Below are 1,093,514 nucleotides of genomic sequence, written 5' to 3'. Positions count from 1 at the left end.
CCAGACTGGAGTGCAGTGGCATGATCTCGGCTCACTGCAACCTCTGCCTCCCGGGTTCAAGCAATTTTCCTGCCTCAGCCTCCGGAGTAGCTGGGATTACAAGCACCCGCCACCACACCCGGCTAATTTTTGTATTTTTTGGTGGAGACAGGGTTTCACCATGTTGGCCAGGCTGGTCTTGAACTCCCAACCTCAAGGGCTCCACCGCCTGGGCCTCCCAGAGTGTTGGAATTATGGGCATGAGCCACCACGCCTGGCCAGGGGCAGCTCCTTTTATCCCAGTGCTCAATCTCATCAACAATTGGGTGCTTTCTTTCAGATGTTTTTCTGTGTACCTGTCAACAAATATTTTAAACAAAAACAAAATTTTAGCATAGTTAGCATACTGTTCTCAGCTGCTTTTTTTTTTTTTTTTTTTAGAGATGGGGTCTTGCTCTGTTGCCCAGGCTGGAGTGCAATGGTACAATCTCGGCTCACTGCAACCTCTGCCTCCCAGGTTCAAGTGATTCTCTTGCCTCAGTCTCCTGAGTAGCTGTGATTACAGGTGCGTGTCACCACGCCTGGCTAATTTTTGTATTCTTAGTAGAGACGGGGTTTCACCATGTTGGCCAGGTAGGTCTCGAACTCCTGACCCACCTTGGTCTCCTGAAGTGCTGGGATTACAGGCGTGAGCCACCGCGGCCGGTCTCAACTTGCTTTTCTACTTAACAATATATCCTGGATATAGTTCAATGTCCATAAAATAAAGCCACCTCTCTTTTTTTTTTTTTTTTTGAGACTGAGTCTCGCTCTGTCGCCCAGGCTGCAGTGCAGTGACCGGATCGCAGCTCACTGCAAGCTCCGCGTCCCGGGTTTACGCCATTCTCCTGCCTCAGCCTCCCGAGTAGCTGGGACTATAGGCGCCCGCCACCTCGCCCGGCTAGTTTTTCGTATTTTCAGTAGAGACGGGGTTTCACCGTGTTAGCCAGGATGGTCTCGATCTCCTGACCTCGTGATCCGCCCGTCTCGGCCTCCCAAAGTACTGGGATTACAGGCTTGAGCCACCGCGCCCGGCCAAGCCACCTCTCTTTATTAAAAAAAATGACTACATGAGATTCCATCTAGCACAACTATTTAAATCATTCCCCTGCCAATGGATGGTTGGGTTGTTCTGATCTGTTTTGATACAATAAACAATGACATAGCATACAACTTTGTTCATATTTATTTATTTTTTGAGACAGAGTTTCAATCTTGTTGCCCAGGCTGGAGTGCAATGGCACAATCTCAGCTCATTGCAACCTCCGCCTCCTGGGTTCAAGCGATTCTCCTGCCTCAGCCTCCTGAGTAGCTGGGATTACAGGCACCTGACACCACGCCCGGTTAATTTTGTATTTTCAGTAGAGACGGTGTTTCTCCATGTTGGTCAGGCTGGTCTCGAACTCCCGACCTCAGCTGATCCACCCACCTCAGCCTCCCAAAGTGCTGGGATTACAGGCGTGAGCCACCGCGCCCGGCCCCATATTTATTTTTACATTTGTGCAAGTTTTTCTATCAAATAGATTCCTAGAAGCAGGGCTGTTGAGTTGTAGGGTAAGGGAGTTAGACACTTCTGTACTCACTCCAAATTGTCTCCAAAAATGTTGCCTGGATTTGTATATTCTCACAAATTATGGGGGAATCCATGTCCCTACACTCAATCTGATCAGATAAAAAAGGGTATCTCCTTATTCCACCTTGGTAAAAATAAAGTAACACATGCTAAAGCTTCTTTTTTTTTTTGAGATGAAGTATCTTTCTGTTGCCCAGGCTAGAGTACAAGTAAAATGGCACAATCTCGGCTCACTGCAACCTCCGCCTCCTGGGTTCAAGCAATTATCCTGCCTCAGCCTCTCAAGTAGCCAGGACTACAGGTGTGTGCCACCACGTCCAGCTAATTTTTTGTATTTTTAGTAGAGACGGGGTTTCGCCATGTTGGCCAGGTTGGTCTTTCTGACCTCAGAAAATCTGCCCACCTTGGCCTCTCAAAGTGCTGGGATGACAGGAGTGAGCCACTGTGCCCAGCCACTAAAGCTTCTAAAAAGTATATATAAATTTTTTTTGGCCAGGCGCGGTGGCTCACGCCTGGGAGGCTGAGGCGGGCGGATCACGAGGTCAGGAGTTCGAGACCATCCTGGCGAACACGGTGAAACCTGTCTCTACTAAAAATACAAAAAAATTAGCTGGGTGTAGTGGTGCGTGCCTGTAGTCCCAGCTACTCGGGAGGCTGAGGCAGGAGAATGGCGTGAACCCGGGAGGTGGAGCTTGCAATGAGCCGAGATTGTGCCACTGCACTGCAGCCTGGGCGACAGAGTGAGACTCTCTCAAAAAAAATTTGTTTTTGTGTTTAACCATCAACAATTATATCTCGGCCGGGCGCGGTGGCTCAAGCCTGTAATCCCAGCACTTTGGGAGGCCGAGGCGGGCGGATCACAAGGTCAGGAGATCGAGACCACAGTGAAACCCCGTCTCTACTAAAAATACAAAAAATTAGCCGGGCGCGGTGGCGGGCGCCTGTAGTGCTAGCTACTCAGGAGGCTGAGGCAGGAGAATGGCATGAACCCAGGAGGCGGAGCTTGCAGTGAGCCGAGATCGCGCCACTGCACTCCAGCCTGGGCAACAGCGTGAGACTCCGTCTCAAAAAAAAAAAAAAAAAAAAAAAAAAATTATATCTCATTACAATTTAAATTTCTATGCGTATTCTAAGGTTGAGTTTCTTTTGTTTTTTTTTTTTTTTTTTTTTTTTTTTTTTGAGACGGAGTCTGGCTCTGTCACCCAGGCTGGAGTGCAGTGGCGCGATCTCGGCTCACTGCAAGCTCCGCCTCCCGGGTTTACGCCATTCTCCTGCCTCAGCCTCCCGAGTAGCTGGGACTACAGGCGCCCGCCACCTCGCCCGGCTAGTTTTTTGTATTTTTTAGTAGAGACGGGGTTTCACCGTGTTAGCCAGGATGGTCTCGATCTCCTGACCTCGTGATCCGCCCGTCTCGGCCTCCCAAAGTGCTGGGATTACAGGCTTGAGCCACCGCGCCCGGCCCCGAGTTTCTTTTGTGTCTTGGCTCTCTGCAACCTCCGCCTCCCAGATTCAAGCCATTCTTGTGCCTCAGCCTCCTGAGTAGCTGGGATTATAGGCACCCACCATCACGCCCAGCTAATTTTTGTACTTTTTGTAGAGATGGGGCTTCACCATGTTGGCCAGGCTGGTCTTGAACTCCTGACCTCAGGTGATCCACCCGCCTCGGCCTCCCAAAGTGCTGGGATTCCAGGTGTGAGCCACCACGCCTGGCCTCTTGCCCCTTTTCATGAGTTCCTGTTTTCATTCCACAAACTCATATTGTGCACCTGCTTTGTGCTTGCTCCTCTATCAAGGGCTGGTTATACAAAGTTGAAGAAGACACCGTTCTGCCCCCAAAGAGTTCATAGTCAATTTGAGAGGAAGACAAACAGATGAATAGCTAATTATAAAACAATGCCGGCAGTGGACAAATAAAGTGAACATTATTAATGGGGAGTGGTTAGGGAAGGCTTCCCAGAGGAGGTGCTGTCCAAAATGAGGCTCTGTCAAGAACTAGAGGAGAACAGCAGGTGCAGAAACCACAGGCCATGTGATTGGAACATCTGGGACCAGGCAGGTCAGATGTCCTCCAGAGACAGGGAGACGGAGGAGCCTGCGTGGGTCAAATTGGGGAACTGGAACTTTAAAATTTTGTTTATTTATTTTTTTGAGACAGAGTCTCGCTTTGTTGCCCATGCTGGAGTGCAGTGGCGCAATCTCTGCTCACCGCAACCTCTGTCTCCCTGGCTCAAGCAGTTCTCCTGCCTCAGCCTCCTGGGTAGCTGGGGTTACAGGCGGGTGCCACATCACCCAGATCTTTTTTTTTTTTCAGATGAAGTTTCGCTCTTGTTGCCTAGGCTGGAGTGCAATGGCACAATCTTGGCTCACTGCAACCTCCACCTCCCGGGTTCAAGTGATCCTCCTGCCTCAGCCTCCAGAGTAGCTGGAACTACAGGTGTGCGCCACCACGCCCACCTTATTTTTTGTATCTTTAGTAGAGACAGGGATTCACCATCTTGGCCAAGCTGGTATCAAACTCCTGACCTCATGATCCACCTGCCTCAGCCTCCCAAAGTGCTAGGATTACAGGCATGAGCCACTGCACCCAGCCTGGCCATGCTGATCTTGAACTCCTGACCTCGTGATCCACCCGCCTCAGCCTCCCAAAATGCTAGGATTACAGGCATGAGCCACTGCGCCCAGCCTGGCCATGCTGGTCTTGAACTCCTGACCTCGTGATCCACCCGCCTCGGCCTCCCAAAGTGCTGGGATTACAGGTGTGAGCCACCGCGCCCAGCCATTTTTGTACTTTTAGTAGAGACAGGGTTTCACCATGTTGGCCAGGCTGGTCTTTAACTTCTGACCTCAGCCTCCGAAAGTGCTGAAATTACAGGCGTGAACCACCATGCCCAGCCAGGAACTGGAACTTTATCCTGTTTTACAAATAATAGTTTTTGAAGAATTTTGGCAGAGGTCACATTTACATTTCCCTTACTGCCCTGGGATGAGATGGGGGCTGGATTTGAGGAGCTGAAATTTGAAGGTGGCTCAACCACAGCAGTTCCGGGCCTAAGGGCACAGATGGACCGATTAGGTAAATATGTAGGAGATACAGGTGTATCAGTGTGATGGCGATGGGTTGAGGGAGAGGCAGAATCACGGCGACTGCCTAACAAATGTCTGTTAAAAGGATGGTTCTCAGCAGGGCGCTGTGAGTCATGCCTGTAATCCCCGCACTTTGGGAGGCCGAGGTGGGAGGATCACTTGAGCCCAGGACTTTGAGACCAGCCTGGGCAACAGGGCAAGACCCTATCTCTACAAAAAATACAAAAGTTAGCCAAGCGTGGTAGCACGCACCTGTGGTCCCAGCTACTTGGGAGGCTGAGGCAGGAGGATCACCTAAGCCCAGGAGGTCAAGGCTGCAGTGAGCTATGATCACGCCACCACACTCCAGCAGTCTGGGTGCCTAAGATCTTGTCTCAAAAAAAAAAGAAAAAGAAAAAAAGAGATGGTTCTTGGTATCTAACTTCAGTAGACAGTAGTGTGGTTATCTGAGAGAAAATGGGGAGGACAGTTCTGGGGGATATTTGAGATGTGTTTGAGCCCCGGAGTGCCCTCAGGCTGCTCAAAGAGGAGGAAAGGGTGAAGGAAGAGATTTTTCAGATGGCAGTTGAAACCTTGTGAGTGGGAAGGGTTCACAGGGTGAGGAACGGGGTAGGTTACCAGCTGGAGCTGCCCCCCAGCAGACTGACAGCACCAAGCCTTGTCTGGGGGAGGCTGCCCTCGCCAGGTGGCCTGGGCGGATTCTGGACAGTAGGGGCACACTCGGACTGGGGCAAGTAGAGCGAGGCGTCTGGGGTTCCCACAGCCCTGCGGTGGTGGTGGGGTTTTGTTTATTTTTATTTTTTATTTTTTTTGAGATGGAGTCTTGCTCTGTCACCCAGGTTGGAGTGCAGTGGCACAATCGGCTCACTGCAACCTCCGTCTCCTGGGTTCAAGCCATTCTCCTGCCTCAGCCTCCCCAGTAGCAGGATTACAGGCGTGCACCACCACACCCAGCTAGTTTTTGCATTTCAGTAGAGACCCGGTTTCACCATGTTGGCCAGGCTGGTCTCGAACTCCTGACCTCGTGATCCACCCGCCTCGGCCTCCCAAAGTGCTGGGATCACAGGCGTGAAACAACGCGCCCGGCTATTTTTGGTTATTTTTTTATTTTGGTAGAGACGGGTCTCACCATGCTGCCCAGGCTGGTCTCGAATTCCTAGCCCTAAGTGGCCCTCCGACCTTAGCCTCCCAAACCGCTGGGATTCCAGATGAGAACACCGCGCGGCAGCCCTGGGGTGCTAAGCCAGCCCCCCGGAACGAGCCAGGGAGACCAAGCAGATTCTGGGGCAGACGGTCTTCCGAGCTCGGGCTAGTGCCTCGGATCTGGGGGACGAAGACGGGCAGCTGAGCTTTCGGAGCCCGGGCTTATCAGACGGGGACCCGGAGCCCCCTCGAACCCTCGCAGGCTTGTACGAGCCGGTGGACGTGGGTGGAACGGGGTGAAGGTGGGGGGTGGGGCTCGCCGCGGGCAGGGAGCTCCCAGATGACCATCAAGGGTGGAGGGTCCCCGGGGGACCGAGCAGTGCGTGAACACGGGCGGAGAAAGGTCAGTCTGATGGGGGAACCTCAGGAGACCCCATCCTAGGACGGGACAGACCAGCCCCAAATCCCCTTGCAGGTTTCCAAGGGCCAACTTCCAGGGACCGGGCAGACGGCACCCGGTCGGTGCATCAGCAGGGGGCGCCACGGCTGGACCGGGTCCGGGATCCCAGACCGCGAATACGCCGGGACGGGAACCACCGGGGAGGGGGAGCGAGGAATCAGGACCCAAAGCCCGAGGCGGCGGGGACGGCGGCGCTTCGTGGGGAGAAAGCGGGGTGGGGATTCGAGAGCGGAACCACAGTGCGGAGCCGGCGCATCTGGGCGTGGTGACCCGCGCGGAGAGGGCAGCTGGGGACGGCCGGGCGGCCGCGGGAGAGCCCAGCTGGGGGCGCTGGTGGCCCGGCGGCTTCGCGGGGGAGTCCGCGGGGGTCCGGGACGCGGAGCCGGAGCCCCAGCCTCACAGGGTCAGGGCGTTGGAGAGGTCGCGGGGCGATGTCGCCGGGGATTCCCGGCCGCGCCGTGACTCGGTCAAGTTGAAGGCGGCAGAGCCCGCAGCGCCCCGGCCCCTCCCGCCCCCCATCTCTCTTGTTTGTCTCAGAGTCCGGCCGGAACCGGCTTCTGCTCGCGGCGGGGCGGGCGGGGGGCTGGCTGCTGATTGGCCGACGCCTGTTTCCAGCCCCGCTCAGCCAATCAGCGGGCAGCAGTGTTTTCTTCTTGGGGTCGGAATAAAAGGGCTGGAATAAAAGAGGGCAGAAAAGGCGACGGGCGGGCCCGACACACGCCGGAGGAGCCGGGTGAGCTGGAGCCGAGGGTCGCGGCCGGGGCGAGGGCGCGGGGGCAGAAGCGCCCGCCGAAGGGGCGCAGGGAGAAAACATGGGAATAAGAGGAGAGAGACGGAGCGATGAGGGGCCTCCAGGAAAGAGATGACGAACAGATGCGGGCTGGGGATGGAGGCGCGGGGCTCCAAAGCCATGGAAACGGGCGGGTTGCCGGGGGAACGCCCGGGATGGGGGTCGCGGGCTGGCTCGCGCCGCCGGTTTGAACCGGCTTCTCGTCTCCCACGCCGGGTTCGCGTGGCCGCAGCGCCTAGCGACCTAGACGGCGGCCAATGGCGCGGCAGTTCCTGCGCCGTCCGGCCAATGAGCGCGCCGGGGCGGGCCGTTCCGTAGCTCTGGGCGCTGATCTTGTGGTTGAAGAAACCAGCTCTGGGGAAGGGTCTCGGGCGCGGGCGGGAGGGCACCTGTCAGGGTTCTAGGGAGAGGCAGCCCCCGGATCTGCCCCTGCCCACCTTACGCTGCGTTCCATGCTGGCCCCAGGCGATGTCAGTCCTGCTGCAGGCCAGGACTAGTTCCACGGCCCTCAGCATGCGTTAGCCTCTTCTTGCCTCCATGCCTCAGTTTACCTTGGAGTGAGCTGCAGGAGACGTCTCCCTGCCTGGCCAGGGCGGCTCTGTCGTAGCGGAGGGCAGCGGTACGAGCCGGCCGCGGGGTCGGGGTGGCCCAGGTCCGGGCAGGGCTGGGGTTCGCCTCCTCTGCAGCGCGCACCGGCCCCCGCGGCCGGGGAGGAGTGACAGTCCGGAGCTCTGCGGCAGCGGCCGGGGCAGCTGGGGGGCGGCCGCAGGGGCTGGGCAGGGCCGGCCGCTGACGCCGAGGTCTGTGCGCAGGTGGTGCAGAGCCGGAGTCGGAGCCCGGAGCCGCGCCGCGCCGCACCATGGCGCCCACCCTGGCCACTGCCCATCGCCGCCGCTGGTGGATGGCCTGCACGGCCGTGCTGGAGAACCTCCTCTTCTCGGCAGTCCTCCTGGGCTGGGGCTCGCTGCTCATCATGCTCAAGTCGGAGGGCTTTTACTCCTACCTGTGTACCAAGCCAGGTGAGACAGGCGCCTGGGGCTGCGGGGGGCTCCTGGAGCCGGGGCTTTGGGAGGGGGCGGGATGGGGGTGAAGACCTCGCATGCCACAGCACGGCATTGCCCAGTGCCGCTCGGGTATCCAAAGGCCCATCTGATCCTCACCCAGCCCTGCCGGGTACTTGTCATTGCCCCTGTTTTGTGGATGAAGACATCGAGGTTCAAAGCCATCTTCTGTCTTGCGCAAGGCCTCAGAGCCTGGGCCTGCCATCCACCCAGAGCCCCACCTGCTGTCCAGGGTGTTCCTTCCACCCCCTAGGAACATTGCTGGACTCCTCTCCTCTCCTCCCCGCTCCTGGAACATAGCTTGGCTGGTAGTAAACATGTTGCTCTCTGCTTGTGAGAAAGAGGAACTCCTGATTTAGGGGCGGGGGTGCAGCAGGAGAGGAAGTGGCCTTGCCTCCAGCCCAGGGAGGGTTCATCTAGAATCTAGACGTTCCTCAGGCCGTTGTGGAGTCTCCTAAGTGCTTGCTGGACACAATTTCTTGTCTATTTTTGCTGCCTTGTGATTCTCCAAAGGGCATTTCCCGACGGGGGCTCTGAGGACATCTCCGTGGCTTTCCAACCCCGTGAGGATGAAGGGGAAGAGGAGAAGGGAACGTTTATGGAAATGATGCTAGGCGTGTCCTCTCCTCTTTGCCTCGCCACTGGAATTGCTGAAGGCAGGCTGAGGATGCTTCTCTGCATGACGTCTGCACCATCCAACACACACACACCTTCACACCTTCATACCTTGTTGGAGGATCCTGATTACTACAGGGCAGTAGGTTCAGCCCCACAGGAGGGCCACAGCAGCCCCCAGCCTCTAGCTTCCTACCTTCCTTCCTAGGCAACCTTAACAGGCAGTGTTTCCCTCTGTCTCCTCCTTGATCCTAACGGTAACTGATAATAGCTGAGCTCACATAATCTCTCTCGCCAGTGCTCCAGTGCCCATAGATGGAGGTAGCCCAGGTTTGACTTCCTGAGTCCCCAGCAGCAGGCCTTTTCTTTCTAGAGCTCTTTGCAGGAAGAGAAAGCTTTGGACCAGCTCATGCTGGGTGTAATCCTTTGTGGAAGCCTCCCTGTTTCCCTTCTCTGATCTGCCCCGGAGATTCCTGTGTGTCCCAGTCTCTAGGGAGGGAGGCTTAGCTGGAGAGATTCAGGGCAGGAGAAAGCAGGAGAATGCAGAGGCCGCGGGGAGAGGACAGAAAGTATATCATTAATAACTAACCTTTAGCCTTTAGCCACTCAAAAATATTTCCTAACAGCCTAAGGGTTCTTGGCAGGCCTTTCCCCACATCAGCAAGAAATCTCGGGAGTTGGGAAGAGTCAGACCTTGTTCCCTGAACAAGCTTTCTGCTTTGCCCAAGAGATGTTAGGAGATTAATGCCAGTGCTGGAAAGGCACAGGTTGGAGTGTTTGCTGCTGCTTCTCCTTTCCTCTCCTCCCTTAGAGATCGTGACCCTCCCTGCTTCCCTCTCTTGTGGGCTCTTTCAGGCTGGACACAGGGTTTAAAAAAAAAAAAAAAAAAAGCAGAAAAAAAAGTCATCATCCTCAGATAAAGCTTTTTTTTTTTTTTTTTGAGTGGAGTCTCGCTCTGTCGCCCAGGCTGGAGTGCAGTGGCACAATCTTGGCTCACTGCAAGCTCTGCCTCCCGGGTTCACGCCATTCTCCTGTCTCAGCCTCCCAAGTAGCTGGGACTACAGGAGCCCGCCACCTCGCCCAGATAATTTTTTTTGTATTTTTAGTAGAGATGGGGTTTCACCATGTTCGCCAGGATGGTCTTGATCTCCTGACCTCGTGATCCACCTGCCTTGGCCTCCCAAAGTGCTGGGATTACAGGTGTGGGCCACAGCACCTGGCCTCAGAGAAAGCTTTTAGTGTCTCACCCAGACCAGAGAACTGTTGTGGCAGGTGTTTGTTTTTTTTTTCCACCCACCATGGTGTCGGGAAGGTCGGATTCTAGGTGGTTTTTTTTTTTTTTTTTTTCATAGACTGTCCACGGATTTAATTGATAGTATGGTTTTGGCAGAGTTGGGTCTGGTCCCTTCATTCCTGCCTCAACCTTGGCTTCTTCCTCTGTCTAAGTGGGAGGAGTCCCAGAGATTGTGCCAGTGTGGTGCTGAGTTGGTGTTTTAAGCCCTGGACAGACTTGACAAGTTGCTCCTCTAAACCAAAGTGAAGGTGAAGGGTCAGGATTGTGGGTTGAACATCAACTTCTTATCCGTGCTTTTGCTCCTGCTTCTAATTTTGGTTTTTCTGATTATCTGGCAAACTTGCTGAGCCCGCGTCCCGGGCGGGAAGCCTGCTGATTGCACACAGCTTATCTCTCTGGCCGCACTGCTCCTTGATTCTTGGAGTCCACATAACCAGTTTTCTTTCAGGCCAGAAATCTCCACACATTGCTTGTCTGGGAGTGCCTGGTGAAGTTAGGGTGAAGGTTTCGGCTTCGGTCTGATATTTTCAAACTTGGTGCATGGCTGAATTCCAGAGAAGCAGTGAGGCCATTTTTTGAATGTATTGAATTAGACTTGTGAAAGGCTGAGCCGTGTCCGGCTGATGAGATGCAAATTTCTCAGCTTCGTGTCACTCTAGGACGATGCTGTGGTTTGTTCTCTAAAGAAAATTTGCGGCCGGGCGCGGTGGCTCAAGCCTGTAATCCCAGCACTTTGGGAGGCCGAGACGGGCGGATCACGAGTTCAGGAGATCGAGACCATCCTGGCTAACACGGTGAAACCCCGTCTCTACTAAAATACAAAAAAAATTAGCCGGGCGAGGTGGCGGGCGCCTGTACTCCCAGCTACTCGGGAGGCTGAGGCAGGAGAATGGCGTGAACCCGGGAGGCGGGGCTTGCAGTGAGCTGAGATCCGGCCACTGCACTCCAGCCTGGGCAACAGAGCTAGACTCCGTCTCAAAAAAAAAAAAAAAAGAAAAGAAAATTTGCCTGAACCTGTTGAAAGATTCTTGGAACTCTTTCTCAGGACTCCAGCCAGAATCTGGCCACAGACGTGGTGTTGGGTTCCAGCCTGGGGAGGTGGCAGGGGGAAGGAAACGGCTCATTTCTCGGCTGCCCCTCAGTTCGTTCTTCCTTGCCTGCTGGGAGAGGTGGCAGGCTGGGTTTGGGGACCTGGGTGCAGGAAGTTGGTGATGGGTTTTGCACAATATCCTCCAGGTGTTGGCTGCCGGATGCCTCCCTCGTCCCCCTGGTGAGGGCAGGAGACCAATTGGGTGTTCAGTCCAAGAAGCATGGGGCTTCCCAGAGCTGTGTCCTCTTGGCCTCTGGGATGGCAGTGTGACCGCCCACGCCTGGGCTCTTTCTTCATTTTCTCTGTTATCCAGTAGCCCCCACTTCAACAGGGTCAGGGTCAGCTTGGGGGGCTGCGGCTACCTGTGGATGGTTTTTTTTATTTGAGACAGGGTCTTGCTCTGTTGCCCAAGCCGGAATGTAGTGGTGCGATCACAGCTCACTGCAGCCTTAACTCCTGGGCTCAAGCAATCCTCCCACCTCAGCCTCCTGAGTAGCTGGGACTACAAGTGTGCGCCACCCTACTCAGCTAATTTTTGTATTTTTTTGTAGAGACAGGGTCTCGCCATGTTGCCTAGGCTGATCTCAAACTCCTGGGCTCAAGCGATCCTCCTGCCTCAGCCTTCCAAAGTGCTGGGCCTACATGCGTGAGCCATCATACCCAGTTAGATTTTTGTTTTTGTTTCTGGGACTACAGGTGCCCACCACCATGCCCAGCTAATTTTTGTATTTTTAGTGGAGATGGGGTTTCACCGTGTTGACCAGGCTGGTCTCGGACTCCTGATCTCAGGTGATCCACTCACCTCGGCCTCCCAAAGTGCTGGGATGACAGGTGTGAACCACCACGCCCAGCCCTGGTTAGTTTTTTATTTATTTATTATTATTTTTTTGAGACAGAGTCTCACTCTGTTGCCAGGCTGGAGTGCAGTGGCGCGATCTTGGCTCACTCCAACCTCTGCCTCACAGTTTCAAGCGATTCTCCTGTCTCAGCCTCCCAAGTAGCTGGGACTACAGGTGACTGCCACCACACCTGGCTAATTTTTGTATTTTTTCGTAGAGCTATGGTTTTACTATATTGGTCAGGCTGTTCTCGAACTCCTGACCTCAGGTGATCCACCCGCCTTGGCCTCCCAGAGCGCTGGGATTACAGGTGTGAGCCACTGTGCCTGGTCAAATTTTTTGTAGAGATAAGTGTTTCACCATGTTGCTCAGGCTGGTCTCAAAACTCCTGGGCTCAAGTGACCTGCCGACCTCAGCCTCCCAAAGTGCTGGGACTACAGGTGTGAGCCACCACACCCAGTTAATTTTTAAATGTTTTGTAGAGATGGGGGTTTCACCATGTTGCCCAGGCTAGTCTTAAACTCCTGGGCTCAGTCGATCCACCCGCCTCGGGCTCCCACATTGCTGGGATTATAGGCGTGAGCCACTGCTCCAGGCCTACATGTGCATAGTTAATCCCCTCTTTCTTGTAACCTAAACATTCAGTAAACATTGACGAAGGTGCGGTGCTGGGGACCCAGAGCAAACAAGTCATCACACGCACACCTGTGTAACCTGTGTAATTCCAGGTGGTAGCCGGGCCCCCAAGAAAGAGCCAGAATAGCTGCGGAGATCTGGCTCCTGCTGGGTGGGAGGGCCTCTCTGGGGTTCAGGCTGAAGCCTGGAGGTTGAAGAGGGGTGAGTCAGGAGAGGAGGGTACACCCTGGAGGAGAGGAGAGAAGTGGGAAGGGGCCGGGCCTGCAGGGCCTGGGAGTCCATTTGGGGAAAGTGAATTTTATTCCCAAGGCAGGAGGAAGTCAGGGAGGTAGAGGAGGGCGACGATCCAGTTCCCCTGTTAGAGCCTCGTGTGAGTCGTTGAGGGCTTGCCCCATGCTGGGTATGTTTGGATGGCATAGAAACCAGAAGTCGTCACGGCCTCTGCCCGAGGAAGTCACTCACGGTCTGACCATGGGCATGAAGGCTGACCCCAGTTGTATACTCCTGACTGCTGCAGTTGCTCCGCCTGTGGTGGTGGGAGAGAGCCTCTCACCCTGGCACCGAGGTCGCTGCGAGCTCACCCTGGCATACAGGTTGCTGCGAGGGCAGAGGGGCTGCCGCCCACCTTGGGGAAGCAGGGCCAGGCTTGGTCCCCATGGGCTGAGTGAAGCTGCAGATGTGGACAGGAGACTTCTCTGCCGCCTCGAGGACCTCTTTTTTTTGGGGGGACGGGGAGTGGGGGATGGAGTTTCACTCTTGTCGCCAGGCTGGAGTGCAGTGGCGCAGTCTCAGCTCACTGCGACCTCTGCCTCTCGGCAGAATTAAAGCAATTCTCCTGCCTCAGCCTCCCAAGTAGCTGGGATTACAGGTGCCTGCCACCATGCCCGGCTAGTTTTTTGTATTTGTATTTCATTTTATTATTGTTTTTTGAGATGGAGTCTCACTCTGTCGCCCAGGCTGGAGTGCAGTGGCGCGAGCTCAGCTCACCGAAACCTCCATCTCCCAGGTTCAAGTGATTCTCCTGCCTCAGCCTCCCAAATAGCTGGGATTACAGGCACCCACCACCACACCCGGCTAATTTTTGTATTTTTAGTAGAGACAGGGTTTCACCATGTTGGCCAGGCTGGTCTCGAACTCCTGACCTCAGGTGATCCGCCCGCCTCGGCCTCCCAAAGTGCTGGGATTACAGGCGTGAGCCACCACAGCCACTGGATAGCTTTCTTAAATCCAGCCTTTCACGTTTATTGCTGTAAATGTGACTTTTAAACTTTTCCCCCAGTTTATTTGGAATTTTAAAAATTCCATAGCAATGGGTAAGAAGGTTTAAAGGCTGGAGCCGGCAGCCTCAGGATGCGTCTCAGAGAAGAGCTGGCGGCCTTGGCTCTTCCCACCGCCCCAGCCTCCCTCCTTGGTTCGTGACCTCATTTCCCTCACAGACATCCGCTGGCCACCCCTGGCTTCTGGTGTCCGTGAAGGTCCATCCAGCTTAGGCTGGCTCTCAGGGACCTCGTGGGACAGTCTTAGTTCCGTTCTCACCAAGCGGTACTCAGGGCCTCCTAGTGTTGCCGACACCAGGGGCAGCCTTTTCCTGGCTCTGTTCTCTCAGCATTTCCTCCCTGGGATATGAGCCTCTAACCCAGGCAGACCAGCCTCGGCATAGCTCGAAGGGTAAGAGCGGGAGCTTCGGGGTCTGACAGCCTGGAGTCATGAGACCTTCGGCAACTGACTTCCCCGCTCTGAGCAGCCCTCAGGGACACTCTCACAGTATCCTCATGGGGAATATGGGGTGGGCGTGGGCACACCCACTGAGCGTGGCAGCTGGCACACACTGGCACTGTGCACATGGCAGCCGCTGCTGGGCCCACTGCTCGGGAGCCAGGCTCTGGTCAGCCCAGGACGGCCTCTGCCTGTCCGTGCCCTCCTGTCTGTTGTTTGCTCTGTGTCTGAACTGACCTCTCACCTATATCTCCCCTGCCGGACTGAGGACTGAGATGCTGCTTCCTGTTGCCGGATAGACTAAGGATTTAAGAGCCGGGAGATCCTGGGCAGGGGCCATCGGTGGGCTGTCCAGGGGCCCGCACCCTGGAGCGGGGGGCTCAGAAAGCAGCCAGTCAGGGAAGGGGGAAGCTCAGGAATTTAGAGGGAACCTCAAGCCAGGTACTCCTTGGCCCCCTCAAGCATCATCTTGGAGGCCCCCTCCCTTTGTCTCCCGGGGTGTGGGGAGACTCCTATTTGACTTGGGGGAGCCCGAGAGAGCCACAGCACCCTCTTTTCTCCCTGATTCCTCTGTGAAGATCTTGTGCGTCTCCTGTGAGCGAGGCTGAACAGGGTTCCTCCGCCCTGGCCCTGGGTCTCCTCCTAAGCAGCCCTGTTCCTGTTCTGGGCACTCACTGGCCACACCAACTCTTGCCTGTCTTCTCTGTTCACCTTCTCTGTCCGGCCTGGGCTGGGCCACTTCTGGCCGCCCCTGAGGAGGCGTCCATTTCATAAACAGGTGCAGGTGAGGAGCAGAGCAGGCTGGCCGGGAATAAGCAGACCAGGCTGGCCCGGGGTCAAGCTCTAGGCTGGGAGCAGAGGACCGCCCCACGCCGTGGCACTTCCTGGGCGCTTAATCTGTTTGTCTCTCTCCTGGGCCACAGTGGCCCAGGTGGGAGCAGAGGGAGGGGAACAGCCTGGGTGTGTCTGTGTTTAGGCATCTGCTGGAGCGGTGACGGTGGTGCTGCTGTTTACTGTCAACAGAGCTTCTGGGCTCACCAAGGGCTTCGTTCCCTCCAGCAGCAGGGAGACTCTCCCCAAGCAGAAGGGGAAGCTGCTCACTTCCCCCACCCCAGGTGCATCTGTTGCTGGACAGGGCTGCCTGGAGGCAAGCGGCCGGGCAGAGGGCCTGGTGGCCCCAGCGGCAGGGATTTGTTTAAGGGGAGAAGGCTGGTGGTCTAGAGTGCAAGGTCCTTGCCCCTGTGTGTCGTGGCTGCAGGGTAAAAGATGGGAAGGACAGATACCCTTGCCTCTCCCCTATGTAGTTAAAGGGGTGACCAGATCTCTAATCAATTTAAGACTTTTTGGTTGTTGTTTGTTTGTTTGGAGACAGAGTCTCACTCTGTGGCCCAGGCTGGAGTGCAGTGGCACGATCTCGGCTCACCGCAACCTCCGCCTCCCGGGTTCAAGCGATTCTCCTGCCTCAGCCTCCCGAGTACCTGGGATTACAGGTGTGTGCCACCACGCCCGGCTAATTTTTGTATTTTTAGTAGAGACGGGGTTTCACCGTGTTGGCCAGGCTGGTCTCAAACTCCTGACCTCAGGTGAGCCACACGTCTTGGCCTCCCAAAGGGCTGGGGTTACAGACTGAGCCACTGCGCCTGGCCTGATTCTGTTTTTTTATTTGTTTGTTGTTGTTGTTGTTGTTTTGAGATGGAGTCTCACTCTTTTGCCCAGGCTGGGGTGCAATGGTGTGATCTTGGCTCACTGCAACCTCTGTCCCCCAGGTTCAATGATTCGCTTGCCTCAGCCTCCTGAGTAGCTGGGATGACAGGCACCCACCACCACGCCCGGCTAATTTTTGTATTTTTAGTAGAGACGGGGCTTCACCATGTTGGCCAGGCTGGTGTTGAACTCCTGACCTCAGGTGATCCACCCACCTCTGCCTCCCAAAGTGTTGGGATTACAGGCGTGAGCCCCCACACCTGGCCCTCTTGCTTCTATTCATTCCGTAAACAGCTATTGTAGGCCAAGACCTGGTTGAGATGCTGGGGACACAGAAGTGACCACAATGCAGACCCTGCCTCTCAGGGCTCACAGCCCAGTGGGGGATTAGACGTGTCTTTGCGCTTCCGCACACGCTGACGGGACTGTGCTCCCCGTGTGCAGCCACTGCGTCCGGCTGTGTGCCAGCTGGTCGTGCCCTGATTCCCATCCGGAGCCTCCAGTAGCAGCCATGATCATCATAGCCACGAGAACAGCAGCAACTGGCAGCGATGCGCTATTGAGTGCTTTCTATGCCTGGGTGAGCTCCAGAAAGTTTTCCGGATTTTCTCATTGATCTTCCCCCAAACTCTAGGAGGTGGATCTTATTATTCTAGGGTGTCCATTTTATAGACAAGGAAACTGAGCTAGAGCAAGGTGATGCAGGTAGAAAGTGGAGGAACCGGCCGGGCGCAGTGGCTCAAGCCTGTAATCCCAGCACTTTGGGAGGCCGAGGCGGGTGGATCACGAGGTCAGGAAATCGAGACTATCCTGGCTAACATGGTGAAACCCCGTCTCTACTAAAAAAAATACAAAAAAAAACTAGCCGGGCGTGGTGGCGGGCGCCTGTAGTCTCAGCTACTTGGGAGGCTGAGGCGGGAGAATGGCGTGAACCCGGGAGGCGGAGCTTGCAGTGAGCCGAGATCACGCCACTGCACTCCAGCCTGGGAGACACAGCGAGACTCCGTCTCAAAAAAAAAAAAAAAAGAAAGTGGAGGAACCAAAACAGGAAGCTCGAAGCCAGATTCCAGTTCCACGCTCTTCATCCACACGGCCCCGGCGAGCCTCCCCGGTCACACGTCGGCATGAGGCATGATTCCACCCGTGTGCATCCTTTCCAGTGACCTTGGAGGAGCCCCGAGAGGCCTGAGCAAGCCTTTGCAAACCTCAGCTCTACAGCCCTGGCGCCAGAGGGCTGCAACTGGAAGGCAGGCAGTTATCGGAAGAAAAGCGTTTCCTTGACTCTCCCAGTGTGACCTCGCGTCTAATCAAAGTCGGCTCCTGTTTTCTGCAGGATTAGTCAGCATCTCTTAACTAGCAGTCCCGGCCCGGAGAGCTCCTCAGCCACGTTCCCAGCCCGTACTCCACCCTCCGGTGTTCAGCCGCCACAGCACTTTTCTCTGCCTTTTTGTGTTGTTTTGGTGCTGGGTGGACTTTGGAGGGGGCCATTAAGGGCTGGGTGTGGCAGACACAGCAGACGCAGCACCCGAGGTCACGGGATGGCATCACAATGACCCCGGCAAGGAAAATAAGAAAGGTGCATCTCGGCCGGGCGCGGCAGCTCACACCTGTAATCCCAGCACTTTGGGAGGCAGAGGCGGGCGGATCACCTGAGGTCAGGAGTTTGAGACCAGCCTGGGCAACATGGTGAAACCCCATCTCTACTAAAAATACAAAAATTAGCCAGGTGTGGTGGCATGTGCCTGTAATCTCAGCTACTCGGGAGGCTGAGGCAGGAGAATTGCTTGAACCCAGGAGGCGGAGGTTGCAGTGAGCCGAGATCATGCTACTACACTCCAGCCTGGGCAACAGAGTGAGACTCCGTCTCAAAAAAAAAAAAAAAAAAAGAGGCTGGGCGCGATGGTTCATGCCTGTAATCCCAGCACTTTGGGAGGCCGAGGCAGGCAGATCACGAGGTCAGGAGATCGAGACCATCCTGGCTAACATGGTGAAACCCCGTCTCTACTAAAAAAAATAGAAAAAAATTAGCTGGGCGTGGTGTCGGGCGCCTGTAGTCCCAGCTACTCGGGAGGCTGAGGCAAGAGAATTGCTTGAACCCAGGAGGCGGAGGTTGCAGTGAGCCGAGATCATGCTACTACACTCCAGCCTGGGCAACAGAGTGAGACTCCGTCTCAAAAAAAAAAGAAAAGACAAAAAAAGAAAGACAAAGAAAATATCAGGGGGAGAAGGTGAGAAAGTGGCATCCGTCCCACGTTTGAGAAGGCAGCTGGACTTCCCATTGAAGGAGGCGCCCCAGTCTCCACACACTGACAGACGAGAACTAGGCTATCGGGATGAGGCCGGTGCTTCTCCTTCCCAAGTGGTCTGGGGCCTGCCTCCATGCTGGCTTCAGTCTGTCCCCGTGGACACAGCTGCCGTGAGCCGGTTCTCACCAGCCTGGGGCCACACAGCCAGGGCGGGACCCTGAGGTCTGCTGTTCTGGGGTGGCGGATGGGACTCTCAGCCTGGGCTTCGTTGCTCTTCAAGGGACACGTGAAGCTCCTGAAACTGTGGATAAACTTTGGTGTGCATTTTCTGGGGAGGTCTTTATTGGATTCTTAAAAGGGTCCACAAAAGTTACCCCTCAAAAGTTAAGAACCTGTTTTCACTCCAGGGGACTTGAGCCAAATGGCCATCCAAGCCCGCTGTGGGGTAGCCTGAGCCCTCGAGAGGCCCCCAGCCAGCCCTGGCATTCCCACTGGGGCACTCCGAATGGGCACCTGCCCCTCTGATCTTTGGGAATCCCTGTCTTGACCCCGAGGTCAGGGTTTCCTTCCCTCTTCACACAGAGAATGTCACCAATGGCACAGTGGACAGCACAGCAGAGCCGGGGCACGAGGAGGTGAGCTGGATGAACGGCTGGCTCAGCTGCCAGGCCCAGGACGAGATGCTAAATTTGGCCTTCACCGTGGGCTCCTTTCTGCTCAGTGCCATCACCCTACCCCTGGGTATCGTCATGGACAAGTATGGCCCGAGGAAGCTCAGGTTGCTGGGCAGGTCAGTGCGGGTCCCTTGGGGGGCAGGGAGTGGGCAGGTGGACCCCCTGGGCTGAGTTCCCCATGGAAGGGTATCCTGGTCATACCTGCTATCAGGTATACTGTGGAGCTCCCTGAAGGCCCATCCAGAATGGAGTTCCTTCCCCATCCGCCACCGAATCAGCAGGTACTGTGGTCCTCGCCACGCTCCAGTACTCAATAAGAAAAGCAAAAAAAAAAGCAAAAAAAAAAAAAAAAGAATTATGGGCCGGGCGCGGTGGCTCACGCCTGTAATCCCAGCACTTTGGGAGGCCGAGGCGGGCGGATCACAAGGTCAGGAGATCGAGACCACAGTGAAACCTCGTCTCTACTAAAAATACAAAAAATTAGCCGGGCGCGGTTGTGGGCGCCTGTAGTCCCAGCTACTCGGGAGGCTGAGGCAGGAGAATGGCGTGAACCCGGGAGGCGGAGCTTGCAGTGAGCCGAGATCGCGCCACTGCACTCCAGCCTGGGCTGGGCGACAGAGCAAGACTCCGTCTCAAAAAAAAAAAAAAAAAGAAAAGCACCAGGCTCCAGGCCGCCCGGGGGATCTGGAGTTGCTTGTCACTAAGAACATGGGTTTCTGATCCCTTTGTAGTTCATAAGCGTAATAATTGGGGTTTCACTCTCATGTGTGAGACATGCTTCCCTCAAACCTTCTTACGAGGCTGGCACAGTATTCATCTGATGAGAAAAAAAAAAAAAAAAACACTGGTTTCTACAGCCCGTTTGACCTTATACCTCCACCAGAAAAAATATTTTCAACACGTACCCCCAATATAATAAGCACATCGAATTCTAAATGATGTATATCTGTGCCTTTTTTTTTTTTTTTTTCAAGATAGAGTCTTGCTCTGTCACTCAGGCTGGAGTGTAGCGGCATGATCTTGGCTCACCGCAACCTCTGCCTCCGCAGTTCAAGCAATTCTCCTGTCTCACCCTCTCGAGTAGCTGGGATTACAGGTGCCTGCCACCATACCCAGCTAATTTTTGTATTTTTAATAGAGACAGGGTTTTACCATGTTGGCCAGGCTGGTTTCGAACTCCTGGCCTCAGGTGATCCACCCGTCTCGGCCTCCCAAAGCGCTGGGATTATAGGCGTGAACCATTGTGCCCGGCCCCTATGCCATTCTTTTTTTTTTCTTTTGAGATGGAGTTTTGCTCTTGTTGCTCAAGCAACTGCAGCTGGAGTGCAGTGGCTCCCAGCCTCCTATGGCATTCTTAATGTGCTTTATAATACATACACAAAAATGAAAATGGGCTGGCCATGGTGGCTCATGCCTTTAATCCCAGCATTTTGGGAGGCAGAGGTGGGCGGATCACCTGAGGCCAGGAGTTCGAGACCAGCCTGGCCAACATGGCAAAACTCCGTCTCCACTAAAAATACAAAAATTAGCCAGGCGTGGTGGCACGCACCTGTAATATCCCAGCTACTCGGGAGACTAAGGCAGGAGAAATGCTTGAACCTGGGAGGCAGAGCTTGCAGTGAGCCAAGATCGCGCCATTGCACTCCAGCCTGGGCGACAGAGTGAGGCTCCGTCTCAAGAAAAACCAGAAAAAGGCCAGGCGCAGTGGCTTACACCTGTAATCCCAGCACTTTGGGAGGCCGAGGTGGGCGGATCACAAGGTCAGGAGATCGAGACCATTCTGGCTAACAGGGTGAAACCCCATCTCTACTAAAAATACAAAAGTTAGTCAGGTGTGGTGGTGGGCACCTGTAGTCCCAGATACTCGGGAGGCTGAGGCGGGAGAATGGCGTGAACCTGGGAGGCGGAGCTTGCAGTGAGCCGAGATCGCGCCACTGCACTACAGCCTGGGAGACAGAGCGAGCAGCTCCGTCTCAAGAAAAACCGAAAACAACAAAAAAAAACAATAACACGGAATAAAGTCATAATGGTCAATAACATTCTGTTTCTGCTTGCTTTTAGCGCCTGCTTCGCGGTTTCCTGCTTGCTGATTGCATATGGAGCCAGTAACCCAAACAGTGAGTGTGCCCTTCCTTCATCTTTCGTCAGGGACTGGGGAAAGAGTGCCCCGAGCTGCTCCCAGGCCCACCTGCTCTTGGACACTGTCCTGGGCCTGCTGTTCGCTGCTCAAGTTAGAGGGGACACCTGTTAGGCCTCTACTCAGTTACTTATCTCAAACGGACGGGGGATCAGAGAGCAGCCACCATGGACAGGAGTCCAGGGTATGAGCAACTTCCACCTCATCACCAAACCAAGCCAGTCCTTCACTGATGCCAACCCGAGAGGCAAGTTCTAAAAAGCAGGCCGGCTGCAGGGGCCTGGTCCTCGGTGTGTACAGAAGTCACGAGCCGAGTCCCCTCCAGGCAGCGTGGGCCAAAGCATGAAGGATGGCTTAGAAGCCACCTGGTCCACAACCCTGTTCCGGTGGAGCCATTGTTTTAAGGACTTGTAGCGCAAACACCGAAAAAGGACTTGAGTTTCACCAAAATCTTAGCCAGGCTCATCTACTGATTTTCAGGAACCTATACTTTTGATTTTGGTGAAGTAGCTTCTTTAGGCCTCCTGCTTGCTGCTAATGTTTGTTTTTGTTGTTGTTTTGTTTTGTTTTGTTTTAGAGACAGGGTCTCTCTCTGTCACCCAGGCTGGAGTGCAGTGGTGCAGTCACAGCTTACTGCATCCTGGACCTCCCGGGCTCAAGTGATCGTCCCACTTCAGCCTCCAGAGTAGCTGGGACTGCAGGCACGCACACCCACACCTGGCTAATTTTTAATTTTTTTTTTTTTTTTAGAGGTGAGGTCTCACTTTGTTGCCTGGGCTGTTCTTTTTTTTTTTTTGAAGCGAGTTTTGCTCTTGTTTCCCAGGCTGGAGTGCAATGGCGCCATCTCGGCTCACAGCAACCTCCGCCTCCCAGGTTCAAGCCATTCTCCTACCTCAGCCTCTGGAGTAGCTGGGATTACAGGCATGCGCCACCACGCCCGGCTAATTTTGTATTTTTAGTAGAGATGGGGTTTCTCCATGTTGGTCAGGCTGGTCTTGAACTCCTGACCTCAGGTGATGCGCCTGCCTCGGCCTCCCAAAGTGCTGGGATTACAGGCATGAGCCACTGTGCCCGGCCTCCCGGCTGTTCTAGAACCCCTGGGCTCAAGCAATTCTCCTGCTTCAGCCTCCCAAAGTGTTGGATTTCTAGGCGTGAGTCACTGCCTGGACACTGCTACTATTAATTGGAGAAAAGAAGATAGGTGTGCACCTTTTGCAAGAGCCCAAGCTCTGTGAAATAGGCAAGAGGAGGCCGGGCGTGCTGGCTCACGCCTGTAATCTTAGCACTTTGGGAGGCTAAGACGGGGAGATCACCTGAGGCCAGGAGTTCGAGACCAGCCTGGCCAACATGGCGTGACATACAAAAATTAGCCGGGCATGGTGGTGCATGCCTGTAATCCCAGCTACTTGGGAGGCTGAGGGAGGAGAATCACTTGAACCCGGGAGTCAGAGGTTGCAGTGAGCCAAGATGGTGCCACTACACTCCACCCTGGGTGACAAGAGCAAAACTCCATCTCAATTAAAAAAGAAAAAAGAAAAAGAAGTAGGCTAGAGGAGGGGGTGAGAAAGGGTCACTTCCACTCCCCAGATGTCAGGTACTAACCCCGGCCTGCATTTACTGGATTTACTGGCAGCCTGCACCGCCCAGGACTCTGGGCTGGTCTCGGCTCCCCGGGAGCTCGGCTGGGGTTTCCACTCATGAGCTTTCCGTTTCCCTATAGCTCTCTCCGTGCTCATCTTCATTGCCCTGGCTCTGAATGGCTTTGGTGGGATGTGTATGACCTTCACCTCATTAACAGTGAGTACGGACTTTTTAAAGCTCTGCAGTTCAGTAATCCGCTTCTAAATTTGAGGCTGCTTTGACTGGTTTCTGTGTCCTTGCCTTCCATGTGCCTGTGTGTGCCTGGGTGTCCCAAACTGTAAAGGGGCTATGGATGAGGTGTCCTGGCAGCAGAGCCTGGCAGGGCCTCCTTGGCTGAGGTCCCTACAGGCAGCAGGGCGTGGCTTTCACAATCCCTTGCCTTTTTGTTTTTTTTTGTCTCTGAGACGAAGTCTTGCTCTGTCGCCCAGGCTGGAGTGCAGTGGCGTGATCTCAGCTCGCTGCAACCTCTGCCTCCCACGTTCAAGCGATTCTCCTGCCTCAGCCTCCCGAGTAGCTGGGACTATGGGCGCCCGCCACCACGCCTGGCTAATTTTTGTATTTTTAGTACAGACGGGGTTTCTCCATGTTGGTCAGGCTGGTCTCGAACTCCTGACCTCAGGTGATCCACCTGCCTCGGCCTCCCAAAGTGCTGGGATGACCCGCGTGAGCCACCGCACCCGGCCGACATTCCCTGCCTTCTGACCTGGGCTTTGACGCTGAGGAAGCAGCTCAGTAGCCATGTGCCCGAGGAAGGCAGGAAGACAAAACACTGCCGCCCACTTTCTTTTTTTTTTTTTTGAGACGGAGTCTCGCTCTGTCACCCAGGCTGGAGTGCAGTGGCCGGATCTCAGCTCACTGCAAGCTCCGCCTCCCGGGTTCACGCCATTCTCCTGCCTCAGCCTCCCGAGTAGCTGGGACTACAGGCGCCCGCCGCCTTGCCCGGCTAATTTTTTGTATTTTTTTTTTTTTTTTTTTTTTTTTTTGAGACGGAGTCTCACGCTGTCGCCCAGGCTGGAGTGCAGTGGCGCGATCTCGGCTCACTGCAAGCTCCGCCTCCCGGGTTCAGGCCATTCTCCTGCCTCAGCCTCCTGAGTAGCTGGGACTACAGGCGCCCGCCACCGCGCCCGGCTAATTTTTTGTATTTTTAGTAGAGACGGGGTTTCACCGTGTTAGCCAGGATGGTCTCGATCTCCTGACCTCGTGATCCGCCCGTCTCGGCCTCCCAAAGTGCTGGGATTACAGGCGTGAGCCACCGCGCCTGGCCTGCCGCCCACTTTCTTTTCCTGTTTTCCTCGGCAGCTGTCATCAGGGTCTCTGGGAGCTTCGGCTCGTGGCAGCCTGAACACCAGCCTCCCATGGAACTGCCCCAAACTTTGCCTTTGCCCAGAGCCAGATGGAAATCGCAGGGGAACACCTGGGCTTCTCCTCCTCTTGTTTTCCTCCGTGCCCAGGCACAGACAGTCGCCTGGGCGAGATGTTTCCTCGGGGTACCGAGCACCCCCTTGTTGGAAGCCTCCGGAAATCACAAAATGTGCTGCTTCTTGATGTGGGGGAGGCAGAAGGAAGGTGGGGTTGAAAGAAAGTCAAAAAAGGGGCGAGACTGAGGCAGGAGAATCGCTTGAACCTGGACGGTAGAGGTTGCGGTGAGCCGAGACCGCGGCATTGCACCCCAGCCTGGGCAACAAGATCAAAACTCCGCTTAAAAAAAAAAAAAAAAAAAAAAGGCCGGGCGCGGTGGCTCAAGCCTGTAATCCCAGCACTTTGGGAGGCCGAGACGGGCGGATCACGAGGTCAGGAGATCGAGACCATCCTGGCTAACATGGTGAAACTCCGTCTCTACTAAAAAAAAATACAAAAAAACTAGCGGGGTGTGGTGGCGGCACCTGTAGTCCCAGCTACTGGGGAGGCTGAGGCAGGAGAATGGCGTGAACCTGGGAGGCAGAGCTTGCCGGGAGCCGAGATCGTGCCACTGCACTCCAGCCTGGGTGACAGAGTGAGACTCCGCCTCAAAAAAAAAAAAATTCTATAAGCCTGTCTTCAGTTTGAAATATGTTTCTTCATTATTTAAAAGATGTGCATATACCAGCGTTATTCTTTTTGTTAAAAAAAAAAAAAAAAAGAACTGTGGTAACTTGCCTTTTCTCTTAATGTATCTTTTTTTTTTTTTTTTTTTTTGAGACGGAGTCTCCCTCTGTCACCCAGGCTGGAGTGCAGTGGCGCAATCTTGGCTCACTGCAAACTCCGCCTCCCGGGTTCACGCCATTTTCCTGCCTCAGCCTCCCAAGCAGCTGGGACCACAGGTGCCCGCTGCCACGTCCGGCTAAGTTTTTGTGTTTTTTGTAGAGACAGGGTTTCATCGTGTTAGCCAGGATGGTCTCGATCTCCTGACCTCGTGATCCGCCCGCCTTGGCCTCCCAAAGTGCTGGGATTACAGGCGTGAGCCACCGCGCCCGACCTCCCTTAATGTATCTTTTACATCATTTTCTGTCAGTACTTAGAGATCTGCCTTATTATTAAGCATTTCTGTATTATTCTTTAATATAGATGGACCATCATTTATTCAATCAGTTTCCTACTAATGGACTTTTGGCTTGGTTTCCAATTTTTCCAATTTATGAATGCTGCTGAAGTTAACATCCCTGTACATGTATTTCTGTAAAATAAGTTCCTGGCAGTGGAAGTGCTGGGCCACAGGATTAGCATATTTTAAAATTTAATATGTACTGTTAAATAGCCTTCTAAAAAGGTCATCTGGCCTGGCGCTGTGGCTCACGCCTGTAATCCCAGCACTTTGGGAGGCTGAGGCAGGCAGATCACCTGAGGTCAGGAGTTCGAGACCAGTCCGGTCAACAAGGCGAAACCCTGTCTCTACTAAAAATACAAAAATTAGCCAGGCGTGGTGGCAGGTGCCTGTAATCCCAGCTACTCTGGAGGCTGAGGCAGGAGAATCGCTTGAACCCGGGGGGCAGAGGTTGCAGCGAGTCGAGATTGCGCCACTGCACTCCAGCCTGGACAACAAGAGTGAAACTCAGTCTCTCAAAAAAAAGAGGCTGCCTGCCACCCCAAGCCCACCAGCGTGCACACGAGTGCCTTTTCCTCCATGTCCCTTCCAGTGCCATGTCATTCATCTTTCAAACATAGCCACTCTGATCCGATGAAACATGATATACCGTTTTTAAAATGTATTTCATTATTAGTGAGACAGAGCGTCTTTTCTCCTCTTCATTGGTCATTTCCATTTCTTCTGTGAATTGCTTCTTTGTGTCATTTGTCTATTTTTCTACGGTGCTCTTGATTTTATTATTATTAGTATTTAGTGACTTGTAAGAGCTCTTTCAAATACAGAGAAACTAGTGTTGTTCCCGAGTGAGCAAGAGATCTTACCCTGGGGTTTTCAGGTCTCTACATGGTCCCTGAGTAAGTTTCAGGAGGGCTGTGCACACCCTTGAAATTCCGTGCCAACAAATCGTGTGTAGGTGCCGCTCTCAGCTGTGTCTTTCTGGAGGGGAGGGTCCATTACTTTCACTGGCCTCTGGCAGGTCCGTGTGAAGGCTAAAAACCATTGTGGTGGCCAGGCGCGGTGACTCACGCCTGTAATCCCAGCACTTTGGGAGGCCGAGGCAGGTGGATCACCTGAGGCCAGGAGTTCAAGACCCGCCTGGCCAACATGGTGAAACCCCATCTGTACTAAACATACAAAAATTAGCCTGGGATGGTGGTGGGCACCTGTAATTCCAGCTACTCGGGAGGCTGAGGCGGGAGAATTGCTTGAACCCGGGAGGCAGAGGTTGCAGTGAGCTGAGATCGCACCACTGCACTCCAGCCTGGGTGGCAGAGTCAGATTCCATCTCAAAAAGAAAAAAAAACCCACACAAACCACTGTGGCAGGAGCGTTTCTATTCACTCTTCGCTCTCCCACTGGAGACAAAAAGCTACAGAGGCTAGATAGTGACCAGGCAAGAGAGTGACCTGATCACCATTTAAAGTGTTTGGCTATGAGAGGTCTGTCTAAGGGAGGCTGCTGGTTTGTTCTTCAGGGTTTTCATTTTTTCAGCTAGAGCAGGGGTCAGCAAACCACCATTGCCAGGCCAAACCCAGACCACCGCCTGTTTTTGTAAACAAAGCTTCATGGGGCAGAGCTGTGCCTGTTTGCTCCTGTCTGTGGCTGCTTTTGTGCTATAGCAGGAGAGTTACGCAGTTGTGACAGAGACCATATGGCTTGTAAAGGCCAGGCACAGTAGCTCACGCCTGTAATCCCAGCACTTTGGGAAGCTGAAGGCGGGTGGATCACCTGAGCTCGTGAGTTTGAGACCAGCCTGGCCAACATGGTGAAACCTCGTCTCCACTAAAAATGCGAAAATTAGCCAGACGTGGTGGCGGGTGCCTGTAATCCCAGCTACTCAGGAGGCTGAGGCAGGAGAATCGCTTGAACCCGGGAAGCGGAGGTTGCAGGGAGCTGAGATTGTACCACTGCACTCCAGCCTGGGTGACAGAGCGAGACTGACTCAAAAAAAAAAAAAGTCTACTGTCTGGCCCTTTATGGAAAAAGTTTGCCAACCCTCGGTCTAGAGGCCCCAAGAAGCTGCTACGTCACTGTTCCTCATCTGAGGGCATGTGCTGACACCCACCCTTCACACCCACACCCTCTGGCTGCGGGGCCAGCCCTCCTTCTAAGTCGTCTCTTTCCCCCTCCCCCAGGGCTGGAGGGAGCTCCGTGGGCATTCCCCTGTCCCGTGAGGCCTCTGATGAGGGCTCCAGTGCCGGCTCCTTGAGAACAGACCCCCGAGAGGGAAATGAGGTCAGGAAGGACAGGCCGAAACAGTTGAGCAACACCCTTGGGCTGAGCAGGGCTTCTGCTGAGCAGAGTGGAATCTCATTCCGAGACAACCCAGGCCTTTGGAAAGCAGAACTGTCGGCATCGGCTCCCGGAGACGCCAAGCTCGGGGCACAATGGCACTTTCTGTGTGTGTCTCCCACCCATGTTCTAATTTTGGGGACAAAGGAGTCTCCAGGGTCGCCTTTAGGAATTTCTAACTCCGGCCGGGCGCGGCGGCTCAAGCCTGTAATCCCAGCACTTTGGGAGGCCGGGGCGGGCGGATCACGAGGTCAGGGGATCGAGACCATACTGGTTAACCTGGTGAAACCCCATCTCTACTAAAAATGCAGAAAAAATTAGCCAGGTGAGGTGGCTGGTGCCTGTAGTCCCAGCTGCTCAGGAGGCTGAGGCAGGAGAATGGCGTGAACCCGGGAGGCGGAGCTTGCAGTGAGCCGAGATCGCGCCACCGCACTCCAGCCTGGGTGACAGAGTGAGACTCCGTCTCAACAACAACAACAACAAAAAAGGAATTTCTACCTCCAATCTTCAACAACCATGTTGGGGCCGTGGATAATAGCTCTGTGATAACCTAAGAATCAGGGGGATGGCGTTGCCATGGAAGCCTTAATTTGGGGACTTCCTGGGTCCCAGGGGGCTCTGTGCTGCTTGGGCTCTGGTCTAAATACCGATGACCAGGGTCTGCGAGCTGTTACCCCCGCTGGTGGAGAGGGGGCTCCAAGTGGGCACACGCCTTTTCCTCTTAGTCCAGGAGGAGACGGCCGCGAGCCCTCCTTCCAGGGCCCAAGAAGTCGGCCCCCGTGGTGGCTTTTCCTTCCCAAGTGGAGGCTCCGAGGGGCAAGGGTGGCTCTCATGTCCGTAGGCTGCCCAGTAGCCAGTGCAGGCTCTCCCAGGGCCCTGCGGCACGGGGCCTGGGCCACCACGTAGCATCCGTGGAGGGCGGACGCCAGGTCGCTCCACGGGGGCAGAGCACTCCCCATGGTGTGGAGCCGCAGCCTCCCGCGGGACATCTGGATGGCACTCTCCATGTTTGCTCAACGCCTCACGTTCGTACGGCCCTTTGCGCTCGCTTCATCGGCTGCAGCACAAACACGGCCGGCGGCTGAGGCCGCATCTTTGGGTTGCCACCCTCCAACCCAGAGCCTGGGTTGCTTAGAGATGGCAGCAGCTGCGGCCAAAATTGTGAACCTGCCATTTCCACTCCATTACGCTGACCCCTGTCCCCGTGGGTGGGACGGGGAGTTCCGAGCAGAAGCCACACAGAAAAGGTTTCAAAATGTGGCCAGGCTCCCTGATGAAACATTTCTCTGTGGCTTTTCCCTTTTGATTCCTTCAAGTCTGACTTTAAACCTGAGGAAGACATGATTTCATGGGAGTTGGGATCTGAGGGAAGTGAAGAGGATCCCTCTTCAGATCCTGGCGAGGAGGGCAGGGCGGCAGGTACCCCCAGAGAGGGACAGGAGTTTAGCGCCCCGGCTCAGTAGATCCCGCTTCTGCAGCCAGGAGAGGGTCCCGCGGTGCCCCCCGGCCGGCTCTGGAGGGTCTAAGTACCTGGGGAGCCGGACTCGCTGGTGCCCAGTGCCTGTTCTGCCTCCCCACCTTCCTCTGTTTCTGGCCCGTGCCTTGGGGAAGCTTAGGCAGTCAGCTGCTTGCCGTTGGTTTGGGGAGAATTTGCCATCTGAGGGTTCTGTCTCATGAATTCGCTGCAGCATGTGACCGCGTTCAGGGCTGGACAGAAAGGCCAGTGGCACTGGCAGGGCTGGACCTGGCTGGGAAGGCACGGGAGGTGGCGGGGGAGGGGAGCATATGCCCTTCCTCTCCCTTCAGCACTGAAGCAGAAAGGTGAACACAAGGACCTTCTGGGCAGCGTGTGCTTGGAGATGCCTGGTTGCTGTGGGTAGGAAACAGCCCAGCCTGGCCGAGTCCACCTGTTCCGGGATCCTGGCCTGTGCAGGTTGTACAGAAGTCTGGGTATGTGTCCCAGCCACCTGAGGGCAAGGCTCCCTCTAGAAGGGACCCAAGGGCCAGAATGCCAGCCCCCACCCACCGCTCAGCCCCCCAGCCTCCTGCAGGCCAGGGAGGACTCGGGAGGCCGTGGATGTAGAAAGTCAGGGCCTGGGGTGCCACCGTGGCCCCTTGTTTCTGCCTGCCTGCAATGCCATGGCCTGCCCTGGGCCAAAAGGCATGTACGTCCAGCATCTTAGAGAAGCTCCCCCGTCCGCACTGTCCCAGGGCCTTGGCCCTCCGGGCACTCCTGTCCGGTGACCATGCTCTATGGCCAGAATGCCAGGGGAGGGGCTGCCTGCAGCCGCTGTTTTCCTGTCTGGGAAGGTCACACAGTCCAGCCTGTTTATGCAGCAGCCAGGGGGCTGAGAGAGAGTCACGGGCTTCCCTGTGTGAGTGAGGCCGCATGGAGGCCATGCAGCCCGGGTCGGCAGGACAGGTGCCGCCCACTCCAGCTCTGACCCGCGCGGAGGCGGCAAGGGGGCAGTGGGAAGCACCCGAGGGCTGGAAGCGGGGCTTGCTCTCCCACCTGTGAGTGTGGTGGTGAGTCAGGAAACAGCGTCTGCTGCGTGTCTTCCCCGGCATCTCATTGCAGCACAGCTCTGGCTTCCCGCTTCCCCTCCGCCAGCCCTCGAGGCCCGCACTAGCGCTCTGCTCAGCACTCAGTCCTCACTGGCACTGCAGCTTCCAGCTTCCGAATAGCCATTATGCGCAGCTGAGACCGGCAGAGGCAGGGAAGCTGGGGAGCAAGTGAGCGAGAGGGGAAATGTGGGGAGTGATCCAGATGTGAGGATGACCCACGGGAGTCCACGGGAAATGCCAGCCCACTTGATACTGTGGCGCTGGACCATGGGGAGGTCAGCCGAAGGTGGCCAGCAGGAGGTGAGGGCAGGGGGCAGATGGGTGTAAAAGGAGCTTCAGAAGGAATGTAAGAAATCTCTAGATGGGGACTGGGCATGGTGGCATCCACCTGTCATCTCAGCTACTCAGGAGGATGAGGTGGGCAGATCTGGGCACGGTGGCATCCCCCCGTCATCTCAGCTACTCAAGAGGATGACGTGGGCAGATCTCAGCATGGTGGCATCCCTCCGTTGTCTCAGCTACTCAGGAGGATGAGGTGGGCAGATCTGGGCACAGTGGCATCCCCCATTGTCTCAGCTACTCAGGAGGATGAGGTGGGCAGATCTGGGCATGGTGGCATCCCTCTGTCATCTCAGCTACTCAGGAGGATGAGGTGGGCAGATCTGGGCATGGTGGCATCCCTCCGTTGTCTCAGCTACTCAGGAGGATGAGGTGGGCAGATCTGGGCACGGTGGCATCCCCTGTCATCTCAGCTACTCAGGAGGATGAGGTGGGCAGATCTGGGCACGGTGGCATCCCCCGTCGTCTCAGCTACTCAGGAGGATGAGGTGGGCAGATCAGTTGAGCCGAGGAGTTCTGTGCTGTGTTGATGAGATGTTTCTGCTAAGTTCAGCATCAGTATGGTGACCTCCGGGGGGTGGGGGACCACCAGGTTGCCTAAGGAGGGCTGAACCGGCCCAGGTCAGAAACAGAGCAGGTCAAAAGTGTCCTGCTGTTCAGTAGAGGGATCACGCTTGTGAAGAGCCACTGCGCTCCAGCCTGGGCAATATAGCACGACCTCATCTCTAAAAAACAAATTTTAGAAAATGACTGGCGCGGTGGCTCACGCCTGTAATCCCAGCCTTTGGGAGGCCGAGGTGGGTGGATCACCTGAAGTCAGGAGTTCGAGACCAGCCTGGCCAACATGGTGAAACCCCGTCTCTACTAAAAATATTTTAAAAATTAGCTGGGCATGGTGGCAGGTGCCTGTAATCCCAGCTACTTGGGAGGCTGAGGCAGGAGAATCGCTTGAACCAGGGAGGTGGAGTTTGCAGTGAGCTGAGATCGTGCCATTGCACTCTAGCCTGGGCGACAGAGCAAGACTCTGTCTCAAAAAATAAATAAGGAGGCTGGCCACGGTGGCTCACATCTGTAATCCCAGCACTTTGGGAGACCAAGACAGGCAGATCATGAGGTCAGGAGATCGAGACCATCCTGGCTAACATGGTGAAACACCATCTCTACTAAAAATACAAAAAAAATTAGCTGGGCACGGTGGCGGGCGCCTGTAGTCCCAGCTACTCAGGAGGCTGAGGCAGGAGAATGGCGGGAACCCGGGAGGCGGAGCTTGCAGTAAGCCAAGATCACGCCACTGCACTCCAGCCTGGGTGACAGAGCGAGACTCCGTCTCAAATAAATAAATAAATAAATAAAATAAAATAAAAATAAACCTCTAGTTGAAGGGTGCAGATTGGATCTTTTTTTTTTTTTTTTTGAGACGGAGTCTTGCTCTGCCGCCCAGGTTGGAGTACAGTGGCCGGATCTCAGCTCACTGCAAGCTCCGCCTCCCAGGTTTATGCCATTCTCCTGCCTCAGTCTCCCGAGTAGCTGGGACTACAGGCGCCCGCCACCTCGCCCGGCTAGTTTTTTGTATTTTTAGTAGAGACGGGGTTTCACCGTGTTAGCCAGGATGGTCTCGATCTCCTGACCTCGTGATCCGCCCGTCTCAGCCTCCCAAAGTGCTGGGATTACAGGCTTGAGCCACCGCGCCCGGCCTGCAGATTGGATCTTAATAAGGCACATGTAAAAGCCGTGGGATCCAAACTGAAGTGTGTATTGATCGGGACCACAGGAGACTCCAGAGAGGCAGTGTGGTCTGGGGCTACGCACAGAGACTTGGCCTGGCTTGAATCCCCAGTTTGACCATTACTAGCTTGGGGGAGTCCCTTGACTTTTCTAATCTTTAAGTTTTTTTTGTTTTTGTTTTTGTTTTTGAGGCAGAGTTTCACTCTTGCTGCCCAGGCTGGAGTGCAATGGCGCGATCTCAACTCACTGCGAGCTCCGCCTCCCGGGTTCAAGCCATTCTCCTGCCTCAGCCTGCCGAGTAGCTGGGATTATAGGCGCCCACCACCTCGCCCGGCTAATTTTTTGTATTTTTAGTAGAGACGGGGGTTTCACCATGTTGGCCAGGCTGGTCTTGAACTCCTGACCTCAGGTGATCCACCTGCCTTGACCTCCCAAAGTGCTGGGATTACAGGTGTGAGCCACCGCGCCCGGCCTCATGGTGTTTTTTGACCAATAAAAGTTTTTAAATAGGTGGTCAAAAGTGTGTTTCAGCTTTTAGGGAGTACCTAGCATTTGTGTCAAATGAAATCTCTCTGAAGAGAACCTGAAGGATGACCTTGACCAGTGAAACCCAAAGCGTAAACATCCTGACAGCAGTCAATGTGTGGCCACAATAGAATAACAAGTACGGGAGAAGAAAGGCTGTCTCTGTGACACTAATTATCTATTTAAAGGGGAATACTAATTTGTGTTTTATCCTGTAGTTGGCTTCCTTTTCTTCCTCCCAAAGCTGTGGTGCCTGCCAGAGGACACTTCCCTCATTGACTGTGCCCAGGAACAGCCTGATCAGAAGATTTTCCTTATGATTAAGTCATAACACATATAATAGCAACTATTGTTAATACCCTATTTATGATCTTTAAAACCCTCGGCTAGGCACGGTGGCTCACGCCTATAATCCCAGCACTTTGGGAGGCCACGGCAGGTAGATCACCTGAGGTCAGGAGTTTGAGACCAGCCTGGCCGACATGGTGAAACCCTGTCTCTACTAAAAACACAAAAATTAGCCAGACATGGTGGCACGTGCCTGTAATCCCAGCTACTCGGCAGGCTGAGGCAGGAGAATCACGTGAACCCAGGAGGTGGAGGTTGCAGTGAGCTGAGTTTGCGTCATTGCATTCCAGCCTCGGCAACAAGAGCGAAACTCCATCTCAAAAAACAAAACAAAACAAAATACCATGAATTAAGAAGTTAAGTGACAAACTAGGAAAATGTATTCATAGTATAGAGAACTGTGAATATCTTTATTTTATTTTTATTATTTTTTGAGACAGAGTCTCGCTCTGTCACCCAGGCTGGAATGCAGTGGCACGATCTCGGCTCACTGCAACCTCTGCCTCTGGGGTTCAACGATTTTTCTGCCTCAGCCTCCCAAGAAGCTGGGATTACAGGCACCTGCCACCACGCCCAGCTAATTTTTTTATTTTTAGTAAAGACGAGGGTTCATCATGTTGGCCAGGCTGGTCTCGAACCCCTGACCTCAGGTGATCCACCCGCCTCGGCCTCTCAAAGTGCTGGGATTACAGGTGGGAGCCACTGCACCCTGCCTGTGAATGTCTTTAATACATAAAGAGCTTTCACAAAATCAATATACAAAGATTGGCCGGGTGCAGTGGCTCGTGCCAATAATCGTCGCACTTTGGGAAGCTGAGGTGGAAGGATTGCTTGAGTCCAGGAGTTCACGCAGCCTGGGCAATAGAGTGAGACCCTGTCTCTATAGAAATAAAAGAATTAAAACAACGAAAGCCGAAGGAGACCTTGCTGCGCAGCCCTCCGCAACTTGTGCACCCTCGTCGACCCGCGCGGACCTTCAGGAGGGCGGCACATGCCTGGGGTACTCTAGGTGCAGGACTCTGGCTCCATAGCACGTTTGCATTGGTTTGGCCCTTCGGTAGGGTGGTCACCGCTGGGGTAGTGTCAGTGCAGGACTCTGGCTCAGTAGTGCCTTTGCACTGGTTTGGACCTTCGGTAGGACGGTCACGTCTGGGGTAGTGTCGGTGCAGGACTCTGGCTCAGTAGCGGCTTTGCACTGGTTTGGACCTTCGGTAGGGCGGTGACACCTGGGGTAGTGTCGGTGCAGGACTCTGGCTCAATAGCGCCTTTGCACTGGTTTGGACCTTCGGTAGGACGGTGACACCTGGGGTAGTGTCGGTGCAGGACTCTGGCTCAGTAGCGCCTTTGCACTGGTTTGGACCTTCGGTAGGGCGGTGACACCTGGGGTAGTGTCGGTGCAGGACTCTGGCTCAATAGCGCCTTTGCACTGGTTTGGACCTTCGGTAGGGCGGTCACGTCTGGAGTAGTGTCGGTGCAGGACTCTGGTTCAGTAGCACCTTTGCACTGGTTTGGACCTTCGGTAGGGCGGTCACGTCTGGAGTAGTGTCGGTGCAGGACTCTGGCTCAGTAGCGCCTTTGCACTGGTTTGGACCTTCGGTAGGACGGTCACGTCTGGGGTAGTGTCGGTGCAGGACTCTGGGTCAATAGCGCCTTTGCACTGGTTTGGACCTTCGGTAGGACGGTCACGTCTGGGGTAGTGTCGGTGCAGGACTCTGGGTCAGTAGCGCCTTTGCACTGGTTTGGACCTTCGGTAGGATGGTCACGTCTGGGGTAGTGTCGGTGCAGGACTCTGGCTCAGTAGCGCCTTTGCACTGGTTTGGACCTTCGGTAGGACGGTCACGTCTGGGGTAGTGTCGGTGCAGGACTCTGGCTCAGTAGCGCCTTTGCACTGGTTTGGCCTTGGCTGCCAGCACTGGTTGTTTCCGGTGGGGTTGTCGGCTGTGTGAAGCAGGCCATGTGCGTCTGTGGCTGTGGAGCTCTCTTCAGCAGTCCTGAGTGCTTATTAGCTGTCTCGGGATCCAGGAAACATTTGGGTTTTCACAGCTACAGCTGGAGCCTTGGCGGGCATACGGGAATGAGATTCTGCCACTCTGGAAGATGCGTGCCCACAGGTTTAACTGCAGTTTGCTGATGGTCCCCCAGCCTGGAATTAGCATGTTGAACAGACCCCTTTGGTAACAGTCTAGTTCCAGCTTGGACCTAAGAAGAATTAAAAATCAGCAAACTTCCACTATTTTCAATGTCTTAAGAGAAATAAGTGCAGCATTTCTGCATTTCTGACATTTTACTTAAATAAATAAATAAATAAATAAAACCACCAAACTGGGAGAGGTGGAAAATCAGTCATTACCACACCAGCCCTACAGAGGCAGCAAATATGCAACGCGATTCTTGTATAGTGATGTTATCTTTTCTTTCTTTATCTCTAGGTAAAATCTCAAGGGTAAAATGTTAGTTGTCAACACTGAGGGCCCTGAAACCTCATTCCTCACTCAGAGGAACAGTGTGGAAAAAAAAAAAAAAAAAGGTCTGGACGTGGTGGCTCACGCCTGTCATCCCAGCACTTTGGGAGGCCGAGGGGGGCAGATCGCTTGAGGTCAGGAGTTCGAGACCAGCCTGACCAACATGGTGAAACCCCGTCTCTACTAAAAATACAAAAATTAGCTGGGTGTCATGGCAGGCACCTGTAATCCATCCCAGCTGCTGGGAGGCTGAGGCAGGAGAATCACTTGAACCTGGGAGGCAGAGGTTGCAGTGAGCCAAAATCACACTATTACACTCCAGCCTGGATGACAGAGCCAGTCCCTGTCTCAAAAAAAAAAAAGGAAAGAAAAAAAAAATCTCTTATGAGATTTAAAATGTCTGTTCTTTTGCTCATCTTAGAGCACAAACCTACTTTGAAATTATGTGGCCGGGCGTGGTGGCTCACGCCTGTAATCCCAGCACTTTGGGAGGCCGAGGTGGGCGGATCACAAGATCAGGAGATCAAGACCATGGTGAAACCCCGTCTCTACTAAAAATAGAAAAAATTAGCCGGGCGCAGGGGCGGGCGCCTGTAGTCCCAGCTCCTCGGGAGGCTGAGGCAGGAGAATGGCGTGAACCCGGGAGGCGGAGCTTGCAGTGAGCCGAGATTGCGCCACTGCACTCCAGCCTGGGCGACAGAGCGAGACTCCGTCTCAAAAAAAAAAAAAAATTATGTTAAATGAAATATTGGAAGGGCACGGTGGCTCACGCCTGTAATCTCAGCATTTTGGGAGGCCAAGGCGGGCGGATCACTTGAGGTCAAGAGTTTGAGACCAGGCCGGGCACGGTGGCTCAAGCCTGTAATCCCAGCACTTTGGGAGGCCGAGGCGGGCGGATCACAAGGTCAGGAGATCGAGACCACAGTGAAACCTCTACTAAAAATACAAAAAATTAGCCGGGCGCGGTGGCGGGCGCCTGTAGTCCCAGCTACTCAGGAGGCTGAGGCAGGAGAATGGCGGGAACCCGGGAGGCGGAGCTTGCAGTGAGCCGAGATCGCGCCACTGCACTCCAGCCTGGGCGACAGCGCGAGACTCCGTCTCAAAAAAAAAAAAAAAAAAAAAAGAGTTTGAGACCAGCCTGGCCAACATGGCTAAACTCTGTCTCTACTAAAAATACAAAAATTAGCCAGGTGTCCTGGCAGGCACCTGTAGTCCCAGCTACTCGGGAGGCTGAGGCAAGAGAATCGCTTGGACCCGGGAGGCGGAGATTGCAGTGAGCCGAGATTGCATCACTGCACTCTAGCCTGGGTGACAGAGTGAGACTCCATCTCTCAAAAAATATATATGTATATATTCAATTAATATATAGTTTACTCTAAAAAAAAAAAAAAGCAAAGAAAGAAAGATTAATATCGCCATAGAAAAAAAGGACAAATATAAATAATGTTCTTTCTTTCCTTTTTTTTTTTTTTTTTTTGAGACGGAGTCTCGCTCTGTTGCCCAGACTGGAGTGCAGTGGCCGGATCTTAGCTCACTGCAAGCTCCGCCTCCCGGGTTTACGCCATTCTCCTGCCTCAGCCTCCCGAGTAGCTGGGACTACAGGCACCCGCCACCTCGCCCAGCTAGTTTTTTTGTATTTTTTAGTAGAGACGGAGTTTCACCATGTTAGCCAGGATGGTCTCAATCTCCTGACCTCGTGATCCGCCCATCTTGGTCTCCCAAAGTGCTGGGATTACAGGCTTGAGCCACCGTGCCCGGCCTCTTTTTTTTTTTTTTTTTTGAGATGGAGTCTCGCTCTGTCGCCCGGGCTAGAGTGCAATGGCACAATCTCGGCTCACTACAAGCTCCATCTCCTGGGTTCACGCCATTCTCCTGCCTCAGCCTTCCCAGTAGCTGGGACTACAGGTGCCCGCCACACATCCAGCTAATTTTTTGTATTTTAGTAGAGATGGGGTTTCACTGTGTTAGCCAGGATGGTCTCGATCTCCTGACCTCGTGATCCGCCTGCCTTGGCCTCCTAAAGTGCTGGGATTACAGGCGTGAGCCACCACGCCCAGTCAAATGATTTTTTAAGTTGTAGGAAAATGTTGAAAATCATTAGTAAAAGCTTTTTGTTTTTTTGAGACGGAATCTAACTGTGTTGCCCAGGCTGGAGTGCAGTGGCTCAATCTCTGCTCATTGCAACCTCTATCTCCCAGGTTCAAGCAATTCTGCTGCCTCAGCCTCTGGAGTAGCTGGGATTACAGGCATGCACCACCACGCCCGGCTAATTTTCTGTATTTTTGGTAGAGACGGGGTTTCACCATGTTGGGCCAGGCTGGTCTTGAACTCCTGGCCTCAAGTGATCCACTTGCCTCCTAAAGTGCTAGGATTATAGATGTGAGCCACTGCGTCTGACCTCAGGGTGATTTTTACTTTATTCTTTTTATACTTTGCTCCAAACATTTTGCAATGGACATGCATTACTTTTCCTTTCTTTTTTATTTTCTTTTCCTTCTTTCTTTCTTTCTTTTTTTTTTTTTTTTGAGACAGAGTCTCGCTCTGTCACCAGGCTGGAGTGCAGTGGCACCATCCACGATCTTAGCTCACTGCAACCTCCACCTCCTGGGTTTAAGCAATCCTCCTGCTTCAGCCTCCCGAGTACCTGGGACTACAGGCGCCCGCCACCACACCCAGCTAATTTTTTGTATTTTAAATAGAAAAAATACAATGTTGGCCAGATGGTCTCGATCTCGCCGCCCACCTCGGCCTCCCAAAGTGTTGAGATTACAGGCGTGAGCCACCGCACCCAGCCCAGGCATTGCTGTTCTAAGGAAAAGATCATAATTAAAAATACAAGGTGTTGGTGTTGGTTTGAAGGCTACCTAGTGTGGTTCCCCTAGGCACTCTACTCCCCTAAGGAATGGCCCTGCTGACCAGAATAACATGTTGGGAAGAATTTTCTTGGTGCTGGTAAGAATGTTCCAGGCGGCAAGAGGCAGGGCATCAAAGGGAGCGGCTGGGAGGCCCCTGCCCTGTCCAGGACTGAGGGCAAGGGCCTCATCCATGGACAGGTGGAGAGTCGGCCTCTTCCCCAGGTCTGCTCTTCCCCATCCTGGATCTAGTGTTGGAGAAAAGACTCCGGAAGACCAGGCAGGGCCACATGGTCACCCCAGGCCCCTGTGGCGCTGTTGGTCTGTAGCCTAGGTTAGGGTTAAGGCAGGCTTGTGATTAAAAAGGTAGAAGGAAAATGCCTAGCTAGCAAGCTCTCTGCTTTTCCAGAACATTCTCCAGCTCTGTTGAAAAGTTTGAGACACTCTTTTTGCCCAAAGGTGACTGCAGCAACCCACGTGTTAACCTCACCTAACCCTGCACCAAGGGAGCCAGGCTCTGGGCTTCCGTCTGCCCTTCTGGTTGGGTTCCAAGCCTTCTTTGGGCCCTTCTCTTTCTTTTTTGGAGACAGAATCTCGTTCTGTCACCCAGGCTGGAGTGCAGTGGCGCGATCTCGGCTCGCTGCAACCTCCACCTCCTGAGTTCAAGCGATTCTCCTGTCTCAGCCTCCTCCTGAGTAGCTGGGACTACAGGCACCCACCACCATGCCAGCTAATTTTTGTATTTCTAGTAGAGACAGGGTTTCACTGTGTTGGCCAAGCTGGTCTCGAACTCCTGACCTCACGATCCGCCTGCCTCGGCCTCCCAAAGTGTTGTGATTATAGGTGTGAGCCACCACGCCCGGCCTCTCTCTCTTTCTTTCTTTCTTTCTTTCTTTCTTTCTTTCTTTCTTTCTTTCTTTCTTTCTTTCTTTCTTTCTTTCTTTCTTTCTTTTTCTTTCTTTCTTTCTTTCTCTCTCTCTCTCTTTTCCTTCCTTCCTTCCTTCCTTCCTTCCTTCCTCTTTCTCTTTCCTTCTCTCTTTCTTTTCTTTTCTTTCTTTTCTTTCTTTCTTTCTTTCTTTGCCCTGGCTGGGGTGGATGCCAGGCAGGAACACTTCTCTCCTTCCACATAAGCAGAACAAATATCTGGATTCTCCCTGGGGTATATATGGCCACGGAGATGCCTTTGCTACGCTGCTGCCTCGCTGAATTTGTAACGAAGCAGCCCAAATATGTGAGCTTGGGAACTGAGGCATGGCCTTTGAACCGCAGCATTCCTGGGAAGCCGGTACCAAGAGTAAGATTGCTTACCCGGGTGTGCCTGGGCACATGTGAGCACATCACATTTCTTTTGTCTTCTGTGGGAAGGGATTTCTTTTCATTTCTTCTTTTTCTTTGAGATGTAGTCTCACTCTGTTGCCCAGGGTAGAGTGCAGTGGCAAGATCTTGACTTACTGCAAGTTCCGCCTCCCAGGTTCAAATGATTCTCCTGCCTCAACCTCCCAAGTAGCTGGCATTACAGGTGCCCGCCATTATGCCAAGCTAATTTTTTTTTTTTTTTTTTTTTTTGAGACGGAGTCTCACTCTGTCGCCCGGGCTGGAGTGCAGTGGCACAATCTCAGCTCACTGCAAGCTCCACCTCCCGGGTTTACGCCATTCTCCTGCCTCAGCCTCCTGTGTAGCTGGGACTACAGGCGCCCGCCACCTCGCCCGGCTAGTTTTTTGTATTTTTTAGTGGAGACGGGGTTTCACCATGTTAGCCAGGATGGTCTCGATCTCCTGACCTCGTGATCTGCCCGTCTCGGCCTCCCAAAGTGCTGGGATTACAGGCTTGAGCCACCGCGCCCGGCCGCCAAGCTAATTTTTGCATTTTTGTAAAGATGGGGTTTCACCATGTTGGCCAGGCTGGTCTTGAACTCCTGACCTCATGTGATCCACCCACCTCGGCCTCCCAAAGTGCTGAGATTATAAGCATGAGCCACCACGCCCGGCCTGATTTCTTTTTCTTTTTTTTTTTTTTTTTTGAGTCTTGCTCTGTCGCCCAGGCTGGAGTGCAGTGGCACAATCTTGGCTCACTGCAACCTCCACCACCCGGGTTCAAGCAATTCTTCCACCTCAGCCTCCCGAGTACCTAGGACTACAGGCGCCCGTCACCATTCCTGGATAATTTTTGTATTGTTTTAATAGAGACGGGGTTTCACCGTGTTGGCCAGGCTGGTCTGGAACTCCTGACCTCGTGATCCGCCAGCCTCGGCCTCCCAAAGTGCTGGGATTACAGGTGTGAGTCACCGCGCCCGGCCTCTTTTTTTTGTTTGTTTTTGTTTTTTTTTTGGGAGGGGGGGATGGAGCCTCGCTCTGTCACCCAGACTGGAGTGCAGTGGCGCAATCTCGGCTCACTGCAATTCCGCCTCCTGGGTTCACGCCATTCTCCTGCCTCAGCCTCTCGAGTAGCTGGGGACTACAGGCGCCCGCCACCACGCCCGGCTAATTTTTTGAATTTTTTTTTTTTTTTTTTTTTTTTTTTTTTTTGAGACGGAGTCTTGCTCTGTAGCCCGGGCTGGAGTGCAGTGGCCAGATCTCAGCTCACTGCAAGCTCCGCCTCCCGGGTTTACGCCATTCTCCTGCCTCAGCCTCCGGAGTAGCTGGGACTACAGGCGCCCGCCACCTCGCCCGGCTAGTTTTTTGTATTTTTAGTAGAGATGGGGTTTCACCGTGTTAGCCAGGATGGTCTCGATCTCCTGACCTCGTGATCCGCCCGTCTCAGCCTCCCAAAGTGCTGGGATTACAGGCTTGAGCCACCGCGCCCGGCCAATTTTTTGTATTTTTAGTAGAGACGGGGTTTCACCGTGTTAGCCAGGGTGGTCTCGATCTCCTGACCTCGTGATCCACCCGCCTCGGCCAAAGTGCTGAGATTACAGGTGTGAGCCACTGCGCCCGGCCCCCGGCCTCTTTTTTTTAAACGGAGTCTTGCTCTGTCGCCCAGGCTGGAGTGCAGTGGCGCGATCTCGACTCACTGCAACCTCCACCATCCAGGTTCAAGCGATTTTCCTGCCTCAGCCTCTCGAGTAGCTGGGATTACAGGCATGTTCCACCTCGCTAAGTTTTTGTATTTTTGGTAGAGACAGGGTCTCACTATGTTCCCCAGGCTGGTCTGGAACTCCTGACCCTGTGATCCACCCGCCTCGGCCGCCCGGTGCTGGGATGACAGGCGTGAGCCACGGCGCCGGCCTCACTGTGACTTTTCATACCCTAATGGGTATCAAATGGTGTCTCATTGTGGCTTTGATTTGCATTTCACTATGATTAATGGTGTTGAGCATCTTTTCATATGCTTATTGGCTATTTGTGTATCTTCTTTGGAGAAATGTCTATTCAGTCCCTTTGCCCATTTAAAAAATTGGTTATTGCCGGTCGCGGTGGCTCACGCCTGTAATCCCAGCACTTTGGGAGGCCGAGGCGGGCGGATCACAAGGTCAGGAGATCGAGACCACGGTGAAACCCCGTCTCTACTAAAAATACAAAAAAATTAGCCGGGCGTGGTGGCGGCGCCTGTAGTCCCAGCTACTCGGGAGGCTGAGGCAGGAGAATGGCGTGAACCCGGGAGGCGGAGCTTGCAGTGAGCCGAGATCGCGCCACTGCACTCCAGCCTGGGCGACAGAGCGACACTCCGTCTCAAAAAAAAAAAAGGCCGGGCGCGGTGGCTCAAGCCTGTAATCCCAGCACTTTGGGAGGCCGAGACGGGCGGATCACGAGGTCAGGAGATCGAGACCATCCTGGCTAACACGGTGAAACCCCCTCTCTGCTAAAAAATACAAAAAAACTAGCCGGGCGCGGTGGCGGGCGCCTGTAGTCCCAGCTACTCGGGAGGCTGAGGCAGGAGAATGGCGTGAACCCGGGAGGCGGAGCTTGCAGTGAGCTGAGATCCGGCCACTGCACTCCAGCCTGGGCGGCAGAGCGAGACTCCGTCTCAAAAAAAAAAAAAAAAAAAAAAAAAAATTGGTTATTTCAAAAATTAGCTGAGCACGGTGTCTCGTACGTGCAATGGGAGGTGCCGCTTGGGAGGCTGAGGCAGGAGAATCGCGTGAACCCAGGAGACAGAGGTTGCAGTGAGCTGAGATCGCGCCACTGCACCCCAGCTTGGGAGACAGAGCGAGACTGCATCCAAAAAAAAAATGGTGGGTGGGCGCAGTGGCTCAAGCCTGTAATCCCAGCACTTTGGGAGGCCGAGGCGGGCGGATCACCAGGTCAGGAGATCGAGACCATCCTGGCCAACACGGTGAAACCCCGGCTCTACTGAAAATGCAGAAAAATTAGCCAGGCACAGTGGTGGGCGCCCGTAGTCCCAGCTACTCGGGAGGCTGAAGCAGGAGAATGGCGTAAACCCGGGAGGCGGAGCTTGCAGCGAGAGGAGATGGCGCCACTGTACTCTAGCCTGGGCGACAGAGCGAGACTCCGTCTCAAAAAAAAAAAAAAATTAGCTGGGCATGGTGTCTCACGCCTGTAGTCCCAGCAACTCGGGAGGCTGAGGCAAGAGAATTGCTTGAACCCGGGAGGCGGAGCTTGCAGTGAGCCGAGATAGCGCCACTGCATTCCAGCCTGGGCGACAGAGCGAGACTCTGTCTCAAAAAAAAAAAAAAAGAAAGAAAGAAAGAAAAAAAGATTCAAGACAAATGGGGAGTAGTGGGGAGGGTTGGGGGAGACGTAGATTAAGTCCCCATAAGCAGCCTGACTTCAATGGAATAGGTTGCTTAGCTATCCAGAGAGCAGCTCCCACGGCCAGGGACGCTGGGCGCGGACAGGAAAGCTTTGCTACACAGTGTGCTCTCTCCTGAGGTTAGAGGAGCTGTGCCTCTCTGGGAGGATGTGGTTTGCCCTCGGCCTGGATTTGTGTAGAATCAGCAAGTTAGCCTTGAAGTCCTATTCAGGTGGGCCCCCTCTTGCCCTGTACCCAGAATGAGCTGATGTGAGATACTGAGAGTGGCTTCATTGGGAAGAGAGCCCGGGCCTTTCTTCCCGTTGGCCTTCTCGGATGCTAACTGCTAGGGCAAAACATCCTGTGGGAAGAGAATCCCCTGCTTGCACTGAGAAATTCAGAAGCAAGAGGCCGGGCACGGTGGCTCACGCCTGTAGTCCCAGCATTTTGGGAGGCCAAGGCGGGTGGATCACTTGAGACCAGCCTGGCCAACGTGGTGAAACCCCGTCTCTACTAAAAATACAAAAATTAGCCAGGTATGGGGGTGGGCATCTCTAATCTCAGCTATTCGGGAGGCTGAGGCAGGAGAATCGCTTGAACCAGGGAGGCGGAGGTTGCAATGAGCCGAGCTCACGCCACTGCACTCCAGCCTGGGCGACAAGAGTGAAACCCCATCTCAAAACAAAGAAAAGAAAAGAAATTCAGAAGCAGGAATCCTGGGCCAGCTTCATCCTCAGACCGAAGAGAACTGTAGAATTCTGATTGACATCTTCCAAAAACCTACCCTCTCCAAACCAAAAGCAGTTTTTGCTGACATCTGGTCTTTCTGGGATGCTGATATTTTTATTTATAAAATGACGCTATTATCCCCAAATAGATTCTTATTTTTAACAGGCTTTCTCCCTTTGAGGCCTGCCTGAGGCTCATAACTTTGTTCTCTGGCATCTCTGTTACCCTGAAAAGACAGGAAGGCTCCTGGGCTCTGCCAGGAGCAGCGAGATGGGGAGGGTTGGCAGCCGGAAAGTCAGACAACTGCTTGTATTCTGCGGCACCTCCCTCCTCGCCCTCATCAGCCTCAGTTCAGGAAAGAGAAACCTTCAGTGAGCGATCGTTGCCCCTGAACTAATGTCCCTGTGAGTCACACAGGAAGGGGCAGGTGAAGAAGAGGCCTGATGGGGCCTAGTTCTCTGTCCCCTCCTCCTCCCCTTCCCCGGTGCATCCTCCCCACCGAGGTTTCTCTGCTTTTTATCTCTCAGTTGCCCAACATGTTCGGCGACCTTCGGTCCACGTTTATAGCCTTGATGATTGGGTCCTACGCTTCCTCGGCAGTCACCTTTCCAGGAATCAAGGTGAGCACGTGTAATTTGCACTGGTGTCTGTGCAGAGGCCTGCTCCAGGCTAATTCCGCCCTCTCTGAAGAGAGAGGCAATTGTGGGCACCGGGGGTGGCCCCTCTTCACCACCCCCACCCGGGCAGGATGCACCTGGGCGTCACAGGAGCGAGAGCTGTAAACCGCGGGGCCTCAGGGGACAGGATTCACGCATGTGGCTGCAGGATCTGCTGCAGGTGCCTTTGCACTTCTGGGCTGGGGCAGGGAAAGGGCAGTGGGTGAGTTTGTCTCCAGTTGTGAGTCCAGCCCCCGTCTCCTCCATCTTCCTTGTCTCCCCGTGCTCCCCTGGCTCCCCCGCCCCCAGCCTGCTGTTATTGTGCCATTACTCCCCGCCAGCCAAAGCACTGCTCTTGGCCAAGTGGTTCAGCTGTTTCCCTCCTAGGCAGGATTTTGAGCCTGTGGAAGTCACATAGGGTCAGGACGAAGCAAACACCTCACAGTCCATCAGCCTGAGTTCCCCAGACCCTGTGGCTCTGCCAGGGCCCCGTAGGGGCTTCTCCCACCTCTGGCCCTCACACTAAGTAAAAGCCCCCTTCCTCAGGGGTGTGTGTGGGAATGCTGCTGGCGAGGAGAGGGGGTCACGGTGTGGGCTGGCCACCTGGGCATTGAAGTGGTGGGCGCTGGGACTCTGGGGCCAGCCGTCTTATAGACTTGCAGAGATTCTCACGCCCCTGGAGCGGGGAGGATCCCAAAAGTTCCTCCTCCTCCTCCTTTTTTGGTGGGGGACAGAGTCTCGCTCTGTCGCCCAGGCTGGAGTGCAGTGGCGCAATCTCGGCTCACTGCAACCTCTGCCTCCCGGGTTCAAGTGATTCTCCTGCCTCAGCCCCCCAAGTAGCTGGGACTACAGGCGACCACTGCCACACCTGGCTAATTTTTGTATTTTTAGTAGAGATAGGGTTTCGCCATGTTGGTCAGGCTGGTCTCGAACTCTTGACCTCATGATCCGCCCACCTTGGCCTCCCAAAGTGCTGGGATTACAGGTGTGAGCCACCATGCCTAATTTTTGTATTTTTAGTAGACACAGGGTTTCGCCATTTTGGTCAGGCTGGTCTCGAACTCTTGACCTCATGATCTTCCCACCTCAGCCTCCCAAAGTGCTGGGATGACAGGCGTGAGCCACCGCGCCCGGCCTCCTTGAGCATTTCTTTGGCCTCTGCCATGTGAGCTCTCAAGGGCACTGGGGAAGCGTCAGTGGATGCTTCTGGAAGGCTCTTGCCTTCAGGGAGCCCCACCCACTAACGCCAGACAAGCTGATGGACCAGAAGCACCGTCCCCTCTGCCGGGCCAATCACTCTGAGCCTTCGAGACGTGCTGTGATCGTGGTGAGGGGGTCAGGAAGGCCTCCACGTTGGGGGGCTAATGACACGCCAGGTCCAGATAACCAGCAGGGCAGGCACGGTGGGAGGACTGGAAGGCGGGTGCCTGATGCCCCAACGCCCAGGCTGGCAGGGCTGTGCCTCCTCACACGGCTCAGCGCAGGGACAGCAGGGGCGGCCAGATGCTCCTGCCTGCCACGGCTCTGGCCTCCCTGAGCTAACTCTGCCCCTTCCGGACCCCACCCTGTCCCCGCGGTGCCTGTTAGCTCATCTACGATGCTGGTGTCTCCTTCATCATCATCCTCGTGGTCTGGGCCGGCTGTTCCGGGCTGGTTTTCCTCAACTGCTTCTTTAACTGGCCCCTGGAGCCCTTCCCGGGCCCGGAGGACATGGACTACTCGTAAGTAGAGGTGCCCCCGTCCCACCTGCCCCCCGCCCCCCAGCCGGGGCCCTGGGCAGCACCCTCAGACACTCTCCTGGGACCCCAGGGTGAAGATCAAGTTCAGCTGGCTGGGCTTTGACCACAAGATCACAGGGAAGCAGTTCTACAAGCAGGTGACCACGGTGGGCCGGCGCCTGAGCGTGGGCAGCTCCATGAGGAGTGCCAAGGAGCAGGTGGCGCTGCAGGAGGGCCACAAGCTGTGCCTGTCCACCGTCGACCTGGAGGTGAAGTGCCAGCCGGACGCCGCAGGTACCCTCCTTAGACCGCAGCCGGGCGACGGGCAGGGAGTGCTCCGTGGGTGTCGGCTCACCCCGTTCCCACCTCACCCCAAAAGGGGAGGCGGCCCCGCCCGCCCTGTCCTGCAGAGGCGCTCCGGAAGGCTTGGGGGAGGGAAAGGGATTTGCCTAACCGATTTCACACACGAGGCATCCCCAGTGCAGCACCAACCCCGTCACCCTCACCAGGCCCGGCCTGTCCCGAGGGGCCCCCTCCGGGCCTCCAGTGTGGAGGGACCTGCACGGCCCCCGTGGTGGGGACAGTGAGCCCCGGCCCTGAGCCCCGCACCCTCTCCCCACAGCGGCCCCCTCCTTCATGCACAGCGTGTTCAGCCCTATCCTGCTGCTCAGCCTCGTCACCATGTGCGTCACGCAGCTGCGGCTCATCTTCTACATGGGCGCCATGAACAACATCCTCAAGTTCCTGGTCAGCGGCGACCAGAAGACAGGTGGGCGCCCCGGGCAGCCTCGGTCACTGTCCCTCCCCGGCCTGAGCCCAGCCCGCTGGCCACCGGCCAGAATGTGTTCAGCTGAGCCAGGCCAGCAGGGCCACGGAAAGGCCGCATCCCAGGCACCGTCTGCCTGTCAGAGCTGTTTCATCACAGCCAGCCCCAACTGTTCCTTCGTGTCCCCATCAGGGTTTCCTGGTCCAGGAGGGAGGGAAGGACCAAAATAGCTGCCTGGGTGTGGGGGGTGGGGGGTGTGTTTTCCAGCGCCTGAGGGGGAGGGTTGCCGTGTGTGTCTATAAACGAAAACGGAACAGAACCCTCCACCTGAGCGTGGCTGAAAGACGGCAGGTCAAGCCCGAAGGCCTCCCAGAAAGTGGCACGGTGGGTGCGTGGACACCCTGCACGTCGAGGTCAGGACGTGGGGGAGACGTTGGGGCAACGGGCCCACACTGGGCTCTGCATCCACCACGAAACGGGGCGGGGCGGAGGCTTCCTTGGAGCCTGTGGTTGGTTGAGGCTTGTCAGCTCCAGCAAACACAGCTGATAACCCACACTCCACTTTTCCAAACAACACAGGTCTTCCGCTGATGAGAGGTTTTGATTCTACGGAGAAAGTCAGGACTTCCCCCCACGGCCTGAGCTGAGTCAGCCTTAGTCATCCCCAGCCTCCTTGGCGTGCAACTTTTCCCCAGGGTTTGCTTGTTTTTATCAAGGTGAAGATCCCCTAGGCCTTGTGAAGAAGCAGTTATCAGGTTTTTAGGAGATGAGAAATCCAGCTTTAACAAAAGGAAAAGATAGCAAAGGGAACCAGATAAGGGCCAGTTCTACTGTGAAAATGGGAGTCTCGGCTGGGCGTGGTGGCTCATGCCTGTAATCTTAGCACTTTTGGAGGCTGAGGCAAGTGGATCATGAGGTCAGGAGTTCAAGACCAGGCTGGCCAATATGGTGACACCCCGTCTCTACTAAAAATACAAAAATTAGCCAGGCGTGGTGGGGGGCACCTGCAATCCCAGCCACTCAGGAGGCTAAGGCAGGAGAATCGCTTGAACCGGGGAGGCGGAGGCTGCAGTGAGCCAGTGAGCTGAGATTGCACCACTGCACTCCAGCCTGGGCGACAGAGCGAGACTCCGTCTCAAAAAAAAAAAAATCTGTGGAACACACTTTGGGGAACCCTGATCTATCATGTCTTTTTCTTCCTTGTCTTTTTGAGACAGGGTCTCTTCCTGCGTTGCTTCGGCTGGAGGGCAGTGGTGCGAACACTGCAGCCTTGGCCTCTTAGGGCTTCCCAGGTGCGTGCCACCGCGCCCAGCTAATTTTTAAATTTTTTGCAGAGATGGGGTCTTGCTCTGTTGCCCAGGTTGGTCTTGAACTCCTGGGCTCAAGGGATCCTCCCCCAAAGTGCTGGGATTACAGGCGAAACCCCCACGCCCGGCCTGATCAGCACTCAGCTCTGGAGTGGTGGAAACCCCGGAGTGCCGAGAGAGCCGGTCCCTGGCCCTCGAAAGGCGCCTCTCCCTGCTGCTGCAGCGTCTTTCACTCAAGCTCGCTGAGAAATCTTTTGCTGCCCAAGGGGAATTTTTCCAACTGCTTCCCATGTTCAAAAAGTCAATTTCGAGAAGTAGAGGAAGTCAGGCCAGGCAGATCGGTCTGTGGCAGATGAAGCACTGGTTTTCCCCATCCTCCTTCTGTGACCTGTTACACCCAACACCCATAGCCCCAGCTGTGGCCGAGAGGCGGCCGCAGAGTCCGAGTCACTTTCCGCACAGTCAGGAACTGTGCGGCTCCCTAGGAACGAGTGTGCCGTGCCGCTGAGGGACGGCTCGAACCACCAGAGCCATCACCTCCGTGTATGGCCCCACGACCACCCACAGCAGAGGCTCCCGGCTGCTGGTTCCAAATGGAGACTCCAGGTCTTGCCGCTGAGCGGTGACTCTGCTGCCTCCCAGCGTTTGAGACCCGCCATCAAACAGGAGTGCATCAAACAGGGCAAACCCTAACTAGCCAGGGGGCTGCCAGCTGGGAAAAGGCCGCCTTTTCTTTTTTCTTTTTTTTTTGATTTAGGGTCTTGCTCGGCCACCCAGGCTGGAGGGCAGTGGTGCCACTGATAGCTCACTGCAGCCTCCGACTCATGGACCCGAGGGATCGTCCCACCCCGGCCTCCTCAGTGTCTGTGTGTGCCACCATGCCTGGCTAATTTTTTTTTTTTTTCCCCATAAAGACGAGGTCTCACTATTTTGCCCAAGCTGATCTCAAACTCCTGGGCTCAAGCAATTGTCCCACCTCAGCCTCCCAAAGTACTGAGATTATAGGTGTGAGCCACAAGGCCCAGCCAAAAATACAGTTTTGTTTTGTTTTTTTTTTTTGAGACAGATTTTCACTCTTGTCACCCAGGCTGGAGCACAGTGGTGTGATCTAGGCTCACTGCAACCTCCGCCTCCTGGGTTCAAGTGATTCTCCTGCCTCAGCCTCCCAAGTGACTGGGGTTACAGGCATGCACCACCAAGCCCAGCTAATTTTTGTATTTTTAGTAGAGACAGGGTTTCACCATGTTGGTCAGGCTGGTCTCAAAGTCCTGACCTCAAGTGATCCACCTGCCTCAGCCTCCCAAAGAACTGGGATTATAGGCCTGAGCCACCGCGCCCGGCCAAAAATGCAGTCTTGAGATGGGGAAGACGTGGCCTGTGCTGTCCCCAGCAGTGCCCAGGCCCAGCCAAAGTAGGCAGTGCTGCCTCACTCTCCCACCCACCCTCAGAGTGTAGCACTTACTGGGAAGAAGCATTGAGAAACCAGAACTGAGAGGGGAAGACAGTCCAGGGCCAATAGTTCTTGGGGACTGAGGCCTGAAAATGGGAGCAGGGTACAGAAGCTGTGGCTGGCCAGATGGATTGGGTGCCCCTGCACCCCTACCCTCTAGTCAGGGGCCACCCATCCTACCCCTCCCTTTTTACGGAGTTGACAGGTGACATGTTTTCCTGTTGTTGTCCTTGACTTGATAACAATCTAGTAGTTAAATAGATACGATCATCTGTTTACATCATCATTTATGATAGATACTATCATCAGATACAACTGAAAAACGAGGCCTAGAATGATGGATTAACTTGTTCAGGGTCAGAGCCAGGACTCACATATGGGTCTTAAGTCACTGGATCAGCCAAGGGCCTCTAGACATTCCACTCAGAGCAGCAGCTCAGGGGCCACCAGGCCTCTGTGGAAGGGGGGCCATGGCCCAAGGAAGGGGAGCAGACCCAGGCATGGTCCCTGCTTCTTGGAGTGGAAGGGAGACCAGCTCTGGCCATCTGGAGGAGACCCATGGTGTCAGATGCCTTGGCCGGGTGTCTGGGGCGAGTTCTTTGACCTTTCCCTCTCTCTGAGCACAGCAGGAGGTGGCTGTGACACAGCCACTTCCCGCAGGCAGTGTGGTGGCAGGGACCCGGATTGCACCAGGCCTTCCGCACGCCCGCCACTTCCCCGTCACGCTACCTGCCAACGTCACAGGCCTGATTCACCAGCCTACCTGTGACTTGGCACCAGCAGACAGGAGAATGTCAGCAGGGGCCCGGGCTGGGCCCTGTCCCGAGTCCACTCCCAGAGGCCTAGCTGCAGCTCTGCCTCCCCTGAGCACCCTGAGTCATGCTTGGTGGGAAATGCAGTGCGGGAGATGCAGTGCGGGAGATGCAGTGCGGGAAACGCAGTGCGGGAAACGCAGTGCGGGAAACGCAGTGCGGGAAATGCTGTGCGTGCTGGGCGTAGAGTGAGCCTGTCTCCTCTCTCCATCGCTCTGTAGCACTGAGATTTCTGCCACTAACCTCTCTTCTTTCTGCTTTTTCACTTTTGCTTTCTTGATGCAGTGATGGCCACGGGTAAGCAGGGGGTGGAGGTGGGGATTGTCAGGGAATCAGGAAATGCTGTGATGTCCCTTCCTAGCCAGTCTCTGTTCAACCCAGAAGCTCCTCGCCTCAAGCTCCAAACATGCCTCCTGGCTAGAGCCACGGGGATAAAGGTGGGGTAATCAACATTCCCCATCTGTTTCCCTGGAAAATCCACCATAATTTTAAGTCTTTGAATATGGAAGCTCTGACGTCAGAGCCCCGTGAGTGGTGCCTTTCTGCAATCCATCTATCTCTCTCTCTCTTTCTTTCTTTCTCTCTCTCTCTTTCTTTCTTTCTTTCTTCTTTCTTTCTTTCTTTCTCTTTCTTTCTTTCTCTTCTTTCTTTATTTCTTTCTCCTTCCTTCCCTCTTTCCTTCCTTCCTTCCCTCTTTCCTTCCTTCCTTCCCTCTTTCCTTCCTTCCTTCCCTCTTTCCTTCCTTCCTTCCTTCCTTCCTTCCTTCCTTCCTTCCTTCCTTCCTTCTTTCTTTCTTTCTTTCTTTCTTTCTCTTTCTCTTTCTCTTTCTCTTTCTCTTTCTCTCTTTCTGTTTGAGATGGAGTCTTGCTCTGTTGCCCAGGGTGGAGTGCAGTGGCGCGATCTTGGTTCACTGCAACCTCCACCTCCCAGGTTCAAGCGATTCTCCTGCCTCAGCCTCCTGAGTAGCTGGGGTTACAGACATGCACCACCATGCCTGGCTAATTTTTGTATTTTTAGTAGAGACGGGGTTTCACCATGTTGGCCAGGCTGGTCTTGAACTCCTGACCTCGTGATCCACCTGTCTCGGCCTCCCAAAGTGCTGGGATTACAGGCATGAGCCACCGCGCCCGGCCATTCTGGGCTATTTCTAGAGGCAGAAACTGACAGCCCATCACTTAGAAAGCCTCCGTCACAGTAGTTCCCAAGTCATAGCGACTTCTGGGAGCTCTGGGAAGGCCATTGTGACACTCTGGGTTTCATTAGCTGTTTCTTAGAAACAAGCAGGGGATTTGGAGCTGAGAAGAAGGTGACCTACCCCGTGCTCCAGCCTCGACTTCAGAGTTGAGGCCTCCGGGCTCCCCGCAAGACCCACAGTGAAGGGGGTTCTGGGGCAGACCTCAGAAGAGCCTGTGGGTACCAGCCCCTTCCCAGCCGGTGCCTAGTCCCTGCCCCAGGGCTGTCTGCCGGGCGTCCCTGTGACGTAGTGCCTTCTTCCGCAGTTGGCCTCTACACCTCCATCTTTGGCGTGCTCCAGCTGCTGTGCCTGCTGACGGCCCCCGTCATTGGCTACATCATGGACTGGAGGCTGAAGGAGTGTGAAGACACTTCCGAGGAACCCGAGGAGAAAGACGCTAACCAGTGCGTAGGCAGGGCCGGTGCCCCGGCTCCCAGCCCGCAGCCCCTGCAGAAAGACCCCAGAACTGCATGTCAGGCACAGGGTGGGCGGGTCAGAGGGAGAGAGGATGCACTCCAGCTCCTCCCCAAGTCCTTCCAGAGACTCACTCATTCAGCTCAGCGTGCGTTTAAACTGCTCCCCTCTTTATGGAAACTCTTTGGAATTCTATGGAAATGCTAAAGTTTGAGGCCAGGTGCGGTGACTCATGCCTGTAATCCCAGCACTTTGAAAGGCTGGGGTAGAAGATCACTTGAGGCCAGGAGTTCGAGACCAGCCTGGGAAACATGGCCAGCCTCCCGTCTCTACACAAAATTTAAAAATTGGCCAGGGATGGTGGTTTATGCCTATAATACCAACACTTTGGAAGGTTGAGGTGAGTGAATTGCTTGAGCCCAGGAGTTAGTGACCAGCCTGGACAACATGGTGAAACCCTGTTTCCACCAAAAAATACAAAAATGAGCCAGGTGTGGTGGTGCGCACCTGTAGTCCCAGCTACTCGGGAGGCTGATGTGAGAGGATCGCCTGAGCTTGGGGAGGTCGAGGCTGCAGTGAGCTGTGATCGCACCATTGCACTCCAGCCTGGGCGACAAAGTGAGACGGTGTCTCAAAAAAAAAAAACTTTAAAAATCAGCTGGGCCATGGTGGCATGTGTCTGTTGTCCCAGCTCTTCAGGTGGCAGAGGCAGCAGGACTGCTTGAGCCCAGTTTGAGGCTTCAGTGAACCATGATCGTGCTGCTGCACTCGAGTCTGGGTGGCAAAGCAAGACCATGTCTCTTTAAAAAAGTTTAAGAAGCATTGAGGGCCGAGCACAGTGGCTCACACTTGTCATCCCAGCACTTTGAGAGACCGAGGGGGGGTGGATCACCTGAGGTCAGGAGTTCAAGACCAGCCTGGCCAACATGGTAAAAACCCATCTCTACTAAAAATACAGGCCGGGCGCGGTGGCTCAAGCCTGTAATCCCAGCACTTTGGGAGGCCGAGACGGGCGGATCACGAGGTCAGGAGATCGAGACCATCCTGGCTAACCCGGTGAAACCCCGTCTCTACTAAAAAATACAAAAAACTAGCCGGGCGAGGCGGCGGGCGCCTGTAGTCCCAGCTACTCGGGAGGCTGAGGCAGGAGAATGGCGTAAACCCGGGAGGCGGAGCTTGCAGTGAGCTGAGATCCGGCCACTGCACTCCAGCCTGGGCAACAGACCGAGACTCCGTCTCAAAAAAAAAAAAAAAAATACAAAAAATTAGCTAGGTGTGGTAGTGGGCGCCTGTGGTCCCAGCTACTCGGGAGGCTGAGGCAGGAGAATTGCTTGAACCCAGGAGGCGGAGCTTGCAGTGAGCTGAGATGGCGCCACTGCACTCCAGCCTGGGCGACAGAGCGAGACTCCGTCTCAAAAAGAAAAAAAAAAAAGCATGCATCGAGTAAGATGGAAGAAAAAGAGACACAGGTGAAAGTGTGCGGACAATGGATAGCAGACCATTCTGCTCCTGAGACTGCCCTCCCTCCACCCCTTGGCAGTGGCTACACCATCTTTAAGCCTCCTAAAGTGCTGGGATTACAGGCCTGAGGCACTGCACCCAGCTCAGATGGTGACTTTCATTCATTCCATTCAACTGAGCAGCCCAGCAGCCCTTTGTTCTCTGCCTGCAAGGTTTATCCCAGTCAGCTTGAGTAGTCAGTTGCTGTAACCATATTATGTGTTAATAGAGTTGTTCATGATTGCGAAGATTAAACAAGGTACTGGAGTCCTACTTTATGTAAGGGTTGGGCTCCAAGATCAGAGGATGAGATAAACGCTATTTTCTTTTTTTCTTTCTTTCTTTTTTTTTTTGAGACGGAGTCTCGTCTCACTCTGTCGCCCAGGCTAGAGTGCAGTGGCAGGATCTTGGCTCACTGTAAGCTCTGCCTTCCGGGTTCACGCTATTCTTCTGCCTCAGCCTCCTGCGTAGCTGGGACTACAGGTGCCCGCCACCATGCCAGGCTAATTTTTTTTTTTTTTTTTTTTTTTTTTTTTTTTTTTGAGACGGAGTCTCGCTCTGTAGCTCAGGCTGGAGTGCAGTGGCCGCATCTCAGCTCACTGCAAGCTCCGCCTCCCGGGTTTACACCATTCTCCTGCCTCAGCCTCCCGAGTAGCTGGGACTACAGGCGCCCACCACCTCGCCTGGCTAGTTTTTTGTATTTTTCAGTAGAGACGGAGTTTCACCGTGTTAGCCAGGATGGTCTCGATCTCCTGACCTTGTGATCTGCCCGCCTCAGCCTCCCAAAGTGCTGGGATTCCAGGTGTGAGCCACTGTGCCCGGCCAAATGCTGTTTTCTATGGCTCACTTTAATATAATCAGCTACGGTTTATTGCATGAGACACTCTGCTGAGCACTCCATGCACAGTATCTCAGTGAAGCCTCCCAACAGCACGGCGAAGGGGGGACCAGTGTTATACCCATTTCACAGATGAAGGAGCTGAGACTGGGAGTTGCAGTAGTTTGCCTGGGGCCGCACAGTTAGGACGTGGTGGGCCTGGGACTCCCTGCGCATCTGTGAGCACCTGGGGTCTGTTCTTGGATCATCCGGGGTGTCTGCGTGGGTGTGAGGCTGGGATCGGCAATCATTCATTCACAAGAGATAATTACAGAGGGTGCTTGGCTGGGTGCAGTGGCTCATGCCTGTAATCCCAGCACTTTGGGAGGCTGAGGCGGGCAGATCACAAGGTTAGGAGATCGAGACCATCCTGGCTAACATGGTGAAACCCCATCTCTACTAAAAATGCAAAAATTAGCTGGGCGTGGTGGCGGGCGCCTGTAATCCCAGCACTTTGGGAGGCCGAGGCGGGCAGATCACAAGGTCAGGAGATCAAGACCATCCTGGCCAACATGATGAAACCCCATCTCTACTAAAAATGCAAAAATTAGCTGGGCGTGGTGGCAGGCACCTGTAATCCCAGCTACTCGGGAGGCTGAGGCAGGAGAATTGCTTGAACCCGGGAGGCAGAGGTTCCAGTAAGCTGAGATCGCGCCACTGTACTCCAACCTGGGTGATGGAGCGAGACTCCATCTCAAAAAAAAAAAAAACACAAAGGACAAAACAAAACAAAACAACAACAAAAAAAAAAACGGAGAGCGCTCTGCTATCTAGGTCAGGTCCTGCAGCCAAGAGGTTATTTGTGTCCACTCTGGTTCCATCTGCTGCCTGCTCGCTTCCCCTCTACCCTCTCCTGTCCCCACAAGGGGAAATCCATTCACTCCCCTATTTGGCTTATATCTGGCTTATTATCAGCGTCCTGCAAGATTTGGGAGAACTTGAAGCCAATGATGAAGTGGGGCTTTGCCATGTGCCAGCTCAGGCACACGCTGCTACTTCTCTCCGCGTCATCTTAGCCTTCACAGAGCATTGCAGCGTATGGATGGCCATCTTCTCGCACCCGAGACCCCCCTCTGAGATTCACACTCAGCGCTCCATCGAGAAGGGCTGGGGGAGTGTCCGTAGTGCTGGTCCAGCCCCAACACAGTCCCTAAAATGTGCCTGGTGGCTTCTGAGTCTTGAGCCAGTTCACATGCTGTCTGTTGAGACCTGACTTCTCAGAAGCACCCGGCTTCCTCCTGGGAGGCCTCCCACCCCTGCACGTTCTGTCTCCACAGAGGCGAGAAGAAAAAGAAGAAGCGGGACCGGCAGATCCAGAAGATCACCAATGCCATGCGGGCCTTCGCCTTCACCAACCTGCTGCTTGTGGGCTTTGGAGTGACCTGCCTCATTCCCAACCTGCCTCTCCAGGTGGGTGTGGGGGTGAGAGAGGCCAGTGGGGAGTGCGAGAGGCTGGTGGGGCGTGCGAGAGGCCGGTGGCGAGTGCGAGAGGCCGGTGGCGAGTGCGAGAGGCTGGTGGGGAGTGAGAGAGGGCGGTGGGGAGTGAGAGAGGGCGGTGGGGCGTGAGGCAGTAAGAAGGGACATGTAAAGGCTCCAAAGTGTGTAATGTTTCATGGAAGCCATCAACAAAGCGGGTGGGGCCGGGCGCGGTGGCTCAAGCCTGTAATCCCAGCACTTTGGGAGGCCTAGACGGGCGGATCACGAGGTCAGGAGATCGAGACCATCCTGGCTAACACGGTGAAACCCCGTCTCTACTAAAAAATACAAAAAACTAGCCGGGCGTGGTGGTGGGTGCCTGTAGTCCCAGCTATTCGGGAGGCTGAGGCAGGAGAATGGCATAAACCTGGGAGGCGGAGCTTGCAGTGAGCTGAGATTCGGCCACTGCACTCCAGCCTGGGCGACAGAGCGAGACTCCATCTCAAAAAAAAACACACACAAAAAAACAAAGTGGGTGGTGACTTTCTTCTTTTTTTTTTGAGACAGGGTCAAACTCTGTCGCTCAGGCTGGAGTGCAGTGGTGCAATCTCGGCTCACTGTAACCTCCGCCTCCTGGCTTCAAGCGATTCTCCTGCCTCAGCCTCCCGAGTAGCTGGGATTACAGGTGTGCACCACCACGTCCAGCTAATTTTTGTATTTTCAGTGGAGACGGGGTGTTGCCATGTTGGCCTGGCTAGTCTCGAACTCCTGACCTCAGGCGATCCACCCGCCTAGGTCTCCCAAAGTTCTGGGATTACAGGCGTGAGGCACCACCCGGCTCAGATGGTGACTTTCATTCATTTCATTCAACCGAGCAGCCCAGCAGCCCTTTGTCCTCTGTGGAGGGCCTGTTCCCTGCCAGACTCTGTGCTTGCCGCTGGGGTGAGCTGGTCACCTGGATTGTCTGCTGCAAAGGGGACTCCTCCCCAGGAAGGCATGTCAATCTTGGTTTTGGGGACATCTTTCTTAACCATGGATACCACCATCATACCATTTCCTGGAAGTGTGTGGGGTCACTGTATGGTTACTTGTTTTGTATCAGCTCAAACAGCTGGAATCTGACATCCAAAGAGGTCTGGCCAATCTGTGGTGTTGGTGGGAACATCTGCTCCCCTGTCACCAGAGTCTCATGGGGTTTCTACACTGAACAGAGTGGAGGAAGACCTTGGTGGTGGCTTCGTATCTGGATTCAAAAGCTTCATTCCAGGCAGGGTGCGGTGGCTCATGCCTGTAATCCCAGCACTTTGGTAGGTGGAGGCAGGTGGATTGCCTGAGCTCAGGAGTTTGAGACCAGCCTGGGCAACTTGGTGAAACCCTGTCTCTACAAAAAATACAAAAGTTAGCCGGGTGTGGTGGCTCACGCCTGTAGTCCCAGCAACTTGGGAGGCTGAGGCAGAAGAATCACTTGAACCCGGGAGGCGGAGGTTGCAGTGAGCTGAGATCGCGCCATTGCCCTCCAACCTGGATGACAGAGCGAGACTCTGTCTCAAAAAAAAAAAAAAAAAAGGCCGGACGTGGTGGCTCAAGCCTGTAATCCCAGCACTTTGGGAGGCCGAGACAGGTGGATCACGAGGTCAGGAGATCGAGACCATCCTGGCGAACACGGTGAAACCTCGTCTCTACTAAAAAATACAAAAAACTAGCCGGGCGAGGTGGCGGGCGCCTGTAGTCCCAGCTACTCGGGAGGCTGAGGCAGGAGAATGGCGTAAACCTGGGAGGCGGAGCTTGCAGTGAGCTGAGATCCGGCCACTGCACTCCAGCCTGGGCGACACAACGAGACTCCGTCTCAAAAAAAGAAAAAAAACACTTTGGGAGGCCGAAGTGGGCAGATCACGAGGTCAGGAGTTCAAGACCATCCTGGCCAACACAGTGCAACCCCATCTCTACTAAAATTACAAAAATTAGCCGGGCGTGGTAGCACATGCCTGTAATACCAGCTACTCAGGAGGCTGAGGCAGAAGAATTGCTTGAATCCGGGAAGTGGAGCTTGCAGTGAGTCAAGATTGCGCCACGGCACTCCAGCCTGGGCGACAGAGTGAGACTCTTGTCTCAAAAAAAAAAAAAAAGAATCTGAATTTTTTTGCCAAACTTTTGAGGCTTCTGAAACCTGATTTTCGACAGAGATTTTGAGGAAGGTGGACCTTGTCACCTGCCTGGCTCCACCCACTGGTCTGTGAAAGTGGCCCAGCAGTAGGTTTTGGCCAAATCCCTAAATATACAAATGGTGGAGGGACGCAAGGGATGCTCTTGCTTCCAGAGAAGGGTAGCCCGAGTCCAGATGGTATCTCGGGTCAAGTCCAGGAGGGAAGTAAGAGTCCCTCCCTTTTTACAAGTGGCCTTGAGGCACGCTGAACACCCAGTTGTGCCCAGCACGGTTGTGTGTACGTGCTGACACTGGGTGTGCGGAGCGCAGTGGGCCGTGCAACATTCGTGCCGGCCCCGGGGGGTGCTACATCCCTCTGGCCCCTCCCTAGCCTCCTGGGCTGCTTTTTCTGCAAGACTGGCAGACCTTTGCCCTAACCACCTTGTCCAATCAAGGGGCGGTGCTCAGTGGGGACAGTCACCTTTTTGTTTTAAGTAGTTCTCGCTGAAAGAAAAGTTGTAAAAAGGCAACAAGGCATTTGAGGTGGAGAGGCCTGCACAGCGTGTGTGTGTGTGTGTGTGTGTGTGTGTGTGTGTGTGTGTGTGTGTGAGCGCGCGCGCGCACAGCCCTCTTTCAACACTGCAGAGAGCAGTCCCTGCCCTTCCACCACCCACATTCCTGGGAACAGGTCCTGGCTGCTGAGCGGGATGGCAGGGCTGTGTACAGAAGACAAGGCAACCACAGGGACCTGGTGGCCAAGAGGACGGCTCTTGTGCCGGCCAGGGATCATTAAAAAGTGCCTCTCAGAGCTTGCGAAGCCTGCCAGCAGCAGCCTTCCTGGGCAGGGACCCTCCCACAGACAGCGACGGAACTTTACTAGGGACCAGCCTGGGCAATATGGCGACACCCTGTCTCTACTAAAAATAAAAATTAGCCAGGTGTTGGGACGTGCACCTGTAGTCCCAGCTACTCAGGAGGCTGAGGTGGGAGGATCTCGGCTCGCTCACTGCACCCCGGGAAGTTGAGGCTGCAGTGAACTGAGATTGCACCCGTGCACTCCAGACTCCAGTCTGGGTAACTGGAGTGAGACCTTGTCTCAAAAAAAACAAAAAAATGAGCAGGGTGTGGTGGCACGCGCCTGTAATCCCAACTACTCGGGAGGCTGAGGCAGGAGAATCGTTTGAACCCGGGAGATGGAGGTTGCAATGAGCCGAGATCACGCCACTGCACTCCAGCCTGGGTTATAGAGCAAGACTCTATCTCAAAACAAAACCAAATGGTCTGGAACTCCTGGGCTCAAACGATCCTCCCAGGTCTCCCAAAGTGTGGGGATTACAGGCGTGAGCCATCGCACCAGGCCAAGAAGTGATGAGTTTTCAGAATTTTGGATATTCATTACCTTTATTTTAATATAATTTATTTATTTAGTCATAAATTTATGTAATTTAATTTTTTTTTTGGTTGGTTTGTTTGTTTTGAGACAGAGTCTATCTCTGTCGCCCAGGCTGGAGTGCAGTGGCGTGATCTCAGCTCACCACAACTTCCACCCCCTGGGTTCAAGCGATTCTCTTGCCTCAGCCTCCCGAGTAGCTGGGAATACAGGTGTCTGCCACCACACCCGGCTAATTTTTGTATTTTTAATAGAGATGGGGTTTCACCATGTTGGCCAGGCTGATCTTGAACTCCTGACCTTAAATGATCCACCCATCTCGGCCTCCTAAAGTGCTGGGATTACAGGTGTGAGCCACTGCTCTTGGCTTATAACGTAATTTTTATTATTTTTTATTATTATCTCTTTTTTGAGACAGAGTCTCGCTCTGTCACCCAGGCTGGAGTGCAATGCCGTGATCTCAGCTCACTGCAACCTCCACGTCTTGGTTCAAGCAATTCTCCTGCCTCAGCTTCCTAAGTAGCTGAGATTACAGGTGCCTGCCACCACGCCCAGCTAATTTTTTGTATTTTTAGTAGAGACAGTGTTTCGCCATGTTGGCCAGGCTGGTTTCGAACTCCTGACCTCAGGTGATCCACCTCCTCGGCCTTCCAAAGTGCTGGGATTACAGGCATGAGCCACGTTGCCCGGCCTATAATTTAATTTTTAATAATGACTGTGTTAGGCCAGGCGCGGTGTCCCAGCACTTTGGGAGGCTGAGGCAGGCGGATGACAAGGTCATGAGTTTGAGACCAGCTGGGCCAACATGGTGAAACCCCGTCTCTACTTAAAAAATACAAAAATTAGGCCGGGCGCGGTGGCTCAAGCCTGTAATCCCAGCACTTTGGGAGGCCGAGACGGGCGGATCACAAGGTCAGGAGATCGAGACCATCCTGGCTAACATGGTGAAACCCCGTCTCTACTAAAAAAATACAAAAAAACTAGCCGGGCGAGATGGCGGGCGCCTATAGTCCCAGCTACTCAGGAGGCTGAGGCAGGAGAATGGCCTAAACCCGGGAGGTGGAGCTTGCAGTGAGCTGAGATCCAGCCACTGCACTCCAGCCTGGGTGACAGAGCGAGACTCCGTCTCAAAAAAAAAAAAAAAAAAAAAAATACAAAAATTAGCCGGACGTGGTGGCGGGCGCCTGTAATCCCAGCTACTCGGGAGGCTGAGGCAGGAGAATCGCTTGAACCCAGGAGGCCGAGCTTGCAGTGAGCCAAGATCACATCACCGCACTTCAGCCTGGGTGACAGAGCAAGACTTCTTCTCAAAACAAAACAAAACAAACAAAAAATGACTGTTAACGACTGGCTTTTGCAAAATTTCTGAAAATTCACGATTGGCTCTGGAGGGTGGGTTGATCCAGCTCCAAGCTGACACTGCCCCTGGGGTGAGGGCCCCCAGGAATTGGAGGGTGGGGGCTGAGGTGAGCGTCCCTTAAGGACTTCTGCTCACAGCCTCCTTTCCCTCCCCCAGATCCTCTCCTTCATCCTGCACACAATCGTGCGAGGCTTCATCCACTCCGCTGTCGGGGGCCTGTATGCTGCCGTGTAAGTCCTGGAAGCTGCAGGTGGCCTGGTGGGCGAGGGTGTGGGAATGGCCGGGGGAGGTTGCTGGTGGGACTGAGACTCTGAGGCAGGGTCAGCCTGTCCCAGAAGGGCTCATCTTCCTGCATCAGGGGACAGGTAACCAGGGTTTCTGCTGGGTGTGTCGGGGAAAGGCCATACCTCGTGGGAGGCGGGTCAGTGGGCAGACAGTTGGGTGCCCACAAGCCTTGGCATTCAACACGAAGTCAGTTCCCCCAGCCAGGGTCAGGCAGCTGTGCAGCTCATTATGGCCTCAGGTGCCACTACAGCCGAGTCCTGGGGCTGGCCCTGGCTGCTCACTGGGATGGACGGGTAGGTTCTAGCTGCCTGAAACTAAATGCTGAAGTTCCAATGGCCCTCATCACGGGCAGCAACAGGGGTCATTGAGTCCAGAATGCACCAGATGGGCTCCATCCAGAGCCTCAGTGCACCCAGTTCCGGCCATAGCTTTCTCCAGCCCTGGTTAAAATGAAACCTGTACCTTTTTCCAAGAAGCCCCAGAAACATAAGGAACCACAGTGGTTCCTCCTTCTCTGGCTCAGGCCTTGACCCCAAAACTGAAAGTCAAACACCACCATCCACAGTCTCTGACGTGGGTCCAGCTCATTCCTTGCTGGGATTCCTTTCCCACCTCTGCACCAGCAGAGCCCACGTGTGCTAAGATTTAGCCCGGAACTCGCTCCCGATTCCCGTAACAGCCCCTGGGGCCATCCCAGCTCCGCTTGCCCTCCACCTGCCCCTCCCCAGGCCTGGAGGAAGCTGTGGCTGCCCTGGCAGGGTCTGAGGGAGGGGGCAGGATCTGTGGTGCTGAGTTTCCGTGATTACTCAATGCTCCTCTGGACGAGGGCACTGAGGAGCCAAGCCCAGCCTCCACGCTCCTCTCTGGGCCTGTTTCCCAAACCGCAGGTCCCTGCTGGCACCACGCTTTCCACTCAGCTCAGCCAGACACCCAGAGGCCCCAGGCACAGCTCAGTGGGGTGGGCCCTCCCCAGAGTCTGGGGCCTGGGGCTGGTCCCAAAGAGAAACACTGCAGAACTGCCCAGCAGGGCCGGGTGCGGTGGCTCACGCCTGTAATCCCAGCACTTTGAGAGGCCAAGGCAGGCAGATCACGAGGTCAGGAGTTCAAGACTAGCCTGGCCAACATAGTGAAACCCTGTCTCTACTAAAAATACAAAAAATGAGCTGGGTGTGGTGGCGGGCGCCTGTAATCCTAGCTACTAGGGAGTCTGAGGCAGGAGAATTGTTTGAACCAGGGAGGTGGAGCTTGCAGTGAGCCGAGATCACACCACTGCCCTCCAGCCTCAGCGTCAATGCAAGACTCCATCTCAAAAAAAAGAAAAAAAAGAACTGCCCAGCAGGAAGGAATCCAAGGGCTGGCACCCCACCCTTCTCTGGCACCAACGGTGCAGCCCGGGGTCACCAGACACCTGGGGCAAGCAGAGCCCAGGAGGGAGGACGGCTGTGAGCTGTTGCTTGCCCGGCAGGTACCCCTCCACCCAGTTCGGCAGCCTCACGGGACTGCAGTCTCTGATCAGCGCGCTCTTCGCCCTCCTGCAGCAGCCGCTGTTTCTGGCCATGATGGGTCCCCTCCAGGGAGACCCTCTGTGGGTAAGAGGGGTCGGGGGATGATGGGTCATGGGTACCTGCCCCCTTCTGCTAACTGTGAGCTGCAAGGTACCACTTGGGGGGGGGCTTCAGGGCCCTGAGGACAGGCGATTTGGGAGCGTTGGTTAGGATCGGTTAAGAGTCCCTTTGTGAATGGCAGCCAGGCAGGAGAAGGAATGTGTCCTCTCTGGACCTGATTTGGGGGTAAACAGAACAGAGTTCCTGGGCCGGGCGCGGTGGCTCACACCTGTAATCCCAGCACTTTGAGAGGCCGAGGCGGGAGGATCACTTGAGGTCAGGAGTTCGAGACCAGCCCGGCCAACATGGTGAAACCAGGTCTCTACTAAAAATACAAAAATTAGCCAGGTGTGGTGACAGGTGCCTGTAATCCCATCTACTCGAGAGGCTAAGACAGGAGAATCACTTGAACCCAGGAGGCGGAGATTGCAGTGAGCCGAGATTGCGCCACTGCACTCCAGCCTGGATGATGACAGAGCGAGACTTCGTCTCAAAAAAACAACAAAAAAAAACCAACAAAAAAAACAGAGTTCCTGTTCCTGCCCCACCCCTGCAAGGGCCGGGATTCCTCACCAGGTACCAGGAACTTGTTCCAAGCCCGAAGGTTCAGATCAGCCCGTGTTCCCTGGGGGCCCAGGCCCCGAGGACGGCCACGTGGCCTGTGAAGAGCTGGGCACTGGGACGCTGGAATACGGAATGACGGGCCCTGGGACCTCCTGGGCCTTCCTGTTTCGTTCCCGCTCCACCCCGTGACCTCCCCTTTCCCAGACCCGGAGGAGGGTGGGTCTGCAGCCTCAGCCCTGTGATGCCAGCCTCCCTGCCTCCCCAGGTGAACGTGGGGCTGCTCGTCCTCAGCCTGCTGGGCTTCTGCCTCCCACTCTACCTGATCTGCTACCGGCGGCAGCTGGAGCGGCAGCTGCAGCAGAGGCAGGAGGACGACAAACTCTTCCTCAAGATCAACGGCTCGTCCAACCAGGAGGCCTTTGTGTAGCGGCTGCCGCCTCGGAACTGCGGTCTCCTGCCTGTGCTTCAGTGACTGACCCCTGTCCTGCCCCTCCAGAGTACCCCACGCACCCCCAGGACCCTCGCCATCTCCGTGCTGGAGTTCACGCTCCCTCCCGGGGCCCTGCCTCGGAGCTCTGTGGTGGAAGGACGGGAGAGGGCCCAGGACATGCGAGTTTTCTGATGCTGAATGCAGGGGCTGCCCTGACTTTGCTCTGCCGCCCCCTCCAGGGACCCGGGGCCTGGGGTCTCTGTGGTGCCTGCAGGAGGAGCCAGGGACACCCGGCAGGCAGGCGCTCTCCCACCAGTGTCTGGATTCTGCCTCTTGCCAAAGCAGAGGGGGCTGCCATCCACTGCCTGCCACCTGCCCCTCGGCTGCATGCCACGGCCACACCTGCCTGAGGACAAAGGCTTGCACTGTCTCGCCCGCGCCTGGCCCCTCACCCCCTCCCCGGCCAGTCTGAGGCTGCCTGAGGAAGGAAGGACCCGCTTCCTGTTGTTGGTGCTAACTCCTTTGTAATTCCAGCCCCCCGTTGCCTGTCCAGGGCCTGTCCACCCCTTGGAGGCCGGTGGAGAAGCCCCACCTAGCTTTACACCCCGGGGAGCGTTTAGTGGGCTGGGTGGACAAGGGTCGCCAGTGGCCCCTTGCCTCCTCCCCCAGGGCCTACGCCGGGGACACGTTTCCACTGCCACCCTCGTTCCTGTCTGCCACCTGAAGGGAATTTGAGGACCGCCGCCAGGGCACCCCCTACATACACACAGCTGCTTTTGTGGGGGTGGACGCAAGGCTGTGGCCAGCAGACACGGAGGTGCAGGTCAGGGTGGGGATGTGGGTGGGTCCAAAGGGTGTATGGGGTCGGGGTGGGCTCTAGGAGTTAGCCCTCATCCCCACTGACCAGGCGGGAGCCGCCAGGCCTGCAGGCTGGGCCAGCGCCCAGGAGCCATCCTGGTGCAGGGCCAGGAGCTTGTCCAAGGCCACAGGCCCACAGCACCCCCTGCCGGCAGGCTGTGCAGGGCCCTGGAGCTGATGCAGGGGGGAGGCCTGTCCGCCTGGCCCACCAACCCACCCACCTTGACTGCCCCCAGAAGTGTGTCTTGAGACCTCCTGGGCGTGCTTAGAGGGGTGAGTTGATGTTTGGAGTTTTAGTTATTTTCTCTTCAGTTTTATCAGACTTCTTTTTTATAAAGCAATAAATCCATTTTCCTCCTGGTAAGGGATGCCCCTTCTAGCATATCAGTTAATAGCTGCATGTGCCTATTTTGAGCTTGAGAAGAAAAGGCAGGACAAGATTCTCTGCCACCGACCAGCTCCAGCCGTGCCCAGCTGCTCTTCGTCTCTCTGGGGGACTGCTGACTCGGGAGGGACCGTGGGCCAGGAAAAGACCTTACTCCGCCACCCCAAGACAAACTGGGCTTGTGCAGACACCTTAGAAGCGTGAGCCACCCTCTCTGCCGATTTTCCCAGCCAAACAGGCGAATCCTGGTCGCTTTCCATCCCTACGCCCTTCCACAACCCTGAAGATTCCCGCTGTGTTCAGGAGGTAGGGGGAGCCCAGGAGAGCTGCAGGCTCAGAGCAGTTCAGGATGTGGGCAGGGGGGAGGGGGATGAAAGGAGGAGAGGAAAGGGCAGGTCCAGGCCACATTCAATCTCCTCATTAACAGCTTGGGTGCCTGGAACACACATCTCCTAGGCTTTAGTTCACTCAAATGTTTAAAAAAAGGCTGGGTGCGATGGCTCACGCCTATAATCCCAGCACTTTGGGAGGCCGAGGCGGGTGGATCACCCGAGGTCAGGAGTACGAGACCATGTTTACCAACATGGATAAACCCCATCTCTACTAAAAATACAAAATTAATCGGGCGTGGTGGTGTGCGCCTATAATCCCAGCTACTCGAGAGGCTGAGGCAGGAGAATCGCTTGAACTGGGGAGACGGAGGTTGCGGTGAGTTGAGATCGCACCATTGCACTCCAACCTGGGCAACAGAGCGAGACTCCATCTCAAAAAAAAAAAGAGAACTAGATCAACATGTCCACTCCTGAGAACACTCGTTTTGTGATGTTAGTGGTTATTCTAATTTTCTTTTTTTTTTTTCCCTTTTTTTTTTTTTGAGACAGTCTTGCTCTGTCGCCCCGGCGGGAGTGCAGTGGCGTGATCTCCGCTCACTACAAGCTACACCGCCTCCCGGGTTTACGCCATTCTCCTGCCTCAGCCTCCCTAGAAGCTGGGACTACAGGCGCCCACCACCATGCCCGGCTAATTTTTTTGTATTTTTAGTAGAGACGGGGTTTCACCGTGTTCGCCGGGATGGTCTCAATCTCCTGACCTCGTGATCCGCCCGCCTCGGCCTCCCAAAGTGCTGGGATTACAGGCGTGAACCACCGCACCCGGCCGGTTATTCTAATTTTCAAGAAAGTGTTATAGTGAAATTTGGGAAAGGCTGAATTAAAGTCAAGCCTGTTTCCTTACAGCCAGCACTGACAGCACTTTCCAAACACTCTTGAGCCCAGTGGCTCCCCAGGAGCGGGTGTGCTGCGCTGCTGAGGGACGGCTCAAACCACCACAGCCACCAGCCTCCACGTGCGGCTCCTCCATTACCCCCAGCAGAGGCTCCCGGCTGCTGGTTCCAAATGGAGACTCCAGGTCTTGCCGCTGACCAGTGACTCTGCTGCCTCCCAGCATTTGAGACCCGCCATCAAACAGGAGTGCAGATTCGGGGAAACCCTAACTAGCCAGGGTGCCGCCAGCTGGGAAAAGGCTGCCCTTGTTTTTGTTGTTGAGTTGGAGTCTTGCTCTGCCACCCAGGCTGGAGGGCAGTGGTGCCACTGATAGCTCACTGCAGCCTCCGACTCATGGGCTCGAGGGATCGTCCCACCTCGGCCTCCTCAGTATCCGGGGCTGTAAGTGTGTGCCACCATGCCTGGCTAATTTTTGTTCTTTCTTTTTCATAAAGACGAGTTCTTGCTATTTTGCCCAGGCTAGTCTGGAACTCCTGGGCTGAAGCAATTCTCCCACCTCAGCCTCCCAAAGTGCCCAGATAACAGGCATGAGCCACCGCGCCCGGCCAAAAAGCCAGTCTTGAGATGGGGAAGATGTGGCCTGTGCTGTCCCCAGCAGTGTCCAGTCCCAGCCAAAGCGGGCACTGGTGCCTCACTCTCCTACCCACCCTCAGGGTGTGGCACTTACTGGGAAGAAGCAGGCACTGAGAAATCAGAATTGAGTGGGGAAAACAGTCCAGGGCCAGCAGTGCTTGGGGACTGAGGCCTGAAAGTGGGAGCAGGGTACAGAGGCTGTGGCTGGCCAGATGGGTCGGGTGCCCCCTGCACCCCCAGCCCCTAGTCAGGGGCCACCCATCCTACTTTACCTTGTGTGGAGCTGACAGGTGACATGTTTTCCTATTGTTGCCCTTGACTTGATAACAATCTAGGAGTTAAATAGATTCGATCATCCCTGCTTTACAACTGAAAAACGAGGCCTAGAGCGATGGAGCCAGGATTCACATATGGGTCTTAAGTCACTGGAGCAGCCAGGGCCCTCTAGACCGGGACATTCCACTCGGAGCTCAGGGGCCACCAGGCCTCTGTGTCAGGGGGGCCTCTGTGGCAGGGCGGACGTCTGTGGCAGAGGGGACCTCCGTGGCGGGGGGACCTCTGTGGCAGGGGGGGCCTCTGTGGCAGGGGGGCCTCTGTGGCAGGGCAGACGTCTGTGGCAGGGGGGCTTCTGTGGCAGGGGGGCCTCTGTGGCAGGGGGACCTCTGTGGCAGGGGGGACCTCTGGCGGGGGGGCCTCTGTGGCGGGGGGGACCTCTGGCGGGGGGGCCTCTGTGGCAGGGGGACCTCTGTGGCAGGGGGGACCTCTGGCGGGGGGGCCTCTGTGGCGGGGGGCCTCTGTGGCAGGGGGGGCCTCTGTGGCAGGGGGACCTCTGTGGCAGGGGGGACCTCTGGCGGGGGGGCCTCTGTGGCGGGGGGCCTCTGTGGCAGGGGGGGCCTCTGTGGCAGGGGGACCTCTGTGGCAGGGGGGGCCTCTGTGGCGGGGGGACCTCTGTGGCGGGGGGACCTCTGGCCGGGGGGCCTCTGTGGCGGGGGACCTCTGTGGCGGGGGGACCTCTAGCGGGGGGGCCTCTGTGGCGGGGGGGCCTCTGTGGCAGGGGGGCCACGGCCCAAGGAAGGGGAGCAGGCCCGGGCATGGTTTCTGTTTCTGGGAGCCAAGAGCTTTCTCAGAGGAGGCGGGTGAGAACTACTGTGTGGAATCATCTGGGCCCTGGAGGCTGATGGGTACTTGGGGGAGCAATTCCCTCGTGACCCCAACAGCAAGACAAGTACCCTGTGATGGGGAAGGGATGGCAGCTGACCAAAGGAGCAGGCACCAGTGGCCAGGCCTCCCATCTCCCCTTATCCTCCAGGCTCCGGTGGGAAGGAGCAGGAAGGGCTCCCTGCCCTTGGGGTTTTGATCAGTGAGGAGGGGGGCTGGATCTGCTGTGGGAACACTGCCCCAAGCCCCTCTCCTCACTAGACTCTGGGGTCTAGGCATTTCTTTGTAGTCAGCCTTCTCCAAGCCCTGTAGGCCTCTGTCTGCAGCTCCCGCTGCCTGGACCTATACACAAGGTCCCAACCCTCATTGGGGCCAAAGACATGTTTGCAGGCCCTCGTGGATCCTTTCTGTTTTGTTCTGTGCCCGTCCCCTCTTGCACCCAGCGTCGTCCTGGTCAGTACTTGCCTTTACACCGTCCTTGTCATGGCCCCGTGCGGTGTACGCCGAGGAAGGTGTCACTTTGCCATAGGCCCCAGGGCTGAAAATGGTGGGACATCCAGTATTGGGCTTATGTGCGTAAGACTGTCCCAGACAGCAGCACAAACACGTTCAGCCAAGTGGAGTTTCCTACGCACTTGTGTGGCAGCCGCGTGAATGTGAGCCGATATGCAGCTGGGAGGGGCTGGGGACGTGCTGTGGGCCTCCTACGGTGAGGGGCTCCTGCCAGGAGCTCTGAGAAGCCTCCACAGGATCAGCCGTCGGGACTCCTTCAGCAGCAGCTCCCCTTATCTGTGCCAACGACCAGGGGCCCAACTCAAGGGTGCCAGCCCATCTTCCGCCAATACGGACTGTGGGATTCTGAGAGTTAGGAGCCTGGGGCCCCCTGGGGTGGGGTGGTCAGGGTGAGCAGGTGGGCTCTGTAAGCCTGTTTCCCCATGCCCTGACTCACCCCAATCCCTGGGTGAGGACAGAGCTTCCTGAAGGCCACTGAAGGAAGTGTAGCACCCTCCACCTGAGTGGCCCGCCGCAGCTCAGCCCTCTCCCTGCCGACACGAAGCCTCTGCCTGTCCTCCTTAAGTTAGCCATCCTCCCCCTCCCGGGCAGTTCTGAGGCTGAGCCAGGGCCACTGGCAGCGCCCAGACCTCGACCCTTCTCAGACCAAGGCTCCACCACCCCACGCCGAGGAGGCAAGGAGGGAGGACCAAAGGCTAGAGGACTGTCTTGGTGGCCCTGGGCAAGTCTTGAACTTCGGTGCCATCGTCTGCAAAAGGGAGGAAAGAATGCCTGCGTGGCGTGGTGTGGCTACGTGGATACGCAGGGAAGAATCCCACGGTGTGACGCCTGGCACTTAACAATGGTAGCATCATTTTCAGTGCCCAGGAAGAAGGCAGCTGGGACCAGGAAAGGGCCACCACCCTGCACCCAAGCCCATAGAACAGGAGAGCCACTTTAGGCAGCTCTGAGCAGGACAGACTTGTGGCCAAGTCAAGAAAGTAAGGTCTGGGCGGGGCGCGGTGGCTCATGCCTGTAATCCCAGCGCTTTGGGAGGCCGAAGGTGGGTGGATCACCCGAGGTCAGGAGTTCGAGACCAGCCTGACCAACATGGTGAAACCTCATCTCTACTAAAAATACAAAAATTAGCCAGGCGTGGTGGTGGACGCCTGTAGTCCCAGCCAATCGGGAGGCTGAGGCAGGAGAATGGCTTGAACTTGGGAGGCGGAGCTTGCAGTGAGCCGAGATCCCGCCACTGTACTCCAGTCTGGGGGACACAGCGAGATTCCATATTTAAAAAAAAAAAAAAAAAAGTAAGGTCTGTATCGGCTGACCCCGCCCTTCTCCGAAGCCCTCTCTGAGCAAAGCCTTAAGAAACTCTTCTCTTCTTCACTTTTCTTTTGTGGATTTCACATTTTGGTAAGACTTGGCCAAATAGCTGCTCGAGATAATCGATCGCTGGTAGACAGGTTTCTGCGGAGTGAGGTTTCTGCTGAGTGGGGCAACTCAAGGCATGGTCACGTAGGCGGCACCTGTACGCTGCGTCCTCATACAACTGCGTGACCGTGCCTCTGTGTGTGTGTGTGTGTGTGTGTGTGTGTGTGCGTGTGTCTAAGTACGAGATGCATCCGGGCATGTCAGGGCGTGTACACGTTTGGAGGAATGTGTAGGAGCTTGCCTGTGTGCCTCTGCCTGAATGGAGGAGAGGGGAAGGGTCTTACCTCGATGAATCCCTTTCCGTTGCTAGAAAGAACACCTAGGCAGGAGCGGCCCCAAGACCCGGCCCAGGCCCTCGGAAGGGAGCCCGAAGGGTTAATCCGTACCCTGTATTAACCAGGGTCAACCCAGCAGCGGACTCGCCTCTTCCCTGCTCCTTTGCTGTTTCTAGCACCTGGCTTACTTTCTGGCACACAGTAAGCACTCAATAAACGTATGCTGAGAATGACTGCGAGCGGCTTCCTCCTTGGCTCCTGTGTCTCCTTCTCCCTAAAACACACATTTCTCGACTCTTGTCTGGTGCCCAGGTTCCCTGTCCCTTGACTGGGATGCGTTCCTGAGCCTCACCCCTCCCAGGCTGCATTTGCTGGTTGATCTGCACAGCCATTTGAAGGAGTGTGGGAGGGCAGAGCAACGGGCCTGTTGGGTGGGAAGGCCAAGGCTGCTGGTGAATTCTGCTTATAAAGAAAGCCTCCTTGGATCACCTGAAGTCAGGAGTTCGAGACCAGCCTGACCAACATGGTGAAACCCTGTCTCTACTAAAACACAAAAAGTAGCCAGGCGTTGTGGTACGCACCTGTAGTCCCAGCTACTCAGGAGGCTGAGGCAGGTGAATCACTTGAACCCGGGAAGCGGAGGTTGCAGTGAGATGGGATCACACCATTGTACTCCAGCCTGGGCAACAGAGCAAGACCCTGTCTCAAAAAAGGAAAGAAAGCAGAGCCACAGCATTAGGTCTGCAATGACACAGGGCAGTCAGACCTTGACCTCCATGTTGGGAACATACAAGGACCTTAAGGGGGTTGGGGGGGCCTGGAAGTTGCAACCCCATCTACAGGGAAAGCTGTGACAAAGCTCCAACCGATTATTTTCATGTGGAATCAGCCAAATGTTGCCAGATCTGACTTTTTTTTTTTTCCCCAAAAGAAACTGGAGGCCAGGTGCGGTGGCTCAAGCCTGTAATCCTGGCACTTTGGGAGGCCGAGGTGGGCAGATCACGAGGTCAGGAGATCGAGACTATCCTGGCCAACATGGTGAAACTCCGTCTCTACTAAAATACAAAAAATTAGCCAAGTGTGGTGGCAGGCACCTGTAGTCCCAGCTACTCGCGATGCTGAGGCAAGAGAATTGCTTGAACCCGGGAGGCGGAGCTTGCAGTGAGCCGAGATCGTGCCACTGCACTCCAGCCTGGGCAACAGAGCGAGACTCTGTCTCAAAAAAAAAAAAAAAAGAAAAGAAAAGAAAAGCAACTGGAACGACTGAATTTTATATAAAATATCCCCATTTTCTTTTTCTTTTTTTTTTTTGAGTCAGAGTCTCGCTCTGTCGCCCAGTCTGGGGTGCAGTGGCATGATCATAGCTCACCCTACCTAGAACTCCCAGGCTCAGGTGATCGTCCCACCTCAGCCTCCTGAGTAGCTGGGACTACAGGTGCACACCACCATGCCTGGCTAATTTGTTTTTTCTGTCACCCAGGCTGGAGCGCAGTGGTGCGATCTCGGCTCACTGCAAGCTCTGCCTCGTGGGTTCACGGCTTTCTCCTGCCCTCAGCCTCCTGAGTAGCTGGGATTACAGGTGCCTGCCACCAGGCCCGGCTAATTTTTTTGTATTTGTAGTAGAGATGGGGTTTCACCGTGTTAGCCAGGATGGTCTCGATTTCCTGACCTCGTGATCCGCCCGCCTCGGCCTCCCAAAGTGCTGGGATTACAGGCGTGAGCCACTGCGCCGGGCCACACCCGGCTAATTTTTAAAAAATTTTTTTGTAGAGATGTGGTCTTGCTATGTCGTCCATACTGGCCTGGCCAACACTTCCCTGCCCCGTGGGATGAGCCGGGCAGCCAGGGTCACGTGCTTCTCTGTTTTGCCTGCCGTCTGTCTCTCCACTAGAAAAAAACATTTTTCGAAGTCTGGCGCACGCTCTGCCTTGGTCCCCACTCTACCCCCAGTGCCTAGAATCGTGCCTGGCATGGAATAGCTGCTCAATAAATATTTGGGGGATGAAGTTTAAAAAGAGTGAGAGATAGAGACAGAAATAAACAGAAAAGAAGCTAAAATAGACTAAGACAGAGGCTAGGAGAAGAGCAGAACAGAAGATGGAAACAGTGAAATACAGTCTCCCCAAGATACCCAGAGATGGGTTACAGGGCTGGCGATAACCGACGCAGTAACAAGGGCCAACCAGCCAGGAGAAACCACACTGGGGACTGGAACCGCGAGATCCACAGACACAAAGATGAAAGAGTGGCCGGGCGTGTTGGCTCACGCCTGTAATCCCAGCAGTTTGGGAGGCTGAGGTGGGCAGATCACTGCAGCCCAGGAGTTAGAGGCCAGCCTGGCCAACATGGCGAAATCCCATCTCTACTAAAAATACAAAAAATTATCCAGGCGTGGTGGCAGGTGTTTGTAATCCCAGTTACTCGGGAGGCTGAGGCAGGAGAATCGCTTGAACCTGGGAGGCAGAGTTTGCAGTGAGCCGATATCGCGCCATTGCACTCCAGCCTGGGGAACAAGAGTGAAACTCCATATCAAAAAACAAGAAAACAAAAAACAAAAAAACAAAGATGAAGGAGTGAGAGAAACAGACTGCGATAGAACACAGACAGCAGACACTAGGGAAAGGAGATAGCTGCAAAGATAGGAGGAAATACAGGGCCTTGTGGCTCACATCTATAATCCCATCAATTTGGGAGGCCAAGCCAGGAGGATCATTTGGACCCAGCAGGTTGAAACAAGCCTGGGCAACATAATGAGACCTTGTCTCTACAAAAAAAAAAAAAAAAAAAAAAAAAAAAATTGGCCAGGCACAGTGGCTCATGCCTGTAATCCCAGCACTTTGGGAGGCTGAGGTGGGAGGATCACAAGGTCAGGAGATTGAGACCATCCTGGCCAACGTGGTGAAACCCCATCTCCACAAAAAATGCAAAAATTAGCTGGGCGTGGTGGCGGGTGCCTGTAGTCCCAGCTACTTGGGAGGCTGAGGCAGGAGAATCGCTTGAACCCCGGGAGGTGAAGGTTGCGGTGAGCTGAGATCGCACCACTGCACTCCAGCCTGGGCAACAGAGGGAGACTCCGTCTCAAAAAAGAGAAAAACAAAGACTGAGACCACAGGAAGTGGTAGAGAGGGGGAAGGAAAGGCCCAAAGAGGACAGACAGGAAGGGAGGTGAAGTGAGGCAGAAATGCAGAGCCCACGGAGGTGAGACAGCAGTCTTAAAGGGAGACAGAGGTGTGGAGGAAGGGACAGAGAACAGAGAGAGAATGAGACAGGGAGACAGAGGTCCAGAGACAGATAGCCTGGGACAGACAGAGAGACACAAGTGAGAGACAGAGAGATATAAAAGGGACACGAGAGACAGGAAGAGAGAGGGAGCTTGAGAGAGAGAGACAGGACAGAGAGAGGGAGTGAGGCAGACACAGAGAGAGAGACAGAGGGACAGAGAGAGATCCACGGCACTGGAAAGCTGCTTGTTTCTTTCCTCTGGTAAGCCTGGAGCGTGCAGAAACGCACAAGTAGGTTTTTTTGTTTTGTTTTGTTTTGTTTTTGAGACAGAGTCTTGCTCTATCCCCCAGGCTGGAGTGCAGTAGTGGGATCTCGGTCACTGCAACCTCTGCATCCCAGGATCAAAGGATTCTCCTGCCTCAGCCTCCCAAGGAGCTGGGACTATCGGCGCGCACCACCATGCCTGGCTAATTTGTGTATTTTTAGTAGAAACGGGGTTTCACCATGTTGGCCAGGCTGGTCTCGAACTCCTGACCTCAAGTGATCCACCCACCTCAGCCTCCCAAAGTGGTGGGATTACAGGTGTGCGGACTGTGACCAGCCTAGAGGTAGTTTTGAGAGGCGGGAGTGTCCATCCCTCCTTGTTCACAACACCTTTTTCTCAATAATAATAATAATAATAATAAGGAAATATGCCACTCACTGCACAAAGCTGCTTTATGTTCATTGCCTCATCCAAGGAGGCTCAGCAGCCCCATGACACGGGTACCGGCATGTTCCCTGTTTTCCAAGTGAAGACGCTGAGACACAGAGAGGTGAAGTCACTTGCACAAGGTCACAGAGGTAGGAAGTGGAGGCCTGGGACTCCAGAGCAGTGGGAGTCTGCCTCCGGGGCGGGACTGTTGGCTCACCATGGGGCATAGCTGGACAGTGGTGTGACCCTGCCTCTAACCCCTATGGACACCTGCAGCAAACTTGCTACTGGAACAGATGGAAAAAACATAACTCAAAATAAAATATGAAAAACAAAATACACGGACCTCGCCTGGATACTGAACTTCTCTAAAGGAAACTATAGCATTTTTTAGATTAGCAAGGAAATTAGAATATGAACTGGGGATGAGACAGCATCGGGAAATCATTATTTATTTTGTTAAGTATGACAATGGCATTATGCTTTTTTTTTTTTTTTTCTGGGACAGAGTCTCGCTCTGTCGCCCAGGCTGGAGTGCAGTGGCGCGATCTTGGCTCACTGCAAGCTCCGCCTCCCGGGTTCACGCCATTCTCCTGCCTCAGCCTCCCGAGTAGCTGGGACTACAGGCGCCCGCCACCTCGCCCGGATAGTTTTTTTGTATTTTTTAGTAGAGACGGGGTTTCACTGTGTCAGCCAGGATGGTCTCGATCTCCTGACCTCGTGATCCGCCCGTCTCGGCCTCCCAAAGTGCTGGGATTACAGGCTTGAGCCACCGCGCCCGGCCGGCATTGTGCATTTGTAAGAAATATGCATATTTCTAGAACGTGCGCTGTAACCTGGAAGGGTAAGATGACATGATGTCCAAGGTCGACTTTTTTTTTTTTTCTGAGATGGAGTCTTGCTCTGTTGCCCAGGCTGGAGTGAAGTGGCTTGATCTCGGCTCACTGCAAGCTCCGCCTCCCGAGTTCACGCCATTCTCCTGCCTCAGCCTCCCCCGAGTAGCTGGGACTACAGGCGCCCGCAACCATGCCCAGCTAATTTTTTTGGTGTATTTTTAATAGAGACAGGGTTTCACCGTGTTAGCCAGGATGGTCTCGATCTCCTGACCTCATGATCTGCCCGCCTCAGCCTCCCAAAGTGCTGGGATGACAGGCGTAAGTCTCTGCGCCCAGCCTAAGGTCAGCTTGTTTTTTTTTTTTTTTTTTTGAGACGGAGTCTTGCTCTGTCACCCAGGCTGGAGTGCAGTGGCCGGATCTCAGCTCACTGCAAGCTCCGCCTCCCGGGTTTACGCCATTCTCCTGCCTCAGCCTCCCGAGTAGCTGGGACTACAGGCGCCCGCCACCTCGCCCGGCTATTTTTTTGTATTTTTTAGTAGAGACGGGGTTTCACTGTGTTAGCCGGGAGTTTTTTTTTTTTTTTTGAGACAGAGCCTTGCTCTGTCGACCAGGCTGGAGTGTGGTGACGTGATCTCGGCTCACTGCAACCTCTGCCTCCAGGGTTCAAGTGATTCTCCTGCCTCACCCTCCCGAGTAGCTGAGACTACAGGCGCCGGCCACCACACTGAGCTAATTTTTGTTTTGGTAGAGATGGGGTTTTACCGTGTTGGCCAGACTGGTCTCAAACTCCTGGTCTCAAGTGATTCGGCCACCCCAGCCTCCCAAAGTGTTAGGGTTCCCGTTGTGAGGCACCGGCCCAGCCCCCACTCTAGGATCTGATAAGTAGGTGCAGTGCTCGGGGCACGGGGCAGACCCGGGGCGCCAGTCGCATCCTGATAGCAACATGGCCAGCTGTTCCACCCTCCCTTCCCAAGTCCCTGTCTTGGGCAGCCGTTCACCATCTCCCCCGGATGCCCCTCTGCATCCTGCGCTGAGTGTGAGTCCAGCACTGGAGGCATTACCTGCACCCATGCCAGCCTGTCTTGCCTGTGTTCTCAGAGAAGACAGTACCGTCCACCCCGGCTCCCAGGCCAGAAACCTGGGTGGTTTTCTCTCCTCTCAGCCAATGAGTCAACAAGTCTCATGGAGTTTACCTTCTGAGTTGCTCCTGAATCCATCCCTTCCATTTCTTCCCTCCCAATGTCCTAGTCCACCTGGACATCTGCAGCAGCTTCCTCCCAGTCTCCCTGCCTCCGCTCTGGCACTCCATCCCCTCTGTCCACCCAACCACTAGAGTGAGCCTTTGCCCAGGACACCCGCTTATGTCACTGCTCAGAGCCCTTATATGCCCCCCCATCACCCTTAGGGTGGACTCCAAATACCTTATCATCACCCACCAGGAACCCTCCCCTATTGAGCTGCTCAGCCCTGAAATGTTCTGTTCCACTCACTTGTCAGTTCTCCAAATGCACATGCTCTCCCGCTTGCCTCCAGCCTTTGCATTCACTCTGCCTGCTATCCTCTTCTCCGAAGCCCTCTGCAGAGCTGAGAATCTCTTCCTCCGGGAAGCCTTCCCTGACTACATCCCTGACGCTCAATTAGGTGCCCCTCCTATGTAATGCCGCTAAGCCTGTGCCTCACCTCTCAGAGCCCTTTTCTTTTTTTTTTTTTTTTTTTTTGAGACGGAGTCTCGCTCTGGAGCGCAGTGGCCGGATCTCAGCTCACTGCAAGCTCCGCCTCCCGGGTTCACGCCATTCTCCTGCCTCAGCCTCCTGTGTAGCTGGGACTACAGGCGCCCGCCACCTCGCCCGGCTAGTTTTTTGTATTTTTTTTAGTAGAGACGGGGTTTCACCGTGTTCGCCAGGATGGTCTCGATCTCCTGACCTCGTGATCCGCCCGTCTCGGCCTCCCAAAACTCTCACAGCCCTTTTCATTCTCTTTTTTTTTTTTTTTTTTTTTTTTGAGGCAGAGTTTCGCTCTGTCGCCCCAGCTGGAGCGCGATGGTGCGATCTCGGCTCACCGCAACCTCCGCTTCCCATGTTCAAGCTATTCTCCCGCCTCATCCTCCCAAGCAGCTGGGATTACAGGCGCCTGCCACCGCGCCCGGCTAATTTTTGTACTTTTAGTAGAGACGGGGTTTTGCCATGTTGGTCAGGCTGGTCTCGAACTCCTGACCTCAGGTGATGCGCCCGCCTGAGTGCTGCATTACAGGCATGGTGTGCCTGGGATTACACGCATGAGCCGCCGCGCCTGGCCTCACAGCCCTTTTCTTTTCTTTTCTCTCTTTTTTTTTTTTTTTTTTTTTTTGGAGACGAAGTCTCACTTTTGTCCCCCAGGCGTGATCTCGGCTCACTGCAACCTCCGCCTCCCGGGTTCAAGCAATTCTCCTGCCTCAGCCTCCCGAGTAGCCGGGATTACAGGCGCCCGCCACCATGCCCGGCTAGTTTTTGTATTTTTAGTACAGACGGGGTTTCACCATGTTGGCCAGGATGGTCTCGATCTCTTGACCTCATGATCCACCTGCCTCAGCCTCCCAAAATGCTGGGATTACAGGCGTCAGCCACCGCGCGCGGCTATTAATATTTTTTGACACAACCTTTTCCTGGGTCTCAATTCCCTCAACCGGGGAGGCCCCTCAGCCAGCACCCGCGTGCATCCGTGGCGGTTCACACCGAGGGCGCTGACGGACACCGCAGAGTCCGCTCCGTCTCCTGCCGGGCCTGGCCCTCGCCAAGGTGCGCCACCTCGGAACCGACGCCGGCGCCGCGGCCCATTTAAGGACGGGAGGGCGGGCCCGGGAAGGCTCCGCCCCGCGTGACGTCAGCGCGCACCGCGGCGTGTGACGCTCTGGTTGCCGCAGAGACGCCCCGCCCCCGCGCGGCGCTGCGGAACCGGAGCTCCGGGCGGCGTCGGCAGCGGCGCGAGAGGCGACGAGGCCGGGGCGGCAGGAGCCGGCGCGGCGACCGCGGCGAGGGCGGCGGGGACGGAGCAGACCACGACGAAGGCGCACAGGCAGCCGGGCCGGGCCGGGCCACGGGGAGAGCGGCCGGCGGGCAGCGGGCGGGAGGCCGGGCGGGCCGCGGGCAGCCACCGAGCCGCGAAGCGACATGGTGCTGCTCAAGGAGTAGTGAGTGTCCGGCGGCCGTGCGGAAGCGGGGAGGAGGGAGGGTGGGGACGACCGCCGGGGCGACGGCGCGGCGGGGAACGCAGGGCCCGGATGGACGGAGGGGCGGCGGGGACGGGGGGCGCCTGAGGCGGGCCCAGCGGGGACGGAGGGGATCCGGGGCGGGCGGCACCTGAGGCGGGGCCCACGGGGCACGGAGGGCGGCCGGGACGTGGAGGAGCAACCGGGGCATGGACGGGCGGCCGGGACGTTCGGCATCTGAGCCGGGGCCCACGGGGCAGGGACGGGCGGTCGGGGCGTGGAGGGGCCCACGGGCACGGAGGAGCGACCGGGGCGGACGGCTCCTGAGGCGGCCCAGGGGGCTCGGAGGCCCAAGTGGACCCGAGGAGAGGCAGGGGACAGCGAGGGCCAGGCCGGGCCCGAGACGGGGTCAGGGCAGGGAGCGCCGGCCCGGGACTGGGGGAGGCCGAGGGGACGCCGAGCGCTGGGAGGGCTGTGGGGTCGCCCTGCGCGGGCCGAGGAAGAGGCGCACCGGGGCAGGCAGGGCGGTGGGGAGGGGTGGAGGGCCGAACAGTCCACACGGAGAGCCGGGTGGGTGGGTCAGAGGCTCCGGGATGGAGTCGGGATGGGGATGGGGAGGAGCGGCCGTCTTAGGCATCGGGTGAGGGGTGGTGGTAAGTGGACGCAGGAGGAGGACTAGGAAGTCAGCGCCCTGCTCGGGCGAAAGGGGAACGGTCAGAGGAGATAAAGCAGAAGGGACTGAGTTGGGGGCCCGAGTGACCGTGGTGCTCAGGCAGCGGGTGCAGAAGAGGAGGCTTTTGGAACAAGCTTGGGATGACTGCTTGGGACTTTGGGGACACTTGGGCGAGGAGGCCAGAAAATGTTGGGTAGGCGGCCAGGAAGTTACCAGGGTCGAGGCTGGCCCGGAAAGAGAGTATGTTTGTGGATGAGTATACCTGTTGTTGGAGATGGGGGAGACCCAGGGCCAGCTTGTTTCTAGGGGATTCTCAGTCTTGGTGCAAAGAGGGAATTCTTTGAGGAATTGAGGGGTCCATGAAGCTGTGAACTGGGGAGAGATGGTAAAGGGGGTGCGGAGTTCTTGAGTAGTGAAGAGGGGTACGTGGGAAACTGGTGACATCTGGAAGGAGTTGCAGGATGACGGGTTTGCTCCTGAAATCCCGGGGACCGGGGGACAGGTGGAGATGTTTGGCGTACTAAATCTTTCAAGTACCAGATGACCCATTGTAGAAGCTCAGGGTTCCAAGTAAACATCACAGGATGTTTTTCCTCCCTAAGAGGAGAGATTGGATGTGTGTGTACGTATCTGTGTGTGCGTGTGCGTGCGCACGTGTGTGCACAGAATTTACAGTGAAACTGCTTTCCTGGAGGGAAGGCACGCGGGCAGCATAGGGCCAGAAGCCCCAGGAGTGGGAGATGGCCAAAGAGAGCAACTTGTGGGGTGCTCTCGGCAGCCAGGCAGGCGTGCACAGGGCTCTTTCCACTTTGTCAGCCAAGGCACTTTGACCATCCCCACCATGCTGGCTCCTTGGAGGTGCTTAGGACATTTAGGGCACAGAGTGGAGTTTGGGTAACAGAGGGAGCCGAGACCCACATGGCATCCCAGCTGAACACCTCATCTGAAGAACGTTATTTTGAGGCCTCACCCGCTCTGTTTCTTGACATCCAGTCTGATGTGAATTCAGCCAGGGTTCGGAGCTTTTCGTGGTGAGGAGGAAGACCTTTAGGATGCCAACAGGAGAACGTGGTACACTTTGGGTTTTAATCTTCAGTGCCCAGACTGACAGGCTTTTCCCACCTTCTGATTTGTTTTTCTGTTCCCAGATGAATCCTAGAATCTGTAGAAATCTGTGATTTTGAAATGAAGGTCAGGCAGGGAAAGGAAGGGACCTTCAGAAGAGATCTGAGTGAGGTTTGAAGAGAGGCATTCCTTTCCCCTTCTTTGTTCTCCTCCCCTTGAAGCCTGCGAGGGAAAAGTCCAAGGTGCCGGAGATGCAGAGCCTGCCTGGCATCTGCGTTTCCTTCCTGCCCGACTTGTGCCGTGTGCGTGTGCATCCCTGGGCAGGGGCCAGGGGAGGAGCAGGGGCATCTGAGACACTTGGCTGTGGCTGCAGCGCTGCAGCCTCTGGAAAGGGTGCGAGTGAAGGTCACGTTAGAGTGAGCCCTGCTCCAGGCCCAGCCCGGCAGTTCCTCTGTGGCCCCGTCCTTTGGAATTGTACCCGATTGCTGCCGACGTGGTTTTGTTCCCGAGGAGCAAGGGGGCAGTGTCTGAGTGTGCAGCTGTCCTGCCAGCAGCCTCAGCGCATCCCGTCAGGAATTGGCCCATGTCACTCTCTTCTGAGTGAGACTTGGTTCCCACCCAGCGTCTGCAGGTTGCCCCTGTTGATTTTTCCAACACCACTTCTGACAGGATTCTATTTAATTTGATTTCTGCTAACTCTCGGGTGTGATTTTGACTGCTGTTCTTGAAGATAAAAGGCTTATTGTTTTCTAGGAAGTTTCTTCCGAGGGTGCGGAAATTCCGGCCTCCAAGTCGGGAGTATTTTTCTGCACCGCTGGCTTTGTCTAATGGGAGGGGAGCCTCGGTGGCCGCATCCAGTAAACTGGAGGATTCACGTTATTGAGTGGCTTGGGAGGAAGGGAGTTGTTAGCAGGCAGTAAAGATTTGGAGCCCATTTTGTTTTTCCTGCTACTTTCATGCTTGGTGCCTTGCCTTTAATGTGATGTTTTCCTCAGACTCCTCTGTGTCCTTCTTGCTTCCTGGGAGACCTTTGTGGAACTAGAAAATAGCTGTTTACCAGCCTGGAGCAAGGAGCCTGAGTGGTGAACCCACTGCGTGTGGAAGGCACAGCAGCTCATGCTTCACTACACATGCCAGACACAAAAGGACTCAGAGGGCTCCAGCAAGGGTCTGGGGACCGAGCATCTAAGCTTGGGAACTGGCTTGACTTGTATGGGTAAAACCAAGAGTTTTTGTCTTAGCTCTCCCGCCTCACAGCTTTGAACTGGGAGTTGGCTGTTGGCCTGCATTTCAAATGCCAGGCACCCGGAGAAGTGCTGCTAGCCCTAGCACCTCTGTGGGGTTGTGACCCTGGTGAAGACTTTGCCGGCCGTGGCTTCTCCAGCAGGTCATTGGTGGCATCTCCAGCAATTGGTGGTCATTGAGTTGGAGAAGAAGAAAAGGAAATGATACATTGGGATTCCTTTGGACAGCTCCTGGAGGTTAGGACATAAGTTGAATGCCCTCTTGGTGGCCTTGTGGTGGCAGCTTGGATTGTAATATCCGGCCCCGAGCAGAGGCGCCTGGTGTGTGTTCTTAGGGTGATTAAGGCTTCAAGGGGCTTGGTCCCTTCCTGGCCTTTCCCCTGGAGGGCTGTTCTTGGGAGGTTGGATCCACAGCAATGTAAGTCCCCAGGGCCTCTTCTTTGGGTCTGAATCCTCGCTGTGGTAGGTCCTCCTGTGTTAACCTGTCTTGCTAGACTCACTGGCAGGTCCTGCTGGGGGATGACTCGTTGGCAAGTTTGGGTGAAGTTAATCATCCATGTGTCCAGCTCCATGTGAGGTGGAGGCCTGGGAAGTAGCTGGGGGAGGACAGGTTTGGACTGAATCGCAGGGTTCTAACTGGGAGGCTTCCGAGGCACAGAGGGTCCTGTCCTCAGAGGGCCATTCTGTGCGGGCGGGGTCGGGAGGTTTCATCATGAGTTTAGTGTCTTACACAATAGAATGCTGACTGGGGGGGGTCACCGCGTCACCGAGTTTAGTGTCTTACACAATAGAATGCTGACGGGGGGGGGGGGGGTCACCGCATCACCGAGTTTAGTGTCTTACACAATAGAATGCTGACTGGGGGGGGGGGGTCACCGCATCACCGAGTTTAGTGTCTTACACAATAGAATGCTGACTGGGGGGGGGGGTCACCGCGTCACCGAGTTTAGTGTCTTACACAATAGAATGCTGACTGTTTTAGGATGATGCTTTAAAGAGCCTCCAGCAGATTGCACAGCCTAAAGTTGATACTCTCTTTTTCCTTTCTTATAGTCGAGTAATCCTGCCTGTGTCCGTAGATGAGGTAAGTCCTCTTACTTTCTAGTCCATAGTTGTGTGTAACTGTTTGTGACCATTGGCTAAGTTGGGCTCTGAGTGGTCATCCTCTTTATGTAGTTTTCTTATTTGTTCTAACATAAAGATTTCAACGTGAATTTTCCTGGTGCCACTTTCAGTTGAAAAATGGCACTTAATTTTAATATCTGGGCAACTGTGTGCAACCTGCCCCAAGCTGTTGGTATGCTGGATGACTCTGAGTAGAGACTAAACCAGCCCCTTTTATCTGCTGGGGCTGTGCATGTTTGGGGACATGTTTTTTTGTTGTTGTTGTTGTTGTTTTTTTGAGACGGAGTCTCGCTCTGTCTCCTAGGCTGCAGTGTAGTGGTGTGATCTCGGCTCACTGCAACCTCTGCCTCCTGGATTCAAGCAATTCTCCTGCCTCAGCCTCCCAAGTTGCTGGGATTACAGGTGTGTGCCACCACACCTGGCTAATTTTTGTATTTTTAATAGAGATGGGCTTTCACCATGTTGGCCAGGCTGGTCTCGAACTCCCGACCTCAAGTGATCCGCCCACCTCAGCCTCCCAAAGTGCTGGGATTCCAGGCGTGAGCCACCGCACCCAGGCGGGGACACATTATTGATGGGATCAAGTGTATGCATTTCTGGGACCTCCATGACTCAGCTGGCAAGTGTGTGTGGCTCTTTCTAGTTGTGCAGCAAACCAGCAGGGCAGGAAATCTCTTGAGGCCCTCCCTAGTCACGATGGGTCACTGCTGGAAAGACCAAGACACAGAACCCTCCTTTTACAAAGGGCAGGGAAAAACAAATAGACTTGACTTGCCCTCTGTCCTTTTATAGTTCCTGGGTCTGACATCCTTGTATGTGAGGATCTGGCAGCAGGATTTGCTGTAAGAAGGTTCATAGGCCATGCTGACTCAGAGTCAGTCTCTTGGACAACAGAAAACTGTCACGGAACCTCCCTTGTCTCACTCTTTCCCTGAGCTTCTTCCACTCTCCTCTCCTGGCACAGCCCACCCCACCCCAGCTTCCAGTTAAACTCGAGTTTGGGTGAGGTTCATCAGTCAGTATAGTGCCTCCAGTCACTGGGCTTCGTCTCTCTTTCCTGCAGTGTCAGCATGAAGCTCCTGTGATAACTTCCACTCTGTTCCAAATATGAACTGGACCTTTGAAAAATGAAATCAGGCCAACAGAGCCTGCAGCACATTTAGCTGAGACAGACATCCAGGCTTGTTGGCCCCCGAGAGGGGTGGGCACACATTGGCCCTTTAGAGGATTGCCTCCACGGGTGGGCTACATATCCGATAAGAGCTGTGGGGATCCGGGGAGGGGCCAGAGGTGGGCCCTGACCATGATCTGGGGGTTCTGGGAAGGGCAGAAAAGAGAAACGAGACTGGGGAACCTGGGAATCTGGGAAAATGAGGGAATGACTGGGTAGGTGGCTCTGATCCCTGTTGGCACTGGGGCCTGAGAACCAGGTGCCTGGGCTAATAGGTATTGGCTTGGAAAGGGTCTTGTTAACCCACCTGCTTTGGCCATGCTGTCTTTATTTTTTTTATTTTATAATATTTCTTTTAAATAGTGGAGATAGAGTCTCACTGTGTTGTCCAGGCTGGTCTTGCCTCAAGCAGTCCTCCTGCCTCAGCCTCCCAGAGTGCTGGGATTACAGACATCAGCCACTTCACCCAGCCTGTGCTGTCTTTATTAAAAATAGCAAGCAATGATTTTCCAAACCAGAAGGCCAAGCAGGAAAGCCCAGCATGTCCCTCGCCCTCACACTCAGCTCTTGGGGAGGTGTCTAGTGACATCCTCTCTGCTGCACAGGATGATCCCACCCTGATCGTTAGGAACTCGGGATTTCCTCGGCGGGGTGATTGGGGTGAAATGGATCCTTTGATAGGGAGTTTCTTGATGGAACAAAGGGCTGCAGACCAAGGAGGGCCAGCCTGTCCTGGAGCCCCTGGGGCTGCTCTTGGAGTGAGGCTGAAGGGCCTGACACTGATGGCTGATGGTGGGGCCAAGACTGGAAGGAAAGGGGAACCTCCACCTTGACAGCATCCACAGCTGGCGGGTTTTCGCTTGTGATGGTTTTTCTGCAGCATTGAGGAAGTGGTGGGGCAGAGTCGGGTAGTCAGAGCCTGAAGTCTGAGCAGAAGTTTGGGAAGTGAATGCTGATCAGGATTCAGCTGTCTGCCTGACGGTGGTCAGCCCATTCTCAGCAGGAAACCATTGACGAGAAAGTACCACGTGGCCTGGGTAGGGTTGAAGCAGAACTTAGTTTCAGAGGATTAGAAAAATCTTGGAGGGGAAGGCTGAGGAAGAAACAAGTCGTGATCAACCTTTTTTTTTTTTTGAGACGGAGTCTCGCTCTGTCGCCCAGGCTGGAGTGCAGTGGCGCGATCTCGGCTCACTGCAAGCTCCGCCTCCCGGGTTCACGCCATTCTCCTGCCTCAGCCTCCCAAGTAGCTGGGACTACAGGCACCGCCACCTTGCCCGGCTAGTTTTTTTTGTATTTTTAGTAGAGCTGGGGTTTCACCGTGTTAGCCAGGATGGTCTCAATCTCCTGACCTCATGATCCGCCCGCCTTGGCCTCCCAAAGTGCTGGGATTACAGGCGTGAGCCACCGCGCCCGGCCATGATCAACCTTCTCAGAGTCTTTGTCAATAACTCCATCCTGACTCACAATTCCTATGGGAACAGCTCAGCGCCATGTGGCTGGTGGATTCGCTTCCTAAATTGGAGGCCATGACTTGAGGCCCTTGCAGTTTTCTGATTTAGGGGGAAAAGTGAAGAAAGAGAAAGAGAAGGTCATGCCTGTGTAATCATTCTGATGGCCTGCAGCAGTGTTTTGGGGGCAGAATTAGCTTCTGGGTGGCCAGAGCCTTTGGTCTAACACTGAGTGTCCGGGCATTGTGCAGCAGAGCGAGAATGCCCTGGCTGTGTGACGTGCGTGTGTCCACCAGTGCTTCCTGGCGCAGGTCGGCCGGCTGCGTGTGTCCACCAGTGCTTCCTGGCGCAGGTCGGCCGGCTGCTTTACTTCTTTCTTGTTTCCAGAGATTCGTGGCACCATTCTCCCTCTGGTAGCCAGCCTGACAGGGCCATGTTGGTGGGACCAGTGCTGCACTGTTGTTTATGACATGTTTCATATCGTATTTCAGGCCCACCCACTGGGCTCCCCCTCCCAGAGTGCCAAAGTGGTGGAGTCTCTGTTTTTCTTAGTTGAATGACTTAGTTCTTTGGGACAAGCGAACAAATCTCAAGAGCAAGGAACATCATCGTAGGTCTGAGGAGGCTGCAGCCCCAGTCTTCTTGGAGTTTTTTAAAATCTGATTTAATGATCTGACCCCCCCACTCCTCCTATCTCCGCCCCATCTGAGTCTGGCTGCTTTCCCGGGGGGCAGAGCAGCTGTGCCAAAAGGAACTCTGTAACGTGAAAAGCGCCCTTCACTTGTGGCTTGTGCAGGCCAGTCTTCCTTACCCCTTTAGATTTACAAAACTGCCTTCACTTGTCTCATTGGGATTAAAGGATCAGAATATCAAGAGAGATTAAAGGGGGAAGATGCCAGCCAACAGGCTGATCCTCTTAGAACCTGCCCTCTGATTCCGGCAGCTGAAGAGAAACCAAGGCGATGAGTCTCTGCCTGGGGGCCCCCTTCCCAAGTGGCACCACTAGCCGGGAACCTCGTCCCCTCCACCAGGCCCTCTCCCCCGCCTGTCCTTTAGAATTGCTGAGTCAGTGGTTAGATGTTCTTACGACTCTTCTCTGAAACGGAGTTTCTGCTCCTTCTTAGGCACCCCTGGCTCAGCCAAGCCCTGACCCCCTTGACGGGTTTTCATGTGTGCCTAGCTAGGTGGTGGACTTGGAAAGGCACAGGGACAGCTTGGGGCTCCAGGGGGCATTGAGGCAGCACTGATGCAGTTTAGGATTAGCAAGGTCGAGGTGACTGGCTTTCACCCAAATGTTCCTCTTTATGGATTTAACTGTGCCTTGGTTGCTTGCCCCTTTTCATGGCATTTTGTTCTGGAATTTTGCTTTGAAAGTTAGGGCTCTTTCAGCCTTTTGCTGAGCAGTGAATTGTCCTGGTCCCCTGCTTCACCTTCCAGATTTTGCCCGGAAATGTCCCTGCAGTGCTTAGGAAGCTGCCTGGTAGAGCAGGTTTCCAGGTTTGAGGCGAAGCAGCTCTGGAAGCTGCCTCTATTCCTTGCTGTTGCAGGCAGTGATTTAAGTGGCAGCTGCCTAGAGATACATCCTTTCTTTTTAATCTCAAAGAGAGAAAAACCCAGTGCCTGTAATCCCAGCTACTTGGGAGGCTGAGGCAGGAGAATCGCTTGAACCCTGGAGGTGGAGGTTGCCATGAGCCGAGATCGCACCACTGCACTCCAGCCTGGCGACAGAGCAAGACTCTGTCTAAACAAAAAAAAAAGAGAGAGAGAAACACCCTGGCCTTCCCCCCAGGGGTACCAGGAGTTGGGGGGAGAGGGCGTAGAGCTCGAGGAAACCCTTTGTCCCTCCCCGCACCCCCCCCCCAGCATGTGGGGTCATCCCGTAGCTTTTTCCCTTTGTCTCACACTCCCTAAGCTGTCACGCCTGATAGGGCTGTGGTAGGAAAGACACATCTGTTGGTGTAGATATAACTTCCTGCGTCAAATGTTGCTGTTCATTTTCTTTTCACCTTGTTTTCTCCTCTGGACGGCTTCTCAGAGGAGAGGGCAGAAGGACTGAGTCCGGGCACTGCCTAGGTCCTTGGCCCTAACACAGCCATCCTGACAGGGTCAGAGGAGGCCAATCATGTTGACTGGTGACTTGATAGGGTGGCATGTGACCCAAATAAAGGAAAACTAGGCTTTTGCCGTGTAGTAAGTGCCAACACAGAGGGTGTACCCAGCTGGCACAGACTGTGGGGCAGGAATCTGTGATATCTAATGTGGGAAGGAGGAATACTTGCTTCGGCCCCACCAGGAATCTGGAAAGTGTCAAGAGGTTTCATTGCCTGAAAGAGCTACTTGCGGGGTGAGGAGAGGCCTAACACTGGAGAATAAGCAAGTAGATGAGCCAGTTTTACCATCGAGGTTGTGGATTTCACAGAGCGCTGAGTACCTTTCTTTGACAAGAAATCATGTCTTAGGATCTATTTAAATGAGTGAGATAAAGTGATTTCTAGCAACCAACCCAGATCTTCCGGGGTCTTAATACCAGAAGCAGGTTCAGCACAAAAGCTCCTTTGGACTCTGTAATCTGTTTTCTGCATGGTGGTGTGAGGTTAAGTAGATTCACCTGCCTCTTTAAATCCTGACGGATTGACTGGGAACAGTGGCTCCTGCTTATAATGTCAGCACTTCGGGAGGCGAAGGTGGGAGGATGGCTTGAGACCAGGAGTTTGAGACCAGCAACATAGCAAGACCCTGTCTCTACCAAAAAAAATAAATAAATAAAAATAAACCCTGATGGATGATGTGAAAATGAGAAGGATGAAATAAACATGTCTGATGGGTCAGGAGGGGCCATGGAGCAGCACTCTCTGTTGCTTTGGGTGGATTTGGGCAAGGCCTGATGGGAAACTCCAGAGTGAGCTCCTGCATGAGGAGACCCCAGGGTGATCCAATTAGACACTTACTGGCAGCTGGATTATGTGTCACCATTGAGAAGAGTCTGTGTTGAGAATAACATCTGTCTCTGTTCCTTTAGTATCAAGTAGGGCAGCTGTATTCTGTGGCTGAGGCCAGTAAAAACGAAACGGGTGGTGGTGAAGGCGTGGAGGTCCTGGTGAACGAGCCCTATGAGAAGGACGGTGAGAAAGGCCAGTACACACACAAGATCTACCACCTGCAGAGGTACGCAGCGCGGGCAGCGGGCTGGATGCTGGCTTTCGTGTGTGTGTGTGTGTAAATGAGTGTTACTTCCTGTATTGTTTTATATAGATGGGCTTATACTAATTGTTGTAGCTTAACAACTAATGTTAGTAGTTATATACTGACTATGTAAATGTTATACTCACATTTATATAGATGGGAATATACTCTTCTGTTTTCTTTTGTTACTTATCATGGCTGCCTCTCTCGGCCTGTTCTGTCTGCCTCAGTCTCTGAAGTCCACATAGGATTCAGTGTCACAGGGTACAGATGTGCTGCCGGTTGTCTAACCCTCCTCTCCTGATGCGTGTGTCAGTCATTTCCAGATGCCTACATAATCCAGTAAAACTCCTTCTGTGTAAATCTTCTGATGTCCTTGTATATGCAGATCTTCAGCAAATATTCCTAAAACTGAATTCCTAGAGTTGCTGGGCTGGTAGGATTTTAAATTCTGATATTGTGAAATCGGTTACCAGAGAAATTTTGGTACCTCTCTTTGGATCAAAGGCATGAGTATTTTTAAATGAAGCTTGAACTGATTTGTGTACTGGAATCCATATCAAACTATACAAATTTGCTGAATCCCTAACCAAAAGAGTAATACTTCAGGAAACGATGAGCAGACCCAAAGGGCATTGATGATGTTAATCATACATCAGCTTGAATGGAAGCCAAACCAAGCTCGTTTTAGCAGCTATCCAGAACTGGAGAAGGGAAACCTGAGTCTTTTTAAAAATTGTGATAAAGTACACATAACATAAAATTCACCGTTGTGACCATTTTTAAGTATACAGTTCAGTGACATTAAGTCCATCCACACTGCTGTGAAACTGAAACCTGGATCTTAATTTCTAGTCTCTGAACTGAACTGAAATCAGTTGACTTTCATTTGGTCAAAGCCCCACTTCACTGTGGTCTGTCACTTTGATGGTGTCAGAGTACTAACGCCAGAGGGTCCAGGACCTCAGTGCCGGGGTGCGAGGAGAGCAGTGCTGTGCAGTGGGGAGGAACCTCGCCATCACTCAGTCTCCTTGCCAGCACACTTTTTCTCCATGTCTCCTATTGCTCCTCCTCTGGTGTTTGTATTTCTTAAAGAGAATTTTGAAGAGAGATGGTGAATTGGTATTTTAGGTAGAAGGGGCCAGTTGTTTCCTCAAGACTAAGTTGGTCCAACCAAAGTGACAGAGACGAGGTCTCTCCATATAAAAGGTAGGACCTGGCTGGGCGCTTCGGGGACTCACACTTGTAATCCCAGCACTTTGTGAGGCCAAGGCGGGCAGATCATTTGAGTTCAGGAGTTTTGAGACCAGCCTGGGCAACATAGCGAGACCCCGTCTCTACAAAAAATAAACAAAATTAGCCAGGTGTGGTGGCAGGTGCCTGTAATCCCATCTACTCAGGAGGCTGAGGTGGGAGGATCATCTGAGCCCAGGAGGTCAAGGCCACAGTGAGCCATGGTCACGCCACTGCACTCTAGCCTGGTCCACAGAGTGAAATCCTGCCTGTCTTCTGAAAAAAAAAGAAAGAAAAGGCCAGCAGTGACTGCTGCCACTACCTCTTCCCATGGTGACAAGAGAAACTTTACTGTATCAGCCATCTAGCTGCCCAAATCAGAAAAGAGAGCCCGCCCCCCACCACACACACACACACACACACACACACACACACACACACGCACTCGTCCTTCATATCACATCAAGTCCTGCTGACTCCATCTCCTTAGTGTCTCGAACATGTCCCTTCCTTGCCTTCTCTTGCCTGGATTACTACAGCAGCTTCTACTGAGTCTCCCTGCCTTCCAGTTCTCCGCACTGCTTCAAGTGTTCAGTCTGGATGGTCTGTCACTCCCAGCGCCACAACTACTGACGGCTTCCCTTTGCCTTCGCGATGAAGTCCATGCTCTCTGACATAGCTTACAGGACCTTTTAGCCAGCCTGGGCAACATAGCAAGACCCTGTCTCTACCAGAAAATACAAAAATGAGCCAGGCATAGTGGTGTCCACCTGTAGTCCCAGCTACTTGGGACACTGAAGTGGGAGGATCACCTGAGTCCAGGAAGTCAAGGCTGCCAGTGAGCCATGATCACACCACCGCACTCCAGCCTGGGCAACAGAGTGAGACCCTGTCTCAAAAAAAACAAAATTCTTTTAGGATCCAGCTTCAAGTGTCTCCTTGAACTCCCCACCTTGTACTGCAGAGGTTACTTGAAACTTCTCTCTCTTTTCTCCAGCTTTTCCCACCCCACCCCTTTCTGTCTCTTACCTTAGCCCCACTCTCTGTTCCATGCATTGGTTCATCCTGACTTTCCCTGCAGAGCCTGCCCGGTGCACTGCGTGTCCCTCCTTGTGTTCTCACAGCACTCTGCCGCCCAGGGCCCTGTGCCCACCCCATTATGGCATGAACTTACCGTGTTGTGCTTGGCCTTGTCTAGTTACACGCCCCAGTAGACCAGAAACTCCTTGAGGGTGGGAGCCACATCTGTTTGTTTCTCTGTGTGTCCCCATGCCTAGACCTAGAAATACTGGCCTGAATTGGGATGGCAGTGAGTTCATGAATCACAGAGGTCGCCCCAAGTGCTCCAGGTTAGCTGTTTGCTCTAGTTCACTCTGTCTTAGGCCTGAGGCACTAAAGCTGATGAGGTTGCCAGAGCTTGCCAAAGACTGGATAGATTATCCGTTAGAAACCAAGGACGGCCGGGCACGGTGACTCACGCCTGTAATCCCAGCACTGTAGGAGGCTGAGGCGGGCAGACTGCCTGAGGTCAGGAGTTCGAGACCAGCCTGTCTAACGTGACAAAACCCCGTCTCTACTAAAAATACAAAAATTAGCTGGGCGTGGTGGCTCATGCCTGCAGTCCCAGCTACTTAGGAGACTGAGGCAGGAGAATTGCTGGAACCTAGGAGGCAGAGATTGCAATGAGCTGAGCGTGCGCCACTGCCCTCCAGATTGGCGATAGAGTGAGACTCTGTCTCAAAAAAAAAAAAAAAAGGTAAAGGAATATATATACCATTTTCATTTTAATTTAAAAAATTTTTTCTAGGCCAGGCGCAGTGGCTCCCGCCTGTAATCCCAGCACTTTGGGAGGCCGAAGCAGGCAGATCACAAGGTCAGGAGATTGAGACCATCCTGGCTAACATGGTGAAAAATTAGCCGGGTATGGTGGCAGGTGCCTGTAGTCCCCGTTACTCGGGAGGCTGAGGCAGGAGAATTGCTTGAACCCGGGGGCAGAGCTTGCAGTGAGCTGAGATTGCACCACTGCACTCCAGCCTGGGCGACAGAGCAAGACTCTGTCTCAAAAAAAAAAAAAAAAAAAAAATTCTAAATGTTTTCCTAGTACGTCAAATCACACACCCACCAGAAAAAAAAGGGGGGGAAGGGCAGGGCGGGGCTTATACTGTACATGTTGTTCTGTAACCTGAGATAAGAATTGAGTAGAAGAGGCTGGGCATGGTGGCTCACGCCTGTAATCCCAGCATGTTGGGAGGCTGAAGTGGGTGGATCACAAGGTCAGGAGTTCAAGACCAGCCTGGCCAACATGGTGAAACCCTTTCTCTACTAAAGATACAGAAATTAGCTGGGCATAGTGGCATGTGCCTGTAATCCCAGCAACTCAGGAGGCTGAGGCAGGAGAATCGCTTGAATCCGGGAGGCAGAGCTTGCAGTGAGCCAAGATCGCGCCACTGCACCCCAGGCTGGGCGACGGAAGGGGACTCTGTATCAAACAAAAAAAAAAAAAGAAGAAGAAGAAAAAAAAAGAATTGAGTAGAAGAAAATATTTTGTCCTGGGAGACAAATGGGTCTGAGGCCCTCCTGGCCTCTCAGAGCTGATGAAAGCAGATCAGATAATCCTGGATCCTATACCCAAGTTAGTCAGCCAGTCACCCTGGCCCGTAAACCCAGACTGGTTCATGCTTGGAGGCATCTCCTTTGTATGTTTTTTGCGCACCTTGTAGTATAATGCCCTGGGCCCAGCGACCTCTGGAAAAATGTGTAGTGTTGACGGAATGGGTGATAAGCCACAGCAGGTAGCCTGGGGTCTCCTGTGCGGTTCTGTTTTTGGTGGCTGATGGGGCATGTTGTGGGTACGTGTTAGGAGCCAGCCAAGGTAGGGTGTCAGGCTCTGACAGGTAACTTCTCACTCCTACCAGTAACCTGCTCATCTCATGGAAACTTGCTTGTCAACTCCTCATGAGGAAGCTGGATCTGAAAAGCCTCTTGTCTCCTTTCTCTCTTCCATCTCTATTTATAATCCTTTTTTTCCCCACTATAGCAAAGTACCCACGTTTGTTCGAATGCTGGCCCCAGAGGGAGCCCTGAATATACACGAGAAAGCGTGGAATGCCTACCCTTATTGCAGAACTGGTGAGTGCAGATGTGGCCACATCGGCCGGACGGGGGAGCAGCAGGGCTCTGTGTCCCACCTGCATGTTCCAGATGAGGTCAGGGAAAGGGTCAGGCTGGGGCCCCTTCAGGCTTTGGTGGGTAGCAGTGCTGTGTCCGGCACAACGTGGTGGACAGCCGGGTGGGAAGCAGCAGTCGTCATGGCCTGAGAGCATACAGCCAATCTCTCACTTGGGGATGCTGTAATAATTTTGATTGTTGTTATTCATTATAAGATTTTAGTATATTTTTCTAGTCATTTTTGTTTTTATTTATTTGTTCATTTTTTTTGGAGATGAAGTCTCACTCTGTCGCCCAGGCTGGAGTGCAGTGGCATGATCTTGGCTCACTGCAACCTCTGGCTCCTGGGTTCAAGCATTTCTGCTGCCTCAGCCTCCCAAGTAGCTGGGACTACAGGCGCATGCCACCACACCTGGCTAATTTTTTTGTATTTTAGTAGAGATGGAGCCTAGGTTGGTCTTGCACTCCTGACCTCAGGTGATCCGCCCACCTTGCCCTCCCAAAGTGCTGGGATTACAGATGTGAGCCACTGTACCCGACCCAGACACATTTTCTAGACAAATTTTAGATCATTACTAATTTTTTTTTTTTTTTTTGAGGTGGAGCCTGGCTCTGTCACACAGGCTGAAGAGCAATGGCACAATCTCAGCTCACTGCAGCCTCCTCCGCCTCCTGGGTTCAAGCGATTCTCGTGCCTCAGCCATACAAGTAGCTGGGATTACAGGCGCCCGCCACCATGCCCAGCTAATTTTTGTATTTTTAGTAGAGATGGGTTTTCACCATGTTGGCCAGGCTGATCTCGAACTCCTGACTTCAAGTGATCCACCCGCCTCAGCCTCCCAAAGTGCTGGGATTACTAATATGATTACTAATTTTTTAATTACTTTTTTTGTCTCACTCTGTTGTCCAGGCTGGTGTCCAGTGGCGCAACCACAGCTTACTGCAGCCTTAACCTCCCAGGCTCAAGTGATCCTTCTGCCTCAACCTCCCAAATAGCTGGGACTATGGGCGTGTACCATCATGTCCGGCTAGTTTTTTTGTTTGTTTGTTTGTTTGTAGAGATGGGATCTCACCATGTTGCCCAGGCTGGTCTTAAATTCCTGGGCTCAAGCGATCCTCCCACCTTGGCCTCCCAAAGTGTGGCATTACAGGCATGAGCCACCGTGCCTGACCTAAGTTTCTCATTTTTCTTCAGTGAAGAGAGAACATTTTCCCCGTCACTAAGGTGTCTGGTATTTGTTGGGTTTTTTTTATATTTTTTATTTATAATAACTACGTAGTATTCCATCATATGAATGAACTGTGGCTTCTGCTGAAACAGCACGTTCTGTAGTTGAGGACGGGGTGGAATTATTTCTTCATCTTGACCAGTCTCCTGCGTGGAGTTTCTGGAAAGGAAAGATTTGAACCTCCACAGAGAACTTTCTATTCTAGTCCAGACGTTCTTGGATTTATTTGGATGATTCAGATTCTTAGCTTTCCAAGATTCCTAGGTTTCCAGGGCCAGCTAGGACTAGACCTGTTGGGAGGGCTTAGGCCTCAACAGACTCAGACTACTTGGGAGTCTGAGGCAGGAGAATCACGTGAACCCGGGAGGCAGCTTAGGCTGGTACTGATTTATAACCCTGGGGAGTCCCGAGAGGTCCCCTGGCACTTGTATGTGAGGTGGGTGACCTTTCCTCCCGCCAGCCTCCATGTGTGGGTACAGACAGTGTTGGGCTGCGGTGTCCTCCCTGCAGCCTCTGCTGACCTGTCGTCCTTCACTTGCTTTCTTTGTTGGCACCTGGCACTCCCTACAGTCTGATGAGTCTGTGATCCTTACGTGATGCACGTCACCCTTATCCTGTGGACTTTGGGAATGACTGCAATCCAGAACACGGGGTCATTGCTCTTTCCAACCCTCAGTGGCCCCACACAGGTTTAAGGACCTTGTATCAGGAGATGCGCGGTCATTGGTCGGGTCTGGGATGTGTAACCCTTAGAGTTTTCTTGCTGTAGCTGAAATGCAGCCCTCCCCACTCCCTAAGCACTGGGCCGGAAGTTAGATTCTTGGAAATGAGGCACGCACACATGTTCTTAAAAGACAGGGCCAGGTGCGGTGGCTCACGTCTGTAATCCTAGCACTTTGGGAGGCTGAGGTGGGCAGATCACTTGAGGTCAGGAGTTCAAGACCGGCGTGGCTAACCTGGTGAAACCCCGTTTCTACTAAAAATAAAAAATTATCTGGGCATGGTGGTGTGTGCCTGTAATCCCAGCTACGCGGGAGTCTGAGGCAGGAGAATCACTTGAACCCAGGAGGCAGAGGTTACAGCGAGCCGAGATCGTGCCATTCCACACCAGCTTGGGCAACAAGAGCAAAACTCTGTCTAAGAAAAAAAAAAGTATGCAGTGTGGCTGGGTGTGTCTGGTCTAGGGCCAAAGGTGGATTTTCTTAGTGTCTGAGAGAGTCGCAGTGAGCATGCGTTGTAAGAACCTTAGCCAACTTGGCATAAACGGGGCAAACGGATAGTGTGGACATCTCCCTGCCTGGGGCAGGGTTCTGGGTACACAGCTTGTGCCAACTGAGAGATGCCCCTGTTCTCTGTGTAATTCTGGGGAGAGTGTTGCAGCTGACATGGGCATTTTTCTGCACATGAAATGATAGTTCATATATTGATCCTTGGCCAAAAGAAAAAGAAAAAGAAAAACGTAATTTCTGTATCAGTACCCTGCGCTTACCGATTGCGCCACTGGAGCTCCTCTGGAAAAATATAATTTCTAACTATTTCATGGAGACAGGGAGTAGGGGAAGGAAGGTTGGTTTCCTCAGTGGGTACTGGCCTCCTGTTCAGGATACACCTTCACACAGAATGGACATGTTGGATCTTAGATCTGTTTAGTTAGACACTTGCTCTTTTAAAACAAGAGGTAGAAATAGGCAAGGAAGGCTACCTTCCAGTTACCTTGGGGCTGATGGGAGAGAGGTTATTAGTTCAGACATCTTAGCTTGGCCTCAGTAGATCCAAGTTTGAAGGAAGATAGATGGAGGAGCATGAAGTAAAATGCCCCATGGCTTTTGGAAGGCTCTTCCTTACTCTGAGTGGAATGCAGACAGATTGGGACGCTCTGGTAATGATCAGCTCTTGCTGTTCTTAGCTTGTTTCCCTCTCTGTTTTTCCGTTGAAGCTGATGGGTTGGAAGTGAGGAGAGGGTAAGATAGGAGTTGGTCTGTGAATAATTGAAAGTGGGAAAAGGAAGAGAAAGTTTGTTTCTCCTTCCATCCCTTCCTGGAACCATAGCCCTCGGCTGGATGCAGTATTGCTAAGCCATGCTTTTATTTATTTATTTTAAACTTTTTTATTTTTTGAGACAGAGTCTTGCTCTGAGTCTTGCTCTGTCACCCAGGCTGGAGTACAGCGGTGCAATCTCAGCTCCCTGCAACCTCTGCCTCCTGGGTTTAAGCAATTCTCCTGCCTCAGTCTCCCGAGTAGCTGGGATTACAGGCATGCGCCACCACGCTCTGCTAATTTTTGTATTTTTAGTAGAGACGGGGTTTCACTATGTTGGCCAGGCTGGTCTCGATCTCCTGACCTCAGGTGATCTGCCCGCCTCGGCCTCCCAAAGTGCTGGGATTACAGGCGTGAGCCACTGCACGTGGCCCTGCCATGCTTTTTTTTTTTTTTTTTTTTTTTTTTGAGACGGAGTCTCACTCTGTCGCGTAGGCTGGAGTGCAGTGGCCGAATCTCGGCTCACTGCAAGCTCCGCCTCCTGGGTTCACGGCATTCTCCTGCCTCAGCCTCCCAAGTAGCTGGGACTACAGGCGCCCGCCACCTCGCCCGGCTAGTTTTTTTTTTTTTGTACTTTTTAGTAGAGACGGGGTTTCACCGTGTTCGCCAGGATGGTCTCGATCTCCTGACCTTGTGATCCGCCCGTCTCGGCCTCCCAAAGTGCTGGGATTACAGGCTTGAGCCACTGCGCCCGGCCCCTGCCATGCTTTTAAAATGCCTTATTAGTCTTATTTGGAAATCCCTGCTCTCCCACTGCAAAGGATTTCCTGCGGCTTTTCTGTGTACCTCGGGTTACAGTTTGCACAACAGGGAATACTGGAATCCAGAGGTGTTTGAGGGCCTGGGAGGCCTGGAGAAGGTTTGGGGAGGATTGTTTGGTCACCGAAGTTGGCATGAAAAGGTGAGCAAGGGCTGTCACCCTCATGGATTCGGAAAGCCAGTTTGTCAGAACTGAGTGGATGTGTCTCATGGTCTCACAAAGACAAATGTATAAAAACCCCAGCGCCAATCCGTGAAGTTACACTAAAATGCAGAATGACTACCGAAACCGGGCATCCCATTTGATGATCAGGGCATTCTCTCCTTGTGGATTCTTCTACATGAGAAACCAAATTACAATCAGAACGCCAGTGCGTGGCGAAGAACGTCACCTTGGCTGAGTGAGCAGAGTCCTGGTCCGTTGATGAGCACGTCTCGGAGAGGCCAGACCAGGAGAGGCTTTCTCAGGGGAGGTGGATTCAGAAGAGGTGCTCAGCCGGAGGAGTTTAATGGCTGGTGTCATCAGACCAGGCCAGCCTGGCACTGCTGCCCCCACTCCAGGGATGGTGCTGCCAGAGATGCCGCATGCGCGGGCTGGGGCTCCCGGGCCCACCGGGGCACAGCAGAGTTTCTGCCGACGAGATACCGTACCCGTCATTTCCTTTTTTGTTCTAACGTGGTTTTCTTGAAGCTGCTCACAGGCGGTGACTTCAGTGGAGGCCTTTCGGTTGTGATCTGAATCTGGTGCTTCCTTCTAAGTGTCTTTCGTTGGGTTGGGGAAGTTACAGTCTTTTGGGTTATTTCTGTATATGATGGCTCTTATTCTTTTTTTTTTTTTTTCCTTTTTTTTTTTTGAGACGGAGTCTTGCTCTGTCGCCCAGGCTGGAGTGCAGTGGCCGAATCTCAGATCACTGCAAGCTCCGCCTCCCGGGTTTACGGATGGCTCTTATTCTTTATATTTCAACTTTGCCTCATTTTGTGCTCAGGGGTAACCTTCATTTCAGTTATGGAGTTTATTAGCCCCGCATCCTCTACAAACATGGCAGTGGGCAGCCAGCAGAAATGGACATAGCTCCTAAATTCAGAGGGTACTGAATGAACCAGGCAGTCTCAGGAGCAGCTAGTCCGCTCCCCAGTGACATGAGAGCTGCAGTCATTTTCTCTGATAAATAATTGAGCCATCTTTCTAAGGGGTTCCCATTACAATGAGCAGGAGTGCCGTCCCTGGGAGGTTCGATTACAGCGAGGGGAAGGGTGCAGGAGGCAGAGACAGTGCCTGGCCCCAAGCCCCCCCACTCTGGGCCCCGGGAGGTAGAGGCTGGGGTGGAGGTGGGAGGCGCCTGGGAATGCTCTGATGCGAGAGTGATGGGTTGCGGCACCTCCCCTGGTCAGAGCTGGTCCCTGTCAGTGTCCTGCCAAGAAGAATCCCAGGAAGCCCATGGTGGCGTCGCTTTAATTAAATTCCCTATTTGGTTTTTTGGGACATTTGTCTGAGTGAAATTTGTGGGTTGGTGCGTTAAGGTATTTCTGACTCCCTGGGGCTTGGAGGTGACTGTGGAATAAGCCACAGGGAGTGAAGAACTCTGCCATTCATCCTCCCTGTGGGGGGGGCAGATGTTTCTGCATCCTCATTAATCTTTTTCTCTCTTCTTTCCATGTCCTTGCCTGGGAGCAGTTATCACAGTAAGTACTGGCGAGGGGGCTGGATCTGTAGATGACGTGTAAGAACAGGAGAGAGAAACGTGACCGCACTGCTGGTCTCGGGTATTCTTTCCTGTGGCTGATGTTTGGAGTTGCTGAGGCTCAGTCCTGTCAATGGACTAACAAGGAACCTGTTAACTGGCATGATGACCTGCATTAGGCTGCATTGGCCTGTGGCTCCATCAGGTGCACCCTGGCTGTGAGTCTGACTTGTACACAGTGGCTCGAGGCCGTCCCTCCCCAGGTCACACCTTTTCAAGGTTGTGGAGAGATCTCCATTCAGCTGACCTGACCGACATCCCTTTCCCACCTGTGCATCTGTTGACCCCGCTGAGCACTGACCCTTGGCAAAATCGTGACGTCAGCAGGGTTTTTCTTCCACAGCCATCCCCTCTGTCATTGCCCACCCCCAGCTATTCAGCACACCCATCTGAGTGCCCTGTACCTGCCGGTAAACACTGGCTGTCTCTGGAAACTGGGTCCTGCTGAGGAGTTAATGGGTTAATGTGTGTCTCCTTTGAGAAGTTCCAATTTTTAAGAGGCAGGAAGGGAGGGAGGCAATAATTAGCTTGAAGGGTTGAGTTACTGAGAAGAGAACTGAAGGTCTCAGCCACAGGCTAGTTGGCGGGAAGGGGACTGTGGTCAGTATCTTTGATGGGTTAGGAAGTCTTCCTGTGCCCTTTCCACACGACTTACTACCCGTCAGCACTTGGCACACTGAAGTATGCTAGAGTGGCTAAATGCATGGATTTTTGAGGTCAGACAAACCTGTTTTGAGGCCCAACTCTGTCATGATCTCTGTGACTTTTTTTTTTTTTTTTTTAAACAGAGTCTTGCTGTTACCTAGGCTGGAATGCATGGTGCAATCTCAGCTCCCTGCAGCCTCTGCCTCCTGGGTTCAGGCGATTCTCCTGCCTCAGCGTCCTGAGTAGCTGGGATTGCAGGCACCTACCACCACGCGTGGATAGTTTTTGAATCTTTAGTAGAGACAGGTTTCACGATGTTGGCCAGACTGGTCTCGATCTCGTGACCTCAAATGATACACCCGCCTTGGCCTCCCAAAGTGCTGAGATTACAGGCGTGAGCCACCATGCCCAGCCCGATCTCTGTGACTTTGGTTAAATCACCTAACCTCTTTGAACTTCACTTTCCTCATCTGTCAAATGAGGGTGATTCCACAGAGCTCTCAGGCTGGGGTGGGGATTGAATGCCTGGGAATGTGGGAATCATGCATGCCTAGTGTGTCATGGGCTCCCAGTCAAGTTACTGTTACTAGAAGGCTGGAATCTCCCAGCTGCCCATGATCCATTAATGCCCATCTCCAGTAATGGGAGATGGTTACTCTCAACTGTGAACCTGTGACTTTCATGTATTTTTTTTTCCTTCTTCCAGAATGAGTACATGAAAGAAGACTTTCTGATTAAAATTGAAACCTGGCACAAACCAGATCTTGGCACGCTGGAGAACGTGAGTAGTAGTTCCCAAGAGCCCCAGGGTGAGGTCTCGAGTCTCTGCCTTGTAGCTTCTCCATCGCTCCCATGGAGTCCTCCCTGTGGTCCTCTTTTGCCTGGCCAGGAAGGCGGTGGCCTCTGCCTAGACCTGTCTTACCAGTATGGGATTGCTGTGTCTCTCATTTGCAAAATGTGATCTCCAGAACTTTTCATGAGGCTTCTTGTGCTGCTTGGATTGGTGCACTTCCTGGCACACGGGAGCTGTATTTTTAAAAGACCAAAATTACAGTTTTCTATAGAGTACAGTTTGCAGTAACTCCCCAGATGTAAAAATACACCTGTCCTTTAGCATTTCCATGCCTGGGAGTTGATCAGATAGTTATTTTCACACGTGTGAAATAACATATGTACAAGGAGACTCATTGCAGTCTTCTTTGTGTAGCCAAAGATTTAAAACAATGTAAGACCGTACTGGGCAACATAACAAGACTCTGTCTGTACCCAAAAAAAAAAAAAATTAGCTGGGTGTGGTGGTATGTGCCTGTGGTCCCAGCTACTCTGGAGGCCGAGGCTGGAGGATCATTTGAGGCCAGAAAGTCAAGGCCGCAGTGAGCTGTGACTGCACCACTGCACTCCAGCCTGGGCAACAGAGTGACAGACACCCTGTCTCCAAAAACAAAAAACAACTTAAGAGCCCGTTAGTAGGACAACGTTAAATGAATTGTGGTGCAGCCAAATAGTGACATCCTTGCAGCCATGAAAAAACCAGTAGGGAGCAGTCTTCAGGTTTACTGTTTAGTTAAGAATGGAAGTTATGAAACAGTGTGTATGCATGCCGCCCTTCATATTAAAAGCAAAGTCCACGCACATGGATGTTTGCATGTAGGATCTCTTAGAGGTGGCTGTTACTAGAGTGAGGGCTGGGGACAAGCAAGAGGAGGAATTACTCTGGTTACTCTCTATTGTATCCTTTTGTCCATTTTGAATTTGTGTCATAATTTTGTATTATGTGCGTGTACAGCCTGATCCGAATTATCAGCATGTTGCTAAGCAGGCACCATCTCTGGAAGGGTTTACAGTCTTTACAGCGGGGAACATGTGGAAATGGTGTGGGCACCGTGAACACCCGGAAAGCACTTTGACCTGTAGAAGTGACATTTAGCCTGAACAGTCAGAGCATTCGTTCTCAGTCATGTCTACTTAAAATTCAGCAGGGGCTGGGCGGGGGACGGGAGGCCGAGGCGGGCGGGACACTTGAGGTCAGGAGTTTGAGACCAGCCTGTCCAGTATGGTGAAACCCCATGTCTACTAAAAATACAAAAATTAGCCGGGTGTGGTGGCGGGTGCCTGTAATCCCAGCTACTTGGGAGACTGAGGTAGGAGAATCGCTTGAGCCCAGGAGGCGGAGGTTGCAGTGAGCCAAGATCGCACCACTGCACTCCAGCCTGGGCGTCGCAACAAGACTCCATCTTAGACAAACAAACAAAACATCCAGCTGGGTGCAGTGCTGCGCACCTGTAGTCCCAGTTCCTCAGGAGACAGAGGCAGGAGGATCACTCGGGCCCAGGCATGAGGATCACTCGGGCCCAGGCATGAGGCTGAGGCAGGAGGATCACTCGGGCCCAGGCATGAGGCTGAGGCAGGAGGATCACTCGGGCCCAGGCATGAGGCTGAGGCAGGAGGATCACTCGGGCCCAGGCATGAGGCTGAGGCAGGAGGATCACTCGGGCCAGGGGTTCATGCCGGAGTGTGCTGTGGTCACTCCTGTGAATAGCCACTGCCTGAGAAACATGATGAGACCCCGTCTCTTAAAAAAAAAAATCCATTCTCCCATTTCTTTGGATGATTTTGTATGTAATTATATAATTACTTACCAGTAGGAATCTTACATCTGCGGCTGTGGGAATGGCAGTTTCTAGGTGTCCGTTCTCCCTAAAGGGTATTTGATAGCTGACAAAAACTGCATAGTGGTGACCCACTTGTTCCCGCAGGTGCATAAGCTGGAGCCTGAGACGTGGAAACATGTGGAAGCCATATATATAGACATTGCAGATCGAAGCCAAGTGCTTAGCAAGGTAGGATCTGTTTAAAGATGTGGGTGGCCCTTGAGATGCAGAAATGACTTCTCAATGTTAGAGAAACCAGGAAACCATACCGAACTTGGCACAAAAGGAAATTCTGATGTGTATTGTTTGTTTTATTTTTAAAAGTGAGTATTAGGAGTCTTCTTGTCTTGAGTTGGGGATACCACCAGAAAATTAGTAGCCCAAATTTATGTGCCCTCTTTGGCCTCCGAAAATTATTACTAGACTTAGTAGGTGCTGTAGCTAGAGTATTTTGCCCCGCTAAAATGATGCTTAGCCTGAAAAATCAGAGCACCAGTTCTCAAATTTATTTTTCCAACTCAGTAATTAAAAAACATTTATTTCCTGCCTACTGTGTTGTGGAATATTGTCAGGATCTCTGGGTTCCAGGTGAGGAATGCAGAATGTATGGAAAGACAGGTCCTCTGCCCTCAAGAAGTAGGTGGTAGCTTTTCAGAGTAACACACATTGCAGCAGTGTGTGTTAGGGCAGTCCGCTGCTGGACCATGACCTTGGTCAGAAGAGGGACCAGGTCTTGCTTGCTCACTGTTTTGCACCCAGGAAGTGTTTGCTCATGGAATGAGGGGGTTAGATTCCTCCTCATTCATTACCATTCTTACTAGGCAGAGGCCCTGTTGGGATTAAAAGGCAGGAATGTAACTCGAATGCATGTTTGCTCTTGGTATCCCAGGGGTGTGATACGTCTTTCCTGTGGTCACTCTGCACTTAAGATATTTTGGGGCCGGGCACGGTGGCTCACGCCTGTAGTCCCGGCACTTTGGAAGGCCAAGGTGCCCGATCATCTGAGGTCAGGAGTTCAAGACCAGCCTGGCCAACACGGTGAAGCCCCGTCTCTAATAAAAGTACAAAAATCAGCCTGGCGTGGTGGCGGGCGCCTGTAGTCCCAGCTACTTGGGAGGCTGAGGCAGGAGAATGGCGTGAACCCGGGAGGCGGAGCTTGCAGTGAGCCGAGATCGCGCCACTCACTCCAGCCTGGGCGACAGAGTGAGACTCCGTCTCAGAAAAAAAAAAAAAAAACTTCTCAGCTTTGGGAAATACTTTATGAGAGAGAGAAACTTATTATCTTTGTTATTTTTGTTAAGTAGATGCTATGAGTTTGTATTTCCCGAGCCCACACAGAGGGACAGCTGAAATTTGAACTTCTGTTGTGGTTTAATTAACACAGGAAATTGACTGCATTAGAAATCCATGAAGTGAGACTCCCCAGTAGTGGACGGGTTCCATACAGTAAATATTTCCAGTACTGACTTTGTGAAACAAGCCAGAGGAGATGGCACTGGGAGAGTTAAGGAAGGACACCTGGTTATTCTGAGTGCTGGCTGTGTTTTAGAGTCACTTGCAGAGATTTAAAAAAACAAAAAACAGATCTGTGCTACCCTCACCTGCAGATATTCTCAGTCACTGGGTTCTAGTTGGAGCAACTCAAAAATCTACGTTTTTAAAAAGTCTTCCCTGGTGATTTGGCTGCTCACCCCAGGTTGAAATTCTCTGTCTTCAAGACTGTAAATATGGGCCTGCTCAGACAGTCTGGTGAGACCTTCACACTGGCAAAATGGAAAACAAACCCTGTCAGAGAAAATCACAGAGAACTCTCCTCCGAGGCTAATGTAAACAGTTCTACATCTTGTTTGTAACTTTTTCCCATATTTGCTTTGCGCCATCAGCATCAAGATCTGGTATGAAGTGAATGCTAATGAAAAATCTGTTCTCCCCATCTCTCGCTGCCTCTCCCACTCCCCTCCAACCCCACTTCCACATTTTCTCTCAGGATTACAAGGCAGAGGAAGACCCAGCAAAATTTAAATCTAACAAAACAGGCCGAGGACCCTTGGGCCCCAACTGGAAGGTACCATTCACACCCCACTGCCAGGGGGCTGGGCCGCGTGTGGGTGAGCCGTCCCTGTGGAGGAGGGGAATGGCTGGGGTGAGCTGGGACGGCCTGAGGTCTGCCCGTAGTTACTTGCCTACCCGTGGGTATGTTTCTAATGCAGCAAGAACTTGTAAACCAGAAGGACTGCCCGTATATGTGTGCGTACAAACTGGTGACTGTCAAGTTCAAGTGGTGGGGCCTGCAGAACAAAGTGGAAAACTTTATCCATAAGGTAAGTAGCTCGGCTGAGGCCTTCCCAGTGACTGCGTGTGTGCGGTGGGGGGTGTTTGGCCCAACTGAAGACGATGGCCCACCCCATGTGACCTCATGGCAGGGTTGCCAGCATGAGCACACCTCACAGTTTGGCTTCCCAGATGTGCACTTTCCCTTGCACTTAAGTGTCTTACGGTTTAATGCTGTCCTTCCAGGGGCACCACATGTGACAGGGAAGGAAACCGAGGCCAAAGAAGGCCACAGGAAGGGACTTGCTATGACTGACCTACAAATAAAACTCAGTCTTTCTTTTCTTGCAGCTAAAAGGCAAGAGGTACTGTGAGCCAGATTGGCCAGTGCCCTGAATTACTCTGCTGGGCAGATCTAAGGAGTTTTATAGCCTTTTAATCCTCCGACGTGTTTGAGCCTCACTTGCGCCACATTTCATAGCCGCTGGCCAGTTTTCATCTGGCATTAGACGCCAGAGACAGGAAGAAATGTGGCAGTTGTTTGGGGCCCTTGGCTTGCCTAGGAGTTCATGGGCTGCTGTCTGGCTAGTGCTTTGGGCAGAGGGCCTAGCGTGAGGTAGGCGTCCTTCTTTCTTGGGGGCTCCCTCCTATGTGAAGCCATACCTGTTAGACGCAGGAAGACAAAGGTCCTTGACCCATGGCTGACCCAGATAACCAGCCGGGCATCACTCCTCCTCCCGTCCCCAGTCTAGTGTGGGTATCTGTGTGCAGTGCATGGGGGGAAGGGCTGTGGCAGCGGCCTTCGCCTCCTGCGTTCTAACGTGGTTCCCTCTTTTCTACATAGCAAGAGAGGCGTCTGTTTACAAACTTCCACAGGCAGCTGTTCTGTTGGCTCGATAAGTGGGTTGACCTGACCATGGACGACATTCGAAGGATGGAAGAAGAGACGAAGAGACAGCTGGATGAAGTAAGTGGAGGCTCTCGATTAGATAAACGCATGAAGATTAAGGAGACTGTTTTGCTGGGCACTTCCCTGAGAGCACCATCCTGTAGTTCTGGGAACACGTCAGTGTCTGCTGCGGGGAAGGTATCCTGCTGGGCAATACGTGGGCACTATATGGAAGAAAACAGCCTGTGCTCTTGAATTGACAATTGAGTTGAAGTCTTGGCGTATTCACAGAGACAAATACGGCAGTATGTGCCGAATGCCAAGTGGGTAACACAGCTGCTACAGCGATGCTTCAGAGCCTGGTGGGGAAGAGCATGAGGGGCTGCAGAGCTGGAGGTGACCTTGGGAGGAGGCAGGCTGGGTGACCCATGAATACCATGCACATTACACAGAGGACAGCCGCAGCGTACGCAGGAGCTGACCGGGGGTGGCTCTCTACGGTCGTTGTGAGCTGTCAGAGCTGGGAGCTTTTGCTTTCCTTTTTTTGGCCTTGGCATGGATCGCAGGAGGAGGACCCAGCGCTCCTCATACCTCCTTTGGAGATGCTGACGCTTCCCTGAGAGGCCCACTCAGAGGAGATTGTCAGTCAGTAACATTCAAGCGCTCACTGTGTGCTGTGCACCATTCTCAGGGCTTTTACGTACAACGTCTTGCAGTCTTCACGATACCCCGTGAGGAGGCGCTGCTGCTCTCCCCACCCTCAGATGAGGAAGTGGAGGCTCTGAGAGCTTAATGCTGCTGTGCCCTGGGTCACACTGTCTTGTAGGTGATATGGTCAGAGTAAGAGCTCAGGACTCTCTGACCCCAGAACCACAGCTCTTAATCATCCCCTGTACTCTTCCCTCTAAATGCAATTTTGAGCCCTCCTGCCTCTTGGAGCTAAAAATATAATAAGGCGGGAAGCTCTGTTTCATAAGAACTGCCATCACTTCTCCCTCCTTGCCCCAGGTGGGACTACAGGCGCCCGCCACCATGCCCGGTATAATTTTTTGTATTTCTAGTAGAGACGGGGTTTCACCATGTTAGCCAGGATGATCGTGATCTCCTGACCTCATGATCCACCACCTCGGCCTCCCAAAGTGCTGGGATTACAGGCGTGAGCCACCACACCCAGCCAATCCTTTTAATTATGATTATTATTATTTTTTGAGACAGGGTCTTCCTCTGTTGCCCAAGCTGGAGTGCAGTGACATTATCACAGCTCACTGCAGCCTCAACCTCATGGACTTAAGCAGTCCTCCCACTTCAATCCCCTGAGGAGCTGGGACCGTAGGTGTGTGCCACGACGCTGCCTAATTTTTAAAAATTTTTTGTAGAGACGTGGTCTCACTTTGTTGCCCACGCCGGTCTTGAACTCCTGGGCTTAAGCGATCCTCCCATCTTGGCCTCCCAAAGTGTTGGGATTACAGGTGTGAGCCACTGTGCCCAGCTTGCTCTTAGTTCTGAATTTCTTCACTTTAGATGTTAACTGTTGACTTCTTCCTATGGAAGATTTAGCTCTCTTACCCACCCACCATTCACACACGTCCCCTCTCCATCCTTCACTATCACCATATTTGGCTAATTCATTACTTGGTGTTTACATTATGATGATGTCATTCTTCTTCCCAGTGAGCCCTATAGTCTACTCTGATTTTAATTCCCTTTGTGTACAATTTTTTGTTTTCTAAAAACAAATTAATAATTGCCTCCCTTCTTTTTGCTAGCTTAGTTTTTATGTGTACATTTGACCCTGAAACAACATGGCTTTGAACTGCGCAGGTCCACTTATAGGTGGATTATTGTAAACCAAATACAGATAAAAAATATAGTGTTCATGGAATGTGAAGCCCACATACGCAGAAGGCCAACTTTTCATGCGCTGATTCCGCACTTAATCGGGGGACTTGAGTACACACAGATTTTGGTATATGTGGGGCTCCTGGAACTAACCCTTGGCCCCCCCAGTATGTTGAAGGACAATGATCTATATCCTTAGGGTTGAGTCTTTACATGGATGGTCTGCTTGGCTGGTGTGTGATATGCACTGCATAATAATGTGGTAGGGTTGCTCCGTTCATTCATTTTGCTCTGACTTGGTGGGCTCTTTATTTATTTTGTTTTTATTTTTTGAGACGGAGCCGTGCTCTGTCGCCCAGGCTGGAGTGCAGTGGCACAATCTTGGCTCACTGCAACCTCTGCCTCCCGGGTTCGAGTGATTCTTCTGCCTCAGCCTCCCGAGTAGCTGGGATTACAGGCGCACACCACCACGCCCAGCTAATATTTGTATTTTTAGTAGAGACGGGGTTTTTACCATGTTGGCCAAGCTGGTCTCAAACTCCTGAGTTCAGGTGATCCGCCGGCCTCAGCCTCCCAAACTGCTGGGGTTAAAGGTGTGCGCCATGGCGCTTGGCCTTGGTGGCCTCTTTAAATCAAAAGATCTCTTCAGTTCTGGAAAATGTTTTTGTATTATTTATGTAATAATTTTCTTTCCTGTTTTGTTTGCTTTCTAGAATTTTTATTAGCCAGACATTGGACCCTGTGAATTGACTTCCCAATTTTTTCTGTTTTTTCTCTCCTTTTTAGTCTGCTTTTTGGGAGTTGTTTTTGTTTGTTTGTTTTTTGTTTTTGAGACAGAGTCTGGCTCTGTCGCCCAGGCTGGAATGCAGTGGCATGATATCAACTCACTGCAACCTCTGCCTCCCAGGTTCAAGTGATTCTCCAGCCTCAGCCTCCCGAGTAGCTGGGAATACAGGCATGTACCACCACACCCAGCTGATTTTTGCCTTTTTAGTAGAGATAGGGTTTTGCTATGTTGGCCCGGCTGGTCTTGAACACCCCCGCTTAGGTGAACCATCCACCTCGGCCTCCCAAAGTGCTGGGATTACAGCCGTGAGCCACTGCACCCGGCCTGCTTTCTGGGAGATTTTTTTCCAATGTTAACTTCTCTCTCTCCTGTTAATTATTTTTAAGCATTTATTCTGTGTTCTTTATTAATACATCTTTTCTCCTTTCTCTTCCTTTTCTGAAGCAGCAGTGTTGGATTCTGTTTCATGTGAGGGGCTTTCCTCAAATCAGTGGGTGGGCTTCACTGCAGGGTACTGGGTAGTTACAGTGGGCGGGGGAACCTCTACCTCAGTGTACTCTGTAGTTACAGTGGGGGGAACCTCTACATCAGGGCATTCGGTACAGTGAGGGAACCTCTACATCAGGGTACTCGGTAGTCACAGCGGGCGGGGGAACCTCTACCTCAGGGTACTCGGTAGTCACAGCGGGCGGGGGAACCTCTATCTCAGCGCACTCGGTAGTCACAGTGGGCGGGGGAACCTCTATCTCAGCGCACTCGGTAGTCACAGTGGGTGGGGGAACCTCTATCTCAGCGCACTCGGTAGTCACAGTGGGTGGGGGAACCTCTACCTCAGGGTACTCGGTAGTCACAGTGGGCGGGGGAACCTCTACCGCAGGGTACTCGGTAGTCACAGTGGGCGGGGGAACCTGTACCTCAGCGCATTCGGTAGTCACAGTGGGCGGGGGAACCTCTACCTCAGTGCACTGGGTAGTCACAGTGGGCGGGGGAACCTCTACCTCAGCGCACTGGGTAGTCACAGTGGGCGGGGGAACCTCTACCTCAGGGTACCCGGTAGTCACAGCGGGCGGGGGAACCTCTACCTCGGGGTACTCGGTAGTCACAGTGGGCGGGGGAACCTCTATCTCAGCGCACTCGGTAGTCACAGTGGGCGGGGGAACCTCTGCCGCAGGGTACTCGGTAGTCACAGTGGGCGGGGGAACCTCTACCGCAGGGTACTCGGTAGTCACAGTGGGTGGGGGAACCTCTATCTCAGCGCACTCGGTAGTCACAGTGGGTGGGGGAACCTCTACCGCAGGGTACTCGGTAGTCACAGTGGGTGGGGGAACCTCTACCTCAGCGCACTCGGTAGTCACAGTGGGCGGGGGAACCTCTACCTCAGGGTACTCGGTAGTCACAGTGGGTGGGGGAACCTCTATCTCAGCGCACTCGGTAGTCACAGTGGGGGAGGGGGGAACCTCTACCTCAGGGTACTCGGTAGTCACAGTGGGCGGGGGAACCTCTATCTCAGGGTACTCGGTAGTCACAGTGGGTGGGGGAACCTCTAGCTCTGCGCACTCAGTAGTTACAGTGGGTGGGGGAACCTCTATCTCAGCGCACTCAGTAGTCACAGTGGGTGGGGGAACCTCTATCTCAGCGCACTGGGTAGTCACGGTGGGGGAACCTCTAGCTCAGCGCACTGGGTAGTCACAGTGGGTGGGGGAACCTCTAGCTCAGCGCACTGGGTAGTCACAGTGGGTGGGGGAACCTCTAGCTCCGCGCACTGGGTAGTCACAGTGGGTGGGGGAACCTCTACCTCAGCGCACTGGGTAGTCACAGTGGGTGGGGGAACCTCTACCTCAGCGCACTGGGTAGTCACAGTGGGTGGGGGAACCTCTACCTCAGCGCACTCGGTAGTCACAGTGGGCGGGGGAACCTCTACCGCAGGGTACTCGGTAGTCACAGTGGGCGGGGGAACCTCTATCTCAGCGCACTCGGTAGTCACAGTGGGGGAGGGGGGAACCTCTACCTCAGGGTACTCAGTAGTCACAGTGGGCGGGGGAACCTCTATCTCAGGGTACTGGGTAGTCACAGTGGGTGGGGGAACCTCTAGCTCTGCGCACTCAGTAGTTACAGTGGGTGGGGGAACCTCTGTCTCAGCGCACTGGGTAGTCACAGTGGGTGGGGGAACCTCTGTCTCAGCGCACTGGGTAGTCACAGTGGGTGGGGGAACCTCTAGCTCCGCGCACTCAGTAGTCACAGTGGGTGGGGGAACCTCTATCTCAGCGCACTGGGTAGTCACAGTGGGTGGGGGAACCTCTACCTCAGCGCACTCGGTAGTCACAGTGGGCGGGGGAACCTCTACCGCAGGGTACTCGGTAGTCACAGTGGGCGGGGGAACCTCTATCTCAGCGCACTCGGTAGTCACAGTGGGGGAGGGGGGAACCTCTACCTCAGGGTACTCAGTAGTCACAGTGGGCGGGGGAACCTCTATCTCAGGGTACTGGGTAGTCACAGTGGGTGGGGGAACCTCTAGCTCTGCGCACTCAGTAGTTACAGTGGGTGGGGGAACCTCTATCTCAGCGCACTGGGTAGTCACAGTGGGTGGGGGAACCTCTACCTCAGCGCACTCAGTAGTCACAGTGGGTGGGGGAACCTCTAGCTCCGCGCACTGGGTAGTCACAGTGGGTGGGGGAACCTCTACCTCAGCGCACTGGGTAGTCACAGTGGGTGGGGGAACCTCTACCTCAGCGCACTGGGTAGTCACAGTGGGTGGGGGAACCTCTAGCTCCGCGCACTGGGTAGTCACAGTGGGTGGGGGAACCTCTGTCTCAGCGCACTGGGTAGTCACAGTGGGTGGGGGAACCTCTAGCTCCGCGCACTCAGTAGTCACAGTGGGTGGGGGAACCTCTATCTCAGCGCACTGGGTAGTCACAGTGGGTGGGGGAACCTCTACCTCAGCGCACTCGGTAGTCACAGTGGGCGGGGGAACCTCTACTGCAGGGTACTCGGTAGTCACAGTGGGCGGGGGAACCTCTACTGCAGGGTACTCGGTAGTCACAGTGGGTGGGGGAACCTCTACCTCAGGACTTGGAGTCTTTTTTTCATGGAGGCTTCTCACTTTCCCTAGAGAGGGCTCCCCCGTTCTCTTGCTGGGGGAGACAGGCAGGCAGCCGGCATTCTGGAGGCCACACTGGGGAAGGGTCCCAGTGGGCTCATTGTGCCATTGGTTGGCTTTAACTTTAATTCCCTCATATTCTGCTTGTTGCCCGCCTTCCCGCTAGCAGCACCTGGGGTCCTGACGTCAGGGTTCTCTCAGTGCTTGAGACTGAACCTCCTGGCTTTTGCTGTGAAGGGAAGCAGAGTGGTTGCTTGACTTCCAGAGCAGGAGAAGGAACACCAGGTCCTAACCATTCTCCATTTGGACTTTCAAACAAGTCACCAGTCAGTTTTCAGCCACACCTGGTACTCCCACCTGCAGCGGGACCTGGTGCTTCCGTACCTGAGCCTTTGCAGAACCTGCAGCTCCTTCTTGGCTTCCCATTCTCCAGGCATTTAAGTTAAGCTTCTGCTGCTCTGCAAATTAGCTACTGACTCTTCTGTCCTTTTTCTATCTCCCAGAAGGTTGTTAACTGGCTCTTACCTGCTGTGGTGTCCTCTGTTCTTGTTGCCTTCATAATTTTTATCTTTTTAAATTCCTTTACTGTCATGTCATAGGGTTTGGGGGAGGAATAGAGATAGATGCCTGTCTTCCGTGGGCCGTGATTAACTGCACATTTGCAATAGGAATTATGACTGTTAGTCTCTACGGCAATACACAGTCGTCTAGTGCAGGCAGATTCTGTTTGTGAGTGATAAAGGGTCACTGTAAGGCCACAGCCACCACTGCTGTAACTCTAGTCCCTGTGTGGTGGACCCACCATTCTTGAATGAGGCTTAAAGATTTGGGAAGCAAGGGATCAAGAGATTAGTTCTTTGCCCTAAAATGAAAAAATTTCTGGAACTAATGTGCTTGTAGGAAAGCAGTTTCTGTCTCTCTCTCTTTCTCCCCACCTTGCCTTTTTTCTCCCTTTCCCAAGCTCTTGCTCTCTTCAGAGGCCCATATTCTGAAAACTGGAAGGAGGTATCTTAAAGGTCATTTGGTGCAATGATATGTTCCGTGCTTGAGTCCTCTCTGCAGCTTCCCCACCAGCCTATGCGTGATTACTGCCTGTAATGGGGAACTCACTGTCTCCCAAATATGGTAGTAATAAAAATGTTTGTGTTAGTAATAGAGGCTAACATGTATTGAGGACTTCCTGTGTGCCTATCATGTATGCTAAGAGGTTCACATGTATTACATCACCCAATTTTCATGGCAACCTATACATAGGTATTAGTTTCATTTTATAGATAAACTGTGGCTCACAGAAATTAAGGACATTTTATAATTCACTGAAGAAGAACCTCTTGGGCCTTTGGCCATTAACTCTTTAGATAATGAGACTCAGAAAAGAGAATTCACTTAAAAATTTTTAAGAAAACTTGTTTTTTTTTTTTCTTTTGAAACAGAGTCTTGCTATGTCACCCAGGCTGGAGTGCAGTGGTGCGATCTTGCTTACTGCAGCCTCTGCCTCCCTGGTTCAGGCAATTCTCATGCCACAGCCTCCCGAGTAGCTGGGACTACAAGTGCACGCCACCACGCCCGGCTAATTTTTGTATATTTAGTAGAGACAGGGTTTCGCCATGTTGCCTGGGCTGGTCTCGAACTCCTGAGCTCAGGTGCTCTGCCCGTCTCAGCCTCCCAAGGTGCTAGGATTACAGGTGTGAGCCATCGTGCCCAGCCAAGAACCTAAAACTTCCTTTTTTTTTTTTTTTTTTTTTTGAGACAGAACCTCGGTCTGTTGCCCAGGCTGGAGTGGAGTGGCACCAGGCTGGAGTGCACTGGCACAATCTCGGCTCACTGCAACCTCCACCTCCCAGGTGCTAGCAATTCTCCTGCCTCAGCCTCCCAAGTAGCTAGGACTACAGGCACACGCTGCCACGCCTGGCTAATTTTTTGTATTTTAGTAGAGACGGGTTTCACCGTGGTGCCCAGACTGGTCTCGAACTCCTGAGCTCAGGCAGTCCACCTGCCTCGGCCTTCCGAAGTGTTAGGATTACAGGTGTGAGCCACTGCGCCCAGCCTCTAAAACTTTCATAGGAGTTGCAGAGGCTGCAGGATCCGTGTATGTGAAGGATGACACTGCCCTCATGGAGTCTCTTTTTGTTTTTGAGACGGAGTCTTGCTTTGTCACCCACGCTGGAGTGTAGTGGTGCAGTCTCAGCTCACTGCAAGCTCCACATCCCAGGTTCAAGGGATTCTCCTGCCTCAGCCTCCCGAGTAACTGGGATTACAGGTGCGCGCCACCACGCCTGGCTAATTTTTGTATTTTTACTAGAGACGGAGTTTCACCATGTTGGCCAGGACGGTCTTGAACTCCTAACCTCAGGTGATCCGCCTGCCTCGGCCTCCCAAAATGCTGGGATGACAGGCGTGAGCCACCGCACCCAGCCCCTCATGGAGTCTTAATTCCCTCCAACCTCCTGGCAGTGATGGCAGACCATCTAGAACATCAGCCAACATCCCCAATTTTGGGAATAGCTTTGTTTTCTTTCTTTTTTTTAAAGAAAAAAACAGAGAGATAGTCTTGCTCTGTGGCCTAGGCTAGAGTGCAGTGCTGTGATCATAGCTCAATGCAGCCTTCAACTTCTGGGCTCAAGTGATCCTCCCACGTTAAGCTCCTAAGTAGCTAGGACTTCAGGTGCCTACCACTCCACCTGATTTTTTTATTTTCATAGAGACAAGATCTCAATATGTTGCTCAGGCTGATCTTGAATTACTGGTCTCAAATGATCCTCCCACCTTGGTTTCCCAAAGTGCTGGGATTACCATCATGAGCCACTATTCCTGGCCCTGTTTGCTTTTTAAATACAGTTTAGGCTGGGCATGGCGGCTCAAGCCTGTAATTCCAGCACTTTGGGAGGCCGAGGCGGGCTGATACCTGAGGTCAGGAGTTCAAGACCAGCCTGGCCAACATGGAGAAACCCCGTCTCTGCTAAAAATACAAAAATCAGCCAGGTGTGGTGGCAGGCGCCTATAATCTTAGCTTCTCAGGAGGCTGAGACAGGAGAATCGCTTGAACCCAGGAGGCGGAAATTGTAGTGAGCCAAGATCACGCCGTTGCACTCCAGCCTGGGTGACAGAATAAGACAGGGTCTCACACTGTTGCCTAGGCTGGAGTATGGCAGCCTGAAATGCTTGGATTCAAGTGATACACCCACCTCAGCCTCCCAGGTAGCTGGGACTACAGGTGCAGGCCACCACGCCTACCTAATTTTTTAAATTTTTAAAATTTTTGTAGAGACAGGATCTTGCTATGTTGTCCAGGCTGGTCTCAAACTCCCAGCCACAAGTGATGCTTCCACCTCAGCCTCCCAGAGTGTTGGGATTGTAGGCGTGGGCCAACACACCCAGCCAGCTTCATTTCTGCACCAAACCTTTTATTTTGAAATGATTGAGATTCACTTGCAGTTATAAAAAATAATGTGGAAAGATCTACGTACCCTTTACCCAGTTTTTGCCAATGGTAACATCTTTCAAAACAATAGTACAATTTTGTAGAACGTCTTTCAATGTGGATTTGTTGATGTTTCTGCACAATTAGACCCCACTGGTGTATCTGAAGCCCAAATGTCACAGACTGTGTTCTTTTTATCCTATTCTGTGTCTTTCCATCCAGGTACCAGTGAGGTTACTGCTGTCCCCTTGAAGCACAAGGTGTTCTGGGTTTGTCTTGTTTTTTCATGACCCAGCTCTGTAACTGGCCACATCTTCAAGGAGCCCTGCTTCCGTATAGTAGAGAGGGTGTTTGGAAATGGGATCTGGGTGCTGGGTGTGCCTATTTCCACTGGGGTATTGCAGCTCCCAGCCAGACCTTCTCATAGGATAGAGCTAGGGGACTTGTACATCTATAGTTATTTCCGTATCTGCATCATATATCATGTTCACACAAATGCATCTAATTCCAATCTAATATCACAGAGTTGTCTTTTAAAAATATGACAAGCTGGCCATGTGTGGTGGCTCACGCCTGTAATCCCAGCACTTTGGGAGGCCAAGGCAGACGGATCACCTGAGGTTGGGAGTTCAAGAGCAGCCTGGCCAACATGGAGAAACCCCGTCTCTATTAAAACAGAAAATTAGCCAGGCGTGGTAGCACATGCCTGTAATCCCAGCTACTTGGGAGGCTGAGGCAGGAGAATCGCTTGAACCTGGGAGGTGGGGGGTGCAGTGAGCTGAGATCACACCACTGCACTCTATCCTGGGTGACAGAGCGACAGAGTGAGATCCTGTCTCAAAAAATATATATATTTTCCAGTGGAGAACTACTGCCAGAGATAGAATCTCCACAAAATGTGGCAGTATTAAACTTTCAGTGACTAGAACACAATTCTGAAGTGGGCTATGGCTTAAAATTCCAGGTTCTTCAGAGCTTCTATACAGCATCTCCTTTGCTACAGGACAGTGTCTGGAACGAAAGAGTAACATAAATAACATTTAAACGGGGTCTCAAATAATTTTTTTTTGTTGTTTGTTTTTTTGTTTTGTTTTTTTTTGAGACGGAGTCTCGCTCTGTCGCCCAGGCTGGAGTGCAGTGGCGCGATCTCGGCTCACTGCAAGCTCCGCCTCCTGGGTTTACGCCATTCTCCTGCCTCAGCCTCCTGAGTAGCTGGGACTACAGGCGCCCGCCACCGTGCCCGGCTAATTTTTTGTATTTTTAGTAGAGACGGGGTTTCACCATGGTCTCGATCTCCTGACCTTGTGATCCGCCCGCCTCGGCCTCCCAAAGTGCTGGGATTACAGGCGTGAGCCACCGCGCCCGGCTCAAATAATTTTTTATTGGCCGGGCACGGTGGCTCACATTTGTAATCCCAGCACTTTGGGAGGCCGAGGCAGGCGGATCACGAGGTCAGACATTCGAGACCAGCCTGACCAACATGGTGAAACCCCGTCTCTACTAAAAATACAAAAATTAGCCAGGCGTGGTGGCGCTCGCCTGTAATCCCAGCTACTTGGGAGGCTGAGGCAGGAGAATCACTTGAACCCAGGAGGCAGAGGTTGCAGTGAGCTGAGATCACACCACTGCACTCCAGCCTGGGCAACAGAGCGAGACTGTCTCAAAAATAACAATAATAATAATTTTTTATTATGTAACATAAATAACATTTGGAACAGCATCTCAAATAATTTTTTATCTCTACAATAGGTCCCAAATACTGAATGCATACTCCATGTCAAGCAGTCTGCTATGCTAAGTACCTGAAATTTTTGTTTTGTTCTTTTTTGAGATGGAGTCTCACCCTGTCGCCCAGGCTGGAGTGCAATGGTGCAATCTCAGCTCACTGCAACCTCCGCCTCCCGGGTTCAAACAATTCTCCTGCCTCAGCCTCCCAAGTAGCTGGGATTACAGGCGCCTGCCACAATGCCCAGATAATTTTTTTTGTATTTTTAGTAGAGACGAGGTTTCACCACGCTAACCAGGCTGGTCTTGAACTCCTGACTGCAATCAGCCGAAGATCTTAATCTTCATCACAACCCCATGTACTTTTATCTCTATTTTATTATTATGGAAATTGGGGCTTAGGCCAGACACAGTGGCTCAAACCTGTAATCCGAGCACTTTGGGAGGCTGAGGTGGGCGGACTGCTCGAGTCCAGGAGTGTGAGACTAGCGTGGGCAACATGGTGAAACTCCATCTCTACAAAAAATACAAAAATTAGCCTGGCATGGTGATCGCATCACTGCACTCCAGCCCGAGTGACACAGTGAGACCCTATCTCAAAAAAAAAAAAAAAAAAAAGACCGGGCGTGGGGGCTCACGCCTGTAATCCCAGCACTTTGGGAGGCCGAGGTGGGCAGATCACAAGGTCAGGAGATCAAGACCATCCTGGCTAACATGGTGAAACCCCGTCTCTACTAAAAATACAAAAAATTAGCCAGGCGTGGTGGTGGGCGCCTATAGTCCCAGCTACTCAGGAGGCTGAGGCAGGAGAATGGCGTGAATCCAGGATGCGGAGCTTGCAGTGAGCCAAGATCACACCACTGCACTCCAGCCTGGGCGACAGAGCGAGACTCCGTCTCAAAAAAAAAGAAAAAGAAAAAAACTGAGGCTTGGAGAGCAGTGCAGTAACTTAGTGATAGAGTCAGAATACAATCCAGGCCAGGCGCAGTGGCTCACACCTGTAATCCCAGCACTTTGGGAGGCCGAGGCAGGAGGAATACTTACGCCCAGGGGTTCGAGACCAGCCTGGGCAACACAATGAGACCCTGTCCTCACACACACCAAAAAAATAAAAATTAAAAATCAGCCAGGCAGCCGGGCGCGGTGGCTCACGCCTGTAATCCCAGCACTTTGGGAGGCCGAGGCAGGCGGATCACGAGGTCAGGAGATTGAGATCATCCTGACCAACATGGTGAAACCCCGTCTCTACTAAAATACAAAAAAAAAATTAGCCGGGCGTGGTGGTGTGTGCCTATAGTCCCAGCTGCTGGGGAGGCTGAGGCAGGGGAATCGCTTGAACCCAGGAGGCAGAGATTGCGGTGAGCTGAGATCACACCACTGCCCTCCAGCCTGGCAACAGAGTGAGACTGTGTCTCAAAAAAAAAAAAAAAAAAAAAAAAAAATCAGCCGGGCATGGTGGCACATGCCTATAGTCCCAGTTTCTTGGGATGCTGAGGCAGGAGGATCACTTGAGCCAGGGGGGTCGAGGCTGTCATGAGCCGTGATTGCGCCACTGCACTCCATCCTGGGCAACAGAGCCAGACCCTGTCTCAAACCAAACAGAATATAGTCCAGGGAGTTTGATTCTAGGGGCTGTGCTCTTAGGTGCTCAAAATTTGTTGAACATTATAAAGAACAAAAGTTGAGCAGAAAACTAATGGATAGTGAAGAAATACTTATGTTACTGACATTCTTCACATAGGATAGAGTTTTCACGTCAGAACTGATTTTAGGGAGATCACGTCTACAGCATCCCCAGTAAGTGATGTCTGCTTCTGCCTGGAAGGTGCCAGTGACAGGGACCACTTGGTGCTTCCAGAGAAGCCCCCATCCCGTTTTCCAGCAGCCTCGCACGTCTGTGGATCTGAGACCTGCCCCTGCACTTTCTACCTCTGCATCCTTGTGCCTAGTTCTGACACCACATTGTGCCCACCTTTAAACAGGTCAGGAAAGGGAAGTTCTGTTCCTCTGCGAGGAGCACTCCTCTCCTGGAGAACCATGGGATTTTCTCCCTCTTTTCTTTCAGGTTTCGTCTCAAACCTCGCTTACAGGCTTCCGTAACTACCTAAAATAGCACTTACCCACGGTCGGTCTCTATCCGAGGAGCCCATAGTCCCAGCTGATAGATGAATGTTTGTTCTCTGCCCACCCTGCCCCAGAATATGAGCTCCTTGAGGAGAGAACTGATCTGTTTAGTTCACAGCTAAAGATCCCCAGCTCTGGAAGTTCCTTGCACTAAAGAGATGCCTCACTGAGGCTGCATGCGGTGGCTCACGCCTGTAATCCAAGCACTTTGGGAGGCTGAGGCAGGCAGATCACTTGAGTTCAGGAGTTCAAGATCAGCCTGGCCAACATGGTGAAACCCCGTCTCCACCAAAAATACAAAAATTAGCTGGGCGTGGTGGGGCACACCTGTAATCCCAGCTACTCGGGAGGCTGAGGTAGGAGAATCGCTTGAATCTGGGAGGCAGAGGTTGTAGTGAGCCAACATTGCGCCACTGCACTCCAGACTGGGCAACAGAGCAAGACTCCTCACACACACACACAAAAAGATGTTTCGTAAGTATTTCTTGAATGAATAAGTGAATGAAACAGAGAGGGGCAAAGTGTGGCTCACACCTGTGCTGTAATCCCAGCACTTTGGGAGGTTGAGGCAGAGGATTGCATGAGGCCAGGAGTCCAAGACCAGCGTGGTAAACATAGGAAGACCCTCACACACACACACCTCTCTACCAAAAAAAAAAAGTACTTCAAACACCGTGACACAAGGAAGAGAACTAGAAATCATGGATAGTGAGGCCAGTGACAGACTGGAAATGTATGGCTTCAAGTCCATACATAGAATTCTGTCCTTCAGTGTCTTGCTTTGTACACAAAATACGACCCACCCCACTGATGGGCAGGACTGAGAAGGCGGGAGTTCCATCAGCAGCAGGAGCCTTCCATTTTTCCTGCTTTTTCTTTTCCAGATGAGACAAAAGGACCCAGTGAAAGGAATGACAGCAGATGACTAAAGCCACCCTTCCCCCTCTGCACTGTACGTACCACATTTCTCACTGTGTGTACATTTCTCACTGTGCGTGCCACATTTCTCACTGCGCGCCACATTTCTCACTGCGTGCCACATTTCTCACTGCACGTACCACATTTCTCACTGCGCGTACCACATTTCTCACTGCACGTGTCACATTTCTCACTGCGCGTGTCACGTTTCTCACTGTGCGTGTCACGTTTCTCACTGTGCGTGCCACATTTCTGTGCGTGCCACATTTCTCACTGCGTGCCACATTTCTCACTGTGCGTGCCACATTTCTCACTGTGCATGTCACAGACGCTAAAATCAGTTTGGGTTTCGAGGCCTCAGCAGCTCACTATGAAGTCAGAAAACCTATTCCTCCTTCCCTCTAGTCATGATGGTTGCCATGCTCAACAGCTCTCTGCTTCCTCTAGAAGAGATTATGGCTATTGGGACATTTCAGGGATGTTTTCCAAAGAACCACCCAGATAGAGACATGGACAGGGAGGGTGGTGGACATAGCACCTTGATCCATCTCAAGTTGCAGCTGTCATGCTGGGCACTCCTGGCCCTCCCATGCCAGCGCCAGTTCCTAGCTCCCAAAAGCTGCCATTACCTGCCCTTCCCCCTTGGAAAACTTGCTGGCCAGACAGCTTTTGTTAGAACCCACTGTTGTGTCTGGTTTTTCATTTCCTTCCTCTTTATACCCCCGATCCCACACTAAGCTGCCCTCATCAGAGGTGGCATCTTTCAGATGCTGGGAGGGTGTTTCTGCCCAGGTCACAGGGCCAGAGTGGGGGCCCCTTGTTTCATGCTGTCACTCTTCCCCAAGCCTCTTCCTTCCATTAGCTCTCAGTGCTGGTTTCCCAGTGCCCTGTACACCACCCGAGTCATGGGATTCCAGCACCTCACAGCAGTCTAATCATTGAATGAAAAACCTGGCTCTGCTCCCAATTAGGCTCAGAGAGAAAATCATTTTCGCAAATAAAAACTGGCCTCTTAACACTAAGAGGGTAAGGAGGGCCAGGGTCTCACCAGCAGTGATGCCAGGCCCTGCCTACTCTCCCTGCCCCATGTTCCTAAAGCAGCTTCTGGGGGGCAGGAGGGTGGAATTAGGTGGACTGCTGTGATGCCAGCTTCTCAATCACTGCTCAGGCCTCAGTGCCCTCCCCACTCCCTTCCCCACCCACCCACTGGCATTCCTCCTCCTTTTCAGGATGATTTACAGTGTTTCTGTTTTCTCCTCTTGCTTCCTTAATACTTTTATTTTTCTTCTAGTTTTGCAAGACAGTGGTCAACAGGAAGGCCCAGCAGCTCCATCCTCCCAAGTGACAGGCCATCTTCGGACGCAGCCGTTCTGTGCCCATTCTTCAGGCAACTTTCGATCCCTTACTGTAGCTAATTCTAGATGCCCTTTAATATTGTGAACAAATAGACCGTCTGATGTTACAGAGCCCGCGTGTGCAGGAGCCTGCTCCTCTGATACGTGGCGTGTAGGCTGCTGTATTTACAGCTCCTCCGTCTCTCTCCATTGTGTTCTGACCCATTTCTGTGTGTGCCCCCAGCCTTTATTTCCAAGTGACATTTTCAGTCTTTCAAATAGCTGCCTTTTGTGATGTGGTGATTTAAATGATTTAAGTTCATTTGTTCTCAACCTTGGATAAACTGAGGTATTTTGCTTCCTGGGCAGATCTTTGCAATTTTGAGTGCTCATGTGGGGAGAGGGGATGAGCTAAAGATACAGTGTTTCCCCCGCCCCCCCCACTTCCACAAAATAGCAATGTGGTTTTGCAGCTCTGACTTCTGCTCCCAGTAACCCATCGTTAGGGCACTCTAGCACTATGGAGGTACCCAAGGCCCAGCCAGTCTCTATTTAAGAAAATTTAACAAATATGAATAACTGCCCCAATCACTGAATCTCTAGTTACTATTCTTAGAAACACCTGTGGCTTCTTGGCCCTCCTGTTGCCCACTCTGAATCTCTCTGCAGAACCTACAAAATCACCCCCAGTCAACTCTCCACTTGGAGGGAATTCTCCTAGAATGTGGCCCCTAGAATTGAGTCGCCCCCTAGATGCCAACTGTCCGACCCCGAGGAGCTCTGTACGTCCCCGCTCCTCCTCTTCCCTTTGGGGCTGGTGCTGCCACTCAGCAATAATCCTCTTTTCTCTGTGCTTTCTTAGGTCCCTGTCCTCTGTCTTTGAGGCTGGTTAGGACACAAGAGTCCTGATCTTTCATGCTGCACAATATGAGCATGCAAAAAGCTTTTTCCAGCAGAACATGTTCCCTCGTCTCCAGTTGCCGGAAAGGAATTTGGGGATCAAGAACTTAGCCCGTCCTACCCCCATGTTGAGTTCTGTCCTGGAAAATCCAAAGCAAGTAGTGATCATAGTACAGAACCCGACCAAAGTAGGCTGGTGAGGAAGTCCAGGCTCCAGGGGAATAGATGCTGCCCAGTGTTCACAGCTTCCTACAACTTGGCAGAGCCTGAGTTTGCCTCTTAGTGGGAGAATCTGAGAGAGCTGTAGTGTCACCTGACAGTCCCCAAACCTTGTGAAGCACGCTGGCCTAAGTGTGCCATGATCCCAGCCCACGCTAGCCTGGGTGCATCTGCTAATGAGAGACCAAATCTTTGGGAAGCAAGAAGTGGGTGGGAGAATGTATCCTGTTTTTGTCAGTTTGTTTGCCTTACTCATTTCTAAGTGCAATAAGGGAGTGTCTCACAGGATTGCACCTGTGCCATCCTGATGGATGCTTCCCTGTGGCCCTCCTGGGGCAAGGGTGGACAGACTCAGACCCCCAGCATGGTTAGCTCTGACCTTCATGAGGTCCCTTTGGAACCAGATGTCTTGTTACAGACACCTTCCTCTGTGTGAGTCTCCTCACCTTGAGGGGTCTTTAGTAATGCAGCTGGGTAGCATCTCAACTGCTGGTAGCATTTATCTGACTTGGAAAGTTGGAGAAGAGGCATTCCTACTGGAGAAAAATGTAAATGTTTTCCTGTAAGCTCTGTATTAGCTATTAATTATATTTGTACTTAAAGATGTCCCTTCTTCATTCATCAGCTAGGGGAAGTCCAGATGTGGCTCATCTCGAAACAGACAAACTAACATTCTAGGCAGACAGTTGTTTACGTGGTCTGAGGGTCAGCAGCTGTTAGTCTCCTTCTTTTGGTTCTTGAGACCGACACATATCACTTTAGCCCTAACGAGGGCTCCTCCCACCTCCACCTGTTGCCCCAGTTGAAAAGCATCCATTATGAGCTAAGGTCAGCCTGGATCTGGAACTCCAGCCCATACAAACAAAGGAGGATGTCCCTGGTCTGTTCCATCCCCATGGATGGTGTTGCTGCTGGGCAACAGTGTTGGCTTCTTTTAAGTACCCCCTTTCCTCGTCAACGCCCCCCCGCCCCCGGCCCCAAACTGACTAGCACTCAGAGGGACTTATGATAAAGGCTCAGCTCCAGGGGTAGTACCTGAGTGTGTGCCATGCCACTTCAGACCAGCTGCTTCCATTAGAATTCCAGGGTCACAGCCCCAACAGAAGCAGCAGTGCCTCTGTAGGAGGGGTGCTGGGCTCTGGCCTTCTCATGCAGAGAGGTCTGGGACAGGGTCAGTATCGTGGACATGTGTATAGCTTCCCAAGTTCTCCTTTTACAGTCCCTGCTGGGACTCCCTGACTTACTTTGGTTGGTTCCTAGTGCTACTTCTTTTACAAACTACACTTTGTAGAATTGATTAGATTACCTTGTTTATTTAATGTGAGTTTGTGCCTTTTTGTCTCAATCTTCCAATACAGGTATATTGAGAAAAAAGCAGTCTAATAAAATCCTAGACAGAGCTTTCTGGAGTCCAGTTTGGTGATGTCCATTTTCCAACTGTATATATCCTCAAACTTGCACTGATAACCCCCATTTTACCAGGGCAAGATTAGGAAGAGGTACCAAGATGTGTCTGAAAATTTCCCTTGTCAGTTTACTTATGCAAACATTGCACATCTGAACTGTAATTTGACCATTTCCTACTGACAGGATTTCCTTTTGCTTTTGTCTGCCTCCTCTTCACATCTTCCTCTTTATCCACCCTACCAAACAAGCAAAACATTTATTTAAAGTAGTTCTAGGCCGGGCGCGGTGGGTCACACCTATAATCACAGCACTTTAGAAGGCCGAGGCGGGCGGATCACCTGCGATCAGGAGTTCCAGACCAGCCTGACCAACATGGTGAAATCCCATCTCGGCTTTTTTTTGAGACGAAATCTCGCTGTCCCGCAAGCTGGCATACAGTGGCGCAATCTCGGCTCACTGCAACTTCTGCCTCCCGGGTTCAGGCGATTCTCCTGCCTCGGCCTCTCTAGTAGCTGGAATTAACAGGCGCGCGCCATCAAGCCCAGCTAACTTTTGTATTTTTAGCAGAGACGGGGTTTCACCATGTTGGCCAGGCTGGTCTCGAACTCCTGACCTCAAGTGATCCGCCCGCCTCGGCCTCCCAAAGTGCTGGGATGACAGGCGGGAGCCACCGTGCCCGGCCTGCGTTTCATTTATTGACGGCTAATTTTCCAGGAGTCCAGGAATCCCCAAACGTCCTCTATGCCATACGGAATCCAATCAGTTTGGGGCAGAAAGCCGCCTGGAAGTGGGCGTGGAGAACGGAGGCGTGAGCGCCACGGGAACGGGGAGATTACCTGCAGCTGGGGGGCGGGGAGGCCGGATCCCAGGCGGGACAGTGGCTAGGCTGCGTGTCGCCACCCGCGACCCTCGTTTACCCCCTGGGTCTCTGGACGGCGGGGAGCCGGGGCGAAGACAACACAAGGACGGGGTTCTCGGATGCCTCGCGAGTGGGGCAGAGGCGGCGGCGGCGAAGCGACAACTTCCGCCGGAAAACGGTCCCTGGCGCGGGGCACGCTGGGAGCCGCGGACGGCGGGCGCGGGCTGGGCCGGGTCTGTCGGCGGCCGCGCACCCCGCGTCGTCTGGGGTACTGTGGCGTCGTGCGCTGATGACAGGCCCGACACGCCCCCCCTGACGTCCGCGATCCCGTCTTGGCTCAGCCTCTCGCAGCCTTGCACTCGTGGGAGAGTCCCGCCTCCTCCTGCGAACCGCACCACCCAGAGCCCGGCGTGCGCCCCGGGCCCGTCTCTGACGGAAGCCGGGGCGGAAGGTCGGAGTCCGGAAGAAAAACAGCCCGCGACAGCCGGCAGGGCTACTCTAGCCGGGACCCGCTGGCCGGGAGACGCGAACCTGCCGGACCAGCGCGCGGGGACGACGGCGGCCATGAGCTCGCGGAAGCTGAGCGGGCCGAAGGGCAGGAGGCTCAGGTGAGGAGACGCTGGCGGCAGAGGAGGCCTGCTCGGGGCATCGCTGCCGCCGACCCCCTCGGGCTGCGGGCTGGGGGTGGACGCAGACCGGGAGACAAGGCACCAGACCTCCATGACTGCCTTTGGTTCAGGGGCGCTACCACCTTCTCCCACGCCTGTGTCAGGTGGGCTGCGTTGGGCCCGAGCCTCGCGCCCCCTCTAAGCCGAGGCTGCCAAGCTCGTTCCCACTGGGGCGCAAGCAGGTGTCCCGGTTGCTTTGTGGAGAGGACAGCCGTGTTGAGTTGTTTGAGGTTAAAGACATAACGAGGCCGTCACCTTTCAGCTCTCGGTTAGAAATCTTGTTCCTGCTTCTCATCAGCACATACATCAGGAGGTCTGCCTGATCCCATGGTGACCCCCGGGAACCCGAAATCAGATTGAGATAAGATCCTTTAGTGAAGTGACTTAGCCTGGTCTCTTGCCTGCTCTTTCACGGGGAACAAGGCTAATCGCCCACTTAGTGTAAGTCACGATGCCTGGATTTGCTGCTAATCGTCGGATTTGAGAGTGGGAACAAGAAATCCGGACTTTTGCTCTCCATCCTCTTAGAGTGAGTCTGAGAAAATAAGTCTCTGAGCAAAAGATCTTTTGTTCCTTAAGCCTCTGTCGGACAGCAGGGGGAGATCGTAAACAAATGAAGCACACAATCTCAGGCTGAGCGCCTGGGAAGGTGGTTTCTGTACAGTGTTGTTTATGCTAACAGGGAGGGACAGGAAGTTGCTTTAAACTGGCCAAGAATTTCTTGAAGTGCCTTTGAGAACGTCGACCTCTAAGAACAGGGTCTGTTGGAGAAGAGATGTTTTGGCATCATCTGCTCTTTTCTCCCGTCCCCCTGTACCCTCTGCCACTCCAGATCTCCAGCTGCTGCAGGTGCTCCTCATCGTGTGCCTAGGACTCAGGCCAGGCTGTTCCTGGTCTCTGCAGGGGCTGCAGCTCCTGCGTGCTCTGTGCTGCGCACGGTCTGGGGCTTCTTTTTTTTTTTTTTTTTTTTTTGTTTTTGAGACGGAGTCTCGCTCTGTCACCCGGGCTGGAGTGCAGTGGCGCTATCTCGGCTCACTGCAAGCTCCGCCTCCCGGGTTCCCGCCATTCTCCTGCCTCAGCCTCCCGAGTAGCTGGGACTACAGGCGCCCGCCACCGCGCCCGGCTAATTTTTTGTATTTTTAGTAGAGACGGGGTTTCACTGTGGTCTCGATCTTCTGACCTTGTGATCCGCCCGCCTCGGCCTCCCAAAGTGCTGGGATTACAGGCTTGAGCCACCGCGCCCGGCCAAGTCTGGGGCTTCTTGAAGAGCTGCTGTGACTGACTGTTTTGCAAAGACATCTGTAGGTCTCTCCTTCCTCTGAGCCTCTGACTGGATCCCGTGTCATTGAGGCCCCTGATCTAGTTTTCTTGCTTCCCTAAGACTTGTAAGCTGAGGTGGAAAATGTTATCCAACTGATGACTTTTCCCGAGAGAGTCCTTTTTATTTTTCACGGAATCCTACACAGACATAGAGCATAGACTCTTAAGAGAGATATCAAGAAACCTGTTACTTAAAAACTCCTTGGCCGGGCGCGGTGACTCAGGCCTGTAATCCCAGCACTTTGAGAGGCTGAGACGGGCAGATCACCTGAGATCAGGAGTTCAAGACCAGCCTGGCCGACATGGTGAAACCCTGTCTCTACTAAAAATACAAAAATTAGCCAGGTGTGGTGGCACACACCTGTAATCCCAGCTACTTGGGAGGTTGAGGCAGGAGAATCGCTTGAACCTGGGAAGCGGAGACTGCAGTGAGCCGAGATCGTCCCACTCCACTCTAGTCTGGGCAACAGGGTGAGACTGTCTCAAAAAAAAAAAAGGCTCTCTGAAGTGCTTGGCAAAATTGGTTTCTTCCTGGGATCTGCTAGGGAGGAGAGAGGAAGGGAATATGGTGGTGTTATCTCTTTTATTTTTTAAATTCCTCTGCCCTTGTAGTGCTGAGGCCTATCACAAGGTGAAATCTGAACCCCCAGGATCTTCCTGGTGGTCTTAGGAACACTTGGGGTGAGAAGTAGGGATGGGAAGTTGCTGACTGAGCCCTAGATGATCACAGAGGTGTGTGGGTGGCTGGAGGAGCTGATGGAATTAATACATTCCTGGCAGTTCAGCCCCCTAACCCTTCCCTAGCCTGACCTGAAAGTCTTGGGCTCCCTTTGGCAACTCTGCTATATCAGCAACACCAGTGCTGCCAGGTGTGGGCGGCTGTGAGCCTGCATGGAGGACCCAGTCCAGGGTGGGGATTTCCTGCTTCAGCCGAGAAAGGTGAGGACGGACAGCTGATGGTTCAGTATCCCCATTCCCTCCACTAGCGCAGAAACCCGCATTTCCATCATGAGCGTGGCGGATTGTGGTGACATGAGCAGGCCTAGACCCCATGCACTATCTTTTTTTTTTTTTTTTTCCTTTTGAGACAGAGTCTCACTCTGTCACCCAGGCTGGAGTGCAGTGGCACGATCTCGGCTCACTGCAACCTCCGCCTCCCAGGTTCAAGTGATTCTCCTGCCTCAGCCTCCTGAGTAGCTGGGATTACAGGTGCCTGCCACCATGCTGGGCTAATATTTGTACGTTTAGTAGAGACAGGGTTTCACCATGTTGGCCAGGCTTGTCTCGAACTCCTGACCCCAGGTGATCTGCCCGCCTCGGCCTCCCAAAGTGCTGGGATGACAAGCGTGAGCCACGTGCCCAGCCGACCCTGTGCACTCTCTTATCCTCCTTCCTCCATGACTGGCCGACCCCGTGCACTCTCTTACTCTCCTTCCTCCATGACTTCCCTCTGCTTCCCTTCCACAGCATACATGTCGTGACTTGGAACGTGGCCTCAGCAGCGCCCCCTCTAGATCTCAGTGACCTGCTTCAGCTGAACAACCAGAACCTGAATCTTGACATATATGTCATTGGGTAGGTATCTGCAGGCTCCTTCGCCCTTCCCTGACCAGTCCCGGGTTTCCCTGTGGGAACCACTGTGATCTGCCCTCCTCCGCTTTGGAGTCTGAAGGCCGGGAGCTTTCAGCCTGCTCCAGGGACAGTCCCATGTTTCTGATCCTGGGTCAGCAACGGCAAAGGGGGCTGGAGATCAGCCGGCAGGGGAGGGAGACCTCATGGCCATCAGAACTCAGGGCTGGAAAGTCTGTGAACACGGTGTTAAATATCTGTGGCAGGGGAAGTAGCCTGGAGGCCAGGGGCCAAGCCTCTGAGCTGGCATGGTCAGTTTGCAGGAACTGAACTCTGGGATCATAAGCCTCCTTTCCGATGCTGCCTTTAATGACTCATGGAGCAGTTTCCTCATGGATGTGCTTTCCCCTCTGAGCTTCGTCAAGGTAACTTGCCAGTTTGTGGGCAATCGACAACTGTGTTTTCACGTCTGCACTGACCCCGCTTGTTTGGTCTGATGTGTTCCTCTTACTCCTACTTAGCCTTTCATGCTGTTTCCCATTTGTTTAAAGGGCTAAACCTCACTTGCACCTGGACCCCTGGGGCTCCTGCCTGCTTTCGCCTTTCTGAGGGAGCTGGAGCTGAGCTGAGTCTCCAGGGGTTGGGTTAACACCTGCATATGTTTCAGCTTGGAAAGATTCTGAGGGGAGGTGCAGCAGGGCTTGTGAACACCTCGGTACTGGCCCCCGCCCCAGCCACCAGTCTCTACTCAAATGCCCGTCCTGAAGTCTCTGAGTGTAATAATACTGCTGTCATTTATCAAGCGCTTACTTGGTGTTAAACATCATAAGTAGCTCTTTATATTATATATGTTATTTTAAAATCGTAACAAGTGTGTTGAAATAGAGGTATTTTACAGAGAAAACCATGGCTCAGAAGTCACATGCACTATCTGGGATTTGGATCCAGGTCTTTCAAACTTTATCACCCAAGTTCTTAACTACTAATACTTTATTGCTATGCTGGTGAACTCTAAGACTGACAGATCTTAGACATGGCTAGCCTGCTGGTGTCATAGGGTATCCTCAGGTCGTACGGGACGTGCACGTCAGATTCTGAGGGTCCAGAAGTTAGGAGAGGGGAGTCAGGTGTGGTGGGTAAAAGTTCTTGGTCTGAGGGAGCAGTATACTCTGGGGTGTCTTTAGACCGTAGGAAAGTCCACAGGAAGGCCCTAGGTTGCTGGATCTTCACCTTGCTTCTGCCCTGCACACCTGAGGGATGAAACTCTCCCATTCACAGCACCTGGTGTACAGCTGCTTAGAAATACCAGAATTCAGGCCGGGCGCGGTGGCTCACGCCTGTAATCCCAGCACTTTGGGAGGCCGAGACGGGTGGATCACGAGGTCAGGAGATCAAGACCATCCTGGCTAATACGGTGAAACCCCGTCTCTACTAAAAAATACAAAAAACTAGCCGGGCGAGGTGGCGGGCGCCTGTAGTCCCAGCTACTCGGGAGGCTGAGGCAGGAGAATGGCGTGAACCCGGGAGGCAGAGCTTGCAGTGAGCTGAGATCCGGCCACTGCACTCCAGCCTGGGCGACAGAGCGAGACTCTGTCTCAAAAAAAAAAAAAAAAAAAAAAATACCAGAATTCCCTCTTTCCCCTTTCCCGGATGACTCCTTCTTCAGAATGAATTCAGTCAGCCTAGTTTGCCTGGGGGTACTGGGGCAAGAGCCGTGTATCCTTTGGAGGGGGAGCAGAATGGGAAGGAAAGAATCTAAGGTTTAGAGCTCCTGCGGATAGAAAATGCCAGCGAGAGTCCTTGGTTCCCTCCACATCAAGCCCAGAGGCCTCCTTCTGTAGATAGGGAGCTAGATCCTTACAGAGGACAGAACGACTTCTCTCTCACCCGCCACTCCCTTCGCAAGACTGCAGGCCTCCTTGCTTCTTGGCGGACTGGCAGAGGTTGGTAGGATGGAATTGAGCCAAGGAAATTAGCTCAGCTTGTGGCAGAGACACAGCTCTTTCTACCCATGTGGCCGGCTGAGATTGGAAGGCCAGCTTGAGGGCCTGGCACCCAAAACGGATGCCCTTCTTTCCCCAGCCAACAATCAGGGTGGATGGGTGAGCTCCGTGTAAGCCTCTTCTTAGGTGTGCATTTGCCAGCTATAGACTGAGAAGGGCTGACCCCCTTCCACTGCTCCAGGGCCCCCAGCCACCTCCTGCTAGTCCTTTCTTTGCTCCTCCTACTTCATTTCCTCCAACTAGAACTTTCCCTAGAACTCTCCTGCTTTTCCCACAGCCCCACCCTTTCTCCCAGTCTGACTCTGTCCTGCCCCAACCCCGCCCTCCCCACCCCCACTTTCCTGCTGCTCCTTCACAAAGTGAGCCAGTGTCTTTGTGGTGGAACCCAGTGGCCTAAAGCTGCTTTGTGGGTGGGGATTAAGCTGAAACTTTTCCTGAGTCTTTATCAGTCCCCTTGCTTCAGTCCTGACCCTGGGAGTCAGCCCCTCATGGTCCAGCCCGTCCTCCATCCCTGTTGTCCTGTGTGCTTGGGTGGGAGAGAGAGAAGACTGGGGAGGATGGTCGGCTTGAGGACACGTCTGTAGCAACCTCTGGCCAACCTGAAGTTCTCATGCCTCCCTTGCCCAGTGCTGGGTTTGAGGTTCCCCCTGCTTTGACTCCGCTCTGCTAGGGCTCGTGGCCTACAGGATCAAGTTTCATAATTCCTGGAAGGCCCCAGTATACGCTCCCCACCCGGGGATTTCCTCCTTGGCCTCCACACTTCATTCTCCGGAAACAGCGACTCGGGTGCTGGTGGTAGCCAGCCTGAACCTGAGAGGGAGAGCTACTGGCTGCGGCCCATTCCCACCCCACCTTTGGCAGCTGCAGATAGCAGGGATCTTGGCAGTCCTAGCCCCTTGCTGTTGTTTTACAATACAGGTAGCCCTCCTGGTCCCTTAGCCTCCCTAAATCTTAGTCCCTCATCTGCAAAACAGGGACAGTGATTCCTTCCAGGGTTGACAGGAGTAAATGAGAGAGGAGGCATTTGAGCTGCTGTTCGCTCTTCTCCCCAGCCTGTGGGCATCTTGAGCTGATGTTCGCTCTTATCCCCAGCCTGTGGGCATCTTGAGCTGATGTTCGCTCTGCTCCCCAGCCTGTGAGCCTGTGTCCTTACCCACTGGCATTCCCTGGGTATTGCCTTCATGGACACCCAGCTGCACGCGGTATATAGTTACGGGGTTTGGGGAAAACATTTTCTTATTTTCTTTTCACTGAGCTATAATGTACACAGAAAAACATGTAGAAATTCAGTGTACACTTTGATGGATTTTTACACATACCCATGTTACCATCAGCCACATCTAGATAAAGAGCAGACTGGACGTGGTGGCTCACGCCCGTAATCCCAACACTGGGATTACAGAGGCAGGCAGATTGCTTGAACCCAGGAGTTCAAGACCACCCTGGGCAACATGGCAAGACCCTGTCTCTACAAAACAAACAAAAATAGCCGGGCATGGTGGTGCGCATCTGTGGTCCCAGCTACTCAGGAGGCTGAGGTGGGAGGATTGCCTGAGCCGAGGATGTCAAGGCTGCAGCGAGCCGTGATTGCACCACTGCACTCCAGCCTGGTAGACAAAGCGAAATCATGTCTCTAAGAGGGAGAAATGGGGGCAGACGGTGGACAAAGAACATTCCCAGGGAGGGAGGGAGGGAAGGGGATAAAGAAGAGCATTTCCAGCACCCTGGAAACCTCTCATGTTCCTTCCTTTACTTTTAAGAATGCTTAGCCTGGCGCAGTGGCTCACGCCTATGATCCTAGCAATTTGGGAGGCTGAGGTGGGCGGATCACGAGGTCAGGAGATCGAGACCATCCTGGCTAACACGGTGAAACCCCATCTCTATTAAAAATACAAAAACTGCCGGGCGCGGTGGCTCAAGCCTGTAATCCCAGCACTTTGGGAGGCCGAGGCGGGCGGATCACAAGGTCAGGAGATCGAGACCACAGTGAAACCCCGTCTCTACTAAAAATACAAAAAATTAGCCGGGCGCGGTGGCGGGCGCCTGTAGTCCCAGCTACTCAGGAGGCTGAGGCAGGAGAATGGCGGGAACCCGGGAGGCGGAGCTTGCAGTGAGCCGAGATTGCGCCACTGTACTCCAGCCTGGGCAACAGCGTGAGACTCCGTCTCAAAAAAAAAAAAAAAAAAAAAAATACAAAAACTTAGCCGGGCATGGTGGTGGGCACCTGTAGTCCCAGCTACTCGGGAGGCTGAGGCAGAAGAATGGCGTGAACCCGGGAGGCGGAGCTTGCAGTGAGAAGAGATCGTGCCACTGCACTCCAGCCTGGGTGACAGAGTGAGACTCCGTCTCAAAAAAAATAAAAAATTAAAAAATTTAAAAAAAAGAATGCTTAAACCAAAAAATAATAGCTTGGCCGGGCGCGGTGGCTCAAGCCTGTAATCCCAGCACTTTGGGAGGCCGAGACGGGCGGATCACGAGGTCAGGAGATCGAGACCATCCTGGCTGACACCGTGAAACCCCGTTTCTACTTTAAAAATACAAAAAACTAGCCGGGCGAGGTGGCGGGCGCCTGTAGTCCCAGCTCTCGGGAGGCTGAGGCAGGAGAATGGCGTGAACCCGGGAGGCGGAGCTTGCAGTGAGCCGAGATCGCGCCACTGCACTCCAGCCTGGGCGGCAGAGCGAGACTCCGTCTCAAAAAAAAAAAAAAAAAAATAGCTTTCAGATAATCCCCACAGCGTCTATGAGATAGATTCCTGCTTTATCAATGAGAAAATACACTGAGAAACTTCCTCAATGTCAAATACTAAGAATCAGAGCCATGGTTTGAAACCAGATCTAACTTCAAAGCCAGTATCCTTAGCTGCTGTCCTCTTTCCTCTTTGAGGCCCTAGCATCCCAGGGTTGCAGCCTAAGGGTACCCAGAGGATCTCAGGTTAGCATCTCTGAGAGGGGACTAGGCATCCATGGGGCAGTGACTGAAGAGTTGGTGCTCTCCTCATGGCAGGCTGCCCTGGCAGCCTTATCTTCTCTCCCCACCACCCCCAGGCCTAGGAGCAGAATCTAAAACCTCAGCCCCCAGCATGTATCATTTGGCAGCTGAGGAGAAGAATGAAAGGCTTGAAACTCTGAGATTCAAACTGGGATATCGTAGGCCCTCGGGCAGGACACTGCATGTAGCTGAGGGCTCTCTAGTGTCCCTAGCACGGGGCTTGGAAGGGATGCACTTGGCCTCTGTGGTTTAATGAGCGACCTTTACCCTCTCTCTCCTGCAGGTCTCCCATGTCCGTATGCAGGGGATTCTCTTACTGGTCTTTGCCAAATATCAGCATTTGCCCTATATCCAGATTCTGTCGACTAAATCCACCCCCACTGGCCTGTTTGGGTACTGGGTAAGGACGAGCTGTTGTCTGAGTCATGAGCTGGGAAGGGTGTTTGGGTACTGGGTAAGGGCGAGCTGTTGTCCGAGTGTTGAGCTGGGAAGGGCTGGGAACTGTGGTGCTGGGCAAAAGAAAAAGGAAGTGAAAGGAATCTTGGTTCTCTGTCCAGCCCAGTGCATGTTTGTTCTTTTGCCTCACAGTGGGCTTGCTATCCCTGAGGCCAGGTGCGCGAGCTGGGCTCTGTGCATGGAGACGTCACCCTGGGAAGCTTAGTTGCTGTCCATGGGAGACCCTGGGGGAAGTGAGACTGTCTCCCCTCAGGTCTAGGATGTGGAAAGAGGGGTGGTCCAACCCAGAGTAGCTTCCCACTCTTCTGTTGACCTGCTCCACCAGGGGAACAAAGGTGGGGTCAACATCTGCCTGAAGCTTTATGGCTACTATGTCAGCATCATCAACTGCCACCTGCCTCCCCACATTTCCAACAATTACCAGCGGCTGGAGCACTTTGACCGGATCCTGGAGATGCAGAATTGTGAGGGGCGAGACATCCCCAACATCCTGGATCACGAGTGAGCCTGGTTCTGCAGACTGTTCCCCGCCCTCTGCCCCACGCTAACCCAAGCCAGCGTCCTCTGCCCCGTCACGGTTCCCCAGCCAGTGTCAGTCAGTGTTCTGGCTCCCACCCTCTCCCTGCCCCTTCCCTGGTGCCCATCTGCTGTCTCCCCTCGCTTTGCCTGCCTGGGGGCCCCTTCCTCCAGCCCCTCTGTCCTGCCTAGAAACCCTGAACACTTGGGAACAGGTCAAAGCCCTTGAGGTTCCTGAGGTCACCAGGAGGGCTTCTCAGCCTTTCCTTGTGACCAGTTGAGGAGAGGAAGCAAGGGCCACAGCCTGCTCTGTGTTTGCCAGAGCAGGCTCTTTGGTGGGTCTCTTTGGTTTGAATGGTGGTTTAGGAGCCATGAGAACAGTTCCAGAGGACCCACGTGTGCCCTGGTGCCTCACCTGCCCCTCGGGCTTTCTGTGCCCCCGCAGCCCTTGGGTTGAGCAGGCTGAGCCACCTGGTGATCTCCTTTCCCTGACTTTATCACTAATCCTTAGGCTGCCCTCCTTTTTTTCTGAAGCCTCATTATCTGGTTTGGAGACATGAACTTTCGGATCGAGGACTTTGGGTTGCACTTTGTTCGGGAATCCATTAAAAATCGGTGCTACAGTGGCCTGTGGGAGAAGGACCAGGTATCAAGTGAGGGGAGGGCCCCAGGGGGTGATCTGGGCCCACGGTGGGAGCCATGTGAGCTGTGCAGACTGTTGCTAGATGCCCTCACCGCTGTTTTCCTTTGCCCATGTCTGGTGGGGGAGGCTGTCTAGCAGGGCTTCGCGTCCCGGGGTGAGGCAGCCACGCCTGCCGGTTCCTGATCTTCACATAGAAGAGCCAGGGTAATAGCCCCTGGGTGTGCTTTAGAATAGGGAGCCAGATGCAGAGCATGAAATGAATTATTTAAAAAAGAAGAAGAATAGGGAACCAGAAGGGTTTTGCACCAGGCGCCACCACGCATCAGCCCATCGTATCCCTGTCGTCTGTCTTTCCCATCCCCAGCCTCGTTTCCCTCCCGGAGGGTGAGATGACCCTTTGGAGGACCCTGGCTCCCCCAGCTTCCCCTCTGACACATGTCTGCTAGTGACCTCCACTAGAGATGGAATTCCAAGTCGGGTCCCTGCAGTCCAAGGACTGGGAAACGGCAGACAGCTGCCTCCCCTAGGCCTTGGTAGTGTTTCTGAAAGGATTCACCTGCTCTCTGGTGGGGGTGGGCTGTGAGTAGTCACTGGGGCAGTGGGGCAGTGGAGTGGCATTGCTTGACTCTTGCCCATTTGTGACGGCATGTGCTGATCCCTTGAATGGAGTGTGGTACTGGGCCATTGGGTCGAGTCTAGAGGGAGACGGGGACTGTGACTTTGTCTGCAGCTCAGCATTGCCAAGAAACATGATCCACTGCTCCGGGAGTTCCAGGAGGGCCGCCTGCTCTTCCCACCCACCTACAAGTTTGATAGGAACTCCAACGACTATGACACCAGGTGAGGAGGAAGCGGGGCCAGAAGGTCTAAGAAGTCAGGTTACATTGGCCCTGCTGGCATGGGCACTGTCTCAGAATAGAAGTGTTAGGGGCCGGGAAGCCGTGTAGCCATCTCCTCTCCAGAGTGGCGCCTCCTGTCCACTTCATGAGGCACTGACTGGGGGAGCCGTCCCAGATCTCAGCGAGAGTGGGAGGGAACGCCAGTGCCGGCAAAGGCAGGAGAGGTGTGTGGGGGGTGGGGGTGTTACAGGTAGAACTAGAGGAGAGGGTGGAGCAGCCGCCTCCTGACCTAGGAGGGACTGCACGTCAGCTTCTGGAAACCCCAGACCTTCTGGTCCCCAAACAGGGCAGAAAGCTTGGGCCAACCAGTTACTGGTATTAAGGACCCCTGCCCCAGCCCGTGGGTGGGTCAGGTTCTGTGTGAGAAGGTGAAGTAGTGGGTAGAGAATTTCATCAGGATCAGTGAGATCATGAGTCTGGTGGTTAAAAGCACAGCTCTGTCTGACTTTAGACAAAGTGTTAGGCCTCGTTTTGTCATCTATAAAGTGTGGATGACACAGCAGACACCTCATGAGGCTGAGGATTGAAGAAGGCTGGCACCGAGTAACCATGGGAGAGAACTGCTATTGTGACTTTTAGATTCATGCCGGCTGGGCGTGGTAGCTCACGTCTGTAATCCCAGCACTTTGGGAGGCCAAGGCAGGTGGATCACTTAAGGTCAGGAGTTCCAGACCAGCCTGACCAACATGGTGAAACCCCATCTCTACTAAAACTTCAAAAATTAGCCGGATATGGTAGCGTGCGCCTGTAATCCCAGCTACTCAAGAGGCTGAGGCAGGAGAATCGCTTGAACCCGGGAGGCGGAGGTTGCAGTGAGCCGAGATCTCACCACTGCACTCCAGTCTGGGTGACAGGCAAGACTCTGTCTCAAAAAAATAATTATAAAATAAATAGATTCATGTCTTCCCATCATAGATTTACTAAAAACCTTTCTAAGAAGCTGAGAAGGGGCCAAGTAACCATCAAAACCTGAGAAAGAACTTCTGGCAACATGTCCCTGACCCAGTTTGGGGCAAGGACCCTCATCTCTTTGAAGAAAGGAAGAGCCCCTTACATGTCATGAGGGTCTTACATGTCATGAGGGTCTTTGTCCCAGCGGGAGCGGCTCGTTCATTCTCCGAGCGGGAGTGTGTCTGTGAGGGAGGCGGGAGGTGCCAGCAGGGCAGCCCAGGCCTTTGGGATTTAGCCAGTGCAGGACAAGAGGTAGAACTCAAGCTTGGTTCTGGAAGTGGTACAGCAAAGCCAAAATATCCTTGCCAAGGAAAGGGGGAAAGAGCGAGCTGACTGAGCAGTGTGGAGCAAGATAGGGTAGGGTTGTGAGCAGGGCCGTCCAGACAAGAGGAGGCAGCAGACGCTGGGGACGGGACCCACCCTGGGCAACAGAGCAGGCAGGAAAGGAGGTAAGAGGCCAGGCTGCGACAGGCTGGCCGGCCCAGACCGACAGCTGCAGGGAGACTGCCAGTCTCTGCAGCCATCCATTAGAAACGAGAGTCATGGTGGGAGCTGTAAGTACAGGCTGGGGCCTTGGGTGGGGAGAGGTTGCTTGAAGCCAGGAGTTCAAGACCCACCTGGGCAACATGGTTAGACCCTATCTCTACAAAAATTTAAAAATCAGCTGAGTGGGATATGCCTGTAGTCCCAACTACTCAGGAAACCTGAGGCAGGAGGATCACTTGAGCCCAGGAGTTAAAGGCTGCAGTGAGCTGAGATTTACCCACTGCACTCCAGCTGGGCAACCCTGTCTCAAAAAAAAAAAAAAAATTCCTCTTTAAACACTTGCCAGCAGGAAGAGAGGTGCTGGCAGGCCCTACGGCCAGGTGGCCCCTTCTCCCAGCCCTGTGCCAGAGAGGTCTCCAGGAGACTGAAGTTTGTTGAAAAAGCTGGGTCTGGGCTGGAGTTGACAGGGTCTAAAAGGGTAGTGAGCTTTGGAGAAGTTCAAGGACTTCCCCAGGGAGCTCACCCAGTGAGTGGCAGAGCTGGAGCTCAGACTGATCTCTGAATCTATAGCCCACAGTGCTTTCGTCAAGCCCATTGTGCGTCAGGATTCATGGTCATCCTTGCCAGCAACAGCAAAAAGGATGGCACGATGAGGAAGGCAGACTCCTGCTAAGGAGGAGGCACACACCTATTTCCAAATAACAGCTCACCGTGATTGGCAGACAGGCGTGCACCCAGGCTTTGCCTGTGTCAGTTCTTACCATGTCCTCTTTAGGTAGACAGTGTCACTATTGACTGTTTACACAGAAGGCAACTGAGTCTCAAAGAATATATAAGTAAGGAGCAATAGACTTCATCACTGCATGAGGATTGGAACTCATATCTGTGTCTGTCGACTCATGAGCCTTCAGTACTTCCCTTTGGCTGGAGCCCAGGAAATGCAAGAATGTCCGGGCAAGAACAGGGGACATGGTAACTGAAATACTCCTGGCTGGGGCCAGGGTCCAGAGGCAGCTGGGAGTTCCTGCAGTGAGCAGGGCCTGAGCCCACCTGGGGCAGAGACATTCCTATCTAATGAAACTGTTATTTTATCCTTGAAAACCCAGTTGAGACATCACTTTTCCTAGGACGCCTTCCCCCATCTCACTGAGAGTTCCTTTCCTGCCCTGTGCCGCTCCCAGCCTTGCGCACGCCATGCTCTCAGTGTTGCTTTTAAGCAACACTGTACCTTTTAAGCAACAGTGTACCTTTCTTACTGTACTGTGATGGCCCAGAGAGCAGAGACGATCTGATTTAGGACCATCCCTGGGAGTAGCACAGTACCTGGCATATGTTACCAAGTCTGGGAATTAGTCAGTAGAAGGTTTCCAGAACTGCGTGCAGAAGGTTGGAGCAAATGTTAAGGAGGCGGACAGCTAACGCTAGGAGAGGCCTGTCAGACTTCCTGTCAGGAGAGTATCTTGAAGGAAGCACAGAGTTTGGCAGAAAGCAGAGGGCAGGCTTTCCAGTCAGACAGCACACTGACCAGAGGCACCTGCAGGGGCCGGTCTGATGAAGTGACCGAGCATGAGTGTGCTGGGCCAGCGACTACAGTGTTCCCAAGCCAAGATGTAATGAGAGGCTAGCTCCCTTATAGGGGAGGGTGAAAGGGCTGAGGGCAGGGTGGGAATCCTGCTAAAGTCCCGGATTACACTGGAGTTTTGTTACAGTTGCCACTATGAGCGCAAACTGTTTTATTTTTTCCAGACAGAGTTTCCCTCTTGTTGCCCAGGCTGGAGTGTAACAGCATGATCTTGGCTCGGTGCAACCTCTGCCTCCCGGGTTCAAGTGATTGTCCTGCCTCAGCCTCCTGAATAGCTGGTGATACCCCATCTCTGCTAAAAATACAAAAAATTAGCCAGGCACCCACCACCATGCCTGGCTAATTTTTTGTATTTTTAGTGGAGGTGGGGTATCACCATCATAGAGAGACCCCTCCCCCTACAAAATTCTTTTCAAAGACCACGTGGCCAGGTGCGGTGGCTCACGCCTGTAATCCCAGCACTTTGGGAGGCCGAGAGGGGTGGATCACGAGGTCAGGAGATTGAGACCATCCTGGCTAACACGGTGAAACCCCGTATCTACTAAAAATACAAAAAATTAGCTGGGCGTGGTGGCGGGCGCCTGTAGTCCCAGCTACCCAGGAAGCTGAGGCAGGAGAATGGCGTGAACCCGGGAGGCGGAGCTTGCAGTGAGCTGAGATCGCGCCACTGCACTCCAGCCTGGGCAACACAGCGAGACTCCGTCCCAAAAAAAAAAAAAAAAAAAAAAGAATGAACAATACAGGTGCCCAGTGATCAGCCTGGCCATGGCAAGGAAAAGGAAGAAAGGAGGGTGGGGGCGAGCTGAGAGTCGTGAGGAGGAAGGAAAGACAGGCTGTGGTCAGGACTTGGGGAGGATCCTTACATGACAGCAAACGTGGGCTCCCAACCATCACAGGGAAGTAAGGGAGGGAGAATGCTTTGAAAGAATGTCCGCCGGGCACGGCGGCTCAAGCCTGTAATCCCAGCAGTTTGGGAGGCCGAGGCGGGCGGATCACGAGGTCAGGAGATCGAGACCATCCTGCCTAACACGGTGAAACCCCATCTCTACTAAAAAATACAAAAAAAAAACTACCCGGGCGAGGTGGCGGGCGCCTGTAGTCCCAGCTACTCAGGAGGCTGAGGCAGGAGAATGGCGTAAACCTGGGAGGCGGAGCTTGCAATGAGCTGAAATCTCACCACTGCACTCCAGCCTGGGTGACAGAGCGAGACTCCGTCTCAAAAAAAAAAAAGAAGGTGCATTCGTGTGGTTCATTACCCAGTTTTTTTGTTTGTTTGAGACGGAGTCTCGCTCCGTTGCCCAGGCTGGAGTGCAGTGGTGAGATTTCAGCTCACTGCAAGCTCCGCTTCCTGGGTTCACGCCGTTCTCCTGCGTCAGCCTCCTGAGTATCTGGGACTATAGGCGCCCACTACCACGCCCAGCTAATTTTTGTATTTTTAGTAGAGATGGGGTTTCACCGTGCTAGCCAGGATGGTTTCGATCTCCGGACGTGATCCGCCCGCCTCGGCCTCCCAAAGTGCTGGGATTACAGGAGTCAGCCACCATGCCCGGCCCTTTGTTTTCGAGAGGGAGTCTTGCCCTGTTTCCCAGGCTGAAATTCAACAGTGCGATCTTGGCTCACTGAAACCTCCGCTTCCCAGGTTCAAGGAATTCTCATGTCTCAGCCTCCTGAGTAGCTGGAGTTACGCCGCCACGCCCAGCTAATTTTTTTTTGTATTTTCAGTAGAGATGGGGGTTTCGCCATGTTGTCCAGGCTGGTCTCGAACTCGTGATCTTGTGATCCACCCGCCTCAGCCTCCCAAAGTGCTGGGACTACAGGCGTGAGCCACTGTGCCCGGCCAATTTTTGTTTTGTTTTGTTTTGTTTTTTTGAGACAGAGCCTTGCTCTGTTGCCCAGGCTAGAATGCAACAGTGCAATCTCGGCTCACTGAAACCGCTTCCCAGGTTCAAGCGATTCTCCTGCCTCAGCCTCCCGTGTAGCTGGGATTACAGGCGCCCGCCACCACACCCAGCTAGTGTGTGTGTGTGTGTGTGTGTGTTTAGTAGAGATGGGGTTTCACCATGTTGGCCAGGCTGGTCTTGAACTCCTGACCTTGTGATCCGCCTGTCTCAGCCTCCCAAAGTGCTAGGATTACAGGCATGAGCCACCACACCCAGCCCCATTACCAAGTTGGAAGCATTGCTAGGCACCTGGTGTCCAAGGCAGATTGAGGGACGCAGTGTCTGTAGTCTCTGGGATGGGAATACCACATTCCAGTGCCCTCTGAACACTCCTTAGAAGAGTGAAAGGTTGGAAACGACCCAAGGATCCAACAAGCAGACCAGGGTTAGTCAGAGTTCCCGCTTCTCGACCACTCCCTTGACGCCCTTTAATTTGGTTGTTGCTCTTTGAAGTAAGTACTGTTATCACCCCATCTTAACAGTTGAAGAAACTGAGGCTTAAAGAAATGAAGTCACTTGCCCAGGGGCATACAGCTCTGAATTAACAGGACAGAATCTTCCCCCAACTGGTCCCTGATTCTAAAGGCTGAGCTCACCACGACGCCAGTCTCCTCAGTTGCTAGAGTACTTAACTCTTACTGTTGAAGGGACAGCAGTACATTGGGAACATTTATATAAAATAGCAGTTGAATAGGCCGGGCGCGGTGGCCTACTCCTGTCATCCCCACACTTTGGGAGGCCATGGTGGATGGATCACCTGAAGACCAGAGTCGGAGACCAGCCTGACCAACATGGTGAAATGCCATAGTTGCGCATGGCCGGGCGCGGTGGCGCATGCCTGTCATCCCAGCACTTTGGGAGGCCAAGGTGGGCGGATCATGAGGTCAGGAGTTCAATACCAGCCTGGCCAGCATGGTGAAACCCAGTTTACTAAAAATACAAAAATTAGCCGGGCGTGGTGGTGCATGCCTGTGATCCCAGATACTTGGGAGGCTGAGACAGGAGAATCACTTGAATCCGGGAGGCAGAGGTTGCAGTGAGCCGAGATTGCGCCACTGCACTCCAGTCTGGGTGACAGAGCGAGACTCCGTCTCAAAAAAAAAAAAAAAATTGTAGTTGAATAAAAGAGGAGACAACAATAGTGTTTCCAACTGATTGCGAGTATATGGAGCTGTAAACATTAGATGGGCATTTTTGAGGGACGAGCTTGAGCTTGGGTTTTTAGTAAGTGTACCTGGTTATTGAGTACCTGTGTGCCAGGATCTGTGTGAATGCTGAGGATACACAGGACACTCCAACAGCCAAGTCCTTGCCTTCAGGGCTCACACACTAAGTGACTTGCTGAGTGGGAAACAGAAAATTGCAATATAGTGTAATCGTATAATACTGGTATAAAATGCTTCAAAAGCAAAAAGATGAGGTCCGGGATGGCTTTGGCAGAAGCCTCTCCCTGGTGAAGAACGGTGTTCCAGGCAGCAAGTACCACAAAAGCAAAGGTCCAGAGGCTTGAGAGAGTCAGCAAGGTGGAGTGGGTGTGGGGAAGTGGTGTGAGATGAAGGACGGGGGTGGTCAGACTCCTGAGCCCCTTGAAAGCCCCACTTGGGGACTTAAACTTTATTCTGGAGGCAGTGAAGACACCTTAAAGGTTCTAAAATAGCCAGGTGCCCTGGCACACGCCTGTGGTCCCAGCTGGTCAGGAGGCGGAGCTGGGAGGGTTGCTTGAAGCCCAGGCGTGTGAAGCTGCAGTGAGTTAGGATTGGGCCCCACACTCAGCCTGGGCAACACAGTGAGGCCCTGTGGATAGATCAGTAGATGAGGTGACATGTGAGACCCTGTCTACAGATTGATTGACCCAATCAGGCTGTTTTACTCTGGGCTCATTCAAGAAAGGGGATTGTCCACCAAGGGGGAGGAACCCAGAAACAGCAGCTGTCCTGCTCCCCCTACCACACACGCAGCCCACCTCCAGAACTCAGGGCTACCGGGCCAAGCTGAAACTGCCCCATTAGTCGCTTGGGAAGGCTGGATTACGGGTCAGAGACTTTTCTTTGGTCAACTTCAGTTACCTAGAGGAGGAATGCATTTTGTCTCCAGAGCTGTATGACCTCTTCCAAACCCCGGTGGGAGGTCTCTCAGTCAACTTTTCTTTTATTTGGAGACAGAGTCTCGCTCTGTTGCTCAGGCTGGAGTGCAGTGCTGCGATCTCGGCTCACTGCAACCTCCACCTCCCAGGTTCAAGCGATTCTCCTGCCTCAGCCTCCCGAGTAGCTGGGATTACAGGCACCTGCCACCATGCCTGGCTAATGTTTGTACTTTTAGTAGAGACGGGGTTTCACCATGTTGGCCAGGATAGTCTCGATCTCCCGACCTCATGATCCGCCTGCCTCAGCCTCCCAAAGTGCTGGGATTACAGGCGTGAGCCACCACACCCGGCCTCAGTCGACTCTTAAGAGGAAATCATAAAGGCCAGTGTGCATGGGGAGCTCATTTTGCACCAACCAGTGTGCTAAACATTTTATGTACTTGATCTCATTTAGTCATCTCAGCAACCCTTTGCAGCAACTACTGTTACTCCCTCCATTGGCAGACGAGGAAGCTGAGGCCTGAAGAGGTTAGTTTGGTGGTTAAGAGCACATGCTCGGCCGGGCGCGGTGGCTCAAGCCTGTAATCCCAGCACTTTGGGAGGCCGAGACAGGCAGATCACGAGGTCAGGAGATCGAGACCATCCCGGCTAACACGGTGAAACCCCGTCTCTACTAAAAAATACAAAAAACTAGCCGGGCGAGGTGGTGGGCACCTGTAGTCCCAGCTACTCGGGAGGCTGAGGCAGGAGAATGGCGGGAACCCGGGAGGCGGAGCTTGCAGTGAGCTGAGTTCCCGCCACTGCGCTCCAGCCTGGGCGACAGAGCGAGACTCCGTCTCAAAAAAAAAAAAAAAAAAAAAAACCACGTGCTCTGTAGTCGTGCTGGCTGGCCCTGTATCCTGACTCCACTAGTTAATAGCTTATGACTTTGGGAAAGGTGCTTCCCTTCTGAGCTCAGTCTGTGTCTCTACTTGTAAAGAGAGCATGATATACCCAGGCACAGTGGCCCGTGCCTTCTAATCCCAACGTTTTGGAAGGCTGAGATGGGAAGATCATTTGAGGCCAGCAGTTCAAAACTAGCCTGGGAAACACACTGTGTTTACAAAAAACTGTTTAAAAATTCGCTTGGCATGGTGCCACACACCTAGAGTCCCAGCCACTCAGGAGGGTGAGGTGTATTGCTTGAGCCCAGTAGTTTGAGGCTACAGTAAGCTGGGATGGCACCACTGCACTCCAGCCTGGATGACACAGCAAGACCTTGTCTCTTTTTTTTGTTTGTTTGTTTGTTTTTTTTTGAGACGGAGTCTTGCTGTGTCACCCAGGCTGGAGTGCAGTGGCGCGATCTCGGCTCACTGCAAGCTCCGCCTCCCGGGTTTACGCCATTCTCCTGCCTCAGCCTCCGAGTAGCTGGGACTACAGGCGCCCGCCACCACGCCCGGCTAGTTTTTTGTATTTTTAGTAGAGACGGGGTTTCACCATGTTAGCCAGGATGGTCTCGATCTCCTGACTTCGTGATCCACCCGCCTCGGCCTCCCAAAGTACTGGGATTACAGGCTTGAGCCACCGCGCCCGGCCTGACCTTGTCTCTTTAAAAAAAAAAAAAAAAGGTATGGTAACAGTCCAGATCACAGGCATCGTCTGGTAAGCATTTCCTACGTGCTTCCCTTCCCTTTCCTGAGGTATCCTTCTAGTATGCAGGGCAGTCAGATTCAAGCTCAGGTCTGTCCAGTCTCAGAACCCCAGACGTCAGCTGCTTTGATCCACTGCTGCATTTGCTCAAAAAAGAGCAAATGAAATGTTTCTGAGTCACAATCTGACCCTAAAAACATAAGCTGAACATACAGAGGGTCCTGGCTAAGTCTGACAAGGGCCGGCATACCTTGGATTCTGTTGGGCACCTTCCCGCCTGCTGCCATGCTCCCTCCGGCTCTGGCCTGGGGTCTGTGGCTGCCAGTGGGTGCTGGAGTTTGGGGCTCCAGCAAGCTCTCGTGGGCTCCTTTCTGCTCTTATGCCAACCTTTCTTCTCTCCCCATCCCTCCTCTTTCTGCCTCCTGCCCCCACAGTGAGAAAAAACGCAAGCCTGCGTGGACCGATCGCATCCTGTGGAGGCTGAAACGGCAGCCCCAGGCTGGCCCCGACACTCCCAGACTGCCGGCCCCAGACTTCTCCCTGTCTCTGAGGAGCTACAGCAGCCACATGGTGTACGGCATCAGCGACCATAAGCCTGTCACCGGCACTTTCGACTTGGAGGTGAACTTCCAGGCTGCCTGATACTTGCCAGAGGAGTAGCTATGCTGGCCACATCCCCAGGCCCTCCATCCCTGGATTCGAATGTCAGCCAGTCCCCCAGGGGAGACCTGTGGAGGCCATGATTGCCTTTCCTGCCAGGTCAGATATCCCAGCTCCTCTTAGGAGCCGTTGGTGGCTCTGTCAAAAACGTGTTCAAACCCTTTGTGAAAAGGTTTCCATTTCCTTTGGGTATTCTCCCTTGGGGCTAATGAGTTCCATTAGGCTTATTACCCAATGTGAGAAGTAGGACTTCTTTTATTTGTCCTAAACCTATCTGGATCAAGTTGCAATGGGAGCTCCCTCCACCCCTGCGTCCTTGTATCTTGCTGTCTAAACGACCAAGGTGTTGGCCTCCTTCAGGCTGCTGCCTGTCAGCCTTCACATGTTCATACAGGTTTACCGGCGTGCGTGTGTGTGCGTGTGCGTGTGTGTGCGTGTGCATGCGTGCGTGCGTGTCTCTCGTTCTGCCGTCCAGGTTGGAATACATTGGTGGCATCACAGCTCACTGCAGCCTCCACCTCCTGGGCTCAAGTGATCGATCCTTCCACCTCAGCCTCCCTGGTAATGGGACTGCAGGTGCCACCACGCCTGGCTACGTTTTGTATTGTTTGTAGACGCAGGGTTTCACCATGTTGCCCAGGCTGGTCTCGAGCTCCTGGGCTCAAGTGATCCTCCCAAACTGTTGGGATTATGGGCGTGAGCCACCATGCCCGGCCCACACTGGTTTCTCTGTTGTGTTCTTGCACATTCACAGCTGTTCTCACCAGAGCAGCCCCCATGTGGGGCTTTGGGTCAGATACCCAGGAGGCCTGACAGCAGCTGCCTGGCCACCTCCTTAAGCCTCTCAGCCGAGCCTCTGCCCTCCGCCATTCCTACCCCCGCCATTCCCTGACAGGGCCGGCCACCCTCCTGACTGGTGTATGGCCCTCTTTCCTGCTGGCCAGCCAAAGCCCGCTGGAGCAGCCCAGCGGAGTCCTGTGCCCACCCCTCTGGGTGCCCCACCTTCCCTGCTATGTTGGAAGGGCACAGTGAGGAACACTTGGCCTCAGAGGAGGGAATGATTCAGCCCCTCCCACCCCCGTGTCTAGCTGAAGCCATTGGTGTCTGCTCCGCTGATTGTCCTGATGCCCGAGGACCTGTGGACCGTGGAGAATGACATGATGGTCAGCTACTCGTCAACCTTGGACTTCCCCAGCAGCCCGTGGGACTGGATTGGACTGTACAAGGTGATGTGGTGGCAAGGCAGGGAGTCCATCAGCAACAGCCCCCAGTTCGTCCTTCCCGCGGGCTCCTGGGAGTTGGGCAGATGCTGACAAACACCCTCGTCCACCCCAGCGGTTCTGTAGCTAAGGGCTGGCAGGGAAGGGCAGCGGGGAGGCGTACAGTACAATAGCCAGGCCCAGCGGTGAGACTCTTCTCCTTAGGACTTGCCTAGCATCCCATGTCCTCCCTGACCACTGATGGCCTGACTCCCCCTCACAGGTGGGGCTGCGGGACATTAATGACTACGTGTCCTACGCCTGGGTTGGGGACAGCCAGGTCTCCTGCAGCGACAACCTGAACCAGGTACGTCACCAGCAGGCGGGCCTGCCTCAGCACTCCTACGTCGTGGAAGGAACAGGGTGCTGGATAACTTGTCACTCCGAGCTGGGCTCCGCCTCAGCACTCCTGTCTCATGGGAGGAACAGGGTGCTGGATAACTTGTCACTCCGAGCTGGGTGGAGCCCAGAGCCCTGGAACTGACCCCAGTCCTGTCCATCCCCCTCCCCCTCCAGGTTTACATCGACATCAGCAATATCCCTGCAACTGAAGATGAGTTTCTCCTCTGTTACTACAGCAACAGTCTGCGTTCTGTGGTGGGGATAAGCAGACCCTTCCAGGTAAGTGATGCTGGTGAGGGAAGCGGGAGCGGGAGGGCTTGAGCCCATCGTCGGTTCCCTGAGGCCCAGGCCTGGGGCCAGCCTGTACGTGAGGAGCCGCTGCAGTGGAGGAATGGGGTGATGGAAAGCAGAGGAAGGCCCACTCTCCACTTCCACCACCTGCTTTACCCCTGCAGATCCCGCCTGGCTCCTTGAGGGAGGACCCACTGGGTGAAGCACAGCCACAGATCTGAGCCAGGATGGGAGTGAATCCCAGGAGGAGGCCAGAGCTGGCAGCCAGCTCTGCCTTTCGACTGCCAGGAGTGCTGGGGGCCCAGCCTGACCCCCTGAAGAGACAGCCAAGTGTCCTCCGCATACGCCTCCCAGAGTGAGCTCTAGCCAGACTCCTTTGCTCTCTCCACTACTCATCTCTGGAATTAGCCACTTAAATACAGGTTTTTGTTGCTGAGATGTGAGTGAAACCAGCTAGTGCATCAACAGCGAAGACCTGGGGACAGTTCTGCGTCTTATTTCTGGATTCCTACCCCCTCTTCTAGTCTAGCCCAAGTAGTCCCGCCAGGCACATGCCCCATTTGGCACAGGCCTGCATTCTTGTCGTGCCGTCCTGGGCCTCAGGCTGTCTGGGCGGGGAGATGCTCACATTCGTACAGGCTACATAGACTGGTGCAAGCAGTGCTGGTTTCCAGGAGTCTTGGCATCTCATAGCTTGTCCCGGGAGGAGTGAACAGAGGGTCTGGATTCCTGCTCTCAGCAAAAGCAGTCTGACCCCTCTGGCCAGGCTCTTACGTCATGGTTGTGAGGAGGCTGATGAGGGTCCTTCGGCCAGCACAACCTTCCTCCCTACCCACGGCGTGGAGGCTGACCCAGGAAGTTCCAGAGCCTGAACAGAGAACTGGGAAGGATCTAGGTTCGCTTCTGCTGGTAGCTTGAGTCCCATGCCTCCGCCCTGCCGGCTGGGGAAGGGGTGACAGGTGGTCAAGGAGCTGTGGCCACAGAGTTTTCCAGGGTGGTCCTTGTCAGGTTAGGTGCATATGCACCACCCTTGTCAAGAGTCATTGACGACAGCCCCCCTCTGGACCCCCCAGGACCTCAAAGTGGGGGCAGGCGGAAGGGAGAACCAGCTCAAGACATTTTGGAGGATCTGGCCCTGGGGGTCTTCAGAGAGCACTCTCTAGGGGCTTTGTGGACATGGTCTGTCCCCACATCCACCACTTGCCTCCTGCCGTGGTCACTCGGCAGCCCTTTTCCCAGAAGAACACACCTCTGGGAGCCCGCTCGGTGCTTGTCCTGCCATCGTGTGTCCTGAGACTCAGGGCCACTCCAGCTGCTCTCCCCCTCAAGCCTGTGTACGAAGAGCTGTCCCCTGGCTTCCAGCAGGCCGTGGCTGGCTGTTTTGTGACTGTTACATTGTGCAGGGGTAATTAGAAGCGTGGCTTTTACACTTGTGTGTGACTGATGATTGGGGGGTGGGGGGTACAGTGGTGGGCCTGGGACTCGCTGTAGATTGCAGGAACAGGGGCCCTGGAGATCCCAACTAGACTTCTGTGTCTGAGATTTGCAGAAGTGGCCAGGATTGGGGCTAGGATGAGGTTCCAGAATGGTGAGCCTCTGGGGCGCTAACCAGGTGGAGCATGCCGTCTATGCCAGTGGCGGCTTCATGGACTCTGCTAAGTCGAATGAGCTCTCGTTCATCCCTCCTGACCCGCTGCCCCGCATACCCTGGGTGTGGAGCCTTCTTCCTGCGTTAACCGGTCCAGAATGCCACCATCTTCTCTTTCTGCCCCACTTCTCACACCCTTCTTGCTGAATTTTCCCCCACGGTAACCTATGCCTGCCCCCAGCACATACACCTAGGGACCTCCAAAGCCCTCACCTGCCCGCCTGTTCCTTCTCACACACACAGCCATCGGGAGGGTTGCCGTCTGGCACCCTTCGTTGGGCAGACAGGAAAGCCAAGGCTCAGAGAAGTGGTGCAGTCTCTTCAAAGTTCCAGGCACCTGTGGTTTCCTGCAGGACCAGGAACAGGAAAGGGATCTGAACCCACCCGCAGAGCGGTCTCAGTAGTCTGAAAATACAGATGATGTCCCTATTCTCAAGACTATTGTGGGAGAACCATTGCAAAAAGTATATCGCGCTAGACCTGCCTCCCCGTTCAGATTAATGCAGCCCTGGGGCTTGACCCAGGGGTCCCCCCACATGCTCACCTCCCCCGTGGTGAACTGAGGCCCCCACACACCCTGCCTCCTGTGAGGGAGGGGTGAGCCCAGCAGTGATTGAGAGGCGGAAAGGGGAAGCGGGGGTGCTCTCCGTCTTCTGGGCCCCAGTCAGGATATGGCCGCTCTGGGTCCACCCCGACCCACTGGGTGGAAACAGGAAATAAGTGAGACCTGGTGTGCACTGGGTCTACGCCTGGCTCCACGGCTGATAAGGGCCATTGTGTGGCCGCTGGGGATGAGCCTGCCCTGGATAGATGTGCTTCCTGGAGGAAGGAAGGAGGGCTTGCTAGCCTTTCTGGGGCGGGGGAAGCTGTGGGGAGACAGAAGGGTGCCGAGGGGAAGGCCCCTGCCTATGGGGCTGTCAGTGCCAGCACACGCCCACGGGACTCGGCCCTTCCTATGCCAGCCTCTCCCTCTGGAAAGGTCTGTTCCCCTATCCACTTCCCTGTTCTGACTTCCTCTAAGGAATGGCTGGAGACCGGAGGGCTCAGTCTCAGGCCAGGAAAGTGTCAGCTGTGATTTAGCAGCAGTAAAAATAGAAAAGCAGGAACGTCAGGGGTGGGGGGTCACCTGGGGGTACTGTCGAAATGCAAGGATGAACAGAGCTAGAGGTTGCCACACCCAGGGAACTCAGGAACTCACCTCACAAGCTCTGAGGCTCGGAGGAGGGTAAGACAAGAGTCTTCTCCCAGTGGGACAACGCCCTCTGCCCAGCACGACCAGCCCCCAGCAGCCCTGGCCACTCAAACTCATGGTGGGGGCTCACCTGCTGTGGGGGACGGCCGGTTGAGGGGATGTGCAGGAAAGGCAGTGTGCACTGAGGGGTCCTCTTGGCCTAGGGGAGGGCATGCCTTCTGGTTTGGGGAGTGGGCCCTGTGCTTTAGCTGGTACCAGACAGTGGCAGGAGGAGGGGCCCAGCCATAGAGCTGCTGGGGGGTGGCGGGGGAAGGGGAAAGGCGTCCTACCCTTTGACCTGGAGCCCAGGGTCCCCCGTGGGTGGCTGCATGGGCTCCTCTGGTTACCTGGGACAACAGGCATTTCCTCCATCACCAGCCCCTCCTCTTCCTGCTCCAACCATCCGGGCCAAGAGGCCTCCCAATCAGACCTGGACGGCTCCAGCTGTGTCCTGAGGCGCTGGACCAGCCACATCCCCTGGGGCTGGAGTTGAAGCAGAACCAAGTGGCCATCCCGGCGTTAGGCCATAGGTTCCTGGCTCCTGGAACGGTCAGAGCCAGCCAGTGGGCAGCAGCTTTTGCTCACAGGCCCCAGTGCCCAGGGCGCTGGCTCTCCGCAGGGCGGAATGGCGCTGCAAGTGGAGCTGGTACCCACCGGGGAGATCATCCGCGTGGTTCATCCCCACAGGCCCTGCAAGCTTGTAAGCTGGGATGCTCGGGGCTGGGAGGAGGGTGGAGTATCTCCCCAGGGCCGGGCAGCCCCTCTCAAGCAGAGCCCTAGGGCAAGAGGTGAGCAGAGGGGGAGGGGTTCCAATCCTTGGATGGGGCCAGCACAGACTGAACAAGACGGGGTGAGTGGAAGAGTAAGGATGTAAGCGCCACCAGCAGCAGGATTTTTGGAAGTGGAGGTCTGGGCTTGACTCCTCCAGCTTCCTGAACCTCAGTGGGCAGAACTGTGAATACTGGGCACAAAAGGCAAGTGCCGGCTGCTGTGAGGTCGAAGGATGAGGGCATGGAAGCTCCTCTCCAGTCCGCCGGGCTGGGACCTCCCAAGACTCAGAACAGGAGGACGGTGTGGGAGGTGGGTGAAGGGACATGGGTGGGTGGAAACCGGGGAGCGCGGCCCTGACCCGGTCCGCAGGGAAGGGGCTGGAGATGCAAAGGGCCCGGAGGAGGGATAAAGTCAGGCGCCCCCGCGCCCCCAGCACCGCGGCGGGGAGCCGGGTCTTCGGCCGGAGGGGCGCGCGCGTGTTCGCTGTGGCCGGACGCGGCTGCCCCGGGAACCGGCCGAGGCGGGGGCCGCCCGCATCCAGGCTTCGCGGACGCGGCCGGGCTGGGGTGGGGCGGGGCCGGAGGGTGCGCGCCCTGCCCGGGATGACGACAGGCTGCGGCCCGGCCCCCGGCGGGCCCTGGGCGGGGAGAGTGCGCCCGGGCCGCGGATCCTCGAGCCCGCCACGCCGCCCAGCCCGGCCCCCGCCCGCGCCGGAAGAGCCAAGCCGGTGGGTACTCGGGGCGCGGGGACGGCGGCCGCGGGGGGCGGGTGTGGGGAGCGGGCGGCCGGGCCGGGAGCCGCAGTGCGGGAAGCGGGGGTCACGGCCGGGGATCGCTGGGGCCGAAGAGCGGCCGGGGGGACCCGTGCGGGGGTCCCAGGACCCGGAGGCGCCGGCGCAGCCTGGTGGAGACTTAGATTTACCTGCGGGGAGCGGGAGGCGGGGAAGAGCGGCCTGGGCTGCAGGACCCAGGACCCCGCGCGCCCTTCGGGCCCCGCCCGCAGCCCTGCTCTGCCTCTGGGTTCCGGAGAAGCCGCCTGAACCCGCCCCTTCCCGTTCTCCGCCCCTGGGGCCCAGCGCGCCCCGAGTGTGGCCGGAGAATGAGGCTGGCCACGCGGCCCTCGGTCCTCACGCTCCGGCCTCCCGCGGACACTCCTGCCTCTGAGATTCATTCATTCTTCCAGGGGGCCGGGAAGGGGTGACTGAGCCCCACCGTGTGCCTCGCTGGGTGTAGGGAGTGGGAGCCGTCTCCTGGGAGGGACTGACAGGGAAACAGCTGACTCCTGCGGGGTGCGATAAGGAGACGCGGCGTGTTCGGGAGAATCAGGCAGGGGTTCTGGAGGAGGTGACACCTGAGCCTAGTCTCCGTGAGGTGGGCAAGGAGGGTGCCCCGGGCTGGGGAAGCCGCAGGTGCAAGCACTGAAGCTTGGACTGGCTGGCGACGGTGCGAAGACTCCTCCTGGCTGCGTGTTGTGGGTGGGAGGGGAGGGGTGGGGACAGAGGGGACTGGAGCGGGCCACCTGGCACACCGGAATGCAGGAGCAGTGGGGTAAACTGAGGACAGCAGGGGTGTCTCGGGAGTTCATAGGCAGGGTCCCGGTAAGCAGCAGTGAGTGTGAATCATGGGCCTGGCACATGGAGGGTGCCCTAAACCTTCACTCTGTGAACATGAGGTGTTGCTTTGATTTGTATTGCCCGAGGGGAAATGGATTGGTAGGAGGAAGGCAAGGCGTCCAGTTAGGAGGCTGCTGTCTTGGCCCAAGTAAGGAGCAGTGATGGAGGTGAAGTTTTTGTTTTATGTTTTTGTTGTTGGTGTGTTTTGTTTTAAGAAGGAGTCTCGCTGTCACCCAGGATGGAATGCAGTGGTGCGATCTCAGCTCACTGCAACCTCTGCCTCCTGGGTTCAAGCTATTCTCCTGCCTCTGCCTCCCGAGTAGCTGGGATTACAGGCGCGTGCCACGACGCCCAGCTAATTTTTTTTTATTTTTAGCAGAGAAGGGGTTTCAACGTGTTAACCAGAATGGTCTCAATCTCTTGACCTCGTGATCCGCTCACCTAGGCCTACCAAAGTGCTGGGATTACAGGCATGAGCCACCTCGCCCGGCCTGGAGGTGAGGTTTTAGCAGGTTGTGACTACTTAGTGTGAGGAGTGGAGGGAGGAGAGCAGGCCTATTAATGCCAGGCTGTGATGACCAGCTTAAAGTGCCACCCTTCTCTCTACAAAGACATTGAACAGGGAGTACAGGTTAGGGGTCAAAGGCCCTGTTTGTTTATTTATTTATGTATTTATTGAGACAGAGTCTTGCTCTGTCACTCAGTCTGGAGTGCAGTGGGGCGATCTCAGCTCACTGCACCCTCTGCCTCCTAGGTTCAAGCGATTCTCTCCTGTCTCAGTGTCCTAAGTAGCTGGGATTACAAGCGTGCGCCACCACACCCTGCTAATTTTTGTATTTTTAGTTGAGACAGGGTTTCACCATGTTGGCCAGGCTGGTCTGGAACTCCTGACCTCAAGTGATCTGCCTGCCTTGGCCTCCCAAAGTGTTGGGATTACAGGTGTGAGCCACTGCTCCTGGGCCGTTTACTTTTTTTCCCCTATACAAATTTATGTTAACATGTTATGGGTTTATTGTTTTGTTTGTTTGTTTGACAGGGGTCTTCTGGGGCACCCAGGCTGGAGTGCAGTAGCACCATCACGGCTCACTGCAGCCTCAACCTCCTGGGCTCAAGCAATCCTCCCACCTTAGCCTTCCGAGTAACTGGGACCACAGGCACACAGCACCATGCCTGGCTAATTTTTTAAAAAAATTTTTCTAGAGGCAGGAGTCTCACCACTATGCGGCCCAGGCTGGTCTTGAACTCCTGACGTCAAGAGATCCTCCTGCCTCAGCCTCTCAAAGTTCTGGGGTTACAGGCGTGAGCCACTCACTGCACCTTGCCTCTGTTCACGTTTGCTGGACCCCCCAGGCAGAGGTGTCTGGCAGCCGAAGGCCCATGGTTGTGAAGCTAGAATGGACAGTCCTTGACTGAAGCCCTGTGAGCAATCAGGGTAGAGACCCTAAGTCACCACTTTCTCCTCCCCATTTCCCTTCACAACAGTTCCCTGAGGCCTGGAGTGGTCCTTGGTGGGCAGCCAGGCTCAGATCTAAGATTTGTTTAATAAATAGAAGTTGAGTCCCTGCTCTGTGCTGCCCAGCACTGTGCCACCATGAGACGGTCTTTCTGCTGCCTCAGGGGCTCGGTGGACATCGGTTTATAGCAGCAGTCCTGGGTGCCTCAGATGACACCTCCTCCCAGCCCCCAACACCCCTACCCCACGGCAAGATCTGGGTGCCCATAGGCTGGGGGAACATGAGGTTCCCGCTGTGCCCAGAAGTCAGGCTTGTAGGCACCTGGCCTATAGGATCCGAAGGGCACAAGATTGCCCAGGTGTGCTGGGCCACCCCATCCCCTGTGGTTCCAGTAAACGCCTCCCCAGGTGGGAGAAGACTCAGAGGCAGCCTTGGGGAAGAAGTCTCCTAGGTCACTCAGGGGCCATGGCCTGCAGGGAACCTCTAGGCCCAGAGCCCTGGCCCACTCCTAAGGCCCACATGTGACATAATAGAATCACACGACACCGACAGGGGCCTGTACCGTGTCACTCACTGAAGGTCTCAGCCCTGATAGCCCTGATAACGCACAAAGAGGCTCAGGGCAGCCCGGCTGTAAGGCGTTCGAGTGCCTGGGTTCCAGTCCCACTCCTCTTGAGACCTTGCACAAAGTCACCTGCCCAGCCTCGATTTCTTCTGCGCTGGAGTGATCATACAGACCTTATGGCTTGGCTGGGGGCACTGAAGGGAGGAACCTAAAAAAGCGCGGAGAACGCAGGAGGCGCCTGGCGCTGCAGCCTCAGCCGCGGCGTCTTTCCCAGCCCGGTTCTCCGCTTCCCTCCCTGCCCCGGGATCGCGCTTCCGTCCAGTGAGGCGGGGCAGGCCCCGGGTTGCCAGGGCTGGAGCCGCCCTGGGGCGCGCGAGCGGCGGCGATGCCCCCTCCTTCCGCCGCCGGGCGGTGGCTGCGGGGGCGCCAGCGGGCATCCCGGGAATGCGGCGGCGCGGCCGGGGATCTGGAAGAAGCGGGCCCGACCCCTCCGCGCGCGGATTCCCCTCATTCCAACCGCGTGACGTGGAGGGGCGGGGCGAACACTGCGGCCGCGAGGCTCCGCCCCTCCCTCTGGCCGCGCCTCCGCAGGCTCCGGCCACGCCCCCGACCCGGGTCCCCCACGCCTCGCCGGGCAGGGAGGGAGCTGAGCTTCCGGCAGGGGCTCTCTGGACCCTTTGCCCCGTCTTCTAAGGCGCTCCCCACCCCTGGGCGGGCTGGAGGCTGGGTCCCCTCCTTGCTCCCTCTAGATTTTTCTTGTTTTGTTTTGTTTGGAGACGGAGTTTCGCTCTGTCGCCCAGGCTGGCATGCAGTGGTGTGATCTCGCTCACTGCAACCTCCGTCTCCCGAGTTCCAGCGATTCTCGTGCCTCAGCCTCCCGAATAGCTGGGATTACAGGCGCCTACCACCACGCTCAGCTAATTTTTGTATTTTTTAGTAGAGACGGGGTTTCGCCAATGTGGCCAGGCTGGTCTCGAACTCCTGAACTCTGATGATCCGCCTGCCTCGGCCTCCCAAAGCGCTGGGATTACAGGCGTGAGCCACCGCGCCTGGCCCTCCCTCTGGATTTTAAACCTGGGGGCACCGCAGCGGGCGCCTCCTCCCGCCCTCCCCCGCCTCTGCCCGAGACGCCCCCATTTCCCCTTCCCCGCTCCCCTGCCCCCACCAGCTGGCGCCCCCGCTTGGGGGTCCCCGGGGCCGCCGCTCCGGCCGGGCTGTTGTTGCAGTAACTAGCCTTCCCCGCGAGGATCCAGCCCGCACCTGCCGCAGCCTCGCCCTCTCCCCAGGGAGCGGCGTCCGCGAGCTGGGGGTGGGGCGCTGGGGCTTTGGGTCCCGGCTCTGCCCACCCCCCCAGGGCGAGTCTGTGTCTGCCGTTGCGTTGGTAGGACAGGCAGGTGCCTGTAGACGCGCCTGAGGCTCTCCTCACCGGATCGGAAGCGTGGCCCAGGGCCTGACTCTCAGTAGGCCTCTGCCCGCAAGCAAGTGAGGAATGAGCGTCCGGCCGAGGGAAGGCGGTGGGTGTGGGAAGCGGGGTCTAGAGCGGTCTGGGAGATGCCTTCGCGCTCTATCTCAGGCCACCCAACGGCCCTTCTAGGCCTGTGTTAACCTCATGTTGGGGATGAGGAACAGAAGCCGAAACGTTAAGTGACTAGCTCAGAGTCCCACCGCGAGGAAGCACCAGCTTTTGCTGGCTCTAGACGTCTCCGCCCCTGCCCGCGGTGGGATCTGAGCCAAGGTTTGCCCCAGGCGAGGGAGTGTGGTGCCCGCAGAGCCCAGCGAGGGCGGGGCTGCCAAGGCCGGTTCGGAGTTGGGGGGCGTCCCGGAGATCCGGAGAGACGAGAGAGGTCCCCTTCAAAGCAGGGAGGGAGATGGGCCGAGCGCGGTGGCTCACGCCTGTCATCCCAGCACTTTGGGAGGCCGAGGCGGGTGGATCACCTGAGGTCAGGAGTTCGAGACCAGCCTGGCCAACATGATGAAACCCCGTGTCTACCAAAAATACAAAAATTAGCCGAGTGTGGTGGCGGGTGCCTGTAATCCCAGCTACTCGGGAGGCTGAGGCAGGAGAATCGCTAAACCCGGGAGGCGTAGGTTGCAGTGAGCCAAGATCGCGCCACTGAACTCCAACGTGGGAGCTAGCGCGACTCTGTCTCAAAAAAAAAAAGAAAAAAAAGGAGAGGGAGGAGGCCCGGGCCCAGAGGCGAGTGGGGTGCCTCGGGTGGGGAGAGGCTGTGGGCCCCAAATGCCGTGGGCGGGGATACGCGAATTTCCCAGAGGGGGGAACTGAGCCCTCCAGAGGTGCCGAGGACTCCGCGCGCTCAGCCAGGGCACCCGGTGGCCGTCCCTGTCCCTGGGGCACGCGCTCCGTGCTGACGAGGAAAACCAAGATCTTCCTGGGTTCGAGGCTCCGGCCAGGCCCCGGCGCGTGTGGGTGGACGGCGTCCCGCACGGAGAACGCTCCGCCCGCCAGGCTCGCCGGCCGTATTTGGACATTGGTTCTATTTTTAACTTTCCCGGGACTCGAGTTCGGGGGTTGGGGGAGGGAAATCCCGCTTCCTCTGGGACCCGCAGGCCTCGGTGCCCGCCCAGAACCCGAGCCCGCCGCGGAGTGTCGTCCCAGGCCCGGAAGTGAGTTCCGGGTCGGTGTAGACGCGGCGGCCGCGCGGGTTCCGGGCTCCACCCTGGAACCAACGGCGTCCCTCCTGGAAAACCTGACTCAGGCGGAGCCCGCCCCGCCCGCCCCCGGCCCCGCCCGCGGACCCCCCCCAACACCCCCACCTCCACCAACCCCACCTGGCGGGGACCCCAGCCCGGCCGCGCGGGAGGCGAGGGAGGCCGGGGAAGCCCCGCGCTTCAGGGGCCCTGGTGGGGGCGGTGCGGGGGGCGGGCCCTCCCTCGCTGACGCCGCCGCCGCCGCCGAGCCCGGGACCCAGAGCGCGGGCAGCAGAGCGGGCGCCAGGCCGGCGGGGCAGGATGCGCTACCGGGCGTCGGTGAGCCGGGGGGCGGCAGGGCAGGGCGGGGCGGAGGGTCCCGGGCGCCCCTCCCCGCCTCGCGGCGTCGCCTCGGCCTCGCCAGGAAGCGGGCGCGGCCCAGGAATTCCGTGTGGAAAAACGTCCCGGGAAGTTGCAGGGGGAGGAGGCCGAGGCGGGGAGGGCCGCGCGGGACGCTTGGACCCGGGGGGCCGGACGAGGAGCTGCCGGGGACGCCTGAGAACGCGGAGACCCCTGACCCGAGGGCGAGGGGGCGGGGACCGCGGCCGGATTTGGCAGCCGCTTGGGCGCGGGATTGGAGCGGGGCGGGGAGGACAAGCCTGGGAGGGGCAGGCCCCCGGCCCGGCCCGGAGTGACGCCCCAGGCCAGGAATCTGGGCCTTTTGTGGTCAGAGGACACCCGGCGGCCCCTTTGGGATCCACCCCCAGTCACCACCACCTTGTTCTTCTCTGACCCTGGATACTCTGGGTGTCCGTTTTCTGGAGCCCTGAGACCCTGTTTGGAGGGGGATCCATCTCAGCCCTGGTTGTGGGGCGAGGGTCTTCCTGAGCCCTCCAGTGGGACCCAGAGGCAGCTGGGCTTTCCATGGTAAACCCCCCATCCCCTGAGGCTTCTCAGGACTCAGTGGAGGAGGCGCCTGGGGAGTTCGGCAGCTGGAGGAAAGGGAGTGGCCCCAGCCATGCGAGGGAGGCCCCGCCTTCTGGAGTGGGTGGCTGAGCCCAGCTGGGGTGGGAGGCCCTCCGGGGGAACCCCTCTGGTGTAGTCTGGGAGTAACCTCTTCCTTGGTGCGAGACGCTCTACCTGTGGAGATGTGGCTGGGTCCCCATGGGAGAGACGGCCCCACTCTGCCTGCAGAATTGACCCTGAGCCATTTGTCCTCCAAAGCACCTGTCACACGTGGCTCAGAGCTAAGGGACCTGAAGTCACCTGGTCTAACTCCTCCTCTTTGAGGAGGAAGCAGCCCAGAGAGAGGAGGGGCTTGGTCCAAGCTCCACAGAGCAGTCTTTCTGCTATTTCAAGGAGTTCCTTCTTGTGATCCGCTCCTTTCTCCACCCAAAACCGGCACCTCCCAGATTCTGCCCTCTGGTCCTGCGTGCGTCCGTGCCCTGTGTACACACCGGGACCCAAGTGCTTCATGTGGTCTCTGTTCTGTGCCCGCAGCCTCGGTGATCCCTGTGCTGCGACACCCGGACCCAGGCCCTCCACACCCGGCTTTCTGCACCCTGCCCACCACACCCAGACCCTCCAAACCCAGGCCCTCCACACCCAGGCCTTCCGCACCCATCAGGCTCATGTCCCATGTCCAGCCCTGAGTCCACAAGCCCCTGCGTTCCCTCTCAGTCCCACAGGCGCAGTGGAGGAGAAGTGGCCTTGCCTGGTCCCCCATGACTCTGACCCTCTTCTGTGGCCCATTCTCTGCAGGCCCTGGGCAGTGACGGGGTTCGGGTGACCATGGAGAGTGCGCTGACTGCCCGTGACCGGGTGGGGGTGCAGGATTTCGTCCTGCTGGAGAACTTCACCAGCGAGGCCGCCTTTATCGAGAACCTGCGGCGGCGGTTTCGGGAGAACCTCATCTATGTGAGGCCCTTGTGGGGAGATGGCAGGGGTGCTGGGGTCACAGACACAGGGCAGAGGGGAAGGAGACACCAGGGGTCACCAGGATAAACTTGTTTTTGTTGTTTGAGACGGAGTTTCACTCTTGTTGCCCAGGCTGGAGTGCAGTGGCACAATCTTGGCTCACTGCAACCTCCTCCTCCCCGGTTCAAGCAATTCTGCCTCAGCCTCCCGAGTAGCTGGGACTACAGGCATGTGCCACCATGCCCGGCTAATTTTGTATTTTTAGTAGAGATGGGGTTTCCCCATATTGGTCAGGCTGGTCTCGAACTCCCAACCTCAGGTGACCCGCCTGCCTCGGCCTCCCAAAGTGCTGGGATTACAGGCGTGAGCCATCGCACCTGGCCCGGGATCAACTTTTGACCCTCTTCCCCCAACCCCAGACCTACATTGGCCCCGTCCTGGTCTCTGTCAACCCCTACCGGGACCTGCAGATCTACAGCCGGCAGCACATGGAGCGTTACCGTGGCGTCAGCTTCTATGAAGTGCCCCCTCATCTGTGAGTGACCCCAGCCCCTCTGGGAGCGACCCCTCTGTCTCCATCTGAAGTGACCCCACCCAACCCTTACTCTAAAATGATCCTGACCTCCTGCGCCACAGCTGTGAGGAATCCCACAGTTTCTCACCCCCGAGTGACCAGAGATGAGTGTCACAACTCAACTCCATCTGGGTGGGACTCAGTCCATACCCCACCTCACACCCATGACTTGTTCCCCAACTGGGAGTGGCCACCCAATCTTAGTGACTTCTGAACCCCACCTGTGAAGACCCCCCGAACCCTACCTATGAGTGACTCCAGCCTCCACCTAAGTGACCTCCAGACTCCCACCTGTGAGATCATCTCAATCTTCCCACTGGCAGTGACGCCCATTCTCAGCTGTGACAGATCTCCCATGGCCCACACCTGCGAGGGACCCCCAGTCCCCATCCTCAATACATCCTCAAGGGTGTATTAGACTTCCACTCACGAGAGGACGCCACCCAGACGTGGGAGCGGGACTCCCTGTGGGGCTCCGCTTGGCCCCCCCCCACCGAACTCCCTGACGAGCCTCTGCCCCAGGTTTGCCGTGGCCGACACTGTATACCGAGCACTGCGTACAGAGCGTCGGGACCAGGCAGTGATGATCTCTGGGGAGAGTGGGGCAGGCAAGACCGAGGCCACCAAGAGGCTGCTACAGTTCTATGCAGAGACCTGCCCAGCCCCCGAGCGCGGAGGTGCTGTGCGAGACCGGCTGCTGCAGAGCAACCCAGTGCTGGAGGTGAGGGGCCCAGAGAGGAGGCCAGTGCGGGAGGGGAGGGGCCGGGAGAGGAGGCCAGTGCGGGAGGGGAGGGGCCGGGAGAGAAGCCCAGTGTGGGAGGGGAGGGGCAGCAGTAGCTACATAGCGGGGTGGGGAGGGCAGGAGGAGAGTGCCAGGTGTCTCTCATACCCCCGTCCACTCCTAGGCCTTTGGAAATGCCAAGACCCTCCGAAACGATAACTCCAGCAGGTTCGGGAAGTACATGGATGTGCAGTTTGACTTCAAGGTACCATGGATGTGTGTGTCGAGAGGATTCCCATTCAGTAGGTTAAGCACCTACTAGGTACCAGGGACTATTCCAGGTGCTGGAATTCCAGCAGTAAAACAAAGCAAACAAAACTCCTGCCTTGCAGGGTGATAAACAATAAACAGGGAAATTGAGGCTGTGGCAGAAAATACAACGCAGTAAGGAGTGGGGGGCAGGTGTGGTCGTATTAGGGTAGGCCCCACTGAGACAGTGGCATTTTAAAGTGACAGCTGGGTGGGGTGGCACATGTCCGTTGTCCCAGCTACTCTGGAGGCTGAAGCAGGAGGATTGCTTGAGGCCAGGAGTCCAGGGTTACCCTACGCTGTGATCACACCACTGTACTCCAGCGTGGGCGACGGAGTGAGACCCTGTCTCTAGAAAAAATAAAAAATAATGGCTTGATGGAGACGAAGAAGCAGGCTGTGCAGGTGCCTGTCCAAGCAGCGGGAAGGGCCAGGACAAAAGCCCTGAGATACGAGGGTCCTGGAAGTGTTCCAGGACAGCACGGAGGCCACAGCGGCCAGAGAAGAGAGCAGGGGCCTGAGAACAGAGAGAGGTCACATGGTGCAGGCCCTTTTGGGTCATTGCAAGAACCTTTGTTTTGTTTTGTTTTGTTTTTTTGAGACGGAGTCTCACTCTGTCGCCCAGGCTGGAGTGCAGTGGCAGGATCTCAGCTCACTGCAAGCTCTGCCTCCCAGATTCACGCCATTTTCCTGCCTCAGCCTCCCGAGTAGCTGGGACTACAGGCGCCCGCCACCACACCTGGCTAATTTTTTGTATTTTTAGCAGACACGGGGTTTCACCCATCTCGGCCTCCCAAAGTGCTGGGATTACAGGTGTGAGCCACCGCGCCTGGCCTTTTTTTTAAAACTCTGAGTAGAAGGGGAGTCATTGGGCTGGGTGAGGTGGCTCACGCCTGTAATCTTAGCACGTTGGGAGGCTGGGGCAGGTGGATCACGTGAGGTTGGGAGTTCAAGACCAGCCTGGCCAACATGGTGAAACCCCGTCTCTACTGAAAATACAAAAATTAGCCAGGCGTGGTGGCAGGCACCTGTTGTCCCAGCTACTCAGGAGGCTGAGGCAGGAGAAACACTTGAACCTGGGAGTCGGAGGTTGTAGTGAGCTGAGATCTCACCACTGCACTCCAGCCTAGCCCTGGGAGGTTGAGGCTGCAGTGAAAAACTCCAGCCTGAGTGAAAGAGCAAGACCCTGTCTCCAAAAATAAAAAAAAGACTTTGGCTGCTTCACTGGGAGATTGGGAGTAGATGAATAGATGGTGGGGGAACCAGGCTAAGCAGGGAAACCGGTTAGGAGGCTGATGTCATCGTGTAGGTGACAGGTGACGGTGGCTCAGACCAGTGTGGTGCAGTGATTGGATTCTGGATGTTTTAAAAGTTAAGGCAGCAGGATCGGCTGCCTGACTGGATGTAGGGTATGGAAGAAAAACAGGCTTGCAGGACGACTGCCAGGGCCTTGGCTTGAACGAGAAGGATGTACTCACCACTGACCACGATGGGCGGACACTAGCAGGAAGGAGCTCGTTTGAAGAGGGGGAAGGTCCGGTGTTCCGTTTCAGGCCTGCTGAATTTGCGATGCTTGTCAGGCATCCAGGTGGATGGAGTTGAATCTCCCCATTTCCTAGATGAAGTAACTGAGTCCAGCGTGGGTGGCGTGCCTGAGCCCACACAGCTAGTGGCAGGACTGGAATTGGCGCCCAGGTCTGGCTGCCCAAGACCAGGAGTCAGGGGAGAAGACGGGCAGATGGCTCTGTTCCCACTCCCCCGACCAGGCCTATGCCCTGCCCTGCCCACAGGGTGCCCCCGTGGGTGGCCATATCCTCAGTTACCTCCTGGAAAAGTCACGAGTGGTGCACCAGAATCACGGGGAGCGGAACTTCCACGTCTTCTACCAGCTGCTGGAGGGGGGTGAGGAGGAGACTCTTCGCAGGCTGGGCTTGGAACGGAACCCCCAGAGCTACCTGTACCTGGTGAAGGTGAGTGGCTGGCAGGCAGGGCAGGTGCCACCCAGGGATCTGTGGCCAGGGCTGTAACCCAGCCGTGCTCTTCCTCTAGGGCCAGTGTGCCAAAGTCTCCTCCATCAACGACAAGAGTGACTGGAAGGTGGTCAGGAAGGCTCTGACAGTCATCGATTTCACTGAGGATGAAGTGGAGGTGAGGCCTTTTCCAGGACCCTCCCTTTCCTCCTCTCACACCCCCAAAACTTCCTTCTTTTGTTGTTGGTTTTGTTTTGTTTTTGAGATAGAGTTTTATTCTTGTTACCCAGACTGGAGTACAGTGGTGCAATTTCGGCTCACTGCAACCTCCGCTTCCCGGGTTCAATCGATTCTCCTGACTCAGGCTCCCAAATAGCTGGGATTACAGGTGGCCACCACGCCTGGCTAATTTTTTGTATTTTTAGTAGAGACAGGGTTTCTCCATGTTGGTCAGGCTGGTCTCGAACTCCCAACCTCAGGTGATCCACCTGCCTCAGTCTCTGAAAATGCTGGGATCACAGGCATGAACCAACACGCCCGGCTCCTTTTTTTTTTTTTTTTTGAGATGGAGTCTCGCTCTTTTGCCTAGGCTGGAGTGCAATGGCGCGATCTGACCTCACTGCAACACCTGCCTCCCAGGTTCAAGTGATTCTCGTGCCTCAACCTCCTGAGTAGCTGGGATTACAGACACCTGCCACCACACCTAGCTAATTTTTGTATCTTTAGCAAAGATGGGGGCTTCGCCATGTTGGCCAGGCTGGTCTTGAACTCCTGACCTCAGATGATCTGCCCGCCTCGGCCTCCCAAAGCGCTGGGATTACAGGCGTGAGCCACTGTGCCTGGCCCACCCCCAGAATCACCTTCCACCTTTAACACCCATTCCCACTTCCAGCCCCTTCTCCTCTCAGACACTTCACCACCCACCCCTGCATGGCCATCCGCTACTTGCCCTCTTGGGGCTCTCTGGCCCCTCTCACCCACTCCTGCCCCCGGCCTGCTCCCCAGGACCTGCTGAGCATCGTGGCCAGCGTCCTGCATTTGGGTAACATCCACTTTGCTGCCGACGAGGAGAGCAATGCCCAGGTCACCACCGAGAACCAACTGAAGTATCTGACCAGAGTGAGCAGGGGCGGGCAGAGGGTAAGGGAAGGACAGCGGGGGTGGGGGCTGGGGGTGCGCCCTCACCACATCCTTGCCTGCCCTTGGCAGCTCCTCAGCGTGGAAGGCTCGACGCTGCGAGAAGCCCTGACACACAGGAAGATCATCGCCAAGGGGGAGGAGGTGAGGCCGGGCCTTTGCCCTCGGGTGTGGAGGGGCAGGTGTTCCAAAGCAGCCCCTACTCCCATCACTCCCCTTTGCCTGGTCCCCTCAGCAGTGCTGGAGGGATGGAAGGAAGGCTGCTCAGGGAAGCAGAGAGCCAGGCACAGTGGCTCATGCTTGTAACCCCAGCACTTGGGGAGGCTGAGGTAGGGTGGGTCACCTGAGGTCAGGAGTTCGAGACCATCCTGGCCAACATGGTGAAACCCCATCTCTACTAAAATGCAAAAATTAGCCGGGTGTGGTGGTGGGCGTCTGTCATCCCAGCTACTCAGACCTGTCCCTCTACCACCTTCCCACTGGGGCGGCCACCTGTCCTCCCTGAGGTCCCACTACCAGCACCCCTCCCCACACCACAGGCTCGCTGGAGCTGGGCGTGCAGAGTGGTGACGGCTTCCTGGTCTGCCTGAGCCTGGGGGCAGGTGGGATGCAAGAGCTGTGTGGCATTCATCTCCTTGCCTCACGCTGCGCCCACAGCTCCTGAGCCCGCTGAACCTGGAGCAGGCCGCCTATGCGCGAGACGCTCTCGCCAAGGCTGTGTACAGCCGCACTTTTACCTGGCTCGTGGGGAAGATCAACAGGTCGCTGGCCTCCAAGGTGAGGGCTCACTCCACACTGCTCCCGAGGCAGGAGGGAGGGCCATCAGTGGGGCGGGGGGCTGCGGGGTGGGGCTGGCACACGCAGGGGTCCACGCCTTCGGTTGAATGACTGCCCTAGGATGCGGAGAGCCCCAGCTGGCGGAGTACCACGGTTCTCGGGCTCCTGGATATTTATGGCTTCGAAGTGTTTCAGCATAACAGGTCAGTGCCACGTTTCCCCCGTCTCCTCCCAGGCTCCTGTCCTGCTCCCTCTCTTCCGTCCCCCAGCCTCTCATTCCTGCCCCGTGACTCCCCAGCCAGCCGGGGACTGGCTCTGTGTCTCACCTCCTATGCTCAGGGGCCTCGTCCAGCCTTTCCCCTCTGCTGGTCCTATGTCCCCACTGAGCCACTGTGGACGCTTCTCCTTCCTTACAGCTTTGAGCAGTTCTGCATCAATTACTGCAACGAGAAGCTGCAGCAGCTCTTCATCGAGCTCACGCTCAAGTCGGAGCAGGAGGAGTACGAGGCAGAGGGCATCGCGGTGTGTGCAAGCCTGAGGGCACTCTCTGGGCCATGGGGAGCCTGGGCATCGGGGCCCCTGGGAGAGGGTGCCAGGACACCACGGTGATGCCTGCCTTCCTTTCTGCCCCTCAGTGGGAGCCCGTCCAGTATTTCAACAACAAGATCATCTGTGATCTGGTGGAGGAGAAGTTTAAGGGCATCATCTCGATTTTGGTGAGTCCTCTGTGCCTTCAAGGCCTCGTGCTGGAGGCTGGGTGGGAGGATGTCCCCGTTCTCCGTTCTCTCCAGGCTGGTCCACAGAGGGCCAGAGTCTGGGGCTGAGTAAAGACAGGGCAGGGCTGTGAATGGCGGATGGAGGGAGGCGCCGCCCCGGTCAGAAGCTCTATGGAGGCTCCCAGTGATCTGCCCCCTCCCCTGTGTCTGAGCCTCCCAGCATGGTGACCCCAATCCTCTATGCTCTCTGGCCCCTCCCCCATATGTCCCTCCCCCTGTGCCACACCCCCCAGGATGAGGAGTGTCTGCGCCCCGGGGAGGCCACGGACCTGACCTTCCTAGAGAAACTGGAGGACACAGTCAAGCACCATCCACACTTCCTGACGTGAGTGGGGCCGCGGGGCTGCTGGGGGCGAGGACTCACTTGTGGCAGAACCTGCAGAGTGCGGGAGTCCCTCCCCGATCCCAAAACACCAGCCACAAGGAGGTGACCAAGTGCTGAGTTAAGGACCCCTCATGTGTGTCCAAAAACTAAGAAGCTTAGCCAGGCACGCTGACACACACCTGGAGTCCCATCTGTGCAGAAGGCTGGGGCGAGAGCATCACTAGCCCTGCAGTTTTGAGGCTGCAGTGAGCTAGGATCAACCCACTGCACTCCAGCCTGGGCTACAGAGCAAGAGCCTATCTCAAAAAGTAAAAAAAAACAGCTGGGCGTGGTAACTCACACCTATAATCCCAGCACTTTGGGGAGGCCAAGGTGGGTGGATCATTTGAGGTCAAGAGTTCAAGATCAGCCTGGCCAACATGGTGAAACCCCGTCTCTACTAAAAATACAAAAGTTAGCTGGGCGTGGTGGCAGGCACCTGTAATCCCAGCTACTTGGGAGGCTGAGGCAGGAGAATCGCTTGAACCCGGGAGGTGGAGGGTGCAGTGAGTTGAGATCTCACCATTGCACTCCAGCCTGGGTGACAAGAGCGAGACTTCGACCCAAAAAAAAAGAAAGATGCTAGTAGCCTGGCTTCCTCCCTGTTCTTTTTTTTTTTTTTTTGAGACGGAGTCTTGCTCTGTCGCCCAGGCTGGGGTGCAGTGGCCGGATCTCAGCTCACTGCAAGCTCCGCCTCCCGGGTTTACGCCATTCTCCTGCCTCAGCCTCCCGAGTAGCTGGGACTACAGGCACCCGCCACCTCGCCCGGCTAGTTTTTTGTATTTTTTAGTAGAGATGGGGTTTCACCGTGTTAGCCAGGATGGTCTCAATCTCCTGACCTCGTGATCTACCCGTCTCGGCCTCCCAAAGTGCTGGGATTACAGGCTTGAGCCACCGCGCCCAGCCCCTGTTCTTTTTTGAGAATGAAACTTGCTAGGCCAGGCTCAGTGGCTCATGCCTGTAATTCCAGCACTTTAGGAGGCCAAGGCAAGCAAATCATGAGGTCAGGAGATCGAGACCATCCTGGCTAACACGGTGAAACCCCCGTCTCTACTAAAAAAAATACAAAAAACTAGCCGGGCGAGGTGGCGGGCACCTGTAGTCCCAGCTACTCGGGAGGCTGAGGCAGGAGAATGGCCTGAGCCTGGGAGGCGGAGCTTGCAGTGAGCCGAGATCGCGCCACTGCACTTCAGCCTGGGCCAAAGTGCGTGACTCTGTCTCAAAAAATAAATAAATAAAAGAACCTTGCTGAGATTTTTCCTTATTTGGAAACTGCTTTTTATTGAAGGAATCCCCTGAGGTGGGGCGAGGTGGGAACAGGAGTAAGTGCCTCTGTCCAGCGCGGTCTCACGCGTGCCGTGCACGTCGTAGCTTCTCCTGCGGCCGCTCCGGGAGGGGTTCTTGGTGTTTTCTCACTGAGACTCCAAGAGGCAGAGGCACTTCCCCGAAGTTACCTCTCATCTAGGTTGCCGAGCTGGGGTCAGTCCCAGGGCTGCTGAATGCCAAATCCATGAGTATTTTTTGCATAATAAGATACTGAGGCCGGCCGCGGTGGCTCATGCCTGTAATCCCAGCACTTTGGGAGGCCGAGACGGGCGGATCACAAAGTCAGGAGATCGAGACCATCCTGGCTAACATGGTGAAACCCCGTCTCTACTAAAAAAAACCAAAAAACTAGCCGGGCGAGGTGGCGGCGCCTGTAGTCCCAGCTACTCGGGAGGCTGAGGCAGGAGAATGGCGTGAACGCGGGAGGCGGAGCTTGCAGTGAGCTGAGATCCAGCCACTGCACTCCAGCCCGGGCGACAGAGCGAGACTCCGTCTCAACAACAACAACAAAAAAAAAGATATTGAAAATTTGTCTCTGGATGGGCACAGTGGCTCACGCCTGTCATCCCAACACTGTGGGAGGCCGAGGTGGGCGGATCACCTGAGGCCAGGAGTTCAAGACCAGCCTGGCCAACATGGCGAAACCCCGTCTCTATTAAAACTACAAAAATTAGCCAGGCCTGGTAGTGGGCACCTGTAATTCCAGCTACTCGGGAGCCAGGGAAATCGCTTGAACCCGGGAGGTGGAGGTTGCAGTCAGCTGAGATCACGCCACTGCACTCCAGCCTGGATGACAGAGCCAGACTCCATCTCAAATAAAAAAAAACTTGTTTCTGGGAGTCTCTCTGAATCTGTTCTGGTTTAGGGGCTGCCTGATTCGTTAAATAATAAATACTAAAAACTTGTTTCTGATTATAAAAATAATATTGCTCATTAGCGCAAAGTTGGACTGTACGCAAAAGCCACCTGTGATTCTGTTGCCCAAAGGCCACGGCTGATAACCGTGTGAGGCATTTCCCTCCTGCCTTTCCCTCCTGCCTTTTTCTATGCATTTTTTTCATAGACAAGAACTTCTTGTGTATAAGGCTCAGGGTAATGCTATATCCTGCACATTTTCCTGTATCATCAAACAGAAAATTTTCCTCAAAACTCTTCCTGGAGTGGCTCTGACCCACAGATACTCCCCTCTCTCAGCCAGCTCTTCGGGGCCCCTGGCCAGCCACCGGGTTTCTGCTGGAATCACAAGGCTGCCACAGACATCTCGTGCCTTCCATCTTTGTATCTCTGGTTAGCTGCTTGAAATAGTTCTTAAAAGTAGCAAGTGGCAGCTCCATCCTGGCTAACACGGTGAAACCCCGTCTCTACTAAAAAATACAAAAATCTAGCCGGGCGAGGTGGCGGGCGCCTGTAGTCCCAGCTACTCAGGAGGCTGAGGCAGGAGAATGGCGTGAACCCGGGAGGCGGAGGTTGCAGTGAGCTGAGATCCGGCCACTGCAGTCCAGCCTGGGTAACAGAGCGAGACTCCGTCTCAAAAAAAAAAAAAAAAAAAAAAAAAAAAAAAAAAAAAAAAAAAGTAGCAAGTGGGCCAAAGGGTATAAACATGCCTAAGACTTTAGTGCTCTCTTGGGGCGGCAGATTCCGTTCTGAGAAGTAGTGGGCAGCTCACCACCGCCTTCTGAGCAGAGCCCGCAGCAGCCGGAAGCAACGCGAGTTGCCCTCCCTGCAGTGTGCCCTGGCCGTCAGATGGTGAAGTTCCCAGTCCTGGCACTGTGTGGCCCCGACCAGGGCCATCTACCTCTCTGAGCCTCTGTGGTCTGCTCTGAGCAGGGAGGCCACTGGCTCTGCCTGGCCTGCCTCAGTGACCCAGCCCTGGGGTGTGCCTGCTCTTTTTTTTTTTTTTGAGACGGAATCTTGGTCTGTCACCCAGGCTGGAGTATAGTGGCTCAGTCTTGGCTCACTGCAACCTCCACCTCCCAGGTTCAAGCGATTCTCCTTCCTCAGCCTCCTAAGTAGCTGGGACTACAGGTGCCCACCACCATGCCTGGCTAATTTTTGTGTTTTTAGTAGAGACGGGGTTTCACCATATTGGCCAGGCTGGTCTCGAACTACTGACCTTGTGATCCGCCTGCCTCGGCCTCCCAAACTGCTGGGGTTACAGCCGTGAGCCACCGTGCCCGGCCTGGGGTGCGCCTGCTCTTTACGTGGCTGGTTCCTGTTCCTGAAGCCCCTTCAGCAGGCAGAGGGCTTGGTTCAGGCCGGCCATCTGCAGCTTCCACCCCATCACCCCCAGGCACAAGCTGGCTGACCAGCGGACCCGGAAATCTCTGGGCCGAGGGGAATTCCGCCTTCTGCACTACGCTGGGGAGGTGACTTACAGCGTGACAGGTGAGGGTTCTGGGGCTGTGTCCCCACCGGGGCCTGCAGGGAGGCTGTCTCACCTCACACCTGCTCTCCCCTCCCAGGGTTTCTGGACAAAAACAATGACCTTCTCTTCCGGAACCTTAAGGAGGTGAGGAGGACCCGGGAGGCTGGCGTGGGGGTGGTGGTAGCCCACAGCTCTGCACCTGTGTCCAGGAGCCTGTCCTGCCTGTCCCTGTGCCCCTCCCTGACCCCGGCTCTGCCCACACAGACCATGTGTAGCTCGAAGAATCCCATTATGAGCCAGTGCTTCGACCGGAGCGAGCTCAGTGACAAGAAGCGGCCAGAGACGGTGAGGAGGTGGAGGGACCGGGCACAGGGGTGTGTGCACCCCAACATGCATGAGGGCCTGCGTGAGCCTGGGAGCTGGCAGCGTGCGTGTGAACATGTGTTGGAGCCTGTGTGCACATATGCAGGTGTCTGTAGGGGGCTGCCTTAGGTGCCTCTTTGCCTACTTTTTTTTTTTTTTGAGACAGAGCCTTGCTGGAGTGCAGTGGCGCAATCTTGGCTCACTACAACCTCCACCTACCGGGTTCAAGCGATTCTCCTGCCTCATCCTCCTAAGTAGCTGGGATTACAGGTGCCTGCCACCACACCCGGCTAATTTTTTGTATTTTTAGTAGAGATGGGGTTTCACCATGTTGGCCAGGCTGGTCTCAAACTCCTGACCTCAGGTGAAACACCTGCCTCGGCCTCCCAAAGTGTTAGGGTTACCGGTGTAAGCCACCGCGCCCATCCCTGTTTGCCTACTTGTGTGTGTGTGTGTGCTGTGTCTAGAGTGGAGCCATGTGTCTTAAGTGTGGGCTGTGTCTGTAGGGGAATCCGTGTGTACCTCTGTCTCTGTGGGTGTCCCTGTGTTGACAGCTGCCTCTGTGTGGCTGCTGTCATGTGTCCACCCACTCAGCAGACATTTATAGCAGACGCTGCCAGGCACTGAGGTACCAGAATGAGTGGGTGTGCCTGCAGCAACGTGCACAGGGTGCTTTGCAAACTTAGAAGAGGGAACAGCGGCCGGGCGCAGTGGCTCAAGCCTGTAATCCCAGCACTTTGGGAGGCCGAGACGGGCGGATCACGAGGTCAGGAGTTCGAGACCATCCTGGTTAACACGGTGAAACCCCGTCTCTACTAAAAAGTACAAAAAACTAGCCGTCGAGGTGGCGGGCGCCTGTAGTCCCAGCTACTCGGGAGGCTGAGGCAGGAGAATGGCGTGAACCCAGGAGGTGGAGCTTGCAGTGAGCTGAGATTTGGCCACTGCATTCCAGCCTGGGCGACAGAGCAAGACTCCGCCTCAAAAAAAAAAAAAAAAAAAAAAAAGGGAACAGCAAACGGCCTGACAGGGCGGAAGGGGTGAGGGGTTGGGGAGGCTCCCTGGAGGAGGAGGCATTGGAGATGACTTGGGAATGTCAGATGAACCTATAGTCAGGGTCCAATCCAGACACAGAGTCTAAAAAGGCCAGGAGGTGAGCGGGAAAGCCATGGCATCAAGGAGAAGGACCGGGAAAGGCAGGCATGGCCAGGGTGCCAGGTGCAGGGAGAGCTCCAGCGAGCTGGGGGCAGAGGTACGGCTGTTGGGCTTGGCAAGAAGAGGGAGCCCCAGAAGAGTGAGGTCAGTGGGTCCATAGGGAGGTGGAAGCCAGACTGCCTAGCAGGGAGGGCATGCAGGCATCATGCCGCCCAGGGTCTGGCTCCCTGGGCCCCTGCCCGCTGCTGCTGTCTGCCCCACCCTCTCCTTAAGTGCCCACATACTCCTGGCCCTAGCGTCTCCCTGCTGTGGATGCCTGCACACCCTCCCGCCTAGGCCTCTCCCACAAGCCACAGACTCACGTATCTCATCCTCTTCCCCTAGATGGCCCCGGGCACCCTAGACCCCACTGGTCTGTAACAAACGGGCCCTTGATCTCCCCCTCCAGGCTTTCTCCTTCTCTCCCTAACTCAGGACAGGGATCACTAGCCCAGTCTCCCAAGCCAGAAACTTGGGTGTCATCCCTGGTTCTTTTTTTGTTTTGAAACGGAGTCTCGCTCTGTCACCCAGGCTGGAGTGCAGTGGCGCAATCTGGGCTCACTGCAACCTCTGCTTCCCAGGCTCAAGTGGGAGGTTCACTTAATTATCTTGCCTCAGCCTCCCAAGTAGCTGGGATTACAGGCACCTGCCATCATGCCCAGCTAACTTTTGTAGAGCGGGGGTTTCACCGTGTTGGCCAGGCGATCTTGAACTCACGACCTCAGGTTATCCGCCCGCCTCGGCCTCCCAAAGTGCTGGGATTACAGGCGTGAGCCACCGCACCCGGCCCCTTAGTTCTTTTTTCTCCTTGTCCCCCTCCTCCAGCCAGTGGATCTTGCCGGAGTACTTAGCAGCTTCCCCTCAGTCTTTCCCTGTAGCCACTGCTGCAAGCGTGAGCCACTGCAGCCGCCCCTCCTTACCCTTTAAAGCTCAGCCGAGCGTCATTTCTAGAAGACGCCTCCTGGTGCTCCCTACCCCTCAGACTGGATGAGCTGTCCCTTTGTGGGGCTCTCAGAACCCCCAGGCACTCACCTGCTACTCTCGGACCACACGGAATTGTGAGTCTTTGCTAAAGAGTGTGTTCCTCCGCCAGGCCTGAGATCCTTCCAGATCCTGCAGAGCAGCGTACCCAGATAATAGCTGAATGTGTAGCATGGGACACGCTGTTCAGGAACGCAGCCCTGAAGTTCTAGAAAGAAAAAGAAGGGTCACTAATGGGAGGTGTAGCATTGAGGTTGCTGGGAGACCTGAGCAGGAGTTTTAGACTGGAGTGAGGCTCGGAGACTACGGTCCCTCGCCCAGCCGGAGGGTAAGGGTGGAGTCTGGCCCCCTCCTCTGCGGTGAGGAATGTGCGGTGGGAGGAATAAGGGCCAGGCCGAATCAGGGGCTGTTGCTTGCGTCACTAGCCGGAGGAGTGGGGTACTCGCTGCTGGGGTCAGCAGCTTTAGCCCAGCTCCGGCCAACCTTCCATGCCTCTCGGCTCTCCAGGTCGCCACCCAGTTCAAGATGAGCCTCCTGCAGCTGGTGGAGATCCTGCAGTCCAAGGAGCCCGCCTACGTCCGCTGCATCAAGCCTAATGATGCCAAACAGCCCGGTAGGCCCCTCCCACGGGGGACTTAGGGGCCGGGCCTCCCCTGCAATTGACAGACTGTCAGCGCCAGCCCGCTGACCGTGGCTCTCCCCCTCCCCCAGGCCGCTTTGATGAGGTGCTGATCCGGCACCAGGTGAAGTACCTGGGGCTGATGGAGAACCTGCGCGTGCGCAGAGCCGGCTTTGCCTATCGCCGCAAATACGAAGCTTTCCTGCAAAGGTAGGGGCAGGTCCGGCTTGGTGCCGGGGAAGGGGAGCGGGAGCGTAGGAGCCCCTAGGTCCCATGAGGGCAGACAGGGGTTCTCGGCCCCATTTTAGAAATGTGGACGCGGAGGTCCTGGGCTGCTGGGGGCCTCGTGCTAGGAACCTTTGGTGCTGCAGACCTGACATCAAGCTGGGTGGACAGAACGACCGGCTCCCCTGGCCGTGCCCTCCGGGAGCGCTCGCTCAGGGGTACAGGAGGCCTACGTCCACGTGCCGGGCATCAGGGGCAGGCGGTAGCAAGCCTTGTAGGGCAGCTTCCAAGCGGCTCAGAAAGGGTGGAGCGGCTTTGTGGTTCTTCTGAGTCGGGGGTCTGGGGGGCCAAACGGTGTGAATTTCATCTCTGCCACTTCCTAGTTACTTGGCCTTAGGTAGATAAGAACGGTTTCCTCATCTTTAAAATGGGGGCAGTGACCGAGTGAGCCTCCTGCGAGCTGTGAACGAGTCAATGGGAGCACCCAGTGGGTGCCCAGAGCAGGCTGCTAACTGGGGTGGGTGGGGACCGCGTGCATTCCTGCCCCTCCTATCCCCAGGTACAAGTCACTGTGCCCAGAGACGTGGCCCACGTGGGCAGGACGGCCACAGGATGGGGTGGCTGTGCTGGTCCGGCACCTGGGCTACAAGCCAGAAGAGTACAAGATGGGCAGGTGAGTAGTGCCCATGCCAGGTGCCTGCGGGGAATAGGGGTGGCAACCCCAGGCTGATCACTGCTGCTTTCCCAGGACCAAGATCTTCATCCGCTTCCCCAAGACCCTGTTTGCCACAGAGGATGCCCTGGAGGTCCGGCGGCAGAGCCTAGGTGAGAGAGAAGCCCACCTTTCCTGCCGCACGGGGTCTGTTCCGGGAAGCAGGGAAGTCACTCCCTTGGGCTCCTTCTCCAGGGAGTCCACCCCTCCCTACCAGCTCCAGCCCCACACCCAGCTCCAGGGAGTCCTTCTCCAGGGAGTCCACTAGTCGACTTGGAACCCCCTCCCTACCAGCTCCAGCCCCACACCCAGCTCCAGGGAGTCCTCCTCCAGGGAGTCCACTAGTTGACTTGGAACCCCCTCCCTACCAGCTCCAGCCTCACGCCCACCATCGCACCCACTGCCCCCCCTTCTCCGGGCAGTCCCCACATTCATTCTTCTTCACTACTCTGCTGCTCGCTGGCTCCTTCGGCCACTGTCCCATTCATGCCACTCATGGAGTGTAGACGGCACCAGGCTCCCAGCTGGCTCCCCGCGCTCTGGCCAATTGCCTTTCTTTCCCAACTGCAGCCACCAAGATCCAAGCTGCCTGGAGGGGCTTTCACTGGCGGCAGAAATTCCTCCGGGTGAAGCGATCAGGTTCGTGGGCCCATGGGTTTTCAGGAGGGGCGGGGTCTGGGGCCAGGGGAGGCCACCATGGTAAGAAGATGGAGGTCAGCCATCTGTGGTCTCCACGACAGCCATCTGCATCCAGTCGTGGTGGCGTGGAACGCTGGGCCGGAGGAAGGCAACCAAGAGGAAGTGGGCAGCGCAGACCATCCGGCGGTGAGCACCAGGGTGCCTTGTGGGGGCTGCAGAGCAGGGCGTGTGGGGGGTTCACCACCAGCCTCCTCTCCCTCAACCCTGTCTGGCCCCCGACCCCAGGCTCATCCGAGGCTTCATCCTGCGCCACGCCCCCCGTTGCCCTGAGAACGCCTTCTTCCTGGACCACGTGCGCACCTCTTTTTTGCTAAACCTGCGGCGGCAGCTGCCCCGGAATGTCCTGGACACCTCCTGGCCCACACCCCCACCTGCCCTGCGTGAGGTCTGTGGGCACCCCCTGCCAAGTTAGGGACCATCAAAGTACACAGCAGAAGGGTCTGATTTCTTGGGGCCAAAGGATCGGTCAGGGAGGGGCTCACGGAGGGCCCGGACCAGAGCTGGGCAGTGAAAAGTAAGGTTTCTCTTTTTTTTTTTTTTTTTTTTTTTTGAGATGGAGTCTCACACTGTCGCCCAGGGAGTGGCGTGATCTTGGCTCCCTGCAACCTTTGCCTCCCGGGTTCAAGTGATTCTCCTGCCTCAGCCTCCTAAGTAGCTGGGATTACAGGCACCTGCCACTACGCCCAGCTAATTTTTTTATTTTTAGTAGAGATATGGTTTCACCATGTTGGCCTGGCTGGTCTTGAACTCCTGACCTCGGGTGATCCACCCACCTCGGCCTCCCGAAGTGCTGGGATTATAGGTGTGAACCACCGCGCCCTACTGAGTAAGGTCTCTTGACTCAGGAGTGGAAGCATTGTCCAGATGGAGGGGGCTTTGCTTATCCAAAGGCTGGGGTAACATATGTTCGATGTCTTCAGAGGGAAGGGCCCAGAGTGTCCAGGAGCTCTGACCTCACTCTTCCCTTCAGGCCTCAGAGCTTCTGCGGGAGCTGTGCATAAAGAACATGGTGTGGAAATACTGCCGGAGCATCAGCCCTGAGTGGAAGCAGCAGGTACGGAGAGTGGTGCTGGGTGAGGATGAGGAAGTGGAGTCAGGGAACCGCAGGCATTCCTCAGAGAGTGTCGGCCTAGAGGGGCATTTACCCTGGTCTACCGTATTTACCCCGCCTACTGTATTTACCCTGGTCTATTCTATTTACCCCAGTCTACCGTATTTACCCCGGTCTACTCTACCTCGTCTATCGTATTTACCCCGGTCTACCGTATTTACCCTGCCTTCCTTATTTATCTCGGCTTATCGTATTTACTCTGCCTACCGTATTATCTCGGCCTACCGTATTTACCGCGTCTGTCGTATTTACTTTGATCTACCGTATTTATCCTGCCTACCGTATTTACCCTCGTCTACCGTATTTACCTCAGCCTACGGTATTTACCCCGTATTTACCTCGTCTATGGTATTTATCTCGTCTATCGTATTTACCCCATCTACCGTATTTACCCCGTCTACCGTATTTACCCCGTCTATCGTATTTACCTCGTCTATCATATTTACCCCGTCTATCGTATTTACCTCGGTTTACCATATTTACCCCGCCTACCGTATTTACCCGTCTGCCGTGTTTACCCCTGTCTGCCGTACTTACGCCTGTCTGCCATATTTACCTCTGTGTGCCGTATTTACCACTGTCTGCCGTATTTACCCCTGTCTGCCGTATTTACCCCTGTCTGCCGTATTTACGCCTGTCTGCCGTATTTACGCCTGTCTGCCGTATTTACGCCTGTCTGCCGTATTTACCCCTGTCTGCCGTATTTACCCCTGTCTGCCGTATTTACCCCTGTCTGCCGTATTTACCCCTGTCTGCTGTATTTACCCCTGTCTGCTGTATTTACCCCTGTCTGCTGTCGTTTCTTCGGTCTACTGTATTTACCCCGGTCTACTGGCGACCTCAGTTGGATGCCAGGCCCTGCTGGGCCTTGTGTAGGAAGTGGACGCTGGAGTACATTTGGGGTGGCCAATAGGGTTCACCTTGTGGGCCAACTGCCCTTGATTGGTAGAGACTGCTCAGAACCCTGTGTTGAAAAGTCTGCATCTTCACTTGGATGGATTGGTGATGTTTGCCCTCATTACAGGCATTGGTTGATGTGCCGTGTTTTTGCCAACTCAGTACTGGATGATTCTAAAACACCCACCCAGCATAGATAACCTTTAGTAACCTTGAGTATTAGTGATCTGCTACTTAGAAGACCCCAAGCTGGAGCTGAGTCTCAGGGCCACCATGGCCTGATGGGGTGGGGAAACATTACAAAGGCTAGTTTTTTTTTTTTTTTTTTTTTTTTTTTGAGACGGAGTTTCGCTCTGTCGCCCAGGCTGGAGTGCAGTGGCCGAATCTCAGCTCACTGCAAGCTCCGCCTCCCGGGTTTACGCCATTCTCCTGCCTCAGCCTCCCGAGTAGCTGGGACTACAGGCGCCGCCACCTCGCCCGGCTAGTTTTTTGTAGTTTTAGTAGAGACGGGGTTTCACTGTGTTTGCCAGGATGGTCTCGATCTCCTGACTTCGTGATCCACCCAAAGTGCTGGGATTACAGGCTTGAGCCACCGCGCCCGGCCAAAGGCTAGTTTCAAAACCCGGCAGTGCCTTCATGACACCGCTGGGGAGTGTTTGGTGGCGGCAGAGGGTCAGGAAGTGGGGGGTTGATGGGAGTGTGGGGGCAGGGCTCAACCTCCTGGTGCTGAGCAAGAGGGGGACCAGCAAGCAGGTGAGGGAGGCTGTCTCAGGTCCTAAGGCTGGCTCTGCCCCCCAAGATAGTACCCCCTACCGTGATACTCTCCTCATCCCCCTTGTCTCCTTAGCTGCAGCAGAAGGCCGTGGCTAGTGAGATCTTCAAGGGCAAGAAGGATAATTACCCTCAGAGTGTGCCCAGACTCTTCATTAGCACTCGGCTTGGTGAGCCCTTGACTTTCCAGCACTCAGACCTTTCGTCATTGTCCTGGTCCCCTGTTGCCTCCTCTGACCTCCCTCCCTGCCATCTGGGTTGTAGGTGCAGATGAGATCAGCTCCCGAGTGCTTCAGGCCCTGGGCTCTGAGCCCATTCAGGTAAGAGCCTGCCTGCAGCCCTGAGTCCGGCAGCGCGGTTCTGCTGCCCAGGAGCTGGAGGCAGGTCAGGGTACAGGCGGAGCCTTGGGAGCTTCTCCCCAAGCCCCTTCAGCCTGGCCTCTGTCCCCAGTATGCTGTGCCTGTCGTGAAATACGACCGCAAGGGCTACAAGCCTCGCTCCCGGCAGCTGCTGCTTACGCCCAACGCTGTGGTCATCGTGGAGGACGCCAAAGTTAAGCAGAGGATTGATTACGCCAACCTGACCGGTCAGCCAGGGTCCAGGGCTGCAGGGGGAGGGCCCCTGCTTTGACACTTGACCTCTGACCTTTGCCCTCTCCCTTCAGGAATCTCCGTGAGCAGCCTGAGCGACAGTCTGTTTGTGCTTCATGTACAGCGTGAAGACAATAAGCAAAAGGTGCCCTTTCATGGATGGGGAGGTGGATTGGGGAGTAATGGGGGGGAGGGGGAGGTGGGGGTGGATGAGGAGGTGGGGGGGAGGGGGTGTGGGGGTGGATGAGGAGGTGGGGGGGAGGGGGCATGGGGGTGGATGGGGAGGTGGAGGGGAGGGGGCGTGGGGGTGGATGGGGAGGTGGGGGGATGGATGAGATGAGGGGGTAGGGGGGATTGGGGGTGAATGGGGTGCTGGATGGGGAGGAGTTGGGGGGTGGATGGGGGCAGGGGGTGGATAGGGAGTGAGGAGTGGATGGGGAGGTGAGGCAGAGGGTCCTCGAGTTCTGGCCAGGGCCTGATCCCTCCTTCCTGGCCCCCCAGGGAGATGTGGTGCTGCAGAGTGACCATGTGATTGAGACGCTGACCAAGACAGCCATCAGTGCCGACCGTGTGAACAACGTCAACATCAACCAGGGCAGGTGAGATGCGGGCCGGGAGTGGTGAGGGGGCTGTGTGGGCACCCCGGGACAGGGTGGGGGTGGTGAAGGGGCTGTGTGGGCACCCGGGGACAGGGCGGGGGTGGTGAGGGGGCTGTGTGGGCACCCGGGGACAGGGTGGGGGGTGGAGAGGGGGCTGTGTGGGCACCCGGGGACAGGGCGGGGGTGGTGAAGGGGCTGTGTGGGCACCCAGGGACAGGGTGGGGGGTGGAGAGGGGGTTGTTTGGGCACCCGGGGACAGGGTGGGGGGTGGTGAGGGGGCTGTGTGGGCACCCGGGGACAGGGTGGGGGGTGGAGAGGGGGCTGTGTGGGCACCCGGGGACAGGGTGGGGGGTGGAGAGGGGGCTGTGTGGGCATCCAGGAACAGAGCGGGGGCCCACCTTAGAGTTGGGGGTCTGTCTCCATGGAAAAACCCTCACCCACCCCGTTCCCCAGCATCACGTTTGCAGGGGGCCCCGGCAGGGATGGTACCATCGACTTCACCCCCGGCTCGGAGCTGCTCATCACCAAGGCCAAGAACGGGCACCTGGCTGTGGTGAGTGGGGTCTGCTTTCCCGCTCATGACCTGGCTGTGCCTTCCTTGGCTGTGCTGGGCAGAGTCCGGGCACCTCACCATGGGCCTTAATCCAGAGGCCATCATACCACCTCTTCCATCTGCTGGCCCACCCATGAGGGCCGGAGAGAGGGGCCGTTCGCGCCCCTCAGTGCAGAAAGTTGTAAAGGTGGCAGCGCGGGGCCCACGCCTGTGATCCCAGCACTGTGGGATGCTGAGGCGGGCGGATCACCTGAGGCCAGGGGCCCACGCCTGTGATCTCAGCACTGTGGGAGGCCGGGGCGGGCGGATCACCTGAGGCCAGGAGTTTGAGACCAGCTTGACCAACATGGTGAAACCCATCTACTAAAAAAATACAAAAGCCGGGTGCAGTGGCTCACACCTGTAATCCCAGCACTTTGGGAGGCCCAGGAGGGCGGATCACCTGAGGTCAGGCATTCGAGACCAGCCTGGCCAACATGATGAAACCCCGACTCTACTAAAAATACAAAAATTAGCTGGGCGTGGTGGTGTGTGCCTGTAATACCAGCTAGTAGTGGGGCTGAGGCAGGAGAATTGCTTGAACCCAGGAGGTAGAGATTGCAGTGAGCTGAAATCATGCCACTGCACTCCAGCCTGGGGAACAGAGTGAGATGCCATCTCAAAAAAAAAAAAAGGCCAGGTGCGGTGGCTCACACCTGTGATCCCAGCACTTTGGGAGGCCAAGGCGGGCAGATCACCTGAGGTCGGGAGTTCGAAACCAGCCTGACCAACATGGAGAAACCCCGTCTCTACTAAAAATACAAAATTAGCCGGGCGTGGTGGCGCACGCCTGTAATCCCAGCTACTCGCGAGGCTGAGGCAGGAGAGACACTTGAACCTGGGAGGTGGAGGTTGCGTTGAGCTGAGATTGTGCCACTGCACTCCAGGCTGGGCAACAAGAACAAAACGCTGTCTCCAGAAATATATATATACACAAAAAGGTTAGCCAGGTGTGGTGGCGGGCGCCTGTACTCCCAGTTGCTCAGGAGCCTGAGGTGGGAGGATCGCTTGAGCCCAGGAGGCTGAGGCTCCAGTGAGACCCAAGATCTCACTGCTGCATTCCAGCCCGGGTGACAAAATGAGACCCTGTCTCAAAAAAAAAAAAAGGCAGCACGGTAATGCAGGGAAGACACGGGATGATTGGGGGGTGCCAGGAGGGAGGAGAGGCTCAGCCTGGCCAGGGTGGTGGGCATTCCTGTGGGAGTCAGGTCCGAGTCTCCAGGATGGAGACCACTAGGCCCCCACCACTCCTGCCTGCCTCAAACGCGTGAATGTAAGCGCTGGGGCTGGGTGCGGCGGCTCACGCCTGTAATCCCAACCCTTAGGGAAGCAGAGGTGGGAGGATAGCTTGAGCCCAGGAGTTCAAGACCAGACTGGGCAATATAGTGAGACCCCACTCTCCATAAAAAGGATAAAAAAGCCTGAGTGCCGGGGTCCCCGTCTCCCCCTCACCACTTGGGTGTCTCTCTGCCCCCGACCCGGGGCCCCCCGTCTCCCCCTCACCACTTAATGTCTTTGCCCCGCAGGTCGCTCCCAGGCTGAATTCCCGGTGATAGAGGCGCTCACTGGACTCCCAGCTCCCAGCGCTTTGCTTCTGTCCTCCCCTCCCAATTACCAAAGACTCAAACTTCCAGACAGGGATCCGGGGATGCCCCGAAGCCCCCCCTGCCGTCTCCCACCTCCTGCCCATCCCTCAGACGGGGACCCAGGGACACCCCGAAACCCACCCGCCATCTCCCACCTCCTGTCCATCCCTCAGGGACCCAGGGATACCCCGAAGCCCCCCTGCCGTCTCCCACCTCCTGCCCATCCCTCAGACGGGGACCCAGGGACGCCCCAAAGCCCCCCTGCCGTCTCCCACCTCCTGCCCATCCCTCAGACGGGGACCCAGGGACGCCCCAAAGCCCCCCTGCCGTCTCCCACCTCCTGCCCATCCCTCAGACGGGGACCCAGGGACGCCCCAAAGCCCCCCTGCCGTCTCCCACCTCCTGCCCATCCCTCAGACGGGGACCCAGGGATGCCCCAAAGCCCCCCTGCCGTCTCCCACCTCCTGCCCATCCCTCAGACGGGGACCCAGGGACGCCCCAAAGCCCCCCTGCCGTCTCCCACCTCCTGCCCATCCCTCTCTTGAGGGAGCAGCAGGGGCCAGGAGCTACCCCAGGAGTGGGCCAGGCCGGGCCACAGCAATAGCAAAGCCAGGGCCAGCGCGAGCCATGCCAGCCCTACTGCCGATGCCAAATGTTTGAGAGAAGGGAACTTTTGCTGAGGTTTTCTCTGAGGTTTTTTTTGATGCTTTATAGGAAACTATTTTTTAAAAAAAGCCATTTCCCACCCGAGGACACATGGGTGTGTTTTCCCTGACCCCAGCAGGGCGAGGAATGTAGCTGAGAGGTGGGGTGGGCTGGGCTCTGGTGCCCTCTTCGCTGGCCAGGCCACCTCTTCTCCTGATTCCCTTGGCACCTTGTCTGTCTACCTGTCTCCCTGCCTGCCCATCTGCACCTTTTGCAGCCCACTCTGACTTCCATCTGCGGGCTGAGACCACGCTTGCCTGCCCTCTTCTTCCTGCCTTAAGAATGTTCTTTTAGGCCGGGCGCGGTGGCTCAAGCCTGTAATCCCAGCACTTTGGGAGGCCGAGACGGGCGGATCATGAGGTCAGGAGATCGAGACCATCCTGGCTAACACGGTGAAACCCCGTCTCTACTAAAAATACAAGAAAATTAGCCGGGCGAGGTGGCGGGCGCCTGTAGTCCCAGCTACTCGGGAGGCTGAGGCAGGAGAATGGCGTGAACCCGGGGGAGTGGAGCTTGCAGTGAGCCGAGATCGCGCCACTGCACTCCAGCCTGGGGCACAGAGCAAGACTCTGCGTCAAAAAAAAAAAAAAAAAAGAATGTTCTTTTAGGCCGGGCACGGTGGCTCACGCCTGTAACCCCAGCACTCTAGGAGGCCAAGGTGGGCTGATCATCTGAGGTTAGGAGTTCGAGACCAGCCTGACCTATGTGAAGAAACTCCGTCTCTAGTAAAAATACAAAATTACCTGGGCATGGTGGTGCACGCCTGTAATCCCAGCTACTTGGGAGGCTGAGGCGGAGAATCGCTTGAACCCGGGAAGTGGAGGTTGCAGTGAGCCAAGATTATACCATTGCTCTCCAGCTCTCCATTGCCTGGGCAACAGAGCGAGACTCCGTCTCAAAAAAAAAAAAAAAAAAAAATGCCCTTTTCCTGTCCTCATCATCGCAGTCTGAGGCCATGCTGGAGTGAGGAAGGACGTCTTAGGCCATAGAAGTTGGAAGACTGGGAGATCATCCAGCTCAGCCCCTTCATGTTAGAGCAGAAGACGGACGCCCAAACAGGAGAAGGCACTTGCCCGCGGTCATACGGCAGGTTGCCACAAAACCAGGACGGCAGCCCTTCCTCAGAGTGCCTCACTGCCACTCCCAGGGACCGGGAGCCCCATAAAACCCAGTCATGTCTTGACAGCAGAGTTGGCTCCTTGACCAGCAGTCAGCCCTGGGGACTGCCAGATGGGAAAAGCGCCTCTGCCTGAGTCCAGGCCTTAGGATGACGGACAGCTTGCCTGCACACTTGGGCCCCACTCAAGGATGTAGGGCCTTTTCTGGCCCCTGACCCCTCCCTGGCATGGGAGCACGGGGAAGGGCTGGCCTTGGGGGGAGCGGCAGGGGCACCACCTCTTTCTGCTGCTTCTCCCCACCCCTACCCTCAAGGGCCTGGGGGCTGCCCAGCTGCCTCTGTGCCCTTCTGGGGGTCTCAGCCCACTGCTGACACTTCTGCAATCCAGAGAAACACTAAATAAAGCAATATGTGTTTGCCAACGTGGTCTCCTTGTCAGTATTAGGAAACGAGGAGGGCCCCTGGGAGGCAACCAAGGGTCTCATGTTGCAGGTTGTTTTTGAGACAGTCTCACTCTTGTCACCCAGGCTGGAGTGCAGTGGCACAATCTTGGCTGACTGCAACCTCCGCCTCCCGGGTTCAAGTGATTCTTCTGCCTCAGCCTCCTGAGTAGCTGGGACTACAGGTGCGCGCCACCACACCTGGCTAATTTTTGTATTTTTAGTAGAGACGGGGTTTCACCATGTTAGCCAGGCTGGTCTTGAACTCCTGACAGGCGATCCTCCCGCCTCGGCCTCCCAAAGTGCTGGGATGACAGGCGTGAGCCACCGTGCCCGGCCACCTCTCGTTCAAATTCTGTTGCAAGTGACAAACCCAGTCCAAACTGGCTTGGGCCAAAACAAATGGCATTTATGAGCATTAGCACCTTAGTCCCGGGGTAGGGCTGCTTCCAGGTGCTCACACACGGTCAGGAATGTGTCTGGAGCCATCACCTGGCTCAACCTTCCTCTACGGTGGCTTCTTTCCCAAGCAGACTCTCACCTGGAGGTGGGGTGGCAGCAACAGCCACCCACAGAGGCACCCACAGCTCCAGGTTTTCATCTGTCAGTTCAGCACTGGAGGCAGAGAGAGGAAGTGCCGGCCGGGCGCGGTGGATCAAGCCTGTAATTCCAGCACTTTGAGAGTCCGAGGCTGGCGGATCGCGAGGTCAGGAGATTGAGACCATCCTGACTAACATAGTGAAACCCTGTCTCTACCAAAAATACAAAAAACTAGCCGGGCGCGGTGGCGGGCGCCTGTAGTCCCAGATACTCGGGAGGCTGAGGCAGGAGAATGGCGTGAACCCGGGAGGCGGAGCTTGCAATGAGCCAAGATCTTGACACTGCACTGCAGCCTGGGCGACAGAGCGAGACTCCGTCTCAAAAAAAAAAAGAAAGAAAGAAAGAGGAAGTGCCTCTTTCCCAAAATGTGAAAGTCTCAGAGCGGATTCTCAGTGCAGCAACTTGAATGAGGTATCCACCCTGACCCAGTCACTGTAGCGAGGGAGAGGAGTAGATTCTGATTCATCAGGCCTGGATCAGGTGCCTGCCCTGGAGACAGCTACGTGAACCACACCGGAAACCACAGGACCAAGAGTGGGAGATGACTCCCCAAAATGAAATCAGTGTTGCCTCCACAAGAAAGAGAATGAGTGGGCCGGGTGCGGTGGCTCACACCTGTAGTCCCAGCAGGTTGGGAGGCCGAGGCGGGTGGATCACCTGAGGTCAGGAGTTCAAGACCAGCCTGGCCAACATGGTGAAACCCCGTCTCTACTAAAAATACAAAATTAGCCAGGCATGGTGGCGAGTACCCGTAATCCCAGCTGCTCAGGAGACTGAGGCAGGAGAATCCCTTAAACCCGGAAGGCAGAGGTTGCGGTGAGCCAAGATTATGCCACTGTCCTCCAGCCTGGGCGACAGAGCGAGACTCCGTCTCAAAAAAAAAAAAAAAGGAACAAGAGCTTCAAGCTGCCGCCGCGGAGCTCATCAGCAGATGGCTGTGAGTTTTTCTAAGAGGGCGGCGGGCTGTGGGTGGAGGGAACAGTGCACGTGGGGCTTAGAGACAAGAACAGGTTTAGCCCCGGGGTCAGCCCAGCTGCTTGAGGAGCTTTGATTTGTAACCCAGGGTGGAGGTTCTCAAACAATGAAGATACCACACAACGTGTGACATTTTGGGCTTGACACGATCCTGTATACACACCTAAATTTTGATGCTTCTTCCCACGATTAATTTTCCCAAGGAAAAATTAAAGCACTACAAATATTCGTTTGCTTTATCCGCAGTAACAGTGGCTCCGAGAAGCAGATAGATAAGATAGGTATTAAGTGCAATTACAATGCTTTATAACTGGGTCAACATTCCTTTCTCTAGCAAACCAGAATGCATGTGAGAGTGACATCACAGACGTTACACAGGCATCCACCTTTTTTTTTTTTTTTGTGACAGTCTCTGTTGCCCAGGCTGGAGTGCAGTGGTGCGATCTCAACATGGTCATCCCAAAGTGATGGGATGACAGGCATGAGCCACTGTGCCCGGCCTGCTCTGACCTTTCTTTTTATTTATTTATTTATTTATTTTGTTTTTTTAATTTTTTTGAGACAGAGTCTCGCTCTGTCGCCCAGGCTGGAGTGCAGTGGCCCGATCTCAGCTCACTACAAGCTCTGCCTCCCGGGTTCACGCCATTCTCCTGCCTCAGCCTCCCGAGTAGCTGGGACTACAGGCGCCTGCCACCTTACCCGGCTAGTTTTTTGTATTTTCTAGTAGAGACGGGGTTTCACCGTGTTAGCCAGGATGGTCTCGATCTGCTGACCTCGTGATCCGCCTGTCTCGGCCTCCCAAAGTGCTGGGATTACAGGCTTGAGTCACCGCGCCCAGCCTATTTATTTTTTTTAGATGGAGTCTCGCTCTGTCGCCCAGGCTGGAATGCGGTGGCGCGATCTCGGCTTACTGCAAGCTCCGCCCCCCGGGTTCACGCCATTCTCCTGCCTCAGCCTCCCGAGTAGCTGGGACTACAGTCGCCGCCACCACGCCTGGCTAATTTTTTGTATTTTTAGTAGAGACAGGGTTTCACCGTGTTAGCCAGGATGGTCTCGATCTCCTGACCTCGTGATCCGCCCGCCTCAGCCTCCCAAAGTGCTGGGATTACAGACGTGAGCCACCGTGCCCAGCCAGAAAGAAATTTTCTTACTGCCTGCTTTATTTTTTTTCTAAGGAAAAGTAGGAATAAGTAGCCCAACTTCAGAGTGAGCCGTTTACATGGTACCCAGCCTCGGGCAGTGTCATGACCATATGATGCGGCTCTGGCGGCTTCAGGGGACGGCACCAGGCAGGCAAGCAGGTTGTCGAGCTCCAGTTTCTTCCCCATTGCTGAAAGAAGGAATGCCTTTCTTTAGTCAGGAAAGTTGGGAGGGGAGGATTTGGGTGGATTTTTCTGCTGGAATGAGCAGCCTTCCATTCTCTCCCTGCTTCACCTCTGCTTCAAAGCCTCCTTCCAGGACCCTCCCTTCTCTGCTTCCCCCCGCCCCAATACACACCAGAAACGTCGCCTAAGCAAGGAGGTCACTTTCTTCGTAGGGCAGGTCTCAGGCTTATCAGAGGGCGAAAGCCACCATTGTAGCTGCAAATCCGTACGTTTGAAGGGGATGGAGGAGGATGAGAAAAGAAAGGAGAGAGGGGTGGGCTTGCGCGCTCATTGTCCCAAGGGTCACTCCCGTTCCCATGCTGTTGGAGTCTGAAGTTTTGGATTCTCCTGGGTCTACAAGGAGGGAAGACACGCTTGAGTGGCGGCTGATGGCTGGGTCTTCCCTTCTTGCTTATTATTTTTTTTTTTTTTGAGACGGAGTCTTGCTCAGTCGCCCAGGCTGGAGTGGTGCGGTGGCACGATCTTGGCTCACTGCAAGCTCCGCCTCCCGGGTTCTCGCCATTCTCCTGCCTCAGCCTCCCCAGTAGCTGGGACTACAGTCGCCCGCCACCACACCCGGCTAGTTTTTTGTATTTTTAGTAGAGACGGGATTTCACCGTGTTAGCCAGGATGGTCTCGATCTCCTGACCTCATGATCCGCCCATCTCGGCCTCCCAAAGTGCTGGGATTACAGGCGTGAGCCACCGCGCCCGGCCACTTATCTCTTTATTTTCCAGCTTAGTTATGAGTTCTTCCTCCTTCTCCTTTTTTTTTTTTTCCCCTTGAGACACAGTCTTTCTCTGTCCCCCAGGCTGAAGTGCAGTGGCACGATCTTGGCTCACTGCAACCTCCGCCTCCTGGGTTCAAGCGATTCTCCTGCCTCAGCCTCCCTAGTAGCTGGGACCACAGGTGCCCGCCACGCCTGGCTAATTTTTGTATTTTTGATAGAAATAGTGTTTACCCAGTTGGCCAGACTGGTCTCAAACTCCTGACTTCAAGTGATTCACCCACCTTTGCTTCCCAAAGTACTGGCCTATTCTCCTTAAAAAAAAATTCTTTTTCTTTTTCGGTTGGGCACAGTGGCTCATGCCTGTAATCCCAGCACTTTGGGAGGCTGAGGCAGGCGAATCATCTGAGGTCGGGAGTTCGAGATCAGCCTGACCAACATGAAGAAACCCCGTCTCTACTAAAAATACAAAAAATTATACGGGCATGGTGGTGCATGCCTGTAATTCCAGCTACTCGGGAGGCTGAGGCAGGAGAATCTCTTGAACTCAGGAGGCGGAGGTTGCGGTGAGCTGAGATCGTGCCATTGCACTCCAGCCTGGGCAACAGGAGCGAAACTCTGTCCCGAAAAACCAAAAAAAAATCTTTTTCTTTTAATTTCCATGTGCCCTAGGGAGGGATCTTAGAGGGACTGCTTTGGAACAGGCGGTCTCTGGGTCAGGTCCAGAGCTCACAGACCGGCCAGAATTCACACTGGCATGGCTGCTTCTGCTGGTTCACAGTGCCAGGCTGTGACTAAGCCAGGGTCACGATGAGTCACCTACAGCAGGAAAAGTACCCTTGTCCCTCCCAGGCCCCCACCCCCACTTCCCCAGAGCAGGCCTAAGGGTGTGTAGGTGAGTCCAGAAGGGCTGTGTTATCCATTAGACCAGAATCCACAGCTGACTGCTTTTTTTTTTTTTTTTTTTTTTTTTTTGAGACAGAGTCTCACTTTGTCACCCAGGCTGGAGTGCAGTGGCGCAATCTGGGATCACTGCAAGCTCTGCCTCCTGGGTTCACGCTATTCTCCTGCCTCAGCCTCAGGAGTAGCTGGGACTACAGGCGCCGCCACCACGCCTGGCTAATTTTTTGTATTTTTAGTAGAGACGGGGTTTCACCGTGTTGGCCAGGATGGTCTCGATCTCCTGACCTTGTGATCCGCCCGCCTCGGCCTCCCAAATTGCTGGGATTACAGGCGTGAGCCACTGCGCCCTGCCTGACTGCTTTTTTTTTTTTTTTTTTTTTTTTTTGAGACGGAGTCTCGCTCTGTCGCCCAGGCTGGAGTGCAGTGGCCAGATCTCAGCTCACTGCAAGCTCCGCCTCCCGGGTTCACGCCATTCTCCTGCCTCAGCCTCCCGAGTAGTTGGGACTACAGGCGCCCGCCACCGCGCCCGGCTAGTTTTCTGTATTTTTTAGTAGAGACGGGGTTTCACCGTGTTAGCCAGGATGGTCTCGATCTCCTGACCTCGTGATCCGCCCGTCTCGGCCTCCCAAAGTGCTGGGATGACAGGCTTGAGCCACCGCGCCCGGCCGCTTTTTTTTTTTGAGATGGAGCCTCGCTCTGTCGCCCAGGCTGGAGTGCAGTGGCCGGATCTCGGCTCACTGCAAGCTCCGCCTCCTGGGTTCACGCCATTCTCCTGCCTCAGCCTCCCGAGTAGCTGGGACTACAGGCGCCCGACACCTCGCCTGGCTCGTTTTTTGTATATTTTTAGTAGAGACGGGGTTTCACCGTATTAGCCAGGATGGTCTCGATCTCCTGACCTCGTGATCCGCCCGTCTCGGCCTCCCAAAGTGCTGGGATTACAGGATTGAGCCACCGCGCCCGGCCTGCTTTTTTAAAATGTAGATTCCTGCCACCCCTTCCTCCCACTTCCTATCTCAGAAATTTGAGGGTACAGCAGAGTGACCATGCTGTCTCTCCTTCCAGGATTTGAACCCTAGCTCCTCACTGTGCCAACGTGTATCTCTGTACACGTTACTTAAACTCTCTGAGCTTCAGTTTTCTCTTCTGTATGATGGGGATACTTGTCAAAGAAGGTGGTTGAGAGGATTAAATGAGATGATGCGTATGAAGGCAGTCAGCACAGTGCCTGGCAGACGGTCATCTCTGAATAAATGTTAGTGGTCCTGAAACGCTTATGGAGTACCTCGTAGACTAGCTGCTTGGACTTTAAGGACATACACAGAACTACAAATGAAAAATTACAGTAAAATGGGTAAGAGCTGTCATGGGAATAATTTGGACGTATTGCTGTTGATGGAGAGGGAGTGATAGGGTGGTTAAGAAAGGGGAGACGGCCGGGCGCGGTGGCTCAAGCCTGTAATCCCAGCACTTTGGGAGGCCGAGATGGGCGGATCACGAGGTCAGGAGATCGAGACCATCCTGGCTAACACGGTGAAACCCCGTCTCTACTAAAAATACAAAAAACTAGCCGGGCGAGGTGGCGGGCGCCTGTAGTCCCAGCTACTCGGGAGGCTGAGGCCGGAGAATGGCGTGAACCCAGGAGGTGGAGCTTGCAGTGAGCTGAGATCTGGCCACTGCACTCTAGCCTGGGCTACAGAGCTAGACTCCGTCTCAAAAAAAAAAAAAAAAAAAAAAAGAAAGGGGAGACATTCGGGCCGGGCGCAGTGGCTCACGCCTGTAATCCCAGCAATTTGGGAGGCCGAGGAGGGCGGATCACGACGTCAGCAGATGGAGACCATCCTAGCCAACACGGTGAAACCCCATCTCTACTAAAAAAAAAAAAATACAAAAAACATTAGCCGGGCATGGTGGCGGGCGCCTGTAGTCCCACCTATTGGGGAGGCTGAGGCAGGAGAATGGCGTGAACCCAGGAGGTGGAGCTTGCAGTGAGCCAAGATGGCACCACTGCACTCCAGCCTGGGTGACAGAGCGAGACTCCATCTCAAAAAACAAAAACATAAAGAAAGGGAAGACATTTGAATTTGAGACTCCAAAGTGGGTAGAAGAGCATTCCAGGCCAGGCACAGTGGCTCTCGCCTGTAATCCCAGCACTCTGGGAGGCCGATGTGGGCGGATCACGAGGTCGGGAGATGGAGACCATCCTGGCTAACACGGTGAAACCTCGTCTCGACCAAAAATACGAACATTATTAGCTGGGCATGGTGGCAGGCGCCTGTAGTCCCAGCTACTTGGGAGGCTAAGGCAGGGAGAATCACTTGAACCCGGGAGGTGGCGGTTGCAGTGAGCTGTGATCGCACCACTGCACTCCAGCCTGGGCGTCAGAGCAAGAATCCATCTGAAAAAAAAAAGAGAGACTATGGCTCAATTTTATGCTCTGAGCTAACCTGGGAGTTTGAACACCTGAAGACTGTTAAACGTTTTACACAAGGTAGCAACACATTCAGATTTGTATACATATATACTTTTTTGAGACAGGATCTCCCTCTGTCGCCCAGGCTGGAGTGTAATGGTGGGATCTCAGCTCACTGCAACCTCTGTCTCCCGGGTTCAAGCGATTCTCCTGCCTCATCTTCCTGAGTAGCTGGGATTACAGGCAGCCACTATCACGCCCAGCTAATTTTTGTATTAGTAGAGACGCGGTTTCACCATATTGGTCAGCCTGGTCTAGAACTCCTGACCTCAGGTGATCCGCCTGCCTCAGCCTCCCAAAGTGTTGGGATTACAGGCGTGAGCCACCGTGCCCAGCCAGATCTGTATTTTAGAAAACTCAGTGGGAGCTGTTTGCAGTGCAATTAGAGGCAACCAGACGAAAGGGCACCAGCGAGCAAGCCACTCATAGGAACACAGTCCAGAGTGACCATGACGGCAGTGAAAGTAGGAGATGCCCCTGGCTACAATTTAGTGTTTAGAAGTATCTGGGCAGGTGACCCCAAAGCCTCAAAAGAGAGGAGAACTCTGTACTTCACGTGGCTTGGCACACTCTGCTCCCTTTGCTTTGAATGTCCTTCCCCTTTTGTCATTCAGCAGTCAACACATGCTACCTCCTCTGGGAAGCCCTCTTGGATTACTCCGCAGACTGGATGGAGGGGGGCTCTGCTCTGTGTTCATGTCCGTTTCCCATGATAGCGCTTGTCAGCATTTGTCATCCTTTTGTCATGCAGTTTCCTGGTTCCTCTCACTGGTGTGTGAGTTTGAGGAGTGCAGGGCCCAGCATCCATCACCTTTGCACCCGCAGTGCAGGTGGAGTGTCCATAACAATGTCCTGAATGAATCAATGAAAATGAGAACGTCAGCCGGCCTGTGGAGAAGCTAGAGGAACGAGAAGAAACAGACCGACATGGCCGGGAGCGATGTTTCTCGCCTGTAATCCCAGCACTTTGGGAGACCGAAGCGGGTGGATCACCCGAGGTCAGGAGTTCGAGACCAGCCTGGCCAACATGGTGAAACCCCCGTCTCTACTAAAAATACAAAAATTAGCCAGGCGTGGTGGCGCTCGCCTGTAATCCCAGCTACTTGGGAGGCGGAGGCAGGAGAATCGCTTGAACGCGGGAGGCGGAGGTTGCGGTGAGCCGAGATCGCGGCACTGCACTCCAGTCTGGGCGACAGAGACACCGTCTGAAAAAACAAAATAAGAAAAAGAAAAGAGAAACAGACTGATATCCCAGGAAGCCTGGCCGAGAACTGAGGCCCCAGGGCCACACGCGTCTTTTCTCCTGCAATCCTGTCTGGGAGCCGCCGCCTAGAAGTCCCGGGCAGTCCGGGAACGCGAGCCTGAAGCAGCACCGCGCGGTCGGCGGCGCAGGCGCACGTCTCTGCGGGAGGCCGCGAGGCCCCGCCCCCGGGCCCTAGACCCCGCCTCCCATCCCCCTCATCCCCGGGCCGGGCAGGGCGGCACCGCCCATGAGGCCGCATGCGCAGTGCGCGCGCGAGGGCGCCTTGCCCTTCTCCCAATGGCGGGCCGCGGGCCCCTTCCCGGCAGCCTCCCTCGGGCAGGGAGCGCGTCATTTCCGGTGGGGAAGGCCCGCGGCTGCCGCCGCCATTTCGGGCGCTGCTGTGAAGCTGAAACCGGAGCCGGTCCGCTGGGCGGCGGGCGCCGGGGGCCGGAGGGGCGCGCGCGGCGGCGGCACCCCAGCGTTTAGGCGCGGAGGCAGCCATGGCGGGCAACTTCGACTCGGAGGAGCGGAGTAGCTGGTACTGGGGGCGGTTGAGTCGGCAGGAGGCGGTGGCGCTGCTGCAGGGCCAGCGGCACGGGGTGTTCCTGGTGCGGGACTCGAGCACCAGCCCCGGGGACTATGTGCTCAGCGTCTCAGAGAACTCGCGCGTCTCCCACTACATCATCAACAGCAGCGGCCCGCGCCCGCCAGTGCCGCCGTCGCCCGCCCAACCTCCGCCGGGTGAGGGACTGACGGGACGGGGGGCCCTGGGCGGGGTGAGGGCCGCGGAGCTCCCAGCCCGGCTGGCTGCTCCTTGAGAGCGGACCCTCGGGGTCGTGGGCAGAGGGCTGGGTGACCGTGGCAGGGGCCCGCCGGCTGCTGGGGCTCATTCCCACCCGGGGAACAGGAGTGTGGGGGAGGAGGAGCCGCGGACCGAGGCCCCGGGGTGTGCCTGGGAAGGGCAGCCCCGGGGAAGGGGAACTGCTTCGGCCCCAGGGTGGGGCTGGCTCCCGGGCCAGGCGCAAGGGTAGGGCAGGGCAAGGCAACGTGGGGACAAAGAGCTGAGGGAGATGTTGGCACTGCGGGGGCATCACTTGGCAGCGGCGCCCAGAATGAATCCGATAATCCTACAAGTGGCTTTTGGGCTGGAAGCGTTTCCTGCCGTGTTGGAGAGCCGGGTTTGGCCGTGCTCCCCTGGTGGCCTTTGGTAGGAAGTCACCACAAACTGGCCGGGAGGGATGGAGACACCCTCAGGAAACCGGTTAGTTTTTTCCTTTCTTGGGCATTTTTCCAAAATCCTTGTACCGTCCTCTTCCCCCGTGGAGGACGAAGGTGGTGAATTAAGTGATAGAAGAAAGCCTTCAGTGACCAGCCCAACCCAGTTTAAGGCGATGCCTGGCTGCGTGCAGGACATCTAAGCGTCCAGAAGACTGTCCGCCGGTAGAGGGTTCTGGTTTTCAAAGTGTTTAGTGGAGGAAAGACATTTTATTCCAGAGAATAAACCAGAAATGAGGCAGTGGAAACAGACCCTTCCCTGGATGTGACTGGAGCTTCATTTTCCTTGGACTTAAACATTGTCAGTGTGTACTTCAGGGCGTGACCTTGCTCAGTAAGATGGGGCTGCGGGCTGAGTCTTCCTGGATGCTGGGAACAGACTCTACGCCAAGAACATAAATTACCTGCGCTGGGTTTTTCTTGCCAGGGATCCCTGAGATTGACTGTCTTTCCGATGCCGTTGGAGTTGATTTGGGAGTGTTTCAAGGGAATAGATAGATGCCCTTAGTACTGGAGATTTGTGAGGTACGAAGTAATTCTGGGGTTCTCATTGTATGTGTACCTGTTTAACAGCATCAGGAGTCCTCGTGCCTTCACACTGTTGCCAAGTCGAAGCTGTTTCTTCTTGGCCGCTGAGACTGGGTTCAGACTAGTCTCCTATGAATCAGGAAGCTCCTGAGCCATCCTCTCTAGACTTTCTCTTGTAGGATCGTTCTAATTTAGATTTACTTGTTCCGGCCAGAAATGGAGAATTGAATAGCCAGTCTCTTTGTTATTAACACATACCAATTTTTATTTTACTTTTTCCTGAGACGGAGTCTCGCTCTGTCGCCCATGCTGGAGCGCAGTAGCACGATCTCGGCTCATGGCCACCTCCACCTCCCCGGGGCTCCCGGGTTCAAGATTCTCCTGCCTCAGTCTCCCGAGTAGCTGGGATTACAGGCACCCACCACCACAACCAGCTAATGTTGTATTTCTAGTAGAGACAAGATTTCACCAGATTGGCCAGGCTGGTCTCAAACTCCTGACCTCAGGTGATCCACCCTCCCAAAATGCTGGGATTACAGGTATGAGCCACCGTGCCTGGCCAACACATAACCAATTTTTTTCTTATTTTATTTATTTATTTATTATTTATTTATTTTGAGACAGAGTCTCTCTCTGTCACCCAGGCTGGAGTGCAGTGGCGCCATCTTGGCTCACTGCAACCTCCGCCTTTTGGGTTCAAGTGATTCTCCTGCCTCAGCCTCCTAAGTAGCTGGGATTACCAGTGCCTGTCACCACGCCCATCTAATTTTTGTATTTTTAGTAGAGATGGGGTTTTACCAGGTTGACCAGGTGGGTCTTGAACTCCTGACCTCAGGTAATCCACTCGCCTTTGCCCCCTCAAAGTGCTGGGATTACGGGTGTGAGCCACCGCACCCAGCTTTGTTTGTTTGAGGCGGAGTTTCACTTTTGTTGCCCAGGCTGGAGTTCAGTGGTGTGATCTCAGCTCACTGCAATCTCTACGTCGTGGGTTCAAAGGATTCTCTTGCTTCAGCCTCCCTAGTAGCTGGGATTACAGGCACACGCCACCATGCCTGGCTAGTTTTTGTATTTTTAGTAGAGATGGGGTTTCACCATGTTGACCAGGCTGGTCTCGAACTCCTGACCTCAGGTGATCCGCCCGCCTCAGCCTCCCAAAGTGCTGGGATTACAGGTGTGAGCCACCACACCCAGCCCAACACATAACTATTTTTAGAAAATGAGTATGGGGTCTATAAGTTCACAAATTATTGTAGATCTTTCTCATTCTGGCCAGTTTAATGGTGTTATGAGATGGGAATATTGATGTACCTGTGTTGGCCCTGAACCAGATATATGCTACTTTGATGCCACCTGCGTGGTATCTGGGGTTTTGCATTATATGTAGTAACATGATGGCAAACTTACTGAAACTCACTTTTCAGCCTTTTGTTTGTGTTTGTTGGTTGCCAGAGTTGAAAATGGCAGCCGGCAGGTTTGTTAGCTTGATATTTTTTCACATCTTAGCATAACGATTTTTATATCTCAAGCCTTACTTGGATAATGGAGCACCACCTTTTCAAAACAGATAAGAACTCAGTTCCTTGGCCCAGGAAAGAAGGTGAAGATTGCCAAAGTTTGTGGATGGGGTGTGGAATATTCACGAGTGTTGTGATAATTCTGCCATATTGTACCCCATTTTCTACGATTCAGTTGCTGTCTTTTCTCTCTTCTGAGACAGGGCCTTTGTCTCTCAAGCTGGAGTGCAGTGGCATGAACACAGCTCACTGCAGCCTTGACCTCCCGGGCTCAAGCCATCCTCCCACTTTAGCCTCCTGAGCAGCTGGGACTACAGGCATATCCACCATGCCTGGTTAACTGTTTAACTTTTTTTTGTGGAGATGAGGGGTTTCACTGTGTTGTCCAGGCTAGTCTCAAATTCTTGGTCTCAAGAGATCCTCCCGCTTCAGACTCCCAAAGTGCTGGAATTGCAGGTGTGAGCCACTGTGCCTGGCTCAGTTGCTGTCTTGTTTGTTTGTTTGTTTGTTTTTTGAGGCAGAGTTTTTTTTTTTTTTTTTTTTTTTTTTTGAGACAGAGTCTGGCTCTGCCGCCCAGGCTGGAGTGCAGTGGCCGGATCTCAGCTCACTGCAAGCTCCGCCTCCCGGGTTCACGCCATTCTCCAGCCTCAGCCTCCCAAGTAGCTGGGACTACAGGCGCCCGCCGCCTCGCCCGGCTAGTTTTTTGTATTTCTTAATAGAGACGGGGTTTCACCGTGTTAGCCAGGATGGTCTCGATCTCCTGACCTCGTGATCCGCCCGTCTCGGCCTCCCAAAGTGCTGGGATTACAGGCTTGAGCCACCGCGCCCGGCCGAGGCAGAGTTTTTACTCTTGTCTCCCACGCCAGAGTGCAATGGCGTGATACTGACTCACTGCAATCTCCGTCTCCCAGGTTCAAACAATTCTCCTGCCTCACCCTCCTGAGTAGCTGGAATTATAGAGGCCCACCACCATGCTCAGCTAATTTTTGTATTTTTTAGTAGAGATGGGGTTTCGCCATGTTGGCCAGGCTGGTCTGGAACTGCTGAACTCTGATGATCCACCCGCCTCGGCCTCCCAAAGTGCTGGGCCTGAGCCACCGCACCCGGCCTGTCTGTATAACCTCAGAATTACTTTGTACCTCAAGTGCTAAGTGCTTTGTACCTCAAATCTCAAGTGCTAAGTACTGAATCTTTGTTTTTCCTCTCACCAAGTCCTTTTGAAGTCACACAGAGAAATTTCTTGAATTTTAAAGAGGCGTATACAATATTAATAACTAATGTTTATTGACTGGTTATTCTGTGCCAGGTACTTTGCTTGAGTACTTTATGTGCCTTATTTCACCTGCTGTCTAGGACAGTCTGGTGAGATAAGTAATATGATCTCCATTTATTAAAATATTCCCATTTTATACAGGAGGAAACACTCAGATTCAGTAACTTGCTTAAGGTCACACAGCTAGTAAATGACTTTCCAAAGTTGAACCTAGGCATTCTGACCTGAGAACTGACCCTTTTATGCTACACTTGTCAGAACCAGCGTCCTTTTGGGATGTCAGCAATGCATGTGGAGGTCTGTATCCTCAATATCCTCAGTACTTTGTTTTGTTTTTTTGGATGGAGTTTCGCTTTTGTTGTCCCCCAGGCTACTAGAGTGCAGTGGTGCAGTCTCGGCTCACTGAAACCTCCCCTTCCCTGGGTCAAGTGATTCTCCTTTCTCAGCCTCCTGAGTAGCTAGGATTACAGGCATGCGCCACCATGCCCGGCTAATTTTTTTTTTTTTGTATTTTTGGTAGACACAGGTTTCACCGTGTTGGCCAGGCTGGTCTCGAACTCCTGACCTCAGGTAATCTGCCTGTCTCAGCCTTGTGTTTTTTTTTTTCCCCACCGTGTTGCTCAAACTGGAGTGCAGTGGCTGTTGACAGGCACAGTCATAGTACACTACAGCCCTTAACTTTGGGGCAGGCAGTCCTCCTGACTCAGGCTCTGAGTAGCTGGGACTTCCAGCATGTACAGCTGCATCCAACCCAGGTTTTTTTAAAGATCAGAATTAAAGAATGGCAAGAAGAGGCCGGGCGCGGTGGCTCACGCCTGCAATCCCAGCATTTTGGGAGGCCAAGGCAGGCAGATCATTTGAGGCCGGGAGTTAGAGACCAGCCTGGCCAACATGGTGAAACCCCATCTCTCCTAAAAAATACAAAAATTAGCAGGGCGTGGTGGCATGCGCCTGTAATCCCAGCGACTGGAGAGATTGAGGCACAAGAATCGCTTGAACTTCGGAGGCAGAGGTTGCAGTGCGCCGAGATCATGCCACTGGCTTTATCGTTCAGACAATACGTATCTGCTATCTTAAGTCAGTGATGAAGAAGCTTTTTAAAATTGTTACTACTTTTATTTTTTATTTTTTATTTTTGCGATGGAGTCTTGCTGTGTCGCCCAGGCTGGGGTGCAGTGGGGCGATCTCAGCTCACTGCAACCTCCCCCTCCCTGCTCAAGCCATTCTCCTGCCTCAGCCTCCCGAGTAGCTGGGACTACAGGCACACGCCACCACGCCCAGCTAATTTTTTTGTATTTTTAGTATAGACGGGGTTTCACCATGTTGGCCAGGCTGGTCTCGATTTCCTGACCTCAAGTGATCCGCCTGCCCTGGCCTCCCAAAGCGTTAGGATTACAGGCGTGAGCCCCCGCGCCCAGCTGGGTATTATTTTCAAAGGCATCGGTACAGAATGGGCCAGGGATTCTCAGCCTTTTCTGTTGAACCTGTGTTTAACTTGTCTTGTTCTCAGCTTGCATCGGCTTCCTATGGTGCCATAGCTTGGGAGTTCCCTGGGGTCATAGGGAAGGGCTTGGTCAAGTCTCCTGGTCACATTCTAGCAGGTTGGGCTTCAAGATGGACCTCCTTGGAATGCTTGCAAGAAACTGGTTTTTTCCTCTTGGAATAGCTAAACGGTGACCAGTCGTCGGGTTGACAAAACGGAAGGAGTGTGAGGTAGGAGTGTTGTTAGGAGCTTGAGCTGTGCAGCCTGACTTTGGACCTTACTTACCTACACTTACTACTTGTGTAACTTTGGGCAAATTGTTTAACTTTTCTCTGCTTCAGTTTCCTCATCTGTGAAGGAGGGAAATAGTAATACTGACCTCAGGGTTGTAATGATATTCCATACTAAGTACTGGCATATTCAGTACTCCATCAGCATTTTATATATATTAATTTTAATAACTGTGAGGTGTGGGGGCTTTTGAAGCAAAATGGAAAACTTCTCATCTTTGAGAGGCTCCAGAAGCATGGTGTGGACGGCAGGGACTGGTGAAACAGTTTGTCTTAGGGAGTAAGTGCCTGGGTGGGGTGCATCTGTAAGTGTGAAAGGACCTCGGGTTCAGCACATGGAAATAAGATGGTGCTTCCTGTTACCTGCTCATCCCAAAGGCTTCTACCTGTTGCCCTAGTGGGTAGAGGAGGGCATAAAACTTGCTTCATTTTCAAGGCGTGGGACAGAAGCTAGGGTGTTAATAGTTTGTGATACCCCCTCAAGGTAGTGAAGAGTTACAGGCCAGGCTGGCAGCTGGGCCACGCCTCTTCTCTGGAGGTAGCGTGAGACTGCCGAAGTCCCATTGCTGCCTTTTTACACCTTCAGCTTCTGCTTCTCATTTGTTCATCTGTCTTGGCAGTTCACAAACCTGATTCTCTTGTCTTACTCTCGATGTCTTAGTGGCCTTGCCTCCAGTGGTTCTGGAGAAGTACTTCAGTGAGAGCTACTTATGGATTTTAAACCAAAATAATTCCATGGTGAAGGGAGTAGGTTTATTTATTGCAGGACTTCCCCAAGTATTTACTGTGCTCATGTGAATTGTGAGTTTCCAAGAGAGGGTGCTGGTTTCACACCTGTTTGACTGCAGAACCTTCCCCCACTATGGCCCTGTTGCTCAGGCTGGTGTGCAGTGGCTCCATCATTGCTCACTACAGCCTCACTGTATGACCCAGGCTGGGCTTGCATTCCTGGCCTCAAGAGATTTCTCCCAAAAGATTAATAAATCAATTAAAAAAAAAAAAACAGAAAAAATAAAGAGATCCTTCTGCCTCAGCCTCCCAAAGTGCTGAGATTACAGGTGTGAGCCACTGCACCTACCTGACCATAGAACTTTTGAGAAGCATCTTGAGATCCTATGGAATTTTCTCTGGGAAACAGTCCGGTGGGCTCTGGATTTGAGGGTGAATTGAAAATTGCTGAAGGAATTTGGAGGATTGGTTGCTTTTTATTGAGCACCTATAATGTATGAGCCACTTTTTTTTTTTTTTTGAGATGGTGTCTTGCTCTGTCACCCAGGCTGGAGTACAATGGCGTATTCTTGGCCCATTGCGACCTTCGCCTCCCAGGTTCAAGCAATTCTCCTGCCTCAGCCTCCCCAGTAGCTGGGACTACAGGCGTGCAACACCACGCCCAACTAATTTTTGCATTTTTAGTAGAGGTGGGTTTTTACCATGTTGATCAGGCTGGTCTTGAACTCCCAACCTCAGGTGATCTGCCTGGCTCTGCCTCCCAAAGTGCTGGGATTACAGGCTTGAACCACCATGCCCAGTCTCTAGCCACTTTTAGGAACTTTATTAGATGGGTATTTGACCTCATTTTGCAGAGTTGGGGTGAGGCATACGGAAGTTAGATAACTCAGACAGCTAGGAAATGGGAGCCAGAATGCACCAAACCTGCAAAGGACCATCCGCATACCCACCATTTTTACAACATTCTATTTGCTTAGGAAGCCATATATCTTCTCAGATGGAAGCCAGTGCAGTGGCTTGCCTTTTTTTTTTTTTTTTTTCTTTTGGAGACACTCTCACTCTTACCCAAGCTGGAATCCAGTGGCGCGATCTCTGCTCACCGCAAGCTCCGCCTCCTGGGTTCCCACCATTCTTCTGCCTCAGCCGCCTAAGTAACTGGGACTACAGGCGCCTGCCGCCACGCCTGGCTAATTTTTTGTATTTTTAGTAGAGACGGGGTTTCACCGTGTTAGCCAGAGTGGTCTTGATCTCCTGACCTTGCGATCTGCCTGCCTGAGCCTCCCAAATTGCTGGGATTACAGGCACCAGCCACCGCGCCTGGCCAGCCAGTGGCCTTTTTAGCGTTTTGTATTGGTGGGTATTTATCTAAGCAACCCCTGTGAATACCATAGGCAAAGAAGGAAGGGAGGGAGCAGGAATTGAGGAATGAAGGGAAAAGAGAGGGCCAGGTGTGGTGGTTCATGTCTGTAATCCCAGCACTTTGGGAAGCTGAGGCTGCCGGATCACTTGAGGTCAGGAGTTTGAGACCAGCCTAGTCAACATGGCAAAACCCTGTCTCTCTTAACAATACAAAAATTAGCCAGGTGTGGTGTCGGGCGCCTGTAATCCCAGCTACTTGGGAGGCTGAGGCAGGGAGAATTGCTGGAACCCAGGAGGCGGAGGTTGCAGTGAGCCAAGATCACACCAGTGCATTCCAGCCTGAGCAACAGAGGGAGACCCCATCTCAAAAAAAAAAAAAAAAAAAAAAAAGAGAGAAAGTGCCGTGAGATCAAGGAGAGGCAGATGATCCAGTCGTGCTCTCGTGGTATCCTGGTAGCCGCGTCAGAAGTGATAGGGCCTATTTCAGCCCACAGAGCCCTCAGGTGTTCTTCATGAAACCTTCAGGGAGGCCGTGGCCTTGTAAAACTGGTCGTAACCTGAGGCTTGAAATGCTTAGCAGGCTTAGAAGTAACGGGTTGAGCAGGTACGGAGAAGCAGAGAGGATAATCCCCTCCTTGCGTTGATTTTTATTTCTGTATGTGTGAATTCCTAACTCCACGTTCAAAATGCAACACAAGGTGATGTAGAACAAGTCATTGAGGTTTTCCAAGTCCTGGATAGCTATGAGAATCCTGTCATTGCTTCTGTTCTCTAGACTGGCTGACTGTGCCTCCTTCCTTTCCCGCCCTTCTGTTTCCTGCCTTTGGCTGTTTGTGGTTGGAAGGGGAGGAAAGAGAGAAAAGGAGCCGGAACGCACAACTGTGGTGAGGTTTGGGCTTATCTGGGACTTAGGTGTGTTCTGTTCTCCTCCCTTCCTTCTGGAGTTTGGATCAATGAAGCTTGATGGCCCCCAGCAGTTCACAGAAACGGGCATTTCTCTGTGAAATTATTACATTGTCAGAGTAGAAAAATATAAGTAAAGTACATCAAAGGTTTTCCATGGCATTTTGCTTACATTTCTGTGTCTGTTGGGATTGCCAAACAAAAAGTCATAGTGAGCCCAGTTCACACTATGTGGCATTTGAACAAGAGGAGAATTGAACCTGCTTCCTCCCTTTGTGCCCGATGATCTGCCACGTTTTCTCTCACTTATCTTTCAGAGGGACTTGGCTTAGTAGTCTTACGTGTTCCTTCCCCGCAAAATGCATTTCAGTCGGCCTGCAGTGCTGACTGAGGAACCATAACAGTGGGTGGCAGGGGGTGGTTGCCTGCCTTCTTCGAGTGGAGCCAGTACCTTGGAAGTGTTCACGGATGGTCATAGTTGCTCACGGTGATTCTCTTGTATCTCAGGACACAGTGTGTTGTTGCTGCAACTGTCTTGTGCAGGAACGTAGCTCCAGGTGAAGGTGAGAGCGGGGTGGGGAGGTTGTCTTCCTAAGACGTGCTGCTTTCTCCTTGTTCACCAACCACACTGTGCTTGCTGCGTATCTCCAGCAGTGCTGTGAGCTCCTCTGAGCTTCTGCAGTCTAGGAGGGCGTTGTGTTTAGCTTCTTTCCAGTACTTCAGAGTTACACTCATTCAGAACAATATCTGGCCGGGCGCGGTGGCTCACACCTGTCATCCCAGCATTTTGGGAGGTCGAGGCAGGCGGATCACGAGGTCAAGTGATCGAGACCATCCTGGCTGACACGGTGAAACCCCATCTCTACTAAAAATAAAAACATTAGCAACACTTACTGAGCACTTAGCTGCCAACCACTGTCCCAGAAGTCCCAGAAAGACAACTAATGGAACACCTTGGATGTAGTTGGGTAAACCTTACCAAGGGAGCTTTTCTCCACCCAGGTGTGATCAGAACATTTCTTTTTTTTTTTTGTTTTTTTTTTTTTTTTTGAGACGGAGTCTTGCTCTGTAGCCCGGGCTGGAGTGCAGTGGCCGGATCTCAGCTCACTGCAAGCTCCGCTTCCCGGGTTTGCGCCATTCTCCTGCCTCAGCCTCCTGAGTAGCTGGGACTACAGGCGCCCGCCACCTCGCCCGGCTAGTTTTTTGTATTTTTTAGTAGAGACGGGGTTTCACCGTGTTAGCCAGGATGGTCTCGATCTCCTGACCTAGTGATCCACCCGTCTCGGCCTCCCAAAGTGCTGGGATTACAGGCTTGAGCCACCGTGCCCGGCCGATCAGAACATTTCTAAGCCGTGAGTGCTCAGGTGGCCTCCCTACCGCTCTGCCCTGGAGTTTTCTTGACCAGGCAGTGCTCAGTAGGTCCCTAGGCTCACAGTGACCCTGTCCTTAACAGTTTCTCCATAGGCCTGAAAGATCATCCTGAATTCGCCTAATGGTGATAGGCAAGGTGGCCATGACTCTCCTTGACTGCCAGACTTGAATAGGAATTACTCTCCAGCAGTGATCCTCCTCAGTAAAGAGAATCTCCAGGATATAGCACTCCATGCCTGCTACAGTCCTAACGAAAATCGTCTTCCTGGTCCTGTACTCGGAACGTTTGCGATCACCCTCTATCGGTGCATGAGGAACGTTTGCCGTAGAGGACAGTCCTGGCACTCGCACCCCTTTCAGTGTCTTAAATTGGAGAGACAGCCAGTATTCCGGAGTCTGGGCTGTTCACTGTTTTAAGCTGACAGCTGTGAATTCCACAGGCGGACTTTGGGTAGTGTGGGAAGTGTGCGGCTCTCCTTCAGACGCTCTCATATTTGGATGGAAAGAGTGCTCATCAGTACTCATTCTACCCGCAGGACTTTTCATTCGCTTCCAGAGTTAACATTGTGTCTTTTTACCTCTCTCCAATAGTGGAATGAATTTTAAATGTATGTTTTCTGATCATACTGGAAGAATTGCGGTTTTTTTCTTTTTTTCTTTTTCTTTTTTTTTTTTTTTTGAGACGGAGTCTTGCTCTGTAGCCCGGGCTGGAGTGCAGTGGCCGGATCTCAGCTCACTGCAAGCTCCGCCTCCCGGGTTTAGGCCATTCTCCTGCCTCAGCCTCCCGAGTAGCTGGGACTACAGGCGCCCGCCACCTCGCCCGGCTAGTTTTTTGTATTTTTAGTAGAGACGGGGTTTCACGGTGTTAGCCAGGATGGTCTCGATCTCCTGACCTCGTGATCCGCCCGTCTCGGCCTCCCAAAGTGCTGGGATTACAGGCTTGAGCCACCGCGCCCGGCCTTTTTTTCTTTTTTTAATAGAGACAGGCTCTCGCTCTGTTACCCAGGCTGGAGGGCAGTGGCACAATCCTGACTCACTGCAGGCTCCGCCTCCCAGGCCAATCGATCCTCCCACCTCAGCCTCCGAAGTAGCTGGGACTAAAGGTGTGCACCACCCTGCCTGGCCTTTGTATTTTGTTTTTTTTTTTAGTAGAGACAGGGTCTCGCTGTGTTAGGATATTTCTAACATTGAACAAAATAATTAGGTCTCTAGCTGGTCGTGGTGGTACGCACCTGTAGTCCCAGCTACCCAGGAGTCTAAAGCAGGAGGATGACTCCGGGCCAGGAGTATAACACCACAGTGTGCAGTGGTGGTGTCTGTGCATAGCTACTGGAGTTTATCCTGGGCAGCAAAAACCTGCCTTTCAAAATTAACAAGGCGGCCGGGCGCGGTGGCTCAAGCCTGTAATCCCAGCACTTTGGGAGGCCGAGGCGGGTGGATCACGAGGTCAGGAGATCGAGACTATCCTGGCTAACATGGTGAAACCCCGTCTCTACTAAAAATACAAAAAACTAGCTGGGCGTGGTGGCGGGCGCCTGTAGTCTCAGCTACTTGGGAGGCTGAGGCGGGAGAATGGCGTGAACCCGGGAGGCGGAGCTTGCAGTGAGCCGAGATCACGCCACTGCACTCCAGCCTGGGAGACACAGCGAGACTCCGTCTCAAAAAAAAAAAAAAAAAAAAAAAAAAAAAACAAAATTAACAAGGCCAGGCAAGGTGGCTCATGCCTATAATCATAACACTTTGGGAGGCCAAGGGGGAAGAGGATTACTTTGAGCTCAGGAGATCAAGACCTGCCTGGGAGACATGACAAAACCCCGTTATTTAAAAAAATAGGCCGGACGTGGTGGCTCACGCCTGTAATCCCAGCCCTTTGGGAGGCTGAGGCGGGCGGATCACAAGGTCGGGAGTTCAAGACCAGCCTGGCCAATATGGTGAAACCCCATCTCCACTAAAAATACAAAGAAAATTAGCCGGGCATGGTGGCGGGTGCCTGTGGTCCCAGCTGCTCAGGAGGCTGAGGCAGGAGAATGGTGTGAACCCGGGAGGTGGAGCTTGCAGTGAGCCAAGATCGCACCACTGCACTCCAGCCTGGGCAACAGAACGAGACTCCATCTAAAAAACAAAAAAAAAGGCTGGGCGTGGTGACTCACACCTGTAATCCCAGCACTTTGGGAGGCTGAGGCGGGCGGATCATGAAGTCAGGAGATTAAGACCATGCTGGCTAACATGGTGAAACCCCGTCTCTGCTAAAAATACAAAAAATTAGCCGGGCATGGTGGTGGGCACCTATAGTCCCAGCTACTCGGGAGGCTGAGACAGGAGAATGGAGTGAACCTGGGAGGCGGAGCTTGCAGTGAGCCACGATCGCGCCACTGCACTGCAGCCTGGGCAACAGAGTGAGACTCCATCTCAAAAAAAAAAAGTAAAAATTAAAAAATATATATTAGGTGGGTGTTGGTGGGTGGTTTGTACCTATAGCCCCAGCTGTTTGGGAAGCTGAGACTGTAGAATTGCTTGAGCCCGGAAAGTGGAGGGTGCGGCCAGGCGCAGTGGCTCACGCCTGTAATCCTAACATTTTAGGAGGCCAAGGTTGGTGGGATCACCTGAGGTCAGGAGTTTGAGACCAGCCTTGCCAACATGGTGAAACCTCATCTCTACTAAAAATACAAAAAATTACTGGGGTGTGGTGGCGGGCACCTGTAGTCCCAGTTACTCGGGAGGCTGAGGCAGGAGAATAACTTGAACCCAGGATGGGGAGGTTGCAGTGAGCCAAGATCGTACCACTGCACTCCAGCCTGGGCAACAGAGCAAGAGTCTATCTCAAAAAAAAAAAAAAAAAAAAAAAGGCCGGGTGCGGTGGCTCACGCCTGTAATTCCAGCACTTTGGGAGGCCCAGGCGGGCGGATCACGAGGTCAGGAGATTGAGACCATCCTGGCAAACATGGTGAAACCCCCTCTCTACTAAAATACAAAGAAAATTAGCTGGACGTGGTGGCGGGTGCCTGTAGTCCCAGCTGCTCGGGAGGCTAAGGCAGGAGAATGGCGTGAGCCCGGGAGGTAGAGCTTGCAGTGAGCCAAGATTGTGCCACTGCACTCCAGCCTGGGCAACAGAGCAAGAGTCCGTCTCAAAAAAAAGCCAGGCTCAGTGGCTCACGCTTGTAATTCCAGCACTTTGGGAGGCCAAGGCAGGCGGATCACGAGATCAGGAGATTGAGACCATCCTGGCAAACATGGTGAAACCCCGTCTCTACTAAAATACAAAAAAAATTAGCCGGGCATGGTGGTGGGCACGTATAGTTCCAGCTGCTCAGGAGGCTGAGGCAGGCGAATGGTGTGAACCCGGGAGGTGGAGCTTGCAGTGAGCCGAGATCACGCCACTGCACTCCAGCCTGGGCGACAGAGCGAGACTCTGTCTCAAAAAAAAAAAAAAGGTTGCAGTGAACTGCGATTGTGCCACTGCATGCCAGCCTCCTAGACAGCAGAGTGAGGCCCTGTCACATACCAGGCTCGGTGGCTCACGCCTGTCATCCCAGCACTTTTGGAGGCTGAGGCCGTCAGAACACTTGAGGTCAGGAGTTTGAGACCAGCCTGGTGGTGGAACTGTGTCTCAACTGAAATTACAAAAATTAGCCAGGCGTGGTGGCACACACCTGTAATCCCAGCTACTTGGGGGGCTGAGGCAGGAGAATCGCTTGAACTCAGAAGGTGGAGGTTGCAGTGAGCAGACATCCAGCCACTGCACTCCAACCTGGATGACAGAGCAAGACTCCGTCTTCAAAAATAAAGAGACCCTTTCACACACACAAAAAATCCCAACAATAAGCAAATAATTAAAATTAATAATAGGCTGGATGCAGTGGCTCACATCTGTAATCTCAATACTTTGGGAGGCCAAGGTGCGCAGATTGCTTGAGCCCAGGAGTTCAAGACCAGCCTGGGCAACACAGCAAAACCCCATCTCTACAAAAAATACAAAAACTAGCCAGGTGTGATGGTGTGCGCCTATAATCCCAGTTGCTCAGGAGGCTGAGGTGGGAGGATCACTAGAGCCTGGGAAGTGGAGGCTGCAGTGAGCCGAGATTGTTCTCAGGAGATCAAGACCTGCCTGGGCGACATGGCAAAACACCATTATTTAAAAAAATAGGCCGGGCGTGGTGGCTTACGCTTGTAATCCCAGCACTTGGGGAGGCAGAGGCAGGTGGATGTCTGGAGCTCAGGAGTTCAAGACCAGCCTGGGCAACATGGTGAAACCCTATGTCTACAAAAAATACAAAAATTAACTGGGCGTGGTAATGCATACCTGTAGTCCCAGCGACTCCGGAGGCTGAGGTGAAAGAATGGCTTGAGCCCAGGAAGTGGAGATTTCAGTGAGCCAAGATCATGCCACTGCACTCCAGCCTGGGCGACAGAGCCAGACCCTATCTCAGAAAACAAAAACAAAACCGCAGCCTGGGCAGTAAAGCAAGACACTGTCTCTATTAAAAAATTTGGGCCGGGCGCGGTGGCTCAAGCCTGTAATCCCAGCACTTTGGGAGGCCGAGACGGGTGGATCACGAGGTCAGGAGATCGAGACCATCCTGGCCGACACGGTGAAACCCCGTCTCTACTAAAAAATACAGAAAAAAAACTAGCCGGGCGAGGTGGCGGGCGCCTGTAGTCCCAGCTACTCGGGAGGCTGCGGCAGGAGAATGGCGTGAACCCGGGAGGCGGAGCTTGCAGTGAGCTGAGATCCGGCCACTGCACTCCAGCCTGGGCGGCAGAGCGAGACTCCGTCTCAAAAAAAAAAAAAAAATTTTTGAAAATCAGCTGGGTGAAGGGCCGGGCACAGTGGCTCACGCCTTTGAGAGGCCTAGGTGGATGGATCACGAGGTCAGGAGTTGCAGACCAGCCTGGCCAAGATGGCAAAACCCCGTCTCTACTAAAGATACAAAATACAAAAATTAGCCAGGTGTGGTGGCGTGGGCCTGTAGTCCCAGCTACTTGGGAGGCTGAGGCAGGAGAGTTGCTTGAATCCAGGAGGCTGAAGTTGCAGTGAGCCAAGATTGTGCCACTGCACTCCAGCCTGGGCGACAGTGTGACTCCATCTCAAAAAAAAAAAAAATCATCTGGGTGCAATGCCATCTGCACCTTTAGTTCCAGCTACTTAGAAGGCTGAGGTGGGAGAATGTCTTGAGCCTAGGAGTTTAAGACTGTGGTGAGCTATGATCACACCACTGCATTCCAGCTTGGACAACAGAGGTAGACCCTGTCTAAAAAGAAATAACAAAAACACATACTCAGGAGACTAAGGTGAGAGGATCGCTGGGCCCAGCAGTTTGAGACCAGCCTGGGCCACATAGCGGGGAGACTCCTGTCTCAAAAAACAAAGCCCGGGCCAGGCGTGGTGGCTCACACCTGTAATGCTACCACCTTGGGAGGCCAAGGCAGATGGATTACTTGAGCTCAGGAATTCAAGACTGGCTTGGGCAACGTGGCGAAATCCCTTCTCTACAAAAAATGAGTTGGGCATGGTGATGCGTGCTTGTAGTCCCAGCTACTCCAGAGGCTGAGGTAAGAGGATGGCTTCAGCCTAGGAGGTAGAGATTGTAGTGAGCTAAGATCACGCCACTGCACTCCCGCCTGGGTGACAGAGCCAGACCACCTGGTCGCAAGACGACCGCAAAGCCAAAAACTCACAAAACTCGTTTTGATTTTTTTTTTGAGACAAAGTCTTGCTTTGTTGCCCAGGCCGGAATGCAGTGGCACGATCACGACTCACTGGAGCCTCGACCTGCTCTCAGGCGATTCTCTCACCTCAGCTTCTCCAGTAGCTGGGACTAACAGGCACGCACCACCTTGCCTGGCTAATATTTTGTTTTTTTAAGAGATGGGATCTCACTTTATTGCCCAGGCTAGTCTTGAACTACTGGCCTCAAGCAGTCCTCCTGCCTTGGCCTCCCAAAGTGCTGGGATTACAGACGGAAACCACTGTGCCCAGTCATTTTTTTTTTTCACACTTACTTAGTTTTTCTTTTTTTAAGAGTCAATGTCTTGCTCTGTCATCCAGGCTGGAGTGCTTCGGCGCCATCATGGCTCACTGTACTCACAAACTCCTGGGCTCAAGCGATCTGTCACCTTAGCTTCCCGAGTAACTACAACTGCAGGCGTGCACCACTAGGCCCGGCCAATTTTTTTTTTTTTTTTCTTTGAGACGGAGTCTCGTTCTTTTGCCCAGACTGGAGTGCGGTGGCACGATCTCGGCTCACTGCAAGCTCCACCTCCCGGGTTCACGCCATTGTCCTGCCTCAGCCTCCTGTGTAGCTGGGACTACAGGCGCCCGGCTAATTTTTTGTATTTTTAGTAGAGATGGGGTTTCACCGTGTTAGCCAGGATGGTCTCTATCTCCAGACCTCATGATCCGCCCGCCTTGGCCTCCTAGAGTGCTGGGATTATAGGCGTGAGCCACTGTGCTCGGCCAACCCAGCTAATTTTTAATAATTTTTGTAGTGATGAAGTCTTGGCTGTGTTGAAAGTCTTCGCCGGTCTGAAAATCCTGGATTCAAGCGATCCTCCCACCTCAGCCTCCTAAAGTTCTAGGATTAAGGTGTGAGGCACCAGGTCCAACAAAATTCATTTTGTTTTATTTTTGTTTGACACAGTCTTGCTTCACTGTCCAGGCTGGAGTGCATTGGCATGATCATGGCTCACTGTAGCCTTGACCTCCCAGGCTCAAGCCATCCTCCTACCTGAGCGTCCCGAGTAGCTGGGACTACAGAAGTGTGCCACCACGCCCAGCTAATTTTTTAAATTTTTTGCAGTGACAACCATGTTGCCAGGCTGGTCTTGAACTCCTGAGCTCCGGGGATCCGCCTGCCTCAGCTTCCCTAAGTGCTTGAGCCTGGAAGGTCAAGGCTGCAGTGAGCTGTGATCGTGCCACTGCACTCCAGCTTGAGCGGCACAGTGAGACTGTCTCAACAACAACAAAAACCATAACAATAAAGAGACAGATTTTTATTCGGAATTATACATTCTAGATGTGGAGGGGAAAAATGTATGAGCTCAGTGCAGACACTAAGCTCTCTCCACCCTCTGGAACATCAGCAGGGACCCATGGAAAATGAGAGCTTGCTACATTTCCTGAGATTGAAAAATAGATGCAGGCCGGGCACTGGCTCACGCCTGTAATCTCAGCACTTTGGAAGGCTGAGGTGGCTGGATTACCTGAGATCAGGAGTTTGAGACCAGCCTGGCCAACATGGTGAAACCCCATCTCTACTAAAAATACAAAAAAAAAAAAAAAAAAAAAAAGCTGGGTGTGGTGACGGGAGTCTGGAATCCCAGCTGTTCGGGAGGCTGAGACAGGAGCTTCGCTTGAACCTGGGAGGCGGAGGTTGCAGTGAGCTGAGATCGCACCCCTGCACTCCAGCCTGGGCGACAGAGTGAGACTTGGTCTCAGAAAAAGATGCGACAGAACCTTGAGGCGTACACTGCTCTGTAAATAGGGCAGCGACAGAATGTGTTTGGAGGATGCGCTGAAAGCCCCTCTGTCTTTGATTCAAGTATGAGAGTGCGTCCTGACTAGCCTAGTCTCTTGGCCTTCTGATCCTTCCCTGGGGCCCTAGTGATGGGCATCTTTCTTCCCAGGGGATAGTTCAGCTTCCAAATGTGATGTCGGTATGCTGTGAAGAGAAGGGTTATTTTTTCTAGAGTTTTTTTTTTTTCTGGTTAAATCTTGACTAAATGTATATGGGGCGTGAAATCTCCATTTCGGCCAGACACAGTGGTGACCTCCTATAGCCCCAGCTACTCAGGAGTTTGTGGTGAGAGGATCACTTGAACCCTGGAGGTCAAGACCAGCCTGGGTAATACAGTGAGATCCCAATTCTAAAAAAAAATAAAATAAAATCTGTATTTAATTTCCAGTATAGTACATCATTAAATAACAGCCTGCTCTGTTTTTTCCAGGGGTGAGCCCCTCCAGACTCCGAATAGGAGATCAAGAGTTTGATTCATTGCCTGCTTTACTGGAATTCTACAAAATACACTATTTGGACACTACAACATTGATAGAACCGGTTTCCAGATCCAGGCAGGGTAGTGGAGTGATTCTCAGGCAGGAGGAGGCGGAGTATGTGCGAGCCCTCTTTGACTTTAATGGGAATGATGAGGAAGATCTTCCCTTTAAGAAAGGAGACATCTTGAGAATCCGGGACAAGCCTGAAGAGCAGTGGTGGAATGCGGAGGACAGCGAAGGCAAGAGAGGGATGATTCCAGTCCCTTACGTCGAGAAGTATAGACCTGCCTCCGCCTCAGTATCGGCTCTGATTGGAGGTAACCAGGAGGGTTCCCACCCACAGCCACTGGGTGGGCCGGAGCCTGGGCCCTATGCCCAACCCAGCGTCAACACTCCGCTCCCTAACCTCCAGAATGGGCCCATATATGCCAGGGTTATCCAGAAGCGAGTCCCCAATGCCTACGACAAGACAGCCTTGGCTTTGGAGGTACATAACGTGCACAATGTAGAAAGAAGAGATCTGCTGCAGGGTCTCCTCTCGGTCCTCTTAGAGCTTTGTAGCAATGCTGACTACAGCAGCATTGGGATGTTGTAGATGGCAAAGCTGCTAAGCACTGATTTTGGCATTTAATGTTGGGTTTTCTCTTTTTCATAGAAAACCTGTTTGGGAATGAGTAAGCTTAAAACTGTATAACTGAATGTTCTTAATTGATCTACTAAACACACTTGGACTGCTTTAATAACACCACCTGAATTCACAGGAATTCACCTCAAATGTTTTTCCTCATCCACATCCTCATCTGTTTTCTTGCTTTCTGTTTGTCGTTGTCTAAAAGAAGGTGGGTTCAGATGGATTTGAGTGTAATAAGTGGTCTCTATCAAAGCACTTAAATGGAATTTTCCCGCAGAAACTTGTTTTTGCTTCAGGGGACGTGAAGTTCCTTACCACTAATTGTGTTCATTGAGTAAGAATCCAGGAGGAAGCAGGCATGGTAGAGGTGTGAAGAGACTCACACCCAGAAGTCCTCATTCCGAGGAGTGGCAGGTGCACGGGTCTTTCTAAATCATTTAAGAAGCCAGTTCTTCCTCAGGAGTTAATTTTTGCCTTAACTGGTGAAATACCTTCGGTAGCCCACTTCCTTCTGGCCAGCCATTACATGGTGTTAATTCCTTTATTCCTTTGTTTCTCAGTCACACCTTTATCTCCTTCCTTTCTTCTTCCTTCCTTCCTTTCTCCGTTCCTTTCTTTTCAGAAGAGCTGATGGTTCAGTGTAAAAGCTAGTACAGACTGGGCACAGTGGCTCACACTTGTAATCCTAGTGCTCTGGGAGGCTGAGGCAGGAGGACCACTTGAGACCAGGTGTTCAAGACCAGTCTGGGAAACGTAGTGAGACCTCAGCTTTTTAAACAAAAAGTGGGAAAAAAAAACAAAAACGGCCAGGCATGGTGGCATGCACCTGCAGTCCTGGCTTGACTGAGAAACGGAATGTGTGTTGTCAGGGTTATCACTGCCTCTTGTTCTCATTCTTTGTTTGGAGGAAAATAGATTTCTACCCTCAGGTCTTCCTGTGAGGTGAGATGAGATGACGGTAACATCTGGCATGGTGCTGTGTGTATGATGGATCTGACTCTTTTTTATTTTCTTGTTTTTTCCTCTCTCTTTTTTTTTTTTTATTTTTTCTGGCCTTACTGAGTCACTAGGTGTAACTCTTGATATTTATTCCAGACTTTGTTAGCACTGGGTTGAAGTAAGTATGAAAACATGGATCAAACGCCAAGCGTGTTGGCTCGTACCTGTAATCCCAGCACCTTATGAGGCGGAGGTGGACAGATCAGTTGAGCTCAGGAGTTGGAGACCGGCCTAGGCAGCATGGCAAAATGCCATCTCTACAAAAAATTAGCCAGGCATAGTGGCACATGCCCGTGGTCCTAGCTACTCGGGAGGCTGAGGAGAGAGGATCACCTGAGCCTGAAAGGTCTTGGCTACAGTGAGCTGAGATGATGACACTGCCCTCCAGCCTGGGTGACAGACTGAGACTCTGTCTCAAAAAAAGAAAAACCATGGAACAAGCCAGCTGACCCAGGAGAAACCAGTTATCACATGAATTTTGCTTCTATTTGCATTTCCCTTCTCAAAGAGATTTTATCATGCCTGCCTTAATTAGAGGCTTTACTGCTCAAAAAAATGGTTGAGCTTTTCTACCTGCTGTGAAACACAAATCTTATAAATAAAGATTTGAGTAGAAAACTGGTTTATGATTTTAGTAAGTTTTTCTTTTTGATTTGGGTATTGGGTTTTTTTGGATTTTTTTTTTTTCTCTTTGAGACGAAATCTCGCTCCATCGCATGGGCTGGAGTACAGTGGCATGATCTCGGCTCAGTGCAACCTCTGCTTCCCAGGTTCAAGCGATTCCCTTGCCTCAGTCTCCTGAGTAGCTGGGATTACAAGCACACACCACCATGCCCGAATAATTTTTGTAGTTTTAGTAGAGACAGGATTTCACCATGTTGGCCAGGCTGGTCTCGAACTCCTGACCTCAGGTGATTCAACCACCTTGGCCTCCCAAAGTGGTGGGATTACAGGTGTGAGCTGTTGTGCCTGGCCAATTTTTAGAAATGTCTTTATGTTGAGCTAAAACGTATGTACTGTGTGTGATCACTGCTTATCAAGGGGATGGGGAGCTTAGCTTCAGGCATTATCAGTTGAGCTAGAGATCTTTTGTGACTCACACCAGAGCCAGGGTAAGGCCTGTCTCCCTTTTCCACCTATGCCAGTTTCAGTCCGTTGCTGATGCAGGTGAATCGTTAAGGCTGAATTGTCCTCATTTGTTTCCATCAATTTGAAAGACTGTTGATGGGCCCTAGATATACTACCTGTTACTTAGATCAGGGGTCTGCAAACCTTTTCTGTGAAGGTTTTTGAGGGCCTTAAATTCTGTGTCCCAACTCTGCCATTGTAGCAAGAAAGAAATCATAGATAAAACAACAAATGAGGCCGGGCGCGGTGGCTCAAGCCTGTAATCCCAGCACTTTGGGAGGCCGAGACGGGCGGATCACGAGATCAGGAGTTCGAGACCATCCTGGCTAACACGGTGAAACCCCGTCTCTACTAAAAAATACAAAAAACTAGCCGGGCGAGGTGGCGGGCGCCTGTAGTCCCGGCTACTCGGGAGGCTGAGGCAGGAGAATGGCGTAAAAACCCGGGAGGCAGAGCTTGCAGTGAGCTGAGATCCGGCCACTGCACTCCAGCCTGGGCGACACAGTGAGACTCCGTCTCAAAAAAAAAAAAAAAAAAAAAAAAAAAAAACAACAAATGAGCTTGCTATGTTCCAATAAAGCTACAAAAACAACAGGCGGATGTTTGGCCAGGTGCTGTGACTTACGCCTGTAATTCCAGCACTTTCAGAGGCTGAGGTGGGAGGCTTGCTTGAGTCCAGGTGTTTGTAATCAGTCTGGGCAACATGGTGAGACCCAGTCTCCACGAAAAAATTTTTTAAAAAATTAGGTGATCTAAAAACAAAAAACAAAAACAAAACATACATGCCAGGCGCGGTGGCTCACGCCTGTAATCCTAGCACTTTGGGAGGCCGAGGTGGGTGGATCACCTGAGATCAGGAAAGTTTAAGACCAGCCTGACTGGTACGATGAAACCCTGTCTCTACTAAATATACAAAAATTAGCGGGGCACGGTGGTGGGCGCCTGTAATGCCAGCTACTTGGGAGGCTAAGACAGGAGAATAACTTGAGCCTGGGAGGCAGAGATTGCAGTGAGCCGAGATGGTGCCGTAGCACTTCAGCCTGGGCAACAAGAGCGAAACTCCGTCTCAAAAAAAAAAAAAAAAAAAAAAGCCATGCATGGTGGTGTGCACCTGTGGTCTCAGCTGCTTGGGAGGCTGAGGTAGGAAATTGCTTGAGCCCAGGAGGTTGGAAGACAAGGCGCATGTGCTGCCTCTCTCTCCTTGCTTTTCCATTGTGTTGTGTATATGAATTTGTGTGTGCGTCCTGCCCTGAGCTCACTGAAAGCAAGTCCGGATGAAAGGAATGTTTGCAGTCATTGATGTGCTTCTGGTTGGTAGTAGGGACCTAGAAAAGCGGTCACCTGGGTTTGCACCAGCAAAGAAAATCAGAGTTCTGTGATGTCCCCTGTACAGTGAATTCCAAAAATGAAAACCATTTGGGTTCTGGTTTTATTCTTATTATCTCTGGAACTCACTGATCAGCTGGGTAATCTTTTGTTCCTGCACTAATTCTAGATCTGACTGCACCAGGATCATGATTAGCCTTGAACACTACATAGAATTAGGGAATGACCAGTGTTCGTTATGTTCCTTGGGAGCAAAGAAACTGGAGTAACCACGTTGAGTCTTCTTTACCAGTGACTCCATGATACAGCTGGAGTTGCTTCCTCAAAAAGGAAAGACAGAAGGATGCTTGTTATATTTTAATCAACTTTTCTAGGTGTTTTGTGGATTGTGGTTCTTTAGAATATAGCCTTAAGTCCACCATTCTACTTGATAGTAAAATCTATGTTTAAATACCTCAATGTTACATTCTTTGTTCTTTCTTTTCTTTTTTTTTTTTTTTTTTGAGACAGTCTCGCTCTGTCGCCCAGGCTGGAGTGCAGTGGCGCGATCTCGGCTCACTGCAAGCTCCACCTCCTGGGTTCATACCATTCTCCTGCCTCAGCCTCCCCAGTAACTGGGACTACAGGCACCCGCCACCACACCCGGCTAATTTTTTTTGTATTTTTAGTAGAGACAGGGTTTCACTGTGTTAGCCAGGATGGTCTCTATCTCCTGACCTCATGGTCCGCCCGCCTTGGCCTCTCAAAGTGCTGGGATTACAGGCGTGAGCCACCGTGCCTGGCCTTCTTTCAGACTTCTAAGGGATAAATGAGTAGGGATTTGTATGAGGCAAGATGTTATTGGGGAAAGGAATTATGTGTAAATTAGACCTTTGGACCATATCAGAACTATTTTTAATGTATAGATTCTCGTTTTTGTTTTTTTTTTTTTTTTGAGACGGAGTCTCACTCTGTCACCTAGGCTGGAGTACAGTTGCACAGTCTCGGCTAACTGCAACCTCCGCCTCCCGGGTTCACGCCATTCTCCTGCGTCAGCCTCCCAAGTAGCTGGGATTACACGAGACCACTACCACGCCTGGCTAATTTTTTGTATTTTTAGTAGAGACGGGGTTTTACCATGTTAGCCAGGATGGTATCAATCTCCTGACCTCGTGATCCGCCCACCTTGGCCTCCCAAAGTGCTGGGATTACAGGCATGAGCCACCGCACCTGGCCCTTTTTTTTTTTTAGATGGAGGCTCCCTCTTGTCACCCAGGCTGGAGTGCAGTGGCTCAATCTCGGCTCACTGCAACCTCCGCCTCCCAGCTTCAAGCAATTTTCCTGCCTCAGCCTCCCAAGTAGCTAGGATTTACAGGTGCACGCCACCGCGTCCGTCTAATTTTTTTTTTTTTTTTTTTTTTTTTTGAGACGGAGTCTCGCTCTGTCGCCCAGGCTGGAGTGCAGTGGCCGGATCTCAGCTCACTGCAAGCTCCGCCTCCTGGGTTCACGCCGTTCTCCTGCCTCAGCCTCCCGAGTAGCTGGGACTACAGGCGCCCACCACCTTGCCCGGCTAGTTTTTTGTATTTTTTAGTAGAGACGGGGTTTCACTGTGTTAGCCAGGATGGTCTCGATCTTCTGACCTCGTGATCCACCCGTTTCGGCCTCCCAAAGTGCTGGGATTACAGGCTTGAGCCACCGCGCCCGGCCATAATTTTTTTGTATTCTTAGTAGAGATGGGGTTTCATCATGTTGGCCAGGCTGGTCTCCAACTCTTGACCTCGGGTGAGCTGCCCACGTCGGCCCTCAAAAGTGCTGGGATTATAGGTGTGAGCCACCGTGCCCGGCCAGATTCTCTTGGTTCTACCCTACAGAGGAAAACCACATCAAAATCCAAATTTTTTTTACACCAGGTATGGTGGCATGTGCTGTAGTCCCAGCTACTTGGGAGACTGAGGGCAGAGGAACCCTTGAGCCCAGAGTTTTTTTTTTTTTTTGAGACAGTGTATTGCTCGGTCACCCAGGCTGGAGAGCAGTGGCACAATTCTGGCTCACTGCAAACTCCGTCTCCCGGATCCTTGTGCCTCAGGCTCCTGAGGACCTGGGATTATAGGTGCCCACCACCATGCTCAGCTAATTTTTGTATTTTTAGTGGCGACCAGGTTTCACCATACTGGACAGGCTGGTCTGCAACTCCTGACCTCAAGTTATTCGCCCAACTCGGCCTCCCAAAGTACTAGGATTACAGGCATGAGCTTCCTTGCCCAGCTGAGCCCAGGAGTTTGAGGCTTTGCCCAGCAATGCAGTGAAACTCTGTCTCTCTTTTAAAAAAAAAAAAAAAAAAAGAGGCCAGACGCAGTGGCTCACCTATAATCCCAGTGCTTTGGGAGGCCAAGCAGGAGGAGGATTGCTTGAAGCCAAGAGTTCAAGATCAGCTCAGACTCCAAAGCAAGACCCCATTTCTACAAAATTAAAAGTACAAAATTAGCCAGGTACAATGGCACGTGCCTATAGTCCCAACTACTTGGGAGGCTGAGATAGGGGAATCACAAGCCCAGGAGTTTGGGGCTACATTGAGCTACACAACTGGGCACCCTCGCTTAGAGCAAAGCCTGATCTCAAAAAAAAAAGAAAGAAAGAAAAAACAACCAAAAAGAAAAATCTTTTCTTTACAGTTGATTAGGTTCTTGGCAGAGAGATTCAAATATAGGGGGATGAGATAATGGCTATGCCATAACTGAAATGAATCTTTTTTTGTTTTTGTTTCTGTTTTTTGAGAAAGAGTTTTGTACTTGTTGCCCAGGCTGGAGTGTAAAGGCACTGGGTTCAAGTGATTCTCCTGCCTCAGCCTCCCGAGTAGCTGGGATTATGGTCGTGTGCCCCCACGCCTGGCTAATTTTGTATTTTTCACAGAGATGGGATTTCAAAATGTTGGTCATGCTGGTCTTGAATTCCTGACCTCAGGAGTTCACCCACCTCGACCTCCCAAAGTGCTGGGATTACAGGTGTGAACCACTGCACCTGGCCTGATTCTGATTTTTAAATGGATAAAGAATAAAATTTGTAAGCAATCAGTTGGGCTAATTAACCTGACCAAAATGGCCTTGAAGTTAAAATACCTCAAGGAAGACCTTACTAAAATTAAATAACCCTTTGTGTTTTTTGGGGCCTTTCTCCTGAAATGTTGAAAGCACATGAAAATTCTCCTGAGGTCCCAAAGGCACTATGGTGATATTTAGAGACCAGGGCTTCCTGTGGCGCCAGACGCTGCCTTAGGCTGTTTTTTTTTTGTTTGTTTTTTTTTTTTTTTTTTGAGACGGAGTCTCGCTCTGTTGCCCAGGCTGGAGTGCAATGGCGCAATCTCGGCTCACTGCAAGCTCCGCCTCCCGGGTTCATGCCATTCTCCTGCCTCAGCCTCCTGAGTAGCTGGGACTGCAGATGCCCGCCACTGCGCCTGGCTAATTTTTTGTATTTTTAGTAGAGATGGGGTTTCACCGTGGTCTCGATCTCCTGACCTCGTGATCCGCCCGCCTCGGCCTCCCAAAGTGCTGGGATTACAGGCGTGAGCCACCGTGCCCGGCCTGCCTTAGGTCTTTTTTTTTTTTTTTTTTTTTGAGACGGAGTCTCGCTCTGCCGCCCAGGCTGGAGTGTAGTGGCCGGATCTCAGCTCACTGCAAGCTCCGCCTCCCGGGTTCATGCCATTCTCCTGCCTCAGCCTCCGCAGTAGCTGGGACTACAGGCGCCCGCCACCTCGCCCGGCTAGTTTTTTGTATTTTTTAGTAGAGACGGGGTTTCACCGTGTCAGCCAGGATGGTCTCGATCTCCTGACCTCGTGATCCGCCCGCCTCGGCCTCCCAAAGTGCTGGGATTATAGGCTTGAGCCACCGCGCCCGGCCTGCCTTAGGTCTTTAACAGTTTAGAGGAAGGGATGGCTGCCGACTCTGGCTGGAGGAGGGCAGAGGAAGAATGCCGGAAGGATATGGGTATTCTAAGAACCACCATGGTGAAACCCCATCTCTACTAAAAATGCAAAAATTAGCTGGGTGTGGTGAGGTGCCTGTAGTCCCAGCTTACTCGGGAGGCTGAGGCAGGAGAATCACTTGAATCCTGGAGGTGGAGCCAACATAGTGCCACTGCACTCCATCCTGGGTGACAGGAGCAAAAACTCCGTTACAAAAAAAAAAAATCCTGAAAAGATCTGGAGCCGGGCGGGTACCTGTAGTTCCAGCTACTCGGGAAGCTGAGGCAAGAGAATGGCGTGAACCTGGGAGGCGGAGCTTGCAGTGAGCAGAGATTGCGCCACTGCACTCCAGCCTGGGCGACAGAGCCAGACTAGGTCTCAAAAAAAAAAAAAAAAAGAGAAAAGAAAAGATCTGAAGGCACATCAGCAGGCTTTGCCCCACATTTTGAGAAATTGGTGTCGTTCTGTGTTAACAGCAAGGGGTGGGACTGGTCCACTTTTGAACCTACCCTTCACTTCTTAGAGCTCTGTGGGATGTGATTTGAGACCACACTTTAGATGCTTAAGAAGAAAGACAACATAGGCTGGGCGTGGTGGCTCATGCCTGTAATCCTAGCACTTTGGGAGGCTGAGGTGGGTGGATTACGAGGTCAGGAGTTCGAGATCAGCCTGCTCAGCATGGTGAAACCCCGTCTCTACTAAAAATACAAAAAAAAAAATTAGCTGGGCGCGATGGTGCGCACTTGTCGTACCAGCTACTTGGGAGGCTGAGGCAGGAGAATTGCTTGAACCCGGCAGGTGAAGGTTGCAGTGAGCCAAGATTGCGCCACTGCACGCCAGCCTGGGTGACTGAGTGAGAGTCTGTCTCAGAAAAAGAATGAAGACAATATAACATTGAGGTATGTATGTATGTATATATGTATTTATATATTTATTTTGAGACTGAGTTTCGCTCTTGTTGCCCAGGCTGGAGTGCAGTGGCACGATCTTGGCTCACCGCAGCCTCCGCCTCCCAGGTTCAAGCGATCCTCCTGCCTCAGCCTCGCGAGTAGCTGGGATTAGAGGCATGTGCCACCACGCCTGGCTAATGTTGTATTTTTAGTAGGGATGGGGTTTCTCCATGTTGGTCAGGCTGGTCTCAAACTCCCGACCTCAGGTGATCCGCCCACCTTGGCCTCCAAAAGTGCTGGGATTACAGGTGTGAGCCACCGCGTCCGGTCAACACTGAGGTATTTAAACAGATTTTGCTTTCAAATAGAATAGTGTACTTAAGGCTATATCCTAAAGAGCCACCTTCCACAAAATCTCAGGGATCCAGTTTGATGAGTTTACATCCATGTGTGCCTGTGTGACAGCCATCCAGGCAAAAGAACGTTTCCAGTGCTCCAGACGCTCCCTCACGGGCCTGTGTTTTCTTTTTGAGACGGAGTCTTACTCTGTCGCCCAAGCTGGAGTGCAATGGCGTGATCTTGGCTCACTGCAACCTCTGCCTCCTGGGTTCCAGCGATTCTCCTGCCTTAGCCTCCCTAGTAGCTGGGATTACAGGCATGAGCCATCATGCCTGGCCAATTTTTGTATTTTTAGTAGAGATAGAGTTTCACCATGTTGGCCAGGCTGGTCTCGAACTCCTGTCCTCAAGTGATGTGCCTGTGTCAGCCTCCGAAAGTGTTGGGATTACAGGTATGAGCCACCGTGCCTGGCCTCCTGTGTTTGTTTCCAATATGAGTAAAATAACGAATTCAGATATAGCAGATATTGGGGATGTTAGTGGAGAAGACGGGCCTTAAGTTATCAGACCATATTCTTTTTTTTTTCTTTTGGGATGGTGTCTCGCTCTGTTGCCCAGGCTGGAGTGCAGTGGTGGGATCTCGGCTCACTGCAAGCTCCACTTCCCGGGTTCACGCCATTCTGCTACCTCAGCCTCCCGAGTAGCTGGGACTACAGGTGCCCACCACCATGCCTGGCTAATTTTTTTGTATGTTTAGTAGAGATGGAGTTTCACTGTTAACCAGGATGGTCTCAATCTCCTGACCTCGTGATCTGCCCACCTCAGCCTCCCAAAGTGCTGGGATTACAGGCGTGAGCCACCGTGCCCAGCCAAGATGCTTCTCCTTTTTTTGGAGACAGAATCTTGCTCTCTCCACCAGGGTGGGGTGCAGTGGTGCACTCAGCTCACTACAGCCTCAAACTCCCAGGCTTAAGGGGTCCTCCTGCCTCAGTCTCCTGAGTAACTGGAACTACAGTTGCACACTATGATGCCTTACTAATTTTTTTTTTTTTTTTTTTTCAAGAGACACAGTCTTGCTATTGTTGCCTAGCCTGGCTGGGCTGGGGCATGTCAGAACCCTTTTTTTTTTTTTTTTTTTTTTTGAGACAGAGTCTCGCTCTGTAGCCCGGGCTGGAGTGCAGTGGCCGGATCTCAGCTCACTGCAAGCTCCGCCTCCCAGGTTTACGCCATTCTCCTGCCTCAGCCTCCCGAGTAGCTGGGACTACAGGCGCCCGCCACCTCGCCCGGCTAGTTTTTTGTATTTTTTAGTAGAGACGGGGTTTCACGGTGTTCTCCAGGATGATCTCGATCTCCTGACCTCGTGATCCACCCGTCTCGGCCTCCCAAAGTGCTGGGATTACAGGCTTGAGCCACCGCGCCCAGCCAGAACCCTTTTTTTTTTTTAAGAGAGTTTTGCTGTGTCGCCCAGGCTGGAGTGCAGTGGTACTATCTTGGCTCACTGCAATCTCTACCTCCCGGGCTCAAGCAGTCCTCCCATGTCAGCCTCTTGAGTAGCTGGGACTACAGGCGCACACCACTATGCCTGGCTCATTTATTTATTTATTTTATTTTTTGAGACAGAGTGTAGCTCTGTTGTCCAGGCTGGAGTGCAGTGACACAGTCTCGGCTCACTGCAACCTCTGCTTCCTGGGTTCAAGCTGTTCTCTGCCTCAGCCTCCCAAGGAGTTGGGATTATAGGCGCACGCCACCATGTCTGGCTAATTTTTGCATTTTAGTAGAGATGGGGTTTCACCAATTTGGCCAGGCTGGTCTTGAACTCCTGACCTCGTGATTCACCCACCTCGACCTCCCAACGTGCTGGGATCACAGGCGTGAGCCACCGCGCCCGGTCAATTGTTTTATTTTTGTAGAAACGAGGTTTCACTATAGTACACAGGCTGGTCTTGAATTCCCAAGCTCAAGTGATCCTCCTACCTCGGCCTCCCAAAGTGCTGGGATCACAGGCGTGAGCCACCGCGCCCGGCCCAGATGTGAGAAACTTTGAATTCTAAAGTTGCTGGCAGGCCAGGTGCGGTGAGAGCCCTGGTGGTAGCAGCCTGTGAGGATTGTTATCTGTGTGGAAGGATAGCGCACCATCATCCCTTCCTCTCCTTCCTTCACACGTGTGCTCAGCCTTCATCTTCATGACACAGGCAGATTTAGCTGCTTGGTTTTTTCTGTTTTTGCAGAAAGGGTCTTGTTGCCCAGGCTAGAGGGCAGCCTCGACCTCCCAGGAGGCTCAAGTGACCTTCTACCTCAGCCTCCCAAGTAACTGGGACCACAGGCGCACACCAGCACGCTTGGCTTTTTAACATTTTTGTAGAGACAAGGTCTCACTCTTTTGCCAGGGCTGCTCTCAAAATCCTGGGCTCAAGCCATCCCCCCATCTCAGCTTCCCACAGTGCTGGGATTACAGGCGTGAGCCACCGCACCCAGCCCACTGCTATTTTTTCTCAACCTCTGTATCTTATGTGTCTCTCTATCCCCTTCTTTCTGTCCCTCATTTTCTCAGCATCCTATGACCCATACAATGACTTGAGGCCTCTGTGATTTTTAGAGAGGTCTTTAGGAGGCAGCAGAGGGGCCAGGAGGCCAGCTGTCCATCTGTAAATGAGGCCCTGCGGCTGGACCTCCGTGGGCTTTGGTCAATAGATGGCCTGCGGACGTTTTTAGGGAACCCAGTACAACCCCAGGAGCATGATTTGAAAGTTCCTGATACTGTATAAAATGCATACATGGTGCGGAGGCTCATGCCTGGAATTAGCTGGGCATGGTGGTATGCACCTGTAGTCCCAGCTACTCGGGAGGCTAAGGTGGGAGGATCCCCTGAGCCCGAGAGTTACAGGCTGCAGTGAGCCATGATGGTGTCACTGCACTCCAGCCTAAGTGACAGAGTGAGACCTTGTCTCAAAAAATAAAAGATAAAAAGCATAAATGGGCTTTGGAACCGGATAGCTCTGGGCTCAAATTCCCAGCTCTGTCACTAACTGCCGCCTCTGTGGCATGTGTATCATGCCATTTCTCTAAACTGCCGTCTTTCGATTTGTAAAATGAAAGCAGTTCCTGTATTGCAGGATGATTATGAGGATTGGAAAATACCTTATATTTTAATGTAATATAAAGTTATAAAATATAAAATGCCCTCTGCTATATAATAATTCAGTAAATAGTAGTTGGTTTAATAAAACCAAATGAGCCGGGCGCGGTGGCTCAAGCCTGTAATCCCAGCACTTTGGGAGGCCAAGATGGGCGGATCACGAGGTCAGGAGATCGAGACCATCCTGGCTAACACGGTGAAACCCCATTTCTACTAAGAAATACAAAAAAAAAACTAGCCGGGCGAGGTGGTGGGCGCCTGTAGTCCCAGCTACTCGGGAGGCTGAGGCCGGAGAATGGCGTGAACCCGGGAGGCGGAGCTTGCAGTGAGCTGAGATCCGGCCACTGCACTCCAGCCTGGGCTACAGAGCGAGAGACTCCGTCTCAAAAAATAAAAAAAAATAAAAAAAAAATAAAACCAAATGAACAGAGTATGCCCAGAATTCAAATATTGATACTTAAAGGATGGTCATAAAACTCTTTAGTCCAGTGGCATGGCATCTGAGGCTGTATTTCACCATTCAGCATTTTGCCATGGGGTGAATCCATTCATCAGACTGACCTCTGAAGTTTCATAGCAGGATAGAAATATATCATAGATTGTTAAAACTTTATATTTCGGCCGGGTACAGTGGCTCACGCCTGTAATCCCAGTACTTTGGGAGGCCAAGGTGGGCGGCTCACGAGGTCAGGAGATCAAGACCATCTTGGCTAACAAGGTGAAACCCATCTTTACTAAAAATATTTTAAAAATAGCATCCAGGTGTGGTCGCGGGCACCTGTAGTCCCAGCTGCTTGGGAGGCTGAGGCAGGAGAATGGCGTGAACCTAGGAGGCGGAGCTTGCAGTGAGCTGAGATCCCGCCACTGCACTCCAGCCTGGGTGACAGAGCGAGACTCTGTCTCAAAAAAGAAACAAAGGCCGGGCGCGGTGGCTCAAGCCTGTAATCCCAGCACTTTGGGAGGCCGAGACGGGCGGATCACGAGGTCAGGAGATCGAGACCATCCTGGCTAACACGGTGAAACCCCGTCTCTACTAAAAATACAAAAAACTAGCCGGGCGAGGTGGCGGGCGCCTGTAGTCCCAGCTACTCAGGAGGCTGAGGCAGGAGAATGGCGTAAACCTGGGAGGTGGAGCTTGCAGTGAGCTGAGATCCGGCCACTGCACTCCAACCTGGGCGACAGAGCGAGACTCCGTCTCAAAAAAAAAAAAAAAAAAAAAAAAAAAAGAAACAAAAAAACAACTTTATATTTCATTTTGCAACGAGACATTTCGTAAATACATGCTGAAATACAGGGGGGTTTTTTGTTTTTGTTTTTTGAGGCAGGGTCTGGCTCTATTGCCCAGGCTGGAATGGAGTGGTGTGATCTCAGCTCACTGCAACCTCTGCCTCCTGGGCTCAAGCAATCCTCCCACCTCAGCCTCCGGAGTAGCTGGGACTGTGAGCGGCCACCACCACACCCAGCTAATGTTTGTATTTTTTGTAGAGATGGGTTTCACCATGTTACTCAGGCTGGTCTCAAACTCTGAGCTGAAGCAATCCATCCACCTGTGTCAGGCTCACCAAGTGCTGGGATTGCAGGCATGAGCCACTGTGCCCAACCATAGTTGGTTTTTTTGACCCCTCATTGGGTAATGATCAGGTAATCAGCAGCATTGAGGGAGCAGCAAGGTCTGTCGAATGGTGGGATTGGGGGGCTGGGCAGGCAGTGGCTTGTCAAGTAGAGCTTGCTTAATGAGGTGGGGGTTTTCTGAGAGCTAATTGGATTTGGAGTTTGGACCTCTACCTGCCCATACGGGAAAAGGCTTGCCTTGGTCAGGAGGTGATGGGAACACTTGATTTTCTAGGACCAAGTGACCTATGCTTGCCATGATCAGTTTCTGCTGTGCAAGCGGTAATAGACCAGGACATGTGTGCGAGTGGGCTGGGGGACTGTGCTGCTGCCGGACGCTAAAGATGGGAGAAGGTGGCCGGGCACCGTGGCTCACGCCTGTAATCCCAGCACTTTGGGAGGCCAAGGCGGGTGGATCACGAGGTCAGGAGTTCAAAACCAGCCTGGCCAAAATGGTGAAACTCCATCTCTACTAAAAATACAAAAATTAGCTGGGCATAGTGGCGGGCACCTGTAGTCCCAGCTACTCTGGAGGCTGAGGCAGGAGAATTGCTTGAACCTGGGAGGCAGAGGTTGCATTGAGCTGAGATCATGCCATTGCACTCCAGCCTGGGCAAGAGAGCAAGACTCCATCTCAAAAAAAAGAAAAAACACAAAAAAAGAGGGGAGAAGGTTGCTTCTCCTCGGACAGGGTCTGCGGAGCAGGTAGAAAGCCGAGGGTAGTGAGTACAAAGAAAGGGAATACTAGCTCACTCACTGAAGTGGGGATTGCTTGTTCAGAGACACTTGAGATTTCCAATAATTACCACTTTCCTTTTTTAATCAAAAAGTATCATTATCTGGGATCCTGTTTTACTTTCTGTATTCTCTGTTTTTCTGCACTGCTAAAAACACTTCTTCCTTCTGCCTGCATTAACCACAAGGAATCAGTCTGGTGGCTGGGGCTGGGGAGGCAGCAAGGGGCCATTTCTGTCACATCCCTAGAGCAATCACATGGGCAGGGTGTGCTGACCAGAGAACGGAGTTGTGCAGCTGCATTCCTAACTGGAAATAAAGTGCTCTCCTTATTCTCCTCCTGCAGGTCGGTGAGCTGGTAAAGGTTACGAAGATTAATGTGAGTGGTCAGTGGGAAGGGGAGTGTAATGGCAAACGAGGTCACTTCCCATTCACACATGTCCGTCTGCTGGATCAACAGAATCCCGATGAGGACTTCAGCTGAGTATAGCTCAACAGTTTTGCTGACAGATGGGAACAATCTTTTTTTTTTTTCCAGCTGCCATCTATACAGTTTTCTTACAGATGTCAAAAGCAGTCTAGTTTATATAAGCATTCTGTTACCTGTGATCTTTTTTTAGACTGAACTACTCCATTCCTAGTCTTCTGTACCATATTCAGGGTACGAACTGGAGGGCTCGTGTGTTAGCTTCTGAAATTGGCAATTGTAGGAGGTAGTGGCCGTGCCTGTGTGTATCAGAAGGGATAGGTATCTTGCCTCCTTTCTCTCAGGCAATGCAAATCACCCTGTGGAAAACCGATGGACAGGAAGGAGTATTACACACTGCTTACCCTGATTTATTCAGTGGTTTTGTTTTCATTCTGGAACCATACTATCAAATGGCGACAGACTGTTCCCTTCCACCCCCGGGAAGTAATGCACTGTGTGAATAGTATCAAGCAGGACTGCTTTCATTGTATGGAGCATGACCAGCATATGACTCATTCTGACATTTCAGATCCTAAGAATTCTAAGAACACTACTAGAAGCATTTGTTCCTTCCTAGTCGATGCTTCATACTTTTTCTTGGGATTCTTTTAGCCCTTGACATTCTTGTCCCCCAAACCTGTAAGTAGGTTAATTCCTAGGATAAGTGTGTATTTTCATTCCAGGTGAGAAGCAGAATGTACCGAGCACTTTATTCAGTGCATAGCTTTAAGCCAGTGTTGGATTCACTAAGTGGACAGCCAGTCTCCCAGCTCTCTGCCTTCCCCTAAAGGGTCGTAGTAGGTCACCCTTCTACAGCAGTTAACTAGAGTCCTAACTGATGGGATCCAGCAGGGCCATTTCTCTTGAAGGCCAGTATCCTATTAGGAGACTCTTGGAATTCTTAGGTTCTACTCAGAGTGGAAGGACCAATCACCTCTAATATTCTGTGGAAGGTTTTGGGGCCAAATTCTGCCCTCTGCATTCTGTGCAACTTGTATAAAAGTCAAGTTAGTATTACATGAGTTTGGGGTAGGGTTAGTGCTTTGAAAAATGTTGAACTGGCTGGGCGGTAGCTCACGCCTGTAATCCCAGCACTTTGGGAGGCCGAGGCGGGTGGATCACGAGGTCAGGAGTTCGAGACCAGCCTGGCCAACATGGTGAATCCCTATCTCTACTAAAGATACAAAAAATTAGCTGGGCGTGGTGGTGCGCGCCTGTAATCCCAGCTACTTGGGAGGCTGAGGCCGGAGAATTGCTTGAACCTGGGAGGTGGAGGTTGCAGTGAGCCGAGATAGCACCACTGCACTCCAGCCTGGGTGATAGGGCGAGACTCTGTCTCAAAAAAAAAAAAAAAAATGTTGAACCAATCCTGAATTACTGATGTATTATTCATTTCTCATGAGGAGAGTAATGCTGTTGAAGTACATTACATTATAAACTGCCTTCACTTTTGGCTCTTTTTATGTTCAGGTTTAGTTTACCAATCGATTTAAGTATGGAATGATTTATATGGGGTCAGGTGCTCCAAAAAATAGACTTATGAGACCAAAAATGATCTAGGCTATTTAGACTACAGCATGAGACTTCCAAGTTAGTTCCCAGTCTATAAAGGCACTTACCGGTCTGTGGTGTGGTATGACCAGTAGAAACACCTTCTAGTTTGCTTTGGACCTCATTTTGGAAAAAAAATCTACCTTTCTAATTGTTCTGCATAGGTTAATATGATCAATTTGCTTTCTTTGAACCTATACCAGATTGTGGTATCTGAGTGACTGGCACATTGCCTAACACACAGTGTGCACGTATTTGTCTGAGTGAATGAGGAGACTGAGAAACTGGTGACGTGGCACAGGGAAGCCAGCTGGCCCGGGACCACAAGCAGACTAATGAGTTGACGCTAATTTAATGTATTTTTACCTCACACTAAGGTCATGCTTGATAAAGACATTAAACTCAACTTGTAAAAGATTAGCACAGTTCTGTGCACAGAGTGGGTGCTCAGTAGTGTTGAATGAACAGGTTTGTAATCCTAGATGTAATTCCATCTGACTGCTTTGTTAAATTTTCAGTTAGAACATAGATACTGTAAAATCCAGATACACATTAAATCTTGTTTTCCTGAAAGATGGCATCTAAAATATTTGTAGAAAAACCTTGTCGCAAATGATTTGAATGTTCCTATTTTCTTTTCCTTTGACTTTGATATTGGCTTGTAATGTCTCTTTTCATCATATGTAATATCAGTGGAACATGCAGCGCTACTCAAGTCCTAAGGATTCCTCAGTGATCGGTGGTCCAGAGCCGTTTCCATGAACCGCTGGCCTGGATTTGGCTGTTGGGTGTGGCAGTTAATGCACCTCAAGAAATCAAAGGATGTCTTATGTCTTCCCAAAAAAAGCAAATGCTGAAATCCTATTGGCAAAGTAAACTGAAATTGGCTGCTATATTTTATATAATCATTTCTGCAAATCCCGTTTTTGGAATACTAATATTTGACATGGTTAATTCTTATTAATTTGTTGGAATTGTTTATTGTTAATAATGCAAATAGATAATTTTTAATTATCCACAAGTAACATTTCACTATTAATGGTTTGAAATAGGTGATAAGCAAACCAATTTGAAATAAAATATAAACATGTGCCATTGTATTATAACACTATACACTTTCTTGACAGTTAAATTTTAAAAAACTGTGTTTCGTAGCATGTATTGTATGTGTTTATAGTTTACATAGCAAATAAACATATGGCCAAATGTTTGGCTTGCTGATGTTTTGGAAAAAGGAATCTTTGAATATTTTTCACAAAAGAGCTGAATCTTTTTTTTTTTTTTTTTGAGACGGAGTCTCGCTCTGTTGCCCAGGCTGGAGGGCAGTGGTGCGATCTCGGCTCACTGCAACCTCCGCCTCCTGGGTTCACGCCATTCTCCAGCCTCATCCTCCCGAGTAGCTGAGACTGCAGGTACCCACCACCATGCCTAGCTAATTTTTTTTGTATTTTTAGTAGAGACGGGGTTTCACTGTGTTAGCCAGGATGGTCTCAATCTCCTGACCTCATGATCCACCCGCCTCAGCCTCCCAAAGTGCTGGGATTACAGGCGAGAGCCACTGCGCCTAGCCCTTTTTTTTTTTTTTTTTTTTTTTGAGACAAAGTTTCGCTCTTGTGGCCTAAGCTGGGGTGCAGTGATGCGATCTCGGCTTACTGCAACTTCTGCCTCCCAGGTTCAAGCAGTTCTCCTACCTCAGCCTCCCGAGTAGCTGGGGTTACAGGCATGCACCACCACGCCCAGCTAATTTTTTGTATTTTTGGTAGAAATGGGGTTTCACCATGTTAGCCAGGCTGGTCTCGAATGCCTCACCTCAGGTGATCCACCTGCTTCCGCCTCCTCAAGTGCTGAGATTACAGGTGTGAGCCACCACCACGCCCAGCAAGAGGTAAATCTTTACGCTTAGGCAATAGGAGGTATGTGCCTTCAGCAGCCTACAGTCATGTAATTAGAGAAACAATTTTGGCCGGGCGCGGTGGCTCAAGCCTGTAATCCCAGCACTTTGGGAGGCCGAGACGGGCAGATCACGAGGTCAGGAGATCGAGACCATCCTGGCTAACACGGTGAAACCCCGTCTCTATTAAGAAATACAAAAAACTAGCCGGGCGAGGTGGCGGGCGCCTGTAGTCCCAGCTACTCGGGAGGCTGAGGCAGGAGAATGGCGTAAACCCGGGAGGCGGAGCTTGCAGTGAGCTGAGATCCGGCCACTGCACTCCAGCCTGGGTGACAGAGCAAGACTCCGTCTCAAAAAAAAAAAAAAAAAAGAGAAACAATTTTACAAGCTCTATGGGTGCTTAAAGATGGGAATAGGCCGGGCGTGGTGGCTCATGCCTGGTAATCCCAGAACCTTGGGAGGCCGGTGAGCGGGGGCGGTCAGATCAGAAGGTCAGGAGCTCAAGACCAGCCTGGCCAACATAGTGAAACCCCGTCTTTACTAAAAATACAAAAATCTGGGTGGGCATGGTGGCTCACTCCTGTAATCCCACCAATTTGGGAGGCTGAGGTGGGTGGATCACAAGATCAGGAGATATGACCATCCTGGCTAACGCAGTGAAACCCTGTCTCTACTAAAAATACGAAAAATTAGCTAATCGTGGTGGCACGCACCTGTAGTCCCAGCTACATGGGAGGCTGAGGCAAGAGAATCGTTTGAACCCGGGAGGCAGAGGTTGCAGTGAGCTGAGATGGCACCGCTGTACTCCAGCCTGGGCAACAGCGAGACTGTCTCAATCAATAAAATACAAACATTAGCCAGGTGTAGTGACATGTGCCTGTAATCACAGCTACTCGGGAGGCTGAGGCAGGTGAATTACTTGAACCTGGGAAGTGGAGATTGCAGTGAGCCAAGATCGCACCACTGCACTCCAGCCTTGGTGACAGAGTGAGACTCCATCTCAAAAAAAAAAAAATGGTTGGGATTAATCAATAGATACATAGATACAGATTTTTTATTTTTTTTGTTTGAGATGGAATTTCACTCTTGTTGCCCAGGCTGGAGTGCAATGGCGCGATCTCGGCTCACTGAAACCTCCACCTCCCGGGTTCAAGCAGTTCTCCTGCATCAGCCTCCGGAGTAGCTGGGACTACAGGCATGAGCCACCATGCCCAACTAATTTTGTATTTTTAGTAGAAATGGGATTTCTCCATGTTGGTCCGGCTGATCTGGAACTCCCAACCTCAGGTGATGCCTCAGCCTCCCAAAGTGCTAGGATTACAGGGGAGAGCCACTGTGCCTGGCTTTTTTTTTTTTTTTTTTTTTTTGAGACGGAGTCTTGCTCTGTGCCCCAGGCTGGAGTGCAGTGGCGCGATCTCGGCTCACTGCAAGCTCCGCCTCCCGGGTTCACGCCATTCTCCTGCCTCAGCCTCCCGCGTAGCTGGGACTACAGGCGCCGCCACCTCGCCCGGCTAATTTTCTTGTATTTTTAGTAGAGACGGGGTTTCACCGTGTTAGCCAGGATGGTCTCGATCTCCTGACCTCGTGATCCGCCCGTCTCGGCCTCCCAAAGTGCTGGGATTACAGGCTTGAGCCACCGCGCCCGGCCTTTTTTTTTTTTTTTTTTTTTTTTTTTTTAAGACAGTTTCACTCGTGTTGCACAGGCTGGAGTCCTATGGTGCTATCTCAGCTGGTTGCAACCTCTTCCTCCTGGGTTCAAGTGATTCTCCTGCCTCACCCTGCTGAGTAGCTTCACCCTCCTGAGTAGCTGGGATTACAGGCATGTGCCACCATACCTGGCTAATTTTTGTCTTTTTAGTAGAGATAGGGTTTCGCTGTTTTTGGACAGGCTGGTCTCGAACCTCCTGACCTCAGGTGATCCACCTGCCTTGGCCTCCTAAAGTGCTGGAATTACAGGTGTGAGCCACCGCGTCTGGCCTCCTGAGTTTTTTTTTTTTTTTTTTTCTTTCTTTAAGACGAAGTTTTGTTCTCGTGCCCCAGGCTGGAGTGCAGTGGCGCGATCGCAGCTCGCTGCAACCTCGCCTCCCAGGTTCAAGTGATTCTCCTGCCTCAGCCTCCCGAGTAGCTGGGATTACAGGTGCCTGCCACCAGGCCCGGCTAATTTTTCTATTTTTAGTAGAGACGGGATTTCACCATGTTGGCCAGGCTGGTCTTGAACTTCTGACCTCAGGTTATCCACCCGCCTCGGCCTCCCAACGTGCTGGGATTACACGCGTGAACCACCCACCGTGCCCGGCCTCTGGCCTGATGATATTTTTAAGGGTCTCCATGAGTATCAGTCATAAAATACTGATTTGAGGGGACCATAAGAATCATATAAAGGTCTGAAAGCAGGGCGGGTACCGTGGCTTGTGCCTTTAATCCTAGCACTTGGGAGTCCTAGGCAGTCGAATCATGAGATCAGGGGTTCGAAACCAGCCTGGCCCACATGGTGAAACCCTGTCTCTGCTAAAAATACAAAAAAAAATTAGCTGGGTGTGGTGGCATGCGCCTGTAATCCCAGCCACTTACGAGGCTGAGTCAGAAGAATTGGTTGAACCCAAGAAGCTGACGGTGCAGTGAGATTGTGCCACTTCACTCCAGCATGAACGACAGGGTGAGACCCTGTCTGAAACAAACCTGTGGAATGGTGTGTGTGTTTATGTAGTCTACAGTATTCATACCACCTGTCATATTTTGTGACCTTGACTTCCAGGTTAAATTCTTTTCCTCTTACAGGTATGAAAACGAAAGGGGGCCGGTATAGAAGAAAATGAAAATAACCATTAACCCTGCTAAGTTTGACAGGGGGAGGCGAAGGATTTGGCGTGCTGTTGCCACCCATGTTCTGAAGACTATGAAATGGGAGATCAGGTAGAGGGCAGAAAAGAACCAGCCATGTAGAAGTGAAGCTCAACAACAGAGCAGGCCGGGTGCGGTGGGCGGATCGCCAGAGGTTGGGGGTTCAAGACCAGCCTGGCCAGCATGGAGAAACCCCGTCTCTACTAAAAATAAAAAAATTAGCCAGGCGTGGTGGCAGGCGCCTGTATTCCCAGCTAGTCGGGAGGCTGAAGCAGGAGAAGCACTTTAACCGCGAGGCAGACGTTGCAGTGAGGAGATCGCACCATTGCACTCCAGCCTGGGCAACAGAGTGAGACTCTGTCTCAAAAATAAATAAGTACAGAATTAGCCAGGCGTGGTGGCAGGCGCCTGTAATCTCAGCTACTCAGGAGGCTGAGATGGGAGACTTGCTTGAACCTGGGAGGCAGAGGTTGCAGTGAACCAAGGCCATGCCACTGCACTCCGTCCTGGGTGACACAGCCAGACTCCGTCTCAAAAACAAGTGGCCAGGCTCGATGGCTCACACCTGTAATCCTAGCACTTTGAGGCTGAGGTGGGCAGATCATGAGGTCAGAAGATCGAGACCATCCTGGCTGACACAGTGAAACCCCGTCTCTACTAAAAATACAAAAAATTAGCCCTGCGTGGTGGTGGGCGCCTGTAGTCCCAGCTACGTGGGAGGCGGAGCTTGCCGTGAGCTGAGATCGCGCCACTGCACTCCAGCCTGGGTGACAGAGCGAGACTCCATCTCAAAAAAAAAAAAAAAGCCAACAAGCAAAAAAAAACTATGATATTTAGAAAAAAGGAATGATTGTGGTGGGTGTTTTTTTTTTCCTTTTTTTTTTTTTTTTGAGATGGAGTCTTGCTCTGTCACCCAGCCTGGAGTGCAATGGTGCCATCTCAGCTCGCCACAACCTTCACCTCCCAGATTAAAGGGATTCTTCTGCCTCAGTGTCCCAAGTAGCTGGGATTACAGGCGCCCGCCACTCTGTCTCAAAAAAAAAAAAAAAGGCCAGGCGTGGTGGCTCACACCTGTAATCCCAGCACTTTGAGAGGCTGAGGCAGTTGGATCACGAGGTCAGGAGTTCAAAACCAGCCTGGCCAAAATGCTGAAACTCCATCTCTACTAAAAATACAAAATAATTAGCTGGGTATGGTGGCAGGCACCTGTAATCCCAGCCAGTCGGGAGGCTGAGGCAGAGAACTGCTTGAACCCGGGAGGTAGAGGATACAGTGAGCTGCGATCACACCATTGCACTCCACCCTGGGCAACAGGGTGAGACCCTAGCTCAAAAATAAAAACAAATGGATGATCACGTTCCCCATTTGCTCCTCGTTCAACTTGCCTATCTCAATGTCTATCACCATTGGCCAGGCCACAACTCTGGAGACAATCCTCTCCTCTTCTCGCTCTTAATTTACCAAGTTCTCAGTCTTACACAGTTCACTTCCCTCCCTCCCCACTGCTGCTCCCCTAGTTCAAACTGCCAGCGCCTCTCTCCTAGATGACCTCAACAGCCGCCTAACTGGGCTCCTTGTCACGAGTTTTGGCCCTTCCAGTCCATCCTCCACATTGCAGCCCCTGTGAGCTTTTATATCATCTCCTATTAGATTATATTCTCCTTCAGCCAGTGTCTCAACTCCCTGCAAAGGGAAACAGAGCTCTTCATGTTCCAGCTCCTTTCCTTCCCAGCCTCATCTTCCTCACTCTCCCTCCAGTGCTCTGGGCTCTAGCCACACTGAATTTCTTGCCCTGTCTTTACCTGACCCACCTGCTCTCTCCTCTGGGCTTTTGGACACTGTAACTCTATCTCATTTTCAAACATCAGTCTTATCTAATGTCCGAATTTGGATTAGGTGCTTGCCCTGTGTCCTGTCTTGCTAACATGCACTTACTGCCATGACCTCACACTGAACTGAGATTGCCCATGAGTGTGTCCATCACAAGGCCACGGCCATTAAATTGTTGTATTCCCAACACCCAGTCCTGTTGGACACAGCAGATACCCAGGGGTTGTATTCTGAACCAAAGAATGAAAACACGATAGGTGGGCTAGGTCATCAAAAGCCACGTGGGGCTGGGCACAGTGGCTCACCCCTGTAACCCTAGCACTTTGGGAGGCCGACATGGGCAGATCACCTGAGATTGGGAGTTCGAGACTAGCCTGGCCAACATGGTGAAACCCCATGTCTAATAAAAATACAAAAATTAAGGCCAGCCACAGTGGCTCACACCTGTAATCCCAGCACTTTGGGAAGCCAAGATGGGCAGATCACTTGAGGTCAGGAGTTCCAGACCAGTCTGGCTAACATGGTGAAACCTTGTCTCTACTAAAAATACAAAAACTAGCTGGGCCTAGTGGCAGGCACCTGTAATCCCAGCTACTCGGGAGGCTGAGACAGGAGAATTCCTTGAACCCAGGAGGTGGAGGTTGCAGTGAGCCAAGATCGCACCATCGCACTCCAGCCTAGGCGAAAGAGCAAGACTCCGTCTCAAAAAAAATAAAAATAAAATTAGCTGGGCATGGTGGCGCATGCCTGTAATCCTAGCTACTCGAGAGACTGAGGCAGGAGAATCACTGGGACCCCTGAAGCAGAGGTTGCAGTGAACCGAGATTGCACCATTTCACTCCAGCCTGAGCATCACAACAAGACTGTCACAAAAAAATAAAAGTATATCAGTTAGCTTTTGCTGCAGAGTAAACCATGCCAATCCTTAGTGGCTTAAAACAACAGTCACTTAGTCATAATTACACAGGTCAGCAGCTGGGGTTGGGCTTAGTGGGGCACTTCTCCAGGTCTTGGCCAGTTTCACTCATGGATGACGTCAGCTGCTGATTGGCGGGGACTGGCTGGTCTTGGATGGCCCTCAGCTGACACAGTTTATCTTTGCTTCGTGTGGTCTCCCATCCTACAGCAGGGCAGCCTGCTCTGGTGGCTATTGGCAGGGTTCCAAGAGAGCAGGCAGTATTACACTAGGTCTCTTAAGATGTAGCCGTGGAATTGACACAATGTCAGTCCCCCCTGCATTCTTTTTTTTAAATCTTCCCCAATTTAAATCTTTTAATTTAAAAGTAAACTTTATTGTCAAAAATGCAAAATTGGGGCCGGGCGCAGTGGGTCACACCTGTAATCCCAGCACTTTGGGAGGCCAAGGCGGGGATCACAAGGTCAGGAGATGAAGATCATCCTGGCTAACATGGCGAAACCCCATCTCTACTAAAAATATAAAAAAATTAGCAGCCGGGCGTGGTGGCAGATGCCTGTGGTCCCAGCTACTCGGGAGGCTGAGGTAGGAGAATGGTGTGAACCCGGGAGGCGGAGGTTGCAGTGAACCGAGATCGCGCCACTGCACTCCAGCCTGGGCAACAGAGTGAGACTCCGTCTCAAAAAAAAAAAATGCAGACTTGGGGAGGGCAGAAAGATCACACACAAGGCTGCCACTTCACACCTGGAGGGTTGCACAGGTGCCGGGCAGAGGTGCTCCTTGCTTCCCAGATGGTGCAGCCGCCGAATTGCCCTGCATTCTCTTGATCAAAGCAAGTCAGGAGGCCAGCCCAAATTCAGGCAGGCTTTGTCTGCTTGCAGGATCATCATTTTTGTTTAGTTTTGTTTGTTTAGCTTTGAGACAAGGTCTCATTTTGTCACTCAGGCTTCAGTGCAGTGGCATAGTCACAGCTCACTGCAGCCTCGACCTCTGGGCTCAAATTATCCTCCCACCTTAACCTCGTGATTAGTGGGAACTATAGGTGCGCACTACGTCCAGTTAATTTTTGTATTTTTTATAGAGATGGGGATTTCATCATGTTGGCCAGCTTGGTCTAGAACTCCTGAGCTCAATCAATCCTCCTGCCTCAGCCTCCCTTACTGCTGGGAAGTCTTTTCTCGTGAGACAGAGTTTCACTCTATCGCCCAGGCTGGAGTGCAGTGGCACAATCTTGGCTCACTGCAACTTCCGCCTCCTGGGATCAAGCGATTTTCCTGCCTCAGCCTCCTGAGTAGCTGGGACTACAGGTACCTGCCACCACGCCTGACTATTTTTTGTATTTTTAGTAGAGATGGGGTTTCACCATGTTGCTTAGGCTGGTCTTGAACTTCTTTTTTTTTTTTTTTTTTTTTTTTTTGAGACGGAGTCTTGCTCTGTCACCCAGGCTGGAGTGCAGTGGCCGGATCTCAGCTCACTGCAAGCTCCGCCTCCCGGGTTTATGCCATTCTCCTGCCTCAGCCTCCCGAGTAGCTGGGACTACAGGCGCCCGCCACCTCGCCCGGCTATTTTTTTGTATTTTTTAGTAGAGACGGGGTTTCACCGTGTTAGCCGGGATCGTCTCTCGATCTCCTGACCTCGTGATCCGCCCGTCTCGGCCTCCCAAAGTGCTGGGATTACAGGCTTGAGCCACCGCGCCCGGCCTGGTCTTGAACTTCTAAACTCAGTTAATCCACCTGCCTCAGCCTCCCAAAGTGCTGGGATTACAGGTGTGAGCCACTGTGCCCGGCAGGATCATCATTTTTAAATCAAACGAGGGCACTTCTTTGGCAGGGATACCTTTTTTAATGTCCCACAGAAGTTCCCTATGAGCCAACAGGGCCCTGATATTCAAATGAAAGCACAGAGCTGGTTACTAAAGAATATGCAAGGGCACAAGGCACGTAAAGCAGCAAAATGAAGTAAGCACAAAACTAAAGACGCAGTTTTGTTTTTTGTGGTTTTTTTGAGTCGGAGTCTCGCTCTGTCACCCAGGCTGGAGTGTAGTGGCACAATCATGGCTCACTGCAACCTCCGCCTCCCTGGTTCATGCCATTCTCCTGCCTCAGCCTTCCAAGTAGCTGGGACTACAGGCGCCCGCCACCACGCCTGGCTAATTTTTTTGTGTATTTTTAGTCGAGACGGGGTTTCACTGTGTTAGCCAGGATGGTCTCTTATCTCCTGACCTCGTGATCCGCCCGCCTCGGCCTCCCAAAGTGCTGGGATTCCAGGCGTGAGCCACTGCACCCAGCCAGACACAGCTCTTATTAATGGATCAGAATAAATCATTGAGGAATTGAGAGAAACGAGAGCAAGGAAAAACAACAAAGACTCAGGTTAATATGTCTAAATTGAATTCAGAAGTCACCAGAAAAACAAAGCACACAAAGTCTGGTTTGCTTCTATAAAAGGCAACTCTATAGAGATAGGAAATAGATTAGGGGTTGACTCTGGCTGGGAGTAGGAATGGAGATTGATTGTAAACGGGCACAAAGTTTGATTTTAGTATGACAGGAATGCTCTAAAATCAGACGGTGGTGATGGCTGGGTAACTCAGTCATATACTAAAACTCATTGAATTATTGCTCAAAATAGGTGAATTTATGGTATGGAAATTGTATCTCAGTGAACATACTCTTTTTATTTTGTTTTGTTTTTTTGAGACGGAGTCTCGCTCTGTCTAGAGGTGAGGTTTCACCATGTTGACCTAGCTGGTCTCGAATTCCTGACTTGGGGTGATCTGCCCACCTCAGTCTCCCAAAGTGCCAGGGTTACAGGCATGAGCCACTGTGCCTGGCCCCAACAAACATATTCTTTAAATATTGTCACTTGTCAGTCTTAGCACAATAAGACCAAAGAAAGGAAGCTTGCAGCAAGCACCACCTCTGAGGTATTCTGGCCAAAAAAAAAAAAGAAAAAATATTTAAGGAATAAGAAATAATTTAAATAGCATCGCAAGAAAGCAAAGAAACAAGTCCAGAAGGCCAGGTGCGGTGGCTCACACATGTAATCACGAGGTCAGGAGATGGAGACCATCCTGGCTAATAAGGTGAAACCTTGTGTCTCCTGAAAATACAAAAATTACCTGGGCGTGGTGGCAGGTGGCTGTAATCCCAGCTACTGGGGAGGCTGAGTTCAGAAGAATGGCTTGAACCCGGGAGGCGGAGGTTGCAGTGAGCCGAGATTGCGCCACTGCACTCCAGCCTGGGCGACAGAGCGACACACCCCTGTCTCAAAACAAAAAAACAACAACAAAAAAAAACCCAAGTCCAGAGTGTGAGATATTTTACATGACAAACAGCCCAGAGTCGTCGTCTTTTCATACATGATGTGAAAACTAAAATGTCCGGGTGCGGTGGCTCAACGTCTGTAATCCCAGCACTTTGGGAAGCCGAGGTGGGTGGATCACCTCAGGTCAGGAGTTTGAGACCAGCCTGACCAACATGGAGAAACCTCGTCTCTACTAAAAATACAAAAAAGTAGCCAGGTGTGGTGGTGGGCGCCTGTAGTCCCAGCTACTCAGGAGGCTGAGGCAGGAGAATGGTGTGAACCTGGGTGGCGGAGGTTGCAGTGAGCCAAGATCGCACCACTGCACTCCAGCCTGGGCGACAGAGCGTGACTCCATCTCAAAGACAGACAAACAAAAAACAAAAAACCGCCTAAACCCACAGGGCATCAACCTAATGGCTAAGGTTAGTATGACCATAAACCACGAATAACATTTCCGAACAGAAACATTCCACACTCCTTCCTGACCAGAGACATGTTAGCCCCGAGATAACCCTCTCCACCCAAGACATTCCAACCCTGCCATGAAACTTACACACACAGAAACATTCCCAGCTTGTAATAAGCCCCCTCACCCTAAAACCAATATATACTCAGTCTGTAAGAGTAAGCACTCTTGACTGAAGTCAGCCAGAAGCCCCTCTCAGGTTTATTTTCTCTAAAACAAATCCGTCTTTAACTGTTGAGCTGCATTTCATGTTTTTTTCCTTCTTTCTTTCACTCATCGAGAGGATCACTTGAGCCCAGGAGTTTGAGTGCAAAATAGCAAGACATTTGTGTCTAAAAAATCAAATAGGCCGGGCGCGGTGGCTCAAGCCTGTAATCCCAGCACTTTGGGAGGCCGAGACGGGCGGATCACGAGGTCAGGAGTTCGAGACCATCCTGGCTAACACGGTGAAAACCCGTCTCTACTAAAAAATACAAAAAACTAGCCGGGCGAGGTGGCGGGCACCTGTAGTCCCAGCTACTCGGGAGGCTGAGGCAGGAGAATGGCGTAAAAACCCGGGAGGCAGAGCTTGCAGTGAGCTGAGATCCGGCCACTGCACTCCAGCCTGGGCAACACAGCGAGACTCCGTCTCAAAAAAAAAAAAAAAAAAAAAATCAAATAGAGGCCAGGTGCGATGGCTCACGCCTGTAATCCCATGAATTTGGGAGGCTGAGGCAGGTGGATCACTTGAGGTCAGGAGTTCCAGACCAGCCTGACCAACGTGATGAAACCCCATCTCTTCTAAACTACCAAAATTAGCCAGGCATGGTGGTGGGCGCCTGTAATCCCAGCTACTTGGGAGGTTGAGGAAGGAGAATCGCTTGAACCCAGGAGGTGGAGGTTGTGGTGAGCCAACATTGTGCCACTGCACTCCAGCTTGGGCAACAGAATGAGACTCTGTCTCAAAAAGTAAATAAATTAGGCCGGGCACGGTGGCTCAGGCCTGTAATCCCAGCACTTTGGGAGTCTAAGGCAGGAGGATCACCTGAGGTCAGGAATTCGAGACCAGCCTGACCAACACGGAGAAACCCCATCTCTACTAAAAATACAAAAAATTAGCTGGGCATGGTGGCGCGTGCCTGTAGGCCCAGCTACTCAGGAGGCTGAGGCAGGAGAATCGCTTGAACCCAGCAGGTGGAGGTTGCAGTGAGCCAAGATTGCGCCATTGGACTCCAGCCTGGTGACAGAACAAGACCCCGTCTCAAAAATAAGTAAGTAAATAAATTTTAAAAATAAATAAATTTAAATGAATAAATAAATAAAACTAAGAATGTTGGAACATGGAAAAAGACAATAATGAAATAAAGCAAATTCAGCCCGGCCTAAAAGCTCATTTTTAAAAAACTCTCTCACCAAATTAGAATTAGAAGGATCTCCTTAACTTGATAAAAATTATTTATCAGGGCTGGGTGCGGTGGCTTACGCCTGGAATCCCAGCACTTTGGGAGGCCGAGGCGGGCGGATCACGAGGTCAGGAGATCGAGACCATCCTGGCTAACATGGTGAAACCCTGTCTCTACTAAAAATACAAAAAAATAGCTGGACGTGGTGGCGGGCGCCTGTAGTCCCAGTTACTCAGGAGGCTGAGGCAGGAGAATGGCACGAACCCGGGAGGCGGAGGTTGCAGTGAGCCGAGATTGCGCCACTGCACTCCAGCCTGGGCAACAGAGTGAGACTCCGTCTCAAAAAAAAAAAAGAACTAATAAGACAGTTCAGTAAGGCAGTTGGGTACAAGATAACTATCAAAAATCATTGATTTGGGGCTGGGCACAGTCGTTCATGCCTGTAATCTCAGCACTTTGGGAGGCTGAGGCTGGAAGATCATTTGAGCCCAGGCATTTGAGACCAGACAGATCAACAGGGCAAAACCCCATCTATACCAAAAAAAAAGGATTTTTGTATGTATCAGTGGAAGTATAGCTCAATCAGAAATATAAAATAGGGGGAGAGCCCATTTATAACATCAATAGCCTCCTAAATAATTGGGAACAAAACGAATTAGAAATATGTGAGAGGCTGGGCGCGGTGGCTCACGCCTGTAATTCCAGCACTTTGAAAGGCGGAGGCGGGCGGATCACGAGGTCAGGTGATCGAGACCATCCTGACTAAAACAGTGAAACCCTGCCTCTATTACAAATACAAAAAAACATTAGCCGGGCATGGTGGCGGGTGCCTGTAGTCCCAGTTACTGGGGAGGCTGAGGCAGGAGAACAGCGTGAACCCAGGAGGCGGAGCTTGCAGTGAGCCCAGATCATGCCACTGCACTCCAGCCTGGGCGACAGGGCGAGACTCCATCTCAAAAAAAAAAAAAAAAAAAAAAGAAAAAGAAATATGTGAGATCTCTATACATTTAACTATACAATTGTATTTAAGTTCATTTCAGGCCAGGCGTGGTGGCTCACGCCTGTAATCCAAGCACTTTGGGAGGCTGAGGCAGGCAGATTACCTGAGGTCAGGAGTTCAAGACTAGTCTAGCCAACATGGTGAAAGCCCCTTTCTATTAAAAATAAAATATTAGCCAGGTGTGGTGGCACACACCTGTAGTCCCAGCTACTCAGGAGGCTGAAGCAGGAGAATCGTTTGAACCCGGAGGCAGAGGTTGCAGCGAGCAAAGATTGTGCCACTGCACTCCAGCCTGGGTGACAGAGTGAGGCTGTCTCCAAAAAAAAAAAAAAAAAAAAAATCATTTCAACAAGGAGATTGGAATAAAATTGGAGAATTTTCCTGAGAAAACTCATTTTTGAACATATCTCCAATTCTTGGGCCGGGTGCAGTGGCTCACGTCTGTCATCCCAGGACTTTGGGAGGGCGAGGTAGGTGTATTACGTGAGGTCAGGAGTTAGAGACTAGTCTGGGCAACATGGCGAAATCCCATCTCTACTAAATGCAAGAAAATAGCCAGGCATGTGGCACATTCCTGTAGCCCCAGCTACTTGGGAGGCTGGGGCAGGAGAATCACTTGAACCTGGGAGGCAGAAGTTGCAGTGAGCCGAGATTGTGCCACTGCACTCCAGCCTGGGCAACAAGAGCAAAACTCTGTCTCAGAAAAAAGAAAAGAAGGCTGGGCGCGGCTCAAGCCTGTAATCCCAGCACTTTGGGAGGCCGAGACGGGCGGATCACGAGGTCAGGAGATCGAGACCATCCTGGCTAACACGGTGAAACCCCGTCTCTACTAAAAAAATACAAAAAACTAGCCGGGCGAGGTGGCGGGCGCCTGTAGTCCCAGCTACTCCGGAGGCTGAGGCAGGAGAATGGCGTAAAACCCGGGAGGTGGAGCTTGCAGTGAGCTGAGATCCGGCCACTGCACTCCAGCCTGGGCGACAGAGCGAGACTCCGTCTCAAAAAAAAAAAAAAAAAAAAAAAAGAAAAGAAAAGAAAAAAAATTTTCCAATTTTATTTTAATTAATCTATAAATTCAGAACAGTCCCCCAAAAAATCTACATGGGTCTTGAGAGAACTTTTCAAGTTTATTCTTTTTTTTTTTTTTTTTTGAGACGGAGTCTCGCTCTGTCGCCTGGGCTGGAGTGCAGTGGCCGGATCTCCGCTCACTGCAAGCTCCGCCTCCCGGGTTTTACGCCATTCTCCTGCCTCAGCCTCCTGAGTAGCTGGGACTACAGGCGCCCGCCACCTCGCCCAGCTAATTTTTTGCATTTTTAGTAGAGACGGGGTTTCACCGTGTTAGCCAGGATGGTCTCGATCTCCTGACCTCATGATCCGCCCGCCTCGGCCTCCCAAAGTGCTGGGATTACAGGCGTGAGCCACCGCGCCCGGCCATCAAGTTTATTCTAAAGTTCATCTAGGAGAGTAAAAGTACAAAAATGAGTGAAATTTTGAAGAAAAAAATATTTAACCATACATAAAAACGTACTATAATGGCATTATATTTAAAATCTTATCGACATAAGAACAAACAGATCAGTGGAACTGAATAGAAAGATTCTAAAACCAGACATGGGAAAATCTGAAACATAATAAACATGTCATTTCAAATCACTTTAGATATGGAATTTTTTTTTTTTTTTTTTTTTGACATGGGGTCTTGATCTGTCATCCAGGCTGGAGTGCAGTGGCTCAATCTCAGCTCACTGCAACCTCCGACTCCCTCGTTCAAGCGATTCTCCTGCCTCAGCCTTCCGAGTAGCTGGGATTACAGGCACGCGCCACCACGCCCAGATAATTTTTGTATTTTTAATAGAGACGGGGTTTCACTATGTTGACCATGCTAGTCTTGGTCTCCTGACTTCGTGATCTGCCCGCCTTGGCCTCCTAAAGTGCTGGGATTACAGGCGTGAGCCACTGTGCCTGGCCTGTTTTGTTTTTTTGAGACACAGTCTGTCTCACCCAGGCTGGAGTAAAGAGGTGTCATCAAGTCCCACTGCAAACTCCAACTCTTGGGCTCAAGCAATTCTTCCTCCTCAGTCTCTCAAGTAGCTGGGACTACAAGCACACACAACCGTGCCCAGTTAAGTTTTGTATTTGTAGTAAAGACAAGGTCGGCCGGGCGCGGTGGCTCAAGCCTGTAATCCCAGCACTTTGGGAGGCCGAGGCGGGTGGATCACAAGGTCAGGAGATCGAGACCATCCTGGCTAACATGGTGAAACCCCGTCTCTACTAAAAATACAAAAAACTAGCCGGGCGTGGTGGCGGGCGCCTGTAGTCTCAGCTACTTGGGAGGCTGAGGCGGGAGAATGGCGTGAACCCGGGAGGCGGAGCTTGCAGTGAGCCGAGATCACGCCACTGCACTCCAGCCTGGGAGACACAGCGAGACTCCGTCTCAAAAAAAAAAAAAAAAAAAAAAGACAAGGTCTCAGTGTGCTGCCCACGCTGGTCTCAAGCTCCTGGGCGTAAGAGATTCCCCCACCTAAGCCTCCTGAAGTGTTGGCATTACAGGCATGAGCCACCAAGCCTGCATAGATTATTTCTCTTTTTTTTTTTTTTTTTTTTTTGAGACGGAGTCTCGCTCTGTCGCCCAGGCTGAAGTGCAGTGGCCGGATCTCAGCTCACTGCAAGCTCCGCCTCCCGGGTTCCCGCCATTCTCCTGCCTCAGCCTCCCGAGTAGCTGGGACCACAGGCGCCGCCACCTCGCCCGGCTAGTTTTTTGTGTTTTTAGTAGAGACGGGGTTTCGCCGTGTTAGCCAGGATGGTCTCGATCTCCTGACCTTGTGATACGCCCGTCTCGGCCTCCCAAAGTGCTGGGATTACAGGCTTGAGCCACCGCGCCCGGCCTGATTATTTTTCTTTTTACTTTGTTCTTTTTCTTTTTTTTTTTTCAAGACATAGTCTGGCCCTGTTGGCCATGCTGGAGTGCAGTGCTGTTATCATGGCTCCCTGCAGCCTCCACCTCCTGGCCTCAAGTGATCCTCCCACTATAGCCTCCCGAGTAGCTGGGAGTACAGGTGCATGCCACCACACTAATTTTTTGTAGAGACGGGGGTTTCACTATGTTGCCCAGGCTGGTCTTCAAATCCTGGTCTCAAGTGATCCTCCCACTTTAGCCTCCTAGAGTGCTGGGATTTCAGGCATGAGCCACTGTGCTGAGCCTGGGCTTTTTTTTTTTTTTTTTTTTAAATGCCATTAAGTCTATTGATTTTTTTCTTTTTCTTTTTTTTTTTTTTTTTTTTTTTTTGAGACAGAGTTTTGCTCTGTCACCCAGGCTGGAGTGCAGTGGTGTGATCTTGGCTCACTGCAACCTCCTCCCCCCAGCTTCAAGTGATTCTCCTGCCTCAGCCTCCCGAGTAGCTGGGACTATAGGTGTGCTGCCATCATGTCCAGCTAATTTTTATATTTTTATTTTTATTTTATTTATTTATTTTTGAGATGGAGTCTCGTTCTATCGCCCAGGCTGGAGTGCAATGGCGCAATCTCAGATCACTGCAACCTCCACCTCCCAGGTTCAAGCGATTCTCCTGCCTCAGCCTCCTGAGTAGCTGGGATTACAGGCACCTGCCACCATACCCGGCTAATTTTTTGTGCATTTTTAGTAGAGACAGGGTTTCACGATGTTGACCAGACTGGTCTCAAACTCCTGACTTCAGGTGATCCGCTCGCCTCAGATTCCCAAAGTGCTGGAGTGAGCCACCAAACACGGTTAATGATATTTTTGTAACATCTTATTTCCTTCTATAGTGCTTAGTAGACTGCCACGTATCCAGGGGCTCTCCGGACGGACGAAGTGAGTTCTTGTTTCTTATTAAAGCAAATTTTCAGTCAGGCAGGGAGACTTACACTTGGGGCTGTGACCTAATGACCTGGAGATTGTTTCAAAGGACTTTCAATAGCACGTGCAGGATCTATTGCCGCAGCAGCAGGGAACAGCAGTGAAGAGCGCAGGACCGTATCACGACAGCCACCTCTGTGCAGCACCAGGATGTTTTAGATCTGTTTATAATCCCAAATGCGACATCAAAATGTTTCTGTGTATATTTTTGGTGCCCTATCAACAAGGTCTGCCCGTTAGTTCCGTGTATTGCGAGAACAGGCAGTACAGTCACAGAAGCAATCTACGTGTAGGATTTCTGCCGTCTCAGCAGTTACTTAGGAAGAGGCACTTTTGGAGAGATTTCAGCGGGTCTAGGGAGACGCTGTGCAGAAGCTGCTTTGAGAAAGCGACGACAGAAAGCTGCTTTCCCTAGCACAGACAGCGGCATGTGCACGGCAGCCCTGCAGTCAACCTGGCAGCACAGCTGTCTTTGTAGGTAGCGTTTTGTGAACGTGTTGACCAAATCCGTAATTTGCCCACCCCTGTTGGCCACTCATTGCTGTCAAATTACCTGTCTGTCTTCACTGCTCCTCTCAGGAGACCCCTACACTTACCAGTTCCACTTTCTCGGCTTCCCTGAGCTTCCACCAAACGCAGTCGGCTTCCAACACCATTTTGAAACTCCTCTTGAAGGTCACTAATGACCTAATCGCAATATCCAATGGCTTTCCCTCAGTGCTAATCTTATGTTTCTGCAGAATTTAATTCAACTGACACCCCCTTTATTCTTTTTCTTTTTTTTTTTTTTGATACGGAGTCTCACTCTGTCGCCCAGGCTGGAGTGCGGTGGTGCAATCTCGGCTCACCACAACCTCTGCCTCCCAGGTTCAAGTGATTGTCCGGCCTCAGCCTCCTAAGTAGCTGGGATTACAGCTGCGTGCCAGCGCGCCCGGCTAATTTTTGTATTTTTAGTAGATACAGGGTTTCAGCATTTTGGTCAGGCTGGTCTCGAACACCTGATCTTGTTATCCGCCCACCTTGGCCTCCCTAAGTGGTGGGATTATAGGCGTGAGCCACCAAGCCCGGCCAACAGCTTCCCTTCTATTTGGGATGCATGTCCCCTTTTACAACTCCTTTGTGGTCATTTGTACCTGGGTGATCCTTGGGTACCTAAGGATCTACCTGAGGATCCCTGATCCTCTGAACCAACATGTGCTAAAAGGAACTTTGTCTTTCTCTGCATTCCATCAGCAAGTGTTCCTAGCATTCCCATTTTTTGTTAATATTCTCAGGGTGGAGATGGAAAGTCAATTTTTATTATAAGATCTCCAATCTGGGCCTGGAGCGGTGACTCACACCTGTAATCCCAACTTTTTTTTTTTTTTTTTTTTTGAGACGGAGTCTCGCTCTGTTGCCCAGGCTGGAGTGCAGTGGCGCAATCTCAGCTCACTGCAAGCTCTGCCTCCCGGGTTCACGCCATTCTCCTGCCTCAGCCTCCCGAGTAGCTGGGACTACAGGCGCCCGCCACTGTGCCCGGCTAATTTTTTCTATTTTTAGTAGAGACGGGGTTTCACCATGGTCTCGATCTCCTGACCTTGTGATCTGCCCGCCTCGGCCTCCCAAAGTGCTGGGATTACAGGCGTGAGCCACCGTGCCCGGCCTGTAATCCCAACTCTTTGGGAGGCCGAGGCGGGTGGATCACCTGAGGACAGGAGTTCGAGACCAGCCTGGCCAATATGGTGAAACCCTGTCTCTACTAAAAATACGAAAATTAGCTGGGCAGTTGTGCACGCCTGTAATTCCAGCTACTCGGGGGCTGAGACAGGAGAATCGCTCGAACCCGGAAGACAGAAGTTGCAGTGAGTCAAGACCGTGCCACTGCACTCCAGCCTGGGCCACAGAGCGAGACTCCATCTCAAAAAAAAAAAAGCTGCAATCTGATCAGCTACCTGTGGCTTCCTTCTATAGTGCCATTCCTATTTATCCTTTCCTTTCTATTTTCATTGCTCCCATCTATTATCTTTGGTTATCCTCCTCTTTAATCATTGCTATGGAATATTTGTTAATATTTCTGAAATATAACTATGATGGTGTCATTCTCCATGCAAAATCATACAGCTCCCTTGGCCACAAAATAAGATGCACAGGGCCGGGCGTGGTGGCTCACGCCTGTAATCCCAGCACTTTGGGAGGCCGAGGTGGGCAGATCACAAGGTCAGGAGATCGAGACCATGGTGAAACCCCGTCTCTACTAAAAATAGAAAAAATTAGCCGGGCGCAGGGGCGGGTGCCTGTAGTCCCAGCTACTCGAGTGGCTGAGGCAGGAGAATGGCGTGAACCCGGGAGGCGGAGCTTGCAGTGAGCCGAGATTGCGCCACTGCACTCCAGCCTGGGCGACAGAGCGAGACTCCGTCTCAAAAAAAAAAAAAAAAAAAAAGATGCAAAGTTGGGTACGTTGGTGCAAGCCTGTAGTCTCCCAGCTACTCGGGAGGCCAAGGTGGGATTGCTTGAGCTCAGTTTAAGACCAGTCTGTGCAACATGGCAAGATCCCTCCCTATCCCCACTTTATTTTTTGAGACAGGGTTTTGCTCTGTTACCCAGGCTGGTGAACACTGGTGCAATCACAATTCACTGCAGCCTCAACCTCTTGGACTCAGGAGATCCTCCTGCTTCAGCCTCTGAAACTGCTAAGATATGGCCGGGCGTGGTGGCTCACACCTGTAATCCTAGCACTTTGGGAGGCCTAGGCGGGCAGATCACGAGGTCCGGAGATCGAGACCATCCTGGCTAACACAGTGAAACCCCATCTCTACTAAAAACACAAACAATTAGCTGGGCGTGGTGGCACGTGCCTGTAGTCCCAGCTACTCAGGAGGCTGAGGCAGGAGAATCGCTTGATCCCAGGAGGTGGAGGTTGCAGTGAGCTGAGATCCCAGCACTACACTCCAGCCTGGGCAACAGAAGGAGATGCCGACTCAAAAAAATAAAAATAAAAGGTTTTTGTAGACATGAGGTCTTACTATGTTGCCCAGGCTGGTCTCAAACTCCTGGGCTCAAGTCATCCTTCTGCATGGGCCTCCCAAGTGCCAGGCACCGAAGCGATGTTCACTGAGTTATTCCTGCCTCCACAATCTTAATTTGATCTTGGTCCAACTCTTCTGTACCCTGTACTCCACACCATCCTCATCTAACAAATTCCCTGCTCCTATTCATGGTGGGCCTAGGGAGGAAAAAAGGTTAAATAGGAGGAGAAGAAAAAGATCAGTGTGAGGGGAAAGTTGATGCGTCACAACTGGAGCTCCCCTGTCCCTGACTACAACAGGACCCAGTTCTTTTTTTTTTTGAGATGGAGTTGTGCTCTTGTTGCCCAGGCTGGTGTGCAATGGTGTGATCTTGGTTCACTGCACCCTCCGACTCCCTGGTTCAAGAGATTCTCCTGCCTCAGCCTCCCAAGCAGCTGGGATTACAGGCGTGCACCACCACACCCAGCGAATTTTTGTGTATATATATATATATTTTTTTCTTTTGAGACAGTCTCGCACTGTCGCCTGGGCTGGAGTGCAATGGGGGGATCTCAGCTCACTGTAACCTCTGCCTCCCGGGTTCAAGAGATTCTCCTGACTTAGCCTCCTGAGTAGCTGGGATTACAGCCATGTACCACCACGCCCAGCTAATTTTTTGTATTTTTAGTAGAGACGGGGTTTCACTATGTTGGCCAGGCTGGTCTCGAACTCCTGACCTTGTGATCCGCCCGCCTTGGCCTCCCAAGGTGCTGGGGTTACAGGTGTGAGCCACTGCGCCCGGCCAGGGCCCAGTTCGTTACCCTGAGTGTAAAAGTGTCTGAAATGGGCCCATGACCAGGAGTGGCGGAGAAACCCAGGACGCGGGCCGGGCGCGGTGGCTCACTCCTGTAATCCCAGCGCTTTGGGAGGCCGAGGTGGGCGGATCACCTTGAAGTCGGGAGTTCGAGACCAGCCTGACCAACATGGTGAAACCCCGTCTCTATTAAACATACAAAAGGTAGCTGGGCTTGGTGGCGGGCGCCTGAAATCCCAGCTACTCGGGAGGCTGAGGCAGGAGAATCACTTGAACCCGGGAGGCAGACGTTGTGTTGAGCCGAGATCGCACCACTGCACTCCAGCCTGGGGAACAAGAGCGAAACTCCGTCTCAAAAAAAAAACAAAAACACAAAAGGAAACCAGGACACGGTAGTGACAGCCGCTGCTTTCGGGGAGGAAGACCTGCCATGACAGAAACCGTTAGCGCCTCAGTCGTTCTCTTCCGCAGGTCGGGCCTCGGGCCCAGGTTTCCCGCCGGCTTTTTTCAGGAGCAGTCCCGGCCGGCCCCGCCTCAGCCCTTCCCGTTCCCCGGGGGCCGCTCCCTCTCAGCAGTCGCAGTTCCCGCCTCTGGGCTCCGGCGCCCGCTGAGCCGACGGAGGAGGGGCGTCTCCTGCGCTGGTTCCAGCCTCTTCGGGCGCCGAGTTCCAGGACCCGCCCCCCGCGCCAGTTGCCAGGGAGCGGTTGCCATAGAGCTGAGCAGTTGTCCGCGTGCGCAGGCGGAAGTCCCGGATTGAGGCGCCGCCATTTTTGCTGCCCGGACGCGGAGCGAGAGGCTGAGAGAGTCGGAGACACTATCCGCTTCCATCCGTCGCGCAGACCCTGCCGGAGCCGCTGCCGCTATGGATGATCGAGAGGATCTGGTGTACCAGGCGAAGCTGGCCGAGCAGGCTGAGCGATACGACGGTGAGTTGGGGGGGCAGCGGGGGGCTGGAATTCTCGTTCCCTCTGCCGCCGCCCACAGAGGCCGGGAACAGGAGACAAAATGGCGGCATCGTCTGCGAGCCTGGCCCGGGGGCTTGGGTTCGGGAAGCAGGAAATGGCCTGGGAGCTCCCGGGGCAATGGGAGGCTGTATGCCTTGGAATGTGACCCCTTCGCCGTCCTTAACTGCAAACAACTCGCGGGCCGGGAGGCCGGGGAGACGGGGTGGAGGAGTTGGTTGTAAAATGGCGGCTGGGGGGAGGGCGAGTCTCGGGGCGGGGGAGGGGGAGGAGATGGCGGGTGCTGTCTCCGAACGAGCAGCCCTCAGGGGAGCTTCTGGGACGGTCTTGGGATGTGGAGAACAATTGGGTGCGGTGACGGGGGAAGCAGCACCCGCCACATGGGAGAGAGCGGAGACCGGGAGCTGTAGCGCGGGCGCCTTTCAGGGAAATATGGCGGGTGGGGGCGGTGGCTTTTCCCCGGAGGCCCCGTGTGGGGCGGCGGCCGTGGAGTCTCACAAAGGAGAAGCCTTCAGAGCGATGGGCTTCCTCAGGCCTGAGGCGGGGGACAGTCCCGGGTGATGGTGGGGGGAGAGGGGTGAGCGGGAATCACTGCGGTTCGTCTGGGGCGGTGGCAGGCGCCGACGCTGCGATCGGGTTTCTCTCCCGTGGGCCGGCACCTCGTAGTGAGGGGGTTTGGGGCTTTTCCTCCTCGCCGCCTGCTGGGGAGGCCCAGAAAACCCTCACTCCCTCCCCTTTCCTCAGACTTAAAACGGGAGACCTCGAAGTTCCTGTAACCTTTCTCTGACTGCATCACCAGTGGGTTCTGATGGATAGAAGCAGGAGACCAGGAGGCCACGACTCTGAGAGTTCGAGCCTTTGTAGGGCCCGAGCCTCAGTCCACCCGTTTGTAAAAACGATGACTTTACAGTTTGTGCGCACCATCATGACACATGGAAAGACCTGTTGAAATAAAGTTATTTCCAATAGTGTTCAGTCACTGTATTTTGGTTGACTCTGCAGGCTCGGGATGCTGGTCTGTACTTCGTGGGGGAGCTTAACCTATTCCAGGCACTCGGCTGAGGCTGGGGTTTTTGAGTTATGAAGGTTGGAGATCCTGTTGCTTTCTTTTTTTCCATTTCAAATAAATGGGTTTATGTAGAAATTTTAGTAGTTCCTCTTTGTTCGTTGTTCCTTTGCCCATAACGGGTTCTCCAGTCCTTTTTCATAACTTTATCGAAATATCCATTGTGTCTGTCTAGTCATTGTCAGGAAGTTTATTCTTAGTCCTCCCTCCCAGTCCACCTTTTGAAATACCCTCACATTTATAATTGTGCGATACTGTAGTATTAAAGGAAAAGTCATGTATGTGGGTCCTGTGGTTTTAATGCTTTTGTGTGGTAGGGTGGGATGAGACATGGTTGGAATCAAGTATCTTTGATCCTTAGATTTTTCCTGATTAAGCTACCTGTATTTCAAAATGTTGTGTAGGGCCGTTGCTTTCCTGGAAATGCAGATTTAGTCATGTGAATAACCTCAGGGCTACTCCCCCTTATCAGAAACGAGGATTCAGGGATTTGAAAATAAGACAAGGCCTCTAGAAGTCAAATTTGGAATAATACTAAACTAAATTTCGTCTTGTAAATTGTTAAATTGCTATTTGTATTGAACAAGATTCCTGTTGGGAGAGGGAGGGGAATTAGGTGGGGAAGTGCAGCTCAAGGTCAGCTTTGTCTTTATTTCAGTGTTTAAAAATCAAACAGATAAAGATGTGCTTGTATTGGAAGTCTCCTCCTCCGCTCCTCATCTCCAGATGTTCCCCTCTTCATCTATTAGTGTTCTTGGGAGGAAACAAATTATACTTGAATGCTTTCTGTTTTGTGGGCATTGGAGCTCTGAGTAAACTTGCTGTGATAACTAGAAAGGATGTGAGAGAAGGTCTTTTTTTTGAAAGCTCCTTTAAAAAACCGATTTGAAAGCTTATGATTGTAGTTTCCAATTAAATGACAGGTTAGTGATAATTATATTTTTGATGTGAGTGGTGAAGATTTCTGACCAGAGCCCTTACTGGTTATTGAACATAGGACTCTGATAAAGCCACATCCTTACAGTTGTTAATGTTAGGTGTCCCCTTCAGGATCTAAAGGGGTAAGGAAATAGAATCTGCAAGGTGAGGAGCTATTCCTGTGACTTGGGGCATATGGTAGGGATTCAGTAGAAAGGAGAGGAGGAGAAGGAGACAGACACCAGGAATTTCTACCTGTGTCCTCTGCCTGTGTCCATTCCTTTATTGAGTGCAATATTTTTTTGTTTCTGGGACGAAGTGTTGCCGGAGTCCTGGTCACCAAACAGAATTTAGCAGGTGTCGGTGGTGGAAGAAGGTAAGACAGTATATTAGCAGGATTTCTTTGTTGGATACTTGTACCCAAATGCTGGTTTTCCAGCTGCTCTTTTATCTTTCTGTTAACTGCAGTAGGCCTATTTTATTTTGCTTGCTGTGTTGAATTAATGCCTAAACTTACATGTACCCTCATTTAATTCTATCCTGGGGCGTTGGAATCAATTTATATGGATTATTTAATGGTACGGGAGGAAGAGCTAAGCTGTATTCAGGAAAAGGACACTTTAATGTCACAGGAAATATTTAAGTTTGGGGCCAGGAGGTGAGGATTAAATCTAGCATCTCATCACTTTAACAAGCCAGTAGTCTAAGGAATCATTTTTACGTCCTTTGAAACCGTATTAAGCAAGTCCATTATTTCTTAATATTTCTCAAATATTGTTTGAGAATGTATATGAATTAATATAAAATGAATAGTATATATGAATTAGTACAAAAAAGTGGGGAATAGGCCCGGCGCAGTGGCTCACGCCTGTAATCCAGCACGTTGGGAGATCAAGGCGGGTGGATCACCTGAGGTTGGGAGTTTAAGACCAGCCTGGCCAACAAATTATCTGTGCATAGCTACTGAGGAGGTTGAGGTGGGAGAATCACGAACCCAGGAGGTGAAGGTTGTAGTGAGCCAAGATTGTGGCATTACACTACAGCCTGGGCGACAGAGCGAGACTCTTGTCTCCAAAGATAAAAAAAAAAAAGAAAGAAAGAAAGTGAGGCTAGGTGCGGTGGCTCATGCCTATAATCCCAGTACTTTGGAAGTCTGAGGCCAAGGCGGGCAGATCACCTGAGGTCAAAAGTTCAAGACCAGCCTTACCAACATGGAGAAACCCCATCTCTACTAAAGATACAAAATTCTCTGGGGGTGGTGGGTGCCTGTAATCCCAGCTACTTGAGAGGCGGAGGCAGGAGAATCACTTGAACCTGGGAGGCCGAGATTGCAGTGAGCCAAGATCACGCCATTGCAGTCCAGCCAGGGCAACAACAACAACAAAAAATGGGGAATGTAGAGGGGAAAAATGAATAGTTTCCCCGTTTTGGGGGAGCAGAGGGGCAACATAAACTACATTTGGGCTTGTGGAGCAGTTGTTGGTTTTGTGTCTTCCCTGTCAAATTGGCTCCATGGAAGGTAGGGTGAAGTTTTGATGGTCATGTTGGATTCAGTAGGAATGCGTCTGTTGTGTTATTTACTTGAGAGCTGTCTTTTTTTTTCCCTCCGCCTCCCGGGTTCAAGCGATTCTCCTGCCTCACCCTCCCGAGTAGCTGGGACTACACCATGCCAGACTAATTTTGTTTTTTTTTTTGTTTTTTTTTTTAGTAGAGACACAGTTTCTCCATGTTGGTCAGGCTGGTCTTGAACTCCCAACCTTAGGTGATCAGCCCACGTCGGCCTCCCAAAGTGCTGACATTACAGGCCTGAGCCACTGCAACCGGCTGAGAGCTGTCTTTTTTTTTTGAGGTGGAGTCTTGCTCTTGCTGCCCAGGCTGGAGTGCAATAGCACGATCTTGGCTCACTGCAACCTCCACCTCCTGGGTTCAAGCGATTCTCCTGCTTCAACTCCAAGATTACAGGTGTCTGCCACTATACCCGGCTAATTTTGTATTTTTAGTAGAGGTGGGGTTTTGCCATGTTGACGAGGTTGATCTCGAACTCCTGACCTCAGGTGATCCGCCCGCCTCAGCCTCCCAAAGTGCTGGGATTACAGGCCACCGCTGAGAGCTGTCCTTTTAAAACACCAGAGCCTCACCTCTAGCTAGCTTATTCTGCTGGTTAGTGAAGAATAGGGAAGGGAGCATGTGCGGAATGAACTTTTTAAAAACTATGGTCTTGTTAGGGAAAAAGTAGGTAGTAGTAAATTAACTTTGTTAATAAGTTTAGAAGCATTTAGATTACCCATTCTTTGACTGTAGGCCAGTAATTTTCCATTGCCATTTCAGTTAATGGAGTAACTTTATGGAATAAAGTTTTTCTCCTTCTTAAATGCATAGGCAGAACTGGGTAATGTGTTAAAAATCCCTTCTGGCCGGGCGCAGTGGCTCACGCCTGTAATCCCAGCACTTTGGGAGGCTGAGGCGCGCGGATCACAAGGCCAGGAGATCGAGACCATCCCGGCTAACACGGTGAAACCACGTCTCTACTGAAAACACAAAAAAGTAGCTGGGCATTGTGGCGGGCGCTTGTAGTCCCAGCTATTTGGGAGGCTGAGGCAGGAGAATGGCGGGAACCTGGGAGGCGGAGCTTTCAGTGAGCCGAGATTGCGCCACTGCACTCCAGCCTGGGTAACAGAGCGAGACTCTTGTCTCAAAAAAAAAAAAAAAAAAAAAATCCCTTCTATGGCCGGTCACAGTGTCTTGCACCTCTAATCCCAGCCCTTTGGGAGGCGAAGACAGGTGGATCACAAGGTCAGGAGTTCAAGACCAGCCTGACCAACATAGTGAAACCCTGTCTCCACTAAAAACACACAAAAAAACTAGCTGGGAGTAGTAGCGGTCACCTGTAATCCCAGCTGCTTGGGAGGCCGAGGCAAGGAGAATCACTTGAACCCAGGAGGCGGAGGTTGCAGTGAGCCAAGATTGCACCATAGCACTCCAGCCCAGGCAACAGAGCGAGACTTTGTCTCAAAAAGAAAAAAAAGAAAAAAAAAGAATCCCTTTTACAGGTAGTACTTAGCCTGTGTATTTAAAACAGATGCTCTTTTGTGTATCCTTTAGGTGTTTTTGTAAAATTGTATATATCTGGCATATTGTATTTGGTTGTCTCTCACAAGTTTGCGATATATGAAATCAAGAATTCCTGCAATTTGCAGTGAAGGGTAAATTTTTAACTACTGTGGATATGCTGCCCGCCTTGTCACCTTTCTGTGAAAAGATTTCAATTTGAGCTTTTACAATATGGGAAATAACACGGCAGGTATTAAAACAGCAAGATTTTGTAGTCAGTAGGTACAGACAGACACATTGAAAGGCCATGCAAATAGACTTTTCATAACTGTTTTATAGCTTGGTCAAAGGAGTAGGAGATATTTTTAAAATTCCTTGCCTTTAACCTGGTATATACCAAGTGAAATTTCAGCCCCATAGATTAATATATTTCATTTATAAATAAATATGTTTTAAATACTTGATCCAGCTGATCTGAAAGCATTGATTTTTTATTTTTTTTTTTTTTTGAGATGGAGTCTCTGTCTCCCAGGCTGGAGTGCAGTGGTGCCATCTTGGGTCACTGCAACCTCCGCCTCCCGGGTTCAAGTGATTCTCCTACCTCAGCCTCCTGAATAGCTGAGATTACAGGTGCACGCCACCTGGCTAATTTTTTTTTTTTTGAGACGGAGTCTCGCCCTGTCACCCAGGCTGGAGTGCAGTGGCCGGATCTCAGCTTACTGCAAGCTCCGCCTCCCAGGTTCACGCCATTCTCCTGCCTCAGCCTCCCGAGTAGCTGAGACTACAGGCGCCCACCACCTCTCCTGGCTAGTTTTTTGTATTTTTTAGTAGAGACGGGGTTTCACCGTGTTAGCCAGGATGGTCTCGATCTCCTGACCTCGTGATCCACCCATCTCAGCCTCCCAAAGTGCTGGGAATTACAGGCTTGAGCCACTGCACCCGGCCCTGGCTAATTTTTGTATTTTTAGGTTCTTTTTTTTTTTTTTTTTTTTGAGATGGAGTCTCACTCTGTCATCCAGGCTGGAGTGCAATGGCGTGGACTTGGCTCACTACAACCTCCGCCTCCTGGGTTCAAGCGATTCTCCTGCCTCAGCTTCCCGAATAGCTGAGATTACAGGTGCACGCCAGTAATCTGGCATGCAGATAATCTGGAGTACAGTGGCGTGGACTTGGCTCACTACAACCTCCGCCTCCTGGGTTCAAGCAATTCTGGCTCAGCCTCCCAAGTAGCTGGGACTACAGGCACATACCACCACACCCAGGTAATTTTTCGTATTTTTAGTAGAGACGGGGTTTCACCCTGTTGGCCAGGATGGTCTTGATCTCCTGACCTCAGGTGATTTGCCCACCGTGGCCTCCCAAACTGCTGAGATTACAGGTGTGAGCCCCCGCGCCTAGCCAGTTTTTGTTATTTTTAGTAGAGACGGGATTTTACCATGTTTGACAGGCTGGTCTTAAACTCCTGACCTTAGGTGATCCGCCCGCCTCGGCCTCCCAAAGTGTTGGAATTACAGGCGTGAGCCACCTCGCCCGGCGAGTTTTTTTTCTTTGTTTTTTTATTGTTTTTTGTTTTAGATGAAGTCTTTTGTCTGTTGCCCAAGCTGTAGTGCAGTGGCACAGTCTTGGCTCACTGCAACCTCTGCCTCCCGGGTTCAAGCGAAGCGATTCTCTTCTCTCAGCTTCCTGAGTAGCTGGGATTACAGGCGCCTGTCACCATGCCTGGCTAATTTTTGTATTTGCAGTAGAGATGGGGCTTCACCGTGTTGGCCAGGTTGGTCTCAAACTGCTAACCTCATAATCTGCCAGCCTCGGCTTCCCAAAGTGTTGGGATTACAGACGTGAGCCACCGCACCTGGCCCTATTTGGACGACTCTAAGGCTGACTGATAACTGCAGGCATATTTTTTCTTTATATTTCAAGAACACTGTACACCACCAGTAATGACAAGCATAAAGGCTACATTTTTGTTTTTATTAATTTTTTTGAGACAGAATCTCGCTCTGTCACCTAGATTGGGTGTAGTGGGACGATCTTGGCTCACTGCAGCCTCTGCCTCCTGGGTTCAAGCAATTCTGCCTCTGCCTCCCGAGTAGCTGAGACTGCAGGCGCCCGCCATCGCACCTGGCTAATTTTTGTATTTTTAGTAGAGATGGGGTTTCACCATATTGGCCAGGCTGGTCTCTTAACTCTTGACCTCAGGTGATCCTGCCCGCCTTGGCCTCCCAAAGGGCTGGCATTACAGGTGTGAGCCATTGCACCTGGCCTAAATTTTTAATTTTTTTAATGGGTACATATTAGGTGTATCTATTTATGGGAACGCTAAATTTTAAGCTTTTTTTTTTTTTTTTTTTTTTTTTTGAGACAGGATCTTGCTTTGTGATCCAGGTTGAAGTGCAGTGTCACTATTATAGCTCACTGCAGGCTCGACTGCCTGGGTTTAAGTGACTCTCCTGCCTCAGCTTCCCGAGTAACTGGGACTACTGTGCCTGCCTAATTTTTGTGTTTTTTGTAGAGATGGGGTGTCTGTATTGCCCAGGCTGGTCTTGAATTCCTGGACTCCCACCTTGGCCTCCCAAAGTGCTGGGATTACAGGTGTGAGCCACTGCCCTTGGCCTAAACTTTACATACATTACATATATGTAACATACATGTATGTAAATGTTATATACATATATGTATATGATATTATGTACCTCACAGTTCACAGACCACGTTGACGAAAGTTTTTAATTTATATAACCAGATTGAAGCAGGTAAAGTGTTACTCCCATTTTCTGGTTCAATAAAGTGAATTTGAGAGAGATTTTTCTGTGATCATATGGCTAATCAGGTATTAAATGATAAAGCCAGAACTTAGTGTCTGCTCACCTTTAGACCGGTACACTTACTCTTCTTAGCCTCTCAAAAAAGACCTCTGTTTAAGTAAGGTGGTGCCTTTTAGGGGAGTAGGGGGTGAGTACGGTATACTTCTTTAACAATTCTAATAGCAATTACTTCACATCTTGATGTTTATGATGACTAATATCCATGGTGAATTGTAGACAGTCTTTCCACTTTTAAGCCACAGTGAAATTAAAATGAGGGGAAGTTTAGGTACTCTCAGAATGTTTATTCACATACAGGTTATTAAAAAACAGGGTTTATTGTAGACAGATGTCACCTCTTTAAGCAAAAGGAAAAAACCAAAAAATCTCCAGCCGAGTGCTGTGGCTCACCCCTGTAATCCCAGCACTTTGGGAAGCTGAGGCGGGCAGATCACCTGAGGTCAAGAGTTTGAGACCAACCTGACCAGTATGGTGAAACGCAGTCTGTTCTAAAAATACAAAAATTAGCTGGCTGTGGTGGCTCGTGCCTTGAGTCCCAGCTACTGAGGAGGTTGAGGTGGGAGAATCGCTTGAACCCGGGAGGTGGAGGTTGCAGTGAACCCAGATGGCGCCGTTGTACTCCAGCCTGGGCCACAGAGGGAGATCCTGTCTCAAGAAAAGAAAAGCCCCATGTTTTATCATAATGTCTGTGCTGGAATATGGCTGATGCTATGCATTTCTGTAAAGTAGCTTTAAACTATTTTCCCCTCTCACTTTTATCTTTTTTTTTGTTTGTTTGTTTTTGAGACGGAGTCGCCCTCTGTTGCCCAGGCTGGAGTGCCGTGGCTGGATCTCGGCTCACTGCAAGCTCCGCCTCCCGGGTTTACGCCATTTTCCTGCCTCAGCCTCCTGAGTAGCTGGGACTACAGGTGCCTGCCACCTCTCCCAGCTAGTTTTTTTGTATTTTTAGTAGAGACGGGGTTTCACCGTGTTAGCCAGGATGGTCTCTATCTCCTGACCTCATGATCCACCCGCCTCGGCCTCCCAAAGTGCTGGGATTACAGGCTTGAGCCACCGTGCCTGGCTGTCTTTTTTTTTTTTTTTTTTTTTGAGGCAAGGTCTTACTCTGTCACCCAGGCTGTAGTGCAGTGGTGCGATCTTGGCTCACTGCAGCCTCTGCCTTCCAGTGTCATGTGATTTCCCCACCTCAGTCTCCCAAGTAGCTGTTTTTTTTAAAAATTTAATTTAATTAATTTATGTATTTACTTGGATAGGTGGAGTCTTGCTCTGTCACCCAGGCTGGAGTGCTGGAGTGCAGTGGCGTGATCCATGATGCCCGGCTAATTTCTTTTGTATTTTAGTAGAGACGGGGTTTTACCATGTTGCCCAGGCTGGTCTCAATCTCCTGAGCTCAGGCAATCCTCCCACCTCGGACGCCCGAAGTGCTAGGATTACAGGTGTGAGCCACCGCTCCTGGCCTTTTTTTTTTTTTTTTTTGAAACGGAGTTTTGCTCTTGTTGCCCAGGCTGGAGTTCAGTGATGTGATCTTAGCTCACCACAACCTCCACCTCCCAGGTTTAAGCAGTTCTCCTGCCTCAGCCTCCGGAGTAGCTGGGATTACAGGCATACACCACCACACCTGGCTAATTTTGTATTTTTAGTAGAGACGGGGTTTCTCCATGTTGAGGCTGGTCTCGAACTCCTGACCTCAGGTGATCCGCCCGCCTCGGCCTCCCAAAGTGCTGGGATTACAGGCGTGAGCCACCGCGCCTGGCTTTTTTTTTTTTTTTTTTTAAGTCTAGGGTTTCGCCGCCGTTGCCCAGGCTGTTCTTGGAACTCCTGGACTCAAGCAGTCTGTCAAACTTGGCCTCCCAAAGTGCTGGGATTATAGACGTGAGCCACCACCTCAGGCTACCTTTGTCTTACTGAATGCTGTTAAGTTGCTAGGTTAGTGATGTAGTCATACAACTTTTTTTTTGTTTGAGATGGATTTTGGTTGTCATCCAGGCTGGAGTGCAGTGGTGCGATCTTGGCTCACTGCAGCCTCCACCTCCTGGGCCCAAGTGATTCTCCTGCCTCGGCCTGCCGAGTAGCTGAGACTACAGACTTGGGCCTTCATGCCCGGCTAATTTTGTATTTTTATTTTTATTTTTTTTTTATTTTTTTTTTATTTTTATTTATTTTTTTTTTTTGAGACGGAGTCTCGCTCTGTCGCCCAGGCTGGAGTGCAGTGGCGCGATCTCGGCTCACTGCAAACTCCGCCTCCCGGGTTCACGCCATTCTCCTGCCTCAGCCTCCCGAGTAGCTGGGACTACAGGCGCCCACAACCGCGCCCGGCTAATTTTTTGTATTTTTAGTAGAGACGGGGTTTCACCGTGGTCTCGATCTCCTGACCTTGTGATCCGCCCGCCTCGGCCTCCCAAAGTGCTGGGATTACAGGCGTGAGCCACCGCGCCCGGCCTAATTTTGTATTTTTAGTAGAGACGGAGTTTCACCACGTTGGCCAGGCTGGTCTTCAACTCCTGACCTTAGGTAGTCCTCCCGCCTCAGCCTCCCAAAGTGCTGGGATCACAGGCATGAGCCACTGCACTCGGCCAGATACAGTCATACAACTTTTAGGAGGGACAAAGGTTGGCGTGTGATTCACAAATGTTGTTCCAGGTAGTTGGCTAGATAGCTGTCAAATGGAATCCATTAAGGAGTAGCAAAGAGCAGCAAGAAAAAGGGCTATTTTCACTATTACCTTTGAAACGGTTGGTTAACAGTTTGAGAGAGATACATATACTCTTTTGAGACAAGGTCTTGTTCTGTTGGCCAGGCTTGGATTGCATTGGTGCAGTAACGATTCACTGCATCCTCAACCTCCCAGGCCCAAACGCTCATCCCATCTCAGTCTCCCACGTAGCTGGGCCCACAGCTGTGCACCACAATACCTGCGTAATTTAAAATAACTTTTTTTTCTTTCTCCCCCCCCCCCCCCCCCCCCCGCCAAACCAGAGACAAGATCTCACTGTATTCCTCAGGCTGGGATGCAGTGTCACAGTTATGACTCACTGCAGCTTCGACCCCCTGGGCACCTCAGCATCCCTAGTAGCTGGGACTACAGAAGTATACCACCACTTCTGGCTAGTTTTTGTAGAGACAGGATTTTGCCATGTTGCCCAGACTGGTCTTGAACTCCGTAGCTCAAGATTCATGTGCCTCAGCCTCCCAAAGTTTTGGGATTACAGGCGTGAGCCACCATGGCTGATAAAAAAAATTTTTTTTGATAGAGGCCTGGTCCCAGCGGATTGCCCAGGCTGATCTTGGACTCCTGAGCTCATGTGATCCTCCCACCAAGTAGCTGGTACTACCATGACCGGCTAATTAAAAAAATATTTTTTTGGTAGAGACGGGATCCCACTGTGTTGTCCAGTAACTCCTGGGTTCCAGCGATCCTCCCATTTTGGCCTCCCCAAAGTGCAGGGATTACAGGCATGAACCACTGCTCCTGGCCAGCTTGATATATTTAGGTATTGATATATCCAAATTGATGAATTGGGTTGCCAGCAGAACTTCATGGGTTGTGCTCTGACTAAATGTTAATGCTAATCATGGCCCTGAGAACAATTTCAGATGTTCATTTAAATTTATTAAATTGTAGCAAGTAATAATTAAAGTCACCGTAATTTAACATCCAAATGAGTACATCTTGAAAAGACGTACTAATTCATAAGCTAGAACAGCAGGCATAAACTGGGATTGTCCTGGGCAACAAACTTACCTTGTGGTCACCCTACTTAAGGCCATTTGTTACTAGATTTTCTCATTTAGACTCATAGAAAAGTTTCCCAAACTTTGTCCAACCTTTTATCACAGAGATATCTTCGATCTAAGTCTCTAGAAGGTTGAATTTCATTTTTTTCCAAATGAAGTTAGCATTTGGCAGAACATAAGTCAAAGGAAAAGTGAAAATTTCCTCCTCCTAGCTCCCTCCTCCACAAATGGGAACGTTCTAGTTAAGGATGTGGTAGTTGCTGAAAATAGAGTTTGCTGGTATTCCAAATCCTCTGATGGTGTCAACACCTAGTGTGTTGGTTTTCTTATGGCTACCTTGAGCCAGTCCTGTGTTTAAAAATATAATAGACCAAGGTGTTGGTAGCAGTGTCCTAAGCTCAGAGCTTTCCCCACATACTTTTTTTTTTTTTTTAATTTTTGCAAGTCTCTTTCAAACCAAATACCCACATAAAAATTTAAAGACTCACCCCGTATCTTGTTACAACTGTTCTGTTCAGAACGACAGACTGTGTAGTTCAGACCATATGACCATGATCCTGGCTTATGTCTTTTGAAATTTTAATCTTGAATTTATTGCCCTTTCAACAATTTATCATAGTAGCTGGACAGATCTGTTGTTGGTAGCTTGATTTGTGATCGGATCAGGATTTTGTCGAGCTAAAGCAATATGAAATATGTTCAACTCTTCATATCTAAAGTTTGAAGGAGACGCATTACTGTAAGAGTTAGGACGGTATTTCATAATTTGGCAGATGTGGTGTATCTGCCATCCCAGAATGCACAGGACTCTCTGGGTTCCTTATCTTTGGAATGGGGATTAGTGATGTCTCTCTTGCCTACTAATTTACAGGGTGGCTGTGAAAGTGTAATACTTGTCAGTACTATTTATTGTGAAACATTCTTTTCTAACGTGAAAGGTCAGATAAGTGTTTTTGTTACTGCTGTGCTAGGATTATATTAGGAGATGATAACCTACCTTTTTGAGTTATTCTTAGCAAGTGTACTCTGCTGGGCTTAGTTCTTTTTTTTTTTTTTTTTTTTGAGACGGAGTCTCGCTCTGTTGCCCAGGCTGGAGTGCAGTGGCGCGATCTCGGCTCACTGCAAGCTCTGCCTCCTGGGTTTACGCCATTCTCCTGCCTCAGCCTCCCGAGTAGCTGGGACTACAGGCGCCCACAACCGCGCCCGGCTAATTTTTTGTATTTTTAGTAGAGACGGGGTTTCACCGTGGTCTCGATCTCCTGACCTTGTGATCCGCCCGCCTCGGCCTCCCAAAGTGCTGGGATTACAGGCGTGAGCCACCGCGCCCGGCCTGCTTAGTTCTTATGTAAGATCTGCACAAAGAAATATTCTCAAAATCCTTAATCTTACATCTGTAAAGTTGCATATCCAAAGTAAAGGTCGTCCAAATTATTCCCAAATAATAATTTTGTCATGTTGAGCTGGTATATAGTTGTTTTGGTATTAAATTTAGATTAATAAGAGATTATTTCTCTTTAGCAAATGTAACACCTTTTGTCTGAATTTGGGATGAAAGCTTCTGTAGTATGAAAGTGTAGGCTGGGCGCAGTGGCTCACGCCTGTAATCCCAGCACTTTGGGAGGCTGAGTTGGGCCGATCACCCGAGGTCGGGAGTTCAAGACCAGCCTGACCAACACGGAGAAATCCCATCTATACTAAAAATACAAAATTAGCCAGATATGGTGGCAGGCGCCTGTAATCCCAGCTACTTGGGAGGCTGAGGCAGGAGAACTGCTTGAACCCTGGAGGCGGAGGTTGCAGTGAGCCGAGATCACGCCATTGCACTCCAGCCTGGGCAACAAGAGTGAAACTCCGTCTCAAAAAAAAAAAAATTTTAGTGTTAGTAGGGGCCAGGTGCAGTGGCTCATAATCCCTGTAATTCCAATACTTTGGGAGGCAGAGGCAGGAAGATCCCTTAAGCCCAAAAGTTTGAGACCAGCTTGGGTAAGAAAGTGAGACCCTGTTTCTACAAAAAGAAACAAAATTGACTTGGCCTAGTGGCATGCACCTGTAGTCTCAGCTACTTAGGAGACTAAGGTGGTAAGAGGTCTGGCTTGAGCCCGGAAGGTCGAGGTGCAGTGAGCCATGATAAGACCGCTGCACTCCCTCCTGGGTGACACAGTGAGACCTTGTCCCAAAAAGGAAAGAAGAAAGATTTAGTGGGATTGATGACTTGTATTTGATTGTAATAGGTTTAATTGTAAAATAATTAGTTAAGATTTATGATAGGATTACCGTGAAATTTTCAAGAACATTATTTGACCAGAAAATAATTGTTATTGTTGTATGATAGTTATGACAGTTTTTGTAGATTTTTAGAAACACATTCATGAGTATGAAATACTTTATGCAGAATATACTGCTTAAGAAACATTAAAATATATTATTAAAGTATTGAAATTTTGGTGAGGGTTTCTTAGCTCATCAAAGAATTGAGGTACCTGTAATCTCATTACTTTTGGAGGCCAAGGTGGGAGGGTCATGTGAGGCCAGGAGTTTGAGACCAGCCTGAGCAACATTGCAACACCCCGTTTCTATTAAAAAAAAAAAAAAAAAGGCTGGGTGTGGTGGCTCACGCCTGTAATCCTAGCAGTTTGGAAGGCTGAGGCGGGCGGATCACGAGGGCAGGAGTTGGAGACCAGCCTGACCAACAGGGTGAAACCTCGTCTCTACAAAAACAAAACAAAACAAAAATTAGCCGGTCCCAAGTGGTGGTGGCGTGTGCCTGTAATCCCAGCTACTCAGGAGACTGAGGCAGGAGAATCGCTTGAACTCAGAAGGTAGAGGCTGCAGAGAGCCAAGATTGTGCCTCTGCAGTCCAGCCTGGGAAACAGAGTAAGACAAGACTCTGTCCCCGCCCATGCCCCCCCCCCCCAAAAAAATCCTTACCACTCTCAGCGACTTGAGAAAACAAGTCAAACCTCTTAAAAATCTGAATGGATAATCCTTCTTCTAAACTGAATTGGACCCAAGGGTTATTTATGGTGGTTTTCTTCCTGAGTATTCCAAAACAGAATTTTAAAGTATTTTTTGTTTCAGTGTCTTTTCTAATTCCACAAAAAGATTTAGACTTTGACCTACCTCTTTTTCCTGTACTTAGTGTTTTAGGTCATTGATCTTTCCAGCCTCTTATTTTCCACCTCGGCTTTCACTGGACCTTCACCTCTTTGGTTCTGCTGCAGCCAAATGTGTTTACGAGGGAGTATCCTCATAAATTGAGAGGAGGAATCTCCCATTCTGGTGGACTAGGGGATTACTCCTCTATCCCCAATATTTTTATTTTTGTTTTTTAATCTTTGTGTCATTCCAGTTTTAGAATGTGGACTGATTTTTATTTCTGTTTTTTAATCTTTGTATCATTCCAACTTTAGTGTATCTGCTGCCAAAGTGAGCACAACCCTACCCTAAATATTGAGATCGAAGGGAAAAGTACCTTTTGCAGTCAAAATTGTAGAATCTTGGTAAAAGATTGTCTTGTTTTTCTTTTTAATCTAGCAGAAGCTGGTTTGGAAAGAAGTCTTAAAGTTCCATAGAAGGTTAAACAATTCATGTTTTACTCTTTTCCTTTTTTCTTTTGAGACGGAGTCTCACTCTCTTGCCCAGACTGGAGTGCAGTGGCGCGATCTTGGCTCACTGCAGCCTCCCCCTCCTTGGTTCAAGCGATTCTTCTGCCTCAGCCTCCTGAGTAGCTGGCATCACAGGCACCCGTCACCATGCCCAGCTAATTTTTGTCTTGTCTTTTTTTTTTTTTTTTTTTTGAGAGACAGAGTCCCGCTCTGTCGCCCAGGCTGCAGTGCAGTGGCCGGATCTCAGCTCACTGCAAGCTCCGCCTCCCGGGTTGACGCCATTCTCCTGCCTCAGCCTCCCGAGTAGCTGGGACTACAGGCGCCCGCCACCTCGCCTGGCTAGTTTTTTGTGTTTTTTTTTTTTTTTTTTTTTTTTTTTGAGACGGAGTCTCGCTCTGTAGCCCAGGCTGGAGTGCAGTGGCCGGATCTCAGCTCACTGCAAGCTCCGCCTCCCGGGTTCACGCCATTCTCCGGCCTCAGCCTCCGGAGTAGCTGGGACTACAGGCGCCCGCCACCTCGCCCGGCTAGTTTTTTTGTATTTCTTAGTAGAGACGGGGTTTCACCGTGTTAGCCAGGATGGTCTCGATCTCCTGACCTCGTGATCCGCCCATCTCGGCCTCCCAAAGTGCTGGGATTACAGGCTTGAGCCACCGCGCCCGGCCCTTTTGTGTTTTTTTTAGTAGAGACGGGGTTTCACCGTGTTAGCCAGGATGGTCTCGATCTCCTGACCTCGTGATCCGCCCGCCTCGGCCTCCCAAAGTGCTGGGATTACAGGCTTGAGCCACCGCGCCCAGCCAATTTTTGTCTTTTCTTTAGTGGAGACGGGAGTTTCACCGTGTTGGCCAGGCCGATCTCAAACTCCTGGCCTCAGGTGATCGGCCCGCCTTGGCCTTCCAAAGAGCTGAGATTGCAGGTGTGAGCCACCTTGCCTGGCTCATGTAGTTTCAGAGTGAGGAGAGGTACCTCTGTTTAGGCCGGCATATGAAGAGGAATCTTGACATCCTTGAGTGTCAAGATTATTGTCTTTTGAAAAACCTTAATCAAGGTATTAAAGTATTAGAAAACAAATTCCCAAACTCATTTGACAAATACTTATTGAATGCCAACTATGTACCAGGCACTGTTCTAGACACTTGAGACACTTGGTATTCATCAGTGAACAAAATAGACAGAAGATCTCTTCAAGGACTATATATTCTAGTGAATATATAATTGCTTCAGAGTTACTCTGTTCCTATGTGTAATTAAGAGTTACTTTGAATTAGTTAACAACAATGGTGTCTGCTGTATGCAGCGTACAGTATCAGGTGTTGGGGGTCGCATATTAAAGACTGTAGAAAGCTCAGTGTTTTCTTCACTGACTACTGGCGTAAAATGGCACTAACAAATTGAAAAACCTCTTTAAAGTGTTTCATTTTGATGATAAAACCCTGTAGTAATAATACCATCTACTGTTTATTGGCTATTTCTCTCACTTGTCATCCAAACAACCATGCAAAGTACTACCCATTTTACAGGTACGGATCAAGTACTTGAGGAGAAGTGACAAATTTGAAATGTCACTGGTATTCTGCCAAGGCTGGTGTCCTGCAAAACTGATACTCCTTCCACTTTGGTGTTTCTTGTAGGCTGGCTGCAAAACTGGTACTCCTTCCGCTTCAGTATTTCTTATGTGTAAACATGTAAACATCAGTCCAAATTGCTTGGGGCTTCCCCCCCCCCCCCTTTATTGTGGAGACTGAGTCTCTCTATGTTGTTGCCCAGGCTAGTCTCTCAGCTGGGCTCAAGCAGTCCTCCTACCTTGGCTTCCTAAAATGCTGGGATTGTAGCAGTCTTTTGGCTTAGCTTCTCTCTGAATAGTGTTATCTTTTTTTTTTTTTTTTTTTTTTTGGAGACAGAGTCTTGCTCTGTTGCCCAGGCTGGAGTGCAGTGGCGCGATCTCAGCTCACTGCAACTCCGCCTCTCGGGTTCACGCCATTTTCCTGCCTCAGCCTCCCGAGTAGCTGGGACTACAGGCACCTGTCACCATGCCCGGCTAATTTTTTGTATTTTTACTAGAGACGGGATTTCACTATGTTAGCCAGGATGATCTCGAACTCTGGACTGGATGATCTTGAACTCTGGACTTCATGATCTGCCCACCTCGGCCTCCCAAAGTGCTGGGATTACAGGCGTGAGCCACTGCACCAGGTCTAATGTTATCTTTATTTTATTTATTTTTATTTTTTTTTTGAGACCAAGTCTCGCTCTGTCGCCCAGGCTGGAGTGCAGTGGCCGGATCTCAGCTCACTGCAAGCTCCGCCTCCCGGGTTCACGCCATTCTCCTGCCTCAGCCTCCCGAGGACCTGGTACTTTCTGTGCAGGTGTTTTGTTTACCATTTCATTATGTTACATGGATGCATATTTATATCTGACTGAATATTACGTGAATATTTATCTTACATTATGAACTGCTTGTGAATGTTTTTATTGACTAACATATCTAATACTATTTTGTATTGACACTGCAGTGAACTATTTATATCCAAAATATAATTTTTTGTAATTTGAATTGTTTACTAATTATGAGAAGTGGGATTTGTTAGTAAATGAGCATAAATCTTTTTTTTTTTTTTTTTGAGACGGAGTCTCGCTCTGTCGCCCAGGCTGGAGTGCAGTGGCCGGATCTCAGCTCACTGCAAGCTCCGCCTCCCGGGTTCGCGCCATTCTCCTGCCTCAGCCTCCCGAGTAGCTGGGACTACAGCTGCCCGCCACCTCGCCCGGCTAGTTTTTTGTATTTTAGTAGAGACGGGGTTTCACCGTGTCAGCCAGGATGGTCTCGATCTCCTGACCTCGTGATCCGCCCGTCTCGGCCTCCCAAAGTGCTGGGATTACAGGCTTGAGCCACCGCGCCCGGCCATTTTTTATATTTTTAGTAGAGGCGGGGTTTCACCATGTTAGCTAGGATGGTCTTGATCTCCTGACCTCGTGATCTGCCCGACTCGGCCTCCCAAAGTGTTGGGATTACAGGCGTGAGCCACCGTGCCCGGCCAAATATAAATCTTTTTACATGTGTACTCTTACTGTTTTGAGATGTGGTCTCACTGTTGCCCAAGCTGGTGTGCAGTAGCAAACACACCTCACTGCAGCCTTTACGTCCTGGGCTCAAATGATCCTCCCACTTCTGTGTCCTGAGTAGCTGGGACTACAGGTGTGCCCACCGTGCTTGCCAATTTTTTTTTTTTTTTTTTTTTAAACAGGGTCTCACTCTTTCTCCAAGGATGGAGAGCAGTGGCTGGATTTTGGCTCTCTGCAGCCTTCGCCTCCTGGGTTCAAGCAGTTCTCTGCCTCAGCCTCCCGAGTATCTGGGATTACAGGCGCCTGCTTCACGCATGGCTAATTGTTTTGTATTTTTAGTGGAGGCGGTGTTTCACCATGTTGGCCAGGTTGGTCTTGAACTCCTTACCTTGTGATCCACCTGCCTCAGCCTCCCAAAGTGCTTGGATTCCAGGCATGAGCGACTGTGCCCATCCCACTTCGGCTAATTTTTTAAATGTATGAAGAGATAGGGTCTTGCCAGATTGCCCAGGCCGGTCTTGAACTCTTGGGCTCAAGAAATTTTCCCACCTCAGCCTCCCAAAGTGCGGAGATTACAGGAGTACTGTTTCTGTTTTCTTCTTTTTTTTTTTTTTTTTTTTTTTTTGAGACGGAGTCTCGCTCTGTCGCCCAGGCTGGAGTGCAGTGGCCGGATCTCAGCTCACTGCAAGCTCCGCCTCCCGGGTTTACGCCATTCTCCTGCCTCAGCCTCCCCAGTAGCTGGGACTACAGGCGCCCGCCACCTCGCCCGGCTAGTTTTTTGTATTTTTTAGTAGAGACAGGGTTTCACCGGGTTAGCCAGGATGGTCTCGATCTCCTGACCTTGTGATCCGCCCATCTCGGCCTCCCAAAGTGCTGGGATTACAGGCTTGAGCCACCGCCCCCGGCCTGTTTCTGTTTTCTGTAAAGGTTTATTAACTGTATATAATATTGGCAGCTTACAAATGTGCAGCACAAAATTTAACTAAAAACTTGTGTTTTAAAAAATTTAGGCCGGGCGCGGTGGCTCAAGCCTGTAATCCCAGCACTTTGGGAGGCCGAGACGGGTGGATCACGAGGTCAGGAGATCGAGACCATCCTGGCTAACACGGTGAAACCCCGTCTCTACTAAAAAATACAAAAAACTAGCCGGGCGAGATGGCGGGCGCCTGTAGTCCCAGCTACTCGGGAGGCTGAGGCAGGAGAATGGCGTAAACCCCGGAGGCGGAGCTTGCAGTGAGCTGAGATCCGGCCACTGCACTCCAGCCCGGGCGACACAGCGAGACTCCGTCTCAAAAAAAAAAAAAAAAAAAAAAAATTTAAACAAGGGCAGGGTGCGGTGGTTCATGCCTTTAATCCTAGTGTTTTGGGAGGCTGAGGCGGGTGGATCACCTGAGGTCAGGAGTTCAAGAGCAGCCTGGTCAACATGGCGAAAACCCGTCTCTACTAAAAATACAAAAACTAGCCTGGCGTGGTGGCACGTGCCTGTAATCCCAGCTACTGCTGGGGTTGGAGGTAGGAGAATTGCTTGAACCTGGGAGGTGGAGGTTGCTGGGAGCCGAAACTGTGCCACTGCACTCCAACCTGGGTAACAGACCAAGACTCTGTCTCAGAAAATAAAATAAATAAACAACAATTTGTGAAATACAGTTTTTCCACTTGTATTTTTTTGAAACGGAGTTTTGCTCTTGTTGTAGTGCAGTTGCGTGATCTCAGCTTGTGGAAACCTCGTCCTCCCGGGATCAAGCAATTCTCCTGCCTCAGCCCCCAGAGTAGCTGGTATTACAGGCATGCGCTGCCACACCCAGCTGATTTTGTATTTTTAGTAGAGATGGGGTGTCTCTCTGTTGGTCAGGCTGGTCTCGAACTCCTGACCTCAGGTGATCTGCCCGCCTCAGCCTCCAAAAGTGCTGTGATTACAGGCGTGAGCCATCACACCCAGACTAATTTTTGTATTTTTAGTAGAGGTGGGGTTTTGCCATGTTGGCCAGGCCAATCTGTAACTCCTGACTTCAGGTGATTGTTGGCCTCCCAAAGTGCTGGAATTACAGGCGTGAGCCACTGCGCCCAGCCTCTTGGACTATTTAATCAATACGTATTTATTTGGCGTGTATTGGGAACAACTTTCCCCTTGTGAGTAATAAATGATTACTTACAATACCTACTATAGAAGAGCTACAGTCTAATCAGGCAAGCTGTGGCTAGAAACGATGATTGCCAGCTTGTATGATAGAGGCATTGTAGAGAAGGGGAATAAGGGATTGTGTGCTGTAGTAGTTGGGGAAAACTTGAGTAGTAGATGAGACATTAATTGGGGGGTAAGATTTGGATGTTGGGAGAGTGAGGTTATGTTACCAAAGGCACAGATATGGGATTAAATATGTGAGATGTAAGAATGGAAAATCTGGGTTAGAATAAATGGAGCCATATTCTACAAAAGGCTTTATTAGACTTAGATTCTAAACTCTGTGTTCTTTGTTTAGCTCGCTCTTATATCAGGCACATTAACACCCCCACCCGTCTGGATTCTTGGGTTTTTTTTTTGTTATTTAATCTTGGAAGTGAGGCAAAGAAAAGAAATTAAACATATAATTGAATTCATATTATATGCCAGACAATTTATTCTACAATCTCATTTTAAACTCTCATAACTCAGGGCTGGATATCCTCCATGTTATGAGTGAGGAACAAGCTCCTAGAGATTAAGTGGCATACTTGAGGTCAAATAGCATATGAATAAGCAGAAATGGAAATCTAGTCTGGGCTGGGTGTGGTGGCTTACGCCTGTAATCCCAGCACTTTGGGAGGCCGAGGCAGGCAGATTACCTGAGGTCATGAGTTCGAGAGTAGCCTGGTAAAACCTCGCCTCTGCTAAAAACACTAAATTTAACTGGGCACGGTAGCATGCGTCTGTAGTCCCAGCTACTTGAGAGGCTGACGCCGGAGACTCTTGAACCCAGGAGGCAGAGGTTTGCACTGCACTCCAGTCTGGGTGACAGAGTGAGACTCTGTCTCAAAAAAAAAAAAAAAAAAGTCTAGTGTTCTAGTCTGAATCTTTTTTGCTGTAACTGGTGTTTTCTGTGCTGTGGTGGTACATTCCTGTGCTGTTTCCCAAAGTGTGTGTCATTTTTGTCTAATAAAAGTGCAGGTGGTGTGGGTACTAGAAGAAGAGTCAAAAGTTACTAGGTTAGAATAGGGCCTCTTCAGAGAAGCTTTTTAGTACTTGCATTATTTTGTTTACAGCATCCTGGTTCTTTCACAGTCCTGAACACAAAGTATAATTTACATGTCAACTAATCCTGTTCATTTTACAGTTTATATCTTTTTTTTTTTTTTTTGAGACGGAGTCTCGCTCTGTCGCCCAAGCTGGAGTGCAGTGGCCGGATCTCAGCTCACTGCAAGCTCCGCCTCCCGGGTTCACGCCATTCTCCGGCCTCAGCCTCCCGAGTAGCTGGAACTACAGGCGCCCGCCACCTCGCTAGTTTTTTGTATTTCTTAATAGAGACGGGGTTTCACCGTGTTAGCCAGGATGGTCTCGATCTCCTGACCTCGTGATCCGCCCGTCTTGGCCTCCCAAAGTGCTGGGATTACAGGCTTGAGCCACCGCGCCCGGCCCATTTTACAGTTTATATCTTAACTTATATTAAAACACGTTCCAAGAGTGTTTCCTAAATCTTGTCCAACTGTTTACCTCAGGTTACTCCTTCCTTCATAACTCATTGTAACACACCCAGGATACATCCCAGCCTTTTGCTTGTCTTAGTTGAATAGAGCTAGTGATTACTCTTCTTGAATTTTATCTTTCTAAGAAAGTATGACTTAAGACTCCTCAAGCTACAGATTTGACATTTTGTGACATTCTTAGATTCTTTACATGTTATTTACTATTAGAATTAGTGTACTTGATAATTTGTAAGTTTTGCATATATGAAATCTTTTGAGGCAGAGTTTTGCTGTCTTTGCCCAGGCTGGAGTGCAGTGGTGTGATCACAGCTCATTGCAGCCTTGACTTCCTGGGCTTAGGTGATCCACCCACCTCAGCCTCCAGAGTAGCTGGGACTAAGGTGTGTGCCCCATGCTTGGCTAATTTTTTGTATTTTTAGTAGAGATGGAGTTTTGCTGTGTTCCCCAGACTGGGATCAGACTCCTCAGCTCAAGCAGTCCGCCCACTTCAGTCTCCCGAAGTGTTGGGATTACAGGCACGAGGCCATGTAAAATCTGAAGTGTGTCTTAACATCCCATAGAGCTCTTAGGTGATTTGGAAGCACACTGACATGAGTATAGTCAGCCTTAAAGTGATGGCATCGCAAACTTTGAACAGGCTTCAAGCAGCTGAATTAATTATGATAAAATTAAAATTGCCAAATTTGGGCAGAGATTTAATGTTTAAAAACCAATATAAGTCAGGTTAGCCATCTGAGAATGTTTTGTAACTTTCTTGGGGATCATACTGATTTTTTTTTTTTTTTTTTTTTTTTGAGACAGTTTTGCTCTTGTCGCCAGGCTGAAGTGCAATGGAATGGCATGACCTTGGTTCATTGCAACTTCCTCTGCCTCCCAGGTTCAAGTGATTCTCCTGCCTCAGCCTCCTAAGTAGCTGGGATCACAGGTGTGTGCCACCATACCTGACTAATGTTTTGTATTTTTAGTAGAGACAGGGTTTCACCATGTTGGCCAGGCTGGTCCTGAGCTCCTAACCTCAGATAATCCACCCACCTTGGCCTCCCAAAGTGCTGGGATTACAGGCGTGAGCCGCCGTCCTTGGCCCATACTGAATTTCTTTTATGGTAAACTAGTAGTGTTGCTCCTAAAATTGTCTGAATCAGGTTTTTTAGACATTCTTTATAGTACAGAACTGATGCCTCCCAGATTATTTGTCAGTGTGATAAAGTGCGTGATAATTGTTTTAGAAAAAGTTTTGCTCCACCTTTATATTTCTGAATAGTTAAGAGGAGAGTTCTCGTGTCACTAACAAGATATTGGGACCTTTTAGAAATCAGTAAGGTGGGCTGGGTGCAGGGCCTCAGGCCTGGAATCCCAGCGCTTTGGGGGGGCTGAGGCGGGCGGATCACGAGGTCAGGAGATCAAGACCATCCTGGCTAACACAGTGAAACCCCATCTTTACTAAAAATACAAAAAAAAAAAAAAATTAGCTGGGTGTGGTGGTGGGCGCCTGTAGTCCCAGAGACTCAGAGGCTGAGGCAGGAGAATGGAGTGAACCTGGGAGGCGGAGCTTGCAGTGAGCCGAGACTTCGCCACTGCACTCCAGCCTGGGCCACAGAGCAAGACTCTGTCTCGAAAAAAAAAGGTAAGGCAGAATGTTGATTGTCATTGAATTATCTGTGAATTGACTGTGTTTAGTGATTGTCCAGCTTTTGCTTAATTTTACTCATTCCTTGGAGGCTGTCCAAGCTTAATCAGGTTATTTGAAAGCTCCACAATTCCTGGGCATTCTCATGTCGGCCTTCTGCAGAAATGTCCTCAGTTATTTCATGGTGTCAGAAGTATCCAATTGAAGATTGCTTCGCATGTGTAAATCTAGTCATATATTTCCTGCGATGACTCCTTTTTAAGTAAATATCCACAAGGTAAATTCCTTAGAAAGTAGTACCTTGTAAGTGTTTCCCCAACAGACTTGCATACTACCCCTGCCAAACCATCAAAACAATTTGAGGCTTTTATTTTGAGATGGAGTCTTGCCTCTGTTGCCCAAGCTGGAGTGCAATGATGCAATCTCGGCTCACTGCGAGCTCTGCCTCCCGGGTTCAAGCACTTCTCCTGCCTCAGCCTCCCAAGTAGTTGGGATAATAGGCACCTGCCACCACGCCTAGCTAATTTTTGTATTTTTAGTAGAGATGGAGTTTCACCATGTTGACCAGGCCAGTCTCGAACTCCTGACCTCAGGTGGTCCACCTCAGCCTCCCAGAGTGCTGGGATTACAGGCGTGAGCCACTGCTTCCAGCCAGGAAGTCTTTACGTAGTAAGACATTTGAGTGTGATCCAGAGGGGTGATGTTTGTTAGGAGAAAGGAAAGGTCTTGGCTAATTGATTAGCCTTTATATAAAGCAAGCTCAGGACCTTTCCAGAACCTAAATGACCGAACTGTTTCTTTTTGAGAGACAAAGTCTTGCTCTGTTGCCCAGGGTGGAGTGCAGTGGCGTGATCATAGCTCACTGTAGCCTCGGACTCCTGGGCTCAAGCGATCCTCCTGTCTCAGCCTCTGGAGTGGCTGGGACACAGGTGTGAGCCACATTCTCGGTTCTGGCAAAACTTTTTTATGTCAATGCCTGATGCTATGCCCTTTTCTTCCCTTGGTGTGATTTCTTTTACTGTTCTTGAGCTGAAGAATTTGTTTCTGTGAGCACTTTGATTGCAAAGTCATTGAAGTTTGATGGTTAAAAGTTCAGGCTCTTAGATTGTCTGGGTTTGTTTGGGTTTTACCATTGTGTGAGTTTAGGAGCAATCCTCTCAGCTTAATTTTTCTGCCTTTAAAATCAGGATTAAGGCCGGGTGTGGTAACCCACGCATGTAATCCCACCACCTAGGGAGGCCGAGTCAGGTGGATTACCTGAGGTCAGGAGTTTGAGACCAGTCTGGCCAACATGGTGAAACCCTGTCTCTACTAAAAATACAAAAATTAGCCGGGCACAGTGGCGGGCACCTGTAGTCCCAACTACCAGGGAGGCTGGGGCAGGAGAATCACTTGAACCTTGGAGATGGAGGTTGCAGCGAGATTGCACTTCAGCCTGGGCAACAGAATGAGACTTTATCTCAAAACAAAACAAAAAAAACTTAGGGTTATGACCCTGTATGCTTTGGTAAGAGGTCCATTAATCCTGTCAGCCAGTACAGAACCTTCTCGTTTTTCCCATGACAGATTCTGAACAGTTGTTTTTTTTCCTGACCCTGAATTTCATTAGAAGCTGTAAATTGTGTCTTGTGACGTGTCAGCCTGATGGGGGAGACCTGCTCCTTTTATGATTTTGTACTCTGTGTTTGTCAGAAACTGTTGAAGCTCAGTGGAGACTTGTTTTACTACTAGGCAGGGACAGTCTTGGGAAGATCAAGTTTACTGGGATGTTGATGTAAAGATACTAGAGGTATGAAAGTAAGCTTTTTGTATTCAGGAGGCTGAAGTGGGAGGATTGCTGGAGACCAGCCTGGGCAACATACAGAGACTCCTGTCTCTTTAAGAGAAAAGAATATAGCCAGGCGCGGTAGTTCAAGCCTATAATCCCAGCACTTTGGGAGGCCGAGACGGGCGGATCATGAGGTCAGGAGATTGAGACCATGGTGAAATCCCGTCTCTACTAAAAAATACAAAAAAAAATAGCCAGGCGAGGTGGCGGGCGCCTGCAGTCCCGGCTACTTGGGAGACTGAGGCAGGAGCATGGCGTAAACCTGGGAGACGGAGCTTGCAGTGATCTGAGATCTGGCCACTGCACTCCAGCCTGGGCGACAGAGCGAGACTCCGTCTCAAAAAAAAAGAAAAGAGAAAAGAATATAAAAAGCTTTTTTTGGGAGAGGGGTGAACCTCTAGGTGGAAAAAGAAATGTGTTTTAAGTGGGAGCAAACCTCTTTTCTTTCTTTCTTTCTGTCTCTTTCTTTCTGTTCTGTCTTTTCTTTCTCTCTCTCTGTCTTTCTGTCTTTCTTTCTTTCGACAGAGATTTGCTCTTGTTGCCAAGGCAGGAGTGCAATGGTGAAATCTTGGCTCACTGCAACCTCCACCTTCGGGTTCAAGCGATTTTCCTGCCTCAGCCACCCGAATAGCTGGGATTACAGGCATGCGCCACCACATCTGGCTAATTTTGTACTTTTAGTAGAGACGGAGTTCTCCATGTTGGTCAGGCTGGTCTCGAACTCCCGACCTCAGGTGATCCGCCCGTCTCGGCCTCCCAAAGTGCTGGGATTACAGGTGTGAGCCACCGTTCCTGGCCCCACATTTTATTTTTAAATTATTGTTGAAACTGTGTCTCGCTATGTTGCCTACGTTGGCTTTGAACCTCTCAAGCCTCTTGCTCTGCAGGTAGGTCGGACTGTAGGCAGACGCCACCATGCCTGGGTCTAAACCACATTTTAATATATGAAATTTGTCTTTCTGGTAGAGTCATTGAAACCAGTTATTTTCCCTCTTGTTACAGAAGCAAATAAAAGGATCCTCGTACAGATGCATTCAAATACATATTCAAATCTGAGGCAATATGATTAAAGCACAGCTCAAGTCCGACCCCCTGAATTGTAGTCCATTGGCTTTGTGATCTGGAATCAGTTTAACCTTTATGTTCTTCAATATATGGAGATATTCTAAAATGGGATAATATTGGTACCTACTTCAGAGGTCTATTTAGAATATTAAGTGCATTAATACAGCGAAGCATTTGGAACAGTGCTTAGTTTAGCATGGGGTGTTTTATTTGTGAATTACTTTGTTGAATGAATGCATAAATACTTGAAAGAACACAACCAAAAACCAAACCTCAGTTAACAAGTCAAGGTAAAAAACTTCTCTGACTCTACTGGCAGCAACAGATTATGGGTGTCCAGACACAGGCTGGTTCCTCGTGGTGGATCTGTGTCTAGGCTATTACCATACAATGAAGGGAAACTTCCCTGGAACTAAACAGACTTAACCATGTTTAATTAACTTGTGAGGATTATGTTCTTCAGAGGGGTGATTTTAATCACCCACCCATTGTCCCCAAATCATGAAAAGTTGCAGAAATTCGATTTTGTTACTCAAACTTACTGTAGCAAAACTGCCTGTGGATCCAAAAGAAGTGATTTCGACCATTTCGGTTTTCTGGTTCATAAGTTTTGATCACACCTGCTGCAAGCACGTGACAGCCTTCCCCCACCCCCAAAATGCCTACATCCCAGTGATAAAATACTTGCTGCAAAGGTGACTTCAGGAAGTGCTAATTGTGTTGAGGACCTTTATGTGAATATAATGGTTGGAGTTCATCCTCTACTGAGGGAGGGCAGAAGGGTGTAGTCAGTCTAGAGTTTTGGATAAATCAGCTTTTTCTATATAGTTTTGGGGTACATTATCATTAGTACTATGTTTCTGTTACTGGTGTTAAAAGGACAAAGATGACAGTGATATTAGGAGAGTGTGTCATTGTAGTCATTATTTGTGCGAACTGGTACAAAGCACTGGTCGTAGAATGTTTGGAGAGATTGAGAAGTTAACTTTTCTTACTCCTGAAGGAGTAGTGTGCTGGGTGGTGCGCACCTGTAGTCCCAGTTACTTGGGAGGCTCAGGTGGGAGGATCACTTGAGGCCAGGAGTTTAAGGCTACATAGTTCGTTATGATCATGGGCCTGTGAATAGCCTCTTCACTACATACAGCCAGGGCAATGTAGTGAGTGAGACCCTGTCTCTTGAAGCAATAAGTGTCTCCTGACTCATGCTACTTCTGTTCCTTAATCTGCTACCTTAAGGGATGAGTAGCGGGGATTGGGGTAGAGGAGTCGGTGGGATTTAAAAAATGAACAACTCCTACAAACCAGTAATGAAAAGACAAATAATTAAATATTTGGCAAAATGTTTGAATAGATACTTCTTCAGAGAACACACAAAAGGCTCATAAGCACATGAAAAGATGTTTAACACTATTAGCTATCAAGGAAATGCAAATCAAAACCACAAGGAAATACAGCTTCACACCCACTAGGATGACTAGTTTAAAGCGTAACTAACAGATGTTCCTGAGGATGCAGCCAGATTAGAATCCTGCGTTGCTGGTGGGAGTGTAAAAATGGTGCCGCTCCCGTAGAAAAGTTTGGGATGTCCTTCCTCAAAAAGCTAGTTACTATGTGATCCTCAAGTTCCTCCTAGGTGTGTACTCAAGGGAACTGAAAGCGTATATTCATAGAAAAATGTCAAGACTGTTCGTAGCAGCATTGTTTATAATAGTCCAAAAGTGGAAACAACCCAAACGTTCATTAACTGATGAATGGATCCCCCCACTCCGAGACCAAGTCTTGCTCTGTTGCCAGGCTGGAGTTGAGTGGCGCGATCTCGGGTCACTGCAACCTCTGCCTCCTGTGTTCAAGCAATTCTCCTGCCTCAGCCTCCTGAGTAGCCGGGACTACAGGCGTGTGCTACCACACTCGGCTAATTTTTGTTTCTTTAGTAGAGACAGGATTTCACCATGTGTTGGCCAGACTGGTCTCGATCTCTTGACCTCGTGATCTGCCTGCCTTGGCCTCCCAGAGTGCTTGGATTACAGGTGTGAGCCACTGCGCCCCGCCTTTTTTTTTTCTTTTTGTTTTTCTTTTGGAGACAAGACAGTCTCGCTCTGTTGCCTAGGCTGACCTGCAGTGGCGTGATCTCGGCTCACAGCAGTCTCCACCTCCTGGGCTCAAGTGATTCTCCTGCTTCTGCCTCCTGAGTAGCTGGGATTACAGACATGCGCCGTCATGGCAGGCTCATTTTTGTATTTTTAGTGGAGACGGGGTTTTGTCATGTTTTGGCCAGGCTGTTCCTGAACTCCTGACCTCAGGTAATGCAACCGCCTCCCAGATTTCTGAGATGGCGTGAGCCACCGCCCCGGCTTAATGAATGGATTTTTAAATCATGGTATATCCATACAATAGGTGAAGTACTGATGCCAGGCTACACTAGGTGTGAACCTTGAGACCATGCTATGGGAAAGAAGCCAGTCACAGCAGGCTCCATACTGTAGGTTCTGTTCATAGGCACACCTTGTTTATTTTACTTCACAGATACTACATTTTTACAAAACAAACGGAAGGTTTCTGGAACCTGCTTTGAGCAAGTCTGTTGGTGCCATTTTCCAACGCAGGTGCTCACTCTGTGTCACTGTTTTGGTAACTTGTGCAGTATTTTACACTTGTTTTTTTTTTTGAAATGGAGTCTTGCTCTGTTACCCAGGCTGGAGCGCAGTGGCACAGTCTCTACTCACTGCAAGTTCCGCCTCCCGGGTTCACGCCATTCTCCTGCCTCAGCCTCCCGAGTAGCTGGGACTGCAGGCGCCCACCACCACGCGTGGCTAATTTTTTTTTTGTGTTATTTAGTAGAGACAGGGTTTCTCCGTGTTAGCCAGGATGGTCTCGATCTCCTGACCTCGTGATCCACCCTTCTTGGCCCTCCTAAAGCGCTGGGATTACAGGTGTGAGCCACGACGCCCAGCCTCAAACTTTTCATTATATGTTGTAGTGGTTATCTGTGATCAGTAATCTTTGACGTTACTATTGTAATTGTTCTGGGGATCCATGAACTGAGGGAAATTAATTGATGTGTGTATTCCTTTTTGTTTGTTTTTTGAGACAGAGTTTCACTCTTGTTGCTCAGGTTAGAGTGCAGTGGTGCGATCTCAGCTCACTGCAGTTTCCGCCTCCTGAGTTCAACGATTCTCCTGCCTTAGCCTCCTGAGTAGCTGGGATTACAGGCATGCACCACCACGCCTGGCTATTTTTTTGTATTTTTAGTAGAGACGGGGTTTCTCCATGTTGGTGAGGGTGGTCTCGAATGCCTGACCTCATGTGATCTGCCTGCCTCAGCCTCCCAAAGTGCTGGGATTACAGCGTGAGCCACCACACCCGGCCTGTATTCTTTTACTATTGATTTTTTGAGACAGGGTCTCACTCTGTCACCAGGCTACAGTCTTGTGATCATGGCTCACTGCAGCCTTGACCTCCTGGGATGAAGCAATCCTCCTGCCTCAGCCTCCTGAGAAGCTGGGACGACAGGCACACGTCACCATGCCTGGCTAGTTTTTGTGTTTTTTGTAGAGATGGGGTCTCACCTGTTGCCCAGGCTGATCTTGAACTCCTAGGCTCAAATGATCTTCCTCCCTTCGGCCTCCCAAATATTGGGATTATAGGCATGACCTCTTGTTTGTGTTCTGACTCCTTGTCTCTCTGCCTCCCCTTAGGGTTACCTATTACCTGAAACACAACAATATTTAAATTAGGCCAATTAACAACCCTGCAATTGCTTCTAAGTGTTTAAGGGAAAGGAAAAGTCCCAGTCTCTCACTTTAGGTGGAAACGATTAAGCTGAGTAAGGAAGGCTACCTTAAAAGCCGAGATAATGGTCTGAAAGCTGGTCCTCTTGCACCACAGTTGTGAATGCAAGGGAGACGTTCTTCAAGGAAATTAAAAAGTGCTACTCCAGTGAACACAGCAGTGATGAAAGCAAAACAGCCTTCTTGCTGACAGAAAGTTTTAGTGGTCTGAATAGAAGATCAGAACTGCCACACTATTCCCTTAAGCCTCATTCAGACTAACCCTCCAACTCTTTTCAAATTTAAGAAAGCTGAGAGAGGTGTGAAAGCTACAGATGTAAAGCTGGAAGCTAGCAGAAGTTGGTTCATGAGGTTTAAGGAAAGACGCCATCTCCATTACTTAAAAAGTACAAGGTTGGCTGAGCGCGGTGGCTCACGCCTGTCATCCCAGCGCTTTGGGAGGCCGAGGTGGGCAGATCACGAGGTGAGGAGTTAAAGACCATCCTGACCAACATGGTGAAACCCTGCCTCTACTAAAAAATACAAAAAATTAGCTGGGCGTGGTGGCAGACACCTGTAATCCCAGCTACTTGGGAAATGGAGGCAGGAGAATCGCTTCAACCCAGGAGGTGGAGGTTGCAGTGAACCGAGACGTTGTGACAGCACTCCAGCCTTAGCGACAAAGTGAGACTCTGTCTCAAAAAAAAAAAAAAGTACAGGGTCAAGTAGCAGGTGCTAATGTAGATGCTGCATCTAATTATGCAGAAGATTTAGCTAAGATTATTGATGGTGACCACACCAAATAGATTTTCAGTGTAGACAAAACAGCCCTTGTATTAGAAGAAAATGCTGTCTAGGACTTTTCGTAGCTAGAGAGAAGTCAGTGTGTCTGGCTAGGACAGGCTGATGCAGTTAGGGGCTGATGCAGCTGGTGACTTTAAATTGAAACCGGTGCTCATTGACCGTTTCAAAAATTCGAGGCCTCTTTAAGAATTATGCTAAATTTACTCTGCCTGGTTTATAAATGGAACAGCAAAGCCTGGAAGACAGCACTTCTGTTTACAGCATGGTTTTCTTTTTTTTTGTTTTTTTTTTTGAGACGGAGTCTGGCTCTGTCGCCCGGGCTGGAGTGCAGTGGCGGGATCTCAGCTCACTGCAAGCTCCGCCCCCCGGGTTCCCGCCATTCTCCTGACTCAGCCTCCCGAGTAGCTGGGACTACAGGCGCCGCCACCACGCCCGGCTAGTTTTTTGTATTTTTTTTAGTAGAGACGGGGTTTCACGGTGTTCGCCAGGATGGTCTCGATCTCCTAACCTCGTGATCCGCCCGTCTCGGCCTCCCAAAGTGCTGGGATTACAGGCTTGAGCCATGGCGCCCGGCCTACAGCATGGTTTTCTGAATATCTTAAGCCCACTGTTGAAACTTAGTACTCAGAAAAAAAAAAACTACCTTCAATATATTACTGCACATTGAAAATGCCCCGAGGCTGGGTGCAGTGGTGCACAACTGTAATCCCAGCACTATGGGAGGCTGAGGTGGGTGGGGCACTTGAGCATAAGAATTCAAGACCAGCCTGAGGAACATGGCAAAACCCTGTCTTTACAAAAAATAATAAAAATTAGCTGGGTATAATGGTGTACACCTCTGTAGTCCCAGCTACGCAGGAGGCTGAGATAGGAGCATTGCTTGAGCTGGGAAGGTTGAGGCTGTAGTGAGCTGAGATGGTGCCACTGTATCATCTTGGGTGACAGAGTGAGACTGTTTCAAAACACACACACCATACAATTCTTTCTCTCACACTCACACACTGTTCTTGGTCACCCGGAGCTCTGATGAAGTTGTATAAGGAGAGCAAGGTTTTTTTTTTTAAAAATAGAGGTGGGGTTTCACTATCTTGTCCAGGCTGGTCTTGGACTCCTGACATCATGAGCCACCACGCCCGACCTGCAATGTTGTTTTTGTGCCTGTTAACACAGCAGGTGGGCAGATCACCTGAGGTCAGGAGTTTAAGACCAGCCTCACCAACATGCTGAAACCCCGTCTCTACTAAAAATAGAAAAGTTAGCCGGGCATGGTGGCGCCCGCTTGTAGTCTCAGCTACTCAGGAGGCTGAGGCAGGAGAATTGCTTGAACCCTGGAGGCAGAGGCTGCGGTGAGCTGAGATAGTGCCACTGCCTGGGCAACAGAGCAAGACTCTGTCTCAAAAAAAAAAAAAAAAAAAAGTTTTTTTTGTGGGTAAATGCTGTCCAGCAGCATCACATGCTACAAAGAAATCATGCAGGAAAGGAAAAGTCCATCAACATGGCAGACTTCATTGTCTTGCTGCGGCCACTCCAACCTTCAGCACTGTCACCCTAATCAGTCAGTAGCCATCAACGTCAAGGCAAAACCTTCCAACAGCAAAATATTATCACTTGCTGAAGGCTCAGAAGAGCATTAGCATTTTTTAGCAATAAGGTGTTTTTAAATTAAGATATGTACATTGTTTAGACATAATGCTGTTGTACACTTAATAGATTACAGTGTAGTTTAAACATAACTTTTCTATGCACTGGGAAACACAAAATTTCATGTGACTTGCTTTATTGCAATATTTTTTTTTTGCAGTGCTCTGGAACTGAACCCGCAGTATCTTCCAAGGTATGCCCACACCTGAAATGTGCATAAGAGACAAGTGTGTAGAGGCGGAAAGTAGATCGTGGTTGCCTTGGGCTGGGGTTCGGGTACATGGGAAGTGATCGTTAGTGGGGTTCGGGCCTTTCTTTTTGAAGTGATGAAAATCTAAAATTATGATGATTGCAGAGTTCTGTGAATATACTAAAAACCATTGAATGGAAGAGTTTATTTATTTATTTTTTGGAGACAGAGCCTCTGTCTGTCGCCCAGGCTGTAGTGCAGTGGCGCCATCTCGGCTCACTGCAACCTCCGCCTCCCGGGTTCAAGCAAATCTCTTGCCTCAGCCTCCTGATTAGCTGCGGCTACAGGCACCCGCCACCATGCCCAGCTAATTTTTGTATTTTTAGTAGAGATGGGGTTTTACCATGTTGGCCAGGCTGTTCCTGATCTCCTGACCTCGTGATCCACCCACCTTGACCTCCCAAAAGTGCTGGGATCACAGGGGCTCACCCCTGCTCCCGGCCAAATGGTACACTTTAAATGGGTGAATTGTTACGGTAGGCGAATTATATATAAATAAAGGTATTATTAAAGGGATAACTAACTGTTGCTTCTATAATTTTACCAGTCTGTGCATTGTTTTGTTTATATCTAAAATGAAGGCATTTATGCTTGAATCTGAAACAGTAGAGCATCACTGAGTGTTATATTTCCCCTTGCATTATAAAAATACTAAGTCTTCATTGTTGAAAATTTGTAAAGCACAGAAATTTGAAGAAAATGAAATCATGTGGAATAATATTCGAGATATGTAACTGTTAAATTTTTGGTAGTATTGGACATCTGTGCGTAGTTTTTCTGTATAGAATATTGTAAAGCCTTAAAATTAAAAGAATTAATGGTACTGTTTTTGTGTAGCTGGATTAAGATTTACTTTGCGATCAGTTTAGAAAGTTTAATTGGCTGGGCGCAGTGGCTCACGCCTACAATCTCAGCACATTGGGAGGCTGAGGCAGGCGGATCTTGAGATTAGGAGATCGAGACTATCCTGATTAACACGGTGAAACCCCGTCTCTACTAAAAATACAAAAAATTAGCCGGGCGTGGTGGTGGGCGCCTGTAGTCCCAGCTACTCGGGAGGCTGAGGCAGGAGAATGGTGTGAACCCTGGAGGCAGAACTTGCAGTGAACCGAGATCGTGCCACTGCACTCTCGCCTGGGCGACAGAGCAGACTCCGTCTCAAACAAACAAACAGACAAACAAAAAACACGAAAGTTTAATTACAGGCTTACCTCTGAGTTATATTTGACTTGCTGATTTTTGAGAATTAAACTAGTGTGGAGGTGAGATTACTTAGTCCGCTGCTTCTAAATTTAGCCTGTTTCATGACTATAGTTTAGAAAACAAAATTGGGCATGTTTTAAATGAATGCTTTCAGACTCCTACAAATGAATTAATGAGTGGTCTTATTACCATATTGTAAAATTTTGTGTTTTTGGAGACAGAATCTCACTCTTGCCCAGGCTGGAGTGCAATGGTGCGATCTCAGCTCACTGCAAGCTCCGTCTCTGGGGTTCAAGCCATTCCCCTGCCTCACCCTCCTGAGTAGCTGCCACTACAGGCGCCTGCCACCGTGCCCGGCTATTTTTTGTATTTTTGTTTTTCTTTTTTTTTGAGGTGGAGTTTTGCTCTTGTTGCCCAGACTGGAGTGCAGTGGCGCGATCTCCACTCACTGCAACCTCCGCCTCCCGAGTTCAAGTGATTCTCCTGCCTTAGCCTCTTGAGTAGCTGGAATTACAGGCATGTGCCACCACGTCCGGCTAATTTTTTCTTTTTCTTTTTTTTTTTTTTTTTGAGACGGAGTCTCGCTCTGTCTCCCGGGCTAGAGTGCAGTGGCCGGATCTTAGCTCACTGCAAGCTCCGCCTCCCAGGTTTACGCCATTCTCCTGCCTCAGCCTCCTGTGTAGCTGGGACTACAGGGGCCCGCCACCTCGCCTGGCTAGTTTTTTGTATTTTTTAGTAGAGACGGGGTTTCACCGTGTTAGCCAGGATGGTCTCGATCTCCTGACCTCGTGATCCGCCCGTCTCGGCCTCCCAAAGTGCTGGGATTACAGGCTTGAGCCACCGTGCCCGGCCCTGGCTAATTTTTTCATATTTTTAGTAGAGACGGAGTTTCTCCATGCTGGTCAGGCTGGTCTTGATCTCCCGACCTCAGGTGATCTGTCTGCCTCAGCCTCCCAAGGTGCTGGGATTACAGGCGTGAGCTACCGTGCCCAGTCTAATTTGTGTATTTTTAGTAGAGACGGGGTGTCACCGTGTTGGCCAGGCTGGTCTTGAACTCCTGACCTCAGGTGACCAACCTGCCTCAGCCTCCCAGAGTGCTAAGATGACAGGTGTGAGCCACTGCACCCGACGTGTCATCCTTCTTTAATGGTTCAGAATTGCATTAGAAACCTCAGCTTGAGGTGTACAGTTAAACGTGCCACTTCTACAGGTACAATTCCGTGGGCTCTCCTTTGCACAAAAGCCCCTCACTTCACCCCTGCACCTTGATAACCATTTGCTTTGTCTTTTTAGTTTGTGTTTTTTGTAGTTTGATATAAATGGAATGACAGTCTTTTTAATCTAGCTCTTTTCACTTAATATCTTTTTGAGATTATTCCATGTTGTTGCTTGTTATCAGTTAATTATTTTCTCCCCTCCTCCTCTTCTCTTTCTGGACACAGGGTCTCTTGCTCTGTCATCCAAGCTGGAGTACAGTGTTAGGATTATACAAAGTAATTGTGGTTTTTACCATTACTTTTTTTTTTTTTTTTTTTTGAGACGGAGTCTGGCTCTGTCGCCCGGGCTAGAGTGCAGTGGCGGGATCTCAGCTCACTGCAAGCTCCGCCCCCCGGGTTTACGCCATTCTCCTGCCTCAGCCTCCCGAATAGCTAGGACTACAGGCGCCCGCCGCCTCGCCCGGCTAGTTTTTTGTATTTTTTAGTAGAGACGGGGTTTCACCGTGTTCGCCAGGATGGTCTCGATCTCCTAACCTCGTGATCCGCCCGTCTCGGCCTCCCAAAGTGCTGGGATTACAGGCTTGAGCCACCGCGCCCGGCCACCATTACTTTTAATAGCAAAATCCGCAGTTAATTTTGCACCAACCTAATAGCTCACTGCAGGCCTGAATTCCTGGGCTCAAGCAGTTCTCTTGCCTTAGCCTCCTGAGTAGTTGAGACTACAGGCACACACCCCCACACCTAGCTAATTATTGCAGAGGCAGGGTCTCTCCATGTTGCCCAGGTTGGTCTCAAACTACTGGGCTTGAGTAATCCTCCTGTCTTGGCCTCCCCAAATGCTGCGATTAGAGATGTGAGCTACTGTGCATGGACAGTGAATTCTTTACTTTTGAGTGGTGCCCATCTTACAGATATGAGCACCAGTTTGCTTATTCATTTCCCCTCTGGATGCACATTTGTGTGGTTTCCACTTTTTGGCTATTATGAATATAGTTGCTGTGAGTGAGTGAGTGTGTAAAAGTCTTTGTAAAGGTTTATTTTTCTTCTGTATAATACATAGAACTAGGATTGCTGAGTCATGTGGTAAATGTTTATTAAAACATTGCCAATTTTTTTTCAAAGAGACTTTACAAAATATTCTTTTTTTTATATTCCCAAAAGGATTAATTTTTTTTTTTTTTTTGAGACGGAGTCTTGCTCTGTCTCCCAGGCTGGAGTGCAGTGGCCAGATCTCAGCTCACTGCAAGCTCCGCCTCCTGAGTTTACGCCATTCTCCTGCCTCAGCCTCCCGAGTAGCTGGGACTACAGGCGCCCGCCACCTCGCCCGGCTAGTTTTTTGTATTTTTAGTAGAGACGGGGTTTCACGGTGTTAGCCAGGATGGTCTCGATCTCCTGACGTCGTGATCCGCCCGTCTCGGCCTCCCAAAGTGCTGGGATTACAGGCTTGAGCCACCACGCCCGGCCCAAGGATTAATTTTTGAAACATATTTTCCTGGATACATTAGGTACACTCCCCTTAATTTAGTAGTGTTTTGGTTTTTGTTTTGTGTTTTGGTTTTTTTTTTTTTTTTGGATACGGAGTCTCGCTCTGTCACCCAGGCTGGAGTGCGGTGGCGCGATCTCAGTTCACTGCAGCGTCTGCCTCTCAGGTTCAAGCAATTCTCCTGCCTCAGCCTCCATGGTAGCTGGGATTACAAGCGTACACCACCATGCCCAGCTAATTTTTGTATTTTTAGTAGAGACGGGGTTTCACCGTGTTGGCCAGGCTGTTCTCGAATTCCTGACCTCAGGCGATCCATCAGACTTGGCCTCCCAAAGTGCTGAGATTACAGGCTTGAGCCACTGTGCCCACCCAATTTAGTAGTGTTTTTTTTTTTTTTTTTTTTTTTTTTTTGAGGCGGAGTCTCGCTCTGTCGCCCGGGCTGGAGTGCAGTGGCCGGATCTCAGCTCACTGCAAGCTCCGCCTCCCGGGTTTACGCCATTCTCCTGCCTCAGCCTCCCAAGTAACTGGGACTACAGGCGCCCGCCATCTCGCCCGGCTAGTTTTTTTTTTTGTATTTTTTAGTAGAGACGGGGTTTCACCGTGTTCGCCAGGATGGTCTCGATCTCCTGACCTCGTGATCCACCCGTCTCGGCCTCCCAAAGTGCTGGGATTACAGGCTTGAGCCACCGCGCCCGGCCTAGTAGTGTTTTATGAAGTCACCATCTCTTTATACCTGTTAGTTAAAGTATACTTATGCTTAGGGTGTTAATGAATGCTAAGGATGCTTATTTAAATGCAGATAATTTTTGTTGTTGTTGTTTTTTTGACACGAGTCTTGCTATGTTGCCCCGAGTGGCAATACAGTGGCGCGATCTCAGCTCACTGCAATCTCTGCCTCCTGGGTTCAAGCTATTCTGCTGCCTCAGCTTCCCAAGTAGCTGGGATTGTGGTGGTGTGCACATTGGTCAGGCTGGTCTTGAATTCGTGACCTCAAGTGATCTGCCCACCTTGGCCTCCCACAGTTCTGGGATTATAGGCGTAAGCCACTGCATCCAGCCTATTTTAATTAATTAATTAATTTTGAGGTGGAGTCTCCATCTGTTGCCAGGCTGGAGTGCAGTAGCACAGTGTTGGCTCACTGCAATCTCCACCTCCCAGGTTCAAGCGATTCTCCTGTCTCAGTCTCTGGAGTACCTGGGAGTACAGGTGCGCATCACCACGCCCAGCTAATTTTTATGTATTTTTTGTAAAGATGGTGTTTCACCATGTTGGCCAGAATAGTCTCTATCTCTTGACCTCGTAATGCGCCCACCTCGGCCTGCCAAAGTGCTGGGACTACCAGCATGTCCAGCCTCTATTTTAATTTTTTAGAGACAGGGTCTGACCGTGTTGCCCTGGCTGGTCTCGAACTCCTGAGCTCAAGTGATTCTCCTGCCTCAGTTCCCAAAGTGCTAGGGGTATGAGCCACTACTACTGGCCTAAAATGCAGATTCTTGAGTCTCATCACCAAAGATTCAAACGTGGGTAATGTTGGAGAGCCACGTGGTAATACAGCATCAAAATAAGTTTCTGTTAATGTATTCATTCAGTTACTATTTCTTGTGCTGTTGTGCTTTGCATTCACACGCTGTTAGCTGTATTTCCCTATGCTTGCGATAGATCCCAAGGCTTCTCTGGGCCCCTTTCTTTGCTCGCCACCTAGTGGTAACAAATAGGAGTCATCAGAAGTTTCACCAGAAGGAGCTTCATACGAGGAAGGATAGAAAACATCCAAAGTCTGTTGGTGGCCAGCCATACACTCCGTACATTTTTGCTGTATGAACAAATTGCCCCTTCTCTTGTTTTTTTGGAAATACTATTTATTTGTAAGACAATACGTTTTAGCATGTGTAAATTCTTAATCTTTCTCTTAAACTGGCGGCTTTTTTTTCCTTTTTTTTGGCTGGAAAATGGTTAGGTATGCCTAATTAGAGAGGTGCTTTCAGACCACACTAAATTGTATTAGATAGTATATGAAGTCTTCCTGATTCCATAGAACTTACATTCTAGAGTCTTTGCATTGGCTCTTAGTTTGGTTTCCTTTACATGTTTTTGGCTTTTTACTCATACTAGTTTTGATGATTATGAAATTATTTTTGTTGAAAAATTTTTTTTCCAGTAGCTTGACAGAAAAAAACCTACTTTGAATGGGATATGTTAAGAAAACTTCCAGTTTGTAAGATCTGACTTTTCCTTTTCCCATGCAGAAATGGTGGAGTCAATGAAGAAAGTAGCAGGGATGGATGTGGAGCTGACAGTTGAAGAAAGAAACCTCCTATCTGTTGCATATAAGAATGTGATTGGAGCTAGAAGAGCCTCCTGGAGAATAATCAGCAGCATTGAACAGAAAGAAGAAAACAAGGGAGGAGAAGACAAGCTAAAAATGATTCGGGAATATCGGCAAATGGTGAGATTGCTGTGCCGTCGTCCCCCTTTATGCACAGTTTGAGTTACCTGTAGGACGGTACACTAAGAGGTTTTGAGAGAGAAGGAGACTGCATTCATATAACTTACATTACAGTATGTTATAATGTTTCCGTTATTAATCTTTGTGCCTAGTTTATAAGTTAAACTTTCCCATGGCTATGTATGTATAGGACAAAACATAGTCTATATCAGATTTGGTATTATTCATGGTTTCAGCACATCCACTGGCTGGTCTCAGAATGGATGCCTCTTGGGTAAGGGGGAACTGTTGTATTTTCAAGCAAAATGATGACTGTTTTTTAAAAAAATACGGTGGGTTGTCTGGGCATGGTGGCTCATTCCTGTAATCCCAGCACTCTGGGAGGCCGAGGCGGGCGGATCACGAGGTCAGGAGATCCAGACCATCCTGGCTAACATGGTGAAACCCCGTCTCTACTAGAAATAGAAAAAATTAGCCGGGCGTGGTGTCAGGCGCCTGTAGTCCCAGCTACTCTGGAGGCTGAGGCAGGAGAATGGTGTGAACCCGAGAGGGGGAGCTTGCAGTGAGCCGAGATCGTGCCACTGCACTCCTGCCTGGGTGACAGAGTAAGGCTCTGTCTCAAAAAAAAAAAAAAAAAAAAAAAAAAAAACACACACACACACACACACAACAAATATACTGGGTTAATTTGTCTCATTCCTCTTCCCCCCGGCCCCCCAGACTCGCCTTGTCACCCAGGCTGGAGTGCAGTGGCACGATCTCCACTCACTGCAAGCTCCGCCTCCCGGGTTCACGCCATTCTCCTGCCTCAGCCTCCACAGTAGCTAGGACTACTGCGCCAGCCACCACACCCGGTTAATTTTTTGTATTTTTAGCAGACACGGGATTTCACCGTGTTAGCCAGGATAGTCTCGATTTCCTGACCTTGTGATCCGCCCGCCTCGGCCTTCCAAAGTGCCGGGATTATAGGTGTGAGCCACCGTGGCTGGCCTTTTTTCTTTTTCTTTTTTTTTTGAGGCGAAGTCTCGCTCCGTCGCCCAGGCTGGAGTGCAGTGGCCAGATCTCGGCTCACTGCAAGCTCCGCCTCCCAGGTTCACGCCATTCTCTTGCCTCAACCTCCTGAGTAGCTGGGACTACAGACGCCCGCCACCTCGCCCGGCTAGTTTTTTGTGTCTTTTAGTAGAGACAGGGTTTCACCGTGTTAGCCAGGATGATCTCGATCTCCTGACCTTGTGATCCACCCGTCTCGGCCTCCCAAAGTGCTGGGATTACAGGCTTGAGCCATCGTGCCCGGCCCTTTTTTTTTTCTTTTTTTAAAGAGGAAGTTTCGCCCTTGTTGCCCAGACTGGAGTGCAGTGGTGTGATCTCAGCTCATTATAACGTCTGCCTCCCGTGTTCAAGTGATTCTCCTGCCTCAGCCTCCTAAGTAGCTGGGATTACCGGTGCCTGCCACCACAACTGGTAAATTTTTGTATTTTTAGTAGAGATGGGGTTTCACCATGTTCGCCAGGCTGGTCTGGAACTTCTGACCTCAGGTGATCTGCCAGTCTAGGCCTCCCAAAGTGCTGGGATTAGAGGTGTGAGGCACCACACCTGGCCTAGTTTTTTCAACAGAATAGAACATATCAGAGTGGAACACTGTAAGCATAAGGATTATTTAATGAAGTTATTTTACATACTGTGTGTGTAGATGCATATATAAAATGTTTCTTATTGTAGGTCTTGTTAAAAAAGTTGTATAGCCATCACTCTAATGCAGCAGTTTTCAATTAGAGGTGCTTTTGTCCTTCAGAGGACATTTGACAATGTCTAGAGATACTTTTGTCACTTAGAGGGTGCTGCTAGCATCTAGTGGGGTGGAGACGGGATGCTGCTAACCATTCTACTGTGCGCAGCACGGCCCCACAGCAAACTCCAGTAGTGCTGCTGGTGAGAAACTGATTTAGTGGAAGAGACAGGCACGTAATGCATGAACGAGAACAAGGAAGAGCATTACAGGGCAGGTGGAAAGTGAGCTTGGTTGGGAGAGGGGAAAGGTGGGGGAACCACAGTTACTGACTCGCCAGCTGTACTGGGCACTGTCCTGAGTAGAGAAATATTTTTGTTATATGTATTTGTGTAAGGTAGTACGTGAAATCTTTAAAATAGCACTGGAAGGGGGAGGTATTATCCCAACCTATGAATGCACAAGCCAGGATTTTGAGTGTTTAACATACCTGAGGTCACTTAGAAAGTTGTGAGCTGGGGCCGGGCGTGGTGTCTCGTGGCTGTAACCCCAGCACTCGGGGAAGACAGAGGCAGGAGGATCGCTTAAGCCCAGTAGTGGGCAAAAAAGTGAGACCCTGTCTCTAAAATTGTAAGCTGGGGTTGATGTGTTAACCATTACCCTGAAATATGTTGGGTCAAAGAATTTGGTTGGTCAATAGACAAGTTGAGTGTCCCAGTGGAAGGAGGAGGTGAGGAAGTTGAAAGTGCTAAAGAAAGAAGCCCAGGAGCTCCACTGTGGGATTTCTGTGGGATTTTGGCTGCCTGGGAAAGGGAAGTGGGAATCAAAGACAGCAACTGACAAAGTGGGAGAAGATGTAAAAAGCTCAAGAGTCTGATGTCTTAGATGAGATACATGAATTAAAAAAGAAAAAGTGGCGAGGCGTGGTGGCTCATGCCTGTAACCCCAGCACTTTGGGAGGCCAAGGTGGGTGGGTCACACCTGAGGTCAGGAGTTCGAGAGCAGCCTGACCAACATGGTGAAACCCCGTCTCTACTAAAAATACAAAAATTAGCCAGGCATGGTGGAACGTGCCTGTAATCCCAGCTGTTCAGGAGGCTGAGACAGAATTGCTTGAACCCAGGAGGCGGAGGTTGCAGTGAGCCAAGATCGAGCCACTACACCCCATCCAGCCTTGGCAATGAGTGCGAAACTCTGAATCAAAGAAGGAAAAAGTAAAAGAGTCCAGGTGTCTTGATGAGTCCATAAATAGAAATTACAAGAGAAGAGGAACTGAAAAAGGAAGCCATGGGCCCAGAGTGGAGTGTTACAATTCAGACTGCTAGTATAGGGCAGCGCGGTCATGGGTGTGGACAAGTGGAAGTCTTGGAGTAGAGAGCCAAGAACTTGTCGAATGGAACACGGCCACACCATACCTTGGTGTGATCTCAGGTATCGGATGGGTTTGCTGTAGACATTGAGTGAATCTGGGAGAAGGGTGTAGAGATCTACTGAAGACGGAAGCTGAGAAATAGAATGTAGAATATCAGCTTGTGAGGAGGAAGGATTTGGAGTAATAGGAGAGCAGTCATTGACTGTGCAAGGAGCTAGGAGAACTTAGAAATCTTCCTTTTCCGAAAAGCCGTCAGGGCGGTGGTTTATTCAGAAAATGATTTTGCTTGGGATAAGGATGTGATTATAGAAGAAAAAGTGAGAGAATGTTTTATAGTGAAACGGAGGTTCCGGGGGCATGGAGAGGAACGAAAGGTTCAGCAATAGTGCATGAGTTAATAGCAAATAGGAAGCAAGCTGGGGATGTGCGTCCAGAGGGGGTGTACGCGTTCAGCATTATCAGTGGATAGAGATGGTGGCAATAGCTACTTTGGTAGATAGGTTTTTGGTGTCTTAACTAGTTACAGATCTCTGCCATTTAAGGAATTGCCTGGTGACTGTTAGGAATGTGAGTGCTGAAGGCAAACTGCCTGGGTTTAAATTTTGATTTTGTCCCTTGCAACTGGCCTGAGTTCAAATCCTAGCTCTGCTTATCAAATTCTTTTAAGTTGATCTTAGAACAATGTGTTTACATTGCTACCTTGTGGAAGAAGTTAATTCATGTAATTGACCAGCATTTATCAAGAAGCATCAGTGTTTTAGTCATTGGTAATTCTGTAACTGGACTGAGAAGGGAGTGTGGGGGCTGGCGTATGTGCGCCTGCATGTGTGTATGTAACAATAGCATGCAGAAAGGAAAAGATGCTTTTTATAACCTAGAGGCAGCTTTTCTCTGCTTTTGTGTCAAGAAGGAAGAAGGGAGTTGGGAGGTGGTTATTAATTCTTTTTAATACTAAGCTCTCCTCCTAAAAACCAGAGATAGAATGTGTAATAATTTGTAGAATTTCTAGACTTAATCAGATTTTTTAAAAGAATTTATTTTTATTTTTTCAGGTTGAGACTGAGCTAAAGTTAATCTGTTGTGACATTCTGGATGTACTGGACAAACACCTCATTCCAGCAGCTAACACTGGCGAGTCCAAGGTTTTCTATTATAAAATGTAGGTTCTATACTAGAAGGGAAAATGTAAGATTGAAAGTTGGTCCTTTTAGAATTACAACTTTTTTCTATGTGGGTTTTCAACTTTTATTTAAGAATAATTGTTCAATGTTAGAAGGATAGTTAATATTGGAATAAAAAGATGGACTATTATAAAAATGTAAAATTTTTAATAGTTACTCGTAGAAAACATAATTTTATATTTTCTGTTTTAGCATAAACAAGTTTCAGTCTTACTAATGTGTGTTAAACTGTTCTCCCATTTATACTTCAGATTGTTCCCAGCTTTTGCTTATTTTATATTCTTTGTTTTTGTGAGACCTATCCCATTCCCTTCCCCCAAGCGGCATACATTTCACAGTGCTTAGTGTTTTATATAGAAATTTTATTTTATTTTTAATAAACAGTCATGCCATTCCTTGGAACCACTTGCTTAATTCTGGTTTATTAGGTGATAATTTTGTTAATTTTTAGAGGCTCCTCAGTTAATTTCCTTGGGATTTTTGCTCATTTTTAGTAATATGAAATGTCTAAGGAAAAACACAAAAGGAAGCCAATTATTCCTGAGGGTATTTAAAATTATTGAAGTATACCTGCTAATTGTTACATATATTTTTGTCGCATATTTTATATAATATAGAACAATTTTAGCTTATTTTCCTTTAAAAATCGTCATTCCTGGTTTAAAATTTTTTTTTTTTTTAATTTTGGTTTTGTTTTAGGAAAGGGGACTACCACAGGTATCTGGCAGAATTTGCCACAGGAAATGACAGGAAGGAGGCTGCGGAGAACAGCCTAGTGGCTTATAAAGCTGCTAGTGATATTGCAATGACAGAACTTCCACCAACGCATCCTATTCGCTTAGGTCTTGCTCTCAATTTTTCCGTATTCTACTACGAAATTCTTAATTCCCCTGACCGTGCCTGCAGGTAAGTTGTGGGGAAGAAAAAAGCTCTCAGCTTGAAAGTTAAGGGTAGCCGGGCGCGGTGGCTCAAGCCTGTAATCCCAGCACTTTGGGAGGCCGAGACGGGCGGATCACGAGGTCAGGAGATCGAGACCATCCTGGCTAACACAGTGAAACCCTGTCTCTACTAAAAAATACGAAAAACTAGCCGGGCGAGGTGGCGGGCGCCTGTAGTCCCAGCTACTCGGGAGGCTGAGGCAGGAGAATGGCGTAAACCCGGGAGGCGGAGCTTGCAGTGAGCCGAGATCGCACCACTGCACTCCAGCCTGGGTGACAGAGCCAGACTCCGTCTCAAAAAAAAAAAAAGAAAGTTAAGGGGTAGCTATTTGGATTTTCCGTATTGTTTCTTGGGCCTGCCTTTGTAGACTTGGCTGCGTATTGATTCTTTTGACTCTTACTGAAACTACTTTGGATAGTATTAAAACAGACCTATCTCAACCCACTAGCGTAGCAGTCAGGGTAAGTATTTTTATGTGGGATATTTTGGTAGATTGAAATCTAACGTGTTAAAATGAGTAGAGGAAGGGCCAGGCGCGGTGGCTCAAGCCTGTAATCCCAGCACTTTGGGAGGCCGAGATGGGCGGATCACGAGGTCAGGAGATCGAGACCATCCTGGCTAACACAGTGAAACCCCCTCTCTACTAAAAATACAAAAACTTAGCCGGGCGAGGTGGCAGGTGCCTGTAGTCCCAGCTACTGGGGAGGCTGAGGCAGGAGAATGGCGTAAACCCAGGAGGTGGAGCTTGCAGTGAGCTGAGATCCGGCCACTGCACCCCAGTCTGGGTGACAGAGCGAGACTCTGTCTCAAAAAAAAAAAAAAAATGAGTAGAGGAAGGAAATGAGAGGAATTATAAGATAGAATTATTTTAATTTTATATATTAGTTTTCAGTCTTTTTTTAAAATTTGAGACCATGTCTCACTTTGTCTTCCAGGCTAGAGTGCAGTGACGCCATCTCAGATCACTGCAGCCTCCACCTCCTGGGTTCAAGTGATTCTTCTGCCTCAGCCTCCTGAGTTACTGGAGTTACAGGGGCCTGCCAACATGCCCGTCTAACTTTTTTTGTGTTTTTAGTAGAGACAGGGTTTCACCGTGTTGGCTAGGCTGGTCTGGAACTCCTGACCTCAAGTGATCCGCCTGCCTTGGCCTCCCAAAGTGTTGAAAGTACAAGCGTGAGCCACCACACCCAGCCAGTTTTCTGTCTTTATGGGCATGTTTTTAATAGTTACTCTCGTCGAAAACATAATTTTATATTTTCTGTTTTAGCATAAACAAGTTTCAGTCTTACTAATGTGTGTTACACTGTTCCCCCATTTATACTTCAGCTTGTTCCCAGGTTTTAATAATGTAGATACAAATGTAAGGAATATTTGTATGTACATAGCTTTTTACTTTTAAAAAGTTGTGATAGCCTCGGCGCGGTGGCTCACACCTGTAATCCCAGCACTTTGGGAGACTGAGGCGGGTGAATCACCTGAGATCAGGAGTTCGAAACCAACCTGACCAATATGGCAAAACTCTGTCTCTACTAAGAATACAAAATTAGCCGGGTATGGTGGTGCATGCCTGTAATCCCAGCTACTCGGGAGGCTGAGACAGGAGAATCGTTTGAACCCAGAAGGCAGAGGTTGCAGTGAGCCTTGATTACACCAGTACACTCTAGCCTGGGCGACAAAGCAAGACTTTGTTTCAAAAAATACACACGCGCGCGCACACACACACACAATTTAGTGGCACCAAATACCTTGACAGTGTTGTGTAATCACCACTATTTATTTGAAAACTTTCTCTTCACCCCACACAAAGCAAATTACAGCCATTAAACAAACAATAACTTCATTTCCCCTCTGCCCACCTGCTAGTAACTTTTATTTTACTTTGTCATTATGAATTTTGCGCCCATTCTAGATACCTCATGTAAGTGGGATTATATAATATTTGTCCTTTTGTGGCTGTTTTTATTTCATCTAGCATCATGTTTTTATCCATGTAAAAGCATCAATCAGAGCTTCAGTCCTTTCCGTGACTGAATTCAGACAATTCATTTTACGTGTTTTGACACATTGTTTAGTCATTAAACTTTGAGTGGTCAGTGGGTATCTTTCCACCCTTTTTCTGTGGTGAGTACAGTGCTGCTGTGAACATGGATGCATTAAGTATTTGCTTCAGTCCTTGTATTTAACTTCACCTTGAGGTGGAATTGGGACTGAAAATTCTGTGTGTACCTTTTTTTTTTTCCCCAGACAGGATCTTGTTCCGTCTCTGCAGTTGTGCACTCATAGCTCACTGCAGCCATGGCTTCCTGAGCTCAGCTGATCCGCGTATGAGCCTCCCAAGTAGCTGTCACTAGAGGAGGATGCCACCATGCCTGGCCTTTTCTTTTCCTTTGTTTTTTGTTTGTTTTGTTTTTTTGTTGTTGTTTTTTTTGTTTTTTTTGAAGCAGAGCCTGTCACTGTTGCCCAGGCTGGAGTGCAGTGGCACAATCTTGGCTCACTGCAATCTCTGCCTCCCGGTTTCAAGCGATTCTCCTGCCTCAGCCTCCCAAGTATCTGGGATTATAGATGCCCACCACCATACCCGGCTGATTTTTGTATTTTTATGTAGAGACGGGGTTTCACCATGTTGGCCAGGCTAGTCTTGACCTCACCTTAAGTGATCCGGTCACCTCAGCCTCCCCAAGTACTGAGATTACAGGCGTGAGCCACTGCACCCGGCCTCTTTTAAATTTTTACAGTAAATATTGCAGTAGCAAAATGGTTGTTTTTTGCTTTTTTTTTCCGATGAAGTCTTGCTCTGTTGTCCAGGCTGGAGTGCAGTGGCGCGATCTCGGCTCACTGCAAGCTCCGCCTCCTGGGTTCACGCCATTCTCCTGCCTCAGCCTCCCGAGTGGCTGGAACTACAGGCACCTGCCACCAAGCCTGGCTAATTTTTTAATATTTTCAGTAGAGACGGGGTTTCACCGTGTTAGCCTGGATGGTCTTGATCTCCTGATCTCGTGATCTGCCTGCCTTGACCTCCCAAAGTGCTGGGATTACAGACGTGAGCCACCATGCCCGGCCTCTTCTGCTTTTTGTGTGTTTTTTTTTTTGGTTTGTCGAGGACCACTGCTTAAGCCAAGTAGATTTTTTAAGTGAAAGCCTTTCAGAGATTGAGGAAAGTAGATTAACTGATACATTAGAACTTTAACGTTGACTATTACAGGCATGCTTCACTGTGCTCGACTGATTTTTTTTTTTTGCATTTTTAGTAGAGACGGGATTTCACCATATTGGTCAAGCTGGTCTCGAACTCCTGACCTCAGGTGATCCACCCACCTCAGCCTCCCAGAGTGCTGGGATTACAGGCGTGAGCCACTGCACTCAGCCAATCTAAAAATATTCTAAATGGCTAGTTGAGTTTGTCCAGGATAGGGGTCATAACTGAAGAAGCTTTGGCTGTTTAACTGATACTGGTGGTTGCACCTTTCCTTGTCAGACTCCAGTCTAGCTGTCCCACGTGTAGCTCCAGTTTTAAGTCACTTCCATGCCTTTGCTCATGCTTTTGCTTAAACTTGAAGTGTGTTCTTTTTGCTTTCTCCTGATCCATTAAGGTTAGCTCAAATTTGACCTTCCCATTAATTGCTCCTCCTGGGTCCCTGAGATACTTTATTTAGAGTAGCACTTGAGTCTTCGTCGTCTTCTTTTTTTTTTTTTTTTGGTTCTTTTTGTCCAGGCTGGAGTGCAGTGGCACAATTTCAGCTCACTGCAACCTCCGCCTCCCGGGTTCAAGCAATTCTCCTGCCTCAGCCTCCTGAGTAGCTGGGACTGTAGACATACACCACCATACTTGGCTAATTTTTTGTGTTTTTAATAGGTTTTGCCATGGTGGCCCGGCTGGTCTTGAACTCCTGGCCTCAAGTGATCTGCCCACGCGCATTGGCCACCCAAAGTGTGCTGATTACAGGCGTGAGCCACCACACCCAGCCTCCTCCTTCTTTTAAAATAGTTACACATTTGTCCATCCTCCATTTCTAAAGTTTTAAGGTGATTGTGGACTTAGATTATGTCTCTCTTTTTTTTTTCTATTGGTATCTGGTATCATTTCTTGGGCATAGTACACAGTATTCAGTAGGTGTGGATTTTCTTTTAAAACTGTAAAAGGCAGGCCGGGCGCGGTGGCTCACGCCTGTAATCCCAGCACTTTGGGAGGCCGAGGCGGGCGGATCACAAGGTCAGGAGATCGAGACCACGGTGAAACCCCGTCTCTACTAAAAATACAAAAAATTAGCCGGGCGCGGTGGCGGGCGCCTGTAGTCCCAGCTACTCGGGAGGCTGAGGCAGGAGAATGGCGTAAACCCAGGAGGCGGAGCTTGCAGTGAGCCGAGATCGCGCCACTGCACTCCAGCCTGGGCGACAGAGCGAGACTCCGTCTCAAAAAAAAAAAAAAAAAAAAAAAAAACTGTAAAAGGCTTACATGACCACATTTCCGTGGCTTCTGTGTTGCCTTTTATTTTCTTTGCTTCCCTGCCTCCATTAATGTGAAATTAAATTTTATTAAACTTTGAGGTATTGTCCAATATTTTCTTTTTGCATTAATACTTTGTTAAATATCTGGGGGGGGGGGGTTGTACCATTGGTCCCAGCCACTCAAGAGGCTAAGGTGGGAAGATTGCTTGAACGCAGGAGTTCAGGTCCAGCCTGGGCAACATAACGAATCTCTTAAAAAAAAAAAACTTGGGGCCGGGCGCGGTGGCTCAAGCCTGTAATCCCAGCACTTTGGGAGGCCGAGACCGGCGGATCACGAGGTCAGGAGATCGAGACCATCCTGGCTAACACAGTGAAACCCCGTCTCTACTAAAAAATACAAAAAACTAGCCGGGCGAGGCGGCGGGCGCCTGTAGTCCCAGCTACTCGGGAGGCTGAGGCAGGAGAATGGCGTGAACCCGGGAGGCGGAGCTTGCAGTGAGCTGAGATCCGGCCACTGCACTCCAGCCTGGGTGACAGAGCGAGACTCCGTCTCAAAAAAAAAAAAAAAAAAAAAAAAAAAAAAAAAAAAAAAAAAAAAAATTGGCCGGGCACGGCGGCTCACTCCTGTAATCCCAGCACTTTGGGAGGCCGCGCCTCTGCAGATCGCGCCACTGCACTCCAGCCTGGGCGACAGAGCAAGACTCCATCTCAAAAAAAGAAAAAATAGTAGTGCTCCACATACCTTTAAGTTAATTTTTATTGTATTTGCTTTTTCTTTGTATCATTGTCACTATTACACACTGGAATAACTGAAGAAGAGATTGATGTCTAGCATGTCTTTTCTAATTCTGATTTTGGATTTAATTTTTATAATACATTTATTTAAATACCTTTAGGTTGGCAAAAGCAGCTTTCGATGATGCAATTGCAGAACTGGATACGCTGAGTGAAGAAAGCTATAAGGACTCTACACTTATCATGCAGTTGTTACGTGATAATCTGACACTATGGACTTCAGACATGCAGGGTGATGGTAAGCAAACACTAGGAAGTAAAAGAGGCACCTCTTTCAGTTGCAGGATTTGTTTTTACTCTCTGTAGACATTCCTTGGCATATCTTTACATCAAGCTACAATTTAGACTCACTGCCTGCTCTCTATGAAATTTTAATTATTGCCTTTATAGGAAATGGTGCTAAAGTACTGAGTTCCATTTTGGGGAACTTAGTTTAAGTCTGCCTTTACACTGTTTCAAAGGTTGAGGAAAGGAAAAGTGGAAAGCAAGTAGTTTATTTTATCTTCGTCCAGATTCAATTTTAGGGGGCTGAAGTTAACTGTATTTAAATCCAGATGGTATCAATAGGTATTTATGAAGTTTTTCTCTTTGTTGAAATTTTTTATCTAAAAGGGAACTAATTTCCCATTTACCTCTGGGGTTCAGCAGAGAAATTGTATGTTGGCCCTTGGGTCTTTTTTTTTTCTTTTCTTTTTTTTTTTTTTTTTTTTTGAGATGGAGTCTCGCTGCAACACCCCGGCTGGAGTGCAGTAGCATAATCTCGGCTCACTGCAAGCTCTGCCTCCCAGGTTCAAGCGATTCTCCTGCCTCAGCCTTCCGGAGTAACTGGGGTTACAGGCACCCGCTATCATGTCCACCTAATTTTTGTATTTTTAGTAGAGACGGGATTTCGTCATGTTGGTCAGGCTGGTCTTGAACTCCTGACCACAGGTGTTCCGCCCGCTTCAGCCTCTCAAAGTGCTGGGATTACAGGCGTGAGCCACTGTGCCCGGCTGTTGTTACTTTTAAGAGGTTTTCATTGCAAACAATTTAGCTAGAGTATTTTACTAAACTTAATTGTGATGGTGAGTGTGTGTGAATGTTTACTTTAAATACAGAAGCCCAAATTTGTTAACGTTTGTTGATTTTAAAGGAAGTTTAATTCTCTCTCTCTAGAGAATCATTATTATCCATGGTAGATTGTTGAACAGGGGTGGAGAAGAAGACAAATTAGTGTGATATGAGCATTACATTACAAGATAGTTTTACATTTGGTGGTGCTGGTGCTGGTAGGAGGTTGGAAACAAAGTCTGTTGTCAGTTTTAGCTGCGATTCCTTTAAGCATGTTTCTTAAGCTGGGCTGGGCGCGGAGGCTCAGGCCTGGAATCCCAGCACTTTGGGAGGCCGAGACCGGCGGATCACGAGGTCAGGAGATCGAGATCATCCTGGCCAACACAGTGAAACCCCTGTCTCTACTAAAAATAGAACAGGTGTGTTGGCGGGCGCCTGTAGTCAGTCCCAGCTACTCAGGAGGCTGAGGCTGGAGAATTGCTTAAACCCAGGAGGCGGAGGTTGCAATTAACTGAGATCGTGCCATTGCACTCCAGCCTGGGTGACAGAGGGGAGACTCCATCTCAAAAAAAAAAAAAAAAAAAAAGTTTCTTAGACTGAAACATATGTCGCGTTGCTTGAGGCTATCTGTAGTGTCTGTTGGGGAAATCGACCTGCTGTATTGTCTTTGGAAGTGTTACACTTTTTGAAAACGCTTCTGAAAGTGGGCACGTATGTGTCTTTTCTCTGAAAGGATCAAATCAGATTTGTGACTTTTGGGTTATGGTACTAAAGTGAGACTCAGCTTTTAATGCTTCCTAGCTCTAGGAAATGTTTAGGATTTGACTAGATCGGGATTGGCATGAGATACTCATATACATAGGACTTACTTACACGCTTGCAATAGTGCCAGATGGAGCCACGGACCACTTCCCAGCGCAGCATTTCAGGCTGCTACTCCCAGTCCTTGGAACTCAGAAACAATTTACCAACTCTGAACAAGTGGCTTCCAGCTTGAAAATCTATCCCACTCTGGTTGCGGTGGCTCATGTCTGTAATCCCAGGACTTGGGAGGCCAAGGTGGGATGATGCCTGAGCCTAGGAGTTCAAGACCAGCCTGGGCAACATAGTAAGACCCTGTCTTTAAAAAAAAGAAAAGAAAAAAAAGGCCGGGCGCAGTGCTATGTGCCTGTAACCCCAGCTACTTGGGAGGCTGAGGCAGGAGCATTGCTTGAACACAGGAGGTGGAGGTTGCGGTGAGCTGAGATCACGCCACTGCACTCTGGCCTGGGAGACAGAGCGAGGCTTCATAGAGCAAGACTTTATCTCAAAAAAAAAAAAAAAAAACTCCAGTGAGGTTGGGGGATCTTGAGGCTGTAGTGAGCCTTGATTGCGCCACTGCATTCTAACTTGGATGACTGAATGAGGTGCCATCTCTTAAGGGAAAAAAATTGTTTTAACAACTATGAAGAAGAATGGCCAAACAGCTGTGGACTCCTAACAGTCATCCCCAGCTCAGATACTAGCATCTCTCTGCCTGTTGATGGAGGGAAAGCACGTGGAGAGTTTGGGAAGCGGGATTGACTTGAGGAAATGATACCCTCTCACCCCTGGGGATGGGTGTTTGAGAGTAAAAGTAATAAAAAGTAATAAAGGTGACTTGACTTGAATGTGTGTGTGTGTGTATGTGTATTTTATTATTTATTTGTTTATTTTTATTTATTTATTTATTTTTGAGACGGAATTTTGCTTTTGTTGCCTAGGCCAGAGTGCAGTGGTGCTGTCTCAGCTCACTGCATCCTCTGCCTCCCAGGTTCAAGTGATTCTTCTGCCTCATCCTCCCTAGTAGCTGGGACTGCAGGTGTCCGCCACCACGCCTAGCTAATTTTTTGTATTTTTAATAGAGACAGGGTTTTACTATGTTATGTTGGCCAGGCTGGTCTCAAACTCCTGACCTCGTGATCTACCCATCTCGGCCTCCCAAAGCGCTGGGATTACAGGTGTGAGCCAGCGCGCCCGGCTCATTTTTTGGTTTGTTTTGGTTTGTTTTGTGATGGGGAGTCTCCCTGTGAGCCACCGTGCCTGGCCATTTTCATTATTATTTTTTTTTTAAATAAAAACATTGCCAAGCACAGTAGCTCATGCCTGTAATCCCAGCACTTTGGGAGGCCGAAGTGGACGGATCACCTGAAGTCGGGAGTTCGAGATCAGCCTGACCAACATGGAGAAACCCCGTCTCTACTAAACATACAAAAATTAGCCAGGTGTGGTGGTGGGCACCTGTAATCCCAGCTACTCAGGAGGCTGAGGCAGGAGAATCACTTGAACCCGGGAGGCAGAGGTTGCGGTGAGCCAAGATCGCTCCATTGCACTCCAGCCTGGGCAACAAGAGCAAAACTCCCATCTCAAAACAACACATTTGATGCCAGCTCATGACTAGGTCCTGGATTACAAAATTAAATCGTTTATAGTTAGTAGTGGTTCTGTAGCTCATTATCACTGATAACCAAGAGTTGATTAATGAAAGTAGACTACCTGTCAGTCTACATACAGAACTAACGATATCCCTTATTCTTGGTTGTCGAGTACAGTTTTAGGAAATGGATCATCTTTTTTTTTTTTGAGACGGAGTCTCGCGCTGTCACCCAGGCTGGAGTGCAGTGGCCGGATCTCAGCTCACTGCAAGCTCCGCCTCCCGGGTTCACGCCATTCTCCTGCCTCAGCCTCCCGAGTAGCTGGGACTACAGGCGCCCGCCACCTCACCCTGCTAATTTTTTGTATTTTTTTTAGTAGAGACGGGGTTTCACCGTGTTAACCAGCATGGTCTCGATCTCCTGACCTCGTGATCCGCCCATCTCGGCCTCCCAAAGTGCTGGGATTACAGGCTTGAGCCACCGCGCCCGGCCTGGATCATCTTAAAATAGGGTAATACATTCAGGCGCAGTGGCTCACGCCTATAATCCCAGCACTTTGGGAGGCCGAGGCAGGCGGATCACCTGAGATCGGGAGTTCGAGACCTGCCTGACCAACATAGAGAAACCCCATCTCTACTAAAAATACAAAATGAGCTAGGCATGGTGTCGCATGTCTGTAATCCTAGCTACTGGGGAGGCTGAGGCAGGAGAATCGATTGAGCCTGGGAGTTGGAGGTTGCGATGAGCTGAGATCACACCATTGCACTCCAGCCTGGGCAACAAGAGAGAAACTTCATCCAAAAAGGGGTAATAACTTCGCAGTTTTAAAAAATATAGTGAAATTCGGCTGGGCGTGATGGCTCACGCCTGTAATCCCAGCACTTTGGGAGGCCGAGGTGGGCAGATCAGGAGGTCAGGAGATTGAGACCATCCTGGCTAACACGGTGAAACCCTGTCTCTACTAAAAATACAAAAAAATTAGCCGGGCGTGGTGCGGGCGCCTGTAGTCCCAGCTACTCGGGAAGCTGAGGCAGGAGAATGGTGTGAACCCAGGAGGCGGAGCTTGCAATGAGCCGAGATCCTGCACTCCATCCCTGGCAACAGAACAAGACTCTGTCTCAAAAAAAAAAAAAAATTCAGTGAAATTAATTTGCATTCCGTTCCTTATTGGGTCTGTAAATCAGTTGATTAAATTTGGTTAAGCAGACTAATTTTCACAATTAGTTTTTATTAAATGAAATATTTTTATTTATATAATGTTCCCAGTCATGAAATGGTTCAACAGTGAAAAATTCAGGTTGTCTGCTGACGTTCTGGTACAACTAACAAACTGAATACACAAATATTTGTGGGTACAGAGAAATTTTTCATCAGTTTGAGAAGTTGAATTTGTCAAAAAATAGAGTATTTACTTTTTTCTTTTTTTTTTTTGAGACGGAGTGTCACTCTGTCGCCCAGAGTGGAGTGCAGTGGCGTGATTTCTGCTCACTGCAACCCCCACCTCCCGGGTTCACACGATTCTCCTGCCTCAGCCTCCCTGAGTTGCTGGGACTACAGGTACTACAGGTACCCGCCACCATGCCTAATTTTTTTGTATTTTTAGTAGAGACAGGGTTTCACCTTGTTACCCAGGATGGTCTCAATCTCCTAACCTCGTGATCCACCTGCCTCGGCTTCCCACAGTCCTGGGATTATAGGCCTGAGCCACCGCACCTGGCCTACTATTGCATTTTTTTAATAAATTGGTTTTGAACTAGCCGGGCGAGATGGCAGGCGTCTGTAGTCCCAGCTACTCGGGAGGCTGAGGCAGGAGAATGGCGTGAACCCGGGAGGCGGAGCTTGCAGTGAGCTGAGATCCGGCCACTGCACTCCAGCCTGGGCGACAGAGGAGACTCTGTCTCAATAAATAAATAAATAAATAAATAAATAGGTTTTGAAACTGCAATGGTGCCTGCCTGTAATTTTAGCTGTGTGGCACTGTGAGGCAGAAGGATCACTTGAGCCCAGGAGTTGGACACCAACTTGGGCAACATAAAACTTCATCTCACGAAATAAAATACTACTTCTGTGACTTGGGTTCCATGGTGATTATAGGAGAATCGTCATGAAATTGGCAGTTTACTAGGATGTGACTTTGCATTTAGTTTAAGAATTATTTAGAGTTTTTTTTTTTTTTTTTTTTAAGAGACAGGGTCTTTATGTCTTTTAACTTTAGAATATATTAATGTCTGTCCCAGCATGTTGGAACATAATTTCTTTAAAGGGAGGGATCATTGCTTTTTCTTAAGTGATTTTAGTCCCTTTACCCTGTGATAAGAGGACTATTTCATATACGAATCCATGGATAGGAAATATGTGTTCTCTCTGCCTGTTCCTCTCCCTCCAGAATGTAGATACACTGGGCAAAGAAACATATCCAGGGAATCCTTTCTCCCCTAGTATCTGTATGCCTTTCAAGAGGCTAGTACACCCTTCGCAGAGTACAAGGGAGGAGGAGACAGATTGTTTCTTAGAGTGAAGTTTACACGAAGTAAAAAGACCCAAGTCTGGCTCCTATGTCATTGATGTTTTCCTTTGTCCTGCTCTGTTGGTTTATTTTTCTTGTAATGTTGCTATCATATGATTGTTCTCCCTCCCTTTTTCCTTGCAATATAGATTCCTAAAGGAAAGCCCAACTCTTCCTTTCCTAAAAACTACTTTGTAAGTCATGTTCATGGCACAATGAATTCTGCTTTCAGTTTTGGTTCTTCACTAATCATGCCTGTGTATGATCGTCCTGTTGCTTACAGACTCTGCCTGTTCCACTTTCCAGGGCGCTGACCTAAGCCTTTTCTGGCCTGCTCCTCCTGCCTACTGTGGTTGGGTGTGATGTATATGACAGTGACATTTTTACGCCAAAGTTACTTGGAACTTCTGGCACATCTCATGGTTGCTTACGAGCGAGTTGTGTTCTAGTGTTGTGTGTTAACGATATTTTGGCAGTGATTTGCTGTTAACGAGAGTGAATGTTCCTGTCATGTTTCCTGCATTTGAATACATTACTGTCCTTTGAAGAACAGTTGGGTATCCATCAGTTCTTTCATCCCTAAGCAATTTTTTTTTTGCCTTTGCATGTTTTTTTCTGTATTATGAATTAAAGATCTTCATGTATCTTAAGTAGTTTTTTAATTTTTTACACTTTTTTGAGACAGAGTTTCGCTCTTGTTACCGAGGCTGGAGTGCAGGGGCGCGATCTCGGCTCACTGCAACCTCCGCCTCCCGGGTTCAAGCCATTCTCCTGCCTCAGCCTCCCGAGTAGCTGGGATTACAGGCATGCGCCACCACGCCCAGCTAATTTTTTGTATTTTTAGTAAGAGACGGGGTTTCTCCATGTTGGCCAGGCTGGTCTCAAACTCCCAACCTCAGGTGATCCAACCACCTCGGCCTCCAGAAGTGCTGAAATTATAGGCGTGAGCCACCATGCCTGGCCAGTTTTTTAAATTTTTTAAAGACAGGGTCTTGCTTTGCCACCCAGCCTGGAGTGCAGTGACTTCAAAGCTCACTGAAGACTGTAACTCCCCCCACCTCAGCCCCCCAAGTACTGGGACTATAGACATGTGGTCCCATTCCCAGCATACATACTACTTTTAGTTTGTTTTTTTTTGTTTGTTTGTTTTTGAAGACTAGAGTCTCACTCTGTCACCCAGGCTGGAGTGCAGTGGCGTGATCTTGACTCACTGCAACCTCCGCCTCCTGGGTTCGAGCGATTCTCATGCCTCAGCCTTCCAAGTAGCTGGGATTACAGGCATGTGCCACCATGCCTGGCTAATTTTTTGTATTATTTTTTCAGTAGCGATGGGGATTCACCATGTTAGCCAGGATGGTCTTGATCTCCTGACCTGATGATTCGCCTGCCTTGACCTCCCAAAGTCCTGGAATTGCAGACATAAGCCACCACACTCGGCCTTATTTTTATTTTTTGTAGAGACAGGGCTTCACTGTGTTGCTCAGGCTTACGTGTTTTTTTTTTTTTTTTTTTTTTTTTTGAAGTCACACATCAATGTCAAACATTTCCATCACAGAAGAGATTTTAAAACTGTCTTCACTGAAACCTTAATGCTGTGACATTTATCACTTTGAGATCTTTTAGGCTGTTTCAAAGCTGTCCTCAGTGTAAATGCTTCATGTTTGTAGGCAGCTAGTTTGGTGGTGTTTGTCCATCCTATTTAAATAATTTAACAAGCATTATGAATGGATGGTCATCTGAACGTTTATGATTCTTGGGTTGATTTTTCATTTATTTATTTATTTTATTTATTTTTTTTTAAGACGGAGTCTTGCTCTGTCACCCAGGCTGGAGTGCAGTGGCCGGATCTCAGCTCACTGCAAGCTCCTCCTCTCGGGTTCACGCCATTCTCCTGCCTCAGCCTCCTGTGTAGCTTGGACTACAGGCACCCGCCACTTCGCCCAGCTAGTTTTTTGTATTTTTTAGTAGAGACGGGGTTTCACCGTATTAGCCAGGATGGTCTCGATCTCCTGACCTCGTGATCCACCCGTCTCGGCCTCCCAAAGTGCTGGGATTACAGGCTTGAGCCACCGCGCCCGGCCGATTTTTCATTTATTTTGATTCAAACTAGTTAAGTATGTAGGAATTGTAAGTGGGTTTTTTTAAGTACAAGTGAATGTAACTTTTACCTGTTACATCATTTTTAAGAGAAAAGCCTGCATGCTTCTTTATTTCGGCTGACTTGTTTAATGCATACTAATAGGTAGACACCCTCCAACCAATAGGCTGGCTTTCTATTGCATGTCATAGTGCAGTTGAAACTCCTTCGGGTAATCACCCTGTTTAAAGGCGAAAGACAAATAGCATGAGTGAAGTGGTCCAAATGCCGTTCTTTAATAACCTCAGTGGTCTGATTTACTTTGAGCATGCTGTGTTTCACTCCGCAGTAGAATCTGATTATAGTTTGGTGTATCTGGCCAAGATACAAAAGGTGAAATACTCTTAACAGCAGAACCCCACAATAAAATACTGTAGAACTTCTTGAGAACAGTTTATTGCTCAGTGAACTGTTTTGAATCATTTCTGAAAATTAGCTTGTGGGTAAATTAGATTTTGCAAAAAATTTGCAAAATACTCTTTGATTCTTGAAGAGGTGAGGTTATTGAGAAAGAGTGTTTTGACCCAAGATTTATGTGAAAGCTTGAACGTCATTCTAGTAAGATGGTTTCCTTGGCTGTCTACTTTAAGAGCTTGTTTAGCATAAAAGCATTGAGTTGTACTGTGCATCAGTTTTTTCATTCTGTTGACCAATAAATACTTTCAGGACCATAATCCCTTCTTGGCTTAGGCATCTCAGGTGTCAAGAATGATAGAATTCCTTTGCCTGTGTTTAATACCAATCGTAGCAAATAGAACGAGTCTTTATGCTTGGAATGACACCTTTGTTTGTGGCTACCATAGCCTGATGTAGTCAGTACGAAATAATTTAACTTTTTTTCTTTTTTTAACAGGTGAAGAGCAGAATAAAGAAGCGCTGCAGGACGTGGAAGACGAAAATCAGTGAGACATAAAAGCCAACAAGAGAAACCATCTCTGACCACCCCTCCTCCCCATCCCACCCCTTGGAAAGTCCCCATTGTCACTGAGAACCACCACATCTGACTTTTACATTTGGTCTCAGAATTTAAGTTCCTGCCCTGTTGGGTTTTTTTTTTTTTTTTTTTTTTTTTTTTGGTTTTTTTTTTTTTTTTTTAAACAGTTTTCAAAAGTTCTTAAAGGCAAGAGTGAATTTCTGTGGATTTTACTGGTCCCAGCTTTTAGGTTCTTTAAGACACTAACAGGACTGCATAGAGGCTTTTTCAGCATTACTGTGTCGTCTCCGTGCCAGATGTGGCGAGATCACCATTAGAAATGGAAATCACATTTGAAAGCCATTATACTTCTAGGTGATGCAAGCATCTAAGAGAGGTTAATCACACTATAGAGGCATAAGTGGTATCAGTTTTCTAATTGTTTAAACTGTATTTTATACCAGTGTTTGAAAGTAATTGGGTGTTAGCTTGAGATGGTTAAAGGTTGTTTGGGGAGGGAGTTTGTTGTAATGGTTTTGCTGTAAAAAAATGTTTCAAACTCTGCTGAAATGTTGCTGAAAAGCATGGTGCTGGTAACAGTTCAACAATCCGTGGCTGCTCATTCTTGCCTACTTTACTCTCCCACTGAAGCAGGTTAGCGTTGAAGGTGGTATGGAAAAGCCTGCATGCCTGTTCAATTCTTTGTTTCTTCTCCTTCCCCCTCCCCCTACCTCCTTCCCCTCACTCCTCCCCTCCTTCGCTCGCTCAACCTCTTTTGTTCAGTATGTGTAACTTGAAGCTAATTTGTACTACTGGATATCTGACTGGAGCCACAGATACAGAATCTGTATTGTTCTTACTGAAACACAGCATGGAATTAACATTAAACTTAAATAAAACAAACCTAAATTAAAAATGCCAAATATCATCGCGCCTCCATCCTTTATACTTCTAAAATAAAATCTCTAGTCCAAGCACACTGACAGTATTATGTTTGCCTGAATGTGAAACATTCCTCCTTTTTTCTTCCATAAATAATTTGTTTGCTTCCCAAAGATGTATATTTTGGAAAAAATTTACCTGTAGCCTAGTTGTGAAGAACACTGAGTCAGCTGATGGCGTGTCTTGTCCTCCAGACCAGGCAGCAACAGGGTATTTATTTTAATCATTAAAGTACAACCTGAGTAGTACAAGGTGTAATTATGGATCATTAAGCGTAGTATTTTGTACAACCAAATAAGGCTGAATGTCTTACAATAATTCTTAGAGGTAAAACTGTGTGCCCTCTTCCTCCAGAGGCCAGTGGCAGTAGTGGAGAACTAGTCAATCCTTTGTTAGTAATCCATGCACAGGTTGTAGACAGCAGTGTAGCAGTCTCCTTTCCCAGAAACACTCCCTCTAAGAAGCTTCTTTCCATTAACATTTATACATCAGTGTGTGTAGATACCTAGTTACTGTAGATCTTTTTATGTTAGGCATTTAGATGTGCCTCATTCTGACTCTAACACTGATGTACACCTGATGTTTGTCAAGATCAGTTTGCTACTTTTGGGCAGGTGCTGCAGTAAATACCCTTGCAACAGTTTCTGCTTAAATATTTGTATATATCTGGAAGGTACGTTTCTAGATTCCTTGTGTCAGTAAACACTTTTGAGTTGATAAATGCTTCCTCGTCACACTAGTCTTCTAAAATTGGATGTTAAGACTGCAAATTTACTCTCAGCTTAAACTCTTAGTAGCAGAGATTTAGGAAATGAACAGATTAGTGATATCCTAGTTGTGTTTAGTGAGCGCTGGCAATGAGAATAAACATGTTTTTGTGAGTTGCTTTTCCGAGAGATAGGGAGACCATTGAATATAATATACTGCTATCTGTCTGGAGCAACCTCCAAGAAGCTTTCAAGTTGATTTGTTCTTGCTTCCAGCACACCTGCTACAGGTCAAAATCCAAGGAATTTGTGAAGTCTGTTGGAGAGTAAAGAAGCCACTCGTGAGATGCAGGGATTTGCTGCCACCACACTGAACACTAATGCGTGAACGGACTCGCAGAGCTCAGATGAGCACATGTAATGGGGGGTGTTCGTTATGAAAACATGCTTAATGGAGGTGGCTCTGCTGTTTATCTTGTAAGGAGGCAATACCAAATGTTACAACTGTCGCAAGTTGGTTCACATGATTTTTGCTTTGTGAAAGGGTTTCTTTTTTTTTTTTTTTTTTTTTGAGACGGAGTCTCACTCTGTCGCCCAGGCTGGAGTGCAGTGGCGCGATCTCGGCCACTAATTTTTGTATTTTTAGTAGAGGCGGGGTTTCACTGGGTTAGCCAGGATGGTCTCGATCTCCTGACCTCGTGATCCGCCCATCTCGGCCTCCCAAAGTGCTGGGATTACAGGCTTGAGCCACCGCGCCCGGCCTGTGAAAGGGTTTCTTAAGACTGTCAGCAGTTTCAAGATGCATGAGCATTTTCAAAGGTGTGGCGATTTTTGCAAGGTGAAAAAACAGAACCTACCACTCAGAGAAACTTACAAAGGTAGGTAGGAAAGAGGTGATTGGTACAGGTTTATAAGAAAGATCCTTGTCGGCCGGGCGCCGGTGCCTCACTGCTGTAATCCCAGCACTTTGGGAGGCTGAGGCAAGCGGATCATGAGGTCAAGAGATGGAGACCATCCTGGCCAACGTTGTGAAACCCCGTCTCTACTAAAAATACAAAAATTAGCTGGCGGTGGTGGCACGAGCCTGTACTCCCAGCTACTCGGTAGGCTGAGGTAGGAGACTCGCTTCATTCTGGGAGGCGGAGGTTGCAGTGAGCCAAGATCGCATCACTGCGCTCCAGCGTGGGCGACAGCGAGACTCTTATCAAAAAAAAAAGATCCCTATCAAAAATTGAAAGGCCGGGTGCGGTGGCTCACCCCTGTAATCCCAGCACTTTGGGAGGCCAAGGCGGGTGAATCACAAGGTAAGCAGTTGGAGACCAGCCTGGCCAACATGGTGAAACCCTGTCTCTACTAAAATACAACAAAATTAGCTGGACGTGGTGGTGCATGCCTGTAATTGCGGCGACTTGGGAGGCTGAGGCGGGAGAATCGCTTGAAAACTGAAGGCGGAGGTTGCAGTGAGCTGAGATCGCGCCTCTGCACTCCAGCCTGGGCAGTAAGAGCAGGACTCCGTCTCAGCAAAGAAAAAAAAAAAAATTGGCCGGGCGCGGTGGCTCACGCCTGTAATCCCAGCACTTTGGGAGGCCGAGGCGGGCGGATCACAAGGTCAGGAGATCGAGACCACGGTGAAACCCCGTCTCTACTAAAAATACAAAAAAAAAAAAATTAGCCGGGCGCGGTGGCGGCGCCTGTAGTCCCAGCTACTCAGGAGGCTGAGGCAGGAGAATGGCGTAAACCCAGGAGGCGGAGCTTGCAGTGAGCCGAAATCGCGCCACTGCACTCCAGCCTGGGCGACAGAGCGAGACTCCGTCTCAAAAAACAAAAAAACAAAAAAAAAAAAAAAAAAATTGAAAGGCAGCCAGGGAAACCTGCAGAAGGTGCCGTCGCGCTGTGAGGACAGTGTCACTCCCAGTTCCTGTATTTGTGGGCTGGAAAGGGAACTGCCCCAGAAGTTTCTGCTCTTGATTTGAGTCCCTTTGAGGATCAGTTAACTTAAATACAACTTGAACGTAGCTAATTAGTGTTTTTTTGTTGTTGTTGTTGTTTTTTTTTTTTTTTTTTTTTTTTTTTTTTTTGAGGCGGGGTCTCGCTCTGTCGCCCAGGCTGGAGTGCAGTGGCCGGATCTCAGCTCACTGCAAGCTCCGCCTCCCGGGTTTACGCCATTCTCCTGCCTCAGACTCCCGAGTAGCTGGGACTACAGGCACCCGCCACCTCGCCCGGCTAGTTTTTTTTTTGTATTTTTTAGTAGAGACGGGGTTTCACGGTGTTCGCCAGGATGCTCTCGATCTCCTGACCTCGTGATCCACCTGTCTCGGCCTCCCAAAGTGCTGGGATTACAGGCTTGAGCCACCGCGCCCGGCCGCTAATTAGTGTTTTGATTACACATCTCAGTACTTTGCCTTGGAAAAGAAAAACCCAAAGCTTTCCTACAATGTTAGGAGCGACAGTAAGTGGGTTTGTGTACATGCTCTGTTCCAGGTGGGTGCCCAGAGCAGCACGTCGTCTGCACAGTTACATTTGGGTCCTACAGGAAGATGGGGATGAACGTCCATCACTGAAAGGGGAAACTGATGGAATAGATGGAGACATTTAATTGGCCCCTGTCCCAGACAATGCCTTGAGCCTCATAAATCTCAAATTAGCTGCTTCCTGATCCTAGGACAATAGAGTGGGCTTGCTGAAAAATCGGGATAAAGGTGTGAACCCTGTTTTCTTTCGAAAATTGTAACAGTAGTTCATGGAAAACTGGTGAAATCCTAGAATGTGTCATTAAAGGAAGCCTTTGTGAGCACCGCGAGAGGAAATGGGAATGCTGCCAGATCCAACCTGGATCAGGAAAACCAAGCCCTGTGTTGTTTTATCCTGTTTCTTTGAGTTCGTAGGATTGTAATTGATACTGTTAATATTTTGCTAACATTGGCCGGGCACGGTGGCTCACGCCTGTAATCCCAGCACTTTGGGAGGCCGAGGTGGGCGGATCACAAGGTCAAGAGATTGAGACGATCCTGGCTAACAGGTGAAACCCCATATCTACTAAAAATACAAAAAATTAGCCGGGCGTGGTGTCGGCTGCCCGTAGTCCCAGCTACTGGGGAGGCTGGGGCAGGAGAATGGTGTGAACCTGGGAGGCGGAGCTTGCAGTGAGCCGAGATCGTGCAAGTGCACTCCAGCCTGAGCGGCAGAGCGAGAGACTGTCTCAAAATCAAATAATAATTTTGCTAACACTGAGTATCAGCTTTGCACCAGGCACTGTGCTCATTACTCAGCAATGTCTGGAATCTAGCACGTAAGTGCTCAAGAGTAATCAGGTGAGCTGCTGCCTGCGTTTTTGCAGATGGAAAGCTGAATGGGAAGTACTTAAGGAACTTGCTGACAGCTGTACAGCTGATGATTCAAATACAGAATTCACTTCATCTGTATCACTGAAGAGTCCCATTAGGCCATACTACCTTTGCTCTTCATTAAAACTCTGTTTTCTCGAAATACTATATTCCCCCTTATTAATATATTCTAAAGTGATCATTTAAAGTATTTAAACTTTTTGTTGTTGTTGTTTGGGAGTTGCCCAGGCTGGAGTGCAGTGGCATGATCTCAGCTCACTGCAAGCTCTGCCTCCCAGGTTCACGCCATTCTCCTGCCTCAGCCTCTGGAGTCGCTGGGACTACAGGCGCCCACCACCACGCCCGGCTAATTTTTTGGTATTTTTTAGTAGAGATGGGGTTTCACCATGTTAGCCAGGATGGTCTCGATCTCCTGACCTCGTGATCCGCCCGCCTCCGCCTCCCAAAGTGCTGGGATTACAGGTGTGAGCCACCGCGCCCGGCCACATTTTCAAGGTCAGTATATGTTTTATAATTAATACGTGTCTTGGAAAAGCTGCAATATGCATATTCACCAGTGTATTAGAATTGAAATATAAATGATACCATTATTTAGAGCTCAGGTGGCTACTGTCCAAAAAGTTTATTTTGTAGGTTAAGGTTTTGGCAATTTTTGTTTTTTAAATTTAGCTTAGGCGGGGCGCGGTGGCTCAAGCCTGTAATCCCAGCACTTTGGGAGGCCGAGGCGGGTGGATCACGAGGTGAGAAGATCGAGACTATCCTGGCTAACATGGTGAAACCCCGTCTCTACTAAAAATACAAAAAATTAGCCGGGCACGGTGGCGGGCGCCTGTAGTCCCAGCTACTTGGGAGGCTGAGGCGGGAGAATGGCGTGAACCCGGGAGGCGGAGCTTGCAGTGAGCCGAGATCACGCCACTGCACTCCAGCCTGGGAAACAGAGCGAGACTCCGTCCCAAAAAAAAAAAAAAAAAAAAAAAATTTAGCTTAATTTGGAAATTTTCAAGAAAAAATTTTACAATTGGATCAATACTTCATTCCAATATAAGATACTTTACCTTGGACAAGTAGAGCCACCGTCCACGTGGAGAACAATGCTTATGAGTTGTCGGGTTGCCTAAGAGCCGTAACAGTTTTCTAGAGAACCAAAGCCTTAATACCTTAAGGTCACATTCATTTGTAGCTGCTTTTGGGGGAGACATTTCCAGTGTGCCTGCCTTCTAGGAAACGTTCTCAGCTCCTGCTTTGGGGCAGAGCCTGGGTCAGCCCTCATAGCACCAGCTCACCGTGCTGGACAGGAGGTAACCGGCCTGCTGTGTATAAGGGGAGACAGAAAGTTATTTTTTTATTTGTATTTGAGACAGGGTCTTGCTCTGTCACCCAGGCTGCAGTGCAGTGGCATGATCACAGCTCAGTGTGACCTCAGCATCCTGGGTTCCAGACATCCTCCTGCTTCAGCCTCCCAAGTTGCTGGCACCACAGGCGTGCCCCACCGCGTTTGGCTAATTTCTGTGTTTTTTGTAGAGACGGGGTTTCACCATGTTCCCTAGGCTGGTCTCAAACTCCTGGGCTTAAGCAATCCGTCCGCCTCAGCCTCCCAACATGCTGGGATTACAGATGTGAGCTACTGCACCTGGCCGGAAAGTTGTTATTTTTTGTAAATCCCTTGCTTTTTGACGCTTGTTTCTCAAACAACTGGATTTAAGAACGTCTAAGAGCGTCTAATCACACAACCCGGGCAGCGTCAGTTACGTCCGGGCATTTTCTTCCCTCACGAGAGCCACCAGCCACGCGTTCCAGTCATGCCGCGACTCTGGGCATTTGTTGGCGCTGGTGCTTCTGCCCCATGGTGAGTGCTTGTTCCTGGGTCTTCACAAAGATTTTGTCTTTGGCATTTAGACAAATGCCAAAAGGGCGCGGTGGCTCACGCCTGGAATCCCAGCACTTTGGGAGGCCGAGGCAGGAGGCTCACGAGTTCAGCAGATCGACACCATCCTGGCTAACAGGTGAAACCCCGTCTCTACTAAAAATACAAAACATTAGCCAGGCGTGGTGGCGGGCGCCTGTAGTCCCAGCTACTCGGAAGGCTGAGGCAGGAGAATGGCATGAACCCGGGAGGCAGAGGTTGCAGTGAACCGAGATTGTGCCACTGCACTCCAGCCTGAGCGACAGAGCGAGACTGTCTCAAAAAAAAAAAAAAAAAAACAAAATTCCAGGAACAAACAACCCTAAAGAGGTTTTATCTTGTTTGTCATTAAGGAGATGTAAGCCAAAACAGGAGATAAGATGTCAGTTTCACCTGCTTTAATTGCAGTAATTAGATTTATATTATATCCTGTTATGGTGAGGATGTACAGAAATCTTCTTTTTTTTTTTCTTGAGACAGAGTTTTGCGCTTGTTGCCCGCGCTGGAGTGCAGTGGCACAATCTCGGCTTACCGCAAACTCCGCCTCCCAGGTTCAAGCAATTCTCCTGCCTCAGCCATCCGAGTAGCTGGGACTACAGGCGAGCGCCACCACACCCGGCTAATTTTTTGTATTTTTAGTAAGACGGGGTTTCTCCATGTTGGTCAGGCTGGTCTCGAACTCCCGACCTCAGGTGATCCACCCGCCTCGGCCTCCCAAAGTGCTGGGATTATAGGTGTGAGCCGCCACGCCCAGCCGAGAAACGTTCTTGTATGCTGTTGCTGTATTTTTAAAGTAAACTTTTACTCCAGTGTAACATAAAAACATAAACCATTAAAAATAGCTTAATGCATTTTGACAAAGGGAATGCACCATTTTACCACCGCCCACATCAAGAACTAGAACAGGACCAGCATCCTGTAAGACCCCGTTAAGATCCCCTCTGATCATTGACTCTCTCACCCCCAAAATGGAATCGAGTATCAACTTTGTGGTAGTTTCTGAATTTGGTATAAATGGAATCATACAGTATTTTCTGGAGTTTCATCTCTCAGCGTGTTGGTTGTATGAACCCATGTCATTGTGATACTTAGCTATGTCGTATTCTGTGGCAATTGTATACCACTGTTCTGTGGATGGACATTGGAGTATTTTCATGTTTTGGATGTTACAAATAACGTTACAGATATTCTTGGACATGCGTTTTGGTAGATACATGTATGCATTTATAAGTAGGAAGGTGACTGACTGGGTCATCAGACATTACAGTAGATAACTGCAAAACAGTTTTTTTTTTTTTTTTTGGTTTTTTTTTTTTGAGACGGAGTCTCCCTCTGTCGCCCAGGCTGGAGTGCAGTGGCGCAATCTCGGCTCACTGCAAGCTCTGCCTCCCAGGTTCATGCCATTCTCCTGCCTTAGCCTCCGGAGTAGCTGGGACTACAAGCACCTGCCACCACGCCTGGCTAATTTTTTTGTATTTTTAGTAGAGACAGGGTTTCACCATGTTAGCCAGGATGGTCTCGATCTCCTGACCTTGTGATCCGCCTGCCTCAGCCTCCCAAAGTGCTGGGATGACAGGCGTGAGCCACCACGCCTGGCCGCAAAACAGTTTTTTAAATGAGTTGTACTATTTTACGGTCCTATCAGCTGGACATGAGAGTTCCAGCTACTCCACATCTTCACTGACGTTGGATATGGTCAGTTTTGTTTCCCCCCCCCCCCCAAAGAGACAGGGTCTCACTCTATCACTCTGGTGGTCATGCAGTAGCATGGTAATAGTTCACTGCAGCCTTAAACTCCTGGGCTCAAATGATCCTCCCATCTCAGCCTCTTTTTTTTTTTTTTGAGATCGAGTTTTGCTCTAGTCACCCAGGCTGGAGTGCAATGGCGCAATCTCAGCTCACTGCAACCTCCACCTCCCGGGTTCAAGCGATTCTCCCACCTCAGCCTACCAAGTAGCTGAGATTACAGGCGCCTGCCACCACAGCTGGATAATTTTGTGTTTTTAGTAGAGATGGGGTTTCATCACGTTGTCCATACTGGTCTCGAACTCCTGACCTCAGGTGACCCACCTGCCTTGGCCTACCAGAGTGCTGAGATTACAGGCATCACGAGGTCAGGAGTTCAAGACCAGCCTGGCCAATATAGTGAAACCCCGTCTCTACTAAAAATACAAAAATTAGCCAGGCATGGTGGCGCATACCCGTAAACCCAGCTACTTGGGAGGCTGAGACAGGAGAATCGTGTGAACCTGGGAGGCAGAGGCTGCAGTGAGCTGAGATCATGTCACTGCACTCCACTCCAGCCTGGGCGACAGAGCAAGACTCTGTCTTAAAAAAAAAAAAAAAAAAAAAAAAAAAACAAAACTTGTTGGCTTGATTTCAGTGTCTTTAGGCTTCGGTTGGTGGCCTGCGTTTTCTACTGTGAGGGAAAAAACACTCCATTTCAACAGCTTTCCTACCCCATGTACCAGATACTAAATCACTCCTGCTTTTTTTTTTTTTTTTTTAGACGGAGTCTGACTCTCTTACCCAGGCTGGAGTGCAGTGGTGCGATCTCAGCTCACTGCAAGCTCCGCCTCCTAGGTTCATGCCATTCTCCTGCCTCAGCCTCCCCAGTAACTGGGACTACAGGCGCCCGCCAGCTCACCCAGCGAATTATCACTCCTAAGTTTTACTTCCACTTGGAGGAAATGAAGATATCAGGGATAATAGACAAAGGAAAAGTAAGATCCTTTGTTTCAGAATGTCATTTTAGTGAAAAACATAGTAAACTGTTAGGCCCCAAATAGAGAGGCATTAATATTTATCTCTTTTTAACAGATATCATTTTTAGAGGGGAATGAAAAGGATTGTGCACTCCGTTCTTTCAAAACTGTGAAGCGGCTCAATTCACGTATTCTCAACATCACTAGGTCTGTCACTTAATCTGATTTTGTATTCTCTGCCAAAAATGTTTTAAATTGTTCTTTTTTGTCCTGGGTCACGTAAAAGTGGGTCTGGAGCAAACAACGGAAGGACTGAACTATTTTTGAAAGAACATGACCACCTTTGAAAGTAGGTGTTATTGAATGTATGTGTATTATGTGGTTTTCCGTGTTTATTAATTCATTTACTTGTGTAACAAACCGTTTATGATGTTTTTATAGAAAGTGCTTTATCCATGCAAATTTATTTTATTCTCCTAGTGACTTTTTTCATTAGAAAAGGAATTGCAAGGCCAGGCGTGGTGGCTCACACCTGGAATCCCAGCACTTTGGGAGGCTGAGGCAGGTGGATCAATTGAGGTCAGGAGTTTGAGACCAGCCTGACCAACATGGTGAAACCCCGTCTGTACTAAAAATACAAACAGTGAGCCGGGCATGGTGGTGGGCGCCTGTAATCCCAGCTACTCGGGAGGCTGAGGCACGAGAATCACTTGAACCCGGGAAGTGGAGGTTGCAGTGAGCTGAGATCGCGCCACAGCACTCCAGCTTGGGGGACAGAGTGAGACTCCGTCTCAATCAATCAATCAATCAGTCAATCAGTCAAAGCTGTTGAAATCAGAACACAGACAGGGCAAGACCTGTTGAGAATTTCTGCCTGGGTGCTCCCCACGTTGGAGCTGGTGTGTCTGAATCTGTTGGTGTTACAGATTCCCACCAGGGGGCGCCCTCTCCCAGGGTATGTGTCGCTTGCAGCGGTCACAGCTTCGCAGCTGCTTTTTGTGTTTGATCAAGACCACCATACAAAGTATTTTGCATTGCGTCCCAAATTACATTAATACATTCTTGGGGAACACAGCCACTTTGAAGAGATGGCATCGCCTAGTAGCACAGAATAAAGATGAGATGGCACTGTGTTTTTATATTTATTGCCTCAAGAAGCAGCAGTTAGAAATGCAGCAGTTGGCCGGGCGCGGTGGCTCAAGCCTGTAATCCCAGCACTTTGGGAGGCCGAGACGGGCGGGTCACGAGGTCAGGAGATCGAGACCATCCTGGCTAACCCAGTGAAACCCCGTCTCTACTAAAAAATACAAAAAAAAACTTAGCCGGGCGAGGTGGCGGGCGCCTGTAGTCCCAGCTACTGAGGAGGCTGAGGCAGGAGAATGGCGTCAACCCGGGAGGCGGAGCTTGCAGTGAGCCGAGATCGTGCCACTGCACTCCAGCCTGGGCGACAGAGCGAGACTCCGTCTCAAAAAAAAAAAAAAAGAAAAAGAAATGCAGCAGTTTACTTTGAAAAGATGATTTGATGCTGAAAAGAGTGAACCATTTCATTACTCCATAACCCGTGTATTAAAACTCTTCTAGTGGCTGGGTATGGTGGCTCACGCCCGTAATCCCAGCACTTTGGGAGGCCGAGGCGGGTGGATCACCTGAGGTCAGGGGTTCGAGACCAGCCTGACCAACATGGAGAAACCCCGTTTCTACTAAAAATACAAAAATTAGTCAGGCGTGGTTGCGTGCACCTGTAATCCCAGCTACTCAGGAGGATGAGGCAGGAGAATTGCTTGAATCCCAGGGCGGAGGCTGCAGTGAGCTGAGATTGCGCCACTGCACTCCAGCCTGGGCGACAGAGCGAGACCCCATCTCAAAAAAAAAGTGGGGATTTGTATAGATAGTGATTGGATCAGTGCCCAGCACACAGTAAGTGCTAAGTACTTTTTGCTACTACAGTAGTTTCTCAATAACTACAGATTCTAAATCTAAGCATTTGATATAAATTTCCGGATAAACTCACTATTCTGATGAAATCTATGATTATTAAGTATGCTTTTTAATTTTTTTTTTTATTTTTTGAGGCAGAGTCTCCCTCTATCGCCCAAGCTGGAGTGCAATGGTGTAATCTTGGCTCACTGCAAACCTCTGCTGCCTGGGTTCAAGTGATTCTTCTGCCTCAGCCTCCCGAGTAGCTCGGATTACAGGTGCCTGCCACTGTGCCTAGCTAATTTTTGTAGTTTTAGTAGAGATGGGGTTTCACCATATTGGCCAGGCTGGTCTTGAACTCCTGACCTTGTGATCCGCCCACCTCAGCCTCCCGAAGTGCTGGGATTACAGGCGTGAACCACCATGTCTGGCTGATGTTCCCTTTCATGGCAAGGGATCTGAGGCTCTGTCCTGACACACCCTCCTCTGATGGCAGAGACACCAAGAAGTCGATAAACAGGTGACTGGAGAATCTCGCTAAAGATATTTGCTATCGGGACATTTTCTTTTGTTTCTCTAAGTCAAAAACTGGCACAAAGACAGGCCTCTTCCTCCTAAAGACACGGATTTGTGTGACTGGCGTGGAACAGAAAGGAAGGAATGCACCTTTGCCTGGTGATTTCCGCTCAGCTTGGCAAACATTTCCCACCTTGGCAGAGCTGCTCAGCTTGCAAAGCTCGTTTCATCGTTAACCCTCTGACGACACAGAAGAGGTAAGACAGGAGGGCGCTGGAAAGTCCTTCTGCTTGGAGGAAGACCAGAGATCACTTGGTGATGTTTTCTTCACCCTCCAAAATTATCTTTTAATCTGTTGTCCTGGTCTGTGGTATTCGGTTTCCCTCCTTGAGAGATAAATCTTTTGCAAACAGCCACTGTCTCTTAACTAGTGCATTTTTTTCTAGAAATTTTCTTTTCTTTTTTTTTTTTTTTTTTGAGACGGAGTCTCGCTCTGTAGCCCGGGCTGGAGTGCAGTGGCCGGATCTCAGCTCACTGCAAGCTCCGCCTCCCGGGTTCCCGCCATTCTCCTGCCTCAGCCTCACAAGTAGCTGGGACTACAGGCGCCCGCCACCTCGCCCGGCTAGTTTTTTGTATTTTTAGTAGAGACGGGGTTTCACGGTGTTAGCCAGGATGGTCTCGATCTCCTGACCTCGTGATCCGCCCGTCTCGGCCTCCCAAAGTGCTGGGATTACAGGCTTGAGCCACCGCGCCCGGCCATTTTTCTAGAAATTTTCAAACATCCAGTCTTTTACAGAAATTACTTATAGCTTACGTGAGAACAGGCAAATATGGTTGGTAGCCATTTTTATCTTAGTGCCAAAAAAGGTTTGGTTTAAACAATCGTTTCCAGGCCAGGCGTGGTAGCTCACGCCTGTAATCCCAACATTTTGGGAGGCCGAGGCAAGCAGATCACCTGAGGTTGGGAGTTCGAGACCAGCCTGACCAACATGGAGAAACCCTGTCTCTACTAAAAATACAACAACAACAACAACAAATTAGCCGGACATGGTGGCGCACGCCTGTAGTTCCAGCTACTCAGGAGGCTGAGGCTGGAGAATCACTTGAACCCGGGAGGCGGAGGTCTCAGCGAGCCAAGATCACGCGACTGCACTCCAACCTAAGTAATAGAGCAAGACTCCATCTCAAAAAACAAAAACAAAAAACAAAAAAAAAATCCTTTCCTAAAAAGTGACAACTTTTTACTAAATGAATATGGCAGTGTGTGTTTTTCACCCTGGAACAGGCCCTCGCATCCTCTCCGTTTCCCGTTCTATCCCCTGTTGCGTGCTCTGCTGGCTGGGGTCCCGTTGTTTTCGACCTGACTCAGTGCTAGCCACCTCTGAGCCGGTGCCCTGCCTCTCGTGTAAGCCCCTCAACCCACCCTGCACAGAGCTGCCGCCTTATCTTCCTCAGCAGCGTGCAACCTGTCATCTCATCGATCTGTTCAAGGATATGGTGCAGCTCCCTGCTGTTTGTGACCATGTGTGGTGGTGCGTTAACCCATGAGATGTCTGGCCAGCACTTTGCTTCATACATTAGACCTAAAACACACAAGAGCATGGTGGCTCACCCCTGGTTTTTTTTGTTTTGTTTTTGTTTTTTTGAGATGGAGTTTTGTTCTTGTTGCCCAGGCTGGAGTGCAATGGCAGGATCTTGGCTCACTACAACCTCCACCTCCTGGGTTCAGGCGATTCTCCTGCCTCAGCCTCCTGAGTAGCTGGGATTACAGGCATGTGCCACCACGCCCAGCTAATTTTGGATATTTATTTATTTATTTATTTTGAGACAGAGTCTCGCTCTGCTGCCCAGGCTGGAGTGCAGTGGCGCGATCTCGGCTCACTGCAGCTTCTGCCTCCCGGGTCCATGCCATTCTCCTGCCTCAGCCTCCCGAGTAGCGGGGACTACAGGTGCCCGCCACCACGCCTGGCTAATTTTTTGTATTTTTAGTAGAGACGGGGTTTCACCATGTTAGCCAGGATGGTGTCGATCTCCTGACCTCATGATCCACCCGCCTCGGCCTCCCAAAGTGCTGGGATTACAGGCGTGAGCCACCACACCTGGCCAAACCAGGCTAATTTTTGTATTTTTAGTAGAGACGGGGTTTCGCCATGTTGGCCAGGCTGGTCTCGAACTCCTGACCTCAAGTGATCCTCCTGCCTCGGCCTCCCAAAGTGCTGGGATTTCAAGCATGAGCCACCATGCCCAGCCCAGATTGCATTTTTAAATCATTTGAATTATATTTTTCATCAGAGAAATAGGTTGCTTTGAAAACATCAGTACTGAAAGCATGTTTCTTAATGGACGGATGGAGACTGTTCTGTTTCGCCATGAACACTTCAGAAGCTCCACTTTGGTAGGAGACGGGAGCACTGAACCATTAATGGAGTGTGAGCCCTGTACCTTGGGTTATATTCAATCATTTATGGTGGTGCACAGTTGGCAACTATGGCATCTGGGCCTTGGCTCCTCTGAAGCCCCATCAAGCACGACTTGATATTTATATTTAACTGAATATGGTTCCGGCTTTTAAACTTCCTGCTGAAGGTGACCTATGCAAAGAGAACCCAAGAGTGGCTCTCCCAGTTCGCCTTGGATGAGGGTCTTGCTAGTTTCCCTTCTCACAGCCACTTTCTGCTTCCAGCGCCGCTTCCCACCCGGGACATGGTGCAGGCGTGTAGGTGCCGTGCCATAGACGTGAGGTAGGTAAGTGCCTCATCCAAGTTCATACCCTTTTAAGAAAGCAATGGAGAATTCACAGTAAATGCTTAATCTTGTAAGACTTCTTTGTGACTCTATTCTGGTCCTGCTGTTTGATCCAGCCCATTTATTAGTTCATAAAAATTTCACATAAACTAAATTTCATCTCCTAGGCTGAGTTCTATCAGATTAATATTTAACTCCAAGGAAATGTGGACATTTGCCTTAAAGAAATTGTTTATGGCCGGGCGCGGTGGCTCACGCCTTTATCTCAGCACTTTGAGAGGCCAAGGTGGGTGGATCACAAGGTCCACCCATCCTGGCTAACAGGGTGAAACCCCGACTTTACTAAAAAATACAAAAACTTAGCCGGGCGTGGTGGCGGGCGCCTGTAGTCCCAGCTACTGGGGAGGCTGAGGCAGGAGAATGGCATAAACCCGGGAGGCGGAACTTGCAGTGAGTGGAGAGATCACGCCACTGCACTCCAGCCTGGGCAACAGAGCGAGACTCTGTCTCCAAAAAAAAAAAAAAAATTGTTTATTCCAGGGAAGAATCTATACTGTTATTATTTGAATGTCTTTGATTATGGTATGAAATTTTATTGTAGCCCAGAGCTCCCACCAATCTTCTGTTGAAAATGGCAAATTTTTATGGATCAATTCACTGGTTCAGCATCTAAGCATTTTTTATTACATTTTTTTCTGACAAAATCAATGTGTGTTTATTATAGAAAATATGGATCGAGGCCGGGCGCGGTGGCACACGCCTGTAATCCCAGCACTTTGGGAGGCCGAGGTGGGTGGATCATTTGAGGTCAGGAGTTCGAGACCAACCTGGCCAACATGGTGAAACCCTGTCTCTACTAAAAATACAAAAATTAGCCAGGCATGGTGGCAGGCACCTGTGATCCCAGCTACTTGGGAGGCTGAGGCGGAAGAATCGCTCGAATGCGGGATGCAAAGGTTGCAGTGAGCCAAGATCGTGCCATTGCACTCCAGCCTGGGTGACAAGAGTGAGGCTCTGTCTCAAAAAAAAAAAAAAAAAAAAAGGATCAAATAGAAAAATAAAAAAATACAAGGAAAATAAAAATTATGTTTCCCTAATATGCTATAATAGCTGTTAACACTGCATATTTTTGTTTTACGTCTAAAAACAAGCATTTTTTTTTTTTAATTGGGATCATATGGTACATCCATTTTTCATGTAACAGCATGCATAGCTTCTCGTGTCATTAAACTTTCATATGAAGCATACTTTGTAATGGCTGCATTGAATTTTATTATGCCGACGCCCAACCCCTGATTAATTAACTTTTCAAAGATAGCCAACATCCTATTTTTAACTGTAAAGTGGTTTCCAATTTTTATCGCATTAAAATAACCAAGCAACACTTGATTTTTCTTTTAAAAAATCTTGAAAGCAGGATACAGTCTCCAACTGCCAGACTGCTGTGATATCTGCAGACTTGTGGCTTCTGAGTGTGAGTGTGTGTGTGTGTGTTTTATGAACTGAGCCCCGTCGAGTGCTCCAGTTTGCTGAGCAGAATGTCTGGGCTATTTCTTGAACTTGTGGATACAAAAAGAAGAGAAGCCAAGCGAGACGACCCCGGAGTGGAGGGTACAGTCACCCCTTCAGAGCGTGCCAAGAATAGTTTTCATGTAAGCAGCATGGAGGCGGCAGATGACCCCGGAAGCAGAGCGGAGGCGGCAGATGACCCCGGAAGCAGAGCGGAGGCGGCAGATGACCCCGGAAGCAGGGCGGAGGCGGATGACGACCTTTGCAAGGTTCCTTTTAGACTTAAAGTCTCATGGTTCCCACGGTGCTACCTGTTCTTTGGAACACTCCGCCTCCTGTTTGTCAGTCTATTACTGCAGGCATGCGCAATCCTTTTAACATATTAGCATCACCTGCAAAAGCGGGGCTTTAAAAACAGCAGCAGCAATGCCGGAATCTACTTCCAGAGTGCTGTTGATCCAGTTTTGATCCAATTAGACTAAGGTGGAACCCAGACACATGTTCCGTGTGTGTGTGTGTGTGTGTGTGTGTGTGTGTGTGTGTGTGTGTGTGTGTGTTTAAGCTCTTCCAATCTGCAGCCGGGGTTGAGAATTTCTGCTTTATGGCTTTTTTTTTTTTTTTTTTTTTTTTTTTGAGACGGAGTCTCACTCTGTCGCCCAGGCTGGAGTGCAGTGATGCGATCTCGGCTCACTGCAACTTCTGCCTCCTGGGTTCAAGCGATTCTCCTGCCTCAGCCTCCCGAGTAGCTGAGACTACAGGCGCCCGCCACCACGCCCAGCTAATTTTTTTGTATTTTTAGTAGAGACGGGTTTCGTCATGTTGGTCAGGCTGGTGTCGAACTCCCAACCTCAGGTGATCCGCCCGCCTCGGCCTCCCAAAGTGCGGGGATTACAGGCGTGAGCCACCGCGTCTGGCTTCTTAGCCTCCTTGGGGTTTGGGTCACTGGCCTTGGTGCTGAATAGCTTCAGACCACCAGCACTATAGAAGAATCTATACCTCCCATCGGGTTCTGCCAAAGTCATAAGCAGGTGTTTCAAAAATGCTGATGCGGCCGGGTGCGGTGGCTCACGCCTGTGATCCCCGCACTTCGGCAGGCCGAGGCGAGTGGATTAACTGAAGTCAGGAATTGGAGCCTGACCAACATGGTGAAACCCTGTTTTTACTAAAAATACAAAAAATTGGCTGGGCGCGGTGGCTCACGCCTGTAATCCCAGCACCTTCGGAGGCTGAGGCGGGTGGATCAAAGGTCAGGAGATCAAGACCATCCTGGCTAACACGGTGAAACCCCGTCTCTACTAAAAATGCAAAAAAAAATTAGATGGGTGCGGTGGCGAGCACCTGTAGTCCCAGCTACTCGGGAGGCTGACGTGGGAGAATCACTTGAACCCGGGAGATGGAGGTTACAGTGAGCCGAGATCGCGCCACTGCACTCCAGCCTGGGCGACAGAGCGAGACTCCGTCTCAAAAAAAAAAAAAAAAAAAAAAGCTGATTCATGGAGGAACAGGGTATCCCGGCTCTTTCTAAGTGTCTTGGCTGAAAGATCAGTATTTTATTGCTGCTGCTGCATCTGCCTCCCCAGACAGCCAATTAGCCACAGAAACAGCTGCTGCCTAAGAAGACAGTTCAGAACTGAGCTTTTAACATCCAGAAGCACATCACGTAGCTAAACAATAGAATATTCACATCAAGCAAAAACATCTAGCTTTGAGTGACCATATTTGCTTTCTGGAGAAAGGGGGCCTCAGACGGCTACCATAATTATACTGGGATTACAGGCATCTGCCACCACGCCTGGCAAATTTTTTGGTATTTTTGGTAGAGATGGGGTTTTGCCGCGTTGGTCAGGCTGGTCTTGGACCTGGAGCTTGGTAGTTCCTGGATGGGTAGAGAGGAGGGAAGAGCATGCCTGACACTGTGGGAGGCAGCTGGCTATGGAGGAGGGAGCATCAGACCCAGATCAGAGATGTGGGCTTGAATGTCATTTCTGCTTTAGCCCAGCAGCGTGACTTTGCAGTTAACCCAGCTGGTGGTCAATTCCTCCTCCGTAAAGTGGCGATAAGGATGGCTACCATAATTATGCTCTAATGTCAGGGTTATGTGAGAAAATGCTCATATCAGCAAAGTCAGCTGACCTGACATAAGAGAGATCCTTGGGTTTGTCCTAATAGCCAGAAACTGGGCCTCTTTTGTTCCCCCTCACTGATGTGGGAGAGGAGAGAACATTCCAGAGGTCTTTAACATCTTTAACTTTGATAAAGGCAGCTAAGTGGGGGACATGCAAGCTATGTTCTGTGTGGACAGACAGGTGGAACCCAGCCATCGTTTTAACCAGCTTCCCAGTGGTTCTGATGCAGGCCAAATGTGGAGAACCACTATTTCGTAGTGGCACACTCTATAAACACCCATGTTTTACTCGGTTATTCTCTCTCTCTCTCTCTTTTTTGAGATGGAGTCTTGCTCTGTTGCCCAGGCTGTGCAATCTCAGCTCCCTGCAACCTCCGCCCCCTGGGTTCAAGCAATTCTCTTGCCTCAGCCTCCCAAGCAGCTGGGATTACAGGCACCCGCCACCATGCCCAGCTAAGTTTTTGTGTTTTAGTAAAGATGGGGTTTCACCGTGTTGGCCAGGCTGGTCTCGAATTCCGGACCTCAGGTAATCTGCTCGCCTTGGCCTCCCAAAGTGCTGGGATTACAGGCGTGAGCCACAACACTCGGCCTTTGTCATTCTACTTTCTTTTTTTTTTTTTTGGAGACGGAGTCTCGCTCTTTCCCCCTGGCTGGAGTGCAGTGGTGTGATCTCGGCTCACTGCAAGCTCCGCCTCCTGGGTTCCTGCCATTCTCCTGCCTCAGCCTCCCGAGTAGCTGAGACTACAGGCGCCCGCCACCACGCCCGGCTAGTTTTTTGTATTTTTAGTAGAGGCGGGGTTTCACCGTGGTCTCGATCTCCTGACCTTGTGATCCGCCCGCCTCGGCCTCCCAAAGTGCTGGGATTACAGGCATGAGCCACCACACTCGGCCTTTGTCATTCTACTTTCTTAATGGTGGTTTTGATAAATAGAAGTTATGAATTTTAATGTAACCCAATTTATCCATGTTTTTCCTTTGTGGGCAGTGTTTTGTATCCTGTTAAGGAATCTTTGCCTGCCCCCACTGCCATGAAGATAGTCCCCGGTGTTTTTTTTTCTTTTTTTTTTTCTTTTTTCTTTTTTTTTTTTTTTTTTGAGGCGGAGTCTCGCTCTGTGGCCCAGGCTGGAGTACAGTGGCCGGATCTCAGCTCACTGCAAGCTCCGCCTCCCAGGTCCATGCCATTCTCCTGCCTCAGCCTCCCAAGTAGCTGGGACTACAGGCGCCCGACACCTCGCCCAGCTAGTTTTTTGTATTTTTTAGTAGAGACGGGGTTTCACCGTGTTAGCCAGGATGGTCTCGATCTCCTGACCTCGTGATCCACCCGTCTCGGCCTCCCAAAGTGCTGGGATTACAGGCATGAGCCACCGCGCCCGGCCCCTGGTGTTTTTTTTTCTAGAAGCTGTATTATTTTGCTTTTCAATTTAGAACTATAAATATTCTGCAACTAATTATCATGTATAATTTGAGGCAGGGGTCATCCTTTTTTTTTTTTTTTTTTTTGAAACAGAGTCTTGCTCTGTCACCCACGCTGGAGTGCAGTGGCATGATCTCGGCTCACTGAAAGCTCCGCCTCCCGGGTTCAAGCGATTCTCCAGCCTCAGCCTCCCTAGTGGCTGGGACTACAGACGTGTGCTACCATGCCTGGCCAATTTTTGTACTTTTAGTAGAGACAGGGTTTCACCATGTTGGCCAGTCTGGTCTTGAACTCCTGACCTCAGGCAATCCACCTGCCTCAGCCTCCCAAATTGCTGGGATTACAGGCGTGAGCCACAGTGTCCGACCTCATCCTTTCTTACTGTACTGACGCACCCACTTTGTCATGAATGAAGCTGTTGTCTAGGTAGCAGAATCTTCTGGATGTTTCATTCTTTTCCATTGGTCTATTTTTCTATCCTTGAGAAAATACCACTCTATCTTAATTACTGTAATTTTACAGTAAGTCCTGATACCTGGTAATAGGTCCTGCGGATTTGTTCTTTTTCCCCAAGGTTATCTTGGCTATTCTTGCTCCTTTGCATTTTTTTTTATCTTTTCCAAGACGGAGTCTCGCTCTTTCGCCCAGGCTGGAGTGCAGTGGTGTGATCTCGGCCCACTGCAACCTCCGCCTCCCGGGTTCAAGCAATTCTCCTGCCTCAGCCTCCCAAGTAGCTGGGATTAGGGGCATGCACCACCATGCCCGGCTAATTTTTGTATTTTTAGTAGAGATGGGGAGGATTCATCATCTTGGCCAGGCTGGTCTGGAACTCCTGGCCTCAGGTGATCTGCCCACTTCTGCCTCCCAAAGTGCTGAGATTACAGCGTGAGCCCCTGAGCCTGGCTGGTCCTTTGCTTTTTTATATAAATTGTAGAATCACTTTGTCCGCTTCCAAGAAAAACTTGCTGGATTTTGATTGGCATTACACTAAATATATAGATCAATTGGAGGAGAATGAACGTGTTTAGAATATTGAATCTTCGAGTTCATGTCTTGATATTTCCCTCCATTTATTTTGGTTCTGTCAATATTTCAGTGTCTGTTATTGGCAGATGCTGATGCCTGTCTGATCAATGTCCATATGTCCATTGCATTTTTATCCTCCCTGTTATTGGGGACAGTGAGCAGGATATAAAACTGTAGGTTTATACCTCATACCCGTCAGAATGGCTGCCATCAAAAAACAAAACAGAGGCTGGGCACAGTGGCTCACGCCTGTAATCCTAGCACTTTGGGAGGCCAAGGTAGGCAGATGATTTGAGCCCAGGAACTTGAGCCTGGGAAACAGAAGGAGACCCCGTCTCTACAAATAATAAAAAATTAGTCAGGTGTGGTGGCATGTAACTGTGGTCCCAGCGACTCAGAGGGCTGAGGTGGGAGGATCGCTTGAGCCCAGGAGGTCGAGGCCACAGGGAGCCATGATCACGTCACTGCCCTCCAGCCCAAGAAACAGAGCAAGATTGTGTCTCAAAGAAAAAAAAAAAAAAAAAAAAAAGTGTTGACCGGGCGCCGTGGCTCACGCCTGTAATCCCAACTCTTTGGGAGGCCGAGGCGTGCGTATCACCTGAGGTCAGGAGTTCGAGGCCAGCCTGGCTAACATGGTGAAACCCCATCTCTACTAAAAGTACAAAAATCAGCCAGGTGTGATGGCGGACGCCTGTAACCCCAGCTACTCAGGAGGCTGAGGCAGGAGAATCACTTGACTCTGGGGAGGGGGAGGTTGAAGTGAGCTGAGATTGTACCACTGCATTTCAGCCTGGGCGACAGAGTGAGACTCCATCTCAAAAAATAAATAAATGATAAATAAATAAATAGTGTTGGTGAGGATGCTGAGGCATTTGAACCCTTGTGCACCGTTGGCTGGAATGCAAAATACTGCAATCACTATGGGAAACAGTAAGGCAAGTCCTCAAAAAGTTAAAAATAGAATTACCATATGATCCAGCAATTCCGCTTCTGGGTATATGCCCAAAAGAATTGAAAGCAGGATCTCAAAAAGATATCTGTGTGCCCATGTTCACAGCAGCATTATTTACAATAGCCAAAAGGTGGGCCGGGCGCGGCGGCTCACACCTGTAATCCCAGCACTTTGGGAGGCCGAGGCGGGTCAATCAGCTGAGGTTGGGAGTTTGAGACCAGCCTGACCAACATGGTGAAACCCCCATCTCTACTAAAAATACAAAAAATTAGCCGAGCGTGGTGGCTCATGCCTGTAATCCCAGCTACTCGGGAGGCTGAGGCAGGAGAATCGCTTGAACCTTGGAGATGGAGGTTGCCGTTAGCAGAGATCGGGCCACTGCACTGCAGCCTGGGCAACAGAGCGAGAATCTATCTCAAAAAAAAAAAAAAAAAAAAAAAAAAAAAGAGAGAGAGAGCTGAATGTGAGAGCAAAACGGAGCTTCTGAGAGTAGAACAGTGTAGCTTGTGGTTTTCCCCCAGAAAATTAGCACTGGGGATAAGATTTTTGGTGAAAATAAAAATACAGTACTTACTGTGGATTTAATTAGTCTGTGCCCAGCCTGTCTGTCCTTTATTATTCTTTTAATGTTTTTACATATTTTTTGAGACAGGGTCTCGCTGTCACCCAGGCTGGAGTACAGTGGCGCGATCTCGGCTCACTGCAAGCTCTGCCTCCCCGGTTCACGCCATTCTCCTGCCTCAGCCTCCTGAGTAGCTGGGACTACAGGCACCCGCCACCATGCCTGGCTAAGTTTTTATATTTTTAGTAGAGATGGGGTTTCACCGTGTTAGCCAGGATGGTCTCAATCTCCTGACCTTGTGATCCGCCCACCTTGGCCTCCCAAAGTGCTGGGATTACAGGCGTGAGCCACCGCGCCCGGCCTTATTTTTTATTCTTTTAATGTTTTTATACATATTTTTTGAGACAGGGTCTTGCTCTGTCACCCAGGCTGGAGTGCAATGGCACAATCACAGCTCTCTGTAGCCTCCACCTCCTGGACTCAAAGGAATCTCCCGCCTCAGCTTCCTAAGTAGCTGGAACTACAGGTGTGCACCACTATGCTTGGTTAATATTTTTTGCTGCATTTTTTGTAGAGAAGGGATTTCCCTGGGTTCCCCAGGCTGGTCTCAAACTCCGAGGCTCAAGTGATCCTCCTGCCTCGGCCTCCCAAAGTTCTGGGATTACAGGTGTGAGCCACTGTGCCTGGCCCAGTTTATCTGAAGTGATAGACAGACTGGTGAACTATTACTATCTTCTATGTGTTTTCTTTTTTCTTTCTTTCTTTCTTCTTCTTTTTTTTTTTAATGGAGTTTCACTGTTTTTGCCCAGGCTGGAGTGCAATGGGGCGATCTCAGCTCATTGCAACCTCTGCCTCCCGGGTTCAAGCAATTTTCCTGCCTCAGCCTCCCGAGTAGCTGGAATTACAGGCACCCACCACCACATCCGGCTAATTTTGTATTTTTAGTAGAGACAGGTTTCACCACGTTGGCCAGGCTCGTCTCAAACTCCTGACCTCAGGTGATCCACCCGCCTCGGCCTCCCAAAGTGTTGGGATTACAGGTGTGAGCCACTGTGCCCAGCTTCCTATGTATTTTCATAGGGTCTTTAAACCCCTGACTTTAAACTCCCAGGAGACCCGTGACTCACCTAATTAATCAGCTAGCCAAAGCTTTTTGTTGGATTCAATCTTGTGAAATTCATTTTCTTATCAGCACAAACTAGGGCTTTTGATAAAACAATATCCAAATGAAAAGGACTTTTAGGCCTCCGGAGATGTGCTTCACAGCCTCTTTTTAATTGAAAGCCTTTTACAAATGTAACCCATATTTCTGATTTGATCTTTTTCTAAAAGATGAAGCTTTTATTATTAAATATGTGGTTCCCATTCTAATTCCACTCTGACCAGCTGTGAGCTTCTGAGCAAGTTCTCACTTCTACACAAACCAACCCCAGGGGCTGGGTGGGCAGCTCACGCCTGTAATCCCAGCACTTTGGGAGGCTGAGGCGGGTGGATCACTTGAGGCCAGGAGTTCGAGACCAGCCTGGCCAACATGGTGAAACCCCATCTCTACTAAAAGTATAAAAATTAGCCGGGCCCAGTGGTGAGTGCTTGTAATTCCAGTTACTTGGGGGGCTAAGGCAGGAGAATCACTTGAACCCGGGAGGTGGAGGTTGCAGTGACCCAAGATCATGCCACTGCACTCCAGCCTGGGTGACAGAGCCAGATTCCGTCTCAAAAAAAAAAAAAAAAAAAAAGCCACTTAATGTGAAAGAGAGTGGCTGGACTATGGGATTTGGAGAAATTTTCCTCTTAAGGCTTTTTGCATTTTCCAAGTTTGCTGCAATGATGTTGTATTAATTTTGCATTGGAATGAAATTAAGAAGGAAGAACCCACTCCAGACCCCTGAGGGAGGTCACCCAGGAGGGAGAAGGTTCACGGCCAGGCGGTGGGAATGTGGAGGCCGTGGGCCCTGAGAGGTTTTCCCGTCCCTTCCCCTTCTTTCTGTGCTGTCGTTATCATGTTGCTCTTATAATTAAACCCCCTGTGCAGGGAGCCGTATCTTGGTCGCCTGGGGTGTGTTTACCTCCTGCCTGTTTAAGCTGCTCCCAAGGGCCATGATGAAAACATGAGTTCCTCCAGCTGGGTTCCCCTGGGAGGGCAGCCGGGCCTGCCTGGAGCCTCGTGTTCCCCTCTCCGGGGAACGTCTGTAAACCCTGGAATGTGTGTTACCGGCTAACGACCAGAGGGAGCCAAGCCTGGGCCCTCTGTGCCCTGAGACCTCGGGGCCCTGGGACTTCCCAAAGCCCCCAACAGGTGGATGAGTTCTGGGAAGACTGTGGGGTCTGGTTTTAGGGGTGAGAGCAAATCACACTGGGCAGTTCTCAGAGCCGGGTTCAATCCCATTACCTGGATTTTCCAGCATCTGTGGTGCCTCTTCACTGGATAGCTTGTGCAGCCACGGGCCCCCCGAATGGCAAAGGAGGTCGCAAAGGGGCTCTGACCTCAGTAGGGAAAGAGGAGGTAGAGGCATCCATTTTCCCCACTGGCCAGGCTGGGGCCCGCAGCCCTGCCTCCAAGTGGGCCACGGGGAGGGCAGGCTGATTGCAAAGGAGACCCTGGAAGCAAGAGCCGGGCGAAAGCATCCAGCTCCAGGGCGAGGGCCAAGAGCAAGAACCAAATCCAAAGGAGGGAGGGGAAAAGCTTTTTTTTTTTTTTTTTTTTTTGAGATGGAGTCTCACTCTGTCACCAGGCCAGAGTGCAGTGGCGTGATCTCGGCTCACTGCAACCTCCGCCTCCCGGATTCAAGCCATCCCCCTGCCTCAGCCTCCCAAATAGCTGGGACTACAGGCGCCCGCCACCACGCCCGGCTAATTTTTATATTTTTAGTAGAGACGGGGCTTCACCATGTTGGCCAGGATGGTCTTGATTTGTTGACCTCATGATCCGCCCGCCTCAGTCTCCCAAAGTGCTGGGATTCCAGGCGTGAGCCACCGCGCCCGGCCGGGGAGAGGGAGCTTCTACGGGCTTCCAGCCCCTCCAGCAGCTCAGGCTGCGCTGCGTTTTAGGTGTCGTTTCAGTCAGGTGAGGCTGATGCATCTTAAGGAGGCAGGTTTGTGGGAGACAGAAGGGGTCTCCTGGCCGGGCGCGGTGGCTCACGCCTGTAATCCCAGCACTTTGGGAGGCCGAGGCGGGCGGATCACAAGGTCAGGAGATCGAGACCATCCTGGCTAACACTGTGAAACCCCGTCTCTACTAAAAATGCAAAAAATTAGCCGGGCGAGGCGGCGGGCGCCTGTAGTCCCAGCTACTGGGAGGCTGAGGCAGGAGAATGGCGTGAACCCGGGAGGCAGAGCTTGCAGTGAGCCGAGATCGCACCACTGCACTCCAGCCTGGGCGACTAAGCGAGACTCTGTCTCAAAAAAAAAAAAAAAAAAAAAAAAAAAAAAAAAAAAGAAGGGGTCTCCTACTTAAAAGCCCCTCAAAGTCTGGCTTCCATGCAAAGGCCACTTAGTACAGCCTTCTATTATAAAAAGGCTGTTGCTGTATCTCACAAATTCGTTTTTAAAAGCCCGGAAGAAAAATGTTCAACTCTTCACATTGATTGCTTCAGCTAATGGATTACAGGGAATCATCTGTCCTCCTTCAGACATTCCTATTTTTTAAATTAAATTATAAATGATAAAGGTAATACATCTATAAATGCTTGGTGTAAGGTTCCAAAGATACAAGGTACGTGGGATAAAACCTGGAGACTGCCTTTCACACCTCCAGTCCCACAGCGACTACCCCAGCCAGGAGCGATGGCTGGTATCAGTTTGGTGCAGAGAACTTAGATGGCTTTTCTGTTTTGTTTTAAATAAGTTTAAAGAGTGAATCTCGGCTGGGCGCGGTGGCTCAAGCCTGTAATCCCAGCACTTTGGGAGGCCGAGATGGGCGGATCACAAGGTCAGGAGATCGAGAGACGATCCCGGCTAACACGGTGAAACCCCGTCTCTACTAAAAAATACAAAAAAAAAATAGCCGGGTGAGGTGGCGGGCGCCTGTAGTCCCAGCTACTCGGGAGGCTGAGGCAGGAGAATGGCGTAAACGCGGGAGGCGGAGCTTGCAGTGAGCTGAGATCCGGCCACTGCACTCCAGCCTGGGTGACAGAGCAAGACTCCGTCTCAAAAAAAAAAAAAAAAAAAGAGTGAATCTCACATGGACTGGGGAGCACAGAAAATTCCTGCAGAAGATGGTTGCCCTACAGTCAGGGCAAGCATAATGTTTTGTTTTAAATACGTTTAAAGAGTGAATCTTAGCCAGGCGTGGTGGCTCACGCCTGTAATCCCAGCACTTTGGGAGGCTGAGGTGGGCAGATCATGAGGTCAGGAGTTTGAGACCAGCCCTTTAGTTTGAGACCCTATCTCTACTAAAAATACAAAAATTAGCCAGGCGTGGTGGTGCACACGCCTGCAGTCCCAGCTACTCAGGAGGCTGAGGCAGGAGAATCGCTTGAACCCGGGAGGCAAAGGTTGCAGTGAGCCGAGATTGCGCCCCTGCACCCCAGCGTGGGTGACAGAGCGAGACTCCATCTTGGAGGAAGAAACAAACAAAAAAAGTGAATCTGACATGGGCCGGGGAGCACAGGAAGTTCTTGTGGACAATGGTTGCCCTACAGAGTCAGGACAAGCATTGCAGCATCAGACAGGGGCCTCTGGGACTGGTCCTTGCACCATAGTCTTGCTCATACATTCCTGGGAGTGTCCCAAGAAGACCAGGGTCTCCTCTCACCCAGAAACACCTTCTCCTGATAGTCAACTGTGCACAAGGGCACCCTCTCGCCACTTGCTTGAGGAACATAAAATTCAAACCAAATTGAGAAATTTGTGGAAGAAAAGCATCTGTCCAGTGAAAAAACAAGTGGGGAAACTTTGAAAACACCAGCACATACGAAGGCAGGAACGAGGGCTCATCTGCTTCGCTTCTGGTGACCCAGCCTCCAATCTGCCCGTTGCACCAGGGAGCATTCTCACTGGGGAGGGGAGAACATTCCCACTGAGGGGGCGGGAGCGTTCTCACTGGGGAGGGGAGAACATTCCCACTGAGGGGGTGGGAGCGTCCCCACTGGGGAGGTGAGAGCCTTCCCACCAGGGAGGGGAGAATTCCCAATGGGACAGAGAGCAGATTGGAGGCTGGGACTTCCCAAAGTCCCCAACAGATGGATGAGTTCTGGGAAGACTGTGGGGGTCTGGTTTTACGGGTGAGAGCAATTCACACTGGCTTATTACTAGATCATGTTCAATCCCATTACCCAGATTTTGCAGCATCCGTGGTGCCTCTTCACAGGACATCTCGCTACAGCCACCCATCCTCCAAATGGCTAACCAGGAAGGGAAGGGGCTCTGTCTGAGGCTTCTGGCTGAGATCCGTGTTCACCTGGCACTCTCCAAAGGCAGTTTAGCCCCCATTCCCAGGGGGTCCCCCAGCCATCCCGTCAGTCCCAGTGTCCCAGGCTCCCAGCCAGCTGGCCCTGGGGCTTCCACGTCTAGCCCCATCCCAGGGGCACCCTCCCTCTTCCAGGCCTGGGTGGTTGCCATGGCGACCCAGTCAGCTGACCCAGCGAGGAGGCAAGGCCCAGCCTGTCTTCTTCACCCTGGCTCAAGAGACGGTGGACCCAGTGGGGCCTCCACAGCAAGGGCTGCTTTTGAAGCACCTTTGGAATTCACTCCCCTAGTGCCTAAGCCCTGTGTTTAAATTATAAGTAGGGAGCGGGCGCAGTGGCTCACGCCAGTAATCCCAGGACTTTGGGAGGCTGAGGTGGGCAGATCACCTGAGGTCAGGAGTTCAAGACCAGCCTGGACAACATGGCAAAAACCCATCTCTACTGAAAATACAAAAATTAGCCGGGCATGGTGGTGCATGCCTGTAGACCCAGCTACTTGGGAGGCTGAGGTAGGAGAATCGCTTGAACCCGGGAGGTGGAGGCTACGGTGAGCCGAGATCTTGTCATTGCACTCCAGCCTGGGCAAGGGTGAAACTCCATCTCAAAACACTAACATCATCAAAAATTACAGGCAGGAAAAAAATGGGAGAGAAACTAGATACCTTAATGCCTGGCAATAGGAGAAATGATAAGTAAATAAAGAAGCTATCATTTATGTGCATTATATAGCCGTCTTTTTTTTTTTTTTTTTGAGACGGAGTCTCGCTATGTCGCCCAGGGTGGAGTGCAGTGGCCGGATCTCAGCTCACTGCAAGCTCCGCCTCCCGGGTTTTTACGCCATTCTCCTGCCTCAGCCTCCCGAGTAGCCGGGACTACAGGCGCGCCCACCACCTCGCTCGTTTAGTTTTTTGTATTTTTTAGTAGAGACGGGGTTTCACCGTGTTAGCCAGGATGGTCTCGAACTCCTGACCTCGTGATCCGCACGTCTCGGCCTCCCAAAGTGCTGGGATTACAGGCTTGAGCCACCGCGCCCGGCCATATAGCCGTCTTAAAAAGATGTTTACAGATAATTTTTTTTGTACGCAGAGTTTTTAATAACAGGGAAATGCTTGGGTTTGCAAATCTAAAAGGTAGCTTTGGAAGAAAATGTTTCTCAAAGAAGGGGCTTGGCAACCCACCGAATTTAGGAAATAATGCATAATCCACCCTTTCTTGGAGGTACATGGTGCACGTGGGTGTATGAAAGTCTCTGAGAAATCTTACTGTCACGTGCCGTTCAGCTCGATGTAATTCACCGTGTTCCTGATCTCTCTGATGACAGAGCCCTTCTCTAGAGAACCCCTTTTGCCATCTCCAGGGCTGAGATGTGTCACTCTGCCTCCTCGTCCCCTGTTGAGGCTGCCACTGTGCGTCCAGCTGACGGCTGCCACCCACACCTTCCTGGAGGCTGCAGGAGCTCCTTCTCCTGCCTGCCGTGCCCGCCCCTCATGCCCGCTCCCTCGTGGGAGTTTTCAGTAACAGCTTGGAGGACTGGACTGAATTGGAGTCCACGCTTGTTTCTAAGATACGAATGCTTTGATTTTTCTCCCTTTCTTTTTCTTCTTTTCTTTTTTGGGACAGGGTCATGCTCTGTCGCCCAGGCTGGAGTTCAGTGGTGCAATCATGGCTCACTGTAACCTCCTCCTCCCAGGCCCAAGCGATCCTCCCTCCTCAGCCTCCCAAAGACTGGGATTACAGGCCTGAGCCACCACTCCCAGCCTCCTTCTTCTTCCTCTTCTTCTTCTTTTCTTTTTTGAGACGGAGTCTCACTCCATCGCCCAGGCTGGAGTGCAGTGGCGCGATCTCGGCTCACTGCAACCTCCGCCTCCTGGGTTCACGCCATTCTCCTGCCTCAGCCTCCTGAGTAGCTGGGACTACAGGCGCCCGCCACCACGCCCGGCTAATTTTTTGTATTTTTAGTAGAGACGGGGTTTCACCGTGTTAGCCAGGATGGTCTCGATCTTCTGACCTCGTGATCCGCCCGCTTCGGCCTCCCAAAGTGCTGGGATTGCAGGCATGAGCCACCGCGCCCGGCCCCCTTCTTCTTTTAATGGTGTTTATCATAGGGAATGAGTCATCAATCAATGCCACCACTGTCATTAATCTACCTGCTGGAAGGGATTAATCACCGAATGGTCACAAGTCGATGCTTTCCTGACCTTGCATGTGATGAGCCCAGCACTTGCCCTCCTGGCCCTGACCGACGCCTGCCATCGGCCTGGCTCCGACTGGTCACCTTCACCCCTTCCACACCTGGCCCACGCCCTCAGGCAGAGCTTCCCTGATTCCCTCCATCACATACTTTCTTTTTTTTTTTTTTTTTTTTTTTTTTTTTTTTGAGACGGAGTCTCGCTATGTCGCCCAGGGTGGATTGCAGTGGCCGGATCTCAGCTCACTGCAAGCTCCGCCTCCCGGGTTTTTACGCCATTCTCCTGCCTCAGCCTCCCGAGTAGCCGGGACTACAGGCGCCCACCACCTCGCCCGGCTAGTTTTTTTTTTTTTTGTATTTTTTAGTAGAGACGGGGTTTCACCGTGTTAGCCAGGATGGTCTCGAACTCCTGACCTCGTGATCCGCCCGTCTCGGCCTCCCAAAGTGCTGGGATTACAGGCTTGAGCCACCGCGCCCGGCCTCCATCACATACTTTCACAGACACTTCCTAGTCAGTATCACACATTGTAATGATGTATCCATTTGTTTATTCTCTCCAGGCACTAAAAGTTCCCAAAACACAGCAGTGTCTGCTACATAGTAAGCATTCAACAACCCTTCATTCAGTAAACCAACTCTAACTCGATACCTTATTCTTGATTTGCTGATACCTCCATAGTCCACATCTAGTTGAAACGCTGACTGCCCCACGGTATCCATTCTCTTCCTAACAGAACTGTGGTTTTTCCTTGGGGCATCCGTGTGCTCAGCTGAAAGGAGGGAATTTCCCAGCCTCCTCGGCAGCTAGCGGAGGTTGTATGAGGTACAGTCGTGGTCAAAGAATAGAAAGCAGAATCACTGGACAGGAACTCCTGGAAAGGGAACCTGCTGGTCCAGTGCAGTGGTGTTGACAACGAATGGGTCACAACCAGTCACATTTTTCTTTTTTCTTTTTTTTTTTTTTTGAGACGGAGCCTCGCTCTGTTGCCCAGGCTGGAGTACAATGGTGCAATCTCTGCTCATTACAACCTCCACCTCCCAGGTTCAAGCGATTCTCCCGCCTCAGCCTCCCGAGTAGCTGGGATTATAGCCATGTGCCACCACGCCTGGCTAATTTTGTATTTTTAGTAGAGATGGCGTTTTGCCACGTTGGCCAGGATGGTCTCCATCTCTGGACCTTGTGATCTGCCCACCTTGGCCTCCCAAAGTGCTGGGAGGACAGGCGTGAGCCACCGCACCCGGCAATTCTGGATCATTGTTTTGATATCTTCCTACCTCCACCCCTGCCCCTCCCTGGCAGCTCCACCCAGAGACACCCCAGATGGGGCATCACCCCCCCTGGTTCACACCCTCTTCCCTGAAGCTCTGGCCACTTCCACCCTAAGCAGGAGGGTCAGGTACCCAGCAATCTCCCCTTCCCAAGACCTTGGCAACAGTGAAAGAAGCTGTTTATTATAAACAATATCAGCAACAGCATCTACTCCTGTTTAGGGAACTCGTGTTCAGGACCAGGCCAGCTTCTTCTCACTGTAAACACGACCCACCTGATACACTGTTTCCATTTGACCAATGAGGAGGTGGAGGCTCAAAGAAGTTGGAGGGCGGGGCACCCTGGCTCACAGCTGTCATCCCAGCACTTAGGGAGGCTGAAGAGGGTGGATCACCTGAGGTCAGGAGTTCAAGACCAGCCTGGCCAATATGGTGAAACCCCGTCTCTACTAAAAATACAAAAAAAAAAAAAGAAAAAAATTAGCTGGGCATGCTGGTGGGCGCCTGTAGTCCCAACTACTGGGGAGGCTGAGGCAGGGGAATTGCGTGAACCCGGGAGGCAGAGCTTGCAGTGACCAGAGATCGTGCCACTGCACTCCAGCCTGGCGATAGCGTGAGACTCCGTCCCCGGGGGGGGGGAAAAAAAAGATGCTTAAGGATTCAGCATTTGAACTCAGGCTGCCTGACTCTGGGAGGCCTTTCCTGGGCCTGCTCTGTGGGCGGGAGGAGAAGCTTGAGATTCAGTATGGCCTCCCCCACAGAAGCACATTAAGCAGAGGAGTCAACCCTGAGGGGCGAGGCGGGGAGGAGCCGGGCTGCACCTCAGCTCGCAACCTTCTGTGCTTCCTCGCTCTGATGAATTATTCATACCCACGACCAGGCAGCAGATCAATAATGCAGGAGCAGAAGCCCTGGCTGGGCCCCGCTTCCAGCTGACCGGCTGGGCTGCCACCTCCGGGAAAGGACCCCAGCCGGGCACAGCGGGCAGGCCTGTCCAGGACGGCCTCGCAGACTGTGTCCTGCTCGGGCGGTGCCCAGGACCTCTGAAATCCAGCTACGCTCAGCACACCAGGCTGGGCACCTGGCCGCAAACATCCCAGGAAGGAGAGCCTTTTGCAGTTTTCATGGTTTTTCTGTCTAGGAGGGCCCATTTTGCGGTCAGCACAAAGGCAGCATGTGAACCTGGGCCAACTCTGGGAGCCGGAATTCCTGCCCTGGGACTGGGGTGCGAGAGGCCTCACAGCGTCCCGGGATCCCTGCCTTCTCCCACTTCCTCTAGGCCTAGAGTTGGGGTGGAGACCCAGGAGAACCCAGGGTGTTAATTTTAGTTGTGAGTAGAAGTTTCCATCCAAGCAGCTCTGAGACATCCACTTGACTGTCCTCCAACCCTGGGAAGGTTCTAGAAGGTTCCAACATCCCCCAGAATTGCACTTTTGAGCCATGCCCACCCTGCCCCTTCAACTTCCTCCCACCCACACAAAGGTCATTTTTTCCACCTGGGCCACAGCCTCGCTGTGACCACGCTGGACGTGGGGTGCAGGCCTCTTCTGCTGTGAGACCCCCCCAAACTTATCTGGGGTTTCTCTTATCCTCTTAGTTTCTCGGTACTGCCTAGATGTTCTCAGTTTGTTACAATAAATTCTAGGATGAAGAAAGAAAGGAAGAGAGAGAGGGAGGGGGGTTATTTTTAGAGGTGAGATAAGGGCCCCACTGGCAGGGGTCAAGCCTGTGAGTGCCTCTCAGCTCCATGGCTCTGCCTTTCTGGGACTGCAGGAAAGCAGGCCCCGCAAGGAACACTGAGAGCGGAAGCTGCCTCAGGCATCTGATCAGAGCTGGTCCACTATTTATTTATTTATATTTTTGACATGAAGTCTCGCTCTGTCACCCAGGCTGGAGTGCAGTGGCTCGATCTCGGCTCACTGCAACTTCTGCCTCCTGGGTTCAAGTGCTTCTCCTGCCTCAACCTCCTGAGTAGCTGGGACTACAGGCACCCACCACCATGCCCGGCTAATTTATGTATTTTTAGTAGAGACGGGGTTTCACCATATTGGCCAGGCTGGTTTTGAACTCCTGACCTTGTGATCGGCCCGCCTCGGCCTCCTGAAGTGCTGGGATTACAGGCTGGCGACCGCCCCGGCCTAGTCCAACTTTAAATTGCATACAGAGCACCTGAGCATCTTGTGAAAGGGCTGATTCTGATTGATTGAGGCCAGGGTGTGGCCTGAGTTTTCTGACAGCTCCAGGTGATGTCCATGCTAATGGTCCGGGGAGTAGCAACAGCCTCTAGAGTCCAGACTGGTGGGGCCCAGCATTGAGTGTTCACGGGGATCACCTGGAAGGCTTTTAAAACTCTGGTGTGTGGCCAGGCGCAGTGGCTCAAGCTTGTAATCTCAGCACTTTGGGAGGCCGAGACGGGCGGATCACGAGGTCAGGAGATGGAGACCATCCTGGCTAACACGATGAAAGCCATCTCTACTAAAAAATACAAAAAAAGTAGCCGGGCGAGGTGGCGGGCACCTGTAGTCCCAGCTACTCGGGAGGCTGAGGCAGGAGAATGGCGTGAACCCGGGAGGCGGAGCTTGCAGTGAGCCGAGATCCGGCCACTGTACTCCAGCCTGGGCGGCAGAGGGAGACTCCGTCTCACAAAAAAAAAAAAAAAAAAAAAAAAAAAAAAAGAAACTCTGGTGTGCAAGCCGCACCCAGACCAATTAAGCCAGATTCACTAGCAGTGGCACCCAGGTAGCAGGATTTTTAAAATTTTTTATTTTTAATTTTTTTTGAGACAGAGTCTCACTCTGTCACCCAGGCTGGAGTGCAGTGGTGCGATCTCAGCTCACTGCAACCTCCACCTCCTGGATTCAAGCGATTCTCCTGCCTCAGCCTCCGGAGTAGCTGGGATTACAGGCGCCCGCCACCACGCTCGGCTGATTTTTGTATTTTTAGCAGAAGACGGCATTTCACCATGTTGGCCAGACTAATTGCAAACTCCTGACCTCAGGTGATCCACTTGCCTCGGCCTCCCAAAATGCTGGGATTGCAGGTGTGAGCCACTGTGCCTGGCCGGTAGGAGGATTTTTTTAAACATCTCAGGTGATTCCAGTGTGTGGCCAGGCTTGAAAAGCCTGCTCGGGGCTGAGTCCCTCCTTTACACAGGGAGACTGAGGTCCAGAGGGAGGCCCGGAGCTGCCCGAGGTCACACAGCCAATGCGTGAAAGGCCTGGGACCGGGCCGGGCGCTGCTGGTTCCTGGACACAGGGCTGTCTCCTGTTTTGCATCAAGGAACGGGAAGGAGGTGAGGTAGAGCTGGCCCTGGAGGAGATCAGAACATCACGGTCAGCCTGGGGTGCCCAGAGCCTCCCAGATTGTGGGATGGGAGGAGCTGCCTGCTGAGCCCCAGGACGCGGCCTTTTGTGTGTCCTGCTCTCTGTCGGGCCTCCCACAGCCCTGTTTACAGACAGGGAGCCAGAGCCCCCGGGTCCCAGAAGCACAGCGTCTGCCACGGAAGCCTCTGCACGGTGAGAGCCTCACTTTCCCCTTTCATGTTCTCCTCCCAACCTGCTTTTAAACTCCTGAAATCAGTGTCTGACAAATGATCCCAAAGAAACTTCAGGCCCCCATGCCTGCTGTAAAAGGGCGTCGCTGTCGCGGACAGAGGGTGTGTAGAAGGGGCCGGCTCACCTGAGTGTGGCTAAGTTGCTGACATTACACTGGTGGCATTTCACCTTAATGACCTCCAGATGGCTGGGCGCAGTGGCTCATGCCTGTAATCTCAGCACTTTGGGCGGCGTGAGGTCAGAAGTTCGAGACCAGCCTGGTCAACATGGTGAAACCCCATCTCTAAAAATACAAAATTTAGCCAACGTGGTGGTGGGTGCCTATAATCCCAGCTACTTGGGAGGCTGAGGCAGGAGAATCGCTTGAACCTGGGAAGGCGGAGGTTGCAGTGAGCTGAGATCGCGCCATTGCACTCCAGCCTGGGCAACAAGAGCGAAACTCCATCTCAAAAAAAAAAGTGTAAGTATACATGTATATCATATCTTTCAGTTCAATCAATGTTTATTTTGAAGCTTGTCAGCTTCAACATATTGGTCAGGCTGGTCTCAAACTTGTGGTCTCAGGTGATCTGCCCACCTCAGCCTCCCAGAGTGCTGGCAGCAGTTATAGGATGTGGAAACGGTCAACTGCCTTGGCAGAGCTGGAGAGGCCCCTCTCACCACAGCATGCTTCTCGGGGACTGTCCTGCTCCACTGGCTCCTGACTGTATGACCTTGGCTAAGCCCCTGGATCTCTCTGAGTTTTATTTCTTCCCAGGAAAAGGGGAGGATCCCTCGTGGAAGTGTTGTGAGGATTAAATGAGGTAATTCCAGCAGAGCAGGGAGCCCGGCACCTGGCATGCAGGAAGCGGTGCTGTGGCCTCCAGTCTGGATGGAAGGAGCTTTCACTCACAGGAAACCTGCAACCCGGAGGCTCCTGGTGGCTGGGGCCCTGCCTCCTTCCTTCTACAGACTTGGCCTCAGCACCTGCTACATGCCAGGCCCCGTACTGAACCCTGGGGATGCAGACATGTGGGACAGCCTTCCTGGACCATGTGACTCTGATCTAAAGGAAGCGCTCTAGGCAGGCAGAGAGTGTCTCAGTAGTGAGGCCAGCAGGGAGGGGAACCTGGTGGTGTAGGGACTGTCCCAGGAGGTCTGGGAGCCAGGAGCAGGGACATGGCTCGGCTCACTGTAGCTCCAACTTCTCTGGCTCAAGCGATCCTCCCACCTCAGCCTCCTGAGTAGCTGGGACCACGGGTGTACACCACCACGCCTGGCTGATTTTTAAATGTTTTGTAGAGACAGAGTCTCATTATGTTGCAGGCTGGTCTCGAACTCTTGCCTGCCCTCTTCTCTCCATGCCTGAGATCTATGCAGAAAGGACTAAAGGGAGATGGGACTGGCATTACCACCTATTTTACAGTTGGACAAACTGAGTCCTGGAGGGGACAAGTGACTTGCCCAGAGGAATGCCTCGAGTTGGCCACGGAGTGTGCCAGGTTCCCGGTGCCCAGCCTCAGCCTGACCCTGGGGCCACAGGCGGAGTGGACTGCTCACCCCCTTATTGTTTGGAACCCCCTTGACCCCCGCAGCACAAACAGGCCGGAGGCGAGCATGCACATTCAGGTTTATTTCTTTCCATGCGAAGACACACAGCGGTGTCACTGGTGTAGGCAGTGTGAGGGGTGGGTCTTGATACTCCCTGTGGGTCACAGGGGGAGGCTGGGTTAGTGCCTTAAGCCGGGCCACTGTGTTCATGCAGGTCAGCAGAGCCACTGACCCCTCTGCAGTCCAGGTGGTGTGGGGCAGGGGCTGGGGGACCCTCCGTCCAGGTCCCCTGGCGTCCAGAATGGCTTTCTCCTCCAGGGCCCGAGCTCTCCTCCTGCTCTGTGCTCTGCGGGCCTCCGCCTCCTCCACACACCTCGGGGGCCTCTGAGCTGTCCCTGGCGCCCGAGGAAACTCTCAAGTCATCCTCACCCGCCTGGAAGAGCGCCCTGGCTGTGCCCATTCCTGGGGCATCTGCAGTGGCTTCCCCTAAGCAGGGCCTGTGGGCTGTCCTGGGTTCTGAGTGTGAACAAGCGTGTGTGTGTGTGTGTGTGTGTGTGTGTGGAGGAGTGCATGGTGGAGCCTATTTGTGCGGGTGTGAAAAGGTCTGGGCATGTGTGCGCTCCGAGGGCACCTAGAGTCCCTTCGGGTATCGTGTTCCTCCCGTGACAATCCCTCAACCATCGGTTCGTTTCTCTCCTCTCCCTGGGTTGCTGAGGCTGAGGACCCCGGGGGCCTGCTGGGAAAACACCCATGCATCATCTCCTTCCAGAGCCCGTGCGGGGCCAGTTCCATCGACCTCACGTCTCCCCCGTGTCACGTGACTTCACGAGTGACACAAAGACTCAGTGCTCACACCCTTCCCCCACAAATAGGGGCATCGGTTTTGGCCTCAAAGATCCCATTAAGCAAACCCAACCAGTCCCTTCTGTATGACCAGGAGAGGCTGGAGTTTATTCTGCAGGTGGGGGACGGACGTAGGAACACCAGCTCCAAAGGACCAACCTGGCACCCCTGAGCCCTGCACCCCTGCCCTGCAGCAGTCTCACGGGCTCTGGAAGGCTCAGAGCTCCAGCTGTGCATAGACCCAGGGCCCCTCCCTGCAGACAGAACCTCTGTGCTGACCCTGGGCCTCTGAGGAGGGTGGGGAGATGAACAAGGGCCCTGGAGAGGAGGCAGGAGGGTCCTGATGGGGCACAAAGGATGCTGACTTCAACAGCCTTGGGCCAGCCTGACTGTGGCTGGGAACCCTTCCCATGAAGGCGTTGACTCTGATTGTGAGGTGGGGCCTCCTAGGGCAGGACAGCCTGGAGCTCCTCTCTCCAAGGCCCGGGAGCTGCAGTTGGGGGGGCGGGTAGGCGGGGGCAGGAGAGGTGCCTGTGGCTGGAGCCTGGGCCAGGGAGAAGTCTAGGGAAAATCATGGGCCTGGGACGGGGGAAGAGGCCGAGGACCCCGCTTGGCTCCTTTCGGGGATCCCATTAGGTCCTAAGACAGGCCGTGGCATCCAGGCCCCAGGCTCTGTGCATGCAAGTATATTCCCAAACCTGGTCCCCCTACTCTGCAGACAGGGCCCTTCAGCCGAGCCCTTCCCTCGGTCTCAGGACTGTCAAACAGACCCCCATAAAAACTCTGGCCCACGCCCTTGCAGGTGGCACAAACGCCCCTGACAGTCTGGGACCCCTTGGGAAGTCCCCCAGGAATGATCCCAAAACCTCCTCCAGGGAAGGCCCCGGCTGTTTGTGGATGGCCAGGGGCCCAGGGCCAAGCGCAGAGCATAGGGCTGGGCTGGAGGCCTGAAACCACCACCTGAGACACACCACCGGGGCCCCGAGCTCGCATCCCAGGCCATTGCGGAGGCCACGGCAGGACGAGAGCTCAGACCTCGGCCCTCCCCACTGACTGACCTTGGCCAGGTCTGGTCGGTGCCCCGGGCTACAGCAGAAGTAGGAGGAACAGGCAGACTGGCTTGTCCTGGGAGACATCCTGGGACCAGAGTCCTCTAGAGATGCTTCCGAAGCTGACAGGTTTGGGAAGAGGCATGCGGGTCACACCGTCCCAGCACCTGTCTTCACAGACACGCCTGCCTCTCGGCACCATCACCTTGCAGCGGAGGATGTCAAGTGAGGCGGTTGCCTCCTTCCCGGGAGCTGCACCCTCACGGGTCCTGCGGCGGGTGGCGGGGGTGTCCCGGGCCTGTGCTGAGCACAGCTCCACCTCTGTGCTTGGGGCCCTGGCTGGGATCGCAGCAGGCGTGTGACACGAAGCATGCAAACAGTCTGTTCTCTCCCCGCTTGAGAAAAATACAAAAGATGAGGCCCCACGTCTTTGCTCCTGGTCCACAGACACGAAGGAACTCTGCTGCGTCTCTCCCCGCCGGCGTGTGTCTCGTTTGTGGGGCTGGGTTTTTTCCTCATCCTGGCAGTTTCGCTCTTTGGTAGAACCCGGGAAATTGTGCGAACGAGAAACAAGCCAGAGTGCTGGGGTTGAAATCCCAGGACACGCCCAGGAGAGTAAACCACGTCACCCGTCGGGTTCGCTGAGCTTTCCTTCCTCTCTCCAGGCTTTCCCGTCGGATGGCGGCTGACAATGGGTGACTGGGGAGTTTCCCTCTGAGTTTGTGCTTTTAGAACTTGGGGACAGGGGAATGCTTGACAGTCACCACCCCGGCCTCCCGCGGTGTGTGGGATGTGTGGGTCAGAGGTCTCCTGATGGCCAGGGCCGGCCTCTGCTAGCCCAGCTCCCTGGTTAAGTTTATTTCTTCTGAACTGTAAAGAAAAGAACAGATAAGGCAGAACAGGGCTCAGAACCCTGGCTCTTCAGGTCCCTGATTGGAGGATTTGGGTTTCTGGTTCCCAGTGGGAAATGGTAATAGGGATAAGGCTAAGGATTGGGGACCTCTTTGTTTTGGGGTTCTTGGAGAAACTGAACGCCTGCCAATAAGAAGACTGCGGCCTCGGGACCGGCTCAGAGGTGGGCACTGGGTTAGAGGTGGGCATGCAACCCTAACTGAGCCAATCTGAATCAGTCCTGAGACTTTCGCTAGGTAACTATTGACACTTCTTTCCCTGCTTAGTTACTGGACTGATTAAAATGTGTGCCACTCTGGCCGGGCGCGGTGGCTCACGCCTGTAATCCCAGCACTTTGGGAGACCGAGGCAGGCGGATCACTTGAGGTCAGGAGTTCGAGACCTGCCTGGCCAACGTGGTGAAACCCCATCTCTCCTAAAAGTATAAAAATTGAATTCTACCATATACACTGCTTGCTTCTGGGGTTCCCCGGCTGGCTGTGCGGGGATTTTAGTGTTTACAAAGCACAGTCACATCCATTATCTGGGGTGATGCTTACAAAAGCCTCTGTGCTGAAGGCTCTTTCCTGCCACTTGATACCAGCAAACACTGAGGCTTAGCTAGTCAGGAACCGGCCCGGTCCCAGGCCCATCAGAGCTGAGGCTGGAGCTCCTGGCCGCTGACTCTGAGGCTGTGCACTTTCCACACCCTTGCCATCGATTCACTCTCCAGGCATCAGACAAGCCTGCTAGCCCCTCCCTGCTCGGCCGGTCCCTGCTGGGAACTGGTCGCTTTTCTGGAGTGGGAAGATAAGGCCGGGGCCCCCACCGTCCCTTCTCCTTCCCCCAACCCACCACCTCTGTCCCTGAGGCTGGGTACACCCTTGCGCAGTCCTCCCACCGGGCAAGCTGGCCCCCTCCTCTCCAAGGAGCTGGGTTTCACCTGTGAAGTTGACAGTCACGGCCACCGTGATGATGACAATGCCCATGACGATGAGGGTGATGCTGAGCAGCCGAGCCAGGCGGCCCAGCCTCCGGGCGCCGTCCACGTTGCCCTGTTGCATGCTACTTCGAGACTGCGGAGAGAGCGTGGAGAGACCCCGGGAACCGGGAAGCCTGTCAGCTTCATGGGCCTCAGCAGGCAGCCCTGGGGTGGTCCTGAGCCTGGGCCTCCATCCTGTCCCCATGCCAGCCCACACTCTAGGGGAGAGAAAGAGGGTTCCCCCTGGAGAAGTGGCCGGGGCCTCTTGTGCTGACCCCTAACCACGCCTGTCCCTTACTGGCTGGGGACAGCTGGGAGCAGAACCAGAAAGCCTGGCGCTTCTCAGGGTGGTGGTGGAGGGGGCGGCGGTGGCAGGTGGGAGGCTAGAGACTGAGGGCCTGAGAAAGTGGACCAGCTCCAGGCCAACTGGCAAGAACAGCCAGGCCAGGCCCCCCGGACTCCAGCGCAAGGCTCACTTCTGCAGAGGCACTGGGATCAAAGACAGCCCCTGGGCTCTTCCTACAGCCGACACACCGGCCTCCTGTCCCCCGTGAGCACCCTCCACCCCCACTGCCATAAAAAGAGACATTGTCGGCCGGGCGCAGCGGCTCACGCCTGTAATCCCAGCACTTGGAGAGGCTGAGGCGGGTGGATCACAAGGTCAGGAGTTCGAGACCATCCTGGCCAACATGGTGAAACCCCGTATCTACTAAAAATACAAAAATTAGCTGGGTATGGTGGCGGCGCCTGTAGTCCCAGCTACTCGGGAGGCTGAGGCAGGAGGATGGCATGAACCTGGGAGGCGAAGCTTGAAGTGAGCCAAGATCGCGCCACTGCACTCCAGCCTGGGTGACAGAGCAAGACTCTCTCAAAAAAAAAAAACAAAAAAACTGTCTTCACAGCCTCCATTTCCCACCCAAGAACCACATCCTTGTTCAATCGAGCCCACTTTCCCGATCACACAAAAGCATGAAACGCCTCGTGCTTGCCTGGGGAGACCAGGACTGGGTGGGGCCACATGTGGCTTCCTAGGGGCCCCGTTGTATGTATCACTCCTTCTCAGTGAGCTCTGTTCTTCCTGAACCTAGTGAAAACGGATGAGGGTGAGGACAGAGGTCCTAGGAGGGTCCTGGGGTGACTTGGTAGGAGGTGGGGCCAAGCGTCTCTAAGGGTCCTGTGTCCCTGCCTCCCTAGAACAGGCACACGCAGGAGTTCTCTGATGGTGTGGCTGGTTTCAGGGTCTCAGGGAAGTCTCTTTGTTATTTTATTTTCTGATTATTTGAGGCTCCTGAGTTCAACATGGAAATGCGGTTAAGTATGATGAAGATGATGACGAAGATGATGAGTTTACTTCATGCCAGGCAGCTTGCTAAAGTCTGTACCTAGATTACTTCATTTAGCCTCAGTCACCCTGGGGGTTTGGCAATGCAGCCGCACCTCCCTGAGGAAGAAACTGAACCTCAGAGCCCTGCCCCTTCGTCTCTCTGTTCTCTCTCTGCAGGTGGCCTCCTGGGGTCCTGTTCTCTTCAGTGCTCAGAATTCTAACCAACCTCCACCCAGCCCCGCATTTCATTCCAAGCTCCGTCCGGGACAGTGTGATATCATCACACTCAACCTATGCCTTGTGTCTCTCCTCCTCCTTGCCCAGGCCTGAGCTCCTCCCTCTCCATGATGACTCCTCTGCCCTCTGTGATAAAGCAGGAGCATCACTGTCTTGAACAAACTCTAAGTCTCCCTTGATTAGAAAACCGCCTAAATCCAGCCCCAAAACATCAGCCTAATGGCTAATGTCAGCATAACCAGAAACATGCCAACCCCGAGATGAACCCCTCTCCAATCAGAAACATGCCAACCCTAAGACACCTCCCCTCCGACCAGAGACGTTCCAGCCCATGGTCAACTTTTCCTCACGTAGAAACATTCCAAACCTGTGATAAGCCCCCAGCTTCCAAAACCCTTAAATATCCTTAGTCTGTAAGAGAGAACAGTCCTGACCAAAATTGGCCAGAAGCCCCTCTCCGGTTTACTCTCTGAAATAAACCTGTCTGTGACAGTTGAGCAGCTTTTTTTTTTTTTTTTTGATGGAGTCTTGCTCTGTCGCCCAGGCTGGAGTGCAGTGGTGCAATCTTGGCTCACTGCAAGCTCCACCTCCCGGGTTCACGCCATCCTCCTGCCTCAGCCTCCCGAGTAGCTGGGACTACAGGCACCTGCCAACGCACCCAGCTAATTTTTTGTTATTTTTAGTAGAGACGGGGTTTCACTGTGTTAGCCAGGATGGTCTCGATCTTCTGACCTCGTGATCTGCCCACCTCGGCCTCCCAAAGTGCTGGGATTACAGGCGTGAGCCACTGTGCCCGGCCTGTTGAGCAGCTTTTTATGCTTCTTTCCTTTTTTTTTTTTTTTTTTTTTTTTTTGAGACAGAGTCTTGCTCTGTCGCCTAGGTTGGAGTGCAGTGGCATGATCTTGGCTCACCACAAGCTCCACCTCCCGGGGTCACGCCATTCTCCTGCCTCAGCCTCCTGAGTAGCTGAGACTACAGGCACCTGCCACCACGCCCGGCTAATTTTTGTATTTTTAGAAGAGATGGGGTTTCACCATTTTGGCCAGGCTGGTCTCGAACTCCTGACCTCAGGTGATCCGTCCTCGGCCTCCTAAAGTGCTGGGATTACAGGTGCAAGCCACTGTGCCTGGCCTCTTTCCTCTCAAAGATCCCCCCAGTACCAGTCTCTGTTCTTCCTCACCCTTTCCCCACGTCCCCAATTCACACTGTATTTATACCAGGCTCATGACCCCGATTCACACTGTGTATATTTATACCAGGCTCATGCCCGGATTAACACTGTACTTATACCAGGCTCATGCCCTGATTCACACTATCTGGACTTATACCAGGCTCATGCCCCCGATTCACACTGTCTGTATTTATACCAGGCACTATGCGAGGCCTCGGGATGCAGCGGCATGGAGAAGCATCCGGTTCCTGTTGTCACAGAACTTCCAGCCCACTGGCCGCGTTTGTGATCACACAAAGAAAGGTAAAAATGCAACTGTGGGTAGCATGACAAAGGAGAGGCACGTGGTACCAGGAGAGCTCGTGAAAGGGGAGAACTGGGGAAGACTTCCTGGAGGAAGGACATTTCAGCTGAGATGTGGAGAAGGATGAGCAAGAATTCGATTGTTTCCAAAGGAAGGAGGAGTATCCCAGGCGGAGAGAGCAGCCATGTACGAAGGTGCTGCATGGCAAATGTGTAGATGTTCAAAAAACAGTCGCTGACTGAGGAGGTAGGAAGGACTGGACGGAGGTCAGCGTGGCTGGGGCTGATGGAGGGAGGAGGGCGAGGCTGCAGAGGTGGGCAGGGCCAGGCCAGGCCGGGCTCGAGCAGCACCAGGAGAATGGTCCTTACACCATGAGCAGTAGGGACCGGTGTAGGATGTGAGTCTGGAATGATAGGACTGGATACAGATTTCCAAAACACCGTTCTGCCTGCAGCGTGGGGATCACAGGAAGATGAGTCGGGAGCTGTTGCGAAGGTTCAGTGGGATGATGGTGGCTGAGGCAATCCCAGCTGCTCAGGGTCTTCCACAGAACAAAGTCCAAATGCAGGCCAGCTTTACATTTCCTGTGTGTGTGTATTTGTTTGAGATGGAGTTTGGCTCTTGTTGCCCAGGCTGCAGTGCAATGGCGAGATCTCGGCTCACCACGACCTCCGCCTCCCGGGTTCAAGCATTTCTCCTGCCTCAGCCTCCCAAGTAGCTGAGATTATAGCATCCACCATGCCCGGCTAATTTTGCTTTTTTTTTTTTTTTTTGAGACGGAGTCTCGCTCTGTCACCTAGGCTGGAGTGCAGTGGCCGGATCTCAGCTCACTGCAAGCTCCGCCTCCCGGGTTTACGCCATTCTCCTGCCTCAGCCTCCCGAGTAGGTGGGATTACAGGCGCCTGCCACCTCGCCCGGCTAAGTTTTTTTTGTATTTTTAGTAGAGACGGGGTTTCACTGTGTTAGCCAGGATGGTCTCGATCTCCTGACCTCGTGATCCGCCCGTCTCGGCCTCCCAAAGTGCTGGGATTACAGGCTTGAGCCACCGCGCCCGGCCATAATTTTGCATTTTTAGTAGCAACAGGGTTTCACTATGTTGGTTAGGCTGGTCTTGAACTCCCGACCTCGGTGATCCCAGCCTTCCAAAGTGCTGGGATTACAGGCATGAGCCACTGCGCCTGGCCTACATTTCCTGTTTCATTCTCCACTATTTTCTTCCACAACCACTGGGCCCAGCCGATCTGAGTTGCTCGAGGTTCGAGCGCCGACCTCCACAGGGCTTCGTTCTGGCTATTTCTCCTGCTTCTCCAAAACGCCACGTGTCCAAATCCCTCCATCCTTTAAGGGGTGGCTCCAAGGCCACCTCCTCTGTGAAGCCCACCAAGATTCCTCCAGCTCTGCCAGAGGAATAATAAACCCTGGCACTCTTGGAACATATATCCTGTGCTGGGAACAATGCTAAATGCTGCCACCCATTAGAGCAATTCATCCTCTGCATTAGTCTGCTCTCATGTTGCTAATAAAGACATACCCTAGACTGGGTAATTCATAAAGGAAAGAGGTTTAACTGACTCACAGTTCAGCATGGCTGGAGAGGCTCAGGAAACTTACAATCATGGCAGAAGGGGTGGTAAACACGTCCTTCTTCACATGGTGGCAGGAAGGAAAAGTGTTGAACAAAAGGGGAAAGTCCCTTATAAAACCATCACATTGGCTGGTGCGGTGGCTCATGCCTGTAAGCCCAGCACTTTGGGAGGCTGAGGTGGGTGGATCACCTGAAATCGGGAGTTCAAGACCAGCCTGGCCCACATGGCAAAACCCTGTCTCCACTCAAAATACAAAAATGAGCCGGGTGTGGTAGCAGGTGCCTATAATCCCAGCTACTCAGGAGACTGAAGCAGGAGAATTACTTGAACCCGGGAGGCAGAGGTTGCAGGGAGCTGAGATTGCACCATTGCATGGCTGAGGTGGGCAGATCACCTGAGGTCAGGAGTTCGAGACCAGACTGACCAAGATGGAAAAACCCTGTCTCTACTAAAAATACAAAAAATGAGCTGGGCGTGGTGGCACCTGCCTGTAATCCCAGCTACTCGGGAGGCTGAGGCAGGAAAATCGCTTGAACCTATGAGGCGGAGGTTGCAGTGAGCCAAGACCGTGCCACTGCACTCCAGCCTGGGCAACAAGAGCAGAACTCTGTCTCAGGAAAAAAAAAAAAATCCACCAGATCTCATGAGAACTCACTATCACGAGAGCAACACATGGGGGTAACTGCCCCAGGATTCAGTGACCTCCACTGGGTCCCTCCCAGGACACGAGGGGATTGTGGGAACTACAATTCAGGATGAGATTTGGGTGGGGACACAGCCAAGCCGTATCACCTTCCTAACACTCCAACGAGGCAGGGATTGTGATTAGTCCATTTCATAGACGAAGAGATGGGGGCAGAGCACAGACCATGATGTGGATGTGGTACAAGAAGCTACTGGGGAGGGGGAAAACGCCAGATCAACAAGGGCCCTGGGCCAGGAGCAGTGGCGCATGCCTGTAATCTCAGCACTGTGGGAGGCCAAGGTGGGCAGATTGCTTGAGGTCAGGAGTTCAAGACCAGCCTGGGAAACATGGCAAAACCCCATCTGTACAAAAAATAAAAAAATTAGCTGGGCGTGGTGGCGTGTGTCTGGAGCTCCAGCTACTCGGGAGGCTGAGGCAAGAGGATCGCTTGAGCCTGGGAGGCGAAGGCCGCAGTGAGCCGAGATCATGCCACGTGCTCCAGGCTTGGCAACAGAGCGAGACTCTGTCTCAAAACAAAACAAAAAAAAAAAGTGGGGCGTGGTGGCTCACACCCGTAATCTCAGCACTCTGGGAGGCCGAGGCGGATGGATCACGAGGTCAGGAGATCGAGACCATCCTGGCTAACATGGTGAAACCCCATCTCCACTAAAAATACAAAAAAATTAGCCAGGCGTGGTGGCGGTGCCCGTAGTCCCAGCTACTTGGGAGGCTGAGGCAGGAGAATGGCGTGACCCTGGGAGGCAGAGGTTGCAGTGAGCGGAGATCTCACCACAGCACTCCAGCCCGGGTGACAGAGCGAGACTCCGTCTCAAAAACAAAGGAACAAACAAACAAAAAGGGCCTGACGGTCCCATAAGGGAGTCAGGATTTTGTCCTGCAGGTACAGGGAGCCAATGAAGGATATGAAGTGGGGACAGGATCAGATTTTCATTTTAGGAATGATCTTTCTGACTACTGTGTAGAGTATGGGCTGGAGATTGGGAGCAGACAGTTTCAAAGACTGGAACGAAGTAGAGGATTGAAAAAGAGTTCAGATTTGAGAAGTTCTGAAGGTAGAATCCATGGGTTTTGGTGAAAGGTGAGATGGAGGGTGGAGGAGGAAAGGGACTCGAAGGATTCCAGGGTTCCCGGCTTGGGGCAGGATGAGTGAAGGTGCCCTTCCTCCAGCTGGGAACCAGGAAGAGGGCCGTGCAGTGTTCGGGCTTGGATTTGGGCAGAGGTGGGGAGTGCCACGGGGTGTAGCTGTACTTGGAAAAACCGGCCTCATTGTGCAGGAGTCGTCACACAGGGATGCAGCTGAGGCCATCCCGGGGCAGATGGACAGACAGACAGGACTGTGGGCGAGGCAGATGGAAAGACAGACAGGCCTGTGGGCGGGGCAGATGGAAAGACAGACAGGCCTGTGGGCGGGGCAGATGGAAAGACAGGCCTGTGGGCGGGGCAGATGGAAAGACAGACAGGCCTGTGGGCGGGGCAGATGGAAAGACAGACAGGCCTGTGGGTGGGGCAGATGGAAAGACAGGCCTGTGGGCGGGGCAGATGGAAAGACAGACAGGACTGTGGGCGAGGCAGATGGAAAGACAGACAGGACTGTGGGCGGGGCAGATGGAAAGACAGGACTGTGGGCGGGGCAGATGGAAAGACAGGACTGTGGGGAACACTGACTCATAAATAAAGGGGGTGCTGGGGAAAAGAAGGCTGGAAGGGAGCCTGAGGAGGAGCGAGAGAGGGCGGGAGGGCAGCAATTGGGAAGTGCAAGATGGGAAAGAAGCAGGGAGTGGCTGACAGTGCCCTGTCCCGCATAGGTCAAGCAAGATAAGGACGAAATATCAAACTATTGGCAATGCTGGGTCGTGCTTACCCTTGGCAGGAGGGTTTCAAAGGAGCCCGTGAGGGGATGAGGGGCCCGTGGGGGGAGGAGGGGCCGGTGGGGGAGGAGGAGCCCGAGGGTGGAGGAGGGGCCGGTGGGGGAGGAGGAACGCGCGGGGGGATGGGGGCCGGTGGGGGGATGAGGGGCCCGCGGAGGGATGAGGAGCCCGCGGGGGGATGAGGAGCCTGTGGGGGATGAGGGGCCCGTGGGGGATGAGCCAGTTGTGGGGATGAGGAGCCCGTGGGGGGATAAGGAGCCCGGGGGGGATGAAGAAGCTTAGACAGCATGTGGAGGCAGCTCTTAGGAGCTCACCTGTGGATGCGAAGAGGGTGATGGCAGAGCAAATACAACTGGGTGGACAAAAGGGGTTTCTTTCAGATGGGAAAGGAGGAGAGCTTCAGAGAGGGAAGGGGGATGAGACCGAGTGATGGGTGCTATGATGCCCCCGGGCAGCAGAGAGAGGCTGAGGTCTGGACTAGAGCTCAGGGACGGCCTGTGGACAGAGTGGGGAGGGCAATCTTGTTCTTAGAAATTGGATGAGAGGGCTGGGTGCGGTGGCTCACGCCGGTAATCCCAGCACTGTGGGAGGCTGAAATGGGCAGATCACCTGAGGGCAAGAGTTCAAGACCAGCCTGGCCAACATGGTGAAACGTCGTCTCTACTGAAAATACAAATATCAGCCAGGCTTGATGGCATGTGCCTGTAGGCCTGGCTACTTGAAAGGTTGAAGCAGGAGAATCACTTGAGCCTGGGAGGTGGAGGTTGCAGTGAGCTGAGATCGCACTATTGCACTCCAGCCTGGGTGACAGAGTGAGGCTCTGTCTTAAAAACAACACAACAAAAAAAGAGTTTGGAACGGTCCCTAACATGTAGTAGGTACTCAGTGAATATTAGTGATATTAGCCCTCAGCACTGGGCTCCCTCAACTCCCTCCTCCCTGGCTGCTGATTTTTCCCTTTAGAAATTCATTTCCGGCCGGGCGCGGTGGCTCACGCCTGTAATCCCAGCACTTTGGAAGGCCGAGGCGGGCGGATCACAAGGTCAGGAGATCGAGACCATGGTGAAACCCCGTCTCTACTAAAAATAGAAAAAAATTAGCTGGGCACAGTGGTGGGCGCCTGTAGTCCCAGCTACTCGGGAGGCTGAGGCCAGAGAATGGCGTGAACCCGGGAGGCGGAGCTTGCAGTGAGCCGAGACTGCGCCATTGCACTCCAGCCTGGGTGACAGAGCGAGACTCCGTCTCAAAAAAAAAAAAAAAAAAAAAAAGAAATTCATTTCCACAACTACACTCCACCCCTTTGCCATCCCCCGACCCGACTCCTGCTTTGAAACTCAACTCCTAACTTCCCTCTCACCCTCTCATGCCCTTTGTCTTCTCTGAGCCTGTGGCCGCTTTTCTCTTCCAAGTTTATCACCGTCTCCCTGGTCCTGCTCCCTCCCACCCCAGCCCAACCCTTCGGTGTGTCACCTCAGCCACCTCGCCAGCGTCTTCCTCGCCACCTGGCCCTGCTCTCACGGCAGCTCTGCCATCCTCAGCCTTGGGGTGACCCGATACGCATGTCTGGGAACCTGCACCTACAGCTGGAGCAAATCACACGTGGATGGCCAACAACAACACCCCACAGGCCGACAACAACACCCCACAGGCTGATAACACCCCACAGGCCACCAACAACACCCCACAGGCTGATAACACCCCACAGGCCGCCAACAACACCCCACAGGCTAACACCCCACAGGCCGACAACACCCCCACAGGCCGACAACAACACCCCACAGGCTGATAACAACACCCCACAGGCCGCCAACAACACCCCACAGGCTGATAACACCCCACAGGCTGACAACACCACCCCACAGGCCGACAACACCCCACAGGCTGATAACAACACCCCACAGGCCACCAACAACACCCCCACAGGCCGCCAACAACACCCCCACAGGCCGCCAACAACACCCCACAGGCTGATAACACCCCACAGGCTGACAACACCACCCCATAGGCCAACAACACCCCACAGGCTGATAACACCCCACAGGCCAACAACAACACCCCACAGGCTGAGAACAACACCCCACAGGCCGAGAACAACACCCCACAGGCCGACAACAATACCTCATGGGCCAAAAACACCCCCCAGTCTGATAACAATACCCCACAGGCCGATAACACCCCACAGATCAATAACAGTCCACAGGCAGAAAACAACACCTCACAGGCCAATAACAACACTCCATAGGCTGATAACACCCCACAGGCTGATAACACCCCACAGGCTGAAAACACCCTGCAGGCCGATAACACCCCGCAAGCCGATAACAACAACCCACGGGCTAATAACACCCCACAGGCTGATAATACCTCACAGGCTGATAACAACACCCCCACAGACCGATAACACACCACAGGCTGATAACAACATCTCACATCCGTGGTCTCCAGCCTCAGCAGAGGCCTCGGGCCATTGACCTGTCTGTGCCTGGTCACCTCCTCTCCCTGCTGCCACCAGGCCCCTAGTTCTCAGCAAATGACCTTGGGCCCACATCCCTGGAGGCCTGGAGGGCACACAGCGTGAGCTAGCCCCTTCGCTCTGAGCAGTTCCATCTGCCTCTGCCCTCACAGCCTCTCCTTCAAGCTCCCAGGGACGGGGCATCTTTTTCCTGGGCTCTGGATCCCATCTCTTCACTGCTTCCCAGACCTCAGCTCATCAATCATCCCTCTCCATTTTGCCGAGGCCCTTCCATCTCCCAGTCATCAGGGATCTACGTGTGGCCAAGGCAGTGGATGCCTCCATGCTCACTGAACCTGAGCTGACTCAGAGCTGGCTCCTCCCTCCTTCAGACTCTCTCCTCCCTGGGCGTCTCTCCCTCTTTCCTAGATTTCCTTCCACCTCCTGGAATCTCCTTTTCAAAACGTTTTTCTGTCCACTCCCCTCAGCCCCTCTCTACATGTTAGAGACTCCACATCTCTCATGTCGCTCCAGTTTCTCCCTCCCCTCTACTCCTGTCTCCTCCCCTCCCCTCCCCTCTCCTCCCCATCCCTTCCCTTCCCTTCCCTTTTTAAGGGGAGTTGCGCTTATTTTATTTTATTTTTTTCCTTTTTTTTGTGGAGAATGGGGTCTCGCTATATTACCCAGGCAGGTCTCGAACTCCTGGGCTCAAGCTATCCTCCTGCCTCTGCCTCCCTGAGAGCTGGGATTACAGGCGTGAGCCACCGTGCCCGGCGCCTTCCCTTTTTGAGACAGAGTCTTGCTCTGTAGCCCAGGCTGGAGTGCAGTGGTGCAATCTTGGCTCACCGTAACCTCTGCCTCTGCCTCCTGGGTCCCAGTTCAAGTAATTCTCCTGCCTCAGCCTCCGGAGTAGCTGGGATTACAGGCGCACGCTACCACGCCCGGCTAATTTTTGTATTTTTAGTAGAGATGGAGTTTCACCATGTTGGCCAGGCTGGTCTTGAACTCCTGACATCATGATCCGCCCACCTTGGCCTCCCAAAGTGCTGGGATTGCAGGCGTGAGCCACCGAACCCAGCCCTCTTTAATTTTTTGAGATGGACTCTTGCTCTGTTGCCCAGGCTGGAGTGCAGTCACATGATCTTGGCTCACTACAACCTCTGCTGCCCGGGTTTAAGTGATTCTTCTGCCTCAGCCTCTTGAGTAGCTGGGATTATAGGCATGTGCCACCACGCTTGGCTAATTTTTTTTTTTTTGTTTTTGTTTTTGTTTTTGTTTTTTTTTTTGAGACGGAGTCTCGCTGTGTCTCCCAGGCTGGAGTGCAGTGGCGTGATCTCGGCTCACTGCAAGCTCCGCCTCCCGGGTTCACGCCATTCTCCCGCCTCAGCCTCCCAAGTAGCTGGGACTACAGGCGCCCACCACCGTGCCCGGCTAATTTTTTGTATTTTTAGTAGAGACGGGGTTTCACCATGTTAGCCAGGATAGTCTCGATCTTCTCACCTCGTGATCCACCCGCCTCGGCCTCCCAAAGTGCTGGGATTACAGGCTTGAGCCACCGCGCCCGGCCAATTTTTTGTATTTTTAAAAGAAACAGGGTTTCACCATGTTGGCCAGGCTGGTCTTGAACTCCTGACCTCAAGTGATCCACCCGCCTTGGCCTCCCAAAGTGCTGGGATTACAGGCATGAGCCATCGCACCTGGCCAGAACTTAAATTCCTAGAGCAAGTCCCTGCCGCCTCCCTCTCCCGCAACACCCTTGCAGCCCTCTGCCATGTCAGCCAGACTGTCTACTTATCCGATCCATCTGCTTCCCAAATGTCAACACAGTGCCTGGTTCATAAAAGAGGCACATTCATTCACGGGGCCCTGACTGTCCTCTGCTACTTAGTTCCCTCAACACAAGCAAGTTGCCATTCAGGTCGACTGAATGAATAAATGGTCAGTGCATCCAACTCTGAGAGGGTGTCAGAGCCCCTCTGTCTCTGTCCCTGGCCCTGGGCCCGGCCTCTTCGCCTCTCGCTTGCATTCCTACAAGGGTCCCCTCTGCTAAATATCCAGCCTCATCCCCTCCTCTCACCCTGCCCCAGACCGATCCACCAAAATGGAGATCCAACCACACTCCTCTCGGCTGCAAAGCCTACGACATGCTGCCAAGGCAGAGATGATGCTTGAAGACGTTATGCAAAGCGAACGAGGCCAGGAACACAAGGCCTCGTACTGTATGATTCCATTTATCATTTAATGTCCAGAATAGGCAGATCTAGAGAAACAGAGAGGAGATGAGTGGTTGTTTGGGGCTGGGAGGGTCAGGGATGGAGGGTGATGGCTAAAGGGGACAGGGTTTCTTTCTTTTATTTTTTTTGAGATGGAGTCTCACTCTGTCACTTAGGCTGCAGTGCAGTGGCTGGATCTCTGCTCACTACAACCTCTGCCTCCCGGGTTCAAGTGTTTCTCCTGCCTCAGCCTCCCAAGTAGCTGGGATTGCAGGCACCCGCCACCACGCCTGGCTACATTTTTTGTATTTTTAGTAGAGATGGGGTTGCACCATACTGGCCAGGCTAGTCTCGAACTCCTGACCTCAGGTGATCCACCCGCCTCGGCCTCCCAAAGTGCTGGGATTACAGGCATGAGCCACTACGCCCGGCCAGGGTACAGGGTTTCTTTTGGATATGAGGCAAATGTTCCAAATTGACTGTGGCTGTGGTTGCACCTGTCTGTGAATACACTTTAGATGGGTGCATTGTATGGTATGTGAGTTATATCTTTTTTTTTTTTTTTTTTTTTTTTTTTTTTTTTTTGAGACGGAGTCTCGCTCTGTCGCCCAGGCTGGAGTGCAGTGGCCGGATCTCAGCTCACTGCAAGCTCTGCCTCCCAGGTTCACGCCATTCTCCTGCCTCAGCCTCCCGAGTAGCTGGGACTACAGGCACCCGCCATCACGCGCAGGTAATTTTTTGTGTTTTTTAGTAGAGATGGGGTTTCACTGTGTTTGCCAGGATGGTCTTGATCTCCTGACCTCGTGATCCACCCGCCTTGGCCTCCCAGAGTGCTGGGATTACAGGCGTGAGCCACTGCACCTGGCCAAGTTATATCTCAATAAAGCCATTTCTAAAACACCACGATGCCTTCCCACCTCCCCCGGGAGGCTCCCCGCTGCCATCACCCTGGGGCCGGGCGCGGTGGCTCAAGCTTGTAATCCCAGCGCTTTGGGGGCTGAGGCGGGCGGATCACAAGGTCAGGAGATTGAGACCATCCTGGCTAACACGGTGAAACCCCGTCTCTACTAAAAATACAAAAAATTAGCCGGGCGAGGTGGCGGGCGCCTGTAGTCCCAGCTACTTGGGAGGCTGAGGCAGGAGAATTGCGTGAACCCTGGAGGCGGAGCTTGCAGTGAGCCGAGATTGTGGCACTGCACTCCAACCAGGGTAACAGAGCGAGACTTGTCTCAAAAACAAAACAAAACATAACAAAAAACCCCAAAAAACCATACCCTTTCTCTGTCAGAGCCCCACACCCTCCCGGTGTTGTTCTGAAGCCCTGGGTGTGGCCCGTCTCATTTCACCCCCTCACGGCTCTCTCGTGCAGGCATTACGGTTATGCCCATTTTGCAGACAGGAATGCCGGGGAGAAGAGCCGTTTGAATGACTTTCCCAGCTAATTACCTTAAGTTTATGTCTAGCATGGGTGCTTCTTGAAATATGTCGTAAGAATCTGTTTAAGAGTTCCTTCCCAGCCGGGCGCGGTGGCTCAAGCCTGTAATCCCAGCACTTTGGGAGGCCGAGACGGGTGGATCACAAGGTCAGGAGATCGAGACCATCCTGGCTAACACGGTGAAACACCTTCTCTACTAAAAAATATGAAAAACTAGCCAGGCGAGGTGGCAGACGCCTGTAGTCCCAGCTACTTGGGAGGCTGAGGCAGGAGAATTGCGTGAACCCTGGAGGCGGAGCTTGCAGTGAGCCGAGATTGTGGCACTGCACTCCAACCAGGGTAACAGAGCGAGACTTGTCTCAAAAACAAAACAAAACATAACAAAAAACCCCAAAAAACCATACCCTTTCTCTGTCAGAGCCCCACACCCTCCCGGTGTTGTTCTGAAGCCCTGGGTGTGGCCCGTCTCATTTCACCCCCTCACGGCTCTCTCGTGCAGGCATTACGGTTATGCCCATTTTGCAGACAGGAATGCCGGGGAGAAGAGCCGTTTGAATGACTTTCCCAGCTAATTACCTTAAGTTTATGTCTAGCATGGGTGCTTCTTGAAATATGTCGTAAGAATCTGTTTAAGAGTTCCTTCCCAGCCGGGCGCGGTGGCTCAAGCCTGTAATCCCAGCACTTTGGGAGGCCGAGACGGGTGGATCACAAGGTCAGGAGATCGAGACCATCCTGGCTAACACGGTGAAACACCTTCTCTACTAAAAAATATGAAAAACTAGCCAGGCGAGGTGGCAGACGCCTGTAGTCCCAGCTACTGGGGAGGCTGAGGCAGGAGAATGGCATAAACCCGGGAGGCGGAGCTTGCAGTGAGCCGAGATCGTGCCACTGCACTCCAGCCTGGGCGACAGAGCTAGACTCCGTCTCAAAAAAAAAAAAAAAAAAAAAAAGACTTCCTCCCCGCAGGACTGGAGGCTCTGGGGAATTGGCAACGGTGTCTGGTCAGCACTGTATTCCTTGTGTCCAGCCCAGTATTCATCAGACCTGACTCAAAAACCATAAAATGGGCCGAGTGTGGTGGACTCATGCCTGTAATCCCAGCACCTTGCAAAGCCGAGATGGGAGGATTCCCTGAGGTCAGGAGTTTGAGATCAGCCTGGCCAACATGGCAAAACCCCATCTCTACTAAAAATACAAAAATTAGCCGGGCACAGAGACGGGCGCCTGTAATGCCAGCTACTTGGGAGGCTGAGGCAGGAGAATTGCATGAACCTGGGAGGCGGAGCTTGCAGTGAGCCGAGATCACATCATTGCATTCCAGCTGGGGCGACAGAGCGAGACTTCGTCTCAAACAAAACAAAACAAAACAAAACAAAACAAAACCTTTAAAGAATGTAGAAACAGGCCAGGTTCAGTGGCTCACACCTGTAATCCCAGCACTTTGGGAGGCCAAGGTGGGCAGATCATGAGGTCAGGAGTTCAAGACCAGCCTGGCCAAAGTGGTAAAACCCCGTCTCTACTAAAAATACAAAAATTAGCCAGGTGTAGTGGCGGGTGCCTGTAATCCCCGCTACTCAGGAGGCTGAGGCAAGATAATTGCTCGAACCTGGGAGGCAGAGGTTGTAGTTAGCCAAGATCGCACCATTGCACTCCAGCCTGGGTGACAGAGCAAGACTCTGTCTTGGAAAAAAAAAAAAAAAAAAAAAGTAGAAACGCACGGGGGCAGGTTTCTGTGGTCTTCTCGCCTTAGACTTAGGCTCCCTTTGACAGAGGCAGGTCCTGCCCAGCCTGCACCCTGCCACCCTACCTGGAGATGGATTCCAGCAGCTGTTTTCTCCTGAGCCCTTGGGTGGCTCCCTCCCCAAATCTGGTCTCCCCTCCTGAGGCCTTTCCCTGTAACCAAGAGGTGGGCCCTGCCCAGAGACACTGGCTGCACCCCTGGGTCCTGGCTCTACCTGTAAGCAGTCCCCAGGTACAGCAGGCATCACAGAGAGCTGCCCGGAAGGCCCCTGCCCAGCCCTGCTTCCAGAGCCCATGCCAAGTCCCTCCAGGGCCCCCTGATGTCCTGAAATGTGGTACTAGCTTTGGTGGGATGCGGAAGGCTTCCCTGGTGGGAGGCTGGGCCTCACTGAAGTAGACAGAGTTGTTTGAAGAAATAGGAGCTTTCTCAGAGGACAGCTCCTGGGGGTTCGGTGATGGTGACGCTGCAGGGAGTCCCTCTTGGGAGAGCTGCCCGCCCCCCACCCCCCACCAGTCCTCTGGCCCTGACCAGCCTGGGCCAGCAGTTTTCTGCCCCCTGCCCCTGACCTCACTCTGAAATCATTGCTGGGCCCTGCTTCTCCCTCTCCCCGCCCTTTCATAACTCTCTCTTCTTCCTCGACTTCAAAAGTCACTTGCCAATATCTGCTGACATTTTCTATGAAATCCTTTATAAGTAGCTCTACCCAAATGGCTTGGGTTGGGTACAGTCTAAGACCATTCAAAACCCCATAGACGTGAAGACCCGGCCACATGCCCCTTCCTGGGCATGGCGGGCCATGCCCTCTGGCTCTCACAGTTTTCACTTGTGACCCAGACCTCCCCTGCCGTGAAGACGGAGGCTGAAATCAGCCCAGCTGAGGAGGTGCAGAGGGCTCCGGAGGGAGCTCCACGCCTGGGGAGGAGCAGCCTGCCAGCTCTCCCCGCTTTGTACGCCCCTCGGGGGAACCTGGCCCCGGAGCCCTCAGCCCACTGCAGGGAAGCCGCTGTGACTCTTGGAAACCGGAGCTGGCAGAGGCTGGGAGCATGTCCAGGTGGCCTGGGAGGACACATGGGGCCCTGGGATCCCCGTCTGGTGCAACCTCTGCTGAGACAGCCCTACTCGGTGATGACTCTTTGGAACCGCCCGTCCCTCCTAAAACAGTAAGACCCCCAGCTGGGTATCTTTCTGCCCTGAGGGATGTACCACCAGGCAGCTCCCTGAGTGCCCCTTCCCAGCAGCCATAGGCACAAAGTCAAGCTCTGATGCCCAGAAGCGGAGATGAGAGAACAGAACGGGAGCTCTCCCGGCCCCAGGGCCCCTCTTGAAGGGGAAGGAGGAGGCCAGCGAGGAAAGGAATCTTCCTCAAGCCTCCCACTCCCAGGTGTTTCTTCTCCACACCCTGGGCAGTGTGTTTGGTGCCTGCCCGGGGGACACACAGCCCTGGGCCCAGCCCCCGCCCCTGGAACAAAGAGCAGCACTTACCATGATGGAAATGATGAGGGGGATGAGGTTGAGGGGCCAGACGGGGCAGAAGCAGGAGACGATGGCCAGGATGAGGTAATCTCTGGGGGCTTCTTGGTCTTGGGCATAGGAGGTGGTGGCGACGGAGGACGCCCTCCTTGAGCTGGCCCGGGAGGGGGACCGAGGCAGTGGGGCCTCCAGGTGCCCCTCGGAGATGGCCTTGAAGGGCAGGCCGTGGCCATTCTGCTCCAGGTCCAGAGGCCCCGCGAGGGTCTTGGACAGATTGAGGGTCTTGTCTTCCTTGTCCTCTGCCTTGGTGAGGAGTTTCTCCATCTCCGGCAGGTCCAGGGGTGCGGTGGAGCCTGGCTCCTGTGCTGAAGGAAGCTCGGGCTGCACAAGATTGGCCATGTGGGCCTGGGCCTTGCACGGCTGCAGCTCCAGGCTGGGACAAGGGACTCTGGAGGGACCTCAGTGCACCATTGCCCAGCCCTGACTGAGGGCCTCCAGGTCGGGGGCAGAGGCGTCCCTCAGGCGACGGAGGGCGGGCTGGGTGCTGGAAGGGTTGGGCTGGGCTTCTCAAGGCCAGCTGAGTTCAGAGGCTGTGGCCTGCCTGCTGCCCCTGCGGCGCTCCCAGAAAGATGCTGGAGCCTGCAGCTTCGTTCAAGTTTGAGGCCAACTTTGCTGGTGCTGCTGAGAGCACAGATGGGCAGGGAAGCAACAGAAATCTCAGAGAGCAGAGAGGGGAATGCGCCTCTTCTCAGGGAGGCTGTGTGTGTGTGTGTGTGTGTGTGTGTGTGTGTGTGTGTGCGCACCACACGGCCTCCCTCCCTCTCCCCCTCCTTGGTGATGCTTTTCCTTTTCAATTCCCCTCTCCCCAGAGAACTACCCTGGCAGCATTTTGCTCCAGCCCAGCCCAGCCCAGCCCAGCTCTGCCCTGCCCAGCCCGGCCCAGCTCTGCCCTGCCCAGCCCGGCCCAGCCCAGCCCAGCCCAGAGGGACCTGAGCCAGCCTCCGGTTTCTGTTGCAGCTTCAGGGCCATGCTCTTCAGGGCGGGGCTCTGGATGGGGAGAAAGACGCACCGGGCCCCACGGGGTGTGTCTTCAGCTGTCCTAGGAACTGAGCCCTCTGCTGCTGCTTCCAAAGCAAGCCTGTACTTCTTCTGCTGGGAAATGCTAGACCCTAGACCCCCTCTTGCATCCCACCCAGCCCCTGACCCCCAACCGCTAGGAGCATCCAGGCCAAAGCCTGGCTCCCGACTCCAGAAGGGAAGGGGAGGTGTGAGCACCAGGGCAGCCCCTGGATCCTGCCTGGACCAGCAGGGCCCCTTGAAAGGGTTTCTATGTAGCTCACCACCAGGTGGGGAAGAGGATAAGGGGGAGTGTTGGATCCGCCTCATGCCCATCAGAGCGACTCTGTGGTGTTAAGAGCCGCTAGGTCCGAGCCGTTCTGGGAAGATGCCAGCTCGGAAGGGCCTCAGGCTGTTTGTCCTCTTGGATTCTCCTCTGCGTCTTTGTTCTCTCTGAGGTTTTCTCCCTCTGTCTCTGCCTTCTTCTCTATCCTCGGCATCTCTTTCTCTCTATATCCCTGACGCCTCTCCTTACATGGTTTTACAAGTGTGACCTGGAGCCACCAGGGATGTGTGTGTGTGGTTTGAAAGTGGTTGGGCCGGGCGCGGTGGCTCAAGCCTGTAATCCCAGCACTTTGGGAGGCCGAGACGGGCGGATCACGAGGTCAGGAGATCGAGACCATCCTGGCGAACACGGTGAAACCCCGTCTCTACTAAAAAATACAAAAAACTAGCCGGGCGAGTTGGCGGGCGCCTGTAGTCCCAGCTACTCGGGAGGCTGAGGCAGGAGAATGGCGTGAACCCGGGAGGCGGAGCTTGCAGTGAGCTGAGATCCAGCCACTGCACCCCAGCCTGGGCGACAGTGCGAGACTCCGTCTCAAAAAAAAAAAAAAAAAAAAAAAAAAAAGAAAGTGGTTGCATGAAATAGTTTAAAATCCTACAATCAGGCGGGGTGCCATGGCTCATGCCTATAAGCCCAGCATTTTGGGAGGCCGAGGCAGGAGGATTGCTTTAGCCCAGGAGTTTGAGACCAGCCTGGGCAACATGGAAAATTCCCATCTCTACAAAAAATACAAAAATTAGGTGGGCGTGGTGGTGCATACCTGTAATCCCGGCCACTTGGGAGGCTGAGGTAGGAGAATGGCTTGAGCCTGGGAGGTCAAGGCTGCAGTGACCCAAGATCGTGCTGCTCAAATGGAAGATATGGGGCTGAAAGGACACCTGGAAATGAATAAGATTTGAAAATTCAGCCGGGCGTGGTGACTCACACCTGTAATCCCAGCACTTTGGGAGGCTGAGGCAGGTGGATCACTTGAGGTCAGGAGTTCGAGACCAGCCTGGCCAACATGGTGAAACCCCGTCTCTACTAAAAATACAAAAATTAGCTAGGCATGGTGGCCGGTGCATGTAACCACAGCTACTCAGGAGGCTGAGGCAAGAGAATCACTTGAACCTGGGAGGCAGCGGAGGTTGCAGTGAGCTGAGATTGCACCACTGCACTCCAGCCTGGGCGACAGAGCGAGACTCCGTCTCAAAAACCAACCAAACAAAAACAATATTTGTGGCTTTGGGACAACTTTTCAGGTTTCATAAATTTGACTATATTACGAATTTTGCTCAGGCCAGGCATAGTGGCTCATGCCTGTAATCACTGCCCTTTGGGAGGCCAAGGCAGGCAATCAAGAGGTCAAGAGATCGAGATCATCCTGGCCAACACGGTGAAACCCCGTCTCTACTAGAAATACAAAAATTAGTTGGGCGTGGTGGTGGGCGCCTGTAGTCCCAGCTACTCAGGAGGCTGAAGCAGGAGAATAGTGTGAATCCAGGAGGTGGAGCTTGCAGTGAGTAGAGATTGTGCCACTGCACTCCAGCCTGGGTGACAGAGTGAGACTCTGTCTCAAAACAAAAAAAGAAAAAAGAAAAAAAGAATTTTTAAAGGAAACCCATCGTTATTTGCAAGATGAAGACCTTGGGGAGCTGCCTCGTCCTCCTGTCAGTCCTCAGGGAGGCCAGGTGTGGGGCCTGGGAACGAGCTGGGCTCCCCTGCTCAGGAGCGTCCAGAAAGATGATAATCCTGTATAACAGGAAAGCTCCTGCACAGGGTGGCTAGGTGGGTCCTGAGACCCCTGAGTCTCCAAGCCAGTATCCAGTTGGGCAGAATTCCATGGTACAGCCTAGGAGCTGACGCCCGGGTGGAGGGACGACAGCTGCCCAGCCCAATTCAGTAGCCCCTAGCCACATGTGGCTTCCGAGCCCTTGAAATGTGACTCATCCAAGTTGAGATGTGCTGTGGGTGTAAAATACAAGACGTCAAAGACTGGGTCCAAACACACAAAAAATGTAAAATGTCTCATTAATACTTTTTATTGATTACATTTTTTTTTTTTTTTTTTTTTTTTGAGACGGAGTCTTGCTCTGTCGCCCGGGCTGGAGTGCAGTGGCCGGATCTCAGCTCACTGCAAGCTCCGCCTCCCGGGTTTACGCCATTCTCCTGCCTCAGCCTCCGGAGTAGCTGGGACTATAGGCGCCCGCCACCTCGCCCGGCTAGTTTTTTGTATTTTTAGTAGAGACGGGGTTTCACGGTGTTAGCCAGGATGGTCTCGATCTCCTGACCTCGTGATCCGCCCGTCTCGGCCTCCCAAAGTGCTGGGATTACAGGCTTGAGCCACCGCGCCCGGCCTATTGATTACATATTGAAAGGATAATATTTTGGATATATTGGGTTAAATAAAACATTATTAAAATCAACATTATTGATTTCTTCTGTTTTAAAAATGTGCCTAGTCGAAAATTTAATGTTTTTTTTTTTTTTTTTTTTTTTTTTTTTTTTTTTTTTTTTTTTGAGACAGTCTCACCTGGGTGACAGAATGAGACTTTGTCTCAAAAAAAAAAAAAAAAAAAAAAAATTGGGGTTTCAAGTCAGGCACTTACAGTCCCTGCTGTTCAGGAGGATCACTTGAATCCAGCAGTTTGACGTTGCAGTGAGCCATAATCACACCTCTACACAACAGAACAAGACCCCCCCCCTTTTTTTTTTGAGACAGAGTCTTGCTCTGTTGCCCAGGCTGGAGTACAGTGGTGTGATCTTGGCTCACTGCAACCTCTGTCTCCCGGGTTCAAGCGATTCTCCTGCCTCAGCCTCCTGGGTAGCTGGGATTACAGGCATCCACCGCCACGTCTGGCTAATTTTTGTATTTTTAGTAGAGACAGGGTTTCGCCATGTTGGCCAGGCTGGTCTCGAACTCCTGACTTCAAGTGATCTGCCTGCCTCAGCCTCCCAAAGTGCTGGGATTACAGGTGTGAGCCACCACGCCTGGCTATATGTTAAATTTTTGATTGCATGAAAGGAGGAAAGAAATAACTAAGAAGTCCCCAGAGTAGTCCCTGGCAGGAGGCTGCCTGGACGGCTGGGGTGGGGGGAATTAGGGACCCGTTCGGTCCGCCCGCGTAGGATGCTGGATTATCAGCGCCACCTAGTGGCAGGTAGTGATGAGGGGAATGACCAGAGTGGAGCGAGCAAGAGGGAGGCAGCAGCGGATTTGGGGTCCCCGCTGTGAGCGCAGCCAGCTGCCCAGGGCCCGCTCCAGTCTGCAGGTGCTCCAGGCAGCTTCTCACTTAGGTCTTATGTGAAGGCCTGTGGGCTGTATTCATCACACAAGGTGGGTTTGGCTGGCACAGTGTTGATTCAACTTTTTTTTTTTTTTTTGAGATGGAGTCTCCCCCTTGTTGCCGAGGCTGGAGTGCGGTGGTGCTATCTCGGCTCACTGCAACCTCCACCTCCCGGTTTCAAGCTATTCTCCTGTCTCAGTCTCCTGAGCAGCTGGGATTACAAGCACCTGCCACCACGCCCGGCCAATTTTTGTATTTTTAGGAGAGATGGGGTTTCACCATGTTGGCCAGGCTGGTCTCAAACGTCTGAACTCAGGGGATCTGCCCACCTTGGCCTCCCAAAGTGCTGAGATGACAGGCTTGAGCCACCGCGCCTGGCCTCAACACATGATTTTTAAACACTTTATTTCATATTTAAAATTGGGGTTTCAAGCCAGGCACTTGTATTCCCCACTGTTTGGGAGGATCACTTGAGTCCAGAAGTCTGAGGTTGCAGTGAGCCGTGACTGTACTCCAGCCTCAGCAATGGAACAAGACCACTGTCTTTATAAAAAATTGGAGTTTTGGCCGGGCGCGGTGGCTCACGCCTGTAATCCCAGCACTTTGGGAGGCCGAGGCGGGCGGATCACAAGGTCAGGAGATCGAGACCACGGTGAAACCCCGTCTCTACTAAAAATACAAAAAATTAGCCGGGCGCGGTTGTGGGCGCCTGTAGTCCCAGCTACTCGGGAGGCTGAGGCAGGAGAATGGCGTGAACTCGGGAGGCGGAGCTTGCAGTGAGCCGAGATCGCGCCACTGCACTCCAGCCTGGGCGACAGAGCGAGACTCCGTCTCAAAAAAAAAAAAAAAAAAAAAAAATTGGAGTTTCAGACTTTTAACATAAAGATCTGGGAATCCTGGTCCAATTTCCTGCAACAGCTGGGCCAGCTGCAGCCGGTTTCACCATGTTGGCCGGGCCTAATTTTTCACCTTTTTAAAAAACAATGATGAAGAATCTAATGAAAATCTGGTCAGGCGCGGTGGCTCACGCCTGTAATCCCAGCACTTTGGGAGGCCAAGGCGGGTGGATCACGAGGTCAGGAGATCAAGACCATCCTGGCTAACATGGTGAAACCCCATCTCTACTAAAAATACAAAAAAAAAAAGAAAAAAAAATTAGCCGGGCGTGGTGGTGGGCGCCTGTAGTCCCAGCTACTTAGGAGGCTGAGGCAGGAGAAGGGCGTGAACCCAGGAGGCAGAGCTTGCAGTGAGCCAAGATCACACCACTGCACTCCAGCCTGGGCGACAGAGAGACTCCATTTCAAAAACAAAGAAAGAAAATTAAGGCCAGGCCCCTCACACTTGTAATGCCAGCACTTTGGGAGACAAAGGCAGGAGGATCACTTGAGCCCACGTGTTTGAGACCAGCCTGGGCAACATGGCAAAACCCCATCTTCACAAAAAATACAAAAATTAGCTGGCATGGTGGCACACGCCTGTATTCTCAGCTGCTAGGAAGACTGAGGTGGGAGGATCACCTGAGCCCAGGAGGTCAAGGCTACAGTGAGCCATGACTTAGTGGCTCTGTCTTACACCTGTCTCTTTCCTTTCTGGCATTTTCCTTTTTCTATGCATTTCATGCCTATCATTGTGCCTTTTAAACAATATTTGGGCAAATCCTGTGATCTCAATGGATAACCACAATTATTTTTATTTATTTATTTATTTTTTGAGACAGAGTCTCACTCTGTCGCCCAGGCTAGAGTGCAGTGGTGCGATCTCGGCTCACTGCAAGCTCTGCCTCCCAAGTTCACGTCATTTTCCTGCCTCAGCCTCCCAAGTAGCTGAAACTACAGGCATCCGCCACCATGCATGGCTAATTTTTTGTATTTTTAGTAGATACGGGGTTTCACTGTGTCAGCCAGGATGGTCTCGATCTCCTGACCTCGTGGTCCGCCTGCTTCGGCCTCCCAAAGTGCTGGAATTACAGGCTTGAGCCACTGTGCTCGGCCATAACCACCATTTTTTAATAATCACAAAATCTTTTCTTCACCACATATCAGTCATCTTGGAGAATGGATATGATCTTGGGAAGCAGACAGAAAAATCAAGCAAGGGTTCCAGAAAACCTAAACAGTACATAACTAAGGCTACTCAGGCCCAGGATCCCCTGTGGCATCAGAGAGATGAGGAAGCACCTCTCAGGTTGATAACGTATATGGATACCCACGCAAATATCCAAGCAGCCACACATCTATATAAACACACACAAAATATGTACATATCACAAACTCAGAATCCTAGGCAAATACATATCAGCACGCAAACACACAACGTGTGCACCCAAACACACAGCCCTGGAAAAACCATGATAGCAGCCAGTGTGTCCTGGACTTTACAGTTTATAAAACAGCTTCCCATGCATTCTCTCCTTGTAACAACCTTGTGAACTGAGTATGTCTGAACAGCCTCCACTCAGTGAGTGTTTATATAGGCCAAGCACTATGCTAGTGCGTTAAATTCATCGTCCCATTTAGTCTCCAAAACAGCCTATGATGTAAGTACTTATTCTAGCCCGTTTACAGATAGGAACACCGAGGCTCAAAGCCGCCAGGTGATTGGCCCAAGATCACTCAGCTGGTCAGTGAGGAGACGGAAGTCCAGAACTGTGACATCCCTCCCACGGAACTCATGGGGCTGCTGCGCCAGGATTCTGCCTGCAGGAGTGTCCTTGCTATTTCCAGGCTGAGAGCGTGACAGGGTGGGGGAGTAGAACCCTTACTTCTTTCTTTTCTTTTCTTTCTTTCTTTTTTTTTTTTTTTGAGAGAGTCTCACTCTGTTGGCCAGGCTAGAGTGCAGTGGCACAATCTTGGCTCACTGCAACCTCTGCCTCCCGGGCTCAAGCAATTCTCATGCCTCATCCTCCTGAGTAGCTGGGATTACAGGCGTGTGCGCTACTACACCCAGCTAATTTTTGTATTTTTAGTAGAGATGGGGTTTCACCACATTGGCCAGGCTGGTTTCAAACTCCTGACCTCAGGTGATCCACCCGTCTCGGCCTCCCAAAGTGCTGGGATTACAGGGGTGAACCACCGTGCCCGGCCCCCTTATTTCTTTCAGTCCTGGAATTTAGGAAAGCAGGACTTGCTGGTCCTTGTATCATGTTTCCAGATGATAAATACCTGAGGCTGAAACATGGCTACAGCCTTGTCCAAGCTGGTTTCTCATAAGATCCTAATAGTACACAAACAGTTACAGCTTGTGAACACCTTGAACACCTTCTGTGTGCCAGAAACGGTCCTTTACGAACCACTTACAATCCTCACAGCCACCCTGGAATCATTATTCATGTCAGAGGGGAGGAACTAGAGGCTGAGAGAGGCGGCTGAGCAGGGGCTGGACTGGGGCAGGCCTGGCTCTTTCCTTCCCACTGGCAGCCCGTGGCACTGTGGGGCTCGGCGGGCAGGGCTGGGGCCAGCATCTCACGTGTTGCTGCTCCTGGCTAGACCCCACGTCCCCGCTGAGTAGAGTCAAAGCCTTCCCGTGGTCTGTGCCATGCCTTCCCGTGGTCTGTGCCATGCCTTCCTGTGCAATTGGGAACCCTAAGGGCTGTGGCTGGGGACAGGATGCCGAGCGCGCAAGCCAGGGCTGGGGTTTGCAGACAGCACAGGCATTTTTAATTGTAGTGGTGGGCCTCACCCCACGTGCTCTGGGAAACTCTCCCTGGGTTTATGCCTAATGGCGTTTCTCTAGCTTCTGTGGGATCCCCACTCTGCTGTGGAGAACCCTTCCCTCTCCTGTTGGCAAGAGCCCAGCTCTCCCCCAGCACCTCTGGGCTCTGGCCTAGCAGGCAGCCCCTGCCGCATTAGACCCTTAGCCTGATCCGGTCCAGACACCAGCTCGTCTCAGACGCAGGTCAGCTCTCTGGACAAAACTCCCGGGGCAGCTGGCTGTGCCTCTCACTCGCTCAGCCGGCTTGACCTGAGGCCCCTTTGCCCTCACTCAACCCCCTCCCCAGAATCCTTCCTGGGTTCCAAGTCGGCCCCTCATCATGGGGGCCCTGGGCCAAGTTCCCTGGGAGTTCTTCCTGCCTGTCGCTCGAGGTACCTGCACGCAGGACTCACAGGCCTCCAATCCTCAGCCCTGCCCTTGGCCTCCTTCCCTGAGACCCGGCCAGACTCTCCCTTCGCTGTGGCTCACTCCAGGCAGGTCCAGAGACGGGGCTGACCGCATCCCTACCCTCCCAGGCCCCCTTGACCCCTCTCCTGATCATGCCCTCTCCCACCCCAGGGGACGCAGGGAGGGGGTCTCTGGATGTCTTTTTCCTCCCCTTGGGCCCCCACAGTGCTCAGCCACACCTGGGGTCTTGCTATGAACGAGTTCCCCCAGGCGCCGACCTGTGGGCCTTAGGCCCCGCCCAGCGTTCCAAGGCGAGCCCGGGGCCCTCAGGCGTTCCTGCCACCCTGGGCCACTGGGCCCACTGGAGTCGTGGTATCGGACAGAAATGAGTTTTTCCTTTTTATTTGGCTGCTGCTGCTGCCTCTCCCGGACCAGGCTTGGGCAGCAGCGCAGGCAGGGGAAGGGGACTCCGCACTCATGTGCCCACGAGACCACAGCAGGCCCCACCCGCACTCCCACGCTCCCACACCTGCTGCCCCAAAGCCCTCACTCTCCTAAAAGCAGCGAGAGCACACAGGGCTCGGAGGCGCAGGGCTGCGAAGGTGGCTCCAAGACGAGTTCGAGTCCAAGATGAGCTCAGGATCCTGAGCCTTTCTGGGAAATGCCTCCCCAGGTTGGGATGCGGGGGCGCAGCCCCAGGCCCTGGAGCTCCTTCTTTCTGGCCCAGGCTGGGATGTGGGGGGCAGCCTCAGGCCCCAGAGCTTCTTGTCTCTAGGGAGGCCGCGTCTCTTTCACGCCAGGTCTCAGCCCGTCCAGTTCTGCTCTTGTCCAGGACGCCTTTGCAGTCCCGGCTTTTGTAGTCCAGCTGCCAGCACGGCCTCCCTCCAGCCCCGCTGGTGCCTCGAGGCTGGTCAGGAGCGCGGGTGGCCCATCCTGGGAGCGGCTCGCAGGTAGCCCCGCGGCCAGGGAGGCAGCCCGGCAGAGGAAGGCCCCGGACAGCGGCGCCAGCTTCCCCAGGAGGCCTGGGTTAGGCCCGGCCCCTCGGCCACCGCGCTGGGCCGTCCCGGGGGCGCGTGCGGGGGGCACGAGGCACAGCGGGGCGCAGACGGCACCGAGGGGTGGGCGGCGTCTGGGCGTGCGAGGCTGGGCCCTGCAGGCGTCTGGGGGCTGGCGCCTGTGTCTCCGGTGTCCCCGCGCGCAGCTGGGCCGTGGCACTCCAGGTGTCCGCAGGGCTCGCGGGGCGCGGGGCTGGCGCGCAGGACCAGGGAGAGCGCGGCGATGCGGTGGATGGCTCTGCGCAGCGTGGCAATCTTGGAGAGCCTCTTGCCGCCCAGGTCGTGCCGCAGCGCTCGGCGCAGCGCGTTGAAGGCCTCATTGTAGTCCAGGATGCGCTTGCGCTCCCGCACGTTGGCCGCCATGCGCCGCGCCTTGGACCGCACTGGCCTCGCGCGCCTCCTCCCAGCCGGCTCTTCTGCCTCGCCCTGGCCAGGGGAAGCGACGTTCGCCCCCAGCACCCCCAAATCACCCCCGGGCTCGGGGCAGGGGCCCCCCAAGTCCTCCGCAGAGCCTTCGGCCCCCTTCCGCGCCTTGAGGCCTAGTCCTGGCTCGCCCCGCAGCATGGCCTCCCCGGGCCCTCACCCTCTGCCCCAGTCCCGGCCCTCTGCCCTTTGCCGTCTGCCCCCTGCCCCGGCCCCGGCTCGCTACGCGGACGGTCCCCGGCTCCTGGGGCTGGACACTCCCGAGACAGGCCCCCTCCAGCTGGGCTTTATGGCACCACGCGGCGCCCCGCCCTCCCATCCATCCATCTCCCTCCTCCTGCATTATTACCGGCCTCCAGGTAGGTCGGCGAGGGAGGAACCGAGGGGAAGAAGGAAAGCGAGGAGGGAAGCTTGCAGGTTCTTGTAAGCGGGGACCAGACGGCAGCCCGGCCACGCTGCATGGGGGACCTTGCCCTGCCTCGCTCCGGGGCTGCTGTGGGGTGTCTGGGTTCCACATTCTTCCTCCCCACTCCCAGATACGGTGCTAAGTTTGGCTTCTAGCAGGAAAGCTGATAGAAATAAAGAGTGGCAGAGGGCTGGGTGCCGGCTCACGCCTGTCATCCCAGCACTTTGGGAGGCCGAGGCGGGTGGATCACTTGAGTTCAGTAGTTCGAGACCAGCCTGGCCAACAGGGTATATAAAACCCCGTCTGTACTAAAAACACAAAAATTAGCCGGGCGTGGTGGCGGGTGCCTGTAATCCTAGCTACTCGGGAGGCTGAGGCAGGAGGCTGTGGCTTGAACCCGGAAGCCGGAGGTTGCAGTGAGCAGAGATCCCACCACTGCACTCCAGCCTGGGCCACAGAGCGAGACTCCATCTCATAACAACAACAACAAACCTTGAAAGGTCTTGTCAAGTCCTGTGGGCAACCACAGAGATGTCATTGGGAAAAGCACGAGTGTGCCAGCAGGGCTCATATGGGAGGAGCAGGGCCCTGCAGGTAAGGCTGGCCCAGAGCTTCCGGCTTTTTCAGCTATGGAGTGCGGCTGGCGGCAATTGGGGTTCGGGTTTTGGTTGGGCCTGACTCTCCCTCCACTGCCCTTTGACTCCCCTTCTGCAGACAGACCTGGGCTGAGTCGGCAGCAGAGGGTGAAGGGGAAGATCCCTTTGCAGCCCTGGGTCCCCATCAGGGCCATCTTTGGGGTCCAGAGCCCTCGGGCAGCCCTATCTCGTGACACAGCTCTGCCAGGTTATGAACTCAATGAGCAGCCTCTCTCCTCTTCCCCCAGGGATTTGCATTTGAAAGAGGGTCTCAGAAAAAAGATGTTTATTCCCAGAGAAAGACCCCCAGTGGGATTTCTGGCATCCACAGCTGAGTTATTTGGAGTACCTGAGGGCCACTCATTCCCAGTCACAACCCAGATGCCTCCAAAATGCCAAGGCCTGTGGCATTGGAATGGTTGTGTGGTTCACATCCATCTCGCCAAGAGAGCGTTGCCAGTAACCCCATTATTTCAAACTGAATGTCTCCATAGAAGAAAATAACAAGGCATTAGGAAGCACAGTGTATGTATTTACTTCTGTGATTGTCTGCCTTGCCCAGTAGGATGAAACCATCCTAAGGACATCTGCATTTCCCGGGTTCTATTTCCCCCAAATCTGCAATATATGTGGAATTATAAAGCAGCTAGAGGCCGGGCGCAGTGGCTCACGCCTGTAATTCCAGTACTTTGGGAGGCCGAGGTAGGCGGATCACTTGAGGTCGGGAGTTCAAGACCATCCTGGCCAACATGGTGAAGCCCCGTCTCTAAGAAAATACAAAAATTAGCCGGGCGTGGTGGCGGCGCCTGTAGTCCCAGCTACTCGGGAGGCTGAGGCAGGAGAATGGCTTGAACCCGGGAACCGGAGGTTGCAGTGAACCAAGATAGCACCACTGCACTCCAGCCTGGGCGACAGAGGGAGATTCCGTCTCAAAAACAAACAAAAAACAAGGTAAGTAAAAGCAAAGAAAATGCCCACGCAGCGCGCGTTTCCCGGTGGCGTTTCCCGGCCGCTCCCGCCCTTCCCCGCGCAGGTCAGGAAACGGCCCCACGTGAAAACCCCGAGGACCCGGGAGAAGCGCCCCCTCCTGGAACCCGGGACTCCCGGGCGCTGCGGGGCGCGGCCGACTTCAAAGCGAGCGGCGGCCCCGGCATTTCCGCGGCACCTGCCCGTGCCCGGGAGCGCGAGTTCTCGGCCAGGGCGGGAGGAGGCGGCGGGCGGGCGGGGCGGCGTGATTTAGGGTCGGGCGGCTCCGCCGGCGGCCGCGAAGGTGCCTATTAGCGCCGGGCGGGGCCTGGGGTTCAAAAGTTCCGGCTCTTCCTCCGGAAGTTCCGGCGCCGCTCCCCGAGGGAGGACAGAACGCCCGGGAGAGAAAGTCCGGGAGCCGCCCACGGGGGCCTGGAACCCTCCCCCTCCAGAGAGCGGGTCCCAGGAAGCCCTGAGCCTCCTCCTCTCCCGGGCGACCCACACGCGGCCCAGTGTGGGAGACGTAGGGGCGCAATTTCAGCCTCTGCCCCTTCATGCATTCATTCAACAACGTTTCTGTTTTTCTTTTTTTTTTTGAGACGGAGTCTCGCTCTGTGGCCCAGGCTGGAGTGCAGTGGCGCGATCTCGGCTCACTGCAGCCTCCACCTCCCAGGTTCAAGCGATTCTCCTGCCTCAGCCTCCCGAGTAGCTGGGATTACAGGCACCCACCATCATGCCCAGCTATTTTTTGTATTTTTACTAGAGTCGGGGTTTCACCATGTTGGCCAGGATGGTCTCCAGCTCCTCCTGGCCTTAAGTGATCCGCCCGCCTCGGCCACCCACAGTGCTGGGATTCCAGGCGTGAGCCACCGCGCCGGCCCTGAACTGGATTTCAAAGGATGAATAGCAGTTTGCCAAGCAGACAGGAGGTACAGGGAACAGCAGGTGCCAGGCCCTGGAAGTGTAAACCGTCACAGGATGATGCGGAAAATACAGGAAAGTGACTTTGCCAAACCACCAAATATGAGGCCAGGGCGTGATGGGAGACAAGGTTGGAGATCACCAGGCGTCCTGCCAAAAGCTTTTCATCCTGTAGGCAGCTGGGTACCGCAAAAGGTTATTAAACTGAGGAATGACAGTTGTATTTGAATTTCCGCTAGAGCTCTTTGAGCAGTGTGGAGAATGAATGTTAAGACAAATTCTACTTAGGAAGCAAAGATCCTGGAGGAAGGGGGGGGCCTGAGCTATGCAGGCGACGGTGAGAGAAGGGCATGGAGTCAACACCTGTTTGGAAAATAGAATTGACATGTGGGGGTGCCAATGGGATAACGCAGATGACAAAAAGGGGTGTCATCTCCATATCCTCCTTTAAGAGCAGAAGCCTTAGTTCAGACGCGCTCTACAAAGTTCCAACCATGGACATGGGGACAAGAAAGCCAGGGCATATGGTCACCTTGGACCCAGGACACCCACGACCAGTGATTTTTGTTTTTTGAGACGGTGTCTCACTCTGCCGCCTAGGCTGGAGTGGGTGGCGCAATCTCAGCTCACTGCAACCTCCGCCTCCTGGGTTTAAGTGATTCTCCTGCCTCAGCCTCCTGAGTAGCTGTGACTGCAGGCGTGCACCGTGGTGGATGTTTTGTTATCACTGTTTCCTATGCCGCATTTGAACAGCCTACCTGTCTGAGGAGAAGGGAGCCTCCGTGGTGGGGCTCTGCGTGGCAGAGGTTTCTGGTAACTGGAACAGACACCAGTCCAGGCACTTGACTGCCTGACTTGAATCTGGAGTGATGTCCCAAAGAAACAAACAGGTAACAGTGGAGAAATCACGGCGCCAGTGCCAGGGCCGGTGGCCCTCCACGTCCCACACTGGCATCTAGAGGAGGTTCCTGGCTTGGCCGTGGGTCTAGCTGCCCAGGTTCCTGTAATTCTTTTTTTTTTTTTTTTTTGAGACGGAGTCTCGCTCTGTCGCCCAGGCTGGAGTGCAGTGGCCGGATCTCAGCTCACTGCAAGCTCCGCCTCTCGGGTTTACACCATTCTCCTGCCTCAGCCTCCTCAGTAGCTGGGACTACAGGCGCCCGCCACCTCGCCCGGCTAGTTTTTTTGTATTTCTTTAGTAGAGAAGGGGTTTCACCGTGTTAGCCAGGATGGTCTCGATCTCCTGACCTCGTGATCCGCCCGTCTCGGCCTCCCAAAGTGCTGGGATTACAGGCTTGAGCCACCGTGCCCGGCCTCCTGTAATTCTTATGAGTTTCCCAACCTTAATTTCCCAGACTTTTTTGCTTTTTTTTTTTTTTGAGACAGAGTCTCACTCTATTGCCCAGGCTGCAGTGCAGTGACGCTATCTCGGCTCACTGCAAACTCTGCGTCCCCAGGCAAGCGATTCTCCTGCCTCAGCCTCCCGAGTAGCTGGGATTACAGGCGCCCACCACCACGCCCGGCTAATTTTTTGTATTTTTAGTAGAGACGGGGTTTCACCATATTGGTCAGGCCTGTTTCGAACTCCTGACCTCAGGTGATCCACCCACCTTGGCCTCCCACAGTGCTGGGATTATAGGCGTGAGCCACCGCACCTGGCCAATAATAATAATTTTTTTTTTTTTTTGAGATGGAGTCTCCCTCTGTCACCCAGGCACAATCTCGGCTCACTGCAAGCTCCGCCTCTCGGGTTCAAGCCATTCTCCTGCCTCAGCCTCCCAAGTAGCTGGGACTACAGGCGCCCGCCACCACACCCGGGTAATTTTTTGTATTTTTAGTAGAGACGGGGTTTCACCGTGTTAGCCAGGATGGTCTCGATCTCCTGACCTCGTGATCCACCCACCTCAGCCTCCCAAAGTGCCAGGATTACAGGCAGGAGCCACCATGCCTGGCAGATAATAACTAATTATTAAGTGCCCACAATGTGCCAGGTACCGTCCTAAGGGCTTTCTGTGCATGGTGTCATTTAATGCTCACAGCTCTCTTATGAGGCAGTTACCAATCCATTTCACAGATGAAGAAAGTGAGGGTCAGAGAGGTTAAGTTACCTGCTGCACCTCTTGAAGCTGGGATTGACTTGGGAGTCAGAGAGGTTGACCAGGATGGCTGTCAGGAGGCAGGAGAATCGCTTGAACCGGGGAGGCAGAGGTTGCAGTGAGCTGAGATTATGCCACTGCATTCCAGCCTGGTTGACAGAGTGAGACTCCATCTCAAAAAAAAAAAGTTAATAATTAGTTATTGTTATTATTATCCTTTTTCTGGAGAACATACTCAATACCCCAGGGTTGCTTTCTAACAAGCTCATGCACACATTTGGTCCTCTCTGCTGCTGCCACTCTCAGCCCACAGAGCAGCGTCCCCCAATCCAGCACCTGCCGACAGCTTGTTCTTTCTTGCTCTAATGCTGGAATATTGCTTGGCTCTTCACCTGCAGTTACCCCAGCCCTGCCTGTAACACTGAACAGCAGACTGTTGTGTAGGTTCTGGAATAAGCTCATCATTTACTAGCTGTGTAGCCTTGGCCAAGATGCTTCACGTCTTTGAGCCTCCGTTTCCTTGTCTGTAAAATGGGGTATGCAGTGGTACTGCTTCATCAGGTTTGCTGTAGGATTAAATGAAATACCATGTTTTTATGCTCTCGGTGCAGGGCCTGGCTCCCAGAAGGAACTCTGTGAATATCAACTTTCTCCTCTTCTACCCTCTGCTCCTTTCCCCAGCCAGCATGTCCACCGCATCTGTAAATCATCCAGAGAAGCAAGAGCATTCTCCTCCCTCCCACCCCAGTACCAAACTGCTCATCACCTCCACCCACTAATGACCTGGCGATTGGCTTCTCATTAAAGAAATGACAAAGAGGCCTCTGTGCTTTTAGCTGGGGTCTGATCAGCCTTAGGTCTGCCCCAGAGTCAGTGTGGAGAAGGAATTCCAGGTCCGGGCCAGGGCAGGGGTGGAGGGGGGGTGGGGGAGTTGGGAGCGGGTGTAGGGGGGTAGGTAGGTGGGTGCTGGCTTGGTGTGGACAGCAAGCTCCGCCTCCCAGGCCCAGGGCTGCTGAAGGCCGGGAGCTCTCAGGAAAGGGCTCTGTTACTGGGAGGAAAAACGGTTCCTACCTGGTGCCCAAGAGGCTGAGAGCCATGTGTGGGCTCAAGAGATCTTCGCTACCCTCCTGAGGTTCGGCTTTCTCATCTGTTTGAGAGGAATTATAGGCCGGGCACAGTGGCTCGTGCCTGTAATCCCAGCACTTTGGGAGGCTTAGGAGGGCAGATAATGAGGTCAGGAGTTTGAGACCAGCCTGACCAACAAGGTGAAACCCCATCTCTACTAAAAATACAAAACATTAGCCGGGCCTGGTGGTGTGCACCTGTAATCCCAGCTACTTGGGAGGCTGAGGCAGACAGGTATTACCTGCTTGAACCTAGGAGGCGGAGCTTGCAGTGAGCTGAGATCGCACCGCCTGGGTGACAGAGCGAGACTGTGTTCAAAAAAAAAAAAAGGAAAAAAGATGACACCTCCCTTGTGGAGAAGCGAAAAGTAGACTTCTGGTCAGACATGGTGGCTCCTACCTGTCATCCCAGCACTTTGGGAGGCCAAGGCAGGAGGATTGCTTGAGGCCAGGAGTTCCAGACCAGCCTGGGCAACACAGCAAGATCCTGTCTCTAAAAAAAAATAAATAAATAAACTAGCTGGGCATGGTGGCACGTGCCTGTGGTCCCAGCTAGAGCCTGAGAAGTGGAGGCTTCAGTGAGCCATGATTGAGCTACTGCACTCTAGCCTGGGTCACAGTGACACCCTGCCTCAAAAAAAAAAAAAAAAAAAAGTATATTTCTAACACTTTGTAGGTGTCAATAAATGGCATCCATTACTACATTCCTATTGCCAGTATTATTATTGCTTTAATTATTATTGTCATCCTTGGAACACAGTTACCAATCTTTCCAACTCCTTTTGGTGACCTGTTCACCCTGCCTCCAGTGATTTGTAATGCCACATATCCGCCATGCCACCTCCAACCATTTCTGGGTAATGCCTATCTGGCTAGGCAATCTTGCAGTCTCGGTTTTCTTTTTCTTTTTTTTTTTTTTGAGACGGAGTCTCGTTCTGTCGCCCAGGCTGGAGTGCAGTGGCGCGATCTCGGCTCTTTGCAAGCTCCTCCTCCCTGGTTCACACCATTCTCCTGCCTCAGCCTCCCAAGTAGCTGGGACTACAGGCGCCCACCACCACCCCCAGCTAATTTTTTGCATTTTTAGTAGAGATGGGGTTTCACTGTGTTAGCCAGGATGGTCTCGATCTCCTGACCTTGTGGTCTGCCTGCTTCGGCCTCCCAAAGTGCTGAGATTACAGGCATGAACCATCGCGCCCGGCTTGTTTTTCACTTTCAGAATTCTCTTGGGTGTTCTTGGCTCTTTACACTTCCACAGGAATTTGATTATCCTTTCGCCTGGTCTATAACTCTTCTTCTGTGATTATTTCATATCTCTTCTCCGTATTTTCTTTCTCGCTTTTTTTTTTTTTCTCTGAGACGGAGTCTTGCTCTGTTGTTGCCCAGGCTGGAGTGCAGTGGCCAGAATTTCAGCTCACTGCAATCTCCGCCTCCCAGGTTCAAGCAATTCTCCTGCCTCAGCCTCCCAAGTTCCTGGGATTACAGGCACGTGCCACCATACCCGGCTAAGTTTTGTATTTTTAGATTTTACCATGTTGGCCAGGCTGGTCTTGAACTCCTGACCTCGTGATCCACCCGCCTTGGCCTCCCACAGTGCTGGGATTACAGGTGTGAGTCACCGTGCCTAACTCATATTTTCTTTCTCAGGGTGGCTTACCTCATAGTGGCAAAAGGGCTGCAGGAGCTCTAGGACTCACATGCATCCTCCGTCATGAACAAGAAGAGGAGGGAACCACCCAGGAAGGTCGCTCCTAAAACCCTGACCCACAGAAACTGAACTAACACATGTTTATGGTTGTTTTAAAGCAGTCGGTTTTGAGGTCGTCTGTTACTCGGCAAGATGTAATGAATGCAGCAGTTCTTCCATTCCCAGGCTTTCCTGCAGTTGACTGAGTTCTCCGGTGACTGTGAGCAGGACTGATGCGTGCCACTTGCAGGCCCACCCATACGAACTTCCCTCCAATACCTGTGCAGCCTCCATGTCCCGTCCTGCAGGCTTCAGGTCCCCTAGGCCAGCCATGGGGGCCACAAACTGAAGACAAGAGGAAGAAGTCTGGGGCCCTCATCGTGGCAGGAGGAGAGCTGCCCAGGAATACTGCCTGACCAGAGACACCACGTGAGACTCCATGAGCAGGAAATAAATCTTCATGTTTAAGCCACTGAGATTTGGGGATTTATCCATTACAGTACCTAAAGTCACCTTAAACTAATACTCTTTTTTTTTTTTTGAGACGGTGTCTCGCTCTGTCACTCAGGCTGGAGAGTGGTGCAATCTCCACTCACTGCAACCTCCGCTTCCCGGGTTCAAGCGATTCTCCTGCCTCAGCCTCCTGAATAGCTGGGACTACAGGCACACGCCATCATGCCTGGCTCATTTTTATATTTTTAGTAGGGACAGAGTTTCACCATGTTGGTCAGGCTGGTGTCAAACTTCTGACCTCGTGATCCACCCGCCTCGGCCTCCCAAAGTGCTGGGATTACAGGCGTGAGCCACTGCGCCCGGCCTAATACTCTTTCATATAGAATTTTCTTTTTTTTCCCAGGCTGGAGTGAAATGGTGTGATCTCGGCTCACTGCAACCTCCACCTCCCGGGTTCGAGCGATTCTCCTGCCTCAGCCTCCCAAGTAGCTGGGATTACAGGTGTGAACCACCTGTCTCACCTAATTTTTGTATTTTTAGTAGAGATGGGATTTCATCATGTTACCCAGGCTGGTCTCAAACTCCTGACCTTGTGATCCACCCGCCTCAGCCTCCCAAAGTGCTGGGATTACAGGCGTGAGCCACCATGCCCAGCCTCATGTAGAACTTGAGAGAATTTTTAAAGCACTTTCATAAATTTCCTTTAAATTGGATCCTCCTAACTCCTTGTGTGTTAGGTAGGGCAGAATGCTCTTTTATTCCTGAGGAGAACTGAGGCTCAGAGAGGCTAAGACACTTGCTCAATGTCAGGCAGCTCATGGGTGGAGCAGGAAGCCAGCGAAGCAGGTGGTAAAATAACCTAGTCCAAGCAGGTTAAGCTTGGAGGACAGAGTCCTGTACGATTCCTGAACCCACTACTCACTAGTCAAGGGAACTTGGACAAATCAATCACTTCTCTTTTGATTTCTCCATCTGCAAAATGGGAACCATAACGACTTTCAGAGCTGCCTGGTGACATTCAGCAGATAATATATATACACGCAAGATTCCTGGCACCCAATAGGCATTCCGTAACTATTTGGTGAGTTGATACAGTGTTTAGCACAGCTGGGCACACACTCTCTCCATTGCGTTAGCCATGCGTATTACTACGTTTATATTTTATTTACGTAGGAACATGTTATGGTGGATGACTCTCCAGACTGTCCTTTCAACAAGGCCCTAAGAACTTAGGAGCCCCTCAGGCCTCCTGGAACCCGTCTGGGCTTCCCCAGACATGCCCAGCCCCCGCGCAGCACGCGGCCCGCCCCCCATAAATCAGGCCCCACGACCTGTAATTAACAAGCCACGGCCCCCATCCCAGGGGCTTCCTGCGCCCCCCGCCTCTCCAGGAGTGGGGCGGGGGCAGGGAGCTGGGGGGTCCCTCCGCCGGCCCCTGATTTATGGGTCTCTGTGTGAAGGAGATTTACGAGCTAAGACCTGGGCCGGGACGCGTCGGGAGGCGCCCCAGGGGAGGGACTCGGGGGTCGCCACCCGCCTGAATCCCGCGGCAAGTGGGGGTCGCGGGAGGCGCCGGGGCTGCAGACCCCGCTCCTGGCGCTTCCCTAGGCTCCAGCCTCCCAGGGCCGGGCTCTGAGCCGGGGGCGCCCGCGTGGGGGGATTCTGCACGGTCCTTGTTATCCGTCGCCCCGTTTCCAGATGAGAAAACTGAGTCTCAGTAAGTTCTCCTGGACTGCAAAGCTTCCGTTCTCAATTACTTTATTTACTTAATTTTTTTTCTTTTTTTGAGACGGAGTCTCGCTCTGCCGCCCAGGCTGGAGTGCAGTGGCCGGATCTCAGCTCACTGCAAGCTCCGCCTCCCGGGTTCGCGCCATTCTCCTGCCTCAGCCTCCCGAGTAGCTGGGACTACAGGCGCCGCCACCGCGCCCGGCTAATTTTTTTGTATTTTTAGTAGAGACGGGGTTTCACCGTGTTCGCCAGGATGGTCTCGATCTCCTGACCTCGCGATCCGCCCGCCTCGGCCTTGATCCCAAAGTGCTGGGATGACAGGCGTGAGCCACCGCACCCGGCTAATTTATTTTTATATTTTATTTTCGTAGAGATGGGGGTGGGTGGGGCTCACTTTGTCGGCCAGGCTGGTCTCGAACTCCGCGCGCCTCGCCTGGCAAAGCGCTGGGACTACAGGCCGAGCCACCTGCCCGGCGGGCACTGGGCTCCTTTCCCTGGCATCTCTCCCCACTCACTCCTTTTCCGCCTCTTTTGATCGGCTCCTCTTCTTCCGACAACTCCTTCAAGGTCAAATGTCTCTTTCCAGCTGCAGCTTCTCTTCCAACGTTCAGAGCCGCGTTCCCGTTTCCGGGTGACCGTTCCGCCGACATCTTCATCCAGTTCCCACACTCTTCTCCCTGGCTCCCCACCGGGGTGAACAAGCAAAGGAGCAAGGCCCTCGCCGACCCTCCCACCGCCTCCCGCCATCACTGTGGCGAACTCAGAAGGGAACTTTTTACTCCGAAATCCAAACCTCAGCAACTTTGGAAAGAGAAACGTGGATCGTGAAGAACAAACGTGGAATCCCGGCGCCCTCTTCTGGTCAAAAAGTGGAACTCCAGGCCGGGCGCGCGGCTCACGGCTGTAATCCTAGCACTTTGGGAGGCCTGGGCGGGCGCGTATCCCTTGAGGTCCGGAGTTCGAGACCAGCCTGGCCAACATGGTGAAACCCCCGTCTCTACTAAGAATACAAAAATTGGCCGGGCGCGGTGGCTCAAGCCTGTAATCCCAGCACTTTGGGAGGCCGAGACGGGCGGATCACAAGGTCAGGAGATCGAGACCATCCTGGCTAACATGGTGAAACCCCGTCTCTACTAAAAATACAAAAAACTAGCCGGGCGAGGTGGCGGGCGCCTGTAGTCCCAGCTACTCCGGAGGCTGAGGCAGGAGAATGGCGTGAACCCGGGAGGCGGAGCTTGCAGTGAGCTGAGACCCGGCCACTGCACTCCAGCCTGGGCGACAGAGCGAGACTCCGTCTCAAAAAAAAAAAAAAAAAAAAAAAAGGAATACAAAAATTAGCCGGGCGTGGTGGCGTGCGCCTGTAATCCCAGCCACTCTAGGCTGAGGCAGGAGAATCGCTTGAACCTGGGAGGTGGAGGTTGCAGTGAGCCCAGATCATATCACTGCACTCCAGCCTGGGGGACAGAGCAAGACTCTGTCATCTCAAAAAAAAAAAAAAAAAATGGAACCCCATGAAGCGCTTAAGTCAGGCCTCTAGTTGGGCTAAGGCCCTGCTGCTTGATGCTGTTCACCTGGGGCAGCCCCTGCACAAACTGAAGTTTTATCTCTTCTCATCAGTGCTGGGAGAGGAAACTGCTCTTTTGCCCCGGTCAGGTTTCTCCTGCGCTTCTCTTGGGGGATCTCCAAGTCTTCATCGCTTGCAACCCACAGTTTCATTGCACACAGCCCACCTCTCCTGTCTCAGGAAAAATTGAGGCCAACAGGTGTGAACCCTCAGCTTCCTGCCACAGAGAGATCTGTCTCACCCGCTTGCACGTCCTCTCCTCCTGCCGTCTGAAGATAACCCTGTTGCTGGGGCGGGGAGCGGGGAAGCATCTCCAGTCTCATCCTCACAGAAGGTACACTTTGAGCCGCTAGCTATTATTCCCTCTCTCCAGTTGCTTTTTGATTTTTCAAGGGTTTTTGTGTGGGGGGGGTTCTGTTTCTGGTTTTCATTTTTGTTTTTTTTTTTTTGAGACATGGTCTTATTCTGTCACTCAGGCTGAGGGGCAGTAGCATAATCACAGCTCACTGCAGCCTTGACCTCCTGGGCTCAAGCAATCCTCCCACCTCAGCCTCCCGAGTAGCTGGGATTACAAACGTGCACCACCACGCCTGGCTAATTTTTGTATTTTTAGTAGAGACAGGATTTCACCATGTTGGCCATGCTGGTCTCGAACTCCTGACCTTGTGAATTGCTGTGACCGACCACCCATTTTTCATGCTTTAATGAACATTATTTTTTTTTTTTTTTGAGACGGAGTCTCGCTCTGTCACCCAGGCTGGAGTGCGGTGGCCGGATCTCAGCTCACTGCAAGCTCCGCCTCCCGGGTTCACGCCATTCTCCTGCCTCAGCCTCCCGAGTAGCTGGGACTACAGGCGCCCGCCACCTCGCCCGGCTAGTTTTTTGTATTTTTTAGTAGAGACGGGGTTTCACCGTGTTAGCCAGGATGGTCTCGATCTCCTGACCTCGTGATCCGCCCGTCTCGGCCTCCCAAAGTGCTGGGATTACAGGCGTGAGCCACCGCGCCCGGCCATGAACATTATTTTTTAGAATGATTTTAGAGGTACAGAAAAATTAGGCCGAGTGCAGTGGCTCCTGCCTGTAATCCCAGCACTTTGGGACCCTGAGGCAGGTGGATCACCTGAGGTCAGGAGTTCGAGACCAGCCTGGCCAACATGGTGAAACCCTGTCTTTACTAAAAATACAAAAATTAGCCAGGTGTGGTGGTGGGTGCCTGTAATCCCAGCTACTTGGGAGGCTGAGGCAGGAGAATCACTTGAACCCAGGAGGTGGAGCTTGCACTCAGTGGAGACTGTGTCATTGCACTCCAGCCTGGGGGACAACAGTGAAACTGCCTCAAAAGAGAAAGAAAGAAAAAAGATGGACAGAAAAAGTGAGAACCTAGTACCAAGAGTCCCCCATATACCCTGAACCCATTTCCTTGTTATTAACATATCACATGACTGTAGTACATTTATTACAATTAATTAATCCATACTGACACATCATTATTAAGAAACCCTGTCTCTACAAAAAATTAAAAAATTAGCTGTGGGTGGTGGTATGCACCTGTAGTCCCAGCTACTCAGGAGGTTGAGGTGGGAGGATCCCTTGAGCCCAGGAGTTTGAGGCCGCAGTGAGCAAAGATCGTGTCACTGTACTCTAGTCTGGGCGACAAAGCGAGACCCAGTCTCTAAAAAGCAAAAATAAAAAGGGGGTTTCAGGCCTACAAGGAATCAGAAAAATTTCCCTCATGTGCATGCAATTGAGGCAGCTGAACATGATCAAAGAGACTAGAACTGCCTCAGAGACAGGAGTCTGGCAGGTGAGGGAAAGGAAGAAGGAAGTGCTGGGCAGCCGGGGCAGCTTGGTGAGGGGTGGACTGGTGAGCACAGGGCATCAGCCGTTGTCCCCCTGCCCCCACCGACACACAGCCGGATGGGCCCCGGCTCTGTGGCCTCCAGCTCTCACCGTTGAAGCTGCTGCAGTGAGAGCCCTGAGAGAGAAGCCAGAAAGGAAACTGCTCCCACCCAGCACCTCCACCCACCAGGAGCCCGCCGGTGGTTTGCATTTCTGCTTGTTTTCCTGGCATCCACCCTTCCTTCTCTCACTAAAGTGATCTCTCTTGGCCGGGTGCGGTGGTTCATGCCTGTAATCCCAGCACTCTGGGAGGCCAAGGGGGGCGGATCACCTGAGGTCAGCAGTTCGAGACCAGCCTGGCCAACATGGTGAAACCCCGTGTCTACTAAAAATACAAAACTTAGCTGGGCATTGCGGCAGACACCTGTAATCCCAGCTACTTGGGAAGCCGAGGCAGGAGAATCGCTTGAACCCGGGAGGTGGAGGTTGCAGTGAGCTGAGATCGCACCACTGCACTCCAGCCTGGGCGACAGTGAGACCCTGTCTAAAAAAAGAGAAAAAACCAAAAAGGAAGAAAAAAAAATCTTCCTTTTCTGTTGGAGCGTCTCCACTCCTTTGTCCTCAGCACTTTGAACGGGATCGGCGTAAGCCTGTCGGAGACTCCCCTCTTGGCCACAGCACATGGTTCAGGGACGGGCAGTTGCCAGTCAGAGCCAACAAGATGCCCAGAGATGTTTGCTGGAGCTGCCAGGAATGAAATACCTCCTTTGTGGAAATTGCCTGAATAGACTCGCACCTGCTGGACATACACGAGCATGGCTCTAGCTCTGGGAAATGACCGTCTTCACCAGGCAACCGTGAAGATGGGAACAGGTCAGAGAATGCAGCCATTTGCAGCAAGAAAAGAGAGCCGGGAAATGCGGTAAGAGAAAAACCAGGCTCTTGGTCACATTGTTTGAATACTAGATCTCACCACGCCTAAAGATCTATCCCCAGACTCTTCAGTTACATGGGTCAAAATACTCTCTTTATTTTTGAAACAGTGTATTGACCTGTTACTTTAGCTGTTGTTTGCAGTGGCAATGTGAGGAGTCCAAAGGAATACGGATGGTCAGGGTCCATTTAATGCATATATCATGATTGTCAGGCTTGATCTTTTATTTTCTCTTCCTTTCTTTTCTTTTTTTTTTTGGAGGCAGAGTCTCGCTCTGTCACCCAGGCTGCAGTGCAGTGGCGCCATCTCGGCTCACTGCAAGCTCCACCTCCCAGGTTCAAGCAATTCTCCCGCCTCTACCTCCTGAGTAGCTGGGATTACAGGTGCCGGCCACCACACCCGGCTAATTTTTGTGTTTTTAGTAGAGACGGGGTTTCACCATGTTGGCCAGGCTGGTCTTGAACTCCTGACCTCAAGTGATCTACCCACTTCGGCCTCCCACAGTGCTGGAATTACAGGTGTGAGCCACTACACCTGGCCCTTTTTCTTTCTTTTTGAGACAGGATCTGACTCTGCCGCCCAGGCTAGAGTGCAATGGCGTAATCACAGCTCACTGTCACCTCTGCCTCCTGGGTTCAAGCAGTCCTCCCACCTCAGCCTCATGAGTAGCTGGGACTACAGGCACCTGCCACCACGCCTGGGTAATTTTTGTGTTTTTTGTAAAGACAGGGCTCACCATGTTGTCCAGGCTGGTCTCGAACTCCTGGGCTCCAGCAGTCCACTCACTTCAGCCTCCCAAAGTGGCGGGATTACAGGCGTGACCCACCACGCGTCCCCCCACCCCGCCTTGATCTTTATAAGGACTGTGAGGTGCTTGGAAGATGCAGAGATAAACAAGGTGGAATTCTGTCCTGAACCAGTCCCTTCTTAGTCAAAAGAAGGAGAGGAAGAATGGCTTGAACTTGAACTCTGCCTCTTTTATTTTTTTTTTTGAGACGGAGTCTCGCTCTGTCGCCCAGGCTGGAGTGCAGTGGCCGGATCTCAGCTCACTGCAAGCTCCGCCTCCTGGGTTTACACCATTCTCCTGCCTCAGCCTCCCGAGTAGCTGGGACCACAGAGTAGCTGGGACCACAGAGTAGCTGGGACCACAGACGCCCGCCACCTCGCCTAGTTTTTGTATTTTTAGTAGAGATGGGGTTTCACCATGTTAGCCAGGATGGTCTTGATCTCCTGACCTCGTGATCCACCCGTCTCGGCCTCCCAAAGTGCTGGGATTACAGGCTTGAGCCACCGCGCCCGGCCTACTCTGCCTCTTTTGAAATACGAATATTCCCAATTAGTGATGACACAGATTCTATAAAATCAATTAGTAGACGCGTCTTTGGCAGCCCAGCTGTGAAAGCCTGTCTCGGGTCACTGCTAGTCAGGCTGGTGACGCAAAAAATTGACATTTGATACTTTTGCTCTAAAGATTTGGGATTATGTCAATGTGTTCATCTATGAAATAGCAGCCTTTGAAAACCCAAATCCCACATCATTAAATGGGATTAGCAAAGCTTTATTATTTATGTATTTAATTTTCTTTTTTGAGATGGAGTTTTGCTCTTGTCGCTCAGGCTGGAGTGCAATGGTGCAGTCTCGGCTCACTGCAACCTCTGCCTCTTGGACTCAAGCAATTCTCTTGCCTCAGCCTCCCAAGTAGCTGGGATTACAGGCGACCGACCGCCAACACGCCTGGCTAATTTTTTTGTATTATTATTGTTATTATTATTATTATTTTGAGACAGACTCTCGCTCTGTTGCCCAGGCTGGAGTGCAGTGGCGCGATCTCGGCTCACTGCAACCTCTGCCTCCCGGGTTCAAGCGATTCTCCTGCCTCAGCCTCCTGCGTAGCTGGGACTACAGGTGACTGCCACCATGCCCGGCTAATGTTTGTATTTTCAGTAGAGATGGGATTTCACCATGTTGGCCAGGCTGGTCTTGAACTCCTGACCTCAGGTGATCCTTCCACCTCGGCCTCCCAAAGTGCTGGGATTACAGGCGTGAGCCACCGCGCCCGGCCCATCATTTATTATTTTATCAAACATTTAGGATGCCGGATTCAGTGGGCATCTTCACCTGGCTTCGCTGCTAGTTTTCCTTTCCACAAATCCTTCCGGCTTGTTACTTAAGAAATAACTATCTCCCCCAGGGGCCAAAGAGGGCCGGGGAGAAAATGAAATTGACCAAGTGTCAATGAAGGAGGGCAGGGGAGAGATAAATGCTCCATCAGCAGTGGGAGTGGGTCCAAAAAGACTCTTAGACTCCTAAATTGCTCACTTGTCCTCCGTGTAGTGAGTTTGCTCCGAATGGCTGGAAAAGCTATTTCTGCTAATCGCAGCGCAGGCCCGTTGCTGGAAGGGGGCCAGCCTGGGCCCAGCCGGAGTGTGAATTGCACCCGGATTCATTATCTTTATCTAGTCCAACATTTTAGTGGTAGGTTTTTGTTTGATTTCAAAGTGAGATGGTTAGGTCATTATTTGTTAAATTATAGCTTTTAATTAGCAGATCTATTGAAATGAAAAGCCTGGAAGAGACGCACACACAGACACATGCCGCTACGTTTTTGTTTGGAATTTATAATTATTACTGTTCGGAAAACATTAGTTGGGGGTGTTAAGGTCTTTTTTTTTTTTTTTTTTTTTAAAGAAAATCTTCAAATTATGCGCTGTTGGGGGAAGGGGGGAGGGAGACACCAGTGAGCTAGAGACCTCTAGTAATGCCATCAGTATTATTACCCAGCCCCGGGTCCTTGTCTTTGCAGAAAAGAGAGGGAACAGATGGGTTTATAATAATTCATATACTTTCTCCTCAGAGTGGGAATCAGATTAAATCAGTGGGTAACCAAGATTGGCTGCGATGGAGTTCTGTTCCGTTCCTAATTCCACTGGAAGGCAGGGAGGATGGTTGAGGGTGGTGGGGTTGGAGTAGGGCAGTGTGGTGGGGAGTGGATCAGCCTTGGTAGATTTGCCCCTTGGGGATTTAGTTTCTGCCTTTTGGAGGAACACGGAGGAGCTAATATTCTCTCTCTCTCTTTCTCTCTCTCTTTTTTTTTTTTTTTTGAGGAGTCTCGCTCTGTTGCTCAGGCTGGAGTGCAATAGTGAGCTCTCAGCTCACTGCAACCTCTGCCTCCCAGGTTCAAGCGATTCTCTTGCCTCAGCCTCCCGAGTAGCTGGGACTACAGGCGCCCGCCACCACGCCCGGCTAGTTTTTGTGTTTTTAGTAGAGATGGGGTTTCAACATGTTGACCAGGCTGGTGTCGAACTCCTGATCTCAGGTGATCTGCCCGTCTTGGCCTCCCAAAGTGCTGGGATGACAGGCATGAGCCACCGCGCCTGGCTGGCAGTAATCTGGATCCCCTCCCTCTTTCCCAGGGTTAGGGTGCGGGGGTGAGTTCCGATTCAGATGTCTTCCATCCTCTCTGATTCTGAAACCCCTTCCTTTGAAAACAGAACACCTTGCGCAGGTCACTTGTAACCAGAGGCTTTTTGGTTGTGTGTTAGGGTTTCTCTGAGTGAGCTTTCCCAGAAGGGAAGATGAGAAAATAGCCCATTAATAAATAGCACGTTGTTCTAAAACATAGTTACAGCTTCTGTTGGAACTGTTGTTTTGATTTCGCAAAATCTGAGTGTGGATCTGATGCTCCGTCTCCCTGTCTTGCTTTCATTCTTATGCTTAATAATCACATTCACTCCACTCTAGGAGTAATCAAAGCCAGGCAGCCGTCTCAAAGCTATGGGGGGAGAACGGCACAGATAAGAAGCCCAGAATCGGGAATTGTCTTCTGATGAGCAAATGTCAAATTTTTTTTTTTTTTTTTGAGACGGAGTCTCCCTCTGTCGCCCAGGCTGGAGTGCAGTGGCCGGATCTCAGCTCACTGCAAGCGCCGCCTCCCGGGTTTACGCCATTCTCCTGCCTCAGCCTCCCGAGTAGCTGGGACTACAGGCGCCCGCCACTGCGCCCGGCTAATTTTTTTGTATTTTTAGTAGAGACGGGGTTTCATTGTGTTAGCCAGGATGGTCTCGATCTCCTGACCTCATGATCCGCCCGTCTCGGCCTCCCAAAGTGCTGGGATTACAGGCTTGAGCCACCGCGCCCGGCCGCAAATGTCAAATTTTATAGATAAGCTTTGGGGATGAGGGAAAGGGTTATCGTGATAGCCTGAAGCAACTTAGATTCGTTGCTGGCGCTCTGACGACAGGATACGTGTTTGGGAGGTGATTCCACGCACAGATTTTGGTCTCCGCAAAAGGCTAGAGCGTGAAATAAATACAAGAAAAGGCTTTAAAGCTTTTTACTCCGGCAACAACAAAAAACAAAAATTTAATCTTTGTAATTTCATGTTATTGAAAATCTCCTCCACTACATGTTTTGTTATTTTTGAAGCACATAATTGCTCCAGTGGCAGCTGTGTGCACTGGTGTCAATAAAATATCATCTGTCATTCACATGACATTTCTTCCCTCCATAGCTCCCAGCAAGGGTCCCGACGAACACAATTAAAACCACTGCACTAGGGGCCGGGCGCGGTGGCTCACGCCTGTCATCCCACCACTTTGGGAGGCCAAGGCGGATGGATCATGAGGTCAGGAGATCGAGACCATCCTGGCTAACATGGTGAAACCCCTCTCTACTAAAAATACAAAAAATTAGCCGGGCTTGGTGGGGGCGCCTGTGGTCCCAGCTACTCTCGGGAGGCTGAGGCAGGAGAATGGCGTGAACCCGGGAGGCGGAGCTTGCAGTGAGCCGAGATTGCTCCACTGCACTCCAGCCTAGGGTACAATACAAGACACTGTCTCAAAAACAAAAACAAGAAAAACCCCACTGCACTAGGCAGGCGCCGTGGCTCACGCCTCTGATCCCAGCTACTCGGGAGGCAGAGGCAGGAGAATCGCTTCAATCCGGGAGGCAGAGGTTGTGGTGAGTCAAAAGCACAGCACTCCAGGCTGGGCGACAATGCAAGACACCGTCTCAAAAACAAAAAGGAGACGGGAATGTCACCAAAGCTTTCAAGAAAAGATAATACCAGGGATCTTTAAATTGTTCCAATCTATAGGAAAAGAAGAAAAAGTTCCAAAATCTTCTAAAAACATGAGCACAAGGCTGATCGCAAACCTGGGAAAGACTCCACTAAAAACATAAATGTAGGCCGGGCGCAGTGGCTCACGCCTGTCATCACAGCACTTTAGGAGGCCGAGGCGGGCGGATCACAAGGTCAGGAGATCAAGGCCATCCTGGCTAACACGGTGACACCCCGTCTCTATTAAAAAATACAAAAAACTAGCCGGGCGCGGTGGCGGGCGCCTGTAGTCCCAGGTACTCCAGAGGCTGAGGCAGGAGAATGGCGTAAACCCGGGAGGCGGAGCGTGCAGTGAGCCCAGATCACGCCACTGCACTCCAGCCTGGGCGACAGAGCAAGACTCTGTCTCAAAAAAAAAAAAAAAAAAAATATATATATATATATATGTATAAATGTAGAAATATCTCAGTCATTAACATTAATGCAAAAAGTACAAATTCAATATTGGTAAACAGAATATAGCATATTGATTTATTTTTATTTTTATTTATTTTCTTCTTTTTTTTTTTTTTGAGACAGTGTCTGGCTCTGTCGCCCAGGCTGGAGTGCAGTGGCCGGATCTCAGCTCACTGCAAGCTCCGCCTCCCGGGTTCACGCCATTCTCCTGCCTCAGCCTCCCGAGTAGCTGGGACTACAGGCGCCTGCCACCTCGCCCGGCTAAGTTTTTGTATTTTTAGTAGAGACGGGGTTTCACTGTGTTAGCCAGGATGGTCTCGATCTCCTGACCTCGTGATCCGCCCGTCTCGGCCTCCCAAAGTGCTGGGATTACAGGCTTGAGCCACCGCGCCCGGCCTGCATTATCTGTTAATTATGCATTTCCCAGTCTCAGGTATTCTGTTATAGCAGCACAAAATGGACTAACGCAATAAGCAAAGTCAAATGATAAATGACAAGTTTGGAAAAATATTTTCAACTCACAGCACAGGCAAAGAGCTAAGTTCTCTGGTATTTAAAGAATTCCTACACATGGATAAGAAAAAAATTAACAGCCCAAGAGAAAAATGGGCAAAAGACTTAAACAGATGGTCCAGGTGTGGTGGCTCACACCTCTAATTCCAGCACTTTGGGAGGCTGAGGCGGGGAGATCACCTGAGGTTAGGCGTTCGAGACCATCCTGGCTCACGTGGAGAAACCCTGGCTCTACTAAAAATACAAAAATTAGCCGGGCGGGGTTGCGGGCGTTTGTAATCCCAGCTACTCGGGAGACTGAGGCAGGAGAATCGCTTGAACCCGGGAGGGAGAGGTTGCAGTGAGTGGAGATCGCACCATTGCATTCCAGCCTGGGCAACAAGAGCTAAACTCCCTCTAAAAAAAGAAAAGCCTCAAACTCCTGGGCTCACGTGATCCTCCCACCTCAGCCTTCCGACGACCTGGTATTACAGTTGCTGGTCTGGAACTCCTGGGCTCAAGCAATCCTCCTGCCTCGGCCCTCCCAGATCGCTGGGATTACAGGCGTGAGCCACCGCACCCGCAGAGAGTTCTGTAAGGGTCCTTACGTCAACCCAGAACAGACATTTTTGTTTGCCGGTTCCTTTTTTCTTGCCAGCAAGGCTGTGATTTCTCATGGGGAAATTAACGCTTCCCGGGGTCTCAGCCATGTGGTTTAGGTACAGTTAACCCCCCGCCCTCAGCTCCAGGGACAGATGCTAGTTGACCTACAGCAGTGCCACTGGCAGCAGTGATTAGTTTAAAAGAGAACGAGACCGTCCTGGCTAAGAAGGTGAAACCCTGTCTCTACTAAAACTTCTAAAAATTAGTCAGGCGTGGTGGTGCAGCCTCTGCCTCCAGGGTTCAAGTGATTCTCCTGTCTCAGCCTCCTGAGTAGCTGGGATTATAGGTGCATGCCACTGGGCCCGGCTAATTTTTGTATTTTTAGTAGAGATGGGGTTTCACCATGTTGGCCAAGAGTGTGCCACTGCACTCCAGCCTGGGCAACAGAGCAAGACTCCATCTCAAAAAAAAAAAAAAAAAAAAAAAGAAGAGAAGCCGGGTGCGGTGGCTCACACCTGTAATCCCAGCACTTTGGGAGGCTGAGTGGGGTGGATCATTTGAGCCCAGGGGTTCAAGACCAGCCTGGGCAACATGGTGAAACAAACAAAAACTGAAACTACCAAAAAAACACAAAAAAAACTTAACAAAAAAAATTAGCCAGACTTGGTGTTGCACATGTGTAGTCCCAGCTACTAGGGGGGCTGAAGTGGGAGAGTCCCTTGAGTCCAGGAGGTTGAGGCTGCAGTGAGCAATGAGTGAACCACTGCACTCCAGCCTGGGTGACAGATCGAAACTCTGTCTCAAAATAAATAAGCTGGGGGCTGGGCATGGTGGCTCACACCTGTAATCCCAGCACTTTGGGATGCTGAAGCAGGAGGATCACTTGAAGCCAGGAGTTCAAGACCAGCCTGGGTAACATAGCAAGACCTTGTCTCTACAAAAAATAAAAAATTAGCCAGAGCAAGTCTCTCTCAGTCAGTCAGTCTCTCTCTCTTTTTTTTTTTTTTTTGAGACGGAGTCTCGCTCTGTCGCCCAGGCTGGAGTGCAGTGGCCGGATCTCAGCTCACTGCAAGCTCCGCCTCCCGGGTTCATACCATTCTCCTGCCTCAGCCTCCCGAGTAGCTGGGACTACAGGCACCTGCTACCTCGCCCGGCTAGTTTTTTGTATTTTTAGTAGAGACAGGGTTTCACCGTGTTAGCCAGGATGGTCTCAACCTCCTGACCTTGTGATTCGCCCGCCTTGGCCTCCCGAAGTGCTGGGATTACAGGCTTGAGCCACCGCGCCTGGCCTCTCTTTCTCTTTAAGTTCCAGTTGGAGAACCACCAAATTGGACAGAGTTCCCCCAGGGAGAGGTGCCAGAATGGGGACAGATGTTCACTCTTTTTTTTTTTTTTTTTTTGAGATGGAGCCTTGCTCTGTCACCCCAGCTGAGATGTTCATTTTTTATCTTATATAATTCTGGATTCTTCCAGTTTTCTTTCACAAGCTCTTATTGCTTTTGTAATTTACAAAATGTGAAAAACAAGTTGCACATGAGACCTTTCCTTGCTTATTTCTAGAAAGAGAGGCGTGGAATCGGCAGAGCCCTGGCAGCCTGACAAGCAAACGGACCCCATTCTGCAGTAATTAGAAAACGTCATGCTACGATGCCATGTGAAGCACACACCAGCATCTGCCAAAACGCTCAAGCTGGATCGAATTACGGGGAAACATCAGATGGGTCCAGATTACGCAGGACGCTCTCCCTGATGACTGGCATGGAATCCTCAAAAACAACAATGCCGTGGAAGACATAAATAAAACAGAACAAAAGGTAGGAGGGCTGGGCGCAGCGGCTCACGCCTGTAATCCCAGCACTTTGGGAGGCTGAGGCGGGTGGATCACGAGGTTAGGAGTTCAAAACCAGCCTGGCCAAAATGGTGAAACTCTGTCTCTACTAAAATTACAAAAAGTGGCCGGGCGCGGTGGCTCAAGCCTGTAATCCCAGCACTTTGGGAGGCCGAGACGGGCGGATCACGAGGTCAGGAGATCGAGACCATCCTGGCTAACACGGTGAAACCCCGTCTCTACTACAAAATACAAAAAAACTAGCCGGGCGAAGTGGCGGGCGCCTGTAGTCCCAGCTACTCGGGAGGCTGAGGCAGGAGAATGGCGTGAACCCGGGAGGCGGAGCTTGCAGTGAGCTGAGATCTGGCCATTGCACTCCAGCCTGGGCGACAGAGCGAGACTCCGTCTCAAAAAAAAAAAAAAATAAAATAAAATAAAATAAAATAAAATTACAAAAAATTAGCCAGGTGTGGTGGTGCATGCCTATAATCCCAGCTACTCAGGAGGCTGAGGCAGGAGAATCACTTGAACCTGGGAGGCGGAGGTTTTAGTGAGCCAAGACTGAGGCATTGCACTCCAGCCTGGGCGACAGAGCGAAACTCCATCTCAAAAAAAAAAAAAAAAAAAAAAAAAAGCCGGGCAGGTGCAGTAGCTCATGCCTGTAATCCCAGCACTTTGGGCGGCCAAGGTGATTGGATCACTTGAGGTCAGGAGTTCGAGACCAGCCTCATCAGCATGGTGAAACCCCATCTCTACTAAAAAAATACAAAATTAGCCGGGTGTGGTGGTGCATGCCTGTAATCTCAGCTATTCGGGAGGCTGAGGCAGGAGGATCGTTTGAACCCGGGAGGCAGAGGTTGCAGTGAGCTGAGATCATGCCATTGCACTCCAACCTGGGCAGCAAGAGTGAAACTTGCCAGGTGCGGTGGCCTACGCCTGTAATCCCAGCACTTTGAGAGGCCAAGGTGGGTGGATCATGAGGTCAGGAGTTCGAGACCAGCCTGACAAACATGGTGAAACTCCATCTCTACTAAAAATACAAAAATTAGCCGAGTGTGGTGGCACACGCCTATAGTCCCAGCTACTTGGGAGACTGAGGCAGGAGAACCTCTTGAACCCAGGAGACAGAGGCTGCAGCAAGCTGAGATTGTGCCACTGTGTTCCAGCCTGGGCAACAGAGCGAGACTCTGTCTCAAAAAAAAAAAAAAAAGGGGTCCAATATCTAGAACATATGAAAACTCTTACAACTCAACAAAAGAAAGGCAAACAATGCAACTAAAAATTGGGTTAAGAATTTGAGGCCGGGCGCGGTGGCTCACGCCTGTAATCCCAGCACTTTGGGAGGCCGAGACGGGCGGATCACGAGGTCAGGAGATCGAGACCATCCTGGCTAACACGGTGAAACCCCGTCTCTACTAAAAAATACAAAAAACTAGCCGGGCGAGGTGGCGGGCGCCTATAGTCCCAGCTACTCGGGAGGCTGAGGCAGGAGAATGGCGTGAACCTGGGGGGCGGAGCTTGCAGTGAGCTGAGATCCGGCCACTGCACTCCAGCCTGGGCGACAGAGCGAGACTCCGTCTCAAAAAAAAAAAAAAAAAAAAAGAATTTGAATAGACAGTTCTCTAAAGAAAATATATAGATGCCCAGTGAGAATGTAACTGCCTAAGGAGGTCAGCCTGCCCACTGCCCAGACACGGTGGGCTCATCAAGATTGGGGATCGCAATAGAGAAAGTAATTCACGCAGAGCTGGCTGTGCGCGAGACCGGAGTTCTATTATTACTCTAGTCAGTCTCTGTGAGCACTGGGGAATTGGGGAGCAGAGCGATTTTTTTTTTTTTTTGAGACAGAGTCTCGCTTCGTTGCCCAGGCTGGAGTGCAGTGGTGTGATCTCGGCTCACTGCAAGCTCCGCCTCCCGGGTTCACGCCATTCTCCTGCCTCAGCCTCCCGCGTAACCGGGACTACAGTCGCCCACCACCATGCCCGGCTAATTTTTTTTGTATTTTTAGTACAGACAGGGTTTCACCGTGTTAGCCGGGATGGTCTTGATCTCCTGACCTTGTGATCTGCCCGCCTCAGCCTCCGAAAGTGCTGGGATTACAGGCGTGAGCCACTGTACTTGGCCAGGGGAGCAGAGTTTTTATTTATTTATTTATTTATTTATTTATTTATTTATTTTGAGACAGAGTGAGCGTCCTGTCCCCCAGGCTGGAGTGCAGTGGCACGATCTCGGCTCACTGCAACCTCCGCCTCCGCCTCCCAGGTTCAAGCAATTCTGCTTCCTCAGCCTCCTGTGTAGCTGGGACTACAGGTGCCAGCCACCACGCACAGCTAATTTTTGTATTTTTAGTAGAGAGGGGAGTTTCACCATGTTGGTCAGGCTGGTCTTGAACTCCCGACCTTGGGTGATCCGCCCGCCTCAGCCTTCCAGAGTGCTGGGACTACAGGCGTGAGCCACCGCGCCTGGCCAGGGGAGCAGAGTTTTTAAGGATAACGTGGCGGGTGGGGGAAGCCTGTGAGCCAGGAGTGTTGATTGGTCAGGGATGAAATCATAGGAAGTCAAAACTGTCGTCTTGCCCTCAGTCAGTTCCTGGGTGGAGGCCACAAGATCAGAGGAACCAGTTTATCGATCTGGGTGGTGTCAGCTGATTCATAAAGGGCAGGGTTTCCAAAATATCTCAAGCACTGGTCTTAGGAGCAGTTTAGGGTGGGTTGGAATCTGGTAGCCTCCAGCTGCATGGCCCCTAAACCATAATTTCTAATCTTGGGGCTAAAGTTAGTCCTACAAAGGCAGTCTAGTCCCCAGGGAAGAAGGAGGTTTGTTTGGGAAAGGGCTGTTACCATCTTTGTCTAAACTATAAACTATAAATGAAGTCTCTCCCAAAGTTAGCTCAGGCTACACCCAGGAATGAACAAGGACAGCTTGGAGGTTAGGAGCAAGACGGAGTTGGTCAGGTTAGATCTTCCACTGTCTCAGTCATAATTTTGGAAAGGTGATTTCAAGAACGTGAAAATACGCTTGCCATTAATTATTAGGGAAAGGCAAATAAATCAAAACCACGATGAGGCTGGGTGCGGTGGCTCACGCCGGTAATCCCAGCACTTTGGGAGGCTGAGGTGGGAACACAGCTTGAGCCCAGACTTTGAGACGAGTCCTGGCAGCATAGTGAGATCTCGTCTCTACAAGACAGTTAAAAAAATAATTAGCTGAGTGTGGTGGCATGCGCTTGTGGTCCTAGCTACTCAGGAGGCTGAGGTGGGAGGATCACTTGAGTACCGGTGCTTGAAGCTGCAGTGAGCCACAATTGTGCCACTGCACACCAGTCTGGGCGACAGAGCAAGACTCTATCTCGAAAACAAAACAAGGCCGGGTGCAGTGGCTCACTCCTGTAATCCCACCACTTTGGGAGGCTGAGGCAGGCAGATCACAAGGTCAGGAGTTTGAGACCAGCCTGACAAACATGGTGAAACTCCGTCTCCACTAAAAATACAAAAATTAGCTGGGCATGGTGGTTGGTGCCTGTAATCCCCGCTACTCAGGAGGCAGAGGCAGGAGAATCAGTTCAACCCAGGAGGCAGTTTGCGGTGAGCTGAGATTGAGCCACTGCACTCCAGCCTGGATGACAGAGCAAGACTCCATCTCAAAAAAAAAAAAAAAAAAAAAACCCAAAAGGAAACAAAAACCAGAGAAACAACAATGAGAGACCACTTCACACGCACTGGGATGGCTATGATACAAAAAATGCAAGCTAGTGTGGGAAAGAATGTGGAGCAGTTGGAGCCCGTATACACCAGGAAGGTAAAATGACGTAGACGCGTCGGAAACAGTCGGACAGTTCTCTGATAAGCGAAATGCAGAGTAAGACCATACGAGCCAGAAATTTTGCTCCTAAGCAGAAACAGAAAATAGAAAACATGTCCACACAAAATCCTGGACACGGCCGGGCGCGGTGGCTCACGCCTGTAATCCCAGCTCTTTGGGAGGTCAAGGTGGACGGATCGCAAGAGGCCAGGAGTTCCAGACCAGCCTGGCCAACAGGGTGAAACCCCGTGTCTACTAAAAATACAAAAATTAGCCGGGCATGGTGGTGCACACCTGTAATACCAGCTACTCAGGAGGCTGAGACAGGAGAATTGCTTGAACCTGGGAGTAGAGGTTGCAGTGAGCCAAGATTGCACCATTGCACTCCAGCCTGGGCAACAGAGCGAGATTCTGTCTCAAAACAAAAAACCAAAAAAACAAAAATAAGCCGGGAGTGGTGGTGGGCGCCTGTAGTTCCAGCTACTTGAGAGGCTGAGGCAGGAGAATCACTTGAACCTGGGAGGCAGAGGTTGCCGTGAGCCGAGATCAAGCCACTGCTCTCCAACCTGGGAGACAGAATGAGACTCTGTCTCAAAAACCAAAACAGGCCGGGCACCGTGGCTCACATCTGTAATCCCAGCACTTTGGGAGGCTGGGGAGGGTGGATCATGAGGTCAGGAGTTCGAGATCAGCCTGGCCAACATGGTGAAACCCCGTTTCTACTAAAATACAAAAAAAAATTAGCCAGGCATGGTGGCGGGCGCCTGTAATCCCAGCTACTGGGGAGTCTGAGGCAGGAGAATCACTTGAACCCAGGAAGCGCAGATTGCAGTGAGCAGAGATTGTACCACTGCACTCCAGCCTGGGCAACAAGAGCGAGACTCTTTCTCAAAAAAAAAAAAAAAATCCAAAAACTTTAGTCATCACGGCAGTGTGGCGTTGTCATGAGGACAGACATATACATGAAACAGAACAAGGTCCAGAAATAGATCCACACTTTTTTGTTTTTTTTTTTTTTGAGACGGAGTCTCGCTCTGTTGCCCAGACTGGAGTGCAGTGGTGCGATCTCGGCTCACTGCAAGCTCCGCCTACCGGGTTCACGCCATTCTCCTGCCTCAGCCTCCGGAGTAGCTGGGACTACAGGCGCCCGCCACCACGCCCGGCTAATTTCTTTTTGTATTTTTAGTAGAGACGGGGTTTCACCGTGTTAGCCAGGATGGTCTCGATCTCCTGACCTTGTGATCCGCCCGCCTCAGCCTCCCAAAGTGCTGGGATTACAGGCTTGAGCCACCGCGCCCGGCCTAGATCCACACTTTTATGGCCAAATAATTTTTTTTTTTTTTTTTGAGACGGAGTCTTGCTCTGTCGCCCAAACTGGAGTGCAGTGGCTGGATCTCAGCTCACTGCAAGCTCCACCTTTCGGGTTCACGCCATTCTCCTGCCTCAGCCTCCCAAGCAGCTGGGACTACAGGCGCCTGCCACCACGCCCGGCTAGTTTTTTTTTTGTATTTTTTAGTAGAGACGGGGTTTCACCGGGTTAGCCAGGATGGTCTCGATCTCCTGACCTTGTGATCCGCCCATCTCGGCCTCCCAAAGTGCTGGGATTACAGGCTTGAGCCACCGCGCCCGGGCTTTTTTTTTTTTTTTTTTAAGATGAAGTCTTGCTTGGTTGCCCAGGCTGGAGTACGCTGGTGTGATGTCAGCTCACTGTAACCTCTGCCTCCCGGATTCAAGTGATTCTCCTGCCTCAGCCTCCCAAGTTGCTGGGATTACAGGCATGTGCCACCATGTCCGGTTAATTTTTGTATTTTTAGTAGAAACGGGGTTTCACCATGTTGGCTAGGCTGGTCTTGAACTCCTGATCTGAAGTGATCTGCCCGTCTTGGCCTACCAAAGTGCTGGGGTTATGGACGTTATAGCCTTTTTTCTAAATGGTCCTGAAACAACTGGATATCCATGTGGAAAACAAGCAAAAAAAAAGCCTTCTACCCCTATTGGATACCATACCCCCAAGCTAACTGAAAGTGAAAATTACAGACCTACACATAAATTCTAAAACTATTAAATTCCTAGAATAAAACATAAGGGAAATTTTTGTGATATTGGGTTAGGCAAAGATTTATTTTCTTTTCTCTCTTTCTTTTTTTTTTTGAGACAGAGTCTCGCTCTGTCACCCTGGCTGGAGTACAGTGGCCCAATCTCAGCTCACTGTAAGCTCCGCCTCCCGGGTTCATGTCATTCTCCCGCCTCAACCTCCCGAGTAGCTGGGTTTACAGGCAGTTGCCACTGCGCCTGGCTAATTTTTGTATTTTTATTTATTTTATTTTATTTGTGAGAAGGAGTCTCGCTCTGTCACTCAGGCTGGAGTGCAGTGGTGCGATCTCGGCTCACTGCAACTTCTGCCTCCTGGGTTCAAGCGATTCTTCTGCCTCAGCCTCCTGAGTAGCTGGGACTACAGGAGCGTGCCACCAGTCCCAGATAATTTTTTTTTTTTTTTTTTTTTTTTTTTTTTTTTTTTTGAGACGGAGTCTCGCTCTGTCGCCCAGGCTGGAGTGCAGTGGCCGGATCTCAGCTCACTGCAAGCTCCGCCTCCCGGGTTCCCGCCATTCTCCTGCCTCAGCCTCCCGAGTAGCTGGGACCACAGGCGCCGCCACCTCGCCCGGCTAATTTTTTGTGTTTTTAGTAGAGACGGGGTTTCGCCATGTTAGCCAGGATGGTCTCGATCTCCTGACCTTGTGATCCGCCCGTCTCGGCCTCCCAAAGTGCTGGGATTACAGGCTTGAGCCACCGCGCCCGGCCTTTTTTTGTTTTTTAATAGAGATGGGGTTTCACCATGTTGGCCAGGCTGGTCTCGAACTCCTGACCTCGTGATCCACCCTCCTCGGCCTCCCAAAGTGCTGAGATTACAGGCGTGAGGCACCGCGCCAGGCCAAGATTTCTTAAACAGAACACAAAAAGCTCAAACTATTAACAAATTAATAAAAGCTGCTTCATCAAAATAAAAACCATTTACTATTCAGAATCACAGATAAAATGAGAAGCCAAGCCACAAACTGGGAGAAAATTATCTGCAAAAAATATATCTGGCCGGGTGCGGTGGCTCATGCCTGTAATCCCAGCACTTTGGGAGGCCCAGGTAGGAGGATCACCTGAAGTTAGGAGATTGAGACCAGCCTGGCCAACATGGTAAAACCCCATCTCTACCAAAAATACAAAACTAGCTGGGCGTGGTGGCACACACCTGTAATCCCAGCTACTCAGGAGGCTGAATGAGGCAGGAGAATCATTGAACCTGGGCGGCGGAGGTTGAAGTGAGCCAAGATCGTGCCACTGCCCTCCAGACTGTTGCTCCAGCCTGGGCGACAGTCTCAAAAAAAAAAAAAAAAAAAAAAAAAATCCATCCATCCATCCATCCATCCATCTATCTATATCTGACAAAGAGCATGAATAAATAATATAAAGAATTAGGCCAGGTGCAATGGTTCAGGCCTATAATCCTAGCACTTTGGGAGCTGAGGCAGGTGGATCACTTGAGTCTAGCAGTTTGAGACCAGCCTGAACAACATGGTGAAACCTGGTCTCTACAAAAAATACAGAAATTAGCCGGGTGTGGTGGTATGTGCCTGTAATCCCAGCTACTCGAGAGGCTGAGGTGGAAGGATCGCTTGAGTCTCAGACAGATGTTGTAGCAAGCTGAGATGGTGCCACTGTACTCCAGCCTGGGTGACACAGCAAGACCTTATCTCAAACAAACAAACAAACAAAAAAATAAACTAGAGCATACTGACTCATGTCTGTAATCCCAACACTTTGGAAGGCCAAGGAGGGAGGATCACTTAAGCCCAGGAGTTCAAGACCAGCCTGGGAAACATAGGGAAACCCTGTCTCTACAAGAAAAAAGAAAGAAAGAAAAAAAACAAACATAGCCAGGCATGTAGTCCCAGCTACTTGGAAGGCTGAGGTGGGAGGATTACTTGAGCCCAGGAGTTCCAGACCAACCTGGGCAACAGATCTCAAGACCTTGTCTCAAAAAATATAAAAATAAAAAAAGGACTATTACAACTCAACTCTAAAAGGATATCCAATAAAAAATGGACAAAAGATTTCACAAACATTTCACAAAAGAAAATATGCAAATGGTCAATAAGTACATGAAAAGATGTTGTACATCATTAATAATCAAATTAAACCACAACAAGATAGCATTATATACCCACTAAAGTGGCTAAAGCTAAAAAACTGACACCACCAACTGTTGACATGCACATAGAACAATGAGATGCACACACATTGCTGTTAATCATGGAAAACGATGTGGCGGCTCACACCTGTAATCCCAACACTTTGGGAGGCCGAGGTGGGTGAATCACCTGAGGTCAGGGGTTCGAGACCAGCCTGGCCAACATGGCAAAACCCTGTCTCTACTAAAAATACAAAAAAAATTTTTTAAAATACAAAAAAAAAAAATAGTACAGACACTTTGGAAAACGTTATATGGTAATATCTTTAAAAGTTAAACGTACGGTTTCCTTACAACCCAGCAATACCATTTATATTTATTTTTTGTGGGGAATATAAATGAAAACATATGTCCACACAGAGACAACTCAAATATCTATCAACTGGAGGATAAACAAATGGGGGTGTATTCAGACAATGGAATATTCCTCCACAATGAAAACGAATGAATTATGTAAACTTGAATAACTATCTTATTTTTTTCGAGACAGAGATTTGCTCTTGTTGCCCAGGCTGGAGTGCAATGGTGCGATCTCGGCTCACTGCAAGCTCTGCCTCCTGGGTTCAAGGATTCTCCTGCCTCAGCCTCCCGAGTAGATGGGATTACAGGCACCTGCCACCACGCCTGGCTGATTTTTGTATTTTGTACTTTTTTTTTGTAGTGAAGAGGGGGTTTCACCTTGTTGGCCAGGCTGGTCTTACTCCTGACCTGAGGTGATCCGCCCGCCTCGGCCTCCCAAAGTGCTGGGATTACAGGCATCAGCCACTGAGCCCGGCCCTGAATGACTGTCTTAATCTCATCAAACCACGCTTGTTTATCTGCAAAATGATGATGATAACACTTTTGGCACGGCATTAGAATGAAGGCTGAATGCCTGTCTCCACCTAGTATGTTCAAATGCCTATTTCCGACCCTGGGGGAAGGGAAGGAAGGAAAGAGATGTAAACACACAACAGTGCAGATCAAACTCGGAAACCCTGGGCTAAGTTTCAGCAGTCCAACACCAAGACTACATTCTTTCATACAAGATTCTAGGAAGGGGGGCCGGGCGCGGTGGTTCACACCTGTAATCCCAGCACTTTGGGAGGCTAAGGTGGGAGGATCGCTTGAGCCCAGGAGTTTGAGACCAGCCTAGGCAACAGAGTGAGACCTGATCTCTACAAAAAAAAAAAAAAAACAAAAAAACCAACAAAAAACACCACATGTGGTGGCCTGTGCTGTGATCCCAGCTACTTGGAAGGCTGAGGAGCAGGGACCACTTGAGCCTGGGAGGTCGAGGTTGTAATGACCTGTGGTTGCGCCACAGCACTCTGGCCTGGGAGATGGAGTGAGAGCCTGTCTAAAAAATAAAAATAAAAAAAAGTAATTTCTAGAAAAGGCAAGACTGTAGTGACAAAAGTTCTAGAAAACTGGGTTCCTGTCAGGGTGCAGTGTCTCACGCCTGTAATCCCAGCACTTTGGGAGGCCGAGGTGGGTGAATCACGAGGTCAGGAGTTCGAGACCAGCCTGTCCAACATGGTGAAACCCCATCTCTACTAAAAATACAAAAGTTAGCCGGCCATTGTGGTGGGTGCCTGTAATCCCAGCTACTGGGGAGGCTGAGGCAGGAGAATCGCTTGAACCCAAGAGGCGGAGGTTACAGTGAGCTGAGACGGCGCCACTGCACTCCAGCCTGGGTGACAGAGTGAGACTTCGAGACTCCGTCTGAAAGAAAAAAAAAAAGCCCTTCAGAGATAGCAGCCAGGGGCTGTTTATTAACCAACCTCTATTTCCACTGGCCTTGGTCCAGCCAGTGTTAATTGGCCATGGCTCTGGGGGTGTTAATATCCTGTCCCCTATCTTGGCCGTTCTTGAGAGCTTTGTGACTTTGACAGAAGCCCTAAGGCAGAGAAGTAGGGAGCAGTGTGGGAGGTGGCGCTCAAGGTGAGAACCCAGCAGCCCCCAAGGACTGTCCACTGCAGACACCCAAGATAGGCCAATGGGAGGTGGCACGGGACATGAAATACATCTGCTCCAGAGGCCACTTGTGTTGGGTGCTGAGTGGGTGTAGCAGGCTGGGGAAATTCAGGAAATGGGGTTGGAAATGTCAGCTGGGGTCAGGGGACCCATTTCAACAGGTCTGATATGCCAGGCTACAAAGCTTAAACTTGCCAGGCGCCATGGCTCATACCTGTGATCCTAACACTTTGGGACGACAAGGCGGGCAAATGGCTTGAGCCCAGAAGTTCAAGCCTGGGAAACATGGTGGGACCCTGTCTGTACAAAAAATACAAAAAATTAGCCAGGCTTGGTGGCATGCACCTGTGGTCCCAGCTACTCAGGAGGCGGAGGTGGGAGAATCCGTTGGGCCCAGGATGTTGGCTGCAGTGAGCCAAGATTGTGCCACTGCTCTCCAGCAAGACCCTGTCTCAAAAAAATGAACCAAAAACAAAGTTTAAACTTAATTTGCCAGGCCCTGGGACCTAGTGGGTGCTCAAGAAATGTTTATTAAATAAAGAAATGCCACTGACAGATGCACCTGGACCAAGCTCTTACAAAGCTGCGGGACTACAGAATCCAGCAGGCTGAGCACGGTGACTCATGCCTGTAATCCCAACACTTTGGGAGGCTGAGGCAGGAAGATCACTTGAGCCCAGGATTTCAAGACCAGCCTGGGGAACATAAGGAGACCTTGTCGCAAAAAAAAAAACCAAAAAAACAAAAAAACACGCCGGGTATGGTGGTGTGTGCTTGGGAGATTGGGGTGGTAGGATGGCTTGAGTACTGGAGTTCGAGGCTGCAGTGAGCTGTGATAGCACCACTGCACTCCAGCCTGGGTGGCAGAGTGAGACCTTGTCTCTTTTTCTTTTCTTTTTTTTTTTTCAAGATGGAGTCTCACTCTGTCACCCAGACTGGAGTACGGTGGCACGATCTCTGTTTACTGCAACCTCCGCCTCCTGGGTTCAAGCGTTCCTCCTACCTCAGCCTCCCATCTCAACTGAGTAGCTGGGATTACAGGCGCCCGCCACCACACCTGGCTAATTTTTGTATTTTTAGTAGAGATGGGGTTTCACCATGTTGGCCAGGCTACTCTCGAACTCCTGACCTCAGGTGATCCACTTGCCTCGGCCTCCCAAAGTGCTGGGATTCCAGGCATGAGCCACTGCGCCAGGCCTACCCTGTCTCTTTTTTTTTTTTTTTTGAGACGGAGTCTCGCTCTGTCACCCAGGCTAGAGTGCAGTGGCCGGATCTCGGCTCACTGCAAGCTCCGCCTCCCAGGTTCACGCCATTCTCCTGCCTCAGCCTCCCGAGTAGCTGGGACTATAGGCGCCCACCACCTCGCCCGGCTAGTTTTTTGTATTTTTTAGTAGAGACGGGGTTTCACCGTGTTAGCCAGGATGGTCTCGATCTCCTGACCTCGTGATCCGCCCGTCTCGGCCTCCCAAAGTGCTGGGATTACAGGCATGAGCCACTGCGCCCGGCCTACCCTGTCTCTTAAAAAAAAAAAAAAAAAAAATTCCAGCAGACTAGCTGTGTGGCTTCTAACCTCTTTGACCTTCCGTTTCTGTCTGTCTGAAGCGACGACAATAATACCTTCTTCACAGGGTTGTTGTGAGGAATTAGATGAGATTAAAAATGTATGGCAACTAGAGGTGTGGATTCAATAAATGTCAGCACCCTACCCCTGTCCCCATGAGGGCCCAGAGCCAAGTCATAAAGCTGAACTCTCCACCAGCTGGGGACAATGAAGGCTGCTCCTGGGATCTGTTTACAGATGGATGCTGGCGTTTCCAGCTCTGTTGATCCTTGTGGAAAAAATTAGTGGTATTGGTAACGATTTCCTTGGGCCAGAAGAGAATCATACCATGGCTTTAATTAAATGACAGACTGGAAACTCTCCTCCCAGGGAACTTACACATTCAGAAATGGATGCTTATTAGGAACCTGTATTTTTCTTTTTCTTGGTGCATTGAAATATACATATTGAAACAGCTTCCAATCAATATGCTGTTCCCTGGGGTCGTCCATCACTTCTGGACTGCTCTTCCTCTCCCATTCTGAAATCTTTACACAGGCCAAGCTGTCTGCGGACTCCCTTTGATGGAGTCTCCCTGGCACGGGCTGGCGATAGACAAAGGAATCTTCTCAGTCCTTCTCAGTGGACAAAGGAGATTGTGAAGACCCCTGGGGTGTGCAGCAAAGGTGGGAGAGAAAGCGGGTTGAGGAAGTAGGTGAAGGACTGAGAAATCACTCAAACTGGGGAATAGTAAATGAGTGCATTTCATTTTTATTATTTATTTATTTATTGAGACGGAGTTTCGCTCTTGTTGCCCAGGCTGGAGCGTGATGGTGCAATCTCGGCTCACTGCAACCTCTGCCTCCCGGATTCAAGCAATTCTCCTGTCTCAACTTCCTGAGTAGCTGGGATTACAGCATCCACCACTACACCCGACTAATTTTTGGTATTTTTAGTAGAGACGGGGTTTCAACATGTTGGCCAGGCTGGTCTTGAACCCCTGACCTCGGGTGATCCGCCTGCCTCGGCCTCCCAAAGTACTGGGATTACAGGTGTGAGCCACCGCACCCGGCCAAAGTAGTGTATTTCAAAATACATCCGCGGGGCGCGGTGGCTCATGCCTGTAATCCCAGCACTCTGTGAGGCCGAGGTGGGCGGGTCACTGAGGTCAGGAGTTCAAGACCAGCCTGGTCAACATGGCGAAACCCTGTCTCTACTGAAAATATAAAAATTAGCCGGGTGTGGTGTCACGCGCCTGTAATCCCAGCCACTCGGGAGGCTGAGGCAGGAGAGTCACTTGAACCTGGGAGGTGGAGGTTGCAGTGAGTGGGGATTGCACTCCAGCCTGGGGGACAGAGTGAGACTCCATCTAAAAAAAAATAATAATAACAATAATAACAAAAAACATATCCATTTCTCCATGGCAGTCTGGCATGCAGACAAACACTAGGATGATTCATGCCAGTGGCACACCAAATTAAAAAAAAAAAAGAAAGAAAACAAGGAAGAGGGGTATGGCTAAAATGAGTAAACACAGACTTTGGCAAGAAAGGAAATTTTTGGAGTTGACATGTGGGAAGCAAGTGTGCCCCAGTCAGGAGTGATTCAGGACAGGAGAAGCCCAGCAGGAGGCAAGGGTGGGGGTTGCTGCATCTGTCTGTTTGTTCATTAATTTATTCATTTCTTTCCTTCAACAATGATCAGTCGTCTCTATACCACACTCTGCGAGAAGGAGCCGGAATACAAAAATGAAAAAAATCTGTGCACTTGAGGGGTTCTTATAGGAAGGGAGACAAAAGGTCTCACTAGTAACTATAATAAGGGGAAGTCCAATATGGTGGCTCATGCCCATAATCCCAGCACAGCGGGAGGCCAGGGCAGGCCAACTGCTTGAGTCCAGGAGTTCCAGACCAGCCTGGGCAACACAGTGAGCACCCCATCTCTATGAAAAATAAAAAAAAAAAAATATGGCCGGGCACGGTGGCTCAAGCCTGTAATCCCAGCACTTTGGGAGGCCGAGATGGGCGGATCACGAGGTCAGGAGATCGAGACCATCCTGGCTAACACGTTGAAACCCCGTCTCTACTCAAAAAAAAATACAAAAAACTAGCCGGGCGATGTGGTGGGCGCCTGTAGTCCCAGCTACTCGGGAGGCTGAGGCAGGAGAATGGCGTAAACCCCGGAGGCGGAGCTTGCAGTGAGCTGAGATCCGGCCACTGCACTCCAGCCTGGGCGACAGAGCCAGACTCCAGGTACGATGGCACATGCCTGTAGTCCCAGCTACTCCGCAGGCTGAGGAGGGAGGATGGCTTCAGCCCAGGGGGTCCAGGCTGCAGTTTGGGGGTCCAGGAAATGTGCCACTGCCCTACAGGTGAAACAGCTCCAGTGGCTCATGCTGGTAATCCCAGCCTTTGGGAGGGAGAGAGGGTGGACTGCTTGAGCCCAGGAGTTCAAGAGGAGCCTGGGCAACATGAGATGATGGGGCAACAGCAGTGACCATGACTTTGAGATGGTGGATTTGTTTTGGTTTTGGGAGAATTTTTTTTTTTTTTTTTGAGACAGAGTCTCGCTCTGTCACCCAGGCTGGAGTGCAATGGCGTGATCTCGGCTCACTGCAGCCTCCGCCTCTTGGGTTCAAGTCATTCTCCTGTCTCAGCCTCCCTTGAGAGTAGCTGAGATTACAGGCACCCGCCACCACGCCCAGCTAATTTTTGTATTTTTAGTAGAGATGGGATTTCATCATGTTAGCCAGGCTGGTCTTGAACTCCTGACCTCAGGTCATCCATCTGCCTCGGCCTCCTGAAGTGCTGGGATTACAGGCGTGAGCCACCACACCCAGTCGAGATGGTGGATTTGAAATTTGTTCCATTTGCTCGTGGCCCCCTGCTGGTTCAGGGACTGAGATGAGGTGGAGAAGCCAGCTCCTCTCTACAGGAAAATAAACAATAAAAGGTGGAACAAGGGCAAACAAAGATAAAAGCCAGGCCCCAGATCCAATGCTGATACAAACAAATCAGAGGGGGAGGTCCCCAGGCAGTGGGGACTTTTGCGAGCGTGTAGGGACAGATGAGAAGTTCTAAGGAAGAAGAAAAGGGTGTGAGGTCTTTGGGGCCGGCTTTGAGCTGGCAAAGCTAAATTATAGGAAGAAGGCAGAGAGGTGGGCAGAGACTAGATGTGGGAGGACTTCCTGTGTCATGCTAAGGAGTCTGGACTCCACCCTGTAGGGGACAGGAGCCAAGAAAGGGCTTAGAGCAAACACATGGCACATTTGTGGTTAACAAACATCTTCCTTGTAGCCTGGAGGGATGAATTAAGGGGCTGGAAAAGTGGGAGCAGGACGGCCTGTACCCGTGGTTCAGGTGAGAGCCGGGTGGGTGGTGGGGGCTGCGGAGAAGGTGGCTGAGTTTAGCTCCAGTCCCCAAAGGGTGCTGTGGGGAGGAAGAATTTCCAGCTGCCAAGTTGGCCTCTTAGATCAGTTTCTTTTTTCTGTTTTTTGAAACGGAGTCTCACTCTTGTCGCCCAGGTGGAGTGCAGTGGCGTGATCTCGGCTCACTGCAACCTCAGCCTCCCAGGTTCAAGCAATTCTCTTGCCTCAGCCTCCCAAGTAGCTCGGATTACAGGCATCTGCCACCATGCCCGGCTAATTTTTGTATTTTTGTAAAGACGGATTTCACCATGTTGGCCAGGCTGGTCTCGAACTCCTGACCTCAGGTGATCCACCCGCTTCGGCCTCCCAAAGTGCTGGGATTACAGACATGAGCCACCGCGTCCGGCCTCTTAGATCAATTTCTTCATGCTTAAAATGAAGGAAACGTGAATCATTGATAAGGTGAATTGATAAGGTGAATAAAAACGTGAATTGATAAGGCGTCCCCTCTTTCCAAAAGCACGAGGTGGCTATCAGGGCCTCTCCTCGCAGGCGGTGGGGTTTCACCCACAACCCCGGAGAAGAACTGGAAAGCGTTGCTCAGCCAGGTGCGGAGGGCAGGGCCACGTGGCACCGCCATCCCCAGGCCCCCTCTCCAGCTCCTGCTTCTTGTCCTCCCCAGGGGAAGTATCTGAGGCGGCAAAGAGGAGGTGGACTGGGGGGTGGTCCTCGTAGACACCCACGCGGGCCCTCCGCCAGGCCGCGGCCGCTGCAGCCACGGTTGGACTCAGTCCCGCGAGAGTCCAGGTTTGAGGTCCGGGCGCCTCCCGCAGAGCAGCTTGGCGCCGTCGTCCTTGAGTGTTTTTCCCTGGAAAAGGAAGCTTACAGGGGCCAACAAAACCCCAAAGCGTTACCCCCGGATTTGGATTAAACTGCTCCGTGTTCTTTGTCAAGTTAGTTTAAGGCATGATCTCGCCACTGTGCTCCAGCCTGGGCGACAGAGCGAGACCTGGCCTCAAAAAAGGAAAATCAATCAATCAATCAACCAATCAGTCCCCGCGCAGGGCGACCCCGCGGGTCCGCGGTGACACCAGCCACATCGCCTTCAGCCCCCACGTCTTCCCGCGACCCGGCAGGAGGGTGTCCGGGGCCCCGCGCTCGGGTGCGGGGAGCGGGGCCGCTGGGGGAGCGGGGCGGGCGGGGTCCGGGGCCGGCAGCGCGCGGCGGGGAAGGCTCGAGTCCAGGCCCCGCAGCTCCCGCCCTCCCCCGGCGGCTCCGCGGCCCGAGCTGGCTGTGGGATGCCCGGGGCGGGTTCTCATCCCCCAGGCGCCCGCCCCCGCCGCGAGGAGCCGCTGACGTCAGGGAGGCGAAACCCAGGAGGGGAAGAAGAGGAAGAAGAAGGGGAAAAGGCGCGAGGGCGGAAGGGGAAACTTGGTTTTTCCTCTGGTCTGTTCGGGACCGCGGGGAAGGGTCGGCGCGGGCGGAGCTCGGGGCATGTGGGACCCCCGCGCGTTCGAGCGGCGCTGGCGGGCCGAGTTCCCCGGGGCGGAGGTGCCGGTCCCGAGGCTGGAGTCGGTGCGCGACGCGGAGCGGGAGCTGGAGCGCTGCAGACTCAACCTGGAGCGGCTGCAACAGGTGCTGGCGGAGGAGCAGCTCAAAGCCTCCCTCCTGCAGGCCGCGCTGGCCGGGGACCCCGAGCGCCCCGACCCCGAGGCTGCGCCTCCCCGCGGGGACCCCGAGCGCCCCGACCCCGAGGCTGAGTCTCCCCGCGTGGACCTGCCCGCCTGGCCCGGGGCGGCCGGAGAAGCGGGCGGGGGGAGGAGCTGGGCCGACGCCGTCCACCAGCAGCTCCTGCAGCCGCAGCTGCGGTTCCGGGCCCGGGAGGACGACGCGCCCCTCGGGGACCCCCACGCGGCTCCCGGCACGGACGAGGGGGGCGACGGCAGCGACCACGACTTCGAGATAGTGGATTTCAACGAGAAGTTCGTCCTCGGCCCCTGGCTGGCGGCCCCTTGCCGGTTCGGGACCCGCGAGGAGGCGGAGAGGCCGGGGCGCGCGTGCAGCCCCCACCGCTGGACGCACCTGATCCCCGGGGGGTGGCGGCCTCAGCGGGGGACCCGCGACCTGGAGCAGCGGGAGGCCGAGGCCAAGGACCGCCCGGGCTCGCCCCTCGCCGCGGAGGAGCCCCCCAGGCGCGAGCACCTCCCCCCGTGGAGGCGCCAGAGGTTCCTGCGGGTGCCGGAGCGAGACTCGCCCGGTCACAGCTCGCCGGAGAGAGACAGCGACGGCAGCCGGCACAGCTCCGACCGCGAGGACGGCTTCTCCGCAGGTGGGCGCCCCCCTCGGACCCCGCTAGACCCCGCCGCGCCCCCCACCCCAGGCTGCAGGGGCCCCTCCCCGGCCGACTCCGTGGCCCTGTTTAACCTCAAGCTCGGGGCTGGGGAGCGGGCGGGAAGGAGGATGAGCTGCATCTGTTTACCCCAAAGCCACTTGTGGAACTTAGAAAAAACGTGCAAAGCGACGTTAAGCTCGGGCGACTCTATGAAAACGAGCCTGTGGCGGCGGCAGGGCTGATGGAATGGGGAGTGTGGCCGGCCCATGGGAGGAGCCTGCGCCCAGGCCTCAGGCTTTCAGCTCTGGCCATGACATCCCTCACCTCCCATCCCTCCGGCCAGACCCCCGCCAGCTTCCTTCGCACCACCCGATGCTGTCACCCCTCTGTCACCCCTCTCTGCACACACTCCAGGGGCTTCCCGTTTCCCGGAAATTCCCGGTCCCTCTGAGCTCCGCTTTCCTAGCCGTGGAAGGCCAAACGTTCCACTCAATTTTCTGAACTCAGACTCCTCTTCTCCAGGCTGCTTTGTGTGTTGGGGCCACATGGAAACTTCAGGGAAGGTCCATGGCCCTCACCAGCCCCCTTTGCGGACTCGTTTTCTTCTTAGAAGGCTGCGCCCGGCCTCTTGGCTTTCTAGGAGGCTAGGAGCATGAGAGGAAGGGAAAGGCTTAGGCCCGTCTGGTTTTCCAGCTGGCCTGGTGCCCAGAGATCATGTCTAGTCCAGCGTCTTCGTTCGATAAAAAGAGGAAACTGAAGCTCAGAAAGATTAAATGCTCGTTGGGGTGAGCGGAGACCTTCACCCCGTCTCCTGGCCTCTCTCTCCCCTCACATCTGCTCTCTTTTCTGAGGACAGGGCCTGGTCTTAGTCATCTTTGAACCCCCTTCTGGTGGTACGCGCGGTGCCTTGCGGCAGTCAAAGCTCAATGAATAATGGCTGAATAAATGATTGCCTGGAATCACCGAGCTCTTCCACCGAGCTCCACCGAGCGTCCACCGAGCTCTTCCTAGGTCAGGGAGTGGGAATGCGGCTGAGGAGGAGAGGTCAGGTAGGGATGGGAGTGGCCTGTGAGCCCCTTGCTGTGTCTGCGAACTGTGAGGGTCTCCGTAGCCACGCGGAAAGCAGGACACTGGTGGTGTCTGGTTGGGTAAAGCTGCAACCAGGAATTTGAGATGCCTTCCTGCCCAGTGAAGGAGGAAAAAAAAATCATTGATGCTGGGATTGTTCCAAAATCTCCATTATTAGATTTTATCTGGGTGAGTTTGCTTTTGAATGAAAAACTGTCCACTTTGCTAAAAGCACATTTGGAAGGTCCATCAAGTCATCTGTTTTGATCGATTACACTTATTCATTAGCAAAGATTGGCTGTGTTTCCCATAGGCAATGCTCTTGCCGCCCATGCTGGTAACATTTTTATATATCCCTTTACCTTAAGGGAAGAGCCTGAAGATTTCACCCCAGTGCCAAGTTCCAAATGCCCCCGGTGGAGGCTACCCAAGTGGCCTCAGCTGCTTCAGAGCTGGCTCCAATCCCATCTCCCCCCAGACCCACATCCATCACCCTGCCTGGGGTGCCCAGCACACTAGATTTTCCCCAGGGAGTGATTTTTATTTCTGTGAGTCGTCGCCTGTCTCCCGTAGGACACTCTAGCACACAGGGTACCTTGATGCACGTTAGGAATCAGCACCGTCTGGGTGGACCAATGATAACAAGAGTCTCCTTCCTCTGGACTACAGACGTGAGCCGGGCACATGTCTGGCACTCATGGTATTGGCGAGCGATGCCTGGGCTAGAGTTCAGGCCCCATTCCAGCCCCCTCTGCGGGGCAAGCTCCTGTGGCAAACTGCAGTCACATGTTTGGGTTCTGCTTCTGTCTCCAAAGATGCCTCAGTGAGGAAGTGAGTGGGGGGTGGACCTGCACATGGTTACATGCATGCACACACGTGCATAGCAGCACATGTATACACATGGTACACTGCCACTTACATGCACTTACACATATGCCTGCACACGTATACACGTTACATTGCCACAAACATGCATGCACACACATACACCTGCACACGTATACACTTGGTACACTGCCACAAACATACATGCACACACATACACACGCCTGCACATGTATATATACATGTGCACACTAACACATACATGCATGCACACATTCACACCTTCACATGTACATGCATGCACACACATCTGCACATGTACATACATGTGCAGTGCCACATACCTGCATGCACACATATACACACACCTGTACACGTATATACACGGCACACTGCCACATACATGCACACACACCTGCACATACATGTGCACACTGCCACATACATGTGTGCACACACAATCTAGGAGAAAAAGCCTTCAAGCGTATAGGGAGGCACTAGAGTAGAGGGATTAAGGGAAGGGGTTTTCACGCTGTGGGTAACAGCTTACTGAGATTAGTGCAGTCGGCAACAGAAGCACCCGGGAGGTCTTCTTTGGCCACCCTTGTCCTTTGCTGCGTCATTTTTCTTTACAGCGTTCCCAAAATTACCACCGTGGATGCCACAACTTTGCATGTGGATCTTATTCACTGTCTCCCTCCAGTCAAATGCAGGCTCCAGGCCGGCAGGGGTTTTTATCTCTAAGGATGAGTGCGTTGGCTACGGCGAGTATTATTCCGTTTTTGGACTCCGTTTCGATTATATGCGGATGTGTGTGGGTACACTGGGAGCTGGTGTAGAATGTATGTCTTGTTGTGAGATGAACATAAAGGTTTGAAAACACGGATTAAAACCGTGTTTCTGAAGCTAGACTGCCTTCGTGACGTTGGGAGAAGTTACTTGACTTTTGTGAGCCTGAGTCCCTCATCTGTAAAGTGAGGCTAACAAGCACCTCTTCTCTCCTACTATTGCCACAATAAATAAATGGGATCATATTTCTAAAGGATTTTGGACAGGTCCTGGCACATAGTAAGCACCCATAAATGTTAATTAACCACTACTACAGGTCATTTTTCTTTGAGTTGTTTCTTTTTTCTTTCTTTTTCTTTTTTTAGACAGAGTCCCGCTCTGTCACCCAGACTGGAGGGCAGTGGCGCCACCTCAGCTCACTGCAACCTCCGCCTCCTGGGTTCAAGTGATTCTCCCGCCTCAGCCTCCTGAGTAGCTGGGATGACAAGAATGTGCCACGACGCCCAGCTAATCTTTGTATTTTTTACATGAGATGGGGTTTTACCATATTGGCCAGGCTGGTCTTGAACTCCTGACCTCAGGTGATCCACCTGCCTCAGCCTCCCAAAATGCTGGGATTACAGGCATGAGCCACTGCGCCTGGCCGAGTTGCTTCCTCAGAGCTTCCCACTCCCCAGTCGTTCTGGATCACAGATGATTTGGTTTTCCGTGATGCCTGTGGCTGAGTACAATGGCTCACACCTGTAATTGCAGCACTTTGGGAGGCTGAGGTGGGGGATTGCTTGAGGCTGGGAATTTGAAACCAGCCTGGGCAATAGAGTGAGACCCGATTTCTTTCTTTTTTTTTTTTTTTTTTGAGACGGAGTCTCGCTCTCTCTCCCAGCCTGGAGTGCAGTGGCGCGATCTCGGCTCACTGCAAGCTCCACCTCCTGGGTTCACGCCATTCTGCCTCAGCCTCCTGAGTAGCTGGGACTACAGGCGCCCGCCACCACGCCCGGCTAATTTTTTGTATTTTGAGTAGAGATGGAGTTTCACCGTGTTAGCCAGGATTGTCTCTATCTCCTGACCTCGTAATCTGCCCGTCTTGGCCTCCCAAAGTGCTGGGATTATAGGCGTGAGCCACCGCGCCCGGCGAGACCCCATTTCTAAGAAAAAAGAAAGTCAGTCAGATGTGGTGGTGTGCACCTATAGTCCCAGCTACTCAGGAGGCTGAAGTGGGAGGATCACTTGAACCCAGGAGGTCGAGACTTCAGTGAGCTATGATTGTGCCACCGCACTCCAGCCTGGGCGACAGAGCGAGTCCCTGCCTCTAAAAGGTACAAATGAATAAGATGCATGTTTCCCCCTCCCAGTAAGGCTCTGACTCTTTCTAGAACCTTTCAGGCAGCAGGGCAGGACTCAAGGCAGAGGTCATCTTGGCTCATGAGTCTCTTTTTGCTGGATTGGCCCCCACCAGCAATCACACTCATTATCTGCATTCAGAGGTCCTTAAGGTCAGGTTTTACTGGGCAATCCAGGCTTTGCCTTTGTCTCGGGGTTTCAGAGAGAGAACACGTGAGGCCTCACCTACAGAGGCCCAGAAGCAGGTGAAAAGGGCCTCCTTTGAAAAGGGCCATTTCCAGGCCGGGCGCGGTGGCTCAAGCCTGTAATCCCAGCACTTTGGGAGGCCGAGGCGGGCGGATCACAAGGTCAGGAGATCGAGACCACGGTGAAACCCCGTCTCTACTAAAAATACAAAAAATTAGCCGGGCGCGGTGGTGGGCGCCTGTAGTCCTAGCTACTCAGGAGGCTGAGGCAGGAGAATGGCGTGAACCGAGGAGGCGGAGCTTGCAGTGAGCCGAGATCGCGCCACTGCACTCCAGCCTGGGCAACAGCGTGAGACTCCGTCTCAAAAAAAAAAAAAAAAAAAAAAGAAAGAAAAGGGCCATTTCCTTTTAGATGAGGGGCAGATTCCTAAGCCAAAACACATTTTGGCTTTTTTGTCCACGCATGATGGCAACATCAGAGTGTAAATAAGTTAGTCTGCCAATTCGTTTAGTATCTTCCTTTTCGCACCTTGCAGCCTTGCTTGTTCCAGAAGAAAGACAAAGACCAGGCCGTGTTGGTGTGGTGAGGAGCGGGGGGACGGGCAGAGCTGGGATCAGCTGTGTGGGGTGGTACGTGCTGTGAAGTCAGGCCTGCCTCTGCCCAGGTGTGAGACCACCGGCCAGTCACTGGCCCATCCAAGCCTCTGTCTCTGTCAGATGGGAATAATAAACATGGCTAACCCTGAGGGCTTACTTTTGCCAGCTCCTGTTCTGAGCACTTTATATGCTTTAATTCATTGATTCCACAAAGCACCTTCATGAGATAGGCACCGATAGGGTTTGGCTCTGTGTCCCCACCCAAATCTCATCTCGAAGTGTCATCCCCACGTGTTGAGGGAGGGACCTGGTGGGAGGCACTGGATCATGGGGACGGTTTCCCCCAGGATGTTGTCCTAATGCCAGGGAGTTCTCATGAGATGTGGTGGTTGTAAAGCGTTTGGAAGATCCCCGCGGGCTCGCTCTCCTGCTGCCTTGTGAAGAAGGTGGTTGCCTTTCCTTTGCCTTCCGCGGTGATGGTAAGTTTCCCCAGCCATGTGGAGCTGTGAGTCAATCAAACCTCTTTCCTTTATAAATTACCCAGTCTCGGGTAGTTCTTTACAGCAGTGTGGAAGCAGACTAATACAGGTACTGTTGTTATTTCCAGGCCTGGAGAACTTAAATAACCCTGCCCACGGTCACCCAGCTTATAAGTAGCACTTAGGATTTGAACCCAGGCAGTCTGGCTTCCAAGTCCATGCTTTCGAACACCAAGCTGTACCGCTTCAAATATTAGTACTTACCTCTCAGGATAGTTATGAAGATTAAGTGCAAGAGAATATTTAAAGACTTCAGAATACCTGGTGTAGAGTGACCGTGGAGGGTATTCGTGTCTATGTATGTGTGTGTGTGTTGTTACGGGTTTTTTTGTTTGTTATGGTTTTTTTTGTTTGTTTGAGAGGGAGTCCTCCGAGTAGCTGAGATTACAGGTGTCTGCCACCAAGCCCGGCTAATTTTTATATTATTTTATTTATTTTTTTGAGATGGAGTATTGCTCTTGTCACCCAGGCTGGTGTGTAATGGCAAGATCTTGGCTCACTGCAACCTCTGCCTCCTGAGTTCAAGCAATTCTCCAGCCTCAGCCCCCTGAGTAGGATTACAGGCACGCGCCACCACGCCTGGTTAATTTTTGTATTTTTAATAGAGACGGGGTTTCGCCATGTTGTCCAGGCTGGCCTTGAACTCCTGACCTCAGGTGATCTGCCTGACGTGGCCTCTCAAAGTGCTGGGATTACAGGCATGAGCCACTGTGCCTGGCCTATTTTATTTTTAAGACAAGGTCTCACTCTGTTGCCCAGGCTGGAGTGCAGTGGCGTGAACACGGCTCACTGCAGCCTCCACCTCCTAGGCTCAAGCAATCCTCCCACCTCAGCCTCCCACGTAGCTGGAACTACAGGCACATGCCACCATGCCTGGCTAATTTTTAATTTTTTTGTAGAGACGGGGTCTCACTATGTTGCCCAGGCTTGTCTAGAACTCCCGGGCTCAAGCAATCCTCGCTCCTTGGCCTCCAAAAGTGCTGAGATTACAGACATGAGCCACTACACCTGGCCCTGACACTTTTTATTTTTAATCTTTATGGGAAATGAATTTCCTACTAGGTAGTCATGTTACCTGTAACCTGGTTCATCTGTAACCTGATGGGTTTTTTGTCCTTCCCATCAGTGACTAATGAGATTGCTGCTCCAGGAAGAATTCCTTGTGGTCAATGGGTGTCTGAGTAACTTCGTTTGAAGGATTGAATTTTCAGCTTTAGCTGTGATAGAGTCATTTTTTCATCCCTATTGTGAAGAGATGTTAAGAAGCCATTTGAGGCCGGGCACAGTGGCTCACGCCTGTAATCCCAGCACTTTGGGAGGCCGAGGTGGGTGGATCACCTGAGGTCAGGAGTTGGAGACCAGCCTGGCCAACATGGTGAAATCCCATCTCTACTAAAAATACAAAAGTTATCCGGGCAGAGTGGCATGTACCTGCAGTCCCACCTACTTGGGAGGCTGAGGCAGGAGAGTCGCTTGAACCCGGGAGGCAGAGGTTGCAATGAGCCAAGATTGCGCCACTGCACTCCAGCCCTGGGTGACAAAGCGAGACCTTGTCTCCAAAAGAAAAAAATGCCATTTGAGACACATGAGCTGGTGGTTTGCTGATTCCTTTGTAACCCGAGTTGATATTGCATCACTGTTTGCTGGGCTCTTCAGTACTTCCCTCCATCCAACCCAAACCGCCGCTGTCTTCACCTCACGAACGCGTTACCTGCCACCCAAAGGGTGGAGGGTGAGTTTGTTGAACAATTCCAGGCCGGGCGCAGTGGCTCAAGCCTGTAATCCCAGCACTTTGGGAGGCTGAGACGGGTGGATCATGAGGTCAGGTGATGGAGACCATCCTGGCTAACACGGTGAAACCCCGTCTCTACTAAAACTACAAAAAACTAGCCGGGCGAGGTGGCGGCGCCTGTAGTCCCAGCTACTCGGGAGGCTGAGGCAGGAGAATGGCGTAAACCCGGGAGGCGGAGCTTGCAGTGAGCTGAGATCCGGCCACTGCACTCCAGCCTGGGAGACAGAGCGAGACTCCGTCTCAAAACAAACAAACAAACAAACAAAAAAAACAATTCCTTCCTCCTGTACAAGCAGTAAATGCAGCCATGTCTGGAAACTTTTCCTCTGGTCCATCTGTTTTTCTTCTGGATAAGAGACTATTCACAAAGCAATTGGCTCAATATTTGACTGTGTATCTTTTCTTTTCTTTTTTTTCTTTTGAGACGGAGTTTCACCCTTGTCGCCCAGGTTGGAGTGCAGTGGCACCATCTCGATTCATCGCAACCTCCGCTTCCTGGGTTCAAGCGTTTCTCCTGCTTCAGCCTCCCAAGTAGCTGGGATTACAGGTGCCCACCACCACGCCCGGCTAATTTTTGTATTTTAGTAGAGACGGGGTTTCACCGTGTTGGCCAGGATGGTCTCCATCTCTTGACCTCTTGATCTGCCTGCCTTGATCTGACAACCTTTCCAGGTCCCCTGGGGTTCCTGATGCTTCCCCCGTCAAGCCCTGTCTCTCCTGACGTCTGCAAAGCCACCGTCTGGCTTCGTATTTTCTGTTTTCTACGCAGATGCTTTCCGCCAATGCTCATTCCATCCGGCATCTTTTCCTGTGCTCTTTCTGGCATTTGAAGTGCCCTCCCACCTCGACTTCCCCAAACCAGCCCCCAAACCAACCCTTCCTTTAAGGGCTGATTTTCCATGGAATCTGGGATTGGTTGATAGGGGTTTGCTGTATATGACAAAACTAAAAATAAAGTAACTTAAACAAGATAGAGGCTTATTTATCTCACATGTAAGGGAATTCCAGCAGCCAGCAGTCCGGGCGAGAGTATGGTGACTCCATGATCATCAGGAATGCAGGTTTTTCAGTCTTTCTGCTTCTCTGTCCTCAAGCTCACCTCCTGGTCTGAAATAGCTGCTAGAGATCTGGCCATCACGCTCACGTTTCAGGCAGGAATTAGAAGAATGGGAAATGCAGCGTAAGAGTGAGTGGTGGCGGTGGCTCAAGCCTGTAATCCCAGCACTTTGGGAGGCCGAGACGGGTGGATCACGAGGTCAGGAGATCGAGACCATCCTGGCTAACACGGTGAAACCCCGTCTCTACTAAAAAAATACAAAAAAAACTAGCCGGGCGACGTGGCGGGCGCCTGTAGTCCCAGCTACTCGGGAGGCTGAGGCAGGAGAATGGCGTGAACCCGGGAGGCGGAGCTTGCAGTGAGCTGAGATCTGGCCACTGCACTCCAGCCTGGGCGACAGAGCGAGACTCTGTCTCAAAAAAAAAAAAAAAAAAAAAAAAAAGAGTGAGTGGTGGGCCGGGCGCGGTGGCTCACGCCTGTAATCCCAGCACTTTGGGAGGCCGAGACGGGCGGATCACGAGGTCAGGAGATCGAGACCATCCTGGCTAAAACGGTGAAACCCTGTCTCTACTAAAAAAAAAATACAAAAAACTAGCCTGGCGAGGTGACGGGAGCCTGTAGTCCCAGCTACTCGGGAGGCTTAGACAGGAGAATGGCGTGAACCAGGGAGGCGGAGCTTGCAGTGAGCTGAGATCCGGCCACTGCACTCCAGCCTGGGCGACAGAGCGAGACTCCGTCTCAAAAAAAAAAAAAAAAAAAAAAAAAAAAAGAATGAGTGGTGGCTGTTGGTCTCCCTTTTAAGGCACTTTCCTGGGAACCTCTCTTGACAATTTCTGTTTCTCCTTAGCCACCTCGAGCTATAAGAGAGGCTGGGAAATGTAGTATTTTATCTGGGGATACGGCCACCTCACGTAAAATAGGGGCTCTGTTACAAGGAAAAATAGAAGAATTGATATTGCGTAGGCAGCTAGCAGCCTCTGGTACAGCCTTTTCCAACGACTCCAGCCCATCTTGCGGTTCTTAGAGTGGGCCCACACGGCACAATTGTCTTATTATTATGCCATCTATTAATTTATTGACCCAGTGAACACATAACAACAGACCCACTGCCCTGTACAAGGCACTAGCCTTTGACGTGTTTACTGTGAAGTGTTGCTGTCAGACTAAGCGGTTAGTTGGCTCCTTGAAAGCAGAGACCGTTGGCCGGGCGCAGTGGCTCAAGCCTGTAATCCCAGCACTTTGGGAGGCCGAGGCGGGCAGATCACAAGGTCAGGAGATCGAGACCACAGTGAAACCCCGTCTCTACTAAAAATACAAAAAATTAGCCGGGCGCGGTGGCGGGCGCCTGTAGTCCTAGCTACTCAGGAGGCTGAGGCAGGAGAATGGCGTGAACCCGGGAGGCGGAGCTTGCAGTGAGCCGAGATCGCGCCACTGCACTCCAGCCTGGGCAACAGCGTGAGACTCCGTCTCAAAAAAAAAAAAAAAAAAAGAAAGCAGAGACCGTCGTTTAGATCCCTTTTCTCTCTCACAACAGTATCTTTCACAGGGCTGGGCTCATGGCCGGCACTTGATACGTTCCTGGTTGATTTTAGAATAGTCACGAATGAGAAGCTCAGTGAAAACAAAGACATTCCCTGCCTTGGTTTACTGTGCTGGAAAATTCTGGTTGTGTAAGGTTTGTTTTTAGCTTGTTCTCGTTTTGAGGAACCCGTGGCAAGGAGGGTGGAGAGTGGATCGTCTCCAAACATCAGGGCTGTGTTGCAGTCACAGGGGCATCAGGTGTTGGGGCAGATTTGGCTGTTTTGGAAACTGGGCTCTGTCTACCGTACTAGAATCATAAACAGAAATCCCTGCCTTTGTACCACCGCTCTGTGTGGCTGTATTCACACCACGCGAATCTCTCCTGTTATTTTGGCGCTGCGTAGCTGCAGAGTAAATCCGCCGTCTTTCTGCGGCGATCCTGCTCCTGTCTTCCCATTTGATGCTCACTACAGTCAGCTTGAGATAACACTGTCTGAGGGGAGGTTGCCCGGACCTCACGTTGCATTTTTCTTTTCTTTTTTTTTTTTTTTTGAGATGAGAGGCTCTGTTGGCTCTATTGCCCAGGCTGGAGTGCAGTGGCACAATCTCCGCTCACTGCAACCTCTGCCTCCTGGGGTCACGCCATTCTCCTGCCTCAGCCTCCTGAGTAGCTGGGACTACAGGCGCCGCCACCTCGCCTGGCTAATTTTTTGTGTTTTTAGTAGAGACGGGGTTTCACCATGTTAGCCAGGATGGTCTCGATCTCCGGACCTCATGATCCGCCCTCCTCGGCCTCCCAAAGTGCTGGGATTACAGGCTTGAGCCACTGCGCCTGGCCTCTTTTTTTTTTTTGAGAGCATTTTTCAACTGCTGAGAAAAATGATTACTTTAATTTTTTTTTTTTTTTTTTTTTTTTTTGTTGAGACAGAGTCTCGCTCTGCCGCCCAGGCTGGAGTGCAGTGGCCGGATCTCAGCTCACTGCAAGCTCCGCCTCCCGGGTTCACGCCATTCTCCTGCCTCAGCCTCCCGAGTAGCTGGGACTATAGGCGCCCGCCACCTCGCCCGGCTAGTTTTTTGTATTTTTAAAGTAGAGACGGGGTTTCACCATGTCAGCCAGGATGGTCTCGATCTCCTGACCTCGTGATCCGCCCGTCTCGGCCTCCCAAAGTGCTGGGATTACAGGCTTGAGCCACCGCGCCCGGCAAAATTTTTATAGAGACAGAGGTGGGAAGGAACTAGAGTATCTTTAGCATCTACTCTCTGCAAGGCACCAGGTTCAGTGCTTTACCTACACTGTCGCATTTAGTTTTCAGAACAGCCTCCTGAAGTGAGCGCTACTATTATCATTGTGCAGATGGGGAGACTGCGGCTCTGACTGGTTCACCAGCAACCCAAGGTCTCTTAGTGCTGAGTGGTGGGATTGCTCTTTCCCTGGTTTTAAAAAATAATTATTTTATTTTTCTGGGGACGAAGTCTTGCTCTGTCGCCCAGACTGGAGTGCAGTAGGGCAATCTTGGCTCACTGTAACCTCCGCCTCCCGGGTTCAAGCGATTCTCCTGCCTCAGCCTCCCGAGCAGCTGCGATTACAGGCATGCACCACCACGCCCAGCTAATTTTGTATTTTTAGTAGAGACGGGGTTTCTCCATGTTGGCCAGGCTGGTCTCGAACTCCTGACCTCAGGTGATCCGCCTGCCTTGGCCTCCCAAAGGACTGGGATTACAGATGTGAGCCACTGTGTCTGGCCAAAAATTAATTAATTTTTATTAAGAGATTATTTATGTTGGTCAGGCACAGTGGCTCATGTCTGTGATCCCAGCACTTTCGGAGGCCAAGGCAAGTGGATCATGAGGTCAGGAGTTCGAGACCAGCCTGGCCATCATGGTGAAACCCTGTCTCTACTAAAAATACAAAAATTAGCTGGGCATGTGGCAGGTGCCTGTAATCCCAGCTACTCAGGGCTGAGGGAGGAGAATGACTTGAGCCCAGGAGGCAGAGGGTGCAATGAGTCAAGATCACATCACTAAACTCCAGCCTGGGTGACAGAGTGAGACTCTGTCTCAAAAAAAAGAAAAACAACAACAAAAAGAACAAAAGAATATCTAGACACTCATGTCATCATCCTTCATCTGAACCACTGCAATCACCGAATCTTCTGCCTCCTGGCTTTTCCCTCCAGCTCCCAGCTTTTATGTTCCACATTAAATCTAAATGATTTATCTAGCCCCTAAGTCCAATTACGCACCCCCTGCTGGCATTTTTCTATGGCTTTCTGTCACCTACACAGTAACAGCTGAGCTCCTTAGATGCAAATGTGCCAGGCTACCCGTGATCTCACCCTCCCCCAGTGCAGACACTGGATTCCCCAGCAATGCTGAGCTGCTCATAGTTTCTGAACTAACTTACCTTGCACACTCATTTTTCAGCATTTCCATGGATATGCCCTCTCCACGTTGTCCATGAGGCAGACAGATTCCTATTAACTCAGGTCTTGGCTAGGAGGCTGCCTCCTCTGTGAAGCCGTCCCCGCCTTCCCTAGGTAGAGCCAGGAGTTAGTTAGGTTTCAATTCGGAGTGCGTTTGGCAAACAACAGCAAACCCTCTATCACAATAGCTATGGTAGGCAGAATAATGGCTCCTAAACATGTCCACATCCTAATCCCTGGAAAGTGTATGTTATATTACATGGCAGAAGGAACTCTGCAGATGTGATCAAATTGAGGACTCTTTTTTTTTTTTTTTTTTTTTGTAGAGAGTCTCGCTGTGTCGCCAGGCTGGAGTGCAGTGGTGCAATCTCGGCTCACTGCAACCTCTGCCTCCCAGGTCCAGGCGATTCTTCTGCCTCAGCCTCCTGAGTAGCTGGGATTACAGGCACCTGCCACCACGCCTGGCTAATTTTTGTATTAGTCTGAGACTTTAATGGGAGGCTGGCCACATAGGCACATCCTGCTACACAACCAGCCATGGCAAGATAAAATAAGGACCCCATTGCTACAGGTGCAATATTATTTTATTTATTTATTTTTTTTGAGATGGAGTCTCGCTCTGTCGCCCAGGCTAGAGTGCAGTGGTGCGATCTCGGCTCACTGCAACCTCCGCCTCCCGGGTTCACGCCATTCTCCTGCCTCAGCCTCCCAAGTAGCTGGGACTACAGGCGCCCGCCACCACGCCCGGCTAGTTTTTTGTATTTTTTAGTAGAGATGGGGTTTCACTGTGTTAGCCAGGATGGTCTCGATCTCCTGACCTCGTGATCCACGTGCCTGGGCCTCCCAAAGTGCTGGGATTACAGGCTTGAGCCACCATACCCAGCCAATATTATTAAATCACTAATGTAGTGAGAAGGATCCTCCTTGTCACCCACGAGCCAGGTGTGTGAGGCCATGGCTGGGCATGGTGCCTCACACCTGTAATCCCAGCACTTTGGGAGGCCAAGGTGGGTGGATCACTTGAGCTCAGGAGTTTGAGACCAGCTGGTCAACATGGTGAAACCCCATTTCTACTAAAAACACAAAAATTATCCAGGCGTGGTGTCGTGCACCTGTAATCCCAGCTACTCGAGAGGCTGAGGCAGGATAATTGCCTGAACCCAGGAGGCAGAGGTTGCAGTGAGCCGAGATCGTGCCACCGCACTCCAGCCTGGACAAGAGAGTGAGACTCCATCTCAAACAAACACACAGAAAGGGATACTAGAATTAAAAACCATGCAAACCTATTGTGTTCCTGATGTCACTGACCTAGTAGTATATTAACTGCATTTGTGAGGGCAGAAGGCCCAAAGCTGTGATTGCTCAGCTCTCTGAAAAACGTGATTTCCTTGGGGATTTTGCACATTTGGAATGTATGAGGAATTCAGAGAAGTCTCGAAGTACGCTGCAGTTTTCCAAGGTCTTTGTTAATTAGACTTGGGGGGCCATCTTGGCGACCTACTCATCACTTACAGCATTATTTCAAATCATAAAGAACAGACTCATCAGCAAAAGTTTGAAATCGTCCATTTGTAATCTGGGGACAGCTGACTATAATGAGATGGTTTTGGCATGCTGAATGTGGAGAAGTGTAGCTTACACACATACTTTAATCAGTATGTTCCCATAAGACTAAGGATCATTCTTCTCATTCTATACTAACGAGTCTAGAGACATTGAGTCACTTGTCACACAGCTCACAAAGGACAGAGCCAGGATTGGAATGCAGCCCTTTCTGGGGCCAAAGTTATTCTCTACTCCAGCTCACCACTAACTGTTAACTTCTCCAGACTATAGCTTTTCACTTTAAAATAAGGTGATTGGACTAGATAATTTTCCAGACAGACCTAAATTTTATGGACCCCAGTAAGTTAAATGAGCTGGGACTATGTACCAAGTAAGGTTAAGATCCTGGCTTTGAATCAGAGGAACCTGGGTTTGGATCCAGGCTGTAGCCACTTGTTATTTTGTGTCCTTAACCAAATTAATTCACCTGTCTGTAAACCTATTTTCTTTTCTATACAGTGGGGATCATTGTACCTCACTTGGTGTTGCAAAGGTTAAATGAAATAACGTAGCACGGGGTCTGGCATATGGTGAGCTTTGTATAAATGAAAACGGCTACTGGTGTGATCAAGAGCATGCTGTTCAAGGTGGTGGATCACTTGAGGTCAGGAGTTCAAGACCAGCCTGGCCAACATGGTGAAACCCCATCTCTACTAAAAATACAAAAATATGTTGGGCGTAGCATGTGACTGTAATGCTAGCACTTTGGGAGGCCGAGGCGGGCAGATCACCTGAGGTCAGGAGTTCAAGATCAGCCTGGCCAACATGGTGAAACCCCGTCTCTACTAAAAATACAAAAATTAGCCAGGCGTGGTGGCAGGCACCTGTAATCCCAGCTACTTGGGAGGCTGAGGCAGGAGAATCGCTTGAACCTGGGAGGTGGAGGTTGCAGTGAACTGAGATCGTGCTGTTGCACTCCAACCTGGGCCACAGAGCAAGACTCTATCTCAAAAAAACCAAATAAAGGCTGGGCGCAGTGGCTCAAGCCTGTAATCCCAGCACTTTGGGAGGCCGAGACGGGCGGATCACGAGGTCAGGAGATCGAGAACATCCTGGCTAACGCAGTGAAACCCCGTCTCTACTAAAAAATACAAAAAAAAAAAAAAAAAAACTAGCCGGGCCAGGTGGTAGGCGCCTATAGTCTCAGCTACTCGGGAGGCTGAGGCAGGAGAATGACATGAACCTGGGAGGCGGAGCTTGCAGTGAGCTGAGATCCGGCCACTGCACTCCAGCCTGGGCCACAGAGCGAGACTCTATCTCAAAAAAACCAAATAAAATAAAATAAATAAGAGCACACTGTCTAGGGCCACATTGCCTGGGTTCAAATCACAGCTCTGCGACTTAACTGCTACATGACCTTGAACAAGTTCCTCGACCTTTTTGCGCCTCGGTTTTTATATTTGTAGACTAGGGGGCGATGATAATACAGTATCAATAGCCGGTTTAGTTGGTGTGAAGGTTAAATCAATCAATCAGTGTGTATACAACATACCTTGAACCAGACCAGACACGTAGTAACCACTCAGCATGTGTTGGTTAATTTTATGATTATCACCATCGTTACTAGTCTGGCCGTTTCTCTCGCTGAAATAGACTATAAAGGTGAAACATGGTATCTTGCTCATTTCGTTGCTTGGTCATAACCTTAACTGAAACTGGAAATCCTGCAATTTGAATAATCCAAGAGCTGGAGCAGCGAAGCATGAAGCATCCAATTACGGACGCGTCACAGCTGCAGCCTGGGGAGGACGGTGAGGCCACCACACTGTGGGGCTGGGGTTGGGGTCCTATTACAGAGAAAGCCTCGTTTTGTAGGCAGCTGCCTCGCCTTCTGTTTGGCTGCATAATTGCACCTTTTTGTTTTATTTTAAAGTATCTTGAGGAATCCAGAGCCCACTCCCGCTGACAGCAGGGAAAGCCGTGGTATGTCGCATCTCTAATGAGCCTCTGTGATGCTCTGTGGCCCCGCCTAGGCAGCAGGCTGGGCCGGCATCCACTGGCTCTCTGAGCACAGCCCACCAGGCTGGGCTTCATTATGAGGCTCGCTGAACACCCCTAAGATCCCCCCACGCCTGTCCTCATTGTCTCAGAGGGCACAGAGTGGCTTCCTGAATGCCGCGCTTGTTGGTGACCTTTGTGGGCTGGCAGTGGGCACACAGAAATTAATTATTCATATCAACGGGCCTGAAGATGCTGTCGTTCATTGAGGTGACTTTGGCCACAAGACCCAGAATTCCCCAGGGCCTTTGGACAGGCAGAGGACAGTGCCGTCCCTAGAGACAGCTGCTCTGACAGCAGGTGCCGTGTGGCCGGCCCCAGGCTAAGTTCAGTCTGATGTGCTTTGTTTGGGCTACAGAGGGTTAAAACAAAATTGGATCCGTTTAAAACCAGGAGGTTTTACCTAGCAGTCTGGATTTCTGGCTTTTCTTGAAAGATGGGAAGATGGGCGATGTGTATGGGAGGCGTTAGTCAGAGCCGAGGGGCCACTTCAGGCTGGACGTGATTCTTCCGGTGGCGTCAGCTTTCCTCTGGCCCCTTTCTCCACTTCCACTGGGAGAGGAGTGAGTCTGGTGCAGGGAACGGAGGAAGACTCGGAGCTGGGTTTGCGTCTGCCTCTGCCACTCACTCCCGCATGACCCTAGGTGAATGACACAGCCCTGCGGGCCCTGCTCTCCTCCTTTGGAGGAGCTTCCGGAACTGCCTTGCAGATTTGTGAGAACTAAGCAAGTTGATATAAGGGCTGAGCCTGGCACGTAGTAAGTTCTATTTAGGTGTTCAGTTTCCTTCCTTCTCTCCTCTCTCCTCTCTCCTCTCTCCTCTCCTCTCCTCCCCTCCCTTTCCCCCTCCCCTCCCCCCTCCCCTCCCTCCTCCCCTCCTCCCCTCCCCTCCTCCCCTCCCCTCCCCTCCCCCCCTCCCCTCCTCCCCTCCCCCCCTCCCCTCCTCCCCTCCCCTCCTCCCCTCCCCTCCCCTTTTCTATTCTTTTGAGACAGGGTCTTGCTCTGTCGTCCAGGCTGGAGTGCAGTGGGGACTTCTAGGCTCACCGCAATCTCTGCCTCCTGGGTTCAAGTGATTCTCCTGCCTCAGCCTCCTGAGTACTTGGAACTACAGGCATACACCATCACACCTACCTAATTTTTGTATTTTTTGTAGAAACGGGGTTTTGCCATGTTGCCCAGGCTGGTCTTGAACATCTGGACTCTAGCAATCTGCCTGCCTCTACCTCCTAAAGTGCTGGAACTATAGGCGTGAGCCACCCCACCTGGTCAAGAGCAATACTTTTTTTGTCTGAGGATTTTATTTGGAGAGAAATAGAACTTGGCCATTGAGCTTATATACACCGAAATAGCTGCCACATTATGGGGAAAAACTATGTACAATCAGAATTTTTTTTTTTTTTTTTGAGGCGGAGTTTCGCTCTTGTCGCCCAGTCCGGAGTGCAATGGTGCGATCTGAGCTCACCGCAACGTCTGCCTCCCAGATTCAAGTGATTCTCCTGCCTCAGCCTCCCTAGTAGCTGGGATTACAGGCATGTGCCACCATGCCCGGCTAATTTTGTATTTTTAGTAGAGACGGGGTTTCTCCAAGTTGGTCAAACTGGTCTCGAACTCCTGACCTCAGGTGATCCACCCGCCTCGGCCTCCCAAAGTGCTGGGATTATAGGCCTGAGCCACTGCACCTGGCCAGGATCAGAATTTTTATACACAAATTTTTTTTTTTTTTTTTTTTTTTTTTTTTTTTTTTTTTTAGACGGAGTCTCACGCTGTTGCCCAGGCTGGAGTGCAGTGGCGCGATCTCGGCTTACTGCAAGCTCCGCCTCCCGGGTTCCCGCCATTCTCCTGCCTCAGCCTCCTGAGTAGCTGGGACTACAGGCGCCCGCCACCGCGCCCGGCTAATTTTTTGTATTTTTAGTAGAGACGGGGTTTCACTGTGGTCTCGATCTCCTGACCTTGTGATCCGCCCGTCTCGGCCTCCCAAAGTGCTGGGATTACAGGCTTGAGCCACCGCGCCCGGCCTTATACACAAATCTTAAATCTCTCCTTTATATTCCTTTAAATTGCTATTGAGTTAACTGTAGACAGTCAGCATTGTTAGGGTAATTTAAACTTCTTATGGAATAATTTAAATATTTTGTCTAAGTCATTCCTGAGGTAGTGGTTACTCATGGAGAGGAAATATATATATATATATATATATGTGTGTGTGTGTGTGTGTGTGTGTGTGTATGTGTGTGTATAGTATCATAGATTCAAAAACTGATGATAGCCAAAATAAATATTCATTTTAGGTTGAAGAGACCTAAAGTTACAGCTAATCTTTAGGTTTAAGGCGGTAGGGGTGGAGGGGGGAAGTCCAAGTCCTGTATAACATTTCACATCTCAGGCCAGGCGCAGTGGCTCACGCCTGGAATCCCAGCACTTGGGGAGGCCGAGGCAGGTGGATCACCTGAGGTCGGGAGTTTGAGACCAGCCTGGCCAATATGGTGAAACCCCGTCTCTACTAAAAATACAAAATTAGCTGGGCGTGGTGGCGGGCACCTGTAATCCCAGCTACTTGGGAGGCTGAGGCAGGAGAATCACTTGAACCCAAGAGGTGGAGCTTGCAGTGAGCCAAGATCGCGCCACTGAACTCCAGCCTGGGCAACAGGGCGAGACTCCATCTCAGAAAACAAAAAACAAACCATTTCACATCTCTCCAAAATAGAAACAGTGTCTTAGACTGCCTTGTTTTAACAGTTTTGTCTCTTTGGAACCACAGAGCCTGTCATCTTTGAAGAAGTGAAATCACTGTGGGGTTAAGGACAGTATGTTTGCACAGTGTGTGCCCAATCTCTGAGAAGCTAGCACAGAAGGACTTAGGAGTTAAGACTGTGATCTTTGGCCGGGTGCGGTGCCTCACGCCTGTAATCCTAGCAGTTTGGGAGGCCGAGGCGGGTGAATCACGAGGTCAGGACTTTGAGACCAGCCTGACCAACATGGTGAAACCCCATCTCTACTAAAATAAATACAAAAATTAGCCGGGCATAGTGGCACACACCTGTAATCCCAGCTACTCAGGAGGCTGAGGCAGGAGAATCGCTCGAACCTGGGAGGCGGAGGTTGTAGTGAGCTGAGATCACGCCACTGCACTCCAACCTGGGTGACAGGAGGGAGACTCTGTCTCAAAAAAAAAAAAAAAGAAAAAGATCTTCAAGCTCTGCAGCCTTAATTCACACCAAATAATATGTGCTTAGTCACCTAAACTATGACCATCTTCCTGTTCTTTGGACGCCCCTTAGTTTGCTAGTTTGGTCTCAAAACATGGTCTTTAGGTGAATTAATGGCAGGCACCGTGTTTGGGAGAAAAACAGAATCTGCAGTTTCACATCTCATCATTTTCTGACCTGAGCTGTCTCCCACCCTGAGCATATTACAAAATTAAGAGGTTTTAGAAGCTGAAAAGTGGAAATAGCCAGCTTTCATTTCTGGACTGCAGCTTGTTTAGTGCCACATCTTGGAGAAGGCTCTGTGCGGTGGTGAGATGGGTTGACGCTGATGGTCTGCAGCTCCGTTCATTGGAAAAAGCTCTGTGCGGTGGTGAGATGGGTTGACTCTGGTGGTCTGCAGCTCCGTTCACTGGAGAAGGCTCTGTGCGGTGTTGAGATGGGTTGACACTGATGGTCTGCAGCTCCGTTCATTGGAGAAGGCTCTGTGCAGTGGTGAGATGGGTTGACGCTGATGGTCTGCAGCTCCGTTCATTGGAGAAGGCTCTGTGCGGTGGTGAGATGGGTTGACGCTGATGGTCTGCAGCTCCAATTGTCTGTTCAAGGATTTGTTGGGGAAATTTCACACTCCTTTAGCTGTTTGGCAAAAGGGTGAAAAATTTCTTGCGTCCAAATCCCCATCCCAGATATAGCTTTTCTCCAAGTACCTCTTTTTATCTCTCTCTTTTTTTTTTTTTTTTTTGGACACAGTGTCTCACTCTGTCGCCCAGGCTGGAAAGAAGTGGAGAGATTTCTGCTCACTGCAACCTCCGCCTCCCTGGGCTCAAGCACTTCTCCTGCCTTAGCCTTCTGAGTAGCTGGGACTATGGGCACCCACCACCATGCCCGGCTAACTTTTGTATTTTTAGTAGAGACGAGGTTTCACCATGTTGGCCAGGCTGGTCTCAAACTCCTGACCTTGTGATCCATCCGCCTCAGCCTCCCAAAGTGCTGGGATTACAGGTGTGAGCCACCATGCCTAGCCAGGAATCTATATTTTTAATAAGTTCAGGAGATTTATCAGCAGCCAGCCCAGCATCCCGGAGTTTGGCAGGCTTTGCCAAGTGCTTGATAAAAGGTGGTAAATATCTGGTGCGTTTAAAATATAGGGCCCTTTCCGTCCATCTGACTCCACAGGTTGACATTAAAAGGATGCAAAAATATGGTTCTCATTATACTTAAGAGATTAAGGTTTGTCTAAGCAAAGCATGGAGGAAAAAGCCCCTTTGAGTTTGTGTGTGATTAGATAAGGAGTTGCCAGTTGGTTGATAAAGTAATAAAGTAATCCTTTTGTGTTAGGAGCCAGGAAGCAGAGAGAGGGGAAGCAGCTCGAAGTTATCTTTGGCTTGAGAGAAAACACAACAGCAGAAAGCTGAGTGATACCTGGACGTTAGTGTGGACAAGCTGAGTGACAAATGGACGATAGTGCGGAGAAGCTGAGTGACACATGGACGATAGTAAGGAGAAGCTGAGTGACACCTGGACGATAGTGCAGTGAAGCTGAGTGACACCTGGACAATAGTGCAGTGAAGCTGAGTGACACCTGGACGATAGTGCAGTGAAGCTTAGTGACAAGTGGACGATAGCACGGAGAAGCTGAGTGACACATGGACAATAGTAAGGAGAAGCTGAGTGACACCTGGACGATAGTGCAGTGAAGCTGAGTGACACCTGGACGATAGTGCAGAGAAGCTGAGTGACACCTGGACGATAGTGCAGAGAAGCTGAGTGACACCTGGACAATAGTGCGGAGAAGCTGAGTGACACCTGGACGATAGTGCGGAGAAGCTGTGACACCTGGACGATAGTGCAGTGAAGCTGAGTGACAAGTGGACGATAGCGCGGAGAAGCTGAGTGACACATGGACAATAGTAAGGAGAAGCTGAGTGACACCTGGACGATAGTGCAGTGAAGCTGAGTGACACCTGGACGATAGTGCAGAGAAGCTGAGTGACACCTGGACGATAGTGCGGAGAAGCTGAGTGACACCTGGACGATAGTGCGGAGAAGCTGAGTGACACCTGGACGATAGTGCAGAGAAGCTGAGTGACACCTGGACGATAGTGCGGAGAAGCTGAGTGACACCTGGACGATAGTGCGGAGAAGCTGTGACACCTGGACGATAGTGCAGTGAAGCTGAGTGACAAGTGGACGATAGTGCGGAGAAGCTGAGTGACACATGGACGATAGTAAGGAGAAGCTGAGTGACACCTGGACGATAGTGCAGTGAAGCTGAGTGACACCTGGACAATAGTGCAGTGAAGCTGAGTGACACCTGGACGATAGTGCAGTGAAGCTTAGTGACAAGTGGACGATAGCACGGAGAAGCTGAGTGACACATGGACAATAGTAAGGAGAAGCTGAGTGACACCTGGACGATAGTGCAGTGAAGCTGAGTGACACCTGGACGATAGTGCAGAGAAGCTGAGTGACACCTGGACGATAGTGCAGAGAAGCTGAGTGACACCTGGACAATAGTGCGGAGAAGCTGAGTGACACCTGGACGATAGTGCGGAGAAGCTGTGACACCTGGACGATAGTGCAGTGAAGCTGAGTGACAAGTGGACGATAGCGCGGAGAAGCTGAGTGACACATGGACAATAGTAAGGAGAAGCTGAGTGACACCTGGACGATAGTGCAGTGAAGCTGAGTGACACCTGGACGATAGTGCAGAGAAGCTGAGTGACACCTGGACGATAGTGCGGAGAAGCTGAGTGACACCTGGACGATAGTGCGGAGAAGCTGAGTGACACCTGGACGATAGTGCGGAGAAGCTGAGTGACACCTGGACGATAGTGCGGAGAAGCTGTGACACCTGGACGATAGTGCAGTGAAGCTGAGTGACAAGTGGACGATAGTGCGGAGAAGCTGAGTGACACATGGACAATAGTAAGGAGAAGCTGAGTGACACCTGGACGATAGTGCAGTGAAGCTGAGTGACACCTGGACGATAGTGCAGAGAAGCTGAGTGACACCTGGACGATAGTGCGGAGAAGCTGAGTGACACCTGGACGATAGTGCGGAGAAGCTGAGTGACACCTGGACGATAGTGCGGAGAAGCTGAGTGACACCTGGACGATAGTGCGGAGAAGCTGAGTGACACCTGGACGATAGTGCGGAGAAGCTGAGTGACACCTGGACGATAGTGCGGAGAAGCTGAGTGACACCTGGACGATAGTGCGGAGAAGCTGAGTGACACCTGGACGATAGTGCAGAGAAGTCCATTAGATCTGCCACTTCAAAACACTCGGCCAGCTGGGGTTTGAATCCTGTAGGTGACCCTCTCTCTGCCCCAGTCATCGTGGTGTTTGAGGGTGTCAGGTTCTGGTTTTCAATGCTCACCCACATCCATTCCTCTTGCCACACTCTGGGGAAGGAGGGCACTGGGGTGGGCTCAGAACTTTCTTTTTATTTTTTATTCTTAATTTTTTTTTTCAGATGGAATCTTGCTCTGTCACCCGGGCTGGAGTGCAGTGGTGCAATCTCGGCTCACTGCAACTTGCGCCTCCTGGGTGCAAGTGATTCTCCTGCCTCAGCCTCCTGAGTAGCTGGGATTCCAGGCGTGTGCCACCACACCCGGCTAGTTTTTGTATTTTTAGTAGAGACGGGGTTTTACCATGTTGGCCAAGCTGGTCTCAAACTCCTGACCTCAGGTGATCCACCCGCCTCAGCCTCCCGAAGTGCTGGGATGACAGGCGTGAGCCGCCGCGTCCGGCTTAGGTCTGAACTTTCTCCTCAGGTGAAAGCCCCCGCAGTCCCAGAACAGTTGGGCTGAGCTTCTCCCTCTCCAGGTTCTGTTACTTTCTACCTCTTTCTCCCTCTCTCTCTAAGAGATCAGCCTTCACTAATTTAGTGCTTTACTAATTTAGGTGTCCTTGCCGTGAAAAATACGTGTTTTCTTTTTTTAGTTTGTTGGCTGTTCTGAAGGCACTTTGGCATATGCATCTGTTTTCTTCAGGAGCAGAGATCATCGTGGAGATCACGTGGCAGCTTTGTTGTGATTTGTAAATTTGCTGAATTTGTAAATAATTGGGGATACCTGCTGGACTTTGATAAATGCAACTTTTTTTCCAGTGCTTAAAAGAATTGCTGCGGAGGCCGGGCGCGGTGGCTCACGCCTGTAATCCCAGCACTTTGGGAGGCCGAGGCGGGCGGATCACAAGGTCAGGAGATCGAGACCACGGTGAAACCCCGTCTCTACTAAAAATACAAAAAATTAGCCGGGCACGGTGGCGGGCGCCTGTAGTCCCAGCTACTCAGGAGGCTGAGGCAGGAGAATGGCGTAAACCCAGGAGGCGGAGCTTGCAGTGAGCCGAGATCGCGCCACTGCACTCCAGCCTGGGCGACAGAGCGAGACTCCGTCTCAAAAAACAAAAAACAAAAAACAAAAAAAAAGAATTGCTGCAGAAAGCGTAGAGTGATTATACCTCCAAACTGCTCAATGAAAAAGGTCAACAAAATAGTATAATTATCTATATGTACGTGTAACTCATATGTGTGTAGAGTGTCCATGTCACCAGGTCTTAGAAGGTTGAGAGAGAAGGATGTGGACAATAAAACACCACCCTCGGGAGGCTGAGGCAGGAGAATGGCCTGAACCCGGGAGGCGGAGCTTGCAGTGAGCTGAGATCCGGCCACCGCACTCCAGCCTGGGTGACAGAGCGAGACTCCGTCTCAAAAAAAAAAAAACAAACAAACAAACAAAAAAAACACCACCCACTTCAAAGCAGGTCCAGAGAGTAAGGCATCGTATGTCTGATTTTAGGACCACGAGAGGTCAGTTCTGGGCTACTGTAAACTCCTTCTGGAAGAGGGGGATTCAGGCACCATTCAAGCAAACTTTGGCTGAGCCTGGTGGCTCACTGGGAGTGAATCACCTGAGGCCAGGAGTTTGAGACCAGCCTGGCCAACATGGCGAAACCCTGTCTCTAGTAAAAATACAAAAATTATCCGGGTGTGGTGGTGCACACCTGTAATCCCAGCTACTCGGGAGGCTGAGGCAGGAGAATGGCTTGAACCCAGGAGGTGGAGGTTGCAGTAAGCCGAGATCACACCACTGCACTCCATCCTGAAGGACAGAGTAAGACTCTGTCTCAAAAAAAAAAACTTAGGCCGGGCGCGGTGGCTCAAGCCTGTAATCCCAGCACTTTGGGAGGCCGAGACGGGCGGATCACGAGGCCAGGAGATCGAGAGACGATCCCGGCTAACACGGTGAAACCCCGTCTCTACTAAAAAATACAAAAAAACTAGCCGGGCGAGGTGGCGGGCGCCTGTAGTCCCAGCTACTCGGGAGGCTGAGGCAGGAGAACGGCGTAAACCCGGGAGGCGGAGCTTGCAGTGAGCTGAGATCCGGCCACTGCACTCCAGCCTGGGTGACAGAGCAAGACTCCGTCTCAAAAACAAAAACAAAAACAAACAAACAAACAAAAAGCTTAAAAGAGAAGGATGCATACAGTAAAACACCACCCATTTCACCCATTTCAACGCAGGTGCAGAGAGTAAAACTTTGTATGTCTGATTTTATGACCATAAATTCCAGGCTCCCATAAACTCTATTAATTCCGGGCTCCCATAAACGCCATCTGGAAGAAAGGGATACAGGCACCATGAAAGCAAACTTTACTGGCACCTGAATTGAGCCGAGCGGTGACCCAAGGGAAGGAGTTCAAAATTCTGCTCCAGGAGCCTTCAGTGTAACTGTGGTACTAGGCTAGTAAACAGGTATTCACTACATACAGGTATGTACAAGAGAGACTCATACTAAATGCTTGGCGTCTTTTTTTTTTTTTTTTTTTGAGACAGAGTCTCGCTCTGTTGCCCAGGCTGGAGTGCAGTGGCCGGATCTCAGCTCACTGCAAGCTCCGCCTCCTGGGTTCACGCCATTCTCCTGCCTCAGCCTCCCGAGTAGCTGGGACTACAGGCGCCCGCCACCTCGCCCAGCTAGTTTTTTGTATTTTTCAGTAGAGACGGGGTTTCACCGGGTTAGCCGGGATGGTCTTGATCTCCTGACCTCGTGATCTGCCCGTCTTGGCCTCCCAAAGTGCTGGGATTACAGGCTTGAGCCACTGCGCCCAGCTGCTTGGTGTCTTTTAACCGACTTGCCAGGCACAAAACAGGCCTTTTTTTTTTTTTTTTTTTTTTTTTTTTTTTGAGACGGAGTCTCGCTCTGTCGCCCAGGCTGGAGTGCAGTGGCGCGATCTTGGCTCACTGCAAGCTCCGCCTCCCAGGTTCACGCCATTCTCCTGCCTCAGCCTCCCGAGTAGCTGGCACTACAGGTGCCCGCCACCACACCCGGCTAGTATTGTATTTTTAGTAGAGACGGGGTTTCACCAGGTTAGCCAGGATGGTCTCAATCTCCTGATCTTGTGATCCGCCCACCTCGGCCTCCCAAAGTGCTGGATAATAGGTGTGAGCCACGGCGCCTGGCCAGCAGCTCTCTCTGAACCTCCCCCTTACAGAGTCAAAAAGTGAGCAGTGGTCAGCACTCCTCTACCACGACGTTAGCATGAGAACTCGAATCTCATTAGCAGCAAGGACTTCTCTGCCGCAGATGTGGCTCTGAGACTGGGTCTTCACAGGCTGACTGGTGACCCTGGCATGCAATGATGGTGTGGGAATCACCCGATGGAGACGCAGCACAGGCTGCCACTGTTCCTGCAGAGGAGAATGTCAATTCCTCAGTGCTAAGCCTGGCTGAGGGCACTTCACACTGGGGTGCCCCTCGTTACTGCTCCTGACACCCAGTTCCTTCAGGTCACAGACAGAGCTGCCTCCCGTGTGTCAGTTGCCCGGGAAGGCCAGGAGGAACAAGTTCTAGTATCCATCATTTCTTTTCTCCCCAGGGACTCATCTGGGGATCGAGCAACTTCTCTTTTCTAAATCCTCATAACTGTGGGTCTGCTACACCCTCATTCCTAGACAAGAGCAGGGAGGCCATCTCTGATATCAGTGTCCCAAAAGTGGTTGATCTGGCCGGACATGGTGGCTCCTGCCTGTAATCCCAGCACTTTGGGAGGCCGAGGCGGGTGGATCACCTGAGGTCAGGAGTTTGAGACCAGCCTGGCCAACATGGTGAAACCCCATCTCTACTAAAAATACAAAAATTAGGTGGGTGTGGTGGTGGGCGCCTGTAGTCTCAGCTACTTGGAAGGCTGAGGCAGGAGAATCCCTTGAACCCAGGAGGTAGAGGCTGCACTGAGCCAAGATCGCACCTGTGCACTCCAGCCTTGGCGACAGAGTGAGACTCTGTCTCAAAAACAAAACAACAAACAAACAAAAAACAAAGTTGCTGATCTTCTAAGAGAGGCTGTGCAAGGAATTATAGTCATAAGGTCTGTGATTCCAACGGTTTCCTTTCTTCCCCTACTTCTCTTTTTTTTTTGAGACGGAGTTTCGCTTTTGTTGCCCTTACTGCCCAGGCTGGAGTGTACTAGCGCGTCTCAGCTCACTGGCTCACCACAACTTCTGCCTCCCGGGTTCAAGCAATTCTCCTGCTTCAGCCTCCCAAAGTGCTGGGATTACAGGCGTGAGCCACCGCGCCCGGCTGGTCTCCATCTCTTGACTTCGTTATCTGCCCACCTCGGCCTCCCAGAGTGCTGGGATTACAGATGTGAGCCACCGCGCCTGGCCAATTTTTATATTTTGTAGAGATGAAGTCTTACTATGTTGTCCAGGCTGGTCTCAAACTCCTGGGTCAAGCTGTCCTCCTGCCTTGGCCTCCCAAAGTTCTGGGATTATAGACGTGAGCCACTGCACCCAGCCAATGCATTTTCTTTTTCTTTTTTTTTTTTTGAGACTGAGTCTCTTGCTCTGTCGCCCAGGCTGGAGTGCAGTGGCACAATCTTGGCTCACTGCAGGCTCTGCCCACTGGGTTCACCCCATTCTCCTGCCTCAGCCTCCTGAGTAGCTGGGACTGCAGGTACCTGTCACCACGCCCAGCTAATTTTTTGTATTTTTAGTAGAGATGGGGTTTCCTGGTGTTAGCCAGGATGGTCTCAATCTCCTGACCTCGTGATCCGCCCACCTAGGCCTCCCAAAGTGCTGGGATTACAGGCGTGAGCCACCGTGCCCAGCCCACATTAAGTCTTTAAATGCCCCCAGGCGTGGTTTCAGGCGCTAGGGACTAAGATGCCCCTGGCGGTGGCTTCTGCGGGGCCCAGGCGGAGATGAGGGAGAAGCCGGGAGGAGTGGGCTGGGCTGGCCCCTGGGCCGGGGGGGTCGGTGGTTTCTCGCGCCCTCCCCTCGACTCCAGGGATTTCCCCTGTGGACCCGGCACCGAGGCCCGGACACGAAAGCACTTTGAGCCAAGGATTTATGTTAAGTCCAGATGAGGAACTGAAGCTGGTTTCTCCTCCCGCGTCAGGCGGCGCCACCGGAACGTCCTGGCGGGACACACACTCACGCCACACCCCCTGGCGGGTCCCTCCCCAGGCGGAGAGAGCGCCCGGGCCCCCTTGGCCCCGCGAGGTTCCGAGGGTGTAGACACGCCTGGAGGGTACCATCCGCCTTCAGGCCCGGGCCCTGAAGGCGTCTGCATCGCAGCTCCCGCCTAAACTTCAGAAACGGAGGCCGAACTCTTGCCGGGCTCCTCGCAGCGGCTGCGGGCGGCGACTCAGGGATTCCCGAACTGCGGTTTAAACCGAACTGCGTTATTTAAACCGAACTGCGTTATTTAAACCGGTGACCCGCGGTTTAAATAACGCGGCATCATCACGTGACCAGGACCGGCGGCTCCGCCCCGCAGGTCCCGCCCTCACAGGCCCCGCCGCGCAGGCTCCGCCCCCACGGGCCAGGCCACGCCCCCTGAGGGCTGGGCGGAAGCCGGGGTGGATCCGAAGCCCCTTCCAAGGGGCCGCCCCAGGATGGTCTGCTCACACCGGCGAATGGAAGACTTGTTAAAAGGAATGGGGCCGGGCGCGGTGGCTCACGCCTGTCATCCCAGCACTTTGGGAGGCCGAGGTGGGCGGATCACCTGAGGTCAGGAGTTCGAGACCAGCCTGGCCAACATGATGAAACCGCGTCTCTACTAAAAACACAAAAATTAGCCAGGCGTGGTGGTGGGCGCCTGTAATCCCAGCTAGTTGGAAGGCCGAAGGGGGTGGATAATCTGAGGTCGGGAGTTGGAGACCAGCCTGGCCAACATGGGGAAAACCCATCTCTGCTAAAAATACAAAAATTAGCCAGGCGTGGTGGTGCGCGCCTGTAATCCCAGGTACTTGAGAGGCTGAGGCAGGAGAATCATTTGAACCCAGGTGGCAGAGGTTGCAATGAGCCGAGATAACGCCATTGCACTCTGGCCTGGGTGACAGATCCCGAAGTTCTTCTGGATCCCAGCATGCCCGTGTTATAATGCTCAGCTATGTCCTAATTTATTGCATAGATGTATAGATGTGTGTGTGTGTGTGTGTGTATGTGTGTATGGATACAGGCTCATTTCTGACTTTGAGAAAATTTTTTCTTTATTTCTTTAAAACGTTTTGATTTAATGTCTACTCAGGACAAGTCAATGTCTAAATTTTTTTTTTTTTTTTTTTTTTGAGACGGAGTCTCCCTCTGTTGCCCAGGCTGGAGTGCAGTGGCTGGATCTCGGCTCACTGCAAGCTCCGCCTCCCGGGTTTACGCCATTTTCCTGCCTCAGCCTCCTGAGTAGCTGGGACTACAGGTGCTTGCCACCTCTACCGGCTAGTTTTTTTTTATTTTTTAGTAGAGACGGGGTTTCACTGTGTTAGCCAGGATGGTCTCTATCTCCTGACCTCGTGATCCACCCGCCTCGGCCTCCCAAAGTGCTGGGATTACAGGCTTGAGCCACTGCGCCTGGCCCAATGTTTAAAATTTTAACATACAATTAGTCATATATTTTTTTGTTTCGAACACACTTGGACACATAGAGTCTTCAGACCTCAGTTTCCCTTTTGCTCTAGAAGAAGGCTCTACATTGGTACCTTGGAGAAAATTCTATTTCTTTTTTTTTTTTTTTTTTTGAGGTGGAGTCTCACTCTGTCACCCAGGCTGGAGTGCAGTGGTGAGATCTCAGCTCACTGCAAGCTCTGCCTCCTGAGTTCAAGCAATTCTCCTGCTGCATCTTCCCAAGTAGCTGGGACTACAAGCACCTGCCAGCATGCCTGGCTGATTTTTGTATTTTTAGTAGAGACGGGGTTTTACCATGTTGACCAGGCTGGTCTCAAACTCTTGACCTCAAGTGTTCTACCCACCTTGGCCTCGTAAAGTGCTGGTATTATAGGCATGAACCACCATGCCCAGCCAGAAAATCCTATTTCTTAAAAAAGTTTAGGCCGGGTGTGGTGGCTCACACCTGTAATCCTAGCACTCTGGGAGTCTGAGGCAGGAGGACTACTTGAGCCCAGGAGTTGGAGACCAGCCTGAGCAACACAGTGAGACCTTGTCTCTATTTAAATTTTACAAAGAAATAAGAACATTATAGTTTCTTTTTGGATATTACAAAAGTTGATACTGGCCGGGCGCGGTGGCTCGCACCTGTAATCCCAGCACTTTAGGAGGCCGAGGCGGGTGGATCAAGATGTCAGGAGATCAAGACCATCCTGGCTAACATGGTGAAACCCCCTCTCTACTAAAAATACAAAAAGTTAGCTGGGCATGGTGGGGGGCGCCTGTAATCCCAGCTATTCACGAGGCTGAGACAGGAGAATGGCGTGAACCCGGGAGGCTGAGCTTGCAGTGAGCTGAGACTGTGCCACTGGACCCCAGCCTGGGCAACAGAGCCAGAGTCCGTCTCGAAAAATAAATAAATAAAATGAGGTGAAGGGATTATGTTTTTCTAGATGGACCTTCTTTTTCTTCATCTAGCTGCTCTTGAATAGCAAAGTATGGGAGGAACACACTTATGAAGGATAGCGTTGCTTTGGCTTTTTAAGAAACACTAGTAAGCTACCTCTACAATGACAATGAGACACCCCCAGAAAACAAAGCATGTGGTTTTGCTTTGGTGACCTTCACACAATGCACAGTATCAGCTTGCTGTCTTCTCTTCAGGGGGCCTGTTTCACTTTTTGTCTTGTTTTTACCCTCGGGAGAGAGGTGTTGCGTGTGTGTGTGTGTACCCATTTTATACAGGCTCACATAAAAGTCAGCCAGCATCATGATGATAGCTAATACTGCCTGAGTGCTAATGAGGGACCCGACGCTGTGCTGGTTGTCTTCTATTCATGATCTTCTATTCACGGTCCCCTTAACAATCTCAGTTAAAAGCAGTTACCATCATTACTGAAGAGACTGAAGCTCAGAGAGGTTCAATACGTCATGACACCTGGCCTTGAACCGGGTCTGTTCTGTCTGTAGAACCCACATCCTGACCTAAACCATTATGCTTTGCGCCCGGAGCAGCAGCCGCGTGGACACTGGCCCCGTGTAGCTATTGCTGATGTGAACAGTCTTGAGTGATGCGGCTGCCTGAGGGGGACCAAAGTCCCTGCAGCTGCTCCCCTGCTTGTTTTGTTCCTATCAGGGTTTGGGGCTTGGGCCCTGAATGCAAATCAGACTTTCTCTTTACAAGTCTTCCTGTACTTCCGTCCCCCCATCCTCCTTAGTTTCCATTGCTGAAAGGCGGATGACACGAACACAGGCCCTCCTGAGGCAGATGGGTAGCCCTGGCCAGCCTCAAGACTTTCTCCCAGTCTCTAAGCTGTAGCCCGGCCCAGAGGAAGGAAGAGCCCCAGGACGTTGTCAGGAGCAATTCTCAGCTTGTTACTGGGGACGTTATAGATGAGGTTTTATCTCTGGTGTCCCTGGACGGTGCTGACAACCCAGGTCCTGTTCCTCTCTCCCTGAAGTAACCGGAGACATCGTGCACCATGAACAAACTGGGATGACGTGCCAGAGTTTCCACAAGGAAATCCATCTTTGTGTTTGTACCACGGAGGCCCCGAGTAAAGCGAGGTCATAGCTCATGTAGGCGAAATTTGTTCTACTTGATGTCACGGGACAAGGGGAGAAAATGAAGCTGGACTGGCCAGAGATCAGGCTGAGAAATTCCTGGGCACAGTCTGGAGAGCTACTCCAATTACACCTGTGCCTCCATTTCCATGGGGGATTGGCCCCAGGACCCCTCACAGATACCAAAATCCCAGGACGCCCAAGTCTCTTATACAAGGTGCTGTAGTATTTACATGTAACCTAATTGCATGTCCCATATACTTTATTTTTTAAAATGTTTTTTTAATAGAGACAGGGTCTTGCTATGTTGCCTGGGCTGGTCTTGAACTCCTGGCTTTAAGTGATCCTCCCAAAGTGTTGGGATTACAGGCGCGAGTCACCATGCCTGCCCCCCCAATATACTTTAACTTATCTCTAGATTATTATTTTGTTTTGTTTTTTTTGAGACGGAGTCTGGCTCTGTTGCCCAGGCTGGAGTGCAGTGGCACAATCTCGGCTAATTTTTTTGTATTTTTAGTAGAGACGGGGTTTCACCGAGTTAGCCAGGATGGTCTCGATCTGCTGACCTTGTGATCCGCCTACCTCGGCCTCCCAAAGTGCTGGGATTACAGGCGTGAGCCACCACGCCCGGCCTAGATTTTTTTTTTTTTTTAATTAATTAATTTATTTTTTTTTTGAGACGGAGTCTCGCTCTGTCACCCGGGCTGGAGTGCAGTGGCCGGATCTCAGCTCACTGCAAGCTCCGCCTCCCGGGTTCATGCCATTCTCCTGCCTCAGCCTCCCGAGTAGCTGGGACTACAGGTGCCCGCCACCTCGCCCGGCTAGCTTTTTGTATTTTTTAGTAGAGACGGGGTTTCACCGTGTTAGCCAGGATTGTCTCGATCTCCTGACATTGTGATCCGCCCGTCTCAGCCTCCCAAAGTGCTGGGATTACAGGCTTGAGCCACCGCGCCCGGCTCCTAGATTATTTTTAATACCTAATACATTGTAAATGCTATGTGGTTGTTACACTGTATTATTTGTATTTTTTATTTTTGTAGGTTTTTTTTAATTGTTTTCCCCCCAAATATTTTTGATCTGTGGTTGGTTGAATCTGAGGGTGCCCTTGGATAGGGATAGTGTGGCTTCCCGGCCAGATAGGAAGGCTAACTATAAAACTTTATGGCCGGGCGCGGTGGCTCACGCCTGTAATCCCAGCACTTTGGGAGGCCGAGGCGGGCGGATCACAAGGTCAGGAGATCGAGACCACGGTGAAACCCCGTCTCTACTAAAAATACAAAAAATTAGCCGGGCGCGGTTGTGGGCGCCTGTAGTCCCAGCTACTCAGGAGGCTGAGGCAGGAGAATGGCGTGAACCCGGGAGGCGGAGCTTGCAGTGAGCCGAGATCGCACCACTGCACTCCAGCCTGGGCGACAGAGCGAGACTACGTCTCAAAAAAAAAAAAAAAAAAAAAAAAACAACTTTATAAAGAACTCAAAAAACGCTGGAAAATGCTGATTGGGGTGGTGTATTTTATGGGTCACATTTTACTCTTATGGTCTAAAAGTTTTTAAAATTCTGGCTTTATGACTTACGACAGAAAAAAAAACTGAATAAACTTACAGTTTAAAAAAATGGGTCAGGTGCTGTGGCTCACGCACATAATCCCAGTACTTTGCGCAGCTGAGGCGGGCGGATCACCTGAGGTCAGGAGTTCAAGACCAACCTGGCCAACATGGTGAAACCCTGTCTCTACTAAAATTGCAAAAATTAGCCGGGCGTGGTGGAAGGCGCCTGTAATCCTGGCTACCCAGGAGGCTAAGGCAGGAGAACTGCTTGAACCCGGGAGGCAGAGGCTGTAGTGAGCTGAGATCGCACCGCTGCACTCCGGCCCGGGCAACAAGAGTGAAACTCCATCTCCCCATCGCCCCACCCAAAAAGAAAATCTCACCGGCTACAGTGAGCCATGATTGCACCACTGCACTCCAGCCTAGGCACCAGAGCAAGACCCTGTTTCAAAATAACCAGAAAACAAAAACCCCAACAGCCTGTGTGCCTCGCACCTTCCATGTGGCCTCTTGGTGGTCTATGACGTGTGTACAAATGGGCCCCTGCCGCGTGTTAATGGCAGTGTGGCTTCCGAGCCAGCAGCCTGGGTGATCTTCCTAGCGGGGCTTTGGCTCACTGCCTCTGTGTCCCCCAGTCTTCCCTGGCACCTACAGAGCCAGGGAGACGTTTTGTTTTCCAGAACCAGGCACTTAGGACCCTGACCTCCCCTGAGCAAAGTTTTCACACCTTCCCCAGCTCCCTCAGAGGCATGAAGGTCTGGGAGGAGATAGTGCCTTGTCCTTGGAACTGGGCACCATTTTTTTCTTTTCTTTTTTTTTTTTTTGAGTCAGTCTTGCTGTGTTGCCCAGGCCTGGAGTGCGATGGCACCATCTCGGCTCACTGCAACCTCTGCCTCCCAGGTTCAAGCGATTCTCCTACCTCAACCTCCCAAGTAGCGGGGATTGGCCAGGCACGGTGGCTTACGCCTGTAATCCTAGCACTTTGGGAGGCCGAGGCCGATTGGCCTAGCACTTCGAGGATCACGAAGTCAGGAGATCAAAACCATCCTGGCTAACACGGTGAAAGCCCGTCTCTATTGAAAATACAAAAAAAAAAAAAAAAAAAAAAAAAAAAAAATTAGCCGGGCGTGGTGGCGGCGCCTGTAGTTGAAGGCTGAGGCAGGAGACTGGCGGGAACCCGGGAGGCAGAGCTTTCAGTGAGCCAAGATCACGCCATTGAACTGCAGCCTGGGCGACAGAGCGAGACTCCATCTCAGAAACAAAAACAAAAAACCAAGTAGCTGGGATTACAGGCGCACGCCACCATGCCTGGCTAATTTTGTATTTTGAGTAGAGACGGGATTTCGCCATGTTGGCCAGGCTGGTCTTGAACTCCTGACCTCAGGTGATCCACCAGCCTCAGCCTCCCGAAGTGCTGGGATTACAGGCGTGAGCCACTGCGCCCCGCTGGAAGCAGGCAGCTTTGATTGCAGAATCAGGCAGGCCAGATGGGAAGCTGCTGTCTCTTGGTGTCTCAGGCCATGCTCTCCTTGGCCAGACAGAACCTCTTCCTTTTTGGTCCTGAAAGTCACACTAAAAATCAGCAGCAGCCTTGGGTAATGAGCCACGTGTACTGACGTTGGGGTTCGTGGTCTTTGCAGGAAGTCGAGGTTCTTTGTGGGCCTGGAAGGAAATGTGGCCTGCGTGTACATCCTCGTGTGTGGTCTCTGCGAGGGGGAGCAGACAGAACCCGGAGCCCCAGAGACTAGGGAGGCTTCTCTGTGGTGGCTTCCTCATTTCTGGTTAGTTGTGGCAGGGAGCAAATACAGTCTGTTTTGCAAAAGCAGCTCCTTTACGTCCAGAAGGCAACAGCTCAGCTCTTCTTTAGGGCCCCCAAAGAACTAACCCCCAGTGTGGGGCCGTGGCCAGCCGGACGCAGCAGCAGCAGCAGCAGCAATGTTCCTGTCTCAGCAGCCTGCAGTGTGGCTTTGATCTGGCGGTCAGCGGGGTGTGTTCGCCCCCAGAGCCAGGGGTCTGAGGAGCCCAGCTCCAGCTAGGTCTTAGGTGGAGGCACCGTAGGTGCTGCTCTCTGGGGAAAACCAAGTCACGATCTGATTTGGGTGAGCGCTGATCTTCCCCCCAGTGTGACCCAAAGCTCCCTGGGATGTTGGCTATAGGGAGGAGTGGGGAGCCACTCCCCGACTCCGGGGACCAGCCCGGGGTCCAGGAAAGGAGACTTCCCAGCACCCTCCCCCTCTCTGCTGGGGGCCCGGCATGCCCCTCATGTGATAGGCATGTGGCTTTTTGGAGGAAAGAAAATTTCACAATCAGACAGAAACGGCAACTGGGAAAATAACTCATGCAGGGGATTGAGCAATGAGTGTCTAGAAGACTGGGGGCCACGAGAAGGGGATTAGGGTGAGGTTTCACCAGAGCTGTGGCTAAGATCCCAGGAGGCTCCTGGAGCTCGAGGCTTCAGAATGGTCAGGATCCGGAGGGATGGTGTCTTTCTGTCTCCAACCTGTCAGAACACAGACTGGGCATGGGGCTGACCCTGCCCAGAGACGGAGGTTTGAGATCATTCCCTCCGGCATTAAGTGGAGGTGGCTTCCGCTCAGAGCCGCCAGCCGAACCCTCTCTGCCCCACAGCAGGAGATCAGGGCCTGTTCCCAGAGGCTCTGAAATAGGAATGACTCTCCTTACAGTGCTACTTGCGGTACTCGGCCAAGCCTGGGCTGGGCAGGGCTGGGGGCTGCCTTGAAGAAAGAGATGCCTCCGGCCGGGCGCGGTGGCTCAAGCCTGTAATCCTAGCACTTTGGGAGGCCGAGACGGGCGGATCACAAGGTCAGCAGATCGAGACCATCCTGGTTAACACGGTGAAACCCCGTCTCTACTAAAAAAAAAATACAAAAAACTAGCCGGGCGAGGTGGCAGGCGCCTGTAGTCCCAGCTACTTGGGAGGCTGAGCCAGGAGAATGGCGTAAACCCGGGAGGCGGAGCTTGCAGTGAGCTGAGATCTGGCCACTGCACTCCAGCCTGGGCGACAGAGCGAGACTCCGTCTCAAAAAAAAAAAAAAAAAAAAAAAAAAGAAAGAGATGCCTCCAAGATCCGACACCCTCGGGAGTGTGGCAGGATGCGTCTGCCCGGGAGCACTGCAGGGGAGCTGGGATTCCTGGAGCGTTTGGGAAGGTTTCTGAGCAGCGCAGTGTCCTTACTTAGGAAGGTGGATCTCGGCCAGGCACGGGGCTCACGCCTGTAATCCCAGCACTTTGAGAAGTCGAGGCAGGCGGATCACCCGAGGTCAGGAGTTGAGACCAGCTTGGCCAACATGGTGAAACCCCTCTCTACTAAAAATACAAAGCAAAACAAACAAACAAAAATAGCTGGCCGTGGTGGTGTGTACCTGTAATCCCAGCTGCTTGGGAGGCTGAGGCAAGAGAATCACTTGAACCTGAGAGGCGGAGGTTGCAGTGAGCCAAGATCGTGCCATTGCACTCCAGCCTGGGTGACAGAATGAGACTCTGTCTCAATCAATCAATCAATAAAAATATAAATAAAGAAAAAGAAGAAGAAAGAAAATACCCTTGCCACCAGAGATCCTCCAGGTACAGACCTCACGTTCAAGGAGGAGTCAAAAGAACCCAGGAGCTTGTCAGATTTCAGTTGAGGAGAAAGACAATGGAAATTCATCTTCGTGTCTTCCTTCCTTTGCCACTTTCCCTGGAGAGTAGCTTTAAGAGCTGCACTGGCCGGGCGCGGTGGCTCACCCTGTAATCCCAGCACTTTGGGAGGCTGAGGCAGGCAGATCACAAGGTCAGGAGATCGAGACCTTCCTGGCTGACATGGTGAAACACTGTCTCCACTAAAAATACAAAAAATTAGCTGGTCACAGTGGCGGGCGCCTGTAATCCCAGCTACTCAGGAGGCTGAGGCAGGAGAATCGCTTGAACCTGGGAGGTGGAGGTTGCAGTGAGCTGAGATCACACCACTGCACTCCACACTCCAGCCTGGGGAATAGAACGAGACTCTATCTCAAAAACAAAAACAAAAAGGCTGCACTGATGTACTTGACTTAGCAGCAGGTGCCAGTGCTGCCTGGCCTGCTGGAAACCGAGCTCTTTGTGAGTGAATGTCAGGGGGCATCCGGTCAGGAGGCTTTCCTGAAGCTTCAGGACTGGCGGCCAGGTACAGTTGCTCTGGACCGAGCCAGACCGGGGTGTGAACTTGACTCCTTCACTCGCTAGAAGTGTGACCTTGAGCCTCTTCTGTAAAGTGGGCGTTGTGACTGTGGCTTCCACACAGAGAGGCTGCTTGCGAAGAGTGAAGGTTACGTGTTTAACCTGTGCCTAGAACGTAAATACTGGTGATGCTCGGGACACATCGGCCGAAGGGCTTTCAGCAAACTCGCCAGGAGAGGAGGGGAGTCCTGAATCCTTGTGTGTATTGAGGGGGAGGGGGTGTCCCAGAAAGGCTTCTCTTTAAGGTGGATCCAAGAAAAGCTGCTAATTCTGTTGTTTTCCTGGATTCATGCTGAGGCCACACATTAGATTAGTAGCAGTTTCTTTCTTTTTTTTTTTTTTTGAGACAGAGTCTAGCTCTGTCGCCCAGGCTGGAGTGCAGTGGCCGGATCTCAGCTCACTGCAAGCTCCGCCTCCCGGGTTTACGCCATTCTCCTGCCTCAGCCTCCCGAGTAGCTGGGAGTACAGGCGCCCGCCACCTCGCCCGGCTAATTTTTTTTTTTTTTGTATTTTAGTAGAGACGGGGTTTCACCGTGTTAGCCAGGATGGTCTCGATCTCCTGAACTCGTGATCCGCCCGTCTCGGCCTCCCAAAGTGCTGGGATTACAGGCTTGAGCCACCGCGCCCGGCCTAGTAGCAGTTTCTATATTCGCCCCCAGTTCCCAAAAGAACCTTCTCCACAGTCATCCATTCTAGCTCTTCACTCTATTCCCATGTCGGTCTCTGTGCAATTTTTTGTTTTTTTTTTTTGAGACAAGTTTTGCTCTTGTTGCCCAGGCTGGAGTGCAATGGCGCCATCTCAGCTCACTACAGCCTCTACCTCCTGGGTTCAAGCGATTCTCCTGCCTCAGCCTCCCCAGTAGCTGGATTACAGGCGCCCACCACCATACCCCACTAATGTTCTATTTTTAGTAGAGAGAGGGTTTCACCATGTTGGCGAGGCTGGTCTCGAACTTCTGACCTCAGGTGATCCGCCCACCTCAGCCTCCCAAAGTGCTGGGATTACAGGTGCCTTCCACCACGCCCAGCTAATTTTTTGTAATTTTAGTAGAGACGGGGTTTCACCATGTTGGCCAAGCTGGTCTTGAACTCCTGGCCTCAGGTGATCTGCCCACCTTGGCCTCCCAAAGTGCTGGGATAATAGGCGTGAGCCACCGTGGCCGGTCCACATTCTTTCTAGAAGCATTTAGTCATCAATTCAGTTTGAAGTGGTGCTTCCCTCCTACCCCCTCCATAACTCACTGTCCAGACCTCTCTCTCTGCTTTCCCTCTTTGTGATTTCTGGACATGTCCGAAGTCCATTATCATAAGCAACCAGGGAAAAGGAACTCTGGCTTATACAGTAGGGCTCAGGGAATATTCAATGAAATAATAAGTAACTTTTCTGCAGGGTGCAGTGGCTCATGCCTGTACTCCCAGCGCTTTGGGAGGATGAGGCAGGAGGATTGCTTGAGCCTAGGAGTTCGAGACCAGCCTGGGTAACATAGTGAGACTCTGGCTCTACAAAATAATAATAATAATACAACTTTTCTAGCTCTGAAAACCCATTAAACTTCCGGGAATATAGGAACTGAAGGATGGGAAAGAGGAAAGATTCCCCCCTCCGTTATTAGCTGCTGCCGGGGACTTACCTCTCTTCATGTTGAGGTGAGGAAATCAAGGGACAGACGGGGAAAGGCAGCTCTTCAGAGTCACACAGCAAGTGAGTGGCAGAGCCAGCAGCTAGATTCAGGCTGTGCGCGGCTGAGCGTTCCTTCCCTTCTGTTGGAGAGAGGCATCGGGGTGTTGAGGGGCTAATGTGGGGCTCCTGGAGCGGTCGTGTGGCACTGTGACAGTGACGTGATTTAATACATGCAAAGTCCTTAGGGCAGCCTGGGCACAGTAAGCGCATGGAAGTGTTTGCGGCATCATTTCTATATTACCCTCTGTTCTTCTTCCACACCCCTACTCCTTTCACCAGGCCCCTCATTTCAGGAGAGAGAAGAACCCTGACACTGTTAAATATGCCAGAACAGGCTGGGCGCTCACGCCTGTGATCCCAGCACTCTGGGAGGCCGAGGCGGGTGGATCACCTGAGGTCAGGAGTTTTGAGACCCGCCTGACCAACATGGTGAAACCCTGTCTCTACTAAAAATACAAAAATTGGCCGGGTGCGGTAGCTCAAGCGTGTAATCCCAGCACTTTGGGAGGCTGAGACGGGCGGATCACGAGGTCAGGAGATCAAGACCATCCTGGCTAACACGGTGAAACCCTGTCTCTACTAAAAATACAAAAAACTAGCCTGGCGAGGTGACGGGCGCCTGTAGTCCCAGCTACTCGGGAGGCTGAGGCAGGAGAATGGCGTGAACCCGGGAGGCGGAGCTTGCAGTGAGCTGAGATCTGGCCGCTGCACTCCAGCCCAGGCGACAGAGCAAGACTCCGTCCCAAAAAAAAAAAAAAAAAAATTAGCTGGTCATGGTGGCACATACCTGTAATCCCAGCTACTCAGGAGGCTGAGGCAGGAGAATCACTTGAACCCGGGAGGCGGAGGTTGCAGTGAGCTGAGACTGCACCACTAGACTTCAGCCTGGGCAACAGAGGGAGATTCTGTCTCATAAATAAATAAATAAATAAATAAATACATAGAAAAGAAAAGAAAAATGCCAGAACATCCAGAACATCGTTACTAGGCAGCGGTGAAAAGCTGGTGGGAAGCTTGGTGGACTAACCCCTGTCTGGTGGGATGACTTTCTGGATCTTTACAAACTCAAGGCCCAAGAACCGGATCTTGATTCGACATTGGTTGTTTTGTTTGTTTATTTGCTCTGGTGATGGGAACATGGAAAGGAGCCGTCCTCCTTTCCGTGCACAGGCCCCCAGCAGACCAGGAGTCCGGTGCCGTGCTTTGCAGGACCCTCGGGTCGGCGTGCTGGTCACCGTCACCCAGCGCAGTCTGCACCTGCAGAAGTGTTGCCCGAGCCCTGTCTGTCAGGCCCTGCAGACTCGCTCAGGCCAGCCCCTCGGGAGTGTGAAGGCCCGGAATCCGTTTCTATCCTATTTCTCCCCATTGAACTGAAAGCCAGATTTCCCATCTGTCGGGTCGGAGGTGCATCAAGTCATCCCTGGGAGTTGGTGAGTCACAGCATCAGCCTGCAGCGCCGTGGGGCAGAGGGGTAAGCATACCGTGAGCAACTGGCATCTTCCTTCTAGGAACCCCGACAGACGGCGAGAGGAGACGGGACGGGCACGTACCCAGAAACTGCTTTCTTCCCAGGCTCCCTCCCCCAAACACAAGTTTTTTTGTGTGTGTTTTTTTGAGATGGAGTCTCACTCTGTTGCCCAGGCTGGAGTGCAGTGGCATGATCTCGGCTCACTGCAACCTCCACCTCCGCCGCCTGGGTTCAGCGATCCTCCTGCCTCAGTCTCCTGAGTGGCTGGGATTACAGGCACCCACCACCACGCCTGGCTAATTTTTGTGTTTTTAGTAGAGATGGGGTTTCACCATGTTGGCCAGGCTGGTCTCGAACTCCTGACCTCAGGTGATCCACCCGCCTTGGCCTCCCAAAGTGCTTAGATTACAGGCGTGAGCCACCGTGCCCGAAAAACAAGTTTTATTGCAAATTTGGAACAGGCCTCGGAGAAGGACTCTGAGAATTGAGACCGAAGTTCCCTTAGTGGGCTGAATGATTTCTGGGTTTCTATGCCGTTTCCATGTTGGAGCCTGATTGGATAAAAAGGAGTACAGCCTCCAGTACTGGCTGCTGAGCAAGGCAGCCCTGTGCACTGGGGAATTTTCAGCTAGGGTTTTTCATGAGCAGTTAGAGAACTAATTGGAACAGCAATTCTCCCACTCCAAACCCCGTTCTAGGGGCCGGTTGTTCGTTCTTCGCGTCTTTCCAGAGAGGGTGGTCATTCTGGACGTGGTATCTCAACCAGCCAAACAGTTGTCTTCCAGTCGGTGGAGTTGGGCTGGCTGGAACATCTGTACTGCCTCATTCCGGGCTGTTTGTGACCAGGAATATACTTGTTCATTCATTCACATTTGCTCATTCATTCACTGAAACTATTTGTGCAAGGTCCTGGGGTTACAGTGAATAATGGAGACGTGGTTCCTATCCTCCCAGAGACCTCAGTCTAGCAGGAGAGACAGGCATGGAACGTTTACAAGAGTACTGAGCATTGAGAAGGAGGGAGCGACGCAGGCCTTCCTGGTCTGGTGGGTAGGGAAAGCTCCCTGGAAGACGAGATATTTAAGTTAAGACCAGAAGGGTGAGTAGGAGTTACCCAGGCAGAGTGGGGGCAGAGCATTTTCGCCAGAGATACCAACCTATGCAAAAGTTCCGAGACAGGAAAAAGTAGAAGACAGCAAGGAGTAGAATGTGCCAGATGAAGCTGAAAGGGGTGCAGAGGACTGGCCACAGGGCCCTTAGTCCACCAAAAGGATGTGTGGGTCTCTATCCTGACAGCAGTGACTCGGGAGGCTGAGGCAGGAGAATTGCTTGAACCTGGGAGGTGGAGGTTGCAGTGAGCCGCCGAGATTGCACCATTACACCCCAGCCTGGGGCACAACAGCAAGACTCCATTTAAAAAAAAAAAAAAAAAAGGCCGGGCGCGGTGGCTCACGCCTGTAATCCCAGCACTTTGGAAGGTTGAGGAGGGCGGATTATGAGGTCAGGAGATCGAGACCATCCTGGCTAACATGGTGAAACCCCGTCTCTACTAAAAATACAAAAAATTAGCCGGGCATGGTGGCGGACGCCTGTAGTCCCAGCTACTTGGGAGGTTGAGGCAGGATAATGGCGCGTACCCGGGAGGCGGAGCTTGTAGTGAGCTGAGATCGCGCCACTCACTCCAGCCTGGGCGACAGAGACACTGTCTCAAAAAAAAAAAAAAAAAAGGAAGCCATAGACGGCTCTTAGTAAGAGGAATGACATGCCACGTGTTTTAGGATGTTTTAGAGCAATTCTTTAGTTGCTATGAGACGCTGGGAAACTCTTTCCTCTAATTAATCTTCATATCTTTGATGTCAGTCTCGTGAGCCTGGGACGGCTCCAACCAACGGACCCAGCCAAAACGTGACCACTTTGGCCGGAGTCTCACCCTTCTTCACTCTCCTTTCGGGAGAACACGGGTCATGTGTGCTCGTTTCTCGTGCCAGCTCCTGGCACCGGCCTGTGTGTTCATGAGACTGAACTGACCAGCTCGGGATGAGGCGCCAAGAGCTTGGGGAAGAGGAAATTAGGAGTCACGAGGTTTCACGATCAGAACCCGAAAGTGCCTTATGGAAAATTTGCATGTCCTGGGTGTAGCTCAGCCTAAGAGAACCCGGTGCGGTGTGTGTGTCTGGCTTCTGGGAGAGGCAGCCAGAGGCACCGGCTTCCCTTGTGAAGGTGGCTGGGTCAGACTGCCCCCTCCCTCCACCGCTAAGTTTGTGAAGGTGAAATTTAGTTAGGAAGGACATCCAAAGCAGCGTGATGGGGAAGGACGACCAGCTGGGGGTGGGGTGAGAGCTTGCCATCCGCCATCCTCCGTTTTCCCCAACCGGGTAGAGTTCTCAATGCTGTTGGCATTTATGACAGATGTTCTTGAGAGCAAGTCCTGCAGGACATTTTAACATTTCTGGCTTCTGCCTTTTGAAGGGTAGTAGCGACCCCTAGTTATTATGACCTCTTTGTTTTTTTTGAGACAGAGTCTCACTCTGTTGCCCAGGCTGGAGTGCAGTGGCGCAATCTCAGCTTACTGCAAGCTCCTCCCAGTGGGTTCAAGTGATTCTCCTGCCTCAGCCTCCCGAGTAGCTGGGACTACAGGTGCCCGCCACCACACCCGGCTAATGTTTTTGTATTTTTAGTAGAGATGGAGTTTCACCGTGTTAGCCAGGATGGTCTTGATCTCTTGACCTTGTGATCCACCTGCTTCGGCCTCCCAAAGAGCTGGGATTACAGGTGTGAGCCACGGCGGCCGGCCTATTGTGACCTCTTCAAATGCTCCCGCACGTTGTTATTTTTATTGACTTATTTGTTTTTTTGAGACAGGGTCTCGCTCTATCTCCCAGGTTGGGGTGTTAGTGGTACGATCTCAGCTCACTGAAGCCTTGATCTCCTAGGCTCAAGTGATTCTCCTGCCTCAGTCTCTTGAGTAGCTGGGACTACAGGTGCCCGCCACCACGCCTGGTTAATTTTGGTTTTTTTTGTTTTTTTTTTTTTTTGAGACGGAGTCTCGCTCTGTCGCCCGGGCTGGAGTGCAGTGGCTGGATCTCAGCTCACTGCAAGCTCCGCCTCCCGGGTTTACGCCATTCTGCCTCAGCCTCCCGAGTAGCTGGGACTACAGGTGCCCGCCACCTCGCCCAGCTAGTTTTTTGTATTTTTTAGTAGAGACGGGGTTTCACCGTGTTAGCCAGGATGGTCTTGATCTCCTGACCTCGTGATCCGCCCGTCTCAGCCTCCCAAAGTGCTGGGATTACAGGCTTGAGCCAATGCGCCCAGCCCTAATTTTATATTTTTAGTAGAGACAGGGTTTCACCACGTTAGCCAGGCTGGTCTTGAACTCCTGGCCTCAAGTGATCCGCCTTCCTTGGCCTCCCAAAGTGCTGGGATTATAGGCGTGAGCCTCTGTGCCCGGCCCAATTTAAGAATATTTTATTTTATTTTATTTTATTTTAGAGGAAGCCTCACTCTATCATGCCCAGACTAGAGTGCAGTGGCACGATCTCGGCTTACTGCAACCTCAGCCTCCCGGGTTCAAGCGATTCTCCTGCCTCAGCCTCCAGAGTAGCTGGGATTACAGGTGCCCGCCACCATGCCCGGCTACTTTTTGTAATTTTTTTAGTAGAGATGGGGTTTCACTATGTTGGCCAGGCCGGTCTCGAACTCCTGACCTCAGCTGATCCGCCCACATCGGCCTCCCAAAGTGCTGGGATTACAGGCGTGAGCTGCCACACCCGGCACATTTGAAGGTGTTTTAGCGAAGGTTTTGTCCGGCGGGATAGTCATTCTCCCCATGTCACTCCTGGGGGCTTCTGCTCTCTCCTGCCTGGACGGAGTTCCTCCTGACTCTCCCAGCTGTGTTCCCACCAGCAGCCTGCAGCCCCGTGTCCAAGCTGGAGATTGTTGTCCAGGCACTTGCGGGCCGCTTGGCAGGAAGCCTCCGGTGGCCGAGGTGCTGCTATGCGGCCACCAGATGGCGCTGGGGAGCACCCCACTGTCTGCCGCAGGACGGGCAGAGGCAGGACTGGACTGCAGAGGGAACTTGCCTTAAAGAGGCCTGGTCCTTAAAGACACAGCACACACGGCCTGACTGGCAGTCCCAGAGCCAGGCTCCACTGATGGCAGGCGCCCCTGGCTAGGCTCTGAGGTTCCTTTGCCCTCGCCTTGCTGAATGGTGAGCCTCTGACTCTCGGAGCCCGTCTCCTTGACGGCCTGCCCTGAGCTCCTGCACCCACTCCTGGGCCTGATGGGGACAGGGCCAGCCTGGTGGGTGGTGTCCGAGGTCCTGGCACAGCAGCGTAGGCCTGGGATGCGTCTGCAGAATTCTGGCTGAACGAGCAAGGAGCACGGCCAGCTTCGGGGCCGTGGTGACCACAGGAGGGCAGAGGCCAGGGCTCACGCGCTGGCCCCAGCTGGACGTGTTCTTGCTTCCCTTGGGGCTGAGGAGATTGGAGCCCCAGAACTGAATCTCTGGGTTTGGAGCCTTAGAGAATCCACTGTCTCTTCTGCTGGCATCTTTCTGAATGCTGATGGGGACTTGGTGGTAAGTAATGAGGAGGGGACTCCAGGCCCTGCTGTCCAGCCCTCGGAAAACTCTGCTGTTGACCTCTGGGTGGTGTCATCTGAGCCATGTCAAGTGAGGGCCATGTGAGCTGGGGCTTGGTGAGAGACCCTCCTAAAACTGTGGCTCGGGGGGTGCGTAATCTAAGCCAGCGGCTCTGTCCACGATTCTGCACTTGCTGTGGCCCCTGGCCGTGGGAACGGGGCTTCAACTCGGCCCCTGGGAAGTGTGTGGGGGCGTGTGGGGAGTGTCACAGCTGCAAGGACCTGATGTCACTGTGCCTTATCCTGCAGTGATGCCTAGAGAGGCAGCGAGAGGGGGAGCAGGTCTTCCCATGACTCAAGCTGACACAAAACTTCGGTGGAGAAATGACTAACTGGGAAGGGCTTTCAGTTCACCTCTGTTGCCTGTAGGTCTCACTGGCTACCGGAAAAGCCAGGAGGCTGAGCGGAGGGCAGGGGAGAAGAGGGCAAAAGACCGACTCCTAGGCTGAGCCTTCGCCCTTAGAGATGACGCTATGGAGGCCTGGGGAATTTTCTTTCCCCAGACTAGAGGGCTGAGAATGAATCTTAGAATAGTAAATGCTGCCCGGGTGCAGTGGCTCACGCCTGTAATCCCAGCTCTTTGGGAGGCTGAGGCGGGCAGATCACCTGAGGTTGGGAGTTCGAGACCAGCCTGGCCAACATGGCAAAACCCCATCTCTACTAAAAATACAAAAAATTAGCTGGGCGTGGTGGCGGGCATCTGTAATCCCAGCTACTCGGGAGGCTGAGGCAGGGGAACCGCTTGAACCTGGAAGGCGGAGGTTTCAGTGAGGCAAGATTGTGCCACTGCACTCCGGCCAGGCAACAAGACTCTGTCTGAAAAGAAAAAAAAAAAAAAAAGAAGAATATATGCTGCTTTACTGTACCAAGGAAATGGAAATGGAGCAAAGCGTGGCAAACAGGCCTCCCCAGGATCTGCCAGGAGAGTTTATAGTCTGCCGGGAGGTCATCTTCTTGATCCACCTGGGCACACTTTTTTTTTTTTTTTTTTTTTTTTTTTCCACTCTGTCTCAGCTCACTGCAAGCTCTGCCTCCCGGGTTCAAGCATTTCTCCTGCTTCAGCCTCCCAAGTAGCTGGGATTACAGGTGCCCACCACCATGCCCAGCTAATTTTTGTATTTTTAGTAGAGACGGGGTTTCACCATGTTGGCCAGGCTAGTCTTGAACTCCTGACCTCAGGTGACCCGCTGGCCTCGGCCTCCCAAAGTGCTGGGATTACAGACGTGAGCCACCGTGCCTGGCCCTGGGCGCACACCGTCTACAGATGTGAACACTGAGGCTGGAAATTCTTGAGATTGGCCAGAGGCATCAATGAAATGGGGTTTTGCCGGGACTGGCATTTGGGAGATTGTCACTGGACTTTGTTCAGCTTGTCTCCATGGTCATCTGGCTTGCTGTAGTAGATACGGTTTTCTTGGGAAACCAGTTCTCTTCCTACTTTATCATCAGTGGCCTTGGGAGGGTTCTGAAGTAACGCTGCGTGCCTCCCTCGTGTAGCTCTGATTTCTTCCTCCCTGAGTTTAACTTCATCCTGTTCGTTCCTTCATTCAGTAATTGTCGCTCAATGCAGAGATTACCCACGGGAACCCCAGATTCAGGCTTAGTTCGTTTCCAAGCATCGCCATCTGCTAGTTAGTCAGTGGCTTAGCCTCTCTGCACCTCAATTTTGTCCTCTGTGAAATGGAGATAATAGTAAATTGGCTTATTGTAAGGATTAGGTGAAATAAACTATGTAAAGCAGATAGAGCAGTGCCTGGCACTTAAGAACCACTCAATAGACCAGGCACGGTGGCTCACACCTATAATCCCAGCACTTTGGGAGGGTGAGCCAGGAGGATCTGCTTGAACCCAGGAGTTCGAGGCTGCAGTGAGCTGTGATAACGCACTGCACTCCAGACTGGGTGACAGAGCAAGACTTTGTCAAAAAATAAATAAATAAAAAAAAGCACTCCATAGCTGTTAGCTGTCATTAATTTTATTTGTTCAATGTGCATTATTGAATGCTTATCTGCTGGGCTTTCGGCAGAAAGCTGATCTGGAGGCACAGTGCAGTCATAGCTGCGTTGGGAGTCTACCTGAGCCTTGTTCACCCCCTGCGCCGAGCACTGGGTCTGCCCAGTGAGGAAGGTGCAATCCTGGCTTATTTATTTATTTATCTTTTTTGAGACAGAGTCTTGCTCTGTCACCCAGGCTGGAGTGCAGTGGCACCGTCTCGGCTCACTGCAAGCTCTGCCTCCCAGGTTCACGCCATTCTCCTGCCTCAGCCTCCCGAGTAGCTGGGACTACCGGCACCCGCCACCTCGCCCGGCTAATTTTTTGTAGTTTTAGTAGAGATGGGGTTTCCCCGTGTTAGCCAGGATGATCTCATCTCCTGACCTCGTGATCCGCCCACTTCGGCCTCCTGAAGTGCTGGGACTACAGGTGTGAGCCACCGCGCCCAGCTAATTTTTTGTGTATTTAGTACAGAGTTTCCCCGTGTTAGCCAGGATGGTCTCATCTCCTGACCTCGTGATCCACCCACCTTGGCCTCCCAAAGTGCTGGGATTACAGGTGTGAGCCACTGTGCCCAGCCCCGGCTTTTGTTTTTTTTGAGAGAGAGTCTCACTCTGTCGCCCAGGCTGGAGTGCAGTGGCGCGATCTCGGCTCACTGCAGCTTCCATCTCCCGGGTTCATGCCATTCTCTTGCCTCAGCCTCCCGAGTAGCTGGGACTACAGGCGCCCGCCACCATGCCCGGCTGATTTTTTGTGATCTGCCCGCCTCGGCCTCCCAAAGTGCTGGGATTACAGGTGTGAGCCACTGTGTCTAGCCCCGGCTTTTTTTTTTGAGAGGGAGTCTCACTCTGTCACCCAGGCTGGAGTGCAGTGGTGCGATCTTGGCTCACTGCTGGGATTACAGGCACATGCCACCACGCCCAGCTAATTTTTGTATTTTTAGTAGAGGCAGGGTTTCACCAGGCTGGCCAGGCTGGTCTCAAACTCCTGACCTCAGGCTATCTGCCTGGGTCGGCCTCCCAAAGTGCTGGGATTATGGGTGTGAGCCACTGTGCCCGGCCAGTCCGGCTTTTAAGGAGCTGATGGGCCATTGAGGGCCAAACTCTTGGTGGTTTGGTCATCAAAGTCTATTTTTGGTTTTGGTTTTTCATTTTTATGTAGAGGGACCCACTCCCTCCCACCCACTGTGCATCCAGCCTCTGCACGCACCGGGGCTCCCTGCATGGCCCCTGCATGGGAACATATTTTTGTCATCAGTGCTGACCTCTGGGTGATCAAGGAAGCAGAGACTCCTGGGGCCTTCCTGTCGTGTGCAGTGGAGCTGAGCTGCTAACATGAGAAGGGAGGAAAAGTGGAGATACCCAGTTTTGGTTCTAGGGACCGTCCCCTTTTTTCCCTCTTGGTCAAGTGATTGGTAGAAGCAAGAGTTGCTTGTTGGAGAGGCCGTGAGTAGCACATGCTTGGGAATTAGGAGCAGGGCAAATGGCCTTGAAAATGGGATGTACCTTCTTCCCACTCAGCCCCTCATCATGAACCCAGTGCTCCTGGCAGTGCAACTAACCATGAAATTCCCTTTAAGTCCAGTGATGAGGCAGAAGCAGGCAGGTCACCCCGGGGCTGGAGAGCCGCAGACAGTCTGAGTGCACAGGCTGGAGGGAGGGCGGACGAGGGTGGAGAGCACTGGCCCCATGGACTATCTGGGGAATGGTTAGAGAAGGGGTCTGGAGGAGGCAGCGTGATAGGTGGGGGTTCAGTGCCTTGGGGAGCACTGGCTGGTCCACATTTAGCTGAATCAGGAAGGTCTGTCTACCACAGCTCCCCGCTGCTCTGACAGATTGGGGTTGACGGCTGCGGTTAAGAGCACTTCAGGGTAGCATCATCTTTGGCAAAGCCCAGACGGGGACTCTTTTTTTTTTTTTGAGACGGAGTCTCGCTCTGTCGCCCAGGCTGGAGTGCAGTGGCCGGATCTCAGCTCACTGCAAGCTCCGCCTCCCGGGTTCCCGCCATTCTCCTGCCTCAGCCTCCCAAGTAGCTGGGACTACAGGCGCCCGCCACCTCGCCCGGCTAATTTTTTGTATTTTTAGTAGAGATGGGGTTTCACCAGGTTAGCCAGGATGGTCTCGATCTTCTGACCTCGTGATCCGCCCGCCTTGGCCTCCCAAAGTGCTGGGATTACAGGCGTGAGCCACTGTGCCCGGGCTGAGAAGGACTCTTTAACTCCTTCCTTCCCAGTGCGTGATGTTGCATCTCCCCAACTCCTCAGTGCCAGGGATGTGGAGGTTTCTGTTCCCATCCCAAATCACTGTGGTGCTCAAAGGCTCACACGCTTGTCTGTAGGGCTGAGGTTAGCATCTGGCCGTGTGGTGTTAACGTCTACTGGAAGCCATCCAACAAAGGCATCAGGGGAATCTCGAAGTGTCTGCCCTTTCCCGAGCCACGTTGTCTGAGACAGACGTCTGGAGATAGAAGCGGGTTGACAGGGTTTCCCAGAGGGTGGTCTCTAACCCCATAGACCCGCAGAGATTTCTCAGAACCTTCATTACCCAGTGATCCGCAGTTAGCTGGCCGTGGAGGCAGCGTGCGTGGTGTTTAAGAGGATGAACAGGCCGGGCGCGGTGGCTTACGCCTGTAATCACAGCACTTTGGGAGGCTGAGGCGGGTGGATCACGAGGTCAGGAGATCGAGACTATCCTGACTAACAAGGTGAAACCCCGTCTCTACTAAAAATACAAAAATTAGCCGGGTGTGGTGGTGGGCGCCTGTAGTAGCAGCTACTCAGGAGGCTGAGGCAGGAGAATGGTGTGAACCTGGGAAGCAGAGGTTGCAGTGAGCCGAGATCTCGCCACTGCACTCCAGCCTGGGCAACAGAGTGAGACTCCATCTCAAAAAAAAAAAAAAAAAAAAAGAGCATGAACAGACTGCCAGGGTTCAAGTCCCAGTCCTCACTTGCTCTCTGGGTGGGTTACTCAGCTGCTCAGGGCCTCGGTTTTCTCACCTGGAAAATGGAGAAAACAGAGATAACAGTGACATTCACAGTGAGATCACGCTAGTGAACGAAGCACTAAGCCGGGCACACAGTAGGCATTCTGTGTGTGTTATTAGAAGTTTTCCTCCCTAGAGCCCTCAAGATTTGTCTCTCCCTCTACCCTCTATCGTGCTGTGGAGTGGAAGGTCCGAGAGTGCCAGGATTGGACAGAATGTAGACAGAAAAAAGCAAACTATGGCAATGCGAAGGAAAGCAACTGCCACATTTTAGCTTGGAGGATGCTGAAAATAGCTTGTTCAAGCCTTTGTAGATAAAAATGTAAAATGTACGCAAATGTATGTGACTCACACAGAAGCATACATCCATGGCTCCTTCACAGTCAGCGCCGGATGTGGCCATCAGGAAAACCCCGCAGTGTGGGGAGAGGGCCGGGCTGTCTTGGTGGTTGTTGTTTTGAGGAGGGGACTGTACTGCTGCCTCCTGGGCTGGTGGCTCCTGGTGGCGGCAGCTCACGCCCCTGTTTCCACCTTTCTTCTGGGCTGTCTTCTGAGTGTTCCATGTGGGAAGAAGAGACGCCCTTGGCCCCTCATGGCTCCTCCAGCCTCGCGGTCCTCCGAGAGCCTGCTCGTTCCCTTCCCATGCCGAAGCTCTATTTCTGGAGCATCTCATTGGAGATGCATGCCCCCTCCCTGCCAAGCTCCAGGTGCCTGCTTGGCCCTCCCAATCCTGTGTGCCAGTCAGGGACGGTGGGAGGGTGACAGCTGTAGGGAGGGGCGGCAAGAGACAGCGCTGGTGCCTGACCAGGAGGATTGGGGCAGGGGGATCCCAGGGGACGCAGGGAGGGGCTAATAATATTGAAAACCACTTGTGCCGCAGCCACCTGTAGAGGCTTCCCCACCCAGAGCATCATCCCCTGCGTCTCCCAGGGGCTCCCCAGCCTGTGATGAATGGGTGACCCCCATCTCCCCAGGGGCAGCTGCAGAGGCCTCTGCTCAAGCCGCTTATGGGGCTTCCTCTCAGCATCCTGGGGGAGGAGCTGCTTCTCCCCTTAAGAAGTAGATATGTGTGTGTCTGTTTGGAGTGACGAGGACCGACCCCCACCCCCCTCCAGGGTTCTGCAGGTGCTGACCACACCCGGGCCCAGCAAAGGCCAGGCTGACTTAGCCTTCCTGGTGGGCCTCTGTAGGGCTGGGCTCCAAGAAGGTTTTCCCCTTAAGCTGCCTGGGGATGGGGTGGGGTGGGGACAGCTCCGGGATCTAAACTGTTACTCTGGGGTACCGGGCACCCTGGGTGGTCCCCACTGCTTCCCTTCCCCTGGGTTCAGGAAGGGGCTTCAGCCTCACTGCCCTGGACCCCGCTGGCCTGACTCTCCTCCCCTCCTTCCCTGCTGCAGGGTCACTTGGCCCAAAGAGGTCTATGTGGAAGCTGCCATGGCTGCCACAGAACCAGCCCACGGGAGACAGGCATGGGGCCCCCAATCTCTTCACTGCCCTTGGGCGAGGGGGTCTTCGTTAGAGGGAATTTCGTCTCTAAACGTTCTGTACTCAGGCGTCTTAACCCGACTTCCCACCATTTGTAGGTGACGATGCAAACAGGATTCGGGGTCCCCAGAAGGGGTCCTGGAGGGGAACACGTGGAGCCCCTGGTGCTTCTCCTGGCTCCAGTTTGTCCTCCGCCCAGCAGGGGCACATGTGGGACTGTCCTGGCCCCACGGCCCCGGGACTTCGGCCCTCCAGTGTTTCCAGCCGCCCCCCTTCATGTGTGGCGGGAACGGCCGCGCTCTGAGGTCAGGGGTGTGGAAAGGGACGAGCTGGGTTAGGTTCGGGAGGAGAGAGGCGCCTCCGCGGCGCGCAGGACGTTCACCTCGTGGGTGCCGCAGCGGGTCTGGCTGGGGAGGGGCCCGGCCGCGGTTCCCGCCCCCGAAGCCGCGCTTGGAGATCCCGGGCGGGAGGTGATGTCACCCCTGCGGCGCCCGGGCCCCCCACGGCACCTGGTCTGCGGGTCACCAGGATCCTGCTGAGGCCGGCGCAGGGGGGGCGAGGGGGGCCTGGGTCTGCGCCGCCGCCCGGAGACCCCCGAGATCCCCGCGGCCCCTCCTCGCCCGGTGCCAGAGCCCCGCTGCCCCGTTAGCCCGGCCGGGGGCGTCCTGCGGGGGGCGGAGCCTCGAGGAGATTGGTCCCGCCCTGCCCCCGCCGCAAAGCCCCGCCCCGCCACGAAGCCCCGCCCCCGCCCCGCCCCCCGCGAAGTTGCTTGTCGGCTCCAGGATCCGCAGCTGAGCTCCGCGCGGCCGCAGGGGCCGGGAGGGTTCGGGAGGGTTTTGGGGGCGCCCGCCCCGCCCTCGCCCCCGCCCCGGCCGCTGCGCGCTCCTCCCGGGGACCTGGTTCCAGGCCTCCTCGCCCCGCCGCGCTCGCAACTTCGGCCTCCCCCGGCTCACGCCCGCCCTCCCTCCTTTGTTGCGCGATGAGGGTCGGGTTTCGGATCTGACCGAGCCGCCGCCGCGGGATGGAGCCGCTCAGCCACCGGGGCCTGCCGCGCCTGTCCTGGATCGACACCCTCTACAGCAGTACGTGCGCCGGGCGGGGGCGGAGCGGGGGCGGGACCCCAGGATCGAGGTCGGGACCCCAGGATCGGGGTTGGGACCTCAGGCGCCGGACTGGTCTGGGGGACGCGGGCGGGTGCGGGATCGGGGTCCGGATTGGGGTCGGGGTGGGAATCAGCATCAGCGTCGGGACCCAGGCGCCGGGCTGGTCCTGGGGGCGCGGGCGGGGGTCCCCAGAGCGGATTCCCGCGGGCCGGGGGCGGGAACCGTGGGCGGACCGAGCCGAGAGCTGTACCCCCCTTCCCACCTGTTGTGAATCTGGCCTCTGCTAGCCTCGGGTGAGGGAGGCCCTTCGGGGTGCTGCCCCCGCCCCCGGACCAGCAGCTTCTCTGTCCAGGCTGAAGCCTAAAAGCCATTTTGAGAAAGTCGTTGGCACCCAAGTTTGCCACCCAGGGGCACTGGGGCTGTGTGGGGTTCGGGGCCCGGGGGTTCGGGGCAGGGGTGGGATCGAGTGGGAGGGGAGACGATGGGTACAGATATCCGCGGGGGCCCTTTGGATGTGGGAGCTGAAAATCCCGGGCTCAGCAGTCTTTCCTGCCAGCCTCATCACCACCCCCACCCTCATCATCACCACCACCCTCAGAAGGGAAAAAAAAAAATAAACCTTCTCGAGTTCTCCACCCCCTCGCTCCCAAATCTGCCTGGGTCATGTGATTGGTCTTGCGTGGCCCCAGGGGACACATAACTGATCACGGGTAATGGGGGGGCTTGGGGCGATCGGAGAGCCACCCCCCCACCCCACCACCGCACCTTTCGCGGGTGCTAGAATGGCACCGCCCCTTCTCTCCACCCCTCCCTGAGACACCTTCGCTGGATGCGCTCAGGGATTAGGAAGATGGTCCTCCTGGGCTTACATAGTGGATTTCACCCTTCCTAAGGCCCACATGAGTGGGACCCTCCCACTCTCTCAGCTCATCTTCCAGGCAGGAGTTGGGGGAGGCGGGTGGGGCCAGGTGGAGCCTGGTTCAGCCTGATTCTAGGCACTGGATGCCATAGAACAGGAGCATTTGTTTTATTTTATTTTATTTATTTATTTATTTATTTATTTATTTATTTTGAAACGGAGTCTGGCTCTGTCACCCAGACTAGAGTGCAGTGGAGGATCCTGGCTCACTGCAGCCTCTGTCCCCTGGGTTCAAGTCTCTGCTCACTGCAGCCTCTGTCCCCTGGGATCAAGTGATTCTTCTGCCTCAGCCACCCGAGTAGCTGGGATTACAGGAACCCACCACCATATCTGGCTAATTTTTTGTATTTTTACTAGAGACGGGGTTTCACCATGAGGTCAGGATGGTCTGGAACTCCTGACCTCAGGTAATCTACCGGCCTTGTCCTCCCAAAGTGCTGAGATTACAGGCATGAGCCACCGTGCCCGGCCAACAAGGGCATTTTTAAGCGTCATCCCAGCTAGAGTTCCTTGATAAGTCATATGGGGGGGGGGGTGGGAGGAGTAGAAAAGGGTGATGCCTCGAACCCCAGAGTCTTACCCTGGAGGCTCTGTGGTATCCAACATTTAACCTCTGACCTCAGCATCCCCTTGGGTCCAGGTCATTCCCTGTATCTTCTTCTCCACCCGCCTCCTCCTCCATCCCAGGTTCCTTCCTCTCCTCCCCCCAGGAGCTGTCCTTGTGATGGTTCATTCTGCTTTGGTTTCTCAACATCAAAGGGGCAAAGCCGGATCCCCTGGGTGTGGGTCCTGTGCCAAGTGCCGCCGCTCCATCTGCTCTTCCCCTGCAGAGGCCAGCGTCGTTGGGTGAAGGTCACGGCCCACGGCTGTGTGGCATGTGTGTGCACGTGTGTCTGCATGAATGGGGGCACACATCTGTTCAGAGCGCCGGTGCAGATCAGCTCCTGACCCGAAGGCAGGATTAGTGACCCTGTCTTAGCTGTGCGCTTGCAAACAGCTTGCAAACAGCCGTTATAACAATGCCTCAGATTCACATGTGCTTAGGTTCCTGAGTATTTCTGGCTCTTTGCAAAACCCAGTTCTTGTTTCCCTATTTCCTGAAGTGTGGAATCCTATGGAAACCTGTCTCTAGCTTTCTCTGTGGCAGAAGACGACTCCCCTGACCTGATCATTTCCAAGGCTTCCATAGCCCACCCTCTTTCCCCCATGCCTGGAGCAAAAAAGCAAAATTGCTTGAGGCCACCTTACAAATTCCTGACCAGAGGAATGCCAGAAAAGGGAATTAGGCCAAGGCCTCTTAGGGGGCTCTGTTGGGCAGCCCTGATTCAGGCAGACTGGCACCTGGGCTGTCGACCCTCCTGCTGCTGCCCTGGCCTCTGGGCGGCTCCTGGGGTGGCCTGGATGGTGGGTGGGAGGGGGCGCTGATATGGCTGCAGTGTGAGGAGTCCCTGCCTCCCACTTCTGAACATCTTATTGGAGAGCTGTAGCAGGAGGCTTCCTGGGGAGGTGCTGTGCAGTCATGTTTGGGCTGTTAGCCATCAACTTTCCTCTTGACAAGAGCCTAAATTAAAACAAATACCCGGGCTGTCATTTGCCTGGCAGTATGGTTTTGTGGCTCCCAGAGGAAGTTCCTCTGCTTCTCAGGAAGCTGTTTGCTTACCAGGCTCGCAGTCCTGGGTGACAAATCTCCACAAAAGCCAGATCCATAGGGAACTGTAAAGGTGGTATACTCAGGGCGTAGGGCGGCAGTGTGACTTTGAGATGGGAATGACTCAGTGGTAGAGGTTCCCTGCCTTCCCCTCTCTGAGCATTGTTCCTGGTGACAATGATAATAGCATTTCCAGAGCACCTGCTGAATGGCAGGCACTGGGATGGGCACTTTCTCTCCCTCCCTCCCTCCCTCCCTCCCTCCCTCCCTCCTTCCTTCCTTCTTTCCTTCCTTCCTTCCTTCCTTCCTTCCTTCCTTCCTTCCTTCCTTCCTTCCTTCCTTCCTTCCTTCCTTCCTTTCTCTCTCTCTCTTTTTCTCTCTTTCTCTCTCTCTCTCTCTCTCTTTCTCTCTTTCTTTTCTGAGACAGGGTCTCCCTCTTTGTCCAGGCTGGAGTGCAGTGGTGCGATCTCAGCTCACTGCAACCTCTGCTTCCTGGATTCAAGCAATTCCCCAACCTCAGCCTCCTGAGTAGCTGGGATTACATGTGTGCACCACCACAACCCAGCCAATTTTTGTAGTTTTAGTAGAGATAGAGTTTCACCGTATTGGTCAGGCTGGTCTTGAACTCCTGACCTCAGGTCATCTTCCCACCTTGTCTTCCCAAAGTGCTGGGATTACAGGCGTGAGCCACTGCGCCTGCCCTGTGCTAGGCACTTTCTATCCATTTTCTCCAAACCTCACAACTCTGCAACTCTTACAGATTAGGAAAGAGAGGCTTAGTTAGCACAAATCATATACCTAAGATCACATAAGTAACAAATAGCTGAGCTGGAATTCAGATTGTACCCTAGAATAATGAGGAGGACCCTGAGTGCCCCCTGGGTATGTCTTAGTTGATTCAAGGCCTTGGAATGTCACGGAATGGGGGGCACCATTCTCTACAGTCCTCTTTGGCAGAGTTCTCCCTGAAACGGTCTGGCAGAGTAAATGGCTTCAATGGATCTGACCCCAACCTGGCCCTGTGCCTCTTGTAGGACCTGGGGGCTGGGCCTGGAGCCCAAGCAGGGACAGCGGAGGCTCTGTCTGAGCTCACTGAGGCTGGTGACTCTCTGCTCCTAAGGTACCAGCCTGCCAGCCAGCCCCTCCCCTCACACACTTCTTGCCTTTGGGGTTGGCAGTTCATTCTTTCTGGTTTTGCCAGGAGGAGTGTGCCCACTTCCATCACAGGTTTGGTGGTCGTTTGGTGAAGGGTGGGCAGCAAACGCCCCATCTCTCCTATGGTAGAAGTACTGAAGGGCTGGGGTAAGTGTGATTTGTCTGACTCAAGGAGAAGGGTTGGATCCCTGCTACCAGGGACTCTGGGACTGATGGGAGCAGAGTCCTTTGCCTGTGGAGTGACAGATGGTTTCAGACATCCCCCAGTTCCTATGTCTGCACCACTCATTTGCCTGCATTAATGTAGCAATGTCAGTTTCACCCCTCAGTACCTTACCTAGATTCTCTCCCTGGGGCTGGTGTGATGCTCTCTCTGAGGCTTTTTCTTTTGTTTTTTTTTTTTTTTTTTTTTTTTTTTTTTTTTTTTTTTGAGACAGAGTCTCGCTCTGTCGCCCAGGCTGGAGTGCAGTGGCCGGATCTCAGCTCACTGCAAGCTCCGCCTCCCGGGTTCGGGCCATTCTCCTGTCTCAGCCTCCTGAGTAGCTGGGACTACAGGCGCCCGCCACCTCGCCCGGCTAGTTTTTTGTATTTTTTAGTAGAGACGGGGTTTCACCGTGTTAGCCAGGATGGTCTCGATCTCCTGACCTCGTGATCCGCCCGTCTCGGCCTCCCAAAGTGCTGGGATTACAGGCTTGAGCCACCGTGCCCGGCCTGTTTTTGTTTTTTTTTTTGAGACAGAGTCTCGCTGTCTCGCCCAGGCTGGAGTGCAGTGGCACGATCTCGGCTCACTGCAACCTCCACCTCCCTGGTTCAAGCGATTATCTTGCCTCACCTTCCTGAGTAGCTGGGATTAGAGGAGCCCGCCACCACGCCCGGCTAATTTTTGTATTTTTAGTAGAGATGGGACCATGTTGGCCAGTCTGGTCTCCAACTCCCGAGCTCAGGTGATCCACCTGCCTTGGCTTCCCAAAGTGCTGGGATTACAGACATGAGCCACTGCGCCCTGCCATGTTTTCTTGGTTATAAGCCCTCTATGTCTTTTACCACCCTTTCCACTAAACACTTACCATCTTCTCTTTGTTTTTATTTTATTTTTTATTTTCCCAATCCCGTGGGATTAGATTGGATTAAATTAAGTTCTGCGGAGTAGCCCAAAATGGGGGCGGAGCTGTGCTCTGAAACTGTCTCTGTCCCTGGGATTCTCCAAGCAGATCTGGATTAAGACATACGTGTGCCCCAGGCAGGTTGATTATCTGGCACCTCTTCAAATGGAAAATCTTTATATTTGGGTTTAGGACTTATTTAGAGGAGAGGCAAAGGCTACATTTAAAGCCTCTCCCTTTTCCATTTCAGCCTCCATTTGGTCCCAAGTAATTTAGTCCTGGTCTCAAACATACCTTCCCTACTGAGCCAAGCAAGAGCCTGCAGTGACTTGGCCCTCATGGAAGGCAGAACGTGACCATCTGTTGTTACTAGAGCCTGCCTTTTGGAGCTCACTTCTCTTACCCCAAGCAACATTTCCAAGGGCGATTTCAGTCTCTTTTGGTATTTTCTTGCCCTTTATAGACTCAGTGCCTCATCCATGGGCCAGGAAAGTATCTGGGGCAGTGGGGATGCAAGCCTGTCTCCAGGTGATCATGAGCCTGCCTCAGTTTCTCATCTGAGCCCTACGTTTCCTACACCAGGGACCAAGCCACTTGACTGACAGCCTGTGTGCGTTTGATCAGAGCAGCTCAGTTCTCGTGGCCGTATCAGACCACTCCACGTGTGCTAGTGAGCGCCTGCTGGCGGATGTTCACATGTTCTCTGAATAGCCCAGTAATTTATTCCTTTTTGTCAACACCGGCCCATAATCGTCATGGCTGCTGGAGTCTCAGAGGTGGGGCTGACAGAAGAATTAAGTCATCTACTCAGAGAAACTGAAGTTTTTGTGGTCGTGATTGTTGCTACTGTTGTTCTTTGGGAAAAGGAAGGAAATTTGTGGAGAATTGGCTGGAAGATGCTGCTAGGAGGCTGGAAGATGGGGAATGGTGAGGAGGCTCTGCCTCACTCTTGGGGTAGGATGGAAGACTTGTTCTCTGTCTGAGGTACGATCTGCTTTCTGGGACGATTCCGGTACCTTCCTTGTGCCCGTTCCTCTGAGGGAGGGCATGACGGCTCTCATGGGTGTTGTGTGGATTAATTCATATGTATAAAGTGCTTTGAAGGTGAGGAGTGCTGTTGAGCTGCTCAGCTGTCTGGCTCATCCGCTCTTCATCCGGGAAAGCCTTGAGGGACTGGGAAAGGCTGGCACGTGACTTAGGAAGGGGCAGGGAATGTGGCAAGAGGACTGGCAGGAACGGTATTGGACCAGCTTTGAGGCGGCGCCTCCCCAGCGGCTCCTGCACAGGCCCTCCATAGGTTTTGGTTGCCTGAGTATGGGCAGGAAAAGAAAACTCAAGTTCTTGGCTCCTTGAGCTCCTCCCCCAGCAGAAATCCCTGTTAGCTGAAACCTGTTCGCTGGCCCGTTCACGAGCTTCCTGGTGTGTGGATCTGGTCGTTGTAGTCGCTTGTAGTGGAGTCAGAGACCCCCAAGGGAGTCTCGTGCTTTGCTAGGGTGTGTGATTGGAAGACTTCACTGCCAGTGTTTGCGGCAGCTGTTTGGCTCAGCTCGAGCCCTTTGGGGCAAACCGAGGGCAGGCAGCTTCAAGACAACCCCGCACCCGCTGACCCTGCCAGGCCCTTGGTGGTGGCAGGTGACGGTGATGTGTGTGGGGTGGGCTGAGGTGATGTGTGTGGGGTGGGCTGAGGTGATGTGTGGGGGGTGGGCTGGGTGATGTGTGTGGGGGGTGGACTGAGGTGATGTGTGTGGGGTGGACTGAGGTGATGTGTGGGGGGTGGGGCTGAGGTGATGTCGGGGGTGGGCTGAGGTGATGTGTGTGGGGTGGACTGAGGTGATGTGTGGGGGGTGGGCTGAGGTGATGTCGGGGGTGGGCTGAGGTGATGTGTGTCGGGGGTGGGCTGAGGTGATGTGTGGGGGGTGGACTGAGGTGATGTGTGGGGGGTGGACTGAGGTGATGTGTGTGGGGTGGGCTGAGGTGATGTGTGGGGGGTGGACTGAGGTGATGTGTGTGGGGTGGGCTGAGGTGATGTGTGGGGGGTGGACTGAGGTGATGTGTGGGGGGTGGACTGAGGTGATGTGTGTGGGGTGGGCTGAGGTGATGTGTGGGGGGTGGACTGAGGTGATGTGTGTGGGGTGGACTGAGGTGATGTGTGGGGGGTGGACTGAGGTGATGTGTGTGGGGTGGACTGAGGTGATGTGTGTGGGGTGGACTGAGGTGATGTGTGTGGGGTGGACTGAGGTGATGTGTGGGGGGTGGGGCTGAGGTGATGTCGGGGGTGGGCTGAGGTGATGTGTGTGGGGTGGACTGAGGTGATGTGTGGGGGGTGGGCTGAGGTGATGTCGGGGGTGGGCTGAGGTGATGTGTGTCGGGGGTGGGCTGAGGTGATGTGTGGGGGGTGGGCTGAGGTGATGTGTGTCGGGTGGGCTGAGGTGATGTGTGGGGGGTGGGGCTGAGGTGATGTGTAGGGGGTGGGCTGAGGTGATGTGTGGGTTGGGCTGAGGTGATGTGCGGGGGGTGGGCTGAGGTGATGTGTGGGTTGGGCTGAGGTGATGTGTGGGGTGGGCTGAGGTGATGTGTGGGGTGGGCTGAGGTGATGTGTGTGGGGTGGACTGAGGTGATGGGAGTGTGGGGTGGGCTGAGGTGATGTGTGGGGGGTGGACTAAGGTGATGTGTGGGGTGGGCTGAGGTGATGTGTTGGGGGTGGACTGAGGTGATGTTTGGGGTGTGGGCTGAGGTGATGTGTTGGGGGTGGACTGAGGTGATGTTTGGGGTGTGGGCTGAGGTGATGTGTTGGGGGTGGACTGAGGTGATATTTGGGGTGTGGGCTGAGGTCATGTGTGGGGGTTGGACTGAGGTGATGTTTGGGGTGTGTGCTGAGGTGAGTTGTGGGGGTGGACTGAGGTGATGTGTGGGGTAGGCTGAGGTGATGTGTGGGGTAGGCTGAGGTGATATGGGGGCGTGGTCTGAGGTGAATTGTGTGGGGTGGGCTGAGGTGATGTGGGGGGTTGGACTGAGGTCATGTGTGGGGGTTGGACTGAGGTGATGTTTGGGGTGTGGGCTGAGGTGATGTGTTGGGGGTGGACTGAGGTGATGTTTGGGGTGTGGGCTGAGGTCATGTGTGGGGGTTGGGCTGAGGTGATGTTTGGGGTGTGGGCTGAGGTGATGTTTGGGGGTGGACTGAGGTGATGTTTGGGGTGTGGGCTGAGGTGATGTGTGGGGGGTGGACTGAGGTGATGTTTGGGGTGTGGGCTGAGGTGATGTTTGGGGTGTGGACTGAGGTGATGTGTGGGGTGGGCTGAGGTGATGTGTGGGGGGTGGACTGAGGTGATGTTTGGGGTGTGGGCTGAGGTGATGTGTTGGGGGTGGGCTGAGGTGATGTGTGGGGGTTGGGCTGAGGTGATGTGTTGGGGGTGGACTGAGGTGATGTGGGGTGGGGTAGAGTATCCTCTCCGTTCCGTATTCTTGGTACTTTCCTCATAGTGACTGTACGGGGTGGGGAGAGTTCTGCAGCTTGCCCATCTCTAGGGTTGTGACGGGGGGAGGCTCTTTGTGACATGTGATCTCGGCTCGTTTCCACAAGTGAGAAAGTCCATTGCTGCTCTGGGGAATAACTTGCTTTTTTTTTTTTTCTGTTTCTTTTTTTTTTTTTTTTTTTTTGAGACGGTGTCTCACTCTGTTGCCTAGGCTGGAGTGCAATGGCGTAATCTCGGCTGACTGCAACCTCCACCTCCTGGGTTCAAGCGATTCTCCTGCCTCAGCCTCCCGAGTACCTGGGATTACAGATGCCCACCACCATGCCTGGCTAATTTTTGTATTTTTAGTAGAGATGCGGTTTTACCATGTTGGTTAGGCTGGTCTCGATCTCTTCACCTCGTGATCCACCCACCTTGGCTTCCCAAAGTGCTGGGATTTCAGGCGTGAGCCACCGCTCCTGGCCCGGGAGTAGCTTGCGTTTCTTAGGGCAAGATATGGTCAGTTGGGGACATGGTGATGCTGGGAGGCAGTGGGAATGTTCCACTGGTCCCTGAAGCTTGAGGAGAACCTGACCCAGACCTTGTGAAGGGGGGAGGGAGAAAGAAATCAGGGCAATAGGCAGGCTATGGAAGGCACCCCCATTTGGAGGCTGAAGATAATGCCCAGTCCTACCCCTGCCTCGGCATTTGGCAAAGAGTCCTTTGAACCAGCTGAGGCCGTGACTACTTGTGGATGGGGCAGCAGGTTCTCTGTCCCCGGATCGAGACCTGACTGGGGCCTCTCACTCAGTTTTCTCATCCAGGCTTTATCCTGCATCCTCCTCCTGCCCTTCCTTCCTCCCCACACACCACAGCAAAAGATGAATCTGGGTTTACCGGCCAGACGGAAAATGTCAGAGTCAGCCTGGGCTTCAGTAGATGGGGCCAGATGGGGTGGGCTCTATGGTGACCTGATTGATTGATTGGGTGCCACTCCCCTCTTTCTTCTTTTTTTGAGATGGAGATTCACTCTTGTTGCCCAGGTTGGAGTGCAATGGCATGATCTCGGCCCACTGCAACCTCTGCCTCCCGGGTTCAAGCAATTCTCCTGCCTCAGCCTCCCGACTAGCTGGGATTATAGGCATGTACCACCATGCCCAGCTAATTTTGTATTTTTAGTAGAGATGGGATTTATCCATGTTGATCAGGTTGGTCTCGAACTCCCGACCTCAGGTGATCTGCCTGCCTCAGCCTCTCAGATTTCTGGAATTACAGGCATGAGCCGCGCCCAGCCTCACTCCCCTCCTTCTTGTCCCTGCCCTCACCTCTGATGCCTTCGTATGCCTCTAGGTCACAGGTGGACATGGCAGATGTGATAGGGCATTTTGCCTAAGGTGAGCAAGGTCTCCAGAAAGGCTTGGGTGGCTGGGAGGCCTCAGGTAAACCAGAGCCAAGGGAGCTCAGAGTCCTTGTCACTCTGGGCAGCGTGGCTGTTGGCCTCCCCAGGGGCATCGGTGGAGCTGGTGCTGCCTAGGGAAGCCCGGTATTGACCAGGGATCTATGGCTTTACTCGGGGCTGTTGGGGAAGGATGTGACCATCATTACCTTCGTGGGATTGAAGGGCTGCTTCTGTGAGTGTTCTGGGCTAACCCCTTCCTCTTGGGCATCTGCTCCTGGGCAGCAGCAAAGGTTTAATGGGTCGAGATTATGGGGACCAAAGACGCGGTGTAATTAAGCCAGTTATTTCTCTAACTGGGAGCATGTACTCCTCGCAGCCGCAATTGACTTCCTCACTTGTGGTTACCCCGTTCGGTGTACACTACCTTGGGCCTAACAACCCATATGTCATCTTTTTGAATGAGTCTCTCCCTTGAAGGCGACGTTTTAGGAGAAAGACCCCTCTGGGAATTGTGGGGTCAGGGTGACAGTGTGTGCTATGCAAGGATGCCCCCTGGAGTTGTTCTGTGCAATGGCGCCCATGGGGCCCTCTTTGGGAACTGTGTCTGGGCTCTGTAGAGGGACATGGAAACCTCATCCTTGAGTCTCCCAGGATCCTGGGGCCCAGTGTAAAGAAAGTCCATCAGTCCTGCTGGGTTCATAGAAATTAGTTTCTAATTTGGTCTAGAAAGAATGGAAGAGACAGGCTGGGCACAGTGGCTCACGCCTGTAATCCCAGCACTTTGGGAGGCTGAGGTGGGTGGATCACCTGAGGTCAGGAGTTGGAGACCAGCCTGGCCAACATGGTGAAACCCTGTCTCTACTAAAAATACAAAAATTAGCCAGGCATGGTGGTGGGTGCCTATAATCCCAGCTACTCAGGAGGCTGAGGCAGGAGAGTTGCTTGAACCTGGGAGGCGGAGGTTGCAGTGAGCCAAGATCACACCATTGCACTCCAGCCTGGGCAACAGAGTGAGACTCCATCTCAAAATAAACTAAGTTAATTAATTCAAGGTCACAGACTACAAGCCAGGAATTGTGCACTAGGTTGGCCCCGCTCTAAACTGTGCTCTGTCTCCCACATTCTTACCCTTCACAGTGGTGCCAGTGGAGGCTCCTTGACGCTGATATTTCACTGAGGTTGATGGATCTGGGTTCATTTCTCTAGCTAGAAAGACAGTTGTGAAGGCTGCATCTTGCCCCCGACCCCCCATGATATGAGGAGACAGCCCTCTGCCGCCAGGTATCCTGGAAGCACTGGGAGCATCCACCAACGGGGCTGCCTCTTCCTAGAGGGATGAGCCTAAGGAAATGTCCTCATGGGCACTTGGAGCCCACGTGCCCGCATTACCCACCTGCCTGCATTACCCACGTGCCTGCATCATTACCCACGTGCCCGCATTACCCACCTGCCTGCATTACCCACCTGCCTGCATTACCCACCTGCCTGCATTACCCACGTGCCTGCATCATTACCCACGTGCCTGCATCATTACCCACGTACCCGCATTACCCACCTGCCCGCATTACCCACCTGCCCGCATTACCCACCTGCCCGCATTACCCACGTGCCTGCATCATTACCCACGTGCCCGCATTACCCACGTGCCCGCATTACCCACCTGCCCGCATTACCCACCTGCCCGCATTACCCACGTGCCTGCATCATTACCCACGTGCCCGCATTACCCACCTGCCCGCATTACCCACCTGCCTGCGTTAGCCACCTGCCCGCGTTACCCACCTGCCCGCGTTACCCACGTGCCCACGTTACCCACGTGCCTGCGTTACCCACGTGCCTGTGTCATTACCCACGTGCCTGCATTACCCACCTGCCTGCATCATTACCCACGTGCCCGCATTACCCACGTGCCTGCATTACCCACGTGCCCGCGTTACCCACATGCCCGCGTTACCCACCTGCCTGCATTATTCCTGTGCCTGTGTTACCCACGTACCTGCATTACTCACATGCCTGCATCATTACCCACGTGCCTGCATTACCCACATGCCTGCATTACCCACGTGCCTGCATTACCCATGTGCCCGCATTACCCACCTGCCTGCATTACCCATGTACCTGCGTTACCCACGTGCCTGCGTTACCCACGTACCTGCATTACCCACGTGCCTGCATCATTACCCACGTGCCTGCATCATTACCCACGTGCCTGCATCATTACCCACGTGCCCGCATTACCCACCTGCCCGCATTACCCACGTGCCTGCATTACCCACATGCCTGCATTACCCACATGCCTGCATTACCCACCTGCCTGCATCACCCACGTGCCTGCATCATTACCCACGTGCCTGCCTTACCCACGTACCTGCGTTACCCACGTACCTGCATTACCCACATGCCTGCATTACCCACATGCCCGCATTACCCACCTGCCTGCATTATCCATGTGCCTGTGTTACCCACGTGCCTGCGTTACCACGTTCCTGGGATTATTGGCAAGAAATGCTGATTGTTAACATACACAAACACACCCCCCCACACACAAACACACACAAACACAAACACACACCCTCAACACAAACACAAACACAGAGAAAGGGAGAGTGAGAATAGACTTTGGCATTTGGGATGGAGCAGGGCCGGTGCCCAGTTTCTAGAGCGAGGCCAGGGGCAAGGACATGGGGATTTGGCAGAGCCCAATCGTGCTGGCCTTGCTCTCCAGCCTTTTAAAATCCACCTCCACAGTTTCGAAAGGAGAATAAAGAGAGCCCTCAGCCATAAATCAGGCCACTGAGCACCGAGGTCCTTTGCTGAGGCCCAGGGCCTGCTGGGCTGCAGAGCCAGCTGCTGTGTTTGAACTCTCCCGCATGCAGCATGTTAATGACGGGGTGGTGCAGACCCTCCAGACCCAGTCCCACACCCATGACCGCCCTCGAGCCCAGAGAGTCCCCCGCAGAGAGGCCAGCCGCCTGGGGGGAAGCTTGTGTCTGGGGGGCTTACACCTTAGCAGAGCCCCCGTTGGCTGGGACTTCAAATCAAGCCAGACCCTTCTGTAGCTCTGGATTCTGGCCAGATGAAAGGCAACCCCTGACACAGATCTTTTGAGCCCGTTTCCCAATAGGAATAAAAGTAACAGCAATTGATTGGACACTTCATGGGTGCCACAGTCGAGCGAGTGTTCTCACGTTTGTGATCTCCTTTCATCTTCACAGTAAACCTATGAAAGGTTGTTACCCTGATTTGAAGGATAAGAAGGGGGATGGCCATTGTTCTTGGCCTCTGCTGGTGACTTCTGCCATGGGGGGCACCATGAGGGGGACACACGAGGTCTCCTCTGCACTCCTCTGCTCACCCTCTTCCTGTGTAGCAGAAGCTCAGTCATCCTCTGACTTTGCTAATGCCTCTGTCTAGACAAAACCCACGTCCTCCCTACCTCCTCTTTCCCCTGCAGGGCCAGCTTTGGTGTTAATGGAGCAGAAAGCCTTGGTAGTTACTTTGTGAGTGCGTCACGGGGAGGGTCCTGAGAGACCAGCTGGCGTCCACCCAGCCGCGTGGAACAGCCACCTTGACTTGGTCGAGGCCAGCAGGCATTTTGCAGACCTCGTGGCAGCTCCTGACCCATGTTCCCCCTTGGGAGGCCTGGATGAGCTGGGGCCCCACGTGCCATGCTTGGGTGTAGAATCTTCAGAAACCAAAGGCAGGAGCTCATTCGGTCTCCTGCTCTCTGGCAAGAGAGGATGGAACACACATTGGCTGTCAGGAGAGCTGCTGCTTCTAGCCGGACGGCCCTGCCGCAGCCGGTCAACTGCCAGCACAGCCAGGCCCTTATCGGGGGTGCCTGCAGTGTCTGTTGTCAAGCCCCTCCCTGAGTTAAGGAGCTTGTTCCCTTTCTAATTGCCTGTGGCTGAGCTAAACCCATTTTCTCTCCTTCCGTGGGTTCAGTGGGGTATCGCCTTTCCTGCCATATTCAGTCCAGACTGGGGGAGCCTCTTGTTATCCATTCCAGTTTCCCAGCACAGTGCCCGTTCTCTAGCCAGTAAGGCCCCTCACTTTCCTGCAAACCTTTGTGCTCCAAGGATCTCCTAACCAGCTTCAAGCCTCAACTCAGCTACCACCATCTCCAGGAAGCCCTCCAGGCCTGATTCGAGCACTGGTCTTAGTGAGATCCCTAATGCTGCTTGTTCTGGCTCACATCACTTAGTACTTTTTTTTTTTGAGACGGAGTCATGCTCTGTCGCCCGGGCTGGAGTGCAGTGGCCGGATCTCAGCTCACTGCAAGCTCCGCCTCCCAGGTTTACGCCATTCTCCTGCCTCAGCCTCCCGTGTAGCTGGGACTACAGGCACCCGCCACCTCGCCCAGCTAGTTTTTTGTAATTTTAGTAGAGACGGGGTTTCACCGTGTTAGCCAGGATGGTCTTGATCTCCTGACCTCGTGATCTGCCCGTCTCGGCCTCCCAAAGTGCTGGGATTACAGGCTTGAGCCACCGCGCCCGGCCCACTTAGTACTTTCTTATCTTTTTTTTGAGACAGAGTCTCACTCTTGTTGCCCAGGCTGGAGTGCAACGGCACAATCTCCACAACCTCTCGGCTTACTCCTACCTCTGCCTGCCAGTTAGTGATTCTCCTGCCTCAGCCTCCCGAGTAGCTGGGATTACAGGTGTGCGCCACCACGCTCGGCTAATTTTTGTATTTTTAGCGGAGACGGGGTTTCACCATGTTGGCAAGGCTGGTTTTGAACTCCTGACCTCAAGTGATCCACCCACCTTGGCCTCCCAAAGTGCTGGGATGACAGGCGTGAGCCACCGTGCCCGGCCGATACCATATTGCTTTCTTTTTTTTTTTTTTTTTTTTTGAGACAGAGTCTCGCTCTGTCGCCCGGGCTGGAGTGCAGTGGCCGGATCTCAGCTCACTGCAGGCTCCGCCTCCCGGGTTCACGCCATTCTCCTGCCTCAGCCTCCCGAGTAGCTGGGACTACAGGCGCCCACCACCGCGCCCAGCTAATTTTTTGTATTTTTTTAGTAGAGACGGGGTTTCACCGTGTTAACCAGGATGGTCTCGATCTCCTGACCTCGTGATCCGCCCGTCTCGGCCTCCCAAAGTGCTGGGATTACAGGCTTGAGCCACCGCGCCCGGCCTACCATATTGCTTTCTAGTGTTTACCCGTGCAGTGTTTCATGGCAGTTGTCATCTCTTCTCTGCCAGACCCTCAACTCCTTAAAGACACGAAGGATAATAACAAAGGCTGCCGTGATAGGATGCCAGACGTTGTCCTGTGCGCTTTGCTAACGGTATCCCATTTAGCCTCCAGCCACCTGCTGAGTTCTTAGCCGTTTTTATCCTGTTTCATGCTTCCCCAAGACTTCCCAGAGGTCACACAACACAGATCTGTCTGGATGCCTCAGCCTGTGTTCTTTGCCAGAAGTGCCCAATGCCAGGGTCTGGGGCATGAGACCCCAGGTTGGGGCCCAGGCCTCTGCATGTCTGAAAATCTCAGCTCGCGCCCTCTGCTCAGGGGACCGAGCCTTCACCATGGTGGTTCTCCCTTCCCCACAACACCCCGCAGGTGAAACCCTGGGAAATGCTGCTTTGTGGTTGGCTGGGGTTGGAGGTGGCTATGAAGAGAGGAAGCGCACTGGGTCTCTGGGTCCCTGGATCCAGCACTTGGGATGCCCCGGAGAGTCTTGGAGCAGGGAGGATCCAAGCAGGAGGTGGAGGTGGGTGTTAGGAGGGAAGAAGGGCCATCAGAAGGGGATACTGGAGACATCCAACCAGTGGCCTCTCTCTCCGCCCAGCCAGAGCTCAGGGCTTTGCCTCATCAGAGAAGATGAATCACTCGGGTATCATGGGGTCCCCCAGCCCCCGGGGAAGGTCCGCCATGATGCAAATGCAGGTTCTGATTTGGCAGGTCCGGAGCCTTGGATTCTGCATTTCTTTCTTCCTTTTGTTTGTTTGTTTGTTTGTTGTTTTTGAGACGGAGTCTGGCTCTGTCACCTGGGCTGGAGTGCAGTGTCACGATCTCAGCTCTCACTGCAGCCTCCTCCTCCCAGTTCAAGTGATTCTCCTGCCTCAGCCTCCCGAGTAGCTGGGATTACAGGTGCGTGCTACCATGCCCGGCTATTTTTTTTTTTTTTGTATTTTTAGTAGAGACAGGGTTTCACCGTGTTGGTCAGGCTGGTCTTGAACTCCTGACCTCAGGTGATTTGCCCACCTCAGCCTCCCAAAGTGCTGGGATTACAGGCGTGAGCCACTGCGCCCGGCCTGGATTCTGTATTTCTAGCAAGCCCCGGGTGAGGCCTGTGCTGCCCACACTGGGTGGGAAGAACCAGGCACCCGTAGCATCTGCCCTCCAAGCCTTCGTAGCTCCCTCCTTCCTGCAGGATAAACTCTAAACTCCTTAGCACAACGTGGGAGCCTTTTCAGAGACTGGCTCCAACCATCTCCAGCTGCAGCCTCCCCTCCTGGCCCCACTACCACACCCCCGGGCCTCCGGCCACACTGAGCCTCTCCCGGTTTCCCAGGCATACCACGTTCTCCCATTCATAGTTTGGTGACTTTTGCACATGCTGTTCCTCTGCCTGGGGATGCTGTTGGCCTTTCTCAGCCAGGTCAAGAGGAGGCTGAATGTCACCTGCTTGAGTGTCAGGACCGGGGACTGGGCACTGGACCTAGACTCTTGGCCCTGGAGAGAAGCCCTCCATGGGGCCGCAGCCCTCCCCTGTCCTTGTGCACAGAAAAGCTCAGCCCTGCAGCCTCGTGGAGTCAGGCGACTTGGCTGTCCTGCTTTGAACGTTTGGCGTTCCTTATCACCTCTGAGTAAAAATAGAGCTGAGAATGACCGAAGTGAAACTCCACCTCGGGCTCTGGGAGAGCGGAGGTGGGACTGTGCTGGGGAGGGTGGGTGTGGGTACTCCGGGGGGCTGAGGCCATCTGCGTGGGCTCTGGGAGAGTGGAGGTGGGGACTGTGCTGGGGAGGGTGGGTGTGGGCACCCTGGGGGGCAGGGGCCGAGGCCATCTGCATGGTCTCTGGGAGAGCAGAGGTGGGACCGCGCTGGGAAGGGTGGGTGCAGCATTCCGGGGGGCTGAGGCCATCTGCATGGGCTCTGGGCAGGGGGCCCTGAGAGCCGGGCAGAGTTGCCGGGCACTGGGGTCTATGCCCTGGACTGAGAGACCATGGCACCCTCAGGGCTGCTCTCACTTGAAAGTTTTCTGGCTCATGCCTGTAATCCCAGTATTTTGGGAGGCCGAGGTGGGCAGATCACCTGAGGTCAGGAGTTCGAGACCAGCCCAACCAACATGGTGAAACCCTCTCTCTACTAAAAAATACAAAAATTAGCTGGGCCTGGTGATGGGAGCCTGTAATTCCAGCTACTCTGGAAGCTCAGACAGGAGAATCACTTGAACCCGGCAGGAGGAGGTTGCAGTGAGCCGAGATCGCGCCATTGCAGTCCAGCCCAGGCAACAAGAGCAAAACTTCATCTCAGGAAAAAAAAAAAAAAAGTTTTCACTCTGGGCTGTGGAACTATTTCAGGACTTCCTGAGGGGTTTCCTCTGGAGCTTCCTGAGTTTTCTCCTGGATGTTTTCCCTCCGGGTCCCAGCGCCAGGCAGGGGCGGCTCCTGGAAGCGCTGTGGGTGCCACCCTGACTGACTGCGGCCCTCTCCCGCACCTCCTTCCGGCCACCCACCTGCAGGAGGCCTTCCCCCGGCACTGGCTTGTGGGGAGCTCCCTCTTCCAGGGAGAAAATGGCTCCTCCGGGTCACAGGCTCCCCTCCAGGGACTGAGGGGCATTTTTGGATTGTGGGAAGGTGCTCCAGGGCCTGGTTCTCTGGCCCCAGGCCTGTTGCTCAGGTGGGCGGAGGTACCTCTGCAGGCCGGGAGCTTGGTCTTTGAACACCTGCTTGGCCTGTGACCTCCGGCAAGTTACTTATGCTCTAGTGAGCTTTGTTTTTCTCACCTTTAGAGTGGGAACAACCTTACCAACCACACTGAAAGGGTTGCTGAGTGTTTCAGCAAATAAAAATAAGGATGCCCAGTTACATTAGAATTTTAGATAAATAATGAATAATTTTTAAGTATAAGTATATCCCATATGGTTGGGCATATTGGGAGGCTGAGGCAGGAGGATCACTTGAGGCCAGGAGCTCGGGACCAGCCTGGGCAACATAGTGAGAACTTGTCTCTAATAATAATACAAAAAATTAGCTGGGAGGGGTGGCTCACGCCTGTAGTCCCAGCTACTAGGGAGTCTGAGGTGGGAGGATGGCTTGAGCTGGGGAAGTCGAGGCTGCAGTGAGCCGAGATCATGCCTCTGTAGTCCAGCCTGGGCAACAGAGTGAGACCCTGTCTCAGAGAAAGAAAAGAAAGTATATCCCATACAAAACTTGGGATATAGTAGACGGAAAGCTTATCTGTTGCTCACCTGACCTTCGTGTTCACGGGGCGTCTTGCATTTTATCTGGTGTCCCTGCATCTAGATTCAGTGCTACGTGTGGCACTTTGCCAGGGTCCCACCCTGATCCTCCTTGCTCATCTTGTTACTTGCTTCTCTCTTTTGTGCCACCCCCTGGCTTCCAGAGGCCAAGCTGAAGAAAAGTGTCTATGGCATTGTCACAGAAACATTTGAGATTTTGCTTTTACAGAGTCGATACAGAGTCCACACAAAAAATCATGGTGCGATTGATGGAGAGTGGCCAGTGATCACAGCTAACGTTAGCCTAGCACTTGCTGTTTGTCCCACACTGTTGCAAGCCCTTTGTCTGTATTAACTCCCTTATTCTTCACAAAGTCTATGAAGAAGATACTTATCATCTCCAGTTTACAGGGGAGAACACTGAGGCACAGAATAATGGAGCCTCATTAATTTTTTTTTTTTTTGAGATGAAGTATCACTCTGTCGCCCAGGCTGGAGTGCAGTGGTGCGATCTCGGCTCACTGCAAGCTCCGCCTCCCAGGTTCACGCCATTCTCCTGCCTCAGCCTCCCGTGTAGCTGGGACTATAGGCGCCTGCCACCACACCCGGCTAATTTTTTTTTTTGTATTTTTAGTAGAGATGGGGTTTCACCGTGTTAGCCAGGATGGTCTTGATCTCCTGACCTCGTGATCTGCCCACCTCGGCCTCCCAAAGTGCTGGGATTACAGGCATGAGCCACCGTGCCCAGCCTTTTTTTTTTTTGAGACAGAGTCTTTTTCTGTCGCCCAGGCTGGAGTGCAGTGGCCCGATCTCGGCTCACTGCAACCTCTGCCTCCCGGGTTCAAGGATTCTCCTGCCTCAGCCTCCCAAGTAGCTGGGACTAGAGGCACCCACCACCATACCCAGCTAATTTTTGTATTTTTAATAGAGACGGGGTTTCACCATATTGGCCAGGCTGGCCTCAAACTCCTGACCTCGTGATCCGCCTGCCTCAGCCTCCAAAAGTGCTGGAATTACAGGCGTGAGCCCCTGTGCCCAGCCAATTTTTTGTGTTTTTAGTAGAGACAGGGTTTCACTGTGTTGGCCAGGCTGGTCTCAAACTCCTGACTGGCCAATGTTAATGTTCTTAGTGAGAACCCTGCACTTCAGGCTTGCTTGCTGTTTCCTACAATCAAAGCATGTATAGTTTTTTCTTTTCTTCTTCTTTTTTTTTTTTGAGGCAAGGTGCCTTTCTGTCACCCAGGCTGCAGTGCAGTGGTATGATCACAGCTCACTGCAGCCTCGACCTCCTCAGCTCAAGCCATCCTCCAACTTCACTTTCCCACGTAGCTTGGTACCCATTACCACATCCAGCTATTTTTTGATTGTTTGTAAAAATGGGGTCTCACTTTGCTGCCCAGGCTGGTCTCAAACTCCTGGGCTCAAGCACTCCTCCCGCCATAGCCTTTCAAAGTGCTGGGATGACAGGTGTGAGCCAGTGTGCACGGCCTAGCCTTTCAAAGTGCTGGGATTACAGGTGTGAGCCCCCGCGCCTGGCTGCATAGTTTCTTTAAGGTCAAGGACCTGGAAACCCACAGGGATGGTTTCACAAAGCAGGTGATAATGCAGCATTATCTCCCCAGCATGTATCACCTGAGGGGGAGGTGTGACTTCTGTTCCTCTGAGATCCTTGCAGAGAGAGAGGGCCCAGCCAGGCATGTGGAGCTCACGTGGGCTTTATACCTTCCTGTCCGCCACCCCATGACTGTTATGGAGACATTGGTCACGTGCCAGCCTGTCCCAGGTGCAGACAACCCCAGTGTATCCTGAGTGTTTACTGCGAACATCCCTGATGCCAGCATCCCTAACAGGCCGGCTTCCAGGCCCTATTGATCTCCCTGCCTGCAAATCCTAATTCCCAGTCCATTGCAGACCTAACTGATTCACAAAGAATTGTGGTCCAATGTGATGTCTCCCTTCTCCTTGAAAATCTTCATTATTCTCCCGGATAGGATATTCTCCCTTTTGTAAAATGAACGCATGGAGCTAATGAGGATTAGGAAAATATCTAAAAGCAGAAGGAGGGAAACCCACGTCCCGCTGCCCCACCCGCTGAGAAGAGCCCTCCTCTTTGCTCTTCTCCACCACCCAGGGTTTGGCCGTGCAGCCCGGCGATGTGCTTCTGGTGGAGGCGAGGCTGGAGGCCAGTGCGTGACAGAAACCCTAAGTCCCAGCACCAACCTTGGGTACTTAGGCCATGGGGAACACATGGGAAAGAGGGTCTCAGAACCAACAGGTGGCACCTCCCTTTCCCAGAGTCTTGGCTGGCTCCTCGAGATGGCAAGCTGGGCATCAGGTGCCTGCAACCTCCCCCTCCAGCCATCAGCTGCTCACCTGTCCTCGCCCCAGGCCCCTTCCAGGAGCAGCAGTGTGGAAATGCCCATTGCTACAAGGGTGCCCAGGTCCTCCTCTCAGCTTGTGAGCAAAACACTCCTAGGTAGCACCAGCAGCCTCACTTGGCCCGGAACCTACATTCCGAGTTCTCTCCACTTTTGTTCCCACCGTGGGCCTCCCCCAGGCCCAGCTTCTCAGCATTAGGATCTTTTTCCATTCTCCTAAGGTCAACTCGGGTTAATTCAGAGAAATCTGAGATGCAGGAGCTTTGCTTGTTGTTTCTGCTACCAGCTCCTTCCAGTTCCTTCCCGTCTTCCTTTTCTCCCTGTCCCTCCCCGCAAGTCCCCAAGAGACTACTCAGTGATGTTTGTTGTGGGGTCTGGAGAGGCCCTGGTTCATCCGTCAAGAGACCGGAGTTCCCAGACTTTGAACTGCTGGCCGCCGCATCCATTAGGGCCCGTCAGGAAGCAGATGCCACACTCAGGCTGGGAGTGTGAGGAGAGCTGTGACGGAAATGTGGGCGGGGTGAGGGGAGGGTCTGTGTCCTAGATCTGGAGGCAGAGGCCATGTAGTCAGGGCTTCTGTGCAGGAGTGTGCACAGCCCGGGTGGCCCACAGTGGGGAGCTGGGGGCACCGCGTCCCAGCCTCATGCCCTTGCCTTCCTCTCATCTCCTGCTGGGGTGGAAAAGAGGATGGAGAAGCAGGGAGAGGGGATCCGGAGGGGCACATGCCAGGAAACTAGGCTGTGTCCAGGTGCAACTGTTCTTGCTGAGTCTCTCCTGTCTGTAAAGTGAGGGCTATAAACGCCTGCCCCACGTATGTCCTGGGACTGTTGTGAAAATCAGCTAAGAAGCTGGATGCTGGTGATGTGTGTTCATGGCACTGTTCTCTACCAGAGTAAGGGATGATTGTTACTCTTGATAAACACTCACTGGGTCCTCACCACAAAGTGAGTCTTTTGACATCCTCACTTCTGCTGGGAGTCTCTAACCTCTGGAGGATGTGTCGGCAAAGGAAAGAGAAATTGCAACATGGCAGAGCCTGGATTTGAATCCCAGAGTCCCAGTCCGTGCAGCACTGGGAGAGTCATTTAATGAGCCTCCGCAGTGAAATGTATCTCCTGGGCTGGTTTGGGGCTTCCATGGGAATGGGTGCTATGATTACCGTTAGCTAGTGGTGCAGGGGGTGGAAGAGGACCTAACAGGTGCCTTCAGCCCAGCTATAAAAGGAATGACGTCTGGCCAGGCACGGTAGCTCACACCTGTCATCCCAGCACTTTGGGAGGCTGAGGCGGGCGGATCACTTGAGGTTAGGAGTTTGAGACCAGCCTGGCCAACATGGTGAAACCTCATCTCTACTAAAAATACAAAAATTAGCCGAGCTTGGTGGTGCACACCTGTAATCCTAGCTACTGGGGAAGCTGAGGCAGGATAATTGCTTGAACCCTGGAGACGGAGGTTGCAGTGAGCCAAGATCACACCACTGTACTCCAGCCTGGGCTACAGAGCGAGACCTCATCTCAAAAAAAAAAAAAAAAAAAAAAAAAAAAAAAGAGTGCCTTTGACCAGGCACGGTGGCTCACACCTGTAGTCTTAGCACTTTGGGAGGGAGGTAGAGGTGGGAGGATTGCTTGAGACTAAGAGTTCAAGACCAGTCTTGGCAACGTATCAAGACCCTGTCTCTACAAAAAAATTTTCAAAAATTAGCCAGGTGTGGTGGAATGCCCCGAGAGTCTTAGCTACTTGGGAGGCTGAGGTGGGAGGATCTTGTGAGCCCAGGAGTTTGAAGTTACAGTGAGCTGTGATCACATTCTGTACTCTGGCCTGGGCAAAGGAGTGAGAGCTTGTCTTTAAAAAAAAAAAAAAGGCCGGACTTATGGGTGACGGGGGTTCCCTGCAAAACCTTCCCAGGATAGGTGCCGGGAGGCAGATGAGACTCGGGCGCCCCAACCTTGTGTCCCTGAGAAGGGATGGTGTCCTTGGAGCGGGAATCCACATAGATATTTAGAAGGCAGGGCGGTCCAGCGACACCTGCCCCCTTCTCTCAGCCCAGGCACCGTCTGCAGCACTCCCGGAGGTGGGGGAGCCAGAGAGCAACGGCTCAATGGAGTGACGTTACCTCCTCCCCATGGGCGTCCCACCTTGGGAGATTTCCATATCGCTGAAGTTCCTTTTGTGGAGCGTGGACTCTGTGAAAAGTGTTAATAATTCACGGTAGAATATGTGCTCAGATGCGCTACATCTGTCCTCCCCCACTTCTTCAACAGAGAATGGCAACACCTCCATTAACCTGAATGTGAGCTCCTCCGGGGCAGCCCCGTCTGAGTCATCTGTGCCGCCTCCCTCCCCAGAGCCTCGTACGCGCTCCGTGTGTGGCTGTTGCATGAAGGTGGCTCCACAGGGCAGACCTTTGGTCTGTTTACCGCTCTGTCATACCCTTGGCTCCCAGAGCAGTGCCTGAAACGTGAGAAGTGTCTGGTGAGTGAGTGAATGGATGAAGAATGAATGAATGGACGTTTGTTGGAATTCAGTTCTCCTTAGAGTCAGAGAGACGTAGGAGTCAGTGCTGATTCGATGAAGCTGTTGCATCTTTGAGCGTTTCCTCATCTGTGTTTGGGGTGTAATTCCTACTGACTGTGCAGTTGCAGAGCTAACATTTGACGAACTTTGCTTAAATAATGTGTGAGTGCCTGGCCCATAAGAGGATGTGTTAGTCCTTTTGTGTGTGTCGGGGGAGGGTTTTTTTTTGTTCGTGTTTTGTTTTTGAAACGGAGTCTTGTTTTGTCGCCTAGGCTGGAGTGCAGTGATGTCATCTCAGCTCACTGCAGCCTTCACCTCCTGGGTTCAAGTAATTCTTGAATCTTGTACCAGAGAGGAGCGGTACAGCAGTCCTAGACCCCAGGGCTCTGCTCCTGTTGGTGTTAGCGTTTCCTCCTGCATCCTTCCTCCCTGTCTCCAGGCAGGGCCTGCTGTGGGTCCCTCTCCTCTCAGCCCTGAGTGACCTGTTCTCTCAAGAAGGCACCTGCCTCTGCGGTGGCAGCATCACGCGTGAGGCCTGCAGTTCAGGGCCAGCATCCCTTATCCCTCAGCCGAGACCAGGCCCTGGAGGGGCTCCCACGGGTCTGACTCAAAGGCATGGGTCCCTGGGCCTCCCTCCTCAGCATCACTGACCCACAACCAAGGACGTGGAAGGGATTCTGAGGGTGAACGCTAGTAAGTGTTGCTGGCTTTTACTGAGTGCTTCCCAAGTGTGAGTACCACATTCTTACTTCTCCTGTGTGAGTACCGCATTGTTACTTCTGTGTGTGAGTACCGCATTCTTCTCTTGTGTGTGAGTACCTCATACTTACTTCTCTTGTATGTGAGTACCGCATTCTTACTTCTCTTGTGTGGTGAGGACCGCATTCTTACTTCTCCCCGCATTCTTCTCCTGTGTGTGAGTACTGCATTCTTACTTCTGTGTGTGAGTACTGCATTATTCTCTTGTGTGTGAATACCGCATTCTTACTTCTGTGTGTGAGTACCGCATTCTTGTCTTGTGTGTGAGTACCGCATTCTTACTTCTCTTGTATGTGAGTACCTCTTTCTTCTCTTGTGTGTGAGTACCGCATTCTTCCTTCTCCTGTGTGTGTACCGCATTCTTCTCTTGTGTGTGAGTACCGCATTCTTACTTCTCTTGTGTGGTGAGGACTGCATTCTTACTTCTGCCTGCATTCTTCTCCTGTGTGTGAGTACCGCATTCTTCTCTTGTGTGTGAGTACCGCATTCTTACTTCTTCCCGCATTCTTACTTGTCCTGTGAATACCACATACTTACTTCTCCTGTGTGTGAGTACTGCATTCTTTCTTCTCCTGTGTGTGAGTAATGCATTCTTACTTCTCTTGGACTCCTGAGAGTTTCTATGACTAGGACAGTATTTTAATATAGTTGGTTTCCTTTGTCATCCTGCATAGTTTAGTTTTATGCATTTCAAAACATTCTTCAGAGAAGGATCCCTTGGCTTCACCAGGCTGCTGTGGGTCCAGGGCACAAAAGCATGAAGAGTCTCTGCTGATCGCCAGAGGACTGTGAGTCCCAAACAGGCTCCCTGTAGTCTGAACAGGCTTTAGCCTTCTCTGGGTAATTCTGGGCCATGGTTACAATGGTGGCTTTTGCTGCACTGGGAGGCAGGAAATCTGGGTTTTTATTCTAGCTCTGCTACTCCCAGGCCAGCCCTCTGTGTCCTCAGCTGTAAAACGTAAGGGTTGGACTAGCCCTACACACTTTTGATTCCTTTTTTTTTTTTTGAGATGGAGTCTCACTCTGTCACCCAGGCTGGAGTGCAGTGGTGCGATCTTGGCTCGCTGCAACCTCCACCTCCCAGGTTCAAACAATTCTCCTACCTCAGCCTCCTGAGTAGCTGGGATTACAGGTGCCTGCCACCATGCCCAGCTAATTTTTGCATTTGTTGTACAGACGAGGTTTCACTATGTTGGCCAGGCTGGTCTTGAACTCCTGACCTCAGGTGATCCACCCTTCTCGGCCTCCCGAAGTGCTGGGATTACAGGTGTGAGCCACCGCACCCAGCCGTTTTCTGTGTTATATGTGTAAGGTACCATATATGCGAAACAGCACATACAATGTCTGGGTTTGGTTTATTAAAGACGAATGAGATGGCTGGGCGCAGTGGTTCACACCTGTAATCCCAGCACTCTGGGAGGCTGAAGCAGCTGGATTGCCTGAGCCCAGGAGTTTGAGACCAGCCTGGGCAACATGGAGAAACTCCATCTCTACGTCAAAATAAATAAATTAATAAATACATAGATACATAAATAAATGCAAATGTAAAAAAAGAATAAAAAGAAGAAGAATCACATTGTAAGTATGTTTCTGTGACCTGCTGTTTTCTGGTTAGATGTATGTTTTGAGGTTCATCGTCGCTTCTGCCTGTAGCTCTAAACTGTGCATGGTCAAAGCTGCCTGGAATTCCATTGCACGAATAAACAGCGACTTACTCAGGGGTGGTCACGCTACTTCCACCTGTTGGGACAGAATCCATAGTGGGAAAATCATTTCACACTGCAACTTGGCACAATATGTACATCTGCACACACACACATATACACACGCACGCTTGAAATAAGCCTTATAAAGTAATACCTGCCCTTATTAGGCGAGATAATCCTTTTCAATCCGTTCCAGAGGGTGACCTACCAAACTGCACGATCCATTCCCAGACTGACCTGCAGCGTGAATGATACGGGGCCGAGTGCACCCCCTCGTGGGTCTGCCTGGTGCCCCTGTGGTTCTGTGCCTGGCAGGCAGGCTCAGGCCATGGTCCTGCTGCTCCCGCTGGGCTGTCTGCCCGCACACGCATTGGCATGAGAGCACCGTACCTGCTGGTTCCTGTCCTTCATCTGCCGGGATCGTTGGCTTCCCCCTGCTCTGCTGGGCATGTTCCAGCAGCGGCTTTTCTCTTGTAGTTGCTGCTTCTCATGGCCTGTGGCCTGGGGGACCAGCCTCCTAGGCAAGTTAGAACTGTGTGCACTGAGGCCGGGCGCAGCAGCTCTCGCTTATAATCCCAGCACTTTGGGAGGCAGAGGCAGGCAGATCACCTGAGGTCAGGAGTTCAAGACCAGCCTGGCCAACATGGTGAGACCCCGTCTCTACTAAAAGTATAAAAATTAGCCGGGCGTGGTGGCAGGCACCTGTAATCCCAGCTATTCGGGAGGCTGAGGCAGAGAATCACTTGAACCTGGGAGGTGGAGGTTGTAGTGAGCTGAGATCGCACCTCTGCACTCCAGCCTGGGCGACAGAATAAGACTTCATCTCAAAGAAAAAAAAAGTATGTGTGCTGTAGCATAACTGACTTAGTAGCAAGAGAGAGGGTAGTGTCTGAGACCAGACTGCCTGGGTTCCAAGCTTTGCCACTCAGCAGCTGTGTGGCCTTGGGTCAGTCATGTGACCTCTCTGAGCTTCAGTTTCCTTATTGGGATTATATAAAATTAATATATATATAAAAAATATATAATATATAATATATAATATATATAATATATAATATATATATAATATATATAATATATATATAATATAATATAAAATTATATTATATTAAATTGGGATAATATTAGTGCCTGCCTCCCGGCGCGGTGTGAGGCTGCAGTGAGTTAACTTATCATGTATGTGTGTGGACCGTTGTTACCGCTGAGGCTGCCTGTGCGTCATAGCCTGACATTGATCTAATTCTTCGCTGGTATCCCTGGACACAGTGACTGTGTTCAAATGGGGTCAAAACACTCGGCTAAAAGGAGGCTGGAGGTGGACGGAAGAGCCGCTTCTCAGGCTGCCTGTATTCAGATCCCAGTTTCACCATTAACTATGTGACTATGAGCAAGTTAGTTCATCTCCCTGTGCTTCAGTTTACTCCTCTATGAAATGGGGATAATAATAGAACTCACTACTCACCATGTAATTGTTAAGAGGATTACATAAGATAATGCACATAAAGCTTTTTTTCTTTATGAGACCGAGTCTTGCTCTGTCACCCAGGCTGGAGTGCAACCTCCACCTTCCAGGTTCACGTAATTCTCCTGCCTCAGCCTCCCGGGTAGCTGGGATTACAGGTGCATGCCACCACGTCTGGCTAATTTTTGTATTTTTAGTAGAGATGAGGTTTCACCGTGTTAGCCAGGCTGATCTTGAACTCCTGGCCTCAGGTGATCCTTCCACCTCGGCCTCCCAAAGTGCTGGCATTACAGGCGTGAACCACCGCGCCCAGCCACATAAAACTTTTAGTACAGCATTTTGCTCTGCCGTCTACCTGGCTACCCAGCCAGGAATTCAGGAGAGGCCTTTTTTTTTTTTTTTTTCCCCTCACATGAAAAGAGGTTTATTTTCTCACTGGACACTGTTGCCCACGTGAAGGGAGCAGCCACCTGGCCCCAGGTTCCCTCTCAGCAAAGGCTCAGTCTTGGGAATGGCTCCTCATGAGTCCCCTGCAGCCGGAGGCCTGCGCTCTTCCCCGCGGCGTGTGCTCCTCAGACACTCGTCACCCTGCGCTCTTCCCCGCGGCGTGTCCTCCTCAGACACCCGTCTCTTCCCCGCGGCCTGTGCTCCTCAGACACCCGTCTCTTCCCCGCGGCGTGTGCTCCTCAGACACCCGTCTCTTCCCCGCGGCGTGTCCTCCTCAGACACCCGTCTCTTCCCCGCGGCGTGTCCTCCTCAGACACCCGTCTCTTCCCCGCGGCGTGTCCTCCTCAGACACCCGTCTCTTCCCCGCGGCCTGTGCTCCTCAGACACCCGTCTCTTCCCCGCGGCGTGTGCTCCTCAGACACCCGTCTCTTCCCCGCGGCGTGTGCTCCTCAGACACTCGTCACCCTGCGCTCTTCCCCGCGGCGTGTGCTCCTCAGACACTCGTCTCTTCCCCGCGGCCTGTGCTCCTCAGACACCCGTCTCTTCCCCGCGGCGTGTCCTCCTCAGACACCCGTCTCTTCCCCGCGGCCTGTGCTCCTCAGACACCCGTCTCTTCCCCGCGGCGTGTCCTCCTCAGACACCCGTCTCTTCCCCGCGGCGTGTGCTCCTCAGACACTCGTCTCTTCCCCGCGGCGTGTGCTCCTCAGACACCCGTCTCTTCCCCGCGGCGTGTCCTCCTCAGACACCCGTCTCTTCCCCGCGGCGTGTCCTCCTCAGACACCCGTCTCTTCCCCGCGGCGTGTGCTCCTCAGACACTCGTCTCTTCCCCGCGGCGTGTGCTCCTCAGACACCCGTCTCCCCGCGGCGTGTCCTCCTCAGACACTCGTCACCCTGCGCTCTTCCCCGCGGCGTGTGCTCCTCAGACACCCGTCTCTTCCCCGCGGCGTGTGCTCCTCAGACATCCGTCTCCCCGCGCTTTTCCCCCCGGCGTGTGCTCCTTAGACCCCCGTCTGCTCTCTGGTGTAGGCTGGTGGGCATGCGTTTCTGAATGTGGGTGCCCACGGCGCCCCCATTGAGGATCGCAGTGTTGGAGTTGAACTTGAGGCCACCTGGGCACCAGGACACAGCGTCCCACAGGGAGCACCTCTCCTGTCCCTGATGGCCAGCAGGATCTGGTCACTCACCCACCTGCCACCCTATCCTTTTTTTTTTTTTTTTTGAGACGGAATTTTACTCTTTCCCCCAGGCTGGAGTGCAGTGGCGCAATCTTCGCTCACTGCAACCTGCGCCTCCCAGGTTGAAGCGATTTTCCTGCCTCAGCCTCCAGAGTAGCTGGGAGCATAGGCACCCGCTACCAGCCTGGCTAATTTTTGCATTTTTAGTAGAAACAGGGTTTCTCCATGTTGGTCAGGCTGGTCTCGAACTCCCGCGCTCAGGTGATCCACCTGCCTCAGCCTCCCAAAGTGCTGGGATGACAGGTGTGAGTCACGGCGCCCAGTCTCCATCCTGTTCTTATTACAGACATGAATGCCAAGGAGAAAAGGAGGGTGGCAGGGGATTTTCCCCAGGCACTAGGTCACCATCTCTTTCCAACCCTCCACAGCTGGTCAGTCAGAACCACCCCTCTCTTCGCACCCACTCTCAGCCACCTTACAGCTTCCCCAAGCAAAAATCAGAGAGAGCCTCCCTCCAGCTTAAAATCCTTCCGTGGCTCTCCCTCACTCTGAGGAGTCCTGCTACCTGGTGCAGGCTCTGGGCCTCTGTGGTCTGCCCTTGTTGGCCTCTCCAGCTTGTCCCTCGCCCGGCCCTGTCGTCCCACCTGTAGCTTAGCTTTTAACCCCTTGGCACTCCCAGACCCTACCCTGATTCTTGGCCGTGTGCCTCTGTGAGTCCCCCTTCCTTTTTTCCTTGCATGATGAAAACGTTTAAACCCATGTCACCATCACCTCCCTTAAGCAGATCCCTGATCACTTTTTAAGAGACAGTCTCCCTCTGTCATCCAGGCTAAAGTGCAATGGCATGATCATAGCTCACTGCAGCCTTAAACTCCTGGGCTCAAGTGATCCTCCGGCCTCAGTCTCCCAGTAGCTAGGACTACAGGCATGCACCACTGTGCCCTGCTAATTTATTTTTTATTTTTTGTAGAGATGGGGGTCTCACTCTGTTGCCCAGGCTGGTCTCAAACTCCTGGCCTCAAAGTGAGCCTCCCACCTCAACTTCCCAATGTGCTCGGATTACAGGCTGCACCACTGTGCCTGGCCTGAATCACTTCAGATAATGGACAATATTATGTAATGGTTCAGAACATAGGCTCTAGAGCAGACAGGCCTGAATGTGAATGTGAATCTTGGTCAGACAACTTAACTGGCTGTGTGACCTTGGGCTGGTTACTTAACCTCTCTGTGCTTCAGTTTCCTCATTGATAAGATGGGAATTCTAGGAGTACCTGCTTTATTGTAAGGGTGAAGTGAGCTAATCTAGGTGCTGGGCATATACTAGATGTGTTTATTATCTGTTCATCTCATGTGAGCCTCCTGAGGGCAGAGGCTGAGTTTGCTTTGCCTCCCAGCTATGTTGCTGTTACCTACCACAGTGCCTGGTACATAATCCATGTACACTGGAAATCTGCCAATTGAATGAAGGAGGTTCTGCCTTCATCTTCCTTGGTGAAATATCTATTCAGATCCTTTGCCTAGTTTTTAGTTGGGTTAGATGTCTTTTTTTTTTTTTTTTTTCTGACACAAAGCCTTGCTCTGTCGCCCAGGCTGGAGTGCAATGGTTCTATCTTGGCTCACGGCAACCTCCGCCTTCCGGGTTCAAGAGATTCTCTTGCTTCGGCCTCCCGAGTAGCTGGGATTACAGGCACCCACCACCATGCCCGGCTAATTTTTGTATTTTTAGTAGAGACAGGGTTTTGCCATGTTGGTTACGCTGGTCTCAAACTCCTGACCTTGTGATCCGCCCGCCTCGGCCTCCCAAAGTGCTGGTATTGCAGGTGTGAGCCACCGTGGCCGGCCTAGATGTCTTTTTATCGTTGAGTTGCAAGATTTTTAAAATATAGTCTAGGTATGTTTCTTATCAGATATATGATTTGCAAATATTTTCTTCCCTTCTGCAAACTGTCTTTTCACTTTCTTGATGGTGTCCTTTGAAGCACCAAAGCGTTCATTGATGACTTGCGGTTTTACCCGTTTACTCTGTTGCTTGTGCTTTTGGTGTCCTATTTAAGAATCCTTTGCCAAGTCCAAGGCCACGAAGATCTACCCCCAGGTTTTCTTCTACATGTTGTTTAGCTTTAGCTGTTACATTTAGGTCTTTGATCCATTTAGAGTTAATTTTTGCACATGGTACAAAGTAAAAAGTTCAACTTTTACATGCGGCAATCCAGTTGTCCCAGCACCATTTGGTGAAAAGATTCTTTTCCCCATGGAAGGGTCTTGGCGTGCTTGTTGACAGTCTGTCGACCGTGGATATGTGGGTTTCTTTCTCGACTCACTCAGAGTGACTCCGTGGATCTGTGTGTCTGGAAAGCTACCCTCAGCCTGACAGTTTTCCTCTGCCCATCTGCTGTGGTCGTCCTGGAGGCTCCCTTAGTACCTGTTGCTGGGACATCCCAGAGCTGAACACCTCTCAAGTGGCCTCAGAGGTTATTACTTCCCGCAGGCCGGGGTGACCACGGGGAGGGCCCAGCGTGACTGACTGGCCCCCAGGACGCCCGGGAAGGAACTCACAGAGACTGCTTCCCTCCTCCTGGCGCAGCCTCCTGGCAGGGCGCACGGTCCCAGAGCAGGCCCTGTTTGTGCTGAGGCCTGGCTGGGATTGGGTGGATGCCTTGGTGAGGGCCAGGTAGGAGGGAACGCAGGGTGGGAAGTGGCTGCTGGAATGGGGAAGGGAGCAGGGCCTGCAGGACGGAAAGCATTCTTGGCACTAGCAGCATCTTCACCAGGACACTGGCCTTGGGAGGGCGAACGCTGCATCCATGGGTAGGCGCCAGAGCCTGGAAGACATGGTGTTGCCAGGCTCTCGTCCTGTGGCTTCCTTTCCTGTGTCCGCCGTGCATGGGGGGTGGGTGGGCAGGCGGGACGAAGTGACCCCCGTCCTTTCTGCGTGCTCGTTCCATGAGACAGAAGGATGTGGATGCTTGAACGGGCTCTCGGCTGGTGTGCCTTCCGTGCAGAGGAGGTGACACTCCCCAGGGCAGCCAGAGACCCCTGCGGAGTAGGATGGAAAGCTGGGAGGAGGGGGCTTGCCGGCACCATGGAGGTGCTTTGGCGTGCAGGGGGATTCTGGGCTTTATGAGCACTTCAGTGCTACCAGAGCAGGCAGCCCCATGGGACGGGGAGCCGTGAGCCACACCTGTTGAATTCCTAAGGGCCGGGCTGCCTGTGGGCCCTGGGAAGTGGGGGTGCCCAGCTGGTGGGGTGCAGGCGGGGAGGGGACCATGTGGTGGTGGAGACGCCATGGTATAGCCTGTCTCCCACTCCCCCAGGTCCCCTGAGGCCTTAGAGATGACTCTCCCAGAAGTGGCAGCTGCGGCAGGGACACCAGTGTCATGAGGGGCGTGGGAGGTGAACCTGCTGCTCACTTCCTGACCCTCGTCCCTTAGACCCAGTCCTCGGAGCAGAACTGGGGGAAGCTGAGGTTTCTGTGGGCTGTGTGCCCGCCTCCTCCCTCGTCGTTGGTCCTCCCACGTGCCCGCCCCCAAGTGGGAGCAGAGCCGTGTGAGCTGAGTTGGAGCTGCTCAGTGCCGAGAATTGCATCAGCCCCGCCTGGCAGGCTGGAGCGGGAGCCTGTTGCTATGGTGACCACCAGGCTTCAAACCAGTGAGAAGGATGAGATGGTTGCCAGGCGAGGTTTTCTCACCTTGTGATGTGTGTGACAGGCTGACAGGTTCGGTAGACCTGGACCCCAGCCCTCCCACAGGTGTCCTGGACCCCAGCCCTCCCACGGGTGTGCCTGGACCCCAGCCCTCCCACGGGTGTGCCTGGACCCCAGCCCTCCCACGGGTGTGCCTGGGCCCCAGCCCTCCCACGGGTGTGCCATCTGCTGGGGGGCATGATGGGCATGGTCCCAAAAGCCGTCTAGGCATTGACCAGGCTAGGGAGTATGACTTAGGGACACAGGGGGCCATGCCAGGCCCATGTGGTGTCAGGGGGCCTTCCTTGGTCCTTCTGCCTAGTTCTGAGGGAAGGGGTATGGTGGGGATTTGACCAAGTAAACCTGATGATGGATCAGGAGAGGGGTCCAGACTGTACCCCATCTCCTGGAACAGAGGGCTGCTCTGGATCCCAGCTTATTAAACCTGCCCAGGCTGCATCCGAATTTTTTTTTTTAATGGAGTTTCTCCTCTTGTTGCCCAGGCTGGAGTGCAATGGTGCAATCTCGGCTCATTGGTTTAAGTGATTCTCCTGCCTCAGCCCCAGTAGCTGGGACTACAGGCATGCACCACCACGCCTGGCTAATTTTGTATTGTTGGTAGAGATGGGGTTTCACTATGTTGGCCGGGCTGGTCTTGAACTCCTGACCTCAGGTGATCCACCCACCTTGGCCTCCCAAAGTGCTGGGATTATAGGCATGAGCCACCAGCCCGGCCTGTCCTGTCTTTTTTTTTTTTTTGAGACGGAGTCTCACTCTGTCGCCCAGGCTGGAGTGCAGTGGTGCAATCTTGGCTCACTGCAAGCTCCAAGTTCACACCATTCTTCTGCCTCAGCCTCGCGAGTAGCTGGGACTACAGGCGCCCACCACCACAGCTGGGTAATTTTTTCTATATTTTAGTAGAGACGGGGTTTCACCGTATTAGCCAGGATGGTCTCCATCTCTTGACCTCATGATCCACCTGCCTCGGCCTCCCAAAGTGCTGGGATTACAGGCGTGAGCCACTGCGCCCGGCCTCTGTCCTTTTTATTGTATCCTTTCCCTCACCTGGATGTAGGCAGTGCTGTTCCTGTTTTGCAGAAGAGCAGGATCGGGCAGCCAGAGAGCTGAAGTGAGCTGCCCAAAAGGAGTTAAACCTAAATCCTTGGGCTTCACGTCCAGGGCTCTTTAGGATGTCAGCTATCCCAGAATCAGGCATTCTTAGGATGTCCTGCGAAGAAACACACTGTACGTCCCCTGGGGAAAAACCATGACAGTCTCTCCGCAGGGAAGAACACGGCTTCGAGGTGGGGAGTGGCTGGCCCAGGCCCTTTGCGGTTTCTAAACAGCGGGAACAAGAGAGTTGGGGGCATTCAGGGTGCCACCTGTGAACAGGAATACCCAGGAAGCAGTTGCAGAGGGCAGGGCCGGGCACTGACCAAGCCCAGCCTGGGTGCAGGAACTGAGCTTGGGATTTTTGCTTGGGGCAAGAATCTAGGGGCAAAAAACCTAATCCCTGTAGGAATTGGGATGAATTGTCAGGTGAGTTCTCAGCAGAGAGGGCTTTAGGGAACTGGTCCAGGGAAATAAGACGTAGAACCAGAGGGGAACCAGGCCTTCTGCCAGAGCCTGGCAGTCGTAAGATCTGACTTGCTGAGCTTCTGAGGTGTGGCAATAGTAACGAATAACTCTCTTCAGTGTCCTTTGATTTTTTTTTTAAATTTCTTATTATTTATTTATTTATTTTTTGAGACGGAGTCTCGCTCTGTCGCCCATGCTGGAGTGCGGTGGCCGGATCTCAGCTCACTGCAAGCTCCGCCTCCCGGGTTCACGCCATTCTCCTGCCTCAGCCTCCCGAGTAGCGGGGCCTACAGGCACCTGCCACCTCGCCCGGCTAGTTTTTTGTATTTTTTTAGTAGAGATGGGGTTTCACCATGTTAGCCAGGATGGTCTCGATCTCCTGACCTCGTGATCCGCCCGTCTCGGCCTCCCAAAGTGCTGGGATTACAGGCTTGAGCCACCGCACCCGGCCCTTTGATATTTACTTATTTAATCGTCATGAAACCCTGTGAACTTGGGTGCTATTGTTATTCCATTTTGAAGGGAAAACAGAGGTACGGAGATGTTACATGACTTGCCCAAGGTCACGCAGCTGGTAAGGGGTGGAGCCTGGGATTCGGGCCCAGACAGTCTGGCTGCAGAGCATGAGCTCTGAACCAGAATGTTCTCATGCCTCCACTCTTACCTTTTAGAAAGATGACGGGAAGTTGCTTGTGTGACCTCCTCGCCCCCAGGAGTGTGTGTTTGCACGTGTGTATATATATGCACACATACGTGCACCAATAGCTCAGCGAGGGAGGGAGGCTCAGGACCGGCCGGGCTCGTGGGCCTCTGTGTGTTGATGGCTGGGTTTGCGGAACCTAGGGAGTCCGGCGTCTGTGTGTGTGGTGCTCCTCCCTTCGTCCCTCCCTGCTTGTGTGGTTCCCAGCAGCTGGGGTGCCCTGTTGCCTCTGGTTTAGAGCTGTGGAGGATGTTACTGCAGACCGTGTACCGGGATCGCTCACCCACCCCTGCCGAAGGGCCCTGGACTCCCAGGAAGGGGCTCAGATCTAGGGCTGGGAGTGGACAGTGTGCTTGCCATGCCTGGGGCCCGTCCTCCTGGGCCTCTCTTGGCGCTTGGGCAACCCGTGTGTTGCCCACACACGTGCCGCTGCTTGCAGCTTCTGGCGACCACACTCCTACTTTCTGTCTTGCTGCATCTGACTGCTCTAAGCACCTCTTCGGGGTGGAATCATACAGGACAGTGTCTGCTGCAACGCCCGGCACACAGCAAGTGATCAGCACACCCCGGACACAGACTTTGTACCTCCTTTCCCATTGTAGGCAAAAGATGAGAGAGGAGATCTGAACGCAGGCCTTGCACTGGCTCGGCCAAGCGCTCTGTTGTCTTCAGCAAGATGATGAGCTCTGTCAGGTGGTTTACAAAAAGAATTCTGACACAGCTGGGCGCGGTGGCTCATGCCTGTAATCTCAGCACTTTGAGAAGTGTGTCAGCCCTTGAGAAGACACGGAACAAGCTGGCCTTCCTTTCGGTGTCTCTCCCAGGTCGGGACTGTGGGGAGAGATCATAACAACAGTGACAATAGCAGTGACAACATCGGTGATGACAATAACAGCCACTAACGTTATACCACGTGCCAGGCCCTGTTCTTAGAACTTCGCCTGAACTCATGTAACTGTCACAAACGCTCTATGGAATGGTGGTGTTATTGTTATTATCTTCATTTTATAAATGAGGATACTAAGGCACAGAGAGGTGAAGCAAGTTGCCCCAGGTCACACAGCTAAAACTGGGATTGGAACATGGAGAGCCTGGCTCCTGGCATTTAGAGCTGACAGGTGCCCGGCAGCCCCTACCTAGGGTCGAGCTGAGCTTGTCTTGTGCCAGGGAGTTGGCAGCAAAACAGAAATGAGCTCTGGGCCGGGTGCAGTGGCTCATGCCTGTAACCCCAGCACTTTGGGAGGCCAAGGTGGGCAGATCACCTGAGGTCAGGAGTTCGAGACCAGCCCGGACGACATGGTGGAACCCCATCTCTACTAAAAATACAAAAATTAGCTGAGTGTGGTGGTGCACACCTGTAATCCCAGCTACTCTGGAGGCTGAGACAGGAGAATCGCTTGAACCAGGGAGGTGGAAGTTGCCATGAGCTGAGATCGTGCCACTGCACTCCAGCCTGGGCAACAAGAGTGAGATTCTGTCTCAAAAACAAAAACCAAAACCAGAAATGAGCTCTGGAGGTGGGATCTGCCTTTGTAATTCAGAAGGTAACTCCCAACCCCTCTTTAGAAGCTGGGTGGACTCCAGGCCTGGTTCAGCCCCCTGGCCTCCTGTCAGTACCCATGCAGGGGTCTCTGTCCCCGGTATTACTCCTTTCCTGTCTACTTTTTTTTTTTTTAATTTAGATTTTATTCTATTTTTTTAAATTATGGCAAAATAGGCTGGGCGTGGTCGTTCACGCCTGTAATCCCAGCACTTTGGGAGGCTGAGGCAGGTGGATCACGAGGTCAGGAGATCGAGACCATCCTGGCTAACACGGTGAAACCGTCTCTCTATAAAAATATAAAAATTTAGCTGGGCGTGGTGATGGGCAGCTGTAGTCCCAGCTACTCAGGAGGCTGAGGCAGGAGAATGGCGTGAACCCGGGAGGTGGAGGTTTCAGTGAGCCGAGATTGTGCCACTGCACTCCAGCCTGGGCGACAGAGCGAGACTCCATCTCAAAAAAGAAAGAAAAAAAATTATGGCAAAATACACACGCCTAAAATTTGCCATCCAGTATACACATAGGTGGCCTGAGGCACGTTCACGCTGCAGTGCAGCCATCAGCACCCGGAACTCTCACCTGGCTAAACGGAGACTCTGCATCTATGAAACCAGCGCTCCCCAACCTTTTTGGTCCCGGCTTCGTGGAAGACAGTTTTTCCACGGACCGGGGAAGGGTGGGGAGCGCTTTCGGGATGGAACTGTGAACCCTCGCACGCGCAGATCACAACAGGGCTCGCGCTCCTATGAGAACCTGATGCCGCTGCTGCTCTGACGGGAAGTGGGGCAGAGGGGGTAATGCTCGCTCGCCTGCCGCTCACCTCCAGCTGTGCAGCCTGGTCCCCAGCAGGCCACGGACTGGTGCCAGTCCATGCCCGGAGGGCTGGGGACCCCTGTATTAAACAACAACTCCCCGTTTCTCCAGCCCCCAGCTCCTGGCCACCACCCTCCCACTTTCTGTCTTGATGAATCTGACTGTTCTAAGCACCTCGTCCGAGGGGAATCATACGGTATTTGCCTTTTTGTGACCAGCCTCTTTCACGTAGTCTAATGCCCCCAAGGTTTGCCTGTGTCAGAACTGGGCTGTGTCCGAATATCCTTCCTTTTGTAAGGCTGAATAATATTCCGTTTTATGTAAAGGCCACGTTTTGTGTATCTATTCATCCACCCATAGACACTTGGGGTGCTTCTGCCTCTTGGCGATTGTGAATAATGCTGTTAGGAACGTGGGTGATGACTTTTGGGGTTACTTCACTCATCAGCAGCAAGCAGGCCATCCTTGAAGCTTACGGTGGGGTGGGCCCACTGATCAGCCTGGGGGGGAGTGGGTGGGTCATCATGCTGGCCGGGAAGGCGTGGCCCTCGGGTGCCGCTTCTACCCAACACTGAGCCGTTGGTGCTCCTGGCAGTTACCTACTGGCGGAAGACATTCCACCTTGCTCTCCCGTCTTTCCCCAGAAGAGGGTGCTGGGTTTCTGGTTCTCTCCTGAATAGGGAAAGGGCAGCTGCAGCCTGCCATGAGGCTGGCGTGGGTGGGGTTAGGAGAAAGGACTGTCAGACGCTGTGTTGGGAAGCATGTGTGAAGCTTCCATGAGGCTGGGGTTGGTCTGCTGAGCCTACATGGAAGGGCTGAGTGGGAGCAGGGTGTTAGGGTAGCCGGTCATGCCGTAGAACCAAACTAATGCTGAAGGCCGGGCGCGGTGGCTCACACCTGTAATCCCAGCTCTTTGGGAGGCCGAGGCTGGGCGGATCACAAGGTCAGGAGTTTGAGACCAGCCTGGCCAACATGGGGCAATCCCATCTCTACTGAAAATATAAAAATTAGCCGGGTGTGGTAGTGGATGACTGTAATTCCAACTACTCAGGAGGGTGAGGCAGGGGAATCACTTGAACCTAGAAGGCGGAGGTTGCAGTGAGCCGAGATTGTGCTACTGCACTCCAGCCTGGGCGACAGAGTGAGACTCCGTGTCAAAAAAAACCAAAAAAACCCCCACAAATTACTGCTGAAATCCTCATCACTTAACACAAGCAAGGCTGCTGCTTGCTCACAGTGGTCCTGGTAGACAGGGGTCTCTGCTCCCTGTGGTCATGCAGGAATCCAGCCTGATGGAGATGGCACCATTTGGAATGTGTGGCCTCCAAGGGTCACAGGGGGAGGAGAAAAAGCTGTGTGTAATTTTCCACTGTTTAGCCATGAAATGAAACCTGTCACATCCACTTACATTTTGTTAGCGAGGACTGATCACCTGGCCCTGTCCAGGGACTGCCAAGGGGCCAGACAGTACAGCCTTCCATGTGCTCAGAAAGATAGGAGGATGGAGATATTGCTGGGCACTGGTCGTGTTGACCACATAGCAGCACATGGCTTATGTGAAGGATGAAGGCCCTTGAGGAGCCTGCTCTGTGGCTAGGGCAGTGGTGGCATAGTGGCAGTGGTGGCATAGTGGCAGTGGTGGTAGTGGTGGCAGTGGTGGCCTGGTGGCAGTGGTGGCCTGGTGGCAGTGGTGGCAGTAGTGGCAGTGACAGCAGTGGTGGCTTGGTGGTAGTGGCGGTAGTGGTGGTATGATGGCAGTGGTGGTAGTAGTGGCAGTGGCAGAGTGGTGGCCTGGTGGCAGTGGTGGCATGTGGCAGTGGTGGCAAGTGGCTGTGGTGTCATGTGGCAGTGGTGGCATGTGGCAGTGGTGGCAGTGGTGGCAGGTGTCTGGGCACTGAAGGGACTTGGGTGTCGCTGACTTCTAGGAGAAGTGGCAGAATCATCATCATCTTCATGTACCCCATGCTGTGCTGAGCTATTTACAGATGTCATCTCATGGAATCCCCACAGCAATCCTGTCATTCCATTTCACCTCTGGGGAAGCCAGAGAGCAGGGTCACACCCTCCAAGTGATGGCTGTACTTGCTGGTAGGAGGGTGCTTATGGCAGCAGAGAGGCTGGGGGCTGAATGAAGTGTGGGGGCCAGAGGTGGCAGGGCCACAAGGAGGCCAGAGGTGGCAGGGCCACAAGGAGGTGATATGTGTGTGTGTGTGTGTGTCTGTCTGTCTGTCTGTCTGTCTGTCTGCATGTGCCTGCGTGGATAGAAACAAGCAGAGACAAGCTGGCCGGGCTTTTCCCCTTCCCCAGCTCCGTGCACACCTCGCTTTGCACCACTCTGGAGGAACGGTGATGTCGAATGTCCAAGGAAGAGGCTAACCTGGGCACGTCCTCTTACCTGCCCTCCATGAGTGACATGAGACATCGGAAGTCACAGTCACCGGTGCTCTAGAGCTGGGAATGGGGAGAAGGAGGTGACTTCTGAGGCACTCTGACAGCCCAGTTCAATAGTAGAATTATGTTTAAGGTCCGGAAGGCTCTGGGTGGAGAGCCAGCATTCTGAGCCGAAGGCCTGTGAGTGTGGCCACCCAGCAGCACTGGGCAGAGGTGCGGCTGCTTCTGCAGGTGTATGTGTGAAGATGTGCACATGGACGCTTGGGCGACTTCTGTGGACAGGGGCAGGAGCCCGGAGCTGCGTGGCTCTGGGATTGAAAGGCGCCCTGGGGTGGAAGGCAGGGGTGGTGCATCCTGGTCCTGGCTGCTGCCACCCTTCAGGGCTGCTTTGAGAATCTCGCTGGCCTCTCTGGACCTGGCATTACTTGTCTGTTCTCTGAATTGCCTCTTCCTACTTCTCAGCCCTGGCTTGTCGTTTAATATTTCATAAATACCCTAAGGACTTACAAAGCTGTAGATGGGAGGGGGGTTCTGAGGAGGCCATCCCAGGCGGGAGCACCGTTGGATTGAAAGGTCCTCCCAGGTCATCACCTCCTGGCCGTCCCCCTTCTGCAGCTCTGAGGCTGAGTGGCATTTCCCACTGGCGAAGACAGGAGGAAGAGCAGAGCCTTAAATCAAATCAGCCCAGGATTATTACTTGTTATCAATTCTTGAGGAGGTTCGGAGGGGAAGCAGGAAGTGGGCTAAAGCTGTTAACTCTAATGAGGGTTAGAACTCCTATGGGATTTATCAGAAGGACCTCCTGGCCCCCAGACCCTAAATAATTGAATTGGTTGTTATGGGAAGAGATGAGGAGGATTATTAGGAGATCGTATCACTCAGCCAGCAGTTACTGAGTATCGGCTGTGCGTGAGTCCTGTCCCGGGTGCCACAGACAACAGGCAGTGAGCAGAAGAGGACCACCACCTCGCGGGGAAGACAGAATATCCCAGACTTGCTTTCTTTTTAGAGGATTTCTTTTCTTTCTTTTTTTCCTTTTTCCTTTTTTTTTTTTTCTTTTTTTTGAGACAGTCCCACTCTGTCACCTAGGCTGGAGTGCCGTGGTGCCATCTGGGCTCACTGCAACCTCCACCTCCCGGGTTCAAGTCAATCTCCTGCCACAGCCTCCTGAGTAGCTAGAATTACAGGTGCCCGCCACCACAACCGGCTAATTTTTGTATTTTTAGTAGAGACGGGATTTTACCATGTTGGTCTCGAAGTCCTGACCTCAGGTGATCCGCCCGCCCTGGCCTCCTAAAGGTCGAGCCACCGCACCCGGCCCTCATTTTTGTATTTTTAGTAGAGACAGGCTTCACCATGTTGGCCAGGCTGGTCTTGAACTCCTGACCTCAGGTGATCCACCCACCTCAACCTCCCAAAGTGCTGGGATTGCAGGTGTGAGCCACTGAGGCTGGCCCCCACCCTTTTTTTTTTTTTTTTTTTTTGCTTGATTGACTGAATGCTTTATTGTTTGTGAAATGCTCTTTTTATTTGCTATCTCTTGTCGCTCCACAGGGGGCAGCCCTGTGAACTGGGCAGAGCAGCCGTGTCTTGCCCATTTTACAGATAAGGAAGTGGCAGTTCCTAGAGATTAGGTTGACGCAGGACCCAGATCTGCCTCCTGGCCCCGTGCCCGCCTCATTGAATCCCGTTGCCTTTCCATGGGCGACTCATAACGGACCTGGGGGTGCTGGAGTCTGTGCCCACCACTGCATCTGTTGTGTAATAGCTTAGGAGATGTTTGTTGAATGGCTGATGCTTGCGTCCACATGCCGTCAGCTTTCGTGGTATCACGGTAAGGTTATACGGCCCTTCTGCAATATCGTTACTCTGTGTTCGGTGGGCACGTAACTGTCTTTCCCACAGAAAGATGAGGAATTTTAGTTCCCTCTGTCTAGATGGGGGATTTTGTCAAATCACAGCAAACAATGGTCGTGGTCCAAAGAGCAGCTTCAATGTGGCTCAGTTGTTTCTCAGCCAGGTGGCCTTGGATGAGACCCAGAAGCCTCAGTTTTCCCCATGTCAAAGGGGTCCATTCATAGCTACTTTGACAACCTCCCTGGGCTGTGAGGATGAAATGAGATGCCGGTCGTGGGCTCACCGTGTAAAACACCGTGCAGATAATACTCAGCATGTCCCATCCATCCCCAAGAGCTGGAGACTGGTGAAGCCACATGCCCTTCTCTGCCCAGGGCTGCTGGCCACGCTGATACCCTGGTCCTCAGCCTCTGCCCCTGATGTCCAAGACCTGTGATTCCTTTGTCTCAGGCTGTGGAGCCCTCAGCTTCTCCAGGCGGCCACTTCTCCAGGAGGCTACGGTCTCTGCCTCCCTCTTCCAGGGATCTTGGAGGTAGATGATTGGATTTCATCTCCATGACAACCGGAGAGGCCATGCCGCCCGCCCATGGGGGACCTCGAGTCTGTTCCCAAAGCCGGAGCAAACCACTCCTGCAACGGCAGCTGCCCCCCAGGAATGAGCTGCCCCCCAGGAATGAGCTGCCTCCCCAAGAATGAGCTGCCCATGACCTCTGCCCGGCCTCCAGGAATGAGCTGCCTCACGGCCTCCGCCTGGCATCCAGTTGCCGCTTTTCTGGGCTAATGAGGGGCTCCAGGCCTCGGGGTGACGGTGGGGCCATCTGTGCTCCCAGTGGCTGCTACAGGCCAGGCCGAGGGCCCTGAGTAAATGAGACAGGGGCCATCCCCCCACCCCACCCCTACCTGTCCGTGGTTCACAATCAGAGCAAAGCCCTTTCCGTCCGTCTCTTCTTCTCTTCCCAGGCGAATCCCACAGTCCCCAAGACTTAGGTCAAGCCCTGCCTCTTCCAAGCAGGCTTCCTCCCGGTGCTGACTGAGTTGATCATGCGCCTGGCTGGTGGCTTCACAGGCTGCCTCAGAGTCTTTTTTTTTTTTTTTGCAATGGAGTTTCGCTGTTGTCGCCCAGGCTGCAGTACAATGGCATGATCTCAGCTCACTGCAACCTCCACCTTCCGGGTTCAAGCGATTCTCCTGCCTCAGCCTCCCGAGTAGCAGGGACTACAGACATCTGCCACCACGCCTGGCTAATTTTTGTATTTTTAGTAGAGACGGGGTTTCTCCATGTTGGCCAGGATGGTCTCGAACTCTTGACTTCAGGTGATCCGCCCACCTCGGCCTTCCAAAGTGCTGGGATGACAGGCCTGAGCCACTGCACCCGGCGAGAGTCTTAGTTCCGTTTGGCTGTAAAGACGCTAACTTCAGCGTCCTTGTCTGATCCTGGTGACTCTTGGCCTTCCTATACATTAGAGTCACCTGGGGAACTTTTAACAGGCCTGATGCCCGGGCCATTCCATACCAATTCAGTAGGAATCTCGGGTAGGAGCCAGAGAGCTTCCCAACTCCCCAGGGATTCCAGTGTGCAGTGAAGATTGGAACAGGTGTCTTAGGATTCAAGTCATAAACTGGCCGGGCCTGGTGGCTCACGCCTGTAATCCCAGCACTTTGGGAGTTTGAGGCGGGCGGATCACCTGAGGTCAGGAGTTTGAGACCAGCCTGACCAACATGGTGAAACCCCGTCTCTACTAAAAATACAAAATTAGCCGAGCATGGTGGCGGGCGCCTGTAATCCCAACTACGCGGGAGAATGGCGTGAACCTGGGAGGCTGAGGCAGGAGAATGGCGTGAACCTGGGAGGTGGAGGTTACAGTGAGCTGAGATTGTGCCATTGCACTCTAGCGTGGGAGACAGTGATACTCCACCAGCCTGTGCTGAATGATGGAGGCTGACTGATGAACAGCAGAGTTCGCTGACAAAACGTTTGCTGTAGCCTTAACTCATTGCAAATTACCAGAGCTCTGGTTTGCTTTTTAAGGGCTGGGAGGTCCCTGAGGGTTCTTGGTACTCAGGAAGGACAGCACGGGAATAATAATAACAGCTGCCATTTAGTTGGCACCAGCTTTGGGTCCGGTGCCTTGCATGGCATGTATTTTCTCACTGCAACCTCACAAAAGCTTCATGAGGTGTACATCTTGTTTTTATCCCCATTTTAGAGATGAGAAAACCGAGGCTCTGAATGGTTAAGTAGCTTGCCCAAGGTCACATGGCTAGGAAGTACTAATCTCGGGAATGGAACCCGAGTCTGATTCCAAAGCCTCTGCCCTTGACAACTGAGCTGTCCCGGCTCCTCAGCCTCTGCTCCATCAATCAAAGAGGGGGGGCCCTGAGAAGGAGGTGGCTCGTCCTATAGGAAAGATGCTGGTTTCCAGGATTCCTCCCCTTGGAGCGAGGCCCTGACTGAGGGGCCCCCGAAGGTATTAAATATCTCCTGGATCAGCTGGGGTCACCTGGACCCTGAAGATGTCCACTCTCCTGTTCCCTACGACACCCACTCGGCTTCAGCCGACCTCTCCCGAGGACCCTTCTGCCCTGATAACTGTGCCCAGTTCTTTAACCTACATCATGTTATTTAATGTCATTCTCACAGCCACCCTGTGACATGGTATCGTTATCCTCATCTTTTTTTTTTGAGACAGAGTCTCACTCTGTCTCCCAGGCTGGAGTGCCATGGTGAGATCTCAGCTCACTGCAACCTCTGTCTCCAAGTGCAGTAGAAGATTGGCTGGGCACGGTGGCCCATATCTGTCATCCCACCACTTTGGGAGGCCGAGGTGGGCAGATCACCTGAGGTCAGGAGTTGAAGACCAGCCTGGCCAACGTGGGGAAACCCCGTCTCTACTAAAAATACAAAAATTATCCGGGCATGGTGGTGCGTGCCTGTAATCCCAGCTACTCGGGAGGCTGAGTCAGGAGAATTGCTTGAACCCAGGAGGTGGAGGTTGCCGTGAGCCAAGATCACACCACTGCACTCCAGCCTGGGTGACAGATTGAGACTTTGTCTCCAAAAATAAATAAATAAATGAACAAATAAGTGCAGTAGAAGATAATGGCCTTATTGCTGTAGGTGAGGTGGTAGATTTTGTATCTGAGCCACCATCCCTGCTAAAATTGCCCCAGACAGGTTGATCTGGTACAAGTGGCACCCAGGAAGTGGCAGCTACGCTTCTGCTGGCCGGTTCCCTGGTTCAGGGTCGTGGGCCTCCCAGATCCACACCTATGGTCCAGACTCTGTTGTCTGGCTGCCCGTTGGATCTTCTGACAGGGATGACCATGAGTCTTCTCAGTCCAGACATGTCTCCACCTGGACTTAGGGTCTGTTCCCCAGGAACCAGCTCCCCGTTCCTGTCCATCACTCAGTCCTTCAAGCCCAGAGGACCTCCTGTGGCCTCATTTCCAGTCAGCTCTCCCATTGCTAGACTTTGCCCTTGGTTCCTACCATGGTCACCTTTGACAGCCCGTGGAGGGACGGTTTGTCTCGTTCCACATCATCTCATGCACCACGGTCGGCTTCGTTTTCCTGCAGTCATCTCTGAAGTCACCTTGCCATTTTGGTGTCCGTGGCTCCCAGTGTGCGTGAAATCGGACGTCCGTGGCTCCCAGTGTGCGTGAAATCGGACGTCCGTGGCTCCCAGTGTGCGTGAAATCGGACGTCCGTGGCTCCCAGTGTGCGTGACATCGGGCTCTTCAGGACGATGTTCCAGGCCCTCCGCAGTCTGACCCCTCCAGAGCTTGGCTTCAGTGGTACCAGTCTATTCGTCAGGGCCAACCTCTTGTGTCCTGCCCCCGTCCTGCATGCTGAGACCCTGCTGCAAATGGACCTTTTCCTTCCTCACGCCCTGTGACTGTTTGTTTCTTCCACGTGAACCCTTGAGGGCAGCCCACCCACTTCGTTTTTGGTATTTGTACAAGTCCTACTTATTATAACAGTTTAAGAGCCGGGTTGTGGAGTCAGATGACCTGGGTCCCTCTGGTTGCCCACCTGACCGCCGTGAAATTCTAGGCTAGTAACTTCTCTCCCTGTGCTTTCATTTACTCCATTGTAAATGAATTATAATGGTGCTGAGGCAGACATTTAAAAATAAATACGTATTTATTTATGCCAAGAAAAGTAACAGACAAGGCAAGGGTTAAAAAGAAAAAACAGGCTGGGCACGGTGGCTCACGCCTGGAATCCTAGCACTCTGGGAGGCCGAGGCGGGTGGATCACGAGGTCAGGAGATCGAGACCATCTTGGCTAACATGGTGAAACCCCCTCTCTACTAAAAATACAAAAAAAATTAGCCGGGTGTGGTGGCGCACACCTGTGGTCCCAGCTACTCCGGAGGCTGAGGCAGGAGAATGGCGTGAACCCGGGAGGCGGAGCTTGCAGTGAGCCGAGATTGCGCTACTGCACTCCAGCCTGGGCGGCAGAGCGAGACTCCGTCTCAAAAACAACAACAACAACAACAACAACAACAAACAAACAAACAAAACCTTTTCAAGTGCACCAGTCTTAAGCATAGAGCTTGGTGAACATTGCCATAGATCTGCTTGTGTAACTAACACCCAGATCAAGATATGGGACATCCTCAGTGTCCCAGAAAGTTACCTCCTGCCCCTTCCCAGCCAACACTCCCCGTCCCCATCGTCCACCCCCAGACAACCACTGCCATGGACTTCTATCACCATCCATTTGTTTTTGCCTGTTCTTGAGCTTTGTATTTAGGCTGATGCAAAAGTAGTTTAGAGCTGGACGTGGTGGCTCACGCGTGTAATCCCAGCACTTTGGGAGGCTGAGGCATGTGGATCACCTGAGGTCAGGAGTTCGAGACCAACCTGGCCAACATGGTAAAACCCCCATCTCTACTTTAAAAAAAAAAAAAGGTCGGGCGCGGTGGCTCATGCCTGTAATCCCAGCACTTTGGGAGGCCGAGGCGGGCGGCTCACGAGGTCAGGAGATCGAGACCATCCTGGCTAACACAGTGAAATCCCCTCTCTACTAAAAATACAAAAAAATAGCCGGGCGTGGTGGCGGGCACCTGTAGTCCCAGCTACTCGGGAGGCCGAGGCAGGAGAATGGCATGAACCCGGGAGGCGGAGCTTGCAATGAGCCGAGATTGCGCTACTGCACTCCAGCCTCGGCGACAGAGTGAGACTCCGTCTCAAAAAAAAAAAAAAAAAAAAAAAAAAATTAGCCTGGGGTGCAGGTGTGTGCCTGTAGTCCCAGCTACTTGGGAGGCTGAGGCAGGAGAATTGCTTGAACTCTGGAGGTGGAGGTTACAGTGAGCCGAGATCGCAGCACTGCACTCCAGCCTGGGTGACAGAGTGAGATTGTTTCAAAAAACAAAGAAAGAAAGAAAGAGAGAGAGAGAGAGAGAGAGAGAAGGAGGGAGGGAGGGAGGGAGGGAAGGAAGGAAGAAAGGAAGAAAGGAAGAAAGGAAGAAAGGGAGGGAAGAAAGAAAGGAAGGAAGGGAAGGAAGGAAGGGAAGGAAGGAAGGGAAGGAAGGAAGGAAGAAAGAAAAGAAAGAAAAAGGAAGGGAGGGAGGGAGGGAGGTTCAGTGTAGTGAGGAAGGCTTGTTGAAAGCCAAGACAGGCTGGAAGTGGAGCCTCTTGTACCAGTTAGCCAAGTTGTGAACGCACAGGAAGAGTGTTTGAAGGAATTGAAGGTGCTCCTCCAGTGAACACAGGAGTGATAAGAAACAGCCCCTTTGCTGATATGGAGACAGTTTGAGGGTCGGATAGAAGATCGAACCAGCCACGGCACTCCCTTGAGCCGAAGCCCAATCCAGAGCAAGGCCCTCTCGCTCTTCAAGTCTGTGAAGGCTGAGAGAGGTGAGGACGTTGCAGAGGAAAGTTTGAAGCTGGCAGAGATTTGTTCATGAGGGGGATTTGTTCATGAGGGGTCAAGAAAGAAGCTGCCTTCATAACAGGAAAGGGCAAAGTGAAGCAGCAGGTACGGATGGAGAAGCTGCGGCCAGTTGTCCAGAAGATCTAGCAAAGACCGTAAAGGAAGGTCACTGCACTAAACACCAGATTTTTGGCCAGGCGCCTAAATCTGATGGTGGTTCATGCCTGTAATCCCAGCACTGTGGGAGGCCAAGGTGGGTGGATCACTTGAGGTCAGGAGTTCAAGACCAGCCTGGCCAACATGGTGAAACCCCCCATCTTTACTAAAAATACAAAAATCAGCCAGGCCTGGCGGCGCACACCTGTAATCCCATCTACTCAGGAGGCTGAGGCAGGAGAATCACTTGAACCTGGGAGGCAGATTGCAGTGAGCCGAGATCACGCCACTGCACTCCAGCCTGGGCAGCAGAGCAGACTCTATCGCAAACAATAACAACAACAAAACAAAACAAAAACAAAACATCAGGTTTTCAATGTAGACAAAACAGCCGTCTATTGGAAGAAGACGTATGTAGGACTTTCATCCTAGAAAAGGCATCCATGCCTGGCTTCGAAGCTTCAAAGGACAGAAGGACAGGCTGACTCTCTTCTTAGGGGCCAAGGCAGGGGGTGACTTTAAGCCAGTGCTCACTGAACATTCTGAATATCCCAGGGACTTTAAGAAGAATGCTCAAACGATGGTATTCTTTACAGAAATGGAAAAAAATGCTAAAATGTATATGGAACCAAAGCAAAAATAACAAAACTGGAGAAATCACATTACCTGACTTTATTTTTTTTTTATTTTTTATTTTTTTGAGATGGAGTCTCGCTCTGTTGCCCAGGCTGGAGTGTAGTGGCCGGATCTCAGCTCACTGCAAGCTCCGCCTCCTGGGTTCACGCCATTCACCTGCCTCAGCCTCCCAAGTAGCTGGGACTACAGGCGCCCGCCACCTCGCCCGGCTAGTTTTTTTGTACTTTTTAGTAGAGACAGGGTTTCACCGTGTTCGCCAGGATGGTCTCGATCTCCTGACCTCGTAATCCACCCGTCTCGGCCTCCCAAAGTGCTGGGATTACAGGCTTGAGCCACTGCGCCCGGCCACCTGACTTTATTTTTTTGAGACAGAGCTTTGCTCTGTCGCCCAGGCTGGAGTGCAGTGGCACAATCTTGCCTCACTGCAACCTCCACCTCCCGGGTTCAAGTGATTCTCCTGCCTCAGCCTCCCGAATAGCTGGGATTATGGACAGGCACCTGCCACCATGCCCGGCTGATTTTTGTATTTTTAATAGTCGGGCTTTTACCGTGTTGACCAGGCTGGTCTCAAACTCCTACCTCAGGTGATCTGCCCGCTCCAGCCTCCCAAAGTGCTGGGATTACAAGTGTGAGCCACTGCACCCGGCCTCTTTGAGGACTTTTGATGCTGCTTTGGTGGAATAATGGTCAGGGCTGGGCTCCCTCAGCTGCTCTTCCCTCTCTCACTCCCATCCTCAATTCTTGGACAGAAAATAAGTTTATCACCTACAATCAGCCTTTGTATCACCCTTGCGACGGGCTGGAGGGTGTCACTCCAGCTTGGGTGACGAGTGAAACTCTGTCTCAAAAAAAAGAAAGAAAAGAAAAAGAATAAAAAATAAAGTTAGCAATATTCAGCAATGATGTGGCCAACAAGAGCCTGTAGAGGGTCATGGGCCAGGTCCCCCGTCCTCACTGAGTCCTGAGCAGCTCTCGGCTCAGCCCACGAGGCTCTCAGGAGCAGGTCCCTGCCTCCTCTCCAGCACGGCCCTCTCCCCCTCCGCTCACTGTGTTCTAGCCCTCCCAGCTATTTATAGTCCCCTCCAGGGGCCCTGCTGTTTCCTACTGTGTGCCACTGCCAAGCCTCCTCTCACTGCCTGAAACTCTGCTCCTGTCCCCCACCCGCCTGGCAGGCACCCACACAGCTTTCAAGATCCAATTAATAACATTAATAATAGCAGCTGAGATGGATCGGGTGCTTCCTATGTGCTAAGTGCCTTACGCGTGTTATCCAGTTTAACGCCCCCAGCGGCCCGTGCGCTCGATCCTGTGTCGTCCCCCGTTTCACACGCATTTATTAAACCCGTATCCATGTAGGAGCAGCCGCCCTGTGCCAGGCACTCTTCAGAGGCACAGAGAGGTTAGGAAGTGCCAGAGCGTGGGCTGGAACCTCCGCTGCCGGACCGCAGGGTCCCTGCCCTCAGCCACAGCAATGAACTGTCTTCCTTAGCGTGGCACCGAAGCCTCCTCAGCCACCTCCTCGCCCCGAGTGTTGCCCACTCCCTCCCCCTGCCTCGCCGGGCCTTCGAGGCCTCTGTCATAGTATCTCGGAGATGTGATTGCTGATCGGACTACCTTTCCTGGATATTATTTGGAAATGTGTTCATTTCAAACAGCAGAAAGCCTAATGTCTAGGGACTTACATTTCGCGTTAGCACGAAATGAGACGAGCTCTTCCTAGTGTGGCTTAGTAGCTGAACAGCATGAGGGAAATGGCTGTGTTCTTTCTTTTGTGTATTTATTTAATTTCATTTAATTAATTAATTTATTTTTATTTTTTGAGATGGAGTGTCGTTCTGTCACCCAGGCTGGAGTGCAGTCCACGATCTCAGCTCACTGCAACCTCCGCCTCCTGGGTTCAAGCGATTCTCCTACCTCAGCCTCTTGAGTAGCTGGGATTACAGGCACCCGCCACCATACCTGGCTAATTTTTGTATTTTTAGTAGAGACGGGGTTTCACCATGTTGACCAGGCTGGTCTCAAACTTCTAATCTCAGGTGATCCACCCGCCTTGGCCTCCCGAAGTGCTGAGATTACAGGTGTGAGCCACCGCGCCGCTAATTTTTGTAGTTTTTTGTAGAGATGGGGTTTTACCATCTTGCCCAGGCTGGTCTCGAACTCCTGACCTCAGATGATCTGCCCGCCTCGGCCCCCCGGATTGCTGGGATGACAAGCGTGAGCCACCCGCCCGGCCTCTGTTCTTTCTTGACCTCTTCCTGTGGCAGCGGTAAAGCCGCTGTAACTCCAGTCATCCCCTATGAGTTCAAGGCAAAAAGTCCCTTTGTCATCATCAGAGGCAGGGCCTTGCCAGAGGCCCCAGAATGCTTCACTTGGGTCTCACTGGCCAGAATGGTGTAGGGCGGCCATTCCTGGTTATAAGAGAGGCAGAGAAAGGGGGTACCTTGCCTGGGACTGGGCTGTTGCCACTTCTAGAAAATGAGGGTCGAGTAAGCAAGGATGAAGGGAAGGAGGGTGTTGGGTGTCTGCCATGCCCTAGAGAGCAGAGGCCGTATATTCATTTTTTATAAATTTCCAGAATCAGAATGCTCTAATAATTTCGTGTCGTAGCCTTCCGGCCTTTTTCCTATGCACATATATTTTTACTTTTTTCAGACATTGTAACACACTGTACATTACCGTTATTAATCTTTTTGCACTTGATAAGATACTATTCATCATCCATATAGTTTTTAATGCTATATAGCAGCCCTTCTTGTAGAAAAACCGTAATTGACTCAACCAATCCCATAATTCAAGTTGTTTTTAATATTTCACACAAACAGCCCTGTGACTTATAACTTTATTTTTATGTTCATTTATAACTAGTATCATAGATCATAATCTTATTACGCTGGGTGTAAAGCTTGTACCAACCACTAAACCTCTTGATACCAGTTACCAGATTGACTCTAGAAAAGTTGTGCCAGTTATAGGCAGTCTCCAAGAGTTTCTGCGAGTACCTGTGCCCTGACAACTATGGATATTGTCATTATTATCTTAAAATCCTTGCCAGTTTGATACGAACAGTGAAAACTATATAGAACTTTACATTTTCTTTGATTACAAATGAGGTTAACGTTCTTTTTAGTGCACTCTGAATATTTGTAGTTCTCTTTTTAGTTTTCTCTTCATTTCTCTTACACATTTAGAAAGTTGAGGTTTTCATCTTTTCTCATTGGCTTGTAAAAGTGCTTTATTGGGCCGGGCGCGGTGGCTCAAGCCTGTAATCCCAGCACTTTGGGAGGCCGAGACGGGCGGATCACGAGGTCAGGAGATCGAGACCATCCTGGCTAACACGGTGAAACCCCGTCTCTACTAAAAATACAAAAAACTAGCCGGGCGAGGTGGCGGGCGCCTGTAGTCCCAGCTACTCGGGAGGCTGAGGCAGGAGAATGGCGTGAACCCGGGAGGCGGAGCTTGCAGTGAGCTGAGATCCGGCCACTGCACTCCAGCCTGGGTGACAGAGCGAGACTCCGTCTCAAAAAAAAAAAAAAAAAAAAAAGTGCTTTATTGGCCAGGTGCAGTGGCTCACGCCTGTAATCCCAGCACTTTGGGAGGCCAAGGCGGGTGGATCACGAGGTCAGGAGTTGGAGACCAGCCTGACCAACGTGGAGAAACCCTGTCTCTACTAAAAATACAAAAATTAGCCGGGCGTGGTGGTACATTCCTGTAATCCCAGCTATTTGGGAGGCTGAGACGGGAAAATGGCTTGAACCTGGCAGGCGGAGGTTGCAGTGAGCTGAGATCGCGCCACTGCACTCCAGCCTGGGTGACAGCGAGACTATCTCAAAAAAAAAAAAAAAAAAAGTGCTTTCAGTATTCAAGTATTGTCGTAATATGCAGAACATAGGAAAGTTCCTAAGAGAGGGCACAGATGAGGCAGATTTGAGGACAAAACAGGATTTCATCAGGTGGACAAGGGGTAAGGAGGGATGTGTGTGTGTGTGTGTGTGTGTGTGTGTGTGTGTGTGTGTGTGTTCATAGACACAGGGTCTCCCTGTGTGGCCAGGCTGGTTTCAAACTCCTGGCCTCACGTGATCCTCCTGCCTCGGAGGATGCCCCACATCATAGTGCTGGGATGACAGGCGTGAGCCACCGTGCCCAGCCAGGAGGGTTTTCTAGGCACAGGAGCAGCATGTGCAAAGGGGGGAGCTGTGTGCATGTCAGGCGCTGCATTTGTGTCTTAGTGCTGCCATTAGAGATTGCCATGAACTTGATGGCTTAAAACAACAGAAATTGGCCGGGCGCGGTGGCTCAAGCCTGTAATCCCAGCACTTTGGGAGGCCGAGACGGGCGGATCACGACGTCAGGAGTTCAAGACCATCCTGGCTAACACGGTGAAACCCCGTCTCTACTAAAAAATACAAAAAAAAACTAGCCGGACGAGGTGGTGGGCGCCTGTAGTCCCAGCTACTCGGGAGGCTGAGGCAGGAGAATGGCGTAAAAACCCGGGAGGCGGAGCTTGCAATGAGCTGAGATCCGGCCACTGCACTCCAGCCTGGGCGACACAGCAAGACTCCGTCTCAAAAAAAAAAAAAAAAAAAAAAAAACAGAAATTGATGTTCTCGCAGTCTGAAGACCAGAAATCTGAAATCAAAGTCCCAGCCAGGCAGGCGGTGGCCCCTTCCCAGGCTGCCGGGGCAGAGTTCTCACTTACTCCCTCTCCCAGTGTCTGGTGGTTCCAGGCATTCCTTGGTTGGTGGCAGCCCCACTCCAAACCCTGTCTCTGTCGTCTCCTCTGTCTGTGTCTGCCCCTTTCTCTTTCCACAGGGACACAGCACTGGATTTAGGACCCACTGGTTAATCGGTGATGATCTGTCTCATCTTGAGATCCTTAATTTAATCACATCTACAAAGAATTTTTTTCCAAATAAGGTCACGTTCCCAGGTCCCAGGAATTAGAGTCTGGGCATACCTTGTGGGGTGTCATCATCTAGGTTTTAAGCCCCACACGCATTAGGTATTTGTCCTAATTCTCTCCCTCCCCTTGCCCCCCACCCTCCAACAGGCCCCAGTGTGTGATGTTCCCCTCCACGGGAACAGCAAATTTTTTTTTTTTTTTTTTTGAGACGGAGTCTCGCTCTGTCACTCAGGCTGGAGTGCGGTGGTGTGATCTCGGCTCACTGCAAAGTCTGCCTCCCGGGTTCACGCCATTCTCCTGCCTCAGCCTCCCGAGTAGCTGGGACTACAGGCGCCCGCCACCACGCCCGGTTAATTTTTTATATTTTTAGCAGAGACGGGGTTTCACCGTGTTAGCCAGGATGGTCTCGATCTCCTGACCTTGTGATCCGCCCTCCTCGGCCTCTCAAAGTGCTGGGATTACAGGCATGAGCCACCGCGCCCAGCCGGGAACAGCAATTTTTTTTTTTTTTTTTTGAGACGGAGTCTCGCTCTGTCACCCAGGCTGGAGTGCAGTGGCCGGATCTCAGCTCACTGCAAGCTCCGCCTCCCGGGTTCACGCCATTCTCCTGCCTCAGCCTCCCGAGTAGCTGGGACTACAGGCGCCCGCCACCTCGCCCGGCTAAGTTTTTGTATTTTTAGTAGAGACGGGGTTTCACTGTGTTACCCAGGATGGTCTCGATCTCCTGACCTCATGATCCGCCCGTCTCGGCCTCCCAAAGTGCTGGGATTACAGGCATGAGCCACCGCGCCCGGCCGGGAACAGCAATTTTTAAGGGATAGGTAGAGAAAGAAGATTTCGCCAAGGAGCCTGAGAAGGAACAGTGACAGTCACAGGAAAAGCAACAAAGTGGGGTCGTCAGGGAAAAATCACCTTAGGTTTGACTTCGGATAATAGAAAAACCAAGTAACAGAGGCTTAAATAGCATTGGCATTTTTTCTTTCTTTTCTGTAAAAACGTTCAGCGGTAGACCATCCTGGGGTGGGCTCCACTGTGCCATCAGTGACCTGGACTCCCAGCTTTCTGCTCAGCCGTCTTCAGTGCTGGCTTCTATCCTCAGCTCACCTCATGGTTCAGGATGGCTGCTGGGGCTCCAGCCATCCCATCAACTCTCCAAACCAGCAACAGAAGGAGGAACAAGGGCAGCGTGGGTAGTGTACCTTTTCGCTAAATCAGTCTCTTTCAGCAGCTTCCTCCAAGTTCCACACGTATCCATGTAACATCTCGTGGGCCAGAACATAATCATATGGCTCACACCATCAGGAAAGGTGTCTTTGAACTAGCCGCTGGGTGCACTGCCACTCCGAATACAGTAGGATCTCTGTTAGTCGGCGGGGAAATGGTATTGGCTGCCAGCAGCCTTGTCTGCCTTTTCTTCTTTTTTGAGATCTGGTGCGCAAGCCACTGTCTGCTCAGCGTACCCACCTGTGGCCGTTGGAGACTGAAGCCTGTGCTCAGTTAGGTCCCCATCTTCCTCCCCCAGGGCCTTCTCTGAGGATTGGTTTCCCCATCTTTTCTGTACCCCTTTTCCTGGTTGGCGTCTCCTGGGCTCTTACGGTTTTATGGGGGCAGAAATGAAAGGGGAAGGCCCTGGAAATGTTCGCAGACCAAGCACTTTTGCTGCCCCTGGGCCTCCCCTCCGCCAGACCCCGTCCTCAGGCCCCCCGTGTTCAGCTCCATGGTCAGCCCCCCTTAACGAGGAGGGATATGGAAGAGGACTTCTCTGGAGTGAGATTCAGAGGGAAAGGGAGAGCATTTGAGACCTGGATTCAGATCCTGTGACCTTCAGCAATTGTATGTAAATGGGCGAAAGAACTGCCTCCCCAGAAACATCCAGGCTGGAAGGAGCAGGAGATAGCAGGGCCAGGGGTCCTCTGCTCTGATCAGGAGGAACTGTGCCCATGGGGAGACGGGCAGAGAGACCTTCAGCCGCCTTCCCTGCCATCCCTTCCCCCCGTGCTCTTGGACAATCTCCCAAGTGTGTGGGTTCCATTGCTGCGACCCCTGGGAACTGGTCAGCGTACAGAAGAGTGTGCTTGGTCGGCTGGAATCTAAACTGTGGGCAAGGCCGGGGTCTACTATTCCTTATTTTCCTTGTCCTTAACTCCAGGCACTAACAGGGCAGCCTGGAGCCTTCTGGAGAGGAGGAGGCAGGAGGGAGGGGCCAGTGGGAGGCTGCCCTCCATCCCCTCCTGTGCTTCTCCAGAGTGAGGGGGTCTCACCAAACGGCCAGACCCCTCTCGGAGCCAGACTCAGGCCAGCTGGGTGGTGCTGTGCACCCAGCTTCCTCCTCCCCCTGGAAGGACCAGAGTCAGTTCACATCCCGCCAGCCACAGACACAGGTGTCATGGCCTCCAGGGCACTGGGCCTTATGTCCCAGGTGTGTGGTGTACACATATCTCAGTGGGAGGGCGTCCTGGGTCCTGCCCGGGTGTGTGGTGTACACACATCTCACTAGTAGGTATCTCTGGGTCCTGTGGTTCTTCATACACAAGCCTGTCTAGGGAAAAAACTAGTCCATGTCCCCTGGCAGCTGAATGGGGCATTGGCTCAGGGACGAGGAGAGGCAGCCGACAGAAGCAGGTGCAGCGAGCCTTGGGGAAGCGCTCGGCTGCCAAAAGGCCAGATTGGGCAGAGCATGGCTGTGGCCAGGCATCCTGGTGACCTGTTGACACCATTCTCCGGCTGCTGGTTGCCTGTGGGCTGGGGTGTTGTGACAGCAGAGGGAGGAGCTGGGGCCCCCGTGGAGAACTTGGCTGGCCGGGACTTGGCTGAAGCCTCAGACCTGAGACAGATGGTGCGATCCTCTGCCCATTCATTCGCTGCACACACTTTCCTGAGAGCTGCCACAGGTGGGGTCGTGGATGCTGGTGCACAGTGATGACTGAGACGCCCACCTCCTACCCCAGGGGCTCAAGGACAAAGGGGCAGGATTCACTAAGGTGCCAGGGGGCCAGGTGCCATAGGGAGGGCGACCTGGAGGAAAGGATGTCTGGGCAGATGGCAGGGCAGGCTCAGCCAGCCTCCCCCATCACACTGCACAAGATTCAAAGATGCCTGGCCAGGGAGTCGCGCCTGGAAGATACCTGGGGAGTGTTTAGCAAGCAGATGCCGCCACTGGGCAGTCCAGTGTGTAGGAAGCTCCCGCTGGCCCCAAGGCTGCCGGCACGGTGATGTTCGTGTCTCCAGGACACACTGTGGTGCCGGCTCCCGCTGGCCTGCACGAGTGCTGAGTCTTACCCCTGTCCGAGTGTGACAGGGGTGTCCATCCCCCCGCTGGCGGCCCCAGCCCAAGGAGGTCCACCACGGCCTCTGGAAGCAACACTGTCGCGTTCTCCATTCCCGGTTGTGGCGGGTCAGGGCTGGGGAAGCAAACAGGCCAACGGGCAGGGGCCGGTTTGTGGGAGGGTGTCTCCTGTAGCCTTGCTGGTGGGGCTGGACGCAGGGGCCTTTCCGAGGCCACCCTCGTAACCCTTTCGGAAAGTGTGAAGCCCTGAGCTGCTGCCCTGCACACCCCCCTCGCTGCACGGGCTCAGCCTCCCGTCCCAGGGTGGGTGGGCTCCGTGCCTGGACTCTGGAGCCCGTGTGGTGCTGGCAGCCCTGGGGGGTTAACGGGACTGAACTTCCCGGTCGCCTTTTCTTCCCTCCTCCTCTGAAGGAAGCCCATGTTGGGGTGATAGAAATAAGTGCCGGCTCCAAGGAGTCTGCTGTGAGCCCCTGTCCCTGCCAGGCCTGGGCACAGCCTCCTCGCCCACGCCCTGCTGCCTTGGGTTCCGTCCTCCATGCAGGGCCTTGTTCTGAGGACTGAGGGCTCCCCTCCCACACCCCAGAACCTGCCCTGGCCCCCTGGAGGGAGTGGGCTCAGTACAAATGGTACCCAAGGAGGAGGGCCACAGGAAGTGACATCGCCCGGCCCCCCCCCACCTCCTTATTCCCTATAAAAAGCAAAATGGTGACTCAGATAGGAGAGTTGGAAGCGTCCTGCCTCCTGCTCCCACTGTTAATTTTTACACTTGGAATTAGGCAGAAGGCAAAGAAAACAGCAGCTTGAAATACGCGGCTGACATGCTCTTCAACGGGTAGCAACAGCAGAGCCATTCCTCCCCGCCTCCCAGCAGCCCCGGAGCGTGCAGAGCCTAGTGCCTGCTGGTTCTCCCCGGCCCCTCACCAGGCCCAGGCCCCTCACAGCCCCCGTCTGGGCCAGGCGTGGATGGTGCGGCTGGGGCCATGGCAGCCGGGGGCCGCCGCCGGCGCCCACTGCGCTACCAGTCCCTGGCAGCTCTGGTGGAGGATTCTCAGTGGCCTTTCTTGTTCCTTGTCTCAGACTTCAGCTACGGGACAGACGAGTACGACGGAGAGGGGAATGAGGAGCAGAAGGGGCCCCCGGAGGGCTCAGAGACCATGCCGTACATCGACGAGTCGCCCACCATGTCCCCGCAGCTCAGCGCCCGCAGCCAGGGCGGGGGGGATGGCGTCTCCCCGACTCCACCTGAGGGGCTGGCTCCTGGGGTAGGTACACCGGCTTTTCCTTCTGGGTTTGGGGAGGGGTGACGGGAAGGCCTGGGCGTCGTGGGCCAGGCCCTGCTTGGGTTGGTCTCGAGAGATTGGGACTGGAGACATTTGGACCTGGCCGTTCTTGGTGCCTTGTCATCTCGTCCTGGCCCTGGGCCCCTCTCAGGCTCAGGCTCCCCTCCCCACCTGCTTTGCCAATGCTGCCACCCCTGTCTCTTACCCCCTAGTAGCCATCTGCTCCCTAGGCCTCCCAGACCCCTCTCTGCCTCTTTCAGCTTTCCCCCGTTAGCCCCTTTCCTCAAGAGGACCCAGGAGAGAACTAGGCTCTCCTCCCCTCTGCACCCAGGCTGGGCAGTGGCTACATGTGTGGCCCGTGGGCTTCAGGTATTCGGATGCTGCCCCTGCAAAGCCAGCCTGGGCCTGGCGCTCCCTGTGGGTGCAATGAGCTGCCCCTCCAGCCCTCCTCTGTTCACTTTGGAAGAGAATCAACTCTGATGGCGTCCACCTCTCCTTGTTGACAGAGACGAGAGCTCTGCTCTGGAGAGAAGCGTTGTAGAAGGAATATTAAGTATGTGCTCTGAGACAGGCCAGGGATAGAAACTGTGGAGGGTGTGCAGTCCTTGTCATTAACGTGTTCCTGGCGACAGGGACTGACGCTGTCTGGGTGCAGCTTGTGTGTGTGCATCAGAGACACATGAACGAGCAAAACAGAGATTCTAGGGGGTTGTTTGCCTGAAGCTGGGGAGAATCCAAGCGGGTCCTCTGGTCAGGGGTGTGTGTTGCAGGGGGCGGTGGGAGTGCCCCATCCTTGCTTGATGAGGCTCATCCAGGCACGTTTTGTGGGGGGGTCTCTGTTCTGCCTTCCGACGTCCCCAGAGGAGCAATCGCTGAGATGCCACGGGCTGCCTCTTCCTCCTCCAGGGGCTAGTGCCCCCTACTCAGCTGAGGCCACCTGAACGCTCCCATTCTTGAGAACCCCCCTACTCCTTCCCTCGCCAGCCTCCCTGGCCACCCTCCACCCCCCCCCACGGAGCTCTCACCCCCTCTTCACACACCGGGGTGGCTGTTATAGCCTTTGGCAACAGGGGCCTTGGCAACGGGCTTCCCACTTGGGGGAAGCCACATTGTTGCCGTGGCAACAGAGGCCGAGGCAGAGTTTCGCGGCAGCCCAGCCATGCACGTTTGGGAAGGGCTGGCAGGGGGCAGGCAGGTGGGAGGCAGAGGGGCCGGCGAGGGGGTTGGTCGGTGTTGGGCCCCCCACAGCTGACATTCTGGGGTGTTTTTGCCCTGCCCTAAGACGGGGAGCGGGTTAGAGACGAGCATCTCAGACCTGCAGGGGCAGGTTTCTTGCCCTGGTCCTTTGGAGGCATTGGGCTCAGGGTACAAATAGTAACCCAAGGGGGCAGAGCAGGTGTTTAGGGATGTGAACGGGGGCAACCAGGGGAGAGCAAGAAGAAGACTTGCTCCCATCTCTGCCTTCAGCTCTCACCACAGCAGGGCTCAGAGCCCCGCCCGGGGGACTCGGCTCCCACCCCACGCTGAGAAGCTGCAGGAAGATGCTGTGGGATCCCGGTGTGGGGCCAGGGTCTTTGCCGCTGCCTGTCCTCGCGCCGCCTCCCTCTTTGCTCCCTGTCCCCGTGCCATGTCCTCGTCACGTGACCACCACGGCTGGCGTCGGTGTCTGTCGATTTTCCGATTCCTTGGTGCTGGCAGGTGCCTTCTCTCGGGAGACAGATCACGGGCGTCACGCACAGATGCCCCCGCCTGGCGCTCTGCGGCTTCGGGACAGAACTTGACTTAGTGGCTGTGCATCTTGCTTGGTGGCTCACGAGGGACCCACTTGGCTGGAGGGCCCTGATATCCAGAGATGCTGGAGTGACTGCCCCCTAAAGTGCTTGTGGTTCTCAGGTTTGATGTTTACACTGTCGGCTGGAAGCCACGCAAGGCAGAGGTGGGGAGCACGTGTCCAGCCTGGGGATGGTCCCGGCACAGGTCCTCTCCCGGGCACCTGCCTTCCCTCCTGGGGCAGCGTGTCTGCGCTTTCCGCTGGGTCACTGACCCCACCTAGTGGACTCTGCAAGTATTGCTGTTTACACAGGGTGCCTGGAGGCCACTGACGCCGCTTCCTGAGTGCTTGGTTGGGGATGTTTTGGTTTAAAATATTGCTAATAAAAGACCCAGGTTTCTGCGACTTGGCTGTGCTTATTTGGCCAAACAGGTCCCCTCCCCTACCAGGCTTCCTGCTGGGGCCTTGGGAACAGGGAGGACTTCTGGACCAAATCAGACAATTGTTCTAGATATTCAGATATCCGGCTTCTGGCACGGCCTTGTCGCTGAGCCTTCCACGCCCAAACATGCAGCCATCGGGAAGCCCAGGGTTGAGTCTTTGTGTTCGTCAGTGTTCTCTAGAGAAACAAAACCAATAGGGTGTGTGTGTTTATATCTATATCATCTACATACGAAGAAATGTATTAGAAGGAATTGATGCAGGTGATTATGGAGGCTTAGAGGTTCTAATCCCTGCAGTCAGTTGCTGGAGACCCAGGACAGCCAATATTAGTTCCAGTCCAAGTCCAAAGACCTGAAAGCTAGGAGAGCCAGCGATGTAAATTCCAGCTCCAAAGCCAGTGGACTCGAGGCTCAAGAAGGGCCAGTGTTTCAGTCCGAGCCCAGAGGCTGGAGGAGGCCAGCATCCCAGCCCACACCCAAGGAGTCAGGCAAGAGGAGCTTCCTCTTATTCTACCTTTTTGTTGATTCGGGTGTTCGGTGGATTGGATGAGGCCCAGCCACACTGGGGAGGACTCTGTTCTACTCAATACAAATAATCAACCTCATCCCAAACGCCTCACAAATATGTCCGGATTAATGTGTGGACAAATATCTGGGCACCTTGTGGCCTAGTCACGTTGACCTAGAAAATGAAGTATCACACTGTTACTCTCTCAGCTGCCCAGGATGGAAAGCAGTTAAGCTTTGCACAGATGAAAATCTACTGCTCTCAGGCTGGGCGCGGTGGCTCACGCCTGGAATCCCAGCACTCTGGGAGACTGAGGTGGCCAGATTACCTTAGGTCAGGAGTTCAAGACCAGCCTGGCTGACATGGTGAAACCCCATCTCTACTAAAAATACAAAAATTAGCCAGGTGTGGTGGCAGGCGCCTGTAATCCTAGCTACTCAGGAGGCTGAGGTGGGAGAATTGCTTGAACCTGGGAGGCGGAAGTTGCAGCCAGCCAAGATCTTGCCACTGCATTCCAGCCTGGGTGACAAAGTGAGACTCCATCTCAAAAGAAAAGAAAAGAGAAGAGAAAGAAAATCTGCTACTCTTTTTTTTTTTTTTTTTTTTGAGACGGAGTCTCGCTGTATTGCCCAGGGTGGAGTGCAGTGGCCGGATCTCAGCTCACTGCAAGCTCTGCCTCCCGGGTTTTTACGCCATTCTCCTGCCTCAGCCTCCCGAGTAGCCGGGACTACAGACGCCCACCACCTCGCCCGGCTAGTTTTTTGTATTTTTTAGTAGAGACGGGGTTTCACCGTGTTAGCCAGGATGGTCTCGAACTCCTGACCTCGTGATCTGCCCGTCTCGGCCTCCCAAAGTGCTGGGATTACAGGCTTGAGCCACCGCGCCCGGCCGAAAATCTGCTACTCTTTAAGCTGTGAGACACTGGGCAAGTGTCCTCATACCGCTGAGCCTCAGTTTTCTTGTCTCTAAATAGCTCTAACTCCCCTGAAAGGTAGTGGGGAGGAGGCCCCACTGTGGGCAGCTGCAGGAAGGTGCTGCGGAATCTCAGCATTAGGGGAGGCCTGCAGCGTCAGGCCTGGCTCACCGAAATGCACAGCCTTTGGCCACCAGGGCCCTCGAGACCTTTCTCACTGGGTTTAGAGGGCTGGGGGACCAAGAGCATTGCAAAGACCGAGTCTGATCAATATCGGCTGCACAATGACCGAAACTGCTTTTGCAGTCAACCTCCTTTCTGCCACGTGGGGTGGCCCCGGGTGAGGCTGGGTCTCTGCAGTGTTGACAGGGCATATGCTCCTCTCTCTCCAACACGCCCTCCCACAGCCTTGCTCTCTGCCTTTGTCTTCGTTTGTGTCCCCAAGACATGCACCCCACAGAGGTATTAGGGTGACACCTGAAGCTGTATCCCACAAACCCTGCCCAGGTCCAGGCTGAGCAGGGTAGCACGGCAGGGCCAGGTCCATAGACCACTGGTGGCTCCATTCAGCTGAGACTGCCCGGATTCACTCTGAGAAGGAAGGCCCGGGACTCATCTCAGCTACAAGTGGAGATGTAGATTCCTAAGCCAGGACCATGGTGTTCCAGAAAATCTGACTCCCCACAGGCCACAGACTCCTCTGTCTCCCCTCCTGGGAAGCTCAGTAAAAAGGGGCCGCAAGGCAGAGAGAAGAACTGGGTTTTGTCCCCGCTCTACTGCTGTCTCGCTGTGCGGCCTGAGGACTGTCACTCACCACTCCCTCCCCGGAGCTGCAGTTTGCTCATCTGTAGAGTGAAGGCACTGAGAATTTCCTCCCTCCTGACCTCACACGGCTCAAACCTCACAGCTGTTGTGAGGTTTCTGTGAGATGGTGTTTGGTAGAATGCTTTGTCAGTGTAAAATTGAAACAGGTTTAGACTCTAGCCTGCAGGAGAACCCAAAGATAAGGGTGGAGGTGAATTGAAATCCTCACCATTAGCCGGGCGTGGTGGCTCACACCTGTCATCCCAGCACTTTGGGAGGCCGAGGTGGGTGGATCACCTGAGGTCAGGAGTTTAACGCCATCCTGGCCAACATGGCGAAACCCCGTCTCTAGTAAAATCACACACACAAAATTAGCTGGGTGTGGTGGCAGGTGCCATCCACTAGTAATCCCAGCTACTTGGGAGACTGAGGCAGGAGAATTGCTGGAACCCAATAGGGGAGGAGGTTGCAGTGAGCTGAGATTGCGCCATTGCACTCCAGCAGCCTGGGGAACAGAGTGAGATGCCATCTCAAGAGAAAAAGAAAAAAAAGGAAAAAAACATCGTAATTGTCCCTATCATCCTCTTCCTCCTCCTCCTCATCACAGCTGCTTAAAGAGGCTTGTCCGGAACCTTTTATGTGCGTGGTTTCATTTAAGACCCTCAACAACTCTTTGAAGTAGGTGCTGTAACCATCTCCACATTACAGGTGCGAAAACTGAGGCTCAGAGAAGCTAAGATGAGCTGGGCATGGTGGTTCACTCCCATAATCCCATCTATGTGGGAAACTGAGGCAGGAGGCTCGCTTGAGCCCAGGAGTTGGAGGCTGAAAGGTGCTAGGATCACGCCTGTGAATAGCCATTGTACCCTCACCTGGGTGACAGAGCAAGACCCCATCTCTTTTTTTTTTTTTTTTTTTTTGTTTTTTGAGACGGAGTCTCGCTCTGTCGCCCAGGCTGGAGTGCAGTGGCACGATCTCGGCTCACTGCAAGCTCCGCCTCCTGGGTTTACGCCATTCTCCTGCCTCAGCCTCCTGAGTAGCTGGGACTACAGGCGCCCGCCACCGCGCCAGGCTAATTTTTTTTGTATTTTTAGTAGAGACGGGGTTTCACCGTGGTCTCGATCTCCTGACCTTGTGATCCGCCCGCCTCGGCCTCCCAAAGTGCTGGGATTACAGGCGTGAGCCACCGCGCCCGGCCAAGACCCCATCTCTTAATAATAACTATTAATAATATTATTGTTTGTCCAAGACCATGCAGCCAGTGGGGCCAGAGCATTATTGAGACTTGGGTTTCTGTGATGCCAGAGTCTGCACAGTGCTGCCAGGTCCCGCTCACACGCCCTCCCTTGTGAAGCTTTCACACCCACCCCACCACTGACCCCATTGCAGTTCGGAAGATGTGCACGGTCACTTGTGGGGTGCATCTGCCCTGTGAGATCAGGACCTTAATCCCTGATCATCTCTGTGGCCCCCAATGGAAGCTTCTCGGCACCTAGGGGTTCTAACTTGTATTTGTGGAATGGAACCAAGTAGTTCTGGGATGTTCAGTCAGGAGGAAGGGAGGAGCAAAGGAAGGCTCAGGCAATAATGCTGAGAAGAACTCAGGCTCAGAGTTAACGCTGGGAAGAACTCAGGCTCAGGGACAATGCTGGGAAGAACTCAGCTCAGGCAATAGTCCTGGGAAGAACTCAGGCTCAGGGTTAATGCTGGGAAGAACTCAGGCTCAGGGATAGCACTGGAAAGAATCCACGCTCAGGGCTGGGAAGAAGTCAGGCTCAGGAATAATATTGGGAAGAACTCAGGGATAACGCTGGGAATAACTCAGGCTCAGGGCTGGGAAGAACTCAGGCTCAGGCAATAATGTTGGGAAAAACTCAGGCTCAGGTAATAACACTGGGAAGAACTCAGGCTCAGGGTTAACACTAGGAAGAACTCAGGCTCAGGGATAATGCTAGGAATAACTTAGGCTCAGGCAATAATGTTGGGAAGAACTTCAGGCTCAGGGTTAACACTAGGAAGAACTCAGGCTCAGGGATGATGCTGGGAAGAACTCAGGCTCAGGGATAATGCTAGGAAGAACTCAGGCTCAGCGATGACACTGGAAAGAACTAAGGCTCAGGCAATAATGCTGGAAGAACTCAGGCTCAGGGATAACGCTGGGAAGAACTCAGGCTCAGGGATAATGCTGGGAAGAATGCAGGCTCAGGGGTAATGCTGGGAAGAACTCAGCCTCAGGGATAATGCTGGGAAGAACTCAGGCTCAGGGACATCACTGGGAAGAACTCAGGCTCAGGGATAATACTGGGAAGTACTCAGGCTCAGGCATAACACTGGGAAGAACTCAGGCTCAGGCCATAATGCTAGGAAAAATTCAGGCTCAGAGATAATGCTGGGAAGAACTCAGTCTCAGGAATAATGCTGGGAAGAACTCAGGCTCAGGGATAACGCTGGGAAGAACTCAGTGTCAGGGATAATGCTGGGAAGAACTCAGGCTCAGGGATAATGCTGGGAAGAACTCAGGCTCAGGGATAACGCTGGGAAGAACTCAGGCTCAGGGATAATGCTGGGAAGAACTCAGACTCAGGGCTGGGAAGAACTCAGGCTCAGCAATAATGCTGGGAAGAACTCAGGCTCAGCAATAATGCTGGGAAGAACTCAGACTCAGGGATAACACTGGGAAGGACTCAGGCTCAGGGCTGGGAAGAACTCAGGCTCAGCAATAATGCTGGGAAGAACTCAGACTCAGGCAAAAATGCTGGGAAGAACTCAGGCTCAGGGATAACACTGGGAAGGACTCAGGCTCAGGGCTGGGAAGAACTCAGGCTCAGCAATAATGCTGGGAAGAACTCAGACTCAGGCAAAAATGCTGGGAAGAACTCAGGCTCAGGGTTAACACTGGGAAGAACTGCAGCCTCCTCTTCCCTTTCTTGGTCTCTTCTAAAGGCTTGGGGTTGGAATTCGAGGTTGCTGCTAGGTGAGTGAAGAAGCGGCATGGGAGCCAGGAACTCCTGAGATGGTGCCTGCTCCACTCCCTCCTGACTGCTCCGGACCTGGGTTAGGTGGGTGAGGGACGCCCATGGCAGAGTCAGGGACTCCTCGAGTTTCAACCTCCACCCCCAAGCAGCCGGGCCCTGCATTTCTCCCCTTCCTGGATCTTGGGTCCCTGCTGCAAAGAGGACACGAGCTGAACCCTCCCATGTGCCAGGTGCTGTGCTAGGAGCCCAGGGGCTTCCCTGCCACCCAAGTCCTCCAGCCATGGGGCTGCGCCGGTTTGGTAGATGAAGACAGGAGGCTCAGGGTGGCTCTTGGGCTTGTCCCAGTTGGGAAGGACGTGAGTCGGAAGTAGGTAGACTAGTGCCTTGGTTCTGACCCTCGGTTCTGTCATCGCTGGCTCCCTCGTCCTCTCTGGCCCTCCCCCATTCACACCTGGCTGGTTTCTTCCTCACCTTTCCATACTGTTACGCTTCCCTGATGAACCACACCTGGCTGACCTGGCTCATCCCACAGCTCTCATGCCCAGTCTGAAATCTCCGTCTCCGGGCTAGCAGCCCTAGCGTTGGTGCCAAAATTACCCCCATTCTGCAGATGAGGAAACGGAGGCACAGGGAGCCTAGATGACGTGCCCAGGTCACGCAGTTGACAAGAGGCGGAGCTGGGGCTCAGACCCAGGGTGCAGGGAAGTATCGTTTCTGTTTGTTTGTTTCACTGTATAAACAGTGTCGTGTACCGGCGTCTCAACATTAGCTTTATTTTGTTTTACTTTATTTATTTGTTTGTTTGTTTGAGATGGAGTCTCACTCTGTTGTCCGGCTGGAGTGCAGTGGCACGATCTCGGCTCACTGCAACCTCTGCCTCCCAGATTGAAGCAATTCTCCTGCCTCAGCCTCCCGAGTAGCTGGGATTACAGGCGCCCGCCACCACACCTGGCTAATTTTGTATTTTTAGTAGAGACGGGGTTTTTACCAAGTTTGCCAGGCTGGTCTTGAACTCCCAACCTCAGGTAATCTGCCTGCCTCAGCCTCCCAAAGTGCTGGGCTTACAGGCATGAGCCACCTCACCCGGCCTATGTATTTCATTTTTTTGAGACGGAGTCTCCGTCTGTCACCCAGACTGGAGTACAATGACATGATCTCAGCTCACTGCAGCTTCCACTTCCTGGGTTCATTCTCCTGCCTCAGCCTCCCGAGTAGCTGGGATTACAGGCACCTGCCACCATGCCTGGCTAATTTTTATATTTTTAATAGAGACGGGTTTCACCATGTTGGCCAGGCTGGTCTCGATCTCCTGCTTCAGGTGATCTGCCTGCCTCGGCCTCCCAAAGTGCTGGGATTCCAGGCGTGAGCCACCGCGCCTGGCCAACATTAGCTTTATGTAGTTGAACTCTGTATATGATTTTGGAGTGACTTGTACTAGAACAGAGAAAGAGGAGGCAGAGGGAGGAGCAAGGTGATCTGGAAGGTGACGAATCTGGTTCCATCTGTGGCTGTAGTTAGTGGCTGCACCTGCCCTGGCACCTACCCTTTGGCGTCGGTTCCCATTGGCGGAAGAGCTACTGATCTTCATACAATCTGGAGGTGGGGCTTGAGTTTCTGCCAGGAAAGTTGGGAGAGCCAGGGAAAAGCAGAGAGGCAGGAGAAAGTGCTTCAAGCCGAGGACCTGCCGCTGTTAAAGGCCTGGAAGTGAGAACGTGCCAGGCCCTTTGAGAGGTGACTGTCAACAGTGAGATGGGTGAGTCATCGGCTGGGGCCCCACCGCCCTTGTTTGGGCTGGCTTGGTGGCTTCCTGCTGGGCACAGAGTGAGCAGTGTTTTAGAAAGAGTCATCTGATGTCACCAGGAGGGATGCAGGACAAATGTCCTGTCACACCTGGCCTGAAATCCTTCAGCACCTTCCCTTTGCCTATAGGGTCCCCCTTCCCTATAGGGCCCCCCTTCCCTTTGCCCATAGGGCCCCCCTTCCCTTTGCCCATAGGGCCCCCCTTCCCTTTGCCCATAGGGCCCCCCTTCCCTTTGCCCATAGGGCCCCCCTTCCCTTTGCCCATAGGGCCCCCCTTCCCTTTGTCCATAGGGCCCCCCTTCCCTTTGCCCATAGGGCCCCCCTTCCCTTTGCCCATAGGGCCCCCCTTCCCTTTGCCCATAGGGCCCCCCTTCCCTTTGCCCATAGGGCCCCCCTTCCCTTTGCCCATAGGGCCCCCCTTCCCTTTGTCTATAGGGCCTCCCTTCCCTTTGCCCATAGGGCCCCCCTTCCCTTTGCCCATAGGGCCCCCCTTCCCTTTGCCCATAGGGCCCACCCCAAACCCTTTGCATAGCTGTCAAGTCCTTGTCTGACCTGACCCCTGGACCCCCTGCCTGCCTCTGTGGCCTCAGGACCAACTCCCTGCTAGAATGTGAACTCCCACAAGAGAGAGATTTTGTCCGTTTTGTAACAAAACTTTTGTTCATTGTGCTCTCTGGTGCCTAGAACTGTGCCTGGCACACAGTGGGTGCTCAGTGAGTATTAGCTGAATGAATGCATGAACCAGGCAGACTAAACTCACGTCATTGTGCCTCACAGCCTGTCTCCTGTCTGTCCCCCAGCCCCACTGGCACCTCTAACCACTGCTTTTTTCTTTTTTAATTTTGTTTTTGAGACAGAATCTCTCTCTGTCACCCAGGCTGGAGTGCAATGACATGATCTCGGCTCACTGCAGCTTCTGCTTCCTGGGTTCATTCTCCTGCCTCAGCCTCCCAAGTAGCTGGGATTACAGGCACCCACCACCACGCCCAGCTAATTTTTGTATGTTTAGTAGAGACGGGGTTTCATCAAGTTGGCCAGGCTGGTCTCGAACTCCTGACCTCAGGTGATCTGCCTGCCTCGGCCTCCCTGGGATTACAGGCGTGAGCCACCGCGCCCGGCCATAATTTTTTTTTTTTTCCTTTTTTGAGACAGAGTCTTGCTCTGTGGCCCAGACTAGAGTGCAGTGGTGTGATCTCAGCTCATTGCAACCACTGCCTCCTGGGTTCAAGTAACTCTTGTGCCTCAGCCTTCAGAGTAGCTGGGATTACAGGCCTGTGCCACCACTCCTGGTTAATTTTTGTATTTTTAGTAAAGACAGGGTTTTACCATGTAGACCAGGCTGGTCACGAACTTCTGACCTCAGGTGATCTGTCTGCTTCGGCCTCTCAGAGTGCGGGACTAAAGGCGTGAGCCACTGAGCACGGTCAAATTTTTTTTTTTTTTTTTTTTTTTTTTTTTTTTTTTTGGAGACAGGGTCTTTCTCTGTTGCCCAGTCGGGAACACAGTAGCACAAACACAGTTCACTGCAGCCTCAACATCCTGGCCCAAGCAGTCCTCCTGCCTCAGCCTCCCAAGAAGCTGGGACCGGAGCACAAGAGCACGCCACCACACTCAGCTAACCATTTTTAAAAATTTTTGTAGAGATGAGGCCTTGCCCTGTTGCCCAGCTGGTCTCAAACTCCTGGGCTTGAGTGATCTTCCTGCCTTGGCCTCCCAAAGTGTTGGGATTTCAGGCATGAGCCACTGCACCTGGCCTATATGTACAGTTTATTTGTGGACAGAAATGTATAACTAACTCCTAGAGGTTCCCTCTGTCAGAGGCAACCAGAGGAGACTTTCTCTTTCTATATTATGTGTGTCTACAGAGTTAGAATTGTTAGTGATGTAACAGGAAAATAAAGAAGTTAAAAAAGAAGTACCACGATTGGGAACGTAGAGTGGGGTCTGAGGGCACCAGCAGGCACATCTGACGTGGCCAACAGGGGAGTCACGGGAGGCTCCCTGGAGGAGGTGACGTTAAAAGTCGAATCTAAAAATAAGCAGTGGGCCAGACGCCATGGCTCACATCCGTAATCCCAGCACTTTAGGAGGCCGAGGCGGGTGGATCACCTGAGGTCAGGGGTTCAAGACAAGCCCGGCCAACAGGATGAAATCCTGTCTCTACTGAAAATACAAAAATTAGCCGGGCATGGTGGCGGGCTCAGTAAATATTAGCCGAATGAATGCATGAATCAGCCAGCCTAAATTCATGTCATTGTGCCTTGGGAGGCTGAGGCAAAAGAATGGGTGGAACCGAGGAGGCAGAGGTTGCAGTGAGCCGAGACTGCACCACTGCACTCCAGCCTGGGTGACAGAGCGACGCTCCATCTCAAAAAAAAAAAAAAAATGGCAATAGGTGTTTCCCTGTTACCCTTTCCAGGAAAGTGGCCCCTCAGCTGAGCAGAGTTCTGACACTGCTCCCCTCCCCAGGATGGCCCTGCCCGTCCCTTGACACTGCCTTGGGAGTCAGTCACCAGGTCAGTCTGTCCCCAAGACTATCAGGTCCACTAGGGTAGGCACGGGTGTCCCTGTCCGTGGCTACATTCCGAATGCCAGCACAGTGCCTCGTGCACAGCAGGTGGTTAGTAAATGCCTGCTGATTGGGTCAGGGAAGGAGGGAATGGAGAGTGGGTGTGGGGGAAGGCTGTCTGGGGAGTGAGCCTTTGGAGACTGAGATTTAGATTTGATGGTGTCAGATATCTCAGTGGCTGCAAAAGATTTCAAACATTAGCTGGGTGTGGTGTGTACTTGTGGTCCCAGCTGCTCAGGAGGCTCAGGTGGGAGGATCGCGTGAGCCCAGGAGGTCAAGGCTGCAGTGAGCCATGTTTGTGCCACTGAACTCCAGCCTGGGTGACAGAACAAGACCCTGTCTAAAAAATATAAGTTTCCGTGGGTGCCCCATTCGTTGCCCTTGGGGGAGTTCATGCCCCTCACCCTCCATGGTGCTGTTTAGGCCACTTCTCCAAGTTCATCTTCTGTCCTGTAGCAAGCAGTGCTTCTTAACCTACCTTCCTTCCTCCCTTCCTCAAGACAGAGTCTGGCTCTGTTGCCTAGGCTGAAGTGCAGTGGTGTGAGCATAGCTCATTGCAGCCTCCAACTCGAGCTCAAACGATCCTCCCGCCTCATCCTCCTGAGTACCTGAGATTTCAGGTGTGCCACTGCACCCGGGTTGCTGAAGCTGCTTAACCCTTTCCTTTTGGGCCTTCTCTTCTTTGCCTGGAAACCCTTCCCTATTTCCAAACGCTGCTCAGAAACCACCATCCTGTGAAGCTTCCACTCTCAGGCAGCGTTAGTGCCTCTGTCCTCCGTCCCCAGGCGGCTGGTAAACGAGAACACTGCCTTGTGCGTTCACACGTCCTCACCCCAGACAGATCGAGAACCTGCGAACGGCAAGGGCCCCGTCTCCCAGCCTTGTATGTGTGTCATGCCAGGCCTCTTCTGGGTATGTAGGAATGAACAGACAGATGGACAGACAAGATCAGGAGCGAAAGCGGGGAAGTATGTGTGGTCATGTGGGTGTAAGAGGCTGTAAACCTTGGTGGGGTGGTGGCTTTGGCAAAGGAAAAGAAGGAAGAACCGAAGGACTCGGTCAAAGGGATGTGGGGGTTGAGGGAAGGAAGACTCGCAAGTTGGCGGCCGCACTAACAGAAGTGGAAACCCAGAGGGGGAAGCTGTTTCAGGAGGAGGAAGGGTCGTTTGGTTGGGACGTGTGGAGTGGAAGGGCTGTTGCTGGGGCTTCCAAGTGAGGAGACCCAGTGGCCAGGGCAGGTGCTAGACCGAGAGCCCAGCAAGACACAGGGGCTGGAGCTGGCAGCGGGCTGCCATTGGCCTGGAAGGGAGAAGGCATGCGTCTTCGGGGGAAGGGAGCAGAGGGCTGAGGCTGGGCTCAAGCAGGAGAGCCCACATGTAGAGGCGGCGGGAGAATGAAGGTCAGCCTACACCAGAGAGTGGTCGGGGCAACACCTGCATCAACAGGGCAGCTGAGGGCTTGGAGAAACTCTGGACTGCAGAGGCCAAGGAGTTGGAGAGGGAGGCCTCTGGCTTTGGGATAAACCGTTTTGGGGGCCTTTGAAGCAGCCTGCTTCTCTGGAGAACATTAGGAGCCAGACTGAGGCAGACGGAGTGTGGACCTCAGGTCCAGGGCTGGCTCGGGGCGTTTGTAAGGGAAGGGGAGGGAACGAGGTGAGTCACTTCCCCTCCAGGGGGGGCACCAAGGGCCTGTGAGTGGAGTCTGTGTCTGATGGAGGGGCACTCTAGTTACTCACTGGAATTTCCAGCCACCGGGGACAGGGTGGAGTAGAGAGGCCCTGGATACTCAGGGAGCCGCTTGTGTGGAGTTCAGGGATTTCGGGAAGAAGTGGGCGTCAGTCTCACCATGCCGCGTGGAGGCATGGGGAACGGGGATGGGGATATCCTGGCGGACTTCCAGGGGCACCTCATGGCCTCTTGGGTGGAGGAAGGAACACAGCAGGGGCCTGTGGGGTTTTAGGCCCTTCTTCGTGTCGCCTGCAGGTCTGACCCGTGTGGGCAGCCCATGCCATGCACTTGGAGCCCGCCGGGCGGGAGACAGAAGAACCTGTGGCACCAGGCCCTGAGCTGGCATTCTTGTGCCCTGGGGAATGCCAGGCCTGGTCGTTCCCAAGCCCTGGCCCCAGCCTCACCCGCCCAAACCAAATGAGGAATTGTGGCTGAAAGGGCTGTTCAGATGCGCCCTGGCTATTTATAACCCAGCCAGGCAGGGACAGGGGAAAACCAGGGGCTGGAAGGAGATGGGTGGGGTGGGGTGGGGTGGGGGTGTGTCTCTGCTGAATCCTGGTGGCAGTTCTCTGACCAAAGGCTGTTAGCCCTGGGGTCCCCCAAGGGCTTACCCCCAATCCCTCGCTCTGTATTTTAGCTCTGGAAACAGGATGGAGCCTCTCTCCAGAGAGGGCAGCTTCTCTGCTGCTAATGGAATTGCACAAGCCCCACCTAGAGCCCAGATCTTCTGAAGAATTCTGGGGGGAGTGGAGGACTGTGGGCCGAACTCGGGCCACAGGTGTGGTTCATTTAGACGGCACCATGTTGTTTTAAAATGTAAATTGTCATCGTTTTAAAATTGGGAGCGTTCCTGTTATTAAGCCAGAGTTTAGCTTATTTTGAACAGAGATCAGGCAGCCGTGAGCCTGCGTTTCCTCCAGCAGCCATCAGCTGGAGTGAGTGGTGGTTTCATCCAGCCCTACCTGGTTCGCTTCACCGGCTGGCCTCACCCGCACCCTCATGGGTGCTGTTTGCAACCTTTGCTCCATTGTTGGGTTGTAAAAGAGCTTTTCCCAGGGCCTCCCGTGGACTCCTCCCCGCATGGAAGGAGATGTATGCGCATCCAGGAACTAGGGCTGGGACCAAATGTGGCCTCACTCCCTGCACAGTTGGGGGTTCTGCAACCATTGGAGAAGCCAGGGGAAGCTGGCTGGGAGTGGGCAGGGCCAACAATGGTGCCTGTCCTGGGTTGTGTGTGCCTTCCCCTCGCAGGCTGGCTCCCTGGGGTGGGGGAGCTCGGGGGTCTGCTTGGAGGAGCTGGGGGTGCTGGTCTCAGCAGTGCCTGGGAGTCAGGGGGAGCTGCTCAGAGGAGGTGGGGGTCCTGGTCTCTGCAGTGCCTGTGAGTGGGGGCTGCTAGGAGGAGGTGGGGGTGCTGGTCTGAGCAGCGTGAGTAGGGGGGTTGGTCTGTGAGTGGGGGTACTCGTGGTCTGTGAGTGGGGGGTACTCGGAGGAGGTGGGGGTCCTGGTCTCTGCAGTGCCTGTGAGTGGGGGGTGCTTGGAGGAGGTGGGGGTCCTGGTGTCAGTAGCATCTGTGAGTGGCGGGGGGCTGGTCTGTGAGTGGGGGGTGCTCGGAGGAGGTGGGGGTGCTGGTCTCAGCACCCGTGAGTTGGGGGCTGCTCGGAGGAGAGGGTCCTGGTCCCTGTGAGTGGGGCGCCCATCGCCCGTGAGCAGGACCCTGGTGGCGCCGCTCTCCTGCTGCGGAGCAGGTCAGGCCTGTCTGTTGCAAAGCCTGGCTGGTCCTGCGGCGGCCGAGACGCGGCTGTGGCTTCTGGGCGGGCCGGGACCTCCCCTCCGGAAGGGGGCTCCGGCGCATGGGACCCCGGGGTGGCTCTGGGGGTCGCCCCTGCCCGCCGGGCTCCCGGCTCGGCCGCGCGCGGGGAATGAAGCTGCGTCTGGGAAGCGGCCTCCCCCCTACCCCACCCTGGCCCGGCCGCGGCCTCCTCGCTCCTCCTCCGCCGCAGAAGCCTCCGCCAGCCGCGGCCCCGCAACCCCAGAGGACGGGCGGCTCCACCTCGCGACGCACGTTTCCTGTGTGTTCCGAGCGAGCGCGAGCCCTGGAGGCCGGGAAGGGCGGGCCCTGCGGGGCCGGGAGCGGGGCCAGGCGGGACACGGAGGAGGGCGCCGGGCTCCGCTGCGCTGCGGGTTCGCCTCCGTCACGGGCCGGGAACGGCGTCAGGGGCTGCCCGGGCCTTGCTCCCCCTTTCGCCGGGCGAGGACGCGTCAGACGGCGGCGGAGCGGGGTGGACTAGGTCCGGGATGCAGCCCCGGGTCGGGAGCCCCAGGCCGGGCGCGCGGGTGTAGACCTGCCCCCCCCCCGCCCCGCCCGCCTCCTCCCTCCTCCCTCCTCCCGCCGCCGCTGCGTGGACCCCGCTTCCTGTCTGCCCTCCGCGGGCTCCGGCTGCCATGGAGGAGGAAGAGGAGGCGATAGGCTTGCTGGACAAGGTTCTGGAGGACGAAGATGTGTTTCTCCTGGAGGAGTGCGAGCTGGGAACCCCGACCAGCCCCGGCTCAGGGTCCCCCTTCCTGGTGGCTGTGAAGGTGGGAGCGTGACACGCCCTGGGCGCTGGGGGGGGCCGGGCCGGCGCTGCCGAAGGTGCGCGGGAGAAATGGCTGATGGGGGCGCAGAGCGCGCGGCCGGGTGGAAGCCCCTGGCGGAGTCCGTGAGGGTCCCGGCCCCGGCTGCTGTTCCCGGGGGAGAGGGGTGGGCCTGCCTCCCCGACCGGTGTCCTCGGGGGAGTGGCTGCCGCCCCCTCCAGGTCAGCCCAGCTCAGGGCGGCTGTGCCAGGAGTCACCTGGCGGGCGTCAGCTGCTGCCTCCGGGGAGGCGGTGGGCAGGAATCTCCTGTTTCCACAGCAACCGCAAGAGAGGGGCCACCCTCTTCCAGCCAGGAGACGGGACTCGGTGCCTCTGAGCTGAGGCAAGAGAGTGTTTGCAAAGGGCAAGAGCCAGAGGTCACTGAGCTTCCTTGAAGGAAAAGCACTGGGTCAGCTGAAGCGGGGCAGGGAACAGCTGGCTTGGAGGCTCCAGCCAGGTGGGCAGGTGCGCTTCCTGGGGGGGGGATAGGCAGGGAGCATCTGCTGGGCCCTGGCCCACGCGCTCTGGGGCTGAGGGCGTCCTCTGCAGCAGTGCCCCTGTCCTGTGGGAGAGGTTGCCTCCCGGTAGAACTGGACGGCAGTGGTGGCCAGAATCCCGTTGAGGAGCAGGGCGGCCCCGGAACCACGCCGGCTCTGAGTCTGGCCCGGCACACCACAGCGGTCTTCCTTTCTCTGGCCTGGACACACCTCTCAGAGCTTCAACCTCAGCCTTTTGCTCAACTGCTGTCTTGTTCTGTGTCAAGAAAGGAGGCCCAGTGAGGATGCATTTCAGGGAGTTTGCTGCTAAGCAAGGCTGCCTAACCGAGTGCCCATCTGCGGGGCCTAGGAGGCATGTGCAGAGAGCATTGCTGGGGACAGGAGGCTGTCCCTGAGCCTCCCTGGGCCTCCCTGACCCTCACAGAAGGTGGGGATCACAGTCCTGCCCCACCCACTCTACAGTGTGGCTCTGAGGAGGAGCCAGTGGAGGTAAAAATAGATGCAGAACCACGGTAGATGGCTGATGTGTGGAGTCTGGGTGGAGCGGTGGCTGCAGGCCTGGGTGGGGAGCGGAGCTGTAGGGAGGCTGGCAGTGGCTGGCACCCCACCCCGTGTTCTCTGAGCTGGTGCTGGCGTAGGGCCGTGGGGGTAAGTCATGTCTCTGGGTAGGCTCAGGGAGGCCTCTGCACTTCAGGGTCTGAGCAGCCTCCCCAGTAGGAACAGCGTAGCAAAGTCTGCTCGTGAACCAGGAGTCGGGCTGGGAGTAGCAATGCTGGGGTGGCAGGTGTGTGGCCCTCATGGGCCTTCTCTGGAAAGCCCCCAGCACAGATGTGGGCCCCCTGAGAGGCTGCCTCCTGGACCTCCCCTTCTGCCGGACCCTGGCATATGCCTCAGCTAAGCCCATGTTTCGTTCTGCTCAGAACTCTAGACATTTGCCTCCATGGTTATGTCCCATTCTCCTTGAGGACGAGGACCATGTCCTATTCGTTGCTGAACACTGCACAGTGCTTGGTGTGGGGCTGGTGCCAGTGAGAGTCTGCAGAATGTGTGAGGCCCACTGGGGCCCATGAAGGGTGTACCAGGTTCCCAGCCTCGCTCCGTCTCAGAGGTGTCCTACTGCGGTGGCCTACAGATGCCGAGAGAGCCTGAGCACGTATCACACCGAAAAACACTGCTCCTCGTGGGTCCTCATGAGCACCTGGATGGGGTCTTCCTCTCTACTTTGTTGCCAGAATGGGGGAAGGGGACCTTTCTTGAATGCTGAGGAGTTCCAGGCTCCCTGCCTCATCCTGAACACCTAGAGTTCCTCCCTCCTCTACTGACATTGGCCTCAGAGGGAGAAGACAAGCAAGGTGGCTACAGAGCGGTGGGAAGAAAGCTCATGGATTCACTCAACAAACATGCTCAGGTTGGGTGCTATTCAGAGATGTAGAGATGACCAGAGGAACAAGGTGTGATTCTCCCTCAGAAGGCATTCAGAGCAAGGGGCAGGTACAGGGAGTAGGAATAGAGTACAGAAGTAGTCAGGGTGAGCCGGGTGCGGTGGCTCACGCCTGTAATCCCAGCACTTTGGGAGGCTGAGGGGGGCGGATCACCTGAGGACAGGAGTTCGAGACCAGCCCGACCAATATAGTGAAACCATATCTCTATTAAAAATACAAAAATTAGCTGGTCGTGGTGGCGGGCGTCTGTAATCCCAGTTGCTTGGGAGGCTGAGGCAGGAGAATCGCTTGAACCCGGGAGGCAGAGGTTGCAGTGAGCTGAGATCGCGCCATTGCACTGCAGCTTGGGCGACAGAGTGAGACTCAGTCTCAAAAAAAAAAAAAAAAAAAAAAAAGGTCAGGGCTGTGAGAAGAGTACTGATAAAAGGGCACCAAATTCAGGGGAGAAGGGACCACTTCTAGCAGAGTTGTAGTTGGGGATGGCCTGAATGTGTCCACGTGTATGTGCGTACGTATGTGTATGTGTATGTATGTGTGTGTATGTGTATGTGTGTGTGTGTGTGTGTGTGTGTATGTACATGTGTGTGTATGTGTATGTGTGTGTGTGTATGAGTATGCGTATGTGTATGTATGTGCATGTGTGTGTATGTGTATGTGTACGTGTACATGTACGTGTACGTGTATGTGTGTGTGTATGTGTACGTGTACGTGTACATGTACGTGTACGTGTATGTGTGTGTGTATGTGTGCACCTGCAGGCCAAGGGTCATTTCTGGATGATACACTCCTGGGCTGCGGACGGTCTTGGCACACCCCTCCCTGGAAGCTGGTAGGAATCCAAGGCAATTCTCTTTGCTATTACTTTACTTTAGGAGTACTTACCTGAAGCAGCAGTTGCGTCCTAAGCATGTGCCCAAGTGCCAGGCCCAGAAATCAATCCTGTTTCCAGTGTAATTTCCAAGACGCTTCATCTTCCTGGGGGGCAGAGGCGAAGTTGGCCTCAGTTTTCTCCAAAGCTATAGCTGGAGGTTGCTGCGTATCTCAGCCCAGACTGACCTTTGAAGAGTTACTGATGTATAAAACTGATAATGCAAATACTGATAGCAGTGTCACGTTCCATCTGTAAAATGGCATATGCTTTCCAAAAATGTTTCATGCCATTCTATTTAAAGATAGGTAGGGTTGTGACAGGGGCCTGGTAGAAGGTGCTATTTTAAGGAACTTATTTGTCAGGAATAAAAACCCTTTGGTAATGCAGATTAACCCTTTAGGTGTTTTTCTGTGCCATTTTTTTTTTCTTTTGATACAGAGTCTCAGTCTGTCACCCAGGGTGGAGTGCGGTGGCACAATCACGGCTCACTGCGGCCTCTACCTCCCAGACTCAATCAACCTTCCCACCTCAGCCTCCCCCTCACTACAGGCACATGCCACCACGTTGGGCTAATTTTTGTATTTTTGTAGAGACAGGGTTTCACCGTGTTGCCCACGCTGGTCTCTAACTCTTGGGCTAAAGCGATCTGCCCACCTTGGCCTCCCGAAGTGCTGGGATTACAGGTGTGAGCCACTGAGCCCAGCCCAATCCTGTGCCAGTTTTTAATGGATCATCTGAAACATCTCTATTTCTGTTTCACCTGAGCAGGTCTCTTCTGCCTCCACATCATGCCTGTATCCCCCATTTGGATGTTTTTCTAAATACAGGCCCCACATGTGGTGATTTGAGAGATGATCGGTGGCACCTCAATCTGTGTGTTGCATTTTAATAGTTAAGTAGATATTTTAATGTATATTAGAAAAAATATGACCTGTGCATTTTTCTTACAATTTCAATTATGTGTAGGATAAGACTGCTTTTTACAAGTCAGTTCTGGGGCGCGGTGGCTCAGGCCTGTAATCCCAGCACTTTGGGAGGCCAAGGCGGGCGGATCATGAGGTCAGGAGTTCAAGACCAGCCTGCCCAACATGGTGAAACCCCGTCTCTACTAAAAACACAAAAATTATGTGGGCGTGGTGGTGCACGCCTGTAATCCCAACTACTCGGGAGGCTGAAGCAGGAGAATCGCTTGAACCTGGGAGGTGAAGGTTGCAGTGAGCCGAGATCGTGCCACTGTACTCCAGCCTGGATGACAGAGTGAGACTCTGTCTCAAAAAAAAAAAAAAAAAAAAAGTTATTGTAAAGAACAGTATTGAGTAAAGAATAGTGCAGGTGGTGGTATGTGAGTATGGCAAAATTTTAAGGGTGGGATATGAGCAACCGAAATTTCAAAACACTGCGTGTGCCCCATGGCGCCTGCCTGAGACTTCAGAGAGCACCAGGGAGCCCAGAATACGGGAATCCACCCTTCAGGAGAGAGGAGCCTCTGGAATTCGGTCTTTGTCCCCCAGCAGTTGACCCTGTCTTCTCTGTTCTAAATTCTGCCAAGGACGCAGCTGAAAAAGACTTCCTCAGTGCCTAGCCCTGGGAGAGGAGAGGATCTCTCCATGTCTCTGCACTGCCTCAGCTGTCCTGAGACTGAGATGGGCCAGTTGTCCTGAGGTTGATGCTTGGTGTCGGTATAAGCCCCAGGCACGGCCACCCCCCACCCCCAGGCCCAGTGGCATCTACTCTGAGCAGATCCTGCTGGGTACTCCTGGCAGCCAGCTGTGGCCTGTGGACTAAATTCTGCCATCTGTGAAGGCTCAGACCCTTGCACCCTTGCTGCACGCCCTGTAGCCTTGAGTCACAGCCAGAGAGCCCTGCTTGTTGTCTTGGAGGTCGGCGCTCCTGGAGAGATTGTGTCTTCGCTTGTCCTGGAACCAGACGTTTGGAGGCTTTATTTAGCTTCTAAACTCTGTGGAAGACCAGGCCTGAGCTGGCCACACCTTATCTCTAGACACTGTCCCTCCCAGAGTGACCTGATGTTTTTGGTTTGGCGGCTTCGAGCTGCCACACCGTCAGCCTAGCACATTGTGCAGGTGCAGGATGCTGAGGATAAACGAACCCACCGAGGCTGCATTTCGTCAGTTCTGGCTGGGAGGAAGTGAGGACAGGCCGCTTCCCGGTGCTGGAGACTGGCAGGCAGCGTGGCAGAGGCTGTGGGACCTGAAACTCTTCAGAGAGCTGACTCTGGCGCATTCTGGGCACGTGGGCACCTCTGAAGTGCTCCCTGGGGGGGAGATGATCTGCTTCACCTTCGTGCTCCCGGTGGGAGTGGGTGAGTGAGTGGTGAGCCTGGGCTTCGATGAGACAACAGTCGCCCCACAAAGACTGAAGAAACGATGGTGAATTTCCTCATGGCTCTGAACTGAGGAAAGCTGGAAAAGATGGGAATGGAAAAGGCCTTTCTTTGGTGGTGACTGAGCAACCGGTCTCCCATTAGCCAAGTGCGCCGAGAGGCTGATTTCCCATCCGTGAGCTCTCCAACGCCTTTGCTCCCATTCCAGCCGAAACTGCAGTGTGAACAGGGCCCGGAGCGGGGGCTCTTGCGGCTGACTCTTCATTGCCTTTTGAGGGAGGGTCTCCTGAGCTGTCTTCCCATCAGAACCAGCCTTTCAAGACTGGACGGTGAATGGAAGTCTTGAGGGGAGGATCTAGCAGAAATGGGCGATTACGGGGCTCTGGGGTCTACGCTTATGCTGGGGGAGGGGGTGAAGCTTATTTGTGGATGGGGCTGCAGATCCCATTCTTCCCCCCATCCGAGTCCAAACAGCTCTACAGTTAAAGCTCATAGTGTATCCAAGTGACTTCCTCTACAGGGCATTTGCTGAACCCTCAGGCAGATCCTGAGGCCGGGAACAGAGGGGTGCTAGCCCCCAGCACCGGGGATGAGTCCCCATGTGTCAAGGCTGGGAAGCAGCAGGAAGACCCCCGAGGGTCTGACCTGGAGGGGCTGGGGCTGGGGGCTGTTCCAGGCTCTGATCTTGTCCCCCAGGGGTTCGTGTGCTGCAGGCTCTGCAGGCCTCTGACAGTCCCGACTCTCTCTGTGCCTCAGGAAGTTGATAACACTTGCCAGGTTTTTGAGACTCTGATGAGTGCTAAGCACAGTTCCTGGTATTTGTGAAGCTGCCAATAAGTAACTATTGCCCTTTCCTAAAGCATGGGGTCTGTATTGCTTTTCTAATGCTGCTGAAACAAATTGCCACAAACTTAAGGGCTTAAAACAACACAAATGTATTCTATTATACAGAAATCTAAAAAGGATCTCTGCCCGACACCGTGGCCCATGCCTGTAATCCCAGCACTTCGGGAGGCCGAGACGGGCAGATCACCTGAGGTCAGGAGTTTGAGACCAGCCTGGCCAATATAGTGAAACCCTGTTTCTACTAAAAATACAAAAATTAGTGGGTGTGACGGTGGGCGCCTGTAATCCCAGCTACTTGGGAGGCTGAGGCAGGAGAATCGCTTGAACTTGGGAGGCAGAGGTTGCAGTGAACCGAGATCATGCCATTGCACTCCGGCCTGGGCGACAGAGCGCGACTTTGTCTCAGTATATAAATACATAAATAAATAGATTAATTAAAATAAAAAGGATCTCCAGGGCTGCATTGCTTCTGGAAGCTCTAGGGCAAGCTTGTCCAGCCTATGGCCACGCGTCCCAGGACTGCTTTGAGTGTGGCCTGACACAAATTTGTAAACTCTTAAAACCTGTTATTTTCTTTTAGTTCATCAGCGGTCGTTAGTGTTACTGTATTTTATGTGTGGCCCGAGACAATTCTTCTTCTTCCAGTGTGGCTCAGGGGAACCAAAAGATCGGACGCCCCTGCTCTAGGGGAATGAATTCATTTTGTTGCCGTTTCCAGCCTCCAAAGGCTCCCTGCATTCCTTAGCTCATGGCCCCATCCTCTGTCTTCAAACCTACCAGTGTAGCATCTTCCAAGCCGTCCCTCACCACCACCTTGTCTCTGACTCTCTCATTCCCCTTCTGTGGCCATGATGCCTTGCGGAAAGATGGCATTTTAAGCAGCAGGTACAGAAAGAACCGAAAGCTAGAGGCCTTTGAAGATGAGGAAGCTGGTTCTGCATGTGGGAAGACCGAGCGGTCTCCTGGCTGTGGGAAGGACTGGAAGGGTAGGGACGGGCACCTGGGCCCCTGAAGGTATCTCATACGGGATATGATGGGCCTCATGTCCCAGTCTGGGGCCGAATCTTTACTTGTTTGTTTTTCACATGTCTTTCCCACTAGATTCTAAGCCACGTGAGAACAGGGGCCACTGTCTGTTTCCCATGGTATCTATAGGGCCTGGTGGACATTCAGTAAATATTTATTGAATGAATAAATAAATGGACACATAGCGCAATGGAATTCCTAAGTACTCACATTTTGCAGTCTTCATACTCGGTCCTTGGCAAGCCTCGGGCAAGGCGGCACTCTTAGAAGATGAATCCAGCTCTGGTACGTGGGAAAGGCAGGAGGAGAGAGGAAGAGAGGGAGGAGAAGTCGATTCAGAGAACCCAGGCGACAGAGTGAGATGCAGGGGGCCTCAACCACAGGAGAGGGGAGGGGTGGGACAGAGGGAACGGGAGGCAACAGATGAGCTGGGAAGCGTGGAAGGGCTTGGGGGAGATGAACAGCAAGCATGGAAGGGCTTGGGGGCTCAGTGTGGCAGAGGGAAAGGAGAGAGAAGGAAGAGGGGCCCAGGGATGACTCTTGGGGGTCCTGGCTGAGAATTACTATGTATGTTTTTTCACTGAGGAGAACTTTGGGGGTACTTTCTCTGTGCCAGGCACTGTGCTAGTTGGTGGACATCCAATGCTCAATGGCGTGTGACCTCCACGCTAAGGAGCAGCAGTTCTGGAGGGAGGAGAAGGCCACTTTGGGTCTGTTCCTGGCACAGTGAGGTGACCAGGGAGTGCTGCAGCGAGTGTGCGGGGTGGGGCAGTGTAAGGCTGAGGGGCTCACAGCCGGCCTTCTGATATGGGATGGAACCCCAAGGACAAGAGGATAAGGACAGAAGTGTAGCTGGGAGGCCTCAAGGCTGGGGCCCTTCCATTCAGTTCTCTCTACCCACACTTCTCTTGGTTTGTCTGTCACTTCCTCTGGGACCCCTCTCTACCCCCCAGACTTAGATTCTGGCCCCTGCTGTGCCCTGCCTTGTGACCATGCCCTGCCTCAGTCATGATTCTGATTTTCCCTCCTGAACATCCTTGTCCCCGCACCGCACATTAAACTGCCCAGCAGACCTGGGGCAGGTCCTTGTGTCTTGCTCACCGTGAGAAGGTTGACTTGGTTGACAGGTGGATGAATCGATGAATATCAAATGGGGAAATGTGGAAAATAGATTGAGCGAAGCAAAACAAGATGTTACAAGAGGAATATGGGTGATTGTTTTCCCTTTTGTATTTCTGCATGTTTTATATATATATTTTTATCATAGTATCTGACTTTTATCTCGTATGAAAGTGTCACTTAAGGGGAAAGGGACAAGGGTGGCTGGGCGTGGTGGCTCACGCCTGTAATCCCAGCACTTTGGGAGGCTAAGGCGGGTGGATCACCTGAGATCAGGAGTTCGAGATCATCCTGGCCAACATGGTGAAACCCCATCTCTACTAAAAATACAAAAATTATCTGGGCATGGTGGTGGGCGCCTGTAGTCCCAGCTACTCAGGAGGCTGAGGCAGGAGAATCACTTGAACCCGGGAGGCGGAGGTTGCAGTGAGCCAAGATCATGCCACCGCACACCAGCCTGGGTGACAGAGCGAGACTCCGTCTCAAAAAAAAAAGAGGGAAAAGGGTAGGGAAACAGACAGTCCACTCAGGATTTTGGCCTCCTTGCTCATGAGCTGTTGCCTGTGCTTTGCTTTTGTGCAGGTGGAAGCAGGGAAAGGCCTGGAGATGAGGAAGCTGGTTCTCTCGGGGTTCTTGGCCAGCGAAGAGATCTACATTAACCAGCTGGAAGCCCTATTGCTGGTGAGTACAGTCCCTGCTCTGGGGCCTTCTGTTCCCCCGCGTGGCGGATGATGTCATGCTCTGAAGCTGCTTTTGGAGTTGGAGAGGAAAGAGGACCTGTACCCGTCCCTCCCTGTGGACAGAGTGCAGCTGCTCTGCGTCTAGCTGGGGATCAGGCAGCCCAGGTCATTGCCAGAAAGGGCCCATGCCGGTCAGCTCCAGCTCTCAAAAGGCAGGAGAAGCAGCACACCCGGGTTAGGGGTGGCAGACACACCTGTCATCCGCCACCGTATAGGGCATTGCTAACCCATCACGGTGCTCTGCCCGGGCGACGGCCAAGCGACTCCTCTGCTGTGCTCCGGACAGTCACTCCCAGTCAATCCAGTTAAGAAGTCTTTGCCATCTCGGGTCCACGTCCTTCTACCTCCCTGGGCGAGGGAACCATTAACACCATCCTGAGGCCAAGTGTCAGGAAATAGGAGGTGGCAGGCTGTGTTTGTTGTTTGTTTGTTTGTTTTTGAGACAGAGTTTTGCTCTTGTCGCCCAGGCTGGAGTGTAGTGGCGCAATCTTGGCTCACTGCAACCTCTGCCTCCCGGGTTCAAGTGATTCTCCTGCCTAAGCCTCCCTAGTGGCTGGAATTGCAGGTGCGTGCCACCACACCCGACTAATTTTTGTATTTAGTAGAGACGGGATTTCACCATGTTGGCCAGGCTGGTCTCAAACTCCTGACCTCAGGTGATCCGCCTGCCTCAGCCTCCCAAAGTGCTGGGATGACAGGCGTGAGCCCCCGCGCCTGGCCTGTCTGTGTTCTTTGGAGAGGCAGCACAGCTCTGAGGCATCAGGCCAAGCTCAGCCCTCGGTAACATGCCTCAGTTTCCCTCCCGGAGGGAGGCATTGTTGTGAGAATCCGATTGGGAGGGGAATATGAACATGTTTTCGGAAGATAAAAGTATTACACAGATGTGCGGTGGTTTTGCCTTGGGAGAAAGCGCTCCTGAGATGCGTCTGGATATTATGCCGAGTGATCGTGGCGTGTCAGGTTCTTTCTCTGGGTGTTTCGCAGCCTGAGACATAAGGTAATTGTCAGAGAAGGGAGACTCAGAAGTGTGGATCTGTGGACGCTCATTCTTAACAAGAATTCTAAGATACACATTTAAGTACTTGCCATGACATGAGGTGCTGTCACGTGTCAACCCTGAGATGCTGTCAGTGTCCCAGAGGACTTGACATTTATATTACCCAGGAAAGACTGTGTGAATGTGCAGATGCAGGCCGGGTGTGGTGGCTCAATGCCTGTAATCCCAGCACTTTGGGAGCCCGAGGTGCGCAGATCTCTTGAGGACGGGAGTTCGAGACCAGCCTGGCCAATGTGGTGAAACCTTGTCTCTACTAGAAATACAAAAGAAGAGCCAGGCATGGTGGTGCATGCCTGTAATCCCAGTTACTCAGGAGGCTGAGGCATGAGAATCGCTTGAAGCGGGGGGCGAAGGTCATAGTGAGCTAAAAGTGTGCCACTGTACTCCAGACTGGACAACGGGAGTGAAACCCTGTCTCAAGAAAGGCCAGGCACAGTCGCTCACACCTCTAATCCCAGCACTTTGGCAGGCTGAGGCGCGTGGATCACCTGAGGTCAGGAGTTCGAGACCAACCCAGCCAACATGGTGAAGCCCCATCTCTACTAAAAATACAAAAAATTAGCCAGGTGCGGTGGTGGGTGCATGTAATCTCAGCTACTCAGGGAGGCTGAGGCAGGAGAATCGCTTAAACCCGGGAGGCGGAGGTTGCAGTGAGCCAAGATCATGCCACTGCACTCCAGTTTGGGCAACAAGAGTGAAACTCTGTCTCCAAAAAAAAAAAAAAAAGAAAAGAAAAAAAGGAATGTGCAGCTGCTTTGCCACACGCCAGGCTGAATGTGTCCCATATCTCCGGGAGTTTATCTCTATACACGGAGCTGTTTTCCAAGTGAGGGGCAGTGTGGCAGGTAGCTGAGGGTCCTGGTCTGGGGCCAGAGCTGGGGCAAGACGTGGCCCGCCCTGCCATGAATAGCAGGCGTATTGCACCGTTTCTCAGACTGTGCCTCTCAGCCCATCAGTGCATTGTGAAATCATTACAGTGGGTTGTGAAACCAGTACAGTGGGTTGGGACAGCATTGGTTTCATTTTAAACCAATGAAAACATACCAGTATGCATCATACACAGGAAAGATAAGTGAGGGAACTTTCAGTTTGTTGTCTGTGTGCCTGTGAATATATATGTAATTGCTGGGCCCATGGTATCTTGTACCTGTTGTGGGTTTGAAAACTGCTGGCTTTGGCCAGGCGCCGTGGCTCATGCCTGTAATCCCAGCACTTTGGGAGGCCGAGGCAGGAGGATCACGAGGTCAGGAGATCGAGACCATCCTGGCTAACACGGTGAAACCCCGTCTCTACTAAAAATACAGAAAATGAGTCAGACGTGGTGGCGGGCACCTGTAGTCCCAGCTACTCGGGAGGCTGAGGCAGGAGAATGGCGGGAACCCGGGAGGCGGAGCTTGTAGTGAGCTGAGATCCGGCCACCGCACTCCAGCCTGGGCGACAGAGCGAGACTGTCTCAAAAACAAAACAAAACACAACAAAACAAAAACAAAACTGCTGTCTTTGGGTGAGCTATACATAAATTCCCTGAGCCTCCGTTTCTGGATCTCAAGATGAGAGTGATGCCGGTTTTTCTGTCTTTTTCCATGGGTCCTTTCAGGACCTCGTACGGTGTTGAGTACTTAAGACACTCGAATGTTAGTGGAAGAAAGGAGGACAGGCAAAGAGACCACCGTCAGACACTCGTGAAACTCGTCTTTGAAACCATGAATTGCTGTGCCAAAAAAGAACATAGTTGTCCTGACTAACAGGATGTATATTTGAAAGGAGTTCGGACAAAGGATCCAGACTGCCTGGCCGTACTGGCTCCAGGCTTTCAGCAGGTGAATGAGCCTTTGTGCCTCAGTTTTTCCATCTGCAAACAGGGTATATGAATAGTATGCTTTTCATGGGGTCGTTGTGAGGATTAAAGGAATTTATACACAGAGTTATTACTATTATTTTTGAGACGGAGTTTTGCTCTGTTGCCCAGGCTGGAGTGCAGTGGCACAGTCTTGGCTTACTGTAACCTCCACCTCTTGGGTTCAAGAGATTTCCTGCCTCGGCCTCCCAATTAGCTGGGATTACAGGCGCCCACCCCCACACCCAGCTAATTTTTGTATTTTTAGTAGAGATGGGGTTTCACCATCTTGGCCAGGCTGGTCTTGAACTCCTGACCTCATGTGATCCTCCCGCCTCGGCCTCCCAAAGTGCTGAGATTACAGGCGTGAGCCACTGCGCCCAGCACATAAAGCTCTCAGAACATAGCCTGAGTGTTCGTTGATACTGTTGATTTCTCCAGTGCCAGGAGAGGAAACAGGTTAGGGCTTATTGGTTCCTGCCACAACACACCTTTTCCCTGAAGGAGGGAGCGGCGCCCGTCCCCATCAGACACGACACCCTTAGATCCCACCTGCCATCCGCGAGCCTCTTCCCCTGGGCCAAGACCGAGAGCCCTTCCTTCCCTGCCCTGCCTTTCTAACAGCTCATGCCCCAAAGGCAGAATCTGTGGGGTAGGGGCCCCCTTCCTGATGTGCCCGGGGCAGGTCCCCCCGCTTCTCCAGCTCTCTCCTCCTGGGCCCCTGCTTGGCTCTTTCTTGAGCAGGGGCCAGAGGGAGCGACGGAGGAACTTGCTGGGAGGCCAGGTCTGTGGCAGGAGGGCTCAGGAAGCAGGAGTGGGACCTTCCACAGCCACAGCCTCAGAAGAAAACCTCAGAGCGAAAGAATCACGCCCTCCCCCATCTCCTCCCTGAGCTGGGAACCCCCACACCCTCCCCACCCCTCAGCAAGGAGGAAGCTAAACCTGCTGTTCGGGGTGGCCTCACAAAGGGGCCAGCCCGAAGGAGAAGAACATTCATCCCCTCCATGCTCGCTTTCCCGCTCCTGACCCCATTCCCACCGCTCTGCCCCGGCCTGTTTGCTTTCAGCTGAACGCTTCCTGATAGTCAGAGGGCTGGGTGTGTGTACCTAAAACCGTGTGCACACACAGGGCAGACGAGCCTCCGCACAGAGGCCTCCGTCCTGGCCTCTGGGTTGCTGGTGGGGGTCGTCTTCTGGGGCCCTCCTGCTTCCTGGTGGGCTCCGATTACAGGGAAAGCCTGGGAGCCTGGGCCGAGGCAGGGGGTGAAGGAAAAAAGACGAAGCCAAATGCATCGAAATTCTGGATCTCCTTGACGCTGGGAACTGAGCTTGGGAACTGTGTCTTGCTATGCCGGGGCCACAGGGTGAGGCTACTCCCCACAGCCCCTCCCACTGCTGGCCACGACTGGCCCTCCTGGGGTGGACTGTCCTGGCCATGCGTTGGGGCTCATAGCCACGCTGTATCGCAGCCTCTTTATCTATAAAACAGGTGAATGACGCCTTCCTCCCTGGGCTCCAGTGACGAGTAACTAGGGTGGCGTGGCAGCAAGCATGCCAGGCCTTCTGGGGCAGGAGGCGGAGGAAGTGGGTACATTTCTTTCCCCTATTTCGAAAGGCCAGTCGCTGTGGGACAGCAGACAAACGGCTGTGTGAAGTCCCACTGGCAAGTGAGAACCGGCCCAGGCCCGTCTTCCTGAGAAGCAGCTGGGCTGGGAGCCAGGGTGGAGGTCACTCGGGGTCCTCTCCGAGAAGTCTCATGGTGAAATGGAGAGCCGGGGCCTGCCCTTGCCTCTGTAGCAGGACTGGGGAGGAGGGGGTGCCTGAGTGGTGTGCTAGCACTTTGGCAGAACGGCTGTGCCGTGCCAAAGCTCAGTGTGGGTCACCGTGGCTTTCAGTCCACCCTCCTGCCCCGAGCCCATGTGGGACTTCACCAGAGAAAAATAACGGCCTCAAGGGTCCTGGCCAGCAAAGGACACACACCCAGCCCTGTCCCCTCCCACCAAGTGAAATCAGAAGTAAGAGCCAAGGTCCCCATTGTGTCATGAGAACCATCTGATGCCCCAAACACAGGCCCCGTCCTTGTGACTGGCTGTGGGTGAGCGTCCATTTCTTCCCCTTTTGCAGACAGGGTGGGAAGTTTAGAAGGAAGCAGAACCACTGTGTCTTGTCTTTGCGTGGGTGGCAGACGAGCGCGTCCTCGGCGGCTTCTGAGAAATCCTGTCTCCTTGGCCTTCCTGCTTCCCTGTTCCCTCCTCAGTGGGGACTGCACCAAGGCAGGGACAATAATTCATGGATTTGGGGACTTTGTGGCGACGTGGGCTCCTCTGTGGGGTCCTGCGTCGAGGTGAAAAGGATAAACTCTTAGGACTATGTCAATCCTGAAACTCCATGTCCCTCATGGAGGGTGGGAAGTCCCCAAAGCTTTCAGCTCACCCACCTGGACTTGGGGGGACACTCTTCCCTTGCTCCTGCCCCCCAGTGCCTTCTGTTCCCCTGTCTGGGATGCCTCCCTACCCCCCTACTCCTCCACCTGCTGAGCTCTCCAAGGCCCTGGTATGGCTTCCTCCTCCATGCAGCCCTCCAGGCTGCTCCAGCACAACTTTGGAACCACATGGTTGGTGTGCACAGTCAGTCACATTGTCCATAGTCATTTTATCTGTATTGGTCCATTTCACCCAACTGGATTATAAAGGTCTCAGCTGGGGGTGGTAGCTCACGCCCGTCATCCCAACACTTCAAGATGCTGAGGCAGGTGGATCACTTGAGGTCAGGAGTTCGAGACCAGGCTGACCAATATGGTGAAACCCCGTCTCTACTAAAACTACAGAAAATTGCCGGGCATGATAACGCATGCCTGTGATCCCAGCTACTACTCGGGAGGCTGAGGTGGGATAATTGCTCGAACTTGGGAGGCGGAGGTTGCAGTGAGCTGAGATTGCTTCACTGCACTCCAGCCTGGGTGACAGAGTGAGACTCTGTCTCAAAACAAAAAAAACAAAACAAAACAAAAATGCAGTCTGGGACCATGGTCATGTGTGCACTGATCGGAATGTCAGTAGGTAGCGCATGGCCGTATTATCCCAGTTTCACAAACGAGTCTGCTGGTGACAGGAAGCCCGGGGACTCTGAGTGATGTGCCCACAGCAGAGCTGGGACTGAAGCCCACGCTGCCTGGCCTGCACCAGGTTGAACCCCATGCGTTTGCCTAGCAAGGACCGGATGCTGAGAGGCCACTGGTTCTGGCATGGCAACAGTCAGAAGGAGGGGCCTGCTCTGTCCTGCGTGGATTGTTGCATCTGGGCTTTTTAGAGCTCGGAGGATGAGGGAGCCAGAAGGCAGAGCACCATCTGGGTGTCTGAGTAGATGAGAATTCTTCCAGCGAATGTGAGTTCTGCCTCCATCAGAGTGAGGTGATGTGAATGAGTAGATGAGACGTCATCAGATGTGAGGCTGGAGTGAGGCTGGACCGGGAGCTTGCCGTGGTTGGCTGGAGCTGGTGATGGCTCCAGAGGGAGCTGGCGATGGCTTTGGTGTTCCCTTCAGTGCAGCATTTTCAGCAGTGGAGTCACCCATTGTCTGCTAGAATACTTCTCTTGTCGGAAAGCTCGCTACTTAATCCTATGGGGGACGGCTCTCGTGAGCCCAAATCTCACCCCATAACTTTTCCCCACTGTTCCTGGGTCTGCAGAGCAACCCAGACTAAGTCTAAGACTCTTTTTTGTTTTTGGAGACAGTCTCGCTCTGTCGCCCAGGCTGGAGTGCAGTGGCGCAATCTCGGCTCACTGCAACCTCTGCCTCCTGAGTTTAAGCGATTCTCCTGCCTCAGCCTCCTAAGTAGCTGGGATTACAGGTGGCTGCCACCATGCCCGGCTAATTTTTGTAGTTTTAGTAGAGATTGGGTTTCACCATGTTGGTCAGGCTGGTCTCAAACACCTGGCCTCAGGTGATCCACCCGCATTGGCCTCCCAAATTACTGGGATGACAGGCATGAGCCACCGCGCCCGGCCAAGTCTAAGCCTCTTTTTTCGTTTTTGGAGACAGACTCTTGCTCTGCTGCCCAGGCTGGAGCACAGTGGCACGATCTTGACTCACTGCAACCTCTGCCTCCCAGGTTCAAGCAATTATCCTGCCTCAGCCTCCCGAGTAGCTGGGACTACAGGTGCGTGTCACCACGCCTGGCTAATTTTTGTAGTTTTAGTAGAGACAGGGTTTCACCATGTTGGTCAGGCTCACTTGTCTCGAACTCCTGGCCTCCCAAAGTGCTGGGATGACAGGTGTGAGCCACTGCGCCCGGCCAAGTCTAAGCCTCTTTCCACGTGGCCTTCGGTAGGTGAAGAACATCAACAGAATCCAACATGGCTGCTGTCCTCCTGGCCGCCCTGCCCTTCCCTGCCACGCCTTCCCTGTACAGCTGGTTATCAGGCCCTGTCTCCTGCAGTGGCCTTTGCAGTACAGCCTGGGCATCTCTGTTTTTTTTTTTTTTTTTTTTCTGATTATTCTTATTTACTCATTATAGGTGATTTATAAAATGCAGAGAACCACACTGAGGAAATGCCTGCACATCCCATTATCCCACAGTCCCGCCGCTGGGCTGGAAGGTGATGGCGTCAGCTTGGGTGCTGGGGGTTGGTCTCTGTTGTCTGCCATCTCACCGTCTACACTGGCAGGGCCTGGAGCATCTTGGTATAGACAGGCAGGCGTTCAGAAAGAGTCTGAGACTGGAGACCCCTGCCATGCGCTGTGGGAAGGACCACCACGGTCGCTTAGCATGTCTACCACGGGAGTGGGATGCAGTGGGAGACACGCGAATCCCCATCTCTTTCCCTGTGCCAAGTGACGGGAACTTGGAGTATCATTGAGGCCAAGACTGGTCTTGAGTAACTTCGGGTCCCTACCCTCTGAGTCCCAGAACCACGTTCTGTTTCTTGTAAGGAAACAGCTATGGGCTTGAGTTCCCAGTCAACCCTCCCTTCCACTGAAGTGTGACAAGGAGCTTATGACTCGGGGCACAGGATACTGTGGAAGAAAGACGTGGACCCTGTTAACCCAGTACAGGCCACTGCTGAGTTCAGGTGCGTGGTAGGGGAGTGAGCCCCGGCACCACCCCTCGGGCCTGGCAGAGCTGCCGGGCCAGGTTCCTGCCGTTCAGTGTGTGGCTTGTTGGGGCCTGTGGCAGTGGCTCCTTGATACAAAGCTCGTTTCAGTGCCCTGCCTTCGGCGGCCTTGTCTGGGCAGGACTTGGGCAGCGGGAAGGACTAATGATCGGCCTCGGGGCCTGCCGACACTCTGGTTTATTTACCCCGACCTCTGCTCTTTCTTCCTGTCTTTCTCCCAGCCCATGAAACCCCTGAAGGCCACCGCCACCACCTCCCAGCCCGTGCTCACCATCCAGCAGATCGAGACCATCTTCTACAAGATCCAGGACATCTACGAGATCCACAAGGAGTTCTACGACAACCTGTGCCCCAAGGTGCAACAGTGGGACAGCCAGGTCACCATGGGCCACCTCTTCCAGAAGCTGGTGAGTCCCCCAGTGATGGAGGGTCCTCACGCGGGGCCTCAGCGGAGCCGAGAGTGTTGAGGGAGAGGACGGGGCAGCCCTCTTGAACTCCTTGAAGGCCTGAGTCGTCTCCGAGTTCTGGAGGAAAGCCTGGGCCTGTGTGTTAATGGGGCACCCAGGGCCGGTGCCTTGACTCTAGGCCTCCGCGGTGCAGCCTTGGGAGCTTCTAGGGCTGGTGGAGACGGGCTGTGTGGATAGATATTTCTAGGGGTGGTGGAGACGGGCTGGGTGGATAGATACTTCTAGGGCTGGTGGAGACGGGCTGGGTGGATAGATACTTCTAGGGCTGGTGGAGACGGGCTGTGTGGATAGATACTTCTAGGGGTGGTGGAGACGGGCCGGGTGGATAGATACTTCTAGGGGTGGTGGAGACGGGCCGGGTGGATAGATACTTCTAGGGGTGGTGGAGACGGGCCGGGTGGATAGATACTTCTAGGGCTGGTGGAGACGGGCTGGGTGGATGGGTACTTCTAGGGCTGGTGGAGACGGGCCGTGTGGATAGATATTTCTAGGGGTGGTGGAGACGGGCTGGGTGGATAGATACTTCTAGGGCTGGTGGAGACGGGCTGGGTGGATAGATACTTCTAGGGCTGGTGGAGACGGGCTGTGTGGATAGATACTTCTAGGGGTGGTGGAGACGGGCCGGGTGGATAGATACTTCTAGGGGTGGTGGAGACGGGCCGGGTGGATAGATACTTCTAGGGCTGGTGGAGACGGGCTGGGTGGATGGGTACTTCTAGGGCTGGTGGAGACAGGCCGGGTGGATAGCTACTTCTAGGGGTGGTAGAGACGGGCCGGGTGGATAGATACTTCTAGGGCTGGTGGAGACGGGCTGGGTGGATGGGTACTTCTAGGGCTGGTGGAGACGGGCTGTGTGGATAGATATTTCTAGGGGTGGTGGAGACGGGCTGGGTGGATAGATATTTCTAGGGGTGGTGGAGACGGGCTGTGTGGATAGATACTTCTAGGGCTGGTGGAGACGGGCCGGGTGGATGGGTACTTCTAGGGCTGGTGGAGACGGGCCGGGTGGATAGATACTTCTAGGGGTGGTGGAGACGGGCTGGGTGGATGGGCGCTTCTAGGGCTGGTGGAGACGGGCTGGGTGGATAGATATTTCTAGGGCTGGTGGAGACGGGCCGGGTGGATAGATACTTCTAGGGGTGGTGGAGACGGGCCGGGTGGATAGATACTTCTAGGGGTGGTGGAGACGGGCTCGATGGATAGATACTTCTAGGGGTGGTGGAGACGGGCTGGGTGGATGGGCGCTTCTAGGGCTGGTGGAGACGGGCTGGGTGGATGGGCGCTTCTAGGGCTGGTGGAGACGGGCTGGGTGGATGGGCGCTTCTAGGGCTGGTGGAGACGGGCCGTGTGGATAGATACTTCTAGGGCTGGTGGAGACGGGCCGTGTGGATAGATACTTCTAGGGGTGGTGGAGACGGGCCGGGTGGATGGGTGCTTCTGTGGGAGCACCATCTCTCTCTCCGAGGGTGCTCCGTCTCTCTCCCGGAGGGTGCTCCGTGGAACCAGCCCTGGAATGGAGGCTCCTTGCTGGGCTTCTAGTCTCCTGTCCCTCAGTGAACAGAGGGGCACCTGCCGGGTTGGGGGCGTGAGGACTGCTCCCCTGAGACCTCAGGGATTCACTGCATCTCAGTGCTGCCTCTGTAAAAGGAAGCAGTTGGACCCATCAGCCAGTGATCCTCTCCTGAGGTCCCAAGAGCAGAAAGCACTAAAGCCCAGCCCTGCCCAGCATTGCAGGGTTGGGAGTGGCAGGAGCGATGCGTTAACATGCGGATTTCGTGTTGGAAAATGCTCACGGAGTCTTCTGGTTCCCTGTGTTTCTGTGACACCCTCTCCCCCAGCTCTGCCCCATCTCTGGCTGTGTCCCCTGGAGGACCCCTAGGTCAGACCCATGGAGCCCCCTCCCCAGCTCTCCTACGTAATGTCTGACAGCCCAGCAGGCAAGAGGGAGACTGGAAGTCCAGGCCGCGGTTCTTCTCTGGGTGTGAGTGGCCAGAGGACCTTCTTCTCCTCCACTGCCCTGTTCTCTGGGTGTGAGTGGCTGGAGGCCGTCTCCTCCTCCCCTGCCCTGTTGGGCTGAATGGACAGGGCTTTGCCTTTCTCACACTGGAGAAGATTCTCCTGCTTGGACACGCCTAGGGCTTCCAGCCGAGTGTGTTCACAGCTGAGCTCCTTGTCTCTGAGTTATCTGCTCCGCTTCCTGCCTTTATCTCAGTGAGTGCCTCAGACTCGTTCTTGCTGCCCCCCTCCCCCCACCTGTCCTGTGGAGTCCACTTTTTGGCCATTGCTCACCGCTGCCTTTTCCTTTTCTTGGCCACCCATGGCCCTCACCTGGACAGCTGTGTGTCCTCTGTGGCTCCTGGCTCCTGCCTCCAGGCCCACTCCCCTCCCACCCCCACCTCTCCTTAGAGGGGAGAGAGTCACTGAAAACCCTGACAGCCCCTTCAGTGGCTCCCCACGGCCCTCGGATGAAGGCCAGGCTCCGAGGAATGGCTCGAGAGACCCTTTGCACACTGACCTGTGTCCAGCCCTGGCCTTGGCAGCTTCCTCCCCGCACCTCTGTGCTTCCTGACTCTGGACTTTCTGTTCTCAGTTCCCAGGGCAGGCGCTTTCTTAACTCTTCTTACTCGAGGCCCCACCTGCCTGAAATGTCCTTCGCCCTCTCCTCTGGCTTCCCCTGGCCAGCTCCCAGCTTAGAAGGGACCTTCTCCGAGAAGGCTTTCCAGGCCCCCAGATGCAGGCCTCGTGCCAGTGCCCGTAGTGAGCACGGGTGACTGCCTGACTCCCCCGAACCACAGCGAGCTCCAGGAGGACGGGCTGACTTTCTTCTTTTGTTGAGTCAGAGTCCCGCTGTGTCGCCCAGGCTGGAGTGCAGTGGTGCGATCTCGGCTCACTACAAGCTCCGTCTCCTGGGTTCACACCATTCTCCTGCCTCAGCCTCCCAAGTCCTTGGGATTACAGGTACCTGCCACCACGCCCAGCTAATTTTTGTAGATTTAGTAGAGACAGGGTTTCGCCACGTTGGCCAGGCTGGTCTTGAACTCCTGACCTCAGGCGATCCACCCGCCTCAGCCTCCCAAAGTGCTGGGATTACAGGCGTGAGCCACCGCGCCTGGCCTGCATTTTCTTCTTAGACCCCCGGAAGCAGCCCAGTGGTCGCTCCATGAATGAGTGAATGCACCGTGACCTTGACCACTGGGCCTGGGGAGAACCCGGAGGGGCATCGAGGGAGACGTCACAGGCCCCGAGGTTTCTGTCCTGAGAGCCCTGTTTCTCAAGCACAGCTTCTAGAGCCAGATCACAAAGTAGGCTTGAATCCCAGCTCTGCCAGATTAAACCTGCACCTGGGCAACTTACCCAACCGCTCTGCATCAGCTTCCTCATCTGTAAAAATGAGGATAGTGATAGTGTTTCCCTCATTGGGTGATTCTTAGGAGTTAATATCTGAAAAGTGCATGGAGCTGAGTGTGGTGGCTGATACCCGTAATCCCAGCACTTTGGGAGGCTGAGGCCGGAGGATCACTTGAGGCTTAGAGTTCAAGCCCAGCCTGGGCAACATAGCAAGACCCTGGCTCTACAAAGAAATAGAATAGGCCTGACCGGGCGCGGTGGCTCACGCCTGTAATCCCAGCATTTTGGGAGGCCGAGGCGGGTGGATCATGAGGTCAGTAGTTCGAGACCAGCCTGGCCTACGTGGTGGAACCCCGTCTCTACTCAAAATACAAAAAAATTAGCCGGGCCTGGTGGCAGGCGCCTGTAGTCTCAGTTACTCAGGAGGCTGAGGCGGGAGAATCGCTTGAACCTGGGAGGTGGAGGTTGCAGTGAGCTGAGATTGCGCCACTGCACTCCAGCTTGGGCGACAGACTGAGACTCCGTCTCAAAAAAAAAAAAAAAAAAAAAGGAACAGGCTTGGGGCAGGGGCTTACGCCTATAATCCCAGCATTTTGGGTGGCCAAGGTGGGCAGATCACCTGAAGTCAGGAGTTCAAGACCAGCCTGGCCAACATGGTGAAACTCTGTCTCTACTAAAAATACAAAAATTAGCCAGGCGTGATAACGCACACCTGTGATCCTCCAGCCTCGGGAGGCTGAGGTGGGAGAATTGCTTGAACTCAGGAGGCAGAGGTTACAGTGAGCCGAGATTGTGCTACTCCACTCCAGCCTGGGCAACAAGAGCAAGACTCTGTCTCAAAAAAAGAAATGTAATAAAATAAAGTAAAAGGAAAAGTGCTTGGAACAGGGCCTGGAGCATCATAAATTAATAAGTACTTAGTAACTAGTCATTATCATCAGTGCCATTATTATTATTATTATTAAATCGGGAAGAGGCACCCCAGAAGGTATCCTTTCAAGGGAATGCCACACTCTGGTTCTAGCAGATCCACCTGCTTCCTCCCATTCAGGGATGATGAACACCTGTCATCACTGCCTGCTCGCCTGAGCCGAGTGGCCTGGGGGGCATCCTCTCCTCATCCCTCAGAAGTAGAAGAGAGCAAGCCTAGGGTTGTTGGAAACGCTGTCACAGTTTATCTTTGTCACGTGGACCTGGCTGTCCCCTCTTCTGGTCTCAGCTCCACAGGCCTGGCCATGAATCTACTACCCACCACCTTCCCTCCCCAGCATTGGGAACTGATGCCTGAGGCCGCTGGGGCTGCAGGCCTGGGAGGACCCGGGTGGAGCCAGGTCAGGCCTGGCATCTGGAGGTGGTTTATTTTCAGCCGAAGTCTCTGGGTATTTGATTATTCGTTACTGAGAGAAGCGAATTAGCATCTCTGCTGTTTGTTTTGTGAGATCACTCCAGTGCCAGGCTGCTGTTTCCAAGCAACCTGCACTTCCCAGTTAATGTACCTGCCAAACCAGGCCTTGGGTCCTACAGCCTGGGGTGACTGTGGCGATGGCAGTCCCGGAGATGACCGTAACCCTGGACTCAGGCCTCCGCACAGCTGGCTCCTGGGAGGGTGGTGTGCCAACCTGGGCCTCCAGGCTTGCTTCTTCTCATGGGAAAGGGGACAAGAGGGGCCCTTTCCTGGAAGAATCTTGGCGATTTGATTTTGGCTTAGGAAGCCGCTGTCTAGCACATCTTCTGTAGCGTGGGCACTGATGGGCCGGGCCTCAGTACTCCCTGGAAAGCAAAATAAACGCCCTCCCTTCCAGCCCCGCCCCCTTTTAAAGTCCAGCCGCGTCCCCCCCTTTTTAAAGTCTGGCCCTTCTGCAGCTGAGACCTAAATGCCTCTGGCCTTGGCGTCACCCCAAGCATCCCCACTCTCTCTCCCCTCTCTGGCTTTTCCAGATTCTCCCCACTCCTCTGCCCCACCAGCTTCCTCAAAGGGTTCTGCCTCTGTCCTGCGAGGTTCCAGGCTCAGCTGATGCTGCGGCCAGCCTGCCCCCACCCCTACCTCCACCCCCACCCCTACCTCCACCCCGACCCCTACCTCCGCCCCCATCCCCACCTCAGCCTCTCTGGGTCCTCGGGGAACATGAGGATCCTGCAGAAAGCAGGTGGTCCGGGGTTGGGGTCCACAGCAGCCCACTTCCCCCAGCACCTTGGTGGGAAGGGAGGCCCCTGAGGAGGCCAGGCAGCAGCTGTATCCCCCTTGCTACTGTATTGAAAAACATTTAAACCAGAAACTCTGGAGAATAACACAGCAAAACCTTCTGATGAAGAAAATACAGCGTCACATGTTAAGGTGGAATCTCCCCTCCCTTCCTCCTCCCTTTCGAAGCAGCTACTGGCGTGAATTTGGTGGACAGTCTTCCAGACTGCAGTTTGTGTGCTTACTACATATCTATATTTTGGGTGGCCTGTACTTTAAAAACAAAAAAAGGTCTTGCTATGTTGTCCAGGCTGGACTTGAACTCCTGGGCTCAAGTGATCCTCCCACCTCAGTCTCCCAAGTAGCCAGGGCTTTAGGTATGTGTACCACAGCTCCCAACTGCATGTACTTTAAAAATGTATGTAAGGCCAGGCATGGTGGCTCACTCCCATAATCCTAGCACTTTGGGAACCCAAGGTGGGCGATTACCTGAGGTCAGGAGTTCAAGACCAGCCTGACCAATATGACGAAACCCCATCTCTACTAAAAATACAAAAATTAGCTGGGTGTGGTGGCGGGCGCCTGTAGTCCCAGTTACTCGGGAGGCTGAGGCAGGGAATTGCTTGAAACCCAGGAGGCAGAGGTTGCAGTGAGCCAAGATCGCGCCACTGCACTCCAGCCTGGTGACAGAGCGAGGCTCCATCTCAGGAAAAAAAGTGTATCAGTATACACGTGTATTATGTCACAGTTCAATCCATGTCCGCTTTGGAGCTTGTCAGCAATGCTATGTGTGAATCTGGTGCATCCACGTTCATGGCTGTGCGTGCGGCTTCCCCCGTGTGCAAGCATTTGTTTCCAGTCCCTCCTCTACGAGGAGGAAGAGTGAGGCGGTGAACACCCCTGAGTCCCCTGGGGCACACACAGGCCATTTGTTCCAGAGCGCTGCTGTCTAATGGAAATAGCTTATGAGCCACATACGTCATTTCACATTTTCTAATACCCACCTTTTTTTTGTTTTTTTTGAGACGGAGTCTTGCTCTTGTCGCCCAGGCTGGAGTGTAGCGATGCAATCTGGGCTCATTGCAACCTCCACCTGCTGTGTTCAAGTGATTTTCCTGCCTTGACCTCCGGCGTAGCTGGGACTATAGACGCCCGCCACCACGCCCGGCTAATTTTGTATCTTTAGTAGAGACGGGGTTTCACCATTTTGGCCAGGCTGGTCTTGAACTCCCAACTTCAGGTGATCTGTCCGCCTCAGCCTCCCAAAGTGCTGGGATTACAGGTGTGAGCCACCGCGCCTGGCCCCTAATACCCACATTTTTGTAAGTAAAAATAGGCAGGTGAAATTAATTTTGAGAATATCTTTTATTTATTCCCGCAGATCCAAATATTATTTCAACATGTGTAATCAGTATTTAAAAATTAACGAGGTAGTTTACATTCTCTTTCACATACTAAGCCTTTGGAACCCCCTGTGTGTTTTACATGTCTGGCACATCTCAGTGTGAACCGACCCTGTCTCAGGTAGCTTGGCAGCCTCACGTAGCTGGTGGCCGCTGTACTGAACAATACAGCTCTGCGGTTTGTATGTAGAAGTGGATTTGCTAAGCAGTAGATGGCTGTGCCTATTCTCAGCTTTATTAGTTCAACTGAAAATAGGCCTGGCCTATTTTCAGCTTTATTAGTTATTAACAAATTGCTCTCCAAATAATTGTACTAATTTACACTCCCCCAAGTAGTCTGTAAGAGTTTAAATTGGCCGGGCGCGGTGGCTCACGTCTGTCATCTCAGCACTTTGGGAGGCTGAGGCAGGCGGATCACCTGAGGTCAGGAGTTCGAGACCAGCCTGGCCAACATGGAATACAAAACTAGCCGGGTATGGTGGTGGCGCATACCTGTCTCTACTAAAAATACAAAACTAGCCGGGTATGGTGGTGGCGCATACCTGTAATCCCAGCTACTCAGGAGGCTAAGGCAAGAGAATCGCTTGAACCCGGGAGGCGGAGGTTGTGGCGAGCCGAGATCCCGTCACTGAACTCCAGCCTGGGCAACAAGAGCAAAACTCCGTGTCAAAAAAAAACAATGAGTTTAAATTTCCACATATGCTTGCCAGCCCTTGCTGTCAATTAGACTTTTAAATTTTGACCCTTCTGATAAGCATAAAATATCTCATGAAGGTTTTAATTTGAATTGCTACCCTTTTGGTCCCTTGAGAGGAAGTGTGTATACACAGCACAGTGAAGGCTTTCCATAAATATTTGGGGAATTGACTTACGGAGCCTCGGTTTCCCCTTTTGCAGAAAGGGGCGATGGGATCTGCCCTGCCTCTCAGAGGAGGCAAGGCTGTATGTGGTTGTGACTCAGGAAAAGCTTTGTGTTAGATTCTGAGTGACAGGCAAACGTGTACTGAGGCTGGGGCTTTGGCTCCTTGGAGGTAGAGGAGGTGGAAGAGGCGAGGACGAGGCCTTGAGGCCAAGGGACATGGAAAGACAGCACCTTCATTTGTTGTTTTGTTTTGTTTTGAGTCTTACTCTGTCACCCAGGCTTCAGTGCAGTGACGCGATCTCCCCTCCCTCGCTTGCCCGTCGGTGAAGTGGTTACTGTAATGGGTAACACTTAGCCTGATATTTGCTTTCCTGCAACTGACATTTTCCCTCTTAATAGAAGATGATCTATTTTATTTATTTTTTTTATTATTCTCTTTCAGGTTAGAGAGAGCAACAGGGGAGGCAAAAAAAAAAAAAGTGAAAGGCCTCCCAGGTTCAAGTGATTCTCCTACTGCAGCCTCCTGAGTAGCTGGGATTACAGGCACGCACCACCACGCCTGGCTAATTTTTGTATTTTTAGTAGAGAGAGGGTTTCACCATGTTGGCCAGGCTGGTCTGGAACTCCTGACCTCAGGCCTCCCAAAGTGCTGGGATTACAGGCGTGAGCCACCACACCCGGCCAAGACCGCACCTTTAAATGCTGTGCGCCATGCTTCACATGGGGAGGGAGGCCTGAGCAGGCCACACGTGACAGCTCCACCCAGCACACACACACACACCCCTCTCTCCCTGCTCCAGCTAATTCCCGGATGTGAAGGAAGTATGAGACATTAAGGGATTTCAAACCCTGGGAGACCTTGATGGTGCTGAGGAAAGCTGGATGCTGTGAGGAGTTGAATTTCTAGCAGGCCGATAAAGGCGCTAGCCTGGTCTCCCCAACCCCAGACCCCCTGGTGAACCTTATTGGCTGAGCTGGTTTCCATGGAAACTGTCCAGTTCAAAGGGGCACTGTAATATGTTCATCCCTGCATTTCCCGGAGTTCCCAGCGAGCCCTCTGGAGCTGAGTGAGAGGTTTTCAGTGCACGGGAGCTCCAGGTACTCTGAAGCTTTCATCCATTCATTAATCCTCTCCCCTCCCACCCTCCTCTCCCTCTGTTCCCTGACTCCTCCCTGCAGGCCAGCCAGCTCGGCGTGTACAAAGCATTTGTGGATAACTATAAAGTCGCTCTGGAGACAGCCGAGAAGTGCAGCCAGTCCAACAACCAGTTCCAGAAGATCTCAGAGGTAGGCAGCTCCCTGCACAGCCTCCCTGACGGACACAGGGTTTTGGAGGCTGCTCAGAGCCCTGCAGCCCTTGGGTCTCCCCTCCCTCGCTTGCCCGTCGGTGAAGTGGTTACTGTAATGGGTAACACTTAGCCTGATATTTGCTTTCCTGCACCTGACATTTTCCCTCTTAATAGAGAATGATCTATTTTATTTATTTTTTTATTATTCTTTTTCAGGTTAGAGAGAGGAACAGGGGAGGCAAAAAAAAAAAAAAAAAAAAAAAAAAAAAAATCAAGGCAGTGTTCTCCCACACCACACTGTAGTGACCTTGAGCAAGTCACGTCCCCCCTCTTGGCTTTTATTTCCTGTGCTGTAGAATGAGGGGTTTAGACTTGGCCAGATAATCCTTTTTTTTTTTTTTTTTTTTTTTCCTAAGACAGAGTCTTGCTCTGTCACCCAGGCTGGAGTGCAGTGGTGCAATCTCAGTTCACTACAATCTCCACCCCCTGGGTTCAAGTGATTCTCCTGCCTCAACCTCCCAAGTAGCTGGGATTACAGGTGCCCACCACCATGCCCGGCTAATTTTTGTATTTTTAGTAGAGATGAGGTTTTGCCGTGTTGGCCAGGTTGGTCTCAGACTCGGGTGATCTGCCCGTCTCAGCCTCCCGAAGTGCTGACGTTACAGGTGTGAGCCACTGAGCCTGGCGTGGCCAGCTAATCCTAACCTTGCTTGATAAGAATCACTGGGGCACTGTTTAAAACAGATTTTTCAGGCACCTTCCCTGGAGTTTCTGATTCGGAAGTCTTTGGGTGGGGCCCAAGATTCTGTATTTGAACAAGCTTCTGGGTGATTTTTATGATAGGGAATACTTAAGGAAATTCGGACTATAGGTCGTCTTTTAAGGGTGTTGCCAACTCTAGCAAGACTACAATCCCGTAAACACAGAGAGGGCAAGAGCCGCTTATGTGGAGAAGGAGCCTTGGAATCCCTGGCCGGGAACACGCGTGCTTCTGCTCCTGTGGCCCAGTCTTCCTCCCGCACTCCCTGTCTGGAAGCACACGTGTTCCTGTGGCCCAGCCTTCCTGGCCCAGAACACGCGTGCTCCTGCCCCTGCAGCCCAGCCTTCCTCCCGCACTCCTTGGCCGGGAACACACGTGCTCCTGCCCCTTCGGCCCAGCCTTCCTGGCCCAGAACACGCGTGCTTCAGCCTTTCTCCCGCACTCCCTGGCCGGGAACACGCGTGCTTCTGCCCCTGTGGTCCAGCCTTCCTGGCCCAGAACACGCGTGCTTCAGCCTTTCTCCCGCACTCCCTGGCCGGGAACACGCGTGCTTCTGCCCCTGTGGTCCAGCCTTCCTCCTGCACTCCTCTGCAGGGCAGAGGTGCAGTCACATCTGCCATCAACTGGCATGGAGGGGACGGTTGCTTAGGATCCTTCAGGACAGAGCCCAGTTCCTCCCTTTGTCCAGAAAGACCTCAGTGACACCCCTAAAGCACTGGCCTTGCAGGAACAGCCCCCAGTTCAGGAAAAGAGAACCTCCATCCTAGAAAGGGGGAGAGGCTTCTGCAGTTTTGGGAGTCCTGCCTTAAAGGCCCCTCTTGGCCCTTTGTGTCCCCATCTCAACTCTAACACTAGAAGAGTTGGGGAAATGCAGGATCGTTTTCCTGAAACTTCAAGGGTGACGGGCGATACCCACGTTTGGAATCCACTGAGAGGCAGTAGAGGAGCTGACAGGTGGAGATGAACATGTCAGCTTCATCACTGTTAAAATGCAGCTTGGAAAATGTGGATTTGTATCTGTAGCCACAGTGAGCTTGCTGGCAGTTCACCTCTGGAATGAAATTATCTGTTGAGGCCGGGCGCGGTGGCTCACACCTGTAATCCCAGCACTTTGGGAGGCCGAGGCAGGCGGATTACCAGAGGTCAGGAGTTTGAGACCAGCCTGGCCAACGTGGCAAAATCCCGTCTCTACTAAAAATACAAAAATGAGCCAGGCGTGGTGGCGTACACCTGTAATCCCAGCTACTTGGGAGGCTGAGACAGGAGAATCACTTGAACCCGAGAGGTGGAGGTTGCAGTGAGCTGAGATCGCACCACTGCACTCCAGTCTGGCGACAGCACGAGACCCTGTCTGAGAGAAAGTATCTATTGAGTGCCTTGCAGGAGTAGGAAACCACAGGCCCCCCCACCCCAACAATGAGGACAGAGCCCACGCCTCTCACCCAGTGTGCAGAGAGAGGACGGCTGACCACAGTTTCTTCTCCCAGACCCATGGAGCAGATGAGTCACCCTCTGCCTGGGAGGACAAAGTGCAGGCTGGGGAAGTCCCTCTCCATGGAGTCAAGAGGCTGGAGAGGCCGGGTGCAGTGGCTCACGCCTGTAATCCCAGCACTTTGGGAGGCCGAGGTGGGAGATTGGCTTGAGTCCAGGAGTTTGAGACCGGCCTGGGCAACATGGTGAAACCCCGTCTCTATTAAAAGTACAAATGAAAGGGGCTGGAGAAAGGGTGCTTCCTTCGCGGTTTCCAGCCCCACCCGGGAACTACCTGGACTCCTCTGGTCTGTGTTCAGAGCAGCCCTGCCAAGGCTGCCCAAGAACCCAGGGTCAGATATGGTGCAGAGGGTGTGGGGTCTTCCCTTGGCCTGGGCTGACTGCCTGTTCCCTGTGCATAGGCAGAAACCCCCACAGCCAACTGTAAGCCCCTCAAAGCCTGCCCACCCCAGAGGGCAGAGCCAGGCCCCTGGCTTTCTGCCAGGTGGCTTCTCATCCTGACTCACTTGATGACGTCCTTGCTTCCTGCTGGTGCTGCCACTTAATTACTGCAATTGGGCTCCTTCTGCAGCAGGAGTGATTTCACACCCCTGGGCTCTCCGGAGGGGGGCGTGAGGAAAAAGTCCCGAAATCTGGGAATCCAGGCACCAGCCAGAGACACAGCCTAGGGATGCTGAGTAACCCCACCCCCCGCCCCCCAAAATACACACGCACCCAAGCTCAGTCTCTGGGAGTTTTCTCTGTCTGGAAACAGCTTGAGACAAAGTAGGAAGTTCCTACTGTCTGGGCGCTTCCTTCCCTGTAGGCCGAGCAGGTGACATCACCTGAGCCCCTGACCTTGGCCTCACTTTGCCCCCTGCCTTCCCCCCCACACCCGTCTTTGAGGCTCCGTGTGCGCGGTCTGCCAAGTGAGGATGGCATTACAGCTCCGGTTGCAGGCTGCACTGTCCTGCTAGCAGAAGCTGGGGCTGGAACCTCTCTAAAGGAGGATGAAGAGGCTCGGAGCAGACAAGTCATTCCTGGGGTCTGTTTCCAGTACTCACTACCTGTCGCCTGGCTTGGGGTCCAGGAGTGGCATTGGCTCTTCCTCCCTCGAAGCTTCCTCTCGGGCCCCCAGCACAGGCAGTGGTGGGTGGGGAGTGTCGGGGGTGCTGGGAGCTGAGTGCTCTCTGACGGGGGCAGGATGCAGCTCACTGTCCTGGGGAGCTCCGCGTCTCTGCCACAGATCCACCACTTCCCTGCTTCCACTGCGCAGGCGTGTGGGACCCCTCCTTCCTACCTCACGGGTTGCTGATGCCCGAAAGAGCTGCTGGAGTACCTGGCGCTGGTCAGCTCAAACCCTGTCTGCCCTTGGCCGATGTGTAGGGTTCCTGAGTTGGGGTTCCTGAGATGGGTTTCCTGTAATCACGGGGCTCCCTGCCAGCCCCTCTCATCTCTGGGACCTGGAGTCCCTTCCTTCTTGCCCACACCCCAGCCACTGGACTCCACCAGGCTCCAGGAGTTCACAGGTGCGGTGCGGGGGATTGGGGTTGCAGAGGCAGCCAATGGCTGTGGGGCTCCTTTGTCTCTGTTCTCTTTTTTTTTTTTTTTTTTGAGACGGAATCTCACTCTGTTGCCCAGGCTGGAGTGCAGTGGTACGATCTCAGCTCACTGCAACCTCCGCCTCCCGGGTTCAAGCGATTCTCCTGCCTCAGCCTCCCGAGTAGCTGGGACTACAGGCTTGTGCCACCACACCTGGCTAACTTTTGTATTATTAGTAGAGACGGGGTTTCACCATGTTGGCCAGGCTGGTCTCGAACTCCGGACCTCAGTTGATCCGCCTGCCTCAGCCTCCCAAAGTGCTGGGATGACAGGCGTGAGCCACCGCGCCCAGCCTCTGTTCTCATCCTTGCATCCCGAGTCTCACAGCCCCCCTACCTGCCAGGCTCACGGTAGGGGCTGGGGGCGGTGAGGGACGGAGCAGGCCGTGACTCCTCTCCTCCCTCTGGCAGGAACTCAAAGTGAAAGGTCCCAAGGACTCCAAGGACAGCCACACGTCCGTCACCATGGAAGGTACCTCGGGGAGCGGGCTGGATTACCGGCACCTGCCTTTGTCTGGCTGTGTGGGCGACGGGCTGCATGGACGCAGCGCCCTTCCCCCGTGTGCGCGTGTGAGTGTGAGCGCGCGTGAGTGTGAGCGCGCGTGAGTGTGTGTGCGCACGCGAGGACTCCAGCCTCGTGCCCAGGCAGCCAGCCAGCTACAAACGTGCTCCTCTTCAGGATGCCAGCAGGCCGCTGGGTCCCTCCCTCCCCGCCCCTCCTCCCCACCCCTCCTCCCCTTCCCCTTCCCTCCTCTCCTCGCCACGCGCCTCCCTCCCCTCCCTCTTGCTGGAAGAGCACTCGGAAGCGGCTGCTCGATGCTGGAGTCTGTGCGGCGGCATCAGCAAGGGGGCTGAGTGGCCGGGCTGCTGGTGGGCGCTGGGGAGCCTGGAGTGATGGCTGCACGCTCCCGCTGCGGAGACAGAGGCTGCCATGGAGATTCTCCTCATTATTCGCTTCTGCTGTAACTGCACCTATGGTAACCCAGGTGCCCGCTGTGGGAGGCGGCAGACCCTCCCACCTCTGGGGGCCAGCTGGAGTGGGCTCAAATGTGTCTGGCGAGGTTTGAGGGCCACAGGGAAGGAGGGCGGGCAAGTGGCTGGACCTGAATTCCCCCTTCGTTTCCGCCGGCGTCCAGCCTAGAGTTGAAACCTGGGGGCTGCTCAGGGCAGGGCCGTTTGCAAATGGAAGGACCAGGCTGGAGGGCCAGGTGCCCCCGAGGATCGGCGGGGAATTGGTGGGCTAGTGTGAGAGAACTTCCTGGAGGGGCTGTTAGGGAGAGACGGCGAGGAGCTGTGCCCGCAGACGTAGTAGCCCTGAGGCCAGGGAGAGGGTCCGTGGGGGCCAGGCACAGCGTGGCCATGGGTGGTGATGGTCCGGATGGTGGCGTTGCCAGCCGACAGGGCGCCAGTGTGAGCCGGAGGGAGAAGTTGGGAGTTTCTTTGTTTCTGGAGAGAGGAGCGGAGGCTGGGCGGCAGGGTATTGTGTGCTCCAGTGCACATGCTGCCAGCTCTCGGAGCAGCAGGCGGAGGACACGGAGGGGCTGCGGGAGCAGGAAGGAGCTGAGAGGTTTGTTTTCAGCCATGAAAGACACCGGAGCCGAGGTCTGGGTCCTTAACTGGAAGGCAGGTCGGCAGTGCCAGCGGGAGAGGGGGTGTGGCAAGCTGCTTTGTGAAGGTCACACACACCCCACCTTTCGGTGGAAGGAACCCAGACCATCCTCCTTGCAGCTCCCGAAGCTGGCTGGGGGGGATGGGGGAGGTCCCGGGACAGGTGCATGTCATCAGCACGACTGTTGGTCATAGGAGGATGAAGCCGGCCCAGGCAGGAAGATGTGCAGAAGCCCGTGGACCCTGCCCCAAGAGGCAAGGCGTGCCAAGGGGTGCCCTGTGGCAGGCAGTGGGGCGGGCACATGTGGCTCCCAGGCCAGAGTCTGTGGGAGCAGCGGGCGGCTGGTTTTAGGACCTTCCTCTTCCTTCCCACCAGGTGTTTCGGCTCTGCCCCCTTCTCAGTCACTTTCCCTTCCTATCTCCCTGGTAACCCGGAGCTCCTTGGAGCTCCTTGTCGAAGGCTGACGTGAGGGGGGTGGCAGCTTGCAGAGGAGAGACGGTAGGTTTCCTGGGCTCCTTCCCAGAGGCGGCCATGGTGGAGGGGCTGTATGGGGCCACTGTCCCTTGATCTTCTCAGGACCCTCTTGAGGGAAGCAAGCTCTGAGGCAGCCTTTCTCCTGCGACCCGGCAGGATGGCCGCGGGAACCCTGTTCTCGCTTGAAATTGGCCTGGTCAGCGATCGGAGGCGAAATGGTCTTTTTGATCTGGCCTAGGGGTTGGTCAGGTCTCGACTCTGCCTCCCTGAAAAGGAAATGTAGCCTTGGCTTCCTCTCTCTTCCCCACAAGGAAGCTTCGACCCGGGACCTGGAGTTCACGCTGCTTCGGTCTCCGTGATACTGTTGTTGAAGTCAGCTTCAAAGTGGGGAATGAGGAGTGAAAGGGCCAGCTTGTGAGGAGGGGGCTCACCCCGTCCTGGTCACTCTTCCCAAGAACCCTCCTGTGGGTCATGGAGATTTTACAGGTGCTGCCCTCCCCTGAGGAAGGGGCAGCTCAAAGCCAGGAGCATGAGTGGATCTGCGTTCAAAGCCCAGCTCCCACCACTTGTAGCTTGGTGATGGGGAACAAGCCACAGAACGTCTCTGGCCTCAGTTGTCTTGTCTGTAAAATGGGGCTAGTGAGAATTTCCTCCCTCTTTAATCACAGGAAATAATGTGAGCAAAGCAGTGAACTCAGTACCCTGGGCACACAGCGAGTACCCAGCAAACTAGAGCGAGGCCAGCTTGCCGCCCAAGTCAGTGGAGAGGGGTGGGGAGAGTGGGTGAGGCCGGGCAGGAAGCAGGCCAGCCTGCCGGAGCCTGGGGACGGGGAAGGGCCAGAGCGAGCGCCTCCCCCTGAGTTCTCAGGGGACCCTGGCGTGCAGGGGCCGTGGGGAGCACAAACTTCAGGGCCGCTCTTGCTCCCCTGGTTCCCTCTGTATCTGACGTGGTCCCAGCGCCCCCTCCCTGTGCACCTGTCCTCCTGGCCGCCCTCCCGGGGCTCATTCCGCAGCCCTGCTCAGGTGGACTCTGGAGGTGACCACAGGCATATTAATAACCCCTCTGAAACCCAACCTGCCATGTGTGCAGACCTCTGAGCTTAGTCAGAAACCTCTTCCTCCTGGGACCCAGGAGAGGGCTGCGGGGAGCCAATAATGCAGTGTCAGCTTTCTGTGGAGCTGCCACTCTGGGGCCCACTCCGGCAGGTGTCTGCTGAGCTTGTGCTTTCTTTTGGGTCTCTGGGATTCTCGAGTGTGATTTTTTCCTGAAGATGGGCTGAGCCACAGGTGGGTGCCTTAAACAGCCTCAGAAATGGACCCACCTGAGCGAGGACCTGGGCTGTACCCTCAGTGCCCCAGGACACTCCAAGACTGGCCTCGTTCCTTCAAGCTTCCATGGCCCATGGGGAGGGTCTCTGGAAATTGCTAGATAAGAAAGGGCTACAGATGTGTCATGTGAAGTGTATTTACGTAAACCAGTGGTTGGCCGGGTATGGTGGCTCATGCCTGCAATCCCAACATTTTGGCAAACTGAGGCAGGAGGATTGCTTGAGGCCAGGAGTTCAAGACCAGCAACATAGTGAGACCTTGTCGCTCGCTGTCCTCCCTCCCTCCCTCCCTCCCTCCCTCCCTCCCTTCCTTCCTTCCTTCCTTCCTTCCTTCCTTCCTTCCTTCCTTCCTTCCTTCCTTCCTTCCTTCCTTCCTTCTTTTCCTCCCTCCCTCCCTCCGTCCCTTCCTTCCTTCCTTCTTTCCCTCCCTCCCTACTTTCTTCCTTCCTGTCTCGCTCTGTTGCCAGGCTGGAGTGCAGTGGCACGACCTCAGCTCACTGCAACTTCCGCCTCCCGGATTCAAGAGATTCCCTTGCCTCAGCTTCCCAAGTAGCTGGGATTATAAGCACCTGCCACCAGGCCCTGCTAATTTTATTTTTAGTAGAGACGGGTTTTTGCCATGTTGGCCAGGCTGTTCCTGAACTCCTGACCTCAAGTGACTCACCCGCTTCGGCCTCCCAAAGTGCTGGGATTACAGGCATGAGCCACTGCACCCGGCCCCTCATCTCTCTATTTTTTTAAAAATTAAAATACATAAAATACAAAGCAGTGGTTTTTAACTACTATTATACATTCAAATCAGTAAAGAAGCTTTTTAAAAATGCTCATGCCCCGTGTGGTCTTGCGGAGATTTGGGTTGAGTTGATGGGGCTGGGGGCAGGCATCTGTATCTTTTAACAGCTCCCCTAGTCATTCTGATGGGCAGCCAAGCTCGGACTGCATATTAGGCTGGTGGCCCCTGCTGAGGCTGCGTTTTCTTCACAGCCTGCAGATTGCTCCCTGAAGTGTCTGCTTAGCCGCAGGGGATATTTATATCTCAGGATGTGGAGAACTCTTGGGTTTGGGGCCCGGCTAGGGCATGCATGTTCACGCTGGGACCTGTCACATCCTGGTCCTATGGGACACCCAGTCTGGGATCCTTCTTCCTAGATGAACACCATGCCTCTCTCACTGCCCAAGGTCCTGACCCCAGGGACAGAGCATCCAGGTGCAGAACTGAAGCTGAGCCTCCTGCTGGGAGGGCGGGCACAGCTGCGTGCAGGAAGGGCGTTGGGAAGTGTTGATCCACCAGCTGCCACCTCCACCTGTCCCTGCTGAATCCCAGCCATCCTCACTTGGTGTCTGGGTTGTGGAGGGTGTGGCTCTTGGGGTCCTGGACTGGTCTTGCCTGGGTTCTCCCAGCCTCTTTGGGGCTCTCATATGTGAGGCCTAACTTGAGTTGCTTCAGGAAAACTTTGCCCCTCGGGCTGCCACGTGTTGAGAGCACAGCCTTTCTTTTCTTCTTTTTTTTTTTTTTGAGACGGAGTTTCGCTGTTGTTGCCCAGGCTGGAGTGCAGTGGCGCGATCTTGGTTCGCTATCATCTCCGCTTCTCGGGTTCAAGTGACTCTCCTGCCTCAGCCTCCCAAGTAGCTGGGATTATAGGTGTGTGCCACCATGCCTGGCTACTTTTTGTGTTTTTAGTAGAGACAGGGTTTCACTGTGTTGACCAGGCTAGCCTCGGGGAGCAGAGCCTTTCTGTGGAGATCAGGCCAGCCTCCCTGGCCTCCAGCCTCCCTGCCTCCGGCCTCCCTGGCCTCCAGCCTCCCTGCCTCTGGCCTCCCTGGCCTCTGGCCTCCCTGGCCTCCAGCCTCCCTGACCTCCGGCCTCCCTGACCTCCAGCCTCCCTGGCCTCCAGCCTCCCTGCCTCCCTGGCCTCCAGCCTCCCTGCCTCCAGCCTCCCTGCCTCCAGCCTCCCTGGCCTCCAGCCTTCCTGTGCTTGCTCTGGGGTTTGAGGATGTGGGGAGGGGTCTTTCCTCTGAGAGATGAGGCCAGTCCTGTGGGTCACAGTGAGGCATGCCAATCCCAGCTGTCTGTGCCCAGCCTTCAGCTGCAGGAGCCTGAGAATGATAAGGTCTGGAGAGCTGCCCTTCCTAGAAACACAGAATGTCTCGTTCCCCGTTCTGGGGTCCTGCGTGTGGCAGGTGTGCTGGACTCTGCAGGGCGTGGCTGGGTGGAGCTGTGTGATTCTGGGGTCCTGCGTGTGGCAGGTGTGCTGGACTCTGCAGGGTGTCGCTGGGTGGAGCTGTGTGATTCAGGGCTGGGGGTCCAGGGGAGCATCTGCCTTGAGCCACGTGAGGCCAGGACAGGCCTTGCGGGGGGCACGTGGCTCTCGAGGAAGCCACATCGGATTGGAGAGGAGGCAGGGCTGGAGAGGGAGCTGGGGCTGCCAGGGCAGTGTCCGCTGCTTGGTCTGCCTGGGGAGTGAGAGCAGAGGTGGGGGCTGCCGTGGGCTCACTCTGGCATCCTGCGAGGGGTGTTCACATGGGAAGCAGGCGGGTGGGGGACGACACTGGTCTCTGGGGTGCTGGGTTGCCCTTGTCCATCATCCTCTTCCTCCTTCTCCCTATCTCCCAAACAGCTCTGCTCTACAAGCCCATTGACCGGGTCACTCGGAGCACCTTAGTCCTACACGTAAGTGTCAAGCCCCTGAATGGCCAGAGAGGGCTTAGGAGTGCGGTGGAAGACTGAGTCTGGGGTGAGAGGGTGCTGGAGTCACTGAGAACAGCCCACGTGGGGAATCAGGGGGTCCCTAGGCCCGGAGGATGCCTTTCTGGCCTGTAGTATCCATGCCACCAGGCCAGGGCCTGAATACAGCTTGGCTACTAAGCTTGACACTGGCCAGGTGCTCCCCGGGAGGCAGGCACTTCCTGCTTCCCCACCGGCTGCCTCCTGGTCTCCAGCATCCTTGGAGCAGCTGCAGGGCGGACACGGGTTTCTCTCCCAGCTGTTCAGGGGATGAGCCTCCACCTGGCCTTTGGTTTCTCTCCCAGCTGCTCAGGGGGATGAGCCTCCACCTGGCCTCCCCACCGGGGAAAGAATAATGACTGTAACTGGGAGAAGAGGGAGCAGCCAGGGCCCTCCACCTGCTGCACTGGCTCTTCTTTTTATTTTTATTTTTTTTGTTTTTTATTTTTACTGTCACCCAGGCTGGAGTGCAGTGGCACGATCTCAGCTCACTGCAAGCTCCGCCTCCCAGGTTCAGGCGATTCTCCTGCCTCAGCCTCCCAAGTAGCTGGGACTATAGGTGCCCGCCACCTCGCCCGGCTAATTTTTATATTTTTACTAGAGATGGGGTTTCACCGTGTTGCCCAGGCTGGTCTCGAACTCCTGATCTCAAGTGATCCTCCCGCCTCGGCCTCCCAAAGTACTGGGATTTCAGGCATGAGCCACTGCACCCCGCCTGACTCTGATTTGTAGTTCAGATTTTTCAGGAATTAGGTGGGTCCCTGAGTGCCCATCCTTTGGATTCTTTGGGTGGGGACTGAGCACTCCCCTGTGGCCACACATCGGGCCCCAGAGCCGCTCCCCTCAACTCACTGCCTCACCCTTCCCAGGACCTGCTGAAGCACACACCTGTGGACCACCCCGACTACCCACTGCTGCAGGATGCTCTCCGCATCTCCCAGAACTTCCTGTCCAGCATCAACGAGGACATCGACCCCCGCCGGACTGCAGTCACAACACCCAAGGGGGAGGTGAGCTCAGGGCCCAGCACGGCCCCTCACCCAGGCTGAGAAGTATGGGGTGGGCCAGACCCCTTGTCCCCTTCTCTCACACATGGGCGGCAGATCGCTCGTCCCCTTCTCTCACGCACGGGCGGCAGATCCCTCGTCCCCTTCTCTCACGCACGGGCGGCAGATCGCTCGTCCCCTTCTCTCACGCGCGGGCGGCAGATCCCTCGTCCCCTTCTCTCACGCACGGGCGGCAGATCGCTCGTCCCCTTCTCTCACGCACGGGCGGCAGATCGCTCGTCCCCTTCTCTCACGCACGGGCGGCAGATCCCTCGTCCCCTTCTCTCACGCACGGGCGGCAGATCCCTCGTCCCCTTCTCTCACGCACGGGCGGCAGATCCCTCGTCCCCTTCTCTCACACACAGGTGGTGCTGGGTGCCCCATGCCTCTCCAGCCCTGATTTGCCATTCCCAGCCAAGGAGAGGTCTTCAGTCCTTGGTCACCCTGATGACCTGCAGCATTCCAGGCCCTAGGCTGAGAGATTTTAAGTCCAGTGTGTCATTAATCCTCATAATAATCTAGGGAGGCCGGGCGCGGTGGCTCACACCTGTAATCCCAGCACTTTGGGAGGCCGAGGTGGGTGGATCACTTGAGATCAGGAGTTCGAGACCAGCCTGGCCAACAAAGCCCCGTCTTTACTAAAAATACAAAAATTAGCCGGGCATGGTGGTGCGTGCCTGTAATCCCAGCTACCCAGGAGGCTGAGGCAGGAGAATTGCTTGAACTTGGGAGGCGGAGGTTACAGTGAGCCCAGATCGCACCACTGCACTCTAGCCTTGGCGACAGAGTGAGACGCCGTCTCAATAATAACAATCCAGTGAGCCAGAAGAAGAACGGGGGAGTCTCTCCAGGTTCACCACACGGTCTTTCAGCCCCAGGTATCAGAGCTGGATTCCTCGCCCGGGGCTGTCTGGAGGCTCCATGCGTTCTCCCCCATGCCGGGGAAGCCGGCCTCTGGGTGCCTGGTTCTTGAATGCAGACACCTCCCTCTGCCAGTGTGATGCTGTCAGCGTCCCCTGGGAAGCGAAGGGAGCAGGAGCTTGGAGCGGCTTCAGCTGGGCCTGCACGAGCAGTAGCTTGGGGGGAGCCCGCAGCAGGAAAAGCTGGTGCTGGAGGTGACAGAGGCCGTCCAGGTTGCTGGAATGTCCAGCGGGCACCTGCATGTGGGACAGCCATTCCCCGGGGGCCCTTCTTGGTGGAAGGGTGGGGACGGCCCAGTGAGGGGAGTACCAGGAAGCATGAGAGGGACGGTTGCCCTCTTGGGTTGGCATCTGGGCACAGGTGAAAGGCTTCCTGTCCGGGGGAGGCCATTAGGAGTGAGGCTGACGGGGTTTCTGCTCCTCTGGTCTGTTTACGAGCCCCCAGGTTCTCCTGGGGAGAAAGTGGTGAGGGACAGGCCTGGAGAGTGTCCACTGGGCAGAGAGCCGATCCTCTGCAGCTCCTGGGGCTGGTGTGCAGCGTCCGGGGATGCCCTCGTCTGTTTTACTCTGGGGATATCTGAAAAATCTCCAGAGGGCTCAGCCTTAGCGTACCCTCAGTTTTCGGTCATCTTTTTTTCTTTTTTTTTGACGGAGTCTCGCTCTGTCGCCCAAGCTGGAGTGCAGTGGCGCGATCTCAGCTCACTGCAAGCTCCACCTCCCGGGTTTACGCCATTCTCCTGCTTCAGCCTCCTGAGTAGCTGGGACTACAGGCGCCCGCCACCACGCCCAGCTAATTTTTTGTATTTTTAGTAGAGATGGGGTTTCACCGTGTTAGCCAGGATGGTCTCGATCTCCTGACCTCATGATCCACCCGCCTCGGCCTCCCAAAGTGTTGGGATTACAGGCGTGAGCCACCACGCCCGGCCAATGGTCATCTTTTTTTTTTTTGAGACTGAGTCTCACTGTGTTACCCAGGCTGGGGTGCAATGGCGCAATCTCAGCTCACTGCAACCTCCACCCTCTGGGTTCAAGCAAATCTCCTGCCTCAGCCTCCCAAACTCCTAGCTGGAATTACAGGCAGGTGTCACCACGCCCAGCTAATTTTTGTATTTTTACTAGAGATAGGGTTTTACCATGTTGGCCAGGCTGGTCTCGAACTCCTGACCTCAGGTGATCTGCCCGCCTCGGCCTCCCAAGTGCTGGGATGACAGGCATGAGCCACCGCGTCTGGCCTCGGTCATCTTAATTGTATAGTTTGAATACGCTCACCTACATGTTACAGCAGACGTAGGTCACACCGTGTATCATATAGGAAAGGCTGGGACAGATGGGGACGGCCTCCTGGCTCTGAGCGGGGGTTGGAAACTCTTGAAATCCCACGTGGAGCAGAAACCACCCAGAGCCCGAGTTAGAGTTGGCTGCAGGTCCCCTCTGGACACGGCTGCAGCCCCAGGCTGGACCACCCAGGTCTCGTCCCCTGGGGGGCTAGAGAAGCCAGGGAGGAGTAGCCCCGACAGGCCTGAGCGGGTCTCAGCTCTCCGTTGAGCCGGAACTAGATGAAGTTCTCTGCCGCGGTCAGGAGGGATTGCAAGCGGGGATGTACGTGCCCCAGGGTGGAGAAACCAGGTTGTCCTGGGCAGGGGGCACCAGGGGTAGCTGCGGAGAGCCCCATGCGTTGCGCACACTTGATGTGCCAGGCACTGTGCTGTTGTACACGCACCATCTCGATGAGTCACCTTAGGAGGCAGACATCATCATACGCACTTTACAGCAGGTGAACTGGGATTCAGAGAGGTCAGGGAGCCGCCTGAGATCACAGCTGAGAAGCCTGTCGGGATCCAAACCCACATCCGTGTGACTCCGAAGGCAGTGCTTGACCCACCTTGGTTAAGGGGTTACAGGCTATGCCGCCCCTCGGTTCAGCCCTCCCTGGCTGGCCGTGCCCCCGCATGCAGGCTCGGCCCTCGGCCGCACTCCCCTCTGAGCAGGCTGGGGTCTGCCATCTCCCTCAGACACGACAGCTGGTGAAGGACGGCTTCCTGGTGGAAGTGTCGGAGAGCTCCCGGAAGCTGCGGCATGTCTTCCTCTTTACAGATGTCCTACTGTGTGCCAAGCTGAAGAAGACCTCTGCGGGGTGAGTGCGAGTCCGGGGACACGGGGAGGGGGAGGGGGCCGGACCTCTGCGGGGTGAGTGCGAGTCCGGGGACACGGGGAGGGGGCCGGACCTCTGCGGGGTGAGTGCGAGTCCGGGGACACGGGGAGGGGGCCGGACCTCTGCGGGGTGAGTGCGAGTCCGGGGACACGGGGAGGGGGCCGGACCTCTGCAGGGTGAGTGCGAGTCCGGGGACATGGGGTGGGGGAGGGATCGGACCTCTGCGGGGTGAGTGCGAGTCCGGGGACACGGGGTGGGGGAGGGATCGGACCTCTGCGGGGTGAGTGCGAGTCCGGGGACACGGGGAGGGGGCCGGACCTCTGCGGGGTGAGTGCGAGTCCGGGGACACGGGGAGGGGGAGGGGGCCGGACCTCTGCGGGGTGAGTGTGAGTCCGGGGACATGGGGTGGGGGAGGGATCGGACCTCTGCGGGGTGAGTGCGCGAGTCCAGGGACATGGGGTGGGGGAGGGGGCCGGACCTCTGCGGGGTGAGTGCGAGTCCGGGGACACGGGGAGGGAGAGGGGGCCGGACCTCTGCGGGGTGAGTGCGAGTCCGGGGACACGGGGAGGGGGCCGGACCTCTGCAGGGTGAGTGCGAGTCCGGGGACATGGGGTGGGGGAGGGATCGGACCTCTGCGGGGTGAGTGCGAGTCCGGGGACACGGGGAGGGGGAGGGGGCCGGACCTCTGCGGGGTGAGTGCGAGTCCGGGGACATGGGGTGGGGGAGGGATCGGACCTCTGCGGGGTGAGTGCGAGTCCGGGGACACGGGGAGGGGGAGGGGGCCGGACCTCTGCGGGGTGAGTGCAAGTCCGGGGACACGGGGAGGGGGCCGGACCTCTGTGGGGTGAGTGCGAGTCCGGGGACATGGGGTGGGGGAGGGATCGGACCTCTGCGGGGTGAGTGTGCGAGTCCAGGGACATGAGGTGGGGGAGGGGGCCGGACCTCTGCGGGGTGAGTGCGAGTCCAGGGACACGGGGTGGGGGAGGGGGCCGGACCTCTGCGGGGTGAGTGCGAGTCCGGGGACACGGGGAGGGGGAGGGGGCCGGACCTCTGCGGGGTGAGTGCGAGTCCGGGGACATGGGGTGGGGGAGGGTGCCGGACCTCTGCGGGGTGAGTGCGAGTCCGGGGACACGGGGTGAGGGAGGGATCGGACCTCTGCGGGGTGAGTGCGAGTCCGGGGACACGGGGAGGGGGCCGGACCTCTGCGGGGTGAGTGCGAGTCCGGGGACACGGGGAGGGGGCCGGACCTCTGCGGGGTGACTGCGAGTCCGGGGACACGGGGTGGGGAAGGGGGCCGGACCTCTGCAGGGTGAGTGTGCGAGTCCAGGGACACAGGGCCGAGGGAGGGAGCTGGACCTTTGCGTGTTGAGTGTGAGTCCAGGGACATGGGCTGGGGGAAGGGGGCCGGACCCTGCCCCCCATGGAGGCTTCAGCAGCTTTGTGGGTTTTTTTTTCTTTTGAGACAGGGTCTTGCTCTGTTGCTCAGGCTGGAGTGCAGTGGTGTGATCTTGGCTCACTGCAACCTCCACCTCCCGGGTTCAAGTGATTCTCCTGCCTCAGCCTCCTGAGTAGCTGGGATTACAGGTGCACGCCACCTCACCTGGCTAAGTTTTGCATTTTTAGTAGAGACGGGGTTTTGCCGTGTCAGCCAGGCTGGTCTCGAACTCCTGACCTCAGGTGATCTGCCCGCCTTGGCCTCCCAAAGTGCTGGGATTACAGGCGTGAGCCACCGTGCCCAGCCGGATTTTTCCTTTTAAAAACTGTATTAATTAACCTAATTTCACCACATAGCCTTTTTTTTTTTTTTTTAAATAAGTCATGTTTTTAATTATAAAGATAATATAAGGACATTGGAGGAAACCCCGTTCCCCACTGAAGCATGAGGTCTGCCTCCTGCCCCGCTGCTTCCTTCCCTGTTTTTAAATGTTCTCATGTTTCTTCACACAGTCATAATCACAGCGAATACCCAATTTGGGGCTCTGCTGTTTCTATTTCGTGTCATAAGCAGTTTCCCTGTTGCTGCCTCATCTTCATAATCATCCTTTTACTTTCCTGCACGGTTACCAGTGGATGTGCAATCGTTTACTTAAGCATTCTCTTTTTATTAGACATCTCTGAATTTCTGCTAACTGCAGTGCTGTGAATATTCACCACGTCTCCTGCTACTATTTATTGAGGGTTTAGGCCATGCCAGGTGCTGTGACACATCCTTTGAATACATGATTTCTAGTCCTCCCAACAACTCCACAAAGTAGTGACTGTTGTTCCCTTATCGTAGATGAGAGAAGAGCCTTGGAGAAGGTAAATAAGCTGCCCAAGCTTGCACAGCTAGAGGCACAGGTGGGATTGGAACCCCAAGCTAACGTGCGAGCTCCTTTGTGCCTCCTCCTCTCTACCCGATAATGTGGGTCGGCTCTGTGCCTTGAGCAGAGAGGCTCATTCCGCGTTCATTCACACATTCTTCCACCCACACTTACTGATCACCTACGACGTGCCAAGCACACCCCTTCTCCCAGCTGAGAAGCGACAGTCTGGATTCAAACCCATGTCTATGGGATGCCAAAGCTAGTGTGTTTACTACCAGGCTATCCTGCCTCTCCCCTTCAGCCCTCCCTGGCTGGCTGTGCCCCCAAGTACGGCACAGGGGTAGCAGGCCATGCACCCACCACAACACTTGGGTCAGAATGAGAAGTGCAAATCTAAGTCTTAGGGGAAGGATCGATTATTATGAACTTCAATAAAGGGATGACTGGCCGGGCGCAGTGGCTCACACCTGTAATCTCAGCACTTTGAGAGGCCAAGGCGGGTGGATCACCTGGGGTCAGGAGTTCGAGACCAACCTGGCTGACATGGCGAAACTCCGTCTCTACTGAAAGTACAAAAATTAGCTGGGTGTGATGGCGGGCGGCTATAATCCCAGCTACTCGGGAGGCTGAGGTAGGAGAATTGCTTGAACCCTGGAGGCAGAGGTTGGAGTGAGTGGAGATCGCCCCATTGCACTCCAGCCTGGGCGACAAAAGCGAAACTCCATCTCATAAAATAAAAATAATTAAAAAATAATAATAAAGGACATGACTCCCTGGAACTAGATCATGTTTGAGATTGTTCTGAGGCAGAGATGGCAATAATAAGCACACATGCCTCTGCCTGTTGTCCTTTGCCACAGCAGACATTGCTAATCACACATGCCTCTGCCTGTCATCCTTTGCCATGGCAGACATTACTAATCAACCAGAGCACGCTTTCTTGCTAGACTTGGATGTGGCTTTGTAATCCTCCACCCAGTGTTGACCCATGTGACCTCTCTTGATAAGAGTTGGCATTCGGAATAACACCTGTATTCCATTGCTAGCCTGAAGGATATTGAATGTGGATAGTCTAGAAGGGAGGGAGGAGTGTGGGGTGGGGAATAGGAAAATGTGAGCCCAGCCAGGAGGGCTTTGCTCTTCTTGATACCCAAGTGGTTTGGGATGTTTGACAACATGAATCGTCTAGGCCAGAAGCCTGGTAAGGTGATGGGGTGGAGTTGCTCCCTGCAGGCGGGACAGACCCCAGAACCCAGCTCTCATCACTCCATGTGCTCCACGTGTGTGTTTCCTAGTCAGGCTTCTCAGGAGCAGGGATCGTTCTTGCTTCTGGCAAGTTCTCAGTCAACCCCTGTCAGTGGTTCTGTGGTTCTGGACCCAGGAGTTGAGGCTGGAAGAGCCAGGCTCCCTCTAGCTCATGGCTCCCTCTGGCTCATTTGCAGGAAGCACCAGCAGTATGACTGTAAGTGGTACATTCCCCTGGCCGACCTGGTGTTTCCGTCCCCCGAGGAATCTGAGGCCAGCCCCCAGGTGCACCCCTTCCCAGACCATGAGCTGGAGGACATGAAGATGAAGATCTCTGCCCTCAAGAGTGAAATCCAGAAGGAGGTGAGCAGAGCTTGGTATCTGAGCCTGGGGCCCTTTGAGCCAGCTGTGCTGGGGGAGGTGGAGGTGGGAAGTTGTAAGGTTTGAGAGTTTGAGAGGGAGCCTTGAGTGTGTAGTTACTAGGGGAAAGACCCCAACTACAGTAGCTCCAAGCAGATCGAGGGGGTCAGTGCTCAGGATTTCGTGGGGCTAACATGGAGAGTGCCCTGGAAAGCAGTGCATGTTGAACACGATAGAAAGGGGAAGCAAGCAGCCAGGCGCAGTGGCTTACACCTGTAATCCCAGCACTTTGGGAGGCCGAGGCAGGTGGATCACCTGAGGCCAGGAGTTTGAGACCAGCCTGGCCAACATGGCGAAACCCTGTCTCTACTAAAAGTACAAAAATTAGCTGGGCACGGTGGTGGGCGCCTGTAATCTCAGCTACTTGGGAGGCTGAGGCAGGAGAATGGCTTCAACCCGGGAGGTGGAGGTTGCAGTCAGCCAAGATCATGCCATTGCACTCTAGCCTGGGCAATAGAGTGAGATTCTGTATTTAAAAAAAAAAAAAAAAAAAAAGGCAGGGGGGTTGGGGAAGCAAGAGAAGAAAAAGGAGGCTTTTGTAAGGAAAAGCAGGACCTGTGCAAGGAAGAAGACCTGAGAGGCCTCTCAGAAACTGACAGATCAAGTAGGCAAATAAATAAGGAGAGAGAGAACCTGAATGCCACAATTAACACGCTTGGCGTAAAAATGCCAAGAAGCTTGTGCCCTGACAGAAAACTGAGATTGTTGTCACACATGTGTGCAACATTCACATTTATCCTATAACAGGCCACTAAGGAAATCTCAACATTTTTCAAAAAGTTGATAGCATACAAGTCATGTTCACAGACCACAGTGGAGTAAAATTAGAAGTGAACAAGAAAATTGGTCAGCCTGGGCGCAGTGGCTCACACCTGTAATCCCAGAACTTTGGGAGGCTGAGGCGGGTGGATCACCTGAGGTCAGGCATTCGAGATCAGTCTGGCCAATATGGTAAAACCCCATCTCTACTAAAAATACAAAATTTTCCAGGCGTGGTGGATCACGCCTGTAATCCCAGCACTTTAGGAGGCCCAGGCAGGCAGGTCACCTGAGGTCAGGAGTTCGAGACTGGTCTGGCCAACATGGTGAAACCCCATCTCTACTGAAAATACAAAATTAGCCGGATGTGGTGACTTGCGCCTGTAATCCCAGCTACTCAAGAGGCTGAGACAGGAGAATTGCTTGAACCTGGGAGGCAGAGGTTGCCGTGTGCTGAGATTGCGCCGCTGCACTCCAGCCTGAGCAACAGAGTGAGACTCTGTCTAAAAAAAAAAAAAAAAAAGAATATTGGTTTGGAAAGTTCAAACTGACAAGGTAAAGAGGAAATCAAAATTCAAAATGGGAACTGTAAACTGTTTAGAGCTGCCTGGAAATGAGTGTACTACATACCAGTGTGCATGGATGCAGCCAAAGTGCTATTTAGAGGAACATGCATAGCCCTCAGTTCACACAACAAGAGTGTTTAGAGGAACATGTAAAGCCCTCAGTTCACATAACAACAGTGTTTAGAGGAACATGCATAGCCCTCAGTTCACACAACAACAGTGTTTAGAGGAACATGTAAAGCCTTCAGTTCACACAACAGTGTTTAGAGGAACGTGTAAAGCCCTCAGTTCACATAACAACAGTGTTTAGAGGAACGTGTAAAGCCCTCAGTTCACATAACAACAGTGTTCAGAGGAACATGTAAAGCCCTCAGTTCACATAACAACAACAGTGTTTTAGAGGAACATGTAAAGCCCTCAGTTTACGTAACAACAGTGTTTAGAGGAACATGTAAAGCCCTCAGTTCACATAACAACAACAGTGTTTAGAGGAACATGTAAAGCCCTCAGTTCACATAACAACAACAGTGTTTAGAGGAACATGCATAGCCCTCAGTTCACACAACAACAGTGTTCAGAGGAACATGTAAAGCCCTCAGTTCACATAACAACAGTGTTTAGAGGAACATGTAAAGCCCTCAGTTCACATCATAACAGTGTTTAGAGGAACATTTTAAAGCCTTCAGTTCACACAACAACAGTGTTTAGAGGAAGGCACCGCAAGAGGAGCCTCCCAGGGAGCAGAGGAAGGGCCTGGAGCTGAGGAAGGGCCTGGCGTGGAGGAAGGGCGTGGAGCGGTTTGGTCAGTCTGGTCTCTTTTCCTCACCTCTCAGGTTCAGCTTAGGCCTCACCGCCCCTGGGAAGCTTCTCTGACACCCACGGCCACCACAGTCTGCATTGGGTGCCCTGTCCCCAGATCCTGTGGCTTTTTGTTTACCTGTGGCTTTGCTTAAATGCTACTGAATTATAATTGCATTGTCAGCCTCTTCTCTTCCCCAGTAGAAAGTGAACTCCACTGACAGCGCTGTTTTCTTCTGTTTTATGTTCCTAATACTTAACACGTAAAAAATAGGTACTTAGGGCCCAGCACGGTGGCTCACGCCAGTAATCCCAGCACTTTGGGAGGCCATGGCAGGTGGATCACTTGAGGCTAGAAGTTCAAGACCATCCTGGCCAACATGGTGAAGGCCCTTCTCTACGAAAAGTACAAAATTTAGCTGGATGTGGTGGTGGGCGCCTGTAATCCCAGCCACTTGGGAGGCTGAGGCAGGAGAACTGTGTGAACCCGGGAGGTGGAGGTTGCAGTGAGCCGAGATCGCGCCACTACACTCCAGCCTGGGCAACAGAGTGAGTGGGACTCCATCTCAAAAAAAAAAAAAAAAGGTACTTAATAAACAAACAATTATTGAAGAAAACATGACCAGATGGCCTCTCTAAGGATTCTTTCAACTCAAGCATCTCTCTTTGAACAGGGGAAAGAAAGATCACCATTATAACCCAGGAGTGTTCAGGGCCGGGGATGTCCTAGGATGGGGGTACATCTGCCCAGAGGGAGCTCCCTCACCAGCACAGCTGTCCCCCTCCTGAACCGCTGGGCCCTGCCCACAGTCCCCGCCCAGGAGCATCCTGTGTGCTGGTTTCTCACCCGCCCGGGAGTCAGCAGGCTTCCTGCCCCCGCTGTTGCCCCAGCTGTGCAGACGTGGCCTTACGCCCAGTCAAGTCAACACTCACTGAGCCCCACTGGCTGCAGTGCCTGGGGTGCGCCGGGTGCCTCATGGATATCCCTGTCCAGTGGAGGAAGCAGATACGCCCCTTGCTGACCACAGAGCATGGCACATGTGGTGAGTCACTAGAGAGGCACAGGTGCCGTCCTCTGAGTCATGGAAGAAGCAGTGATTTGTTCTTTTTTTTTTTTTTTTTGAGACAGATTCTCACTCTGTCACCCACATTGGAGTGCAGTAGCATAATCTCGGCTCACTGCAACCTCTGCCTCCCGGGTTCAAGCAATTCTCCTGCCTCAGCCTCCCAAGTAGCCGGGATTACAGGCGCACGCCACCATGCCCGGCTAAGTTTTTGTGTTTTTAGTAGAGACGGGGTTTCACCGTGTCAGTCAGGCTGGTCTCGAACTCCTGACTTTGTGATCCACCTGCCTTGGCCTCCCAAAGTGCTGGGATTACAGGCGTGAGCCACTGCGCCCAGCCTTGTCCTTTTAATAATAATTTTTAAAACTTTCGTGTTTTTTCTAATCACCAGTGTAATACTGGCTTGTTATAAGGAGAAATGCTCATAGTACCAGTATGTACAGGGTAAAGCTGGTCGCCACCCACCTCCCATTGCTAACAGCTGGAGGTGTGTTCTTCTGAACTCTTCTTTGCTTATACTGGTGTGTACCTGTGTGTGTGTGTTTGTGTGCGCACGTGTGTGTACAATGAGACTAGACTACACGTGCTGTTTTGCAACTTCAGCATTTCACCCCACGGTGGGTCTTTGAGCCCTTTGGATGTATCAGATTCTTTTTGAGATGGAATCTCGCTCTGTCACCCAGGCTGGAGTGCACTGGTGAGATTTTGGCTCACTGGAACTTCCACCTCCCGGGTTCAAGCGACTCTCCTGCCTCAGCCTCCTGAGTAGCTGGGACTACAGGCGCCCGCCACCGGGCCCGGTAGATTTTGCATTCTCAGTAGATACGGGGTTACACCATGTTGGCCAGGCTGGTCTTGAACTCCTGACCTCAAACGATCCGCCCACCTCGGCCTCCCAAAGTGCTGGGATTTCAGGCGTGAGCCACTGCGCCCGGCGGCATCAGATTCTTTTTAACAACTGCGTCCTGCTCTGTCGCTTGACTGCATGCAGATGTTTCTGGATATTTGGATGGTTTCTGATTCTTCGCTGTTAGCAGGCGGGTCGACAGTAAACACCGCTGCGCGTGTGCGTCTCTGCAGTAGATCCCCTCCGGGGGGAGGGTCAGGGCAGAGTGAGTGTGCCCTTCATTGTCAGGCTTACGTCTGAAAAAGCTGTGACCGATGGCATTCCCCCCGCGGTGTGTGAGGGTGACAGTCCCCCACGGTGTCACAACACTGGCTGGGAACATTCGTTACAATTTTGCCAGTCCAGTGGGTTAAAAAGAACAAAACGCTCCAGAGATGAATTCTAACTTAGGAGCTTGAGGATGGCCTTGCACGCTGAGACTTGAAGCATAATCGCGGTTAATAAAAGGGAGAGGATCCTTTATGAAATAGACAGAAACTGGGAACACTGAGGGAGCAGGCTCTGCCCACAGAGGATGAATGGCTGGTGAGGGAGGGAGGCTGAGCCGAGGGGGCCGGGTGGGTTGTCCGCGGGACAGGGGGGCCGGAACCCTGCTGTGGGGGCCTCGGTGCCAGGCTGGCAGGCGGAGCTTCAGGCTGAAAGGTGTCTGAGGTTTTCCTAAGCAGTTGTCTCTGTTGTGCCCGGAATTGAATGTGTGGAGGCAACAGAGTGACAGTCCAGAGAGGCTAATGCTGCTGTAATATTTGTGTTATTTAGGGTTCCCAAGAGAAGGAGGCATAGCACCCCGCCCAGGGCCACGTGGGGAGGCGCCAGCTTTGAGCAGGAGGCAGGAGTGGAAGGAAAGTGTGGCCACAACTTTTCCGTGGAGAAACAGGGCAGGGCAGGGAAAGGGCTTGGCACTGGCTGGCTTCTGTTACGTTGGCAGCCCTGGGCTAGAGGGGTGGTCTCTAGTGACCTGGTCCCCGGCCCTGGGTGACGTGGGGCAGAGGAGATGCTGGCTTGGTGAGTGAGCGTCGGGTAGAGAAGGTAGCTGGGGACATGGGCTCTGGATCAGTGGGTGTGTGAATGAGAGCTGTGCTCACAGGGCGTCACTGACAGTCTTAGAAATTAGCGAGCCCTGCGGGGGAGCAGTTTCTCACCCCGGTACCCGCCTCTCCTGCCACAAGATGTCAAAACATCATGAAATACGGAAAATGTAAAGAGCACGATTAACACACAGCGGAGTGTCGTGCCTAGTGCTGCTCGTGAGAAAGGCCCGAGTGTGAGCGAAACCCTCTGTGTCCCCACCTCCTACAGAAAGCCAACAAAGGCCAGAGCCGGGCCATCGAGCGCCTGAAGAAGAAGATGTTTGAGAATGAGTTCCTGCTGCTGCTCAACTCCCCCACAATCCCGTTCAGGATCCACAATCGGAATGGAAAGGTCAGGAAGGGTGGGGGTGGGACCAAGACAGCCCCTTCCTTAGTCCAGAGCGGCCCAGTCTATGGCTCCTGGCCCCAACCTGTAGGAACCAGAAACTCGGGTCCCTCTTCCTAAGGAGGCTGCCGTGGCTCCAGCTGTTGACTCACTCTCCCCACTTGTGTGGAATGAGTGCCCTCTGCTGGCCGTCCCTGGCACGGCTGCTCCTGTCACCTTGGCTTTCCAGGAAGGAGCTTCCCCTTCACCCACACACCCCCAGCTGCCTCCTTCTCCAAGGTCAGCCGTGCCGGGATAAGGAGGAGCTTTGGGCTGGGCAAGGTGGCTCACGCCTGTAATCCCAGCACTTTGGGAGGCCGAGGCGGGCAGATCACCTGAGGTCAGGAGTTTGAGACCAGCCTGGCCAACGTGGCAAAACCCCGTCTCTACTAAAAATAGCAAAAATTAGCCGGGCGTGGTGGCGCGCACCTGTAATCTCAGTTACTCTGGAGGCCGAGGCAGGAGAATCGCTTGAGCCTGGGAGGCGGAGGTTGCAGTGAGCCGAGATTGTGCCACTGCACTCGAGCCTGGGTAACGAGTGAAACTCTGTCTCAAAAAAAAAAGAAGGAGCGGCCGGGCGCGGTGGCTCAAGCCTGTAATCCCAGCACTTTGGGAGGCCGAGACGGGCGGATCACGAGGTCAGGAGATCGAGACCATCCTGGCTAACACGGTGAAACCCCGTCTCTACTAAAAAATACAAAAAACTAGCCGGGCGAGGCGGTGGGCGCCTGTAGTCCCAGCTACTCGGGAGGCTGAGGCAGGAGAATGGCGTGAACCCGGGAGGCGGAGCTTGCAGTGAGCTGAGATCCGGCCACTGCACTCCAGCCTGGGCGACAGAGCGAGACTGCATCTCAAAAAAAAAAAAAAAAAAAAAGAAGGAGATTTGGTGGGGTCCCCAGTATCTGGGAATACGTTTGGCCTGACTGTGGTCACCCACTGCATTCTCGTCTCTCTTCAGAGTTACCTGTTCCTACTGTCCTCGGACTACGAGAGGTCAGAGTGGAGAGAAGCAATTCAGAAACTACAGAAGAAGGGTAAATTCCTGCCCCTTCCGCACTCCCCGAATATGTCTGTGGCAATGATGGGCCTTTTGTATTTCTAAGTATTTCGTGTCCAGTATCACGTCTTTGGCCCTCACAGTCACCCTCAAAGGTGCCGGGGATGGGCATTTAAGGATGTTGTATATTGAGACCTGAAGAATCTAAGTGATTGGCTTAAAGACATGATGATTTAGTCCTGGGACTGGACCCAGGGCCCAGCCTGGGCTTTCTCTTTTTCTCTCTGCCCCTCTTTTTCTTTTACACACACACACACACACACACACACACACCCACCCCACAGGCTGGGTGCGGTGGCTCACGCCTGTAATCCCAGTCAGGAGTTTGAGATCAGCCTGGGCAACATGGTGAAACCCCATCTACTAAAAACACAAAAATTAGCCGGGTGTGGTAGCGGGCACCTGTAATCCCAGCTACTCAGGAGGCTGAAGCAGGAGAATCCCTTGAACCCGGGAGGCGGAGGCTGCAGTGAGCTGAAATCACAGCACTGTACTCCAGCGTGGGCAGCAGAGCGAGACTTCTTCTCAAAAAACAAAACCAAAACACATACACCACACTCACACACACACACAGTGAGCTGAGATCACAGCACTGTACTCCAGCGTGGGCAGCAGAGCAAGACTTCTTCTCAAAAAACAAAACCAAAACACATACACCACACACGCACACACACACACACACACGCACGCACGCACACACGCAAACCTCTTCAGTCAGATTCTCCTACTCTGACCCCTCTGACAGCACCTATACCCATACCCCTGTGTCCACAAATCCTTCCCCCTCCCTCGCAGGGACCAACTCTGCCCCAGGGATTAGGCCGTCTTCCTGCAGCCCCCAGGGAAGAGCAGAGGGTCCTAGTGGACCAGTGCCCACGCTCCCTTCTCTCTCGGCTCTCCCTCCAGATCTCCAGGCCTTTGTCCTGAGCTCAGTGGAGCTCCAGGTGCTCACAGGATCCTGTTTCAAGCTTAGGACTGTACACAACATTCCTGTCACCAGCAATAAAGATGGTAAGCTTGGGAACCTGAGGTTGCCCAACTGGCAGGTCCCAGCCCCCAGAGCATGGCCGGCTTCCCATAAGGACCCAGGCAGACACGTAGCTGTAAATGGCTGATCCCTGCTCGGCTGTGCTGAGACTGTTCACTGGCCAGGGACACAGAGAGCCTAGGTAGGGGCGACTGTCTCCTGAGTTTCCAGATGACCTGGGCTTTTCCTTGGGCCACTCTGTCTGGCTTGGGAGAACTGGCACCCTGGTGCACTGAGATTGTGCTGTTAATATATTCATGAGAGAGTGGAGCTGGTGGATAAAACGGTGTATGGGAAATGAGGCTGGAAGTTTCCAGGGACCAGCTCTTGAAATGCCTCAAATGCCAAGCCAGGGAGTTTGGAGTTAATCCCGTAAGTCCAGGAGTCTGGGGGCGGTTTTGAGCAGTGGGGAGCTGTGATCAGGGCTGGGAACTGACCAGAGTGGGTGGATTCTCGCTGCCTGTGTGCTGGAAAAGGGTTCACTTTGTGAACGGGGTTCTGAAGGCAAGCTTTCCTCGTCATAGGAGGGGCATCTAGGGACCCCTGTGTCCCAAGCGGGGCCAGAGCTGGGCCTTCTCTCTGCCATTAGCGGAATGATTTCTCATATCGGTCAGTTGTCACTACCAGGATAGGCAGGATTCGGAGGGAGGGACCGTAGCCATGGGGAATGGTACTAAGTCCCTGGGCCAGGATGGTGGGTGTGCTGGACACCCCCAGGCTGAGCGGAGGAGAGAAGGACCCTCCAGCCCAACCCCGGGCAGCTCACATCCGAGGAAGCAGTGGCCTTCGGAAACTTTTTCATCTGGCCACCAGGTGGTGATGTTGGACCAAGACTCAGCTGAGTCTCATCCCCCATCTGCCTCCTGCCGGCCTCCAGGCCGAGGGACCCGCTGACCACCCTCTGCCCTGGGGGCTTTTCTCTCTTGCAGACGACGAGTCTCCAGGACTCTATGGCTTCCTTCATGTCATCGTCCACTCTGCCAAGGGATTTAAGCAATCAGCCAGTAAGTGCCCTAGCCAGGACGAGGTTGGGTGGGCCATTGTGGATCCCGCACTGCTCTGCTCTGCCCAGGATGGGGGCCTGCCAGCGCGCCTTTAGGCATGGGGTATTCCCCTGAAGGCCAGAAACCAGCTCCTCTTGGCAGGGAAGTCACCCCTGCCCTTTGTCTCCAAAGTCCTCTTTCTCAAGCCCTCCCTGAAGCTGTCTGAAACCTAGGGGCTGGGCGCGGTGGCTCACGCCTGTAATCCCAGCACTTTGGGAGGCCCAGGTGGGCAGATCACCTGAGGTCAGGAGTTCGAGACCATCCAGGCCAACATGGTGAAATTCTGTCTCTACTAAAAATACAGGCTGGGCGCGGTGGCTCAAGCCTGTTATCCCAGCACTTTAGGAGGCTGAGACGGGCGGATCACGAGGTCAGAAGAACAAGACCATCCTGGCTAATTCGGTGAAACCCCGTCTCTACTAAAAAATACAAAAAACTAGCCGGGCGAGGTGGCGGCGCCTGTAGTCCCAGCTACTCGGGAGGCTGAGGCAGGAGAATGGTGTAAACCCGGGAGGCGGAGCTTGCAGTGAGCTGAGATCCGGCCACTGCACTCCAGCCTGGGCGACAGAGAGAGACTCTGTCTCACAAAAAAAAAAAAAAAAAAAAAAAAAGCCAGGCGTGGTAGTGGGCAGCTGTAGTCCCAGCTACTTGGGAGGCTGAGGCCAGAGAATCCCTTGAACCCAGGAGGCGGAGGTTGCTGTGAGCTGAGATCGCACCACTGAACTCCAGCCTGGGCGACAGAGCGAGAATCCTTCTCAAAAAAAAAAAAAAAGAAACCGAGGGCAACAAACACGTGGACTCCAACTTCATATCTGCCCATGACAAGCTGTGTGACCTTGGGCAAGTTTCTTAACCTCTCTGGGCCTCCACTAAAAGCCAATCACGCTTGTGAATTTTGACAGGAGAGCAGGCTCGGATATGATGGTGTGTGTGCAGCGTTCCCTGTTGTCTCCTCTATTTGTAGATTCGTCATACTAAATCTGTTTTTAGTGTTTCACAAAGTACGATTGCACTTCTTTTTTAATTAAAAAAAAATTTTTTTGTAGAGACAGGTTCTTATTATGTTGCCCAGGCTGGTCTTGAACTCCTAGACTCAAGCCATCCTCCCACCTCAGCCTCTCAAAGTGCTGAGATTATAGGTGTTAGCTGCTGTGCCCAGTCTGGTTGCACTTTTAAAATTTAATTTAATTTTATATTTTTGAGACAGGGTCTCACTCTGACCCCCAGGCTGGAGTGCAGTGGTGCGATCTCGGCTCACTGCAACCTCTGCCTCCCGGGTTCAAGCGATTCTCCTGCCTCAGCCTCCCGAGTAGCTGGGATTACAGGTGCCTGCTACCACGCCCGGCTCCCACAGTGCTGGGATGACAGGTGTGAGCCCCCGTGCCCGACCTCGTTGCACTTTTTCTCTACTTGTTACCCGCACGGGAATTTGTGAGTCAGTTAGACAGCTGATAGTTTCTACCTATTTGCCAGAGGAGGTAACTGAGTTACAGAGAGGAGAAAAGACTTAACATCACAGAGGATCAGAAACCCCGGGCTCCTGGCTCCCTTCCCACTCCCTGCTCCTCACTGGCAGGTGGGGTCTGCCCTCGCCCCTTCCCTGCAGCGCCCCACACAGAGGTGACACTGTGGGCCCTCTGCCTTTCCCAGGAAGCCTCCCTGAGTTCCTGGGGCGAACTGGCCTCCCTTCTTCGTGCCCCCATCCCGCTCAGGGCAAGCCGGTTATAGCACCTGTCGCACCTGTCGTGCTGTTTTGTCACTTACAATTTGCCTCCCACTGAGTTCTCTGAGGGCGGGAACCGGGTCTCCTTTACCCCGGCGTGAACAGGAGCTCAGAAATGTGGAATGAAGTTGTTAATTTACACAGCACCTGCCGTGCACCTGGAGAAGATGAGACCGTGGCCGGCGTGTGGACATACTCACACGGTCAAAGCCCGTGGCGTGTTCAAAGCCTCTCATCTCTGGCCTGCTCTGAGCCTCCGGCGTCCTGCCGAGGTCACGGAAACCATCCCCATTTTACACACAAGGACACTGAGGCTCGGAGGGGCTCCAGGTTCCTTCCTGGGGTCAGGCAGTAGCAGGTGGTGCAGCAGAATCCACGTCTTCCGGCACCAGAGCCCGACCTCTTCCCTTTAGGGCAGTTCTTGAAGTCTGGCCAGGACCCCCACACGGCCACTCGGGCTGCTTGTTAACGTGGAAGCTTCCTGAACTCTCTCCAAACCCACAGACCCCCCTTCTGGGGGCTGCTGCTCAGAAGCTTCTGGCTAGTGAGCTCTGTAGGACCGTCCCGCCCGTGTGTGGACCAGGCGCCTCCACTCCGCGGCCCCCAGATGCCACCCCTCCTCCCTCTCCTGCTTCCCGCTGGCTGGGAGGTCCTCACCTCAGGGAGCCAGGCCCGTGGCGTGGAGCAGGCGTTCTTCCTCCAGCCTGAGCGGGTGTCAGGGGCGGGTGTCAGAGCCGGGCTGAGCTGCTCCCAAATCTCTCCTTACCCCCAGATTATCCTCACTCCCTTCTCCCCCGCCGCCCCTGACCCACTCACACGTCTGTTCTCACTCAGAGGTGAGGCCCCGTGTCTTCAGCGGTGGTCACCTCAGGACCTCAGGACAGGCAGGCCCAGGGTGTAGGCACCATGACTGTTCCTGCTCTGCAGACAGGGAACCCGGGGAGGGAAGTGAGGTGGTTTGTGCAGAGCCGGGGTGTGGCCCAGATGGTCTGACTCCGGAACCCTCGCTCTGACCCTGTGAGCCGTCCCCAGCCCCTTCCGGAACCCTCGCTCTGACCCTGTGAGCCGTCCCCATCCCCTTCCGGAACCCTCGCTCTGACCCTGTGAGCCATCCCCAGCCCCTTCCGGAACCCTCGCTCTGACCCTGTGAGCTGTCCCCAGCCCATTCCGGAACCCTCGCTCTGACCCTGTGAGCCATCCCCAGCCCCTTCCGGAACCCTCGCTCTGACCCTGTGAGCCGTCCCCAGCCCATTCCGGAACCCTCGCTCTGACCCTGTGAGCCGTCCCCAGCCCCTTCCGGAACCCTCGCTCTGACCCTGTGAGCCGTCCCCAGCCCCTTCCGGAACCCTCGCTCTGACCCTGTGAGCCGTCCCCCAGCACCTTCCTGAACCCTCGCTCTGACCCTGTGAGCTGTCCCCAGCCCCTTCCGGAACCCTCGCTCTGACCCTGTGAGCCGTCCCCCAGCCCCTCAAGGAGGGTTTGCTCACACTGACATCAGTCGATGATGACAGCACTTCACGGCCCGTCTCAGACACACAGACCCCCTCCCTGGTCTGGCCCGGGCTGGGGTGCTCAGCGCCTCTGTGTTGTTCGCCTGCGAATCCGCCGCACCCACGTTCCGTGTGTTCTGATGCCCACCTGGGTCTCCTTTCTGTTGCTCCAGCTGGAGGCTTCTTGGGGCAGCTGCACTCTCCTTTCTGTGGGAAAGCCATTCTTGTTTTTGAGACAGTCTCGCTCTGTCTTCCAGGCTGCAGTGGCGAGATCTTGGCTCACTGCAACCTCTACCTCCCGGGTTCAAGAGATTCTCCTGCCTCAGCCTCCTGAGTAGCTGGGATTACAGGCACACGTCACCACACCTGGCTAATTTTTGTATTTTTAGTAGAGACGGGGTTTCACTGTGTTGGCCAGGCTGGTCTGAAACTCCTGTCCTCCGGTGATCTGCCCACCTCGGCCTCCCAAAGTGCTGAGATTTATAGGCATGAGCTACTGTGCCCGGCCAGGGAAGCTGTTCTGATGGAGAACAGCCCAGCTGGGCAGCTCCGGGAGCCAAGCGGAGTAAGCCACCTGCACCATCTGCCCGCACTCTGACCTCTGCCTTGATTCACGCTGCAGAGAGTTGGCCGTGGTGCCCCAAAGGCACCCCCCTCACGGCCTCCGGTACCCTGGGAACAACCTCGGCATCTCCCTGGAGGTGGGAGGACTGCCGGGGTCTGAGCCCAGTGGGGCTGTGGGTTTGCAGAGGGCCTGGGGTCCGGGCCGGTGCTGTGGCCTCAGCAGTTGTGTCCCGGGATAGATTTTCAGCCTGAAGGCCAGGGTTCAAGATGGAAATGCCAGGGAACGCCCCTGGCCCTGCCGTCCCGCCCCAGCCTCCCACCGCCTTGTTACCTGGAGCACTTGGTGGTGGTCAGACCCTCATTCGCCGTGTGCTGGCTGGGTTCCCAGGCCTGTTCTTGGTACTGCGGGTGCACCGGCGGGCAAGAAAACTCAGGCTTCTCCAGTGTGGTGTTTATGTCGTGGGGGGAGAGAGACTAGGGACGCACGGGTAGAGCAGATCCCTTTGGTTTATGTTAAGTGCAGCAGAGGAAACCATAGCACCCTGGGCTTGGGGGGGTTGCTCCGAGCATTCAGGACCCAGAGGCAAGTTGCTAAACGCCTCCAGCACCTCCCACCCCAGAAATGCCACTGTTGAGACCTGGGCACCAGTGTTATGGGGAGAGGTGGCACCAGGGTGCTCAGTGAAGAGTTTGTGGTAACATCTCCATGGTGAGGAAGATGCAGACACAGCACAGTTGAGGGCCCTTTAGAGGGAGGAGGAGGCCAGAGTGTGGGTTGGGCCGAGGTGAGGAGGGCAGAGCGTGGGCTGGGCTGAGGTGGGGAGGGCAGAGCGTGGGCTGGGCTGAGGTGGGGAGGGCAGAGCGTGGGCTGGGCTGAGGTGGGGAGGGCAGAGCGTGGGCTGGGCTGAGGTGGGGAGGGCAGAGCGTGGGCTGGACTGAGGTGGGGAGGGCAGAGCCCCTAAGAAGAGGGCAGGGAAACAGGAGGAGCCAGATGGTCCAAAGCTTCAGGGAGGCGAGAGCCAAGGTGCCGTCCTCAAGGATGTTGGAAAGGACAGATGTGATGTCCCCCTCCATCCTGAGCGCTGCCCCACCGGCCCCACCCTGGCCCCACTCATACGGTATCTCCGTCTGTCCTTCCCCACAGACCTGTACTGTACCCTGGAGGTGGATTCCTTCGGCTATTTTGTCAGCAAAGCCAAAACCAGGGTGTTCCGGGACACAGCGGAGCCCAAGTGGGATGAGGTGAGTGGTAGGGGCTGGTGTCTCTGCAGGGACCCTCGAGTTTGCCACTGAGTGTGCCCCCACCGCCCTGAGTGTGCCACCACCGCCCTGAGTGTGCCACCACCGCCCTGAGTGTGCCCCCACCGCCCTGAGTGTGCCGCCACTGCCCCATGCCCATGGCCTGTCTGCTGGGGACGGCCAGGCCCGTTGGTCAGACCAGCTCTGCCTGTGCCCCCCTTTCTGCCCCCTGCTCCTGTGGTTTCTGATCACGGTGTGTGTCTGGGTGTCAGACCCTGCGCCGTCAGCTCAGGCCCCAGACTCCATCGGCGACGGGAGGCCTCTCGGAGCTCCAGAAAATCTGACGTGTTCCTTGTGGGCCTTGCTTACTCAGTCCTCCTTGCGGAGCTGAGGGGCCCGCACCTGCCGGAAAGCCAGGCCTCCCAGCTTTGGAGGTTCAGGGCCCTTTGTCCCATCTTTCCCCAGGAGTTTGAGATCGAGCTGGAGGGTTCCCAGTCCCTGAGGATCCTGTGTTATGAGAAGTGCTATGACAAGACCAAGGTCAACAAGGACAACAACGAGATCGTGGACAAGATCATGGGCAAAGGGCAGATCCAGGTGAGGCCAGGGTGCCACGGCAAGGCTGGGGAGCCTCCGGGAGGCCGTTCCAGTTGAAAAGGAGTCCTGGTTAAGGAGCCTGCTCTTTGGTGATTTTGGTTCCAAGCTGGAGGAAAGTTCCTCAGGAGGTGGTTCTCCCCTGCTAGAGGTGGCCGCTTGGTGTGGCCTCGGAAGCCCAGGTGTGTGCCTGGCGTCTCAGGTGGGTCATCCGCGCTTCTGCGAGATGGAAGCAGCCAGCTTTGTTTTCACACCCCAGCTTTAGTCTACGGGTGGCTTTTTCGCGGAACGCCGTAGTGAGAAGGATTCTGAGGCTGCGTCGGCGAACTGGGGGAGGAATGCTGTGTGTGAGGAGCTGTGTCTGCCGTTGACGGGGGCCGGAGGGAGGCACACGGACCAGGCGTTTGCTGTTCTGCCCGAAGGACTTAGGGGCCATCTGGTTGGCTCGGGGGCCGGGGGTGGTCTCTGACTTGTTGCTGGGGTGGCTGGACCTTACTCAGCTGTGTTGGGAGCCTGAGGTTTCGGGTGGGAACTTGGGTGTTAGTAGAGGCTGCACCTCAGGTTAAGGGCGTTTATGCCACTGGGTGCAGTGGCTCATGCCTGTAATCCCAGCACTTTGGGCGGCCAAGGCAGGTGGATCACGAGGTCAGGAGTTCAAGACCAGCCTGACCAACATGGTGAAACCCCATCTCTACTAAAAACACAAAAATTAGCCGGGCGTGGTGGCGTGCACCTGTAGTCACAGCTACTCAGGAGGCTGAGGTAGGAGAATTGCTTGAACCTGGGAGGCGGAGGTCGCAGTGAGCCAAGATCGCGCCTGGGTGATAGTCTCTAAAAAAAAAAAAAAAAAAAAGAGCATTTATACCTCAACTGTGCTTTTGGCTCCCTACAAACATAGGTAGGAAAAGGGCCTTTATGTGTGCTGCGCGTGTCTCTGAAACATTCTGCCAGTTTTGAAGATGGCTGCTATTGACCAGGCTATTAAGAGAACTAGGCTTGGGAGCGGGGAAGGCGTGGCGTGGTGGATTCACACTCCCATCTGGCCCCTCAGGTAGCCTTGCACTGTGCCGCAAGGGGTCTGGTTTGGGGGTAGATCCTGTGATCATGAAATGAAGGGAGACAGTAACTAACACGTACTAGGATTGAGCCTCGGGCGTTGGGTGCGCTGGGCTTCTTAACGGTAGCCCTGGACGTGTTCCAGGCGCAGGCCGTGATGGCTCCGTCTACAACAGGGGGCTGAATGATGCTTTTTAGCAGGAAGCGTTTGTTCTCTGATATATTGTCAGGGCCACCGAGTTGGGTGTCTGGCTCTTACCTGCAGGTCCTTGGTAGCATTGCCCCCGGGGAGCCGTGTGGGTCTCCCACTCCCCGCCCCGCCTCAGGCTCCAGTGTTTGAACCAGGGACCCCACATGGAGGGGCCTGGCCTCCGCCGCATACACTCCGTGTTCTAAACACGTCTCTTTCCAAAGATGCTGTGGGGCCGGCACCCTGCTTCTCAGTACTCGTCGCCAGGGAGACAGAGCTGCCAGGCAACTGCCAGCCAGTCCTTCGTTATTTGGAAAATGGGCTCTAGAGATTCAGTCCCTGGGACCTGCTCTCTGCAGGGATAAGGGGTGAGAGCCCCATCCTGGGACAGGCACGGAGGGGTTCTGGGCTGGCTCGTCCAGCCCCGGGAGACGCCCAGGCAAGAGACAAGAGTGGCCGCCACGCCACACTCCCTGGGCCACTGGTGTCTGTGGAATAGAAGAGTTATGGGGGTGTGCCAGGCAGCCAGCTCTGTGGGCACGGCGGGCCCCAGCCCCTCGAGAACTCAGCCTCCAGGGCCCGAGGACACATTCCCCCACCTGGACTTCAGCCCCATCGCCTCCCTCCTTCTCACTCAGCTGCACAAGCCCCAGGAGAAACACACCGTCAGTCACTGCAAGCCTCTTGGAGACGGGAGCAGATGGAGGCCGTGGGGGAGGGAGGAAGCCAGGTTACGTTTGGCAAAGCAGAAGGCAGAGTCTGGTAAGGGAAATGTTTTTGTGTTTAAGCTTCGAGGAATGTTAAATGCCTGGGAGTTGATATTAAAAGAAACACAAACCTTCCTGCTGCCAGCTGACCTGGGTCTGTGAGCGGGCAGTTCAGAGCCAGCGTCCCCTGGAGGCCTTTGAAGTCCCCCAGCACTCAGCGTGCCGAGGCCCGGCCCTGGCCCTCCGCCGCAGAACCATCTCACCAGCTTCCTCCGGTGGGGGAGGCATCCCCCGGGGGCGTGGCTCAGAAAGTCTCGCCTGTGACTGCCCTCAGAGCCACCGCGGATGGCCAGGCTGGGAGAAGAGTCGAAACAGAGCTGTTCCCACGAACCTGGGCCCCACGGAGTCATGGAACAGTCTGTCCCCACAGCTTGTCCCTGCCTCCCCTCCAGCCACGCATCTAAGGAAGGGAACTGGCACTGGCCTCTGGAATGCCGTTTTGCTGACCCCCAGCAGGCGCTGAGGACATAGTCGGAGGTGGCTTTGAGATAGGGTCCAGCCCTCAGGGATATTCACAGGGCCTGAAGGAAAGGCAGGAGGAGGAGGAGGGCTGCCTCTGGGGCCCCCACTTCTCTCTAGGCCCCCTCCCACCAGCCCATCCAGAGAAAGCAAGGGCCTTACGGCCTCAGCGCAGGCGTTTGCTGCTGTGATGAGGCCCCCACTCTGGGTCGCCTGTTGGGGCAGTGGGGCAGGAGTCGGAGCGGCGGGCTGGGGTGGGGGCAGCATTTAGTGACAGACAGATGGCAGCACGCGTCACCGGTGTGTGTCCAGCACTCGTGCTCCCGGAGGCCACTTCCCGAACGTCATTTCCTCGTGTGATCCTTGTCGTGGTCCTCCAGGGAGAATGACAGTCCCTGTGCCCCATTTTACAGATGAGGACACTGGGGTACTGAGGTTAAGTACCTTGGTCAGGCCACCTCTGCGTATGGTATGTGGGGAAGGCCATGCTCCCTTCTCTGTGCAGTGGCCCCACGTCTCAGGCCTTTGTCGACAAATCCCCCAGCCCGGCAGAGGGCCGTGGCGTGGCTGGTGGCCTGGAGAGGCAGCTGAGGTGCTGCTTTATGGCATAAGGCAAGCCTCCTTTGTTTTGGAGTCCCCGGGGCAGGGGACACTTGTGCCTGGTGCCCCTGGGAGGAAGGAGAGGAGCACACGTGGGAAAGAGCAGGAGGCGGTGGGCAGATCACAAGGTTGGGAGTTCGAGACCAGCCTGGCCAACATGGCGAAACCCCGTTCCTACTAAAAATACAAAAATTAGCTGGGCCTGGTGGCTGGGCATGATCCATAATCCCAGCACTTTGGGAGCCCGAGGTGGGCGGATTACGAGGTCGGGTGTTTGACACCCCCCGCCCTGGTCAACATAGCGAAACCCTGTTTCTACTAAAAATACAAAAATTAGCTGGGTGTATGGCTCACGCCTATAATCCCAGCACTTTGGGAGGCCAAGGCGGGCGAATTACGAGGTCGGAAGTTTGAGATCCGTCTGGCCAATATGGCGAAACTCCGTCTCTACTAGAAATACAAAAATTAGCCGGGTATGGTGGTGCGTGCCTGTAATCCCAGCACTTCGGGAGGCCAAGGCCAGGGGATCACCTGAGGTCAGGAGTTCGAAACCAGCCTGGCCAACATGGCGAAACCCCCTCTCTACTAAAAATGCAAAAATTAGCCAGACATGGTGGTGTGCACCTGTAGTCCCAGCTACTTGGGAGGCTGAGGCAGGAGAATCACTTGAACCTGGGAGGTGGAGGTTGCAGTGAGCCGAGACTGCTCCATTGCCCTCCAGCCTGGGTGAGACAGAGTGAGATTCTGTCTGGGAAAGAAAAGAAAAGAAAAGAGGAGGAGGGGCACTTAGTGTGATCTGTGAGGTCCCAGCTCCGCAGGTGCAGGGTCCTGGCCTCAAGGGACCCACTGTCAGATTGGAAAGACAAGTCTGTTGGTCCATGTTCTCCAGTGAGAAGAACGCAAGATGCCAGTCACAATAGCCGTGCACACATTGGCGAGCCCAGGACGAGCCCAGCACGGTGCTAAATGCTTCCGTCTGCTGTCTCAGGGGATCTTCCCAGGACCCTGTGGGAGAGGAATGGCATCACAGCTAGAAAGACGAGGAAGCTGGGGCTGAGGAGCCCGGCCAAGGCCATGTGCCCAGGAGTGAGCCAGGGCGGGCAGCTGGCTGCAGAGCCCATTTCTAGATGCCCCGCTGCCTCCTGCCGTAAGAAGACGGAAGATTGTCCCGCAGGAATTCAAAGGCAGAAGGGTCACCCTGGGCTGGAATTAGGGAGGCTTCAAGGAGGAGGTGGAACGAGAGTGATTTGGCAGCCCTGGGATTTTTAATTCCGGAAGCAATGTTTGTATGAGAAAGAAAATTGCAGTAGAAGCAAAGAGACTTGAAGCATAATCAGAAACCATCCCTACTCCCACTCCTCCAAAGCAGCCAATTTATTCTGTGCCTTTTCCCTTCTCGAGGTATACACATTTTTATAGAGATTTAATCAGGGCCTGGATTGTCTGTTTGTATATTTTCATGGATTATTATAAACCTCCTCTTTTTCTAGGGCTGTATGGAGTCTTTCTAAGCACTTTTTTGGATACTTTGTTAAAAGTAGTTTATATTGTTTATAGAAATCGTTGTATAAAACGGCCAGCACAGTTGCTATGCTAAGGCTCTGTGTTATTCTAGCAAGGTGAGCAGGCTCTGCATCTGCAGAAAGGAGTAGGGTGGGCATTCCAGGGAGGAAGGAATGTGAAGGGAGGGTCCCAGGAAATTCAGGAGCCTCAGCAGGGGTGGTGCGGGAGCTGTGAGCAACGCCAGTAGAAGGAATGAATAAAAGGAGAGGATTCGTGGGGGTTTTGGCCGGAAGAAGTCTTTTTTTTTTTCTTTGAGATGGGGTCTCTCTCTCTTGCCCAGGCTGGAGTGCAATGGCGCGATCTCGGCTCACTGCAACCTCTGCCTCGCAGGTTCAAGCGATTCTTCTGCCCCAGCGTCCCGAGTAGCTGGGATTACAGGTGCCCACGACCATACCTGGCTAATGTTTATATTATTAGTAGAGACGGGGTTTCACCATGTTGACCAGGCTGGTCTCGATCTCCTGAGCTAAGGCGACCTGCCCGCCTCGGCCTCCCAAAGTGCTGGGACTATAGGCATGAGCCACCGCGCCTGGCCTGGAAGAAATCTTAGAGGGCATTTCATACAATCCTGTTTTTTGGAGAGAAGCAAATGGACACCAGCAAGGGTGAGCAAGACAGCCGCAGTCACAGAGCTTGTTAGTGGGTGAACGAGGGCCCCAGACTCAGGGACGCCATCCCAGTCCGCTTAGCTGGGAGCCCCCCACCGCCCGGCTCTTGCCCCTGCCCCCCACGTAGTCTGCCCTGGTTCCTGGTCCCAGGGGACTCCAGTCTGTTTATCCTACTCTATTTCCAGCCTTGCCGTTGGAGCGACCTACCCGCAAGCTGATTAGCATATTCCCAGGGTCCGGCCCTTCTTGGCTGGCTGGCTCTGAGGAAAGAGCTTTCCCTTGGGGCCCCACAGCTAAGTTTCTGCCACAGTCCCCAGACTGGAGAAGGGTCTGAGACCAAGGAGCTACTTAAACCCGAGGGGCCCTCTGCACCCCCTGCCTGCTCCCCGGCCCTGCTTCATCCTTCCCTCGCTCGCTCGCCGCAGCCCTCACCCCACACTCCACCTCTGCTGCCTGTGCCTGGGAGGCAGCTGCACTTCCCCACGTGCCTGCCAGGGCCGCGCTCCCTGGGCACAGCAGCACTGAAGACCCTGTGGTGGGAGGGGCAGGTTCTAGGCCAAGAAGGAAGCTCCAACGCCTTGATGCTGGGGCCCCGGCTCACCCTCACCCCCGACGGCAGAGTTTGGGGGCTAGGCTCACCGTCACCCCCAATGGCAGAGTTTGGGGGCGGTGGCTCACCGTCACCCCCGACGGCAGAGTTTGGGGGCGGTGGCTCACCCTCACCCCCGATGGCAGAGTTTGGGCCTGATGGGGTCCCTCCCCTTCCTCCTTTTCCTTTCCAAAGCTTGGAGCCTGTGTCTGACGGGAGGAGTGGCAGGAAGATCTAGGTAGTTTCTTTGACATTCTTGACCTGCCACCTGGAAGCTTGAGAGAGATTAGAGATATTAGAACTGACACTCTGAGGAGGTCATGAAGGCCAGTCCCCTGCTTTGGGACTGGGAATGGCTCACAAAGCCCAGATTGGCAAATCCGATGGTGTCTACACCCTCTTTCTTTCTATTCTTTTTTTTTTTTTTTTTTTTTTTTTTAAGACGGAGTCTCGCTCTGTAGCCCAGGCTGGAGTATAGTGGCGTGATCTTGGCTCACTGCAACCTCTGCCTCCCGGGTTCAAGCAATTCTCCTGCCTCAGCCTCCCGAGTAGCTGGGATTACAGGCGCCGACCACAACACCTGGCTGATTTTTGTGTTTTTAGTAGAGACAGGGTTTTACCGTGTTGGCCAGGATGGTCTTGATCTCCTGGCCTCATGATCCGCCCACCTTAGCCTCCCAAAGTGCTGGGATTAAAGGTTGGAGCCACCGCGCCCGGCCAAGTTTCTTTATTGATCCAATGGGGATAACTATTCCTACTCCACCTTCAGCACTAGCTTAAAGGATCTCACTTATCTGGAAGAGCCAGTCGGTGCTGTGACATGCATGTCCACACTTTTCACGAGTTTACTCACTTGTTTCTGTTTATGATACATCTTCTGAATGGCAGGCCCTGGGCTGTGGGTACCAAGAATGACCAGGACCTCACCATCTGGTAAAGAAAACAAGAGAACTTAGGCCAGGCACAGTGGCTCACGCCTGTAATCCCAGCACTTTGGGAGGCCGAGGTGGGTGGATCATGAGGTCAGGAGATGAGACCAGCCTGGCTAACAGGTGAAACCCCGTCTCTACTAAAAATTAAAAAAAAATTAGCCGGGCATGATGGCGGGCTCCCGTTATCCCAGCTACTTGGGAGGCTGAGGCGGGAGAATTGTTTGAACCAGGACCCGGGAGGTGGAGGTTGCGGTGAGCTGAGATTGTGCCATTACATTGCAGCCTGGGCTACGGAGCGAGGCTCTGTCTCAAAAAAAGGAAAACGAGAACTTGGATCATTCAGCCAGTGTTGCCAGGGTTTTGAGGCCAGAGGGGGGCTGAGTCTACCTTTCTCCGTCATTAGTTGGGAGAACAGAGTGAGTACCTTTGCCTTTCTGAGCCGCAGCTTCCTGACCTGTCAGATGGGCTGTAACGAGGACTGAATATGAGGGTCCGTGAAACCCTGGACCCAGGGCCTGGCATGGAGTCAGTACTGGTTTGCCCTCAGCTGGCAGGTTCGGGCACCCTGTCCCCCACCCCCCTCCAGTGGTTCTGGGTGTCACTTGTCCAGCAGCCCCCTCCTAAAGGCTGTCACCTACAAGTGGTCCCCTGGGTCGGGGCCTTTGGCTGGCCGAGGCAGCATTATTTCTTAAGCTAATGGGGTCAGACTGGGCTTTGCTGAATCAACCTCAGATTAGGGGCAGGGAAGTCAAGGTTGGGGCCCTCACCGCCTGCTGGCCTGAGGTTTCCCTACCATGACCCGGCGCGGCAGCTCTGAGCTTGGCCTGGTGTAGTCGGGAACAAGGGGCCTTTGTCAGCAGCTGGGGAGCAGCTTCTGGTTTCAATTACTCTGCAGAGCACGAGGAAGCTTGCAGCGAATGTGGGGCCGGAGCCCGCCGGGGCAGGAGGCAAGGGCTCCCCTGCCCCACTTCCCTCCCTCTGGCCCCGTTCAACTCTGCCTGGGGGTCCTGCGCATCCTGGGGACCCCGGAATCTTAGCCCAGAGCCCCTTCCCACTCCAGCCCCCTCGTTCTTCACGGGTGGTCCTGGGACCCCTCCCAGGCAGACGATCCACGTCCCTCAATGGGGGTCCTCAGTGCCTTCCCCCGTTAATCTTTCCAGGCGTCATGCATGGACCACACTGACCACAGCTGGGCCCCTGGCCCTGAGGGAGGCCTTGGTTCAACTGGGAAGGAAGACAGGGCTTTCCCTTTGGTTCCACCTCGCCTGTCCCCAACCCCTGTTGTGGCCCTCACAGCCCCCGTAGCTCCCTGTCCTGGGACACTGGAGTGGCCTCTCCCTGGAAGATCAGTCCCACGTCGGTGCCCACCAAGGCCAGGAGCGCATGTCAGGCTGCGCGTCGGCTCCTGGCGTAGGAGTGCTGCCTCCCTGCTGCCCTCACAGCTGGCTCGCGTGGGGCTCCTCCCTCTGCCGCCACCCCCACCCCTATGCCAGTTCCCCAGGCACATGGGGACCTGGGAGGCTGAGCCCCAGGCCTGGTTCTACTTCCCCCTCACTCTCCACTTCCTCCCAGGGTCCCCTGACTGCAGCCATTGTCCTGCTCTGGCCCCGCCCGCCCCAGCTGTTTCACGCACATTTGTTCTCCAGCCCAGACTCCCACCTGCTGTCCCTCTTCAAGGCAGGTCTGGACGCCTGGTTCTCCTTGGAGAGTGGGCGGCAGAGCCTGTCCTGGGTGGCGGAAGTCAGGGGCAGGGTCCCTCGAGAATGCCTGCCCTGCCATCGAAAGCTTTTCCAAACATGGGGCACAAACCTCTCTCGTCAGCCCTGCTTGGCCGCCCCCATCGCCCAGGTGTTCCTGATTTTGGGAGCCTGGTCTCTGCCCAGTGGATTCTGGGCAGGAAGCATCCAATGGGAAACAGATGGAGGCGTCAGTCGGCTCTGCCCGCTCCCCTCCACCCCTGGGAAGTGCCGCCTCGTCAGGCAGGCCGGGCGCCCGCTCCCCCTGACCCACCTCTGAGGGGCGGGCACCACGCAGAGAAGCCGGTCCAGACAGGACCTCAGGAGCCAATGCAGTCAGGCCCTGAGAACATCCAGCCTCCCGACAAACCAAAACAAAGGTGTTCTCAGCTCTGGGTGCCGGGCTCCCAGACTCAGAGGCACAGGACCCGGGTGGGTGCCGGGCTCCCAGACTCAGAGGCACAGGACCCGGGTGGGTGCCGGGCTCCCAGACTCAGAGGCACAGGACCTGGGTGGGTGCCGGGCTCCCAGACTCAGAGGCACAGGACTCGGGTGGGTGCCGGGCTCCCAGACTCAGAGGCACAGGACCCGGGTTTGATCTCAGCCGGCCAACCTCGGGTGCCCCTTCAGAGAGTGTCGTCTTGGGTCTGTGGGCGTTCAGTAAACTCGCTGAGGCAAGAGCCGCAGACATAGATGGCTCCCCGGCTCCTCCCTGCAGGCGGAGGCTACTGCTTCCTCCTCGGAATCCAAAGAATCAGCCCCAGGGTTGTCCCACTTTCCGTGTTTTCTGAAAGCTTCGAGAGAAGGACACCACCGAAGGGTTGCTAGAGAATTCCTAGAGTTAGGGCTGAGGCTGCAGATGAATGCTGAGCGGGGGTCACCTTTAGGGTCGGCTCTGCTGGCCTCTCTCAAGCCTGCGACCACCACAGACTCACAGCAGCCCCTCATGGCCAGCCCCTGCCTTGCCATGGACAGTGGTGGTGCTGGCTGAGGGTCTAAGCCCCAGTGCAGCCTGCAGCCTTGGGCTGGGGCAGGGAGGGCTGGGCACAGCGTGTTCACGCCGTTGGAGGCAAGGCTGAGCTGCCCTGCCTTCAGGAAAGACCATAGCGTGACTGGAGATGCAAGACGACCTAGACAGGCCCGCCTGACCGACTAGACAGGCACTGTTCCCTTGCGAGGCTGCCGAGGCAAACCCACAGCCACAGAGCAAAAGCCCCGAGTTTCCCAAAGCAGGGAGAGAAGTGGAGACAAGACATGAGCTGCAGGTTCAACGTCTGACCCGGAGGCGTCCTTACAAAGGCCCTAATCTCTCTCACCCCCACACATCCCCCACCTCGTGGGAGAGCGAGGCCCTTGGGAGAACTGCCTGTAGGGGCTGCTGGAGGCTGCTGGAGGCCCAGGCACAGAACCTAAGGTCTGAGCTGTAGATGCCTGAAAGGAGGGCAGGGCGGTGGGGTGTGCCTCAGATTCTGCCTGTGGGGCTTGGGAATTCCTGGGAGGGACGTGAGCCCCAAGGCCGGCGAGGGGTGGTGGAAAAGCAGGTGTGAACAGGCGGGCCCCACATCCCCTCTTCAGCCAGGGCCGCTGCTCTCTCTGCTTCTGCTTTTATCGGACGAGGTGGGCAGGGAGACTTCGGCATAAAATTTCATTTGGAGATAAAGGCAGGGGCACATCCTCAGCAGAAAAGAAATATCACCGGAGACCGTTTGTCTGTTCCGAGCTCCTGATTTGACAGCTGTGGAAACTGAACCCAGAGAGAAAAATGTGGCTGTTGAGTCCACAGGTCCCTGGCTCCCAGGGCCTGCTTCTGGCCACCGTGAGCTCGGAGCTTGGGTGGAAGGGAGGGAGGTGTTCAGGAATCCAGGATGAAGAAAGAACAGGGAGGCTCAGCCGACCCCATCCCACCTTCAGGTCTCAGCCCCTCCTGCCTCAGGCTGCCATGTCCGGCTGTGCTGGGAGACCCGGCCACACCCCGTCCTTCCCGGGAGGAGGAGCAGGCAAGCAGCCCAGGGGGCCTTCTGCGGCAGGGACAGCACACTGAGGGGCCACGCCCTGCCCACTCGGTCCCCCGGTGGGTTTTGTTCTAGATAAGCAAGATGTTCCCAAAGGCTCAAATGCATTTTTCACTCTTTTCTGTGACTAAATGTGCTGTGAGAATCGCTAGGGGTTGCCAGGAACGGGTTGTCAGGACACTTCTCCTGCAGCAGACAAGCTCTTGGGCTGTTTCAGTCTCTCCTCTGCATCTAGAACCAGCGAGCGCCCTGGTGACACCAGCCTGATGTAGGCAGAGGGAGGCTAGAGCTGTGTGAGAAGCAGCACGTACTCGGGACTGCCCTGTGAGCCGACGCAGGCCTTTGGGGAGTTGGGAGGACAGCAGGTTACCTTGGGCAGGCCTAGGTCTGGGCCGTGGAGCAACTCGCTTTCATCCTGACTGCCTTCTTCCTTACACTGTGCCTATCTTTAACCTTGAGCCTACCTAGGACCCCTCTCCCAGCCCCACCTGGATGGATGGATGGATAGAAGGAAATGTAGTTCCTAGGCTCTGCTCTGCCATTGGCTGCTGGGTGACTCCTGTCCCTGGGCCGAATGCAGGCTCTGAGCATTGCAGATACCCAGAGGTATCCGACCGGTGGGGAGAAAGACCTAGAGTGAGTGAGTCTCAGTGTCTCATGCTGGGAAGACACTTGGCCTTCCAGTCCGTAGGTTTTGGTTAGGGTCAGTACAGGAAACGGTCAGAACACACAGTAAGAATGCAGTGACCACAGAGCCACCGAGTTAGGGGGACACTCCCGTCCCCACTCCCCCACAGCTGTCCCCAGAACGTGCCATCCTGCATGCCCTCTGCATGGGCGCTGCGCACTCCGGGCTCCCATGCACAGCCTGCTTGTCTCTCTCTCAGCCTGGAGCCTGTGCCTGTCTTTAGGCAGGACCCACTGGCAGGCTCTCTGCAGCCCCCAAAGCCTCGGGCCTGCCCCACTCTTCTCCAGCACCTTCTTGCCTCCCAGCTCTGCTCCTTTGATGCCCACCGGGTGCCATGAGCCCTGGGGCTGAGAGAGGGAGTATTCTTGGCAGACCTGAGCCACATCCCCCTCGCTGCCCGTCCCCAAGGGTGCCAGGCTCCTCTTGGGCTCTGAACTCTCTGGGTGGCCTCTTGGGGCTCTCCCCACCACAGCTGGTTCCCAGGCTATCCCCACTGGGGTGCCTGTGGCCTTGGGCTAGCTGGCTGCTCAGAAACCCCCTCTTCTGGAGTCATTTGCGCTAAGAGAGAGGACAGGGAATTGGGGTTCTAGTGTGGGCTGGGGGAGATGAGCGTCGTTCTGGTGGGAAAAAGGAGGTCACTCTGGAAAAGCGGCAGCTGCATTTCTAGGTTCTGAGGCAGAACCTTCCTCCTGGTGCTCACAGGCTGGAGGATTTGCCTGGAAGCCGTCCCCACCCCCAGCTGTCACCAAGGCAGCCCCACCGCAGTCCTTGCCCCTCCCGCCCACACGGTGCCGGACGTGTGTTATTCCCTGTTGACCTTTTTTCCTCGTTGATGCTGCTGCTGATCACCTTAACCTGATTTTACCTCAATCGCGGCTGTGCTGGGTAGCATGACCCCCGCCCTAGGCATAACGCCGGGTCCCACCCACATCTCCCCAGGGACAGCCCCCCTCATTCCCCTGGCAGAGAGTCTGGGGAGGGGCTGAGGGAGGATGGGATGGTCCACTAGGAATGTTTTTAATTCCAAAGGCAGTGACATCTGTTCGTGGGGGTCTTTTACCACCCAGGCTCTGTTTATTCCACTAGGGGAGTCTTGTAGTTCATCTGAGGAGGGCTCTGCCAGGTGTGGGGGATGAAAGGGGTGGGGGAGGAGGTGTGGGGGATGGAAGGACTGGGGGAGCAGGTGTGGGGGATGGAAGGGATGGGGGAGCAGATGTGGGGGATGGAAGGACTGGGGGAGCAGGTGTGGGGGACGGAAGGGCTGGGGGAGCAGGTGTGGGGAACGGAAGGGGTGGGGGGAGCAGGTGTAGGGGACGGAAGGGCTGGGGGAGCAGGTGTGGGGAACGGAAGGGGTGGGGGGAGCAGGTGTGGGGGATGGAAGTGGTGGGGGGCAGGTGTGGGGGATGGAAGGGGTGGGGGAGCAGGTATGGGGGATGGAAGCGGTGGGGGGAGCAGGTGTGGGGGATGGAAGCGGTGGGAGGGCAGGTGTGCGGGATGGAAGGGATGGGGGAGCAGGTGAGGGGGATGGAAGGGGTGGGGGAGCAGGTGTGGGGAATGGAAGGGGTGGGGGAGCAGGTGTGGGGGATGGAAGGGGTGGGGGAGCAGGTGAGGGGATGGAAGGGGTGGGGGAGCAGGTGAGGGGATGGAAGGGGTGGGGAGCAGGTGTGGCTGGATGGAAGGGGTGGGGAGCAGGTGCGGGGATGGAAGGGGTGGGGAGCAGGTGAAGGGATGGAAGAGGTGGGGAGCAGGTGCGGGGATGGAAGGGGTGGGGAGCAGGTGAGGGGATAGAAGGGGTGGGGAGCAGGTGTGGGGGATGGAAGGGGTGGGGAGCAGGTTGAGGGGATGGAAGGGGTGGGGAGCAGGTGTGGCTGGATGGAAGGGGTGGGGAGCAGGTGAGGGGGATGGAAGGGGTGGAGGGGAGCAGGTGTGGCTGGATGGAAGGGGTGGGGAGCAGGTGAGGAGATGGAAGGGGTGGGGAGCAGGTGAGGGGATGGAAGGGGTGGAGGGGAGCAGGTGTGGCTGGATGGAAGGGGTGGGGAGCAGGTGAGGGGATGGAAGGGGTGGGGAGCAGGTGTGGCTGGATGGAAGGGGTGGGGAGCAGGTGAGGGGGATGGAAGGGGTGGGGAGCAGGTGTGGGGGATGGAAGGGGTGGGGGAGCAGGTGAGGGGGATGGAAGGGGTGGGGAACAGGTGAGGGGATGGAAGGGGTGGGGGAGCAGGTGAGGGGGATGGAAGGGGTGGAGGGGAGCAGGTGTGGGGGATAGAAGGGGTGGGGGAGCAGGTGAGGGGATGGAAGGGGTGGGGAGCAGGTGAGGGGATGGAAGGTGGGGGAGCAGGTGAGGGGATGGAAGGGGTGGGGGAGCAGGTGAGGGGATGGAAGGGGTGGGGGAGCAGGTGAGGGGATGGAAGGGGTGGGGAGCAGGTGTGGCTGGATGGAAGGGGTGGGGAGCAGGTGCGGGGATGGAAGGGGTGGGGAGCAGGTGAGGGGATGGAAGGGGTGGGGAGCAGGTGCGGGGATGGAAGGGGTGGGGAGCAGGTGAGGGGATGGAAGGGGTGTGGAGGAAGCAGTATGGCCACTTCCCCGGTAGTTGGGACAGTCTGAACCGAGCCCAGCAGAGATGAGTAGGGTCTGTGGTGGGCTGTAGGGACTAGAATTCAGACTTCTGCTTTTGCTGGGGACATTTGTCTTGCATGGATCCTCTTCCACCCAAGACCATGGACTCCAGGAAACGATGAGTCGGGCTTGGGGGAGAGAAGGCAAGTCTGTGCCGTCCCCAGAGCAAGCCCCCAGTCCAGAGGGAGGAAGGGAAAGATGAGCGTCTCCGGGGAAGACTCCCAGCTCGGCTACCCATCTGTGAAGGTACTTCTGTCACCATGGAGACCAGCTGGCCATCGTGCATCCAATCTGAGCTTGTTTTATCCAGACAAGTATTGAGCCTGTGGTTCCTGAGACAGATGAGTGTCGGGCTTTGGGAATGGGATTTACACTGCCCCCTTCTCCCACACACCCGGCGGCAGGGAGGGGCACGCATTCTTGCAGTCTGCACCCTGTGGTGTGGGACCCAGCCCGAGGGAAGGGGACCACACGGAGCCAGTGAGGGGCCGGTTCCAAAGTTAAGTCACGGCACCAGGAGCACTGCAGCGCAAACATGACGAGCAGTTATAATGGCACCTTACCAACCAGTTACACAACAGCCATTGCACATTTGCTGGAGGGAGGTTGAGTAAAGCTGGGTCCCAACGAGGGTGGATGGCCTTTCCCCACAGCCCCGAGGGCCCCACACCGACCCCTCTCCTCCAGGAAGCCTTCCCCGGTTCCCTCCAGCTGGAAATTGTGTCTCTCGACATGCGTGGTATTTTGTCTGTCCTGTTCTGAGGCCGTAATATGGGATTTTGTGAGGGCTTTGTCCATCTGGGCGTGGCGCCTGGTAGGTGCACAGTGACCTGAGCCAAATGCACACATGCCTGTCTGCCTCCTGCTGGTGCACATCTCTGCTCTCCCGCATCTCTGCTCTCTCACATCATCTCTGCTCTCCCACATCATCTCTGCTCTCCCGCATCATCTCTGCTCTCCCGCATCATCTCTGCTCTCCTGCATCTCTGCTCTCCCGCATCTGCTCTCTCACATCATCTCTGCTCTCCTGCATCTGCTCTCCCGCATCATCTCTGCTCTCTCACATCATCTCTGCTCTCCCGCATCATCTCTGCTCTCCCGCATCTGCTCTCCCACATCATCTCTGCTCTCTCACATCATCTCTGCTCTCCTGCATCTGCTCTCCCGCATCATCTCTGCTCTCTCACATCATCTCTGCTCTCTCACATCATCTCTGCTCTCCCGCATCTGCTCTCCCACATCATCTCTGCTCTCCCACATCATCTCTGCTCTCCCGCATCATCTCTGCTCTCCCGCATCTGCTCTCCCACATCATCTCTGCTCTCTCACATCATCTCTGCTCTCACATCATCTCTGCTCTCTCACATCATCTCTGCTCTCTCACATCATCTCTGCTCTCCCGCATCTCTGCTCTCCCACATCATCTCTGCTCTCCCGCATCTCTGCTCTCTCACATCATCTCTGCTCTCCCGCATCTCTGCTCTCCCGCATCATCTCTGCTCTCCCGCATCATCTCTGCTCTCCCACATCATCTCTGCTCTCCCACATCATCTCTGCTCTCTCACATCATCTCTGCTCTCCCACATCATCTCTGCTCTCCCGCATCATCTCTGCTCTCACATCATCTCTGCTCTCCCGCATCATCTCTGCTCTCCCGCATCATCTCTGCTCTCCCGCATCATCTCTGCTCTCCCGCATCATCTCTGCTCTCCCGCATCATCTCTGCTCTCCCGCATCATCTCTGCTCTCCCGCATCATCTCTGCTCTCCCGCATCATCTCTGCTCTCCCGCATCTCTGCTCTTTCGACTGCAGCTTTGTTAAGCACTGGCTTTTGATTCGTCTTTGTGATGTCTTAACCCTCACCCCAGGGTCGGACACGCAGACAGGCCCTCAGTCACTGCCTCTAGTGTGACATGACGGGGGCCGGGCACAGTGGCTCACGCCTGTAATCCCAGCACTTTGGGAGGCTGAGGTAGGCGGATCACGAGGTCACGTGATTGAGACCATCCTGGCCAACACGGTGAAACCCCGTCTCTACTAAAAATACAAAAATTAGCCAGGTGTGGTGGCGGGTGCGTGTAGTCCCAGCTACTCGGGAGGCTGAGGCAGGAGAATTGCTTGAGCCGGGGAGGCGGAGGCTGGAGCCGAGATTGCACCACTGCACTCCAGCCTGGGTGATGGAGCGAGACTCCGTCTCGAAAAAAAAAAAAAAAGAATGACATGAGTGGGACCAAGCAGTGAGGCCTGAGGAGTGAGCAGAGCCTTCCTGGAGGAGATGGTTCTGTGGTGGAGGAGATGGTTCTATGGTGGAGGAGATGGTTCTGTGGTGGAGGAGATGGTTCTATGGTGGAGGAGATGGTTCTGTGGTGGAGGAGATGGTTCTGTGGTGGAGGAGATGGTTCTGTGGTGGAGGAGATGGTTCTGTGGCTGTGTGAAGGGGCTGCCTGGGTCCTCCTGGAGCCCTGGAAGGGGCAGGCGAAGGAGGGGGGGGAAGGGTGACTCAGGCCTCAGTTAGTGGACACAGGCATGTTCCTACCTCCATCCGTCTCTCTACCTCCCCCTCAGGAGGTGCTGGCGAGGCGCTTGTGGCTCAGCTCCCACTTAGCAGCTCAGGTGTGAGGAGGCTCCGTGTGCACTGTCCGGGAGTCGGTGGGACGTGTGAGCCAGGAAGAAGCAGAGCTGGTCTGGCTGCCCCTGCAGGGACAGTGAAGACCCAGGCCTGGTTCTAGCCTAGCAGGACTAGGCAGGACGCCCAGGAGCCCCCTCCACCAGCCGGGCAGAAGGCAGTACAGGGCCAGATCCTGCCACACTAGAGCATCACAGTAAGTGACAGGGGTGTGGGCTTTGGAGTTAGCCAGACCTCCGTTTGTGTTCTGGCTTGTCCTGGCCTTGGACACGTAGCTCAGCTTGTCAGAGCCCTTCGTTTCCTCAAAGGTAAAGTGGGGATGCTGGAACTGACTTCATAAAGTTGGGAGGGATTAAGTGACGTCATCCATCGTGCCTGGTCCATGCCAGCCTTCCATGAAGGGCAGCTCTGACTACAGCTGTCTATGCCGGGAAGCCGCCCATTTCTCAAAAAACACCAAGGCCTCCGAGAGAAATCCTGACATCTGCCTGACCATTGACGCCAGATGCCGAGGGCTTGTCTCTGGACTCTGACCCACCTGCCTTGGGGTCAACCAAGAGATGTCCTGACCCAGCTCTTTTTCCTGACTCCAAAGCATCATCCATACTTGAGTAAGGCACAGTGCTTGTGAGCACCAAGGGCTTTTGGGGGACCTCTTCGTCCTCACTTGGCACTGTGTAACCCTGGCCAGAACTGGAACTCCTGACCCCCTGTCCTCACCTCTCTAAAACAGGGCAGTAACACCAACATCACAAAAATGTGAGGCTCGGCCGGGCGCGGCGGCTCAAGCCTGTAACTTTGGGAGACTGAGGCGGGCGGATCACCAGCACTTTGGGAGGCCGAGACGGGTGGATCACGAGGTCAGGAGATCGAGACCATCCTGGCTAACACGGTGAAACCCCGTCTCTACTAAAAAAATACAAAAAACTAGCCGGGCGAGGTGGCGGCTCCTGTAGTTCCAGCTACTCGGGAGGCTGAGGCAGGAGAATGGTGTAAACCCGGGAGGCGGAGCTTGCAGTGAGCTGAGATTTGGCCACTGCACTCCAGCCTGGGCGTCAGAGCGAGACTCCGTCTCAAAAAAAAAAAAAAAAAAAAAAAGGCTCACAGGCAGTTGGGCATTTGAAAGACCTGGTTTGTGGTTGCCACGGTGCAAATACGGGTTTCCTTTCTGCGCCGTGCGGCGGTCTGCAGAGGTCTGAGTCCCAGATACCCCTGGGTTTTGCATAGTTAACCTTTTGGGATTCAGCCTTTCCCTTTTCTCTGAATACCATACTCTAACTTGTCCTGTTACTTGGAGACGTAATTCCTGTCCTCGTCTGCAGTTAGAAAGTTCACTAACTTGAGGGTGAAGAACAAGCTCTTCTCTCAAGGCGCCCAGCACAGACGCGGGTGGCTGCCCGTGGTGTCCTCGGCGCCCAGCACAGACGCGGGTGGCTGCCCGTGGTGTCCTCGGCGTCCAGCACAGACGCGGGTGGCTGCCCGTGGTGTCCTCGGCGCCCAGCACAGACGCGGGTGGTTGCCCGTGGTGTCCTCGGCGCCCAGCACAGACGCGGGTGGGCTACCCGTGGTGTCCCCTGCCCCTGGCAGCAGAAATCTTTTTTGGTGAGGTGCGAAGGGCCACGGTTCAAAGTGACCCCTCGAGAGGCGTCTCTGGCTGGACATCTGTGACCCATGTCATTTCGGGCTTTTGCTCGTGTCCCGCTTCCCACTGAGATTCCCACACTAGAGGTCTCCTTTATCCTTAAATTTCTCACCTGAGGAGGCTTGTGAGTGCTCGTCCACAAGCGTCTGGCCCCATCACTAAGCTGGTTCTGAGGAAGGTGCCTGGGGCAGAAGTTGGGGGTGGGCAAGTGCGACCGCAGGGCAGTGAGAGTCTTTTGGGGGGGGGGCCGCTGTTTGTGGCCAAAATGCAGCCCCCGCCTGGCCCTGGCACCTGGTGGCCCCTCCGCGGGGACCCAGCGGGGACGGACTGGGGTGTGGGGCTTGTGTAAACTTTATTTCGTGGGGTGGCCTCCGTGGAGGGAGGGCCGCGGGGTCGGGGAGGAGCAGCGCCCTTGCCAGGGGTGAGACCCGGGGTTGGAGCTGCGGAGGGGGGCGGGGAGGCGGCGCTCAGCCCGGGTGCAGCCTCGGGGAGGGCGGGGAGGGAGGGATGCGGAGGAGGGAGGAGGGACGCGGAGGAGGGAGGAGGTACGCAGAGGGCGGGAGGGAGGGACCGAGGGGAGCGCAGGGAGGGAGGGGAGCGCGGGGAAAGCCGGCGGGACTAGGCGAACTAGCGGGACTGGCGGCCGGGGCTGAGCGCTCCGCAGGCGCCTTCTCTCCAGCGCCACGTCCCGGTCCCCCGGCATGACCGACGTCCTGCCCCAGCCCGGCTGCAGCTCAAAGGCGGGGCGCGAACCCCTGGAGCTGGAGGAGTCAGGGAGCGAGCGCCCCCGCAACACCGGCGCCCGGCTCTGGGGCCGCGTGCGCAACAAGCTGCTCCGAAACAAGGTGCCCGCGGGGGCTGGAGGGTCTGGGGGGGCTCGGGAGGCTCGCGGGGGCCGAGGGGGCTGCGGGGGCTGCCGGGTCCCCCGCTCGCCTTTCCCGCTCCCATCCCCTCCGTGGAGTCCCCGGGCAGAGCGGAATCTGTGTGCGTCGCTCTCAGTGGCTTGAACTTGATGGGGAACGCCTGGGGCCGCCCCACCCAGACCCTGGCGCTCCGGCCTCTGCCCCTGTCTCGGGAGAAGGGAGGTTTCTTCTCGGCAGGTGGACTCTGCTCTCCAGGCAGGGAGCGCAAACAGGTAACGGGGAGACGCCTGCCTCTGGGTCTGCCCTGTTCATCCTCAACCTGACCCATGTGTTCAGCGGGCCTTGCTGGCTGCCCCTTTGCTGAGGGGCGCCGACCGTGTGAGGTTTCCTCTGGCAGGGTTGTGCGTGGGGGGATGCTGCCGGGTCCGGGGGCTCCAGGCTTCCCTTCAGGGACCACCCAGCTGACTGCGGGCTCAGTGCCCGCCGGACACCAGGCGTTCAGTCGGTGTGCCAGGGGGTTCTTGACCCAGCAGGCAGCTCAGATCAAGCCGTGCCAGGGCAGACCGCCGGTGCCCCTGCAGCCCCAGACCTGAGTTGGGATTAAAATCTGAGATAGAAGCCGACTGTCCTGCAGCTGGGCAGGCTGCCTTGGGGCTGGCTTGGGGCCCTGGCATCGGGCATCTGAGGAAGAGCCAGACCCAGCGCCCAGCACACAGGAAGCGCTCGATAACTGCAGATCAAATCTGGTCCCAGGGTGCCAGTCCCGGCTGGCCAGGGCTGGACCCATCCCTCAAGAGAGCCACAAGGGAGGGCTTGGCCAGTCGGCGGTGGAGGTCTGAGATCCCCTGAGGCTCACAGGACCCTCTCTGCAGGCTCTTACTGCCAGCCGGCATTGGGGCTCCTGGCATTGGCCAGGACGAGGTGATCTTGGGCTCGCTGGCCCCTCGTTTCGTTTCAGCTCCTGCCGTGGGGCATACTTGACCTCCCAGAGGTGACATCAGCCCTGGAAAGTGCTGGGCAGGGCAGCAACTTGAGCTGTCCTGCACTGGCCCCTGTGTCACCTTCAGCCTCCCTGAGGACCAGGCTAGCAGAGCTCTGCTGGTCCCAGCTGCTGCCAGAGCCCCTCTGCTGAGGCAGCTGTCTGTGCCCGACAGCATGGACTCATCCCCTCCCTAGCCCCTGCTGAGGCCAGCAGACACGAGCCCAGAGCTCACTATCCATCCCCAAACCTGAGTTGGCAAGAAACTGACCTGGCAGGTTCCGGGTCCAGTGCCAGCCAAACAGGGCGCTTCCAGTTTACCTGCCCCTTTGAGGAGGCACCTGGTGGGCAGAGGGTCCCAGACTTTCAGTTCTTTCCCTGTGCATTTTGTGGCCGGCAGAACTGAGAAGCCCCTTCAGGAATTCCTCAGCTGGGTTTGCCCCGGCAGTGTCTGGTGGCTCCGTGTCTGATGGGGATCTCTGGGCAGGGACGGCGGCCAGGCAGACACCGGGCTGCTGAGCTGACGAGCGGGTTGGCATCAGCGTAGCTCAGGGTGGCCCTGGCCCTGGGCTGCTCTGTGTGACGAGCGATTCAGCCCTCTCGCCGTGCTGTGTGGCACAGTGTGTCCGTGTCATGGAAACGGGGGTCAGCGCTGTGGTGGACAGAGGGACGTCTGCCCTGTGCTTCCCACCTCGCTGTGCGCAGGCCGGCGGGTGAGCAGCAGGGTTGGGGGGCCGGGCCTGCCAGCCTCTTGCTTTCTGTCCTCGGCCACATTAACCTGGTGTTTTCCTGAGCTAGCTTCACAGTTGGGCCAAGGGGCTGGGATTAGGCCGTTTTGTTTCGGTGGGGTAAGGGAAGGGCACCTGGTACTGCTTAGCCTGGCAGGAGGGGTCGCCTCATTAACTCCTCATTAACTTTGCCCTGAGTGATGCTGCGGGTGCGAGAAACAGCCGTGGCCCTCCTGCTTGCACGGACCTGAAGATTCATTAAAGGCTAGAGGCGGGGGTGTGACTCATCCAGGGCTGGGACTGAAGAATCTGTTCATATGGAAAGGTCTCGTTAGAACTGAGCCTTTAAATAGTGCAGGGCCTCTGGTTTCTGTGGGAGAGGAGGCAGGGACACTCACGGAGGCTCCTTTGGGTGCCAGTGGGGGTCCCCGTGGTTGGGCCGTTCTTGTCCCCAGAGGACAAGACCTGAAGATTCAGGGGCCGAAGCCTCATTCCAGCCCGACTTGGCAGTCAGCTTGTTGTGCGAGCATTTAGCCGGGAGACACGTGGCATCTGGGTTTGTGGGTTCAGCCAGGGCTGTCGGTATTGAACTTGGCGTTTCTACTTTTCTTTTTTTTTGCCTCAAATCACACTCAAGTAGACCAGGCCTGGTGCCTTGCTTTCCCTCCCGTCCTTCCCCCTTCTGGATTCTCGGTTGAGCTTTGGAGGGGAAGGGGCTGAAGGAGGAACCCCCCACCCCTGCAGCATCCCCTTGTGGGAGCCATGAGGAGGCTCAGAGGGCCTGAAGGGAGGCTGGTCCAGAAGCACTTATCTGTGGGGGAGGTTGAGCCCTTATGTAGCAACAAGACCAATATGCTCCTGACCCAGACCAGGCCAGATGCTGGCCGGGGGCGGGGACTCAGGCTGAGCTGGCACGGTCTGAGGAGGAGATTGAGGGCAGCTTCAGGTAACCTTGTCTCTGCCTGGAGGCACAGCCATGTGGTTCCGAGAATTCCCTACCTCCAAAGAGCTCCTCTTAAGCTGGACGCCAGCGCTGCTGAGCCCCACAGTGAGTCCCGTGTTCTGTGGTGGGAGCTGCTGCCTTTGCTTCAGAGAGGATCAGAGGTGTTACCGAGGAGGGGTGGGGTGGGAGAGTCCCCTTGGGCCATTTGGGGAAGCTTCAGGCTCGCGATGGTCTTAGAAGAAGGTCCCTTTCTTGGATCACCTGAGGTCAGGAGTTTGAGACCAGCCTGGCCAACATGGCGAAACCCTGTCTCAACTAAAAATGCAAAAATTAGCCGAGTGTGGTGGCAGATGCCTGTAATCCCAGCACTTTGGGAGGCTGAGGTGGGTGGATCACCTGAGGTCAGGAGCTCGAGACCAGCCTGGCCAACATGGTGAAACCCCGTGTCTGCTAAAAGTACAAAAAAAATAAAAATAAAAAATTAACCGGGCATGGAGGCAGGTACCTGTAATCCCAGTTGCTTGGGAGGCTGAGGCAGGAGAATCGCTTGAACCTGCGAGGCGGAGGTTGCATTGAGCCGAGATCGCCCCACTGCACTGCAGCCTGGATGACAGAGCGAGACTCAGTCTCGGGGGTGGAGAAAAACAGGGTCCCTTTCTTTGTCAGCTTGGTCTCCACCGTAGGACAAACCCACCCCTCTCAGAGCCTATTGTTTATTCCTTCCTGACGGCACCAGGTGTGCATACCACGTTCACGCCCGAGGTTCACTCTGCCACTTACTTGGCCATTGAGGGTACACAAGTGCTGGGTACAAGATACAGATTTATCTTGGGCTCATTTACTTTTTTTTTTTTTATTTTTTTTTTTTTTTGAGGCGGAGTCTCGCTCTGTCGCCCAGGCTGGAGTGCAGTGGCGCGATCTCGGCTCACTGCAAGCTCCGCCTCCCGGGTTCCCGCCATTCTCCTGCCTCAGCCTCCCGAGTAGCTGGGACTACAGGCGCCGCCACCTCGCCCGGATAATTTTTTTGTATTTTTAGTGGAGACGGGGTTTCATTGTGTTAGCCAGGATGGTCTCGATCTCCTGACCTCATGATCCGCCCGTCTCGGCCTCCCAAAGTGCTGGGATTACAGGCTTGAGCCACCGCGCCCGGCCCATCATTTACTTTTTTATAATCCAGTCTGGGCGTTGGGAAAGATCTTGCAGTCTTCTGCAGTAGAAGTCTGGCCTAGCCCAGCTGCCCACCGCCCTTTCTTGTTTTCTGCTGGGAAGGAAGCTTCATCGTGTGTCTTCTCTGTTCACACACACCCCCCTATAGTGACCCCTCAGCCACAGACAGGGGTCTACAGTGGTGCCTCCCCCCGAGAGCTGGAGGCCCCTGCACCAGCCCATTTCTTCCTGGGCCTCTGTGTGGGTCCTGACTGCAGCCAGGCTGACTGGCAGGTTGGCAGTGGGGTCGGGTGAGCCTCCCTCATTTCCACAGCACTTACCCACCCCTGAGGGGGACGACTCACTGCTGGGGCCTCATGAGTACTCTCCTGACCTGTCTGCCAGGCCGGCTCCTAAGAGGCCTGCTTGAGTCCACAGAGGAGGAACCCTGGACTCTGAGAATCTGATGAAGGTTCTGGAGGCCCCCCAGACACACAGCCACGCCATGCACACACTGTGTGTGACTTCAGACGGGGCTGTGGACACCAAGGCGGGAACCCTGCTGGGAGTGAACTTGGCAAGGTGCTGCTCTTGGTACCTGGGGAGGGTAGAAGGGCGCTGGTCCTCCCCAGCCTCCCTGCAGCCCACAGCTTGGCCAGCCAGCGGTGCTGGGCGTGGTGCCCCAGCTTTTGGATGGCTCTGGACCAGGGAGAGCAGAACATGCCAACCGAGGGGGTTCCTCAGAGGCCAAAGCTGCCCGAGCCCAGTGTTGCCGTAGTACCCAGAGGCAGGGAGGCCCCAGACATTTGGGAAGGAGCCCAGAAGCCTGCAGGTGTGGGTTTGGGGGAGCTGCAGCTGTGGGTTTGGGGGAGCTGCAGCTGTGGGTTTGGGGGAGCTGCAGCTGTGGGTTTGGGGGAGCTGCAGCTGTGGGTTTGGGGGAGCTGCCGGGTGTCACAGGGTATTGATGCTGGAAAGACCTGGCTCTCTGCTGAGTGGCCTCGCTGACTGCCCAGGTGGTTGGGAAGTGGTCGACAGGTGCTATTTTTTGGCCTCCTTTCCCCTGTGAAATCATGCTGGGGCAGGAAGATGTTTGTGTCCTGACGGCCTCCTGGCACCTTCGAGGAACAGACAGTCCCCTGTGCCTGTGACCTGCCTGCCCCATCCCCGGGAGAAACCCAGCATCAGCCCTGGATCCAGTGAGCCGAAGACACTGGGCCCTCCAGGATGGGCCCTAGAGAGGCGGGAAGGGCCCATGGAGCTGCTCTAGGGCTTCTGCAGAGAGGCCAGGAGGCCCCAGGATCCCCATGGCCCCGCTTCAAGACAGTGGAACTAGCTCCTGAGCGGGAATCTGGAGGGATCTCTATCCTGAACCGTGACCCCAGCCGGGGCTGGCACCGATGACGGGCACAGCCAGAGCCGTGACATCCGCAGCACCCTTCCCATCCGATGCCTGGACGCCGTGGCTGTGCTCGGGGAGGCCTCCGGGGTCCCCAGCCCTCAGGCTCCTGTGGCACAAGGTGCCAGAGAAGACAGGGCGGCCAGGCTGGTGGGAGTCACGGTTTTCCATTTTTCTTGTCTTGGTCTGCTACTGAACTGCTGTGTGCCCGTGAGTACGTCCCTTTACGTCTCTGGTTCTCTGCTATCAGCTCAGTGAAGGAGCAGAACGGTGATCTCCTAGAATCCAGTTCATGTGATGATCTTGGCCATGTCTCAAGATTCCTAGTCCTAAACCTTCAACCCTGAGCACCCTGGGAGAGTCTGTCACAGGGCTGCCCCTGGGCCAACGCCAGCCATTCAATGAACACAGGAGCAGGGGGTTTAGTGGGAACGCAGGGCTTCCGGACCCCTGTCCTGAAGCAACCCTGGCAGGGAGCCATTGTCACCTCCTTCCCCCAAGCCCCAGGTGGTTCCTCTGGCCTGTGAGTGTTGCTGGAGCACCTCCCACGTGCTGGGCCTGCAGGAGCTAGGGACACAGGCACCCGAGACAGACGAGACCCGGTCTGCAGGAGGAGTCCATCAGCAAGTGAGATCCTTGCAGGTCAGACGAGTGCTGTGAAGAAAATAAACACAACTGGGTAACACAGTAGAGAGGGACGGGGACGCCTGGCTTGAGATGACCACTTTTGAACGAAGATTTAAATGACAAGAAGAATTCAGCTGTAAAAACTGGGGACAGTGCATTTCAGGCCAAAGAACCAGCAAGGTGCACACCCCGAGACAGGTGTGTTCAGAGGCAGAAGGGAGCAGCGGGGACAGCGTAGGGCATTACGCAGGGTCAGGGGACGGCAGCCAGGCGATGTGGGGCCCTGCGGTTCAGGACAGGGAGCTCGGCCTTTAATGTGAATGCGGCGGGAAGCCACGGGGAGTTCAAGCACAGTTTTGTGGCGATGGTATGTTTTGTGGCGGTGATATGTTTTGTGGCGATGGTATGTTTTGTGGCGGTGATATGTTTTGTGGCGATGGTATGTTTTGTGGCGATGGTATGTTTTGTGGCGGTGGTATGTTTTGTGGCGATGGTATGTTTTGTGGCGATGGTATGTTTTGTGGCGATGGTATGTTTTGTGGCGGTGGTATGTTTTGTGGCGGTGGTATGTTTTGTGGCGGTGGTATGTTTTGTGGCGGTGGTATGTTTTGTGGCGGTGGTATGTTTTGTGGCGGTGGTATGTTTTGTGGCGGTGGTATGTTTTGTGGCGGTGGTATGTTTTGTGGCGATGGTATGTTTTGTGGCAATGGTATGTTTTGTGGTGGTGATATGTTTTGAACATGTACTGAGTACGAGGCATCATTCTTAGCCTGTGACGCAAGTGAGGTGACGCCTACGAGGTGCTGTTATTATCCACACTGTTTTGTTTGTTTGTTTGTTTGGGTTCTTTGTTGTTGTTGTTTTGAGACAGAGTCTTGCTCTGTTGCCAGGCTGGAGGGCAATGGCGCAATCTCAGCTCATTGCAACCTCTGGCTCCTGAGTTCAAGCGATTCTCCTGCCTCAGCCTCCTGAGCAGCTGGGATTACAGGCACACGCCACCATAGCCGGCTGATTTTTGTATTTTTAGTAGAGACGAGGTTTCACCATGTTGGCCAGGCTGGTCTCAAATTCCTGACCTCAGGTGATCCACCTGCCTTGGCCTCCCAAAGTGCTGGGATCACAGACATGAGCCACCGTGCCCGGCCTAAATGTGTTTCGAATTTTTACATTTTTAATTTTTTTGTTTTTTTAGAGGGAGTCTCACTCTCTCGCGCAGGCTGGAGTGCAGTGGCACCATCTCAGCTCACTGCAGCCTCCATCTCCTGAGCTCAAGCAATCCTCCCACCTCAGCCTCCCAGGTACCCGGGTCTACAGGCATGTACCAACATGACTGGCTAGTTTTTGTATTTTTTTCTAAAGACAAGGTTTCACCATGTTGTGCAGGCTGATGGTGAACTTCTGGCTTCAATGGATCCACCTGCCTCAGCCTCCCACAGTGCTGGATTACAGGCAGGAGCCACCGTACCTGGCCCAGACTGTTTTATATGTGAGGAATGAGGCTCAGAGAGTGACCCAGATGAGGTCACATGAGTGGCTTAGCCAAGGGGCAGCACTCAGACCCAGCAGCTCAGCCCCAGCGCAAGCTCTCACCCGTGGTGTCCTCCTTTCCGTGGCCGGTTGGGGTTGGGCTACATGCCCTGAATGGGGGAGTCTGGAGATGCTGGGCTCCTGCCCATCAGGCATCAGTGTGGTGCCCAGCCTGGCATGTGTGCATAGCAACAGGCACAGCAGTTCTTCTCGATGATGCCACTGAACGTGAGACTCGGAGCAAAGCGAGGCCTGGGAGGGGCCGCTCAGAGCCCGCCTGGGCCCTGGAATTGCTGGTGACCCTCATGTCCCCGGCAGTAAGCTCCACGCCCACCTGGCCTGGGCAGGGAGGGTGAAGCCGGTTTCAGAGAAGGCAGTTGATGCTCTTTTTTTTTGAGATGGAGTCTCGCTCTGTCGCCCAGGCTGGATACAATGGCACAATCTCGGCTCACTGCAACCTCTGCCTCCCGGGTTCAAGCAATTCTCCTGCCTCAGCCTCCCGAGTAGCTGGGATTACAGGTGTGTGTCACCACACCCAGCTAATTTTGTATTTTTAGTAGAGACAGGGTTTCTCCACGTTGGTCAGGCTGGTCTCGAACTCCTGACCTCAGGTGATCCTCCTGCCTCGGCCTCCCACAGTGATGGGATTACAGGTGTGAACCGCCGCGCCCCGCCCTGTTGATGCTTCTTAACCACTCCAGGTCCAGCGCGAGGCTTTGGAGCCCGTGGAGGTCTGACAGGTCCTCGGCCTTCCCATGGCCGCCAGCATGAATCTTCCTGGTCAGGACCACAGCAGGCCTTTCATCTTGGACTTTGACCTCTGAGGGAGCCCCTTTCCTTTCAGGAGGGGCTGCTGAGGCCGCCTCTGTATTGCTTTCGCCCTGGTCTGTTCCTTTTCTCAAGAGGTCCCCACTGCCCCTACCCTTGCTACCCTGGCATCCCCGGCCTGCCCTGGGCGGGGGCAGGGCCAGCTTCCTGGTTGGTATTTGCAGCCCAGTTCTGAGCTGAAACCTCCAGCCTGCCTGTGTGGGGAGGCCGTGGTGGGGTAGGCTGGCCCTGAGGAAGACAGAGCCCCAGGCTGCCGGGGGAGATGTGCCTGGCTGTGGGGCCTCCAAGAGCAGCCCAGGTTTGGGTTTTTTCTGCTTCTCCTCAAGGTCAGCCATGCCCAGCCTGGGGGCTGAAAGCGAAGTGGGTACTGGGGCAGGCAGAGGTGCTGGAGGGGCGCCAGGAAAGGTAGAGGTCCTGGGTGGACGTGGGGCAGGCAGAGGCGCTGGAGTGGACGCTGGTGAAGGCAGGTTGCCGCGGGTGCTGAGAGGCTAACCTGGCTTCAACAAAAGCCTCGTTCAGAGCTGCTAAACCCCTTCCTTCCATGAGGCTCGGGGAACTTAGATGTTCTGGGGTGTCGGAGGGGAGGCAAGCGGAGGCCCTGGGACACAGTGTCAGCCCTCGCCTATCTGTGGCTGGCCTGGGTGTGCCAGGCGGCCACACCTTGGCTGCAGGGCACCTTGGCTGCAAGGGAGCCTGGCTGGCCCTGCAGGGTGAGGGCTGGAGAGGCGGAGCCTGCCTGGCCTAGCAGTGGGGATGCCAGGCCATGGGAAGATGGGGGGAGAGTTTCTGGAGCCCGACCCGGTGTCCCCCACCCAGCTGCTGAGCTGGAAGCCAGGGGTAGGTCACGGCAGCCCCTCCCTCTCTGCCCTGCCTCTCTCTTGGAGCAGCCACGTTGACGGAATCCTCCGGCGCCTCCTCGAGGGAGGAGAGCCAGGCTTTTGGCAGCTCCGTCTCCCCCGTTGCCAGCTTGCCAGCCCTGCCGTGCCTCTCACGCCTGTGGTCTGCCCCAATGACAGGCCGGCTTCGGTGTCCCAAGGGGACCCAGCCCTGAGTGTGGGGCTGCCCTTGGGGGAGGGCAGGGGAAAGCCAGCCCGGGCTGCCACCGTGGCCGCTGGCCTGGGAGCCACAGGAAACGTGCCCACCCTCGGACCCGATGTCTGGCTCAGGGCCTGGGTTCCACAGCCCCTCCAGGGCAGGCGTGAAATGCCACAGTTCCACCTTCCACGTGGTTCCCGGTCTGGGTGCGTCTTTCACTGAGGTCCTTCGGGAATCCTTTTCTTTTCTTTTTATTTTTTTGAGACAGAGTCTTGCTCTGTTGCCCAGGCTAGAGTGCAGTTGCACTATCTTGGCTCACTGCACCCTCTGCCTCCCGGGTTCAAGCGATTTCTGGCTAATTTTGTATTTTTAGTAGAGACGGGGTTTCGCCATGTTGGCCAGGCTGGTCTCGAACTCCTGACCTCAGGTGATCCGCCCGCCTCGGCCTCCCACAGTGCTGGGATCACAGGCGTGAGCCACCGCGCCCGGCGGGGATAATTTTCTAGCGTTCCTGTCCCACCTCTCACGAGGAGCAGATTCACCACCTTTGTTGTAAAGAAGCATTTCTTTTTTCCCCCGAGACAAAGTCTCGCTGTCACCCCGGCTTGAGTGCAGTGCCGCGATCGTGGCTCACTGCAACCTCCAGCTCCCAGGTTCACGCCACTCTCCTGCCTCAGCCTCCCAAGTAGCTGGGATTACAGGTGCCTGCCTCCACGCCCAGCTAATATTTGTATTTTTAGTAGAGACGGTATTTCACCATGTTTGCCAGGCTGGTCTCGAACTCCTGACCTCAGGCGAGGCCCACCTCAGCCTCCCAAAGTGCTGGGATTACAGGCGTGAGCCACTGCACCTGGCCGAAGAAGCACTTTTTTTTATGAACCTCTGCAACCCCCTCTGAGGGAAGCCCTCCCACCTTCTGGGATGCCAGGGCTCAGAGGGCGGAGGGTAGAGGAGCGCCAGCTGTGAGAGGAAGGGTAGGGTTGTGCCCAGGAAGCAGGGCTCCTCGGGGGGTTGACCCTGGGCGGTGGGAGTGACTGAGTGGGCTCCTGAGGGAAGCAGCTTTCAGGAAGGAGGTGGAGGTCTGGGAGCCCTTGGGGCCTTGGCGAATGTGGTCTTCAGGTTCCCATCGTCCAGTGAGCCCCTGAATCACATCCCGAGTGACGTCTACTGAAGGCCGCTCGGGACCTCTGCCTCCTCCTCCACTGAGACCTCCCCGTGGCCAGTTCTAAGTTCCACCTGCCTTGGGTAGAGCCCCTCGCTGCGGATTAAAGGGCTCTGGGTGAGGGCTTGGGGGAGGGGAGGTGGCGGAAACCCACCAAAGACTTTGGGGCGAGCTGCCTGCTGGAGTGGAGAGCATGGCCGGGCAGGCAGGGGCACCGGGTTGGAATGGGGCCTCCGCCACCTCCGAGGGAGTAGGAGTGGAGACTGGAGGGAGCCTGCCCCTGAATCCGAGAATGGCGCTGGCCGGGAGCAACCCTCCAGGCAGTGGCGGGAGAAATGGGGTCACCTGCCCCAGGGGGTGAGAGGTGGGCCAGGGGGAAGGGCTGAGACCCTCAGGGGCATCCCCAGGATGTTCCTGAAACTCAGCTCTGGACGACACTCAGGTGTGCGTAGAGCACCCTCTGCCCTGGAGCCTCGAATCCGCTCCCTGCTGCGAGGCCACTTTGCTGATTCCTGCCCCAAACGTGAGGTCGTTTCAGTCCAGAAAGGCGAGGTGACCTCCCCCAGCCACCTCTGGGATTCTTGGTGGAGAATCCACGCCCACCTTCAGGTCTTCACTCCTGCCCCTCGGAGGTGACGGAGCCCCACTTCAACCTGGTGCCCCTGCCTGCTGGGTGTTTATCGCAGGGAACCTGGTGGTCTCCTGGACATGAGTCCCCAGGGTCAGCGTTTCTCTTTGGGAGAGGTCTGAATGCGCAGTCATGATTTGACCATGGCTAAGTGCCCAGACAAAAAGAAAATAGTTGGCCAGACGTGGCGGCTCACGCCTGGAGTCCCAGCACTTTGGGAGGCTGAGGTGGGCGGATCACCTGAGGTTAGGAGTTGGAGACCAGCCTGGCTAACATGGTGAAACCCCGTCTCTACTAAAAATACAAAAATTAGCCAGGTGTGGTGGCTCGTGCCTGTAGTCCCAGCTACTCGGGAGGCTGAGGAAGGAGAATCGCTCAAACCCAGAGGTAGAAGTTGCAGTGAGCCGAGATCGCGCCACTGCACTCCAGCCTGGGCAACAGAGTGAGACTCCGTCTCAAAAAAAAAAGAAGAAAATAGTTGAGCTGCTCTCAGTGACCATGTGCGGCCCAGTTGTCCGCGCCTGGCCTACTTGTCTGCCCCTGGCCCAGTTGTCTGCCCCTGGCTCAGTTGTCTACCCCTTGCCTGGCCGTCTGCCCATGGCCCACTCATCTACCCCTAAGCCATCCACCCCTGGCTCCCTCGTCTGCCCCGGCCCAGTCGTTCGTCCGGCCTTTGGCTCCATGATGTTTTGCGGCCTATTTCTGTCTCCCGCCTGTGGCCCACCTTGGGGAGGTCCCAGTGCTCATGTGCCCTTGGTGGTCTTCCCAGCCTAGCCCTTCACAAGCTCCCTCTGTCTCCCTGCTTCAGGTGATCGGACATCCCCCAGGTACCTGCTCCCCTGGGCCCATGGATGGCACATGGTGACTGCTGGGACCAGAGGGTGAGCAGTCAGGTGTCCCATCCACCAACGTCCCAGGGGCCAGCCCCTCCACCCTGGTGCTAATCTCATCAGGAAATAGCAGAGTCCACATTTCCCAGGAGTTATAAATAGCCGGCGCAGTTTTGGGCAGCAGCATTTCTCTGGAAAATGTACCCTGTCCCTCTGCCTCCCTCCCTCTGTATTTAAATGATATCCTGAAATAGACTTGGTTTCTGGAGGCTGATGGCCTCCCGGGAGACAGAGTGTCGTGGTCAGGGTGCCGTGGGGCCAGGCAGGCCTCTCTGAGAGGATACCAGGGCCACTCCTGCAGCAGGCACTGGGAAGATGGCCGGGGTTCAGGGGTTTGCAGCTTAGGAAAGTGCCCGTGACCCAGGCCTGGCCTCAGAAGGGGCTGGAGTGTGTGAGACAGCAGCAGGTATAGCCCGGGAGGCTGCAGAGGGGCAGATCTTAGCGGAGCAGGAAGGCAGAGAGGACCCAGAGGTTCCCACCGTGACCTGGGGCTCTCCGAGAAGGATCTCTGGGGGAGGTGAGGCAAGAACTGGGCCTTAGCATCAGGAGTTGCAGTCCTGGGTCAGATGCTCCCAGGAGAACACAGGGTTGAACCTGGCAGCTGGAGCGGGAGTGACGGGCGTGAGGCGGTGGGAGGGCTGTACTGGAGGTGCCCTCCCAGCACCCAGGTCTTGCCCACCAGGTCGGGACACACACCGGGAGGCCCGATGTCGCTTTCTGAGGAAGCAGCAGTTACAGCAGCTGCCAGTCATGGACTTCACACACTCTGCAGTTTCAGCAGAGAGGATGCTGGGGGCCTTGATTTTGAACCCCAGCTCTCACTTCCTAGATGTTCTCTGGGTAAATTCCTTGCTCTCGTTAAGCCGCAGCGTCCTCATCTGTGAGACGGGAGCAGCCACGAGAGCTTAAACCGCACACGTTTGCTATGATGATGAACGGAGATGCTGTGTGTAGAGGATTCGTCAGTGTCAGACTTGCAGGAAAGGCTCAAGATACGTCCGTTGCTCTCACTCTTTTCCGTAACAACCCTGTGAGGCAGGTGTGGACGCCTCCACGAGGAAATCGAAGTTCACGGAGGTGAAAGGCCTTGCCCGAGTGCACACGGTTGAATGGAAGACTCGGATCAGCCTCTGAATGCTGCACACTGCCTCCACCAGGCTGTGTCCAGGTCCCCCTCTGAGACTCGGGAAGGACCCTTGGCTCAGCTTCCTGCAGAAGCTGCCAGGAAGCACCCGGTGGTGGGAAGCTGGGGCCGAGGAGGGGCTCTGGGTGAATCCGACCAGGTGCCGTGGAATTGGCCTGAGGCTTATGCTGATGTGTGGAGAGACCTGCCTCCAGAAGGGGTGGTCCCAAAACGTCAAACTGTGCCCCACAAATACGTAAAACTTTAACGTGCCAATTAAAAAATGAGAACCCGCACAGTGGTGCACGCCTGTAATGCCAGCTCTTCAGGAGGCCGAGGCAGGAGGGTCACTTGAGCCCCGGACAAGATAGCAGCCTGGACGACATAGCGAGACCGCATCTCTAGAAAAATAAATAAATACAGGCCGGGCGCAGTGGCTCACACCTGTCATCCCAGCACTTTGGGAGGCCAAGGCGGGCGGACCACCTGAGGTCAGGAGTTCAGGACCAGCCTGGGCAACATGGTGAAACCCCATCTCTACTAAAAATACAAAAATTGGCCAGGCGTGGTGGCAGGTGCCTGTAATCCCAGCACTTTGGGAGGCCAAGGTGGGTGGATCATTGAGGTCAGGAGTTTGCCACCAGCCCGGCCAACATGGCGAAACCCTGTCTCTACTAAAAAATACAAAAATTAGCCTGGTGTGGTGGTGCGCTCCTATAGTCCCAGCTACTTGGGAGGCTGAGGCAGAAGAATTGGTTGAACCTGAGAGGTTGCAGTGAGCCAAGATCGCACCATTGCACTCCAGCCTGGGCAACAAGAGCGAAACTCCGTCTCAAAAAAGAAAGAAATGTAAGAGGGCATGGCCGTTTCAGAATGTTTCTCTTAAGGGTAGCATCTCAGTTGACAAAGAGCATTTGATCCCTCCACCCTGTGTGGCCACTGCTGGGGGACAGAGCTGGGGACAGACCCAGGCCCGGCCCCGTGTCCAGATGAGACGAAGGAACTACGAGGACAGCCTGTGTGGTCCAGGAGGGTCTGCAAAGAACAAAAGCAGCGTAGAGGGGAGAAGAGAGGTTTCGGGAAAGCGAGGCCAGAACTGGGGCTTCCTTTGAGACCCTGTAGGACCCTTGCCTCCAGCCGGGCAGGTGGCGGCCTCACACCTCCCGTGTGTGAAGAGGTGCTCGGAGCAGTGGTTCTCCCCGAGGGGTGCTTGGTTCTCTGCACGTGCCTGACTTTTTCTGTCTCCTGTTCTGGGTCCATCTCTCCTCTGGGCAGGGAACAGCCAAAGACAGGGCCTGGGCCACCGCTGGCCCCAAATGCAGGGCTCAGGGCAAACCAAGTGCAGACCCAGACCCCGTCGGAGGCTTGGGTGCCACCTGTCCCCAGCCGGTGTGTGGGTGATAGAAGATGTGGGAAGGACCTACATCGAGCGGCAGGAAGCCCAAGGCTGACCCAGATCCAGTTTCCTTTCCGTGATGACAGTGGCCTGTTATAGCAACAGTGTTGAAACCGTGGCACGCACACACCTCAGAGTGCACAGAGACGTTCTGAGGGTGACGTGGGCAGGAGAGTTTTAAGGAAATCAGTTTGCAGATCCTCAGCTGCCACATAGGTGCTGTTGCCAGAAAGCCCATCTGCCCGAGAGCCGGCATCTCGCCATCCTGTCCTCTGCAGAGGAGAGGCCGAGGCTCGCTGTGGGGGCTGGGCCCAGGGTGCCCAGACCTCCTGGGTGAGGAACAGAGGGGCTTTTAGAAATGTTGGGGTAGTGGCCAGGCACAGCGGGTCACACCATAATCCCAGCACTTTGGGAGGCCGAGGCGGGCAGATCACCTGAGGTCAGCAGCTCAAGACCAGCCTGGCCAACATGGTGAAACCCCATCTCCACTACATATACAAAATTAGCCGGGTGTGGTGGCGTGCACCTGTAATCCCAGCTACTCGGGAGGCTGAGGCAGGAGAATCGCTTGAACCCGGGAGGCAGAGGTTGCAGTGAGCTAAGACTGCACCACTGCACTCCAGCCTGGGAGACAGAGCAAGACTCTCTCAAAAAAAAAAAAAAAAAAAACAAAAACAAAAACAAAAAAACGCTGGGGTTGGTGCTTAGAAAGTAAAAGACTCTAGTGGCCACTTACAACTTTTCAAAAGTCAGGTGGTATCCAGTTCTTTGCCTTCCACAAAACTGATGGAGGACTTCATTTTCAACTGAGAGATCATTTCAAGTAGTTTTCAGTGATAGATATATATGCGATTTAAGGCGGATAGCATGGAAAGAGGTTAAAGAATGGTGTAACACGGCTGTAATAAGACTCTTTTTGACCTCATCTACTTCTTTATGTGAACAAAATGTTTCATTGTTCACATCTTTTTTGCTCATTTTAGAGACATGGTCCTACGTTGCCCAGGTTGGTCTCGAACTCCTGGGCTCAAGCGATCCTGTAGCTGGAAGCCACTGCACCTGCATGTTTTACAACAAAACCAGAAACATGAACAGAATTGATGCTGAACCTCATTTCACTCTAGCAAAAAATAACATATAGATACGTGAACTAAAACAAAAAATGTTCCGCCCATCTCATTGAGAGAGAATTCCACGAAAAAGTTACTTTACTACTTAATATTTATGAAAATGTATAATGAGGCCGGGCGCGGTGGTTCACGCCTGTAATCCCAGCACTTTGGGAGGCCGAGGCGGGTGAATCACCTGAGGTCAGGAGTTCGAGATCATCCTGACCAATATGGAGAAACCCTGTCTCTGCTAAAAAGACAAAAAATTTAGCCAGGCGTGGTGGCAGGCGCCTGTAATACCAGCTACTCGGGAGGCTGAGGCAGGAGAATCGCTTGAACCTGGGAGGCGGAGGTTGCTGTGAGCCGAGATCACGCCATTGCACTTCAGCCTGGGCAACAAGAGCAAAACTCTGTCTGAAAAAAATAAATAAAATGTATAATGTGTAGGCTTATTTTATTTTATTTTATTTTTTGAGACAGGGTCTCACTCTGCCACCCAGGCTGGAGTGCAGTGGTTCGATCTTGGCTCACTGCAACCTCCATCTCCTGGGTTCAAGCGATTCTCCCATCTCAGCCTCCCAAATAGTAGCTTGGACTACAGTGCCTGCCACCACACCTGGCTAATTATTGTACTTTTAGTAGAGACAGGGTTTTGCCATGTTGGCCAGACTGGTCTCGAACTCCTGAGCTCAGGTGATCCACCCACCTCAGCCTCCCAAAGTGCTGGGATTACAGGCGTGAGCCACCATGCCTGGCCATCTTTTTGATTGTCTACTGCCAATCATGGTACTAACTAATCCTGAATATATTTTGAATATTTGGACCCTTGTGATCTCTGGAAATTTTTGTTTTCAATGTATACAGATTTTTTTTGTGGAAGTAAAATATAATGGTGAATAAAGGACTTGAAAATATAAAAATATAAACTAGGACAACATTCTTTAGGAGAAATGGAATGGAAACAAATTCAAGGAGAGAAGATCCAGGAGCTCTGTGAGGGAAAGAAGAGCTTGTTCATGTAGGTTTTTTTTTTTTTTTTTTTTTTTTTTGAGACGGAGTCTCGCTCTATCGCCCAGGCTGGAGTGCAGTGGCCGGATCTCTGCTCACTGCAAGCCCCACCTCCCGGGTTCACGCCATTCTCCTGCCTCAGCTTCCCGAAAAGCTGAGATTACAGGCCTCCTCCACCACGCCGGCTAATTTTTTGTATTTTTAGTAGAGATGGGGTTTCACTGTGTTAGCCAGGATGGTCTCGATCTCCTGACCTCGTGATCCGCCTGCCTCAGCCTCCCAAAGTGCTGGGATTACAGGCATGAGCCACTGCACCTGGCCTTGTGTAGTTTTTAAATGGATGAGTGTGGGTATCACGTCGCTGGGGTATTTAGATCCCACTGAATCCATGGGAAGGAACGATGTAACACTTTTATTTTAGGATGGCAATATTGACATGATTCTGGAAATCATACTCTTTGCAACTATTTAAACTTGGAAATGTTCAGATGTTGACTTTAGAATGTGCCAGGGTGCAAATAGCTCAGAATTAGTTCACAGGTGCACAGGCAGACAGGCTTGAAGGCAGTCCCCGAGTTACAGAAACAGAACGTGAAACAGTCCTGTGTGAGGGGTGCCTCTGACCTCCCCTGACCCAGGGAGGGTCCGCACCTCCCTGGGCTCCAGCCCAAGCCTGGGGACTTCTCCTGTGGAGGATTTGCTTATTTGGGAGCTGACGGCTCGACCCAAGTTGCCTCCCTGAATCTTCACAGCAATCCCAGGGAAGCAGGTTCTGTTGCTGGCTCCCGTGTGCAGATGGAAAAACTGAGGCTTAGTGAGTTTAAAACTTGCCGGGATTCAAACCCAGGCGGCCTCCTGAGCATGGGCTCCTGACTCGGATAGGCTGGTTCCCTCCTGATGGGCTCCAGCACCTCCTAATCAGGTGCTTACCTTTTGTGCACCTCAGTTTCTGCATCTGTGAAATGGGGTAATAATACGCATATCCCGGGCTGGCAGTCACGAGTGAATAAGGTGTCACGGGCAGGAGTGCCTAACAGGGTGTGCCCCGCCTCCCTCACGGCGGCCACAGGGGCCTGGGGGCTAGGGCCCCCCGAAGGGTTGATTTCCAGGTAAACATCAGCTTATCCCAGCTGCTCACATCGCCTTCCTGACTGTGTCGCTGGCTCTTAGCAGTGCTGACCCACGGGGAGAGCTCTGGCTTGGCCTCCGAGTGGGCACCTCCCTCACCCACATTCTCTCTCTGCAGCTGGACCCACAAACTGTGGAGACCAAGAACTGGCACACAGACGTGATTGAGATGAATGGGGTGAGCCGGGGATGGGAACGATCAACCGGGTGAGCCGGGAGGTGGAACATCTGTGCAGCGGGTGGGCAGCCCGGCCCTCTGGCCGCTCCTGGGGCTGCTGTGCCGCCTGGACCTCCCTGCAGCCCAGCCCCCCTCCCCTCCTGCCCACACCCTGCCCGCTGCCGTCCTGCAGGTGTTGAGGGAGCCCTGGGTGTGAGCCAGCCCTCGTTTGCAGTCTTGGGGAGGGGACCCCTGTGTTTTGGGGGCATTCCTTGGGCACTCACTCCCTGGGGAACTTGTACCTGCCTCACCCCCCAACCAGATCAAAGTGGAATTTTCCATGAAATTCACCAGCCGAGATATGAGCCTGAAGAGGACCCCGTCCAAAAAGCAGACCGGTGTCTTCGGTGTGAAGATCAGCGTGGTGACCAAGTAGGTGCTGCCTCCAGTCTCCCAGTCCTGGCGTCGGTGCCCCTGGTCCCCACCAACCTGGGCCCCCGGCCCTCCCCGCCTAGGCCCATCCTGGCACCTAATCAGTCGCTTTAGAAGCACGTGAGCCGGCACTGAAATGCTGGAAGGTGTCTTGTGAGATCCCAGATCGTCTGTTCCTCGTAATAAGCGGGAAGCTCTGTCAGCCGGGGGCCCACGTTTGGGCTCGGCACCAACAGGGACTGGCTGCCCCTCGGGAAAGGGCATGCATCCCCCAGTTCATCGCCACCCCAGCCCCTTGTCTCAGGCCTGACCCACCTCCTCGTGTGGGCTGCCTTCCGGGCCTCCTACAAGCGTCTGAATCTGGGGGGCGTTCTTTCCCTAGAGTCTCGGCCTGACCGTCTCAAGTTCCCAAACCTTCTCCTGCCCACGTCATTCGCGGCCCCTCCGCAGGCAGGCCGCGGGTGGGCAGGCTAGGGTGGGGTGCGGTGGCCTCTTTCTCTGCCCTTTTCTTGCCCTCCCCGCCCCCCTGCCCCGTCTCTCCATTCCGAATGCTAGAAGCTCTCCGGGGGCCGGTGTGCTGGGTGGGGGTTGCTACGGGAGAGTTGTCATGGGGGCCGCCCTCCACCCATCCTCACGCCCCACCCCAGGCGGGAACGCTCCAAGGTGCCCTACATCGTCCGGCAGTGCGTGGAGGAGGTGGAGAAGAGGGGCATCGAGGAGGTTGGCATCTACCGGATATCAGGCGTGGCCACGGACATCCAGGCGCTCAAGGCCGTCTTCGATGCCAGTGAGTCTGGAAGGCCCAGCCGGGGTGGGTGCAGGCTGGTGGGATGGACGGGAGAGCTCGGGAGAACCAGGAGCCTTCCTGGAGAGGAGCCTTGGTCTGCTTCAGAGTCCCTGTGGCAGGTGCTTTTTCTGTGTTTTCTCACGTAATCCGCTCCCTGCGAATCTCTTGTCCGTTGCTGCAGGGAAGGAACTGCAGAAACTCAGAAGGGCCGACTTGCTTGCCCAGGATGACCCAGCTTGTGGGTTTTGGTTCTGGACTTAAACTCAGATCTAACCAGAGTCTGCGTGGCTGGCTTTCTTGCTAGTTCCTGGGTGCCTAGTGAATCGCGGGGAAAGAGCTTTGAGCCTGCACTGCTGTCTCCAGGGCCCCAAGTCCCCGCCGGGGCAGCTCTGCCTCTGCATAGTCCACCATGGTGAGGCCTGACCTTTCTGGTTTCTCCTTCCTGCTCCTGCTGGTTCATGCTGCAGCAACCACACACCCAATTGTCAGGAAACCTGCACTGACCAGGCAGGATGAATCTGTGGGGAGCCTGGAGTGGAGGACCGGCTGGGGCCTGGGAACTTGCTGGCCTTGGCTCCTCTGTGCAGCCTAGAAACTGAGGCTTTGTGGGAACGTGCTTTTACGTGTGAAAAGCGTGCAGTGCCTTCCAGACAGGGGCTTAGCGATGGGGATGTTCCCATTGGAAGGCAGGTGCAGGCCGCACGGTATGAATGTGGCTGTGAACTCTGGGTGATGAATTTCACTCCCCAGATACCCTCTCCCGAGCAGCCACAGCAGATGGCCCCAGGCTGTCTCCCCGTTCCCCCGACCGCGACCCACAGACACCTGTGGGCATTCTCTATGTCCTGCCTTTCCGGGGCAGACCAGAACCAGAGATGGAGTGGGTGGGGGCATGGAACAGGGCCGCCGGCCCAGCTAAGGCTGCCTGACCTCGGCCCCACCCCTGCAGATAACAAGGACATCCTGCTGATGCTGAGCGACATGGACATCAATGCCATCGCCGGCACGCTGAAGCTCTACTTCCGGGAACTGCCTGAGCCCCTCCTCACGGACCGACTCTACCCAGCCTTCATGGAGGGCATCGGTGAGGCCCTGAGGGCTCCTAGGGCTCGGCTGGGCCGGACTGAGCCAGGACTCCCTGCCCGGAGAAGTAATCAGCAGGAGAAATATCTGTGGCTTCCTCTGCTGGCTGACCTTTCCAGTGCACTGGGGCCTGTGGCTGAGGGGCCCGAGGGTGAGGTGTGGCCTGCTAGGACCTGGTGCAGACACCGGGCCCTTTCTGGCCTGCCTCTTGCCCCTGATGTCCCCATGGGCAGCCCCCTCTGCTTCCTATTTGGACATTGGCCTCTTGCTCGAAAGCTCGAGCATCCAGGGCAGACTGCCCTGAGGCGAGTGGCCAGAGGCTGGCATTCCAGAGCCGAGGAGGAGGCTGGTTCAAGCCAGAGGGTACTTGAGACTGGTTGTGCTGAGCCTTCCAGCGAGACCACACACCGTCCTGTCACCTCTGCTGAGGGCCCCGGCCAGCAGGCCTTCTGCCTCCACCCACCTGGGCCAAACCCAGCCCCAAGGGCATCCCTTCAGCCTTTTCTTCTCCTGGGGCAGACCAGAGCTTCAGCCCCCCCGCGGAAGGTTGCTCACACCCACACGCCAGCAGCAGAGAGGGCTGAGAAACAGAATCCACCACTGGCAGGATATGTGCCTACTGGCTTCATCTTTAGCCACACAGACCAGGGGGTGTCCTGTTAGGAGACCCGGGATGCCCCAGCGCCCAGGCCCATGCAGTCGGCTGCAGGAAGGGGGTCTGCTCCCACCAGCCGGCCTCCTGGCTGAGTTACCAGTCATGGTGAGGCCTCCTGAAGGAAGCAGCTGCTAATAGCCCACCCAGACACGAGGCCCTCCCCTGTGGGATCTGCTTCCCAAACGCCTGGAAGCCTGGGGTCTCCTGCAGGGGCCCACAGCCTCATGACCACAGGGGCTCTGGTGGGAAGCCCCTGGAGCTGAACGCCACACTGGCCCTTCTCTCCCACAGCCCTGTCAGACCCTGCTGCCAAGGAAAACTGCATGATGCACTTGCTCCGTTCCCTGCCCGACCCCAACCTCATCACCTTCCTCTTCCTGCTGGAACACTTGAAAAGGTAACAGGGAGGGGCCCCGGCCCCACCTCCTCAGTCCCTCCGCGTGGGCGCTGCCTCTGTTGGGCTGTCTGTGGGGGGTGAGAGTTTGCTCTCCAAGTTCTTGCACTCACGTTTTTCTGTGTTGAGAAATATTTGGGTCCCGTAACGAGTAGTAACCTCAAATATTGACCACAGAATGCTCAGGACTGCAGGCAGGTTTTATAATCAGTGGGTCCTTGACCTACCAGTGGTTCACTGAGTCCATTCAGCCTTCTGTAAGTGAATGGAGAACAGATAGTATTAGGACTGTAGGCAGGTTTTATAATCAGTGAGTCCTGACCTACTGGTGGTTCATTTAACCAGTGTAGCCTTTTCTGAATGAAGTGGGGAACGGACAGCAGTAGGATACACTGCAAGCCTTGAGTGCAGGTGCTGCTGTTCAGTTACCTGGAGGCGTGTGGACTGTTACAACGGGCTGTATTGTGGGCCACAGTCAAAACAGGTGAAACGCACTGGTCTTGGCCCACACCTCACTTGACATAGGGAAACTGAGTCCCCACACCAGGCGGAGACTTGCTTGGGTTAGTAGCAGATCTGTCCTTAGAGCCCTCAACTTCCAGATCCTAAATTCAGACCTTTCTTGCCCTCCCACCACCCTTTCTAGACAGGTCCAACCAAGAGTGGCTAAAGTTGGTTGTACCCATAGCAAAGTTTAGAACTGAAAGTGGCCCTGAAGAGGTCCTCAGGCTTGTGTGGGGAGGTGGTCCCTGGGCGTCCCTTTAACCCGCCTGCACGCCAGGACCAGGGAGCCCCTCAGACTGCTCTGCAGAACAGTTCCTCCCTGAGCTCAGCCCCAACTCAGGGCCAGGCCCCCTGCTGCAGCTCAGCCGGGCCAGGCTCGGGAGAGCCAGCGGAGACCTGGACGCGCCCGGGGCTGGTGTCTTGTTTTTCCCATCATGAAACATTTTTCCTCTGGTTTGGCCAGGACTAGAGCCCTGACCAATTCCGAAAGCGTTTGGCAAGCCTTGTGGGGAGGAGTGAGAAGGGAAAATTCATTCGACTTCCACCCTGGGAACTGGGCACAGTCTGTTCCCACATCTGGGCCCCTGGCTGGGCCGTGTGCGCGTGTGTGGTGAGGGGCTGGCCCCGCTGCACAGCTGCCTGTTGGCATCACAGTGTTTGTTTGCCTGTTTCCAAAGCAGGCGCGGCCACAGCTCCTGCCTGGAGGGTGGGAATGATGGTATGGAGAGGGGTGAGAGGCGCTGCTTAGGCTGGGTGGGTCTCAGCCCAGAAACATTTTCTGAGACTGAAGGAGAACCAGAGCCCCTCTGATGTGTTTGCTGACCCTGGGCCTGCCTGGACACCAGCCCTGATGGCAGCTCCTGCTGTTACCCCAGGGAAGCATCGCAGAGCATCTGGCCTGTTGAGCAAGAGAAGCAGGGGGGGATCCGGAGGGAGGACAGCCCTGGGTCCCACGATGCAGACGGAGAGGCACAGGAGGCAGCCCTGGGTCCCACGAGGCAGACCCTTCCTTCCGGAGAGGCACAGGAGGCAGCCCTGGGTCCCACGAGACGGACCGGAAAGGCATGGGGGCAGTCCCTGGCTCATCTGGAAGTAGGGTTGCTCCTGGCCCAGCACAGCTGGCAGAGCCCCAGGTCTAGCTAAGGACTCCTGCTGGGCTCCAGGCCCTGCCTACCTTTCTCCCCTGCCTCACCCAGGTTGACTCTTCCTTTGGACCACTTAGCACAGGAGTAAGTGACAGAGCGGTTAAGAGCATAGGTCCTGGAGGCAGCCACCTGCGTTCAGATCCCAGCTCTACCACTTGCTAGCTGTGTGACCTTGGGCAAGTCACTTACGCCCTCCTTACTTGGGTTTCTTCATCTAAACAATGGGGATAATGATAATCGTACTCACCTCAAAGGACTGCCTCGAGTGTGAGCTGGTACAGGGGAAGTTTTTAGAGCAGCACTTGCTCTCAGGCCAGGGAGCTGGGGTTGGCCTCTGTGGCTCCCTGGCTCTGGCAGTTCACCGTCAGTTCGGGAGGGCCCAGCAGCTGGAGATGTCAGCACAGAACCCAGCACCTGGCTGGGCCCTGCTCTCCTGGATGAGTCCCCTTCCCCCGGGGGAGGTCCCCACTCCTAGGAGAGGGAGATGGTGACCCCCGTCCAGGAGTCGTTCAGGAGCTCCTACAGCAAGGGCCGAGTGTCCCGGCGTCCGAGTGGCCGCGGAGAAAGGGCTTCTTTCTTCCCCGAAATCTTCTCCTTTTTAGGGTTGCCGAGAAGGAGCCCATCAACAAAATGTCACTTCACAACCTGGCTACCGTGTTTGGACCCACGTTACTGAGACCCTCAGAAGTGGAGAGCAAAGCACACGTCACCTCGGCTGCCGACATCTGGTCTCACGACGTCATGGCACAGGTACCCCGGCCCCCCAGCACCGCCCAGGCCCGTGGCTGGCAGAGGGTGAGACAAGCCCCCTCAGGAGGAGAGAGAACAGCTCAGTCTCCACGCCTCTTCCCTCATGGGAAGCTCGGTTGATGGGCTGTGGGGTGTCACCAGGGAGGCAGGACTGCAGACACTTCTGCCCCTCCCAGGCCAAAACAAATGCGTGAACCTAGACCAGGGCCCAGAGAATGTCTGTCCCAGATGCCGGCTGCATTCTCAGGAGGGCCTCGGTCTCAGAAAGCAAGCCCGGGGGTGGGGGAGATGCTGGGTCCTTGTCCTCACACATGGAAGCTCTGAGGTTGCTTCCAAGGGCAGGAGGCCTCCCTGGGATTCCTGCAAGACCCAGAGCGGGGGTCAGACTGTGGCCGCCTCAGGACAGAGCGGAAGCCTATGGCCAGGTTGGGGAAGCGGCCCCAGGCCCCCGCAACCCTCTGCCCTGTAGCGCCTTCCACGGCTGCAGAAAGGCAAACACCTGGACTGCCCAGGAAGGGGGGTGGCCGGAGCCAGTCTAGGGAGTGGGAGGGGCAACACAGGCTGGAGCCAGCAAGGACCACGTCTTTGCGCACGGCCAAGGCCAGGGAGCCCAGCCTCTGCCTTCCTGTCTCCCCACAGGTCCAGGTCCTCCTCTACTACCTGCAGCACCCCCCCATTTCCTTCGCAGAACTCAAGCGGAACACGCTGTACTTCTCCACCGACGTGTAGCCCGAGGCAGGGTGGCTGCGGGGAGGGGTGGAGCCAGCCCCTCCAGCCCGGGGCCCAGCCCAGACTTGAAAGACTGCAATAGAAAACTCCCAAACCCAGCGCTCCAGACTCGAGGGAAGCCAGCTTCCGAGAACTGGAATGCGTCCGTCTTTTGTACCACCTTGTACAAAGCCGGCTGCCCAGCCCCAGCCTCACCACCGCCTCCCACCTCCTGCCCTCTGTACCTCTAGTTGTGTCTGATGCTCCGTGCTGTTCGGGAATTGTTTCATGTACACTTGTCATGCGGAAAAGGTAGTGACCAGCCCGGCGTGGGCACACAGACAGCCCGCTTTGTTCCTTCATTTCCTCCAGCACTTTCTTTCCTCCTGAGTCCAGCCCAAGGCCTTTTATTTTGCGCTGTGTAACTGCTGCCAGCTTCTCTCTTGGCCCTGCTCCCAGATGGCGGTCTCCTGGCAGCCTCCCCTGTCTTCCTCCACCCGCTCTTCCTTCCCGGCCTGCCTGCATGCATGTGCACCCTCGGTCTTCGCTCCATCACCTTGAAAGCTCTGAAGAGGCCCCGGGTGGCGGGGACAGCGGTGGCCTGTTGGGTGCTGCCGTTTGCTGCTGCCGGCCTCTCCTCGACCTCCGCCTTTGGGAGCACACCTGCTTTGCCTTGCTGCCTGTGCAAATGCTGGACAAGGACATACACTCACACTCGTCCCCAGCTTAGCACAGAGCTGGAGCACCCATTTCTGGAATTTTCCGTTTGGGAATCTCCACTTCTGGGGTTTACCTGTTCAGCCTCCTGCCTATCAGTGAGGCATCTCTGACTGTTTCTTCTACTGCTTTTCAGTTCCCTTCCCTGCTGTTCTATTTCCTTTGAGTGTAAAGACTCACAAGTGACCTGCTATTGAGATAGCCAGAGGGTCAGGAGAGAGTGGAGGAGGAGGCAGTCAGCCTGCTGAGAAAACACCAAGGGCTGAAGTGGGGAGGAATGCACAAGCAGCGCTGGGTGTCCCGGGTCTCAGGTGGGGACGGGCTGAACGGGGGAGGTACGCATACGCAGCGTGTCCCGGGTCGCGGGTGGGACAGCTCTTAGGAGCAAGTTGTGGGGGCTTTTCGAGTGGGGCCAGGCTTCCTGGAGGGTGACTGATGTGGCTGAAGCAGGTGTCCAGGCAGGCAGGTTGCAGCCAGGAGGTCCCTGGGACCGCAGGACCTCGTGGTACTCTTGCCTTAGATTTTACACACTCTCCACAGCCAAGCATTGCCACGGGTCCTTCAGGACCTGGGAAGGAAAGGCACAGGCCCGCGGTGGCCAGCCATTGTGCTGCCACCCCAGCTTCTGGACGCAGCCTTTTGGGTAAACGCTGGGAACTCCAGAAGTTGTGGGGAGTCAGACAGCTGCCTCTCGGGGCTGGGTTCTGCTGGGGCCTCCTTGTTGGTGCTGTAGGCACCCACCAGGGAGTAGGGACCCGAAGCTTCCATTCCCAACTTGGAGACTTCCTAGGAAGGAGTGAGGTGTGTTCCCACCGCAGTTTCCCATACGAGCTGTGGCTGCCAGCCTCGGGCCTTCAGCCTAGGAGAGCACACTCGGCTCCAGGGGCTTGAGTTACAGCCACAGTTAAGCTGCTGGCTCTTCTGTGTGGCAGAGCGTCGTTTCTGGGCCCTCAGGACTGGGGAGCTCAGTTCCCATTCTTGTGCTCAGGGCTGAGTCTGAAAGAAGGGTGTGCTGGCCCTAACAGTGTAGCACTTGCTCAGTGAGGGGCAGAGCCCTTTTGGATCCCATTTACTCCTGTTGCCTTGGGCAGAACAGTAAATATTCTGTGCACGGAGGAGACATGCCCAAGAGGAAGGAAGTCCTGACCATCAGCTGCCTGTAAGGAGCCCGTGCTCCGTGGAACAGGCAGCGAACTTGAGTCTAAAGACCCAGCGCCTGGCCCTTCCTGAGGTCCCTGCCTGGCATCCGAGTGTCGGTGTGTGGCACAGAAGGCTCCTGCTTGCTTCCAAAGCGATGGACAGGAAGGGGCAGAGTGAGTCACGGCCCAGAGTGGGCACCTTCGCATCTCAGCCTCAGGGAGCCCCACGGCCCCAAGCTTGCTGAGGCAATATGAGAACAGGCTACGGGAAGGCTGCAAAGGCTGAGAAACGCAAAGGCTCATATTTATAAATCCCACCCCCAGAGCGGGGAGGGTCAGGTGCCCGACCTGGACTAAACTGCACCAAGCAAACACCCAGCGGGGTCTCCTGTGATCCGGGACCGTGCAGCCCGGGACCTCCAGTCACTGCACCTCACGGGAGTCAGGAGCCAGGGACCGTGCAGCCCGGGACCTCCAGTCACTGCACCTCGCAGGAGTCAGGAGCCGGGGACCGTGCAGCCTGGGACCTCCAGTCACTGCATCTGGCAGGAGTCAGGCTAAGGGTTCTCCTGTGAGCAGGGACTGTGCAGCCTGGAAGCTCCAGTCACTGTGCCCAGCAGGAGTCAGGCTAAGGAACCCCGGTCTGCCTGTCCTTGCTGGGCAATGGCTGATGGCTGCCAGTTTCTGCTGATACACAGGTAGGATGGGACCTGTCATGAATATCTGACTTTAATAAGTTGGTAAGGATATATTTTTTTGTCTATGTTCTGTTTCAACTTATGTAGATTATTATAAATTGATGTAAACCACGTGAGAGGAAAATGTTAATAAAAAAGGCAAAGCCCCAACATTTGCACAAAACTCAGCCCTGGTGTGTGGATGTTTGTGTTCGCAGTGGTCCAGGGAAGCCACCAATCTAAATATTTAACTCTTCCAGCTGCATCCAGATGCGAGTTTCCAGGAATCTGTTTACCTAATTCACTCCCCTTGAGCCTCCCTGTGGCCCATGGGGGCTGGGGCAGAGCTGCGGGGAGGTGGGCTTGAGCCCTCTCCTTGCTCTTCAGAAAGGCCTCCAGATCGGCCAGCATCCAGGCTGCTTCTGGCTCACCTTTGCCATGTGCTGCTACAGTACAAATGTCCCACCCGGGACCTGGCCATTGGTGTGCCTTGAAAGTGGCATGACGTTGTCCACTGGAGAGGAAGCATCTTCTTTGATGTAAACGCTTCTCTACACTTTCCTTCCAAGTGGCACATCTTTGAGGCAGCCTTTTGGTCTGATCTGCTTGTCAGAGAAGCTGGGTCTCCGAGGGCCTACCCTCCCTTTGGGTGAACCAGTGGCATGAATATCGGCTCCCACCAGCCGAAGCAACTGGACACTGAGTTTATTCTGAAGATCAGGAACAGATGTCTCTGAAAATTGCTGTTTGGTTTATGAGCTCATACTGGCTCCCCAGCCATCTAAAACAGGAAACTATTCATCTCTCGAGCGAATAGGCGGTGTGGACAATGCTCGGCTTACGGAACCGATGGCTACTGACAGCCCTGGAGCTCATCTTTCCAGGCAGCATTTCTTGCATTTGCTCCCATGTGCTAGACTGAAAGATGGAAGATCCCAGGCCTCCTAGGACTTTGACAGGTACCAGGTAGAAGTGTCTGCCCTTGCTTCAGAGTGCCTGCAGGTGTCCTGTATTCAGGGACAGTAGAGGAAACAGTTTGTTCTGAGCTCTAGGGAATGCTCCAACTGGCCTAGTAGTGATGAAGCCTCCTAGCTGTGAGACTGGGAGGGGCATTATATAGAATTCACCGTAAAAGGACATGAGCCTTGAGCAGGAGCTCATATTCCAAGGAAATGGCAAACATGACCCAAGGAAGGTGTTACCAGCTGGGTTTGACATCACTCATGTGTACACACACACACTCGGGCCACCAGGCCATGTAAGCTGAGTCTGAACTCTGGTTAAGAGTGTGTGGGCTAGAAGACGTGGCAGATGAGGAAGGAGGCAGAAAAAGAAAGGGCAGAGGAATTAACTGTATTATAGGAAAAAGGAGACTCGTTACCACTGGCTGAAGGGGCCCAGAATTGTGTGGCCCCCACCAGGCTACCTGCCTGTGCCTCTCCCAAGAGCAAAGGCCTGACTCCATCAGTGCCGTCTCCCCCGCAGAGCACCAGGGTAAAGCAGCAGCGGTGCTGAAGCCCAACTGTAGACGGCTTTTTTTTTTGTTTTTAAACCCATGGCACACAACTAGTCCAAGAAAAATACCACAAGGTCAAGTGGAAAACACGACATGTTAAAACACGTCCCTGACACTGGAGAACGAGGGTGGTGGTGAACGGCCCCTCAGCGACGTCTGATCTTGGCCAGTAGCTGCTGTGACCGAGTCACCAAGATGACCACAGCAGGGCCCTTCACGTGTGACCTCGAGCTCAGCCTGGTCCAGCAGTCACGCTGTGAAGCCAGTGTGTGCCTCTCGGCCAGCACAGGAGGCCCAACGAGTTCATGGATGGGATTTCAGTGCATCCCAGGAAGAGGCTGGGCTGGGCTTCTTGAGGCAGGCCCTGGCAGATGTAACAATCTTGGTGAGGGTGACAGTTCTCTAGCAACCCTGCCTCAGCCTCCCCATCCCCAGCCTCCCATCCCCAGCTTTGCCATTCTTTCCCTTCAGATGGTATCTCTGGGCCACCTGGCACTGTTTTTAGAATTAGGGAATTTGAAAATAGAAATAAACCAACCTTTTGAACTGTAAGGTGTGTGTGGCGGGGGGTGGGGGTGTATTTTTTTTAAAAAAAGGATGGCAGAACACAAAACAAGTGAGATAATTGGTTGGACGGCATCCGTCCGCCTTGCCCTGCCCTGGTGTTCGAGACGGATAGTTGCACGGAGTTCCAAAGTAGAACAGCTTCCCGGGTGCCTGTAGAGACACTGCCACCTCTGTGCCCACAACACCAAACAACCTAGAGGGCCAGCTGTGGTCAGGCCTGAAGCTTTGGGGAGCTGAATTCCTATATGTCAACATCCTGTCTCCCGATCTGCTCTGAGAGAATCCGGCATGGGACGTCCTCTGTGAAGGTTGGCTGGCGTCCAGGAGCAGCCAAGTGTGGCTCCCCGAAGGCTGGAGGCAGAGAAGCCAGGCAGCTCCCTCAGAATACCAGTGACACGAGGGGAAACGAATGTCTTCAGGCCCTGAAGCCAGGCCCTGGTGTGGTCCGGACACTGTCCTCCAGAGAGCAGCCTGGGCTCACTCTGGAGAGCTGGCATCGTCCTTCCCCACGGGCAGTTACTCTCACCGGAGGTAATAATCAATCGCAGCAGAGAAAGCAGCAAAACCTCCACAACCAATGGCCCCAGCCTTTAAGCCAGCTGTCAAACAAACAGAAAGAACACGACCTGTGGTGAGTGACACCTGCTGGCTGAGGAGGCACTCGCGGAGTCTGCACACCCTCAGGTGCCATGAAACAAGCTTAAGCACCGCGAGTCATTCAAGCGATCACCGCTCCGGAAGACATCAGTGAAGCAGTGTATGTGATCTAACCCAGTGTGCTTTATCTAACTACATTTGTTTAGCTTTTCTCCTTCAAAGGGTATTTCTAGTCTTAGGGAAACAGCCCCTCACAGGCAGGAAACTGGTTAAGAGAAGCAGCCCTTGGAATCAAATGAAAGCATATGGCCTTGACCCTGGTTTGTTTATGGAATAAGTTCCTGGGAAGGTGATCAAAGCAGTCCTTGAGACAGCAGCGCTTCTCAGAGAGGCCCTGGCATAGCTGAGCCATGGGACGACCGGCAGAGAAGTTACTTGGTCAGTCATTAATGGTGCCTGAGGAGCAAAACCAGTTTCATGACAGCAAATCATCCTGTCCCTCAGAAGATGAGAAAACCAGCTTTTTGCTCTGGGTAAGTCAGGGCATGACAGATGGAAAGTGGCCCAGTGATAAAACACTGATTCTTCTAGGAAAGTCCAGTCACCAAGGCCCTCCCCCACACTCTGAACGGACATGCCAACAGGGAGAAGTGGCAGCAAATTGTTTTTTTTTTCCTCTTTTTTTTTTTTTTTAGAGCTGATAATCTAATATTTCTAGAATATCTGTACTTAGCATTCAATGGGTAAAAATCAGAATCCCTGAGGGCAGAAAGATATTACTGTTATAATTTCTATCTAGAATTAAAACAGACAATTGTCTAGAATTATTGAGAAAAATGTTGGCCACATGTGGTGGCTCACGCCTGTAATCCCAGCACTTTGGGAGGCTGAGGCAGGCAGATCACAAGGTCAGGAGTTTGAGACCAGGTGAAATCCGGTCTCTACTAAAAAAATACCAAAAAAAAAAAAAACATTAGCCGAGCGTGGTGGCAGTTGCCTGTAATCCCAGCTACCTGGAAGGCTGAGGTAGGGGAATCACCTGAACCCAGGAGGTGGAGGTTGCAGTGAGCCAACATCATGCCACTGCACTCCAGCCTGGGCAACAGAGTGAGATTCGGTCTCTTTAAAACAAAAAGTTACAACTGACAGGGATTCTGCTTGCATCTCGTGGGTAGAGGCCGGGGGTACTGCTAAACATCTCAGAATGCACAAAACAGACCCAATCCCAGCAAAGACTCATCTGGTCGAAAATGTCAATAGTGCCAACAATGAGAAACCCTAATCTAGATCCTAGCGAGTTTCCAAACCCGAGTTAACACAGAAACAAACATGATTTATTTGTCAGAGGGGAAGAAGATCAAGTGTCCCTGGAACACTCGTGTGTTTGGAAATGACAACCTCAGCACGTTGTCCAAGGCCACAAAGGAAAAGCATTCGAGAGCCGTTTACTAACCTCTGAAACCAATGGCTCCTCCAGTGATGCAGCCACTAATGACACTGTTCTTCCAATCCGATTTTCCCCGGTACTGTGGGCGGAGAAGTACATGTTAGAGCCAAAGAAACAAGCCAAGCGGGACCATTAAGGAAGAATACACAGGGTTGCTAGTTAGCTCATTCAGTCCCTACCCAAAGGAAACCTAATCTTTCTCAAAGATACAGTTCATAAGTATACAGCGTGTGTGTGTGTATATATGTATATATACATACTGTGTGTATATATACGTGTGTATATATATAGTATGTGTTCATAGATGCTTCCTGCAGGTGGCACCGGAGTGCTGAAACCAAGTCCAGCATTTGAAATGTAATCAAAATTTCTTCAAGGGGCTCTCCAGTAAGTCTCATGTTTAAAATCATTAGCTACCTTCTAGCCTACAAAAAGTAAAATATAATGCAAGCCCATACTGTAAACACACAAAAAGTCTGCATTAGAGACTATTTTATGGAAGTTCAACCTAGAACGTATCTGATGCTTCTGATCTGCTTTCTAGTAACAACTTTCAAATAACTTTTAAAGAGCAGTTTCTCTTTAAAAGTCATGAAATGGTGGCCCCAGCAAGGATTTCTCAGAAGGCAGAGACACTTACAGATTCTACCAAACACTCAGTACAAGAAAACATGGCTCCCACAATGGCAAAATTTTTGGCATAGGACATTCCTCTCTGCCCCATGTCTTTCAGAACTTCTTTCGCAGTCGGTGTACGGTAAGGATCCTTCGGGTCAAAGCCCACGTTCGTATCGATGCCAGCGGTAAACACCCCAAATGCACCTCCTAAGACAAATCCTAGAAGCAAACACAGAGATGAAGGTGTCTTTGGCATGTTTTCTGGATTACTGTATTGGGATCATCCTGGAAGGGCCATACTTTTGGATGACCACTGGTGCAAAGGACACCCCCCTCTTGCCACTCAAACTCTCCGCTTGCCTGGTGGAGAGTTTTGCACAATCCAGGGTCTGTCTGACTGACATCATCTTCTCTGTCTCCTCTAGGATTTCTTCTTCCCTTCCCTAACATTTCTCAAGATTCCATCTTTAACCCTCTTATTCTCTCTACACTCTCATATGTAAAGTAGTCACCCTCAAGTTCAGCTATCCACTTTGCAAATCACTCTCTTGGCCACTGTGACATTCACAGTAATGCTTTACTGAGCACCACATGCCAGATATGCCACAGCCTCATTCATTCTTCACAATAATCCAGTGAGACAGATGCTATTAGCCTCTCCTTTCTATAGATAAACTGAGGCTCAGAGAGGTTAAGCAACTTCTCCCAAGGCCACACAGCTACCTAATGGCAAATCCCACACTGTTTTCCACATCTGACCTTCCTGAGCCTGCTGGACCTGTCCATGTGGATGCCCTCTCATGGCTTCATGGTCAATATGAGTTCAATACAATCATGGGCACCTCCCCTCCAGACTTTCCTGCCTACAGCTCCTTCCTTCCAGTCATGCCATCTCCAAACACTAGGAGCACCTCTGACGGCTTCTTTACTTCCTCCTATAACCAGTCAGTCATGAAACATGGCAAAATCTTTCATCCTACTTTTGCAAGTCAAGTCCATCCCTGCCTACGTCCACAATTACCACCCCAGTCCGGGGCCTTCATCACTTCAACTGTGGAGCACTATGAAGACCCCATTCATCCTTTCAACAACTCTATCAGTGATTTATTAGGGTCAGGCGGAGTGAGGAGCAAACACCCAGTCCATGCCCTCATGAAGCTTCAGTCTCGCAAACTTCCTCTCTGGCCTTCTCATCTACAGATTTTTCTTTCCTTCACCAGACTCTATCGTAATTCACCATGTTCATTACCTCTTGTTACTCTTTGTAAAAAACATCAACTACTGCCCTAATGCCTGTAAGCGAAACGCCCAAATCTCCCCCCGACTCAACCCCAAACTTGAAATAACATTTCTCCTTTGCCTAAGTGTATTTTCTTCCTTTTTTTTTGAGATGGAGTCTCTGTTGCCAGGCTGGAGTGCAATGGCGTGATCTTGGCTCACTGCAACCTCCACCTCCTGGTTTCAAGCCATTCTTCTGCCTCAGCCTCCCGAGTAGCTGGGATTACAGGCACACACCACCATGCCCAGCTAATTTTTGTATTTTTAGTAGAGACGGGGTTTCACCATGTTGGCTAGGATGGTCTTGACCTCTTGACCTCGTGATCCGCCTGCCTTGGCCTCCCAAAGTGTTGGGATTACAGGCATGAGCCATGTGCCCAGTCCTTTTTTTTTTTTTTTTTTTTTTTTTTTTTTTTTGAGACAGGATCTTGCTCTGTCACCCAGGCTGGAGTGCGGTAACTCAATCACAGCTCACTGCAGCCTCAACCATCTGGGCTCAAGAGATCCTCCTGCCTCAGGCTCCCGAGTAGCTGGGCTCTCAGGTGCATACCAGCTAATTTTTGTATTTTTCGTAGAGATGGGGTTTCGCTATATTGGCCAGGCTGGTCTTGAACTCCTGGGATCAAGCGATCCACCTGCCTCAGCCTCCCAAAGAGCTGGGATTATACAGGAATGAGCCACCGCACCCACTCTGCCTACCTGTATTTTCTCAATCCTTCAAGACGCAGCTCCAGTCTCACCTATGGTCTTACTCAACAACAAAAAAAGACCTTTATTCCTACTTCACTTGTTTTCATTGACATTCTCACTACATTCATTTCTTAAATGTCTTTCATTCTCAGTGAGACTTAAACTCATCTGCAAATGTAGCCAACCTATTTACCCTGCACACAGAAGGAATACCGTACATTCTCAAATCTCCAAAAAGCTTAAGGGAAACGTAGAAGGACAAGTGCAGACTTCGTGTCTCCTTGCTCGCTGCTGTCTAGTCACAGTGGTCTTTCAGTTTTCCAAACCTCAAGCAACCGCTGCCCTAGCGCCGTCTGCATGTGCATTTCCATATGTCTGCATCATTCCTCTGCAGAGTTCCTGCTCGACATTCTTCTCCACATAGTATAATACGGCCCCGTGAAGACCAGGCTCTTGTCTCTCTCCTGGCACGTGATAGTTGCTTAGGAACGATTTGTTGAAGGATTTAAGAGAATGAGCGAATTCAAGGGAATGAACGGATGAATGAAGTCACCCATGTAATCACTTTTTTCTTTTCGAGATGGAGTCTCGCTCTGTCGCCCACGCTGGAGTGCAGTGGCGCGATCTCGGCTCACTGCAACCTCCGCCTCCTGGGCTCAAGCGATTCTCCTGCCTCAGCCTCCGAATAGCTGGGAATACAGGCGCCCACCACCATGCCCGGCTAATTTTTTATATTTCTAGTAGAAACAGGGTTTCACCGTGTGAGCCAGGATGTCATGTAATAACTTTTAGGCCCCAACCACAGCAATTTTCTGATGCAATTTTCATCAAGAAAGCTGAGCTGAGGGGGCAGGAGAGGTGACGTTCACGGAACGAGGTGGGGGTGTGGTCAAGGTCAAGGCCCGCAGTCCCTCGCCTCCCAGGCGCGTGGTCTTCTCTGCAGAGATCCCCACTGCCGTCCAGGCCCTCAGCCTCCCAAGCATCCCACTCGCCCGGCCTCACCTCCCACGCAGGCCAGCGCAGCCTTGAAGGCACAGCTTTCCATCACCTTCTCGATCATCTTCTGCTCCTCACTCTTGGCTGGACTTGGGATCCCGCCCAGGCTCCCAGGCTCCAGGAGTCGGGGCTGACGCTTGTCACCCACCAGGTACTGCAGGAGAAGGCTGTACTGCAGCGGAGCTTCGGCGGAACCCGCTGCCTCAGGGGCCGAAGCCCCGGCATTGGAGGCGGCCGCCGCCATGACAGTCGCTGCCCAAGCAACCCTCGCGTCCTTCCCCCCGCAGCAGATTCGACAAGCGTCACGCTGCGAGCCCTGACACTAGCCACCGTCTGTAACGGCAGATTCGCAGCAAGAGGAAGCCGCGGCCGCAAGAGACGTCGTGCGCGCATCAGCGACAGCGCTATCGTGTTTCCAAAAAGAAAGCCTCTTGTGAAAATGGAATTGGGCTTGAACAGCTTTCCCCATGTCACAGACAAACGAGATTCAGATTCACCAGAAAGCGCCCACACGGTCGGGGCTGCAGCGCGGTGAGTACAGAGATTTGTAGTTCCAATCCGACATCCAACTACATTTCCCAGGAAGCGTTGCGCGTGCTCTCGCGTCTCGGCCCCGCGCGGGGCTCCTACGCGCTGCTGAGGGGAGCGAGGAGCGGCCGCGCGCTCCGGGGCTGCCGTGCTCCGGATCGCCGGGAGGGGGCGCGCGAGCATTCTCGCTGCCCTTTCCGCCTCCTGCTGTCATCGGGCGAGGAGGCGTTAAATCCTGTGGTCCCGGAAGGTGCGGTGAGGGCTGGACGCTTTGTAGACACGCGTGAACGTGTGCTGGAAATGCTTGGACCGGGCGCGGGGGCTCACGCCTGTCTTCCAGCACTTTGGGAGCCGAGAGCGGTGGATCATGAGGTCAGGAGTTCGAGACCAGCCTGACCAACATGGTGAAACCCCATCTCTACTAAAAATACAAAAAAAAAAAAAAAAAAAATTAGCTGGGCATGGTGGTGCACGCCTGTATTCCCAGCTACTTGAGAGGCTGAGGCAGGAGACCCCATCTCTACTAAAAATACAAAAATTAGCCAGATGGTGGCAGGCGCCTGTAATCTCAGTTACTTGGGAGGCTGAGACAGGAGAATCACTTAAACCCGGGAGGTGGAGGTTGCAGTGAGCCAAGATCGCGCCGTCCTGCTCCAGCCTGGGCGACAAGAGCAAGACTCGGTCTAAAAAAAAAAAAAAAAAAAAAAAATCCTAACTTATAGCATTTGCTGACTTGAGTGGTGTCAATATCCCCATAGTGGCTGATTTCAAACTACCAAGCGAGGTCATCAGTCAGAATTGGGAAGACTCACAGCAGTATGTGGTTAGACAATGTTTCTATCACACAGATACAATCTATGGAAATAACCTCAACAGCATAGATAGGAGTACGGTGTAGTAAAACTTTTAGGAGGTGGTGAGTTTTGAGCACACATTACCTGTTTTTAGTGTAATTTGATTATAAATGTATAAAATGTAATTTTTAATAACAACTGTGCTTAACAATCAGCTAAAAAACTGATAATTTATTGCCTTTTAAAAATTATTCTTTTGAGACAGAGTCTTGCTCTGTCACCCAGGCTGGAGTGCCGTGGCACAATCTCGGCTCACTGCAACCTCCACCTCCTGGGTTCAAACAGTTCTCTGCCTCAGGCTCCCCAGTAGCTGGGATTACAGGGACCTGCCACCACACCCGGCTAATTTTTATATTTTTAGTAGAGATGGGATTTCACCATGTTTGCCAGGCTGGTCTTGAACTCCTGACCTCATGATCCACCCCCCTCGGCCTCCCAAAGTGCTGGGACAACAGGCATGAGCCAAGAATGTAATGTTTAATAATAACTGTACTTAACCAGCTCAAAAACTCCTGATAATGTATTGCCTTAATTTTTTTTTTTTTTTTTTTTGAGACGAAGTCTCGCTCTGTCGCCCAGGCTGGAGTGCAGTGGCCGGATCTCAGCTCACTGCAAGCTCCGCCTCCCGGGTTCACGCCATTCTCCTGCCTCAGCCTCCCGAGTAGCTGGGACTACAGGCGCCCGCCACCTCGCCCGGCTAGTTTTTTTGTATTTTTTTAGTAGAGACGGGGTTTCACCGTATTAGCCAGGATGGTCTCGATCTCCTGACCTCCTGATCCGCCCGTCTCGGCCTCCCAAAGTGCTGGGATTACAGGCTTGAGCCACCGCGCCCGGCCGTATTGCCTTAATTTTTAAAATTATTCTTTTGAGACAGAGTCTTGCTCTTGTCACCCAGGTTGGAGTGCCATGGTGCAATCTCGGCTCACTGCAACCTTCACCTCCCAGGTTTGAGCGATTCTCCTGCCTCAGCCTACTGAGTAGCGGGGATTACAGGCACGCGCCACCATGTCTGGCTAATTTTTGTATTTTTAGTAGAGACGGGGTTTCACCATGTTGGTCAGGCTGGTCTTGAACTCCTGATCTCAGGTGATCCACCCACCTTGGCCTCCCAAAGTGCTGGGATTGCAGGCGAGAGTCACCGCTCCTGGTCAGTTAGGGCCTTTTTGTTATTGTTGTTAAACATTTGCCGTTATACCACTGCACTGCAAGCATATTTTGGGAACCAAGAACACGTTCTCCTCTTTGAGGAATCCAGAATCGGGGCCTGGAGGCAGGGAAATTGGGAATGGATTTCTGGTCGTATCCAGGAAAATCCTAGGGGACGTTGGAGGGAGGTTTTCAGTCCCAAGAATGCTAACACTTTGGCATCATTGTGCACTCCTGGTATGAACAAAATGTGGCCTGAGAACACCTCTGGGCATTTAAGCCCACTTTTTGCTAATGGCCCGAAGGCAGTGCCGTAGCAAGCATCTGCTTACTTGGGCCAGGGGCTCTCAGAAGATGTTGATCAAAAAAGATTCCTTTGCTGGGCATGGTGGCTCACACCTGTAATCCCAGCACTTCGGGAGGCTGAGACAGGAAAATTGCTTGAGTCTGGAAGGTTGGGACTGCAGTGGGTCATGATCGTGCCACTGTACTCCAGCATGGTAATGGAACCAGACCCTGTCCAAAAGAAAAAAAAGACTCCTCTAAGTAAACAGTGGTCGTTTTATTCAGAAGGCTGAAACACAATTTCCATCAAGAGCTGCAAAAGGACTGGGGTCTTCCGTAGCCCAGGAGCCTCACAGATATGTGTGAGTTGTAAGAGGAAGTGAAGTGTCCTCTTAAGGACATTGGCCGGGCGTGGGGGCTCACGCCTGTCATTCCAGCACTTTGGGAGGCTGAAGCGGGCGGGTCACAAGGTCAAAAGATAGAGACCAGCCTGGCCAACATGGTGAAACCCCATCTCTACTAAAAATACAAAAATTAGCTGGGCATGGTGGCCGCACACCTGTAGTCCCAGCTACTCGGGAGGCTGAGGGAGGAGAACCGCTTGAACCCACGAGGCGGAGGCTGCAGTGAGCCGAGATGGCACCACTGCACTCCAGCCTGGAGACAGAGCGAGACTCCATCTCAAAAAAAAAAAGTTGGGGGGGGGGGTCTTTGGGTACCTAGAGAAGAAATGGGTGGGACCTAATGAGCGTTACTGGAAGCCATACTTTTGGGACACGTTGCCCCAGATCAGGATGGAATACCCCACCCGGCAAAAATGGAGACCAGACAGCTGCACAGGCTCATGTGGGGGTGGAGTGGCTCTTAGCTTTTCTCTCTGAAGTCACTTTCCCCACAAGAGGACATTTATTGTCTGGGCTGGTGTGACAGATGGGATAAGGCTTGATGCTGCTGGCTGCAGCAGATGGAAACAAGGCAGGGAGCGTGGGGCCTCCAGCCATGAGTCGTGGGGTCCCATGGGCAGCCAGCGATAAACAGCACCCCAGGCTCCGGATGGAGTCCCCCAGGCCCAGCCCTGAGCACCATCGGTCCCCGCCTTCTGTCTCCACAGTGAAGGTCATGTAACAGCATCGTCTGTTCATCTTCATAAATAGAGTATTGGCCAGGCGAGGGCTGGGCTTCCTGCAGGTCCCTGAGACTGCCCCAAACCATCACTGAGAACCAGGTGGTTAAGCTGCTGAGTGCAGAGTTAGTTTCTGACTAAGGTCTGAGGTGGGTGTGTACATTTTGGATTTCCCAGGTGATGCTACTGCTGGTTGGGGACCACATTTTTTTTTTTTTTCTTTTTTCTGAGATGGACTCTCGCTCTGTCGCCCAGGCTGGAGTGCAATGGTGTGATCTCGGCTCACTGCAACCTCCACCTCCCAGCTTTAAGTGATTCTCCTGCCTCAGGCTCCCAACCCCAGCTACGGGCGTGAGCCACCATGCCCAGCTAATTTTTTATATTTTTAGTAGAGACAGAGTTTCACCCTGTTGGCCAGGCTGCTCTTGAACTCCTGACCTCAGGTGATCTGCCCGCCGCAGCCTCCCAAAGTGCTGGGATTACAGGCGTGAGCCACTGTGCTCAGACCCTTGTGAACTTTTGCTAGTAATTCTTTTTTCTTCTCACAACACTCTACCCATGCCCCTCAGTTCTGTCTTTAAAAGATTCCTGCCCTTCAAAACTTACCTTTTCTGATTAATCTAATTGGAAGTAATGTCTTCTCTGAGCCTCTTTTTTTCTGAGACAGGGTCTTTATGGCCCAAACTGGAGTGCAGTGGCACCATCACGGCTCACTGCAGCCTCGACCTCCTGGGCTCAAGGAATCCTCCTACCTCAGCTCCCCCAAGTACCTGGGACCATGGGCGTGTGCCACCATGCTAGGCTAATTTTTAAAACCCTTTTTTATAGAAACTAGTTCTTACTCTATTGCCCAGACTGGTCTTAAACTCCTGGGCTCAAGCAATCCTGCCACCTCAGCCTCCCAAAGTGCTGGGATTACAGGCGTGAGCCATTGCACCCGGCCTTTTAATTAATAGGCTCTTAACTGGTTTTGGGACTCCTACCTTGCTCTTCTCCAAACAATTCACAGAATGATCTTCCCACACAGGACTATGATCGTGCTCCCTGCTCTGAATTTTGCTTCATGCCAGGAGAAAATCTGAACTCAACGTGTTGCTTTTACAACTTGTGCCCAGGAAGACACAGGTGCTTCTGTCCAAGTTTAGCGGGGTTTTTTTTTGTTTTTGTTTTTGTTTTTGTTTTTTTGAGACAGAGTCTTGCTTCTTCACTGAAGCTGTAGTGCAATGGTGAGATCTCGGCTCACTGCAAACTCTGCCTCCCGGGTTCAAGCAATTCTCCTGCCTCAGCCTCCCAAGTAGCTGGGATTACAGGCATGTGCCAGCAGGCTTGGCTAATTTTTGTATTTTTAGTAGAGACAGGGTTTCACCATGTTGGCCAGGATGGTCTTTTTTTTTTTTTTTTTTTTTTTTTGAGACGGAGTCTGGCTCTGTCACCCAGGCTGGAGTGCAGTGGCGCGATCTCGGCTCACTGCAAGCTCTGCCTCCCGGGTGTACGCCATTCTCCTGCCTCAGCCTCCCGAGTAGCTGGGACTACAGGCGCCCGCCACCTCGCCCGGCTAGTTTTTTGTATTTTTTAGTAGAGACGGGGTTTCACCGTGTTAGCCAGGATGGTCTCGATCTCCTGACCTCGTGATCCGCCCGTCTCGGCCTCCCAAAGTGCTGGGATTACAGGCGTGAGCCACCGCGCCCGGCCTGGCCAGGATGGTCTTAAACTCCTGACCTCAAGTGATCTGCCTGTCTCGGCCTCCCAAAGTGCTGGGATTACTGGCGTGAGCCACCATGCCCCACGTAGGAACAAGTTATAATCCTCAGATCTGATCTGAAAAGTGTTGGAAGCAGATAGAAAAATGCATAATGTTTTCTCTAGCACCTTACGCTTCTACAAGGAAGTCAGAAAAGAGTTAGGAAACTTGTTTAGGAAGTGGAGACTAATGGCCAGGCATGGTGGCTCATGCCTGTAATCCCAGCACTTTGGAAGGTAAGGCAGGAGGATCACTTGAACCCACGAGTTCGAGACCAGCCTTGGTCACATAGTGAGACTGTGTCTCTACAAAAAAATACAAAAATTAGGCCGGGCGCGGTGGCTCACACCTGTAATCCCAGCACTTTGGGAGGCCAAGGGGAGCAGATCATGAGGTCAGAAGATCGAGACCATCCTGGCTAACATGGTGAAACCCTGTCTCTACTAAAAAATACAAAAAATTAGCTGGGCGTGGTGGCGGGCGCCTGTAGTCCCAGCTACTCGGGAGGCTGAAGCAGGAGACTGGCGTGTCCCGGGAGGTGGAGCTTGCAGTGAGCCAAGATTGCGCCACTGCACTCCAGCCTGGGTGACAGAGCGAGACTCCATCTCAAAAAGAAAAAAAAAAAAAAAATTAGCTGGGCATGGTGACAGGTGCCTGTAGTCCCAGCTACTTGGGAGGCTGAGGTGGGAGGATTGTTTGAGCCCGGGAGCTCGAGGCTTCAGTGAGCCATCATCGTACCATTGCACTCCAGCCTGGGTGACAGAGTGAGAACTATCTCGAAAAAGAAAAAAAAAAAACCCAGACACCAGACTTGTCCTGCTTTGCTAAGGGATAAAAGGAATAATAGAAAGAATAATAAATAATGGTGGCTTCCCACAGTTACAGGTCAAGTTGGTGCCAGAAAGATCTGCACCACACGTCTGCCATAGCTCTTTCTTCATCTTGATCCTTGTCAGATCTCACCTCCATATTCTGCTTTATGTACTTCTCTATCAAGTAATTTTCTTTATTAGTGGATCTGTCACAAAATACGAACTTTTTAAAAAGGAAAATATAAAACAGACATTAAAACTTGTAATACAGGCCGGGCGCAGTGGCTCACACCTGTAATTCCAGCACTTTGGGAGGCCGAGGTAGGCGGATCACCTGAGGTCAGGAGTTCAAGACCTGCCTGGCCAACATGGTGAAACCCTGTCTCTACTAAAAATGCAAAAATTAGCCGGGCGTGGCGGTACACACCTGTAATCCCAGCTACTAGAAAGGCAGGAGAATCGCTTGAATGCGGGAGGCAGAGGTTGTAGTGAGCCGAGATCGTGCCACTGCACTCCAACCTGGGTGGCAGAGTGAGACTCCGTCCCAAAAAAAAAAAAAAAAAAAAATTGTTAATACAGCATTAATCTGCAAGTGAAATCTTTTACAGGCAACTCCCAAGTAAATGGGATAAATTTTTCGTTTGCATCCATTTTGATTCAGATTTTGTGGAATCAATTATTTGCTGAATGAACTGGACTGAGAAAACGTCTATCATCCAAATGTTCGTTTTCTGCTAACATTTTGTAGAAATAACAGCTTTGTTATGATGGAATTTGATTTTTCCTGTGTGAGATAATTTTTCTCTTTCATTCAGAGTTGTCCTGCTGTATTTTAAATATTTCGTTCTGCACTTACAGTAGCTTATCCTTTGAATAAGTTCTTATTCAAAAATTCAAAAACTAGTTTTGGACTAAAATCATACCTTCCATATTTTTCTCGCATCTATTTCTAGTCTTCCAATTCCCTTCCCCAAGCAACCTGCTACTATTCCTTCAATGTCTTTCCAGATCTATTTCATGCATATGTAAGCATTATATTTGTGTGTGTGCGTGTGTGTGTGTACACATGTTTTTCACCACTTAAAAGAATTACAAATGGGGCCGGGTGCAGTGGCTCATGCCTGTGATCCCTGCACTTCAGAAGGCCAAGCTGGGAGGATCACTTGAAGCCAGGAGTTCAAGACCAGCCTGGGCAGCATAGTGAGACCTCTGTCTCTAAAAAAAAAAAAAAAATTATCCAGGCATGGTGAAGTGCACCTGTAGTTCCAGCTACCCGGGAGGCTGAGGTGAGAGGATCACTTGAGCCCAGGAGTTGGAGGCTGCAGTGAGCCATGATCATATCACTATACCCCAGCCTGGGAGATAGAGTAAGACCCCATTTCTTCCCCACCCCCCCTTTTTTTTTTTTAAGATGGAGTCTCACTGTGTCGCCAGGCTGGAGTGCAGTGGCGAGATCTTGGCTCACTGCAACATCTGCCTCCCGGCTTCAAGTGATTCTCCTGCCTCAGTCTCCTGAGTAGCTGGAATTACAGGCGTCCACCACCACACCCGGCTAATTTTTGTATTTTTAATAGAGATAGGGTTTCACCATGTTGGCCAGGATGGTCTTGATCTCTTGACCTCGTGATCCGCCCGCCTCGGCCTCCCAAAGTGCTAGGATTATAGGCGTGAGCCACTGCGCCTGGCCAAGACCCTGTTTCTTTCTTTTTTTTTTTCTTTGTTTTTTGTTTTTTTTTTTTGAGACGGAGTCTCGCTCTGCCGCCCAGGCGGGAGTGCAATGGCCGGATCTCAAGCTCCGCCTCCCGGATTCACGCCATTCTCCTGCCTCAGCCTCCCGAGTAGCTGGGACTACAGGCGCCCGCCACCTTGCCCGGCTAGTTTTTTGTATTTTTTAGTAGAGACGGGGTTTCACCGTGTCAGCCAGGATGGTCTTGATCTCTTGACCTCGTGATCCGCCCGTCTCGGCCTCCCAAAGTGCTGGGATTACAGGGTTGAGCCACCGCGCCCGGCCTAAGACCCTGTTTCTTAAAAAAAAAAAACCAGACAAGTCATAGCTTAGTATTTCCTACCTCTTCTGCACCTTTCTTTCTCTTGTGCTACATCTTAAAGATACCTCATGTCAGTGTGTGTGATGGGTAACTGTATGTGTCAACTTGACTGGGCCATTGAGTATCCAGATATTTAAACACAATCCTCATTTGGGTGTGTTAGCCTGACCTAGTTATAGAGTGACCTGATACAGAGTGAGCTTTAAGAGGGACCAGAGCGAGAGACGGCATTGCAGCAGGTTCTAACTGCGATGCAAGCTGCTCTCCACGTGGGCCTCGTGATCCAGCCGGTCCAGTGGTGCTTGACGAGACCGTGGCAGACAGGGATGCTGTCTGCAGCCTTTGGCAGGCCCTACAGGTGAATCAGATCAAGCCTATAGGATTTTGGAACAAAGCTCTGTCATCCTGTGGACAGTGCTCTCCTTTTGAGACACAGCTTCTGGTCTGCTCCTGGGCCTTCTGGGAGACTGATGCTTAGCCATGGGCCACGGAGTTACCATGTGGCCTGAGCTGCCCGTCGTGAACTGGAGGTTCTCTGACCCATCAAGCCATAAGGTTGGGTGTGTGCAGCGGCAGGGTGCTTCACCATCTAATGGAGATGGTATACACGTGACCGGGCCCAAGCAGGCCCTGAAGGCACCGGGAAGTTAGATGAAGAAGCAGCTTCAAAGGCCTTTGGTTCCCACTCCCGCAACTCCACCCTGCCTCCCCTCTCCCAGCACCTCTAGCGTCATGGAGAGTCCCCCATGACAGAGAAAGCGAAGACTCAGGTCCCAGTTTGCGGATGGTTCTATACCACGTGCAGGCTCCGCCCAAAACTGAGCAGCTGCCCTCCAGCCTCTTCCTTGGACGTCCCTGAAGGGCAGTGGCGGAGGCAGATCCTCCTGGTGGGCAGATGTTGGTGCAGTGCACCTGGTTGTTAGTTGTGCTTGGAAGGAGAAATGGCCGGACGTGAGAGCATACACTGATTCACGGACTGTAGCCAATGATTTGCCTGGAGAGTCAGGGACTTGGAAGGAACATGACTGGAAATTTGGTGACAAGGAAACCCAGGGAACTGAGAGAAGAGGTATGTGGGCACAAACCATGAAGATACTTGTGTCCCGTGTAAATGCTTGTCAAAGGGTGGCCTCACCAGGGAAGGGTCTGAATCATCAAGCGACAGGATGACCCGTGCTCCGGGTGCTGCTCCGCCTCTCGCCCCCGACACCATGGGTGGTGCCCAGTGGGCTCATGAACAAAGTGGCCATGAGGGCGGGGATAAAAGTTATTCATGGGCTCACAGCACAGACTTTGACTCACTGTGGCCATCCTGGCTACAGCCACTGCTGAATGCCCCATCTGCCAGCAACAGAGACTAACCCTGAGCCCCCGACATGGGGCCATTGATCCCTGGGGTGATCAGCCAGCAACCCGGTGACCCGATTCCCTGGGGTGATCAGCCAGCAACCCGGTGACAGGTTGATGACACTGCATCACTTCTATCACGGAAGGGGCAGCATTTTGTCCTCACTGGAATAGACACTTACTCTAGATTGGAATTAGCCTTCCCTGCACGTCACGTTCCTGCCAAAACTAGCGTCCGTGGACTCACAGAATGCCGTATCCACTGTCACGGTATGCCACACTGCACTGCTTCTGACCAAGGAACTCACTTCACAGCAAAGAGAGTATGGTAACGAGCCCGTGCTCGTGGAATTCACCGGTACGACCATGTTGCCGACCATCTTGAAGCAGCTGGTTTGATAGGATGGTGGAATGGCCTTTTGAAGACTCCAGTACAGCACCAGCTGGGTGGCAGTGCCTTGCAGGGCTGGGCCAGAATTCTCCAGGAGGCAGTATATGCTCTGAGTCAGAACTGAGTGTAGGGTACTGTTTCTCCCACAGCTAGGATTCATGGGTCTGGGAATCAAGGGGTGGCAATGAGAGTGGCACCAGTCCCTAGTACCCCTAGTGACCTCGCAGCAAGATGTTTGCTTCCTGTTCCCATGACCTCATGCTCTGCTGGCCTAGGAGTCGTATTTCCAAATGGAGGAATGTTTTCCCCAGGAGACCCAACAATGGTGCCACTGAACTCGAAGTGAGGACTTCTGCTGGGCCTGTTTGGCCTCCCACAGCCTCTGAATCAGCAGGCAGATAAGAGAGTTACTGTGCTGGCTGGGGTGACTGATCCTAGATTGGACCACGAGTCCACAATTGAGGGGAGCAAGAATACGTCTGGAATAGAGGAGGCCCCTCAGGGTGTCCTAGTAGACCATGGTCTGTGATTTAGGGTAATGGAAAAACCACAATGATTCAATCCAGGCAGGACTACCAAGGGCCGAGACCTTTTGGGAATGAAGGTTTGGGTCACCCACCAGGAAAAGACCCACAGCCAGCTGAGGTGCTTTCTGAAAGCAAAGGGAATACAGAATGGATAGTGAAAGGTCATTTTAAATACCAGCCACAACCCATGGCCAGTTACAAAAACACGGGCTAGAATGTTCATGAATATTTCCTACTTGTTTGGTTATGAATACGTTTCTGTGTGTTTATATACAGGCATACCTCAAGACATTGCAAGTTTGGTTCCAGACTATAGCAATAAAACGGGTATCTCAGGCCGGGCGCGGTGGCTCACGCCTGGAATCCCAGCACTTTGGGAGGCTTAGGCGAGTGGATCACCTGAGGTCAGGAGTTTGAGACTAGCCTGGCCAACATGGTGAAACCCCGTCTGTACTAAAAATACAAAAAATTAGCTGGGCGTGGTGGCGGGCACCTGTAGTCCCAGCTACTCATGAGGCTGAGGCAGGAGAATAGCTCAGCTCACTGCAAGCTCCGCCTCCCGGGTTCACGCCATTCTCCTGCCTCAGCCTCCCAAGTAGCTGGGACTACAGGCGCCCACTACCATGCCTGGTTTTTTGTATTTTTAGTAGAGACGGGGTTTCACCGTGTTAGCCAGGATGGTCTCAATCTCCTGACCTTGTGATCCACTCGCCTCAGCCTCCCAAAGTGCTGGGATTCCAGGCGTGAGCCACCACGCCTGGCCAATTATTATTATTAGTAGTAGTATTTTTTTTAAAAAACAGGGTCTTACTCTGTCGCCCAAGCTGGAGTGAAGTGGCACAATCACGGCTCACTGCAGCCTCAACCTCCTGGGCTCAATCGATTCTCCCACCTCAGCCTCCTGAGTAGCTAGGACTACAGGCATATGCCACCATGCCAGCTAATTTTTCTTTTTTCTTTTTTTTTTTGAGACAGGGTCTTACTCTGTCACCCAATCTGGAGTACAGTGACAAAATCACAGCTCACTGAAAGCCTTGACCTCCCGGGCTTAGGTGATCCTCCCACCTCAGCCTCCTGAGTAGCTGGGACCATGGATGCATGCAACCATACCCAGCTAATTTTTTTATTTTTAGTAGAGATGGGGTTTCGCCATGTTGCTCAGGCTGGTCTCGAACTCCCGACCTCAGGTGATCCACCCCCCCCCCCGGCCTCCCAAAGTGCTGGGATTACAGGTGTGAGCCACTGCACCCGGCCTACATCACGTGTGCTACTGTTTCTAAAGAGCAAAGACTGTGATTTATGCATCTTAAAAGTGACAAGTATATATTTGTGCTGTGTGTATTTTGTGTGACTTCCTGTGCCTTCTAATGCAATTTCTGAAGAGAAAACTCTGTAATATGTTCTGCAGAGTGCGATACATGTTGAGGCTCATTTATACATATTTTAAAACAATCATTTTCAGAATAGCCAAGTCAATTCATGTGACATCGCTAGCTAAACACCAGTGGGGACATTCTCCTTAAGTGAACCACATACACAGAGAGAGATTTCTGTAACCGAGAGCACACTGGCTAATTCTTCATAGGATGCCAAATGACTCTCCTTGGGCTTCTTGTAACACCCACTACAATTATGATTCTGGGATCGTTTCCATTGCAAATCCCCTCTTTCCACACCCCTTTAAAAGGCAGCTGTGATATTTGGCTAACAAAGGCCTGCCGCATCCACAATTCTCTAACTTTTATTTATATTTCATGTGCAGTGTGTTTGAACCCTCCCTTCCCCAGGTGCCAGATGCTGGTTTGGACACAGTCCAGTGGAAAGTGCTTTCCTGTAAAATAAGAAAAGTAAAAAACGGAACAAACCTCCTCTTTATATCAGACTTGCACCAAGTATACCAAAGTTAATACTCTAATAGTTGCAATATTTGCAGTCCTCCAAATTCCCTCTTCACCGGCTTCCATACCAAATACCTTGCCCTTTGGCTGCCATGGCATGTAAATGCTAATAACCCTTTTATATTTCTTTAGTTTTCATAATTTTGAAAGTGTCGGAGTGTAGGACTCTAACACTCTTTCAATAGTGCCTAACCCATGTACCCAATGCATAGGCTTTTCAGATAGGATTTGGATAAGATGATAAAACACTGTAACCATTTACAGGATTTTAAATGATGTCTAGTAACTTTATATATATATATAAATATATTAAAAATATATAAATATATAAAAAATATAAATATAAATATATACAAATATATATAAATATATAACAAATATATAAATATATATATAACATATATATGTTAGATGGAGTCTTGCTCCGTTTCCCAGCTGGAGTGCAGTGGCGTGATTTCCGCTCAGTGCAAACTCCACCTCCTGGGTTCACGCCATTCTCCTGCCTCAGCTTCCTGAGTAGCTGGGACTACAGGCGCCCGCTACCATGCCCGGCTAATTTTTTGTATTTTTAGTAGAGACAGGGTTTCACCGTGTTAGCCAGGATGGTCTCGATCTCCTGACCTCGTGATCTGCCCACCTCGGCCTCCCAGAGTGCTGGGATTACAGGCGTGAGCCACCATGCCCGGCCTAATAACTTAATATATATGATACGAGTAGCTTTAAATGTTTTCACCAAGGCTGGGCAGTGGCTTATGCCTGTAATCCCAGAACTTTGGGAGGCTGAGGCGGGCGGATCACTTCAGGCCAGGAGTTTGAGACCAGCCTGGCCAATATGGTGAAAACCCTGTCTCTATTAAAAATACAAAAAATTAGTCGGTGCACGCCAGTAATCAGAGCTACTTGGGAGGTGGTGCATGCCTGTAATCCCAGCTACTTGGGAGGCTGAGGCAGGAGAATCACTTGAATCCGGTAGGTGGAGGTTGCAGTAAGCTGAGATCGTGCCACTGCACTCCAGCCTGGGCAACAGAGTAAGACTCTGTCTCAAAAAAAAAAAAAAAAAAAAAAAGATTTCACTAAAAAGTGATGCTGTGTGTGTTTTAGAATAATATTGTCCCTAGAGTGGCACGTACTTTCAGCATGACAGTCTCCTAAGAATTAAGGTGGAGTTCGACTTTACAGTAGGATTCTAGCGTGCTGGAAGGCGGTTCTCCATCTAAGATCTTACCTGTGTCATGAGCAATACTATCAGGTGACTAAGGAAGTGGATATAACTGGTAGAGACACCAATCCACTTTCTGCTCTCATCTGCACCTCTCCCACCTGTTTTATATGGTAACATTTCACCGAGCTGAAACCCTGCACCATTCCTTCTTCTACCCTAGAAAAACGGAGAACCTTCGATGTGAACGCATATGTTTTGTGCCAAAAGCTTGAAGTTATATTCTGAGGTTTAAATTAGCTCCCGCAAAGCGTCCTGTCATTTGTATATGTGGAAAGCTGCTGTAAAATAAAAGCATTGTGCCTGGTGTCCCGGCAGTGTCTTTTCACAGATGGAGTTTGTTCGGCCTCATTTTTCACTCTTTCCATTAGGTGGCGATGGATACCCGGGAAATACTCTCCAAAGCGCGGAAGCTCTGAGGGGCGGGTTTTCAGCTTTTATTATTTTGCTTTCGCTGAGTCGTTAGTAGCTGATCCACACTGGCGGCCTGTTATTGTGGATGGGCTCGGATCTGCACCTGCTTCGTTCGCCTGTGGATTGGGTTGGGGGAGGCGCTGGGTGGCCCGAGGACTCGCCACGGACCACCTGTTTTTTGTTTGTTTGTTTTGTTTTGCTTTGTTTTGAGACGGAGTCTCCATCTGTCCTCCAGGCTGGAGTGCAGTGGCGTCATCTCAGCTTACTGCGGCCTCCGCCTCCCGGGTTCAAGCGATTCTCCTGCCTCAGCCTCCCGAGTAGCTGGGATTACAGGTGTGCGCCACCACGCCCGGCTATTTTTTGTATTTTTAGTAGAGGCGGGGATTTCACCATATTGGCCAGGCTAGTCTCGAACTCCTGACCTTGTGATCCACCCACCTTGGCCTCCCAAAGTGCTGGGATTACACCGCGCCCGGCCCAGACCACCTGTTTAATCCAGTTTCTCCCTAAGCATCGGGGAGTATCCTGCCAGCTGGCAGGGGGAAAAAAATCTCTCGAAATGTTCTCAACTATCCATAGACTTGCCATAAGGATGGAGCGGATTCAGGAGCGCGGCCAGCGTGGGTCTGGAGGCCCCGTGGCGTCCTCTGCATCCATTTGTGGGGCTGGAAGACAGATTCGCTGGGGGCAGTGGCCCTGGCGACCCCTGAGACGGAAATCCCACACTGCGACCTGGCACCCTAACCGGACCCCACCAGAAGCGTCCTTGGCCCCTTTAGAACAGCTTGAAACCCACAGAAGAGTCAGTGTCCAGCCAGGCCCGGCCTGATGCAGTGAGCACGGCGGGTTCTAGAAGCATCTTAGGGTCAGTGGGGCCCGGAGCGGCCTAAGGGTCAGGCTTCGTGCAGGGAGAGGAGTGGGGAAAGGCCCGGGAGGAACAGGAAGGGGGTGAGGAGCTCCGCGGGGAGGGGGCGGGATCCCTGGAGAAGGTCTGGAGGGAATTTAGAATCCGGGAGTGGAGAGAAAATGCGGGCCGGGCTGCAGCCCGGGAAAGCGCTGGCTCAGCGGGTCCTTCTCCTTTTTTCACTTCAGCTCCGGGCTTTCCAGGGAGAGTGCAGCGTTTCGGGTCCGGCTTCTCACCCAAGCGGTGACCCCGCACACCGCGGCCGGCAGCTGCGGACCCCGCCTGGGCAGAGAGCTCGGGCCCGGCCGGCCGCAAAGGGGGCGTGGCGAGCGTGGAGGGGCGTGGCGAGAGCGGGCGGAGGGGGCGTGGCGAGAGCGGGCTGAGGGGGCGTGGCGAGAGCGGGCGGAGGGGGCGTGACGAGGGCCTCTGAGGGGGCGTGGCGCGGGCGGGCGGAGGGGGCGTGGCGTGGGCGGCCCTGGTGGGCGGGGCTCCGCTCCCCCAGCGCTCGCCGCCGCCGCCGCCGCCGCCTGCTGCCTCCGCGCGGACCGTGGAGCGGGGTCGCAGCCGCCCGACCGCCCTGCGGTGGGCCAGGATGTCGGGCTTCCTGGAGGAGCTGCTCGGCGAGAAGCTGGTGACGGGCGGCGGCGAGGAGGTGGACGTGCACTCGCTGGGCGCCCGCGGCATCTCGCTGCTGGGTCTCTACTTCGGCTGCAGCCTCAGCGCCCCCTGCGCGCAGCTCAGCGCCAGCCTGGCCGCCTTCTACGGGCGCCTGCGGGGGGACGCGGCGGCCGGGCCGGGGCCGGGGGCGGGGGCCGGGGCGGCGGCGGAGCCCGAGCCGCGGCGGCGCCTGGAGATCGTCTTCGTGTCCTCGGACCAGGACCAGCGGCAGTGGCAGGACTTCGTGCGGGACATGCCGTGGCTGGCGCTGCCCTACAAGGAGAAGCACAGGAAGGTGAGCGGCGCGGGCGTCGCCGGCCCCTGCCCGCCCACACCCCCTTACCCCTGCCCCCCCCACCCCCTTACCCTGCCCTCCCCCAAACCCGTTGTCCCCCTGCCCGCCCCCCGCCCCACTGACTCCTGCACCCCCGTCCCCCAACCCACTGTCCTCTCCCCACCCCCCACCCCACTGCCCCCCCCCCCACCCCGCCGTCCCCTCCTCTGCCCCTCCCGCTCCGCGCTGAGCCCGCACCCCCATCCCAGGACCTCTCTCTGGCTCGGGTGCTGCGCTGCGCCCGGCCTGGAAAGTTGGACCCGCCTCGGCCCCTGGGACCCCGGCTCGAGCCCCTCCGTCCTTACGCGCCGGGAGCCTCGGGTGGGGGCGGCTGCGACCCCTTCACCCTCGAGCGGAGGCGCCGGGAGGGGCCCCTTCCTGCTTCCGCCGCCGACCCCCGTGGATTCCCACAGTGGGGAGGGGAGGGGAGGGCGCGCGCCCCCCGCCTGTGGTGCCCAAACCAGCACGTTTCCTTTCTTTCCGGGAGAAACCTGCTTTCCCCGGGGACCGGGGACCTGGGGGCCGAGGCCCAGGTCAGGAGAGGCGGCCGGTGACCGTGGCCGTGGCTGTGGCCGAGAAGGGCGCTCACGGCTCCGTCTCCCCCGCCCCAGGCCGAGTTCGCGGCCACCGGGGAGCTCTGCATTGTCTGGTGGTCCAGCCTCCTCCCCAGACGCCTCCCGGGCGCGGGAACAGCCCGGGCCGTGCAGAGCTCAGCTGCGTGGTGGCCCCTGTGGTCCCGGCGATCTTCGAATTGAGGGCTGAGCTGACCCCGTCGATGCACATTGACTGGAAGGAGGACTTGGGGAAATGGATACTTTGCTGTCAACTTCTCGTGCCTCCCAGTTTGCTGTCGAGATGAGTTTGGGTTTCTGAGTGTGTCCCTTGGGTGAGGATGTCTGTCTCTTATAATACGGCACATCCAGGACATTTTCTAATGAATGGAGTCAGAAAAAGTTTTGGAGCGCTGTTGCTTCGTGAGTGGATCTGATGCAACGTGTGAATCCAGCCCCCTTCCCTTTTTGAGGAAAGCCTGCTTCTGGAGTGGACAGAAGGGGTATTCTGGGGGCGTTTAGTTTCCTCTGGGGAGCATGGCGAGGCGTGCCACGTGTTCCTTTTATATGTACGGAATCTTGTTGAGAAGCATGATTTAGGTTTGGTGGGAGCAAAAGGCTTATACTGTGACCCCAAATGTCTTGAGTAAATCATCCATCCCAAAGCAGTGTGAGGTAGAGATTTGGGATTTAAAGTATGAAATACAGTTGATGCGATGCAGTTTGTAAATTTAACGTTGGGAAAACATAGGTTCACTAACCACTCAGAGGCAAGAGTTGGCATTTTTACCGCTTTTTAGGTTATTTTGCCCATTTTGATTGACATGCTTGATATAGTATGAATATGCATGGCCAGTACTTTTTGATTCAAAATACAAGAATCCTTTGTTTTCCTTGGTGGTGGTTTTTGTGATACGTTCGTGGAGAAATAATGTTCGGAAAGTGATTTACCAAAAAAGATGTTCATTGTTATGGCAAGTTTCTGTTGTAGACTAAAGTCTACTTAAAATAATGTCCTTATCCGGCAATACAAATGATTTCTAGCTTTTGAAAACATAGAATTATGGTAAAATGTTACCGGCTTAACAGCCTATTGTTGTGTTTTTTACTGAAGAGGAAATACATTTTTTGGATAGTAAAAATATGGGGCAAACAGATGTTTTGCAAATGCTTGGAGCTTTTTCCGAGAAAGGAGAATATTTGATAGACACGGGCCATGGGTGGCTCTCTATACCCTGGACAGGCTCTTTGAGTGACAAAAAGTATTCTGCGGCCCCAGCCTGGACCTGCTGATTCCTCCGAACCTGGATGACACAGGACAGACTCATTTGAAAATACAGTTCAGAGTGCTGGACATGCCCAAACCCTGGTGCGTTAGCATCTTAAACATTTATTTTTTTGCCCAGAGTTTTTCTGACTTACATCCTGTACTTTATTCTCTAAATCCAGTCCAGTTTTCAAGGAAGCAGTTTCTGCCCTTGGTCATGAACAAACCACTCAAGATCTGACCCCAGAAACATTCTTATTCTCAGGAATATATACCAGGTAAAAAGACTGCAGCTGTCCTTCTTATGGAAAACATACTCTTGGAAATTACAAAAGCTACGTACTGACTTTAAAAGGAATTATTGCCGGGCTGGGTGGCTCACGCCTGTTATCCCAGCACTTTGGGAGACCCAGGCGGATGGATCACCTGAGGTCGGGAGTTTGAGACCAGCCTGACCAACATGGAGAAACCCCGTCTCTACCAAAAATACAAAATTAGCCGGGCGTGGTGGCTCCTGCCTGTAATCCCAGCTACTAGGGAGGGTGAGGCAGGAGAATCGCTTGAACCCGGGAGGTGGAGGTTGTGGTGAGCCGAGTTCGTGCCATTGCACCCCAGCATGAGCCAAAAAAAAAAAAAAAAATTATTTTCCCTCTTGAAACCAAAGAGATGTGGAACAAATACCTTTTCTGTAACTGAGTTTTTGTCTCATTTGAAGTTAGGGTGCTCAGAAGCCTGTGAGCTAATGATGCTAATTTCACCATCAGAACAAGTGAAGAGCCAGAGTTCTGCCAGCTGAGGGTACTGGATGGGTGAACATGTCTTCTTGATGGACCCTGTCCATGTTGTTTCACCAACTATAAAAATAGATCTAGAGAAGGGAATTTTGTTTTACACTGAAGGGAAACCGAAGTTCCAGATTGCTAATTTTTTTTAAAGTTCTCATTAACATTTGTTCTTTAAACCCATGCGTATACTTCTTCCCATTGGGATAACAAAGGGTATGGTTCTGATTAGTTATTGGCTGGCATTTCTCTAAAGAAAATTGAAAAATTGTGGTGGGGAAAGAAAATGCTGTGTGGTATTTCTTTTCTTCTTTTATTAATTTCTCCTTTATATAGTAAAAAAGCCCGGGGATGACCATATATGTTAAGCCTGCATTTTGCCTGGTTCCTCTCACGTTGACTGGAACTGTGAGAAAACACCAAAAAAAAAAAAAAAAAAAAGGAAAAAATTAAAAAAAAATTCTTTATACAGAATTTTCCTGTTTCTGCCTGTTGTTGTGGTAGGCACAAAAGTAATTGAAGCTTATTTATTTATTTATTTATTTTGAGACAGAGTCTCGCTCTGTCGCCCAGGCTGGAGTGCAGTGGCTCAATCTAGGCTCACTGCAACCTCTGCCTCCCGGGTTTATGCCATTCTCCTGCCTCAGCCTCCCGAGTAGCTGGGACTACAGGCGCCCGCCACCACGCCTGGCTAATTTTTTTTGTATTTTTAGTAGAGACGCGGTTTCACTGTGTTAGCCAGGATGGTCTCGGTGTCCTGACCTCGTGGTCTGCCCGCCTCGGCCTTCCAAAGTGCTGGGATTGTAGGCGTGAGCCACTGCTCCCAGCCTGAAGCATAATTTTTTTGGCTTCCAAAACACATACTATTTCAGCTTCCAAAACACACAGTATTATATATCTGTGCAGAAATTGTAATTAGATGGTAATAGAACTTTGCATTTATACAAACAATTTTATCAGCAAATCTATAATCCTGAAGTTAAGGCAGTTGGACTTGTTTTAATAAGAAGGTTGGTAGATGTTTTTCAGATTTCTAGGGAGAAAGAATGTGATCGATAGTCGGGAGGTGGTGAAATTTGGACTTTGGGGATTTGGTCTGTCCCTTTGGATTAGTATGTTACTCACTCGTCAAGACTGGAGAGGTCCGTCTCTGGGACCCACTCCGGCCTTGTAGAAGTGAGCACTGGTTTTGGGTTTAAAGCCGCAGAGCTCAGCTTTGTCTGAGCTGGATGCCTGATCATAAACATACGGTCAGTGTGGGTGCACTGACATCCAAGGGTGCAGACCACTGGCTTCCTCTGGACAGTTTTGTGAGGCTCTGGTGTGGCCCCAGGACTTCCTGCATGGCGAAGGGGAGGAGAAAGCCTGCAGAGTCAGGGACCCTGGTCCAGTATCCCTGGTCAGCCTGCTCCAGCCAGGAGAAGTGGAGTTTCTGGCTGCTCTGCTTCTTTCAGTTCAGACTAAATGAGAAGCTTGGCTGAGAACTGACCTGAATCCCTTTGACCCTATGGGTGGGACAGGATTTGGTAGCAACCTCAACAGTCTTAGAACTCCAGTTCTGCCACTCTTCCTTGAATCCAAACACTGCAGCCAGGAAGAGAACAGTTTCTATGACACACTGTATCTTCTCTTTGTATTCACTTTCAAGGTGGAAAAGATGGCAAAAAGGTACAGTTTTGAAAATGGGGATTTTCTGCCTTCTTCATCAGAATCCCGGACCAGACAGGATAGGCTCCCACTGGTGACTGTGTTTCTAGGACTTGAGCCAATCTATTGGTAATAAAGGACAAGAGTCCAATTAAGGAACAAGCCACGTGTGATGGCTCGCACCTGTAATCCAGCACTGTGGCAGGCCAAGGTGGGGGGATCATTTGAGCCTAGGAGTTTGAGACCAGCTTGGGCAACATGGTGAAACATTCTCTCTACAAAAAATAACAATCAGCTGGTCATGGTGGTGTGTACCTGTGGTCCCAGCTACTCAGGAGACTGAGGCAGGAGGATTGCTTAAACCCAGGAGGCGGAGGCTGCAGTGAGCCATGTTTGTGTCACTACGCTCCAGCCTGGACAACAGAGCAAGACCGTGTCTTAAATAAATAAATAAAAATAAAGTAATAAGAGCAGTGTTCCTTGAGAGACTTTTTCTTGTTCCATTATTTGTAATATATTTTTAAATCTCATTTTTTTCTGTATAATAAGGCAGTCTAATATATGACTAAAAATATAGATTATTTTATTCTTCTGCTTGAGTTCACGCCCTGGCTCTGCCGTGTATTAGCTGTGTGTCCTTGTGCAAGGTGCTGTACATCTCTGTGCCCTAGGTTCCTTTTCCGTTTGTAAAAGGGACAGGATAATAGCACCTGCCTTATTGTTGTAAAGGCTATGTGAGATGAGACACACGTGCCTGGCGTAGAGTGAGTGCTCAATACATGCTAACTATTGTTGTTTTTAGATAAATGATCATTAAGTTTAGTCATTCATTTCATAGCTTGAGCCTTTGGAATCTATCACATTACAGAACTGCTAAACTGTTAGGAGGTGTATTTTTAAACTTTTCAAACCAATGACTTTTACAAGCATACAGGGGGATTTGATGAAGGAGTCAAAAAAATTGCCCTACAATGGCCGGGCACCATGGCTCACACCTGTCATCCCAGCACTTCGGGAGGCTGAGGTGGGTGGGTCAGTTGAGGTCAGGAGTTCAAGACCAGCCTGGCCAACATGGTGTAACCCCCAACGCTACTAAAAATACAAAAAATTAGCCGGGCGTGGTGGCGGGTGCCTGTTGTCCCAGCTACTCTGGAGGCTGAGGCAGGAGAATCGCTTGAACCCGGGAGGTGGAGTTTGCAGCGAGCTGAGATGGCGCCACTGCACTCCAGCCTGGGTGACAGAGCGAGACTCCGTCTTGGAAGAAAAAAAAAATTAAATAAAAAAAATTGCCCCACAAGAGATTATAACTGGGAAGAAAGACCTAGAAGATTGAAACAACAAAAGCAAATGATGTGGAATAATAAGTCCTGGGAAGTTACTGACACTTACTGAACTCTGTATTTATATCGGCCAATGATGTTCCAGGTTGCCGCTGAGCAGCGGAGCCTGGGAAAGATTTTTTTTTGAGACGGAGTTCCCCAGGCTGGAGTGCAGTGGTGTGATCTCGGCTCACTGCAAGTTCCGCCTCCCGGGTTCACACTGTTCTCCTGCCTCAACCTCCTGAGTAGCTGGGACTGCAGGCGCCCGCCACCACGCCCGGCTAATTTTTTGTATTTTTAGTACAGACGGGGTTTCACCATGTTAGCCAGGATGGTCTCGATCTCCTGACCTCGTGATCCGCCCACCTCGGCCTCCCAAAGTGCTGGGATTACAGGCATGAGCCACCACGCCTGGCCCTGGGAAAGATTTAAGTTACTATTAAGTTACCCTTGTAACCTAAAGATGATCAGGCACTCTTCTTGAGAGAAATTATGTACAAAGCAATCATTTTGTGGTTTCCCAAAGCTGTTAGGTATGTCTTCCGCTGACCCTGTGTGCTTAACTCTGGGCTACATAGAGGTTGAAAGACTGCTGTTTCGCGTGGGAAATGGAGGGTACCCGTCTCTGGAGCCGCAGAAACCCCACCTCTAGCATGGGCCTGCCTCCCGTCCCAGCTCTGGAATGCTGCAGGATAGGTTTGCTCAGACATGTAGGCATTGCAGGTTTACTACTCATCTCCCAGTGAGCAGCTCAGGCCTGCCTCTGAGGAGCCGTCCACAGCTCCTGCTAATCGATTTGTCTTCTGATCCAGGTTGGAATGTGAGCCAAAGCACAGAGGCAAGCCCTAGAAGTTAGGGTCACTGATTTTATTCTACTTTTTAAACAACTCCTACCTTTTGTTGGGAAGGCTTGTCATCATGTGTGGACATGTTTGAGAAAGCAGGCTTTGTGCACAGCTGGGGTCGGGGCTGAACAAGTCCCTTGGGGATCTTCCTTCCTTTTTCCTGATGGGGATCAGGGTTCCAGGGCTCCAGCTCCTGCTGTTCTGAACTAGGTGGGATCCTTCCTGCCTGATTTCATTTTGGCCAGGAGAGCACAGGCTTGGCATAGGATGTGTTTTCTTTTCTTTTTTTCTTTTTTTTTTTCCAGACGGAGTCTCGCTCTGCCAGGCTGGAGTGCAGTGATGCAATCTCAGCTCACCGCAACCTCCGCCTCCCGGGTTCAAGTGATTCTCCTGCCTCAGCCTCCCGAGTAGCTGGGATTACAGGCGCCTGCCACCGCGCCCGGCTAATTTTTATTTATTTATTTTTTGAGATGGAGTTTTGCTCTTGTTGCCCAGGCTGGAGTGCAATGGCACCATCTCAGCCCACTGCAACCTCCACCTTCTGGGTTCAAGTGATTCTCCTGCCTCAGCCTCCTGACTAGCTGGGAATACAGGTGCCTGCCCCCATGCCTGGCTAATTTTGTGTTTTTAGTAGAGACAGGGTTTCTCCATGTTGGTCAGGCTGGTCTCCAACTCCCTATCTCAGGTGATCTGCCTGCCTTGGCCTCCCACAGTGCTGGAATTACAGGCGTGAGCCACCGTGCCTGGCCAATGTTTATAGTTTTATTAGAGACAGGTTTTCACCATATTGGCCAGGCTGGTCTCGAACTCTTGACCTCATGATCTGCCCGCCTCGGCCTCCCAAAGTGCTGGGATTACAGGCGTGAGCCACTGCGCCCGGCTGTTTGTTTAATTTCTAACTGGTCCCACATGGATACGTGGCTCTGCTGCATTTGACTGATATGCTCCTTGAGCCATGTGAGTGGACACCCGACAGACTGGTCTCTGTCCTGGTCAACACGATGATCCTGTCGATCACAAGCTTGGCTGCCACTGTCCTGTGGGGCACCAGCCTTCAGACTCCACCTTGAGCAGCACAGACTGTTTCCAGAAAGGAATGACAAGCTCAGAAACACAACCCTCACCATGCCTTTCTCCAGTGGGAGAATCATTGAGTGGGTCCTTCACAGCTTTGTGGTCTTGTCCTAACCTAGAGCCCAGTCCCTGCCCCTCCTGCAGCCTCATCTGGACTCGCATTTCTGGGACTTACATGTTCTGTCTTCCCTCCTGAGCGTGGAGCTTCTCCCTGCCATCCTGGTGTCCCTGCTCTGGGAACTTTCCAGTCTCTCTTTTCGCTCTAAGTGGGATGCTTCTGGGAGCTTCGGCAGAGCCTGTGCACACATTTCTGAAATACTGCTTTTCTTTTTGGAGGCGGGAAGATGGCTTGAGCCCAGGACTTTGAGACCAGCCTAGGCAACACAGTAAGATCGCGTTTCTCTATATTTTTAAAATTTTTTTTTTAAAATGGAGTCTCTCTCTGTCGCCCAGGCTGGAGTGCAGTGGTTCGATCTCAGCTCACTGCAAGCTCCGCCTCCCGGGTTCACGCCATTCTCCTGCCTCAGCCTCCCGAGTAGCTGGGACTACAGGCGCCGCCACCGCGCCCGGCTAGTTTTTTTGTATTTTTAGTAGAGACGGGGTTTCACCGTGTTAGCCAGGATGGTCTCGATCTCCTGACCTCGTGATCCGTCCGCCTCGGCCTCCCAAAGTGCTGGGATTACAGATGTGAGCCAACGTGCCTGGTCTGTTTTTGTTTCTTAATGAGTGTTTTAAAGAGGACTTAAATGAGCAAATGGATGTCCCAGCTGGGCGAATCCCAGCAGCCTCTTGTGCAACTGGATTGCCCTGTGATGCTGTGCTCAAAAATAGGAAGAGCTTGACTCTCCATTTTGGAAATGTCAAATATCTGAGCCCATTAAAAGAGGCTCGGCCTGTCGCGGTGGCTCACGCCTGTAATCCCAGCACTGTGGGAAGCCGAGGTGGGCGGATCACCTGAGGTTGGGAGTTCGAGAACAGCCTGACCAACATGGCGAAACCCCGTCTCTACTAAAAATACAAAATTAGCCGGGTGTGGTGGTGCATGCCTGTAATCCCAGCTACTCAGGAGACTGAGGCAGGAGAATCACTTGAACCCGGCAGGCGGAGGTTGTGTTGAGCTGAGATCACACCACTGCACTCCAGCCTGGGGAACAAGAGCGAAACTCCATCTCAAAAAAAAAAAAAGTCTGTTATCTGCAGACCTATCATGCCACGCTTTAATATTTCATCGTTTGCATTTCTCTAGCATCTTTCTTCCAAAGAACTCAGAATGCGTGCATATTACATCTTCCAGCAACTAGGAATCAATAGATATTCACCGTTTTGACTTTTCAAAGTACGTTAGAGTTGGAGAATCGAAGCAAAGAGAACCGATTATTAGATCAGGGTCGCAGTGTTGGATGAAAGAACTTGGCTGAACTCCCTTAAATTCAACTTGGTCCTTTCTGTTCATGAAATTGTACCTTAAAAAATATTGACATCAAACGTTCTGCATGGAGGAGGAGGAGCTGCAAGCTCTCTTCAGATGGCTTTTTCTTCCTCTAGGTGTGCAGGGACCGCTCTGAAATAAGATAGAGGTAGTTGAACGGCTTGAAACATTCGCTGGTTGCTTGGAAGTCAGGAGAGCGAGAACCTCTGCTCTCTTGCTGCCTTTTTCCATGGTGGTGTTTTTTTTTTCTAAGGGCCTTTTTAACGATTTGGACTTTTTTTTTTTTTTAGTTGCGCCAGTGAAGTGCCCCCAACTCCCCCTTCATCCCATGCAAAGCCTACGGGCTGGTCTAGTGCTTTTTGTTCAGAGACAAAATTGAACTTCAGGTATCCTGCCGAGATCCCAGGACTAAATCAGTCCTCTCTTTTATGAGGTTTGCAGAAACTGCTGTTCCAACTTCCAGTGAAATCTCAAACATGTGCTTTCTGCTCCACGACCAGGCAGAAGCCCCACTGCCGTTACCCGGGAGTGAAACCCGTCATGGAAACTTTTGTTCTGGGGCCTCCGTGATTAAAAGCAAACGTAAATTTTCTGCGGCTTGCCGGTCATAACTCTCAGACCAGATACACAATGTATTTTTGTGTGAACGACATCAGAAAATCCTTTAAAAAAAAAAACAGTGTAAGCTTAACTTCGTGGCTCCCTTCTGTCAAACCCGTCAGCCTCTCCCCCTGCTCCCCAGGGTCTTTCAGTACAGGCACCAATGACAGGTAAATTCAGATACTGTTTCTACAGTTAAGGACGGTTTTATCTCAGATCCTTGTTGAAGAGTCACCAAACAGGGTGTGGTGAGTTCTGCTGTCCTAGGGATAGGGTTTTCTCTTTGTTTTCCTGGGGGGAGAATTTCATGCAGATGCATCAGTTCTACAGTTTTTTTCTGTGTCTTTTTTTGGTCAATATCTGAATGGATTTAGTCTGTTTAAAATCAGATAAAAATCTGAATGGATTTAGTCTGTTTAAAATCAGAAGGCGTTGCTCTTTCTCTCGTTAAACGTGATCAGGTCAAGACGGTTTTCCTTTGATCGTGGTGGCTCACGGCAGAGCTGCCTCATCTGTTACTCATTTTTCAGGTTTTGATGTGAAATCTGAAGATCAGGTGGGACCTCGTGTGATAGGGAAAAATCACACTGTGTCCCGAACAGGCACGACTGTTGCTGTGAGTGCAGTGTTTTCTAGCTCTGGGCATGTTCTTGATTGCAATCGTAAAAATTGTTTATAGCCATGATCCTTCAAAAATACTCCATTATGATAGGTGAGTATTAAAGGTCTGTTGCATGGTAGATGGAGAATAGAGACTGGAAATCCAGATCCAGGTTTCCTGGGTTTGCAACTTGTCTCTTTCCGGGAGTGTGACTTTGGGGCCAGTTACAGAATTTCTGTGTCTCTGGTTTCCTGGTGAGTAAAATGGAGATGATGGTACCAGCCTCTTAGGGTGGTTGTTAAGTACTGAATGAGGTAATATCGGAGAGTACTCAGGATAGTGCCTGGTGCATAGCGGTGCCATTTAAATGTTTACCCCAGGCACTTTGGGATTCATTCCACATTTTATGGTTATTTGGATTATAGGAGAGAGGAATTCAGCCTTGTTACCTCTTTGTACCCCTCCCCCATTCCAAAGCACCTAGTTATTTATTTGTATCTAGAGACTATAGCAGAACCTGGTTTCTCTTCATTTTTTTGTGTCTTTTCTTTCTTCTCTTTTCTTTTACTTTTCTTTTCTTATTTTTTTTCTTTTTTCCTTTTTTTTTTTTTTTTTTTTGGATACCGTGTCTCCCTCTGTGGCCCAGGCTGGAGTGCAGAGGCACGATCTCAGCTCACTGCGACCTCTGCCTCTTAGGTTTGAGTGATTCTTCTGCCTCAGCCTCCTGAGTAGCTGGGATTACAGGTGCCTACCACCACGCCTGGCTAGTTTTGTATTTGTAATAAAGACAGGGTTTCACCATCTTGACCAGGCTGGTCTTGAACTCCTGACCTCAAGTGATCCATCTGCCTCAGCCTCTCAGAGTGCTGGGATTACAGGCGTGAGCCACCGTGCCTGGCCTCTCTTTGTTTTCCTACTAGGACAATAATTATCTGTCAGTTGTTGATTTGGTGACATCTGTGTCTTTGATTGTTTGCTTGTTTGTGTGAGAGCGGTCTTGCTCTGTTGCCCAGGCTGGAGTGCAGTGGCACAGTCAGAGCTTGCTGCAGCCTTGACCTTCTGGGCCCAGGCAATCCTCCCACCTCAGCCTCCTGCATAGCTGGGACTGCAGGTGTGTACCACCACGCCCCGCTGCATTTGCCTGTCTTTGCATATGGGTGTAATTCTAGACCATCTCTTTGATCAGGTGTTCAGTTTTACTGAATGGATCCCGTACTCTTTTGAGCTGGGAGAGGCCAGGGGGAGATACTGGTCTGTGCATATGTCTCTTGCTATTATTTATTTTGGAAAACTTTAAGTATCACGCAGGTAGAGAAAGCAGTACAGTGAATCCCCACATGTCCTCCCCTGTTCAACAGTCGTCAACGCATGGACACCTGCTGCTCCCCCAACCCCCTCAATGATCTTGAAGACAGTCCCAGCCATCATCTCATTTCCTTCATAAGCATTTCACTAAGTAACCCTTAAAAAACATAGCCACAATATCACACCTAAGAAATCCAGCAGTTCTTTAGTTTCAGCAAATATCTGGTTAGTGTTCACATTTTCCTGATTGTCTCCTAATTGGTTTTTTTTTTTTTTTTTGAAACGGAGTCTTACTCTGTCGCCCAGGCTGGAGTGCAGTGGCATGATCGCGGCTCACTGCAAGCTCCGCCTCCTAGGTTCATGCCATTCTCCTGCCTCAGCCTCCGGAATAGCTGGGACTGTAGGCACCCACGACCACGCCCGGCTGATTTCTTTTTGTATTTTTGGTAGAGACGGGCTTTCACCGTGTTAGCCAGGATGGTCTCGATCTCCTGACCTCGTGATCCGCCTGCCTCGGCCTCCCAAAGTGCTGGGATTACAGTTGGTTTGTTTGAATCCAAAAAAAGTCTGCCCATTACATTTGGTAGCTGTATCCCTTAAGCCTCTTTTAACCTATAGTTTCCCTTCCCTGCTTTTCCTTGTAATTTATTTGTTGTTCTTACCCATTTAAATTTCTTCTGTCCCTGGATCTACCTCCTTGCCACATTCCTAAACTTTTCTTTTTTTTTTTTTTTTTTTTTTGAGACGGAGTCTCGCTCTGTTGCCCAGGCTGGAGTGCAGTGGCCGGATCTCAGCTCACTGCAAGCTCCGCCTCCCGGGTTCACGCCATTCTCCTGCCTCAGCCTCCGGAGTAGCTGGGACTACAGGCGTCCGCCACATCGCCCGGATAGTTTTTTTTTTTGTATTTTTTAGTAGAGACGGGGTTTCACCATGTTAGCCAGGATGGTCTCGATCTCCTGACCTCGTGATCCACCCGTCTCGGCCTCCCAAAGTGCTGGGATTACAGGCTTGAGCCACCGCGCCCGGCCCCTAAACTTTTCTGAGCCCTGTTTTCTGCCTTATCTAGGTGTGTAGAATATCGACCCCTGGGTTCAGAAGGGTCCAGTTTCCTGTGGGTGAGAGGCCCAGATATAAGTCAGCTTTAGGCCCGGGTGGCACAGAAGCCGTCTTGGGGCCCCTCTCCCAGCCCTGATTGTCTGTAGGCCCTCCCCCTCTCCCAGCCCTGATTGTCTGTGGGCCCTCCCCCTCTCCCAGCCCTGATTGTCTGTGGGCCCTCCCCCTCTCCCAGCCCCGATTGTCTCTGGGCCCTGGCCTCTGGCAGGCTGCTCCTTATCTTCTAGTGGCCTGAGGGCCGCCCGCAGTTCTGAGTCGGCTTCCTGTCCTCCCAGACTCCCAGCAGCAGGAGTCCGGCATGGACGCCCTTGATCCCGTAACTGGTCACTATGGCCAGGATGTGTAAATACTAAAGGGCCAAGCCTGACTTGTGTCCACACTTGTGTAGCCGGAGGCTGGGGTCCCAAGCCAGGTGGACTGAGCCTCAGGTCCGGGGACTGTGGGGGGCTCATCAAGAAAAATCAGAGTGTGTTACTGAGGGAGTGTGGTTCCCACTGTCACCTTCTCTGTGTGGTCACCCCCGGTCACCCTCTCTGTGGGGCCCACCCCCGGTCACCCTCTCTGTGGGGCCGCCCCCGGTCACCCTCTCTGTGTGGTCACCCCCGGTCACCCTCTCTGTGGGGCCCACCCCCGGTCACCTTCTCTGCGGGGCCGCCCCCGGTCACCCTCTCTGTGGGGCCGCCCCCGGTCACTTTCTCTGTGTGGGCCGCCCCTGGTCACCCTCTCTGTGGGGCCGCCCCCGGTCACTTTCTCTGTGTGGGCCGCCCCTGGTCACCCTCTCTGTGGGGCCACCCCCGGTCACCCTCTCTGTGGGGCCCGCCCCCGGTCACCCTCTCTGTGGGGCCACCCCCGGTCACCCTCTCTGTGGGGCCGCCCCCGGTCACCCTCTCTGTGGGGCCGCCCCCGGTCACTTTCTCTGTGTGGGCCGCCCCCGGTCACCCTCTCTGCGGGGCCCGCCCCCGGTCACCCTCTCCATGTGGGGTGTTTCCGGTCACCCTCTCTGTGGGGCCGCCCACGGTCACCCTCTCCATGTGGGGTGTTTCCGGTCACCCTCTCTGTGGGGCCTCCCGCGGTCACCCTCTCCATGTGGGGTGTTTCCGGTGACCCTAACACACCGTCTCCTGAGGAAGTCCATTCTGACGTCAGCCGTCCTCTCCCAGGGGACTTCTGGGCCCTGAAGAACTGCAGACAACTCTTCTGTCTCCCCAGTGAGAGTCCCCTGGTCCTTGGAGCATTTCTCCTGCGACGTGGGTTCACATTCCCCCCCGACCCAGGCCATTCATATCCAAGCACCCTCCAAGTTTGTCTGCCCCCCCCACTGCCCTCAACAGTCATCCCCCCACCTGAACGCAGACTCCAGCTGGTTGCCCCACCTCCTTTGTTGCCCAATCTTTTGGCTTCCGTGGGTCACGTTGGAAGAAGAGGAATTGTCTTGGGCCACACATAAAATATGCGAACACCTGCCGGGCGCGGTGGCTCACGCCTGTCATCCCAGCACTTTGGGAGGCCAAGGTGGACGGATCACCTGAGGTCAGGAGTTCGAGACCAGCCTGGCCAACATGGAGAAGCCCCATCTTTACTAAAAATACAAAATGAGCTGGGCGTGGTGGTGCATGCCTGTAATCCCAGCTACTCGGGAGCCTGAGGCAGGAGAATCACTTGAACCTGGGAGGCGGAGGTTGCAGTGAGCCGAGATTGCATCACTGCACTCCGGCCTGGGCGACAAGAGCAAAACTCTGTCTCAAAAGAAAAAAAAAAAAGAAATGCTAACACTAGTGACAGCTGATGAGCTAAACAAACAAATAGCAAAAAAATCTCATAATGTTTTAAGAAAGTTTGCAAATTTGTTTTGGGTCCCATTCAGAGCTGTCCTGGGCCACGTGCGTCCCGCATGCTGCGGGTGAGGCAGGCTTGTCTGGGTCTTCTCTAGACCTCTGTTACCACGCCGCGAGATCTCATCGCATTCGCTTTCCTTTTTTTTTTTTTTTGAGACGGAGTCTGGCTCTGTTGCCCAGGCTGGAGTGCAATGGCGCGATCTCGGCTCACTGCAAGCTCCACCTCCCAGGTTCCCGCCATTCTCTTGCCTCAGCCTCCTGAGTAGCTGGGACTACAGGCGCCCGCCACCTCGCCCAGCTAGTTTTTTGTATTTTTAGTAGAGACGGGGTTTCACCATGTTAACCAGGATGGTCTCAATCTCCTGACCTTGCGATCTGCCTGTCTCGGCCTCCCAAAGTGCTGGGATTGCAGGCATGAGTCACCGCGCCCGGCCTCTTTGTTTTATGAGATGGAGTTTTGCTCTTGTCACCCAGGCTGGAGTGCAGTGGCACAGTCTTGGCTCACTGCAACCTCTGCCTCCTGGGTTCAAGTGATTCTCCTGCCTCAGCCTCCTGAGTAGATGGGATTACAGGCGCCCGCCACCATGCCCTGCTAATTTTTGTATTTTTAGTAGAGACGGGATTTCCCGTGTTGGTTAGGCTGGCCTCGAACTCCTGACCTCAGGTGATGCACCTGCCTCAGCCTCCCAAAGTGCTGGGATTACAGCTGTGAGCCACTGCGCCCAGCCTGCATTTGCTTTTCTGACAAGCACATCTCACTGTGTTGACTCACTGATCTTTTTGTCAACCAGAACACCAAGATCTTTTTTTTATTTTTATTTTTAACCATTGTATCCCTGAATGGACAAGAATAGAATCTACAGTCTTTTATCCATCATTTTTAAGAATCAGTTTTTTAGATTTGATCAGTTTTTATAGTCTGTCGAAGTCTTTTTTATGCTGATGTGGTCACCCACAGTAATCAGAGCCCCTTCCTAGCTTTGTGTTATATGATCCCTGCTAGACCCTTATTTATACAAGCAGTTGATAAAAATGTTGATTAGGGCTGGGTGCGGTGGCTCAAGCCTGTAATCCCAGCACTTTGGGAGGCCAAGTCGGGCAGATCACGTGGTCATGAGATGGAGACCATCCTGGCTAACACGGTGAAAACCCATCTCTACTAAAAATACAAAAAACTAGCCTGGCGAGGTTGCTGGCGCCTGTAGTCCCAGCTACTTGGGAGGCTGAGGCAGGAGAATGGCATGAACCCGGGAGGCGGAGCTTGCTACGAGCCAAGATTGCGCCACTGCACTCCAGCCTAGGCGACAGAGTGAGACTCCGTCTCAAAAAAAAAAAAAAAAGTGTTGATTAGCCTGAGTCTGGGGATAGAGTCGGGGGCTACGCCGCTAGACACCTTCTCCAGACTGGTAGGAGTCTGTTAGTCAGTGGCTCAACCGTCTTCAAATCCAGCCAATTCCAAACTTGCCCTGATTGGATTTTGATTCAGCCCACACTCCTCTTTGTGGTCAGTGTGCTGTGGTAGGAGGCCGTCACAGACAGCTTGTTACCACTTAGATCGTTCCTATCGATAGTTTTCAAGGAAAGATAGTCTGAAATGACGCGTGTTTGGTGAATGCGTGCTTGCTTCTAACAGATCCCTTCTTTTCCTAAGTGTGTGTGTGATAACTAAAGGAAGCTGGAAGGTCTGTGGAAGGGCTGATGTCGAGTTCAGCTCTCTGCCATCTGTAGAATCTCCCGCTTTTGCCCTTTCGAAAATCGAGACTCCCTCCATCGGTGGGTTGCTGGTCACGAAATCATGGACATGTTCTCCCTCTTGGATGTAATCTGAGAACTGCTCTATCCGCTGGGTATGTGTGGAGTGTGAGTGCAATTGTTTCCTGCAGAGGAAGGACCCTGTGGGAATAGCGGACTAGATACGCCCAGTAGTCAGTGTGCAGTTGAGATCCCCCATTTGTCCAGATGGCCCAGAGCTTGCACTTGCTGAAGGCCGTGTGTTAATCCTGAGTACCCTGCCCTCTTCCTACCACCCCTCTTCCCCCATCGTCTCATCAGGGCGCTAATGGAGCCTGAGGGAGTCTTTTTCTTAATGCCATTCTCTCCATCACACACAGGATGCGAATCCCGCTGGCTAATTAAGTGTGGCATTTTGTTTCAAAATTATCCACAGACAGCCACTAGCTGCAAAGCAGCCCAGTGTCCTTGTGCAGACAGATTTGTTTTTCTTAATATTTTAGGGTGAATCAGTCCGTTTATTTTGCGAATTTTACCTTACTTGGAAATAGATTTGTTTTCGTACACGAGTGTATCTGGCCACCTGAAGTTACACACAAATCTGTTCTATACATTGCAGTTTGGCACCTAAGGATTCTGACATTTCAAATGTAGGCGTGAGGGTGAATTGGAATTAAATGCCTTCCAACATTTTCCTGGGGGGAAATCAGTTTCCTAACTTTGCAGAAAGTCCCTGGCTTTAACCCTTGGATGCGTCGTTTTCAGCTTTTTACAAATGTTCTTATGAATAAAATACTACTTAATACATGGACATATTCTCTCTCGTTTGGATTTGCGGAAAGTATTAATTGGCAGACTGAGGTGGAATACTCTCTTTCTGAAGCACTTTTTTTTTTTTCTTTTTTAAATTATTATTATACTTTATGTTCTAGGGGACATGTGCACAACGTGCAGGTTTGTTACATACGTATACATGTGCCATGCTGGTGTGCTGCCCCCATTCACTCGTCATTTCAATTAGCGCTTTTTGAAACCCTTCTTTCCCGTGAATAAATTAGTGACATTTTTTTCTGAGATCGTCTGAATCTGTTCTGCGGCTGAGCCAATAGTTACCAGGCAAACAGAGATCCCTAGAACAAAACACAGTATGTGTTCATGAGGAGACGGGGATTTATCTGTCTCTGTATGTACAGCACAAATTATGGCTTTCCTGCTGACTGTTTACATTAAAAAGCCATTTATATTCCTCTGCTCAGCATGGCTGCATACCCCGTGTTTCTCCGTATTCACTGTTTTCCATCTGCAAGGGAGAGCCAGCAGTTTTTGTTTTTGTTGTTTTTGTTTGAGACGGAGTCTCACTCTGTCGCCCAGGCTGGAGTGCAGCGGCACCATCTCAGCTCACTGCAAGCTCCGCCTCCCGGGTTCAGGCCATTCTCCTGCCTCAGCCTCCCGAGTAGCTGGGACTACAGGCGCCCGCCGCCTCACCCGGCTAATTTTTTGTATTTTTTAGTAGAGACGGGGTTTCACCGTGTTAGCCAGGATGGTCTCGATCTCCTGACCTAGTGATCCGCCCGCCTCGGCCTCCCGAAGTGCTGGGATGACAGGCGTGAGCCACCGCGCCTGGCCCAGCATTTTGTTTTTTAACTGTAGCAATAATCCTCTTTCCAAAGATAATATCACTGTTAGTGGCGTCTTGTATGTTTTTCCAGAAAAAGAATAGGCATATACTGCATTCGAAAAGACATATGCTTAAACGGTTTTTTGCACACATCGATTTAGCATTTTATTTTTATTTTTATTTTTTCCTTTTTGTTCTTTTTTCCCTGAGACAGAGTCTTGTTCTGTTACCCAGGCTGGAGTGCAGTGGTGCGATCTTCGCTCACTGCAGCCTCCGCCTTCTGTTTCAAGTGACCCTCCCACCTCAGCCTCCTGAGTAGCAAGTAGTGGGAACTCCGGGTGTGTCCCCCCACACCTGGCTAATGTTTTTATTTTTTGTAGAGGTGGGTTTCACTATTTTGCCCAAGCTGGTCTCAAACTCCTGTCCTCAAGCGATCCGCCTGCTTCAGCCTCCCAAAGTGCTGGGATTACATATGTGAGCCACTGCGCCCAGCCCAGATTTATCGTTTTAAATTAACTGTTATTTTCTAGAAGGGCAGTACGTTAAAAAAAAAAAAAATTCAAATATAATGACAGGTGTGTGTGTGTCCCAGTACCTGTACCTTTTTTTTTTTTTTTTTTTTTTTAAATCAAGCCTTTTAAATGGGCCTTGCTTATATCCTTGGCTAACCTGACAGGTGCTGCTTTTCTGTGTCAGGTGAGTAGAGGCTAAAAGTGTCCGTGCATGCCTGTCTGATAACCTTGTATGATGTCTGCCTTTGTTTAATGAACCCAACGCAGTTAGAGACAAGGAACGAATCCCTCAAACCACCGCTCTCCTTAGAAGGAAAATGTCTCAGGCTGATGTGCCCCCTAAATACAGCAGGCGAAGGAGGCCTTTGAAAGCCGCTTCCCCGTCCTTAGAGAGGGGCCCCTCGAGGACTGATGGAAAGCAGTGAGAAGGTGTCTGTGAGACTCCCCCCCACTGGGCTCTGCCGTTTGGCCGTTTGGATAAACTGAGAGGCTCATTCTCTGAGGCTGTCAGTCTTCGCTTCCAAGCGTATTCAGATGTATATGGGGACAAAAGCCCCTACACTAGGCACTTGTATTATGCTGTGGCTTTTGTGGGGGACTAGTATTAGGCAACTCATGTTTAATATAGATTTTTTTACTTACTTCAGTATTTTACTTACTGTATTTTTAGAAAACCCACCACACCTTAAATCCAAAGTTATGAAATAGGTAAATTCAGGGACAATTAAAAAAATTTTTTTTTTTTTTTGAGATGGAGTCTTGCTCTGTTGCCCAGGCTGGAGTGCAGTGGTGCAATCTCTGCTCACTGCAAGCTCCGCCTCCCAGGTTCACGCCATTCTCCTGTCTCAGCCTCCTGAGTAGCTGAGACTACAGGCGCCGCCACCACGCCCGGGTGGTGAATTTTTTGTATTTTTTTTTTTTTTAGTAGAGACGGGGTTTCACCATGTTAGCCAGGATGATCTCGATCTCCTGACCTCATGATCCACCCGCCTTGGCCTCCCAAAGTGCTGGGATTACCCACCGCACCCGGCCTAATTAAAATTTTAAAAATCTAATATTTATTTATTTATTTTGAGACGGGGTTATGAGACTGGCTAATTTTTGTATTTTTGGTAGAGACAGGGTTTTACCATGTTGTCCAGCTTGATCTCCGAACTCCTGGGCTCAAGTGATCCACCTGCTTCTACCTTCCAAGTCTTGGGATTACAGGCATGAGCCACCGTGCCCGGCTGGGAATATTCTTTTTTTTTTTTTGAGACGGAGTCTTGCTCTGTCACCCAGGCTGGAGTGCAGTGGCTGGATCTCAGCTCACTGCAAGCTCCGCCTCCCGGGTTTACGCCATTCTCCTGCCTCAGCCTCCCGAGTAGCTGGGACCACAGGCGTCCGCCACCTCGCCCGGCTATTTTCTTGTATTTTTAGTAGAGACGGGGTTTCACCGTGTTAGCCGGGATCGTCTCTCGATCTCCTGACCTCGTGATCCGCCCGTCTCGGCCTCCCAAAGTGCTGGGATTACAGGCTTGAGCCACCGCGCCCGGCCGGGAATATTCTTTTTATTGCAGAAGGATCTTCATTTTATTAGGCAATATGCCTAGTTGTTTTAGATTGTGAGCTCCTAAGGGGCGTTCAACCTGTGATTGCCTCTGCTTTGGAAAACTCACCTGCGGTGTCTCAGGAATGCATTTATTACTTTGAGAAGGGTGTATAAATATGATGTCAAAAGTCTTCTCACCTAATATTACACACAACTTTTCCCCCTTTTCCTGAATGTTCCTTCTTTTCTTCTTCTTCTTTTTTTTTTTTTTTGTTTTGTTTTTGAGACAGAGTCTTGCTTTGTTGTCCAGGCTGGAGTGCAATGACATGATCTCGGCTCACTGCAGCCTCTGCCTCCCGGATTCAAGAAATTCTCCTGCCTCAGCCTCGCGAGTATCTGGGATTACAGGCACGTGCCACCAGGCCCGGCTAATTTTTGTATTTTTAGTAGAGACAGGGTTTCACCACGTTGGTCGGGAAGGTCTTGAACTCCTGACCTCAGGTGATCCACCCGCCTCGGCCTCCCAAAGTGGTGGGATGACAGGCATGAGCCACTGCGCCCGGCTAATGTTCCTTATTTTCTTCTTTATGAGGCCACTGAGAAAATTTATAATTCACTGGGTTGTAAGTTCATGTAAGCAAGTGGCTTAAGAAAAGTCAAAGGGTTGCTACGGGGATGTTAATTAATTAGATAAATAAATAGTACAAATTATGAAAGGTAAACTTTCAAAGATTCAGTGAGCCTTAAGAGAGGACTTTATTTTTTTATTTTTTTATTTTTGAGACGGAGTCTCGCTCTGTCGCCCAGGCTGGAGTGCAGTGGCGCGATCTCGGCTCACTGCAAGCTCCGCCTCCTGGGTTTACGCCATTCTCCTGCCTCAGCCTCCTGAGTAGCTGGGACTACAGGCGCCCGCCACTGCGCCCGGCAAATTTTTTGTATTTTTAGTAGAGACGGGGTTTCACCGTGGTCTCGATCTCCTGACCTTGTGATCCGCCCGCCTCGGCCTCCCAAAGTGCTGGGATTACAGGCGTGAGCCACCGCGCCCGGCCAAGAGAGGACTTTATTTAAGAAGGGAAAGGGAATTAATGTCAGTTCAGAAGTGAGAATATGATCGAATTAGTCATAAATGCAGATTAAATGTACATCCTGTAGGTTAGGACAGAACTGTTAAGATGCTTACCTCATTTTACCTTGCCCTCCTGAAGGGATTCCTTACAGCTGCGTATCCTAGTGAGACCCTGGAAATCCCCTAAATGTTAATAATCATGGAAGGGTTAAGTAAATTACAATACTTACTATCTTGTTGAATAGCTTTCTTTCTTTCTTTCCTTCTTTCCTTCTTCCTTTCTTCCTTTCTTTCTCTCTTTCTCTCTCTCTCTCTCTTTTTTTTTTTTTGAGACGGAGTCTCACTCTGTCGCCCAGCCTGGAGCACAGTGGCCGGATCTCAGCTCACTGCAAGCGCCGCCTCCCGGGTTTACGCCATTCTCCTGCCTCAGCCTCCCGAGTAGCTGGGACTACAGGTGCCCACCACGTCGCCTGGCTAGTTTTTTGTATTTTTTAGTAGAGGCGGGGTTTCACCGGGTTAGCCAGGATGGTCTCGATCTCCTGACCTCGTGATCCGCCCGTCTCGGCCTCCCAAAGTGCTGGGATTACAGGCTTGAGCCACCGCGCCCGGCCTCTCTCTCTTTCTCTCTCTCTCTTTCTTTCTTTCCTTTCTTTTCTTCTTGAGACGGAGTCTCACTCTGTTGCCCAGGCTGGAGTGCGATGGCATGATCTCAGCTCACTGCAAGCTCCGCCTCCCGGGCTCAAGCCTCCCGAGTGGCAGGCACGCGCCCCTACACCTGGCTAATTTTTGTATTTTTAGTAGAGAAGGGGTTTTACCATGTTGGCCAGGCTGGTCTGGAACTTCTGATCTCAGGTGATCCACCTGCCTCAGCCTCCCAAAGTGCTGGCATTACTCGCGGGCTCGGAGGGGCTGACGGAGCTGAAGTCGCCGTGCTGATGCCTGCATTCCAGGAGTCACGGAGGGGAAAGGAAGTCTTCGGAGGGGCTGGGAGCTGAGGTATCCGCAGGCCTGTCTGCTGACTCACATACTGGCTTAACTGGGGCGTGGTGGGGGAACTACCTCTCCAGCCTTCTGTGGGGTGCCCGGCTCTCGTTGCTGGGCCCCAGCAGCTCCTGGTCCTGTATCAGGTAGACAGCGCCTCCAGCCACACCTCCCTTGATGAACCTCATCCGCGACCACACCGCGGCCACCGTGTCCCTCGGCTCCGTGCGTGTCCACATTATTCTTTCTTGCAAGATGAAAGAACTCGTATCGTGTGTGTGTGTGTGTGTGTGTGTGTGTGTGTTTCTTTTTTAAAGACAGGGTCTCCGGCTGTTACCTAGGCTGGAGCACAGTAGTGTGATCATGACTCACCGCATCCTTGACCTCCTGGGCTCAAGCGATCCTCCCACCTCAGCGCCCTGAGAAGCTGAGACTACAGGAGCTCACCACCTCCCCAGCTAATTTTTTTTTTTTTGAGAGGGAGTCTCGCTTTGTTGCCTGGGATGGAGTGCAGTGGTGCAATCTCAGCTCACCGCAACCTCTGCCTCCCAGATTCAAGCGATTCTGCCGCCTCAGCCTCCCGAGTAGCTGGAACTACAGACATGCACCACTACGCCCGGCTAATTTTTGTATTTTTAGTAGAGATGGGGTTTCACCATGTTGGTGAGCCACCACGCCCGGCACTCCCCAGCTGATTTTTAAGAATAATTTTTGTAGAGATGGAGTCTTGCTGTGTTGCCCAGGCTGGTTTTGAACGCCTGGCCTCAAGCCATCCTCCTGTTTCAGCCTCCCCAAGCACTGGGATGACAGGCGTGAGCCCCCACGCCTGGCTGCAGTGAGGTTTTGAAGGCCGTGCTTTAGTGTAGGGTCTGCCCCCGTCAGCACATTCACATTTTCGGTGGACGAGTCACCTTGCTCACCCTCGTGTCTTGTTGGGCAGAGGCACCCAGGGAAAGGACCAGCTGGCAGCCACCTCCTGCAAGAAAAGCCTTCTGGAAAGAAGAACGTGCAAGTGACCTTTTCAAACGAGGGGGAGGGTAGTCCAGTGGACTAAGAAAGAGAGATCCTCCAGATATAAATAACCGTGTGGGAAGGAAGGGGAAAGTTGAGACGGGGGGGGCTCATTTGATCCCGCCGAGGCGTCTAAGTATAGGATGGAACAGGAAGATGCATGTTTGGAAACGGACGAGTGATGGAGGCTGCCCGTGGTCCGTGGAAACATTTTCACATTCTGTGAGGAAAACAAAGGTTCCCTGGGCAGATCCTCAGGAACATACATTCTAGGCGATGCTGACATGGGGGTACGATTTGTGTGTGAAGACTGAGACGCCGCCTGCAGTGAGCTGTTTGCAAGGTGAGAGCTGCCTCTCGGGTCTGGGCTTGGCATGAGAAAGAGAGTCTGGGTTCCAGACATGCCACAAGACAGGAAACAGGTGTATCAAGGAGATTTGACCTTGACAGGATAGGAGACAGGTTCTTTTGACCAAGGAGGCCACGTTCAAACCAAAGAAGCTTCTGCTGGGCCAGCTTGCAGAAATGCTTTTTTTTTTTTTTTTTTTTTTGAGATGGAGTCTCGCTCTGTCGCCCAGGCTGGAGGGAAATGGCTTGTTCTCAGCTCACTGCAACCTCCACCTCCCGTGTTCAAGCAATTCTCCAGCCTCAGCCTCCTGAGTAGCTGGGATTACAGGCATGTGCCACCACCCCCAGGTAATTTTTGTATTTTTAGTAGAGACGATGTTTCACCATCTTGGCCAGGCTGGTCTTGTATTCCTGACCTCGTGATCCACCTGCTTCGGCCTCCCAAAGTGCTGGGATGACAGGAGTGAGCCACCGCTCCAGGCCCAGAAATGCATTTTCTGTATTTCTGTAAGCTTCCTTAGAGCGCAAAGAAGATCTCGGGGGTTCCTGGTTTCTGTTTGTTAAATAGAGGAAGAAATTCCTCTAGGCGTTTTCCACATGGTGTAGTGTTGGGGGAGGGGAGTGGTGACAGGGATGAGGACGCTTGTTTTAGGTAGTCTGTGCTCATATTACACGAATCTCCTTTGCACGTTTGTTGCCTCGTCTCGGCTCCGCCAGGCCTCTGCCAATCACATGTTTTCTGAGCATCTCACTGGCCTCGGGCAGTGACAGGATGCAGAGAAATAAATGACTGAGTCCCTTCTCTCAAAGGCATTTATAATTTAGCTGGGGCGATAAGGCATGAAATATATATACATATAAATTTAGAGTTTTTTCTGGGTGATGACCATGGGGTTGGTTCTGAAAGGGCTGGAGTTGCCCCCGGGAGCTCTGAGAATGGAGGGGCCAGTGTCTTTCCTAGATGACGTGGTTCCGATCCACTCTCCAGCTTTGAGACCTTAGGCAAGTTACTTTAACCTCTGCTTCCTCATCTGTAAGGTGGGAACGATAGCAGTGCCCACCTTGTCGGGTGGCAGTGGAGGTTTAAGACGATGACTGATATAAAAAGCCCTTGGTCGGGCGTGGTGGCTCATGCCTGTCATCCCAGCACTGTGGGAGCCTGAGGCGGGTGGATCACTGGAGGTCAGGAGTTTGAGACCAGCCTGGCCAACACGGTGAAACCCCGTCTCTACTAAACATACAAAAAATCAGCCGGGCGTGGTGGTGGGTGCCTGTAATCCCAGCTACTCTGGAGGCTGAGGCAGGAGAATGGCTGGAACCCGGGAGGTGGAGGTTGCGGTGAGCCGAGGTCACGCCGTTGCCCTCCAGCCTGGGCGACAAGAGTGAAACTCCATCTCAAAATAAATAAATGAAAATAAAAAGCCCTTAACATAGTACTGGGCACAGAGGAAAAGGCCAGAAGATGGTGACCACTGTTCTTTTCCATGAGACCCGACGGTTTCCTGAGGGCAGAGAAGCTGTCTTTCCTCTCGTGTCCTTCATACTTAACACATTTGGCACCTCTTATCGGTACACACTTGGCACCGTGTTTATTGAAAGAAGGAATGAATGGTTTGGACGGAGAGTTGAAGGCTTGGCGGGATTCCGGCGGGAAGAGGTTTGGAACTCCAAAGCAGAAAGGTGAGTCTCAGTGTTTGTTGGTGCTGTTATCATAGTTAAATGCCCTTATTACAAAATATTGAGCAACGCGGTCACTGAATGATACCCTGGAAAGGACGGGGTTGGGGGTGGATTATGTGGCCACCGTCTTCTTTGACAGATGGGGAAACTGAGGCCTAGGGAGGGGGCGGTCAGATGGAGGACCAGCCTCCAGATTCTCAGCCTCCATATGGCTGGGCCAGTCTTTTTTTTTTTTTTTTTTTTTTTTTTTTTTTTTTTTTTTTTTTTTTTTTGAGACGGAGTCTCGCTCTGTCGCCCAGACTGGAGTGCAGTGGCGCGATCTCGGCTCACTGCAAGCTCCGCCTCCCAGGTTCACGCCATTCTCCTGCCTCAGCCTCCGGAGTAGCTGGGACTACAGGCGCCCGCCACCTCGCCCGGCTAGTTTCTTTTTGTATTTTTAGTAGAGACGGGGTTTCACCGTGTTAGCCAGGATGGTCTCGATCTCCTGACCTCGTGATCCGCCCGCCTCGGCCTCCCAAAGTGCTGGGATTACAGGCTTGAGCCACCGCGCCCGGCCAGTCTTTTTTTTTTTTTTTGAGATGGAGTCTCGCTCTGTCACTCAGGCTGGAGTGCAGTGGCGCAATCTCCGCTCACTGCAATCTCCGCCTCCCGGGTTCACGCCATTCTCCTGCCTCAGCCTTCCGAGTAGCTAGGACTACAGGCGCCCGCCACCATGCCCAGCTAACTGTTTTGTATTTTTTAGTAGAGACAGGGTTTCACCATGTTAGCCAGGATGGTCTCAATCTCCTGACCTTGTGATTCCCCTTCCTCGGCCTCCCAAAGTGCTGGGATTACAGGCGTGAGCCACCATGCTCGGCTGGGCCAGTCATATTTCTTGGCAGTTTTCCTGGTAGCCTTTAAAAGAAGTTCCACCAGTGCCTGTCAGACATTGCCAAGTTTTGCTCTTAGATAAGAGATGAGGCCAGGCGCAGTGGCTCACGCCTGTAATCCCAGCACTTTGGGAGGCCCAGGCGGGCGAATCACCTGAGGTCAGGAGTTCGAGACCAACCTGGCCAACATGATGAAACCCCGCCTCTACTAAAAAATAAAAAATTAGCCAGGTGTGGTGATGGGCACCTGTAATCCCAGCTGCTCAGGAGGCTGAGGCAGGAGAATGGCTTGAACCTGGGAGGTGGAGCTTGCAGTGAGCCAAGATCGTGGCACTGCATTCCAGCCTGGGTGGCAGGGCGAGACTCTGTCTCAGGAAAAAAGAAAAAAAAAAAAAGAAGAAAAGAGATGAGCGTGCTGAAAAGAGGGAAATACCACAGGCCCATCTTTCCCGTGTAAGTTTACGTATCCCAGCCTCTAGAAGAAAACATTCTCCATCCCGGGAGCTCGTTCCTGACAGCAGAACCATTTCCCTGTGGAAGGGCTGGGGTCAGGCCTGGGACGCGGGACAGACCTCCTATGTGGAAAGCCTCAAGTGGCTGTAACTCAGGGCTGAAAAAACAAACATGTTACCTCACTGGACAACAGCTCAGAGCTCTTAAGAGGGGGATTACCAGCGCTGAAATATGTGCAATGTAAAGAAAGGAATTTACATAGGGCCAGGTGCTTCAATCTGGGAGTCCAGGCTGCTGCGGCCCCTGACTGGTAAAGAGCAATTCCATTCGGATGACTTGGCAGTCACAGTATTTTTTCCTGTTGGGCCATCAGGGAAGGAGAGGAGGCTCGTTATCCTGGGGCCTGTCCAGGCAGTTAGCCCCCTTCCCGAGTGGTGTTGAGGGACAGCTGTGACCTGAGCCCCTGGCACTCAGCCCTGGGGCCTAGGGTCATGGGAATTGGGCCTATTGCTTTGAGGAAGTCGCTGGAACCTGAGCAGGGAGGTCAAATATGCTGGAGTAGAAGAAAAACAAAAAGTTGGTGCAAGACATCCCCGGACACGTGCTTGGCCTAAGCCTGGAGAATTTGGAAGGGAGGCTGCTGTGTCAGACCTGCCACCTGACTTGAGAGATAATTTAGGTATTCCGAAACTTAGGAGTGGGAAGCATTTCTTTTGTTTTGGAGACGGAGTCCTGCTCTGTCACCCAGGCAGGAATGCAGTGGCGCGATCTCAGCTCACTGCAAACTCCACCTCCCAGGTTCAAGCGATTCTCCTGCCTCAGCCTCCCGAGTAGCTGGGATTACAGACACCCACCACCACGACTGGCTAATGTTTGTGTTTTTAGTAGAGATAGGGTTTTGCCGTGTTAGCCAGGCAGGTCTCGAACTCCTGACCTCAGGTGATCCACCCACCTCGGCCTCCCAAGGATCATAGTCTTCCGTTTGGACTTCAGGGAGCTACTCAGACATTCCCTGAGTTGGAGGGTTCCATTATAATGATCATCAATCATGAATTCTGTGGGCTGAGCCCCTCACTGGATTCCAGGGACCACCTTGAAGTGGTCTTCATGGCTCTGGCCTCAGTATTCACATCTGTAAAACGGGGTGCCTAGGACCCATCTAGGACCACCTTGTTAGGCGTTTTTCATGTCTTATCTCATTGTATCTTCCATGAAGGAGAAGTAGGTCCTGGCTCTGCTGGCCGCATTCCTCCCAGAGGGACGGGCAGCAGGAACCTTCGCCTGGGGTTCTTTGGGTATTTCAGTGGGAGAGCCACAAGGGCAGCAGGGACCTGTCGTCCGTGGTACCTGCTGGGTTCCAATCTTGGTCTGTCTGACTCCAGCCCCCACAGTGTGACCTAAATTGTTTGCAACCCCTGGCCTTGCCCTGGCAGGAGGTGGGTAACTCATGAGTTTCTCAGACCACAAAAACCACAACCACCCCCCCCCCGCAAAATGGAAACGCCCTTTCTTTCAGCGCTGGCCATGAGGGAGCGGTGGTGATGGATGGTGGACTGTGGAGAATTCTGCATTCCAGGGGACTGAGGTCAGGGCAGGCCGGGGCTGCGTGGCCCTGGTTTCCAGGACTCAGGCTCTGGTGCATTTTCGGGGAGGCTGAGCTCCGCTTCCCGGGTGCCTTCCATCTACTGAGTGTGCCGTGCCCATTGCTTTCCTGCCTCCCGTCCCCTCTGCCCCTGTGGCTCTCCCAGGGAAATACCCATGGGACCTCAGGCAAAGGTTTCTGCCGCCTGCCACTCTGGGGCTGGCCCTGCTGGGAGGAATGCCGGCCCCCACCTCCAGCCCTGCCCAGACTCATGCCTGAGGTTTTACGGCTTTCATTCACTTCCATACATGGAAGTGGGGCTTGCCAGCCTCTGCCAGAGAGCGCCTGGAGCAGGAGGTTTATCTCCCCACAGCTGACAGACCCTCCCGCCCCCCGCCCCACCCCCGGTTCACATTTTTAAAATGTATTGATCGAAAAAGACTCTGGCTTTAACCACCTCGTGTCTGCAGAAAGAGCGTCAGCGTCTCAACAGAGAACAGGCAGCAGAATTGCCATCTAGTGCCTCCTGAGATGGTTACAACACTGGCCTCCAGCTGTGGGTGTGTTAGAAAGTTCTAAAGATGGCCGGGCGCGGTGGCTCACGCCTGTAATCCCAGCACTTTGGGAGGCCGAGACGGGCGGATCACGAGGTCAGGAGATCGAGACCATCCTGGCTAACACGGTGAAACCCCGTCTCTACTAAAAAATACAAAAAACTAGCCGGGCGAGGCGGCGGGCGCCTGTAGTCCCAGCTACTCGGGAGGCTGAGGCAGGAGAATGGCGTGAACCCGGGAGGCGGAGCTTGCAGTGAGATGAGATCCGGCCACTGCACTCCAGCCTGGGCGACAAAGCGAGACTCCGTCTCAAAAAAAAAAAAAAAAAAAAAAGAAAGTTCTAAAGATAAGCTGTTCAGTTTTTTTTTTTGAGACAGAGTCTGGCTCTGTCATCCAGGCTGGAGTGCAATGGTGTAATCTCGGCTCACTGCAACCTCCGCCTCCACCTCCGCCTCCCGGGTTCAAGCAATTCTTGTGCCTCGGCCTCCCGAGTAGCTGGGACTACAGGCGCCTGCTACCACACCCAGCTAATTTTTTTTTTTTTTTTAAGTAGAGATGGGGTTTCACCATGTTGGTCAGGCTGGTCTCCAACTCTGAACCTCAGATCGTCCTCCCACCTCGGTCTCCCAAAGTGCTGAGATTACAGGTGTGAGCCACTGCGCCTGGCCAAGTAAATCTTAGAATAGGTAAAGAGGCTTCTTGGAGGAGAGGAGGTGGTTGTTTTTTTTTTTTTTTTCAGATGGAGTCTTACTCTGTTGCCCAGGCTGGAGTGCAATGGCGCGATCTCAGCTCACTGCAAGCTCCGCCTCCCGGGTTCCCGCCATTCTCCTGCCTCAGCCTCCCGAGTAGCTGGGACCACAGGCGCCGCCACCTCGCCCGGCTAGTTTTTTGTATTTTTAGTAGAGACGGGGTTTCACCGTGTTAGCCAGGATAGTCTCTATCTCCTGATCCATCCACCTCGGCCTCCCAAAGTGCTGGGATTACAGGCGTGAGTCACCGCGCCCGGCCCAGGTAACGATTTTTTAAGGGACTTCTTTGGCTGTCTCAAGGAAGTGCTTTTTATTACGCACAGTACAGGGTTCTACCTGGTTTTGTCTGATTTTGTTTCGTAAGCGAGTGAGGATTGGACCTCGTACCAGTTAGACTTCCAGAAAGTCAGAGTTGACAGCAATAGGTCCTAAAGTAGATTTGGGAAGGAAGGTGTCTTTCTTACGGAGCTGTCTTTGCTGGTTTGGTGTGTCGTTTGTTGGTCGTCTTGTGCCAAATGCTTCACCATTTCGTCCGACTCTCCCCTGCTAACATCTTGGGAACAGTGTCGTGTGTCCCGCCGGTTTGTCTTTGTGGTCCTGCTCACGTCCGTCCACTCGGTGTCCTCTGAGCCTCCTTATAGTGGAATCTGAGTTCTTTTGAAGCCGTAATTCAAGATTGTAAAATTCTAGAAGCACATGCTGAGCTCTGGCTTTGCTTTTGGGGAACGGACAGGGGAGGAAATGACTTTGCTAGTCTGGCCATTTGCACCCCACCCACCCCTGAATGCCAGATATAGAAGGTTCTAGAAGCACATGCCGAGCTCTGGCTTTGCTTTTGGGAACGGAGCGGGGATGAAATGATTGTTAGCCTGGCCGTTTACACCCCACCCACCCCTGAACACCAGATATAGTTCCTTGCCTTGGATAAGATCGTAAAAATAAAACCAAGCCTTCACATCCTTTCTCATCAGGATTTATTTTGAGCTTAAAATAGCAAACCTTAAACTTCTTCATCTCTGTCCCACTCCCTTCCTCCACAGAATCCCTTTCTTGTAGAAAAAGATGCTGAAATTCTTCCTTGATTCTTTCCTGCCTGGAGGGGAAAGGGTGAACAGGCACCAGCTTTACTGCTCTGAATTCCTTCTCTTGCTCTTGTGCTGGTTAAAAGATTCCCTGCTGTGACCCATGGGTGTGGATTCACAGGGCCCCGAGTCTCTGAGGGGACGGAGCGGGGCGCCGAGTTCTCTGAGGGGAGGGAGAAGGGCGCGGAGTCTCTGAGGGGATGGATAAGGGCCCCGAATCTGTGAGGGGACGGAGCAGAGTCTGTGAGGGGACGGAGAAGGGCACCGAGTCTCTGAGGGGATGGAGCAGAGTCTGTGAGGGGACGGAGAAGGGCGCCGAGTCTCTGAGGGGACGGAGAAGGGCGCCGAGTCCGTGAGGGGACGGAGAAGGGCACCGAGCCTCCCAAGTAGCTGGGACTATAGACGCATGCTGCCACATCTGGCTATTTTTTTTCTTTCTTTTGTATTTCAGTAGCAAGGGAGTTTCACTGTGTTGCCCAGACTGGTCTCGAACTCCTGATCTCAGGCAGTCTGCTCGCCTTGGCCTCCCAAAGTGCTGGGGTTACAGGCATGAGCCGCCATGCCCGGCCCCCTTTTTTTTTTTTTTTTTTGAGAGGGAGCCTCACTCTGTTGCCCTGGCTGGAGTGCAGTGGCAGCATGTCGGCTCACTGCAAGCTCTGCCTCCTGGGTTCAAGTGATTTCCCTGCCTCAGCCTCCTGAGTGGCTTGGATTACAGGCACACACCAGCACACCTGGCTAATTTTTGTATTTTTAGTTGAGATGGGGTTTCACCTTGGTGGCCAGTCTGGTCTTGAACTCCTGGCCTCAAGTGATCTGCCCACCTCGGCCTCCTGCATTGCTGGGATTACAGGTGTGACCCACCACGCCCAGCCCTGAATAGTTTTGATTTGGGGTTGGTCGAATCCATGGATGTAGAACCTGTGGGTACAGAGGGCCCGTTGTGCGTAACTGTAAAATCAGCTCAATGCCTGTGTAGCCCCATTATGTCTGCCCGTGATGTTTAGGAAAGTGAATGTCTTAGCCTCATTCACACGGAGCCCATCTCACATCAGCGTCTGCGTGTCCCCATCAGCCTGTGACCTCGAGGGGCCCGATGGTGATTCCTGTGACTGTTTTTCAGCCATGGCTGCCCGTGGGTCACTGGTACTTTGTCATCTGGAATGGGGTTCATCACTGAGGGGGACGCTGCCAGTGCATGATCATGACAAGCCTGAGAGCGAGAGGATGGTTTTCACTGAGTGGGGCCCGTGCTGGGCCCCGAGTGCTGGTGTGTACCTGGTGTGTACCGTCTTTCCTCACACGGCCCCTGGAGGACGCACCATGGGGCCAACTGGCTGTCCCGGTTGTGCTGCTGCTATGTGGCTGAACCAGGATCTGTGCTCTGGCCCTGGAGCTGTGCTGAACTGCCTGATAACCAGCCAAGGCTGCCACAGAAGGCTGCGACCTCCCCGTGCCGGGGACTGCAGTGGAGACACCTTCTAGGCATTGCCTCATTTCATTCTCCCAAGGACCCTGTGACGTTGGCGTGATCACCCCCTTTTTCCAGGTGAGGACACTGAGGCCCAGCGATGCGGAGATGTGCTGGCCAAGTTCGCCGCGGGGATCATCCCTCCAGAGCTGATTCTTTTTCCCTGCAAGGTGCTGAGGCTGACGGGGAGTGTGGTGTTCAGACGTTTGGGAAGCAAATGTCGCTGCTGTCTTTTGGTGGGAACTTCTCAGCCAGGGCGTTAGTGGAGATGATAACTCAAACTCAGGTCTTCAGCACACTTGACTACAGGCTCTTGCAAGAGGGAGAGTTTAGGAAAATGGTTCTAAAACCTCAGTAATTAGAAGAGACAGCCTTTGGCCGGGTGCGGTGGCTCACGCCTGTAATCCCAGGACTTTGGGAGGCCGAGGTGGGCGGATCACGAGGTCAGGAGATCGAGACCATCCTGGCTAACACGGTGAAACCCCGTCTCTACTAAAAATACAAAAAATTAACCAGGCGTGGTAGCGGGCGCCTGTAGTCCCAGCTACTCGGGAGGCTGAGGCAGGAGAATCGCCTGAACCTGGGAGGTGGAGCTTGCAGTGAGCTGAGATCACGCCATTGCACTCCAGCCTGGGCGACTAAACGAGACTCCGTCTCAAAAAAAAAAAAAAAAAAAGAGCAGAGATAGCCTTCTGAACTTTCAAGTGCCTAGAATACATCAACTCCTTGTCTTTTAGTTACCCAGCTCCCCCAACTCTCTCTCTCTCTCTCTCTCTGTCTCCCTCCCTCCCTCTCCCTCTCTACCCCAGGGAGGGTCTCTGGCAGCCAAGAAAGAGCCTTTGTGTGGCCAACAGGGTGAAAACAGCCAAGGTCCCAGGACCCTGAGGACATTCCCAGTTTCCAGCCTGTGGTTTGCTGGCAGCCTGTGGTTTGCTGGGGCCTAACCTAAAGGCACGCCTGATTGGCTGGTTATCTCTGAACGATCCGTATTTCTGTGAAGGGCAGAATACTCTGGATTCAGGAGAGAGAGAAGCAGTGGAAGCTCCCCAGGCATTGGGCCTGCCTTTAGGCCTTTCCACGGAACATGTATTATTTTGGGGCTAAAGATATGAAAACAATCATACATTTAATATCTACTGACTTTGACTTTGCGATGTTTAACATCTAACTCTGTCATCTGGGAAGCTCTTATCTGTTCCCAAAGGTTGTTTTTAAGACCCACTTGGAGGCCATACTCTGGTGTGGGTGTGGTTCGGGAGGTCGTGGGGAGTGGTGGGCCTGGGGCAAACTGGCGAGGGGTCCTTCCTCTCAAGGGAGCAGCCAGGCTGGGGTGCACAGCCAGATACCCCCTGGGTCGAAACCGTCCACAGTTTTACAAGATGTGAAATCTCTTTTCTAAGTGTTGTCAGCTCATCAGGATGGAAACATTGTGTGAGCCAAATGACCGTTGAAGAACCCACTTTGGCCTTTGGGCTGTTCGACCAAAGACAAAATCTACCCTACATTTGTCCCTTAGCCATCTTGGTGATTTTGCCTTTTTTTTTTGAGATGGAGTCTCGCTCTCTCACCCAGGCTGGAGTGCAGTGGCGTTATCTCAGCTCACAGCAAGCTCTGCCTCCCGGGTTCACGCCATTCTCCCAACCTCAGCCTCTGAGTAGCTGGGATTACAGGCGCCCGCTGTCATGCCAGGATAAGTTTTGTAGAGATGGCGTTTCACCATGTTGGCCAGGCTGGTCTTGAACTCCCGACCTCAGGTGATCTGCCTGCCTCGGCCTCCCACAGTGCTGGGGTTACAGGTATGAGCCACCGCACCGGCTGGTGATTTTGGCTTTAACGGCTACCACTAGGGCAGCATCTTCCAACACTGTGCTCTGTTTGTACCAGGTGGTCTGTGGGGCAGCTGTGGAGGTTTTGCACAGGGAGGCACCAGGAGCATTGGGGAGTGTGGAGCCTGTGGTTTTCTGGGAGTCTACAGTCCTGCTTACAGAGAAAAGGCCCTACCTGGGTCAGGGAAGCAATGAAGAAGAGGAAAGAGATGTGTTTGGCTGTGCGGGTGTTTTGGCTGTGCAGGTGGGCATAGAAGATGTCTCAAGGTGAACCGCGGACTCCCGGAGAAGGTCTGCGAGGGGTGGGGAGGACTTGCCTCGGGGCCCGCAGTGGAGGAGAGAAGGAGCATTTTGGGGAGGTTCCCGGTGTGAACTCAGTGGACGTGCAGTTAGTCAGACCCACAGATCTAGAACCTGTGGGCCCAGAGCCCCGTCGTCCATAACTGTGCAAAGTCAGCTAAATGGGCCGGGCACAGTGGCTCACACCTGTAATCCCAGCACTTTGAGAGGCCGAGGCAGGGCACTTGAGGTCTGGAGTTCCAGACCAGCCCGGCCAACATGGTGAAACCTTGTCTCTACTAAATATACAAGAATAAGCTGGGTGTGGTGGCAGGTGCCTGTCATCCCAGCCACTCGGGAGGCTGAGGCAGGAGAATGGCTTGAACCCAGGAGGCGGAGGTCGCAGTGAGCCGAGATCACACCACTGCACTCCAGCCTGGGTGACACAGCGAGACTCTGTCTCAAAAATAAAAAATAAGAAAAGAGAAATACTTGCTTTCCACCATCTTCCATGCGTTTGCCTGGCGTGTTGTTGTTGACCGAGGCAGCCCTGTGAGAATTCTCCCCTGTGGAGCCCTTTGGGCATCTGACCCCATTTTAGAAAAATCCATTTCCACGACGTACTCAATTTTCTCCTCTCAGTGTGTTTCACCGTTGGTAGGGGGTTTGTTATTTTTGGTTTTTAAATTTTCCCCAGTGCAGCCCTTGCTGGAAAGAAAACACTGACCCCACTGGCCACAGTTTAACCATTTTTGACCTCTGCCCAAGTTTTTCTGGATTTTTTTACCGGTTTAATTTCCAAGAGTGAGGGATACAAACTCACTGGAATCCCAAAACAAAGCTCAGTGTTTCTGAGGTGGAGATGAGGAAGGGGTTTCCTTCCCTTTCCGGTTCTCTCCCCGCCCTCCTCCTACCGGCTGGCTTGCTGGCCGAGGAACTTTTTCAGAACTGAATGATTTGCCAGAGATGAGAGAAAAAAAGGGCTGGTCCTTCAGAGCTATTTGCCGCAAATAAACAAACAGAATCTACCGTACATTTGCCCCTTTGCCATCTGCTCCGCTGAGAGAGTCCTCCTGCGACTCCGAACCCGAAAGTGAGCAGGTGAGAGGGAGCCTCAGGCTTGGCGAACACAGCATGAGGCCTCTGCAGCCGACTGGGAAAACAGCTCCAGCTGGAGGCAGTCCTAGGACCGGGGTATAGACCTGCAGAAACCTGCAGCTTTGAAGTCAGAGAAGTGTGTTTGATCTTGGATTTGGGGGCCAATATGGACGAGAGAGGAACACGAGTCACCTGGATTGGAAGCTTTCATTATGGAAGCTTAATAAACAGGCTACATAGCTGGCAATTTCTTTTTTCTTTTTTCTTTTTTTTCCGAGACAGAGTTTCACTCTTATGGCCCAGGCTGGAGTGCAATGGCGTGATCTCAGCTCACTGCAACCTCTGCCTCCTGGATTCAAACAATTCTCCTGTCTCAGTCTCCCGAGTAGCTGGGATTACAGGCGCCCACCACCACCGCCAGCTAATTTTTTGTGTTTTTAGTAGAGATGGGGTTTCATCATGTTGGCCAGGCTGGTCTTGAACTCCTGACCTCGTGATCCACCCGCCTCCGCCTCCACCTCCCAAAGTGCTGAGATTACAGGTGTGAGCCACCATGCCTGGCCAATTATTATTATTATTTTTTTAGGAGAAGGATTGTTGAGTTAAACAACTTGTAAAAAACATTATTTAAAAAATTGTGGTAGAATATACGTAACATAATTTACTCTCTTAACCATTTTTTTTTTTTTTTATTTTTTAGGGACGGAGTCATGCTCTGTCACTCAGGCTGGAGTTCAGTGGCATGACCTCGGCTCACTGCAGCCTCCACCTCCTAGGTTCAAGCAATTCTCCTGTCTCAGCCGCCCAAGTGGCAGTTGGGATTACAGGCATGCACCACCACGCCCGGCTAACTTTTATAGTTTTAGTAGAGACAGGGTTTCACCATGTTGGCCAGGCTGGTCTTGAACTCCTGGCCTCAAGTGATCCATCCACCTCAGCCTCCCGAACTGCTGGGATTACAGGCTTGAGCCACTGTGCCCGGCCCAGTAATATTCTTTTGAAGAAGGATGTAACTTAATGACCAGGTATTACTTATTTTCAGTATCTCGAGACTGGGCCGAGTAACTTAGAAAGTTACAGCATGTGGGGAAAGGACGTGCTTGAGGTCATCACTGAGGGCCTCTCTGGGCTTCCTTTGCAGCTTTCCTCTGTGATCTTAGAATCCTCTGGCCAGTCGATCTCCGTGGAGCCTCCTTTCCCTGTTGGTGACCTTTCTCTGGAGGCCCTTGAATTTGGGTAGTTCATACAGAGCTGGGAGTCGGTTGTTCACTGGGTAACTTCATGCAGGACAAGCACCTCAGTTGATAGATTTAAAGTTCACAAACATCTTAGTCCAGAGAGAGAATGATGATGCCTGCCCAGGAGCTAACCTTAATATTTACCTTAGGAAACTGACGGTTGTTTTAAAACGATGAAGTATGTTGGTGCAGGGAAGGGAGGAGGGTCTAGTGCTTGGTCACCCCACGGTAAATCCAGGGAGGTATGTCACAAATTCATGGCTGTGCCCTGGAATCTTGTTTTTAAGGATCCTGCAAAGCCCGCTGGGCTGTTGTGAAATGAGGCAAGCCGTCGATACCTGGTCCTGAGTGGTGAAAGGGTCTGGGTGATGTCTTCGTTAGGGGCTTCTGACCTCAGTGGAATTGATTTTTAACAGATACCTTGCATTTTGAAGTTGCCCAAGGCACTTTTTCCTTCTTTTTACCAAAACATCTATTGGGATAGTTTCCTCTTTTAAAAGTAATATTGAGGCCAGTGCGATGGCTCACGCCCATAATCCCAGCACTTAAGGAGAGAGATGGGAAGATAGCTTGAGCCCAGGAGTTTGAGACCTGCCTAGGCAACATAGTGAGACCCTATAATCCACAAAAAGGGGGGAAAAGAGACAAAAAAAGAAAAAAAAAGTAATATTGAAGCTGGGCACAGTGGCTCATGCCTATAATCCCAGCACTTTGGGAGGCAGAGGCGAGAGGATCACTTGAGGCCAGGAGTTTGAGACCAGCCTGGGGAACATAGTAAGCCTCTGCCCACCATCTCTACCAAAAAAATACAAAAATTAGCTGGGCGTGGTGGCCTGTGCCTGTGGTCCCGGCTACTCAGGAGGCTGAGGTGGGAGGATCACTCGATCCCAGGAGTTTGAGGCCACAGTGAGCTATAATCACGCCACTGCACTCCAGCCTAGACGACAGCAAAAAAAGTAAGAAAAAGAAAGGTAATACTGGAAGTGGGAGTTGAATGTACTCTGCCTTCCCCACTGCAGGACCCGTGACGTGGTACTCATGCCTACAAATTGTATTTTTAAAAAAATAATATTGGATCATTGAATACAAAAAAAGCATTGGGGGGTCAGTCTCCTGCAGACCCCCTAGCTAGAAGCATCGATTTCTGACATCACCAGGCAGCCTTATCTTTTTCTATATAGTCACGTACATGTGTGTCTTACACAATTAGGATGTATTTTGAGTGTATTCTCAGGTAAGAAGGTATTCTTTAAAAAGATGATCTATGGCCAGGCATGGTGGCTCACACCTGTCATCCCAGCACTTTGGGAGGCCGAGGCGGGTAGATCACCTGAGGTCAGGAGTTTGAGACCAGCCTGGGCGATATGGTGAAACCCCATCTCTACTAAAAATACAAAAATTAGCCGGGTGTGGTGGCGTGCACCTGTAATCCCAGCTACTCGGGAGGCTGAGGCAGGAGAATCACGTGAACCTGGGAGGCAGAGATTGCAGTGAGCCAAGATTGTGCCATTGCACTCCAGCCTGGGTGACAGAGTGAAACTCCGTCTCAAACAAAACAAAACAAAAAAGCTGATTTCTAATAGCTATGTGGTATTTTGCTATATCTATATCTATCTGTGTGTCTGTCTGTCTGTCTGTATGTATATATGTACCATACTTAACAGTTTCCTATGATGGGAAATCATATTTCCAAATTTTGCTGGAATAACCAGTGCTGTTATAAACTTGTTTTTATATTCATGTCTCTGCACATCTTTGGTGTTCTCTTAGGGTAAATTCCTAGAGGAAGAATTGCTAGCTCAAATATTCTGTTATATTTTTAGCTCTTATTTTCCTTTCATCTGTTCTTTTCTTTCTTTCTTATTTTTTGAGATGGAGTCTCACCCTTGTTGCCTAGGCTGGAGTGCAGTGGTGAGATCTTGGCTCACTGCAGCCTCTGCCTCCCAGGCTCAAGGAATTCTCCTGCCTCAGCCTCCCACGGAGCTGGGATTACAAGCGCCCGCCACCACACCCAGCTAATTTTAGTAGAGACAGCGTTTCGCCATGTTGGCCATGGCTCGTCTTGAACCCCTGACCTCAACTGATCCATCCGCCTCAGCCTTCCAAAGTGCTGGGATTACAGGCATGAGCCACCATGCCTGGCTTGGCCTGTTCTATTCTTTTTTTTTTTTTGAGACGGAGTCTTGCTCTGTCACCCAGGCTGGAGTGCAGTGGCCGGATCTCAGCTCACTGCAAGCTCCTCCTCTCGGGTTCACGCCATTCTCCTGCCTCAGCCTCCCGAGTAGCTGGGACTACAGGCACCCGCCACTTCACCCGGCTAGTTTTTTGTATTTTTTTTTTTTTTTTTTTTTTGAGACGGAGTCTAGCTCTGTTGCCCAGACTGTAGTGCAGTGGCGCGATCTCAGCTCACTGCAAGCTCCGCCTCCCGGGTTCACGCCATTCTCCTGCCTCAGCCTCCGGAGTAGCTGGGACTACAGGCGCCCGCCACCACGCCCGGCTAATTTCTTTTTGTATTTTTAGTAGAGACGGGGTTTCACCGTGTTAGCCAGGATGGTCTCGATCTCCTGACCTCGTGATCCGCCCGCCTCGGCCTCCCAAAGTGCTGGGATTACAGGCTTGAGCCACCGCGCCCGGCCGTTTTTTGTATTTTTTAGTAGAGACGGGGTTTCACCAGGTTAGCCAGGATGGTCTCGATCTCCTGACCTCATGATCCGCCCGTCTTGGCCTCCCAAAGTGCTGGGATTACAGGCTTGAGCCACCGCGCCCGGCCTGGCCTGTTCTATTCTTAATTTTATCTTCTTTTTCATCATTTTTCTTTTAATTTTGTCTGTTTTCTTTCTTTTCTTTTTCTTTTTGTTTTTTGTTTTGTTTTGTTTTTTGAGACAGCATCTCACTCTGTCACCTTGGGCTGGAGTGCTATGGTGCGATCTCAGCTCACTGCAGCCTCCATCTCACGGGTTCAAGTGATTGTCCTGCCTCAGCCTCCCAAGTAGCTGGGATTACAGGCACCCGCCACCACGCCCAGCTAATTTTTGTATGTAATTAGTAGAGACTGGGTTTCGCCATGTTGGCCAGGCTGGTCTCGAACTCCTGACCTCGTGATCCGCCTACCTCGGCCTCCCAAAGCGTTGGGATTACAGGCGTGAGCCACCGTGCCCAGCCAGGCTCGGGACCTTTCTTTAGCTGGGCCTTCGCAGTAGCTGTGAGGTGTGTTTGTGGCCAGCTCACCCGCATGTCACCTCGGGGCAAGCTCTTGCCTCCTGCTCTAGATCTCACCGCAGCCCTGGGCCTTTCCATCATCCCATGCTTTTCAAAAACTGCTTTCTGGAGCAGCAAAACAGCCCAAGTGAAAGGCTTATTCCTCTCCGGACTCTTTTGTCCTCTGGCCCCGGCCCCTCCCAATAGGGGTTCACGGGGTTCTCCCGGGGCCTCTGACCCTTAACCTCTGTGTGTTTGCTGCTGCTGTGCAGGAGGCCATTGCAAGGCTGGCCTTGGTGGGTTTTCAAATGTGGTCCCAGCTGCAGCCACCCTTTCCCTTCCCGTCCTTGTACCGTCAGAAACCTTCTGAGTTCTTCTTTAGTGACGGCCCCTGTGTCCCGTGGCTCCGGAGGCCTTTCCGCTGGGTGCAGCGTTTTTCTTCCCTCGTGGCTGTTGAGCGCTGCTCTGGGCTACGTGACTTCAAAGCCATTCCCCCAGACGTAGCTGTCCTTAAAGTAAAACTGAAACGAAGGACATTTCTGAGCGCCTTAAAAAATAGTAATAATCGAACGCCCCGTGAATTCTCCGCTTTTCACGTGGTTCCCAGCGTCCCCCAGACAGCGTGACCTGTTGTGAGCTGCCGGCTCGAATGCCTTTGATGTCCGTCTCCAGGATACTCCCTGGAATCTGCTCAGAGAAGAGTGAAATTGGAGTGTGTATGTGTTAGGGAGGGCGGTGGGGGGACCCCAGGAACTTTGGGGGTGTGTTCTGAAGGAAATGAGCTTGAACCGGCAGTAGTCCTGGAGAAGCGTGCGTTCCTCTCCACAATGGAGAGTTTCGACTTTTCCACCCTTTTCGCCCTCCCCACCTGTTTTCCCTGAAGCTGCCCCTTTGGTTCTCACTGTGGAGTGATCACTGCAGAGCCATTTCTCCAGGTGTGTTCCTCATGTCCTGAGTTCTCCAGGTGTGTTCCTCGTGTCCTGACTTCTCCAGGTGTGTTGCTTGTGTCCTGAGTTCTCCAGCATGTTCCTCGTGTCCTGAGTTCTCCAGGTGTGTTCCTTGTGTCCTGAGTTCTCCAGCATGTTCCTCATGTCCTGAGTTCTCCAGGTGTGTTCCTTGTGTCCTGAGTTCTCCAGCATGTTCCTCATGTCCTGAGTTCTCCAGGTGTGTTCCTTGTGTCCTGAGTTCTCCAGCATGTTCCTTGTGTCCTGAGTTCTCCAGCATGTTCCTCATGTCCTGAGTTCTCCAGGTGTGTTCCTCATGTCCTGAGTTCTCCAGGTGTGTTCCTTGTGTCCTGAGTTCTCCAGCATGTTCCTCGTGTCCTGAGTTCTCCAGGTGTGTTCCTTGTGTCCCAAGTTCCCCAGCATGTTCCTCGTGTCCTGAGTTCTCCAGGTATGTTCCTTCTGTCCTGAGTTCTCCAGGTGTGTTCCTTGTGTCCTGAGTTCTCCAGGTGTGTTCCTTGTGTCCTGAGTTCTCCAGCATGTTCCTCGTGTCCTGAGTTCTCCAGGTGTGTTCCTTGTGTCCCAAGTTCCCCAGCATGTTCCTTGTGTCCTGAGTTCTCCAGGTATGTTCCTTCTGTCCTGAGTTCTCCAGGTGTGTTCCTTGTGTCCTGAGTTCTCCAGGTGTGTTCCTTGTGTCCTGAGTTCTCCAGGTGTGTTCCTTGTGTCCTGAGTTCTCCAGGTGTGTTCCTTCTGTCCTGAGTTCTCCAGGTGTGTTCCTTGTGTCCCGAGTTCCCCAGCATGTTCCTTGTGTCCTGAGTTCTCCAGGTGTGTTCCTTCTGTCCTGAGTTCTCCAGCTGTGTTCCTTGTGTCCTGAGTTTTCCAGGTGTGTTCCTCATGTCCTGAGTTCTCCAACATGTTCCTTGTGTCCTGAGTTCTCCAGGCGTGTTCCTTATGTCCTGAGTTCTCCAGGTGTGTTCCTTATGTCCTGAGTTCTCCAGGTGTGTTCCTTGTGTCCTGAGTTCTCCAGCATGTTCCTTGTGTCCTGAGTTCTCAAGCAAGCTTGTGGGTCCCTGTTGGAAGCTGATTCCTTCCGTTTCCTCTGGCTGCTTCCCTCTTGGACACCTGGGCTCTTCTTTTTTGCCCTGCACCTTGCCCCCTGCCCTCCTTTCTCTTCCTTAAGAAAAAATGCACCCAGCACTTCGGGAGGCTGAGGCAGGTGGATCACCTGAGGTCAGGAGTTTGAGACCAGCATGGCCAACATGGTGAAACCCTGTCTCTACTAAAAATACAAAAAATCAGCCGGGCATTGTTGTGGGCGCCTGTAATCCCAGCTACTCAGGACACTGAGGTGGGAGGATCGCTTGAGCCCGGGAGGCAAAGGCTGCAGCAAAGTCTCACTGTGTCGTCCAGGCTGGAAGGCAGTTGTGCAGTCTTGGCCCACTGCAGCCTCCTCCTCCTGGGTTCAAGCTGATCCTCCCGCCTCAGCCTCCCAAAGTGCTGGGGTTATAGGCGTGAGCCACCGTATCTGACCTTTCTGTCTCTTTTCTATCAGTAGGTGTGATGGTGAATGCAGCCCTGCCTTTTCTGGGACACTCCCAGTTTTATGTCATCTTAACTTTTTCTGTAAGGGTGAGTTTCTTGGGGAAACACAACTTAACTGTGATGCCTTTGTAAAGTATCTCGTATGTATCTGCAAGTTAGAAAGAAATCCGTTAAAATCCACGGATTCTGAAAACTGGTGCAGCCGACAGCTCTGATGCCCCATTTTAGCCAGACGTCTTTTGAGACGGAGTCTCACTGTCGCCCAGGCTGGAGTGCAGTGGCCGGATCTCAGCTCCCCGCAAGCTCCGCCTCCCGGGTTCCCGCCATTCTCCTGCCTCAGCCTCCCGAGTAGCTGGGACTACAGGCGCCCGCCACCTCGCCCGGCTAATTTTTTGTATTTTTTAGTAGAGACGGGGTTTCACCGTGTTAGCCAGGATGGTCTCGATCTCCTGACCTCGTGATCCGCCCGTCTCGGCCTCCCAAAGTGCTGGGATTACAGGCGTGAACCACTGCGCCTGGCCCGTAGCATCCTTTTTTTTTTTTTTTTTTTTTTTTTGAGACGGAGTCTGGCTCTGTCGCCCAGGCTGGAGTGCAGTGGCCGGATCTCAGCTCACTGCAAGCTCTGCCTCCCGGGTTTACGCCATTCTCCTGCCTCAGCCTCCCGAGTAGCTGGGACTACAGGCGCCCGCCACCTCGCCCGGCTAGTTTTTTTTTTTTTTTTTTGTATTTTTTAGTAGAGACGGGGTTTCACCGTGTTAGCCAGGATGGTCTCGATCTCCTGACCTCGTGATCCGCCCGTCTCGGCCTCCCAAAGTGCTGGGATTACAGGCTTGAGCCACCGCACCCGGCCCCGTAGCATCCTTTTTATCTTCACTGTTTGCACAGCCAGAATTGGGCACCCCAGACCTGAGGCAGGCCGACACACCTCGCCCTTCTCTCCTGCACTTCCTCCACATCCAGTTTTTCCACAGCAGAACCCTGTTTTCAGGTCACTTCTGGGGACCAGAAGGTGTGGAAGGAGGGCATCATCGAGCCGGGCGGTGGCAGCACGCGGCCTGTGCACTCACAGGAGGGGCTTGACCTGGGCAGATGTTGGCCGGGTTGTGCATCGTGCACACTCACCACCTCACCCTGCTCACTCACCAGGGCACCCGTCGCTGCAGTGCCCCACAGGGAGGGCAGCCCTTCTACCCCCGTGGGAGAAGAACACAAAGCAAAACCGAAGGCTTTGTCTCAGGGGACATTTCTGGTCTAACGACAGCAGTTGTTTCCTCCAGGCTGTACATGTAGAGCCTAACGGCGTGTCTTGAGTCCGTAGCTTGAATCGAGTGGCCTGTTGGTGAGAGGGACACACTCCAGCCATCCTTGGGAGGACAATCGATGAAAGCACCAGCAAGAGCTGCAGGTGTTTTGTTTGTTTGTTTGTTTGTTTTTGAGATGGAGTCTCAATCTGTCACCCAGGCTGGAGGGCAGTGGCATGATCTCGGCTCACTGCAACCTCTGCCTCCCGGTTTCAAGCGATTCTCCTGCCTCAGCCTCCTGAGTTAGCTGGGATTACAGGTATGCGCCACCACGCCCGGCTAATTTGGTATTTTCAGTAGAGATGAGATTTCACCATGTTGGTCAGGCTGATCTTGAATTCCCGACCTCAGGCGATCCACCCATCTCAGCCTCCCAAAGTGCTGAGATTACAGGCGTGAGCCACCGCGCCCAGCCTAGGCTGCAGGTTTTGTTCCAGGCGAGAATGTGGCTGGCACGGTATCTAGTGGCGTGTTATGAAAGGTGGCTTTGTTTTGCAGGACGGCAACAGTCAATACCCCCATGAAGAGCAGGCTCTCCCAGCTCTCAGAGCAAGCTCCTTCTGTTATTCCTGGGCGTGTTCTGCGGAGCTCAGGCACAGTAGGCGCTCGGTAAACATGTGGAATGAGTGAGCTCAGAGCTCATCGATCAGAGCGCTTGTTTGTTGCAGCCGGCAACACATCCTAAAGCTGGATCCTGAAGTGTCTTGCCAGACCTTTCAGCATCTCCTTGCCCCGCGGGCCGTGACCCGGTGGAAACCTCCCACTGCCCAGTGTTCTTCAGTGGGGGGGATTTCTGGCTCTCACAGACCACCTGATATGGGAGATGGGGGTTTTGTGCCAGAGGATTCCCGGATACAAAGGAATTGGAGCAGAGTCCTGTGGCTGTTTAAAAAGCATAGCAAGACCAGGTGCGGGGCTCACGCCTATCATCCCAGCACTTCGGGAAGCCAAAGTGAGTGGATCACCTGAGGCTAGGAGTTCAAGGCCAGCCTGACCAACATGGTGAAAACCCGTCTCCACTAAAATTACAAAAAGTTAGCCAGACGTGGTGGTGTGCACCTGTGATCCCAGCTACTCAGGAGGCTGAGGCAGGAGAATCACTTGAACCTGGGAGGTGGAGGCTGCAGTGAGCCAAGATCGCGCCATTGCACTCCAGCCTGGGAGACAGGGTGAGACTCCACCTCAAAAAGCAATAAAATAAATAAATAAATGAAGAGCAAAATGATGCAGTGATGGGTCACAGCAAGTGAAGACTCTGTCCAGACAGTCCTCTTGGGATTGGGCTAAAAGAATGTTCTTTCTTTCTTTTTTTTTTTTTTTTTGAGATGGCATCTTGTTCTGTCGCCCAGGGTGGAGTGAAATGGCGCGATCTCGGCTCACTGCAGCCTCCGCCTCCCGGGTTCAAGTGATTCTCCTGCGTCAGCCTCCTGAGTAGCTGGGATTACAGGCACACGCCACCATGCCCGGCTAATTTTTGTATTTTTTGTAGAGACAGGGTTTTGCCATGTTGACCAGGCTGGTCTCGAACTCCTGACCTCAGGCGATCCGCCCACCTTGGTCCCCCAAAGTGCTGGGATTACAGGCTTACATCACCACGCCCGGCTAATTTTTGTATTTTTAGTAGAGATGGGGTTTCACTATGTTGGCCAGGCTGGTCTCGAACTCCTGACCTCAGGTGATCTGCCCGCCTCGGCCTCCCAAAGTGCTAGGATGACAGGCGTGAGCCACCGTGTCCGGCCGAGAATTTGGTTTGGAATTTGGCCAGACTTGGGATTTTCTTGACTGTTAAGTCACCAATTCAGTGTCTTTTCCAGAAGTGCCTTTCTAAACTTCTCTTCCAGAAGTAAGTTTCCGTCTTATTGTACTTTCTAAATTTCCCCATAATCTGAATGTATGACTTTTGTAATCATAAAGTGAAAAATAAAATGCCTTTTTAAAAATTAACTGAAGTTGGAGAACATCACGTCATTTGTTTTAAACCACGTTGCGAGGCATGCCACCCGTTTCCCCTCCTGTTTGTTTTTCAATTAATAAAAGGCAAGGGATGTTTGTGCTTGAGGCTTGAGGACCTTGGCTGCTTGTATTGGAATCTGTGAATTCAGTCCAAATTGATAAGTGTTCTGGTATTTGTGGAGGCTTTTTATTTATTTTATAAAAACCAGCTTCAACGAAGGCACATTTTCTAAAGCTGACCACGTAGATTTCAGGATAAACAGCTTTCTAGTTAGTGCTTCGTGAATAATACGGGTATGGATTTACTGGAGGGGTCTTGAGTGTGTTTTTAATGCCTTGTTTTAAGTTAGTGGGAGGCCAAGATGAAAGGGGTAGTTTCAAGATAAGCCGTGGGAGTCCTTTGGTGTTGCAGTGGGGAGTTGAGAGGGGTGGGATTTGCCTCGCAGAGTCCTGGTGCGGAAAGTGTGTATCCAAGCAGAAGGCGGCCTGGACTCAACAGAGTCAAGGGGCCCTGGTTTTGGCTGGGATTTGGGAAGTGAACATGTGGTGAGTCTAATATTAGAAAACCAGTTCTTCCCCTTCCCCCATCCCCATCTGAGAGCTTTTCTGTCCCTGTCGCGATGTGCGCCCGGAGTGTCTCCCGCCCCTGTCTCGAGTGCTTTCTCTGTGAACGTTCATTTAATTGACTTCTTGGCTGCATATCTTTCTACTAATCAGATTTTCTCCTTTGGCCACGCTCTTTTCCCAAAGTCCTCACCTTCGTCTTCAGCTGCCTGGCACCAGTTAGATGGTTCTGTGTTTTAGAGGCGGACGTTGGCGTCTGTAAGTGGTGACTGCCAATCTGGAGTACAGAATCACATCAGAAAAACAAGAGTTTTCCATTCTGTGGTTGGTTGTATCGTTTCTTGGTCCTCGTGGCACCAGAACGATCTTGCATCCTGGAACCTTTTGGGACTTTTTCCGCCCACTTAGGAGCTTCAGGCCGCAACCTTTGATGTTAGTGGGAAGGGATATTACAAGTGGTCATGAAGACTGAAACTGAGCAGGTTCAAGAGGACGGGCTGGTCTGGGCTGGGCGCGGGGGCTCACGCCTGGAATCCCAGCACTGTGGGAGGCCGAGGCGGGCGGATTACCTGAGGTCAGGAATTCCAGACCAGCCTGGCCAACATGGAGAAACCTCATCTCTACTAAAAATACAAAAATTAGCCAGGCGTGGTGGCAGACACAGATGACTTATGCAAAGCCGGCTGCCACAAGACACTCCCCACCCACTCAGCTGCTTGTCCAGGGACCACACGGCCCACTCGCTGCCCACTGATGGCAAGTCGATGCCTCTCAGAAGCCTCTTCCTGTGATGGGTCCTTGCTGCTCACCCCACTAGAGCTCACACAGGCCGGGGGCCCAGAACCTGAGGACACTAGCCCTGGAGATCCTTTAAAATGCCCGTGTTTTCTTGGGAGGGGCTCAGGCCTTCACCTGAAGCTGCCTTAATGTTCTAGCTGAGGACAGGATGACAGCACCAAAAGCTGCATCAGAGTTTTGTTTTGCTGAAGACCTGTGGTTTCCAAACTGGAGAATAACCTGGATGGCTTGTTAAATGCAGGTTCCTGGGCCCCATCCCAGAACTTTTGACTTGGTAGGTCCAGGCTGGGGCCCAGTAGATTGCAGTTCCAGCAACGTTCCCAGGCGACCCCGAAACCGTCCCAGGCGACCCCGAAACCGTATGTCCAGGGATCAGAGCTGAAGAACCGCTGCCCAGGACCAAAACAAGACCGGTTTGGGGTAGCTGGGCAGGTAGACAGACTTTTCAGATCAACTTTGCCTTAACGTTTTTTCCAGGCTTCCAGATAATTAAACATTTTTAAAATTGTTCATTTTATTTTATTTTTGAGACAGGTTCTCACTGTGTCACCCAGGCTGGAGTGCAGTGGCGCAATTTCAGCTCATTACAACCTCCGTCTCCCAGGTTCAAGCGATTCTCCTGCCTCAGCCTCCCCAGTAGGTGGGATTACAGACACCCACCACCACACCTGGCTAATTTTTGTATTTTTAGTAGAGACGGGGTTTCATCATGTTGGCCAGGATGGTCTTGATCTCCTGGCCTCAAGTGATCCGCCTGCCTCGGACCCCCAAAGTGCTGGGATTACAGGCATGAGCCACCGTGCCCAGCTGAAAATATTTTTTTAAGTAAATAACATATGCTTATGGCTAAAACAAAAGTAGTATACATAAGCTTATTATATGAAGTTATCTTTCTTTTTTCTTTTTTTTGGAGAGAGGGCCTCGCTCTGTCACCAAGCTGGAGTGCAATGGTGCAATTTTGGCTCACTACAACCTCCGTCTCCCGGGTTCAAACAATTCTTCTGCCTCAGCCTCTCCAGTAGCTGGGATTACAGGCACCCACCACCATACCTGGCTAATTTTTTTTTTTTTTTTGAGATGGAGTCTCCCTCTGTTGCTCAAGCTGGAGTGCAGTGGTGTCATCTCAGCTCATTGCAGCCTCAACTTCCTAGGCTCAAGCAATTCTCCCACCTCAGCCTCCTGTGTCATTGGGACTACAGCCGCACAACACCACACCCAGCAAACTTCAACATTATGTGTTGCTTTTCTGCTAGGCTACAGATCGATTTAGCTCCCTTAAAAGCAAACTCACCAGCCAGTCTCAGTGGCTCATGCCTGTAATCCCAGCACTTTGGGAGGCCTAGGCAGGCGGATCACCTGAGGTCAGGAGTTCGAGACCAGCCTGACCAACATGGTGAAACCCCATGTTTACTAAAAATACAAAATTAGCTGGGCGTGGTGGTGCACACCTGTAATCCCAGCTACTGGGGAGGCTAAGACAGGAGAATGGCGTGAACCTGGGAGGTGGAGGTTGCAGTGAGCTGAGATCATGCCCCTGCACTCCAACCTGGGCGACAGAGCAAGGCTCCATCTCAAAAAAAAAAAAAGCAAACTCAGTTTTTTTTGTCCTCTTGATATATCACCATTTACAGTTTTCCTGGTTGCACTTTTAGCATTTAATAACATGTTTATGCCTTTAATCTTTGTCCTTCCATAAGACTTTGGGAATGTTGGTGTCTCTCTATCCTGCCCATCATGTCTCCTGCACTCCCTTCCTATTTTTTGTACCTTTTGCTTTGTCAAGGTTGTTCGTATGTACATTGTGTTGTGTCACCGCGATTCATGCTTTGTGTATGGTTGAAGATCAATAGGGGCATTGTTGTGTCTGGAAATACTGTTTGCAGCGAGTTCAGGTGGTATGTTATGATGACATTTTTTCACAGCTTTTCATTTATTCCTGACGTTTCTAACTCCCTTTTTCCTCCTTGTGTTACCTCAGCCCCCAGAAGTCTCAATCCAATTGGGTAGTTTATTGAGTCCCTCCCTTTTTTTTTTTTTTTTTTTTGAGATGGAAAGTTTTTTTTTGCTCTGTCACCCAGGCTGGAGTGTAAAGGCGCGATCTCAACTCACTGCAACCTCGCCTCACGGGTTCAAGTGATTCTCCTGCCCTAGCTGGGATTAGAGGTACCCGCCATCACACCGGCTAATTTTAGTATTGTAAATAAAATGGGCTTTCACCATGTTGGCCAGGCTGGTTTCAAACTCTTGACCTCACGGTGATCTGCCTGCCTCAGTCTCCCAGAGTGCTAGGATTACAGGTGTGAGCCACTGCACCCGGCCTGAGTCCTCTTTTTAACTTGGAGAGTCCCCTTTCCTGGGATTTACCCGTCCTCCTCCATTCCAGACAGGTGGTTCTCTGGGTTGGGTACCCAGCTGTTGTTCTGGAACTTTCCTTCGGTACTTTCCTGAGTTGGATTCTATTCTAACCCCGATCATTGATTGGTTCCAAAGTTGTTGTTTTTTTTTTTTCTATAGCTCAGATACCAGTTAGATGTGTTACCAAGGAGATCTTAAAGGGCAAACTGCATTTTCAAGAGCAGAGCTTTAAAATTTAGTATGTGAGTTCAACACAGGTTACGTGTAAATGGGAATCAGCTGTTTTTGGATTAAACGCTACTCCAGTATTTTTTTTTTTTTTTTTGAGACGGAGTCTCGCTCTGTCACCCAGGCTGGAGTGCAGTGGCCGGATCTCAGCTCACTGCAAGCTCCGCTTCCCGGGTTTATGCCATTCTCCTGCCTCAGCCTCCCGAGTAGCTGGGACTACAGGCGCCCGCCACCTTGCCTGGCTAGTTTTTTGTATTTTTTAGTAGAGACGGGGTTTCACCATGTTAGCCAGGATGGTCTCAATATCCTGACCTCGTGATCCACCCGTCTCGGCCTCCCAAAGTGCTGGGATTACAGGCTTGAGCCACCGCGCCCGGCCCTACTCCACAATTTTTTAAAGAAGATTAAAAACGGAAGTGAAGCAAGGATTCCAAACTCTCTTTCCAGAGCAGCCCAGCTGCTTTGCAGTCTGGATTTGAACCTCCTCCGGTTGGGTCAGTCTGGAATCAGAGCCGCCTCTAGGGATTGGGGGACGCGTGGTATGTATGGTGGGAAACGCTAGACTCAGATTGAACCCAAGTCCCGGGTTGAAATCCTGCTTTTGGTTCCTGCTAGCTGGTTGATCTCCCTTCTATTATGTACAATAAGCCCAGCCTTCCTGGAACATTGGGAAGATGGAATAAACCAGAAGGTAGGAGGGCACACTGGAAAACTGGAATGTTCTTTATAGACAGATTGTTGTTGTGAAGCTGTGATCCAATGTTGGATCTTGCTACAGGAGCTAAACTTGCAAAAGCTGTAAGTGAAGACTGAGCTGCAGTTTTGTGCAGTCAAATGAAATGTGTAACTAATTGGACACATTTAATAACGTGAACCAGGATTTTCCTGCAGGAGTCACCAACTTAAATGCCGATAGAGGGCCAGGCAGGTGAAGTGAGTGGCCCGGGCCAGGTGGCGGTGGGGGACAGAGTGGAGGGCTGCAGCCAGCCCTCGAGGAAAGCCAGGGCTCACCTCCAGCTGCTTGTTGCTGTAATGAGGGCCAACGTTGCCAGCTTTTCTGACTTTTCAAGCTAACAATCTGGGTTTTTATGTGAAGCCAGTTAAGTTTTACATGCTGTTAGCCAGTTAAAATTTTTCTTAACATCGGGGAAGCCAAAGCACATAAGCCGTTCACCAATTTAAGGCCTCTGCTTTACTCTGGGAATTAAGTGTGAATTGCAAACAGTTCCTAAAAGTTATGATGAGTATTGCATTTATACAGCTGATGTTAGCATTCAGGCCATTTGCTCATCTCCTAGTCTTCTTGATATCTGCACATGTGAGCGATATTCTTCAATATCTTTTATTTACTTAATTATTTTTTGAGACAGAGTCTTACTCCGTCGCCCAGGCTGGAGCGCAGTGGTGTGATCTCAGCTCACTGCAACCTCCGCCTCCCGGGTTCAAGCATTTCTCCTGCCTCAGCCTCCCGAGTAGCTGGGTTTACAGGCGCCTGCCACCACCCCCAGCTAATTTTTGTCTTTTTAGTAGAGATGGGGTTTCACCATGTTGTCCAGGCTGGTCTCGAACTCCTGACCTTAGGTGGTCCGCCTGCCTCAACTTCCCAAAGTGCTGGGATTACAGGCGTGAGCCACCGCGCCCAGCCTTCCAGTACTTTTTCAAGAGAATTAAAGATAATGTTGAGATGAACATAGCCGGAATGGATCCTTTTAGAACGCAGTGAGAAACTTCCCTCTAGGTTCGTAGTATCCGGTAATCCAAGCTTCAGGGGTGTGGTCGTGGCCAGTTACCAGTTGACTTTATCCAGCCTGTGAATCTCGGTCTTGTCCACAAGGACTTCATAGGAATTTGATTGAATACTTTTGTGATGAAGTCAGATGTTCTTGGCAGAGCACGCTTCCCAAACTGCCACCCTTTGGAATGAGACGTGAAGTTAGCTGGATGTCGCTTTTGAAAGAGGTGGTGCTGTGGCTGAGACCCCGGCTTTGCAGACTCTGCTCATCCATCAGCTTTCGTAATGACTCACTTTCTTTGCAGAACACCTTCATCTGCATTCTCATTAGTCCCTGACCACAACCCTGTGGATTAAGTAACTCCTCCAGATTCTTGGCCAGAGTCCTCTTCAAGTTTACAGTCTGTGGTTTCCCTTTATCTAGGATGTTTATCCTCGCCTCTCTTTGCTAATGACCACCAGCCCAGATTCTCAGAGATGTGGACTTTGTTAACACAAGCAGCTGGGGTTGGTGAGAGTCCAGGTGGCATGAGGAACATGACGTGCAGACTTGGTAATTAAAGAAAAGCTGGTGAGGGGGCGAGTGGGCACGGCTGTCTCTAGGAGTTCTTTTGAAATGGGCTTCACTTCTCCCTCTAAGCCCGTCCCTTTTGTTCTCTGCCTCTGAGAGCCAGTGCTGTCTGACTGGTTATGCTGTCTCCCACGGAGCCCGCCTCCTTCTGCTCCTCCCTCAAACCATCCTGGCTACTTTTGCTTCCTGTTCTTTTTTTGAGACAAGGTTTTACTTCCGTCACCCAGGCTGGAGTGCAGTGGTGCCATCTGGGCTCACTGCAACCCCCTGCCTCAGTCTCCTGAGTAGCTGGGACCACAGGTGTGCACCACCACGCCTGGCTATTTTATTTTTTTGTGGAGATGGGGTTTCACCTTGTTGCCCAGGCTGGTCTGGAACTCCTGGGCTCAAGTGATCTGCCTGCCCTGGCCTCCCAAAGTGCTGGGATTCCAGGTGTGAGCCACCGCGCTGGGTCCTAATTTTGCTTCTTTTACCTCCCCTTTCTTTTCTTTTTTTTTTTTTTCTGAGACAGAGTCTTGCTCTGTTGCCCAGGCTAGAGTGCAGTGGCACGATCTTGGCTCACTGCAAGCTCTGCCTCCCGGGTTCAAGAGATTCTCCTGCCTCAGCTTCCCAAGTAGCTGGGACTACAGGCGCCCACCACCACACCCAGCTAATTTTTTGTACTTTTAGTAGAGACGGGGTTTCACCATGTTAGCCAGGATGGTCTCAATCTCCTGACCTCGTGATCTGCCCGCCTCGGCCTCCCAAATTGCTGGGATTACAGGTGTGAGCCACCGCACCCGGCCTTACTTTTGCTTCTTTTACCTCCCTTTTCTATCCTCCTTCCAGCCTCCCATCGGATCACCAACTCACCTCCTAGGGTTGTTATAAACAGTTTTCTTGGCTGCGTTGGATGGGAGATGGGCAAAAATGTTTATCCCCAGACTCTTTCATTACCTAGAACCTTGTTCTACAAATCCCAAGAATGTGTGGGATGGCCAGACACGTTGGCTCACGCCTGGAATCCCAGCTCTTTGGGAGGCCAAGGCGGGCAGATCACTTGAGCTCAGGAGTTGGAGCAGCCTGGGCAACATGACGAAACCCTATCTCTACAAAACACACAAAAACGAGCCGACGTGGTGATGCACGCCTGTGGTCTCAGCTACTCGGAAGGCTGAACTGGGAGGATGGTTTTAGCCCGGGAAGCCGAGGCTGCGGTGAATCGAGATTGCACCACCGCACCCCAGCCTGGGTGACAGAGCCAGACCTTGTCTCAAAAAAAAAAAAAAAAGAAAGAAAAAAGACTATGTAGGATACTCCTGTTAATAACGACAGAAGGAGAGCCGGGCACAGTGGCTCATGCCTGTAATCCTAGCGTTGGGAGGCTGAGGCGGGAGGATCGCTTGAGCCCAGGAGTTCGAGACCAGCCTGGGCAACATGACAAGACCCTGTCTTTACAAAAAAATTAAAAAAATTAGCCGGGTGTAGTGGTGCATGCCTGTAGTCCTGGCTACTTGGAGGGCTAGAGTGGGAGGATTGCTTGAGCCCAGGAGGTTGAGGCTGCAGTGAGTCATTGACAGTCACTGCATTACCGCCTGGGTGACAGTGAGACCCATCTCTTAAAAGAGGGAAGGAGGAGAAAAATCGAGACAGAGACAGTAGACGCTGAGAATGTGCAGATCTAACATCGTCTTGAGTCTTGAGAGCTTTCATCCACCCCAAAGGTTCCTGACAGGTCATAATTTTGCTAAGACATGGATTTGAATTGCAGCCCAGTTGCAACTCTGAAGTCATTAAAACTTTCTTTGTGAAAAATGGCTCTTTTGCAAAGAGCGTCAGCTGCTACTATTCATGGTATCAGGGAAGAAAAAGCAAAGATTATCTAAAGAAGTGATAGCTGTTAGCCAGAGAAAGGGAGTTTTGGATAAACCAAAGACTAGAATGATGACTTTTTGCTGTGCTGGGAGGAAGCCACCATGTACTTCTTGGGGAACTGGGACGTTCACGAGCGTCTTAGCAGTTGCTTGAGCCAGGACGACGTTTGTATGAGTGAGACGGTTTTAGAGAAAGTTGAACGGGGGGTTGTAGAAACGTTAACAATAACAACAACCAAAATAATCGGAGCTGGGCGCAGTGGCTTACTACTGTCATCCCAGCACTTTGGGAGACTGAGGTGGGCAGATCACCTGAGGTCAGGAGTTTGAGAGCATCTCGGCCAACATAGCGAAACCCCATCTCTACTAAAAATACAAAATTAGCCGGGTGTGGTGGCGTGTGCCTGGAATCCCAACTACTCGGGAGGCTGAGGCAGGAGAATCGCTTGAACCCGGGAGGTGGAGGTCACAGTGAGCCAAGATCATGCCATTGCACTCCAGCCCAGGCGATCAGAGCCAAACTCTGTCTCAGTCAATCAATCAGTCAGGAAAAAGCCGGAAGCCTCTCCCGCCTCCTCTGTTTTCCTGGGTTGGGGGTTTCCGAAGCTGCCTGGATATACTTCTCCAGAACGTTGGGCCTTCCTTGTACCCGTCACTGGACTTGTTCAGGCAGGTGCAGTGTGACCAGCCATCAAGAGTATTCCTAGGTTTGCTTTCCGGGAGGCCTCATTCTTGACAAATCTCTGTATCTCCTTCTTACCACCCTTCCTTCTTCCTCCCTGCCCCCTCCTTTGGTGCCTCTGAGCAGCCTGAGACAATCAGCCTTGAACCGAGAGAGACGCAGAGGCTTTTGGTGGCTCGTTCTTTCACCTGAATCCACTGGCTGCTCCCAAGGCCCTGGGCCAAAAACCTCAAAGCAAATAGTTACTTTGCCTTCCCATCTGGCTTGTAAAATCTCTTCTCCCCAACCCCCATCCCAAATTGCCACCCAGGCCCGTCTCCAGCTCCGTCTAACCGTACTTCCTGCCTGTACCTGGGCATTCCTTTCTGAGTGATGGGAGTTTCGCAGATGAAAGTAATTTACACCGAAGGTGTGAATGAGGCTTGGTCTTTGAATGTTTGCATTTTAAAATCAAATGAGGCTTGGTGCTGGCAAGGGCTGGAGGTGGGGAGCAGGGGAACGGAACGGAGTTAGTCTTAAATGAGGACGGGATTTCAGTTTGGGAAGATGAAAAGTTCTGGAGACAGATGGTGGCGATGGTTGCAGAACAGTGTGGGTGCGTCTAATGCCGTGGGACAGTCCACCGGAGCACACTTGAAATGTACATTTTCTGTTATGTATATTCTATCACATAAAAAATCGAAAATCAGCCGGGCGCAGTGGCTCATGCCTGTAATCCCAGCACTTTGGGAGGCCTAGGTGGGTGGATCACCTGAGGTTGGGAGTCGAAGGCCAGCCTGGCCAACATGGTGAAACCCCGTCTCTACTAAAAATACAAAATTAGCCGGGCGTGGTGGCTCACGCCTGTCATCCCAGCTACTCGGGAGGCTGAGGCAGGAGAATCACTTGAACCCAGGAGGCGGAGGTTGTGGGGAGCTGAGATCGCACCACTGCACTCCAGCCTGGGCCATAAGAGTGAGACTCCATCTCAAAAAAAAAAAAAAAATCAAGCGAGGCTTTCACCGACGCAAAGATTATTACACAAGTAACATTAGATGTTTTACATGGACATAGCTCAGTGGCTCACCCCTGGAATCCCAGCATTTTGGGAGGCTGAGGCCAGAGGAACACTTGAGCCTAGGAGTCGGAGACCAGCCTGGGTAACAAAGTGAGACCTCGTCTCTACCAAAGAGCAAAAATGAGGCCAAGCGGGTGGCTCACGTCTGTAATTCTAGCACTTTGGGAGGCCGAGGCAGCTGAATCACCTGAGGTCAGGAGTTCGAGACCAACCTGGCTAACACGGTGAAACCCCGTCTCTACTAAAAATATAGAAATTAGCTGAGTATGGTGGTATGTGCCTGTAATCCCAGTTACTTGGGAGGCTGAGGCAGGAGAATCGCTTGAACCCGGGAGGTGGAGGTTGCAGTGAATGGAGATTGCACCACTGCACTCCAGCCTGGGCGACAGAGCGAGACTCTGTCTTAAATAAATAAATAGCTGTCCCAAATAAATAAAATAAAAAGTTAGTTGGATTTGGTGATACACACCTGTGTTGCCAGCTACTCAGGAGACGGAGGTGGGAAGATCCCTTGAGCCCAGAATCACGCCACCACATGGCAACCTGGACAACAGAGTGAGACCTGTCTCAAAAAAAAAAATCTTTTTGAGAATTTGAAAACTACAGAGAAGAACAAGAATATAGAAATCAGAAATCTCCCCGTTGCTAACATTTTACACTTTATTTGTATGTCTTTCCTTTTTTCTGTAAAATATACTTAAAAAAATACAAAAGTGGGGTTTAGCTATACCGATTGTAACTGTCTCACGAATATTCTCCTCCCTCGTCAAATATCACCTGAGTGTTTCATTTTCGCTATTGCTTGATGTTTCATCATTCCTGACCCATATGAGGTCGTCCTTCTGGTATCAAACGCACTCTCATTGTATCCTATCTATTTCTTTTATGCTGCTTCTCAAAGTTTCTCATTATATATGTTTTGGGGATATTTGATGTCTCTTTTCTTACAAGAGCGTAAACACCGTGAGGACCTGTCCCGACGCTGGAAGCGGTGTCCAGCACGTGGCAGGTCTGCAGACAGTGAATACATGGATATGTTGTTGAACATTACGTTTTCCGATTTTTGCTTAGATGGGATGGCCTTTATTTTAACAATTAATTCAAAAAAATTTTTTTGTTTTTGAGACACAGTCTCGCTATGTTGCCCAGGCTGGAGTGCAGTGCTATAATCACAGCTCACTGCAGCCTAGACGTGCTCAAGCAGTCCTCCCGTCTCAGCCTCCAGGGTAGCCAGGACCACAGGAATGTGCCAACACACCTGACTAATCTAAAAATTTTTTTGTGTAGAGTGGGGTCTTGCTTTAAGTTGGTGCACAAGTAATTGCGGTTTTTACCTTTTTTTTTTTCTCCTTTTTTTTCTTGAGATGGGAGTCTCACTCTGTCACCCAGGCTGGAGTGCAGTGGTGCGATCTCAGCTCGCTGCAACCTCTGCCTCCTAGCTTCAAGTGATTCTCCTGCCTCAGCCTCCCGAGTAGCTGGGACTACAGGTGCCTGCCACCACGCCCGGCTAATTTTTGTGTTTTTGTGGAGACGGGGTTTCACCATGGCCAGGCTGGACTCAAACTCCTGACCTCAAGTGATCCACCCGCATCAGCCTCCCAAAGTGCTGAGATTACAGGTATGAGCCTCCATGCCCGGCCCCAAATGAGCTTTTAATTGGTGGAATTCTGAGGATTTTGTGAGCAGAGTTCTCTGCCTTAACCAGACTATGAAGGATTCATTCGCATTGTAGGCCCCAGTAATGAAGACACCTGCCTTCTGGGTGGTGGCAGCAGAGGCTTGGGATGTATTAAGCTTCTCCATACAGAAACCCGAGAACCTCTTGGGAGGAGCTTCTGAGGTATTTCAAGGTTTATGTTTGGGAACGACCAGGCTCTCTTGTCTCTTTAACAGCCCTGGCCTTTTCGAGAGTCTCCTGCAAGGCTGAAGAGCTACAACCATTCACAAAGGAAAGCACCGGTGTATTCAGAAATATATATTGAGGCCTGGCGCGGTGGCTCATGCCTGTCATCCCAGCACTTTGGGAGGCCGAGGCGGGTGGATCACCTGAGCTCAGGAGTGCAAGACCAGCCTGGCCAACATGGTGAAACCCTTTCTCTACTAAAAATAAAAAAATCAGCTGGGCGTGATGGTATGGACCTGTAATCCCAGCTACTTGGGAAGCTGAGGCATCAGAATTGCTTGGATCTGGGAGGCGGAGGTTGCAGGGAGCCGACATTGAGCCACTGCACTCCAGCCTGGGCGACAGAGCGAGACTCTGTCAAACAACAAAAACAGAAATACGTTTTGAGGGACGGACCAGACTCAGCCAGCGGTTAGGGGGAGATCATTGGCACCTGTCTCGGAGTTCTTGTGGTTAAATGAGATGGTGCCTGGGAGGGCTGAGCACTCACCACGTGGTTATTTTCCTGTGCGAAACACTGGAGTGGCACCCCGGCGGATATAAACAGAATGAATAAGACAAGGGCCCTGCCTGGAGGTGTTGTAGTAAAGACTAATGCCTGGAGAAAGGAACAGTCCTCTCCTGAGGAGGAAGCCCCACCGCTGATGAGACATTCGCCTGCATCGTAAGGCAAGGGGTGGTCACAGTTGGCTGCAGGGGGGGCCAGGCAAGCAAGAAGGGTCCGGACAGAAGACATAGCCTGTGTGGTGGGTGAGGGCCAGAGCGTGGCAGGTGGGCAGAGTCCTGGTGATTTGTTGTGGCTGAGTGATGCCATCTGTTGGGGCCGAGTGACGTCATCTCCGGTGGCCGAGTGATGTCATCTGTCGTGGCCGAGTGATGCCGTCTGCTGTGGCTGAGTGATGTCATCTGTCGTGGCCGAGTGATGTCATCTGTCGTGGCCGAGTGATGTCATCTGTCGTGGCCGAGTGATGCCGTCTGCTGTGGCTGAGTGATGTCATCTGCGTTGGCCGAGTGATGTCAGACAGAAGCTGGAAAGGTAGGCGGGGGCTAGATGTTGAAGCCAGAAGAGCTTAAACTGGTTCCTGATAGTAGCCAGGAGCCATCGGAAGGTCTAGAGCAGATAAATGGTCGCAGCTGTGGTTTAGAAAGATTAATGATGAGAGACTCAGGGTTGTGGTTCCTGTGGGGTTTTTTGTTTCTGTTTTTGCGACAGGGTCTTACTCTGTCACCTAGGCTGGAGTGCACTGGTACCATCTCGGCTCACTGCAGGCTCCACCTCCTGGCTCAGGTGATCCTCCCCCCTCAGCCTCCTGAGTAGCTGGGACTACAGGCACACGCCACTGCGCCTGGCTGATTTTTTCTTTGTAGAGTGGGGGTCTCGTCATGTTGCCCAGGCTGGTCTCAAACTCCTGGGCTCAAGCCATCCTCCTGCCTTGGCCTCCCAAAGTCTTGGGATTCCAGGTGTGAGCCACTGCCCTGGCCGCGTTGTGGTTCCTAAGGCAGAGAGAAGTCCTGAACTCGTGGATAATGCTGTGAAGGAAGATGAGACAGGAGACAGAGTCTGGGAGAACTTGGGAGGTGAGTAAGTCGAGTTGAAGTGAGAAGTAGGGAGGAGATGAAGGCTCTTCAGGCTCCCGGCTCAGGCACTGGGAGCCACACACAGCACCTTGTGAGAACACAGAGTGGAGTCCTGGCTGGGCCCTTCTCGCCTTCTGACGTCTCTCTGGCTCTCAGCCCCAGATTTGAGCACCTCCTGGTTCTATATCTCAAGCTAACTGGGTCTTTTGTTAAGCTCTCGATTTTGGAATGTACCCTTAGATTTAATTTGTGGCCCCATCCTATTTCCAACTAATGGTTCTTACACTTTTTTTTTTCTTTTTTTGAGATGGAGTTTTGCTCTTGTCACCCACGCTGGAGTGCAGTGGCACAATCTCGGCTCACTGCAACCTCTGCCTCCCAGGTTCAAGCAATCCTCCTGCCTCAGCCTCCCAAGTAGCTGGGACTACAGGTGCCCCCCACCACGCCTGGCTAATTTTTGTATTTTTAGAGACGGGGTTTTACCATGTTGGTCAGGCTGGTCTCAAACTCCTGACCTCAAGTGATCCTCCTGCCTCAGCCTCCCAGAGCGTTGGGATTACAGACATGAGCCACGGCGCCCAGCCAATTCTTAACACTCTTAAGCCATGTCCCAGAATACAGGGCTAACCCATATCTGTTGACCAACAGAGTCACAGATACCCGCTGAAAAGGGTTTCTTAGAATGATGTCCCTTATCCAGTCTACCACCAAAGAGTAGATGTGGGGAGCTGGGTCGGCAGCAATGTCTTCAGGCTATATAAGAAATACAGAGGGAGAAGCATGTTGGAGGAAGGCAGTAACCTCAATTTTAGAAATGTTGAGTTTGAGGTTCCCTTGGGATACAGGTGAGACCGCGGGCAGATACAGCCCAGAAGAGCGGCCGGTGGGCAGTGAAGGAGAGAACCTGGCCTCCCAGGCGTTGTCCCGCGTGCCGGAGCAGATGGTCTCATCTTGGGGAGAGGAGGAGAAAGCCAAGAGTGGAACCAGCACCCCCAGCACTTAGGGGCAGGCAGAGGGGCTGGCGTAGGGGACTGAGGACAAGCCACAGATGCCAAGGGCCCAGGGGAGGTGCGGGAAGCGTTTCGAGGAAGAGATGGAAAGCGGCAGTTTCAGGGGTGGTGTGGACTGGAACAAGACGGCAGGTTCTCCTGGGTGTCGTTGGTGGCCCTGCTGAGAGCCGGCTTGTGAGTGTGGAGAGTGAGCCAGGGGAGGAGGCGGCTGTGGTGAGTCAGGGAGCTTGGGGCTGAGCCAGAGGAACACAGTGGTTGCCTGGGGATAAACAGTTATCTTTTGAGTGGTAAAGATTTGACCCTGGAGGTGGAGGAAGAGGAAGGAGTGAGCAAAGGAAAGGGCTCCTCTGTGTGTGGCAGGCGCTGCTCCAAATGCCGTCCTGTCTAACTCTCACTACAAATCTGTGGTATAGATGCTCTTATCTTTATTTTACAAATGAGAAAACTGAGTCACAAAGAGTTTAAGAAACATATAAAGGTCACACACAGGCCGGGCGCGGTGGCTCACACCTATAATCCCAGCACTTTTGGGGGCCAAGGTGGGAGGATCACTTGAGGTCAGGAGTTCGAGACCAGCCTGGCTAACGTGGCAAAACCCCGTCTCTACTAAAATTACAAAAATTAGCTGGGAGTGGTGGCGGGCGCCTGTAGTCCCAGCTACTCGGGAGGCTGAGGCAAGAGAATCACTTGAACCCAGGAGGTGGAGGTTGCAGTGAGCCGAGATCCCACCATTGCGCCCCAGCCTGGGTGACAGAGCGAGACTCTGTTTCAAAGTTAAAAAAAAAAAAAAAAAAAAAAAAGGCTTTCTGAACGGTGGAATCTTCCGGTGCTTTTGAGGGTGATTGGCAAGGCGGTATAAATCAAGACCTCATTGAGAACGTCCTGGGTGCTGCCAGCGAGGGTACAGTTGATGAGCCCGACCCTGGGCTAGGGCCTATGGATGATGAATGAACCTGGGTCAGGGTCGAGAGCCTGGGAGAACGCTGCAGAGCTGGAGTGAGCTGGTGAGGGCTGGTCACTCGGGGAGGGAGCGGAACCCTGGGAGAGGAGCGCTGGAGGAATTAGGGTCAGCATGTAGGATACCTTCCAGGCAGGCTCGGCATCCCCAAGGCCAGTGTGGCCTTGTGGGGTGACAGGAGGGCCCAGGTATCCCCAGGTGCTCTGGGCTGGGAGGACAGCCACATGGGCACGTCGTCGGTCCCCTTGGCTGAATTTGAACAACCACATGATGTTGACATTGCCAGATTCCTCCTGGTCAAAGTGGAACTGGGGGCAGGGGGAGATGACAGGAGGCAGCATTGATAAGTTTGTAATGTTGGATTTGGGGGTGTTTGGGTGTTAAAGATTCAGAATGTTAGCCGGGCGTGATGGCTCCTGCTTGTCATCCCAGCGCTTTGGGAGGCTGAGACGGGCTGATTGCTTGAGCCTGGGAGTTCAAGACCAGCCTGGGCAACATGGCGAATCCTTATCTCTACCAAAAATACAAACGTTTGCGAGGCGTGGTGGCTCGAAGAGAGTTGAGGAGGTGGAGGTCCTCACGTGGAGGAGGCCGGGGAATTGGGTTGTTGCTCTGGACGGGTGATGAAGGCACTGAGGGTGCTGGTGGGGCTGAGGCAGAGAGAGATGGAAGGTACATTTTCTGCCATGGCCTGGGAGTTAGTGAGTACCAGTGTGTAAGGTGACGAGAGGGAGGTGTAGCCAGAGGAGGTCGCGTACCAGCGTGGTCGGCCAAGAGTGAATGATCTAAGGGACAGCGTTTCCAGGTGTTTTGTGCCCAGACTGCTCTGCCCCAGTTGTCTTTTCTGGATTGCGTTCCAGTATTACTTTCCAGTTGTTGCTCCGAAGCCACGGACTGCCTGGTAAGTGTTGACTGATGTTGTCCCTCTCTCCCCACCTCGAACCAGAGCCAGCATCTGAGGGCTAAATGGGATGCATGCAGGGATTCCAGGGTGACGTAGGTTCCGTAACCCACGATATGAGTTGGCGCTGTAGGAAGCGATTTGACTGCGTCCTCACAATATTGCCACTTTATTTTCTGGTTGTGCTGGCTTTTTCATCATGTCACAATAGCATGTTTACTAGCATCTTAAATTAAGGAAGGATCACTCTGCATTGACAGAGCCTTGTGATAAAAGCTGTTTAATTGGAATAATTGTATCAGAATTTTTTTTTTTTTTTTTTTTTTTTTGAGATGGATTCTTGCTCTGTCATCCAGGCTGGAGTGCAGGGGCATGATCTCAGCTCACTGCAAGCTCCGCCTCCCGGGTTTACGCCATTCTCCTGCCTCAGCCTCCCGAGTAGCTGGGATTACAGGCACCTGCCACCACGCCCAGCTAATTTTTGTATTTTTAGTAGAGACGGGGTTTCACCATGTTGGCCAGGCTAGTCTCGAACTCCTGAGCTCAGGTGATCCACCCGCCTCGGCCTCCCAAAGTGCTGGGATTACAGGCGTGAGCCACTGCGCCTGGCCGAAACATTTTTTTTAAGCCATAGGGTCTTACTGTGTTGCCCAGGCTGGAGTGCAGTGGTGCAGTCATAGCTCACTGCAGTCTTAAACTCCTGGCCTCAAGTGATCCTCCTGCCTCAGCCTCCCAACTAGCTGGGATTACAGGCTCACGCCACCTTGCCTGGCTGCGGAAACATTTTTAATGAGGAAAGAGGCTGTGGAAACGTAGTTTAACTTATTTTGTTTTCTAAGTCCTTAAATTCACCAAGGATTCAACAAACCTCCCCCTGCTTTTTTTTTTTTTTTTTTTTGAGACTGAGTCTCTGTCTACCAGGCTGGAGTGCAGTGGCACAATCTCAGCTCAGTGCAGCCTCTGCCTCCCGGGTTCAAGTGATTCTCCTGCCTCAGCCTCCCGAGTAGCTAGGACTACAGGGGCCCACCACCATGCCCGGCTAATTTTTTGTATTTTTTTTTTTTTTTTTTTTTTTTTGAGACAGAGTCTCACTCTGTCGCCCAGGCTGGAGTGCAGTGGCCGGATCTCAGCTCACTGCAAGCTCCACCTCCCGGGTTCACGCCATTCTCCTGCCTCAGCCTCCCAAGTAGCTGGGACTACAGGCGCCCGCCACCTCGCCCGGCTAGTTTTTTGTATTTTTTTGAGTAGAGACAGGGTTTCAACGTGTTAGCCAGGATGGTCTCGATCTCCCGACCTCGTGATCCGCTCGTCTCGGCCTCCCAAAGTGCTGGGATTACAGGCTTGAGCCACCGCGCCCGGCCATTTTTTGTATTTTTAGTAGAAGACAGGGTTTCACCGTGTTGGCCAGGCTGGCCCCGAACTCTTGACCTCAGGTGACCGCCTGCCTCAGCCTCAGTTTCTGGGATTACAGGCATGAGCCACCGCGCCCGGCCTCAACCAAACCCTTTTTAAGTCAAGAAATTAAGACAAAACGTAGCTGGAATGGAAGTGAGTTCTTGGCTCAGGAGCCGAATGGAAATGGGAGTCACGGGCTCCCTGAATCCACTTCACGAAGGAGATGAAACTCGCTGATGGATTGTGCCCTCCTCCCGTTTCCTTCTGACCCTCCCTCCTTTTCCCTCCAAACTGAACATTACAAAGGAAAATAACCTTAATCAAGACCAGACCCCTTTGGGCCCAGGGTTCTGAGGCTGTTTCTGGCACAATGGCCAGGCCCGGCACAGCCTTCCTTGTGATTGTTTGATTGCAGGAGGAAAAAGTTCTTGTTCTGGGAGAGGCGATACTGAGTGTTCTGGTGTTTCTTTGGTTTGTTTGTTTGTTTTTAGCCCATCTTCCTAGTAGGATCGTGTTACGAGTTATTTTCTGACTTAGACACACAACTTTTAAAAATGAAACTGAGATTTCCTTTATGCCGCAAATACGGACTGAGGCTTTGTGATATGCCAGGCCCGGCCCTGGGCCATGTGTCTTCCATAAAGTAGGAGCTCAGTAAACATTTTATTATTATCCATTAGGGGTTCTTGTCAACAAAACTGAATACAGACCACATTCTTCACCAGCACGCCGTCCCCTTTGTTTGGAACGGGAGTCCCCACTTCTCCCGTCCGCTTTTCCTCCGAGACGCCCTTGTTGTCCCCTCCTCTGCGAGGCCTTCCTGGGCAGCAGGAGCCACGCCCGCCTGTTGTGCCAGTGATGAGATTGTACGCACCTCTTGTAGGGCTGGAACCTGGGGTGTCCGTCTAGGAGCTCGGATTGGGTGGGGAAGCTCGCCTGCAGTGGGTGGCCTAAATTGGGTTGAGATGGTGACGTGTGTCTGAGCCACGTCCTTGTGGGAGAGCTGGGAGTTGAGCCCGTAGACACTAGTGCTAAGTTCAAAGAGTGGGTGGAAATAAAACACGGGAAGTGAAGACAGGTCAGGAATGAGACGGTGGCGTGATCAAAGGGTGGGGACAACAGGTCCAGAAGGAACAGGAGGAGCTGGCACGGTTGCCACAGATGACAGCGTGGTACTGTGGTGTGAGTTTAGGTTCATGAGTGAAGATGTGAGCAGCGGCTCACACCTGTAATCCCAGCACTTTCAGAGGCCAAGGTGGGTGGATCACGAGGTCAAGAGATCAAGACCAGCCTGGCCAACATGGTGAAATCCCATCTCTACTAAAAATACAAAAAATTAGCCGGGTGTGGTAGTGGATGCCTGTAGTCCCAGCTTCTCGGGAGGCCGAGGCAGGAGAATCGCTTGAACCCGGGAGGCAGAGCTTGCAGGAAGCCGAGATCGTGCCACTGCACTCCAGCCTGGGCGACAGAGCGAGACGCCATCTCAAAAAAAGAAAAAAAAAAAAAAAGATAGGAGCCCAGGCGTGGAACATCTCATTCCTTGGTTCACGTAGGAACAGGGAATCTTGTTGGAGGCAAAGCTGACGTTTGATTTGTAGCTCCAACATGTATAACAGAACAGGACACGCAGGGAGTGTCTGATAATGTGATTAATGAATGAAGATAAAGACCAAAAATACCCACCTTCAATGTGGTTTGAAAATGTACAAGGAAGAGGTTAGGGCGGTGACCGACCTAGAGGCCTGTTGGCTGCTGTAATTTTTTTTTTTTTTTTTTTTTTTTTTTTGAGACAGAGTCTCGCTTAGTCGCCCAGGCTGGAGTGCAGTGGCGCGATCTCGGCTCACTGCAAGCTCCGCCTCCCGGGTTCACGCCATTCTCCTGCTTCAGCCTCCCGAGTAGCTGGGACTACAGGCGCCCGCCGCCTCGCCCGGCTAATTTTTTGCATTTTTAGTAGAGACGGGGTTTCACCGTGTTAGCCAGGATGGTCTCGATCTCCTGACCTCGTGATCCGCCCGCCTCGGCCTCCCAAAGTGCTGGGATTACAGGCGTGAGCCACCGCGCCCGGCGGCTGCTGTAATTTTTTTTCGAGATGAAGTTGCTCTCTGTTGCCCAGGCTGGAGTGCAATGGCTTGACCTCGGCTCACTGCAACCTCCACCTCCCGGGTTCAGGCGATTCCCCTGCCTCATCCTCCCAACTAGCTGGGATTACAGGCGCGCACCACCACGCCTGGCTAGTTTTTTGTATTTTTAGTAGAGACCTCAGGTGATCCATCCACCTTGGCCTCCCAAAGTGCTTGGATTACAGGTGTGGGCCCCCGTGCCCAGCCAGCTGCTGTAATTTGTGAGCTTAATGTTAAAATCCTGAGTACTTTGCAGGGATCCCTGGGATCCTCAAACACTTAAAACTTTGGTTCCTTGGATATTTACAGTAGCTACTGCAGCTGGGGTGCAATTTCACATTTTACCAGGAGGGACTGTCTGAAATCTCCTTAATTTTAAAGTTTTGGAATGTATTTATATTTATTTCCCTTTTTTTAGTTCGGTAACTTTGAAATGTCATATATTAATTTTACGTAAAACAAGGGTTTGAGGGGGGAGGGAGAGCATTAGGAGATACACCTAATGTAAATGACGAGTTAATGGGTGCAGCACACCAACATGGCACATGTATACATGTGTAACAAACCTGTACATTGTGCACATGTACCCTAGAACTTAAAGTTTAATAAAATAAAATAAAAAACAAGGGGTTTGACCTTGACTCTTTTCCAGAAGGCCCCCCTGCAAGGGAAAATTGTGTTTTAAATAATTTCATTTTCCGCAGGAAGAAGTAGAAAGGATAAAATGGATCCTGCACCACGGGAACCTCACAGCACCTCACTCCTTGTGGCTTTTCCTGCTTGATACTCTGCTTTCTGAAAGAGGCAGTTTTCTGCTTCCATTTCTGTTGCCGACGTGCCAGGATTTCTAGCAAAGTGGGCCTGGAGTTTTGCTGGAGGTTGCTTTTCCTTGGAAGCAGTTCAAATACAGTCATCCTTCTGCTTCTCCCTTTTCAGTCGACATTTGACTAGAACAATGGCTTGGCAGCCAGACAGGCGCTCTTAAGAGCTCCAGTGTTTTTCTCTCTATCTTTGCTTTCAAGAAGTGCCTTTTCCAAATGTGGCTTAAAATTGAGCATACGAATAACACAGACCCGATTGCTGGGAGACCAAAACTCTAGGGATAAGGACAAAGAACTGGGAGAGGGGGAGCAGCTGCAAGTTCCTGCTCTGACCCTGTAAGTGGCCGCCCATTTTAGGGGACGCTTCACCTGGAAGCTCCAGCTCTGACCCCATAAGTGGTTGTGCACTAACTGGTCTCTGCCTTGTTGGTTTATTGCCATGCCAAGTTTCCAGCCCTAGGGTATCCTTGTTATTTACTTTCTCTCCTCCTGCACCAGAGCTAGGAAGCCTTACACTATGTACTCATTCATTCTCACTTTTATTCCTTTCTTAGAAATAATTTCCTAGAGGCCAGGTGTGGTGGCTCATGCCTGTAATCCCAGCACTTTGGGAGACTGAGGCAGGTTGATTGCCTGAGCCCAAGAATTTGAGACCAGTCTGGGCAACATGGCAAAACCTAGTCTTTACAAAAAAATACAAAAATTAGCTGGGTGTGATGGCACACTCCTGTAGTCCCAGCTACTTGGGAGGCTGAGGCAGAAGGATTGTCTGAGCCCAGGAGGTGGAGGGTGCAGTGAGCCGAGATGACTCCAGCTGGGGCGACAGAGTGAGACTCTGTCTCAGAAAGAAAGAGAGAAAGAATTCCTAGAGGCCGTCCTAATCATAATCCCACTTATTCTCAACTGGCCGAGCGCGGCGGCTTACGCCTGTAATCCCAGCACTTTGGGAGGCCGAGGTGGGCAAATCACGAGGTCAGAAGTTCGAGGCCAGCCTGGTCAACATGGTGAAACCCCCGTCTCTACTAAAAATACAAAAAATTAGCTGGGTATAGTGGCAGGCACCTGTATTCCCAGCTACTTGGGAGGCTGAGGCAGGAGAATCTCTTGAATCGAGAGGCGGAGGTTGCCGTGAGCCGAGATTGCACCGCTGCACTCCAGCCTGGCGGCTGAGTGAGACTTTGTCCAAAAAAAAAAAAAAAAATCAACTCTGAAATTTTTCCAGTACAAGGTTCTTTCTGCGATTTCACTCCCTTTAATATTTTAGGAAAACTCATCTCGCTTTCTTTTTTTCTGCCTGTGCTGTTGATTCCATGCACTCATCAGATCCTCCAGGAAGCCCTGGTTCCCCAAATCTGGCTTTGCCTCCCTGACACTGAACAGTCTTGCTTCCCACATCATGGTTCTCTCTCTATTAAATCGCTTGCTGAGTTAATTACCTCACTCAGTGGACTGTGGGCTCCTTAAAGGTCAGAAGCAAGACTCTGCTGCTCATCTTTGTCTCCACTTGGTTCGATGCTTAGCACAAGGTAGCATTTTGTATATGTTGTTTGAATTGTGTATATTCCTGTCTCCTCTAGGAACCTCGCTTGCGCTACCAATGACAAACCTCGGTGTTTGCCTTTGACCTTGCCTCTACTGTCTCATTGCATACTTCTCGCCTTAAAAAAATCTTCCTTCTGGCCTGGTGTGGTAGCTCGTGCCTGTAATCCCAGCCCTTTGGGAGGCTGAGGTGGGTGGATCACCTGAGATCAGGAGTTCGAGACCAGCCTAGCCAACGTGGTAAAACCCTGTTTCTACTAAAAAAATACAAAAATTAGCTGGGCGTGGTGGCGGGCACCTGTAATCCCAGCACTTTGGGAGGCTGAGGCAGGCGAATCACCTGAGGTCAGGAGTTCAGGACCAGCCTGGCCAACATGGCGTAACCCCGTCTCTATTAAAAATACAAAAATTAGCCAGGCGTGGTGACAGGCGTCTGTAATCCTAGCACTTTGAGAGGCTGAGGCAGGTGGATCACCTGAGGTCAGGAGTTTGAGACCAGCCTGGCCAACATGGTGAAACCCCGTCTCTATTAAAGATACAGAAATTAGCCAGGTGTGGTGGCGGGCACCTGTAGTCCAGCTACTTGGGAGGCTGAGGCTGGAGAATCACTTGAACCCAGGAGGCGGAGCTTGCAGTGAACTGAGATTGTGCCACCGCACTCTAGCCTAGGCCACAGGGCAAGACTCTGTCTCAAAAATAAAAATAAAAATAAATGGCCGGGCGCCGTGGCTCAAGCCTGTAATCCCAGCACTTTGGGAGGCCGAGACGGGCAGATCACGAGGTCAGGAGATCGAAACCATCCTGGCTAACACGGTGAAACCCCGTCTCTATTAAGAAATACAAAAAACTAGCCGGGCGAGGTGGCGGGCGCCTGTAGTCCCAGCTACTCGGGAGGCTGAGGCCGGAGAATGGCGTGAACCCGGGAGGCGGAGCTTGCAGTGAGCTGAGATCCGGCCACTGCACACCAGCCTGGGCGACAGAGCGAGACTCCGTCTCAAAAATAAATAAATAAATAAATAAATAAATTAATTAATTAATTAAAAAAATAAAAATAAATAATAAAATAAAAATCTTCCCCGAGTTTGGGAGGACACGGCATTACATGAATGTCCTTGCGCTTAAGTAAGTGACTTTCTGCCAGCGTAGGTGGAAAGGGCAATTGTTTAAACATTTTTTTTTTCTGCTTCATTTTTGTCTGCTCTTTTACTGCAAGGATAAGAATGAACAGGTGCCAGGAGAGAAAAGTCCTCTGAGAACATTCCTGGTCTCTGCATTGCCTGGGGACGTGGGGGGTAGGTGGAGAACCTGCCGCCTTATCCTGTTTTAGTCTCTGTTGCGCGGTGATGTCTCTGGGAAACTGACCGACTCTGCTTTCTCAGCCTGTCGCACGCACTGGCTGTTGTGTTGAGGAATCTCTGCTGTGGGCAGGGCCGGCGTCTTCATCTGTGATCGCTTCTGTGTTGAAACAGCTAAGCCAGTGCATCGCTTGCTAGAGTCAAAGAGGGTTTCCAGACTCTGGAAAACTGACCAGCGAATGGTGTTTTCAGACTCAAGGAGAAAATGGGCCATCCCGGGCTGTGTGGGTGCCCTGTGGATGAGTTCCGTCTTTTGGGAGTTGGCAGTGGTTTGGTGATCAGCTGTTTGCTTTTCCAGATTTTACAAAATCAGGGGAAGGATTTTTTGTGACTCATGAATTTTTCTGATCAATTTTACTTTTCCTGATGGGAAGTTAGTTTCTATTTATGTTCAGAGAATTAATCTAGATTTTATTGGTGACTATAAAAGAGATGACTGTAATATAAAACTTCTATATGGTCCAGAATACCAGAGAATTAATCTAGATTTTATTGGTGACTATAAAAGAGATGACTGTAATATAAAACTTCTATATGGTCCAAAATACCAGACACCAGATCAAATGATAAACCCTAGGCTGAGAAAGATATTTCCAACATATATGACAGAGAAAAGGGCTATTTTTCTTTTCTTTCTTTCTTTTTTCCGTCCTTTTCTCCCTCTGTCACCCAGGCTGGAGCGCAGTGGCGCCATCTTGGCTCACTGCCGCCTCCGCCTCCTGGGTTCAAGCAATTCTCCTGCGTCAGCCTCCTGAGTAGCTGGGATTACAGGCGTGCACCACCACACCCGACTAATTTTTATATTTTTAGTAGAGGTGGTGTTACACTGTGTTGGCCAGGCTGGTCTCGAACTCCTGACCTCAGGTGATCCACCCACCTCAGCCTCCCAAATGTAATCTTAATGCTGGGATTACAGGTGTGAGCCGCCACTCACTGGCCTGTTTTTTTTCTTAATGCATAAAGAGCTTTTAAAATCAATTTGGGTAAAGAATTTGAACAGAGAAAGAAATATAAACATGAAAAGATGCCTGATTCCACCTGCAATTAAAGAAGTACAACTGATGAAATATGTGATTATTACACGGGCGAAAGGAACATTTAATAACGTACAGTGTTGGCAAGGGTGTGGACGGGGGCTCTCCCACCTGGTTAGGGGGAGTGTAAACTGATGTGGTGTCTTCAGCAATGCCACTCAGAGTTAAAAATGTGTGTACTCTTTGACCTGTCAGTCCAATTTCTAGGAATTTCTCAACAGATCTTACAAATACAGTTGACCCTCAAACAACATGGGCTTGAACTACACTGGTCCATTTGTACACAGATTTTTTTCAACCAAATGTGAATAAAAAATAGAGTATCGGGCCAGGCACGGTGGCTCACGCTTATAATCCCAGCACTTTGGGAGGCTGAGGCGGGCGGATCACCTGATGTTAGGAGTTTGAGACCAGCCTGGCCAACACAGCAAAACCTCATCTCCGCTAAAAATAAAAAAATTAGCCAGGCGTGGTGACAGGTGCCTGTAATCCCAGCTACTTGGGAGGCTGAGGCAGGAGAATGGCGTGAACCCAGGAGGCGGAGCTTGCAGTGAGCTGAGATCATACCACTGCACTCCAGCCTGGGCGACAGAGTGGGACTCCATCTCAGAAACACACAAAAAACAAAAGCCAGTATTTGCAGGATGTGGAACCCTATACAGAGGGTTGACTTTTCTTTTTTCCTTTTTTTTTTTTTTTTTTTGAGGTAGGGTCTCACTCTGTTGCCCCAGCTGGAGTTCAGTGGCATGTTCTCAGCTCACTGCAGCCTCCATCTCCTGAGCTTAAGTGATCTTCTTGCCTCAGCCTCCCAGATAGCTGGGACTACAGGTGCACACCACCAGGCCTGGCTAATTTTTTTAGTTTTTGTAGAGATGAGCTGTCACTACATTATTGCCTCGGCTGGTCTCAAAGTCCTGGGCTCAAGCCGTCCTCCCGCCTCAGCCTCCAAAGTGCTGGGATCACAGGCGTGAGCCACCGCGCCTAACCGAGGACTGATGTTTCATATACTGGGTTCCTCAGGGCTGACGGTGGGACTTGCATCTGCAAGGGAGTTCCTGGAACCAATGCCAAGCCCAGGCCGACACTGAGGGATGACTGTGTGAACCAAGATGTCTGTATGGAGATGTGCATTGTAGCAATATTTACAGTTACCATGTCAAAGTGTCTGAGTAGAAGACAGGTTGGTAAATTACGGTATATCCATCCCATGGAATCCTGTGCAGTCATTTCACAGATTTCTGGTTTGTACTGTGTGTGTTGTGCTTTTATTTAGCTTCTGTGCTGGTTATCAGTTTGTCCCTTGGTTTCATATTCACCCTTTGTTGCCTGATCTGTGAAAATGAACCTGCACCCCTTAACTGTTTTTCCTTTGCCAGCTGAGAGGCAATAAATTAATAACCTGCCCAGCTTTTTAAAAACGGAGCATGGGGGAGGATGATATTCATGTTTATATAAATACGTATTTGGGCCGGACCCGGTGGCTCATGCCTGTAATCCCAGCACTTTGGGACGCCGAGGCGGGCAGATCACTTGAGGTTTGAGACCAGCCTGACCCAGGAGGTGGAGGTTGCAGTGAGCCGAGATCATGTCACTGCACTCCAGCCTGGGCAACAGAGCGAAACAAACAAACAAAAAAAGTATATGCATGAATATCATCTGGAAGTTACTTAACTGAGGGGATTACCTGAGAGCCAGACTGGGATCTGGGGAGGAAGACTCATGAAATTTGTTATCATGTGCATATTTTGTTTTTATAGTTGGAGAAAACGATGAAACTTTGGTTAGACATTAAAAAAAGGCCAGGTCCAGTGAGTCACACCTGTAACCCTAGCACTTTGGGAGGCTGAGGTGGGCGGATCACAAGGTCAGGAGATCAAGACCATCCTGGCTAACACGGTGAAACCTCATCTCTACTAAAAATACAAAAATTAGCCGGGCGTGGTGGCGGCGCCTGTAATCCCAGCACTTTGGGAGGCCGAGGCAAGTGAATCACAAAGTCAGGAGATCTAGACCATCCTGGCTAACACGGTGAAATCCCGTCTGTACTGAAACTACAAAAAAAATTATCGGGGCCTGGTTGGGTGTCTGTAGTCTCAGCTACTCGGGAGGCTGAGGCAGGAAAATCGCTTGAACCTGGGAGGTGGAGCTTGCCGTGAACCGAGATCGCACCACTGCACTCCAGCCTCGGCGACAGAGCGTGACTCCCTCTCACAAAAAGACCTACATTGATGGAGAAACAGACTGTTCCTGGCTAGAAATATGAACTATTGTAAAGATGTCATTTAAAACAAATTAATTTATAGATTTAATGCAGTCATAGTTAAAAATCCCAAGGAGGGCAGGGCATGATTTTTGTTGTTAAGAAGCTTAGAGTAGAGTATGGGAGACAGAAACATAATGTTCACAAAAATATGCCTTGAGCAGTTACAAAGCCATATATCAAGTGCAAAGCAATAAAATTGGATACATATGTACTGTGGGAACTTGGAGTCCTTTGAGAGAATAGGCAGAGTGGAGTTAATCAGCAAAAGATACTTAAAAAAAAAAAAAAAGCTAAAAACAGATAAGCTAGAGCAGGAAGGAATCTTCCTTAAAGTCCAGAGTCTCCCAGAATATGGAGATTGTCCTTCCCAAGCCTGCTTGCGGGGAGGGAATTCCTTTCTGCTGCTGCCTGTTAGATCCCTGCGTGAGACGGTCTGTGAGCTGAGCCCACATCCCGCGTTCCGCCGCCCAGGTGTGCTTCCATCTTCGCTGTGGAAAAGTCATTTTGAACTCGCCAGTGACTGCAAATTCAGTAATCAAGGACAGATGGGACTGGGTTGACCACTCCGGGGAGTACAGTTACTTGAAGAATCTGGAAACGATACTGAGCACATTTGTTGGCATTAACTCACTGGAGCAATAATGCTGTGTGTAGAAAGTATGTTGTTTTTTTAAAAAACATCATCAGTTCTCAGCGCAAGTGAACTCTAACTTGGAACGGATGATAAATTCTTTTAAAAAACAAAACAAAACAAAAAACCGCTCCAGACAATATTATGCATTGAGAGCTTTAGAAAATATATATCCTACAGCATTTGGAAAACATTTTATCTGTCTATGCCACTTATAAAGATTAGAATTTATTTATTTATTTATTTTTTGAGATGGAGTTTCGCTCTTGTTGCCCAGGCTGGAGTGCAGTGGCACGATCTTGGCTCACTGCAACCTCCACCTCCCGGGTTCAAGCGATTCTCCTGCCTCAGCCTCCTGAGTAGCGGGTATTACAGGCGCACACCACCATGCCTGGCTGATTTTTGTATTTTTAGTAGATGGCGTTTCGCCATGTTGGCCGAGCTGGTCTCCAACTCCTGGCCTCAGGTGATCTGCCTGCCTCAGCCTCCCAAAGTGCTGGGATTACAGGCATGAGCTGCCGGGCCCGGCCAAGATTAGAATTTGAGTCATATGTTATTGGATTTAGAAGGTGTAGCATGTTGTTTCCACCTAGAACTGGATGGAACTTTTAGGAGATTTAAGATTGTTCTCTTGGCAAATAAACTACCTTTATGTTAGAAGTATTTCATGATTCTTTCGTGAGATCCATAGTGGATAGATGTAGATATGAAAGGGGGTATCGCTCGCCAATGTTTTTTAAGATACGTGTCCTCTATCGCACGCTGTTTCCCATTAGTCCACTTCGGAGGCATCACTCACATTAGTTGCTTAAGATTAATTTCCCGGCCGGGCGCGGTGGCTCACGCCTGTCATCCCAGCACTTTGGGACCAAGGCCGAGGCGAGCAGATCACGAGGTCGGGAGATCGAGACCATCCTGCCTAACATGGTAAAACCCCGTCTCTACTAAAAATACAAAAAATTAGCCGGGCGCGGTGGCGGGCGCCTGTAGTCCCAGCTACTCGGGAGGCTGAAGCAGGAGAATGGCATGAACCCGGGAGGTGGAGCTTGCAGTGAGCCGAGATCGCGCCACTGCACTCCAGCCTGGGCGACAGTGCGAGACTCCGTCTCAAAAAAAAAAAAAAGAAAGAAAAAGAAAAAGATTCGTTTCCTTTGGAACACAAGCTCATCAAAGGTCTGTTTTTCATCCCTTGCAAAACTCCAGCAGAAGTAAAGAAGTGCTGTCTTTTGTGAAGAGTCTCATGTCAGACCAGGTTTTTGGTGGCTTGTTTTTCTCATCAGTGCAGGTCTGTCCAAATGTGACACTGACACTTTATTCTAAGGGTATGCTATTCCTCTGTTTGGTGCCACTGAAGAATAAATATAAAATCTCTTTCTTGCCGAGCAGTGGTTGTGTAATGTTTAAATTTATAAGCGTTTGTAATTTCAGATTTTGCAATGCCTTAGGAGATTAAAAGTGAAAAACAAAACCAAAGATGTTTCTCGTTTAATCTTCATTATTCTGTCACTTAAAGGAAGATTTTGAGATGTGTTCTTCTCGTTTGACTAGGGCAGATTGCTGGCAGGGAGTGTATTATTAAAAGTGCTGGTTGTGGTTTTCGGTGTTTAAAACATGAGGCAAAGGTTTCATGGATCCTACACCTAATGGCACCTGTAGTTTTGAAGTTTTGGTCTGAGGACAGTTGTTGGTGCTCATTGGATGGAAGGACCTTTGAGAAAACCCTGAAGCGCTCTTCAGGGGGCCTTTGGTACGTGTTTGGGAACCACTGCCGTGGACTATTTGGTTTAACCATAGTGGCTTCAGTCCAAAAAAGTAGAACATGGGTTTTTTGTTTTGTTTCCTTTGAGACGGAGTCTCGCTCTGTCGCCCAGGCTGGTGTGCAGTGGCCGGATCTCAGCGCACTGCAAGCTCGGCCTCCCGGGTTCGAGGGATTTCCTTGCCACAGCCTCCCGAGCAGCTGGGATTTCAGGAGCCCGCCACCACGCCTGGCTAATTTTTGTATTTTTAATAGAGACAGGGTTTCACCGTGTTGGCCAGGCTGGTCTTGAACTCCTGACCTTGTGATCCGCCTGCCTTGGCCTCCCAAAGTGCCGGGATTACAGGTGTGAGTCACCGCGCTCGACCAGAACATGGGTTTTTGAAGTAACCCAATTAGAGACTAGAGGAGAAAAATCAGGGGTCAGGATGGAGGAAATTGTTGTTCCTTTAGAGCACACCCCTCCTGCGCGCCGTCTCTGGGGAACACCCCGTTAAGACAGAAAAGGTTATTATGGTTCTGTTCTGTTCTGCTTCAGAACATTGGGACTCTTTCTGTCTTGGAACCTTTAGGTCCGAAAGCGGGAATGCCTCTGAACAGGACCACAGGTGTCTCTAGAGAGGGAGACTTGGGGGTACTGCGGGAGATCGAACTGAGAGCTCCCAGGTTCAGGGACAGCGCTGCTGAGCCCGTTACATGGTTCGGCCGCGAGCCTGGGCCACCGAGTGTCCAGTTTGGCAGTTCATGCGTGAAGCCAACAAAGACAGATACAAGTGGTTTTGAGAGGACAGAACGCACTTCCCTCGTTTTCTGCCATCTGTTAGATTTTGTGGCCGTTTATGAAAGTTGCAGTGTCTGAAGACATGCCCATGTCCACCTGAGAATCCTGCAGATCTGACATCTGAAAAAAGGACCAATCCGTGGATAAATCGCCCGCTAAACATCACCATATTCCAGGCCGGGCCCACCAAATCTGACCGTATTCCAGGCCGGGCACAGTGGTTTCACACCTATAATGTCAGCACTTTGGGAGGCTGAGGCGGGAGGATCACCTCAGGTCAGGAGTTCAAGACCAGCCTGGCCAACACGGTGAAACCCCGTCTCTATTAAAAATACAAAAATTGGCCGGGCGCGGTGGCTCAAGCCTGTAATCCCAGCACTTTGGGAGGCCGAGACGGGCGGATCACGAGGTCGGGAGATCGAGACCATCCTGGCTAACACGGTGAAACCCCGTCTCTACTGAGAAAAAAATACAAAAAACTAGCCGGGCGAGGTGGCGGGCGCCTGTAGTCCCAGCTACTCGGGAGGCTGAGGCGGGAGAATGGCGTGAACCCGGGAGGCGGAGCTTGCAGTGAGCTGAGATCCGGCCACTGCACTCCAGCCTGGGGGGCAGAGCGAGACTCCGTCTGAAAAAAAAAAAAAAAAAAAGTAGTATTGAGACATCACTTCTCTTCACAATCCTAAAATATTGCAGGAAGCGATCACCTAAATTCGCAGAGGCTACAGGAAAGGGAACAAGGTAAGTTGGGATGGGTGAGGACAGATGTTTTTCTCCATCTTTGTTTACTAGTCTAATTAATTCTCTTGGAGATAACCCTCCAAAAAAAAAAATCACGTGGAAACTGGGATGAGATTTTTCTTGTAAAGTGGGTTTACAGCTTCCGATATGGTAACTGTACTAGGGGATTGTTGATGTGTGTTTCTCACATTTTTGTGCCTCTGGGAAGGACGGACAGGTGTCTGCAAAATGTTTATAGACCAAAGAAAAGAATGCTACTCGTGTTTGAGGATGATCTAGTCTCTTAAAGTAACTGGAATAGCAATAATTGGCGTTTGCATAGGAGTACACAGAATACTTGCTGGCCAGGCGCGGTGGCTCACACCTGTAATCCCAGCACGTTGGGAGGCTGAGGCAGGCGGATCACCTGAGGTCAGGAGTTCGAGACCAGCCTGGCCAACATAATGAAACCCCATTTCCACTTAAAAAAAAAAAAAAACTTGGCTGGGGGTGGTGGCGGGTGCCTGCAGCCCCAGCTACTAGGGAGGCTGAGGCAGGAGAATCGCTTGAACCTGGGAGGCAGAGCTTGCAGTAAGCCAAGATTGCACCACTGCACTCCACTCTGGGCAACAGAGTGAGACTCTCTCTCAAAAGAAAAAAACAACAAAAACTAAACCCCAAAACTCTCCATCTGCATTATAATACATGAGCCTCGAAACGGCCCTGTGGGAAGTTGTTTGGAGGTTTTTCACCTTCGTTTGAGTTTTGTGACGCTCAAGCTCAAGAAGGTTAAGTGACGTGCCCAGAGCTGTTTAAGTAGGAAACAGGCAGGTGGGAACTGAAAACTTTTTTCTTTAAAAAAAAATTTAAAAAAACATAATATTTATTAATTCCAGGCCAGTCCTTCAAAAATACACAGTTTAGAAGTAAGTAGAACTCTGGACCCTTCTTAACTGTACAGTATCACTTCCCAGAGCTGTGTGGCCCAGGGGCTGCCGCTAGCTTCTCACGCTTCGAAGCAGGTACCTGAGAATGAGGCAAGTCTGCACTGAGAGGTGCTGAAGGTATAAAGTGCACCAGGCCCCCGAGACCCAGATACGATGAAAGGAATGTAATATGTCCGATTATTCGTTTGTATTGATTACATGTCAAAATGATCATATTTCAGATGTATTGGGTTAAAATACATTAAGATTAACTCCACCTGTACCTTTTTACCTTTTTTTTTTTTTTTTTTTTTTGAGACAAGGTCTCACTCTGTAGCCCAGGCTGGAGTACAATGGCACAATCGTGGCTCACTGCAACTTCTGCCTCCTGGACTCCCGTGATCCTCCCACCTCAGCCTCCTGAGTAGCTGGGACCACAGGCACATGCCACCATGCCCAGCTAATTTTTAAATTTTTTTTGTGGAGATGGGGTCTCGCTTTGTTGCCCAGGCTGGTCTCAAACTCCTGGGCTCAAGTAGTCCTCCCGCCTCAGCCTCTCAAAGTGCTGGGATGACAAGTGTGAGCCACCACGCCCAGCCCTTTTTACCTTTTACTGTGAAGAAATTTAAGATGATACATGTGGCTCACATTGTATTTCTGTTGAATAGCACTGGCCTAGAACTATTTTCTGTGGTTTGCAATAGCATGATTTCTGTCTTGTATCAGTAACATGTCTCATATTTTACTACGTTCTAGCCTGTGAGGGCACCCCTCCATTTTGGGGGAGCAAGTTGCCTTAAACTTCCCTTTCTGTTTTGAAGACTGCTTTAAGAAACTTATACATTCTTTATTTCACTTTTTAAATTTTTAACTGACAGGGTCTCGTTCTGTCACCTGGACTGGAGTGCGGTGGTGCGTTCGTAGCTCACTGCAGCGTCTTAACTCTTGGGCTCGAGGGATCTCCTGAGTAGCTGGAACTATGTGTGTGTATTACCATGCCCGGCATATATATATATATACACACACACACACACGTTTAGAGACAGGGTCTTGCTGTGTCGCCCAGCTGGTCTCGAACTCTTGGGCTCAAGCAGTCTTCCTGCTTCGGCCTTCTAAAATGCTGGGATTACAGGTGTGAGCCACCACACCTGGCCTATCGTAGAATTTCAATATAATTCCTGTGATTTTAATGGCATAGCCTTCCAGGGAAGTCTTGATTCACTGGCAGAGTGTATGTTTGGGGACTGTGTGTTAGATCCGTGGTTGTGGGTATGGAGTGTGAATGTGGCATGCGCACTCGTGTGTGAAGAGGAGAGGAGGACGGGAAACACACCTTCCAGGGGGCTTTGCCGAACCCCACATGTCCCCCCGCCATACAGATTCTGCTTCTCTAAGGGTGAGGAGTAAAGATGTGTGTTCTTCTCTTACCCATAAAAAATACTGCCACGAGCTGGGCACGGTGGCTCATGCCTGTGATCCCAGCACTTTGGGAGGCTGAGGTGGGCGGATCACCTGAGGTCAGGAGTTCGAGACCAGCCTGGCCAACATGGTGAAACCCCCGTCTTTACTAAAAATACAAAAATGAGCTGGGTGTGGTTGCGCGCACCTGTAATCCCAGCTACTGAGGAGGCTGAGGCAGGAGAATTGCTCGAACCCGGGAGGGAGAGGTTGCAGTGAGCTGAGATCGTGCCCCTGCACTCCAGCCTGCGCTGCAGCCCGGGAGACGGAGGGAGGCTCTGTCTCAAAAATAAACACACAAACGAAAAATTACTGCCAGGTGGGTGAGTTCCTGTTACGGATGGGAATGTGTTGGGTCAGAGCGGGGCTGCGGGGGAAAGGCTGACAATCACCACATCAGGGAGAGACTTTACAGCCCTCGGAAAGGAAACCGCTGGCAAAGGCTCTTCTTTTATAAGCTTTTTCCAACGTGTGCGTCTCTTCCTTTTGTCCTTAGTGGCCACGGGGCACCGTAAAACTGGGGCCGGTCAGTCAGATGGAGGCCGATGTCCCGGGTAGCCCGCAGGTCCCGCTCTTCACAACAAGCCCCGCTTACAACCTGAGAGGTTTGGAAGTCCAGCTGGGCCTGTCCTTCCCCAGGCTCTGCTGGGGCTGCAGGGTAACTCAGTGCAGTCGATGCTGTGAGGCGTGTACAGACAGAGTTTGGCCTAATTCAGTCTAATTATTAAAATTCTTGGCAGGAATTCTACATGAATCACCTCCAAAAAAACTTACAGTCAAGTTAATGCTACAAGTCTGACTTCAGCCCACAAAACGGAGAAAACTTGGTTCTAAGTCTACAAAGGTAGCCTTAACTCCTCCTTGTCCACAGACTAGTGACTTTTTGCCACAGACAAAGGAGTGTGAATTTTCTTAGGAATCTGTCCGTGGGGGGTGAGGCTGGCTTCGGAGGGGGTCATCCCAGGGGGGATTTGGTCTACCCTGAATGAAGGCAGACGTTAGGCCCTTTGGCTGTGGTAGGTTGTATGACTTCCGGCAGGCTCCTTAGCCTCTCTGAACCTCAGTGTTCTATCTGGAAAATGGGGATAATAATAACTCAAAGAGTTCTCGTGGGTACTAAGTGAGCCAGTGTGTGCAGAACTTGTAGCAGATGCTGGGTGGGCTGGCTCACGCCTGTAATCCCAGCACTTTGGGAGGCTGAGGCAGGAGGATCACTTGAGCCCAGGAGTCTGAGGCCAGCCTGTGCAACAAGGCAAAACACTGTCTTTACAAAAAATTTTAAAATTAGCTGGGCGTGGTGGCGCACGCCTGTAGTCCCAGCTACTCAGGAGGCTGAGGTGGGAGGATCTGCTTGAGCCTGGGAAGCAGAGCTTGTGGTGAGCTGTGATCATACCACTGCACTCCAGCCTGGGCGACAGAGCGAGACCCTGTCTCAAAAAAAGAAAAACGAAAGCATAGATCAAAAAACAAAGACGGCGTGGTGGCGGGCGCCTGTAGTCCCAGCTACTCGGGAGGCTGAGGCAGGAGAATCGCTTGAACACAGGAGGCGGAGGTTGCAGTGAGCCGAGACTGCACCACTGCACTCCAGCCTGGGTGACAGAGTGAGTCTCTGTCACAAAAACAAAAACAAAAACAAAAAAGCTTGTAGCAGAGCTGAAGAGGTAAGCACCTCATACCTGTTTGCTGCTTTTATTGTTGTTGTTATTAGTTATACATTGTGTTCAAATACTGTGGGTACCAGGGTTTTCGATGAAATGATGGGAGGGGAGGCCAGGTGCAGTGGCTCACGCCTGTAATCCCAGCACTTTGGGAGGCCGAGGCGGGCAGATCACCTGAGGTTGGGAGTTCGAGACCATCCTCAACATGGAGAAAACCCGTCTCTACTAAAAATATAAAAAATTAGCCAGGCGTGCTGGTGTATCCCAGCGACTCGAGAAGCTGAGGCAGGAGAATCTCTTGAACCCGGGAGGCGGAGGTTGCAGTGAGCCGAGATCGCGCCATTGCACTCCAGCCTGGATGACAAGAGCGAAAGTCGATCTTTTTTTTTTTAAAAAAAAAAAAAGAAAAAAAAATAAAAGAGTGATGGGAGGGGCTATTGTGTTAAAATAGTGTGGGTACCAGAGTGGTGGATGGAATGATGGGAGGGTGACACTGTGATAAAATTTTGCGGGTGCCAGGGTGGTGGATGGAGTGATGCGAGGGTGACACTGTGATAAAATTTTGCGGGTGCCAGGGTGGTGGATGGAGTGATGGGAGGGTGACACTGTGATAAAATTTTGCGGGTGCCAGGGTGGTGGATGGAGTGATGCGAGGGTGACACTGTGATAAAATTTTGCGGGTGCCAGGGTGGTGGATGGAGTGATGCAAGGGGCTGTACTGGTGCTTCTTCCCTGTGACTCTTCCCTCTTCCTCACGTCTCCTTTGTAAACAGGTTTGGAGGGAAGAAAACAAGTCCTGGAAAAGCCAGTGGCATTGCCACTGAGTGACAGTTGCCTTTAAATAGCTTTCTCTGCTCGCCCTTTGTAGGAGGGGACAGGGCAGGACAGCCCAGTGAGGCAGCATCTTTTCTTATGCCGTATTTTTTCTGCACTGCATTCTCCCTAATAAATCTGTTTCTGCCTCGATGTAGATATCCCGAGGACCTTCACCGTGATTTTCAGGTTCAGAAAGACATTCTCGTGCCTTCTGCTCGAAGTATCAACCTCACCGATCTCAGAGGTTGACACTGGAAGTTAAATAGTTTTTTTCTGTTACCTGAACAGTTTCTAAGAATGCCAGAGTGAGTGTTGGCTTATGTCTGGAGTGGACTGTGGATGTGGGTCCCGGGTGTAAGTGGGAGCAGTGAATAATGGAACTGGTGAGAGATGCCCAGATAGTAGCAACAATGTTCCCTGGTATCAGGTTCAGTCCTGACTCACCAGCTGGGACAAACACCCGAGGGTATTTTTGGGAGATGACCCTGGAGGGCTGGAACCCTGGACCGTGTCGTTGTCCAGCTCATAGGCAGATGGCTCTGCATGAGACCACGTTTAAACAGCAAGCTGAGGCCGGGCGCGGTGGCTCACACCTGCAATCCCAGTACTTCGGGAGGCCGAGGCGGGTGGATCACCTGAGGTCAGGAGTTGGAGACCAGCCTGGCCAACATGGTGAACCCCATCTTTACTAAAAATACAAAAATTAGCCAGGCGTGGTGGTGGGCGCCTGTAATCCCAGCTGCTCAGGAGGCTGAGGCAGGAGAATAGCTTGAACCCGGGAAGCGGAGGTTACAGTGAGCCGAGATTGCGCCACTGCACTCCAACTTGGACGACAGAGCGAGACCCTGTCTCCAAAAACAAAAAACAAAAAAAAACAAAAAAAAACAAGACAGCAAGCTGAGGGGAGACTTTCAGGCTGTGTTTTTGGGACAGAATGCCATCAATTTAGATTTCGATTGAGTGCTTTGTTTGAATTCACTGCCCTGGTTTTCATGTGGGAGGCGTCCTTGAATTCCATGACTCCCGTGCTTTTCATTTGACTAACGAGGAAGCAGAGGTCAGGGCAGCTGAAGCATTTGAGTCACTTGGGGTCTGGGCAGAGCCCGGGAGTTGGACCAGGTCTGCTGTTTCCCAGGCCAAGGTTCTTCCCCGGAATAAACTGCGGAGAGGAAAGGAGCTGGCATTGATTCAGTGTCCGCCTTTGTGCCAGATACTGTTACTCCATTTCATGTAGAGATTGTGTCCCCCCCACAGATCCCTACGTGTTGCGAGGGTGATGTCCAGGCTCAGAGGGGTTTACCGGATACAAATGAGAATGCAGAAATGTCAGGCCAGGCACCGTGGCTCACTCCTGTAATCCCAGCACTTCGGGAGGCCAAGGTGCACAGATCACAAGGCCAGGAGTTCGAGACCAGCCTGGCCAACATAGTGAAACCCTGTCGCTACTAAAAATGCAAAAATTAGGGCCAGCTGCGGTGGCTCATGCCTGTAATCCCAGCACTTTGGGAGGCCGCGGTGGATGGATCACTTGAGGTCAGGAGTTCGAGACCAGCTTGGCCAACATAGTGAAACCCCGTTTTTGCTAAATATATAAAAATTAGCCAGGCGTGGTGGTGTGCACCTGTAATCCCAGGTACTCGGGAGGCTGAGGCAGGAGTATCGCCTGAACCCGGGAAGCGGAAGTTGCAGTGAGCTGAGATGGCGCCACTGCACTCCAGCCTGGGCAACAACAGCTAAACTCCATCAAAAAAAAAAAAAAAAAAAAAAAAAGAATGCAGATCTCTCTTTTCATAAAGTCCACACTTTTCTCTCAAAACTCTCCTACCTCCCAGAAGATGCTTCCAGCCCTGCAGACTGGGTCATTTTTAACATCTCTGCAGAATAATCCTGAGCTTTTAAATATTAAAAAACTTTCTTTTCATGAAGAGAGAAAAAAAGGTACATTTTTTTTGGCCGTCTTCTCTGTAGGCATTAGCTTTTGAGTGGTTTTTGGCTTTCCAATAAAGTGCTAAAGTTTAGGGCCGGTCCCAGTGGTAAGAATTTGAAAAACTAGTATCATTCATGTTTCTTCTCCTTGAACCAGCAGATTCATTTTGCTTGTAAATAAACTCACCACCCTCCCTTCCCACCCAGGGAGGGTCCTGATGCCAGCCATGGTTTGCCACCAGCCTCCTGGGAGGGAAGAGATTTCCTCCTGACATTTGTACCTGCCTTGTGCCCCTCTGTTCCTGCGAGAGCTGGGAGTCTGGTGGCGAAGAGAGTGGGCTCCCAAGCCATATGGTCAGCTCTAGGTTCCTGGCATTGTGGCCTTGGGCACGTCACCATTTTCAGGCCTCCATTTCTCCATCTATAAAATACTCTCTCTCTTCACAAGCTTTTTGGCTATATCTTCAGAAAAGTTTCTGGGTTTTTTTGTTTTGTTTTGTTTTTTTGTTTTGAGACGGAGTTTTGCTCTGTTGCCCAGGATGGAGTGCAATGGCACAATCTTGGCTCACTGCAACCTCTGCCTCTAGGTTCAAGTGATTCTCCTGCCTCAGCCTCCTGAGTAGCTGGGATTACAGGCACCAGCCACCACGCCTGGCTAATTTTTGTATTTTTAGTAGAGACTGGATTTCTCCATGTTGGTCAGGCTGGTCTCGAACTCCTGACCTCAGGTGATCTGCCCGCCTCGGCCTCCCACAGTGCTGGGATTACAGGCTCGCCTGGCCCTCAGAAAAGTTTTAGTGTTACACCCTGTAGCTTGAGGATATCATTTACTTTAACAAAGCCCTTTGACTTCTTTTGTAAAAATAATTAATTTAGAGACAGAGTCTCGCTCTGTTACTCAGACTGGGTTGCGATGACATGATCACGGCTCACCGCAGCCTCGAACTCCTGGGCTCAAGTGATCCTCCTGCCTCGTCCTCCCTAGTAGCTGGGACTACATGTGTGCACCACTGCCCCCGGCTTGTAAAATTTATCAGCTGGGCAAGATCCTCCCTTCAGGAAGCTTATTTTATTATCTCCCAGGAAAGAAAGGCTGTACTTAAATCTCCGTAACAGAGAGGAGAGAAAGGAGAAAAGTGTGGAATCCTTGGTTTTGTTTTTTAAGGCTCAGTGCCAATTCCTGAAGATACAATCATGAATGAATCAGGCTTTGCCCTCAAGGAGCTAAGTCTCCTTGCGGGAGAGAGAAGCAAGCTGCGTCTTCTTTGCAACTCTCACTAATATCTGCCATCTTTTGTTGATTTTTGTTGCTTATTGATCGTCCACCCTCACGAGAATATGAGCCCAGGAGAGCAGGCATCCAGGTGTCTCTCTCAGGGTCTTATTTTTTGTACCGAGCATGTCAATATTTGTGGAATTAATGGATGGATAGATGGAGTATTAAGCGAAGTAAGGAGACAGTTACAATACTGTTAACATAGAAGGTGCTGTAAGAAAAGCATGCACAGGCCAGGCGCCGTGGCTCACTGAGGCCTGTAATCCCAGCACTTTGGGAGGCTGAGGCGGCTGGATCACCTGAGGTCAGGAGTTTGAGACTAGCCTGAGCAACATGGTGAAACCCCATCTCTACTGAAAATACAAAAATTATCCGGGCGTGGTGGCAGGTGCCTGTAGTTCCAGCTACTTGGGAGGCTGAGGCAGGAGAATCGCTTGAACCCAGGAGGCGGAGCTTGCAGTGAACTGAGATCGCACCACTGCACTCCAGCCTGGGCCACAGAACGAGACTCTGTCTCAAAAAAAAAAAAAAAAAAGAAAACAAAAGGAAAAGAAAAGCATGCCCAGAGGCAGAATCCCAGCCCTGTCCTTTTCTGGGGAGAGGGGATAGGAGGAAATGATTCTGGGGTAGTTTTTTTGTTTTGTTTTTTTGAGACAGGGTCTGTTGTGTCACCCAGGCTGGACCCCATCATGGCTCACTGCAGCCTCGACCTCCCGGGTTCAAGCAATCCTCCCACCTCAGCTTGGAACTACAGGCGTGTAGTACCGGCCTGGCTAATTTTTGTGTTTTTGTAAAGATGAGATTTCTCCATCTTACCTAGCCTGGTCTTGAACTCCTGGCCCCAAGTGATCCTCCCACCTTAGCCTCCCAAAGTGCTGGGATTACAGGTGTGAGACATTGCGCCTGGCCTCAGAGGAGTTTCTCCGAGGAGGTGGCGTCCGGACGAGTTCCTGACAGCAGAGTAGGAGTTAGTAGGTGAAGATGGAATCAAAGGTGTTCCAGGCAGGGTGCTGGGATTACAGGTGTGAGACATTGTGGAGAATTGCGTGAACCCGGGAGGCAGAGGTTGCAGTGAGCCAAGATCACGCCAGTGAGCTCCAGCCTGGGCAGCAGAGCGAGATTCCATCTCAAAAAGGAAAGAAAAGAAAAAAAAAAAAAAAACTGCTGGACTGAGAATTCAATTAACCCAGACTTGACAGCACAGCGAGGAAATCTTTGCGGATCGCCCTGGGACAGGGCATTGAAGCTAATAGGCGGTACTGTCTGTAATTTCTCAATTTCCTTTCAATAATAGCGGAAGATGCCGGACGTCAATGAGGCCGTCTGGCATTTTCCTTCCCTTGTTCAATTTACGTGATTGCCTTTTGACATCTGACTGATGTGATAAGGATGCACCCCACCCTAGAATGGGCTTTCAAGAAGAAATTGAGTTTTCTATTAATCATGAGATCCGTCTTACTAATTGATTGTCCTGTAAGCAGTGAGGGGCAGCTACAGTGGCTTTGTTTCAGCGACGCTGGGAAGAAGCCTCGCGTCTCCGCTGTCGTGTTGATTCTCACCCAACTGCCTTTCCCATCTGGGTCGCTGGAGGGTGGGAGCAGCCCTTACCTCTGCCTCCCTTTCCCAGGACAGAGCATTCTCCATCCCCGTGAGCCTGGCTCGGACTTGCCTGGGACCTGCCGGGAGCTGAACGTCGTTTTCTTTCACCCCAGGAAAAAGTATTTCCTGGGCACGGCAGCCGTGGGTTGCTAGTCCCTGGCGGTCATGAAAGCTCACGTGTGTGTGACGGTGGCACTATTGTTAGGCACGCCGGAGTTTCCATTGCAGAACCGGTATCTGCCGCAGGGCCTTTCCTAGGAGAGGCGTCGTCGAAACAGGCCTAGGAGGGGACTGGCTTGGGAAAAAAGAAGAAAAAGAATATTGTGTGTGATAGGAACTGAGAAGTAGGGTGAGTTTGTTGAGTGGCCAGAGGTGGGTGGTCAGGACCGCGTGGTCCATTTTAGCATCTTTGAGAGCTACAGAGGCTCAAGTGTCTCTTGGTAGAGAATTTAGGGAAGCTTTGAACTCGAGGAGAAGGTTCTATTACCAGAAACAACTCTGGAAAAACAGATGTCGTCTGTCAATTCCACAAAAACTTCCCTGGGCTGGGGTTAGCAAGATGAGAAGTGGGAGAGCTGGATAGTTTAATAAGTGTTTATATTTTAGTTTAAAGTGAAGTGGAAACACAAATACAATAGTTAAAAATGTCTGGTAAGTTTGTACGGTGTGTGAGGCAACATGTTAAGTGCCGTATATACATGAGCCAGCTTAATCCTCTCACGAACACGGAGAGGTATGGGAACAGTTCTACTTTTTTAAAAAATTATTATTCTTGTCTTTTAGACACAGGGTCTTGCTGTGTTGCCCAGGCTGGTGTGCCGTGGCATGATCATAGCTCATTGTCACCTCAAACTCCTGCACTCAAAATAATCCACCTCTGCCTCCCAAGTAGTTAGGACGACAGGCACACGCCACCATGCCTTGCTTATTTATTTATTTATGTATTTATGTATGTATTTATTTATTTAGAGACGGAGTTTCGCTCTTGTTGCCCAGGCTGGAGTGCAACAACACAATCTCGGCTCACCGCAACCTCCGCCTCCTGGGTTCAAGTGATTCTCCTGCCTCAGCCTCCCAAGTAGCTAGAATTACAGGCATGCGCCACCATACCCGGCTAATTTTTTGTATTTTTAGTAGGGACAGGGTTTCTCCTTGTTGGTCAGGCTGGTCTTTAATTCCCGACCTCAGGTGATCCACCTGCCTCAGCCTCCCAAAGTGCTGGGATTACAGGCATGAGCCACCGTGCCCAGCCTGTTTAATTTTTTTGTAGAGATAGAGCCTTGCTATGTTGCCCAGGCTGGTCTTGAACTCTTGGCCTCAAATAATCCTCCCCACCTCAGCCTCCCAAAGCATTGGGATTACAGGTGTGAGCCACTGCCCCCAGCCCGTCAACGCTTTGTAAAGCCCATTTTATTATAAGATTCACCTTGGAAGATATTACATTATTGAGAAGAATTTACGATGTTGGGAAAGATTAGGTCTTTTTAACCTGGAAAGTATTATTGTAGCAGCTTTAGAAGGTTACTGAAATCTGTTTGTCCCCATACCTAGCTTTACCATGGCCCCAGTCCCCATGGTCGTTTATGTGTGATCATCTCTCATTTTCTTGCTTCTTTGGGTTCCCTCTTTTCTTCCTCTCTCCATTAGAGAAGATGAACTGCAAAGAGAAGGGGTGGGCCGGGTGCAATGGTTCACGCCTGTAATCCTAGCACGTTGGGAGGCTGAGGCAGGCAGATCACTTGAGGTCAGGAGTTCGAGACCAGCCTGAGCAACATGGCGAAACCCTGTCTCTACTAAAAATACAAAAATCAACTGGGCATGGTAGCAGGTGCCTGTAATCTCAGCTACTTAGGAGGCTAAGGCAGGAGAATCACTTGAACTTGGGAGGTGGAGATTGCAGTGAGCCGAGATTGCGCCACTGCACTCCAGCCTGGGTGACAGAGCGAGACTCAGTCTCAAAAAAAAAAAAAAAAAAAAAAAGGGGTGAAAGGAAGGGATGAGAGAGAAAGGCAATCAGGGAGAGCCAGGATTCCAGGGAAATTGCGATGGCCGCCGGCGGGGACCTGGGTGTACCCACGTTTCGGCCGTGCAAATGGCTAAAGCCAGGTGGATTTAAACTTGACGCAGTCACATCTCAATTATGCATTCAGCTGGAAGTAGGTATTTTAGCAGCCAGCTTAGCAAAGCTCAGGACCGGGGCACCTCCATCATGTCTCTGCCCGTGCCTGCAGACACCAGCAGCAGAGCTGCAGAGGCTGCCCCCGGCAGGACCCCCAGGTTCCGGGCGTTGAGATGCTTCTTCTGGCTTTTTTGAAGGCCAGGCCTTCTTTCCATTGCTATCTCAGGCTGCTGAGCGATGGAGATAATTTTTGAAAAACGAAAAACCAAGGAGGGCGTTCTTACCAGACTGAATATAGCGACCAAGGTGCTGTCTTTGAAGCTGGGACGGAAGGATTAGGCCCCTCTCTCTAGCCTCTGCCTGGGGTTTCCTGAGACTGGGTTCCATGCTTTCTCCCCTAATAAGATTATCCGCCAGAGGAGTCTCCATAACCCACGCACGCAGGCTCAGAAGGCTCACCTTTTCCAGCCTCCCTCCAGGAACGTGGCCTGACACAGCTGCACTGATTGACTCGTGAAAGTAACCAGACTGTTGCCCTGCTGGGGACTTGGGCTGCATCGGTGTATTCCTCCCCTCTGCAGCAGCCAAGCGAACAGCTTTGCCCTTTAGGGACACAGGCAAATGTCTGGAGACTTTTAATTTTTAATTGATAGACTTTGTTTCATAGAACAGTTTTAGGTTTTCAGAAAAACTGAGTAGGAAGTACAGAGTTCACAGATACCCCTCCGTTGCCCTCCGGGTATTCCTGCTGTTGTTACCATCTTGCATTCGTGCACTACATTCGTTACAACTGCGGGGCTGATATGGATACATTGTTATTAACTGAAGTTCATAGCTTATCTTAGGGTTTATTGCTGTGTTGGGCACTGTTTGTTTTGATGAATGCATCACGAATGACATGCATCCACATGTTGGACACTATTTTGGTGAGTGCATAATGAATGACAGGCATCCATCAGAATGGGATCAGACAGAGTCGTTTCACTGCTCTCAAAGTCTCCTGGGCTTCTGGCACCGTTTTCGATCGTCACTAAGCGGGCATTACTGGCATTTCCTGGGACACCAATGAACATTCTACAATGTGCAAAACAGCCCCCCCCCGACCCGCCCCTTCCCAGCAAAGTGTCAGCAGTGGTGAGACCGTGAGACCTGCTATACAGACACTGACTTGCCAGGTGCATTTGTGAGTGTCTTGTGGGTGGGAATGGAGCTTGTGAGGCTCCAGTGCTGGAAACCTGGTGTTTGGATGAGGGGTGACGTGGCAGTGCAGGAGAAGAGAGATACCAGGTGGATTTGGAGAGTCCTGAGAAGACGGTCAACTGTAAGTGAGAGGCGGCGTTCCAGCCATAATCCCTACACACACATTCCTGTAACTCTCACCTTCTTAAATTCAAACCCTGAGGTCTCAGTCCAATTAAAATGCCCTAAATTCTAATTGTTAGGCTGTGCATGGTGGGGTTAGCATAGGCTCCTTGTTGGGCTGTGCGTGGTGGGGTTAGCTTAGGCTCGTTGTTGGGCTGTGCGTGGTGGGGTTAGCCTAGGCTCCTTGTTGGGTTGTGCATGGTGGGGTTAGCTTAGGTTCCTTGTTGGGCTGTGCGTGGTGGGGTTAGCTTAGTCTCCTTGTTGGGCTGTGCATGGTGGGGTTAGCTTAGGTTCCTTGTTGGGCTGTGCATGGTGGGGTTAGCTTAGGTTCCTTGTTGGGTTGTGCATGGTGGGGTTAGCTTAGGCTCCTTGTTGGGTTGTGCGTGGTGGGGTTAGCTTAGGCTCCTTGTTGGGCTGTGCGTGGTGGGGTTAGCTTAGGTTCCTTGTTGGGCTGTGCATGGTGGGGTTAGCTTAGGTTCCTTGTTGGGTTGTGCATGGTGAGGTTAGCTTAGGCTCGTTGTTGGGCTGTGCGTGGTGGGGTTAGCTTAGGCTCGTTGTTGGGCTGTGCGTGGTGGGGTTAGCCTAGGCTCCTTGTTGGGTTGTGCGTGGTGGGGTTAGCTTAGGTTCCTTGTTGGGCTGTGCGTGGTGGGGTTAGCTTAGTCTCCTTGTTGGGCTGTGCATGGTGGGGTTAGCTTAGGTTCCTTGTTGGGCTGTGCATGGTGGGGTTAGCTTAGGTTCCTTGTTGGGTTGTTCATGGTGGGGTTAGCTTAGGCTCCTTGTTGGGCTGTGCGTGGTGGGGTTAGCTTAGGTTCCTTGTTGGGCTGTGCGTGGTGGGGTTAGCTTAGGCTCCTTGTTGGGCTGTGCATGGTGGGGTTAGCTTAGGCTCCTTGTTGGGGTGTGCATGGTGGGGTTAGCTTAGGTTACTCCCTAACTAAGTGCGGTCCTTGATGCGCCTGTGATGGAACTAAAAGTGCCAAGTCTTGGATTGAGGTCCCCTGTGTCGAAGCATCGTAGCCGCTCACTGCCTCAGTTTCCTTTTCTGAAGACAGTTGTCCTAGTCTCACTGTAGACAGAGCATCTTCATGAGCTGATCTCCTCAGTGTTCTCTGGTTAGCTTTTGTGATGCCAGGGCTGTATTATGACCTTTTATTAAAGGCAGATATGGATGCTAAGTGTGTGTGAATGGGATAGAAAGCCATAAGATGACTCCTTATAAAGATGAGAGATTGAGGCTGGACGCAGTGGCTCATGCCTGTAATCCCAGCGCTTTGGGAGGCCAAGGTGGGAGGATCGCTTGAGCTCAGGAGTTTGAGACCAGCCTCAGCAATACAATGAGACCTCATTTCTACAAAAAATTAACTGGGCATGGTGGCACACAGCTGTGTTCCCAGCCATTCGGGAGGCTGAGGAGGATCGCCTGAGCTCAGGAAGTCAAGGTTGCAGTGAGCTGTGATCGTGTCACTGCGTAACAGCCTGGGCAACAGAGTGAGATGGATGGATGGACAGACAGACAGATAGACAGACAGATAGATAGATAGATTTGTAAGGGAAAAATACAAATGTTCCAAGTCAGCACTTTGCAAATGGAGGGGCCGTATTCGTGAAGCAGGTGGCGTAGCATCAGCCCCACAGACCTCATTGCCCCATAAATCTCATCAAATAGGAGCAATGATTCTATTCCCCTGAGAGGCCTGGGAGGAGAATCCAAAAGCCAAATTCACTCCCTTATGGAATGTAAATATGGATCAAGAGCGATGTTCCTTTTCATAAATTACCTCCTCCACCCTATCTGTCTGAAGTCATAAAGCCCCAGATGTAACCAGAAAAATCCAGAAAAGATATTATTTTGAAAAAACTCTTGTCTAGGCGCCGTGGCTCACGCCTGTAATCCCAGCACTTTGGGAGGCTGAGGCGGGCAGATCATGAGGTCAGGAGATCAAAACCATCCTGGCCAACATGGTGAAACCCCGTCTCTACTAAAAATACAAAAAATTAGCCGGGCGTGGTGGCGGCGCCTGTAATCCCAGCTACTCGGGAGACTGAGGCAGGAGAATGGTGTGAACCCGGGAGGCGGAGCTTGCAGTGAGCCGAGATCACGCCACCGCACTCCAGCCTGGGTGGCAGAGCAAGACGCCGTCAAAAAAAAAAAGAAAAGAAAAAAAAAAAAAAGAAAAAACTCTTTCTTTGTGGGTGCATGTTTGGGCTGGAGCGGGAAAGCTTTGCGGAGCAACAGTGTTCAAACTGAGGCATGTAAAACAAATTTTATTCAAACTTTAATTATCTCCCACCTGCTGGCACTTTGTGACGTTCGGAGGGAAAAGGATCATTGAGAACAGCATTTGATGTGCATGAGAGTTGCTGGGTTTTTTTCCTGTTCTTAGATGGGATTTGTTCTTAAGTTTATTTCATAATGAGTAGGTCCAAACACAGAGTTCACGTTGGCATGCTTGACACTGTTTAATTAAGATCCTTTACCCATGAAGTGTTGGCTTTTGTTGTGTTGAATTCAGTTTTTTCAGAAGTTTGGACCTTGGGATTTGGGTGTCTTTCTCCATCCCGGTGAGAGGGATGGGACACTGGGTGTGTGCTCTTTGTGAGTGGGGGTACATGATCTATGGCAGGTCAGGGGAGCGAAGGGAAAATGTGGCAGTGCTTTGCTTTTCACCAGGCTCCAAAATACCCACAGCCTTAAACTTGAAACTTGGGTGTCTATCCTCATTTTGCATTCTGCAACAGCCAAGAATTAATCTGTCTGCATTTTTCTTTCTTTCTTTCCTTGCTTTTCCCTTCCCTTGCCTTCTCTTCTCCTTCTCCTTCTCCTTCTTCTTTCTCTCTCTCTCTCTCTCACTCTCTCTCTCTCTCTCTCTTTCTCTCTCTTTCTCTTTTCTTTCTTTTCACAGTCTTGCTCTGTTGCTCAGGCTGGAGTGCAGTGGCACAATCTGGACTCACTGCAACTTCCACCTCCTGGGTTCAAGCGATTCTCCTGCCTCAGCCTCTCGAGTAGCTGGGATTACAGGCACATGCCACTACTCCTGGCTAATGTTTGTATTTTAGTGGAGACAGGGTTTTGCCATGTTGGCCAGGCTGGTCTTGAACTCCTGACCTCAGGTGATCCACCTGCCTTGGATTCCCAAAGTGCTAGGATGAAAGGTGTGAACCACCATGACCGGCCAGTCTCTCTGCATTTCTCATTCATTTCTACCTTCCTATGCTCTTTTTGGCTCCGATGCAGAATCACTACATGTATCAGGGCTTAGAGCTTTTCAGTATGTTGCAACAAAAGTAACTTCGTCACTTATTAAGCACATGGCATGTGCAGGCGCTGGGCTTCCTGCTCTATCTTCTCATTTAATCCTCCTGAGAAGCCAAGTGTCACATAGCTGGCAGGTGGTGAAGCTGAGATTTGAACCTGTTGCCTAACCACAATCCATCTGTTAACCACAAACCTTAGTCTCTTTCTCTTTGTGCACTGAGGCTTAGAACCCCCAGCATTCTGCTTCTTGTTTCTTCTGAGTCAGATGTTTCAAGTGGCTCCATCAATCTTTTTTTTTTTTTTTTTTTTTGAGATGGAGTTTTGCTCTCGTCGCCCAGGCTGGAGTGCAGTGGTGCGAGCTCAGCTCACAGCAACCTCCACCTCCCGGGTTCAAGCAATTCTCCTGCCTCAGCCTCCTGGGTAGCTGGGATTACAGGTGCCCGCCACCATGTCCAGCTAATTTTTGTATTTTTAGTAGATTCGGGGTTTCTCCATGTTGACCAGGCTGGTCTTGAACTTCTGACTTCAGGTGATCCACCTGCCTTGGCCTCCCAAAGTGCTGGGATTACAGGTGCGAGCCACGGCGTCTGTCCTCTGTCAATCTTTATGTAAGTTCCGATGCATCTAGAAAGTCCTCTCACATCCCAGCTGTATTTTTTTTTAATTTTACTTTTTGCTGTGATTGATAATAGCAGTTGTCTGGAGACCTAAGAGCACCCTCGTTTTCTTGAAGTCAAAAAACCTTGGGAGGGAGAGCATTAGGAGAGATACCTAATGTAAATGATGAGTTAATGGGTACAGCACACCAGCATGGCACATGTAGACATATGTAACAAACCTGCACATTGTGCACATGTACCCTAGAACATAAAGTATAATAATAAAAAAAGGAGAAAAAAAAAAAACCTTGCTGAGACCAGGTGTGGTGGCTCATGTCTGTCATCCCAGGACTTTGGGAGGCCAAGGTGGCCAGATCCTTTGAGCCTAGGATTTCTCTGCCAGACTGGGTAACACAGTGAGATCCCATCTCTACAGAATAATTTTTAAAATTAGCCGGGAGTGGTAATTTTGTGGTGCACGCCTGTGGTCCCAGCTACTCAGGAGGCTGAGGTGGAAGGATCGCTTGAACCCAGGCTGTCAAGTCTGCAGTGAGCTGTGCTTACACCACTGCACTCCAGCCTGAGTAACAGAGCCAGATCCTGTCTCAAAGAAATAAGGATTATACATTAAAACTAATTTTGTGGAACTTAGTCCTGCTATAAGATACATATTTTCCTTTTTATTGCATTAGAAGTGCCTTAAACCCTGGCTTCTGTCCCTCTCTGTACCCTGTGTGGTAGCTGCACTCCCTCCGTGTTGTAGGAACCCAAGTTGAGGAACAGGAACACTCCTGAGCGTGTGCTGTACCAGGCACGCCTCTCATCCGTGACCTGTGTGGCAGTTCCAGACCTCTCTGTTCTACACACGAGGGAGCTGAGGCTTGGAGAGGTCCGGTGGACTTGATGAACCTCATGGCTAATGGCTTGTCATGGAACCGAGGGTTGAAACTCAGGCCTCTGTGACACTGAAACCCACGTCCTCGCCGCTCTGTTCTTCTTTTCCGTCGAATGGGAATTGGGTGAAATGGAATTCTGCTTTTTTCTTAGGAAAAAGGAGGTGGAAAGGCGTGTAGAAACACGTGGAAAGCCTTTCTCTTTTATCCCCCTCAAGCCACAGGGGCCAGCTCAGTGGCGGTGGTTCACTGGCGTGGAGTGAGCGGAAAAACGGGGTCATGCCGCCGCCAGAAGCCTGCGTTCCTGTCTAATTGGCGAGTACACGCTTTCTTTGTATTTGTTTACCTTATGGCTAGTTCTGACAAATAAAATGGATTCTTTTCTTGGCCTCTGGGGTGGAGTAAGCTGTGGGGTTTTAGAGGAGGGAGCGAAGGCCTGAAAGTGCCCGGGATTTGCAAAGTCTCCAAGAACGTGGTGCAGAAGAAGGTATTCTTGACTTTGGTGACAAGAGCTTTTGAACGGCAGCTTCCCCAGTCATGCTCACGGAATCGGACACTGCCTTGTGACTGTACGTTGTCCACACATCCTCCCCCTGCACCTCCATCAAACCTTCGTCGCTGTGGCCACTTGCCTGGGAGAGGACTGGCCGGTCAGCTAGCATGGATTTACGGAGCTCCCACCAGATAAAAGATGGAGGCCGGGCGCAGCGGCTCACGCCTGTAATCCCAGCACTTTGGAAGGTTGAGGCGGGTGGATTGGTTGAGGCCAGGAGTTTGAGACCAGCCTGGGCAACATGGCGAGACCCCATCTCTACAGAAAAAAAAAAATTACAAAAATTAGCCAAGTGTGGTGGTGCATGCCTTGTAATCCCAGCTACTTGGGAGGCAGAGGTGGGCGGATTGCTTGAGCCCGGGAGGTTGAGGCGCAGCCATGATCGCACCACTGCACTCCAGCCTGGGTCTGAAAAAATAAATAAATAAAAAATAAAATAAAAGTTTGTTTTATCCAGATTGTCAGGCAAAAATGTTAGGATAAACAATAGAATGAGATCAAAGCCTTCCTCTTTTTGCGTTAGGTTGGAATTCCAACCATCCAGTGAGAGGTATTATTGTTATTATATATATATTTTTTAGAGATGGAGTCTCGCTCTCTCGCCCAGGCTGAAGTGCAGTGGCACGATCTTGGCTCACTGCAACCTCCACCTCCCGGGTTCAAGGGATTCTCCTGCCTCAGCCTCCCAAGTAGCTGAGATTATAGGTGTGTACCACCATGCCTGGCTAATTTTCGTATTTTTAGTGGAGACAGGGTTTTACCATGTTGGCCAGGCTGGCCTCGAACTCCTGAGCTCAGGTGATCCACCTGCCTTGGCCTCCTGAAATGCTGAGATTATAGGTGTGAGCCACCGTGCCTGACCTTTTAAATTTTATTTTATAGAGACAGGTTCCTACTGTGCTGCCCAGACTGGTCTTGAAGTCCCGGACTCATGCAGTTCTCCTGCCTCAGCCTCCCAAGTAGCTGGGATTACAGGCGTGTGCCACGACACCTGGCTAATTGTTGTATGTTTAGTAAAGACGGGGTTTCACCATATTGACCAGGCTGGTCTCGAACTCCTGACCTCAAGTGATCCACCTGCCTCAGCCTCCCAAAGTGCTGGGATTCCCCGCGTGAGCCCCCGCACCGGCCGACAGTGTTGGCTCTAATGGAGGGAAGCCTTGCTGTGTGCTGCTGGCCTTGCAGGGAAGAATCATGAGCGAGTGTCAGGTATCCAGCAGAATTTGTCTTACGTCTCTTGGACTAAGTATTCCCTTTGGCTCAGTAAGAGCAAAACCCTTTAGTCCAGCCTGGATGTTAGAGAACCTTCTGCTTGCTTAATTTATTGATTTTTTAAAGCCAAAACTATGTCAGCAGAGCCAAGAATAATGTTGGAGAGATTCTGTCTAAGAACATATCCTTGCGTAGTTTTCCTGACTGAAATCCATGCTGCTAACACTTGGGACCTGAGAGCTGCTTCGGTGGAGGGACCCGGCACCGCGGTCAGAATGGGGTGGATCCTAACACACAGCCTTCGGTTTCTGATGGGCCCCACCTCGCCCCTGCCTCTCTGTGCCTTTCTTGTGGTTCCATGCCAGGGTTTTGAGCTGCATTTGGAGCCTTTGTAGAGAATTTTCTAAGGAGCATTAAAAGCGAGTAGCACAGCCCCAGGTGGGCATGGAGCCTTTCTTTAGAGGGGGGCATGTGCACAAAGAAAAGGAAGCAGCCATTTACTTGAAGAAGTGATTCCTGGCTAAGAAACGATTGTGAGAAATGAAAGACTAGACGTAGGAGACGGACGATGAAATCCTGAACTCTTCTGATTCTTTTTTTCTTTTTTCTTTTTTTTTTTTTTGAGACAGCGTCTCACTCTTGTCGCCCAAGCTGGAGTGCAGTGGTGCAATCTCAGCTCATTGCAAACTCCGCCTGCCGGATTCAAGTGATTCTCCTGCCTCAGCCTCCCGAGTAGCTGGGATGACAGGTGCCTGCACCACGCCCGGCTAATTTTTATATTTTTAGTAGAGATGGGGTTTCACCGTGTTGACCAGGCTGGTCTGGAACTTCTGACCTTGTGATCAGCCCGCCTCGGCCTCCCAAAGTGCTGGGATGACAGGTGTGAGCCGCCGTGCCCGGCCACGCATCTTAAGTCTTGTTAGTCTCCATCCAAACCTTGACCGATGATGGGACATGTCAGTCTGAACGAGACCCTTTCCTGGACCTCTCTCTCATACCGTCTCATCCCACCCAGGAGGCCTGACTCAGCTCCGCTTGGCCTTAGATGTCCCTTTTCTCCCTAAGAGAGATGGCAGGGTCACAGGATGCCTCAGGCCAGACTCTTCTTTCATTCACACCTGGGTCATTCTGCTGTGTCCTCAGCTAAATCTTTGTTTGGGAGAAAACTCACACTGTCTTTGGCCCCCGAGTTCTGGATTGGTGATTGGAGTACAGATGTTTCAAAACTGTTCACATTCTAGAAACGTGTTTTATTGGGACATCCAGAGCTGTTGAGACACTTGGGATCAGTCTTCAGCTCCAGTTTGCTGATTAATTCCTGAGGGACCATCCGTCCCTGTTCTAGTTTCTGAACATTTGGGTTCCCCATTCAAGACACGGCACTTCCCTGCTGGGTGGCTAGAGAAGCAAACGAGGGCCCAGAAGGTGTTCTAGAAAGTCAGGTGGATGGGGAGAGAATGGAGGAGGATCCATCCCAGCCTGTCCCCAGCCCAGCTGCCCTTCTCCTGTGGCCATCAGAGTGTTGTCCTTCCCCTGGACAGTGCCAGACACACTTCCCTGACTCGCTCTGGCGATGCCTTGCCATCATCATCCGCAGTTCCCCTGATCTCTCTGTTTTTTGACATTATTATTGTTTTTTAGAGACAGGGTCTCGCTGTGTTGCCCAGGCTGGAGTCCAGTGGTGCAATCATAGCTCACTGTCACCTCAAACTTCTGTGTTCAAGGGATCCTCCCACTTCAGCCCCCCAAGTAGCTAGGACTCCAAGTGCACGCCACTACACAGGGCCCACTACACAGGGCCCACTGCACAGAGCCTGCTACACATGGCCCGCTACACACCGCCCGCTATACACGGCCCGCTACACAGAGCAGAGCCCACTACACATGGCCCGCTACACAGAGCCCGCTACACACCGCCCGCTATACACGGCCCGCTATACACCGCCCGCTATACACCGCCCGCTACACACCGCCCGCTATACACGGCCCGCTACACAGAGCAGAGCCCACTACACATGGCCTGCTACACAGAGCCCGCTGCACACGGCCCCCTACACAGAGCAGAGCCCACTACACATGGCCCGCTACACAGAGCCCGCTGCACACCGCCCGCTACACAGGGCCCCCTGCACAGGGCCCGCTGCACACGGCCTGCTGCCCACTGCCGCTACTCATGGCCGGCTACACAGAGCCTGCTACACACGGCCCGCTGCACAGGGCCCGCTGCACAGGGCCCGCTACACACCGCCCGCTACACACTGCCCGCTACACACGGCCGGCTGCACAGAGCCCACTACACAGGGCCCGCTACCCACAGCCCACACAGGGCCCACTACAGAGGGCCCGCTGCACACGGCCCACTACACACAGCCACGTTTTATTTTTATCTTTTGGTAGAGAAGGGGCTGCATATGTTGCTCAGGCTGGCCTCAAACTGCTGACCTCTGGTCATCCGCACACCTGGGCCTCCCACACTGATTGGGATTACAGGCGTGAGCACCATGCCTGGGCCTACAAGTCTGTCTTTAGATCTTGCGTCTTTGCTGCCCCCCACTTCTGTACGATATGGGACCGTGACCCTTGAAGTCCTTGTCCTGTGAGCCTTCCTGGGTGCTTTTCTTTCTGGGCATTTCTGCCCTCCCAGCACCAACCTGGCTTCATGGAGAGGAGACCGGAGGGTCCCCTCTGAGGTCATCTCTCTTGGGAGGAGCTTTGGCTTCTTAGCCTGGGATGTTTTTGGCCAGCTTCTTTCTTTCCTTAGCCTGAGGTCGTGGAGGTGATGTGGGAGGGGTTTGGAGCTGTGGATGGAAATTTGAGGCCTGTGCTGGTTCAACTCCAAGAACAAAGGGCTACTTTGACAACAGCCAGTGAGCAGCTTCTGCTGGGGGTTCTCGGCGGGGGCGGGGTGGGGGGAGAAAAGAGGGGCCTCTGTGAACAGGGGTTTCCATGTCTCAGAAACTAAGATTCAGTAAGAGAGAGTCAGCATCGTCTTCCCCCCGCCGTTCCCTTCCTGGCCTGATTGACCCTGTTGCTCCGAGTTAGTTGTTGTGGAGAGAGAAGGAATGGGCAGGAGACACAGGAAACAAGGCCCTGGTGTGTTTTTTTTTTCCTTACTATTCAAAAATACGAAGTTGGCCAGGTATAGCCTCCCAAGTAGCCAGGCCTCCAGGTGCACGCCACTACACACAGCCAAGTTTTTTTTGTTTTTTTTTTTGAGACGGAGTCTCGCTCTGTCACCCAGGCTGGAGTGCAGTGGCGCGATCTCAGCTCACTGCAAGCTCCGCCTCCCGGGTTCACGCCGTTCTCCTGCCTCAGCCTCCCGAGTTGCTGGGAACACAGGCGCCCGCCACCTCGCCTGGCTAGTTTTTTGTATTTTTAGTAGAGACGGGGTTTCACCGTGTTAGCCAGGATGGTCTCGATCTCCTGACCTCGTGATCCACCCCCCTTGGCCTCCCAAAGTGCTGGGATTACAGGCGTGAGCCACTGTGCCCGGCCTACACAGCTAAGTTTTATTTATTTATTTTTATTTATTTATTTATTTTTGAGATGGAGTCTTGGCTCTGTCACCCAGGCTGGAGTGCAGTAGCGAGATCTCGTCTCACTGCAACCTCCGCCTCCCAGCTTCAAGCAATTCTCCTGCCTCAGCTTCCTGAATAGCTGGAATTACAGGCACCCGCCACCATGCCCAGCTAATTTTTGTATTTTTAGTAGAGACAAGGTTTCACTATGTTGGCCAGTCTGGTCTTGAACTCCTGACCTCGTGATCTACCCGCCTCGGCCTCCCAAAGTGCTGGGATTACAGGCGTGAGCCACCATGCCCGGCCCCAAGTTTTATTTTTGTCTTTTAGTAGAGATAGGGGCTCACGCCTGTAATCCCAGCACTTTGGGAGGCCGAGGTGAACAGATCACCTGAGGTCAGGAGTTCCAGACCAGCCTGGCCAACATGGTGAAACCCCGTGTCTACTAAAAATATAAAAATTAGCCAGGCATGGTGGCTCACGTCTGTAATCCCAGCTACTTGGATGGCCCAAGCAGGAGAATCGCTTGAACCCAGGAGACAGAGGTTGCAGTGAGATGAGATCACACCACTGCACTCCAGCCTGGGCAACAGAGAGAGACTGCGTCTCAAAACCAAACCAAAACAAACAAAAGAAACCCCTGCCATAGGCCGGGCGCGGTGGCTCACGCCTGTAATCCCAGCACTTTGGGAGGCCGAGGCGGGCGGATCACAAGGTCAGGAGATCGAGACCACGGTGAAACCCCGTCTCTACTAAAAATACAAAAAATTAGCCGGGCGCGGTTGTGGGCGCCTGTAGTCCCAGCTACTCGGGAGGCTGAGGCAGGAGAATGGCGTGATCCCGGGAGGCGGAGCTTGCAGTGAGCCGAGATCGCGCCACTGCATTCCAGCCTGGGCGACAGAGCGAGACTCCGTCTCAAAAAAAAAAAAAACAAAAAAAAAAAGAAACCCCTGCCATTGAGGCAGTTGGGGTGGAGACCGGGAAGGACTCCGCCTCATTCAGGAACTGTCTAGGAACTGAGCAGACGTGAGGAAGAGAGAAGCATGTGAAAGGGCTGCCAGGTTTCTGATTTTGGGACACTGAGTGGAGGGCAGTTGGTTCCATTCATGGTGACAGGGAACCATGGCGGAGAAAGGCAGGGAGGGAGGGAGGGGAGGTGGTCACTTGTGGGAAGGTGGCCGTGCTCAGGAGGCAGCACCCTGTGCTCACGGTGGAATTCTTGGTTACCTGGCTCTAGAGGAGATGAAGACAAATTATGTTTTTTCTCTCTCTTTTTGATATGAGGTTTGTTTTTTTTAGGTTTAATTTAATACAATAAAATTCATGGCTCTTAAGTACCCAGCTCAATGTGTTTGAACAACTGTTATACCGATATGAGCAATTATCCAAACAAGACCCAGAACGTTTCCATCTCCCTGCAGAGTCTCCCTGCTGGGCCTCTCCGGGAACCCCCCCTCCCACCCATCGCCTTGGTTTTCTGTGGCTGTAATTTAGTGTTGCCTGTAGAACGTCATGGAAATGGAATCACACAGTCAGTGTTATTCGGTGTCAGGCTTCATTTGCTCAGCATCATTGTGAGGCTTATCCTTGTTTCTGCGTAGATCAGTTTGTTCCTTCTTATTGCTGAGAAGTGTCCTCTTGGATGAGCATCTTGTCACAGTGTTTCCATTCTTCCAACGATGGATGTGAGTTGTTGTCAGTTTGGGGTGGGGGAAGGCTGTTATAAACAAACATTTTTATGGACTTAAAAAAATTATCTTGGGTAAATACTGATAAGTAGGAATACTGGGCAGTAGAATACTGAGGAGATTATCGGGTAAATGTACTTTCACCTTCATAAGACGGACCAAACAGTTCTTCAAAGTGGTTATACTGACCAGGCACGGTGGCTCACGCCTGTAATCCCAGCACTTTGGGAGGCCAAGGCAGGCAGATTGCGTGAGCCCAGGAGCTTGAGACTAGCCTGAGCAACAAGGGGAAACCCCATCTCAACAGAAAATTTTAGAGTGTGGTGGTGTGTGTCTGTAATCCCAGCTCTACCCGGGAAGCTGGGGTGTTGAGGCTGCAGCAAGCTGAGATCGCACCACTGCGCTCCAGTCTGGGTAACAGTGAGACCCTGTCTCAAACAACAAGAACAACAAAGTTTTGCACCATTTACGTCCCCAGCAGCGGTGTGCGAGAGTCACCCTTGCTCCATGTCCTCACCAGCATTTAATATTGTGGGTCTTTCTTCACTTTTGCCATTCTAGTCAGTGTGAAATAGTTTTGATTTACATTTCCTTGATGACACCTTTGCATATTCTTACTGGCTGTCCACCTGTCTACTTTCTGGAAGTGTCTGTTCATATCTGCTTGTTGAGTGTCCGCTCCCGGGGCCCTGGCCAGGGCTCAGCTATCTGCCGTAGATGGGGTAGGAGGGAGGAAGACGTTTGCAGAGATTTGAACCACAGGAGCCTTGGAGCCCTGGCCCAGGCTGTGGGATTCTCAGAGGAGACCTTCCATTTTCATCTGTCCTGTTATCACACCAACTGCTGTATTTAGTGTCTGCCTGGAAGTATCTGTCCTTCACAGTCAACTTACTCTTTTGGCCGAAAGGAAGCTCTGCTCCTAAATATGGACAAGGAATTTGACTGACAGATCTCCAGCCCTGCCCCGTAGGAGAAGGCCGGTACCCCTGCTGCTTTCCCCTGTGAGTAGATGTCCTTCGATGTGTCAGCTCAGGGGAACTTGGAAGGTTCTGTGGGTTTTCTGTGGCCTGTTTTGAGTCTCATTGTTTGGCTTTAATCAGAAAAATAAACACTTATTTTTAATGTTCTCCCTGGTCTGGCTAAGCTAGGTTCAAACGATCTTTTTTAACTTGACCACATGTGAATTACAGGAAATGATGTCCTGTTGGGGAAATGGGTCATTTCCAAGATTTTCTCTCCAGGAAAATTGTAACTTATTAGTTTACTAAGAAAGGCTCAAACCGGCCACAAAGCAGTTCTTATTAAGACGTTTTCTCCTTTTATGTGGTCCTAATCACAGTCTTATCATAAACCCCAGCCCTGGTCGTTAATCCAAGTTATTTAGTTCTTGTATTTTATATACAAGGAAATAAAGAGACGTTCCCTCCCTCCTCCGTCCCCAGGAATGATTTGCCCAAGGGTGGGTGTCGTCTCCAGGGACCAGGATCAGGAATTACGCCCTGAATAAGGATAAAGACCTTTTTTCCGTTTACTGAAACAATCATTTTAAAAAATTTGCTGTGATCTCACTTTTTTATTTTAAATTCCTTTAATGAAACCTCACCCTCGAACTTGATACATCAGAAGATTTGCTTGGACTAAAATTGGAATTTCCATTCTTAACCACACGGCTCAGAGGTTCTGCTTTCAGGATGAACTGGGCTCAGTGTTATTTTGTTCGTCTCTTTCTGCTTGAACCAGCGCAGTGGCTTCACCACATGGGCATTGTGGTTGGATTCCGTACCTGTGGGCCCTGTGGTTGGATTCCATACCTGTGGACACTGTGGTTGGATTCCATACCTGTGACAGAAGTTTCTAGAATCCTTTGGCTTGAAACGCACATACTTAGCCACGTTCTCTCTTCTGAACTGTCTTTTGTTGCTGCCCCTTGCCGTAAGCTAGAAAGAGACACCTGCCGAAAAGCTCCTCCCACCAGCTCTCCTCCCAGGATGCAGAAAGGTGACGCCCGCCAACCCCCAGCGGGTCCCCAAGAGGCCTTCGTGTTAGACCCTCCTACTCATCAGTCCACGAGTTGTGTCCTTTCCCTGCTTGCCAGAGAACTGTAGCTCCACGGGTTTAAAACCAGACTCTGGTCGGACGCAGTGGCTCACGCCTGTAATCCCAGCACTTTGGGAGGCTGAGGTGAGTGGATCATTTGAGGTCAGGAGTTCAAGACCAGCCTGGCCAACATGGTGAGACCCTGTCTTTTCTAAAACTTGAAAAATTAGCCTGGCGTGGTGGACGCCTATAATCTGAGCTACTTGGGAGACTGAGGCAGGAGAATCGCTTGAACCTGGGAGACGGAGGCTGCAGTGAGCCGAGATCATGCCACTGCACACCAGGCTGGGTGATAGAGTGAGACTCTGTATCAAAAAAAAAAAAAAAAAAACCCAAACCAAAACAAAAAAGCCGAGATTCCTTTCCCTACTTTTCACCAGTTTTTCTTCCTCTTTGTTCTCTCCTTCTCTTTCTCTGTCTACTTTTTTCTTTTTCTTTTTTTTTTTTTTGAGACAGAGTTTCTCTCTTGTTGCCCAGGCTGGAGTGCAATGGTGCGATCTTGGCTCACTGCAACCTCCACCTCCCAGGTTCAAGTGATTGTCCTGCCTCAGCCTCCCCAGTAGCTGGGATTACAGGCACCCCGCCACCACGCCTGGCTAATTTTGTTATTTTTAGTTGAGATGGGGTTTCATCATGTGGGCCAAGCTGATCTCGAACTCCTGACCTCATGATCCACCCACCTCGGCCTCCCAAAGTACTGGGATTACTGGCGTGAGCCACCGCACCCCGCCCGTCTACCCATTCTTTCATTAATGTGTTCTTTAAACACATATGAGAGCTTTTAACTGGCTCTACATGTTGTTTTAGGCTCTGGTTGTGAATAGGGTCTCACTGACGCATCTATTCAAGCTGCAGCCTTGGCATTCTCATTCCCCCATTCATTGGATTTAATCAGGTGGGGCACTGTTGTTTCACTAGCCCCTTAATGAGTCCACCAATTTCCAGGCTCACCCTGTCTCCACGGCTCCCAGAACAACCTATCTACGGTACCAGTTGTTCACGTCACTGCCGTGTGGGCCAGCCGTCATTACGGGTGGATCCAACCCAAACTCCCTGGGGTGGGCTTCAAGGCCACCCCCGCCCCAAGCCCCACCCAAGCCCCGCCCCCAATCCCCACCTGGCCTTCTAGCACCTTCACCTTTGCAGGCTTTGCTTAGCCACACTGCTCGACTCCCAGGGTCCCCAAAGACATCGCCCATCGCCAAACCTTGGAACCTTTGAGCATGATGGCTCCTGCTCCTGGGATTCCCTTCCGTTCTTCTCTCTCCGGTGAGGTTGTGTACTAATGTAAGCTGTACACGTTGTCTTTTCAAAATGTTACCTCCTCTAAGAAGCCTTACCCCGCACTGTGAGTGGTCACTGCACATCTCTGTTTGGTGCCATTGCCTGTATTCTGGTTAGCTCTTGTCTGTTTCCCCTTCCAGACTGTGTCCCCAGGGCTTCCAGGTCTGGCCTCATTTCTAATAGTTTGTGGCCACAATGTCAGGAGTTAGAGCCCTATTTGTTAGCCCACAGGGCTCCAGCCTCACCCTCTCCCACAGCTCCCGTGCTCTCCCTAGCAGCCCTCAGAGCTTTGTAGTTGACCGTGTGGAAAAACTTGTACTGGGCTCTGCCTGTCTCTTGCTGTTTTCTTGGATGCCTCCCCCATCCCACTCCTGGCCTGCCCGGTGAAATCCAGTTCATTCCTCACAGAGCAGCTCAGATGCTGTGGCTTCCTTCCTCTTCAGTCGCTCTAACTCGCAAGGTTATAAAGCATGAGTGTGTGCCCCAGACATTGTTCTAACATCTTCACCGATTTTCTCTATTATAAAGCACTGAGTGTGTGCCCCAGACATTGTTCTAACATCTTCACCGATTTCCTCTATTATAAAGCACTGAGTGTGTGCCCCAGACGTTGTTCTAACATCTTCACCGATTTTCTCTATTATAAAGCACTGAGTGTGTGCCCCAGACGTTGTTCTAACATCTTCACCGATTTTCTCTATTATAAAGCACTGAGTGTGTGCCCCAGACGTTGTTCTAACATCTTCGCCGATTTCCTCTATTATAAAGCACTGAGTGTGTGCCCCAGACGTTGTTCTAACATCTTCGCCGATTTGCTCTATTATAAAGCACTGAGTGTGTGCCCCAGACGTTGTTCTAAGCATCTTCACCGATTTCCTCTATTATAAAGCACTGAGTGTGTGCCCCAGACGTTGTTCTAAGCATCTTCACCGATTTCCTCTATTATAAAGCACTGAGTGTGTGCCCCAGACGTTGTTCTAACATCTTCACCGATTTCCTCTATTATAAAGCACTGAGTGTGTGCCCCAGACGTTGTTCTAACATCTTCGCCGATTTGCTCTATTATAAAGCACTGAGTGTGTGCCCCAGACATTGTTCTAAGCATCTTCGCTGATTTCCTCTGTTATAAAGCACTGAGTGTGTGCCCCAGACGTTGTTCTAACATCTTCACCAATTTTCTCTATTATAAAGCACTGAGTGTGTGCCCCAGACATTGTTCTAAGCATCTTCACCGATTTCCTATATGTGCCAGTATTATCGCACTTGTATTTTCCTGCATCCTAATAGTTTATGTACGTGTCTGTCTTCCGTATGGGACTGGGGCTTCCTTAAAGGAAAGAAAGACTCATGTATCAGTTGTCTTTCTGTTCCCAGAGTTTAGCACAGGGCTTCACACCCAGAAGGAATCCAGTAATGGCTGGTAAATGCAGCTGTTTGAAAAACACAGTCGCTGTTCACATAGTTGTTTAGTACATGTTTGTTTAATATATTAAGAATTACTTTTTTGTTTGTTTTCGAGATGGAGTTTCACTTTGTCACCCAGGCTGGAGTGCAGTGGCGCAATCTCAGCTCACTGCAACCTCCTTCTCCCAGGTTCAAGCAGTTCTCCTGCCTCAGCCTCCCAAGTAGCTGGAACTACAGGTGCCCGCCACCATGCCCGGCTAATTTTTTGTATTTTTGATAGAGACGGGGTTTCAACATATTGGCCAGGCTGGTCTGGAACTCCTGACCTCAGGTGATCCACCCACCTCGGCCTCCCAACGTGCTGGGATTACAGGCGTGAGATACTATACCTAGCCAAGAATTAATTTGGATGACATAGAATGTGCTGGGAGCTGGTGCCACAAAGGGAACCACAAGGAGTTTTCCGTATAAATGAGGAATGAAGATGCTATTGTGGTGTGAAAGTAGTTACCAGCAAATGATACTAACAGTCGGTGCTACTGAGTTCCCAGCCCACTGAGATTGATTCCTGGGCTTAAGAGAGAATTTCAGAGTCCATAACTCTTGCTTCCTACTCTCCAGGTGCTTTCTTCATTGATGGGGAGACGTACATGAAACACGCTTAGAGCAAAGGATGCCTGGCGTGTTCTAAATGACCCTGATAGGGATGTGATCCTGAGCCAAATTGGGAGTCCTGTGCGTCGTGGCCTGTGTTGACTTCCTTGAGCACCATTGTTCTTAAGTCCCTCTGTCACCTGAAAATTTCAATAGATTTTTTGACAACGTGTGATATTGAGTGTCTTAGTATTCACTTTGGGAGCCTGCCTTTCTTTCTGGGCACCTGTATTTCCTTCCTTTTCCTTCCTTCCCCTTCCTTTCTTCCTTCTCCTTCCTTCCTTCCTTCCTTCCTTCCTTCCTTCCTTCCTCCCTTCCTCCCTCCCTCCCTCCCTCCCTCCCTCCCTCCCTCCCTCCCTCCCTCCCTCCTTCCTTCCTTCCTTCCTTTTTTTCTTTTTCTTTTTTTTTTTGAGATGGATTCTCGCTCTGTCGCCCAGGCTGGAGTGCAGTGGCGCGGTCTTGGCTCACTGCAACCTCTGCCCCCCGGGTTCAAGCGATTCTCCAGCCTCAGTCTCCCAGGTAGGTGGGATTACAGGTGCATGCCGCCATGCATGGCTAATTTTGTATTTTTAGTAGAGACGGGGTTTCAGCCTGATAGCCAGGATGGTCTTGATCTCCTGACCTCGTGATCCACCCACCTCGACCTCCCAAAGTGCTGGGATCACAAGCGTGAGCCACCTCACCCGGCCTAAAAAGTTTTTAAAAGTAGCCAACACCTGTAATCCCAGCACTTTGGGAGGCTGGGGCAGGAGGACAGCTTGAAGCCGGGAGTTTGAGACCCCCTGAGCAACAAAATGAGACTGGTCTCCTCTTCTTCTCCCTCTCCTTGTCTTTGATTGACATGTTCCTCCCTCTCTCTCTCTGTCTTTGATGTGTTTCTCTCTGTCTCTCTCTCTCCTTGTCTTTGAATGATGTGTTTCTTTCTCTCCTTGTCTTTGATGTGTTTCTCTCTCTCTCCTTGTCTTTGATGTCTGTCTCTCTCTCCCCCCCTTGTCTTTGATGTCTGTCTCTCTCCCTCTCTCTCTCCCCCCCTTGTCTTTGATGTCTGTCTCTCTCCCTCTCTCTCTCCCCCCCTTGTCTTTGATGTCTGTCTCTCTCCCTCTCTCTCTCCCCCCCTTGTCTTTGATGTCTGTCTCTCTCCCTCTCTCTCTCCCCCCCTTGTCTTTGATGTCTGTCTCTCTCCCTCTCTCTCTCCCCCCCTTGTCTTTGATGTCTCTCTTTCTCTCTCCCCCCACCCCCTCCCTCCTCCCACCTTTGATTCACGTGTTCAGCATCCCAGCCACTGAGCATTTGGCAGCTTGGCAGAAAGGCCGGGACTCAGTGCGGGAACTCTCCATCATCCCTGGTTCTTCCATTTATGGCTTCAGGTCCTTCTTCCTCATCCTGTTTCAGAACCACAGTCCTCAACTTTTTCATTTTTTATTTTTATTTTTGCCACAGGACACATGGTGTCTGAAATTCCACGCATAACATACTTCTCTGGGCTTGTCCAAATGTTGATAATTCCTCCCCCAATCCCTCACCCCCAAGCTTCCTAGGAAATAAAGCAAATAGTGCTACAGATGCTTTGTGATATGTGGTTCATGAAAGCATTTTACAAGCTTGGGAGCTTGTAACACTTACTAGTAAGTGTTCATCATAACAGCATAGCTGGATCAGGGCTGGATAAAACATGTCATTCCCAATTAGCTAGTGTGACATCAACATTTTCCATTCAGGGAAACTTATCAAAAGCAAATGCAGCCGGGTGCGGTGACTCACGCCTGTACCCAGCACTTTGGGAGGCCAAGGCAGGCATATCATGAGGTCAGGAGTTCGAGACCAGCCTGGCCAACATGGTGAAAGCCCGTCTCTACTAAAAATACAAAAATCAGCTGGGCGTGATGGCGGGCGCCTATAGTCCCAGCTACTCCGGAGGCTGAGGCAGGAGAATGGCGTGAACCCGGGAGGTGGAGCTTGCAGTGAGCCGAGATCGCGCCACTGTACTCCAGCCTGGGCAATAGAGCGAGACTCTGTCTCAAAAAAAATAATAATAAAAATAAATAAATAAAAGCATATAGCACCAGAAATGTGAGAGATTCCAAACCATTTGCTCAGAAAGAAAGACTGGGTGGGGTGGATAAGATTCTTTTTTTTTTTTTTTTTTCCAGACAGAGTCTCACCGTGTTGCCCAGGCTTGAATGCAGTAGCACAATCTGGGCTCACTGGAACCTCTGCCTTCCAGGCTCAAGCAGTCTTCCCACCTTAGCCTCTCACGTAGCTGGGACTACAGGCACGTGTCCCCACACCTGGCTAATTATTATTATTTTTTTTATTTTTGTTTTTTTTTGTAAAAGGGTCTCGGTACATTGTCCAGGCTGGTCTCGAACTCCTGGACTCAAGCAATCCTCCCTCCTTGGCTGTGCTAGGATTACAGGCCTGAGCCACTGAACTCAGCCAGGATTTTTCTTTTTTTTTTTTTTTTTTTTGAGACGGAGTCTCGCTCTGTCGCCCAGGCTGGAGTGCAGTGGCCGGATCTCAGCTCACTGCAAGCTCCGCCTCCCGGGTTCACGCCATTCTCCTGCCTCAGCCTCCCGAGTAGCTGGGACTACAGGCGCCTGCCACCGCGCCCGGCTAGTTTTTTGTATTTTTTCAAGTAGAGACGGGGTTTCACCGTGTTAGCCAGGATGGTCTCGATCTCCTGACCTTGTGATCCGCCCGTCTCGGCCTCCCAAAGTGCTGGGATTACAGGCTTGAGCCACCGCGCCCGGCCTCAGCCAGGATTTTTCATTCAACTTGGCCCTTCCCATCCTGTGATGTTCCCTTAGGCCTCTTCACTCTGATCACGTAATAACGGTGAGACGATTCAGGCTCATGAATCTTCCACGTCACACGGTACATTCAAGGTGCTTTCCCCATTAGTAACACACAGAACCAGAATCTTGCTGGATTAACTTTCCCTTTGCTTCTCTAATCCACTACCTCCGTGCCTGGGTTGGAGAACTGGAATCAGAAAGTGACTGGGGGCCAAATGGAGACTGGAATAATTCCGGGAGCAGCTTAGTGTGGGCTTTCTTGGCCCTGTTGACATCTGAGCCAGGTACTTCTTTGCTGCGGGAGGAGCTGTCCTGTGCATGGTAGAATGTGAACAGCATCCTGGCTTCTGCAACACTCCACTCCCCAGTGTGACAGCCAAGGGCATCCCCAGGCATTGCTAAATGGCCCCTGGGAAGCACAACCACTCCCTAGTTGAAAACTCTACTGGCTTAAAGCAAAAGCAAGCCCCCGGCACCATCCCTTCCTTCCTAACCAGGAGAGCTCCTGCAGGCCACCTGTCCCTCTGGGCAGCAGGTCAGCGGGTCTTTTTTTTTTTTTTTTTGAGACAGAGTCTTGCTCTGTCGCCCAGGCTGGAGTGCAGTGGCCGGATCTCAGCTCACTGCAAGCTCCGCCTCCCAGGTTCACGCCATTCTCCTGCCTCAGCCTCCTGAGTAGCTGGGACTACAGGTGCCGCCACCACGCCCGGCTAATTTTTTTGTATTTTTAGTAGAGACGGGTTTTCACCGTGTTAGCCAGGATGGTCTCGATCTCCTGACCTCGTGATCCGCCTGCCTCGGCCTCCCAAAGTGCTGGGATTACAGGCGTGAGCAACCGCGCCCGGCCAGGTCAGTGGTTCTTAACTGAGATCAGAGACAAAGAACTGGTTTCCAGAGAGGCCTGGAGGAGAATTGGCAGGACGTAGCCATTAACTGTCCATGGAACACAGAAGAGTAGGGGACGAGCGTCAAGATTTTACGACTGACCACATCCCCCTCCCCCCACTCACTTCTCTGGGGAACTTACCGAGCTGGGCTCTGTAATGAGGAGTCTTTCCCTGGTGGGGAGGGCTCCCTAGGTGATCTCATCGAAAGCTACACATGCCAACGAGTCTTACAGTGTCTTTCTCAAGTATTAAGTCTAAATGCTGCAGAAGTAATACTTAAAGTATGTGGATGTGAACAGGGACGCAGGAGCTTTTGCCAAAATGGTCCCGTTTGCAGCTCAGGAACCTTAGAGACCTTCCTTCTTCCACCTCGGAATCTGTGTAGGTTCCTGCCCCTGTTGGTCGGAGCAGAGATGTGTCAGGCAGCCCCCTGAGACCTAAAGTCACCTGCCTGAGCGCCTGGATCAGAGAGCATGAGCTGGGGCCTGGTGAGTCAGAAGCTGGATCACTCTCGGGTCGGTGCAGCAGCCTGTTCTGGACGGCCCTCTTAAGCCGTTCTGGCCTTTGATGTAACCTGGGGTGTGTAAGGCTGCCTGCCCTTTACAGAGAAACAGATCTGTGCTGGGAAGTAACGAACAGGAGGCAGGATATGAGATGAGAGAGAAGGAACTGTCTGGTCGATGGGGTTCACCCAGGTCTAGAGGTTCGTCTGTGTGGAGGGTGGGACTTAATAAAGGCAGGAGGCTCGGGCAGAATCCTCCCCAGCCGCTGCCTGGCGTCTGCAGTGACAGAAATCCTGGGAGACCTTCCACCCTGGGCCCTGGGAAGCTCCAGCACTCGGCCTCCGTGTTTTCCTACCTTTCTCTGGCTGCAGTGATTTCCGAGGTTTCCTTTTTGTGCATCTGGACATTTTCCTTTCTCTGCTCATTTCCTTGTCGTACAGACACAGGCGGGATGGCAGGTCCGGCCCGGGGTCAGTGCTGGCACTGGGGTGATCATGATGTAGAGAAGGTAGTTTCTGCGCCTGGGGACGGCGAAGGCGTTAAGTCCGCGGGTGAGAGCCGAGGAGGAGCTCCCTCACCCTGCTGGCTGGATGAGAGTTCAAGGGAGATACGGTCAGGGAGTTTCCCAGTGATTCTCATCAAGTCTCATCAAGGAGCTGGCGTCAGATAAACATTGCTGGGAAGGACAGATCGGATAGAGAGAATCCCACGTGTGAAGGCCGGAGGAGAGGTGAATTCCGGGGAAGGACGGATCGGATAGAGGGAATCCCACGTGCGAAGGCTGGAGGAGAGGTGAATTCCGGGGAATGGTTTCCAGGGAAGCAGCCTCAAGAATGGAGGGAGGGAGATGACTCTGGAGCTCTTGCCGGTGTCCAGCCAGGAGATGATGCATGGGACGCCGCACAAGCTCTGCCAGAGCACAACACACGTCCCCACTGTGTCCCCAGAAGAGGTCGTACTCCTGTCACTCTGAAGGTCATTAATAACAAGGCAAATCAACCACACAGGACCCCCACTTACATCTGAGCAGCTTGTGTACGTACTTTGCAAGGTAATTGCCTGCTAAGTCATTTGTTTAGACTTTATTTTTTTGAGACGGAGTCTCACTCTGGGGGCTCACTGTAGCCTCCACCTCCTGGCTTCAAGCAATTCTTGTGCCTCAGCCTCCCGAGTAGCTGCGATTACAGGCTCCCACCACCACACCTGGCTAATTTTTGTATTTTTTAGTAGAGATGGGGTCTTGCCATGTTGGCCAGGCTGGTCTCAAACTCCTGACCTCAGGTGTCCACCTGCCTTGGCCCCCAAAAGTGCTGGGATTACAGGTGTGAGCCACCGCGCCCGGCCTGTTTAGACTTTTCAATCCTCCACGTGTTCAACTATTTTACTCTTATTAACCACAAGTTTGGGATTCTTCAGAGGGCCAAACTACTGTTCTCCCAGGCTCTGAGAAAAATCTTTTCGTGTCATTTAGCTGCACAGTTTTGCTGAACTTCTCCTTCAACAACAGGCAAGCATGTTTTGGTAGCTGGGGAAGCCCTACTCAGAGCATAACCTTAAGGGACTGGCAAGAATTCCCTGGAGAACCCCGAGAACGTGCTGACCACGCTGGCATCAGTTTTCTTTCCTGGGAGCTGTTTCCACTCACACATTCTGACTCCAGCCTGAGGCTGGCACCAGCGGAGGGTTTGCAGTATTTGAATATTGGCCTTGCCCTGACCCATACTCAAATCATTTGTTTCACTAAGAATATGTATTTTCAGATCGCAAACCAGATTAGTTCACATCTAGCCGTTTAATTGCCGATTCAGTTAAAAAGTCTTTGCTCGCTAGGGTCTGGGCTGAAACTGAACAACGTCAGAGGCGGCCAGGACTTTTTCTTTCATTATAAAACCAGAATTCCACGCACGGACTTAAAACAGTTACGTGGCACTGAAGGATATGACTGAGGGACAACTCAGCTGTAATCTGTCTTAAGTTTCATTTATCTGTTGAGACAGGGTCTCTGTCAGCCACTGCGTACTCCGTCTCCTGGGTACAAGGGTTCTCCTACCTCAGCCTCCCGAGTACCTGGGACTACAGACGCCCACCACCAACTTTTATATTTTTTGTAGAGATGGCGTTTCACCATGTTGCCTAGGCTGATCTTGAACTCCTGAGTGTAGGTGATACTCCTGCCTTGGCCTCTCAAAGTGCTGGGATTATAGGCGTGAGCCACTGTGCCCAGCTTTAAGTTTCTTATATACATCCCTCTGAAATATCCTCTATGCATTTATACACGTATGTGACCGGTATTGTCTGTCCTATTTACAAAAGAAACCTTTGATTTAAAAAAAACATCTAATGTCTTGCCAGTCTTTTCCTATCGGCATAGGCCGACCTGCTTTAATTGTTGCAGTAACAGCATTGTATTCTACTGTATAGAGGGTAATTTACTTGCCCACTGCCCAATAAATGGGTATTTCACTCCTTCCTTCTTTTGCTGTTGCAAATAATAATACTATGATAAACATTGTTGCACATACTTTTTTTTTTTTTTTTTGAGCTAGAGTCTTGCTCTGTCGCCCAGGCTGGAGTACAGTGGCACGTGTCTCGGCTCACTGCAAGCTCCGCCTCACGGGTTCAAGCGAGTCTCCTGCCTCAGCCTCCCGAGTAGCTGGGATTACAGGCATGGGCCACCACGCCCGGCCAATTTCGTAGTATTAGTAGAGATGGGGTTTCTCCATGTTGGTCAGGCTGGTCTCGAAATCCTGACCTCGTGATCTGCCCACCTTGGCCTCCCTAAGTGTTGGGATTACAGGCGTGAGCCACCGCGCCCAGCAACATTGCTGCACATCTGTCTTTGCACACTTCACACATGCATATCTGTGAATTAGAATTGCTAAGCCAAAGAATAACAGACATTATTAACTTCTGTAGACATTGCCAAGGTCCTTCTTGTAGGGGAGAGAGCGTCATTGCTTTATAGAAAATGTGTAACTCAGCCGGGCGTGGTGACTCATGCCTGTAATCCCAGCACTTTTGGGAGGCTGAGGCGGGCAGATCACCTGAGGTGAGGAGTTCGAGATCAGCCTGACCAACATGGAGAAATTCCGTCTCTACTAAAAATACAAAATTAGTTGGGAGTGGTGGTGCATGCCTGTAATCCCAGCTACTCAGGAGGCTGAGGCAGGAGAATTGCTTGAATCGCCTGAAGGCGGAGGTTGCAGTCAGCCAAGATCACACCATTGCACTCCAGCCTGGGTGACAGAGGGAGACTCTGTCTCAAAAAAAAAAAAAGGAAAAAGTGTAACTCCAGCTTTTGACAGCCAGCCTGAAATACCAGTAGTTTCCCTTGCCCAGAAAACATTGCTGCCTAATACAGAGGATATCAGCCAATGCATTTCCTCTGAGGGAGTACAGGGAGAGGGACGATATCGAGCAAGAAAGATGACTTCCGGGAGCTGTGCTTTTCTCCTCTATTCAATCAATGTGGAGGAGATGATCTGTTTAGTCCCATCTCCTAATTTTACGTAAAACCAGGCGTGGTTCAAGTTTCAAGATCCAGGAGCCCAACCTCCAGGACAGCTTAAGCAGGCGGTCAATTCCAGAATGCACCCTTTCGTTTCTGGATTATCTTTTCATCCATGTCGAATGAGAGAGAAGGGTTCGGGGCATCCGGCCCTTCCCTGGGCAGCAGACTGACGGAACAGCGCCCGGATCGCCTCCGTTTTCAGGAGATTTTAAGCAGCTTCCTTAACTTTACCATCCTCTGCCCCTTTAATGCCGAACACATGCCTTAGAGGTCTGTTAATTAGAGGAGCCTCAGCGCGAGCGACGGGGCATGATGGTTTCTGTTATGATCAGGTTGGAAAGGATCTCAGGGTGGAAGTCTGGTCAAAAGCCTTCTGAGATGTTAGACCAGAGAATTATCTGGGGAGGGAAGGGGAATGCAGGGCAAGTTCCTGCAAAGCCTCACACTCATGTTGGTCTCACCGATGTTTATGGGGAGAAACAGCCTGTCACGGGCAGAGCCCACTTTGTTCCTGGATTCTGTTTCTTTCCGTACAGTCCGCCCTCCTGACCTGACACCATTAGGGCTGGTGTCTCGTCCGGGGGTACACGGACCTCAGGAACACAGACGGGTCTAAGCTGGCGCCCCCCACGCTTCGGCAAATCTAAGAGTCAACACTTGGAAGCGCCGTGGTTTTGACTCCCTCAGGAGCAGATGGATTCAGACTTACTCTCCCCACTCCCCGCTTTTCATCGTGGGGAATTCCAGACCTACAGAAAAGTGGAGGACAAGCAGCATGACGCCCATCCTGTGCCCTTCACCGGAACTGAGCGACCGGAACCGGAACCGAGCGACGGTCAACATGTCTGTTCACCGGAACTGAGCAACCGGAACCGAGCAACGGTCAACATGTCTGTTCACCGCAACCCAGCGACGGTAACCGCGTCCCTTCACCGGGACCGAGGAAACGGAACCGCGTCCCTTCACCGGAACCGAGGAACCAGAACCGAGCGAGGGTAAACATGTCCGTTCACCGGAACCGAGCGACAGTAACCGCATCCCTTCACGGGAACCGAGCAACCGGAACCGGAACCAAGCAACGGTGGACGCGTCCCTTCACCGGAACCGAGCAACCGGAACCGAGCAACGGTCCACATGTCCGTTCACCGGAACTGAGCAACGGTGGACGCGTCCCTTCCCCGGAACCGAACGACGGTAACCACGCCGCCTCCCTCGGTTCCCAGGCTTCGCCGCCGCTGACTGGGGAACACACGGTCCGAGCCTGGCGGAACCTCTACCTCTGGGTAAACAGCGGGTGTAGTTTTTCCCTGAAGGACAGTTGACCCTTGATTGACATGGGTTTGAACTGCACGGGTCAGCGTCTATGTAGGCGTTTTTCAACCAAACGTGAATCAAAAATACAGTGTCAGCCAGGTGCAGAGGCTCACGCCTGTAATCCCAGCTCTTTGGGAGGCTGAGGCAGGAGGATTGCGTCAGCCCCGGAGTTTAAGACCTGTGTGGGCAACATACAGAGACCCCCATCTCTACAAATAATATTGAAAATTAGCTGGGCATGGAGGCCTGCACCTGTGGTCCCAGCTACTCGGGAGGCTGAGTCCGGAGGATCGCTTGAGCCAGGGAGGTCGAGGCGGCAGTGAGATGTGATTGTACCACTGCTCTCCATCCGGAGGGACAGAGCGAGACCCTGTCTGAAAACAAAACATGGCTGAGCACAGTGCTGGAATCCTAGCACTTTTGGAGGCCGAGGCAGGCGGATCACGAGGTCAGGAGATCGAGACCACCCTGGCTCATACGGTGAAACCCCGTCTCTACTAAAAATACAAAAAATTGTCTGGGCGTGGCGGCAGGTGCCTGTAGTCCCAGCTACTCCGGAGGCTGAGGCAGGAGAATCGCTTGAACCCGGGAGGCGGAGCTTGCAGTTAGCAGAGATTGCACCACTGCTCTCCAGCCTGGGCAACAGAGCGAGACTCTGTCTCAAAAAAAACAAAGCAAAACAGAACAGTATTCGTAGGATGTGAAACTTAACGTATGCAGAGGCTGGTTTTTACTACACTCAGGTTCTGCAGGGCTGACTGTGGGACTTCAGTACGTGCAGATTTTGGAATACGTGTGGGTCCCGGAACCAATCCCCCGAGTATACATGGGGTAACTGTATTTGAAAATAGATTATATTTATCATATTTCATTCCTAAACCTTCATTATCTCCTAAAAACAAGGGTGTTCCCTTCATAGCAACAATACTCTTATCATACCCAAGAAATGTAGCATTGATACGTGAGGAGCATAGGTCCACTGTCTTGCAGAATTTTCCAGAGTCTGAATTTGTCAAATGGTTCCCTCGTGATTAGATCCAGGCCAAACATTTCTGGCAGGAATGCTGCAGAGCTCCTATTGCATCTCAGCAGGAGCCACATAATAGTTCCGTCCTGTTGTTGATGATGCTGAGGTTAAGCATTGGGTCGAGCTGATGTCTGCCAGATCGCTCGACTTTGTACAGGTATTTTCTCCTTTGTAACTAACGAGCAGTAAGTGTGTGAGACTTTAGGACCGTAGGAATGTTCTCTTTCCAGTAACTTGTCACCCAGTGGCTTCATGTCCACTGATAGGTGATGATTCTTTCATGAATCTGGTTTTTTTTTTGTTTTGTTTTTTGTTTTTTTGAGATGGAGTTTTTCTCTGTGGCCCAGGCTGGAGTGCAGTGGTGCGTTCTTGGCCCACTGCAACCTCCGCCTCCCGGGTTCAAGTGATTCCCCTGCCTCAGCCTCCCGAGTAGCTGGGATTACAGGCGCCCGGCACCACGCCCGGCTAATTTTGTATTTTTAGTAGAGATGGGGTTTTGTTGATCCGCCCATCTCGGCCTCCCAAAGTGCTGGGATTACAGGCGTGAGCCACCGCTCCCGGCTGTTTTATTTGTTTTAAGGGACAGGGTCTCACCCCATCACCCAAACTGGGTTGCAGTGGCACAATCATAGCTCACTGTAGCCTCTAACTCCTGGATTCAGGCGATCCTCCTTCCTCAGCCTCCTGAGTAGCTGGGACTACAGGCATGTGCCACCACACCCAGCTAAGTTTTATTTTTATTTTTGTGTTTTTGAGATGGAGTCTTACCATATTGCTGAAGCTGATCCTGAATTCCTGGTCTCAAGGGAGCCTCCCACCCCGGCCTCCCAAAGCACTGGGATTACAGGTGTGAGCCACCGTGCCTGGCCTCCTGAATCTGTTTTTACACTGATTATTGCAGAATCCTGGGCTTTAAATTGTCACTTCTTCTACATTTATTACCTCACATTCCTTGACGAAGAGCCCCTCATTGCATGAGCACCGTGGCTCACGCCTGTAATCCCAGCACTTTGGGAAGCTGGTGGATCGCTTGAGCTCAGGAGTTCAAGACCAGCCTGGGAAACATGGTGAAACCCCGTCTCCACCAAAAATACAAAAAACTAGCCAAGCATGGTGGTTCACGCCTGTAATCCCAGCTACTTGGGAGGCTGAGGTGAGAGAACTGCTTGAGCCCAGGAGACAGAGGTTGGAGTGAGCTGAGATTGTGCCACTGCACTCCAGCCTGGGCGACAGAGCAAGACTCTATCTCAGTTTAAAACAAACAAACAAAAAAGAGCCTCTCATGTTCTCCCACTCCATTTTTTAGTATTATTTCAGACTCATGGATTTAAAAAAAAAAATTCTATAACTGTAGCTTATTAATTTCACTATTTTTTACTGTATCCCAAATTTGGTAAGTGGGAGTCTTTTCAAGATGGTTCTTGAGTCTTTCAACATGTTCCCAGCATCCTGTAAGCATTTGCTTGCTTTTCTGGCACTCAGTGAGACGTTCAGGCTCAGCTTGGCCTCTCCCTCCCCTAGTCTTGGAATCAGCTCTTCCTCTGAGAAACCCTCCTTCCCTTTGGTGGAGGGATTGTCCTTAGACACCAACATCTGGGCATGAAGTACGTTCCTTGCTGGGCCTCTCACTGCTAAAGAGCAAAGAACGGTCAGGCATGGAGGCTCACGCCTGTAATCCCAACACTTTGGGAGGCTGAGGTGGGCGGATCACCTGAGTACAGGAGTTCAAGACCAGCCTGGCCAACATGGTGAAACCCCGTCTGTACTAAAAATACAAAAATTAGCTGAGCATAGTGACACTTGTTTGTAACCCCAGCTACTCAGGAGGCCAAGCCACACAAATCACTTGAACCCAGGCTGTGGAGGTTGCAGTGAGCCGAGATGGTGCCACTGCATTCCAGCCTAGGTGACAGAGTGAAACTGTGTCTGAAACAAAAACAAAACAAAACAAAAAACTGAGAAATTTAAATGTGTTTTAAAATCTTGAGTCGATACTGATACGTTGCACTCAGAGGCAGCCACCCAGGGCCCTTCCTTACTTCCCCAGTCTGTGTCTGTGTTCCTCTCGTCCCACCGTGATTGATAACCTGGTTTACAGATTTGCAGCCTCCATAATCATGGCCAGTAGTCATCCTAACGAGTCAGGTTCAAACTTTCTTTTCAGTTCTTTTTGTCCTTAGACCACATCCAAGTAAGGAGGAGTAGTCAGAGAGCTAGATCCGAAGGCCACTGGAATTATTTGCCTTTTTCTCTAGGTAGCTAATAATTATTATTAGAGTTAGGGTCACATGTTTCTGTTCCTATTAAACTTTAGGATTTGCTGTTTGCTCCTACTTTTTACTTGATTTTATTCTTTTAGTAAGTAAATGTTTACGAGGTTCAAAAGTCAAAAATATATAGGCCTGGTGCAGTGGCTTATGCCTGTGTTCCCAGCACTTTGGGAGGCCAAGGTGGGCGGATCACCTGAGGTCGGGAGTTCCAGACCAGCCTGGCCAAGATGGCGAAACCTCGTCTTTATGAAAAATTAGCCGGGTGTGGTGGCGTGCGCCTGTAATCCCAGCTACTCAGGAGGTTGAGGCAGGAGAATCGCTTGAACCTGGGAGGCGGAGGTTGCAGTGAGATGAGATCAGGCCACTGCCCTCCAGCTTAGGCAACAGAGCAAGACTCTGTCTTAAAGAATAATAATAATAAATATTTTTTTAAACTTAAAACCATATAAAATAATATACAAAGAGAAGGCTCACTTTCATTGCCAGAAGTGAGTGTGTTCCTTAGTTTCTGACTCACCCTTTCTAACTTCCTTACTGCAAAAGTGATCCACATCTCTCTGTCTTGGGCCCTTCTCTTGATGCTTACACAGGAAGGGTCTGAGGTTCTGGTTCTCAGGATCAGCTGTGACCAGAGGAAACATGTTAGAACAGATTGAAGTCCTGCTCGTCCTTCACTCTGTTAATTTGCTCAGTTTTGTCTGTCGTTTAGTCATCTGTGAAAAGGCAAAGTACCCCGTGGAGGATAGGGAAGGGGTGTCTGGAACGACCTGAGGGCCAGGCCTTTCAGAGAGGAGGAAAGGGAAGGGGTGTTTGCAACGAACGATCTGAGGGCCAGGCCTTTCAGAGAGGAGGAAGCAGCCTGAGTTAGGTTTGGATGGGCCATTGAATGGCGTTTGATGGGAGTGGAGCTAATGAGTGGAGCTGACGGTGGTGTCCCCCGAGCAGATCTGGGATCCGTGCAAGGGATCGTGACGGAGGAGATGAGTTGGTTCTCTGGCAGGCCCGCCCGTCCATGCAGCTGCTGTTTTGTATTTGAGTAGTTTGCGTTTCCCTTTCCTTTTCATACAAGATTATCTAGTCTTAATCCCCTTCCTCCTGCATAAGGGTTGCTGGAAACCATTTTTTTTTCTTTTGAATAAACATCTTGGGGAAGTTAACTTTTCACATTTGTTGTTGTTGTTCTTTACTTGACATTAAGGAGCTTTTATAAGCAATTAAAACTAGGAGAAAACCCAAACCAAAAATTTCCCTAAACTCCGGATGACCTCAGTCGGAACCTCTCCAGCGTTTCTGGTCGTAACTCCTTTGGTGAATTTAGAGAGAGACTCTATTCCACTTCCAAACGACCGCTTTGAACTCTTGGTCAACGTGGATAAACACATCTCCGGGGGTCCGTGAAATATGGTTGTGGGCTCCGACTGAGGAGGCCTCATTTTCAAACCATAGCTGGACGGGAAACTGGATCTGAAAGTATTTCCTGGAATAACTTGCTCCGTTTCTTGAGTGGCAAGTTTTTTTGGTAAAGATACTCTCCCAGACACTGGAGGTGCCATGGCCTTTGAACCAGATCCTTCCAATAGTAAATCATTTTGTCAGTTCCTCCTTGGTGGATGGAATCCATTCTTATCAGGCCAGAGAGCCTTCAAAGTAGAGTCAAGAAACCCAGAAAATTGGCCCCTGCCTGCCCTTGGCTAGCTGTGGGATAGAAAGAGAAGCCTGGGGTTTTCACCATAGGGCTGTTTTCTATAACTCAGCCATTCAGTATCACCTTTGTGGTTCTTTCATGTCAGAATACCAGCTATACTGCCATTCACTTACATTTTTCTTTAAATATATTCATTTTAAAAATTCAGATTTAGGCTAGATGTGGTGGCTCATGCCTGTAATCCCAGCACTTTGGGAGGCTGAGGCGGGAGGATCATGTGAGGTCAGGAGTTCGAGACCAGCCTGGCCAACATGGAGAAACCCCGTCTCTACTAAAAATAGGAAATTAGCTGGGCGTGGTGGCGGGCGCCTGTAATCTCAGCTACTCAGGAGACAGAGGCAGGAGACTCACTTGAACCCGGGAGGCGGAGGTTGCGGTGAGCCGAGATCACACCACTGCACTCCCGCCTGGGTGACAGAGAGAGACTCTTGTCTCAAAGAAGAAAAAAAAAAAAAGAAAAGAAAAAAAGACAAGTACTTAGCAAGACCAGTGGTAAAGACCAGGATAAAGACTACTTTACCCACAGACTCCCGTTCTAAAGCATGCCCTGCAGTGACTTAACACTCATCTCCTCGCAGAAGCATCCAGCCGGAGTCCCAGAGGTAAAGACCTCAGTAGGCAGCTTTTCCTGTGGAGTTTGTTCTGTGTTTGCAGAGGCTTTGACTTTAGAACGTCCGTCTCCTCTTACTCAGAGTTGTAGGCTTTTTCTGTCCTCAGCCATGAAGCAAAAGAATTTTGGCAAATGCAAGGAGAGATTGGACCCTCTTTTTTTTGAGATGAAGTCTCACTTTGTTGCCAGGCTGGAGTGCAGTGGCGCGACCTCGGCTCACTGCAACCTCCACCTCCCAGGTTCAAGCGATTCTCCTGCCTCAGCCTCCTGAGTAGCTGGGATTACAGGAGCCCGCCACCATGCCCAGCTAATTTTTGTATTTTTAGTAGAGACGGGGTTTCACCATGTTAGCCAGGATGGTCTTGATCTCTTGACCTTGTGGTCTGCCTGCCTAGGCCTCCCAAAGTGCTGGGATTACAGGTGTGAGCCACTGCGCCCAGCCTAGATTAGACCCTCTTATCTTCATCTCCCACAGGGGCCGGCTGTGGACTTGCCGTCTCATACGACAGGAATCATTTTCTGCTGGTTTTGATTGAGTTCTCTGGCACACTGGACGGGGTTTGTTGTAACGCACACATTCCTCCTGCCAAGGTACACAGAGTCTTTAGACTCAGAGGCTTGTTTTATGATTTTTTCCCCTAAACTTAATTTATTCTACATATCCCATGGCAGAGCTAAACACGTGTGGGTATTTGGCTGCCAGAACTGGTGGATCAGATGGGGCCTTGCCTGTCCTTGCTGGAGAATGGGAGGGCTGCTTCCTTCTGGGGTGTATTTTCAGAGAGAGTTCTGTGAATTTCAAACAAAACTTTTCAACAAACCTATTCATGAATAGAAGGTAAGAGATAAATCTGGGGGAAATTTTACCCACACTTTGATCCTGGGGAGCAGTCAAGTTTTTATTAGCCACAAAGAAGATATCTTGGACTGGGTGGAAAATGTTTACTTCCTTCTGCTTGTAACCCTGAGCGAAGCTGTCCTGGAACCCCTTAGGGCTCTCTCAGACCCGGGGGGTTCAAAGGCCGCCTCTCTTCTTCTGTGTTAGTCTATGAAAATTATTTATGTATTTGAGATCATGTCTTGCTCTGTTACTCAAGCTGGAATGCAGTGGCATGATCAGAGCTCACTGCAGCCTCAAAAACTCCTGGGCTCAGGTGATCCTCCTATCTCAGCCTCTGAGTTATCTGGGACCACGGGTTTGCTCCACCACACCAAGCTAATGTTTTCCTTTTTGTAGAGATGGGGTCTTACTATATTGCCCAGGCTGGTCTCAAACTCTTGTGCTCAGTTGACCCTCCCACCTTGGCCTCCCAAAGCACTTGTGGTTATAGGTGTGACAGATGTGACAGGTGTGATCATAGGTGTGATAGGTGTGAGCCTATGCACCCAGCTTCCATATGCAAAATTTTAAACTCTTTCTGAGACGGAGTCTCGCTCTGTCACCCAGGCTGGAGTACGGTGGTACAATCTTGGCTCACTGCAACCTCCGCCTCCCGGGTTCAAGCAATTCTCCTGCCTGAGCCTCCCGAGTAGCTGGGATTACAGGCATGAGCCACCACACCTGGCTAATTTTTGTATTTTTAGTAGAGATGGGGTTTCACCATGTTGACCAGGATAGTCTCGAACTCCTGACCTCAGGTGATCCATCCTCCTTGGCCTCCCAAAGTGGTGGGATTACAGGCGTGAGCCACCGCACCCGGCCGCCAATTTTTTTTTTTGGGACGGAGTCTCGCTCTGTCGCCCAGGCTGGAGTGCAGTGGTGCGATCTCCCAAGTAGCAGGGACTACAGACGCCTGCCGGCACACTTGGCTAATTTTTTTTGTATCTTTTAGTAGAGACGGGGTTTCTCCGTGTTAGCCAGGATGGTCTGTGATCTCCTGACCTCGTGATCCACCCACCTCGGCCTCCCAAAGTGCTGGGATTATAGGCGTGAGCTGCCGCACCCGGCCTAAATTTTAAACTGTTAAAACTCCACTCGAGTGAGCAGGTGGGATCATTTTAAATCCGTCTAACTAAAAAATATTCTAGTGGCAGGATCTTTCCTCCAAAGTACCTGCTTTCAAGTGTCCAAAAAACCTGAGAGAGAAGAGCAAGTACAGTGGGAAGGGAGAATCAGAAACAGCTATTCCAGATTCATTCGTTTAATCCACAGATATTTTTACTGCAAGCCTACTTTGTGCCATGCATGATGCCAGAAGCGGGGTGAGCTAAGTATCTCCCTGGCCTCATGAAGCTCTGTAGTCCAGTGGCGGGGGGGGCACATCTGATTCAACAAGTCACACAACTATAGAATGAAAATGGGCCGGGCGCTGGGGCCCACGCCTGTCATCCCAGCACTTTGGGAGGCTGAGGCACACGGATCACGAAGTCAGGAGTTGGAGACCATCCTGGCCAACATTGTGAAACCCCGTGTCTGCTAAAAATGCAAAAATTAGCCGGGTGTGGTAGCACGCGCCTGTAATCCCAGCTACTTGGGAGGCTGAGGCAGGAGAATCACTTGAACCCGGGAGGTGGAGGTTGCAGTGAGCCGAGATCATGCCACTGCCCTCCAACCTGGGCTACAGAGCAAGACTCTGTCTTGAAAAAAAAAAAATTAAAAAATATGTAATAGAAATAGTGAGAAGTACTGTAATGGAAGAGTACTAGGGCTTGGACATGTAACAGGGCACCTGGTCCGAATTGGGAGGGAGGTAGTGCGCAGAGAAGGCTCCCGAAGACGTGATGTTTGACCTGATGTCTGCGGGGCGAGGAAGAATTAGCCAGGGCGAGGGACACACAGTAAAGACGGGGGACACCACGTGGGAAAGAGACTTCAGTGGGCCTGAGTTACCTGGGAGCTTTCTCTTTTTTCCTTTTCTTTTTTTTTTTAGACAGAGTCTCACTCTGTCACCCAGGCTGGAGTGCAGTGGCGCAATCTCGGCTCACTGCAACCTCCGCCTCCCGGGTTCAAGCGATTCTCTTGCCTCAGCCTCCCGAGTAGCTGGGACTACAGGTGTGTACCACCACGCCTGGCTAATTTGTGTATTTTTAGTAGAGATGGAGTTTTGCCATGTTGGCCAGGCTGGTCTCAAACTCCTGACCTCAGGTGATCCACGGACTCCCAAAGCGCTGGGATTACAGGCGTGAGGCACCGCGCCTGGCTGGGAACTTTCTTAACATTTACACTTTTAGCCCAGCGTGGTAGCGGGCTTCTGTAGTCCCAGCTACTCAGGAGGCTGAGGCAGGAGAATCGCTGGTACCCGGGAGGCGGAGCTTGCAGTGAGCCGACATAGCGTCACTGCACCCCAGCCTGGGTGACAGAGCGAAACTCCGTCTCAAAAAAAAAAAAAAAGAAAAAATTTCCACTTTAGGTCTCACCCCCTGGGAGTCAGATCCAGTGGGTCAGAGGTGGGGCCTGGAAATCTGCATGACTCCCTGAGACTCTGAGGCATCCTGGGCAAACGGGCGTCCTGGGGAAATGCTGCATTAAACACTTGTGATGGAGCTCTTTCCTCCCAGTTTGCAACGTGTGCTGGAGGGAATCCTAGGCCTCCTTTGTTAGGCTTGGCATACGCATAACCCCAACCGTGCAGGGAGACCTGGACCCAGTCAGAGAGCAGACAGGGGTCCTGCCTCCCTCCTCCACCCACCCACCCCTCCTTTCTGCTTGACATCTGCTTCCAGGAGCCCCATATCCAAATCCGACACCAACTCGGAGCTCTGGGAGCTGGAAAGGACAGGAAGTGTTGGGGTTTCTTTTTTCCCCTCCCCTGCCATTTTCTCGATGTCAGTATGGACATTCAGAGGCAAGTCTGTCTACATAATCTGTCCCGACTTTTTCTGGAGGTAGAAAGGAGAGAGAAAACAGGGTGGAGTTTGGGGAGCAAGACGCCAGCTGTGGGCACGAGGGGTCCCAGGGAGCCTGTGGCCCACGTCCTGGTCAGTGGGGGGTTTGATGAGTTTCCCTGCTGGAGACGCCCCTGACTGTGGCTGAGACTGAGGCTGTGGCTAAGGCAGGTTCTCGTTGATGGGACTTGTGAGGAGGTGTCGTCGGGACGCCCCTGGATGGCAGAAGAGCTGGGACTAAGCCAGCAGGGATTGCTGCTTGGCCAAGAGCCTTCTAGAGGCTGCGGGGCCTTGGCCGGCATTCAGGGATAAGCCAGGGCCACAGGATTCCTGATCCCTTTTCTCGCCGCTGCCTCCGTTGGCACAGGACCTAAGGGCTTACGGTGGCAGGGCCGTTCCTGAGACTGGCGCCCCTAATTGAGCTACAGCGTTTTCCAACTTTTTCCACTCTCCATTTCAAGTCTCTGGTTAGATCAGGAGAAAGTCTGGCTGTGGCGCCATCTTTAAACCACTGGCAAACCTGCTAATCTCCCTCCATAGAGAAAGCCGACCTCAGCGTTCCGCAGGCAGCGTGAGTCAGATCACATGTAATCGTGGCTTGTTCTTTGTTCTTTTCATTTTGACACTTAGCCTCTATTTATGGTGAGTGGTACTGGTTCTCTACTTACAATCGCAATATAAAGTTTCCTTTCAAAATAGATTTTTTTTTAAAGGAGTCTACTCAAAGCAAAATAAGTGAATAAGCGTCTGGGTGAGGAGGGCACACGTTGTAATGATACATGTGGACGCTGGAGCTTGGAAACTGGGTGCTGGGAGCAGCCATCTGGGTTTCACATCTGGCTTCATCTTCATAGCAAGCCCATGAGGCAAGCACAGGGATTTCTCCCAGTGTATAGCGGAAGTAGCTTCTCGGAGAGGTGAAGGGACATTCCCAGCCTGGCTGACTTTGCCACCCTGCTCTTTCCACCTGCCCTTTCTTGTGACCGGGGGACACAGTGACCTCAGATTCATTCTGTAGCCCCTCAGCCCCTCCACATCCCCCCCCACTCCCATGCTATCTAAGCATCTTCTCTCCCTTCTGCAGCCCAAGGCTGCCCCCGGGAGCAGGCAGGCTTGTGCTGCTCTTTGTCCTGGCATCTTCATTTCAACCGGGGAACTTTGGGTGGAGCCGTAGCCAAGTGAAAAGTGGAGCTCAGGCTTGCTGGACCCCGGCTTCCCTCCGCATCCCCCAGCGTTGGACACAGACCTTCCTCTGGGTGGTCTGGAGACCAGGTTGGAACTTGTTGATGTTTAGCAGTTCGGTTCTCCTGAAAGTTGACAGGATTATTGTGCTCTATAAATCGGTCAGCCTGTCCCAGGAAGCCGTGCTCCTGATGGAGAAGCTGTTTGTGTGTGGTTTCTGTTCCGAAGGCCTCAGCAGTTTTAAGTTTCCTAAGCAAGTGATTTTCGTGGCATCGTCTGGGTCTGACTCACTGGGATGTTTCTGCTCTGGAGGAGAAAGTCAAGTCTCGTTGCAGCCTCAGGAACTCCACCCTCTGCCCGTCTTGGTTCTGTGGCACCAGCGGTGTCTGCAACCAGCGCATGGGAAGGTGCCCACACACCTGGCCGGGGAGTGCCCGCCGACGGCCCTCACTGAACTGCCTTTGAAAACTAAAGTTGGGGGACATACTGTGCCTGCTTATGAATATCGTGTGTGTGATTCTGTGTCGGGAGTGTGCTCTAAGGGACGTGTGGCCATTCATCTTGTCTGCAGAGGAGACCTCCCGCCTTCGTCCCTCCTGACTCAGGTCCCGGTTCCCCCCCGCCAAAGCCCGCTGGAGACAGCGAGCTCGCACAACCTTCCTGGAGGAAGAGCCCTACTTTGGGAACTCACAAAATGGCATTTCTTGGCAAGTTTGTGAGTTTGCTCATGGCCACTTCCTTGGACCCACAGGTCGGAGCGGTGGACTGACTTTTCCGGTGTCCACACACATGTGAGACCTTTGTGTATCTTAGGCTCCCACTTAAGAAATGGGCTGGTGGCTTCAGGGAGCAAGAGGTCCAGGAAACTCATTTGCTCTCTTGTCTGAAGCCGTCATCTTGCTCCTTCCTCTGCGTATCTCATGGGAGCAGGAGCAGGTGTCTCCTCCTCGGGCCCCGGGGCTCCTGGGGGAAGACAGAAGAATGATCCGTGAGAAAGGGATTTGAAAGGGCTGAGCGCGTCTGTCGGGTGATTCTGCTTTTCTTTTTCTGGCATCCTAAGCAGTGAGGATTTAGTGATGTGCTCAGACTCTCCACACACACAGACCTACGTACCTGTCTTAGTTAGGAGTCGTTTACGAGGAGCAGAAATGGACTCCAGCTGCCTTATGTGGTTTGGGTTGGACTCTCCGAACGCAGTTGTTCATTGCAGGGGCGTCCGGATGCAGGACGGCACCCAGCTGGGATGTGGGGGACCAGCCTGGGTTCAGGAGCAGGTCGCTCTTGGGCTCCTGGGGGCTCTGCAGCTTCTCTCGTTCGCTCCTTTCTGACTCTGGCGTCTTTCCTGCCCCTCGTCTGTCCTCCTGTGTATCAGCTCCATTTCTGTCTGCTGTCCCTGGCCCAGCAAGGCGACCCCTGCCTGCCCTTGATGTGAGTTTATGGTTCTCACCTCCATTGTCAACTCTTCAGCACTCCTCTACCTTCCCTGCATCCTGCCACGTTTAGGAAATGATGATTGCTTGTCTGTGGAGATAAAGGGACGAGGCAGCTGGCCGCCAGAGGACAAGGACGTGGAGGGAAGGAGGAGGGAGTCCAGCAGCCCCTGAGGCTGAGAGGGTCAGTGCGGTGCCCTCCTGGAGCCTGCTCATAGCACACTGGTTGGGAGGCTCCCATCTTTTTTTTTTTTTTTGAGACGGAGTCTCATTCTGTCCCCCAGGCTGGAGTGCAGTAGTGTGATCCCAGCTCACTGCATCCTCTGCCTCCCAGGTTCAAGGGATTCTCCTGCCTCAGCCTCCTGAGTAGCTGGGATTACAGGCATGTGCCACCACGCCCAGCTAATTTTGTATTTTTAGTAGAGATGGGATTTCACCATGTTGGCCAGGCTGGTCTCGAACTCCTGACCTCAGGTGACCCACCTGTCTCAGCCTCCCAAAGTGCTGGATTACTGCGCCCAGCTGGGAAGCTCCGATCTTAGTAAATCCATCTTTGTGTCCAGTTTCTGAATTCCCAGGAGAGAGCGTGATTGGTGTTAGATCAAGGGTGTACACCCACCCCGATTACCTGTGGCCCAAGGCAGAAGCCCGTGGAACAAAGGGTGTGGGCGGGCCGGGGACTGCCATCCCAGGGGAGGGTCTAGAGAGGAAGCCGGGGCCTGTTACATACCCAGACAGGCTCCTTTCCTTTCTCAAAGGCGAAGACCTTAGTCTTGATCTGACCCCATACTGTCTGGCACAAATACCTGGTAGGTTTGAGATGATCAATACATGTTTATTGATGAAAAATGACCAGGCACATGAGTGGTACAGAGCCGACATCCTGCTGAAACCTGGCACTTGGCCTATCCAGAAAACCTCCGTCATCTCCAACACCCCCGGCCATCGTCCTCAGACCACGCTTCAGCCTCTCTGTCTGACGTCTAGGACCGTTCCTGCCGCTGTCCACTTTCTTATTAGCTTCTGAAGCCTCAAACAGAGAAAGTGGCCGGGGAGGCGAGCCGCCTGCGTTTTTCTCAGTAGGCGGCATTTGGAACCCGTCGTGTGGTGGCTCCTTGGAGTTCGCTGTTTGGAAGTAAAACAACACACACGAATACCGCGTTGTAAAAATGGCTTTCCGGCCAGAGCCTTGGACTTTTGTGTTTTGATGGAAACACCCATCTAAATTTCCTGGTTTATTTTTTCTGAATGGCCAGGCATTACAAGTGCCACTGTTTTTTAAATCCTGCTTGTGTTGAGCCGCAGCAGTACCTTTTATTGGCAAGAAATCAGCCAGGCGCAGTGGCTCACGCCCGTAATGCCAACACTTTGGGAGGCTGAGGTGGGCGGATCACCTGAGGTCAGGAGTTCGAGACCAGCCTGGCCAACATGGAGAAACCGTGTCTCTACTAAAAATACAAAAAAATTAGCCAGGCGTGGTGATGGGTGCCTATGATCCCAGATACTCAGGAGGCTGAGGTAGGAGAACTGCTTGAAGCCAGGAGGCAGAGGTTGCAGTGAGTGGAGATCGTGCCATTGCAATCCAGCCTGGGCAACACGGCAGGATTCCATCTCAAAAAAAAAAAAAAAAAAAAGAAAGAAAATCAACGTTCAGTAACTGGAAATGAATTGTCAGGGGTTGACATCCTCCTGAGGGTGACAGGGACCAGAGGGAAACTCTGCTTAATTAATAGTGTTTCATCTTCGATCCTTCACTCGCTGGTTTTGTAACAACTTTATGTAGCAGAAAGAGAGATGGGAATTGACAGTGGTCTGGAAGAGGAGGGGAAGGTGATACTTTGTTCTGTATTTACTCCTATATTTATTTCTATATTGGGCTTGTAGCTGTTTTTTCTTATTCTACATGAATCACTTGGATGCATAAATTCAAAGACATATGTCTGTGGGTCTCACACATCTGTCTTGAATTTCATCTTTTCCACCCTGTCTTCTACTTTCCAAACAATTTACCTCCCCCTCTCTCTCTCCCTGCTGTTACTTATTTCCCTGGGCAACGGAACCCTTTCATTTCAGGAGCTGGTGGAGGGAATGAATGCGAGCCACAGTCTGTTTCTGTGTAAAGGCATCTTGGTACCCGGTGGTCATAGTTTCTTAGTGTTGGACACGATTCCTTTTGCTGTGGACGCGGCTGGTCTGCGGCAGTGGGGCTGAGGCTGTTTGCCGAGCTGCGGACGTGCCTGGCTTGCCGGATTCCCGGTGAGGTGATGTTACGGCTGTGGACCAGTCCGGGCTAATTTAGAGAGAGGCTTCACGCGCCAGGCCCCGCGCAGAACCGTCCCTTCTGACTGTTTCCTTTGATCTCTGTTTCCAGGCTGGGAGTTGTTCACATCATTGTAAATGTTTCCTTTCCTCTCCTTGTCGTTTGGCCGGGCTCAGTGGGGACTTCCTGAAGCAGGAACGTGGTCAACAAGGGGTTTATAACTGGGCACTCAGAAAGTTCTGCCAAGAAACAGAGGTTTCCACGCAGCCGAGAAGGGAAAAAGAAAGCCGTGGTGCAATAACAATCAAATAGGAAATTGAGACAGGAGCTGTGCCGAGTGCTAATGGCTCTGCGGGGGGACAGGTACGGACGGTGCCGAAATGATAAACATCTCCGTGGTTCTCACCAACCACACTTCCTGCTCTTCTGTTGATTGTGCAGCGCGGATGTGGAAAAGCTCACCCTGCTGACTTGTGATTTACAACAGCGTTTGGGGTGGTAGGCGCTGCGCAGTCACATTCCTCGTCTACCAGAAGCCGCAGAAAGTTTCGAGACGATTTGCCTATGTGGGCTATGATGAGGTTTCTCTTCAAATAATCGGATCAATCTTTTATTCTTTAATTCACAGTCCTTCCTCCCCCCGCCCCCCACTTTTCTCCTTTTCCCTTCTCGCCTTTGTTAAACACCCAGGCACGCCACAGTACCAGGCGCTATTAATACCAGCTCACATTCCTCTCCTTATTTTAAAAAAAGACTTAACTTTCTGGCTCATTATAGACACCCCTTCCCCTTTCCCTCCACTTTCTTTTATGTGCCCACCCTATCTAAAAAGAGTCAAATGTTTAGCCAACTGGGATTAGTTTATATTATACGACCCGACACTGGCCAATGAAACAAGGGCACGGAGGCAGGACTTGCGTCAACAATAAAGGCTCTCGTGCCCCTTTGTTCATGTGTTCAGGTGCGCTCTTGTGGCGACTGGCCAAGGAGGCGCCCCTCTGTGCAAAAATACACTTGCTTTGCTAAAAACCCTTTGTTCATGTGTTCAGTTTCCTTATTTTTTATTTTTATTGTTTTGAGACAGAGTTTCTCTCTGTTGCCAGGCAGAGGTACGATCTCGGCTCACTGCAACCTCTGCCTCCCGCGTTCAGTAATTCCCTACCTCAGCCTCCCAAGTAGCTGGGATCATAGGTGCCCGCCACCACACCCGGCTTATTTTAGTAATTTTAGTAGAGACGAAGTTTCACTGTCTTGGCCAGGCTGGTCTTGAACTCCTGACCTTGTGATCCATCTGCCTTGGCCTCCCAAAGTGCTGGGATTACAGGCATAAGCCACTGTGCCCGGCAATTTCCTTGAAATTTTGAGCGTTATTCCTAACACCTAATTTTTAAAACTTTATTTATTTATTTATTTTTGAGATGCAGTCTCGCTCTGTCGCCCAGGCTGGAGTGCAGTGGTGTGATCTGGGCTCACTGCAACCTCTGCCTCCCAGCTTCAAGCTATTCTCCTGCTTCAGCCTCCCAAGTAGCTGGGACTACAGGCATGCGCCACCACACCCGGCTAATTTTTGTATTTTTAGTAGAGATGGGGTTTTGCCGCATTGGCCAGGCTGGTCTCGAACTCCTGACCTCAGGTGATCTGCCCTCCTCGGCCTCCCAAAGTGCTGGGATGACGGGCAGGAGACGCCACACCGAGCCTATTTTCCTGGTTTCTTTTCTGCTGAGGAGCCATGACGAATGTGTGAAAGTGGAATATCGGCCTGCCTGTGGCTCATGCTGCGTCTCCAGGTCACATGTGAGGAGCTGGTAGCACATGTCGGCATCCAGCTGATTGGCCTGAGTGCTGAGTGTCATCAGCATCCCCAGTTTCTGAGTATCTGCCGCGTGTGAGGCCCTGAAGGTACAACGTGGCCTAAGATGGAGGCCCTGCAGGGCCTTGTCTGATGAGGGAGAGGTGAGATGGTGTTTGGATGCTGAGTCCCTAAGGATGATGACGGTGGGATTCTAGAAGGGGGGAATTCTCTCTCAGATGTTGAGCCCATAAGGATGATGGTGGGATTCTGGAAGGGTAGAATTCTGTCTCACATGTTGAGTCCCTTGATTCTGGAAGCAGGGAATTCTCTCTCAGATGTTGAGTCCGTAAGGATGACGGTAGGATTCTGGAAGGGTGGAATTCTTTCTCAGATGTTGAGTCCCTTGATTCTGGAAGGGTGGAATTCTCTCTCAGATGTTGAGTCCGTAAGGATGACGGTAGGATTCTGGAAGGGTGGAATTCTTTCTCAGATGTTGAGTCCCTTGATTCTGGAAGGGTGGAATTCTCTCTCAGATGTTGAGTCCGTAAGGATGATGATGGTAGGATTCTAGAACGGTGGAATTCTCTCAGTTGTTGAGTCCATAAGGATGACGGTAGGAGGCCGGGCGCGGTGGCTCACGCCTGTAATCCCAGCACTTTGGAAGGCCGAGGCGGGCGGATCACAAGGTCAGGAGATCGAGACCATGGTGAAACCCCGTCTCTACTAAAAATAGAAAAAAAATTAGCCGGTGCAGTGGCGGGCGCCTGTAGTCCCAGCTACTCGGGAGGCTGAGGCCAGAGAATGGCGTGAACCCGGGAGGCAGAGCTTGCAGTGAGCCGAGATTGCGCCACTGCACTCCAGCCTGGGCGACAGAGCGAGACTCCGTCTCAAAAAAAAAAAAAAAAAAGGATGACGGTAGGATTATGGAAGGGTGGTGGAATTCTCTCTCAGAAGTTGAGTCCGTAAGGATGACGGTAGGATTCTGGAAGGGTGGAATTCTTTCTCAGATGTTGAGTCCCTTGATTCTGGAAGGGTGGAATTCTCTCTCAGATGTTGAGTCCGTAAGGATGATGATGGTAGGATTCTAGAACGGTGGAATTCTCTCTCAGTTGTTGAGTCCATAAGGATGACGGTAGGATTATGGAAGGGTGGAATTCTCTCTCAGATGTTGAGTCCGTAAGGATGACGGTAGGATTCTAGAACGGTGGGATTCTCTCTCTCTCTCAATTTGGTGGATCACCTCCCGTGTTCCCACAGTTTATGGAATCAACCTTTCTCACTGGAGCTTCTCACTGTAGCAGCTGGTCCTAGGAGTTCTCTCACGTGCAGTGAGTCCATCCTGGACATGTCAGTCAAGTGCTATGTTGGAAATTACTAGAAAATCAGAGCCTGGAGCTCTGGCGTCCTGGGGTGAGCCCTGGTGTCCTATCCTCGGGCACCTGCACTGACCCTGTCTCCTGGGGGTAGGTCTGTTTTCGGGCCTCTTGGCATGGATTTTTGTTTCAATTTAAAAGATGGCATCTTGGCATGGATTTTTTAATTTAAAAAAAACAGGCCGGGGCCGGGCGCGGTGGCTCAAGCCTGTAATCCCAGCACTTTGGGAGGCCGAGACGGGCGGATCACGAGGTCAGGAGTTCGAGACCATCCTGGCTAACACGGTGAAACCCCGTCTCTACTAAAAAAAAATACAAAAAACTAGCCGGGCGAGGTGGCGGGCGCCTGTAGTCCCGGCTACTCGGGAGGCTGAGGCAGGAGAATGGCGTAAAAACCCGGGAGGCGGAGCTTGCAGTGAGCTGAGATCCGGCCACTGCACTCCAGCCTGGGCGACACAGCGAGACTCCGTCTCAAAAAAAAAAAAAAAAAAAAAAAAAAAAAAACAGGCCGGGCGCGGTGGTTCACGCCTGTAATGCCAGCACTTTCGGAGCCTGAGGCAGGCGGATCCCAATGTCAAGAGTTTGAGATCAGCCTGGGCAACATGGTGAAACCCCATCTCTACTAAAAATACCAAAATTAGCCGTGCGTGGTGGCGGGTGCCTGTAATCCCAGCTCCTCAGGAGGCTGAGGCAGGAGAATCGCTTGCACCTGGGAGTCAGAGGTTGTCATGAGTCAAGATCGCACCACCGCACTCCAGCCTGGGTGACAGAAGAAGACTCCATCTCAAAAAAAAAAAAAAAAGAAAAGAAAAAGAAAAAAGAAGCCTTGTATGTAGAAACCTACCATATTTTTGTATCTATTGCAAAGTCCTTTCATTGGCCTTCACACACGATCGCCTCATAGCTTGTACTGAGCCACAGGAGTGGATGGGCTGGGGTTGGGGTGAACTGGTGACATCTGCCACTTTCCAGCTAAGGAGGGGCAGGACGGGATGCACGATGGCCTGGACAGGTGTGTTTGTGCAGCAGATTCCCAAAGCGACAGGGAATGACACTTGTCCCTCCACAGAGTCCTCATTCCTTTGCCTCCTTTCTTCCTTGCTCTTTCTCGCGGGTTCTGGAAAGATCTGGAGTGAAAACGTTCAGATTTGTTTCTCTTTGTGAATGAACTTAACATTCTGGGTTGACACCGGTGTGTTGGCGCATCTCCCAAAGACACGGCTGCAGGTCAGGGTCCCGACATTGACGTCGAAAGGCGCCACTGAGAGTGAGCGTGGCACGTCTGAGCTCTTTCCTGGTAATGTCCGCAGAGAGATCCACAAGGCCCAGGAAACCCTATCGCCCACTAGAAGTGACTGCCGCTGGGACAGGGGTCGCTCTGACTCCAGACCCACGCTGGCTCCTCGTCCCCCTCCTGTGCAAACTCCCAGCCGCTTCCTAAGATCTCCTCTCCTGAGAGCATATGGCCCTCGCCTGCTATTACCAGCCACCCGCTTGCTGTTCCAAACCACTCTGCCCAGTGGAGGGTTTTATACCAGATGGGGCTTCAGGAAATCCCTTCTGTCAGCTTGCGGGAGCTGCAGCGTGGGGAAACAGCCTGTCCCTCGTCTGTGGTGCCGGCCAGAAAGAGCCTGGCAGCCATATGCCGTTTGTGCTCCCAGCTAACTGCTCATCTCCTGGCTCGCGGAGCCACGACGGCAGGAAGTCGAACGGCACAGTAAATGAACCTCCTTAATTGGTGTTACAGATGAGATCGCGTTCCCCGTGTCGGGGAGCTGGACTCCTCACGCCGGCAGCCGACTGGCGTCATTAAATATTTTGCGTTGGGCATGTTTGAAAGGGTGGGAAGTAAATATCGGTGTGTTTGTCTCTTCGTTTGTGGCCATTATTTTTACCTCACTCATTTGTTGTTCATTGAATTCAGTCTGAAGGTGCAGCTTTTGAGACGGAGTTTTGCTCTTGTTGACCAGGCTGGAGTGCAATGGCGCGATCTCGGCTCACTGCAACCTCCGCCTCCCAGGTTCAAGCAGTTCTCCTGCCCCAGCCTTCCAGATATCTGGGATTACAGGTGCGCGTAACCACGCTCGGCTAATTTTTGTATTTTTAGTAGAGACGGGGTTTCTCCGTGTTTGTCAGGCTGGTCTCGAACTCCTGACCTCAAATGATCCACCCTCCTCGGCCTCCCAAAGTGCTGGATTACCGGCGTGAGCCACTGCACCCTGCCCGAAAGTGCAGCTTTCTGAATGGAAGTTTAGTAGCCAAGTTGCCTGTTTAGTAGCCAAGTTGCCTGGGGAGTGACTCCTGGAAAGGAGGAGGAGATGGGCCCCCTTTCCCTGCCTCTGCGTCTTGGGATGTGCTGTCTGTGCCTCTGGTTGGTGTCTTCGAAGGTGGGTTGCATGTGAAACGTGGCCTCTTTCCCGTATTCATCCTTCATCCTCCCCAGTAACCCACGTGACCTCCCCCCCGCCCCCGCCCGGGACCACGGAAGTGCAGCCCACAGCCGGACCTGGTTCCCGGCCACGCGCAGCGCTGCGTTTCCATTTCTTAGCCTCTCATGCTCCACCTGCGTGGACACCAGCGGCTCCCCTGTCTCTGGGCTTTCTGGTTGGAACTAGTGACTGTTTCTGTATAAAATTCTGCCATCTCCCATTTTGAAAAAGACCAGTGCTAGCCTGGAAAATGTCTTTCTCTCCTTGATGAAGTGGTGGGTTTAACTGGAAGGATGTCGAGCAGGTTTTTTGTTTTGTTTTTGAGAGGGAGCCTCACTCTGTTGCCCAGGCTGGAGTGCAATGGCGGGTCTCGGCTCACTGCAACCTCTGCCTCCCAGGTTCAAGCAATTCTCCTGCCACAGCCTCCTGAGTAGCTGGGATTGCAGGTGTGTGCCGTCACGCCTGGCTCATTTTCGCCTTTTTGGTAGAGACGGGGTTTCACCACATTGGCCAGGCTGGCCTCAAACTCCTGACCTCAGGTGATCCGCCCGCCTCGGGCCCCCAAAGTGCTGGGATTACAGACGTGAGCTGTTGCACGTGGCCTAGAGCAGGTGTAATTGGAAGGATGTAGAACAGATTTAATCAGAAGGATTGCTGCTTTTATCCAGTTTGTCTTTGCCCCCCTCAGAGCCGCTGCTGGGACATGGACACTCGTGGGCTTTTCCTCTCCTTTGTCAGGGTGGACCTGCTCGCCGGTGTGAGATGTGCTGTGTGTACTTGGGCTGCTCTGGGTCCCGGCCCTGGCAGGATTGGCGGCGCCAGGGTGATCTCATCGCCGTCTAGTCCAGTGCTGCCTCTTTGACGCTCCTGCAGTGTGAGGGCCGCGCGTGGGGCCCATTGCCCTGGCATGGGCTTTCTGAAATGGCATCTGGAAGGGCACATGTGAGAAGTATTCACGTGTGAGTGCTGTGAGCCAGGGATGTATCCACGCCCTTCGCACATACCATCTGTCCACACAGTTACTAGCAGGGAGGTGCCCCCCAGACCATTTTGCAGCTGAAGAGAGTGAGGTGTGAGGAGACTAGTCATTTGCCCAAAGTGGCAGAGCCGGGATTCAAACCCAAGCCATCTGCTCCTGTGCCCGTGCTCTCACCCCACACTGTGCGTCTCGCCGCCGTGCCGTGGAGGAGTGGGGGCTGCCAGAGCACAGCAGTCCCCTTGGAGAAAGGCTTGGGGCAGGGGGCAGTGGCTGTTTTGTATTCAACATAAGAGAAGCCTGGTGTGCCGTCCTTTATCCTGGGAGTCGTCTGTGTGTTTGACAGCACTTTGGAGCAACAGGTCAAGATGGAAGCAGGCTTGCCATGGATACACATGTCTTAGAGAGAGAGAGAAAAGGAGGACGCAGCCGATGGGATCCTCTGCCTGTCACACTAGCAGCAAAGCGATTTCTGTCGTAAAAGAGTATCTTGCCGGTGAAGTGAGGCTTTTAAGACTTAAGAAGTGTCTGCACACCAGGCTGAGAGTAACTGGCGTTTCCTGTGAACGGTCGTCCCCTGGTCCCTCTATCTGGAGGTTTCCCAAATTGATAGGAGGCCCAGTAAGTCACTTCCCCGTTCTCCCTCCACCAGAATGGGAGCCTGCTGCTGGCATGGATGCTAAATGGCGGTTACAGGGGACATCATACTTTTCCATTTATGGCCCAGTAGAAATGGTAGTATTCTCTCTGTCTCTTTTTTCTTTTTTTTTTTTTTGAGACAGAGTCTCGCTCTATAGCCCAGGCTGGAGTCCAATGGCGTGATCTCGGCTCCCTGCAACCTCTGCCTCCCGGGTTCAAGTGATTCTCCTGCCTCAGCCTCCCGAGTAGCTGGGATTACAGGCACCTGCCTTCTTGCCCAGCTAATTGTTGTATTTTTAGTAGAGACAGGGTTTCACCATGTTGGCCAGGCTGGTCTCAAACTCCTGACCTCGGGTGATCCGCCAGCCTTGGCCTCCCAAAGTGCTGGGATTACAGGCGTGAGCCACCGTGCCCAGCCGGGTTTTTTTTTTTTTGTTTTTTTTTGTTTTTTTTTTTCAAAACAAGGTCTCTCTGTCGCCAGGCTGGAGTGCGGTGGCTCCATCATGGTTCACTGCAGCCTCGACCACACCAGGTTCAGGTGATCCTCCTCCCTCAGCCTCCCGAGTAGCTGGGACTGCAGACGTGTGCCACCATGCCAGGCTAATATTTTTTAGAGATGGGGTTTCACTCTGTTGCCCAGGGGTCTCGAACTCCTGAGCTTAAGTGACCCGCCCACCTTGGCCTCCCAAACTGCGAAAGTTACAGGCGTAAGCCACTGTGTGCAGCTGGCAGTATTCTTTTCAGACACCTCCTCATTATTTCTAGCATGTGTTTGAACACTTCCTGTGTTTTATTTTATTTTATTTTTAGTTTTTGAGACAGAGTTTCACTCTTGTTGCCCAGGCTGGGGTGCAGTGGCGTGATCTCGGCTCATTGCAACCTCTGCTTCCCTGGTTCAAGCAGTTCTCCTGCCTCAGCCCCCGAGCAGCTGGGATTACAGGCGCCCACCACCACGCCCAGCTAATTTTTGTATTATGAGTAGAAATGGGGTTTCACCATGTTGGCCAGACTGGTCTTGAACTCCTGACCTCAGGTGATCCACCCTCCTCGGTCTCCCAGAGTTCTGGGATTCCAGGCGTGAGCCCCAGCACCCGGCCCGACACTCACTATGAACCGAGCGGTGTTGTCCGCGCTGCACGTGCTTTAATCCAGTTCGTTCTCACGGCACCAGGACGAAGCAGTGTTGTTAATGTCCTCGTTTTACTCAGCGGGAGACTGGCACCCTGAGAGGTGGTGTGGCAGGCCGGAGTTCCCCCGTGGTTCACAGCAGAGCGGGGATTTGAACCCAGGCAGTCTGGCTGCAGAACCACATTCTCCACCATTTGTTCTATCCCATGCAGCCTCCAGCAAACACAGGTATGGACTGAAGATTTCACTGACCAGTGAGGACCAAAGTCAACGCTGAATGGTCAGTTCTTGGAGCGGCCCCCATTTGGAAGGAAAGTAACTGCAGATCGGATGTTTGAGATAGTTCAGTATGTCTGCAGATCCAGGGCCCTCCCGGCAGCTCTAGTAAACTCGAATGCAGCCAGTCTTCCTCCTGGGCCTTTTTTTGCTCATTTCTCCTGGCAGTTGGCCTGATCTGCCATATGTAGTTGTAGGTTCTTATTTTTATATTGTGGCCAAATATATATAACGTAACGTTTACCATTTTCACCATTTTCCACTTCTAAACTGTAAGGTTTTCGAAAGCACGCTCAGCGTCTCACCACCTTCATTTCCCTGTGGCACTTCGATTAGAGGGTTGTAAGTCACAGCTGATTCAGCTCTGTTGGGTTGCAAAACCCAGCTAGGTCATCTGTAAATTGGTTAGAAAACTCACTGATACGGCCAGGCGTGGTGGCTCATGCCTGTAATCCCAGCACTTGGGGAGGCCGAGTTGGGTGGATCACCTGAGGTCAGGAGTTCGAGACCAACCTGGCCAACATGGTGAAACCCCGTCTCTACTGAAAATACAAAAATTAGTTGGGTGTGGTGGCGGGTGCCTGTAATCCCAGCTGCTCGGGAGGCTGAGGCAGGAGAATCACTTGAACCCAAGAGGCAGAGCTTGCAGTGAGCTGAGATGGTGCCATTGCACTCCAGCCTGGGTGACAGAGCGAGAATCCATCTCAAAAAAAAAAAAAAAATAAAATTCACTGTTCTGAGATTTAGAGAAATGAATAAATTTTAAATCCGCTTCTACCCAGTCTTTTTATTTTAATACAGCCTGGCTTGGCAGAGAAGTCCAGAAAGAAGGTGTGCAGCAAATACTGTGCTTGTGGCTTTGTCTGCAGGGAGCAGATTGGATACGTTATTTTGTGAACCTCACGCTCTTGCGACCCATGGGGCATACGTGGGTCCTCTCTGCGAACCAGCTGAAAACATGTAGCTTCAAAATGGCAGATCCGCCAGGAGGGTTTGCAATTCTCATAGGTTGGTGACGGTTCGGGTCAGCCTGGCCCAGACCCTCTGCCCCTTTCCCTCAGTGGCACAGGCGGGTCTGTTCTCTGCCTCAGCTCAAGGTGAAGGTGGGATGAGGAGGTGGGGAGGGTGTAGGATCTAAGGCACCATCGGGCAAAGCAAGAGAAGCTCTCATCCCACCAGCACTGGATTCGAATCATTTCTCTGCCATTTCAGGAGCATTCTGGGCCCCCCAGGAATGAGGGGGAGCCTTGGTCATGAAAAAGCCATTTAAGTAGCTGAGCTTGACTGCTTAGAAGGCATCCGGTCTGGCTGCCCTAGGACGGTGGTTCCTCTCTCCCTTCCTTCTGTTGGTTTGTTGTTCCTCTGTCATTTATTGGACACGTAACGTGCCCAAGCACTGCTCTTGGCCAGCAGGTATACTCGGCTCCGAGAATTGCAGTCATGGGCCAGATCACACACTGGGAATCATGCCTCAGGAGCAAGGGGATCCAAGATTGGGCCTTAACTCTGGGGATGAGGACAAGGTCCTGCTGGAGCACTTAGAAGATGGTGTGGGGGCTGAGTGAGGCGGCTTCCACCTGTAACCCCAGCACTGTGGGAGGCTGAGACGGGAAGAATGCTTGAGCTCAGGAGTTTGAGACCAGCCTGGGACACATAGCGAGACCCTGTTGCAACAAAACATCAAAAAATTAGTGAGGCACGGTGGTGTGCGACCATAGTCCCAGCTACTCGGAGGCTGAGGTGGGAGGATCATGTGAGCCTGGGAGGTGGAGGCTGCAGTGAGCCATGATTGTGCCGCCTCACTCCAGCCTGGGCGACAGAGCAAGACTCTGTCTCAAGAAAATAATAATAATAGCAGCTAAGCTAGGTGTGGTGGCTCACGCTTGTAATCCCAACAGTCTGGGAGGCTGAGGTGGGAGGATCGCTTGAGCCCGGGAAGTGGAGGCCGTAGTGAGCCATGATTGCGCCACTGCATTCCAGCCTGGGCAGCAGAATGAGACCCATTCTCTGTGTCAGTTCCTTCGCAGAAAGCAATGAACACTTATTTCATACCTAATCTTGGCCAGGCTAAGCACTCTCTGTAACTCATCTTCACAACCGTTCAGTGAGGTGTAGGTTCTGTTATCTGCATTTTGCAACTGAGGAAACCAAGAGAAGGTGAGATTCCTGACCAGGGTCACCCACTGATGAGTGGCTGGAGCCAGAGCCTGCGCTGAGGAACCCCTAGTGTTTGTCCTGGTGTGACATCGGAGGCTGGGATAAGGGGATTCCTGCTGTCAGCGTATATCCCGGTCTTTGGTCGTTTGGGGTGAGAAAGGTGGGAGCACACTTCAGACTCTGTTTTCAAATGCAGCTCCACAGAAAGGGTGGTTCTGATTGTGGTCGGCGTTTAGCTGGAGGGCAGGGGTGACGTCTGCCGAGAAGGCTTGGCTGACCCGGCCAAGGAGTTTGCTGATGGATCCTACATCTGCTCTGGCTTTGCCTTGATCCCACAGATTTGCAGCAGCTGTTGGAAAGAAAAGCTGAGACCCCAGTCAAGAGCAAGACCCAGTCCTTAGCTCGAGGGGGCAGATTCCGTGCTGCTCTCAGGAACCAGGACTGCTCGGAAATCACGAGGCTGCACTTCCCTGCAGCCTCTGTGGGTGCTGACGAATCCCACTGGTGTTTCCGATTTGCTGGGCTTTCTCCTTGGCATTTGTACCGTTTCCCGGTTCCCTTTTGATACGTGCTTCATTGTTCTGTGGGTCACTGTAAAAGCGTTTCTGGCCTCTGCATTCCTGGGATCGTTCCAACCACAGCCTTGGAGTTTTTCGTCAGAACCCACTGCCAGGCGGAGCAGCGGGAACTTTCAAGTAACTGGATAACCCGCTTTGTCATCCGTTTCCATTTTTGCCAAGTTGAGCTAATGTTGTCTCCTCTTTCTTTTTTTTCTTTGTTCTCTGTGGCCTGGCTTCTGAATTTGATGAACTCATCATAAACAGTGGAGTCGTAGGCGTTGGGGGTTTGTTGTGACGTTTTCTTTTTTTTTTTTTTTTTGAGACGGAGTCTCGCTCTGTCCCCAGGCTGGAGTGCAGTGGCCGGATCTCAGCTCACTGCAAGCTCCGCCTCCCGGGTTTACGCCATTCTCCTGCCTCAGCCTCCCGAGTAGCTGGGACTACAGGCGCCCGCCACCTCGCCTGGCTAGTTTTTTTTTTATTTTTTAGTAGAGACTGGGTTTCACCGTGTTAGCCAGGATGGTCTTGATCTCCTGACCTTGTAATCTGCCAGCCTCGGCCTCCCAAAGTGCTGGGATTACAGGCTTGAGCCACCGCGCCCAGCCTGTTGTGATGTTTTCTACTGGTGTTGCATGGCCTTTGGGTGGCTGTGGTAGAAGACCATTCAGCAGGGACCATCAGAATGCACCCCGGGGCTGGGCGCGGTGCTCACGCCTGTCATCCCAGATCTTTGGGAGGCTGAGGTCAGGAGTTCAAGACCAGCCTGGCCAACATGGTGAAACCCTGTCTCTACTAAAAGTACAAAAATCAGCCAGGCGCGGTGGCTCAAGCCTGTAATCCCAGCACTTTGGGAGGCCAAGGCAGGCAGATCACTTGAGATCAGGAGGTTCAAGTCCAGCCTGGCCAACATGGTGAAACCCCATCACTACTAAAAATACAAAATTAGGCCATGTGCGGTGGCGGGCACCTGTAACGCCTGTAATCCCAGCACTTTGGGAGGCCGAGGCGGGTGGATCACAAGGTCAGGAGGTTCAAGTCTCTACTAAAAATACAAAAATTAGCCGGACATGGTGGGTGCCTGTAATCCCAGCTACTCAGGAGGCTGGGGCAGGACAATCGTTTGAACCCGGGAGGTGGAGGTTGCCGTGAGCCGAGATCGCAGCACTGCACTCCAGCCCGGGCAACAGAGCAAGACTAACAAAATGCACCCTGGGTGGATATGTTGCCAGGATGATCTCTAGACAGAACGAACACTGGGTGTAAAGTCATCTGTTCTTTCCCAGCTGCTGCAATACCGGATAGCGCAGCCCTTTTGAGACAGGGTCTCGCCCCATCACTCATCCTGAGCAGCAGTGACATGATCACAGCTCAATGTAGCCTCAACCTCCTGTGCTCAAGGCATCTTCTTACCTCAGCCTCTCAAGTAGCTGGAGCTACAGGAGTGGCCACCACGCCCAGCTAATTTTTGTATTTTTTTGTGGAGTGACAGGGTTTTGCTGTGTTGCCCAGGCTGGCCTTGAACTCCTGGGCTCAAGCGATCTACCCGCCTCGGCCCCCCAAAGTGCTGGGATTACAGGCGTGAGCCACTGTGCCCCACCCAGCACAACCCTTTTGAAGGGCATAAGTCTCCACTGGCCTTTTTTTCTCCAGTGTCCAGCGGAATGTGAGCTCTTGCCCTCACTCCTGCCTCCTGATTCAAAGGCTGCTGGGAACTGCCTGACTCAGCCCCTTCTCCCTTCCACAGTCTTTCATACTAGGCTCTGCTGTATTTCACACTGCAGCCTTCCAAGCCCGGAGGTGAAATGAAGTAGAAATTCCTTTCGGAATCAGATGTGGTGTCAGAGTTCTCTTAGAGACCAAAAGCAAAATCCACAGAGTCTGTTAAAAAAAAAATCCAGAGGCCCCTTTAAAATCTGGGAAAATGGAGATGAGGAGGCAAACAGATCACATAGAAACAGGCCAGAAAACTTGTCTGTTTTGCAGCAGGTGCTTATGGCAAGAATACCACGTGCCATGGAAAGAAAAACCTCCTTTCTCCAAGTAGTTTCCGACACAGCCTGCTATCTAGATATACAGCTGATTGATTAACTTTAAAATGAAGTTGACAGGAAAATGATTTTCTTTTTTCTTTCTTTTTTTTTTTTTTTTTTTTTGAGACAGAGTCTCGCTTAGTCGCCCAGGCTGGAGTGCAGTGGCGCGATCTCGGCTCACTGCAAGCTCCGCCTCCCGGGTTCACGCCATTCTCCTGCCTCAGCCTCCCGAGTAGCTGGGACTACAGGCGCCCGCCGCCTCGCCCGGCTAATTTTTTGCATTTTTAGTAGAGACGGGGTTTCACCGTGTTAGCCAGGATGGTCTCGATCTCCTGACCTCGTGATCCGCCCGCCTCGGCCTCCCAAAGTGCTGGGATTACAGGCGTGAGCCACCGCACCCGGCCACTTCTTTTCTTTTTTTTAAAAACAGAGTCTTGCTCTGTCACCCAGGCTGGAGTGCAGCGGCGCGATCTTGGCTCACTGCGAGCTCCGCCTCCCGGGTTCACACCATTCTCCTGCCTCAGCCTCCCGAGTGGCTGGGACTACAGGCACCCAGCTACTTTTTTGTATTTTTTTTTTTTTTTTAAGTAGAGATGGGGTTTCACCATGTTGGCCAGGATGGTCTCGATCTCCTGACTTTGTGATCCGCCTGCCTTGACCTCCCAAAGGGCTGGAATTACAGGCTTGAGCCACCGCACCTGGCCAGGAAAATGATTTTCAAAGTGGATACTCAGGAGATACAGGGGGAAAAATAAGGATAGATTGAACCCAAATATTCCATGCGTGCAGCGTTTTAGAGGTTAGAGCCCCCACAGACCCCACTTCATGTGAGCCTTGGAGTCGTCCTATGAGATGAGCTGGGCTTGGAGAAGGGGCATGACCCGCCCAGAGTCTGAGACTGTCACCCACTGACATCTAAGCAGGCGTCAGGGCCAAGGATGGAAGCCCAGCTGCTAGAAGCCTGCTTCTTTTTTTTTTTTTTTTTTTTTTTTTTTTGAGACAGAGTCTTATTCTGTCGCCCACGCTGGAGTGCAGCGGCGTTATCTCGGCTCACTGGAACCTCGCGGGTTCAAGCAATTCTCCTGCCTCAGACTCCCAAGTAGAGTAGCTGGGATTACAGGCGCCCGCCACCACCTCGCCCGGCTAAGTTTTGTATTTTTAGTAGAGACGGGTTTTACCGTGTTGGTCAGGCTGGTCTTGAACTCCTGACCTCAAGTGATCCACCTGCCCTGGCCTCCCAAAGTGCTGGGATTACAGGCGTCAGCTACCACTCCCGTCCCTGGGAAATGCTTTTTAATTTTTTTATTTTTATATTTTGAGACAGAGTCTCACTCTGTCGCCCAGGCTGTCGACTCACTGCAACCTCCACCTCCTGGGTTCAAGCGATTCTCCTGCCTCAGCCTCCAGAGTAGCTGGGATTACGACGCCCGCCAGCACGCCCGGCTAATTGTTGTGTTTTTAGTAGAAACAGGGTTTCACCATGTTGGCCAGGCTGGTCTCGAGCTCCTGACCTCAGGGGATCCGCCCGCCTCGGCCTGCCAAAGTGCTGGGATTCCAGGCATGAGCCACTGCGCCCGGCCCTGGGAAATGCTTTTTTAGAAAGGACAATGCGCTCTCTCGGTCCTGGGTGGCTCTGATGTTCACCATCCTGAAGGCGTGAGCTCTGCCCGAGTTTAGGAACACAATGGCAGTGGGAGAGTGAGATTTTTTTTGTTTTTAATCACCCACTCACTGTTACGTCATCTTAGGTTTTCGGCAGATGCTGACTGCATTGGAGGAAATGTTTGCAGCAGGATACGGATGGAGCAGGATTTTATCTCTCTCAGTTGATCAAAGTCAAGACGTGCACTGACATGAACTCTTAACACCGGGAGGTCTCTATTTGGGGTCTGTAGACCTCCTGTGATCAGACAGGTTCCACTCACAGGCTTCAGGGGGATTCGTGGAGTCTGAAATTACACACTGACTTTTTGGTGGATGTGCATTTTTCTCTGCTGAAAGATCTGTAGCTTTTGTCCTCAAAACTACCTGTGACCCAGAAATGACTATGAAACCAGTGTTTTCAGAGGCCTGTTTGAAAACCTTTGGTGGCCTTGAGCCAAGCCTCACACTTGAAAGGGTGCAGAGCTGCATCTTGGTGATCATTTCTTTCAGCTGAAGCTTTTTTTAGTTTCCGGGACGTGTCAGAGAATCCATAAATCACTCCTAGACGACGCCTTCTGACAGAAGGGTCGTGTTCTGATCCGCGTGTTTTCGGAACGATGACTCCTGTGCCGACCACACTGTTTCACAGCCGAGTAACCTTCGTGCTTTGGGTGGCCTGAAGCATCCACAGATGCAGCTCACTGATGAATGACATGGGTTGCTAAATAAATCACCACCACAGAATTAGACCACGGTGGCTTAGTCTGTAAACGAAATAACTTTTCAGCTGGACGCGGTGACTGACGCCTGTAATCCCTTCACTTTGGGAGGCCGAGGCAGCTGGATCACGAGATCGAGAGATCGTGACCATCCTGGCTAACACGGTGAAATCCCATCACTACTAAAAATACAAAAAATTAGCCGGGCGTGGTGGCGGGCACCTGTAGTCCCAGCTACTCAGGAGGCTGAGGCAGGAGAATGGTGTGAACCCGGGAGGCGGAGCTTGCAGCAGTGAGCCGAGATCGGGCCACTGCCCTCCAGCCTGGGAGACAGAGCGAGACTCCATCTCAAAAAAAAAAAAAAAAAAAAAAAAAAAAAAAAAAAAAACAAAGGAAAAGAAATAACTTTTTGGTGTCAGATGTGAGTCTAGAAAAAAAAAATTTTTTTTCCCACTAACCCAGTGTGGGTCTTTATGCGGAAACAAAGATCCAACAATGAGAGGATCCAACACGAGCCGAGACCCCGTGCTCCTGAGATGCAGTGAGAAGGGAACGGGAATCCTTAGGGAGGGAGGGAAGATACAGTTTCTTACCATCCAGCGAGAAAAGACATGTCTGTGGAGACCGGGGCGGCGGGGAGAGGTGTTACAACTCTTCGGCTCACGTAAGGGTTTCAGAAGAAACTGGTTCTTCCTTAGCTGGCAGGGTTTGGGAGATGGCATCATTTCCACTGAGCATTTAGAGGGTTGAGGCTGTTCAGGTGCCAAAACCCCACCACCATTTCCTTAAAAATTCCTGGCTGAGGCCAGGCGTTGTGGCTCACGCCTGTAATCCCAGCACTTTGGGAGGCCGAGGCGGGTGGATCACGAGGTCAGGAGATTGTGACCATCTTGGCTAACACGGTGAAACCCCGTCTCTACTAAAAAAAAAAAAAAAACAAAAAATACAAAAAAGTAGCTGGGTGTGGTGGCGGGCGCCTGTAGTCCCAGCTACTTGGGAGCCTGAGGCAGGAGAATGGTGTGAACCCGGGAGGTGGAGCTTGCAGTGAGCCGAGATTGCACCATTGCACTCCAGCCTGGGCGACAGAGCGAGACTCCGTCTCAAAAAAAAAATTCCTGGCTAAGAGCAAAGCACATGCTTACATTTGAAGGGTAACAGAGGTGCCTAAATGCAAACCACTCTTATAATCATGTTTCATCTGCTAGCTTTACATTTGAGGGTCACAGGCTGAAATTTACTTCAGGCAACAGTCCAGCTACCCACAGAGAGACTCCTGCTACAAGGTGGCATTTGCTTGTGGGAGCCCCAAGCCCCACGGAACATAAGATCCTGGTGATCCCTTAATAATACATGTAAGGACGATTTCTTCTAAGAAGGCAAGGATAGTTTAATCTTAGACTGGACACTCATGAAAAATAACAGGTTCAAAGAATAATCAGTAGCCATCCATTCCTGATAAAATTTTGGTCAAAAAGTTATGGAAGGCCAGGTGCAGTAGGTCAGCAGTTTGGGAGGCCGAGGCGGGTGAATCACCTGAGGTCAGGAGTTGAGACCAGCCTGGCCAACAGGGTGAAACGTGTTCTCTAATAAAAATACAAAAATTAGCCAGACATGGTGGCACATGCCTGTAATCCCAGCTACTCAGGAGCCTGAAGCATGAGAATCACTTGAACCTGGAAGGTGGAGGTTGCAGTGAGCCGAGATCGTGCCAGTGCGCTCCAGCCTGCATGACACAGCGAGACTCCATCTCAATAATAATAATAATTAATAAATAAAGTTGTCCCTTAGTATCTGTGGAGGACTGGTTCCAGGACCCTCCCCCCAACACTGATACTCAAGTCCCTGATATAAAATGGCATAGTTTTTGCATATCACCTATGTACATCCTCTTGCATACTGTAGACTTGTGGAGTTTTTTTTAATGGAGAACTGGGTCTCACTGTGTTGCCCAGGCTGGTCTTGAAGTCCTCGGCTCAGGTGATCCACCCCTCTCTGCCTCCCTAAGTGCTGGGATTACAGGTGTGACCCACTGCACCCAGCCGAGGGGTGACTACATTGAAAAGTTGGCTGTTTTTATAACCTGGCCCTTTTCTGTTTGTGATCTAGGTCTCACCCTTTTTCCTGTTTCTCTCTCAGGTTTCTTTTCTGGATTAACCCAATCAGCATAGATTAGAGGATCTTTGTTTTTTTTTTTTTTTTTTTTGAGACGGGGTTTTGCTCTTGTCGCCCAGGCTGGAGTGCAATGGCGCGATCTCGGCTCACAGCAACCTCCGCCTCCGGGGTTCAAGTGATTCTCCTGCCTCAGCTCCTGAGTAGCTGGGATTACAGGTGCCTGCCACCATACCTGGCTAATTTTATGTTTTTAGTAGAGACGGGTTTCACCATGTTGACCAGGCTGGTCTCGAACTCCTGACCTCAAATGACCTGCCCACCTCAGCCTCCCAAAGTGTTGGGATTACTGGCGTGAGCCACGGCACCCAGCCCCAAATGGCCTTTTAAACCGTAAATCAGGTCACCTCACTCCCTGTGACCTGTTACTTTTGCCATCATCCACGGGGCCTTGACGATCTGGTTCACAAATCTTAAGATGATCTCTGACCTCATCACAGCCGCCACCCCTGGTTCTCTCTGGCTCCATCTACTCTGGCCTTCGCAGTCAGTCCCCAGCCTCCACACGGGTTCCTGGGCCTCAGGTGGCCTCCCGCAGCGTGCCCGTGGCTCGTTCCGTTTCCTTGCTGAGGTCTGTGCCCAAATGTCATTCCTCCCAGATGCCCGTCTAGAATCCACGCCGCCGTCCCAGCTTCCCAGTCGCAGCCGTGATCTTACCCGCCCTGTTGTCTTTCTTTTACTTGCCAGTGTCTGAAATTAGGTTCCTATTTATATTCTTATTTATTGTCTGTCTCTCCCACTGGAGGAGGAAGTCCACCAGGGCAGCAGCCTCATCTCTTTCCTGAATCTCTTGTGCTTAGAACAAGCCTGGCACACAGTAGGTACTCAGTTGCTTTCTGTTGAATGACTTTCAGCTCTTACCAGTTATAAAACGTAGCGGGGTAAAACACAATGTGCTGACAACAGCATATCTCCTACACATCAGTAAGTCAAAGATAAGCAACATTTACACTGTCGATGGGAGTGTAAATTAGTTCAACCATTGCGGAAGACAGTGTGGTGATTCCCCAGGAATCTAGAACCAGAAATACCATTGGAGCCAACAATCCCATTACTGGGTGTAAAGACACATACACATTTATGTTTATTGCAGTAAATATACAATAGCAAAGACCTGGAACCAACCCAAATGCCCATTAATGATAGACTGGATAAAGAAAATGTGGCACATATACACCATGGAATACTACGCAGCCATAAAAAAGAATATAGACAGCATGGAATACTATGCAACCATAAGAAAGAATATAGACACCATGGAATATTATGCAGCCATAAGAAAGAATGAGTTCATATCCTTTGAAGGGACATGGATGAAGCTGGAAACCATCATCCTCAGCAAACTAACACAGGAACAGAAAACCAAACAGTGCATGTTCTCACTCATAAGTGGGAGTTGAACAGTGAGAACACATGGACACCGGGAGGGGAACATCACACACCAGGGCCTGTTGGCAGGTGGGGGGCAAGGGGAGGGAGAGCATTAGGAGAAATACCTAATGTAGATGACGGGTTGATGTGTGCAGAAAACCGCCATGGCACATGTTTTCCTATGTAACAAACCTGCACATTCTGCACGTGTATCCCAGAACTCAAAAAAAAAAAAAAGTCTTGAGTGTGGTGGCTCATGCCTGTAATACCAGCACTTTGGGAGGCCGAGGCAGGCGGATCACCTGAGGTCAGGAGTTCAAGACCAGCCTGGCCAATGTGGTGAAACCCCATCTCTACTAAAAACAGAAAAGTTAGCCGGGCTGGTGGCGGGTGCTTGTAATCCCAGCTGCTCGGGAGGCTGAGGCAGAGAATTGGTTGAACCCGGGAGGCAGCGGTTGCAGTGAGCTGAGATCTCACCACTGTACTCCAGCCTGGGCCACAGAGTGAGACTCTGTCTGCTCCCCTGCCCCCGCCGCCAAAAAAAGAAAAAAAACAGATAAGCAACAAAAATGAGGCATCATTTTTCCCCCAGCAGACTGGAAAAAGTGATGACAGTGATAATGTTGGTGAAGGCACTAGGACATGGGCTCCTTCATTTGCCACTGGTGGAAATATAAAACGGTCTAAGCTTTCCTACGTGGTGAGTCATGGGTAATTTTTAATCTCAATTTTTGCGGTTTGCTATGTTTCCCAACTTTTTTCCAATGATTTTTTTTCCTCCAAGAATTACTTTTTAAACCAGAAAAACTCATCATTTTAATCTTCCTTTTAAAAAAAAATTAACCTGGCTCAATCCTTGCACAGCAAACTTATGAAGCAGATCCCGGCGGCAGGATGGTCTGGTTCTGTTGTTGAACCTCTTAAGGATGTTTAATCTGAATTCTGTACCAAGTTTCTCTGGCATGATGCAATTGTGGTCATTAAAAACTGGGTCTGGGCCGGGCGCGGTGGCTCACGCCTGTAATCCCAGCACTTTGGGAGGCCGAGACGGGTGGATCACAAGGTCAGGAGATCGAGACCATCCTGGCTAACACGGTGAAACCCCATCTCTACTAAAAAAATACAAAAATTAGCCGGGTGCGGTGGCAGACACCTGTAGTCCCAGCTATACCGGAGGCTAAGGCAGGAGAATGGCTTGAACCTGGGAGGCGGAGCTTGCAGTGAGTGGAGATCGTGCCACTGCACTCCAGCCTGGGCGACAGAGCGAGACTCCGTCTCAAAAAAAAAAAAAAAAAACAAAAAACAAAAACCGGGTCTGGGCGCGGTGGCTCACACCTGTAATCTCAGCACTTTGGGAGGCCAAGGCGGGAGGATCACCTGAGGTCAGGAGTTCCAGACCAGCCAGGCCAACATGGCGAAACCCGTTTCTACTAAAAATACAAAAACTAGTCAGACGTGGTAGTGGATGCCTGTAATCCGAGCTACTCAGGAGGCTGAGGCAGGAGAATCGCTTGAACCCGGGAGGTGGAGGTTACAGTGAGCCGAGATAGAACCATTGCACTCCAGCCTGGGCGAAGAGCGAGACTCCATTTAAAAACAAAAACAAAAACAATGCGCAGAACTGTTCTTGTTGTGAGGTCCTGGGCTGGTTCTGTGAGCCCCCAGAAAGGTGGGGCTGGGAAAAACATGCAGACTGAGGGTAGTTTGAGGTGGGTGGGGTCCCACAGCCCTTCCTGCCAAGATACAGGTCTCCACAGACAAGGAAGCCCAGCATTGCCCTCCCCTCACTGCCTGGGATGGGACTCGGGACAGTCCTTGTCCCGCCACGCACTGCCCTCTTCTCTCTGTTCTTCTCTCTGCTGCTGCCTTCTCACGCCTGCCTTCCTGCAACACATCCTTGCCCTGTTCTGCCCAAAGGCCCAGCCTTCCTCCAGAGACCCTCAAGGCCCCAAGCAGGGAAGCTCACAGCTGAGTGGCCTAAACAGTGGGGCACCCTGCAGCTTCCCTGTTTCTGTCTTTTCTAGAGGTGCATTGCTAGCTCAACAATGCATTTATTTACTTTTTTTGAGACGGAGTCTCGCTCTGTCACCCAGGCTGGAGTGCAGTGGCGCGATCTCAACTCCCTGCAACCTCCACCTCCGAGGTTCAAACGATTCTCCCGCCTCATCTTCCTGAGTAGCTGGGATTACAGGCGCCCACCACCACGCCCAGCTAATTTTTGTATTTTAAGTAGAGACAGGGTTTCACCATGTTGCCCAGGTTGGTCTTGAACTCCTGACCTCAGGTGATCCTCCTGCCTTGGCCTCCCAAAGTGCTGGGATTACAGGCGTGAGCCACTGCGCCCAGCCCCAACGTCGCATTTAATTATGTTGGTTTTTGGGCTTGGTGGGGAAGTTCTAGAGCACCCAGTCACCTGCCCATATGGCGTTCACCCCGACGGCAGTGAGCGAACAGAGGAGGCCACCCACACTCGGCTTCCAGTCCTGCGCTTTGCATTCCATGTTCTCAGCTTCATTCGTCTTAGACCGTGGATGTCCGACCGTGTGCACAGCCAACCTCAAGAATCTGCCATAGACTGAAAGCAGGTTTTATGCGGCACCGAGAGCCAAGGGTTGGGGCTGACTCTGGGCATTGCTTCCCTCGTGCTTTGCAGGGAACATAACGACGACTGTGATATTTCAAGTGCAGGGACCTGGTGAAGGGCTGAGGGGGCAGATTGTAACTACGTGGCCTTCTATTGGAAAACCCGTCTCTTCTCTCTTGGTGGGAAGGGGCCACGGGGAGCGGCTACTGTTGCCTGCTGCCAGGGTGGCGAGGCTGTCATGAAAATCTTCCCTTCCTTCCTTAACCACCTGGTGGTCTGATTGTGTCGTGAAGATGCGACATCCATCTTCATCTTCATGATTTTTAGAGACGTAAAAGGGTCGTATGCTCCAGGATGAGTGTGGTCTTCCGTCAGCCTCCACCTCAGAGTCCCCTGCGCTGTGCGGACCCTGGGGGCCAGTGGGATTGTAGTTAACGTGCCCCTTTGCCCAGCAGCCCTGCTTGGGATCCATTGTTCTTTTCTGTGTCTTGAATGCTTGCCAGTTCATCCAGCCTCCAGGCCTAAGGGGCTCAAAAGAACTCTGCAAGAAGAACTCTGCAATGAATCTGGTCTGGACTTAACCACCTTCTTTTACTTTTCTTCATACAGCTCAAACTTTGGAACAAATACCGAATTTCCAACATTCCATCGCTAATATTCCTCGACGCCACCACCGGGAAGGTTGTGTGCAGGAACGGGCTGCTGGTGATCCGAGATGACCCAGAAGGTAAAACCTCAGCACGTGCATATGGTCCTCTTATTACCCAGCCCCTCCTCCTCCATGCCCCTACCCTCATCGCCGTCCCACCGGTAGAGAGAGTCCTCGTGAAATAGATACACGTGGGTTTACGTGGCTAGAGAATGTCGTCTTGGTGAAATCATAGTATTCCCTGGGACATGGTTTTTTTTCCCTGGGACATAGTATTCCCTGGGACAAGATTTTTACGGGGATCTGAATGTCCCTCCTAGGAGCTTTCATTCATGGGCCAAAAGAAGCCCTGCTCGGAGGGCCGCGGAGGCTGTGGGAAAGCAGGAAGAGCTCAGACCCCGGCTTCTAGAGCTGCGTCCGTGGCAGCTGCCCCTTCACGGTGAGAGGCAGGCCGAGGGGGGTTTTTCCTCTTTAAAATATGACATAGCGAAGTCCCAGCCCCCGCGTCACTCTCCTGGCCTTGGCGGTGAGTGCACCTGGTTGCTTGGAGCTGCCACGCCCTGCAGGCCTTGGTCTTGCTGGCCACGTGTGGGCCGTGCTCCTCCAGGCCCCCTCTCAGAGCCGTCGCCGTGGACTCCTTCCCTCTGGCAGTGAGAACAGGCCGGAGATCTCCTCCCCTCACTTCATCCAGTGAGACGATTCAGCCCCTGCTCACACGTTTTCCCAGTGGACACGCCACCTCCTTCAAAGAATCACCCTCAGTAAAAACCAGGGCATGGTGGGACCAAGTGCGAAGCTTTTCCTTTTTTTTTCTTGTTTTTTTGAGACAGTATCTTGTTCTCTCGCCCAGGCCGAGTGCTGTGGCATGATCACGGTTCACTGCAGCCTCGACCTCCTGAGTTCAACTCACCCTCCCACGTAGCTGGGACTACGGACATGCACCGTCACACCCAGCTAATGTTTTATTATTTGTAGAGATGGGGTCTCTCTAGGCAGCCCAGGCTGGTCTCAAACTTTTGAGCTCAAGCAGTCCGCCCACCTCAGCCTCCCAAAGTGCAGGGATCGCTGGGCTGAGCTGCGGAGCCTGGCCCCCGTGCGGATTCCTGAGCCCGACCTCCAGAGCATTGTGGATCCCTCTTGTTTCCGGGGAGGCCCAACCACCCGCGTTTTCAACCAGCCTGTGCTCCTCCTTCCCAGCCCCTGGCCGCCAGGTGACTTTGAGGCAGCGGGTCCATGGACCGCCCTGTGAGAAAACACCGCAGTTGAGCGGGAAGCATATTATCAACTCCCCCTACCCGGAGCTCAGGTGTCTTCAGAACGTGGACCATCTGGGCTGGGTGGGTTTTACCCTTTTATTAGACTTAAATTCTCACTTGGTTCCCTGAGCCCATCAAGGGCCATCGAATCAGAATCTCTGGGCGTGGGGCCCAGGAGCATGATATTTTTAAATTCCCAAGCTGATTCCAAATACAATCAGACCTGACAGCCACTGGGATGTGGCGGCTGGGATTGAATCATCCAAATACAGTCAGAGCTGACCACTGGGATATGGCAGCTGGGATTGAATCATCCAAATACAATCAGACCTGACAGCCACTGGGATGTGGCGGCTGGGATTGAATCATCCAAATACAGTCAGAGCTGACCACTGGGATATGGCGGCTGGGATCGAATCATCCAAATACAGTCAGAGCTGACCACTGGGATATGGCGGCTGGGATTGAATCCATCCAAATACAGTCAGAGCTGACCACTGGGATATGGCAGCTGGGAAATCATCCAAATACAGTCAGAGCTGACCACTGGGATATGGCGACTGGGATTGAATCATCCAAATACAATCAGACCGGACAGCCACTGGGATGTGGCGGCTGGGATTGAATCATCCAAATGCAGTCAGAGCTGACCACTGGGATGTGGTGGCTGAGATTGAATCCACAATCCTGGGTATCATTCCCAGGATAATCCACAACCCTGGGTATTGATTCCCGAGGCCCCAAGGCGATGAGCCCCTCGTCAGAGTTACCTGGGGAACCTGTTCGTTTTGCGTGTACATCTTTGCGTTGCTCCTTGGTCTCCAGCCTCAGGACGTGGCCTGGGCATTCGTACGTTTCAAAAGCCCCTGGAAGACAGACCTTGTGACCATCCAGGTTTGGGAACCATTGCCTGGAGGGCAGGTACTGGTTGTACTTTGATTCCTGTGTTTCCTGCAGATGCTGTGGGTGTGTTCACAAGCACTGTTTGATGATTAAGTTGTCACGCCTGCCGCTCTGAGGCCTCCTGGGTCCCAGGCCGTCAAGAAGAGTCTTAACCCTCTTTTACCATCTGTTTCAGGTCTGGAGTTCCCCTGGGGGCCTAAACCCTTCCGGGAAGTCATTGCAGGGCCCTTGCTTCGAAATAACGGGCAGTCCCTGGAGAGCAGCAGCCTGGAGGGGTCTCACGTGGGCGTCTACTTCTCCGCACACTGGGTGAGTGTTTGGGCCCCTGTGGCTCAGACAGAAGGAAGCAGGGACGTGCCCAGCAAGCCCAGCTGTGGTTGGCGTCTGGGGCTGAGATGCCCAGGCAGGAATTTCCCGGCCCTGTGGTCTTTTCCTGTGCGCGAGGCCTGCTTGAATAGTGCTTGTGATTATGAATGGAAAAAGCAGCAAGAAATGACTTCTTTGATCTATAACGATAGTCCTCTTTTTTTTTTTTTTTTTTTTCCTGAGACAGAGTTTTGCTCTGTTGCCCAGGCTGGAGTGCAGTGGCGTGATCTTGGTTCACTGCAACCTCCCGCCTCCTGGATTCAAGCGATTCTCCTGCCTCAGCGTCCCAAGTCGCTGGGATTACAGGCATGCGCCACCACACCTGGCTAATTTTTGTATTTTTAATAGAGACAGGGTTTTGCCATGTTGGTCAGGCTGGTCTCGAACTCCTGACCTCAGGTGATCTTCCCACCTCGGCCTCCCAAAGTGCTGGGATTACAGGTGTGAACCATCATGCCTGGCCCTCTGTTTTTTTTTGTTTTGTTTTGTTTTGTTTTTTGGAGACAGTGTCTTGCTCTGTCGCCCAGGCTGGAGTGCAGTGGTGTACCACTGGAGTGCAGCTCACTGTACCTTCTGCCTCCCAGATTCAAGTGATTCTCCGGCTTCGGCCTTTCAAGTAGCTGGGATTACAGGCATGCACCACCATGCCCGGCTAATTTTTTTTTTTTAGTAGAGACGGAGTTTCTCCATGTTGGTCAGGCTGGTCTCGAACTCCTGACCTCAGGTGATCCGCCCACCTTGGCCTCCCAAAGTGCGGGCATGAGCCACAGCACCCGGCCTGGATATTTCTCTCAATCCACGCGGATGAGTTCATGCTACCTGCATGCGCCCTGCATAGGGACGATGCGGGTGCTTGTGCCGGATGCTCACCCTTAAGAAAGGCAAATTTAGGCTGGGCGCGGTGGCTCAAGCTTGTAATTCCAGCACTTTGGGAGGCCGAGACGGGCGGATCACGAGGTCAGGAGATCAAGACCATCCTGGCTAACATGATGAAACCCCGTCTCTACTAAAAAATACAAAAAAACTAGCCGGGTGAGGTGGCGGGCGCCTGTAGTCCCAGCTACTCGGGAGGCTGAGGCAGGAGAATGGCGTGAACCCGGGAGGCGGAGCTTGCAGTGAGCCGAGATCCGGCCACTGCACTCCAGCCTGGGCGACAGAGCAAGACTCCGTCTCAAAAAAAAAAAAAAAAAAAAGGCAAATTTAGTTTTGCCTCATTCATTCAGGGGACTAGGTCTTGCTGTGTTGCCCAGGCTGGCCTCAAATTCCTGGGCTCACGCGATCTACCGGCCTCAGCCTCCCCAGTAGCCACCACACCCATCTCATTTCCACCCGTTTCATGAACAGGATTTTGCTGTCCCAATCCTGCTTGAGTCCCGCTAACCCGGCCTCGGAGGGTGAGTGACTGGGTAGTGGAGAAGCAGCGTCACCCAGCAGGTCTTGCCGTCCTGTCTTTCAGTGTCCGCCCTGCCGGAGCCTCACCCGGGTCCTGGTGGAGTCCTACCGGAAGATCAAGGAGGCCGGCCAGAGCTTCGAGATCATCTTCGTTAGTGCAGACAGGTCAGCTGTGCCGTGAAGTGCTGGGCCCCTTTTCTGTAGGTAGCTGACATCCTTTTTTTTTTTTTTTTTTTTCTGAGATGGAGTCTCACTCTGTCACCCAGGCTGGAGTACAGTGGCTGGATCTCGACTTCCTGCAACCTCCACCTCCTGGGTTCAAGCGATTCTCCTGCCTCATCCTCCCAAATAGGATCGAGTGGTTCTCCAGCCTCAGCCTTTCAAGTAGCTGGGACTACAGGCGCCCGCCACCATGCCCGGCTAATTTTTGTATTTTTAGTAGAGATGGGATTTCATCATGTTGGCCAGGATGGTCTCAAACTCTTGACCTCGTGATCTGCCCACCTCGGCCTCCCAAAGTGCTGGGATTACAGGCGTGAGCCACCGCCCCGGGCCGGATGGCTGTTTTCTCAGCTCTGGCCATGCGCTGTGTCTGGTGCTATTTGAATGCACACAGATACACACGGATACACACGGATACACACGGATAAGGAATCACAAAACAGACATTCTCCCCGGAGTCAGTCAGCTCCTCTGAGCCTCAGGTTCCTCTGCTTCTTACCTTCTCTAAGGCCTCACTTATCAGGGAACCTCCTTCACCTCGAAACTCCCGCCCCAGTTGAGACTGAGTCACCAGGGGCCTCTGCCGCTTACGTTCGTGTCCACAAAAGGATCCGAGATGCCGGCACACGGAGGGCGCTTCGCACACTGTTGTACCTGCCGTGTCACAGTCCCCACCTCAGCATGAAGCCGTTCCAGGGGCAGCAGCCAGGGATTTTTTGTTGTTTTTGAGACGGAGTCTCGCTCTGTCTGCCAGGCTGGAGTGCAGTGGCCGGATCTCAGCTCACTGCAAGCTCCTCCTCCCGGGTTCAAGTGATCCTCCCACCTCAACCCCTGAGCAGCTGGGATTACAGGCACCCGCCACCACACCTGGCTAATTTTTGTATTTTTAGTAGAGATGGGCTTTTGCCATGTTGCCCAGGCTGGTCATGAACTCTAGAGCTTAAGTAATCCGCCCGCCTCGGCCTCCCAAAGTGCTGGGATTACGGGTGTGAGCCACTGTGCCCGGCCACAGTCTTTTTTTTTTTTTTTTTTTTTTTTTTTGAGACGGAGTCTCGCTCTGTCGCCCAGGCTGGAGTGCAGTGGCGCGATCTCGGCTCACTGCAAGCTCCGCCTCCCGGGTTCCCGCCATTATCCTGTCTCAGCCTCCCGAGCAGCTGGGACTACAGGCGCCCGCCACCTCGCCCGGCTAATTTTTTTATATTTTTAGTACAGCTGGTATTTCACCATGTTAGTCAGGATGGTCTCGATCTCCTGACTTCGTGATCTGCCCGCCTTGGCCTCCCAAAGTGCTGGGATTGCAGGTGTGAGCCACTGTGCCTGGCCACAATTACTTTAAAAAATTTTTAAGCATCAACTTTATTGAAGCGTAATGTATACATTATAAAATGCATGCATTTAAGGTACACAGTTCAGCTGACCAATGTACGTACCATGTAACCACCATCACCACAGACAAGACCCGGAACGTTTTCATCACTCTGTAGGTTCCTTGGGTCCGTCTCCTCCCATAAACCCAGCCCCAGGAAACCCCTGATCCATTTCTGCCGCTTGAGTAGATGTGCCTTTCCTAGGGTTTTTTACATGTGGAATCAAAGGTATATGGTTGGTTTAAATTTGTGGCCCCGTAGAAGTCACTGTTCTGTGCACAGATGAGAACTCCCACAGGTATGCAGTGACTGTGCACATCTAAGCTCCTGAGGCAGGAAAGACCTGTCTGTGCTGAGAAATGGAAAGCTGGACTTGAGTTACGTTGCTCAGATGGGAGCAGCCGAAGTGGGCTGGCGTCTGAGCTGGGACCCGCCTGCTGTGTGGAGGCATTTGCTTCTTAGCGGACCCCAGCCTGGGCAGAATAACACACTCCCACAGCCAGTTGCCTGAGAAGCACAGTGGCTGGAAACCCCAGCTTCCGCCGAATCCCTGGGCAGAACTCGGCAGAGGTGGGAGGATTTGGCGGTGGTGCAGTGGGGACGCTGAGCTGTGCTCACTGCGTATGTCTCTCTGCAGGTCGGAGGAGTCCTTCAAACAGTACTTCAGTGAGATGCCCTGGCTCGCCGTCCCCTACACTGACGAGGCCCGGCGGTCACGCCTCAACCGGCTGTACGGAATCCAAGGTAGGTGCTCTGGGCCCCGGCTCCTGGAAACCTGCTCGCCCGGGCCCACCATGTCTTTGGCTTTCGTTTAAGAAGAAAGGCATCATTATTTCCATGAATAGTCATGTTCCTCTCATGTTTCTCCGTAGTGTAGAATTTTCCTGGTGTGAATTCTAATCCATTTTTTAAAAATAAGTATTGCCAGTCTGGGCGCGGCAGCTCACACCTGTAATCCCAGCACTTTGGGAGGCTGAGGCAGGCAGATCACCTGAGGTCAGGAATTCGAGACCAGTCTGGACAACATGGAGAAACCCCGTCTCTACTAAAAATACAAAAATTAGCCAGGTGTGGTGGCACATGCCTGTAATCCTAGTTACTGGGGAGGCGGAGGCAGGAGAATCGCTTGAACCTGGGAGGTGGAGGTTGCAGTGAGCCGAGATCACATCATTGCACTCCTGCCTGGGCGACAGAGGGAGACTCCGTCTCAAAAAATAATAATCATACTAAATACTGTCTTAGTAAGACAGCTGCTTCTCACTGCCCAGCGTGTGGATTCTGATATGATTGGGACACAGAGCACAGCCTCCCAAATGACGTGGCCATTTGATTAAGGGGAGATCCATGCGGTAGTGACATGTAAGCTAGACTGAAAGAGAAATCCCAGAGGCAGGTCATTCACTGGTACTTCTTTAAATTTTTTTTTTTTTTTTTTTTTTTTTTGAGATTTTTAGTAGAGATAAAGTTTCACCAAATTGGTCAGGCTGGTCTTGAACTCCTGACCTCAGGTGATCCTCCTGCGTCAGCCTCCCAAAGTGCTGGGATTACAGGCGTGAGCCGCCGCGCCCGGCCTGTTCACTGATACTTCTGATGTACACATTGAGCACGCGCCGTGTCAGGGCCGCAGACGGGCTTGGGGCTGCACTGCCCGATGTCAGGCCTCAGATGGCCCTGCCTGTGGGAGAGGACGTGGTCTGGGCAGCTTCTGCCCCTCCCACCCCCGCACTGTCCCTGTCCCTGACTGTCGCCTGCTCACTGTCATTTCTGGGTGACGGGGAGTGTGCGGCCCGCGTGCCGGAGGAGTCTGGTTTCTGGAGTTGTTACTTCCTGGGCAGCGTTTCGTGTTGATCTCATCAGTCAGCAGCACTGTTCTCACAAGTACAAGTTCGGGCAGAGTCACTGCATCCCACTGCCTCCAACCGCCAAAACAGAAGAAAACCCACAGCCTGTTCTGGGGCAGAATCGCCAAGAATAGGCCTTTGTGGCCCCCCGGGAGCAGAGCTGTTGGGGGATGTGGAGGTGGGGCTGGCAGAGGTCCCATGACCATCGCACCCCTCACTATTGGCTTCTCATCCTTTTTCCCTGCTCCTCTTCCAGCCTCTCTCCTCAGCAGGCCTGCGTTAGAGGGAACACGACGGCTGCCCCGAATTCCCTCAGTGCCGCTCTTCTGCCCTGAAGCATCCCTCTTTCATCCTTGGGTTCCATGACTCAGGAAGTCTGTGTGTCTCCCGCCCCGGTTCCTCTTTCTTGGTAGCGGTATCATCTCTACGTTTTTTCCCTTTTGGTCTCAGTCGTCACCCAGGATGGAGTGCAATGGCGCAATCACGGCTCACTGCAACCTCCAACTCCTGGGCTCAAGCCATCCTCCCACCTCAGCCTTCTACCACGCCAGCTGATTTTTAAAGACTTTGTAGTGACAGGGTCTCACTGTGTTGCATAGGCTGATCTCGCACTCCTGGCCTAAGCAATCCTCCTGCCTTGGCCTTCCAAGATCCCTACTTTCTTTTTCTTTTTTTTTTTTTGAGACGGAGTCTCGCTCTGTCGCCCAGGCTGGAGTGCAGTGGCGCGATCTCGGCTCACTGCAAGCTCCGCCTCCCAAGTTCATGCCATTCTTCTGCCTCAGCCTCCCGAGTAGCTGGGACTACAGTGCCTGCCACCACGCCCAGCTAATTTTTTGTGTGTGTATTTTTAGTAGAGACGGGGTTTCACCGAGTTAGCCAGGATGGTCTTGATCTCCTGACCTCGTGATCTGCCCGCCTCGTGATCCGCCCGCCTCGGCCTCCCAAAGTGCTGGGATTACAGGCATGAGCCACAGCACCCGGTCCCAAGATCCCTGCTTTCTAAGGTCCTGTCCTTTTGTTTTTTGAGACGGAGTCTTGCTCTGTTGCCCAGGCTGGAATGCAGTGGTACGACCTCAGCTTACTGCAACCTCCGCCTCCCGGGTTTTAGCGATTCTCCTGCCTCAGCCTCCTGAGTAGCTGGGATTACAGGTGCACGCTACCACGTTGGGCTGATTTTTGTATTTTTAGTAGAGATGGGGTTTTACCATGTTGTCCAGGCTGGTCTCGAACTCCTGACCTCAGGTGATCCACCCATCTGAGCCTCCCAAAGTGCTGTGATGATAGGCGTGAGCCACTGTGCCCAGCTCTTTTTTTTTTTTTTTTTTGAGATAGAGTCTTGCTGTCACCTGGAGGCTGGAGTACATTGGCACAGTCTCTGCTCACTGTAACCTCTGCCTCCCGGGTTCAAGCGATCCTCTTGCCTCAGCCTCCCAAGTATCTGGGATTACAAGTACCTGCCACCACACCTGGCTAATTTTTGTATTTTTAGTAGAGACGGGGTTTCACCATGTTGGGCAGGCTGGTCTCAAACTCCTGACCTCAGGTGATCCGCCTGCCTCAGCCTCCCAAAGTGCTGGGATTACAGGCGTAAGCCACCGCGCCCGGCCGGCCATAGCCTCTTAAACAAAAACAAATACTGAATTTGTTTTTTTTTTTTTTTTTTTTTTTTTTTTTGAGACGGAGTCTCGCTGTGTCTCCCAGGCTGGAGTGCAGTGGCGTGATCTCGGCTCACTGCAAGCTCCGCCTCCCGGGTTCACGCCATTCTCCCGCCTCAGCCTCCCAAGTGAATTTGGTTTTATTCAAATTGCACTTATTGACACACAAAACGTCAGTGGCACGAGTTTGATTCATATTTCTAAACTTAATTCCATATCTTCCTAGGTTTGAAAGATGCTCACGTATGAAGGAAATCATTATATCATTCCTGGGTTATCATTTAGGAAGCGTCTTCTCAGTGCCTTGAGGTTGGGCTGAGCCCCACATCCGGCATTCAGTCTGCGTCGATGGCCTGTTTGTGGTGCCCTGTCCTTGCCCTCCAAGCCGGGGGCTGTTTCTCCTTCAGAGCCTCTCGCTCAGCCCTGGTTTCACTGGTATATCCGTTCTGGCTTCTTTCTGGTCTCAGCAGCCGGCAGCCCTCCCGAGACCGCACCGTCCCTCGATGGGAGTTGGCCTTTCTTTGCCTCTGAGGATATTTAAATGTGGCCAGACTGGGCCGAAACACCTTTGAACTTGAAGGAACTGTGCGTTCCTTCATAAGCTTCGTAGCATCACAAAACTCTGACCAGTAGTTTTTATTGAATTCTGAGTACTTCTGAGCTTTTGTATGATTCCGTGGTTACGGCTTCCAGTCTCATTCAATGGACGTGTTCTAGGTATGTGAACACCCGTACATGCACACACACACGCTCACACATTCACACACACTCATACTCTCACATACCTACACTCACACGGGCACACACACACACACCTATACTCACACACCTACACATGCGCACACACACCTACACACACACCCCCCACGCTCACACACATGCACACTCGCACACACAGACTCGCACACACTCACACTCGCTCTGCAGGGTCCTGGCTGTTGGAGTGTCTGGTCTGCACATCCTGTGGGGCCATCTCTGGGGACGTCCTGCTCCCTCTTAGACTCTGTGCCCTGGGGTCTCAGTCCTGTCTCACTTGTTTCTCTCCCGCTGAAGAGTCTGGATGAAGCTTCTTCCACAGAGCAGTACCAGGTGCCTCCCCTGCCATCACCAAAGGGAGCTGCCTCCGCCTGGCCCGTCCTTGGACTCACACTGGGGCAGTGGCTTAAACTGCTGGTCATTTTGTCGATTGAGTCACATAAGGGCAGAGTGTTCTCCTGACAGGCTCTGGTGAAAATGGGTAACCCAGGCCACGCGTGGTGGCTCACGCCTGTAATCCCAGCACTTCGGGAGGCCGAGGCGGGTGGATCACGAGGTCAGGAGTTCAAGACTAGTCTGGTGAACATGATGAAACCCCATCTCTACTAAAAATACAAAAATTAGCCGGGCACAGTGGCAAGCACCTGTAATTCCAGCTATTCGGGAGGCTGAGGCAGGAGAAACGCTTGAACCCGGGAGGCGGAGCTTGCAGTGAGCCGAGATCGTGCCATTGCACTCCAGCCTGGGCGACAGAGCGAGACTCTGTCTCCAAAATAAAAAAAAGCAGAAATGGGCAACCCAGCAACCCGAGGTCCTGCAAGCATCTTGGGGTTTTAAGAATCACCTGCTGAGTGAAGGAGGCCTGCCAAATGCTGCCAGTGTTTTGAGGCATCTGGGGGGCGGTACGGGTGGGGGAATTGGGGCCTTGATGCTGTACCCTTGAGCTGCCCGTCTCACAGGGTGGCAGCCTCTGCCGTGGCCTTGATGATGAGTTTGCCCCCCAGGCCGGCCTGGCCAAAAGTCCCCCTGCTGCCAACAGGCTGGCCGCTGGCTGCCTTCGGTGCCCCAGGCTGAGCTGGGCTGTGTGACCCGTCTCCACAGGACCACCGAGCTCACCAAGGACCTGGCATTCGGCGTCCCCCTACCTCCTGGTCTCGTGGGAATAACTGGCTTCCAGAGTGTTGGGTCCTCCCCTCCCAGAGCTTTACGCGGCCTGGGGAATGTGTAGCCGTGGGCGCTGCTGAAAATTCCTTTTCTAAGGAGAGCGTTGTCGACACACCTTGCAAAAGACAGACCCTGTTAGCAGTTGTCTGAGGAATCCTCGGCCGCGAGAGAGCACGGCACTCTTTGCAGGGAGACTTACAGCCCTTTCTCTCTTAGGCCAGGGGCGCTGGCTGGTTTGGCTCCCTTGCCCCGACCTTCGGGGAGGGCAGACGGCCTGAGGGCTGTGCAGGGCCTGGAGCAGACGCGGGAGCAGCCAGAGGTGGCTGGCGGGCGGCGGGGGTGAGAGCCCTTTTCTCCTCCAGCCTCGAATCCTCTCCTCTGTTTTCCTCCTTCCCTCCTGTGCCGCCTCCTCCCGTTCCGACTTCTCCCCCTCCTTTGCTTTCTTCCTCTTCCGCTTCCCTCCTTCATCCCGTTCCCTTCTGGACTCTCTTCCTTTGTCCCTTTCAAAAAAATGGATTTGAGGCAGAATCTGTTTATATAAAAATGAAACATTTGGAGACTGTATGTTTCAACGAGAAGAGGGGCTACCTCGTGACCTGCAGAGCGGCTTTGCTGTTCTTTCTTATGTGTTTTGCTTAATTTTTTTTTTTTTTTTTTTTTGAGACAGAGTCTCGCTGTGTCGCCCAGGCTGGAGTGCAATGGCACGATCTCGGCTCACTGCAACCTCCGCCTCCCGGGTTCAAGCAATTCTCCTGTCTCAGCCTCCCGAGTAGCTGGAATTACAGGCATGCACCACCACGCCTGGCTAATTTTTGTATTTTTAGTAGAGATGGAATTTCATCGTGTTGGTCAGGCTGGTCTCGAACTCCTGACCTCAGGTGATCCGCCTGCCTCGGCCTCCCAAAGTGCTGGGATTACAGGCGGGAGCCACCGCGCCCGACTCCTTTCCTTAACTCTCTAAGCAGGGGAATGTTTTTGGGGAGCCAGGAGGAGGGAGGAATGGAAGGGTCCGAGCAATAGATCCCAGGCATTGGTTGGTGTTTGTCATCCCCTCTCACCCCCACGGCCCTTCAGTTCTGATTTTCATTTGATATTAATGCGCTAAATAGGATGCTGTTAAAGAAAACCTAACTAGATATAGATATCTCGCTGTCGTCCCACCTACATTCCTGCCTCAGCAGCACAACCGTTCTCACTTCTGAGTCTGCTTTGGTTCCTGCCCACCTGGGTACGCACTCACAGACTCGTAACGTACACACGGCACTGTGCACTCCGCGGTGTTTACTAAACAGTGTGGCGCAAACATTTGCCACGTCGCTGCGGTCTTCGTAAGGACCGTTTTCATGATCACGTAATAGTTTGCCTGCTGGTGCGTCCTCACCAGCTCTTTCTGTTCTAGGACCTACTTTTCCTTCCACTGCTCCTCCCAGCTCCTGGCAATCTTTCGGGAATTCGTCCTGGCTGCCTCCGGTCACGTTGTCATCCAGATGCAGAGAAGGCTGCGTCACAGCCCTGCCCGCTCCTCTCTGCCTCCCAGGGTCCTGGACCCCTTCAGCTTCCTTGCCCCAGCCCCCACCTCCTTCCAAACTCCCTGTCCCGTTGGCAGCGGAAAAGGCACCAGGCTAAACCGTGGGACAGTCCCGGTGCACCTGGCTTTGAGATAGTTTTAAATACTTGCAAGTCGGCTCCTCCTCAGAGAGGAGAGTCTGCAGTTTACTCCTCTGTGTGTTTTGAGGGAGATGGTGAAAGGGGTCTGTGGGCTCTGCCCATGTCGCAGAGCTGGGGACTCGGGGCCGAGCCCTCTCTAGGAACCTAGAGTCCGTGTTCCAAGCCCAGGAGTGTAGCTTGGGGTGGGGGATGCAAAAGTGCGCCAGCCCCACCCTTGGCAGACACCACACTGTTGCTGCAGCCCTCATTGCGGTCTTGACGGCGTGTCTGCTTCCTGCTGCTTTAGCTATAACTTCCTCCAGCCCAGCACAGAGGACTCTTGGTCTCACTAGAGCAAGCGCCCAGTTTTCCGTACCTCTGCCTTCTCACGAGCCAAATAATCAGTTTAGGGATGATTAAAAGAATATAATGGCCGGGCGCGGTGGTTCATGCCTGTAATCCCAGCACTTTGGGAGGCCAAGGCGGGCGGATCACTTGGTCAGGAGTTTGGGACTAGCCTGGCCAACATGGCGAAACCATGTTTCGAAACCCATGGCGAAATCAGTATACAAAACTGATTTATAATAATAGCCAATACTTATGGAATACTTACAATATCAATACACCAGGTACTCTGCTAAAAAGTATTTTACAGCGGCTGGACACGGTGGTTCATGCCTGTTATCCCAGCAGTTAGGCTGAGGCGGGCGGATCACCTGAGGTCAGAAGTTTGAGACCAGCCTGGACAATATGGTGAAACCCCATCTCTACTGAAAATAGAAAAAATTAGCCCGGCGTGGTGGCGTGCGCCTGTAGTCCCAGCTATTTGGAAGGCTGAGGCAGGAGAATCACTTGAACCCGGGGGGCGGAGCTTGCAGTGAGCCAAGATCATGCCACTGCACCCCAGGCTGGGCGACAGAGCGAGACTCTGTCTCAAAAAAAATAAATAAATAAAAAATAAAACAGGGAATTGAGTTGCCTGGATCCTCCCTGGAGTCCCAGCTGTACTTTCCCCCAAGCGCCCCAGCCACCCACGCAGGGAAACAAGTTCAGGCAGAGCAGCCATGAGCTGTTCCTTTTTCGTTCCCTCCGGAGGCGCCCTGTGGGCCTGGTTCCCTGTGAATTTCCGGTTAGAGGCTTCGCCCTGCTTTCTCGTTGGAAGTCTGTATTTTGGGCCGGGCGCGGCGGCTGACACCTGTAATCCCAGCACTGAAATTCAGTCCCATTAGAAGCTTCACTGTGCTGTCTCGTTGGAAGTCTGTATTTCGGGCCGGGCGCCGCGGCTCACGCCTGTAATCCCAGCACCTCGGGAGGCCGAGGCAGACGGGTCACCTAAGGTGGTGAGTTTGAGACCATCCTGGCCAACATGGCGAAACCCCGTCTCTACTAAAAATTAGCCGCGTGTTGGGGTGCGCACCTGTAGTCCCAGCTACTCGGGAGGCTGAGGCAGGAGAATTGCTTGAACGTGGGAGGTGGAGGCTGCAGTGAGCTGAGATTGCACCGCTGCACTCCAGCCTGGGCAACAGAGCGAGACTCCGTCTAACAAACAAACAAACAACCTGTATTTCGGAGAACCTGCTTCAAGGGCTGGTGGAACAGAGAGTGTGTGAAGGGGGAGAAAGGAAAGAGGTGACTGTGGTCTCAGCCTTCTCCCCCAGGAGCACAGGGAGGTGGGCGGTGCAGAAAGCTGCAGGCACAGGACTTCCCCTGCCCTGGTTAGGACAGTCCCCATCCCAGGTGCTGTGAGAACCCCAGCAGCGTCCACGGCCTGGCAGAAAGAGCAGCAGCTTCTGCAACAGGTAGATCGGGGTTCCTGTCCCCAGTTAACCACTGCCTGGCTGGGTGACCTTGGGGGGGCACTTGACCATCTGTAAGGGGGATCCCGGTACTGCCTGCCTCGTCTGTGATGAGGATTAGCTGTCTGCGCCGTGCCAGCACCGGGCAGACGCGCCGCAGAAGCCAGTTCCGTTTCCCGCCCCTGGTTCATCTTTGGAGGGTACGTACTCGTCGGGGCTGTAGGCCAAGCTCATCAGGACCAGTGGAGGGGGAGGCGGCCTGGCACAGCAGATGCGGATGGTTTCCCCCGTGCAGGTGCCAAGAACGAGTGGCTTCCTTGGGCCCAAGCTGGTTTCTGCTTATGCAGTCACACAGGTCAACACGGCCCGTCCCTGCACACTTCGTCTTAGGCTCTTAGGCGTGATCTGGTGGAACCGTTCCTCGGGGGAAGCCGCTGAGTGCCCCTCAGCAGCCAGGTCGGGGCTCCGTGTCCTCGCCCTGCCGTCCTGGGCCCCACAGGCATGGACTCAGAAGAGGCTGCAGCCAGGGTCACGAAGAAGGCCCCTTGGAGGAGGCCCTCGGAGAGCCCCAGGCGCTGGGCCGGGAAGTGCGCAGCTTTGCCTTCAGACTGGCTTCTCCTCCCTCTCCATCCCCCATGCCTGCTTCTCTTCCACAGACCCACTCAGCATCCCACGCCGGGGCACACGCAGGCCGGCCGCGGGGCTTGTTGTGGCAGCAGGGGTCCCACGCCAGGGCACACGCGGGTCGGCCGCGGGGCTTATCGCGGCAGCAGGGGTCCCACGCCGGGGCACACGCGGGCCGGCCGCGGGGCTTACCATGGCAGCAGGGGCTCTGGTTTACCCCGTGCTCGTCACTGCCCGATCTCAGAAACACCAACTCTGGGGAAGGACCTTGCTGGGGGGACTTTGGGAAGGGCGTGTGGTGACGGGAGGGGCTCCTGTGCAGCCAGCTGTCCCTGTGGCGGCCTCCGGACCCGGTTTCTTTTGGGCCGCTGTCTCGAGACCAGCCCCCGAGCCTCGTGGATGGACACAGCTGGTGTGGACCCCGGCCTCGGGGGATAAAATGCAGCCGTGAGGACGTGGCTGGAAATGCCCGGGTCTCTTGTGTGGCAGCACACGCAGCTCCTCAGGGGCGCTGTCCACGCTGAGCACATCCAAGGAGCCCCAGCGAGAGCCGACTGCGTGTGTGTTCGCGTGCTTGTGCTTTGTGTGTGTGCATGTGTGTGCGCGTGCTTGTGCTTGCGTGTGTGTGTGTGTGTGTGTGAGATGTCGGAGTGGCCGTCCTCGAGAGCCCATTCTCTGTGGACCTGCTCCCTGAAACATTAGCCACTTCGTCTCATAGGTGTGAACATAATGGATTCATTGATTCCTTTCGGAGGCAGGCACGCCCGTTGTGCCGGTGGCCGCAGCAGGGTACGAAACACGAGGGCCGTGTGTCTGGTACCTCCGCATCCCCCCGACAGGGAAGGAAAATGTCAGCGGAGCAAATTACTGACCGAATACTTGGGAATCTATAAATATTAAATTGCTCTGGCTTTCACATAAAATTCAGGCTCTGGGCAGCCCAGGAGGAGAGGCGTCTGGAACGTGCAGGGTGTGTGGGGGGAGCGGCTGCCAATGGAGAGACAAAGGTCCCGAAGGGTGGGGCCCAGGCCGACTCTGTGGGCCGCGGCTGGGGGTGCGCAGCCCTGGCTGGAGGACAGGCTGCGGGGAGTGGGCTGGAAAGAACCCAGACGCAGAAAACCCACGTGCAGCTGTGACCACCATGGGGATTTCTCTGAGTTTTCGTTGAAGGCTTTTTGGTTGGGGTTGCCTGTGGTTTGCAGGAAAGCTTTCCGTGACTTTTCTTCCCCAGCCCTGGGGAGGGAGGGGGGCTGGGGTGCAGACGGCAGAGACTGCAGTCAGCTGTCGTCCTCTCTGTGCAGCCAGCCTCAGGTTCCTTCCCTCACTGGCCCTGCGCTCACTGTGGCCGGGCGAGGGCCCCTCCTCTCGCGTCGCATCGGTGGCCACAGCACGTGCACCGTGTGGTCACTGCACCGCCTGTTCCGCGTTTGACCCCCTGCAGCCGGGGAGGGTCTTCTGTGTCTTTGGGAGGCCAGCAGTGAGCGATCGCTCCGATGTGCCAAGACCCTGTGCTAAGTTCTTATTTATTTATTTAGAGACGGAGTCTCGCTCTGTCACCCAGGCTGGAGGGCAGTGTTGCAATCTTGGCTCACTGCAACCTCTGCCTCCCAAGTTCGAGCAATTCTCCTGCCTCAGCCTCCCGAGTGGCTGGGATGACAGGCGCGCACCACCACGCCCAGCTAGCTTTTGTATTTTTAGTAGAGACGGGGTTTCACCATGTTGGCCAGGATGGTCTCGAACTCGTGACCTCAAGTGATCCGTCCACCTCAGCCTCCCAAACTGTGTAAGTTCTTTAACCGCGTGAACTCATTGATCTTTCCATAGCAGAATAAGGTAGGAACAACAACACCCTCATCAGGTTGCAGCTGAGGACGCTGAGGCCCCGAAATGTGAAGGTGACAGGTTACAGGCCCACCCGAGCGGGCTCCATGGCTCCCCCTGGCCAGGCCTGGATTCTCCCCAGGTTTTGTGACTTCAGACCTGGACTCCTCATTGTGAACCTGTACCAGGTCCTTGGTGGGCTCCTCCGTGGTGGGTGGGACCCCGGCTGGACTCCGCAAGCCTCCTGCCAGGCAGGGCCTGCATCTCCCAGGCCAGTGGCCAAGCACCCCCTCTTCCCCTCAGGCATCCCCACGCTCATCGTGCTGGACCCGCAGGGCGAGGTGATCACGCGGCAGGGGCGGGTGGAGGTGCTGAACGACGAGGACTGCCGGGAGTTCCCCTGGCACCCCAAACCCGTGCTGGAGCTCTCCGACTCCAACGCCACGCAGCTCAACGAGGGCCCCTGCCTCGTCCTTTTTGTAGGTATGAAGCTCACGGGGGGGGGGGGGGGGGCACGGGTGGGGGCGGGACAGGAGAAGCCTCACTTGGGAGGAGCCTGTCCCTGCAGCTTCTCTGTCACTAGCAGTGCAAGCCTGGGCCTTTGTCTCTCCCCGGAGCCTTGCTTTTGACCCTGATGATTTATTCATGGCCTCGTGGGAGCTGCAGCTGCACTTTCCCTCCTAGCTGCTCCCCAGCTGCCGGCTGGGCAGAACAGGTCAGGCCGAGGATGCCCTGGGGACCCCATGCGCAGACCCATTGTTGGAAAGGGGCGGGTCGCACACACACAGCTGCCGGGGGCTGGCCCCTCTGGCCGAGGCTCACCAAGGCTGCTTCTGCCGGTGCTGTGTGCTCGGGTGAGCTGCTCCCGCCCCGTGGCTGCCCTGGCTCCTCTGTCCTCGCCTGCACCTCCCGGTCTCCCGCCTCACCCACTCTGTGCTCCGAGGGTGACTGCCCAGCTGGGCCAGGACGACACAGGCTCCCTGCAGTCTGGTGGGATGGCCCTGGTTCCTTTTGCAAAACCTGGTCCTCTGCCTTGGACTTAGGGCTCCCCTCCAACAACTCAGAATTACCGTATGAGGCTGGGTGTGGTGGCTCACGCCTGTAATCCCAGCATTTTGGGAGGTCAAGGTGGGTGGATCACCTGGGGTCAGGAGTTCGAGACCAGGCTGACCAAAATGGTGAAACCCTGTCTCTACTAAAAATACAAAAATTAGCCAGGCGCAGTGGCACGTGTCTGTAATCCCAGCTACTTGGGAGGCTGAGGCAGGAGAATCACTTGAACCCGGGAGGCAGAGGTTGTAGTGAGCCCATATGGCACCACTGCACTCCAGCCTGGGCAACAGAGAGAGGCTCTGTTTCAAAAAAACAACAACAAAAAAAGCCACTGACCGCCAGACCACAGTCCTCACCCCCTCCCCCTCACCACCAGTTTCACTAGGAAGTCGGAGGTCCGAGGTTGTGGCTTCTCATTCTGTGGCTGAGAGAAACTAGCAGGCGCCTCAGGTCCTGGCTTAGGGGAAGCTCAGCCTGGCGGGCGGGTTTGTGAGGAATTCAGTGGAAAGTCTCTGCCTGGGGCCCCAGAGCTACTCGGTGGGGTGGGTTTCCCTGTGGTGAGCCTGGTGCAGGCGAGACTCTCTGTCTGGGGCCCCAGAGCTACTGGGTGGGGTGGGCGAGCCTGGTGCAGGCGAGCTCTGGGAGCTTTGCTGCTGGGACGTGTGTGCAGGAAGTTCATTTCCATTCAGGGGCCGCTCAGGTGGGCGTTTCTGCAGCTCAGGCCCCCTCAGCGGGTGCCGCTCTATTTGACAAGCCAGTGTTCCTCCCCGTCTCTTTCTCCCCCCGATGCCAATCACAGATTCTGAGGATGACGGAGAGTCCGAGGCAGCCAAGCAGCTGATTCAGCCAATAGCTGAGAAAATCATTGCCAAGTACAAAGCCAAAGAGGAGGAGGCGCCGCTTCTGTTCTTCGTCGCTGGGGAGGTGAGTGCGGGGAGAGGCTGGGCCCCCAGGGCTGGATCAGCTGGGACTTCGGGCGCATGAGGGATCCTGGCCCCAGGGCTGCCTGTGCTCCTGAGACAGGCCGCAGACAAACGTGGCAAGGAGAGGTGGCCATTCGCCGTGGGAAACCGTTTCCTCCCCTGCTGCTTCCTCTTGTCCTCGCTCCGCAGCCTCAGGTCCGCAGGGGAAGAGCCGGGAGCTGCTTCCAGGGAGAGGGGCCGGGGCCGGAGCGATCCACACCCACTCCCTCGGGGCTGGGTCACGGCCAGGCCCTTGCGGCTTTACAAAACGCTGGGTTCCTGCCTCCGCGCTGGCCGCAGTGGGCCGATCTCACCAGAGGGGTCCTGGCTGGGGCTACCACGTGCACCTGCGGTCACCCAGCCGGCCGGTCAGTGCTGAGGTTGGAAATCGCTGCCGCTCCCCGTCTGTTTCACCGAGGCTGCCCCTTCGAGGTCTCCCGCAGGGCTGGACCGAGCAGGAGACTTCACAGGCTGAGAAAGTGGGGCTCTCAGCAGAGCGCCCTCCCGCAGGTGCCCCATTATCCGGGGCGTGGGACCCTGCGCCCTGCACCCTGCAGACAGGCGTCTCCGCGACTCAGCGCAGGTGCAGGCTCTCGTTCTTGAGTTCCTCCAGCCGGGAGTCTCCTCCACGCCTGCGCTGCTGCCTCCCTTCCCCTCCCCTCCCCTCCGCACCTCACCCCTGCGCCGCCGCCTCCCCTCCCCTCCCCTCCCACCGCACCCACCGACCGACAAACACTTTTGGAGGCCGCCCTCACCCCCTGCCCTCTGTCCACCCATCTGTACCTCCGGTTGGTCAGAGCCCTGTGCTGATTTCACGCTGTGTTCGGATCCCAGGAGAGGCACGGAGGAGGCAGGCGGCAGCGGCCGCTAGACACCCTGCACCACCCATCATCGCCAGACTCAGCAGCTGGCCCTGCCCAGCCCCTGCGTCCCTCCCAGGCGGCTCCGGTCACCTGCTCAGCCCGGGGGTGGAGGGGAACAAAGAGGCTCGCAGGCTCTGCCTGGGGCGGCCGCAGCCACTGCACACCAAGCGCAGCCCCAGAGGCTGCGCCACACGCGGGAACTCTGAGCCCTGCAGAATGGCTCTGAGAAAAGATGGCTGCAGCACTGCAAGGGCCCGGCACGGGCGGGGCGGCCTTGAGAGGCGTCAGGCCTGGAAGGAGCATCTGCAGGTTTCTGTACACCAGGCCGGTCCGCGTATTTCACCTGGGCTGTCTCCTTAGGCCCTGGCTCTCTGGCTGGGAACACAGTCGCCGTCCTGTTTCACAGGGGAGGGAGGCGAGGTTCAGAGTGGACCAGGGGCTCCTCCGAGGCTGTTCGCTGGCTCACGCCTGGCTGGGCTGGGCTTTGTGTCTCCAAAAAATATATACAAATTAGCCCGGCATGGTGCTGCCTGCTTGGAGTCCCAGCTACTCAGGAGGCTGAGGAGGGAGGAGCGCTTGAGCCCAGGAGATGGAGGCTGCAGTGAGCTACGACTGCCTCACTGCACTCCAGCTGGGGCGACAGAAAGAGATTCTAGCTCCCAAAAAAAAAAAGTAGCTCCCTTACAAATCGTTTCTCCTTGTCTTTGGATTTCTGTGTTCGCCTTGGTATCTGCGTGAGGCTGTATCTGACATAAGGGAAATTCACCAGGACAGCTGCTGGGAATGTAGGATCCAGTACCAGCTTCCTTCTCAGATAAGCAGTGAGGCAGTGTCAGCTTCCACAGGGTTCAGGTGGCCCTGTCTTGTGAACTGGCTGGCTGTGCATCCTGCCCGAAACCACGGTGGGGGCGGGCGGTGGGAGCACAGTGAGCTGTCTCTGTTCAAAAACATTCCAGAGCTGAAGTCCAGATTGGCCTCAGATAACCCACAGTGGGGCCGCAAATCATTGACAGTTGGTTACAAGAATAAACAGTCGGAGGCTATGGCATTTCTAGGCCGGGCGCGGTGGCTCATGCCTGTAATCCCAGCACTTTGGGAGGCCAAGGTGGGTGGATCACCTGAGGTCAGGAGTTCGAGACCAGCCTGGCCAACATGGTGAAACCCCATCTCTACTAAAAATGTAAAAATTAGCTGGCCGTGGTGGTAGGTGCCTGTAGTCCCAGCTACTCAGGAGGCCAAGGCAGGAGAATCGCTTAAACCCAGGAAGTGGAGGTTGCAGCGAGCTGAGATCGTGCCATTGCACTCCAGTCTGGGCGACAGAGGAAGACTTCATCTTAAAAACAAAAAAAGGACATGACATTTCTAAAATGCTGAGGACGTGTGAAAATGGCGTTCATGGTAATAAATACATAAATGATTAAGTACAGATTACGTACCTAGTGGTTTCGGGGGGCGGATGCCAAGAGAGAATTTTTTTTTTTTTTTTTGAGACGGAGTCTCGCTCTGTCACCCAGGCTGGAGTGCAGTGGCCGGATCTCAGCTCACTGCAAGCTCCGCCTCCCGGGTTTACGCCATTCTCCTGCCTCAGCCTCCAGAGTAGCTGGGACTACGCCCGGCTAGTTTTTTGTATTTTTTAGTAGAGACGGGGTTTCACCGGGTTAGCCAGGATGGTCTCGATCTCCTGATCTCGTGATCCGCCCGTCTCGGCCTTCCAAAGTGCTGGGATTACAGGCTTGAGCCACCGCGCCCGTCCAACCAAGAGAGAATTTTACGAAGCAGCTCGTTCCTCCCGAAGGCAGGGCAGGGTTCCCTGCTTCCCATGTCCGTGCCGGGAGCCCCCGGAGCTACCACACCTGGGGAGACTGGGCCCAGGGACCCTCCCGCTCCTTTCTTTAAACCGTCTTGGTTTTCTCTCCCTCCTGACGACTTCAGGATGACATGACTGACTCCCTGCGAGATTACACCAACCTGCCTGAGGCGGCCCCTTTGCTCACCATCCTGGACATGTCGGCCCGGGCCAAGTACGTGATGGACGTGGAGGAGATCACCCCCGCCATCGTGGAGGCCTTTGTGAATGACTTCCTAGCAGAGAAGCTCAAACCGGAGCCCATCTAGCGTGGCTCCGGCCTCCTGAGACGTTATTTAAAACTCAGCCTTCTCCTCCTCCTCCCCCTCCTTCCCTCCGCCCTCGGACTTACCCAGCGTGCCCCGAATCACACCACCCAAGTGTCCAGCCTCTCTGTGGTGCCTTGTTTCTGCATTAAACTCCTCAGCCAGCGCCCCGGGGTGCGGAATCCAGCAGCGGCAGAATCCACCGTGTTTGGGAGCGTGGGGTGGCTGGGGGCATGGCCCGGCCAGAGTGGGGGCTGCGTCACTCTCGCAAAGTCACTTGCTTTTGGTGAAAGATTTGCCAGGGTGTTCCAGGGCAGAGTGAGCGTGGAGGGCCAGTGGCCCCCGCTCGGGCTGGGACTCGGGCATCGGCACCCACAGAGCCCCGGACGGCCAGAGGGGAACCTCCGGGGGACACCTGTGTGGAGGCAGAGCTGAGAAAGGGCCTGAGCCTCAGTGGGCCTCAGCTTAGAGCTGCGGTGAGAACATCCTTTTCTAAGCGACACAGTCTTTCTTGGTCTGAGAGAAAAGCGGCCCACTCGTGTGTTCTCGGGCAGGGGATCTCCAAACGCAAAAGGAAGCTTGTGGAGGTTTTTTGGGTGAGAAAAAAAAATGTAGCGAAGGTAATGGTTCGTATAGTAACGGCTAATGTTTATGGAGCTCCCGCCTCCTGATGAGAGCTCCTCATTCTTTTCTTCCTTGACCTTGAAGTCTCTGCCTGCTCATACAAAGAGCTCCCACCATCTTGGAATTCTGATAACGAATCCTTCTCTTTGGGCATCTTCCCAAGAAACTTAGCCCTGAGTCCTAGGAGGAGCACCTCTGAACCAGCACAGACCTCTGACTCCACCCAGCTCTGTGCCCGAGGCCCCGATCTCTGGTGAGGTGCCCACGCCCACATTTGATCACCCCTGCCATTGCCTTTTTTCTTTTTTCTTTTGAGATGGAGTCTTGCTCTGTCGCCCAGGCTGGAGGGCAGTGGCATGATCTCGGCTCACTGCAACCTCCGCCCCCAAGGTTCGAGTGATTCTTCTGCCTCAGTCTCTGGAGTACCTGGGATCACAGGCGAGCGCCACTGGACCTGGCTAATTTTTGTATTTTTAGTAGAGGCAGGGTTTCACCATGTTGGTCAGGCTGGTCTCAAACTCCTGACCTCAAGTGATCCACCCGCCTTGGCCTCCCAAAGTGCTGGGATTACAGGCGTGAGCCACCGTACCCGGCCCGCTTTTCAAAGCAGAACTACAAAGATGAGAAATTACCAGAAGCCTCGCCTTTTCCTAAGCACCAGCAGAAAGAGCTGTGCCCTAGGGTGGAGTGAGGGTGGAGGGCGTGTCAGCCACGAGTGGACCTTGTATCGCCTTTGCTAGGCCCAGGTAGGTTGTTGGCCTCTTACTTGGGCTGACTTGACCACCGAGAGAGAAAAAAACAACTCTGTTCTCAGGACTGGGGACGGACGGCTTCGGCCGAGCCTTTGAGCCTGGCTCACTCAGGTGTCAGGGACTTGAAACCGCCCTGGGCCTTACCCTTGGCCCCACTCAGCACTCTGCCAACCAAGACCACTGATGTGGAAAACCCAGTCCCCACCCCCTCATGAGCTGTTGACACTGTTGTTCCTTGCTGAATTGGATTGTTGATTTGTAGTTCAGAGGCGTACAGCGAGTTGGTGATTAGACGTTATGTGACGTTACCAGCCTGAAATGCGATCACCCAGTAGGAAATAAAGCAGGCATCTCTGGACCTTACCCACCGCTGGGCCTTTGCTGTCCTTAATAACAAAAGTCTTTTGTGCTGTGGTCTATCAGGGTGGGCAGCGGAGGACACCTGGTAGCTGGGAGCTGTGTCCCAGGAGTTCTGAGACCCCCAGGATGTAGCATCCATCGCATCTTCCTGGTTTCCAGCAGCCAGGAAGCTCAGCTGGGTGACAGGGGCAGAGGCAGGTCCCTCCTGGGGCCCTGGCCACCATCGCTCCTGGTTTGACTGGGAAGCTCATCTGGGTGACAGTGGCAGAGGCAGGTCCCTCCTGGAGCGCTGGCCACCGTCTCTCCTGGTTCGACTTGGCCCTGGACGGAGGGCGAATCCTCAGATCATGTACCTTGTTGTGAACATTCTTGCCCGTTTCCTCCCTCCAGGGGAGCCGAGTCCTCTGAAGTCTGAGAAAGCTGGTTGGGAAATCAGGAGGAATCACGCACAGGTCTCCTTGTGAAGAATGGGGCAAGTGTGGGAGCTCCTTAATCCCAGCTCGTCCCAGGGCTCAGGGCTTCTCTGGGAACCCTGCCAGTGTCTCCCTTAGAGGTCGGGGTGGGTGGGATGAGTGTGGGTGACCTGAATGTGGGAGATGGCAGGATTTCTGTCCGTGCCCTGTATCGTGATGGCCTCGGAGGAAAGGTAGGTTCTCTTAGTTCCTTCTACCTTTAGGGCAGAAGGAACCAAGTCCAGCGAGGGGGTTGCCCTTAGTCATTGCACCTGGATTCTCGACACCAGAATTCCCCTTTTAGAGTGGATTTGTAGCTTCCTTAAGATCCCCGGGGAAGTTTTACTCCAAAGGTTCAGGTTTATACAGTGACGACTCTGCGGGAAACGTTCTGGCAGAATCGCTTCTGAGTGTCGGATCAACAGGGAGAGGTCGTAAAGGTCACTGGTTCCGGTGAAGCGGGGGCGTGATAATCCCCACCAGGCGGCTCCACAGTCCCGCCAGACTCCCGCTGCTAATTGGAAGCAGGTCCAGCACCAGCTGTGGCATATTCAAGGGCTTCCTCCAGCAGCCAGGAAAACCAGGCCCTGCAGGTGGAGGCCGGGGGCTGTGAAAACGCCACCCTGGGGTTCCCAAGTGTGTGTTCACCACAGTGACTTCCAGATCCCATCTGCCCGTTCTCACAACAGAGATGAGGGTTTTTTTTTTTTTTTTTATTGAGACGGAGTCTCGCTGTGTTGCCCAGGCTGGAGTGCAGTGGCCGGATCTCTGCTCACTGCAAGCTCCGCCTCCCGGGTTCAAGCGATTCTCCTGCCTCAGCCTCCCGAGTAGCTGGGACTACAGGTGCCCGCCACCTCGCCCGGCTAGTTTTTTGTATTTTTTAGTAGAGATGGGGTTTCACCATGTTAGCCAGGATGGTCTCGATCTCCTGCCCTCGTGATCCGCCCGCCTCAGCCTCCCAAAGTGCTGGGATTACAGGCCTGAGCCACTGCACATGACCTGTTTTTTTTTTAACCTGTCTCCCAGCATTAAAGATCTGTTTAAGAAAAAGGGTATGTTTTCCACATTGAATTCCTGATTGGGAAAAACAAAATTTAAAAAAGGGAAAAGGGCATGTTTGGGACGGGCAGGCATGGCAGATGAAAACCAGCTTCTTTTCCAGAGAGCGGTGACCTCCCGCTCTTGCTTTTCGCCCCTTGGTACGTCCTTGAAATCATCGGCCATCACTTACCAGAATACAGGGAGACAGTACTGTGTTGGCGTCGGCCAAGCTTCTAATAGTAATTTTCAGCCAGACTTTGTTTTTTCCTATTGCCTAATTAAAGACACTGAAAAGCTGTTCTCCCCTCCTGCTGCCTTGTTCTAGGACAGCAAACTGAATTCAGCAACAATACAGACGGAGCCAGATGTGGCCCAGGAGCAGATCCGCGGGACCTAACACGGTGCTGCACGGTGCAGCTTAGGGAGAAAACGCAATGTGTGAGAGGGCACAGGTGTCGGGACCCTGCACACCAGGAAGTGTGGTGCCGGGAGGGCCTTGAGTGAGGGCACACGCGTAGGAACCCTGCACACTGGGAAGCGTGGTGCTGGGACGACCTTGAGTGAGGGCACACGCGTCGGGATCCTGCACGCCGGGAAGCGTGGTGCCGGGAGGGCCCTGAGTGAGGGCACACGCTGTTCACAGTGCCCTTGCCCCGGGCAGGCCCATGAATGGTGCCTGCTAGGACTAGAAGGCCGCTGTTGTACACGTTGTGGGTGGCTGGGCACACAGGCCCGTAGGTTCAGGATGCCTCCTGCAGCTTCTCTCTGGGGGCAGCTTTGGGAGCCAAGGACTGAGCAGGGGGCCATGAGCTCAAAGGATCTTTCCAGTTTTCCCCGAAGCAGCTGAATGAGAGAAGTGGGCACTTAGCGCCACCCCTCACTGCTGCCGCCGACAGACGAGAGCACACACCTGCTTCCTCCAGGCTGCGGCTGCTCAAGGGAAAATTATTTGGGAACAAATAGCTGTTGATCAGTAGCTTCGTTGGTGCTGGGAACATAACAAGGGTATTCTAGGTGCACCTTGTATGTGGGCGCATGAAGACAGGTAAGTATGCTTACTGTCATTTTTCTAGGCGTGTGTCTCACCCCCTTGGTGCTTTGAGATACTTCCCAAGCCTGAGAATGTGTTTGGAGGTTTGGGTGGAACTGCTGGGTTTCTGTTAAGTAACACACAACTCGCGAAAGCCTCTGTCCCAGGTCTGCAGGCCAGTGTGCAGTCCAGAGGCAGAGATGGCAGTCTGGATTCCTGGGTGCTCAGGCCTCACACATATGGGGAAGCCACCCACGTGTGCTACAACTAGGATACAGTAGGGAGGGCCAAAAAAATCAATCTCGAATGTCAGAGGACGTGGAAATCCTGTCCCCGTCAGGGAAGAACCACTCAGCTTGCAGTCAGCACACCCCGCCCTCGGCGTCTCAGAGGAGCAGGGAAGGGAGGCTGAGGCTCCTCCGTCCCCAACCGTGTTCCCTGTTCCCTTCCTGCAATTTTTTTTTTTTTTTTTTTTTTTGAGACAAGAGTTTTACTCTTGTCACCCGGGCTGGAGTGCAGTGGTGTGATCTGGCTCACTGCAACCTCCGCCTCCCGCGTTCAAGCAATTCTCCTGCCTCAGCCTCCCAAGTAGCTGGGATTACAGGCGCCCGCCACCACGCCCGGCTAATTTTCTTGTATTTTTAGTAGAGACGGGGTGTCACTGTGTTAGCCAAGATGGTCTCGAACTCCTGACCTCGTGATCCGCCCGCCTTGGTCTCCCAAAGTGCTGGGATTACAGGCGTGAGCCACCGCGTCCAGCCCACTTCTTGCATTTTGAGGAAGCAGCACCCTTGGTTATGGCCCATAACAACTCAGGCTTCAACGGAAAGAAGTGGGTGTTCCCTACACAGCAGTCCAGGAAGCCAGATACTGGGGGTGTGGTGAGAACAGAACTGACCCATCCATCAGCCATTCCGGATTCTCCGTCACTCAGCCGCAGAGCATCAGCCAGGCTTCCTGAGCATCGGGAGGACTTGGCTTCAGCCTCTGTCTCAGCTGCTCGAATGTAACGTGGTTCCGTTGTTCAGAGACTTCAGTCATCCTGAGCAATAAACCAGCCCATCCATTAACTTGGCCCCTAGCTTATTACGTGTGTGCACTCACTGCACTGATGAAAACAGGAAGCGGGGCTGGTGCAGTGGCTCAAGCCTGTCCTCCCAGCACTTTGGAGGCTGAAGCAGAAGGACAGCTTGAGGCCGGGAGTTCAAGACTAGCCTAGGCAACATGGCAAAACCCCATCTGAAAAAAAAAAGGAAAGAAAGAAAATAGAGGAAGCACAATCATGGAATTTTTAAGGTGGCAACGTGTTTTCTTAAAAGCAGGTGAGCCTGTCAGGTCTGCTCCTGAGGGAGAGGTGGCTTGGTCAAGAGGGCGGCCCCAGGCCCTGCAGTGCAGCTGGTGATTTTCAGTGCAAAGCTCTGGAGCCTTGGATGGGGTGTGCGTCTGGGCTGTGTGCGGCAGAATGGCAAAAGTGGGGCTAAGTCTGGCCCGGCGTGGCTGGTGCGGACATCTGGGGTTGCTGCCAACCCCGGGGCAAGCGTTTGGGGGGTCCCCCGAGGTCTGTTTCTCCTCTGGACCTTAATGACCAGGCTCCCAGCCAGGAGCCAGCGGCTGGGGCAAGGGGAGTGATTTCAGTGCCCTCTGCCCCGAAGCAGGAACTGCAGGGCCAGCCGCGGGGCGCCCAGCGTGAGCGCCAGGCACATCTGGACATCTGCGCTTTGCCCAGAGTTGCTTTCTCAGAGGCTCCAGTCAGAGGAAAGTTGTGCTGGTTTTTCCTGCTGTTTCCCGTTGGTCCTCTTTGGCCTCCGTTTTTGTTCCATGTCTTCCTGTACTCCAGGTTCTTTCTTCTGAGTCATGTGGGACAATCCGGATGGGTCTCCACCTTTAACACCCGGGAGCACGCACAGCAAAATGCTCTCTGGTGGAGGGAGACTTCACTCCATCGTCCTTTCCTCCCTTTTCAACCAGTGAAATCCAGGAAAAAAATCGCAGCCCCGCCCTTCAGCACTAGGGTGGTTTTGGAGGCTTCGCCTGCCACCTCCTGGCAGACGCCACTGTGGCAGCTTCGCGGCCACACAATGGCGCGGGAGCGCGGCCAACATCCCGACGATGTTTGTCTCTCGGCCAAGCAGTGTTTTTCTTGTGAAATGTTGCTCGTTTTTTATTCCCATTTACTGGGGAAATGGTGACAGAACGAATGTCGGCCTCAAAACTGAGGATTCAAGGTAGTGATTTTCCAAAATCACTCAGCAAATAACCACCATCTGCTCCTCTGGATTCACTGAAGAAAGGACAATTTGCCTCCCTCCTGCACCCTCCCTTGTCCCTCCTAAATTATACCCATGAGTATATGAAGTGAACTTAAGGCACTGCATATAAGCCACGGACTCTAAAGCAATGGGATGTAAATTTCTTTCCCTCTTACACCCAGGATAAAACGGGCTTCGAATTACTTGTCAGTGTAGGCTGGGCGCGGCGGCTCACGCCTGTAATCCCAGCACTTTGGAAGGCTGAGGCGGGTGGATCACCAGGTCAGGAGATCAAGACCATCCTGGCCAACATGGTGAAACGCTTTCACTACTTAAAAGTACAAAAAATTAGCCGGGCGAGGTGGCGGGTGCCTGTAGTCCCAGCTACTCGGGAGGCTGAGGCAGGAGAACGGCATGAACCTGAGGGGCAGAGCTTACAGTGAGCTGAGATCGTGCCACTGCACTCCAGCCTGGGCGACAGAGCGAGACTCCGTCTCAAAAAAAAAAAAAAAATTACTTTCCAGTGTTTACATTGCTTTTTCTAAACAAGGACAAGGTAAATACATGGTTTATTCTTTCACTGTTATTTTGTAACAAGAGTCAGCGGGAGTATAACCCAGGGAACAAATCCCAGGAGATTGGTTTTAGGCTGGAAAGATGTGAGCTTCCTTTTCCTGACTCCTGCTTCTTGAGCACTTTCCTGAGGTGTCTGGGGAGACTGGAATGGGATGAATTTGCGTTCTCCAGGCCGCCCGTCCGCCTGTCCTCTGCTCTAGCCTTTGTGAGCAGTGTTGCGGGCAGCCACTTGCATGTGCAGCTCTGGGGAGGCCCAGACCACAGCGGGGCCCCAGAGCAGATGCTCAAATATTCAAATGTCAGCCTGGGAGGACGCTGTCCCTGCAAACACCGTCCCCTGGAACATGCCAGAGCATCCTACCCTGCCCCCCTGGCACGTGAACCATGCTTAGTCGTTTGGTTCTCCCACGAGGAAGTTTTACCAGGAAGTTGGGGGAGTAGAAAAGAAGGGGTGGGGGGCATGGTTTCTCCTGGGCACACCAGCGACACACTTGACCTCCCTGGAGTGAGCAGCTGAGGGGCTCCCAAAGAATCCAAACCGTTACGGGAGCCGCTGGGCAGAAGGGTGTGGAGAAGCACGTCTGGTGGTGGTCTCAACTCCAACCATGTTGTGTGTGGCCGCAAAAGCAGTGCTTAAAGTGAGTCCCATACTCCCCCCACCCACCCCGTCCCCACAGTTCCATATAGATACAGTGACCAGCATCAGCACCTGCCCTGAAGCACCTGCCCTGGCTTCATCCTGGTTTGGCCGCTGGTAGGTAAAGATGCAGCTTGCCCTGGTCTCTGGAGGGGCTGAGAGAACAGAAGGGTCCTGCCGCTGTGTTGTGGGCGTTCATCCTCAGAACCTTGGCCTCTAAACATCGGGGGGTGAGACGTAAGTAGTGCTAACACAGGGAACCAGGAAACAGTGACACTTTCATGACAAATGCAGGGTAAGGCTGCAGATTTTGAAATTCAGTTTTCTGCATAGACTTCCGTCTCTGCAAAAATCCTCAAAAAGATATCTGCAGAGGTGCCAAGGTCTGACACAGCCTGTTAAATTAAGCCATTTCTATGGATACATAAACAGTGGCTCAGTGAAGGCATGAACAATCTCAAAGACAGATCATCTGAGCCCAGAGCAGAGCTGCTGGATGCCAACAGTTTAGCCCTCAGCTTCCTGGTATTCCCTTAGCCACGTCCTCGTTACCAGGCCAAACGTGACAGGTACTGTGACACACCAACCACACAAAACAACTGTTTAACGTAATCCGCTGCTCATAGTTTATTCTCCACCGACCAACAATCATCTGTGAGTGACGTGGCTATGACCTGTAACTGGTGCTTGACGATCGCAAACACCCACCAGCTGGTGGAGTGGACGCCTCCCTGCCCAGGTTGATGCTTCAGGAACTTTCTGGGCACGAAGTGCTTCCTGGTGGACAATTTTTAAAAACACACAGAGCCACGTGGGTCACCAAGAGAAAAAAGATAGAACCTTGAAATTAGTGACGCGATGGGAAGAATTTGGACCTGTTCTTTCTGAGGAAGTTCTTATTTTTCCCGTAACCGTGTGACGCATCACACCTGCCCCCTGAACATGGGGGCCATAGTCACTGACTCTGCCAGCCTCCAACCCGTGTGCTGGTGTAGGAGGAGCTGGAGACGTCCTGAAGCAGGAGTCACTTCTGCGTCCTTCTCAGTGGTGACTCCTGTCCCTGCTCAAGTGCTCCGCCCTCCCCCGCAGCTGTCGTTTCCCTTCGAAAAGCAGGATGCTTGCCGCCATGGCCGAGTTGAGGCTGTCCACACCAGGCACAACGGGGATCAGCAGCCTCTTGCCACCAGTGCTCTCTGCCAGCTGCAGGGACTCCACGCTCACGCCGTCGGTCTCCCCGCCAATCACCACAGCTGCCGGCGCCTCTGTCCAGTCCGAGTCGTAACTCTGAACCTCAACATCAGGCAGCCAATCTTGACTGGCTCCCGTTTCTACATCTTCCTCTTCTTCATACTTCTGAAACTTCAGCAACCGTTGGTTAGACACCCAGCCGTGGTCACTGGCTTTATTAGACATCTGAGCCTGGGCATAAAGGCCACAGTTGTCAGCCACATAGACCCGGGTGTCAGGGGGCAGGTAATTGGGCACGGTTTCCCACTCCAGATTATTGATAATGGGCACCTGGAAATGTGCGCCCATACCCGCCCGGAGCACTTTGGGCTCCCAGGGATCCACACAGCCTGGAAAATAAAAAGACAGGATACAATCAAGATGTTACAAATCCCCAGACCAGGGGACTGTGCAGTAAGTCAGATTAATTTTGGATCAGGAGATGAAGTTATTCTACGATAGCTTTCTTGAGAGCTGGGACCTTCTGCCTCTCTGACTGTGACAGCATCCAGCAAAGTGACTACAGGAGTCATTCCTGCTAGTGCTGAAAATATTTTCTCTATCCTTTCAACATCTCCCATACACACGTGCCAGACACTGCACAGAAGATGCAGAGAGAATTAAAGTCCCCAACCCCAAGGAACGCACAGTGTAGTGGGTGGTGGCCCTGGGTGAGTATCTTAAACAGATGACTACAGTATCAGTAACTGATGTAAAAGAAGCACCAACACAGTCATAGAAAACCCATGGACAAAGCAGGGCAATGAGAAAAACCATCTAAAAGACTATGACACGAAGAGAAAGGCCCAGGCAGATGACAGGGCTAGAAGAAGTGGGAGAGTGGCACAGCCTAAGGACTGTGAGCAAGGTGAGTCTGCCAATCAGCAATGGGGCTTTGGTGGCACAGGAGGTGAGCCGGCCAATGAGCGCTGGGGCTGTGGCAGTGCAGGAGGTGAACTGGCCAATCAGTGGGTGGGGGTGTGGTGGCGCAGGAGGTGAGCCGGCCAATCAGTGCTGGGGCTTTGGCGGCACAGGAGGTGAGCTGGCCAATCAGCGGGTGGGGCTGTGGTGGCACAGGAGGTGAGCTGGCCAATCAGTGCTGGGGCTGTGGCGGCACAGGAGGTGAGCTGGCCAATCAGCGGGTGGGGCTGTGGCGGCACAGGAGGTGAGCTGGCCAATCAGTGCTGGGGCTGTGGCGGCACAGGAGGTGAGCGGGCCAATCAGTGGGTGGGGCTGTGGTGGCACAGGAGGTGAGCTGGCCAATCAGTGGGTAGGGGTGTGGTGGCACAGGAGGTGAGCCGGCCAATCAGTGCTGGGGCTGTGGTGGCACAGGAGGTGAGCGGGCCAATCAGTGGGTGGGGGGTGTGGTGTCCAGTGAGCTGGCCAATCAGTGCTGGGGCTGTGGCGGCACAGGAGGTGAGCGGGCCAATCAGCGGGTGGGGGGTGTGGTGTCCAGTGAGCTGGCCAATCAGCGCTGGGGCTGTGGCAGCACAGGAGGTGGGAGGTGGGCTGGCCAACACGGAGGAGGCCGCCTATGGGAAGCTGAGGAGTTTGGCATTTTATCTGAAGACAGTATCATGCCATTGGGTATCTTAAGCAAAGCAGTGCCAGAATCAGATCTGTGTTTCATCAAGACCCACCGGGCTTCAACGTTCAGTCTGCACTAGAGCAGGGAAAGCCCTAGAGAGGAAATGAGGCAAGAGGCCACCCCGGCAGCAGCCTCAGCCTGGCCTTTGCCAGGGCCTGCCCCTCACCACAGGCGGGCTGGAGAGCGGCCCAGGGTGGGGCCTCACAGGGACTGCATCACCTCCCACCCTCCCCCGCACAATTTGTTAGCGCAAGTCTTCTCCTGACGAGTTATTTTAAAAGTTCATTTGTCAAACCTCAGGATAGACGAACCAGGCAAACCGGATTTTAAAAGGAGAATAAGACACAGAGGATGTAACAGCGCCTGCACCCCCAACCACGGCTTTCCTTTCCCTCTCCCTGCAGGAAACCAGAGATGGGCCCACATGTGTGAGAGGAGCGGCCCAGGCTGACCCCTCTACCTGGAGGGGAGAAGGGAAAGGCGAGGCTCCTCCCGTCATCCTCATGTCCTGGATACGGGCACCACACCAAGTATTTCCTTTCTTTCCCCATTTCTTACACACCAGCCATCAGTGTCAGTGTGAAAACCACACTGCTTGGATTATTTAGATTTATTTCCAAATCCCACAATAGCTATCAGAGCACTAAATAACGGGGCGAGTAAGCGGGGTACTGGTCACGGAACCCCAGCACGTAGCTCTCACATGGCACAGAAACGTACTCTAGCAAGGCGTGATGAGAAAGAGGTGCGAGCAGCAATTCAGGCAAGTCTCAACAACGGGTGCCACTATTAGTTTACTTTTAATGGTGGCTGGAGTGTTTCTGATGAATGGTACTCTGTCCTCTCGCCCCCAAGGTGTAACAGACATTTCAGGCATGCCCCAGCTGTCAGGCAAGTCTGTTTAGAGCCAAGCCGATTAATCCCCATTTCTGATGATGAGAGACAGAAGTGTAACGAGGTGGATTTGTGTGTGGGGCATGTGACCCACGCTGAGGCTAAGGGAAACTAAGGGAAACGGATCACGATGACATTAGGATTCAGAGCTTCTGACCTCATTCCTAGCAGGTTTCATGATAATTTTAAAAGATAATAAACATTGGCTGGGTATGGCAGCTCACGCCTATCATCTCAGCACTTTGCGAGTCGGAGGCAGGAGGATCCCTTGAGCTTAGGAGTTTGAGATCAGCCTGGGCAGCAGAGCAAGACCCTGTCTCTACAAAAAAACATAATTTTTTAAAAAGAGAATCAACATTTACTGAATTACTTGTGTGCCAGGTAAGGTTGAAGTACCTTATGTGCATCATCTCACTCAATCCTCACAATGACCAGGGAGATTGTTATTCCTCCCACTTCACCAATGAGGAAGCTGAACTTCAGGGACTACTGCTCAGGGACCAGAGCTAGTGAAGGCAGACCAAGATCCAACCCGTGTCTGCCTGCCCAGAGCCCTAGCTCACCTAACAATGGCCGAACCTGGCTGGGCGTGGTTGCTCATGCCTGTAATTCCAGTGCTTTGGGAGACTGAGGCACGAGGACTGCTTGAGCCACAGCCAGTTCAACACCAGCCTAGGCAACATAGTGAGACCCCATTTCTTTTAAAAAAAGACCTACTAATCCACCTGTTTTTTTTTTTTTTTTTTTTTTTTTTTTGAGGCGGAGTCTCGTTCTGTCGCCCAGGCTGGAGTGCAGTGGCGCGATCTCGGCTCACTGCAAGCTCCGCCTCCCGGGTTCACGCCATTCTCTTGCCTCAGCCTCCCGAGTAGCTGGGACTACAGGCGCCGCCACCACGCCCGGCTAATTTTTTTGTATTTTTAGTGGAGACGGGGTTTCATTGTGTTAGCCAGGATGGTCTCGATCTCCTGACCTCGTGATCCGCCCGTCTCGGCCTCCCAAAGTGCTGGGATTACAGGCTTGAGCCACCGCGCCCGGCCTTTTTTTTTTTTTTTTTTGAGAGGGAGTCTCACTGTGTCGCCCAGGCTGGAGTGTAGTGGTGAGCTCGCTGCAGCCTCGACATCCCAGGCTCAAGCAATCCTCCCACCTCAGCCTCCCAAGTTGCTGGGACTACAGGCACACCCCACCACACCCAGCCAATTTTAATTTTTTTTTGTAGAGACGAGGTCTCACTCTGTTGCCCAGGATGGTCCTGAACTCCTGGGCTCGAGTGACCCTCCTGCCTCGGCCTCCCAAAGGGCTGGATTACAGGTGGGAGCCACCGCACCCGGCCTTGGATGCTCTTACCTTTGGTGAGTAGCACTTTGCTGCAGCCCGCCCCAGCTGCGGATCTCAGAATTGTCCCCAGGTTCCCAGGGTCACGGAGATTGTCACAAATCAATGATAAAGGCAGTGAATGCTGAAGCTGAGTCTTTGGATATGCCATCTTAACATGGTCCGGCTTGGCAAAAATCCCTGAGGAGACAAAACAGATGCCATCTTAACATGGTCCGGCTTGGCAAAAATCCCTGAGGAGACAAAACAGATGCCACCTTAACATGGTCAGGTTTGGCAAAAATCCCTGAGGAGACAAAACAGATGCCATCTTAACATGGTCCGGCTTGGCAAAAATCCCTGAGGAGACAAAACAGATGCCACCTTAACATGGTCCGGCTTGGCAAAAATCCCTGAGGAGACAAAACAGATGCCACCTTAACATGGTCAGGTTTGGCAAAAATCCCTGAGGAGACAAAACAGATGCCACCTTAACATGGTCCGGCTTGGCAAAAATCCCTGAGGAGACAAAACAGATGCCACCTTAACATGGTCAGGTTTGGCAAAAATTCCTGAGACAGATGCCAACTTAACATGGACATGGTCCGGCTTGGCAAAAATCCCTGAGGAGACAAAACAGATGGTTTACTTGCCTGGTGTGGGCACGGGGAATAGTCTGACTTTTCATTTACTTATCAATCTTTATATGGTCTTAGTTACATAAAAATACATGACTACGGGCCAGGTGCAGTGGCTCACGCCTGTAATCCCAACACTTTGGGAGGCCAAGGCAGGTGGATCACCTGAGGTCAGGAGTTCGAGACCAGCCTGGCCAACATGGCAAAACCTTGTCTCTAATAAAAATACAAAGATTAGCCGAGCGTGGTGGCGCGTGCCTCTAGTCCCAGCTACTTGGGAGGCTGAGGGCAACACAGTGAGACTCCCTCTAAAAAAAATAAAAACACCAATACATTCTGATTGGCAAAATTCAAACAACATAAAATTCTACCATTACCACTCTCCTCCCCTCAATTATACTGGAGTGCATCCTTTTAGAACTTGTTCTATGCATCTACCTATATATACGCACACCTGTCCATATATAAATGTATTTCTTTTACATTAGGTGTCATACTCTGTATTATTCTGTAACCTATTTTACGTAACAACATATCTTGAACTTACCACGTCAGTATGTTTGACGCTACTTTTTTCCTTTAACTGCTGTAGGCTTTTTTTTTTTTTGAGACAGAGTCTCATTCTCTCACTCTGTCACCCAGGCTGGAATACAATGGTGTAATGTTGGCTCACTGCAACCTGTGCCTCCTGGAGAATTAAGCAATTCTCCTGCTTCTCAGCCTCCCAAGTAGCTGGATTACAGAGACCCGCAACCACACCCGGCTGATTTTTTGTATTTTTAATAGAGACGGGGTTTCGCCATGTTGGCCAGGCTGGTCTCAAAATCCTGACCTCAGGTGATCCACCCGCCTCAGCCTCCCGAACTGCTGGGATGACAGGGTGAGCTACCGACCTGGCCTCTGTTTTGTAGTATGAATGTACCTCAGTTCATTTTGCTCTTCCCCTATGGACTGTTAAATTATTTGAATTTTTCTCTGTTACAAATAATGCTGCAATGGGCATCCCCGTAGGACTGTCTGTCCATGTGTCTAAAAATTTCTCTAGCATAAATACCTTGAGTGAAATGGACAAATGATGTGTGTGCACTCTGAACGTTCACACGGGCTCTTTCCGTTTATTCACATCAGGAACTCATAAATATCTCCTTCTGGCCGGGCACAGTGGCTCACGCCTAAAATCCCAGCACCTTGGGAAGCTGAGGTGGGCGGATCACAAGGTCAGGAGTTCGAGACCAGCCTGAACAACATGGTGAAACCCCCGTCTCTAATAAAAATACAAAAACAAAAAACAAAACCTGTTTTCCAGCCCAAACCCTTCTCAACAGAAGATCTATCACTTGTTTCCATTTTTCCCAGTGTGACAGGAAAAACGGCATGCCATTATTTTAACTTGCCTTTTCCCCAATTACTAGAGAAGCTAAACACCTTACTGACCTGTTGCGACCTTCTTCAGTGAGTTCCTGTGCTCCCTTAACTGTCTCGTTTCTATAACCTGTGCCCATCTTCCTACCAGGTAGGCTTTTAAGAAACAGTTTGTAGGTTTAACTAAAAAACAATTATTAGCCTGCTATACTCTGATTTATCCGACCTTTATCACACATTTTAAAATTAAAAGTACATTCCTAGGAAAAAATCTGAATTTCAAAACTTGAACGCATCAAAGTAACGACCCCTTTTTCAAATACACTGGCTTGGAAGCACTGTCTTAGGGACATACTCTGCAAAACAAAGGGGCTGTGGGTGCAGTGAACGCTTGAGTCACTTGTAAGGCCTCACGCTGGAGGTACAGAAGCCTGGGAGCTTTAGAATGGGTACAGCCACTTACCCGTGACCTCTCTGTCCTCAGTCTGATACAAAAGAGTAAAATGGAGTCTGGGACTATCTGGGAAAATGAAAACCCCAAGTGGCCTTCTTAGTGGAAAATTCTGTATTTAATCTCTATATTATAAAATTATATATACATTATATAATAATCTACATTATCTAATCTGCATTATAATAATCTCTACATTATAATAATCTCTAAAGTTTTATGGAAAGAATTTATGGGAAAAGGCCGGGCGCGGTGGCTCAAGCCTGTAATCCCAGCACTTTGGGAGGCCGAGATGGGCGGATCACGAGGTCAGGAGATCGAGACCATCCTGGCTAACACGGTGAAACCCCGTCTCTACTAAGAAATACAAAAAATAGCTGGGCGAGGTGGCAGCGCCTGTAGTCCCAGCTACTCGGGAGGCTGAGGCTGGAGAATGGCGTGAACCCGGGAGGCGGAGCTTGCAGTGAGCTGAGATCCGGCCACTGCACTCCAGCCTGGGCTACAGAGCGAGACTCCGTCTCAAAAAAAAAAAAAAAAAAAAAAAAAAAAAAAAAAAAAAAAACTTATGGGAAAAGAGAAAAACTGGAAAAAGGCTAATAACAGTATTAAAATGGCTTTAGAGCACATGAGATTTCTGTGGTATAGACGAAGGTATTCACATGGATGTATCACATATCCACAGGTTTCTTTTTGAATCACCATGTTTCCTGGTAGAGGTGATAATGATAACCTTTTAGTAAACATTTAGAAAAAGATAAATCTTTTAGCAAACATTTTTTTTTAGGCCAAGCACTACCTTAAACTCTTTATGTATCATTACCAAATATTCAAACCCTTTGTAGTCAGCTCCCAAGGGACTGTACAGATTTTTTGAATCTTACTAGTATTTTGTCATATATAATTGCTCCAATAAATGGGCTACTGACTGAAGTCAGGAGATGAAGTAGTACTTGTACTGAAACATGATACAATCAAAGATTTAGGATTCTTTCTAAAGACAGTGCAGGTAAAAAGCCTACCCACTACTGAAGGCAACGGAAGGGTATTAGGCGTCTGTGTGCTGTGAGAGAGCCTCCACTTCCGAGTCACAGATGGCCACAAGCCATTCAGTAGGGCAGGGGATCTTAGAAGTCCTTTACTTCTACTTGAATGTCTATGGTGATAAGAACCCACCATACAGAGACCCTACTTACGTCACTGGATTCTCCAGAGTGTCTGTCTAAAGCCTGACAGGTGCTGCCAGTTCCTATCCATTTCTCCCTTATTCCTTGCCCTCAAATCTAAAATATAGTAACATAAGGATAAGCTAAATAATATAAAAATTATAAAGCCAGGAAATGATGAAAGCAGGTATAATGATGAAGTTCAAGATGGGATGGCCACTGTTAGCACACGTGCCCAAAGTGACAAGCTCAGTAAAAATGAATGACATGTTCACTGAAGCATCAAGTGTGGATTAGAGGGCTGTTTCTAGTGAGAATATGGTTACTTAGCATGAGTAATTCCAGGTACTTTAGTAATCCAAGTCCCCATCCTAGGATCTAAGAGTTCTGATTGTAGAGGCACAGATCCCTGTGACTCACTGGATTATAGAAACAAGAGATGGTCCCCAGTTCAAGGATTCAGTTTTCATATCTTAAATAAAACTCCAATGTCAAAAACGTATGAAAAACTTATCTTCTCATATTTAGACCAAAGACTTTGTAATTGCTAATCGACATTAAGTAAGATTAAGTTAGATTCAGCCAAATGAAGAAACAGACTAGAAGACAAGGTTCTCCGTTTATTGGGCTAAACAGGGCAGTATATTATGGCTTATACCTCACTTCTTAGATCTGCTTCTAGAATAAGGAATTTATTAACAGTGATCACCACATCAGCAGAGTTTTTGCAGAAATGAAGGGCTAACTCTTTTAGTAAACATTTTCTTAAGTTTTAATCTGACATAAAAAGTTGAAGACGTAATCTAAAAAATACAAGGTTTGAGGAATAGTGGTTCTTCCTAGAGATTATAAAGAGCCACAACACAAATGATAGTGAAAAACGGGTTTCAATTTCCATTGAAAATATTCTAAGATACACAGGTTTGAGAATTATGTTTTTCTAATTGTAACATTTTGAATTTCATTTCAATGAAATCTGCTGTCCTAAGACAAGTATGAGAAATTAATCCTAGGTCTCCACACCTTAAGATACACTGTGTAAGGCTGGGCACAGTGGCTCATGCTTAATGCCAGCACATTAGGAGGCAGAGGCAGGAGGATCACCTGAGGTCAGGAGTTCGACACCAGCCTGGCCAACATGGTGAAACCCCATCTCTACTAAAAATACAAAAATTAGCCAGGCGTGGTGGTGCATGCCCGTAGTCTCAGCTACTCGGGAGGCTGAGGCAGGAGAATCCCTTGAACCTGAGAGGCGAAGGTTGCAGTGGGCCGAGATTGCGCCATTGCACTCCAGCCTGGGTGACAGAGCAAGACAAAAAAAAAAAAAGATACACTGTGTAATAATCACTGACCCATTATTCCTTGTGGTGTTACGAGGTCGGACCAATCCTTGATATCCTCAAATTTCACCTTAATGAGGCTGACACCTTTCAGCTTATCGACTGGCAGCTCCTTTAGGTATTCTAGACGGCTAAAGAAGAACATTTTTGGCACAGCTCCAGCCTTGAGAGCGTCTGTAATGAGCCTGCGACCTTCCAGCAGGATCTTCCCTTGTTTTTCCCGAAACGGCCTGGACTTTACTATTGTCATTACACTGCTGTAGATGGAAATAAAAAAACAGGTAACTATCAACATCCTTGTTACTAAGACACGCTTAGTTGTAACAGAAATAAAGAGCCAAGGAGAGGGCCGGGCGCGGTGGCTCACGCCTGTCATTCCAGCACTTTGGGAGGCCGAGGCGGGCGGATCACCTGAGGTCAGGAGTTCGAGACCAGGCTGACCAACATGGTGAAACAAAAACAACAACAAAGAGCTGAGGGGAAACAGAAGCTAATTCCAAAGACACTATTCGGCCCTCTGTGCATAATACAAAAGCCAGCGGGCTGTACTGGAAGAAGTCCTCCATCCGGAGAAGGAGGTTAAGGCTCCGCTGTGAGGCGGGAAGGGAAACGAGAACATTCGACAGGCTTCAAGACCCACATCACCTCAGCCTCCTGTCCCCGGGATAAGCTTTATCGTAGCGAAGCCCAGACTCTTCCCAGGTGCTGGGAGCGTGGGATGTGGACTCCTCAAGCGGTGATTTCTCTCGTTGCTCCTGGGCACTGGCCTCAGATGCTGCCTTGCGTGGCTGCTTCCCGGGAGCGCGCTTCCGTTCCACCACCTCTCCGGAAGGAAACACCACTTTCACTGCGCTCCGCCGCAGCGCCCGGACCCAGCGCCTCGCGTCAAGGTCCCAAGCCTGCACCACCTGCAGCAGCGGCCGCACGACAAACCTCGAGCGTCTCACCAGCGCCGCCATCTTCTCTGAGACCCGGGCTGCGTCACCAAGGCGCGCCGTCGGCGGCCAGTGACGTCACGGCCCGGGGCGCCCGTCGTGGGCGGGGCGGTACCGTGCGCGTGACGGCTGCGTGCGCGGGAGTCATGGCTGCTCGCAGAGCTCTGCACTTCGTGTTCAAAGTGGGAAACCGCTTCCAGACGGCGCGTTTCTATCGGGACGTCCTGGGGATGAAGGTGCAGGCCGGGTTCGACTGGGGCTGGCGCGCGAGGCGGGAACGGGCCCCCGAGCCGGCCCTGGCGGAGGGAGGGGAAGATGGGTGTGTCGTGAACCTCAGCCGGAGGGTGCCCGACCTTGGGCCCTGCGCGGAGTTCAGCTTCGGGAGCGGCGAGTTGCCGGTGGGGATCATAGGCCTTGGAGAGGGGCCTAACGCGATTAGTCCCCGCGGTGTGCCCAGCACGTCCTTTCGTTTAAGTCACTCGTAGATGTTTACTGAGCTCCGCCCTTGTGGAGCTTACTGTCTACCGGAAAAGACGGTAAATACACAAAATGACATATAATGCTTTCCAGTTAATATTTGTCTTTTCCGGTTTGGAGCCTTTGATGTAGTTAAAACCAGCATATTCAGAGTTCTGCTTCTGTCAGGGCTGGTCGGAATGGCTCCACTCGGGTACTCAGTCTCTCTGAATATGGGCTCCAATTCTCAACCCATCTCCTTTTCAGCAGCACCCACAAGCAGTCTCTCCCCGGTCCTGAGAAGCTGTTACTGCAGGACTTGGTTGGGGAACGGGGTTTGGGGGACCTCCTTCGATAAGCCGGGGAGGTAGGGAGCACACCAGTAAGGAAGACTTGAAAGGTGCAAGAGCGCGGTTTAGTGTGGAGGCGGTGCGGTAGACGGGGGTCTGAATTCGTCAGATCATTTTTAAAATATCTGCTATTTTGCCGGGCGCAGTGGCTCACGCCTGTAATCCCAGCACTTTGGGAGGCTGAGGCGGGTGGATCACGAGGTCAGGGGATTGAGACCATCCTGGCTAACACGGTGAAACCCCGTCTCTACTAAAAATACAAAACATTAGCCAGGCGCGGTGGTGGGTGCCTGTAGTTCCATCTACTTGGGAGGCTGAGGCAGGAGAATGGTGTAAACCCGGGAGGCGGAGCTTGCAGTGAGCCGAGATCGTGCCACTGCACTCCAGCCTGGGTGACAGAGCGAGACTCCGTCTCAAAAAAAAAAAAAAAAAATCTGCTATTTTTAGGGTACTACATTGAGTTTTGGCAGCAAAGGTTCAAATGACCCTGATGGATAATCCTCCATTAGAGCTCATGGCCTGGATTGGGGTGGGAGTTGGAACTGGATTTGTACGTAGGTGATGGTAATGGAAGTCAGAATTTGATAGTGAAAAACCACAAAACTTTCGATAGCAGAAACCACAGAGCTGTCCCTTGTTAGTATTTCTTCGTTGATCAAAAGCTTGCTGTAAAGACTAAACATGTGCCGGGCGCGGTGCCTCACACCTGTAATCCCAGCACTTTGGGAGGCCGAGGCGCGGATCGCTGGAGGTCAGGAGTTGGACACCAGCCTGGCCAACATGGTGAAACCTCGTCTCTACTAAAAATACAGAAATTACCCGGGCGTGGTGGCACGCACCTGTAATCCCAGCTACTCAGGAGGCTGAGGCAGGAGAATTGCTTGTACCTGGGAGGCAGAGGTTGCAGTGAGCCGAGATCGCGCCATTGTATTCCAGCCTGGGCGACAAAAGCAAAACTCCCTCTCAAAAAAAAAGATTAAGCACCTTATTATATGTATAGTATTTAACATATAGATGATAGTACATTATGTAAGTATTAGCAACTATTATGAAAATACAAAAGGAGAGGTTTTTCCAACCTGGGTGGTGAGGAAATAATTCCTGTAGACCTTGTATTTGAGTTGACTTTTTTTTTTTTTTGAGACAGAGTGTCGCTCTGCCACCCAGGCTGGAGTGTAGTGGCGCGATCTCCGCCTCCGGAGTTCATGCCATTCTCCTGCCTCAGCCTCCCCAGTAGGTGGGACCACAGGCGGCCGCCACCACTCCTGGCTCATTTTTTTTTTTTTTTTTTTGTATTTTTGGTAGAGATGGAGTTTCACCGTGTTAGCCAGGATTCGAGTTGACTTCTAAAGTTGGGATATCCACAGATAGATTAGAGGGGGAGCTACATAGTAACACTAAAGAGCCAGTGCAGTGATGGCACATGTTTGCGAAGCCACTGGTTTTATGTGCCTTTAGTTGAGGTTGCTTAGTTGAAGTTGAGGAGTTGGGATATCAGGATGGACAGGTCGGCATTGCTTCTGGTAGTATCTTGAATGCTATGCTAAATAATTTGGATTTTATGCTGCAGTAAGAAGGGAGCTCACTTACGTTCTTAAACAGGGCAGTGATGGGATCAGACCTGTGTGCTTTAGGCATGTACTTTTACGGTGGTATTAAGGAAGGATATCAATAAGGATGATTTTTAATAGTCTGAGCAGAGCACTGGGAACTTGAACTGGCAGGAGCTGTGGGAATCAAAAAGGAAGACTAAAGCCAACACATTGAGAGCCTGCTGTGTGCAGGGTTCTGTGAGATGCTTTAATAACTTCCATTCCCATCACATGTTAGGAGACTGAGACTCAGATTCTAACTTGCTCAGAGTTACACAACTACTAAATGATGGAATTCCAAATCAGACTCTTTGCTTTTTTTTTTTTGAGATTGAGATTTGCTCTTGTCACCCAGGCTGGAGTGTAATGGTGCAGTCTCAGCTCACTGCAACCTGTGCCTCCCGTGTTCAAACAATTCTTCTACCTGAGCCTCCTGAGTAGCTGGGATTACAAACGCCCACGACCACGCCTGGCTAATTTTGTATTTTTAGTAGAGACGGGGTTTCACTGTGTTGGCCAGGCTGGTCTCGAACTCCCGACCTCAGGTGATCCGCCCACCTCAGCCTTCCAAAGTGCTGGGATGACAGGCATGAGCCACAGAGCCCGTCCTTTTTTTAAATTCATTTTGAAATGGAGTTTTGTTCATCACCCAGGCTGGAGTACAGTGGCGTGATCTCTGCTCACTGCAACCTCCGCCTCATGGGTCCAAGTGATTCTCCTGCCTCAGCCTCCTGAATAGCTGGGATCACAGGCACGTGCCACCTCGCCTGGCTAATTTTTGTATTTTCAGTTGAGATGGGGTTTCACCATGTTTGCCAGGTTGATCTTGAACTCCTGACCTCAGGCGATCCACCTGCCTTAATCTCTGAAAGTGCTGGTATTACAGATGTAAGCCACTGTGCCCGGTCCAAATCAGACTTCTTTAATGCTGAAGGCTGCACTTTTTCCCACTGCATAGCACTGCTTACCAATCTGAATAGATTTCACAACTGATTTGGTAGCCCGACCCTTGGTGTCAAACTGTTCTTGCTTCTACTGCTTCTATCCTGGGAGAAGTATAAAGCTCATTTGCTTTTGTTCTTTTACAAATAAAGCTTACAAATGATAATATCTGTGTTTTGACATTTTAGTTTCTGCTAAAGATGCTGTGAACAATACTAGTAACACTTCACAATTTATTCTAAATCTCACACCAGGTCCTGCGGCATGAGGAATTTGAAGAAGGCTGCAAAGCCGCCTGCAATGGGTATGATACCTTGTTTCTTAAAATCTTCTTTAGGCTCTGACTACACCCGGATAACAGAAGACAGTTTCTCAACGTGAGTATAAAGCAGTGGAATTAATTAAGGAGGCAGTAAATTGCGGAGGCAACTTCAGGAACATGGGGAACACATACTCTGTTTCTCTGCACCCTCATAGTGAGTATAAAGCAGTGGAATTAATTCAGGAGGCAATAAATTGTGGAGGCGACTTCAGGAATGTCGGGAACACATATTCTGTTGTCTCTGCACTCTCATACAACACTTGTGGCACGTGAAGCAATTCTCCAGTTCTCTTAATACCAGCGGGCTGTCCTGTTATTTAATCCGATTGATAATCTACTGCAGTGGCCCATGGAACGAAGGGAAACGCTGGAAACACTTGCATTTACTGGTTTATTATAAAGGGTACGAGTTAGAAACGGCTGGACGGAAGAGATACACAGGGCAGGGCATGGGGAGCGGCCGCAGAGCTTCCGTGCTGTTCCGGGGCGGCCGCAGAGCTTCCGTGCTGTTCCGGGGCCGCAGAGCTTCCGTGCTGTTCCGGGGCGGCCGCAGAGCTTCCGTGCTGTTCCGGGGCGGCGGTGCTTCCGTGCTGTTCCGGGGCCGCAGAGCTTCCGTGCTGTTCCGGGGCCGCAGAGCTTCCGTGCTGTTCCGGGGCGGCGGCGCTTCCGTGCTGTTCCGGGGCCGCAGAGCTTCCGTGCTGTTCCGGGGCGGCGGTGCTTCCGTGCTGTTCTGGGGCAGGCTCCGATCCAGCACCTGCATGCGTTCAGCATCCCCGAAGCTCATCAAGTCTCGTTGTTCAAGCCTAATAGAGCCCAGTCTCCATCCCTTTCCTTCCCAGAGGTTGGTGGGTGGGACTGAAAGTTCCAGTCCTCTAATCATTTGTCTTTCTGGTGACCAGCCCCATCCTGAGTCTATGTAGAGGTCCCACTCTAAGTCTCCTCATTAGCATTAACTCAGGTGTGACCGAAAGGGGCTCATTGTGAATAACAAAATATGTTCCCGTCAGGAAATTCCAGAGGAACCGGGGACAGTGACCAGATATGTTGCATATTATGCCACAAATGCAAATACATGCTCTGGATGAAGCAGCGGCTTCTAATGTCCTTGTTTTTTTTGAGACAGTCTTACTCCGTCACCCAGGTGAGAGTACAGGCTCATTATCCTGGCTCACTGCAACCTCTGTCTCCCGGGTTCAAGCAGTTCTCCTCCCTCAGCCTCCCTAGTACGTGGGACTGCAGGCACGTGCCACCACACCCAGCTGATTTTTGTATTTTTAGTAGAGATGGGGTTTCACCATGTTGGCCAGGCTGCTCTTGAACTCCTGATCTCAGGTGATCCTCCTGCCTCGGCCTCCCAAAGTGCTGGGATTACAGGCCTGAGCCACTGCGCCTGGCCATCTCTTAATCTTAGTACCATGACAAGTTGGAACAGTCCAAGTCCATACTTGTTGATTGATAGTCAAGGAAATAACAGGTTAGTTGGAGAACTGTCTTTAGGATTCTGTTCCTTGCTTTACAGAAAAGGTGAACAAATCTTTCCTTCAAGTAGATGCTGAATAGATAGTCTTAGGAGCTTGTTGTAGGGTCCCATGAGTACTGCCCACAGCTGCTTTCTGCACCATCTGAAGTCATCTCATCCTTAAGAGAACTTTTAGGACCAGACAGGACTGCTCATTTCTCTGTGCCCAGTAGTTCTCTGGGGGTGGCCTGAGGCCGATTTGTCTGTGGTCACTTAGTTCATTTACTTTTATTTTCTAGGCCTTATGATGGGAAATGGAGTAAAACAATGGTGGGATTTGGGCCTGAGGACGATCATTTTGTTGCAGAACTGACTTACAATTACGGCATCGGAGACTACAAGCTTGGCAATGACTTTATGGTAAATACTGTTTTTTTCTAGTGGATTTTTGGCTGGGGGTAGGTAGCTGGTTGTAAATTTGAGTAGGGTGTTGAGGGTGCGTGTGAGTGAAGAGATAACATTTGAGCAGAGGCTCAAAAGAGGTCAGGGAGTTAGCCATGTGGGTATCCGGGGGACGAGCATTCCAGGCAGCGAATAGCCTGTGCAAGAGCCCTCAGGTAACATCTGGAGTGTTCAAGGAGGTGTAAGGAAGCCAGTGTGGCTGGAACAGAGAATGAGAGGGGACGTGGTAAGAATGGGGTCAGCAGTGCCATGGGGTGAGACTGTAGGGGGCCTCCTAGACCATAAGTCATCCGAGAGAAATGAGCCATTGGAGGACTTTGAGCAAAGGGAAAACAAGGCTGGCTGCTCTCTGGGGGTAGACTGTAGGATGCGTTTTGGAAAGTTTACTTTGGCTGCAGAGTGGATAATGGATTTACAAGACTGGAGGCAGAGAGGCCATTATAATAATCGAAGCTAGAAACAAGGCTGGTCTTATCAGAAAGCATAGGTGTCCATTTCTAGACACTTTGATTAAATGTAAGGAAACCTTGAGAGTTTGCTTATTTTTGTTTTGTTTGTTTGTTTGTTAAAAAAGCAAGGACAGTTCACCTTAAATAGGTAGCTAGCTGGCAGACCCAGGTAGCATCAAGATTTCTCTGGCTAGATCTTTAGAATTAGAAGAGGTTATCTTTGGTGTTAAATGAATCCGACTTCACTGGCATTTCAATTTCTGTCCTATTATTCATGAAGATCTGAATGTTTGTGGGATAAAACATTGAAAACCTGTTTTTAAATCGCTAGAATAAAATGTTGGATGCCAGTTAATCTTAGGTGATTTTACCTAAAGGCAGTAGGCAGTAGGGGTTGGGCTCATTGTCTTGTTCTGTAAAATATCTGTTGTGATCATGTACTTGGATGTACTGTGGTTTGTTTTAGGGAATCACGCTCGCTTCTAGCCAGGCTGTCAGCAACGCCAGGAAGCTGGAGTGGCCCCTGACGGAAGTCGCAGAAGGTGTTTTTGAAACCGAGGCCCCAGGAGGATATAAGTTCTATTTGCAGAATCGCAGTCTGCCTCAGTCAGGTAATTATACCAGAACCAGAAAAAGCCTCTGTCTAAAGGCATCTTTGAGGAAAGGAGAGTGAGGGCCGCCTGTCTTTTTTCTGTGTTCACGTGACGTGTCTTCCCCAGCCAATGCTTTTACCTGTTACCGGAGAAATTATATTCTCATATCAGAACTTTAATACATAGCAATAGGGGATCTAGACTGGTTCTGTTCTACTGGTAATTTATTGATTTGTGAGTCTTTCATCTGTAAATAACAGAAAACCCAACTACATTGAACAGTTATGGAATGTTTTAGCTCACAGAGCAGGCGTTCTATAGCTGGGGAAGATTTCAAGGTTAGATGATTCGCCAGCTCGCCACATTTTTCTCTTTCTACGTTCTGTTGTTCTCTGCAGGTGCCTCTCCTAGAGCTGGTCCCCTCAAGGTTGCAGGAGGGCTGCCAGGAGCAGGCAGGGCCACATGCTCCCACATGCCTATCTGGTAGGAGAGGAGATGCTGACTTCTTTTTGCTTTTTTTTTTTTTTTTGAGACTCTGTCGCTCTGGCTGGAGTGCAGTGGCATGATCTCTGCTCACTGCAACCTCTGCCCTCTGGGTTCAAGCAATTCTCCTTCCTCAGCCTCCCAAGTAGCTGGGATTACAGGCGCCTGCCACTACGCCCAGCTTTTTTTTTTTTTTTTTTTTTTTGTATTTTTATTACTTTTTAAAAATTATTTTTTTTTTGAGACAGAATCTTGCTCTGTCGCCCAGCGCCCAGGCTGGGGTGCAGTGGCACAATCTCGGCTCACTGCAACCTCTACCTCCCAGGTTCAAGCGATTCTCCTGCCTCAGCCTTTCCAGTAGCTGAGATTACAGGCAAACGCCACCATGCCCAGCTAATTTTTGTATTTTTAGTAGAGACAAGGTTTCACCATGTTGACCAGGCTGGTCTCGAACTTCTGACCTCACTTGATCCGTCTGCCTCAGCTTCCCAAAATGTTGGGGTGACAGGCGTGAGCCACCATGCCCGGCCCTTTTTGCTTTCTTCTTTTTTTTTTTTTTTTTTGAGATGGAGTCTTGCTCTGTCGCGCAGGCTGGAGTGCAGTGGCGCAATCTCGGCTCACTGCAACCTCCGCCTCCCAGGTTCAAGTGATTCTCCTGCCTCAGCCTCCCGAGTAGCTGGTACTACAGGCGCTCACCACCACGCCCGGCTAATTTTTTGTATTTTTAGTAGAGACGGGGTTTCACCGTGTTGGCCAGGATACTCTCAATCTCCTGACCTCATGATCCACCCGCCTTGGCCTCCCAAAGTGCTGGGATTACAGGCGTGAGCCACCGCGCCTGGCTTGCTTTCTTTTTAAGAGCAGAAGAAAAACTTTCCTAGAATCTTCCAGCAAACTTCCTGGTCAGATCTGATATACTGTGCCTGCTCCGATACCAATCACTGGCAAGAGAAATAGGATCATCCCCAAACCATTTAGCCTCTGGAGCCGAGGTCCCAAACTTTAGGGTCGGTACTCGGCGAGGGATGGCGTGGAAATGAGGAGCCCCCTCGCTGACTGCCACACAGAACAAGAAGGAAACTTTGCAGGGTTTGTTTTGTTGGCTGCAGAGACAGCCTCATCAGTGTTTCATTTTGTATTTAATGCCTGCAAATTCACCTACCTGCCCTGCCAAAACAAAAGCAAAAACGGGGAAAATGCTGGCGAATGGCAAAGGCACTTGTGCCCACTGTCTCACTTGGTGAACGTATGACCGCAAGTGGGCCTTAGAAAGGAGTCCTGGAAATTCTTCTTCCACTGGTCGGCCTCCTGTCCCCGGTGCCCCCCTGCTGAGTCTGCGTAGGATGTTGAATGCTCCTTGTTTATCATCTGGTGCTCAGCAAAAGAAAGATCAGTCCGTTCAGTGTGGGAGGCTAGACTTGGCTGCGTGGGACTCGTGGAGAGATGGTGTTTCTCTACTTCACTGGTGATTTAAAGGGTGTTTATGGTGTTTTTTTGTTGATAGGTGATTGATCCTTTGCTGACTTTAAAACTTAACTCTTGCAACTAGCTTCACCATCCATTTTTTTTCTCCAGCCTTAGTGATATGTCAGTACTTAAAATAATAGAGAGCTCCACGGTGCTAAGATGCTTTTGTCCTTTGGAATGGAAATCCCTTTGGGCGTTTCTGGTTGGTTGTGGTCAGACCTTCTGTCTGGCTGGCATTCATCTTTCCTCTGAATTACTTCTGTGCAGCTTCATCCACTTGTTAACTTCCTGTCCTGCGTCCCTTCAGGCTCCAAGTCAACTGGGATTTGTTGATTTTGAAGTAAATGGAAAGGAGAAAAATGGAGCCTGCCAGGCGGAGGCACTTGTGAGAAACAGCGTCTTAGTCACAGTATTACTGTTCTAACAAACAGGACTAAGGAGGTGAAAAACGAAAGAAAAATGTAATGAATGTATCATAGTCAGATGGAGACATGGAACAGCTCTTTAGAAAGTCACTTTAAATGTGAAAAGTTTCCAATAACAGTAGGTGTTTCAATATGACTTTTATTCTTTTTACAAAATAATCAAGTTTCTTCCTTCGACAAGCAGATAAGCCGGAAAAAACACACACACCCATATATCCAGAGAGAACCACTGCTGACGTTTTAGAGTATATCTTTCTAATCTTTCGTCAAAAATACATATATATAATTAAGTGTATACATTTCTTCATATCCTTTTATAGGAATTCCATTGTATTATTACATTGTAGGAAGATAAACAATTCTCTGTTGTTGGATATTTATGTCGTTCCTAGTGTTTTGTCGTTCTAAGCAATACTGATGAATGTCTTGGTGGTAAAAGCCCGTCATACATCCACAGTTACCTTTGAGTGGCTGAAAATTGACTTGTTCTTTCAAAAGCAATGAACATTTTTTAAAGCTTTTGGTACAGTCTGACAAATTATTGCCCAGAAATGTACTAACTTACACTTTACTAGTATTGTAAGATAGTGATTTTCCCCTCTACACTAATAAGAGTTAACACTGCCAACTTTTAACATTATTTGCACATTAGATAACAAAAGATTTTATGTGAATTCTAATGTCTTTGTTTTTTAGGGGGGTCAGGTTGAATATTTTTTCATATGTTAATTGAGCATTCTAATTCCTTCTTCTGTGGATTATTGCTTTGTGCCTTTTGCCTATTTTTCTAGCATGTTCATTCTTTTCCTATTAATATTTACAGGTGATTTACATATTAAGGACTTTTTGTCCAATCTATTGTAGTTTTTCCCCCTACTGTGTTGTGTACTCTGGTTTTGATTGTAATTCCTTTTTTTGTTTGTTGTCTAGTTTTCCATTTTGTGTAATTTGCGTAGCAGAATTTTTTTCATCATAGTTCTTCTATCTTTGGTGTCAGGTTTAAAGAAAAATCTTCCTCTACTCAAAATTGTATAAATAATCATCTATATCTGGTATTTTCATGATTTCGTTTTTTAAACTTATTTTTTTAACCCATCAGGAATGTATTTTGTCATTTATTTCAAAGATGTAAGTTTTTCTTACCAAATGACTAGCCAGTCTTCTTAGTGCCATCCATTGAATAATTAGGCTTTTCATAGTGTCTTTTTTTTTGTTTTTGGAGACAGGATCTCACTCTGTCGCCCAGGCTGGAGTGCAGTAGTGCAGTCTTGGCTCACTGCAGCCTCGACCTCCTGGGCTCAAGCGATCCTCCTGCTTTAGCCTTTCAAGTGGCTGGGAATACAGACATGAGCCACCAAGCCTAATTTTTTTTTTTTTTTTTTTTTGAGACGGAACTTTGCTCTTGTCTCCCAGACTAGAGTGCAGTGGTGCCATCTCGGCTCACTGCAACCTCTGCCTCCCAGGTTCAAGCGATTCTCCTGTCTCAGCCTCCCAAGCAGGTGGGATTACAGGCATGCGCCACTACACCCAGCTAATTTTTTTTTGTATTTTCAGTAGAGACAGGGTTTCGCCATGTTGGCCAGGCTGGTGTCGAACTCCTGACCTCAGGGGATCCACCTGCCTTGGCCTCCTAAAGTGCTGGGATTACAGGCGTGAGCTGAGCCACTGCGCCCAGCCAATTTTTAAAAATTTTTCGTCCAGGTGAGGTCTCACTGTGTTGCCTGGGCTGGTCTTGAATTCCTAGGCTCGTGCAGTCCTCCTGCCTCAGTCTTCCAAAGTGCTGGGATTACAGGCATGGGCCACCGCACCTGACTTCATACTGGCTTAAAATCCCTTTCTTAACATAAACTGAATTTGTATGTATTCATGAGCATGTTTTGGTCTTTCTGTTTTATTCCATTAAATTGATCTGTCTGTTCCTGCTTTATCACCCAACAGATCCTGTATTAAAAGTAACTCTAGCAGTGTCTGATCTTCACAAGTCCTTGAACTACTGGTGTGATCTACTGGGAATGAAAATTTATGAAAAAGATGAAGAAAAGCAAAGGGCTTTGCTGGGCTATGCTGATAACCAGGTGAGCAATCTTGGAGAAGAATAACTAACCTGTTACTTTGAATTTGGCTTATAAATGAAGCTTATAAATGGCTTATAACCTATATGAATGAGGTTAACATGAAGGTTGTTCCCATAGTTTCTTCACAGTGATTCAATATTTAGATAGATAAGCAGAAAATGAAAATAAGTGATAACCTCACCACCCAGATATTACCTTGTTTATATTTGGGGATATATCTCTTCAGAAGTGGAATTGCTTAATCAAAGAGATTGAATGGATTTTTTTTTTTTTTTTTGAGATGGAGTCTCGCTCTGTCGCCCGGCGCGATCTCGGCTCACTGCAAGCTCCGCCTCCCGGGTTCCCGCCATTCTCCTGCCTCAGCCTCCCGAGTAGCTGGGACTACAGGCGCCCGCCACCTCGCCCGGCTAGTTTTTTGTATTTTTAGTAGAGGTGGGGTTTCACCGTGTTAGCCAGGATGGTCTCGATCTCCTGACCTCGTGATCCGCCCTCCTCAGCCTCCCAAAGTGCTGGGATTACAGGTGTGAGCCACCGCGCCCGGCCCTTTGAATGGATTTAATACAAGATCTTTTTCATCTCCTTTTGCTAATAACCCAGCATTTGAGCACGATGTAGTTCTTGCCCTTTGACCCTGCAATTCTACTCCTAGGAATTATTTACAGATGTACTCAGCACACAGAGGCACACAGAAGTGTGTGCAAGGTTGTCTGTTGCAGCATTGTTTGTAATCACAACACGTAAGAATTTCAGTGTCCTATAGATTAGAGACATACTTCAGTAATTTATGGTTCATTCGTGGAATGGATTACTACGTAGCTAGGAAAGAGATTGAGGCAAATCTTTATGTATCGATATGGTGACATTAAGTGGAGAAAAACAAGGAACAGAATAATTTGTAAATTATGCTACCATTTGTGTAAAAAAAAGATAGATGCGTGCACGTGCAGTGCTTCTAGAAGGATACACAGGAAACTGCTTACTAGTTGTCTCTGGGGTGAGAGTAGGCTAGAACCTTAGTTTTTACTTTATTCCTTTTGTATATACTGTTTGAATTTTTCTACCACGTACATGTAATGTAGAACCTGTTCCAAAAAATAACCCCCTTTCCTATTTCAGTGTAAGCTGGAGCTCCAGGGCGTCAAGGGTGCGGTGGAGCACGCAGCAGCTTTTGGAAGAATTGCCTTCTCTTGCCCCCAGAAAGAGGTAATGCTTGATACCAGATTGTTTGAGCTCTGCGACTAGCTCGTTCAGCCCAGCTAAGAACCTTGGCCTTCCCTTCTCGAGGTCCTTTTGACTGTGGCTTTAGTATCAAGGTCAGCAGTTGTTTGAAGAGCAGCTGAGATAGTAAATTCAAACACACGGCGCCTTGGTTCTTTCTGGTGTCTGATACTCCTCTAGGGCTGACGAGGGCCGTGTCCTGAGTAGTATGTGACCCCTGGCTCACGTTGCCCCTTTGTTTTCCTCAAGTTGCCAGACTTAGAAGACTTGATGAAAAGGGAGAACCAGAAGATTCTGACTCCCCTGGTGAGCCTAGACACCCCAGGGAAAGCAACAGTACAAGTGGTCATTCTGGCCGACCCTGTAAGTATTCCTCAGGCAGGGGGCAGGCTGGACCAGGGGTTTCTTCAAGGATGTCTTTGGCAGGTGTCTTTTCTCTTTATTGGTGTAGGACGGACATGAAATTTGCTTTGTTGGGGATGAAGCATTTCGAGAACTTTCTAAGGTGGATCCAGAGGGAAGCAAATTGTTGGATGATGTGAGTGTCATTTCTACATTTGTGTCACCATGGGCTTGAGGGGGGTGGCATTAAGTGTGTGTGGGAGGGCCTACGCAACAGGGTCCAGGTTCTTACTGTCAGAACCACGTCCTTTCGCTGTTGGGTTGACCTGAGCCAAGGACTGATGTCTTCACTGCCACCTGTGGAGACCGCTCGTCTAGACTCGGCATTTGTGCCTTGCCACAACCTCAGGCTGCCCTGGAAGCAGTGCTGCTGGATCCGTCCTTATTCTGCTCTCTGCATGGAGATGCCTCCATCCCATCCCCCTCAGCTCTGCAGCTCCTTTGATCATCTCTTCTCCATTCTGCAGCATCCGTCTCTTTTTTCTAGTGAGTTATTCTCGCCAGCATGCAAACAGGCGCTGAAAGCTCCCATCCTTTAAAAACCTTTTACTGACCCAATATCTCCTCTCCAGATTCTTCTGAAAACCTGAGTGCGCACTGTTTCCCTTTTCTACGTCCTCTCCAGGTTTCTTCTTCTGAAACTCTGAGTGCACACTGTTTCTCTTTCTCGCCTCCCGTTTTCACTTCAGTCTGTTGTGCACTGGCTCTCGTTACTTGGTGAAGTGCTTTTGTTTCTTGCCAAATATAGCAACTACTTTTAGATTCTCATCAAACTCAGTAATTCAGAAGCATTCCAAGTAGTTTTCGGATCCTGGCTCCTAGCACATACCTGGCGTGTACTAGACGTTCTGCAAATACTTTGTTGAATGATTAAAGGAACAGATCTGTCTTTCTTGGTTCGGTCATATAACTATGTGACTGACCTTAAACAGTTTACTTAAATTCTTTGAACTTTAGTCTTCTCATCCAAAAATTTCAGAAAATAAGAGTGTCTATCTCATCAGCTTGTTATAGTTTATAGAGCTTGGCAAATTACATAATAGTAGATGCACAATTAACGTTAAAGCAGGAAATGTATAGAAAATAGTCTTTATACATTTTATTCTGAAGGAAGATAGAATCTCAGTTATCCTCTCAGCTGACAAATTTGCCAGACTCTTTCTCCTCGCTCTTTATTTAATTTAATTAATTAATTAAATTTTTTGAGATGGAGTCTAGCTCTGTCACCCAGGCTGGAATGCAATGGCGCAGTCTCAGCTCACTGCAACCTCCACCTCCCAGGGTCAAGCGAGTCTCCTGCCTCAGCCTCCCGAGGAGCTGGAACTACAGGCGCCCGCCATCATGCTGGCTAATTTTTGTATTAGTAGAGACAGGGTTTTGCCAGGTTGGCCAGGCTGGTCTCAAACTCGTAGCCTCAAGTGATCCACCCACCTCAGCCTCCTAAAGTGCTGGGATTACAGGTGTGAGACACTGCGCCTAGCCCATTTTATTTTGTTTTTTGAGATGGATTTTTGCTCTGTCACCTAGACTGGAGTGCAGTGGTGCGATCTTGGCTCACTGCAACCTCCACCTCCGGGGATCAAGCGATTCTCCTGTCTCAGCCTCCCGAGTAGCTGGGATTACAGGCACCCGCCACCACACCTGGCTAATTTTTCTATTTTTAGTAGAGACGAGGCTTCAGCGTGTTGGCCGGGATGGTCTCGAACTCCTGACCTCAGGCGATCCGCCTGCCTTGGCCTCCCAAAGTGCTGGGATTACAGGCGGGAGCCACCGCGCCTGGGCCCATTTTATTTTTAAAACGGGGTCTCTGTCACCCAGGCTGTAGTGCGGTGGCGCGATCTCAGCTCACTGCAGCCTCCGCCTCCTACGCTCAAGTGATCCTCCCACCTCAGCCTCCCGAGTAGCTGGAACCACAGGCGTGTGCCACCACGCCTAGCTAATTTTTGCATTTTTTGTAGAGATGGGGTTTCACCATGTTGCCCAGGCTGGTTTCGAACTTCTTGGGCTCAATCGATTGATCCATCTTGGCCTCCCAAAGTGCTGGGATTACAGATGTGAGCCACCGCGCCCAGCCTCTGCTCACTCTTCCATAGCACTGATGAACTCCTGCTCCCTGGCGATCCTGACATTTTCTTTTTCTTTTTTTTTGAGATGCAGTCTTGCTCTGTCGCCCAGGGTGGAGTGCAGTGACGCGATCTCAGCTCACTGCAACCTCTGCCTCCCAGATTCAAGCAATTCTCCTGCCTCAGCCTCCTGAGTAACTGGTAGCTGGGACTACAGGCACGCACCACCACGCCTGGTTAATTTTTGTATTTTTAGTAGAGATGGGGTTTCACAATGTTGGTCAGGCTGGTCTTGAACTACTGACCTCAGGCGATCCGCCCGCCTCGGCCTCCCAAAGGACTGGGATTACAGGCGTGAGCCACTGCACCCAGCCATCCTGCCGTTTTCATCTCCCTGACAGTTTCTCCTCAGACACGGGCACCTCTTTCTGTGTCTCATCCCAAAGTGTTTTTTACCCGTAGCCCTGCTGTGCCATTTTTCCCACTCTGCATTCTTCCTCTGCTCTGGTGAGGGCTTACCTGCGACTCTGCTTACCCCTGCTCTGAACTTAACCATCATCCTTGCTCCAGCTTCCTCACTTCTAGTTTTTAACTCCTTCCTGAGCTCATACAAGTGGTGGTTGTTGATGAGGCATAATTTAGGTAGAATTTCAATGTGTTTTGACAGTTGTGTTTACTCATACAACCATTACTCAAAATACACACCATTTTCCCAAGAAGTTCCCTCATGCCCACTTCCAGTGAGTTGGCACCCTCATCTCCCAGATCAGCCGCTATTCTGACTTCTGTCACTGTAGGTGAGCTCGTTCTTGGACTTCATACAAATGGGATCATTCGGTATTCTCTTGTGCCTGGCTTCTTTTGCTCAACGTGGTTTTGAGATTCTGCCGTGTAACTGCATATCACAGCTTGGTGCCGTTTTTTGTGTTTTTTTTTTTTTTTTTTATTGCTGATGGATACTCAATTTTATGAATATAACAATTTGCTCATTCATTCTTCCAGTGGTGGACATTCGGTTTATTTCTAGATTTTTTATCTAAGGAAGACTGCCATGAACATTCTTGTGTAAATCTTGTTGTAGATAGATAAATGTTTCATTTCTCTTGAGTAAATATCTGGGAGTAGAATTGCTTTTACCTTATAAGAAAGTGTCAGACAGTCATTGAAAGTAATAGGACCATCGTTTGTCTGATAGGTCCAGTTGTTCTTCATTCTCACCAACACTTATTTTGCTTTTTGTGGTTTTCTTTACCTGTTCTAGCACATGTGAAATGGTTTAATTGGTGCAATCAAGTGATCCTTGCGCCTCAGCCACCCACATAGCTAGGGCTGCAGGTGCACCACTGTGCCCAGCTAATGTTTTCTATGTTTGTAGAGACAGATTCTTGCTGTGTTGCCCAGGCTGGACTGCAGTGATCCTTCCAGCTCAGCCCCACAAAGGTTTAATTTTTATTTCCCTGATGACTGCAGGGATATTTCAGTGATGTTGAGCAGCTTTTCATGTGCTTATTAGCCATTTACTTCTTTTTGTGAATTTTATGTTCAAGTCTTTTGTCCATTTTTAAATAACTTTTAATATTTCACGATGAAAAGTTCCAAATATGCAGAACCGAAGAGAGTACAACAGGTCCTTATGTGACTCTTACCTCGATGAAGAAGAGTCATTCCTTTGAAAAATTCCAAATATGCACAACCGAAGAGAGTATGGCCGACCCTTACGTGACTCTTACCTCCACTCTGTACCGTAGTTTCTCATTGTTCCTTCATCACTTGCAAATGCAAGTATTTTTCCCAGCCATTCATTGAGTTTTTGAAGACCAGGAATTTTTTGTTTTGGTGAAGTCCAGCTTATGAACTTTTTTTCTTATGTGTAGTACTTTTTCTGTCCAGACCAACGTTACATCCCGAGAAGCTCTTCACTTAGGAAACCCACCATGTATCAAACTCAGCGTGTCTATAACTCATCTTACCTCAAATCCATTCCTCTTCCAGTAATATTAAATAAAGGCTACTTGGGAGTGTAGATTCTGGAAACCTCAATCTATGTTCCTGGGTTGCCGTCTTCAAGGTTGGCCCAGATAAACTCTCTATTTATAGTAAAAATATATAAATAAATAAAAATAAAAAGAAATAAATGCTACTATATCAATACATTCTTAAGTGCCTTGTTTTTATTTATTTATTTATTTTGAGACGGAGTCTCACCTGTTGCCCAGGCTAGAGTGCAGTGGCGTGATCTCAGCTCACTGCAGCCTCCGCCTCCCGGGTTCAGGTGATTCTCCTGCCTCAGGAGAGTAGCTGGGATTCCCAAGTAGCTGGGATTACAGGCGTGCGCCACCATGTCCAGCTAGTTTTTGTATTTTTAGTAGAGAGAGCGTTTCACCATGTTGGCCAAGCTGGTCTCGAACTCTTGACCTCAGGTGATCTGCCCGCCTGCCTCCCAAAGTGCTGGGATTACACCCAGCCTTAAGTGCTTTATATACATTCTCTGATTCATACCATAACCTGCAAGGTTGATAGCATCAGCCTTTGCAAATGAGGAAACCGAGACTAAACATGATTAAGTCATTGGCCCTCACCCTTGAATACCATACACCAAGTGGCAGGTAAGGGCTTGGATGGTGATGAAGTCATTCCCCCTCACCCCTGAGGACCACACACTGAGTGGGAGCAGGCAGGGCCTGGACGGATGCCTTTCAGGCTTTACCGTCAGTCCTTTTTCTTCCTCTCTGCCCTGCTCCCTCCCTGGACAGGACAGCGTATCTGTGATCCTGCTCGTTCCCACTGGAATCCTCGGAGCCGGTTTTGGTGTTATTTTGTTATGTTTTGTTTTTTAACATTTAATAGACGTTTTAGATTTACAGACAGTCACTTTTGAACATTATTTCTCCTCATCCTTAAATTACTTTAGCTGTTAGTCACCAAGAGCTGTGAGTTCTACCTCTGAAATTTCTTCTGCCTTTCAGCTCTCCCTTTGAAAGGCCTTATTGTCACCTTACGGTCTGTCCCAAAGCAAATATCCAGTCATTTTTAAAACTGTTTGATCTGATAGCTCTCTCTTGCCTCTGAGATAAATTTCAGACTCTGTGACAGAGCGTGTGACATACTTGGACATTCCCTACCCTCTGACCTTCTGTCCTGCCTCCCTCCCTAAGTCCCCTGACCCATCCCCATTCCAGTCCCACTGAACTGTTGCATTAGCTAAGATACATCTTCTTGCATCCAACCCAAAGGGCTTTCCCCCCCCTCCTCTTTTAATTGTCCTTCAACACTTAAAAGCTTTCTTAGGTTCGGCCAGGTGTGGTGACTCACGCCTGCAATCCCAGCACTTTGGGGGACCAAGGCGGGTGGCTCACCTGAGGTCAGGGGTCCCAGACCAGCCTGACCAACATGGTGAAATCCTGTCTCTACTAAATACAAAAAATTAGCCGGGCATGGTGGCGTATGCCTGTAATCCCAGCTACTTGGGAGGCTGAGGCAGGAGAATCGCTTGAACCCAGAAGGCGGAGGTTGCAGTGAGCCAAGATTGCACCATTGCACTCCAGCCTGGGTGATAAGACCGAAACTCCGTCTCAAAAAAAAAAAAAAAAAAAGCTTTCTTAGATTCTCCAAATCATTTAGTTGTTCTTTCCTCCCACTTTTTATGGCTCCTAAAAGACAGAAACGTGCATATTTGTGAGCTGTGGTTTTTTAAAGCGTATCTTTGATTTTTAAATACTTACTTTCATTAAGATAATAAATCAGATAGTACTAAGATATTTTAGAAATGAAACGGTCCATCTCTGAGTTACACTTCCTAGGACAGCCACTTTCACCTTCACTGTTTCTAAATAATAAATATATTTGTTTCTTCATTTTCAATTGCCCACTCATCTTGTGACTTCCTGCTGAGGTAGATATTATAGCAGATGCTTCAGGACACACACATGCGTACACACACTCTGTCATGCAAAATGCTTGTTTCCATATCTGAGTTCTCAGCTGTTCTGTACACTCCTCGAAGCTTCCAGCTGTCTCTGCTGACACCCCTGAACCCAGCATGGTACCTAGCTCTTTTTGACTAAGTAAATGAATGTTTGTTCTTGCTAAACAACTAAAGGGATGCTTGTGGAACCAAAAATTGTTAAGGCTTTCTACTTACTTACGTATTTTTATTTGTGTCTTTATGTATATATATGAGACAGGGTCTCACTCTGTTACCCAGGCTGAACTCGAATTTCTGAACTCAAGTGATCCTCTGGCCTCAGCCTCCAAGTGGCTATGACTATAGGTGTGACCACGGGGCATGGCTCAAGGCTTCATTTTTAATTAAGATGCCCAAACTAAACAGAACCAACATCAGAAGAGTAGGCTGGGAGGAGACTTATGAAAAAGGAATCATTCCACGCTTCATCACTAAAACATCACATAGAGTTTCATGTTTGACCTCACTATCAGACTGAGTTTCGTGATACTAAAGATTCCTGAGTATCTGCCCAGATGCTGTGAGTGGAGAGGCAGCACTTTCTCTTTTACCAGAGATCCTACTGCCTGGCATGCGGGTCCCTGGTCTAGTTGGCCCTCCAGCCACACTTCCTAGCTACAGGCTTTGCCCTTGACTTGGCAGAGTGAGGGTCCACAGTGGCTCATTACTCACCAGTATCTCTTGCCTCACTGAACATAATACTCTGTACTGGATTAATACTCTTTAAATGTTAACAAAAAATTTTATTTCTCTTTTCTTTTTTTTGGAGCGGGGGGTTGGGTCCTTTTTTTTAATGTTAATTTTTTTACTGTGGTCAGTACAGTGTGGTATAAAGTGGGCTATATCTTTTGTTTTTCAGACTTGGAGTCAATGTTTATTCTCTTTCTATTTTACAGGCAATGGCAGCAGATAAAAGTGACGAGTGGTTTGCTAAACACAATAAACCCAAAGCTTCAGGTTAATGGAAGACGTGATGCAGAGCAAGCCTCTGTGATTCCTGCCCAGCACCTGTGAGGCCTGACGTGTCAGTTCCTGATAAATGTTCTTCTGATTTGTTTCCCCTAGAGGCAAGGAGGCTTGGGTAGTGCAGATCTGTGTATTTCAACCTTTGAAAGCTCTGATGTATTTTAGAAATGAAATCCAATCATGAGTGCAGGTAGAGAACGCCTGCTATAATCTACAGTATTGCTGGGACTGCACATTCTGTATATAACTGTGTTCGATTAGTGACAGATGATTGTCCAGACTAGGACAGCAGCATGAAACATGACTTTGGTTGGGATTGCAGATGGTTAGGGTTAACTCTGAATCATGCGGATTTTATGAGAGCAGGTGTTCAAGTCAGTCCAAATTAATGGCTTGTCATGGTGCCATTCCCAGCACCTGATAATGATAGGCTGTTCTGCTATCTCTGGCAGGTTTTGACATTTTAAATTTTTTTTTTTTTTTTTTTTTTGAGACGGAGTCTCACTCTGTCACCCAGGGTGGAGTGCAGTGGCCGGATCTCAGCTCACTGCAAGCTCCGCCTCCCGGGTTCACGCCATTCTCCTGCCTCAGCCTCCCGAGTAGCTGGGACTACAGGCGCCCGCCATCTCGCCCGGCTAGTTTTTTGTATTTTTTAGTAGAGACGGGGTTTCACCGTGTTAACCAGGATGGTCTCGATCTCCCGACCTCGTGATCCGCCCGTCTCGGCCTCCCAAAGTGCTGGGATTACAGGCTTGAGCCACCGCGCCCGGCCAGACATTTTAAATTTTTTAAAGAAATTTTATTCCTTGGGCCAAAAGGTTTGGTTAACATCCCCATCTTTCTTGCTTTTACATTTTGAGCATCCAGAGGAAACAGAAAGGAATGAGTGTGTGACGTTGCTGCACACCTGGCTCTGTGCAAGTTTCTTTCTGTATATATATATTTTGTTTTGTTTTATTTTTTTCTGTGTATATTTTTAATCCCCACAGAACATCATGTGAGATTTCTTTAAAATAGATTAAACAATTTCATCAGCCTGAAAAAAAGGTTTTAAAAATGTTTTCTTGTAGTTTTGTTTGGTTCTATGTAACAAATAGGTTTTAATCACTCGAAATGGAATTATATTGGGTATTCATCGAATAATTAAATTTTTTTTTTTTAAAGTAAGCTTCCAAAATCAAGCTGTTACACCAGTCCCTAAGTCTCATCATTTAAAGTGGCGGCCAGGTTCGGATTTTTAAAAATAAACTTAGGAGATTGGAAGGAATTGACTCAGAGGATCCTGGTTCCAAAAGAACATACATAGAATTACTTGTAAATCATAACCTCTGCTGTCCTCCCTTACTGGCAGGGCGCGGGGCATGGAAATTTTGGTTGCGTTTCAGCTTATCTTCTTATAGGTGTGATACTATTATACCTTCACTGAGAGAAAGAAATTATCATCCAGCTCTACAGCTTTTCATTCAGCTTAAATTCTGTATCCTGGGGAAGCAATCTTGAGTTTCAAAGCAAACCAAGTTATATATGGCCCTCCTCTAGGTAATTGGTTCTTTTTTTTTTTTTGAGACAGAGTTTCACTCTTGTTGCCCAGGCTGCAGTGCAATGGCGCAATCTTGGCTCACTGCAACCTCTGCCTCCTGAGTTCGATTGATTCTCCTGCCTCAGCCTCCCAAGTAGCTGGGACTACAGGCATGCGCCGCCACGTCTGGTTAATTTTGTATTTTTAGTAGAGACGGGGTTTCTCCACGTTGGTCAGGCTGGTCTCGAACTCCCGACCTCAGGTGATCCACCCACTTCAGCCTCCCAAAGTGCTGGGATTACAGGCGTGAGCCACTGTGCCCGGCTTTTTTTTTTTATACATGTGGAAATTATTATATGAACTTTGAATAACCAGATAAACTTCTGCTTCTCTTTAGAATGTATGTTAATTTTCCTATTTCCTATTAGATTAAGTAATTTTTAATGTTCATCTCTAGTAATATTGTCCTCGTGAAAAGAAACGCCTTTTCCCAGTGTATTGGACCGCTATAATGTGGCCCTCGAAGTTTGTTGTAGTAAAAGAAGTGATTTATGTAAGTACTGAATGACTGAATAACAGACACTGGTTTCCCTTTTGTCTGCTTATCTTGTATTTTGCGTACCAAAACATTTTTCTCCTAAATATACAACTGTGCATGATAGTGGGCACCATGCAGGGTGCAAGATAGCGCTGTGTGTCTGCACGGGACATTTTCGCTTTAGGAGATCTGCCTCCTTTTATTTATTTCATCGCTTGTCATGTCTTTTGCGTTGTTGCATTTTGTTTTTGTTTTTCTTTATTTTTGAGACAGAGTTTCACTCGTCACCCAGGCTGGAGTGCAGTGGCACAACCTCGGCTCACCGCAACCTCCGCCTCCTGGGTTCAAGCGATTCTCCTGCCTTAGCCTCCTGAGTAGCTGGGATTACAGGCATGTGCCACCACGCCTGGCTAATTTTTGTATTTTTAGTAGAGACGGGGTTTCTCCATGTTCGTCAGGCTGGTCTTGAACTTCTGACCTCAGGTGATCAGCCTGCCTCGTCCTGTTGTGTTTTTTTCAAACATTTTATTCATCCTAAAGCCCTTGAGCCTACAACTTTGGCTTTTTATCAAGGAATCCAGAAGCTTGCTTCTGCACAGTTCAGCTAAGTAATTCTAAACCAAAAAACAGTAATTTTTAAAAATTATTATTTAGGCCAGGTGCAGTGGCTCATGCCTGTAATTCCAGCACTTTGGGAGGCTGAGGCAGGTGGATCACCTGAGGTTGGGAGCTCGAGACCAGCCTGACCAACATGGAGAAACCCCATCTCTACTAAAAGTACAAAATTAGATGGGAGCTCGAGACCAGCCTGACCAACATGGAGAAACCCCATCTCTACTAAAAATACAAAATTAGGTGTGGTGGCGCACGCCTGTAATCTCAGCTACTCAGGAGACCAAGGCAGGAGAATCCCTTGAACCCGGGAGGTGGAGGTTGTGGTGAGCCGAGATCACACCATTGCACTCCAGCCTGGGGAACAAGAGCAAGACTCCGTTTCAAAAATATATGTATATTATTTAGATATTCATTAGATCTGCAAAAACTAATTTTAAACTAAAGTTATTACTTTCCCACATCTGGGGGATGTGATCAATTAGAAAATGAGGATATAAGAAAGATAGCTTTGCCCAAGCTGGTGTTTTGTTTTTGGTTTTGAGACATTGCTCTGTCACCCAGGGTGGAATGCAGTGGCTTCATTATGGCTGTCTGCAGCCTTGACCTCTCAGGCTCAAGAGATCCTCCCACCTCAGCCTCCTGAATAGCTGGGACAACAGCCACGTGCTACCACACCCAGCTAATTGTTTGATTTTTTGTGGAGACACTCTCACTGTGTTGCTCGGGCTGCAAGCTGGTGTTTTAAACAGATGAAGCTGGAAAGTTCTTCAGCTTCTCCAGAGTTGTTTTTTTGAATTGTGGGGTTATGGAGCTTACATGTAAATACAAGTATACCTTGAGTTAAATCTCCAGAAAGATTTAGAATGGCCGTGTTGCCAGAGCTCTCCTAGTTAGCCTGCAGGAGTGTCTGAAGTCCATGTCTGTCTGACATGTTACCGGAATTAACCCAGGGATGTTCAGTGCTCCTTCATGTGACTTTCTGGCTATCTCACCTGCCACTCAGTGCCGCTGTGATTTAGCAGCCAGAGTTTTCCGGAGACCTCCAATGTGTCTGTTGAAATTCAGGGTAAGAGTTGAGAAGTTTCCCTGTTTGTTCTAAGAGGTCTTACCCTTACCTTAGGCGAAATCAATAGTAAATTTACTCTGACTTTAATGATCAATAAAGAAGTGCCCTTGCTTCATCCTCTTTATATAAAGCAATAGAGTCACATGGTTCAAAAATCAAGACAATATGAAAAGGTATTTTAAACCAGATAAGTGTCTGAGACAAGTCTTGCCCATTTAGAGGTTTATTTTGCCAAGGTTGAAGATGTGCCTGAGAAGGAGACGCAACCACAGATCTGTGGCCCACACTCTTTCCAAAGAAGATTTTTAGGGCTTTAGTATGTGGGATATGATGAGGTTTTTCTTCAAATAATCTGATCAATATTTTATTCTTTAATTCTTAGTACCCCCCATTTTTATCCTTTTTTCCTTTGTTAGATGCCCAGGCATGCCACAGTACCAAGTGTTATCAGTGCCAGCTCACATTCCTTTCCTTATTTGGAAAGAGAACTAACTTTCTAGCTCATTACAGACACCCCTTCCCCTTCCTTTCCACTTTCTTTCACGTGCCCACCCTATCTAAAAAAATCAAGTGTTTAGCCAAGTGGGATTAGTTTAGATTATACGACCCGACCCCGGCCAATGGAAAAAGGTACAGGGGCAGGACTTGTGTCAGGAATAAAGGCTCTTGTGCCCCTTTGTTCAGGTGTGCTCTCATGGCAACTGGCCAACGAGGCACCCCTCTGCACAGAAGTAAAATTGCTTTGCTAAGAATCCTTTGAGTGTTCAATTTCCTTAGGATTTTGAGCGTTATTCCTAACAAGTATTTAAAAGGGAAAGAGCAGGAAGGGAGAGAAGAGGGAAAGGAAAAATAAAGGAGGGTAGGTAGGGAGATAAGTGGTTACATTCTTGTGAGGCTTTGATTAGCGCTCACCAAATCTACATGTCATAGTGAAAGGAGGGGGTAGAGGAACAGTTATGCATTCAGCTCAGTGAATCTACATTTAGCGCTCACCAAATCTACGTCACAGTGAAAGGAGTGGGCAGAGGAACAGTTATGCATTCAGCTCAGTGAATCTACATTTAGCACTCACCAAATCTACATGTTACAGTGAAAGGAGTGGGCAGAGGAACAGTTATGCATTCAACTCAGTGAATCTACATTTAGCACTCACCAAATCTACATGTTACAGTGAAAGGAGCAGGCGGAGGAACAGTTATGCATTCAGCTCAGTGAATCTACATTTAGCGCTCACCAACTCTACATGTTACAGTGAAAGGAGTGGGCAGAGGAACAGTCATTTATGCATTCAGCTCAGTGAATCTACATTTAGTGCTCACCAAATCTATGTGTTACAGTGAAAGGAGCAGGCAGAGGAACAGTCAGTTATGCATTCAGCTCAGTAAATCTATATTTAGCGCTCACCAAATCTACATGTTACAGTGAAAGCAGCGGGCAGAGGAACAGTTAGGCATTCAGCTCAGTACATCTACGTTTTGTCTCAGGGCTGGTGAGGGATGGTTTCTGGTGTTGTCTTTGTCCCTTACCTATGAAGATAAGCTGTTAATTTATATTGTCGGGTGAGGGAGACCATCTGGGGAGATATGTGGCCTTCTGTCTTATAGCTTATCTGTTTAGGAACAAAAGGAAAAGTTTTTTGCATGTTCCATGACTCAATTTCCAAACTTAACTTTTCCCTTTGGCTTAGTGAATTTGGTCCCAAGATTTTATTTTCCTTTCACAGTATACCCCATGCCCATCAATCCCATTTTCCCTGCATCCTATAGGTAACCCCTTCGTAAGCAAATACAACTAGATACATCCTTATTTTCTCTCTTTTTAAAAACTTTATCTTACTGTTACTTTCTGCTATCCTAATTATGGCACATTTTTACTTTCTAGGTTCTGTGATTTACAGAGTGTTCTGGCTATATAGACAGCTTCTAAATTGTCACCACATTTTGGAACAAGATGTATTATTTTTACTATTTACATTTAACATGAATCATGATCCGAAGTGCACCAGAACGTCTTCATAACATTCACCAAAGAAGAGAGGGCAGCACTGCTCTTCTCCAGTGTAGCTCTCGCCTGGTCCAGTTACCAGAAATAGTTCTTTCATCGCTGTGATGTCCTGGGTGGGCTTCATTTTTTAGTAATGTACTTTGTCTATAACAACTTCCTGCAACTATGTGAACAGATCTTGAAGACACACAGTGAGGTCTGTTTCCTTTGTCCTCTTAAGTCTTTATGGTTGTTGCTTCTATTGTTTTATTGGTCCCAATGAGAACTGGAGCTGACCTGATGTCATGATCTGTGAAAAGAGTTTCTATTAAGGAAGAAGTACCAGGAAATCCCATATGCCACTGTAGACCTGCCTCTCTGGATACCATTCACTATTCCATACTCCAGCTGCCATGCACAATGGTTGTGCATTGAGGCCCCCGTGATCATTAACAGGAGTAGAAGCTGGGTTCAGACACTCTGGCACTTGCATAGGTCAAGGGCTGTGTTGTGCTCTTGCAGCAAATCCCACATAGACATCCATATGCATATTGTCCCACCAACATCCCCTAAGCAGAAACCAGGGTTAAGTACAGAACAGTCCCGAGAACATTTGGGTTGCCCAGCCTTAGGTGAGCCTTTCTGGGGCTGGGATTTTGACACCAATCTGCTCCATTGTTTCTCAGCTGCTGTGTTCTGACCCATCAATTGTTTCACCGCACTATCATCACGGAAAGCTTGGTCTCCCTCAAAACATGAACTTCGTAGGCCCTGTGTTCCAGTGGGGGCTTTTGGACTTTAGTGTTTAGGACAGAGTCCCGCTCCCCTCTGTGGTGTTGGGGTATTACTGAATCCGCCTTGAAGAGAAAAGGGGCTGGGGCCTCAGCCTCCCAAGAGGCCGTCACTGGAGAATGGTCTCCTGCCCTCAGATCTTGGGCGTTTCCACAGCACACTGTGCCCCTCTCTCCTGCCAAATACCTACATACGCTCTTGTAATAGGAGGGCTGGGAACTCCACCCAAAACCATACAAAAAGCCAGTCTGTGTATTTGGACGCCTCCCCAGCACTCAGTCACCGAGTTCCTCCAGTTCCTCTGTTCCAACAGCAGTCGGTCACTCTCACGCAGTTTAAGTGATTTATTGATGTCTCGGCTAAGCTTGCGACAGTTTCAGGACGTTTCAGCCATCAAGGTCTAAGAATCCCTTTCCATTCCCGAGGAGCCCTCAGCCAGCCTCCTCCTTCTTCACCTCCTCACTCTGGCCGCGTAGCCCCTCATGGCGTCCATCTTGGACACCCCTTTGTTCGCGCTCCATGCCGCCCACTTCCTTCTTCAGCTCCTCACTCTGGCCGCCTAGCTCCTCACGGCGTCCATCTTGGACACCCCTTTGTTCGCGCTCCCTACCCCCCACTTCCTTCTTCTTCAGCTCCTCCACTTTGGCCGCGTAGCTCCTCATGGCGTCCATCTTGGACACCCCTTTGTTCGCGCTCCAAGCCTCCCACTTGGCCCTGGCCTTCACGTCTGAGGCCGGAGGGGCGGGGATGCCGCAGTCGCCCTGGGTGGCCTGTTTGTAGAGGCCGTAGATCAGCAGCTTCTCCGGATCGCTCACAGGACCCTTCAGCTGCTTGAGGGCCGCGCGCGCCAGCTCGAACTCCACTTGGCACATGAGGGGGTGGAGGCGGTGCCTGGTGCTCGAAGCTGGAGGTGGAGAGTTGGAATGGCGGTTACTACTCGATCTCAGGGGGGAACGCAGGCGGGCACACGATGTTTGTGTTTTCTCAAGCACAGGCTGCAAGCTCGGGGTCCCGCGTACTGGCGCCACCCCACCACGTTTGGGCGCACACGGTGCATTTTCTGGGGAGGAACAGCCGTCAGAAGCGTCTAGGATCCGGGCCGCTGCTGTCTGAAGGGGGCGGCGCCGCGCGGCAGGAGCGCGTTGAGGGACTGTGTGGGGGGCGGACTGGACGCGTGGGAGTGGAAGCCTCGCGCGGTGCGGCCGCGCTGGGTAGTGGGCGGCCCGCGGGAGGCGCTCGGTGGCGGTGAGCTGTGTGCGGGGCACGCCCGGGGTTACCGGGTGAGGGTGAATGCGGGGCCGGGGACTCGTGAGCCGGACCCGCTGAGACCCCGGAAGCGGGCCCGGGCAGGGGACGGTGCGGAGGGGTCTGGGGAGCGACGCCTGGTACCTGAGGGTGGGTGGGAGGCCTCTGCCGGAAGGCGGCGCTGTGCGCTTGGCGCGCTCTTTCGTGAGGACTGCGCGTGCGCAGGGGAGACTGTGGGCGGGGCCTGAGCGCCGCCGCCGTGGCGCCTGCGCCGTCCATTGTGCTGTGCGTCCCGCGCCGCGTTCGCGTTCTTGGAGTAGAGGGGGCGTTAGCCCCGCTCGGCCGCCGGCGTCGCCGCCATGGACCTAGGTGGGTGTCGCGTCTCCTCAGCTCCGGGCTGCGTCTCGCGATGCGCCACCGGGACGGTGCCGCCCCGTCGCGTCTCCTCCTGCCGCGCACGCTTGCTTGGGCCCGGGCCAAAGCGTCCACCACGTCGGGGCGGGTCTGGGGGTCCCCGGGTGGCCTTGACGGGGGTGGTCCGGGTCCCGCTGCGCGTTGGGCCGTGTCTTGCCCACTCCGCGGGAAAACACCGAGCAGACGTAAAGTGAGAGCCCCTGGAAACGCCCGGGGCCCGGGGCTCGCGCACGTGCTTTGAGAAACGGGCTTTCTCCGAGCACCCCCGGGTGTCCCGGCGGCCTCATTTTCTGAACGGCAACTGCGTTCTTGAGCAAGCGTCTTAGGCTCCAAGTGTCTTACGCTCATCAGGTTTCCTCATCGACAGAGCTGGGGGAATGGCAGTGTGTCTCCCCACTGAGTGTTGGGCGACTTTTCATGGAGATCGCCGAGGTACAGTGTCCCGTGCAGGGCTGCGCGGGTCACACCGCGGTTGGGGCGGCTGTGTTCCTGAGGCGTCACTTTCTGAACCTGCGTGCGTCCTGATTCAGAATCTTGCAAGGTCTGGGAGAGGGGGAACCCTGGAACTAGGAGCTCCCTGCTAAGCCTCGACACAGGCTGCTAAGACCAGGAGGCTGTTCTGGGAGAGCTGGGGGTGAGGCACCCCGAGATGTGTCAGCAGTAGTAGGCTGGGGGGAAATGGTCTGTTCCCCGCCCCCAGAGAGCTCTTCAGGAGCGGTATGGCAGAACTCTTAGGGCTTGGAGCCCCTTAGCCGTAATTGCTTCCCAGCCCCACCACATCCAGGCGGGGGCACCCTCAGCAAATCGTTTCTGCGCCTCAGTGTCTTCTTCTCTAAAACCGGAATAATAGTCCTCAAAAGGTGGTTGTGAATCGAAGAGATCTTACATGTGCACCACCTAGCACCGTGCCTGGCATGGAGTAGGCGCATAATAAACCTTAGAAGCGGGCTCTGGTAAGCACTAGTTAACCATCCGTGATGAAGCACCGGAGTGTTTTCCAGCTAGTAACTGACTTACTACTTCAAACTGTGGGTACTTACTGCGCCTGGAAGGCAGGTGTTGAGGGCCAAACATCTGCTCAGCTAATCCAATAATGCAATAAAATAAAATTTACAGCGTCAGGAGGGACCATATTTTGGGACCCTGGGAGAGCCTCCTGAGCCAGAAAGAAGGGCCGTAACCCCCAGAGAGGTCCCCTCTGCAGCCTGACCTTCCCTGGGAGTCAGATTCAGCCACTGTGAGCTGAGATGGATTGCCTCCACAAGTGGGTTACATAGTGCTGAACCCTTGTCCTGCTGCTGCTCTCATAAATGGTGGGAAGGGTAAGATGGTCCTTAGTTTCCTGGAGTCAGCGTTTTCTCTGCTGGTGTCTGGCCTGGGAAAATGGGGAATATGAGCTCTCGTGGGCATGAGAGACTGAGGAAGGAGTAGCATCTCTCAATCCTAGGAGAGGGGAGAGGCCTCAGGAATGAGGAATAGGAAGCAGTATTTGTACCCTCGTTTTAGTTTCTAGGCCAAAGGAAACATGCCTGATAAAGGCCTACATCCTTTGATGTTTCTGAGCTGGGGGAGGCAAAGAATAGTGACAAGATTCTGGTCCTGCCAACTATGAAAAGGTTTGGGGAAACCAACATTTACTGAGTACCTAACTAGACTCTGTAACCCGATTCTTATTGTAGCTGTATTTATCTATCATAGCGTCCCGGAGAGATGGGGTCAGGAGATAGCAATACCAACCCACTAGAAAGGGCTTGACTGGTATATATCACATGATCCTCAAAGTTATAACATGAAGTCTGTATTATCCCCACATATGCAGAAGGAAGGCTTGGAGAAGCAACTTGACCAAGATTACATCCTTTTTTTTTTTTTTTTTGGAGATGGAGGGGGGTCTCATTATGTTACCCCAGCTAGTCTTGAACTCCTGGCCTCAAGGATCCACCTGCCTCAGCCCCGCCAAGTAGCTGGGATTACAAGTGCTAGCCACTGCACGTGGCCAGAATCACATTGTTTTTAAATGGCTGAGCTAGGATTTAAACCCATGTCTGATTAAACATCCCAAGATGCTTTCCATGGTAAGTCTGTGTCAATCGTTAGTTCCCTGAAGGAAGGCTTAATCTAGCACAGTATTTTCTGTATCTACTCCCTGGTTTCTCCCACAGAGCAGGGCCATGAGTAGCTTGTTTTTGACCAGAAGGAGCTGTGGGGTGGACTGTTTACCTGAAAGGTAGAAGAATGTTTGAGGCCTGTTCCCAAGGCAAGGTTGTAAAGGGTGAAGGCAGGGCTTGTCTGATTCCTTCTGTGCCCATTACTCCATGGCTGTGTGATTGCTCTGTGCCCATTACTCCATGGCTGTGTGATTGCTCTGTGCCCATTACTCTGTGGCTGTGTGATTGCTCTGTGCCCATTACTCTGTGGCTGTGTGATTGCTGTGTGCCCGTTACCCTGTGGCTGTCTGATTGTGTGCCCGTTACCCTGTGGCTGTGTGATTGCTTCTGTGCCCGTTACCCTGTGGCTGTATGACTGCTTCTGTGCCCATTACCCTGTGGCTGTGTGATTGCTGTGTGCCTGTTACCCTGTGGCTGTGTGATTGCTTCTGTGCCCGTTACTCTGTGGCTGTGTGATTGCTTCTGTGCCCGTTACCCTGTGGCTGTGTGATTGCTCTGTGCCCTTTACCCTGTGGCTGTATGACTGCTTCTGTGCCCATTACCCTGTGGCTGTGTGATTGCTTCTGTGCCCATTACCCTGTGGCTGTGTGATTGCTTCTGTGCCCATTACCCTGTGACTGTGTGATTGCTTGTGTGCCCATTACCCTGTGGCTGTGTGATTGCTTCTGTGCCCATTACCCTGTGACTGTGTGATTGCTTGTGTGCCCATTACCCTGTGGCTATGCCCCCTTCATCTGTCATGAGAAGCTCAGCTGTCATGTCCTGTGGTACATGCTCAGTGGCCCCTGTAGTTTGCCTTCCTGCTATTTCTAAACCCCTCTCCCCACATCCTCTGCTGGCCCACCCTTTGCTGGAGGGTCTGGCCTCAGCAGCCCAGCTTTTTCTTTTCACACACTTTTCCTGAAGGATCTCATTCACGTCTTGGTTCCAGTGATCCCTCTGGGCAGATAACTCTCAGAATCACATTTCCCAGCTGACTTCCCTCCTGAACTTCCACCCGGCATTTCCATTGCTGGAGGACGTCTGTCACACCTGTTCTGATTCTCCAGCATTCCCTATATGTGACGCCACCCGGTTCCCAGGCTGGAGAGCTCGGAAGCCATTCTGGATTCCTCGGCCAGGTCCTTCTGACTCCAGCTCTGCAGTGGCTCTTGTAGCCATCCCTTCTCCCCTTCCACTGATGTCATTTAAAACCCTTGTCATCTCTAACCATGACCACCTACTAACAGCAGTGGCCATCTGGAAACATTTTCACTACACTCTTATTTGGCTTGTCTACGTGCAGGGCCCTTGAACATCTGTGAAGAAATGACTATTCTGCATGGAGGCTTCTTGCTGGCCGAGCAGCTGTTCCGCCCCAAGGCACTGGCAGAATTGACAAAGTCTGACTGGGAACGTGTTGGACGCCCCATCGTGGAGGCCTTAAGGGAGATCTCCTCGGCCGCAGCACACTCCCAGCCCTTTGCCTGGAAGAAGAAAGCCCTGATTATCATCTGGGCCAAGGTTCTGCAGCCGCACCCCGTGACCCCCTCCGACACGGAGACACGGTGGCAGGAAGACCTGTTCTTCTCGGTGGGCAACATGATCCCCACCATCAACCACACTGTCCTTTTTGAGCTGCTCAAATCCCTGGAAGCTTCTGGACTCTTTATCCAGCTCCTGATGGCCCTGCCCACCACCATCCGCCATGCAGAACTAGAGCGTTTTCTGGAGCACGTGACCGTTGACACTTCTTCTGAAGACGTGGCCTTCTTCCTGGACGTCTGGTGGGAGATGATGAAGCACAAGGGTCACCTGCAGGACCCCCTGCTCTCCCAGTTTAGTGCAATGGCCCATAAGTACCTGCCTGCCTTAGATGAGTTCCCCCATCCTCCAAAGAGGCTTAGGTCAGACCCAGATGTGTGCCCCACCATGCCCCTGTTGTCCATGCTGCTCCGCGGGCTGACGCAGATCCAAAGTCAGATCCTGGGCCCGGGGAGAAGGTGCTGTGCGCTGGCCAACCTGGCCGACATGCTGACCGTGTTTGCGCTGATGGAGGACGACCCCCAGGAGGTGTCTGCAACCATGTATCTGGACAAACTGGCCACCGTGATCTCCGTGTGGAACTCGGACACCCAGAACCCCTACCACCAGCAGGCGCTGGCAGAGAAGGTGAAGGAGGCAGAACGGGATGTCAGCCTGACCTCACTGGCCAAACTCCCCAGTGAGACCATTTTCGTGGGCTGCGAGTTCCTGCACCGCCTGCTGCGGGAGTGGGGGGAGGAGCTGCAGGCCGTGCTCCGCAGCAGCCAGGGGACAAGTTATGACAGCTACAGGCTATGCGACAGTCTGACTTCCTTCAGCCAGAACGCAACGCTCTACCTGAACCGCACCAGCCTGTCCAAGGAGGAGAGGCAGGTGGTCTCTGAGCTGGCGGAGTGTGTCAGGGACTTCCTGAGGAAAACAAGCACGGTGGTGAAGAACAGGGCCTTGGAGGACATCACAGCTTCCATCGCCATGGCCGTCATCCAGCAGAAGATGGACCGTCATATGGAAGTGTGCCACATTTTTGCTTCTGAGAAGAAGTGGGCCTTCTCGGAGGAGTGGGTAGCCTGCCTGGGGAGTAACAGGGCCCTCTTCCGAGAGCCAGACTTGGTGTTGAGGCTGCTGGAAACAGTGATAGACGTCAGCACAACTGACAGGGCCGTCCCCGAGTCTCAGATCCGGCAGGTGATCCACCTGGTCCTGGAATGTTACGCAGACCTCTCCTTGCCAGATAAAAACAAAGTCCTTGCAGGTATCCTGCATTCCTGGGGGCGAAAGGGCCTCTCTGAAAAGTTGCTGGCTTATGTGGAAGGTTTTCAGGAAGACCTCAATACGACTTTTAACCAGCTCACTCAGAGTGCCTCCGAACAGGGCTTGGCGAAAGCTGTGGCCTCCGTGGCCCGCCTGATCATAGTGCACCCGGAAGTCACGGTGAAGAAAATGTGCAGCCTGGCTGTGGTCAATCTTGGCGCCCACAAGTTCCTGGCCCAGATTCTCACTGCCTTCCCTGCCCTTCGGTTCGTGGAAGAGCAGAGTCCCAATTCATCTGCCACATTCATGGTGTCATGCCTCAAAGAAACCGTCTGGATGAAGTTCTCTACACCCAAGGAAGAAAAGCAATTTTTAGAGCTCCTGAACTGCCTGATGCATCCCGTGAAGCCCCAGGGGATTCCAGTAGCTGCTCTTCTTGAGCCAGAGGAGGTGCTGAGGGAGTTTGTCCTGCCTTTCTTGAGGTTAGATGTTGAAGAAGTAGACCTCAGTCTGAAGATCTTCATCCAGACTCTAGAAGCAGACACGTGCCGAGAGGAGTACTGGCTCCAGACCTGCTCCCCGTTTCCACTCCTCTTCAGCTTGTGCCAGCTCTTGGATGGCTTCAGCAAATACTGGCAGCTCTCCAAGGAGAAGCGGTGCCTCTCTTTGGATAGGAAGGATCTGGCAATCCATATCCTGGAGCTTCTGTGTGAAATTGTATCAGCCAATGCCGAGACCTTCTCCCCGGACGCCTGGGTCAAGTCCCTGTCCTGGCTCCACCGCAAGTTAGAACAGCTGGACTGGACTGTGGGCCTGAGGCTGAAGAACTTCTTTGAGGGGCACTTCAAATGTGAAGTGCCAGCCACACTTTTTGAGATCTGTAAGCTTTCGGAAGATGAGTGGACCTCCCAGGCCCACCCAGGCTATGGAGCCGGCACGGGGCTCCTGGCCTGGATGGAGTGCTGCTGTGTCTCCAGTGGCATCTCAGAGAGGATGCTGTCTCTCTTGGTGGTGGACGTGGGCAATCCTGAGGAGGTCAGACTGTTCAGCAAAGGCTTTCTGGTGGCCCTGGTACAAGTCATGCCTTGGTGCAGCCCTCAGGAGTGGCAGCGCCTTCACCAGCTGACCAGGAGACTGCTGGAGAAGCAGCTTCTCCATGTCCCGTATAGCCTGGAATATATTCAGTTTGTTCCCCTGCTCAACCTGAAGCCGTTTGCCCAGGAGCTGCAACTCTCCGTACTCTTCCTGAGGACTTTCCAGTTTCTCTGCAGCCAGAGCTGTCATAATTGGCTTCCTCTGGAGGGCTGGAACCATGTGGTCAAACTCCTCTGTGGCAGTCTGACCCGCCTGCTGGACTCAGTCAGGCTGATACAGTCAGCTGGCCCTTGGGCCCAAGGACCAGAGCAGGACCTGACCCAGGAAGCCCTGTTCGTTTACACCCAGGTGTTCTGCCATGCTCTGCATATCATGGCCATGCTCCACCCGGAGGTCTGTGAGCCACTCTACGTTTTAGCCTTGGAAACCCTCACCTGCTATGAGACTCTGAGCAAGACCAACCCTTCTGTCAGCTCCTTGCTCCAGAGGGCGCACGAGCAGCGCTTCTTAAAGTCCATTGCTGAGGGCATCAGCCCGGAAGAACGGCGCCAAACCCTGTTGCAGAAGATGAACAGCTTCTGACCTGCGCGGGGAGCTGGGCCCCAACATGGCGGGTCTGCAGAAGATCAATAGCTTCTCACCTGCACAGGGGGAGCAGAAAAGCTGGGCCTCAACATGGCGGGTCTGCAGAGGCCAGACCCGAGCAGCCTGGACTTGACGGTTACGTGAAACTGTCCCCAAAAAGTCATGGCAATAATGGTGTACAGAAAATAGTTTGTTGGGTATTTATAACGTACAAACTATCATAAAAATTCTCCTCTTTTGCATCTCACTTTGTCTCTTCTAAGTCGGCCTCAGCAATAGCCCAGGATTAAGTATGCTCTGAAATTGGGTTTAGTGTCTTCAAGATCAAATGCAGCCAGGAGGAACATGTTCATAACTGGACTTTTCCATGCTAGATTTTGGCAAATAAGCCCAAAGTTGAAACCATGTGAGTGGAAAAAGCAGTACAGGGTACGTATAACCCCCTTCAAGAGTTATTTCGTCTTTTATTGTTTTTTCTTGAGGTATCTTGGAAAGGACAGCAGCTTGGAAAATAATCCAGTCCAGCCCTGGTTCTGCCTCTGGCCATGAGATTGCTGTGCCCGAGAGGCCTGCACAATTCTAAAGTGAGAGGATTGGAGGACCAAGATAAACTCAGCAGCGAGGGGCTAGGTTAATGACCTCAAGAAAATGGGTCCCCTCTGAATTGAGGAGTGTGTACAGTCTGTTGCTCAGGCTGGCTTTGAACCCCTGGCCTCAAGTGATCTCCCACCTCAGCCTCCTGAGTAGCTGGGACAATAAGCACTCCCACTCACCTCCCATACAGTCTTAACTCCATCTATTCAGTCACCCGCAAAGGGGCTACTGTGAAGACGAGACCTGGCAAACCCAGCGGAGATGTGCTGAATGGATGAGTCACATTAGCTTCTGCCTTAGGAGGGGCTGTCGAAGTTTGGATGAATGAATGGTTTGGATAAGGGAATGACGTGTGCAGGAATGTAAAAAATGAGTTTGGGCCGGGTGCATTGGCTCACACCTGTAATCCCAACACTGGGAGGCTGAGGTGGGAGGATCACTTGAGACCAGCCAACATATGAAGGCCCTGTCTCTTCAAAAAAAAAAAAAAACAAAAACAAAAATTAGCTGGGTGTGGTGACACACAACTGTAGTCCCAGCTACTCAGGAGGCTAAAGCAGGAGGATCACTTGATCCTGGGAGGTAGAGGCTGCAGTAAGCTGAGATCACACCACTGCATGCCAGCCTTGGTGACAGAGTGAGACCCTGTCTCAAAAAAAAAAAAAAATTGAGAGTGGGCTAGACATGGTCACTCACACCTATGATAATCCCAGTGCTTTGGGAGGCTGAGGCCCGAGGATCACTTGCCAGGAGCTTGAGACCAGCCTGGGCAACCGAGATAACCTGTCTCTACAAAAAGAAAAAAAAAAAAAATGAGTTTAAGGTGTTTGAGGTATGAGGAAACAGAATTGGCTAGGGAAATTTTTATTGTGTGAGATGAACAGGGGGAAAAGAGTATGTCCCATCACTACCTCCATATCCACACCCTCCTTCCCAGTGGGGCATCACTCAGGTTCTCTCCTCAGGTAAAGTAGGCTTGGCTCCTTGACCAATAATCGGGCTTCCACTCTCCCAATTCTTAGGAAGAAAGGGTCTCAAGTTACATGTGACCACTATATGCTTGAACTCTGGGAACCTTCAGTGTATTATTGGGACCATGAACCACACAAATAGGTTTGAGTAAGGTGTGAGCTAGACCTTTCTGGAGGCTGACAGCACTCACAACACACCCCTCTGCTAGTTACATGGACATAGACGTGGAGCTACAGCACACAGCATCCGGTCAGGTTGGGTCACAGGATGATTCTTACAGGAAACTGATATCGATGTATTTCACAAATGAGAATAAGTTGGGAATGTTAGTGCAATTTAATCACCATAAGGGTGACTTAAAGATACACTGATTGTTTAAGAAACAAAAAAAAGACAATTAAAAAATAAGCGTTTTGTTCTTTAAATGGCACCCATTAAAGACTAAACAGTCAAAATGAGACAGATCATTCAGTCCTTTAGACATTCACAACTAATTAAAAGGCACTTTAAAAATCCACTTTTTAAACTACCACTTGAGAACACATGGTAGCACAGTCTCAAACCCATCCTAGTTGATAGGGAATGATGAGTGTTGGCACCAGAAAATCCTGTTTGCAGAAGGGGGTGCAAGTGTCGGTCCACAGGACAGCCTCTGGCCAGGCTGGCTGCCCTCTCGCTCTGCAGCCTTCTGTGGCTAAATGGCAGGACACTCACACAGGAATGGGCCTTGGACCACAAGCTCTGGCGTATCAGGAGGCTGAGTACTCAAGTATTCTGCAGTCTAGATGACACATTTTGTGGTTTGGAGTACAGAAGTTGGTTTTCACATCACATGAAAAGGACGGTGTCATAGAGTGGGGTTACCCAGTAAACATCTACCAGAGCCTTCATTTCATGTTGCCCGTGTAGTTTTTATGAGCATGTCCTCTGCATGTGGATATGGGGAAAGCTGGGCATGAAGGAGTATGTTAAAAAGAACAGTATCTGTGACTGACTGCAGTAAGCTCACAAGTTTGACACTGTCAGACTTACCAAGTCAGCTTGCAAAGGTTGTGCTGGCCTTTTGGCCACACTATCTACTCAGGCTCCCATCCTTGCCTCCTGCCTGCCCCCACCCCCAGCCCCACCCGTGAGACTTCTGATTGGAAGTCAGTCAACTCTGACCCATGGATGAGAGGATGACGCAAAGAACCAATGGGTTATCTAGTAAACGATCAAAAACTACCTACCCACAGTGATTGTCCCAGGCCAATGTCACAAGAAGACATTACTTGCTTCTGTGGGCCCAGTGCCGTGGGTACTGCCCTGAGTGGTTGGAAAGGTAGGTAGCTGCCGATATAGGGACAGGCAGATGCGCAGACGCTTATCACCCTGGTCCACCGATCACACCCCATGCTTCCACCTCCCAGAGCTCTTGAGATAAGACCCAAAGGATCCTTGGGCTTGCATTAAAACCACTTTGCTGTCCGTGGAGGTCTGACAGGACTCAATAGTTGTTACTACAAAAGTGCTTTTGCAAATAGGGCAAGTTAGAAGAAGGAGGTAATACGAATATTCTTTAGAAAAACTCAAATCCATCTGCTTATCAATACCCAAAAGTCTGAGGCCACCCAGGGCACAATTCGGTCCATGGAATGCTGAGTGGAGGAGGCAGCTGGTGTGAGGCTGCGCCCGACTCCCAGGAGCATTTAGCCATCCTTTTTGGCTTGGGGAGTGTCAAAGAGCCGGACTGCCTTCCTGCACAGCAGACAGAACCAGTAGAGCTGAGGAGCTATGAGGAAGGCATTGGCCATGTTGCAGTAGAAGGGGATGCTGAAGGGTACTTGGAGCAGGCTTAGTCCCTGCTGGCGGCCATAGGACCAGTACATGAAGGGGAAGAGAAGGATCCGACAGCAAAAGAAGGTGGCCAGTGTGAGGATTCCATTCACCTTGTACAGAAGGGTGTGCTGCTGCTTTAGCTGCAAAAGAAGAGGAAGGAAAAAGGTAAGGTCCCTAAGAAGCTGGGCATCAGGGAGCGACTGGCCCAAGTCCCACCACAGTGAAAGCCATGCAGGTGCAGGTGCTCATCAAGACCTCGGCTGTCAGAGTCCCTGGCGCCCAGATGTTTGTCTAGTTTTCTAACACTTGGAGAAGACATTCTTGAACACTATCATACTGATATGTACAGATAACCTCATTTTCTCCAATAGTGATGTTGAATTTGACCCAGGCCACCCAGCTAACAGGAAAATAGAAACCATGGATTGAAGTATGTGACCAGGGAAAAGATAGAATGAACTGTATCAAACTTAGATCAAACCTACAATTTCATCCCCATTGGCTGAGATGACCAGCCGACCTGTAAGGCTGTTGAAGGATCTCCCATCCCACTCTTCCTGGCATTAGGGATTTCTCCACACCTACCATCTCTGAAGGAAAAGCAGAATCCACTCCCTCCCACACTCCTGCCATTTCATTCATACATGCCTGAATCAGAACCCTGCCCAGTGACACAAATGGAGTGCTCAGTTCTGCCATGAAGATGCAGCCAACAAAGAAATCCCCGAGGTCTCCCCGAAGGCTCTGCAGATGACAAAACGAAAAGGGGAAGTAAGTGGAGGTTAAGAAACCACCAGAAGGAAAATTCCAGCGGGGGCTATTGAAAAGGGTAACCGTGAAGGGCAAGGGCAGACCCAGTTACTGTCCCGCGGCTTCCGTGGCACCAGCACTTTGATGGTCCAAGCCCTAGGATCCAGAGGCAAATTCAGACAGGATGATGGCATCACACACCAAGTTCTGAATTTTGATGACAACCGGAAGGGAACGCTGCAGCCTACTTTTGTGTATCGAACTGAGTCATGCCAAGACACTCAGCCTGTTCGGTTCAACAAAATGTGCCAGGTCCTGGGCTAGATGTTAGGGTCTGAAAGCACCCTAGATGTTCTGGTTTCTAGATGGTAGGTCCCAGAGACTTCTTAAAGAATTTAGTGCACGTTACCTCTTTCTTTTTATGTATTTGTTTGTTTATTTTTGAGACAGAGTTTTGCTCTTGTTGCCCAGGCTGGAGTGCAATGGTATGATCTCAGCTCACTGCAACCTCTGCCTCCTGGGTTCAAATGATTCTCCCACTTCAGCCTCCTGAGTACTTGGAACTACAGATGCACATCATCATGCCCGGCTAATTTTTGTATTTTTAGTAGAGATGGGGTTTCACCATGTTGGCCAGGCTGGTCTCAAACTTCTGACTGGGATTACAGGCGTGAGCCACCTCGCCCAGCCTCCTTTTTCAAGAAAGCAATAAGCATGGTAAAATATCAGCTCTGCCACTTAGTACCACTGAGTGATATAAGAATACTCTTAGAGCCCCCATTTCTTCATCTATAGCTAATAGTTTCTAATATTTAGCAAGCTATGAACTTTTAAATCACATGCCTGGCAGGGTGCAGTGGCTCATGCCTATGATCCCAGCACTTTGGGAGACCGAGATGGGAGGATCCCTTGAGCCCAGGAGTTCCAGATCAGCCCGGGCATCATAAGGAGACCCCATCTCTTTATTTAAAAAATAATAAATAAATAAAACATGCCGGCCAGGAGTAGTTGCTCACGCCTGTAATCCCAGCCACTTTGGGAGGCTGAGGCGGGTGGATCACTTGAGGTCAGGAGTTCGAAACCAGCCTGACCAACATGGTGAAACCCTCTCTCTACTAAAACTAAAAAAATTAGCTAGGCATGGCGGTGTGCACCTGTAAACCTAGCTACTCAAAAGGCCGAGGCAGGAGAATCACTTGAACCCGGGAGGCAGAGGTTTCAGTGAGCCAAGATTGCACCATTGCACTCCAGCCTGGGCAACAAGAGCAAAATGCCATCTCAAAAAATGAATAAATAAATAAATGAATAAATAATAAAAATAAATAAAACGCATGCCTTCCCCCTGGCAGGCATTCAAGAACCAGGAGTTTCCCCTCAGCTTTCCCATTGCTTTTCCTTGTTGGGTGGGCTTTTATGGGGAAATGGATCTGGGGAGAAATTAGTAGGATATTTGTTTTGAGAATCTGTGTTTTGTGACGTCAGAATAATCCACACAGTGCTCTCTGGCACTGTTGTGTTGCTTTGTATTATATTTGTATTTTATGTCATTTTTATCTTGTATTGAACTAAGGATAGAACCTCTGACAAACAGTAGGGCATCACAGAGGGCTGGGGGTTTGTTAAAAAGAATGCTGGGGCCAGGGGCAGTGGCTCACGCCTGTAATCCCAGCACTTTGGGAGGCCAAGGCAGGAGGATCAATTGAGTCCCCAGAGTTTGAGACCAGCCTGGGCAACATGGAGAAACCCCTACAGAAATTACAGGAATTAGCTGGACGTGGTGGCGTGTGCCTGTGTTCTCAGCTACCTGGGAAGCAGAGGTACGAGGATCACTTGAGGCCAGTAGTTTGAGGGTACAGTGAGCTGTGATCGCACAACTGCACCCCACCCTGGGTGACAGAGTGAAACCCTGTCTCAGAAAAACAAAAAGGATGTTGATGTTGATGTTGGTGAGGAGGATCACGAGCGTTTCACACATAATGGTGTTCCTCCACTGTTCACCTGGGGGAGGTGGCTGCTGAAGCAGCAGGCACAAGGAGAATGGGTGCCTATGAGTGGGAAAGAAAAGAGGGGCAATCCCGACTCCTAAGTAACGGTCAAGATGTCCAGCTCAGGCCAGGTGTGGTGGCTCATGCCTGTAATCCCAGAACTTTGGGAGGCTGAGGTGGGTGGATCATTTGAGGTTAGGAGTTTGAAACCAGCCTGGCCAATATGGCAAAACCCCATCTCTACTAAAAATACAAAAAGCCGGGCATGGTGGTGGGCACCTATAATCCCAGCTACTCAGGAGGCTGAGGCAGGAGAATCACTTGAACCTGGGAGGTGGAGGTTGCAGTGAGCCGAGACAGTGCCACTGCACTCCAGCCTGGGCAACAGAGTGAGACTCCGTCTCAAAAATAAATAAGTAAATAAATAAATAAATAAATAAATAAAGATATCCAGCTCAACCCAGCTGCTGGTCTGCTGTCCTGGAAGGCCATACCTGTGCGACTGGCACAAGGACAAAGAGAATGACCGCATGATGTGTGATCATGAGGCGGTTTCGACTTAGGAAGTTTCGAAGCGTGAGGGAGGGCCCACGGTTCTGGTCTCTGGTTCGGCACCAATCACAGAGGTACATGGCGTATGAGTCATAGATCATGTATGGAATCAGAAACCACACATACTCCCGGGCAAGCCAGTGCCTGAAAGAAAGCATATGAATGGCCCGTGAAATCATTGTGGATATCCATTACGAAGGCTCACAGCCAAGCTTGGTGCTTGATCAGCTATTATTACTCCAAATACTTTACAGTGAAGATGTTGCAACTGATAAACACGGAGAGCAGACCACTTTCCGTTTCAGGGCTGATTCATGAGTGTCAAAGGCAAAAAGCAGGCATTCAGTCAGCCCACCTGTTTAAGCAGCTTGCTGTCACTACTTGCCTGACTTAGCTACTGATTTGTAATACATGTTCTAGCATTTTGTGATAAAACTGATTTTGATATAGATAGATATACAAATAAATCAACAGCCCCCGCAAGAAGCTGGTTTGGAAAGTGTCCCAAATCACAAATCCAATATTTCTGGTTTAACTCCTTAGTTGCTCAACAGTTGGGGGTTTACTGACTTAAATCCTGGAACCTGTGAGTTTTGTGTCTGCATGTAACCCCACTCTATGGAGTTTCTGGGAGGCAACCCTGGCCATTTTCTTTACAATTCTAGAGCTAGCCGGGCGCGGTGGCTCAAACCTGTAATCCCAGCACTTTGGGAGGCTGAGGCGGGTGGATCACGAGGTCAGCAGTTCAAGACCCACCTGATCAACATGGTGAAACCCCGTCTCTACTAAAAATACAAAAATTAGCCAGGCATGGTGACACGCACCTGTAATCCCAGCTACTCAGGAGGCTGAGGCAGGAAAATCGCTTGAACCTGGGAGGCAGAGGTTGCAGTGAGCTGAGATCGTGCCCCTGCACTCCAGCCTGGGCAACAGAGTGAGACGCTGTCTCAAAAAACAAAACCAAAAAAAGCAGGTCTGGAAATAAGCCTGAAGCTCAAGGGCCACATTATGGCAGTTAGGTACCAGGAGAGAGGCTAGGTCAAAAGACAGTTTTCCCATTTACTTGTCCAAAGGGGCTGAATCATCATTTGCTGAATGGAAATAATAGTTGATCACTGTCCTAGAGCAGATTAGAAGGGAAGTCTCTACAATTCATACCACATGGTTCCCAATGATAAAGAAGCATTCCACAGATGTTTTCTGTGAAGAAACATCTAAACGAAATCACGTACTATCCAAGGATTCCATTCACTTGGTCAGCGAATGTTTGATGCACATCCACGGGTTAGGTAGAAGATCATTCAGTTGTATGGTTCTCAAGCTACCTGAACATCAGAATCACCTGCAGTGCTTGTTAAGAGCTCCAGTCCCCAGAGATTCTAAATTGTAAGCCGAGGGCCCTCAAATCTGTATGAACTTTGTCTCTGATTTTGGACAGAGCCAGTCCACTGAACTGCAACATTGGAAATACAGTCCACAGAGGCACCATCTGAATTTCTGCTCGAGCAACTCCACACTTACCACAGCGTAAATAATGCATAAACAAATCAGGCAAGCAAGTAATGGCAAGTATGACACACTTGTAGGTGAATTCATTAGCCAGGCTCCTTTTTTGTTTGTTTGTTTTTTTGAGACAAAATCTCGCTCTGTTGCCCAGGCTGGATGTAGTGGCGCAATCTCAGCTCACTGCAACCTCCGACTTGCGGGTTCAAATGAGTAGTTGGGATTAGAGGCACCTGCCACCACATCCGGCTAGTTTCTTTTTTTTTTTTATTTTTAAGTAGAGATGGGGGTTTCACCATGTTGGCTGGGCTGGTCTCAAGCTCCTGACGCCTCAGCCTCCCAAATTGTTGGGATTACAGGCATGAGCCACTGCACCTGACCTAGCCAGGTTCCATGTGACTAAAAAGATGCAGTACTTATTCCAGTGCCCATCTATGGTCTCAGGTGCTTTCTTGAAGCTGTTTCAAGTAAAATACCTACAAACAGCTACTAAAATTTTAGCTGAAATATAACTGGCCTCTCCCCTTGAAGGGAACCTAAGGTTTTCATATTTTCACCAATTCAGAGATGAGATCTGGAATTGTGACTCATGGGTAGACTCCTCTGAAGATTTATGAGCAAGAGATCTAGATTATAATCTTAACCACCACCAGCCTGTGATTTAACTTTCTTTGTAAAATGAAGAAGATAATCCTTGTCTTTACCTGTCAAAGTTGCAGTGAAGATTACATAATTAAATGTGGGAAAGTCGGCCAGGCACCGTGGCTCATGCCAGTAATCCCAGCATTTTGGGAGGCCAAGGCGGGCGGATCATCTGAGATCAGGAGTTCGAGACCAGCCTGGCCAACATGGCTTTACTAAATACACAAAAATTAACCAGACATGGTGGCACATGCCTGTAATCCTAGCTACTCAGGAGGCTGAGGCAGGAGAATTGCTTGAACCTGGGAGGTGGAGTTTGCAGTGAGCCAAGGGCGTGCCCCTGCACTCCAGCCTGAGTGACAGAGACTCCATCTCAATTAAAAAAAAAAAAGCAGGGGAGGGGGAGTCCTTTTAAATGTTAAAAGGTACTATACAGGCTGGGCATGGTGGCTCACACCTATGATCCCTGCACTTTGGGAGGCCTAAGTGCGAGAACGGCTTGAACCCAGGAGTTCCAGACCAGCCTGGGTGACAGAGCGAGACCCCATCTAAAAACAACAAAGTACTATCTGAATTAAGTACTTAAATTGAGAAAACAACCTGGAGCTGTGACCTAGCCATTTTAGGGGTCTGAACCCCTCTAAGAATCTGACTAAATCCTTGGCCCCATACCACATTCTGCCTATAATTTGGGGGAATTTATAGATAACTCCTCCTATCTAATCACATTCTATGTGAAGACATAAAATGAGAAGGCACATAATAGAAAAATATTTAGTGTATGGTATATGAACCCTGAAAGGGCTTTTCTGGCCGGGCGCAGTGGCTCACGCCTATAATCCCAACACTTTGGGCAGCCCAGGCAGGAGGATCTTTGGAGGCCAGGAGTTCAAGACCAGCCTGGGCAACATAGGGAGACCCCTGTCTACAAAAAAAAAAAAAAGCCAGGCATAGTAGTGTGTACCTGTAGTCCAAGCTTGGGAGGCTAAGGAAAAAGGGTGGCTTGAACCCAGGAGTTCAAGACTACGGTCAGCTATGATCATGCCACTGCACCTCAGCCTGGGCAACAGAGACCCTGTCTCCACGGGAAAAAAATAAAGTAAAAATGTGCTGGGTGTGATGGCTCACGCCTGTAACCCCAGCACTTTGTGAGGGTGAGGCAGAAAAATGACTTGAGCCCAGGAGTTCAAGACCAGCTGGGCAACATAGTGAGACCCTGTCTTTAAAAAAAAAAGAAAAGTTGAACCCAGCCACGCAAATATTAACCTCTGGTGTCTACAATCAACCTCACTTGGTCTATCTTCTCTTCGCATCTACTATTCATCACCAATAGCCAGTTTTGTTTTTAAAAAGGCAGAAGAGGTGGGGCGCAGTGGTTCACGGCTGTAATCCCAGCACTGTGGGAGGCCGAGACAGCCGGATCACGAGGTCAGGAGATCAAGACCATCCTGGCTAACATGGTGAAACCCCGTCTGTACTAAAAATACAAAAAAATTAGCCGGGTGTGGCGGCGGGTGCCTGTAGTCCCAGCTACTCGGGAGGCTGAGGCAGGAGAATGGGGTGAACCTGGGAGGCGGAGCTTGCAGTGAGCCCAGATTGCGCCACTGCACTCCAGCCTGGGCGACAGAGTAAGACTCCGTCTCAAAAAAAAAAAAAAAGAAAAAGGCAGAAGAAAAGCACAAAAATCATGACAGCAGGATTGATCCCAAGTAAGACTGCAGGCTAGAATGAAACAGACGGCCTGCTCAGGCCCCTCGCAGTCCAGTCTCAGCAGATGAGAAGCAGGACTTGGCAGAGCCCACAGGAGAGCAGGGCCTGGAAAGGCCGTTCAACTTTCCTGCACGTCCGACTGTGGTCCTTTAACTTGGGAGAGAGTGAGTGTGATTCTAGCAAGACCGGTGGGGGAAAAAAGAATTAAAATAAAAAAATAAAAGCACCACCATTGCCCAGGTCTAAATATTGTACAAAGCAGACTATTCTGGTCTTAATTTATGATTTGTTTCACTGGAACTGCAACTAGGTGCACATTTCCTGACCTGCCTGTGGACTGAGCTCTAACAGACATACCCGTGTTCTAAGCGCTGGGAGCCTCTCGATACCCTTTAGCAAATCTGCAGGAAAAACGAGAGCGGCGTTTGCATGGAAAGGGGAGGTGGGTTTGTTCCTGTCCATTGGGGGGGCTCTGCTAACCACCCTGGACGTGTATTAGCCAATGATGCTTCAGAGTGGGAACCCAGTGAAACCAGCTACAAGAATCAGAAGCCATACTCCCAAGTCGCAAATGCTTCCACACTTCTCTCTTTCGTGAAGGACCTGGATCCCTGGCCCACGCTGTCCGCTCACACCACCTGAAATCAGACTCCGCCTCTGTCGTCCTCTCTCATTTCCGCGGACTTTCTCCTAAGCTGGGGGTGCTCGAAGACTCCGGAGAGGAAGAAGGAGCCCATTGTGCAGCTAGCTTTTCCCATTAGTCAGCTATCTAAGCGCGCGTGTGAGAAAGAGCCACTGAAAGGTGACATTTGCAACAAGCCCCTGGCCCGGGCTCTTACCTGCCGGTGATCACGTCGTCGCAGGAGCGAATGATGACGATCCCCGAGCCGGTGGCCAGCACGGCGTGCACCGAGGAAACCAGCCTAGCGCGAGCGGAGAGGAAAACAGCGCGCGCGCTCAGTCCCGTCCGAGGACCGCCGAGAGCCCAGCCCAGCCCCTCGGCCTGACTCTCCCCCGCCGCCGGCAGACGTGGGGAGCGGGCTCCAGAGACTCACCGGCCACTCCCGCCCGCCCCGGCCCCGCTCCCGCCAGGGGAGGACGCGGAGGGGCTTCGGTAGCTCGGGCCGCCGCGCCCCGGAGGGAGCAGCCCCCCGGCTTCCTGCCGCCCCCCTTTTCCGCCCTGGGCCCCGCAGCCGGGCGGGGCGGGGTGGGCAGCGGCCCGGGCCTCGGGGGCGTCTCGGCGGCGCCGGTACCTGGTGCTGATCATCACGCAGTCGGTGCGGCTCCATCCGGGCCGGGAGCGGCGCAGCGCCCAGGTGCAGAGCGCGAAGAGCCCCGGAAAGAAGAGGGCGCCCCAGGCCAGCGTCAGCAGCATCGGGGCTGCGGGTCCGGCCGCCTCGCTGGCGCCGCGTGGCTGGGTTCGGCTCGGCGCGCCCCGGCCCGGCCGCGCGTTTCTACCCTCCGCCCCGTCCCAGTCCCGCCTCCGCCCGGCGCTGGCCCCGATCCCGCGGCGCGGCTCTGCGCGTGACCAGGCCTGGCGGCCGCGATAGGGCGGGGCGGGGTCTCTCGCTGTCCCTGGGCCCCGAGGGTTCCCCGGCGTCCCCGGCGGGCGGAGGCGGAGGCGGGGGCGGGACCGAGGCGGTGGCTCCGGCCGGGGCCGCGGCGCGCGCGAGTTCCGAGTCCGCCGCTCCCTCCCGAGCGGCCGCGGGGCCGAGGCGGAGGCGGGAAGGGCCGCGGCTCCCCGGCTTCTGTTCCGTCACCCGACGCGCCCCTCCCCGACCTGCTCTCCTGGCCGGCCCCGGGCGGAGGGGCGGGGTGGGCGCGCGGCCGAGGAAGCCAGGTAGGAGCCCCCGCCGGGGTGGGGCGAGCCCTCGGGAAAGGAGGGAGGGAGGCGGCCTCGTCCGCCAAGCCCTGGTGCTTCTCGGGGGGAGTCTTCAGGATGTGGCCTCTTCCCGTCCCGCCACGATTCCTTTCCCGGTCCCTCCAGCGGCCGCAGCTGCCCCGGGGGCGTCTCAGAAAGCCTGAGGTCCAGGGCCGCCTGCAGCCCCCTCTCCACCTGCACCAGGAGGCCGACTGCGGAGGCTGCGGCTTCTACTGCCCCTCGGCCGTGGATCTCTCCGGAGACACCATCCAGAGATTCAGTGGCTGTGCTGTTGTTCTCAACGTGTCATTTTTTAAAAGGATCGGGGCCGGGCGCGGTGGCTCACGCCTGTAACCCCAGCACTTGGAGAGGCTGAGGCAGGCGGATAACTTGACGTCAGGAGTTCGAGACCAGCCTGACCAACATGGTGAAACCCCGTCTCTGCTAAAAGTACAAAATTAGCCGGGCGTGGTGGTGCACGTCTGTAGTCCCAGCTATGCAGGAGGCTGAGGCAGGAGAATCGCTTGAACCCGGGAGGCGGAGCTTGCAGTGAGCCGAGATCAGGCCACTGCACTCCAGCCTGGGCGACAGAGCAGGACTCTTGTATCAAAAAAAATAAAAATAAAAATAAGTTATCGGGACAGGCGTCTAAACTTGAATGAATTGTAATATATTTCATTCGTGCCAAGCACCAATCACATGGATGAGGACAGTAATTTCAGTATCATTGGCTTCTCTCCTTTAGGAACTTCCAGCTTTATTTTGCTTTGGTCTGTATCTTCCTCAGCTAACAAATGTAGGGGGTGGGAAATACAGTTCATTTATGTTACTACAAATGAAGAGGTGTGACGGGTCTCCTCAGATCACCATCATGCAAAATGCTAACCAAAATCCCATACGAGGACTTTGGAACAGCTGGGCTCGGCTCTCTAGGCCACGATTTGCTGGTCTGTGAAATGACAGGGAGGTTGGATTACGAGCTCTTTAAAGCTCTAGATTCTTACCAGTCTAGGACTTTTACAAACTGGCAGATGATTTCTGTTAGATGCCAGTTAAATTACTTTAACATGGCAGTTAGTGATGCAGGAACTGGTGTAGAGTGAGCACTTGTTTTTTTTCAATTTGGGTTCATTTGTTATGGAGTCTGAAGAGGTTTCTCAGGTTTAAAAGACAGTTTTCCTTTAGCGGTAGTATCGGTTATTAGGTTGTGACCTTTTGGAATGAATGTAGCCTCTAACATCTTCCCATATGTGGTTAAGAAAAGGGACTTAGCCAACAGGAAGGTGGCAGACAGCCTCAAGAAAAGCCTCAAACTTCATCCACTTAGGGCAACATCTCTAACTCCCAGATTCACTGCTGACATACTCAGAGAAAGGAGAAAGCCACTTCAGTTTGGTCCCAAGGTACCTGACAAATGCAGCGCTCTCCGTATTTTCACTTTGCTTGTGGACGAAACCAGCTACCTGTGAACTCTCCATTCTCTCCAGGAAAACGACCCTATGAAGTCCACTGTCTCTTTCTTAAGCGTTTATCACAGTGACCTCCAGTGCCAGCGTTTCCAGAGAGTGACAGGTGGTTACAAGTCCTCCCTGCCTTCCCTCCTTAAAGGGAGCAGCACCTTGGCACTGAGTATGCTCACACTTTGAAGTGGTGGGAACCAGTCTCCCCCCACACAAGAAGTTGTTTGTACAGCTTGTAAGGCATCTTTATGAATTGAAAACAAAACACGTGTTTCATGTATAGAAAATAGCAAGTAAAGGCCGGGCGCGGTAGCTGACTCCTGTAATCCAGCACTTTGGGAGGCCAAGGCGGTCGGATCACAAGGTCAGGAGATCGAGACCATCCTGGCTAACACAGTGAAACCCCATCTCTACTAAAAATATAGAAAATTAGCCGGGCGTAGTGGCGGGCACCTGTAACCCCAGCTACTCGGGAGGCTGAGGCAGGAGAATCGCTGAACCCGGGAGGCAAAGGTGGCAGCGAGCCAAGATCGTGCCACTGCACTCCAGCCTGGGCCACAGAGCGAGACTCCGTCTCAAAAAAAAAAAAAAAAAGAAAAAACGGCAAGTAAAATCAGTTTCAACACTATGCTCAGTGAAGTCACCAGAATGTTTACGCTGAATCACCATAAAGCTAACAAGCGTCAACATGAACCTTAGCTTTTCCAGCGATCAAACCCCTGTGGGCAAATGATAAAGCCAAACGCAAACCACAAGTCTGGTTTTTACACAAACTTCTGCTCATCCTTCAAAAGTCTGGAATCGGCTGTTTCCTTCTCTCGGGAGGTTTCCAGGTCTGCCTTTGCGTTTGGGTCACGGGCCTGTTGTTTTCTTATTTGGATGTTTCTCCACCAGACTGTCAGGTCCTAGAAACAAGGACTGTGTCTTTCCATTTTGTACCCCCAGTGGGAGGCTGGCACATTCTGAGGGTGCAGGAGGTGTTTCATACTGTCCGAAGCTCATGCCTGTTGAGTACTTACTGTTTCTAGGTCCTGTATCAGACGTTTTGTGTACCTTGTCTCATTAAATCCTCACAACAAATGTTATTCTGTGTGTGTGTGTGTGTGTGTGTGTGTGTGTGTGTGTGTATGTATCAGCAAAATGAGACTCAGACCAGAGCAATTTAAAAATTGCCCCAGGTGACACTGCTGGTGGCGAGCTGGGATTTGAACTCGGTAGTTTCTGCCTTTAGTTCCATGTGCCGAATGACTATAAAAGAGGAGCCTGATAAGTGAGGAGGGAATAATAATTTCTCACAATGTAGTTTCTGATGAATACGGTTCCTAATTATTTACTCATAAATATAAATGTGTGTGGTGAATTTATGGGCTCTCATGCTGCCATGAACACTGTTCTATGTTTATATGTAACTTTACAAATGTTCAAAGCACTTTCACGTGTATTATCTCACCTGGGTCTCAAAATAACCGAGTGAGGTTGGCTAAACTTATTTCCATGTTACCCGTGAAGAAAGCGACGTGCAGGATGGGCCGCTGACTCCCCACCCTGTGAAGTGACAAGGCTCAGGTTAGAACCTGGGGCTGGCCGGGCGCGGTGGCTCACGCCTGTAATCCCAGCTCTCAGGGAGGCAGAGGCGGGAGGATAGCTTGAGCCCAGGAGTTCGAGACCTCCCTGGGTAATATAGCGAGACCCCGTTCTCCACAAAAAGGAAAAAAAAAAAAAAAAAGAACCTGGGGCTGGATTCGTGTTCCAGGGTGGTTTCTACTACTCCAGCTGTGGCCCTGGGGTTTCACGAGTTTGTCATTACGCTGCTCGTGTGGCTTTCCAGAGTGAACTTTGGGCTACTTAATGGCAACATAAAACTCACTCACCAAATTTAGACTGTTGCCCTCTTGAACAGAGAATTTATAAAGCTCCCCATTCTGAAGGGCTACGGGGGGAGGTTTTCCACCTTGAAAGCATGTGGGCCTGCCTTTCCGTCTGCTGTCCCCCATTCCTCTGGACTCCACTCGCTATCATTAGGGAATAGGACACAGGGACTCTCCCCATATCTGCTTCTTGGTTTCTTCAGCCTTAAATGGAAAATACCGTATTTACTTGTAAAATACTTTGCGAGTTCTCAGGTGAATGCCATTAAGATATGTGATGTGTGGGCAACTACCCTTGATCAAGGACCTTTTCCTCCTGTCTCGAAAAATCACGGACATGAAAAAGAAGTGAGATCACACGTGAGATACCTCCACATAGTGAGTACCAGAACCCAAAGGGAACTTAGGGGTCTCTGTCCACTCATCCACTTCAAAAATCCGAACACAGGCTGGGCACAGTGGCTCACAGTAGTAATCCCAGCACCCTGAGATCCGTCCAAGGCGGGAGGATCACTTGAGCTCAGGAGTTGGAGACCAGCCTGGAAAACATGGCAAAACCCTGTCTCTCCAAAAAAAAAAAAAAAAAGTCGGAAGGGGTGGAACCCACCCCAGTAACTGTAGTCCCAGTTACGCAGGAGGCCGAGATGGGAGGATCGCTTGAGCCTGGGAGGCAGAGGTTTCAGTGATCCCAGATTGTGCCACTGCACTGCAGTCTCGGCGACAGAACAAGAACCTCTCTCAAATAAATAAATAAATAAATACCCTCACAGAGAAAATGGACATCTCTTCTGAAATAAAAGTTACTTTGTTTAGAACCATACTTCATTTCCGCATTAGGGACCACTGAAGCAGAGGCAGAGCAGGAGGGACAGAAGGAGAAATGAAGAAATAGGAAGAGATATAGAAAGATACAGCACATGGGGTGGGCACGGTGGCTCCTGCCTATTATCCCAGCACTTTAGGAGGCTAAGGTAGGAGGATCACTTGAGCCTAGGAGTTGGAGACCAGCCTGGGCAACGTGGCAAAACAAAAAAATACACAAATTAGCCGGGTGTGGTGGCGCAGGGCTGTAGTCCCGGCTACTCGGGAGGCTGAAGTGGGAAGACTGCTTGAGCCCAGGAGGTTGAGGCTGCAGTGAGCCATAATCACAGCACTATACTTCAGCCTGGGCCACAGAGTGAGATCCTGTCTCAACACACACACACACAACGCCAGTATACACTCTTCGATACAGGAAGATAGACATAGCGATGAAGATCCAAAGATTGGCACAACAACGGAACACGAGGAAAAGGTCAGACGTGGAAAGGAAGGAAGGAAGGAGGCGTCCGAAGAGGAGAGCAGCAGCCTTCTGCAGGACTTCATTCTCTGTAGCAACAAACGCGGCAACAAAAGCCACACACATCTGAAGAAATACGGTACAGAGAATGAGGTGACTTGCTCTTAGGACTTGGAGTGTGGCCGGAAAGAAGTCAGTCACCCTGCTCTTAATTTCTCCTTCACTTTGTTTGCCTGATCAGTTTAGCCCTGCGCTGATATGTGTGTGTGCGTTTCTCTAGCAGACCACATGCGCCCGATGGTAGGGGCTGTCTGCCTGGGAGGCAGCCATGGCATAGCGCGCTGGAGTTGGGATCAGAGAACCTGAGTTCCAGTCCACGCTCCACCACCCAGAAGCTGTGGGACCCGGTGAAGACACTTTGCCTCCTTCCGCAGTAAAATGGGGGTTCCTCCCCCTACCCTCCAGGATGGCTGCGAGAATTAAATGAGATCACATTTTCAAAATGTTAAACTGTGTGCTTGGCACAGGCGAGGGATTCTTGTTCTTTGTGCTGGATCCCCAAGGCATAGCTCTCTGCTGTTAAACTTCTCAACAAGCACCTACTGGATTACAGATTCCCAGGCTGGCCTTAGCCAGACTCCAGACAGCACCTTCCTTGGTTTTATCTTAGATTCTTTGCAAGACCAAACTATGAGGCCAAGAAGCACAGCCGCACCCCAGACACGTGGTTTCTACAAACAGCGACTGCAGCTGCATGCTACAGGGGAAACTTCGCTCTGATTCCTGTCGGTAAAAACTATAATTTACACAAGGAACTGATGATGGAGTGCTGCTTTTATCTATTGCTTTGTATTTTTCAAACTACTTTCACATACACGTTTCTTTTGCTATAAAATGCAAAATATGGCTTGTTTGCAGATAGTCACACCTATCTAAAAGCAAACATTTCTAAACTCAGGTTTAAAAAATATTTAAGGGCCTGGCACAGTGGCTCACTTCTGTAAATCCAGCACCTTAGGAGGCCAAGGTGGGCAGACTGCTTGAGGCCAGGAGTTCCAGACCAGCCTGGGGAAAATGGTGAAATCCCATCTCTACAAAGAAAAAAAGAGAGAGAGAGCTGGGTGTGATGATTCGTGCCTGTAGCCCCAGGCACTTGGGAGGCTGAGGTGGGAGATCACCTCAGGTTGAGCCTGCAGTGAGCTGTGACTGTGCCAGTGCACTCCATCCTGAGTGGCTGACTGAGACACTGTCTCAAAACACAAAGGCGGGGGTGTGTGGCTCACTCTGTTGCCCAGGCTGGTCTCAAACTCCTGGCCTCAAGCGATCCTCCCACCTTGCCTCCTCAAGTGCTGAGACTGCAGGCATAAGCCACCACGCTGGGCTTCAGACCTACTAAATTTTGTCTGTGGCAAGCATGTCATATTCATGAGGAAAAGAAGGACAAGGAAAACCACAGAAACGATTAGCTTTCTGTCTGTAAAAAATAAAGTTAGAAGTGAAGTCGTGTTCCCCACAGTTCATGCCTACCTAGAACCTCAGAATGTGACCTTATTTGGAAAAGGGCTCTTTGAAGATATGATTAAGGTAAGGATTGAGATGGGACCATACTGGATTAGAGTGGTCCCTAAATCCAATTAGAAGATGCACGGAGACACAGAGCAGAAAGTGACTTGAGGGTAGAGTGAGAGACTGGAACAGTGAGTCCACAAGCCAAGGACTGCTGTCAGCCCCCGAAGCTGAGAGACAGGCATGGGAGAGTTTTTCCCTCAGAGCCTCCAATGAGAAACCGGTCCTTGAGCGTGTTGATTTCAGACCTCTGCCTACAGAACCCTGAGGAAAAGCCTGTTGTCTTAAGCAACCCAGCCTGTGGCCACTTGTTAAGACGGCCCTGGGAAACCGATACACAAAATTAAATTCAGGTATATCAAGGGCTAACCACTACAAACGTACTTAAAGGAAATTTTGAAAAATATTTTATAAATCATAGACTAAAGAAAGTTTTCCCAAACAAGGCATAAAACCCAGATGTCATATAGAGAAGGACTGACTGATTTGTAAACATTAAAACACACACACACACACACACACACACACACACACACACACGCACGCAAATACATCAGACACCACTATTGGCCAGGCACAGTGTCTCATGCCTGTATTTCCAGCACTTTGAGAGGCCGAGGTGGGCGGATCGCTTGAGCCCAAGGGTTCGAAACCAACTTGGGCAACATGGCAAAACCCCATCTCTGCAAAGAAAAAAAAAAAAAAAAAAGCAAAAAAGCCGAGTGTGGTGGCCCATGTCTGTGGTCCCGGCTACTTGGGAGGCTGAGGTGGGAGGATCACTTGAGCGGGGAGGTGGAGGTTGCAATAAGCCATGATCATCCCACAGAGTGAGACCTGGTCTCAAACAAAACAAGATTGTACATCAAAAAGCAGGACTAAAAGACAAGCCGGGCGTGGCGGCATGCCTGTAGGCACAGCTACTTGGGCGGATTGCTGCAGCCCGGGAGCTCAAAGCTGCAGTGAGGCTCCGCTGCACTCTAGTGTGGGTGACAGCACCACAACGAAAATGTTGAAGACAAGTAACAGAACGTGTTTGTAGCATATAGCAGGGTAAGGGTTCGTATCCAGAATAGTCAGAGATCCTACAGATTTATTAAGAAAAGTAAATGATCCAAAAGAATTTTTTAATTTTTTAAATGATACGAACTGGAAACACACAGAAGAAATATAAAAAGGCCAATTGAAAACTTTATAAGTAGGGCGGACACAACGCCTGTAATCCCAGTGCTTCGGGAGGTGAGGTACGAGGATCACTTGAGACCAGGAATTCGAGACCAGCCTGGGCAGTGTAACAGGACCCTCTACAAAAACATTTAAAAATTATCCAGGTGTGGTAGCGTGTGCCCGCATCCCAGTTACACGGGAATCAGAGGTGGGAGGATCCCTTGAGCCCAGGAGTCTGAGGCTTCAGCGAGCCATGATCCTGCCACTGCACTCCAGCCTGGGTGACAGAGCGAGACCCTATCTCTCAAAATAACACACACACTGTCTCTCAAAATAACACACACACACACACACACACACACACACACACACACACACAACTTTATAAGTGAATACTGAAAAGTCCAGCGTGCCTAAGTAGACAAGGACTTAAGCACTTTTTTACAGTGCTGGTAGAATTAAAATAATATAGTATTAGGCCAGGCACAGTGGCTCATGCCTGTAATCCTAGCACTTTGGGATACAAAAATTAGCAGCGTGGTGGCGGGTGCTTGTAATCCCAGCTACTTGGGAGGCTGAGGCAGGAGAATCGCTTGAAATCATAGGTGGCGGTTACAGTGAGCTGAGGCTGTGCCACTGCACTCCAGACTGGGCAACAGAACGAGACTCTGTCTCAAAAAAACTAATATATATATTATATATTAAAAATATATATATTATAAATATATATTATAGATTATATGTTATAATTATATAAATTATAAAATATATAAATTATAAATATATATTATATGATTAATAATATATATTATAAATATATAATAGATTAAAAATATATAATATAGATTATAGATTAAAAAACTAATATATATATACATAGTATTGTTTATAATAGCAAAAAATTAGAAACAGCCCAAATATTTAGGAATAGAATAAATAGCCGGGCGCGGTGGCTCAAGCCTGTAATCCCAGCACTTTGGGAGGCCGAGACGGGTGGATCACGAGGTCAGGAGATCGAGACCATCCTGGCTAACACCGTGAAACCCCGTCTCTACTAAAAATACAAAAAACTAGCCGGGCGAGGTGGCGGGCGCCTGTAGTCCCAGCTACTCGGGAGGCTGAGGCAGGAGAATGGCGTAAACCCGGGAGGCGGAGCTTGCAGTGAGCTGAGATCCAGCCACTGTACTCCAGCCCGGGCTACAGAGCAAGACTCCGTCTCAAAAAAAAAAAAAAAAAAGGAATAGAATAAATAAGGCCGGGCCCGGTGGCTCATGCCTGTAATCCCAGCACTTTGGGAGGCCAAGGCGGGCGGATCACCTGAGGTCAGGAGTTCAAGACCAGCCTGGCCAACATGGCGAAACCCCAACTCTACTAAAAATACAAAAATTAGCCAGGTGTGATGGTGCATGCCTGTAATCCCAGCTACTCAGGAGGCAGGAGAATTGCTTGAACCTGGGAGGTGGAGGTTGCAGTAAGCTGAGATAGTGCCATTGCACTCCAGTCTGGGTGACAGAGTGAGACTCTGTCCCAAAAAATAAAAATTTTAAAAAAGGAGTAGAATAAGTAATTTACAGTATGTTCCAACTATGGAACACTCTGTAGCCATTAAAAGGAGAGATATAGCCGGACATGGTGGTGTGCACCTGTAGTCCCAGCTGCTTAGGAGCCCAGGGGATCAAGGCTGCAGTGAGCTACGATTGTACCACTGCACTCCAGTCTCGATGACTAAGTGAGACCCTGTATTAAAAAAAAAACAAACAGGAGAAACAAACCAACATATAGAGAAGCCTCCTGAGTGGCTGGGATTATAGGCATGTGCCACCACACCAGGTTGGTCAGGCTGGTCTCAAACTCCTGACGTCAGGTGATCCACCTGCCTCAGCCTCCCAAGGTGATGGGATTACAGGCACCCACCATCACGCCCGGCTGACTTTTTGTAGTTTTAGTAGAGATGGGGTTTCACTGTGTTGTCCAGGATGGTCTCGAACTCCTGACCTCAGGTGATCCGCCCACCTTGGCCTCCCAAAGCGCTGGGATTACAGGTGTGAGCCACTGTGTCCGACCAGAAGCTTAAATATATTTTAGAGACAAGATCTTGCTTTGTCACCCAGGCTAGAGTGCACGGACATGATCATGGGCCACTGCAGCCTCGAATTCCTGGGCTCAAGGGATCCTCGTCTCAGCTTCCCAAGCAGCTAGGAGTACAAATGTGTCCACCACATCCGGGTGTGTGTGTGTGTTTGTTTTGGTAGAGAGGAGGTTTCCCTCTGTTTCCCAGGCTAGTCTTGAACTTCTGGGTTCAAGTGCTCCTCTCACCTCGGCCTCCCAATAAGCCATCACACCTGGCCTTGAACAACATTATGTTTAGGAAATGCAAACTTTCTTCTTTTTTTTTTGAGATGGAGTTTCGCTCTTGTTGCCCAGGCTGGAGTGCAGTGGCGCAATCTCGGCTCACCGCAACCTCCGCCTTCCAGGTTCAAGTGATTCTCCTGCCTCAGCCTCCCGAGTAGCTGGGACTACAGGCGCCCACCACCACGCCTGGCTAATTTTTGTATTTTTCTTTCTTTTTTTTTTTTTTTTTTTGTAGAGAAGGGTTTCACCATGGATGGCCTCGAACTCCTGACCTCATGATCCGCCCGCCTCAGCCTTCCAAAGTGTTGGGATTACAGGTGTGAGCCACTGTGCCCGGCCCCAGGAAATATAAACTTTCTACTGATTTCCTAAAGGAAAGCTAAAATAATGTTAGCTGAGCAAAATATTCTGGGCTGGTGAAGGGAGAATTTAATTTACATATCAGTGATTGTCAAATTACAGTGATGAAGATCATACCTCTTGTCAAAATACTGCGTGTGGGAGGTTTGTTCACAACATTCTTAGGTTTAGCAGAGAGAAGCATGGGCTAAAAAAAAAAAAAAAAAAGGATAAAAAATATGAAACAGCCAGGCACAGTGGCTCACAGCTGTAATTCCAGCACTTTGGGAGGCCGAGGCAGGCAGATCACGAGACCATCCTGGCTAACACGGTGAAACCCCATCTCTACTAAAAATTCAAAAATTAAGAAAAAAAAATTCAAAAATTTAGCCGGGCGTGGTGGCAGGCGCCTGTAGTCCCAGCTACTCAGGAGGCTGAGGCAGGAGAATGGCGTGAACCCGGGAGGCGGAGCTTGCAGTGAGCCACGATTGTGCCACTGCACTCCAGCCTGGGCAACAGAGCGAGACTCCATCTCAAAAAAAAAAAAATATATATATATATATATATATATATATATATGTGTTTGTGTGTGTATATATTATATATATATTCCATGAAACACCGTTCATTAAAACTGCATGCAAAATGGTAAGTGAATTTGTATTTTTCCAGGGAAAGGATCTGTGTAGAGTCCTTCAGCTCCTCCCAGGGGTCCAGACTCAAAACAGATTAAGAACTACTGTTGTACATGAGGAAAGAGCATGGCAGCTGAAGATCCAGCTCTGGGAATGCAGGAACAAGTGGAGTCGAAAAAACAGGTTATGGAAGATGCTTAAGGGTTTTAGATACGATAAATTAATGTTAGCTACATTATAATGATTGTAGTAGTTAATGTCAGTTTTGTCAAAAGTGTTTTTATAGTTGTTGGCATATATAGGGTTTATTAATTTGGCCTATGTAATTATTACTTCCTTGAGTAAGGGAAAGGATTACTTTAATATGAACCCAATGTAGCCAATGGAAAAGGTGTTCATTTTAAAAGCCTTTAGGAGATAGCATATGTAAATGGCTGTGGGAACAGGGAAGCTGCTGAAACTAGCTGGAGATCATGACCGGCTTAGCAAGAATGGGCATGCAGAGAACCAGAGTACCAACCCAAACAAAACTGGTGTCCAGGATACAGGGAGGGTTCAGAACCATCTGAATAGCAATCAAGAACAAATGCCAGGCTTCAGGAGATTCAGAAAATTCAGGAATAAAGGACAGCAAAAGAACCAGTCATCATGAAAAGCCGTGTACTAGAACAGTCCATAAAGCAGCACCAAGAGAACATTTTGAGCCGATTTCAAGTGGAAATTAAACCCTATTCCTCCACTACGAGTTGGCCTGGGGCCTTGTGCCACCCAGAGTGATGATAGGATCTAAAGGTGATTGCTTGGGAAGCCTAGGGGGCATTTTGGAAATGTGGGAGGTATTGTTGCTTCTGTCGAGGTTGAGGGAAGGTGCTACGTGACTGGCATTTAGTGGGCATGGGCCAGGTGATTCAGACATCCTGCAATTCTTTTTTCACAAGCAGTTTCACAAAAGGCTCAGCTATTTTGGGGAAGGTCTTTACAGAGGGGGAAGCTTATGTGGAGAGACTGTCTTGATCTCATGAAAGAACATACTTTGCACAGTGTCTACTCAATAAATGACAGTGCAGCTACCTCTGCACTCTGACAACAAAATTGGTTGCAAATGTAACAGGATATTTGAGATTCCTTTTAACAGAGTTATTAACACTACATTGGCAGACACATGAAATTTAGAGATCTCCCTGAATGTCATTAATGAAGGCTGTTTTAAAATTCCTCACTATTTCCAGACAGTATACATAAAGCACTTTTGGCAAGGCGAGACATGTTATGAAAACTCCTCATGTGAGGTTATGTTACGTTTCCATCTTACTCTGACGTTTCCTCAGGGGGTGCCACACAACTCCCTCACAGCCTACTGTATACTCCCTTCCAATCCATCCTCCATCTCTCTCACAGCCTACTGTATACTCCCATCCTCCCCCAACTCCCTCACAGCCTACTGGATACTCCCTTCCAACCCATCCTCCATCTCTCTCAGCCTACTGTATACTCCTTTCCAATGCATCCTCCATCTCTTTCACAGCCTACTGTATACTCCCATCCTCCCCCAACTCGCTCACAGCCTACTGGACACTCCCTTCCAGTCCATCCTCCATCTCCCTCACAGCCTACTGTATACTCCCTTCCAATCCATCCTCCATCTCTCTCACAGCCTACTGTATACTCCCATCCTCCCCCAACTCCCTCACAGCCTACTGGATACTCCCTTCCAATCCATCCTCCATCTCTCTCACAGCCTACTGTATACTCCCATCCTCCCCCAACTCCCTCACAGCCTACTGGATACTCCCTTCCAACCCATCCTCCATCTCTCTCAGCCTATTGTATACTCCTTTCCAATGCATCCTCCATCTCTTTCACAGCCTACTGTATACTCCCATCCTCCCCCAACTCCCTCACAGCCTACTGGACACTCCCTTCCAGTCCATCCTCCATCTCCCTCACAGCCTACTGTATACTCCCTTCCAATCCATCCTCCACCTCTTTCACAGCCTACTGGATACTCCCATCCTCCCCCAACTCTCTCACAGCCTACTGGATACTCCCTTCCAATCCATCTTCCACCTTCCTCACAGCCTACTGTATACTCCCTTCCAACCCATCCTCCATCTCTCATGCTTACTGTATACTCCCATCCTCCCCCAACTCCCTCACAGCCTACTGTATACTCCCTTCCAATCCATCCTCCCCATCTCCCTCATAGCCTACTGTATACTCCCATCTTCCCCCAACTCCCTCACAGCCTACTGGATACTCCCTTCCAATCCATCTTCCCCCAACTCCCTCACAGCCTACTGTATACTCCCTTCCAATCCATCCTCCCCCAACTCCCTCACAGCCTACTGTATACTCCCTTCCAATCCGTCCTCCCCCATCTCCCTCACAGCTGTATATACTCCCTTCCGATCCATCTTCCCCCATCTCCCTCACAGGCTACTGTATACTCCCTTCCAATCCATGTTCCATCTCTCTCACAGCCTACTATATACTCCCTTTCAATCCATCCTCCATCTCTCTCACAGCCTACTGTATACTCCCTTCCAATCCATCCTCCCCCATCTCCCTCACAGCCTACTGTATACTCCCAGTCCATCCTCCATCTCTCTCACAGCCTACTGTGTACCCCCTTCCAATCCATCCTCCCCCATTTCCCTCACAGCCTACTGTATACTCCCTTCCAATCTGTCCTCCCCGTCTCCCTCACAGCCTACTGTATACTCCCTTCCAATCCATCCTCCCCCATCTCCTTCACAGCCTACTGTATACTCCCTTCCAATCCATCCTCCCCGATCTCCTACACAGCCCACTGTATACTCCCTTCCAATCCATCCTCCCCCATCTCCCTCACAGCCTACTGTATACTCCCTTCCAATCCATCCTCCCCCAGCTCCCTCACAGCCTACTGTATACTCCCTTCCAATCCATCCTCCCCCGTCTCCCTCATAGCCTACTGTATACTCCCAATCCATCTTCTCCCATTTCCCTCACAGCCTACTGTATACTCCCTTACAATCCATCTTCTCCCATCTCCCTCACAGCCTACTGAACTCCCTTCCAACCCGTCCTCCCCCATCGCCTGCTAAAGGCCACAGTTTCCAAGGTTTCATTTTGTTTTGCTTTTAAAGTATTAGAGACTGAATTTCTGCCTCATGCAGTGAAATTTCAAGGTAGAAAAAATGTTTTCTGTGATACTTTGTCATCACTATACCCTATCCTACAGCAAAAAAGGAAGTTGGTTTTTGTTTGTTTTTGAGACAGAATCTTGCTGTTGCCCAGGTTGGAGTGCAATGGCACAATCTTGGCTCACTGCAACCTCCGCCTCCTGGGTTCAAGAGATTGTCCCGTCTCAGCCTCCTGAGTAGCTGAGATTACAAGCATCCGCCACCATGCCCAGCTAATTTTTTGTATTTATTTATTTATTTGTTTATTGAGATGGAGTCTTGCTTTGTTGCCCAGGCTGTAGTGCAGTGACACAATCTTGGCTCACTGCAACCTCTGCCTCCCGGGTTCAAGTGATTCTCCTGCCTCAGCCTCCCAAGTAGCTGGGATTACAGATGCGAGCCACCATGCCAGACTAATTTTGTATTTTTAGTAGAGACAGGCTTTGTCCATGTTGGTCAGGCTGCTCTTGAACTCCTGACCTCAGATGATTCGCCTGCCTCGGCCTCCCGAAGTGCTGGGATTACAGAAGTGAGCCACTGCACCCGGCCTGGAAGTTGTTTTTTTAAGCCCAGCTCATTTGTGAAAATATCACATGCTCCTTATTTTCATACCCAAATTTCTCATATCCATAAACTTCCACATTTTATTTCTCTCAGAAGCATACAATCTCTTTCTAGATTTCCTCCTCCTGTCAAAGGTATTTTCTTCTTTTGTTTAACGTAAATGAATAAATCTAGTCTGTTATTACTTAACAAAGTTTTTAAAAACTCAGTGTGTCAACCTATCTCTCTGCTCTTTTAACTTCCTATACTTTTTTGTACAGCATAACTCTCTTAAACTCGAACTTATACTGTTAGTAGCTTATCTGCAAACAGGGAGAAGGGGTATCATGGAGTTGGGAGTTCCAGAGGAGGGAAAGGTTTCGGGTCATGGGGGAATGCCATTGAGAATTGACAATGGGTGCTGAGAAGGACAATCAGAATCAGTGGAAATAAGACAACAGGAATTTGTGCTGAACATGGTCACGTGGTTTCATGACTCTCCCCAACAATGTGGAAGCTCAGAGGCAAAGGGAAAAAAAAAACGGAGAGACCAGGGCTGATGGCAGGCGCGGTAAACCTGGTCATGCCACTCCTCTGCTTACAGTCCTTCAGAGGCTTCCCGTTTCTTCAAGAGACCTTCCAGATCCTTCACCATCTAGCAATGCCCATTTCTTCAGCTTCCTTGTGTATCACTCTCCCCTTGGCTTTCAAACTTCCATCACCCTGGCCGACTGTTTTCATACTCATGGCTTTTGCACATTCTGTTCCTTTTAACCATGTGTTATCCTCACTTTCCACCCTTTGCTTCAGCTTAAAAATCACTTCCTCAGAAAAGCCTTTCCTGGCCGGGCACAGTGGCTCATGCCTAATCTCAGCACTTTGGGAGGCCAAGGCGGGTGGATCACCTGAGGTCAGGAGCCCAAGACCACCCTGGCCAACATGGAGAAACCCCGTTTCTACTAAAAATACAAAAATTAGCTGGGTGTGGTGGTGCATGCCTGTAATCCCAGCTACTCAGGAGGCTGAGGCAGGAGAATCGCTTGAACCTGGAGACGGAGTTGCGGTTAGCTGAGCCGAAATCACACTACTGCACTCCAGCCTGGGTGACAAGAGTGACAAGAGTGAAACTCCGTCTCCAAAAAAAAAAAAGAAAGAAAGAAAAGGCTTTCCTGACCCTAATCCAATCAGAACTCTATCCATATAGTCTCTCAACATGTGCTTTACTTCTCTTTTATCGGATCTGTCACAATTGTATGTTTATTTGTACAAATCCCCTTTTCATACATAGAAATAGCTCTGTAGAGGCAGGCATGTGGTCTATTTTGTTCACTGCTGAATTCGCAGCATCTAGCTTGAGTACCTGTCACCAACAGGAACAGGTGTTCAATAAACGTATTGAATAGGTTAATGAATGGCAGGAAGATTTAGGTATAAGGCCTTGGGCAAGTTTTTATTTTGTTGTTTGTTTATTTTAACTAGATCTTCATCTCCTATCTGTTAGATGGTGATAGTAAGAAAAACTAACAACCTCAGAATTGCTGTGTGAATTGAAAGAGACAATGCATGTAGTATGCTTCGCATGGTACCTGTCACATGATGAGGGCTAGGAAATGTTCCTTCTTATTATCATCATTAAAAATCAGCTCTGTGCGCAAATGGAACTCTCATACATTGCTGGTAGCACTGTGAAAGTGATACAGCCACTTTGGAAAACAGTTTACCAGTTTCTTAGAAAGTTAAACACAGACATATCATATAACACGGCAGTCCCACGTCTGCATATTTACCCAAGTGACATGAAAACTTATGTTCACACAAAAATCTGTACATGAATGTTTATAGCAGCTTTATTCATAATTGCCAAAAACTGGAAAAACCCATATGTCCTTCAACCAGGGACTAGATAAACAAATTGTGGTGCATTCATACAGTGGAATACCACTCAGCAAGAAGATGTGAGCTACAGATCCATGCAGCAACACGGATGAGTTTTAAATACTTTATGACAGATGAAAGGAGCCAGACTGAAAAGGTGTCATACTGTATGATTCCATCTAGATGATATTCTGGAAATATCAAAACTATAGGGATAGGCCGGGCATGGTGGCTCATGCCTGTAACCCCAGCACTTTGGGAGCCTGAGGCAGGCGGATCACCTGAGCTCAGGAGTTTGAGACCAGACTGCCCAACATGGCGAAATCCCATCTCTACTAAAAATACAAAAAGTAGCCAGATGTGGTGGTGGGCGCCTGTAATCCCAGCTACTCAGGAGGCTGAGGCAGGAGAATTGCTTGAAGGCAGAGGTTGCAATAAGCTGAGATTGCACCACTGCACTCCAGCCTGGGTGATAGAGCAAGACTCCATCTCAAAAAACAAAAAACAAACAAACAAAAAACTATAGGGACAGAAATCAAGTCAGTGGTTGCCGGTGGATGGGGTGAGGCAAGAGGGAATTTGGGAGAATAATGAAATTGTCCTATAACTAGATTGTGGTAGTAACATGGTTCTATGCATTTATTTGTTTATTTATTTTGTTTGTTTGTTTTGTTTTTTGAGATGGAATCTTGCTCTGTCACCCAGGCTGGAGTGCAATGGTGCAGTCTTGGCTCACTGCAACCTCCGCCTCTCAGGTTCAAGTGATTCTGTGCACCAGCACAGCAGGCTAATTTTTGTATTTTTAGTAGATAGAGACGGGTTTTACCGTGTTGGCCAGGCTGGTCTCAAACCCCTGACCTCAAGTGATCCGGCAGCCTCGGCCTCCCCAAGTGCTGGGATTATAGGCATGAACCACCACACCCAGTCATTTATATACATTTATCAAAACTCATTGCATCATAAATTGCAAGAGCAAATTTTACTGTATGTAAATATCTTAATTTTTTAAAGGAAAAAAAAGTCCAAAATAAGTAGCTATAATTACCTTTTCCTTTTAGAAAAAGGCATTCATATTTTCTGAGCATGAAAGAACTACAGGCTCACTGTAGACATTTGGGAAAATGTACAAGGGATGTACATTCATCACGTGCAGAAAAGTAGTATTTCCTTGCTGTCAGTTTTATTGGTACAGAATACACACAAAGCTGGGACCATGCTGTGCATTTTTTAAATGAAATTATACATTTTGCTTTCTGAAATATATTGTGCACATTTTTCATGTCATTAATTTTCCAAATCATGATTTTATGAATCAATATTTTATGTTTACTTAAGAGACAGAGTCTCACTCTGTGGCCCAGGCTGGAGTGCAGTGATGCAAAGCAAGCATAGCTCACCGCAGCCTCGAACTCTGGGGTCATGCAATCCTCAGTGGTGGGATGAGATCTAAACCCCTGATATTCAGTCTCAGAAAGTCAGTAATTCCCTGCCTCAGCCTCCGGAGCAGCTGGGGCTGCAGGCCTGTGCCACTGCACCAGGTTCAATTTATATTTTATTTTGTCTTTTTTTTCTTTTTTTTCAATGTATGTTTTTTAGCATTCCTCTGGTGTTAGAAATTACATTGTTTATATAATTATTGTCAATTAAAAATAAAAGAAAAAACCATACTGCTCCAATTTTTTACTTTGAGCAACTCTGATAACAACAACAAAAAAAGTTCAGTGGCGCCAACGCGTTTCCCTCCTGGAGTTTTCCGGTTCACCTGGTGGAGCGAGTCTTCTTGGCCTGCAATTCCCTGGTTGTTTTCAGCGTCTGCAGGAAAGGTGGTTCCACAGGGCGATGGGTGATCTGGCTTCTTTGTTCCTTTGTGGGGGTAAGGGCTGGGCACCTCACTATTTCCTGTATTACCAGCTTGAATTTGCATCGCGCTGTTAATATTTAATCCTCTCCACATCCATGCGGGGTAGTAATTTGTTCCAGATCACACAGCTTATCAGTGGTGGAATATTCAGGACTTAGACCCCTGATAGTCAACCTCAGTAAACGTCTCCCCAGCTCCAGGACGCTGCGTCATCTGGCTTTAAAAAAGACGTTTCTGGCCGGGCGCGGTGGCTCACGCCTGTAATCCCAGCACTTTGGGAGGCTGAGGCGGGCGGATCACGAGGTCAGGAGCAACATGGTGAAACCTCCTCTCTACTAAAAATACATAAATGAGCCGGGCGAGGTGGCGGGCGCCTGTAATCCCAGCTACTCAGGAGGCTGGGGCAGGAGAATCGCTTGAACCCGGGAGGCGGAGCTTGCAGTGAGCCGAGATCGCGCCACTGCACTCCAGCCTGGGCGACAGAGCGAGACACCAGATACCGTCTCAAAAAAAGAAAAGAAAAGAAAAGAAAAACAACAACGACCAAAAAAGCGTTTCTCCCCATACTGCGCAGAGCCCGCCGCACGGGGAATTCCTCTCTATCGAGTGGACGCTGTCCCGTCCTACGAAGGTCCCTGGCGACACCGCCACGTGCCAGCTGGGATCACGTCGTCCCCACGGCCGGGACACCCGCTGCCACTGACCGAGGGGCCCCGGGACCTGCGGAGGCTGTGGGCTGTGGGTCGCGACGCCGCCGGGCCGACTTTCACCCGGGCGTGCTGCTGGGGGCCCCGCCCTGCCCCAACCTCGCGGTCCTCGCGGGGGGCGAGCCTTGGGGAGCGAAGAGGCCGCGCCATCCTGAGGACGCGCTGAGGGCACGCGCGGCCGCCGGGGCAAAGCGTTGCCGGGGAGACCCGGGACCTGACAGGAACGCAGCCCCTCTCGGTCCGCCGCGATCCCACAGTTCCGCGGTCCCGGAAGTGCCCTGGCCTCCCGGAAGTGCCGCAGCGGCTGACAGAGCGGCTGACGGAGCCGGGCTCGCCAGGTGGCTGCTGCGAGGGGGTTGCCGTGCTGGGGCCTGGGAGGCGGCTGGAGGCTTGAGTGGGGCTCGCGGCGGGGGTCGGCAGGGGGCCGGGTGGCGGAATGATGGAGGAGGAGGAACTGGAGTTCGTGGAGGAGCTGGAAGCCGTGCTGCAGCTCACGCCCGAGGTGCAGCTGGCCATCGAGCAGGTGAGCGTTCCGCCCCTCGGGAGGGGAGACGCGAGCGCGGGCGCTGGGGAGGCCGCGGCGGGTGGACGGAGGGCCGGGGCCCGGGGCAGCAGGGAAGTGAAGTGGGGAGGTGGCCCGGGTGAGAAGGGGTGTCTGAATCAGAAGGAAAGGAAGGGGAACCCTTTCTAGGCTTCGATTGTCTTTGGCGAGGGCGGGGGGTCCTGGTGGTTTTGGGGAAAAGGAATTGTGCGCCGAGAGAGGACGGCGCTAGGAGAATGCGGGCCTTGGGTGGCATCTTCAGTTTCTGGGGACTGTGGGGGCTTCATTCATTTACCAGGCTCGTGCCAACGCCGCGGTTTCGCAAGCTGGCCCCTCGCGAGTGGCTTGGAACTGGGGGGAGGGCATGACTTTAATTTCTGACGCGGATGGCAGAGCAGAGAGAAAGGGTTGAAAAATGACATTGTTACCATTCTTTTTTTTTTTTTTTTTTTTTTTGTTTGTTTGTTTTTTGAGACGGAGTCTCGCTCTGTCGCCCAGGCTGGAGTGCAGTGACGCGATCTCGGCTCACTGCAAGCTCCGCCTCCCGGGTTCACGCCATTCTCCTGCCTCAGCCTCCCGAGTAGCTGGGACTACAGGCGCCCGCCACCGCGCCCGGCTAATTTTTTTTTTTGTATTTTTAGTAGAGACGGGGTTTCACCGTGGTCTCGATCTCCTGACCTTGTGATCCGCCCGCCTCGGCCTCCCAAAGTGCTGGGATTACAGGCGTGAGCCACCGCGCCCGGCCACCATTTTTAAAAGGTTGACAATTCCTACCGTTGAATCGTTTGGCTGAGGTCGGAGAATACTCCCAGAGTCTCTTTTCCCTGCAGGACCTTTTTTTTTTTCTGAGATGGAGTCTCGCTGTGTCGCCCAGGCTGGGATGCAATGGCGCGATCTCGGCTCACTGCAACCTCCGCCTCCTGGGTTCAAGCGATTCTCCTGTCTCAGCCTCCCGAGTAGCTGGGATTACAGGCGCCCGCCACCGCGCCTGGCTAATTTTTGTATTTTTGGTAAAGACGGGAGTTTCACCGTGTTGAACAGGATGGTCTCGAACTCCTCAGCTCAAGTGACCTGCCCGCCTCGGCCTCCCAAAGTGCTGGGATTACAGACGTGAGCCACCACGCGCGGCCCTGCCTGCAGGAACTCTTCCCTTTGCAAGTTTATTGAAATTTTAAGGCTAATGATATTAGAAATAGGGATTATATTATGTTATGTTATGTTATGTTATGTTATTTTTTTGAGACAGAGTCTCGCTCTGTCGCCCAGGCTGGAGTGCGGGGGTGCCATCTCGGCTCACTGCAACCTCCACCTCCCGGGTTCAAGCGGTTCTCCTGCCTCAGCCTCCCGAGTAGCTGGGATTACAGGAGCCCGCCACCACGCCCGGCTCATGTTTGTATTTTTAGTAGAGATGAGGTTTCACCATGTTGGCTAAGCTGGTCTCGGACTCCTGACCTCAGGCGATCTGCCCGCCTCGGCCTCCCAAAGTGCTGGGATTACAGGTGTGAGCCGCTGCACCCCGTCAGAAATAATGATTTCTAATACTGCAGGGTATTGCTCCTGATAAAGGGAGAAAGTCTTCCTTAAAGGAATTGTCATGAAGTTTTATGATTTAAGAAAGGGATTTATGATTGAGGAAATGGACAATTCCATCATGTCTTATTTAATGGCCCCTGAGAAGCCCTTTTCTTTTCTTTTATTTTTTTGAGACGGAGTCTCGCTGGGTCGCCCAGGCTGGAGTGCAGTGGCGCAGTCTCGGCTCCTTGCAAGCTCCGCTTCCCGGGTTCGTGTCTAAGTTAAACGTGATTTCCACTGTACCAGTAGTTGACATATTTTGACTCTTAATACTTACCGTGGGCCTGCCACTGTACTAAGTAATGTATTGTCCCATTTATAGAGGTGTGTGTGTATGTGTGTACGTGTGTGTGTGTGTGTTTGAGACAGGGTGTTGCTTCTCATCTACCTCCCCTTGATGTGGTAGAAGGCTTCAACTTTTCTAACAGTTGTCTTAGAAGACATTTGGATTCTTTGGCTCTGTATTTCTTTGGAAGGCTTCTTCAGAGATGAAGTTGCTTCCCACAGTGATAACTCTATCAAGCTGGTGAGACCCAGTGTCCAGCAGATAATTTGGCTGCTTGTGTCATCCTCCTTGTTGCATGTTCTTCGGGTTGTTAGGGAGTTAGCTATATTTCTCAGAGGTGGACTGTTTTTGAGACAGGATCTCACCCTGTCACCCAGGTTGAAGTTCAGTGGTACAGTCTCGGCTCACTGCAACTTAACCTCCTGGGCTCCGGTGATCCTCCCACCCCAGCCTCCCAGGTAGCTGGGACTACGACAGGCATGTGCCGTGGCACCCAGCTAATTTTTTTTGTAGAGATGTGGTTTCGCCATGTTGCCCGGGCCAGTCTCCAACTCCTGAGCTCAAGCGATCCACCCAGCCTTATTTTTATATATTTATTTATTTATCTATTTATTTATTTAATTTTATTTTGAGATAGAGTCTTGCTCTGTCGCCCAGACTGGAGTGTAGTGGTGTGATCTTGGCTCATGCAACCTCCACCTCCTGGGTTCAAGTGATTCTCCTGCCTCAGCCTCCTGAGTAGCTGGGATTACAGGTGTGCACCACCACACCCAGCTGATTTTTGTATTTTTAGTAGAGACTGACCTCAGGTGATCCACCCGCCTTGGCCTCCCAAAGTGCTGTGATTACGGGTTTGAGTCACTATGCCTGACCCTTTATTTTCCTTTTAATTGACAAATTAAAATTATATATATATATATTTATGGTGTACCAGCTGTTTTTATATATAATCCTCTCTTTCTATATAGGTGTTTCCAAGCCAGGACCCTCTAGATCGAGCAGATTTCAATGCTGTCGAATATATCAACACCCTGTTCCCAACAGAGCAAGTAAGTAGAGTTTCAGGTTTCCTTCCTTTCAGCGGCTTCTGGCGCATCCTGGGTGTCATGCTTTGCGTGCTACACTAGATCATCTACCGGCCCTTGATAAACAAGGGAGAGTGAAATTCAAATCAAACTCCATCGTCACCACCTGGGGCAGTGAGCCACACTGTGTTGGAATGGAATTCGTTGTATAGTGAACATATTAATAATAATTGTGCTTGTAGGTTGTGAGAGTCCTCCCAGATTTTCTGCTGTAATGGAAAGTGGAAGGGATTTTTATAATGTAGTAGGGAAAGGTGGGGGTGAGGCAGGCAGGAGAAGCCCAGAATCATGAAGCCACTTTCACCTCTATTTCAAGATGTAAATTTTTATTTTTGTTTATTAGTTTTTTTGAGATGGAGTTTTGCTCTTGTCACTCAGGCTGGAGTGCAATGGCATGGTCTCGGCTCACTGCAGTCTCTGCCTCCCAGGTTCAAGCGATTCTTATGCCTCAGCCTTGTGAGTAGCTGGGACTATAGGCACTCACCACCACGCCTGGCTAATTTTTATGTTTTTAGTAGAGATGGGGTTTCACCATGTTGGCCAGGCTGGTCTCAAACTCCTGACCTCGTGATCTACCCGCCTCAGCCTCCCAAAGTGCTGGGATTACAGGTGTGAGCCACTGTGCCTGGCCTCAAGAGACAAATTTTTAGGCTTTATGTTTTATTATTTTTTGTCCGGTGATTTGCCTATAGAGATGGATTTTCTTTCCAAATTGTTTTTTGGGTGTTTGGGTGAGGAGTAGACCAGAACTGGAAGCAGCAGAGTTGGGAGAAGGGCAGCGAGAGTCCCGCTTAGTTTTCATTTCTTCAGTCAGCATTTGTTCAGTAGGTGCCTGTCATGTGTTGTCAGTCACTGTCCCAGGTGCTGGGGGTACAGAGATGAATAAGATCCAGTCCATGCCCTTGAGGTGTGCAGGGTCAAGTGGTGGGAGACCCTGGTGAATGCCGTAAGTGACGATGGGACGGTGCGGTAAGGAAACAAAGACCAGTTCTTCCAAGGAAAATTACAACTTCAGAGAGGAGGTAGCCTGTGTGCCGAGCTTGAGAGATTCATTCATGTATTCATTCAGTAAAACGTAGCCGTCGTTTATTAAATGTCTACTAAGTGTCAGGTACTATTTTTAGAAACCAGGGAGAAATGTAAACATGACAGATCTGGTCTTGGTCTCATGGAGTCTAGTGTAGGGAGGAAGACAAGAAATAAATCAACAGATACACTGTAGATGATCAAACATGGTGGCTGTGATCCCAAGCAGGTTCCCTGACAGAGCGTGATGCATGGGCGGGAGGTCCTTTAGATAAAGGAGCTTAATGGGAAGCTCTCTATGAGGTGGTTCCTTCTAAACTGAGACCTGAGGGACAAGGAGGAGTCAAGCTTGCAGCAGTCTGGCAGGACAGTATTCTAGACAGAGCCAGCAGCCAGGTGTCTCTTCCAGGATGATGAGGGAAGGAAGGTATGGGCGGAAAGCAACACAGGTGCCGAGGGAAGAAACTGAAGGCACAGCCTCTTCCAGTATGATAAAGGAAATAGTTAGAATAAGAAAAGTTATAATAGAAATAGGATATAGAGATGATTATATATGGATATTATCAATCATTAGTCTTTAGTATTAATCTTTGTTTCATTATTATAACCAAGGAAAAACCAGGCCATACAGAGTTAGGAGCTGAAGGAACATCGTAAGAAGTGACCAGAAGACAAGAGAGAGAGCCCTCTGTCACGCCTGGATAAGGGCCGTTTGAAGGCACCTTGGTCTAGCGGTAGCGCCAGTGCCTGGGAAGGCACCTGTTACTTAGCGGACTGTGAAAGGGAGTCTCCCTTTCCCTGGGGAAATTAGAGAACACTCTGCTCCACCAGTTGGCCTGCCCGCAGTCATCCGGAGGCTTAAATGTCCCCCTGTGGTGCTGTGCTTCAGTGGTCACGCTCCTGGTCCACTTTCCTGTTCCGTCTGTACACCTGGCTCCTCCTTTTAAGTTCTTAGAAGATAGCAGTAGCAGAATTAGTGAAAGCATTAAAGTCTTTGATCTTTCTGATGAGTGCATAGAAAAATGCTGACATATGCTGTCCTCCCTCTCTGCTTCAGCTACCACAAAGGGAAGGGCCCCCTGTCACGTGGACATGTGACTTGCTTGACCTTATCCATCATTTGAGATGACTCACACTCCTTTCCCTGCCCCCTTGCCTTGTATGCAATCCATAGCAGTGCGTCCAGGCGTTCGAGGCCACTACTGGGCTCCGCGCACTGGTGGTGGTGGTCCCCTGGGCCCAGCTGTCTTTCCTACTACTGCTTAGTTCCGTGTCTGTCTTTCTATAATCTCTCGTCTCTGCACACAAAGAGAAAACCCACAAGACCCTGTAGGGCTGGACGCTACAGAAGGCCCTTCTAAACATAGGACCAAGGCGCAGAAACAGGAGACACAGGATGTGCACCGTGAATAGAGACTCACAGATGAGGCTGAGGAGGGAGAGCAAGGATCCTGGGAGATCTGTGTTCTAGGCTTATGGTCGCCAGTTTTTTGGAGACCACATGCCTCTCAGTGAAATGCTTTTTTTCTTTCTTCCTTTCTTTTAAAACAGAGTGTTACTCTATTGCCCAGGCTGGAGTGCAGTGGCACAGTCATAGCAGCCTTGAACTCCCGAGCTCTAGCGCTCCCCACACATTGGCCTTCTGAGTAGCTGGTACTACAGGTGCATGCCACCACACACAGCTAATTTTAAAAATTGTTTAGTAGAAACAAGATCTCACTATGAAGCCCAGGCTGGTCTTGAACTCCTGAGCTAATGTGATCCTCCCACCTCGGCCTCCCAAAGTGCTGGGATTACAGGCGTGAGCCACTGCACCTGGCCCAAATATTTTTCACACAACTGATTTTCTTTTCTTTTCTTTTTTTTTTTGAGACAAAGTCTCGTTATTGTCCCCCAGGCTGGAGTGCAATGGCATGATCTTAGCTCACTGCAACCTCTGCCTCCCAGGTTCAAGTGATTCTCCTGCCTCAGCCTCCTGAGTAACTAGGATTACGGGCACGCACCACCACACCCAGCTAATTTCTGTATTTTTAATAGAGATGGGGTTTCACCATGTTGGCCAGGACAGTCTTGATCTCCTGACCTCATGATCCATCCACCCCGGCCTCCCAAAGTGTTGGGATTACAGGCATGAGCCACCACGCCCAGCCCCAGCTGATTTTTAATTTTTTTTAATAGACTGGGCTTTGCTGTGTTGCCCAGACTGGTCTTGAACTCCTGGTCTCAAGCCACCCTCCTGCCTCATCCTCTCAGAGTGCTAGGATTACAGATTTGAGCCACTGTGCATGACCGTAAGTTAAGGATTTGGAACTTGGGTTTCTAGGTAGCCAGATTTGGCTGACTGGGTGGGCATTGGCAGCTTTACGCTTTACCCAGTTACTGGGTGTAAGGAGAAAGAGCAGGTTTCAGTGGCAAGTAGGGCTGGAGTGGGGTGTAAGGGTGAGCCTGAGTTTGAGCATACTCAGGTCATCTGGGTGGAAATAAGTACTTGGGTATTTGCGTGTGGAGCTCATGATCCCCGTTATTGTGACCATCTTGGCAGATCCTTCCAAACTTTTTTTAATGGACATACTGATTTTTAAAATAAATTTTAAAAGACGATATACTGTGTGATTGTCTTTTTTGAGATTTCACAAAAAGCCTTTATAGCTCATCATTTTGTATGAAAGGGGAATTTTAGGAATTAGCTGGAGATAGACATTTGGGAATAGCTACGATAAAGATAGTAGTTGCTGATTCACCAAAACAAAAAGATGTGTTAGATTTGAAAATTATGTAGGAAACCATCAGGTTCTCACCTCTTGTGGTGTTTGTGTATATGCTGTATTTTTTTAAAACTACTGAAAACTCAAGATATTTGTCATTCCGCAGATTCAGTTCCCTGTCTTGTCTACGTGTGCCCCGTGTATATGCTAATGTGTAGTCACGTCTCTTAGAGTAACTCAGGAAATTTGTGAAATAGGGTTGTCTTTACTTCTGTAGTCTCAGAGTTTCACTTAGCAGGTCATCTACCAAGCCAGATTCCTGTGGATCTTAATGAAAAGGTAGTAGAAAGTAGTGGAATAGCTTATAATTTAACTAGTGTTAGATCTTGGGCAAAAACCGTCTGTATACCTCATGGACCTACAGTAAACACTTGTAAATTATGAGTGTCCATGGTTTAAAGTAGAGTTCAGTGTATCAAGAGTGAATTTAGTGTTACTGTGAGGAGGAGGGTGAGAATACATTGCTGTTGAGTGGACGTACTTGTGTGTGTGTGGCTGTCTGGAGCCTGTCGAGGAGCGGACGTACTTGTGTGTGTGTGGCTGTCTGGAGCCTGTCGAGGAGCGGACGTACTTGTGTGTGTGTGGCTGTCTGGAGCCTGTCGAGGAGCGGACGTACTTGTGTGTGTGTGGCTGTCTGGAGCTTGTCGAGGAGTGGACGTACTTGTGTGTGTGTGGCTGTCTGGAGCCTGTCGAGGAGTGGACGTACTTGTGTGTCTGTGGCTGTCTGGAACCTGTCGAGGAGCGGACGTACTTGTGTGTGTGTGGCTGTCTGGAGCCTGTCGAGTGGACGTACTTGTGTGTCTGTGGCTGTCTGGAGCCTGTCGGGTGGCGTGGAATGGATGCCTTTTTCTGTTTCACTGGGCCAGGTCTGAGAGGAGCCTGGATTTTCCATGCAGCAGAGTGCCTGTGGGGCTTTAAATAGTAGCCAAGTTTGGTGACAGTGGTCGAGAAAACCTTTTAAATCTCCTGATTAATTAATTAAACTGAAAATCATCATTTGGAAGTTTGATTAGAGGAAACTAAATGAAATTTATGAAAAACTAATATAAAGCTAACATACTTAGGAAGTTTGAGAAAAGAGTGAAATGGGGAGGTTTCTAAAGAGTTTTTGGTGACCCCAGAAATGCTCTGGATCTGTGTTGTTAAGAGAAAAAACGCAAGGTCCGGCTCACGGCTCTATTCTCCAATCCCAGCACTTTGGGCGGCCAAGGCGGGTGGATCGCTGAGGCAGGAAGATCGCTTGAGCCTTGGAGGTGGAAGTTGCAGTCAGCTGAGATCGTGCCACTGCACTCCAGCCTGGGCGACAGAATGAGATCATGCCTTTAAAAAAATGAAGATAATAAAAAAGATGCCAAATTGCTTATCCCAGTTTATTTTTGTATAGCTAGATAGTTTCATAGTAGAAGGCAATATGCAAAAATTCTGATTGTGGTCATACTGTGGTGTGCAGATGACTTATTTTCTCTAATTGTCAAGAATTACCTTTAGAATCAGGAAATATTTTTCAATAATTAAAACATTTAAAAATTAAACAATTAAAACTGTACAGCCACATTATAACTAAACGAGATGTGTGATTCTCAAAGCTAAGATAAACCCCTCTGCCCAGCCAATGTGCGTTCCCACAGGGCTTTTCTGCAACTCCAGGAGAGGCCCTCAGCCCTGGTGAGGATCGCTGTCATAGCCAGACACTGAACTGATGGGAGTGGGTGTGTCATAGCTGTCGGGTGTCTTGGGGCGCAGGAAAATTAGGTCAAGAACCATTGCGTTAGAGGTAGATTATAGGGTAAGAAAGAGGATCTCTGCAGCCTCAGGCAAAGCACCTGTCCTTTCAGAGCACATTTGTGATGTGTTTTTTTATTTGAGACGGGTTCCCCCTCTGTCACCCAGGTTGGAATGTAGTGGTGTGATCTCGGCTCACTGCAACCTCTGCCTCCCGGGCTCAAGCCATCCTCCCACCTCAGCCTCCTGAGTAGCTGGTACCACAGGTGTGCACCAGCATGCCCAGGTAATTTTTTGTATTTTTGGTAGAGACAGGGTTTTGCCAGGTTGCCCAGGCTGGTCTTGAACTCCTGAGCTTAGGCAACCCACCCACCTCGGCCTCCCAAAGTGTTGGGATTACAGGCGTGAGCCACCGCGCGGGGCTTCATATTTCCCAGTCTTAACATTGAAGAGGAGAAAAGTGTGCCTGGCATGGCAGAGGGGATTGAGGGAAATCATTCCTGTGAAGTGCCTACAGTTGTTGCCTAAGAGACCCACACTAAATGCTGGCAGCCTTTCGCTTTTGCCCCCGCAACAGAAAGCCTGGAAATGAAGGAAAAACAGTCACCCAAGGGCCACCTAATAATCAAATATTATAACTTTAGGATATTTCTTTCTCTTCTTATTTATTTATTTATTTATTTATTTATTGAGACGGAGTCTCTCTCTTGCCCGGGCTGCAGTGTAGTGGTGTGATCTCGGCTCACCGCAACCTCTGCCTCCCAGGTTCAAGCAATTCTTCTGCCTCAACCTCCCGAGTAGCTGGGATTACAGACAACTGCCACCACGCCCGGCTAATTTTTTTTTGTATTTTTAGTAGAGACGGTGTTTCACCATGTTGACCTGGCTGGTCTCGAACTCCTGACCTTGTGATCTGCCCAACTCGGCTTTGCAAAGTGCTGGGATTACAGGCGTGAGCCACCACGCCCGGCCTATTTTTATTTTTATTTATTTTTTCTTTTTGAGATTCTCACTCATCTTCCAGGCTGCAGTGCAGTGGCTCCATCACAGCTCACTGTGCCCTGCAACTCCCAGGCTCAATCAGTCTTCTCTCCTCAGCCTCATAAGTAGCTTGTACTACAGGCGTGTGCCACCACACTGGCTAATTTTTCTATTTTTTGTGGAGACGGAGTTTCACCGTGTTGTCCAGTTTGGTCTCTAACTCTTGGGCTCAAGCAGTCCACCCACCTCAGCCTCCCAAAGGACAGACATAAGCCTCCACACCCGGCCTCTGTTCTTTTTAATAGTTACATTCATTATATTATAAAAATGATATTATAGGGCCAGGTGCGCTGCCTCATTCCTGTAATCCCAGGGCTTTGGGAGGCCAAAGCGGGAGCGTTGCTTGAAGCCAGGAATTCAAGATCAGCTTGGGCAACATAGCAAGACCCTGTGTCTATAACAAAATAGGAAAATTAGCCAGGCTTCGTGCACATACCTGTGTTCCCAGCCACTCAGGAGGCTGGGGTGGGAGGATTGCTTGAGCCCAGGAGTTTGAGGTTACAGTAAGCACCACGGCAGTCCAGCCTAGGTGACAGAGGGAGCTGCCATCTTAAAGGTGGGCTGTTTGATATTATAAAAATACTTGATATCATAAAATGATATTAGAAATATTTTCCTCTTGGCTAGGCACAGTGGCTCATGCCTGTAATCCCAGCACTTTGGGAGGCCAAGGCGGGCAGATCACGAGGTCAGGAGATCGAGACCATCCTGGCTAACATGGTGAAACCCCATCTCTACTAAAAATACAAAAATTAACTGGGCCTGGTGGGACGTGCCTGTAATCCCAGCTACTCGGGAGGCTGAGGCAGGAGAATGGCATGAACCAGGGAGTCTGGCAGTGAGCTGAGATCGTGCCGTTGCTCTCCAGCCTTGTGACAGCTAGTCTCCATCACACACAAAACTATAGGTATATATTAATTATATATAAATTAATTTCTCTTGTTTAAGATTCTTTTTTTTGTTTTTGTTTTTGAGACAGGGCTGTTTAACCCAGGCTGGAGTGCAGTGGTGCAAACATGGCTCACTGCAGCCTCGACCTTCTGGGCTCAAGTGATCCTCCCACCTCAGCCTCCTGAGTACCTGGGACTACAGGCACCCGCCACCACGCCTGGCTAACTTTTTTATTTTTTGGAGAGATGGGGTCTCTGTCTGGGCTGGTCTTGAATTCCTGGGTTTGAGTGATCCTCCCACCTTAGCCTCCCAAAATGCTGGGATTACAGGCATGAGCCATCATGCCCAGCCTGAGATTCATTTTTACCTCAAGCTGGTCTTGGATTTCTGAAAATTCTGAGTAACTGTTGGCTTAGTCAGCACAGTAAGATGAGCTGTGATGACCCAGTCTGACATCTCAAACACTCAGGGCCCGTTTCTCTTACCAGACCTGCTCCTGGAAGGCACCTAGCTGCCTCCTCCCCTCAGAAGTAGCCAGAAGTGATTTATAAGCATATTTCCTGCAATATCCCTAATTCCTTCTGAGATAAAATATTTGTTAAGGGAGAGAGAAAGAAGATTTGCTAAATTGTATTTTGAAAACTAGTATTAAAATAGTACTGTAAAATTGTACCTCATCTCGTCCATTAGGGGGCACCATTTCCTCACATTTTCTCATCTCTAAGGTCAGAAGTGATCCCTTTGTTTTGTCATTATAATAAGCTTTATTATAGTCACAGTACTAGTGCATAGTCAATAATTATAAAATACAGACAAAAAGAAGACTTTTTTTTTTTTGAGAAGGAGTTTTGCTCTTGTTGCCCAGGTGGGAGTGCAACGGCCTGATCTCAGCTCATTGCAGCCTCCGCCTCCTGGGTTCAAGCGATTCTCCTGCTTCAGCCTCTTGAGTAGTTGGGATGACAGGTGCCCTCCACCACGCCTGGCTAATTTTTTTTTTTTTTGTATTTTCAGTAGAGATGGGGTTTCGCCATGATGGTCAGGCTGGTCTCAAACTCCTGACCTCAGGTGATCTGCCCACCTCAGCCTCCCAAAGTGCTGGGATTAGAGGCATGAGCCACTGCACCCAGCCCAAGAAGCAAAATTTGAAATCCCTTCTTTTCATATTGTAATACATAGTTGATAGATTATAGCTACTAATGCTGCAACTACTAATAGATTACAACTACTCCTATTTATCGTTCCAGACTTTTTTCTAATGAATCTATATACTAAAAAACAAATTTGTGTATTTATTAAAGTATAACATAATACAGAGGAGTACACAAATCTTAAGGGTACAACTTGATGAATTTTCACAAAATAAACATAGCCATGTCACCGCCACCCATATCAAGAAATAAACCATTTTAAAAAACTTCAGAAGGCCTTTCCTTGCGTCTTCACTGTCACTACCTTCCCCCAGAGATAACCACAGTCCTCGCTTCTAACACAGGAGAATTGTGTTAGTGAAATCGTATCCTATGTCCTCTTGCGTCCGGCTTTTTTTGTGCCCCGTTCCGTTAGTAATGTTTATCCATGGTGGTGTGTGTTCATTCATTTTCGTTGCTGTATTTTGTTACATGAATTTGTCACAATCACATATACCCCGGGTCAGCAAACTTTTCTACAAAGGTCCAGGTAGTGAATATTCTAGGCTTTGCAGCTCTACAGTGTCTTTCACAGCTGCCTAACGCCACTGTCGCTCAAGAGCAGCCGGAGGCAGGACGCACGTGAATGGGCGCGGCTGTGTTCCAATAAAACTTTATTGACAAAAAACGGGCTGGGCTAGATTTGCCAGTACCTTCCAACTACTGCTTTACTTTTTTAAAGCAAAGCTCATACCACGTGATTAAAGTTTTTGAGCTTTCATAAGTAGCTGTTAGAGCACATCATTTCCCTGGGAAAGAGGAATTCCAGGAAGTGGACTAACAGCTGGGCACTCTTTCTTCTTTATTGTAGTCTCTGGCGAACATAGACGAAGTCGTGAACAAAATTAGGCTGAAAATAAGGTAAGTAACATTGTGTGATTGTTCATCATTAATGAAAAGTGTGTTGTTAATTTAGTTAATCACATTCTGGATCACATTTTTCTGTGAGAGCACTGGAATCTCAAGTTTGCCATAGATGGTAATATAGTTCCTTTTTTAAATTTTCATTTATTTATTTATTTATTTTTGAGACGGATTTTTGCTCATTGCCCAGGCTGGAGTGCAGTGGTGCGATCTTGGCTCACTGCAACTTCCACCTCCCGGGTTCAAGTCATTGTCCTGCCTCAGCCTCCCGAGTAGCTGGGATTACACGCCTGGCAAATTTTGTATTTTTAGTAGAGACGGGGTTTAACCATGTTGGTCAGGCTGGTCTTGAACTCCTGACCTCAAGTGATCCACCGGCCTTGGCCTCCCAAAGTGCTGTGATTACAGGCTGGAGCCACTACACCTGGTCATATAATTCTTTTATCCGTATGAACTTTGTGGCAAGGAACTCAATTCTTGGCCAGTCTTCAATTATTCATACAAAAGGAAGGAAGCTGTGACAGAGTCTATTCAAAACAGCTTTTGTAATTATAGAAGGAGGCAAAAGCTTTTCTGATAGATTTTTTTTTTCTTTTTTTCAGTTTATTTTTATTTTTTGAAACAAAGTCTTACTCTGTGCCCCAGGCTGGAGTGCAGTGGTACAGTTACAGCTCACTGTAGCCTTGAACTCCTGGGCTCAAGCGATCCTCCCACCTCAGCCTCCCAAGTAGCTGGGACTATAGGTGCGCACCACCGCACTTCACTAATTTTTGTATTTTTTGTAGAGATGGGGTTTCGCCTTGTTGGCTAGGCTGTTCTCGAACTCCTGAGCTCAAGCGATCTGCCTGCCTCTGTCTCCCACATCTACTAGATTTTTTTTTTTTTTGAGATAGAGTCTGGCTCTGTCACCCAGGCTAGAGTACAGTGGTGTGATTTTGGATCTGCCTCTCAGGTTCAAGCAATTCGTAAGCCTCAGCCACCCAAGTAGCTGGAATTACAGGCATGCACCACTATGCCCAGCTAGTTTTTGTATTTGTAGTAGAGACAGTGTTTCATTGTGTTGGCCAGGCTGGTCTTGAACACCTGGCCTCAAGTGATCCATCCGCCTCCACCTCCCAAAGTGCTGGGATTACAGGTGTAAGCCATTCTGTCTGTCCTTCTACTGGCTTTTTAATGGCTTTATTTCCCTGTTTTTATGGATTTACCTGTTTTTTTATTCCCAAGGCTTAGACATGAAGATGGGCTTACATGTGTATCCTTTGGTCACATAACAGCTAACAGATCTGCTGGTGGGTTCGGTGGTGACCCATGATTAAACATTGTGAACTGTGGGGGCAGAGGAGCTGGAAGCCGTCGATCTGCCTCAGACATAGATTGGATGATCAGGGCCTGGAGTGGGAAGCACTGATTCTGTCTGTCGCCCTGGCTCTTTCTGCCTCATAAGGGGACTGAGAAAGGGATTGTGTGTGAGGTAATTTGAGTTCTCTGGCGTGTTCACATAAAGGTTTAGGAACTTTGTCATTCCTGATATACGCCATGAAAAATCCTGCAAGTTTTATTAGTCTTTTCAGACAGCTCTGACTGTGAAGTGAAAATAGCCATTTCTAACAACAAGGCGATGCGTCAGTCTGCGCTGGGCTTGGCCTCCCACACGGCTGTGGCTGCCCTCCTCCTTCCTGATGTCACTCACACATGTTTGGTTTTTGGGACGTTTAGGTGCAGTCTGCAGAAGTTGATGGATACATTACTCTTTTATTTTTTTCCTTTGGCCAGCCTAGAATAAAGAGTATTTGAATGACTGTATCCTTGAACTGTTTTGCTAGGAGACTGGATGACAATATTCGAACTGTTGTAAGAGGCCAGACGAACGTGGGGCAGGATGGACGGCAAGTAAGTAACTTATTCCTTCCTATTACCTGTGCTCCCCCAGTTTCTCCCGACAACCAGATGACCAAAACATCGACGTGCCTTCTCGCAATTCCCGCAGAGCACTTTCCAGTTGATCCGTTTCATACATGGCAGGACAGGGCAGGGCAGGCGCCCAGAGCAGCCACGTGCTGTCACTCAGTGTCCCTTGGACCAGGCCTGTGTACTGTGGCACCGCTCACTCGAGGCCAGACGAGAACACGGGAGCTTCCTTGTCTTTCTCCTTAGTGTTGGGTATCTCTTGTGCCCTCTTTTATTTTGTGGGCTGTGGCTAAAGGAGGTTGCTGCATTGGTCAGCTAAGTTGTTGGGGTTTTGATATTACTCTTGGAACTGCAAAAGATAGTAACCTGACATAGTTATGATTTCCTCGCACCTCACTTTGCCAGCAGGCAGGTAGCTCAAGATTCATTTAAAAATTTTACAAGTTGGTTGGGCACAGTGGCTCACTCCTGTAATCCCAGCACTTTGGGAGGCTGAGGCAGGTGGATCACTTGAGGCCAGGAGTTTGAGATCAGCCTGGCCAACATGGCGAAACCCTGTCTCTACTAAAAATACAAAAATTAGCTGGGTGTGGTGGTGCGCTCCTCTAATCCGGGCTACTCAGTAGGCTGGGGCATGAGTCACTTGAACCCGGGAGCCAGAGGTGGCAGTGAGCCGAGATCGCACCACTGCACTCCAGCCCGGACGACAGGGGTGAGACTGTCTCAAAAAAAAAAAAAAAGTTTTGGAAGTCTATTGGATCTGGTTGAGGAGGCTGTTGGAGGGAATAGGGAAAAGTGTGTGTGGGGGGAGATACTCTTTAATACTTGAGGGGCCAGATGCTACCTGTGAACCATTTCCCTTTTCATTCGATTCTGTTCTTCCGTTGAGGCGTTGTATTTCAGAACGGCTGTCTGAATGGAAGTGCTGAGCGTGCCTTTCTAGCCGTCCTCTCTCGCCTAAGGGAGGACATCCTGTCCTCCCTTCTCAGCACTAACTCAGGTCAGGACTGCACCTTTGCAGTCACTTCAGTGCTGTGCTTTCTCCTCTTGGACATTTTTTAGGACAGCTAATTTCTACAAATGTCCATCCTGCTGCCCAGATTTGGAGTGGGAGGAGGATAGTCCTGTGCTGAGATTTCCAGATCTCCGATAATTCTGTTTCCTCTGCTAGTCGTTTACAGATGTTAGGAGTCTCTTTCTCTTACATCTGTAGTTTTCGCATCTGTCTGTTTTTGCTACATTATATCACTTTTTTTTCCACTTCATAGTCACTTTCCATGTGATAGCCAGTTTCCTTTGGCCTGTTTGTGAGTAGTTGGCCTTCTTGTCACCTTCAGAATTTGTGTGTAGACACATTGGGTTCCTAGAAGTGTTCCTGTTTTCTGGACTCTTGCATGGTTTTCAGTCCTCGTTCCCTCATCTTGTCTGTCGAGGTCTTGTTCCCTCGTCTTTTCTGTATTACATGAAGCATGGTTTCTTCGGCAGATGAGGCCTGTGTAAATGGGACCTGCAGAGGGGTCCTGCAGAGGGACCGGGTGGCCTCAAGCCCTCCAGCTGCACTCTGCTGCTTAGCTGTCCTAGTCTGTGTTTGGTCGTAGTGTCTGCCTCTTCAGACACCGCGTTAGCTCTGGCCACCAAATGAAATCCAAGGCCAGGCATGGTGGCCCACACCTGCAGTCCCCACACTTTGGGAGGCAGAGGCGGGGAGATCACTTGAGCCTAGGAGTTCAAGGCCATCCTGGGCAACATGACAAAACCCCGTCTCTACAAAAAGTACAAAATTAGCTGGGCATGATGGTGGCCTGTGCCTGTAGCCAGCTACTGAGGAGGCCGAGACAGGAAGATCAGCTGAGCCAGGGAGTTCGAGGCTGCAATGAGCCATGATCACACCACCGCACTCCGGCCTGGGAAACAGAGTGAGACCCTGTTTAAAAAAATAATAATAATAAAAAAAGAAAGAAAGAAAAAAATTCAAATTCCTTTGCTTGGCATTCAAAATTCTGGTCTCCGTTTCCAGTTTTGCCTCCTGTTGTATTCTGTCTGCACCGAAGACTTTGTGCTCCAGAGCATGCCTGTGCTTTCCAGGCCTGTGCTTTGTGCTCCGCGAGCCTGTGCTTTCCAGGCCTGTGCTTTGTGCTCCGCGAGCCTGTGCTTTCCAGGCCTGTGCTTTGTGCTCCACGAGCCTGTGCTTTCCAGGCCTGTGCTTTGTGCTCCGCGAGCATTGCCTGTGCTTTCCAGGCCTGTGCTTAGAGACTCTGTTGTGCCTGAAATGCTTTTCCTCCTATCTCTCTCAGCAGCTGCATTTCCCAATCTTACCCGTCCAAGGGCCAGCTCGGATATTAGTTTCTTGACGACGTTTTCTGTCGACTTCATCTGAATACATTCAGGAATCAGAATTTTGAATTAGAAAGGATTTAAAACTCATCTGGGCCACTCCCCTCATTTTACAGAGAAGAAAATAGATTCTAGTGTCACTTGATATCCTTTCTCCATAAATCCCACAGCCCTATTCTTGTACTTTTCATTTGGCTTTTGGGGTCTCCCTTGACTTACTAGAGAACAAATCTCATCCCTTCGATGTTTATAAGCTCCTGGAAGGTAAGAACTGTGTCTTTGTCATCTTCGTATTTCATTACACATAGGCTACGTGCAGTAACATTTTATTCAGCTGAGCTGGGCACAATGGCTCTTGCTTGTAATCCCAACACTTCGGGATGCCTAGGCAGGAGGATGACTTGAGGCCAGGAGTTTGAGACCAGCCTGGGCAACATAGCAATACTCGTCTCCGCAGAAAGGTAAAAGAATTAGCTGGATATGGTGGTACAAGCTTCAGTGAGCTGTAATGGTGCCGCTGCACTCCAGCCCGGGTGGCAGAGTGAGAACCCATCTCCAAAAACAACAGCAAACCCCCCCCCCAACATTTTATGCAAGTATATTGGATATTTTGTCTAAGATTGTTTATTAATTATAAATAAACAAAAACGTTTTATCATAAAAACATCATTTTGATGAGCAAGTGGGTGTTCCTTAAAAGTGATTTAAAACTGGCTTTGTGCGTGAAGAGTCCCCACTTGCTACTGTTGGGAATAGTCACACTACTTGTTCAGTGTGGTTGAGCTTACATTTAGAATGGCTCACTAGAAGTCTTAAAATACAGGAGTCATAGATGTTTAAAATTTCAAGAATGTGAAAGTAGCGAGTGATTCATCAGCATCTTTTGTTGGGTCATGCTGTGTATAATAGATGTATATCTTTTAGTTATTTACGTTTCATCCTGTGGTTCTGGACTCTTGCAAGCTAGCAGTATTGCAGAGTCAGACCCGAATTAGACAGTCGGCGGAATGTCGCGTTCTCCCCCGTCCCGTGTTGATGGGTTGCAGGCTGCCGCGGCAGAGCAGGTCGTATTTCAGAGAGCAGGACCACATTTCCAAGAATGTTTAGATAGCATTTCAATCTGTGATGGAATTTTGTATTCGTCTCCTTAGAATCCAGACAGAAAGGAAGCCCAGAAGAAATAATTGCTTTTCCTGTCGTGCCCCCATCTGTCTTTTCCAGCAGTTTGTAATGCATACTGAAGTAGAAGCTTTTTTTTTTTTTTCCAAGGAGCTCTTGGGTCCTGTCCTTGTCAGCTCCTAGGGATGAACGCCTTGGTCTCCAGCCCTGGCTGGCTGGTTTGCTAAAAGGAGTCTGTTTGACTGGCGCAGACTTGGTGGAATTATGGATGTTCCAACATACTGAGTTTTATAGGTCAAGAGGCCCCACGTTCCCCTCTTCCCTGGAACAGAAGAGAAGTTTGCTTTCAGCACTTGCTTCCTAAGCTTCTGAAGAACACTCAGAAGGGAGTGGCAACATGTACAAAAGGAGGTTTTCCTTTTATAAATTTAATCTTGATTGTGTTTAACCAGAACTGATGTGCTGCTTTTTAATTTATATTTATTATTATTATTATTTTAGGGACAGGGTCCTGCCCTGTTGCTCAGGCTGGAGTGCAATCATTGTTCACGGTAACCTTGAACTCCTGGGCCCAAGTGATTCTCCCACCTCAGCCTCCGAAGTAGCTGGGACTACAGGCATGCGCCACCACACACAGCTATTTTTTATTTTTTAGTTTTGGTAGAGATGGGTTCTTGCTGTGTTGCCCAGGCTGGTCTTGAACTCCTGGCCTGAAGTGATCCTCCTGCCTCGGCCTCCCAAAATGCTGAGATTATAGGCATGAGCTACTATGCCCAGCCTAGATTGCTTTTTGCTTCTTTATTTTTTTTTTGAGACAGAGTCTTCCTATGTCACCCAGGGTATAGTGTAGTGGTGTGATCTCGGGTCACTGCAACCTCCGCCTCCTGGGTTCAAGCGATTCTCCTGCCTCAGCCTCCTGAGTAGCTGGGATTACAGGCGCACACCACCATACCCGGCTCATTTTTGTATTTTTAGTAGAGACGGGGTTTCACCATGTTGGCCAGGCTGGTCTCAAACTCCTGACCTCATGGTCCGCCCACCTTGGCCTCCCAAAGTGCTGGGATTACAGGCACATGCCACCATGCCCAGCTAATTTTTGCATTTTTAGTAGAAACAGGGTTTCACCATATTGGTCAGGCTGGTCTCAAACTCCTGACCTCATGGTCCACCCGCCTCAGCCTCCCAAAGTGCTGAGTACAGGCATGAGCCACCACGCCCAGCTAGATGTGCTTCTTAATCTGTAAATAAGGGGAAAGTGTTCACTTCACGTTCATGGTGTCTTAATTGACGTTTTTAGCAGAAAAGTTCCTTTTGAAAAGCAATGTTTTTGACTCAAAAATTATTTGGGGGTAAGGAATGATTTAAATATTGAAGACATAACTAGGTCATTTCTTGAGCTTCTTGAAGTTTCTGAAATACCAGCCGCTTGGATAAATTCTGCTAAACATTTGGAGAGTCTTTGGGTTTTGACCGCCTCCTATGTGGGCCAGCTTGAACTGGTCTAGTCTGTAACCTCTGCTAACCGGATGATGATGCTCTTACAAAGTTTATATGGCACTGAATCTTCCCCATTTTTATCTGTTGAAATCATCAGTCAAAAGCTTTAATTAAATGCCCACATGTTTGAAACTTTGTGGATGAGTCAGTTCAACAAGTACGTGATGTGATATGCTATGAAATTTAGGCAGCTTCCCAAGAATTAAAATGGATGTCCTGAATGTGGGTGAAAGAGCAGTGAATAGAGGGGCGGATTAGAGGAGGAAAAAGCCGGCAGTGGGAAGTTTCAAGAGTGGCCAAACGTTGACCAGTTGTCAGTAAGCTCTCAGACTCACAGGAGAGGATCAGCCACCGCGTTTCTGTCTCTTCACTGGAGCCTGGCTGCAATGTATCTGTTTCTTTGATCAGAATAAGAGTAAGGTTTGGGAGGAGAAGAGAATTATTACAAGTCGTCCCCACTTATCTGTGGGGGATACATTCCAAGACCCCCAGTGGATGCCTGAAACCCAGAGAGTAGCAAACTATATATATACTGTATTTTTTCCTATGTATACACACCTGTGATAAATTTTAGTATGCAAATTAGGCACAGTAAGAGATTAACCACAATAACTAAACATAAAAGAGCACGATTATGACAGTGTTCCAGCATCAGTCCTCTTGTGATTTGGAGCTGTGTGTAATAGCTGAGATGGCTGCTGAGTGGCTGATAGACACGCTCTGTATTCAGCGGGATATTCTGGGCGGGGGAACGATTTGTGACCGGGTCAGGACAGAATTGAGTGGTGTAAGATTTTATCACGTTACTCAGAATGGCACATAATTGGAAATTTACTAATTGTCTTTTTCTGGAATTTTCCATTTAATATTTTTGGACCACAGTCCACTACAGGTAGCTAAAACCTCAGAAAGTGAACTGCTGATAAGGAGGGGGTGCTGTATTGATCACTCCTTCGCTTTGGAAGAAGGATTAGGTAATTATAGTAAAATCTTCCACCCAGGTCAGGAGTCCTTCGCATTACATCTCTGACATTTCCTTATCCTGCAGAAGCTTGGATACTTTCAATGATGGGGAGGTTGCTACTTTGTGGGTCCGCAGGACAGACTAATTCAGTTTTACGGCTTTAGTTATGAGAAACTCCTTTCTTAGACTGAAGTGAAATAGTGAAATAGACTTCGTTGTAACTGCTTGTTGATCTTAGTTCTGCCAGCTGGACGGGTGTAAGCCTAATCCCTTTTCCTTACTACAGCTTCTGAAATTGAAAATGGATGTTATGTTCCTAAGTGTTCCCTTTTCTAGGCTAACCATTCTTAGTTTCTTTATAATGTAATCTCCAGACCCTTTATCATTCTTGCTCTTGATAGCTGTTTGTCGGCCTCCCTCTTAAAATGTGACTCCCAGGAGTGGACGTGCTGTGTCAACATACAATGAGACCATCGACCTCCTTGTTCTGGGCTGAGCTCATTAACTTAGGGACTGGGGGTTCAGAGTGTCTGTCAACTCCCTGAAATTAACTGTAAATTTTTGTACGTCTAGACATTTATGGGAGGAAAACTTACTGATTTTTCTAGATTTCCTAAGGAGTCTATGACTCTTCAAAACTTAAGGGCCACCAGTTGTAGACACTGTTCTTCCATTACCTTGGATTTGGTGAGATTTTTTATTTTAGACACTGTTCTTCCATTACCTAGGATTTGCTGAGATTTTTGGCAGCTGTATTACATGGTTGGCTTCTGTTGAGTTGGCAGTCACCTGAAACCCCCAGGTCAAGGGTTGCAAACAGATGTCCACAGAGCTAGGAAAGTAACCTAAATGGTGTAAGCAGGCTAGTGTGTGTCCGGATACATCCAGGGGAGTGAATGCCCTGTCCTGAGGGGATGGTCACAGGTGAATTCTAACCAGCTGTTGTCATGTCTGAATGCAGACCTGGAATTGCCAAATCTATCAGTTTTTTAAGAGAAGCTGGAAATCCGGATTTTCATGTGACTCTCACAATTGTTAACCATTGGCTTAGTGTTTTTCACGAACACTGTGAAGGCCAAACACTGCAAAGGCCAAACAAAACACGTCTGTGGGCAGTACTGTCCCAGGCCTTTCTTCATATGACTTTCATCTAAACTTTCTCCACCTCTGTTTGTGCAAGAGATTGTTTGAAATTGTCAGACTGTGTGTGTCTCAGCCTTCGTTCATCCCACTAGTTCTGCTCGATGGTTTATCCCATCAAGACCTTTGGGAACCTTGATGACCTCCCACTTTGTCATTAGCAGATTTGCCAGACATGCCTTCTGTGTCTTCATTCAAGCTGTAGATGCAAAGGCGGAATGGGGTGGATTCGGAGCTGTGTGACGTGCCGTCGGAGGCTTCCTGTTCTTTCTTCCTCCTCACTTCAGCGCAAAGTGCCAGACCCACAGCACAGGATTTCTGCCTGTCCGTGCATGTCGTCCGGGGCTGTGTTTCTTCGACTTTCCATGTCTTGATTTTTACCAAAAAAGGAGGCCATTAATACTTGCCTTCTTCACTGTTACATAGAGATATAAAGATTTATGAACTAAAGCAGCAAAGTACATTGCCTTCCAAGGAGAAAGTGTTCCTTGCTTTTCTTCCTCAAAATTAGCATATTATGCAATTCAAGCATTAGAACAAAAATAGGCTGGGCTTGGTAGCTTACGCCTGTAATCCCAACACTTTGGGAGGTGGAGGTGGGCGGATCACCCGGGATCAGGAGTTCAAGACCAGCCTGGCCAACATTGTGAAACCTGGACTTTACTCAAAATACAAAAATTAGCCGGATGCAGTGGTGTGTGCCCTTAGTCCCAGCTACTCAGGAGGCTGAGGCTGGAGAATCGCTTGAACCTAGGAGGTGGAGGTTGCATTGAGCTGAGATGGCGCCACTGCACTGCAGCCTGGGTGACAGAGTGAGACTCCATCTCAAAAAAAAAAAAAAAGTTAGTCCAGCATGGTGACACAAACCTAGAGTCCTGGCTACTCAGGAGTTTGAGGTGGGGGATTGTGTGAGCCCAGGGGCTTGAGGCTACAGCAGTCTGTGGTGGCTCCACTGCACTGCAGCCTGGGGACCCTGCCTCAAGTGCAAAGAACAAAAATAACTGCTCTCCAAGACTGACTTCCCAGCATGGCATTGATCTTCGTTATGTGGGATTTTGAATTTGTCATTGTCAGCTCGCTAGAAGGAGACTTTATATTCTTATCCTCCATCATTTTAAATTGGTCCTTTCTCTCATTCTCTCGGGAGGAAAACGAAGCCCATCGATTGACAGAAATGGAAGAAAATGAATGGTATTAGTATTAAAGGGACCACAAAGAGTTTGGAAAAAAATGGCAGTTGCTCCTTGCTTCCTCCTGCTGGAACGTATCACAGCTGAGATGACTGAGCTTTTAAAGCATGGCCTCAAAGTTTCCCACTAGTGGCCAAGAATGGCTGGACGGTTTTTGTTTCTTTTCAGTTACTATTTTTTGCGTTGCACTTTTCAGCGTGTCTTCAAATAACACTAAACTTCAGGAATTGCTGTGGTTTGGGCATGACCTGGGAGTGCCGTCAACACCATGATCTGTGTGGCAGCCCTGGACTCGGGTTGTTAGAAAAGCCTTTTGTAGGGGCAGAGTTTTGATTCGGGCTCACAGTCATTTCCCAACCAGGATTTCTTACATCTAGTGCAGAGGTCAAGGTTGGCTTGCCTTTGTCAAGTTGAATCCGGCGACTGTTCATTTTGCCTGCTTCCGGAGTGCTGCTGATTGTAGTTGAGGCGGGGCTGGCGACTGTTCATTTTGCCTGCTTCTAGAGTGCTATTGATTGTAGTTGAGGCGGGGCTGGCGACTGTTCATTTTGCCTGCTTCTAGTGTGCTGCTGATTGTAGTTGAGGGCTGTTGATTGTAGTTGAGGCGGGGCCGGCGACTGTTCATTTTGCCTGCTTCTGGAGTGCTGTTGATTGTAGTTGAGGGCTGTTGATTGTAGTTGAGGCGAGGCTGGCGACTGTTCATTTTGCCTGCTTCTAGAGTGCTGTTGATTGTAGTTGAGGCGAGGACTCATAAAATGTCCATTAATTGTTTAACAATGTCGTGCAACTGGGTTTGGTCTCACTACCATTCTTCATCCTGTTTATTGCACACAAGCCTTGTGTATTAGTCTGTTCTCACACTGCTATGAAGAAGTACCTTAGACGGGGTAATTTATAAAGGAAAAAGGTTTAGTTGACTCACAGTTCTGCTTGGCTGGGGATGCCTCAGGCACCTTCCAACATGGTGGAAAGGGAAGCAAACCCATCCTTCCTCACAAGGTGGCAGGAGAGAGGAAGAATGAGAGCTGAGCGAAGGGGGAAGCCTCTTATAAAACCATCAGATCTTGTGAGAAGTTACTATCACGTGAGTGGAATGGGAGAAACCACCCTGTGATTCAGTGACTTCCCACCAGGTCCCTCCTACGACGTGGAGGGCTTTGGGGAACGACAGTTCAAGACGGGATTTGGGTGGGGACACAGCCAAACCGTGTCACCTTGATAGTGCTGCTTTGGCAGGGACACATGTCTGCGGCATATTTGGAACACTTTGCCATGTGTCCTCTAAAATCCCTCATTTTTAGAAAAGCTGTAAGGAATCCAGATAGCTCTATTTCCTCTCCTCTATGTACAATGAAGGATTGAGCATTTTATTTGAATTCTCTAAGGACTGGAGTAATTAGATATTTTCAGTCATGTAACATTGGTACATGGCATCCTGGTAAAGTGAAAAAAGTTTGAGCTTTGAATTTAAATTGTGTCTCTGCTGTTGTCTGACCTTGGACAAGACACTTAACTTTTCATCTGTGGCATAGAGATAATAATACCTGCCTCAGGGTTAGGGGGTTAGAATTAATATACTTTATTTATCTACTTATTTAATTATTTCTTTGTGTATTTATTTTTGAGACAGGGTCTTAACTTTGTTGCCCAGGCTAGAGTGCAGTGGTACAATCACAGCTCGCTGCAGCCTCAGCCTCCTGGGCTCCAGTGATCCTCTCACTTCAGTCTCCCGAGTAGCTGGGACCACAGGCACTTGCCACCATGCTCATCTTTTTTTTTTTTTTTTTTTTTTTTGAGACGGAGTCTTGCTCTCTCTCTCAGCTGGAGTGCAGTGGTGCGATCCCGGCTCGCTGCAACCTCTGCCTCCCAGGTTCAAGTGATTCCCCTGCCTCAGCCTCCCAAGTAGCTGGGACTATAGGCGTGTGCCACCACACCAGGCTAATTTTTTGTATTTTAGTAGAGATGGGGTTTCACCATGTTGGCCAGGATGGTCTCGATCTCCTGACCTCCTGATCCACCTGCCTCGGCCTCCCAAAGGGCTGGGATTACAGGCATGAGCCTCTGTGCCTGGCCTTTTTTTTTTTTTTTTTGAGATGGAGTTTCGCTGTGTCACCCAGGCTAGAGTGCAGTGTTATGATCTGCAACCTCCATCTCCCGGGTTCAAGTGATTCTTCCTGCCTCAGCCTCCCGAGTAGCTGAGTTTATAGGCGCCCACTACCATGCCCAGCTAATTTTTATATTTTTATTAGAAACGGGGTTTCACCATGTTGGCCAGGATGGTCTTGAACTCCTGATCTCAGGTGATCCGCCCGCCTCAGTCTCCCAAAGTGCCGGGATGACAGGCGTGAGCCCCTGCACCTGGCCTAGAATAAATGTATTTTAAGACACCTTGCACAATATTGGGCTCACTCATGTTTGGTAAATGGCAGGAACACCAGTGCTGCTGATACAGGATCCACTGGAATTTCAGTGTTCCTAGTTCTGGGCATCTAGGTATTTGTCAAGTTCCTGTGGCTTTTCCATCAGCTCCATCAGATCCTTTCCATCCCCACTGCTCTGCTCTAAAGCACCTCCAGGTTTACTGGCTCTGAATTATCCCAGACCCCTTACTGCCTTCAGTGTGCTGTTCTCTGTGAATAAAAATGGCAGCACAGCTTACCTACAGCCCAGAACATCTGCTGTGGCAACAGTGGTGGCCAAAGCTTCATTTCTCTTGTCCTGTCCTTAAGACCTCCATTGGAGGTTTACCTGGCGTGACGTGCAAGATCACCCCAGAGTTAAAATAAACATTCCACTTGACAGCAGAATTTATTGTTTGTATTGTTTTTGAAATTTGAGACTGCAGATATATATTTTTTCATTTCCATTTTTTATGACTTCCAAATTCTTTTTTTTCTTTTTAGAGATGGGGTCACTCTGTCATCCAGGCTGGAATGCAGTGGCAAGATCATAGCTTACTCTAGCCTTGAACTCCTGGGCTCATGTGATCCTTCCGCCTCAGCCTCCCAAGTAGCTAGGACTACAGGTGCACACTACTATGCCTGGCTGGTTTAAAACACTTTTTGTAGAGATGGAATCTCACTATGTTGTCCAGGCTGGTTTGGAACTCCTGGCCTCAAGTGATCCTCCCACCTCCGCTTCCCAGAGTGCTGGAATTACAGGCATGAGCCACTGCAATTCTCTTCTCTTCTCTTCTCTCTCTCTCTTTTTTTTTTTTTTTTTTTTTTTTGTTGAGACAGGGTCTTGCTCCAGCGTCATCCAGGCTGGAGTGTGGCATGCATAGCTCAGTGTCTCAAACTCCTGGCCTCAAGCAGTTCTCCCACCTCAGACTTCCAAGTAGCTAGAACTAAAGTGCATGTCACCATGTCTGGTTAATTTTTTAATTAAAAAAAACTTTTTTTGTATTGATGGGATGTTCCTTTATTGCTCCAGCTGGTCTTGGACTCCTTGCCTCAAGTGATCCTCCTGCCTCAGCTTCCTGAGTGGCTAGAATTACAGGTGCAAGCCACCACACCTGTTTCTAAATTTTTCTCAATCATACACATGCTTCTTAACTTACAATTAAGAATAAGTTCTTATTCTGATAAACCCATCATAAGTTGAAAACATCCTAAGTTGAAAACATCCTAAGTTGAAAATGTATTAATACATATGATTTACTAAGTATTATAGCTTAGCCTACTGTGCCTTAAATTTACATGCTCAGAACACTTACATTAGACTACAGTGAGGCAAATCGTCTAACACCCAGCCTATTTTATACTAAAGTGTTGAATAGCTCATGTGATCTATTGAATACAGAAAGTGAAAGGCAGAATGGTTGTATGGATACCCAAAGTATGGTTTCCACAGAACGTTTCTCACCTTTGCACCATCGTATAATAAGAAAATTCTGTGTTGAACCATACCAAGTTGGGGGCTGTTGGTATATTATTTTAAAAGAAAAGTATTTTGGGATGCCACATTCTTTTTTTTTTTTTTTTTTGAGACGGAGTTTCGTTCCTGTTGCCCAGGCTGGAGTGCAATTGGCTCGCTGCAGGCTCCGCGTCCTGGGTTCAAGCGATTCTCCTGCCTCAGCCTCCTGAGTAGCTGGGATTACAGGCATGTGCCGCCATGCCCGGCTATTTTTTTATTTTTAGTAGAGAAAGGGTTTCTCCAGGTTGGTCAGGCTGGTTCTGAACTCCCAACCTCAGGTGATCCACCTGCCTCGGCCTCCCAAAGTGCTAGGATTGCAGGCGTGAGCCACCGAGCCCGGCCTGGATGCCGTATTCTAATGAACAGAAGGAACTGATGCCTGAGTCACTGCAGGGAGCCTTCGCTGCCTGTTCAACACTAGTTTCAAGAGCCAGGCTTGGAACTCCAGTCTTCCCTTCCTGGCTCCAAGACTCAGAGCTGCCCTCCCTTCTCCACGCCAACTGTTTGTGTTACGCACACCTGTCTTTCGTTTTCTCCGTCTCTCATCACGTCTCTAAAGCAAGGCAGTTTTTATGACAAGGTCATCAGGACTTCTTTGTTTATATACGTATAGATATTGGGATCTGTTTTCCTTTATTAGTCTTTTTTTTTTTTTCCTTTTTCTTGAAACAGAGTCTCGCCCTTGTTCCCCAGGCTGGAGTGCAATGGTGCAGTCTTGGCCCACAGCAGCCTCCGCCTCCTGGGTTCAAGCGATTCTCCTGCCTCAGCCTCTTCAGTAGCTGGGATTACAGGCGAGCGCCGCCACGCCCGGCTAATTTTTTGTATTCTTTAGTAGGGACGGGGTTTCACCATGTTGGCCAGGCTGGTCTTGAACTCCTGACCTCAGGTGATCCACTCGCCTCGGCCTCCCCAAGTGCCGGGATTACAGGTGTGAGCCACCGCGCCTGGCCACCCTGTTGATTTAAAAAAAGAAAGAAAAGAAATCTCTGGGACTTTGATTGGGATTGCATTGAATCTGTAGATCAGTTGAGGGAGAATTGACATCTTTCCAATATTAAATCTTCCAATCTGTGAACATGGAATATTTCTTCATATATTTAGGTCTTTAGTTTCTCTCAACAGTGTGTTTTAGTTTTTAGTATATAGATCTTGCTCATATTTTGCTAGATTTATACTAAATAGTTTATAGTTTTTGTTATAATTATAAATAGTATCTCTAAAAAATTTAAATTTCCAGTTGTCTCTTGCTAGTTGTGGAAATGTAATTGATTTTTATTTATTGACCTTATACTGTGCAGCTTTGCTGAACTTACCTATTAGTTTCAGGAATTTTTTTTTTGTAGGCTTTTGGGATTTTTAAAAAGTGGATAATCATCTTACCTATGAATAAAGGCAATTTTACTTTTTGCCTTATTACTCTGGTAGGACCGACAGTGTGATATGGCATAAAATTGGTGAAAGTGAGTGTTTTGCTTTGTTCCCATGATATAGTTGGATTTAAATCTACATCTTGCTTGTTTTCTGTTTGTTCTTGTACTTCCCAGTCCTAGGCTCACAATGTGCGTCTTTATCACGGTGATACTGTCACTGATACCACAATGATGACATGCATCACTTCCCATGTAATGTAAGAATCTTACAATAGTAGACTTCCGACTCCTTCCTCACATCCTCTCTGCGTTCCACTGTGTCCCGCGTCTCGTTTTTATATATTATGAACGCCATCCCTGTGGCTATTTTTGCTTTTTAGAGTAATTAAAAATAAATTTTAAAAATATTTTTATTGTTGGTCAGTTTTCAAGTTTCTTCATTTATTTTATATTTTTAAGAGATGGGGTCTTGCCGTGTTGCCCAAGCTGGCCTCACACTCCGTGGCTCAAGTGATCTTCCTGCCTCAGCCTCCCGAGTAGCCGGAGACTGTTAGCGTGTGCCACCACACCCGGCTATTTTATTTTATGTTTTAAGAAGTAAATTGTATTGTACATATTTAAGGTGTATAACATAGGACACATATAGACAGTAAAATAGCCTAGAGAGAAGCAAATTAACATATTTGTCACCTCACATAGTTCTCATTTTTATGTCCTTAGATCTGAGTTTTTTCTGTACCGTATTTCTTCTGCCTCATGAACTTCCTTTAGTATTTCTTATAGCACAGTCTGCTGGCAATAAATGCTCTCAGCTTCTCTTTGCTTGAAAAGTTTTAATTTTGCTTTTATTTTTTTTATTTTTATTTATTTTTTTATTTTTTGAGACGGAGTCTTGCTCTGTGCCCCAGGCTGGAGTGCAGTGGCGCGATCTCACTGCAAGCTCTGCTCCCCCGGGTTCACGCCATTCTCCTGCCTCAGCCTCCCGAGTAGTTGGGACTACAGGCGCCTGCCACCGCGCCCGGCTAGTTTTTTGCATTTTTAGTAGAGACGGGGTTTCACCGTGTTAGCCAGGATGGTCTCGATCTCCTGACCTCGTGATCCGCCCGTCTCGGCCTCCCAAAGTGCTGGGATTACAGGCTTGAGCCACCGCGCCCGGCCGTAAAACACCTTTTCTACCAGATTCTTTAACGTATTATTCATTGTTATTTAAAAATCCCCTGCTCTGTAACGTATCTAATAGTTATGACAAATGGCTCTTCTTTGAGGCAGCTTCTGTTGGTTGCTTTGTCTCTTAACAATGGGTTGCTTTTCCTTTCTTCCCTTTCTTCTTTTTTTTCCTTTTTGGCATGTATGTGTCTTAACATTTTTTATTGAATGCCAGGCATTTTGTGTAGAAGAGGAGAGAGTGCCCCCATTTTGTCCTCGTGAACACCCAGCGAAGGTCTTGGAACAGAGCCTGAGAGTGGGTGCATACCCATCTGTGCTCACACTTTCCAGGCCTCCTGACCATTGCGCCAGCCCACACTTGGCCTTTAGTAACTTGTTAAAACTTTTAGTTCGGCCCTCTCGCCTGCTTGTGTGGCACACCCCTGTCTTCCTCACATGCCCTGCTACATGGGAGACGGTCTCCTGTCTGGTCTTTCCTTGGGGAACGCCTTCCTTCTTGGATTTCAGGATACTTGGTTGCCTTTAGCTCTCTGCAGGTTCAAGAAAACTTGTGGTTTTTAGTTTCCTTTTTGCTCATTGTTAGTGTAAGAGCAACACTCTTCTGGCGTTCGGCATCCTAGGCAGACGCACAGCTGATCAGTGGGTTTTAATGCAGCATAGTATGGCAAGTTCATCAATGAAACTTCAAATTCCACCTTGTAACTAATCCTCAAGAATCTACCACTGTTTGAGTTTTAGTGTAGTTTAAAAAAGGTCTATCAGCAAGTACCTGAAAAGGGCTATTGTGTTTAAAGTGTTTTGTTCCATTCATAGCAGCCTGAGTAGACTAAGAAATGGGTATTAAAATATTTCTTCCTTTTCTAATTACATATATGTATGTGAAGCCAGATTTTCTTCGTATTTTCAACCAAAACAACATATCACAACACAAGAATGTTGGTGTCCCCCACAATTCCTGTGTTGGAACTTAATCCCTATTGTGACAGGATTTAGAAGCAAGGCCTTTGGGAGGTGATTGAGTCACAAGGGGTCTGCCCTCATCTGTGAGATCAGGATCCTCATAAAAGACTTTTGAAGGATGGCGGTTTGCCCCTTCCCTCATGTGAGGACACACAGAAGATTCCATCTATGAGGACAGGGCCCTCACCAGGCACCAGATCTCCTGGTGCCTGCATCTTGGACTTCCCAGCTTCCAGAACTGTTAACAATTTCTGTTGTTTAGAAATTACCCAGTTCAAAGTATTTGGTTATATTAACAGCAGCCTAAATAGACAAAGAGATGGGTATCAAAGTATTCCTTCCTTTTCTAACTCCAGGTATCTATGTGAAGCCAGAGTTTCTTCATGTTTTCAACCAAAACAACATGTCACAACAGATTCAATACAGAAGCATGCGTGGGAGCCCAGCTGGTGTTTGTCAGAGCAGACACTAAAGATTTTTGCAGAGACACACCAGCAGTGCCACTCTTCTCAAGAAATTTGTTTTGTAGGCTGGGCATAGTGGCTCACGCCTGGAATCCCAGCACTTTGGGAGGCCGAGGCAGGCAGATCATGAGGTCAGGAGTTCGAGACCAGCCTGGTCAATATGGTGAAACCATGTCTCTACTACAAATACAAAAATTAACCAAGTGTGGTGGTGTGCGCCTGTAGTCCCAGCTACTCGGGAGGCTGAGGCAGGAGAATCACTTGAACCCGGGAGGCGGAGGTTGCGATGAGCCGAAATTATGCCCCTGCACTCCAGCCTGGGCAACACAGCGATATTCCCTCTCAAACAAAAAATCAAATTTGTTTTGTCTGGGGGAAATATAGTTATTTTTCAAAAAACATGTTATGCTAACATGTAATGTATTTATCATTGTCATGTTTAAATGGGTTAATAGATACATATTTTTTATTTAAACTTCTCAGTTTTAATCTCCAACATTGGTATATGTCAGTAGATATAAGCTACATAAACCCTTTCAATAAATTTCCAAGGGTATAAAGAGATTCTGAGATGAAAAGGTTTTAGACGTGCTCTTTAGTATCAGGTAGGAGTGGGGATGGCAGGCCATTCGTTCTTGATTTTAATGACAGGCACTTGGCGTAGTGCGTTTGTTCATTTGCTCACTCCGTACGTACTTAGTGAGCGCCTTCTGTGTGCTTGGCACTATTTTAATCACTGGGAATAACACAGTGAACAAAGCAAAAGGCCCTTCTCTCCTGGGGCTGACACCAAGGGTGATGTTGTCTTGTTTCCCGTTTCTTTGACTAGTAAGGAGTGATCATCACGAGCTTGGTCACTAAGCACTTTTGCCAGAAAATAGACGTTGGATTGTATCATGTGTCCTCTCAGCATCGACTGAACATAGTCACAGGGCTTTTTCATTTTGTTGATTTGCTTAAGTTTTTGTTTTCCTCCTTTTTAAAATATTTAACCTTTCTTAAATGCCTACTGGGCCATCGTGTATTGTCTTTTTAATATATTGTTGAATTTTAGTATTTTTATCTGGGATTTTGATTCATGTTAAAAAATGAAATTAGTTTGAAATTTTCTTCTTTTTGGTTATCATTGTTAGATTTTGTATCAGGTTTATGTCAGTTTTTGTTGTCGTTGTTTTGAGACGGAATCTCACTCTGTCACAGGCTGGAGTGCAGTGGTGTGATCTCAGCTCACAGCAACCTCTGCCTCCCGGGTTCAAGCGATTCTCCTGCCTCAGCCTCCCAAGTAGCTGGGACTACAGGCACCCGCCACTATGCCCAGCTAATTTTTGTACTTTTAGTAGAGACAGGGTTTCACCATGTTGGCCAGGCTGGTCTCGAACTCCTGACCTCAAATGATCCACCCACCTCAGCCTCCCAAAGTGCTGGGATTACAGGCGTGACCCACCACGCTTGGCCTTTGTCAGCTTTGTAAAACAAACTGGGATGCTTCCCATTTTTTGCAACCCACAGAGACCATTTAAATAGTAAATTGTTTCAGAGACGTCAGGCTATAAATAATATACCTTGATTGACCCTTTAGCAAGGTCAAGTGCCTTTTGGGAGATTGGTTCCTTTGCAGCCTTTTCTGTGATTTCTATGGTTATATTTATGTCTTCCACTTCTTCTTGAGTTGATTTTAGTAAGTCCTTGTTCTTGAAAATAATTTTACTCAGATGTTTAAGTTTATTCATCCTTTCCAATTCTCTGTTTATATTCTCTTTCCATTCTTTTTGTTTTGTTTTGGTGTTTGGAGACGTAGTCTCGCTCTTGTTGCCCAGGCTGGAGTGCAATGGCGCGATCTCGGTTCACTGCAAGCTTCGCCTCCTGGGTTCAAGTGATTCTCCTGCCTCAGCCTCCTGAGTAGCTGGAACTACAGGCATGCGCCACCACACCTGGCTAATTTTTGTATTTTCAGTAGAGACAAGGTTTCACCATGTTGGCCAGATGGTCTCGATCTCTTGACCTTTTGATCCTCCCACCTCAGCCTCCCAAAGTGGGATTACAAGCGTGAGCCGCCGCGCCTGCCCGGCCTCTCTTTCCATTCTTAATGTTGTGTTTTCTCTTTGCCCCACCCCCAATCCCAGATTAAACCAGCCAGAATTTCTTTAGGCCTTCTCAGAGGACTTGCACTTAGATTTGTCAGTTCTACTCTTTTCCTGTTTCAGTTCATTACTCTGTACGTTTATATTTTACTGCTTTCATCTCTGTTGTCTTTATGTTCCTTTTCCTTCTTGTTGTGTAAGAAGAGCACTTAAAAGTGTGGCTTTTCTCTGAATGCCACTTTGGCGGCATCTCCTGAGTGTTAAAAATGAATTTTTAATGGCAGGGCGCAGTGGCTCACGCCTGTAATCCCAGCACTTTGGGAGGCCGAGGTAGGCAGATCACAAGGTCAGGAGATGGAGACTATCCTGGCTAACACGGTGAAACCCCGTCTCTACTAAAAATGCAAAAAAATTAGCCGGGGGTGGTGGCAGGTGCCTGTAGTCCCAGCTACTTGGGAGGCTGAGGCAGGAGAATGGCATGAATCTGGGAGGTTGAGCTTGCAGTGAGCCGAGATTGCACCATTGCACTCCAGCCTGGGCGACAGAGTGAGACTCTGTCTCAAAAAAAAAAAAAAAATTTAGCCAGGCATCGTGGCACATGACTGTAATCCCAGCTACCCGAGAAGCTGAGACAGGAGAATCGCTTGAGCCTGGGAGGCAGAGGTTGCAGTGAACCAAGATTGCGCCCCTACACTCCAGCCTGGGTGACAGAGCGAGACTCTGTATCAAAAAAAAAAAGAATTTTTATTGTTTTTATTTTTATGGTTTTTGTTTTTGTTTTTTTGAGACAGTCTCACTCTGTCACCCAGGCTGGAGTGCAGTGGCGTGATCTCAGGTTACTGCAACCTCCGCCTCCCAGGTTCAAGGGATTCTCCTGTCTCAGCCTCCCAGGTAGCTGGGATTACAGGCACGCACCACCACACCCAGCTAATTTTTGTATTTTTAGTAGAGATGGGGTTTTGCGCTGTTGTCCAGGCTAGTCTGAAACTCCTGACCTCCGGCAATCCACCTGCCTCGTTCGACCTCTCAAAGTGCTGGGATTGCAGGCGTTGAGCCACCGGGCCTGGCTTTTTTTCTCTCTTGAGACAAGGGTCTCGCTCTTGTCACCTAGGCTTCAGTGCAGTGGTAAAATCATGGCTCACTGCAGCCTCGACCTCCCAGGCTCAAGTAATCCTCCCGCCTCAGCCTCCTGAGTAGTTGGTACTACAGGCACATGCCACCACACCTGGCTGATTTTTTTGTATTTCTTGTAGAAACGGGGTTTTGCTGTGTTGCCTAGACTGGTCTTGAACTCCTGGGTTCAAGCGACCCTCCTGCCTACGCCTTTTAAATGTTGGGATTGCAGGTGTGAGCCACCACACCTGACCTGGTTTTTTTTCTTGGCGTGTCGCTTGATGTAATTGATGATGCTTTAAAAATTTTTATTAAATTTCATTTCAGTAAATATCACCTTTTTTGATTTTTTTTTTTTTTTTTTTTTTTTTTTTTTTTTTGAGACGGAGTCTCGCTCTGTCACCCAGGCTGGAGTGCAGTGGCCGGATCTCAGCTCACTGCAAGCTCCGCCTCCCGGGTTCACGCCATTCTCCTGCCTCAGCCTCCCGAGTAGCTGGGACTACAGGCGCCTGCCACCTCGCCCGGCTAAGTTTTTGTATTTTTAGTAGAGACGGGGTTTCACCGTGTTAGCCAGGATGGTCTCGATCTCCTGACCTCGTGATCCGCCCGTCTCGGCCTCCCAAAGTGCTGGGATTACAGGCTTGAGCCACTGCGCCCGGCCTGATTTTTTTATATAGCTATATTTTAACAGCATTTGTGAGTTATAATTCACATATAATTCATCTATTTGAAGTATACCGTTCAGTGGTTTTTGATATTACATTTTTTTAAACTGTGTAAAAAAAAATATATATATATAAAAATAGAATTTATCATTTTAACATTTTAAGTGTATAATTAGTGGTGTTAATTACATTCATAATGTACAACCACCACTACCACTATTTCTGAAATTTATTCATCACCCCAAATAGGAACTCTGTAACTGTTAAAACCACTAATTAAGTCATTCCTTCCCCTGCCCACTTTCCTCAACCTCTTGCGACATCTATTTTACTTTCTCTCTCTATGAATTTGCCTATTCTGGGTACTTTATATTAATATAAGTGGAATTCTACAATATTCAACCCTTTGTATCTGGTGTATTTCACTTCTGTTGTCTTCAGGATTCATCCATGATTAGCGTGTATCAGCACTTTCTTCTCTCTTACGGCTGAATAATATTCCGTGGTGTAGGTCGACCACGTTGTGTGTATCCATTCGTCTGTCCATGGCCACTTGGATTGTTTCCGCCGTTTGGCTTGTGTGAACAGTGCTGCTGTGAGTGTTGGCGCACGAATACCTGTTGGAGTTTCTGCTTCGGTTCCTTTTGCTGTGTACCTTGGAGTGGAATGGCTGGGTCACATGGTCGTTTTTAATCATTGCAATATTTCATCTCTTTAGAAACACGGTTCCGTGTTGTTCTGAACTTTCCCAGATTCACTCTCTCCACAGACTCAGGGGCATTAACACAGGCCTCTGTTTTGTCTTCATTTAATTAATATAGACAACGTGTTTCTGATTAGCAAGAATCTGAAGCTTTTGTATGCAGTGCCTCATCATGGAGATGTTCTCTCCCGCAAAAATAAAACCACCCGAGTTTGTCTTTTATTTAGTTAACTAGTCCAGCAGTTGGACTCTTTCCTTCCTGACCTTAGAAATGCCAGGTCCCACTTTTCTGCAACATGATTATTGAAAATAGTTTTAGGAAAATAATGTGCCAAGAAGGAACACGGAAGTTTATTGTTCTTCTGAGCCATCTCCATGTAAACTGGCTGTCTTCAGGAGCCAAGAAAGAAGGTCAAGCATAACTCGCCATCTGCTTATTTCCGTGTTAGAGGCAGTCACAAGTTTAAATTAGACTGTGCATCTCAAGAGGAAAATGCCGTTCATCACTACTGGAACTGCTCTGGCTAGCACTCAGGTCACTCTCGCTTTTGATTGCTAGTAGTTAGAAATTGTGTGAGGAAAATTCCGTTCTCGGTTGGAGGTTGTGCATTAGAAAAATTGCAGTATTACTGCCAACAGAGCAAAGCCTTCTGGATTTCAGGTCCTTGATACAAGAAGTCACTGAGATACGTTTGTACAAGGGATGGGAATTTGGAATTCTGTCTTCATGGAAGAACTTGGCCTCCTTTGTCCTTTTCCCTCTTTTATCTGCAGAAACAGTATTGGGAAGAGCCCAGATTCGGTGTTGTGGTGGTGCCGTCGGCATCTCCATCTGTCAATCTCTATTTTCAAGAGTCTGTAACTATAACATTTCCTTTGCTCCAATTTGGACTCCAAGGTCTCCTGTGGAAGGAGATTAGTTCTGCAAAACCAAAGCTAACACATCTGTTTCGGCCTGGTGTTCTGTAGTCGTCTAGATTAAAGCTCTAGAATACATCAGAAACTTGTCGTCCTCCATGTATTATTGGATCCCACGCCAGCGTTTCTAATTTCTGTTTCCGTATTGTATTGTAGACAGAACAGATGCTGTGGTAATTTCTAGGTGTTGTATGTGATACCTGGAATATGGATGCTAGGCAAAAATCTATTAGTACCACTTTCATAATGACCCCCAATTTGGAGGGGGGCGTTTCTTCTGGAGATATACTTACTACCAAGTAGTTTTTTTTTTTTTTTTTTTTTTGAGATGGAGTCTCACTCTGTCGCCCAGGATGAAGGTGCGATCTCAGCTCACTGCAACCTCCGCCTCCTGGGTTCAAATGATTCTCCTGCCTCAGCCTCCTGTGTAGCTGGGATTACAGGTGCCCACCACCACACCCGGCTAACTTTTGTATTTTTGGTAGAGATGGGGTTTCACCAGGTTGGCCAGGCTGGTCTCGAACTCCCAACCTGAGGTGATCTGCCTGCCTCTGCCTCCCAAAGTGTTGTGATTACAGGTGTGAACCACTGTGCCTGGCCCCAAGTAAGTTTGATATTCAAATACTGTCTTTAAAGCAGGAGAAAAGGTGTTTTTGGGGGGTCTTTATCCCATCTCAGACCGAATTCTTAACTTCTGTCTCCTTGTTGTACTTGAGCTTTTCTTGTTCCTAGTCCCAAGGGAACGGTCGAGACAGACAGCCCACTCCTACTCCTGTGATAACAGTAGAATTGTAGGCTAGGCAAAGCGCCACTTCTGATAAGTCAGAAATTTAAACTTTTTTTTCATTGAAGACTTAGAGATTCTAGTCTTTAGAGATTTCTGCTAACTGGTGTCTTGTGGGCAGGTTCTAAGACGGTTTGTCCGCCCTGGAATTTTCCAGATCTCTGTAATTAAGGGTGTACTGGGCCGGGCGCAGTGGCTCACGCCTGTAATCCCAGCGCTTTGGGAGGCCGAGGCGGGCGGATCACAAGGTCAGGAGATCGAGACCACGGTGAAACCCCGTCTCTACTAAAAATACAAAAAACTAGCCGGGCACGGTTGTGGGCGCCTGTAGTCCCAGCTACTCGGGAGGCTGAGGCAGGAGAATGGCGTGAACCCGGGAGGCGGAGCTTGCAGTGAGCCGAGATCACGCCACTGCACTCCAGCCTGGGCGACAGAGCGAGACTCCGTCTCAAAAAAAAAAAATAAATAAATAAGGGTGTACTGTTGCAAGGCTGATCTGTCCTTCCTGATTCATTCACTGTAAGCAAAGACACATTTTGAGTCGCTTTTGCAGAACGTAACATTTTGAGTCATTTGTCTTGATCTGTAATGCTAATGTTTTATTACACTATAAATGTTTACCTTGTTGCATATATTATTTTACTTGATTTATTCGATTCACATCTTTACAAAGATGTGTGAGTTAGGCCACGTAGATGCTCTTCTCCCCATTTTACAGGTGAAGAGAGGGGCCTGCATCGGTTCTGTGACGTGCCCAAAATCACACTATGCGAGTTAATCACAGATCCAGATTTTCTCATTCCCAGCATGCTGCATACTTTTCCATACTAAATTCTCTTTAAACGGTGACAAACATTTAAAAGCAGATTTGGGAGCCACTTGTTTTGCTGTGGAGCCTGGAAGGCTAACTGTCCAAATAATGGCGACGACCATGGCCTCGTTAGCCAGCTTTGTCCCTCTCAGTGTAACGAAGAAACCGGACTGAGAGAAGAACCCAGGTTGAAAAGAGAACGCTGTGTATTCTGCACAGCTGTGCTGCTGAAACTACAGGCACCAGTGAGGCCCTGAAGCGAGTAAGTGAACCAGGAAGAGAGAAAAAGCACGCAGATGAATCCTCACAGCCTGAAGGGCGTTCGGTACAGAAGGTGTCTCAAAAAGTCAGCTGAGGGAACATCCAGTTGTCACCGCAAAAGGATGCTTTCTCCTGAATGAAGACTTACAATATAGGTCAAAGTTATTAAGTGACTAAAATGAGAAGTAATAGTAAGATAAGGGGAATTAGAAGGAAGTCGGTAACCTCGAACTTGGCAACTGGAAGTCCTGGCTATTTGGGAAATGTCCTTTGTTGAAGCCCTGGCTATTTGGGAAACGTTGTCCTTTGTTGGAGTCCTGGCTGTTTGGGAAAACTCGTGCTTTGTCGAAGTCCTGGCTGTTTGGGAAACGTCGTCCTTTGTTAAGAGTCCTGGCTGTTTGGGAAAACTCGTGCTTTGTCGAAGCCCTGGCTGTTTGGGAAACGTCGTCCTTTGTTAGAGTCCTGGCTGTTTGGGAAAACTCGTGCTTTGTCGAAGTCCTGGCTCTTTGGGAAAAGTCGTCCTTTGTTAAGAGTCCTGGCTGTTTGGGAAGCGTCGTAGTTTGTTGAACTTGGACAAGTTGTTCCTTTTAATGTGCCCCATTTCCAAAAATACTGAATTTCTTTACCTTTCATTCAGCAAAAGCAGCAGAAACTTTTGCTTAAACGTTTCCTTCTCTTTTGCCACTTGGAGGTGTTGCTTGACACGCTCTCATCCTCAGGGCTTACCTTTCATCAGAGGAAGCTGCAGGAGCGCATCCATCACTCTCAGCTATTTCGGGGCTAACTTGTTTTAAGTTAGGGGCGACAACAGACACAGGCAGAACTTTAGAATGTAAATGCTTAGTCTGATTTGGGCACTGCTGAACTTGTTTCTCAGCCTCGTCTTGTGATTTTAACTTCTGGCTTGTCTCCTAAAAACAATAAAAATGAGCTCTTTGGTTCACATTTTCAGTGGATCTGGTTTGCAGAAATCGTAAATAAAAGTAACTTACATGGAACAGAACATTTTAACAAATAAGGTGAGAATGACTCCCTTTGCTCTTTACAGGCCTTTGGTTTTTAGTTCACAGACTTGGAAAAAAATTTGTGCTTTAAATAAAGCCTTTTTATACTCAGGGTTCCTGCATGGACTGTGGAGGAATTTGTGTGAATGTCAGTGATTCTCATCTGATGGGCGCCGTCTGGCATTTGACCAGGGTGGTCCTGGTTGAGTTCTCGGACGCGTAGGGACGCACAGAGCTGTAGATGTGCAGCCATCTGTGGCTATGAGAATCCTGCAGCATCTGCTGCTGTTGAGCACCATGGTGGGGAGCGGGCTGCATTGTTACCATTGCTGAGGCTGGCTGAAGCACCTCTGTTTCAGCTGGGTTGCCTCGTTTCCATAGTGACAGCTCTCAGTGGTGCCAGGATGGTCAGCAGTAACAAAAGAAGAGACTTTCTCTAAATAGAGGCTACTTAACCCTCGGTGTCCACCCTCAGTGGATGTGGTAAGGGCTTATCAGAGGTGGTAGCACTCGTCTGTGTTTCTGCTCTCTGGAGGACCGCCTGGCTTTCCAAATGATGCTGCCTTACCTTCCAGGTTCACGCCGTTCTTTTGCCTCAGCCTCCTGAGTAGCTGGGACTACAGGCGCCACCACTACGCCTGGCTAATTGTTTGTATTTTTAGTAGAGACGGGGTTTCACCGTGTTAGCCAGGATGGTCTCCATCTCCTGACCTCAGGTGATCCGCCTGCCTCGGCCTCCCAAAGTGCTGGGATTACAGGCGGGAGCCCCCGCGCCCAGCTTCTTCCATTCTTTATTCATGGCTCTTTGTATCACTGTCGTCGGACAGTTGTTTATAATTCAGACGTGTATTCCTTACAGTCCCTTTAAAGACACATCCCCTAGCCAGTGATCTTTTTATCTCAGTATCTAGCACAGTACATGTAGTAGACACTCACTCTTTAATTGAATGAATGAACAAAAGACCAGTTTTTTCTGGAGAATGCCTCATTTTCAGCATGGTTCAAAAATTCCATCCTCTTAATCCATGAGCCGTTCTTCTGAGTCTGCAAATGCTGAACTTAGCTATCTTACTTACAAAGCTCTGAAAGATGAGTAACAACCTTTGATTCTTAGAGGTTAGTCTCATCTGAAATATCCCACTCCATCTGAGAGAGGTGGGAATACTAATAGTTGCCATTAAGTGAGGACTTTCTATGAGCCGAGTGCTTTATAAACTCATTCAAGACTGTCTTGGTTGCAGATGACAAAAATCCCAATTCAAACGGGTTTAGGCAAAAAGGGGGATTATTTGGAAGGATCCTGTTATGTCTCGTTGGAAGAAGTTGAACAAGTCTGACCATCAGAAGAATAGCGTCTCCGCTGGGCTTGTCAAACACCTGAAGCCAAAGACTGGAGTAACGCTCAGTGTCTGTGTGTGTGTGTGTGTGTGTGTGTGTGTGTGTGTGCGTGTGTGTGTGTCAGCTTCATCATCTCTACCCGTGGTCCAGCCTCCTCCCCTTCCTGGGGAACGTCGCTGCTCTGTAACTCAGTTTCACATCTTGGGACTCCTACCACCCGCAAGAGACAAACTCTTTTTCCCAATTCTAATTCTGGGGGCTCACGCCTGGAATCCCAGCACTGTGGGAGGCTGAGGCGGACGGATCACCTGAGGTCAAGTGTTTGAGACCAGCCTGGCCAACACGGTGAAACCCCGTCTCTACTGAAAATACAAAAATTAGCTGGGTGTGGTGGTGGGTGCCTGTAATCCCAGCTGCTCGGGAGGCTGAGGCAGGAGAATCGCTTGAACCCAGGAGGCTAAAGTTGCAGTGAGCCAAGATTGTGCCACGACGGAGTGTGACTCCGTCTAAAAAAAAAAAAAAAAAAATCATGGGAAAACTGGTCCAACGAGGGCCCGGTCAGCTCTTGGACAGCAGACTGTAGAAACACGGTGAAAGGAAGATTTCGCGTGTGGAGGGGAAGAGTGTTGGGTAAACGATTCCAAAGAGATTTGCTACTCTCATATTCCTTACTACCTTTCAGGTAGCTGATAGAATTTTCATTCTGGAAATTATGAAACTGCTTCCTAGAGGATAAGAGGCTTGACAGAAATCACACAGTAACTGGCAGAGCCAAGATTTGAATCCCAGTCTGCTAGTTCAAAATCCCTTGCTTTTAACTCATACAGCATGTTGCCTACTCCCTCCCTCCCTCCGTTCCTCCTTTCCTCCCTTCCTCTTCTTTCTTTTCCCTCCTTCCCTCCTTTCTTTTTCTCTTTCTTTTCTTTTCTCCTTTCTCCTTTCTCCTCTCCTTTTCCTTTTCTTTTATTTTCTCTTTCTTTCTTTCCTTCTTTCTTTCTTTCTCCTTCCTTTCCTTTTTTCTCTCTGTTTTCCTTCCTTCCCCCTTCCCTTCCCTTCCCTTTCTCTCTCTCTCTCCTTTTTTCTTTTCTTTCCTTTTTCCTTCTCTTTTTCTTTTCTTCTCAGAGTCTCACTCTGTTGCCCAGGCTGGAGTGCAGTGGCACAATCTTGGCTCACTGCATCCTCCACCTCCTAGGTTTAAGCGATTCTCCTGCCTCAGCCTCCCCAGTAGCTGGGATTACAGGTTTATACCATCATGGCTGGCTGCTTTTTGTATTTTTAGAAGAGACGGGGTTTCACTGTGTTGGCCAGGCTGGTCTTGAACTCCTGACCTTGGGTGATTTTTGTATTTTAGAAGAGACAGGGTTTCGCTGTGTTGGCCGGGCTGGTCTCGAACTCCTGACCTTGGGTGATTTGCCCACCTCGGCCTCCCAAAGTGCTGGGATTACAGGCGTGAGCCACTGCACCCGGCCCAGCATGTTGCTTTTCCACATAATAGAAAAGAAAAGGGAACCAGCAGGTAGATGTCAAGTTGGAAAACAGAAATGATAGCAAAATAGTAGAAAAATCTAATTTTCTTCCCAGTAACCTTGAATAATAGCACCTTGTTTTTTTCACAGAACAGTCTAAAGCCAGCAAAAGGGATCTGAGTTTAAAATCTCTGAAAGGCTGCCTGTGGACTCACAGGATAAAGGCAACATAATTCTCTGTAGCGCAAACTGCAAAATTAGATGCATCTGAGAGCCAGAGAGGACGCTTATTTCTTAAGGCATTTCCAGTGAATCAGAGCCCCTCTCTCTACGAAGGTGGCAAACAACAGTTCTGCAGAAAAGAAAAAGGAGAAAGAAGAAAGCAGTAGAGTCTGTGCCAGGTTCTACACTCCTTATCTTCTGCACACACCACCTCCTGTGGCTTTAGGAGCCTGCTCACGGTCTCCCCCAGGAGGCAAGGAAGATTCAGAGTGGCGGCTACAGTTAGGGTGCACAGAAACCGAGAGATACCGAAACTGGCTTTGCTGAGCCTTCTGGGCTCATTCAGTGGGTTGCTTTTCATCTCCTGTTTATAGAATTTGAGTCTTAAAAGAGGGCCGCTTTGTAACACTGTCAGATACAGACCGTGACTCCGGTGCTCAGTTCAGAAATTCCGGTAGGGGCAGATTAAACGCAGTCGCTGCTTTATGACACTTTCAGATGCAGGCTATGTGTTTATAGAATTTGAGTCCTAAAGAGGGCCACGGTTTAGAACACCGTTAGATACCGGCTGTAGCTCCAGTGTTCTGTTCAGAAACTCTAGTGGGGTAGATTAAATGCAGACATTTTTAGGAGTGATTAGTTCTGTTTTTAATCCACAAACAGCTTGCAATGGAAAGTAGCCACCTTTTAATTTTATTATTACTTTTTTTTTTTTTTAGATGGAGTCTCACTCTGTCACCAGGCTGGAGTGCAATGGCACGATCTCAGCACACTGCAACCTCTGACTCCCTGGTTCAAGCGATTCCCCTGCCTCAACCTCCCAAGTAGCTGGGATTACACGCCACCACGCCAGGCTAATTTTTATATTTTTAGTAGAGATGGGGTTTCACCATGTTGGTCAGGATGGTCTTGATCTCTTGACCTCATGATCCACCTGCCTCAGCCTCCCAAAGTGCTGGGATTACAGGTGTGTGCCATTGTGCCCGGCCTACTTTTTTTTTTTTTTTTTTTTTTTGAAACAGAGTCTATTTCTGTCACTCAGGTTGGAGTGCAGTGGCACAATCTTGGCTCACTTAAGCTCACTCCGCCTCCTGGGCTTAAGTGATTCTCGTGCCTCAGCCTCCTGAGTAGCTGGAACTATAGGCGTGCACTAGCACACTCAGCTAATTTTTTTGGTGTTTTTAGTAGAGACGGGGTTTCGCCATGTTGGTCAGACTGGTCTTGAACTCCTGGCCTCAAGTAATCTACCCTCAGCCTCCCAGCGTGCTGGGATTATAGGCGTGAGCTACTGCCCCCCTGCCCGGCCAACCATATTTTTATTTTAAAAAATGTCTAGGGACAGTGCCAGAATCATTCTTTCAGCACGTTTTCTGATTAGCCTGCTAGTAAAGATATTTTGGTATTTCTTAAAAACCCTTAACTTCTTGTAGGTCCTATGATTCTTCCAGTTGCAAAACAATCTTCTTTCTGTATGACTGATGATCAGAGGTTAGATGTCAAATATTAGGGTATGTGTTGAGAATGGACTTGCTTGATAGTGTGAATACTTCAGAGGAGCTTTTTAAACTCTGCTAAATGAATTATATTAAATTTCTCCAACTTCAGTACATTATTGTAACAAGCAAAAGCATTCCCTCCAGAAAAAAGTCTGGCAGGTCGTTTATCTGTCTTGGAGACCGTGACACGTACGGTTGTGTTTGCCGGAAGAAGAAAGCGATACCCTCAGCACAGACAGTTCTGGTAGGATGCCAGGTTTGGCATACAAGAGAACGGGATGGAAACCCTTTCTCTGAGATCGGATCATCCAGACATCTTCAGACGTGAGACCTCAGCGTATAACTTAGCCCCTTTTTTGCCTTTCTTAGCTGAATGTCATGTTTTGGGGTGTTTGGCTAGAATACAGTGGCTCTGATCCCATTAGCATGTCCCCGTAACATGACATGACCTGCAGTGTCACAGGTTTCCGTGCAAGCTGTGTCCAACAGGATCAGTGCTTTCCGGTGGTCAGTTGCCTACAGAGGCCTCTGTCGTACTTTTAACTCCACGATCCAACCTTTTTTAGAAGGCTTCAGTGGGTTTAGTATTTACTGATCCCATGTAGCCTGTTGGACATTAGACTCTGTGTAAGCCAAATAGAGAACACTTACAGAAAGCCTGAAGCTGTGATTTTGAACCACCGCTCGTGGTGGTGCCTGAAGTTAGAGGAATGGTTACGAGCACACTTAGAGCAGCAGCCTCGGCACCAGCACTCTGACGGGTGCACCGTGGTGCTTTTAATCAGCGGGTGATATTTGCCAAGGTCCCGCTGTGCTGTAGCCTTGGTTAGATGCTGTAGGTGAGGTGACCGTGTGGTTTATCACCAGAGTCACTTTGAGAAGGAAAGGGAGCTACTAATACTTATACTGAATCATAAACTCAGCGTGTCCCTGGTAAAGTAGATGGATGATTGGCTTAGCTATAGGCTTTACAGGAATGCTGTTCATATCTTTGGTCCCCATTCTAAAGGATACTTATAACCCTGCTAAAGGGCTAATACTCGTACACTAAACCAGTGGTCCCCAGCCTTTTTGGCACCAGGGAGCAGTTTTTTGGAAGACAGTTTTCCCATGGACCAAGGAGGGGGACATGGTTTCAGGATGGAACTGTTCTACCTCGGATAACCAGGCATTAGTTAGATTCCGTTAAGAAGCACACAACCTAGATTCCTCGTGTGCACAGTTCACAATACGGTTCGCGTGCCTCTGAGAATCTAATGCCCCCGCTGATCGGAGGACGGGGAGTTCAGGCGGTCGTGCTCACTCACTTGCCCGCCGCTCACCTCCTGCTGTGGTTCACGCTCCTCTGAGAATCTAATGCCCCCGCTGATCTGAGGACGGGGAGCTCAGAAGGTCATGGTCGTTCACGTGCCCGCCGCTCGCCTCCTGCTGTGCAACCTGGTTCCTGTCAGGCCACGGACTGGTACTGGCCCATGGCCCAGGGCTTGGGGTCCCCTGCACTAAACAATTCAAGAACATTATGTTTCAAAAAGTCCTCTTCTGTAATTAACCCGTTACCCCCCCCCAATAAATTTCTCTCCTGTTAAATCATTCCCAAGCAGACGTATGCAAGCATTTCTCATCTTTAAAAATTACTCCTTTTACCCCATCTATTGCCCTATTTTTCTTCCCTTCTCATAGCAAAAACTTCTTGGGGGCAAAAAAAAAGTCTATACCAGGGTCAGCAAACTTTCTGTTAAGGGCTAGATAGTAAATATTTTAGCCTTTACTGACCATATGGTCTCTGTTGTAACTCTTTATCTCTGCCATTGTGTGGCAAAATCCCCATAAACAATACTTAAACAAATGGGTTTGGTTGTGTTCCAAAAACACACCGTTCACAAAAACAGGCAGTGGACGTGGCAGACTGGCTTCAGCCCATGGCTGTCCTTTGCTGGCCTGCTCTGTGACCACAGCCTCTGCTTTATCCTTTCATCGCTGTCCATTCCCCTTAACTGCACTGAGACTGCTCTTGTCAAGGTCACCAACAGCTTCCCTGTTGTCAAAATCAGTAGCAGCTGTCTTCATTTTTTTTTTTTTTTTTTTTCGAGATGGAGTCTTGCTCTGTCGCCCAGGCTGGAGTGCAGTGGCGTGATCTTGGCTCACTGTAGCTTCTGTTTCCTGGGTTCAAGCGATTCTTGTGCCTCAGCCTCCTGAGTAGCTGAGATTACAGGCACGGGCCACCATGCCTGGCTAATTTTTGTATTTTTAGTAGAGACGGGGTTTCACCATGTTGCTCAGGCTGGTCTTGAACTCTTGACTGCGTGATCCGCATGAGGTTTTTTTTTTTTTTTTTTGGACGGAGTTTTGCTCTTGTTGCCCAGGCTGGAGTGCAATGCTGTGATCTTGGCTCACTGCAACCTCTGCCTCCCGGGTTCAAGCAATTCTCCTGTCTCAGCCTCCTGAGTAGCTGGGACTACAGGCGCCCGCCACCACGCCCAGCTAATTTTCGTATTTTGAGTAGAGATAGGGTTTCATCATATTGGCCAGGCTGGTCTTGAACTCCTGACCTCGGGTGATCCACCCACCTTGGCCTCCCAAAGTGCTGGGGTAACAGGCATGAACCACCGCACGCAGCATCTTATATGAGTTTTTAACAACAGAAGGCATAATCACTCTGTTCTCTTCCTTCAGACACTTTTGTTTGGCTTATGTAACACCCATTGTCCCTGATTTTTTCTCATGTCACTGGTGGTTTTTCTCTGCATCTCTGCTTTTTTTATGTTAGACGTCTGAATATTGGCATACCCAAGGGTCAACCCTGTGCCGTCTTCTCCTCTCTATTTTCTCTCCCTAGGTGACTTCTTCTAGTCTTACAGACTTAAATATCATCTTTAAGTAATGACTTCTGAATTTAAATCCCAGCCTATCACCTCTCTTTCCAGCTCCAGAATCTTATGTCCAACTTAATGTCTCTACTTGATCTCAAGTAAGCTATCTTTTTTTTGGTGGAGACAGAGTCTTGCTCTTGTCACCCAGGTTGGAGTGCATTGATGCTATCTCAGCTCACTGCAGCCTCCGCCTCCTGGGTTCAAGTGATTCTCCTGCCTCAGCCTCCCGAGTAGCTGGGATTACAGGCGCCCGCCACCATGCTCGGCTAATTTTTGTATTTTGAGTAGAGATGGGGTTTCACCATGTTGGTCAGGCTGGTCTTGAACTCCAGACTTCCGGTAATCCGCCCGCCTTGGCTTCCCAAAGTACTGGGATGACAGACGTGAGCCACCGTGCCCAGGCTCCTGTCTGTATTTCTGCCAACACTCTGTCACAACCACTAAGTCATTTCTAAGAAGTTCCAGACTTTCTCTACATTTCTGTTTTTCTTCTGAGCCTGTAGCTGAATCCCCCTTAGCCGAATCCCCGTTAGCTGAATCCCCCTTAGCCAAATCGCCGTTAGCACTCTGTTCACAGCAATACAGGCTTTTTCCAGCATTCACTTCAAAACTGTTCCACATCTGTCCATTACCCAGTTCCAAAGCCATGTTTTCAGGTATTTACTATAGCAATAGCCCACTTCTTGATACCAGTTTTCTTAGTGTGTTTTATGTTACTGTAACAGAATAGAACAGATAATCATTTATAAAGAAAAGAGATTTCTTTCTTGCAATTCTGGAGGCTGGGAAGTTCAAGGTCAATGGGCCCACATCTGGCACGGGCTTCTTATGGAGAGGGCTTCTTACGGCGTCGTCCTGTGGCGAGGGCTTCTTACGGCGTCGTCCTGTGGCGAGGGCTTCTTACAGCGTCATCCCGCGGAGAGGGCCTTCTCACTGCGTCGTCCCATGGCAGAGGTAGAAGGCAAGAAAGTGTGCACATGCATGAGAAAGTGGTTGAACAGATCCTTTTATCAAGAGCCCACTCTTGGGATGGTGCCATTCGTTCATTCATGAGGGCAAACCCCTCATGACCTGGTCGCCTGGTAAAGGCCCCGCCTGTCAACACCATTGCACTGGGGATTATGTTTCCAATGCATGACTTTGGGGACACATTCCAGCCACAGCACAGGCGCCCTTAACGTATTGCAGATGGGACTCTTCACTCCCAGCCACCACGACACACCTGCCTGTCGGACCTGTCCTCCTCCTGCATTCCCTGGTTCAGTCAGTGAACCAAAACCCGGGAGTCATCCTTGGTTCTTCCCTCACCCTCGTTCCCCACAAAGAGTCCGTCTGTGAGTGAGTCCTGTGCGTCAGAGCTTCCTAGAAACCTTGCATCGCTCCGCGTCTTCTCGTCAGCACCGGCTGCCTTGTCTAGACCTCCACCGTCTCGTGTGGACAGCTGTAGCAACTTTTCACGGGCCTTTCACTCCTGCTTTCCCTCCTGCCCCTGCACAACTCTCTTGCCACATAACAGCCAGGACAGTCTTTTGTACAAGTAAACTGTGCATCTGTCCCTTGTTTAAAACCCTTCAGTGGCTTCTCATTTGCACTTAGACGAGAATCCTCATGCTTTGAGCCCCTCCATGCCCTGGCTCCTGCCTACCTCTCCAGATTATTTCTAGACACTTCCCACTGCGATATTACACTACCACCTACTGTCTCTCTTTTTGGACCTCCAAAACATAGAGGTCTTTTCTCTGTCAGGGTGTTTGCATTTGCTGTTCTCTCTGCTTAAAAATCTCTTACTCTAGGCCGGGCGCGGTGGCTCACGCCTGTAATCCCAGCACTTTGGGAGGCCAAGGCAGGTGGATCACAAGGTCGGGAGATGAAGACCATCCTGGCTAACACGGTGAAACCCCGTCTCTACTAAAAATACAAAAAATTAGCTGGGTGTTGTGGTGGGCGCCTGTAGTCCCAGCTACTCGGGAGGCTGAGGCAGGAGAATGGCGTGAACCCGGGAGGCGGAGCTTGCAGTGAGCCGAGATTGCGCCACTCACTCCAGCCTGGGCGACAGAGCGAGACTCCATGTCAAAAAAAAGAAAAAAAAAATCCTCTTACTCCAAATCTACGAATTCTGACACCTCCTCATCCTGCAGCCCTGATTCGGGTGCCCTTTCTCAGGAGACCTTCCATGACCACCATCTCCCTTATTCTCATAACTCTGCATAAGTCCTTCACCACACCTGTCACACTTAGGGACACTTGTGTATCCAAAGTAAAGACACACTTGTTTCTTTATTTTGTTGTTTTTAGAGGATCTCCTCCCCCTTACTTACTTCTCAAAGTAAGTTCGTTCCTTGAGGACAGAGAGAGGGATCATACTGTCTTGTTTCCCACTGGATTCCCCGTGCTCGGAATCAAGCCTGGCGTATGGGAGGCATTCAGTAAATACTCACTGAATGACTGACGGAGTGAGTTAAGGAGATGCCGACTCGTGGCTAGTACTATAACTGCCGCAGGAATTCGTCGTCTTTATTAGAGTGCGTATGGTCTGTGCACGTCCGTGGGCTGCTGGCGCTCACAGACACTTTAGCTGTAGGCAGTGTTTAGTCACAGGCAGTTCAGCAGACAGTCCAGTGCGTATGGTCTCCACGTCCGTGGGCTGCTGGTGCTCACAGACACTTCAGCTGTAGGCAGTGTTTAGTCACAGGCAGTTCAGCGGACAGTCCAGTGCGTATGGTCTGTGCACGTCCGTGGGCTGCTGGCGCTCACAGACACTTCAGCTGTAGGCAGTGTTTAGTCACAGGCAGTTCAGCGGACAGTCCAGTGCGTATGGTCTGTGCACGTCCGTGGGCTGCTGGCGCTCACAGACACTTCAGCTGTAGGCAGTGTTTAGTCACAGGCAGTTCAGCGGACAGTCCAGTGCGAATGGTCTCCACGTCTGTGGGCTGCTGGCGCTCACAGACACTTCAGCTGTAGGCAGTGTTTAGTCACAGGCAGTTCAGCGGACAGTCCAGTGCGAATGGTCTGTGCACGTCCGTGGGCTGCTGGCGCTCACAGACACTTTAGCTGTAGGCAGTGTTTAGTCACAGGCAGTTCAGCGGACAGTCCAGTGCGTATGGTCTCCACGTCCGTGGGCTGCTGGCGCTCACAGACACTTTCTGGTCTCCATGTCTCACAACTGCCCTCATGTTGCTTCCCCTCCTCGCAGAAGCTGCAGCCGTGTTGTAATACTTTTATTGTATAGCATCCGTCTTTGCAGGTGTTTATGTCAGTGGAAATACTGGGCTCACCATTAGCTTTTTTTTTTTTTTTTTTTTTTTGAGACGGAGTCTCGCGCTGTCACCCAGGCTGGAGTGCAGTGGCCGGATCTCAGCTCACTGCAAGCTCCGCCTCCCGGGTTCACGCCATTCTCCTGCCTCAGCCTCCCGAGTAGCTGGGACTACAGGCGCCCGCCACCTCGCCCGGCTAGTTTTTTGTATTTTTTAGTAGAGACGGGGTTTCACCGTGTTAACCAGGATGGTCTCGATCTCCTGACCTCGTGATCCGCCCGTCTCGGCCTCCCAAAGTGCTGGGATTACAGGCTTGAGCCACCGCACCCGGCCACCATTAGCTTTTTGCTTGTTTTTTGAGACAAGGTCTCGCTCAGTCACCAGGCTGGAGTGCAGTGGCGTGATCACAGTTCACTGCAGTCTTGACCTCCCAGGCTCAAGTAATCTTCCCACCTCAGCCTCCCAAGTAGTTGAGACTACAGGCGTGTGCCACCATGTCTGGCTAGCTAACTTTTTTTTTTTTTTCCAGAGACTGAGTCTCGCCATGTTCCCCAGGCTAGTCTTGAACTCCTGGGCCCAAGCAATCCTCCTGCCTCAGCCTCTGAAGTGCTGGGATTACAGGTGTGAGCCACCGTTAGCTTTTAGTGCCCCCCCCCCTTTTTTTTTGAGACGGATTCTCGCTCTGTCTGTCTCCCAGGCTGGAGTGCAGTGGCATGATCTTGGCTCACTGCAAGCTCCGCCTCCCGGGTTCACGCCATTCTCCTGCCTCAGCCTCCCGAGTAACTGGGACTACAGGTACCGCCACCTCGCCTGGCTAATTTTTTGTATTTTTAGTAGAGACGGGTTTCACCGTGTTAGCCAGGATGGTCTCGATCTCCTGACCTCGTGATCCGCCCGCCTCGGCCTCCCAAAGTGCTCGGATTACAGGCATGAGCCACTGTGCCCCGCCCAGCGTTCCTTTCTAAGTGCATTTCATTGGTTTTCAAATGACTTACTATGAAAGTCTTTAAGATTTGTTGCAGTTCTGGAGTCCCCATTCACGGTTCAGGCTTTTTTGAAGGCACAATCTGGAACTTCCAAGTCCAGAGCTTTCCCTCGCCCCAATTTAGAGCTACCCCGTCCCTCTGTAGGAGGCTTTGAAGGTCACTGCGCATGGTTGCTTGCATACACGCACACACAGAGATATACTTGTCCTATTTGCTGTTATCAGTAACGTGGACAGTAATCACTGAGATGGGGGGAATCATTTAGTTTTAAGTTAAAACTTTGCGAGGCACGTTGGTAAGAGTCCCGAGTGTTTGCCTGTAAGCAGATACCGGATGCTGTACAGAAAAATCGTTGGCATAAGCACGACGAGTCAGGAGAGCTTTATGGAAGTTTCTTTTGTGCCCAGTGTGGATTACAGCGTAGTGACCGGTGCTGTCTCCAGTGTGCCCAGCGTGGGTTACAGCGTAGTGACCGGTGTGCCCAGCGTGGGTTACAGCGTAGTGACCGGTGCTGTCTCCAGTGTGCCCAGCGTGGGTTACAGCGTAGTGACCGGTGCTGTCTCCAGTGTGCCCAGCGTGGGTTACAGCGTAGTGACCGGTGCTGTCTCCAGTGTGCCCAGCGTGGGTTACAGCGTAGTGACCGGTGCTGTCTCCAGTGTGCCCAGCGTGGGTTACAGCGTAGTGACCGGTGCTGTCTCCAGTGTGCCCAGCGTGGGTTACAGCGTAGTGACCGGTGCTGTCTCCAGTGTGCCCAGCGTGGGTTACAGCGTAGTGACCGGTGCCGTCTCCAGCTGCCTTTTGTTGTTCATGTGTTTCTCTTACTCTAGGCACTGGAAGAGGCTCAGAAAGCCATCCAGCAGCTCTTTGGCAAAATCAAAGACATCAAAGACAAAGCTGAAAAGTCAGAGCAAATGGTGAGTTCTGGTTTCTTCCTAACCTTTTTGCACCAAAAGGGGAAGTGAGCTTCTCATCTGGGCATTCTAATAAGGAGCTTTTTCTAATAATGGCACCTCCTGCCAGCCACGGTCATCTGCATCTCTAAAGCAAGCCCCTAGGAATGCATTCAGATCAATTCAAGGGGAGCTGCTGGTCAGCAGTGACTCACCATCTCTGCTGCCCTGCGTTTGCAGCCCTGGGTTTAAACAGGCAACTTTTTTTTTCTTCTTCTTCTTATGGAGTCTTGCCCTGTCACCCAGGCTAGAGCGCATTGGTCCGATCTCGGCTCACCGCAACCTCTGCCTCCCAGGTTCAAGCGATTCCTCTGCCTGAGCCGCCCGAGTAGCTGGGATTACAGGCACCCGCTACCACACCCGGCTAATTTTTTGTATTTTTAGTAGAGATGAGGTTTCACCACGTTGGCCAGGATGGTCTTGATCTCCTGACCTCATGATCCGCTTGCCTCGGCCTCCCAAAGTGCTGGGATTACAGGCGTGAGCCCCCGCGCCCGGCCTTTACATAGTCAAAGTGCTGGGATTACAAGCGTGAGCCCCCGTGCCCGGCTGCAATTTTTTTTTCTCCTTTCTGAAAATAGTTTCCTAGTCATTTTGGATATTCCTTTCTCTAACATCTCTTGGTATTGGTACCACGCATTTCTCCATCAAGATGTGTGGTGTGTAGCTTGGTGCACACTGAGAAGGGTCCTGGAGCTGGGAGGAGGGAGGGATGCGGGGAGGAGGGGTATCCCCTGCCCATGATCCGTGTGTGTGGTTTTGGTTGAGTTCCCCCTTGACCAATCTGTGTCCCCCAGTGATGTGCTCAGAAGCTTGCTCTGAAGACCGAGAATCCAGCATTCATTCACCCTCTCCACCCCCATGGGAGGCACTGGGAAGTGCTGGATCCTGGGTTCAGATTCGGACTCAGTAGTGTCTTGTCTCTCAATTGTCTCAGAATTCCAGTTTCGTCAACTGTAAAATAGGAGTAATGGTATTTGCCTCACAGGGTTGTTGTGAAAATTAAACATATGAAGAGCACTGAGCATATTCTAGGGACCTGGATTTTCTGTGGTCCTTCCCCAAGGAGGCACCACACCCAGCAGCACTCAGGAGCCTCAAAGCGTGGTGATCAGTGAGAGCGTCCCACGCTGCTTTTGCTGGAGCTGATTGCATTTATTGATATCCTTATGATGCTAATCTGAGTTCTGGAGTATGCTTCCTCTTCCAACCGAGGGGTTTGCAGTGACAGTTTGCTCCCAAGTTATGAGACGTCTTATTTTAAAGCAGTTTGCTTTCCTGCACAGTGCTGTGCTGAAGGGAGGAAGTGGTGGGAGTGAGGGGGGTATTGCGGGATCTGGCCAGCAGCCTGCAATGCAGCGGGGCTCTCTCTTTGTTCCCAGGCGGATCGGCAGGTCGAGAAATAATAGACACACACAAGATAGTGAAAGCTGGGTCCAGGGGGGTCACCGCCTTCTGGTCCCACGGTGCCAACAATGCACTGGATATACCAGCATTTATTATTAAGTTTAGTGAGGCCGGGGGTAGGTTAGTGAAGGATTTGGGGTCATTTGATTATGAGGTGAGATGGTCTCATGGGGATGAAGTAATTCTTTAACATAACATCTGTATGCAGAAGTACAGTATACAGATAAGAATTTACAATAGAGTGTGTGCATCAGTAATTTCTAACAGAGCCTTAAAATGGGGACACAGTCTTTCCATAACCTATGATTAGTGAGATATTAATCAGCAGTAACAGTTGCAGCAAAACCTGGTTACAAACAATCCAGAGAAACAGGATATGAAGCTAGACAACCGGTTAGACCAGAAATTCTCAGAAGGGAATATGTCTTAACCCTAAAGAGGCCTAGAAGAGCCGTGGAAGATGAGGGCGTTTATAGCCCTATCTTATCCATATGAACAGGCGTCCCCCCCATGCGTCCATTTATAGGCTCTCCACAAGGGTCACATTCCATTCCCAGAGCTATGAACATCTGCTTTTCTGGGACAGGAATCTTGGTGATGTGAAACCTCCCTGACTGCACGTCCGTTCATAGGCTCTCTGCAGGGGGAAGCACATCACGTGCTGTTGGCTCATTCTGGTAGCCCAGCCTGGCATTGTCTTTACACAGTCCTGCATGCGATGTTGTATTTACGGTAATCGGGAGCATTTCATCTGTCATTCCGTGGCAGTAGTTTCAGGGGCCTCCCTGCATGGGAGACGTGATCTTTCTTGAGCTCGTTCAGTGTCAGCTCTGTGCTGGCTGCTTTGCACCAGCACTCTGATTTAGCCCTCACAACAACCTTGTGAACTAGGTTTTAGGATCATTATTATCTCTGTGATTACCCATCTTATCGATGAGAAAACTGAGACTCCGTGAGGCTGAGAAACTTGTTCTAGGATGCAGTGTTGGTGAGTGGTGGAGCTGGGGTTCAGCCCTGGATCTGTCTGACTCTAAAACCTCCCGCTTCAGCTCTGCCCGTTTTCGCTGCCCATGGGCAACAGTTGAGGCGAATCAACCATGGGCATTCTGTCTCACGGGTGGTCTCGTGTCGGTTTTATCTGAGTACCCCTGGCATGCCCTGCCATTGAAGGCTTTGTTTAGGGAAAAATTTGCGGTTCAGTTTGTCTAGAGAAACACAGGCTGTGGGATGGGGAGTGATGGGAGAGCCTGGGAATACAGAGACCAGTCAGCTCCAGTGCAGAGCAGTGAGGGCCTGAACGAGGAATAGAGAGAAGAGACCAGTCAGCTCCAGTGCAGAGCGGTGAGGGCCTGAACGAGGAGTAGAGAGAAGAGACCAGTCAGCTCCAGTGCAGAGCGGTGAGGGCCTGAACGAGGAATAGAGAGAAGAGACCAGTCAGCTCCAGTGCGAGGAATAGAGAGAAGAGACCAGTCAGCTCCAGTGCAGAGCGGTGAGGGCCTGAACGAGGAATAGAGAGAAGAGACCAGTCAGCTCCAGTGCAGAGCGGTGAGGGCCTGAACGAGGAGTAGAGAGAAGAGACCAGTCAGCTCCAGTGCAGAGCGGTGAGGGCCTGAACGAGGAATAGAGAGAAGAGACCAGTCAGCTCCAGTGCAGAGCGGTGAGGGCCTGAACGAGGAATAGAGAGAAGAGACCAGTCAGCTCCAGTGCAGAGCGGTGAGGGCCTGAACGAGGAGTAGAGAGAAGAGACCAGTCAGCTCCAGTGCAGAGCGGTGAGGGCCTGAACGAGGAATAGAGAGAAGAGACCAGTCAGCTCCAGTGTAGAGCGGTGAGGGCCTGAACGAGGAATAGAGAGAAGAGACCAGTCAGCTCCAGTGCAGAGCGGTGAGGGCCTGAATGAGGAATAGAGAGCAGGGATAGATTCCTGAGATGAAGCAGAGGAAGAATATTTAGGAGTTAATGATGCAGGGACCAGGAAGAGTCGAAGATGACTGTGACTTTGAACACGGTGGTTAAAGACCCCCGATGCGGCCGGGCACCATGGCTCACGCCTGTAATCCCAGCACTTTGGTAGGCCAAGGAGGGCGGATTACTTGAGGCCAGGAGTTCAGGGCCAGCCTGGCCAACATGGCAAAACTGTGTCTCTACTAAAAATACAAAAATTAACCAGGCGTCGTGGTGCACACCTGTAATCCCAGGTGCTCCGGAGGCTGAGGCAGAGAATCGCTTGCCTGGGAGGTGGAGGCTGCAGTGAGCCGAGATCGCACTACTGTACTCCAGCCTGGGCGACAGAGCGAGACTCCGTCTCAATCAATCAATCAATCAATCAATCAATAAAAATAAAAAATAAAGACTCCCTATGTTAGACCAAAGCTAAAAACCCTGGAAGAGATACAGAGATTGTTTTGTAGGAAAAAGGATGCTGATTTCAGATCGGCAAGTGGGTGCTCAGATTACAGGGCCAGTCTTCAGCCTTGTATATCCAGCTTGTGACACCACTCCTGGGTTGTTTTTTTTGCCTCAAATTCAAGTATTTGGTAAAGTAGTGGTGGGTCTTAAACTTTCTTTTTTTTTTTAATTCAGTGGAAACAGAGGTTGTTTGGGGGTTGTAGAAGGAAGGAAGGCTTGATTGGGAAGTCACCATGAAAGAGGCTTTTTACAGCTGAGATCCAGGTGAGGCTTGCAGGATTGTGGGTGTGGACTTGAGCTGGGCAGGTCGTAACCTTTATGAGTTCACGGGGCCCATGAACTCACTGCCGAGTTTCTCCCTTTAGTGGGATGCATCTATCCCGTGACTGCAGTGTTTGTGCTTGGTGTCCAGGGCAGTCCCTTCCTTCCAGGTATCACAGAACCTGGGCAACCAAATTGCTCTTGAGAAAGTTTCGCTGCGTGCACCAGAAGACGGAGGTCCCCTTTCCTTGCCTAATGCAGCCATGGCTCGTGGTGCCAAAAAGCGTCTGAAGCGCATGGCAGCTCCAAAGCATTGGGTGCTGGATAAATGGACTGGTGTGTTTGCTCCTAGTCCGTCCACGGTCCCCCAAGTTGAGAGAGTGTCTCCCCCTCATCATTTTCCTAAGGAACAGACTTAAGGAAAGAAGACTTGCATGCAGCGGTTCATTAAGATCGATGGCAAGGTCCGAACTGATACAACCTCCCCTGCCGGGTTCATGGACGTCATCAGCATTGGCAAGACCGGCGAGAATTTCCATTTGATCTGTGACACCAAGGGTCGCTTTGCTGTACATCGTATTACACCCGAGGAGGCCAGGTACAAGTTGTGCAAAGTGAGAAAAATCTTTGTGGGCACAAAAAAGAATATGGTCACCTCATCTTGTGACCATGATGCGCGCACCGTCCGCTACCCTGACCCCTCATCGAGGTGAATGACGCCATTCAGATTGATTTGGAGACTGGCAAGATTATTGATTTCATCAAGTTCGACACTGGTAAGCTGTGTGTGGTGACTGGAGGTGCCAACCTAGGAAGAATTGGTGTGACCCCAACAGAGAGAGGCACCCTGGATCTTTTGACGTGGTTCATGTGAAAGACGCCAATGGCAACAGCTTTGCCACTCGACTTTCCAACATTTTCACTATTGGCAACAAACCATGGATTTTTCTTCCCCGAGGAAGGGGTACCCGCCTCACCATTGCGGAAGAGAGAGACGAGACTGGCAGCCAAACAGAGCAGTGGGTGAAATGGTCCGTGCGTGACATGTTAGATCTTTGTACGTAATTAAAACTAATGTGGCGTGATAAAACACACACACACACTCACACACACACACACACACACACACACAAAGTTTCTTAGCGTGGACCAAGAAACACAGTGGATGATTTCACCTGGGTGTTAGTAAAGTTGGGGAATGTTTCCAACTTCTCTATTGAATATGCTTTTCTGGTGACTGAAATACACTTGCATTCCCGGAGACAGCTTCTCTTCTCTTGCACCTGCTGAAACAACACTGTCAGGTTCTTACTCCCCAAACTGCCTTCTCACTCCCTGAAGACTGCGCCTGCCCTTCCGGTAACTTACATGTTAAGCGTGTGTCACAGGGCTTCTGTTTCAGTCTTCTTGAGATTTGAAAGTCTTTGCTGGAGGCTCAGGCCCTCGTTCCGTTGGGAAAGACCATGTGAATGCCAGGTGCTGACTGAGGCATTTTGTTCGGCCAGCGGCGTCAGCACCAGAAGGCACACTTTCCTCACCTTGTTCAGGAGGAACGGTGCTGTGCCTGCCTCCTCTGTCCTGTGTGCTCAATACTGAATTGCCGTTTGGATCATTTCATTTGGGGTAAAAAATAAAGTTCATTTCATGCTCGCAGCTGAAGGTTTTATAACCCCAAGTAAAGTCCAAAGAGATGCCACATTAAATGCCTGGTTGGAAATTATTTTGATTTTGTATTGTGAGAGTGTTTGCTAACCTGAGATTTTTCCCTGCTTCATCTGCATTCGCTTCTTAGGGAGCTACTTGCGGAAGCGTTTTACATCCTTCTTAACCGTCTTCTTTTCTCTCTTTGGTTTTTCAATGTTTAGGTGAAAGAAATCACCCGTGACATTAAGCAATTAGATCACGCCAAACGCCACCTGACCACCTCAATCACCACGCTGAACCACCTGCACATGCTGGCAGGAGGTGTCGACTCCCTCGAGTAAGCAATGCCAGCTTTCTCTTCTGGGGCCACGGGAAATGTGTCACATAGAGAAATGGTGTTGTCGGCCTGTTTACTTCTCAGCCGGGAAAGTCTCACCATCCTGTCCCACCTTCTGCAAATTGGCTTCAAGTGTCCAGTCACGTTTTTGCTTTGTGCCCTCTGGTGTTCAAAACCTAACGAACACTGGCAGCCGGTCAGAAGGGGACCCAGGAAGCCTCTCAGAACCATTCCGAGAATATGGCCCGTCTTCAGGCTGCAGCTCTGTACCGTCAAGGCAGACAGAGGGACGCAGGCCCACGTTCACTCCCGGCTGCTTCTGCCTCGACGAGTTTCTACTTGCGTTGGGCTGAGTTGCGCTGTCATCAAAGAGACCCTATATAGGAGACAGAACTCAATCATTCAAACCACTTTTTTTCAATCTACTTTTTATTAGCTTTCCGTTTGGTTTGTAGAGGGAATGATACATCAGAACATTAGAAATAGTATTAGAAGGAAGAGCTGGTTATTTACTACAGAGAAGCAGTCTAAAGCCTCCTTTACTAGCAAGATGCTGACACTCCAGCTCACCTCTGTGGCCCATTCAGGCTGGGGACTCCCCCTGCTCCAGCCTCGGTGTGATTCCATGTGTGGACAGGGAAAGCTCATCTTCATAGAAACTGAGATACAGCATTCGAAGTCCTGGGTGGGGGAAGTGGGACAGTGCCTTCAGGGAAAGAGGAGGAGGGGCAGGCCTCTTCCTGACCTCTCTAGGTATTGCATGAGCTCCAGGGACCCCCGGTCCACTCCCCTGTGAGCAGTGAGAGCAGGGGCCAGAGGGAGACCAGAGGGCAGTCACATTTGTTCTTTCTTGGGTGGTGGGTGTCCACCAAACCAACAGACCAGGCAGCGGTGAGACCAGGTGCTGGTGAGACCAGGTGGTGGTTAAGACCAGGTGGTGGTAAGACCAGGCAGTGGTGAGAACAGGCGATGGTGAGAACAGGCAGTGGTTAAGACCAGGCAGTGGTGAGAACAGGCGCTGGCAGTGGTGAGAACAGGCGGTGGTGGGAACAGGCGGTGGTGGGAACAGGCAGTGGTGAGAACAGGCGCTGGTGAGACTAGGTGGTGGTTAAGACCAGGTGGTGGTAAGACCAGGCAGTGGTGAGAACAGGTGGTGGTGAGACCAGGCAGTGGTGAGAACAGGCGGTGGTGAGACCAGGCAGTGGTTAAGACCAGGCGGTGGTGAGAACAGGCGCTGGTGGGAACAGGCGGTGATAGCAATGTTGGTAGCAGTGGAACACCTTGGCTTGAACTTGATCCTGTCTTTTTCAATGCCTCTTATGGAAAATCATAAATTATAAATGTAATAAAATAGCCCAACCCTAATGAAAAATTTAGATCTAATAGTTTATATTTCCTCCCTGTGTGTAACTTGATTTTATCAGCATCCTTTTATTGAAGCGACATTAACCTTAGCAGTAGGGAAAGTAGAGGTCTGTGACACAGATGCCTCAGAACCTGCAGATTTCAGTTAATATTTAAAGCTGGGCCCTTTCTGTGTTTTTGTTTTTGTTTTTGAGATGGGAGTCTCACACTGTCGCCCTGGCTGGAGTGCAGTGGCACGATCTTGGCTCACTGAAACCTCCGCTTCCCAGGTTCAAGCGAGTCTCTTGCCTCAGCCTCCCGAGTAGCTGGGATTACAGGCACCTGCCACCACGCCCAGCTAATTTTTTGTATTTTTAGTAGAGACGGGGTTTCACCATGTTGGCCAGGATGGTCTTGATCTCCTGACTTCATGACCGCCCGCCTCAGCCTCCCAAAGTGCTGGGATTACAGGCGTGAGCCACCGCGCCCAGCCATGCCCTTTGTTTTGTCCTGGAAAGATGTGTTTGGTTTGCTCATGGGCTGTAATCCTCAGATAGTAACATCCCTACCCCTGTTCTCTGTCCCAAGCTTGCTAATCCCAAAATATCCAACCGAAATTCTAAATCCATCATCTTCCCAGATTCTGTCCCCACACCGAATGAGAATTAATCACTCACACGTTCTTCCCGCCGTAGCACATAACGTGCACTTCTGTTTAGGACATAGTTCATCCTGTTTTATACTAGTTAGATGTGTACTTGACTCTCTGCCTACTGTATGATGTCACCTTGAGAATTTGGACCAGATCCTATTTTTTGCCTCCCACAACACACAGCAGCTTATATACTCAGCACTCAGTGAACGTTGATTCTGCCGAGTTGATGTCTGTTTGAGAGCTAGAGTAGGTTGTTCTGTGTCTGTATCTTGTGTTCTTAGTGTTTTTCTAGACTTTTAAACTTATTCTTTCCTTGCAGAGCCATGACCAGGCGAAGACAATACGGAGAAGTTGCTAATCTCCTTCAGGGTGTGATGAATGTCCTGGAACACTTCCACAAGTATATGGGGATTCCACAGATCCGGCAGCTTTCTGAAAGGTAAACTGTCCCCGGAGGAAAAGTCCATGGGGATTCCACAGATCCGGCAGCTTTCCGAAAGGTAAACCGTCCCCAGCGGAAGTGCTCTTGCTTTCAGAAAAGGACCTGGTGCTAGGAGGTGCTTAAGCACTTAGCTCAGCATGTTCACTGCAGAATCCTACTGTGTGAAGAAACCTCAGATGCTACCTGATCTGACTCTGTCTGGTGCAGGCATCCCCCATGATACCCCTTCCCGTGTCTTCTAAAGCTGCCTATCGTAGATAGTTGCAGTTGTGTATATGGACAACTCTCAGCTGTCCCCATTTGTGAGGGAAACTGTTCTAGGTATCTATTTCTTTGTAACAAACCAGCACAGAACTTAGCAGCTTAAAACAATAATTGTTTTGCGTGTATAATTTGGCCTGGCTCAGGGGACCAGCTCATCCCTGCTCCGTGCAGCATTAGCCGAGGCAGCTCAAGAGGGACTGGAGAATGCACTGGCTCCCTCTCATGGCTGGCACCTTGGTACTTGCTGTCAGCTGGGAGCTCAGCCAGGCCTGGGCTGGGATTCTCTGTTGTCCTCCACGGGCTTCTTGGACTTCCTCATGTTAAGGTGGCTGGTTCCAAGAATGAGCGTCACAAGAGAAGCAAGCCTGGGAAATTTCATAGCATCACTTCTACCGAAGTCGCAAGGCTGCTAAGATTCAAGAGGAAGGAACATAGTCTTCTCCCACCCACTAATGCTAACGGGAGGAATGTCAAAGTCACATCGTTACAAAAAGCACGTGGGATGGGATAGATTGCTGTGATGGTCTTTAGAAAATACAGTGAGCCATGGCCGGGCCCTGTAGCTCACACCTGTAAGCCCAGCACTTTGGGAGGCCGCGGCAGGTGGATCACCTGAGGTCAGGAGTTCGAGACCAGCCTGACAAACATGTTGAAACCCTGTCTCTACTAAAAATGCAAAAATTATCTGGACATGGTGGCGGGCGCCTGTAATCGCAACTACTTGGAAAGCTGAGGCAGGAGAGTCACTTGAACCTGGGAGGCGTCAAATATATATACAGATGAAGCCTAAGTTCCCTTTACCTAGACCTCAGAATCCCATTATTCTCTCCAGAGGTGGTAACTGTTATCAGTTTAATGGATATCGCTCCGGATTTTTATGTATGTATTTACATAAATCTATAGTTTCAGTTAATGGTTTTGGTTTTGCTTTGTTTTGTTTTAACTAAATGGTTTCATACCTTATGCTTTATTCTAAAAACTGCTTTTTGTTTTCAACCACATGTATTTTAGATATTTGTTTTTCATGTCAGTATGTATAGACCTGCTTCATTCTCTGGAATTTTTTAGATTTTTTTTTTTCACATCAGTGTGTATAGACCTGCTTCATTCTCTGGAATTTTTTAGGTTTCTTTTTTCACGTCAGTGTGTATAGAACTGCTTCATTCCCTGGAATTGATGCACAGAATCCCGTAGTATAACACGCCACAGGTATAGCACTAGATCGTTTGTTTCTAAATCTTAAAATATGCCCCCATTTGCACATATGCAAGTATTTCTCTAGGACAGATTCTGGGTTATAGGTTTATATACATTTAAAATTTTAGTAACTACTGCCCATTTGCCCTGCAGCGAAGCTTTGTATACTTGTAGTACGATCTGTGAATTGTGAGAGCACCTTTCCCGGCACCCTCAGCTGAGAGCACCTTTCCCGGCACCCTCAGCCACACGTGATGTTGTTGTTCTTCATTTTCATCTCTCTGATGGTTGAAAACGGTATCCAGTTCCTTTAATTTTCATTTCCCGTGTAGCTAGTAAGATGAGTGTTTTGCTTTGTTTTTCTGAGACAGAGTCTTGCTCTGGTGCCCAGGCTGGAGTGCTGTGGCGCGGTCATCGCTCGCTGCAACCTGGAACTCCTGGGCTGAAGACATCCTCCTGCCTCCACCTCCTGAGTAGCCGGGAGTACAGGCAAATACCACCACGCCTGGCTGAGTAGCCGGGAGTACAGGCAAATACCACCACGCCTGGCTGATGTTTAACATTTTTCTGTAGAGGTGGGATCTTCCTGTGTTGCCCAGGCTGCTCTTGAACTCCTGGGCTCAAGTGATCCTCCTGCCTCATCCTCCCAAAGTGCTGGGATTACAGGCGTGAGCCACGGTACCAAGCCCCAGTTGTATTCTTCATCTGAAGACTCCTGCGTTTCTCATACCCTGAGAAATTATTCTCCTTTATTCCTTTCTTTGGGTAGTCTCTACAGCTTTGTCTCTGCATTCTCTCCTCATAGAATTCTTGTTACATGAACGTTGGAGCTTCTAGATCTGCTGCCATGTCTCTTAATTTTCCTTTCATGCTTTCCGTCTCTCTGTCCTTCTGAACTGCTCTCTGAAAGAATTCCTCAACCCAGTCTTCCTGTTTTAATTTACTCTTCACTTGCATCTAGTCTGCTATTTGGCCCAGCTGTTGAATTTTTATTTTAACAATCCAGCTTTTTAATTTCCAGCATATCTAGCTGATTCTTTTCTCATGGGCATAATATTCTCATATATCTCCCACAGAATAGAAATTACCTGTATGTTAAAGCGCTGGGCTGCCTGTTCCATTTCTCTGTCGCCGGTGTAAGATCTTCAGTTTGTTCAGCGTGGCAATTCTCTCTCTTTAGCATTTCTCAAATGTTTGGTGATTCTTAGCTGAAAGCTCATTTTTATTGTATTCATTGATTTTTTGTGACCAAGTCTCACTCCATCACCCAGGTTGGGGTGCAGTGGCACGATCTCAGCTCACTGCAAGCTCTGCCTCCCGGGTTCAAGAAAGTCTCCTGCCTCAGCCTCCCGAGTAGCTGGGACCACAGGTACCCACCACCCACACCCACCACCCACGCCCACCACCCACGCCCAGCTAGTTTTTATATTGTTAGTAGAAACGGGGTTTCACCATGTTGGCCAGGCTGGTTTCAAACTCCTGACACCTCAAGTGATCCACCGGCCTCAGTCTCCCAAAGTGCTGGGATGACAGGCGTGAGCCACCGCGCCTGGCCTCGTTTTTATTTTTGATATTCTCTGTTAGTCTGATCAAGAATGCTCTTTAGCTGCTACCTGCTCCTGGGCGAGAAGTGGGAATTGCTGCTTGGCCAAGTGTTATCACAGACAGCTCTTCCAAAGTGAGGGGTCCAGACCTGGAGAAACCTACCAGATGGGTGTCCCAGCGGCTGATCTCCTAGGCTCGGAGGCTCCCTGGTCTTCCTGGGTGTTGGCAGCCCCTCTGGCTACTGCTAAAGTTCTCAGACCCAGAGGCCCACCTCTGCCACCTGGCGTGAGCATTCACGGTGTGGGTACAGATGTGGACAGCGGCTGATTCCTCCTATTGCAGGGCACAGCATGCCCTGCTGGCAGCAGACCAGGGCCCCATCCTGCTTCTGGTATCACCACCTTCATGTCTTTCATTTTCAAGAAGCATTTTTGGGCAGTGATTGCCTGTCATCCTTCCTACCAGGAAGTCCTCAGGCTTCTAGTCTACCACTTTTCTTGCCTGGATTTTGATTTTTATGAAAATCTTTTTCTTATTTCTAAGGTTTCGGGGCATCAGTGTGCATCTTGTCATGGAAATGCCAAAGAATATTAGGGAATGTTGGAGCAGAGCTTGGCAGAACACTAGGGAAACCGCCACCCTCTCCCTCCTCCTTCCTACCCCTCGAGGACACCTGGAGCCGGCTGATCGCCTTATCAGACTGGACTGTGAGGCAGCCAAGAAGGCAGGCGAACAGGACTTTATGAGCTGCGAGAAGGAAGGAGCTTGGATGGAGCAGGCAGATTTGCTATCAGCAGATGAGGGAGGAGGAGGAAGGCAGTCCCTCCTACCCCTGCTCTCAGGATGATTCAGAGTTGATCTCTTTCACATTCATTTGTTCTTTTCTTCATTTACGTGACAGATATTTACCCTGCATTTTCTACATCCTAGGCCCTGTGCTAGGGGACTGAAGGCACAAAAATAAGAAATACACACTCTCTGCCTTCGAAGAGTTCACCATTTTTGTATGGAGAAGAAAGACATTAATAGAAGATTCCAGCGTAACAGATGTAACAAAACCATGGTATATGCTGTACAAGGCATAGCAGGATCTCAGAAGAGGAACTGATAGGCTGAAGCAGGGGCTGAGGGCAGGGGGCATAGACAAATTCCATTTTAATCGGAATCTTAAAAGAATGGGTGGCATCTTACCAACGTGACAGTAAGTGGGGAGAGAAGGAAGAGGGAGCCTCAAGGAGTTTGGAGGCAGCAGAGGGAGATAAGGCTGCGTAGGTAGATGGGGTCAGGTTTTATATACCTTGCTAAATATTTTTTATTTTGTGGACAGTGAAGGATTTTAAGCGTTGGGGGGCATGATCTTACTTGTGTTTTGTAAAAGTCTAGTGGATTACAGAGGTACAGGAGTCTGGATAGTAGGAGTATGTTCTGGATTAGAAAAGATAAGACCCTTATCAGGCAGTGGCCACGCACTCACGGAGATGTGTGTGGGAGCCGATCTCCAGTCGGTGTAAAGGAGGGGGTTGTGCATGGCAGGAACATGAGAGAACTAACTTTTATTTGGCAGAAACCAGTGTAGGGATTCATTAATAACTCAAAATGGATCTATAGCTAGATGTAAAACCTAATTCTAAAACTGTGAGAAGAAAACAAGAGCAGATCTTCACAGCACTGAATTTGGCAGCAGTTTCTTGGATATGACACCAAAGTCCTAGGCAACAAAAGAAAAACATAGATAAATTGGACTTTATGAAAAATTTTAAAACTTGTGCATGGAAAGACACTATCAGCAGGGTAACATGGCAACACACAGAATGGGAAGAATATTTCCACATCATTTATCTGATGATGGATTCGTATCTAGAATATACAAAGAATTCCTAAACATCAGCAACCAAAAGCCGAACAACTCAATTAAAAAGCAAGCAAAGGGTTTGAATAAGCGTTTCTCCAAAGAAGATATGTAAATGGCCAGTAAACGTGAAAAGCGCCCCCACTGGGCTGTGAGGTGATACTGCACCGTGGTTTTGACTTGCATTTCTCTAATGGGCTTTTTAGTTTGATGTAGTCACACTTGTTTCTTTTTGCTTTTGCTGCCTGTACTTTTGGTGGGCTCTTCGCTTTTCAACACTTTTCCAGAGAGATAGTTTTAAAAATTTGAAGGAACTTTGTATTGACTGTTATAATCACATTCCCTTAAAAATAGAAAATCCAACATTCTATGAATATATTTCAGCGCTCCAAACGTTCATTATCACGTAGGGTTGCTGCAAACACAGGAGGATTTACTTTTAGTTCATTTCACAATCTCTGTTTGCAATAATTTTGTGTAGATTAATACAGAATATGTGCTATTAAGTAACACTAAAAAGGCTGGACCTGGTGGCTCACACCTGTAATCGCAGCACTTTGGGAGGCTGAGAGGCTGAGACAGGCAGATCGCTTGAGCTCCGGAGTTCGAGACCAGCCTAGGCAACATGGTGAAACCCTGTGTCTACCAAAAATACAAAAAGTGAGCCGGTATCATGGTGTGTGCCTGTGGTTCTGGTTACTCGGGAGGCTGCAGTGGGAGAATCACTTGATCTCCGGAAGTGGAGGCGGCAGTGAGCCGAGACTGTGCCACTGCACTGCAGCCTGGGCAAGAGAGCAGACTCGTCTCAGGAAAAAAAAAAAAAAAAAAAGTCACACTAAAAAGAGCCAAGAGGAGACAGCTTCTTATTTTCAGTGCTTGACTAGAATTGTTTTTTTAAGAGGTACTGAAAGTTTGAGAAAAGTCCAGACTTCTTATTTTTAGCATCCTTTCTGGTGAATTTTCTTCCCTTATGTTTACGTGGTGGTGGTAGAACCATCTGGAAATGATAGGAACAGCTATTTATTGTGAGGGGCGGGAGATGGCAGGCAGGTTACTACCCTCTGCATTGCTTCCGTTTCTCGAATTTACTGTCTTGCTGTCTGTAAATTGTAGAAGTCATGTGAAAAGTTGTGTTCTGAAATCTTTGCCTGCACGTTTGAAATGGAAGTTCATGAGCCTTGATTCAAGCATAGCTGATTCTTCCAACTACCCTTCTGGCAAATGCTTCCATGCTTGCTGTAGCGTTGAAGGAAAGAGTTTTTTCTTTAGTGTCTTTACATTTCAAATCCTCCTGGCCTAAGCATGCCCATGACAGTGAATGTTTCTAGTCATCAGTCAGTATTTCCCAACAATGAACGGAAGATTCTTACATTCTCTTGAAAACCGTGAAACTCTTGAACTAAAATATATTTTTCACAGCCATTTCTAACCTCTTATAACTGTGAGAAAGGCTTAGCAGGTCTCATGGTGGAGTGAAAAAAGAACGCAACCTGGAAATGGACAGGCCTGCCCAGCTCATGATTTCTGAATGACTAGGAAATCAGTTGGTGCAGTGGCTCACGCCTGTAATCCTAGCACTTTGGGAGGCTGAAGTGGGCAGATCGCTTGAGCCCAGGAGTTTGAGACCAGCCTGGGCAACATGGCAAAACTCCATCTCTACAAAAAATACAAGAATTAGCTGTGCATGGAGGTGCACACCTATAGTCCCAGCTACTCAGGAGGCTGAGAGAAGGATCACTTGACCCCGGGAGGTTGAGGTTGCAGCGAGCCACGAATGTACCACTGTACTCCAGTCTGAAGAGAAAGGAATGACTAGGAAATCTTGATAGTTCAGCACATATATCTGCTTTGCTGACGGTTATCAGTAGAGCTACCTCTTTATAGTAGGAACTTTTCACGGTTAGAAGAGGAAGGAGTTTAAAGGAATGAGGCCAAAGATACATTCTTTCAAGTCTGTTGACTTCTTTCTAGAATCCTATTTAAGCAATTGATTATGAAGACTGCAATTCACATCTCACCCTGAAAGTGCATGGGATTGAGGTTTGGGTCTGTAGATACCATCAGTGATGTCTCTGAGGGAATGGGTGCTCTTTCATCTGAATCATTGATAGCCACTTCAAAAACTGCTGTTGGTAGAGGCCGGGCGCGGTGGCTCATGCCTGTAATCCCAGCACTTTGGGAGGCCGAGGCTGGCAGATCACCTGAGGTCAGGAGTTCGAGACCAGCCTGGCCAACATGGTGAAACCCCATCTCTACTAAAAATACAAAAAATTAGCCAGGCGTGGTGGCAGGCGCCTGTAATCCCAGCTACTCGGGAGGCTGATGCAGGAGAATCACTTGACCCAGGAGGTGGAGGTTGCAGTGAGCCGAGATTACACCATTGCACTCCAGCCTGGGGGACAAGAGCAAGACTTCGTCTCAAAAAAAAAAAAAAAGAAAAGGAAAAAACCTGCTGTTGGAAACATTGACGTTTATATGCAGAAGTGTATCCTTCTGCTTCAGGATTAAGCACACATCTAACCTGTAGCCACCTGTGAAGCCAGTCAGCACCGTAAGATGGGTGTTGTGGAATAATCGGCACTGGAGAGGACATGGAATCATCTAGTATGGGCCGCTCGGCCCACCCTCTTATTTCACAGCTATTCGAAGTTGTGACCCACAGAGAGGAAGTGACATGATTATGCGGCTCACTAGTCACATAGCCAGGTCTTGCCCATCTCAGGAGGTGACTTTGAAAATGAAGAACTTGGCAAGGAGGTCTACACATCAGAGGCTGGTCATTTTCCCTCTTTTTTGTCTCTGGTGATAACACGTGCTGTTACAGGCTGTGGTTCTCCTCAGAGGCTGGTCATTTTCCCTCTTTTTTGTCTCTGGTGATACCAAGTGCTGTCACAGGCTGTGGTTCTCCTTTCTGCCGCCTCAGTTTCAGAGTCACCAAGAATATGGAGTAGGGAGTAGTTCGGGCCAGAGGCAGAGCCGGGCCCACCAGTGTCACTGAGATGGTCAGTGGTCCTGAGACTGTGACTGTGGGTGCTCTGGCCAGTGGTGGCACTTCCCCTGTGAAGAGAACTCCTTCCTCTTCTAACCATGAAAAGCGCCTGTAAGTTCCCTGTGGCTTAGGAGGGAACTGGTGCTGTCTGTGTGCTTCCAAGGAGGAGGTAGGAACACAGGGTCCGCGCCTCTGGAAGCTGTCTTGTGACCTGGCACCACAGGAGGCTGTGTGCTGCCTCATGACGTGAGAATCACGAGAAGCTCCGAAGTACAATTTTATTCTTTTCTCTCATGTCACAGTTCACACGCAAGGAATGTCTCCCATTGTCTATTGGACAGCTCTAGGTGTATGGCCCTGATTCTGATCTGGAGGTGGGGGCTATTCCAGTAATAGCCTCATCTGGATCATTTCTGGCCCCCTTGAAAACTGACTCAAAAGGCTACAAAGCCACCTCTAAGAGTGATTTTAAAAGTTTTGAAGATAGTGGAAAAACCTTGGAAGGTATTTGGAATAAGGTGTAATTATAACCATGCCACAGAAAACACAGACTGTTTTGGGTCACGCCTATCCCCTCATTTGAAAAGAAGATCTCAGCAGGTTGCCAGACACTCCTTAGCAGCCAAAGACATTGTGGTTTTGAGCTGTTGGCTATTTCTAGAAACTTCATAAAGTTGATTCTGAAGGAGCAGGGTGGAGACCAAGAATGGAAGTGTGCTCTTTTAAGGCATTTTTGGCAACCAGACGGTATTTGCCTCAGGCTCAGGAAGTCCAGCAGGGCCCGAGAGTCTTGCTCCACTCTAGCTCTGCTAGGCTGGCTGGTGCAAGGTGGCCGCCAACATCAGGCAGCCGGTGGGGGATGCAGAGAGTGTGATCGATTGTGGGGTGTGATCAAATGCAGGGTGTGATCGATTGTGGGGCGTGATTGATTGTGGGGCGTGATTGATTGTGGGGGCGTGATTGATGGCGGGGGCGTGATCGATGGCGGGGGCACGATTGATGGCGGGGGCACGATCAATTGTGGGGGCGTGATCGATTGGGGTGCGTGATCGATGGCGGGGGCGTGATCGATGGTGGGGGCACTGTCGATGGCGGGGGCACGATCGATTGTGGGGGCGTGATCGATTGGGGTGCGTGATCGATGGCGGGGGCGTGATCGATTGGGGTGCGTGATCGATGGCGGGGGCGTGATCGATGGTGGGGGCGTGATCGATGGCGGGGGCACGATTGATGGCGGGGGCACGATCGATTGTGGGGGCGTGATCGATTGGGGTGTGTGATCGATGGTGGGGGTGTGATCGATTGGGGTGCGTGATCGATGGGGGCGTGATCGACTGTGGGGGCGTGATCGATTGTGGGGGCGTGATCGATTGTGGGGGTGTGATCGATGGCGGGGCGTGATCGATGGCGGGGGCGTGACTTGATCGCGGGGCGCGATCCACAGCTGCTTTCCGTCCTAGCCGCTTCTCCTTTCTGCCCTTGCATTCAAGTCCACACGTGGTTCTTGAGCTCCTAGTACACTCGCAGCCACTGTTGAGTACCGGCCTCCCCTTTCTAACTGGTTTTCCTTGCTGTTCCATTTTCATATTCACAAACTTCTGAACTTAAATCATCAGTCAGTGGCCCTCACTTTCCTTTAGCAGTTCATTTTGTCACTTATATCTTTTTGTTTTTACTATAGAAGACATTCTCTTTATTCATTTGTTTAAAAACTTATGAGCTTGTTGGTTTCTGGATTAACAAGAAACCCAAAACACTACAACTACATGGATGGAACTGGACTTGATGTGAGATGAAATCAGCCAGACCCAGGAAGACAAACTCCTCACGTCCTCACTCGTATGTGGGAGCTGAACATTTTCAGAGCTGAACTCATGGAGATAGAGAGTAGAACGATGGGTCCCAGAGGCTGGGAAGCGTAGCAGGGAGGTGGGGAGAAAGTGGGACGGCTAATGGGTACAAAAATAGAGTTAGAATGATCAGATCTAGTGTTTGGTAGAACAGTGGGGCGACTACAGTTAATAATTTATTGTATATTTAAAAATGACTAAAAGATTGGAATTGGAATGTTCCTGACACAGAGAAGTAACAACTTGGGGTGGTGGATACCCCAGTTACCCTGATTTGATCATTATACATCATATGCCTGTGTCAAAACTTCACAGGTACCCTATAAATGTATCTATAATGATTATATACCCATAATAACTTTTTACAAAACACCCTGAAACACCGTGGAGCCCTCTTCCCATTCTGCACTCCAGGAGCAGGACAGCGGTTATGCCAGTAATCCAAAAGGGATTTATTTGTTGTTGTTTGTTAGTGTTTTGTTTGAGAGCCAAGGTCTCGCTCTGTCACCCAGGCTGGAGTGCTGTGGTGTGATCATAGCTCTGTGTATCCTCAAAGTCCTGGGCTCCAGAGATCCTCCCGCCACGGCCTCCCGAGTACAGGTGTGTGCCGCCACACCTGGGTAGTTTTTATTTTAGTTTGTTTTTTTGTAGAGACTGGATCTCTCTAATGTTGCCCAGGCTGGTCTTGAAATCCTGGCCTCAAGCGACCCTCTCACGTCAGCCTCCCGCACGCTGGGATTCCAGACGTGAGCCACTGTGCCTGACTAGATTTATATTTGATGCGGATGTGATTCTGTAACATTTTCCCACAGCACAACTACCCCCCAGTGGAACTGTGTAAAGATTAACACATACGACCTCAAGGAAAGGGTTGGCCTAGAAGAATTTTGGGGATGTAGAAGATTCACCCTGAGAATACCTTGGGTGCCTAGGTCCTGCTCGTCAACCTGCCACTTAACTAGTGTGTGACCTCTCACCTCGTGGACGTCCCTGGACCCTTCCTGGCCTTTCTGGGAAGACTTCAGCCCTTTTGACCCTGTGGGTCGGTGTGTAGTGACGTAAGGATATTATGCCAGGTGATGATGTGTTCTCTCTTCCTCGCAGAGTGAAGGCTGCGCAGACTGAGTTAGGACAGCAAATCCTGGCCGATTTTGAAGAAGCGTTTCCTTCCCAGGGCACCAAGGTACTGCTCTGCGTTTCCCTGTCTTTAGAGATGACCGGCATCCTTGCCGAGCTTATGCCCACCCCGGTCACCACGCGGTTGTCATTCCCGTCGTGCCCGCTGGCAGCTGCAGATCCGTCTGCTGCAGGCTCAGGGTAACGAGACCATCCTGGATTTTAAATGTCCCAAGGTGGTGGCAGTTCCTCCTCTGTTTCCTTCCAGCCTCAGAAAGGGAGGATTTGTTTGGGCTTAATTTAATGTAGGTCAAACCTTCTATCTTGTCTGCCCTGTCAATTCCTTTTTTCTCATAGCTGTATTTTAAAAAAATCCTCATGCCGCAGTGTTTTTAGGATTGTTACGTAACTTACTGGTTTTGGTTTGGTGAAAAGACAACTGGGCGGAGCACCCACCGGCTTATGTGACTCTCGGAGTGACACAGTGAGGAGCCTCCCTGTTACCGGCCATAAGCCTGCTCTTCGGAATTAATGCCCTTGAGCGCTCTGGTAGCAGAGCTGTTTGTGTTGTGTCTGCAAAGCCCACAGCATTTCACGTGGGAGCTGCTGGTTGCACTTCTCATGTAACAAGCTTTCTCCCGCTCGGCGGTCATCCTGCTTGGGGAACTGCTTTTAGCTCCACCCTTCCAACTGCAGCAGATGCCATCTTTATACCTAGCGTGTGTCGGACAGGAAAGAACCATACAAGCCCTTTTCTCTATTATTTGAGCTATTTCAAGAGAAAGAATTGTTCAAGGCAGGAGCATACTGAAGCATTCAGGGGCAAGGAGCCTGACCCTGCTCTGTGGGTGGAGATGGGGACATTACTGATCCAAGGAACATTTCCGGCGTCTGCTCTGTAATTCAATAACTGGAAATACCTTAATTCTTTTTTCTTTGTGTTCCATAAAAGAAACATAGGAAGTAATTGGGAGTAGCGGCCCCAGCTTTTGCCCATCACTTTCTATAGGAATTCCGCTCCTGATTTTAATGTCTTCACATTTTATGGCTGTCTGCTAGTAATCAGATGCTTATTTGTAAAGCACTTTTCTTGGAGAACCTGATATTCCTTAGTCATCTGATGTAACTGCAGGGAGGGAGTAGATATTAGAAAGCCATTAGTCCTATTTATCACATGAGGAAAATGAAGGCCAAAGAAGTAAAAAAAGATTGTAGGGATATTCGCTCATGAGAAGCACTGGGCGCTTCTTAGGACAAGGTTAGCTTCACGTGTACTCAGCTGCCCATTTTAGGGTTTTTTTTTTTTTGATGGAGTTTCACTCTTTGGCCCAGGCTGGAGTGCAATGGTGCCATCTCAGCCCACTGCAACCTCCACCCCCTGGGTTCAAGCAGTTCTCCTGACTCAGCCTCCCAGGTAGCTGGGATTACAGGCACCTGCCACCATGCCTGGCTAATTTTGTATTTTTAGTAGAGACGGGGTTTCTGCGTGTTGGCCAGGCTGGTCTCGAACTCCCAACCTCAGGTAATCCGCCTGCCTCAGCCTCCCAAAGTGCTGGGATTACAGGCGTGAGCCACCGTGCCCGGCCACCCATTTCAGTTTCTAGAAATTTCAGGAAGATGTGGATGAAGCCCATCTTTATTATTTAGAAGAGACCTACTTTATATATTTTTTCCCAGATACCACTGGGCAGATGAAATTAAAATGGTTCTGACAGCATACCTCCTTTTTCTCTCACGTAGTGACTTCTTGTTTGTGTGTGTGGTTTTGTTTTTGTTTTTGTTTTCTTTTTTTGAGATAGAGTCTTGGAGTCTCACTCTGTCGCCCAGGCTGGAGTGCAGTGGCGCGATCTCGGCTCACTGCCAGCTCCGCCTTCCAGGTTCACGCCATTCTGTTGCCTCCGACTCCCGAGTAGCTGGGACTACAGGTGCTCGCCACCATGCCCGGCTAATTTTTTGTATTTCTTTTTAGTAGAGACGGGGTTTCACCGTGTTAACCTGGATGGGTCTCAATATCCAGACCTCATGATCTACCCGCCTCAGCCTCCCAAAGTGCTGGGATTACAGGCGTGAGCCACTGCACCTGACATCGTTTTCTTTTTTCCTTTTTAAAGACTATGGACTTCTTTTTTGTTTTGTTTTGTTTTTTTGTTTGTTTGTTTGTTTTTTGTTTGTTTTTTTGAGACGGAGTCTTGCTCTGTCGCCCAGGCTGGAGTGCAGTGGCCGGATCTCAGCTCACTGCAAGCTCCGCCTCCCGGGTTCACGCCATTCTCCTGCCTCAGCCTCCCGAGTAGCTGGGACTACAGGCGCCCGCCACCTCGCCCGGCTAGTTTTTTGTATTTTTTTTTTTAGTAGAGACGGAGTTTCACCAGGTTAGCCAGGATGGTCTCGATCTCCTGACCTCATGATCCGCCCGTCTCGGCCTCCCAAAGTGCTGGGATTACAGGCTTGAGCCACCGCGCCCAGCCGGACTTCTTTTAAAGGCCCTGTGTTACTATTTCTATTTCACAAACGGGAATTAAGATTTTAAAAAATAAATGGGAATTAAGATTTAAAAAAATTTTTCCAACGCAACCTAGTAAACTCTTTGTAAATGAAAAATCTGAACACGCAAACCCGTAGGTTTTGGCCTCTGTGACTTCTCTATGGGGTCACTTTCATCCTGAAGCGAGAATTGAGAAGTTAGGGTGTTCAGCGGATGACATAAAAGCCACTCAGCATGGAGTAAGTCAACATTTTAACAATTTAGGTCTCAGGCAGCTTATATCACACTTTAGAAGCAGTGGAACTTCAGTTGAGATGGATGGAATTGGAAAGAGTTGACAAAAAATAAAATAAAGATTTAGAAGAACCTTACTCATCACCTAGAGTCGATTGTTTTTCCGGTGAGGCCGAGTAAGTGTGTCGAAGCTGCATGCACGGCTCTTTAGCCAAGCCAGGAGTAGATTCCAAGTGTTCTTTTCAGTGTAGTCTACTTAGTTGGCACGTTCACTCAGTGACCAGTCTGAGCAAAACTTGGGTCACAAAGACCTTCCCATCATGACGTGTCAGTCCAGCCCCCGTTACCTTTCCAGTGTTCATTCAGGCCAGTATCACAGGGTTTTCTCTTTGGCTGCCTTTCTAGGTGGTTCACTATCGTGGAGCACGTGTCATGGCTTGGAACCTGGTTTTATGTGTTAAAGGCGACCACACTATTTGGCAAAAACATAGCACTTTAAGAACAGGAATCCCAGAGATTGGAGTCAGGGAAAAGTGGCACATGTGGAGAGAGGCCAGTGGCATCCCCACTCTGAGGAGAGAGGCCGGTGACATCCCCACTCTTGGGAGAGAGGCCGGTGACATCCCCACTCTGAGGAGAGAGGCCGGTGGCATCCCCACTCTGAGGAGAGAGGCCGGTGACATTCCCACTCTTGGGAGAGAGGCCGGTGACATCCCCACTCTGAGGAGAGAGGCCGGTGGCATCCCCACTCTGAGGAGAGAGGCCGGTGACATCCCCACTCTGAGGAGAGAGGCCGGTGACATTCCCACTCTTGGGAGAGAGGCCGGTGACATCCCCACTCTGAGGAGAGAGGCCGGTGGCATCCCCACTCTGAGGAGAGAGGCCAGTGGCATCCCGACTCTTGGGAGAGAGGCCGGTGACATCCCCACTCTGAGGAGAGAGGCCGGTGGCATCCCCACTCCTCGTCCTCTTCAGTGGTGTCTTCTGACGTCAGCGACCAGTGGTGTTGGAACTTTTAGGTCTCTTTTAGTTATGATTTGCAGAAAGTCCAATTTCCCATGATCGTTACTGCCTGTTTCCCAAAAGATCTCATTGCAGATTCACAGGGTAGTTTCCGTGTCTCCTGCTGTAAGACGAGTGTGAGGATTGCGTCCTCGAGGAACGACAGGTAACTGATGGCTCCATCCACAGTGGAAAGAACGAGCGTAAGGGAGCAGGAGAAGACTCACTGTGCGTAGAGACAAGAAGTAGCGGCTGTGAGAATCCATGAGGTTTAGAGGTGGTTTCTGGCTTTTAATCTGGTACATGTTGTTTGTTTTACCAGAGACCCGGAGGACCCAGCAATGTTCTACGAGATGCATGTCTGGTTGCTAATATTCTAGACCCCAGGATCAAACAGGAAATCATCAAAAAGTTCATTAAACAGCATTTGTCAGAGTATCTAGTACTTTTTCAAGAAAACCAAGATGTAAGTATTGACCAAATGAGATCAGATGTAACCTTTGAATTTTATTGAAAAATGAATGCTGTCAAGCCTGCTGATTTAGACTTCCTTTTAGTGTGACTGTCTTCCAGTGTTGATTGTTGAGCTGTGAGTCCTAGGGGCTGACTTTATAGTTCTTAAGTCTTTTGAGGTCCCTGACCCTTTGGAGAAATTCAGAAACATGCACCTGTGCATAAAATTCTGCTTATAGTTTCTGGAAATGTATAGACCCCTGAAGGCCAATCATGGACCCCAGGTTAAAAACCTCTGGATTTTTTTTTTTTTTTTTTTTTTTGTGAGACAGAGTTTTGCTCTTGTTGCCCAGGCTGGAATGCAGTGGTGCGATCTCAGCTCACTGCAACCTCCGCCTCCTGGGTTCAAGCGATTCTCCTGCCTCCCCCTCCCAAGCAGCTGGGATTACAGGCGCCCGTCACACCTGGCTGATTTTTGTATTTTTTAGTAGGGACGGGGTTTCTCCATGTTGGTCAGGCTGGTCTCGAACTCCTGACCTCAGGTGATCCGCCCGCCCTGGCCTCCCAAAGTGCTGGAATTGTAAGCCTGCATCACTGTGCCGAGCCAAAAACCTCTGGATTTTTAAGTAAAAGATCAAGTAAAAAACGTGGCCTAGATTCTTTAAAACCATGAGAAATACGGAGGTTGGTTGCATTTTGCTTGGCTCTGTGTTTTTGCTTGTTTCCTTAAACTGCCAGTTCTACTTCTAACCACTGGGGTGGTTTTTGATCTTCACCTTCACCAGGTTGCCTGGCTGGACAAAATCGACAGACGCTACGCCTGGATAAAACGCCAGCTTGTGGACTATGAGGAGAAATACGGCCGCATGTTTCCACGTGAGTGGTGCATGGCTGAGAGGATTGCGGTGGAGTTTTGCCACGTGACAAGGTAGGTGCCAGTTCTCTACTGGTTTTGTTGTTCGTCGAAGTTTCACCGTCAGTTCCCCAGTCTCTAGCGGTTCCACGTTGTCCTGTGGATTTGGTGCCACCTCCAGACCTCACCAGATGATTGATGCCATCCTCGTATCCAACGGTGGCCCCACCGGCTGCTCCCTCTGCCCCCGTCTTTGCTCTGGGACTTTCCTTGGTGTAGTTCTTGCCTCAAGCAGTCTCTACCTTCTCCACCAACTCAAGGCTTGTCAACCAGCTTGACTTACAGCGATTCCTCTACCCCACGTTTTCCCCAGTCGATACCGCGTGTGTCAGTGTGCTGTGTGTGTCCCATCATCGTTTTTATTTTCTGACTTGCTAGATAGATAGTTCCATAGAGACAGGGCAGTATCTACTTTAATGACATAGCAGACACTGAGGAAACTTGTGTTGAGTGAGTTTCCCACTCCCAGTACGGTGTGTGTAGCCTCTGGATAGTTAGAGCTTTTATTTTGAGACAGAGTCTCACTCTGTCACCTAGGCTGGGGTGCTGCAGTGGTACAGTCCCAGCTCACTGCAACCTCCGTTTACTGGGTTCAAGTGATTCTCATGCCTCAGTCTCCCAGGTAGCAATGATTACAGGTATGTGTAACCACACCTGGCTAAGTTTTGTATTTTTAGTAGAGACGGGGTTTCACCATGTTGGCCAGGCTGGTCTTGCAGTCCTGACCTCAGGTGATCTGCCCGCCCATCTCGGCCTCCCAAAGTGCTGGGATTACAGGCATGAGCCACTACACCTGGCCTGCATCTGAGCTTTCCAAGCATTTTAAAGACCTTCTTTCATTCATCCTGTCTACATTATCCATGTGTGTAGCCCAAGGACAGATAGTCTGTTTATATTAAAAAAACTAAAGCCCAGGAAGGTTAAATCAGTATATCTATGACAAAGCTAAAGCCAGAGTCAGACTTTTTTTTTTTTTTTGAGACGGGGTCTCACTCTGTCACCCAGACTGGAGTGTAGTGGTGTGATCACGCCTCACAGCAGCCTTAACCTCCCAGGCTCAAGTGATTCTCCCACCTCAGCCTCCGGAGTAGCTGAGATCGCAGGTGTGTGCCACCACACCGGCTAATTTTTGTGTGTGTATTTTTTGTAGAGACAAGAGTTTGCTATGTTGTTCAGGCTGGTCTTGAACTCCTTTTAATTCTTTGTTTGCAGCTACACTACAACAGTGTTGGTAACTGGTTCGTATTAGTTATGTATTTTTCCGCAGTGGTGCACAGTTATATCTAATGCCAGGTGAAAAAGAGAAAAAAAAGCCCATATCTAAGCATAACTCAGCCACCTTCCCAGAATTCATGGTGGTCTTTTTGTTAAAATCATGGAAGATATAGTCAAATTGCGTTGTTTTAAACACATCGTGGGGGACAAGTGTTTTAAGGGATATTGGCTTTTCTTAAAATAGATTTCATTTTTTAGAGCAATTTGAGGTTCCCAGCAGAATTGAGCAGAAGATACAGAGAGTTCCCAGGTGCTCCCTGCCCCATGTGCATAGTCTCCCCATGGTCAGCACCTTCCACCAGAGGGGTATATTTGTCACAGCTGATGAAGCTACACGAACACATCATCATCACCCAGGGTGATAGTCCATAGTTCATGGTAGTATTCACACTTGGTGTTCATTCTGTGTGGCTTTTTTGTTGTTGTTTTAAGAGATGGGAGTCTTGCGGTGTTGCCCAGGCTGGAGTACAGTGGCTATTCACAGGCATGGTGATAGCACACCCCAGCCTTGAACTCCTGGGCTCAGGCAGCCCTCCTGCTTCAGCCATCCAAGTAGCTGCAAGTGCAGGTGCTCTCAGCTCCATTCTATGTGGCTGTTGTTCTAAGAAACACGTTGGGCCAAGCTTAGTGGTTTATGCCTAGCACTTTGGGAGGCCAAGGCAGGTGGATCATGTGAGCCTAGGAGTTTGAGACAAGCCTGGGCAACATGGCAAAACCCCATCTCTGCAAAAAATGCAAAAATTAGCTGGTCATGGTGGCAAGCACCTGTATTCCCAGCTACTAGAGAGGCTGAGGTGGGAGGATTGCTTGAGTCCAGGAGGTCGAGGCTGCAGTAGGCCATGATCGTGCCATTGCACTCCAGCCCTGGGTGACAGAGGGAGACCCTGTCTCAAAAAAAAAAGAGAGAGAGAGAGAGAGAGAGAAAGAGAGAGAGAGAAGGAAGGAAGTGAGGAAGGAAGGGAGGGAGGGAGAGTGGAAGGGAAAAGGGAAAAGAAAAGAAAGAAAGGAAAAGAAACACATTGACTCCTGTAGATTTAGAGAACCTTTTAGCCTTGGTTTAAGATCAGTTGAGATTGTCACCTTCTAAATCCCAGTTAACAAAATAAAGAGTGAGTTCCTTAAGAAACTGTTAGCTCATTCCTTTTAGCCTACAGTTCAGCAGACGTGCAAACCGGCTCAGTGAGAAATGGAGCCTGGGAGAGACTGGACGTGTGCCAGAGCCAGCACGTCTCTGTGAGCGCCAGTACCTGCCATTGCTGTCTTGGCTAATGGCAGTGTTGCTGCCAAGTTTCTATTGTTAGAATTTTGGCTAAAATCCTACAGATACATCATTCTTAAATAAACTCAGAGACTCTTTGTTTGATTTCATCATTGATTTGTGTGGGAAGATGATAGCTTAGTCCTTACTAAGAACTCGCACGTCCCTGTTCACCAGCAACTGAGCGTCTGAGACGGAACGTCTGAGTGAGCTGCACCGGCGCTTCTTGGGCAGGGACCAGCTAAGCGTGCTTGTCACTTTTCCCGCAGCGATCCTGTCCCTGGCATGTTTCCAGGACTTACGCCATCCAGTTGAAGAGATGATTACTGGGCCCTTAGGAAGAGACAGGGGATTATAATTCAGTAATTAATGACTTGTGAAATTATATAGGATATATACACTAATAAAAAACTAAGTGCTCCATATGTATTATTATCCAATTCTTCAACAGTTCAAAGATACAGGCAATGTAGTAACCGTGAAAACAAATTACTGGTGGCTCCTGCCTGTCATCCCAGCACTTTGGGAGGCCGAGGCGGGCAGATCGCCTGAGATCAGGAGTTTGAGACCAGCCTGGCCAACATGGTGAAAGCCCATCTCTACTAAAAATACAAAAAAAAAGAATCATTTGAACCCAGGAGGTGGAGGTTGCAGTGATCACACCACTGCACTCCAGCCTGGGTGACAGAGGGAGACTCCATCTCAAAAACAAACAAACAAATAATATATATATAAAATCCATAACCCCTGATTTTTTTTGCCTGGTGGATAATTTCACCTTAAAATTCTTGTTTAGAACATGTATTTCTACTCTCTAGATTTTAGACTAAGCTGGTAACAGACCTCAAGGTTTGAAATGACTACGTACGTTTTTTTTTTCCTGAATATAAGTTAAGGCCATTTACTTTGTCTTCTCTTGAATGAATGAGCAGTTTGTTTGATAGTATTCTTATCTCTTTGTTTTGAAGGACGGAACTTGCCAAGATTATGCGTACCAGAGCGAAGGAAATTGAAGTGAAATTGCTTCTTTTTGCTATTCAAAGAACAACTAACTTTGAGGGGTTTCTCGCAAAACGCTTCTCTGGCTGCACCCTGACTGATGGGAGCCTGGTAAGACCTTCCCTAGGGGGCTGCCAGGTGAAATCAGGGGGTTGGGTGGTTGGGATTCAGTGTTCACTGTGTGGTGACTCTGTCCAGTGGCTTCGGTGCGTACTCCCTCACTGCCGTGATTTCTCTGAGCTGCTGGGAACAGTGATGATAGAGAGCACTCTGTGTGGATTTATCATTTGTCTGTGATGCAGTACCTCATGTTTCTAGAATGCCCTGTCATCGTTTTTCCTAAGTATTGATCCCGTTTTACCGACTAGTAATTTTGTGGGTCAGAGGCCTTACTCGGTCACAAATACCTTATTACTTTATCAGCTGTCAGATTTGGTTACAATTAGGATATGTTTTTACTTTAGGGTTTACCTTTTAACATCTCTGGTGAGCAAACTAGGTCAATGAGTCTCTGTAAACCCCAAAGCCAGGTATACAGGCCTGGGGACTACACGCCTCCATTGGAAAGGTGGAACATAGTAGTGCCGGTTAAACGTTTGTCTCTGTGTAGTCAAAGACCAAGTCCAAATTTTCTCTCTGGAAACCTCTTCTTTTTGGCTTGATGCAGTGACTCACACTGGTAATCCCAGCACTTTGGCAGGCCGAGGCGGGATTGCTTGAGACCAGGAGTTCGAGACCAGCCTGGGCAACATAGCGAGACCTCATTGCTACAAAAAATTAAAAAAAAAAAAAAAAATAGTCGGGTGCACCCCTTACTCCCAGTGACTTGGGAGGCCGAGGCGGGAGGATCACTTCAGCCCAGGAGTTGAGGCTGCAGTGAGCTATGATTGGTAACATAGTGACACCCTATCTCTAAAATAAAGAAAGAGAAAGGAGTAAACCTCTTTTTGGAGGTCCAGACTCCCTGCTAACACATCAATATGCTATCTTCAGATTTCCTATCCACTGGGAAACCAAGTGACTATGTTCTATGGTCATTTCTGTTTGCATCATTACATATGCGTAGACATTGAGCTCCTTGAATGCAGAAATTGTAGCTGGCTCATCTGTCTCCTCGAGTCGTGCAGAGTATACACAGAACCCATGCAGGCAGGAATGGAAAGGGAAAGAAGAAAGGAGGGAGGGAAGAAGATATCCACGTTGAGAGAATCATACCTTTGAATTTTCTTTTAAGTTAGATTTTGGGTTTTTTTAACTGCTGGTAACAATAGAGAAGCAATGTGATTTAGTAGAAAAGTCCTTGGACCTGCAATCGAGAGAGAAGATGCGTGGCCTAATCCCGATTCCACTGTAACGTAGTGAACTGCCTTCCCTGTTAAATGAGAAGAAAGGACTATCCTTTATTTATTTATTTATTTATTTATCATTTTGTTTTTTAGACAGAGTCTTGCTCTGTCACCCAGGCTGGAGGGCACTGGTACGATCTCGGCTCACTACAACCTCCGCCTCCTGGGTTCAAGCGATTCTCCTGCCTCAGCCTCCCGGGTAGCTGGGATTACAGGTGCATGCCACCACACCTGGCTAATTTTTGTATTTTCAGTAGAGACGGGGTTTCACCATGTTGGTCAGACTGGTCTCAAACTCCTGACCTCAGGTGATCTGCCCACCACCTTGGCCTCCCAAAGTGCTGGGATTCCAGGTGTGAGCTACCATGCCTGCCTATAATTTAATAACAGAATATTAGTGAGACTATATAAGACATAAAACCCAAAAGCCATGAAGAAAAGTGCTGAAAGGTTTGACAACATAAAGAGAACAAAATTCTTTTGGAAAAAGAGACCAGAAACAATCAAGGGATTAAAAAACAGTTTAAGCTGGCCGGGCACGGTGGCTCAAGCCTGTAATCCCAGCACTTTAGGAGGCCGAGACGGGCGGATCACGAGGTCAGGAGATCGAGACCATCCTGGCTAACACGGTGAAACCCCGTCTCTCTATTAAAAAATACAAAAAACTAGCCAGGCGAGGTGGCGGGCACCTGTAGTCCCAGCTACTCGGGAGGCTAAGGCAGGAGAATGGCGTGAATCCGGGAGGCGGAGATTGCAGTGAGCCGAGATCTGGCCACTGCACTCCAGCCCGGGCGACAGAGCGAGACTCTGTCTCAAAAAAATAAATAAATAAATAAATAAATAAAAAAAAAAACAAAAAAACAGTTTAAGCTGTATGACACAAACAATTAATACCTAGCACATATAAAGAACTCCTGAAAATCAGTAAGGAAAAGACAACCCATTTGAAAAATGAATACAGAGTCAAACAGACGATTCACTGAAGAAATTCAGTTGGCTAATAAACATGAAAAAAAAGAAAACAGCATATTTTTCCTACATCAGGTTTACAAAAAGAAAAAAAATCAGGTTTACAAAAAGACTAACAGTACAGGATTTTAGTGCTAATATACAGCTTGATACTTTTTTGGTGCATAAATTGTCATTATCAGAACTTTCAGAAATGTAAATATGCGTGTCCTATCAAACAACAATGTTACATCTAAACCGGAAGTCTAAAAAAATCTGTACATGTAGAGGAAGATGCACAAAGAAAGAGGTGAACTCAGCCTTAAAAGCAAAAGACTTGGATATGTCTGTAATGTTTATTATTGAAGAATGGTTAAATAAATTACGGTGCATCCATGCCGTGAGATGCTACACACAGTTTAAAAGTGGTGGAATGGGGGCCGGATACGGCAGCTCACGCCTGTCATCCCAGCACTTTGGGAGGTATAATGTCTTTTATGGAAAAAGTAAAAAGCATGTTTATGTGCGTAAATGTGTAAGAAAGAGGTCTGGAAATGGTAACAGTGGATGTCTCTCAGGAAGAAAGTTGGAGTGAGAGTATGTAGAGAAGCAAAGAAATATTTTTTTCCATTTACTCTGGTATAGTTTTTTGGAAATTTTCTTATACAAATGCATTTACATACTTTATGTGTACTTTAACAACGTTATTTTTCAATTGTTTTAAAATGAGAGAGATGGGCCAAATCAGTGATTTCCAGATCCTTTCTTGTAACAAAATCTAATGTAGAGCCTGGGTGCGGTGGCTCATGCCCATAATCCCAGCACTTTGAGAAGCTGAGGTGGGAAGATCACTTATGGTCAGGAGTTTGAGAGCAGCGTGGCTATCACGACTAAAACTACAAAAAATTAGCCAGGTGTGGTGGTGGGTGCCTGCCAAGATTGCACCACTGCATTCCAGCCTGGGCGACAGGGCGAGACTCCATCTCAAAAAAAAAAAAAAATCGAATGTAGAATCCGAACACAATAGCTACCGTGCTTTGAACATCCACTTGGTGACCCACAGTATACTGAGTGCGTTTACCTACAGTCAGTCACTCTGCTTCATCAGCCATAGGAAGTAGGTGCTATACTCATTTGAAACTTACCCTAGGCCACGGAGCTAATGTGTAAAAACATGAAACTGAGCTACTGTGATTGAAGCAGGGGCCAGGCTGGGACTTGGACCTGGAGTCCCACTCACTTGTTCCCCCTTCACCTTTGTCACCTTCTCTAGCTCCTACCCTTCTGGTCCTAAAACCCTGAGACTTCAGTGGAATTCTCTCTTTGTCCCACGAGGCCAGCCTCAGAGTAGGTGGCGCAGGTGAATCGGGCTGGTCTTTCAGGCAATGGACTGCAGAGTGGTGGTGGCAGCAACCCAATTTTGAGGCCAGACCACAAGGTCCTGCCTACGTGGGCTCACTCATGACTTTGTTAAAATAAAATGCAACTGAAACCACAAAATACTCTTTCTTCCTAGTTGGCACATCAAAAATATGTATACTTCTCTGCTTGCTGACTAATGTTCAATATTGATTTCTTTTTAGTAACAAGGGGGAAAACGGTCACAAACCAGATGAAAATAGCCTTAAAGAAAGTGCAGGTCAGAAAAGGAAGTATTAGCGGGGCATGGTGGTGCACGCCTGTAGTCCCAGCTACCCGGGAAATACTAGCGGGGTGTGGTTGTGCATGCCCGTAGTCCCAGCTACCCGGGAAACATTAACAGGTGTGGTGGTGCACGCCTGTAGTCCCAGCTACCCGAGAAATATTCGCGGGGCATGGTGGGGCATGCCTGTAGTCCCAGCTACCTGGGAAATATTAACAGGGTGTGGTGGGACATGCCTGTAGTCCCAGCTACCTGGGAAATTTTAGCAGGGCATGATGGTGTATGCCTGTAGTCCCAGCTACCAGGGAAATTTTAGCAGGGCATGATGGTGTACCCCTATAGTCCTAGCTACCCGAGAGGCTGAGACAGGAGGATTGCTTTAGCCCAGGAGGCAGAGGTTGCAATGAATTGAGATTGCACTACTGCACTCCAACCTGGGTGACAAAGTGAGACCATCTCAAAAAAAAAAAGAAAAAGATAAGGAAGTAGGGAACAGAGATCCCACTGAAGGAATCGTGCGTTTCTCCTGAGAAGTACAAGGTTGGCTTTAGCAACCTCCTGATTTCCTCTTGCTGGCTGTCCTCTCGGACCTTCCCAAGCCATGCTTCTGCCTGGTTTCAAGTACAGATATGTGCGGCACTGGATTCAGCCCTACAGAGGTCTGCCGGGACAAGCGTGAGGTTTCAGCATTGAGCACAGGCCCCACCTGGGAGTAGCCCCCTGAGCTCCCATGGCCTCTGGCTGGGCAGGGTCCGGAGAGCGTCAGGACAGGCTCTGTGAGCTGGTAATCCAGATAACCGGATGGGAAATAGGTCCCAGTGAAGGATGCTTGAATGACGTTCTTGCCAAGCCCTAGTTTTGTGCCATTCTTCACGCTCTCTGGCTGGGCCCTACGTCCTGGTGATTTTTCTTTTACATTTAGGGAGCTATAGGACCATGGAGGAGCAAATGGCCCTGTTGTATCCGAGGACCAGGGTAGCCTGTGAACCTGGGTCTGTCCCAGGACCTGTCTGAGGAAAAATCCCCCAAAGGCCAAAAGCGCTAAGGGAACGAGGGCAGGGAACGAGGGCAGGGAAGGCCCTCCTGGACAGGCTGAGGCTGCTGAACAGGGTAACCACGTAGAGACCGTGAAAAACTGAAGGAGCTTACTCAAGTTCGCAAAGACAATGCTGTATTGAAAAATACAGGTACAGGCCTGTCAGAGCGGCAGTTGGCCAACTGTCAGCCACCTTCTGTCCTGGGAGGACAGGGCTGGGGGTACTGGTGGCTCAGGCCTGAACTCGCTCAGCCAGAGCCCAGCTCCTGGACCAGAGCCCGGTGTCTCCTGGCCGAGGTGGTGCTCTGGGGTGGTGGTCAGGGGTCAGCTAGGAGCACTTGAGCCTTTTCCCCCAGGTCCTTCCTTTTTGGTGTTCATATTTGAAATGTTTTGGCAGAACCGGTCTGTAAGGCATCCCCTCTTCATTGTTCAGTTGCTCTCGTCTCCTATCAAGTTTGCAGAGTGTCAGGTTATAAATCTGTAGCCGGGAAAGCCCGATGAGTACCATGAGTTCTTTCTTTCCCTCTCTATTGAGTCAGCTGTCAGCTCTCCTCGCCACAGACTCCTCTAAACCCTTCAACTTCTTTAATTCAACCTCGTCCTCCAGACCCTATTCTTTGTGTCAGGTATCACGACCTGGCGATTATTCTGCATTCCAATTCCTGACAAGGGCTGTCCGATATCCTTCAAGGATTTTCTCTTAAAGATAAGTTTCTAGGAGGCAACAGAAGCCCTGTGGCCACTTCATCCAGGTGGGCCGGGCCTTGAGGAATCGGTTCACTGCAGCTCTGCTGTGAGGAGACGTGAAGGCTGTGGCTCTAGGTGATGTTCACACTGGGCCTGGTCCCCACCATCATCTCACTGTGGGCCTTGCACAACCTTCTTCACCTTTATTCTGCGACCCTCAATGGCAGGGACCCTGATGAATTAATCGTGGCTACCGACCATGCTCCCAACACAAAGCAGCCTGGGCAAGGCCGGGAGTTCCAGCTGTCCTGACCCCCGGTCTAGCTGCTGGGGGCCCTGCCTGGAGATTTGCTGCTCCCTGGCCCCTGGTCCCTTCCCCATGCTACCTTGCTTTCAGGATACACTCTTTGGAAAGTCCTTTTTGGCTACCATTTTGTTTCAAAATACCAGAATAAATTATGAAATGAACCAAGGTATATCTTGATACCTTTTGATATATGCCAAATTTTATAGAAAGTTGCTGAATTCCTCAGAAAGGTGCCACGAAACAGGTGATGTCAGCTAAGGAGCCAAAATGTCCAGAGACTCTCCCTTGCTGCCCCTCCCAGGCCATACCTCATCCCCACGCTGCCCCCACCGCCGCCCTCACTGTATCAGTCAGGACCTCTCCAGTCCTTGGCGACAGTGAAACAGTGAGGATGAGCTTGAGGGTGTGGCCAGCTCGCCAGGAAGACCCACCACAGCTCAGCGCCTCCTGACCCATCATCCTTTGCTCTTTTTCAAGAGCTGTGACTTCAACATCTGATAGAACTTTAGACTGAAAGAGCCTCAGGGACAGGGTTTGTTGCTTTTACCGTACTTGACCAGTTTTACGATGTCCTGTGCTGTGACTATTACCGGAGGAGGTGAGCTGCCTGTGCTTTTCCCAGTTGCCTCAACTTCTGACCCTTTAGGAGGAATTCAAGATAGTCTGTAAATTAAAATGCCTTGAAATTAAAAGAGAATGTCTGGCTATGACGTAACTGTATCCATATGCATTGTTAGTGACTTGATGATTAGATTCAAGGTGAACAAATTACATTCAGCCTTCTGCTGGAAGCAGAGTAGATCGGATTAGGTTTTTATAACTGCTTCACTGGACGTTTTTTTTTTTTAAATAAAATAAAAAATTTTCCCATTTTATGCAGCTGGATTTCCCTTCCTCCTGACCATTGCATACGTTGCCTTTTGAAAGAGACTTGTCCTTTGGCTTATAGGGGTCATTTTAATATACATGTATACTTACGTTGTAAAGACAGAAGCTAGATAGGTATAATTGTCAACCGTGCAATTTGAGCATAAGAGCGTATGTAAAAGGCTCACGACTCATGAAAGCCCACCCGGCGTGTTTCACTCTACGCCTTGGCCTTCTGGCAGCTTAATACCTGCGTGAGGGAGGCTGTGTGAGGAAGGGGGCAGGTTTCCCAGCTCTGCCACGGCTTGAGGATGTCGGTCTCTGACAGCGACAGCTTCCCCCACCTGATGCACTCCCTTCAGTGTTGGAAAATATTTTATGGATACTTTACTGGTGCTAAAGAAGTGTATTCTTCCATTTGAATAATATCCTGAGGGACGATTAACTTTTGTTTCTGAGAAGAGAAGAATACAGGATCAGGATAGAAAATTTGGAAAGTATAGGCGAGAATAGAGAAGCAGGGAAAAAAAGTCATCCAAATCAGAGATGAGGATTTGGGTATATTCTTTCTATGCATTTTACACAGTTGAAATTGTATTCTTTAAATACATTTTTCTCTGCTTATTTTGTTTTTAAAATTGAGATGTAACTCATGTCACAAAATGTCACATGAAATTTATTGTTTAAAATATACAGTTCAGTTGATTTTCATATATTCACAAGATGATGCCACGATCCCAGCTGTGCAAGTCCAGAACATTCCTGTTACCCCAGAGGAAATCCCTCCTTAGCAGGCAGGACCTTCAAGTTCTCTTTCCCCAGCCCTGGACAATTAGGAATCGACTTTTGTCTTTATGGATGCCTGTTCTGGACACTTCACATAAATGCTACAATGCCTGGTTTTTGTGTCTGCCTTCCCTGCCTCTAGACAGTGTCTGCAAGCCTTACCCATGTTGTGGCGTGTGTCAGCGCTGCATTTTGATGGCTGAATAGTGCACCATTGTGTGGGTGATGTACATAGCGAGCCTAACCCATGTGGTGGCGTGTGTCAGCGTTGCATTTTGATGGCCGAATAGTGCACCATTGTGTGGGTGATGTACATAGCGAGCCTAACCCATGTTGTGGCGTGTGTCAGCGCCGCATTTTGATGGCTGAATACTGCACCATTGTGTGGGTGATGCACATACTGTTGTCTCTTCATCAGCCGGTGGACATTCAGGTGGTTTCCGCCTTTTCACTGCGTGAATACCGCTGTATCTGTGCAGGTTTTCACTGTGTGAATACCACTTCCATAGTGCTGGGATTATAGGCATGAGCCACCATGCCCGGCCTTTCTAACTTCTTTATATATTCTGTCGTATATCAGACATATGATTTGCAAATGTTTTCTCCCATCTGTGGGTTGTTTTCACTCTCTAGATAGTCATTTCACAGGATTTCAGTTTTGATGAAGGTTAATTATCTTTTTGTTCTTGCTTGTGTTTTAGTGTCATATCCAAGAAACTATTACGTAATCCAAGGCTACAAAGACTTACCTAGGTTTCCTCCTAAGAGTTTTATAGTTTCAGCTGCTACATTTATATCTTCCATCCATTTTGAGTTATATCTTTGATCTATTTTGAGTTAATTTCTGTGTTAATTCACACACACATATGAAAATATGCTTCATATGTCACAGCTTAAGTTCTTTCTCAACCACAGAAAGAGTTTATTCTGTAGATACTCAGTAATTTCCCCAATTATTCTTTTCTCAAAGGACCCTTAGTTTTTTCTCACTTTTATAAATAGGGCTATATGAATATTTTTGTCTACTAATTTTATATACTTTTGAGATTATGTTTTTCGTCTTTTCTCTTCTCTCTTCTCTCCTCTTCGCTGTCTCTTACCCAAAGGAGTGAGATTATTTTCTTACGACACTAGTGGAATTATCCGGTGAAGTTGTGAGCATTTTCAAGTTTCAGCCTCTGCTTTAAACTTCTTTCTGTTCATCTTCCTTTCTGTTCTTCCAAATGTAATTAAGAGCGAGAAGAAGTGGTGCCTCCTTGTTTCAGTGCATCTCACAGTGTCAGTGTGCCATGCCTAGTATGAAGGGGTAGCTCTGCCAAATAGAAAAAGCAAAGCAATCCAAATTCTTTTATTTTTAATTACACATTTCTACTTCTAAGTATATGCCCAAGGGAATTAAAAACATATGTTTGTACGTCCTACACAAATGTTCATGGTAGCACTATTCCCAATAGCCAAAAGGTAGAAACATCAACAGACAAGGAATAACCAAATATTCTCCGTACAGTGGAATATTATTCAGTCATAAAAGGAATGAAGTGCTGATGTGTGCCCTAAGCTGGGTGAACCTTGAACATACCGTGCCGAGTGAAAGAAACCAGACACAGACGTCACACATAATATGATTCCATCTACATGAAATATCCAAAGAGGCAAATCCGTAGAGGCAGATGGGGCTGGGAAGGGGAAGACTGGGAAGTAACAGCTTCCCAGGAACGGGTAAGGGTTGCTTTTGGGGGTGAAAAATGTTCCGGAATTGGTGGTGATGGTTTCACGACCTTGTGAATGTCCTAAAACCACTGAATAGTAAATCACTTTAAAATGTTGAATTTTATGTTATATGAATTACATCACAATTTAGAATTAAGGGCTTTAGAAAATAGTGTATGAGTTTAGTTATAAATCATCTTTTCTCTTCAGATAAATATTCTGTCTACAAAAAAAAAAAAAAAAAAAATCAGCAGTGGGCCAGGCATAATGGCTCATGCCTAAAATCCCAGCACTTTGGGAGGCCGAGGCGGGCAAATCTCTACGGCCAGGAGTTTGAGACCAGCCTGGGCCACGAAGACCCTGTCTCTACAAAAAAAAAATTTTGGGCCGGGCGCGGTGGCTCAAGCCTGTAATCCCAGCACTTTGGGAGGCCGAGACGGGCGAATCATGAGGTCAGGAGATCGAGACCATCCTGGCTAACACGGTGAAACCCCGTCTCTATTAAGAAATACAAAAAAAAAACTAGCCGGGCGAGGTGGCGGGCGCCTGTAGTCCCAGCTACTCGGGAGGCTGAGGCGGGAGAATGGCGTGAACCCGGGAGGCGGAGCTTGCAGTGAGCTGAGATCCGGCCACTGCACTCCAGCCTGGGCGACAGAGCGAGACTCTGTCTCAAAAAAAAAAAAAAAAAAAAAAAAAAAATTTTAACGAGCAGGGCATGGTGGTGTGCACCTGCATTCTCAGCTGTCGGGAGGCTGAGGTGCAAGAGTCACCTCAGTCCAGGAGTTCCAGACTGCAGTGAGCTGCGACTGCACCACTGCACTTCGTCCTGGGTGGAAGAGTGAGGCTGTGTCTCAGAAAAAGAAAAAAGAAAAAGAAAAAGGAGCTATACATGCCTATTAAAAACTCAAATAGAAAAAAATATTTTAAATAAACATCTCTTCTTAACTACTGTATATCCCTCCCCCTAGAGGTATCCACACTGTTTAATACTTCGGGGTGTATTTTTGGCTCTTCTGCAAGCATGCTTGTGCACATATGCACAGGCTTTTTGTTTTGTTTACAGAAAATAGAAAGTGCTGCCCATGTTTCTGAAGAGGATTGTACTGAGGGCCTTTCATCTTATCAGCATTTACCCACAGAGACTTTCAAGCTTCCTCTTTGTACAGGGCCTTGGAAAAGATGAGAAATTGAATCGGGAAGGCACTTAGGATCTAGTAGGAGAGAGAAATCTGCACATAACTGTCACAATGTCAGTGGACATGGCGGTAGCAAGAGCGTGGCCCCAGAAATGGTGGACGCCAGGTGTGTGTACCCTGGGCTTGCAATCTGGACTGTCAACCAAAGCCCCCCAGTTATCTCTTTAAGGACAAATTAGGAATTGGGCTGCAGTAAAGCATTTATGGCATGAGAAATGCAGACATTGAGGAACTTTCATCTCACAAGTGAAAGCTTTCTGCTCTAGGGAAAGGAAGAGAGTCTTAAATTTCAGAGTTTCTTCTTTGATAATTGGACGTGTCCAGCTAGGGCCTCACACAGGGATTTGTGTAGGCAGATGAGATACGGATGTACAGCTGACTGAAGCCAGACTTTCCCTTCCTGACAGTGAATTAGACAGCCTGACTGTCCTGTGGCCTGAACTGTTTTGAAGGTGCTGGGAATCCCCTGTGATTTAATCAGTAGGAATTAACTTGCTATATGAAGAATTTTGCTTTCCTGTATCAGCTTGAAATCAACTGTCATCATAGCAAAAAGAATGAATTCTTTCAAAATTGGAAAGTCATTCACGTCTTGGAAAATTTTTGGCTTTATTTAGCAGCCTCAGAGTTCATGAAATATGTCATTGAGTCACTGACAACCTAAACCCCCAGTTGTAATTCTCTGTGGCCCGTGACCGCTGCAGAGCAAGCCTGAGAAGCGTGATCTGTATGGCTCTCGGCACAGACGGCTGCGTTATGCAGTGAGCGCTCCCTGCTAGGACTTGTCTTTCATCTGAGCAGTTAATCCGAGCAGTCATGTAGCCCCCAAACTGCGGGAACGCGTATCCACACCTGAGGGTTTTGGGGCTTTTGTCAGTAGGGAGGTGGGCGGTACGTGCGTGGTTGCAGACTAGGGAAGAAGGGAGCAGCTCAGTGTGCCTTTCCACTTAGAAAGTGCAACGTTGATGGGCCCTTTGCTTTCATTTCTTAGAGGGATCCCAAAGAGACAAAATAGTTGGGACAAGGTTCCACTTACGGTTAACAGAAATTCTTTTGACGAGACTTTTAACGCTGCGTGCCCGCGTCTGTCTCTTCTGTGAGCTGCTGTATTGAGAGAAGCACAACGGTTATGCCTCATGTCCTGGCTCACCCTATTAGCTACCGCTGAAAGCTCCCCCTTGCTGAGCCTCGCCCTCTGTGCCAACAGCACGTTAAGCTGCCGCGTATATTCAGTCACGCATTGCTTAACGGCAGGAATATGTTCTGAGAAATGCATCGTTAGTTTCATCACTGTGCAAACCTCGTAGAGTGTGCCTGCTATAACCTACTCCAGCTGCCCCCAGCCTTTTTGGCACCAGGGACTGGTTTTGTGGAAGACAGTTTTTCCACAGGTGGGGCTGGGGGTGGGAGTTAGGGGAGGGGGATCGGGGGATGGTTTCGAGATGAAACTGTTCTGCCTCAGATCATCAGGCATTGGATTCTCATAAGGAGTGCGCAACCCAGACCCCTCCAATGAGCGGCTCACAGCAGGGTTTGCCTGAGACCTGACAGGAGGCGGAGCTCAGGCGGTCATGCTCACTCACTGCTGCTCACCTCGTGATGTGTGGCTCGGTTTCCTTATGGGCCGCGGACTGGTGGCCCAGGGGTTGCAGACCCCGGCCTACTCCATCGTCTGACTCCAGTATAATCTAGTGGAACCGCCGTCGTACCGTGGCCCGTCATGGGTGGAAACATGATGGTGTGGCACGTGACTGTGGCGCTCACTCCTGCCGCGCACGCCTCATCCCATCCTCATGGCAGCCATACGAGGTGGGTATTCCTGTCCCTTCACATTGCAGGTAGGAGAACTGAGGCTGGAAGTTAAACAGCACACCCCATGGTGGTGGAACCTGGACTCGAACCCAGGTCTGTCAGATCCGGAGCCTGTGCCTTGCCACTACACGAGGGTGCCCCATCTCAGTTAAGGCACTGTCAGCTGTGCAGTTGCTTGGACCAGAAAGTGGGTGTCCCTTCACTCCTTTCGTTCCCTCACCGTCGTTCTCACTCTCAGCAAAGCCTCCTGGCTCTGCCTCCTAACTATGCCCCACATCTGACGGACGCTTTTTTCTGTCCTCCATCACCAGCTTAGTCCGGTTCCCCATCAGCCCTTTCCCGGAACACTGTAGCAGCCTCTTAAATTGGGCTTCCTGCTGTCACTATAATCCGTTCCCCCACAGCAGTGGACTATTTTTAAAATCCAAGTTAGATCACATCACTTCCCTCTTGAAAACCACCAGCGACTGCCCAATTGCAGTGAGAAGAAAACCGACCCTTACCATGGCCCACAAAAGGCCGCGTGACGGGGCTGCTGCCCCCCTCTTACCCCAGGCCCCACCCCTCTTACCCCAGGCTCCACCCCTCTTACCCCAGGCCCCACCCCTCTTACCCCAGGCCCCACCCCTCTTACCCCAGGCCCCACCCCTCTTACCCCAGGCCCCACCCCTCTTACCCCAGGCCCCACCCCTCTTACCCCAGGCCCCACCCCTCTTACCCCAGGCCCCACCCCTCTTACCCCAGGCCCCCGTCTTCCTTTCTGTCCCTCAGACTCACCAAGTGCTTTCCAGCATCTCCACCAGGGCTCCCTGCTGAGAACACCTTTCCTTGGGTTTTGCCTGAGCAGTTCCTTCTTACTCAGCTCAGCCGTCATCTCCTCAGAGACCTTTTCTGACAACTCCGTGTAGACGCACTTTCCCACCCTCATCCCCAGCTCATCCCACTCCCTGAGTTTTCCTCTCACCACTGCAGCGCCACCTCTAATCCGTCTTCCTCACTTGCATCCCTGGTGCGCCCGAGAGTGCCTGGAGCAGAGTAGATGCCCAGTACATCATTGCCGAGTGAGTGGCAGACACATGCTGTTCCCTCCGCCCTCCACCCCTCACATATTTAACTCTGAGGCATCCTTCAGCTCTGGCTCAGACCTCCTTTCTTTAGGGAAGTCTCCTGCGGCCCTCTGTTGCACGTTTCCATGATGACCGCTTTTCCTTCGTGGCCCTTCTCGCCGTTTGTGTGACTGTTGGATTGAAGGCTGTCTCCCCCAGCAGACTCTAATCTCCATGAGGGCTGAGGCTGGCCTGGCTTTCTCACTGCTCTACTCCTAGGGCCCAGCATATCCCTTTGTTGAGTGGATGAGGGGAGGAATGAATCACTTTTCCTGTACTAACGTGGTCCACATGTGGAAAGTATGTGCCACATATGAGTGAGCTGGGAGCTCCTTGGTGTCCACAACTCCCCTCATTTCATCAGAATGTTAATAGAGGCCGGGCACGGTGGCTCACGTCTGTAATTCCAGCACTTTGGGAGGCTGAGACAGATGGATTGCTTCAGGTCAGGAGTTTGAGACCAGCCCGGGCAACATGGCAAAACCCCATCTCTACAAAAAATACAAAAATTAGTTGGGTGTGGTGATGCGCACCTGTAGTCCCAGCTACTTGGGAGGCTGAGGTTGGCCCGCACTCACCCTACCCCCGATGGTGACACTGAGCGAGTGGCCCGTGCTCACCCTGCCTCAGATGGTGCCTGCTTCTTCAGTGCTGCCCGTGACTTCTTCCTACCTTCTCCGTTTTCTTGATGCTTTATGCCAGCGAGAGTAAAGCCCAGGAACATCCTCAGTCCACCTCACTGACATCTGCTGTTTGCCATGATTTCCAATCACACCTTACGTTTTAAAAATGAGGCCCACCTTTATGTAATTGTGAGGTGCTGTTATCAACCCAATAGACTTAGCAATAGATGAGGGGCATTTAGCTCAAAAACTCAGATTCTGTGTCTGTCACTGAATGATTTTGAGCAAAACTTTTAACTTCAGTTAGCCGACTAGCTTTTCACATCTACAAGGGACCAAGACTTGGAATCACAGTGACTCAGCTCATCAGCGTCATCCCAGAGCCCGCTGTTAAGCCAGTGGAATCGGGAAGCTAATGCTGTTACCTAACTTAATTTTTTTACGGTTGTTGAAGATTAAGCTTGGTAGATTCCCTTTCTTACTATTCCTGTCTCTCTCTAAAATATCAGCAGCCCTTAAGAAGACAATTTAAGCTTGGAGATATTGTATTCTAAAAAGAGCTGTAAGTTTTTAAGGATTTTTTTCTCTCATGTTCGGTAAAGAAGCCAAAGTTTGGAGTGTGCAAATGTGAAATACTTGCTTGGGTGTTAGACCATATTGTTTCTCACCAAGATACCACAAAAATCATCATCTTACTACTGATTACCTCGAGCTAATGCCGTCACCACAAGGCTTTGTCGTGCACCGAGGCTGTATCTGTCCACATCAATTGCATCCAAGTGTTTTGGCCAACAAATAAGCAGTTTAAATGACTGTAAACCAAAAACCAGACGCAGGTGTAGTGTTTTTGTGCAAGGTATTTATGTTATTTTATTTATTTATTTATGTATTTATTTATTTATTTATTTTTGAGACAGAGTCTTGCTCTGTCACCCAGGCTAGAGTGTAGTGGTGCCGTCTCAGCTCACTGCAACTTCCACTTCCTGGGTTCAAGCAATTCTTGTGCCTCAGCCTCCTGAGTAGCTGGGATTAAGGCACCCGCCACCACGCTGCTAATTTTGGTATTTTTAGTAGAGACAGGCTTTCACCATGTTGGCCAGGCTGGTCTTGATCTCCTGACCTCAAGTGATCCGCCCGCCTCGGCCTCCCAAAGTGCTGGGATTACAGGCGTGAGCCACTGCGCCCAGACTTTGTGTAAGTTTTGGTTTTACTTTTTGTTTGTAATATCTTCAGATGGTGTCGTGGCACTTGGCAAAGTTATTCATGCTATAGTCCATCTGCTGTCCCTTTTGGCTTAGGGATTAATTCAAGTCGACCCACTGGTGTTGGCTAAAATACCAAATACATTTCGAAACTCCCTCTCCATTAACTTCTTGTCTCCAGAGAGCCATGCCTTGCCCCATTCCCTCATCCCCAGCACCAAGCAGTCTCTCTTTTCTGTTTGTCCATTTGGCCTCCTTTCTGCTAAAGCCTTCGCCTCCCAGGCATAAACAACATCTCTAGGTGAAAACTGTAAAGGAATTCCAGAGAGCTGCCTTGATTCTGTAGTTGTACTGGAATTAACGTCGTCAGCGACCCTTGTATGTATCCTGTACTGCTTCTGGGTTTCACATTTGATCCTCCAGATAGTCCTGTGATTGCACCCGCATTCTGCAGATGAAGTTACTGAGGCTCAGGGAAGCTGGGTGGTAGGGCCAGCGCCGCACGGTTGGAGCTAAGCTACCACGCCTCCTGCCTGCAGCCTTCCCGCTGGCGCATGGTTCCTACTCAGTGATGTGTTTTGAAATAGTGGTCATATTTGGAAACTGAGAAGTCGATTTTCTCAAGGAGATTTCTGTTGTGGTGGTTGTAATGGGGCTTATTTGGGAAGAGACGTCTGTTAATCTGGAACACATGAGATTAGCTTTGTAGTTTGTTCTTGCATTGAAATCCGTCTGGCACTTTGATTCGTTTCTGTTTACTGAGGCCCTGCTACGTGCCAGGCACCGAGATGGGATGGGGAACAAGACAGACATAATCTCTGGCATCCTGGAGTCCAGAAGGGAAAAGACAAATAATGGGTGACTGCCATATTTTAGTAAATGCCTGGGTAGGGGCATGTAGCGTGGTTTGGGAACACGTGTCAGGGACGTCTGACCCAAACCTGACTGGTGGGAAAGACTCCCGCAGAACGGAGTTCCGGTGTGAGGACTGAGGACGCGTGAGCGTTTTCGCCAGATTCGAGCTGGGGCAGGGTGGTCAGGGGGGTTTCGGGAGGACGGGAAGCAGCGTGAAGGCCTGGAGGTAAGAACGTGGTCTGGGTGGCCTCAGCTCGTTATTAGATCAGAGTGCACGACTAGCTGTTGGAGACACCTGGAGAAAGCAGATCAATGGGGAAAGCTATTGAACACGCTCAGAAAACACTCTCTTTCTCGTCTCTACCTAGCAGAAAAAGCTTGAGTCTCCACCCCCATCTACCAATCCCTTCCTGGAAGATGAGCCAGCACCAGAGACGGAGGAACTGGCAACGGAGAAAGGAGATTTAGATCAGGTAAGTCTGGTCCGCGCCACCACGGGTAACCACCTCATGTGCGTTTCTAAAAATGGGTCCGCTTGCTCCAGATACGATCCTTTGACTGTTGGCCACGTTCAGAGTTCACAGCTGTTGTGGTCTTTACAGAAGGCCTTTATCTGAAAGTGCGTTTAGAAAACTCCACCAAAGGAGACTTCCCTGCCCCCCATCTCTGCTGCTGCAGAGCCCGGCCGCCGGGACACACGCAGGCTTCATTAGCCACTGGCTGGGGTCAGAAGAGTTCTCCTCTGCCTCATTCAGCATCTCCTGAACTTGTCAGCTCAGTTTTCGGTTTGACTGTCGCCTGGCACAGTGATGATGTGAGAGGCTGAACGAGCCCGGGAAGCCCGCAGCACCCTCGGCTGGGAGAGGCCTCCACGCAGTGAGCTGATCACTTTAGGTCTGGAAGCCACTAGGGAGGCCTGGAAATATCACGGTGGCCAGTGGCATATTTGGAGAGTTACTTTTCAGAGCACACTAACACTTTAATTTCCTTTGGAGTTTTCTGTCCAAGTCTAAATTTCCTCTCCCTTCATCCTACAGAATGGTGTTTTTGGTTAACTGCCATGTTATGACAAGGGAGGTTAGAGCAATAAATCAGAACTTTTCCCTTCTAGATTAGTGATCCCTCTTTTTAATTTTCTACACTTGACTGCTGGAGGATTATTGTATGGTGTTGTTTTGCTCCAGACACCACCAAAAGAGAGGCTGGCTGGGAGGACCAGCTCTGGGAAACCTGCAGCCATGCACTTTGCAGCTAGCCCTGCATTCATTCATTCCCAGCACCGTGAGGGCAGGAGCCCAGAGAGCAGAGCTCCCAGGAGCAGTTCTGAAATGACGCAATCAAATGTGTCTGGTCCCTTGATTAAACGATGTAATAGAATGGATACTCACACTTTTATAGTCCTTTGCACTTTTAAGTTCTTTCACATGCTTTATGTCATCTTCACAATTCCTGCCTCTCGCTTTGTAGGTGACGAAACTGCAGCTCAGAGAGATTAAGTGGTTGGCCCAGGGTTGCATAGCTTGGAAGTGGAGGAGCTTAAACTGGAAGCCAGGTCTCAATGTCAGAAACTAGAAATTCTTTCCCAGTGCTATTTTGTTGATAGACTCGTGTCTCGTTGGAGTAGAGGACATAGAACTGAATCTCAGGAATAGAAGTAAATGAACAAAACTGATGGGACATCTTGAGGAGGCTCCATCCTGGAGATGTATATATAGGATTAGATGCAGTTGATTTAAAGCCATCATAGTATTGACTGGCACGGGAGAAAACGAACAGTTTCTTGTAACTAATTAGATGCAGTTCTCAATTGCATTTTGGAAGCAGGGAGTAGGGTGGAAAGAAGGCTCTGGGTGTAGAGCCCGTTCTTCTGGTGTGTCCTCCATCCACACAGGGCCACCTGTGCCCTGTGGGCATGCTTTGCGCAAGAGAGCCGTTTGCAGAGCCCTGTTGTCTCACCAGTGCTAGTGGCTGCCATGGTCATGTCCAAAATTGTGCAGTTAAACACTCCAGTGCTTCTAGTGTTGCCAGGAAAAGTTACTCCTTTCGCTAGTCATCTCTGGATGTTATTAAATTGGATTAAGATAGAGAGGCCCCATTCCCTACACAATCGGTTTTGCCAGGTAAAATATAATTTTCCTTTTTCTTGGAACTTTTTCCTCATATGGAAGCTTAAAGTTACTATTGTAAGGACCAAGACCTGCTCATTCTAAGAACACAGAACACTGACACCTGACCAATACATGGGGTAAAGCAGAGTCATGTGCTGGGAAAATGTCGGACTCTTGTCGGCCATTAGCTGACCGACCATGTGACCTTAGGTAGGTTATTCTCTCTCTTTAGACTTCCCCAGTTTGCCTTCAGTGAGAGCTAATGGTTTTCAAACTGTGTTCCTTGGTGCCCCGTCAGATGTCACTGTGGAAGTTAGGAGGCGGCCAGGGACCTAGATCCTGCGATCAGAGCAGTTTTATTGCGAGTCATTTTGTATCGTGGGCTTTCAGATAAAACATTTTTTTGAACCAGGGATTTTATGTCATTAAAAAAAAAAAAAATGGCCAGGCACGGTGGCTCACACCTGTAATCCCAGAACTTTGGGAGGCCGTGGCAGACCAGTCACCTGAGGCCAGGAGTTCAAGACCAGCCTGACCAACATGGTGAAACCCCATCTCTACTAAAAATACAAAGTTAGCCAGGCGTGGTGGTGGGTGCCTGTAATCCCAGCTACTCGGGAGGCTGAGGCAGGAGAATCGTTTGAACCCGGGAGGCGGAGGTTGCAGTGAGCCGAGATCACACCACTACACTCCAGCCTGGGCGACAGAGCGAGACTCCATCTCAAAAGAAACAACTAAACCCCCGATCTAGCTGATCTTCTTGCCATTTCATGGGCTATTACTCATTAGTGATAAAACTTACATGCCAGTGCCAGTGACTAATGCCTCCACCCATGCCATCCCTGACCTCCTGCTGCCTCACCAGCCCTGGCCTACCTGGTGGCTGATTAGGTGGGTGCCCCAGGGTCTCCCTCTTCCCAGAGTGGGGTACACAACAAGAGCAGAGCCCTTGGGGTCGGGGAGGGACCCACCAGATGTTAGTGGTAAAATCAGCCCAAGGTGGTTGGAGGGAAGGTCCCTGCTGGCTCCGTGGGTGACCTAACTCATTCCATGGCTGCAGTCAGTAGCCATGTGGCTCTCAAGGTAAGGGTCACACCCTGCTCACTACTGCAGTTTACGCCTGGCTGCTGAGAAGAGAGAGGGAACATGAGAAAAGGTATTTAGTTTACAAGAGGGCCCAAGCAATCAGTTGCCAAGATATTCCCAATGATAAAGATTGACATCGGAAAGGGGCCTGAGGGACGCTGAAGGTATAACAGAAAGGAGAAGAAATAAGGAATGTCCCTTCTGGTGACCCAAGCAGTTCGATTTAATCTGTTTACATTGGGTAGTAATAAAAGGAAATGGGACCAGCTGTAGACCTCCTCACTGTGACAACAGTAACCTTTTATTATTCCACCAAACTCCAGGAGGAAATAGCTTAAACATGTGCAGCTTTTGGGCGGAATTCACACACTCAGAACCTGGCCCAAACGCTACTGCTAAATGACTTAGTGTAGTGTTTAAGCTGAGAATCAACCCTCTGGGGAGTTGCGTGGTGCAAAGGGAGACGCCAGTTAGCCGAAATTCCAGCACATATTATCTAAACTGAGCACGTTCATCACACAGCCATAGGCAGGAGGCAGCCCTGTAGGAAAAAAGTAAGGAAAAAGGAAACTGTAGGCAATCTCTCCCGTTATTCCTCTCTTGCTTCAGCTCACACTAGAAATGCTGCAAGAGGACGACCTAGGTGCTGTGGTGACAAGGTCAGGGGTCCCTCCTCACTGCGGAAGAGTGCTGTTGGTGGGGAGGGCAGGCAGAGCAGCATCATCTACTGATAGAGGTGGAACCCTGGCGCTGCCTGGTCGTGCAGCTTTCTGAGTGTCCTGTGGGGCCTCATCAAGGGCAGGGCCTGTGGCAGACTGATCAAGATGAGTTTGTTGGAATTATATAGCCAGTTTCTTTTCCCAGTTAGAATCTGTATTTTATACTTACCAGATGAGTTCTTCAAACTTATTCCAACATAGTTTATCTCCAATCATATATCACTTTTGTGTATACATAAAAAGGAAACTATAAGCAAAATAAATAAAGATATTTATAAAACTTCTTCATATGCAGGCCCACATCTTCTGAACCACTTTTTAAAAACCTTTATATTTTGAAATAATTATGAGCTCATAAATTATAAACCTAGTCCAGTGAGGTACAGTGTACTGATCTCCCAGCTTCCTCCAGGGGACAGCTAACATACTAGAGTCCATCATCAAACCAGGAAATTGATCCAGATCCCTTCCCATCTCTCAGCTTCCTCCGGGGGGCGCTAGAGTACATCATGAAACCAGGAAATTGATCCAGATCCCTTCCCATCTCTCATCTTCCTTCAGGGGGACACCAGAGTGCATCATCAAACCAGGAGATTGATCCAAACCCCTTTTTTGCCGAGGCAGGAGTGCCTTTGCCTCCCACACAGTGTTGCCCCCCAGCCCGTGTGGTGTTGACGATGTGCCATTCTTAAGATGGCTCCATTGCGGTCTCTGGAATTTTCCATCAGGCCGTTGGTACCCATTTTCCAAGTTTTTTGTCGTTATCCTTTACTTTTTTTCCTTTTTAAATAATGTCAAACTAGGAGAAAAGTTACAAGGAGCTACTAAATATCTTTCTTCTGGATTCAGCAATTGTTAGCATTTTCCTATATAACTTTATCATTTTTCCCCCACTCCCCCCTGACCTTTAGAACAATTTGTAAGTTGTAGACATAATGTCCTTTACCCCTAAATATTTTAGTAGGTATTTTTTTAATTAATTAATTTTTTTATTATACTTTAAGTTCTAGGGTACATGTGCACAACATGCAGGTTTGTTACATATGTATACATGTGCCATGTGCCATGTTGGTGTGCTGCCCCCATTAACTCATCATTTACATTAGGTATATCTCCTAATGCTGTCCCTCCCCCCACTCCCCACAGTAGGTCCTGTTGTGTGATGATCCCCTTCCTGTGTCCAGGTGATCTCATTGTTCAATTCCCACCTATGAGTGAGAACACGCGGTATTTGGTTTTCTGTTCTTGCGATAGTTTGCTGAGAATGATGGTTTCCAGCAGCATCCATGTCCCTACAAAGGACACGAACTTTAGTAGGTATTTCTTAAGAAGAAAGGCATTCACTTATATTACCATAGATCAAAATCAGAAAATTTAACATCAGGACAGTAATGTTATATAATCTATAGGCTTTTTAAGAGTTTCATAATGTAGCCATTTTAAAGTGATAAAATATTGTCAGCAGTTGGGAAAGTACACATAAATTAGCAAGTCAGTAAAGCTGAATACAAAATATACATGTTCAAAATAAAGCAAAATATACATGTTGATTTTTTTAAATGGTAACATTCTGTATTATGTAAATTCACATGTATAATTACCAGAAGTCATCCTGCAGAATGTGAATATTTTCTTCAAAAGAAGAAAAAAATTCAATGAAAAGAATAGCCATAATGCTTATCATTATTATTTAATTAATAAAAGATAGCTGTTTGTAGAAGCCATGTTTTCCAAATCTAAATCCATGATATCTAGTCCTATAGGGTTAGATAAATTAAATCACATTTTTCTGTTCACTTAAATCATCTTAGTGAATCAATAATGAAAGATAGATACTGACTTGGAAAAAACAGGGCGAGTGAGGACACCCCTCACAATCCTCATCCTCCATCATAGATCCTTCATCTTGAACTAATGGAAGTGCAAAAAACTCCCAGGACATCTGTGCACTCAAGTGGAATTCTAGACCCGGCAGATTCAAGCTCAATCAGCCAGGCTTGTGTGGTCCCCCAGGCCCTACTGTGGGCTCAGTCCAAGGCCTGGCTATGGCAGTGGTTTCCAGATGATAAGAGTAAACGGTGCAGATTGTATTTATTCTTAGGAAGGACCAGAGTTTCTAGAAACCTTGCCAAAAAATGAAAGATATGGAGCTCCTGGAAGGTAAAAAGGGAAGAGGGTTAAGTACAAGATTGAGTGGGTCTATCTAAAGTTGACATTAAATTTTTGGTGATCATTTTTTACAAATCAGTTTTTACAGATGTTTTTAACCATTGCAATGTGTTATTTAAAAAAATAATAAAAAAAACCAGAAATAGGTAGTTATCATTTCTGTCTGTCATTGGGGCTTATCTCTTCCAGTATTTATTAAAATATATAAGCAGTTCAAGAGGGTAGATCTTATGTTAAGTATTCTTTTTTTTTTTTTTTTGAGATGGAGTCTCACTCTGTCGCCAGGCTGGAGTGCAGTGGTGCAATCTCGACTCACTGCCACCTCTGCCTCATGGGTTCAAGAGATTCCTTTGCCTCAGCCTCCCAAGTAGCTGGGACTACAGGCGCCCGCCACCACGCCCAGCTAATTTTTTTTTTTTTTTTTGAGACGGAGTCTCGCTCTGTCCCCCAGGCTGGAGTGCAGTGGCGCGATCTCGGCTCACTGCAAGCTCCGCCCCCTGGGTTCACGCCATTCTCCCGCCTCAGCCTCCCAAGTAGCTGGGACTACAGGCGCTCGCTACCACGCCCGGCTAATTTTTTGTATTTTTAGTAGAGACGGGGTTTCACCGTGTTAGCCAGGATAGTCTCGATCTCCTGACCTCGTGATCCACCCGCCTCGGCCTCCCAAAGTGCTGGGATTACAGGCTTGAGCCACTGCGCCCGGCTGCCCAGCTAATTTTTGTATTTTTTTAGTAGAGACGGGGTTTCACCATATTGGCCATGCTGGTCTTGAACTCCTGACCTCGTGATCTGCCTGCCTTAGCCTCCCAAAGTGCTGGGATTATAGGCGTGAGCCACCACGCCCGGCAAGTATTATTACCACAAGTGATAATAACAACAGGGGTGGGAGGAAGCTTGAGGAGGTGATGGATACACTTACTGCCTTGATGGTGGTGAGGGCTTCATGGGTGTATACTTAACCTCAAATGCATCGAGATGTATACATTAAATATGTAGGGCTTTTAAAATGTCAATCATACCTCAATAAGTGGGTTTAAAAAAAATAAGATATGAGTAGTTCAATTTAACAAGTATGTTGTGGGTGCCAATTTACATACAAATTATATTCTAGTATCAACCCCAGCAAGGTGTGTTTGGCTCAGGGTCATTTTGTGGACATTTGGCAATAGACAGAATTCACGTTTTTTAGGAATAGAAAGTAATATGTAGGAAAATCTTTGTTTTTTTTTTTTTTTTTTTTTAGATATTTGGAAAGGAATTAAGTAGCAAATGTAGTTTTAAAATACTTGCCTGTCATATGACTTCTTTATCAGTGGCTTCCAAGTAACAGCCTGGAAACCAGGGCTTGTCTAGTATTGCAGTGGCCTAAAGCAAAAAAATAAAGACAGTATAGTCTGTCTGGCTGCCTGTGTGTGTGTCTGTCTCTCTCTATCTATCTGATGTAAGGTTACCAACTGTCCTTTCTTAGAACGTACTGCCTATATGCTGCTATTTTATTCTTATAAAATTTGAGGGTATAAAATACGATTTTCTGGCTGGGCGCCGTGCCTCATGCCTATAAGCCCAGCACTTTGGGAGGTGGAGGTAGGTGGATCACTTGAGGCCAGAAGTTCATGACCAGCCTGGCCAAACCCGACCTCTGCTTAAAATACAAAAATTAGCTCGGCGTGGTGGCGCGTGCCTATAGTCCCAGCTACTTAGGAGGCTGAGACACGAGAATCCCTGGAGTCCAGGAGGCGCAGGTTGCAGTGAGCTGAGATGGCACCACTGCACTTTAGCCTGGTTGACAGAGGGAGACTCTGTCTCAAAAAGCAAACAAACAAACAAAAAAAACCTTTATTTATTTATTTTTTTAGGAACTTGTGGTAAGAATAGAAAGTAGCAAAATAAAGTTAACAACCCTCTGTTGGTTTTCCATCCTTCTTTTTCTTACATTTTCTTACTGATGGAATTCAAAAAATTCTGGGAACCATTGCAGGAAAATAATGGTATAATAGAGTTCTAGTTTAAGAAAAGCAGACTTCTACGTATGTCTTGGGGCAGGTTAGAGAGCTCTGAGTCCTCATTTCTTGAGGTATAAAATAGTAGTAATGATACCTACATGAAGGATTATTGTGAGGAGCAGGTGACATATTAGTTGGCATCAAAGTGCTATCAAAAATTGGATTGTGTGAAAGCACTTTTTAAATTCTAAAGCATTGTACAAATACAAGGTGCTGTTATTAGCCAGGGTTTAAATTCTGGAAAACACCAGTCGGATAGATGATGACGAGCTTCCAGATTCAACATACATGTGTTATCCAGGTAACAGTATGTCTTTCACCGTCCAGAGCAAGTGGGTGATGCTAACAAAGCTGGTGTTTTGTTCACCTGCCAGGGTGAATCGTGAAGCTATCATGTTGGGTTACATTGAGTACTCTCTTATCTGTGACTTAGGAGTGAACTTTGAAGTTATGTTTTTAAAAAAGTTCTTGAACATTTGCAAAGATCACTCAGGTATAGGATTTATTTTTCTTTGTTTTTACAGCCAAAGAAGCCTAAAGCCCCAGACAATCCATTTCATGGCATTGTTTCCAAGTGTTTTGAGCCTCATCTCTACGTGTATATCGAATCCCAAGACAAGTGAGTGAGGAACATTCGCTGTTTTCTGCCTGATTTCTCGCCCCTCTGGTCATGACTGGGTCTCAGAAGCACACAGCTCCTTCTGGGGCTGAAAGATGGATGTGGCACGCCTGTGACCCTCCCTAGAAACCCATTAGGGATATTTTTACATCTTTTGAATGTTATCATTAATTGTGTCTATAAATCTCAGGGCCTGAGTTTGCCCCTAATAAGGTCCCCAGTGGCTCCCTACATTGGGATCCCTTCCCATGTGGGTGTGTTGAGCCCTGACATATGTCAGCCCACACAGCTTTACAGTGTCAGGCACTGGGTATTGGAAGAAAGCCTAATCTCGAATGTATATGTTTTCAAGTATAATTCAACCTTTCATTTTGAAATAATTTAGACTTACAAAAAAGTTACAAAAATAGGACAAAAAATTCTCACATGCCCTCCTCAGAGAATGTTAACATCTTACATAACAACTACAGTTAACAAAATCAAGAAGGTAATACTGTCCCATTAATTTCCCTTTTTCTGGTCCAGGACCCAATAATCATGCATTTCGTTGTCAGATCTCTTTGGTCTTGGTCTCCTTTAATCTTGAGTAGTTCCTCATCTTTTTCCCTCCCCTCCCCTCCCCTCCTCTCCTTTTTTGAGACAGGGTCTCATGCTGTCCCCCAGGCTGGAGTACAGTGGTGAGATTATGACTTACTGCATCCTCCATCTCCTGGGCTCAAGCAGTCCTCCCACCTCAGTCTCCCAAGTAGCTGGGACCACAGGTGCACGCCACCCCGCCCGGTTAATTTTTCCATTTTTAGTAGAGATGCAGTCTCCCTGTGTTGCCCAGGTTGGTCTTGAACTCCTGGGCTCAAATGATCCACCCACTTCAGCCTCCCAAAGTGCTGAGATTACAGGCGTGAGCCACCTCGCCCAGCCATTCCTCATGTTTTCTTTGTCTTTCACAGCCTCAGTGCGTACTGGCCAGGTATTTTGTACAATGTCCTCAGTTTTTGTTTGTTTTTTTCTTGATTAAATCCATTTTGGGCAAGAATGCCATAAAAGTGGCATTGTATCCCCAGTGCATTGTGTCAAGAGGCACATCACATTGATGCGTCCCATTATTGCTGACACTTTGATTACTTGCTTTAGGTGGTACCTGCCAACTGTCTTCACTGTGAAGTTACTATTTTTCTCCTGGTGATTAATAAGTATCTTATGGGATGATACTATGTAAACATCCTGCTCTCATCAAACTTTTGCCCACTCATTTTTGCATCCCTTCATGATTGATTCCTGACTGAAGCATTGTTTCTGTGGCATTTGCCAAATGTTGATTGTCTATTTTCATCACTTCTTCTACAGTTACTAATTGGAGTTCTACTATATGGAAGAATTTTTCCTCTCCCCCATTTGTTTGTATATCAGTATGAACTCATGGACTCTGATTTTATTTTATGGATCATCTATATAATAGAGTGTATGCTTTTCATATGGCCAGGTACAGTGGGTTGCACCTGTAATCCCAGCACTTTGGGAGGCCAAGGTAGGAGGAGTTATCGAGCCCAGGATTTGAGACCAGCCTGAACAACATGGTGAAACCTCATCTTTATAAATAATTTTTTTTTAATTAGTCAGGTGTGGTGCACACCTGTAGTCCCAGCTACTTGAACGGCTGAGGTGGGAAAATCACTGGAGCCCAGGAGGTGGAGGCTGCAGTGAGCCGTTACTATGCCACCCAGCTGGATGACAGAGACTTTGTCTCAAAAAAAAAAAAAAAAAAAAAAGCAAACAAAATATAGTATATGCTTTTCACAAACGTGTAGCCTCCAAAGATTTTTATTAAGCATCTCACTGCGACCAGGTTCCTTCCCTCCCACTCTGTTTAAAAAAAAAGTCCCAAAGACTTCCAAACTAACAGCCGAAGACTGTGTGCATGCTCCAGTGTCTGTGTGTGCGTGAGGGGGCATTAGAAACGGAGGAAGACTCCTAACCCCTGAGTCCTTGTCCACAGCCAGAGGAACTGTAGAAAGCCCTTCCACGTTGGAAGGCAGGTTTTGGAAAGGTCAAGATGACTTGTGACAAGATGACTGGAGACAAAGATGACTGGAGACAGACTGGCCTGGGCTCCCAGAGGAAGCCTCATAGTCTAAAGAACGCACTTGGAAGGGACCAGAAGGTGGCTCCCATGGGGAGAGCAACAGCGGCTGTGGGAAAGTCCTGAGGGAGGTTCTTCAGGAACACATTGAGGTTCTGAGGGAAGTTCTCTGGAAACACATTGGGTTCTGAGGGAGGTTCTCTGGGAACGCATTAGGTACTGAGGGAAGTTCTCTGGGAACACATTGAGGTTCTGAGGGAGGTTCTGTGGGAACGCTTTAGGTGCTGACAGAGGTTCTCTGGGAACACATTGAGGTTCTGAGGGAAGTTCTCTGGGCAAGCATTAGGTTCTGAGGGAGGTTCTCTGGGAACGCATTGAGGTTCTGAAGGAGGTTCTTGGGGAACGCACTGAGGTCCTGAGGGAAGTTATCTGGCAATGCATTAGGTTCTGAGGGAGGTTCTATGGGAACCCATTAGGTTCTGAGGGAGGTTCTCTGGGAACCCATTAGGTTCAGAGGGAAGTTCTCTGGGAACTCATTGAGGTCCTGAGGGAGGTTCTCTGGAAACACATTAGGTTTTGAGGGAGGTTCTTTGGGAACACATTCAGGTTCTGAGGGAGGTTCTCTGGGAACGCATTAGGTTCAGAGGAAAGTTCTCTGGGAATGCATTGAAGTTCTGAGGGAGGTTCTCTGGGAACATATTAGGTCCTGAGGAAGGTTCTCTGGGAACACATTGAGGTTCTGAGGGAGGTTCTCTGGGAACGCATTAGGTCCTGGGGGAGGTTCTCTGGGAACACATTAGGTTCTGAGGGAAGTTCTGTGGGAACACATTAGGTCTTGAGGGAAGGTCTCTGGTAATGCATTAGGTTCTGAGGGAAGTCCTCTGGGAACGCATTGAGGTTCTGAGTGAAGTTCTTTGGGTACGCACTGAGGTTCTGAGGGAGGTTCTCTGGGAACACACTGAGGTTCCAAAGGAGGTTCTCTGGGAACGCACTGAGGTTCCGAGGGAGGTTCTCTGGGAACACATTAGGTTCTGCGGGAGGTTCTCTGGGAATGCATTGAGGTCCTGAGGGAAGTTCACTGGGAACGCATTAGGCTGTGAGAGAAGTTCTGTGGGAACGCATTAGGTTCTGAGGGAAATTCTCTGAGAACGCATTGAGATTCTGAGGGAGGTTCTCCGGGAATGCATTAGGTTCTGAGGGAAGTTCTCTGGGAATGCATTGAGATTCTGAGGGGGGTTATCTCAGAATGCATTAGGTTCTGAAGGAGGTTCTCTGGGAACGTATTGATGTTCTGAGGGAAGTTCTGTGGGAACGCATTAGGTCCTGAGGGAGTTTCTCTGGGAACGCACTAGGTTCTAAGGGAGGGAAGTTCTCTGGGAATGCATTAGGTCCTGAAAGAAGTTCTCTGGGAACCCATTAGGTTCTGAGGGAAGTTCTGTGAGAACGCATTGAGATTCTGAGGGAGGTTATCTCGGAACGCGTTAGGTTCTGAGGGAGGTTATCTCGGAACGCGGTAGGTTCTGAGGGAGGTTCTCTGGGAACGCATTGGGTTCTGAGGGAAGTTCTCTGGGAACACATTGGGTTCTGAGGGAGGTTCTCTGGGAACACATTGAGGTTCTGAGGGAAGTTCTCTGGGAACACATTAGGTCCTGAGGGAGGTTCTCTGGTAACACATTAGGTCCCTGAGGGAAGTTCTCTGGGAACGCATTAGGTTGTGAGGGAAGGTCTCTGGGAACGCATTGAGGTCGTAAGGGAAATTCTCTGGTAAAGCATTAGGTTCTGAGGGAATTTCTCTGGAAACACATTAGGTTCTGAGGGAGGTTCTCTGGGAACACACTTAGGTTCTGAGGGAGGTTCTCTGGGAACGCAGTGAGGTCCTAAGGGAAGTTCTCTGGTAACACATTAGGTTCTGAGGGAATTTCTCTGGGAATGCATTAAATTCTGAGGGAGGATCTCTGGGAACGCATTAGGTTCTGAGGGAGGTTCTCTGGGAATGCATTAGGTTCTGAAGGAGGTTCTCTGGGAACGCATTAGGTCCTGAGGGAGGTTTTCTGATAATGCACTGAGATCCTGATGGGGGTTCTCTGGGAAAGCTTTAGGTTCTCAGGGAGGTCCTCTGGGAACGCATCAGGTCCTGAGGGAGGTTCTCTGGGAACGCATTTGATTCTGGGGGAAGTTCTCTGGGAACGCATTAGGTCCTGAGGGAGGATCTCTAGGAATGCATTAGGTACTGAGGGAAGTTCTCTGGGAATGCACTGAGGTTATGAGGGAGGTTCTCTGGGAATGCTTAGGTTCTAAGGGAGGTTATCTGGGATCGCACTGAGGTTCTGAGGGAGGTTGTCTGAGAACGCACTGAGGTTCCGAGGGAGGTTCTCTGGAACGCATTGAGGGCCTGAGGAAAGTTCTCTGGGAACGCATTATGTTTTGAGGGAATTTCTCTGGAACGCATTAGATTCTGAGGGAGGACCTCTGGGAACGCATTAGGTTCTGAGGGAAGTTCTCTGGGAACGTGGTAGGTTCTGAGCGAGGTTTTCTGGGAACGCATTAGATCTTGAGGTAGGTTGTCTGGTGTTGCCTTTCGGTTCTGAGGGAGGTTCTTTGGGAGCTCATTAGGTCGTGAGGGAAGTTCTCTGGTAATGCCATTCAGTTCTGAGGGAGATTCTCTGGTAACCCATTAGGTTCTGAGGGAGGTTCTCTGGGAACGCATTAGGTTTGGAGGGAGGTTGTCTGGGAATGCATTGAGGTTTTCAGGGAAGTTCTCTGGGAACGAATTGAGGTCCTGAGGGAAGTTCTCTGGGAACGCATTAGGTCCTGAGGGAGGTTTTCTGGGAACAGGTTAGGTCCTGAGGGAGGTTCTCTAAACGCATTAGGTTCTGAGGGAGGTTCTCTGGCAACGCATTAGATCCTGAGGGAAGTTCTCTGGGAGCGCATTAGGTCCTGAGGGAAGTTCTCTGGGAACACATTAGGTTCTGAGGGAGGTTCTCTGGGAACGCTTTAGGTTGTGAGGCAGGATCTCTGGGAACGCATTAGGTCCTGAGAGAGATTCTCTACGAACACATTATGTTCTGAGGGAGGTTCTCTGGGAATGCATTAGGTTCTGAGGGAAGTTCTCTGCGAACACATTAGGTCCTGAGGGAGATTCTCTGGTAATGCACTGAGGTTCTGAGGGAGGTTCTCTGGGAACGCATTACGTTCTGAGGGAAGTTCTCTGGGAATGCATTAGGTTCTGAGGGAGGTTCTCTGGCAACGCGTTAGGTTCTGAGGGATGTTCTGTGGGAATGCATTGAGGTTCTGGGGGAAGTTCTCTGGGAATGTATAGGTTTTTAAGGAGGGCCTTTGGGATTGCATTTACACATTTTGGTCTGATTGCACTCCACCCCTCCCTCCCCCCCTTTTAATGCTTCTATCATGGGTGAGCACATTCTTAATTTCAAACATGTTAAACTGTAAGATTAAGAGAATGTTTCAATTAGAAACGCCACATGGAACAATATTATTCACCTACTTGATTTTATGGACTGCTTCTATATTTTTCATGCCCGATTACAAAGTACTTCATGTTAAAATCTCAGAAAGTGAACTTACCCAGTAGCTTCTCCATCATCAAACGGAAGTCTCCCCACCAGCCCCCCGCAAAAAAGTTGCCTTGCCGTCATTTGCCTTGCAAAGGCCCAGTGGTGCCCTTGCTCTCCGCCCAGTGGGCACGTGTCCAGCAGGCGCACAGAGGGACAGTGGGGGCTTCCGCCGCTTTGTCCCTGAGAGCACCCTGTCTTCTGCATTCAATTTACCTCCAGGAAGTTACTAAGACACCCCTGAGGGGCGGGAAAAAGGATTGGTTATTTGCCTATTAGAGCCACAGGTCTTTGAGCAACCCCCTGGATGACTATTGTCAGCCAAAGCCCCATCTTCTCTTAACCCACATTTTTAGTTTTAAAAGGCTTAAAAGTTACTGGGTCCAGGTTTTATTTTTATTTATTTGTTTTTGAGATGGGGTCTCACTGTCACCTGGGATGGAATACAGAGGCATGATCAGGATTCACTGTAGCCTCAGCCTCCTGGGTTTCAGCAATCCTTCTCCTCAGCCTCTCAAGTAGCTGAGACCACAGGCACACACCACCACACCTGGCGAATTTTTGTATCTTTTATAGAGATGCAGTTTTGCCATGTTGCCCAGGCTGGTCTCGAACTCCTGGGCTTAAGAGATCTGCCACCTCTACCTCCCAAAGTGCTGGGATTCCAGGCACGAGCCACTGCGCCCAGCCAAGGCCCAGGGTTTAAAGCACATGTCTGAGGTAGCCACATCCTTTCCCAAAACCTACCTGGTCTAAAGGGTCATTTTTCTGAGTTACTGTAATTCTGGCATCCACTCTTTTCACATGGCCTTGATTTATGCAAAGTATACTCATTGTTCTTGATACTTTGGGCAAGGAACCAGGCCTCCCTTCCTTGGGGACTCTCCATTTTCCTATGAAAAATGAAGTGCTGGCCACTTACCCTGCTGTTTGGCCTCACTAGGAAGTTTCCGCAGCCCTAAGGAAGGAGCAGAAACTGCACAGGCTGTGCTGCTGTTGCTCCAGAATAAACACCATAACTCGAAGGAGAAAACAGAGTTTAAAGAGCTCCATTTCCTCATCTGTCAGAAGAGATAATCAGACAAAATAATGCCTAACACTCGTTATTAACCATTTTAAAGTCATAGATCCTTTTAAGAACCCAATGGAAACCATAGACCCTCTTGTCAAAAAAATCCGTGTCATGCACACACTATTTTGAGTGTAATTTCAAGGAGTTCTTGGAACTGCTTCTTCTCTTCAGTCAAAGAACCCTGAGGCTGGAGAAGGAACTCAGGCAGGGACTGGTTTTGTGCACATTACTACTTTTGCTGTAGCTCTGACTCAGAAAGTCTGAGACCATTCATAACTTCCCAGATGACAGAGACCCAGCACGGTGTGGTGGAAAGAGCGTGGGCCTGATCCCAGACGGACCTGGCTGTGAGGCTTCGCACTTGTTTTTTTGTTTTTTTTTTTGTTTTTTTTTTTGTTTTTTTGAGACGGAGTCTCGCTCTGTCGCCCAGGCTGGAGTGCAGTGGCCGGATCTCAGCTCACTGCAAGCTCCGCCTCCCGGGTTCCCGCCATTCTCCTGCCTCAGCCTCCCGAGTAGCTGGGACCACAGGCGCCCGCCGCCTCGCCCGGCTAGTTTTTTGTATTTTTTAGTAGAGACGGGGTTTCACCGTGTTAGCCAGGATGGTCTCGATCTCCTGACCTCGTGATCCGCCCGTCTCGGCCTCCGAGGCTTCGCACTTGTTAGACTGGGACCTCGAGCATGCTCCTAGCCCCTGTACCCCGCGAGGGTCGTAAGGCCGACCCCACGGACTTTGTGGCAAGGAGGAGAAGAGGTGGAATTTTCCCCTTCAGCACGCACGCAGTAAATGGTGCTCAGGAACTGTGCCTGCCCTGCCAGGCCTCTCATCTTTTTCAGGACTCCATGTGGGTGGGTGGCCTTGTCCGTGTGACCAGATTTCTCTTGAGCCTGGCATGGGATCCACCCTCTCATCTCCCCAGCCTCCCACCTGCCCAGGGAAAGTTCTGGCAGCACCTGCCCCAGCCAAAAGCCAAGTAGCAGTAGGAGGACTGTAGAGCCAGTACTCAGGGAGGAGGCAGGAAGTGGGGATGGCCACTAGCAGGTTGGGCTGAGCTGTCCTTACATGCTTTAAATGGTTTTCTCAATTTTTATTTATGTTCAAAGAGGAGGTTAGTCTGTCTTCTACTCTTGGGATATAGTGATTTCCTCTGGCTGACTCTTGCAAAAGAGGTTTCTACATAGGCACTTTCTTCACGCCATTCTGTGGCACTCTCCATCGGGGAAGTTACTGGTGACTGCATATCTGCCCATTCTCCTGAGTTCCCTCTAAGACCTTTTGTTAGAATAGAACCCGTGCTTTTCTAGAGCCTAGCATCTGTCTGTAAACTCATTACCATTGGTGTTTATTTTGAACTCATTTCAAGCTTACAGAAGAATTGTAAGAATTATACATAGAGCCCTTGTATAGCCTTCATCCAGATTCCTCATTAGTAGTTATCTCCTCCCCCAACATAATGCACAGACACTGCATGCTTTTTCCTTTTCTTTTTTCTCTTCTCTTTTCTTTCTTTCTTTTTCTCTCTCTCTCTCTCTTTCTTTTTTTCTTTTTCTCTCTTTCCCTTTCTCTTCCCCCTCCCCTCCCCTCCCCTCCCCTCCCCTCCCTTCCCTTCCCTTCCCCTTCTCTTTTCTTTGAGACAGGGTCTCACTGTGTCACCCAGGGTAGAGTACGATGGCATGAGCTCAGCTCACTGCAGCCTCCACCTCCTGGGCTCAGGTGATCCTCCTACTTCAGCCCCTAAAGTAACTGAGACTACAGGCACACACCACCACATCAGGCTAATTTTGTGGGTTTTGTGTGTTTTTTTTTTTTTTTTTTTTTTTTTTTTGTAGAGACAGGGTCTTACCATGTTGCTCGGGCTGGTCTCAAACTCCTGGGCTCAAGCCATCTGCTGGCCTCAGCCTCCCAAAGTGTTGGGATTAGAGACGTGAACCACTGTGCCCAACCTGTACTTTTTTCCTGAACCTTTGAATTCTCAAGCTACAGACAAGATGCCCCACTACTCCTTAATACTTCAATATATATTTCTTAGAAACAAGGTTTCTACATAACCACAGTACAACTGTCCACATCAGGGCATTCACGTTGATACAGCATTACTGCTTCATCCGTGGTCTCCTCCTCACATTTCAGCAGTTGTCCCAGTCTTGCTCGTTTGTTTGTTTGACTGTTTGAATAGCTCTAGGATCACCGGTTGCATTTAGTTGTCATGTCTCTTTGGTCTCCTTCAACCCAGAAGACTAATTGAGTCTGTCTTTGTCTTTCATGACCTTGACTTTTTTTTTTTTTTTTTTTTTTGAGACGGAGTCTCACTCTGTTGCCCAGGCTGGAGTGCAGTGGCACGATCTCAGCTCACTGCAACCTCCACCTCCCGGGTTCACGCCATTCTCCTGCCTCAGCCTCCCGAGTAGCTGGGACTACAGGCGCCACCACCACGCCCAGCTAATTTTGTTTTTGTGTTTTTAGTAGAGATGGGGTTTCACCGTGTTAGCCAGGATGGTCTCGATCTCCTGACCTTGTGATCCGCCCGCCTCGGCCTCCCAACGTGCTGGGATTACAGGCGTGAGCCACCATGCCCGGCCGACCTTGACATTTTTGAAGAGTATTGGCCAATTACTTTCTGGAATTTCCCTCAGTTTGGGTTTGTCTGATGTTTCCTCATGATTTATGATTCATACAGAAGTGGTCCTGTGTTCCCAGGAATTCATATCAGGAGGCACAGAATGCCAGTTTATCCCAAAACTTGTGATGCTCTTTTTTTTTTTTTTTTTTTGAGACAGAGTCTCACTCTATTCCCCAGGCTGGAGTACACTGGTGTGATCTCCACTCACTGCAGCCTCTGCCTCCCGGGCTCAAGAATTCTCCTGCCTCAGCCTCCTGAGTAGCTGGGACTACAGGTACCCGCCACTGTGCCCGGCTAATTTTTGTATTCTTTTTTTTAGCAGAGACAGGGTTTCACCATGTTGGTCAGGATGGTCTCGAACTCCTGACCTCAGGTGATCTGCCCACCTTGGCCTCCCGAAGTGCTGGGATTACAGGTGTGAGCCACCGCTCCCGGCCTATTATGTTCGTTTTTATTACTTGGTGTAGATGTTGTCTCTACCAGGTATCTCTATTTATGAATAAGTGTTGGGAGAAACCTTGAAACTTTATCAATATCCTTTTCCTCATCTTTCACTTATTGAGTCATTTATTACTAAGATGATTGACAAATGATGATTTTTCTTTCTTTCTTTCTTTCTTTTGTTTGAGACAGAGTCTTCCTCTGTTGCCCAGGCTGGAGTGCAGTGACACAATCTCGGCTCACTGCACCCTTCACCTCCTGGGTTCAAGTGATTCTCCTGCCTCAGCCTCCCAAGTAGCTGGGATTACAGGTGCGTGCCACCATGCCCAGCTAATTTTTTTTTATTTTTAGTAGAGATGGGGTTTCACCATGTTGGCCAGGCTGGTTTGGAACTCCTGACCTTAAGTCATCTGCCCACCTCAGCCTCCCTAGATGCTGAGATTACAGGCATGAGCCACCGCGCCGGGTCAAATGGTGATTTTTCTAGCTACATCATTTCTTCTACATTTATCAGTTGGCATTCTACTTTAAGAAAAGCTTTCACTTCTCCCCCGTACATCTATGTCAGCATCGACTCACGGATTTTTATATTTCATTTAGTAGGTTGTAGGCATCACTATCTCTTTTATTTTTACTTTATTTTGAAATAAATGTATACCTACAGGAAAATTTCACAAATAGTACAGATTTCTTATGTTCCTCTTCACCCACCTTCCCCTGATGTTGACATCTTATATAACCGCAGCAGAGCTGTCAAAACTGGCAAGTTAGCATTGGTACGGTACTATTTAATAACCTGCACACTGTGATTGAACTTCACCAGTTTTTCCATTAGTGTCTGTTTTTCCTTCCAGGATTCGTTGTTGTTATTTTAGTTCTCAAATTGTCCCTAACTTGGCCAGTGGGATCCTCTTTAAGCTGGCTCTTCATCCTTCTTACATGCCACTGTCATTTTATGAGCACCTCCTTCCTCTCTGGCACAACAGAATATACCAGGCTTATCCTGTACTTTGTATCCCAGCCCTGGAGTCATCCACTTCCCCAGGCACTTCTTGTTCCTTTGGTGGAGAATGACATTTAGTAACCAAGTATGCTTACTGCTGTTCGGTGTCATTGCTTCCAGATTGCCTTGACTGAGAGAGCTAAGAAATGTATGTGTATAAACATATGTGTATGTGCATCTGTGGCTGTGTGTGCACCTGCTTCTACATATATGCATCTATAGCTGTGTGTGCACCTGCTTCTATATTAGAAACTGCGTTTTATGCTGATGCTTCCAATTCTAATCTCACCCCACAGAGTTTATTTTTGCCTCTCCCTTTCAACACTGGCAACTGCCTTCTACAACAGTGAGAAATTTGGGTCCTAGCATGCTCAGTGTGTTTACTTATTTACTCAATTTGCCTGTATGTAACCCATCTGCCAGCTGTGCTCAAGCCACACCTTGGCTCCCCAGCCCCACTGGCCACACCAGAGCAACATCCTCAGCCCCAGCAAAAGGGAAGAGGAAGGGGTGCAAATTAGTGTGAGGACCCTTGAATTAAGAAGTTCTAGGGCCGGGTGTGGTTGCTCATGAAATCCCAGCACTCTGGGAGGCTGAGGCAAGTGGATGACTTCAGCTCAGGAGTTGGAGACCAGCCTGGGTGACATGACAAAACCCCATCTCTACAAAAAAAAAAAAAAAAAAAAAAAAGCCCACAAAAATTAGCCAGGTGTGGTGGTGCGCACCTGTAGTCCCAGATACTCAGGTGGCGGGGGCGGGAGGATCGCTGGAGCCCGGGAGGCAGAAGTTGCAGTGAGCTGCGGTCATGCCCCTGCACTCCAGCCTGGGTGACCCTGTCTCAACAAAACAAACAAACAAAGTTATCTAACTTTCTGGGGACCTTCAGCTGCCTTGACCTTGCTCACCTGCCTTGCCATTTTCTGGCTACTGTCTTTCTCTCCCTGTGCCTCACTGCTTAACATTCCAATTAGAATATTGTTTCTGTGAATGCTGACTGCAGACCCACCAGAGAAACGGCCTTTGCTATCCATGGATAAACCCAGTCTGCAATGGCATATTTTTTCTCCTCACTTTAGTTTTTCCCTCTATTGATACCATTCTGCAACAGTCTTCATTCCTAGGGCACGTAATTTATCAGTGGAACTCCCAGCAGTATTTGGAGAGAAAGGTATTTCCTTCCTTCTCCCCTCCCCTTCCCTCCCCTCCTCTGCCCTCCCCTCCTCTCCCCTTCAACAGTGTCTTGCTCTGTTGTCCAGGCTGGAGTTCCTTCCGACAGTGTCTTGCTTTGTTGTCCAGGCTGGTGTGCAGTGGTGACATTATAGCTCACTGTAACCTCAAACTCCTGGGCTCAAGTGATCCTCCTCCCTCAGCCTCCCAAGTAGCTGGGACTACAAGCACACACCACCATGCCTAGCTAATTTGTTTATTTTTTTTTTAGAGATAGGGATCTCACTTTGTTGCCTACACTATTCTCAAACTCCTGGCCTCCTCCTAGCTATGCATGGTGATGCAAGCCTATAGTCCCAGCTGCTTGGGAGGCTGAGGCAGGAGAATTGCTTGAGCCTGGGGGGGTTGAGGCTGCAGTGAGTCATGATCATGCCACTGCACTTTGTTCTGGGTGACAAAGCAATACTCTGTCTCAAAACAAACAAACAAAAAAAGAAATGTGATCAGATTGGATCATGTATTCAAAACTAATGAGCCTTATGCATTCCCATTGGGGTAACTTATATTATTCTGATCTGTGAAATACCGGCTACTGATTTTCTAATGTCTCATGTGGCATCAAAACATGCTGATGCAGAGTGAAAGATGGAAGGAAGGGGAAGGTTTCCCCAACTGGTTTATTTCTCATCCACTCCAAAGAACAGTGCCAAAAGTAACTGAGTAGACATCCTGTAGACATTCTACAAACTATAGATCTGTAGAGTTTTTTGAAATGAAAATTTTCTTTATGCTGTATGATCATAATTAATTTATAATCTTACTCATTGGATTGGCTCTGAAATAGGAAGCAAGTAAGTAAGTATCCATCTTGTAGGGGAACAGGTGAGTGATGAAAGTAGAAGCACATCAGAGTCGGCTGGGTGCAGTGGCTCACGCCTGTAATCCCAGCACTTTGGGAGGCTGAGACGGGCAGATCACGAGGTCAGAAGTTCAAGACCAGCCTGGCCAAGATGGTGAAACCCCGTCTCTACTAAAAAAGATACAAAAATTAGCTGGTTGTGGTGGCGTGTGCCTGTAGTCCCAGCTACTCAGGAAGCTGAGGCAGTAAAATCACTTGAACCCGGGAGGCAGAGGTTGCAGTGAGCTGAGATTGTGCCACTGCACTCCAGCCTGGACAACAGAGTGAGACTCCATCTCCAAAACAAAAACAAAAACAAAACAAAACAAAAAAACACGCATGTCAGAGATCTGGTCCTTGATTTGGTTGGCACTATTGATTTAGAGGTTAGAATCTCGTAAGAAGACCCCAGGGGAATCTTTTGCCTTCTGTTCCGTGATCTCCACTGCACTGGCCTCCATCCCATTTCCACCTTCCCACCCTCCATTCCCGTCCCCTGGGAACACAGTGTGGAGGTTGATCAGCTAAGTATGTATTGAGCACTAGCATGAAGCTTTGCTCTACTTATTAGCATGACGGCTGGGCTGGGGGCAGCAGAACCAGCATAAATGTCATCCCTTCTCTCAGGGAGCTTGTGTTAACATGCACGAAACGGATGAGTCTGCCTCCTTCGCCTTTTGTACCAGCTTCAGTTTATAGAGTGACTGGCTGGAGTGCTGTCTCAAGAAGGATTCTGGAATCAAAAGAGAGATCAGTGAAAAAAGGGGCTCCTTGTTGATTAGCGTTGCCTGCCATGGCCCAGGATGGGAGAAAATAGGTTGTTTCCTGAATATATGGCATCCTCACACTGTCTAGTAAAGTGTGGAATAAAGTGTCAGTGGGTGACAGATGATAGAAGTTGCAGCTGGTGTGGGTGAGACCTGGATGAACTGGAAAGGGGAGTGGACAGGTGGCGGGAGAGCGTGTTGGCCAGGACAGCACGTAGGCACAGGCCCAGTGACCGGAAGTGGGTGAGCCAGGGAGCCATGACGAGGAACCTCTGGCTGGAGTGCTGGGTCAGCTGTGGAGGAGAGGTGGGAGATTCAATGGAAAAGTGAGGCAAGAGAGGTTATGAGGAACGAGGGTGGTGGCCATGAAGCTTTCCAAGGTCAACTAATGAGATCCTTCCCTGCTTTCTCACTATCGCCACAGACAGAGACCTAGCCTAGGCCAGAAGTTCTTTGAGGGCAGAGTGGTTGTATATAATAGACTTTCTTTCTTTTACTTTTTCTTTTTTTTTTTTTTTTTTTTTTGAGACGGAGTTTTGTTTTGTTGCCCAGGCTGGAATGCAGTGGTGCAATCTCGGCTCACCACAACCTCCACCTCCCAGGTTCAAGTGATTCTCCTTCCTCAGCCTCCCAAGTAGCTGGGATTACAGGCGCCCGCCACCACGCCCGGCTAATTTTTTTTATTTTTAGTAAAGACAGGGTTTCTCCATGTTGGTCAGGCTGGTCTCGAACTCCTGACCTCAGGTGATCCGCCCACCCCGGCTTCGCACAGTGCTGGGATTACAGGTGTGAGCCCCGGCACCCGGCCTGTAATAGACTTTCAATAACAAAAGCCCTTGAGTAAAATGTCAATTTTCTCCCATTCCTGCTAACTGATGGTATGTGTGGTTCTTGTCTTTTTCTTACTTACCATTATATAAATACATTTTAAAAACACAGCTGGATTCCTATAGCCTTAAACAGCAACCTAAAAAGATGCAACGTGTCGGGAGTGGTAGGAACCCTTCCCATTCTTCACCCAGCACAGCTGTGCAGAAGCAGTGACTGCAGTGCGGCTGGATCCTCACAGGTGATGACGCAGTTCAGTGGAACAATTACAGGGATGTTTGAATGGGAAATGGGAGAAAAATTGCAACTCTCATCCCCACTGTGGCCTGAGGCAAGTCTGGAGCTGCTCACACCCTGTTTTTTATTTTTTTTTTCAGACATCAAGTCTTGCTCTGTCGCCCAGGCTGGAATGCAGTGATGTGATCTTGGCTCACTGCAACCTCTGCCTCCCAAGTTCAAGTGATTCTCTGCCTCAGCCTTCCAAGTAGCTGGGATTACAGGCATGCGCCATCACACCCGGCTAATTTTTTTTCTTTTCTTTTTTTTTTTTTTTTTTTTGAGACGGAGTTTTGTTCTATTGCCCAGGCTGGAGGGCAGTGGTGCAATCTTGGCTCTCTGCAAGCGCCGCCTCCTGGGTTCACACCATTCTTCTGCCTCTGCCTCCCAAGTAGGTGAGACTATAGGCGCCCGCAACCATGCCCGGCTAATTTTTTTTTTTTTTTTTTTTTTTTTTGTATTTTTTGTATTTTTAGTAGTGACAGGGTTTTACCGCGTTAGCCAGGATGTTCTCGATCTCCTGACCTCGTGATCCGTCTGCCTCGGCCTCCCAAAGTGCTGGTATTACAGGCATGAGCCACCATGCTCTGCCCATACCCTCTCTTTTCCTAAGATTTTTTTACACCTTTGATTCTGGAAATTCTAAGAAAAAATGACATTTGAAGGCGAAAGAAACCATTATATATCCCAGTTTCTCTTTGTTTAAGCATCTGTCTCTTGGACACATTTAGGTTCGTGGTGTCTCAGTATTTGCTGACATCATAACCTTTTTGTTTTTAGGAAGTAGCATGCTTTCAGGCTTGAAGCTTAGAGCCAGGCTGCTTAGTTTTTAATCCTGGCTCTCCTGTTTTCTTGTTGTATTAGACTGGACAAGGTACTCAGCTTTTCTGTACTTAACTCTTTGAAAATGAGGATAGTAATAATACATACTATGTAAGTTTATTGTAAAAAGTAAATGAGCTGGGCGTGGTGGCTCACGCCTGTAATCCCAGCACTTTGGGAGGCCAAGATGAGTGGATCACCTGAGATCAGGAGTTCGAAACCAGCCTGGGCAACATGGCGAAACCCTGTCTCTACTGAAAATAAAAGTTAGCTGGGCATAGTGGCGTGTGCCTGTAGTCCCGGCTACATGGAAGGCTGAGGCAGGAGAATTGCTCGAACCCTGAAGGCGGAGGTTGCAGTGGTCCAAGATCCAAGATCATGCCGCTGCACTCCAGCCTGGGTCAACAGAGCAAGACTCTATCTCAAAAAAAAAAAAAAAAAAAAAAAGGAAATGAAGTTCAATGATGTGTTTAAAGCATGGACGTAATACCTGGTGCATCCTAAGTGTTCAGAAAATGATCATTATCATTATTTAGGGTTTTCCTTGGTGGAGGGGTAAACGGTACTAATATGATAGAAGGATCAGTTTCTTACTTTAGTATTGGAGTCTAGGCTAGGCTCTACCACGAACTTGTGTGATAAAGGACTTAATTTTCTCATCTTTTAGCGGGACCAATAATACCCTATCTTGTTTACAGGGGTTTGGAGTCCAGTGTGATAATGAAATGCCTTGAAAAGTATAAAGCGCAAATATCAATCGATTTAGAGATTAGAATCTCACACATCAAATTTTATTACTGCTGTTGTTATAGGAATGGCGGTAGCGAATGATGATATTGATTAAAATTGATCCAATTTTAAGTTTTAAATGCAGTAGGAATGATTACTTGTGGCAGTAGTTTATGTACATTGCAAACAAGCATATTTGCTTTACTTTTCTTGAAGTAAAATAACATTTTTGGGTTTTTTTTTTTCCTCCTAGGAACCTTGGAGAGCTGATAGATCGGTTTGTGGCTGATTTCAAAGCCCAGGGGCCACCTAAGCCCAACACTGATGAAGGGGGTGCCGTGCTCCCCAGCTGCGCTGACCTCTTTGTCTACTACAAGAAGTGCATGGTGCAGTGCTCTCAGCTCAGTACGGGGGAGCCCATGATCGCCCTGACCACCATTTTCCAGAAGTACCTCCGAGAATACGCCTGGAAAATCCTCTCTGGCAACCTGCCCAAGTGAGTCCTATTCTTCATAGTCTGAGTGGTGGCAAATAGACCTAAATATGGGAACCTTAAGGAAATCCACTCTGAAGTTGTTTACTGAACCACCGAGAGTATCAAGGAAGAAAGCAGGCTTCCTGAGTTCCTGAGGGCCTGAAGCTGTTTCCTCTCTGACATTCCACAGCTGACAAGACCACCAAAGGAAATGTCCACTCTGGCTGCCCACGTGGCAAATCTTACCACAGTGGACTCGAGGGAACCTGTCCCATTGTACACCTATCTAATATCCATGGATTCAACTATATATACTTGGCACACACACAAAAAGTGAGGTTGTGGTGGAAATAACTGATAAATAGCTTAAGCAGTTTCACCCAAGCCTCATTCGGTGAGATGATGCCCCGGAGTGATGGGTGGGAGGAATGAATCTGCTTTTTCCTCATTCTGAGTAGGTTCCAAGTCCCTCTTGGGGTGCGCACTTCCCGCCATGCCGGACAGAGCCTAATGTTTCCGATGCGGTAGAATTGGGGGACAGCTACTGCGTAGCTCCTAATTATGGTGACTATTGTATTATCCTGATGCATTAGAGCTGGATAGAGCCTAATGTTTGAAGATGCGGTAGGACTGGGGGCAGCTACTGCGTAACCCCCAATTATGATGACTATTGTATTATCCTGAGGTATTAGAAGATTGTTACATTGCTTACTATTGAAATAGGTGGATCATTCAACTAGGATTTTAGAGATGTTTTGATTATATGATAGGTTTGATTGTAATAGAATATGACCTAAAGTAATGCTTGTGAATTTAGTATTTTCAAATCACCCCCATGGCTAAAAGAATTCCGGAATTTGTTTCTGTCATTATCACTAAAATGTATCACATATGGGAGTTTCACGTTATTTGGAAGAAAGAGAATAAAATCCTGTGCTCACAGGAGATAGAAGTGACGGGTGTTTCACTAATGAGAATTCTTTGACTATGATAAAAATTACTAATATTTTTTTTTTTGGAGACGGAGTTACACTCTTGTTGCCCAGGCTGGAGTACAATGGTGTGATTTTGGCTCACTGCAACCTCCGCCTCCCGGGTTCAAGCAATTCTCCTGCCTCAGCCTCCCGAGTAGCTGGGATTACAGGCACCACCACCGCACTGGGCTAATTTTGTATTTTTAGTAGAGACGAGGTTTCTCCATGTTGGTCAGGCTGGTCTCGAACTCCCCACCTCAGGTGATCTGCTCGCCTCGGCCTCTCAAAGTGCTGGGATTACAGACATGAGCCACCGCGCCCGGTCTTAAAATTTTAATAACTTTTGTTCTGATTATCAAGATAGCACAGGTTCATCATAGCTTAGAAAACATAGGAACACATAAAGAAAAAAACAAAAATTGGCTGGATGCAGCGGCTCACGCCTGTAATCCCAGCACCTTGGGAGGCTGAGGCGGGCGGATCACTTGAGGTCAGAAGTTTGAGACCAGCCTGGCCGATATGGTGAAACCCCACCTCTACTAACAATACAAAAATTAGCCAGGCATGGTGGCGTGTGCCTGTAGTCCCAGCTACTCGGGAGGCTGAGGCAGGAGAATCGCTTGAACCCGGGAGGCGGAGGTTGCAGTGAGCCGAGATTACGCCACTGCACTCCAGCCTGGGCGTTGCGGGGAGACTCCGCCTTAAAAAAAAAATTATGTATAATCTCACTACCCAAAGAAAACTTAACTTTTTGGTATATATTTTTCCGTTCTTGATAGATACATAATGTGTGTGATCTGCGTGCTTTTGTTTGTTTGTGTCACGGAACTGGGGCTGTACTGCTGATAGCTTTATTCCCTGCAGCTACCGTTTAACTTCATCCGGGGAGCATTTTCCCACATGTATTAGTCAGCGTCTCAACAGGAAAAAAATGGCATATTCAGCTGGGGTTTTGTCAGTAAAGAGACAGTTCACAGAAGTGGGGGCAAGGTGAGAGGAGCCAACAGAGGATTCCGAAGCCTCCAGATACGAGTGGGGAGTGGTTACTACCATAGAACTCACTCAGGAGCTGGAGCTGCCCCAAAAACCTGTAGTCACAGGAGGATGTGAGATGGGTTTTAGTCTCTTGGGACACTTGGGGCCTTGGGCAGGAAGTGTGTCTTCACATTCGCCTGTGTCCTCCTCCACAAGCACACAGAAGTCCCAGTGCAGACTTTTCTTGAGTGAAAGAAACAGGGTACGGCCGGGCGCGGTGGCTCAAGCCTGTAATCCCAGCACTTTGGGAGGCCGAGACGGGCGGATCACAAGGTCAGGAGATCGAGACCATCCTGGCTAACACGGTGAAACCCCGTCTCTACTAAAAAATACAAAAAAAACTAGCCGGGCGAGGTGGCGGGCGCCTGTGGTCCCAGCTACTCCGGAGGCTGAGGCAGGAGAATGGCGTAAACCCGGGAGGCGGAGCTTGCAGTGAGCTGAGATCCGGCCACTGCACTCCAGCCTGGGCGACAGAGCCAGACTCAGTCTTAAAAAAAAAAAAAAAAAAAAAAAAAAAGAAACAGGGTAGGTAACCACCTTTCGTGCTCCAGATGGTCCCCAGTGAGTTCTGCATATCAGGAGATTCCAAGCTAAAGAGAGGGCAGCTCAACAGCCTTCCCTTTGGATATTAGACCGTCCTAGTTAATGTGACTAATGACTGGCTGACAATTCAGGTTAACTAAAATAGGAATCATCTCTTCCTATTTCTGATGGTGAGAGAATCTAAACAGACAATAGTCAAGGTAAGGTCAGTAGGAAAAGGACTCATTGTATGTGGACTGATTTGGGCCATGTCCAGCCTTTACTTCCCCCCTTTCTTTTCTTAAAATATGCAGTTTCCAGTTCAGGAAGCAAATTAGAAATTCCAGGCTGACTCGTTCCTGTTCCTTTTCCTCAGAACCACAACCAGCAGTGGAGGGCTGACCATCAGCAGCCTCCTTAAGGAAAAGGAGGGCTCAGAAGCAGCCAAGTTCACTCTGGAGGAGCTCTGCCTCATCTGCGGCATCCTGAGCACAGCAGAGTACTGCCTGGCCACCACCCAGCAGGTGAGCCGCCCGGGCTGCCCCCCCACCACCGCCTTTTCCTAAACTCTGGGCCGCGTCGCTCAGCGAGTAAGAATATACGTCCTGCCACGGCCACAGACAACGCTGAGTCAGACTAGTGGGCCTGCCACAGAGGAAAGCTCACCGTCCAGCCATAAGGCTGCCCAGGCAGCTGTCTTACAGGCAGGCCTTGTTAAAAGGAGACTGGGCAAGAAAGTAGGACTGGTCACCTCCCTGGCGTTGTGTAAGCTCCTCAAAGGGCATGACCTGGGAAAAGTAGGTCAGTAGCACTCCTGCCCGTATGAGAAAAGCAGGAACAGACTTGTCTGTACTAGGACCCAGCCTTTGGTGATGGCGAGTCACAGCCAGTTATTCCACGCTCAGAAGAGTCACAGAGTTAGGCAGAATGCTCTGGGCTTCTATGTCTTCTGAAATTTACACGGCATTTTCAATCTGCCTAAACAAACAGCCATTGTTTGGGATGCTGACGTTCAGGAACTGGGGGGCAGGAACGGGTGATGTCTCTGTTGGAGGCCCCCAAAGGGCCGTAGTTCAGCAGCTGATGGGGCAGAAGGAAGACCCAGAATAACCTCTGACTCAGCCGTGAACGTGGGGTTAGAAATTCCTTTTCACACTGGGGCTGGGATTCCCTGAGGCCAGGAGAAAGAACGTAATTTGGAAAGGTTCTGCTCTTCTGCCCACTTTGTATTGATAATTTACAGATGCCTAGACCACAGGAAGACAGTCATAAGTGATTTTTCAGACAGCACAGCTTGGCGCTCCTGTGAGCCAGGGCAGCAATACAGCAGGTCAAACAGGAAGTGTGTCCACAAAGGCCCTCAGTGGCACGTAAGCCAGCCGGAGGCAGAGGCAGCAGCACACTCTGCCTGGGGACCTGGTCGTGTTGAGCTGCGAAGGCCATGACCTGCCAGGGTTTGGCCTTGGAGCCACAGAGCAGTCCGTTCAGCCCCCGGCCACTCCCGGGGGAGATGGCACTATCGGTAAGGACCTCCAAGGCAGGGGTTCCAGAGTTCTTTTGGGAAGAAGCACTGTTGAACTATTTTGTGTGTGCAGAAAGAAAGACATACGTGTAAATATGCTATTTTAAAGGTAAAATAACTATAGTATAAAAAAACAAAAATGATCCCTCTTAATCCCGTCATCCTCAAATAATCATATTAGCAGTTTGGGGTGTTTTTTCAATTGTTATTTATAGACATAGTTTTGTATGTTTTAATCTTAATTCACTGTTACATCCTTTTATTGTTAGTGTCATACGTAGCATTAGCATTTTTCCTGTCATTATAATGATAGTAATAATCATTATAACTATCATTACAGAGTCATTATTACTATCATTGTTTATGGCCACATAATATTTCTCTTTAAGGGACTATACCATAAATTATTTATTTATTTATTTATTTTTTGAGACGGAGTCTTGCTCTGTTGCCCAGGCTGGAGTGCAGTGGCTGCAATCTTGGCTCACTGCAACCTCCGCCTCCCAGGTTCAAGCAATTCTTCTGCCTCAGCCTCCTGAGTAGCTGGGATTACAGGCGCCCGCCACCACCCCTGGCTAATTTTTGTGATTTTTGTTTTTTTTTTTTTTAAGTAGAGATGGGTTTTACCATCTTGGCCAGCCTGGTCTCGATCTCCTGACCTTGTGATCCACCCGCCTCGGCCTCCCAAAGTTTTGGGATTACAGGCGTTAGCCACTGCACCTGGCCTTATACCATAAATTATTTAGCAGTATCCCTGATCATTGTTTATGCTGCTGCGAATTTGCCTTTTTTTTTTTTTTTTTTTTTTTTTTGACGGAGTCATTCTCTGTTGCCCAGGCTGGAGTGCGGTGGCACGATCTCGGCCCACTGCAAGCTCCACCTCCTGGGTTCAGGCCATTCTCACGAGTAGCTGGGACTACAGGTGCCCGTCACCATGTCCGGCTAGTTTTTTTGTAATTTTAGTAGAGTCAGGGTTTCACAATGTTAGCCAGGTTGGTCTTGATCTCCTGACCTTATGATCCACCTGCCTCGGCCTCCCAAAGTGCTGGGATTACAGGCGTGAACCACTGGGAGTAGCTGGGACTACAGGTGCCCGCTACCACGCCCAGCTAATTTTTTGTATTTTTAGTAGAGATGGGGTTTCATCATGTTAGCCAGGATGGTCTCCATCTCCTGACCTCGTGATCCACCCGCCTCGGACTTCCAAAGTGCTGGGATTACAGGTGTGAGCCACCCACTGTGCCTAGCCAAAATTTTGCTTTTATAGATAATCCTGGCAGGGTATAGTGGCTCATGCCTGTAATCCTAGCATTTTGGGAGGCCAAGGCGGAAGGATCGCTTGAGGCCAAGAGTCCAAGACCAGCCTGGGCAACATAGTGAGACCTGGTCTTTACAAAAAATTTAAAAATTAGTTGAGTGTGGTGGCACATGCCTGTGGTCTCAGCTACTTGGGAAGCTGAGGTGGGAGGATTGCTTGAGCCTGGGAGGTCAAAGCTGCAGTGAGCCATGATCACACCCCTGCACTCCAGCCTGGGTGACAGAGTGAGACCCTGTCAAAAACAAACAAACAAACAAACAAACAAAAAACAAAAAACAACCAAAACGCAATAATCCTTACAAAGGATGTCCTTCTGAATATAGCATCTTAAATATTTTGCATTGGTTTTCTAGAACAGACTCTTAGAAGTTCTAGAAATAAGTTGAAGACCATTTTGATGACCGATGATACAAGTAGCCAATTATTTTTTATTTAGTGAAAATGTTTTTATTGATTATAAAAGTAATACATTCTTAACACCTTTATTGTAATCTCTAAATACAGTTTTTCACTAAAAGAAACCAGAGATTCCTGGAGAAAAATTCTAGGTCAAGGGCACGAAATGTACAAGATGAACCTAGAACATCATGTTATACAAAAAGCAAGAAAAAATCAAAGACTATTTGTGTCATCTCAAGAGAACCCAGGGAGATATAGTGGGTTGCAGTGTCCCCCCAACCCCAACATATGTCCAAGTCCTAGGCCGTGGGACCTGGAAATGTGACCTTATCCTGGTAAATGTACTTAGATACCTCACGATGAGCTGGTCCTGGATTTAGGGTTGGGGGGGCCCTTCCCTAATGACTGTTGTCCTTAGAAAGGAGAGAGGGAGATTGAACACGCAGAGATGCAGGGAAGAAGGTCGTGGGAAGGAGGCAGAGGCTGGACTCACACTCTACAAGCCAAGGAGCATCAAGGATTGTCATCAAACCCCCGAAACTAGAAGAGGGGTGGGAACAGTTTCTTCCTCAGAGCCTCCAGAAGAGGGGGGCGCAGCAGCTCACACCTATAATCCCAGCACTTTGGGAGGCTGAGGAGGGAGGATCACTTGAGGTCAAGAGTTTAGGACCAGCCTGGCCAACATGGCAAAACCCCATCTCTACTAAAAGAATACAATTAGCCAGGTGTGGCGGCTCCTCACTTGGTAGTCTCCTTCCCCAAGCCTCAGGTCCCCACTTCAATATCTGGCCACCCCTCTTCAGCAGAGCGCCCCTCCTTGGCCACCCCCCGTCAGCAGAGAGCCCCTCTTGGCCACCCTCCTTCAGCAGAGCGCCCCTCCTTGGCCACCCCCCGTCAGCAGAGAGCCCCTCCTTGGCCACCCCCCGTCAGCAGAGAGCCCCTCCTTGGCCACCCCCCGTCAGCAGAGAGCCCCTCCTTGGCCACCCCTCTTCAGTAGGCAACTCTCTTATTCCAGCATTGCCAAATTTGTTTCTTTCCTGACACCACAAAACTGAAGTTACATCTCGGCTGGCTTACTTCCTTATAATCTGGCTCCCCCATTAGTGTTAAGTTCCATGCCAGAAAGAGTCTACTCTGTTCATCTCGGTTCGTTAGCGCCAGATACGATGCCTGGTGCGTAGTAAGTGCTTAATGAAGATCTCTTGGAGGAGTAAATAACCCACTCCTGAGATAATGGCATTAATCCACGACGAGACCGGAGCCCTCATGACCTAATACCTCTCAACACTGTGGCATTGGGGATTAAGTTTCTAACACATAAACTTTGGAGAACACAATCAAACCATAGAACGATGTTATAAATTGCTATTGCTAGTTTTTTTTTTTTTTAACTACACTTTTCAGGATATTTTTAGATCTATAGAAAAATTGCAGAGATCATTTGCATGGTTCCCATATACCACTTACCCAGTTTCCCATATTATTAACATTAATATGAAAAATTTGTTACAATTAATGAATCAATAACGATATATTTTTGGCGTTGCTTTTAAATTTTATTTTCCAATTCCTTGTTGCTCAGATTCTTTTTGTTTAATATGGGGCCTCAATCTGTTGCCCAGGCTGGAGTGCGGTGGTACGATCACAGCTCACGGCAGCCTGGAATGAAAGCGATCCTCCCCTCAGCCTCCCAAGTGGCTGGGACTACACGGGGACTTCAGGCACCTGCCACCATGCCGGCCAGTAGTTTTTATTTTTGTGGAGATGAGGTCTCACTATGTTGCTCAGGCTGGTCTTGAACTCCTGGGCTCAAGTGATCCTCCTGCCTCAGCCCCCACAGTGTTGGGATTACCGGCTGTACCACTGGGCCTGGCCTGCTGAGATTATTAAGTAATTCTCTGGTTTCTTCTTCCCTTTCTCTTTGCCTCCTGCAATCTCCTCTTTGAGAAACTGGGTTGTTTGCCCTGTAGATTTTCCCAAGGTTTGGATTTGGCTGATTGCACCCACAAGTATTAATGGCCATTTTACTTTGTCTCTTGTATTTCCCATAAATTGGTAGTTAGATGTAGAAGCCTGAGCTGATTCAGGTTCTTTTTTACAGAAAACTACGTCATAGTGATGTTTTGTGTGTCTGCCGTCAAGATACACAATGCTTGGGTGCTCTTTGTGTGATGTCAGCAGCCACTGATGCTGAAAGCCCAGATTCTTTACTCCATTAGGAGGTAGAAAGAAAGATACTCTGGCCGGGTGCGGGGGCTCACGCCTGTAATCCCAGCACTCTGGGAGGCTGAGGTGGGCAGATCACCTGAGGTCAGGAGTTTGAGACCAGGCTGGCCAACACAGTGAAACCCCGTCTCTACTAAAAATACAAAAATTAGGGCCGGGCGCGGTGGCTCATGCCTGTAATCCCAGCACTTTGGGAGGCCAGAGGCGGGTGGATCATGAGGTCAGAAGTTCAAGACCAGCATGGCCAACATGTGGCCAAAAAGGAAAGAGCATGGAGAGCCTAGAAGGTGGGGGTGCAGCAGAGCAAGGGAGTGGGCCAGAGGGCTGAGCAGGGCGCATTTCAGGGAGAGGAAGAAGTGGAGAGCTTAGAAAGTGGGGGTGCAGCAGAGCAAGGGAGTGGGCCAGAGGGCTGAGCAGGGCGCGTGTCAGGGAGAGGAAGGAGGAAGTGTGAAGTATGAAGGTCCTGAGGGCGAAGGACCCTGGGGTCTCCCAGAAATTTAAAAGGCCAGTGTAACTGAAGCCTAGCAGGCAAGGTGGAAAGTAGCAAGATGGGGCCAGAAAGCTGGGCAGGACCCAATTCATGGTTAGGAATTTGGATTTTATTTTCAGTGTCATAGGAAGAGCCTGCTGAAGAGTTTAAGCATGATAAGCCTGTGCCATAATTTGTTTTATCCCTTATAAATACACATGTAGATTGTTTCCAGCTTTATGAGGACAGTATTGATCTGTTTTGTTCACTGAATAACTCTCTTATTCTGTTACACAGCCTGAACAAAGAAGGCTTTCAGTAAATATTGGTTGAATTAATGAATGCTGCAAAAAATACTTGCATATCTTTATCCGTTATTCTCCTTATTTCATTGAAATGCATTTCTAGCTGTGAAATTGCTGGTTTAGGCAATATGTGTATTTAAATTTTTGCTTCTTGAATAAATTGCCTTCCAAAAAGGTTATACTAATTTATGCACCCCAATAGCATTTTCAAATTTAAGACAAAACATTGGTTATTCTGGCCAGGCGCAGTGGCTCACGCCTGTAATCCCAGCTGTAGTCCCAGCTACTCAGCACTTTGGGACTTGGAGGTGGGTGGATCACCTGAGGTCAGGAGTTCAAGACCAGCCTGGCTGATATGGTGAAACCCCATCTCTACTAAAAATACGAAATTAGCTGGGCGTGGTGACGCACACCTGTAGTCACAGCTACTCAGGAGGCTGAGGCAGGAGAATCGCCTGAACCCTGGGGGTGGAGGTTGCAGTGACCTTAGATCGCGCCATTGTACTCCAGCCTGGGCAGCAAGAGTGAAACTCCGTCTCAAAAAAAAAAAAAAGCCAAAACATTAGCTATTCTTAGAGTTTGTGTAATAGGTTTACGGTGCTAGATTAATCAACTCTCAGGAATATTTCCAAGTATTTACGAGTCCTGGTCCCGTTATTTTTCTTTGAGCTCCCGGAACATGTTGATTGTTTCTGTCCCTGGCTGTTGGCTGATGACAGCAGAGGCCGCATTTCTTTTGTTTGCCACTGTATCCCCAATGCCTTAATGAGGCGACTGGCCCATTGTAGCATTCACCGGCTATTTTAGCTGGTTTTACTGCTACTCACCACCAAAGGTTTCCAATCTGGGTGGGCAAGTTCATGGGGCAGGGAGTGTCTTAAAATCAGGTTCTTTTCAGAATGAATTGATGGGAATTATTGATGTGTCAAAAGAAAGAAGTACAGCACAGTGCTGAAGGTCACAGGCTCTGGAGGGAGTTTGATTCCTGGCCCTACCACTTCTATCTTGGGTAGGCCCCCATGCCATTTTTCTGATCTGTAAAATGAGGATGATAACAATAGAATCTTCCTCATAAGGTTATAAGATTGGCCAGGCATGGTGGCTCACACCTGTAATCCCAGCACTTTGGGAGGCCGAGGCGGGCGGATCACCTGAGGTTGGGAGTTTGAGACCATCCTGACCAACATGGAGAAATCCCTGTCTCTACCAAAAATACAAAATTAGCTGCGCGTGGTGGAGCATGCCTGTACTCCCAGCTACTCGGGAGGCTGAGGCAGGAGAATCGCTTGAACCCGGGAGGTGGAGGTTGCGGGGAGTCGAGGTTGTACCACTGCACTCCAGCCTTGCTCCTCAAGAGTGAGACTCCGTCTCAACAGAAAGAAAAAAGCGTCTGGAATTATGCCTGAATCATCAAACTCAGTAAATGTTAACTATTATTATGATGCTACTTATTTGGATAATCATTGACCATGCATCTGTTTCTCCTATTTTCCAACAGCTAGAAGAAAAACTCAAAGAAAAAGTGGATGTAAGTCTGATTGAACGAATCAATCTGACTGGAGAGATGGACACGTTCAGCACGTAGGTACCTCGTACACTTGCTCACTGCCTGTCCTCTGTTACACAGCAGCGTTCAGCATGTATGTACCTCGCACACTTGCTCACTGCCTGTCCTCTCTGTTACACAGCAGCATTCAGCACATACGTACCTTACACACACTTGCTGCCTGTCCTCTCTCTGTTACACAGCAGTGTTTAGCATGTATGTAGCTCGCACATGCTTGGTCGCTGCCTGTCCTTTCTCTGTTACACAGCAGCGTGCCTCAGGCTGTTGGCTTTAGTCACTGCAGAACCTAAGAGGTTTCTGTTGGGTCAGAATGAGTCCCTACTGGCCACTAAGAAGCAGCTTCAGAACTGGGCTGCCGTTGTACCTCCTCAAATGCAGTTGCTCTTTTAGCTTATGGGGTCTGTATTGTGTCACTGTGAAGAATAACCACAGAGAAGACATTCTCCCTTGGCCATCCCTGATCTGCCCCACCTGAACCCACAGAAGGCCAGGCCTACCTTCAGTGTTTTAAAGTGTAAAGTATAAATGGCTTGAATTCAGCCACTGAGGGAATAAGAGTGTGGGGTGGCAGGGGAGGTCCGCCTTCTTTCCCTGTTAGGACCTTGTGGCACTTTAGTTTTGGTCCATTTCTGCTCCACTGCCATTAAATGAGACAGGCATGGCCAGGCCGCAGCTTTCACATCAGCCACTTATTGAGGAAAAATCAAAATTCTCTTCTTAGTTATTTCTTCCACTTCTCTTAACTTTATTTTCTTCACTTCTGACTTAAACATTTTTGGGAAGCAGGTTCTTTTGTAGGAAGATGTGAACAGGGATACTGGGGTGGTGATTAGGGAGACTGGCCGTGGGGTTCTGTGTCCTGACTGGGTGAGGATACAGCCGGGTAAAACCAGGACGAAAAGAAAGAGCCAAGCTGCTCTTCCGCTGTCATTGATTGAAGCTCAGACTTTGCCAATGAAATGATGAAGCTGAGTTTGACACAGAGGCCTGAGTGTCAGCCGTTCAGACGGCAGTTGTTTGAAGGGGTGACCACAGTGATTTCTTTGATTTGCAGCGTCATCTCCAGCAGTATTCAGCTGCTGGTTCAGGATCTGGATGCCGCCTGTGATCCTGCCCTGACGGCCATGAGCAAGGTAAGGTCGTGGGAAATGGCATCTTACAAACTAGCGAGAGCAGCCCCAGGTGTCATCGACTGTCTGTGGCTTCTCCAGGCTCATCGGAGCTTGAAGGACCAGCTGAGAGGAGAACGGAACGGCCCCAGAGTTCCTGAGAGCACTCAGTGTGTGTAGCACCCGGGTCGGGTCAGTTGCTTGTCCTTTTAGAGACAGCATCACACAGTATTGGAGGATGGCAAAAAAAAAAAAAAAAGAGACGAAGTAAATGTGTTTGATGAGTCTAAAGGAGATGTTGTCTGTGGTTTATGTTTTTTAGAGAGAGGGTCTCTCTCTGTCACTCAGGCTGGAGTGCAGTGGTGCCATCATGGCTCCCTGCAGCCTCGACCCTCTGGGCTCATCCGTCCTCCTGCCTCAGCCTCCCAAGTAGCTGAGACCACAGGCGCTTGCCACTGCATCCAACTACTTTTTAAATGTTTTGTAAAGCTAAGAGTCTTGCTGTGTTGCCCAGACTGGTCTTGAACTCCTTGCGTCCAGCAGTCTTCCCACCAAGGCCTCCCAAAGTGCTGGGATTACAGGCATTAGCCCTGGTGCCCCGCTGAGATGGATCATTTTTAATTACTGAGCGCTCCCTCATGTTCCTATTTTTGGCTTTTATGTGCCTATGCCTTTTTTTCCCAAATGAATGTCAGTTCCGTAAGTGCACAGACCATGTCTCTCACCCCTCTTTTTTCTCTCGTGTAGTCTTGAATATGGGAGATTCATTTGTGTTAATTAAAACTGAGTCAGCCATGTTCCTTTATTTACGTATTTTCTTTGATTAGTGTCTGACACATGCTAAAAACCTTGGTGTGGTCTCACCAGAATGGGTGTTCTCGTTAGTGCTTAAAGCAGTAACTTCTGACTCATTCTTCATTCTCGCCCACTGAGAGGTTTTTCCGACTCGTTCTGAGCTCTGGTGCCAGGGCAAGAGTCCTTGATGAGGCTGTGAACTCTGGTTTTCTAATATCCTGGTGGCCCATCAGTCAGCCCTTGGCCCTCAAGTCCCTCCTTTGGCACTTACCGAGCACTACCTCATGTTCCTATTTTTGGCTTTTATGTGCCTATGCCTTTTTTCCCAAATGAAGTCAGTTCCGTAAGTGCACAGACCATGTCTTTCAGCCCTCTTTTGTCTCTCATGTAGCCTTGAATATGGGAGATTCATTTGTGTTAATTCAGTTGGAAATGGTCTTTGTTATGCTAAACCCAAGGAACATGAAGCTGCAACTCTAGAACTTTACTGAGCAGGGATTGGTAAACTAGAGCTTGGGAACCAAATCTGGCCCACTGCTTGTTTTTGAAAATAAAGTTTTATTGGAACACAGCCACGTTCCTTTATTTACGTATCCTCTATAGCTGCCTTTTTGCAATATGGTGGTAGAACTGAGTCATTGCAACAGAGACTAGCCCACAAAGCTAAAAAAATTTAATATTTACTCTCTGACCCTTTATAGAAAAAGTTTGCCAGTGTCTGCTCTAGAGTCCTAGGCTCTTGTAGCAAATTCTGGAGAAATGATTTCTCTGGGTCATACTGGCCAGTACCAGAGGGCAGTGGGAGGAGCACTAACTTTGGAGTCAGACAGACCTAACTCTTCCAGGGCTTCCTTTGGGGGTCTTGAGCAGAGGATTCACCTGTCTGGGCCAACGTGACCTCATCTGGGCCCAAGGGAACTGTGGATCTCTGCATCCCAGCATTGCTGTGACGATGAAACACGGAACACGGGTCTAGTGCTGGGCACATAGTAAATACTCATGAAATGTTAGTTCCCTCTCCCTCTTGTCAGGAGGAGTGACCATGTCACAAGGTTGTGTAAGCAGACGTTTGGTCTGAATTTGGTTTTGCAGTAGATTGTAAATATTTAACAAAAATAAGATTAAAACCAAAACGTAGGCTTTGGGGTTTTATGAACTGAAGTGGCAAGTCCTAAAATAGCTCACGTCACAGTTTTATTCAGAAAGCTCATCTTTTTCACGAGTCCGGTGCTGACAGGCACGTCCGGCATCCTGGGCATTCACAGGAGGACGCTCCGGGCAGGCGGACGGAGGCCGGTCCGGAGGCGTGAAGGAGTTCGTTTTGCAGACTCTGCTTATCCCCTCCTGCTGGTGACCATTCCCCACATCCTGAGTGTGATCTGTCCCAGCTGCCGTCTCTCCTGAACTGCACACACTTCAGGTCGGAATGCAGCTGGTGAAAGCATTTCCACATTTACCAAAGGAAGAGTGGATTTTTTTTTTTTTCAATAAAATCACAGTTGGAAGGGGTTTAACACTGCAGGTGTTGCTTATACCAACTGTCAGTTGGTTCTGTGGATTTCCCTCAAACCCTGCCCCGTCCCACCCTCTACTTCTGCCGGTGCCCACACCAGCAAATATTAACAGAGACCGTGCCTCCCGAGTCCTTTGTTTCTATCATAGGAAAACCACAGATTTGGGGACGCGGCAGCTGGGAGGCCGTTACTTTTTGTCTGAGTCTTCTGGAGTTGTAGCAAAATAAAATCCATGTGATGGAAGTAAACAAGCCAAGTGGTCACAAATTGATTCAACACGCATTCTGTGTTCTTTATGCCTGCATCCTGTTTTGTGTAGTTTCTTCTAGGATTTTAAAAAACTTCTGTGATAATGGTTGTTTCTGTCTCTGATTCTATCATTTTTGCCGCTGGTTGGACAGTTCAGTTCAGACCCTGCCCAGCACAGTGCTGGGAGCTGCGAGGCTCAGAAAGGCGTAAACCTTTGGCTGAGGTATTTAGATTCCAGGAGCTGAGGGCAAGAGATGTGTAAGATGACAGCGACACCCGGTAACTTTAATAAAAGAGGTGAGGAAATCAGTGCCGTAAGAAAAGTACAAAATACGCCCTCTTTAAAGAGGGAGGAGTTCATATCCAGGTGGGGATCAAGGAAGGCCCTGGTAAGGAAGCGGTGTTTGAAACAGATCAGGGTGAAGTTCTGAATGAATTTGTGATTAGGAGGGCAGTTCAAACGGGGTGAAAACGTGAGTAAAGTTCTGTGAGGTGAGGAAAGCTGAAGAGTTTGGTGAAAACTGCCACTCTCAGTCAGCATCCCAGGGGCTCCTCCGGCTCCTCCTGTACTTGGACTGATAGGGTTAAGATGGGAAAGGAGACTGCCCTCAAGGAGTCTGTACCCTGCTGGGAAGAAAACTGAGAAGAACCAGTACTGTAAATAAATGTATCTTAGAAATGTCAGAAGGACGGTTGACTTGCCAAAATGGAGTGTAGTTGCTGGATGATTCTGAGTTGACGGAAGGAGCTTTCCTTGACAAGATGGATTGAGCCAGGCAACTTGGTTAAGTCATTTTCCTGGGAGACCTCATTCTCGTGGAAGGAGCCTCGTGGCCTCCGCCGTGGTTGGCATATAGAGCTTTCATTATCTGTCTCTTCACTCCACTGCCAGGTCAGTTTCTGCCGCTCCTTCCGGAGTATGTGCCCAGTTCTCCAGCCGTAGCTGTGTTTACTTCCCTGAATGCACATTGCTCTTTTGTGGCTTCTATGCCTTTTCTCATTTTATTCTTTCTGCCCACAATTTTCTTCCTGCTATCGTCTGCCCAAGGAGCACATCCTTTAAGATCGAGTTCGAATGTCTGTCCCCGTTTAAAAACCTGAGGTATAATTCACATACCATAGAATTCACCCTTTTAAAATGTACACTTGGCCAGGCGCAGTGGCTCACGCCTGTAGTCCCAGCACTGGGAGGCTGAGAAGGGCAAATCATTTGAGGTCAGGAGCTGGAGACCAGCCTGGCCAGCATGGTGAGACCCCGTCTCCACTAAAAATACAAAAAACTTGCTGGACGTGATGGGTCACACCTATAGTCCCAGCTCCTCAGGAGGCTGAGGTAGGAGAATCACTTGAACCTGGGAGGTGGAGGTTGCAGTGAGCTCAGATCGCGCCACTGCTCTCCAGCCTGGGCGACAGAGTGAGACTTATCTTACAACTAAATAAAGTGTACAATTTAGTTGTTTTTAGTATATTCACAGTGTCATGAAACCACCACCACCATCTAATTCTAGAACATCTTCATCACCCCCAAAAGAAACCCCATACCTCTCAGCAGTCATTCTCCATTCTGCTGACAACCATTAGCCTACTTTCTGTCTCTGTGGATTTGCCCCTCCCAACATTTCGCATACATAGAATCACATGGCGTGTGGCACGTCTTGCGCCTGGCTCTCTTCACTTAGCGTCGTGTTTTCAGGGCACATTCATGGTGGGGCATGTGTCAGCACTCCATTCCTTTTTGTGGCTGAGTGACATTCCATTGTGTGGATAGACCACATTGTGTTTATTCATTCATCTGTTGGATGTTTGAGTTATTTCTACTTTCTGATTTTGAATATTGCTGTGAACATTCATGTACAGGTTTTCATATGAACATGTTTGCAGTTCTCTTCAATATGTACCTAAAGGCTGGGCGTGGTGGCTCAAGCCTGTAATCCCAACACGTTGGGAGGCCAAGACGGTCGGATCATCTGAGGTCAGGAGTTCAAGAGCAGCCTGGCCAACACGGTGAAACCCCATCTCTACGAAAAATACAAAAATTATCCGGGTGTGGTAGCGCGCGCACCTGTAACCCCAGCTACTCGGGAGGCTGAGACAGGAGAATGGCTTGAACCTGGGAGGCGGAGGTTGCAGTGAGCCAAGGTCTCACCACTGCACTCCAGCCTGGGCGACAGAGGGAGACTGTCTCAAAAAAAAAAAAAAAAGTACCTAAGGAATGGAACCGAAAGAGCCGTATGGTCAATTTATGTTTAACGTTTTGAGAAACTGCCAAACTGTTTTCTGAAGTGACTGTGCCATTGTATATTTCCACCAGCAAAGTGTAAGGGACTCAGTTTCTCCACATCTTCCCCCACACTTGTTTTCCTTTTTTATTATAGCCATTTTCGTGGGTGTGAAGTGGTATCTCATGGTGATTTCAGTTTCCATTTCTCCCATGACTAACATGCTGGTCACCTTCTCAGGTGCTACTGGTGATTTGTATGTTCTCTTTGGACAAATGACAATGAAATGTTTTGCCTATTTTAAAATTGGGTTGTCTTTCTGTTGTTGAATTGTAAAAGTTATTTTTATATCTGGATACTAGACTGTTTATCAGATATGAAATTTGTAAATATTCTCGCGCATTCTGTGGCTGGGTTGTCTTTTCACTTTCTTGATAATGGCTTTGATTTTCTGAAGTCTGTATGTCGTGTGTGTGTGTGTGTGTGTGTGTGTGTGTGTGTGTGTGTGTGTGTGAGACATCTAAGATACCATTGCCTGATCCAAAATCATAAAGATTTACTCTGTGGTTTCTTCTAAGAATTTTAGTTTTAGTTCTTAAATTTGGGTCTTCACAAAAAAGAAAAAAGAAAACAAAAGGAAAAAAATGTAGGTCTTCAATCCATTTTGAGTTAATTTTTGTATATGGTGTGAGGCAAAGATTCAGCAGCATTCTTTTGCTGAAAGATACTCAGCTTTCCCAGCACCATTTGTTGAAAAGACTATTCTTTTCACGTTGGATGGTCTTGACACCCTTGTAAAAAATCAGTTAACCATAGATGTGTGGAATTATTTCTGGGGTCTCAGTTCTATTCCATCCATCTGTATGTCTGTCCTCAGCATCTGTATGTCCATCCTCAGGCCAGTACCACACTGTTTGGCTATAATAGCTTTGTAGTAATCTTTGAAATCAAGAAGTATGAGTCTTCCAACTTTGTTCTTTGTCAACACTGTTTTGGCTCTTTTAGGTCCCTTACAATGTCAGCATTTCTTGCCTCAGCCAGAGCTTTCCTCTTTCTCCTTCAAGACACCGCAGTACCTAGACTACCTTTCTGCTTTGTTATATGATCATTTTTATGTCTTTGTCTTCCCTATTAAACTTTGAGCAACTTGAGGGCTGTGTCTTACTCATTTTGGAAACCTGTGGCATAGCACAGTACTTGTGTAACTGTGGTACCCCCTGAATGACTTTGAAGGTAAAGAGGGGGTGGGGTAGGAGACAGAAGAGAAAGAACCAAAGGACCACAAACACCCTTTTGACCAAAGATTGGTAAACAAGTGAGACACAGATAGAACTCTGCTGCACAGACGTAGCCAGGTGGAGCTGGTAGATGTGGAGTGGGAAACTTGGACATCTTTGTGGGAGACGGTGGGGTCACGGAATCCTGGAAACCTTCAGGTCCGTAGCTAGTGCTGTTGAGGATGGAGCGATGCTCCTCGATGGCACCTAATAGCAGAAGGGCTTCTGGCTTCAGCGGGTGGCATCCTGGAGCCGACTGAAGAGATGTCAGAATGAAGGACTAATTTTCTTGATTTTTAGTAAAGATGAGGTCTTGCTGTGTCGCCCAGGCCAGTCTCAAACTCCTGAGCTCTAGTGATCTTCCCACCTCGGCCTCCCAAAATGCTGGGCTTACAGGGCGTGAGCCACTGTGCCTGGCCTCCTTATTGCTTATTTTCTTAGATAACCTCTATGAGTTGATGATAAGTTACTATCTACTGAGCACTTACCAGGAATTAGAACCCAATTAATTTCATTCTAACAATCAGTTCGTAAGATGGCTATGCTATTTCCCCTTTTCACAGATAAAGAAGCTGAAACACAGAGACATTAAATCACCTGCTCCAGATCTTTTAGCTACTCGGGAGGCTACAGTGGGAGGGCCACTTGAGCCCGAGAGGCAGAGGTTGCAGTGAGCCGTGATCACGCCACCACCCTGTCTCTCTGTGCAGGACTGTGCGACGCCATACATATACAGAGTAAGCCTTTTTGGCAAATGTGGCACTGAGGCAAAATCAGCTTAAGTCACCTGCCTAAACGTGGAAGAGCCTCGGCCTCCCAAACTGCTGGGATTTCAGGCATGTTGCCATTGCACCCGGCCTGATATTTTTGAAAAAAAGAATAAAATTTAAATCACCATAATTTCGATTAGTTGATACATTTCTGTCAGTGTGTGCCCAGTCCTGGTGGGTCCACATGAGTGTTCGTGCTGATATGAGTATGAGTTCTTCAAGCATTCACCATCATCATGGTGTACATGCATCTCCAGCTTTTCTTGGTCTGACACCAGGACTTTTCTACAGAGGAGAAAATGTGTTGAGCAGCCGCCCCACATATTCCAATCTGTGGTGAATATTTTTCCCTGAAAACTAATGAACTTTCCTTCTGGTATCTTCTTTCCTTCCTCCCTCCACTCCCTCCCCCCTTATCCCCCTTCCCTCCCTCCCTCCTTTCCCCCCTCCCCTCCCCTCCCCTCCCTCCATCCCTTCCCCTCCCCTCCCTCCCTCCTTACCCCCCTCCTCCCCTCCCCTCCCCTCCCCTCCCCTCCCCTCCCCTCTCTTCCCTTCCCATTATGCCCAAAGCCATATAGCTTATAACAGTGAAACTAGAAGTAAAACAAACTAGTTCTCCTGATTCTGGAAAAAGTAGTTATTTGGAGTGTTTTGGTGGAAATAAAAAGGATTCTATCTTTTAGATTTAAATCCTACAAATCCTTAGAAATGAGTACGTCTGGTTATGCCCCTGTACATAGGATAGAGAGCCGTGGGCTTCGAGCAGGGGCTGCTGGTCCCACGGTCCCCTCCTCTCTCCAGGCCGTTTCCTAGGGCTGCTCACATCACTCAGTTAAGTAATCCAAGTCTCTGTTCAGAAGCAAACACACTTAGTGTTTTGCCCATTAATGGTAGTTTTAGGAAAAAACAGAAACTGAATAAATTAAATTTTCTTACAGTCTGGCACATAATTTATATTAGGTTTCAGGATTGTGAACATGTATCCATTTAGGAGGCTGCATTACGATCCCCCAAAGACATTTTGAAACAGTTAGAAGAGTTCTCAAGTCTGTTCTCATTTTCCTCAGTCATTACAATGCACATCTGTTTCAGAAGACCCAGGGAGAGCCAGGCTAAGAAACCCTCAAGTTCACTGCTACGTAGAATCATGACAAGTCTGTTCTCATTTCCATTTTCCTCAGTCATTACAATGCACATCTGTTTCAGAAGACCGTAGAAAGCCACGGCTAAGAAACCCTCAAGTTCTACCTAGAATCAAGATACAACTTTCTTTTTCATAAAAAAGATTTTTCCCATTATGATAAAACTAAATCACTTCCATTTTAGAAAAATGCAGTTTTTTTGTTTTTTTGTTTGTTTGCTTGACAGTCTTGCTCTGTCCCCCAGGCTGGAGTGCAGTGGCGTGATTTGTGCTCATGGCAACCTCTCCCTCCTGGGTTCAAGCAATTCTCCTGCCTCAGCCTCCCGAGTAGCTGGGATTACAGGCACCTGCCACCACACGCGGCTAATTTTTGTATTTCTGGTAGAGACGGGGTTTCATGGTGTTGGCCAGGCTGGTCTCGAATTCCTGGCCTCAAATGATCTGCCCGCCTTGGCCTCTCAAACTGTTGGGATTACAGGCATGTTGCCGTCACGCCCGGCCAGATTTTTTTGAAAAAAAGAATAAAATTTAAATACCCATAATTTCAATTAATTGGAACATTTCTGAATTGATAATTATCAGTTATCTAAATTTAGTGATTTTTAGTGAGATTGCAAGTATTTATTCTTATTTTAAGAGTAGCTAAAATTTACTGTGGAATTAATACGTGTTGTGAGACACAGTGTTAAGAGCATTCCATGCATTATCTTTCAATAATAGATTATAGATGTTACCATCATCCCAGTTTTATAGATGAGAAAACTGAGGCTCAGAGAAATTAGGTGACTTGTCCGGGTCACCCCTTTAGAAGGTTGCATAGTGTCAGTACTCAGACTGCTGACTCAATTTCAGCATGTTGAGTACCATCTTAATGACCTTTCCTGCTAACTTAGCAGTTATGCTTCCGTAGGCAGGTCACTCGCTGTCCTCAAGCCTGTCTCATCCTCATTTATTATTACTCACAAAGAGGAGTAATAATACCTCTTCACTACATCATTCATTCATCAGGCAGCAAGTTCATGTGGAAATGTCAGGCACAGCGCCTGGTACATAGTAGATGCTTGATTAACGTTCCTTCAGTGCCCGGTGTGTGGTAGGTGCTTGATAAACATTCCTTCAGCACCCGGTGGGTAGTTGGTGCTTGATAAACGTTCCTTCAGTGCCCAGTGTGTGGTAGGTGCTTGATAAACGTTCCTTCAGTGCCCGGTGCGTGGTAGGTGCTTGATTAACGTTCCTTCAGTGCCGGGTGCATAGTAGGTGCTTGATTAACGTTCCTTCAGCGCCCGGTGCATAGTAGGTGCTTGATAAACATTGCTTCAGTGCCCGGTGGGTAGTAGGTGCTTGATTAACGTTCCTTCAGTGCCCAGTGTGTGGTAGGTGCTTGATAAACGTTCCTTAAACACCCAGTGCATAGTAGGTGCTTGATAAACGTTCCTTCAGTGCTGAGTGCGTAGTAGGTGCTTGATTAACGTTCCTTCAATGCCGGGTGCATAGTAGGTGCTTGATTAACGTTCCTTCAGCACCCAGTGCATAGTAGGTGCTTGATAAACGTTCCTTCAGCACCCAGTGCATAGTAGGTGCTTGATAAACGTTCCTTCAGCGCCGGGTGTGTAGTAGGTGTTTTATTAACATTCCTTCAGCACCGGGTGCATAGTAGGTGCTTGATAAACGTTCCTTAAGCACCCAGTGCGTAGTAGGTGCTTGATAAACGTACCTTCAGTGCTGGGTGCGTAGTAGGTGCTTGATAAACGTTCCCTCAGCGCCCGGTGCGTAGTAGGTGCTTGATAAACGTTCCTTCAGTGCCCGGTGCGTGGTAGGTGCTTGATAAAGGTTCCTTCAGTGCCTGGTGTGTGGTAGGTGCTTGATAAAGGTTCCTTCACCTCCTTGGTCCCCACCCAATGCTCGGTGCCGTGCTGCGCTTGCCAAAGGTACCTATGAATATATCTGAGCGGGAGTGAAAGGAGCCCCACCAGGCGTCAGAGTGAGAGTGAGCGTGTAGGTGCGTGCCTGAGTAAAGTCCACTGCTTGAGGCCAGCATCCCGGCAGCCTCAGTTATAATATGAGACTTCAGTTGCCTGAAATGCTCCCAGAGCCCAGCTGGCTGAGTCTATGCTCTGTGTCTCTCTAATCCGGTGAAGAAGTAGGAATTTAAGTATTCAGATTTTCAAGAAACCTCTTTCCAAGCTTCGTATGGCAATAGGAAAAAACGAGATCCACTGAACCTAGTTGTGGAGCGCTGTTCTCTGATCCAAGTTCCTGCTACAGTAGGCTCTCTCTAGCAAGAGTGCTGGCCCCCCAGCCCCGCCGTGGAGTGTCACACAGAGCACACACTTCCTGCCCAGGCAGCGGAAGCCGGGCTCTGGGGACACGCCGGGCCCCGCAGTCTCTTCCTGTGGTGGTTAGACTGGGTCCCGGAGGTGCTCATCATTCTTATGTCTTCAAACTGTCTTGTTTAGATAGTACCAGTTGAACGCCATCTGTTTTCAACTCTACCCAAGCCTCCTAAACAAAAAGCACAACAAGAAACAATTTTAAGTGTAGAGGGGTAACTTATAAATGTCCAGTGAAAAGTTTACCTGGAAAAGTTGAGGTCTTATTTCTACTGATGGCTTTTCATGATGTTTGTTCTTCCAACGCAAGGCACTGTTTGTTTCCTTTTTTGAAAGAGTTCTTTGGGCCGGGCGTGGTAGTTCACGCCTGTAATCCCAACTTTGGGAGGCTGAGGCAGGAGGATTGCTTGAACCAGGAAGTTCAAGACCATCTGGGCAACACGGTGAGACCCCCGTCTCTACAAAAAGTAAAAAAAAAAAAAAAAAAAAAAAAGTTTTTTGTAATTAGCTGGGCATGGTAGTGTACACCTGTGGTCCCAGCTACTTGGGAGGCAGAGCTGGGAGGATTGCTGGAGCCCAGGAAGTCAAGGCTGCCATGAACTATGATTGTACCACTGCACTCCAGCCTGGGCAACAGAGACTGTCTCAAAATAAAAAAATAAAGAAAGAGTCCTTTGCTTGATCACTATGTTTCATTAGCTTCTCCTTGAAAAACAGGCCTTACCTTGAACAAAGGCCTAGTTAAGTGCTTTTATTCTTTTTTGCAGGCAAAGGTGGTGGGGTAGGGGGTGGGGGTGGGTCTGGGGGGAAGTTGTCTAGCAAGCACCTTGGTGTGGAGTTTGGGCTTTAGATGGACCTGGTTGTCCCAGCTTTGAAATTTTGTGCAAGATACCAAATCTCTTTGAGCCTTTTTAATTTCCTCATCTACAAGGTTGTTGCGAGAACGAAGTGAGATCATGTATGAATAGTAAATGAGATGATGTATGTTTAGGGCCGGGCAAAGTGACCTGCGAAGTTCGGTCTCAATGTAGCTGTCTGAGGCAGTTCAGGTTGTGACCCAAACCTTCAGTCATCCATGGTGGATGACGGCGAGCATCAGCCGGATGACGGCGAGCATCAGCCATCTGAGGCTGGAGTGCAGCGGTAGAATCGCAGCTCCCTGCAGCCTCAACCTTCTGGGCTCCAGTGACCCTCCTGCCTCAGCCTCCCTGGTAGCTGAGACTGTAGGCATGTGCCACATATTTTAAAAATAAGGTCACTTTTTATTGTTTTCTAGTACTTTAAATCCCTTTCTTAGTTCACTGAGCTGACTTAAGTTTAAAATCATGAATCCATTTGGCCTTTGCTAATACTCGTTTTAACTTGACCGGCGGAGTCGTGACTGACCAGGGTATTAAAGCAAATCAGCTCTTTCCACATGTTGCCAAATGTGGACACGCACCGACCTGGCCAGTGACTATCGAGGAGTTAGGTGATGAGCGTGTGGAATAACCCGTGGAAGTTGAAGAAATCCCGGCCCCTGCTCCGTCTTGCTTGAGTCACTTTGTAACTGGTGACAGAGCACGTCACCACCTCCTTTCATGGAGGACTGTCATGTTTCAATCATTGCTGATAAACTGTTTTGAGATTTTGAAATACACAAAGCTGCCAGCTTGGAAAGTAATAGTCATTTCTGTGGAAGAGCGTTGCGTCAATGGGCTTTGGGGCGTCAAACCCTCCCAGGTCGCTGTGTCTCCCCGGAGCATTCTGCTCCGAGTCCTGCTGCAGAGCCCAGGAAACGCTGGCAGCACCTGAATTTTGGCCTCACCCTGTGAGCTCATTTAAAATCACCTAGGATGCTCGTTGTTTGGATGGGTCAAATCTTCAGAATCAAATGGAAAAAGAAGCCTCTTGCGTAAGATAAAAGATAATGAGGAAAACATTTCACGTAACCAAAACATTAGAGTATTAAGTCAGTTCATATTAGACCTTTCCACTGTTTCTTCATTGTTGGTTTCTGTTTTTTCCCAGTAATAAATTAGAGTTCTTTTTCCCATGTGGAGCCTGGTTATGAAGCCTTGCATAAGACTCTTCATGTCTCTGGGCCTTGGTTTTCTTATCTGTGAAATGAGGATGGAGGTCCCTTCCTGCTTTCTTGTGGTTCTGTGTGTACACATCGCTGAAGCTTTTAGAATACAAATATCCACTGATTTGAAAAAGCATTAGGAGTCATTTGAGCTTCCCACGGCTGAGGACTCATCCACGTGCGATGTGATTCTTTTAAACAAGCTCTCTCAGTATTGAATTTTTCCTTTCCCCAGGAGCTCTATAAAAATAGTGTTTTCTTGCCAGAGACACTGGGGCCTCAGAACTACTGACCTCCTTCTACGAACATATTATATGGTTTGTGTTTGGCTTAGGATCTCTTTAACAGCCTGTCCAGCTCCACTGTGAGAGGCTGACTCAGCAGAACCCCCCAGACCATTCCCACTCTTCGGGGTTAACGTGCCCTTCCCTGCCAGCCTGGGGCAGACTGGGAGCTGGTGCTGCGCCCGTCCCCTGCACACCGCCTCGGGGATGGCACACTGCAGCACTGCCTCCTTCTGTTCCCAGGTCTCAGTGCTGCCAAGTGCCACGTAGTCCAGGCATCCAGCCAGTTTGCTGTAGGTGTTTTCCAGAGCCTGTCATTAGGGCTCAGGTTGAAGCAGGTCTGTCACTTTTGTTCACAGCCTGTTCAGGGACCACCTTGGTGCTCTCAGCAATGTTCTCCCCCCTTCGCCTGACTCCCGCCCTGTCCCCCATGTCTCCGTCTTACCCTCTGGTCCACCCGAGTGTTTGCCAGAGATTCTGTTTCCCTTCCCCTTGTTGAAATCCTGACATGATCCCAAAGGTTTTAGGAGTGTAAGATTCTACACGCATACCTCTTCAAGTGTTTTATTATGGAAATTTTGGAATATATTCAAAAGTAGAGGAAACAATATGGTCAGCCTCATGTACCTGCCACTCAGTTTCACGATCTTATCTCATCTGCACCTCTTCCCAGTAACTTCGTCCCCACACGTCACATCATTTCTAGTTTTCTGTGTTAAAGAATCCCAAACTGCTCCCAGTTGACTGGAGAGAAAGGGGTCTGTGAATGCCCCTCCAGGTTTCGTGTCATTTAGCCCAGCCACCGCTCTCATCTCCCAGCTGCCGGTCAGCTTGGGAGGGGGTGTTCCTCCCTGTCCTGCTGCGGTCCCCTGCTGTGGGGCACTCGGCAGGAGAACAGGATCCTTTACGTGTGGGTAGCTTAGCTGGGAAGGGAAGGCTGTTTCAGGCATGACGGGGACAAGGCAGGAAAAGAAAAGGGCCTGGGTCAACCTCACTGTCGGGTCCACTGGACACACTTGTTTTTGTCCTGAGTGTCATTCCCTACGAACAACTAAGAAATTCCCCAGGACAAAAGCACCTGATTCCTGGGATACCAAAGCTGTGACCTGATTTCCACTCCAGCCCCTCCCTTCCCCAGCAACAGGCGACACTGTTCTCCTGCGAGGGATTCAGCACCTCGTCCTTTCTCCCTTGCAGATGCAGTGGCAGAACGTGGAGCACGTTGGGGACCAGAGCCCCTACGTCACCTCTGTCATCCTGCACATCAAGCAAAACGTCCCCATCATCCGTGACAACCTGGCCTCCACACGCAAGTACTTCACTCAGTTCTGCATTAAATTTGCAAAGTGAGTCCTGGGCACTCTCATCTCTGGGCTCTTTTTTTTTTTTTTTTAATAGACTTTATGTTTTACAACAGTTTTAGGTTCACAGCCAAACGGAGCAGAAAGTTCAGAGCTTTCCCGTGTACGTGACCCCCACACATGCACGGTCTTCCCATCACCGACACCCCACACAAAGTGGCACATTCCTTACAGTAGATGAACCTGCTTCGACCCAGCGTTGTCACCCGGACTCTGTGACGTCGTGCTGGACCTTCCCTGGGTCTGGACAAATGGACAGTGACGGCCGGGCGCGGTGGCTCACGCCTGTAATCCCAGCACTTTGGGAGGCCGAGACGGGCGGATCACGAGGTCAGGAGATCGAGACCATCCTGGCTAACACGGTGAAACCCCGTCTCTACTAAAAAAAAATACAAAAAATTAGCCGGGCGTGGTGGCGGCGCCTGTAGTCCCAGCTACTCGGGAGGCTGAGGCAGCAGAATGGCGTGAACCCGGGAGGCGGAGCTTGCAGTGAGCTGAGATCCGGCCACTGCGCTCCAGCCCGGCGACAGAGCGAGACTCCGTCTCAAAAAAAAAAAAAAAAAAAAAAATGGACAGTGACGTGTGGCCGCCATTTCAGTGTCACACTCAACTAGGTTGTTTTTAATACCTTACTTCCCACCAGCACCCTCACAGTTCGAGTGTCCGCACCATCCAGCTGGGGTTCGTTCTGGTGCCTGCAGTACTAGTTTTAATACCATACTTCCCACCAGCATCCTCACAGTTTGGGTGTCCCCACTATCCAGCTGGGGTTTGTTCTGGTGCCAGCAGTACTAATTTTTTTTTTTTTTTTTTGAGACAGAGTCTCGCTCTGTCGCCCAGGCTGGAGTGCAGTGGCCGGATCTCGGCTCACTGCAAGCTCCGCCTCCCAGGTTCACGCCATTCTCCTGCCTCTGCCTCCCGAGTAGCTGGGACTACAGGTGCCGCCACTGCACCCGGCTAGTTTTCTGTATTTTTAGTAGAGACGGGGTTTCACCGTGTTAGCCAGGATGGTCTCCATCTCCTGACCTCGTGATCCACCCGCCTCGGCCTCCCAAAGTGCTGGGATCACAGGCTTGAGCCACCGCGCCCGGTCTGCAGTACTAATTTTAATACCATACTTCCCACCAGCACCCTCACAGTTTGGGTGTCCGCACCATCCAGCTGGGGTTCGTTCTGGTGCCTGCAGTACTAATTCTAATTTGTACACAGAAGAAGCTTACTAGTAAAACTAAATCTACTACTTAAAGTCATAGGCAACAGTAACAGCAGTACAGTCCCCAGCCACGTCAAGGCAAACAAAAATGAATGGGGCCTACGTTGTTTTGAACTGTGCAGGCATACGCACCCCTTGCCCAGGATTGGATGATTAAAATCCTTTTTCAGGGATTCCCTGCATGCATTCTGTTTCTCTGAGTGGCTTATAAATGCCTCTTAAGGGTAGGAGCCATCAGTTCTGTTTCTTTTGAGCCTTCTTCCCCCTCCCTCCCCCTGGTAATTTTTACCATGGCTGCTAGAATTTATCTATTAATACTTGGACGCACTCTTGTTCCGAGGAAGGCACTAGAAATTGGGATGCCCAAGTCAGGGAGCTCCATGGCCAAGGCAGGTGAGTGCACCCTGAGCCGGCGTCTTCCTGCTGTGTCCTCGGGTGTGGCCATTTCTGCCCTGAGTTTTGAAGCGAGGAAATAGTTTGGTCCTTTGCCGATCACCATCTGGCTTAGCACCCTTTCCCGTGCTACCAGGCGGGGTTGAGGGTCAGTGTCTCCTCTGACCAGTTATCAAGCAAGCGTTTTGGCAGACTTCTCAGGGACGGGCTTCAGGAGGGTCAGCCCAGGCCACGCTACTGTATCTGGGTTGTTCCCATCCAGGCCCCAGCTAGCGATTCAGGACTCCAAGTTTCTGTCTTCCCCAGAGCTCCCCTGGTTTCCCTGTGCCTCACAAATGAACCCCTCAGGACTGACAGTTACGGAGCGGCTTGTGGTGTCAGCTTTACTTTCTAGTTTGTCAAGAAAGTATAGAGTGGACACTCCAGGGAGGCATTACTGTTTGCAGATGGCAGACGGACCAGGAGGTGGAATTCCCTCACTCCCTGGGTGCCCATTAGCGTGTAAGAAGCGCTGCTGATAAATCACATTGTGACACTCCCCATAACTGCTGGAGGAAGCAGCGTCTCTGTAAAAATTTACTGTGACTGAAAATCTCCAGGGTGGCTGCTCTGGGGTCTGATTGAGTTTCCGTTAAGTGAAGGAGGAGTCCGTTGACTTAGCCAGTCCCAGTGTCTCCCATCTCAGTCATATCATTGAGTTTATACGTTAAGTGAAGGAGGAGTCCGTTGACTTAGCCAGTCCCAGTGTCTCCCATCTCAGTCATATCATTGAGTTTATACGTTAAGTGAAGGAGGAGTCCGTTGACTTAGCCAGTCCCAGTGTCTCCCATCTCAGTCATATCATTGAGTTTATACGTTAAGTGAAGGAGGAGTCCGTTGACTTAGCCAGTCCCAGTGTCTCCCATCTCAGTCATATCATTGAGTTTATACGTTAAGTGAAGGAGGAGTCGGTTGACTTAGCCAGTCCCAGCGTCTCCCATCTCAGTCATATCATTGAGCTGATACGTTAAGTGAAGGAGGAGTCGGTTGACTTAGCCAGTCCCAGCATCTCCCATCTCAGTCATATCATTGAGTTTATACGTTAAGTGAAGGAGGAGTCGGTTGACTTAGCCAGTCCCAGCGTCTCCCATCTCAGTCATATCATTGAGTTTATACGTTAAGTGAAAGAGGAGCCGGTTGACTTAGCCAGTCCCAGCGTCTCCCAGCACCAGCCTCACATTCTCTCAGAGCCCTTGAGTTTCATTGCTAAGCCCAGGTTGAGTGCACTGGGAATTGGATGCCCATCCTCACATCTGGAATCGTTCAGCCTGGGATCTAGGAAGTGGTTTTCTGTTTTCATCCGTGATGCCTTCTCATCCTGGTAAAATCCCACTTAACAGAGGTGGGCTTGTGAGGAGACCCTTCCCTGGCCAAGGGCAGCAGCCACCACCGCCGTGATGGCCCAGAGAAGCCATTGGCAGTTACCCAGCACACTGCTTGGTCTTCTTCCCACAGGACGCGTGTCAGGTCCTCGTATTCCCCCCACCCCACCTGTAGAGCAGCACACACAGCCGGTTCAGGGGCACAGCCAAAGCTTTTTTTTTTCTTTTCGATACAGGGTCTCACTCTGTTACCCAGGCTGGAGTGCAGTGGTGCGATCACAGCTCACTGCAGCCCCCATCTCCTGGGCTTAGGTGATTCTCCCACATCAGCCTCCTGAATAGCTGGGATTACAGGTGCTTGCTACCATGCCTAGCTAATTTTTCTATTTTTTGTAGAGATGAGATTCTGCCATGTTGCCCAGGCTGGTCTCAAACTCCTGGGCTCAAGCAGTCCGCCTGCCTCAGCCTCTCAGAGTGCTGGGATTATAGGCATGAGCTGCTGTACCCAGCCCAGAGCATGTTCTAATGTGAAGCAATTTAGGTTACAAACCATTGTGTGCACAGTTGCCATTGGTCATGAGTTCAGTCTCACGTTACTTGTCTGGCTCTGGTTTCCAGCACTGAGGAATTCCTTCCAAATAGCCCCTTGTTTATTCTCCTTCCTGATCACAAGTCACCTCCAGATCCGATCTCCGGACTCCAGTTTCCTCTCCCTTAGCTTGCTTTCTACCCCACCCATGCAAAACCATAGATGTTTCCTTTTACCTCTGTTTGCTGTCTAAGCAATAGCAGCTGTTCCTACTGAGACATCAGAATCCATAGCCTGGTGGAAACTGCAGTTGAACCACAAGCAGCTTCCCTCATCCACGGAGCTGATCCTCCTCCATTCATCGAGGAGATGATGAGACAAATCTCACAATAGTGGTTGGGAGGGTAAAATGAGAAATCACATAGTAACTTCCCGGTAAAGTGCTGATACCAAGCTGACATTCAGAGCGTGGTAGGCGGCCGGGCGCGGCGGCTCACGCCTGTCGTCCCAGCGCTTTGCGGGGCCGAGGCAAGTGGATCACTTGAGGCCAGGAGTTCGAGACCAGCCTGGCCAACATGGTGAAACCCCTTCTCTACTAAAAATACAAAAATTAGCCGGGTGTGGTGGGTGCCTGTAATCCCAGCGACTCAGGAGGCTGAGGCACGAGAACGGCTTGAACCCAGGAGGCGGAGCTTGCAGTGAGCCAAGATTGCACCACCGCACTCCAGCCTGGGTGACAGAGCGAGACTCTGTCTCCAAAAAAAAAAAAAAGTATGATTTATTCAGTGTGCGTTCACTTGAGCGTCTCCTATGTCTCAGACCCAGCGTTAAATGCTTTGGCCTAATAAACATGGCCCCCATCTTCATGTGCCTTAACAGTCAGGTGAAGCAAAATGGACCCGTAAGCAAATGAGCATAATGAAGTAGGTTAGATGTGAGGGTGGAGGCCTGCGGACTCCATGGAGAGTACGGCGAAGGCAGTGAAAGAAAGGCTTTCTAGAGACGCCGTTGAACAGGATCTGAGAGGTGCGTGTGTACTGACCCACAAGCCCCTTCTAGGAAAGGGAGGGAGCAGTGTAGGCATTAAATAGCCCCCAGAATCCTGGGATCTGCAAGCAGCTCGGTTGGGTTGAAGCCTAGGGAAGCCAGGGCTTAGCAGGATGAGGCTGGAGACGGAGAATGAAGAATCAAGGAAGCCTGGCCAGGCTCAGTGACTCATGCCTGTCATCCCAGCACTTCTGGAGCCCAAGGGAGGAGGACTACTTGAAGCCAGGAGTTTGAGCCCAGCCTGGGCAACGTCACAAAATCCTGCCTCTACAAAAGAATTAAAAATTAGCCAGGTGCAGTGCCTGTAGTCTTTTCATCCAGTCTGATTGGGCCAGCTTCGATCGTATCCCCTCTCAGGACACACAATAGTCACCAAAGGAATGCCGTGCTCTGACCAGCTGAGAATAGTTAGAGTTCACTGGGGGTCTAAGATGGATCCGGTTTTCCCGGGCCTGCCGGGGCCTCATGTAACTAAACAAACCCAAAAACCAGGGCTTCGCTCAGAAGAAAAATAAGGTAATAGGTGCTGGTGGGCGACAGTGGCGTCCACTTCGATTCTTCATTAAAAAAGGTTTTTTCATGGAGATACGTGGAACCTTAAAAAAAGTTTTTGCATTTCTTTCCTCAAGAAAGAGTAAGCCTAATTTGTCACTTCTTTTTTATCCACAGCTCCTTCATTCCCAAATTCATCACCCACCTCTTCAAGTGCAAGCCAATCAGCATGGTGGGAGCAGAACAGGTGAGATGGACTTAGTACCAGGCGTTTGCCTGGCAGCTTTTGTTGTAGATCAAGCACATGTTCTTATGGTCCAGATCTACTTGGCAGGAATAAAATTGATGATGTCCCCTGTTTGAGGACAGTATGATGACTTACCCGGAAGGTTTCTTAATTCATTCTTCCATTTATTTTTTAAAATTTTGTTTGAATGCCTACCAAGTTCTGGGTGCAGGGTATAACACAGCAAGCACCACAGAAAGGGCCCTGCTCCTAGTGCTCACACTCCAGTAAGAAGAGGTAGCTGGGCATGGCGGCTCATGCTGTAACCCCAGCACTTCAGGAGGCCTGGGCGGGCGGATCACCTGGGGTCAGGAGTTTGAGACAAACCTGGCCAACATGGTGAAACTCCATCTCTACTAAAAATACAAAAATTAGCTGGGCATGGTGGCAGGCGCCTGTAATCTCAGCTACTCGGGAGGCTGAGGCAGGAGAATCACTTGAACCTGGGAGGCGGAGGTTGCAGTGAGCCGATATCACATCACTGCACTACGGCCTGGGTGACAAAGTGAGACTCCATCTCAAAAAAAAAAAAAAAAAAACTAACGAGAAACTTGGGATACCGGCCGGGCATGGTGGCTCACGCCTGTAATCCCAACACTTTGGGAGGCCGAGGTGGGCAGATCATCTGAGGTCAGGAGTTTCAGACCAGCCTGGCCAACATGGTGAACCCTGTCTCTACTAATAATGCAAAAAATTAGCCAGGCGTAGTGGTGGGTGCCTGTAATCTCATCTACTCGGGAGGCTGAGGCAGGAGAATCGCTTCAACCCGGGAGGTGGAGGTTGCAGTGAGCCGAGATCGCACCACTGCACTCCAGCCTGGGCAACAAGAGCAAAACTCCATCTCAAAAAAAAAAAAATTTGCCAGGTGTGGTGATGCATGCCTGTAATCCCAGCTATTCGGGAGGCTGAGACAGGAGAATCACTTGAAGGTGGAGGTGGAGCTTGCAGTGAGCCAAGATCGCACCACTGCACTCCAGCCTGGGCAACAGAGAGAGATTCCATCTCAAAAAAAAAAAAAAAAAAGAATGAATCCCTGTGACAGGAGGCTGAGATGGGAGGATCACTTGAGGCCAGGAGTTCAAGACCAGCCCGGGCAACATAGTGCAACCCCATCCCTCAAAAAACCAAAATATTAGCTAGGCACAATGGTCCACACCTACAGTCCCAGCTGCTCAGGAGGCTGAAGTGGGAGGATTCTTTGAACCCAGGCTGAAGTGAGCTGTGATCGTGCCACTACACTGAAGCCTGGACAACAGAGTAAGACGCCATCTCCCCTGCAAAAAAAAAAGTATTTTATTAATTATAGTAAGCTCAGACCCAAGGCAATATCTTCAGAAAAATGCCAGTTCATCCAGTGGTTACATCCATTGTTATTTTTTTAACAAACCCACAATCAACATCCTCTGTTTACTTCCGTTTTGAGGTGTGGATGAGAAAACCATCTGCTGGAACTGGAGTTTTACTTCCTCAGACCCCGGGCCAGTGCTGATGGGCGGTAGGGAGTGTGGGTCTTGACAGGCCCGGATTGGGGAGGGCGTGGGTGGGAACTACAGGGCAACGTGGCCCCTGAAGGCTTCTCACCTGAGTTGAGGTTTAGCTGGGCCTGTATTTGCCCTGATGTCTGGGTCTTGAAATGCAAGCAGCCATGTAGCTGTAGGCGTGTTGACTCAGGCAGCAGGACCATCAGAATCAAGTCAGCTCAGCCGTGTTCCCAGACTGAGACAGACGCTGCCTCCGGTCGTGGAGCGGCTGCCATCCAAACGTGAACAAAAGCTGTGGCGTTGGAAGCTAAGACTTAGCCCCACCTCAGCTGTGTCTGCCTTGCCACAAGGATGCCAGGTCCTGAGTGGAGGTTTTGCTCTAATACTTATGCTGAAACTGGGACAGGAGACATTTTTCTGCTCTCTGTTCTCTGAGTACTGTATGAAGTGAGTTACTTATCTTTGGGCCCCAGAGTCCTCGAGCGGTTGCAAGGGCATGTGGAACTGACCCACACCGATGTGGATCATGCTTCTTGCTAGTTTGTGATCTTCAGAGCATCCTGATTTGCGGGCTCATCCCTGATTTGCAGGGTCATTAGTTAGTCTTATGGCTGTGCTCACCTACGAAAGCTTTTCGCTCCCTTGAGATTAAGGATAAGACAAGAATGCCAGCCGTCACCATTTCTGTCCCGTGTTGTCGGAAGTCCTGGCTGGGACAACCAGGCACAAAATAAAGTATTTTTAAAAGAAACAAAATATATACAGATTAGAAAGGAGGAAACTAAGCTGCCATTTTTCATGGAATATGTGATGATGAGTGATAAATCTAAAAGGATCTACAGATAAACTGTTAGAATATACATTTAGCAGGCTGGGCACAGTGGCTCACACCCTTAATCCCAACGCTTTGGGAGGCCAAGGCAGGCGGATCACGAGTTCAGGAGTTCAAGACCAGCCTGACCAACACAGTGAAACCCCGTCTCTACTAAAAATACAAAAATTAGCCGGGTGAGATGTCGCGTGCCCGTAATCCCAGCTACTTGAGAGGCTGAGGCAGGAGAATTGCTTGAACCTGGGTGGTTGCAATGAGCTGAAATTGCGCCACTGCACTCCAGCCTGGGTGACAGAGACTCCATCTCAAAAAAAAAAAAGAATATAAACTTAGCAAGGTTGCTGGCTGTAAAGAAAGTGTTTTAAAATACATTTCTGTATACCAGCAGCAAACAATGTAAAAATGAACATTTTTTAGTGAAATACTTTTTTCTTTTTTTGTTCTGTTGCGCAGGCTGGAGTGAGTACAGTGGCACAATCATAACTCACTGCAGTCTCAACTCCTGGACTCAAACCGTCCTCCTGCCTCCACTTCTCAAGTAGCGGGGACTACAGGAAATGTGCTACCACACCTGGCTTTTTTTTTTTTGGTAGATACAGGGTCTGCCTCCCTGTGTCGCCCAGGCTGGTCTCAAACTCCACCCTCCTCAGCCTCCCAAAGTGCTGTGATTACAGGCATGAGCCACAGCTCCCAGCCTTAAATGAAACCATTTATAATAACATCAGGAAACGTTAAATACCTAGGAGTAAATCTATCAAAAATATACAAGTCTTCTACACAGAAAACTGTACAATATTGAGGCACAGAATCCACAAAGACCTTTAAAATGACAGGATCATTGATAAGAAAGACTCGAAAAGAAAGAAATGTGGAGTCTGTCTGAGCCTGCTGTGGCTGAGGAGGCTGCCCAATAAAAAATAAATAACAATTTAAGAAGCGGTAAATTATTCCAAAATTAATCTGTAGATAGAATTCAATCCTAATTACTGTATCAGTTTATCTATAGATACAGTAGAATCCCAGCAGGGGTATGTGTGTGTGTATGAATTGATATGATGATTTTAAAAGTTAGATGAAAATACAGAAGACAACAGCTAAAATAATCTTAGAACAGAATTGGAGGAGTTAAAGCTCAGGGTATCAAGACTTATTGTAATAGTATTGTAATTAGAGCAGTGTGGCACTGGCCCCAGGGACAAATAGGCCAACAGAACAGATCTGAGCTGCGGAATAGACCCACACATACGTAGACACTTGATTTATGACCAAAGTGGCATCATTCAGTTTAGGAAAGAGAGTCTGTTCAGGAAATAGTGCTGGGTAATTGGATATCCATATTGGAAAAAAATTAATCTTGACCTTTGCCACATACCATATATAAAAAATCAATCCAAAGAGGATATGGGGAAATTAGAACATTCACACATTGCTGGTGGGAATGCAAAACGGTACGGCCATTTTGGAAAACAGTTTGGCATTTACATAGAGTTACCACAGGGCCCAGCAATTATACTCCTAGATATATACCCAAACGAATTGAAAAAGGCAGGGTATGGTGGCTCACACCTGTAATCCCAGCACTTTGGGAGGCCAAGGCAGGCAGATCAACTGAGGTCAGGAGTTCGAAACCAACCTGGCCAACATGGTGAAACCCCATCTCTACTAAAAATACAAAAATCAGCCAGACACGGTGGCATGCGCTTGTAAACCCAGCTACTCGGGAGGCTGAGGCAGGAGAATAGCTTGAACCCGGGAGGTTCAGTGAGGTTGCAGTGAGCCGAGATTGTGCCACTGTACCTCCAGGCTGGGTGACAGAGTGAGACTGTCTCAAAAAAAAAGAATTGAAAAAAATGTGTTCGGCCGGGCGCGGTGGCTCAAGCCTGCAATCCCAGCACTTTGGGAGGCCGAGACGGGCGGATCACGAGGTCAGGAGATCGAGACCATCCTGGCTAACACGGTGAAACCCCGTCTCTACTAAAAAATACAAAAAACTAGCCGGGCGAGGTGGCGGGCGCCTGTAGTCCCAGCTACTTGGGAGGCTGAGGCAGGAGAATGGCGTAAACCCAGGAGGCGGAGCTTGCAGAGAGCTGAGATCCGGCCACTGCACTCCAGCCTGGGCGACAGAGGGAGACTCCATCTCAAAAAAAAAATGTGTTCACACAAAAACTTGTACACAAATATTCATAGCAGCACCATTTATAATAGCCAAAAAGTAGAAATAACTCAAATGTCCGTCAGCTGATGATAAACAAAATGTGGTCTATCCATGCAAGGGGATATTACTCAGCCATTAAAAGGAATAAAGTACCCATTCATGCTACAGCATGAAGAGCCTTGAAACCATGTTAAGTGAAAGAAGCCAGAAAGGAAAAGCCACCTATTGTGTGAGTCTGCTTTTATGGAATGTCCAGAACAGGCACATCCGTGAAACAGAAAGTAGATGAATGGTTGGCAAAGGCTGAGGGAGGGGGAAATGGGAATGGCTGCTAACGGGTAAGCGTTTCTTTCTGGGGTGATAACGTGTTCTGAAACCAGATCACGCTGACAACTGCACAACCTCGTGAATAGACCTTAAAAACCACTGAATTGTACACTTCCAAAAGGTACATTTTATGGTTTTTGAATTATATCTCCATTTTTAGAAAATTAATTCCAGATGGATTATGGCTTTAAAAAATAAGACAATAAAGCTTCTGGAAGTTACAATATAAGAGAATATCTTTATGACCTTGGGTTAGGCAAAGATCCCTTAAACAAAACATTAAAAGCACTAACCATAAAAGAAAGGATTGGTTATTTTGAGTACTGAAGGCCTTGGCCAGGTGTGGTGGCTTTTGCCTATAATCCCAGCACTTTGGGAGGCTGTGGCAAGAAGATTGCTTGAGCTCAGCAGTTTGAGATCAGCCTGGGCAACACAGCAAGACCCCATCTCTACAAAACAGTTTAAAAATTAGCCATGTGTGGTGGCACATGCCTATAGTCCTAGCTACTCGGGAAGCTGAGACAGGAGGATCAGTTGAGCCAAGGAGTTCGAGGTTGCAGTGAGCTATGATTGCACCACTGCACTCCAGCCCAGGTGACAGAAAGACCCTGTCAATAATAATTTAAAAGATTGATGAGCCGGGCACAGTGGCTCAAGCCTGTAATCCCAGCACTTTGGGAGGCCGAGACGGGCGGATCACGAGGTCAGGAGATCGAGACCATCCTGGCTAACACGGTGAAACCCCATCTCTACTAAAAAAATACAAAAAAATTAGCCGGGTGAGGTGGCAGGCGCCTGTAGCCCCAGCTACTCGGTAGGCTGAGGCAGGAGAATGGCAGGAACCCGGGAGGCGGAGCTTGCAATGAGCCAAGATCACGCCACTGCACTCCAGCCCAGGCAACAGAGCAAGACTCCATCTCAAAAAAAAAAAAAGAAAAAAAGATTGATGATACCAAGTGTTGGGAAGGATGTGGAGCAGCTAGAACTTTCCTACGTGCTGGTAGAAATGGAAGTGAGCATGGCCACGTTGGAAAGCTCCTAGGCGTTAGCCAAACATATGCCTACCCCATGATCCAGCAGTTCCACTCTTGAGTAGCTTCCACCCTAGAGAAATGAGGACTTTATGACCACCAAAGACATGTGCACGAATGTTCACAGCAGGTTCATGAGCAGGAAATAAGCTACAGTGATAGAGGGCAGGAGAGTTTGTTGGGAGGGAAAGGAGAGCATTGACTGGACGAGAGCGTGAGGGAGGCTTCAGAGATGCCAGAAGTGTGCTCTGTCTTCTGTTAGGCAGCAGGGTGTGCACGCGTCTGAACGTTGATCGAACGGCATACGTGGTGTTTGTGTACTCTGTGAAAGTTATACCTAATTTTTTAAAAAAGAAAAAGAAATAGAACGTGTCCACCTTGGTCCATCCCTCCTGATAGCCTGAGCTCTCTGCCCTGTGCCACCTCATTGAAGAACTTTCTCTGGTGGGACCAATATGGTTCACATCTGTAGTTTTGTTCACATGGTTCTTTGTCTTCTAGGAGTGTGGGCCTGTTTCTTATTTACTCAAATTTTCATCACTATCAATAGTCATCATGTCCCCAAGAATTGTAGGAGGCTCCTTAGGAAGCAAAGAGCCGCTCTCAAAGATTTCCATTGCTGTGTGATTGGCGTTCATGGGCGTGGCGTGCTGGCCACCCTCGCAGCCCGGCATCCCGTCAGCAGCATTAGCCAGCCCACACCACCCCAGAAATCATCGCTGAGGCAGAAACGAATTTGGCAATAGCTACCTCTTACCCAATGTCTCATGCCTAAGAAGATAAGTATCGACTATTTCAAAGATGAAAACTAGCAGATTTTCATGATAAGTGGGACCTTTCTGTCTTTACTTCCCACGGACAGCCGCCGAATCTGTCAGGCTCGTTCCCACCTTTTCTGACTGCCTCGCTTTACATAAACCTGAGCCCAGGGTGTTCACCCCTCAGCTGTCTGGTAAAGACAGAATTTTATGGTGACTGGCCAGGGAATGAAAGTGTCATATCTCCCTGTGTATGAGGGACACTAGAGAATTATGTCTGGTGCGTTCAAACCCTTCTTGTCACTTAAGACTATACAATTATTTATGCATATAATATATCTCTGGGAAGTAGAAAAAGTAGGAAATATCTCCATATGCTTTAAAATACAATGACTGGTTTTTTTTCCTGCCAACAAATGAATGCTAAGACATGGCTTTGATTTTGACAAGGCTCTCAAAATTTGCTACATGGAAGCCAGAGTTGAGTCTTGAATGGTATTCTGTAAACAAAAATTCCAGTTAATTAATGTACAGAAAATAATGTAAAAAACAGTAACTGGCCGGGCGCGGTGGCTCAAGCCTGTAATCCCAGCACTTTGGGAGGCAGAGACGGGCGGATCACGAGGTCAGGAGATCGAGACCATCCTGGCTAACCCCGTGAAACCCCGTCTCTACTAAAAAATACAAAAAACTAGCCGGGCGAGGTGGCGGGCGCCTGCAGTCCCAGCTACTCGGGAGGCTGAGGCGGGAGAATGGCGTAAACCCGGGAGGCAGAGCTTGCAGTGAGCTGAGATCCGGCCACTGCACTCCAGCCTGGGTGACAGAGCGAGACTCTGTCTCAAAACAAAAACAAAAACAACAACAAAAAAATCAGTAGCTAATCACCCAGCTCAGCAAAATATGTAACATGTTTCCACATTTGCTTTCCATCTTTTTTTTTTTTTTTTTTTTTTTTTTGAGACAGTGTCTCACTGTGTTACCCAGTCTGGAGTGCAATGGCACAATCTCAGCTCACTGCAACCTTCACCTCCCGAGTTCAAGTTCAAGCAATTCTTCTGCCTCAGCCTCCCGAGTAGCTGGAATTACAGGTGGGCACCACCATGTCTGGCTAATTTTTGTATTTTTAGTAGAGATGGGGTCTCACCATGTTGGCCAGGCTGGTCAACTCCTGACCTTAAGTGATCCGCTCACCTCGGCCTCCCAAAGTTCTGAGGTTACAGGCGTGAGACACCGCGCCTGGCCCTTTTTTTTTTTCTTTATTTTCCTAAGAGACAGGGTCCCACTCTGTCTCCCAGGCTGGAGTACGGTGGTGCCATCATAGCTCACTGCAACCTGGAATTCCTGGGCTTAAGCCATCTTCCCACCTCAGCCTCCTAAGTAGCTGAGACTACAAGTGTGTGCCACTGCGCCTGCTAATTTTTTTATTTTTGTTTTTGTAGAGACAAGGTTTCACTGTGTTGCCCAGGGTAATCTAATACCTGGCCTCAGGCGATCCTTCTGCCTCAGCCTCCCAAAATGCTGGGATTATAGGCATGAGCCGCCACACCCAGCCTGCTTTAGATCATTTTTATGTAAAGTAAATCATTACAGTTATTGCTGAAGACCGCCCCCGTGAACCCCACCCTGCCCATCCCTTCCTCCATGCCCCAAAGTAAATACTGCTCTGATTTTGATTTTATTCTCATATGTGTTTTGATATGTTGTATGTGTAAATATTCACAAATGATATATGATTTTGTTTTGCATATTTTAAAACTATATAAATGGCATTAGACATATCATTTCCCCACTTGCTTTTTTTGCCCAACTTACTATTTTCTGAGATTTATGCATGTTGATGCATGCTGTGTGCACCCATTCATTTTAACCTCAGCATCATACTCCACTGGACGAATGCGCTGTCATTTGTTCATTCATTCCACTGTTGATGGATGTGTAGGTTGTTTCCAAACTTTTGCTTTTATAAATAGCAGATGCAGGGAACGTTTTTACGTGGGCAAGAATTTCTCTAATGGATATAAGTATAAATGCTGTTACGGGTTATATACATCTCCAACTAAGGAAATGTAGCTAAATTTCCCCTAATGTGCTTGAACTAACTTCTATTCTCACCACGAGTCTGCATTTCAATATGGCTGTGCCCATGCTAGATTTATCACCTGTTTACCTCTGACTCTGATGGGTGTATTATGGACATCTGTGGCTTTAATTTGCATTTCCCAATTACTAATCAGGTGACGTGTCATTTCATATGCCTTTCGGGCATTTGAGTTTCCTCTTTTGTGAATCCAGTGTTGGTAGTGTTTGCCTGTTGTGAATCCAGTGTTGGTATTGTTTGCCTGTTGTGAATCCAGTGTTGGTAGTGTTTGCCTGTTGTGAATCCAGTGTTGGTAGTGTTTGCCTGTTGTGAATCCAGTGTTGGTAGTGTTTGCCTGTTGTGAATCCAGTGTTGGTATTGTTTGCCTGTTGTGAATCCAGTGTTGGTAGTGTTTGCCTGTTGTGAATCCAGTGTTGGTAGTGTTTGCCTGTTGTGAATCCAGTGTTGGTAGTGTTTGCCTGTTGTGAATCCAGTGTTGGTAGTGTTTGCCTGTTGTGAATCCAGTGTTGGTAGTGTTTGCCTGTTGTGAATCCAGTGTTGGTATTGTTTGCCTTTTGTGAATCCAGTGTTGGTAGTGTTTGCCTGTTGTGAATCCAGTGTGAATCCAGTGTTGGTAGTGTTTGCCTGTTGTGAATCCAGTGTTGGTAGTGTTTGCCTGTTGTGAATCCAGTGTTGGTATTGTTTGCCTGTTGTGAATCCAGTGTTGGTATTGTTTGCCTTTTGTGAATCCAGTGTTGGTATTGTTTGCCTGTTGTGAATCCAGTGTTGGTAGTGTTTGCCTGTTGTGAATCCAGTGTTGGTATTGTTTGCCTTTTGTGAATCCAGTGTTGGTAGTGTTTGCCTGTTGTGAATCCAGTGTTGGTAGTGTTTGCCTGTTGTGAATCCAGTGTTGGTAGTGTTTGCCTGTTGTGAATCCAGTGTTGGTAGTGTTTGCCTGTTGTGAATCCAGTGTTGGTAGTGTTTGCCTGTTGTGAATCCAGTGTTGGTAGTGTTTGCCTTTTGTGAATCCAGTGTTGGTAGTGTTTGCCTGTTGTGAATCCAGTGTTGGTAGTGTTTGCCTGTTGTGAATCCAGTGTTGGTAGTGTTTGCCTGTTGTGAATCCAGTGTTGGTATTGTTTGCCTTTTGTGAATCCAGTGTTGGTAGTGTTTGCCTGTTGTGAATCCAGTGTGAATCCAGTGTTGGTAGTGTTTGCCTGTTGTGAATCCAGTGTTGGTAGTGTTTGCCTGTTGTGAATCCAGTGTTGGTATTGTTTGCCTGTTGTGAATCCAGTGTTGGTATTGTTTGCCTTTTGTGAATCCAGTGTTGGTATTGTTTGCCTGTTGTGAATCCAGTGTTGGTAGTGTTTGCCTGTTGTGAATCCAGTGTTGGTATTGTTTGCCTTTTGTGAATCCAGTGTTGGTAGTGTTTGCCTGTTGTGAATCCAGTGTTGGTAGTGTTTGCCTGTTGTGAATCCAGTGTTGGTAGTGTTTGCCTGTTGTGAATCCAGTGTTGGTAGTGTTTGCCTGTTGTGAATCCAGTGTTGGTAGTGTTTGCCTGTTGTGAATCCAGTGTTGGTAGTGTTTGCCTTTTGTGAATCCAGTGTTGGTAGTGTTTGCCTGTTGTGAATCCAGTGTTGGTAGTGTTTGCCTTTTGTGAATCCAGTGTTGGTAGTGTTTGCCTGTTGTTGTGTTGCTGTTGGGGTAGTTCGTCCTTTTCCTGTTGATGTGTAGGAATCTTCATGTTCTGAACCCCGTTCCCTCGTCAATGTTGCACATATCTTCTCCTGATTTGTGTCTTGTCTTTTACTTTGTTTGTTTCTTCTGATATAGACTCCTTTCATTTTAGGGTAGGTGGTTCATTTTTTCTCATGGTTGACATTCTTCTCCACCCATAAGCAATGGTCTCTGTATTTTCTTCTTCTTTTTTTTTTTTTTTTTTTTTTTGAGACAGTGTCTTGCTCTGTCACCCAGGCTGTAGTGCAGACCTCCCGGGTTCAAACGATTCTCCTGCCTCAGCCTCCCGAGTAGCTGGGATTACAGGCATGCACCATCACACTCGGCTAATTTTTGTATTTTTAGTAGAGACGAGGTTTCTCCATGTTGGCCAGGCTGGTCTATAACTCCTGACCTCAGGTGATCCACCTGCCTCGGCCTCCTAAAGTTCTGGAATTACAGATGTGAGCCACTGTGCCCTGTATTTTCTTCTTAAAGTTTTTCTTTGTATATCTAAGAATTTAATCCACTTGGAATGCTTTAGAGGTTTGTACTGGGCTCCTCGGAGGAAGAGCAGCAGTCATTTCCACTGTAGTTCTGGAAAGTGCGCTCATGCCAGGCTCTTCATGTGGGCTTGGGCAATTTGTGCCATTCCCCCTCCTGGAGGTTTACATACTATTTTCTCTGAGCCCTTGGCCTTTTCAACAAAGCAGACACTGAGATAGTAAGAATTTCCATCTCTGGAAATCCAGAAAGGTCCAAAATGCCCTGCACTTTGCTGGCTACAGTTGAATGACCTGTGTGATGCAGGCCTTTGACTAGCCGCAGAACCACATGAAATTGCTCTGACCGTGGTGTAATTCCTTACCACATCTAAATTATTCCACATGAAACACTGACGTCTTCCCCACATTTCTACCACTGTCAAAATTATAATTGCCTTAACCCTTAAGTTCACAGTATCTCTCATTACTTAGTTTCTCTTTAGTCATTCGTTCTTCTGTCCAAAGCAAAGTAATGGGAAATTGGAGGATGCAAAGTGTCGCGGGGCCTGAAGAATCCCATTTCTCACCTGCCTGATAGGATGACAGAAGGCTTTCCCAAAGAAGCAGGCAGTGGCAGAGTACAGGCCTTGCCCTGAACATACGTTTGGCCATTATCACTGGAGTTTAGTGGTGGCATTGGGAGCTGTCACCCCACTGCCGCCGTTGTCTGCTTGGTGACCATGTGGTTCCATTCTCCTAAACCATCTCAACAGGCCAGAGTACACCCTTCTGGCTTCAGCCATTTCTCTGCTCCCTGGTTGCCAAAAGCAACGGCGGCAGCAGAGCAGGGCAGTCAGCAGGAGTCAGTGTGAGCTCGACGCCAAAACCACCCAGGGACATTTACCTGGCAACCGGAAATGGAATTCCAGCTTCCCGTCCACCTTTTGTCTAACCCCTTACCTGGCAACCGGAAATGGAATTCCAGCTTCCCGTCTACCTTTTGTCTATCCTCGTCCGTCGCATGAGATGAGTCTGGCGAGTTGTTAATCCTCTGGAACTTTTTCTCATCTGTAAAATGGGAACGATAAATAACCTCCAGGGTAGGTAAGGCCTTACGCAGATTAAATGCGACAAAACGTTCCTCATGTCATTCCCAGCAGTCAGTGGGCCTTCAGGACTATGGGTGTCCTTCTAGATAATTGGCATCCCAGAGAACCAGAACAAACAGAGGAAAAGGTAGATTGTTGCCAGGATACAATGTTTACATTTGGGTAAATCTACATCCTCAATAACATCCAGAGAAATTCAAAGTACAACGATAATGAGTTACTCTTTTTTGCATAATGAATAATCAGGATTTGATGAGTTTTCAGTGCTGATAAGGGTGCAGTCTACACTGCTGGCAGAGGTGTAAATGGGTCCATTCCATTGGAAAGATCTTAAAGTTTACACCGCCGCACACATCACAGAGTACTGCAGAACCATTAAAAATCACGATTCTGCCGGGCGCGGTGGCTCAAGCCTGTAATCCCAGCACTTTGGGAGGCCGAGACGGGCGGATCACGAGGTGAGGAGTTCGAGACCATCCTGGCTAACACGGTGAAACCCCGTCTCTACTAAAAAATACGAAAAACTAGCCAGGCGAGGTGGCGGGCGCCTGTAGTCCCGGCTACTCGGGAGGCTGAGGCAGGAGAATGGCGTAAAAACCCGGGAGGCGGAGCTTGCAGTGAGCTGAGATCCGGCCACTGCACTCCAGCCTGGGCGACACAGCGAGACTCCGTCTCAAAAAAAAAAAAAAAAAAAAAATCACGATTCTTCTTTAGAGATAGGATCTTGCCGTGTGGCCCAGGCTAGAGTGCAGTTAAAAACCATGATTCGCTTTTAACGACTACAAAGATGGGAAAGTAGAATATAAAAATTGTATATACTAAGTGAGAAAAACAGGTTATAAAATGGTATATACATACAGTATAATTCTGATTTAGTTTTATGGAGGGGTTGTCATTTGTTTTTGAGACAGCATCTCCCTCTATCACCCAGGCTGGGAGAGTTACAGTGGCACAATCTTGACTCTCTGCAGCCTCAACCTCCCAGGCTTAAGCGATCCACCCACCTCAGCCTTCCCCAGTAGCTGGGACCACAGGTGCGCACTACCACGCCTGGCTAATTTTTGCATTTTTTGTGGAGGCGGGGTTTTGCCGTGTTGCCCAGGCTGGTCTCAAACTCCTGAGCTCAAGCGATCCTGCTGCCTGGGACTCCTGAAGTGCTGGAATTACAGGTGGGAGCCACGGCTCCTGGCCCCCGATTCAGTTTTTTATAGACGTACACATAGGCCGGCTCCTTGATGTCGTTTTTCCTAGGTAATGGGAATTATACATAATTTTTTTCTTGTATATTTCTGTTTATTTCCCAAATTTTTTGCAACGAGAATGTGTTACGTGTGTAATGAGAAAAACATGACTCGTTGGCCTGGGTCCACTCGGCACTGGGTCGCTGGAAAGGGCCGGTAATGCTCTGCTTTGCTCCACAGCTGCTGCTGGACACCCACTCGCTGAAGATGGTCCTGCTCGATCTCCCCTCCATTGGCTCGCAGGTGGTGAGGAAGGCACCCGCCAGCTACACCAAGATTGTTGTCAAAGGCATGACCCGGGCTGAGATGATCCTCAAGGTGATGGCTTGTGTCTTTCCCGGGGATTCTGTTAAAAGGGGCCGGTTATTCAATCTCTTTTTACGAGAAGCTTTGGTTTTGAAAGCACAGGGTAGGTCCCGTCCTCACCGGCCTCAAAGCACGGTCCATGTTCTTGGGCTGGACTGGATTTTGGCCTCATCAGATATTGTTGAAAGTCTGTGGATAGTTACTGGGGCTCAGGAATTCCTTCTGACAAATGAATTTCTTGTTGTTGTGGGATTCTCTTGTAATCAGATGCAGTCAAGCCTGGAGGGTAAGTGGTCGCCACGGTGAATCAGTGTATGTCAGGGCTCTGCTTCTCAGCAGGAATGTCAGGCACAGCCCTCAGTTCCTCCCCTCCACATCAGCCTTTCTGGCTTTCTGTACTCTGCCACTTTACATGAACTCTGAACAGATGTTGTAGTAACTGAATCTAATCAGCAAATGGATTTTTAAAAGCTCCATTTAACAAAAGACTGTACTTTGGGTGAGGAACGTCTGAAGCCCTGAGCATCTGCCTCTGGTTTCCAGCTATTTGGAAGAGCGGGGATGAGGCCTGGAGAACAGATGGTCCTGTGGTGATATGGTCTTAAAAGCCCAGGACCTGTAGGCTCTTCAGGACACTTCCTAAACCAGATGACTCAGGGACGGCAGGAGTAGGAAGTGGCAGCAGGGCATCAGTCACCGGTGGGATGTGGGTGAGGATGGAGCATCCCATGTGGGTGAGGATCGAGCAGCCCGTGTGGGTGAGGATGGATCAGCCCGTGTGGGTGAGGATGGAGCAGCCCGTGTGGGTGAGGATCGAGCAGCCCGTGTGGGTGAGGATGGAGCAGCCCGTGTGGGTGAGGATGGAGCAGCCCGTGTGGGTGAGGATGGAGCAGCCCGTGTGGGTGAGGATCGAGCAGCCCGTGTGGGTGAGGATCGAGCAGCCCGTGTGGGTGAGGATCGAGCAGCCCGTGTGGGTGAGGATGGAGCAGCCCGTGTGGGTGAGGGTGGAGCAGCCCGTGTGGGTGAGGGTGGAGCAGCCCGTGTGGGTGAGGGTGGAGCAGCCCGTGTGGGTTAGGATCGAGCAGCCCGTGTGGGTGAGGATGGAGCAGCCCGTGTAGGTGAGGGTAGAGCAGCTCATGTGGGTGAGGATGAAACTGCCTCATCATATTCTTCCCCTGCTGCTTACTGCTGGGGAGGAGAGCATGCGGTCTGGGAATTATCTGCAGAGGATGCCTGAGTGAACTCCTCCTCGCCATTCTTTGGTTCAGCCTCAGGAATTCAAAACAAATCAGTCTGCTGGGGAAAGAAAATCAGATACTGCATTCCAGAACCAAATGGAAATGAATGAGGGTTGCAGTGCAGTTCCTTTGTTTGTGTGTTAATTGATAGTTTAACTGAGTTGTTACGTGAAGTTCCAGATTTTAAATCTTCAAAAAGGTGAGGCAGCTTTGGCATTTTTGTTTTTGCAGAAATCCACTTACTTATACCAGCTCTTTTTGCCACCCATTTCTCAGGAATCACAGTACATCAAGGCAGAAGGATCAAGTACCGTGTACCCGTGAAATCCTCCAGCAGGGACCCTCTCACGCAGGGTTTCCCAAATGGTTCCGATAGTTTACAAACCACCTAGGACCCCACCCAGGCCTACTGAATTACGGTCTTTAGAGGAGGGGTCCAGGAACCTGTACGTCACAAAGCAGCGCAGGTGTGTTTAGGATTCAGCAAATTTAGGACATTGCTCTGGTGGCATGTGACGATGAGATGGACCACTGGGTTTGTAGGTCGGGTTGCTGCTGCTTAAGGAAACCTCGCAGAATCCATTTGGCGCTCGGCTGGCAAGTGAGGAGTGAGTTTCCTGAGGGGCCTGCTCCTGTCTCCCCTGCCGTAGGTAGTGATGGCCCCTCATGAACCGTTGGTGGTGTTTGTTGACAACTACATCAAACTCCTCACAGACTGCAACACAGAAACCTTCCAGAAGATACTGGACATGAAGGTTAGTGCAGGGTCCTGTTTCGTCCACACCTGCTCATCCACCTCACACTCAGCGGTTCTCAACCGGGGGGTTGGGATACAGGTTCCTGGGGGGCTCTCTCAAAATGCCCGTGCCTGGCTCCACAGAGCAAACCGGATTCGGAGAAGCCTCTGGAGTAGGATGGCCCCAGGCCTGTGCACCTCGGGATTCCGACAGGCCCTGCATGCCCTGCTGAGGCCCCTGCACAGGGAGGATGGGGCAGGGGCAGGGGGATGAGGAGAGGAGTGTTGTCCTTCCCACTGTCTGGACCTGCCCCTTCTCCTCTCAGCCCCTTCTTGACCTGCCCCTTCTCCTCTCTCAGCCCCTTCTTTCTATTCCTTTACCGTTTCTTCCCCTCTCTTTTTTCTCCCACACTACTACCCAGGGCTGGTGAGTCCCCTGAGGAAGGGGTTCGCCGTCAGCCTGGAGTAACTCTGCTGTCTGCAGAGCCTCTGCTGACCCGGTACCCAGGTACCGCGCTCTCCCCCGTGGGCCGTTCTGGCCCAGACTTCCTGACGGTTCTCCTCTCTCAACCTCAGGGGCTGAAGAGGAGCGAGCAGAGCAGCATGCTGGAACTCCTGCGCCAGCGGCTCCCCGCACCACCCTCAGGGGCGGAAAGCTCCGGCTCGCTGTCCCTGACGGCACCCACACCGGAGCAAGAGTCGTCCCGCATCCGCAAGCTCGAGAAGCTCATTAAAAAGAGACTGTAGCAGCAGCAAGGGGCCCTTGCTCTGGCCGGCCACCCTCAGCACCTGGTTCCCCAGAAGCCCCCGACCCCTCCTGTGCTCCCGGCACTCTCACATCGTCGGTCTTCACGCTTTCGGGGACATGTGGGTTGTAAGAGTCTCTCCCAGGCCCTGTCTCACTTCCTGCCCTAATCGGAGATGCTGAGCAAGGGCTGGGCTCTGAGGGCGGTTTCGACGATCTCTGGTTCCCGAAGCAGAGGCAGCAGTGGGGGGAAGGTCCCTCAGCTGCCCTTGACTCATGTAGCCTCCCCATGGCAGTCGCACCCTCTGACACACGGGCCCCACCGTACACCCACCCGTCCAGGCAACCTGAACAAGGATGCCTGGGTCTCACTCCTCCTCCCTCCGTCCTCCCTCCCTCCTCCCTCCGTCCTCCCTCTCTCTGTGGCCGGCCGAGGTTTCCCCTTCTGCCAGAGCTGTTTCCTCTCCCATCTCTGGGCTTGGCCCTAGGGCCTGAGTTAGTGAAGTGGCAGGTGACAGGCTTTTCATGGAGGCTGTGGGACCAGGCGTATTCCCACGGAAATCCCAGTTTCCTGGCCCATATTTTGTTTCTGATGCTTGTCATGACCTTATATGACCAGTTACCCCTGTGTTCCCGCGGTTTCTCAGTTGTCTGCAAAGGAGCAGTGTCCTCTGTCTGTCACCCAGGAAGGGGCGTATGTGCCAGGCCTTCAAGCAGGTGTCCTGTCTGCCCTGGGGCTCCTGATTTGGGTAAGGGCAGACCCAGATCTGACAGTGGCTTTGCCTGGCACACTCGCCAGGCTGTGTGAGCAGATTATTTCCTTCTTTTTTTTTTTTTCTTTTAGAGACGGGGTCTCTGTCACCCAGGCCGGAGTGCAGTGGCACGATCTAGGCTCACTGCAACCTCTGCCTCCTGGGTTCAAGCAGTTC

General features: G+C 51.4%; 17 protein-coding genes, 7 long non-coding RNA genes, 1 other non-coding gene and 1 pseudogene across 78 annotated transcripts; 16 read left to right on the top strand and 10 right to left on the bottom strand.

The window, feature by feature from the left end:
• Positions 1-6,984: 6,984 nt before the first annotated feature.
• Positions 6,985-64,959, top strand: SLC43A2 (solute carrier family 43 member 2). 9 transcript variants are annotated; one of them, XR_012425094.1, is made up of 15 exons: positions 6,985-7,011; positions 7,881-8,087; positions 18,852-19,059; positions 21,005-21,060; positions 22,801-22,877; positions 44,339-44,431; positions 46,055-46,188; positions 46,277-46,479; positions 46,808-46,954; positions 50,806-50,817; positions 52,020-52,568; positions 55,823-55,955; positions 61,011-61,084; positions 62,605-62,728; positions 63,573-64,959. XR_012425094.1 is itself a non-coding variant. In XM_005582438.4 (15 exons), the coding sequence occupies exons 2-15, from the start codon at positions 7,928-7,930 to the stop codon at positions 63,732-63,734; spliced, it is 1,722 nt and encodes a 573-aa protein (XP_005582495.1). In that variant the 5' UTR covers positions 6,985-7,011; positions 7,881-7,927; the 3' UTR covers positions 63,735-64,959. The 9 variants fall into 9 exon arrangements, 6 of the variants coding, with proteins under 6 accessions (XP_005582495.1, XP_005582496.1, XP_005582497.1 ...); XM_005582438.4 differs by having other exon boundaries at positions 52,020-52,158; XM_005582439.4 differs by having other exon boundaries at positions 6,985-7,687; positions 52,020-52,158.
• On the top strand, positions 19,663-19,766 carry LOC123569649 (small nucleolar RNA U13). The gene has a single exon (XR_006693461.1). It is a non-coding gene; the product is annotated as a small nucleolar RNA U13 (small nucleolar RNA).
• Positions 64,960-77,871: 12,912 nt separating the features above from the next.
• Positions 77,872-122,431, top strand: PITPNA (phosphatidylinositol transfer protein alpha). Its single transcript, XM_065532235.2, has 12 exons — positions 77,872-78,116; positions 82,170-82,200; positions 87,880-88,025; positions 92,314-92,405; positions 98,145-98,152; positions 99,563-99,637; positions 101,613-101,696; positions 103,495-103,572; positions 103,718-103,828; positions 104,623-104,745; positions 118,545-118,612; positions 119,870-122,431. The coding sequence occupies exons 1-11, from the start codon at positions 78,097-78,099 to the stop codon at positions 118,587-118,589; spliced, it is 813 nt and encodes a 270-aa protein (XP_065388307.1). The 5' UTR covers positions 77,872-78,096; the 3' UTR covers positions 118,590-118,612; positions 119,870-122,431.
• LOC135967832 (uncharacterized) lies at positions 84,533-87,633 on the top strand. Its single transcript, XR_010582104.2, has 2 exons — positions 84,533-85,171; positions 85,213-87,633. It is a non-coding gene; the product is annotated as an uncharacterized lncRNA (long non-coding RNA).
• Positions 113,778-123,446, bottom strand: LOC107127705 (uncharacterized). 2 transcript variants are annotated; one of them, XR_010582103.1, is made up of 2 exons: positions 123,275-123,446; positions 113,778-114,822 (listed from the first exon to the last, which is right to left on the bottom strand). It is a non-coding gene; the product is annotated as an uncharacterized lncRNA (long non-coding RNA). The 2 variants fall into 2 exon arrangements; XR_001485798.4 differs by lacking the exon at positions 113,778-114,822 and adding an exon at positions 122,548-122,674.
• A 276-nt stretch (positions 123,447-123,722) lies between these two features.
• INPP5K (inositol polyphosphate-5-phosphatase K) lies at positions 123,723-147,010 on the top strand. 8 transcript variants are annotated; one of them, XM_065532231.2, is made up of 12 exons: positions 123,723-123,905; positions 126,753-126,860; positions 127,178-127,279; positions 132,130-132,246; positions 132,628-132,803; positions 133,353-133,464; positions 134,192-134,301; positions 143,466-143,652; positions 144,780-144,917; positions 145,174-145,257; positions 145,467-145,571; positions 145,748-147,010. In XM_065532231.2, the coding sequence occupies exons 3-12, from the start codon at positions 127,247-127,249 to the stop codon at positions 145,802-145,804; spliced, it is 1,119 nt and encodes a 372-aa protein (XP_065388303.1). In that variant the 5' UTR covers positions 123,723-123,905; positions 126,753-126,860; positions 127,178-127,246; the 3' UTR covers positions 145,805-147,010. The 8 variants fall into 8 exon arrangements, 6 of the variants coding, with proteins under 6 accessions (XP_065388303.1, XP_005582493.2, XP_073874286.1 ...); XM_005582436.3 differs by having other exon boundaries at positions 127,171-127,279; XM_074018185.1 differs by having other exon boundaries at positions 127,171-127,279; positions 132,130-132,300.
• Positions 147,011-148,234: 1,224 nt separating this feature from the next.
• On the top strand, positions 148,235-180,929 carry MYO1C (myosin IC). 8 transcript variants are annotated; one of them, XM_045375693.3, is made up of 32 exons: positions 148,235-148,456; positions 157,275-157,430; positions 157,850-157,965; positions 158,527-158,725; positions 158,910-158,990; positions 160,825-161,004; positions 161,084-161,182; positions 162,010-162,123; positions 162,214-162,285; positions 162,799-162,918; positions 163,039-163,121; positions 163,335-163,440; positions 163,554-163,634; positions 163,928-164,019; positions 167,675-167,769; positions 167,847-167,893; positions 168,014-168,094; positions 170,792-170,897; positions 170,996-171,113; positions 171,688-171,801; positions 171,877-171,953; positions 172,411-172,479; positions 172,581-172,665; positions 172,765-172,924; positions 173,510-173,593; positions 175,395-175,488; positions 175,583-175,638; positions 175,769-175,904; positions 175,983-176,053; positions 176,410-176,507; positions 176,961-177,060; positions 178,626-180,929. In XM_045375693.3, the coding sequence occupies exons 2-32, from the start codon at positions 157,305-157,307 to the stop codon at positions 178,650-178,652; spliced, it is 3,087 nt and encodes a 1,028-aa protein (XP_045231628.1). In that variant the 5' UTR covers positions 148,235-148,456; positions 157,275-157,304; the 3' UTR covers positions 178,653-180,929. The 8 variants fall into 8 exon arrangements, with proteins under 8 accessions (XP_045231628.1, XP_045231624.1, XP_045231625.1 ...); XM_045375689.3 differs by lacking the exon at positions 148,235-148,456 and adding an exon at positions 148,989-149,162; XM_045375690.3 differs by lacking the exon at positions 148,235-148,456 and adding an exon at positions 149,301-149,542.
• Positions 180,930-189,585: 8,656 nt separating this feature from the next.
• CRK (CRK proto-oncogene, adaptor protein) lies at positions 189,586-225,932 on the top strand. 2 transcript variants are annotated; one of them, XM_005582429.4, is made up of 3 exons: positions 189,586-189,970; positions 207,899-208,264; positions 223,025-225,932. In XM_005582429.4, the coding sequence occupies exons 1-3, from the start codon at positions 189,730-189,732 to the stop codon at positions 223,030-223,032; spliced, it is 615 nt and encodes a 204-aa protein (XP_005582486.1). In that variant the 5' UTR covers positions 189,586-189,729; the 3' UTR covers positions 223,033-225,932. The 2 variants fall into 2 exon arrangements, with proteins under 2 accessions (XP_005582486.1, XP_005582485.1); XM_005582428.4 differs by having other exon boundaries at positions 207,899-208,434.
• Positions 225,933-246,752: 20,820 nt separating this feature from the next.
• On the top strand, positions 246,753-306,614 carry YWHAE (tyrosine 3-monooxygenase/tryptophan 5-monooxygenase activation protein epsilon). Of its 3 annotated transcripts, none has more exons than XM_065532233.1 (7): positions 246,753-246,928; positions 286,034-286,233; positions 290,384-290,490; positions 291,212-291,418; positions 296,794-296,930; positions 302,791-302,835; positions 305,632-306,614. In XM_065532233.1, the coding sequence occupies exons 1-6, from the start codon at positions 246,865-246,867 to the stop codon at positions 302,796-302,798; spliced, it is 723 nt and encodes a 240-aa protein (XP_065388305.1). In that variant the 5' UTR covers positions 246,753-246,864; the 3' UTR covers positions 302,799-302,835; positions 305,632-306,614. The 3 variants fall into 3 exon arrangements, with proteins under 3 accessions (XP_065388305.1, XP_065388306.1, XP_015292871.3); XM_065532234.1 differs by lacking the exon at positions 302,791-302,835 and adding an exon at positions 279,795-279,827; XM_015437385.3 differs by lacking the exon at positions 302,791-302,835.
• Positions 306,615-342,071: 35,457 nt separating this feature from the next.
• TRARG1 (trafficking regulator of GLUT4 (SLC2A4) 1) lies at positions 342,072-362,762 on the bottom strand. The gene is made up of 3 exons (XM_005582424.5): positions 362,289-362,762; positions 345,731-345,863; positions 342,072-344,766 (listed from the first exon to the last, which is right to left on the bottom strand). Exons 1-3 carry the CDS (start codon positions 362,673-362,675, stop codon positions 344,753-344,755), a joined length of 534 nt encoding a protein of 177 aa, XP_005582481.2. The 5' UTR covers positions 362,676-362,762; the 3' UTR covers positions 342,072-344,752.
• An 8,663-nt stretch (positions 362,763-371,425) lies between these two features.
• BHLHA9 (basic helix-loop-helix family member a9) lies at positions 371,426-373,144 on the bottom strand. The gene has a single exon (XM_045376533.2). The coding sequence runs from the start codon at positions 372,656-372,658 to the stop codon at positions 371,951-371,953; it is 708 nt and encodes a 235-aa protein (XP_045232468.2). The 5' UTR covers positions 372,659-373,144; the 3' UTR covers positions 371,426-371,950.
• Positions 373,145-385,324: 12,180 nt separating this feature from the next.
• On the top strand, positions 385,325-398,984 carry LOC135967915 (uncharacterized). The gene is made up of 2 exons (XR_010582217.2): positions 385,325-386,852; positions 395,035-398,984. It is a non-coding gene; the product is annotated as an uncharacterized lncRNA (long non-coding RNA).
• Positions 398,985-411,639: 12,655 nt separating this feature from the next.
• On the top strand, positions 411,640-642,604 carry ABR (ABR activator of RhoGEF and GTPase). Of its 8 annotated transcripts, none has more exons than XM_045376367.3 (23): positions 411,640-412,535; positions 521,570-521,754; positions 546,620-546,718; positions 555,006-555,191; positions 564,226-564,333; positions 568,578-568,638; positions 574,196-574,248; positions 575,172-575,312; positions 578,281-578,402; positions 582,169-582,334; positions 587,782-587,904; positions 588,896-588,971; positions 589,901-590,005; positions 590,951-591,025; positions 595,986-596,083; positions 596,546-596,677; positions 633,391-633,450; positions 633,752-633,861; positions 634,509-634,648; positions 635,598-635,732; positions 636,678-636,783; positions 639,032-639,179; positions 639,819-642,604. In XM_045376367.3, exons 1-23 carry the CDS (start codon positions 411,701-411,703, stop codon positions 639,906-639,908), a joined length of 3,354 nt encoding a protein of 1,117 aa, XP_045232302.2. In that variant the 5' UTR covers positions 411,640-411,700; the 3' UTR covers positions 639,909-642,604. The 8 variants fall into 8 exon arrangements, with proteins under 8 accessions (XP_045232302.2, XP_065388286.1, XP_045232304.1 ...); XM_065532214.2 differs by lacking the exon at positions 411,640-412,535 and adding an exon at positions 456,391-456,919; XM_045376369.3 differs by lacking the exon at positions 411,640-412,535 and adding an exon at positions 464,208-464,522.
• On the bottom strand, positions 632,537-640,303 carry LOC141408740 (uncharacterized). 3 transcript variants are annotated; one of them, XR_012425089.1, is made up of 3 exons: positions 638,677-640,303; positions 636,894-637,035; positions 632,537-634,963 (listed from the first exon to the last, which is right to left on the bottom strand). It is a non-coding gene; the product is annotated as an uncharacterized lncRNA (long non-coding RNA). The 3 variants fall into 3 exon arrangements; XR_012425088.1 differs by lacking the exon at positions 638,677-640,303 and having other exon boundaries at positions 636,894-638,176; XR_012425090.1 differs by lacking the exon at positions 638,677-640,303 and having other exon boundaries at positions 632,537-634,823; positions 636,894-637,476.
• Positions 642,605-644,490: 1,886 nt separating the features above from the next.
• Positions 644,491-650,398, bottom strand: TIMM22 (translocase of inner mitochondrial membrane 22). The gene is made up of 4 exons (XM_005582422.5): positions 650,136-650,398; positions 647,188-647,384; positions 646,554-646,626; positions 644,491-645,102 (listed from the first exon to the last, which is right to left on the bottom strand). Exons 1-4 carry the CDS (start codon positions 650,371-650,373, stop codon positions 645,026-645,028), a joined length of 585 nt encoding a protein of 194 aa, XP_005582479.1. The 5' UTR covers positions 650,374-650,398; the 3' UTR covers positions 644,491-645,025.
• An 80-nt stretch (positions 650,399-650,478) lies between these two features.
• On the top strand, positions 650,479-841,581 carry NXN (nucleoredoxin). Of its 5 annotated transcripts, none has more exons than XM_074018146.1 (8): positions 650,479-650,660; positions 818,003-818,120; positions 820,377-820,510; positions 822,024-822,124; positions 824,186-824,292; positions 835,156-835,335; positions 836,705-836,829; positions 839,663-841,581. In XM_074018146.1, exons 5-8 carry the CDS (start codon positions 824,220-824,222, stop codon positions 839,843-839,845), a joined length of 561 nt encoding a protein of 186 aa, XP_073874247.1. In that variant the 5' UTR covers positions 650,479-650,660; positions 818,003-818,120; positions 820,377-820,510; positions 822,024-822,124; positions 824,186-824,219; the 3' UTR covers positions 839,846-841,581. The 5 variants fall into 5 exon arrangements, with proteins under 5 accessions (XP_073874247.1, XP_045232307.2, XP_073874248.1 ...); XM_045376372.3 differs by lacking the exon at positions 650,479-650,660 and adding an exon at positions 665,892-666,318; XM_074018147.1 differs by lacking the exon at positions 650,479-650,660 and adding an exon at positions 711,580-711,882.
• A 5,321-nt stretch (positions 841,582-846,902) lies between these two features.
• On the bottom strand, positions 846,903-858,523 carry MRM3 (mitochondrial rRNA methyltransferase 3). Of its 4 annotated transcripts, XM_015437421.4 has the most exons (4): positions 858,183-858,523; positions 857,550-857,794; positions 852,617-852,784; positions 846,903-849,140 (listed from the first exon to the last, which is right to left on the bottom strand). In XM_015437421.4, the coding sequence occupies exons 1-4, from the start codon at positions 858,494-858,496 to the stop codon at positions 848,605-848,607; spliced, it is 1,263 nt and encodes a 420-aa protein (XP_015292907.3). In that variant the 5' UTR covers positions 858,497-858,523; the 3' UTR covers positions 846,903-848,604. The 4 variants fall into 4 exon arrangements, with proteins under 4 accessions (XP_015292907.3, XP_015292908.1, XP_073874249.1 ...); XM_015437422.4 differs by lacking the exon at positions 857,550-857,794; XM_074018148.1 differs by lacking the exons at positions 846,903-849,140; positions 852,617-852,784 and adding an exon at positions 852,791-852,943.
• Positions 858,524-858,592: 69 nt separating this feature from the next.
• GLOD4 (glyoxalase domain containing 4) lies at positions 858,593-880,274 on the top strand. Of its 3 annotated transcripts, none has more exons than XM_065532220.2 (9): positions 858,593-858,708; positions 862,067-862,116; positions 863,893-864,013; positions 864,971-865,115; positions 869,411-869,547; positions 870,664-870,750; positions 871,015-871,128; positions 871,217-871,303; positions 878,091-880,274. In XM_065532220.2, the coding sequence occupies exons 1-9, from the start codon at positions 858,619-858,621 to the stop codon at positions 878,154-878,156; spliced, it is 897 nt and encodes a 298-aa protein (XP_065388292.1). In that variant the 5' UTR covers positions 858,593-858,618; the 3' UTR covers positions 878,157-880,274. The 3 variants fall into 3 exon arrangements, with proteins under 3 accessions (XP_065388292.1, XP_073874251.1, XP_073874252.1); XM_074018150.1 differs by having other exon boundaries at positions 862,067-862,975; XM_074018151.1 differs by having other exon boundaries at positions 862,067-863,275.
• A 2,903-nt stretch (positions 880,275-883,177) lies between these two features.
• Positions 883,178-886,095, bottom strand: LOC102136388 (diazepam-binding inhibitor-like 5). The gene is made up of 2 exons (XM_065532222.2): positions 886,063-886,095; positions 883,178-885,577 (listed from the first exon to the last, which is right to left on the bottom strand). The coding sequence occupies exon 2, from the start codon at positions 885,543-885,545 to the stop codon at positions 885,105-885,107; it is 441 nt and encodes a 146-aa protein (XP_065388294.1). The 5' UTR covers positions 885,546-885,577; positions 886,063-886,095; the 3' UTR covers positions 883,178-885,104.
• A 103-nt stretch (positions 886,096-886,198) lies between these two features.
• On the top strand, positions 886,199-893,202 carry GEMIN4 (gem nuclear organelle associated protein 4). Of its 2 annotated transcripts, XM_065532217.2 has the most exons (3): positions 886,199-886,287; positions 888,152-888,407; positions 889,786-893,202. In XM_065532217.2, the coding sequence occupies exon 3, from the start codon at positions 889,809-889,811 to the stop codon at positions 892,950-892,952; it is 3,144 nt and encodes a 1,047-aa protein (XP_065388289.1). In that variant the 5' UTR covers positions 886,199-886,287; positions 888,152-888,407; positions 889,786-889,808; the 3' UTR covers positions 892,953-893,202. The 2 variants fall into 2 exon arrangements, with proteins under 2 accessions (XP_065388289.1, XP_005582470.1); XM_005582413.4 differs by lacking the exon at positions 888,152-888,407.
• Positions 893,203-894,838: 1,636 nt separating this feature from the next.
• Positions 894,839-904,908, bottom strand: TLCD3A (TLC domain containing 3A). Of its 2 annotated transcripts, XM_015437419.4 has the most exons (5): positions 904,735-904,908; positions 904,321-904,404; positions 899,569-899,770; positions 896,988-897,083; positions 894,839-896,479 (listed from the first exon to the last, which is right to left on the bottom strand). In XM_015437419.4, the coding sequence occupies exons 1-5, from the start codon at positions 904,854-904,856 to the stop codon at positions 896,210-896,212; spliced, it is 774 nt and encodes a 257-aa protein (XP_015292905.1). In that variant the 5' UTR covers positions 904,857-904,908; the 3' UTR covers positions 894,839-896,209. The 2 variants fall into 2 exon arrangements, with proteins under 2 accessions (XP_015292905.1, XP_015292906.1); XM_015437420.4 differs by lacking the exon at positions 899,569-899,770.
• A 243-nt stretch (positions 904,909-905,151) lies between these two features.
• LOC141408741 (uncharacterized) lies at positions 905,152-907,231 on the top strand. Its single transcript, XR_012425091.1, has 2 exons — positions 905,152-905,321; positions 905,469-907,231. It is a non-coding gene; the product is annotated as an uncharacterized lncRNA (long non-coding RNA).
• Positions 907,232-908,181: 950 nt separating this feature from the next.
• On the bottom strand, positions 908,182-908,669 carry LOC141408743 (uncharacterized). Its single transcript, XR_012425093.1, has 2 exons — positions 908,533-908,669; positions 908,182-908,376 (listed from the first exon to the last, which is right to left on the bottom strand). It is a non-coding gene; the product is annotated as an uncharacterized lncRNA (long non-coding RNA).
• A 15,774-nt stretch (positions 908,670-924,443) lies between these two features.
• Positions 924,444-1,093,215, top strand: VPS53 (VPS53 subunit of GARP complex). Of its 8 annotated transcripts, none has more exons than XR_012425080.1 (22): positions 924,444-924,678; positions 927,523-927,603; positions 937,083-937,132; positions 938,959-939,025; positions 975,963-976,049; positions 982,025-982,140; positions 984,459-984,578; positions 995,380-995,458; positions 999,432-999,575; positions 1,000,348-1,000,490; positions 1,003,977-1,004,118; positions 1,020,502-1,020,603; positions 1,028,740-1,028,834; positions 1,045,358-1,045,600; positions 1,048,487-1,048,634; positions 1,055,848-1,055,930; positions 1,056,971-1,057,049; positions 1,070,867-1,071,015; positions 1,076,243-1,076,312; positions 1,089,741-1,089,878; positions 1,091,381-1,091,859; positions 1,092,417-1,093,215. XR_012425080.1 is itself a non-coding variant. In XM_005582408.5 (22 exons), the coding sequence occupies exons 1-22, from the start codon at positions 924,592-924,594 to the stop codon at positions 1,092,585-1,092,587; spliced, it is 2,499 nt and encodes an 832-aa protein (XP_005582465.2). In that variant the 5' UTR covers positions 924,444-924,591; the 3' UTR covers positions 1,092,588-1,093,215. The 8 variants fall into 8 exon arrangements, 6 of the variants coding, with proteins under 6 accessions (XP_005582465.2, XP_005582464.2, XP_015292903.2 ...); XR_012425079.1 differs by having other exon boundaries at positions 1,020,499-1,020,603; XM_005582408.5 differs by having other exon boundaries at positions 1,091,755-1,091,859.
• Positions 980,348-981,261, top strand: LOC141408739 (small ribosomal subunit protein eS4, X isoform-like; annotated as a pseudogene).
• Positions 1,003,208-1,016,490, bottom strand: LOC135967829 (uncharacterized). Its single transcript, XR_010582098.2, has 3 exons — positions 1,016,126-1,016,490; positions 1,015,569-1,015,636; positions 1,003,208-1,003,341 (listed from the first exon to the last, which is right to left on the bottom strand). It is a non-coding gene; the product is annotated as an uncharacterized lncRNA (long non-coding RNA).
• Positions 1,093,216-1,093,514: the final 299 nt, after the last annotated feature.

Source organism: Macaca fascicularis, chromosome 16 (genome assembly GCF_037993035.2).
Source record: "Macaca fascicularis isolate 582-1 chromosome 16, T2T-MFA8v1.1".
In the NCBI taxonomy this organism is placed as follows: Eukaryota; Metazoa; Chordata; class Mammalia; order Primates; family Cercopithecidae; genus Macaca; species Macaca fascicularis.
The sequence above is the reverse complement of the archived record's forward strand: the minus strand, read 5'-3'. Positions and strand labels throughout refer to the sequence as shown.

What these genes read in the sequence shown, in the direction of transcription:
- YWHAE (XM_015437385.3), top strand. Translation starts at nt 246,865, where the DNA reads ATGGATGATCGAGAGGATCTGGTGTACCAGGCGAAGCTGGCCGAGCAG. An exon ending in GCAGGCTGAGCGATACGACG is followed by an intron (nt 246,929 to 286,033) that starts GTGAGTTGGGGG and finishes TTTCCCATGCAG; the next exon opens with AAATGGTGGAGTCAATGAAG. An exon ending in TCCCCTGACCGTGCCTGCAG is followed by an intron (nt 291,419 to 296,793) that starts GTAAGTTGTGGG and finishes AAATACCTTTAG; the next exon opens with GTTGGCAAAAGCAGCTTTCG.
- VPS53 (XM_005582407.5), top strand. Translation starts at nt 924,592, where the DNA reads ATGATGGAGGAGGAGGAACTGGAGTTCGTGGAGGAGCTGGAAGCCGTG. An exon ending in GAGTTTTGCCACGTGACAAG is followed by an intron (nt 1,000,491 to 1,003,976) that starts GTAGGTGCCAGT and finishes TTTGTTTTGAAG; the next exon opens with GACGGAACTTGCCAAGATTA. An exon ending in CTCTCTGGCAACCTGCCCAA is followed by an intron (nt 1,045,601 to 1,048,486) that starts GTGAGTCCTATT and finishes CCTTTTCCTCAG; the next exon opens with AACCACAACCAGCAGTGGAG.
- TIMM22 (XM_005582422.5), bottom strand. Translation starts at nt 650,373, where the DNA reads ATGGCGGCGGCCGCCTCCAATGCCGGGGCTTCGGCCCCTGAGGCAGCG. An exon ending in TGCGCTGGCCTGCGTGGGAG is followed by an intron (nt 647,385 to 650,135) that starts GTGAGGCCGGGC and finishes GTTTGCTTCTAG; the next exon opens with GATTTGTCTTAGGAGGTGCA. An exon ending in AGGAGCCATTGGTTTCAGAG is followed by an intron (nt 645,103 to 646,553) that starts GTTAGTAAACGG and finishes TTTGTTTGACAG; the next exon opens with CTGGCTTAAAGGCTGGGGCC.
- SLC43A2 (XM_005582438.4), top strand. Translation starts at nt 7,928, where the DNA reads ATGGCGCCCACCCTGGCCACTGCCCATCGCCGCCGCTGGTGGATGGCC. An exon ending in CTACCTGTGTACCAAGCCAG is followed by an intron (nt 8,088 to 18,851) that starts GTGAGACAGGCG and finishes CTCTTCACACAG; the next exon opens with AGAATGTCACCAATGGCACA. An exon ending in GTGCCAGCCGGACGCCGCAG is followed by an intron (nt 46,480 to 46,807) that starts GTACCCTCCTTA and finishes CTCTCCCCACAG; the next exon opens with CGGCCCCCTCCTTCATGCAC.
- INPP5K (XM_074018185.1), top strand. Translation starts at nt 123,862, where the DNA reads ATGAGCTCGCGGAAGCTGAGCGGGCCGAAGGGCAGGAGGCTCAG. An exon ending in CCCCTCTGAGCTTCGTCAAG is followed by an intron (nt 127,280 to 132,129) that starts GTAACTTGCCAG and finishes TCTCTCCTGCAG; the next exon opens with GTCTCCCATGTCCGTATGCA. An exon ending in GCCTGTGGGAGAAGGACCAG is followed by an intron (nt 133,465 to 134,191) that starts GTATCAAGTGAG and finishes CTTTGTCTGCAG; the next exon opens with CTCAGCATTGCCAAGAAACA.
- LOC102136388 (XM_065532222.2), bottom strand. Translation starts at nt 885,545, where the DNA reads ATGTGCCAAGTGGAGTTCGAGCTGGCGCGCGCGGCCCTCAAGCAGCTG.
- TRARG1 (XM_005582424.5), bottom strand. Translation starts at nt 362,675, where the DNA reads ATGGCCAATCTTGTGCAGCCCGAGCTTCCTTCAGCACAGGAGCCAGGC. An exon ending in CCCTCATCATTTCCATCATG is followed by an intron (nt 345,864 to 362,288) that starts GTAAGTGCTGCT and finishes CTCTCTCCGCAG; the next exon opens with TCTCGAAGTAGCATGCAACA.
- PITPNA (XM_065532235.2), top strand. Translation starts at nt 78,097, where the DNA reads ATGGTGCTGCTCAAGGAGTA. An exon ending in GAAGCCAAGTGCTTAGCAAG is followed by an intron (nt 101,697 to 103,494) that starts GTAGGATCTGTT and finishes ATTTTCTCTCAG; the next exon opens with GATTACAAGGCAGAGGAAGA. An exon ending in CGAAGAGACAGCTGGATGAA is followed by an intron (nt 104,746 to 118,544) that starts GTAAGTGGAGGC and finishes TTTCTTTTCCAG; the next exon opens with ATGAGACAAAAGGACCCAGT.
- ABR (XM_045376367.3), top strand. Translation starts at nt 411,701, where the DNA reads ATGTGGGACCCCCGCGCGTTCGAGCGGCGCTGGCGGGCCGAGTTCCCC. An exon ending in CTGAGGGGCTGGCTCCTGGG is followed by an intron (nt 521,755 to 546,619) that starts GTAGGTACACCG and finishes GCTTTTGTGCAG; the next exon opens with GTGGAAGCAGGGAAAGGCCT. An exon ending in TGTCACCAGCAATAAAGATG is followed by an intron (nt 590,006 to 590,950) that starts GTAAGCTTGGGA and finishes TCTCTCTTGCAG; the next exon opens with ACGACGAGTCTCCAGGACTC.
- TLCD3A (XM_015437419.4), bottom strand. Translation starts at nt 904,856, where the DNA reads ATGCTGCTGACGCTGGCCTGGGGCGCCCTCTTCTTTCCGGGGCTCTTC. An exon ending in TGCGTGATGATCAGCACCAG is followed by an intron (nt 904,405 to 904,734) that starts GTACCGGCGCCG and finishes CGCTCGCGCTAG; the next exon opens with GCTGGTTTCCTCGGTGCACG. An exon ending in TCCTTGTGCCAGTCGCACAG is followed by an intron (nt 897,084 to 899,568) that starts GTATGGCCTTCC and finishes TGTCATCTGCAG; the next exon opens with AGCCTTCGGGGAGACCTCGG.
- MYO1C (XM_045375689.3), top strand. Translation starts at nt 149,088, where the DNA reads ATGGCGCTGCAAGTGGAGCTGGTACCCACCGGGGAGATCATCCGCGTG. An exon ending in CCTCCGGGTGAAGCGATCAG is followed by an intron (nt 172,480 to 172,580) that starts GTTCGTGGGCCC and finishes TCTCCACGACAG; the next exon opens with CCATCTGCATCCAGTCGTGG. An exon ending in CTTCATTAGCACTCGGCTTG is followed by an intron (nt 175,489 to 175,582) that starts GTGAGCCCTTGA and finishes TCTGGGTTGTAG; the next exon opens with GTGCAGATGAGATCAGCTCC.
- BHLHA9 (XM_045376533.2), bottom strand. Translation starts at nt 372,658, where the DNA reads ATGCTGCGGGGCGAGCCAGGACTAGGCCTCAAGGCGCGGAAGGGGGCC.
- GLOD4 (XM_074018150.1), top strand. Translation starts at nt 862,584, where the DNA reads ATGGGGAGCGGCCGCAGAGCTTCCGTGCTGTTCCGGGGCGGCCGCAGA. An exon ending in CATCCCTTTCCTTCCCAGAG is followed by an intron (nt 862,976 to 863,892) that starts GTTGGTGGGTGG and finishes TTTATTTTCTAG; the next exon opens with GCCTTATGATGGGAAATGGA. An exon ending in TGGTCATTCTGGCCGACCCT is followed by an intron (nt 871,129 to 871,216) that starts GTAAGTATTCCT and finishes TTATTGGTGTAG; the next exon opens with GACGGACATGAAATTTGCTT.
- CRK (XM_005582428.4), top strand. Translation starts at nt 189,730, where the DNA reads ATGGCGGGCAACTTCGACTCGGAGGAGCGGAGTAGCTGGTACTGGGGG. An exon ending in GCCCGCCCAACCTCCGCCGG is followed by an intron (nt 189,971 to 207,898) that starts GTGAGGGACTGA and finishes TGTTTTTTCCAG; the next exon opens with GGGTGAGCCCCTCCAGACTC. An exon ending in AGACAGCCTTGGCTTTGGAG is followed by an intron (nt 208,435 to 223,024) that starts GTACATAACGTG and finishes CTCCTCCTGCAG; the next exon opens with GTCGGTGAGCTGGTAAAGGT.
- NXN (XM_045376372.3), top strand. Translation starts at nt 665,959, where the DNA reads ATGTCGGGCTTCCTGGAGGAGCTGCTCGGCGAGAAGCTGGTGACGGGC. An exon ending in TCTACTTCTCCGCACACTGG is followed by an intron (nt 820,511 to 822,023) that starts GTGAGTGTTTGG and finishes CCTGTCTTTCAG; the next exon opens with TGTCCGCCCTGCCGGAGCCT. An exon ending in CTGCCTCGTCCTTTTTGTAG is followed by an intron (nt 835,336 to 836,704) that starts GTATGAAGCTCA and finishes TGCCAATCACAG; the next exon opens with ATTCTGAGGATGACGGAGAG.
- MRM3 (XM_015437421.4), bottom strand. Translation starts at nt 858,496, where the DNA reads ATGGCGGCGCTGGTGAGACGCTCGAGGTTTGTCGTGCGGCCGCTGCTG. An exon ending in CCCGGGGACAGGAGGCTGAG is followed by an intron (nt 857,795 to 858,182) that starts GTGATGTGGGTC and finishes TTCCATCTACAG; the next exon opens with CAGTGTAATGACAATAGTAA. An exon ending in AACACCACAAGGAATAATGG is followed by an intron (nt 852,785 to 857,549) that starts GTCAGTGATTAT and finishes TTGTCTCCTCAG; the next exon opens with GGATTTTTGCCAAGCCGGAC.